The sequence below is a fragment of the Mustela lutreola genome, chromosome 7 (genome assembly GCF_030435805.1).
Source record: "Mustela lutreola isolate mMusLut2 chromosome 7, mMusLut2.pri, whole genome shotgun sequence".
Classification (NCBI taxonomy): domain Eukaryota; kingdom Metazoa; phylum Chordata; class Mammalia; order Carnivora; family Mustelidae; genus Mustela; species Mustela lutreola.
The window spans coordinates 47,649,068-48,802,500 of NC_081296.1; the positions used below are offsets into that span (position 1 = coordinate 47,649,068).

At 41.4% G+C, this 1,153,433-nt stretch overlaps 3 protein-coding genes, 3 long non-coding RNA genes, 1 other non-coding gene and 1 pseudogene across 14 annotated transcripts; 3 read left to right on the plus strand and 5 right to left on the minus strand.

Moving 5' to 3' along the window:
• Positions 1-63,729: 63,729 nt before the first annotated feature.
• LOC131835878 (histone H2B type 2-K1-like) lies at positions 63,730-67,536 on the minus strand (annotated as a pseudogene).
• A 22,956-nt stretch (positions 67,537-90,492) lies between these two features.
• Positions 90,493-135,152, minus strand: ANXA2 (annexin A2). Of its 3 annotated transcripts, XM_059180670.1 has the most exons (12): positions 123,097-123,155; positions 119,816-119,915; positions 106,242-106,336; positions 102,747-102,860; positions 99,639-99,729; positions 98,627-98,706; positions 97,200-97,259; positions 95,096-95,189; positions 94,427-94,522; positions 93,887-93,945; positions 92,209-92,331; positions 90,493-90,849 (listed from the first exon to the last, which is right to left on the minus strand). In XM_059180670.1, exons 1-12 carry the CDS (start codon positions 123,142-123,144, stop codon positions 90,790-90,792), a joined length of 1,020 nt encoding a protein of 339 aa, XP_059036653.1. In that variant the 5' UTR covers positions 123,145-123,155; the 3' UTR covers positions 90,493-90,789. The 3 variants fall into 3 exon arrangements, with proteins under 3 accessions (XP_059036653.1, XP_059036651.1, XP_059036652.1); XM_059180668.1 differs by lacking the exons at positions 90,493-90,849; positions 92,209-92,331 and adding an exon at positions 135,033-135,152 and having other exon boundaries at positions 92,710-93,945; XM_059180669.1 differs by lacking the exons at positions 90,493-90,849; positions 92,209-92,331 and adding an exon at positions 134,823-134,970 and having other exon boundaries at positions 92,710-93,945.
• A 19,534-nt stretch (positions 135,153-154,686) lies between these two features.
• ICE2 (interactor of little elongation complex ELL subunit 2) lies at positions 154,687-217,902 on the minus strand. Of its 5 annotated transcripts, XM_059180671.1 has the most exons (17): positions 217,782-217,879; positions 216,937-217,076; positions 216,715-216,849; positions 214,437-214,541; positions 207,807-208,068; positions 206,624-206,743; positions 195,524-195,661; positions 194,819-194,935; positions 194,301-194,460; positions 193,297-193,478; positions 184,726-185,719; positions 183,840-184,015; positions 179,463-179,592; positions 165,728-165,812; positions 164,355-164,405; positions 161,054-161,312; positions 154,687-157,088 (listed from the first exon to the last, which is right to left on the minus strand). In XM_059180671.1, exons 3-17 carry the CDS (start codon positions 216,753-216,755, stop codon positions 156,966-156,968), a joined length of 2,943 nt encoding a protein of 980 aa, XP_059036654.1. In that variant the 5' UTR covers positions 216,756-216,849; positions 216,937-217,076; positions 217,782-217,879; the 3' UTR covers positions 154,687-156,965. The 5 variants fall into 5 exon arrangements, with proteins under 5 accessions (XP_059036654.1, XP_059036655.1, XP_059036656.1 ...); XM_059180672.1 differs by lacking the exon at positions 216,937-217,076 and having other exon boundaries at positions 217,782-217,902; XM_059180673.1 differs by lacking the exons at positions 216,937-217,076; positions 217,782-217,879 and having other exon boundaries at positions 207,807-207,908; positions 216,715-216,749.
• A 2,766-nt stretch (positions 217,903-220,668) lies between these two features.
• On the plus strand, positions 220,669-225,108 carry LOC131835884 (uncharacterized). The gene is made up of 2 exons (XR_009355407.1): positions 220,669-222,700; positions 223,105-225,108. It is a non-coding gene; the product is annotated as an uncharacterized LOC131835884 (long non-coding RNA).
• A 3,359-nt stretch (positions 225,109-228,467) lies between these two features.
• LOC131835885 (uncharacterized) lies at positions 228,468-260,100 on the plus strand. Its single transcript, XR_009355408.1, has 3 exons — positions 228,468-228,650; positions 257,637-257,705; positions 259,564-260,100. It is a non-coding gene; the product is annotated as an uncharacterized LOC131835885 (long non-coding RNA).
• Positions 228,652-937,067, minus strand: RORA (RAR related orphan receptor A). Of its 2 annotated transcripts, XM_059180676.1 has the most exons (11): positions 936,839-937,067; positions 410,762-410,791; positions 268,737-268,822; positions 250,885-251,026; positions 247,266-247,661; positions 241,448-241,569; positions 239,834-239,966; positions 238,663-238,770; positions 236,818-236,928; positions 235,544-235,656; positions 228,652-233,925 (listed from the first exon to the last, which is right to left on the minus strand). In XM_059180676.1, the coding sequence occupies exons 1-11, from the start codon at positions 937,002-937,004 to the stop codon at positions 233,761-233,763; spliced, it is 1,572 nt and encodes a 523-aa protein (XP_059036659.1). In that variant the 5' UTR covers positions 937,005-937,067; the 3' UTR covers positions 228,652-233,760. The 2 variants fall into 2 exon arrangements, with proteins under 2 accessions (XP_059036659.1, XP_059036660.1); XM_059180677.1 differs by lacking the exons at positions 410,762-410,791; positions 936,839-937,067 and adding an exon at positions 327,826-328,038.
• LOC131837382 (U6 spliceosomal RNA) lies at positions 756,231-756,337 on the minus strand. The gene has a single exon (XR_009355995.1). It is a non-coding gene; the product is annotated as a U6 spliceosomal RNA (small nuclear RNA).
• On the plus strand, positions 936,268-943,589 carry LOC131835883 (uncharacterized). The gene is made up of 3 exons (XR_009355406.1): positions 936,268-936,399; positions 937,022-937,084; positions 937,419-943,589. It is a non-coding gene; the product is annotated as an uncharacterized LOC131835883 (long non-coding RNA).
• The last annotated feature ends 209,844 nt before the right edge of the window (positions 943,590-1,153,433 follow it).

The window sequence follows — 1,153,433 nt, forward strand, 5'->3', positions numbered from 1 at the left end:
TTAAGAACAGAACTACCCTATAGTCCAGTAATTGCACTATTGGGTATTACCCCCAAAATACAAAAACACTAATTTAAAGGGATACATGCACTCCTGTATTTATGGAAACATTAATTACAATAGCCAAGATACGTAAGCAACATAACTGTCCATTCATAGAGAATGGATAAAGATGTGCTATATATATGCAATGTAATATTATTCAGTCAGAAGAAAAAGAATGAAATCTTGCCATTTGCAATGACATTGATGGAGCTAGAGAGTATGATAAAAATAAGTCAGAGAAAGAGAAGTACTGTATGATTTCATTCCTATGTGGAATTTAAGAAACAAAACAAACAAGCAAAGGAAAAAAACAGAAGAGCAAACCAAGAAAACACACTCTTCAGTTATGGAGAACAAACTGATGGGTACCAGAGGGAGGTGGGTTGGGGGCTGGGTGAAATAGGTGATGGGAATTAAATAGTACACTTATTCACAATAAGCACTGAATCATATACAGAATTGTTGAATCACTATACTGTACACCTGAAACTAATATAAAAGTGTACATTAACTGGAATTAAAATTTAAAAACTCAATTAAAAAAAGGAATGTTGTCCCCTATCCAAAAAAGTACAGATACTTTGAGATCTTTTTCTAAACCTTCTATTCTATTTCATTGTTCTGAGCACATGCACTAATAACACACCAATTTAACAATTAATTCTTTACAACATACATTACTATGTGGAACATCCAATCCCCCTAATTTTTGCTCTTTTCAAAATTTTCCTAGCTCTTGTTAGAAAAAAAATTCCCATCTGTAGCAATAATTTTGGTTCTGAAGAAAAATATCTCTGGTATTTTTGAGGTACTATGTTAAATTTTATAAAGTAACTTAGAGAGGACTGACAACTTTTTGATACTGAAACTTCCTAATCTAGAATAGGATGCTTTTTCCTACTTTTCTCAACTATTTTAGTCTTTCAGGAATATTTTAAAGTTTTCTTCATACACAACTTTTCCATTTATTACTAAATTTATTCTTAAATTTTTTTTTTGGATGGGATTGCAAGAATTTTTTCCTTCATTGTATCTTCTCTGATTGTTCTCTGTGTGAATGAAAACTATCAATTTCTGTTTATTAATTTTTCACCCTATTTTACTAAATTCTCTACTCACTTTCTGATTTTTCCCCAAACATGTATTTTAAGTATACAAAAATACCATCTGCCAGTAATGTTTGCTCCTTTGTCATTTTTATTTATTTCTCCTATTTAAAGATGTTCAGGAGTAAATCTAGCCTCCAGCACAATATTAAATACTCCCCATCTTTGCCTTAATCCTGACTTTAATGGGAGTAAGTTTAGAATTTCTCATTAGAAATAATGTTTATTTTGGATCTCAGATAAATATAGTTTAAGTTTAAGAAATATTCTATTCTGTTAAGTGTTTTCTGTAAAGGATACTGTTGATTTCTTTCAAAAGCCTTTTCAGCATTTGTGGATATAATATGATCTCTTAAATTTAACAGTATTATGAATTATGGTAATATTTTTCTAACATTCTAACATTCAAATGTATGTTTTCCAAATAAAACCCCACATGATGTGTTAACATGTTTCCAATTATGTTTATAGATATTTTACTTAGCATTTTTACTTCCATATTCCTAAGTGAGGGTAGTCTGTAATTTTCTTTTTTGTGTGTAATTCCTATTACGTTTTGATATCAGTTTAACATTGGCTTTTAAAAAAATTTATTTAAATTCAATTTAGTTAACATATAGTATATTATTACCTTCAGGGGTAGAATTTCGTGATTCATCAGTTGCATGTAACACCTAGTGCTCATTACATCGAGTGCCCTCCTTAATGTTCATCACCCAATTACCTCATCTGCCTACCCACCTCCCCCTCCAGTAACCCTCAGTTTGTTTCTTATAGTTCAGTCCATTATGGTTTGCCTCCCTCTCTGTTTTTATCTTAGTTTTTTCCCTTCTATGTTCATTTTTTTACTAAATTCCACATATGAGTAAAATCATCTTTTCTTTGACTGGTTTTGCTTAGCATAATACACTCTATCTCCACCCACTTCATTGCAAATGGCAGTATTTCATTCTTTTTGACTGCTGAGTAGTATCCCATTGTATACACATACCATCTCTTATTTACCCATTCAGCAGTTGAATGGGTAAATTTCCCATTCCCATTGGACTATTTCCATAATTTGGCCATTACTGATAATGCTGTTATAAACACTGAGGTGCTTGTGTCCCTTCGAATCTGTATTTTTTTATCCTTTGGGTAAATACCTAGTACTACAGTTGCTGGGTTGTACGGTAGCTCTATTTTGAACTTTTTGAGGAGCCTCCATACTGTTTTCCAGAGTGGCTGCACCACTTTGTATTCCCACCAACAGTGTAAGAGGGGTTCCCTTTCTATGCATCCTTGTGAACATCTGTTGTTCCCTGTGTTGCTAATTTTAGCCATTCTGACAGATGTGAAGTGATATCTTACTGTAGTTTTGATTTGTATTTCCCTGATGATGACTAATGGTGACAGTCTTTTCATGTGTGTTAGCCATCTGAATGTCCCCTTTGGAAAAATGTCTATTCATGTCTTCTACCCATTTTTTAACTGGATTATTTGGTTTGGGGTGTTGGATTTGATAAGTTCTCTATAGATTTTGTATACTAATCCCTCATCAGATATGTCATTTGCAAATATCTTCTCCCATGTCATAGGCTGCCTTCTAGTTTTGTTGAACGTTTCCTTCACTCTGCAGAAGCTTTTTATCTTGAAGTTCCAAGAGTTCATTTTTGCTTCTGTTTCCCTTGCCTCTGGACACATGTCTAGTAAGAAGTTGCTATTGCCCAAGTCAAAGAGGTTGCTTTCTGTGTTCTCCTCTAGGATTCTGACATATTCCAATCTCACATTTAGGTCTTTCATTCATTCTGAATTTATTTTTATGTACGGTGTAGGAAAGTGGTCCAGTTTCATTTTTCAGCATGTGGCTGTCCAATTTTTCCCAACACCATTTGTTGAAAAGACTGCCTTTTTTCCATTGGATATTCTTTCCTGGTTTCCTGCTTTGTCAAAATTAGTTGACCATAGATCCGAGGGTCCATTTCTGGGTTCTCTATTCTGTTCCACTGATCTATGTGTCTGTTTTTGAGTCAGCACCATACTTCTTAAAGAGAATTTGAAGATGGTTTCCTTTATCAATATTCTAGACAAATGAAGTAGCATTAAAATGAACTGTTCTTTAATGGTACTGTAGAATTTCTCTGTGGTAACATCTAGCCTTAACACTTTCGGAGGCTTGGTTCTTTGACAACTTCCTCTATTTCTATGATATATTGTTTAGATTTCCCCTACCTTTTAAATATTTTGATAAACTACTAATTTGCATTAAATTGAACGGATCGTTATCATTTTAGTTTTCTTTTTGATAATTCTCCTTTTTTATCCTATCTTTTGTATTTGCACTTCCTCCTTTTACTGAATACATAAGCAGCAGCTCATTTTTCCAAAGCTTTAGGATTAGTTTTATTAATCTCATTATTTTGTTTATATTCTTTCCTTCTGTATTTTGTTTTTCATTTTCTAACTTTTAAGTAGGATTCTTATAACATGTATTTCTACTTTTACCATGTATGTGTATACATACCTACATACATATAAATTTTTTTCTGAGAATTGCTTTAATTATATCCCATAGTTTCTGATATGTAGTATTTATATTATTATTTTCTTTTTTAAATTGTTTTTAAAGATTTTGCTTGTTTACTTGAGAGAAAGAGAGAGAGAGAGAGAGCACACAAGCAGGGGGAACCGAAAAAGCAGGCTCCAGGCTGAACAGGGAGGCTGACATGGGGCTCAATCCCAGGACTCTCTGAGATCATGACCTGAGCCAAAGACAGATGCTTAATCCACTGAGACACCCGAGCAGCCCTATATTTTTATTTCCTAGCTATCCCAAACATTTGATTTTACATGTCCTCTTTGATTCAATTGTTGCTTTTTTAAAAAATATTTTATTTATTTATTTGAGAAAGAGAGAGAGGATGAAAGAGAGAGAGCATGAAAGAATAGAGGTCAGTGGGAGAAGCAGACTCCCTGCCAAGCAGGAAGCTGATCCCGGGACTCCAGGATCATGACCTGAGCCAGTCAGTCGCCCAACCAACTGAGCCACCCAGGCGCCCCTCAATTATTGCTTAATAGGGAATATATTCAATTATTGAAAATCATATAATATTTTTTATATTTTTCTGTTATTCTGTTATAATCTGTATTTGTTATAATCTCCACATTTGTCTTATTTAGTCTTAATTATTCTGTTAAATATATTCAATGCTTACCTTGAATTCTTTTACTAATAACCTAGCCATATTGTGGTTAACTAACTAACATTTGTCTTCTGGTAGTTTCTACAGGAAGGGCTCATGACAATGCTATGCCAAGCCATATTGGAGCCTGAGGCAAAAGAAAAAGATCAGTAATAATGATCCTGTCTTTAAAATTTGGTTTTATCATGGTTGTTTTCCATTGATTTTTATTTTAATATTACACTAAATAATATTCTTGATTACAGAACTTTTTGGCATCCTCTTAAATTTCATGTCCAAGGCACCTAATTTCCTTGGGTTCCTGCAGCCTTTTATATTTGAAGAACAGTTTGGCTGGCTCACTCTTGAGAAACTTTAAGGTAGTGCTCTATAACCTGCTGTTATTAAAAGATAATGTTATTAAAAGATGATGTGGAAAAGTCTTATACCAGCTGATTTTTTTTTTTTTCATTTAAATGAAATCCCCATCCTTCTACTCCTACCCCTGGTCTTCCCAACAGTTCTTTATCTTTAAAATCCTTTAACTTTTCTAGGATCTGTCCTGATGTTGATACTTCTGGGTCAATTTTCCCCAGCACACTATACTATTTTTGCAGATTCAAGTCTTTCTCTTTCTTGAATTGTTATTTTAAAGTACCTGTCTGCACCATTTTTTGATTTTCATCTTTGGGTATTCTATATACTTGTTGGATCTCCCACACATATGTTCTATGTTTATTATTTCTTTCTTAAACTCTTATTTCCATTTCACTGTGTTTACTTTTACCTTTATCTTTTGTCCTTATCAGTATTTTCCATTGTTACTTTCGATTTTGTCTTGATTTTTATCTTTATTTTTTTCCCTCTACCTCTTTCCTTTTTTTAAATTATGTTCAGTTAGCCATCATTAGTTTTGATGTAGTGTTCAATGATTTACTGGTTGTGTATCACAACCAGTGTTCTTTCTTAAGTCCTACTAGTTGATATTTCTTTCCTGCCTACTGTTTCACTATCTTTTCTTTCAAATATTGCATTTCTACCTGGTGGTACTTATTAATAGAAATGACTGAATTACTGAAGTTTGGGTTTTTTAAAGATTTATATCAAAATATTCACTCACTGTTTTCCTCTACTTTATTACAACATCTTTTTGGTGAGAGCTGATCATCTGCTAATATACTTTGCTGTACCTTTTCCTTTTTTTTTTTTCTTATAGTTTCTCTTCACAGCCATTGTAATAAGAAGCATAAAGTTTCTTACAGTGGAGCCAGGATAGTATTTCAGACTAGTTGTTTTTCACTATTCAAAGGATCTCTTCTCAGCCGTTCTTTTCTCTCTTTTTTTTTTTTTTTTTAAGATTTTATTTTTTGAGAGAGAGAGACAAAGAGTGAACAAGCAAGCAAAGGTGTTAGAAGGGAAGGGAGAGGGATAAAGAATATGACACCGACTCCTTACTGAGCATGGAGCCCAACTCGGGGCTTGATCCAATGACTGTGAGATCATGATCTGAGCTGAAAACAGGAGTCAGATGCTTAACTGACTAATAACCCGGTGCCCCTTTTCTCAGCTGCTCCTAGTTTTTCTGCATGATGCTTTATATAGCCCCATATCCCATGTCTGTGATCTGTACTCTATCCCAAGAACCTTTTGTCAACATCCACCTACCCCTGTGTCTCCACCACTGCTGTTCCAGGCAAAGGATACAAATTCTGATCTAGGGAGTATCTCGCTTTCAGAAATCACAGCAATTTCAAAAGGCTCGTTCAGTGGAAACATGTGGAGGTAGGAACACAGCAGGGAATTAAATAAGGAATATTTGTTTGAAGACGATTTAAGAAATAATTCAACTCCCATACCCAGCCCATGGAATAAGCCATGAATGATAAAGCAGAGGGTATTTAAACTAAAAACTACCAGGTACAGCTGATGGTGGATATACCATTCACAAAATGGTATAACACATAAAAGGGAAAACACATAAAACTGAGATCCTCCCCCAGCCTTGTCTTACTTACATTAGAGGATCCTAGCAACCAGGCAGTCAGTCACCCCGAGGCAGAGCCTGCAAAATTCTATAAGGTCTTGCCAACCCAAGAGCAAAGACTTTAATACATATTATGTCAAGGTTTCCTCACTGAAGGCTGTCTAATCATTCTAAAACAAAACTCATGGTCAACAAGTTCACTTATATATTCCAATGTTCCAATCAGACTTTTAGTCTCTTAGTCTACTCATGCTGCCATAATAAACTGCCTTTAAAAACACTTGTGTAAAACCATTTTCTCACTCTTCTGGAGGACAGAATTCCATGATCAAGATGCCAAACAATTCAGTTTCTGGTAAAGGCACTTTTCCTTGCTTTTAGACACCACCACTTCACTGTGTGGCCGCATGGCCTTTCCATGCACGCATACAGGAGAGTGAGTGAGTTGTCATGTCTCTTCTACTAAGGACACTAATCCTATTGGGCCAGAGCCCCAATCTATAACCTCATTTAGCCTCACTTTTTTTTTTAAGATATAATAGGCTTTATTAAGCAATTCATGCAATGAGCATCATCCCATGTGACAAGTAGAGAGCCATCCCCCTTAATTATCTTCTTATAGGCCCCATCTCCAAATACTGTTAAATAGAGGATTAAGGCTTTAACAGATGAAATGGGATTCCACACAGTCCACAACAGTCCCCCAAACACTGTCAAACCAAAAAACACTATATCTATGGGATTTTAATATATATCAGTATATGCATAGTGATTCCCTATAATTTCTTTCCTTATTTAAATGTTTCACCTTTGGGTATGTTCAGTGACTTTCCATACTAGAATGTGGCAAAGTGGGAAAACACTCCCTGTTGTAGAAGTAAGACATTTAGATCCACTGGGTGAATAGTAGACAGGATGTGTTGTTGCCTTCTGCAGACAGTATGACACCTTCTTTCTGAGTTTTAAATCTGTTGATGCCTATAGAACTGGTACAGATGGAGAACAGGAATACTGATTAACTCCTTTTCATTGAATATAAATGTGCTCAAGTGTAAGTTATTGTTCAAAAGTACCTACTGATTAGCATATGGAAATATGCATCTATCCACACCCTATAAAAACTATATCAATTTGCTGATATACACTTTTCACCTCCTAGTATTCCTTACACACAGGAGGATCCCCATTACCAGCAGAGGCTACTGATGATTTTATATTGGCATGGGTAACACCGCAAAACCACCAAGGGTGAGGCATCCATATGCCACTCCATCAACCAAGTCATCTCTTCAAGGAACACTCACCTCTACTTATATGGGTTCTCTGCCTTCCTCCCATCTGTCTGTCTGTAGGGCCCAGAAGTAAACTCTAATCCTTTAGCAAATTCAGCTCTGAATAGTGAGTTTATGTGAGATATGTTGTCCCTTTGTCTGTTGCTGACAAGCGTAAAGAACCACTTTCACTGCTGGTAATAATGGTTAATTTATCACATCCAGTGGAGGCTGACCTCTGGGTGTCCCAGCCCCTCCATCACCTTCACACCTGCTCAAGCTAATTGTTAGAGCCAAGTGTAAATGAAAATCAACTGGGCTAATAATGAATGGAGCCCATTACTCGCAACAGCACATTGCTTTAGGAAGGTTTATCAAGAAACATTATAACCAGTCCTCAGTCACAGTCCCCTGTTTCATAGATGAGAAAAAGCAAGCAAACAAGGGGGATCCATGTATGAAAACAAGCACAGTGACGGGAAACACAACATTTGGCTTTAGCTTCCAGAGCTCTGGAATAGCTATTCTTATACTTTACCAAAATTCAATAAAATACACCCCCCAAAAAGATTTTTCTTCTAATGTTGCTGTCATCTGTTTCTATAAGCAAATGAGATCATTACTGGATATGAAGACCTTAATTAATATGCTAATCTCATTCCTCTATCAAACGATTTTTTAAAGAGGTTATCCCCATGGTTCCTCCAGTCACTGCCACCCAACTGCCTTAGATTGGGCCTTGCTATTCCCATCCGAAAGCACAGACCCAGTTCCCAAATTCTTAAAATAACCAGAAATGACATTAAAGGAAAATGTCAAAAGAAAGTTCAGAGAACTTTATCTGATATGAATTTTTTACTGAGAATCAAACTGTTCAGGAATAGAGACTGAAAGCAAAAGGTGGTTAAGAAGTTCACTCTCAGTAGTTACAATCAGTTTATAAAGTGGGAATAAGTAAGTACATAGTTTTCTATTGTGATTTGCTTTAGAAACTTACATTATTTTCCATGTATAAGCTGACTTGTTTATTACTTCTCATAAACTTATTTGTAGCCGATTAGCTAGGAAGCTACAATGTCCCACAGACATAAAGAAAGCTTAAGTTTTGTTGAAGGCCAGAGTCAGCATTTTGGGAAAATTGGGGCAGTTTTATGTTTTGGTTATGTGACTGAGTATTCAGTCTAAGGATATATTCAAACGGTGTCCTCCACTTTAATCTCTTTAATATCTGAGTATCTTCAAGAGGCAGATATGAGATTATCAGGAATTAAATGCAGTCTGAAGATACAGTCCTAAGGGAGTACAAAAAGTCATTTCTCATTGCCAAATTGGGGTTTTAATGTATTCAGGGAATGTTTTCAAAGTGTTTTCATGTTGAAATATATTTATTCATTTTCAATGCATTTATAAGCAGTTGAGATCCCCCATGTTAAGCCATAAATCAGAAGGATCACTCATCTACCCCCTGCTCCTGGCCCCCTCGGAAAATTTAGTAATAGCAGTAAATGCTGGTAACCCCATGGTTACCATGAGCACATACTTCAAGCAGACTTCTACCAAGTGATCACTTAGACTTACATGTCAGACTTCCAAATCAGCAATTTCAGACCAATTTGGGCCAAACATGGAATCATTCCATATTATATTTGAACCAATAATTCAGAAGATGCAAATAAACCCATTAAAACTTGAACAAGTGGCACTGAAGTCCCCAAAGTCCCCTTTTAAACTTAAATAAAGATCCAGGATTATGCAATAACAAAACACTATCATCAGCCTTAATCTGGGCATCTTCCTTCATCAGGTTTTGTTATCTCATGTAAAGATATACTAATCAGTTATCTCTGTGGTATCTGCATAATAACCTTGAGTTTTGAGGGCACCATTCCCCATTTATCATGCATACCACCTGCTTGCAACATGACAAGGCCAGATAGGTGAGCACATGTTACCAGGAATAGAAGTATTCACTGGTTCTAGAGAACAAGGCATGGATTGTTCTGGGGGGTGAGAAGGGTTCCACGGCCAAATAAGATTGGAAATACTGGGTTAAATATTTAGTAGGAGCCCTTTCTTCAATGCACAATTTCTTAGAGCTAATAAACATTATCAGTCTTCTTTTAACTTCTATGAATATAGAATCTTTGACAGAACACCAGTAGTTATATAAAACAACAATAGTATTCAATAGGACAGGAGATGGAACAACAATTAACAACTTTACTCATACTTCTCTGGTAAGGTATAAAAACAGTGCTAGCTTAATTTAGAATCTAATATGTATAAGCTTTTGGATTTCCGATTCTTCACCAATTGTTGCAGTAAGCCTCTACAGCAAACAATTCCCAAATCTTGGACACTTCTAACAACTAATATTTACTTCTCACTGATAGGTCTCTGAACTGGCTAGGACAGTTTGGTTTCAAGCAGGTCAAATGCAGATGTATTCCAGGTGTTTCTCATTCAGGAATCAGGCTAAAAAACAGTGGCTACTTCAAGTATGCTTTTCTCAAGAAGCCAAAATTGCTGGCAGACATTCACCACGCCTTTTAAGCCTCAGTTCAGCACTGGTAAGCTATTGCTTTTACTATGTTCCACTGGTCAAAGCGATTTATTTGGGTTTGTTTTTTTTTTTTAAGATTTATTTCTTTATTTGGAGGGGGAGGGGCAAAGGGAGAAGGAGAGACAATCTCAAGCATACTCCCTGCTGATTTTTGCTTCTACAAAGCTACCAGAGATAGAAAGACCCTAGAGCAATTCTGCTAGCAAGTCTGCTGCCAAGACAGAGCCTTACATAACGTAATGTCATCACAGAGGTGATATCCCTTCACCTTTGCCATATTCTATTGCTTAGAAATATGTCACAAATCCTGCCCACACACAAGAGGGGATTATATAAAGACATAAATGCCAGAGGGAGAGACCATGGGGACCACCTTAAAGTCAGTCCCCTACCACTAGAAACCTAAGAAGTACATTATTTGTGTCCTACTTTATTCCAACTTTGCTCAGCTTCTCTTAGTGGAGCCACTCTCCACCATGTCCTAGAATTGCACTTATATGAATCCCATTCACTGGACAATTCTATTTTACACTGGATTTTATGATCTTCTCTGAGTAGGAAACTGATCTAGTCAGCAGGTCAGTGTTAATTATTGAGTATTCAGTGTCATCAATATCAGAATGGCCAAAAAAATCATTCCAACCAGAAAAGGCCCAAGTACCAATTATTGAATTTTCATAATTTATATCTGTGCCTGATGTGACTAACATAAGTCAACTGGTTATGTGTGGAAATGCAACCACTGACTGACAAGAACTGCAGCATATGACTCATGCTGTGACTACCCTGCGCCAAAGCAGTCAGTCATTCTAAAGGTATAAGCATTAATCAAATAAATGATTTGGCAGCCTAAATATTTAACAACTAGATGATGGCTGAAATTTACACTTTTCAATCAGTCAAAGTCTCAGTAAAAGAAATAACTGAAATTTAGTGTAGATTTCCTTTTCCTAAATGTCATTCATCCCCAAACATTTGCTGAATGCCTGCTCTGCTCTAGATACTCTGGTAGGAATACAGAAATGAGACTGAAATAAATGAGAATTATTCTTCAAATTCTTTCTCTTATAATATTACACTGTCTAACCTGCTAAGCAATTTTCTCAGTGGTCATCAGCCATCAGCACTTTACCTTTGACCCTTTTTCAAAAAAAAAATTTTAGGTAAGAAAAACTGAGTATTTAACCAAAATGTGGTTTGGTAGGGCAATACCTCATTACCTATACATCCCATTGAGTTAGAGTAATTGCAATGAGACTGCTGTTTCCTACTAAATAGAAAAAATGCATAAGACAAAAATTTACTACTATGATGTCCATTATAATATCTGAATTTAAGAATACTTTGTGTTTTACAAGCACTGAAAGCCAAAGCTAACTTAAAATAATGACAACAGGTTCAATACAACTGCTCCACATTACATTAAAAAGAAATGCCACACTGAGAATGACAACCTCAGACAACTTGGCCTTTTCTTTCTCTATACTCTTTCTGGAAGCAAATATGTACAGTCCCATGACATTTATATTCTAAATCCATAGACAGCAAATAGATGACTATCTTACTTTAATAATCATTTACCATAAACTTGGAATCGGGGAGAAAATAAACTCTTGACAAATTCCAAGGACACCTCTATCCTTAAGTTCTCTTTATTCTCAAGGACTCCTTTATTCTAATGCAATGGCTCCTGAAAAACTTCCCTTTTCAAGGATAATTTTTTCAAACACAATCAATAATCTACAATCAACACTTAAATGTCTTTAGAAGCCAGGACATTTTCAACTTTTGAGTTTTGAAGAGGAAGTACATGGTTAGGCTCCTACAAGTCAACGATTTTAAAGTTTCGATTTATGGGTTGTTAATGAAATTATTAATACCTGTCTACCTAATAAGAAATCAATAATTTACAATTTTTCTGTAGTCTTGGAATTTCAGAGTTGAAATGAGTTTTGAAGCATATGTGGTCCAGAACCTAAGTGTCTTCAGCAACATCCACAACAAATGGTTGCCCAGCCCTTACTCCAACAGTCCCAGCAATGGGGATGCTGCTACCTAACAAGGGACATCATTTCACTTTATCACATCACCTTAGAAATGCTTCCCTTATTTGGAGTCAGGGTTTCTTTGTTTTGTAGTTTAAATTCATGATGCTAATTATACCCATAGGAACAAATCTAATTCCTCCAAATATTTGAAATTCCCTACCTTGTCCTGAACACTCTCTTCTAAAGATGCTGGTTCCCTGAATCATTCCTCATAGAACATGATTTTGCTTCCATCACCACCCTGGGTTCTGTTCTCTAAATCAGTAGATTTCAAACATCATTTTGGAATACCATCATACTTGTGATTAGTAAGAAAAGAAAAGGTAAAATACTATAGCAACTGCACCCAGAATTAAGAATAACTTACCTTCATTTTGTGCCACAGACTGGGAAGAAACTAAAAATACCCAAGTGAATATTTTGCACCTGTGAATATGATCAACCATGTGATCCATGGTAGATTAAAGGTTGAGAACCACAGCCTTAAATATACCCTAGTTTGTCTACATACTTTGAAAAGTACAGTAGCCAGAATTGAATATGATAACCAAGAGGTGGATTAGCCAGGACAATGCAGACTTGTTCATCAAAATTTTGTCCTTTCCCTATCCCTACCTTCTCTTTAGAACTCAGCTGAAATCTTGCCTTCTATATGAAATGCTTCAATTAGAGGACATAAATTTTGTATTCCCCACATGCTTCCTTTGGAAGCAAGACTAAGTTGGACTCTAAGATTCTCCACTTCCGACCATGTGTTCTTGGGCATTCCTGGCCCCTCCTAAACTCAGTTTCATAAGGTATAAAATAGGAGTTTTTCTCCTCACTAAGTAGGGCAGAACTTGACAAGATTAATTCATTGTCTTTCTTTTACTCTGCTCTAATCTGTGCTCTGTATATTGAACTGTTAAGCTTCAAATACAGGGTATACCAGAATTATGAGAACAGGAAAAGTTTATATTGCTATAAGAAACTCAAATTAGTAAAAATCAACATGGGACACCTGGATGGCTCAGTTAGTTAAGCATTGCCTTTGGGCTCAGGTCATGATCTTGGGATCCTAGGATGGATCCCTGAGTTGGGCTCCTTGCTCAGCAAGGAGTCTGTTTCTCCCAGTCCTTCTGCCATTCCCCCTGTTTGCGTGTTCCATCTTTGTCAAATAAAAAAAAATTTTAAATAAAACAAATAAATGTCAACATGAATATTGTGCACTGAACATTGATATGTCATCCTATGTTACCCATAGCCAGAGATGACCTGTAATATAAAACTAAAGCATACCCCAAGATGTTTTCTGCAAGCATCAATCCAAAAACTATTCAGATGATCTACAAACTACAACATATGATCTAAGAGAGTAGATCTTAAAAGCTCTCATCACAAGAAAAACAAAATTTGTAATGATGTGTAATGATAACTAGGCATATTGTGATCTTTTTGCAATATATACAAATACTGAATCATTATGTTGTACACCTAAACTAATACAAATTTAAATCAACTATATCGCAATGAAAAGAAGAAATAAAATAATAAAAGCTTCTAGTTTACATAAAATTGCTGTCCACAAGACTGTCCTCTAAGTCTAGATACCCAATATTGACTCCTATGACAGACATATCCTTAGACTGGAAAAGAACAATTCATCAAGTTATTATGCAAGAACATTCAGTTCTTCTACTCAAAGTTGGGACTCATCTAGCAACTTTCTAACCTGTAATATAATCTCCTGAGTGTACAAACATAATGAAGAGTGTGTCTGGTGTGGAGAGCTGATGCCAGTCACACTCTCCCACTCTCAATACATCCTGTGGGATTTGTGCATGTGAACTAATTTCTCAGTCTCATCCTCTCTGGGAAAATGAATTGAGTTATTCCTGAAAAGCTGAGCAACACCATCTACACTACAAAGAACTCACACTCGTGCTAACTCTAACATATCCTTCGATCCTATAATGACAACACACATATTGGTGCCTCCTCAAACCTATCAGAGACGGGGACTCTGCAGCCCCTTTTCCCCACCAGACCCTCCTCTGCCCAACTTACCAGCACTGATCCCTTTAAGAGAGGAGGAGCTGCTGCTCTGGTTAGATTCAGAGACATTTATCAGACCCATAAGTAGACCCATAGTAGGCATGATTATCCTTAGTATCCCAGCTGATGCTCTCTTTACACTTTTCCCCCATTGCCTGAGTCCCAGCTATCACCTTCTTCTTTTTATCTCCTCTGAGATAAGAATATAGCTGGGACTTAAACCCAATCACCTTCCACTCTAGTCTCACATGCTCAACTGAAATATTGGTATCAATATTCAATTTGGTGATATAGTAGCCTTTTTTTTTTTTAATTTGTTAGAGAGACAGAGAGAGATACAGAGCGCAAGCACAGGCAGACAGAGTGGCAGGCTAGAGGCAGAGGGAGAAGCAGGCTCCCTGCCGAGCAAGGAGCCTGATGTGGGACTCGATCCCACTGGGATCATGTCCTGAGCCGAAGGCAGCCGCTTAACCAACTGAGCCACCCAGGCGTCCCGATATAGTAGCTTTTGAATGGAATAGGATGTATCGTTTGTCCTCAAGAAAGACTAAGCCACTTTTTTTTCTTTCTAGAGAAATTCTTTAAATTCTTTCATTAAATTCTTTCTTTTTAAAATCTCTGCCGTGATCCATCGGGTAAGATATCTTTCTTCTTGCCCTACCTCCCTAAAATAATTTTGTTCATTTTTGTTTCCTGTGTACTGCAACACTGGGTATGGTCATGGGAAAGGTATGTGTTCACTCAGGCACACTTAACAGGAAAGCATGTGACTATTTTTTTCTTTCACAACAGCTAGAGTTTTAATGGATATTTAGTAAATACTTCTCAGTGGAAGGCAATTTTCTATCTTTTTCCAAGGGGTTCAAGCCCCAATGGATAATGAGGGGCAAGGAAGAACAAGGTAAGGTATGGCTGTAGTGTCTTGACTCTCCAGCTCTCCAATATGGGCAAGGAGTGAGAACACTGGTGTGTGGCCATAATCGGCCATTCGTGCTGAAGCAGGGCTAATAGTGCTAAGACAGGCTCTTAGGCAGAATATTTTTTTTCTTTTTTTCTTCATATTTTTGCATTTTTACCTTACTTACTTTAGCCCTAAAAATATATAAAATTGTTTCACTTATGATAATCTAATTTTCTCAAATAGAGTGTAATCTTCCTGAAGGCATGACTGATATTCTAGATTCTTCCTGTATCTGTTTTCTCCAAAGCATTAAGTACGAAATATTTGCTAAGTGAGGACATTTGCCTTTCACCTGGTATGGATATACTATTTACATCTTAACCTTCTGATCTTTTCTCATGAGCCCAAATCAATCAACACATTTTGATTCTTGGTGCCAACACAAATATAAATCCAAATGCAATATGGATTCTGAAGTTGTGGGACAAGAGCTAATTACAAAATGATCATCTAGTGACTCAAAGTATAGTTATTTTAATATTCCCTAAGATTGTCTTAAAAACAAAAAATGTAAATTCCTACAGAAAAATCATAGAGCCCCTAAAATTTTTATGAAAAATTTATATGAAAAATCTAGTGTGAAAAACACTGACTACTACACAAAATCACTCAGAAATGATGAATATAGATAGCAGATGAAGAGGGGTCAAATATTCACACCTTCAAAATATAGACATATTTGACCTCCAAGAACCATAGTGAATTTTCATGGAATAGAAAGATATAGCCAGCTTGGGGAGGGATAAATGAGGGCAACAAAGGAAACTCAAGTCAGACCTACTGACACTATTTCCTGAAGCCTGCTTTTTTTTTTTTTTTTTTTTTTTTTTTGCTTCCTAATTCTTGCCTGAGTCACTAGCCCTGCCTCCCTCATATAGCAGAACATGTCGGCAGGAAGCAGGCTCTGGAGCTAGACTGTCTGTAAATCCCAACTGTATATACCAACTGTGGCTTTGGGATACCAACTGGACTTCTTTGAGCCTCCTTTTCCCCACTTATAGAATGGAAATTATAACAGTTCCTTATGTATGTGAATAGCACAGTGCTGTCACATGGTTAGCACTCAGAAAATTACCCTGGGGTCTTGATTCCTACTATCCACCCTAGTCTTGAGCCATTTTTCAGTCCTCCCTGTGAAAAGGGAAGAGGATTCCTTCTCTTTCTTAGACTAATCCGTCTCTGCCCTAGACTCCACCACCCTTCCCCAACCTTGGAGACTTGCTCAACTAGTTGCCTCCACCAAATCAGCATCCTAATGCCTTCTTCCACCTTAAAGTCTCCTACCTCAACACTGTATCCCTCTCCAGCTACTCTCCTACATCTCTCCTCTATCTTTGGAGAAGTAAAAAAAAAAAAAAAAAAAGTGCTCTACTGGGGTGCCTGGGTGTCTCAGTTGGTTAAACGTCTGCCTTCAGCTTAGGTCATGATCCCAGGGTCTTGGGATCCAGCCCTGCATCAAGACCCCACCGAACAGGGAGCCTGCTTCTCCCTCTGCCTGCTGCTCTGCCTACTTGTGCTCTCTATCTCTCTCAAATAAATAAATAAAATCCTTAAAGAAAAAAAAAAAAGTACTCTACCATTGTTCAAAGGCCAACTCACAGAAGATGATCTCCAATCCTATCCTTCCATTCATTCCTCCGCTTCTACAGTTGAGAGTCTGAACTACACACACACACACACACACACACACACACACACACACACCACTGAAATTGCTCTCAGAAAGGCTAACTAGAGGACAGGCCCAAGAAGGTTTTGGGCCTCTTGGTGGTGAAGTGTGGCTTGCACTGGTGATATAAGACCTGGTGGGGCTATGGGAGCCTGATCCTGGAATCATCAAATAGTTCAACTGCCAGTCAACAGCACTGGCTGGCTCAAAGTGCCCTCAACGTTTCCTATTTCAACCACTACACTGTTAAATATCTCAGTAATTTAGTATCCCTTACTACCAGCTAACTAAGCTTTCTCCCTCACCAGTATTTGAGCCCCTAAGGAGTAAGGAGTAAGTAAGATAGGAGTAAGCTCCTATCTTAGTAGTCTCCAGTGCCCGACATAAACAAATGTTCAATAATGTTGGCAGAATGAACGAATGGCAAATATTACTAATAAACATGAAGATGGCAGAAGAGTACAGAGTTTGAAGTAAAAGTCCTGTACTTTATCTCTGCTGCTAACCATGCTTGATCATGTAACTCTGAGCAAGTCCCATCACTCCCTAAGGCAAGGTGTCTGAATCTTTCAAGGAAATCAGAACAACAATATCACCTTCTTCACAAGGCTACTGAGACATAAACAGAAGTCCATATAATTTCTTAGTATGTAATAAGTTCTATAAACACTCTTTGGTGAATCTGTTGGAGGTGGATAGAAGGTGATGGAGCTGGGGAGGAGATTTACAAAGTTTTACTGGTGTGATATAAATTCACATCTCCAGGGACGCCTGGGTGGCTCAGTTGGTTAAGCAGCTGCCTTTGGCTCAGGTCATGATCCCAGCGTCCTGGGATCAAGTCCCACATCAGGCTCCTTGCTCGGCAGGGAGCCTGCTTCTCCCTCTGCCTCTGCCTGCCATTCTGTCTGCCTGTGCTCGCTCTCTCTCCCTCTCTCTGACAAATAAAAAAAAAAAAAAAACTTTAAATTCACATCTCCATTTTGAAAGTACATGAATAAGACAACATGAATAATCTAAAACATGGTTGGCTAATTTTTATGTATGTACACATATATATTACTAATATATACATATAATAACTAGGGATTAGTGGAGCACCATTGGGAGAGGGCACCTTAGTAGAGATATGGATTGAATATTTGTGTCTTTTCAGACATTGTGGAACCTAAGCTTTCTAGGGAGAAGGTCAAAGACCTTCGGTACTATAATTTGTTTTCCTCCTGAAAAAGATCGTGATGCTATAATAATACAAATGGAACTAAAATTGCTAAAGTCACAAAGCAGCTCAGCAGTCATTAGGGATTCAGGCTAAGGCAATGAACCAGCACTAATATTAACTATGGTCCCTAGCCTTTGGAGTTGGTGAGAAGAACCCAGCCAGCTTCCTGAAGACCAAACACTTATGCTAATTGAAGAGAAACTTTCTGGGGGGGAAAAAAAGACAGCCAAATGTAAGAGACCTGTCAACTCCAGGGTCATCAGTGAAGTGATAACCAGAAAAGAGCTGAAATCAAAGGCTGTCTCTGCTTCTCCCTGCACACTCTGTTCAGTAGGAGCCCATGGTGGTCACAGCTACTTTAACAATATTTATAATGAAGGAACAACGTTGGAGATGTCAACCTTGATTATTCATAAAGCTTCCTCCTGCTCAGATCCACCCTGAGGCTAACAGTAAAAATACCTGATTCCCAATTCTCAAACACAAAAGCATACAGAGCTTGAAAGAGGAGCTGACTAATAAAGTTTGCATATCCCTAAGAAAAAGAGCATACAAGGAAGAAGAAAAGGAATGGCAAGATTAAACAAAAACAGTAAGCTTGGATGGGAAATGATAAAAATTTTAAAAGGCAAGAACTTAAATCTATTTTCTTTCTCTTTTCTTTTTCCTTTATTTTTTTTTTTTTTTAACGTCCTTGTTCATTTACATTTCAGTATAAGCCATTTGGAGAGAACAGCTGTTTCATCTCTGGACTAGAAAGCTGAGATGCTTTGAATGCTTACTGTGGGAGCATAATGTTGCTAAACTCTGCTCTGGAGAGTAGTCTAGTGGCTTTAAACTGAGCGGAAAGGCAGAGGAAGACCTTCACTGCTGGTACTATTACACAGGGAGGTGACCAAAGGAGAGGATTTGAGGACTCACTCAGGCAGACTATGTAGGGGAAGGAGACTGAGACAGATCTAGAGCTTACAACCAGGCTCTCCAGCCCCTTAGCTCTATGACCTAGTTATTCATTTGAGCACTCTTTCTCATTTTATTTAGCAGTTTCCTCATTTGCAGAGTGGGAAGAATACTACTAACCTTCCTTCTAGGGTTGCTGAGAACATTTAATTAAATAGGGAGAACAAAGCCCAGAGTTGGGATTATAGCTGGTATTTAATAACAGCAAATAAGAGACATTTATTATCAATCATGACAAGATATGTCAAATATAAATTAAACTGTTTGCTTTTGGATTTCATGGTTTTAATAGAGAGATGGTTTGAGCTTACAGTAACAATTAATGTTGATTACCAAGCATCCTCTCTTCTCCTAAGCACATGCTAGACTAGAATTATACTTTGGACCCTTTCTGGCATAGTGAGGTCATGTGACTAGGTCTTGCCAATAGTTCTGAGAGGAAGCACTATGTATTACTTTTAAGGCAGAGCACTCAACTTTAGAAAGTTTCCAGAGCTCTTGCCCCGTGACCATGATACTAAAAATGTCCCAAATGATGACTACTTAATCTTTCTGGGCTCCGAGGTCCATAAACCTCTTGATTTTTAGCTGATTTAAAAATCTTTTCTCAGTTGTGGAAATCATAGATTAGTAACTTTTCAAATATTAAGTTTTGTCCCATTAGCTCTCTTGCATATAACCACAAAAGACCTGTATAAGGGCATTCTTTTTTTTTTTATATAAACATATATTTTTATCCCCAGGGGTACAGGTCTGTGAATCACCAGGTTTACACACTTCACAGCACTCACCAAAGCACATACCCTCCCCAATGTCCATAATCCCACCCCCTTCTCCCAAACCCCCTCCCCCCAGCAACCCTCAGTTTGTTTTGTGAGATTAAGAGTCACTTATGGTTTGTCTCCCTCCCAATCCCATCTTGTTTCATTTATTCTTCTCCTACCCACTTAAGCCCCCATGTTGCATCAACACTTCCTCATATCAGGGAGATCATATGATAGTTGTCTTTCTCTGCTTGACTTATTTCGCTAAGCATGATATGCTCTAGTTCCATCCATGTTGTCGCAAATGGCAAGATTTCAGGGCACGTGCACCCGAATGTTTATAGCAGCAATGTCCACAATAGCCAAACTATGGAAAGAACCTAGATGTCCATCAACAGATGAATGGATCAAGAAGATGTGGTATATATACACAATGGAATACTATGCAGCCATCAAAAGATATAAGGGCATTCTTGAAGCAACTGTCAATTATGGTTAAAAATCAGAAACAACCTCAAGATTCATCAATAAGAGTATCATTAAACTGAATTATATTCATTCAGTGAAATACTACATAGTAGTTAAAATACAAAATATTGCATAGTAGTTAAAATATTGAACTAATCATATATAAATCAATGTATACAAGCCACAAAACCTAATATTGATTTGGAAAATAGTATACATTTTTGTAAATGCTTTCATGTAAATGTATATAAAAATGCTACAAATATTTAGAGGCACATAAACATGTAGTTAAAAGTATAAAAATATGCAGAAGATTGGTAAATATAAAACCAAAACAGAGATTTCTTCTAAGGGAAAGAGAGGAACTGGGCCCAGTAAAGAGTATTAACTCTAGATACAACATCATATTACTTTTTTTTAAATGCCAAAATATATAGCACTTATCATAAAAAGATTGTATTGTGTATGTTTAAAATTTTTCATAATTTTTTAACAAATGTGATATAATGAGCATATAAAGGTAGATGACAAGGCATGTTTCTGCTGAATAACAAAGTTCATGAATACAACTTCTTTAAAAAGATGCTATTTAGAAAAAAAAAAAAAAAGATACGATTTAGGTCCAGTCTCTACAGATAGATAGATAGGTAGACAAGACAGAAGTTTCTTTTTCCATCACAAATGGATCCTCTAACCCCTCCATCAAATCTATGGAATGGCCAATTGGAGAGCAAGAAAATGTCAAGGAGAGTGTGTTTCATTCTTTTAATGGCACAAAATGAAACCCCAAAAGGAAAAAGGGTAATATTAGACTTGTTAGAAAGATGACTCTGAAACCAGTGTGGCAGTTGGAGGAGGACTGGGAGAAAACTATTGATAGATAGTAAAGGCAGAGGAGATAGTTCTAGGGATAGGAAAGGAAGAGTCTAAGTTATCTGAAGTCCCTATAAGACACCTAATAAAAATGGCTAGTAAATATAGTACTGAACACACTGGAAACTCAGCAAAGAAGTTCTGGTTTCCATGACGTGCCACCCCTTTAGTCCTCAGTTTCTGGAATGGATAAAACACTTTTAAGCCCCAATAGTCATTCTGCTCCTCATTTCTTGGTGGCTGGTCTACCACTCCTTGATAGTTAAGACTCCTATTATCTTCAAACTGTGCTCCCCCTCACCCTAGTTAACTGGTCCTTACATGATGGCACAATGCTGGGAATTCAAATCTAGTTTAATACCTTACTAATGGAGCAATGTCAGCCTGAAAAGAGACCTATGGGGCGTGCACTCATCTCTCCATTTTGTCTTGTCATGTTTAGCAGTTTTACCAGACCAAATGAAGGCACGCAAGACACCTTTAACCAATTTCCAGATGATCTTAAGATAGCAGAGGTAAGTCTGTGGATGTCTGGATGAGAATTCAGAGAGAACTAAATATACTAAAATCAACAAAATAAAATATAATGGGGACACATGGAAAAGGCTGTGAAATAAAGTTGTTCAAATAAATAAATTACAAAAGTAAACTCATGGGGAAATCCTGACGAAGGGATCTGCTACCCAGAATACTTATTTCTCATAAAACACCCTGGAAAACTTTATTCAAAACACAAAAACTGGGAGGGGAGATAAAAGATGTCAGAGAAACAGGGGACCCTATTTCAACTGGTCCCCTGAATTGAATTGGATATCTACCATCTCAGCCTGAGATGTAAGAAGATATATCTGGATCTCTATAAACAGAGTATCTCCACTATTGGTCTCCAGATATGAAGCGGGGATCCATGAGTCTGCAGGCAGATATCAGAAGATAAACAAAAGGTGTAGGGAGCCTCCTGGATCCTGCTCTGTTGGAACGCAGAAGCCTCCTGTGCTGGGGACCAGGCACAGATTCGCAGACCAGGAGGGGCAGGGAAAGGACTTAGGGCAGCCTCCCAGACTGAAACCTTGAGCTGCAGGGCTGCGCTTACCAACTGGGGGTGGCCTGTGGTTTTAGAAGCACAAAGGACAGAGACGTCCTTGGACCTGGAAGTGAGGAGCTGGTAGTGCTGCTGTGGGGTGCACAACCCAGGACACTGTGATTTTTAGCAGCACAAATAGAAACAGCGATAGTGTGACATGGAAAGCTCAGTGGAAATGAAGACTGCAATCTCTCTGTTCTGAGACAGACGTTTGGATACAATTACTTCTGCTCTGACTCTTGGAAGAGATATGGAAACCCACCAGGGAAAGTCTCCAGAGAACAAAAACCCCAAACTGGTTTTCACTGAGCCTGTCCCCACGCCTCACAGGGGGCAGGGCAACTCGGCCCAAAAAGGGTTGCCTAAGTAACAGCACGGCAGCCCACCCCCACACCAGAAGACAGGCTTGAAGAACAAGAGACGGACAACCCTAAGAGAACAGGTGCATCCTGTTTGGGTTGTCATCAATAATTTAGACTCTAAACATTCCCTCAACCACCCCTCAACAGAATGACTAAGAGGAAGAACACCCAACACAGGAAAGATTCAGAGACTGTGACCTCTGCCACAGAACTAATGAATATGGATATAAGCAAGATGTAGGAAACAGACTTCAGAGTAACAGTTATGAAGACAATAACTAGGATGGAGAAAACCATTAATGGCATCATAGAATCTTTAAAGGCAGAAATGAGAACTAATCTGACACAATTTAAAAATGCTATCAATGATATCTAATCTACTCTAGATACTCTACCAGCTAGGGTAAATGAGGCAGAAGAACAAACTAGTGCTCTAGAGCACAAACTAATAGAAAAGAAGGAATATGAGGAAGCCTGGAACATACAGCTTAAAATCCATGAAAACAGAGAAACAAATGACACCATGAAACATTCCAATGTTTATTGGGAACCCTGATGGATTGGAGAGCAAGAGAGGACTAGAAGATATATTTGAGTAAATTGTAGCTGATAACTTCCCAAATCTGGGGAATTAAACAAGCATTCATGTCCTAGAGGCAGAGAGAACCCCTCCCAAGATCAAGGAGAACAGATCAAAGCCTCAGCATGTAATCATAAAACTTGCAAATCTTAGAACCAAAGAAACTACCTTAAGGGCAGTTAGATGAAAGAGATTCCTTATATACAGAAGGAGGAACATCAGAATAACGTCAGACCAGTCCACATAGACCTGGCAAGCCAGAAAGGCCTGGCAAGACATATTCAGGATACTAAATGAGAAGAACACGTAGCCAAGAATACTTCATCCAACAAGGCTGTCATTCAGCATGGACGGAGAGATAAAGAGCTTCCAGGACTGGCAGAAACTGAAAGAATATGTGACCACTAAGTCATCCCTGCAAGAAATATTAAGGAGGGTTCTATAAGAGGAGAAGACCCCAAGAGTTATATACAATAGAAATTTACAATCTATAGAAACAAGGACTTCACAGACAACATGATGAAAATAAAATCATATCTTTCAATAATCTCAACGTGAATGGCCTAAATGCTTCCATAAAATGACACAGGGTTGCAGATTGGATAAAAAGTCAGGACCTATCCAATATGCTGTCTACAAGAGACTCATTCTGAACCTAAAGATACATCGAGACTGAAAGGGAAGGAATGGAGAACTATCTTTCATGAGAATGGACCTCAATAGAAAGCTGGGGCAGCAATTCTCATACCAAATTAGATTTTAAGCTAAGGACTACAGTTAGAGATACAGAAGGACACTATATCATTCTTAAAGCATCTATCCAGCAAGATCTAACAACTGTAAATATCTATGCCCCCAAAATGGGAGCAGCCAACTTCATAAACCAACTGTTAACCAAAATAGACATATTGATAACAATACATTAATAGTAGGAGACCTCAACACTCCACTCTCAGCAATAGACAGATCATCTAAGCAGAAAATCAATGAAGAAACAAGAGTTTTCAATGACAAAGTGGACCAGATGGACCTCATAGATAGATATAGAACATTCCACCCTAAAATAATATTAAAATTATAAGAATATTCATTCTTCTCAAGCGCACATAGAACTTTGTCCAGAGTAGACCACATACTGGGTCACAAATTAGATCTTACCCAATACCAAAAGACTGAGATTATTCCCTGCATATTCTCAGACCACAATGCTTTGAAACTGGAACTCAATCACAAGACAAAGTTTGGAAGAAATTCAAACAACCTGCTCAAGAATGTTTGGGTCAACCAAGAAATAAAAAAAGAACTTAAACAATTCATGGAAACCAATGAGAATGAAAGCAAATCAGTCCAAAACCTATGGGATATGGCAAAGTCGGTCCTAAGGGGGATATAGATAGCCATTCATGCCTCACTCAAAAAAAACAGAAAAATCCTGAATATACAAACTACCTTTACACCTTGAAAAACTGGAGAATGAACAAATTAAGCTTAACCCATGCACAAGAAGGGAAATAATTAAGATTAGAGCAGAAATCAATGAATTAAAAACCAGAAATACAGTAGAACACATCAATAAAACTAGAAGCTGGTTCTTTGAAAGAATTAATAAAATCAATAAACCACAGGCCAAATTATGCAAAAGAAAAAAGAGAAAGGACCCAAATTAATTATGAATGAAAGGGGAGAGATCACGACTAACACCAAGGAAATATAAATAATTATCAGAAATTATTATCAACAAATATATGCCACTAAATTAAGCAACCTGGAAGAAACTGATGCATTTTGGAAACCTACCAACTACCAAGACTGAAAAGGAAGAAACTGACGACTTGAATAGACCAATAACTAGTAATGAGATTGAAGCAGTGATCAAAAACCTCCCAAAAAATCAGGACCTGATGGATTCTCTGGGGAATTCTACCAAAGATTCAAAGAAGAAATAGTACCTATTTTCCTGAAGCTGTTTCAAAAAAACAGAAACAGAAGAAAAACTTACAGACTCATTCTATGAGGCCAACATTACCTTGATCCCAAAACCAAGCAAAGACCCCATCAAAAAGGAGAATTTCAGACCAATATCCCTGATGAATATGGATGCCAAAATTCTCAACAAGATCTTAGCTAAGAGCATCTAGCAGTACATTAAAAGGATTACCCATCATGACCAAATGACATTTATCCCTGGGATGCAAGGATGGTTCAACATTCACAAATCAACCAATGAGATACAACACATTAATAAGAGGAGAGAGAAGAACCATTTGATCCTCTCAATTATTGGAGAAAAACATTTGACAAATACACCATTCTTTTCTGATTAAAACTCTTCTGAGTACAAGGATAGAGGGAACATTCCTCAATTTCATAAAATGCATCTATGAAAAACTATAAAGAACTTCTCAAACTCAACACTCAAAAAACAAACCACCCAGTCAAAAAAATGGGCAGAAGACATGAACAGAAACTTCTCCAAAGAAGACTACAAATGGCTAACAGACACATGAAAAAATGTTCATCATCATTAGCCATCAGGGAAATTCACATCAAAACCACACTGAGATACCAGTCAGGATGGCAAAAATTGACAAGACAAGAAACAACAAATGTTGGAGAGGCTGTGAAGAAAGGGTAACCCTCATACACTGTTGGTGGGAATGCAAACTGGTACAGTTACTTTAGGAAACAATATGGCAGTTCCTCGAAAAGTTAAAAATAGAGCTACTTATGACCCAGCAATTGCCTTACTAGGTATTCACCCCAAAGATACAGATGTAGTGAAAAGAAGGGCCATATGCACCCCAATGTTCATAGTAGCAGTGTCCACAATAGCCAAACTGTGGAAAGAGCCAAGATACCTTTTAACAGACAAATAGATAAAGAAGATGTGGTCCATATACACAATGGAATATTTCAGCCATCAGAAAGGATGAATACTCAACTTTTGCATCAACATGGATGGGACTGGTAGAGATTATGCAAATGAAATAAGACAAGTAGAGAAAGTCAATTATCATATGGTTTCACTTATTTGTGGAACATAAGGAATAGCATGTAGGACATTAGAAGAAGGAAGGGAAAAATGAAAGAGGAAGGGGGACCGGAGGGGGAGACAAACCATGACAGACTAGGGACTCCAGGAAACAAACTGAGGATATTAGAGGGGAAGGGAGGGATGGGTGAGTCCAGGGATGTATATTAAGAAGGGCATATATTGCAAGGAGCACTGGGTGTTATACACAAACAATGAATCATGGAACACTACAACAAAAACTAATGATGTACCATATGGTGACTAACATAACATAATAAAAAAAGAAAAACAAAATAAAACAAAACACAAAGACCACCATTTCCTAGTGCTCAATCAGCAAAACAAATGTGAATCCCCTTTCCACAGAGATGGCTACACTTTTTTTTTTTTTAAGATTTTTATTTATTTATTTGACAGATAGAGATCACAAGTAAGCAGAGAGGCAGGCAGAGAGAGATGGGGAAGCAGGCTCAATTCTAGAATCCTGGGCTCAATCTCAGGACCCTGGGATCATGACCCAAGCTGAAGACCGAGGCTTTAATCCACTGAGACACTCAGGCGCCCCATACACTTTAAATAAAATGGATGGTCTATAACCTTCTTAGTTATTATTCTATTCCACAGGGACTTCCACATTCATTTACCCTTTATTCGAAGGACACATAGCTACATTCCACTACAAATGTCTTTCTAGTAGTGCTATTTCATTATACCTGTTAATCTATGTACTTTAAAAAAAAAAAAGATTTTATTTATTTATTTGACAGACAGAGATCACATAGTAGGCAGAGAAGCAGGCAGAGAGAGAGAGAGAGATGAGAAGCAGGCTCCCAGCTGAGCAGAGAGCCTGATGCGGGGCTCGATCCCAGGACGCCGAGATCATGCCCTGAGTTGAATGCAGAGGCTTAACCCACTGAACAAGACTAAATGCAGTTTCTAGAATATAACCTTTTTCTTAAAGGATTTTATTTATTTGAGAGAGAGAGAGTGTGTGAGCAAGCATGAGCAGGGGCAGGGGCAAAAGGAGAGGGAGAAGCAGGCTCTCCATGAAGCAGGGAGCCTAACACCAAGCTCCATCCCAAGACCCTGGGATCATGACCTGAGCCACAGGCAGATGCTTAACTGACTAAGCTACCGTGGTGCTCTTCTAGATGATAATCTGATCATCCTTATCTATAGCAGATTCACACAGCACATTCTCCCTCAAAATTTCATCACCACTATTAACTCATTATTAAAGTAATTTTCAATATCTATAAGCTCCATGTCTGACTGATTCATTACTCTCTCTCCAGTGCCACATACAGAGCTGGCCCTTAGTAGAGGCAAAATAAATATTGACAGAGTGAATAAAGGAATGAAAAAATAAATGATAAACACCCAGCTAGAATGCTTATGTGTTTTAGTTAACAAGATAACATCAAAGATCTTTGTTATTTAACTTTTTCATGGTGGGAAAATGAATTCTTTTGGTTACTAATTGTCATAATCATTTGAGTCCATATTACCAGCTGTTTCTAGTCAGATAACCTATATACCTCTAGTCACCCGCAGCAAATGACTTGCCTGTCAGAGAAAAGAAGCAAAAAATACGTAATATGGTCATATTCCCTCCTACTCTGTAAATTCTTCTTGTATAAACCAGATATTCCAGGGGAGAAAAAGCATTTAGTTCCTGATTTCTTTCTCCTTTTCTCATATCTACATTCTTTTTTTTTTTTTTTTTTTGAGCTGGAAAAAAAATACTGTTAAAATTCCAAGCAAAAGTCCTTATACATAAAGGCATGAATAAATGACTATTTGTTATACAAGAGCTGTGAACAGGAGAAAGGTGAAGAGAGAGAGGGTCAGGAGGTAATTCAGAGAATGCCAACAGAATATAGGTGAAGCTAATCACATCAATTCTCTTTGAAGCAGCTCCTACCTGTTTTATTACAGATTCCACAGGCAGCTGGTGATTTGGCTCTGCTGTTACACTCAACTACAGCAATAAAAAATTCTCTCTGCTGAACTTTCATTGAGAATCCCACATAGTGTAAGTGTGGGCAATTTTATTTCACAGTGGTCTAATTAATGTGTTTCCTTTCACATTTGTTCTGTAAACTGTACCATAAAAAGCTACCATTTGAAAAATTTTGCAATCAATTCTACTGCCCTAATAGGAGCAAAATGTCATTTTGAAATTACTGTCATGTAGGAGTAATGAATGAATTGTCAGAAACCTATTTCAAAATTCATTTTATAGAAAACAATATGAGTGCTTGCCCACCTGGATATTAAAAAGAGAATTTCTCCACCAATTAGCTAAATATCATAATTTTTAAAAGGCCAGAATTTTAGCTCTCCCCCACCCCTATTCAACAGATAAACAAATGGTTTCAGAAGATAACCAGTTCTTCCCTTACCAACTAACATAGGCAGTAAGAGAAGAACTGTTCTACCCTCAGGAGATTAACCCATTAATTGAGCATCCAAAGCTTCCTGTAACATCCAACCTCAAGCCAGTATCCCAGCTATTGCCCCTCCTGGCAACATACAGGGAGGGCTATTTTACTTCTACTATACAATTAGTTTGGCATATCCATCATGTTTTGTTCTGTTACACATCTGGAAGTTAGGATCATCCTGTAGCCTGGTTTTTATTTTTTTTTAATCCATTTCATATTTGGGTTATTCTAATTCTTAGTTTGTGGGAGAACAAAATTTTCAATAGAGTTGCAATAAAGAACTGATTTTTGGTTTCAAAATCTCTCCCTCTCTTTCCTCTTTTTTTTTCTTTCAAAACATCTTCTTCCAAAAATGTTTTTTTCAAAACTTGTCTTATGTTATCCAGTAGAAACCATATTCTCTATGCAGATAGACATCAAGTAAAGTACGTAAATCTTCCTCCATTACATGAGTGCTGTAGAGCAGAGTTGTCAACTGCTTCATTGTTGGGGCAGGTTTGACTATGCACACCTGCTTGAAAAGGGATTTGAGTCTGATTTGTCTGTAAGAATATGTCAGAGAGTAATCCAAGATTAGGAAACTGTATGAAGTTTTCAGTGACCACTCAGAAACAAAGTACCACCCACAACCTGAAATAGTAGGGTTTTTTTTTTTCTTAAAGAAACACATTATGTGAACATTTTGAATATCCTGACAAGTACTCCAGGTGGGCTCACCAGAATTCTGACCTGTTCATTAAAAGGTATGCACAGTCATATATAAGTTTCATGGCCATTCTGTAGAAAGAGTGGAAGACCAAAAAAAAAAAAAAAAAAAAAAAAAAAAGAAAGAAAGAAAGAAAAAGAGGGAAACACTGACCAAATTATTTGGTTTCCAGCTTTAAAACTTGGTTTTTCCTTCTTGTGAAAGGCATACATACATTTAAGGGACTCTCTCTTATGTCCCTACCTCTTTCCACTACCTCAAAAGAAACAACCAAGGAAATAAAATATCTAAGGCACACATATGAAAATCCTCAAAATTTCTTCTTCAAGTATTTATTGTTCATATACTATTCACCACTATTAAAGTTTTAACATACTTCATAACTATGGTTTCCAATTTATAACTGTATCTAAATTAAAGATAAGGTGGGGCACTGATTTGGCTCAGTTGGGAAAACATACAACTCTTGATCGCAGGGCCCATGTTGGGCATAGAGCTTACTTAAATATAAATAAATAAACAAACAAATAAAATGAAGATAAGTTATACTGGGTTGGAAGAGGAAAGTAAGAATATAGATTCCTTTTTATATCCATGATGACCAAGACATCTGAAGGATGTCCTTTGATATTTTTAATCCCAGTTCCCTAGAAGAAAAATGTGAGTATTCATAGCAGAAAACAAAGAAAGGGAATAAAAACAATAATTTCATCCCACAACTATTATCATAAGCCATAAAATGGCTAGTCAGGAGGCAACCCACACTTTAAGCAGTTTTGGAAACAGATGGTTCTAAATGTGACTAATTTTCCTCAACATTTAACAGCAACATCAGAAATTAAACATGTTACAGAAACCATTAGGTTCAGTCCCACCCCTGTTACTATCAGTGTTGTCTATTAGGGAAATCATATCCCATTAACATATTTACACTAATTGAAGGAGGAAGCTTGAAGGGAAAAAAAAGAATTAGCTATCACTAAATATTCTAAACCAAAGGTTAGGCTCTTCCTTTCTCAATTCAAACCAAACACCTTCTTGCTGACCACACTTCCTTTCTGACCAAGAAAGTTGGTGAATCAAGTTGAGGTTTTAAAATAAGTTTTCTTAGCTAGAATCCTGACCCATCCCCAAAGGCTATACTTCCACTTCAGATGAATAAGATATCCTACTTATAAATTTCTTGGTCTATTGAATAATATGAAAGCTTGAAGCAGAGTTCCATCTCCAATTTGTCTGAACCTAGAGCAATCAGTTGAGGAAGAATACAGATTTACACACGCAAAGAACTCCTCCTAGTGGCTTATTCAGCCACATTTCAATGTAAAGGCTAGACAAGTACTGACTTTGTCCACCCTTCTCAACTAGACAACCTGGGTTAAAATCATTTCCCCAAAGTCCTTCGTTCTGATGTAGGACTTTGGATGTGACAATAACATGAAGCATTTGTAAAAGCTTTTTCTGAAAATCTTTTTGCCAAAGGTATGATGACCATTAATACCTCCTGCCCTTCCTTCCTGAGACAGGCATAAAAATGCTTTATGAATAAGGAAAGATATGAATGTCTTGTTAAAACTTCAGTCTGATGGTGGGTATTATGGAGGGCATGTATTGCATGGAGCACTGAGTGTGGTGCATAAACAATGAATTCTGGTACACTGAAAAGAAATTTTTAAAATAATTTTTTAAAAAGCCCCACAACTTCAATCTCAAAATGAGCAGAGGAACTATGGTATCACTAACCAATCCCAACAAGAATTCCTTCACAAAAGGCAGGGAGTTCAGACTTATCAAGAAAAAGAAGAGAAAGGACTCAAATAAAATCACAAATGAAAGGATAAATAACAACCAATATCACAGAAAAACAATCATAAGAGAATATTATGAAAAAACTATATGCAAACAAATTGGACAACCTAGAAGAAATGGATAAGCTCCAAGAAACATATAAAGTACCAAAAAGAATCAGGAAGAAAGAGAAAATTTGAAGAGACTGATAGTTAGCAAAGAAGTTGAATCAGTATTCAAGAAACTCCCAATAAAAAAAGTCCAGGACCAAATGGCTTTACAGGCAAATTCTACCAGACATTTAAAGAACAGTTAATACCTATTTTCCTTTAAACTATATTCCAGAAAATAGAAAAGGAAGGGAAATAAGGTCAGCATTACCCTGAAACCAAAACCAGATAAAGACACCACTAAAAAAGAGAACTACAGACCAATAACTCTGATGAAAATAGATGCAGAATTTAACAAAACACTAGCAAACGGAATCCAACAATACATTAAGAAAAATCATTCACTACAATCAAATGGCATTTATTCCCAGAATGCAAGGGTGGTTCAATATTTATGAAATCAATGTGATACACCACATCAATAAGCAAAAGGATAAAGATCATATGGCCATGTCAATAGACACCAAAAAAGCATGGAACAAAGTATAACATTCATTCATAATAAAAACCCTCAACAAAGTAGGTTTAGAGGGAATATATTTCAACATAATAAAGGTCATATATGAAAAACCCACAGCAAATATCACCCTTAATGAGGAAAAACTGAGAGCCCTTCTCCTAAGGCCAGGAACAAGAAAAGGATGACCACTCTCACCACTTTTATGTAACACAGTACTGAAAAGGCCAAGCCACAGCAACCAGACAATGAAAAGAAATAAAAGGTGTCCAAATTGGTAAAGAAGAAGTAAAACTGTCACTATTTGTAGATGACATGATACTCTATATGGAAAACCCAAAAGAATTCACAAAAAAAACTGAGAGAACTGATCAACAAATTCAGCAAAGTTGCAGAATTCAAAATTAATGTACAGAGATCTGCTGCATTTCTATATACCAATAATGAAGCAGCAGAAAGAGAAATTAATTCTGCTTACAATTGTGCCCCAAATAATAAGATACCTAGGAATAAACTTAAGAGCTGAAAGACTTGTACTCTCAAAACTATAAAACACTGATGAATAAAAGAGAAGACAATACAAAGAAATGGAGAGACACTCAATGCTCACAGGTTAGAACAAATATTGTTAAAATGTCTATACAATACAAGGCAATCTACACATTTAGTGCAATCCCTATCAAAATACCAATAGCATTTTTCACAGCAATAGAACAAACAATCCTAAAATTTGTATGGAGCCACAAAAGACCCTGAATAGCCAAAGCAATCTTGAAAAAGAAAAGAAAAGCTGGAGGTATCACAATTTTGGACTTCAAGTTATACTACAAAGCTGTAGCAATCAAAACAGTATGATACTGGGCCAAAACCAGACACACAGATCACTGAAACACAACAGAAAATCCAGAAATCAATCCATAATTATATGATTTAATCTTTGAAAAGCAGGAAAGAATATCTAGTGAGAAAAAGTCTCTTCTACAAAGGGTGTTGATAAAACTCAACAGCAACATAAAAAAAAAAAAAAAGAAAGAAAGAAAAAAGAAATGACCACACAAAGAATAAATTCAAAATGGATTAAAAATCTACATGTGAGACCTGAAACCATAAAAATCCTAAAAAGAGAACATGGGCAGGAACTTCCTTGACATCAGCCATAGAAACATCTTTCTAGATATGTCTTCTGAGGCAAGATCTTTCCCTAACAAAAGCAAAAATAAACTATTAACACTACCTCAAAACCCTCTTCACAACAAAGGAAACAATCAACAAGACTAAAAGACAACCTTCAGGATAGGAGAAGATATTTGCAAATGACATACCTAATAAAGGATTAGTATCCAAAATATATAAAGAATTTATAAAACTCAACACCCCCAAAAAACTAATAATCCAATTAGAAAATGGGCAGAAGACATGAATAGACATTTCTCTAAAGACAACATTCAAACAGCCAACAGACACATGAAAAGATGCTCGACATCACTCATCATCAGTGATGTTGAAGTGCAATCAAAATTACAATGAGCTATCACCTCACACGTGTTAGAATGGTTAAAATAAAAAACACAAGAAATAACAGGTGTTGGCAAGGAGATGGAGAAAAAGGCACAGTTGTACACTTTGGGCAGGAATGCAAATTGGTACAGCCACTATGGAAGAAAGTATGGAGGTTCCTTAAAAAGTTACAAATAGAACAACTTATGATCCATCAATCACACTACTGGGTATTTACCCAAAGACAAGAACACTAATTCAAAGAGATACATGCATCATTGTTTACAGCAGCATTATTTACATTAAGATATGGAAGAAATCCAAGTGTCCATCAAATGATGAATGAATAAAGAAGTAGTGTTTTGTGTGTGTTCATGTGTGTGTGTGTGTATGTGTGCGTACACACTACTCAGCCAGAAAAAAGAATGAAATCTTGCCATTTGCAATGACATGGATGGAACCAGAGAGTATAATGCTATGAGAAATATGTCAGTGAGAGAAAGAGAAATGCCATCACTCCTAGGTAGAACATAAGAAGCAAACAAACAAGCAAAGGGGAAAAAATAAGAGAGAGAGGAGAGAGACAGGCAAACTAAGGTTGAGAACAAATATAGAGAATATAGAACAAATATAGAGAACAAATGGAGGGTTACCAGAGGGGAGATAGGTAGGGGGACAGGTTAAATATGTGATGAGGATTAAGGGGGGCACTTGTCATGATGAGCACCAGGTCATGTACAGAAGTGTTGAATCACTGCATCATATACCTGAAACTAATATAACACTGTACATCAGCTACCTAGAATTAAAAACATACATACATATGTACATACATACCTACAAACATGTGAGGCAGAGAGCTAGAGACAGTCCTGAGAAAGGAGTCTGGGGTGTGGGCAAGGACAGGGAGTCTGGTGAACTAAAGATCTTGAGAACTGTAGTCTGAGAAGATGGAAAATTAAGGGGGGAATGACCAAACACTTTAAAGTCATAAAGAACAGAGGTAGCATAAACATGAGCTTGTTCACAAAACACCAGGATAGAACTGGTGAAGGTGTGAAAGAGGGGCAATTTTAACATTGCAAACTTATACACTTAGGATAAATCATTGCTTTCCATAGTAAACTGGTAAAATTAATTTGCTCAAACCCCACCCCTTTTTGTAACGATTAAATGGACTAATACCTGTGAAGTTCTAATGGTATAGTAAGTGATCGGTAAGTACTTACTGTCATCATCCTCAATTCCTTCTAACAAATTATAAGATCTTTAAGGACTGGGATGTCACCTCACTCACATTTTAAATCCCCTACAGTGCTTAGCCCAATACCCTGCACAAAGGATGTGGGTGTGCTGGAAAACATATAACAGCCAGATCTCCAGGGATGGGGAAAACTCTGATTCATAGTGATTGCCAGTTTCCATAGTGTAAATACTTCCACTGTGGCAAATTTCAAGCAATTGAGATGATGTCACTGAAAGCAGTGTTGGAAAGAGATGTATACAGCCAGTTCTTGGAAGTTGTAAAAGCCACTCCAGCCCATCACTGGTTGCACTCAGTAAATAATTATGGAATTGAAAATCGAGCCAAACCTTAAGTGATCTTATACCACCGTCAGCAAAAAAGACATCACCTACAAAACCATCACCTACACTACCAATAAAATAATCAGGTTTTTCTCCCAACTAAGAGTTTTACCACACTGCCTCTCAGAGTTCACTATTACCGAGCAATTCTAAGGAAGTACAACTTTAGCAGAAAACCTTTTCACTACAGGATAAATGTAAACCAATAAAAAAATATAAGAGTCACAGTATTTACTGTTGCCAATAAAATGTAAACATATCTTGAGTGAATAAACCAATAACACTAAGTATTAAATAATATGAATCACACAAATCATTAGAATACTTGTTGAATTCTCAATTAATGTAATCCATTATCTTGAATATGTCTTTTTTTAAAGATTTTATTTATTTGACAGAGAGAGAAAGCACAAGTAGGCTGAGCGGCAGGCAGAGGGAGAGAGAGAAGCAAGCTACCCACTGAGCAGAGAGACCGATGAGGGGTTTAATCACAGGACCCTAGGTTCATGACCTAAGCTGAAAGCAGCCCTTTAACGAACTGTGTAAAAGAAAGAACTTATTTCTTTTACAGTCTCATGGCCTGGTCAGCCTTGGCAAGTCTAGCATCAATAACCTCCCCCAACCCTTCCTCCGCAACACACATACTCTTAGTCAAGTCCTGTTTTAGGCCCTTCCCAGGGCAAGCTGCCTAAGACACTTGAGCCTCCTGCGGAAGGTCACCCACTGGTGGTTCTGTTCCCTGACCGTCTTTCATTGAGCTCTTCCTATCCTTTTCTGATGGCAATAAGAAGCAGAACTACTCCTCTAACTGCATTTTCAGCTTACCAAAATTAGTCTCTGAACCAAGTGAAATCTGTTTTATTTTCCTTTTCTTTCAAAATCAGTCTCAGCTTTTGTAGCTTTCATCTGAAACAAAGCACTCTTTTTTTCTCCCCATCTCCATTTCAAACTGCTCAGTCTTTCAGGGTATCTCTCTCTCAGACTCCACCCACTTAACCTCCCTCAATCTGTGAATGAGTGTGCGTGTGTGTATGTCCTTAATTGGAATGCCTCCTTTGGCATAAGCCGTACTTTCAGTAAAAAGCTTCTCTCAATTAATGTCTCATTAACTGAACTCTTTCCTCCAAGAAAAGTCCACATACTTTGGGAAGAAACAGTCCATGTTCTGCTTGAATACTATGTCTTTCCTACTTTTACCCACAACTTCTGGATAACTGTCAGAACATTTTTCCCCTTCATCCCAGTTAGAATGGCCCACATCTCTCTTACCTTAAGGATGACACATAGCTTTCTAGATCCAACAGAAAGACAACAATGACTGCAAAAAAAAATAAACTCACCAACTTAAGCATATACAATAAAATGTTCATGAACCGAAGTTCCAATCAGAGGCATTCAAAAAGGACTTATTTTGGATTTACTGTTCTAAAACAGAGTGATATCCATCAGCAGATCAGTCTACAAATCAGTAAATCTCACCATGAAAGCTTCTACACCCTTGCATTCCTTAGTAGAAATAAATCCATTGTTTAGTATATGTGAGACAAGTTAATTCTTCTCCCTCTCAATAAGTCCTACCTGAGAGAGCTCTACCATAACACATATCATGCAAATGCTTTAAAAAATCGTGTCTTGTTTCTAGTCATTAAAAGCATTTTTTAATTAATGAATTCTGGAGTCTGCACCCAAGCAGAAAGAATAATGGACCAAACTTATGAAGAAGGCCTGACAAGGGAGAATCCAGGCCTTATGGAATCACGAAATTTGAGAGGCTCTCAAAACGTTACTACAAAGCTGTGATCACCAAGACAGCATGGCACTGGCATAAAAACAGACACATAGACCAGTGAAACAGAGTAGAAAACGTAACAATAGTAAACACAAAATTAGGTACAAAATAAAATGTTTATTTAAAAAGTGTGTGTGCAAGTGAGGAGTCCTGACATTTAAGTTCCATAAGCTTCACAGCAATCCACTTCCCAACTAGGTTTTCCTAAAAGGGAGACCCAACAAGTGCTTAAAGCATGTTAACCCATTACATAGGGAAGCCCACTTAATCACCATACCAACATTCTGAGAAAGGTACTATATTACAGATTCTTTGTATAATTGAGAGGACTGAGGCTGAAAAGTGTTAAACTACTTGACCAAGGCCATTCTGACATGGAGGACAGAGTCAGGACCCAGCTCAGCACCCTACAGTTGGCCAATATACAATGTGACCTCCTAAGACCAAATAATACTTAACAAGTCTACTTCCACCATTTTTCTACATTAGTTTACTTTTATTTCAACCTAAATTTCCTGAGAACAAGAGGCACAAGAGTGTTTATTTTAAAGTGAACACAAATTTGGACCTTGAAGTTATATAGCACATACTCCATCATTAGGTTTTATGTTTTTATCCCCAATTGCTCTAATTCAATCCTCCCAAACAGAATAAGCTCCTTTATCAGTCATGGCCAAATGGGTTTTGAGTGGATGAAAGTTATAGTTGCTGGTTGTGGTTCATGATTCTCCAAATCATGAAGTTCAGATCATTTCAAATATCAAACTGGCACTTAACAGGCAACAGCTGAGAATCTGACTTGATTTTATTTTGGAGTAAAATCCTCTCCAAGCTAAGGTATTATTCTATAATTCCTCACATTACCTAGAAGTGTCATCAAATAGAAAATAAAGATATTTTTCACATCCTTAAGTAATTCAGAAACATTGGGGATGATCCTTCTAATATGGAAAGCTCACGAATAAAGTTGCTCGCTTTCAATGGGGGCATTAACTTCTTTAGGACACAATGGCCTTCATGTGTAGTAAAACAGGTAATTTAACAAATGGATACTAAGAGGCAGAAAGAGTCAATGTACTTAAGGTATCTGCCACCAAATGTCATTTAAAACTGAAATTGAAGCCACAAAGAATTGTGCAAGCATCAATTAAGCTAATCAAGAATGTTTACCAAATATACTACAATTCACATACCACACACACACACACACACACACACACACAACTTGACTACTGCAGTAGTATTATTGTATTCCAACAAAAAAGACCTCAAAACTGGTTTGTCAAAGACAACCCTCTTTCAAAGCAATTTAAAAATGGCTTAATTTTTTTAACAGTTAAAATCTACTTATTAAAAGCCAGTAATGGGGGGGATAAAAGAAACTGAAGGATAAAAGCGTAGTCTTCCTAACTTCTGGATAATAGAAAAATTTTCCAGAAGAACTAAAAGCCCTACTACCTCAGCTTTCCCTTTTCTGTAACACTCTTTGACAGCTTTGGTCTAGAGATATGCTCTGTGAACAGTGTGGGCCATCAAGAAGTCTGAAGGAACTAATGAGGAAAGAACCCAGTTGGGCTCATGAAAGCCTCTTTGAACTGAATAGGCCCCAAATGCAATAGAATCTCAAGAGTCATATCCCTCTTGCAGGAGCTAAATTTGGTATGGATGTGAATTTTGAGCCTCATAAAAAGGTATTACTTTTTCAAGAATCCAAAAGACCTTCTTAAAGGTCGATTAAGTTCTGAGCATGACTTATTCTTTTCTTTCACATATTTATTAAAAACTCCCATGTCCCAGATATTGTGGTAGGAGTTCTATGCAGACTATGTCTAATCTATAACTCTCTTATTTATCCTTCTTACACCAGAACCTAGTATAGTACCTGAAACACAGTAAGTGGTTCAAAAATGGAACTTTTTTGGGGCGCCTGGGTGGTTCAGTGTTTAAAGCCTCTGCCTTCGGCTCGGGTCATGATCCCAGGGTCCTGGGATCGAGCCCCATATCGGGCTCTCTGCTCAGCGGGGAGCCTGCTTTCCTCCTCTCTCTCTGCCTGCCTCTCTGCCTACTTGTGATCTCTGTCTGTCAAATAAATAAATAAAATCTTAAAAAAAAAAATGGAACTTTTTTTCAAACTGACACTTAACAGGCAACAGCTGAGAATCTGACTTGATTTTATTTTGGAGTAAAATCCTCTCCAGGATCACAGGATCAAGCCCTATACCATCATCACTCCTGTTAATGGTAGAAAGAGTCACAGGTAACATAAAGTTCAACATGTTTTAGAGGTATGCTCCTGTAGAACTCATGGAATCTGTAAGTCCTGCCACCAGCTGTCAACTTCCAGAGTAATGGTTTCATGGTTTAGAGAGTAGGACAGAGTGAATGACTTCCCCAGGGCTTCTTCCCTCACAATTTTTCACACAAGCGACAAAAGCATGTTACCATGAGGCTAAACTGAGTCAACCTATTAATAGAAAAATTATTCTATGCTCAGTGGAAATCTACAGTGTGAGTTTAAGGGAAGCTCATGTATTTCATACTAATTGCTTCTAAGTCATATTTTACAAGGAAATTAAGAACATGATGGTTTTAACCCTAACATCTGAGTGACTACTGCATGCCTCATTCTGCATTAGGCAATCTGTATTCATCAATTCACTCAGATATTATCACCTCTTCCTGTGATATTATTTGCATCATTTCCCACTGTACAGATGGGAAGTCTCAGATTACCAGGAAGCCAGGGAAGATGCACAGGTGGACTAGAGAAACATCTGCCAAACCCAACAAAAAGTCCATCTTCAAGTAAGGCAGAGAGCTAGGTTAAGTCCTGGAGGGGGCGCTGGAGTGAGGAACAGGATGGGATATTTAGTGGACTAAAAATTGGAGGGTCAACATGGAAAGATAGAAAAGGAAAGGCAGAATTATCAAAGGCTATAACATAAAGAAGAGTAAGGAGAGCACAAACATAGGTTTGTTCACAAAATGACAGACTAGAAATGGGGGTAGTGAGTGAGAAAGAAAAGGGAAAAAAAAACCCAACAGACTAGAGACAGAAAATGTGAGGAGTAAAAAGACCTAATGGGTTGGATGAAATCATCTAAGAGAAAATTATCAAAGAGAAAAAGAGAAACCGAAGTCAAGATACAGAAGTACCCAAGGAGGACACATGTACACTAGACATTTTCATGGATTCCCTACTAAGCTTCTAGCTTTATGCTAAGCCTTTTCCATATGGCCCCTATTTGATTCCAATATCAACCCTTTGAGGGAGAATGATGAGTTTTTTTCATAACTGCTAGATGGCTACTTAAACTCCATGCTTTTGCGGCACCCGGGTGGCTCAGTCAGTTAAGTACCCAACTTGATTCCAGTTCAGGTCATGATACCAGGGTCACAGGATTAAGCCCTGTACTGGCCTCTGCACCTAGCGGGGAGTCTACTTAGGCTTCTCTCTCTCCTTCTGCCCCTCCTCATTCCCCACCTCACCCTCCACACACATGTGCTTGTGAACACATGCTCTCAAATATATACATACATACACACACACATATACCACACTTATGACTGCATTCCATAAGAGTACCTAGGTTATTTTCAAATTTTCATGATGTCTCCAAATTCTTGCTCATGGTCACTGAGTCTGTTGTGTTTACCTAATGCTCTGTTCCCATTTCACTCTAATTGAATTCGGAATATAATACTGCCACTATGAACAACACTGTTCACTTGGGCTTTTTTTTTTTAAACAGAAGGAATGGGGAGGGGCAGAGGGAAAGGGATAGAGAAAATCTTAAGCAGGTTCCATGCCCAGTGCAGAGCCCAATATGAGGCTCTAGCTCATAAACCTGGGATCACAACCTGAGCAGAAAACCAAGAGTTAGACACTTAACCAACTGAACCACCCAGGCACCATCCTCACCCAGACTCTTCCCTCTCCTTTTTAGTAAATGCTCTGTCTCCTCATCTTTTGTGAACTGAATGTCTGTCTTTCCCAAAATTCATATGTTAAAACCCTATCCTCCCATGTGATGGTATTAGGGTATTAGGATGTGGGGCCTTTGATAAGTAACTAGGATTAGATGAGGTTAGGAGAGTAAAACCTTTATGAATGGCATTAGTGCCCTTGTAAGTCATAAGAGGGCTTGCTTCCCCCTCTGCTCTTCATCATGAGAGAACAGAATGACAAGTCAGCAATCTGCAACCAGAAGACAGCTTCACCAAACCTATCCATGCTGGCACCTAGATCTTGGGACTTCCAGCCTCGAGAACTGTGAGAAATAAATTTCTATTATTTATAAGCCACCTAGTCTAAGGTATTTTTGTTATAGCAGCCCAAGTTAAGACATCATCTTGCAGAAATCCAGGAATTCCCCAAATAAACTCAAACCATAAGCAAAGAAAGCTATTTCTGCGGATCCAATAACAAAGTGCAACGTGGATGAAGCCAAACAAAACCTTTGAGAGCTAGAAAAAGGAGTTGGAGGTATTTAATAAGATGATACTTAGCTATGATAAACAGAAAGGTCTTTACTTCTAGTTGAAAAAAAATTGCGGATGTAAAAAGTAATTGTAAATATATAGGTTTATCCTGTCAAAAAAGAAAAACTTAAGAGATGAGGTTAACAATAAAATCAATTGTCCACTTAATATAACTGCCAGAAAAGATAATATGACTCAGGGCTCATTTACAGCTATTATACTCTGCAGAACCCATCGCACAAACACCCCTTACATGAATATTGCTTTCACTTCTAGAGCTACACCTAGAACAAGAAGCTATAACTTGCTCAAGGCAGTGGCAAGAAACTCAGGACTAGCCATATGAGGAATGATTCAATTTAATGGGAATATTTAGCTTAAATATGGGAAAGGGAGCTAGGGGTCAAGAAGTGACAATAGTTGTTTTCAATTATGCAAAGGGATTCCATGTGGAAGGACTGGTTTGTGTTATAAAATTCAAGGAACAGACAAAAAACCAATAGGAGCAAAAATAAAATCTTTTATCGTGTTCTTTCTCTGTGCAGGTGCTAGCTAATTACATTACATTCATTACTTCATTTATTTGTCACAACATTCCTGATATTAATGGATTGTAGTCACCAAGAAATTATTTAAAGCTAACACTACAAAGAGTATTTTAAAAATCAGAATAATCTAGGGACGCCTTGGTGGCTCAGTTGGTTAAACCGCTGCCTTCGGCTCGGGTGGTGATCCCAGGGTCCTGGGATCAAATCCTGTATCGGGCTCCTTGCTCAGCAAGGAGGCTGCTTCTCTCTCTGCCTCTGCCTTTCACTCTGCCTACTTGTGCACGTGCTCACTCACTCTCTCTCTCTCTGACAAAAAATAAATAAATAAAATCTTTAAAAAATTAGAGGGGCGCCTGGGTGGCTCAGTGGGTTAAAGTCTCTGCCTTCGGCTCAAGTCATGATCCCAGGGTCCTGGGATCAAGCCCATCATTGGGCTCTCTGCTCAGCAGGGAGCCTGCTTCTCTGCCTACTTGTGATCTCCATCTGTCAAATAAATAAATAAAATCTTTTTAAAAAATTAGAATAATCTAGAGGTTAAATATGCTGGATTGGAAGAATTCAAGTGTCCTACCATTGGATATGACCAATCATATGCTAGAAAATCCTAGATGAGAGGATGTTGTTTAGAGAATTCAGGTATAAGATGGTTAACTTAGTTAGATTCTACTTCAAGTCCGTTCTAGGACTTGCTGGAATAAAAAAGAAGATACAAACAAGAAAGTCTAACAGGTGCTCTTGAATGACTGGAAGAGAGGAACATGAACAAACTAGGAGGAAAAAATCTAAATTATTTTAGGGAAAATGAGATACTATTAATAGAAATCAAGACATATTTAATAACAAACTCTCATCTCGATGGAGTGACTTCTTTCTGGTCCCTTATAATGGCAAAGGTTACAGGGCAAATGAGCCCCTGGGGAATGTGCATTCACCAGGTTCTGTGGAAAAATTCCAAAAGAGGTGCTGCCTTCTCTGGATATCCTCAGGACTTCACAAGTCCCAGATTCTAGAATCCAGCAGAAGGGAAACCTCCAAAGTCCCAGGGTTTCTAATCACTTCGACTTGATATTCCTCTCACTGTTGTAATGACTAAAAATGTGTGCATGTCAAAATGGCCTCAGTTAATCTACTAGGAAAGAGCTGTGTGTACTCTGAATATACTTGGGACAGTCCAAAAATCTACCCACAGCAAAGAAAACTTTTGGAAAATGAATAAGTCAGAGCTCAAAAATAGTAGTGGCAGTACCTTGTAATATTTAGGACCAAACCTATGATGTCATGAAATTTTAGAAAACCATTTCCAATGCCCACCTTTGCACTTCTTTCTGGGTTTTTTTTTGTTTTGTTTTTTGTTTTTTTGTGTGCTCTTTGCAACAACTGGATCTATTCCTTAAGATGTGTTTCCTATAAAAAAGGGAGAAAAAAGGGAAGGAAGGGAACATGGGAAAGTGGAGTCGACTATGGAGGGAAAGGAGGAAGAGAGAGAGAAGAGGAAAGAACAAAATATTCACAGACAGATGCAAAGGGAGTGGGGTTGCATCCCCTTAAAGATAAGGAGGGGCTAATGGAATGATTATATCTGAACAATAGGAATATGAGAGCCAGATGCGCATCAGGTGCCTCAAAAGCAAGTGGAAGACACATATGTCAAGCACCATCAAACACTGCTTCCTGATTCTAATCTCAGAAACAACAGAAGGAGGGAGTTAACATCAAAAGTTAACTACGAGAACACTCTGAGACCAAATTTCTTCCCAACTACTACTTCAGCACAGCAGTCACCACCTCTTCACCAGGAAATGCACTCTCCTAGACTCTAGTCTATCCTAGCAGGGCAGAACTCCTATTTGCTAGCAGCAATAAGAGGAGTATGGAAATTCAACATAATCAAGAATCCTCTCAAAGCAGTTTTTCTGAATTCCCTTGCATAAAGCAGGTTTTCCCCTCCACTTAAACAACAACAATTTGTTTTACTTTCATAGGTCTTCCTAAATAATGGTTTCATCATTAAACATCTGGCTTCTTCCTAGCAGATTAGGCCTCCAATGAGGAAAGTGTGTTTATAATTCTAATTTGAAACACAGCACATTAATATGCTGATTCTCATAATGTTTGCCTTAACCTGTTTGGAGAAATTATGACTACAAATATCTTGTACACAACACCTCTAACTACCAGCTTGTACAAACAACATAAGAGCTGGAGTGCCTCATCCAGACGATTGGAACCACTTCAGAGGCGATCATGATTAGTGCTTTGGCTGGAAGCCATATTTTACACATAAACTCAGCATCTGTCTCAGAGATGCTGTCCCAGGCTAATAGACCCACCTCCACTGTTACTAATAAGCACATTCAAGAGAGCCAGATGGTCTGACAGGCAGAGCTCTGCCTTTTCCTGAGCTAGGCACACTGGAGGGAGGGAGCCCAAGCAAGCTCCAAGTCATATCTCCTCAGGCTCCAGGTTCCTACAAGGCTGTGTGCAAACAGGCAGCACTAAAAAAGAATGTAAATGAGGGTGCTATTCATTATTTACAGCTGGCACCTTGCCATTCCCTCCTCCTCTGGGTGATCAATGCCTGCCTATAGGAACAGGGGAAGCATCTGATGAGAACAGGGCAACCCTGGAGGCATGGAGCCATTGCGAAGCAGTTTCTTTCCTTCTCCTAAGGAACCTGCCGGCTCAGCATTTCTGGCCAGAACAGCTGAGCTTTACACTTCCTTCCTAACAAAGCAAAGGAGTTCTTCGGCTTCCATGTTTATACTGAGGGGGTTTGTTTACAATCTAACCTATAAAGGCAGAATTGCTGCTCTATTCTCATTCATAGCCAGCATCCTTTGCCCCATGCCTGGGTTCAAGGAAAGAGGGGAAAAGATGACCAATCTATATAATGGAGAGATTTACAAGCAAGTTCTAGACTAAACCGGCTAGAAGATGCATCAAGAGAATGGCTCCTTTCTTTTGGGTGAGCACCTACAATTCTTATGAAGTAATACTGAAATACTTCACAAATCTACATCATCTTTCACTGATTTGAAGCAAGAGACAACTGAAGATCTCAGACCAGGGAAGCTCAGGTATAGTCTAGAGGTCTGGAAGTTAACCAGTTCAACTATCCACTCCTGTGCGGGTAAAGGACCCCTTTCTTCTGCTTTCTCACTCCATCCCCCAAAGTCTGTTCACAATGTGTGGTGCAATGGGCAACAACAGCTTATGCAAAGCAAATATGCACACGTTCTACTCAACTGGGACTCTTTCCTGATGCCAGCTGACCCTCAGCTACGTTATTTCTTTTGGCTCCTTTCTCTTTTCCTTTGTTCCCATGGATCTAGCCACCTCCTTGATCTATAGGCAAACATGTTCCTAGGCTTTTGAGTGGAACCCAGTATGTCAGCTAAATATGCCTTCTTACTCCTATGAATCTGTGAAAGACCACAAACTTCTCTTCAAGCAATGATGGTTGTACCTTTCTTTTTCATTCTGTTTTCCCCTATTTATATTGATAATTTCTTCTTACAATGGGCACAGCATTAGGCTGAACTTCAAAACCAAACAGTGTGCAGGATATGTGGAATTCTGCCTGTATCCAGCATATCTGGTCTGCCTTGATGGGTCTCCCCATTCCAGGGCACAGACTGGAATTCCTTATATGTCTAATATAAATTTGATCTATGACCCAAATAGTGCTATATTTTGTGATAGGTCTATAAAAATGAAATGTTACTCTCTGGCCAAAGGTCAATACCACCTGGAATCTCCCAGGCCAGAATCAGACTACTTCATACTCTCAAACCAGTAAGGTTCTGACTGAATTCACTCACCCACAAATAAATGGGAACCAGAAGATAACTAAGTTATAAAACCCAACTTCTCAGTATACACCAGATAGAATATATCAAATCTGGGATGAATATTTATGGCTTATCCCTACAATCAGACAGTTAAGTCAAAAGGCAATTCTATGCTGGGAACAAAGAAACCATATTTAGAAAACATGGGCAAATAGCATATAGCAGTTAGGATGGCTACCTTGAGAAAAATGTTCACAAATCATTCTTCAGGTCACTGATTGGTTTGCTACTGGCGGGACAAGGAGGCTCAGAATTAGATGGCTGGCTCCTAAAGTGACCCGACAGTTAGGTGGGACCATGGCTATATGGCCATGGCTTCCCCCAGGATGAATAGGCCACTGTACTCTGCGTTTTGTCTGGATGCATCAACACATTATTAAAATCATTACCAACCCAGCCAACCTTCCAAATTTAAAACAAAAGTGGACACGATCCACATAGCATCCATCTTGATTCCCTCTTTAGAACTGGAAGATGTCGCTTGGCATGTGAAAGCTCTTGATAAGTACACAAAGCCCTAAATGACACTCAAAATAGAATTTCCCTATTAAACACAAATGTAACACAAACGTGTAAATCAGTGTTGCAAAACAGAATGAAATTAGATATTTTAACTGCTCTAGAAGATAGAATATGTGCTATCATGAAAACAGAATGCCGGGTATAAATTCCAGATTACCACAAAAATATTTCTGGGTTTCTAACTGACATGAACACTCAAGCTCATGCTCTGAAAGACCACTCCTCCCTTTCTTTCACTGACTGGTTAAACTCCTGGGCAAAAGGAGGATTTGTCAACTATCAAAGGACTCTTTGTGGCCTTCATTTTCTTCTTGTTATTCTAAACATATTTTGCTCTTTTCTCCTATGCTTCTGTCTGGAGTAGAGGCTCCTTCACTGCCGTAATTTCAAGCCAACAGAGGATCCTCTCTGCTCAAGAAGACTCCCATGTGTTATCAACTCTAGACACAGATGCCTCTGTTCTCCATAACTCCTACTAAATTCCCAAGTGACCAATGTTGATCCATAGGTAGGGACATCTTCATACCCCTCATTTAGCATGAGGCAGTTAGAGAGGGTAAGACCTTCCACCACCAGCAACCTTAAAGATTTTTTTAAAAATTGCTCAAGGGGCAAAGCAGAGGCCACTTTTAGGCAACCCCTCACTTGAACAATAGAAACCTGAGTAAGGTAGAAGGGCCCACAGTGACCCTTAACCCCCTGGCTGAATACAAACATGCCCATTAGGAGACCCACCTCAAAAATATCCAGAAGCCCTAGCTGACCAATGGGTTACTTACACCCGGATACAGGTACCAAAAAAGGAAAATTCCAGGTTCCCAGACCTCCTCATCTTTCCGCCTTTAACTACAGCCCCGCAATCACTGCCTTGTGGCAGATATTCTCTTCTTTGCGGTCTCGCCCACTGCTCCCTTGTGATATATTCAATAAACTCTGTCTCCTTTAAAAAAAAAAAAAAAATCTTAAGCAGGGGCACCTGGATGGCTCAGTTGTTAAGCGTCTGCCTTCAGTTCAGGTCATGGTCCCAGGACCCTGGGATCGAACCCTGGATTGGGCTCACTGTTCAGCGGGAAGCTAGCTTCTCCCTCTCCTGCTCCCACTGTTTGTGTTCCCTCTCTTGCTCTCACTGTCAAATAAATTTTAAAAATCTTTCAAGGGGCGCCTGGGTGGCTCAGTGGTTAAGCCGCTGCCTTCGGCTCAGGTCATGATCTCAGGGTCCTGGGATCGAGTCCCGCATCGGGCTCTCTGCTCAGCAGGGAACCTGCTTCCTCCTCTCTCTCTCTCTGCCTGCCTCTCTGCCTACTTGTGATTTCTCTCTGTCAAATAAATAAATTAAATCTTTTAAAAAAATAAATAAATAAATAAATAAAAATCTTTCAAAAAATTTAAATTTTAATTTTAAAAAAATCTGAAGCAAATATCAGAAAATCCAAAAAGATATTCAGACTAGACTCTAAAGAAGAAAAAATACTGAGACAGCATTAACAGTAATCACATTTAATAAAGTCAGCATGTAGTTTAGGAAAATAATCAATTTTTTATGGTTTTCTTACATCACATACATTTATTTATTTATTTATTTATTTATTTTAAAAGATGGGGTAGAGGGAGAGAAAGGAGGGGCAGAGAAAGAATCCTAAGCAGGGTTCTTGCCCAGAGGCTCCATCCCATGACCCAGAGAAAAACCTTTTTTTTTTAAATTTTAAGATTTTATTTATATATTTGATAGAAAAAGACACAGTGAGAAAGGGAACAGAAGCAGGGAGAGTGGGAGAGGGAGAAGTAGGCTTCGCACTGAGCAGGGAGCCTGATGCCAGGCTCCAGACCAGGACCCTGGGATCATGACCTGAGCCAAAGGCAGATGCTTAATGACTGAGCCACGCAGGTGGCCCATAATACACATTTATTGTAGAGCATTTAAAGCAGTAGTTCTTTAAAAAAAAAAGGGGGGGGGGTTGCCTGGGTGGCTCAGTGGGTTAAAGCCTCTGCCTTCAGCTCAGGTCATGATCCCAGGGTCCTGGAATCGAGACCCACATCGGGCTCTCTGCTCAGCAGGGAGCCCGCTTCCCTTCCTCTCTCTCTCTGCCTGCCTCCCGGCCTACTTGTGATCTCTGTCTATCAAATAAAAAATAAAATCTTAAAAAAAAAAGACTTATTTGATAATCAGAGGAACTTCACAGCTAGAGGGACCCCATCCATGAGGGTCTATAGTAAACATTGGTCATTCATTTTGGCTGTAAGTATCTTAGTCTTTTTACTATGATTGGGAAACTCCATACCAAGTGAGTCAGAGCATATCCACCACTGGAGATGGTCACCTTTCCAGATTTCTTGGCAGCTCTGGTACAGAAATAGGTCAAACTTTGCTAATAAGATACATCTGACCTAGACCCAGAATTGGAAGCTTAGTAACCCAAAGAACTAGGGATGGCCCAGGATCCATACAGTCAGAGTATCAGCAGCAGTGCTCTCATTGATCAGCTCTGCAGCCTTACTAGAGGTACAGTTTCTGGCTGCACAGCCAGCTCCCAACCTCTTCTTAGTCCTTATCCAATATTCTTTTAATAGATTCCTTTCTGGCTCAAAAGAAGCAGAATTAGTTTCTGAAGCTAGCAAATAAGAACCCAAACTGAAAGAATTAAGACACCCTATGCTAGAAACCTCTGGCTTAGACGCAAAATATATAACCCCAATTTTTTTAAGTAATTTTCTATGGCTTTCCAGGAGAATTCTACCAAACATTTAAAGAAGAAATAATACCTAAATACCTATTCTACTGAAGCTGTTCCAAAAACTAGAAACAGAAGGAAAACTTCCAAATTCCTTCTATGAAGCCAGCATTACCCTGATCCCAACACCAGAGACCCCATTGAAAAAGAGAATTACAGACCAATATCCCTGAGAAGCATGGATGCCAAAACACTCAACAAGATCCTAGATAATAGGATCCAACAGTACATTAAGAGGATTATTAACCATGATCAAGTGGGTTTTATGCCTGGGATGCAAGGGTGGCTCAACATTCACAAATCACTCAATGTGATAGAACACATCAATAAAAGAAGAGACAAGAAACATATCATCTTCTCAACTGGTGCAGAAAAAATGGCCTCATTTGACATAATACAATATCCGTTCCTGATTAAAACTCTTCAGAGTATAGGAATAGAGGGAACATTCCTCAGTACCATAAAAACCAACTATAAAAAGCTCATAGTGAATATCATTATCAATGGGGAAATGCTGAGAGAGATTCTCTTGAGGTCAGGAACATGATAGGGATGCCCACTCTCACCACTATTGTTCAACATAGTGTCAGAAGTCCTAGCCTCAGCAATCGGACAAAAAAAGAAATAAAAGGCATCCAAATTGGCAAAGAAGAAGTCAAACTCTCCTTCTCGGCAGACAACATGATACTTCATGTGGAAAACCCAAAAGATTCCACCCCCAAATTATGAGACCTAATATAGCAATTCAGTAATGTGGCAGGATTCAAAAATCAATGCACAGAAATCAGCTTCTTTTTTTTTTTAAGATTTTATTTATTTATTTGACAGAGATCACAAGCAGGCGAGAGACAGGTGGAAGGGGGGGAAGCAGGCTCCATGTTGAGCAGAGAGCCCGATATGGGGCTCGATCCCAGGACCCTAGGATCATGACCTGAGCTGAAGGCAGAGGCTTTAACCCACTGAGCCACCCAAGCGCCCCTCACTGATTTCTTATACACTAACAATGTAAATGTAGAAAGAGAAATTAAGGAATCAATTCTAATCATAATAGCAACAAAAACTATAAGATACCTAGAAACAAACCTAACCAAAGAGATAAAGGATCTATACTCTAGAAACTACAGAATATTATGAAAGAAATTTAGGAAGACACAAAAAGATGGAAAAACATTCCATGTTCATGGACTGGAAGAATAAACATTGTTAAAATATCTATCCTGTCCAGAGCAATTTACACTTCTAATGCTATCCCTATTAAAATACCACTGGCATTTTTCAAAAAGTTGAAACAAACAATCAAAATTTATATGGAACCAGAAAAGACCCCCAAATTGCCAAAGGAATGACAAAAAAGAAAAACAAAGCTGGGGATATCATCTAGCCTAACTTCAAGCTATATTACAAAGCTGTGATTGCCAAGAGAGCATGGTATTGGCACAAAACCAGACACGTAGACCAATGGAACAGAAGAGAGAGTCCAGAAATGGACCTTCAACTCTATGGTCAACTAATCTTTGACAAATCAGGAAAAAATAGCCAATGGAAAAAAGTCTTCTCAATAAGTGTTACTGGGAAAACCGGACAGCTACATATAGAAGAATGAAACTGGACCACTCCCTTACACCATACACAAAGATAAACTCAAAATGAATGAAAGACCCCAGTGTGAGACGGGAATCCATCAGAATTCTAGAGGAGAACATAGGCAGTAACCTCTTTGACATCGGCCACAGTAACTTCCTTCAAGGTAAGTGAAACAAAAGAAAAATGAACTTTTGGAAGTTCATCAAGATAAAAAGCTTCTGCATAGCAAAGGAAATTGTCAACAAAATGAAGAGGTAGCCCTCAGAATGGGAGAAGATATTTGCAAATGACATTATAGATAAAGGGCTGGTATTCAAGATCTATAAAGAACATCTCAAACTCAACCATCAAAAACAAATAACGTGGTCAAAAAATGGGCAGGAGATATGAACAGACATTCTTCCAAAAAAGACATAGAAATGGCTAACAGACACATGAAAAAATTCTCAACATCCCTGGTCATCAGGGAATTACAAATCAAAACCACAATGAGATAAGACCTTACACCATTAGAATGGCAAAAATTAACAAAACAGGAAACAGCAAATGTTGGTGAGCATATGGAGAAAGGAGAGCCCTCTTAAACTGTTGGTGGGAATGCAAGCTGGTATAGCCACTCTGGAAAACAGTACAGACATTCCTTAAGAGGTTAAAAATAGAGCTATCCTATGACCCAGAATTGCACTACTAGGTATTTACCCCAAAGATACAGATGTAGTGAAAAGAAGGAGTACATGCACCCCAATGTTCATAACAGCAATGTCCACAATAGCCAGACTATGAAAGCAGCCAAGATGCCCTTCAACAGATGAATGGATAAAGAAGACGTGGTACATACATACAATGGAATATTATTCAGTCATCAGAAAGGATGAATCTCACCATTTGTATCAACATGGACAGAACTAGAGGGGATTATGCTAAGTGAAGTAAGTCAAGCAGAGAAAGACAATTATCATATGGTTTCACTCATATGTAGAACATAAGCAATAACACAGGGACCATGGGGAAGGGAGGGAAATCTAAAGTGCGAGAAATCAGAGGGATACAAGCCATGAGGGACTGTGGATCCCAGGAAACAAACTGAAGGTTTCAGAGGAGAGAGGATTAGGGGAAGAGGGTAACAGGATGATGGGTATTAAGGATGGCACATGTTATGAGCACTGGATGTTATACATAACTAACAAATCACTGAATGCTACACTGAAAACTAATGATGTACTACTATACAGTGTGTAACTGAACATAATTTTTATAAAAATAATTTTCTGAAATTCACTGAATGATTTTCTAGAAAACTTAGGCAAAAGTTTAAGAGATTATTTTAGTAGAACTTTTCCTTGGCATTAAAATGAAGAATTTAAAAATAAATAAATAAATAAATAAATAAAATTAAGAGTTTGTCTAGACTCACAAGCTAATAATATGAAGTTTCCTTCTGTGCCAGGAAACCTTTGGGAAAGTTGTAATTGTATATTGGGGGTATTCTTGGTCATTTTCTTCTCTTAGAAAAAACAGAGGCATGATTAATTGTCACTGGGGTTCCTAAGACCTGCAGAATCTTATCTGAAATGATAACAGACAAATACAGGAAAATGAAATGTTTACTTCTTTCTCGGTCTAAAGAAATTATGCATGCTTGCTACTTAATATTTCTATTTTATAAAAAAAAAATACTAAAAAAAAAAAAAGTCCAACTCTCTGTATCTCAAAACAAAGTTGGAAATAGATGTCATCAATACTAATTAAATAAGAGGAGGTATAATTGTCTAGAAGTAATCCACAGAATCCAGATATAAAGGAGTCTTTTGTTTGGTTCATTCCTTCTATGACAGATTTCAACTGCTCAACTTTTAAGCCAAGAAAAATCTTTTCAGCACAAGCTTGAAAAAATGGGAGTTAGTTGGTTATTACCTATTGAGCAAAAAAAGGTGGGGGGACTTTTGGGGTGACTGGGTGGTTCAGTCAGGTAAACATCCAACTCTTGATATCAGCTCAGGTCATGATCTCAGATTCTTGGGCTCAGGCTCCATGCTCAGGGAATCTGATTAAGATTCTCTCTCCCTCTCTCTGCCCTTTTCCTCACCCATCGCCTGCTCACACACACTCTTTTTCTCTCTCAAAAAAAAAAAAAAACAAGGGACGTTTTATTGTCAAAATTTTCTTTTGATTGATTTCTGTTCTTAAGGTTTTGGATGGTATATTTTCTGCCTTAGATATATGAACCAATTTGGAGAAAAGGGATATTTGCATAACCTCAAAGTATCCTCCAAAATATTTATTAATCATTGTGGTGGTGTTAATATATACCCACAAATTCTTTACTCTTCATTCCAGGAAGTAGAGGTTTTGGGGGGGGGTCTTTTTAAGATTTTATTTATTTGATAGAGAGAGAGAGCACAAGCAGGGTGAGGGGCAGAAGAAGAGGAAGAAGCATGCTACCTGCTGGGCTACCTCAGGGCTCCATCCCAGGACCCTGAGATAATGACCTGAGCTAAAGGCAGATGCTTAACTGACTGGGCCACCCAGGTGCCCCAGGAAGTAGATTTTAATTCTCCCCTCGTTGAGTGTGGGCTGGACTTAGTGACTTTCATCAACTGATCAGAATATGGAAAGGGAAAGTTGTAATTTTACAGGGGAGAAACCTGGCAGACAACACCTTAAATAAATGATCAAGGTAGCATCACTAATGGTAAGTCATACTAATAGTATCTACCTCTCACTTGGTGTGATAAGGATACCTTCACTTCTATCTTCTTCCCCAAATCCATAATCCAGTCTAATCATGAGAAAATATCAGACAAACCCAAACTGAGGAACATTCTATTAAAAAACTTAAGTGATACTTTTCAAATGGGCCAACATCATGAAAAAAAAAGAAATACTGAGAAACTGTCACAGACTGAAACTGACAGGACAACTACATACAAATGGTATCCTAGACTGTGTGCTGGATAGGAAAAGAACATTAGTGGAAAAATCAGTAATATGAGAATAAAGTCTATAATTTAGTTACTAGTATTGCATCAATGTTAATTTTTTTAGTTTTGATAAGTGTACCATGGTTATATAAGATGTTGTTAATATCAACAGAAGCTGAGTGAAGTGTATTCAGGAACTCCCTATTTTTGCAACTCTTTTTTAAACCCAAAATTATTTTTAAATAACAAGATTTTTTTTTCAGAAGAACTGATTTTTTTTCAAAAAAAAAAATTTTTTTTAAGAGAAGGTTGGGGGGCACCTGGATGGTTCATTTGGTTGGGTGAAGCCTCTGCCTTCAGCTCAGGTCATGATCCCAGGGTCCTGAAATCAGGCTCCTCGCTCAGCAGGGAGTCTGCTTCTTCCTCTCCCTCTTCCCCTCTCCCTGCTCTCTCTCTCTCTCTCTCTCTCTCAAAAATAAATAAAATCTTTAAAAAGAAGAAGAGGAAGAGGAGAAAAGGGAGACAGAGAATTATTTTTTTTAGATTTTATTTATTTATTTGACAGAGAGAGATCACAAGTAGGCAGAGAGAGACGGAGAAGCAGGCTCCCTGCAGAACAGAGAGCCCGATGCAGAGCTTGATCCTAGAACCCTGAGATCATGACCTGAGCTGAAGGCAGAGGCTTAACCCACTGAGCCACCCAGGTGCCCCAGAGAAAGAGAATCTTAAGCAGGCTCCACACCCAGTGTGGAACTGGACACATGACTCAATCTCACAACCCCGAGGTTATGACCTGAGCTGAAATCAAGAGTCAGAGCCTTAACCAACTAAGCCAACCAGGTGCCTCATAAAGAACCAATTTATTAAATAAGGTTTGGATAAGGGGCGCCTGGGTGGCTCAGTGGTTTAAAGCCTCTGCCTTTGGCTCAGGGCATGATCCCAGGGTCCTGGGATCGAGCCCCACATCGGGCTTTCTGCTCAGCGGGGAGCCTGCTTCCCCTTCTCTCTCTACCTGCCTCTCTGCCTACTTGTGACCTCTATCTGTCAAATAAATAAATAAAATCTTTAAAAAAAAAATAAGGTTTGGATAAGAGAAGGGATCCCTAATATATTGTTTATGGAAAGGTATTTCAAGGAACACAATTAAACTCATGGTTTATGCCAATTTATGACCTGCGTGTTAATTGCTTAGCAGTGCTTGGCTACACATAAGTCCATCTGTGTCTTTCCCTGTGTAGCATTATAAATATGTAGTCTCTACACTCATTCTAGAGGCACTGATTTTCTCTGTCAAAGATCTATATACTACTCCAAGTTCCAGAAGATGCACTGGAGAAAGACCCACATTCCAAGACAAGTTAATTTCCAAGATCCAGCTCCTTAGTAATTTGGGAAAAGATTATTAACTGTAGTTGGGACCCAACTACAGTTTAACACAGGTAGTTCCTGCCTGCTACAGTCATAATTTCACCTGCATCTTCTTTTTTTTTTTTTAAGATTTTATTTATTTATTTGACAGAGAGAGATCGCAGTAGACAGAGAGGCAGGCAGAGAGAGAGAGAGGGAAGCAGGCTCCCTGCTGAGCACAGAGCCCGATGCGGGACTCGATCCCAGGACCCTGAGATCATGACCCGAGCCGAAGACAGCGGCCCAACCCACTGAGCCACCCAGGCGCCCTTACCTGCATCTTCTAAGAATCCTCTTAAATCAAAAACTAATGATGTACTATGCAGTGGCTAACTGAACATAATTTAAAAAAAAAGAAGAAGAAGAAGAAAAAGATGAAGGGAAGTAAAAAAAAAAATTTTAAGTGGTATGAGATCTTACAATTATATCACTCCTATCTATATATCATTATTAAAAGATATCATTCTATACAATACTAACAGGCCTACTCTATCAGGTAGGTGCTTTTCTATCAGGAAAAGGTGCTCTGTCTTTATTTCCTAGAGCTATTCATACATAAGGGCTATGACATAACACCTACTTTGTCATTCTGTTTTCACTTAGTGAGTATATATTGAATGTTTGGTGATTCACTGTCCTAGGTACTAGAGAAAACAAAATAAAAGACAGTACTTGATACAAGTACTTCGGCAAATGTTTGGAAATAGCTGGTAAAGGTGAATCTGCATATATATTCTACCCAGATGTCCTGCTTCCAGTCACATACACACAGACACACACACACACAGACATATATCTCCTCATGTCAGTCTTACATCTGTGCCAAAAACCATGTGCAAAAATCTTCAGAGGAAGCTTGTTCATAATTGCAAAACCTACAAACAAGTCATCAACAATAGAGTCAGTAAATAAAATAGGATGTATTTGTAAAATGGAGTTTATATAACCATGAAAAAATGAATCATGACAACACATAATTGAATAAATCTCATAAACACAATAATGAAAAAAGCAAGTCATAAATGGTTACAATATAACAATTCCATTTATATAAAGTTCACAAACAGACCCAATTAAATAATATGTCACCCAGGAATAGATATAAACACACACACACACACACATACACACACACACAAAACCTCTCTTAGGTGGTATCTTTTTTAAAACTACAAAGAAAAATAAGTTAACGATTAACAAGAAATTCAGAATAATCATCCTATAGGGAATGGAAGAAGCAGATGAGACCAGAGAGGGAAACAAAGAGGATTTCTGGGGGTTGTCAAAGTCCTATATCCAAGGCCTGGGTGAGTGATATGTAAGTATTTAATTTTGTAGTGGTTATTCTTTAAAGTACACGTATATATTTAACACATTCTTGTATGTATGCTACAGTTCATAAAAATATGTTTAAAAGGTATTCTGTTAAAACCTATGTTCAATATAGTATTACCAATGCTTTAACATTTTCACACAAAGTAGGAAGGACAAAAAAGTCAACTCTGCCTGAGCAGTCAGTTAAGTCTTGAAGAAGAAACTGACCTTTGAGCTGAGAACAGTTATTAAGACAGAGCTTGCGGAAAGAATTCACAAAATAGGGGCTCCTGGGTGGCTCTGTTGGTTAGGTCTCTGCTTTTGGCTCAGGTCCTGGTCTCGGGGTCCTGGGATCAAGCCCCACATCAAGCTGTCTGCTCAGTGGGGAGCATGCTTCCCCCCGCCCCGGCCTGCCCCTCTGCCTATTTATGATCTCTGTCTGTCAAATAAATAAATAAAATCTTTTTAAAAAAATAAAATTTAATTTAAAAAGTTTACAAAAAAGGCCCATGAAGGGAATATGCCCCATTTGGGAAAATAAAGTAGCATTCTAGCTGCTTTTGAGAGACCAACGCATGTAGCTATAGCAGCAGGCAAAGGAGGATCAATAAAAATACTTTATTCCTTGTTAGAGGAGTTTGGACTCAATTCTGAGAAGTGATGAAGTTTATGCATAGCACTGCTCTGCTTATTCTAGGTGTTTAGGACAGGACTGATAGTCCCAAGTGAGACTAGAGAAGGACAGCAGACAGGAGACTCCATAAAGGTAAGGAAGGTGGAAACAAGGGAGAGAGGGAGTCTGGAGAGAGTTGAGGTACAACCAATGATATTTAGCGAATTGTTAGATGTTGAGGTGAGGAAGAGGAAGGGGATCTAAGAATCTGTCTTAGAATCTGGTTTAGAATCTGGTTTAGATCTGGAATTAAGAGGGAAGGAATTCACAAGGAAGAGCAGGGGTACTGGTGGGGAAGGCTTAGAGAGAAGGAAAATTCATGAAGAAAACACTGGCTGATCTGTTTCTTTATGTACAGTGAGGAAGAGACAGAATTTCATACCATTATGGAGTTCTTAGATTATCTCTGGTTTTAGGTGTCTATGTCATTTTTGTTTACCTGGGTCAACCACAGAGTAGGGTAGCAAATCATAAAGGGATAGCATACATCTCATCAACACCAAAAGAGAAGTGGGTCTCCCACTGGGTACTAACAATGTGGTTTTCTTTTTCCATAAAGTTGTAAAATTATATGGACCAAATTATGGTCCTGATTTCATGTGCACTTAATAAATGCAAAAATGTAAATAATTCTCTAGGCCTTGGAATAAGTAAATCCTTCAGTTAAGCTTTGATGGGCAATATCAACTTACTGTTTGCAATGAAACTGTTATCCGTTCACTCAACTCCATCCTCCAAAAAACTACTCTGTGAAAACTCAAAGCATCTCATCCCTATTGCAAGGACTCTGAATGGCAGCCCAAACCCCTGGGTTCTTTTTTTGTGGAAGAATGGATGGAAAAAAAGAATGGCTATACCACTAGCTGCTGCATAGGTACAGAAAGGTCAAAAGGAACGAAGCAAGCAGGTGATGAAATGGTACATAAGGCTCAAAGATATAGAGCCTCCATTCCCCCGACTGTCATCAGGACAACACAACTGGAATTAGACCTATCTTCATTTCATTCCTTGATATTTACTTTAACATTTTAGCTATATAAATAGTTTTGGGTGTAGAAAACATATCAAGATTTTGGTAAACATTTGCATACATTCTAAACACTGGCAACTGATAAACAGAACCATGAGAATGAGCAGCTATAGTGAGTGCTCTGAAGTAAAATTATTTTCCCTGAGCGCCATAGGTTTCAATTTATCCAAAATGCATTCCCGAAGTGGAGTGCAGGAAGACTGAGGATCCTGGAGGGAGGAAGGGAAATTCTTTTTTTCTTAAGATTTTATTTATTTGACAGACAGATCACAAGTAGGCAGAGAGGCAGGCAGGGTGGGGGACGGGGGAAGCAGGCTCCCTGCAGAGCAGAGAGCCCAATGTGGGGCTCGATTAGAGGACCCTGGGATCATGACCTGAGCTGAAGGCAGAGGCTTTTACCCACTGAGCCATCACCCAGGTGTTCCAGGAAAGGAAATTCTAATAATGAAGTTCTTGAGTGCTTTAAAAACTTTTTTACACATACTTGTACACATAATCATTTCCTCACACTGTTGGAATATGAGGGCACCTACAAGGTGTAATTATTTTTAACATGGCATTCCCCACACATACACCCCCAGTAGTCTACTTCAAAACATTTACTGCTTTGCAAATTGTAACAGCACTATGCCCTCCATTGTTTTCATCAGTTGGCTTGGTTTTGGTTTGAAATCTTCAGTGCTCTACAGTACAGACGTACCAAGAAGCAACATTCCAACAGTCTCCTTCTAGGAGGTAGGGAAAGTGTGAAACAAGCAACAGAGAATACATCTGATCCACTGCCTAGGTATATATTGGGGGGGGGGGGGTTATCCCTCAACACAGTACTGCTCTTACAAAAGCATTAATTTATGCCTTTTAATCATCACATCAAACCTCTGTTATTGTATCATTCCTGTTTTACAGATCAAGAACTAAGCTCAAAGGTGGTTAAGTCAAAAACATGGCCAACATCACAGAGCAAGTAAGAAGGATGACTCAAACTCAGATAGTCCATGGGCATGGCAGCCATAACTACCAGGCTTCACACCCTAGGAGATGGAGTTTCACACCCATGGAGAACAGGGAAAAGTGCAGAGAAGTAAATCAGGACAGTGGGGGCAGAAGAGAATTACAGTGTACAAGGAAATCTTTTTATTTAATCTAAACAATGGGTAGCAATGCAGAAGAACACTGGGAGTTGGAGGATTAATTCAGATTAAGTCTTCCAAGCCAGCAGTAGCAACTTAAAGGGCCAGACTCTCCTGTTAATAGGGCATCCAAGGAGCCCCTTGTTCACAGAACTAAATAGCACATGGGGACAGACCAGAGACAACTAGCTTCTTGATTCAAAACTCAAGCTTCAGAGCTCAAATATATCAATAAACAGAATCAATAAACTTTCCAAAACTTGCTTTCTTCGGGATAAGTAGTAGAATGCTCAATCAGGATTTTGAAGATTGGGTTCAAATTCCTGTTCAAGTGTCACTGACTGTGTGTTTTCAAGCCAAATAGCTAAATGTCTCTGAGACGCAAAATGTGGCAAAAGAAAAAAAAAATTTTAAAGCATCAGACTTCAGAAAATGGTCCACATCACTCAGTCACAGCTGAGCCTTTTTAATGGATCATAACGCCTACCTCACGGAGCTGCTAGCAATGGTGTAACAGGTGCAAAGGCAGGGAATAACTACAAAGGCTACATAAAATGATAGCACATGCCTCCACCAGAAAAGCAGGGGAGGGGAGGAGTCCTTCAAAATCCCTTCTTGGTCACTCTAGTTGAGACCCTTTGGTGAGGATCCTCTGATTGTTCCCATGGAGTATCTACTAGGTGACAACCCAGGACCAGCTTCATGGGTGTTCAATGTGTGCAGCCACACAGGGCCCTGCACTGAAAAGGGGTTAATGGGATTCAAAAATAAAGAGAGTTGGGATTAACATCCTGCTATCCCTGTCTTCAAATTCTTAGCTTTTGAACAAAGAGCCCTACATTTTCATTCTGCATTGAATCCTATAAATTATATCGCAGTTCTGGTGCATAGCACTGTGCCTGACATTCAGGACACAGCAGTAAAACAGATTGGCACCCTGAAGAAGCTCCTAGCAAGCATATTACTTTAGAAGCAAATCCTCCAAAACAAAACAAAAAACACTTAGGATATTAACTTGCATATTTTATTCCTCACCCCAACCTTAGATTGATTAATTAGCTAATTAACTAGTCTAAAAGTATAGCAGTTATTTATCCTCAGGACAGGCCCTGTCTTGCCTGCAGATGAAACACACACCTACCCCCATAGACTCACCTGGCCACCCTCTTCTGAAGTGAGAAAATATCTTCCTTGGGTTCTTACAGTTTCTTGAAGCACATCTACCCAGCTAAGCCATGGATAACTGAGTGCCTCAATCAGTGGTTCTTAAAGTATGTCCCTAGCGTAGCAGTATCAGCATCACCTGGGAGCTTGTTAGAGATGCAAATTCTCAAGCCCCACTCCAGATCTCAAGTGAATCAGAAACTCAGGGTGGCACCCAAAAATCGGGTTTTAACAAGTTCTTCAGGTGATTCTGATGTATGGGCTAAAGTTTGGGAATGACTGGCTTAGATAATCAAATAGAATCACTTTGAAATTTGTTTGATATCTTTTGTTTTGTTATTTTATTTTGGCAAGGGAAAGTCTGTTAGGAAATTGAAGGGGTTGGGCTCTCCCAGCATCCACTTCTCTACCACAATCAACAGCAATTCCCAAAGATCTGTATCACTTTGTATGTTTCCTGCAAAATTCAATTTAATTCACACACTTTGTTTTTGCCTGTTCATTCAAGACACAATGCAACCTAGAGTCCCTTGTGAACAAACATTCCATTTGCACATGTCAAGTATCTGATTCATTTAGACTTACCCCAATTGCTTAATGTCTACAACAGAAGCCTCCATGATATTCTTCACCTAAACAGCTGAGTTAATGCCCTTAGACAAAGGGGGGCCTGGTGTTTGGGTGAGCTCCCAAGAGCCTGACAGCCACAGAGAGAAGCTTGTTGAATGCATACATAAAAAGAGAAGAGATAGGAGGCAGAGACTCTGATCTTTATGACCTTCTGATTATTCTATCAGTTAGTTAAAGCATAAATCCATCCACCAACCTAACAAAATACTATTTTACTTCCTTTTACTCCATATTTTATCTTTTATGGACAATAAAACATAAAAACCTTACAAAGGTTATGTTCTCATCAATTTTTTGCAGTAAATGACAATAAATTAAGTGGAGGTTACTGCAGGAGCAACATAGGTGTCAGCTTGAAACTTTCTGGAAAAACAATCCTCCCCTCCCACCACTGGCATTCACAGCTGCTAGTCAAAGACGTCATTAAAATTAAAGCCCAGGGGCGCCTGGGTGGCTCAGTGGGTTAAGCTGCTGCCTTCGGCTCAGGTTATGATCTCAGGGTCCTGGGATCGAGTCCCACATCGGGCTCTCTGCTCAGCAGGGGGCTTGCTTCCCTTCCCCTCTCTCTGTGATCTCTTCCCTTCCTCTCTCCTACTGTGATCTCTCTCCTCTGTCAAATAAATAAATAAAATCTTTAAAAAAATAAAATTAAATTAAATTAAAGCCCAATTTTAATGGTACTGCCATTCTATTTCTCTAAATAGTCTGCATCTAGCCTTTTCTCTTGTTTCTTGAAAATATGCTATGGGGATAGCAAAACAGCAGATAAAAAGGAATGTAAAAACATGAAAACTTAAATATTTGTCAGGTATGAGATAGAAGAGCTACATTCTGCTGAATCACATTGAGTCCAATGTCTTGTAGTTCTCACTGTGATAGTTTCCCAAACCTCCATAACACTAAATAAAGTTCCCAGATATATAAATCAAATTTCTTTTTTATTTACATAAAAGTCATTCAAGCAATATTTGCCAAAAGTTCCATTACATGAGTTAGTATTAAGCACTTACAACATCACCTGAACCACAGTAAGGGCTCAACAAGTATTCACTATTATTCTTGTTCATTTATATGCCATAACATGGTACTATAGACTAGGCACATACAATGACAAGCAAAACAGATGTGGCTCCCCTGCTCCCATGAAGCTCAGGCTAGTGGCAGAGACAAATCAATCAGATAGTCACACAAATAAATATGTTACAAACTGTTATAATTAAGATATACTCTATTTGGGGTGGGGTACTAAGAAAAGCCCAGGGTACTTTTATATCATTATATGATTTTGAAACCTCTTGGATATATAATTTGGATCAAATCATGACCCTTTCCCAGATGTTTTTCAAGATCCTTCTATATTACTATGCAAATTCCAAATGTAAAGCAGCCAAAAAGATTTCCAAACAAATATTTGTATTTCATTACTGTACTACTCAATTCCAGAAATGTTTCTCCAATTTTACAGATAAGAACCTATTTTTTTATACTGTTATAACATTTCCAAATACAGAAACTGGAATATCTCAAGAAACAAGCCACATACATTCAACAAATGTATGAATTTTCTCAGAACTTCATGAATTAAAATTAATTCATAATTAAATTATAAGCCAATTTAAAGCTAGGTTTACCTTTAAGTATGCAAACTACCTTCTTGAACTTTTTGAATTCAACTAACATGAATTACTTTATTAAAAATAGTTTTTATTCTCCTTTTAAGCTATAAAATAGGCTTTCTGGTGACTTCACTGAGAACCAAGAGCAAGAAAGAAAATACATAACTATAGAATGTGGAAACCCATTCTCAAATAGAATCTGTTTATGGAGAGAACTGGGGAAATTCAAAAAGTCCCACAGACATCTCCACAGGCAGGGTCACAATGAAGTGTGTTAGATCAGGAGAAAATCCCTTTCCTCCAGCTTCTTTAAAACACAGAAGGAAGTGGGCTCTGGGTTCAGGGTCCCATGTGTGTATTCCAGCTCTAACTCTCTGTGTCTGAACTTGGGGCAAGTTGCTCAACCTTTTTAAGTTTCAGTCTCTTTTCTGTGAAAAGAGTACCTCCCTCATAAGGAAGCATAGGATTAGATCAAAGAATGTTTGCAAATGTTTCTTAGCATAATGCTGAAACAAAGTGAGCACTAGTTAGCAATAGTTCAAACCTCTCAAAATTCTGCTGCCTAATGAGATAAGACCTAGAATTCTAACTAGTATAATGAAACAAACTAGGACCTGGAAACCCAGTTTCCACTACCTGTGAACTCCATTTGAGCACAACACACCACCTCCTAGGATTCCTCACTGGAGCAGAGGGTAGTTACTCCTGGACATTTCCTCTGAGCCTATAGGGGCGTCTACAGCCAGACCACCTCACATGTTCAGCCCTAGCCCATGCCACACGGAACAATTTATTACCAGAGTAGAAACTGCAGGGGCACCTGAGTGGCTCAATGGGTCAAGCCTCTGCCTTTGGCTCAGGTTGTGATCTCAGGGTCCTAGGATGGAGCCCCACATCAGGCTCTCTGCTCAACAGGGAGCCTGCTTCCCCTTCTCTCTCTGCCTGCCTCTCTGCCTACTTGTGATCACTCTCTCTGTCAAAACAAACAGACAAAACAAAACAAACAAAAAAAACAGAGTAGAAACTGCGGCTAAACCAACAGATCGGGCGGAACTTTGCCCTCCTTAGCTATCTCAACAGGCACAATATCTATATGCAATAGCAATCAATTCCAGTGTGCTAAGAACTTTAAGCCACTCGTGGGGAAAAAAAAAATCTCTAGACAGTTACCCATTCATTCATCCATTTAAAACACTTGTTAACTGCATGCTGAGTGCCAAGTTCCATGCTATGATGCCAGAGACTCAATCTCTATCATCAAGGTGTTCACAGTCTTGGAGGAGAAAGATGCTTAATAGAAATTTTCAATATAATGTAGTCAGTATAGTGAAAAGGCTGCACACAAGATCTTAAAATGTTTTTCCTTTCAGGGTATATCTTGGAAAGTGAAATATCCAACTTTTATTTATTTATTTATTTATTTATTTATTTAAATTATATTTTATTATTTTATTTTCTTATTTTTTATTATTTTATTTTATGTATTTATTTGACAGACAAAAATCACAAGTAGACAGAGAGGCAGGCAGAGAGAGAGGAGGAAGCAGGCTCCCCGCTGAGAAGAGAGCCTGACTCAGGGCTCAATCCCAGGACGCTGAGATCATAACCTGAGCCGAAGGCAGAGGCTTTAACCCACTGAGACACCCAGTCGCCCCTATCCACGTTTTTTAAAGAGATTTTATTTATTTGACAGAGAGAGAGAACACATGCGAGACTGGGGAGAGAGACAGAAGGAGAGGGAAAGAATCTCCAACCGACTCTGTACTGAATAGAGTCTAATGTTGGGCTCAATCTCACAACCCAAGATCATGAACGAAGCTGAAACCAAGAGTCAGATGCCTGACTGAGCCACCCAGGGACCCCAAAATATTCAACATTTATTTTATTTTACTTTGTTTAATATTCAACATTTAAAGAAAAAAACACCCTTCCAAAATAACTACTATATTATCACCTTTGATTAGCTAATAAATTATTTGTAAAACAAACAAACAAAACATAAAATGAAGAAAAACGAAACATATTACCTATAAAAATACTATCTGAAGTAACTACTGTTAACATTTAAGCTTCATGGTCTCCTGGATTTTTTTTTTTTTTTTTCCACGGGAGCAGTTCACTCTTTATTAAACGCTCGGCCCCGGGTCACTTGGAGCTGGTGTACTTGGTGACGGCCTTGGTGCCCTCAGACACAGCGTGCTTGGCCAGCTCCCCGGGCAGCAGCAGGCGCACGGCCGTCTGGACTTCCCGGGAGGTCAGTGTGGTTCGGCCCGAGTACTGGGCCAGCCGGGCAGCCTCACCAGCCAGACATTCAAACACATCATTCACAAACGAGTTCATTATGCTCATGGCCTTGGAAGAGATGCCAATGTCTGGGTGCACCTGCTTCAGCACCTTGTAGATATGCACTGAGTAGGTTTCCTTGCGCCGGCCTCGCCTTCTGGACTTCTTATCACCACGGCCCCTTCGGCCCCTCCGGCTGCGGCTGCTGGCCATGCTCCGAGCTCATCGTGCAGCTTCTCCTGGATTTTAAATTAATATATCTGTTTCTAAACAAGATATGAGATCATTTTATTTTAGGTTTTTTAAAATTTATTTATTTGACAGAGAGAGAAAGATCATAAGTAGGCAGAGAGGCAGGCAGAGGGGGAAAGGGAAGCAGGCTCCCAGCCGAGCTGAGAGCCCAATGCGGGGCTAGATCCCAGGATCCTGAAACCATGACCTGAGCTGAAGGCAGAGGCCTAACCCACTGAGCCATTTTATACAGAGTATGAAAACCTGAGTTTTTTAAAACTTAGCAACAAATATATATATAAACATATTTCTGGAGTATTAAATGCAACTCTAATTTATTAAGTGATTATACAGTATTTTTAAAAGATTTTATATATTTATTTGAGAGAGAGAGAGAGAGCATGATGGGGGTAGGGGCAGAGGGAGAAGCAGATTCGCTACCGAGCAGAAAGCTCAATGTGGGACTCTATCCTGGGACTCCAGGATCATGACCTGAGTGAAGGCAGTCGCTTAACCAACCAAGACACCCAGGCGCCCAACTGTATAGTACTTCACTATAGGTTTCAAATTTTCCTTAATTATTCTCTACCATTAGATATTAGACTGCTTACAATTTTTTTGAGTTATCATAAACATTATGACATTCTTATTCACACTTCTCTTTAAATTAGTCCAATTATTTCTCCAGAATAATTTCCTAGAAAGTGAAATTGTTGTATCAGATGGTATGCACATTTTTTAAAGACTTATTTATTTGAGAGAGGAGCATGTGAACAGTGGGGAAGGCAGAGGGAAAGGAAGAGAAATCCTCAAGCAGACTCTTGGCTGAGTGCAGAGCGTGACAAGGGGCTCAACTCCATGACCCTGAGATCATGACCTGAGTCTAAATCAAGAGTTGGACACTCAACTGACTGAGCCACCCAGGTATGCACATCTTTTTAAAAAGATTTTATTTATTTGAGAGAGAGACAATGAGAGAGAGCAGGAGAGGGGAGAAGGTCAGAGGGAGAATCCGACTCTGTGGAGCTGGCAGCCTGATGAGGGACTTGATCCCAAGACTCCAGCATCATGACCTGAGCCGAAGGCAATTGCTTAAAGAACTGAGCCACCCAGGAGCCCTAGGTATGCACATTTTTAAAAGACTCTGGTACCTATAACCAACTGCCCACCAGAAGAAAGTTGTACTATTTAACACAACCATTTCCCCCAATCTTCACCTTCACTGTACAGCGTCACTTTTTTAATCTTTCCATTTTTAATGTACTCACCTCAGCTAAAAATGCTACAGTATCTTTTAGAAGTCATTATGACACTTGCTGAAATTAGGCTGCTTTGAGCTGCGCTATCATTTTAGTTGGTGTTTGGGGCATCTGTGCTCTCAAACTCTACCATGCAAAGAAATTACCTGCAGATCTTGTTGAAATGCAGATTCAATTCCGCAGATCTAAAAGAGACTGAGATACTCATTTCTAACAAGCACCAGGTGATGCCAATGCTGCTGGTCTGTTAACTATACTTTGAGGAACAAGGAACATAATTCTCTTACTTCGAGGACCCTCCCAGTCCCAGAAAAATAGCTGTTTCTCCAGAAGCTTCCTCCTCAAAAATACCCTGCAAGAGTGAAATTATTCTACCACTAACTACTTACATTGTCTTGAACAATTCGCTGAGCTTCAAAGGGCCTCAGATTACCCATCTGAGAAACGAAAAGCCTGGAGTAGTTGGCCTTTAAGTTCCCTCCCATCTTCAATATCAAAGGAAGTTCTCCTCTGCCACATATAACTAGGTGCATCCTATATTCCTTCTCACTAGGATAATTTTGAATATCTTCTCCCTTTCATGCCAAAGGACTGTACTTAAAAGTGAGGACAAGCAGGAGGTGATCTTCAAGCATCTGGTGACATTCACTGCTGTACCCCAAGGGAAAAAAGGATCCCCCAAAAGAGGACACTCTTCCTAACTGACCTTTCTCCTGGTAGTACCTGGTCATAACCACATACAAGTCTTCTCTTCCCAAAAAGAAGAGATTTAACAAGAACCTAAGGCTAATTTGCCCATTAAAGGAAGAAAGGATGGAATCAGGAAGGAGATCGACAGAAATACTGCATCTGTAAAGACCTTGCCAAAGAGCCTCTAGAAGTCAGCTCTTCAGGAGTGCCACTGTCCTGGATAATATTTTCCTTCTAATGGCTACTCCCTTCTGTTGTGTTTTTTTCCCTCTTGCTTTTCTGCAACCCTGAAAGGTGGGCAGAAGCAGAACATGATCCTTGATGCCTGGGATGACTGAAGTGGTTATCTAATATAGGGTAAAATCTATAGACATAGTTTCTTCTTTGCCAATAATATGAAAATGCTGTGCTTCTAGTCCTATAGGAATATCAACTATGCATTATCTACCCTAACAGGAGACAGATTTTAATGCCCTCTAGTACAATTAAGCTACTGAATAAGACCACAAAAATGGGAGCTTAACTCAATTCTCTATTTCTGAAGGACTGGACCAAAATGACTTATTTTTAGTAACTTTTTATTTTTAACTTATTTTTAACTTTTTATTTTAACTTATTTTTAGTCCTCCCCCACCCCAGACAACTTTTTCTCCTGTTTCTTTCCATTTGGTGGCAAGGAGTTTAATGCGTTCACTAATTTTTTTTCTCACTTTAATTTCCTTTAGCTTCCTTTAAATAACTCCATAGTTTTGTTTTTGTGTCTTTATGACTCCTAAGTGAACTTTAAAAAAAAAGATACCAAACTCTTCGCTTTTCTCTTACATAAATTGTATCCTGTCCTGCTTCCCAGTGTCTCCCACAAAGTCGGGAGGTTTCTGTTTCTTTTTTTTTTTTTTTTTTTTTTTTTAAAGATTTTATTTATTTATTTGACAGAGATCACAAGTAGGCAGAGAGACAGGCAGAGAGAGAGAGGAGGAAGCAGGCTCCCCGCCGAGCAGAGAGCCCGACGCGGGGCTCGATCCCAGGACCCTAGGATCACGACCCGAGCCGAAGGCAGAGGCCTTAACCCACCGAGCCACCCAGGCGCCCCAGGTTTCTGTTTCTTAAATTAGGCCTGAATTAGGCATGTTGGTCAACTCTAATCAAGGACATCAGCCAACTTCCCAGAACCTAAAATACAATAAACAAAAATAAATCAGCTAGCATCTTCCACTTTTAATATTTATGCTGCTGGACATTCCCCTGGACCCACTTCCATTTTGCAAGACCTGAACTCCTTTTTTTGAGCTGTTTTAAGTCTATTGCTCTCCTATTTCAAGATGGAGCCCTGGCAAGAACACATTTCTCTGAAGAGCTGCCGTCCTAATACCTCCCCATCACTTTGCAGCTTGTCAGCAGGACCCAAGCAACAAAAAGATCAATAAGAAAACAAATCCCACCTTATTAGGTCCTGTTTGATCTTAAACCCACACCATTTAAGATTTCAGCTACTTAATGCTGGCTCCAGACAAGAAGAGCAGAGTTTTCTTATGAAAATAAATTAAACAAGCACACAGAAGAAAGAGAAAATGGATGTGCAACTACTAATATGTATCAGAGCCTTCAACGTGGTCACCAAGCTAAGCAAAGGGCAATGGTTTCTTTTCCTTTCCTCTTTCATCTTCTGTTCTCTACTTTCCGTGCTCCCTGCAACAAGACAAGTGCCTTTCTTTTAAGAAGTATGTTTAAGGTACTACTTTTCAATTAGGGATGGCTTTATTTCTTTTGCATGCTGGGGTTTTTTCACAATTAATTGTGAAATTATAATGTATACTAAAGATGCCAAATGCCAAACACGAGTCCTAGGAGTCGCCTTGCTACAATTCATCAGCCACAATAATAGCAAGATGAATAAATTGTCAGGAACCTGTATGCAGCATTTCATTGATCCCACCCCTTCCCTAAAAGAGATACCATAAGGGATTATATTATTCTTCAAGCTTCCTTCACTCACTCCAAATGCAGATTGCAACTACAATTGAAAGGGAAACTTACAAAAAGTAATAGGAAATAGACCTTCTACAGAACTTAAAAAAAATAAATAAATAACCTATTCAGACTTTTTTTTTTTTAAAGATTTTATTTATTTATTTGACAGAGAGAAATCACAAGTAGATGGAGAGGCAGGCAGAGAGAGAGAGAGAGGGAAGCAGGCTCCCCGCTGAGCAGGGAGCCCGATGTGGGACTCAATCTCAGGACTCTGAGATCATGACCTGAGCCGAAGGCAGCGGCTTAACCCACTGAGCCACCCAGGCACCCACCTATTCAGACTTTAATTCCATCCTATATACTCATAAATAGACCAGGAATATTTCAGGAAATAAAGACTAATCCTATAGTAAGATCATTAATAATGCTTTAAAAATCATGAGAAATCTCTTGGACTTCTTAAGCTTTGTAATGCATTTCCATACACCAATTCAAGAAACCTCATTAATTTAGGTGGCCTTTTTGCAGTACATCTGAGGCACACAAATATTTGGATTTTTTACCTTGGGTCAGAGTTTAAGAAAAAATTAACTTATTTTCAGAAAGGATTTATGAATGTGGAAAGCTCATTTGACTGTAGCATGGTTTAGTTCTCTAATTTGCAAATAAAATCGGGTACACAGAATATAAAAAGTAAAAATTCAAAGAAAAATAGAGAAAGACTTTATATAAGTGGTGAGGGATTTTTTAAAGAAAAGAATCTTATTATATCCTTAACATCTATTCCTATAACCCAGTTTCAATATTCCAATCGAATGTAAGATGGAACAGCTTTGATTTGGGAGGGAAAAAAATCCTTTGAACATTGATTGACATGCGATTTGTGCAATTATTTTACCTAGACTGCACTCCCTATGCTCTACTGTCCAATCACTGGATTGACTGAGATGCTGTTTCCATTGAGCTGGGTTTACAATTATCCTTAAACAAGTGGAACTTCAAAGGCTGCTCAATAGGTATTTTCTGTTCTTCATTAGAACTCATAAATGTATAACCTGAACATAAACAAGTCACTCTACCTAATTAAATGGAATCTCTTCATCTCTATTAAAAATTTAGAAGTGCTGCTTAAGTATAAACATGTCATCTAAAAAGGGGGGGGGGGAGGGAGAATCTCATAATATCCATGAATAACCATCTGAATCTCTCCTGTAGGCAAAGCCATGTTAATAATAGCACACATGCCCATAAATTTTTCTAATTATTTTATTATCATTAAAGATTGCTTAAATGTAAAGGATATTCATTGTAGGCAATAATGCCCTCAAGTATTATGTATCCACTAGGGAAATGCAGTTCAGGTACTTTAATTTACTTCAAAGACTATCACATAGCCTTTCCCCTACTTTCTTCCTCTACTGTATGTATTCTGGGAGAGGTAACACAGCACTCTCTCCGATAGTTCCATCTAGATTGGAAAATGGATTTGTTTGGTTGTTGGTATTTTTTTAATCAAAAATCTAGACTCCAAATTCTTTTTTTTTTTTTAAGATTTTATTCATTTATTTGACAGACAGAGATCACAAGTAGGCAAAGAGGCAGGCAGAGAGAGGAAGGGAAGCAGGCTCCCCCGCTGAGCAGAGAGCCCAATGATTCCAGGACCCTGGGATCATGACCTGAGCCGCAGGTAGAGGCTTTAACCCACTGAGCCACCCAGGCACCCTAGACTCCAAATTCTAAGAAGATAATCCATTAAAGATGTAGTTTGGAAATGGAAATGTTCCTAAAGTGTTTTTGAATTTGTGTTGTTTGGTCTATTGTTAAAGATAGTAAAGGTTTTTAAACTCTTTTGCCCCCTTCCTCGGAATTGAAGAAATTTTAAAGCCTCTCCAGCTAAGCAAGTAGTTAACTTATACTCATGTAAATGTTTGAGGAGGACCAGGTAGAGCTTTTGAGCTGTGAGGTGTTTTGTTAGAGCGCTCTCTTGTGGTAAAATGCCGTCACTGTGATTTGTTCCACATTTTTTTAAGGGCACTAAATTTAGCAATCCACAGCAGCATAATTTTGATGAAGATAAAATGCAATGTAGGTTAACTTTTAGTATCTTGTTGGATTTTGGACTCTCCTCTTCCCCCAGTAAACTTTAAAGTGCATTCACTTAAGCAAACAGGAATGTATGAGAGTTCTCAAATTATGAGAACTCTTATAATATATACACATAGTTAAACACAAATGCAAAGCAATGGTCCTTAGCAACTGGTGAACAAAGTCTTCATGAAATGACACCCTTCCCAAATGTCCTTCAGCTGGCCATGGAAGGGATGGTTTCTTTCCCTAGAATCAACTCCACTGTCTCGATACTGACAGCATGAGGTTGATATAATAGCTGCAGGCTAGGTAGATAATGTCACCATCACTGTCTGAGATGTCTTAAGATGCTGTGACGTCAAGTGTATGCATCTACAAGGAGAATATATCTCCAATGCAGCAAGAGCCCAGCGGCCTTAGTTCTTGACGTGAGTGAGGCTTTGCGGTGATATCTCATCATATAAGGGCTACAGAAATTCAAAGTGAAGAGAACAATAATGAAGGAGTAATTATATTCAAGTATTTATGTAATTTGTTACTATGTAAAATATAAACTACTTCCATGGTTTCAGAATATCTCCATAGAAGCTTCACTAAAAATAAGTATCTTTGTGATAAATCCCATCATTAATCAGGAAACCTGGGTTTGAATGAGATGAGACCTCTCTTTGATACATCAAATTTCAGGCCTTGAAGAGATCCTGGGGAATATACATTTCAAAGTTGTCCATTTCACAGATTAAAAAAAAAAAATCCTAGTAAGGTGTAGGGATTTTCCCAAGGTCTCATGGTAAAAAACAGTAAACCTGGAATTAGAAGGGGATCCCTCAGCAATAAGTAGCATGATCTGTCCTCCTTGGCTCCATCTTGCCAAAGAGCTTCTCAGCATCCAATTCCCTAGCTTGGCTTGGAGTCCACCATCTGACCCAGTGGTTCCTGAATTACTACTAAAACTTCTGTCCTATTACTGAGTGGTCTGTCCTGGTTCTTTTCTCATACCGATAAATAAATAACAACTATATTCTTTAAGACAAGACTAGCACCAATTGAAAATCACAACCAAATTCATAGAAATTTCTGAAATTCCCATTCCATGTGGGTTCATGTACTGGGAGTCTTTTCAGTCAAACTACTTATACAAAATGTAATTAGGGTATGTAAATGAACTGATAATATGCCATTTTTTATTATAAGCACCAATGTTAGTACCCCTCCATGGGGTTATTAGGAAGGTTATCAGGAAGTACCTTTTAGTCATTTATGAAAATAAAGGTCCACAGAATGATTTAACAGAGGTAAAAGAACTAAGAGAGGTCTTTAATCAGTTGCCCTCAGCTAATACATTACATACAGATGGTTTCTATACAGACTGGTTCTCTAGAGTTGATGAACTTCCAAGCTCTGATGTAATTGTGGTAGGAACAGATATGCCCACAAGATGGCACTCTTCTTCATTTTTAATTCATCACAAGCAAAATAATAATTGTATGTCTAATTTTCACACAATCTCTAAATAAATGGTGTTGTGAAATATGTAGCTAATTTCATATGCTATCATATTTAATGCTGTAACATACATCACAGTTATGAAAATCTGCTCCCCACTTCCCTGAGGATGAGGCATGTGATGATGGAGAGCCTCTGTCTGGCTCTCCCCACGACCTGGACAAAGGGTCTTGATGGTGCTCTTAAAGAATGCCAAGCTTTGGAAGAAAGGCTGTGTGTGCACATATGTGTGTGCACTCAACACACATGCAAGTGTACATAGGTACTGCATAATTCTATATTTTTCCCAAGAGATGCTTGTCTCAAATGTATATTAATTAAATCCTAACCATCTTAAGAGTTTCCTATCTTCAAGGACAAAATAGTGGCTCTCCAACCACTACCTCTTCCTTTACAAGTCCCAAAGGGACTTTACTGTCTCTGATACACACAGACAGCAATTCTTCTCTTGTGCACTGAAATAACAAGTCTTTGTAGCTATCTTCAGTGAGTAGCAGACAGCATCTGATTTGACAGGAAGATGGGTGAAAAGAAAACACCATATGGAGGTTACAAGAAGACTTCAGTGACTGGGCCAGAGTTTTCAAAGCCTGCTTCCACAGCACTCTAATTCCCCAAACTGGACAGAAATATTTTTCCTTTTTTTTAAAGATTTTATTTATTTATTTAACAGAGATCACAAGTAGGCAGAGAGAAGGAGGCAAGCAGAGAGAAGGAAGCAGGCTCCCTGCCGAGCAGAGAGCCCAAGGCGGGGCTCGATCCCAGGACCCCAGGATCATGACCCAAGCTGAAGACAGAGGTCTTAACCCACTGAGCCACCCATCCACCCCCAGAAATATTTTTCTTTTTTTCTTTTTCTTTTTTTTTTTTTTTTAAGATTTTATTTATTTATTTGACAGAGAGAGATCACAAGCAGGCAGAGAGGCAGGCAGAGAGAGAGGAGGAAGCAGGCTCCCTGCTGAGCAGAGAGCCCGATGCGGGGCTCGATCCCAGGACCCTGAGATCATGACCTGAGCCGAAGGCAGCGGCTTAACCCACTGAGCCACCCAGGCGCCCACATATTTTTTTTTATTAGAAAAATATTTCTGGGGGGCGCCTGGGTGGCTCAGTGGGTTAAGCCGCTGCCTTCGGCTCAGGTCATGATCTCAGGGTCCTGGGATCGAGTCCCGCATCGGGCTCTCTGCTCGGCGGGGAGCCTGCTTCCCTCCCTCTCTCTCTCTGCCTGCCTCTCCATCTACTTGTGATTTCTCTCTGTCAAATAAATAAATAAAATCTTAAAAAAAAAAATATGTTGGCTTTCCAACAAATGATGCTAGAACTGAATGTCCATATTTTTTAAAAAAGATGACCTTGGAACAGACATTACACCCTGCACAAAAATTAACTTAGAATGGATCATGGGCCTAAATGTGAAATGGAAAAAATATAAAAACTTCTTGAAGAAAACATAAAAGAAAATCTACATGACCTTGGGTCTGGTAATGAGTTTGTATATACAACATCAATAGCACAGTCTATGAAAGAAAAAATTGGTAAGTTGGACTATACGAAAATTAACACTTCTGCTCTGTGAAACTTCTTTATTAAAATTAAGTAATTTATTGATTTTCAAATAGATTTAATTTTATTTATGTAAATTTTTAAAATAAATTTATTTAAATAAATTTTATTTATTTAATAATTATTAAAATTAAAACTTCTCTATTAAGAAAATGAAAAGATAAGCCAAGAAGAATGGAAAGAAAATGAGAAGACAGACTGAAAGAAAATATTTGCAGCATATCCAAATATTAGAATATTTCCAAAATATGAAAGAACCCTAAAAGCCAACAACTAAAAAAAAAAAAAAAAAAAAAAAAAAAAGGCAGATTAAAAAGCAGGCAAAGGGGGCGCCTGGGTGGCTCAGTGGTTTAAAGCCTCTGCCTTCGGCTCAGGTCATGATCTCAGGGTCCTGGGATCGAGCCCCACATTGGGCTCTCTGCTCGGCAGTGAGCCTGCTGCCTCCTCTCTCTGCCTGCCTGTCTACCTACTTGTGATCTCTGTCAAATAAATAAATAAAACCTTTAAAAAAAAAAAAAAAAGCAGGCAAAGATCTGAACAGACACCTCACCAAAGAAAATATACAGATGGCAAACAAGCATAGAAAATGTGCTCAACATCTTTGTCATTAAGGAACCACAAGTAAAAACAAGAAACTACTACACAACTATTACAATGACTATATCTAAAAAAACTGACAGTATCAAATCCTGGCAAAGATACAGAGCAAAAGAAACACTCATTGCTGATGGAAATACAAAATGGTGCAGCCATTCTGAAAGGCAGTTTGGCTGTTTCCTACAAAATTAAACACAGTCTCACCATATGACTCAGCAACTGTATTCCTAAGTATTTATCCACATGAGCTACAACTTACATCCCCACAAAAGTCTGCACAGATTGGAAGCAACAAATATGTCCTTTTTAACAGGTAAATGGATCAACAAACTGTGGTTCATCCAGACAATGGAATATTACCCAGTGGTAAAAAGAAACAGCTATCAAGACATGAAAATACATGGGTAATTCTTAAATGCATATTGCTAAATAAAAGAAGTCAGCCTGAAAAAGTTACCTACTGTATGATTCCAATTATATAACATTCTGGAAAGGCAAAACTATAAAGCTACTAAACAGATCAGTGGTTGCCAGGAGTTAGGAAAGTGAAGTTGAGTAGATGAAGTGCAGTGAATTCTGGGGGTGTTGAAATTATTCTCTGAGTTACTGTAAACAAAATGAAAATTAGCAAAAAAAATTACTTAGAGGAGGACAGAGGATCCTAGAATGGAGTACAAAATGTGACAAACCACCCAACTATATTACAAATCCGTGAACCTCACCGAAGGAGGTGGAGGTAAATGGTACTGACTCAAGCAACTTTGGAAAGAACACCAAAGTAAAACAAACTTCACATAGCAATGTACTCCAGTTGATAATGCCGTTTTCCTTGGAGATTTGGATTAAAAATTCTGATATTGCTATACCTATTGTAGAACTGGACAATTAAGTAAATGGTAAAAGGCAGGTACCAGATTTCTCACTGTTGGGAGTGAGAATTTATAGGTAAACAAGGGGAGGAAGTTAGAATGGTCCATGTAGCAATAAATTAGAGTTGGAGATACTAAGATGAACTCATGTTTAGTTTAATATAGATACAGATGGTAACACATAGAAAAATGTATAGATGTGTATATACACAAGTTAGTATTTCCTTGGTCTTTCACCTGAGAGAACCTAGAAGCAATGACATCCCAACAGCAATGAACACACTTAATGCCCTTGTCTCAGTTTCTAATACTAATTCTCCAGTGAAGGAAACCAGGACTGCTTGGAGAAATGGGTGATTCAAGGACTGGACCAGGAAATATACGAGATGATCCTGAAGCATCCTGTAGTGCCAGAGAGTAAGAAAGTGCTCCAAAAAATTCTAACTTAATGTATCACAGGGACACAACACAGGAGTCAAATGAAAGACCTCCCAGTAGCCAAAGCTAAAACAATTTGAGCAATAAAATAAAGCCGTATTGGATTATAGCCCAAAGTATGAAATAAATATCCATGAGTCCATACTGACATAAATTAATGACTATATTAATAAGAATAAATAAATAAGGAAAAGAGAAAAATCCACTGTGAAAAATTCCAAATTACTTGTGTAGATAGATACTCTATTCTCAGTGAGGTGGTTCATAACTCCCAACTCTTTAGGAAAACACCATGGTAACAGGAGAAAAAGAGTAAGTTTACAGGGAAGAAACTGACAAACACTACCTTAAGTAGATGATCTACATTAACATCAACAGCGATAAGTCATGTTGAAAGGATGAATCTTGATAAAAGATGACAAAAATAACATTTTACCTCTGCATTCTTCCTCCAAAAATATACTACCCCAACCTAATCATGAGAAAAACATCAGACAAGTTCCGACTGTGAGACATTCTACAAAAATTCTGACAAGTAATCCTCAAAACTTCAAAGTAACCAAAACCAAAAAGTCTGAGAAACTGCCACAGGACTACTAAATGTAGTCTGATATTCTAGATGGGAACCTGGGACAGAAAAAGGACATAAGGGGGAAATGGAGAAAATCTGAATAAACTATGGACTTTAGTTAATAATAATATATAATATATATATATATATATATATATATATATATATATATAATAAAGGTATTAGAATAAGATATTTGGGCTCTGCCTCCCACTAGATGCACAACTTTGAGAAAGTTGTTTAACCTCTCTGAACTTCAGCTCTCTCAGTCAAATAAACTCATGATAACCTACTTCTTAGGCATGCCATAAAAATTAAACGTTATAAGCCATATCAAACACTTAACACAGTGGCACAGAATAACTTCAAGAAAATAATGCTCTTACTAGCTAGCTACTGTGGATTGATTGACAAAATAAGGGTCATGGTAGCAAACAGATTTATGTAAAAAAAAACACCTCAGAATGTACAAAATATCTACCTCAAGTCCTTTATTGTGAATCAAAGAATAAATTCTTAATCTTAACCTATCAAACACCAATATCAATTACAGAAAAAAATATTCAAACAGCTATTTACTCCATGTTTAAGCAATATATTCTAACTAACAGAAAGGCTTTCTGATTAAAGATTTCAGGGTTTCTTCTCTAATTTCCTCAGGATGACTCATGGGCTCATACAGATGGGTTTTTAATCCCCAGCTCTGTGTAGACACCCTGAAAAAAGGTGCCCTCTCTCTCTTCTCTTTACCTTGCACTTTTGCCTTCTTTTGCTCTGCCTTTTCTTCTACTCCTTCACTCCCTTCTCTCTCCCCAAAACTTTGATATACATGGAGCAAGTATCCTCTGCTCAATGTGCAAGTCCAGAGAATGGAGAAAATGGAGAGGACTAAGAGGCAATCAAACCCTATTTTCGGAAAAGGTTAACTCCCACTAGCGAATCTTCTTACGTGTTACTGGGCTAACAGGCAAGTCCTCCACAGGCTGCCTTCTACAACCTATCCTCAGTAAGAGCCAGCTCCAGGAAAGGACGTGAGGACAGGGACAAGAAGGACCATCACTGTAGATGTCATTTCCTAGAAATAATTTATGCATACATTTTTGAGGCATGGAACCTGTACACATATGATTATAGAATTCTCTATCAAGAAAACTGCTCCTGGATTATATAACACATGTAAGATGGATCATCATTCTGTGATATCCTCAGAAGTGACTCATAGGAACTTAGCCACAAGGACAAGCCTGAGAGGTACCTCCTAAAATTAAGACTCACCATGCTTGTTTAAGATGTCCATGCAGAATAGAAAACATGTTCTGGGGGCGCCTGGGTGGCTCAGTGGTTTGGGCTGCTGCCTTCGGCTCGGGTCATGATCTCAGGGTCCTGGGATCGAGCCCCGCATCGGGCTCTCTGCTCCGCAGGGAGCGTGCTTCCCTCTCTCTCTCTCTCTCTCTCTCTCTCTCTGCCTGCCTCTCTGCCTACTTGTGATCTCTGTCAAATAAATAAATAAAATCTTTAAAAAAAAAAAAAAAGAAAAAGAAAACATGTTCTGATGGCTTCCTGGCCTTTTCCATGTTTTCTGGTCTTGTGGAACCAAAACTCCCCAGAAATCTAGGCAACCTGATATTTTCTACAGCTTTTACTACCACTATTTAATTGCAGTCATTGTCACATGGTTCCAGAAAATAAACCCTTAACTCCAATCCCCAAAGGAACTGGGTCTAATCTTTGACAAAAAGAGGCAAGAATATGTAATGGGAAAAAAGACAGTCTCTTCAACAAATGGTGTTGGGAAAACTGGATGGCAACATGCAAAAGAACGAAACTGGATCACTTTCTTTCACCATACACAAAAATAAACGTAAAATGGATTAAAGACCTAAATGTGAGACCTGAAACCATAAAAATCCTAGGAAAGAGCACAGGCAGTACTTTCTCTGATAACAACCTTAGCAACATTTTTCTAGATGCCATCTGAGAAAAGGGAAACAAAAGCAAAAATACACTACTGGGACTACATCAAAATTAAAAGCTCTGCACAGCAAAATAAATAAAAATTTTAAAAATCAATAAAACTAAAGACTACTAAGTGAGAGAAGGTATTTGCAAATGATATATCCAATAAAGGGTTTGTATCCAAAATATATAAAGAACTGCTACACACATACATACACATGCACACAATCCAATCAAACATGGAGAGAAGACATGAACAGACATTTTTCAAAAGACATACAGATGGCCAACAGACACATGAAAAGATGCCCAACATCACTCATCATCAGGGAAATAAAAATTCAACCAAAATGAGATATCACCTCACACCTGTCAGAATGACTAAAATGAAAAACACAAGAAACAAGCGTTGGCAAGGATGTGCAGAAAGAGGAACCAAATTGCACTGCTGATGGGAATGCAATTTGGTACAGGTACTGTGGAAGGCAGCATGGAGGTTCCTCAAAAAATTTAAAATAGCACTACCATATGATTCAGTAGTAATTCCACTACTGGGTATTTACCCAAAGAACACAAAACACTAATTCAAAAAGATAAATGAACCCCTATTTTTCTTTATTTCCAATTAAGTTTTTTTTCCATTGGAATACTGACATGTTCATTTAAGAAAACTCAGAAATTTTTTTTTTTAAAGTAGGAAGGAGAAAAACATTACCTATATAGCAATTTCTTTATTTTTTAATTTTTTATTTTTTATAAACATATATTTTTATATCCCCAGGGGAAATGTACTCCTATTTTTACTGCAGTATTATTTATAATAGCCAAGATATAGAAGCAACCTAACTGTCCCTCCAAAGATGAATAGATAAAGAAAATGGTGTGTGTGTGTGTACACATATACACATACTCAGCCATAAAAATAAATGCAATCTTGCCATTTGGAACAACATAGACAGATCCAGAGGGTATAATGATATGTGAAATAAGTTAGAGCAACTATTATTTCACTCATATTTTACTCAATTTAAGAAACAAAAGTGGACAAAGAAAAAAGAGACAAACCAAAAAACAGACTCTTAACTCTCGAGAACAAACTGGTGGTTACCAGAGGGGAGGTGAATGTGAAATGGGTAACACAGGTAAAGGGAATTAAGAGTATGCTTATCTTGATGAGCAATGAATAGTGTATAGGATTGCTGAATCACTAATATTGTCCACCTGATACTAACATAATACTGTATGCTAACTATACTGGAATTAAAATTTTAAAAAAAGAAAGAAAAAACAATCTGTGTTAGGTCATCAAGTTCAGTGATTTTCACAAACAGAAGAGACTGACCATCACAAAACATAATTTCCTACTCATCATCAGTTTACATATATTCATCAACTTGATATGGTTCAAAGTTGATGGAAATGTGAAGGGAAAAAAAAAAAAGTGCGGGAGGGATCCTGTCTCACTGCCAAGAATACGAATGATGCTATCTATAAAATAAATTCAAGGACATCCATACTGAGACCCAAACACTTTGCATTTTCCAGATAGGCTTGTATTGTCAGTCAGGTCTTGGGATGTGTTTACAGACAGGAAGAAATGAAGTAGGAAGCACATCCCAAGCCAATTATATGACAAGAGAGAAAGCCAAGGGAACCATGGAGGCTAAATTCCCAAATGGAAACAGGCCACAGAAGCGGTACAAGCCACATGGGACCCCGAAACCATAGTCCACTGCCCTGTGCAAATGCCATACAGTGGAAAATCTCTCCTGCGTCTCTGAAGGACAGATCTAATAATACTGTATGGCATTATTTACTTATATATCGTCTACCTGATTATATATGAAACTGACTTATTTGATTAAATACTTCCACTATACCAAGGACTATGCTAGGGACATTAACCTGAACTATCTCATTTAATCATCACAACCTTTTAGGTAAATAGTATTATTCCCGGGGGAGGGGGGGCGGGGGGGGGGCCCGACCTATTAGGCACAGTGGGGAGACTCCAGGAAAGAATTCAGCTTCTGTGAACTCCCAGGCTCACAATGGGGTTCAAGGGAAAACAGACCCATGCTGGGGATGAGCCAATCATCCTAACTGCCCCATGGGCGCCTCACCAGGGACTTGCTGCCTCCAGGTACTGCGCAACCCTGGGCACCCTCACACCTGGATTCTTCACGGGTGAGAGGGGGTGATGTACTTAACTCACCTCTGAGGAGGAGTCCTCAAAACCTGTGATATCTAAGCCGGTGTTCCGTTATAAAACACACCAGAAGTATATTGATGATGCATCTTAACTGGCCCTGCCAGTTAATGTCTTACCTCGATTTAGTTTGCGGTGATGCTGCACGTTTTGTCACGCTCGTATCATTCAGACTCCCGGCCTGGCTTCCAGAGCGGCGACAGGCGGCGACGCACGGGCCAGGAAAGACCCAGTGGGCGGCTGCGGCCCCTCAGTTCCCCCTCCTGGGCCTCGCGGCCAGCACCCCAGCCGTGGGCACCTGCGTGCCTCGTGACTCTCGAGGGCTGCCCAGCCAACCTCAGCTGTCCGGAACGTGTATCTCACAACCCCGCCATCCTCCCATTGGCATAATGGCCGCCCCCGGCTTAGAGTCTGCGCACTACGTGCTGCCCAACGGGGTGTCAAGAGGACGGCGCCTGCGCCGGGGCTCGACGCTGCGCAAGGACAGCTGCGCTTGCAGCCTGCTCAGCTACCCATTTGCTGCTGGCTCACGGGCGTACTTTCTCAAAGAGGTGTGTGACACTTCCAACTCAGATTGTCCTGAGTGTTGCGTAGCCCCCAAAATCCATTTTACCAGAGAACGCTCAGTAGCCAGTGTGTAATACAGGGGCTGGGCATCAGCTGTGGACGGCTGATAACCAGCGCAGCCAGATGAAAATCTTACTGTTCTTTACCTTGGAAGTGTCCACGGTGTATCCAAGCTACACCTGCTTGCCCACCGCCCTGCTGAATGTCTTACGGTGAACATCCAAGGCCTGCATGACCCACCTGCACAATAAATGGATCCCCGTAGAAGACAGCCATGTAGATGACATTAGCTCCCACGTTTGGGAAGCACTGGACTTCAGACTCTGTTGGTGAAACAGGAGGCAGGATCCTGTCCCCTGTGAGATTGTGATCTCCTGTTCAATTACCATCTGTGTGACTTACCTTGTGAAGACCTAGACCAACTTTGGCTTCATGGGCCAGCAGCTCCTGCAGTATGGATCTGAGATCCTGCCCTCCATGCCTCTCTCCAAAGGCTCCCTCCAGTCATGAGGAGGCATCCAGCTCTTCATTTACAGCCCACTGGCAGACGCTGACCCTGAGCCCTAATGTTCAGGTTTCCTACTGCACTTTCCCTACTTAAGTGCTAGTGACAGGGCCCACCAGCTAGATGGTCTCAGAGCTTCTCAGAGCCTCATGGGCACAGCCACATCCTGCTAAAACTGGGATGGAGGAAAGAGCCCAACACAACTGTTATTTTGTTTTTTAAATTCATGGACATTTCATATCTGTATAGTACTGAAGAGCTCACTCTCTCACAGTGCTCCAGTGGGGTAATGAATGGTCACCAGGCTTGCAAAGGACTTCAGACTGAGCTCAGGGATAGGTTCTTGGGGTACAAGGAAAGCCAAGCCATTATGAGGGCACACAGCTGTGCTGACTACTGTACTTCCAGACTCCCTGTCCTCTCAGGACTGCCCAATCCTCCCGCCTCAAGGTTCGAGTTTTCATTTCAAGGGTAAGGCAATAAAACCTGCAGCAATGTGGGAGAAAGGGCTTGCCAGACCAGGAGAAAAGGCAGTTTCAAAGCCAACTCATTTCTAAGGAAACACAATTTCCTCTTCTTTTTTTTTTTAAACTTTGGCAGTCTGGGTACCTGTCTCTGTTGCTTTAGGATATAAACTGATCACCATCAAGTCAGCAAAGTAACCCTCTAGGGTTTGTATATGCTGATTTGAACTCTTAGATGTTTTTCAGACTCCCTCTTGGGTCCAAAGGAAGCAGTTGGTTCAAGTAGCAAAATGCTGACATTTCTGGGTTTCCCTTTCAATGCGTGTTCTTCCCTGAGTTTGGATTTTGATTATTATTCATACTTTCTCATTGCACCTCTCCTCAAAGCATGTCAGCTGAGAAAAGTTCTTCCAAGCATAGACCAAAAATGACCCCTTTAAGGTGGTGACAGAGGGTGCCAGGAGAAAAAGTGTACCTATTGTCTGGGTGAGTGGCTTGAAACAGTCGCTCTCCTAGCTCACTTTCCCAATATATACTTGTCTCATCTCTCATGACGCTTATTTTCTTTCCTGCCCCTGGGGATTGTCTTCATGCTCTTGACTTCTGGGATTTACAGATTTTACAATGTGGTACTACTTATTTTTTGTCTATAGGTTAGTTCTCCAGGGGAAAAAGCAATGATTTCCTAAAATCCATACTAATGTGAAGAAAAGCAGTATATTACTGGTTGTCATTGTCTATAGTGCAAAATAAAAAAAGTAAAAGAAAAAAAAAACCCTCACATCCCACATCCCCATTCTTTAAGAGCCACATTCTCTTTCAAAGAAATGATAAATGGCTCTAAAGTATGTTAAGAGATTAATTAGAACCACCCAATTAATATGCTTGCATGGAGACAATGTCTTAATGCAAAGGCTACTGTTAAGGAAGGAGTTTCTGGCAGAGCAGTGGGTGGGGGATGGGAGAAGGGAGGGAAAAGTAATTATCTGATCTCTGAACTTGTGTAGCATGTTTTTTTTGTGTGTGCCAAACAAACAAATTGCGTTACCATCTCTGAATTTATCATTGCTTGGCTGGTTATTCATAGTAAGGCAAAGCAAGCAAGGGACCATGGAATATGTTTTAAGTAGAGGCAAATAGTTAACTGTGATGGTGGAAACAGACAGTAGTGTTCTGATAAAGGGAATTTTCCAATTGCTGGGCAGAGCTTATCCTTCAAGGATGGCTGCCCCTGTTATGTGGACATTCATCAAGGAACTGAGCAAAGTAGGACTGGGATTGGAAGGAATGGTTCCAGGATATAGCAAGAAGGATGGAATAAACCCAGGATTTAGGGTAGCTGGGAGATGAAGTCAGTTAACCAGGGCAGAAGACAAACTATAACAATCTCATCTTTTACTGGACCAAGGTTTTCAGAGCTGGTCCCAGTGCTGGGGACAGAGCATGGGCCCCAGGAATAGATTACTCCTTCCCAGGACAATACAGAGGCCCCCAGATTCCCAGAAGCAGCAGGAAACACAACTGGTTAAATATTCTATGCTCAGGCTAGCATAAATCTGACACTAGGGATTAGCCAGGCCTGAATTTCCATGTGGTATTTGGAGGCTGGGAACCAGACTGACATACCTTATCAGTCTCTGTATTTGATAATATTAGAGGCCAGATAGTAACTACATGGAAACTTCATATTAAAAGAACTGGCAGGGGCACCTGGGTGGCACAGTGGGTTAAAACCTCTGCCTTCGGCTCAGGTCATGATCCCAGGATCCTGGGATCAAGCCCCGAATCAGGCTCTCTACTCAGCAGGAAGCCTGCTTCCTCCTCTCTCTCTGCCTGCTTCTCTGCCTACTTGTGATCTCTGTCTTTCAAATAAATAAATAAAATCTTAAAAAAAAAGAAGAAGAAGAAGAACTGGTAGTTACCCCACTGATAAGCTGAAAAGGTTTGATTCTACATCTTACTTTTTTTAAATCTATGCTCTGAAATCACTTTCTGTTGTTTGTTTTTCTAGAAACCTGGAATATGATATCCAGAGCACATCCTTCATTTTTCTTCTCTTGTTTTATAACTCTAATAGGATCCTGTTTTCCTTACTGATTTACAAAATTTAGCTAACTTAAGCTATTCAAAGCACAAAGTTAGATCTAAAATTATACAGCTCTGAGGTGCTAGGAATACTTACTATGATTTATCTGAGATACATTTTGTAGATCATAAAATCCCAGAAAGGGAGTGCCTCGGTGGCTCAGAGGGGTAAGCCTCTGCCTTCAGTTCAGGTCATGGTCTCAGGATCCTGGGATCGAGCCCCCATGGGGCTCTCTGCTTAGTGGGGAGCCTGCTTCCCTCTTTCTCTGCCCGCCTCTCTGCCTACTTGTGCTCTCTCTCTCTCTCTGTCAAATAAATAAATAAAATCTTAAAAAAAAAAAAAATCCCAGGAAGGAAAGAAGGAAGGTAGGGAGGAAGAAAGGGAGAAAGAGAGAGAAGTCAGAAATTAAACATAAAAGAGATTCCCTTCCAGCAATTCACCAGGGGACCTGAGCTGTTCTGGTAATTGAGGAAAGAGGGGGATAAAATCAGGTCAAGATCGGAAGTAAGATTTTAACATTGGGCAGGGCCTCATTCCCTATTCACACGCACAGTTATCAAGACATTTCCAGAGATAACCAACATTGTTGTGGGCAGCTTTTGATCCCCCATCAGAGCTTTGGACACTTTCATGCACTGTGTGGGGGCCAGAAACCATCCCTATCACCTGAACATTGTCCCGCTCAGTCTCTAGAGAGCCAGCGAGCCCAGTATAGGATACTTACTTCTTCCTCCCACCCAGAATCATCACCCAGAACAATCTAGGCCTACATCCTCTTGAACTAGACTTTGAAAAATCAAAAGCCACTCCACTCTTTCAGCAAAGAAAGCCTGACTTTCACTGCTTAAAGCCCAGCCCTTCCTCTTATGAACGAGGAAAAATTGCCTCTTTCTCTCCTGATGTGCTTATAGCCAAGGAAAGAAGAGCTAATTCTCAAACAGGTTATCCTGCCAAAATGTTAACAATGACTGGTTGTGGTTGAAGTTGATTTTCTTCTTTATGCTTTTCTTTACTTTCCAACTTTGTAGACAATTATAGATGATTACTGTATACTCCTTTTGCACATCAAAAAACAAAAACAAAGGGGCTTCTGGGGAGCTCAGTGGGTTAAAGGCCTCTGTCTTCGGCTCAGGTCATGATCTCAGGGTCCTGGGATTGAGCCCCACATTAGGCTCTCAGCTCAGCAGGGAGCCTGCTTCCCCCTCTCTCTCTCTGCCTACTTGTGATCTCTCTCTCTGTGTCAAATAAATAAATAAAATCTTAAAAAACAACAACAAAAACCCTACCACCACCACCATCCCACATATAAATCCTTATTTGAGGATTGCCTCTCCTAGAAATCTCCCAGATGTTTCATCCTGGGGCATCAGCTATTATGGACCCCCCAAGCACATTGCCTTGCCTTCCTCAGTCTCAGCCCTTTCATTCTACATGGTCATTTTTGCCTTGTTCTTTAAATCTCCAGTATTTCACTCAGTCACCAGCACATGGTAGGTGTATCTGTTAACTAACTAGTAAGTCAACGAATGAGTCAGTGACTGAAGTCCCATATTACCTGCTCAACTCTAGACTAAAAATCGTTCTAGTCATAGAGTGCCTAGGTAGCTACTTGTGATTTTCTCCCTCTGCCCACTTGCACATTCTCTCTCTAAAAGAAAAATAAATCTTTTTAAAAATTTTTCTAGTCATATATGAGTTCAGATCTACTAGAACCAAGGTGATCAGAGTTCCTGGGTAGCTCAGTCAGTTAAGTGTCTGCCTTCAGCTCAGGTCATGATCCCAAAGTCCTGGAATTGAGCCTTGCATTGGGCTCTCTATTCAGTGGTGAGCCTGCTTCTCCCTCTGCTGCTCCTCCTGCTTGAGCTCTCTCTCTCTGTCAAATAAATAAATAAAACCTTAAAAGAAAAAAAAAAAAGAACCAAGGTGATCCATAAAGAACAAGTTGGTTCTCTCAAACTCTAGAATCCACGGTAAAATTTGAAATCTGGCAAACTGACATAAAAACATAAAACTTGTTAAAAACATTTCTTAATTCCTGATCCAAACTTCTTCCTAATTCTTTTTTCAAAATCCTTCCTAATTCTTAATTAATACTTAGAAATGTGCTTTCAAGTTATAATAGCCTTAGGCTGTAACGGATTAGAGCTAGGAAAGTTCCAGTTTGTCATCACCTGTTGTTTAAAAATAACAGCCACCCCCACAGTCAGGTTCCATTGACATACTACAGATTTTCTGGTTTATTTCATCTTCTTTTTGTTAAATACTTATTTATTTGTGAGGGAGAGTGAGTGAGAGAGAAGCATGAGCCAGGAGGCAGGAGGCAGAGGCAGAGGGAGAGGGAGAAGCAGGCTCCCCGCTGAGCAGGGAGCTTGACATGGGGCTGGATCCCAGGACCCCGAGATCAAGACCTGAGCTGAAGTCAGATGCTTTACCAACGGAGCCAGCGAGGCACCTCTGGTTTATTTCTTCTTAAAAGAAAACAGATTGTTCAAGTACAGATCAGCAAGGAGAAGGAGGGGGGCTGGTAATCATTCTAAATACTTGGCTCATTTCTTCACTGTGATTTTAGGAGTCCAAGAAAGCCCTCTTGTACTCAACTGCCTCTCACTCCTGTAATAGGCAAACAAAACCTTCACTCCAAGATAAGGCTGACCCTATAAACTCATGTCCAGGAAAGGGACATGGGTTAACAGTCATACCAAAGTTTAAACAGTATCCCAGAGACCATAAAGGAGGGAGAGACCCTGCAGAAACCAGGAAGGGAAGTTTGGAGAACTTAAGTCCATCTTGACCAGTCCCATTTCTGCCCAGAGTTTGCCAAGCTCTTAGACTGGGCACAGGCTATTTTAGGGTGGAATTGTTGGATTTGAATTTCACCTAAATAAAGTGGCTTCTGGCTTACTCTCCCTTTGTGCTCTACTGTGGAGAGCAAGACTGAGCAGCCTGATTAGGGACATATAGCTGGGAACAGCACAAATGCAAAAGAAGACTTGCAAAGGGGGTAAGTGTGCTTTTCTGTTTTAGGAAACCTGCTGACGTAGGGAATGCTTCTGTTTTTCTGCAGAAATGCTGCCTTTAGTGGACAAAATTCAGCCACAATCAAGCTAATTGAATGCACAAATGTAATATTTTTCCAGGGCACCTCCAATTTAATGCTTGATGAAATCGTGTCTTTCGCATATATTTACAAAAGCTTTTCTTCATCCAGAAATGTCTGTTAAAATTGCTTATAGATGCTGAGATAGCAAATCACTCTTCTAATGTAATGAGATAAGTCATCTCTATAAACTTTGCTTGCTCAAATGTACTCGCATAAAAGAAATCAGGCTACAGGCTTTTTTCAATAAATAGAATGAACAACTAGAACTTGATGGCTATAGTATGTTCTGCCTCATTGCTAAGGGATGTTTAAAATTGCTCCCTCTCTCTCCCGAAGCAGAGTTTTCATTTTGGTAGTTGATGGAAAAAGGAGGTCAAATAAACTGATGTGGATAAGAAGCCAAAGCCATTTGTCAAAACATAGGGAGAGGCCGGAGATTGGAGTCATTTAAAGACTAAAAATTGATTTAAAAGAGTTCTGTCCTCAAATCATTTTTCTTGCTAAATGTAGCCACTTTGTGAGCCAGGTTTCCCTGCTTTAGCTATCTTTACTAATAATTTACACTAGAGGAACTTCACATGCTGGGAAGATTCATACGCACAGCCGTTCGTGTATAGCCAAGTAAAACATATCCAAAGATCAAGAGTCTATGGAAAAATCGAGGCCTTCAGAGGTTTAGCCAACTGTTTCTAAGTAAAATGTGTCTTTAATCTGGAAGCCAACTCTGTGACAAAAGACCTAATAGGCCATCTCACACACGCCTGGGGTCACCATATAGGGCTATCATACGTATCTGGCCACTCAGGTTGTACACTGCACAATTGAAAAGAAGATACCATTCACAAAAGCTACAATGTGAAGGGTGCCATCTAGAGTTGTACAGTATGTCAGTCCCACCAGACAGGTCAGGGGGAAAAAAATACATCCTCTTGTTCAGTTACAATCAATAAGTTTCCATGGCTACACTACATGCATTGCCTTTAATTCTTCAAAGAAGAAAATCAAAGTTCTTATTATCAGCTGACAAAATGTTAAAGCCTGCCTGGTGCCCTTTTTCCTTCTCTTTACAAAGTAAAATTGTTTAGGAGTCTATTCAAATCTCCAGATGGTTATTTATTTCAAGAAATGGTTTGGACGGCTTCACTGAGGACAGACTGGAATCCAGAAAAACAGGAGACCAAAGTCTAAGTGTCCTTTCGGTCAGTTTTGGGTAACATGAGATAATCACAGCTCCAAACAGAGGAGAGACAGCGGGAAGCATTTGGAACAGTTCTCCCAGAGCCTCTCTGGTGCCAGTCTGCCTTTTGGATTTTCCGTCATGCCTGCTGGAGGGTCCAACCATCCAGACCAGTGGCCAGGGTGCCCTAGGCATGGTGGGAGCAGAAGCCTCCCCACATTCTGGCTGTACACCCTTGCCTTCTCCTACCACCTTCCCTTTGCAGCCTGAAACACACTTTAAGATGGGAAGAAACAAAGCCCAAATACTTCTTGATGTGAAACATTACTGCAGACAAGCCTCTACTCAGCCCTATCAATTTTGAGTTCAATATCACCATTTAGGGTTAAACATAAATATCCTGATTCCTATGCATTTCCTTGAACTCTGTCCCAAGGACACAGAAAAGGTTATTTTGGGATTTGAGCATCAGTTCGAATATGCATGGAAGGATACATTTGAGAAAACACTACTTTTGCCTAAGATACTTTTTAAACAATAGCTTAGTGGACTTCTAGGCACATCATGAGCCAATCAAGAGCCATGCTCTCTGTGAGTTTCTACCCAAAGTTTGCCAAAGTGAAAACAGCATATCATTCAGCCCACAGATATACTTGGTTTGGTCAACATAGCGTCATTCTAGCTGAATTTGCATGTTTAAGTAGGGCAGGGGGTCTTTATTTCTCTAGCCGCATACCCTGGACCCCCGTTCTGTCCAACTAGCCATTTTACACATTTATTTCCATTACCTTCTTACTCCCTGTCGACTACTGAGTGTGCCCTATGTCAGCCAGGTTCAGGAATGAGCAGTTGCCACAGCATCCTCTGACCAGGAGGAAATACAGTAGAAGGGTTTGGAGAGAGTCATCAACTCCCTCCCTATATCCTGCTTAGGAGAAGAACATGTGTAAGCGGGCAAGTCCACAGTGTCCTGGGCTAGCAGCCTATGGACAGCATCTTTTTTATTATGAACAATGATACAGTGTTATACATCATGTCTATTGCAGTCTATCCATGAAAGAATGAGTAGAAATCAATCAGTCCTAGGAACAGCCCCTGGCTGGCTGAGAGGCGTAGGAGACATAATTCTTTCTGTAAATAGTCTTGGTGCCTATAGCATGAATCACCTGTTCCATTATCAGAACCATAAGAATCTGGTGCAGAGCTTCGTACCTGCTTTAAAAACTTCACCCAAGATTTTTGGACACAATAAAAATGCTTCCTTCTCCTCTGGGCCATCTTTCTCAATCCTCCCAAAAGCAATCACTTTCTTCTCTGTGCCCCAATCCACTTTTGTTACACCTCCTTACAAGAATACTGTAGTCTGACTCACCGGCAGGTGTGTCCTTGAAGTTGGGCCGGAACGTTATTTGTTTCTCTAAGGCTAATGGCTTACAGATATATCTGCAATATTTGCTAGAGCCCACCATGCCACCCCACTCCTCTTCCCAGTTTGAGGCCACCACTGATGCTGGTTTTCACCAAATTTACCTGTAGAAAGATGAGTAGATGTGAGTTTCCCCCCATGCGTACTATCATCCCCTGGGCACAAAGAGCTGTGCAAGAGAACTTTCTGGTATAATGGAAATGTTCTGTGCCTGTGCTGTCCAATACACTGGCTGCTAACCACATGTGGATATCAAGCATTTGAAATGTGGAGTGTGACTGAGGAACTGAATTTTTAATTTTATTTCATTTACATTAATTTAAATGTAAACAGCCACATCTGGATAGAGGCTACCATATCAGACAGCTGAGTTCTAGAGCTTTATTCCTCCAGGGGACAGCTTTACACCAGCTGAACAATATAGCCCTTACACATGTTTGATTTCTACTTTTTATTTTATTTATTTATTTTTTGAATTTCATTTATTTTATTTTTTATCTTTTTTTTTTTTTACTTTTAATTTTTTATTTTTTTATAAATATATATTTTTATCCCCAGGGGTACAGGTCTGTGAATCACCAGGTTTACATACTTCACAGCACTCACCAAAGCACATACCCTCCCCAATGTCCATAAGGGGGTGGGATTATTTTATTTTTTAAGCTTGTTTGATTTTAACAATTAAGTTGAAAGCAAGGTCAACAAAGTACTTGTTTATAAAGTAAAAATTCAGTTTATTCATCTGTTTATGACACAGTACACAAGAGGCAAAGTGTTTCACATCATAGATTTCACTTCCAACTCCTTGGAATGTTCATTTCTTTGGCTAAAAGGAGAGACTAGACATGAGAGGCAGGCAATGCTTAGGCAACTGCAATAAGGATGGGGAGCGGGTGATACGCCATCCCTGCAGGGACGGGCGCAAGGGGACTATTAGTCATAAGCTACTTTCTAGAATTGTTAGCTGGAAACAAAGGAGCACCACTCCTGGATGCTTAACCGTCGTGGGCCTCAGTCATCCCCACCACACAGGTACAGCAGCGCTTTCTGGTAGTCGCCCTTCGTGTCTTGCTACAAATGGCCAAGGAGAAAAAAGAAAATCAGTAATCAAAGCAAGGACCCCCACTCTGCGACTAGCATAGAACAGGCTTGATGCACATAGAGCCTTCCCTAGGAATAGCAAGAGAATGCTCGGCGGGACCTGCCTAGCCACAAGACCTCAGCCATCAACAGCAGGCCCTCGGAGAGTCTGGCCCGGGGAGACCTTCTAGTGCCATGACCATAAGAGAGAAGGTGAGGTACTAGGGATTCACGCGGCAAGGAATCAGGCCCACACAAGCCGGCCTGCCCTTCCTGCAGTAAGGTCCTGCAAGCACCACCATTTTTCTCACCTCCCCTAACACTTTCAGAGAAAACAAGGGCCTCTCCCACCTCACGATGCTGTTTCTGGGATTCTTAAGGTCATGCGGGAATAAGCTAGTGAAGTGAAGAAATGTGTGCCCTAAAAAACCTGGGTATACCAAACCCACCTCAAAATTCATCCCTGGTAACCACTGACATGCCTTTGAAATTTTCAGGGTCTTTTGGAAAAGAGGGGCTGCAATGTCTGTCTGAAATACCCAGCTGGGGGGCCACTGTGAGCAGCCCCTCCTTGCATTCAAAGGCTTCGTCTCTCCAAACAGAGACTAAATTGATGAAAGAGATGGAAGTTCTGAGTAACTAAACATTGCCAGGCTTGTCACAGAGGACTTTGAAAAAATGGAAATAGTCGACTGTTTAACAATGGAAGGCTGAGGGGTGCCAACCCATGTCTCTGTTCCATCCTGACAAAAATCCACATAAAATTTCTGACACCCCAAAAACTTCACTACTAATAAGCGTTAACCAGAAGCTTTACCAATAACATAAACAGTTGATTACCACATATTTTGTCTGTTATATGTATTATATACTATATTCTTATGATAGAGTACGGAGGATAAAAGGAAATATTATTAAGATCAGAAGGGAAATACATTTATAGTACTACACTGTATTTATCAAAAGAAAATCGTTAAGTCAATCAGTGAAGTTCAAACCTGTGTTGAGCGAGGGTGAACTGCATAATAAAAATGTAAAATTTAATTGATCTCAGGCTCTTCAGAATGTCTAGCTCTTCAGCAAGTCTTACATGATTATTGCCATGAACACCAATTATCGCTATAGAATAGTAGATGTGGGAAGTATAAGATCTTTGATTGTCTCTGGAAGATTCTAGGACAAGTCACAAATGGCACTTTCAAAATAAACCCTTGGTATCTGATGACCAGCATCTCTTGCCAATGAATGAGAAAACCACCACCCTTGTCATCATTCTGACAGGCCCCCGGCCCACGGAGCCAGGGCCTTCTGGATGGCCTGGCAGGGCCAACGCATCACCGTAGGGCTTACCTGGATGTAGTAATACAGGGACTTGCCATACTTTCTCTTGAATTCAGACCTAATTTTCAACATGTCCACTTCACTGCGAGAGACCATGATTCTTATCAGAACTTTATCACGAGTCCCCTTGCCCTGAAAGTCAAGTTGATGTTCCAAGTTACAATTCACTGACAATGTTAATCCAATAAGTTTTCTTATATATGGAACTCATCTGAGTTCTTAATGCTGCCCTCTAAGAAGCTGCAAAGGTAATGATGAAACTATTTCTTTAAGAAAAATGATATTTGGGGGGCGCCTGGGTGGCTCAGTGGGTTGGGCCGCTGCCTTCGGCTCAGGTCATGATCTCAGGGTCCTGGGATCGAGTCCTGCATCGGGCTCTCTGCTCAGCAGGGAGCCTGCTTCCTTCTTTCTCTCTCTGCCTGCCTCTCAGTGTACTTGTAATTTCTCTCTGTCAAATAAATAAATAAAATCTTAAAAAAAAAAAAAAAAAAAAAAAAAAAAAAAAAAAAAAAGAAAAATGATATTTGGGATGCCTGAGTGGCTATGTTGGTTGAGCATCTGACTCTTGATTTCAGCTGACCTCAAGATCGCAGGGGTCATAAAACTGAACCCTGAGTTGGGCTCCACACTGGGCATGGAGCATGCTCGAGATTCTCTGTCTCCCTCTGCCCCTCCCTCACTCCCTCTCTAAAAAAATAAAAAATGAAAGAAAGAAAGAAAGGGAGAAAGGGAGGGAGGGAGAAAGGAAGATGAGCATCTTGGAATTCCAAACACACTAGGATGAAATCAGCATAAAGCCCTACTATGTTCACCCAATAAACTTGTAGGAGCCCTAACTATAGCACGGCTCAGTTTAAGAAGTGTGCGGGTTTCCATATGTAACAAACAGTCCCTGGCTCACAGGGCTTAAAAAAAAAAAAAATACCGCTTTGTGCCATTTTGAACGGTATAAACAGTAAAGACAACTGAGTTTACTCTCAAGAGTCTCAGACCAGAGGCACCAAGGAACAGGTGCTAGCTGACAGAGAATCTGAGGGAGATGGGAGAAGGAGATGGGAGTGGACAAGGGGTGGTCCAGGAAGAAGGGCCAGGAAACCAGAAATCACAAGGGACATTTGAGGCATAGAATATGGGCCGGGATTGTGGGAAGATACAGTCCATTCAAGAGATAGCGGTAGGGCTGCCTTCAGAGTCAGACAGACCCAAGTTCCAATGTGGCTATGTAACATCAAGCTAGTTGAAGCTTTCTGAGCTCCAGTCTCCTGATCTATAAAGAAAATAACACAAGCCACAAGGGCTTTTTGGTAATGATTTCAGATGAAATAAGTAGCACAATGTCTAGGGCAGGTGACTGCTTGGTAATCCCTCCTTTCCTTGCCTGTCTTTACTCTGGGGTAATGGAAGGCAATCCCTGAGAAATTTAAGCAGGAATCAGACATGATTACCATCTGGTATTTTATTTTCTACCTGCACACAAACACATATTCAAGTAGTCGAGAGACAGAGAGAGAGAAGACGGACTTGTAGTCTTCTCACCCGTCAGACACAATCATGGCTGACCAGTACATTCCTACACCTGGACAGTGGGGACCCTCCACTATCCACTAGTCAAGAAGACTTAGTTTGGGGGCACAAGAGAAGAAAAGCCTAGCGTGTAAACATGGACCTCTCAGCTAACTCCCCTTACCTTCATAGAGTCGTACAGCCGGTCAGCAAAATACAGGGGCTTATTCTGAATGCACTGGACTGTGGAAAGAAGAAAAGGGGTCAGCTGCTCCTTTCTTCACCAGTGAGGGCGGAGGCCCAGACGTTGGGGTGCAAACAAGATGATCTAACATAACAGGAATGGGCTGCAAAAGGGGAAAAACTAAGGGAAAACTGGGGTCCTCTGAAAGTCAGCTCCACCGCCATTTTAAACGTGGGGACCCTGAGGGCTGCAAAAACCAATGTGGAAATGTGAGTATCCCTGACAGAGCCCTTTTTCTTGTCATCTTTTTCTTCCTGGGCAATTCCTCACTCTACCAGCTTCAAGCCCTCCTTAGTTTTGTATCTTACATTTATACAGTGAAGATTATACAACAACCCAAATCAGGTAAAGCAACCACCTGTCCCAAAAGCACTTGAATGAACAGGATGGCCACTGGTCACTTCCACTGTGGCACAATTTCCTGAAAGCTCATGTCCACTAGCAATGGGCCGGGGTGGCAGGGGAGGCACACTTGCTTACCCAGGTTTAGGAAAGCATTTTCCAGGTCTCCTTTGACCTCCTTCTTGATGCTCTCCAACATGTCATAAGGGCTGTAGCTCTTGTACCTATCAAATACTGAGAAAAAGCAAAAAGTAATTATAATAAGAGCCACTAATCAAAGCTGTCAGTGATCACTCACATGCTTATGCACCATGGTAAAAATAAATAAGCAAATGAGGATGATCACAGCATCTTAGAGTGTTAGAGGTTGTCATGGTGGACCAGAGCTGACACGGCACTGGCTGGCTTGGGACAGCTGTACTGCATCGGTCCTGAATGGCACTGCCTGGGCCACATATTTTGACCATCTTTAACTCTGAGTGGAAACTATTCTGTTTGGAAGCAGTGAGAAACAGTACACAGAGCCCAGGAAAGTCCATTACTTCAACAAATATGGCAAGATAAAATGATCCTGGACAAGAAGGAGCAGCTAAAGCATCAAATATGGAAAATATTTAGGAGAAAGTAGGATCCAAAATGGAAGAGAAGGGAAAATGGATCTGGTGATGGAAAAATGGATAAGATTATGAGGCACAAAGTAGAGAGTGAACTTTGTTCTGGCAGACCCATGCCCCAACACAGATAACCAGCAAGCTGGGCTGAGGGGACCATCCATAGGCTTGAAGACTTCTTCAGTACAGAACCCACCTTTCTGGAGATGACACACACTCCGCTCAGTCATGATGCTGATCCACTTAGGTACATCAGTACCTTTCCTCTTCACTCCGGCATCGTAGAGATCCTACAAGCACAACCAACCAAGAAAGCTGACTACACATCCAGGGTAAGGTCGTAAAAAATATCATGCAAAGAAACTCAAAAACTCAATGCCAAATGAGAAGGATGACTGTGCTGAAGACATAGGCAAATATGTTGTATTTAAGTCAAAAGTCTTAATTAAGAGCAGTCTTCCTTAGAAGCAAACACAGCATGAGACTAGATTGTTTGTGAGGTGTATGCTGTACACATCTACTTCCTTGATTGACAAAGGAAGAACCAAGCACTTCTATTCCTATGCAGAAGAACAAGCACATCCAGCCCTCCTTCCTTTGGTACTTTTGATAGCAAATAAGCTAATGGTTGTCTGTCGAAGACAGCTACAGATCAGGTATCCACACCCACATTTCTTAGAGACTCAGGAAGTCTAATTTTTAGTTTCTGGAAAATTTAGGAGCTACAAGTGCTAAGAATGCTACGAATGGCAAGGAGGGAAGGAGAAAGACTTACACGAGGATAAGATATTCGTTCAGTGAACACCCATTATCTAGAAGTTGTGAAACCTAACTAATATTACTTTATTTAAAACATTTCTCTACCTCCTGTTAAAGGTGCTGTGAAACATAATGAATTTCATTTCAGTTTTTAAATATTTTATTTATTTATTGAGGGAGAGTGGGAAAGAGAGGAGCAGAAGGGAGGGAGAGAGAGAATGTCAAGCAGACTCTGTGCCAAGCATGGAGCTCAAATTGTGGCTCGATCCCATGACCTGAGACCATGACCTTAGCTGAAACCAAGAGTTGAACACTTAACCCACTGAGCCATCCAGGTACCTCAGAACATACTGAATTTTAAAACCAAAATAAATTTAAATTAATTTTGTTCTGAAACTCTTATAAAATGCCTTGAGATAGTTGACAACTGTTTGGGAAAGGTATATAGTTCATAGTGATCTGAATTAGCTTAACAAACAGTTCTTAGTGATTATGGCACTATAACCAGCAGAAGTGCTATTCAACCAGAAAAGTAGGATCTCCCTTACTCTTCCCCTTTTCCCTCACCACAAAGGGCATATCGTGTCTTCTTCCACTCTGCCATGTTGTTTATTGGTGTTTATTTGTAGCAAATGCACAAGAGTGCACACAGTCTTATCACACCCTGCAGAATCTGGTACTTCCATACAAGTAAAGCCTAAATAAGCACATGAGTCAGGTATTGGTCCCGTAATTAACAACAGCATCAAGAGGGATTATCTTAAAATAACTACTATTCCCAGAAAGTGAAAATGAAGCCCACGAGTTCTTTGACATTTCTCCCTTCCAAAAATGGCACCTGCTTCCTTTTGAACTGACTATAGGCTACACCATAGTGACTCACTTCTAAGAGTATGACAGAAGTGACACTGTGAGGGACAACTGGGTGGCTCAGTCATTAAGGGTCTGCCTTTGACTAAGGTCATAACCCCAGGGTTCTGGGATTGAGTCCCACATCAGGCTCCCCGCTTAGCAGTGAGCCTGCTTCTCCCTCTCCCTCTGCCTGCTGCTCCCCCTCTTGCACGCTCTCTCTCTGTCAAATAAATAAATAAAATCTTAAAAAAAAAAAAAAGGTGACACTGTGATTCCTGAAATTAGATGATAACAAGCATTTGGCTTCCTCCTTGCTTTCTCTCTTGGCTCACTCACTTGGGAAAGCCAGCTGCCATGTTACAAGGACGCTCAAGCAAGCCCTTAGAAAAGCACAGGCAGAGAAATACAAGGCCTCCTTCCAACATTCACATGGCTGGGTGATCCTCTTGAAGCTGTCAGGCTCTCAGAACATGCAGCTCTGGTCAATATTTTGACCCTAGCCTCATAAGAAGTCCTGAGGTAGAACCACCCAGGTAAGCCACACCCCACAGAAACTGAGAGATGTATGTGTTTTTGTTTTAAGCCACTCAGTTTGGAGGTAAATTGTTACAGAGGATCGATAACTACTGTATAGACTATCTAGAGACCTGCTAGAAAACAGAAACTCAAACAAGAACCTTGACACTTACCCGGGCATCTTGGTCAATCAGTTCATAATCAATGACAGAGCCATCCTCTGCTCTTCTACCCTACAGAAGAAAACAAAAGAACATCAAATAGGTTTCTTTGTGTATTTTAATGTTGAAAATTTCATTCTTCTCTCCAACTCATGAAAACCATTATTTAACTTATGGTACACACACACACATTTAAAATTTTTCTTCACTTTCAAGTCTAGATAAGACCAAAGATTAGTAAATAACTGAGGTAGTGAAGTGGGGGTAGGGGGACACCCTCCTGGGACAAGCACTTTCTAGAATTCCCTCTACCTTCAAAAAAAGCACTAATGATGTTTAATTCCTTCCCTCAGAGAGCTTACCATCCAGATGGAAAAATAAGCATGAACAAAAGGTAAAAAACACAGTGATCCATGGCTTATGCAGACATAAAATGCAGAAGAAGGGAGAGATCTGTCATTACTGTCAGCAAAGTCTGTGGACAACGGTGTAGGGTTGAGGTGCACACTGAGGCCTGAGTCAATGAGGCTGGTAAAGGGGAGGAGGAGGAAGCCATTCCCCACAGCGGGAACAGTACAGAGAGAGGCTGAGCACGCCACAGGGCAGATAGAGCAGAAGGTAATAAGCAGGAAGGAATCCTTGAGGGAAGATGAAGTGAGGAAGGGACAAGGTCTAGGGAAGTTCTCAAGGCAGTAAAAGTTCTGATTTGGTGGCAGAAACGGGCTTTGATCAAGGGAGTGAATTACTGAAAGTGGACTCCAGGAAGATGGGTGGTTGGTGGGATGCAGGGTGAGGAACTGGCGGGGAAGGCTGTACGGAGTTGCTACAGTAACAGGTATGTGAGCAGGCAGGAGACAGCATTACCAATCAATCATTTGTCACTGAGGTTCTTGAAGAAAATATTTTTCTCTTCCTTCCTCTAGCACAGAGGTCTTGAACTGCACACTGGTCAGGACTCAGGACTCAGAAGGGAAATGCCTTTCATTCGGGTTTCTGTGTTAGCATTAGCAAACAAAGATCCCCTCTCCAGGCAAAGGACTACCTAGGCAAACCCTCTCAGAAGAAGTGAGAGCAGAGAGAATGAAAGAAAAACAAGAGGATCCCTTCCCACTGGGTCCTATGTGGCCACTGACAGAGGCAAAGTGACCTTCCCCAAGTCATGCGGTAAGGGTTGGCACATAATCCAGGCCAGGACTTCAGAGCTGCCTATTCCTCCTCTGGCCCTGAAGTCCACTTGACCGTGCGGTTTCCCAGGATAAGAAATCCTATTATACAAAAATGACAACTCTGCAGTGACAGTGCAAACCCCCTGTCAGAAATGCAGCTGGAGATTCTGATGCAGGCACAGAGGATTGAGCTAATTCGATGCCAGGTATAAAATGAGGTACAGGACCTTAATTGGGAGGAAACAAGGACAAAGGAATAAACCGGAAACAAACCTTTGCAAGGGCAACCATCAGCTTGCGGAAGTCACCAGATGTGTCAGAAACGATGTCCTTCTCCAGATCAGTCTTGTACACTTGGAAAACAACACATCTGGCTTTATGCTTCCTGCCTATGCAGCCAGCCACCACCCCCCCAACCACCCCTGCTGCACTACGCCTCTGAGAAGCAGAAACAGCTGTGGCAGCATGGACATATCCACCCAAATGAGGGCAGATGGTCCATGATTTATTTTATGATTTTTAGCCTCATAAAATCAGAGCCAAATGTTATTATCAGTGACAGGAGATAGAGCTAGATCAAATCAGGCATCCTCAAGCTCACCTTTGATCAGTGACCTCTTTCATAGCTAGAATACTGTTTCCCAAACTTAACTGTGAAAACTCACTTTCAAAATGAAAAAATTTGGAAGGCTACACATACACAGACACACACACACCCCAACTGTGCTTTGTTATCCACTGAACGAGAAAATGCACAATGGCAAAATTAGTAAGAACTAGAGAGTACTTTTGAATGAATCTGTATTTTATTATTCAAAATAGCTTCTACATTGAAACCTAGTAACAGCTACACATGTAAGCTGCATCATTGATTCTACCCATAGCCTCCTCTAGTGCTTGGTGCACATACAGCCACATGCCTCTTGCAATAATTATCCACAATCCAGAGCAGGGAACCTCTTAAGCAGAGAGTGGGAAGCACCCAGTACATTAAATCCAAGTACATGCTTTCTATGCCTCCCATCAGACCCTTTACAAAAAAATTCTTTTTGATTCTCTCTTTCCCCTCCTGCCTATCCTTTTATAGACGGTCTAGTGGAATGTAATTACCAACACAGGCCCCAAGAAGGTGGAGGGACTTGGACCATGGCAAACCCCTGGATGGTCCAGACAGCACTTCTGCATAGGTAATCCAGGCATCCTGCCCCCAACACTATCCAGGGAGCCATGATGAGGTTACAGACATTGGGCTGAGAAGCTGCATCAAAGAACTAGGGCTACTCACTTTCCTTGTAGACTCTGTTAATTTCCTGAAGCTCTTGGTTGGTCCTTGAGCAGATGATCTCAATGAGGGAGTCCTCATCAGTCCCCAGTCCCTGTGAACCAGGCAAAAGACATCAGCAGGGAAAATCCTCTTAGCCATTAGTGTACTTCTCTGATCTCAATCAGGAAACTGCAAACTTGGATTGGGTCAGTTAGCAAGCTCCTTTCCATATTCTTAGTGGGAGGATCTGTCCTGTATTCCACAGCACAATGTAATGTTATTTTCTATTTCTTAAAAAAAGGCTTCACAAGAATAAAAGATGATATAAGTGATACATCTGAGCTCAACTATGTCAATACAGTTGCCTTTTGGTAATGGGTTTACAGAATGAGTAACTTTTTCTTCCTCCTATTTTTTCTCTATTTTTCAAATTATTTTAATAGATGGGAAAATTTTCTTTACTAAACAATTCTGCTCAGTGATATAAAGTAAGGGAATATAGAGAGTTTGTTGTCATTTGCAGTCAGCATCACTGGAATGGAATAAGTCTTTTACCAGGGAAATGTACAGATAAGATAAAATTTTTAGCTTTACCTCTTTGAAATGTAAAATTGGGTTAATGTTAAAAATTTTATCCTTGTACTTCCATTTTTGCTTGATTACTATGCACTCTTCAGGCATTTTAGGGAAGCAAAAGGAAATAATGAACTGCCAAATAAACCTAGACACCAACACTTTATTAAGGAAGAAGAATTCGATGGGTGATGTATTCAAATTTAATATATACACTTTTGAACGTGCCAGAAAGCTTGAAAGGCCTCAATGAAACATGTATTTCAAAGCTGGCTTCATGATCAAAGTCAAGATTTAATAATCAGGCTTCTCTAATACTTGTCTTTCCGAATATGGAAATATTACTTTGAACTAAGTAGAATTACAACTGTTTAAAATGTAAATCAATTATAAGGTGTTAATACAATAAGAAACTTATCCACATGAAAAGTGTGTCAGCTATTAATTAAACTTATTAGAGTTTATACACCCCTGAAAAGCGGTTTGTATAATATAAGCTAAACCTCAGGTTAATGGTTAATTTTGAATTTTATTCTTAATCTAATCTATGAGCCAATGCCTCTTCTTTCAGAATTTTAAATCATGATATGTAGAGGTTCTGGCACAGCCATACTTTCTTCCTACCTGAGCAAAAGGCCTACACAACATTCTATACACATGTTACAGAGCGACTAAGTGCCTTCAAATATGTTAGGGGCAGGTTTTCAATCTTAAGATGATAGAAATATAGTCTAAAAATGATACTGCATTGGAAGAAATGCTATATCCTGACACTGTTGAAATGTAAAACACGTGTGGCGATATAAGATGTTTTCTTTCACTGCTGATATACCAGTGCTGATATACCACTGTTGGGATTCTAACAGTATTTTTATCTCTGTATTCAGAGGTGACCTTGGCAATTTCCAAAACTTGGCCTGTGCTTCCCACAGATTGTCCTATCACAAGGGCAACTTATACCATAACATATGGCCAGTAGTGCCACTGGTATTGCCAGAAGTCAAAACAGATTTTTTTTTTTTTTTTGAAAAGCGTAGTTCAGTTAACGTCACTTCGAGCTTTATGGATTTCAGAAGGGTACTCAACTGTGACAGCTAATGGAAGAGCTGGCACAAGGTCAAAGATTCAGTAGTCAAAGCACCTTTCATTGGGCCCAGTTACAGAGATTACAGTGGTGAATGACAGCTCCAGCAGGTCCATTTCAAGTCACTAACACCGAGTAAAAGATACTAGTAAAATTGCACACATCACAACTAAATAGATTTTTGACGAAAGTAAGATAAACTGATCTGAAGTGATGATGGTCAGAAGAAACCTAGGAGAGGCTAACTCATCCATGGCTCCAGAAAACCCAAGATTTGGTTTTCAGGACTGTCCTTTTTATCAAGCAGGATCATTAAATGTTGGTGACATTTCATCATTCATCATCTACCTTCACTGCAATATAACCTACTTGGGAAACTCAGAGCCAATCTGCTCAAATAAACTGAGCAGAGCTTGGGTTAGGCTGAAAAACTGAAGGAAGAAAGAGATTCCCCAACAAATCTTGCAGCAGCCCTAAGCTATCAAGTCCTGGGCGATGGAAATGCCTGGTATGCGAAGCTGCCTCACTCTCGAGGTGCTCTCTGGGGAAAAAGATGACATGAACTGTGACATCAGCTCTGATGACAGGCTTATAGCTTGGTCTCTTCATAATTCAGAAACAGGAGCATCACAGAAAATGCAACTGGACTCCGAATAAAAAATGAAAACTGCGGCTTTTCCCCCTACTCGGGACTTTACCAAGTTTTATCAGCAGAGGGCAGTATCAGATTACTCAAAGTGTTGCAGGCACATACTATAGAAAGGGTTATGTTTTCCTGTAAAATGTATTTATGCTTATGCCTCTATCACATTTATATAATACTTGATGTTTTAGGTACACACAGAATTCAGGGATTTTCTAACCTGGAATTTCTACTGCCTAATGTAACCTAAAATTCCAAATAACTTTACAAAAACAAAAAATAAACAAAAGAGATAATCTGTGCTATAATACTTTGAACAAAACACAGGTACTAATTACAACCTGAAACCACCCTTTATATGTACTGTAATGTCCTGATTTGCCCAAATTTGAATTAAACAATGGGAATGACAGAAGAAGGTCAGAAGAAGAAATATCCAAGAGAACATGGGCAGAATTTGCAAGTTTCACTTGACAAAAGCTATGAGTTTTACTTTTGCCTTAATATCACAACAAATCTTTTTTTAAGGAGGAAGTGTAATCAAGGAAGTAGTTTTTCCAAATGGTATTCCAATTGCCCAGGTGCCAAGCAGTAGCAGCTGGATAACTGACTTCCCAGCATCATGAAATTTCTTTACAGTCTTAAAAAGAGTAATTGAAATATTTTTGGTACAAATCCTGAGACTTATAGCTTCAGTTCATTAGAAAAAAAAAAATGGTACCAAATGAGAATTCAACAAAACTGAAAATCACCTAATTATACCCAGAGAGCTGTAATTCACAAATATTAATGGCGGATTTGACAGAGATTGCATCTCACACATGTTTACCTTCATGGAGGCTTTCAGCTCAGAAGCGTCATACTGAGCAGGTGTTTTTAATAGGCCCAAAATCACTGTCTCCAGGTGGCCGGACAAGGCTGATTTCAGCGCTGATGCAAGTTCCTTCAGAAAAATAGGCAAGAACATGGAAAATGTGATTGGTAACCAATATTCCCTTTAAAACTGGTGAATAAAACAAAAGCAGGATGTGTTTGTAAAATGGATTATGATTCCTTGTCCACTCTGGGATCACAGACCCAACTGTCTCAAACGCATTCCCTTCCACAGACTCCAATGTCAAAAGCCACAAGATCGGCCTTTGCTCTGACAAAAATCCCTTAGCATCCAAGCTGACTGAGCCATCTTCTCCCAGTCAATACAAAGAAACCAGGGCAGTATGCAATTCCTCAGAAAGCTAGGAGTGTGAGGGTGCTTCATAGCACACTTGCAAGTGATAAGCACTCATGGAAGATAAGGCACTTTCCAAGGTCAAGGCCTCTACTAAGAAGGTGGTTAGAGTAAAAGATGTTGGTGCAACTGCACCTCCTAAAAGTCTCTGGAGGAACCAGAAGCCCCACCATGGGTGGAAGTTGGATCATGAAGCTTTCGTAAGCAAAATGCTTCATTCCAGACTGCGAGAACATCTCTCCGTCCACATCAAACATGTCTCCGTCCAGAGACAATGGGAGACTGAAGTCCCGCATTCACCTCCTTGGTTTCCCTGCTCTGTACTGTTTTTTAAGGTTTCCACTGTCTCAACATAGACTGTTATGTCAGAGGTCTGAGTTCAACCCCCATGTATGGAGACAAATACCCCAATGCAATGGGTCATTTTACAGCCACTTAAACTGGTGCTTAAACTTCCTACACATCATGAGCACTGAGTGATGCCTGAATTCTCCTATTGCAATTATTTTCCTTTCTTTTCACATTTTCCTTCCTATTCTCTCCCCTTCTTTTTCTCCTGCTTGCCTGCAGCACTCCAGGGCGTCTATAACGGTTAGCTCCTAAAAGTATCTGCAGGTGCCAGGAGGTGTTGTGCAGTCTGGGATAATCTTCTCAGATCATTCCTAGGCAGTGAGAACTAAGATGAACCTTGGAAATCACCTGGCCCATGTCTACCACCACCTACTCTCTTCTGATTCCTGGTGTCCTACTAACACACAGCACTTAGAAAGGGGCTTGAAAAGCAACACCTTCCAATTATAGCACCAATTTTCCAATTTGGAAATTTGAGGTTAGGTCATTCTAAACTTAGCCTACCCTTGACACCCCTCTACTCATTCATTCTCTGCTCAAACTTAAAATAGCATTTGGGTGCCTACTGATGTCTTCCACTTCTATTATAAACTCCTATTGGCATTGAACTTCCTGTCTCTTATGATGTCTAGGACCGGGCTTTGCATATAACAGAAATCCCAGAAATGTTTGATAAATAAAACATTATTTATTCCTTATCTGGAAAATTTGGCATCTGATAGAATGTGGAAAAAAACACAAGACCAGGGGTGCCTGGGTGGCTCAGTGGGTTAAAGCTTTGTCTTCGGCTCGGATCATGATCTCAGGGTCCTGGGATCGAGCCCCGCATTGGGCTCTCTGCTCAGCGGGGAGCCTGCTTCCCCCACCCCCCACTTGTCTCTCTGCCTACTTGTGATCTCTGTCTGTCAGGTAAATAAATAAAACCTTAAAAAAAAAAAAGCAAAAACATAAGACCAATCCTCTTCCTCCGTTCCTCTCCACCTGTTAGCTTTGCCTATGCTGTTCAAGGTTCACGACAGAGGCAGCCACAGTCCATACCCCAATGTACTCTCTACACAGAGCTTTCTCCTTGATTATGCAAACAACTCATTCAAAACACTAATGTTCTGCTTCCAAAATCTCCTTCAGAAATGATCTCAAGTAATTTATGTATCTTTCTATACATGATGACAATATTCCTTAGCCTAAGACTGAGAGACATCAAGAATCAGTAGGACAGGGGTGCCTGGGTGGCTCAGTTGATTAAGCCTCGGATTTTTGACTTTGCCTCAGGTCATGATCTCAGGGTCTTGAGATTGTGTCCTGCATCAGGCTCTGTGCTAGGTGTGGAACATGCTTATGAGTCTCTCCTTCCCTCTCCTTCTGCCCCTCCTCTCCACTCTCTCCCTTTCTTTAAGAAGAAGAAGAAGAAAAAGAAAAATCAGTAGGACAGTAAGCAGTCCCCAACACAAACAAAGCCTGTGTGGTCAACGAACACTATCATGATTCTGGTAATATCTTCCATCCAACAGAGTATGTAAGAGCTTCGTTCTCCATCTAATTTGAAATTGAGATCCAGGCTTTTGTGTTTCTGTGTACACATGTGTGTACACACCTAAGTGTGTTCGAATACCCCACTCTGTAAGTGACAAATGAAGGAGCAACTATAAGCACACTATCCAAAGAAGTGAGCCTTTTGCTCCAACTGGAACTCAGCCCTACCAGGTCCCAGATCCTTTTAGAAACTGGAGAAATAAAACACTCCCCTCTATGCCTCACTACAAAAGATTATATAAGTCTAGTTGGAAAAAGAATTTTAATGCACGTAAGATGATAGAAGCTGGATTCTTCCCTATTTATGTCCTTTCCAACTGTTTGAGTAGGTAGGGGTGGGAGCCATAGCAGGGCTTGACCTGCAACTCTCAGAACCCTGGTGGTCATGTCAACCCCAAGAAAAGAAATGTCTTTTCCAGAATCTTTCCAGCTCACCTCCACTGTGGCTACGAGTGAAAGCTATTAAGTCAAACAGAAGCTGCAGGAAGCCACGCTTACTGCACTGTCCAAGAATAAATCAAAAGCTTTTAATAGCAAGAAGTTAAAAATAAAGCATCCCATCCTTTAAAAATAAAATTTCCTAACACTGCAACAAAATAAAGGACGAACAAATGCTGGGTTGTTCCTTAACCACTAGTGCACAAGCAAGGGAAAAAGCACACAAAGACTCTTTAAATAGTGGGAGCATGGCATGTTGAAGATAGCCTAGTAGACCAAATGAACTACTAACTAAGTCCATTTGCAGCAAACCTCTTAAGAATTCAAGTATTTTTTTTTAAGAGTCAGGAGAGCCTATCAGGATCAATGCTAACTAAAGGCCAGGGTCCTAAGATTAAATTAGAAACATCTTATCAAGAGCTAGCAGAAGTCATAAAGATGAAGTGAGTTGCTACATGTCAGAACTACATGCCTGGCACAGAGTAAGCATTCTAGAAACGATACCTGCTATTGTTGATGTTCCCAGTCCCTTCTAACTTTATGTTCCCAGCAGAGCTCCCTCCACACCCTCTGGCTGGAGGAGGGTATGGTCTTTATGGATGAGCTCCAAGCACTCCAGGGATCATGAGTATGAGTGATGACTCTTACAAGGATGTAAGAGGAAAACCTTGGATACCCAAGAGTTCTAGAATGCTCTTGCCGGGACAAGCCAGAATACATAAAAAGAAAATGCAATGCCTAAGGAAATGAAATTCTATAAGGAATTGCTTATACCTTTTTGGTCCTTCTCTGGTAGGCGAAGGCAATATCCTGTCTCTGTTCATTGCTGCGGTTGGTCAAAATGTTGACAATGGTGACCTCATCCACACCTATGGAAACACAAGTTGAGAACCGTTATCAGCCATGTGCTCTAGTCCTTTGGGCTTACATTGAGGGTTTTAAGCAGTTTATCAAATTGAAATTTATGTACTGTTTTTCAAACCAAAACATCAGGACATCAAGTGTTGTCCTCCACGTCAGTACCGTCCACCAAATGTGTTTACCCAATTTTTATCCTAACAGCTGTAAACCTCAAATCTAAATGGACCTTTTGAATATCTGCATTTAAAAAAACTATTTATTCATAAACTGGTTTCTGGAATCAACCGTAGGAGGTGTGTTTGTGGGGCTTTGGCAGCCAGACGGAACAACAAAGATTTAGGAGGATTTTAAATGAAGGTTCCCAAATTGCCATTTAACCGGGGATTTAATAGACAGTAACTGCGAACTGAATTAATAGAGACAATTATTTATATTTATTGCAGGATTATAGCTATATAAGCAGCTAGGTATAATTTCTATAATTATAGAAACTGTCATGACAAATGAATCAGATTTAATATGGCAGTTGTATTTTAATAGCATAATTGATTAATACAATCATACTTATTGAAGACTAAATTGTTTTTTAAGGAAAATAAATGTTCCACTGCTTTTAATCTTCAATAGGCAACTTTAATAATCAATTTTATAACTTTATTAAAAAGAGTAAGTGTTTTAATCTAAATTAAATCTAAATTGGGAGTTTTGAAGTGCCACCAAAATATTTTAGTACCTATTTTAATTGGAACATGTGTATTTACAAAGATAAGCAATGCCTTCTGGTATCTGAAAGTTTCCAATTTTATATCAGAAATACTCCTAAAATGCCATTTAACTGAAGAAAGCCTGATTTTAAGAATTCAGAGAATGAAAGGTCTCCCTCATGTCCGATTATATACCTTTTTTAATAAAAGGAAGAGTCTTTGCCATAACTGGATAGGTAATTCTTGGGCAAGGGAGAGAGGAGCTAAATCCACAAGGTTACATGTGAATGGCAAACAGCCTGACCTAAAGGAAATCAGGAGTCCCCAAGCAACAGAAATATCAGAACTGTAATGCTTTGAGGCAGAGGCAATGAACAAACTGACAGAGAAGGTACCCTCAACCCTCAAACGTGTTAGATCAAAATGCGCCAAGTTAGATTTTCTGGGTATAAAAATAGGTAACATTTATTTTTGTATTTATATACTCATTTCAGAGTGAGTTCATACCAGTACATTAATCACTTAAGTGCAGCATCTATATAACTTTACCTCCAATTTTTAGAGAACCAATGTCAACAGAGAATTACAATTGCTATATATGAGATTCAGTTGCAAAGATGCTTATTTCAGCATTATATATAGTATCAAAAAATAGAGGGAAAACGCTCCCTAAGTCCAATAAGAGTCTGGTTAAATAAATGTTCTTCTGTCCCAATAATAGGATATTACAGTCATTCAGAATGATGGCATAAAATATTAACTGACATGGGAAAATGTTCATGATATGCTGTTAAGTAAAACAAAACAAGTGGCAAAGCAATATATACAGTTTAACTCAAGTTTTGTAAAATACATGTGCATGAACAAGAAAATAGAGGCCTTTATAACAAAATTTTAATAGTGATCATGTGAGTGGTAGAATTATGGACTTATGGACACTGTAAAGTTTTCTTTCTTTTGATTATATATACTTTCAAAGTTCACCATAATGCCATAAAAAAGGTTCTTTACATACACTGTGAATGACATGTAGTCATTGATTAGAATCAACTAGTGACTTTTCCTTGAGAGAATCCCAGCATGGTTCTACATACTTCAATTAGAATAAAACACATTATGCATAATAATTGCAACATCTATATAATTCTCTTTGGTTTCTGCAATATCCTAACACAGATTGCTTTATTATTCTTTACAGCTACCCAGTAAGGATAGGCCTTCTTCCTAGTTTATAGATGGAGAAGCTGATGCTCAAGAAACTGAAACTATTACGTGTGTAAACATCTGGCATGTTTGGATCTCAGTTTCTACATCTGCACAAGTAAGGCACTTGAACAATGACCTCCAGTTCAGCTTCCATGAAACACTAACAGATACAATCCTGCAGGCCTACCCCTACATGTGTTCTCTCTCACTCTCTCTTAAATATTCTATGGCTCTAATTTCATGTTAGGAAAACCATAAACGTGTTTTTGCTTCCTACTTAACTTTCTTCCTCAAGAGGCACCTGGGTGGCTCACTCAGTTAAGCCTCTGCCCTCAACTCAGGTCATGATCTCAGGGTCCTGGGATGGAGCGCCACATCTGGTTCCTGCCAAGCCGGGAAACTGCTTCTCCCTCTCCCTCTGTCCCTTCCCCTTGCTCATATTCTCTCTCCCTCCCTTGAATAAATAAATAAAATCTTTAAAAAAAAAAAAAAAACCAACCTTCTTCCTCAAATCTGAAAATGCCAGAGAACAACAAAATCAATCATATCTTCCAACCTCAAATCTAGTATTTTCTGAAAGCAATTTTGGAACTGCTGACCTGAACACACACCAACACTGACCCACAAAAATAATTCTCCCTTGGAAACAAATGCAAAATTTATGTTTGTGTCAAAATGTGGTCAGACGCCCACCTGAATTAGAATCCCATGAGGCAGTTACTAACACACAGTCTCTTGGGCCACACCTAAGATCTACTGATTAAAGCCTCCTTAGAACTATGGACCAAGCAAACAGCATTTCAACCAGCTCTCTGGTCACTTTTTATTTGAGAATCACCAACAGAGACAGATAAACATGAGGAATGCAAAGATCTTTAGAAATCTGCTTACATAGAGATTTAAGTCACTTCTACCAACTGCTTCTGTGAGGGACAGGGTCACCTAAAATTTCAGGGCCAGAAAAGCTTACCTTTGTCCAAGTAAACCAGGTAAGAAAAAAACACCTGGCGAGTTCACTACACTGACTGCAGTGTAGTCCCACACTCTTAGAGTCAGTGAGACAGCTTTTTGCCTTTCTGTTCACAGCAGCTAAGCATCTAGCCAACAGAGTCAGAATTCAATCTAATTATTGGAAATCCCTGTAAAGAGCCCGAGTGGTTAACCTGGATCTCACTGTAGGTGGCAGCAACTATGATAGTCTGAGGGAATCTAAACGTATTTTACTTAAATTATTTACCAAGCGAATAGCCTGCTGAGATGCAACATCCAACATGCTGGGACCCCTTCACATGAACAATCGGATCCATTACACAAATGCTAATACCAGCAACTACAAAGACACGGGAGCTATTTCTGCCAGTGGACACCCCCTCCGCCTTCTAAGAACCTTACCTACATAAGCTATTTCTCTCATACCACTGTCTGCAAGTTTCAAATGGAACTGGGGGGGGGGATCATGGACCCCTGGATCAACTGCCTAGTCAAACCACTTAAGGCATGTCCTGTGTCGGACCACCAGAATATACATTTCTGCCAGTGGGATTTAACCATCTTATCTTCAGAACACTGCTGCTTCCTCTCAACCTGCTATCATAATTGGTGAGGCAGTTTATTCCTGTGGAAAATAGCTCAGTGCAGGTTGAAGCCACAAGGGTCATCCGGTGTCTCACCACTTCTGCCCAGGATGGGGCCAGAAGGATGATTACTGAGCACTCAGCCACCTATGTCAGCACAGTCGTCGTCAACAAGGCATAGCAAGAGCCAGGACACCGGGAAAGCTTTATATTTAATGACTTTAACATAGGTACAGATGCCCAGAAGATGAGGCTCTGGATTCCCATGTTCAGATCTCATTCAGTGCATAAGGAAGCAGCTGCTGGGCAGAAGGGGCCCAGGGCCTAAAAGAAACTGGGCGGTCAGGGCAAGAGCATAAAGGAAAAAACCTGAATAATGTTCCTTTTCCCATCCCACTCCTCTTGTATTTCATGTGGAAAGTCAAAGTAACCTAAGCAAAGGCTCACAATGGGAAACAGTGATGCAGATAGGGGTCCCTACAAAACGTGGGTGAAAGAAAACACAGTAAGTTCTGTGTTTCAGGTGGATTTTTTTTTAATATCTTCTCAAAACGACAGAAGTTAAAATTTTTAAGATTGGTAAGGAACGAAGGCACAAATTTGGCTCCTGAAGGGAAACAACACAGTAAATTTCATCAGTATTCGTTCCTTTCATGAAAATGAAAGGAAGTGTATCACCTAACTACAAAAATGTTTCCAACAACACTCTTTAGCTGGGGCCTCTGGAAGGTCAGTCACTGCTCTGAATGCCAGTCAACACGAGGCAGTCAGCACGCTGCTTAGATAGAAGACTTTTAAGTCACTTCTACCAATTGCTCCTGTGAGGTGCTGAGTCGATTACAATTTCAGGGAAAGTAATGCTTCCCTTTGTCCAAATAACCCAGGTAAGAAAAAACACCTGCAAGCTCACTGAACACTGACACCTCTGCCAAGTGATACCACAGGGAGGCGCTGCTGACAGCAGAGCTCAGCAGGAAACTCTGGAGTCTCGGGTCCCTTAAACCGTCCACTGTATTTCTCAAACGAAAAGAACATTTGCAGTCTAACATAATGCTAACTCCAAAATCACAAAATCAGCCTCCTGGAGTTTCCTCCCCTTCTCTACGGATGGAAACCCCAAGTCAGCTCCACATCTGGCATTCCAGGGAAAATGTGTCTTTATTGTCCATGGCAAGGAACCAAGAGGCCATTCTGAACAGGATGCTGACTCACATTTGCCAAGACACACTGACTGCACAAAGAAAATGGATTTCATTTTGTTTCATGAAGGCTCAGGAGGCCCTCAGGGAGTGGCTGACTGGTCAAAAAAAAAAAAATTCCTTATCTAGATGATGGGAAAAAACATGCCTCAGCTTAGATTATTGGGAATATGGGTATCAAACCTCAGAAGAAATCATCTCTGCAACACGAAGGTCAGTGGCAGGCCACAGAGAGGAGATCCACGGGTGTGGATTTTGCTTATTATAATAGCATCAGTCACTCACTGAACACCTACTATGTGCCAGGAATTTACTAAGTGCTTTTACACAATTCTACCATGTAATTTTTACCACATCCATAAGAGACAGGAGTTACTGTCATCCTCATTTTTACCCACGAGGAAATAAATGCTCATAGAAGGCCCAAGGTCACACAAGCAAGTCACCTGCAGAGCTGGGACTCAAACCAGGATTCAAGACCAGGGCTCCCTGCATTGGGCTATCCTGTCTCCTATTATAAAAAAGTACCCCAAATTTAAAAATAAGGCAAGAGGAAGACAGAGTAGCTATAAAGGGGCCTCCCAGCGTGGCTAACAGGGCAATCCAAGACTGTGTCTCTAGGGTATGCTCTCACTCAACTTACTACTGTGGGCCACAAGCTCTGCAGGGTTACAAGTTAACTTGGAGATTATGGTCTCAAGGTTATAACTTCAGTGCCCTGCAGGATACCAATGGTCTCACCAGCAATCTTAACTCAACACTCTTCCCTCAGTGCCTATTAACAACCAGGCTTTCAAATGTCCCTCGAACCAGTCTTATCTCCTTTGAGTTAAATAAATGTTTGATGTGTTCATCCCATATCTCTATGAGTCATGCTAGTACCTTTCCGAAATTATACTTTCATACTTCTTCATACCACACTCTTCCAAATAGTTCCCAAACAGGATCTGGGACAGTAACATGTCCATATGTTTATAGAACTGGACTTACTATTTAGTATATCTAAACATACACATATTTAATCATCTGTAGATAAGGATTTGTTACCCACTAATAGTGCATGGCCACTGAAGAGATAGCCCAACTGAGGTTTTTCTCAATAGAAAGAGCTAGAAACGCTCTTCCACGGATAGCCATTAACAACATGGTGAGAAAGGGCAGCTCCTCCCAACAAAATTAATATGCCAACAAGCCATCTGTCTATTGGAAGTGACCTCAGGGACAGAGAGGTACACACACAGTTGCCCAAAATATCCTTCCCACCATCAGTCACAGTGCTGCCTGGCCTGGAATTCCTGCTCTCGAAGTCACTCCTGGGGATCACTCAGCAGCCGTGAGTTCTCTGTATCCAGAGGGTCCCACCAGAAGCTGGACATTCACATGGGGGACAGGTGAAAAGGGGAGGCATCTAGATCAGCGGCTTCAGAAAGGCTTCGGAAATGATGTGGGGCTCAGAACTATACTATCTGGGCACATTAGTTACCTCCCTGTGCCTTGGTTTCTCACTCTGTAAAAGAGATTATGAGAACATTTAGGCAAATGCAGAAAGGATGGACCCAGTTAAGGACTCAGACCATGTCTACTACCTTCTCCACAGTCAGCTCCTCTGTTGCAGGCCTGCCTCTTGGTTGTATTCTGTTCGGGGTCAATGAAAGTGGAGGGCAACGGGGGCTTGGGGAACACTTCTGCCATTAGCACACATTAGATTACCAGCCTGGTTTCAAGGCTGTGGCAGCTGCCTGAGAGATGAGTGAGAAAACAAGGGCTACATGGGGTAGGAGGGGGCTGGGGAGACCAGCACCTCTCCCAGGACTGGCACAGTGTAGCTGTGGTCCTGACTCTTGCCAAGTGTGGTTTAGCTAAGTGCCTGAGAAGAACATTTGGTCCCCAAATCAAATTTCTTCTCTTTCCATTCTGCTCTGATCTCACCTCTGCTGAGACCCTTAGGAAGGATTTCAGTGCCCTCTATTTGGCCACCTGACTGTATGCTTCAATAATCTAGAACCCTGTCTGCCTTCCATGCATAATTATAGTTCTGAAATATTCCACAGGACCAGCAGGAAAACACAAAGTAGGCCAGCATCCAAAATTCAAACCAAATCAAATTGTAAATGAAGGCTGATATGCAAAATGCAAGCACCATTTTGTGCCTGGCTACTCTGTTAGCCTCATGAGACAGAAAATTTTAAAATCTGAACAGATGCAAGAGAAACCAGTATCCCCACCCTTAACTCAATTGATAGTGAAGAAGTTAATATTTACTGCCTTAGCACTGCAGACACCAGAAAAGAATCTGGTTACTATACCCAGTGTCCTTGGGTGGCAGCAACTGTCCAATTTCCTCAGGGGAAAGAGGTACCAGTTTTTACAAAAAAATAAAAAATAAAAAAGGAGCCGAGAGGCAGGCAATAAAAGCCAATGCCTACCATTAGAAAGGCACCAGGGACTCCTTCACCCACGTTTTATGGACTTTTTGGCTCAGGTTTGGCATCTATACACCAGTGCAGACAAAGATTGTTTTGAGGAAAATCTGAAAATCTCTGCTCAGAGCAAAGGTGGCCGTGACTCAGCACTGGTCCTTCTTTGTTCCCAGCACTGCTGTAAGACGAGAACTCAGTCCAAAGTAAACTTAATCACAAAGGGAAAGGCCTCGGTGAAGAGAAGGTTCCCTTCCTCCTTTCCAGTACAGGAGAATGGGAAGGCCTGGGCTGTGTGAGCCACAGGGACCTTTCTCACAAGAACACTGTCCCTCAGACTTAAGGGTTCTGTAGGCTTTCCCCCCTACCCCCTTAGGAGCGAAGCCACCTTTCTGAGCCAATCTGCCTCCTGGCATCTTCAAGAGACTCTATTCCTAATTGCTGTCTCAGCTGAACGAATATTCCTCCAGGTGTGCAGGTGAAACCAAAAATACACATCCTGGCCTGCTTTCCACTGGCATGGGATGTTCGTATTTTTGGCCATGCTAGAAAACATGGTTCCATTTTAAAAGTGTAAGAAAAAAATAAGTGCAAAAACTTGCTGCAGTTATGCTTCTCTCTTGTGCTTGCTTGCAAGGGGGTAAAAAAAAAACCACTCGCTTTTGCATCCCTTCCGGAGAACACAAATACTGCTAAAATCAAAACTGGCAATAATAATAGGGCAACTCATTTCCCACCCCTTTAGAGAGAAAGAGAGAGAGACCAAAGCTGTACCAGTCTATTGGCACTTACACTAACTCTGGGGTTGTGCTGCTTCTAATTACAATCTATTTTATGTAGTCTGGATTCATCCTTTTCTAATTTAGCTGACTTTCCTTTCTAGTTATTTGGACCCATATGGTAAACCATTCACAGCTGTGTTGTACACTCCACAGTATATATTTAACCCAAGGCCAATCTAGACCAAGAGACTCCTACAGATTTTAGTCTCAGAAACCTCTTGTTAATTAAGCAATATTACTACTTTTGCATGGCTTTATTCAGTTTAAAACTAGACATAAATTAAGGTAAATAATTGCATAGTCTACCTCGAGCCAGAGTATACACAAAACAGCCATGCATTCGATTTAGGTAACATACTCAAGAAATTCAGAGATCCCTTCAAACTAAAAACAAAGCAGACTTATGAGCATAAGCTAAATTCATTTTGTGAAAACAGATCAAAGCCCACTAGGGGACTGTTACCCTTTCTGGCTACTGTCCAGATTCTGGAATGTCCTCTGCGGCCTCATCTCACCAGCCACGTGTCCCCCTTCTCTGCACTCACCGTGTGTGGTATGGGATCTGTGTACATTTGACTACTATTTAAATATAGCTTAAATACTTACTTTTTCACACAGTCTCTGGGGCTGTGTAAATAAGATTAAGTAAGTTTAATGAAATAAAATCCTTGCCTTCAAGGAACTCACATTCTGGTGGGAGAAACAATTCCATACATAAGTAACAACACAATATGACAAGAGCTGTAAATTCCTCACATGAAGTATCTGAGACACAGACCAAGGAATAATTGATTCTGCCTCTTCCTCAGAGAAAGCATGGAGAAGAGGCTAAGTATGGGCCCACTCCAAGAGGTCAGAGGGAAGCACCTGGGTGTGAGAAGTGGGCTAACACTACCACGAGATGGGGGCTGCACACTCCTGTTAGAGTAAAGTTTCCAAATAGCCTGGAGATGAAGCTAGAGAAAGACTCTGCAGTGGATGAAGCAAGGAGACCCTCGATGAGGACAGAAGCCATGCAGCCCAGGTGAGAGAGTATAAGGCTGACAGGAAGGAGTAATAGTAACTGCTTCCCATCCTTATTACCAGTCCAGATCTCACTCAGCTTGGCCCCTCTTTCTAATCCCCCCACACCAGGCCTGTTCCAGTTTATCATCCTTTGTTTCATAGTAAGGGAAGGACCCTCCAGACTTGCTCTCAGCTCTCCTTCCTGAGAGCACTCAGACCAAAGGGAAGTCCATGGTCGGTCAGATAGAGCAGATAATGCCCAGAGAACTCTGTACTTGGCACATGCTTGCACGTGTACTGGGCTACTCTACCTAGGAGATGGAGGCCCAGAGAGTCATCATTTCATGGACTTTGGCCTTTGTTTGTAGGTATTCGAGGTTTACCCTTTGTTTTCTTTGATGTCAAGGAAACAGCAATTACGAAGCATTGTGTTCTTCCTGTAAAGGGCTTGAGGCGGGTGTGGGGTGAAAGTGTGGCACAAGCCTCTTAATTACACTGAAGGTAGAAGGCATTTTAAACGGGAGGGTAAAATATTAATTAGCTCATTTTTAAAAGTGGAATGAGCTATCTACAAATATCAAGAGGAAGAGGAAAGGGACAAAGGAATGTTAACTTTCCCAATGAATGACTTTATTTCTATTTGTAATTAAATTTATTGCCTTCCATTTGTGAAGTTGATACATGTCCTCAAAGAAAATTTGGAAAACAGAATATACTGAAAGCACAAGAAAGGAAAAGAATCAGCTCTACAACTAACAACTTTAAGGTGAATGCATGATAAAACAAGCATTCCTAAACTGTGACGGTTGCATAACTCGGTAAACACACTAAAAAATTGAATTGTGCATTTTACCTAGGCAAATTGTATGTATGTGAACTATATTTCAGTAAAAATTGTTCATAACTTTGTTTTTCACATTTCACAGTCTACAGATACTCTGTATAATACAGAGGGAGTTACCAGAACCTATTAAGTCTTTCCCCAACTAGCCTGGTTTTTTGTTACCATAACCAATGCAGATATTAACATCTTTGGTACACTGAGCTCTCTATGAATGTAATTTTCTTTCTCCTCAATAATTTCCTAGAAGGATATAAGGTTCCCAGACACACTGACAATCCAAAGATTATTTAATTAGTAAGACTAACAGAATTAATTCAAGAAAACTCAGTTACTTTCTACAATTACTAGGCACCAAAAATAAGTAAGTGGTCCTCAGTGGAAGTCACTAGGCATTAAGTATGAAGAGAAGACAGGGGGCCTATGGGGCACCTGGGTGGCTCAGTGGGTTAAAGCCTCTGCCTTCGGCTCAGGTCATGATCTCAGGGTCCTGGGATTGAGCCCTGCATCGGGCTTTCTGCGCAGCAGGGAGCCTGCTTCCTCCTCTCTGCCTGCCTGTCTGCCTACTTGTGATCTCTATCTGTCAAATAAATAAATAAAAATTTAAAAAAAAAAAAAAAGAAGAAGAAGACAGGGGGCCTAAAGTTGGGCCACAAATACGTCATGTATCTGAGATCAACAGAATCACAACTGCAAAATGTTTTTCATGTCTGAAAATAACTTACAGCAAAGGGAGAAAGTCCGGTCTTCAGGTGGGTGGCACAACATGTAGGTATTTAAGAAACAGGCCTAGGGATGGACAGAGTTGACCAAACCCCAATTTAAACCAAGGCCAACAGACCTAAACTCTGTCACCCATAAACTGTGCAGAGGATATAACACTACATCAGGATGAATTTGAAGTTCACCTAAGAAGAGCATTCCTAAAGTGCCTGGCGCAATGCTTTGCTATAATAAGCACTCAATCAATAGTGGCAATCAGGATCATGGTGATGTCAGCTGCTTTTGACCACACTGGAATGCAGGAATCCAAATCTCACCCCCCCAGACATCTCTGTTTAGAAACTACAGTATTTTCTAACCAACTCAGAAAGAGCCTGAAGGCATTTTTATTACCCTGGGAGTTTCAGCTATGACCAGAGCTCACTTGCGCAATCTTTACATTCCAGGTTGCTTAAAAGCTTTCTCATGCGAGGACAAAAGCAGTCTTTGTCTCAAGCGTGTACAAGGCACCATCTCTATCAGATGAGTTAACTGTGAGGGGAGTTAAGTGTGTTTCTGCAGGGGCTCTTGGGAAACCCCAGGAATGTAGGCACACCCAGATAGTGAGACAGGGTGAGTTTTCGGCAAGTGGATCATGGCATGTGCACGCAGGCGCCTGTGTGTGTACACGCATGTGTGTGTGAGTGTGTGTGTGTTGAGATAACACATTTCGAGCACTGTCTAATGGCAGGCACCACTTCATACCACCCAACTGTGTGAGGTGGAACTCTGATGAGCCCCAATTTGTATGTGGAAACTGAAGCTTAAGGAAGTTAAGTGTTTTTCCAGAGTCAGATAGTTAGTAAATGAGTGGCAGAGCCAAGATGTGAAGAACCATGACTGCACAATCTCTCACCCACTACACCCCAGCTCTGCCAAAGAGAATGGTGAGATGAGCCTGTACCTTTCAGTCTCATTTTCTGATTACTGACTTGCTGACTTCCCAACCTGGCCTTTGACAAGTATGGTCATTTGAAAGCATCAAAAAGAGAAGACTTATGAAAGGTTTAATTTGGATGCTTCCTTATTCTCCCTCCAGTTGTCCAGGGAGTCATTCTGGGAGATACGCCATGTCCCCAGGGATCTAACTGTAAGGCTGCTTTAGGATAATGTAAATCCTTGTGTCCAGTCAGAGCCACAGGACATAAACGATTTTTCTCCTTTCTGTCCTGCCTCTGGAAACAAAGTCACCAGTTTCTCCAAGGCTTTTAAAGAATTTTTTTTTTTTTTTTTTTTTTGACAGCAGAGATCACAAGTAGGCAGAGAGGAAGGCAGAGAGAGGAAGAAGCAGACTTCCTGTCAAGCAAGGAGCCTGATATGGGACTCAATCCCAGGACCCTGGGATCATGACCTGAGCTGAAGGCAGAGGCTTAACCCACTGAGTCACCCAGGCGCCCCTCTCCAAGGGTTTTAGAAAGACAAAACAATTCTGAGAGTGAAAAGGGGCACAATCAGTAAATAATGCAGATGTAAATAAGCCAGGACATGTGATCACTCTCGTTTTTTGGGTTCCTAGGTCATCCTGGTTGAGGTTCCCAGTCTGTCGGTCACCCATATGTGAATTGTCCAAGTGTCAGTAAGTTAAAACACCGGACTTCCCAGACCAAACCGCCCATGGCTCTTTAGCAGAGGTATGAATCAGCAGATGCTCTGCCTGCTAGGTCATGTACACATCTTAACTAGCCTCACAGTGAAAAGAAGTGTTTTGCCTAAAAGGGGAAAGAGTGCAGTGAATCACAAGCATCACCACAGTAATCGGAATGCCCAGGGATTTGGGGGATGGGGCCATCCTAGAGAGACACGCTTCATTAACATAAGCCAGAGAGTCTGAACACTGACTTTTCTTTCTTTTTTTTTTTTAAAGATTTTATTTATTTATTTGACAGAGAGAGATCACAAGCAGGCAGAGAGGCAGGCAGAGAGAGAGGAGGAAGCAGGCTCCCCGCTGAGCAGAGAGCCCGATGCGGGCCTCGATCCCAGGACCCTGAGATCATGACCTGAGCCGAAGGCAGAGACTTTAACCCACTGAGCCACCCAGGCGCCCTGAACACTGACTTTTATAGACACAAAAAAACAGCACAATGATGACCTGAGCAAGTTCTTACTCAGCCCCACCCAATCAAATGCTTTATCTGCTTTATTTCGAAGGGAAGCTCTTACACCTTCTGGCCCTCTCTTACTCATCCTGGAACTCCAGGAAATACACTCATTCTGACGGCTCTTCTAATTCAAGCTCCAGGTCTAAGGAATGATATAATCAGTAGGGTTAAAAAAAACCCGAGTTTTTTCTTCAATAGATCTAAAAGCAAAGCAGTATAATTTTCCCCAGTATTTTTCCAACAAATGTACTGAAAAATCAGGGGAATTCAGGGGAAAAAGGCCAGTTAGGGATCACCATGACCAAACTCTTCCTTATTGGAAGAGGCACTGAGGCCTCAAAGTAAAGACCTGAGGCCAAAACACACACCCAGGGAATCAGACCTCCAGCTCTCAGCTGAGGCCTGTTTCCCTGTCACTAGGCTCCTTGGTTAAAATACTTTCTCATGAGGGCACCTGCGTGGTTCAGTCATTAAGTGTCTGCCTTCAGCTCAGGTCATGATCCCAGGGTCCTGCGATCAAGCCCTGCATCCGGCTCCCTGCTCCATGAGAAGGCTGCTTCTCCCTCTCCCACTCCCCCTGCTTGTGTTCCCTCTCTGGCTGTGTCTCTATCAAATAAATAAATAAAATCTTAAAAAAAAAAAAAAAAAAAAAAACTTTCTCATGTTTTAAGTCTTCTCTCCAAAGAGAGGAAGGAAGAGGAAGGGAAAAAGGAAAGGATGAAGGAAAGGAGGGAAGGAGGGGTGGGGTAAGATGGGAAAGATTTAGATCCACTCCATGAAAGCTTGAGGACAATTTCAAATGACCAGTAAACAGAGATTTGAGGGAAAATGAAGAGGCAACTAAAAATGCCTCAGTCGTTGTTGTCAGCCTGACAAGAGAAGGACAAATGTCACCTACCTTTGGTCTTGATGGCCGTTTCAATGTTCAGAGCATCACGCTCAGCATCAAAATTGGTGTATGCTTTGACCGACCCATATGCACTTGGGGGCGTGGAGTGCTGAGGTTAAAAGACAAACATACTCAAATCAGACACATTTAAAATCCTCCTGCTGAAGTATCCCTGAAATAGATTTCTTCTATCGTTTCTTTAAACAATTCAAATCATTTGTAGACTATGTAACTAGGGAAGTATTAATGTGCCTTCACAACAGAGAATAAGAAACTTCATTGTTTCTAATAAGATTTCATCTTCAAAAGCTCAGCTCGTTTAGAAAATGCATCTGTATTTCACTTCTCTTACTTCTAGTCCAAGTTCAAAAGCAGACAACCCAAAGCTGGGCACTGGAAACCACCACTTATCTGGGAAGACTTTGAAAAGCATTAAACTGGGCCAGCAACGATTTGAAACAAGCTGAAAATGTGGAAAGGCCTGAATGACAAGTGTGTTTAGCCAAGTTTTTGCTACAGGCATCTGAATTTCCACTGGGCCTATATCGCTGAGCTCACAGTTCCTCAAAATGCAAATGTAAAATGCTGGCTTGCTTGTTTCAGACTATCAGACAAGTGAGGGAAGTCGGGGCACCAAGGTGGTCAGGCCTCCTGGCCCACATCCTCTTTGTGTTCCCTAAGTTCCTGCTCCCCGCTCTCTCCTCTGTTCCCTCTCCTCTGCTGTCTTTAATACTACGCTTTTAACCCTATTCCTATCACCCTATTTTTTTCTTTAATTTTTTTTTTTTGTTATGGCCTTTTAAACCATACTCTCCTCCTTTTCCAATGCTTTTCAAAGCCCATTACCCTGCCTGATCTGATGGATCCACTTCTATCCCAGACTGAAGCAAGGACAGTAGTATGCGTCTACATCAGTCCTTCTATCCGAAGGGTTAACTTCTCTCTTTCCTTGAGAGCTCTTACAGCTTCCCTCCACCCTGTTACCCAATCCCAAAGCAAAGAGAATGCAGAAGATGGACAGCGTGGTTTTGATTGTCAGTAGAACCATCAACTTGTAGAACCTTCAACTTCAAGACTCATCCATCCCCACGACCTCCCCCAAGTACATAATGCCCATCGTAATGTGATGACCTTGCCTTAGTTCAGTTTCTGAGAAGAGTCAGAGCCTGAGGTGTCCTGACTTACCTTTCCACCCACAGGCAAACATAAAGAAGCATTCCAGCACTCATTCATTTGGTTTTATTAGGAGTACAGTTATATACAGGTAAGTAACTAAGATGACATCCTCTCAAATGTTTCCCAGGACAAGCCAGAAATCTAAGTGGAGGACTGAACAGAGTATTTCAAAATGTACTTGTGACCATCTTGGCCAAATAGTGAATCCAGTTAACACGTATACATCTGAAACACAATGGATCATTAAAGTATTTTCCGTCTAATTTTACTAAACTTTCCAATAAGATTAAATCAATGAAGATGAAACATACATTCAGAAAAAAGTAAGGACCAAGGGCTATTCTGAAATACTCTATTTGTTATGGTGGCTACAAAATGTGGATGGAAATCTAAGAAAAACATTTCCCTATTTATTAACAGTGCCGTCAATTATTTACAAAGGCAGACAGTCTGCTCATTGAGCCATATCACATATGGCTTCATTTCCTAGGTGCTATGTCAACTTACTCCAAAAACAACAAGAAGTAGGAAAATTTTGCATATCTTTAATAAAACTTCTAAAAACAAAACTAAATGGATAACTGAACCTATTACCCATAGAACTGTCTCAAAAATCAAATTATTGAGGAAAAATGATTTTTCTTCTTCCTCCAAAATATGGGGGGGGGGGGAATATGACATTTTCTAATGCAGTCCCATCTCTCAGAGAGATGCATTATACTAAAGTAACTTCAAAGGCCACACAAAAAGCCTTTTCTGAAATTTGATACTAAAAACTATCTAATGATTAGATCCGTTAAGAAAAAAAATTGTTCAGCTCTTGGACTTGTCTGGACCTCAACATGCAGCTTGTAAGTGTTGCCAACAACAGTGTGCACAAGTTCCACGAGGGAAGATTAAAAATAGATGGGCTCTATACTCCATACAACCCGTGTCTGCATAGATGTCATCTATCTGAACATTTGATGGCTGGTACCAGACAGAATACAGCAGTACCACCTAATCCAAACTGCTGTCAAGTGCTTTGATGTATTTCAGTTTCAGTGAGAGTGCATTTTGAAGTACCTGTAAGATATGCCTACAAACGAGGGTTACTGCTGAGTTTTTGTAAGAGCCATTTCTGCCAGGATGACCAGAAAGATGTATGGAATTATTAAATATTTTTACATATTCATAATTTATATTCTACTTGATTCTAAAAGTATTTGCAATGACCTGTAATTTCACATATAGTTTAAGAAAATTTTGACTATAGGGACGCCTGGGTGGCTCAGTTGGTTAAGCAGCTGCCTTCGGCTCAGGACATGATCCCAGTGTCCTGGGATAGAGTCCCACATCGGGCTCCTTGCTCCGCAGGGAGCCTGCTTCTCCCTCTGACTCTGCCTTCCACTCTGTCTGCCTGTGCTCGATCTCGCTCGCTTTCTCTCTGACAAATAAATAAATAAAATCTTAAAAAAAAAAAAAAATTTTTGACTATAAAACAAAGCATCAGAATTTCCTGGTTCACATATTTCCTGTGAAAGACAGTAAGATATAATTTTGAGCTCCCTGATAGCCAAAGCAAAAAAGCAAACATGATGAATTAGAATATGTATTTAGCTAAAAAACAAAACAAAAAACACACACACAACTATCCTAGTTTTTATAGATTAAAGATTTCCCGGGTGTTAAATTAAAACAACAACAAACATGTAAGTCCTTGTCTAGAATAATTTCACAGACACTGTAATAAGTCCAAAACACAAGGATCATTTTTGATATGGCTATAGCTTATGCCAATCATTAATAAAATGCCAGGGTATGACATTAAAACTCCAGGATCAACATAGCAATTACCACCACTGACACACTAAGTATACAGCAGGATAGAACTCCAGCCACCCCAGCCTGTCCAATTTTAAGGTGATGCCAAAAAAGTTTCTAGTGCCATAACATTTCTATCAAATTGAACTACTGGAAACAGTAAAAGTAATGGTGAAGAAAAGGGGAATGAAGAGAGGGAAATAACTGTGTATATTTGTTCTCATTGTCCTTAGATGTACAAGGAAAGAGAGTAGCATAGTTATCCAGAGAGACGTCTAATTTGCAAAAATTACACAAAATGATATACTTACATCACCCTCCAAGCTGAGCTTGCAGAGAATTTCGTGAACAGTAGACATTTTGAAGGAAGCTGGAGGAAAAAAGTACAACAAAAGTATTTACAAAGAGGCTTTCTTTTCCCCTGAAGCGCAGTGATTCATTATACTAATCTCTATTTCTTGGACCATTTCATCTGAGGATATTAGAACAATTTTTGCAAATGGATGCAATTCCTATCTTATGACTGGGCAAATTAAGCTGAGAGATGGTTTGCCTTAGGTTTTGGATGGACTACAGAAGTAGTCCGTCTGGGCACCTGGGTGGCTCAGTAGGTTAAGGGTCTGCCTATCAGCTCAGGTCATTATCTCTTGGTCCTGGGATCGAGTTCTGCATTGGGTTCCCTGCTCAGCAGGAGTCTGCTCCTGCCTCTTTCTCTGCCTCCCTCACTCAAGATCTCTCTTTTATTCTTTCTCTCAAATAAATAAATGAAATCTTAAGTTTAAAAAAAAAAAAAAAAAAAGAAGAAGAAGTAGAAGAAGTAGCCAGTCTTTCTCGTGCTCTGTGTAAACAGAACTGGGATAGATGTGATTTGTAAATACAAAAACAAAATGCTCCCCAAGGCTCATGCAACTTGTTCAAACAGGATAAAACTGAGTCTTTCACTTCTTATAAGAAGTGATAAGCTTGGGGCACCTGGTTGGCTCAACTGTTAAGCATCAGTCCTCGGCTCAGGTCATGATTCCAGGGTTTTGGGATGGATCCCCCCATATGGTTGTTGGATCCCTGCTCAGCGGGAAACCTGCTTCTCCTTCTCCTTCTCACCCTCCCCTGCTTGTGTTCCCTCTCTGACTCTCTCTAAAGAAATAAATAAAATCTTAAAAAGAAAAAAAAAAAAAAGGGGACAAGCTTGTCCAACCAGCCACTGCTTCTGTGTTTCTCACCAGTAATGTTCTCTATTGAAAAGGACCTGAAATCAACAATATTTGCACGCTGGCCCATTCCTAAATAGAACCTTTATTATTATCCATTATTTTCTTAGCTCAGCAATGTCTAGAAGATATGCAGCTATTTATGAAAAAGACCATGGACAGATGTTCTGACATTAACTCATCCCAAGAAAGACCGATCCCTTGTATTTAAGATTCAAAAGGGCTGAAATGAAGTCATCTTCCAGTTAATACACTTAATCAGGCAGCAACACTATAGCCTGATGAATTGGCTTTCCAGCTTTGCAATCACACGGTTCTCGGAATTGATACACCAACGTCTGCCAATGAAGAGTGCCCAAGCAGCAGGAAATTTATCTCAACTGAGACAAGATAGGTCATTCAGCATCATCACCCCCAAAGAAGGAAAACATAGCAGAGCTGTAACCTGAAACAGTGGATTCGACATCTGAATTGTAATAACTCCTGCTTCAGACTCTTTGCTTAATATTCTTGGATCAAAGAAATTGTGTCCATGCAAATCCAGTTTTCCATTCTCCCAACAGTTTGCATGATCTAAATATTTTTGTAAAACTGGCTTGGAGGGAGTATTTGACATAGACATTTGCTAACTTATCAGAACACTGTGGACTGAGCAGATTCCAGTCTGTGTTGGGTGGAGGTGGACGGATGTAAGAAGATTCGCCCTTATTTGTGCTTATGGACATATCTCTGCAAGATTTTCATCCTGAGCTCCTTCTCCTAGACCACCCCCCCCCCTTCTTAATAATCACAGAATAGTTGTTTCTTTGTTTGTTTTTTTAAGATTTTATGTATTTATTTGACAAAGAGACAGCAAGAGAGGGAATACAAGCACAGGGAGTGGGAGAAGGAGAAGCAGGCTCCCTCAGCAAGGAGCCTGATACGGGATTCAATCCCAGGACCCCAGGATCACGACCTGAACCAAAAGCAGACGCTTAACGACTGAACCAACTAGGCGCCCCCACTGAATAGTTTTAAGCAAAGCAAAAAGAAAATTAAGGCTATTCCAATTACCCCTATACCCATAGCTCTCAGACACGCCTACCCCCAAATATGTTCCACTGCTGGGATATAATCCTGATTATAAAAGGTCTTTCTTGCTCTATAAATAAACCATGGTACATCCAGACAACAGAACATTATTCAGAACTGAAAAGAAATGAACTATCAAGCCATGAACAGGCATGGAAGAATCTTAAATGCATATTACCAGTCAAAGACGCCAGTCTGAAGGGCTACATACTACATACATAGTATGATTCCAACGATATAATATTCTGGTTAAGACAATACCATGGAGACAATAAAAAAGATCAGTGGTTGCCAGGAATTAGAGGGAAAGGAGGAAGGGATGAAGAGGTGGAGCACAGCAGATTTTTAGGGCCATGAAACTTCTCTGTAAGATACTATAATGCCATTATACAGTTGTCAAAACCCACAAAGTGTACAGCACTAAAAGTGAACCCTAATGTGAACTATGAGTTTGAATGACAGTGAGGTGTCCATATAGGTTCATTGGTTATAGCAAACATACCACTCTGGTATGGGAGGCCATGCACCTCTGTAACTGGACTGCCCAATACAGCAGCTACCAGCCACACGGGGCTATCAAGCATTTGGAAGGTGTCCTGTCCAAACTGGGAAGTGCAGTAAGTGTAAACTACACACTGGATTCTGAAGACTTAGAGTGAGAAAAAGGACATAAAATCTCTCTGTTTTGATTTTATTGATTATATATTGTACTTCCAATATGCTGGCTTTATTGGGTTAAACAAAATACATTATTTAAATTTAATTTCACCTGTTTTTCCTTTTTCTCCTAGGCCTGCTAGGAAATTCACAGTGGCAAATGCAGCTCACATTCTATTTCTGTTGGACAGCACTGGTCTAGAGGATCCCCTAGTGCCATGGTCCAATCCTCGTCCAAAAACGTTTGCAGTAGCCTGATCATGGCAAAATTCAGTTTGAGATTTCTTGTCAGGACAGACAAATTTGAGTCTGCCTTGACAGAAAAAGCAAGAAATCTCCTACTTCTAGTTGAGCCAAAAAATATTCCACAAGGTCTCGTCATATCCATCAGCCTGAGAATCACCAAAGTGGAGATGAATTCCCTAAGATACTAACCACCCAATCCTGACCTTGACCATCACCCCTGAGCCTCGTCAGAACTGCAGTAGGTCTGCAGTGAGGGGTAAACTGTTGTCATCTGCCTAACAGAATTCTAGTCCCCACCATAAACAGCTAAGAAATAAAAATGCCAAAACAAAAGGAAAACCCCAAAGAGAGGATCAGTAAGTCAGACTTGCAAACAGAATTGTTTCTGCTCACAAAGAAATGTGGATTAAAAGTCCACTTCGTTCTTAAATTAGGTGCCTCACGCGGGTTCTGCTGTTTAGGGAATCTCGACCACAGAGGCACAGTAAGTTTTTATTGTAGAGTCTCTTTCAAGCTGCCTTTCCAGCCCTGAGCACTGGCTTTACAGACAGCTGCCTAAGCTTGTCTCACATGAGACCCTCGTTACTGAATAAGCCAAAGACAATCTGATACACACTCTCCATTCCTGTTAATTCTCCTCCCACAGCCACAACACACTGAGGAGAGACAGGAAATAGGGGTCTCTAAAGGCCCCACAAATCTTTCTGTTTTATCGTCCACAGTTGTCCTGTTATTTCATCACAACAATCCCACATGCTACTATCAATTAAATCCCTACATAGCATCTCATCCAATGGTTCAAAACCCATCCTTCAATAGCCTTCTCTTATTCCAGCTCAGGCCAGCCCTCCAAGACTGGCACAGAAACCCAGTATCAGTGTCTTCTATCCAACCCCCCCCCCCCCCAGCAAAAGTGGCCTGACCCCCACAGTCCCTTGCTTCTCTCCAAAAGCTGTATTCCTTTCATCCACAGTGCCCTGATCGCTGCTTCCTCCCCCATCTCCTTAACTTCACCTCTCCTCTTGGTTAGGAGACTGTACCCATTCCTGGAGTCACCACTACTCTGGCCTCTGCTCATGGGGTGGTTGTAGCTGCCATCCCACATGCTCTTGCCCACCTTCCAAAAGTGCCAAAAGAAAGTGCCAAAAGCACTTTCTGGTGCCACCAGACTTCTTTGAGGAGCACACTGTACTGAGTTCCCACATGTACCAAGAATTCAAATGGCAAATGTCTAAGTACAATTCAAAGCAGCAGGAGTATATTTTACCTCACCTCCTTCATAGCATCCTGGTTCCCCACAAACTTAAGAGAGCCTTTGCACACTCCAGGTGCCAAGTAAACTTTTAGAAACAAGTCAGTATTTGGCAGAGTAAACATTTATATTTGAATTATTTATAACCATTCTACAGGAAAAGCAAAAATGTCATAATAACCATAAAAGAATCTCCATGAAGCTTGCTATATAGCTCTGTGAAAGTTCTCTGGTATCCAAGAAATATTTCCTATTTCATGCAAGCATAATGGCAAACACATTTTCACCTTACAAATAGAATTCGGCCCTTGTTTCTTCATTACATCCAATCCTTTGGCAATGCAGTCATTTTGTGGAGGACTGGGTAGTCTCTAGAAGAAAGTCGGCTTTGCCACTCAGAACTTTTATTAAAACATTAACATAATATATTTGATTAATGAGAACACGTCAGTGCAATGTTACCCTTGAAAGCAGTAAAAGAAAGTCTTGGTAGGGCTACTGTAGGTTACAAACACTAGTAACCTTCAAATAATCAAACAACAAACCCCTGACAAGCATACACTCTTGGCCTGCAGACACACACAAAATGGTGAAATGCAGACTACGCCCCATAGCACTTTCCAGCTCTCTTCTCATCTTGTTGCAGTGAGAGACACCCGAGGCATTAGCCCAGATTACTCAATTAATGAGAACCGAGGCAGGGCTAGAATCTGGGTCGTCTGACTCTCGGGTCTTCACCTTGGCAACTTGACCACAATCGTTCTCCCTTCCAAAGAAGACTCAGACAGAGAGAAAGATAAAAGTAATGTGAGTGAGATCAGCTGAGAGATCAACGGTGAGGTACTGACAGGTTTGAGAAGGGCAATTACCCTGGAAGGTTCCAGCCAGATAAACATGGGGGAAGGACTGGGGAGAAAGAATGGAGAAGAATGTCTGTCCCTGGGTGGTGGGAGAACCAAGAGGACAAGTTTAAAACAAGCTGTGTCTACTGTAGTGCCCCGTGGGGGGTCTAAAATATTGGCTTCTGAATGGTGCCAATTTAAGCATGGCTATGGAAATACGGGAGAGCCAGAAAGCCAAAGTTCCCCAATACTCATCTAATCTGTTTATCACATTTGCTCTGGAGGCTGAATTTTCTTACTATAAGCAGGAGCATTGCCTTAGTTTACCTAGTGCTTTGAGAATAAAATGAAGTCTATGAGCCCTGTGAAAATTCCACTCCCACTGACTCCTCATCACAGTGTAAAATTCTTAAAGTGTGTTAAAAGCAGAACCACTACTCCTTTCCTGGCAGAGTTCTCAAAGCACATGAAAACGGCAGTCTGCATCATTCTTTCCAGCACTTCGACCTCACCCAGATCTCCAACTGGTTTCAACTTGTAAAAAAGAAGGGGGAAAAGCCAGCAAATTCAATCTGTTGATGAGTAGTATCTGCACACACCAGCACCTCCCATTCCCAGAGAAGCGCTGGCTGACTAGACAAGATTATTAAAACAGCTCTTTATTGGGTAGTTCTGTTTTGTTTTTGTTTTTGTTTTTCTTTTAAGAAAATAATTAGAAGGGCACCTGGGTGCCTCAGTCAGTTAAGCAGCTGCCTTCCACTCAGGTCATGGTCCTGGGGTCTTGGGATCAAGCCCCACATCTAGCTTGTAGCTCAGCAGGGAGATTGCTTCCCCACGCCCCTCAAAAAATAAGTAAATCTAAAAAAGAAAAAAAGAAGGAAGGAAGGAAGGAAGGAAGGAAGGAAGGAAGGAAGGAAGGAAAGAGAGAGAGAGAGAGAGAGACAAAGAAAGAAAGAGGAAAGAACTAGAGAGGGATAGAGAAACTTAGTGAAAGAGCCACACCCACTTCAAACTGACTTGAAATAAGTCACCACAGGAGTGAGAATGCACTCACTCATTCCTGGCAGCCACCAACCACTCCCCCATCTCGGTGCTGTGAAGGAACAGTTTTCTCCTCTGGCCTTGAAAATATTAATGAATGAAGACTGTTAGCCGCCTGACTGGAAAAGCCCTTGGAGTGCAAAACTAGACATTAACAAAATCTGTGCAGCTGTTGAAAAACAATCATTTACATTTAACATAAGGACTGTCTTAAAGATACTTAAAGGATTACTTTTTTTAAACCCTACCTACTTTTTTTTTGTATTTTATTGTTTCACATCAAACACGTGGTAGTAGAAACAGTACAAGGGAAACAGATTAAACTTCTCCCCAAAAATGGAAAGTAAAACAAAATTTGCAAAGAAGAGTTGAGACAACTCTTTGTTTTGTTGACCCAAAAGTCAACATTTTGTAAACAGCAAAAACAAGTTCTACTGTAATGAATTAAGAATGAGCTCCAGAAAACCCAAGCATTAATTCACACAAACATACAAAAACATGTTGCAATGGGCTGGTCTACATAGGCAAATCTGAAATCTGAGCACAATCTAGCAGTTTCGTTGACACACCCACTTTACAGTTTAAACGTGGTGTTGATGTGTTACCACAAAACACAGCCCTAGCAACCATGATGAATCAATCAGGAACTGGATGATACAAACGAGGATTTTTTAAAGTGAAAATGTGTGTGGGTGGCAGCATGGAGGGTTGGGTTTCCCCACCAAAACCTTCCCTGTGCAGCATTCCTGGTCTATAGGACCAGACTGGAATTTTAAACCAAAAGGGGAGGAAAAAAATTGCATAAGTGGGGTTGGGAGTGGAATTCATATTGTACTGTGTCTATTCCTCACCCCCCACCCCAAGCACTTTTTATTCAACAGAACATTCCTGAAAACACAACTTGTTCTCCTGGGATTTATGGTCTTGATCAATGCCTGAGTCACCGGGCCAAGTCATCCTGCAAAAAGCCTGGAATTGTGCCCAGTGGCCTTGATCAAACTGAGCAGGATGGACACAACAGCACTTGATCTGGCTTGTCCCTTTCGCTACCTGATCTGAATCAGTATGTGTATGTTTGCTCCTGACAGACCTACGTGGCAACCTCGTGTTCTCAGAGGTTCTCCGTCAGTCCCTGGTCATGGGTTTGGAGTGGGTGGAAAGAGACTGTCAGGAAGAATGAAGTCAGTTGGCATGGGACAGTTTCAGGGTTAGGAAATCAAGGCCTTCGAGCTACAGCACAATGTCAATGTTTTATGGCCCACTTACTGTGTTTCTAATGGAGACCTGGTGTCTACAGAAAAAGCCTAAACGGGGCGCCCGGGTGGCTGAGTCAGTTAAGCAACGCCTTTGGCTCAGGTCATGATTCCAGGGTCCTGGGATAGAGCCCTGCGTCCAGCTTACTGCTCAGTGGAAAGCCTGCTTCTCCCTCTTCTCCCTCCTCGCATTCTCTCTCTCTTTCTCAAATAAATAAATAATTTAAAAAGAAGAAGAAGAAGAAGAGGAGGAGGAGGATGAAGAGGAGGAGGAGGGGGAAGAAGAAAAGAAAAGCCTAACCTCAGCCTTCAAGATCTCACACACTTTGGGAGTGCCTGGGTGACTCAGTCGATTAAGTGTCTGCCTTAGACTCCGCTCATGATCCCAGGGTCTTGGGACCAAGTCCTGCAACTGAGTCCCTGCTCCTCCCTCTCCCTCTGCCTGCCGCTCTGTCTGCCTGTTTTCTATTTGTCAAATAAATAAATAAAACCTTCAAAAAAAAAGATCTCCCACACTCTGGACTTCACCAACATTTCCATAAATATCTTCTACACAGCCCCGCCCCCCCCCCAACGAGTGCACACCTGTACACACACTGCAGTGACACTGGGGTGGTAATTCCTCTGAATATACGCAGCACAGTTCTACCACCTCAAGACCCAGGTTCTCTGGGAACACGAAATCTTGAGCATCTGACACCCTCATGAGACTTCAAGCTACAAAAATACTATACTTTTTCTCCTGCACCTCTCCCTGCTCCGTGCTATCTCAGTGTGTCTGTTAAATAATCAAAAATGAGTATATAAAGATGGTCTTCCATTTTATCTGCCCGCAGGGTTTCTGTCACATCCACTTGCTTCCTTATAGGTCAGCGCACCGTGCCTACCAAATGGTAGGTGCTCAGTGGCATTTATGGATGGTTTACACACATGAGGTCTTTCCATATCATTATGGCTTCCTTTTTCAATGCACTCTTGCTCCATTTTCTTTCTCTTGCTCAGAATGAACATCCTAAATGCAGTTCCAGTTCCAAAGGATGCTTAAGCTGCCAATCTTTGCAAATCTTCCAAAGCCTGGCAGGTCACTTCACAGGCAGCCTCTTCCTCATCATGAAAGACAGCCCACTCCCACCCCAGCACTCCACCTCTGTACTTCCAGGCCACCCGGGTCCTAGCTCTGTCCCCTGGACAACATGCAAATGTAACCTATATCTCCTAGGGCACTTGGAATACAAGAAAGGAGGAGAAAGGAGGAAGAACTTGCAAGTGGCCTTGGGACTCCCATTTCCTCTGAGCTATGAGGGTGTACACTGGGTGTGGCAGAGAGGCAAAGAGCAAGGACTCCAGGTCATAGCCATTCCCCTGATTCAGAACTTTCTACACCAAACCTGGGATTAGAACTCGGACTACTTGGATGTACTGACTTCTCTCTGACAAGACTGAGCAGAGGTCTTCAAGCTTCAGGGTTTACCCCAGAAGAGAGATTCACAGCTAATCTCAGTTTGGAACCACCCAAAACAAGCCTGGGCGTCTCCTGACCCCTACTGCTGACCTGCTTCCCAACTAAGTAGATGGAGACTGCTTTTGGTAACAGAAGGAAAAGCATGCCAGTGAAGGGGTGGAAAGAATTTTTTAAAAGAACTGGAATTTCCTGATGTAGCCTCTAACTAGAATGGGGTGTGGCACCAGGGAAAATGAGGGAGGTGGATTCACATGCGCAAAAAAAAAAAAAAAAAAAAAAAGGAGCATTCCATTTCTGTTTAACTCTCACAGTCAAATCTGGAAGGCAGGTTAAGTCACAATAACTTTAAAAATCACTACCACAAGGCAGGCTAAATATGACACTCAGTTTTGTGGAACATCTAGATTAAAGGGGGAAATGAGCCCCTGCCAACTTTGGAAACTAAAATATTAATTTGGGAAAAATGTAAAGTTCAAAACCTAATTACTGTCTATATATATAATTCACTTACTTGGTCTTTTTTTTTTTTTCCTCTCCCCAACAGACTTCAAGTCTACAAAGCAGAGCAGGTTTTTGGTTCAGTTTTGGCTTTTTTCAGTCTGTTTTGTTCACTCTTGCATACCCAGTACCTCTATCTGCAAGTAGAACCTGATAGATGCTCAATAAATACTGTGGAATGAATAGATGTTCAAAGCAAACCACTAGAGACTGCGACTCCTCCTTTTGACAGGGCCACTCTCCATTAACAAAAAATGCCTCAGCAGGCCCACAGCCCTGACCGAGGCTCATGAGTGTGTCAGTCAGTACAAAATTCTAGGCCCAATGGTGCAGGAAGAGGCTACAGCCTCCAAAATCAATAGCAATTACAGAAGGATACCTACCTTGCCAGGAAAACTACTTAAATCAGAAATTTGTCAGGAAACTAATGGCCACAACAGCCAGCCTAATGTCAGTCAATACAGTACTTTAATAGCTCAAAGACACAAGATGTTAAATACTGAGGTGCAATCCAAGAACAAGCACCTAATCAAAGCCAGTGAATAAGCAGTATTTCCTGGGCATTTGCCACAGGCAGTCCATTTGGCACTGTGGGAAATTACAAAATCTAGGTCTCCAAATCATAAATCCTTAACTAAAGAAATGCACATTGATGGGCACACCCTTGCACTACAGATGTGATAGATACTTTCGGAGAAACCCTTAAGTTTTTAGATAATCGATAGACTTGGAAGAAGGGGAATGTCTTAACACCACTGGCCAGCGGACTCCTCTCTGGAGTTTGTCTCTCTGAACCTGGCCTCATCTGAAATCTTCCTTCATTCACAAGACCTCAAATTTGTAATTATGTGGCTCCTTAACTCCATGGCCTCTAATTTCACAGAACACAGGTCTGTTTAGGTTGCTGAGGATTTCAGGACCACCAAACATTCCTAACTTATTGAATATTGATTCAAATTGCTAGCCTCCAGCTGGGTGTAAGTACACTGAAATGGGAAGAAGGGGCAGCAGCAGAAATGATGACAGTAATGGCTTTTATGATATGTCAGAGAAGAGGGATGCTAAGGGCAAAGGAGGAAGCTGGAAAAAACAAAGGTGGCGGGGGCAAAGATATAATTTTCCAAATAATGAGGGCCAATCTCAAAACCAAGGAAAGTTCCAGAATATTTCATAAATTTGTTTTTCCTACCCACATATCCTCATCCCTTATCCTCCCACCTTTCCCCCCACCACCAAATTAAGCATGTACTATCAATATAGTACTTAGATACCGTGCACCTCAAGTAGAATTTCTGCACTAACCTGGGAACCTAAAAACCTTTAAATACTGTTTCAGTGAGAAGGTACATTCTGCATTCCAAACCACCAAGTTCCAGACCAGCACAGTACCACATATTTCTGGACAGGATCCATTCGGTCAGTCTGAGCCGAATGCCCAGACCCCAGGCTCTAGGATCTTGAGGCTTTAGATAAAGACCCAGTGTGCACGTATGAAGCCACTGCTCTTCCACAGATTCAGAATACTCACAGCTTAAGAGCAACTCAACATAAAAGCGACCATTTGCAGTGGCATGGCACCTAATGATTTCAGTGTGCTTTACATATTTATTTATTTATTTTTACATATTTATTTTTGAAAGAACGTGCTTTTCGAAGTTTACCACAGTAATTGTGCAAGTGGAGGTAAGAATGGGCATCCTTAGGCCACTTTCCCAGGTAAGGAAATTGGTGTTCTCCTCCTACCTTCTCAACACCCAGTCGATGGAATCCAACCCTCCACACCAAGGGCCGAGACCCGCCTCAGAGCTCTAGGAGCAGTCTCCGGGCGACGCCCTTTTCTACACCCTCGTTCCTGACTCACTACTGCATCCTGTGGAGTAACAGTCAGTGACCATCCTCTTCCTCCCCTCCCCCCAACCTTGGGGGATACTTCCTGACGCAAAAATGGTCAACCAAGTGGGAAACTCTCCAGATAACGCTGAAATCAGAGGTTGTTCTCCTAAAAGATAATCTAGACAAAAGAGAATGCGCTGAGGTGTTTTTTTTTTTTTCCTTTTGTTTTGTTTTACTGGGGAGAAAGGTAGCAACCCCCTACAAACTCCCACCTCTCATTCCCCCCACCCCCCGCTTCCCTCCAGATGGTCCTACAAGTTCCACAAATGCGGGTTTGGTTGTGGGGTTTTTTTTGTTTTGTTTTGTTTTCAAACAAAGTAAAACTGAGGGAGGTTACTTTCTAGAAGGCCGTTAAGCTTTTGTTCAACGTGGAGGGAACTGCCCCCAAGCCTGTTCAGCCTGGGACCCAAGGCAACCCGAGCAGCCACACCCTGTCTACCCTGGCGCCCGGCGCGTCAGGAATGTGGGGCCTTCCTCTGTTCCCCTCCTCGGCGACCCTCTCTCAGCTCTCTGGGAACACTTCGGGGGGGATGCCCCACCCCCCTCCCTCTGCCTTGCAAGCCCAACGCCAGAGCACAACCAGTCCCCCTCACTCTTACCCAGGCCACTCTTACCCAGGCCACCAGCGCTCTAGCGCTATAGCGCTGTTCTCCGCAGAACCCCAGTATGGGCTGTCCCTCCAGCCCCCTTCCCTGGACGGCCTCCCGGGTTCCTGTGGCCCAAGGCTCTTTGTAAGGCAGTCTTCCTCTCTTCCCGCTGCTCCCCGCCCCGCTAGCGCGGCGGCCCCGGGGCCATAGCGGGAGGGCCGGGCGCATCCCGCTTACCTGGGCCGGGCGCCGAGAGCAGTGAGCGTCCTCAGTTGTAGAGCAGAGCTGGCTGCCCTGGGTGGGGCTTTTATAGCCGCCACATCCTCGCTGTGAAGGGAGGCCCGCCCCGCCCCGCCTCCCCCTGCCCGCTCCCACCCGGAGGGTGAGTCACCCTCCCTGGCCCGCCCGCCTACTGGGGCGGCCTTGCTCTGGAACGTTCTGAGTCTCGACCTGCGGGAGCAGCCCCCGCGCCCTCAGCCCAACCCTCCATTAAAGCACTGCGGAGGCTTCCTAGAGGCCCATCAGCGGCCTCGCGTCTTCCACCCTTCCCTTTTTTTACTTTTTTAGCGCCACGTCGAGTTCTCAGACCCTGATTTAGGCTAATAAATTAGCAAAGTAAGCTTGGTTAAGTCATTTTTTTTTTTTTTTAAGCGTCGATGTAATGGGAGAAAGAATTGTTCCAGGAAACATAAATCGAGATTCCCCTGAGGAGGGGCTGTTGGCATCCAGTTCCAGCTCCCAGTTACCGTCTGCAAACACATTAGCTTAACCTCTGACCAGCAAGCAGTTCCCGGGAGGAGAGTGGGGCGGGCGATCTGCTGGGTCCGGTCCTGTGAAGACTGGCTCGCCCGGGCCTTACAGCACGCAGCCAGGCCCGGAGCCAGGGTTGGGATGAGAGAAACGGGTGGGAGGCCAAAGCCAGGCTCCAAGATCCCACCCCCTCAGGCTCCGAGAGGAGCCCGTTTTTCCGGAGCGCCGTCCTCTCAGCTTCTCTCCACGCCTCCCGCACCCGCGCTCTGCACCCCGCGCCCTGGCAGTGCTGCGCGTCCTCATGGCAGGCAGTCAGGGCTGGGTGGGGGCGGCGACTTTGAGCCTCAAGTTTCAACAAAGAAGTTGCCTGCCTTCCTTCTTTCATAACTCGTTCTTTCGCAGCCTCTTTGCCAGCTCCTTCCGCTCAGTTTTGCTTCGTTTCTCGCTTTTCTTCCCTTCTCTATTTCCACGAACCACACCGGCAACATGTAAGCAAACAAGTTTTAGTGTGTGACTGCTCAAAACTGTACGCAGAATTCAAACTAGCAGGAGTGTTTGGCTAAGAATCCTGAAGACCTCTCCCTGCAACCTTTGAATTCCTTCCTTCCACACATTTAAGGGAGCAAGCTCCTCTTCTAATCCTGATGCTTATGTGTTTTAACCTTCCTCCTATCTTGAGGCCTATTTTTACTTTCTAGTTGGGCATCATTTCACTTCAGAGAACCATAAAATTAAAGGAAAGCCAAAAGACATTGTTAGCCACGCTCACGGTCACCTAGCCAACTCGCCACAAGGCAGGGGGGGGGGGGGCGCTTGTCTCTGGATGTTCAGCCCTGAGCTCACCGTTACCCATTCACTTATAATGATACATAATGGGCCCTATCAGAACACACAGAAAATAACCAACTCTTTTTTTTTTTTTAAAGATTTTATTTATTTATTTGACAGAGGGAGATCACAAGTAGGCAGAGAGGCAGGCAGAGAGAAAGAGAGGGAAGCAGGCTCCCCGCCGAGCAGAGAGCCCGATGCGGGACTCGATCCCAGGACCCTGGGATCATGACCTGAGCCGAAGGCAGCGGCTTAACCCACTGAGCCACCCAGGCGCCCAACCAACTCTTTTAATACAATTTCTGATTTGCATTTTTAAGAAAGATTGATTTGCATTTTTAAGAAAGATTTTAAGTAATGTCTATACATATGGGCTCAAACTCACAACCCTATTGAGATCAAGGGGGGCTGGCTCCACTGATGAGCTACCTAGGAGCCCCGGGGTTTATGTTTATAGCTCAATTTGGTCTGAGGGGCTCCTGGGTGGCTCAGTGGGTTAAAGCCTCTATCTTCAGCTCAAGTCATGACCCCAGGATCATCCTGGGATGGAGCCCCCCCCCCCAACCCAGCCTGCCTCTCTGCCTACTTGTGATCTCTGTCTGTCAAGTAAATAAATAAAATCCTTTTTTAAAAAATGTAGGCTGGAAGACTTACAGACAGAAATCATGTTTATCTGCCCACTTGTCTGAACATTTTGGAACAGAAGGGGAACACAGGCTGCCTATAATGGTGAACAGGCTTCTGCCTCCCTTCTATTCTTTTCAGGGGAGGGTGCACAGCCTCTTACTCCTACTTGTGTGTGGTGGGCCTTTCACAGAAGGTAAGATTCAATTCAAATTATATGCATTACATAAAATTCACCAGGTCTCCAAAAGAACGTTGTTGTTGTTTTATCTTGGGACTCTAGCAAATTCAGACATACACATCTGTGAAATAGCCAGTTTACTTCAAGCTCCAGAACTTTACACTGATGTTATAAAAATGAAGCTATTAGAAGTCATGGTTTGCTATCTGAGGAATGTGGGGCCAATTCTGCCAGTATAAAAGAGCTTTTTAATCTCTTTGTGCAAAGATTCTCTTTTTCTTTTCTTTTTCCCCCATAGCTGGGGAGAATGTTTACTACTACAATGGATCACAGATTATGTCTACTCTTCTGCATGCTGTCCTCTAAAGCCTGTATTTTATTCACACTTCGTCTACCATATCTGAACACTGCTAATAGTAACTAGCTAGCAATAATAGGCACTCACAAAAATTATGGAATAATAGAATAATTCAGAGTAATAGAATGTTAGATCAGAGAGAAGTTTTCAGATTAATTTGTCTAATCCTTGGTTTTTATACATGGAGAAGCTGGAACCCAACTAAAGTCTTCTGCCCAATCCAGAGATTAAATAATGCACTCAAATTACTTGTTGCAATGTATCAAGTTACTATCAAAACTTAGTGGTTGAAACATACATAACCGTTTATTTGCTCTGCTCATGATTTTGCAATCTGGACAGGATTCAGTGCGGATAGCCTGTGTTCCACATGATGTTGGGTGGGGCAGCTCATATGGGGTTGGAGGATCAAAAGGGGTTTAACCATTGTGAATCAGCTGCTAGAATGTCTGAGAGCAAGCTAGGCCTTCCTGTCTTTAGTCTCTCATCCTTAAGATGAGAGGAATAGTCTTGATCTCTACACCAGAGCAGTAATGGTGTGGCTCTTTAAGAAAAGCTGAAGCTACCAGGACACTTAGCTTATAGGTTATACAAAAACAGTGACAGGCTGGATTGGCATTATGGGTTGTAGTCTGCGGATCCCTGCTTCAAGTCTGATCAGTTTTGGGCTTTGCCCTCTGGCCTCTTCACTACTGTCTGAAATATCTCCTTTTCCTTAAGAATGACCCATATTTGTAGCTGAGTAGTTCTCGCAATCTGCTTCATGCCAGTAGAAACACAAAGATCCAGAAACTTTTCATTTTGTCCTGTTTCTGTGTCCAACAAAACTGTCAATTCTTTCATTAACAAGATTATTTAAAAAAAAAAAACACACAATTATCTTTAAAACTATGTGGATTTTCTATAAATCTTACTGAGGTTCATTCTATGCTCCAAAAATTTATAACCAATACAATTTTCTCAAAAACATTATGGATTTTCTGTAAATCTTAATGAGGTTTAACTCCATGCTCCAAAATTCCCATGTATTATTCCTTCTAAAAACAGACTTCTCTACTTTGTGCACATAAGATTCCTAGAAGACCTGAGATGGTCTTCAAAGTATCACATTAAATCTCTCTTTTTTTTTTTTTTAAAGATTAATTCATTGATTTTTTGGAGAGAGACAGAGCGAGCGAGTGCTCAGAAGTTGTGGGGAAAGGAGCAGAGGGAGAGGGAAAGAGAGCATCTCTAGTAGACTCCCCTGAACCCAGAGACCAACAATGGTGCACTGGATCTCATGACCCATAAGAACCCTACTCCAGCTGAAATCAAGAGTTGGACTCCTAACTGTCCAGGCCATCTTGGCGCCCTTATGAGGAATTTTAAAAATTTAAAAAAAAAAAAAAAAAAAAAAAAAGGTTTTGTAGCCACACACAATTTGATCTTTATTCTGAGGCCATTTCTCACTTTGTAATCTTTCACTAGCTAGCAATTTCTGCTTGAAAGCCAAACATCTTTCTTTAGTGTACTTTTCAGGATTCTGCCTAGAAATCTCGTTGGCTAGATTCAGAGTGCACGGGGCATATTTTCTATCATTCATGTTATCCCAGGCAATGGTAATGTTAAACATTCTGCCAAAGCATAAGCTAGGCTGCCATTCCTCCAACCTCCTACTGCAATTTCCTCACCACCCTTTCAACCTCCACTAACCATCTACTCTCTATTACTGCCTGGCAATAAGGTTAATGTCTTCTATTTTTAGGTATTTGTTACAGCAATACTCCACATCCAGGTAATAATTTGTTTCAGTTACTATTGTTAGGAAATAAACTACTTCCAAATCTCAGAGGCATAAAACAACAACAACAACAACCCTATGTTCATGATTCTGCAAAGGGCAGAGTTCACTGGGTCAGCTCATCTCTGGTCTATTTTGGATTGGCTAGGGAGACTCAAATAGAGTCTGGAAGATCCAAAAGATCCTCTCCACAGCAAGGTGGTTGATAGCTTTCAGGAATGAAAGTGGAAGCTGCCAGGCCCACAAAACTTCCTGACCAGTATTCTACTGGTCAAAACAAGTCATTTAACCTAGATTTGAGAGAAGGGAAAAACGATTCCACCTCTTCATAAAGGAAGCGACATGTATTGACATGGGTGGATGGAATTGCTGGCAACCACTTGTACAGACAAATCTACCATAACCCTTAGACCAGTAAACGGCAGACCTGAGGCTAGAGGTTTTGAGCCTGCCTTTCACTGCTTCTTCCACCACACCATATTTTTCACATACCATCTCTTCTTCGGTAAGACACAGCCTGGCCCCAAGTCCTCTACATTATATGGTTTAGACTCTCTCTAGCCGTATAGCTGCTATATCTTTGAGCCTTGTTATATATAACCAGTATATAACAATGTCAGGTATTTAAAAACTTGACCAGAAAAGGAAAAAGAACTATTTGTAAAATCCAACATTCACATAATAGGAGTTCTAGAAAGAAAAAAACAGGCAAAACTATAGGGAGAAAATCATCAAGAAATAACTGAAGACAATTTTCTAGAACCAATGGCCACAAGTTTTTAGACTGAAAGACACAATAAACAGAATCAACCAACCAATCAAACAAACAAACCTGAGGCCCATCACCATGAAATTTCAGAACACCTGATACAAATAGGGAGCAATTCCTAAAAGATCTGAGAGATTTTGAAAGGTCATACATGACGGGTAAGAAATAAGAATGGCATTATATTCAACACTCAGATCTTAGTTTCTAAATACCATTCTTCAGTAAATGAAACAGTTCTCAGAGGAGAAAGAGCTGGTTCCAGAAATGGGGCAGAGAAAATACATGGTGATCTTTGTGTTAAACAACTTATTGAAAAGACACAAAGCCAATCAGAAGGAGCCTCTCCCAGTTAAAATTTGGGATAATCTGAGCATCACAGTGAATAATGATAGAAATTTTTTGCATTACTTTGAATTGTCTAAATGGGTAGTTTAAGAAAACAGACAAAAGATGGGATAAGCGGATGCTTGGGTGGCTCAGTCAGTTAAGCATCTACCTTTGGCTCAGGTCATGATCCCAGGGTCCTGGGATCAAGTACTGCATGGGGATCCTTGCTCATCAGGAAGTCCGCTTTCCCTCAGCGTGCTGCTCTCCCTGCTTATGCATGCATGCTCTATGACCAAAAAAAAAAATAAATAAATAAAAGTGGGATAAGGAAAATTCTTATTTACAGAGGAATGCCAACTTACAAATGTATCAGGAAATAAATATGAAGTCACTATTTTGCAACTAGAATTCCATATCCATCCAAACTATAAATCAAGGATAAATACATAATAAACATTTTTCAAATATGCTATATATGCTCATGTACCCTGTGTTAGTTTCCTAAGGCTGCCATAACAAATTACCACAATCCTCATGACTTAAAACAACAGAAATGTATTCTCTTACAATTCTAGAGGCAAAAAGTATGAAAGCAATGTATCAGCAAGGCCGTACTCCCTCTGGATGCTCTAAGAAAAAACCCTTCCTTGCCCCTTCCTGGTTCTGGTGGCTGTCAATATTCCTTGTTGCAGCATCACTCCAATCTTTCCCCATCTTCACGTGGCCTTCTTCTCTGTTTTTGGACCTTCTCCTCCACTGTCTCTTATAAGAACACTTGTCATTGACCTCAGCCATAGCAACTTCTTATTAGACATGGCGGTGGAGGCAAGGGAAACAAAAGCAAAAATGAACCACTGAGACTTCATCTAGATAAATAGCTCTGCACAGCAAAAGAAACCATCAACAAAACTAAAGGGCAACATATGGGACAGGAGAAGATATTTGCAAATGACATATCTGAAAAAGAATTAGTATCCAAAATCTATAGAGAACTAATCAAACTCAACACCCAAAAAACAAATAATCCCATTAAGAAATGGGAGAAGACAGGAACAGACACGACATCCAGATGTCTAACAGACACAGGAAAAGATGCTCAGCATCACTCATCATCAGGGAAATACAAATAAAAACCATCATAAGATACCATCACACCTGTCAGAATGGCTAAAATTAACAACACAAGAAAAAACAGGTGTTGGCAAGGATGTGGAGAAAGGAGAACCTATTACATTGTTGGTGGGAATGCAGACTGGTGCAGCTGCTCCGGAAAACAGTATGGAGGCTCCTCAAAAAGTTCAAAATAGAGCTACCCTATAACCCAGCAATTTCACTACTATGTATTTACCCAAAGGATTAAAAAAATACAAACTTGAAGGGTTACATGCACCCCAATATTTATGGCAGCAATGTCCGCAATAGCCAAAACTATGGAGCGAGCCCAAATGTCCACTGAATGATGAACTGACAAAGAAAATGTGGTATGGGGCACCTGGATGCTCAGTGGGTTAAAATTTCTGCCTTTGGCTCGGGTCATGGTCACGGCGTCCTGGGGTCAAGCCCCGCATTGGGCTCCCTGCTCAGCGGGGAACCTGCTTCCCCTTCTCTCTCTCTGTCTGCCTCTCTGCCTACTTGTAATCTCTGTCAAATAAATAAATAAAATCTTTTAAAAATGTGGTGTATATATATATATATTATGGAATATAATTTAGTCATCAAAAAGAATGAAATCTTGCCATTTGCAACATCATGGATGGAGCTAGAGTATAGTATGCTAAGTGAAATAAGTCAGTCAGAGAAAGACAAGTATCATATAATCTTATTCTTACAAGGAATTTAAGAGAGAAAACATATGAACATACGGGAAAAGGGAAAAGGAAAAAACGGAGGGAGGAGAAACAAGTCATAAGGGATTTATTTATTTATTTATTTATTTATTAATTATTTGACAGACAGAGATCATAAGTAGGCAGAGAAGCAGGCAGAGAAAGAAGAGGAAGCAGGCTCCCTGCTGCGCAGAGAGCCTGATGCTGGGCTCAATCCCAGAATCCTGGGATCATGACCTGAGCCAAAGGCAGAGGCTTTAACCCACTGAGCCACCCAGGCACCCTGCCATAAGGGACTCTTAATGACAGAGAACAAACTCAGGGTTGATGGAAGGTGGTGGGTGGGGAAGGGGCTAGATAGATGATGTGGGTTAAAGAGGACACTTCTTGAGGAGACCACTAGGTGTTGTATGTTAAGTAATGGATCACTGAATTCTACTCCAGGAACCAATACCGCACTGTATGTTAACTAACAAAATCTAAATAAAAATAAATAAATAAAATGGAAAAAATAAGGTAAATAAATCTGTGTAGAATATTACCAAAATAAAAACTTATAGGAAAACAGTTGAATATTTCTAATGCTGCAGAGGAGTTTAGATTTTGAATACTGTGAACCTGTGATATACTCAGGTAACTAGATAAGGAAATTTACACTGGGGACACATGTATGCAAATGCTGCCACTATTGATAGGGTACAAATATTCCTCCCCACTCTGTAAGAGGACTTTAGCAAATAGCAAGCAGTATGGAGCCAGTTTTGTAACCCAAGAGACCAGCGGTATGTCAGGATGCTATGGGAAGACATTAAGAAGCTGGGAGAGAGCTAAGCAAGGTTCCAAGGGAGGGCAAAGGACACCAGGACTGGTTAAAAAGTCCAAAGTACAAAAGCAGACTCTGGATGGGAGAGGTTTGGCAGCTGAAACAGCACAGAAGCTAGCAGAAGGGAAGCCAGGAGTGTGGTAGACCAGCTGCTGGTGGAGCTGAGATGGCATCTGCTTCCCTCTGTGGCCCAATGACATGTGATACTTGAGGGTCAGGCTTCCTTGACATGAAGAGCAGCTACCGACGGTAAATCATCTGTGCCACTTCTTCAAACACCAACCCAGAAGAGTAGGAAGAGGAGGAGAGAAAGACGACAGAGGAGAGCACTATGAGGGAGGACACTGGGCGACTGTGATACAGACAGAAATGGATTGAGAGGCCTATCGTCTTTTTTTTTTTTTTTTTTTTAAAGATTTTTATTCATTTATTTGACAGAGAGAAATCACAAGTACACTGAGAGGCAGGCAGAGAGAGAAGGAAGCAGGCTCCCCGCCGAGCAGAGAGCCCGATGCGGGACTCGATCCCAGGACCCTGAGATCATGACCCGAGCCGAAGGCAGTGGCCCAACCCACTGAGCCACCCAGGCGCCCCGAGAGGCCTATCGTCTTGACCCGGGCTTATCTGTAATATCCTACCATCTCCATCCTAGTTTCTGCATCTGGGAACTACACATGTTAGCCCAGATCATCTGCAAGTTCTTTGCTAGCTCTTACATTTGTAAGGTCTTGCTAAAACAGAGTTTTAAATTCTTTAAGACTCTGTTAAAACAATCTTCGGAAGATTCATAATCCAACTTTATTACTCAGGTAATTTTAGTTCAACTCCTTAACACTTTGACATCTGGTGCTTCTAGGGCTCTGGAAAAGCATTCCTGATTGTGTTCTAATAGGGTAGAGCTCAGGGTACTGTTAAGCAAAAGGCAAGGGGTGCCTGGGTGCCTTAGTGGGTTAAGCCTCTGACTTCAGTTCAGGTCATGGTCTCAGGGTCCTGGGATTGAGCCCCGCATCGGGCTCTCTGCTCAGTGGGGAGCCTGCTTCCCCCTCTCTCTGCCTGCTCTCTCTCTCTGCCTGCCTCTCTTGTGATGTCTCTCTGTCAAATAAATAAATAAAACCTTAAAAAACAAAACCAAAAACCAAAAGGTGAACAGATGGGTGAGCTGCTCTAAGCAGCACTAGTTGCAGTTTTTTCTTTTCTCTTTTTAAATGAGAGGTTAGTCTTTCCCAAATCCCAAGACTCCACTCCCTAATTTGGAGGTGAACCAGATGACTTCACTGGTCTTTCCCTTCTCTGGTTTCTATGATTCATCAGCTGTAGCAACTAGGGTGGGGTAAAGAAAACAACTCTAATATCCAGGTTATGTTTTAGCTCAAAAGGAAGGAATCTAAGAAAAACTACTAAGAGTGTAAGAGAATGAAAAAAATATATAGCTCACAATACTCCTAACTCAGAAATTGTTCCCAGGAGGTGTCATTACATCCAGTGCCTCGATCTCTCTTTAAATTCACTTACATGAACATTTTTGTTCATCAAACACATCTTTATCTATGAAATTCGTAAAATGCTTACTATAGTACAGATAAATGCCAAATTGTTTTGATCACCCATGTCTCTGAAAAAGCTGCTAGTACCTAACTATAAAAATCAAGACAAATGCACTCAATTTAACAAACACTGTATTCACCTAATGGGCAAAAACGTGGTAACTCTGACCGCAAGGTCTAGTAGAGGTAAATAAGTAATTGTAATTCAATAAATGTATCAGAAATAAAATCAAAGTGCAGGGGAACCCAATAAGAGAATGACATTTTTTCAAGGGCAGTGAACCATTAGAGAAAGGAAGCAAGATATTCTGTCTTGGCCAATGCATTGTTACTCATAGCTATCTGAAGTCATTGTGAAACCATTCAAGAGGAAATGTAACATACACCAATGTATTCTATATCCATGGACAGTGTCAGTGTAGAGGTGTGACTGTTTTTTTTTTTGTTTTGTTTTAAACAAGCCACTCCAGTATAAAAAGAGGTAAATAGGAATAGTTACTGGAGAAGATATATTATTTGATTAATGCTACTCATGTGAAAACTTGAGAATATTTTTGGAACTCCTCTACTTATTTCCCTCAGAGCCTAAGGCAAATCTTGGTTAAACGAGAGGAGTTCTAAGCAACTGCTAAAGGTCATTCTGAGCCAAGGCTCGTGACTAAGTGGGCAGAGGATAGTAGGAGTTTCAACAGGGGTTAAAAATACATGAAGCGGGGCACCCAGGTGGCTCAGTTGGTTAAGCGGCTGTCTTCGGTTCAGGTCATGATCTCAGGGTCCTGGGATCGAGCCCCACATCGGGCTTCCTGCTCAGCAGAGAGCCTGCTTCTCTCTCTCCCCCTCTCCCTGCCGCTCTGCTTACTTGTGCTCTCTCTCTAGCTCTCTGTCAAATAAACAAATAAAATATTAAAAAAAATACATGAAGCCATGAATAGGGCCTCATTTGATTATACTGTTTGATGGAATCAACAGTATTGATTTTCTGGTTTTAGGGAAGTTTGATCATTTTGATATGATATCTGATGTAAATATCAGTCCAACCAAGTTCTTTAAATATTCAAAATCATGTAATACAATTTAAAGGGTTTTTTTTTGTTGTTGTTGTTGTTGTTTTTTTTTGGTGAAAATATCCAAAAGTAGAATGAACTGAAATGGAATTTTCAATAATGACATACCTACAGATGAGGTACTTACACATCAAAAAGAGTTTCAAAAACCTATACTCTATGGCCAAGGAAATAGCCAACCAAGTTGGTTATAGTTTCCCATGAATGGCATCAGCATCATGTAGGTCTCTATCAAAATGGATTAACACCTCAGTCCCTTTTCAGACCCAGTGGTATTGCTGAGTATTCTGGATAAGTGGAGCAAACTTAGACATGAACCCACACAGCTGAAGAGGAAAAGGAAAGGCCACAGAGTTAGCAGATGTAGAGTGTGTTTAGAGACCCTTGCCAGCCACTCCTCACAAAGGCTGACCACTCTCCTGGAGTGGGAATTACTCTTCCTTCATAAACAGAAATCCTTTCTCAGAGTCATTAACACTGCTTCTGTTAGGTCTTCACAAACTAGTCTGCTAGTAAGTTATGTACATAATAAAACTACCTGCTCTGTACTAGGAGGAAAAAAATGCAGGAAGCCTTTATACCCTTTTCAGATATCAAACTGAAAAGGAATGAGGGGCAGGAGACAGGCCCTGAGACCCACATGGGCTGGCAATGCTGGTCTACACATTTCGTCTTAACTGGGTAAGCCAGTTTTCTCATTCAAAGCTATAGTATTCATTTCAAACTTCTAAACATAATTAACACAAACATTAAAATATTCTGGCGAGGAGCTCATGGCATGACTTACTCTGACCCTCAAATCTCTGAAGGGAGGCAAATTAGGTTTCAGTTTGGGCTTCTGGGCTCAGCTACTTGGCTCATTTTATTTTTCCTTCTTATACCCCAGAGCCCAAGTTTTAAAAGGTTAGGAAAGAGAACAACTAGGTAAAAGTGACATTTAAAGAGTTAACTATCCTTTTTTAAGTGACTTACTTGGGAGGATACCAACCTTTTTTCCAGATTTAGAGTGTGCTTCCAAATGATAATTTAATCATAGTTTAATTCCCCAAAGAACAATTTTTGCAAAGGAACCCTTACTCCATTTAACTTTGGGCTATGGAGGGAGGAAAGGCACTTGACCCAGCTTACATGAGGGTCTGCAGTATTTATCATTCCATTTCTGACTTGTCCAACTCTAGAAGATTAACAATGGGCACCTTCTATCTCACAGGCTTGACCACATTCTCACATATGTGGCAGGCATTATTTGGTACTGAAGAACAGAAGTGACGGATGGCCAAGTAAGATGGATCACTAGAAGCTTTGGTTTAGATTGAAAAATAGACTAACCTGATCTCCCTGCTTTCAGACTTTCCTAGTTTCCATTCTGCCCCCCAATCCAGCCTACATATTTTACATTGCCATGGTTTCCATTATGTTAGTTTAACCATGTTGTCCATATCTTATTATTACCCCCCATCAACAAGCTTCTCCTCACTCCCCACCTCAAGACAATGCTACAGTCTCTAAGTCAGTCACAGCTTTTTAGTGACAAGTTCTCCCCAGCACTGTGCCCAGAGGCACACTGGTTATGTCTTAGCTGCACCGATGATCTGCCCTTCCAATATTCTATGCATGTTTGCACCTCTGAACATTGACTGACTAGGTTTTGTCCCTGAGCTTGTAATTTCCCTTCCAATCTGGCAAACTCCTTTCAAGTTTTAGCTCAGATGACATTACTCGTTGATTTGATCTGAAAATACCTCACATTTACACAAGGACTCGCAGTTTATTTATTTATTTCTTTATTTGGTTTATTTATTTGACAGACAGAGCTCACATGCAGGCAGAGAGAGAAAGGGGGAAGTAGGCTCCCTGCTGAGCAGAGAGCCTGAGGTGGTGCTCGATCCCAGGACCCCAAGATCACGACTTGAGCCAAAAGCAAAGGCCCAACCCACTGGGCCACCCAGGTGCCCCCAAGGACTTGCAGTTTAAAAAGAACTTTTATATCCATTATTTACTGGAAAGTCAATAGAGCCTATAGAGTATGCTAGCAAGGTATACGTATCTGCATTTTACAGATGAAAAGACCAAAAAGCAAAGAAGGGAGAGATATGGTCTTAGCAAATGGAGGAGTTGAAACCCCATACTCCCTACTTCCCACCCTCTACCCAACCTCATGCCTCTTCCATTAAACTCCAAATCTGGGCTGCCTACTTCTGAGACTCAACCTCTCATAATTCTCTCCAAGTTATAGCAGACAGTCTTAACATTCTAAAGACTTCCCCAACTGCTGGATGTGAATTAACTCTAGCACAGGCTCATAGGAGACAGAAGACTTGGCTGACAGCTAACTCAGCTCTCCCTTATATGCAAAATGACATTTTGGCCTTAGGCACTTAGTAAGTTACACAGTCCTTTCTCCTTAAAAGTTTTCAGGCACTAGAGTGTAGCATTAAAAAAAAGCCAAACTGAATTAGGGACTGACCCACCACTTTATCAGTCTCCCAACATGCACACATGTACAGAAACATTCAAGCCTCACGCACTGTGATTTCAGTCTCCCTCACTCTCCTCCTGAACTCAGAAGAACTCATTTTGCAATTCTACAAGATTGCATTTTGGAATTGGACAGAGACCACTTCCAGCTGCCCTTTGGGGACTTGGGAAACTATAATCTGCATCACTTTTCATGAGACAGAGGGCAGACATTATACTTGTAAATTGTATTCCATTATTTCTTTTTCACATTAGTAAAACTGCTGTTTGCATATTGTTAGGACCCATGACTAAATAGTTAAATATAAAACACATTCTATGTCTTAGTTGTCTAGAAATGTTAACTCTAAACAGACTGCAATCACTTGATCATTTATCCTGGACTCATTTCTCACTTTGGGTTGAAAATTTCAGGAGCAAATTTAAATATCTCATGGAGAAAAATGCAGTCAGTAAGACTGTCTCTGGATGCAACATCCTCTTTACTTATTTGGAGTCTATCTAACAGGTTAAACAAAAAACCCCTACAGTTTATTTCCAGAGCCTAAGTTGGGCAGTGGTTGAAAGACCAACTTGAAAAACTGGATGACTTACATTTACTTGGCATTGGAGAACATTACCTGTAGATGATGAGACCTCAAAAGTTGTTTGAAAGAAAAGGCTTTTTTTTTTTTTTGGCCATACCAGAAAGAGTAACAGGTTTGTCCAGACAAGTTTTGGCTGCCATGTAGAATGTTTTCAAGAGGTTTTGAAATATGGTATCTTTCAGATTGTTTAATCTGAATTTGTACATCCTTTGTTGTTCTGAAATAGAGTAACAATGGGTGAGCCAGACAGTAATATACCACCTAAGTGCTTTTCTTGGTGCATTGAAGGAAACACACATTGTTCATTTGTCTTATTACTGGTGATACTAGTTTTAATCATTTAGTTAAGGTAGTTTCTGCCAGATTTCTTCTGGATTAAGTATACAAAAAAGTATATTATACCTAATAACTATCTCCTAGGGAGATTCTTTAATAAGACTATGTGAATATTACAGAGTGCCTGGGTGGCTTAGTCAATTAAGCGTCTGCCTTTAGCTCAGGTCATGATGCCACGACCCTGGGATGGAGTCCTTTACCAGGCTCCCTGCTCAGTGGGGAATCTTCTCCCTCTACCTCTCACCCCTGCTTGTGCTCTCTCTCAAATAAATTTTTAAAATCTTAAAAAAAAAAAAAAAAGGCTATGTGAATATTCCTATTTGCCATCAAATTTTCACCTACCATATTTAGCATCCTTTGAGGATTCTCAGCTAAGTAATTCTCTCTATAATGACTGCAAGTTGATTTTTCAAATTCCATCACTCCTTCTGGAGTTATTGGTTGACAATCTACTGTAGAACAAAATATTTCCATCTTCCTCATTTATTCATTTATGCCAGCATGAGCTTGTAGATTACTATTTTACTTAAAGCATTATAATGTTCCTTTCACTCTTTTATGCTCAAATTCTCCCAGACCTAAGAACTCTTTTTTTTTTTTTTTTTTTTAATTTATTTGACAGAGAGAAATCACAAGTACACTGAGAGGCAGGCAGAGAGAGAGAGAGGGAAGCAGGCTCCCTGCTGAGCAGAGAGCCCGACGTGGGACTCGATCCCAGGACCCTGAGATCATGACCTGAGCCGAAGGCAGCGGCCCAACCCACTGAGCCACCCAGGCGCCCCCTAAGAACTCTTTTAAGCTAGTCTTTATGTTCTTTTAACATGCATCCATCACTCTTTGAGCACTTTCTTACTTTTTGGTGTAAGACAATGTTCCAGGTTCATCTTATATTTTCCTTGCCCCAAGGAACACTATATATATCCAAGGAACTAATATATCCAAGGAACACTAATTTCTTTTAGTGAAGAATGGAATTTGGAAACCAAGAAACCAATTTAGAAACCTGAGTGCTAGGTTTGTGCATTGCTATGTGAGGGTTACTGCTTCTATGCTCTAGAGGCAGAACTGGGAAATACGTATACACATGTACACATACACACAGCTCTATATGTTTCTCCATCTCTCTCCATATATATTAAGTATAACAAATTCACTCTGATACTTCTAATTTCAATCTAATACCATGGGGTTTATTCTTGCCTTCCTCTTTCCCATTATTCTCAGTGTATTTGCTCAGTTAATCTGGTATGTAACCAAACTCCCTGTCCACTGGCCCCAGTACAGAGGAAGTAGAGGAAAGAAAAGGCCAGTGTGGTCCCAGACATGCCTGGCCCAATATTCTGGTTTATCAACCCAAAGGTGGGGCCCAACCTTCCTATTTCTCTCCTCTAAATTATAGACCCACATTTTCAGTGTACAGATTCCATAGGACATTATCATCTTAACTGTAACTGCTGACATCTGGTTGAACACAAGGAGTAGTCTTTTTAGGCCATCTATATTCTTCTTCTAATATTTTCATTTAAGTCAGTGGCAGCACTCAGGCTAAAAATTTCAGTTGTCTCTGAAACCTCTACTTCATAATTCCACACGCACAAGATACGTCATGTCCCATGAGCTTTAGTTCTTCTTTGTATTCTCAACACCTGGTGTCTATAACCTACCTGCAACTCTGTTACATGAGGCAAACATTCATTGGGAGATAGGATCAAATCTCATAGCTGCTAACTAAATAGTATTCCAATCTATACCTTTTCTATCCACTTTCTATTTGTAGAGTTATCACCTCCTTGCCATGTCTTTCTTCTCTCTAAATAATTCTTTATAAGTTTCCTAAAATTGATGTCATTTTGCTTGAAAAGCCTTCAATGTCTCCTCACTGCTTTTAGAATCAAATCAAACTATTTGGGAATAATCATCAATACCTTCCACTATCAAGCTCTAACTTATCTCTTCATCACCCATTTATCTTCTTTTATCCCCATGCTTGTTATAAGAGCATATTTGCTCTTTTTGAAAATCAGCACTTTTCACAGGATTTTCCCTCATGCTGTATGTTCCTCCTGCTTATTGTCCCTATTAATATTTTACTTGTCTTTCAGAACAAGCTTAAAGGTCACTTTTACCATGAGTTTCTCTTATTTCCACGCACCCCCTTTTCTTATTCCTGTGCACTACTGTGCCACTTAAACTCTGCTCTGTATTACGGCTAATTGCACATATCCATCTCTCCAACTAGATTAGAGAATACCCTTAAGACAGAAAACAATCTTATTTATTTTTACATCCCAAGAAACTGGCATAATGTACTATACCCAGACATGCTCAAAAAAGCATTATCAATTCATTTCCAAGTTTTGCAGATCAAGTGGCAATGAAGAATTCCATTGTTTCCACCTCTCCTTCTCCTTAGTCCTGTTTATAAATCTGATTTTCATACTAATCACTAGAAACTTCTACAGGTGATAATAAATTCATGCATATAATAATAGTAATAATAATCCAAGATATAGCTTTAATAATAATAATAATCCAAGATGTAGCTTTATGAGCAAAACCATGCAGGTAGGGTCTAGAATGGCTAATCTCTGTATTGGTAAAACCTGTCTGGAGTGGATGTTGCATTAATGCAGTGCTTGGAAGAGAGGTGAAACCCACGGAATCAGCGTGGCATTGCCTTGCTGCACTGCGACTCTTAAGATTAATATGCACTTACCCTCTGGTGCTGTACATTTTTGAGCAAGCCAAACCTAGGATAGGGAGTATAGAAAAGATTTCCTCCTTTTCCCCTCCAAGAAATGCATATTCTCAAGAAAAGGGAAGGAGGAATTCAACCCACTATTGACAGCCTCTTTAGGTTTCTTCACTTTCAAAACCGCAATTAATTCATTCTGTGGCTTTTCCTCCCATTCCTTGGAGAATTAATAAGAATATACCATGCATGTTTAGCAATAAAAGACAATCCTTTTGTAGCTCCTCGCTTGATCACTTTCCAGCAGTTCATATATTGAAAGAAAACATTTATGCCAAGGCAATAGTACATTACTATTGCTGTTTGAATCTTTCTTTTTGAGGAGGCATCTCAAAGTCCCATCCTAGAAATAGACAGCTGGGCCTCAACTCCTTCAGTAAGATTAACCTGGAAGATCAGATTCAATTCCCAGATAGATGCTTTTTTTGTCTGCCCCTACATACCTTGGTAAGTCTAGACATTACCCAAAGGGAACATGGCAAGAGTGGAAGGATCAATGAAATACATCTTTATTCCTACATCTCAATGAGGAACTTAATAAATCTTGATATCAAATACTCTTAGTTTGATTAAAAGGTACCACATACTTTTAACACATAACATTTTTTTTTTAAATTTTTTTTTTCTAAGATTTTATTTATTTATTTGAGAGAGAGACAGTGAGAGAGAACATGAGCAAGGAGAAGGTCAGAGAGAGAAGCAGACTCCCCGTGGAGCTGGGAGCCCGATGCAGGACTCGATCCCAGGACTCCGGGATCATGACCTGAGCCGAAGGCAGTCGTCCAACCAACTGAGCCACCCAGGCGTCCCCATAACAAACATCTTAATATGTGTATCAGTCAGAAACTCCAGATTTAGTATGCTCATAATATAACATTAAAGTGTTTTCTCCCCACTCTACCCTAAATCCATGCTTCCTTGTAATATATCAAAAATGTTTATAGTGTCCAAAACTAAGAATCCAAGTAGAAATGGAAAGGAACGGGTTAACTTCCTTTGCAGTTGCAAAAGAAGATCTAAATAGTGAAACTATTTCCAAGTTTTGTTGATCAATTAGCAATGAAAAATGTCATTGTTTCCACCTCATCTTCTACTCATTCCTTAATGTTTATAAACATGACTTCCATACTGGCCACTTACATGAAACTTCTTTGAGTGAAGTCATATGATTTTCTCTGGGGTTCCATTCATGATCCTTCTCTCATTCTAATTTCTGCTAGGTTACCCTTTCCATTTCTCTCAATTACCACAGACATACCAACAATTCCCAAATCTGTAGTGCTGAAATCAGGCTTCTGAATTCAAAACTCAAATTATCAACCACCTCTAGATTCAGCATACTGGTAATAAGACATTAAACAGTGTCCTTTCTTTTCTACCCTAAACCTAATTCTTCTTCTATATCCTTAAAATGTTCATGGCATTTGTGGTAGTTAAAAAATGTTCACAAATTCTTTATTCCTCCTTTCAAGAGGTGGGGCTTGGGTATGCACTTACTAACATATTTAATGAGGAAAATACAGCAGAAGGGACAGTATTTGACCTTCAAGACAAAAAGACATTGTGGTTTTCTCTGGTTCTTCCTCTTCAATAGCTCACTTTGGGATAAGCCAGCTGCCATGTCTTGAGGATGCTCAAGCAGACTCATGAAGAAGTACATGCAGCGAGGATAAGTCTTCCAGCCAACAATCAGTGAAAGAATTGCTCCACCCTTTAGAAAGTATTTGCTCCAGCAGGTTAAACCTTGAGATGAATGCAGCCCCAGACAACAGGTTGACTGTAACTTTGTGAAAGACCCTGAACCAGAATCCCAGCTAAGCTGCATCTTCTGACCTAGAGAAACTCTCAGATAATAAATGTTTGTTTTTTTAACTAAATTTGGGGGTAATTTATTATACAGCAATATATAACTAATATTGCATCCAAACCTAGAATCTAAGGAACAAATATGGTGAAAGGAAATGAAAATTTTTTATTTTTTTATTTTTAAAAAATTTTACTTATTTAAGAGAGAGAACAAGACAGAGGTGGGGTAAGGGCAGAGGAAGAAGGTGAAGCAGACTCCCTGCTGAGCCAGGAGCCTGATGCAGGGCTAGATACCAGGATCCTTGGATTGTGACCTGAGCCAGAGGCAGACCCTTAACAACTGGGCCTTCCAGCCACCTAGGAAATGAACACTTTCACTTAACCCTTTCCACCCTACCCATACTCATCCTCCTACTTTCTCAATGAGTAACACCATTATTTACCCAGTATCTGAAATGAAGAATTGGGATTTCTCTGGAAGCCTTATTTAACACTTCCTACCAACCATTTCACTAAGTCACTATTTTTTCCTCCTGATACTTGAGCCCATCTCTCTTATTGCTTTAATTCCAGGCCTTTACTTTTCAATTATTATAACACAGCTTTCCAACTTTTCTCCTTCCCTACAGTCTTTCCCAGTTCTATTTCATTCTCTAGATTAATGCTAACAAGAACTTCTTCAAAAGCCCGATTGTGTTATTTTTTTTAATTTAAATTCACTACTTCTTCCCACATTGCACAGGAAAACATTCAAATGTCATAGCATGGCATATCTGCCCCTGTCCTAGAGCGTTTTCTCTCAAATCTAAGTCAGAGCCTACAATGTCTCCATCTTCAATTTTGCATATGCTTCTTTCTTTCCATATAGATCTTTCATTCTTTCCTTAGAACTCTTACACACTTTAAAAAGACTCCCCTCATGCTTCATCTCAACTCTCCTTAATTATCAGGCTCAGGTTATATGGCTTTCTTATATTACTTTATCAGAGCACTTACCCATCGATCGGTATTCTCTCCTCCATTAGAATGTGAGCTCCTGGAAAAAATAAAATCTATCCTTGATATCTAGACATTCATTTATTCATCCAACTTAAATTTACTATGCAACTATAAGATAGTAAACCAGGTTAGGTGTTTGTTACATAACTGTGAACAAAACAATTATGTTCCTGCCTTTGCATAGTTTATAATATAGTCAAGAAGAAAGGCAAATAAGCAAATACTGTGATATGTTAAAAAAGATTATGAGAGTAAAATGGGGACCTTCTTTAGGATGTACGTCAAACAAATGCAAACATTTATTGAACTAAATGTTTTCTAAGAGGTATGTATAAATTATAACTTCACCATAGGTATAAGTGGACCAGGTTCATCACATCCTTGCCAACATTGACTCTGCTTAACACAGGGTTGTCACAAACCTTCAATTTGTAAAAAATGTAGTATCTGCAAAGTACAACAAAGTAAAGTGCAGTAAAATGAGGTATGCTTGTACTAAAAATCAAGGAAAAAAACCACATGCATGATCAAATACATCTTATAAAAGAGGTCTGATTAAGCACAAGTAAAATACTAAGACTAGATTTATATATATATATAATCAGGGTTACTGAAATGCATGGCTAAGATAATTTCAAAATAATTACTTGCAACACTATACATTTTACTAAATAAAAAGTAGTATTAAAAAATCAAAAGCCAAGTCTTTCTGGGATTCAGAAGTCTGAAGAAATCACTGTCTAGCTTTTTTAAAAGAGCAAATTCCAAAGGAAACCCTGCCTCTCCCTTGGTTCACTGCCAAATGATTCACAACTAAAATATTTCTGGGATATGGGAATATGGGACAAAGTTAAAAAAAAAATCATGTCCATTAAAAAAAAAAAAGTTCAATGTTTAAAAGAGGACTGGCATGAGGAAGAAATCATATATTAAAATATATAAAATAGTTTTAATAATTATTAATTAATTTAAAAATATTTTATAATGGACTAAAATAATTAAAAACAAAACTTGGTAGTTGAAGATAAAAATATTCAACTGTTAGTGGTAATAGTTGAGAAGATTTCTTGGACTAGTTTCTTCTATTAATATAAAACACATTAAAAAATTCCAAAAACATGGGGTGCTTAGATGGCTGTCATTTAAGCGGCAGCCTTCAGCTCAGGTCATGATCCCAGGGTCCTGGGATTGTGTCCCACATCGGGCTCTCTGCTCATTGGGGAGCCTGCTTCTCCCTCTCCCTCTGCCTGCTGCTCTGCCTACTTGTGTTCTCTGTCAAATAAATAAATAAAATCTTAAAAAAAAAATTCCAAAAACAAAGAAGTTACTACTTTGGATAACAAAATTTATATTTTACAAATGATGCACATATTTCTGAAACTTTTAACCCACATTAAAGGACGAAGAGACACAAATTAAATAAGTCCATTTCTTCTTAAGTCCAAATTGGCTACAGCAACATCAGGTGATAACTTTTCCAAATTGATCTATGTGGTCCTCGGAAATTTAATCAGTATAGATGAGAAAAAATAATTTATGTTTTATCACACATTAACCTTTTCAGTTGAAATAATGAGATTTTTCTGGAAAACACTCTCATCTCTGCTTTGAGTAGCATATTTCAACACTCAGTTGAAATTTGTGCCAAGAGATAGGGGATCTATCCCCAAACCTATAACACCACAGAAGGTTTGTCTTTTTAAAAACAAATTGATGGTTGACCAACAAGGAACTGTTAACTGGTAACTTTTCAGAAGCATGTATTTTTTATTTTTAATCTTAATTTTTGGCTTTTGCAATGGAATTTCATCGTTTTTAAAGATAACTTTATTAACTTGCAACAATCATTTAAAAATAGTATATAAAAACTGTCACAATGGGTCAGAAGCAAGGTTTACATTGGCTCTAAATTAACCCTGACAGTGGCAAGATTCAACTTTTTGAGCCAATCTCAACAGACTGGTGATATAGTTCAAATTATTAACATAACACGCAATGATACATATTGCTCTTGAAAAAAGCAAATTATTTTCCTATTTACAGTTTTTGGAAAAGGTCTACTATAAAAATATTTCTCTTCTCTGTTTCCCTGCCATGATAATGTTAAAACATATCCAGATTCTCCTCAAACATCAACCATTAAAAGTATAACATTCCATTTTAGCTGAAACATTCCTTCACGTGGCCAATATATTTTTTCAAGGCACTCTAAGAACTCTCAAAGACACTAAAATAAAAATGTTCATCTTGTCCACTGATCTAGGCATATTTCCCCTCAAACTTTTCTAATTTGAACATTGTTAGAACTAGTTTTTCTTCATTTTCCATGGTAGAGTCCTTAAGTTATTTTTCTTTTATTTGGAGCTTCTCCTTCATTTTCAACTTGCTGAATAGGCAGACTTTTGGTTTCCATGGAAACTGGATTCCTGCGGCTGCGTGTAGGCATTCTTGTTCCACCAACCTAAGAGATGAAGCAAAGAATGGTTTAACATGTTTACAAAATATTTATATACAGTTAACTCTGCTCTGTATTATTTATATATGTACTAATTACCTTGCAACTCATCCTTTATATGGTTTTAATCTCCAGCTATCTGGCTGCTTCTAAACAAGCTTTAATCTGACACAGTTTAAGGTACTAAACTTTCAAACAGCAATCAGGGAAGGAAGAGGTAAGGGTAGATAGAGAGAAGCAGGGGAAAACCACTCTTTGTGTTAATTCTGGAAGAGGCTGAAATGTTAAATTAGAAAATGATGGAAGGACAGTACTATTGAGCAATGTGTTTGCAATAATGACACTGAAGGACAGGAGAAAGCAAGAAATGAAAAATACGGAGAGAGAGAAAGGAAATAAAAGAAACAGGTCAGAGGTGGTCAAGAGGGAGAAAAATATTACAGAATTGGAGAAAGGGACAAAGAATAAGACAGATGAGTCTATAGGAAAAAGGGGGGGGGGAATAAATGTGAAAAACAGGAAAGCAAAAGAGAAAATAACTCAAGTAAAAAGGAAAAGTTGAGGGACTAAAAGATAAGATTCTTGCAAGAAAGAAAGAGAAAGGGGGAGAAAAAACTGGAAGGAGGCTACAGAGGAAAAAAGGAAGAGAAGTGGGAGGAAGAAAGTTTGTTAGGGTGCTGGTTCTATCTTAATATCGACTCCTCCTCAGGACAACTAGCTGCCTACCCTCACTGACTACAGAAATGGGAAGGCATATTCTTAGGATACAAGCCCTTGCTAACTGTAGTCCTACTGAAGATGAGAGCTGGAAATTCTGTCATCTCTTTGGCCAGTGAGAACAGATAGTTTTTAAAAGGGGTAATGGATAAAGTCAGCCTTTGGAGAGAAGGGCCAAAGCTGTACAGCCTAAAGCCATTTGCCCAGAACCTATCCATTTCTGCCTCTATTTTCCCTGGCCACCTTGCATCCTTTGTTTCTTTACATCCTATCTACTGAATTACAGACCTGATGGTGATGGGTGATATTGCTACTCCAAACACATTCATTTTTCCTAATAGACATATTATTAGCATTGCTCCACCGGGCTACTGGCTCACTAAGAATGAATCAGACTCCAGCTTCCCTAACCTAATAAGTTATCTCTTCAGAGGCATTTTTTGGTTTACAATCAGGTGACCATAAAGGAAAAAGTCCAGCTGGGATTTGAGTATGCCAGTGTGTTTGTCTGAATCTGATGAACTTTTCTAACACAGTAATTAGAAAAAAGCTGTGATTTTTAGATTATCTATACTACTGCCCACTCAGCTGGTATCTACCATAAGATTACACTGACCACCCTGACTGTATCTATTTTATCGCTGTGGAAAGCATTTTGAAGCTTCCATTGTAAGATTTTTTTGGTGTGTGTAAAATGAATGTTTATTATAGAAGTTGTAGAAGGAGAGAAGGGACTGGCACAGAGACTTTGCAAAAGGACTGGAAGAGGAAGAAGTCAAAAGTAGCATAGGAAACAAATGAGATTCTCCTATTAATCTCTTCTCCCTGCAGCAGGAGGCAGACACGGACTCTATTAGGGTGTCTCTCAGGGTTAGTACCTAAGGCACTACACAAAGATGAGAAATGAGTTCAAGTGGACAGGAACTAAAGGACTGTATCAGAGGCAGATACATTTGTTTTATGAGTTGTTTTTTTAAAAGATTTTGTTTAGAGACAGAGAGAGACAGCTAGAGAGGGAACACAAGCAGAGGGAGTGGGAGAGGGAGAACCAGGCTTCGTGCTGAGTAGGGAATCTGATGTGGGGCTTGATCCCAGGACCCTGTGATCATGACTTGAGCCAAAGGCAGACAGGTGCTTAACGACTGAGCCACCCAGGTGCCCCTGTTATATGAGTTTTGACACCACGAAATATGTGGATGATTTTTGCTTCATATAGGGTACTACTTCCTCAGGTTTCCTGAAACTTCAGTATTTTCCTGCTGCTGCTAAGGCTAGAAACCCTATCTGTGCTTAACTTGACTAGACTAGAAAGTCCCATTGCCATGGCCTAGCTAGGAGGAACTAAGGGAGGAAGGTTGGGTAATTCTCACCAAACATAGGGCTAGATTGTAGGGAGGTATGTAAGACATCACAAAAAACTTTCAAGGGCTTAAAAACATACCAAACCAAACAATAATTTATCTACCCATTTACTCTACCTAACAGCTGTCTTAGATAATTTCACGAAGGATCTGTTTCTGTCACTGAAAGTGTGAAGTGTCTTAAAAAATACAAATCAGCAACTGCTCAGTGGCGTACATATAATTGAATTGTTTGATTTCATATTTATGTGGCCAAACCCTGAACATTGTATCAAAGTATTAAACCAAAAAGGAGTAAGTTATCCTCATACAGAATTATATGTCACAGGAAATAGACCATAACCAGAATTTCTTTTTAAAAAAATTTTTTTTAAAGATTTTTATTTATTTAAGAGAGAGAGAGTGAAAGAGAGTACAAGCAGGGGGAGCAGCTGGTAGAGGGAGAAGCAGGCTCCGCAGGACTCGATCCCAGGACCCTGTGATCATGACCTGAGCCAAACGCAGACACTTAACCAACTGAGCCACCCAGGTGCCCTGCAGAATTTCTAAGTAAAAGAGAAATCATTATCCTAGAAAGAACATAAATCTTTTAAAAGTAGTTTTCAATTATTATATTTAAGTTAGTGACAATTATTATATTTAAGTTAGTTAAGTTATAACTAATTAAGTTGCCTTAATTAGTTATAATAATTACTACTCAAATGAAATTTAAACTGGAAATAACCAACCAGAATAGTAGATAAGATGGTCTAAAATATTAACTTCATCCACTCTTTCATTTGTAGCAACTAGTTAACCATATATATTCTAATGGCCAAAGTTAGCTAAGAATGTGCAAGGAGTTCTCATTTCTAAAAAGAGCCTCCCAAACAGTAACATTAGGGTAAACTACTGAAAAACGTAAACAACTTCATTCAAGGTAAATTATTTAAAAAGTCCTCAATATTTGCATTCCAGCTATTTCTAAAAGGACTTGAAAACATTTATGGATTAATATAACACAGAAAGAAAAAAAAGAACAAAAGATATCCACAGGATACACGACTGACAGATGTTCTGGGACACACATATTGAGAAGATTATGGAAGTCAGAATAATTTTGACTCCAAGATTTCTCGCAGCCCAGAAGGAAAATACACTTAGCTTTTATTTCCTGAATACTTAGATTCATTTGTATAGAACAAAACTTTTCCTACAGCTAAACCTCAAATGGAGTTATCTTACAAGATATAAAGAATGAGTGACGTAGTGAAGAGTATCTCTAGCCATGGCTTTACAAAAGTTTCAGACAGGGAAAAACCATTCAACTGGTATTTCTGGGAAGGATTCAATAAAGAGAGTAATGTTAATTATAACTCAATAAATACGGAGTTATACAATACTTAGCAAGCAATTTAGTCCTTAACAGTTTATTGTACATTTAATAAGGTACTGTATTCACTAATTACTAACACTTACTTTTTAATTTTTCTATATCCTACTTATCAATTTTTAATTGTATCATCATAATTTTATGGTAAGTATTCTTCTGCAAATTGCCTCAAATATTTAATGAAATGAAACAGTACACACAAATAAGAATCACAAAAAAAATATTACTTTGCTCTTCACAAGAACACAGGGATTCAACTCTGTGGATGTATTACTCATGCTCCCACTGGGGAAGCTAATAGAATTTCCTTCAGTTGACTTATAAACATAACAAAAACAGAAACTTCCACCGACGATGACCGGATCTAGTAAAGCATACAACTTTATCTACCCTTCTTATGGATACAGTTTTTAGGTGATGATGTGATTAATGTGGATATGAAGTTGAAATATTATATTGTCAATGACACAGATGAATAATTAACAACCTAATGGAACATTTAACTGCAAAAAAGATCTTACCTTTTGTTGTGGTGTAGGACCTAGTGATTTAGGCGGAAAAGTACAAGGTATTCTTCCATGATGGATATGATATGGTAATAACAAACTGGGATCTAAAGGGACCCAGGGAACTGAGAGACTGGAAGGCACACCAGGAAGGCTGCAATGTGTTTTATGCAAATTGTAGGCTGTCCTAGTAACTTTTCCATCAGAGGTCTTGTAGATCAGGAGTGAAGAATCTTCTGCTGCATGAGACAACAAGTAGGAACCCTCCTGCAAGCTAAATCATATAAGGAAATTTCAACTCACGAGCTCATGGTGTCAATTTCAACAGTATTTTCTTATCATGATCTATAAGCAAAATCAAAAACAATTATGGGAATGGAATACCACCTCTAAAAATACGTTATGAGCAAACAAGATTTAAGAAGTCTTATTTTTAATAATTTTCATGATTTTTAGGCAACTGATTTTAATTTAAAAGTTCAGGATACATAATTACTTTCTTTTTGTTGTTACCTCAGTCAATTTCTAAGTAGTCAGTAATTTATGGGAAACAAATAGTCTGTTAATTCTCGGATCCACACACAACATATACAACATATATCCATTCAAAAAACATAGCTCGTGCTTTGTATCCAGTAACACAGAGATTAAGAGATATAAAAGGAAATGTGGCACATTCACTCACTTAGCTTAAAATAAAGTGGAAGAAAAAAATGGATCACAATACAAAGTCCTATGAGAATAATAATAATAGCAGCTGATAGGTACTGAATGCTTACCATGACCTTACTGTCATACTGCTTATATCCATTTTATTATTAAATCCTCCACAACAAATCTTCAAGGCATAATATTAATAATTTACCCCATATTACAGGTAAATAGAAATTAGAGATACTAAACAATTTGCCCAAAGTTCTGAGTGTAGGGCTTAGGTATAAACTCAGGTAGTTCAATTTACAGGCCATACCCTTAATCATGATCCTCTACTGTTATAATAATCACTTCTGTCAAACATCATATCTACCTTTTTCTTTTCTCCTTACAAGGGTTTAAGGAATTCAGTGTTTAAGGAATTCAGTGTATCAACATAAATAGCTAAAAGGACAGGATTAATATTTTGTGCTTTCACAAGATTTTACATTCCTCTAGCTCAAAGGTGCCAAGAAAAACCTCAGTTCTTTCCCTTATCATTTAAAATAAGGATTAATCGCACTTCACTTATACCCATCTGCCTACAAGCCTGGTAAGTGATATTTCCATTAATTTTTTTTTTAAGCAGAAAAGTAATAGGTGTTGACAAAGGAAGTTCAGAATTACTATTACATTCTGGAGAACTTTCTTTTTGGAAAAACCACTTTCATATTTTCATATAAGGGAATGAGTAATAATGAATTTGGTAGTAGGAATAAATAACATTTCAAAGACTGAGCTTTTATTGATGAAAATCATACTTTAACTACCTTTACTAAAAATGAAGAAAGCTCTGGTTTACAGAGAACTCATGGAGAAGGAGAAGCTTCAAGGAAGAGTATTTTAGAAGTGCCATTATAGTGCAAAGTACATGGATGGATACTAACTATGGTGGGCAGAATAACGACCTTCCAAAGATGCCTGGATACTAAACCCTAGAGCCTGTAAATATGTTACATTATATGGCAAAGGGGTTAAGATGTAATTCCCAACCTGCTGGTTTTAAAAGGGTAAGATTTTCCTGGATTATCTCAGTTGGAGGATGTTAAATAAAATAATCATAAGAGTCCCTCAATGTAGAAGAGGGAAGCAGAGGGGAGAAATAACTATAAAAGGAGTTAGAACAATGTGAGGGATGTGAGGATTCAACATGCTTCTGAAACCTTGAAAAAGAGTGCCACAAGCCCAGGAATGCAGATAGCCTATAAACTTTACAGAAGTCAAGAAAAGAGACCATACCCAGAGCCTACAGGAAAAAAAAAAAAAAAAAAAAATTCAGTCCCACTGACACACTGCTTTCAACCCAGAAGACCTATTACACTTACAGAATTGAAAGATAATAAATTTGGGTTGTTTTAAAACACCAATTTTATAGTAATTTGCTATAGTTGCAGTAGAAAATGAACACACAGACTAAGATATTGATAATAAGATCTCAAAAAGCATTAAACAAATCTCAAGTATAAGTACTGTCCTCCACCTGAAGAACATGATATACAAAATAGAATTTCTGCCACAGACACTGAACTGAAAAGTACCTAGGGAATCAATGAACTCAACACCATCATTTTATAAAGAAGGAAACAAACATCTAGTTGCATCACAGGTAGGAGAGTTAGAACTTTGAGATTTTTCACATTGATTTCAGACTCTTGAATTGTTTTTTAGTTTTTCTTTTGGTAAGGGTATAACAGAAGGAGTATAAAAGTTCACATATTAAAACAGTCTGAGAGGGGCACCTGGGTGGCTCAGTGGGTTAAAGCCTCTGCCTTCAGCTTGGGTCATGATCTCATGAGATCCAGCCTTGCATCCAGGTCAGTGGGGAGCCTGCTTCCCCCTCCTCCTCTGCCTGCCTTTCTGCCTACTTGTGATCTCTCTGTCAAATAAATAAATAAAATCTTTAAAATAAAATAAAACAGTCTGATAAATCACCAGATGGAGAATCCATATTCTAAGATTTCTCATGGACTTAATGATTTTGAACACTAGCTCTATGTTGCTTTCCTATCCTGAAAATGTAAACAATATATCTATGCTAGGCTCCATAATGGCCCCCATGATATCCACATCCTAATCTCCAGAACTTTTGAATGTTTAATGGCTTTCCAAATGTGATTAAGGTACAATGTGATAAAGGAAGCAGAAATTTGAGTAATATGCTTTGAAGATGGAGAGAGGCCACAAGTCAAGAGATACAGGTTAGCCACTAAAAGGTGAAAATCAGGACAAGGAAAGGACTGCTCCCTTAGAGTCTCCAAAAATAATCAGCCCTGCTAACACAAATTTAGTTTAGTGAAAATGATTTCAGATTTCTGATCTCCAAACCTGAAAGAGAGTAAGTTTGTGTTTTTTGGGCCCGTAAGTTTGTGGTAATTTGTTACAATGCCAATTGGAAACCAATACAATAGAGGCTTACAGAAAAAAATGTTTAATTGCAAGCAAGACAGATACTACCTTATTATTTTCTTATTTATATCTTCACAATTTCAACCTTGACAAAAGAGAATAAATCTTGCATTTCTGGGTTACATTCTATGACCCCTAGTAACATATATTCAAATTTTCTGTGAATTTTCACCCAAGAAATCACATAGATCAATGCCGAAGGTCCAAAAAAACTTACCTACTCAATTTCTTCAGAATGTGTTGGAGGATGTTAAATAAACTTGAAATCCTATTAAACAGAAGAAATTCTTGTAAGATTAAATAACAAAAAAAAGTTATTCTTAACAATTACAGCTCCTCAGGAAAAGAAATACCCTAACAAAAAAAAATATGAAATAGAAAACAGAATACCAAAATCATTTGATTAAATTATTGTTTACTTAATTTTTGCCACTTGCCGATTTCTCTTCAAAATCATAAAGTACTTGGTCTGTGTAAATCAGGGCAGTTGTAAAGAGATCACTATTTTATATTCAAATTATAAACTTTTTTAAACATTCAAAAAGTCTTTAGCAGAACTAATCTGTGGAAGTTTGCCTTTTAGGGATGGTGGTGAATTAGCTTCCAAAGAAACTGAGAGGTATTTTAAATGTGTGATACCAGAGAAGCCACTGACTGGTGGCAGGATAGTTAAAGGGAAATGAAATATATTTCTTTAGTATCTATTCTACCCGAAATTCATTTCCCCTACAATTTATTTAAAAATGGGTTTCACTAAGAAAGGTGGGACAGGCAGTGAGCAATGCACAGAAAAGCTTTTTTAATTCATGTAAAGAAAAACTTACTCTTCAAAGGAGGCAGTCCTTATAATAGAAGTGGATATTTTTTAAGAACAAGCAGAGAATTCAAGCTTGAACCTGAGACCCTTCAAAAATTGCACCAAGCCCCAAAGCTGGAACTATGCAAGCAGTCTAAGGATAACTGCTCGTTCTAATCATGAATCAAACTTACTACCAGCCACTTTAGCTCAGCTGTGTGCTCTGGAGCAAGTCACTTTAAGTTCCAGTTTTCCCCACACATAAAATAGGGATAATACTTCCACCAGTATTTTCACAGAAAGCTATCAGATATAAATTAGATAATGTTTGTATGTTATTTTCCTTTGCATTTAGGTATTTGGAAACCTGAGCCCAAGAAACTCATTTCAGTATGATGTATAGTAACATGTGGCACAGGGGAAAATTTTAGAAGTGAGGATGTCTAAATGACTGTATACAATCCTTAGAGCTAAGAGTCTATATCACTGTCCTACTCTTTCCCATCCCTGCAAAGGAGTGCTCCCATGCACCTCCCAGATGGTGGGCTACTACTCTTGCTCTAGCCTCCTTTCCCTGAAGTAGAAAGACTGGTATCACTGGAATTTGATTTAATTTGAAAAGGGACATGATTAATATAGATGGATCACAAACTGGGCTAGAGGAAACCTCAGTGTATAAAAGGATTAAAAGTCTTGAGAAGATAAATGATTTAAACAAATATTTAGAAATAAACAAAAATTAGTGATTACATCAGCAAATTTTAAAAATCCCACCACAAAGTAAACTTTCTTACTTGAGTGCTGAAAGTTTTTCTTTTAATTCTTCTGAGGTAATTTCTTCTAACAGAAAAAGTTTTGAAGTAAATGCATCAATATGCCCTAAAATAAAGTATCAAACTTAAAAAGAGCAATTGCAGTATCTGGGGGGAAGAAAAGGTTATACAGTCTTCTTAAAGATGCTTTTACAAAATTGTAACAACCTCAAAGGAACTTTACATTCTAAAAAGAGCAAAATTATACATTTTATTAAGTTTATTAAGTGAAGTTGTATTTTACTTATTTTCCTAATAGATTTTATTTATTTATTTGAGAGAGAGAGTAAGTGGGGGTGGGGGAAGGGGAAAAGGAGAAAGAGAATTTCAAGCAGACTTTGTGCTGAGCACAGACCCTGAGACAGGGCTCAATCTCACAACCCTGAGATCATGACCTAGGTGATACCAACAGTCAGATGCTCAACCGACTGAGCCACCCAGCTGCCCCAAAACTGTATTTTAAAATGACACAAAAGTATTAGTTCCAAAATATTTGCTGAATATGGAAAAGTTTACACATGTGCACACCAAAAAATAATCTCTAAGAGCCGAATTAAAGAACAACTGTCAAAATATTGGTGTATCTGTTTCCTATTAGTTTAAGTTGCATTTTCATAGAGATGACATTTATTATCGACACAAATGGACAGTCCAATTTATAGTATGGGTATGCTCTACACATACCTAAGACACACTTGGTTCTTCTTTTTTTAAGATTCATTTATTTATTTTAGAGAGAGAGAGAGAGAGGGAGAGGGGGAGGGAGAGCACTCGCGCATGAGCAGGGGGAGGGAAAGAAACCTGAAGCAGACTCCCTGCTGAGAGAGGAGCCTGACACAGGCCTCAATCCGAAGACCCCAAGATCATGACTTGAGCTTAATCAAGAGTCAGCTGCTTAGCCAACTGAGCTACCCAGGCATTCCCACACCTGGTTAAGATAAAAATTAGATTATAAAAATCAAGCTTAATTATTTACAATAACCAAGATATGGAAACAACCTAAGTGTCTAACAACAGAGGAATGGATAAAGAAGATGTGGTGTATATATACAATAGAATATTACTCAGCCAAAAGAAAGAAGGAAATTCTGCTTTTTATAACAAGAAAGACTTAAGGGCATTATGCTAAATGAAATAAGAGAAAAAAAATACTACATGGTATCACTGACATGTGGAATCTAAAAATAAAAGTCAAACTCATAGAAATAGAGTAGAAAAGTGGTTCCCAAAGGCTAGGGGAGGAAGGAATAGAGAGAGGTGGTAAAAGGGTACAAGCTTTCAGCCATATAAGAGTCTGAGATTCTAATGTATAATATGGTGACTACAGAAGATAACACTATATTGTATGACTGAAATTTGCCAAGAGAGAATGTAAATGTTCTCATTAAAAAAAAAGGAAAAACATAAATGTGTGGCGATGAGGTATTAATTACCTGGATGGGAGGAATCATTTTGCAATATATGTCTATCAAATCCTCAAGATGTACACTTTAAATATCTTACAATTTGATCTGTTAATTATACCACAATAAAGCTCAAAAAGAAAGTCCAGCTTTTAATTAAAGCACACAAGATTCCACATGGTTTAAAAAAAAAAGTGCTTGGGGCACCTGGGTGGCTCAGTGGGTTAAAGCCTATATCTTCAGCTCAGGTCATGATCCCAGGGTTCTGGGATCGAGCCCCACATCTGGCTCTCTGCTCAGCAGTGAGTCTGCTTCCCTTCCTCTCTCTGCCTGCCTCTCTGCCTACTTGTGATCTCTGTCAAATAAATAAATAAAATCTTTTTTTTAAAAAGTGCTTAAAGTCATACTTCCTTACAAATATGACATAATTCTAGAATTCCAAGAAACAAAGTGGCAAAGGTAGACACATCCATTTTAAAAACTAATGTGTATATACTACAACACAGGTTAAGACAGGACTCTTAGGCCTTGAAATATACTGAGAAAGAATTATATGAAAGACAGCCCTACATTAAATGTTATATAATCAAGTTAATACAAAAACCATACTTAAAAATAACAATTAGTATGACAAGAGTATAACACTTACTAACGCTGAGATAATACCATTTTTTGTTTTTATTTTTGAACTTGCAATATTTAGTTATCAAAACACATTACCTGTGAAGCTGATGCTAATCACTGGGACAACAAAAAATGCATATAATATCTCATTTTCATATGAAGCCCCCTTTTATTGGCTTTTATCCCATAAAAAGAATTAGAAACATTTTTACAAGATGCTTTTCTTTAAAACAACAAATCTATTTTTCCTATGCCTACTTGTTATTTCCTATGCCAAGTTTTAATTTCACCTCTACAATTCTAACACTCATTATACAGTGACATTTCTAATAACAAAGACATATTTTAATGCTTTAATAACTGTAGAAAGGGAATATTAAATACAATAAAACATATTTAGACATTTACTAAATATGCCTTTGAGGAGATTAACAAGTCTTAGCTTTTTAAAGAAATCTCAATAAAAAAATATGTATTATGGTATATGTCAAATATGGTCAGCCAAAAATAACTACATAGAGAGTGCCATGCTAAGTTCTATGAGGCCTACTTCCTCAAGAAGTAAACAATTCTCTCAATATTGGAGCATTTTCACCTGGAGGCCTTAGATGACTCATATGTGTGTTGAGATATTTATCTCCCCAGCCCTCGGGCAGCTGAGAAAGGCTTGGGATGGAAAGTTTCCCAGCCACTGCCCTTCAGCCGTGAGCAATCTCTTTTGTATATCAGTGTGCTATCCAAGTATTTTTTGTGTGTCAGGTTGAAAAACTGCTTTACAGAGTACAAATAAGGTCTTTATATAATACAATTAAAGGCTTTATATACATGTATCCAATCATAATACATACATATATACATATAAACAGGTAGTTCTTGCTTTGCATGCAGTATGGGATGATAAAAATAATCATACAAGCTGAAACCATGCAAGTGATTTTAATGATCAATGTGAAAAATTACAATTGTTCCATAACCTTTAAAATTTTTTGTCAAGGGACACCTGGGTGGCTCAGTGAGTTAAGTGTCTGACTCTTGATTTCAGCTCAGGTCATGAGATCAAGTCCCACATCAGGCTATGCACTCTGTGGGGAGTCTCATTGAGATTCTCTCTCTCCCTTTCCCTCTGCTACTCCTCTGACTTGTGCACATGCGTGCATACTTTCTCTCTCAAATAAATAAATAAATAAATAAGTCTTAAAAACATTTTTTTGGTTGGGGCAGCTGAAAGGTGCAATTAGTTAAGCCTCCAACTATTGGTTTCGGCTTAGGTCCTGATCTCAATCTCGGGATTGTGAGATAGAGTCCCTGTTGGCCTCTGCACTCAGGAGTCTGCTTAAGACTCTCTCTCCTCTGCCACCCTGCACACCCCATGCTCTTTCTCTAAAATAAATAAATAAATAAATAAATCTGAAAAAATTTTTTTGTCAAGGAGTGCCTGGGTGGCTCAGTTGTTAAGCGTCTGCCTTCAGTTCAGGTCATTATCTCAGTGTCCTGGGATGGAGCCCTACATCAGGCTCCCTGCTCGGTGGGAAGCCTGCCTCTCTCTACCTCTTTCTTTCTCTCTAGCCCCCTGCTTAGGGCTTGTGTTCCCTCTCTCAGTCTCTCTATCAAATAAATAAATAAAATCTTAAAAAAATTTTTTTTGGTCAAAACATTATGAATTCTCCAACAACTGTAAATGTACAGGGAAGTGAAAAAAAGCAAAACTAATATTTATTTAATATACTATAAAAAACTAAAAACACTGAAAATTAAAGTACTATATTTCTTTATAAAAAAACTTATCAAGAGCAGTTTGAACATGGGTTGTCACCTTCTGGAACAACTTATGATAGGAAGCCATGGGCTGTCAAACTCCTTTCTAAGTTGGGATCAGCTTCCAACATTGTATCCTTTGTGTTTTATTATTATTTTTTAAAAATTTTATTTATTTATTTATTTATTTGACACAGAGAGAGAAGAGAGCACGCGCGAACGAGCGCGCGCACGCACAGGCAGGGGGAGCAGCAGAGAGAGTGGGAGGAGCTCAGCTCAGATGCAGGGCTGGATCCTAGGACCCCGAGATCATGACCTGAACCAAAGGCAGATGTTTAACCGACTGAGCCACCCAGGAGCACCTCCTTTGGGCTTTAAATGTTAGGAAATATCTCTAAGAGTTCTTTTCATGCAAAATCTTATGCAGGTATCACTTTTTCATCCTTTACATAACAACCACTTTCCTCATTTATGTCCCTAAGTTTGCCTTCACTAAATTCCTGTGGCAGCATATCTAGAGTCTCTTGAACATGAACAGTGTCAATGTTTCTACTGTCAGCTGTTTTTCCTATAACTTCATTTATGTTCAATTTGAATTTTACTTCCTGCAATATCACTTTTTCTTTGCTGTGCTTTAATCATTGTGTGCCAACTCTTTGATTATCCACTTTTACAAAATTACACGAGTTTATCAGTGGGAGATAGAAATGGAACACAAATATACACTTTGTTTTTTGTTTATGAACTCATTAGCAGGTAACCACTGACAGAGTTTGGAAAATGGGACATGACTGGTCATGATGTCCATCTGTTATTTATGTAGTGATATGTGGACTGAAGAGTCAGCTGTGAAGTCTGTACTTTATGAAATTAGTCATAGTACTCTGTAGTAACTAAAACTCAGAACTGTGCAAAAGCAAGGCTGGTCTTATGTCAACTATATAGAACTGATATATATTAAAGGATTAGAAGGCAGATAAAGAAGTCGCGATAAGATTCCTTTGGGAATTTTCTTTTCTTTCTTTCTTTTTTATTTTTAAAGACTTTATTTATTTGACAGAGAGAGAGAACGTACAAGCACACAAGTAGGGGAAGCAACAGGCAGAGGCAGCGGGAGAAGCAGGCTTCCCACTGAGCAGGGAGCCTGATGCAGGGCTCAATCCCAGAACCCTAGGATCAAGACCTGAGCTGAAGGCAGCAGCTTAACAGTTGAGCCACCCAAGGTGCTCCACTTTGGGAATTTTCTTTAGGAGTATTTCTTAATGTTTTTATGGGACCTGAGGATAAAAAAAGAGTACTACAATTGAGGGGAAGAGAACATGTTCATAGTAAAGTGAAACAGACAAACATTAACAACAATATAAGTACATTTATTCTACCTGAAAAACAGACTATGAACTACAAAAGTGGTTCTCAAGATGCAATCCCTAGACTGCAGCATCAGCAGCACCTGAAAACATGCCAGAAATGTTAAATCTTGGGTCCTGATCTAGACCTACTGAATCAGACACTGTAGGGTCAGGGCCAGCACTCTCTACTCTAACAAGCCCTGTAAGTGATTCTGATGAACTACAATGTTTGAGAATTACTGAACTTATGTCCTGCAAACCAATGGGCTCCTCAGTTAAAGAAACCAACTGAGATCTATCACTATTTTCTACGACATGTTTTATCTGAATTGCTCAATCATGCAGATAAACTATCCTCACTGTTTAAAGGATCTAACATATTGACCCCCAAATTTGATTTTTGAGGAAAAATTATTTTAAATTTCCTTTAAATCTTGGGATCATAGTCTGGCAATAATGACAACAAAATGCTTAAGTTAAATACAAGAGTGCCTAGCACTGGTTGAGAGGAAAACAGGCCACAGTTGAGGAGAGACTATGGTACATGAGTGCATGGGAAAGAGAACATACCACTTGGAATGTTTCTGGTCAAGACTCTGATTTCTAAACAGTAAAATCATTTGTTTTAATTTACAATGATTACTACTGTCACACAAAATGCTTCCCTTTTGTTACATCTGACACCTCCCTCAATTCTTCTCTAGCCCTTTTTAGTTTTATGGCAAAGTTACTGACACTTAAAAACTGTGACTCAATTCTGGTCCTGCCAACTGATAAACTCTGTATCTATGAATAAGTTACTTACTTATTATGAACTTTACTTTCCTCTATTGCTTATAGCAGCAGTCTACACACATTAAAAACTGTTCATTAATAGCACTTAACACAGACCACATTTTTTTGAAAAATGAAAAAATATACAATGTATGGTTAACTACGCTTTTTGTTTTGAGAAATCTTAGTTTAAAACTGTGTGATACAACTCTTTGAAGGATGGATTCAAAGTTTAATTCATTTTGCAACACATTTTAGTGGCTGCTATAGCTAAAAAAGATACAATGATACAAAGATCCACATGCAATAAATGCCTCATTGCTGGGCATACTAGAGTGACAGGATTGCTTCTGGTATCAAATACCAATAACACAAAGGTTTTTCTCTAAATTCTACTAGTAGAAGGCCATCTTCCCTGATGCTAACCAGTTTTTCTGGTTAAAGCCCCTTAAGACAGGGGCTACACTCTTTTTTTTTTTTAATAATCTTTTTTTAAAAGATTTTATTTATTTATTTATTTGACACAGAGAGAGAGATCACAAGTAGAGAGGCAGGCAGAGAGAGAGAGAAGAAAGCAGGCTCCCTGCTGAGCAGAGAGCCCGATTGGGACTCGATCCCAGGACCCCGAGATCATGACCTGAGCCGAAGGCAGCGGCTTAACCCACTGAGCCACCCATGTGCCCCAGGGGCTACACTCTTATCTCTGAGGCTCTCTGGAAGATTTTTTTTTTTAAGGTTTTATTTATTTATATGGAGAGAGACAGGCAGATAGGGAACACAAGCAGGGAGAGTGAGAGAGGGAGAAGCAGGCTTCCTCCTGAGCAGGGAGTCTGAGGCAGGGCTCAATTCCAGGACCCCAGGATCATGACTGGAGTGGAAGGCAGAAGGTTAACGACTGAGCCACCCAGGTGCCCCTCTCTGGAAGATTTTTAAAAGGATTTTTTTTCTCCTAAACTGATACCAAGTTTGTAAAATACATAGATGTACAAGATTTTGGTTTGTTTGTTTGTTTAAAATAGTGGCATCTTTCATTTTTGGCAACAAAATCATACTTAACAGACCTAAGGATGATGTATAGCATGACTCTTTGGGGGGAGCATTCATATGGAATGAATGAATGAAACTCATTTCAGGATCTATCAACAAACTGAACACCTAAGGGACCTTGTGGAACAAGGGGTTCCCTGGGTTTTGTGATTCTCTAAAAGAGTTCAAGGATTCAGCATACAGGTGTACTCATGGCTAAAACTTACTACAGCAAAAGTATGCAAAGCAAAAAAATAAAAATAAAGAGTAAAAGGAAAAGATGTATGGAGCAAAGTCCAAAGGAAACCAGATGAAAACTCTGAGTCTTTCCTGAGTTTCTATCTGGGATGATGAAAAGGTTCTGGAAGTAGATAGTGGTGATGGCTGCACAACTCTGTGAATCTACTTAGTATCATTGAATTGTACTAAAAATGCACACTGAATTGTACACCAAAATGGTTAAAATGCTAAATTCTATGTTATTCTAAAATACGTATATTTTACCACAATTTAAAAAAAAAGGTCCTTCCTACTGAAGTCACATAAGATGCACTTAATTCTTCTAGCAACAGTTTTTTTTGTATATTGGAAAAGTTTCTTAGAAACTCAGCACTCAAGTTGTTTACTGGAGGCTCATTACATAGGTGCCTTCCGCCTAGCACATACCAAAGACTCTCAAAAAGAAAGCAGATGTTTAGAATAAGCCACATTGTTTGTACAATGTAGGTACTAGGAGCCATCCTTATCAGCTAAAGAAAGTTTTACATCAGTACAGGGAACAGATTACGAGTCAAGTTCCCAGATACGCGTTAAGGGCCAGCTTTGCAAATAGGTCTTTTCAATGATTGGCAGTGTCAGTCCGGCTACATCAACTCTTACCTGCACAGACCCTGAATAGCAACACACTAGCATTCAGTGGGAAACAGACTGGTCTTTCTAGGGTCCAAAGTCAAGCTTCAAATGATCTAAATCCCTGTAATGGAATTAAGGTTAGTCAATAGTACTCTTGTCTAGTGGAAGATAATATTTTAACTTTCTCATTATCTCCATAATTTTTCATATACAGTAGCTGGCCCTTATTAAAGAACATCCTGGCATACAATGAAATAACATGTTAAAAAAAAAGAAAGAAACATGTTATGAGATGAATTTTGTTGCCCTAAAAAAGATATGCTGAAGCCTTAACCCATAGTACCTCAGAACATGACCTTCCTTGGAAATAGGATCATAGCAAACATACTTAAAGATTAAGATGAGGTCATACTGGAGCAGGGTAGGCCCTTAATCCAATATGACTGGTGTCCTTCTAAGAGGAGAGACACACAGGAAGAAGATGCCATATGATGAGAGAAAAGGAGACGATAGTGATGCATCTACAAGTCAAAAGATGCCAAAAATTACTGGCAGATACCAGAAGATAGAAAAGGCAATGAAGGATCCTCTCCTCTGGGCTTCAGAGGGAACATGGCCTGGTGACACCTCGATTTTGTATTTCTAGCTCTAGAACAGTGAAACAAGAAATTTCTGTTGTTTTAAGCCACTTAGTTTGTGGTACTTTGTTACAGCAGCCCTAAGAAATGAATACACAAAAGATAATAGAAAAGACATACTGGAAATTTAGATAACAAAGGTACTGGACACAGACTTTAAAAGAGTTTTGCCTAATATTCTAAAGGAATGATTGAGAATTTGTCAGAAACTCTAATCTATAAAAAAGAACCAAATGGAAAAATCTAGAACTGAAGAATACAATAATTGAAATTAGGAACAAAAGTCATGGTTTAAATAGTTTATTAGAGGGGCGCCAGGGTGGCTCAGTGAGTTAAAGCCTCTGCCTTCAGCTCGGGTCATGATCCCAGGGTCTTGGGATCGAGCCCGGCATCGGGCTATCTGCTGGGCAGGGAGTCTGCTTTCTCCTCTCTCTCTGCCTACCTCTCTGCCTACTTGTGATCTCTGTCTGTCAAATAAATAAATTAAAAAAAAATCTTTAAATAGTTTATTAGAGACAGGTGAAGAATTAGGAATTAATGAGCTAGAAAAAAAGTATCAAAAATAATACATGAAGAGTCAAAGGAAAGATAAAGAATGTACAGGACATTAGGGTTACAGTAAGATATAACCTAATGCAATGAAAATCCCAGAGGAGAAAGAGAATGAGGAAGAAGTGATATTTAGTGACATAATCACTGAGAATTCTCCAAAATTGTTAGAAGTCACATATTCAAGGAGCAATATAAACCCCAAAAGAAGTACTTACAAAGAAAGCCTAATGTAAGTAAATTGAAGAAAATTTCTGAAAAGCAGAGAGAAAGATAAAATTTTAAATCTGCAGAGAAGAGAGAGGTATTACTGTTAAAAGAGGGAAAAAAAAAAGATGGACACCTGACTTTTCAACAGAAACAAAAGAAGCCAGAAGACACTGAAATATCTATCCTTCAAGAATAAAAGCATAGGAACGCCTGGGTTGCTCAGTTGGTTAAGCGGCTGCCTTTGGCTCAGGTCATGATCCCAGCGTCCTGGGATTGAGTCCCACATCGGGCTCCTTGCTCGACAGGAAGCCTGCTTCTCCCTCTGCCTCTGCCTGCCACTCTGTCTGCCTGTGCTCACTCTCTCTGACATAAATAAATAATTAAATAAATAAAAGCATAATAATAATAATAATAATAATAATAATAAACCTTTTAGATGAATAAAAACTGAGAGTCTTTGTCACTAAGATATCTGTAATAATGATAATATTAAATACTAAAGGCAGAGGAAAATGATATTAGTTAGAATCTTAGAGATATAGAAGAAAAGCATTAAAAAGGGTAAATAAATGAATAAATATAAATGAATATCAAATGTATACACTAATAATAATATAAAGAAAAAGTAAAATACTGTTTAATAGGGATGAGTCAGTTATAATTATTAGAGCACCACTGTCCAATTGAAATTTTTGTGAAGCTGGAAATCGCTGTCCTGTTGAACATGGTAACCAGATGCAGCTTTCAAGCACTTGAAATATGGCCAATATGACTGAGAAACTGAACTTTAAGTTTTGCTTAATTTTAATAAATTTAAAATAGTCACCTGTGGTTAGGAGCTACTATATTGGACACCTCTGGAATAACCCTTTAAAGAGTAGTAGAAGAGTATACAATTATTTTAATATAGAACTATCCTGTTAAGGGGAAAAATGGAATAAAAAAACTCAGTTCATAAGAAGGCACTAAGACCAAAAAATAGGTTCTTAAAACAATGAGTCAAATAGAAAATATATATTAAAATGTTAGATATAACCCCAAACTATTAGGGATGTATAGTAATTACTATAGATACTATAGACATTAAAAGATCATAAGAGGACATTATACCTTTATGCCAATAATTCTGAAAAGCTGAACAAATTTCTTAAAAACATACACACACATACATTTACAAAGCTGGTGTAAGAAATCAAATATCTGAATGGCTCTAAAATGAATTAAAAACAGAACTGATAATTAGGAGCTTCTCAAAAGAGAAAACTTAGGTCCACATGCTTCCTAGGTAATTTTTACCAAACATCTGTAGAAGAAATAACACTAGTTTTTTTTGAAGAGTGGCGTTTTATTTATTTATTTTTTTTAAAGATTTTATTTATTTACTTGACAGACAGAGACCACAAGTAAGCAGAGAGGCAGGCAGAGAGAGAGGAGGAAGCAGGCTCCCTGCTGAGCAGAGAACCCGATGTGGGGCTCGATCCCAGGATGCTGGGATCATGACCCAAGCCGAAGGCAGAGGCTTTAACCCACTGAGCCACCCAGGCGCCCCGAAATAACACTAGTTTTACAGAAATTCTACCAGATAAGAGTAGAAAGAATACATCCCAACTCATTTTATGGTATAAATATAACCTTAACACCAATACATAAGCAAGGTATTATAGGCCAATCTCACTCATAAACACAGATGGCAAAATTACTATTAACAAAATTAATATTAATATTAAACTAAATCTACCAATATAGAAAAAGTAACATATTATGATCAAGCTGGGTTTATTGCAGGAACACAAGGTTCGATTAACATTTTAGGATTAACATCCTGACTCAACAGGAGTCATCACATTAGTAGAATAAAACTCATACAATCACATCAGTAAAAGTAAAGAAAATATTTGATAAGGGTTTTTTTTTTTGCCCATCCTGCTTAAAATTCTTAAATTAGGCATAAAAAGGATTCTTTATTCTAATTAAAGGTATCTACAAAAACCTACACAAAATACCAAACACAATGGCGAATTATTTAAAACATTCCCTTTTAAGATTAGAACTAAGACATAAAGGAGCATTATTCAACTTGTATTCAAGTGATAGGCAATGAAGGCAAGGAAAAAAAGGTATATAGATTGGAAGGAAGAAATAAACTGGCCATTATTTGCAGAAGACATGCTTGGTTACTTAAAAAACAATTATTAGAATGAATAAGTGACTTTAGTGGAGTTGCTAGATAGATCACTATATGAAATCAGTATGTAAATAAATTTTATATTTTAGAAACAAACCTTAAGAAAATAAAATGTCACAAAAAAAAAAGAAAAGAAAATGTCACAAATATCATTTGTAATATCAAATACCACAAAATACACCTAACAAAAAATGTACAAGATCTCTACATAAAAAATCATAAAATACTAAGAGAAATTAAAGATATTAATAAAGGAATATATAAAATTCACAAATTAGAAGATGTTATTGTGAAGCTATCAATTTGCTCCACAATGAGTCACTGCACTTGCTAACAAAAATCCTAATCTTCTTGTTGTTGTTGATCGAAACTGACAAGCTGATTCCAAAATCTGTAAACACAAAGGGCCAAGAACAGCCAAGAAACTCCTGAAGAAAAATAAGTTGACAAGATTCACGTTACGAAACAGCAGAATATCTTATATAGTTAGAGTAATTTACAATGTTAATTGTCTAGCTAAGAGTACCTAGAAAAACTAAGTAATTACTCCAGCTAGAATAAATAAAACAGGTACTGCCTCAAGGATAAATTAGAGTCACATACATGATTGATAGAACAAGTAGCATTGAAAAGCAGCAGAGAAAGGGTGGTCTTTTCAATAAACAGTACCCACAACTGGAAACAAAATCCTCTGACCATGTAAAATTAAATACCACACAAACTGTGTACCTAAAAATAAGGACTAGGAAAAAAAAATTCTAGAAGATAATATAGGAGAGTATCTTTATGATCTTGCTGGGAGGGGGGAGTTTTTAAAATAGGACAAAAAAATCATGTATCAGAAAGGAAATGACTAATAAACTGGTAAATTCAAAAGATACCATTAAGAGACTGAAAAGGTAAATTACAGAATGGGAGAGAAACATTAATAAAATTTAAAACCAACAAAGACCAAACAAACAAAAATCTGACAATAAGGGGGACCTGCATGGCTCAGTTAGATAAGCGACCTACCCTTGATCTTAGCTCAGGTCTTGATCTCAGGGATTTGAGTTCAAGTTCCATTTTGGCTCCAGGCCAGGTATGGAACCTACTTAATAAACAACAACAACAACAAAACACACAAAACTCCCTGACAGAAGATAAATGAGCAAGAGGTTTAAATAGGCAATTCACAATATTGAGTATCCAAATGACTAATCACATGAAAGAGTGCCCAATTTCATAAACCACTAGAGACAGGTACAGTAAAACAATAATGAAATATTAATAATACCTACCCACCAGCATGGGTAAAATTAAGTAAACTGGTAAGGCCAAGTGTGGGTAAGGATGTGAAGAAACTGAAATCATCACATATTGCTTTTATAAATGTAAGTTGGTTCAATCACTTTGGAAAACTTTCTGAAATTATTTACTAAATTGAGTGTATACCTAAAATATGACCCAATAATTCCACTCCTCAGTATATGCCCTAACAGCAATATGTGTGCAGTATACTAACAGGTATTTACAAGAATTTTCAGTTGCATTAAAATGGAAACAATCTAAACAGATTCCTAAAGTTAAATGGAGAGGGGGCGCCTGGGTGGTTCAGCTGGTTAAGTGTCTGCCTGTAGATGAGGTCATGATCTTGGTTGGGATCCTGGGACAGAGCCCTGAGTGGGAAATCCCTGCCCAGCAGGGAGTCTGCTTCTCCCTCTCCTTCTGCTCCTGCTACCCATCTTCTTTAACTCTTGACTATCTGTAGACTGGTACTCTTTCTAAAACCAAAAACATTAAGTCTACATTATGTTAGGTATAAGGGCAGCTTGAGATAGTGGGGATGGACTGAGACATATGGGATGAATTAAAGTATGGGATGAGGCATTCCATTGGGAGGGAGCAGTACCAGTAACAACAGGAAAGTAATCCTTCATATGAAATATGTTAACTGTATGTGAACCCAGATAAGAGAAATCAAATCCCTAACCACCTCCTCCAAAAGACAGCAAAACAGAAACAAAGAAAAATTGCAAAATTTTAAATTTCATTGTGGTTTTAAGAAAATTTCAAAATATGTTCACACCACTAATTTAAAAGAAACTTGTCAGAAAACACTTCTATAGTTTTAGCTTAGTACCCTGTAAAATAAGTATTTAAAAAATAAAACAATGATGTTGACATCAAGCACAACTAAACAAGATGAATAAGAGGGAAATGAAAATATCTGATCTCACTAGTCTCACTTCACCATCTAAATGCAGTAAGAATGGTGCTTTAATAGAAAGAAATGGAGGTATTTATAATTGATCAAAAGCATGTATTTATAATGACATTAAAAGGGAGATCAAGTCCTCTTGCATAACTCACCAACATAAAATGAGCAGTTGGAATGCAATAAACTCTCAGTCCATAAGCGACAAAGTTCACTTTCAGTCAGAGCTTCAACTCCGTAACAAGCTTGATATTCCACTTTTGGTAGTACATAAACTGGAAATTGCTGAAATGAAGAGATCCTTTTTCAAAGCTCCATTAATTTACTCTTAACAGCAAATACATTTACCTATATAGTTTTGCCCCTTCAAAATGCTTTCAGGTAGTCTTATCCTTTCAAATACAGTAGAATTCAGACAGAAAGATGGAAAGAACCCTTCTTAGATGTGGGCAAGAGGTGAATAAGGATCCTGAACCAATAGCTCTCCCTCACATCCACTTAAAATTCACACACCTCCCTACACATGTACACATTTTATCAGGGAATGTAACCGACAGCAGCATCCTTGGAACAGGGCTTATGATATGTAATTTGCCCAAAGGTTTAAAGCTGGATGCTGGGAAGCAAAGACTGTTATACTAGTAATTCTTAGAGGACTAAAAAAAAGGTAAGAATTTTTTTACCCCTTTAAAGCATGAGACACATGGTCTCAGGCTCAAATTATCGGAGCAGCTTGTTTTCATTCTAAGAATTAACGTATAAGCATTAATACCTACATTAACACCTGTAAGTGTCTTTATATTGATTAATACAAAGGCTTTGTTCCAAACACTAAGTACCTGGTAAAGTAGCCAATCAGAGCTTACTGGTCAGGACACTAAACAGATTAAGTAAAGTAACTGTGGCCATTACTAGTGTAAAGGAGGATATGCAAGGAAATTCATGCTTATGAAATAATGTGAGTCATGTTCACTGTGCTCATGTTTTCTCATTTCTGTCAAAGAATATTCTACTCTTAATAGTAGTCTCTTCATTTCCAGCTGCAGAAGGAGAAATACGTGATTTAAGAAATTTATTCAAAGTGATATAGCTAGTTCATACTTCTGAAATTATACTAAGTTGCCACTATTCATGTACTTGAAAATATTTCATAAATGTTTCAGAATTCCTGATTTTCACAAAGTGGCAAATTTAGTGGGCTTGAAACAATGATGGTGGTAAGAACAATTCAAATTCAGTAAAATGTCTGTCAACAGTAAACTCGATTCATACACCATTTACCTCTGAATGGTGTAAAAGTCTTTTAAAGCAGTATTTCTTCAATTTCAATGTGTGTATGAATAACCTGGTAATAACTTTGTTAAAATGCAGAATCTGAGGTGAAGAACAAGGATTTGCTCTTTTTAAAACTGAAGTACAATTAACATACAGTTTTATATTAGTTTCAAGAGTACAATACAATAATTCAGTAATTCTATACAGTAGGTTTTGCATATTTGATAAGCTGTTGTTCCAGGGGCCAAACCTTGAGTACAAGGCCTCTATGGTATCTTCTCAATTTAAAAAACTAAACTGAGATTAAGATAATTTTACTGATAAAAGCTTCTTATTATATAATAATTCTTAAGCAACTGGCACTCTGCATTTAACAACTGTAAGCTAGAGATAAAGAAATGGAGGTCAAGAGGGTTAAGAAATTTGCTCAGGGACAGAGCCAGTTTACAGCAGAGTTGAGTAATTGATAAAGAAGATACCCTTTTTGGATCAAGAGTAGATTTTCCTTGATAATACTGAGTTGTATCTATGAAACTAAATCCTGAATCTGGTTTTAATTTCTGTATGTATTCTGCTGCCACCTCCAGGAAGCCAAGGGAAAGAAAAAAGTCAATATTTCATGGTAATATTCTAAAATTAAAATGAAACTTTGAATTCAATCAAAGTTTCAAACTATAAAAATTAAATTTACTCTTCCTTTCTCCCTTGAATGGTTAACTCCTAATCTCCCCAACTAAAAACATTTTTTGTTTCTGCCTTCCAATATTTCACATAAACCTTTCAAACTTTTCCATACATCCCTAAGTATGGTATTTCATAGCTAGTATCAGAGGTTGAAGAGACTTCTAAATATTTAAGATTTTATTTATTTATTTATTTGACAGATGGAGATCACAAGTAGGCAGAGAAGCAGGCAGAGAGAGAGGAGGAAGTAGGCTCCCCGTTGAGCAGACAGCCCTATGCGGGGCTCCATCCCAGGACCCTGGGATCATGACCCGAGCTGAAGGCAGAGGCTTTAACCCACTGAGCCACCCAGGTGCCCCAAGACTTCTAAGTATTTTAAAGTTTATCTAAACAAGTTGGTTTTAAAGTAGTAAATATTAAGGGAATGCTTTCTTATGCAGAATTTAAATAGTGCTACTTTAAAATTTCTCAAACTAGTGCTTACATTATCTTAAAGTTCCCTTCCTTAGTAATTCCCTCTTCTCTCTTCACTTACTCAGCTCTTTCATTTACTTAATACCTGTTTATTTTGTTTCTAGGATATAAAACATTTGGGAGAAACAGATAAATAGGGCATGATTCCAAGGGAAATGCATTCTACTAAGGAATTTAAACCATGTGTACTAAACTATTACATATAATAAAAGGTACAATATGATAACCACTCACTGGAAATTTTATCACTTTACTCTGGGTTTGACATAATAAAAAACACAAGACTCCTATTTAGATATTCTCTGGGGTTTGACTGTTTTGATAGATTTTGATGAAAAGCAAATTATCTCCAATAAGGGTTTATCTCAACACTTACAAATTGCACTTCAGTGAACTGAATGACAATGTCTTTAACAGGCTGTTTCAAGAATTAATTCAGTATCCAATATTTCCCTAAGCTATTCTTTCTCAAGAGACACTGGCCATCAATAGTTTCTAACTGCTGTGAACTGGCAGATCAATATGAAGTGGTATGGGTTCTAAGAGTAGAAAGTCAAAGAAATGAGGTTAGCCCCCAAATAAATGAGAGAGATAGTAAGTAAAAATTAAAGAAATAAAACACTGAAAAGACAATACATAGCACTGACACTATATATACTTAAAATGTTCATGCAATAAGCCATCAAATTGATCATAATTAAATACAAATGAGATGGGAAAAATTAGCAAATAAAGTAAAATCTTTTAATTCAGAGACTATTAGCACTTATTTAGGAGCAGAGTAATACAAAACCTTTGGTATTTTGCTATTCCTTGACTTTCTCTTACAGAAAACACTACCCCACACATTATAATTCAAAAACATTTGGTTTCTAAAATTTAAAGCCAGAACCACTGATAAAACCCAAATTATGAGAATTAAGAATTTAAAATTGTATTCACAATCTTCCTTCTATTTAACAAAGGATAACAGCATCATCAAGCAAAATATCCTCCAGGTCCACTGGATTCTGGTGGACAAAGATCCTACATCTTTATGGGCTGGCTTTAGAGTTTTTTCATGATAGACCCCCTACTGGCAGCTAAGGGAGGTTGGACCGCCAGCCCGCCCTGCCTTTTTTCCTTCCTTCCTTTCTTTTCCAAGTTATTCCTTAACATGACAAAGCAGCAATCAGCACTGATCCACAAGGTCAATGCTAGAACATCACTATTTTTGATCATCTAATTCCTAGCCCCAAACATACTAACATTTTAAAGTAGTCACTGAGGATTCTTATCAGGTTATAGGTTAGGAAGCAAGAGATAGAGACACCAAAATTAAAAAAATAATAATAATAATATTAAAATATAAATAAACATACACACAATGACAAATGTACACAACAGAAAAAATTCTCTTAAGTAAAAATGAAAGGAAAGACATCACTATAATCAGTTATTACAGAGAGCCTCCTCCGAATTCAGTGGTCACACACACAAAAAGCAAACTAATCTGAATGAGAACTTTAAACATCAAGTATGGAAAACTGTTTAAAGAACCAATTACTCTAACTGGAGCAAGAACTTTTTAACTGAAAAACTTTTTTTATATCAATCCCCTCCGCAAAACAACAGGGGGAAAAGGAAAGGAAAACATTTAGTCTTTAACAATTCTGGGAATACTTCAAATGCATGTGAAAGCCCACCGTTGAAAACTTGAGACCTCTAAAACTAGTTAAGAAGATTCTTAAAGTAAGAGAAAAAGGGGCTAATATATCACACACTGGAATTCCAAATTTATAGAAAGCAGGTCCAGGTCAAATCTATGATGGTGCCATCTTTCATTACGTTTATAACTTCCATGTAAGAATGTTACCACCATTCAAGAACTTTATATTTAACACTTTCCACTTCCCCTTATTAAAAGTGTTTTCAGTATTTTACAAAACAAAACAAAAAACCCCACAAAAAAACAAACAAAAAGCTCCAACTCAACCTGAAAAATTCTGATAGTGATCAAGAGTTTAAAATTAAACTTCATAATAATGGCATGTTAAATATCTGTGATTATCTACTTATACTACCACATCCACATCCTAAATTCCCAATTAACAACTTACTCTTCTGATTTTCTTCCGTTTTTTTGAACGTGGTCTGGTCTCTATCCTCTGGACACTGCATCGCACAAGTAACAACAGGTCTTGCAGACTAAATAACTTGTAAACAAAATTTCCTTCCTGGGGAGCTACATATTCTGATGTATCTTCAACATAGTCCTGTAGTTCATATGGCAATCCTTTAAAAATAATTATATTTCTCATTTTTATTTTAAAATCCATTAGCTCTTTATCCATCATAATTCAAGATAAAACACTTCAATTATTTATTTTTACATTTCTATCAACTTTAACTTTCTATTTTCTCTGAGTTGAACATTTATACTATTACCATTTCTGTCTACTTTTACTGGAACTGCAGCCAAGTGCTGAGGTCAAAGCTTTAAATACCACCTTCCATAACTCTAGACAAAGTTTAAATTCATGAGACAACAAATGAAGAAGAAAAAGTTTTAAAAAAAAGTGATGTTTTTTCTAATCTAGGTAGAGCTGGGCTAAACTTTATATTTCTTTCAGAAAGTGAAAAAGCGTACAACTACAGTCCCACACCATGAATTAGTAAATTTTGGACTCATAAATGTTTATGATTATTTTTGATCACTTCCCCTTCATCGTTCAGTGAGCCATATTATCTGTAGTTACAGTAGCCACTGTACATGTTGGATAAACATAGGTTACAAAAATCCATGTAACTTCGTGTACATATTTAAAGAGAAGATTTTGGAAGCTGATACACTGATCAGTACCTTGAAAAATAAAATATCAATGACCATGTAAATATTATAAGACAGGTCATAGCAAAAAGAAAGAAAGGGAATAAAGGAGAAAAACCTAAGGAAAAGGAAGAGGTAGAACAGCTAATATAAGGTCTTTGTAAATATTTACTTACGTCCTTTTGGCTTCTGAAACGCAGAAGGCCATACAGATTTTGGCCAACTAGAGGCATCTGAAGGAGCAGAGGATTGCTCAGAAGCAGGAGATTGTTTCGAATTTTCCAAATTCATTAAGGGCAATTCAGGTATTTTTCTGGAAATTGGCTTTAGGAGTTCATCTTGCATTTTTAAAATTTCTCCAACTGGATCAAATTTTTTATATACTCGTTTGATAGGTTTTTTTAAAACACATGACTCTTCAGGACTACAAGTAGGATTAGTCTGGTTTCCAACAGAAGCCTGTGCTGAAGACGAATAGGGGCTAGCTGGTTTAGAACTTAAATTAGAATTCCTATCAGTTGTCTTTCCATTACTATTATTTTGACACTCTGTATCAATGATTAAACAGTCTTCATCTGTATCACTATTGCAAAGAATTACATCTTCACTTCTTACTGCTTCTGAGGTAACAAGCTTTTCCTTTGAACTGTCTGAGTTCTCCAGAACATTTAATTTTTCAGGGCTATATACTGTATCAGTAGCCAAATCATTTTTATGAGAGATTTCAATTTCTGTAGAACCTTCTAACTGCAAGGAATCAGATATTTTCAAGTCATTATCCTGCACCAAAAGCTTGTCAGTATTTGATGCCTTTTCACCACATGGTACAAATCCCTGATCATCTTTATTTTTGCATTCCTCAGGGCCACCATCCATACCAGTCACCAGCTGTTTCTCCTTTTGCAGCTGTTCCATCAGAATCTGAGATAAACTTCTAGAATGAGCAGAAATGTCTGGTGTGGTTGGTACCACAGATGCTGTTGCTGTGCTGGGAACTGTGAGAGTATCTGTTGTATTGGGTACTGTGGAAGTGCTTGCTGGACTTGGTGACTTTGATGGTTTGGTGGTGTTTACTCCAAAAGTTTCAAGTTCTGTGACATCACCATCAAAATCCAGGTCCAAATTTTCAAGGGTCTCAATTTTTCGGCATTCATTAACTTCATAAGACATCTTAAGAAAATATATTGGTAAACTCTCAGCAGGTATTCCAGAACGCCCCTCACCTATCACCTAATGCCCCTACCCTCATAAAGACAGTTCATACTATTTAAAAGCAGAAAGAAATGTCTAATGGCTTTGAAAGGTTTTTGCTTAAGATAATGATAAACTACTAGAAACTAATTTATTCAATCTTACCTTCCCATTGAATTTTTTTTTTTTAGAATTCAAGAGTTTAATGAATCACTATTTTTTTCTTGTTTTCAAATTATTTTTTAAAATTTAAATTCAATTAGCATACAGTATATTTTTAGTTTCAAGGCAGAGTTCAGTGATTCATCAGTTGTATATAACACACAGCACTCATTACATCACGTGCCCTCCTTACTGCTTGTCACCCAGTTACACCATCCCCCCACCCTTCCCACTGAAATGCTGATGAAACACAAGACAAATATGCCAAGTTGTAACAGCATAGGAAATAGGGAATACTTGTGAACCTGCATTTCCCAAAAGGAATTTCCACTCATCAGAAAATAGAACCACAAAGAACAAGTGTGGGGTCAAATAGGAAGGCAGTAGATTTTCAATGATAACCACTCCATTACACTCTTGCAGAGACACCTGTACTTAGCTGACCAGGAAGAAAGCCTCTTTGCCATTGTGAGGAAGCTGCTTTTTAATGCAGCTCAGGAAGGGTCACCAGCCTCTGATGTATTCCTAACATCATCAGTGATTTTCTACACCTACTCAAAAAAATAACTCCTAGTAATATGTTTTTTTTAAGATTTTATTTATTTATTTGACAGAGAGAGATCACAAGTAGGCAGAGAGGCAGGCAGAGAGAGAGGAAGGGAAGCAGGCTCCCTGCTTAGCAGAGAGCCCGATGCGGGACTCAATCCCAGGATCCTGAGATCATGACCCGAGCCGAAGGCAGCGGCTCAACCCACTGAGCCACCCAGGCACCCCACTCCTAGTAATATGGACAGGAAATGATTTTATTATGTTCTGGGACATGAAGCCATTGAGGCTGTAGTTTTTCATGTACTGTTTTGGTAAAGGAAGAACTACAGACAGCTGCTCCCCAAGCAGCAATAGATCTCTCCTCAATCTAGCAAAGGACTTTAGATAAATACTATAAAAATCTGGTTACAAGCTATGCACACCCACTAGTCATACAGTTGAGGATCTGAGGGAGGAAATGTCTAACAGCAATCATATAGTAAGTAAGAAAGAAAAACCTATTAAATTATTCAACCTCTCTGAACTTCAATTTCTTCATTTCTAAATAGTGATGATAGGGTCATCTTCTTGGATTTGTTCTAAGGATTAAATGAGAACTTGTATATAGGAAGTTTCTTGGCATAGTCCCTGGCACAAAGAAAAAACTTCTCAGTAAATGTAACTCTTATAAAATAGACCACAAAATTTAGTTTAAAAAATAAAAAAAAATAAAAAGGAAAGAAAAGAAAACCATATGCTGTTTACATGAGGCATTCTTACACAGGTTAAAAACAAAACAATGGGACATAATGTTAAGAAATGGAAGTAAAAGAGAGCAATATAAAGTGTTAGACAAAGCAGAATTCAATGCAAAAGCATCAAAGAAATCCTGCATTGAAGAAAGATGAAATCCATGAATAGTGAATTGTGACATGCCAAATAACTTCAAAACAGGTAGTCAAAATTGAAGAATAAAGGGAAAATTTGACAGAAACACAACTGCACTTAGTCAACAGTACACTGTCTCTGAGTAAAATAGGGATATAGGAAGTACATATACTATTAAATGAAACCAATATATATGAATGACTGAAAACACATATATAGACTGCAAAGATATACCTTTTCCCTCCCAAGAATCCAAGGGGCATTTCCAAAGATGGACTATAAATTAACATATAAAGAAAACATCAATATAGCACAAAGCAGAATCTGCTAAGATCTTACTCTCTGTTTAGAAGAAAATAAAATTAGAGATCATTAAGAATAAATACAAACAAACAATAAAGCCAAGCACCTGGACCCTAAAACACTCTCCAAATTGTTGGATAAAAGAAGAAAATACAAATAACTGCAGAATAGTTAAAGAGCAACAGAAAATAGAACACTGAAGATCAGAAATATCATTCACAGTCTTTTCAATAAATAAGAAAATAACACTAATATAATTATATAATAAAATGAATAATTTAATAATTACAAAACCAAAAATTAATGACTTGAAAACAATGGTCTCATCTCTAACAGAACTTAAATAAAACTTTAAATCATTTATCTGTAAATACTTCAGTATACAGTTGTAAAAGGATTCTTCTCTAAAACATATCATTAGTTGTATCAATAAAAATAATTTCTTAATGTCATAAAATACCTAATCAGTGTTAAAATTTCCAAGTCTGATATATATATTTTTTACAATTGTTTACTGGAACCAGGATCTAATCAAGATCCCCACACTGTATTTGGTTGACAAAGCTCTCAATTTTCTTTAATTTGTCAAATGCCTCTTCCCCATATTCTGCCAACTCCCATATTACCAGATATTTATAGGAAAAAATAAGTTAGTTATCCTGCAAAAATGTCCAATTCTGGATTTTAGCTTCTGTAACCCTCTGTCATTTAACATATTCTTCTATTCCCTAAATTTCCTATTAAAACAATCTAGTAGCTTTATTAGATTCAGGTACAGTTTTTTTGTTGTTGTTTTTTATCCTGAATATAGTGGTACTATGTACTTCCTTCTTCAACCAGGAGGCTGATGATGTCTGGTTGTCTTTCTTCTTGTGATATTACAATTGATTTGTTGGTTCATCAAATGTCCACAACTTAATCTGTCCATTATGAAAATCCTCACTGATGATTTTAAATAGCCACCACTGATGATTATTGCTCAGATTCACTATTTCATTAGGAGCTGCAAAATGGTGACAGTCATATTCTAACATTACCCTAAAATACAGTTTGTACTAGAAAGGCGAGACAAATATCTGGTATCTTTTCTTTTTATAAACAGTTTTTAGAATGACTATATGCACTAGCACCCTCCAAAGGTGACTAGTAATTTTTTTAAAGTATCTTTATGAGTTCAGGGGTTTTAACGTATTTCACATGTTTTAATTCACCGCAGTCATTCCATGTCATGTCAAGCTGCCACATCTCTGGTCAATAGGAAACCCTCCAGCTGGCTCTGGCATCTTTTTGAGACTATTCCATTATTATGATAAGGCTTTTACTCAACTTCTTCGAAATTTTTATTTATTTATCTAACAGAGAGAGAGAAAGCACGAGCAAGGGGGGAGGGGCAGAGGAAGAAGAAGCAGACTTCTGCTGAGCAGGGAGCCCCGTCTGGGACTCAATCCCAGAACAGGCAGGAGAAGCTGGCTCCCTGCTGAGCAAGGAGCCTCACTCCAGACTCAATCTCAGGACTCTGGGGTCACACAACCTGAGCTGAAGACAATTAACTGACTTAGCCACTTAGGCATCATGGTAAGATTTTAAGTAACTTCTACACTTAAAGCAGGGTTTTCACCTACAACCCAAAGATCAAGAGTCATGTTCTACCATTAAAGCCAGCAAGGCAGCCCTCCCTAGCATACTTCTGAGCTACATTTCTAGAATTGAGATTTCTACGGCAAAGGATGAACTCATTTCATGTTTTGTTGGTACATCTTTCTTCACTTGACTATGGAAATGTTATAGCAGTTATCTTTTTTTCTCTAGTACTTTTATAAGGGTTTCCACCAATAGTCCTCTTCTGTTTATTATTATTTTTTAAAATATTTTACTTATTTGACACAGAGAGAGAAAGAAAGATCACAAGTAGGCAGAGAGGTGGGTAGACAGAAAGGGGGAAGCAGGCTGCCTGCTGAGCAGAGAGCCTGATACAGGGCTTGATCCCAGGACCCTGGGATCCTGACCTGAGCTAAAGGCAGAGGCTTAACCCATTGAGCCACCCAGGCACCCTTCCTCTTCTGTTTCTTGACTTGAAATTTGATGGGTTCTCCTGCTCCTATGGGAGGACATCCCTGTTTAAGGGCATGCCAAGATAGCTTTCTGAACTTCATGGCTCTAAGCTCATGCTCCAAGTTACCACAAGGTATGTATTTTTGTATGTATGTATGTATTTTTGTAGGTATGTATGCATGCATATAAATTTGTGTGTGTGTATGTGTATAGAATCTTAAGTACATTCTGAAATCTGCTTTCTCTAGTCCCCTCTCCCTCAGTTATATGAAAACTTCTCTTTTCCTTTCTTTCCTTTAATGTCCTTGTTTTGCTCAATATGAACTCAGTCTGAGTGAAGGCTTTTGTTTTGGAAGGCACTTTGGTTGGTTAGTTTCTAGGGGTTTATGGTTCAAGTCATCTCAGAACTCTCTTAATTTCCTGAGGGTCCCTGGACTCATATACAAATTACAGCCTACCCATATTATTTTCACTTGTTTTTCTTTATTCCTCCTTGCATCTGTACCATTCTCCTCCTGTCTGGGATTATTTTCCTTGTGCCTGAAGAACATCCCTGCATTGGGCTCTGTGCTCAGCTTGGAGTCAGCCTGAGACTCTCTCCCCCCCAACCCCTTCTGCTTCTCCCTGCCTCTTTCTCTCTCTAATATAAATGAATAAGTAAATCTTTTAAAAAAAAAAAAAAAAAAAGAAGCCACCAGAAAAACAAAAGGCACATTACCATTATAAGTCTTCTGGTAGCAAACCCAGTTTTTATCTGAAAATATCTTTAATTTTTTATTTAAGGATATTTCCCCTGATTAAGAATTTTAGTGTATGGGTCATTTTGGCACAATATATTGTACCAGGGTCTTCTGGCTTCCATTGTTGTTATTGACAAATTACCTGCTAGTCTCTTAGTCTTATAATGGTAATGTGCCATTTGTTTTTCTGGTGGTTTTTTTTTTTTTTTTTTTTAAAGATTTACTTATTCATTTATATTAGAGAGAGAAAGAGGCAGGGAGAAGCAGAAGGGGTTGGGGGGGAGAGAGTCTCAGGCTGACTCCAAGCTGAGCACAGAGCCCAATGCAGGGCTCAATCTCATAACCCTAAGATCACTACCTGAGCTGAAATCAAGAGTTGGACACTTAACTAACTGTGCCACCCAGGTACCTGGTTTCTGGTGGCTTTTAAGAGTTTCTTCTTTGGGGCGCCTGGGTGGCTCAGTGGATTAAGCCTCTGCCTTCAGCTCAGGTCATGATCTCAGGGTCTTGGGATCAAGCCCTGAGTCTAGGCTCTCTGCTCAGCAGGGAGCCTACTTCCTCCTCTCTCTCTGCCTGCCTCTCTGCCTAATTGTGATCTCTCTCCTTCTCTGTCAAATAAAATAAAATCTTAAAAAAAAAAAAAAGGGTTTCTTCTTTGTTTCCAACTATTGCTTTGGTCTGATTATCTCTTTTATACTATTCTTCTAGGTAAAACTACACATATGTTAGATGTTCACTATATGCTCTATATATCTTGCCCTATTCTCCCTATTTTCTATATTTTTGTCTGTGTTTCATTATGGATAGTCTTTTCAGACCCATCTTCCAGTTTATCAATTCTCTTTTCAGCTTTATTTAAGGCGTGAATAACCCCATTTACAAAATTCTTAAGTTGCTATATTTTTCAGTTGATAATTTTTTCTTTAGTTCTTTTTCAAATCTATGATCTCTTTTAAATTTTCTGGTTCCTCATTGAAATTTTTGGGCATGGCTTTAATTTCCTTGAACACTGTATAATTAAACAGAGCTGGCTAACAGTTTGTGACTGATAATTGCAGTATGTTTCCATGAGTCAATTTCTTTGGTCATTGTTTCTGATGGTTCTTACTCACAATATCCAGTTCAGTTATCCTTATGCTTTCTGGATATTTTATTTAAAGAGTTAACTGTAGAAATAATTTATGGCTCAAAATGACATTATGTTCCTCTAAGAATCATTTTCATTTTTTCTTATTAGATGTCTAGAGACACTAGCAATCCAAAAGCATCTCAATCTAAGTTCAAGACCTGAAAACATTTACAATCTCTGAGAAAGTGGATTTATTTCTAGTTCACCCTTACTCCCAGGGTGCAGCTCTGTAGGGTTCAAGCCCTTGGTAGAAAATCAAACTTTGACTTTTGGCCCCCTAGTCTTGTGATGTTGTCAAAAGCATAGTTCATTTTTTGCTGCCCTTTCAGAAATGGCAAATCCATTCAGGACAAAAATGACTCTAAGACTAACTCTCTGGATTCTGATCTTCTCTAGTATCTCAGCCCTGTAATTCCTCACTATCTTGTTAGCTCTTCAATGATTCTAAGAAAGAAATTTTAAATTTTGTCCAGCTTTTTAAGTTGTAATTAGTAATGGTCAAGGTCCAAATTACTCGGTTTACCATTACAGAAAGAAGTTACTCTGTCACTTTTATCCCTTTTAACCTACTTCATGTTTCTTCATAGTGCTTGCTACTTCTTGACATTCACCTCACACCAAGTATTTAAAAATGTAAAAAAAGAAAACTCAAACTTTGGAAGTGCTTTATGATATTACATCATAAATAAATTAATGGCTAACAGCAGAGAAAAACAAATATGGAACACAAAAGGCCAATATTCTTAAAATAGTATTAGCTCCTAGGTATAAATAAAATAAACTAAAAAGTTTTTCCATTTTATTTTCTGATTTTGTTTGCTCTTTCACTTTACTCAAGTCTTTGTTCAAATTTTCTCTCCTTGGAAAAACCTTCTTGGTCATCAATTTAAAATAGTCTCATTCCCATCTCTTTACCCTTAGCCTACTCTATATTCCCGAATAGCATTTATCACTAACTGCTTATTCCCTGAAATTTTATTATCTGCATTCTCTATCACTAATGTAAACTGTGAGAGAAAAAGAGACTTTATTCACTACTGTATCCTCAGTGCATAGGTCAGTATCTGCTCAATAAGTATTTTTAAATTAGTAAAATGAATAAATGAAGTTTTGTCTAAACATGAAATAATAAAAATAGTATTTATGGAGTGCCAGGCATTGTCCTAAATGCTTTACTTGTATTAACTCATTTAATCCCAAATAATCCTGAGTTAGGTACTGTCATGAAACCCATTTTACAGATGAGCAAACCAGAGACAGGGAAATTATGAAGCTTGCCTAAGGTCACGCAGCAACTGAGTATATGGAAAAAGATTAACAGTCTGGCCAAATACTTTTCTGCACCAATCAAACTCATCTATTCCTTTTCATACTTAAAAACTCTTGAATATGAATGAGGCCAGTTAAATAAAACCACTATCATGATTACCACCACCACTAAGTTTTTACATATATACTAAAGACTGTACTCAGCATTTTACATATAATAACAAGCTTAATCCTTACAACAGTCTTTTGAAGTACATATCATCATCTTTCTTTTACAAAAGGAGATAACTGAGGTTGAGGGAAGTTAAATTAGTTGCTTAAAGTCTAGCTTGACCTGGGGTTCAATTTTAAGTATCAATCTAAAGCCTTTATTTTTAACTACTAGATTTAAAGACTTGTAATAAAACTTTATGCTTCAAAAAGATAAAGAACATTCCCTTAAAAAAAAAAAAAAGAAAAGAAAAGAAAAAGCAAGCATTACATACTTCCATTTCAGACATATAATCTTCTGGTTTGTCCATAAATACTGCAGAGACTGGAACAGATGTGTTTTTGGACATCATGAATTTTAATGGAACTTCATGGAAGATTTGATTTCTCTCTCTCATTGTCATTTTCTTTTGGGGAAGTGGTGAATTAATATAAATTACTTTAACTGGTTTTGAACCTTAAAACAAAAACAGAAGAAAGAGGCTAGTTTCTAGAAGTTCTATTTCAAAACAAACCGGATGCAGGACAGAAAGATCACCAAATAAAGAAATAGAGCATAAGAAAGTGTAGCATATCTCATGTATATTCCACCCTTGAACTTGTGATCTTTAATGTCCCCTACAGTTATAAGGGTGAGAAAATTTGACCGGGAAGAAAAAATGTTCTCTAGTAAATTTTTTAAAAGATTTTCTGCTTTTCATTTCCCATACTTTTACCTGTCATTACTCAGTTCTTACAGGACTATGTTTTCAAAAAGTGATGAAATTCAACCACAGAGAATATATTACATTAAACTCTAATCTGTAATTTCATTTTATTAGATATAGTTCTATTCTAACTATAATTGTTACATATAATAATAGGAATTCTAGAAGATATTAACTTTACTGGCCAAGGAAAAACAATCCTATACTTACAAGGATAGACCTGTTGTAATTCTGAATTCCAATACCAGACAAGTAAATAAGTCTTGGAAACTCACCATTTGAGGTTGTCTAATAAAGTATTGCATTCTTTTCATTTCAATGAAAGACAGAGCTTCATTATTTCATGTATTTTGGGGTACCCTAAACCTTAACTATTTCTCTCTTACCTCCCCCAATATGAATACAAGTTTTATATATCTCATTACTTATATATGAGGATGAACCCTATAGTAGTATTACATATTTAAAGTTCTACTAAATGTAAATGTATGACCACCTATATTTAGACAGCTGAAATACAACTGTTCCAACTCCTCTTTTGAGATTATTACTTGATATGGTAAATCACAAACCTGCAACGGGTATTACTTGAATACACACAGGAATTTCCCACTGTTCCTTGTAGTTTGGTCCATGATTATTTAATAATGTAAATAATGATTGACTGGTTAGAGCTATCTGAGGGTGATATCTTGAAACAAGCTTCTCTGCATTTGGATCTTTACTAATATCCTGAAAAACAACACATAACTTGTTACTTCATTATATTTATTGAAAATTTCTTTGATGATGTACTGAAAAGAAGGAAGACATTTAAGAAGGTGACTTTTTTTTTTTTAAAGATTTTATTTATTTGAAAGAGAGAGAGAACAAGAAAGCATGAGCTGGGGGAGTAGGGAGGTGGAATAGGGAGCACGACATGGGGCTCGATCCCAGGACCCTGAGATCAAGACCCCAGCTAAAAGCAGATGCTTAACTGGCAGAGCCACCCAGACACCCCAAGAAGGGGACTTTAGAACAGTAAGATCATATGTACTTTATGAGGTACAGAAGATTACTCGGGAAAATCCAAAAGTACTTTCCTACTTACATAATGCATAGCTGCAGCTGTTTTTTCTGGTGTCTCAGTGGTAGATATGTTATCTTTTGAGAGCTGCAACTTCACAGGCATTGAGGGAAATACAGTTTTCACATATTTTACACTGCCCTAAGAAAAAAGGGAATCTCTTATTGCAAATATCACATGTATTTTTTTCCCTAAGAAAAGTATCTTTTCATCATATGAAACTCTTAAAATTCTCCACTCTAAAAACTTCTTAAAAGCCATGACTTCAATGATTTTGCTTGATAGCCTACATGTGTTTTTGGTTTTTGTTTTTTAAAAGGTTCAAGACAAGGATGCCATGCCATTTTCCTTACCACTTTACATTCTAACCTTTCATTTTATAAGGTACAAATATAACAGAAACTCTAAAATATCCTCTCTATACAAACTTACTTCCAGTGATTTTGAGTAAAATAATTTGAAAGAAAAAAGGTTCCCTGCTGTACTTTGGAACATGAAGAAACATAAGAAATGAAGAAAAGAAAACCAAGAAATAAAGTTGGTAGTGACATTTAAAAAATATATATATATCAAGTACTAATATCTATAAAATAAAAAAAACACATTTGCATTGCATTTTTAGAAGTTACAGCTCATTACTGTTCAAAACCTAAACATATATCTTGTCCACCTGAAATATAGGTGATGTTTCAGACAAAATAAGTTTATACCTTCACTGGTAAACCTTACCAATGCGAGAAGAGTTTTTTCTAACTTTAATCCCATTTCTATTCTGAATGGGAAGAATCCCATTAAGCTTGTGACTTCATGAAGAGTATAGAACTCTGGATACTTTTTCACTTGTTCAATACAAGCTCTTAAAATTTGCTAGGAAATAAAAATGAAGAGAAATTCATTTGAACCATATTTTCCTAATAATACAACAAAAGTAACTTAGTTACATGTGACTATATAATTATTCATTATGAATATTAGTCTCATTTCATTAATCAAACTTCTAATAATCCAAGCATAATGTATATTCCTTACTTGAGTTACTCTTTTATTTTCATAATAATTCTTTTTAACCTAATTTCTTAAATGATTGGTATTTAATAATACTAAAATTAGCAATAGTATTAAAATTTAAAATTAAATAGAAAAGATGCATCATATTTTCTGTGCTATTTAAGAAACTGTCAAGGAAATAAAGCCACATGAAAATTTTAACACATTATCTTGCAATAAAAGCAGATATATGACTAATTAGAAATAAATAAGTTTAATACACTAAAAATATTCCCAAGCACAAAGAATTAACCAAGTAGTTATCCAAGAAATCACCCTAATCTACAATCTAAAAAAATAAATAACAATGTCAAAACTAATTAAATGATGGAGTATTTAGTATTTTCATCTCTCCAAACTTTTAAAATACTAATAACTTACCAGGAGGTAAGGAAATAAAATTCACAGCTTTACTCAAGCAGAATACATGATATTGTGATAATATGTAAATAACTCAAAGATGCAGAGTGATTTTGGGTAGGAGTGGGGTTATAATTAAAAACATATGTATATCATCTTCTAAGAAACGTATTTTTTCTTGTCAATGAATTTTTCCTGTCAATGAATCTAATCTGAAGCTTTTAGAATTTACTTTATATCACAAAATTAAATTAGCAATAAGCATATCTTTGTAATCTTTATATCCTCTTTCCTTTCAGACATTTATAAAATTTATTAAGTTACAAATTATTAACTTTACTCCAGTGTCTTTTCATCTAATCTCACATCCTCTTCTCCCCTTCCTTAATCCTCATTCCCTGTTGTCTTTCACATTTTCCCCCTCTATCCATTCTTTTCAATGCTGACTTTGGTATTTTATTTGGGATATTATTTGCAACTAAGGCAAATGTGGGTTAACATGAAAAAGTTGTTTGTTTTAAAAAATCTCAACTGCAGTCAGATCTACATAGTATCTTTGCTCATTTATATTAGTTAACTTCCTCCCCTCACATTGCCATCTTATAGCAGCCATTAAAAGAACAACAACTTGAACCTACACATGCAAAAGAAAGCAATATATAAGAACTAGATGACACAGAAACTATTCTAGTTAGATATGTGCCCACACATCTCTCTTAGTAAAACTGTGTTGGATGTTAGTGCTTCTAACTTAGTAATTACTTAATTCAGTAATTAGGGAAAGAGAAAGTCACAGGAAAATCTAACAGTTTTACTCTTATATTCAGATATATTACTGTATTAGAGGTATTTCATAACTGGCAGGTATCAAGCAACTAAAGGATCATTTTTTAACTAATAATTTATTTGTCTTTGAAAAACAGCTATGAAGGCTAAGAGATTCTGGCTGTTTCCCATCAAATAAACCCATAAATAAAACCCATAAAATAAAATAAATAACCACCAAGCATTATTTAATATTCAAAATATCTTGAAAACTAAATACACCAAAAGCACATGCAAGTACATACTACAGATCTATCATTACAAAGAAAGGTGAAAATGACTCTGCTAGATTTTATTTTGGGTCAAAAAGGAAAAATATGGTATTATACATGTTTGAAATGTAAAAACATAATGGACACTACTTCTGGCAGTATGATAGAGTAGGCATACTTTAGAGAGAGAGCACTTCTATTCAAATCCCACTAGATACTGGATAAATTACAACTAACAACTTTCATGCATTACTTGGCTTAGTAAAAAGCAAAAAGAATCTCAAGGACTGTAAGTAAATAAATAAACTCAACACACCTAGAGTGAGAAGAAATAGGGGCTGTGTGCAGAAAACGCATAAAAGAAGAGGTATCTTGAGGTCAAATACCTCCTCCAGTTGGAAGATCAGATAAGGAGCTGAACATGAGACTCTTATATTTAAGGCTCACAAAACGGAGATCTGAACTGTATTTGCACACCCATGTTCAAAGCAGGGTTATTCACAACTGCCAAAAAATGGAAGGAACCAGAGTAACCATCAATGGATGAACGGATAAGCAAAATGTCCAAATACATACAATGGAATATGTATTCAGCCTTAAAAAGGAAGGGAATTTAGAAAAATGCTAGAACATGGGTGAATCTTAAAGACATTACATTAAGTAAAATATATCATAAATAATAAGTTTAAAAAAGAGACAAATACCATAAATTTCAATTATATGGGGTTACCTAGAGAAGATCAAAATTCACAGAAAGTAGAATTATTTTTAAGTAAAATATATCATAAATAATAGGTTTAAAAAAAGAGACAAATACCATAAATTTCAATTATATGGGGTTACCTAGAGAAGATCAAAATTCACAGAAAGTAGAATAGTAGTTGCTACAAACTGGGAGTGGTGGGAATTGAGAGTTATTTTTTAATGGATGCGATAAAATAAAAAATACATATTTGGTCTTTGTCCTTGGTTCCTAACACAGGGCACTAAAACCCTAGAAATTTCTGGAGTGACAAGAATGAATATCTTTTGTTTGCTAATGAGATGACTCATGGCTTCTATATAACTTCAGAGTGGGGGGCAGATGCCAGAAAGTCCAGGGTATGATTACAGGGCTGGAGATTGACTTAATCACCAACAGCCAATAATTTAATCAATCATGCCTAGGAAACAAAGACTCCTAAAAAATCCCTAAACTTACAGGGTTCAGAGAGCTCCAAGGTTAGTGAACACATGGGTACTGGGAGGGTGATATGCCTGGAGAAGGCATAGAAGCTCTGTGCCCCTTCCCCCATTTCTTGCCCTATGCATCTCTCTCTTCTTCCATTGGCTGTTCCTGAGTTGTATCCTTTATAATAAACTAGAAATAGTAAGTAAAGTATCTTCCTGAGTTCTGTAGCAAATTACTAAACCAGAGGAAGAGGTCATGGGAACCCTAAGCCTACTATTAAAGAGTTGGAGAACTTGTATTGGTGGATAATGGTGAGAATAGCTGCCTTCCAGAGAGTTGGGAGAACTGGTTGGAGTTGGGGGTGGCGGTGGGGAACAAAACAAGTATTTGGTATCAAAAGTGTTGTTAGCAGAAACTGTTCAGAATTGGGTAAAGAGTCTTAGTTTTGCAAGTTGCAAAGATTCTGGAGATGGGCTATAAAACAATATGAATGTACTTAATATTACTGAACTGCACACTTAAAGATAATTGAAGGTAGCGAATTTTAAGTTATGTGTATTTCACCACAATTAAAAATAAATTCTAAAGAAGGGAAGGAAATACACATACTACAACATGGTTGAAACATGAAGAATATACTACGCTAAGTAATATAATAAATAAATATAAACAAATAAATAATAAAATAAATATATAAATATAAAATAAATAAAAATCACAAAAGGAGAAATACTCTACTTATGTGAGGTACCTAAAAAAGTCAAATTCATAGAGCTAGAAAGTAGAATGGTGGTTTCCAGGGACTGGGGATAAAAGGGAATGATGAGTTATTATTTAATGAGTACAGAGTTTCAGCTTGGGAAGATGAGAAAGTTCTAAAGGTGGATGGTAGAATTTTATTTATGACAGTATAAAAAGTATTTTATGCTATTCAACTGTCCTTAAAAATGGTTACAATTTTATCTTACTTATATACCACAGTTAAAAGAGGGAGAGAGGTAGATGGGGCGGAGGACAGAATGGAAGACAGACTGCGGTCTAACCAAGGGAATATGGGAATCCCAGAAAGACAGAGTTGAGAAAATGAAGGAGAAGCAATAACAGAAAATGGCTGAGAATTTTCCAGAACTGATAAAGGATAGGAATATACAGATACAAGAAACATAATGAACCAACATTGTAGTGAAACTATTAAATGCCAAAAATAAAGAGCAGTCAGAGAGAAAAGACAGATTCCCTAAAAGAAAGGATAAACAGATGATGCACTTTTCAAAAACAGAAGCCAGGAAAAGCAGAATTAAATCTTCAGATTGAGAAACAAAACTCAGTCAACTTAGAATTATGTATGGAGCAAAACTATCGTATAAGAAAGAGAGCAAAATAAAAGTGTTTTCAGATAAACCTAAAGATTGTTCATCACCAAGAGACAGTCATCAAAGCAACATCTAGGACACAAAGCATTTCAGGAACAGTAAGGATGATCTCAGAATATATATTTGAGAAGAAGAAATGGGTAGCTAAAAATTGTCAGAATTTGTAGATAAAACACTGTTCATATAAAATAATAACAGGTTTACATAATCAGTCAGAAGGGATGGATGAAAGTCAAAATGCTCTACAGTCTCTGTAGATACCTAGACTAATAGAAACAGAATCGAACCAGGAAACTGCCCCATATACCAACGACAGGCAATTCAATTGGGGGGGGGGGGGTCACTGTAAAAATTCAAGGGTAACCATTAGGAGAAGAGAAAAACAAAGAATAAATTCCAACTCAATAAGGAGAAGAAAAGAAGAAGGATTCAATCATCTCAAAAGAAGTAAAATTAGAATTTTAGAAAAAGACAAATGAAATCACAAGTCCATGCATGTTAATTATCATAAGGAATGTAAATAACTAATCTTTCTAGTTAAAAGACAAGAGATGTCAGATTTTATTTAAAAAGAAAGGGAAGAAAGGCAATAAAGCTAATAAGCACTATTTTAAAAGATACTTGTAAAATACAAACTCTACAGGATGGGAAGAAATCCTATTGAAATCCCAACTAACTCTCCTGTAGAAATTAACAAGTGGATTCCAAATGGAAATGCAAAGGCCTAAAAGAATCAAAACAATTTTTAAAAAGAACAAAGTTGCAGGACTTTCCTCACATGGTTTCAAATCTTACAAGCCTAGGTGGTAGTGGCATGAAGACAGATTTATAGATTAATGAAATAAAACAGAGTCAGGAAATCGACCCACACACATATCATTGGTGACAAGGCAATTCAATGAGGGAAAAAATAGCTTTTTCAACCAACAGTGCTAGGCAGAGTTTCTCAATATTGGTACTTTCCACATTTTGGACCAGATGATGCTGTGATGGGGGGCTGTCCCAAACACTGAAGGATATTTAGCAACATTCTCGGCTCTACCCACCAGATGCTGGAAGTACTCCTTCCTCAGTTTTGACAACCAAAAATGTCTCCAGACATTATCAAATGTCCTCTGAGAGGCAAAAATCACTCTCAGGTGAGAATTACTAGGCTCGAACTAGATATCCATATGAAAGAAGAATGAACTTTGATCCAAACCTCACATCTTGTAATATAAAAACTTGAAATGAAGTTCCATAGTAAAGTTAAAACTACAAAACCTCTAGATCAGGGTTTCTCAACACAAGCATTACCGACACTTTGGGCTGGATAATTCTTTGTTGTGGGAGATGTCATGTGCATTGCTGATGCTTAGTACATCCCTGGCCTCTAGCCCATAAATACCAGCAGCATTTGGGCACTTGTGACAACAAAAAATGTCTCCAGACATTGCTAAAATCCATGGGGCAGGGGTAAAAGTAAAAGTGATCCCAGATGGGAACCACCTGGGGTCAGCAAAGATTTCTATACTAAAACACATAAAAGCACCAACCATAAAACATTTTGAAAAATGAGACTTCATTAAAATTAAAATTTTGTTGAAACTCTTAAAAACATTAAAAAACACATCACAAACTGGAGAAAACTACATATATAATAGACTTGTATTCAGAATATATAAAGATTTCAAGACTCAATAAAAATATAAACCAATAGGGGAACCTGGGTGGTTCAGTGGGTTAAGCCTCTGCCTTTGGCTCAGGTCATGATCTGAGTACTGGGATCGAACCCTGCATCAGGCGCTCTGCTCAGTGGGGAGCCTGCTTCCCCCTCCCCCTCTGCCCGCCCCTCTGTCTACTTGTGATCTCTTTCTCTCTGTCAAATAAATAAATAAAATCTTTAAAAAATATATTTAAAAAAAAAACCAATAAAATCAGCCAAAGATTTTAAAACATCATCACTCATTAGGGAAATGCAAACTAGAGCCATAATGCGACACCACTACACACCTACGAGGTTGTTAAAAATATAAAAGATTACTAGTATTTGGGAATGCAAACTGGTGCAGCCACCCTGGAAGACAGTATGGAGGTTCACCAAAAAGTTAAAAATAGAACTATCCTAGGATCCAGTAATTATAAACTAGGTATTTACCAAAAGGATACAAAAATACATATTTGAAGGGGTATATGTGCCCTGACGTTTACAGCAGCATTATCAACAACAGCCAAACTATGGAAAGAACACAAGTATCCATCGACTCATGAATGGATAAAGAAAATGTGGTGTGTGTGTGTATATATAAAGATACACAGACACACACACGTATATATGTATATATACACACATATATACTATACACACATAAAGGAATACTTCTTGGTCATCAAAAAGAATGAAATCTTGTCATTTGCAACAATGCAGATGGAGATAAAGTATATTATGCTATGTGAAATAAATCAGAAAAAGACAATACCATATGACTTCATTTATATGTAGAATTTAAGAAACAAAACAGGTAAACATATGGGGAAAAGGAAAGAGAAAGGGAAACAAACCATGAGAAATTCAATGATAGAAAACAAACAGAGCTGATGGAGGGAGATGGTGGGAGATGCGCTAAATGGGTGATGGACATTGAGGAGGGAACTTGTAATGATGAGCACTGGGTGTTATATGTAAGTGACAGATGACTAAATCCTACTCCTGAAACCAATGCTTACTCTATGTTAACTAACAAGAATTTAAATAAAAATATGAAAAATGAAAAACTGCATGGGTGTGACTACGGTCATCAACAGGAAGAAAGATGAAACCTGAGGTCAAAACTTTACTTTTCTTTAAAAAAAAAAAAGCAAAGTATGTAAACCTGGCGATTCACAGACCTGTACCCCTGGGGACAAAAATATATGTTTATAAAAAATAAAAAATTATTAAAAAAAAATTAGGGGAGAATAGGGAGAACATATAAAAAAAACTTTTCCAAACTATTTTCAGTATCCTATTGCTTGACAGTACTAGAAATATTATTCTAAGATTGTTATGAGTATAATGTGGTATAAATAAATGAGATACATGTAGTATTTTTTCTTTAAATAAGTATTTTCTAGCTCCATTGACTAAAATATTCTCAAAAACAATGATCAATCCAGGAGCAATGAGCATCCCCAGTTACCCAGACTGAAGTCTTGAAATACCACTTGCCAATGAAAGAAACAAAAGGCTCTGGAGAATTGGTGATACCAGAGCTGAGAAAGGAAATGTACATAACAAGCCCTAAAGACTACCACAGTGATTCAAAAAGACTCAAAATCTGTATGAAGAGTAGTCACTGGCTAAAGCTGGCATTATTTGAGCTTCAAAAAGAGTAATTACAGTGGACTCAAACCCATATTTTTAAAAAAGAAAACACTGATCAACATTGTAGAAGAAGGAATCAATTTTTTCAAAACTGACATATAAAGGCAAAGAATCTAGCATTTTTTTCTGCTACATGGATGGGAAACCACACAGATGAGGGAAAACATATCTTAATAAAATTATTTCAACCAATAAATATAATAAATTATGCAATTAGAATCCTACGATTTTTATATACCCCAGTGAATGAATAGATCTAGGCATCGGTCATGAACAACTGCAACCACAAAAAAGAAACAACCAGATATACGTGCCACCTGATTAAAGAACATAATATCTATGTGTTGAACCCATTTAGCAAAGACTAATTCTGATCAAGCTTCCAGATCCCAACAACAATTTGTAAGAAATACAGAGAAAAGAGGAACATGTTGAATGTCACTGTGAATAAGCAATCATCAAAATCTAGACCATGGGAAATGTTACAGGTCAAATGACTGAAGTTCTTAGAAAGACGAAGTTTGTTTGTTTTTTTTTTAAGATTTTATTTATTTATTTGACAGATCACAAGTAGGCAGAGAGACAGGCAGAGAGAAGAGGAAGCAGGCTCCCCGCTGAACAGAGAGCCCAACATGGGGCCTGATCCCAGGACCCCAAGATCATGATCTGAGCCGAAGGCAGAGGATCAACCCACTGAGCCACCGGGGTGCCCCTACAAAGATGAAGTTTAAGGAAAAGAAAGGAATGGAGGGGGAACTTGTAGATTAAAAGAGACCATTTTATCAAATAAAAGAAAAAGTTTCCAACATACATAACCCATAAAATTTGAAAGAACTCCCACATATCAACAACAAAAAGAAAATCCAGTAGAATATAGGGCAAAATTTGAACTGATCCATAAGAAATAATCAATTAGCATATGAAAAGATGCAAAGTCTTATTACATATATAATACCATATCCTCTAGATTGCCTAAAACTGAAATGACCACTACGTAAGTTTTAACTTCCTCAAGTTAATATCCTCATAAGGACCAACAAAACTCTCACAGGCAGACTGCAAAATGGTGCAACCCTTTGGAAAATAGCTGGACATTTACTAACGTTGAAGATATGCATATACTCTAGGACTCAACAATTCACAGGAGCACTGCTTAGAAAAGCTCCAAAAAGGAAACAACTCAAACTTTGATCAACAAAATAAACTGCAGTTTATTCTGTGCAGTAATACTGCACAGAAATGAAAATGAATGAACTATAACTACAAACTTATATGCAGTTAAATCTCACAAACATAATGAGTGAAGGAAGAATTCTGTTCACATAAAACTCAAAGGCAGGCAAAAGTGAGCTCAAAGAACTACCAAAAAAGTGCATGGACATTATCAACACCACACTTGTGACAGTGATTACTTCTTCACAAAGGGACAATGTTATTATTAGGAGGGACAGAGGGAGCTTCTGGGTTACTGGGAATGTTTTATTTCTTGACTTGGAAGAGAGCTACATAGGTGTTCACTATATAATTATGTGTTAAGCTGTATATATTCATTCTTTATACTTTTCTAAAATATACAGCATTTCATAATATAAAATTAAAAATTTAAAACACTAAAAAAATCAGAAAAATATCAGTGAACCTTTAGGGTGGAGATGTAAATTGGACAAAATATACTGCCAAGTCAATGTGACTAAAAAATAAGACAATGCTGATTGTTAGCTATCAAATAATGTACTTTGTTAGTGAACACTTTCATATTTGCTAAATAATTACAATGAGCACTTGAGAATGTATTGTGTGTCAGGCATATTTAGTCATTAGGAACACAGCAGTGCACTGAAAAGCACTTATATATAGGTGTTATGGAGAAAGACAATAAAAAAGAATAAAGCATGGTAAAGGGAACCTTGAAAGTGATGCTATTTGTTACAAGGTAATTAGGGATATCCTAATTGATAGTTGGCATCTGAACAGAGAGACTTAAATCAAGGAACTAATCCATGGACTTATCTGGGGAAAAGCTTGCCAGAAAGATGGGAAGAGCCTATAAAGGCCTTAAAGCAGGACCATGCTTGGAATATTCAAGTAACACAAAGAGGTCAGGAGGCTGGAGCAAACAGAGAGGGAGGTATGTAGAAGATGATGCAAGCTGGGCTGGGGTCACGGGATTGAGGGAGTGTGATCATATAGGGCATTGCACAACTTTATAAAGACCCTTTCTTTCTTTCTTCCCTTTTTTTTTTTTTTTTAAGATTTTATTTATTTGACAGAGAGGTCACAAGTAGGCAGAGTGGCAGGTAGAGAGAAAGGGGTAAACGGGCTCCCCACTGAGCAGAGAGCCTGATGCGGGGCTCGATCCCAGGACCCTGACATCATGACCTGAGCTGAATGCAGAGGCTTAACCCACTGAGCCACTCAGGCGTCCCAAGACCCTCTCTTTCTGGGTGAACTGAGAAAACATTTTAAACCAGTGACATGAGGGGATGTGCCTTAGTTTTAAAATCAGCATTCTCATCCCTTCAAAGGCACTATTAAAATAGGAACAGCTACAATTCCTTTTCCATACAGAAAAATATGACACTTGGTTTGAGTGTATCATGTGCAGGTTCAGAGAAAATAAAAATGCAATTCCTTTTATTTAGAAGAATCATTCTTCTGGTTCATATTAACAGCAAAATTTCACCTTAAAATATATATAAAAAACGGTAAAACTAATATCCTCTGCTGCCCCTAAATTATAGGTAACAGTTGTTTTGTTTTGAATTGTGGTATAATACACATGAAACTTACCATCTTAACCATTTTTACATTCAGAGTTCAATACTGTTGAGTGGATCACACTCTGATCACTATATAATATATATGATAGGACTAGTTTTCAAGACTTCAAAAAAATTCATACTGGTTTTGGCAGAAAAATTCTAATACAATAATACGTATTAATAGTTACCATTTAAGTAGTGCATTCTGAATTTCTTCTAAACCCACTGAATGATGGTAGGGTACAAAGTATAACGATGTACATGCTTTGCTAATACACTTGCATGAATAATCTAAGTATCAAAAAATGAACTCACAGTTGAAATCCTTCCATTTGGTAGCTGGTTACCGTGAAGATAAAGAATACAAATTTATGTGACTAAGTACTAAATGACCATTCAGATTTTTAAGGACCAAGGTCACGCCTTAAACACTCACTCTCTCACAAGGGAAAGCAGTGCATCAGATCAAACCATCCATGTGAATAAAATATAATTCAATTTTAGTAGTTCAATCAGTAAAAGGAAAAAAATGGATATACTACTAGTGTATATGATTTTGAGGTTCTAATATTTTTATTAAAATATATGCTGAATAAAAGACTGACACACAATTTGATCTCTCAATTGATAATACTGGTATCTTTATATGATTGTGGCAGAAGCATCACCCATTTTAAAATGCTGTTATTGCTTATTCCTTGCCAGTTTAAATAAATGTTTTTGTTTTTTTTTTTACCTCTGTGAAAAGACGAGCATCCTCAGAAAGCATGTTATAATCCTGTGCACATTTCTTTGCAGAATTCTGCAAAAACTTTAGGAATTCAGTAACTTCTTCATTCACATGTTTTTTCATATCCTGATTTTTAAAAAAGTAGACATATCTTGGAATAAGAAGCTTGATTAAAAACAACCACTTCTTAAATAATTTGGACATAAAGACTAATAAAAGTATCTTATCCAAAACAGAAATCAGAGAAGGAGTAAACACTACTATATAATAATGACAAACTTATTATTAAAAACTTCACAATGTATACAAATTTTGAATCACTATGCTGAACACAGTGAACTATAGGAACATTTGAAACTAAGAGATATTGTCTATCAGCAATGCTTCAATTTAAAAAAAAACCTAATGCCACAAAAAATAGAAGAGCAAATTACTAATATTACATTACTTATTGAGGAATTAAGCTTTTGCACAGAATGCTCTTAATTAACATAAAAAAGACAAACATCCAAATGAAAAAAATGTGCAAAAAACATGAATAGGCAAGATATGAAAGAAACAAAAATGGCTTATAAACATAAGGAAAGACTTATTTTCATTAGTAAGCACTGTAAATTAATATAAAACAAAGCATCACCATTTTTTCCATACCAAATTAGAGGCAAAAAGGTAATATCCAGGGTTAGTGAAGATTTTTCTTTTTTAAAGAAAACTTTCATGCAATAGTGGCATAAACAAATTGGCTTAAACTTTTTGCATAACAATTTACCCATGCATATCTAAGCCTTGAAAAATATGTATAGATTTGATCTGGCAATTTAAAGAAATTATCTTAAGGAAACAATTATAGATATGAACAAAGAGTCTGCAACCAAGATGTTCAACACAGCATCATTTATGTAATTGAGAACTTGAAACCACCACTTAACGTAATCAAACAAAAAATTAAAATTGGTTCAACAAGCAATGTAAAATTGTTCTGCTAGTACTTAAGATGAACTGGAATGAAATATGCTCAGAACCAGAGCAAAATGCCTGAACTATAAAAGAACCAGCAAAAGAATGAAAGCGCCAATGCTCTGTCAATTAAACTCCTTAAATTTTTCATTTTTGTGACTACAACTACACCTAAAAACATGAAAGCAAAGTTAAAATATTGTTCACTGACGCTGAAGAATAGAATACATACCAAGTACTGCAAGTAGTCATTTTTATTTATTCCAACAGCTTTGGAATTTGCAGGAATTTTTGCGTATTTAACCAACAAGTCCACATAACTCCTCTGCTCTCTCTGTGAGAAACGAGAGAAACGAGGATAAGGAACTCTTGGTTTTGGAAGAAGAACCATTCCAACTGTGGTTTTAACTTTTTCCTTTGCTTGAGTTGCTGAACTAACTGCCGGCTCATTTTCTACAGAACTTGCTGATGCATTCAAATTTTCTCCTATACGTCTGGAAAAAAAAATACAATTTACAAATATGTGCTTTTCACATGAAGATTACTATCATGGAACTTCATGATTCTCAATCACCAGGGAGAATATAGCGTGATTAACATAGTAAATTCTGGATTATTATCCTACTCTGCCACCTGCATTTTGATGTTCAGCCATTTGGTGTAAATTAAGTGTTCTGCAGGATAGGATCACACTACAAGTTTACCTTCAATTATCTGACAGAGAGGAAGAGGCAAAATCCTTAGACGAGTTATTCAATTTGAACTTTTTCTCCTTTATTCAACAGACGAAAACTGCTCTTGCCAATTATAATTGCAGATATTTCATGTTCACCTTTATTACAATGCAAGTTGTTTTCAAAAGTTTAAATTCTTCAGTAAGCTGTATTGGTTAATATGGTGAACAAAAGCCACTAGAAGTAGAATACGCTTAGGTTACAGGTTCACAAACTCACTGAGATTCTAAATTTTCTAGTTTCCTTAATTACTTTAAGATTTAAAATGAAAATTCCAACACTGTATCCCGTATTTTATGGAAGCAATAGTGGTTTTAGAAAAGTTGAACAATCCTCATCACCCATACAAGACTGAGTCCACGGAAGTGTCCTTATGGTTTGAATGAACCTAAAAAGTCTGGCTTATCCAAAAAGAAATGCACTAGAGGAGATTTTAGAAACTAGAGAACCTGTTACCATATTTATGAAATGATACCCCAATTTCTAAAAAAAAAAACCCCAAAAAACAAAGAAAACCCAAAACACCTTTCTACAATAGTAAGATACATGAACACAAAGTTCTTATCTTGTTCATAATTTGTCGCTATTCCTAGTTTCAACTGTAGTGATCTACATTTTTAATGATAAAGTTTTAAAATACACAAATACATATACACATAAAACAAAACTTCTTTGGTCTCCATAATTCCAATTTCCACCAGAGTAACTGTTCGCTATGATTTAGTTCCAAAGTAAGCAACACAAGAGGAAGGGAAACTAATGAGAAAGATGGAGCTCTGCTGGTTCATTCTTCATTCCCTGTTCATCAATACTTAATGAGTGACTGACTACCGTGTGTCAGCTCATGCTGGATATGGGAACACTACAGTCTGTACTCTCTGAAACTTTACAATCAAATGAGATCAGACAAACGAATAGGGAAGAAAGATAAGTAAATATGTGTATCAATAGAGTCTAACTATGGAGATCTCAGGTTTCCAAACTCAATTTACTGAATAGGTAACCAAGAATCCTAGGATAACATGATCGGGGACTAAGAGGGAGAAGGGAAAAGCAGTGAATTGGGGGGAAGGGTGCCCTGGGTAGCTCAGTCAAGCGTCTGCCTTCTGCTCGGGTCATGATCTCAGGATCCTGAGGTGGAGCTCCACATCAGGCTCTTTGCTCAGCTCAGCAGAGAACCTGCTTCTCCCTCTTCCTCTGCCTGCTGTTCCCCACCCCGCTTGTGCTCTCTATCAAATAAATAAAATCTTAAAAAAAAAAAAAAAAAAAAAGGAGGGATAACGGGGAGGGGCAAGAAATACTTAGAGCTATGGTTCTGAAATACGACAGTATAAATTTCTTTAGGGAATTTCAGAAGACGGTGGTTGTATCTTGGTTGTTACAAAAGAAGGGAGAATTAAAGGCATGTAGATAGAGGTGAGGAATATTATCTGCCAGTAATATAATGCATCAGAGTATACTACACAACTTTCAAAGCTTCCTTTAGACTTTCTCTCTCTTTTTTTTTTAAGATTTTATTTATTTATTTATTTGACAGAGATCACAAATAGGCAGAGAGGCGGGGGGGGGGGGGAGCACGCTCCCTGCTGAGCTGAGAGCCTCATGTGGGGCTCCATCCCAGGACCGAGATCAGGACCTGAGCTGATGGCAGAGGCTTAACCCACTGAGCCACCCAGGCACCCCTAGGCTTTCTTTTAATCATACACAAACAAATCTGGTCTGTTATTACTTATCCTAACAATACATTTTATTCTCTTTTATTTTTATTATTCTTCTATGGCATCGTTTATATTAACCTTTCTTAAATCCAACCTTGTTGGGGTGCTTGGTGGCTGAGCTGATTAACCGTTTGCCTTCAGCTCAGGTCATGTTCCCAGAGTCCCATGATCAAGCCCTGCATCGGGCTCCCTGCTCAGTTCTGAGTCTGCTTCTCCCTTTCCCTCTGCCACTGCCCCTGCCTATGCTCTCTCTCTCTTGCTCTCACTCACTCTCAAATAAATAAAATCTTAAAAAAAAATCCAACCTTGTTCATTTTAGCTGGTGCATCTGCCTACTTCATTATACCTTCTAGTGCAATAGTATCTATGCATATACATATTAAAATATATAAATTATTTCCTTTGATTTCACATTTATATATCTAAGATATTATTTTAAATAATGTCTGTGGCTATTATTACCTATGAATTTTAATTCAGGCTAGCAAAGGAGGTATCTTATTTCTCATAAATATTTGTTACGAAAAGTGGGAGGGTGTTGATCTGATAAGGCTGAGAATTATTAATCTAGATCTATGTCTGGACAAAGGGTGAGCCCAATCCAAAACCACTAATAATTTGTTTCAAATCAGCTTTATAATACTAGAATAATTATGGTAAAAGTGCCAAGATTCTTAGAAAAATAAAACTTAAGGCCCTAAAATAAAGCAAAATATCCAACCCCACCCTATAAGAGCTAAACTAAAGATGGAAAACTAATCAAGAGAGCTGGTTAGTGACTGGGTAAAGAATTTTGGAAATTAAAGTAAGGAAGCTTAGATTGGCTCTGAAAATAATACAGGTAAAAGAAGACATACTTAGCTACTAAAGTTTCTCAATAACTGTATAAAAATAAGCATATTTTAGGTTAACAAAATGAATATTAACTGCTGATCTTGGGAGAAATGTATTACAGCAAATTGATTTCTCACTAGAAAATGTCTTGAGAGCTACTCAAACCTAACAGTATTGTGTCCGCAACTCTTAACAATACTGCTTCACAGCTGTCTCTCTGAATATGAGAACATGTCTGTCCTTGTGGCACAAACTGGCAAATTTAATTAAGCTGCTGCAGCAACAAGATGCTGACTCAGATATGCCAGAGTAGGAATGTCAAGAAATTCTAGCAGTTTAAATTGGCTACATTCAGCAAAGAATGAAATGGCAGCACATCAAGATCATTTCGAGTGCAGTGCTGTCAAAATCTTCATCAGGGTGCAAGCCAAAAGCATCTGACAGGGTTTCTCTATCCACATTTACAGCATTATATTTTATTTTAGTTGATGGTTTGAAGTTTTCCCCCCTCATTTTGTCAACCACCTATTCTCTTTTTTTGCTTAAAGTTTCTTTAAAAAAAAAAAAAAAAAAAGGCAGAATTCAAACTTTTAGTCTCCTATGCTTCAAGTCTACTGATTTGGGTTGCTTCTTTAAGTAGCATTTGGAAATGGTACTTCTAGCCCACATCTAAAGTCTACCTATACCTCCTGAATTTGATTTACACTTTTTTATATTAAACATGTTAAAATTTCATAAATTTTTATTTGAAGCCACTTTCCCCATTGTTGGCTCAAAATTCAGTTATAAGTGTCTACATCGAAACTTTAATTTAAAAAAAGGTAAATGTTTACCTTCCAGTAGAGGGAGAAGGGTTGAATAAAAACCTCCTACTGTAGAAAGCAGAGTAATTAGAAGTATTTTCCCAAATATGTTAGAGAACACAAAAAAACACAAAATTAGGACTAATAAAAATTTTACATTTTTCCTAATTTTTCCAAGTTAAAATTAAATGTCTGTAATTTAATAATCTGAAAATCCACTCCTTACTGTAACAAGACTTAATAAAATTCAATGTGAGCAAAAAAGATTAGAAACATATGAAATCAGTGCCTTTGGTCTTTATTTTTTCTATGCTAAAAGGTAAATTATACTAATTATTTTGTGCTATACAGAAATATAAAGAAAAACAAAGCATATTCTAAGAAGAAAATATTTTAGAAGCTGTATGCAATTGCCAGCAAGATGTCATCTCCCTTATATAATTCAGACTATAACCCATACTTATGACATGCTGACTAGAGCTAAATTTAAGAACTGAAATAATTAAGAAGCAGTACAGGATGAAGATTAATATTAAAAATATTTAGTCTGAAAAGATGAAGGCTGAGATAAAAGAACAGAGTGGTGACAAGTTTTTGTTTTCTGTTTTTAAAGATACATGTTCATTTTACTTTCAAAAAAAGGTGAAGACATGCATTTTTACCCTCATCTTCCAGGATACTATAATTGGTAATACTCTTTGATTCAAATAAACAAAGGCAATTTTCTGTTAATAAGTTTTAAGAAATTAAGTTATCCTCAAGAAATGGTACAAGTTGAATAACAAATATATTTTTAAAAATCCTTGGATGCATTTATGTGGGATCTACTCAACCTTTTATAAGTGATATTAGCAAAGACAATATAATTATGCACTTAGGCAAGAATGTTGCTTTTAAAATCGCCTCTTTTTACAACAACTACTTGCCTTTATGTGAACTTACTTATTCATCTGATGAATCAAAATAGCCCTTTTTAAAAAATGTTTTCAATGGCATTCTGGTAGCATCTATCAAAATAAAAAATATATACTTATTTTCTCTTATAGGAATTTATCCTACTTAATACCAGCATATATATAAAAAGGATGCTCAGTGTTTTAATAAGAAATGAATGGAAACAACCTATAAATGAGTATCAGTGGGGTCTATTAATTGATTCCACAGACATCCTTAAAGGTTCAGATGCAAAAGTATGGGTTGAAAGTATAAAATCAGTATTTCTTTTTTTTCTCTTTTTTATTTATTAAAAACAATTTTTTTTAATGTTGTTAGTCACCATATAGTACATCATTAGTTTTTGTACAAACATCATTATAGTTTTAGTACATCATTTAGCTTTCCATTCTTGCCATGGTTGTTTGCATGTAACACCCAGTGCTCCATGCCAGATCAGTATTTCTTAAAAGCTCCGGAGTATAATGAGCCAATATGGCAAAGGAGACTGAGAAATACCACCATCACCATAAAACTAGGAGAGTGAGATATCTTCATAGTCGAGAGGCCACCAATGATCTTGAGAGGGGAAGTTTTAGTAGACTAATGAGGGTGGAGGCCAGATTAGAGGAGGGTGTTCAGTGAAAGCAAATGTAGTGAGATGTGCAACCAAATGATTTATTAATCCATTCTCCCAATCTGTCTTTTGACTGGAGAGTTTAATTCATTTAAAGTAATTATTGACAGGGAGGGACTTACTATTATTGCCATTTTGTTAAACATTTTTTGCATGTCATAGTTTTTTGCCCTCATTTCCTCCCGGCAAACACATACAAGTTTTTCAAGAAATCTAAGTACAAATAACAGAAGAGGTAAGAAAGTAACACGGAGTCCAGGGATTGAGACAGGAAAAATCTGTGCACCTTTAAACACTGATCGAGAAAAAATGAAAATAGAGCAGTAGGAAGGGATGCTAATTGACAGAAAGGGTACTGAGAAGGCAGGAACAGATGGGGACCCATTCCACACAGAGGCTAGAAATACGCTTCGTCAATTGCAAAATGAATGGAGAAAGATGAAAGTAAATGTTGAGCTCCTCTAGAGAAGCTTTCCATTCCTCACTTGGCATATTTACAGTCCATTCTAATAAACCCAATTGGTTTCAAACCTCATCCACAACAGAATAGAAATAGCCAATCACAAAGGAAAGAGATGTTACAGGCAAGCAAGCAGTAAGAAGGGAAAATTATCATTCAATAGGCATGCTCATACCAGAGAGGAAAAAAATCCATGGAAATTGAGCAGTATCTATTAAAATATAAAATGCTTATGCCATCTGATTGAACTCAATTTCTATGAAATTATCTTATAAAAATTATTACAAAATTTCAATGCATTATTATAATTACAAAAAAGAGGAACACATTTTGCAATATCAGACTAGCTAAGTAAGTTAAAAATATATCTATATAATAAAGTATTACGAACAATTAAGATTAAGCTATATATAGAGGCATGGAAAGATACATGAAATATTATTTTAAATGAAAAAAGCAAACTGCAAAACAGTTTTATAGTATTTTACATTATTTATAGTATGATCTCATTTTTGTTTTTATATCTGTGTGGATAAAGGTCTAAAAAGATTTAATATATATCTATATATATAAATACACATATACCAAAGACCAGTCATCCTTGGGTACTGGATTCTTCCATTTTTAAATTTTTACATTTTTAGAATTTGAATGTTTAATAGTGGATACAAATATGAAACTTCAATTATCAGAAAAATAACGTCAAATATGAAAATAAACAATAAAATAAATGAATATATTACCTGTTAGATAAAACACATAGTTCTTTTAAACTTGGAGCCATGGAATGGTCTTTATAATTTTCTCGAGAAAAGAATGTCTTAAGGCCATTTTTGGGGGAAACATCCCTGTGAAACAAAGTAATTTACTTATATTTGAAAATTCAAAATCTCATGCCAGACTAAGCAGCATAATGGTACAATTGTAGTTTACAACTACATGCCCCCTACAGCCCCTTTCCTAGATAATCACCTCTTAATAATTTTAATTTCATGTATCAGATGTTTGAGTTTAGATGTTTTACTTGGATAGCTTTTAGCCTAGGCTCAATCTGAAACTCTCCTGTTCAAATAATCAGCCTTGCTTTTAACATTAATGCCCAATTAAAGGGGCACCTGGGTGACTCAGTGGGTTAAGCCTCTGCCTTCAGCTCAGGTCATGATCTCAGGGTCCTGGGATTGAGCCCACATCAGTCTCTTTGCTCATCAGGGAGCCTGCTTCCCCCTCTCTCTCTGCCTGCATCTCTGCCTACTTGTGATCTCTGTCAAATAAATAAATAAAATCTTAAAAAAAACAATTAAACATCAGAGATACTTAAGAGTTAAAGACAGAACAGACTGAGGTAGAGTAATAGTCTGTCAGGGGCAGGGCTCACCTCAGGTTCTGTGGCATAACATTGAAGATGTTTGGCTGCTGAAAGAAAATACTTCTCAACTTAATTTTGTTTCATGCATTATTGTGCCAGGTCACAAGACAGCAGCTACAAAGACTAACTACCCTACCTATTCTCATTAACTTGGCAAATGTGATAAATGGTGTGACTCAGCTAAAACCACTTCTAAAGTCTTATATGATTTCCTATAACATCATAATTAGATATAACATATTACATATAGTAAAGAACCAATAAATGCTGGTTGAAGGAATTAAAAACATTGAGAACCGTAACCTAGAAAGGACAAAGATTATTAAGATTCTGTGGAAAAACGTAGTTCCAAGGGCTACAATACTGTGCAAAGGCTGTAAACTATATTTGGTTTCATAATGTCAATGGCATTTAAGAGCATCTGTGCAGCATCTGAACACATTCATTATGATAAGGAGCTTAAATGTATACAACTCCTCTAAAATTTAAAACAGAACAATATATTAAATGGTAACTTCTGGCTGGCCCATTCCCACACAGGAAATTTTAGCATTATTTACCCCACACTGATTGTTTTTAAAGGTGTTTATCAAAAAACAAACAAACAAAAACCCCACAACTATGGTTAAAGTATAAATGATAAAAATTAGAATGTCTTGCTTGCTATGCAAGCAAGTGATTTCTTATTAAGTGTTATGGTACTGTTTCTGTGAAAGCTCATTAAGTTATAAGGTTTTGTTTTTTTTTAAAGATTTTATTTATTTATTTGACAGAGATCATAAGTAGGCAGAGAGGCAGGCAGAGAGGTAGACAGGAGGAAGCAGGCTCCCTGCTGAGTAGAGAGCCTGATGCGGGGCTGGATCCCAGGACCCTGGCATCATGACCCAGAGCCAAAGGCAGAGGCTTTAACCCACTGAGCCACCCAGGCACCCCAGTTAAAAGGTTTTTGCATATCATACAAAAACAAACTCATGGGCTCAAGGACAGCGAGCTCCTTGGGGGGAAAGGAGCACTTTGCAATAAACAAACAAAAAACTTATTGAGCTCATACTGATTGAATCAGGTACTATATAAGTCATCTTTGTCATCTCTTGTAAATTCAGTATTTCTCTTTGGCTAGCGAACAGTGGATGCTCAGTAAATCTGTGTTAAATTGATTTAGAACAGCACATGTATTAGAGTCCTACAGAACTACACTTACCAAGTCGTCTATTTGTGAAGTTCTCATACACTTCTAAAACACAGTCTATGCATTTATATTATCACTTGGGGATAGGTTCTCATATAATAAAATGAAGCTTGTCTCTTCTTAAAGAGGGTCTTTCTATTAGTTGTACAGAAATGGGCAAGGTTCTTGGAACGCAAGAGAGTCCTAGCCTCAGTCCTTCACTAAGAGACGAACGAAAAATAATAACATGATGGAGTTATATCTAGTAGCAATTTGAGTGATGAGCTTTTATCATTTTAGGAGGGAAGTGCAATCAGCTATGGCTCAAAAGTACTCAGTACGTGCAAGTAAGACCAGGGTACAGTCTGAGCCACTAGTATTTTCTTTTTGTTTCCTCCAAATCTCTCCAGACCAGAAACCCTCCTTTCCTAATCCAGCCACCAGTCCCACTTCACTCCTCTTTAGATTTCAAACAGATTTAACTCACCAGTTCAGCCTTGGTTCACCCATGGCCATCATGGAGCTCATATTCCTAGGTTTCTGCTTCACTCTATCTCACAATTTTGCTGCCTGGCAGTGGAGACTCCAGCGGAGGCAGAATTTCTCCAGAATCTACACTCAACTGAGGAAAAACAAAAGGTCAAGATCAAAAGCAAGTGACTGGCTGGGGCAGGGGCTGTTAAGTGTGTTAAGAACCTGTAACACCTACCCTCAACTGACAGGGACACCTAAAACAGAATACAGCACACTGATGAATACTCCCCAGTTTCTTTGCAGCAGAACAGGAAGCTGATGTCGGAGCCCTTTTCCATTTAACTTACTCCAGTAACTTAACTTTCAGAAAATCCACTGTGGAAATGAAGAGTCAAAACTGAATGGTGTTCTCATTGTTTATATACTAGATTACTTAAGGGCATGGGGCTTAAGTCTTAACTCAGCTCCCCTCTATTCCCTTACTGCCCAAATAAATCTTGCTTCCGTTTTCCCAATCATACACAGTTGTGGGACAAGATTCTGGCAAGCAATGCTGGACAAAATCTCCCTGGAAATCAAGAATCTTTCAAAAAGAACCTCACTTTTGAGGAGAAAGAGGTCCAGGTGACTTAAATGACATTTCACAGAATCATACAAAGGAATCACCTGGATGGCAAATCTGACTTGACCACTCTACGTTCTGTGCTTCTCCTGTTACCCTCAAACGTACCGATAAAGGAGTGTGAGAACCTAGCAGTCAAATTTAGGAGTCGGTCTCTCCTGAGGGGCCTGACCTGCCCCCAAATAATCCACCTCTCAGGGGTTGGGGAGGGGGAGCTAAGGAAGACAAAAGGAATGGCTGAGGGAGAGGGGACGGAAGGAGAAACAAGGTTCCAGTAAGACAAGTAAAGGGGCGAGCAAAGCCGGGGGGGTGGGGGCCGCGCCAAAACCTGGAGCGGAGGGTCCTGGCCTGGCCGAGGGGGCCGCCATGTTCCCTCCTCCCGCCCTCACGAGCGTGCCTGCCTGCAAGGCAGCGCCCTCCCTTCCGCGTCTCCGCTGCAAGGCATCCTTTCCGCCCACCTCGTGGTCCGCGGCGGCTCTGGCCCGGGCCGCGACCCCCACTCCACACGCTCCACCCCACTCCTCTCACTGTCGCGCGCGCCCTCGGAAGGCCTTATTTAAAGGACGTGGCCGCGCCGCCTCGTTCTTGCGTAATGACGTCACCAGCGATGCGGCGGGCGGGGTCCGTGTTCTCTTCACTGCCGTACTCCGGGTACTTCGGCTGGAAACTGTGAGGCTGGGTTTGCTGGGGCTATGCCCGCGGAAGGGGCTAGGGGCTATGCGTTGTCCTACAAAAGTCCTTGACTTTCAGGGGATGATAAGTTAGAAGAGGGACAAGTACAGTACTGGGAAGACCTAAACACAGTTGGTTGTGACCTTAGGCAAATGTATTAGTTTCCCTATCCCTGTTTCCTCATCTGTAAAAAGGAGCCATCAGCACCTCGTTAGGGGTTTGGAAAGGATTAAGTGAAATAATGGATGAAGCTGTGCTCTGCATGGTACTTGGCATATAATAGCACCTCCACTCCATCCCCACTCTATTTCCAGATGTCAGTTTCTACCAGCAGCCACTCTGGTGTCTCCCCACTAATTTTATTTTCATTCACTAAGGAAATATCTATTGAGCACTTTAAAATTTGTGTTTGGTGCTGGGTACACGTAGGACTAAGGCCCAATACCCGTGTTTCCAAGAGCTTTTGATCATTGGGTTTCTTTCACATTAAAAAATATAAAGCAACATAGAAAGTAGTAAGCTCCTTAAGAGAGATTGTATGAGTTCAGAGAGGGAGAGAAATTATTACTAAGGAGAGGGACAGAAAGCAGCTTTGGATAGCTGAAGATAACATAATGAATACTTACATGTTACTTACAGTTACCACATTGGGAACTTGATATGGCAGCTCATTTGAAGAATTTGAAATATGTAGATCATGGGAAAGGGCGTTTTTTAGAAAGAGACCAGCACAAGAAACAGCGTAAACCTATTGCATGAACAAGTCCAGTTTGTATGCTAGCAGGAAAGCATGTTTTAAATTTTACAATGATTTATGATACTGTTTAAATAATGTTTACACAGAAATTATACTTCTATTAAAAATCTGCCTTGAATACAGTGACCCTTAGGTAATTTATTTTGCCAGGAATGCAAGGACTATAAAGAGTAGTAGAGGAAAAGGGTTTGAAAAATAGATTGGGATTAAGCCACAGAAGAGCATATAAACCAGACTCAGGATTCTGACTTTATTGTACAAGAAATAAAATGCTGGACTGTGGAGTGGAGGTTGCTTATCAGCAAAGGAATGACACAGTGGGAGTTTCTATATTTCAGGAAAGTTTATCTGGCAATGTATTGAGTGGGTTGTAGGGAAGAGGCATGTTAGGAGGCAATGCTTGTGAATACTTGCAAATCAGCTGGAACAATGGCTGGCACTGACCTGGTAGCCTGTATCAGGTGAGTGTCCTAGCCTGTGCTAGGACAGAGATGGACATCAAGGCAGTGTAGAATTCCACGTGTTGGGTAGTATCTCATGAAGCATGCAGTCAGAGAGAATTGAGAGTCCTGTCCTACTCTTTAACAGCTGCTCAAGAAACAGCTCAAGAATTGTCCAAGCACTTACGCTGCTGGTATCAGCCCATAGTAGTGTGTTATGGTAACATCACCAGACATGAGCTGTGTTGAGATTACAGATTATCATCAAAGAGCATGCTCTGATTTGGTGTATTTGATTTCTGGTGGTTGCAAGATAGCACACAGAATCAGAATTTTTAGAACCAGAGGGAACTTTGGAGATTACCTAGTCCCACTTATTTTCCTGATAAAGAAACTGAGGTCCAGGTTGTCAAATGACGTTTCCAATATTAAATGGTCAGTGATAGAATGGATGCTAAAAATCAGGTCTTATAACTCTTGCCATTACAATACATTAGATACATGTATCCTTTCTTCTTTATGCTTTACTTGTGAGCCAGAAGCAGTTTAGTGAAAACAACATAGATTTTTAGAGTCCAGCTGATACCAGTTTTATCTCAGTTTTCCTGGTCACTGCCAGTGTGATCCTACACATGTGTCTCCTCTTTGAGCCTTCGTTTCCTAATTGGGTAAAGGAGACAGTAATATCTCACCTACAGAGTTGTTGTGACTATTAGAAGTAACATGTAAAAAGTACATTGCAAAGAGTAGATGTTCAACGTAAAATAGTCAGCATATAGTTTTTTTTCTGCCTTCCAAAAATACAAAAACCCACAGTGGAGGTGGCATTGTAAATAGATGATTACAATACAAATAAGAAATGGCACACATACACACACGCACACAACACGTGCACACATACACACATATAAATATATCGATTCTCTGGGAACACAACGAGAAAGGAACTTATTCTGATGAGACAGCTTAGGTGCCAGTTCAGAGAAGTTTAATTTACATTGCGTCTTGAAAGGTGAGTTGGAGTTCTCTGTGTAGAGAAGGGGTTGTGGGTTTTCAGTAGGGAAAAAGTGCAGAAATGTAAAACAGCACTGCATGTTTTGGGGAAGGGGGAAAGCTACTGCACTGTTGTGTGTGTGTGGGAAATGAAAGCCATTGGACTGGAAAGGGAGAAGGGGATAGAGACTTCATGCCATATTAGAGAATTTGGACGTCGAACTTTACTCTGGGTGATAGAGAAACGAGTGTGTATGTGTGTGTGTCTATGAGTGCATACTTTTTTTTTTTTTAAGATTTTATTTATTTATTTGACGGAGACACAGCGAGAGAGGGAACACAAGCAGGGGGAGTGGGAGAGGAAGAAGCAGGCTTCCCGCTGAACAAGGAGCCCAATGCAGGGCTCAATCACAGGACGCTGGGATCTTGACCTGAGCCAAAGGCAGACACCCAATGTCTGAGCCACCCAGGTGCCTTGTGAGTACATACTTTTAGAACAGATTTATTGAGGTGTAATCTATGTATCATAAAATTCACCCATTTTATTTGTATCATTCATTAATTTTTAGTAAATATGTGGAGTTTTGCAACCATCAGTCAACGCTGCCAAGTTTTAAAACATTCCATTACCCTGGAAAGGCCTTTGTGTCTTTTGCAGTTAATCTCAATTCCTACCTTCCAGCCCCAGGCCAACACAAATCTGTTTTCCATCTCTATATATTTGCCTTTTCTGGAAATTTCATATAGGTAAAATTATGCAATATGGATTCTTTCTCTTGGCAGAATATTTTTTAAGATCATCCGTATTGCAATAGGTGTTAGTAGTTTTGTTGCTGAATTATAGTGCATTTATGGATATGCCTCATTTTGTTTATCCATGCAATGGTTGACAGACATTAGATGGTTTCCACTTTTTGGCTGTTACGAATAATGTTGTTATGAGCATTTGTTTACCAGTCTCTGTGTGGACTTTGTATTTTCATTTCTCTTGGGCAGACACCAAGGAGTGGAATTGTTGGACTGTATGTTAATTTATGTTTAACTCCTTAAGACCCTACCAAAATATTTTCCAAAGTGATCATATTTTATTCTGTGGATTTTTAGGCAGAAGAAAGAGTTGGTTTTCTGTTCTTCCTAAACTGAAAAACAAATACAGAAGTTAAGTGAGAAATCAATCTCATTTTAAAAGAATTTATAACAGTAGGTACTTGAGTTTATAAAATGGTTCATTGAAACAAATTTCAAAAAAGAACTTTTAAAATGGCAACCACCTAGCTAACTGAAGTTATTACAGTTGCTTCCAGTTGTATTTGTTCTTGTGGACCAAGTCAAGACAGAGAAATATGCATGATCACCTATTTTTTATTAGCACCAAATCATTTTCCTACTGTTTACCTAGTGAACTCCCTCTGCTTGATTTGCGATGAAGTAAGTCTTAGAGAGTTGATTGTGTGGCAACTACCTCACTCAGAGAATTGCTTCATGAACTTAAAATCATCCATAAGTTCCTCTCAGAATGAGAATTCAGAAATAGTTCTCTAGGCAAGAGGTTTTGATCTAGGAATCGATTGAGAGCTATTGGGGGAAATACTGTTTCCAACAGTAATTTGTTCAAACCTGGATTTTCAGCAACAAATGTATTTCAAGTGGGAAGGGAATTATCATTATTCCTGAAAACCAACACAGTGCTCTGGCCCAGGCTATCCGGTTTCAGAGGAGAATGGCTAACATGTTCAAAATTTTCTACTCTGAAGATGATATTTTGTGAAGTGTATTTCATAGTGTACTGTATCACATAGTCCCTGTACTAAAAACAAACAACCCAGAACTGTTCATCTGAACGCTGATCTTTTATAGGGGACCTCTAATCCTCCCACAGAGAGAGGCTGATGACCAAAGAGATCATTTCAAGTAAGATAAGCAAGCCATTATTTAGCTTTATCTTTAGAATACAGTGTGTATTTTATTGGAGGGATAAAGACAGAATGGTAGAAAAGGTAGATGTGAGATTTGTTAGGTTACCACCATAATTTTGGGTGAGGATCTTCTTAAAATTAGTTTTTGTTCTTTAAGCACAGAACAATGAATGGTTGAAGCAACTGCTCCCCCACAAAGAGGAAATCATCCTGGAATTAATAATGTTGTTTGAGGAGCCCATTGAGTGCATAAACAACAAGTGGATGGCTAAGACATGACTATATTGTATTGGAGATAACAGTCCCCTTCCTAAGGAGTAAAAAAAATCCAGAGGCAAAGTCTAAATATAGTAAGACTCTTTTATCTCTTTCCAACATCAGAGATAAATGACATTAGAAATTTAAAAAAGGATTTTTTTCCAGCTCACAACTAGTGAAATTAGAGTGCATGTTAATTTAGCAGAGGACCCCGCCAATATTGAGAGTCTAGGCTTGCCTTCAGAAAAGCTGAGGATCCATCAGTGTGATTCTTCTGGAATCCAGGAGTGTTCTCTTGACAAAAATTTCCTGCTTCCTCCCATGTTCCTGAAATCCCTTAGGTAAGAAAGTTTTTTTCTTCTCGTCTCTGGGAACTTATATTAACAGTTTCTTTTAGACCATGGCTTTGAACAGTGCTGGGCCGCATCTCCACTTTCTTGTTCAAAAGGGGAAGTGAACGTGCCCAGCTGCATCTCAGCACATCAGCAGTTACCTTCCACAGCATATTGTCTTTTCAGAGACCTGTCATGAGAAGCCAAGTCCAGCTCTGCACTGGTCCATTTGACCCAGGGGCATATTAAAAGTGGAAGTCTAATTTGGGGGGGCTAGACTGATCTTGCCTCTTGAGACAAAGCTTAGTAGTAACAGTGCCAAACCAAGACACACTGTGGTCAGGTCTTACTACGATTATTGCTTTTGCTTTTCCCCAAGAGGTTATTGACCTGACATTTGTTTTCCTTTCCAGTTTGCCCATGAGACCGTTAGGTACAGAATGGTAAGAAATCCCTCTTCTGCTCCGGTTACAGTATCCCTCTTGAAGCTGGGCAAGTTAATCCATGATGGAGAGATGAGTATAAACCATTGTTTTTATCAGAAGGAGCTTAGGCCTGGGTTTGGCCAAAGGCCAGGAGGTGACAGATTTCATAACTCGACCTCCATTATTTCCATTAATTCCCAATTTCCTGGGATACTAGAAGGTGGTGAACATTTACAATTATATAGAACTTGACAGTCTACAAATATTTCACATGCATAATCTCATTCTTCCTCTTCTCTGAGGCAGTTGGAAATAAAAGCAGGAGTAGGGACTGTCACATGAAGCAACTTTGGGAATCAGGTCAAATATTTATTTTCTTGAGTGCAAGAGACACTTAGGTATTGTAGTATGCCTGTGGAGGAAAATGCCAACTCAGTTGCTTTTATTCTGACTTCAGGATATTTTACAATTTGGATGTCCTGACATTACTTTCAAAATAATTTATGATGAGGTGTTTTGCATCATTAAAATAGTGTGATACTTAGCTGATTTTAAATTTATTAGTTTACTCCTATATAATCTACTCAAGAGGTGGTTGGGCTGGGGTAGGGCAAAGACAGCTCAGGTTAAGTCAGATTTTTAAAGTCTTTGGTATCATTTCTGACATTCCATTTTAATAATTTCCAAAGCAAACATGACAAAGTATGGTGTGCATTCAGGATATCTCCCCTCCTATACATCACGGCAGACACCACTAACCAGTCATGGCATCCTTCTTTGAGACAGCCTGAGAATCCTCACTTCTGCATTTCTGGCAGCTACAACCAATCAATAGATATTATCTCACAAGTTCAAACTTCTTTCATTGACTTCTCTGATCCAAAGGGTAGCATGATCCTTCTATACATTTTTCCTTCAGCAAATGGAAATGAATTATTTTTATTTTATTTCTTTTTGAAGATTTTATTTATTTGACAGAGGAGAGAGTGAGAGAGGGAACGCAAGCAAGGGGAGTGGGAGAGAGAGAAGCAGGCTTCCCACTGAGCAGGGAGCCTTACTCAAGGCTTGATCCCAGGACTCTGGGATCATGACCTGAGCAGAAGACAGTCACTTAAAAACTGAGCCACCCGGGTGCCCCAAAATGAATTATTTTTTTTTTTAAAGTACTGTACTACACACCAGTACTTCTCAAACTTTAGTATGCAAACCAATCACTTGGGGATCTTGTAAAAATGCAGATTCTGATTTAGTAGGTCTGGGAAGGTGCCCAGAATTTTGCGTTTCTAATAAGGTGAAGGTCGTATGTGATGTCAGTGCTACTGATCTGTGGACCACACTTTGAGTAGCAAGGTTCTACTAGCCCATTTTCTGGAGACAAAATGTGAACTAGAAAACTATGTACAAGGCAACTCAATAACCAATAAAAAAGAATAAAAACAAGGCAAGTGTTCCATTAGAAGCTGAAGTTTTATTATAGGATAACAGTACATAAAGCACATCTAAAATTGATGTGTTCAATGCACTTTTAATAAAGGTAATGTAATATTAAAGGTACAGTTTCTAAGTACAATATAACAACATTCATATTAGAATGAAAATCGGAGTATTTAAAAGACAACATTAAATCTCTTTTTTTTACAGCTTGTATTTACAAAATGAATCAAAATATTTTTTTAAATTGAGGACTCAATAAAATAACAAACAGCTGGAAAGAAGCAGACTACTGTAAGAGTGAATTGAAAAGAAAACCCAATGTAAGTGAAACGTTGGATGATCCTCCAATAAAGATCATTAGCAAAGTTTTAGTACAATACTATTTTTAGGATTCCCATAAATGGCTTGCATTTTTAGTGTGGCAGAAAAGGAGTTTTTACATACTGTACACAAAACAGACAGCATATATTTATAGGTACAGTATTACTGTTTCCAAACTTGCATGTATATTTACAGAAGGCTGAGTTTGTTACTCACAGAGTTTTGTGAAATTTGTGTGCTTAATCTTCAAGACCTACACACAATTAGAATCAGCATTTCATGTGGTCTTTTTAAACGTAGCTTTAATACTTGGTTGTAGAAGAAAGTGTTAACCATAAGGCTTGACATACTTTATAAATTCACCAAAAAAAAAAAAAATCCCAGGAAAAAATTTTAATTTGGGCACAGTTGTCATTTAACAATTATCAAATGCTGACATGTGCTGGCCATTGTGTAGACACAAAGAGATACAATCTCTACTCTCAGGAAGTTTAGGATACTAAATGGTGCTTAAAAAACAAGCAGAAAAACAGGTTTCAATCTCTAAGTGAAGCAATAAGGAATGATGTGATTTGTAGCAAAAGAGATTTCTCCCTAAACTGTAGCCAATTCACTTTAAAAGGTTAACTATTAGCATTCACTCTCATTAACCACATGATTGCATTTATAATTAAGGTAACAGCAACTCTTCCATAAAAATGGAAAATGTCTAGAATTGTGGGTAAATATGCAGTGCACGGAAGCCAATAACCATGGCTTGAGAATTTATCACCTTCAATTACAAAAAGTGCAGTAAACAGAAACATTTGCTCTATATTTATAAATTGCTCAAAAATCTTTGCTAAAGATCTTACAAATTCAGTAATATTACAGAACAATTCTAATCAATATTTAATAAGGATAACTATATCCTTAGTTAGATATTTGATATACTTTGATTTTTAACAATGCCAATAGGTCTTGGGAGAACAGGTGAAAGAGTTTAACTAAGCTCATTATTAAATGACTTTTAAAATGAAGGTCTTTTGCTCAGTTCATGGAACTGGTTGAGGTCATATTGAAACAGAATGTCCCTTGTCAAATTTGCTTTATGGCCCATGTTCTGCCATGATAGCGGGTGTCTCCATGGTTCTCATGGCTCAGGTAGGAGGGGAAAGGTTTATTCTGCCATCCAGCCACCAAGGATATTTTATATAAATGCCTATTATCTATAATAGGAAATAAGTACACAACTCTGTCAGGTGCCAATAATATAATTCCTTAGTAAGCAAAAAAATATTACTCCATTAAACTAGAGTGTTTCTTTAGGATCTTGAAGGCCTGGCAAATTAGTTTTCATCTCAGAAGATATGGTATAAACCCAAGTAGCAAACATAAAGTAAATGCTAAGAAGTTTTCATATATCCATATTTAAAAGCAAATTCACCCTATAGATGTCAAATATCCATACTAAGGAAGTAATTTTATCCTAATTAAATACACTCTAGAATAATTTATATAATGATATTATGTATTTAAAGAGAAAAGCATGTCCCAAATCCAGCACTCTGATACAGCTGCCAGTTGGGAACAGGTAGATATATATATATATATGTATATATATACAAATATATAGTTATACTCAGTGAAATTAACAAGACCCAAAGGTGGTATTGTCTAGGAATAAAAGGGATTTTTTTTGTTCACAAAAGTAACTTATCTAGCACCACACATCAGAAAAACACAAAAATAGCACACTCTAGTTCTAAACAGCTATGTCTAAAATAGATTATATAGTAAAACCAGTATTATACAGCATATTGTGGATTTGATAAACAGATAAATATTTGCACTGAGTAGGCTGTTTATAATATAACATTTTCTTATCTATACAGAATGAAAGCCAAAAAGTTAACTGTATAGAGATGTGCAGAACAACATTAAATATTATGACTTAAAAGCAGGGACAAAGGTAAATTTGAAAGAAGAGTAAGAGAGAAAATGTTTACAGGCCATTACAAGTTCTTAAGTTAATAGTAAATAAGGAATCAATTGCTCAAGTTGAAGAAAGCAGTAAACAAGAGATTGCATTTACATGCAGATGTCTAAAATTTGTATTTTTTTAAGTCTATGCACAAAAGTCATTTGTTTTATTGCTTGACATTCAGTTATGGCTAGATTATTTAACCTATTTTTTTTTTTTGTACTTTGGAAACAAGAATATTGTTAAAGGTGCCATAAAAATGGACAACATTGAAAACGGTTTGCAAATAAACCACCTAACACTGCAGTTCTTTATACATATTAAAAGCCTTGTCTGGGGTTTGTCATATGTTAAATATATTTAAACTGGGAAAATATGTTGTAGCTTGAAGCCTCCCATTGGCCCAAACATCCAATACAAAAACACATCTCCACAAAAGGAGCAGGCAGACAATACAGGTACATTTAAAGAAGCAGCCAGCTAATGTCCTAATGTTTAAAAATTTACCACTGTTTTATCTGAGATTTTAAACCACTGTGGATAAGAGAATTTTGGATTCAGGAAGATGTGTACAGTACATACAGATTTTTTTTGTGTGTGAAATCATATTCACTATATTGCTCAAGAATTATCTGCATTTACATATGCAATCTGTTCAATAATAACCAAGTTCCCAGAAATAGTTTTCATCCATATTAAAGTAATAATGAGTAAGAAAGGAAACACACAGAACACTGGAGAGAATTTAGTTGCTCTTAGAGAACAACATAATGGTATGTGCAGTGTGTCAAAGCTAATAGCAAGCTGTCTTTCTTCAGTTCTTAGAAGGAAAAAAAGCAAAAGAAAATGTGGCAGACACACTAAATGTAAACAGCAAACACGGATTCTATAGGCATCTGTTTAAAATAGTCATATGCATTTTCTTAACGCAAGACCCCATGTTATATTGCAGTGTTGAAAAAACATTGTGTTTATTTGGATGGAATATTCTGTCATTCATTTATAAATAAGTAAATGACTGAATGAATGTATTTATTGCTCTAAGATCTGAGGGTCTGGTTAAACATGGAGATCCGTCTATGATATTTCCTTGATATATAAGCCAGGCTTTTGGATTACTTTAAAAAAATTATTCTGAGAGCCTGACAAAGCTGATCTTACTTACAACAAATAAGCAACTGACCCAGAAGTGAAACCATTTGCTTTGTAAAGACATTGTTATCAGCCTTCTCACATCTTAAGAATAAATAGGAGGAAGGCCTCTTTAATCAAATCTGGTGGAACCTCTTTAGTAATACTAGTATTTAGGGGTAGAATGAAGATTTGCATCATAGATTATTAGCAATAGACCAAGATTTTTCTGTTGCAATTGTATTTCTGTTAGTAGGGTTCTGTTGTAGCCATCTTTATAAGTAAGACATGGCAATCACATGTTACAATATGTGAAAATGTCAATAACCTGTGTGTGTATGTATATATATGCATATATATGTATATATATGTATACATGTATAGAAGTGGAGAGAGAAAGAGAAATTTCTGCCATTTTCCATAGTCTTTATTATAAAAAACAAGGTCAAAGTTTCTTTTTCATTTAAATGACATGGAAAGTTTCCTCAAATTATATTCTGCTATGGTACTAAGAAAATAGTAAAAGCTTCTTCTCAATGTGTATTCCAGGTATGGAAGAATCAAAGCCAACAATTATACTGAGGTTCACTGACCTCATGAAAATACATGGAAACATGAGAACGAAGCTATATTGCAAAAATGTCCAAAGTAACCCTAAGAGTTGGCTCATGGCACTGTTACATGGGTGGTTTTTTTTTTGTCTTTAAACGTTAGCTCTTGTATTGATTCAAGAGATGAAAACTCGAAGTGAAGAAGTAAAAGAACTATGTTACATAAAGGGATGTTTTGGTTTACTTCTAGAGGAGAGTGCAATGAAAATAAGTTATTTGCTGGCATTTGAAAAAAATGTGTTCAAAGTTTTATCTCTTTCACTGCACTGATAGGCAGGTCTCTCATAACTGGCTTAAACAATTTTTTGCATACATGTAGAATTGGGAAGTTTCTAATATGTAATGCTATGAATTTTGAGGAAGGTAAATGGAGTATGTAGGACTGCACTTGAAGTGATGTTCTCTATTGGTATACTGCCTATTAATTTATCTTGTGAACATACTAGCATAACTTTATACTGCTTTGGAAGTTATTCAACGTTTTAAACCACACAAGACTGAAGAACACATACGTTTTGAACTCAACAAAATGAGACGAGAGTGAAGAGTTTACATACACACACACACGCAGTTCTACACAGTTCACTTGTGCCTTGAGGGATAGTATTATTATCACTATTATTAATAATAAAAAACACAATTTGTCCCAGTAGTACTGGCCACCCTGTTTGAAGAGTTTTAGAAGATCCCTGAGCACATCGTTTCTGACTCTTAACCCCAACTCCAAAGTGATAGGGCTTCTATTGTTGATATCAAGATGGATTGTCATTCACAGTAAGTCAATCATAAGGTGCTTATTTACCCTTTTTTTTTCACCAATCAGCACAAAGAACTGTCAGAAAATAACTTTTTATTATTATTATCTTAAAATAATAGCACTGGAAGGACACATGATTTAAACAATAAATGTTTGAAAACAGTGGCTTTAGGATTATTATCTGGCTGCCCCTCAACAATAACAAGTGATTCAATCGACATTCCTTAGCCAAAAACAAAAGGCCAAAAAAAAAAAAAAAAAAAAAAAAAAAAAAAGAAAGAAACCAAAAAAACCAAAAACAAAAACCAAAAAACCAAAACTGTACAAATATGTATTTTTTCCCTGAGGGATCAAGGTACACCCGCAAGTGCTCTATGTACATATTGCACTAGAGAGGAATGAAGAACATGTGCAAAAAAGCAACAATGAGAGAAGCTTACATCCTACTTAAACCTTTTCAATAAAGATTCTACTAGGTTGTTTTGCATTTTGGAATGTCGGAACACAAACAGCTATTCCTTAGTCTAAAACTAAAAACACATATTTCTACTATGGCACATTCAATGAAATAAAAAGTTTCCCAAAGACAGACAAATTCCATCAAGAAAATAATACAAAGTTTGTTTGTTTGTATTTTTTTTTTTAGAAAATTACATTACTTTCTTTCTTTGTTTCACATTACAAAATCTTTTTTTTTTCTTTACACAAATCACATTTTATTGCAGGAATATTTCAAGTGCCATCAAATATTTATATAAGGGTTAAAAAAATAGAAGTCTCTCTAAAGTGGTCCAGACAAGGCTTTGTATAGAATAAATCTTTTTTTTCCCCATCTTCTAGTTTTGATTTAAGTATTTTGAATACATTTTCTTTTCCATTGACACTTAGTAGCCTAGAAGCGGTCCGACACACACACATCATACACACGAAAACCACACACACACACACACTCTCTCTCTCTCTCTCTCTCTCTCTCTCTCCCTTCTCACCTGGCCCTCAGCCCACACCCCTACACAGAGATCTGGGTATCCACACTATAAAGAACAACCAAACTTAGAAGCAGTGTCTTAAGTTATATTTTCCTTAAGTTAGGAAGGGTGAATTAGGATGCTGAAGACTTTTTAAAAAATCCATAGCTTTAACGCAAATTAGGATGCTGAACACTTAAAAAAAAAATCCATAGCTTTAACACAATTTGCAAACTGTCCAAAAAAGCACTTTCATCTGCACTTTTGTTTTCATTGTGACCAAGGCCAGGTTCTTCAGAATATAATGCAACCGTCTGACACCATTGTAACCAAAGGTATTCAGGCTTTGTACAAAAAGCCTTATGTACCCTCTATGGAAAAACTGTATTAAAGGCATCATAGGAGCTGGGATAACAATGATGTGATTCCAATCTTTAAAAGACTACTGGATATTTAAGTTTAGGAAACTTTAATTATAAGAACTCTTAACAATCACTGTTCTGTATCAACAAGTAGTTTGTGTCCTCACACAGGTGTTTCTGTAAGAAGAAAATAAAAATGCAGAGTTTTTCACATCCTTTTCTATACTTCCATTTTTTAAAAACTGAATTTATTGTTTAACTTCAGATCCCAACTTTGATCCAAATCATAGTTGTTCCCTCTGTTCACTGAGCATGCCTCTCCTGCTCTGTCCCTACGCTGCCAATGTATTTTGCTCTTCCTCACCTTGCTTTTCTTTCAGAAAGACCTGGTAGCAGCATCACGTCAATGTACGTTGGTTTATTCTAAAAGCAATGTCACCATGGTGTGACTGAGATTAAGCCTCTTTTTTTTTTTTGCATTTGGTACATGCAAAGTCCTTTCTGGGAAAAGGAATTTCTTTTAAGCTCAACATTATGCTCTCTCTCACCCTTAGAGAAGTTCAGTTAGCTCTTATCACTTCACAAATGGACACTGGAATTAGGTTTAGTTGCTCTTTAATGCGCTAGCACCTGAGGCTGGTCATATTCAGAAAGCTTTGGTTAAAAAGAAGTTAATACACTTTAATAAAACCATCCCCAAATTTAGTGACTCAGAATGACAAAAAACAAAAAACACCCCCTCTCCAAAAAAGACCCAACACATTATCCGCCCCCCCACAGGAGAAACAACAGGAAAAATAAATGGACAAATAAATAACTGAACTAAGCTTGGTACTCTTTTCAGAGTATAAATACTATTGATCTTTAAAGGAACTATGCTTATTTAAATTAAAATTTTGATTTCACCCTTCTTGCCCAAATATAAATACTATATGTTTAGTTTACCTCTCTATATAAACACTCACATAAAGTTTAATATACTTGTAAGAAATTTAAGTAGATATTACTCTCGTCTTCTACTTATGGTTAAACCCTTACTATATTTTTGAAAAAAAAATTAAGATGTTATTTAGGCTTCATACACACTTCTCTGTGAATAATTCCTTCCTCTTTTCCAAATCCCTCAAGAAACAAGTCAGAAAATCAGTTGGGGTTAAACCCAGAGTAAATGGCTCTGGGATGCCCCTGCTGTGCTCCACCTGACATTAGGAGCCACAGTTCCTAGGGAAGATTCAAGAAGAGCCTGGGGGTAGAGACATTTTTTCGGCTATAAAGGGCTGCCTGGAAACTCCCACCATTATGCTATGGGATATTCCCTTTTCCATATAACCATGGTCCTTCGTGTCAGACCAGAAGTTTGAATCCCACCCGACTGACTAAAATCATCTTCTAAATGCTGACATTTCCAAAGGGCACTTATTTTTAAAATATGCACACTTGCACTGTTCATTTTCCCTTCCCCCACTGGGAGTTATTAAAATAAAAAAAATGAAATTAAACAAAAACATTCAATATTTCTCACCTGAACACAAAAGCCAAACATTCTTCTAAATATTTAATAAAATAAATTACAGTCCACAGTTTTCTATTGAAGATAAATACAAGAGTAAATGTTTGCAGCTAGCATCAACTTCACTTTGAATGCTTAAAATATTTAATATTTAAATAAGAGAAACCAGTTCAGTGTTGCATAACCCCCTCGCCCTTCTGTCCATTGTCTGTGAAATATGGAGAACTATATTCTAGAATTATAGCGTCTAGAGGCAGCTAGTCTAGAGCTAGGTCACTCTGAGATACACTCTTAGGGTTCCTAGTTTAGACCAAGAACACAGGCATTCACAAAGTAAATGTTTCATGTCCTCACATGGGGAGTGTGTGTTTGCTCCAGATATAATCTTTGGGTCCTTCTTATAATAAAAGCTGAATTCCAATAAATATTTGGGTTACTGATTTATCCTCAAAGCATAAGAATTCCAAGTTGAGACTGAGTCCATATATCTACTGAATTGTATGAAATGAGCCTCCCCTCCCTCCCCTACCCCCATGAGGTGGCACTTAAAAAAGCTTTTTAAAAATAACGTGCATGATGGTATAAGTCCATAGCACCAATAGACCATTCAACTTTGTATGAAGCATAAACACATCTATCCTTGAGCTTACCCAAAAGCAAAGTATAATTTAGGGAGAATTCTGTTTCTAATACCAAATGAAGTGTAAAAAAAACAAAACAAAACAAAACAAAAACAAACCAATAATCCACATCATGATTTCTAGATATGACCAGCCAGTCTTTTCAAAGTAATTTGTAAACAGCAGCATAAATACCTCCTGACGTACCTTCCAAGCCTTCTCAGTTAAACTTGTGTTTCTGGTGCACATGCGACACGACAGTGAACACGCTAGCATTTCATTTAAAGAAAAAGGTGCAAAATGAAAGTGCCTTATCAATTCAACAGGAAAAGCTACACCAGTAACTACATTTTATATTAATTAAAACAATATATAAACAATATCTCTTTTAGCTATATATAGTCTTCATGCCCATTTACCCTGTAATATATTATAATGCTATTGTTGCTAGTGCTATGGACCCTTTTCATGCCATCCTGCTGACTGGCAATAATCGGTGAAAAAAATAAAAACTTCCTTCATGAAACAAAGAGCAGGTTGTGCAAAGTCATGCCGCCACCTCCGCTATGCACACCGGGCACCGATTATTGCCGGACTCTCTGTTGTTACCGACAGATTGGTGACTCTGCAGAAAGTCTGTGGGCAGTGAGCTACAAGAAAAGGAAATCCTCCGACTTTAGTACCCTCCTTCAGTTGTAAACAGAGGTCAATGATCAAGAAGTTGAGACAGAAAAAGGGTCCATATCTGTAGGCATAATGGAAATCATATGCATGAGAAAAACAAGTTCAACTTTTATTTGTTTTCATTGTTTCCCCTCCTTTGCCTGACCCCGATCACCAAAAGATGTGCAGTGTGTTGGCGCTCCAGGTCTGTGCAGGGCCATATAAAGTGTCTTGGTTAATTTTTTTTGTTGTTGTTTTTCATGGTCTATACTTCAGACATTCTAGAAGTGCTTAGGTGATACATTTACCCATCAATTTGCATTGCTGGCTCAAATTCTGAAGTGAACAACTCCTTGTATAATGGAGGAAAATGAAGTCGTACAATGTCTGGGTATATTGCTTTAAATGCCATTAGCTTTTCTGTATGTCGTCCACATAAGGCTCTTAATGTAGACACCTTGCATATTAACTGTAAGTGGAAGAAAGGACACGTTGTGAGGAAAGAACAGACATGAGCATCAAAAATCGGGGAATCTGGATGATCTTTACAATGCTGTTTACAAAGGTGAAACACACTCGAAGCGGCTTCTATGATCTTCCAAGAAGGAAGATTGGTAAAGACAAATTTTAGGCATGTCATAGAATACCAGGTATACATTAAATACAATTTTGAAGACAAATAATACAATAACCTGAAAAGATGTTTATAAGCAAAAGTGGCAGAGTTGAGATAAGAACCCAAGCCTCTCACCTCCTTCTCCTACTCCAAACATACTTTCTGCTCTCCCATCCCCAACCCTGTCCTCCACCGCTGTGGACAAAGAAGATGTCTGGTGACAGAGAAGAGAACAAGGAGGCAATCATGGGCAGATGAGGTCACTGCAAATGGAGATGATGGCGTCCCCTACATATTTTATGCAGAACCTGTACTAGCCAACTCCAATGACGACAAGTTTCTTTCTGGAAAGACCTTTGCTTAGACAAACCAATTCTGGGTCTGAGTAAAAGGCTCAGAAGAAAGAATAGTCAGAAGGCCTGGAGGGAAGTCTCAGCATCAACCGTTTAGCAGTTGAAGACAATAAAACTTGAAACAATGCTTTTTAAAGTCCAAAACACTGTACAAACGATGTATTATTTCAACCAGAATAATCCTAAGAAACATATGTGACAGATCTTGTCCATGTGTTAGGTGCTTTCTATAATGAAAGAACTTAATTGTATCCTTGCACTGGGGCAAGATGGAGAAGAAGGTAAGGGTCTGGAGGGTTCTTCTATTTTCCATTCCTGCCTCCATCTCTCATTGAACGGGTGCAAAATAAAAACAAAATAGCAACTAACCCTCAACTTCCTCTCTCTGACCTAACTTAGCTATCAGAAGAAAAGAAAAAGCAGGAGAAGAAACCCAAACCCTTCAAATCAATCTTCTTGAACAACTAAAATAGTTTTAGAAAAAATACGGCTGATTTTCGAAGACCGAATACATACTACTAGCGCAAGCACTGAAGAATATTAGCATATTTTAAATTGACATCCTAATTATATTTTTATTGCAAAAAGTAATAATTAGCAAAAATGAAGCCTTATGCTTTGAATACAGGGTAGTAATGGGAAACAGACGAAGAAAATACAAAAGTCACTTTCTGTTGATTACTAATGAATGGAATGGAAATAGAACTAATATTAGAATATGTGATTATCCTGCTTGTTTTAGTCCTTTATAACTTCCTCCTTCTAAATTCAAAGATTCTTTCTCTAATTTATATCAATGTAGAACATTAACTCAGCTTTATGCACAACTTAGATGGAATAGGAGGATTTCCAGAATGTATTAATGCTTAAAAAAACTTTTTCTACCATTGCCCTATTATTGCAGGACACTTCACAACCAATGATTGTAAGTAGAACTTAAGCTGAATTTTGACCCGACCAAGTTTCTTGAAATGGAGATATCTCTTTCTTTTCAGTAGCCTCTTGCTTATGGGTACTTCTGGGGGCTGGTAAGATGACTTGTAAGGGAGGCTGGCAGCAGGACCTGTGGCAAGGGATATACTTCAGGCTATGCCAACCGCATTACCTTTCCCTCTTACCTTTGTTAGTATTCCATCTTCTCGGTGATTCTTCTGCAGGACGTGTTGAAGAGCTAGCTGAATTTTCTGTTGCAGTTTTTCAATTTTTACCTTTTCCTGCAGCCACGAGCGATCTAAACATGAAAAATGATACTTCTTAGTGTTTCTCTTATGTGGTATTGGGACACCCCAATTCCTCTGGACTCTTAGACACAGGTTATTATGCCACAGTGGAGAATTAGAGAACAATAGCCCAGTTTTACTCCATGTTCAAAATTTGCTCCTAAAGCAGTGGAGAACTGATCTATAATAGAGTGGTAAATCTTTCCATTTTTACTGACACTTTAAGGAGGGGAAAGTCCTCTCCTTCCAAAAGGATAGATATTTAAATCTACGGCCATACGTAAGGGCAAATGAAACTACCACGGGTGCTTAAATCTTTCTAATAATTACATTTCTGGATGAAATACTCATAGCAATCCTGCCAGCCCTTCTGGCAAATATGAAAATTGCCTTAGAATCCAAGGCAACTAAGATGGTCAAGAGCACTCCAAACGATTTAACGGTTGTTAATTCAGCCTTTATGTGTAAGAATTCCAAATAGATGACAGTAAATTGGCAAAACAGAATATACCCAGGAGGCAGTACTGGTTGAAAACATAAATTACATTTGGATAAACTTGTGGATGACATCCAGATAAATCTTAAAAAAAAGTAGGATGTCTTAAAAACCCTGTTGTCTTGGAGATACGTGTTAAGAAGGGCAACCCTACTCTACCAGAGCATTTCTCGTGATCTCAGGAGGTTAACTGTGGACTGGGTTTTACTCATTTCTCATTTCTTAAGATTTTGTCAGAATGGCATGAGGTCTTAAACAGGTAATGTGTGTGTGTGGAGGGAGGGGCGTTTTGCTGTTTGATAAAACTTAAAATTAGATTTAATAAGGGTGGCAACCTCTCTTGGTAGGCACCTAAATGTTCTAGAGCCATTACAACTTATGTTTTTTTGTTTTTTTTTTTTTCAAGATTTTATTTATTTATCGGGGCGGGGGGGGGGGGAGAGCGAGCACAGGCAGACAGAATGGCAGGCAGAGGCAGAGGGAGAAGCAGGCTCCCCGCTGAGCTAGGAGCCCGATGTGGGACTCGATCCCAGGACACCGGGATCATGACCTGAGCCGAAGGCAGCTGCCTAACCAACTGAGCCACCCAGGCGTCCCTTTTTTTTTTTTTTTTTTTTCTAAGAAATCTTTACCTGAACACTTTTTAAAGCATTGCATTGTTCTTTGGTTATCTTACCTGCTGACATTAGTACAAATGCAGAAAATAACGCAATTTCATCTTCAGTCAGGTGCATAGAACATAAACTCTTTCCAAATTCAAATACAAAGCTAATAAAGTCTTCACAACCTGCCAAGGTCAAAGACAGTTTAAGATTTTGGTTACTATTTTGGAGAAAAACATGGAATAAGGTGAAAAGGGATCTAGTAGTTGAAGATCCAAGAAGATAGTAATAACATTTCTACAGTTCAACAGTTTAAAATCTTAAAAGAAAAATCTGTTTAGCTATCATCACTATCACCACTGTCCTCACCATTCAAAATATTGAGAATGAACTTTTGTTGCAAGGTTAGCATGTTATTAGGTACCACTCTAAGAAGTTCCTTTGGGAACCATATTGCTCACAACAACTCTGGGAGAGAGGTATTATTATTATTATTATTATCCCATTTTAGAGGTGAGTAAACAGACCTGGAGAGAAAAATGACTTAAGTTTATACAGGTAGGAAGAAACAGCCTGATATTCAAAACCAGGCTGCCTGAGTTTAGGACCCGCAATCTTTGTTTTTTTTTAAGATTTTATTTATTTATTTGACAGACAGAGATCACAAGTAGGCAGAGAGGCAGGCAGAGAGAGAGGAGGAAGCAGGCTCCCTGCTGAGCAGAGAGCCCGATGTGGGGCTCCATCCCAGGACGCTGAGATCATGACCTGAGCCAAAAGCAGAGGCTTTAACCCACTGAGCCACCCAGGAGCCCCTTTAAGGACCCGCAATCTTAAAAACAGAGTCCAGCAGCTACAATCCAACTGAAACATGACATTCACTGATTTTTTGCTTTTACTCTATTTGATCTAAGCCACCCTTAAAAATTAGAACAAATGACACAGTATGGTCATAAAATCATTACAGCTATTATAGAAGTAAAAATGTAGAATGTGAAAGTCTTATTAATAATCCATTCTCAAAAGATTGGTTAAGCTTGGGGCCGCCTGGGTGGCTCAGTTGGTTAAGTGTCTTGCTTCCAGCTCAGGTCATAACATCAGGGTGTGGGACTGACCCAAAAGCTGGGCTCCCTGCTCATCAGGGAATCTTTTTCTCCCTCTCCTGCTGCTCCTGCCCCCTGCTCATACACACTTTCTCTCTCTCCCTCTCTCAAATAAGTAAATAAAATATTAAAAAAAAAAAAAAGGATTGGTTAAGTTTGGTATCTACTCTTTTAGATTTGCATATTATATATACCCATTTAAATGGTAATGAGCTTTCCTAAAGTATACAGACCTTCTGTCATTTCATTGTTTTTATTTATTTATTTTTCTTTTTTTTTTAATTTCATTGTTTTTAAAATCACTTAACAACTTTATCTTGGATACTGTTTCATTCTTCTTCGTGATTATATCCCACTTTATTTAAATTATAGAAATCTAAAATAATTTTTATAGTCTATGTCAGTTTCACTTAGCTATACTTTATTTCTTTGATATCTACATTTCATTCTTATTAATGGGTGTTATTTGAGAAGTACTCTTTGCTTGATTTTATGCATCAGATTACATCCTCTAGTTTCTCTGAATAATTCATCCAATGAAAATCTTAAAATCTGCAAGGGAACTGGAAAGTTAGACAATATAAATTTCTTCGATTACAGACTAGATAAAACAAAACGCTAAACTTTCTAATGTACTATAGACAAAAATTGTTTGAGCTGTGTGACTTTTCTGCAGTGACTATAAAGTAACATAAGCATAAAATCCTTTAATTTTTGTTTCCAAATAACAGTTTCCGTTCTGTTCAGTAAGCTCTTTGGCAGGGCTCCCACACTTTCCTATGGCCCTGATTTAAAGACAGAGCACCCAGATTTCCTTACCCAAGGATTTGAAGACATCGGGGCTAGCATATTTCCCATCAAAGTACACGGTGTTGTTCTGAGAGTCGAAGGCACGGCACATTCTGATAAACACCACCTCTAGAGAACCTAAGTGAAGACAGAAATTATGTGGATTATCTTATCGTGGTAAATATTTCTCTACTGTGAAAGCCCTAATGTAGAGACCCCTTTCTGATTCAGTGCAGCCACAGGGCCAGTGGCTCTCAGTCACATCAGCTATTTATTATTATTTTTTAAAGATTTTATTTATTCAATTGAGAGAGAAAGAGAGTGAGACAGAGAACACGAGTAGGGTGAGGAGCTGAGGGAGAAGAGGGCTCCCCGCTGAGCAGGGAGCCCAATACAGGGCTCGATCCTAGGACTCCAGGATCATGACCTGAGCCGAAGGCAGATGCCAACTGAATGAGCCACCCAGGTGCCCCTAAGCTCTCTATTTAAAGGGGCACAGTTTACCAGCATAATTAAAGATTTATGCTGAAGCTAACTATGGCCAAGCTAACTATGCCCTATATTCCTGAAGAGAGGCGGGGTTTCAAATTACTCCTCTGGCATTCTTCTGTCTTGCAGTAGAGTCTCAGAGTTGCCAGGAAAACGTATTGATTCATATTTATTAAAACAAACCAGAGGGACAAACCATAAGAGACTCTTAATCTCAGGAAACAAACTGAGGGTTGCTGGAGGGGAGGGAGGTGGGAGGGATGGGGTGGCTGGGGGATGGACTGGGGAGGGTAAATGCTATGGTGAGTGCTGTGAATTGTGTAAGACTGGTGACTCACAGACCTGTACCCCTGAAACAAATAATAGATTAGAGGTTAATAAACATACAAACAATAACATAAACAAACAAACCAAGAAACCAGGGGTGTCCCTTTGAGTTCCACAGAGAACATTCCTAACAACTTACTGTTACCTCCCAAGGGTCTGGAGTGGGTATCCTTCAAATTAATTGTTTCACTCAGAGGAGAAACAAAATGTTTTCCACAGATAGCTCAAAAACCATTAAAAAGGACTCAGTTGCTGCTAGAAGGAACCTGAGCTATTATTATTGGGGAAAAACTGTTCCCGACACCTTCCTTACCCAGCATTTCTTAAATAGGCGGGTGAAAGCAGGTTAGGAAGAGATCTCAAAATTCACTTGCAAAGCACATACCTGCTTTGAGAAGCACAATTTGATCATTTTGACACAGTTCCATAAATCCGTCAATGCGTTTGGCAAACTCCACCACATACTGTATAGCTTCTGTGATTTTGATGGCACACAACTGCCACATCACCTCTCGCTGCTGCAGAGGAGCAAAGCACAGCAACACACATGGTCACCCGTATCCCGGACACAGGGGTTTTTAACTGCCCCTATTTTGTCAAAGCCTTCTTTGGAAATGGATTAAAAAAAAGCTAGAGGATTAAAAATCAACATTTGGGTTATAATGATTGCTTCTGAGTCCCTTCTCGTCTCCTCTGATTCCTCTGTTACCATTTTGGCGGTAAAGGGACGGGGGAAGATGTTATAAGCAGGTGCAACTGTGAGTCTGAAAAGCAGCAGATGCCACTGCTTTACCCTTGGGCCTCGGAGAGTAGCACAGTAGGATCTTCTTGTGAGCAATTATCTTACCTTGGGGAATAGAACACCATTTTACTGGGGGCAAGGTAGAGAAGGGGAGTCAATTACATTTATCGTGCACCTGCTTTGAGCTAGATGCTGTATGACATCCTTGTCTTATTTCATTTTCCCATTTTCCATAAGTGGTCATAAATTCTTAGAGGTTTCACAGCTAGAAGGTGTTGGAGCCGGGATTCAAATCCTAGCATCTCTGACTCGGAATCCCATTTCACATGCCCTGTTTCTTACTGCTTTCTCGCTTCCCTTTCTAACAATACTGGCTGACTGCTGGTGTTACCTGCTATTTCAAAGGCAAAATGATTCCTATCCTGTTTAATTGCTTTTGTATACCCACTTCCATTTAGTTACAAGGGGATGTGGATCTTAATACTATTTCCAACAATATGATGGGGTGAAGGAAACACTGAATTAGGAGCTAGGAATCATGATCTAGTCCTGGTATTTTCACTCTCCTGCCATACGCCAAGGGATGCTAATATCCTCATATGTTAAATGAAGGGGAGGATTAGCCTGAAGAAACCCTGTTGCCCCTCCTAGGCCTACATCTCTGTAATTCTTGGGGAAAACCACAGCATCTCCCTTTACCAAGGCAGAATGGGTAACTGAAACTTCCCCTTCTCCAGCCCCGCCCTCCCATTCTGGTGGCTTGTGGAACAGTGTGTAAAGAAAATGGCAAGGAGCAGCACCGTTTGTCGGTTGCACATTGCTAGGTTCAGACTGGAGTTATGAGAATAGCTTCCAAACCTTTTGCACACATCCTCTAAACCTCTGAGGCTGAGATTATTTTACGACAACTTCCAGACCTTGAAATCTTCCACCGTGGTATCAGGACAACTCTCAATTAATTTGGGCTTTTGGACACTGCTTTCTCTACCCCCCATTGCCAAATGATAGGAGATACATGTATATAGCCATCGGCCTGAGAAAATTTGTTTGTTATTGCTGGAATTTCACACACTTGCACCTCAGAAAGACGACAAAGTCCCAAGTATATGATCATCTCTAAAAGAAAGGTTTTAAACAGAAATCTGATATCTGATGAAAGACAGTCACTCTCTAATCTGTATTCTTCAACAGATGTCCTGCATAAACACCCTTCCCACTCTTGTCTCAATCCTGGGTAAAAATCTTCAGAGTATATACCTTGTTTTGGTAGCTCTCGATCTCCTCCTGCAGAAAGGTCTGCCACGTTATCTGCTGGAGCTCTTCTCTCAAGTATTGGCAAGTTTCCAGATGTGATTTAGATATATTCTGTGCAAGGTGTTCTAAGGAGAAAACAGGAGATCATAAACATGAGAAGCCAAGCTCTTCTCCGGATAATCAGGGTTTTCCCTGCTTAACATTTGGTTTAAAAAGTAACAAGTAAGAAAATAAAGGTAAATAAAAAGTAACAAGTACAAAGCAACATGCTGAACCAGTTTCAATTATCTTTATATTTTTAAATAAGCAATTTGAAACTATTCTATATTTTGGAACGTGAAGATGAAGGACAGGCAACGCCAATACCTAGCAATAAGTCTCGGTGACTTCAAAGACCCTCCTGACCTTGACCTTCTTCTGTGGCTTTACACCAATGTCTGGGAATGAACAATTATTAGCCCAGATAGGTGTGGGAAATGACCAACACAGCCTATTCTTGGCATTTTTATGAAGAGACATTGACCTGGGGAGGATTACTCTTGAAAAATTAGGAAATAGTATGCTTTTGTGAAAACAACTGTTATTTCTTTTATTTTGCCAGCAAACAGTACAACAAGCATTACTGAGGGCCCATTATGTCACTATATGTAGGGGGGTGGTTAAGAGATGGACTCTGGCATCAGACAGCCAGTGTATGAAACTCAGCTCTTGTACCTACCAGCTGTATGATCTTGGGTATGTTACTCAGCCTCTCTGTGCTTTGGTTTCCTCACTTGCAAAATGAGGGAAACAGTACCTACTTCATAGGCCTTGTGAGAATTAAATGAGTTGAGCGCTTAGAACAGTGAGGGTTACCTAGTACACACTACGTAAACATTTGTTCTAATTATACTGGAACGTAGGTAGTTTGAGGATATTAAAACAACTAGATGCCTAAAAAGTTTCTCTAGGAACTTATAATCTGATGAACATGTATGGGAATACTGAAAGGACAATTCAAGACATTAGACAATAAAGCATCAACTTGAATTACATCAGAAGATAAAATAGAGAACAGGTTCTGTCATGGAAGGGAAAGATGAAGAGAATTAGAGGATGCTTCTTGGCAGGAGAGAAACATCTGAAGTGGATCCTGAAGGAAAGGGAGGATTTGGCAGGCAGTGGACAGCGGTGTGAAGAGGCGAGCTGGTTCCACATTCTAGGGATGATAGATGAAGGAGCAAATAATGGCATTCATAGGGGACAGGCAGATGTGTGATAAAGTGATAGCACCCAGGGGTGCCTGGGTGGCTCGGTGGGCTAAAGCCTCTGCCTTCGGCTCAGGTCATGGTCTCAGGGTCCTGGGATCGAGCTCCGAATCGGGCTCTCTGCTCAGCAGGGAGCCTGCTTCCCTTCCTTTCTCTGCCTGCCTCTCTGCCTACTTGTGATCTCTGTCTGTCAAATAAATAAATAAAATCTTAAAAAAAAAAAAAAAGTGATAGCACCCAAACAGAAGCATGAGTAGGTAAGGGTCCACATTCTGGAGAATCTCAAATATTAGGATTAAGGTTTGGACCTGCTTAAGGAGTCAGTGGAATTATCTAGGGGCAGCTGGCACACAGAAGGCTGTATGTGGGGCAACAGAACAAGCAGTTTTGTGACTGGTGGACTCCAGCAGAGGCTGGAGCTGGGAGTACCAGCGAAAGACTGCTGCAACCCGTGTGGGCAGGACTAAGCGCTTTAGGTAGGTCAGTAATAAACATTATGGAAGGGAAGGACAATGCAAGTATTTTAAGGGGAACTGACAAGATTCCATGAATATGAAACCATATCCCAAAGGGATCTTCTTCTAGGGTCCTGATTACATAACAGGAAAAGCCATTTAAAAGAATGGTGCTGAGTGAAAACTTGGCAACACTAGTAAGAGGGTCTGTTTGGAAATTTGTCACTGCTTTCGGCAAACAGATTCAGACTTGTTTGTGTGAAAACAGAGTGGGTTCACCTAAATGAATCTTGAAACTAGAGTCTCCTTAGAAACACTGAAACACAATAAATCTTAACAGCCCTATTTGGCAGCACACAGACATGAACACAATATAAATAAATACCAGGAAAATAAAACATAAACAGAAGAAAAAAATTAAAAGAAAGAAACAGAAAGACAGTGACCAAAAGAGGGAGAAGCCAGCAATTTATGTGTCTTAGAATCAGTGATGCTTGTGGAGAGAAGGGGGCAGTAAAGACGAAAACAATGAGTCAGAATCAGGAAAACAAATGTGTATATAGTAAACCAATTTTTGCAGATACTAAATAAAATGAAAATGAAGTGTTTGCAGGGAAGCTGGGGGATCCTATAAGGTGACGAATGGTAAGAAGCACATAGTATTCCCTTCCAGATCATGCTTCTTTTCCAGTTAATATGGTCAGCATCTTACTTCATCTTAAAAATTGTTCCCATTCACCCCTACCTATTTGAGCCCACCTTTGGGAAGACAGACAAGGAATAGCATAATGTACATGTCATACCAGTAGAGGGCAGTGGCTGCATTCTCACCAACTGCCTTTGATTACAATTCACAGTTGATTTGGCAAGTGTAAGATTTCAGACACTTTACTATTTTTAAATCTCCATTTCAGCAAAGGACAATATGGTCAGACTGAACAAAAGTTAAGTTAGTGTGGTCTCTTAGAGAAACACTCTGGAATAGTGAAATACCATGGAACTAGGCGTTAGGAGACCTGGTTTCTGGTCTGTGCTCAGCCAGATAAACTCACTTTGTGATGGACAAATCAATTCATCTTCCCAACCATGATTGTTTTTTCAACACAGCTAAGGTCTAGGTACTTCAGATGGAATTTCCTGACTTCTGAGTTAGTCACAGATTTTCACAGTGGAAAGGAACTTTAGATAGTCCAGCCTCTCCTCAGTTTATAGATAGTAACACCATTAATAATGTTTAATAGTAGTTACTACGTGGTAGCCCCATATAACTTATATATATGTATATATACATATATATCTATATACATATATTCTGAATATGTATATTTTCTTCATCTTCATAACAATTCTGGGAGGAAAGTGCTGGTATTATCTCCCTTTTACAGATGATGAAACCAAGTGAGGTTAAGTGACTTTTTCAAGGTATAATAGTGGGCAACTGGCAAGTGATTGAAACATACATAATTTGGGGCCAGTCTGTTCTTCATCATTATATTCTATAAGTAGGGAAACTGCAGCTTGTAGAGGTACATGACTTATAGTGGGTTACACAACCTATAGCAAACCTAGGACCACAAAACATATAAGCTGACTTCTTGACCAGTGCTTTGTCCAATAATCACTTGACCCTTCTACAAAAGGCTTTAGTTATCAATTATAGTGACATGTGCAGTTAGCTTTTTTTTTTTTTAAGCGAACCAAGATTATTTATCTGGAATGTATATTTCTGGTACTAATTGTACCTTAAGGGCAAAATTTCCTAGCCAGGAATGCAGATGTATTGCCACTAAAAGTAATGGATTGTAGACACTATTATTGAAAGAGAGAATTGTGGTTAAGATATGTCAATTTACAATTTATTTTCCAACTGTATAATTGGTTTCATTCGTTTAAAATCTGATGACAAAATTTTGCCTAAAATGAAGTTAACATCATTAAAAAGACAGTAAGACTGGAATCACTATATTGTTCACCTGAAACTAATAAAACTCTGTATGTTAACTGTACTGGAATTGGGGGGAAAAATAGCAGGATTTGAGGCCCCAAAGGAAATACTAGGGAACCCCAGATAGCTTTGAAGAAGGACCAGCAACATCTTTGGCCACCTCTATGTTGCTCAATTCCTCCAAATATTTTGTACAGGTAAATGGGAAAGAAAATTAGAATCCAATTATATTCTTTTTAGACAAATTCTTATTTAGTTTTGGGTTTGGGACTAATCCCAGTGATGAATTAATTTTACTGATCCAGAAAAATGCCAAAAGACACGTAAAAAGCTCCCAATTTAGGAGAGCATGGAGAACATTTGAGGGCACAGGGCTCCCAGACTGCAGTGGGAGATGTAGAAGAGACACTGACCAGACGGCCCAAGGGGCATTGGCTTTTCCATTTCTGGACCCACTCAAGTATTAGTGCACGCTTAGCCATAGGGCCACATTTAAGGGCAATGCTTTGGCTAAGCCCTATGGATTTATTTTGGGGTTGAACGTTTGACAAGCAAACAGGACAGATTTGCTAGTATTTATGATAAGGTGGAAGCAAACTGAAAGTGAGCCAGGTCATTTTTCATGATATCATGTCAGCTTTCAATCAAATCCTTACTCATTTCTGAAAATTTTACTTTCATTACAGTTCTGCTTAAGTCGCAGCCAACCAAGATTTCACGACAAAAACGGAAGGTTTTTGTTCTAGTTCAAGAAAAAAATATCAAACCTACCTCTGCTCAGCTTGGCTTCTAGTTCAGAGGTTCCTCTGTTAATCAAAAGAGCTGAAATCCACCTTTAATGCTGTTCAGTGGTTAAAGACCAAGCTTAAAATGTCCCTGCTCTTGAGGATTTAAATTTAGACCCATAAAGAGGTACTTGTGTAAAAACCATCAAGAACATTCAACTTGTTCTATTTGGAGAAAGATTTTACTGGAAATATAAATTTCACTTAAAAAATGTTTTATGGAGTACAGAGGTGGAGAAACCATCTAAAGAACACAACTGTTATTTCTGTGAACTAAGGGTGTCTGTGCTCAAGTCAGAACCTGCTGGTTCTTTTCCATCTAAAGTCTTCATTCTCTCCTCGTGTTAAGTTAGTCACCTCCACAGCAACTAATTGAAATATCCCAAAGGACTATAACCTTGTGTGAGGAGTCACGGGGAGGAGCACGTCAAATTCTACACTGCAAAGTTTCTTATCCAAGTTTCTCTAATAATAGTGTTGGACCTAAAAATCGATCAAATGTTGTAACAGGGGTTACTAACACAACTTCCTGGAAATGGCAAGTCTTCCAGTGTCTGTGTTCTACCAACATTTCTAGGTCACATCTCCCAAAAAGCAACAATGTCACACAGGATTAAGGAGATGTCAGATTTGTTTGTTTTTGCCTGGTGAATTTTCTATGAACTCTATCAGTTTTGTTACCAATATCCATCACCAAACAATTTTGGAAAATAAAGAAGCCAATTTCCCTTTAACATTTGTAGAATACATCAGGGTTGGAAAAACCTAGATGTCTACAGGAGCTGGGCAGCGATATAAAATGGGAAGACATGTCAAGGTGTTAGGGCTTTACTAGTACCAACTGGTTGTTGCCATTCACCAGTGCTGGTCCAGTATAACTAGGTCATTTTTCCCTTCTCACAAGAAGCTGAAAATCTGAACTTTGAGGCAGGACTGTCTAGGTTTAAAACTTTAGCAACCAGTTCAAAAATATTTAAAACTCTGCATGGGTTCAAAACTGTATATGGCCCAGGCCCAGTGGGTGGGCTGCCATTTCTATGATTTCAGGTGTAAAGCAACACCTGGACAATAACTAAAGGAAATAATGAACAAAGTTAATGGGGCCATTCCCTGAGTTTACAGTTTCTGTGGCATTTAAAGACTGCTTCAAGTTCACGCTGCCCCATCTCTGATACGGACAGGTCAATGTGTTTCCTGGTATGCGACAGGAAACAGGACAATCGAAAGCGAGGGGGCACGGTGGAACTTTGAAGGGGTCCAAATAGTAGAGGTGAACTGCTCTTCTAGTATCATTCTAATAATGTAACTCATTAGAGGAAAGTCAAACACATCCCATTTACTTGAAAGGGCAGAAGAGACACGTCCCAAAGGACACGTGGAGGCCATTACCTAATTCTGCCATGGACACAGTTGGGGACGTCTCTCCATTGGTGAAAGAACAGTAGGGAAAGAAGCCTGATGCTGGTGTGTAGTCACATATTGGTTCTGGTTTGATTCCATTGATATCAAGACCTGACTGGTCTGGGGAAGGCTGTATGTCCAGGTAGAAGCTGCTGACAGCAGAGTCTGCCTTGCTTCCCTCCGGGGTGTGCCCGTCGATGTAGTTGCTGAGGTCCTCATGAAGCTCGGTGAGCCCGTTGGCCGAGATGTTGTAGGTGGGAGTCAGCGGCTCGGCCTCTCCAGGCTGCTGTTGGTGGTCTCGCTGCTGCTGCTGCATCCGGTGTTTTTGTACTTCTGCGTACAAGCTGTCTCTTTGCTTTTTTGACATCCGGCCAAATTTTACAGCTGGAAGAGAAAAGCCAGACCACACCATATACAATATGCTTTTCTTTATTATTCTCTCCAGCATGCGTTGGGGGTTCCTTTTAAGTCTCAGACAATCTCAATCAAAAACCACATCGCCACAAAAATAAGGACATGATCCAGAGGTGAAAACGGTCCCACCCCACACAGGCTTGCTCCACATCCCAGAGGAGCTATGTTTCAGAACCAGACCCAGGACTGGTGCAAGGGCAATGACCACGTATATCCTCCTGCTGGCACATAACCCGACGCTCAGCGGGAACCACTGATGTGTGACTTGATGGGCTTGTGTGTTCTCCGCCCATGCCGCTTACCTTGACCACCTCTTTCTCTTCCCAGGGTTTCAGACTGATGTGCAGGGATGCAGAGTCATGGGGGTACACTGAGGCACAAGCAGCTGAACCTCAACTTCCATTCATTTCATTCATTCATTTTTTCCTCCTAATCAAACAGCCAAATCTGGGGCTTTGCTGTAAGACCGCAGCAATGAAGGCCTTTGCAATTCCCTGATTTTTATCTCTGAGTCTACATGACATAAGAATCCCTCACTTTCCTCCTCCTGGGTCACGGTGAACCCTGTGGAACCCTCAGGCCCACCTTTAAGTGACTTTTTCTCTTCTTATTTACCCTCAAGTAAACAGAGTATCAGAATCTGGGGAAGAGCAAACACTGTGTAAATTTCCCTATTGGGCAAATTTGTGTTCTCAGTGTTTCTCCTTGTGATGTGTCCCCATATTTAAAGTGGAACAATGACTGTAGTACCTTTCCTGTTCATTCAGAATCCCAAATGCTCTCTCCTAAAACGTGAGATAATTGATCAAAGAACCTTATGATTTCCTGGTCTGAACTCTCCCACTAACCCACGGTCTCTCAGCCCAATTCTCTGTATGCAGAGAAAGCCTCAGCTGGAAGGACAAAGACCCCGTAGTTGATTATGGTCACATTTATACCTGACTGGATGGATGAACTCATCTATTTGACCATCATTATAATTCTACGAGTCTAGGGGCAGGAGGCCAAGAGAGATGGAAGTTGGGAACCAGAGACAACCACCTGGGAGATTTGTGTCCTGCCAAGGAGAACGTGCTGTCCCTTTACACACAGGAAATATATGAGTGGGATCCTGATCAATTTCCAGAGTCCACAGCTCGGGTAACAAAGTTGGGGCTGGTTAGGCAGCAATCAGGCCACTCTAAGCTCGGATTTCAGGCCTGTCATTGTACACGCCCCAACATTCACATCAAGCCCATAACATGCCTTGCTACCTCTGTGCAAAATCTCCAAGAGGCATACTGAAGGTGCCCCCCCCCTTTTTTTTAAAAGACTACTCCAGAACTCCCAGAGGGATTGACAACCATAGGTGAAACTCATTCTGCTAATACTTTGAATTGTGTTTTAACTTTTGCCTTAATATCAACAAGAGTAATTATACTATACTGTAAATGAAATGAGAAGATCAGTTCTTGAGAAAACACACACACAACTAAAAACACACACACAACCAAAAACGCACACACAACCAAAAACACACACACAACTAAAAACACACACACAACTTGTGACCTTAGCATATAAGTTCATATATAAGAGATATGCCTGACTTTGTTGGTTTAGTGCCTCTGAAAGATGAAATCCGCAGAACTGCCTATCACAGGCATTTCTGAGTATGTAAGTTCTGTGACTTGCATCTTCCAATGCCCCAAACTTAATTTTTGTTCCTACATATTCTTAGTGGCCATCCCGTGCACCACTACTGACGTGTATCACAGCTCGTGCCTGGGCTGGTCTACAGGCCTCAAGAACATCTGATCATGGGGAAGGCAGGCTTTCAGAACGCCTGCCCAGCATTCTGAAATATTTTCCACAGGCTGAGATTCCACTGGAAGAGATGTTTCCTTCAAGGGGATCTCTTAAGAGAGCCAGCATGTATGTTCGTAAAAGTCCTAAAATGTACCCACTATACTTTCTGCCCAGTTTCCTTGTATAAGAGTAACTGTCTTGAAATCTGGTGTTGATTATTCCACACACTTAAGATAGTTTTCCAGGAAGATCTTGAAATGTTTGGCAATTGCACGATAGATGGCCTCTATTTCTTTAAATAGCTTCTTTTAAGGAAAAGAACATTTGTCTTTGAGCCATGATTTGCACTGTTTTCACACATTCTGTATGTACAAGTATGGGACTTTCTCTTTTGTTTTGAGACATATTTTGATTTGCCATTTGATTTCTTGTCTGGTCCACTGCTTGTACAGTACTGTTGTTGTATAGTTTTTACATATTAATTATTTAATGTATACATTGTGGATTTCCCAGCTTTGTTTTATTGTTGATCTTTAGTTTTTACCATTATAGTTGGAAAATATGCTTAGTGTGATTTCAATTTGTGATATTCGTTATGTCTCCTTTTATATGACTTAACCAGGGGATTTGTCTGCGTGTACTTGAGGAAAATGTATATTCTATTTTTCTCAGATGGAATGTCTTACATATATCCTATAGAACTGTGTATTCCGAAGTTTGCCCTAAGTAAACAATATTCTTGTCGGAGAAGGAAATAATAACATTAATTGAGGGTACCCTTTTAAAATAAAGCATATCAGAGAGGAGGAGGGCTGGGAGATGGCTGAAATAGTCAGTGGGCTTTAAGGAGTGTATGGAAATGTCACCACACTGTATTGTATACCTGAAATTAATATAACACTGTATGTTAACTACACTGGAATTAAAATTGAATAACGTAATAAAAAATTTAAAGAAACCCCCTAAATACGTGATTTTGATTTGTGATTCAAACTATCCAGTTAACATAAAAACTAATTCATTCCAACTGCCAATAAGCTTTACTAGTTAGTGTAAAGCACTAATAATTAGCCTTAACAGTTAGCTCTGGCTTGTGTTTCTTACTGGGGACAATGTCTGTAAGAGGTATATTTATTAAGGCCATCAGATGACATGTCCCTTCAATCAATTCATCAACCTGTAACATCTTAAACGTCTAAAATAGGAAGGTGTTCTGACCACACAGGTGCTTCTCTGCCATGCCACCCCCAACCCCAGCGGGCTCCAGTGCAGGAAGTAACTGTTATGGGTTCCACAAGGCCTCCAGAGGTGAGGTGGAGTGGGGGAGGGGCAGATCTGGGTCCAGGGCTCAGAAGGCACTTTCACAAGCCCATGCTACTGTACAACTCAAACTACGAGTGCTCACCATCTCGAGACATCCCTACGGCAAGGCATTTCTGTAATCGACAGTGTTGGCAGCGGTTTCTACTGGTTCGATCAATCAAACAGTTCTTCTGACGAGGACAGGAGTAGGTGGCATTGCTCTGCTGACTTCTCCTGAAAAAGCCCTGTGATTCAGTTATAAAATATAAAACAGGTTAGTGTCAGTGTGAGCTGTATGATACTAAAGGCAGTACACTAAGCACTGAACGGCATTAATGTTTAATGGAGAATTAAAAAGTTATGGCAGATCATCCAGGAGGCCACTAATGACATTAAAGCCACTTATTTTTCTTGGGCAAAACTGATCTCTAGAGCCTAATCTTCTATCCCTTACACATGTGAAACTTTCTTTAAATCCAACAGATGGCTGCCTGTGTGATTAGGCCCTGTTCTTGACTTCTGCTAAGCAAACCATGTGCTTGATAGATTGGTACAAAGGCACTTATCTTTAATCTTTATCTCCAAAATATTTTTAGTGAAATAAACAAAACATTTCTCTGGAATGTCCAGAGGTATGGAAAATCCTGCCTCAGTATAACTCATGATGGCTGCAATCCTGATATCCTGGGTTATCTCTCCTAGCCCACTGAACTCTGTCTACCACACTCCACACATCTTGCATTCCCTGAGACAGACTCTCCTGCCCCAAGAACTTAAATGACACTTGGATGGATTATCTTGGCAGATAAATCAGAATGGGAATACTCGTCAACCCTTGAGTTCAGAGTCATAGTCTTTAACAAATATAATCCCATGTTCCTCGAGTTCCATTTCCTTGCCTTTTTGTTTGTTTAAGTTAAGATTTCTTGGGGCACCTGGGTGGCTCAGTTGTTAAGCGTCTGCCTTTGGCTCAGGTCATTATCCCAGGGTCCTGGGATCCAGCCCCATGTTGGGCTTCCTGCTTGGCAGGAAGTCTGCTTTTCCTCTCCTACCCCTCTGCTTGTGTTCCCTCTCTTGCTGTCTCTCTCTCTTTGTCAAATAAATAAATAAATAAATAAAATAAAGATTTATTTATTTATTTATTTGAGAGAGAGACTGAGTGAGCATGAGTCAATGGGCGAGGGGGAGAAGGAAGGGGAAGAGAATCTCAAGCAGGCTCCCTGCTGAGCATGGAGTCCAACTCTGGGCTTGATCCCAGGACCCATGAGATTGTGACCTGAGCTGAAATCAAGAGTCTGACACTTAACTAAGTCACCCAGGTGTACCCTCCACTTACTTGGTAAGCGTTGTTTTGGAAATGAGAGGGCATGCAAAGATGCCTGAGGAGCTACTGACCTCAAGGATTTCATGTATTCATTCACGTTTTCATTCATTCACTCTTGCTAACTTCTTGAGCTGGATCCTTTCTACATCATTAATGTTCCATGTTCATCCTTTCCCTAAAGCTGCACATTTTCCTTTCGGTCATCTTTTAGAGTAAGTTTTGCTATACAGTATTTGCATTACCAGTCATTTGAAAACACACTCTAATTTTCAAAAGATTTCTTCTTTATACATTATTTAGAAGCACATTTCTTAATTTCTAAATATATGGAGGGGGTTGTTGTTGTTGGTGGTTTTTTTTTCTTTTTGACTTATCTCTTAGTGGTTTTGCAAGCTAGGAAGGTACTGAAGAAAAGGAAGGTAACCAGAGTCCTTTCCATGACCCAGAGCCATGAGGGGTACAAAAGACCACTATATATAGATATAGATATAGATATAGATATAGATATAGATATAGATATACCATTAAGGATTTGAAGATATATAGATATAGATATATCTATATAGATAAATCTATATATCTATATCTGCTTTTTCCTCTCCTACCCCTCTGCTTATGTTCCCTCTCTTGCTGTCTCTCTCTGTCAAATAAATAAATAAATAAAATAAAGATTTATTTATTTATTTGAGGGAGAGACTGAGTGAGCATGAGTCAATGGGCGAGGGGGAGAAGGAAGGGGAAGAGAATCTCAAGCAGGCTCCCTGCTGAGCATGGAGTCCAACTCTGGGCTAGATCCTAGATATATCTATATCTATATATCTTCAAATCCTTAATGGTCAAGACACATGACCCCAATAAAGGCAACACCAGTGGAGAGGGGAGAAGTAAAATCCTAAAGAACTGACAGAGTAGCAGGCATACTGACAAAGGTACTTTTTCACCGAAAGATTTTTCTGGAGGTCAACTTGGCCGTTGTATCAAAATCCTTAGAAATATGTCTATTTATTGAATCAATAATTATCCTTTAGGGAATATATTTTAAAGGAATATTAAGAATGGTATAAAAGCTTATCTACAAGGATGTTCATCATAAGTACAGTCTGAAATATAAGAAATTTAGAAAGATGCTAAATGTCCTACATTAGTGAGTTGCAAGAGTTATAGTGGATATCCATATACTCAGAAACCAGTAAAAATGGTATTTCAGAAATACAATTATTGATATTAAAAGGTGATAAAATAAGGGATCTGTTTATCTGTGCTTTCTGATTTTTCTATAGTATATACGTTGAAAGGTACGTGAACTACACGGGAAAAGCAATCTACTAGATCTGCTTTCTTTTGTGAAGAGTTGGTGACTGTGGGCTAAGTCAATGGCTAAGATGGATAGGATATCAGTTCCTACCTCTTTGTTTTGGAAGCCAGACTAGAATGGGAGGGGGCAGGGCACTGACCTATCACCCACTCTTGGCTATCTGCCAAACTACTCACTAACCTAAACATGGACAGGGCTGGGGGTCCAGGGTCTCAGACTGTCTGATGTGCTTTGAATCTCCCTTGTATTAAGTCTGGCCTCTTCTGTGAAGCAATCTTACTTTTCTCAAAATATCTAACACTGTGGGCTTTCTTGTTTGTTTGGTATGTTTTTTTTTCTCCTCTACAAAAAGGAAGTGAGAAGAAGTAAAGCTTTCTTTGGAGCTTAATGAAGAGAATTCAAGAAAATAAAAATGGTAACAGAGGCAGATAATCCTTAGAAAGAGATACAAGAGGTCAAGGGTCTAGGTTTGTCTGAGATACATAATCTCTGTCAAAGGTGAAAGGTGTCTATTCCTTGAGACTCTACCTTTCTTCAGACCCTCCATGTTTGCTGTCACTACAGGTGCCTAGGATCAGGAATTACTTGCTTTTCCTTTAGCTGAGGCTGTGCTTGCTTCACAATGAACCTGCTGCATTTTGTTCTATGATCATCAAATATGGAGAATGTCTGAGTGATCTCTTCTTATCTGAAGGGAAGCACTCACGGACTGGCACGCTATCTCCTGATCCCTCACCTATAGATCAAATCACAGCATCTGTCACCTTTCCACCTTGGTTCTTCCCCCCATTAAGAATTTCTTCTCAGAATCCTCTCTGGTTTCTCCACTTCCTTCAAAAATATGAAATCCGGAACTAGCTACAGCTCTTAAATAATGGTTGGGCCATTAACAAAAAAGATGCTACTTTTTAGTTTCTACTTATCAAACTCCAATTAACATCAACCATTACTAATGAGTTCCAGAACAATGGCGCAGAAGCCATATAAAACCATCACTTTGCTCTATTACCAGGGAATGCTGAGAAGGCATGATGATGACGATGATAGAGAAATTTTATTTTTTTTTTAAGATTTTATTTATTTGACAGAGAGAGAGAGTAGGCAGAGAGGCAGGCAGAGAGGCAGGCAGAGAGAGAGGAGGAAGCAAGCTCCCTGCTGAGCAGAGAGCCCGATGTGGGGCTTGATCCCAGGACCCTGGGATCATGACCCGAGCCGAAGGCAGTGGCTTTAACTCACTGAGCCACCCAGGCGCCCTCATAGAGAAATTTTAATTAGTGCTTGTGCTAATCATATATTTTTATTCCATATTTTTGATGCTTTGACATCTTGGGGCCATAAGACCCAAAAGAGATTACATTTCCCAGGACTAGCTAATTCCTAGAGATCACAAGCAACTTGTCTGGAAGCACACTTTTCATAGACAAACCAACCAATCCAGAGCCCCTATACCCAACCACCTCCTCGATGAAGTTCTCAAACTCTGGGCCACTACTGCCCCACCCATTTTATTCCAGGACCAGATACCAGACAGCCAGGGCGGCCCCTAGAGACCAGAGCTGTCTACATCTAGCCAATCTTAAACCTGCTTACCCTTCCTTGCCCATTCCTTCCTATGGGAAGTCACAACGAAGTCTCCATGCATTCTCCCTTCTACCTCCTGACTGAGCCTGCTACTTTCCACTGTGGCCCCTCCTGTTTCTAGGGACCTGTGAGTATGAAGCCTTCTTCCTTCGTGATATTTGTGTGTCTGTGTGTCCTACCTACCCGATTCAAACAAATCTTAAGTATCGTTAAAACAGTGCTTATTATGTGCCAGGCACCCTGTGCTTTATGTGGATGACATTCCATAATTCTGACGAGGGCAGTGTGAGGAAGGCACTACCATCTCCTTGGTTTTCGGTACAGCGACTTTCGCAGAGCCCCACCTCTAGCAGAGAGTAAAGGCAGGATATGAATTCATGTGGTTTAATTCTAGAACACACACTTTTATCCTTTTTATTTTGCCCTTGCATGTCAAAAGGATTCCCACTTGGTTATTCTCAGAGAGGGCAACCGTTAAATTAGGCAGAGACAGGTATGAATAAAGTAGCAGAACTGATCTACTCTGAAAGTGCTGTTTTCCTTCAGGTTAGCCCTGTTGGCAGGACTAACAACCCCTGCCCAGGCATTTTCCAGATTATTCCTTCTATGGCCTGATGTCGGTTGGAGTCCCCGGAAAAAAAGTCTCACGAACTCATCATTTTCCCTCATTTCTGACCATAGCATTAGGTCTCCTTTTATTCACCTTATTTATTTCTAAATTATTTGGAGTCATTTGGAAAACAAATAAAATACCAGTACCACCACCACCAACAACAACAAACTTAGGTCAAGGACACTACATCACTAAAGACCTCTATCATGAGAGGTGTCTGAGTAATTATGCCATTATGCAATTATGCCATTGCAAGACAAATCCACGAAACATTCCACATGGGCTTTGAGCACTGAGGCTGAAATTAAGTCTTCAAGCTATCAGCTCGGAAGAGAACTATACTTCTTTAGATGGTTCAGCTCTGAAGCATTTGGGAAAAGTAGGAGAGCAAACAGACACACCTTGCTCTTCACAACACCATTTATTCTATCCTGAGTCAGCAGAGCAAGTGGCTGCTGAAAGTTCTGGGAGTGGCCAAGAGCCAGAGAAGGGATCCTGCTTTTGGACTGAGGCAACAGAGTCATGCCCAGGAGGAGAGCTATCACATACCATGTGGGATGGGTCAAGTAGGGTTATAAAGTAAGAGCTATGAAGGAGAGAGAGGTTAAGCCTGCATGACTCAGATAAACTCTGAACCTTACATTTCAGACAGACTGAGGGCTTGGTCTTCCTTCTCTTTCTCTCTCTCTCTTTCTCTTTTGTTCTTTCTCTTCATTTCAGCATTCCTGGCGATTTCTCAGGGGCTTAAGGATTTGGGAAGTTAACTAAAATATTTAAAGCTAAAGAACACATAAGAGGGAGGAGGATTAGGAGAGCAAGAAGGAAGAGTAAGAAAGGTAGAAAATATGGTCAGTATCTTCCCACCTAAAGGTAGAAATATATACATGAATGTAGAAGCGGGATCTCTACTGATAAGGAGCAATCCTGGAAAGGGTCCCAGTGAGAAATGCGTGAGCTGAGACAGAAGTTCTAGGGCTTGGGGAGTATGACGCCACATAGAGGGCAGGGACAGCACAAACCAGTGCACTGGAGTTTGGGGTAGAGCTGAAGAGGTATGTATAAAGAGAGAAACTAATGAAGCTATAAGTTAGCTAGAAAAAATATTAAGTTCACAGTTTTGGGGTTTTACTGCCAAAAGATGAGCTAATGAATTACTTCTTTGGCTTTCTTAAAAGTTCACTTTCTATGGATGTCAAAATACATGGAGATGGGCCCTTGTGAACATGGTGGGCTTGAGCAGAAAGCCACCATGATGAATTTCAGGGTAGTAGAACCTGGTGGGACAGTGGCACACTACCACCACCTAGTGGTGCTATACCAACATGCAGTTACTGCAAATGGTTCATTAGAATAATACCAGCAGCCTTTAGAACTGGAAGGAGTTGACAGATTATCAGGTTCAAAGGTTCTCAAACAGATGGTGCATCAGAATCATCCAGGAAGCTTTAAAAAAATATACCTGAAATAGACTGATCCAGAACCTCTGGGGAATATAGTCCTGAACATACATACAGTTTGAACAATACGAAGGCGCCATTTTTGCAAGCCGAAAAAAAAAAAAAAAAGCATATCAATTTGTATGATAAATATTAACAAAGCTTCCTGAAGACTGCCCTGCCCTCCCCATGTTAAGAAGCACAGATCGACTCTAGTATTCTTAATTTGTAGATAACAAAAATGAAGCTCAGAACGGTTAGTGACTTAAAGCCCATGCCTGGTTAAGTATAAGTGCTGACACTCAAAGTCCAGTGTCCTCGTTTTAAGTACAGTCCCCTCTCACTTAAGTATCTCTTCTGAAGTGTTGGGCCAAGAGAAGTGACATCACACAATCCTGACTTCCTCATACATACCATCTATATCGATTTCCACAGACTGCAAGAGAACTCTCCAATGTTTCCTCCCTTAGTCTTTCACCAAAGTGCCTTTCATTGACTTTTATTTCTAATTCCTGACTTCGTCCTCTGGAAACTTCTAATGCCTAACTTTTGATTTTACTCTATGATTGTTCCTCACTCTTACTAGTTTGGAGTTCTCCAGGACTGGGACTGAGGCCATGGCTTACGGGAAAATGCTCATTCCAGATTGCAAGAGGTGAGTATTAAAATTTCAGGAGTTTTGGGGCGCCTGGGTGGCCCAGTGCGTTAAAGCCTCTGCCTTCAACTCAGGCCATGGTCCCAGGATCCTGGAATCGAACCCTGCATCAGGCTCTCTGCTCAGCAGGGAGCCTGCTTCCCTTCCTTTCTCTCTGCCTGCCTCTCTGCCTACTTGTCAACTCTGTCAAGTAAATAAATAAAATCTTAAAAAAAATTTTTTTCAGGAGTTTCATGAACCAATTGTTAAACATAACTATTATTAAAAATTAACTTATTATTATTTTATTATTTGGTCTTATCCATGTTCCTGAGGATATTTACATCAGTTACATCTGGACAGTGGGAATTCTACACAATGGTGCGCTATGTCTTCCCTACTCTGCATTTAGTGAGGGGTCATGTTGGGAGGCCTGAAATTGACCATGTGCTGGAAGTATCTGTACCATAGAAACTGCCAAAAGCTACAAACTGGGTGTTGATTTATTATGCCACTTATGGTCTAGATTTAAAAAATGATAAGGAAAACAATAATGTGGGTTAAAGGTAGAAGTATATAATATCTGTAGCCATCCTGCTTTGTGAACAGCACAACAAATGTGAGGAAATATTCTAGTATTTAGAAACTATTATCTGATTTAGCAAAGAGGTTGTTCATGTCATCACTGGTGAATGAGTGAAGTTCTGAAACACATCTTCCTTATTTCACTTTCCTCTTACTCATTAACGTAAATGAAAATATCAACATTCATGGTGGCACCACAGTCTTTCATCAAATGCAACCACAGGTACAGATGTAGGAGTTCAGCAGAAATTACTGAGAGCACTTAGTGAGAATCACTTGTCTATATGATGTTTATAGGTTCGGATATTGCAGATTTTACTATTTGTAAATTGTGTGACATTACATCAGTGACATATACATTGAAGTTATGTACATACTGATAGACACTGTTTTCCAAACTCAGTTGTTGAAAACTGACCAGCACGTGACTGGACTGAGCACAGCCTTCCCCGGGTACCCATCAAGCTGTCTGAATGAATCCTCCCCACTTCGGATGGGTCTCTACCCAAAGTGGTGGTTTGACTTTCTATAGTCCTGTCACCAACACCCCCACTGCGCAGCACACACAGACACACACATTCTCCAGTTTTATCTTCATTCCAAAACAGAACATATCCCAGCCTACTGCCCACTTCCTGGCCTCGTCTCCTCTGGTGTTTGCTTGCTCAGTCAAAAGACTGACTTCATCCTAATTATTCAAGGCAGAACGATAGGCTTCACTTCATCCCTTCCGCCTCCCCTCGTGCACCCGTGCAGTCACCATATTAGGCTGTTTCTTGCCATCTTCCCTAGTTCTCAAATCCTACAGCTCTTCTCCATCTTTATTGCAAGTTCATATGCCTACCATCTCCCAAGTTGGTTACTATACAGTCCCCCAACTGGTCTCCCTGCTTCCATTCACATCCCCTCCAATCCATTTTCACGAATTTACTGGAGACCTTTTCTCAAACATCAACCTGATCGGGTCACTTTCTTGCTTCTTAGCCCTCAGCGGCTCCCTACTGATGACCAGGCTACAACCACCTGTCCAGGCAACTCTCTCCTACATTTAGTCCTCTACTCAAAGACACACTCTGGCCATGCCTGAACTGCTGTGTTCACGGTTCCTCCAAGGGCAACCCCTCAACTCTCCCACTCTACCCCCACTTCCAGAAGCTCTCCCTTCTTTTCAGGATTCACAGAGATAATCACTTTCTCTGACTTTGCCCCTCCCGAGGCTGGTTGGGGGGCCCATCCTATGTGCACCCGTATGGCCAGGTCTCCCTTACTGATTGCTTTGTTTCTTTGTTTCCAGGAGCTAATCCAATACTTACAGAAATCAACAAATGCTTGCTGAATGAATGACCAGAGGGAAAAATGACAGTACTAATTAAAAACTGTGGTGACAATCATATGCTGAATACCTATTCAATACCAGGCACCATGTAGGACACTTGCCAAATATTACTGATCTGCAGTTCACACAAACCTTGCAAAGCAAGTATTTCTCTGTTTTATAAGAGAAATTTCAAGTACAGAGAGGTTAAGCCATGTTTCCAAAGTCACACAGCACATAAGGGGAGGAGGCAGGATTTGAATCACTGAACCCTAGATGCACCTTATTCCAAATGCCACAGACTTCTTAATATAGGCCCCCAAAAGCATCAAGACAAACACATAGGGCAGACTGAACAGAACAAGATAAACAACAAAACCAAACAAGCCCCGAAGTCCCATTTTTCAGCTCTGTAGTCAAAGTTCCATATAATGGTTTAGACATAGGAGAAGGAGGTGGCACTTCATAGAGTATCAAATACCACGTTTATATACGGGTAGGAAAATATTTTCATTTGCTGGATCTACTTAATAAAAAAGCTTTGAAATATACATGGCATTTCCTATTGGTGTTATTAGTAGTTTTGCCCAGAAATGTGGGTTGGCTGGACAGAGAACTATGGGTGTGGTTGGAAAGGTGCTCAGAGGGTCTTCTCTCTGGCGGGGGGCTCCCCTCCTGTTTGGGGCTCCTTCTCAGTAAGGCAGAGGCTGAAATGCTGATCTGATGTTTGGTCTTTTGACAATTTTCACTTAATGAATTGATTCCTACAGTTCATTAACATACCCACTTCCACTTCTGTATACACATATGTCTTAATTAGCTGTTCATTGGCTGTTTAATTACAAGAAAACAGCTGACAGCTGCCTTGCTGAATTCTAATGGCAGACGCTTTGGAACGGCTACACATTTGCTTTTGACAACCAAGATTTATTCATAACTCTATGATTTATTATGAATGTTCCTATGCCTGCCTGAATTATTGTATTTTCCAATACAACTAAAAAACTGGTATTTGGGGAGACTGTTGTGGGTGTACGTCTCCCTCTCACAGCAGAGAATCCCTTCTGTAAACGACGAACTGTTACAAATTTATTTCTCTGGGGAACTTTCTGTTGAGAATATTCAGAAACATGGGGTGGGGGGGGAGGAAGAAGAAATATCTTTGGATATTTAAGTATTTAAAGTTAAGTAAGAAAATAACTGTCAATTTAATTTTACTGAGGGATAAGGAGAGGGCATGAATAGATTAAAATCAAGAGACAGGAAGAAGCAGAGGAAATGATAGAATTAAAAAGGGGTGGGGAGCAGCAATCATAGTCCTCAAGGAAGTAAATGAAGAACGGGATTTGTTCTTTCAGAAAGAAGAGGCAAGCTCATTCGCAAAAGTTTAGCTGGTACGGCTCTACATTCGTACAGCTGGCAGCAATAAATCATGGAATCATAGATCTCCTGAACTACTCTCCCCTTCAATAATGACTGGCCTCCCTGTAGAATTGTATGTACAAATGATCTCTGATTAAAGCTGACCTGGTGTGTCATATTTGGTAAGTGTAGATGTCTGCTTTGCCGTCCTGTGATCTGCCACACTCAGACTCAATCCAAATGAACACATTCCACAGCAGTGATCCCCAGGCAAATATGAGGAGCCCTGCCCCGAGCCAGATACTATATTAGAGCCCTACTGACAACAAGGCCATAAGCCCAGCATTGTCTATGAGCTGAGGAAGGACAGCAGTTACTGGGACATGGTTATGACCAAAACAAAGCAAGAGAAAATACAGGAAAAAAAAAAATCCAAATCATCTTGATGTACGTTGGGGTTTCGTACATTCTACTACTTGTGCATCTCATCACAGAATTGGAAGAGGGAATGAAACGAAGTATTTTTCTCATCACCTGGTATATAATGGCACTGAAACTCTGATGTCACAGGATGCAGTAACAGCCACATCTAATTTTCGTATTGAATGGCTAGCTCTAATATTGGGGCCAGGGGTTATAAAACATTAAAATAAAGATGTTGGACATGAATATATCAATGTGAAATGCAGATAAAATGGGTCCAAAGCTAGTGACATTTCCCAACTGAAATAAAAATATTAGAATCCTCTAAAAACCAATTTGAACCTAAATGGAATATTTATGGGCATTTCTTTTTGGCCTAATACATACAGACTCCAGAAACTGCCTTAACTCTTTCAGGAAAAAAAGAGGGGGGGGGGTAAAAGTACCAATTTTGCATTCTGGATATCTTTGAAAAGGCTTTTTATTGTTCTTGTTTTTAAAATGTATTTGACAGAGACACAGCAAGAGAGGGAACACAAGCAGGGGGGAGTGGGAGAGGGAGAAGCGGGCTCCCCACTGAGCAGGCAGCATGATGCAGGGCTCGATCCCAGAATCTTGGGATCAGGACCTGAGCTGAAGGCAGAGGCTTAAAACTGAGCCACCCAGGAGCCCCAAGGCTTTTCATGGTTAATCTCAGACAGCATATTCCCCTCTACTTTTTGTTTTTATTTAAATTCAATTTAGTTAACATATAGTGTATCATTAGTTTCAGGGGCAGAATTTACGATTCATCAGTGATTCAGTCAGTTGCGTATAACACCCACTACCTCAAGTGCCCTCCTTAATGCCTGTCACCCAGTTAGCCCATCCCCCCACCCACCTCCCCTCTAGCAACCCCGTCTGCTCTCTATACTTAAGAGGCTCGTGTATAGTTAATATACAATATACAATATATAGCAAAAGAAACTACTCCAAATTCTCCCTTCATTGGGTGGAAAAGGAAACTTTGCCTAAGACATCGCCTTAAGTGTATTAACTGATGAGTAAGTATTTGACAACGAATGCTACTCTGTTCTTACCCTATCAGGAGCAAAAGGGTTTTTTTTTTTTTTTTTTAAAGATTTTATTTGTTTATTAGACAGAGATCACAAGTAGGCAGACAGGCAGGCAGAGAGAGAATGGAGGAAGCAGGCTTCCCACTGAGCAGAGAGCCCGATGTGGGGCTCGATCCCAGGACCCTGAGATCACGACCTGAGCTGAAGGCAGAGGCTTCAACCCAATGAGCCACCCAGGCACCCCAAGAGCAAAAGTTCTTAAATGTATCAGAAATCAATCCTATCAACCCTAATACTAGATTGTATATTATATTTTAAAAATTATGATTGAGGGGTACCTGGGTGGCTCAGTGGGTTAAGCCTCTGCCTTCGGCTCAGGTCATGATCTCAGGGTCCTGGGATGGAGCCCCACGTCAGGGTCTCTGCATAGCGGGAAGTCTGCTTTTCCCTCTCTCTGCCTGCCTCTCTGCCTACCTGTGGTCTCTGTCTGTTGAATAAATAAATAATCTTTGAAAAAAAATTAAAATTGAAATTATAGATCTAAAACATCTAAAGGATATACATAAAAAAAACTGTTTCTATTGTGAGATAAATTTTTCATCATCATCATGAGCAGTCATTGTATTTAATGATGAAGCCAGGAATGGAAGTGAAAATGAGAAACAGGACCATTTCTCAAAGGAAACCTCAACTGGTGTCATTTTTCTATAAACTCTTCAGCATTTTTATCTGCTTTGAAGACTGAAGCTCAACCCTAACATCTACAGCCTCTTGTTTTATTTCTGGCCTATTCCTCTTTCTGCCCATTCCTTGGCCTGGCCCCTCCTCCCCGGCAGGCCTGCTCAGCTTACCCCACCCCCTCTCCTACTGCTCACCCAGGGCTGGGACTAAATTCTGTTCTAAGAGCTCAGAAACAACTTTAGTGACCGACCTAAGCTCCTGCAGGCCTGGATTTTAGGTTTTTCTGAAATGCAATATTCAAGGGATGACTAAAGCTGGTACACTGTTCCCTCATTATTTCAAAAGAACAAGTAGGGGCTCCTGGATGACTCAGTTGGTTAAGCTTCTGACTCTTGGCCCAGGTTACAAACTCAAGCTTGTGGGATCAAGCCCCAGGAGGACTCTACCCAGAATGAAGTCTGCTTAAGACTTTCTCTGCCCCTACCTACTTCCCTCGTGCTCGCATGCAAATTTTTTCCTCTCTCTCTCTCAAATAAATAATCTTAAAAAAAAAAAGAAGAAGAAAAGAACAAGTAAAGTACCTTTCTAACAAAAACCTTGGTATAATAGAGCCTTTAAAAAATTGGCAATGGCATACCCTTCCTTATTTCCCACAATCCACAGAAAGTGACCCCTTGTTCCAGTCAACCAGGGTTATATGTTGTCCCTAAAAGACAACCAAGACTTCCTCACCTCCAGGTTCTTGCTGCTTCATGGGTATGTGCTCTTTGTGCCACACCATAGACTGTAGCTTTAGTTCAGGGTTTAGTTCTTTATATATATATATGTTTTAAATACACTTCATTGAGGCATAAATTAAATACAAAAATGCACCATTGTGACGAGTTCACCTTGATGAATTTTGACAATATGTACACCTGTGGAACTACCACCATGATCAAGGTGGAACATTGCCACACGCCACAAAAAGTGTCTTTCTCTTAGCAATCATTCCTTACCTCGGTTCCAGGTTACCACATCTGCTGTCTGCCATTACAGATTTAAAATTTAAAATTTTTGCTTCTTCTAGAATGACACAGAAATGCAATCATACAGTAACTATTCTTTTGTTTCTGGCTTCTTTCATTCACGGTAATGTTGTTCTGTGCATGTACCATACCTCTTCTCTTACTGCTAAGCGCCACTCCTTTCTGTGGCTCTTGCTCTTTTACCCATTTATCGGCTGATGGGCATTTGGATTGTTTCCAGTTTATGGCCATTATGAATATTCATCTGAAAGTCTTTCTACGACAGGTGCTTTTGTTTCTTTTGGGGAAATGCCTAGGATGGGTTGTTAGGTCATATGTTAGGTTGATAGCTGACCATAGTTCCATCTTTTTTCAAAGGGGCTGTGTACCATGTCACAGACCCTCAAGTCATGTAGGAGACTGCAAGATTTGCCAGTCTCTCCGCATCATCATGATGTTTGTTCTAGGCAGTGGTTTTGCTCTTCTTCTTGTTTTGTTCTATTTTAATTTTAGCTTTTCAAATGAACAGGTCATGGAATTTAAAAGCAGGTTAATGCATTTTATGCCTTAAATGCATGATATTTAAACTGCAGTTTTATTTACATTTCCCTAATGACTAAAGATGTTGAGAATATAGCCACGTGTTCACACGTTCCTTGTCCAGCTTCTGTGAAGAGATTGTTCAAGTTACTGTATCTTTTTACTATTTTTGTCCGTTTATTTTTAAATTTCTTGGTTTTTTCTTTTATTTCTTTCAGTTTATGGCTTGCCTTTTCATTTTCCTGATGATATCTTTTGAAAGGTACAAGTTTTTAATTTCTATTAACCCCAATTTGTTCTTTTTAAAAATAAGGTAAGGACTTCAGTGTGTGATTTGAGCAATATTTGTACGTCTACTGTTACAAAAATATATGATTTCCTGTAGAAATATTATAGAGTCATGTTTTATGCTTAGGACATTCTTTAAGTTAATATTTGCCTTCAGTGAGAGGTATAAATGTGAAGTTAATTTTTTTTCATATGACTGTCCAATTGTTCCAGAAATATTATTTGAAATGACCCATCTTTTCTTCATTGAATTCAACTGGCATCTTCGTCAAAATTTAATTGACCTTAAATGCATGGATCTCTTTCTGAACCATCCCCTCCCTTTAAAAAAATTTCTTCTGGTTTATTAAACCTAGGATTTAGTTCTTGCATTGCCCCTGTGCAGACCTCATCTCTACAACTACACCATAAACTGCTTGACATGGTCAGGTCTTCTGGATATAAGCACTTACAGTGCTTATATAGTGCCTGGCCCCAAGGGGGTGCTCATATTTTTGTTTTTAATAGCAGAGTCTACATAACAAATAGCAAATGGTCACACAAAAAAATCAAGACTGGACCCATACATGTTCTGGAAATGATATCTGACTAGCACAGCATGACTCAAGTGTACGGAATTTGGCTAGCAATGATTCTAACAGCAGCCAACAGTTACTGAATGACTGCTGTATGCCTGGCACTTTTCTCCATGCGTTACCTAACTGGGAAGTAACTAAGTGTCTATCCTCATTTTACAGACGAGGAAAACAGAGGCACAGAGAGGTTGGGTAGATGCTCATGGTGGTAAACCAGAACTGGGCTTCAAACCTAAGCAGTCTGGTTCCAAATTCAGAGAGTAAGCATGCCACAATATTGTCTCTCTACAGGGAAGCAAAGGGGACTTGGAGAGGGTAGGCTGGGAACACCCAGGAACCAGAGAAAAGAGCTACCAAACTTGCATCATTCTTGAGGCTTATGTGCAATGCTTACCTGAGCAAATATGTGGTAAAATAAATAATCATTTCAGCAACCAAATAGGTTCTTTGGTTTCTTAGGATTTCAGGTGGTTGACTTTAAAATGCAATTTAAAATACATTCACAAAATGATGAACTCGGAAATGACTGAGTGACTTTCTCTTCTTTTCATTAGGTATGTATTTATACACATAATTAGAAATTTTCCGTATGTCTACTGATCCTATCACAGAGATAAATTATTTATAATTTATGATGCCATAACCACCCTCACCTGGTTAGAGCATGATAAATCATTAACATCACCAGCAAAAGCAGAAGTCTCTTGACTTCACCACAGCCAGAAGTAAAAATATTAATTACAGCAGAGGGAAACTATAATTGTACAGCAAATACTATATGCATCAAATATAAACACATACCACTGTACAGGTCCCAGACTGGGCCTAGGCCTAGTCTGTTAATAATATTAAGTTTTAATTGTTTGTTTTGGTGATTTCTGCTGTACAAAGTCAATAGGACAGAAGAACAGAACCACAGATAACCATAATACACTTCAGCATTGGGACTGTACAAGATCAGGGGAAGGAATCTAGAAAAATGACAATGATAAAATGCCACCTCCCCTTTGTTTTCTTATGGCTTTAATTTTCATCATAAACAAGTATTGGGGAAAAAAGAAAACATGCATTGTTCCTGCCTATGTAAGCCCAGTGGTTCTCAGACGGTCCCATTTTGACTGAACAGCATGTTGTTCATGAATCTTCTGCACTGTTGCGTTATTTCACACAAAGCAGCCCTCACCCCCACCCTGGCCCTTCCTCAGATGCCGACCTGAGGTGCTCACTTTAGTGGGTACCTAAAATCACACGTGGCATTCCTAAAAGCTTCAGAGAGAGTGGCCAGTTTCTTGCGGCAGAATGAAAGGTCACCTGATTAATGCCCAGAACCCGGTCCGCGGAAGAGCTTAACTAGATGAGATACAACGCACAGAGTCAAGTTTGCTCAGAACTTCCAAGTTGCTAGGGGGCCCTGGTGTCTGTACCTGCTTCACCAGGACAGGCTGTGCCATCCTGCCCTGGACAAGGAGGTCTGGGTGAGGGTGAGGGGGGAGAGGTGCCCAGCCACATCAACAGAAGTAACTCTGAAAGTCAACGGGATGACAGTTTGTCCCCAGATGGGATAAGCCAGGCAGCTGATTTCATTTTTTTTTTTTACTATTATTTACTTAATTGATTAATTTTGAGGGAGGGTAAGCTGAGAAGTAAAAGTACATCATTTTGTTTTTCTCTTGGTAATCTAGAACCTGAGGCCCTGAGGGTTGCTATAAAGAGGAACAATTCAAAATCCCCTTTCAGAGATGCCTGGGTGGCTCAGTAGGTTAAGAAACTGCTTTCAGCTCAGGTCATGTTCCCAAGGGTCCAGGGATCAAGCCCCACATCTGCTCCTTGCTCTGCAAGGAGCCTGCTTCTCCCTCTGCCTGTCACTCCCCCTGCTTTGTGCTCTATCTCTCTGACAAATAAATAAATAAAATCTTTAAAAAAATCCCCTTTCAGTAGCAAGTCCCCTATTTCTAAAAGGCAGGTGATGAAAAAAAAAGTATGTTTAGAGGTATGTAGAAAACCCAAGTGTCCCCAAGATGGGATCAGTATGAAACATCTGTTTGTGTACAAAGCAGCACATGTGATGCTGAGTTAACAGTAAAACAAAGACTTAAGGAAATTACGAGGCAAACTTCCCTGAAGTCTCGCAGTAGTTATTTGGGTCTGAGGGTGATTTTGTATTTTGTGACGTGACATTTTCTAATTTCACTGAAGGAAAGCTAACCAAATGCATGGATTTTATTTATTTTTATTTTTATTTCTTTTGCCGCAGCCTCAAAATGCCTTAGGGCTAATTCAAGCCTAGTTCAGTGGCAATCAGTTGTCTCAGAGGCCGCCTGCATGTTTAAATAGCTTCTCGCCTATTTATTTTGCACTGTTTTATCCTGTAAGCTGTCTCAAGGCCCTTCCAATATAAGCAGGAGGATTTAAATCTTAATAAATTGAGATTTGAATAACAGAGGCAATCTGGGTTTGGAGGTCTTGAATGATTAGGATAAACATCTCTATTCCGATTCTCAAATTATGCATGTGCTATAACACATTGCCCTCGATCGGCATCAGTAATAATTAAAACAGTAACAACAGCAATAAGAAAGAAAATATTTAGGTTGAAACAGCACTTTTCAGTTTGTAAGGAACTTTCATTCACAGTTTTTCATTCCATCCTTGGAATAGTTCTAAGAGGTAGGAAGAACATGTGTTATGCCCACATTATAGATGAAGAAACTGAGTCACTAAAACATTAAGACAAGCTCACAACAAGAGGGGTACGGGATGGCACTAAGACCAGAACCCAGTTCTTTCCAATGGCTTTGCCATAATTTGGCCAGATGTATCAACATATGTGGGCCAATAATAAGACTTTCAATCACATTCCGATTAAACCACTGGAAATGCCTTCCTATAAAGCTTTTAACAGGGACACTACAGAAATCCAGAGTCATTTCTTTTTTAAAAAGATAACCAAAGGGATGGTTTATCAGTTCTATCAATTGTAGGTTTGGAAATGACAAGCAATGCTCAAATACTTTTCTCTAGCCTCCTGTTATTTTGACGGAAGACATAAAAATATATATGACTTGCTTAATTGTAATTTAACACCAAAATATTTATTCTGTCCTGTCATCTCTCATCACTCAAAATGCCGAGGAGTTGAATTTTCAGACACAGGAGAAGTCACATCACAAAGACACATTCTAACATTAATAGAAACAACAACAACAATTAAAAAGGCTTACCTTGCAGCCTTCACATGTAATGACACCATAATGGATTCCTGATGATTTGTCTCCACAGATCTTGCAAGGAATAATTTCAATTTGAGCTGCAACAGAAGCACGCAACCAGTTAATTACATTTTCTTTTAAACACCTTATAAAAGCGTTCCCTGATCAGCATTTGTATAGTGAAAACTAATAACCTGCTAAACATTATACTGCATTAACTATTCATTGCTGAACTGTGAGGGTCCCCCTAGAGTCCTGGACTAAATTATGGCTGCTCGTTATATAATAGCTTTCGGGTTATTAAAATGGGTCATTTGAGAAGGTGTTTAAGAACCCACAAGAAGACTGGAATCAGCATTTCAAAGCCTTCAAGAACTGGAGAGCTCGCAGTTTAGGCCTCAGAGCAAAGCAGATACTAAAATGTTTCCTCCGATCTCATTTTCCATCATTATTTTTAAAAGGTCATAAATCTGTCTTGGCTGCGCATTATAGCTCCACCGGTAGGGAAAAAAATATACACTCCAGAAAGTCAAGACTACTTAGGAAAATGATTCAATTCAAAATATTAATAAGTTACATATGCCGGCAAGTTAAGGATGCCTTAATCATCTTTTTTAATTAATGTAGTTGGCATGTGTTAAAAATCAGTCCATTTGTGGACGATCAAAACCTTTCAACCATAAAGTTAATATCCTATCTGAATTTAATAATGGTGAATCCTAACGAATAGTAAATGTAGTTTCTCAGTTCTTTATGTTGGAGACTGATTGCCCGGTACAGTGTGCATATGTTTCTAACCAACGGATCACTTGAAGATGCCTCATGTTGGAAGACCACCCAATGTCTAATAGCTATCACTCCGAAGTTCTCAAATATGACAAAGCACATTTCTAAGCAAACACAATATACCTTGAGCACAGCTGGTTGGAAAGGACATAAGTAAGGATTAAAAAAAATAACCTCAGCAATAATTAGACAAAATGAAGTTCTTGGCCCACTTATTAAATACGACTTATATGTGAAATAAAGAAGACCAATCTTGAGCTGTATACGGAGGGTCTAATACTCTGGTTTCTCTTCAGATCGCATAAATCTTTCGCGTTTTGTATACGGAGGGTGGCAATGTTCACCAGTGTACCCAGAATATCCCATTACACTAAGTTTTATTTTCCACAGTTTTCACTATGGCTATCATGTCAGATTACTATATCACACACACAAACACAATTTTAAGAGCGTTAAGTGTACTTCATTTTCATACAGCTCCTACCTAGCCCCATGCCTTACACAATGCAATGATGTATCCAAGGAATATGTTGCATCTTGTGAGTAATACACACATGCATACAGCCCGCTCTTCCTTCCAGTATAATCCCATATCCTGGAATAATCTCCACAACCCCTTACTCTGGATTTGATGTGACGTTTCCATTCAATACTCAGAAACGGTATACATTAAATTACTGGATTTAGCCTCATTATAAACTATGTGTACCTGCTGACTTCCTTTCCAGGGGACTAGTACAAGTACTGTGATGACTTTTTAGGGAGTACAAGCTATTCCAGATGGAGAGTCCCTTTTCATGTCTATCATTTTTTTAAAGATTTATTTATTTATTATAGAGAGTTAGGGGAGAAAGAGAGAGTGAGCGGGTTTGGAGGCGGGGGGTAGGGGCAGAGAGAGGGAGAAGGGAGAGAGGATCTTAAACAGACTCTACATTGAGCGCGAAGCCTGACAGGGGGCTACATCTTATGAACCTGAGCTGAAACCAAGAGTCAGAAGCTTAACCGACTGTGCCACCCAGGAGCCCCTCACATCAGTCACTTTTTGTGTTGACATAGTGAGCTTCAATGTCCAGTTAGAGACTGCTTAAAATTTCACATCCAATATATTTTCTATAATGGGTAAGCCTTCTAATACATCAATAATGGTGTCTTTGTATAATGTCTATTCTGAGCTCCACAGCCCAACGTGTGGTAAGGTCGCATTAAACAAAAATGATAATTTCTAAGTCCGCCTCATCTTAGTGTCTTGTTTGATTGCTTCAAGGAAATTCTTTATGAAATCTGAACTCTAATGATGCTTCACACTGATAGCCCCCTTCTGATACTTTTAATGGAGTCAAGGCTAAGTTTTGTGTCACATATTGTCTGTAGCTTTAGACAGAGTTACGTCCAACATTTTTGAGACACAAAAGCCACGCGGTGGTATAGACATTCTGAAAGGTGCTATCAGCTGAGAGTGATGGCCTGGATTTTCCCACAGGAATTAACTAGTCTGTAATGAGAACCAGCCTCTCCCACCCCCAGCCCTAAGGAATAGAATAATTAGGCAACATAAAGTACTTGGACCACTTATTAAACAAAATTTATATGTGAAATAAAAAGACCAACACTGAGCTGCTTCTGCTTATGTCTTACCTCAAGCCGTAATCACAGAAATCAGACACAAACAAACTAGGCTAAACCCTGTAGTTTAAGCAGGCATCAAAACGATGTGAGGCAATTAAAGCAGCCTCAGTGCTGAACTCCAGACCTCTCAAGAGTTACCTTCCTTCCAGCTTAACAACGGAGAGATCAAGCACATCTATTTATTTAGCTCTTTATAAGTTATGAAGGCCCTGGACAGACCATATTGGGAACACTGAGTAAAACTATCTGGATTGAATAGAGAATAATGTATTGCTGTTCATTCTGCCTGGGCTCCTAGTGGATTATGCATGAGAAATGAAATGGTAATGTTTAAGGCAGGACCAAAATGCCTGCCAATGACTGCTGTGATCCTACAAGTGATATGGAGATCTGGCATGGAGGGGTCTGTTCATGATGGCGGTGGCCCTGGGATCATAGCCTGGCACTTCTGCCCTTGGAATGACTCATGGCCTGGCTGCGAGGGCGGGAGGTGGTAATGGAAGGGAAGGCAGGAGGGTAATGATAGCACAGACCCAGAGTTTGGTGTCAACTGCTGCATTGATAGGGCTGCTGGCCTGAGTCAGGCTCCTAAACTTCACCTTCCTTCAGTTCCCAGGGTCCTAGCATCTGGAGGGCACTCAAGCTGAGACTTATTTCCCAAGATTTATGGCGGGTAAGATGCTTAATATGAATGGATTCACTGTAGATTGATCTGTATTTTCAAGCAGGGGCCATGAGCCTCGACCTTTGACCCCCACCGTGTTTGTGTTTCATTCCGGTGGACAACGTTGGCCAAAGAATGGGAATTAGAAAAGCTTCACTAGGAATCTCATGGTAAGGTGATGGGGGGATCTCCACAGCAAAGTTCAAGTATTCTGAATGGTCAGATTAAACTAGACTAGCTTACCCTCTGGGTTGGCTCTCTTATCTCAGAAGACAATCTGAGTTGCAAGGGCTCTTTAGGAAATGATTAAAATCCACCTGCTCCAAAAAGCAAACTCTCTGAATGTGATCTGATCACATGTGTTGATATTTCCAGAAAGCAAACATTTGCAGATTGGACCCGGGCACTTAACTCAACCTTCCATTTAATCCAACAATGTATAAAAGCCACTTCCCTCCACCTTTTCGTCAATGTACAGAATTCAAATAGATCAAGGAGAACAACAACCACAAAATGCCCATCAGTATTTTTTTCCAAAAGAAAGCAGTTTAGTTCCTTAAATTTGAGTTTTTCGACCAATAAGAGGGAAAAGGACAAAAATCCCTTTGCTCTTTGCTTCCTATCCCTCCGGCTTTTTCATTTTCTAACAGGCAGTGTTGTTTCTTTTCAAAATACTCGTCTTTTAACACAAATTATGAGTCTTGGCCCATATATATACTGCACACATTAACTCAGCCAGAATTTCAAAGGATGAGTTCTGTCAGACACCACTACTGTCACAAGTATATTGATTAAATTAGTCCACATACATATTCATCGCAGCAAAGAGGTTTATTGTGTAGCAGAATATCTGAAGCAAGACACACACATATAATCATGAATTGGCTTAACAATGCACAATCTTGCTATGAAAAATTCTAATTTGCCCACATTTTCAGCTCTATTGCCTAAATAATTTGCTCTCTCATGCACCCTCAGTGATTCAAGCACGCTCTCCACACCTGCAGAGGCAAATCTCTGCAGTTTCAAGGAGCTGACAACAAGTGGCAGCGGGGAGTCAGGAAATCCTGGAATGCAAGTGTGCTAATTAGCCAAAGTGGTCCTTGGGCTGGGCTGTCATTTAGCACTGTACTTCTGCAGAAGGTTGGATTTTTTATATAAAAAGGACGAGAACATGGACAATGGCATTCTGGATACCTCATATGCTCCTCAGAACCTTTTTTTGGGAGATAATCTTGGTCCAGAGAAAAATACCCATTTCCCACAGAATTAAAAAGTATGATTGTCCGAGAGTTGTACCCATTCTACGGGTGAAAGGTGATGGCATGGTAATCTAATGGATTTATGATAACCAATAATATGCAACATGTATTGGGGCTTATAATGTGCAAGGCATTAATTATATCCATTCCTCCAGTATCCTACGAGGGGGGAGTTACCATAATCATCATTACCTGCATTTTTCAGAAGAGAAAATGGAAACTCAGAGAGGCTGAACAACTTGCCCGATGGCAGAGAGCTAGGAAGAGGTAAGACTGGGATTTGGAGACATTTTGTCTGTTTGTTTAACTCCACAGTTTTTCCCCCTTTCCCACCATAATTCACAGCCAAGCTAAATTGCTCCAATAACTGTATCAGGAACAGACTGCTATTAGTATACGACCAACAACTGAGGATGCAAATGACACAGCACAAATAATTCGGTTAAACTTACATAACTACTCAGAACTGATGTCAAGATATCCTTCTGGGAGTTACATTACTTACTAGTACTTTATAACTGTAAGTAATCATCAACCTTCTAGACCGTTCTTCTCCATTTTATAAGATTCCAAGTAGAGTTTTTGACCGTAAGACAACTGACGCCAAGGTTTAACAATGATTATTTAAACAAGGTTTAAATTAAACAAGGTTTAAAATGATTATTTTATATATGTATTCTCTCGCTATCTATATATGCACATCACACAGTTGTTAGAAATATTTGGCACTCAATAAATAGTAGTTATTATTATTGTTATTGTTGATAAGAAGTCCTGCCGTATAGCGAAATGAAATTCTCTTCTCCGGACTTTAAGCCCTTTCCAAAGTGGGGATAGAGAAAAGCTGCTTATCCTCTGAATAATATGATGGGCAGTTCATACCAGCTACCGTAGCAATCCTTTACGACATTGGCCCTTAACTGCCACAGCCCAGCAGTACACTGCAATCAGTTGTGTTATGTGTCCCAAGGAATGTTACTAACAATAGTAAAAAAAAAATTAAAATTTTTATTGGCTCATATAAAAAATAAACTAATAGGGACCTATGGTTACCCCAATAATATCTTTCACTTTAGCTCACTTGCATAACCATACACTTTCTTGAATTGGACTGAATAGGGCGGGGTTACATTTGCTGGCTTGCCAGGAAATGGCCAAACCTTGGGTACACCCATGGGAGTATGTGACACAGATGAATGTTACACAATTTTGTGTGTCTTGCAAAAACAGTCGAGAACTACTGCTAAAAAAACCAAAAACCAAAAAACAAACAAAAAAAGAAAAAAAAAAAAAACCAGAACACAAAACCCAAAACCCAAAACCAACTATCTTTTATACCAATCTGTTGACAGTCTCTCTTCTGGAGGCTGAAACTATGGAAGGCTTTTCATTTGCTATGTTACATATTCCTCCAATGTTTGAATTTTTTTTTTTTTTACAACCAGCATGTATTACTTTTGTAAGCAGAAAAACCAATAAAGATTAAAAAGAAAAACCCCAAGGCATTTGATTTTATTTTCAGTAAAATGGCTTGAGTCCTTTATGGATTAGTCACTTTATTTTATCCCCAGTTTAAAACTGCTGGGGTATTAAAGGCTTCTGCAGCTGCCTGAATGGCGGCCGGGCCTGCATGTCAAGGCCGGCTGGGGGAGAGTGGCAGAGGCTTCACCTGCTTACCTGGAGTGGCTTTCAAAGCTCCCAGCTTCTAGAATTTTCTGGCCGCTCTGGGTCTGGCCACCTCCTGGTTCTAAGGACGCTCTGCCCTGCCCAACGGGGCCCCGCTAAGTGGACAAAAGTAGGGGCTGAAATTCACCTGGCTGTTGGTCCTGCTGCAGAGTGGCTGGAAGAGCCTGGAGTAAGGGAGCCTCATTCTAATTCGTGTGTCCAGATAAGCACCTCATTTTCAAACCATCCTTGCCAGGGCGGTGCCTTCTTTATACTGTGCGAAGGTGCTATGCATACTAGTGGTGAACAACTCAGGGAGCAAAATGCTTTCCCCTCCACTCTCTCAGGGCTGCTGCTGGAGGCGACGGGGCCACCAGTGGATTTGCGGACACCTCTCCGTACATCTCAGTGGTGGGAGGGGAATAGGCTGTGGGCTTTGACCAGTTTGGCAACTTCAGTTGTCCTGGATGAACGGCTCGGGGTACAGCATGGCTATATTCCACACAGGCATGACCAATGAACCTTGAGGGTGGGGAGGGCCGAGTTCCAGCTGCAAACTATCCAAACCAACCATCAACTTGTTCTGCCACTGTGCCTACTAAATATAGACTAATTATAATACTAGTATGTTTCCTTGATACAGTCTTTCCATCTACTGATTTTGGATTCTTCCATAGCAGTACCTAGTCCTCACTGAACAGCACCAAAGCAATTAGCCACCTAATTAGAAACGCCCTATCTACCCTTCGCTAGAGCAGCCTTGTGGTCATTTCTGGCAACGGTAATAATGTCTGATATTTGCAGGTTCTGTAACAGACTTTAAAGTGTTTGTTCTCATCAGTGTGCTCTGATTTTGGTGCTCCCAGCAGCTGTGAAGTAGGACCCTGGGTATTACCATCCCCATTCTACAGATGCAGACAGTGAACCTCAGGAGGGTGAAACGGCTTCTCTCTGTCTGGATTTCCCAGAGTTTCAGCGGTGGAGGCAGCCACAAATAAAACAGACTTGGTGTCTCTTCCCTATTCTAGATTATCTGATGCCTTTAGATTTATGCTAGCATTGATCTGAGGCTCCCAAAGGGAAATGACACGAGAGAGATAGAGCTGCGGCTGATTTAGCTAGAAGTAGAGTCGGCAATCTTTCCAAGTCTCTCTCTGACCCTCAACTTGCTGGGTGGCCTCAAGCAAGTCACTTACACCTCCACTTCCTCCGTCTATAAAATGGGAATAATTCTTACCTCCCAGGCAGGTGGTGGTAAATGAATGCTCACAAAGCTCTTTGAAGATGAAAAGACTTATATAAATGGGAAGCTTTAGGAAGCTTGGCATATCATTCTTGGCAAGGACTAGGACGCTGTGCCCTCACTACCCACAACAGGCTCCTCCACAAAGAGAATAAAGAAAAATACACAGAACTGTAATTTTCATCTGCTACCTAGACATACTTTTTTTTTTTAAATTGTTGGTTCCCCATATGCCTTCCTGAGGGACTAAGAGGTCCAGATGCTATGATCTTAGTCTCAAAAAAAGAAGAACACATAGATGGAGAAGTCACCTCTCCAGAGCCGCTGTCACAAGCAGTCACCAAAACGAAACTTCCACCAGGGCATGTGCGGTCCTGCGGAGGCATCGTGAAAATGGAAGGATTCCTACATGTTAAACCATAAACATACATGTCACACTGTGACATTTTGAGTCTTGGTATTAAGCTGATGTCTGATTCAAAGGGGCTTGTCAAAGTAGAGCCAGTTTAAAAAAAAAAGTCTCAGCCCCCCCTTTGACAAAGCTCCTATATCTTACCTACTAATTAAAGCCACTTCTTTAAATTGATTGTTTTGCTTGTACGTGCCAAAATACATACACATAAACACACCTCAGTCAAGAGAACAAGTATTTGTAAACTAAATCTAAAGTACGTCAAAAGTGGAATTTTGGAGCTTCGGCTATTTCCCTCAGACATTATACATGTATGACATCAGTTTGGAGGAGTTAAAACACTGGGCCAGAATCCCCACTATGAATTCAGAAAGAGCTTAGCTGGGTATGCAGGAAATCCCTGCAGAATATGGAAGACAGGCATATCTTCTCGTGTGGCTCTCTGTGAATGTGCAGGTAGTTCTGACAATGAGAACTGAGTATTAATCCTTTGTAATGTGTTTCTATCCTTACTAGATTAAGCTTTCCAGAGAAACTGACTCACATTCCCCGATGCACACATATCTTTGTTAAAAGCCCAATCCAAATGAACACTTCTGTCCCTAGACAGGGAAATTCCATCCAATCAGAGAGGAAACAGGTTTTTCCTACAGAGGAATAGTGGATGGCTTTGATTTTTAGAGCCAGTTCTACCTAGAACCCTCCTACTAGACAGTAATGTACAAAACACCGAAATTTAAGGTAATTGACTTTTTACCTCTTTTGGTAACTACCTGATAATTAACTCAACCTTGCATAAAATACTTGAACGGCAGGGAAAGCAGCTTCTCTTTACTCATCAAGTGGGCAAACACTGAATAAATGCTCACTCAATAAAAGATGATGCCATAGTATCAGCATTACAAATACGTCTCTCTGTTTTGTCTTCCTTAATCTAACCTGTCTCTTGCCATCATAAATAGTGAGACATACCTGTTGTCGAGAATGTGCGGGGTTATATGCAATCAGGGACCAGGACAAATGTAACTGGTCCAATGGCCAGTTATTCTCAGTTGGGATAAGGTTCCTCTAAGATGCTAGAATTAACTACATTTTCTTTTCTTCAATATTTAAATCCTGAAGATTTTCTAGGACCTTCAGATCAGAAATACCTAATACAATTTTTTCTCTTGCACTCTCAGTGTGGGTTGACTGTCATTTCCTCTCAGCAGGAGAAAGAACCCGTTTTATTTTACCAAGTGATTAGATTGTGATCAAGGTAAACCCCTAATAACTTCTTTTCCGACAATAGATGTGTGTCCTTTACGTTCTTCTGGATCATACTAGGCCAAAAAAAAAGTCATCTGACTCACAGAACTGTATCTAATCTTTACTCGTGATCAACCTCACTCTAGATACCAATTCCTTTTTTGCCCTAAACAAGAACAACTACGCCCCATTTAGGTTAAATCTTCCTCTGTCTGCAGTTGAGAGCAATGGGGTCAACTCTTTGCTTTCATCATTTGAAGTCTGTTTTCCACAACAACAGAAAAAAAAAAATTATTTAAAACCAAACCAAATCTGGAGATCTTATCTAGTGTCTGCTTCAACCAAAACATCAGAATTACTGCATTTTATGAAATAATCTAACTTTACACAATTGCCCCCAAATTCTCACACCCAACACTCCATTTGGCAGCTCTCTTAACCTCATGCCTGCTCATGCATACCTCAGGCTGGCCTCGTTGTACAATCTTGGTATTTTAATGTAGAAACTTTTAATTTTTTTTAATAGGTACATATAATGTTACAAAAATAAACAAGCCTGTCGATTTAATTGATCTAATCACCAGTCCACGGACGGAAAACATATTGACAAAGAAATGGATCTCACAACAAACAGGACATCTGTTTATTCTGTGGCTTCCTATGAGCCTCATACACTGTATCCTTAGAATATGGCATCGGAGTTTACTGAATAAAACCAATCAAAACATTGTTTGCCTCAAAACACTCCTTAGAGAGCTAAAATCTCCTGCCTAAAAAGTCAGTCATTGATTGCTAATTTTGATAGTGTAATTTCTATGACCCCCTCCCCACCCTAATAGTGCTACCACAAAAATCCGCTGTACAAAGGCATGCAGAAGTGGGTCAAAATAACAAGAATCCAGATTACATCATCAAAGTTAACCAGGCCAAGGAATCCACCGCTTTTTCCCATTAGCCTGGATTGTTTTTTTGATCCATTACTATTCATTGAATAGTAGATTATGTCATTTAAGAAATATTCTCTAACCAAATCAAGTCTGGATTCATGGCAAAATTTTGAAAATAACTCATAACTTTAAGCATTGGAAATACATTTACAACCCTCCATAGTAAGCCAGAGAGGACTAAAATGACAATACATCCATAGCCACAGAAACACAGGTTGGTAATATGAAAACTTTCTCAGTCCAAGGTCCTGGGGTGAGGATGGTAAGAAGGATTATCCCACAGTCCAGATTCCCCCTCTACTGCTGAGCTATTTCCCCACTTTACAAAATATGCCTAGAATTAATAAGGGAAATGGAGCTTTGGTCAACAAGCCAAGGAAAGGTCTGGTTTTTATTAAAAATCATAAGCAAATTATTCAGACTTGCCAGAAGCAGAAGTGTAGATGTTGTCATATTAATCATATTTAGATTGTAAGATCTTGAAGGATTAGTGACCAACTCCTGGAAGAAAAATTCTGCTGAGTTCTCCACCTCTAATTTCTAGGACATAGCCAATGACATCTAAACAACCAATATGTCAAGTTCTAAGCCTTCAAATACATCACAGATGTATTTCTGGATTACAGTTCAATAGGTTTTTTTTGTTTGTTTGTTTTAAACAATTATCTTTTAGGATGCTTTTCTTAGACAGCCAGTTCAGCCAGGCTTAGGAACGACCAGACAAATGACCTGGAGATTTTTTCTGACTCTCTAACTGCAGGCTCTCTAAACTTGCTTTTTAAAGAAGGATTTCCACTCTTAATTATGTAAGATCAACCAGAGAATGGCTAACGATGTCAGCTGATAGCTGAAGCACAGTTGTTTTCCAAGTCTATTCCCATGGGGAGAAAGCAGGAGCTGGCAGCTATTTCTTGGTAGGAAAGAGAAATGCAGTAAAAGGCAGAAGAGCCTTGGGGATACTAAGTAGTTGTGAGGCAGGAGGGAAAGGAATGTTCCGACCAAGCTCAGAGATTGTCAGATTTATTTTAAGAAGTTCTGCACATCAGACTCAGCATCATTTCACAGACTATAATACCTAATAAACGTCATTTTTTCCTAACAAAAGGAAAGGTGTACCATGGGTGCTTTTCTTGAAGCCACCTATTCTTATGTGAGTCATGTACCAGAGATGGGTTAAGAATGTCACAGCCAGGTGGCGATAGCACAGGAAGGGGCAAGGCAATGGCCTTATTCGACTTCCGGTTTCTGCTCCTACCAGCCAAGGAGCTGCTTTTGCCTGCAGACAGACATTTTGGAGGAGGTTCTGTGACCATCCTGGACAGACTCCTATCTGCTGCTCAGCCTCTGGCCATGTGTGCTTTTGTCACTTCAGATAGCTTGGGTGAGGGGGTGTGACATTATCCTCAGAATAAGTGAATTCTTCTCATTTGCAGTAAAAGTGCACCATTCACACACTCTGGTACTCCAGTACGGCAGGGTTTGAAAGCCACTTCACAAGAGACGGCAGCACATTTCACATCAGATGGAAACACACTCTGATTGCTAACAGCTGCTCTAGGCACATCTTACTGTCACCGCCTTAGCTCAGAATAGCAGGTCCTTTTTAATGCCCATGACTGCCACCATCTTAAATCATTTCTCTCTCTCTCTCTCTCTCTCATGCACACACACACACACACACCCCATATGCCACATGCCGCATGCTCACACACAGGTCCATCCAGCCGCAAGGCCTACCACTACTAGCTGGCAACCTGCACGGTCAGACACCAGGAGCGCAAAGAGGATATGCAGAACCCACTAGCACACTTCATCTTGTTACATTAGCTTCACTGTATACAGATCAAGACACAAAGTGAAAACTGTTTTAAAAGGAGAAGAAAGGAAAGAGTTTAGTATAACCTTGAAGGTCAAGTGCAGAGGTTAACTGTGCAAGTTCTAGGGCCGCGGGGTGAAATCCTGTCCTGTCACTCACTAACCATCTGAACGTGGGCAGCTTTCTGACTCTCTCTCTGTGCCTTATTTTCCTCCTCTCCTTTAAAATGATTCCTACCTCATTATAAAAGGGCACCCAGGTCGAGTGCCGGTAGAGCCAGTGCCTTGCATATAGTAAGTGCTTAATATATGTTAGTATGTATCTTCTTCCTCCACCTCATGCATTTTTTAAGGACAGTAGTATCAGGCAAGGGCTGCAACCGAGTTGAGGGAACTAGTAGAAGAATGAAGGACAGGTCATTATACTCCTTAAAATAAAAACATGGTAAAGTTTAGCAGCTTTTTGTTTTGTTTTAAAGATTTATTTATTTTGAGCAGGGTCAGAGGGAGATGGACAGAAAGAGAGAGAAAATCTTGAGCAGACTCTCTGCCAACAGGGGGCTCCACATCACGCCCCTGAGATCACAACCCAAGCAGATACCAAGAGTAGGATGCTTAACTGACAGAGCCACCCAGGCACCGCTAGCAGCTTTATTTCTAATGCGGAGGCCTAAGATGAGAAGTAACACTAAGCAGATCTAAAGCAGAACTCAAAGAGACCAGTGTATATGATGTCAGCGACCCACTTTCTAGGTAAAGCCCATGGCAAGGAGGGCATCTTGGAGAGGTGGTAAGCAGAGAAGAAGTAAGCCTCCTTAGAGGGGCTTCTAAGAGCCGTGTGGTGAGATAGCAAAAAGCCTGAGCGACCTAAAACTACCTGTCAATGAGTGTAATTTACCAAACCCTCCCCCCACCCTCAGAATCTCTGCCAGCATCTTTCTCCTGGGCTCCCCTCCCCTCTTCTGTTCTTAGATACACTGTTGCACGGGATAGTCTTCCCCATCCAGTCCTGCTATACTATGCTGTGATTTGACGATTATCGGTGAGTTGACCCGTCATTTCTCCAACAGTAGGGACATCTTTTTCATGGCAAGACCCCACAGGTGTCATCTAGTTAGGGAAAACACAGTAATCCAAAGGGGAAGAGAAGCCCACCTGGTAATCAAGTTGTCTATTTCATCTCATTTTTGGCTTAGGAAAGAGAACATAATGAAATGTTCTCCTAGAGGTCCAGAGGAAAAGTCCTGCCAGAGCTCTTGCCAGAGCTAGAACACTTTGTTTCTACACACAAGCCATTTCTTTTCTGCCTTATTTTAAAACAAATGTTTACTACTACCTATCAAAAAGCATTCCTTTCAATACCACGCCATCACAGAAGACAAGGCAACACAATGCTAACGTAGTGTTGATGGAAAATAAAGTACTGTTTTCCCTTCAAGGTAAACAATTTCAATAGAATGTGCTAGAACAGAGTTATGTTGTTTATACCTCCCTCCCCAACCCCAGTAGTTGTGTGTTTTTGCTTTAAATCCATAGCAGCAAAGCCCAAGGCAAGGAGCATCAGTCATACAAATCTATTTCCCATTTATTTTTCAAAACAAAACCTCTCAACGGCCAAGCATTTTAGGACCTCATGCTACCTCATTCTCACCTACAAAGGTCTAAGGCATTCATAATCAGGGGCCAAGTCCAAGGTCATGTCAAAGACCATTAAGAAATAAAAGAAGTGACTTCTGAGGCAGATTCTAGTGGCAGTACAAAAGTGTATTTATCAGGCTAGAGCCTTCCCCATAACATGTAACATGTTGGGGAACTGATTTCCAGAGGGGTGGCTGAAGACACCCCAGTGCTCCAGGAAAATCAACCTAACTACTCACCCCGACCTGCCTTTATTCTAATTTCACTGTTATTCAAAGAAACCCAGTGCAATCACTGAAAGCAATTCTAAAAAATGGAGCTCAAAAAAGAATTAAGACTTAGAAAAAAAAAATCATTCAGATATGAGTGTAGGCTTCCAGACTGAAAATTCTGAATGGGAAAAGATTTTTTTCAGGTGCATCACCTTGGAATGTTGTTTAAAAAACCAGTCACACCTCAAACACAGCTGCCAATAATCAGAAAGACAGCCAACACCTCTGAGGAATTATTGTGCATTTAAAACATCCTTTAAAATATATCACAAGAATAAGTCTGACCAGTCCTTACCCATCCCCACCCTCTAAAATCAACAAGTAATATTTCCACTGAAGCCAGTTTCCTGTTCTTGGAATCAGCTTTTTGAATTGTCAGCCAACATAAACTGATAAACCATAAAATTTATCATTGCCACTAGCAAGGCAGGTAACTCTACTGGACAAGTATCAATCCACTTCAGAAATTTTCCTGAGCATTAATTACTCCCATGTACAACAGAGCAATGTTTTCCCCTTTTCTGGTCTATTGAGGTAAATGGTGTTCAAGAGCGACATTTCATTGCTCAGTTAGATGGTATAGTTCATTTTAGAGTGAATCTATTATCTTTCTTTCTCGACTTAGACATTACTAGTTAATTTCAAAGAATGTTTTCTTTGGGCATAATTTTACAAATATTCTTTGAGACCTTAGTTCACGGCACTTTGTAAAGCATAATGTCCTCAATACGGCGGAAGGTTCTCAGGAACAGTGAGGGTAATGATTTTAAAAATCTCTGATTTTTACATGTGTTATTCCAGGAGCTTTCCTTAATGGCTTTGCTTTGTTTTAGTATTTAGATTTATTTATCGATTTATTTGAGAGGAGAGAGAGAACACACACAGGGAGGAGGGGCGGAGGGGAAGGGAGAAGCAGACTCCTCACTGAGCAGAGAGCTGGATGTGGGGCCTAGTCCCACAAGACCTGAGCCGAAGGCAGACACTTAACTAACTGAGCCACCTACGCGCCCCATCCTTAATGGGGTTTTGAGGAAGAGATTAAGAGAAAGAAAAAAGCCAAACTTGAAAGTGGCAATCAGGCTACCTTCAGTCTAGCCACTGTCAGGGAGTTAGGAGGCTGGGAAGGCCTCAGTCTCACAGGATACCAGTAGTTCACTCTTCTCCTAACCTGACAAATAGCCGTGTGACATCTCTACCCATGCTGACTTTGCCAAGGATCCACATTTTATTCAACTACAACTGAAAAATGGAGAGCAAGAAAGGAGAAAACGGAAAGCCCCAAGGGCCAACAAATAAATTTCCTAAACCAACTGCATTTTAACATTCTAGGAATGCAAATTCATATCAACTGGTTTTTAAAAATTCTTTTTGTTGTTGTTTTTGTTTGGAAGATTTTATTTATTTATTTGAGGGAGAGAGAGAGAGATCCAGATCATGAGCAGGGGGGAGGGCCAGAGGGAAAAGCAGACTCCCTGCTAAGCAGGGAGCCCGGTGTGGGACTCAATCCCAAGACCCTGGTATCCTGACCTGAGCTGAAGGCAGACGCTTAACCTTCTGAGCCACCCAGGTGCCCCATATTAACTGTTATTTGAATTTATGTTCAGTCTTTCTAGGGAGACAGCAATTGCTGAAACTGGAGGAAACTGGTCACAAAGACATCAGCAATGGGCATAAACAGCGAGTGAGCCGAGGGGTCTGAGGTCACCAGTGGCAGACCTAAGAAGGGTTCCCAAGGATTGCTGCCACTCACTTCACTCCAGGGAGGCTATTTCCCCTCCAACTGCAGCAAGGCAAAACCATTCCTAGAAGAAAGGCCTGGGAACAAGAAAATAGGTCGCAGTTCTATACATTCTTCAGCAGCATCTCATAAATCTTAAAAAGTAAAACTTAGGGAAAACCCATTTTTATAGCCCCTAAAGACAAGAAACCGCAAAATGAGATCAAACACGGGTAGTTCCGAAGGACACCTCTCCCGGGGAAAGCTTCAGTCCCACCACCACCACCATCACTCGCATCAGATTCCCCAGCGAGCCCTGATCTTGAACCCTTACAACTGAGTCAGTGAGGTCTGCCCAGCTCAGAAACAGGGAGCTCTGGGCCGAGTGCGGAAACAGCACTGAGCAGCCCCACAGCCAAATGGGGTGGCATCTTAGTGATTTCTGAACCGGTGGCTGAAGTCAGAATTCTCCGGTGATGACTATCAGGTTATGACAACGAGAGGCACCATCCGGTGATGACTATCAGGTTATGATAACGAGAGGCACCATCCTAGGAGTTTCTCTTCTTTCTCCCTCCCTTCCGCTTCCCACACGCACTGCTCGCAGGGCAGTTCTGTCAGTCAGGGAGTAGTAATTCTGACACAGCTGTAACCGTGCACCCTCAGGAGGCGGGGGAGATCTGGCTAAGGGACATGCGCTGTGTGTGCGGACGCGTCTCTGTGCTGAGGCAGAGACAGCCTTGGAATGTCCTTTGTTTTCCTTGTGGCTGCCGTCCACCATGTTAATTTCCTGGAAGAAGAGAATTAGCGGCCGGTATTTTCTTCCAGCAAAATTAGTGGCACCAGCCTCTCACCCCAAATGACTGGTCTTCAAAACAGCGATGCTGTCATTGTCACTAACTTCTTTGAACCGCTTCCGCTGGCAGCTGCTCGCAGGGCCAGTGTGCCCGTAAAGACCAGTTTGTCACTTCGTAGTCACTTTTGTTGTTGTTGTTGTCGTTGTTCTTAAAGAAAAACAGCCTGGCCTGGTTTCTTCTGTTAGCTCACTCACCATATTAACCATTGGTTATTTTCAAAAATGAAAGTCACTTTTACAGAAGAACAATGGCCACGATGGAGGCTATTGCTATGGGAGTGGAAAGCCATTCCAAAAGAGAGATGACATATTAGTTTTTGGAAGTGATAGCATTTTTGGCACAGATGTTCAGCCTCCCTGGTGGACTGGCTGCGAAGGGGTGTCACCCACGTGGAAACAGCCTTTCTAGTACATTTGTTAAAATAAAGTCAGCCGCATTACCTAATAATGTAAATGACTTTGGGAGGAAAACTCTGAGTCTCCTATTTTCTCTCTTCTTACAATACTGTTCAATTAGAGTTGACTTTGTGGAAATTCTGATTTCATTACCACCGCTGCATTAAAATATGCTTTCTGATGTCATGCTCTGGAATAAACTAAGTTGTTTGCTACAACTACCTACACACAAATTAGAAAATTATATGACAAGGAGTTTAATACAGCCTGTAGCTGGTAACAGGTTATTACTGAAAGTCGTTGTTCGCATGGTTTCTGGTTTCACAGTAAATGAAGACGACTTGAAAGGACTCCGTGGTTTTGATGCTCTTCTGAAATGAAAACATTTAGTGAGTGTGTAGCATCGGGTTGTCATTAATGTCAGCCATGCGGAAACACTGTCTCCAGGAACACTCCAGTCATTCCCCGTCAAGACCAGGACTTTCCACCGTCTGGCATTTCGGGCATTGTGCCGGTACTCTTTCAAAAGAGAATCTTTGGGGAAGCCATTCTAGGTAATCAAACACACGTAACATTCTTAATAGGGTAGTCTCAATTTGCTAAAGGTGGTCAAGAATGGCCATGGGAGAATGTGTTCTTTTCTGAGAAAGGCAAAGCTAATGATGACAGTTAATGATGAGATCCTGGAACTTCGGAAAGCGAGGAGTATGAGCAGAATGTTTAAAGGTGTAGAGTGTTGGTTCAAAATAATGTGGTGGATAAAAATATAAAAATAACAGATTAGCTTTACATCGCGGCTACTGAACTTCTTGATATTTACACTTTAACAAAGTCTTATCGATGAAAGCAGAACAATCTGAAACATATTCTTGATGTGTTTGATGGTAACTAGTACCTTTTATGTACCGTGTCTGCTGACTGACTATATTGTAAATGAGCAACAAAACACTATAGTTATTCCCAAAGTTAAAGAATGAGGAATTAAACATGTTGTGTTGAGTTAAATGAATAGCACAACATTAAAAAAGACTTGCTAGGCACTTTCTTGCTCCACGCAATCAAGTTTGGCACAAGAGAGAAGAGAAGGAAGTAAAGCTATTTTCTTAGGTGGGGAGTAAGCATTAGAAGTGGTATTCTCTATCATGTGGCCGGGGTATTTTGTGGTTGCTCTTATTTTCCTCTCCCCATTCATTGCCTATGAATTAAGAAATAAGCAAGGCATAAGGGAATAGGCTAAATATATAACAGTATTTGCTATATTCTTTAGTTGCAAACACTCTAAGAGACAGGGACCAAACATGGGATAAGAAAATATTTTGCAGTTTCTCAGGATATCACATATTTGTTGTGTTTGCTATGGGGGTTACATAGCATTTTTCATAGCACTTTTTTTTTTTTTTTTTTTGGAATTGTGATGGTTTTTAAACACCCAAGGTGAATTCTCACAAAGAGATTGCCTGGGTGTTTGGGGGCTGGGGTGGGCATCTGGTGATACTCTCATGGTAATAATCTCTTTATTTCACTCATTTTCTGTGCTTTCTACTTATAAATTCAAACTGTAATGTCTTTCTCCTTCCTCTTGTACCTCCTTTTCAATCTACAAAACAACAACAAAAAAGTATTCTTAACTTGTATTGTGAAATAGCTACAAATAGGACTCCAGGGGTTCGTAAATCCTACTGTATATAAAGTGTCTGATTTTCTTCCAGCCGTCAATTAAATCACAAGGACAATGCAGCTCATTTTATAAAATAAAATATAAGTGATATTTGACAACAAAATGGCCAAAGATAAGAACTGTTTATATTTGGGCTGCTTTTGACCTAGTAAAATGTATAGGAGAGGAACATCTAAGACTTAAAACCTGCATGAAAGTTTTAATATTTTAAACTGCTCATGTCGAACCCCAATCACATTCATTTAAATAATGTTAAAAGCCAAAGAATTTATGGTCTATGTATCTATGGTTTCCCCTGTTAGTGTTCACTAGAAAGACATTAAAGTTTTGTGGGTTTTTTTGCTACAGAATCATATCTGGAAAATATCAATAGAAGTGTTATCAGTTATCAATCCCCCTCATTTAGATGTTAAAGGGATTAAAGTTACTGTCAGCACAAAATAAGCATTTGCTGGAAAATAATTAATCCTTTTTGATGAGGTCTGTTTTCCTCAAGAACAGTCGGAAAAAAGATGTAAAGGGACATCCAGATTATCATGTAAATGTTGAATCTCAAAGGAGATGATGAAGGAATCTAAATAAGGCTACCTTAATTCTGAAAGAATAAAAGTTCAAACAATGAATGGCTGAATTCACACCTCAAAATTACACCCAATACCAGCTTACAAAAATAAGTTTTCAATTGTGTGGAATCATTACCACACTGACAGAAAACAAAAGAAGCATTTTGCAGAACCGTGCTGGTTTTGCTGCTCTTTCTGCTAATTTAGTTTGTGCAGAAGATTCACTGTGTGGACCACTTGTTCCTCATCACACTAAACAAATGCCTTTAGAAGAAGACAAGCTGGGGCCGCCTGGGCGGCTCTGCCAGTTAAGCAGCTGCCTTTGGTCCAGGTCGTGATCTCAGGGTCCTGGGATCAAGACCCCGGGCACTGGCTCCCTGCTCACTGGGGAGTCTGCTTCTCCCTCTGCCCCTCCCTGCTGCTTCTTTTCTCCCTCTCTCTAATAAGTAAATAAAGTCTTCTAAAAAAAAAAAAAAAAGGACAAGCTAGTCATGAACTTGGTAGTATCTCTTCCTCTTTCAGATTTCTGCAAGGCGATTTCACAGGATTCCATAAGTGAAATCAATTAAGTAAAGTCTATAGCTAGACAGGAAATATCCAACACAATGCACCCATGTAGAATATATCATGCACATTTATTTTTCATCATTTAGAAATGACTGGTGAGAGTGATTCACCATGCCCTTGCCAGTTGTCTTCTTGATAATCTACTGTGAATGTATACTGCATAATAGCCTTACCACTCTGACCTCAACACGGAGTAAAATGACAGATAACAAGGAAGTAGAAGCTAGTCACTTACACAAATAGGTGATTTTGATGCTTTGGCCCATTCTGGCCCCTGCTCAGTTCCCACACCTCGTTCAGGAGATGTGGCTTTCGTTAAAACCCGCTATTTCTATGGTTTAAGATATTAAACATTGTTTGGATGTACAAACAGTCATCTTTGTTCTCTTTTCATTAATAATCGCAGTAAGAGTCCATTCCCCACATGAACTGTCCTCAGGAAGGGAAGTTAAAAGGCCTCGAATAATTTCTCCTACTGCCCTACAGTGAGACCTTACTGGCCTCCTTCGTTGTCTGAAGACCCTTCCCTGGGTCAGACAAAGTAGAGCTGCTCCCGCTCATGAAAACAGAAACTAGTTTCCGTTTTGTTTAGCCGGCTCTAAGGAGCTCAACCAAACCAAATGACAGAATTCCAGACCTGTAAAGACTTAGGAGATGATCCAATCAAACGCATTACTTTTCAGCCAAGGCCACCAAGGCTCGGAGTGGCACACTGTCCCAACATTACCAAGCTGGGGTGAGATCCAGGGAAACCACCACCCACCACCCACATCTGCTCATTCTCCTCCCAACTTTCAACTAGGTCTATCCCAAACTCGTCATTTCGCAGATGGAAAAAAACAAAACAAAAAACAAAAAACAAAACCAAAAACCAGAATCAGGGTTAACAGAAATCACTCACGCGGGAGGAGTGAACAGAGGTTAGTTTATCAGGGCGGCTAGTTGAGGCCTGGGCAGCCACAGGCAACTTGACCTTGAGGACATGAAACAGAGGACCATTCATGGGTCACGCTGGGGGTAGTGTTAGGGAGAGGCAGCAAGCTTGGGCACCAAAGGCAGAATGCTGGGCACCTGGAGATGGAGAGAGTTATCAGGAGAGAAAACCCCAACAGACTGGGAAAACGGCAGGGGTGTGAAAGAGGAAGACTGCATTGGAATAAAGTTGTGTCCACCTAACATTTTCCTCCAGCCTCAGTCCTAGCCACAAGTGGGCTATAATATATCTAGAAACACAGAAGCTAAACTGTCCTTTTATTTATTTATCTTTAAAGATTTTATTTATTTATTTGAGAGAGAAAGAAGAAGCACAACCAGGGTTAGGGGCAAATGGAAAGGGAGAAGCAGACTCCCTACTGAGCAGCGAGCCCAACACAGGGCTCGATCCCAGGACCCCGAGATCATGACCTGAGGTGAAGGCAGGCACTTAACTGACTGATCCAGGCCTTTCTAAACTTGCCTTTTAAAGTCCCCCTTAATACCTGTCCTAGCGACCATAGGAAATAAAGAACCAGAGGCATTCCTACCCTCTCCCCCCAATGCATCTCCTACTGTAATACCTGGATTCATTCTCCATAGCATTTATCATTCCCCAGAATACCTCATATTTATTAGCTGTCTCCACACACTTAGAATGAGTGGTAGAAGGAGCAGGAATCGGTCTTTTTTCCTCATCCTGTATTCCAAGTGTCTAGCTCAGTCCCTGACACACGGCAGGTGCCCCAAAGCAATGATTAAATTAGGGAACCCTTTCTCCTGCTTCTAGCATGTAATCTCTGTTACTCTAGAGAAGAACAAGAAGGTTGCTGAAGATATCCTAGGCAGCCCTAGACATTTCCTTCTAGCATGGAAACTCTACGGCAAGAACCAAAATTAGTTAAAGGGTATCTAATTTATCAAAAAACGAAACCAAAAACATCAACTGGGCAAGCATCCTCTTCTGAACTGCATTTACTAGAACCTGTAAATCAAAGATGCCAAAGGAGTTCACAGGATTAAAAACAAAAGAAGGTCAGGGGCTGGAGGTAACAGGGGAGGGTCAGTGTCATGGAGAAGAAAGGTAATAACTGGTCTTCTGACATCAAGGGCTGGCCCACAGGTCAGCACCGGACAGTCCATGTGAACTGTTAGGTGTCAAGGAGTGGCTTTAGAGATAAATTCGAGCCCAAATGCTAAGTCAGCCGCTTACTAGCTCAGTGATCAGGGGCAAGTCATTTCACCTTTCCAATCCTCAGTTTTCTTGTCTGTACCAGTGTTAGCAGTAACTACTTCACAGAGTTGTTATGTGGCTCCAATACAAGAATTCATCTATACAATTAGCTCAGTGCCTGGCCCACAATGGTAGCCACTATTACTATTATTATATGAGCTATCGGTATTTTTATCTAATCGCAGATAATACTCAATAATCAAAGTTAATCTCCATCTGCTTTTCTGAACCAAGAATTACTGCTTTATCCTGGGATTACTATAAGGTCACTGTGGCAAGTGGGTTTCAGCTCATTTCCTAAGTCAGATGGATTTCTCATGAACGCTTTGAATGCTGGCTGAGGTGCACTGTGCTGTGATTGATTGTGACGTCTGCCCAGGGTGTGGGGCCAGGCTCGCTGGTTCTAATATTAGAATTGGTAAGCCTCTTCCAGTGTTAGGGAGACTAACAGCTATGTTAATATTATGTAACGAAGCACAAAGACCTGGGAAGAACGGGCTAAGAGTCAGGTGCTCTGGGTTCTAATTCTGAGCTTTGCAACTAACTGGCTAAGTGATTCCCATGCAGTCACTTCTTCATAAAGTCACTTCCTATTCAAATCCTGTGACTTGCCAGTATTGAGTTTTCAAATGTAAATAAGAAAGAGGGCACGGCCTGGCCCACAGGAAATCCTTGATGGTTATTTGTAGAGATCATTTGAAAGAAAAATAGAAGGCTATCCAAGGCTATCATACAGAAATGTAACAGTTAAATATTTTCTGTCCTCATTCAAAAACTTTGACTCTTCCTACCCGTGAAGAATGTATTTGAAAGGAGAAAAAAAATTACAATATTTTTGGCACCAAAAAAAAAAAAAAAAAATCAGCTAATGCTTAGGGATGCTCCAAGAAAGACAAGGCTGTTGAGAATATGGCAGCTCTTTAAAAACCAAGGCACCATTTAAAAATAGCTGGAATTAATTACAGAGCTAATGACCCATTGAAAGGCTTATTTAAATACCAAAGCCAGTACTGAACAATCATGGAAAATATGGCTTAAAAGGGTTTTAGAGAACAGAAACCAGGAACAGCAGTTGAAACAAAAACCACATTATCCTAGAACACTAACTACTTTGGTGAGAAACATTCAGGATGTGAAAATCTCAGGGGAGTTCTCACACTGGGTAAGAGAAGCCACTAGGATCAACAGAAAGACAAGAAGATGACCCATTGGTTCACCTGCTTAGGAAAGAAGGGCCCCTATTCAGCATTCACTCCTCCAGGAGAGCCCTTCACCAACAGCCACCGAGCCCCCAGGCCTTCCTCCCCCTTCCAACCGTTTGCTCTTCAGACGCACCGACCCATTTTTAATGTGCCATAGGATAAAATGAAAACTTCCTGAGAGAGGAAATATATATATTTTAATAAGTCTCTGTGGCTATTTTAGAGTGGCATTATCTCCAGGAGTTTCCTGTGTCTTGGTCCTCTGTGCCTCCCATCCACACCATCATAAGCCAAAGAGGAGGTGATAATGTTCTTCGGCGTGCCCTACTTGCCAAGCAAAAGTGATACCACTGCAGTTCTTAGTTTCTCTCGGTACCAAAATGGCCTTTCTGCACGTCAGTATCCTGGGAGCACGCCGGGTGGCCAGAGCTGGAATAGTTTCATGACTTCATTCATGCCCATTTATTAAATGCATTACTCTTACTCTTATTTACTAGCGCCTGGATGTGCCTTGTAGTTGCCTTGCTAAGTTAAACATGTAATGGAATCAAAAGGTTCCAAAGCCCTTGAGATCTCAGTGTGGGGATATGGGGGTGTAAGTGAGGCACTCTTGACGTATATTGGTTTCAAGGAGCAAATATAAATTTTAGTATAAATTGCTGCTCACAATAACGCTTTTAAACCAGCAATTATTTATACTGTACTACTCGAGGAACCCTGTAATTATTTTGAAAGCGCTTGCCAACGTCTACCCTGTTTCATAATTGCCAACACGGCCTTGTTCAAAAGAATTAGTGGCTATGTTAAAAATTCTGTTTGGTACTAGGTTACCGTCTGAAAGAAGTGATTGCACGACGTCGCAATATTTAAGCAGAATGGGGCCAGGGAAAGGAAACTGTCTGGATTCACAGGTGGGAAGAGATAGAAGGCAGCGGTTAGGAGGACACTCATACTGTTTGAAGTTCTTTTTTTTTTTCTTTTTGTCTTAACTTCTTTTCTAAGAAAAACTGTCATTTGTTGATCAAAAGGACTTTAAGGAAACTTTTTAAAAAAGTTTAATGTGGTAGTTTTTGAAAGAAGAATGATAACCCACTTCTCCCTCTTCTTCACTCCCACCTGCCCAGAAAATATTTTTTCCACTTCCGGCCTTTACACCCAATATTCGTAAGTGAATCTGGGTAGTGATTGTGGAACCGCAGTTTACACATCTCGAAACACCCATCTGTGTAGGTCACTTGACTTTGTTGGCCTATTTTATGCCTTTCCTTCTGTCACACAAATTTCCCCCTCTTGAAAGAGTGGTGCCTCTACTTTCCAATGAAGCACAGACAGCAGAGAGAATTCAAGGTACCTGATATGGAAAGCTTTTGGAGTAACTGACATTTCAGCTGAGTTTTATGAAAAGAAAAAAAAAGTGGGATCCATCCTGAGTGTCCCTCTCATTTTTATCTCACTCTCTCTCTCCTTCTAGACCTACTCAATTGCAGACCAGGAGCTTCATGTTCTCTATCTATCCCCAAACAAAATCTACCCTCTAAAGCTGAAGGTGCTATGGATTGTTTCATAAATAGGAACAGGGAGGAGGAAAATCTGGCCACAGCAATAACTTTTTTTTAAAAGATTTTATTTATTTACTTATTTATCTGAGAGAGAGTGTGAGCCCACCCACACAAGAGTGGGGGAAGGGGCAGAGGGCAAGAGAATCTTAAGCAGACTCCATGCTGAGTGTGGAACCTGACTGAGATCGTGACCTGAGCTGAGACCAAGAGTCAGACACTCAACCAACTGAGTCATCCAGGTGCCCCCTAACTTCTGAATTTAAACAATTTATTTCCCTTCTTCCAATGCCCCTTCTCTTTTGTGAACCCATCACATAAAAGTAAAGACCTAAAACAGTTACCTGAAAATAAGTTTTGTATTACCTATCTAAATATTTTAGGGAAATGAGTTTCCTGTTCTGAGCGTCTAGGTTATCTTCTTAGTTCTATTTACGTTGCAGGTAAAGATGTTGCCACTAATGGCTCCCTGCAGTTCTGAGAGGTGCTTTGGGCGAATGTGCCTAGCGGCATAAGCCGAAGTCAGCATCCCCAGCCCACTGGCCACACCTGAAGTCCTCTGTGCCTGGAAGTTCCTGGCTTCCCCTCTCTCTCTCCATTATTTCAAGTTCCACTGGAGGCCTCATTTTGGTTCAAACCTCACTTCCTCCTTAAAGCCTTCTAAGATGAAGAAAACTTACACATTAAAATAGTTGTTTATTTTTACCATTCATGTGTCCAATTTGAACTTCCTTATCTTCTTTTTGTGAATATGTTGCCTTGCCCTTATCCCTCCAGGAACAATGGTTTGTCCACCCCAACTCAAAGATAAACGACCAGGAACAGATTTACTGGAGTATATTTCACTGCATTGTCCTCAAATGTTGAAACACCCCCAAATGTTTGGACAGCAATAAATACCCAATACATTTTTTTTTTTTTTTTTTTTTTGACCGACAGAGATCACAAGTAGGCAGAGAAGCAGGCAGAGAGAGAGGAGGAAGCAGGCTCCCTGCTGAGCAGAGAGCCTAATGCGGGGCTCGATCCCAGGATCCTGAGATCATGACCTGAGCCGAAGACAGCAGCTTAACCCACTGAGCCACCCAGGCGCCCCCTTTTTTTTTTTTTTTTTTAAATGCTCTTTAAATAGCCAACCCTGACTGGTTTAATGCCACTGTCACTGAATATGCCTTTTTATTCCTTTTGTTCTAAAGCAATTTCTCCTCCTCCTACTTGCCGGCAGGAAGAATTTTCTGCTACCTGCATTTTCTTTCTGCCTAGCACTCTGATTTTGTGACGGTTCAGCTTCAAGTTACCATGGAAGAATCTGTATTAGCCTCTATAGTCATACCTAAAATTAGCCCACTTTTTCAAGATCTAAAATGTACACAGTTGTTACAGTTACCTGGGAACTAGAAAGTGGGGCTTTCTGGCCCTAGAAGACGATGTGCAAGATGACACAGGGTTTAGCCTTCCTTTGGAAGGAGAAAAAAATCGCAGCGGTTGTGGTTACATGACAGGAAGGGCCAGCATAGAACAGCCTGTTTTGGCTAAGTTACTTTGTACTATTATGTAATGAGATACAAGCTCAGCCTTGCTGGAGTTTAAATAACCAGAGTCAACTGTTACAAACTCTGGGATGGGAAGATAAACACAGGAAATTCTGTCCTTGGTCCTCCCGTTAGTCAGGCCCACCATTCATCAAGAACACATTCCCTTGGGCTCCAAGAGAAACATCTTACATTCTGGAAACAAATAGAAGTCATTTTCTAGATGGTTCTCTCAAAGAATTCAATGAAGCAAATTCTCCTCAGACAACTTTGCGAATATTATGGATTTTAAAGCATCACCAGGGTGAACAGCAGTGAATCCTAGATGATGACAGCCCTAAAAAGGAGTCTGGGAGAGCTGACTTTTCAAAGAGCTGGAATTTTATCCAAGAAAGTACATCATAACAAAGAGGGTAGTTACCCTAAACATTTTCTAAAGATTTTATTTATTTATTTGAGAGAGAGAGAGAGAATATAAGTGAGGGGAGGAGCAAAAAGAGATGAGAAGCAGACTCCTTAATGAGCAGAGAGCCCGATGTGGGGCTCCATCCCAGGACCCTAAGATCATGACCTAAGCTGAAGCCAGATGCCCAACCGACTGAGCCACCCAGGTGCCCCTGTCCTAAACATTTTTAATAGAGTATTTCTAAAAGCATGACATATTTTTCTTCCTCTTAGGGTATTTTGAACATAACTGGCTGTTTCTTGATGAAGTATCATTATAAAGCTTGTTTTAAAACGTATTAGTGGGGCGCCTGGGTGGCTCAGTGGGTTAAGCCGCTGCCTTCGGCTCAGGTCATGATCTCAGGGTCCTGGGATCGAGTCCCATATCGGGCTCTCTGCTCAGCAGAGGGCCTGCTTCCCTTCCTCTCTCTGTGATCTCTTCCCTTCCTCTCTCCTACTGTGATCTCTCTCTGTCAAATAAATAAATAAATAATCTTAAAAAAAAAAAAATAAAACGTATTAGTAACTTACCAGAAAAGTACAAAATTATTCCATATGCTGCAATGACCTTAAGACCTTCTAAGATTTATAGGACATTTTATCCCAAAACTAAATGCCCCATTGTCCTTTTTTTTTTTAATTAAAGATTTTATTTATTTATTTGACAGAGAGAAATTACAAGTACACTGAGAGGCAGGCAGAGAGAGAGAGAGAAGGAAGCAGGCTCCCCGCTGAGCAGAGAGCCCGACGCGGGACTCGATCCCAGGACCCTGAGATCATGACCTGAGCCGAAGGCAGCGGCTTAACCCACTGAGCCACCCAGGCGCCCCCCATTGTCCTTCTTATAGTTATTTTCCCCCTTATCATTTGCTGTCTTTCCATCTGTAGTCATATGCTAGATCTTATAAGGCCCTCCTTCTAGTTGTAATTAATATTTCAGCTTGGAATTAGTTATGTTCTTGGAACATAACCAGAGAGCCAAACTTGTCAGAGGACCTGTGTAAAAACCAATTATACATAGGATGTATTGGGTCCAAAGGGATTTCCTCTGAGTCTAGTGCATGAGCCGTAGTGCTTGAACTTTGGGACTCTGTTTTGGCAGCCCACAGGCCTATTTGCTTACTTCCTAAATTCTCACATGGTTCCTGATAGAGGAGGTTGCAAGAGGACAGATCCATCATAAGTGAAATACTGCTGTAACAGGAAGGCAAAAAAAAAAAGGTAACCGAAAGAGGACGTTCTTTCACATATCCAGACCAACTGTGGTACACAGTCTAGCAATCACCTCTATGTTATTTCCATCACAGCTTGATAATTACTGAAAGCACATTCAGTTTGAGAAAGTTTCTTGATCTTGTCCCCATGACTCCAAGTATATATGTTTTAAGAAATGGCAAATCAGGGCGCCTGGGTGGCTCAGTGGGTTAAGCCGCTGCCTTCGGCTCAGGTCATGATCTCAGGGTCCTGGGATCGAGTCCTGCATCGGGCTCTCTGCTCAGCAGGGAGCCTGCTTCCTCATCTCTCTCTCTCTCTGCCTACTTGTGATCTCTCTCTCTGTCAAATAAATAAATAAAATCTTAAAAAAAAAAAAAAAAAAAGAAATGGCAAATCATGGAGCACCTGGGTGGCTCAGTGGGTTAAAGCCTCTGCCTTCGGCTTAGAGTCCTGGGATCGAGTCCTGTATCGGGCTCTCTACTGAGCAGTGATCCTGCTTCCTCGTCTCTCTCTACCTGCCTCTCTGCCTACTTGTGATCTCTGTCTGTCAAATAAATATATAAATAAATCTTAAAAAAAAAAAACGAAAGAAATGGCAAATCAACTTAGTATTACTCAATCAGACAAATTTTAAGCTCCAAAAATTATTCTGATCTAAACAGCTATATTTTATAAATTTCAATCTGTTTTTTTTTCCTTTTATTATAGATAGTCAAAAGTTACTATGGTTGTTTTTCCTTCAGGAAGCAATTTAAGTTATAATAAGAAGTCTGTGAATGATTTGAATTTGAGGTTTTAATTCATTTTTGGACTACGTCAACCAATCATGTGTAATCCATATCTGGCAAAGCAAAAATTTATCAGAGTGACTCTTGCTTGTGTTCCCTAAGAGACTGTATTAAATTTAGATCTCTCTAGAGATTCTGACTGACTTCTTAAGGAGACTCAGATTGAAAATGATCACACTGCCACAAAATGCAGTCTGGCTATATATTAAAATGTATGTCACTTCAGAAACACTGAGTGCCAAAACTGCTCCTGTAAATTTTTTTTTTCTTTTCTTTTGGTTTTGTTTATTTTTGTTTTCAAGAGTGTTTTCCGAAACACTCAATTTCATGTGACATAATCAGGGTCAGCTTGCCCCAGTCACGCCCTTAATACTTCATTAACACAGGAACTGAACTGCCATTCCATTTTTGTTATGTTTATGCTTAATATGTGTGTTCAAGTGCTTACCCTCCCTCTAATGTGGCTGCTGGGGCAATCTGTCCATCTGCCCTTAGCAGCAGCTGCTAATATTTAACTATAATTTGGGGCTGCTTTTTTTTTTTTTTTTCCTATTTAAAAGTTACACAGGCTTATTGAACAAAATTTAGAAAATACAGAAAAGTATAAAGAAAACATGCATTCATGGACTTCATTCCTAAAGACAGGCAAAGCTTTAAAAACGTACCCACTTGGGGGCTCCTGGGTGGCTAAGTGGGTTAAGCCTCTGCCTTCAGCTCAGGTCATGATCTCAGGGTCCTGGGATCAAGCCCTGCATTGGGCTCTTTGCTCGGCGAGGAGCCTGCTTTCCCCTGTCTCTCTGCCTACTCATGATCTCTCTCTCTCTCTTTCTGTAAAATAAATTTAAAAATTTTAAAAAATAAAATGTACCCACTTATAATATACACATCTTTACACCCATGAGCACACACACATACATGTGTGCGTGCACACACACACACACACACACACATTGGTAGTGATGTTTTATTTTATTTTATTTATTTATTTTTTTTAAAGATTTTATTTATTTATTCGACAGAAAGAGATCACAAGTAGGCAGAGAGGCAGGCAGAGAGAGAGAGAGAGAGAGAGGAGGAAGCAGGCTCCCTGCTGAGCAGGTAGCCCGATGCGGGACTCGATCCCAGGACCCTGAGATCATGACCCGAGCCGAAGGCAGCGGCTTAACCCACTGAGCCACCCAGGCGTCCCTGGTAGTGATGTTTTATAATGTGTTTCTATACCTGGGAAGTTTTAATTTGTATTTTGAAAATACAGAAAAATGCATATTAATTATAAATAATTGAAACCTAATGATAATTGTGATGAGAAGGAAGTAAGGAAGACAATTTTAAATTCTTAACTTTGAAATGAATACAAGAATTTCACCCACTGTTGCAGATTCAGGAAAACTCGAGAAAGATGCTTTAACCACAAGATGGCTCCCAAGGGTTTGGACCCTGTTCCATGATATCACAGATTCTCAATTGTAAAATACCAGTGCATTTAAAAAAGGGTCAAGGAAAACAGAAGAAAGGTAAATGCTAACCCCAAACTATATCCGTATACATTAAAATTCTCCCAAAGTGAACAGAGTCAGCCTACCAAAGCAAAACCAAAAGGAGGTGAATGGCCAAATATGCAGACAAAAATCCATGACTGAAACAAACCACAAATATCTGCTTAGCACCTACTGCGTGCAAGATTCTGACCATGTGAACACCAGTGGCGCCAAACAACCACTCTGCCTTTTTTGTTTCTTTGCCTAACTAGATACTATCTGCAGCTTTCTGCATGGGACTCCGCTTCTCATAGATTGGCTTGGGGGATGAGGAGTCTCAGTAAATGTACACCCCAAAGAGTCTATTAGGAAACTGGCTTCCCAGAGGCCCAATCATGGCTTTTCCCCATTTGGTCACATCGCAGACATTGTTTATCTGGGGACACAGGTCTAGTTCACTGTGGTTCATCCTTAGCAGTCCTTGGGAAATTTACTACAATATGCAAAGTACACACACAGGTAACAATGGCCTATGTAACTATTGGCCAGCAAACACGGCACTCTGGATGGGACAGAACACTCCTGGTCTTCCCCGGGCATGGATCTAGCTCTCACTCTGTCCCTCACAGGCAGCCTCCCGCACACCTCCTAAACTTGCGCATGCTTGTCACCACACACTTCTTTCCTTCAGCCTGTGAATTCTGTGTCCGGGCAATGAATCCACCATCTGAGAAATACACGTGCTCACGCATGCATGCTTTCAGCATGGCTGTGGACACAGGGCTGAAGGCTCGGTGGGTAGTCTCCTCGCTTCAAATCTCGGTTCCTATCACGTGTGATCTTGTACTAGCCACTTGAAACTCTGACCTGATCCCTGGCTCCCTCACCTAAAAAAGGGGCACAGTAACAGTTCCTACTTAGAGAGTTGTTGAAAGGTAAACATGATCATGCATGCCAACTGCTTAGCCCAGCGCCTGACATACAGAAAAGATTCAATAAATGTCGGGCGGGTGCTGTTACTATTGCTGACTTTCTCCTCATCTGGTGCTCTTCGCGTCTGGTTCACCAGTGAAGACCCTCTCTTGGAGCTGTTCTTTTTGGTTTTTTGTTTTTCTTGTACTGATGGTAATTTGTGAAGAACCAACCACACTCCCACATCCAGTCCCTCTTACCTTCACTTCTGAGAGAGCTGGCCAGGATCAGGGACTGCAGAATACTGCTTTCCTGTGTTCAAAGCCTCCTGGGCTATAACCAAACTGACCCTTTGGTCTCTTTGTGACAATCCTCGAACCAAAACTGATGGGGCCAGTGAAAGCAAATCGTATTTGACTTGTTGAACTTCTAACAAGTTCATTGTTCAAACATATCTGGGGGATGGGGAATCAGAGAGCATTCTAATTGAAATTATTTTCTCAATATAAAGTAATGATTAGTTCTGAGAAAATCATAGGAGAGCAAAAAACATAGATATTTATGATGCCCGAATACCCGCGTTAAAACCCTGTGACCAATGCAATAATAGTATCATTATACTCCCCCCCTTCACTCCCCCCACTCTTTGGGGTTTTAAATTCAACGCCACAACCAACAGCTTACAAACTCCTATGGGCAAGCAGTGACCCCCCCTGTGAGTTCGGTGAATATTATCTATTGTGTTCTATCAGTATCTCAGCAAAAAGACAGTGTTCCTGAAACCTCAGTCTCTGTATTCGTCCATCAGAGCTCTGAGGAAGAACACTGCCTTCTTTTCATGTGGGCCAATATCAAGGGACAATAGAGGATTAACAGAAGACAACACAAGCAGATTAAGATAAAATTGGTGCATTCCTAAGAATTCTTTCATAAAGGTGAATGGTAAATTCTACAGATATGACACTGACTTTTCTCGCTTTTTTATCTTTTTTTTTTAGTCTAAATTTTAAAGAAGCTGTTTCTTATAACCAGAGGCTTAAGTACTGTTGCTGTTTAAACAGGATTGGTTTCAGGCATAGTAGAAGTTGCAAAAATAATTCTGCAAAGGCAAGTCATAGTGTGTGTATGCTATATGTCATCTATTTTTATGTTTTCATTAGCAGATGCATTTGGAATACCTCACTGCTGAATAATGAGATAAATTGCATTTGTCCAATATATTCCCATTATATCACATTTATATTCGCCCTTGAGCCTAAACCTATGCTATTCAACAACCTATTCTATCTCATTCGTAATGGATTTTTCCTTAAATGGATCTGTTTCATGTTAAAATTAGTGATAAAGGTAGTTCTTTAATGGGATAGGCAGCAGGCCATTGCAACTTCTGAAAGCACAAGCTAATGGGGATAACTTAATTATTAGCTATATCACCGACATAGAACCAGGTTTATAATAAAACTAAATTTGGCTCAAACATATACATGCATATATACACACACACACATATATATAATTTTATACATATATATGTATATATATATAAAATTAGCTAATTATGATGTGACCTGAATTGAGAAAGTCAACATATCCCCTCCCTTGAACAACCACTCAAACCCTTAAGGAAAATGAATTGTCCTTGAACTCAAGCCAGGTATTTGATGGATTAATAACTATCACTTGCCTCCTGGCTTGAAAACTGAAGTTAATTCTGATACAAGTTTCTTGCCCACCTACCCCTTGATGTTGGTAAATTGTTAAGTAAGCATTTGGATAATAGGATGCAAAGTTAATAACAGAGGTCTATAATTAACACACTCATATGTGTACTCTAAAAATAGGGTACCAAGGAAAGTCGTCTTATTAGGCAATGTGATCAAGAATTAATTGGCTGGGGCGCCTGGGTGGCTCAGTGGGTTAAAGCCTCTGCTTTCGGCTCAGGTCATGATCCCAGGGTCCTGGGATCGAGCCCCGCATCGGGCTCTCTGCTCAGCAGGGAGCCTGCTTCCTCCTCTCTCTCTGTCTGCCTCTCTGCCTACTTGTGATCTCTGTCTGTCAAATAAATAAATAAATCTTTAAAAAAAAAAAAAAAAAAAAAAAAAAAAAAGAATTAATTGGTTAATGTCTATATAGTCCAACTACACATAAATAAAATGTATGATTATTATAATTATGGAGAGCACAGTTCAAAATCCACTTCAAGTTCAAAGAAATACTGACTTATACATCTAAGTATAGACGCAAATATTTAACTGTTTAAAGATACTTATTTTAAATACTTAATAAGTATTACTCATCTCTCAAATTTTACTTTTTCCCTCTTAATAAAGGGGGTGAGAGGATACGAAAAAACACATAATTCCATTCCTGCCATTAATAACATTATTTTATGTTATTTTAATTTGGGGGAACAATTTGGTCATAGGAAGGGAAGAGAGAAAATTCGGGGAGAGAGACTGTCCTGTTAACAACAGCACACACTGGTGGACGATTAAGGAGAAGGTGATTTAAATTTACTAAAAGCTCTGTTTACATGGAGGAAAGAACAATAAATAAAGTTGGGTTCCCAGTTTCCAGATCTTACACATTACCTGAGGTGGGCAGGTGATTAGATGAATGTGTGGTAAGTTGTAAAAAGCATACTTACATAATATAGCAAGTCAGACTTCCTGAGAGAATTCAGAAAGATCATTGGTTATCTGATCTGGGCCATGACGAATGACTGTCACATGTCAACAGGCAGCAGAAAGGAAGGGGGGACGGGAAGGCGAGAGAGCCAAGCAGAGGTTCTGATATGAGCATGCGCGGTTTATTCAAAGAGAGGCACACTGTGTCTCAAGAGAAGGGTGGACAGGAACCAATGGATGGAAAGTGGATGGCTAGGCCGGTGAGTCCCCATCTTAAAGGGTCTTGAATACTCGGCCAAGGAGTTTAGACTTATTTTCCCGGTCCCTTAAAAGTTTCTGGAACAGGGGAACCTATTCAGACCCATGTAGGTAATTAGACCAGAGATTTTGGTCTCATCTGCCTACTATTCAACCACACAAAGCTTACGAGTTTTAAAATTTGTTTCTAACAATTGATAACCAGGAACTTTCACAATAAAGTTCAGGCTTCCAGAGTCTCTTGAAAATCAAAAGAGCTGGCAATGGCAGACCAATTATTCTAGATGGTGACAGCTGGTAGAAGCCAAGGGAGGTTACTCATTCCACATGGCACATGGGCTGTCCAGGTGCCTCTTCTATCCGCCACACTCCTATCACCTGCCTAGCAACACTAGGCATTTAGGATGGTGCCTTCTCTTTTAAAGAGACGTCTTCTTTCACCAGAGAGTCTTTCTACCATTGCAAGCAGCACAAATTAACTTAAATGAGTTCATTTATATTGATTCCCTCTGCCTTTTTTTTTTTTTTTTTTTTGGGCTAATGCATCATTCCCTCACTTTTACTTGTCTCTCATGTGAATGAGGTTTCCCACTTATTCCTTCATTTGAAAGTGAAAGTAAGTACTTTCAAATACAATGTCTTTAGGTTGAAATGTAGGCGGTGTGTGTGAGGGGTCCGTGACGAACATGAGAGAAACAACATATTCTCTTGCAGGATTCCTCAGCCTCAGCCCTACTGACATTTGGGGCTGGAGAACTCTTTATTTTGGGCGGCTGTCCCAGGCACTATGCAGAATGTTTAGCAGTATCCCTTGCCTCTACTCTCCAGATAGTAGTAGCACTCGTCGGTTGTGATAATTGAAAATGTCTCCAAATAGTGACAAATGTCCCCTGGGAGTCAAAACTGTCCTCAGTGAAGAACCATTGCTCTACAGGGAAGAGGGTGTCAGGAAAATAAGCTCTGGGTAGCAGAGCAGTGTTCTACTGGAAAATGGACAGGATGGTGCTTTCGGTTTCCTGCTGTTACTTCTACCCTGTGCACCTTTCTATCATGCAAGACAAAGACTGTCCCAACCAAGGGGAGATGGAACAGCTGGGCAGCCTCAGTTCGTGATGCCAAATAGTCCCCCAAGGGCATTCCTATCTGTGAGAACCTTCAAACATGCCAACGAGGCAGCACAGCGGCAAAGGCTCCTTGATCTCATGCTCGCTCTTACTGACGTATGTACAGAAGATGGAAACTTGGAAGGTTTACTCCCAAGACCCAAACTTCCCCATCTGTACACCTTAGCCAAGTGTGGTGTCAGAATGCCTCTCAAGACAGAAGAAGCCATTTCTCCTCAACCAGGCAGCGGTGAGGTCTGGTCAGGGCAAGGGCGGGGTGGTGGTCACTGGGAGAGCAGGACTTGCTGCTACTAACACCTGCTGGTTGGAGGCCGGCCAGGCCCAGATCTCAGAATCCCTCAGACCAAATTCCTGGGCTTCCCCGTCTACCAGCAACACAGTCCCTGAGCTCACACATCTGAGAGTTTCTTTCATGTTTCCTGTAATGAAATTTATCTTGAATCTAAGCATTATTATTGTTAGGTTAGCAAACCATCAGTATGATTTTGTATGTTTCCTAGTATAACTGGCGTGGGGTGGGGGGTGGCGGAACAAGTGGGCAGTTGCTGAATGACAAAGCCAAGAAGTAGGTAAAAGTTGACTGGAGAGTTTTGCTATTTTTCATATGGATTTCAGGTTGGATTGGTTTTGAGCTAAGAAAAAATATATAAAGACTGTGGCATTTCCTGGAGTGTAAAATAGATAGACTGATGATACGACTTACAAAATCATATTTTTGTGGTTAGTGCCTTTTCACACTTCTTTTTTCTGGCACATAGTATCTAATCATTTCTCTGCGGTGAGAGGATTGTATATAGAAAATTGGTTGAATTAAAATAATCAACGAAATTGCCGTGTTCATTTTCCATCCCTTCTCAAAAGAAGCCCAAGGCTCCATCTTTACAAAATTCAAGTTTTCTGAATGCTGCTTAGCAAATCTGTAGTAGCTGCTCGATGTGGTTTAGCTAATGACAACAGTGATTTCAACCATGTCCATAATTTGGGGGAGGGGTGGTGGTTAAAAGTGAAAACAGAACAACAGCAAAGAGAACCTGACCGGTCACCTCGTTCACTAAATAATGAGTAAATGAAATAGCAGTGATCCTCCCCCCCCCCCCGCCCCCCGCCCCCCGCAACACAGAGACTGTGTTTATAGTAAGGGTAGCTCAAAAGGATGAGTTGGCTGGAACAGGGGAGCATGAACAAAGCAGGGGTAAAAGGGGGACAGGGACAAGGAGGGTTTGAGTAAGTCAAACCTACTGGTGACAAAGAAGGGGCAAAGAGCAAGGCTGGGCAGCTGAAGCATCCTTTTATTCACAATCAATGGAAGCTATTCAAGCCAGTATGGTTTGATTTAGCAGATATTAAGCGCAACTACAGAGATGCAAATACGTCAGCGAAAGGAGAGCAAGACAAACAGGAGAAACCCACACGGGCTAAAAAAGGAGACGAGAACAGAGACTGACATTTAAAGACCAGATGGGAAGGATAGGGACAGCTAGAGAAAAGTAAGAGGATGTGCGCATGACATCCTCAGACTGAGGGGTGAAGGGGGCAGATCCAGTGATCCCTCTGCTTATTATTAGCCTCCGAGAAAAGAGAGGAGAATTGATCATGGACTGCAGATCACGTAAATACAAGCATAGGCGTTTAGCAAATATTTGTTGGATAACTAAATACACATGAAAAATTCCTTCCTTTCTAGGGCTGGCAATAACTTAAGATTTTTACATGACACCGTATTAAGTTTTTGCACTTTGGAGATCCTAAAAATCACGAACAGCTTTAATGATGATTTTAAAACAGCTATCCATTTAGAGAAACTTCTGTGAGCCTCATCTCGTACCCCTGATGCTGGTCGTGTCATAGATTTAATTAGGGGTCATACTATCACAGCGAGAGCACTGGACTGAGAGTCAAGAGACCAGGGTCCTGAAATTGGCTTTCTGTAAAGTGTGGGATGCGAGGCCAGCCAGCCACTTAACCTTTCTGAGTTTCTCTTTCCTCTGGAGTAACAGGAGTAGCCTGGATGAGATAATTCTCAGGACCCTCTCACTATCCGGGGCAGGCAATGAAGAACATTATCATGTTAATCACGGATTTTGCTCTGTGTCTCTATCCTGCCTTGTATGCCCAGAGTTGAATGGCAGATAAAAGTTCTTTTTTTTCCTCCCCTCTCTCCTCATTTTGCCTGCTAGTGGCTTGTCAACAGTACTTTATATAATCAATTCTGGAAATGTTTACCCATCTGTATTATCTGAGGGTTGTTATTTACTGTTCCTGCTATTTTTTTTTCTTGGGGTGGGCGGAAATTTCAATGTGTCTCTCACAGGGAGACCACAGCAAACAACAAGGATAGATTTTCACAATACTCAGCATGAAGGGACACCGTTCTGCTGGCTTTTCTGACACAGTTTGAATTCCTTGTGATGGTATATTTGAAGTGGTTTCCTGTGTTTTTCTGTGCTTCTAAAGCCGACGTTAAAGCTTGGGTGCATAAGGTCCTTTGTGCGGCCACTCTTGGCTGGAATTAATTTTTTTCCCTTTTCTATGAAAATACAAATAATGATGCAGTTGAACCTTTGGATAAAAATGTATGGCCTTGTTCCTAAAGAGTGAAACAGGCCTCATGCATCACTTACAGCCCTTTTGGATAGAATGGTATCATTCTATCATTTTGGATAGAATGATGCATGAGCAGTGAAACAACCGTGGAGACTTCTATTCTAGCTCATAACCTGCTGCCAGTTGATCCCAGGCATGGCATTTCATCTACCCACTGCCTAATCTGTGAAGGAAACATTCTGGATGAGCTGGCCTCTGGAGTTGATTAGAGGTCTACCATTCCACAGAATGTCCACCAGCCAAGGGACTGTTTTTTTTTGTTTTTGTTTTTGTTTTTTTTTTTTAAGATTATTTATTTATTTATTTGACAGACAGAGATCACAAGTAGGCAGCAAGGTAGGCTATGCGGGGCTCCATCCCAGGACCCTGGGATCATGACCTGAGCCCAAGGCAGAGGCTTTAACCGACTGAGCCAACCCAAGTGCTCCCTGGGACTGGTGTTTTTGGCTACATCACCTTCCAAGATCAAAATATTGCTCTCTGCTGCGGAGTTATCAAAATTCACTCATCAGAACATTGTGCCTAGACATAAATTGACCTCACCACTGTTCTGTTACCTCATTAAAGAGTAATCATCCATGCAGAAGTGTGGGCTGGAAGGGTGATTTAGATAAACAAAACAATATCCTGACTTAAACATACTAGAACATTCTGCAGAGATCATAAATCCCAGCACTCTGAGATGAGGAGGGAGGCCTGATGTCTAAGTTCCATGCAGGAGACTCCACAGGTCTGCAGAAAAGAAAACAGGTAGGGGCGCCTGGGAGGTGCAGTCAGTTAAGTGCCCCACTCTTGATTTCGGCTCAGTTCATGATCTCGGGGTGGGGAGATGGAGCCCCGTGCCCAGCTCCACCCTGGGTGTGGAGCCCGCTTAAGATTATCCTTCTTCCTCTGCTCCTCCCCGCTGCCATTAAAAAAAAAAAAAGAAGAAGAAAAAGAAAAAGACTCTGGGTATACTCCCCCTTAATACCCACGATTTGAATTTTGAGGCCTTAAAACAACACAGCAAAGCCGAGTAGCTTGAAATGTAGAAAACCGCTCAATAAATGGGTATAAAGTGGCTTCCTTCGTTGGAAGTGATGTCCCGCATTCCACATGGCCAAACAGGGTAAGACGGGAGGATGACTCAGAAATCTGTATGTCAAGGGAAAGAACCCCACAAGAATTCAATCACAAAGTGAGCACGATGCCTCACCTTTGCAAAGTCTTGCACAACTTTCCCAAACACTCCAACAATCTGGGCATATCCTAAACCACACAGGGAGTACGACTTTAGGGCTACCGAGCCTACTATCACAGTTGGTTGGACTGTCCTACTTTTATCATTGGTAGCCAGGCAAAAAGAGCAGCACCAAAGTCCTACCCCAGCCCACTGCTTAAAAAAAAATAAAAATAAAAATAAAAATAAAAATAAAAATCAGTGGGGCGCCTGGGGGGCTCAGTGGGTTAAGCCTCTGCCTTTGGCTCAGGTCATGATCTCAGGGTCCTGGGATTGAGCCCGCATCGGGCTCTGTGCTCAGCAGGGAACCTGCTACCCACCCCCCCCTCTCTGCCTGCCTCTCTGCCTACTTGTGATCTCTCTGTCAAATAAATAAATAAGATCTTTTAAAAAAAAATCAGGAATACTACCAATAATAAAATGACATTATGAAACACTGGTGGGCTAGACACCTTAAATGTATTATCTCATTTAATCCTCAGAACCAACCACTGAGGGCGATGCCATCATTATCCTCATTGCCAGAGGAGAGGTGAGTCAGGTGAGCAACCAGGCCGTCGCAGGGAAGGGAAATCCCCTCCCCCTGGAGCAATCTGCCAAGGACCAGTGTTTACCTTGAGTACATGAAGGAGAATAACCCGGAGAGGCAGCTGGCAATGATATTTACTTCTTCACGGCTTGGGCATAAGTCCTGACTAATGTATTAAATTACCGAGCATATCTTTAAATAAACGGGTGCTACAGCAACTCAAATGCAAACAACAATCTTCAATGTAATAATTACACTAGCTGTGACACGAGTCTCGCCGAGAGTGTATTTTTATTTTAACAAGCTTGAGTAAGTGCACGAGTGTGGGCTGAGCTTTTTGCTCGACAGTCAACACTTGAAAGCTGGCTCCAACCTTTAATTTAAGCATTCGCTTGTAGCCCCAACAGGGCGACGGGGTTTCTAGTATCAAAGACACACTCCTCCATGCTTTCATGGCCCTACTTCTGTAAGCAGCATGATTGAACCGCAGCACCACAGAAACTTGTTTTCCCTCCTCCTGATAGCGCGAGCCAAAACACCACTGCCCCATTCATCTTGGCGACATCATAATGAAGTCCCTGAATCAATTTATAACAAGCAAAGTGCACAAATCCATTGACAGAGTCTTGGGGAGGAGCCTTTCACAGAGCTCTTGAGAGCACCCAAGAGGTGAAGTGGCTGCACAGAAACCCAGATCAGACTGTGGGAGGGTCTTTGGCTATATCCAAAAAGCTTCTCCCCCCTCCCCCCCAGCCCCTGCCCCCAAAATGAGTAAGGGGGAAAAGAAGATAGTGAGAACATGCGATTGCTCCGCATGATTCCCAGTGCCTTAAAAAAGTTTGGCAACTGCCTTCAGTGACTTCCCACCACTTCTGTATGAAGAACAACCCCCTTGGGATGACAGCCGGGGCCTTCGTGGCCTCCTCCAGCTGCCGGGACTCCCGCAGTCCCTACAGGCCAGACTCAACTTCCAGCCATCCCCACACTCACCAAACTCCCTGTCCAGTCTTTGCGAGTTTTTGCTCTACACAAAGAACTCTACTCTTGGTTGGCAAGACCTTCCTTCTCTTCAAAGCTCAGTCAGGCCTTTGCCTCCTCCTCCTCCTGCCTCAGATCTGAGGAGAGCTCCTTCATGTTTTCCCACTGCATCTCCACCTGCTCGAATCTGGCATGGTCACCGTGCTGTGATTTTACGCGCCCCTCATGTCCTCAAAGGCCTGTGAGCTCCTTGCAGGCAAGGAATACCATCTCTCTGCTTCCAGCACTTGGTACTGTGCCCAGCACACAGCAGAAGTTCAATAACATAGGTTTCTCTATTGCCTACCCTCACTCCACCACAGTGTTCTGGAAAGAGCCCCAACCCCAATTTGTATGAGGACCCCCAATCTCAGAGTATGGAACAATGTATTTCTGTGAGAGTCCTCTGGTGCTGTGATCTTGGGTCAGGAGAGCAAGGAGGTTAAAAACACAGCCTTGAGAGCCAGACAGGCTTGGCCTCCCTACGTGCTTCTAGCTCTGTGATCCTGGGTAGGTGTTCGGTCTCCCTTGACTCTCAGCTCTGTAAAAAGGGGGATGAAAGGTTTACATGAGTATTCAGTGTGGTAATAAGGCATTTCACAGTGTCTGACACAGACGAAGTACTTTAAACATGTACTTAGGACATACGTATCACTGTTTACAGTGGCAAGGCTCGGATAATGCAGAATTGGAAGCCTCCCACATTATATGATGAGAAATATCATCCTAGTGCCCCTTCCACCAACCCCCATCTGATCAGATCACAAAACTCCTATCTTTGGGTACCAGCGAAGGCCCTTATTAAAATGCCAGTGTGCGGCAGTTGAGAGAAGATTGGGTGACATCATTCCCCTACTGCAAACTCATGTACATGAAGTGGACCATTCCTCGGAGGAACATAATGATATTCATTTCTACTGTGTGCTAAGTACCTGTTACAGGTGAGACATTGTATAAGCACCTTCACCTTCTATGCGTTACTTCCTACTTTCTAAAATCCCTATGAGGTCAATCTGATTGTTGTTTTACAATCGACACTGACGTTTAGAGAGATATGTGACTTGCCAAAGATCCTTCTGCTAGTATGCAGCATTTCTGGGACTTTAACCTTATATTTGGAAAAATTTCCAAATCTATACACGTTCTTCCACATATGCCAAGTGTCCCAGATTCCTTCCTATTCATTTCTGTGATGTCACCTGGAAGAGCCAGAAGAGAAGGGGACAGAAGACCAACACACCGAGTTAGGAGAGAGGGAAGAGGAGGCAGTCGTGGAGAGGTGCACTACTTGATCTTGATGTAGAAGGAAGGTGACTACTCTGCCCATGGCTGCTAGGTCAGGAAAGCAAAGAAAAGGGAGAGGACTATGAAAACACAGCCTGTTTGCCTAAGGCCAACCTTACGGAGGGCCAGAACTTTTCGCAAAGAGCTAAAAAATACACAGAAGCTTTAAGTCTTAAAAGAACTTCATATTCCTTTAACAATATCACCATGTCTTCTTCTTCTTTTTTTATCCTAAAGATTTTATTTATTCGACAGAGAGAGAGATCACAAGCAGGCAGAGAGGCCGGCAGAGAGAGAGGGGGTAGCAGTCTCTCTGCCGAGCAGAGAGCCCGACATGGGGTTCGAGTCCAGGACCCTGAGATCTTGACCCAAGCCAAAGGCAGAGACTCAACCCACTGAGCCACCCAGGTGCCCCTCACCATGTCTTCCGATTCAATGTCTCCTCCTACCTTCCTCACAAGTCTTCCAAGAGCCTATCAAGGAGGGGAGGGAGGCAGGGATGGAGGGAGGGAGGCAGAGAAGGGAAGGGGAGGGGAGGGGAGGGAGGGAAAGTAGAAAAGGCGGGAAAGAGGAAGAAAGGGGGGGAGAAGGAAGAATGGGAGGGAGGGAATGAAAGGAAAACACAAAGGCTGCTGTCAGGCCTTTGTGATACAGAGTTATGACACACCTGACATCTATAAATGCTGTTGGTTTCCCGCCTATAAAGTCACAGATTCAATTTTATGTTTGTGAAGTGGTGGTACAAAGGAATTGAGAATAAACAAAATGTGTGTTCAACGACAGTGAAAAATTCCAAAACCTTGAGTCTAGAGAATATTTTCAGTACTGTGAGTGTATTATTTATATTACAAATGTACCAGAATGCCCTAGCCTTTTAGTAAGCTTTTTATTTAAGTGCAACATACCTCCAGAAACACGCATCACAAATGGGAGCCTGATGAATTCTCGGAGAGTGAGTCCTCTCCGACCCAGAAAAAAAAAAGACTTTTGTTTTTTAAATCGTTTCCTATGCCTGGGTCAAAACCACTGGATAATGCCAAACTTAATGTGTAGAGTTTATTATTTTAAGTTTGGGTAGCAGGAAAATCCTCGAAATCTAACAAAATGTACTGCCTCCAAAGAGCCATTTCACTTCAAAGAGGATAATTATCTTGGGCATTGGGAGGAAGTTTTGTTTTCTTTTTCACCACGAGTGGGCATGTGGCTCTTTCTCTCACCCGTTTTGCAAAGGTTAGAGCTTCACCTTCTCAGCAGCGCAAGGAGAGAGGACGCTGTCTCCATTTCCTTCCTCTCCACTCCCGTCCTTCCCCCACAGTATCATCATGAGCTGTTCTGAAACTAGGCCATCTCACTCCCCTTAGTCCTCCTCATCGTGGGCAGATCCAAGAGGAAGTGAGGGGCTTTTCTCGTGGCCAGGGCAGCTGTGGGCCACTAGACAACCGTCGCTGACACAGTGTGTTTCAGCTTCTACCTTTAATTGGCTACTAAAACCATGCCAGAAGCGAGGTGGCCCCATACTCTGACATTCATCAGGCTCTAGGGGCACCCAGTCCTCTCTGGGTTAGAGGAGTCAGGAGCAAGACCCTGGAAAAGCAGAATGTGCCAGAATGTATTTGCTCACATTCAACTGACAGCCTGTTGATAGGAAACCAAATGGAACCAAGACCTAGTGCCCCCTGTTTGGTAATCATAACAAAGAGGCCGATGGCCCAGCTCCATAGGACAATGTAAAGGCCTGTATGTTAGATGCCAACGAAGTGATTATAAAATTAACAAGTATTTGAGCATGGCTTTCTAGCTGCACATTATCCTTCGCAAGAAACTTCAGGGAAGGCTGGCCTTTCATACATTTAATTAGTCTAATGGAACAGATTCTGCCAAGCACATCGAAAGTTAGCCGAGGGCTCGGCCTTCTGGCTATGTCCTCAGTGCCGACAGAACTTGGGCAGAACTCTTCCCTCCTATAGAAGGTCTGAGGGAGCACACATGTGGACAGCAGGTGACCATATCCTTCACTCGTGTGGTGGTGGGACATGGAAGGGTTTTCTTCCACCACTACAAGCGGTAATGAAATTCCCCAAAGGGTCCACATTTGTGGGAAAGTCTTACATCTACCAGGATTTGGAATAGCTCTGGAAGTTGCATTAATCGTACAAAATATTTTTTCCTAGGTATGAGGCCAAACCGAAAAGACAAATAGCAGTAATTTATTGCAGTTTTTGCTAATGTAGTTTGCAGATGATTAAAGGTAAATTGTAAAACCTCTGTAAACCACAATTTTTGCCAAATCTCTGTTGTATTAAAAAAAGAAAACAACAAAAACGCTGAACATGTAACATTAGCAATGATTCTAGTCCTCTACGGCCATTAAAGGGAAAGACATTATAACGAAAATAGAGATTAGAAAATATGTTTTTGAATGCATGTTTGAAAGTGCTTTAATTTAATTCATGGCTTACCTGTTGAATTTGTCTAAATTTAAAGCGCTTTCATTGTTACTGTGTGCTTTGTCACAAAATCTTCCATCTCCTAGGATAAACTGTACAGCAGAGACTCTTAAACTTTTTTCTTTAAGAGAGAGTGTGCATGCGTGAAAGCAGAGGCAGAGGGAGAGAGGGATCTTAAGCAGGCTCCACAAACAGCACAGAGCCCCATACAAGGCTCTATCTCTCGACCCTGAAATCATGACCTGAACCAAAATGAAGAGTTGGACACTTAACCAACTGAGCCACCCAGGCAACCCTCCTTTTTTCCTTTTTTTTTTTTTTTAGTTCTCCAACTTTTTGATGTCTGGCATCTAGATCCCTTTATGTATTTAAAAATCCCAAAGACCTTTTGGGAATGTGGGTTATACATCAGTAATGACTGTATAAGAAATTAAAACTGAGAAAATGTAAAAATATTTACTTATAATTAATTTCAAAATAATAGTAAAAAACTCATTACCAAGCAACACAAAGTATTTTTATGAAAAATACATTTTCCCCAAAATAGTTAATCAGAAGAATATTTTTTTTTATTTTTACATTTTTGCACATCTCTTTAATCTCTAGCTTAATGAAAGATAGGAGACTCTCATATCTGCTTCTGCATTCTGTCTGTTGTGCTCTTTTGGTTGGAAGTACGTGAAGAAAATCAGGCCTCACACACAGATACATCGCTGGAAAAGGGAGGGGCATTTTTTAGCCTTTTCAGATAATTTTAGATAACCTTCTCTGATACTACACCAAAACTCCCCAAGTGGTGGTTTCTTAAAGGTTGGATGGAATATGAAACCTGAAACCCTCTCATAATTTTTTGTACTCTGTTAAATTCAAATAGATTGGTATATCTTGTACTTTGAATCATCTACCCATGCATTGGTCACTTGGAAACTATTAGTTCACAGAGTTATGTAGTTCTTCCAGATGTTGCCACATTTCCTTACATACAAATAAGATCATATCAAGCAATCACATATTAATATCACCATCTACCTCATTTATTAATATCACCATCAGAAGTCTTTAAATATGGGGAAGCAGCCACATGCCTGGTGTTGGAAATAAATATTCCAAAATTGTATTTGCCTAAAAGCTTGAATTTATTGGCAATAAATACTGCCAACTATTTTTCTTGAAACGACGGGCTCACTTCGCTTATTTTTGAAAAAATATATGACCTATAACTAAATCTGAATAGCTAGAGTCAGTCAGTCTAGTAAGTAACATAGCATTCCATTCAAAAAGCAGTTACGTGGGCTGCTAACTCTTAACAATGGCACAGTGCCCCCCGCAACCCATGCCCCGGCCCCGCCCCCAGACAAACATCCTCATTCGGTATGTAGCAGAAGCGCTTTATATGTACTTCCCATTTTGTCATAAAGAATATTAAAAAGACTTGTACTCAAGGGTCAAAATTTAATACACTTAATAATCTCTACTGCTTCACCAAGGACATTCTCGAACCCGGCAATGTGTTGTTAAAGCAAGCCCACGGTAATAACAAATACGATGATGACTTGTAAAAGGTGTCCCCACCGTGATTCCTGCAAAGATGCCAGTTTTACCTCCCAAAGTTTTGGCACTTTTCATGCCAAATGGTCAGTACAGTGAAAAGGGGCAAATAATATCTCAGTGTTATTATACAGATTGTTTTTATCTCTTGGAACCCCTGAAAGGGCTTCGGGGCTCCCAGGGGTGCCTGGATCCCACGCTGAGGACCCCTGCCACAGAGGATACTGACAGTATAAATCCACTCTCTAATCTGCTCAGTGCTTATGTCCTTGTGGGCTTCACATAAAGAAGATTTAAAAGGTTTATTTCTGTCTCCACCCTCCTGCCCTCCCTGCTTAAAAAAAAAAAAAAAAAAAAATTCCATCGTGGCAATTCAACATAAATTGTGTGTATAGAACAAAGAAATTGCAGTACTCTTGATTTCATCAGCATTTTCCTCCCTAACAAAGAAAGCTGCTCCAACGAGCTATTGGGGAAACTATCATGAGTACAGGAAATATGACCCGCTGAGTCCCCCCTCTATGCCAAGGAACACCCGACCCTCCCAAACCTTTCACTTCAGGGGTATTTCGGATGAGCTCTTAGCAGTGTCCTCAGAAATAATTGGGTGTCCTAATTCAGCCACATGCAAATTAATGCTCCCCTAAAGAGGCCTTATTATAATTTCCAACCCTTGATGTCTACATAATCCCCTATAGTTCTTTAACTTTTTGCTTTCTAACTTCTGTTTACTGATGCACTACTTTTGTCAGCTCAGTATAGCATCAATTAGTAACACAGTTGTGTTTATTAGGTCTCCCCAGAGCCTTGAGAGAGCTGCTTTGTATTTATTAATGACTACACAGAGCACTACTATTTTTCAATAGCATTTAAAAATGAGTAAATTACTGAAGATGAACTATAAAAGAACTTCAAATTTCAAAGGCAAGCAAAAAAAGGCATATTATTTCAAATCACCCATAATACTTGCATGCTTAATTTTATTTTCAATTTAATATTAAGGGGGGGCTGTTATATCTAGACTCTTCCTCCTGTTCCACTTTTGGCATTTTTCATTTCGGAGTAGAAGCCATTTGATTTATAGAACTGAGGTACAGATCTGGTGATTAATTAAGAGCCGGTTTAACAGGTCCAGATTTCATTATCACACACACCTGTTAAGTAATACACACCTGATTCAGCAGAAATCCACCCACAAGGTTAATTTTAAAAAATTAAAAAGCAAATAAGAGCGAGGAAGACATAACTCCACAAACTTAGGTCCAGTTTAATATTTTCAAGCATAATTCAAAACAACCGGCTTGAAATGTATCCGATTTGTACTCTCTTACTCCGTGAATAATTGCCTGTATTCTACTAGGTGAAGTCGGAGCTGCCCACGCTGCTACAGAATTCGTTACTTAGGGAAATCAGAGAGACCCATCTCCTGTTCGATGAATCGTTCCTACCAAAACTTAAAGTGATGGGAAGCAGTGATGACATTCGTTTGCCCTGCTTTTTTTGTATATTCCCGGTCATTTACGAAATGAAGACGCTGATCTGCAAAAATCACTTCGCATTCATGAAAGGAGCTATGGGAGCTCCCCTGAGCATTGGGCTATGAGGCAGAAACATACCTCAGTGCACTTCCTTTGTCTTGCACTCCGTCTTTGATGTGCAAGTCACTGGTGGAGTAAGCTGTGATGGCTTTGATGTTGAACTTCTAGACTTTATTGTTACTAGCATGCCTACAAGGAGAGCTGTCAGTCATTTCTTACATCTGAACAACCATGTTTCTTTACGGCGCCCCTTTTACAAGCATCAATCCTTAAATACATGTTTTCACATTCCTGCTGATTACCACACTATCTTTGTTGGGGGAGGGCTGTGCTCAAATATAACTACGGCACCCACATTTTCTGTAAACACCCTGAGGCATCATCAGATGGCTGGTAACCAACCTTCTTCAACAAGAGAAGCCTCAGCACAAAACATATTTCTAGCAAATGAAAACATTCTGAAAACGCTCAAGCCATCTTAACAAGTCAGAATGAGTAGTTTAGCCAATATTTCCCCTAAGCAGCCATTAAATTACAGAGAAACTTCCAAGCCACGTTAAAAGGGATTCTGAATGCAACAGCAGCAGGAGGCTCAGAAAGTCGCCAAAACTTGGAGACATCTTAACTCATCTTAAACAACTTTGTTTTTCTGCAATGGTGGAAACAAAACACTTCTGTTCTACACGATTTTGCCTGTGACAGAAATTCTGCTTTTGAAATAAACTTCTGACAAACTAATTATTTTATTAAAACAATTTTCAGAGGCTGCTTGCTGTTATGGATGCAGTGTAAGTTAGAAGATGACTTTTCATAATTTAATGTCTGAGGCAAGCATATGGCTTTGTATACAACGTGTGTACTGTTTCTTAAATATATACACACAAAATAGGCAATATGCTCATCTTTAAAATTCTCTGTTGAAAAAGACATTGCTCTAATTTCATTTACCAGCTCCCATCAGATTTACTTTTCAAGCTCCTTTATCACTTCTGGAGCTGCTGAATATTCTCAACCCTCACTGGGTCATTTCACACAAAAAGGAAATAAAATTAAGGTGCTTACATCACACCAGCCTGGTGTATAACGAACTGCTACCTTTCTGAATAAATGCTTCAATGAAATCTAAGTTCTTAGAGATACTGGATCTCTAATGAGGAAGTACAATGGGTTTATTTTTCAGGACAGAGCTCAGTTGTTATTTTTCTTTTGTAAGCTAGCATCATAGGAGATACACTGTTTCTGCTTGCTAATAAACTGCAAACAATATATTAGAAGAGACTCAATTTTGTTGGGTTTCTGGCCTGGAATACTTGGTAAGGAATATGATTACTGTGGTATGCAATGGTTAGATGACTCCAGGGTTTCCATTTTTATGCAACCTCCTTCCCCCTAACCTCCTTGGTTTTAACTCAACCATCAAAAATGGAAAAGGCTTTGGGATAGAATTTGATAAATAAGGTATTTTTGTAATTTACCAGAACTAAGTCTGGGCACAGTTATTATTACTATTAATGAAAGCATGCTTGTTCTTAAATTTGTTTAAATCATTGGCTAAAAGGAGTCACCCTTTTCTACCTTAAATTTTCACATCTGAAATGAACGCATTAGCTGATTGAGGCACCTACAGCAATTAAGGGTTGAGACAGGGAACAAGGAAACTAGAAGGCATTCATCTGTTTCCTCTGAGTCTTGAACAAGAAATCAGATCATCTCTCTGTTTGCATAGAAACATTTCATCAAATGGGAGATATGGAAAAGACCTTGATGCCTATCAAGTCTCTCAAACTTAACAAACGGGGGAAGCGAGCAACCAAGGTAACCTGACAATTATTTGAGTAGCAGATCTGGGAGGAGAACCCACATCATCCCCCCACCCAGCGTGAAGGGGGGTGGTTTCACCATCCAAAGCTGTTTCTGTGCACTGGGGACCAGTGACTCACGTGTAAAGTCAGGGTGTTGAACTTCAGGGGTTTCTCAATCAGAACCACATGGGCGGCTTAAAATCTTAACAATACTTGAGCCCCACCTCAAACCAATAAAATCAGAGCTTCTAGGAGTGCAGGCTGGGCTTGATTATCTTTAAAAAGCTCTCTAGGGGCACCTGGGTGGCTCAGATGGTTAAGAGTCTGCCTTCGGCTCAGACCAAGATCTCGGGTTGCTGGGATCTAGCCAGCATGGGCTACTGGCTCAGGAGGGAGTATCTTTCTCCCTCCCTCTCTACTGCTCCCCCTGCTTGTGCTCTAGTTCTCCATCAAAGAAATAAAATTAAATAAATAAATATATAAAACGTTCTCTAGATGGCCCAATGTGCAGACAAGGTTGAGAACCTCCGAGACCCCTCCTGAGCCTATTGCCAAACACTCACCATCAGTTGGAAAAAGTTCTTGGACTGTGCTCCCTGACATTCATCCATGAAGCCATACAAGTTTCTAAGCCATCACTCAGTCTGCCTGTGAGCCTAGCTGTTGATACTACCTGTTTCGCTGTTTACTTAGGGATTACCTACCTCTTCCTGACAGGATGTGTACTCCCAGAGGCCAGAGACAAAGCCCACTGTGTTCCCCATGGCTCCTACAATCCACAGTATCATACCTGCTGCAATGATGGGATAGTGCATAACCATTTTCCAAAGAGAGAGGGACGGGCCTGGAGTTGTCGTGTGGAAGGGGATGGGCTGCTCTCTCCCTTAACCAGAGCAGTTCTGCTTTTCTCTGTTTCACTGGACTAGAATCGGAGCTGCGTGAAGGCAGGGTTGTATTGGCCTCATTCATACTCAGCTACCTCCATTGCCTGGAAGTGGGCAGACAGGAAATGTGCACAGGGCCTGAGAAATACTTGTAAATAGGAAGCACTGATGAGACTGCTGGTGCTTCTAGCAACATAGAAAAGACATCACTGTTTCCACTGGAGTTGGCCTTGACCCCTGTGGCACAATCCCTTACCCCACCGACTGGTCAAAATGGTGGCAAGAGCCAGCCCCTGGGGCTCACTAAATGCTGGCCAGAGCTCCCCAGGAAGATTCACGCAGAAAAGTACTGGAAAGTATTGTTGGCACTTCCCACACCCATGTCTCAGGATGTTCTGGCTGTTTGGGCCACTTGGAGTAACAGATTTGGAGTATGCCCACTTCCTCCCACACGCTGTTATAGAAAAGCCAAAATAATCAGAAGATTATGTTAAGGGCGTTAATGACATCCAAATAATGGCAGAAATTGCTCATGTTGGGCATCTCTTCCACCCGGAAAGGATGGTCTGCAGGAAAGCTCATGCTGATTTTAATCTATTTACCTTTCTGAGCTCCACTCTCCACACCACAGACCAAAGCAATGCTTCCCAAACTCACCAGATGAAGAGCTCTGACAAATTCAGATTCCTTGGTCTCACCCCATTACTGTCGGAAGCAGGATCCACGAAGGTGGTGATGGAGAATGGGAGTTTATTTTTAAATTGCTTTCCAGCTGACTGTGGAGATCAATGGTATTTGGGAACTGCTGAAGGTCTAGAGGACCCCGTGCCCCCGCCAGCTCTGGAAGGTGAGGACGGGAGCAGGTTTCACAAAGCGAGAGGACCCCCTGACTTGAAAACACCTGAGACACTTTTAAAACGATGCCTTCCCAGGCCAGGAGGACCAAACAGACAGAATCAGGCTCTCTACAGCTGCGACCCAGGAATTTCTCTCTCTCAATCTCTCTCTCTCTCTTTTTTTTTTTTTTTTAAAGATTTTATTTATTTATTTGACACAGAGAGAACACAAGTAGGCAGATCAGCAGACGGAGAAGCAGGCTCTCCGCTGAGCAGGGAGCCCAATGCGGGGCTCGATCCCAGGACCCTGAGATCATGACCTGAGCTGAAGGCAGCCACTTAACAGCACCCCAGACACCCCAGGAATCTCCCTTTTGAAAAGACTCTCTGGGTTATGAGTTGTACTCTCAAGGTTCAGAACCCCTACTTGTGGCAGGATTTTAGAACTAACCTGTGGCTTGTTTGTAAGGAAATCCTGTTCACACGTGATGATTGGCTTTATCTAATTACAGTACCATATCATTCTGTGTGTCGCAAATTCTCCTTTACTTTAAATGGCATATTGCTCACAAAAGCTGCAGACCTCTAAGAGCAACGGTCTTAAAGCAGCCGTCTCTGGCTAAGCGTGGTTGCCAATCTCCCAGTACATTTTTTAGGTGCTGATTCATGGCTTACAAGACACAACTGGGAGGAAGGCGGGGGGGGGGGGGGTCTCAGCTCTATAAAAGCACACAGGTGGGCCCTGTAGAACCCAGCACGCAGGAGGCACTTTACAAATTTATTTAATTTTAATTTAATTAAATTTACAAATTTATGTATTTATTTATGCCCTGTGTTCTGCACAAGATTTGACGTGAAATAAACAAATAAGAGAAAGGGGGGGCCCCAGCAACTGAAAAATGAAAATAACATTCTATGAAAAAGAGATTATTTGTCATGTGGTGAAAGAATCACACTCCTAGGCGGCATAGTTTAAAAAACGGTTTGCTTCAATAACTGATCTGAAACTTAACCACAAGTCTTCACTTCTGAACCACTATCTTATTTCTATAATGGAAAAGTTTAAACAGCAGGTTCTCCTTGCTTTTTCCTCCCCTCCATGTTTTTCACGTAAAGGTGCAATTTCACCTTTCCAGTAGGAATAAGGAAGCACTGTCACCCTTTAAAATCTCAGTGATTACCCATCATTATTACTATCCTGGTAAGTCCAACTCAGCTCCGAAGCCTTGAGTTCTTGAGCAATGCAAAATTCATGTAAACCTGTATTCTCATCCTTCTGCAAGGCATCATTTCCTTAAATGATATTAAAGGATCAATACTTATTTGTCTGATTCCAACCCAGAATCAGATTGTTTTATGATTGTTTCACACTTGATGTCACCGAAATCTGAGTCTGCATGCAATTCACTCGTATTATCTATTTATCCTGAAAATTACAGAAGTGTTTTCTTATTTCTATTTTGTGCAGTGTTTTAAAGCATAAACTCTATACGATGTTCTAAAAACCTATGTAACACAGAACCTATATTTGCGGCAAATTGCTTACACTTAAATGAACCAAAAGACCACAAGTCTTCATAAATCAAGTGGTTAATAGTTTTGCACCCATGTTTAAAACCATTTTATTGCTGAAAAAAGCTACAATTGTTTACTTCTTTCTAAATGTTTGCTTTTTTTGGGAAAAAAATGGCTCTGGATTTCAAAAGGGAAGATGCAAATCAAAATGACAATCTCTTTTTAAAATTTATTTGAGGTTTGGGGAACATAATCAAGGTTGAAACTTAAAAAAAAAATTACAAGATTACCGTAAAGGTCATAATAATTGTTTACTCACAAACCAAATCTTATTTACATCTTAAAATTTAACATGGAGCGAAAAAGAATTTTATAATTCAGCTTTAAAACTTCCCTTACTTTCTTCCATGGAAACTTTGCAAATTCATTATCTCCACTACAGTTCCATTTCTAATAACCGTTTAAAACAATGCATTACTCTTTGGAATCTGATGAAGAATGCCCCACAGCAAGTGAGAAAATAATTTCAACCTTTGACCCCCTCCACTAGCCTGATGGGAAATTCACTGGCACCATTACGGCTTTCCGCGAATAAGTAACCACTAGAGGGCAGCCTTATCTCAGATCAGACACTTCTTTGGAGGAAAACACCTTATAAACGCTTCTCATGTTCCATTAATTGCTTTTAGAATATCTTTGATTTTCCTAGATATTTAATAGCCAACTTCAGTTCACCTAAAAGCATTTATAAATAGGTCAAAAGTCCACTTTCACAAATTACAATGATATTACACAGACCGCTCATGCGATGTCCTAGCCTATGCAGCCTATGCAGCTTTAAAAACTTAACACAAAATTCAAAAATCTTTACTCCTTACTACGTGGCAGGTTAAGTGCTAAATCAATCATACCACAACTAGTGCGCGGGTTCCACTTTTGGCAACAAAATTTCCAGAGGTTCTAGAGAAACTTAAGTATGCCCGAGGAAGAAAGAAACAGACCAAGATTGCGGGAAGACAGAAGGAGCGCAGTGGACAGGGACAGCAAATAGTAAGGTCAGAGTTGTGTCGTTTCATACTATGAGGCTTCAAATAGCTGGCAATCTTTACTTGAAAGATGGATTAAATATGTTCTACACAGCCCCAAAAGAAAGGATCAGAATCGAGGGATTTAAAATACAAAGAGATTTGTGCTTGATGTAATAAGCAGAATTTTCTAATTCGAGATGGAATAAGCTATCTTGAACAATAGTGAGTTTCCCGTCATAAAAGGTGTTCAAGTAGAACCAGACAACCATTTGGCAGGAATGCAGTGGAGAACGAAATGCCAACAGGACACGTGTCTGAGTGACAGTTTCTTTTCTCCCCAAGACTCTATGAAATAATGTAGATTTGCTTTCACACTCATCTCAATCCAGTCAGCAGAAAAGTAAACACCCATCAAGAAATGAGCTTTTGCAGATCTATCTACTTGGAAACTTTTACTCTTGTGTGCTTTTCTAAAAGACAACAGATTTCTCAAGAGTACATCCACAATCATGTCCCTTAGCTGTCATGGAAAAACCAGAACAGCACTCACAAGCCCAAGGCTTCATCAGCTTTCTACATAAAGGCATATTAAAATTAGAAGATACATTTATGAACGCACCCTTTGCCTAAAGATTAGTGGAACACATACAGATAAATCTCTAGCTCAATTCTATCATAATGGAGGTAGGTTATACAAGTTAGCTGTACCTCATAGTATTCTGTATTCTTTAGGAAGGTAAGGCTTACATTTCACCCAGATCCTCTTATAACAAGCAGACTTAATGAAAATCATGGATGAAGAGAGCTAATGATGAGCAAATAAGAATAACCCCATTTGTACCAAATTGATTTTATTAAATAGTAATTTAAAGATATTAGGCTCAGCAAAGCATTACATAATTGAATCTATTTTTTTCTCTTATAAATGCCAGAGTTATAATTTTCACTAACTAGAGATAAAGTTATATCCAGGGCATTTTCACAGCTTCCTCCAGGGGAGGCAGCATGAAAATAGTAGAAATTAGGGCTCTAGTCCTTGCTTCACCATTTATCAGCTGGAAGAGCTTGGCTAGAGCAACATAACCTCTATGGGCTTCACTTTTTTCCAACCAAAAACCATGAGAGTAATAGTGGCTTTCCACGGAGGATTAAATGAGACAAGAATGTTTGTAAAACATAAAGCACAAAACAAATATAGATTAACTCATCCAACTATGTATTTACGAAATGTCTAGTAAACTTCAGAGACAACACAATAAAAATCAAAGAATGAAATCACTAGCAAACCTAGGGAATAGGTTGGACATGGTTTTTTATACTCACAGGAACAAAGATTTTAAAATTATCACATTACCTCCTTATAATATGATGAGGGCTACCAAATGTCACTTTATTTTATTTTTTTTTAAAGATTTTATTTATTTATTTGACAGAGAACACAAGTAGGCAAAGAGGCAGGCAGAGAGAGAGGAGGAAGCAGGCTCCCCGCTGAGCAGAGAGCCCGATTCGGGACTCGATCCCAGGACCCTGAGATCATGACCTGAGCCGAAGGCAGCAGCTTAACCCACTGAGCCACCCAGGCGCCCCCAAATGTCAGTTTAAAAAGAATATCCAAAAATAAGAGTTTTCAACTGTTTTCTCGCATATTGCACAAGGGCTAATAAATGCTATTATCAGTCTATTTAGACCTCTTTTCTCTGGATATAATGCTCTGACAATTTACAGAAAAAGCATGCATAGTAACAAATACAAAAGGCTCTGACTATGAATCTGTAAGTCCATGACTCAAAGTCTGGGCTGGAAGGGAGGTATCCTCAGCGGAGGATCTAGAAGGGGGGAGGGGGGAAATTTGTCAGTCTTTCCTCAGAGGGTCAATATGTGGTCTTTGAGATTATATCAAATGTCAATTCATACCTGTTGTCACTGGTGGATCTTTCCAAATTACCTTTTTTTTTTCAAAGCAGAGAAGCATACACATGGTGTAGCTGCTGATTCTGAGAGTCTAATTACTGTTTTAATACTTAATAGACATGAAATATATAGATTAAAGCCTTGATTTCTTACTAATAAGCACTATGAGTATTTAGAATGCATCAGAAAATATTTCTATGACGAGGTACTTAGATTTACTCCATGCAATGGGTTTTACGGATGACTAAAATAATTTAAGAGAATTATAAGAAAACTGAACTCTAACGCTACCTCTGCAGATCGATCTATCCATCTATCCAGTAACTTTTTCTCTCAATAAATGGTCATTTGTAAATATTATTTTCTTAGACACCCCTGAGCAAATTACAAAGTGGCTGGGTGTTACTGCAGGTCCTTTGCAATTATCTACTTGCTGATCTCATCCATTTCACCGTGGTTCACTTGGCTGGAAGGGAAAGGTGAGAGAAAACGGAGTGCAGTAAGAACTATTAATATATATTTACTAATTTATCCACTAGTTATAAAATAAACCCGAAGATATAAATCATATTCATTCTATCTATCTATCCATCTATCCATCCCTCCATCTATCGGAGCACTTCCATTTACAAATTGTATTATTTTATAACTGGGCAGCATCAAGAAATTACATGGTTTAATTCAAATTGAGGGCAAAGTGGTTTACTCGAGTATGATGTTGCTTTGTATTTCAAGTGATGTGATTCAAATATACAAAATCAAGAGGTTGCTCAAGAAAAGGGTGCTTTAAAAATATTGTCTATTTCCTAAAGGGTCTGAGCTCCCCCCTCCTCCCATGGACAGATGGATTCAGAGATCCTCTTTGTCTTTAAAAGAACTGACCCCTCCTTGCCCGATGAACTCTGCCCGGTGGCACAGCCCTTTGCATTTTCTTCTTTCAAGACCCAGCCATCACCCTTCTCCCAATCCTACTCATCAAAGGTCACAAAAATGGGACAAAAATCCCTGCTTAAGGGATACCACTGACAGGGTGCGTGAAAGCAGACCAGGGATAAAATTCACATTTCATTGGGTAAAAAGAAAGCCCAAGTTCTTCAAAACTACAAAATCAAATTTATGCGAGTTGGAACTACTACTAATCACCAACACACAAAATATTTTCAAAGCAAGAAGGTGAAGTTCTGCATTTGAATTACACATGAATTGTGCTGGGGGAAGAATCTATTATGGGACAGAAATTCCCTGTAAGCCTTTCTCCACTCTAACTCCATTTACATGAGCATTGGCTGAGCACTCATGAAGCAAAGGAGTATATAATCTACGGAAACTGATGAAGCCCTTGCATTTCCTTTCAGCACTTGGCTGCTGCCTGACATTTGACCAATGCACTTTTATGATGAGCAGAACAAGTGCTCCCCTGATTCTAAATGTTATCGCTGGCTCTCTCTGTTTGCCCAAGAAGCAATCCAAATGGTATTGGAATTTTGTTGTTAATTAAACAAAAACAAAACTGAAGGATGAGACTAGAGTTGCTTAAATGAAGATTTATTACTTCTAAGCATAAAACCACTTTAAGCCTAAACTTATTTGACAACTAACGCAGAGGAAGGATTTTCTTCTTTGGTGAGTTCAAAAGGCCTGATTTAATGATGTTTAAAAAACCTAAGTAATCAGCCAACAAAGAGAATGTTTCTCTTTTATGGTCGCTTGTTCTCTCCTCCCCCATCCACATGCATACATGTACCAAAAAGCTATATTATAGTTTTTCTGTTTTGCATGAAAAATCTAATTATACAAACTCTCTTACATATGGAACCAATTTAACTATTAAAAATAAGAGGCAGTAGGGAAGTATTTAATATGATTCTGGGCCAGTTTTTTTCCCCTTAAATCTGATATGGAAACATTTACAGCATTCCTCATTTTCCCACAAACTATTTTTCTTCAGTTTAAATTTGCGCCACAGTGAGATAATCCCATTAAAACACAGGATGTGAAGATATTGGAAATGAAATATTCTAATTGTCCAGATGCATTCTATTTCTTTCTCTCTCACGCTTATAGAAAAAACTGCATTGCCAGTACTTCTGAGCTACTTTTCTCAAAGCACATTACTATGAATCTATTATCTAATGGCAGCCAGAGGTCACTCCAAGACAAATGTGTGGGCTAGAGCTTTTGGGGGATGTTGGTGGTTGTGTGATTCTCATGCTTATATTAGTAAGGGATAGTACCGAACTTTGTACTAGAGCTACAAAAGCAAAATCCTCTGTACTGGGAAGCATCAACATTAGATTAAATATTAAAACATACTTTCCTTATTGTTTGGTGGTTACTCTTCATGAGGGGAAATAGTCTTGGGTTTTCACCCTTCCCCCAATCAACACAAATTATACAACATAAAATGGATAAAGACTGGCATTGACATCTTCCAAAGAGCAAAATCCACTTTGCAACTTAAAGGGGAGGGGAAAAAAACGCACACAAGAAAATGTCTTGACTACGAAGGCTATTTGAGTCGTTTTACTCTTACAGGATTAATAAAACGCAGGAAATAGCATAAAAGTTTTTCTGAGGGGGAGAGGAGGAGCATAGCTTTCTTTTACCAAAAAAAAGTCGGTAAGACAAACATTTTTTTTTTCTTTACAAAATGATTTTAAGTGCTTAAGAACGTGTATCACATGGGAGGTTTTCCCTCCTTTATCAGTTGCTTTTTCTAAAAACGCTTAAATCCTGTTTTCTGAAAGCCACGAGGGAAAGATAGAAAATTTGCCGTGGGTACGTCGTATAGAGAAATTTCATCTTAAGCAGCTCATCTTAGTGTCCAGCACATTTCGGCCTGTTAATAATTAATAAAAGAGATGCCACCCAATCTCTAGTGAAGAAAGGCAAAGCTAGATGATCCGAAAGTAAACGCAGCTCGGATACCGAACTAGTGTCCTTCATCCCGGACTGCAACAAAACCTCAACCCACCAAACGTTCACGGCGCTCCCGGCGCCCGCACGGATGGGCAGTGCCCGCAGGACGATCTGGATCTGCAAAAATGCTGCGCACTGGGTGCGCCGCAAACAGATGGGCTTCCAAATCCCCGCGGCCAGCGGCCGGGTCCGCGAGGCCCCTCGGGCAGATTATCTCCCCGGAGGAACCTGCGGGCGCACAGGCGGGCAACGTGCTGCCGGCTGAGCTTCTCCACGGCTGTTTGCAAGAGTCCTAAGAGCGCGACTTGGCTTCTCCGGGCCGCACGGGCGACTTCCTGCACACCTCCAAACTTTGGCTCTCCCAGGAGAAACTTCCCTGACTTGGCTCGTTTCTTTGCCCCTCACCTGGGAAGCCCTCCAGTCGACCCTGTCTTCCACTAGTTCCCCCTGCCATAGCCACCAGCCTACTCAGAAATCCTGACCAAGGCGGAAGGCCGGGCGGGGAGACTCGACCGCGACCAACCCGCGCGGGTCGGCCCTCACCGCCGTCTAACTTGCACGGCCGCCCGCGACTCCTGTGGGCAAGGTTGCCTCCCCACGTCCATCCACAACCCAAAGTATCAAAGCGGAGGTGCGCTGAGGCTGCGGCGGCAGCCCGGAGAGTCTTGGCACGTTCGAGAAGCCCGTCTCGCTCGGGCCCGGGCGCTTTCGGAAGTAGCCGCGTCGGGACGCAGGGCGAAACGGCCGCACTTTCCCCGCCCGCGGCCGCTCGGGCGCTCCGGGCCTCCGGGCCGCCACGGGGCGGGGGGAGGGCGGGAGGGCGCGAGGCCCGGGGCGCTGACCAGTCCCGAGAGATGACATCGCGTCCGCGCGCACGCACGGCCCGGCCCGGCCGCAGCGCCTTCACTACGTAGGCCGGAGCTGTCCGGGGTGCGGGCCCTGGGGACCGACCGCGGGCGTCCCCGGCTTCCTCCGAGCTCTTCAGATCCTCCCCTCCCTTCCAGAAGCGCCGCGACTCCCAGCAAACTTTCTTCCGAGAGCCCCGCCGGGTTCCAGGCGGACCCGGGCTGCTGACAGGAGTCAGAGGGGGAGGAAGAGGGGGCTCCAGCCCGTGCGCCTTTGCCCCCTACAGGAGGCAGGCTGATCCCTCGGCCGGGCTCAGGTGGCGCCGCCGCTGTGGCCCAGAAGGCCCTGGCGGGGCTCGGGCGCCCAGCCCGGGGCAGTACGTGCGCTCGGGCAGGCGCGCCCACCCCTCCCCCTGCGCGCCCTCCTCCCCGCCCCCCGGAGCAGCCAGCCCACCCGGCCCCGGCGGGGCTCCCGGCTCACCTTTCATCGCTGCGATCACAAAATACATCATTTAAGCCGCGGTGCGGAGAGCGCAGGGAGAGCCGATGGTCCGACCCCGGAGCCCCCTCTGCCGCCGCCGCGCCGCCGCCGCCCGAGCCACAGCAGCAGCTGCCGCAGCTGCCCGCCCGCCGAGAGCCATCCCGAGCCATAAGAGGCTCCATGTGACCGGCTGACATCACGGCCGCCGCTCTGTTTACACCGCGCCCCTCCGCTTCCTCCCCGGGCGGGAGGCGGGAGGCAGGCGCGCCCCAGCGCCGCGCCCCGCCCCGCCCCCGCGGGCAGGTGAGCGGCAGCGGCTCGGCGGGCGCACCCCAGCCCGGCGCTGCCCTGCCGCGCCCCCGGCCCGCGCCCAGGCCCCCGGCCTTCTCTTCGCCTCCCAGAGCACCTGTGGTCGCCAGGGTGCTCTCTCGACGCAGCGCCCCTCTGGACGCAGCGCCCCGCGGAACGCGCGCGCCTGGCCACTTTGTGCCCCCACCTGGTGGGGCAAGGGGCACGCAACCCCCCGCCGCTCTCCTGCTGCTTTTCCCGAGCCCCCCGGGACGTTAAATACTCCGGTTCGTCGGCGGAAAAGAGGGATATGGCCTGTGGGGTCATAGACACCCTCATTTCCCAGAGCGCCCCAGCTCTGTTCGGAAAGGGGGGCCCATATGGGTCCGTGCAGCGCGTGTCACCCGGGACCTTGCGGGCGAGTGGAGTGAGTGCCTTCTAAGTCTTCCATGGGAGACTTGGCCTGGGCAGGGGGACCGCCGCCCACTCAAATGTTGGTAATCTCCAGCACACCAACTTCACCAAAGGTGTCTGTTTACACCTCTCTCTTCCCCCAGGAACACTGTTACCTGGAAGGAGAGCTGAAAACTATGTGAATATCCTAAATGATAATCGCCAGCCAACTTGAGCCACTAAATTCCCAGACTCTTCCATATCCATCATTCTCTCCAGGGAACCCATCTACAGGTGGGAAAGATTCTACTTTTTACACCCTAAAGATGAGATATTGTGCCACTTTGGGGAGGAAAACAAAAATACCTATATAAAGGTAAACTTTGTGAATTCTCACTTAAAATTAAAACTTAATTCCCTCTGAACTTTGAAGCTTAATTCTTTTTACTGGCCTATGGAAACTTAAATCTTGACAGTATTACTAGATGAATCTCTTGAGGATGAATTTCAGATGCTTCATACCCAGAGCCTGCATTATTTAAAACTGCTGAATGCTCATAACATTGACCACAACAGGAAAAAAAAAATCTCAAAAGCCCAGTTTACATACCTGCTACTGTTACTTCACATCACTTCAATTTTCCTTTCTTTTCTAATGGTCTGTATTTCCATTTACAACTCAAAATATTATATAGTTATTAACTGATGACTTCATGCTGATTATATTACGAGAGTCCTAGCATTTTTTCCCCCATAAAACAGTTGTCCTTGTCCTGAGTTGTGCTATGATTTAAAACACAGTGAGACAATCAGCTCTGTAGAAAACTAGGATTCATATACTCCCCACAATCCCCAGCCTCCCTTTCAAGGCAAAATTTACACAGTCCTGATTTAGAAGGTCAGAAATCAAGATATAGCTTTATAAAAGTTTGGTTTCAGCTAAAACCATCCTAAAGTTTTTCCTTTAGGTTTTTTCTTTGTTTAATTTCAATTAAATTAGCCAATTTATAGTACATTAGTTTCAGATGGCGTGTTCAATAACTTACCAGTTGCATATAACACCTAGGACTCATCACATCACATGCCCTCCTTAATGCCATCACCCAATTGCCCCATCCCCCTACTTTACATTTTTTTCAAATAAAACCACAAAAATAAGAAATTATGAAAGTGGGAAGCCAAGACCTACCCATGTTAATTCAGCTGTCCAGCCATAGCAAAGTGGACAAGAGTTTCAAATGAACCAACCATACCCACTGATGTTTACAATTATGAAATTAAATCACACCACCTTCCCATGATGCAACTGTATCTCCCAATGAGGCAACACCCCTCAGTTACATTGACACCATCCTTCATATTTGGTTCTTGATTTCCCCTAGTCCTAAGGACTTTATAACAAGGAAAAGTAAAGCCAAGCTATCCAGTAGGTAGGTCCCAGGTACAATTTTCTTTCCGTTGTACCGCTGAAGGATGGAAAGACATCAGTGATTGCATGCTTCTAGGTATGCTCTTCATATTCCCTGCAAATGAATCCAGATACACAACTCTGAAAATTCACAGTGTTACTTTAAAACAGTATCCTGTTTTAGAAAACAATGCTTTGAAAATGAGCAAATCCATTAGCTCTAGCCTGCCTGTCAGACATCTGACTCCAAGGTAAATAGTCTTACATTACTAGTAATCGGTATTTATTTCCAGACCATTTCAAATGAAATCGGTAATCGGGAATGACATGTAACGTGACATGTGTGCTCCTGCAATTACAAGTAGTAGAATCAGTCATCCTATAGATATGTCCCCAATAGAAATATAATCTCATAATACTTATTTGAGATATTTACACATTTATTCAACAAAGACATTTCCAGGATAATGTAATACTGACCTTAGCCTTTAGAAATGTGTTTCATTCTGGTCCTATAAATAATGAGCAACAGAATTTCAGATATTAAGTCTTAACCTTCCTGTGTGGCTAGATGCTATTTGTAATACATGCCTCTATTAAATGTCTTCAGCTTTTAACCCAGGGTACAATATTGTTCTTTATATTAACATAAAGCTCTCATGAAACTTTGAAAGTAAAAATGAGAGCTGTTTAAAACAAAACAACCTTGAAATACAAACTTTCTATGAAATTATAAGTCTTCCACCAAATAAATCAGTCAGGAATGAAAGGATCCATAACCCCTCTGATACCACCAAATTTGAACCCTAAACGATGCACATTTCTGTGCAAACTTTTACCAACTATATATTAACATGTAGGAATAATTATTTGGAGTCTAATAAAAAAGATTTTCAGAGTACCTACTATGGGGGAGAAACAGTATTAAGTAATATATTCTTTCCACTTAAAATTTTTTTTACCAAGTGTTCTGAAAAGAAAATAGAAAAAGAGTATTGCTTACATGAAGGTAATTACACAGGATGGGAATTCTTTACCATGAATAGAGTTACGTTACACATTACGTTTTTATTCAAATGTTTCTATTGGCTAATCTCAGAAAAGGAAGGTACACTGCATACTTATAAACACATGTAATTCATTTCAGAGTCCTCCAGACCTGTAACAGCCCCACATGGAGTCCCTATATACTGGATTTCACATTTGATCTGTCACTTAGCAAGAAAGTGGAGAGACACTTCTGGTGCCAGGTTGTTCCCAAATGCCTATGTGAGGAAAGCCTGCTATATTTCTACAGGATATCTGGACTGGAATGTAATCAGTAAATTGGTGCCAATCTTCCCACTTTCAGAGATTAAATAAAGAAATGATACTTTATGAGGGTATATTTGATTTTCCACCAAATGAGGTTTGGCATACCGCACTGAATCACACTAGAATGCTGCTGTTAGGGAGAATGGCAAACCAATGGACCAAGACATTTTTCTTGAGTGGGCAAGGACCTCCTAACATAAGATGATTTCAATGTTTGCGGCTGCACGTGAGAGAGGATTTTGGCTCTGTATCTCACCCAGGCCCTGCTTCTCCCTCTCTCGTGTGTGGCAGCCTGCTAATTCAATTAATTTCTTTCTAGCAGAACAAGAAAGGGATCAGTGAAAGGTTAATGTGGTCCTAGGCAGCTTGATTCAACCGAATTCTTAACCACCACTGCACTGTGATCTGTAGGACTTGGGCCATTCTGACCGACACAGAGCCAGAGGAGCAGGTCTCCTGTGGACCGGACAGGGTCAGGCCCAGAGAGTTCTAAATAAGACTACTTGGAAAGCTACAGAGAAGGCACAGACTTGCTTAATTTTTCTGGAAGGAGCCAGTGTCTCATAAAGGAACATTTTTTTTTTAATGGCATAATATTGGTGAGATCTGGAAACCAGGGGTGACAGAGAGGCCCCCTTATTAATGAGTGGAAGGGTCAGAAGATGAACAGATGAATATAGCTCGCTTGCCACTCGTGATTTTAAAACAAATGTAGATGTCGGTGTAGATGTACATGTGTGTATGCTTACACATAGTCCATGAAATACGGTAAAATACACTGTACTTTGGTGGCAAGAAATAGCTTCAATTATACACATTCAGACACATAGGCACACACATTTCACATTATCAAGCACATTCACTGAATGTGTGTAATGTGCCTGCTATTGTGCTGGAGAATCAAACAAGAACAAGCTCAATAATCAGTTGACCTTGGCTCTGGATACTGTAGAGAAGTCAGCTCCCTGAGTCATCTGAGCAACCCTAAAGGAAGGCAGTGTCTGGTTGCCCACTGAAAAGATGTTTGCACAGCACTTTGCCCCTCACAGTGGACAGACGGCTCCAAATCATTAGTGTGATTATTAGTGTAATGAGATGTTAGAGGTGAAAGATTTGGCTGGATTGAGACAATGGTGAAGGGATTCTGAGATTTCTGGAACCACATATCTCATACATCTATTGGGAAATTCAGGAACTGGCAGATGTTTTGTAACTGACACAATGAGGGGAAGGGTGAAGTTCACAGGCATACAGATGTGAGCAACCTCCATGAAATAGGTAGGTAGCAGGTGTCTTACTACAGACACACACACACACACACACACACACACACACACACACCTGCCAAGGCAGCAAGGAAGGAGATGCACATCAGAGGCCTAAAGGACCTCTGTGACTTGTGTTCCCATGGGGTGTTCTCACCCCACTCCTGCAGAGGGCAGGGGAACAGGCTATTCAGGAAATCATTTTTTTAGTTAAAGGAATATGACAACTAGAAATAAACTCAAAACCTGGAACCTGGGTTCAAGTTTCACACTTAACTAGCTGTCTACGGCTCCCTGGACTAGTTATTTCACTTCTCCGGCCCCTTCCCTGTAAAATGAAGGAATGGGAACAGACATTGAAGTGCTCCCGCAACTCAAACATCCCACAACTACATTCACGATCACATCCTACCACTTCTTAGGAACTTCTGCTGCACCACATCAACTTACCTCTGCAAGGAGGCTTCTTTGTGTCACTGAACTCTGCCGTATGGTCAAACGAGCTCTCACATTAGACAAAGCTGGGCCCCAAACCAAACTTTATCCCACTCATTAGCTGAGTGATTTGAATAAATCTTTGTTTCCTCATATGTGAAATAAGTCTGGTGGAGTCTTGATAGGCCATTGCGAGGATTAAACAACTTAAAGAAAGGATAGAGTGATTACCTCTTAGTAGGGCTTATGAGTGGAAATACCATCACTACCCCCACTAGCTCCTACATTGTTGTACACATAGAGCCTGTGCTTGGCATAAATTACTGATCTTAATAAAGTTTGTGTTGGAATGACTATTAGAAAGCACATTTGCTAAGTTTTTTACAATTTTGAAACTGTGTGTATGTGTGCGTATGTGTATTAAACAAGCATTTATTAAGTACCTGCTAAGTATTGGGAATATGAAGATGAGTACAAATTAAATGATCCCTTGTTCTAACGGGTCTTGGTCTCACTTTCTTAGGTCTTATTTCCTGTAAGAGCGGGAGCTCCCATCCAATACAGAATGTAAACATCTGTGTGTCATAATTTAAAGAATGTGCGCCAGGACATGAAGAGGGAAAGAAAAAGATTAAGACGTCAGACCTTCGCTCAAGGAGCTTACCATCTAGCAGGCACGTGAATGCCACACTTACAATGTAAGGCAGAAACAATGTTCCAGAAATAAGGTGCTATGTAAGCCAAGAGTAAGAGGAGGTACTTTGTGCAGGGTTAAACTTAAATTTTATGAGAAGAAGAACTTGATGGAAGAGGTACCACTTGAATTACACTTTGAAAGACAAATCTAGTGGCTAGAAAAAGGAATAAAGAACATCTTAACAGGCGGGCAGAATACAGATGAAGATACAGAGAAAGAAAATGCCTCTCTTAAGAAGCTAGTAGTGAAGGTTCACAGCAACATACAGCACATATAGACAAGGAATAGAGAAAGCTCACAATGTAGGTTGTTACTATCTCTTCTGCTTTTCCTCACAGTGCCTAGCACAGACCTTTGCAAACCATATACATTCAAAGAATAAGTTTTGAAAAAATAATCGAGGGCAGAACAAGAGAATTGCACTTTAGAAAATAAATCTCTTTGCTGCTCACCCATTTCATAGTCTTATTGTAAGGATTAATAGTCGGTTTGATAGTCATAAAGTTAAATTACACTTAATAAAACACACAGAGCAAAAGAGTTCCACATCACAGCACACAGAGGAAGAATAAAACTGGAAATGGGTGTTATTTCCACAGAGCGAAACGCTAAGCAGGACATTTTAGGATGAACAAGATAAATTGAATATTATTTGATTCTGTATCTCATCCTTTTAAGTTCTGAAAATTATCTGCGACAGTTCTATTAATATAGATGCTTTGTATATGGGCCATTTTTTATTTTTTAAGAAGTATCTTAAAAATATATTTTCAAATAATGGAGAAAAGATAAGCAGTTACAGATGGTTCTCTCTATTTTTGTCATGCATGACCAAGGGCTGCGGAGTACGTGGGCTTCATTGGGAAATCCGAGTCTCGCAGCGAGGAGCATTCCAGGAGCAAATGCTGGCATTATTTTGCTTTCGCGGAGAAAATATGTTTCTGTTCAGTCAGGCAGAGTAATCAATTATTCTGCATTATGAAATACTCATTTTATTACTATTGACATTTCAGACAGTGGTGCCACATGTCAATAGTCGTTCGGAGGCTCACATTTAAGCTCCAGCTTATAGGATGGGATTTGTTTGGCTGACAGCATTTGATCAGAAGTCTCTTCACTGCTCTCAGAAGTAACCTATTATTTATGTCCAGTCCTGCACTGGGGCAATATGCTCTGAGTACTGAAACAAGGATAGATTTGGGTATGCTCCTCTGTCGTATTAAGAAATGTTAAAATTCTTCTAAATATGTTCGGCTCACATTTAAAAAAAAAAAATCAGTGCTCCTCTCTTCCATTTTGTAAGACAGAGGTAGATTAAATGAAGCATTCAACTCCGAAGACTCCAAAATTCACATTCGATTTCGAGTATCCACTGAAGCCTTATGTCCCCAAAGATAACTTTCCAAAATCAAAGGGGCTTTTCGATAATTACACAACACTGTTGTTGCTTCTTTTACCTCTCCTATTGGCTAACAATACCTTGAGACTTACTCTGTGGTAGGCACTGATACTCTTTTTAACATTTACCCCGAACTCTCTTTTTAGAGATGAGAAAACTGGAGCACAGAGAAATTAAGAAACTTGCTGGGAACAGAAGGCTAAAAAATGGTAGAACCTTAAGAACAACCTTTGTAAGTGGGTTCTAGGGTATGCACTCTTAACCATTATGCTATGACTCTCAAAATTTTAAAAACATTTTCTCTGATTTGAGCATTCCTCAGTATTTTGAAAATGGCAAGCTGACTTCGTCAGGAATCAAAAATTACTACCCTAATAAATTTTAGGCATGTGTGCGAGAAATTCTTTTATCACTAGTTCCTATAATTGAGCAGGGTTAGCATGTGTCATTATGAATTATTGCACAATTTAGTAAATTATTTAATTACTTACTAATGAAGAAGCATACTGTACACAGTTGTAATTATCTTATTTGAAAACAATGTTGCCATTTGTATATTTAAGAAACACCTGCCACATATTAACTCTTAAGGGGAATTCTTTCTTTTTTTGGAATAATTAAACAACCCTAAATATTGGTAATGGAATGTCCAATAGGGCTTCAAGGAAACTAAAAACTACAAAAGCCAACACTGCACTTCTAAAAGACTTCAAAGAACACATCTGTTAAAAACATTAAAAATAGTAATTTTGTAGTTCACCCTCTTCTACTGAAAAACCATGAGATAGGGATATTCATTGGTTTAGCTTTTCCAAATCATATCACTGATGCTCTTTTCATAGTTTTTGCAACATATCATATAATACAGCATTTCCTTTACCTATTCAATCATCCATACCAAATGGATGGTATAATGGTATAATAATCTTAAGCACAGTCACTTAATTTTCAATGCAATTTGAATAAATTGTTGTCCACATGTGTTGATTATAGTCATGCATGGCCCTGTTATTTATACAAAGACATCGTATGTATATGCCTTTTAGATGTTTTGACAACAAATATTAAATACAGATTAAAGTAATTTTTAAAATGTCATAATACAAGTAAGAAAGAGTGACTTATTTAGGTAAGTGATGGTACACATTATTGAGAAACTACTGATAAATATTATTGAATTTGTTGTAAAGGCTTAAGTACACATAGTAATAGCCTCAGAAACCCCAACTTGCTCATTCTTCCAAAGGCAGGGTACATATTCTATGGTGAAGGGGACTTTTATAAGCTAGAATGTATACATCTTTGCTCCTTGAACTATAACAGAGGGAAAGTGACAAAGCCATTGTAAACAAGGAAGAATAAAAAAGAGAAATACCAGAACTGGAAGACACTCACAAAGGTCAGGTGGTAGGTCTTACTGCTTCCAAGGATGTGAGCAGTTCACCACCCATGTCTCAAAGTTGCCTACGTTACATAACCACATATAAGCAAGATAAGCAATAGTATATTTTTTCTAATGTCTTGTTTTCTTCTCTATTATCCTAAGGTCAAAATGCCATCGAACTGGGTAATTCAAATCAAACAGAAGTTTTGCCCTCCTATGAAATATGCATATATTAGAAGTATAGTATAGACTGCAGATGTCACCGCTTGTCAAACAATCAGTAAAGAATGGTTTCCTGCAACCAGTAAGAACCAGGTTAAATTTAAGCATTAAAAACAAGAGAAAAGGGGCGCCTGGGTGGCTCAGTGGGTTGAGGCCTCTGCCTTCGGCTCAGGTCATGATCCCAGGGTCCTGGGATTGAGCCCCGCATGGCATCGGGCTCTCTGCTCTGCAGGGAGCCTGCTTCCCCCTCTTTCCCTGCTTGCCCCTCTGCCTACTTGTGATCTCTGTCTGTCAAATAAATAAATAAAATCTTAAAAAAAAAAAACAACCCAAGAGAAAAGAAAAGGTGTTTTATATGTTCATAGCATCCACTGCTCAGTTCATAGTGTGACGAATTACACAGTGTTTATTTTATACTAACAGTGTGTTATCACATAGAACTATAGTAAAACACATGGAGTACCTTTGTTTTAATGGCATTTCTTCCTTCCTTCCTTTCTTTTTTTTTTTTTTTTTTTTTTTTTTTTGCTTTATGGAAACACAGCATCCAGTGCTATGTTAGTTTCAGGTGTACAACATAATGATCAGCAATTCTATACGTTACTCAGGGCTTACCATCATAAGTGTCATCACCAGATGTTTTTCCATCTTATTGTCTACATTCCCTATAATGTACAAGACAGTGTTTTCTGATGTTATTGGGGCAAAATAGAATAATTGTATTTTGATTCATCATTCAAATCTCAGTTTTTCACCTCTTCTTAAAGTATAATTTACATATATAGTAATACACACTCTTTTTAGTGTAAGTTCTTCGAGTTTGACAAAGGTATTAGTTGAATTAGCACCAATTCCATCAATATATGGAAAAGCTCCATCTCCTTTCCTCCCAGATTCCTCTCTGCTCGCCTGTAGCTAAATTTCTTCCCTTCCCTAAACCCAGGCAACCACATAACTGTTTTCTATCCCTATCGTTCTGCCTTTAAATAATATCACTTAAATGGAATAATATATTATGTAGTTTTTTGACTCTGGTTTCTTCTACTTGGCATGACACATTTCAGGTACATCCCATGTTGCTGAGCCTATCAATAATTTGTTACTTTCTATTGTTCAGTAATAGTCCATCCCACAGTTTATTCCTTGCCTAACTGATGGACACTTAGGCTGGTTCCATTATTTAACATTTACAAATAAAGTTGATAACATTCACGTACAGGCTTTGTGTGAATATATTTTTCTTTCACTTGGGTAAATGTCTAGGAATAGAACTGCTAGCATGTATGGGATATAGAAGTTCAATGATAATAAATGCCAAATGGTTTTTCAGAGAAGCTGTGCCATTTTGCATTCCTATTAGCAATGGTCTCAGAGTTCTAGTTGTCCTGAACTCGCACCAGCACTTGGTGGTGTCAGCTGTTTATCTCCCTAGTGTCTGTTCTTGTTATTTCACATCCTTAGGTTCTATAAAGTCACTAGGACCACTGAAGTGGCAAATATTGAATCACTGTCTCTAGAGGAAATAGAGGGTTAGGTTCCTGTGAGCCTGTGCTCATAAAATTTTTGTCAACTCATCAATAATAACCTTGTTTTCTGTGTATTTGTTTAAAGACACTTTATTTGATGGATATTATTGGGCCACTAGCATTGGACTCACAGCCAGCATTCTTGAATGAGACTTTTCTAACATTTATTTTCTTTGTAAAGCCCATCACAGCCTTCTTGTACTTGAAGACACCAGCGAGGACTTTAACTGTATGCTTGAGTGCCATTTTAAATAGTAAGATCACCAACAAAAAGCACAAAAATTATGAAAAAGCAGTACTACTTACAATGTGAAAAGGATACTTATTCACAGTATGAGAGCTGAGACAAGAAGCCAGAGCTCTGCCTCATCACACCTTAGGTGGGGACATGTATCATGATACTCCACCCTTGGGAACAAATCTGAAAATGGCAGTTAGCATTGATTTGGGGGTCATGAACCAATTTTAGTTAGTAGGCAAATTTACAAATACAGAATCTGCCAACAATGAGAATCAACTCTGTTTATCCATCTATGCATGTATGCTCATCTATCTACCTACCTATTTATCATTTTTGCCATCCTACAATCTCAGTCCAAATGTCACTGCCTTCAGGAGGTCTTGGACAAACTGCTAGCCTCCATCAGAGGAGCTTTCGGTTCCCACTGGCATCCTGATCTTCCCTTTCCATAAACCTGATTCTTCATGCCATTCCCCCCCCCGACCCCTGGTACTCATTTGTTCTCTTTTATGTCTTCTTTCATGGACTCTAGACTTAGAGGGAGGGAAGACATCTGTCTTACTCGGCTTTGTATCTCTGGTAACACTAAGACTTAGCACAGTGCCTGGCATATATTAGATGATGGATAAAGATTCGTTGAATAGATGAATCAGACGTGCTACCATTGCGCCATGAGGTCACATGATTTGTTGAATAGATGAATACTTCTTTTGAAAGCAGCATGTGTGGTGGACAGAGCACTGGAAAATTTGACTTCTTATCACAGTTCTAATACCTTGTGGCTATGTGATTGGCAATACATTATTTAGAGTCCTTAAGCCTCGGTTTCCTTGTCTATAAAATTGGAAAAATAGTACTTATCCGGGCAGCTGGGTGGCCCAGTCAGTTAAGCTCTTGACTTTAGCTCAGGACATGACCTCAGGGTCCTGGGATGGAGCCTGGTGTGGGGCTCCCTGCTCAGTGGGGTGTCTGCTTGTCCCTCTGTCTCTCCCCTTGCTTGTGCTTTCTCTCTTTCAAATAAATAAAATCTTAGAAAAAAAAAAGAAATATAATATCTATCTTTCAAGATTTTTAAAGACTATAAAGGTAAGACAGTAAACATTAGAACTGTTCATATCTGGCACAGGTGATAACCAGTAGTCATTGGAATAGAGTGGTTTATGAGACACAACCAGATGTTTAGAACTACATGAGCAACACAAACTATACTAATGAAAAATACGATGAGTGAGTTTATTTAGCCGCCTGGAGAGTACCAACTCTTCATACATTTAGTGGTATGTACTCAGGAAACTCAAATAGTTTGGAGAATTCTTCACTTTAGAAGTAGATGTTTTCTGATTCTGTCCATTAGCCCCGCTCCTCAGGATCAAGGTTATGTACATCATATACCCTATGAATATGTCTTCACAAGAGCTGATGATTTATCTGTTCCATTTCAAAAATATTTTTTTGAATATTTGAAAGTGATTCTTCAATAATACAACTAGAGTTTGTATTCTCTGAAAACAAGATTTTTTTTTCCTCTTTCAAACACTCCTGATAAAACAAAGAATGAAACACAGTTAATAAGTGTATTATGATTCTACCTGAAATATTTTCTTAAAAAGATCTATTATGTCCCTAAGGTTTTGAGGGAACAAAAATCAATAATTTCTTTTTTAAGATTTTATTTTTAAATAATCTTTATACCCAACGTGGGGCTCAAACTCGCAACACTGAGATCAAGAGTCGCATACTCCACTGGCTGAGCCAGCCAGGCACCTCCAATATCAATAATTTCTATAAAATCGTCTCAATCCCCCCATGTGCAACTAAGGGCAATAATATAATATAAATGGCAAAATGCGGTGGAAAAGAAGCTGTATAAATAAAGCCGTGGTTACATCACTGAAAATGTATACATATGATTGCCTTACAAAATTACGATGATCAGATATGATTAAGTGACACCGAATAAGATTATTGGTCTTCAGTACATGCAAAACATGATGATTCACTAACAAAGGAAGCTAATGGTAGGGAGGGAGAGGTGTTACGTGTGTGCATTTGATTACACAGCAGAACAGATAGGCAAAACCTCAGAATCAAGAATTATTATTTTAGGCGAAACCTGATTGTTTCCTAACTTACATTTATGTTAATTTTTCTTGAGACTACATTCTTTAAACACATGGGTTCTTATAGAGAACATAACAACAGATCTAAATTAAACCTAGGGTTTAAAACATCATTTGCCAACAGGCATCCTGCAAGTGTTTTCCACAAACTCATCACTTCCGATTATTTCCAGGCTATTTTAAATGATCTTGGACAGGGCTACTGATTGACTTGTCAGGGAGCAGGAAAACATTATGACACCACTTCTCCAGATTTCTTCCTCCAACATGAAATATTTGGGATCGTTCTAATAGAATTAAAGCTAGTTTAAGAACAAGTTAAGCTTCACTTTAAAGCTTTCAGTTTTAACTGGGGGAATGCTTCTAACATATGGCAGCTGGGCTCTGACTCACAGCAACCTTCAAATTCTGGCCAAAATGTCTGTTTCCTGAGATTGTGTCTGATAAAGCCTGTGCATTCCTGGTGGGGCTCAGCAGGCATTCAATAAATGCTATTGTTGGAATGAATGAATGAATTAAAGGGATTCTAATTATGAGTTACAAATTCCTCCATCAGCAAAATAATCCCATAGGAAAGCTGCGATGTACTTGGAATTCAGATCTAGGAAGAATTCACTTTTCGGTTCCTTTACAATTTTTTTTTTTTAATCATTTATGCTCAACTTGGTCTTTCTGATTTTTTTTTTAAACCGAAGTGTGAAAAGCACATAAGCATTTTCCAGAACATGAGAGACAAGTATAGTTCTTAGAAAGTTTCATTTGTATGTAGCTTGTGCATGATAATTATTTTTAAATCTCAGTTAATCATCAGATATTTTCTGGGAACAGACTGTGGGTGAGGCATCGTGCGAGAGATTGGAAAAAGGAAGTAAAAAAAGTCTTACCCTTGCTTACACACCAAAAATCATCATTAAGACTAGTAGAAGGGATGCAGCTTCCAGTTTATCCACAAAGCAAATGGTTATCTAAGTAATACTAAATCAGAACCATTAAAGAAGTATAAATATTTACTCCAATGCTTTTCATAATTAGAGGCCTTTGTCAGAAGTATTAGGACATGGAGCATGGAAGAAGACAAAACAGAAAGAAAGATCTGCAACGATACCGCTAACAATTTCAGGACTAAAGTTCATATCTGTTCTTAAAAAGTCTCTCGGGCATTCATTCAGAGGCTATTTACTCTTACATAAGACACAGTTCTGCAAACCTTGATACCTGATTTTCCTGTATATAAAACATATTAAAAAGCACAGCAGAAAGGAGTGCAGAGTCCTGCCCATAGGAGCAAGAAGAAACAATAAATACTGAAGGAAGAGATTAGAAAAAATGATAAAAAGTACGGCAGCACGAGACCATTTAGCAAAGGGGCAAACAACCTGCTACACCCATAGAGAGAGTCTGAGGACATCCTGTATTACAGCATACTGTACAAGCCACAATAATTAATGTTTATAATGATTTTGAAACATTAAGAATGGATTAACCCTGAACTAGGGAGACAGGGACTTACATAATATATTTTGAAAGGCCTTCCCTCCCTCACCCCCAAATACAGTGAGGTAGCTTAGACACTTACAGAAATATACTACAGAAAATTAATGTATACAGACCATTTTCTGATAACGTCTTTGAGTGCAGCATTACTACACACAATTCAAATAATACCTCTAATTACTTAAAACATTGCAATTAGGGCTTTAGTTATTCCAGTTTCAGGAAGCAAAACTTAGAGGACTTGTGGAAAAATAAAGAGGTTTTCGTAGTAGGAATAACTGTTTTATACACTGGAATTTCATTCAATTCTAATATTAGCCAAATATCAATAAAATAAAAACTGTTCAAATACCCTCTCTTTTTAAAGCTGCAATGTTTTTGTAAATGTTTACTTGCATTTTGAGTGTCCAGAGCTGGGCTTTAAATCTGTATCATTATATTAAGATACTTGCTATTTATACAGTAGCCACTGCTATTTATACAATAATGTTTAACCTGCCGGAATTCTGGAGAAGCAAAGGTTAGCAGTTAAAGTAAGTTCAATGTGGACAAAAAAGAAAGAAAAACATGAGCACAACTTGGTATTGTTTTCATTCTGTGCAGGTGAAGGGACAGGTTTTTAAAAGTGCGCTTTCTACGTGCACACACATGATACCAACACTTTCTTCATGGCTGCAACAATTCTTTTTCAAAACTGCTAGCCTGTTTCCAGGGCAGCCGCAAAACACCCGTGAACACTAGTTAATTTATCGGAGTCATGGAAACTGCTGCCTCTACACCTGCCAGGCTAGATCCACATTGTGCAGACTGTACAAAGCAGGAACTGAAGGTCCTGAGATGAATTCTCCCCGCTCCAGGCTAGACAGAGCAAGGAGAAGCCACCGCTGTCAGTGTTCTGGGCCATACTCATGGATGATTGTTGCTTTCACTCCACGTATTGTCTGAACTCCAGAATCACACTTTTGTCTTAAAATGACCATGATTTTGCTATTAAATTCATCATCAGCATTAGGAGCAGTAGGTTGTTGTTCATGAAAAGACAGCTTAAAGGATACCATTCGACTTAATAAACCTCCTGGAAGGAAAGCAAGCAGGCAGAGTTCATTGAGCCCACTGGCAGATGGGGTGAATAAAGCTTGGAGAGGTTTTTCAGTTTAGCCTGCCTGGGTCACGTTGCTAATGGTTAGAGCTGGGACTTCAACCAGGGTTCCTGACTCTCTAGTCTAGTGCTTGATAAATGTTGCCACATGCGCAATATTGAAAACCAATTTCCAGCTCCTTAAGAATTTATATTCTGAGGGATTCAGATTGGCAAGTTTAAGGAAAGTTTTCCAGAAGAGGATTTTTGAAAGTGAAACAGGAAGCTGTCTTAGACTTTTGCAGGAGATTTTTTGGTGACTAATTCTTGCTTTCAGTTCATACATTTGTGTATTACCTATTCATTCCTACCGCAAGAGATCGTTTACATAGTTCTTCAACACTATGACACCAATAAATCTCCTGTTAATTGTTAATGGATTAGACAGTCTATGGAAAATGAACTCTCACGATGCAGAACATATAAACCAAGCCTGCCTCATAATTTCTAGTCCTTTCTGTGTGAGAGGGATACACAGAGTGCTTGGGAGAGCCTGGTACCCATCATTACACTGGCTTCAGAAGCTAGGATTATTATTTTGAAGTGTTCTTTCTCTCTTTTATGGTTATCTTTTTCATTAATTTATGTAGACTTTCCTTGTACCTTCTAATACGTTAGCGATTCAAAGCGATGGGGGGGGGGGGGTAGTCCAGGCAGGCAGTATCACGTGAGTTCGCCAACAGCATAAGGGAGTGATTCCTATTATTAATCCTAACACTGACCATCTTCCACATTGAAGGGATGCTCACTTGGCATAGAACTTTGCTTCTACCGCCCTTTGCTTGGTAGGAAATACTGAACTAGCCTAAAAAGGAATCATAATCAGTTACATTACCCTTGAAAATTATTTTATTTGGTACCAGGGCTTTTGAAATGAAACATGAAATATTTAATTGGGCAAAATAGCATGCAATATTTATGGCAAGGAATTGAGATAGAACCAAAATATGGCAGCCGTGGGAGTAAACGACTTACATAAAGTCTCAGGGAGAGATCCTGAGAGATCCAGGATAAAGTCCTCAAGGTCTCATTTTTATTCAGTGTTCTGACCATTCGGTCACACTTCGAGGAAATGACAAGAAAGATCTATCTGTGGAAAGTTCCCGAGATGGAAATGAGGTGGCCTAACTTTCATTTGCAATGATCAGAAACGAAGCCATTTATAAAAATACCTGTGATCACAGAAGCCACTGCATCTCACCTAAAAACGGGAAGACACAGACGAGGTTGATAAAAATGAAATCGTGATACACTAATCCTTATCCTATCACCAAAGTGGTGGCCCAAAGAGGGGCCTCCACAGCTGCGGGATGAAAGACACAAATCATGGACTACCCACTGGGGCAGCCAGGCCAGAGAAGTGAGGGAACGGCCCTTTCTTCAGAGGGCTGAATGGCTGGACTCTCTCGAATGAATAGATAACACCATCGAAGAACAGACCGTGGAGATGAAAGTGGAAACCAGCGAAAACAGAAGAACGGAGGAAAACCATCAAAGGAGTGAAAAATAACAAAAGTCCAGGGACTGATTTGATCAGCACCCAAATGCTAACACTGCAGCACGGGAGAGCCGTTTGAAGCTGCTAAAGGGATTTAACACAATCTGGAATGAACAGAATTTGCCATCAAATAGAACAGAAGGGCCACCAAGAGACCTTAAGGAAGGACAACCTAATGGAATCTGAGCCCCGCAAAGAGCGCTCACTTGGCAATGTCCTTTTGAACATCTCAATCATTCTAAAGTGCTGTTTAAAACACACACACTCGTGCGTGGGCACACATGCACACATACACACACACACACAGTCCAGAGTCTGTGGGGAATTTTGATGGGAGCTGCTCATCAAAACTCTTAAATAATGCAAGGCAATGGCAATCCATCCGATCTTCCACTCTGAGGACCTGAAGCAAAGAACAGACACAGGTTTTTATCAAAGCAGCTTCTAATCTTTCCAGCACATCTGCAATGTCCATCTCACCAGGGGCGACCTTCCGAGTGAACTTTGGGAGAGATGTGCTCTTTGGTTTTGTCTGGGTTGCAGTTTAATTCAGCAGGAAGCGGGCTGTGGCTGGGAACCACAGCACAAAGAAAACCACGGTAAGGAGGTAAAAAATGCGGGACTGATCGACAATAAGTGAGATGAAATAAACGACTGGTAGTTTTTTTTTTATGAGACCAGCAGAATTAAAAAAAAAATATGACAGGTTATCACTTTTAAGGCTTATTTCCCATTGCTGCTACTAAGTAGGTAATGATAGAGACAGCACAATTGAGCAATAGCGCCCAGATCAGAGAGAAAGACGGAGTGAAAGAGAAAATTAAAGCATCTGAGAGACTCCTTAAGACTGTATCCTATCCAGGGCAATCACCTGGATAAAAACTTTCAATTTCACTCAAGTACAATGCCGGTAAATTGTATCATGGAGATAAAATATATAGACTCTTAGCAATTATTCTGTTTTCTTACAGATGATTGTCCAAAACACCTCCAGATTGAGAGTGTTTGGGTTCCTGGAAGGGGTAAAATCATCAGATGACCAAAAGTGACACATGTGTTTGTAGTAAAGCTAAGAAGTCATGTCATCTGAAGATTATGTGCCAGTGGTCTTTCCTGTGCTAACTTTCAACCTAATTTAGGACAAAAGGGAGGGAGGAAGGACGCCTTAGATCCTAGACAGCAAAGGGAGTTTGCCTCCGAAGGGAAATAAAATTGCTCTTTCCCCTTGATTACCTTTCCTCTGTTGGGCTGGACATTATTACATAGGCGGCGGGGAACAGAAAATTCTTCACTCTTGAATGGGTTCAATCTCTCAGATTTCAAAAGATCTCCAAGAGTCTCCAGAACAGCAGTGGCCAGAGCCTTGTTCTGATTTCTTCTGTCTCTCACCCGAGGCTGTCCATTCCATACCCCACCAGATGCCCAGCATTGGATCAGCGGGAGAACAGGACATAGATGGGGTGGGGGGAGGGATTCAATTCGTCATAGCTTTCACCCTTCTCAAAGACTTCAGGGTCCGTACATGACTGGATTCCTATCAATGTGAAAATAGGTGGGTTTGTCTCATTAGTCTACCCCACTTTTTACTTTCTTTGTTCTGGTAGAAAGCAAAATCACCATCTATCTCCGTCTCCAACAACCTTAAGTTTGGCAAAAATAAAGAAGGATGGAGTCTTCTTTGCATGAAGGGTCTGGAGGACTCTGAGCACCTAGTAGGTGCTCAATAAACACCAGCCAATAGGCAGGGCTCGTTTCCCCTGACAGCTGGCCAGAGGCGCAAACTGCTTTGGGAAGCCTGATGAAGAGACCCGCCTTTCTGGCAGAGCCATCTCACTCTTTCATCACTGCACTCAAAGATATTACTGATGTTGGTCCTCTGGTTTTGCTGCTTTTTTCCTCTGACTGGACTAACTGAGTCTACTCTGCTCACTAGCTGCCACTTCAGAATCCTGTCACGCAGCGGAAGGCCAAAGGACATTTTCCCCTAAGTCCTTTTAACTTCCTGGCATTCCGTTTTTCAACCCCACATTAAAGGTGCTAATGTTTCATCCTAGTCCTACCAGCCAATGGGTGGCCTCAAGTCAGACTAGGCAGGGCTTCTGTCGGCTCTTTCCCTGTTGGGCACAGGGAGAAGGAACCCAGAAAAATGTTTCCTCAAGCTCATTTTGTAATTTTCCTTTGGATGCTATCACTAAAGTTATGAGATCATTTATTAAGAAACAGATGCATTCTAAACTAACATACAACAGCTGTCAACCTAGGGCCACGGTTGGCCAGCAAGACCTATTTCTTGCGAGTTCTCGAAAATATTTTTTTTCTTTCTGCTTGCCTTTTTTTCCCCTCTGTTCTCGCCCAACGCCCAATCATCTTATAATCCATTAAAGCTGGTATACCGATTCTGTCTCTTTTCCAAGACAAGACCTGCCAACGTGAAAAACAAAAATGAACCTCCCCTAATTTTGGCATGTTTCTCCAAGCCTCAACTAACCCCGGGCAGACGCTGGTGGCTGTGCGCCCAGTGGAAGCCTGAGGTTAGAGCCATAATTTTTTACCTGCTTTAGCGAACAGTCTCCTGGTTTGCTCTTGAATTCTCATCCCTGATATTCTGCAGGCCCAGGCATTAGCAAACCCAGCAGACTGGTATTCTCTGCAGTTGGGGAGAGCAAGTCATCTGTCCTGAGATGCTGAGACGTGAGATGCTCCTGTTCCCAGAAGGATCCCTCTCTGTCTCTCTGATTTACCCTGTTCCCGGTGGTAAAGTATTTTCTGCAAACATGAAATTAGTTTATATTTTAAGGGCTTTGGAATGACTAATTTTGACTAAGTTAAACAGGGCAGAGTAGTGACTCCCAAGTGACTCGATCTGTGATTCTTGGGAAGAGTTTAATGGACATTTTATTTTCGTTCAGGGTGACCTCAGCAATCGTTGTGAAAAATGCCCTCTCTTTGTTGTTTTTTTCTTTTTTCCTTAAAACAAAATAACCACAGTTTTCTAGATATTTTCTAGGGAAGAAAACTCTTATTGCATTTTACTTATCTTTAAGGCCACCGTTCAAGAATTAAAAAAAAAAAAAAAAAAACCTCTACTTTAAAATTAAAAGTGTAGGTGAAGGTGATTATATCTTTCCAAAGTCAGTAAAACAAATGTGTTGCATAAGCCATTTCAATTCAATTAAGAGAAACAGGTCAGATGCTAAAATATTAGTAAAATCAATTATGAGTAATAGGTCTCCTGTTAATATGTATCACTGCAACCGTCTCTCTCATAATTTTTGAATAAATTTACATTTGTTTCATATTTTCTGTGTGCCTGTAATGTTTGTATGTGTCACTGACCATAGAACCTTCTCCGTTCCCTTTTCTTTGTTACATCCGCTTGGACTAACCTTAAATGAGAGGACGTTTCTACAAGAGGAGAGTCAGCTGGTGCGTTGGAAGGAGCTACAGAGCACGGCAGATCTAACTTTGAATGCTGTCCTGTCACGTGGCAGCTGGGAAAGGAGCTCAACCCTCTGAGCCTTGGTTTCCTCATCTGAACACGAGGGTCACAGTACTCCCCCACAGGGCTGTGTGTGATTTAATTACGATAACCCTCGCAGCCCTTCTACCCAACTGCCAGGCACGTGGGGCTCCATGTCGCCTCCTGATCTCCTTGGAAAGTCCTAAAAATTATTAATATCTAAAGGAGGATAATAATGGTAACATTTCAAATTTGATATCTTGGTTTTGTGTTAGGATTAGGGTTACCAAAGTCCCCTAAAAAAGGGGTGTCACACTTGATCCTTGCTGTTTATTAAAGGGGGACCCTCAGAATTTCAGGTATAAACTCATGGGAAGGCAGAAAGAACTACGGGACGATACATTTGCTGCCGTGCCCTCCGAAAGGCTGTTCTTCAGACCAGACAGGTAACATCTGATGTGGGGAAATTCCGTGGGAGAGAAAAAAGAATACAACATTGAATCTGTACTATAATTACAAAACCATAGAGGTGACATATATATGATAAAAGAAAAGAAAGGAAAACTGAAATATCTTTTTTGGTGGATTAGTGAGAAAAACGGGCATATCGTTCTCCTCTTCTGTAAAAGTCTTTCTTGTTCTTAGAATGAGGTTAGACATTTAGATGTCTAACATTAGAGAATTTTATGGGGATTCATCCATTTAGGTTGACAGGCTATCTAGTCAAGAGGTCAATGTCTAAGGAATGGAATACTCGTCTTCCAACAACACAGAGGGAACACAAACGTTGACCGAGTTGAGGAAGAGGAGGGAAAGACAATTTTGGAGGATGGCCAGCAGCTAAGGGGAGCGGATTTGGAGAGCGTGGGCTCTACACAGGAGCTTGAGGACATGGAGACAGCAGAATAAATAGAAATGAGAAAGTTGCAGAGGCAAGGCAAGTAATACAGGGAGGAGCATTAAGGGGTCGGTCTTTTTGCGGGGTGTGTGTGTGTGTGTGTGTGTTGCTGTGTGTTTATGTTTGAAGAAAAGAGGCATCCATTTGGCACACTAGTGAGCTCAAAATCTCTTAAGAAAGTCCCAAGAATGGGGTACCTGGGTGGCTCAGTGGGTTAAAGCCTCTGCCTTTGGCTCAGGTCATGATTCCAGGGTTCTGGGATTGAGCCCCACATGGGGCTCTCTGCTCAGCAGGGAGCCTGCTTCCCCCTCTCTCTCTGCCTGCCTCTCTGCCTATTTGTGATCTCTCTCTCTCTCTGTCAAATAAATAAATAAATAATCTAAAAAAAAAAAAAAAAAAAAGGAAAGAAAGTCCCAAGAAAAGTATTCAAGAGTTTAGAAGTTAGCTCACTGACACTGACTTATAAAGACATCACCTCTACCTTTGGATGTAAGAGCCTTGAGGGGAGGGGGACAGCAGGGCACAGTAGGAAAGACAAGGACACTGGGGTGTGACAGACTGAGGTTCAAGCCCACCTCTGCGGCTCACTAGCTATGTGGGTTGAACAAGTTGCTTAACATCTAAAACTTGGTTTCCTCAGTTAACACTCACCGTTATACTTCATAGTCATGTTATCGTGAGGTTTAAATGAGATTATACACACATAGACACATAACTACATACATATAAAGTCTGGAACATAGTAAGCTCTCACATAATATACCTGTTCTTGCAACCAGGAGCAGAAGAGATAAGAGCTCCCATCTTAACATAATAAGGAAGTTAATAAAGTTCAGGCTGTGGCTCCATCTGGGTTTCTAAGCACAAGGAGGGACCAGAACAGCCTTGTCAGGGAGCCATGGGTTTAAGGGCTGCCGGTGAAAACAGACAGCACTACCCCACAGGCCCCCACTTAGCTTCCTAGGATGTGGTGCTGGATTAGCTGCCATTCCCCACAGTTGAAAAATCCTAAGGCTCTCTCATGTTCCATCATCTCAGGGCTGGAGAATTTGGCAGAACTGCTGACTCTGATACCTGGATTCTGAATCCTGTAATACCCCACACTTGGGGTCAGGAGATACAGATAGAGGGACAGAGAGCAGCTTCTGCTCTCTACTGAGGCCCTGGAGAGACCGTTTCTAAGTCCGGAACGTTGTGCCTATCTCATCTGGGAAGCTGATAACAGAAAAGATTAACACCCCAGCCAGTATTTCTAACCTGCACCATGTATAACAGGAGAGAGGGAGGGAAGAGTCTCCCCGAAGTCTCATGAGATGGGGCTCCAAGCACTTCTCAGGATAGGCAGGTAGCTGTTCCTGAGGCTCCACTGGCAGCCGGGGAGGAGAAGGCTAATCATGGGACTGGAGTTTACCCAGCCAACCCCACCATGGACAATACCTGGGAGGCCGAAGAAGAATGTGAGCGCCCTGCCATGAGGCAGGGTCTGAGGAGGCTGCTCCCCCCTAGTCCAGCTAGCTCATAAGGAAACTGTTTATGTTTTCTGTTTGCCAAAAAGAAAAAACAAAAAACCAAAACCAAAACCAAACCAAAACAAAACAAAACAAAAAACCTTTGCACATTGCTGGAACCTGTTTGTCCTGAACTCCTAACAATAACCACATGGCAACCAGTTCTCCAGATGACAGGTTCTTCTGCTAATGAGCAAGGAATGACTGAGGAGGCCCGGCTGGTGTGAAAACATTTAGCTGCCTGGAGTCTTGCGGACCAAGGTTGAGGGGCTGCTGTGGAAAAGGGTCGCGTTTGCTTACTTCATCCTGCTGCTTCACTCCCGAGGCAACCCAGGAGCGTTATCATGGGTATATCTCATATGGGCGAGCCGCATTCCTCTCATCCGAAAAGGGCCTCTACTCTGGAGGGGAAAGCAAACCCATCTTGGTAAGACTCATAAAACTCAACATAAAGAGTATTAAGAAACATACAGTTCGTGGGGCGCCTAGGGTGGCTCAGTGAATTAAGCCTCTGCCTTCAGCTCAGGTCATGATCCCAGGATCCTGGGATGGAGCCCCACATCGGGCTCTCTGCTCAGCAGGGAGCCTGCTTCTACCTCTTTCTCTGCCTGCCTCTCTGCCTACGTGTGATCTCTGTCTGTCAAATAAATAAATAAATAAATAAATAAATAAATAAAATCTTTAAAAAAAAAAAAAAAGGAAACATACAGTTCGGTAAGTACGTATCCACTCACATACACAAAAACACTTTACATCCTGTTGAATGTAAGTGCACATACAGACACCCGTACATATTTGTGGTTTGGGTATCCACAAGAGCAAGCTAAGTCTGAGAACATGTGAATCGACAGTGTGGCTCAAACTCCATTAGGGCCCGCGGTCCTCCAGGCTGGTGTGATGACGTGACTTTGGTGTGGAAACGACGAGTGCCACACTCTTGGTGTGATGACGTGTCCTTGGTGTGGAGACGACTCGTGCTGGCGCATGCACCACGTTCTCCCCTCACCCCCCTGTTGCTTCAGATCTGTCTCCCACATTTGCCAGGCACTCTCCCCGTTGCATGGGGATTGTCACTGGCTGGCAAGGATTGGGAAATTTCGACTTCTGTTTGTTGTTTTCCTGGTATCTGTTGTTAGCCCCAAGTTAGAAAATATCCCCTGTCGTCCTTAGAGATGTTCAGAAAGAAATCAGGAGTCTGGAAGAGCCCCAAAGGCATGTTTAGGGGAAGTCTCAAGGAATTCCAGTGGTCAGGAGTTGAAGAGATTCTAATCTTGGAACCAAACCAGACCCCAAATATGTCAGAACCTTGTTCCAGGAAAAGAGCTTGGAAAAGGAAGCTTGTCAGGTAAAAATAAACTGATTTTCCCTGAATAATCTTGCACTTTGCACAAATAAGAATGACCACACCTCCATTCTATGGCTGGGGCAAATCCAGATTCAGCCCAACTAGCTCAAAGGTTTGCTGAGTCAGTGGCAAGGCCGTAGGAAACCCCCTTGTTCTGAGCCCAGGGTCACACACGACTCTGGAATAGTTCTCCAAGAAAAAATACTTGGAAGAAGATTGGGTGGAAAGGCTCTCTCCATGATATATAGGCTTTAAATAAAAAGACACTGCATTTCAGGGATGACTTCCATAGTATAAAAATGTCTCAGAACAAAACCAAAAACAAACCCACCAGTGGCCCCCTGATTTTTCCTTTCTATCTTAGTGTAAGTTATCAAAGGCAAGGTTTATATATATTCTCCGCAGGCAAGCCCACTGGGACAGGGACTGTCACTGTCGGGCGCAGTGTTACAGTCTCAGAGCCCAGCACAGTGCTGGGCACATGACAGTTGCCCTTTTTATGGTTCATATTTGTTGAATAAATAGGTAAGTCCATCAGGTTGGGGCACCCAGGTGGTCCTCTGCAAGCGCTTGTTCACTGATTGAAACACAAAGATTATATCCAGTACCAGTGAAATTTGAGGCCCGTATTCTTAACTCAAAAATATAGGAGCAAAAGGTGAACTCTGTGAAGGGCAGCAAGATTTGAGGTAACAACCAGCAAGAGGCAGAAAAGTGAGTGAGAATCGCGCTCAGGGGACACCCTGTCCACAGGCTCCCTCAGAGAGATTATAGATAGAGCTGTCATGGGCCAATTTCAATGCTTGTTACAGTTTCATAAGACAGTAGATGACTAGCTGTATTAATAAGGAAGAAAGAATAAAGCAAAAAAAAAACCCCCAAAACAATAATACATGTACTCAGAAGAACCTTTAACAGTGAGCTTCATTAAGTCCAGTCTTTACTAAGTTAGCAAAACTGTGATGGGGTGGATTCACCCCCACAGAGCGCAGAAAGCCTGGCCTCCTCTGGTCCTTGACAACAGGGACTAAGCCCAAGCTGGAGCAGGGCTGTTTCAGGGCTAGAGTCCCACTGTGGTAGGGACCGGGAAGCCCTGTGTCATGGGGGAGACAGGGAGGCAACTGAGACCGAGAGCTGCTCAAAAAGGGTGTTATGCTCTTGAGAGTGAAAATGGGAAGTCAAACTCTGGGCTCCGGTTCTCAAAACTATGAAGTAACAGAGAAGTAACTCGAGCTTATAGTCAAGGGCAATTTTAAATGATTATATAGGGACAGGACCATTACAGGCCACGGATAAGCTGTTCAACACTCTCCTGTTACCATGTATTTTTTTCTTTTCTTAGCTATTAACACTTGGCTTGGTTGGGTTTCCCCTCTTTTCTTTTCTTTCTTTCTTTCTTTTTTTTTTTTTGAAAGAGTATTTATTTATTTATGACAGAGAAAGGCACAGCGAGAAAGGGAAAACAAGCAGGGGGAGTGAGAGAGGGAGAAGCAGGCTCCCCGTTGAGCAGGGAGCGCGATGTAGGGCTCGATCCCAGGACCCTGGGATCATGACCTGAACTGAAGGCAGATGGTTAACAACTGAGCCACCCAGGCACCCCTGGTCTTCCCCTCTTGTATTCTGGAGGTGCTGGGAGAGGTAACTAGGGACTCCAAGAATCAGGTGGCAACACTGTGCTTAGAAACAGCAATGGAACAATACTTGGGGAGCAGGACTCAAGCTCTGCTCTCTCAGCTTTGACCAAGGCTAGGAGATTACCACCTCTGCTACATTCCTTCCCTTGCCACCCCCACCAACCTACCCAGTCCCTCACAAACACATGGAGCACACACAGACACAGAGCCCTTACACACGCACACACACACACACACACACACAGCCCTTATACATGCATCTTGTAACCTGTCCTTTCATGTGCATTCCAGGTACCTGACATACAGCAGTGCCCAATGAATCTGTCAAATGTTGAATGACTGGATTAAAATATTAGGAAGTAGGGGATCTACTCCATGCTGTATTTGTTCCTACCAAGCCTCAACTCACCATAAAATATGTGGACACAACTTTTTTCCCACTTTTGATTCTCCATAAAGGCATTCCGTGAGAGTCAGGATGCAGAGATAGTACGTTCTTTACACTTTGGTGATGAAGGTAAAAATAATTTACTTTCTCATTTTAAGATAGCAGATAATCATCTTTCCTGATTTTTGTTTTGTTTTGTTTTTAAGTAAACTCCATGCCCAGCATGGAGGTCTAACTCACGACCCCAAGGTCAGGAGTCACATGCTCTACCAACCTAGTCAGCTAGGTACCTGTCCTTTTAAAGATATTCCCTTCCTCAATCCCCATAATTACTCTTCAAATGTTGCTTCCCCAAACAGATGATTTCTTTGAAACTTTTTTTTTTTTTTTGGTCTTGCCATTTCCCCAAATCTTGCTAATCTGCTGGATTTGAAGCTCGTTCAATTTTTTTTTTTAAATATATATCTGTCCCAACACCTCCTGCTGACACACGCCCAAAGGTGCGCAGCTTAAAAAGGGAGTGGTCTTCAAAAACATAAAATAGGTGTTCCCTGTTCAAATGAAAACTTGACAGGTATTCTCATAGGGAATACTGGAACCTTTCCCTCAGCAGCTGTACAAAGGTTAAAACTTGTTCTTGGCAAACGAGTTTACACTGATGTATCCTACATGGATTGTCCCTTCTTGTGGTTCACTAAACTCTAATTGCAATCATGTTGGACATAAGCTGCTTACCGTAATGTTTCATAATGAAAAGTGCACTCTCCAGAAGTCAATACCCAGTAATGGCTTCTTTGATTTAGAGCATGATTATGGTAATAAAACCACGACACAAATGGACACATCTTCTTCAGTAGCTCATCTTTTTTTGGAGACAAAGGCAAGTTTTTATTCCTCTGACTGTTGAGGATCAAATTTAGTTTCAGACACGGTCAGCAGCCTTTCCCACTTCCTTTGATCCACTGTGGTATAAAATATCTTGGGGCTACAAAAATGGCCACCCATCTTCCACACTGATGCTGTGTCATGATGATTCCTTTTGGGTACATTCATTATCGGTGGGGTTGAGGGGTATTTGGTTTTGCTTTGTTTGCTAAAAAATTTCATTTTATTGCAGAACTATATCATAACCTATATGGAAATTGAGAAACTCACTCAGAACCCTTGAACCTTAAACACACTGTTTATCTTCTTCCTTGCTCTCATAGTCTTGACATCTGTTGATATGCAAGTTGTCTCGCTCCCATGCTTCTCCGTATCATTACTTCATCATAATGAATCATGATGGATTGGAACACAAGGATCAGCCCTTCTGACCCCTTCGCTGTGGCTCAGGAGGAGCTGGCAGGACAACCCAACCGCCCAAGATTTCAGGGCTCTTTGATTTTTTTTTTTTTTTTTTTTTTTTTTTTTTTGATTTTTAAGGTATAGAACCACAGACATTGCTTGAGGCACTTTCTGAAGAATATGCATAGCTTTTCCTGTGTTTTCGGGCCTCTAGGCACAGGAAGTCATTGCCTACACGAGGCTGATCCCAATCCTCTCTGTTTCATTTATCCAAAGTGGCTTCTATTCCAGAGCGTTCCATCCACCTTCTTGGAGGCCTTCCCCAAACATTCCTGCCCAGAGGACTCTCCTCTGCTTCCCTTTCAACTCCAGGAGGTCCCATGATCCGCATCTCTCGGGGTCTCCCCTTGTTGCAAGACTGTCCATGCTTCACCCCCCTGACCGCACTCCTCTGTTCCTGGAGGCAGGATTCCCCCTGAGCCTTCCCTGGAGTCCCCAGGGTATCTGATACACAGGAAGGATGAAGGCACATTTCTACAATGATCCAAACCATACTGTTGATCAATACAAGTGTCCACTGGAAAATTAAGTAAGTGAAAGTAATGTAGAAAATGTGAAAGAGAAAAAGACATGACGGCATTAATTCAAACGAGGGCAGGGACCCAGTCTCACCCGCATACGTTACTTAACCTCTTGTTGTGTCCGTTTCTTCAGCCAAAAATTCAAAATAACAAGAGTACCTGCTTCACAGGGCTGTCAGGAGGATTTAACGAGCTCATATTTGTGAAGCGCTTAGAACAGTGCCGGGCGCGCAGCAAAATGCCACAGAGGCATTTGTTAAATGAAAATAAAAGTGAAATGACATCACTGGGCCCAAATCTACCAGAGCCCCTGCCACAGGGTAGCTGCTCAGTCAAGACGGACGGAACTCAACCACGCTCTTTTGTTTCATGCCGCTTGGACCAGCCGGGCCTGGGAGGGAGCGGCTGCCGGGATGGATGGGCTGCTTGGTGACAGCGCTTTCCAGGAGAGGAAGCCCTGGGGAACACAGCAGGCTCGGCGCTCTAGTTCAAGGGCCTTGGAAGGTACCAGGTTCTGCCACCAACTCGGTTCAGCTGGCGCACTCCTAGGGCAGGAACGTGTGGCTTTTCGGGTTAGCTGGAGGAGGAGCAGTTGCCGGGCACCCTGGCGCCCACAGGCGGTGGCTGCTGCGGCGGGCGAGGGGACAGCCCGGAGCTCCGCCCCCCGCCTCGCCGCCCCGGAGTCGGCACGGAAAGTTACTGCGTGCTAACGTGGCAGGAACGATGGAAAGCCCAGGGCTGCCAAGTGCTGAAATCCTGGGCTGTGTTTCTTACGCTCACAGGCACGGCTCTTCTGAGAATCCAGTCTCTACACGTCCCCTGCACATAACTGTATTCTTTCAGCAGTTACTATATTTTGGGACAGAGGGAGGAGAGGGAGGAGAAGAAAGTTGGAGGGAGTGGCAGGAAGGCATGAGCCAAGATCCCACGTATGATTTTTTTTTTTTTTTTTGCCTGCCCTAAGATGCATGTCTATTCTCACCCACTGTACTGTGTATCGCCGAACTTTCATCTGACAGATTAAAACAAAAAACAAAAAATAAACAACAACAACAACAAAAACAATACCAACAACCGAACTCCTCATCAAGTTCAATTCACCAGAGGCTTCCTTTTGTCTATTTAATCATTCGTTTTTAGCAAACATTTCCTAAGCCCCAATTATCTGTCAGTTACCCAAGTGAGTCCTAGGAACCCCGAAGTCCAGGATGGAGACAGTCACTACCACATGAAGGGTTTATTGGCGTGGAGGGGCTGCCAGCAGAGAACTGATTTCTGCCAGCGGGGGAGAGCCGCTGCACAGGCTTGCCGGGGAGTCTTGTTAGCCCAGAGCTTTGAAGAACGACTCGGGCGAGGAGGTCACCAGGTGAACGAGTGGCCTGATTAGGCTGTGATGGACATTTATCATCTTTGTCCCACACCTGCTTTTTCAAGTGATGCTTTAAAAATACAGAACCAGATAGTGGGTTGGGAAATCGTGTTGTATCAACAATACATTCCCTGATTATGATCCCTGTACTGGGATCATGGCGGAGAAATACCACATTCGCGGGAAATCCAACCTGAAAAGAGGTAAAGAGACACGTTTTCTTTACCTCTCACCCATACACACAAACACACACACAAGTATGTTTCTCTCTATATATGTGTGTACACATATGAGAATGATAAAGGACATTTGGGAGTTCCTTGGGCAATGCTTGCAAATGTCTGTAAGTTTGAAATTACACCAACATACATTAACACAAAGTTTTAAAGTATTTATAAAAAAAAAAGTATTTGAAAATCCTTTAAAGTATTTAAAAAATTTTAAAGTATTTAAATAATACTAAAAAAATAATAAAGTATTTTAAAAATAATATTTAAAATAGTTTTAAATTTACCAAAATGACAATGCTTCTTCTTGCCATTATTCTGAAGAGGATCAGCGATAATCAGAACATACTTCGGTCGGGTGGATACAGCTACAAGGCCCTGGGAACTCTAAAAAGTAAGATGTCCTCTACGGTTCTCATTTCTGCACTTTCTTCCCTGAAGCCTTGAAATTTGAGGAATAACAGGGTCAGGACGGTGGGGAAGCCCACAACAGGTGCAGTCTGTACAGGCCCTAGGAGGGGAGGGGCTAATGGATGCTTGGCTCTCTGCAGGAAGGACTCTCCCCCACCTTGTCAAGAACCTAGAAGAAGTGGTGCACCAGGAGTGGGAAGTCTGCTTAGGAAGTATATGGGAACTATCAGACAATTCTGCTGTATTTGCTTAAGATGCATTTTCAAAGGCAGAAAGCAAAATTTAATAATAATATTAGCAGCAGCTCAGATAGATCAGGTAGGTACTATATTCTTTGCTAACTACGTGACACGGGTATCTCACTGGTTCCTCATCACATTTCTGTGAGGTGCAAAATATCTATATTCTCATTTTATAGATGGAATAACTAAGGCCCAGCTAGTCAATGGTGGAATTGGATAGAAGTGTGGGTTGCCTAGTCCCTGTACCTGGGCTCTTGCTCACAATATTACACTTCTATAGGCTCTGGTTACTGCAGAGGGCCTATGAACTTCAAAGGACAGGGAACAGGGAGGTAGCAGGGTGTTTAGTTGGGGTGGTGAGACTGCAGTGACTTTTTTTTTAAAAAAGACTTTATTTATTCAAGAGAGAGTGAGAGAGAGCACGAGAGGGGAGAAGATCAGAGGTAGACTCCCCTCAGAGCTGGGAGCCCGATGCGGGACTTGATCCTGGGACCCCGGGATCATGACCTGAGCTGAAGGCAGTGGCTTAACGAACTGAGCCACCCAGGTGCCCAGTGATGTTTATTTTTATTTTGGTCTTCTGTGTTATTTGTGTAATTAATAATTTTTTAAAAATTAAAAAAAAATTCACCCTATTGATTGATAATTCCTGACCCAGCTGATGAAGGTTTTGATACGTATACCTAAGACAGAATCTTTACCACTAAATAAGTTAGTTTCTCTGTCCCTTGGTTTTTGTATCTGAAATAGGAGATAATGTTTGCTAACATTTCCCTGCTAAATAACCTGCTCTCTGGTTGATATTCTGTGTATGGTGTGTGGAGGATATGGGGGCTGTGGAGACTAGGGAGTGGGAAAGGGTGGGGAGAAGTAGGATGGGTGACAGTTAAAAAGCTCTTTATAAAAAGGGCAGTTACTCACTGGTGGAATCAGGCACTATGCATGAGGCTGGGCTTTCTGCTCACAGGGTACTGTCCAACATTGGAAGGAAACATCACTCCCTCCCCTTATCTTCCTGCTTTTTTTCCTTCTCCTTCTCTGCTGCCTTCTTTTCCTGGCCCAGAGGAAGTGGTGTTTTGTCATATTTATACATTTTCTGGGATCGAGAAGACCGGGAGTCAGACCAGAGAGCATGTGAGTAGCCTAAAGGCCTGAATATACCTTTTTGCGTCCAGGGACTCAACCCCTGACATCGTTGAACGTTTTTGCCACATTTCTATTTGCTGCTTATACACAGATGATTTACTATTCACTGGAAATGCATCCACAAAAGGTTAAAAAAAAAAAATCTGAAGTAACCAAAGGGACATGCTACTCTGGCTAGAAACGATGTTGGTTGGTTTGTATTCTCTCCCCAGTCACCTTTCAGACAATCTGGATAGAAAGCAGACATTTCATTTCTGTGCATCACCCCTCTGGTTCAAAGATGCTTTTGAGAGAGCCGAGGGAATGATGATTTAATGCTGTCAAGTGCTTTGAGATCTCAGACAAAGAAGCTCTGTAAATACCGAGAATTACTGGGCATTATCGGCCCCAGTATCAGTCCCCTCAGTATTATAAGGGCTTTGGAAAAATTAATGAAGAAATAGGTCCTGGCATACTGGCAGCAGCAATTGCTTCTGGAAAGATTAAGAGACCCTCTAGATTGGGGAATGTAAGACTTAGTGGAAAACTTTCTTTCTTCTTCTTCTTCTTCTTCTTCTTCTTTTTTTTGCAAATGAAAATCACCAAAGATGAAAACCCACTGCAATATGAAAAAAGAAAGAATTAAAGCCTTAAAAAAAAACCCATCTCCAATGGGGAGAGGGCAAGCCATTGTGTGTGTGCACATACCTGCACGGGAGATGGCGAGAGAGACATTCAGAGAGACAGACGGGACTTCAGAAAAAAACCTATGCAAAGGGCTTTTCTCATATGTTTATATTTGCTACAAAAATAAATCCATTTTTAAAATTAAAAAATAAAAAACCCTATGCATTCTGTGTTGGTGAGGGTGTAATCACATACATTCCTGTTGGACACGTAAACTGGTAAATTGTCTCTGGAGGCCCACTTTGTAATATCCAGGGACACGACAAATACACTTTCCCATTGTTCTAATAATTCCACATCTAGAAGTTAATCCTGCACATCGATCTGCATATGTGCAAACTGGTATATTCTGGACGATATTCACTGTAGCACTGTTTGTATTAATGAAGCTTGAAAACAACTCAGAACTGATTAGGAGGGGATGAAATAACTCTGGTATACCCATAAAATGGAGCATCACGCTGTTGCTAAAAAGACTAAGGCAGCTTCCATGCCCTCATGGAATTAGTTCTACGGAGGTAGTAGGAATCAAAAAAAAAAAAGGCCATGCGCAGAACAGCGTGTGTATGTCTACATGTATGTGCGTGTAGATGCCACTGTGTATCTTTGGATTCATGGTGCTCCTATATCCACAGAACAGATTATTTCTGGAAGACAGCATTAGAAAGTGGTCACTGGCTAAAGGATAGGGCTTACCTCTATGTTATATCCTTTTTAAAAAAAGATTGATTGATTGATTTGAGAGAGAGAGCATGTGCGTGCAAGCGGACAGAGGGGCAGAGGCAGAGGGAGAGAGAACCCCAAGCCCACTCCCCACTGAGCGCAGAGCCCTATGAAGGGCTCGATCCCACAGTCCTGAGATCATGAGCTGAGCCCAAATCAAGAGTCACTCAACCGACTAAGCTACCCGGGCACTTTTATATCTTTCCGAATACTGTATCATGTACCCATGTGACCTATTCAAAAATAAATAAACTAGTGTGTGTGAAGCCACTGATGTAGTGACAAAGTACACCTATGAACTTTGTACCATCTTCTGGGGGTGGAACTGGATGAGGCGTGTCTTCAGAGCTCTCCTACATTCCTCTCAACACCAGGTTTTCCACCCTCCAACTTCTCCAGTCGCCTACAGCTCAATTCAGGGTGAGTCAGCTTGGTGCCTGGGGCCTACCTCTCCCCACACCAGGAAATCCCTGATCTGTAGCAGATCTCTCAGACATAGATCAGGGTGAGCAAGAACCTTCCCTGTAGGACTGACACAGGAAATGATCCCTAAAAATTATGGGTCTGCCACACATATTTGCTGCAATTCTGACCAGTGATAATTTTGGGACTGTCTTGCGTATGTGCGCGTTTGTTGGTGGTGGTGGTGGTTGCAAGGAAAAAAACCTCACTAAGTGAGGGGATGTTTATTGTAAGGATACTTGTGGAGTAGTAAGAACAGCACAGTTCTCATGGGAATCCAATAAGAAGAACGAAACAACAACTTCAGAAGAACAATGATGGGGCACTCTGGGGCCAGCACTGTGCTAAGTGCTTTGTGGCAGTAAGGGACCTCTCTCTCTCTCTCAGAGACGCTGCTTGTCTCTGTGTGCTTGCTTCTCTGTTCTGACAGCAGCTGGCATATTCACCACCTGTTGGACTCCCTCACTGACTGCTCCCTTACTACACCAGCTTCCACAGGGTCCTCCCAGGCATTCTACTCAAGGTTCCCTCTGCTTCTCATTTGCCTTCTAACTGCTTCTTCCTCTTCAGACATCCTGTTAGAATTCCAATTAAAAAGGACTTGAGGGTCCTCCTTCCCCTGGAGGACAGCCACTTCCTGACCCGTGGGTTGCCTCTCCCAGATCAGGTCCCCAGGTGTTTTCATTCATCTGTGGTGAGGGCCACCAGGCCTCTTGGGGTTAGTCTTGCTCAGCACTCATCAATTTCCTTTTCGAAGAACTGACCTCAAGCCAACTAGTGGGATACTGGGGATCCAGCACCAACAGTGCCAAGCCTTTGCTCTCAGTGGAGTTGCCTTCTACCTCCTTTACCTGCCATGATGGGTGTGGCAGACTTTCTGGCCTGTCTGGTTTGGAGACAATGGACCATTACTGACCACTCAGCTCTTGCCTCAGTTCCCTAATCACCGCCTCTTATTCTCTGCATTCATGTCCTTTCCTAGCTATCCATCTACCCCCGGAAACTGGGGGCGTGCCTTGCCCCAGTGTACTAGGGAGTCCGTGGTGACCACACAGATGGCCTCCACAGCTGGGTGGAGAGTGATGGGAGGGAGATCTGGTGGGCACTACTCAGAGGCCCTGTGGGTCAGCTGCCTTGGGCCGTCAAGTTCCAGCCACAAACAATAAGCTTGCTAACTATGGTGCCGTAATTTGTCAGTGAATACCCAAGCTTTTATCCCCTTTTCATTCTTTCTCCCTTTTGTCAAAAAGGTAAACTGCTTGAAAGGTTTGCAGGCCTTGTCAAAGGTGTCAAGGGCCTGAACCAATCTTTTCTAGGCTTGTCTTCTACATTCTTCCAAGTCCTAGCGATCCTTCAAAACCTAGCTCCAGGCGCTTCTCTCCTTGGTGAATTCTTCCCTAAATTCTCAGATGTGTCCTCATTTGGGCTACTTTTGTACCTGATATGCAATTTTGTTGTTGCCCTTATCATGCTGTACTGCAAATATTTATTTAGACGTATGTTTTCTTTACTGGGGTATGAACTCATGAAGGGCAGGGACCATGTCTTGATAATTTATTCATTTACTTTTAATTAAAAAAAAAGATTTATCTATTTATTTTGAGAGAGAGCGCGTAGGAGCAGGAGAGGCGAGGGGAGAGGGAGAGAAAGAATCTCAAGCAGAATCTGTGATGAGTGCAGAGCCCGACTCAGGGGTCGATCTCACAGCCCTGAGATCATGACCTGAGCTGAGACCAAGAGCCAGACGCTTAACCGACTATGCCACTCAGGCACCCCTCATTTGTTTTTAATTCAAACAAATGATTTTAGAATAATTTCTGATTTGTAAAAAAGTTGCAAAAAAGGGGAATTCTCACAGTTCCCCCTACTGTTAACATCCTGCCTCACTATAGTGTGTTTGTTAGAACTAACATGTTCACTCTTAACTAAACGAACTAAAGTTAATTCAGACTTCACTCGTTTTTCCTTAATGTCTTCCTTCCTGTCCCCAGAATGCCCTTCAGGGACCACATTACAGTTAGTGGGCATGTCTCCTTAGCCTCCTCCTGTCTGTGACAGTTTCTTGAGCTTTCTGTGTTTTTGATGACTTTGACAGTTTTGAGGCATACTGATCAGGTATATGGTAGACTATTGGGTTTATCTGATGTTTTTTTCCTCATGGCTAGACAGGGAATTGTTTATTTTTAAACACCAGCCCTGAGCTGACTACCTAGCATGCACCACATAGTGTAGACCAGGTTATTGAACTGAATTGAGTTCAAGTATTTCTTTGGCACCTCCTATATAAATAGAACCCTGACTGATGCTTTAGGAGAGATGAAGTGTGGAACTCAAGTCCTATAAAGATCTTCCAATAGCTGAATAATAAAAGACAGCATGCGACCAAGTGTTAAGTAAGGGGAACAGAGAGGAATGACCTAAGGGAGCTCAGGAGATGGACTAGTGAATGTGAGTGGGTGTAGTCAGCAAGATCGATGTGAAAGAAGGGACTGGAAAGGTAGGGAGGACTTAGAGAGGCTTTTTTCAGTTCTCAAGTCCACCATGCTCCTTCCTGCCTTAGGGTCTGCTCACATGCTGAGCCCAAAGACTGGGAGACACACCCCACCCTTCTTCCCTCCATGGCTGGCAACTTCTCATCGTTTGGGCGTAGGGCTGAATTTGTACTTCATGGAGGACATTATCCAAAATAGGTTCCACTTGCCACTCTCTCCAGAGACCTTGTCTGTTTTCTTTACATCCTTTCTCAATGTTTGTAATGATTGATTATTTCTATATTGTCGGTCTCCCTCCGTGGAGTCAAAGCATCTTGAGGAAAAGTATTGAATTTTCATTAACTCTGGCAGAACACATTACCCGGCGTCACCAAGTAATACTCAAATCATCTTGTTGAATGAATAAAAGGGTTGGTGTAGGATGAGCCCAACAAGGCATGGGACAAGAAGACATGTGACAGGCACTGGAATGGAGCAAGAGTGAACTGGGTAGGCACATGGGATGCTGCCAGGTCATTCATAAGACTGATCACAATGGTGTCAGGTGATCCCAAATGGGGTGGCATCATTTGGGCAAAGGCCAGCAATGTTCTAGGTGTGGGCTGCACAGAGGTAGAGGCTGTCCAGTAGTTTTCCACCTCAGGAAGGGCAACAAGGGTTCACAGGATAAAGAATGGGGGATAAGGAATGACTAGGGCCAGGGGAAGGGCGGGGGCTGGAGGAATGTCTGCATAAATTGAGAACGTCTCCCATGAATGATAACAACACAGGCGTTCTTGAGAGGCTGGGAGGTACCCCATTTAACCTCTCTGGTGTTGGCACAAACCTGAGGAGAATAAAAAGAGCACTATGGATAAAATGGAAGATGGAGACTCGTGATTCTGCGATAGGGTTTCATACTAGGAAAGGACAGCCATCTTCGGACGTGTGAGGAAATCTGAAACAAGGCAACAGTGAGCTTCTGGGCTCAGAATGGAGAGGACCCCACAGAAATCTTTATTTTCCACCATCTTTCCCACATGGTCACAAAGAACAGAATCAATGCATATACTGCCTACCTTGAAAAGTTTGTATTTTCATTCGTATTTAACATTCAATGTTTCATTCAATTTGTATTTAACATTCAATGTTAAAATACCGACCAAAAGGGACAGCGTTTCATAAGATTCTGACTGGAACAACCCTAGTGAGAAAAGGCCTGGAAAACATGCGGGAGAGAAACTGAGAGTTGAGAGTGTGATTTAAAAACTGAAAACATGGGACGTGTTGTCTTTGTGTACCCATATTAATAATTATGATGGTTGAACGCTGCTTATTTTTCATCCAACCTAAGTAACAGCTTTGAAAAAGAAAGATAACCATGACTGTGTACATGGGAGTCCGGAGGGATGGTCTGTGACAAGAACTCCCTAGGTGTTCCGGAGGACAAACAACATAGTCCAGCTGACCTTCCTCTGATGAGGCCAGGGTGGGCAGAGGAAGGCATAAAGAATGATTGCTCTTCTATGTTGGAAGGTCAGGACATGAGATCAGGTCACAAGAACAGGAGCAGGTCTGTTAATTCAAAAACATAGCCTTGGAACTCCCAGAAGGTAAGTGGATGAGTTCTGTTCACTAACTTAGAACTCCAAAATTCCTTCTCTCCTCTGGACTTTCTTAGATCAGAACTATAAAGGACCATATTGGCCTATGTAATCCCTTCATTTGAGAAGGAAGGAACCTGACGTCTAGACGACATCATAACTTGCCCAGAGTCACCTTGGTAGACAGCGCCTGAGCCAGGATGAGACCTTCTAACCCAGCTTCCCTTCGCAGCCCTAAGCAGCCTGTCTGAGGACTGACGACAAAATTGGCTCCAATTGCACATTTTGATCTTCACTTTCCATTTATTTGAACATATGAACACTATTCACCATATCCCCCTCCCCCCCCCCCCCCGACATATTACTTTTGCAACAACCATGAGGTGGCCGGCAGGGGGTGGGGGAAGACCACACGCATTCCCACTCATTGTAATGAAATGCACACTAGGTATCTGACCTAGACTCCTACTTCCCTGACAATCTCCAGCTCATATAAATTCATTTCCCTAACAGAAAATAGGCGTCCACGTTGCAGATGGAAAGTAATTTCCCTGCAAATATTACCAGAGAGGTTATTAGTGCTACTTGACAGTTTTATCATTACTTTTGTTTCAAGCTAAGGTGAGGAAATCTACATTTGCCAAGTAGTGTGGTGAAAAAAAAAATGGAGACTTTTGAACTTTGTGTTAGTTTTAGCATCCGAGGGAAAAGGAAGAAACAAAGAACGAATGTGTTGGCTGCAGGCTGAGTACGTAGGTCTTAGCATTTCAACGAATCCTGGCTTTCCTCCTTCCTTCCCACCCACAATTTTCTGGTCCTGAAACATCAGAGTGGGTTGGAGGAAACTACTCTGCCTGAGCAGCCAGCTCAGAGGGGGGCACCCGAGTGACTCTGCAGGACCAGCTGGTAAACACCGCTTATCAGGTAAGCCAACTGCGAGCAAGGTAACTTGTTTTACTCTTCTCTGGATTTAATTGAAGGTTGTTATGCTTTTATAAGAACCCTATCATCTAAACATTTCACATTTAGATAAGGAAACTACACAACAAAAAGACAACCAAAAGAGTATTTCAATAATAGCCACTTACGTGTATTTCATTAATAGCTGTTTATACGATAGGGGCTACTTTAATTCACGTTTTATTGGCTACATATTTTCTAAAGGGTCAGATAATCTTGGGTATAGGATTACCAGAAAAAATACAGAATATCTGGTTAAATTTAAATGAAAAATAAATAACTCTTAAATGTAAGTGTGCTCTAGACATCGCATGGGACCCCTTTTATTCTTGTCAGTCACACGGGGTCTGTTAACCAGCCAGTTTATTTATTATCCAGATTGCCTGCCCTGTTCTTTTTTGACCTTTCAGTGGCTTGATTTTAGGACCCCCTAATAGAGGGTGGACAGAGAAATATAATTCGACCACATTGGGTGTCCTACTTACCATCAACTGGGACACATGTTTGAGTAGGGGAGGAATTTAATATACTGGGTTGAAGATAGTGATTAAGTGCATTTTCCCTATTACCATATACAGAACTAGCCACAGACTGATGTTTTTGAGTTCAGATCTTATAGATCTGTTGCCAAGTTTAAATCTGATCAAATAAAAATGTTAAAAATACCACCACTGCCATTTTCGATGATCATCAATTCATTAAGGAGAGTGACATTTGAATACCCCTAAAGCAGGAAGGACACTCTCTTGGAATAAAGAGCAATGTTTCTTAAATAAAATTGGTGGCCTTCCAATGTATAGTCCTGGGTTTTGTGAAAACTACGCCATGTCAGCCTGAACACCCAGTCCAGGTTAGGCTATAGCAACCCCTATGAAAGGACAGTACCAATATCGCCCGCCCTCCAGGCTTGTGCTGCTAGGAGTGAACCACAGAGCACTTTCTTTCTTCTTCTTCTTCTTCTTTTTTTTTTTAAGATTTTATTTATTTATTTGACAGAGAGAGACACAGTGAGAAAGGGAACACAAGCAGAGAGAGAGAGGGAGAAGCAGGCTTCCCGCGGAGCAGAGAGCCTGATGCAGGTCTCAATCCCATGACCCTGGGATCATGACCAGAGCAGAAGGCAGAAACTTAAGGACTGAGCCACCCAGGCACCCCACAGAGCACTCTCAAGGAAAGCAAAAGGAAGGTGAGCACAGCCAGCTCAAACTGCAACGACTTGAAGTTACTCTGTCATTTAAGTATTTTATTTCTGAGAAGCATATTATTTGTGTGGAAGTATGACACAACTTTTCTCAGACCATGAAGCATTTCCTCCACTTACACTACATAGAAAACCTTTCCCTAAGCTTTTCTAAACTTCCTAGGGCTCACAGCCTGAGCTCTCTACTCTTCTTCCTCTCTCTCTCTCTGTGAAATGAATGCTTCAGGAATTGAATAATATGACATCGAACTGAAGAAGCCCCTTCGTCAGAATCTAGAGGTCTTTGAAAACATAGGTAATTAAGCCTCCTGGCTCTGGTGAACTGGTAGAATGTGTGACCCCCGGCCAAGATGAGTTGGATATTTGCCAAAAAGCAGGTGCAGTGCTGGGAGACCAAGTTCCCCAGCTCAGACTTTCTCTCATCCTCCCCATTATACACAAGGGAAAACGCTGGTGTGAAAGCAGAGAATTGCCCGAAATTAACAGAGTCACTAACAGAAATTAAAATCAACTGTCCAACCCAAGCCTTGTACCTAGTTTCTTCTCTCCTTCTCTTGCCCAAGAAACACATATAAAGACTTTTTACCAAGAGAGCATTAAATAGGCTGAAATCTTTCATATGCCAAAGAGAGATTCAAAACATTATTTACCAGTGATCTTAAGTATCCTTGTCCTTCACCCCAAGGCCATGTGAGGTGGGAAATTCAGTATCCTTTTCTTTGAAAATGGGCTCTTTGAAGCAAAGAATTAGTCATTAAACACACACACACAATCCCACTCACATACACAAATACTTTAAAATATATGTTAGAATGTGCTTAAAGAAATATGAAGACTACCCTAACTTTTAAAATATTTCGATATAATTTTACGTGTCTTTTCCAGTCATAGGGTTATTTGGTGTCTTTTGATTCTGTTATATACCCAGTTTTTTTTTCACTTTTTAAATGTAATATTATTATATACATATCTCTCATATTGTTATAACTATCCATAACTTTATTTTAAAGGACATATCATATGAATCATATGAAAATAAATTTTTACCCCCCAATTTTTAACAAGTGATGATCTCTACATTAGGGCAATGGCAGACAGTTCTTTTTTACAATCTATTTTTCTGTAATGATGATGTTTTTAAATGTAATTATTTATTACTTTTATAATAAGCAAAACAAAACAACAACAAAGATAGGAAACACCTACACTCCCACTAAAAATCACTTCATCCTGAATTTTTAGGAGGCCACTTAATATCATCTTCCAATTGTACCTTCTCATAGTTCTATCCCAGACCTACCTGCCTGAGAGATTCCCCAGGACCACTTGGGGATCCCAAATATTTGCATTTCTGAGAGAAGCAGTTCTACGACTTTTTTTTTCCCCTTAACTTCCTAAATCCCACCTTTTCTGTAATTACTGAAGCTCAGGTATTTTCTCCTCAGTCCTATTTAATGCGGGCTTGTTTTCAGTTCTCTCCCTGTCTTGTTTGCCTTACTAATTCTGATGTGATTATTTTCTCAGGCGCCACTGAAGAGAAGAGAGCGATTTTGGCTTTGATTCCAGGGTGATGTTTCACAGAGCGTCAACTCTTGTTCCAGGTACTAGATAAATATCTCACTCACTAATTTCTCACTGTCTCTAAGCCATGAACATTTTGGTTAGAAGTCTGGAGCCCTTCAGACACAGTTTGCTCCTACACAACATGTAAGCTAATGAAACTCATGAAGTGAGGCCGGGCCCTCTGCCTCGCTTTAATGGCTTCTGTCACCTGAGGGCCAAGCTGCCACCACCATGACTCTGCATTTTGAGGAGCTGCCTCAGGGCAACAGCAAGAATGTAAATGACCAGGAACCTCAAATTGCAATTTAAAGATAACTGTTAGGTTATACTCTTCCCGCAGGCTTCTCTTCCTCACCAAAAAGTTTGAGAATAATGTGCTATTTTTACTTATTTTCAGTGGAAAGAATATTAAACATTAGGGTGATGGTGGATTATTGCTGAATTATGTGTTTTAGTCCGACTAGAATAAATTATAGATTTTTATTGGAGGGAAAAAAAGGGAGCTCCAATTCTGGCCCCCCCCCCCCCGACCAAAGAGTCAAAAAAGTTAGATTTTCCTAGTTCCTGGGTTCTAGGTATAAATAAAAAGATAGCCACAATTAATAGCATGATAATTAAACTGTAGGAAGTTGTAATCCTTAAAAAGATGTTTCCGGATAGATTTCAAATACATTTGCCTCTACTGACTGAAATATGTTTTCTGCAATTAGAATGCAACTCTGACACTTAAAGGGGAAAGAACACTTTGAAGGGCTTTCCAAAGGACATGCAAAGGAGCGCGATACTTTCATCCAAGGATGCTGTGTGGCATCACGGAAATGGATCAGAGACTCAGCCCTCCATTTCCTCTGGAACAGAAACATACTGAAGATTGTTTGGGTACAAGAGTTAAGCAAAGTACACTCTGCATGTTGCTTTTAATTTCAACAGAACAAAGCAAGACCTTGGACTTGGCTGGAGATGGATCCTGAGCCTTTTCATCTTCCATCCTCTGGAAGTCAACACCAGGCAAGAGTGATGGCCCTTTAGTTCCTCTCCTTTCAGATCTGGTTCACTCGGTTGTGATGGTGGTGGCAATAGTAGTGATGGGGTTTGCTGCTCTAGAAGTTACCATTTTAAAACACCAAAATATGTTGTTTAGATTAAACATTCCCTCTATTTCTCAAATGAACTCCTTGGGGAAGTGTGTTCTTTTCATGTCCAGGTGTGGTCTATAAGAAGAGGGCTGGAGAAGCTGACCCAGGTCCTTCCAGGGACTATTCCTTCTCTTCATATAGGAAACCCATGCTCTTGTCCTTTTCAGGTCTATCTTCTCAGGCTTGCAAGAAGAGGTGAAAGCAACCCTATCTCACCACCTCCAGAATGGTGTTGAGGAAGGGTGTTCATACTCCCTGGTTTTACTTGGATCAAGTGTGGGAGAAAGGAAAAAAGAGAAAGGGAAACTAAACCTGGAGAAAGAACAAGACAGGAAAATAGCTATCCACCCCGGCCCCCAGAACACCCACATAATTTTTCAACATAGGATGCTACTCATTTGTTAATAATTTTCTTGATAATGGACATTTAGGGTACACTTTAATGTTTTCTGTGTATGCATAAATCTTAGCAAATCATTTCTTTAGGATAGTCTAACAGAAGGAGAAATACCGGGTCAAACAGTATAATCATTTTTCAGGTCTTTAATACATAGTACCAGGAAGGTTGTACTAATTTATATTAATACAGTATATCAGTGTCTTCTTGAAGCTCTCACTGCATTGATTAATGGTATTTTAAAAATCTTCGCTATTTTGTTAGTTCCCTATTATTTCACTTCGTATTTAGTGGTGAGGCTGAAAATTGTTTACTGTATAATTAGTTATTTGTATTTTCTCATCTATGAATTACCAGTTCATGACCTTTGTCTCTTGCTCATTGATTTATAGTAACACTTAATAAATAAAGGTTATTTACTTTCTTTGTGTCTCAATTTTGGGAAAAAATACGTTTTCTAACTAATTTGCCTTTTGTCCTCTAATTTTGCTATGATTATTTTTGACATACAGGCATTTTATATTTCTCTATATTTCAGCTTTACTGACCCTTTACTCAGCGATTTCTTCCACTGTTTTAAAGTATTGAAAATCTTCACCCACCTAGATCAGATAAATATGCAGAAATATATTCCTTTAGTTATTGAATTAACTTTTCAAAAATAACATTTCTTTAATCTATCTAGAACTTGTTACGTGGTATGAGAAAAAAATAATTCTTTTCCTGATAAGCTAGCAATTACCATGGTACCACTTGCTGACTACTCTTCCCCACTGTTTTTATATGTATTCCATATATACATATTTCAGGCTATTCTTACATATGCAAGATTGTATTTGTGGGTTTTCTACTGATTTCTTTTTTTTTTTTTTTTAAGATTTTATTTATTTATTTGACAGAGACACAGTGAAAGAGGGAACACAAGCGGGGGGGCAGTTAGTGAAAGAGGAAGAAGCAGGTTTCCTGCTGAGCAGGGAGCCCCATGCAGGACTCGATCTCAGGACCCCAGGATCATGACTTGAGCTGAAGACAGATGCTTTATGACTGAACCACCCAGGTGCCCGTCTTTGCCAATTCTTTCACCAGTAGTTTCATCACCCCTATTTTTTTAATAAGTTCTTTTAGTTCTTTTTTTTTTTTTTAAGATTATTTATTTATTTACTTGACAGAGAGAGAGAGATCACAAGTAGGCAGAGAGGCAGGTAGAGAGAGGGGGAAGCAGGCTCCCTGCCAAGCAGAAAGCCCGATGCAGGACTCGATCCCAGGACCCTGAGATCATGACCTAAGCCGAGGGCAGAGGCTTAACCCACTGAGCCACCGAGGCACCCCTAGAAGTTCTTTTAGTTCTTATACTGAATTCCTTCAACTTAAAATGTGGCCAAGATGATGTAAAAGAAACCTGTTTAAAGAGAATGTCTGCCTTCAAAGTTTCAGGTCTTAGGTGAAAAAGAGTGTGTTAGTTCTTCCTGTGTCTCTGAAGGATGAGGCATATGCTATGACACAGAAAATCAGAAAGGATCTTCTTGTTTTCTTGATAGTCATGGGAACAGTAAAAAAAAAAAAAAAGAATTATATATCTTTTTGTTCATCTCAAGCAAAGAAAACTTCCAGTGAGGAGATTAAGACATTTCATGCTAGAAGATCATCTCTGCTTGGGCTTCTGGGGCACCGGTAAAGATTTCAACCATAGATCTGAGGAATATTCCCAGAAACAGTCATAAAATGATAAACGAGGGAAAACCTGAATTACATTGGTCCTACTAGGGTTCAACAAGGGATGTGCCGAATAATTTTGTTTTGTTTTGAAGGCTTGTTAACAGTGAAATTTTAGGGTGTTGGGGTTTTAGGTGACCTTTTCCTTTCTTTTTAAAAAAATTTAATTGTGTTTCCACCCTACCCCCAGCCCCTGACACACTGCATAGGTTTTTTCCCTCCTTAATAATGGTCTGTTAATTAACTTCTGGAACACAGTATTGGGAGCTTTAGTTCCAAGAAGTGCAATGGTACAAAAAGTGGATTTTCTATTTCTTCCTCTCTTTTCCTTAATAGACACAGCAACACTAAAATTCATCTCATTAGAAGAGATTTTATGAAAATGAGATAGGACATTTCTAAACCAAGTGCTTTTCTCTGTATAAGATTTAACCCAAAATGAAGTTGGGGACTGGAAGGAGGTATGAAAAAATGACTTTTTAAAATTTCTATTTCTAAAGCTAATAAAAATTCTTTTATGGTAGGTCTTTCTTTCTTTCTTTCTTTCTTTCTTTCTTTCTTTCTTTCTTTCTTTTTTCACTTGACAACCAGAGATTGATGCATCTTGTATGTTAGAAAGTAGAGAATTATAATTAAGTGCTCACTGGAGAGAATTTTTTCCTCTGTAAATTCCCTTTTTGTGATATACTTGGTGTTATTTTACTGTCTTGAAAATTCCCATTTTTCTTTAACAGTCTCTACTCTCCTGTTTTCTTAGCTCTTCTTAATTGTTCTGCTTTTCAGTAGTAGATAATTCTCTCCGGCTGACCAGAAGTGAGGAAGGTCAGAGTCATGGACAATATACTGTATCTGGTTTAGTCTGGCTCCAGAAAAGCTAAACTGTGCCTCATCCTCAAATTAGTTACTTTAAGTATAAGTGATAATCAGCCTCCGTGGCAATGGTTTCATCCTACTAAGCGCCTGAGAACACCTGCTGTAGTTTTTTCCCCTCCCCACCCAAGCAAGTTTATCTTTGCTCTCAAACCATCAGCGGCTTTGTATTTCTTTTCCATGCCACATTGAAAAGAAATAAAAATCAAGTGCTGTACATATCACTTAAACGCATAAACAATTATGTCATAGCCCATTTCCCTCTTAAAGCTTTCATGCTTGTTTTCCTGTCCTAGAATAACAGTTAAAAGTCATCAAAGTGCCTACAGTACCAGCAGCCCTTTGTGTTGGGGGTAGGGGGTAGGGGGAGACCTGCGGACGTCACCATCTTTGTTCTACGATGGATGTCCATGTAATTTCTTGGAACAAGGCTTCCAGTGGATAACCCGGTGAGATGGAGGAAGCTTCCTTCCACTCAGATACTGTCAGGGCCAATGTGCCTTTCAGGATATTGTCTGTGAGATTCTGAACATTGAGACTGTAAAAAAAATTGAGCTGGACAGATCCTTGCCTCCACTTTTTCTGCTAAATATAGACAGGTTGTCATCAGCTTGCTCAAGCAATTTCCAGCAGCAGCCCCTCAGGAAGGGAGGCAGGCACAGGGGCTCATGTCTCGGGCAACTGAACTGCATACAGAGGAGTGGACCTTGACTCAGAGATGGTGAGGCGCAAAGGAAGGGGGCAGAAAGGAAACAGGAGGAAGGCATCTTAGCTTTGGTTAGATATTATGGCACACTGGGGGATCTGTAGCAGATGATGGCATTGGCTCTCACGGAGCATCCATGAATCTAAAGAAAAGGTATGGAGAAGGAGCCTACCCCAGAGTCTGTACCCAGTGTTCCCCTCCACCACCACTTTGGGAAAGAGTATGGTACAGTGGCAAGAGTCTATGAGATACACATTCCAAAAGTCCTGAGTTTGGATCCCGTGCCACCTTAACCTAATCCTGTATTTGATTTGGAGTTACTTAAATTCTCTGAGCCTCAGGGTGTTTATACATAAAAGGTAGGTAAAATAATATCTCTCTCACAGTATTATTAGGCTGACTATTAGGATTGAAGTACCTGGCACTACTAAGTACTCAATCTTTTCTTGGTGTCTTTCTCCTTTTCTCCTCCCCCTTTTAAAAAAGATATTATTTATTTATTCGAGAGAGAAAGATAGTGAAAGAGAGCATGAGCATGGGATGGGGGAGGGGCATAGGGAGAGGGAAAAGCAGAGAAGCTGTCTCCCTGCTGAGCAGGGATCCCAATGCCAGGTTCCATCCCAGGACCCCAGGATCACACCCTGAGCTGAAGGCAGATGCTCAACCGACTGAGCCACCCAGGTGCCCTTACTTATCCCCTTTTACGCAAATCATTTAAGCTTCCCTGGAGTCCAGTTGTTTCTCTCTTAGCAAGTCCTATTGGTTGTACCTCTAAGAAATAACCAGAATTCACCCACTTCTATTTCCACTTCTACCAGACCAGTACAAGCCACTATCATCTCTTGACAGGCCATTGCAATATCTTCCTGACTAGTTTCTCTCCCTCTTTTTTTTTTTTTTTTTTTTTTTTAAACTTAAAGACATTTATTTATTTGTTTATTTATTTATTTATGAGAGAGCGAGAGAGCAAGCTGGCCGGGGGAGGGAGAGAGGGAGAGAGAGGATCTCAAGCCCTCTCCACACTGATCGCAGCCAGGAGTCCGGAGGCAGGGCTTGATCTCTTGACCCTGAGATCTGGACCCAAGGTGAAATCAAGAGTCGGCTGGATAACCCGCTGCATCACCCCCCATGCGCCATCTCCCTCTGTTTTTAAACCGTGTATAATCCGTCTGGATAGCAGGTAGAGATCACTTAAAAAAGAAAAAGTAAGTTAAATCACGCTACTCCCCTATCTAAAACCCTCCAAGTGGCTTCTTACTACACTGAGAATAAAATCCAAGCTTTCACCACAGGCTTTGATGCTTCATGCGATCTAGGCCCTGCTTATCTTTTTCTTCTTTGACTCCATCTGCTATCACTTTCTTCTTCTATTAATATTTTCCAACCGTACTGGCCTAATTTCACTTTCCAGATCACATCAAGTTTATTTCTACCTTGGGGACCTTCCTTTTGCTGTTTCCATAGCTTGGACAAAGTTTCTTCCAGATTCTGCTTGGTTGAAACCTTTCCAACAGTTCGCCCAAATGGACCCTCCTAAAACTTGTCTCCCCTGACCTAGTGTCTCTATCTTAGCCTACTTTATTTTCTTCATAGCACTTGTCACTACCTATAATTATTTCAAATTTTGCTAGTCTGTTTTCCCCATGGGAATGTAAATTCCATTAAAGTAGGGGACTATATTTATTACCCTGGAATAAGCTTAGAACACTGTAGGTTCTCAGAAATCACTTGGTGAATGAATTCTGAATGATAGGTAAAATTAGTTTGAGACTGAATTCGAAAATCTTCCCATGTCCTTTCCATTTCTAAAGGTTCTATGATTGCTTGTACAGAAAGTCTGAATCCCAGAATAATTTCATAGAAATGCAGTTAGAAAATGTTCAAATATTCAACATAGAAAAATTTGTATTAGGTATACCAGATAGAGGCACCCTGGGTATCTGTTTTAATGAAGAAAAAATAAGAAGGACCTATAATTCGCATGTGAAGTATTTGTATATAAAGGAATCCTTTTAAACTATTTAAAAGTTGGGTTCCTTTAAGCAGCATTTAGATTTTCTGAGCATTTCTGTCTACAGTTGGCTTAGCGCAACCTTTCTTCACAGATCTTGAAAGGGAATATGGTTCCATAGTACAGCACATCTGCTAAAAGAAATGGCTCAGGTAAGCTCAGGCTGTGTGACTTGGCTGTTCATCAGCTCAGGGCAGTGCTCACCCCACTGTGCTCTGTACAGGTTGGCCCACTTTCGGGGCTGTGCTGTAAGGGGGACACTGTGCAAACCGGCTCGCATCCTAGGGAAGGAACTGGAATGGGAAGTGTTCGGGGAAGAACATGGGCAGACCTAACTGAAAGGAGTGGGGACTGGGGGAGCAGGGATTGCAAAGGCTGATAGTTGTCAAATATTCGAAGGTTTCTCATAAAAAGGCAGATTCTGTGCTGCACGTGCCACAGGACAAATCTAGAACCAATGAATAGGAGCTACCAGGAAGCAGATTTTGCCTCAATAAATAGAGAAGATGTCTAACAGTCTGGCCTCATACAGAATCAAATGCCTACTTGGAGATATAATGAGCAGGTACGATCACTGGATGTTTAAATTTGGGGCAGGTGGAGGAGCAAGGGCCTCACTGGACGTGGGCAACCTGTGCACTTCTCCAAGCTCTCACAGAAATCTTTTTTTTTTTTTTTAAGATTTTATTTATTTATTCAACAGACAGAGATCACAAGTAGGCAGAGAGGCAGGCAGAGAGAGGAAGGGAAGCAGGCTCCCTGCTGAGCAGAGAGCCCAATGCGGGGGTTCAATCCCAGGACCCCTGACGATGACCCGAGCTGAAGGCAGAGGCCTCAACCTGCTGAGCAACCCAGGGGCCCCCAGAATTCTTTTCACACATTCTAGCCTGGCTTGTGGGAACTAATACTATGTGATTTGCATCTCATAACGTTCTTTCTAATAAATAACATATGGGATATGATGAGTGCTGGTGAAGTAACAGCTCAGGCCCAGAAAACTTGCACTTTCGGAAATCAACTTAGAATCTCATAGATCCACGATTTTATATTCTGACCTGGAAGCAAGTTACTGGCTATTTCCTGCCCAGGAGACTTCTTATCGGCAAGGCTGAAAGCAGGCTACTACTCTTCTACTCTTCTTGGTGAACGGCAGGTTGTATTCCAAAAATAACCCTGGGTTTAGGGATAGATGATAAGGCTGGAGAGTTTGGGGTTGAATTAGATCCCTTTTAATTTGTAGCCTAAGAACTATCTGTTATTTTTACCTCTCCCTCTGGCAGGGGTGGCTGGTAACTCGAGGCAGAGGCTGACCCTTCTCAGCAACACCAACAGTCTGACCTCTCTTTTTTCCCTTCTTTCCTTCCTTTGCCTTTCTTTAGAATCCCTATGAGCCTTTGCATGCTTAGCATGAAAATGAGCCCATTTTATTTTTGGAACCCACAGAGGCAGCCCTGAGGGGAGTTATTGTGTTGCTTTTAGCAGCTAAACAAAAAGGTGTGAAATCATTTGCTGGCTGTTCTAGAATGGGAACAAATAAATAAACTGAGAAGGAAGGTTCAGGACAGTGTGGCAACTTGGACAGAACCTCATGATGGGCTTCTCTGAGACTTATTAGTAACCAGACTGGCTGCAGGGATGTCTGTGCATTTCTCTTACCTTCCCAGAAAATTACTAGAATAGCAGGGAAGCCACTGGGGTTTGTTGTTGTTGTTGGTATATTTTGAAATACTAGTTCCATGCTGCTTTGAAAAGGACATAAGGATGGGACTCGTTTGAGAAAATTCTTTAACGCCCTTTGTAACATTCCCTGTGCCGGAAGAGTGAGGGAAGAAGAGGGGACAATTCGCCAGGTTTTTCTAAGAACTGGGGACACCCACTGAACGCTTCTGTGGACACGAATTCAAGTCATTACAGGCCTTTCATGATTTAATCACATAACAGTGGTAAGAGATTAAGGCCTCAAGTAACAAAGACTTCTTGTGAATCTTGAGGTTTTTGGTCTCATGTTGATAAAAGTGGTTGGGAGCTACCTCCTGTCTAGGGCGCTGAGGGCCCCGGGTACTTCTCTTCTTGGAAGAGCATATTTCGAACTATTTCTTCATTAGAAAGTGCAATTTCATTTTCAATGGGCATCTTTGATATGGGAGTCTCTTTTTCTTTATTTGTTTGTTTATTTGTTTGATTTGGCAATCTTTCTTTAACCCACAAAATACTTAAAGGATATAAAAATGCAGAGACTTGGTAAATGCACAATCCCATTTCCAAGATTTTATAATCTCTATTTGGGCTCTTTTTTCAAAGAAACTAAATGTTATGGTTGTGCCTGTTCCCAGGCTTCTTTCTTCCTGTTTCCCGACAGGCAAACTCTACTCTGTGGCTTATGTGTATCCTTCTGTCCTTGGCTTTTATGCAGGCCTGCCCATGTAGCAGCTCGGCTTAACAAATGCGGCCTTTGGAGTCTTTAGGCTTTAGGGACTGGTGGGCATCACCACACAGTGGGGAGTCCCTGAGCCTGTCTTAGTAAGGTGGCTAAGCCTCTTTATATCTACCATTCAGGGCAGAATTACAGTATCGTTAAACACCAAGTCAAGGCAGATCTTTTTAAAGCGCTCCTTAATTGACTAATTCATAGAACGGAGAGTATCGATTGCCCACTTATTCCCAGGGACTAGGCCATGAGCGGGGATATACCAAACAAACGGAAATTAAAACCACCTAATATCAAAATTTCTCTTCGGAAGGGAACGGTCTCCATTTAGGACAATTCTGTGATAAGCTGTGGCCTTGAAGATGTGGACAATAAGAGCCAAAAGACAACTGAACTGAGCTGAGCAGGAGTGTCGGGGGAGGAAGGAGAGGGCGAGGGGGAGAGGAGTAACAAGGAATCTTGCGGGAGACAGAAGAGAGATGGGAGAGAGAGAAAAGAGACGGTAAGAGAGAAGAGAGAAGGGAGTGGAGAACAGGGCAAGGGCAGGAGACTAAAGGACATGTGACAGCGCGGCTAAAGTGACAATAGTCCATGGTGGTTATCTGCGGTGTCTGGAAGGCTCTAACAACAAGGTCTCTTATAAAGAGATCCACAGATGGGGCACCTGGATGGCTCCATTGGTCGAATGTCCTACTCTGGATTTCAGCTCAGGTCATGATTTCAGATCCTGGGATGGAGCCCTGAGTCAGGGTCCATACTCAGGAGGGAGTCTGCTTGAGGATTCTCTCTCTCCCTCTCCCCCTGCCCCTCCCCCGACCCCCCCCCCCCCCACCGAAATAAATAACCCTTAAAGAGAGAGAGAGAGAAGGAAATATCAATAGATCCATGGATCTCCAAGGATCCATGTAAAGTCTGCATTTCTGTGAGAGAAACCCACTGTTTGCTACCCACCTCTACCCCCCGCTGCAGTAAAGTGCTCGTGAAACAGATATTTTTTTAAATCAAGAGACGCATTTCATATTGATGTGTATATGCGCATATGTATGACACACGTATATACACGTGCATCTATGCATATATGAGTATACATACTTAGAGACATGTCCCTACTGTATATAAGAGATAACAAATGAACTGAAATGAATCAGGGGCATGCAGAAATTCAGAGCCAGGGGTGACTGGAACCACAGGGCGGTGCCTTCCCCTTACACTGTCAAACCTTGGAGCTCTCCGAAATCCAGGCAAGGTCCTGGCTTTCCATATGACATGGGGAAAGTGCATTGAAAGACATCTCGGAGGACAGAGAGCTAATCTGACATCAGAGTTGAGAGCTGAGCCTATGCGTTTCAGTTTTACGCTACAGGTTATACAGAACATGACTTGAATACAGGGAATCTGAAGCCGGAGTCTATCACACTCCCCAACCCCCCACCATAGATGCCCGGATGTTTTTTTTTTCCCCTCGTTTCCAACGAGCAAACTCCTGCTCCTTTCTTTAAGATTCTAGTTCAATGTTACTTTATCTGTGGAGCCTTCTCTGACCACCAGGGAGGGTAAAGTTCTTCTTCTGGAATTCCACCTCTCTCCATAAATAGCTGCATTACAGCACATACCACATGGTATTACATGGCCTTGAGCCTGACTACAGCGAAGTAGACCTCATGGTATCGCTTTTGAATCCCCACTGGCCGGCAAGATGTATGGCCCCTTTGCTGAATAAATCCTGGGTATGTGAGTAATAAAGGGAAACTTAGCAGTGGACACATAGCTTCAGAAAGAGCAGAACTCCAAGCCCCCAAAGGGTGGCACCACTCTCCCCCAACAGCTTTGCTACTGGATACCATTTGTTTGGCCCCTTGTGCCTATTTTGAATAAGAACCCATTGCTCCCCAGAAGTAAAAGCAGTGTCATAGTCGTTTGTTTGTTTATTTCTCCCCCACGCCAAGACACAGGGTGACTAGGCTGGATTGCACATGGGGCGTGGGCATCAGAAACTGGGAGTCTCACCCTGCCCAGCCTGTCTGGCTCGTAGGCTTGGGCAAGTCACATAACTCCTGCGGGACTCCGTTTCCTCACCCAGTGGTAATCACCGGCTTCACAGGGTGGCTGCAAAACTTAATTAAGGATCGAGAAGGAGGGAGAAAATACAAAGTGCTTCATACACGCAAAGAATTTTCTTCCCGCATTTATTTTTGGGCCCGGTAACCTGTGGTAGGAAGTGTTTAAGACTTAGAAGAAGAGCCCAGTAAAAAAAATGTAAGCACTGTTCTCGTTCTAAAATGGTTCCCTTGGTACTGACAGGGAAATGGACCTCACACTTCTTTCTTTTATTCTAGAACATTCTGTGGTCCTTGCTGCCTCCTTTAGGTGTATAGCTTGCTGCCTATAGGCCTCAGCTTCCCTGACTCTAAGGACTTTCTCCCTGATTCCTTTATGCTCAGATGTGGTGTGATGCCTTCAGTTTTTATCCCAGGCTCTGTACTCTCAAACCTGTAAAACGAGGTTCGCAGATGGGTCACAAAAGTTTGTGAGCAAACCCACAGTGGTTGGTTTTCTGGATGTGGGAAGCCCTGTAAAAGCGATACCCCAACTTGACCTGACTCCATGATGCCCACCTCTCCCCTCAGCACCTGGAGACCTGGGAAGGTCCAGGGTTTCCACTGATGCCAGGGCCCCGGCTTGTTTTTCCCTGTTGACTAAACAATTGAGCAAAAGGACAATTGATCCTTGAGGCAAGAGTGAGAGGGTAAGAGAAGACAGAAAAGCAAACCTAACAAGTGGGTTCTTACTGCCTTGAAAAGCCTTATTATTACTGTTCCTTTTTTGTTATTTATTTATTTATTTTAATTTTTTATTTGGGAGAGAGAGAGCATGAGCTGGGGGGTGTTGGAAGAGAGGAAGAAGCAGGGTCCCCACTGAGCAGGCAGCTGGATGTGGGGCTAGACCCCAGGACCATGGGATCATGACCTGAGCTGAAGGCAGCCGCTTAACCAGCTGAGCCACCTGACCTTTTTTGTTTTTACATGACAGAGGTTGTCCCTGTACTAGGGATGGTCCAAGACCAGAATGGTTTAGAAAGAGAAAACAAAGGAACGGGCTGTGTTTGTTGCCAAGAGAGAGGAATAATGGTCACAAGGTGACCATTATTTACACACCGCCTCCTCTATACCCTCATCCTGCCCCAGCTGTCTTCAGAATCCCTGGCATCACACCCCAGAGGCAGCCACAGGATCAGGTGAGGAGGAGGAAGTGTGAGGCAGCTACCGCAGGTCGCCCGACCAGGTGTGGCGGTGGCTGTGGAAAGGTCTGGGGCCACTAAGGCTTATATAAGGACGAGGGAGAACACAGGTCAAAGGGGAAGATGTAATGTTGACTTTGATTGGCTAACTTTACATGAGGCTGACTGAGGGAAGCCGCGGGAGGGAGGAAAGAATTTTGAAAGCATGACAGTGTCTCATTCGTCTGTAGTATGAAGGTGTCTTCCACATAGAACACTGAAGAAGGTGGGGGTAAAGGGGATATTTGATAGGCAGTAAAACCACATGCTAATTTACACAAATTTAAACATATGCAAACATTAAAGAAGGTTGCGATTAGTAGATATGTTATCTATCCTAATCGCATCAAAATTAGATGTGCTGTTAAAACTATTACTTGACTTCATATAAAAAATCACTTGAAAAAGCCACAAAATTAATTTTTGGAACTTCAACCGTAGGTGCCCCAGATCATTTTCTCAGAAAAATGTGGCTGTTGGAAACGTTGGACATATTTTTTTTTTTTTAAATCAAAGTGTTATAACCGGTCTCCTACTTGCCTAGAGTAAAATTTTCTATAGAAGCACTATTAGAGAAGAATGTCACATGCTAGGGATTAAACAAAGAAGCCAGCTAATCACAACACATGAAAGCAAATGTAGCGTGTTCTGAGGGGTACAAATATGTTGGAACCTATCACAAAACATTGCTTAACAATCCTCTGAAAAAAAGCCCTTTTGCAAAGAGAACATATTATTACTAACCTCACAGAGGGTTCTCAGTTTCAAATGGGGTACATTTTATACATATTGATGATGGAAACAAAAGACAATCTGGAAACATCCTTCTAATTCTAAGCACCCTTTTTTGGGGGGGGTCAGGGGAGCTGTCAGTGATTCCATATGTATTTTACATTTAATCTGTGGGAGATGAAAAGCAACGCCGCTAATTCTAACACTTAAACTGCTACTCAACCATCCAGCTGTTAAAGGAATTCAAACAAATTGTTAGCTACAAAAGAAAGGTTTCTCAATCTATATCCCACTCGGAGGTCAACACGCGTCCTTGTAATGTCAGAAGCAGACACGGCTGCCGAGTTCAAGTTGCCATGACTCTGAACATAGTATAACATTCCGCTCCAAGCCAGAGCCCATAACTCCGGCGGCTGTTCTGATGAGGGCCCTTCTTGGTACCACTCTGGCTCACACCCACTGGCTACAGTGATGCAGCAGGTGAAGGACTTAAGTGTCTCTAACTTGGTTTCCAGTTGCTTCCAGGAAAAAAAAAAAAAAATCCATGGCATATACGATTCTTGCATCTGACACCTGGCAAATTACCCCTGTGTTCAGAGGCCACAGGGACAGGATCTGACCATAGCTGTCACGGCCTTATGGGCTGTCTCCCACATTCTGAGGGCCCCGAGACACAGAACCTGGGGGACGTTAGCATTTTAGAGACAAGGTATAACGAAACATTGTACGTGTACCTGAAAACGCTGCCAAGCGCCTCAGCCCTGACATGCCATTTCTTAGCTCTTCCAGCTTCAGAACATTCTGTCTTAGTAACTGTCAGTCAGCTCGACATCATACACTGGTTTTATGGTGTTGATACATATCTACCAGAAAGGAGGCCAAAAGGAAGGACTCACCACTATTGCTATCTCCTGCAAATGACCCCCCTGTTTTGCCTCTCAGCATTTTCTCTGTGTGTTGTTCTTGGGCTCTGTGATTTGGCCTCAGCGTCCATGGAGCTGAAGCTCCAAGAATATTCAAATAATAAACAACAGTGCTAGTAACCAACAGGCTCCTCAAAAAAGCAACAGAAGAACAAATGCAGCAGAGCCTCTGTTTTTCTGGCGATCGAAGGGTCAGAATGCTACTGTCCTTTTTTGTATAGTCATCTGTGTCAACCTTTTCCCTGGGTGGGGTCAAATCTTCCCTGTGAAAATCCATCTAGAAACTTTCGGTCACATACTTTTTGGTCCTGTCTTCCAAATGACACACTTTGGGAGGTAAGCACAAGTCATGGTAACTGGCCACATCCTTTATCTGGGGAGTCCTAAGAATTAGCAGGACTTTATCTTTATGGTGAAATGGCCTTTAGAAGTGGGTATTACCGAGTTCAGAACGCGAGCATCATTACTGAGAACAAGCACTTTCCTTTTCAACAGAGAAACCAACAGCCACGCTCTACAAGGCTTGAAAAAAAAAAAAAAAAAAAAAAAGTGGAGCTACCGCAAAACAAACAAATATTCAGCTCAGTTTCAGGAAGTTTCCAGAGGATCAAACAAGCCTCTCTCTATTGAAGTTGTTGGGGGAACATTTATGCTTACTTCAGCCTTAGTTCCTATTTATGCTGCTGGCTTTTATACATCCACCTCAGGAGGGCATTCCAACTTCAGGTTATTCACAAAGTATCTTCAGAAAAGGAAGCCTAGAAATCCCACCCCCAGCGTGGGGGAGGGGAAGCACTCAAATTTGAATTTGCTTCCAAATCACCAACTCTGTCCTCCAGGCGAGGATATCTCAAAAACCGGAGAGAGGAATTCCGCAGAGAGAGGGTGAGAAAGATTCTCATGGTGCGAACATGCCTGTGAGGAGAATGCCTTTTCTTGTGTGTGAAACCAGGAGACAGGGTCTATTTCTGGAGCCCACGTGAAGGTTTCCACGCAAAAGGAGCCTGGCTGTTTTCTACTGGTCCCTGGGGAGGAGGCTTTGGTACACAGTCGAATGCTCAAGCAAGCCGTTTTCCAGAATAAAGGAGGCACCACGCCAACCCTTTGCAAACAATATTCTTGTTTTATAAACCTATTTCTTTTCAGTTCATAGCGTCATTTGCTCACAACAATGTTTTGGTTGGTGTTTTTATCCCCATTTGATGGACTGGAAAATTGAGACTCAGAAATGAAGTCCCAAGGGATATAAGAAATACAGTACATAGAATAGCAGAGATTTCAAACCTAGGTCTTTGAAGCCTCTGATGCCTGAGTTCTTTCCAACACACCACGTCGGCGCCTAACCTCATCCTTCCTAATAATCCATATTATTGGTGTGAAGAAGAGAGAAATTTTTGGATGCGAATACTAAAGAATTTTGATTAGGGAGTGCTCATGCGTTAGAGGGAAATGTCATCACTTCGGTTGTTGTTACTATGTCCCCATCTTTCACGAGCATATACAGAGGTTTCCTCTTAAAATCTGCATGTTGGAACTTGCTGGTAAAATTTAAGTCACATCCTGCCTATGGCGCAAGCTCACATCAGAGAAAAGACAAGGAAGCTGCAGGCTCGAGGAGCGTCGAGGCTGAAAGATGCACACACCTGAACACAGAAATACCACACGATGCCTGCACCCAGACGGAGTCTCAGGAAGGTCACCCCCACTTCGTACGTGCATCCTCCCCACCTTGCCCGCCTTCACCCATGACTTCGATACCCTCAGGGTTCCGCTCCAGGAGGCTCCTGGGAGCAGCAGCTCTCTGTATACTCCTCCCTCCCTGATCTTTTTTAAAGTTGGTACAACAGGTCCATAAAGTGGGACTATCCCTTCCAGAGTTTGAACAGCCATTTTAGTCACCTAAATCTGAGAGAGATAAATTTACAATCCACTTTCGGTTTATGTGGGGAACCGTAAATATCAGGCTTGAGCCCTGAGGGCTAGAATTTCATGGGCCATTAAGCATGTCACCAGGTGGAAAGCTGTAAATAGCGGGATGTCAGTTATACTCAGATAACCGCAGTCGGCCCCGGCTTGGGAAAGTGTAACCCCGATCAGAGAGGGGTGTTTGTCCGCCCGCCTCCATCTCTCCGACGTTTCCCTCCCTCCTCTGCCCTCAGTTCTTGTTAGGTCTTTACACTTGTCCCCCGCGGGAGAAAGCAGCCTGCCCTTCTCTCATCTAGATGGAGAGGCGAGGTGACATATAGGAAGAATAGGAGATATGCAGGGAGGCAGACCTGGATTTAAATCCCTGTTCTGCCATTCATACCTATGAAACGAGGCACAAGTTACTTCACCCACGGAACTCCAGTTTTTCCAATCAGGCTATTATGAAAGATAGTTAATAGCATAAGAAAGGTATCAGTAGGGCCAAGGGGCAGAGATTATAGGGAGAAAGATTTCCTGCTTAGTAGACAGAAGAACTTGCTAAAAATCAGTTTGGCTCAGAAGTAGAATGGGCTGCACTGAAAAAAAATGAAGAAGCTATACCTTTGCTTGGTTTTGTGCCGAAGCTGGACCTGGGCGGAGGGTCCTGGTGGGAGTTTAGCCTGGATCCTTCGAATTTCCCTGCTAATATTGAAATTCGATGATCCTATGACTTACAACTGTGTCCTTCCGGAAGAGCCAAGATAAATCCTCTCAAAATGCCCAACAGAGAATAAAAGTAAAGTGACATTACTTTTTCTCAAATTTATTTTCCTTCTAGAAAACCAATCCCTCCCATGTTTTTTCCCCTCCATTCAAGTAGTCGGTAGAGAATCCCATTTCCACTGAGTGCACAGAACACATTTAACTGTTGTAAAACACTTAACATTTAACACAAACCACATGGCCCTAAGTTTTCATTACTTCCCACTACACAAATAGTTCCATTTTTAGAAAAATCAAACTTCTCTCTGCTGCCTCTTGCTCTCCTTCTCTCCATTGTTTCTGTCTGACCAGCTCGGCAGTCCTCTCCCACCCTGCCCTCTTGCTGTCTGAGCCCGTGGCACCTGCCAATAAAAGCGATAACAGACTTTAATGTTCACGCAGGTTTCCAACAACAGAGTTCACTTCATAATCACCAGAGTTCAGCTGGTAAGCCTGATCTGAGTGACATTGGATTTTTTACCTGAGATGTTACACTGTGGGCTTTCATTTCTACAGGTTATGAACCACTTTGAAAGTGAATTTTTTAGCTTGCTAGGGGCAATGACCTATGAGCCTGCAGACAAATCCCAACTGATTGGGCAAAGCCCAAACCCTTGTTAGAGTGCTTGAGTTTGCTTGGAAAATTGGCTGCCACGTATGAGTCATAGACACAGGGTCGACCTCTGGGAGACTCTGTGTGTGTGTGTGTGTGTGTGTGTGAACATGCCTGGGACATGAAGGAAATCATAAGTGTACCTTGCAAATGGTAACTTCTGTTTGGCCAAAGTGAACATCAAGGGCAGCCTTACATGGGGGGAGGGCCGCAGAAGATGAAGGCGTCACGCATATGGCAGGACGGGAGTGCCAAGGTCAGGACTGTCATCCTCACCCTGCTTCCAAATGACTGTCCTTGCTGATGGCCCATTGATCAGCCAGATTCTGGGAAAGCCTGGGCTTGCACCCACAGATCTTATTTATTCAACTGCGTACTACTGTATCCCCATTTTACAGGTGAATCTCAGGAAGGTTACACAGCCTGCTCATAGCCACGTGACTCCCATGTGGTGGTAGAGGTGAAATGTGACCCCCATGGTAATGCCTTTGCGGCCTCTGGACTTTTCGTTACACTGTATTCTTTTGGTGGCTGTTGGTGGCTTCTGGTCCAGAATCTGACTCTGTCTAGCAGGCCATGTTTTAGCCACCTGGCCTCATTTTTTTTTTGGTCTCTGATATTTTATTTCTTGCTTTGTAGCCAGATCCTCCCCCTCCAGGTTGGTTCTCTTTTTTGCCTAATGTTAAAATTTATGTTTCAGATACCCTAGGGCAATATTTTTCATGTTCAAATTTTCAAAACTACAAAGAACTTGAGGGACAATTAAAGTCTCGATGAGAGCATGAATTCTACCAGGAGAACCCTGACCTTTTGCAGCCAGCACTTAACGATGAAGAAGTGGCGTCTCTTCTTCTCCCATGGAAGCTACTTCTTTGGATCGCTGGGATTTGGAATGCCTACCATTTTAATCAGAGTAGCTACTGAAGAAAGACTTGTTGACTAAAGTTTCTCACAGGCTAAGGAGAGAGGAGTCTTACTTCTTCCCTTTGCAAATAAAGATTCCAATCATTTCCTGCTGAAATTTGGATAATGCAACAGTTTAGATTTATGTGTTGGATGGTACAGTTAATGTTCTGTTTTGAAGGTAGCATTTTATAAGAGGAAGATTTATTTTTAACCCTGACACACTTTGAATGTAACAGACATATATTCTCCATATTTATTTCCACTGAAACTTTATGGCTAGAATAAAGCATCAAAAACAAACAAGCAGGCAAGCAAGCAAGCAAACAAAAAACCCACCCCAGTTTTTCCTTGCCCAGGCGACTAGAACCCTATGCTCTCTGAGGTGACAAAGGCTGTGTGCTTTGTTGCAGTGGGCTGAAAAATGGCCCCTCTTCCCCCTAAAATGGCCACCTCCTAATCCCTGGAAATTGTCATCATGTTATTTTAGATGCAGAAGGGACTCTGCCGCTGTGATTAAGTTAAGGACCTTGAGATGGGGAGATTATTCCGGATTATCCTGGCGGGTCCAATGTAATCACAAGGGTCCTTAAAAGAGGGAGGCAGGAGGATCAGAGACACACGGAAGGGGAGGGACAGAGAGAGGCTGGAAGATGCTACACTGCAGGCTTCAGAGAAGGACAGAGGCACCATGAGGAAAGAAATACAGGTGATCTGAAGCTGAGAAAGTCAGGTAGCCCTAATAGAGTCTCTCGAAGGAACTAGCCCTGCCAAAACCCTGATTCTAGGTCAATCAAACCACTTTTGGACTTTTGATCTCCAGAACATTAAGAGAATAAATTTGTGTTGTTGTAAGCCTCATGCTTGTGATAATGTATTATGGAGGCATTAGGAAACTAATGAACTTGCTTCCTAATTATCCCATCTCTCATGACCAGCATGGTGCTTGGCATATAATATGGACTCACAAACTGATATTTACTGAATGGATTGAAAAATGTGAAGGAAGGAAATCATGAAAATAAAATGTACCCAATTCATGGTAACATCTGTGGGTTTAAAAAACTCCTGATTTCTGAGGACAAGAAAAACTTTTTTTTTTTTTTTTTTAAAGTCTCAGCTCGGTGTACGATTGCCTGCTTATCCATGACCTGGCCCCAGAATTTAGGCAGCTTTGTATTAGCTCTTCAGGGCTAGCAAGCTCTTTCCTGGGAGCAGGTGGAAGAGACCAGGGAGCATGATAAAAAGCATTTAGAGGCCAATTCCTTTACAAATATCTATTTAGTGCTTCCAGGGACTCAAAGAAGCGGGGAGGCAGGGAGGAAGAAGAGGCAGCATCCACATTGCGCAATACTCACAAATACCAGCATTTTGAAAAATGTCTGGTATATAGTAGGCACTCAACAAGTAAATGGTAGGATGAATGACATTCAGAGCCAGTGTACAAATCTGACCAGCCCCCTCATCGCTTCCCGAAGCCTTCTACAGTAGAAGTTAGTCTCCCACCACCTCTGCTTTCTTTGCCTCCCTGGATGTTAATTTCAATCAGATTTCACCCATTGAAATGAAACAAGAGCAAAGGAGAAAACACTCCAACCTCAGCCACAGATGTATACAATACACATATTTTGGCCACAGAGACTGCAGACCACAGCAATATACCTCACCTTTCCTGGGACTCTCTCACTTGTTCGGTTCTTGCAAGCCTTTTAATTTAAAGAAAAATAAATTAAGCTATTCTGGCTGATTGAAGAACAGTTTCCCCGAGGAACTTATTAACACTTAATGGTGATATTAGTGATTTAGAGTAACTTCTCATTCAGGATTCTTTTCGATTTATCATAGAGGTAAAATCAATACCTTCTACCAAAGTGGAGAAATTTAGGTAATCCATTTTTGAGATACAGGAACAAAGAAAAATTAATGATAAAGCCTGAGAATAGCTCTAGCTCTCCCAAATCAAGATCTAATTGACTCTCTGAATTATAAGTTAGGAAGGCAGAGACCTTGGGGGATCATCTTGTCCTGTTTCCTTACTTTGTGGATGAGGGAAAGTGAGGCCTGTTTGAAGTTTGCCAGGTCAGGCTGGCTGGCAGACCCCAGACCCAGGTTCTGAGTCCCGGATCCAATGTGCACCCTCATCTTATATGATGGTGTAAGGAGTTTGAGGTACACAAAAATAGACACCGATCTTGCCTTCAAGATGTTTACAGTCTAGGGGAGATAATCCATAAGAAATTATGACACAATGTCAACAGAGATAAGCTCAACGTAAGAGTTATAGATTCAAAAGGAAACTTTAAGTCACTGACCATTGAGATTCTTTTTAAAATTTTTGTATGATATTAATCAAACTTATTAAGTAGTGAAATTTTTCCTTTTTTTCAACATTCCTTGAAACCAAGTATTTGGACTATAATTTAGTTAAAGGATTTCACAACACACCGTATTTGAATATCTGATTTGAAAAAAATAAACAACCAAGCCGGACCACACAATGCATGTTGTATGAGATCTTCTGAGCAGGTATCTCACCGTCTGCCCAGGCAAGCCAAACCAAATGAGGCACTGGGTCGAAAAGGAAGGAAGAGTAAAAGATAAATCCATTGACCACCACCCCAGGAGGCCAAGAGACTCTTCCCCCCCCCTTCCATTAGTCGTGACTGGCTCTAAAATAAAAATAACATACTCAAGCTGTGATAGAGGAAAGGTCTTGGTTTGGAACCCAACTACAAAGTATTAGCAAAGGGAGATTATTACCCACTAGAGACTGTCTTTTTGGTATAATTAGAAGAACAGAAAGACCACTGAATAGTGGGATTTGTGAGAAATATGGGTCATGTGTCGGCAGCGCTACTTGCTTGCAAAATTGGCTATGTGGGTTGGCACATAGCACCGTGAATATTAGAAACCACAAATCTCCAGGGTTTCCTGAATAAAATAAAAGGCCTTGTCTCCAGAAGACAGTTTGGAGGTCAGCTCATGTAAGAAGTCTCTGGGTGAGCTCCAAAGCTACCTATGCATTTTCTACTTTTCTTTCTTTTCCTCCTCCTCCCCCACCCCCCCTATTACCTCCCCATTTTCCCCTTCTTCTCCTCTTATTTTGGACATGGACATCTCACTGTGTCTAACTGTGGCTTGTGATGCTTCTGACCACCTGCCAGAGAAAACCAGCCATCTCCAGGTCAATGACCAACGAGGAATCCACGAGCAGCTCTGAACAATGGGACAAAGCATATTTCCATGAACAAAACCAAGGGAAGAGATTCTTTTGCCTCTGGAAAATGAGAGGAGTTAGTTCCTGTTAGATCATACTGCAGTTGAAGGTCCAGAAAAGGAACAGACCTCCCTGTACTGACGACAAAGCCCATTCTTGAGAAGCTATGCCGGAGTGGGGACCTCTTCAAAACTTCCCCTTGGGGGACGCCTGGGTGGCTCAGTTGGTTAAGCAGCTGCCTTCGGCTCAGGTCATGATCCCAGCATCCTGGGATGGAGTCCCATATTGGGCTCCTTGCTCGGTGGGGAGCCTGCTTCTCCCTCTGCCTCTGCCTGCCACTCTGCCTATGCTCACTCTCTCTTGACAAATAAATAAATAAAATATTAAAAAAAAAAGATTTAAAATAAAAAAACAAAAACAAAACAAAACAAAACAAAAAACTTCCCCTTGGGAGCCTGAAATGGAAATCAAGTACTGCCCTGTTTTTATCTGGCTAATTGTAAACTCCTCTATAGGATTTTTATCTTGAGTTCTAGGTAAGTTAAGTAAATGTCTTCTAGGAGGTATAATTTGCACAAAAAAAAAAAAAAAAAAGTGAAAGATGAAATGAGCTTTCAAATCCTGAGGATTAAATATACCTTGGACACAGACAAATAGCCAGGTACTCACACCATACTTCCATTTACCTCTGCCTGGAATGCTCTCTCAGCGATTCCCCCACCTTCCTTCATGCTCTGAAATACCACTTGGCTAGATCTTCATCCAACATGATTTTCAGGAGGCCCCTGTCAGGAGGCAGATGTTATACCATCTCTTTCCTTAGCACTTGTGTGTGAGAGAGAGACTACGCATGCATGTGTGGGGGTAGAGGGGGTGGAGAGAGAGAATCTTGAGTAGGCTCCATGCCCAGTGTGGAGCCCGACATGGGGGTCAATCTCAGGGCCCTGAGATCATGACCTGAGCCAAAACCAAGAGTCAGACACTTAACTGACTGAGCCACCCAGGTGCCCCAATATTTTCTTTCTATATCCCTAGCGCCTTCTACCTATTAGGAGTTCGGTAAGTCAGGATGATTCCTGAATGAACACATGAAATCTGTATTTCTTGGGCATCCAACAGATAAGAGAATCCAGAGTTCTGAGTAATGGATAGGAGAAAGAGAGCACCAACCCCCTGTGGCTGGTCTCCTCAGAGACCATACCAATGGGACAAAATTCTTCTGTCTCTATTTTTATTTCCCCACCTATTTGTATTATCATACAAATAATTTCAACAACCAGAGGGTTGCTCTTTGTAAAACTCTTGAAAGGACTGGGTAACAATTATTTCATAAATGCTAATCGGATCGTCTACTTTATCCCAACGAGCTATTATGAAGTACAATGCAAAGGAGACAAAATTTAGCAGGGAAGTCTGAGCTTAAAGGATTTGGCCACAAATACAAAACAGAATTCTTTTTTCCATTTGAAGAAAAACGTCCCTGTTTCAATGGTGATGTTTGGAATTTCAGCTTCAATTATGAAAGGCCTTTGGAAAGGCATTACCGAAGTGGCTGCTGGTCCTCGTGGAATCACTTTGGCCAGGTGCATCCTCCTGTCAGCCTAGACCGTCACCTGAATCAACTGACCACCGCTGACAGAAAGTCTAGAAAGCTTGAGGAGGAAGAATACACTGTAAACTTGCTGCAGAGCATTAACAAGAACAGAATTTAAAACCTCCACTTCTGGGACTTATCATACAACTTGGAAATCATTCCGGTAGTGTGGCCCCAAATTATCTTTTTCCTTTATTGAACATCTCACATGCAGTCCCTGGTCTGGATTTAGAAAACTGCTTTGATCCCCAGAGGATGGCTTGTTAATGAGTATTTTAAAGGACGGGACTGAGGTGGTATGACAGAGTTGAAGGGCTCCAGTCTTGCTTCTACTTCTGTAAAAGCAAGTGCAACTGCTTCTGAACAAGACACGTTCTACCTCCCTGAGAAAACGTCTCCAGCTCGCATAAGGGCGGTGCAGACCGCCTGATTCTCTCTCCGATCCACTCTCAAATCTGGGTCTTCATGACCAGAACAATGGAGAAACTTAAAAACAAGAGCAGCTAACACGCATATTCTTTTCCAACCTGAAGCAAAGGTGAAGGAACTTTATTATAAAAGACAACTTTTATTAGCGTGTCTGCTAACAACTAATGCATAATTTTTCTAGAGATGCAGGTATTTATGCAGTTTAAGAGAACACTGTCAATTTTCCAAACCTGATATGCTCATTGGTGTCACCTTTTTCTCATCAAATACTAATGACCCAAGGTGGTCAACCTTCCTTTGTAAATCTAATCACCTCAGAAATCACAGACAAGAAGGTGAAAAAAAGTTCATCTATTAAAAAATTTTCACATTCACACAAAACTTGAATACAGCTCTATGGACTCACCCTCTCCCTCCTGGTAAAATAAATGTTTTCCTACTCTTGTTTCACCTATTCCCAGCCCCATCTCAATATATTTATTTTTATTATTTTTTTAAATTTTTATTGTTTTGGAGCATTTTAAGTAAATCTCAAGATATGCTGTTGCTTCACCTCTAACTACTTCAGTCTTCATCTCTGATAGAAATCATGTCATTACTACACTTGGCAATATTAAGGAAATATTCTTTAATAGCTTCTAAAATACCAGTCCATATCCAAATTCCATCCATCTTCTAAAAAAAAAAATCTTTTTTCAATTTTTGGCTTGACTCTGCATCTAAATAAGGGCAGAGGTAAACTGATTTCACTCAAATCAAAATTGTCTTTCATATGTTTATTTTAGATCCCACCATTACTTAGACACAATACATCTGGAACACAGATAATGTGATGCTGAGCTTCAAAGCTAGCCAGTATTTCGTTATTTGAAGTGTCTGATTCTATGAATCAGATTCAAATGTAGTTAAAGCCTCAGAACTGGAAACATCAACTAATTCTCATAATTTTCTCAAATGCATGAACGATTTAGGCCACTTTACCTGCTTGCCTTAAGGATGTTCTGTTAAACTTTGTAAGAGTCCCAGGAAGAATACATGTGAGAAAGCCTGGCAGTCCTCATTTTGCCCATACAGAAGCTGAATTTCCTGGACCACAGAGCATCCCCAAAGCAGATGTGGCATTTTCAGCTGTAGTTTTACCCAAAGTTAAAAAAAAAAAAAAAAAAAGGCATCTGACTGAATATAGAGACAAGGAGGCCCATTTTGTAAATAGGGCTAAGAGCCCTAAGCTGTCACAGGCTGGCTTTGGGAAGGAGGAAAGCAACCGTTTCTACATTCAGCCTCACGCAGCCTCTGGTAACACACAGGCACTGCTGTGACTCATAACTAGAAATACTGTTTTATAACACCAATCTGTGTTTTGTAACACACACGGAAACAAACAACAAAAAAAGACCATTTAGAAACCAAAACCAAGCCCTGCATCTGGGCATTGGTATCAGGATCTCAAGATGTCAGACTGCCTATTTAATCCAGATAAAGGAAGGCAAGGCCTTATCCCTTTGTTTGGCAAGAAAGCGGAGGCTTCCTGCCTGCTGCACATGCCCATAGGAGGAGCAACGATGAATTTAATTTTCTTAAAACAGAAGCATTTTCAGACTTGTGTTTTCCTGGACAGCTGCCTGCTGGATGTAATACATAACAAGGGTGTGTAATCGACAGTAATGTGAATCACTCACTGAAATTCTGGCAAAAAAAAAAAAAAAAAAAAAAAAAAGCAAAGCCACACACACACACACATACACATACACACAGTCATATACATATATATGGAGTTATTATTTTTCCCAGGAAAAAACTGAGCATGTTCACACTGTCCATTGAAAATAGCAACTACATTTCAGCTCATTAGCTACCTTTATATTAAAAAAATCACTGTAATTTACACTAACTATCAGTTTGTCTTATAAAGAAGTGGAGTAGTTACACAACACATGTAATTGGATGGGTTGGGTCAGACATCTGTGAAATGGCAAATTTAGTTGGGTTACTTGGTAGAGCATACAGGGGGTTCCTCTCCCAAGGGTGTTTCAGGAGATGGTCCTCCCAGTAATTTTGCCACTTGAAAATCTGCTGTCAGGGGGCACCTGGGTAGCTCAGTGGGTTAAGCCTCTGCCTTTTGGCTCAGGTCACGATCTCAGGGTCCTGGGATCGAGCCCCGCATCGGGCTCTCTGCTCAGCAGGGAGCCTGCTCCCCCCTCTCTGTGCCTGCCTCTCTGCCTACCTGTGATCTCTCTCTGCCAAATAAATCTTAAAAAAAAGAAAGAAAGAAAGAAAGAAAGAAAGAAAGAAAGAAAAGAAAATCTGCTGTCAGGACCCTGTAATTATTATGGCAATACCCAGGCCAGACTGATCAGGCTGCCATGGACATCCATGGGCACCATCAGAATCCCTTTCACAGGGTTCAGACACAGGGATCTCCAGAAGAATGGCTGGGGATGTCCCCAGTTAGGAGCGGCTGGAACCATGGAAGCTTTCACACCAGGGAAAGAGTTTCTACAGTCTATTGATTCTCTTTGAGGAAGGGAAAGAATAATCTGAATTAACTTCACTATCAACCTGAAAGGGCCCCTCTTTTCCCAGGCATAGGCACAGAAACTAAACCTAGGAAAGCAAGACAGATTGAATTCCACTTAGATAAATCCTGACTCCATCTGAACTCTACAGGTTCAGATATACGTCTGAACCTTCAGGATCTCTGAAACCGGAAAGCCTTGTTCAGATCTGCAAGGTGTCTCAAGCTTCTGATTCTGGAAGGAATAGGGGTATTCTGAACTATGACAATTACATGAAGGAACACTTGGGGCTTTAGAATTTTGGATGTTGGTGGTGGGAGATGTATTTTGAACAACCGAGGAAAGAGTGGAAACTGTTTTTTCTCTCCTGATATAATACTCTATGAACACAGTTTGGATCGATTTTCTCCTGTTGGGAACTCTCATTCTTAGAAGTCAAATTTCATTAAATCAGAGTTTAAGTCAAAATTTTGAGGAAGGAAACTAAAATTCATCGTGTACCTTATCACTAATTACTCCTGAGAAGCTTTTTCTTGTAAGACAACAGTTGGGGGATGGGATTATTGGCTCCCGAGGGTTCTCGTCTTTGACAGCCACCCCTAATCTCCAGCTTAATCCTGAGTTCATCTGCAAGGAGTTGCTAACAGACAGAATGAGCGTGGAGCTCCATAAACCACTAGAAAGAGAGACATTATAAACACAAAAAGGACCTGCAAAATATTTCAGATAATATATCTCAAATATAAGACAGAAGTGACTGTCAAAATCTGAAAAGTAACGTGTATTATGTATAACTAGTTCTTTGCAGGCATTCTCTTTGTTACTGTGTGAATACGTTCCACATGAGGTGAAAGAGTTGGAAATGCGTTATGTTTATAATTGAGAAAAATGTGTTAACTCTCTGGAATGTCCATGTGTGGAAAAATAAAACATTACATGGAATTGCACAAGCATATGATTTATAATGCACACATCCAGGACCAGAAATTCTAACGAAGAACCTCACTGAACAGGAAAAAACAAAAACAAACAAACAAACAAAAACAAAACCAAAAAACCACATTTTTTTTCTTTAGCATTTGCTCTTCTGGTATACTATATGCTTGAGGCCAAGCATATATTTTATTAGTTTACATCCTAGCTAAGCAATAAAATGTGTGTCATTTTAAATACAGCAAACATGTTTTTCACCAAAGTCAAATTTAATGAATTTAATGTCTATTTTGGCCCCCCTTGAGTGATACTGTGGGGGCGCCACCCAGATCCCTCCCTCCTCCCAGAATCGAGGGCCTTATTCTCCTTGGGGCCTGGAGTGTTGACTGCCAATGTTTCGCACCCGAGACTTGCCTTCAGCTAAGCGGAGCTTGCCTTCCCCAATGTTACACCCCTCCCTGTGGCAAGCTGGCATTCTGGGGCTAGTTGATGCAGAGTAGAATATCCAATCCCCTTGCCTCAACTTAGGACATATCTCAAGGGTTATCCCCATTTCTCCTCTCCCTGCAGCATCTGCGGAACTTGGGCTGCAAGTGCATGTCAGGTCAGTTTCTCCTCCCAATCCAGCTTCCTTCACCCTTTCCAGGTGTTGTTCCTAACAGCACTTCCCAATCAACTTCCTGTAGGCACAGGTCGGAGTCTATTCTCTGGGGAACCCAATCTGAGCTACCCATTTATTTAAAGGTAGGGGTGACAAGTTAGGAATCATGGTGAATTTTAGATGAGAATATGGTAGAACTTCACTTTATTTGGTGTGAGGTAGACCCAGCCTGGCCTTTATGCCGAGAAGGTTGGTTCCAGAAGTTGTTTAAGTTTGGCATGACAAGGTGAGTTCACTTCATGGTGATCCTACAATGCAAGGAACTCTGTGATGAGGTTTTACTACTGTATTAATATAGACGAACCATGGACAGCGTGTAGATCCTTTAACCACGTGCAGAATGTTAGAAGTTGGCTCTTCTGTGTTTCAGGGGCATATTAACTCAACTCAACTCTGGAATTTTTCCTTATAAGTAAAAGTCTGGCATGAATGAAGAAGAACTCACTGACCATTAAGGAGTACCTTGAGCCCTGGGAGAATCTCTGAGAATGGGACCCACATCGGTCATTTTGTTCATTAGAAATTTAACTTAAGTGAAACATACCAGTAGTATCTCAGGTAAAGCAATTTAGGGCAATAAACGCATATTCTTCTCAATGATACTGTCCCCCAGTGATTCCCATAATGAAAATGAGAACATTTTCCCATCTCTCAAATCACCCCAATTATAGGCAGGATTAGGTAACTTCCACAAATCAGGCCACGGAAAATTCTTTGATTTAGAGATAGCGGTCAGAACTCTTTTGTGTGAGTATGTGTGGCAGGGGATGGGACGCGCGTGCGGGGGGTATGGGTCTATGTGTGATGGTGTAGCCGTTTTTCCCTTGTCCCACCTGGAAAACCACAGGTTGAGTGCCTTCTAGGACAGTTTCCACTTTGATTGCACTTGGCTGTGCAAAACTGCAGCCCAAGATGAAGACCGCTCCTCTCACTGTGTTATTAAAGACTCCCATCTGAGAAAGGGGAGGGATGAAAGGGGCCACAAGAGACAGTGTCTCCACCAGAAATCAAAGATCTTCTTCCTTCCTCCTGTTCTCCTTTAGCTTGCTGATAAAAGCCTCACGACAGAATGAGTGTGAAGCTGAGAAAGCCAGACTTTACATTTCCTATGAAGAGATGGGCTTTCCATTCAAGGCAAGAAAACATTTACTCTCCTCTTATAATAATTCCAAAGTGCTTTTTGACCTTGGAAGGGAAAAAAAAAATCAGTGTTAAGATAGAATTGGTTAGGTCATCGCCTAAGGAGGCATAAAGGGCCACCAGGAAATAAATTAAAATTAAAATAAAAATAGATTCTTTTATTGGGTCACATCTCATCCTCTCATTTATAAGCAAGGTTTCCACTCAAGGAATTGATACTGCAGGGGATAATTTGGCTCCTTTTGTTTTGACTGGGGTGGGGGGCGGTTACAAACAAAAGAAGGGAGGAAACTGTTCCTAAAGTTTAAAAGGCAGAGAATTCCAAGGAAAGGGAGACAAACCATGGTTGTGAGCAGCTACTTCTCAAGTGGGCCAGAGTTTTGAAATCACTGGTCCCTGCTAAGTTAAGGAAACACACTTACATTCCAGACCAAACACAGCAATGTCATGTGCTCCGGCTTTGAACAAATAAATGTCACTTGTTTCCAGAATTTACCTTCAGACTCAGTAAGTAATCTAGGATTATCGAAGCATCTACTTCTCAAATTGTTTAACATATCAGGATCACTTCTCCCTCTACACACCAGACAAATACAGGATATTTTCCTTGACAGGATATACTTCCCATTCGTGGAGAGATTGGCTGATTCTTTTCTCTAGCAGGTTGTTTTCTCCTTTGCTTTTATTTTTTAAAAAATATGTATTTATTTAATTTAGAGAGGGAGAAAGAGAGTGTGAGTGTATGGGGGAAGGGGCAGAGGGAGAAGGAGAATCTCAAGCGGACATCTGCTGAGCTCAGAGCCTGAGGTAGGGCTGGATCCGAGGACCCATGAGATCATGACCTGAGCCCAAATCAGGTGTTGGATGCTTAATTGACTGAGACACCCAGTTGCCCCCTCCTTTGCCTTTGAGTAGATGACAATGGCAACTGAAAATGTCTCTTTCTTTTTCACTCTGTAAATCTGAGTATGTAGCTTATAAAATTTTGTATTGATAATGCAGACAAACGTTGTTTAAGAGGTCAATCAGAAAAATAACACGTTCTTCATTTTAGAATTAAAAGTAAGTACTCTTAAGCCTTCTGGATGAGATTTGGTCTTAAATCTGCAAAAAGAAACTTTAAAGCAATCAGTCCTAAAATTGAGACTCCAGATACATAGGGTAAGTTGCCAGACATCAAGGAGCCTTTTGAGTTGTAGTATTGGTTTCCAAAATAATACAGAACAAATCTCACAAGATAATTTCAAATATTAAATATCTGTTCTTCCTTTTTGCTGTTAACAATGAAAAGATTAATTATTTTTCCCGAGATTCAAATTTGCAAAAAGAACGTGAGGTCATAAAATTGTGCATGTACAACACACACACACACATGCACAGACATTCTTATTTAAAATCTACAGATATTAATTGAACACATAGTAGATACCAATCATTCTGCTAAGCCTAAGGGATATAAAGATAATTAAAGCATATCTAGGACAAAGCTACATAAACAACAACTATTTTACAATAGACTTTTTGTACTGTCACCTTAACCATGTACTGTGGGGGCAGAGAAGCTGCAGTAACAAAGTTTACTTTGCAATTTAACAAAGGGGGGAGGGTTGGTGGTTGGAGAAGGCTTTCATGGCAGATGCTATTTGTGTTGGCCTTTGGTGGAGCAGTAAGAATTCTACAGGTCCCTTGGGGCGCCTGGGTGGCTCAGTGGGTTGAAACCTCTGCCTTCGGCTCAGGTCATGATCCCAGGGTCCTGGGATTGAGCCCTGCATCGGGCTCTTTGCTCAGCAGGGAGCCTGCTTCCTCCTCTCTCTCTGTCTGCTTCTCTGTGATCTCTGTCTGTCAAATAAATAAATAAAATCTTAAAAAAAAAAAAAAAATTCTACAGGTCCCGAAGTTGGTGAAGGGCATTCCAGGACAAACAAGATACAATAGAAGCAAAGGCACTGAGGTATGCCCATGTACAACCTTGCAAAAACTGGTCACTGAGGATGGCAGAAACTACCAGCATAGAAGTCAAGGAATGAGCAGTAGAAAGATTAAGACCAGATTGCAAAGGCCCTTGAACACCATACTAAGAAGTGTAGACTCCTGAGGTACTGCAAAGCACTAGAAGGTTATTAAGGTGGGGGAATAAGAAGATCCTGCTGGCAGTGGGATTCCAGAGCAGGTCATATAGTCTTTCTTTTCTTTTTATTTGAGAAAGGAAGCAACAGGAATTGTTGTACATAAAGGGAGTGTTTTCGACTATACCTGGTCCTAGAGAACAGCGTTTAGCCAAGGCATGTTCTTGGTACAACTTAGCACACTATAATTCTTAGCACATCCAGACCACACTGATCTCCCCACTAAAAGGTTCACAGTGGTCCCCTTTACTATTGGTGTATTATATTCACACTGCAAAGCAAAAGGAGTGCCAAGCTGCATCTGGGATACTCTGCTCTGTGGATTTATGGTCTGACAAGATTTAAAGTTAGAAAAATACTTCAAACTGAACCTGTCACTAACAACTTTATGCTGTGGCTCTTTCCTGAGTCACCTGGCCACTGGGATACCAAGTCTGAAGTAGATGTTTCCAATGGTAAGCCCTATTGACATCTGCTTTATCATTCTTTATCAGCATAGGGGCACCTGGGTGGCTCATGATCTGCCTTTGGCTCAGATCATGATCCTGGGGTCCTATGATCGAGCCCAGCATCGGGCTCCCTGCTCAGAGGGAGTCTGCTTCTCCCTTTCTCCACCCACTGCTCGTTCTCTCTCTTGCTACTCTCTCTCCAATAAATAAATAAAATCTTTAAAAATCAATAAGGACACCAGCATATTGAAGCCTCTTCATTACCCAAAGGCAAGCTGATGATGTGGACAACAACAACCAAAAAGGGATTTTTCTCTTACTTGTCCACATCTGTTAGAAGTCTGAATCTATACAGCGCCTGGATAGCAAGGAATGCAATACTAATTATTTTTTATTGTTTGATTCTTCTTCATGACGGTCCCCCATGGCAGGAAATTGGTTAGTTTGCAGATCGGAGAAATCCAGGACCAAAGAGAGAAAATAATTGGAAATCCCTGTTTGGATGGAGTTGGGGGCAGAGTTAGCAATGGCATTCCCCAGCCGCCGCTCTCCTGGGGAAGCCCGACAGCCTCGTTCCCACCGCAGACTCAAATGTCCTCCATCCATGCAGATCAATTCGATTCCTAAGCCCGAATGACAAACTTAACTACCAATAATGCCTTGCACCGGGTTTTAAGCGACATAATCAACCGGAGAGGGACTTGTGTCAGTTAGACTTTGTTTCCTTAAAAAAAATCAAGAGTAACAGTGGTAAGAGAAGTTTTTAACAAGGAGGAAAACCCTAGACAGTTGTCTCTAAGATTCTTCACCACAGCTTCAAGGACAACCAGGAAAAGAGCTGCTATTTGAGGCAACTTCATTATAAAACCATTTTTAATAAGCAATCTTAACAAAGAGAGGGAATACTCTTGTGGAGAAACCCTCCAGGGACCCAGAGGCTGCCCAGTTAAGTTATTAGGAAGTTTCACACAAGGGACCAAACAGCTATTTCATTGGCCTCGGGGGACAGAGTTTAGTTTTCACCCGTTCTCCAGAGGCACTGGTGTTATCTTGTCTACTAACAGCAGAGACTGGTAACAATCAATTATCCCGACGCCCCGACTTGGTGAGGGAAAGTGAATTTTCAGTTTTGTCGACACAAAAAGACACCATGTAAGAGAGACAGATAAGTTGGCGCGATAGAGTTCATTATATACCAAAGACTTTCGTGAACGTGCAGCCAATGACAAGACCTCATCTGGATCTTTGCGTTCTTTAGGTGAAACGATAGGGACTCATTCTTGGAAAATGAAGAAATACCAACAAAGAGAAAAGAAAGTATGATTATCCCCTTACTGTACTGTCCAGCTATGTGAGGGAAATGATTCTTCGTGCTGATGAACAAAGTCATAGTCAACACAGCTGCCTACCTAAGGGGTGAACAGGATTTAGAATTCGGGGTTCCAATTTTTACACAGCTACATGCGGCCGAGTTAAAAAGGGTTGGAGAGACGTCGGCTCCTGGTGTATTAGAGTAGTTTCCGGCCAATTCGCAGCAGGAATAAAAGAAAGCAAGGAGAACCGCTAGCCACGCAATTCAAAGTGCATATGTATTTTTCAAGCTCATTTCTTTCTTCTGATTTCGACAGCACGGCAAGAACTGGTCTTACAATTAGACCTTAAACCTGGGAAGATGGAGAAAAAGTAAAACGCGCTTTCTCTTTAATAATCAGAACAGCCTTCCCTTTTTAGACTAGATCTTTCCTGCCCCATAAGCACTTTTGCTTCATAGTTGATCAGAGGAAAGGCCAGAGAAGAACCTCTATCTAAGGATAAGAATTCCGTCTGATTTTGGAAAAGGGACTGAAGTATGGAACATCTGCTTTATGTAACACTCACTAAATGACCGTGGCAATAAAAGCATTATTTAAAGGTCAGTGTATTTTTCACACACATTCTGTGGCTCCCCACTGGTTCTGAGATAAAGCTGAAACCTTATCGCTGCTCTTCTTGTCCTTCCTTATCCTTGTTAATACTCTATTCTAGTTAGACAGGTCTACACAGTCATCCCCAAACACCCCTTGATCCACCTGATTACACCTAATCCTTGCTACTCTTCTCAACTGAGCTCAGCTCACCACCAGCATTCCCAACTCATACAGGTAATCCAACTTGTGTCATAACCCTGCATTTTCTTGCAATTCCATCATTAACCAAAGTTTCCTCAAGAGGGTCTGTCCTTAGTCCTCAGATGCAGACTGATCTACTGGACAGTGAGTGTTAGGAGTTAAGCTTTCTATACCACTCTGTGCCTAATGCAATGCTGGGCACAGAGTAGGGGTTAGAAATACCAAGCGAAGAAGATCGGACTCCCAGCCTCATGGTCCTCCTCCAGGGAGTGGCTCTGTTCTGCTTTCCAGCTTTCCTTTCTCAGATCTCCAATTCCGGGGACCAGGGTTAGCTACCATACAAGCCCTTCCTTCTCTCCTACAAACATAACATCTAAAATGAAAGACTTACAGAGTAAGTCTCTTTCACTGAATCTGCAGCTTAATCCTGCATATTCTAGCATTTTCTGTTCTTCAACTACTTAAGACATTAGGAGCTACAGTAAATGCCCAGGAGATGAACAAGTAATACAAGGGAAAAGGCTATCAGTCTCTCAGAGGAAAAATGTTTACTCAGAGGGGGAGGTGAAGTGAGTGGAGAACATTCCACCGTGGGGAATCCAGGGAAAAGGGTCATCAAATAGCTTGGAAATAAAAACCTCAGGTACCATAACATGCAGATATGGACATCAATTATAATCAAAGGGGATCGTGTGACTACAAGTATACCAACTTCCTGGCAGCATAGCTGACAGAGTTACTATTAAAAAATTTGTGTAATTTGTAAAGAAAGTTAATGCAGAACAGTAAGTTTCTTCATATTTCAAACAAATTAGCATCTCTGTTTTTCCTACGTTTTTATGCCTTTGGACAACAGATCCCAATAAAGAGAGAAGCAGATATAACTGTAAATCTAAGGTTAAGTTCAGGTATGCATAAACATACTCAAAACCTAGATGTTTAATTCTCTTATGTATGCTTTTGGTATGCATTTCAATTCCCTAGGCATTCTTTTTACTTTCATGGTTTTGTTTGTTTTTGGTTAGGGTTCAGAGAAACCACAGTATCCTGAATCATACTACCCCTTAGTGGCAATGAAAGTTACACACGAATACCAAGACGGTTTGACCAAAGAATAATGCACAAATTTATTACAAATGTTACTGAGGTCCATTAAAGACTTCGTGGCAGTGAAAAACAGATTTGTGCTCTAAGAAATACATATCACTACTAGTGTGGAGGACAGAACTTCCTTTGGAAGCAAAAGGAACCATTTGAACTATTTTATTATGGAATCAGTTGAGTTGTATGAACAATGCTATCAAGTGGATGCCAGTTCTTTGATAAGTGAGGTTAGATTGTTAAAAAGAGAAGTGAAGATCATTTTGAAGTAAAAAGACAGCATGGTTTTATGTAGACCACTTAGTTTAAATGAATTTTTTTTCATATAGAAGGAATAACATCCCTCTATTTTATAATCGGTTGGTTCACCAAGCTTAGAAGCCTTTACAGGTAACATAGTCCTAGGTTTCAAGAACCCGAATCAGTTGTAGGAATGACAATTACACTGGACTTTCTTCCTACGGTTTAGAGTGGAAAGACCACTCTGAGGACTGACATTGTTACTGTAGCAGCATCGAGACTCTGTGGAGTGGCTTTCAATCTTGGCTGTATCCCGTCCTAGCTTGCTGTAGACTCCTGGGCCTCAGTTTTCACCTGCAGAGTGTGGAGAGTAGCGAGACCTACCTGACAAGATTGTGGTGAAGATGAAATAAATGAACATTTACGAAGTGCTAAGAAAAGCACCTAGTGCTTTGTAAGTGCACCACAGACACTGCCTCACATTGAGATCAGAGATAATGGCGTGGTGCTTCTTTGCGTGGAAGGCGTCAGTCTACGCTGAGACCTGACTCTGCCCATCACCAGATGGATGAGTTTGTCAGCGTTTTCACTTCTTGAAGTTGCTGATCTCTAGGATAATTTTGCTCATCCAAAATGGGGACCTAGGTAGAGCAAGGCTCATGAGCTGATGAGAAGATTGCATGAGATCATGCATGTAAAGCATGAAACAGAGCACCTGAACTATTAGAATTAACCACTCAGGGCTAGCTGTTCCTATCTCCTGGTATTTCTCCTCCTACCCCAGATTCCTGCCTTCGCTGAATCAATAGTAATGTGAAACTCTGCAACAGACACCCAGCCTTCTTCTTCTTTCTTTTTTTTTTTTTTTTTTAAAGATTTTATTTATTTATTTGACAGAGACAGAGATCAGAAGTAGGCAGAGTGGGGCGCCTGGGTGGCTCAGTGGGTTAAGCCGCTGCCTTCGGCTCAGGTCATGATCTCAGGGTCCTGGGATCGAGTCCCGCATCGGGCTCTCTGCTCAGCGGGGAGCCTGCTTCCTCCTCTCTCTCTCTGCCTGCCTCTCTGCCTACTTGTGATCTCCCTCTGTCAAATAAATAAATAAAATCTTTAAAAAAAAAAAAAAAAAAAAAAAAAAAAAAAAAAAAAAAGAAGTAGGCAGAGAAACAGGCAGAGAGAGAGAAGGGGAAAGCAGGCTCTTCGCTAAGCAGAGAGCCCGATGCGGGCCTCGATCCCAGGACCCCGAGATCATGACCTGAGCTGAAGGCAGAGGCTTTAACCCACTGAGCCACCCAGGTGGCCCTGACACCCAGCATTCTTTAAAGAGTGAGACAACCACATGTAAGAGTTTTACTAAATAGATAATCTCTAGTACATGCCAGCACCCGATAGGCCAGGCACTTGTGTGGATCATGGACTTTTTAAGGAGCTCCTCGCCATCTCAATCTACCCTTTTGAACCTGTGTTATGAAATGGGAACTCAAATACTTCTCCAAATTCAGTTCATGGATCTGATGTCCTACTAACAGAACAAACTTGAATCAACTAGAGGCTCTGATGGAAACACTTAACTACATATTCTGGGCTTTTTTTTTTTTTTTTTTAATGGAATAAACTGTGGTTTTTCAGGCTATGCAAATCTTCTACCTTGGAAGAACTGAGTGGCAGGGCCAAGTGCAGTCCATTTATATCTCAATATGATGAGCCAGAAATCCTGTTAAGCTGAGGCAGGGTTGGCTGTAGTCACACAGGCTGAGTCTAAACAAGGCAAACATTTTTGGGCAGTATTAGGGATTTTTTACTTCCCTGGGCTGGCTGATCTTGAAGGGACTAAATAGGTGTGACTCTGGGTGAGAATGGGAGATGTGCAGCAGGGAGAGCTTTTAGCACCCAGGGTTAAATCTTTCCCTTTCCTTTCACCCTGCTGTATGCCCTGGATCATGGTCCAAAATCCTGGATTATCTAATTTTTTTCCTCCTCTCCCGCACTTGCAGCTAAGTATGCTTTCCAGTTGTGAGCCCAATCTTCTAGAAGTGGTACATGAGGCATTGGTGTTTTCAGTGACTGAATTACCCCCCGCTTACCCCATCCCCACCCCAGGCTCCACCTTCAACCTAGTCTGTATGGTCCTCGAGAGCAAAGAACCTGCCAGCACATAGTAGGCTCTCAGTAAATGGTTGTCCATTGGTTAGCCCTCTAAGATGGCAGCATCGCATCTATTTTTGGTCACATACCATCAGAGGCAAGCTTTATGTCTGGGATGGCCGGTAGCCTCAGGAAGCCTGGAGAAGAAATGAATCCTCTGGCTACTTTGTGAGCACTGGGTTATCCCCTTTTCTGTTTCTCAATGGGTAGGTGGAATCTGGATGAAAGCCTACTAAGAGAAGTTCAGTGTGGCTTCTTCTCAGGCCTGTCCTAATGATACACCCTGCCAGCAGCAATTGAAATTATACTTGCTGTGAGTCATGCCGTGAGTCACATGGGTTGTCACGGCAACCTATTAACTATATAACCAAAGCACCTTCCATTAGCTTTGCCAAGAATGGTTCCTGAGTTTTCCTGGACTGTGAAAATAGTGTGGGTGAGCCCTAAGTTTGGTGCTGTGTTAAGAGTCTACAATCAAAAGGAATGGCCTCAAGGACAAGAAAAGAAAACGAGAAAATAAGGTTATTTTAGTTCTTGGACCTCCTGAGTAAATGGCAACAATCGTGACAAATTGTTGGGTTGGTTTTGTGATATCAACAAATGCCTAAGGAGAGGAGGTTGAGGCCTCAAAACTAATTTTCTCTAAGTCAAATTCAAAACCAAGTCTCTAGGGGTGAAAAGTGAATACATTAACCTATTCCACTTTAAATGACTGCAATAAACATTTTTTCTTTTTACAGATACAAAGGATTATTTCTCAAGGAAATATTCTGATTTGTACTAAAATATTTTAAATATTGAGTACTAAACTCTTTTTTATAAATAATATAGTGCTTTAATTTTATATGTTTGGTATTAGCCTACCACAAACAAACATTTGAAAACACACTAAATTGACGTTAGTGGCTATTCATGTTAAAATTAAAATATTTCAGAAAACTCCAAAGCACATTTTACTTTGTTATTTACTGGGAAAAACTGACATTAAATCGTATTAAACTGATACATTTTTCTGGCTGCTTTACTGAGTCGCCTGCAATTTTCATATGTGTGTAAAGTAAGTGCCTGTTCCCGAGTGTAGAAGAAAACAAGCAGACCAGACTTACACAGGAAGAATAAAGAATAGAAACACGGATGAGAACAGGAGGAAGTGACAATGATCTGTTGCTTCTGGAAACTATCTAGCAGTCTACCTGGTACCCTTCGGGTCTACACTGCGGCCCTTGGCTGATATATACGTTAAGGTTATGACTTCATGATGCTAAACTTCCTTCTAGCTGGAAAGAGCTAAGAGGATCTGTTGCATTTGTTACTTTTTCACCTCTTAATCCATCATATTCTAACATTTTAGTGTATGCAGAACAATCCAAGTAGAACGAGATTAAAAAGTCAGGGGCAAGTGACGAGTTGTCCTTGGCAAATAATAAAAACCAAAACAGCCGTTGATGCCATGAAAGAGATACTTATCCGACATGATACCATTTCAGCAGGAAAGACACCAGAACAAACTTGTGAAACACCAAAGTCAAAGCAATCTTTAAAGTGTCCAACCAAATATAGGTGCTATATAATCACCACAAAGATTAAATTGAAATTCTACACCATAGTGTAAAATTTATCTCGTAGGTCCCTATCCCACAAGTAAAAACTTCCTTTTCTGCTCACATACCAAAAGCAACAGCAACATTTCCTATCACCAATTGAAGAATATCACAAATGAAAGCATTCTCTGACCAGGTTGGTCACGACGACTTTGTACTAGAAACCTCAAAGCTTTGCCTTCCCCCACTGGCCAAGTAAAGTTAATGACAAACACCACCAGTGCCCTTCTCAGGAACTCTGGAGAATCTGAGTTCTCCAAAGACCACACTTGTGAATTCCTCTGAAGCTACTAATCACATTTCCTTTCCTGGGAATTTCTGGCTCAGCTCACCCAAAGCATTTTTTATTTGTTTATTTATTTATTTTTTTAAAAGAAGCATATAATATCTATGCTTTCCAGATAACGAGGTGGCCTAAAATACTATCAGGTGTCACATCTCTTCAGGTTCATTTTGTGGTTCTTGCACCTCTGACTGGTGTACCTGTGAGCTGACACTCTGGTCTGATAATATATTCTACAACTGTACATGTTAATTTGTAAGTTGAACCATCTCTCTGTGAGGGCGGTTAGGAAACCTGGATTGAAATTGCTAATGCGGGGTGACTTCAGCTGTCGATGATTATGTAGTCAAGCCTTGACCAAGGTTTCCAGAACTCTGGCTAAAAATGGAAGTCTTGTGACAGTACAAAAATGGATTCACACACTTCACTGATAGTGAAACTTTTTGAAGAACAGATGTCAAGATGCTTTAAGAGGAGCTGGAATTTAACCTCTTAAGAAAACTTATGGGCAAGCTAGGACAGTTTGGTTTGCAAGAAAAATCCGACAGATGCTAAAGAAGAAGTCATTTGGGTGATTGTTATGGGAGAAAGAACTGATTGATTTTCTTCTTCCTCACAAGTGGTAGGCCCTGTAGAGATGCTAAGATCAGAAATATGAAGGGTTGTCTGCTGAGTTGGGTGACAAAAACAATCTCCACATTGAAGTGGCATTGAAGACCTGCACTAACACGCAACTTGGACAATTCAATTTCTTCTTGGCATGTGCAAAGTTTTGTGTCAAATCTCTGTTTCAGTTGCTGTTCTTCCCAACTTGTCATTGGTCTGCTTTATCATGGGCCCTCTCCCCTAAATCATGAAAGTAAATATCAACCAAAAAAACCTAGGTGATTTCTGATCTCTTTTTGTCAATTAAATATTTGAATTACATAAAATGAACTTTATTTTAAATCTGTCGACACTTATTTGATGCTTGATGTCTAAGAATTTTCCTGCTGATTTCCAGAGTTAGAAAGGCAATCAAAGTCCACCCACTCTGGCTCTATTTTTCAAGCAGGCATATCTGGTGGGGTTAGTTAAGCCTTGGCTGCAAGGCCAACCTGGCTATATTGCCTCTTCCTGGAACACCAGCTTTTACTTCACTAGCTACCACTCCCGTGCTGCCATCCAAATCCTTCCATGAATTTAAATCTGACCACAAGTTATTGTTTCTGTAATAGGCCAATGAAATTATTCTCAGGGATAATAATTCCTTGAATCTCCTCATGGATGGATGGTCTATATATTTTCTAACGTCTCTGGTCTCTGTCTTATTGGATGAGGGGCACTCTTTGTATCCAGTGGAGTTGAACTAGTGGTTTATCCACTTATCCAAGAGCCAAGTCATAATGCAAATAATCAGTGGCTTTCTGTGTATTGCCAGGTGGCCAGGAGTCCATACCCCAAACCACCATCAACAATAGGCACAATCATCCGCTCCTGTTCGGGAGAGGCCCAGGACTGAGCTAGCAGAAAGACTGAATTACTTACCACCTCTAGAGTGGGTCCCTCCAGGCCAGGGACGAGCTCATGGGCAAGGCTGTGCAAGGAAGCGCTCTGTACCATGCCTGCCCTGCGGATATACAGAGGACTTCAGTCTCCTGCACTGTCAATCTCTCAGTCATCATGAGCTCAATTATGCACCGACAACAGCAAGAACAACAACAACAACGACGACAAAACAACCCCCAAAAAGCTAAGGGCCACAGACTACCGTGATGGAGGGACAGCCAACGGGAACTGTGCATTCTGAGATGGAGGTGCTGTCCTGATCATGTGTCCGTTACGGGCCTGACCTTTACTAATTTCCTCAAACAAACATTCCATTGAAGCCCATGGGAGAGCCAGGTAGAGAGACTGCAGGACTGGGCACTAAAAGGCCACCATCGAATTTGGTGGGGTGTTCTTTTTTTTTTTAAATGGTTTTTTTTGTTTTTTTGTTTTTTTTGCTTTTTTGTTTGCTACAAATACAGATAGACAGACAGACAAGCCCAAGAGCAGATTTCAAGAATCAACTGAGGCACAAGATAAACTACTTTGATGTTACACAGATTTTTTTTTTTCCCCAAATGCTTCACATGAAACCAAAAGCTTTAAAAGCATAATTAGGAAAAATTTGGGGACTCATCTTTTTTTGGCCCTAAATTGTGCCATAAATATCTCCACTGCTTGCCTTAGAAAGATGCCCAAACACATCTCATGGATAGCACATATCTATGGTCTAAAACAGTTATCAAATTCTAATGACACTACTAATTCAAAGTCTAAATATGCTGGTCAAGTACAGTGAAAGTTGACTGCCTGCATCAATGACGGATTAGTCTCATCCTAAGGTTCAAAGCACAAACATTATTGCTCAGATTGCAAAATCACAACACTTTACATTGACGTGAGTTTGTAAACTTATGGTGTAGTTCGAATGAAGGCAACTGATGAAAGCAGTTGAACCTGAGAAGTGGGAATGAATACAGAGTGTCAATCCAGCGCACATTTCCACATCAAACTTCCGATGCCATTTACCAGGGCCCTCGTGGGCCACAGTCATGGTCGAGCAACAGCACCTAGATTCCCAGTCAGTATCTCTGCCCCACAGACACAAGTACAAAACGGCCTAGATCGTGAACTGGTGGTGAGGAAAAGGAGACCAAAGTTTAAAAGAAATCCAGGTGATGTTTCCTAGAAACATACCAGCTCTTCTAAGAAGGATCCAGAATAGGGGTGATCGGTAAGTAATTAATTGATCCTCCTGACTAGATTTGATGATTTTTCTAAAGACTAATGACTTGAATCACTAGAATTCAGCAGACTATGGCTAGACTCTCTTTAACACACACTCAGTACAAACAGGTGGAGATGCACCACTTCCGACCACTACAGGTAGAGAAGTATGACCTCTGTTGACCATGGATCACAGCTGAAACATTAGTTTATACTTGAAGGGTCACAGCAGCCAGACATATGCGAATTCCAACTCTTCAGAAAACTTTGGATTAAAAAAAAATGCATTACTTACATGTATGTGTCTTCTTCGTTACTGAGATACCTAGAAGAGAAGAAAGAATGACAAAGGTAAGAAAGTGTCCTGTGGGTGCTTTTTTGGAAAGCGTGTCATTCACAGTACTCAGGAGAGCATTTGCTTGGATGGCAACGCAGAGGCCAGGTTAGTCTCAGTCGTACCTGGTGGTGTCACCAGACCTACCCCAGAACAACAGAACCACGAGTGACAGGGATGGCAAACACCGGCTACTGGTTTAGAACATTCTGTGGTAAAAAGCAGCGTGGACAGTGATTAAACAAGGTGAGAGAAGACTCTCTGTTTTCATTTTAAATAGGGCGATGATCATATTTAGAGGCAGAGTGGGGAAGATTTAAGACACAAGAGAGAGATATCAACCTTCTCAGACAAGGGTGAGCTGAGCTGTGGCCATTGATTCGGGGTTTACTTTGTAATGAAAATGACTCTGCCTGCTCACAGGAGGCATAAATTTTTTTTGGTGAAAGGAAAAACATCCACAAAATGTACCTATCTGTCCGTACTCCTTAAAGTCAGAAGGGATATGGCCGCTACTTCTCTGTGAACGGTACTAAAACTTAACACAAACAGTATGAAAACACGAGGGATTCATGAGTCAGCAACCTTGCTGCGTCCAAGATGATTTATGGAGAGCAGGTGAATGCCGCTAAGCAAGACTCGGCACATAAGACCACAGAAAGCTAACACGAACGCACGCTCCAGTGCAAACTATGCTATCTCTGTTTTGGAAGGAGCCCATCTTGAACTCTCTGCTCTGTCCTTCTTGGGGGATATTCCTGAGACTAAATAGGTTCAAAGTAATACAACTCTTGAAAACATTTAGCCTGTGACTAAGCACTGTGGTAAACCTTGAAATTTTTTTCTTTTAAGTTATTAAGAGAACTATTTAACCCTCCTCTGGAAAGTAAAAGTTGTCGAAAAATTTGGCAGACCCATTACTTAGCTATGGAACAAATCGTACAGGGGAGAAATCTGAAAATCCACGGTAGACATTAAAAAAAAAAAAAAAAAGTTAGTTCCAAAGTTGTGCGCCAAGACCAAAATCACACGCTTGCTCCCCTCCACAACTTTCCAAAGGGCTTATTTAGGGAAGCTGAAATTACATAGCCCAACTCATATTCCCCACCCCCCTTTTTATTGAGGAAAACTAAACTATTGTTTTTCATCATGTTTGAGTTGGCTTCTCAAAGTGAAGTTAGAACCCTCAGCAAGAGCCTTGAAGGCTCTCTCACACAGGAACTATAGAAAACTTTCTAGATTTTTTTTGAAAGAAGCTTTATCATGGGAAGGGAGCTTCCCCCAGCAGCAAGTGTGAGTGAAGTTTAAAATCTGAATACAATTTGCAACTCCAGCTCACAACACCAGCACCAATAAATTGATACGTTAGTGCTCCTTCAGCATTATGAGGGCTATATGTGTACTTTCCTTAGGAAATAATGCTTTCTGTAAAATCACTTTGAAGAGAAAGTGCTTATGCTGTCACTCCTGATTATTCAGAACCTCCACACAATTGGATTTAACACAGCCCAAAACAGACCTATCTATATTCGCTGAGTGTGGAACTATTTTCTCCTGACATCCAAAGCCCTGACGAAAATACCACTGCTTTGACTTTTCTACTTAAATTTATTATACAGCGTGAGGCAGTGTTCTCATCAAATATTTTCATGATGATTACATTGATAATAGATTCTGAAAATCTTTTCAGGAAAGCTGCCTGATCTCAGAGAGCTAAAACCACTCCTATCTGTCCCCAGGAGCAAGCATGAGCCTGCATCAGAGCCAGCTCAGTCCCCTAGTTTAGGTGAGCAGCCACTTAGCGACTGATATGAAGAACTGGGGGATATGTCCACCTAAAAGTGGCTAGATTTAGCAGATAAAATGCAGGACTCCAGTTAAATGTGAAGTTCAGATACGACTCTGCTGTGTATCCAGAATTCAAATTTAACCGAGCATCCTGTATTTTATCTGGCAACCCTAATGCATACAAATAAAATGTAAACTCTATCTGTTCTATACAGTGAAGAATATAAAACAAATTAATAGCACACTTATACGGAGAAAGCCTTAAAAAACACACCCCTCCCCTGAAAGCGGTATTTTTTAATAAAAAGTGTATTGTTTTAACTATGGAGACAGGACTATGCATAATATTTAATTATTGCTTTTACTTCATAGCCATTAGGAAGACAAAATTCTATTACCCTCCAAAAGCAAACAAATGAAAATGATATGAACACACAAAAGACAAATTTAATGGAACGATCGGAAAGTTTATGTGGAATTGCCTTCTTCCTCCTCTCCTACAAAAATAACATTTTTGATCAAACTAAGGTCTTGAATTTTGTGTCACTCCTTTCTCTATAGAAGCTCTAGTACTTCACAGTAACTGATTCTATAGAAACGTTTAAAAAAAAAAAAGCAACCCCCCCCCCCCAAAAACAAAAAACAAAGCAACAACCAAAAAAAGGGCACCTGGGTGGCTGAGTCAGTTACATATCTGACTCGATTCATGATTTTGGCTCAGATCACGATCTCAAGGTGCTGAGATTGAACCTCATGGAGCCTGCTTAAGATTATCTCCTTCTCCCTCTGTTCCTTCCTACCCAGCCCCCTGGTCTGTCTCTCCACCCCCACTCCCCCCTCACCTCTCACCCCCACCGAGAAAAAGAAAGAAAGTAAGCAAAAACCATCCTCAGTTCACAGATGGGTCAGTTGAGGCTCAGGAAAGTTTAATTAGCACAATAAAAAGCTTTCTGTGGAAAGTTAATATCCTCTTGGAATCACATCCATGGCTCATGTTTAAAAACCCTGGTATAGACAGTGCCTCTGAAAGGAGTAAATACTCAAAAAAAGATTGATTCCCAGGACCATATCACTCAGCAGTCAGTAAATAATTTAAACCTATGGGACCCTGTCCGCAGTCTCATCCCAACCAGGGAGCCTCACCAGGGCTTGCGTGAATGAAGTCCTCCAAAAGAGAGGCCTGCGGTGCCCTTGTTTGTGAACAATAGCCATTTCTTCACCCTTCATTGGGGGTGGGGTGAGTCTCCCCCTTTAGTCTTTCTTCTCCTTCCCTCAGAGATTGTAAGCATCCTGTCTTTCTTGCCAGAAAGTGCCTCCTTCATGAGACCACAGCAGTCACACACTGCCCATTCTCGTCCTTAGCACATCCAAAGCTAATGTTAACAGCAGCGGTAGGAGAAGCAGCTCTGAATAATGAATTGTTGGAAAAACCGGTTTTCTAAAGATAAATTATCATGAGTATTTAGCAGGGGCAAATAGCTCTCATTCTACCCAGCAGAAAAGAATACGCTTTTTAAAGTTAGCTCAAGATCGCTGGGTCTGGGATCAGGCCTACTTGGGCTTGCATTCGTGGCCCGTACACTTTCCTGCCTCTTGGCTGACAGGCCTTGGGCAACTGACTTAACTTCTCTGGGCCTGGAGTTTGTATTTGTGTCTTGAGTTTATAATTGTGTATCATCACGATAATACTCAAAATTCTGCTATGAAAATTAAAATGAAGTTAAAGAGCTTTCCAAACTGGAAAGTGTGATAGAAACATTAAAAGGGTGGGCAACACGCTCGGTCTTATTGTAGCAAGGCTGAATTAGCATATTCTACTGAAAGTTATGTCATAGCTACTCCTGATGTCCCTGGGTTTCACTCTGACATAGGGCCTAAGGACTCTGGTTTTCCGACCAAGTGCTCTGACTTGAAAATTTCTAGTTGTTGGAGAGAGACAGAAACCAAGTTCCTAAAAGTAAGTGTGTGCTGTTCTAGACCCTGAACTCCACTGGAGTCTTTACTCTCTGAAATCCAAGGAAGACACTTGTTCATTGGCAAGTGTGCTAACTAGACTGCTGTTTAGCACAGGCAAGGGACTTTGATCACCACCACCAAAGGGTGTCAAACTGAGTCCAGCTGTTGTGAAGATTTTGATTCACTGCCAAGTGACTGGGAAGAACACCAAGATCCTTCCACTGAGATTTGCAAACAGGCTGCCGAGCAGAGTAATGCTCTCTGCAGAGCCTGTGGAGGCAGGGAGCTGTGGGAGAGCACTGGGGGTGGGGGTCAGGGTGGGCGGGCGGGGGTGGGGGGGTGCCGGGGCGCTCAGCAGCCTGAGCCAAGAGGGAACTCACTGGTTGGTTTGGGCAAATCACTGAACTTTTCTGGGCCTTAGTTTTCTCATCTGTAGAATGAGATGGCTGAACTGCATGATTTCTTAATTTTCCTTCTAGTCCATTGATCAAGGGCTCCTTGCCCTGCTTTCTAGCTATTAGACCAAACCTCCTCTTTTTAAGCAACAGGCTGCCAGATCTATTTCTCACTGTACAAAATCTAATGTAGCTCACAATCAAAGGTAACCCCCTGAAACTTTTTTCTTTTTGCCTTTAAAAACCAAAGAAGAAAGAAGGCAATACCCACAAAAGGTTATATAAGTAAAAGCTACACTTCTTTTGGGTGATATTTTAAAATTATCTGGGCTAGAGAAAAATGGTACCTTTTGATAAAGTTGCAAGACTCCTTATATTTCACCCAGATCATATAGAGAGAGAGAGAGAAAGAGAGAGGAGAAAAGAGAAGAGAAACATTTCCAAGTAATACTTTAATTTCTAATTTAATAACAGAACATCAGTTTTAAATTGTCAATTAACACCCTTGAAATTAAGAGGAAAAATCTCCACAAATACTGTACTCAAAGTAGAGCTTCTAATACAGCAAGACTGCCTGACTCTATTTAGCCGACCATGCTTCAAAGTAAAGCAAAGGAAATGTCATGAAAATACCACAAATTTATCACTGTCACGGTTATCAGTAGTTTGAGAGTTAGAGCTATCACAGAGCAGAGCACTTTAGGAATGTAATCTGATATTTCCAATCAGTGCCAAATCTGGGACCAATTAACTTCCTTGATGGACTTCTTATTGTCTCTTGGTTTCTAGGCAATTGTCTGGGTACCAAGTTTATTTTAAATTTTTTTGGTGGAGGGGTAAGAAATGGCATTTTTCCTCTTTCTCAGACATGCCAATTACTAAACTAGCATTTCCAGAGGCCCTGCATTCTCGACAAGACCCTAACTACAGAGATGTCCTTTGCCACTCTGCCATTATTCAGTCTGTGTGCCTTCTCTTATTCTCTTTCCTAATGAGATAACAGTTGTTGAGACCCAGATATTTTCCACATGGGTAAGCTCTGTGTTAGAATAAAAAACAAAAAGAAAAACAAACGCAACAAAGAATACTTAAAATGAGATGCAATGAAGTTTTCTTTTTTCTTCCTTTTGTTTTTTAAATATGTCAATGTTTCTTGGGGCACCTGGGTGGTTCAGTCAGTTAAGCACCTGCCTTCAGCTCAGGTCATGATCCTACGGTCGTGGGATCGAGCCCCAACATTGGGCTCCCTGCTCAGCAGGAAGTCTGCTTCTCCCTCTCCCCTCTCCCAGCTCATGCTCTCTCTCTCTCAAATAAATAATTAAATCTTAAAAGAAATAAACATGTCAATGTTTCCCTATTTCAAATGACTCTATGTGGCAGGGAGGAGGAGATGTGCTAAATGATAATTAACAAAATCTTTAATTGGCCAACTCATGAGTCTATACTAGATCCACACCTTAATGCTGAGTTTGATTTCTAGAAAAGGAGTCTCCTAATCTGAAGGCTTTCCCAGGATTTATTCTCCCTCTTCACAAGGTTAAGGAGTTAAATAAGACGCCCATTATTCAAGCTGTGAGGTCTTGGGTCAATCCCCTAACTTCTAAGTCTCCATTTTCCTACCCATGAGTTGGGGGCAAAATTTTCAATGCTGGGTTTATAATAAGGTTTCAGTAAGAGAATTCACCCGAGACATGTAGCAGAGTGTCTTGTTCCTACTCAAGACATTTCTATGCACAGACACTTCACACTGGACCAACAGAGAGCTATCCCCTGGGTGGACACAGGCATACCCAACAGGGCAGTGGGGTCATTAAGACATAGAATCTGGCAAATGAGTGTTTGAGAGCTCAGGCAGAAATTTCAAAATAAAATCTGGAATGTGTTAACCTCCTTCTTTCCATATTATCAGCGAGCATAGTGCAAAGTGTACAAAGCTGCTGCGTTGACTTGCTCTCTTCTATACTTCTCTTTGACTTCCTCCTTGTAAGGAGCTTGTAGGTAAAAGAGCAATTTATATGCAGTGAATGAACACGAGCTAAGAAACCAAGCCCAGAGTTTAGGGTTTTGTTTTTGAATCTGAAGGGCTAAAAACAGTTTAATAAAGACAAAAACTCTCACGTTGTGCTGGTCCTTTGCCTCCCTCCCCCAACCCAGAGCTGTCCTACGCACTTTCTCCATTCCATAGGCAGTCAAGGAGAGAACCCCTGCAGAAGGCAAGAGCGGGAACACAGCCCGAGCGCGGCCTCACCAAACAGAGGGACGTTACAAAACAATGTCCTTGTCTAGGACAAAAGAGCTATTAATGATAATCAGTACATATTACTGAAAGTGCTCCAAGTAATCTCTGGACTTTGTTTCAAAAATTCTTAATGGACACTAATGCTTAGAGTTCACTCAAAAGAGAAATAAATTATGTGCCAGGGTTGCAGGGACCAAGGACAACACTCGGAAGGCATCAAAGCATTAGCAATGTTACGACAATCAAACATTTTGTAATTGCATTAAAAAGCCTTTAAAAATCATTTAGAAATACTAATTATGAAGATAAATAATACTTTAATGTGAGCATTCCTTTGTGTTGATTTGAGCCTAGGTTGAGCTCCTTTGGTAATAATATTTCAGTTCTTTTACCAATCAAGGTGCTTTATGCAACATGAAAAGAATCTCCATTTTAGTGTGAAAAATAGAGTAGGCATTGATAAGAGGATTTTTTTCCCCTGTGTTTTGAACTAAAACAATTGTGTATGTGTGATTGCCTTCCATCTCTAGGTCATATTTCCTGACAGTTGTGCCCAGAAATATCTTTTAGTTTTAGGCAAGCAGGCAAGAGCTATACCCTCTCTCTAGCTCTCCCTTTATCTTTGACAAAACAGTTCCAAGAACAAAACCTCATTCCCAGTCCTGCAGCAAAAGCACCAGAAAGCCACCATCAGTCTATCCTAGAAAGAAATTTAGAGACGAAACTTATTCGGGAAACATCCATCTTGTCCCTTAGAGATTATTATCTAATGCATTATGAAAAGTCCACACCTAAGGAGGGTAATTTCTCCTCTTATGGCTTGTTGGTGCCAAATGCATGATTAGCACTAAAGGACAGTAAGAATAATAAGAATCCTGTTCTTTCAAATTGATTTCCTTTTATCGAGTCTCTATATTGAAAATGGAGCTATCCATTAAATATTACTCATTGACTTAACTTTGCTCTTGGAGCTCTGAGCAGAGATGTGAACTGACAACCATCAACACTTCCAGCTTAGCCTTCTGGAATTAAGTAGTGTCATAAGTGAATAATTCAATTCAGGTAAAAGTCACCAGGTCTTACCATGCTTTTCCAGGAAATGCTTTACTTTGTGTAGGTCTGAAATCTGTTGAAATTGTTTATCTTTGCCACTAATATGGGCAGGTACTGACTTGAACTGTTTGTAGGTGACTTGCCTGAATGCTGTCAAACACGTGCCTAGAGTTGCAATCCCCAAACTCGAAGCTACCAGAACTGGTTGGATGAGGATGACTGGAAGATTAGAGTTGTGGCCCCAAAGCAAGTAAGGCACTATAGATACTTTTCACATATTTTGGCCCTGTGTAGTCACCCTAAATCATACCTCATGGGGCATATCAGGTCAAGGCAAGTGATGACTAAAGAAATCTCATCTAGTCGGCAGCCACCCCAAGAGCAAAGTCTTGTCCCAATGGCATAAGCATGGATAGACCAAGGGTATACGAGTTATGGCAAAATAGGAGACAGTTCCATGGGTTCACTCATGTCTCAAATCACCTAGAAAGGAGAGGGAATCTGAAGTGGAAGCAATGGGAATTTGGTTCTAAATTTTGAGGATATGAGCTCTACTGTCAGAACCAGGATCAACACTAAAAGCCACAAGGGCCACCTGGGTGGCTCAGAACTGCCTTCAGCTCAGGTCATGATCCCAGGGTCCTGGGATTGAATTCTGTGCTTCTCCATCTCCCACTCCCCCTGCTTCTGTTCCCTCTCTCGCTGGGTCTGTCTCTGTCAATATGATCTTTTAAAGAAAAAAAAAAAAAAAAATATATATATATATATATATATATGTCACAAGATCCAGGTGCTGGTGTGCCTGCATGACTCAGCTGGTTAAGCATCTGACTCTTGGTTTTGGCTCAGGTCGTGATCCCAGGATCATGACATTGAGCCCCAAAGCCCCATGTTAGGCTCCCCACTCAACAGGAAGTCTGCTTCCCCTCTCCTACTGCCCCTCCCCCAGCACACTCTCCAAAATAAATAAATAAATCTTTTAAAAAAAGCCACAGGATCCAAAGGGATATAAAATAAATATTGATATTTATTTCTAGTGGAGAGGTGTCTTCAACTATTGCTGAACATAAAAGATACTATTTAAAGGTCTGTAAAGAACTTTTAAAAATGCCAACATTAATCATCTTGAAAGAAAAAAGATGAAAACTCCAATTAAATAAGTATTTTGTAGCCTCTCTTCTGATGACAGAATTTTAAGCAGTTTTCTCTGGATTGGCTGCTGCTGGGTGATAATTCAAGAAAAGAAACTAGTCACCAAGGTATTTCCTTTGCATTCACAGAATTTATCGAGTATGATAATTACTGGGTGAGATGAATAAACTATTTTCCCATATGAGTCTGGAAGCTTCAATTTCAGTCTTAGCTCAGTCACTTGCCAGCTGTGTGAATGTGGCCAAGATACTTAATGTCTCTGAATCTTAGTTTCCTCATCTCTTAAAGAAGGGAGAAAAAAATCTTTTCTTCTTCTGGTGGTCATCTGACCACCAGTAATATAGGCTTTCAGAAGTAATTATGGATGTACACAGGGTTTTCACGGTAGCATTGTTGCCAACAGCAAAAGGTTAGGGAGGAACAACCCAAATGCCAACAGGATGAGAAGATGAGATAAATAAACCATGGTCTATCTATGTAATGAAATACGCCGCCATCAGTAACTAATGAAAGGTTAATTGCAAAGAAAGACGTTCTAGCTGTCTTCAGAGAAACAACAACAACAAAAAGACTCTCAAACTCCCCAAGTACAGCATGACTCCATTTCTGTGAAAAGAAGAAAAAAAGAAGACAAACCATTTAGAAAAAAGAATAAAAAAACATGCACCAAATTAATGAGAGTGGAGGAATTATGGATACTTTTTCATTTATTTTCTTTGTCTCTACTTGGAAATTTTCTATAATAAATCTGTGTAAATAACATTTAAGACTAAGAAAGAAAAGCTAAAATATGCACCTCCCAGGGTTGCTGTGAGGATAAAATGAAATAATGAATGGAAATGTTGATTTCATTTTTTTTTCTTTATTATTCCAAACATCATCTCTCTGTGACCACTAGGAGACCTGGTTTCCTATGGCAACAACTAATTGCATTACACTTTCCAGGGAACTCTATCTGAGTCTGAAGAATGAGCATGATGACATGGCCAGAATCTTTAAGGAAGGCCCCATGGTGGTGGACAGTCTGATGGTACAGTTTGAAGTAGTAATCAAACCACTAATCCACGTGCTGAAAAAGGGTCTGAAAATAAGCTTTGCTTAGTTCAGTGTGTTCTCCATAATGTTCCAGAATGCAGTGAGAAACCTAGACTTTGATGCTGGGTGACTCTTGACTCCTAGGAAAACAACAATCCTTTAGCTACCAAATAGAAGTTCAGTTTATGCTGATGACTACAGGGTATCTGCTCTTGGGTTTGTGGAGAACTCCACAGAGCAGGTACTGCCTCAGAGGCTGATCACTAATCCCTCCAGGCAAGAGTGAGCCCTTTGTCATTGTCCCCTGAGAAGTCTCTGGGACGTACCTCCGTGAAATGTGAAGAGCAGGATTTTGGAGACAGGGAGACCCAGGCTGCATGCCTGACCTCATCAACCTTCACTAAGTGACCATCACTGGAATCATTTCTCTCTAGGCAAGCTACTTCACCTGAGTTGCAGTTTCAATTGCTGTAGGATAGAAGTAAGAATACTGTTGTCTCTATAAGAGAAAGGAGGAGACCGGGATACAGAGACAAAGAAGATACACAGAGAAGGTCATGTCAAGATGGAGGCAGAAATTGGAGTCATGAGGTGATATGCCAAGGAATGCCAAGGATGGCCAGAAACTACTGGAAGGTAGGAGAGAGGCTTCCAGAAATTCTTCTCTAGAGCCTTCAGAGGGAGCATGGCCCTGCTGACACCTTAGTTTTGGACTCTGAGCATCCAGAACTGTGAGAGAATGCATCTCTATTATTTCAAGCCACTCATTTGCAGCAATTTGTTACAGCAGCCCTAGGAAATTGATGACAAAAGTCCAGGAAATTTTATGAGTTTATGGTATCTGACAATACTCTGGGATCTTTCAGAAGTAATGGTGTGGCAGTTTTCTTGCTGCCCCTCCAAATTCATTCTCCCATTCTTCCACAGCAGGTACCTTTTTGGTGGGCACACAATAGCCCAGATAGGGACTACATTTCCCAGGGTCCCTTGGGGCTGGGTATAGCCATAAGACTAGGTTCTCACTAAGAAACGTGAGCAGATAGTGTGTGTGGAAGTTCCATGTCACTTAAGAGGAAATTGCTTGCCTGGGATATCCTGTGTCTTTCTTCTCATGGACTGGAACATGGATGAAGTCATGGCCCAGTACTGCCCCTTTGGAGACAGGACCCTAGAACTCGTAAGCCTGCCTGCTTCCCTGGCAGTTTCTGTGGGGTCAAACACCACAGGAAAAAGAAGCAAATTTCTACCTCATATGAACTGCTGTGTTCTTGGGTCTCTGTTATTACCCTAACAAATATATAAGGTTAAGAAACAACTCTAGATTATAGCTTAGAATTACCAAATATTAGATGTGGAAGAGATAAGAAATTGTATCACTCCCTGGAAAAGGACAGAAAACTGGTTCTGAGAGGGACTAAGTGACTGGTACCAAGTCAGCCAGACAATAAGAGAGAGCAGCACTCCACTCTGCTCTGTGGCCTGGTATGTTCAAGTACAAGACATCTCAGCTGGATCCAAGGAGGTTTCACCAGCATCACTGACAAGCATCCTCTGGGCCAGGCAAGTTTTTGAACTGTTAATCAGTTAGTGTCAATCTTGTGTTCAAGTTCCTTTCATGGCTCATGAGGTCCTCCAGAAGCCTCCCTGGTTCTCTACCTCATGTCCTCTTCTCCCTGCCTCATCTCTCTTGCTCTTCTACATGCACCTTCTTGAATTTTCTCTAAAGCTCTAAGCTTGCTTAGGCCTGGAGTCCTTTCTGCTTGGAATTCCCTCTACCTGGTTCAATTTTCCCTCTACATCTCCCCAGGCCTTCCTCACAGCCACTCAGAACTCAAAGGTGGAATGCTCTCCCCTGGCTTATCTAGACCTGTGTTCCTACTTTGCTTTACTCTTCATAAAAGTGTTTCTCTCCCTCTGACATTCTATTAAATAGCTGTTGTATGCCTTTCCAACAATGGCAACTCTTAAAGGCAGGGACTTCATGTTCCTGGATTATCACTGTATTTTTGAATGCTGACAGCAGTGCCTGGCACATAGTAGGAACTCGAGAAACTCTGTCAAATGAATGAATAAAGATGGCTCCCCAAAGCCACGTGTCTACTTTACCAATTGTGCCCTCAAAGCCTAGTCCTCTGAAAATGTATGGACAATACAGGAGAACAGAAACGGTGAGGCAGAGGCTAAATGAGATGGTCTGGGGGCACAGAAGGAAAGGTTTGCATGGGTGAAGAGAAACTGGAAAGCTACATACAAAGAGAGAGGCGGAGAGAACACATACCAACCCCAGGGCCCAGATGCTGAGGTCAGGCAATCAATAGAAAAGTTAAAATGGCGCTCTTAAACACTTCTGATAAAATCAATTTGGTCATTACCACAGCTGAACACAGGGCACGGAGGCCTCATCTGTTAGAAAGATCTTTATGATCTTGTTAACGGATCCCCGACACAGAAGCTGTAAAGGTTATAACCCAACTTGTAAAGCTAATCTCATATTGGCTCCGGGATAATAAAGAACCAACAGAAAAATTCCCACTTAAACATATGTTAGAGCAAAAAGAAGAGCTTGCGTGACTTCTCCTATGGCAATTCAGAATAGTTTAACTTTCCCATTTCTGAGACTGAGAAAGCAGTCCTGGAAATAACGATTTTGGTATTCGGGGTTCTTAGATATAACAGCTTAGAAGTTAACTTGGGGTTAGCAATCTCCCTTCTAGTCAAAGTGATTTAAAAATAAAAGTCAGCACTTTTATTTTTATTTTTTAAAAGACATATATATATATATATATATAGAGAGAGAGAGAGAGAGAGATAGTTATCTATATCTATATATATGAAATCCCTCGATGATGATGATTATTATTATTTAATACGTGAGTTTGGGTCACTCTTCTTCAACAGAGTAATGCTGCATTATTTCTCCATCATACTCCTCGGGACCACGTGGTCTATGTTAGTGCAGAAAGGAAAAACCAGTTTATGCTGCAAAGCAGGTCCAGAAGACAAAACAAAATAACCATCTCAAAACCTTTCTGGGCGGCCTTGAAAAGAACACAGGGCAGAATGTGAGTGTACCAGGCATTTAGCTACAGACTGACATCTGAAACATGCAGGGATGAAATGATACAATGTCTCTGATCTGCTTTAAAATGCTTCAGCAAAGCAGAAAGGGATAGATGAAGCCCAAGAGGACAAAATCTTGATAAGTGTGCGATCTGGGTGTTTGGCATACAAGAGCTCACTGCACTGTTGCCTCTCTTTGTGTGTATGTTTGAAATTTTCATAACAAAAGGCCCTTATTGGCTGGAAAACTTTAAAATGAGGCCCAGTCTCCCACACCTAAAGCGTGTGAGAGATTCTGCCTGAACTTGTGAATAGGCTGCAGTCACAGCTCCCCAAATGCCAAAGAAAGTGTTCCTCCCTGGAGCAGGTTTGAATGCTTTGGAGAGCAGATACCTTCAGAATATGTACTTACTTACTTAGCCATTGATTTTATTTATAAAAAGAAACATTCAATATCTTTTATCCCTCCTCCTTAAATTCTTGTTTTCAGTGGGCTCTTACTTTTGTCAATGGTGGTTTTGTCAACTACGATACATGTTAGGAACACAACCTCATCGGTTGATGAAAAAATACTGGAATTTGTTAAGGCCATGTGAAGGGAACCCGCGTAGAAAACCCACAGAAAATAAATCAGAAGACCTGACGTAGAAAATGCGTAGAAAATAAATCAGAAGACCTGAATTGGAATTCTACCTTCCCCTCCCCTGGCTCTCTGCCATGTTTTGATGATACTTCGATGAGTCTACCCTCTTGACAAGCTTGCGCTTGGTTCCCTTTGTTCTCAGAAGCCCATGTTTTGTGGGTCAGATGAAAGTCCCATCAGTGGCGTATAACACCAGCCCTCCTGAGAAGTGCGTCCCTTCGACTACATAGAAACCTAAATAAATTAGAAACTCCTTGGTTAATGATTTCAAACAAGAACCCGAGAAATGCTGGGTACTTTCTTCAGTGGTTACTTGAAGGTGGACGGTTGTTTGTAACTTAACAGTTCAGTCCCTTTGCTGGTACTTTCAATTCATCATTCAGACTAACAATCTGATGTTCATTCAAACAAGATGTAGCATTTCCCCATCAGGGTGGTGGTGGTGGTGTTATTGTCATTGTTTTTGAGTCTGACATCTTCAAACTCCCTTGAAAATTATCCAAGGTCAACTTGCAGTTTGCCATTCTAAGAACATATTCAATGTCATACAGTTGCATATTTTCAACCCATCTTTCTGATTTCCTCATCTCTCTCTGGGAGGTAAGTAGTGAAGATATTGCTGAGTCACTTCTCAGTGAGAATATGGAGTGTCAGAAGGGTGGAGGGGGCATGCTCAAGGTCAAGAGGCTCTTGTATGACAGAAATGGAAGCCAAAGCTCAGTCATGGGGCATTTTCAGTGGTCACTGTACTTATTTCTTTCTCTGGTCAAATCCTTTAAGTGCTCCTCCTTTGTCTGCACCAAGAGCCAAAGGTATCCAGCAAAAAGCAACAGAGACAAGCACGTGTATCTTGGGTCAAAGCATTCCCTGTAGTCTCCCCTCTTTTCCATGAGCAATAACTCCCCCCCCCCAACAGGCTCTTCTAGCTTTACATTCTGGTTGTCCTTTCTCATTTTGCACAGTCTGGCTTTGGTAAACCAGCATTTAGATGGTGTACAGCTGTACAAGTGTCCCTCAGGTCTACCTCCTGTATTTGTGAACAAGAGACTAGAGGAGCCTTGCCCAAGCCTCAAGGATGCTCCTAGCTGCCACAGCGAGAGACTAGCCTCCCTAGGATAGTATATTATCCAAACTCGGTCACACACAGCTATGTCTACCACCCTCTGGCTCGCACTCACATAACAGTAAAAACACTGTTTGCAATGCCTTTATGAATTTGGAAATCAACCCATATCCAGTTGAGGTAGCTTTAGTTACCTCTGATTTCAAAGCTGTCACTAATTTAGTCCCAGAGTCGAAGGACAGCTTGAAACTCTTTGAAAATCTCACTAATGAACAATGTATGAATAATCTAATTTTTCAGCTCAAAGTGGGATTTGTTCAAGTACAAAAACCCAGACTTGCCATCTATGCTGCCCCTGATTGGCTGTGTGATTGTACTCTCCTTACCTCACGTTGTCAAGCATTATGTTAGGTGATAGGAATGGCCAATGAGATAGCATTTGTCCTGTACTCACAGTGAATATTATCAGCCAAAGCCTAGCTGGGGACCCAAATTCCATCCGGCCATCCATTTGGCGTGAGCCCTATCCTTGTTCCTAGCAGTCATCTCTGCTCCCTCACAAAGCCCAAATACTGTTCATCACATCCATGAGCTTCAAGAGCAAGAAGTGATGTGGGAACACTGAAAAAAATGCAGGCTTATGTTCATTCAGCCCAACTCTGAGCACATTCTCTTTCCATCCTTGGTCTCTCGAAGCCCTGTTGACTTTGGGCTATGTCCATGAAGAAATGCATGTGACAAGGGCTTCTTCCTCTCTTCCTGCTTATATATTTTCCCCTATAGATGATAGATGTTTTTTTTTTTTTTTCTGCCTACGGATATCTTGAGATATATATATATATATATATATATATATATATATATATATATATTTGTTTTTAAATTATCCTTATAAATGATTTACATATTCCAGATAGTTCCTACAACTACTATATGATGAAGAGAACAGATTCTGTTACTCTGAAACCTGTGCCTCAGTTTCCAAGGTAATAGAACAAATAAAACAAGTTATCCCCCTGATGCCAATATGGGAAATGTTGGAGAGCTCTGGGCTCAGACATCAGGAACCTTTCAGCCAACTCAACATCCTCCTAATTTTTAACATTCTCCCCTCTCCCTCAGTAGTCATACTTGGTGTCACCTACTGAAGAGTGCTTTAAATATCCCTACAAAAAATACCCAGATAAAACAAGTAAACTTTCAGGATTCCAGTTTCAGCAAATGTAGGAAGAAGTGACTAATCCGAGTGAATGAGACTGCGTCAGGACCACCAACGCCAGAGCGAATTAGCCTCGGCTGGCAAGTCCGGCACCAAGTATGGCTCCCGTGACCACAATGCCTCAGATAAGCCCTCAAGCTGCAGAGAATTCTGACATCACTTCTAAGCTGACAGAAGTTTTATTATGATTATATATTATGCTGAAACTCGGAGCCTTACTGTAAGTCATCATTTTATCTACTTTTAACAATGACAGTAAAATACTGCCACAAGTGCTACTGTCAACTTTTCTATGAGGGCTCCCTTTTCCTCACGGTGACATTCAAAGTACAGAGTCTCCTTCATCTAAAGGAGCTGTCCTATCAGCCCGCTAATGGGAACAATTCATTTAACCTGCACTCGAAGTACAGCCAAGGAGTGGAGTAATGTGTACAAGATCCAGGGGGAATCAGTCCTCCCAGCTGGCCCCTCCCGCCATTTGATTCATTGACGAGAGTTCTACTTTCTTTCCACTCAGGCTGACTTACAGAAAAAAAAGAAGAAGAAGAAGAAGAAGAAGGAGAAGGAGAAGGAGGAGGAGGAGGAGGAGGAGGAGGAGGAGGAGGAGGAGGAGGAGGAGGAGGAGAAGGAGAAGGAGAAGGAGAAGGAGAAGGAGAAGGAGAAGGAGAAGGAGAAAAGAAGAAGAAGAAGAAGAAGAAGAAGAAGAAGAAGAAGAAGGACATTGCAGAGAAATTAAGTGAACTACTAGACAAATCCCCTCAAGCTGCTGGCATGGATTGCATAACAACTCTTTAACTCCAGAGGCCACGGAGCAGGAGCCCCGCAAGTCTCTGATTTCCTGTCTTTCTCATACCCTCTTATTCCCTGCTCCCCTTTGCCCAGGCCACCACCCACCACACGTGCCTTTCACAGTCTACGTCCCACATATTCCCCAACTATTTTATTATGTGGGGGTGCTTCTGCTTACACCGCAGTGTATCCTGGCTTCATAAAATCCTCACTTTACGCAACCCACGCCGGCTGCCTCTGACCCACTCACGGTATCGCATTTGCAGAGCTAAAATTCTAGGAACGGCACCTGCGATCATTAATGTATTAAACCGTTGTTCCAAAATGACTAAACGCATTATTTCTGCCGGGAAGAAAATGCTGAGGTGAAGCAAGAGCAAAGGTAAAAGACCTGGTTTTCCTAAAATGGATCTAGCCTTGGAGGCATTTAATAGTCTCCAAGGACACAGTCTCTGATTCTTCTGATCGTTTTTCAAATCAACTTAATGAGCACGAGATAGTCCTCTCATTAAATTGATATAATAGATAAATAGTACCTGCATTTAGGGTGGGCAATTCAAAGAGAGAACCCATTTCCTGAGATTTTAAAGGGTTTTTGAACCGGAGCAAGAATCAGCGCCTGACTTTTGAAGGAGGCGTTACTTCTTGCCATCACTCTTCACTATCTAGCACAATAAACGTGGAGAGATTTTTCAGCTCTCTTGAACTAAAAACAACTCCAATTGTATGGATGGTTTTTTGTAGGATTTTGAGTAATTTCCATATTACAAATTTTAGCTCTACTCATGACTTCCTTAAAAGATGACTAAATGCCAAGTTAGTGAGGACAATAAATATTTAAAGAGCTACATAAACCCCAATGTGCTGGTTTTTTCCCCCAAAACCACAAGCCCAAGTTAGATTCTATATGCCCCACACAGCTGTCTGAATGGGGCCTCCCCTCACCCCAATCTTCCAAGGACAGCCAAACCCCAAATCTTGTCTTTCTAAAAATCTTTTACAAAATGGAGGTTAAAAGCAAACAAAGCATCATCTAACCATTTGATTCACTGACGAGAGTTCAACCTACAGAGCTGTCCACCTTTGCTATTTCCTTCCAGAAAAGTGGGTTGACTTATGTCTACTTTCTGTCCCCAACACTGGAAACTTCAGAGCCCCGCACTGCAGTATTTCTGCCTGCTTGGGATAAAATAAGGCCTGCTCTTGTGTTAATGAAATCAGGCCTGTTACTAGAATCTGTGGTCTAGTGTGACCCTGAAGAGACATAAATTTCTCATTTTTAGACTTTCCTCAAATTTCCTAAGTTATTTTTTGTTATTGCAAAATCCCGTGCTTTATAATAAATTTATAGGGTGCCTAGGGGGATATCCATTCATATTATATGGTATCTCATTCACGGTTCCTCCGGGATAGGAACGCAGAGTTACGCGGCTCAGTCAGCCAGCGACTCTCACGTGTGAAGATCCTGTGTGAGAGGACAAACGAGGCTCCTGTGGGATTCCACACACGTGCAGAATATAAAAGCCTACAAAGTGAAAATGATGCCACTCCACTCCTGAAGTAGGATCACCTAGGTAAGCTGGAAAAACACTTCAGTGTTTGTAGTCGTGAAGTGATTACGTATTTTATTGTAGAAACTGGTGTAAGTACCAACTGCAAGCGATTTCTACATACTAAATGCGGAAGTTAAGGTGTCTCTCCTTCCTCTTTCTTTCCAGAAGCGTCAACAGCCACAGTCATGAGTCAAGAGAGGGAGAATGATGGGGGAGCAGTTGCCCAGTGTGCAGGCAATGATTTAAAAACAATGAAAAGCCTAATAAAAGCTAGTTTGCTTCTGATTATTACCATGGGCTGACAACCCTAAGCAATGTTTGTGATAAAATATTCCTTCCCCCAGGGCCAACCATTTCCATTGCCAGCTCCCTATTTGATAGGCCACTGTGAAAAACGTTCCAGTATCTTCCTCCTCCCTTCCTCTTTTCCTTCCTTCCTTCCTCTCCTTCTCTCCTCCCTCTCTCCCTTCCTTCCCACCTTTCTTCCTTCCTAAAGCAGGGAAGGGGCAGATGGAGAGGGATAAAGAGAATCTGAAGCAGGCTCTACATGCACTGCGGAGCTGACTGGGGGCTTGATCTCAGGATCCTGAGATCATGACTGGAGCTGAAATTGAGTCCAATGCCTAACTGACGGAGCCACACTGCCGCCCCCCACTCCCAACCTTTCTTAAGAAAGATACATCACCATTTAAAAAAAAATGAAACTAATACATCTTACTATAGAACATTGAGATGAGTTTTATGAGAGTTAATATTGCCATGAATTCTACCACATACTGATAATTATAGGCCTTTTAGCATTTCTTTACTTTTTTTAGTTATAAAAATAATTTGACCATAAATATCCTTGTTATATATGTCTTTATTGACAGTCTTAATTTTCTAAGTACATTCTTCAAAGTTTAACTTTTAAAAAGAATTTAATATGTATCATTAACAGGGACCTGTAGAGTTTATCAACTTATAATTCCTGTCATAGTGTATATCCTCAAGAACATTATCCTGAAAAATAAACTTTGATACTTAGTTGACTCAAAGGTATCTTCTTTTAATTTATGTGTCTTTGTTTATTTATGAGATTGTTTTATCTAAGTTTGCTAACTTTCATATTTCCTCTTCTGTTAATTGCCTGTTCATGTCTCTGCTCATTTTTGTATGTGGTGTTAGTCTTTCATTTACCAATTTCTAATAATTCTGTAAAGTTAATTATACGCTAATGTTTTCTTTCTAAATTTTGCATAGGTTTTATCCATATGTGGAAATTTAAAAAATGTTTTGTTTTATTTAAAGGGGTGGGATCTAACGTTTCATTTATGGTTTCTGTATGAATGATTTGCAATGGTCAAGATATGAACATAACCAGAGTCGTCCACAAATGGATGGCTAGATAAGGAGATAAGGTACACACACACACACATACACATACAGGAATATTATGCAGCCATAAAAGAGATGAGATCTTGCCATTTGCAACAATATGGATGGATGGAACAAGATGATATTATGTCAAGTGAAGTAAGTCTAAGACAAATGCTACAGGATTTCATTTATATGGGGAATCTAAAAAACAAAACAATTAAAAAGACGAAAAGAATCAGACCTATAATTTATAGAGTTGCTGAATCACTTTTATACACCTGAAACTAATGTAACATTGTGTGTCAACTATATACAAATAAAAAAATTGAAAAGTATTTTTATATTATTCTTCATATTTGATTTAAAAATTCAAATGAAATTATCTAGATATATTTCCTTTATCTCTCTTTAGCTTAGTTAATAGATAAATTATTCCAATTCCCCTTCTTGTGATTTGAGTCCAAACAATATACAAACTGTCTCGTGTCTTTGTTCTTTTTCCAAGTAAGGTATGCCCCTATGTCTGTCATGTAAGGAAAAAAAAATCAGGAATAACAAAAGGTTTGAGCCAAATTCTAGCCCCCAAATTTTATGAATAGAATTTGAATTGGCTTGCTCCTTCTTTAGAAAATGAGGGCAACATTAAGATTTGGCGGATCCATTTCTTAAATTTGTTTTTACTGAAACCTGGGCACGTTTCCTGATTTCTATATAAAATGAGGATTATGTAGTGAAGCATAATGCTTAATGCTTTCGATAAGAGATCACTGGCATCATTGAAAGTTTCACATTTTTATCTTTAGTATATTTAATATTGACTCACAATGAAAATTACTGCTGACATTTTAATGCTAACAATTAGTTTTCCAAATAAGGCTGTTTCTATAAATAAAGCTCTGTGTGCTATTTACCCAAGTGTGTTTAGATTAGAATTATATTCCAGAAGCTAAGAAGGCTCCATTCAGTGACTCCACACAAAGTACACACATAGGACATGATGTGATATTCCTGGTGCAATTCTGCTAGCTGATTTGCTTTTTGTCCAGGAGGAAAGCCAGGGAGGTCAAAGAGACAGGAAGGACCTTGCAGAGAGGCTGACCTGCCCAGATATGGGAATTGTGCTCATTAGGAGAAACAGGGGTTTGAGGTGGGAGGAGGTGGATGGGCAGGAGAAGCATGTATTTTACGGAAAACAAAAAACAAAAAACAAAAAAACTAGAGCATGGGAAGAATAACGTGCACACTGGCCATCATGTGGGATTTGAATAACAATTTACCACTCTATTCAAAAGCGTCTAAAATATAACAACCCTTCCTCATTACTCTGTTTTGCTAGGGCAACTGCCAGCAAAGATGTACTGCAGAACACGATTTTTACAGCAATGCATTCCTTAAGGGAAGGTAAAGCCCACTGTAAGAGAAGGAGAGAGGGGTGGTTGACCTTGGTCCTGTCTGACCGTAGCCCCAATCCCAGAGTTCTTTAGCTTCAGAGAAATTGGAAGAAGCAAAATCAATGTTGTGATGCTTAAGGGAAATCTTTCCTTCCATTCACAGAGAACAGGAATCCAAGGGATACTTTCAACTCACCCCTTAAAGATGTGGGAACTGAGTATATTCTAGTCATCTTCTAGTTAGTCTGGGGAAAAGAACAGCAGGAAAACAAGGCAAGGCAAAAAGTCAGGAATCTTCAATGTATTTCATTTGCTTTAAGTGTTTTTCCAATGCAGTGCTGTATTTGAGGCATCAAGGAAGTTCTTTAATGAAGAACGGCCCCTGGTTTCTCAGCCTTTACAGCTCCCCACATGCTCCATGTTCTCAAAGACCTCTGAGCTTTTTGGCTATGTTTTCTCTACCAGGAATGCTATCCCTTTTTGCTTTCCTGGACTAATTCCCATTAAATGTTCCAGATTCAGAGCCGTGGCCACTTCACCATCACACCCTGGCGATGTCTGCTGTCTCTCCCTAGCGTACCCTCAGTGCTGCCTGTGGTCTGTTGCTCAGTGTGGTCGCAGCTCAAGGCAAGTAGCAAAGGGATGGGTGGGGACGTATACTCACCACTTGCTGGGCCCAGGTGTGGTCTGCATTAACCTTCAGGGAGGAGCACCTTTTCTGAATTCTCCCCAGAGCTGCCTTCTGTTCTCTGCGCTTTCCATTTTCATAGCTATCGTGCTGTGTTATTTTTGTTGGCTCATCTGTCTATACCCCAGTCCCATGCACACTCTGTTGTCACTAACCTCCCTCCCACAGATAGAAAACATCCCTCTTTCCAATTAAGTACAGGGACAATAGCTTTTATTTCTGAATCCTAAGCTCCAGCCGTTACACCTAGCACATAGTAGCTCCTTAGAATATATCTTCTGAATACTTAAAGACTCAAAAGTGAATGCCTTCTGTCAATTACACCTCAAAAAACAAACAAACAACAACAACAACAACAAAAACAAAAGGAAAAAAATCAGTGAATGCCTTCAAGAAACATGCCGCTCAATGTAAGGGCCTTGTCTTCCCATAAGCCTCATATCACATAATATAAGGCTTCACACGTTACGTTTCAGAAGAGGGGCTGAGACAGGAGCCACCAAGGATCAGAGGGGTCTGAACAAGTTAGTGGAACTTCCACAGAGAAGGTGAGCAGATATTGACTCACAGGGTCTCGTACAGAAACTTCTAATCCGAGATTCAGTTTCTCTGCGTTTGGTAAAGTGGGCAAAATTTGTAGAACTCACCAATGTACTGCTTCTCCCCTGTCCTTACAAGTGTGAGAATTCCTTCATTCACTCACTCAACAATATTTTCTCTATTATTTACTACATGCAAAGCTCTGGCAGCGCCCAGACAGACCCTCCACTGTCCCACATGACCCTGACACGGGGGCTCTGAGTTTTCCTCATCTTGTCCTTACTTACCCACTTCCGTATGCCAGAAGGGTGGTGCCCTTGTCCATCTGTGACACTAACGTGCTCACCACTGACCTCCGAAACCCGATGAGTCGCCTGAAGGGCTGAGAGGTTAGCAGGGACCACTTCTTCAGTCTCGGACTGTTCACGGCCCCGGAATAATCATAACCTCTCGTCAAGTTCTCATTTGGGTCATTTCCTCTGAGTCCCTTCTCTACCAGCTGACATGCAGGACATTCCCTGAAAGCCTGTCTTCTCATGTCGGCGAAGGGTAAGGATGAGGGCTGTGTGAGGGAGGAAGTCTAGGATTATAGCTGAGAGCACAGTCAGATGATTGAGTCTGAGGCTGGGACCAGCACTTAGCAGTGGTAGAACCCCGGGCAAGCCACCTCCCCTTCTCAAAGCCTCAGTTTGCTCATCTGTAAAACGGTCATAATGGATTCAACGATCCCATGCTTGTAAACCAGTCAGCAGTGATTATGCAGGATGAATGTTAGGGAGTTAATTGTGTTACATTATTTGTGTCATCTTAAGAAATTACATCATTTATAAGACAGGATGAATATTACCTAGCTGGGAAGATTTTTATAAGGATTAACTCTAACAAGGCACGTACAAGTGGTTGCCATACAGTAGGTCATTAAAAAATGTTAGTTCGTGCAAACTACTGGAATGAGATTTTTCTATGGTGCTGTTTTGAAATTCTTAGCTCTGTTTGGGAGGAAGCCCTCACCTCCTGTGGCAACTTTGTTTGGAATGGGCCTTTTCTCTCTTGCCATTTTCATTCAAAATATCTGTGGCAGTGCTTTGGAATATTCCAATTCGTCCTCTTGACCTCTATCCATAAACAGCCTTTCTCACAATGAGATGTTCCGAGTTTAGGAGCCTTGCTATTTTCAACAAAGAATTAATTGCAAAGTAATTAAGTTTAGAGCAGGGGAATAGATGAACCCTGTCTATCATAAAGGAACAGTGTGGATAGTGACATAATGAAGCAAAGAGACGATACTTTAGATTAACACACACACACACACACACACACACAATCTCTTTTCTAAAGCACACAAAGAAACCTCCCATCACTTATATTGACAAGATAAATCTAAGCTGCTTAAAGAAGCACTTAATTTTGTTCTCATTAAGTCGCAGGGTTAAGGGCTTTACCCTCAATGTCCATGGAAGCAATGTTAGGTTTTCACCTTGGAAAGTTCTCTGAGGCCCTAAGTCCATTGACAAATATAGCACTAAGATGTGTTACAGAAACATGCATCTGAAAGCCAGTTGCATTGCTGGCCACATTCCCACTTGGCTCCATTTTCCTCAATGAACAGAGAATGCTAGAGAGGCCTAAGTGTTCACCTCTCTGTCTTGAAGCATGCAAATTTGCAATTAATCAACGATGGCTCTTTGGGGGGGGGGGCAAGATAAGGACAGTCACCAGCAGGTCTTACCATGAGAACTAGGAGGCTTAATCTGCTTAAGGGCAATTAGGTTGATGCCATCCTAACATTTTTTCCAGTTGCTTTAGGGATGGAGAGGATGCCAGCTCACATCACACATCCTCTCTGGCCAGTGTGAATGGAGGAGGTGCTGGAGGAGTTCTAAGGGGTCATTTAATTTCATCCTTACACAGCCCTGTGTTTTGATTAAAGCAGGATATTTCCAAATACCACATATGTGAGCCTGGAAACACGGCATTGGGGATGTAAGAAAAATTTGAGTAAAAGAAAGACGGGAAGGAAGGAAGGAAGGAAGGAAGGACAAGAGAAGAGATGAGAAAAGAAAAGAACAGGATGGAAGAAAGGAAAAAAGGAAGAAAGTCTACAAGGAAATATATCAAAATTTTAACTGTGATTGCATCTAGTATTTTCCTTCCTTTCTGCTTTGCATCTTTTCTGAAATTTTTATGACTGTTTTACTTTTTTAGAGGGAAGAGTACAATAGACTTGGTTTTGCTAGTTTATTAAAAGCTCTTAAGAAGGGGCACCTGGGTGGCTCAGTCATTAAGAGACTGCCTTCAGCTTGGGTCATGATCTCAGGGTCCTGGGATTGAGGCCAGGATCGGATCCAGCTCCCTGCTCAGTGGGAAGCCTGCTTCTCCCCCCTCTCCTACTTCCTCTGCTTGTGTTCTCTCTCTGGCTGTGTCTCTCTCTGTTAAATAAATAAATAAAGTCTTTTTTTTTTAAGGTCTTAAGAAAACACAGGTCAATTTCCATGAAATGAGAGGCCTCATTTCCCTCAAGGAATTTTTACCTCTAACTTTAGGCAACACAGCTGTGACAAAGATGTGGGACTCCAAACTTGATCCGACCAGATACAAAACTAAGTTGTTGTTGTTGTTGTTTTTAAAGTGCTTGCACGTTGGCTCCTTTCTGGAGCCTCTTCCTGGTTTCGGGCTGGAGATGCGTGGTGGGAGGGCCACTATCAGCGTGTGGTTACGAGGGAAGCAGGGTGTCACCACCATGCTTTCATCACGCCCATCCTAGAAGCAAACACAGCCCACAAACCCTGTTGTCATCCTGCCTGGGTGGCTCCCCAAAGTCGCTGCAGGCACACTCTCAGAGGGCGGGGTGGAGGAGCCCCAGATGCGGAGAATAAAAACAACCGGCAGGGCTCTCTCCAGCCAAGTGTCCCTGTCCCCTGTTATCTCCCTGCCCCCGCTGGCCCCCCGAAGTCGACAGGTTTTTGTCGCAGTCTCTCAGAGGAGCAGAACCCTTCTCACAACATGAAACAAAATGGCAAAGCTTGAAAAGGACGACCAAGAATGCAGAATGCAGGGGAGAGAACGGGGAGCTAGCACCCCAGCGGCGGGCCCCTCAAGTGCATTATCTAGGTCAGATGAGTGCCCTCACACAGAGGACTGCAGCAGCCACACTGACACGGGCCTCGTGGGCCATCGGTTTGGTTCCCACCACGGTGGCCTTCTGGTATTCTCCAACCGGGGCTTCCAGCCTTCCCCCTCCAACACCCCCCGACTCCTGTTTCTCGGGAGGGTGAATGAGGGAGCACCTGACACCGCCTCGCTCTCCCCTCTGACCCACATTGTATTTTCCTGTGAATGAGCTTTCTGGATGAAGATCGGATTCACGTGAGCTTCCGCACGTGACAGCTCGGGGCCGGCCACGCTCCCCGTGTGCCTGCACAGGCACGAGAGACATTAGCTCTGGGTTTTCTCCTCTAAAATCCACTCAAAACTCACGTCAGGGGCTCGAGGTTTTAATTTGTGCTTTGTGTTCTATTTGGCTTTCCCCCTAGCCAGAGGATCATACTCCACTTCTCCACATGCCATTTTTGTGCCAGCAAAAAAGAAAAAAAAAAAAAAAAAAGAAGAAGAAGAAAAAGAAAGAAAAGAAAAGAAAAGAAAAACAGAAAGTGAGACGTTCTCTACTGACACAGCGAGGCAACTGAGGCAGTGTGGGGTTCATTGTAGTGAACAATGTACCCAAAATGCAGGACAAGTGGAACTGGTTTCATCATAAGACTGGGCTTCTATTAAATGCCAAATGAGGAATTTTGACACAATCTGGAAAATGGGGTGAAAATAAGATAAATACTGGTTTGAATTTTCCCTGAAATATATGTGGACCAGAGTTTAGATTTAAAATTTTCCACTCATAACTTTCATTATCCATTCGTAAACTATTACAAGTGTGTGTGCCCTGACGACCCTGTGATCCCTGAACAGCTACTTAACTGTAATGCGATTTAATCAAAGGATTCAACAATCGGAGGCTCATAAGGCAATAAGATGAATGAACTTATAGATACAGAGTCATCATTTATTATATAATTGTTATAAAGCAGACAGGGCCATTTTATAAAATCAGAGGGAAGGCGATATGTACTGTCTACGTTCTTTGGTGACGAAGTCCTTAAAAACGATGTCTAGAGTTATGGTTAGAAATCTACCCCATTCTCTTTCACCAACCAACCTGCCCCACTCCCCCCTTTGCCCTTTTAGAGTGTGTATTCAGCTCTATAGACTGTAAGATGTAAGAATTAGGAAACTGAGAGATAATTTCTCTAAAGGGAAGCATAATCTATTTGCTTAATGATCCTACAAGGAGCTAATAACTATCATCCCTCTTAGAAATAATAATACTTTGCTTTTATGCAGAATCTTTCTCCAAGGAGTGCCAAGTATATTATAGATGCAATCTAATTAATCCTCCTAGGGTCCCCAGGTGGAAGGGAGGTGGCAGGTATTACGAAGGTTCATGGGCACCATCAACATGTCCCAGGTGAGGAAATATATAAAGAGTGGTAAAAAGGGTACACGCCTTGTAATTTAAGCCAGGTCTGCAGGACCTCAAAGCACCTAAGCAACTCATGGAACAGAAGAATCAGTCAAATTTGATACTGGTTGACAAAACACTAATAGGACAAGATGGTTTGCGTGCTTTGCCTGTGCCCCCCAGGTGTGTCCATGGGGCATGAACTTCATTGCAAGTGCCAATGACAGAACCTGTACTTCTTGACTTTTAGCCTGGTGGTCTCTTCAAGTTTGCCTTTCAGAAGGCAAACTTGGGGGATACTGATGGTGTGAACTACTTGAACTACTTGCACCCTGCCCTCAAGCAGCACCTCAGCCGAGTGGCTGTGCTTGTGTTTCTCATTCCACTGTCCTCTGCAAAGTGGGTGTGTAGATGGTATTTTGGAGGTTGTTGTTGGTGGTGTGGTCAGAGGGGGTCAGAGGACTTGAATGATCTTTTTGGGGGTCTCTGTGTACTCAGTGGGGGGGAGACACGCCACAAGTCTCCATCTCTCCTATTGAGAGAGTTGTGAGCCTGGGAGTCTGGAGAGAGGGAAGGGTTTGCCCTGCTGCATGTCATTTTGAAGCAGTCCGTAGGCAGACTTTAGCTTCCCACTCTTGCACACCCTCTCCAGAGACAGAAGCCTCTGTCACGGTCTTGATCAATAACTGATGAACTGGAGAGGGTGCTTCTGCGAAGAGTGAGGCAGCCTGAAAATAACAAACCAAGTAGCACTTCCGAAACTTCAATCTCTTTTAATGCCAGCCTCTTTGGGGAATTAGGCCTCAGCTCAAATCACTTCCCAAAAAGGAAAAAGCCCCAGGAGAAAATTCAGTCAAATTAATAAACTGATGTGCCTCTGATGTGAACTACATTTTTTTTTTTTTTTGACATGTTGTGATAATAAATGGTTTCTGATTCTTACCTAGCTCAGGAGAAGCTGTTCCTCGTTGTTGTTGTTTTTAGAGACACTAATAATGTCATTTTTTTTAGCAAACAGAGGTATATGGCGTGTTCTGAGGGAAGATACCACTTTGCTCAACCCCAAAAGTTGAGGTGTCAATCGAGTGGACTTCCTTTGGTCTCTAGAAGCCGTGAAAGGTGGACGTCAGCTGAAACTCCCCAGAATGGCAGGCGAGTGTGCTGTGGGCTATTGCCAAGGGAAGAGCTCTCCCCTGATCCCTGAATTAACTGACTCTAGGTGTTGCGCCTACAAGCAAGCATCGTGATTCTCTTGAAGCATCATGATCATGATCTTTCTTGAAGTCACTCAATTAGTCCCAAAGAGCCCCTCCTTTCCATGCCCCCACAGAAATTCTCCTTGAAGTTTCTCCTTGGGTCCTTCCCTGACCACCATTTTTCTCTCATTAAGTTTCCGCCCGGGGCCAGTTGTGAGCTGGTGTGCTGGAGTCCATGATACTACTCCATTGGCTCAAGGTGAGCCTTTCCCTTTGCGTTCGCTGGGAGCCCATACTACTCTCCCCCAGACGTGCTCCTCATCCCCATCACCTCCACAGCCCTGGAGGATTTACATAAAACCAGTTGCATCCCTATGTGATGTCATGTTTGTCACCCATTCACATACATTTTTTTTAACGGATGTTGGCTCAGTCTGCTCCTTCTGAACAAACTCTTGACTCCTTAGACTGAGGCTTAAACTTGAGGCTTCTTAAGGGTAGAGAGACTGTCCCTTGAACCTCCCTGACAGCATTCTGGCCACAGAAGATGCACGCGTATTATGTGTGTGTAGAGCCCAACCAAGACTTTCCTGGGTGCCTACCTTCTTTTCAGAACCAAAATGTCACTAACTTCTCATCCAAGCGGCATTCAACTGTGGCTTAGCATCAGAAGTCGAGCTTCTTTGTCATTTTATGCCTGTGTGTGTCCCAAGGTGGGTGGGAGAAATACTTAGAAATAGCTTCCATTATGTAAAGGGCCATGAAGGAATTTTCCATACTATTTGCACAGAAATTCTTTCATTTAACTCCCCGGACTCTCCATAGAAATTCTGGCATCCTCCCCGCCCTCTCAGGCCCTTTCAATTCTCCACACTTTCACCCTCCCTGTTCCCAGGGCATAGCAGCAATACTGCGGCTAAGTCTGTTTGGTATCAGAGTTAGAATTATTTATATCTTAGAGCTTAGGCTTGTTTATGCAGTAGAATTCTGAGAAGGAAGTGAATCAGGAGATCTATCCCCTAACAGGGGCATCCAGGGGTCAGGCTGAAAACAAGTACTGATGATAAGGTAAAACCCCGTGCTGTACGGTAGGCCTCAAGACAGACCTCAAACAGCACAGGGCATGCAAGAAAAGGCCTTGATGTAGCGCCAGGGCAGCCAGCAAAGGGTTTGTGAGCGGGGAGACATGATTAGCTCGGCGCCATTTCTGACAGCCCATGGGGATGGGAGAATCAGAGGCCTTCCAGAAACCACTGAGCTTCAGCCCCTCCCAAACTTACTTCTGGAAGATCAGTGGTGGGATTTTACGAGATAACATACCTTAATATTTCCTCCCCTAGCTTGATGAACTTCATGTAAACTACTCTTCAACTAATTATATGTAAGCTTCTTAAGTAGCGGTAATTAATAGCTACTACCGTTCACTGACTTTCTACTGCGTATGAAGTATTTTGCATACAGATCTCATTTAATTCTACAACACTGAGAAATGGTTACTATTACCCTTGTAACAGACTGGGGATTCAGATTCAGGCCCATTGGTTCCAAAACCCATCTGTATGCTGCAGATGAGGCCATGGCCTCTTCCAGGGGATAGGGTCTGAGGGTTCTGGTGTGGAGAGAAGTAACTTAGAGATCAAGTGTCTGTTTGATCAGACTTTTTACCTTGATTTTACTGTCTCAGGAATATTTGGCATTGGAAGCTGAGTAGTGTAGAGATGGGATTCAGACCCAGGCTCTGCCATTTTGGACAAAGCCCTATGTTGCCTTGCACTTGAACTTGGGGAGATGGATTCCTCCTGACCTTAAGAATTACCCATAGAAAGATATAACAGATAAGGCTTCCACTGGGAATGTTCAAGTAGATCATAGATAGAATCTATCTAGGATGTGTGTAGGTGGTATTTAGTAAAGGCAAGAACCATGAGATGAAGAGTTGGCTGTTAATGGCTGGTTGGCCTTCCCTTAGTGCCTCATGTTCTCATTGCTGAAGCCCAATTTTCCCCTGAGCAGTGGGAAGCCCTTCTGGATGACTCCATGGTGCCTCTGGAAAGCAGGGCTCTTCTCACTGCCCTGGTCCCAGGTCAGAGAAGAGGGAAGGCATGCTGTGCATGAAGTATCCCAGCAAACCCTTGACCCTCTATGCTCCAGAACACCTATACAGGTAAGACCTGTAGCCCTTTCAGCAGAAAGAGGCCTCCAGGATGATTCCCCCAACTCCATCACTTAACATGTAGGAGACCAAGGCAATGCAGAAGAAAGCTGAGCTGGTTACACTGCTAGAAAGTGGTATGCTGAGCCTAGGATTCCAGAGCTCTTTTTATCCTCCAGTGCCGGGCCTTCTCCAGCCTCATGCTTCCTCTGCACCCCTATTTACCCCAGAGGAGGTTTTGCCTCTATAAGATCAAATAAGGATGTGTCACTTCTGCCCTTCCCACATGCCGCCCAACAGCCTCTGGGCCTTCAAGGCCATGTTCTTCTCTTACTTTACTTGGAGTTAGTCATGAACATACATTTCTTACTCCTACTTCTAAACGCACACTTCTGTAGGCCTGGGACTACACATATTTCTTCACTGACAGCTTCTTTTTGCCCAGACAGTACCAGCATAGAGCAGGTAATCGATACATGTTTATTAAATAAATGAATGTATAATGAATAAATGTCAAAAGTTGCATACTATACTCAAGAAGATGGACAGCTTGAGGCCGTGGTTAATTTGAGGTCAAGGGCTTAAATAAGGGGTGACATGAGGTGACTCTCTTCCCCATTATTGTGCCCTGCCTTCCATGAACACACAATGCCATGAACCAGAAGGGTTTATTTTTAGGGAGCTATTCTGTGGTTGAAGAAAAAGCTAGACTAAAGGTTGCCTGTCGTGTGAGAAGCACCCCCATGATGGATTTCATCCTGCTCCCATTCATTGCTTGTTCTTTCCCACTGTTTTCAGGCCCCACTGTCTGTCTCCTCTGGTCCTTATATGCTCTAGCTCAAGGGCTGTGGGGAGAGGACACTTTAGGACAGATGGCTTAATCTCAGCTTGGTCTTCTAGGTTTTTTGAAAACTTCTAGCAACACACCTTTGTACACATGACTTACTAGAAAAATCCAAAATGTAAAACAACTTTATTGAAACAAATTATATGATAATAAAATGCCAAATTCCTTAGCCTTCCCACACTTAGTCTCAAGATGCTATAAATTATAATAGCAGTGGTTTCAAGTTTCTTTTTTCCTGCTACAGTACAATAAAACTATTTTGTGCTATGTAATCTAATAATACATAGAATTTTCCTTTAGAAATGAAATCAGAAATGTCAAAGACAGTGTATTTTTCTTCTATGAATATTAGAAGTGATGTTTCTTATCTTAGGAAGAATGGCTGATATTTTCAGATGGAACTAATACCTAAATACAACAGGTTCAAAATATCATTGTGTTGATTTAGAGATGAAGTCTTCTTCTAGAGGTGACATACCGGTGGTTCCCTACATGTTCTATCTGGATTACACATGGTTGTCTAGCACTTTAAAAAAATCTTGAATTATAGTCTAATATTTACATATCCAGATGTTCCCTTTAAGACATATACATATTTCTGTCTTTTCTTGAAAAGAGAAATGTGATGACACGAAAGCTTTTTTCTAGCATCAAACAGTTACACTGGATCTCAATGAGTGGCCGCCATCTTTGGCACAACTTCTCTAGTTGACACAATCCATACCATTTCATACTACTGGTGGAAGTGAGGTCATGGTCAGTTACCATTTATGGCCAGGTGTGCACCATGGTTTAGATTCATTTTGGTTTATCTTTTCAGTATGTACCCAGCTGGCCTAAGGTATCCTCCTAGCCTCGGTGCTCATTTCCATTTAGGATCCCAGTCTGTTGCAAGGCACTATGTGATAGATGGGGCCTAATTTAAGCTCTGGCTATTCCGGAGGCTCGAAGGCTAGCCTCAATTCCTAGTGCTTCTATGATGCCCATTGTGACTACTGGCACCCAGCTTCTTTTCCTGATTAGGGATATCCCACCACTAGAGTTTATAACCCCCCATCTAGGGTTAGAATTCTGTCTCCAGGTTGCTTCACTGAGGGCAGACTGCTCTCCTCTGAGGGAGAAAAATCTGATGATGGAAATCCTATCCTTCAGACTAGAAAGCCTGAAAAGTCTCTGCTCATGGCTACTGGACTTACACCCTCTTCAACAGTCAGAGTGGATACTTTGAACTTGGGTTAAGCCAAGAAAAACACATACACACACACACACACACACACACACACACACACACAGAGCTGTTTAGATTACATTCATCAGCAAAACAAATAGATTCTCATTTCTTCTACTTTTTTCACACTGTGGTCAGGGCTTCACTGGCAATAAAAGATTGCACTAAATTGTGCTAAATTATGTAGGAAGATTATAGTCATTAATACAATCATTTTCCATAAGAAAACAAATGTGCTAGTGCCAGAAATCCACACCAGAATTAACTAGCAACAGCACCTTTTTTTGGGGGTGGTGGTGTCCAGCCTCCCTGGGAGCATGTGAGTCATTACTCAGGCCACTGCAATGAGGCTGAAGAGGGAGTTCATCTGGTTCCAGGAAATGGCTCCTCGCTTCTTCCTAACTCCCTTCACCCACTAAGAAAATCAGTGGTGCCTTCTATCGGTTTGACAAGAAGACAAAAGGAATGCTTAATTCTGTCCTTAGAATCCTTGGTTTCTACTGTCAGCGTTCCTAGTTCTCAGACAACACAGCACGGATATTTGTAGGGTTTTGTGAAACTGAAACTGAGCAGCAGCAATGAGGAGAAGATCCCAAACCAAAAGAATGGTTTCAGATATACCCCCATGAACATTCCACCTTCTCCACTTTTCTCTTCTGCTCAACCAGGTCATATTCAGCCCTCAGCAATATTCCCACAGGAGGGGAGTGATGAATGTCCCCTCATGGTCTGTGTCCTACCTAGCCATGGGGCCTGAGGTAAGTAACTGAACATCTCTGATCTACAACTTCCACATCAGTAAAGTAAAGTAGATGTCAGTCCCTAGTTCCAGTATTTGTCACACAGAAAGGGCTCAATATATATATCAGCTACTATTATCAGTTTAATTTTCTATGGAAAGCACTCCAGTTTGAAGGCACACACCTTACAACAGGATTTGCAAGGCAGACTAACAGATGCTGGCTGACAAACCACTGACCCCAAGGATTTCATAGAGCAATGAAGTAAAACTCCACAACCACCTCAAATGGGCGAGATGCTTTCACTTGGCAAAACTGGGCCCTACAGAAACCCAAGAGCCACTTGTAAAACATTTAAAAAATCAGCACCTTTTTCATTCTCTTTCTTGTTGAAAGAAGGATTTTTTCTTCCCAGATAGGATATTTGTGTTTATGGGGATGTCAAAAAGGGCTTCTGCCGTCCCAGTGTGATGATGTGATGATGAGAACTGTGACCAGGGAGAAAAGGAGAACATCTCATGAGCCCAGCACTGCCCTCAAAATGTGGGCTCATTATATGGTAGACTGAATAATGGGATCCTTAATTCGAAAGCCAGAAGGGGCCACCTGTGACCCTCATCCTGTAGACATGCCATCCAACCCTCAAGAGTTGAGGAACTAAGACCAAACTTAACCAGTTAGCAGCAAGGGTGGGACTAGAACCCTTGTGACTTCCTGTCAGGCTGCCTCCGGTAACTGGGTGGCTAGTGCTATTGGAGAGTATGAGGCCTTGCAAGACTCTCCAGTTCTACCTCTTTCTGGTGAGAGAGGGTGAACTTTAACAACTATATAAAATACCCCATTCCTTCCCTAGCAGGCTCTGTGATGCAGGGTCTTAGCCCTGCCTCCCAGTAGATACAGCTCCTGAATTTCCAGAGGAAGACCTACAAGGAGCAGGAATCCAACAGACAAGGACACGGTGAAAAGGAAAGGAGCAAATAAGGGCAAGAAGCATGTCAGTGTGGTGGAAGTTTGAAATCACGGAGAACCTCCCGTCCTCAGAGTGATGCGGCAGTCAGTTCTGAAACACCTTCCTCTTTTGCTAACTTGCTTGTAAAGCTTCCTGGCAACAGGTAGGTGGTAAACTCTCACGTTGTTTTTCCAAAGACCTTCACATGGTGTCTGACGGCTGACTGCAAGAGCTTCCCTGGAGCTTGTCTGAGGAGACTAGAAGAAGCCTGGATGAACAAAGCTGTGAAAACCACAACTTTATTCATCCCTTAAGGTTTGCATTTCATACATTGGGTGAATTTTTCTGCATGTTGAAAAACAACCAAAACCAAAATAATATTTTTAGAAAGAGAATAAAATGAGTTTCCATTAAACTTCCACACGGTGCTCAACAATGGTTTCTAATAAATTCACGGGCTAGCTTTTTTTTCTAATTGTGTGTGTGTGTGCGCGCACACACACACACTCCCGGCTTACTACTCAAAAAAACAGTGTAAAATGTCAGAGGAGGGAAAGATCCATTTCCTGGTTGAAACCACCATCTTGAGATTCACAGTTGGAAGAAATTCTGTTATCTTTTTTTTTTAATAAAAAAAAAAAAAAAAAGATTCTTCCTCTCAGCCTAATGGTGGAGAATTGCCTATACCCAGAAATGATCTTGCACTACACTAGAACTACTCAGTCAGCATCTTTAATTATTTCCCACAAGCCTCTAGGCCAGTGCTTCTCAAAGTGTAATGTGCATATGAATTGCCTGGAGATCTTGTTAAAAATGCTGATTCTGATTCAGTAGGTCTTACCTGGGCCTGGAGAGTCTATAGTTCTTATAAGTTCCCAGGTGATACCAAAACTTCCAGCCCATGGACTAAACTCTGAGTAGCAAAATTCTAGACCAAGCCCTCTGTAAGCTGTTCTCTCCAGGTCGAGAAATGGGCTGCAGACAATGACAGTTTAAACAGGCTTCTCTGAGCTCCTACGTTGCTTGTGAATCTTCCCTCATTCAGATACCTCCCTCAGGCTCATCCTCCTTCCTTCTTTTCTGAATACACTCGCAGTTGCTCACCTATAGGAGGCAGTCTGTGGCACCAGCACAGAGAGAAGAGCATGCAATCTTGTGTTTCTGTTTCAGCAACAGCCCCTACTAGCCAAGCAACTCCCATCTCTGAGCCACATCTATAATATGAGGCTAAGTTACACACCCCCACCCCCGCCACATCTACCATGTGCTTGTGACTGTGGATAAACAAGAGAAGGAATATAGAACCCAGCACAGTGTCCTGCATGCAGGAAAAGTGCAGCAAGTATCAGGCATTTTTCTTCTTTTCTTTGAATGCCCGGAATCAGGGCATCATAGATGGCCTGATCAGCACAGACATAAGGGGCAGATGGGGTCTATAATACCTAAAGCATGTTAATAACGTCTGCCCATGATGTTGGAAGCTAGAAAGCAAGGTGGGTGGGAATATATTACTTTCACTCTTGGCAGTAACTTATGAAACCCTTGTCTGGCTTTGTTACCATCTATCAGCACTCTTAAATGGGCATCCTTGGGCCTCATCAATTACTCAGGTAACATACTTTTATGAGGCTGCCATTAAATGCCTGACACTGAATCATACCCAGATGAAGCCCCCCAATACAACCAACTTCCAGATTCGTTGCATTTTATGCAGAAAAACTCTGAGTAGTCAATCAGAATGCCACATTCCCCTTCCAGCATTTGGTGTTCTATAGATGAGGCCTTCATATCAATGAAGATGTGTCAACAAGGTCAGGTTGCCATAATGAAAATGGTTTGACATACATGCAAAAAGAAATGGTGATCAGAGTATCACTCGGCAGGGATTTATTCTTCCGTCCATCTGTCAGTCACTGAGGGGAGAACCTTTCTAGAATGCTCTAGTGTCTCACTTCATCTCTGATGCTACATTCAGATGAAGCCACTGTAACTGCCAGCTTCCTAAAGATTCTTCTCTTGTTGTGGAATTCAAGGTGAATGTGACAGCAGGCAAGTGAAGACATTCACCTCGATAAAGGTGATCCCACTTTCATAAACGAGTCCAATAAATGAAAAAAAAGCTAGATCTACAAACTGAATAGGAAAAACCACTTTAGAAGAAGGGTTTCTGGTTAGATATGAATGAAAGTCTTTGGTTTAATCACATTCAAATAAATACTCATTTGCTAAGTTTGACTTTCCCGTCAAAATTGTCCCCATGTCACAAATATGCTTTAACTAGGTAACTGGAGCCAGAGAGGAGTACTGAGAGCTTCATACACAAAGCTGGGGTAGCTGGACATTCGTTTAAACATCCACGTCTTGACCTCCTTCTCATCCAAAGTACAGAACTTGGCAGAAAGCAGGCGAGGAAGTCATTAATATGTGGAAAGGGGCTCTCTCAAAGGAACACCAACACCGAGTGCCTTTCACTGATGAAAATCAAGAGGAACTGTATAAATATTTACCCCAAGAAAATAGTATGTTCTGTCACAAAGCTGAGGTATTTCCACAATGGACACCAGGCACTCTATCATTACCAAGGCAAACTTTCTGATTAGGACAGCCTCCAGATCCATTCTGAGAGCAAAATGTAGAGATCAGAGTTCAAGGACTGACCTTCCTTAGGCTCAAAAAACCAAAAGACGAAAGTATAAAAACCCCCCAAAACAGCAGTGTGTGTGTGTATGTGTGGCATTAGTAGATAATGATGAACAACCCAGTGAAAGCTGCTAAAAGACCTTATGCAATCTCTTCTGTTACAATTTCATGCTTTTCTTTGTTTGGATCTTTATTTGATCAGATCAAGCATAAATTTGAAGATAAACTCAATAGTATATGACATTAAGGAATTATTAACTTTCTTTCGTTTTGATAATGGCATTATGGTTATGTAAAACTATTTCCAAAATGTGGACCTTGAAATATTTAGCGGTGAAATGACCTGATGTCTGAGGTCTTCGTTAAAATATTCCAGCAAAACTAAAAAGTGTGTGGGGGAGGGGGAGTAGGAAAAACAGTGATGGTAAGATGTTGATGGTTGTTGAAGCTGAATGATAGTTCCATCAAGGGTTGTGGATTTTGTTTTGTTTTTTTTTCCAAACTCGTGATTATGTTTGGAAACTTTACAGTAAAATGAAAAAAATGTCTAACCCCAGATAAAGTGGGTTACTTTAAAAAGCACTAAAAACGGTTTACACAACAATACTGACTTTTGTGGTGAAATTCAGGGATTATGGGTGCAAAAACCCAAGAGCGCTAATTAATGGCCAATCCTATGTGCATTCCATTAAGCCCAAGCAGCTGTCATAAACATCTTAATTTAAAGAGTTGGGGTTTGGGGAATCACGGCACTGCAAAAAGCGACATCCTGCTGCTGCTCCACAGAACTGGTACATATCAGACCCTTAAATTTTTAAACATGGCTTTCATGTGTTTGAGAGCTGAAAAACCTTTGAAAAGTCAGCTTGTTAGGAAATCCACCTTGCAGACTCTGGCTTCAAGGATTGGTGGAGGTGCTTGGTTGAGGCAGAATTGACTTGGGGGTTCGGGTGGGTGTTCACAGGTAAAATGATGTGTTGTATGTTTAAGAAGGAGTAGTGAGAAGGCTCAGAATGCACAGGCATGGCCACGCTACCAGCGCTACCTTCTAGTAACGCAAGAGAGAACACCTTGCAAGAGAGGCATTTAGAGTCTACAAAGCTTCCCCCTACCCTTTGTTGTTTCTCTTCCAGTTGGGAAAAAAAAAAAAAAAAGGAGAGAGCCAGCATTTTGAGGGTGGAGGGAATGCTAGTGCGGAAGCAGGAGCCTAGCCTTTAGTGTCCCTATTGCTGCATGCTAGCGCAAACCTCAGGGGATGACCCTGCCGTGGTGACTCTTATGGCACACTGGAACGACATGTCAACACACGAATGTCTCTTGGGTCTCTTCTGGCCCTAAGACATCTGAGTGCCTGGGCTGTGATTTGTAGGAGAGCTAATCTGACGCCCACCCCTACCCCAACCACCCCCCACCCCCCACCGCCTTAGGCCTCCCGTCAAGCTAGATGGCAAACAAGAGTCTTATTTGGGTTAGAACGTTTAACGTGAACAGAAAGGTACAGAAGATAACCAAAAAAATCTAAGTTAACAATTAAAAAATCCAGACTGTCCAGTTGAAAGTACTAAATGGACCCAATCACCTTTTATCAGTAGTAAATTTAACAATTCCCCCTCTGTGGTTGCCTCCATTCACCTCATGTTTACTTTCCTCCCCCTTCCCTCAAGAGCTTGGGATTCTATATATTAATGACTCCCCGTGAACTTAAAGACACCTGTGTACAGGCTGAACTTGACAAGAAACAAAGTTTGCTGGCTGGCAGCACCGAGCAAGGTGTCCTATTAATTTCTTGACTCGGTCTTGGCAATATTATTATCCGGTCCAGGAAAGAACACCTCTTTACTCATAGCATCAGATTTGAATTTTTTTTTTTAAACACTCTCTATTGCCCGTAAGAATGACTAATAACTGTCGGCTGTAATTTCCCAAAGTTTGCGGGTATGACTTCTACAGTGTTCCTTGCGTCTGAGTTTGCCATACGTTGTCGTCTGGGGGCTTGCGAGGTCTTTCAAACACAATTTAACCAAAACCCCCAGCCGGCTCTCGGTTTAGCCAGCAGACCTTTGTGGCACTCTTGAACTTACTCCCTCTGCCCCCGCACCTGAGAGTCTCCCTGAACGCTGCTTTCCCTGCATCACACATCATCAATCAAACAACGAGAGAAACACAGAAACCTCAGTTCTCAACTGCAATCAATACAACCACCTTTCCTGGGGTAGCGCTGTCTTCATTTTGAAGGTCACAGAATGAGTCAGGGGCAGAAGAGAGCAAAAGAGGCCACGGGTTCTCTGTCTTTGGGTCTCAGAGAGATCAGCTTCTACGGAAGGATCTCCTCATGAAGTTGGACTGACTGTCGGGGAGGGGATGGGCCAAATTAACAAAAACTTTGAATGATCCAAATACTGTTTTTGTATCAATGATACAATCATATCATTGTATATATATGGTCTCAAGAGCGACACAAGTAAACTGGCCTGCCGTAGGTTCTGATTCACAAACAGATAAGAGAAAATCGAAACCACAATAGCCAACTACCTCTCTGAGGAGAGCGAGGCTGTGCTTCCATTGCGAAAGTACTCTTATTTATGTATTCTTATGTACATTATTTAAATGTACATCAATTATTTATTATATAAATAAATATGTTTACTCATACAAGCCAGGTTTGTTGAGTACCACTCTGTGGAGCTCGTTGGAAGAAGGGCCATGGGGAAGGCAGATGTGGGCATTCTTGAAGAGCTTGGTAATAGCTGTTTCTTAAGTGATGACAAAACTGTTGCTCTTCTAGTAGGAAGAAACAATTGCTGGAAACCTTATTTACACCATCTATATATACCAGGGTATTTAAACAGACCAGATACATGAAACATGATGAGTCGGGAATCAGCCTTCTTTATTAAAACAAAAGGCAAAAAACCCTTTGCAGTTTGAGTGAAGATGTTTCTGCAAAGGGACATGTCTGTCAAGATGCACCTGATCCCTCAAAAGAGCCTCAGTCTTTGGGGACCATACAGGCTGGTGACTTATTTTCCTGAAGGATTCTTCACAGAAGGTGTAAAAACGGCTCTTCAGAAATGCACCGTTGTTTAAACAAAGATACCTCTATTTATTTGCTGAGCAAATCATTTCATTATGGATTTGTCCAGCAAGAGTCTGAACGATCACCGTGGGTGACATTATAGCAGCACCTTTTCTATAGAGACCCTATTAAAGATATAAAATTAGCTCATGTTATCACTATCTCTTCTTGACCTTTTTTGTTTGTTTGCTTGATGCCATTCTCTTCCCTCTCAGTTTTCCAAATACTATTTATTTTCTGAAGTTCTGAATTCATGTGTTGTCAACATAAAATATATCATTAAGGTAAGTGCAGGAAATTATCTACATATCGTTAAAGAACTAAGCTTCTGTTGCCGTTAGCAGACTGAAGAGGAAACAAAATCACAAAGATAACCTAGCAAACCAAACAGTTGGTCCCTCTCATCACAGTTGCTCCCTCTCATCACCCACCACCCACTAACCACACTATTTCTTACAGCTTTTATGTACGTATAAATAGAGTGTTTCTGCCCTGCCTTATTCACGTAGAGGGCTTACCTGCAGTTTTCTGGACTTCTTCTAGGTCTGATTAACCCCTAGGAGGCCTGGGTTCTCACAGGCAATAGGTTGATGACAGCAGCAGAAAGCAGCCTTTCTGAAGAATGAGAGTTCTTGGCTCACCCCTGCTACTCTTGTCACCTGTCTGACCTCCTGGACTCTAGGCCCTGCCTACCTAGGGCATCACCACCACTTGCCTCTTCCTGTTTCAGCTGACTTCCCTGGACTAATCTCCTTTTGGCTTGGACCTGTGCTATATGCCAGATCCCTACAAGAGGCTGGACTCTGGTCATTCCTGTGCAGCCCCGTCCCAGGGTCATGCAGGAAGAATGCAGGAAAGGAGGACCATCTTCTCGGTGGAAGCAGACCTTCTGGTTCTGATGAACATTTCCAACACCAGACACGAGGCACCTCCATGCCACTCCTCATCCCTCTCTGCCTCTGACAAGCAGTGAGAAGAACACTTCCAGGGAAGTGGTCTAGGCACCGTGAGATGAGTGCCACAGGAATTCTACCTGTAAACATGACACCCCCGACCACCGAGTTTAACATCTCACCAGATCTTTGCAAAGATGGAATAAGATTGGTATGCAAGAAGCCCTGAGTTCTCCAAATTATCTGTCCTTAGGTCACTGAGGTCTTTTGGGTGTAGAAATAATGGAATTTCACTTTTTTCTATAATCTCATTATGATAAAACATAGATATTTTCTTAGGATACAGAACTCCTTACTCAAGGAAGGACACCAAGGAAGGTATTGCCAAGACTAGATTTTATAAAAATCCTTGAACAGTCACGTATAGATCAATATGTGACATTTTACTTGAGTAATAACAGCTAACCTTGGTTTAGATGAACATGGAAGTTGAAAGGTTTGTTGAAAAGAGAGAAAAATAAAGACCATTGTTACCTCAAACCTGGTTGAATTTGACAAATGTGACCCTATCAAACTATTTATACCCATGCACGACTATTCTCTTTGAATATTTTTGGAAAGACACCCTCCTCAGGTCAGGAGAAGAAAAAAAAAAAGCAAAGGAGAAGAAGTAAGTTGGACTAGTTGAGCACTTTCTCAGGGAAATGATTTGAAAAATGATTTGAATAAAATAAATTAAATGACAGATTCTAAACACAGAATTTTTTTCTGGAGGTTTTCCCATCTAAAACAAATAGGATATGAACTTCTGAGAGGTTAGAAGGATCAGAGTTAAAACCATAGGCAGGATGATGTCTAACTCCATCCATTCAGCCCTGCACCCATGCATCCAAGCACCCATTCACCCAACAAATCAAGAAGTATTTATTAAGTGCTTATTATGTGAGAAGTTTGGTTCTTGGGGTTGGAGGCTACAGGAAAGGCCAAGACAAGTTCTCCATCCTCAAGGAGGGTGAGAGGAAGGCCACAGAGTCTGTGCACATGAGCAGGGCTCCCCTCAGCCACACCAGAGACCACCTAGGTCTATCCATGCAGTACAACTAACTCGGGGGCCTTAACTTTTTCTTAGAGAGAACATGCACTTAGGTAAGAGTGTTAATTCTCTCTTTTTAATATTTTTAAAAGAGGACAGTTGATAAAAAGCGTTAATTTTCTCTCTCTTTTTAGAGAGGAAGAGTGGGGTCAGGCAGAGGAAGTGGGAGAGAGAATCTTAAGCAGACTCCCTGCCCGGCGGAGAGTCTAACTCACACCCTGAGATCATGACCTGAGCCGAAATCAAGGGTCTGATGCTCAACCAACTGAGCCACCAGGTGCTCCCTGAGGTGTTAATTCTCTTAAGGCTTAGCAGATATACCAAATCTGACAACATGCAGCATGTATACTTACTTTACCCCTGGCTTCATTTAATTATCCCTAGCTGAGTCTTCTTTCCACTACAATTTAGTCCCTGAATTTTTACCTTGCATAGGCCACCTCAAATCCTCTTGGGAAATAAATACAATTACCCTACTACATCCCATAATAACAATAACAAAGATAGTCATTTTTGTTATTACAAGTGACTTTCACTGAGAACTCCTGTCGTGGTGTCAGGAACCATGGGCGCATTCCATGTGCACACCAAGCATGTGGTGTAAGGAACCATGCTAAGCACGTTACAACCATTTTCTCCACTTTGACAATAAACTTCTGTGGCTATTAATGATCCTATTTCATGGAAGAGGAAAGCAAGCTAGAGGGTCATGTAACTGCAATTAAGTAGTATACCTAGAACTTGAATCCATATACTCTGCTTGTAGAACTCCTGGTGGTTTGTCTACATATTGGAGCTCTCCAGGCCTCTTCATGGGACAGAAGCCCTTTTGCCTAACGGTCTGACTCACTAGGTTTCCCCCGCTGTTTGACTTTTGGACCTTATATTGTGCCCCACGTCATCTTGGGTGCCTTCTCGAATAAAAGCAAAGAAGATAAGAGGAAAGCGGGATGGGCCCATCTTCTCTGTGATGCCTCCCTGACCCATCATGGCTGGGTTAGTAGGAGCTCCCGCATCTGAGCACCTGTGTCTCTGGAGGATGAGCTTCTTCAGAACAGTGGCTAAAGCTCCCTCACGTTCAAGCTGTCAGTGCTGGTAGCTTATATGAGCCACAACAGATATTTACTAAAAGTTGATGTGGGTTGACTGAATGAATGAGGGCTCCACCACTTTCCCACAAACACTCTCCCAGAGAAGCATGCACAGACCTTGGTCCCTTCATGATGTCTCTGAATTATGGCTACAAGTGGCTCACCTATTTGTAACTGGAGAGTTCTATGTGGCTAGCAGATGCTTCTAAAATGAAACAACCATCAATCTGTGAGTTGTAAAACATATGCGTCAGGTTTAATCACACAGAGAGAACACATTTTGCAAGAAAAAAGGTCTTCTTGGTTAGTGATTATAAAATGGACTAGATTTCAATTTAAGTATATTCAAAAGTGCCATATTCAAAATTGGAATGGGCACTTTTAAATTATCTTATGAGTTTGGGCATTTCAGTGTTTTCTTTTTTCCCTAATTTGCCTTCGAGCAATGCCACCAGCACCAAAGCCTTCCCTCTCTTTCCTACTTTGATATGGTCTTTCCTCTTATCTTCTTTGCTTTTATTACCTGGGCTATTTACTTAATAGTCATGTTTTGCTTAGAGAGATGTATTATTATGTCCAATTATTATTTGACTCTTGCATTTTTTTTTTAAAAAAAGATTTTATTTATTTATTTTAGAGAGAGAGAGAGAATGCAAGTTGGGGGAGGATGGGAGGGAAAAGCAGACTCTACTGAATGCGGACCAATCCTATGACCTTGAGCCCATGACCTGAGCTGAAAACAAGAGCTGGTCATTCAACAGACTGAGCCACCCAGGTGCCCCGAAGCTTTGCATTATTAATTCAATGTCCCCATGTTCGAGAGACTTTTGTGACTTGTGCTTCTTGGAATCCTTCCTGGAATCTAGTGACTCAAGTTATCGGTTCCATGTGCTTCGGGAAAGGCCACGCAATATTATAAAATGTTATGTCCCTCAAATAAAGTGAATATAAATGTCCTCTGGTACTGGGCCAGTCAATGTAAAGTAAGGCAGGTTCTGGGGTGCCTGGGTGGCTCAGTGGGTTAAGCCTCTGTCTTTGGTTCAGGTCATGATCTCTAGGTGCTGGGATCCAGCCCCGCATCGGACTCTCTGCTCATCAGGGAGCCTGCTTCCCCCTCTCTCTGCCTGTCTCTCTGCCTACTTGTGATTTCTCTCTCTCTGTGTCAAATAAATAAATAAATAAAATCTTAAAGTGAGGCAGGTTTTATAGAGCAGTCTCCAGGCAGAACTACAGAAGTTCTGGTCAAATGCAAATGACAAGAAAGGTGGGTGGGGGTGGGGGTGGTAGTGGGTATGGGTAGATACTGGTAGGGGTTGAGGAGTACACAACATTTCCTGAACAGACCCATATGCTAGGTACTAGGTTAAATGTTTCACACACTTGAATTCATCTAATTATCACAACAAACCTTAGATGTTAATAGAATGCCCCCCTCCCCTTCTACCCATGATTAAAATGAAGCTCAGAGAATTTAAGTGACTCAGCCAAGGTCACACAGCTACTAGATGGTAGGGCTGGAGGAGGGCTCCAGGCTTATCTGACTCCAAAATTGTACTCTTTCCTTTATACTGCTTCCCAGAATCACCTTCACTCTTTAAATGCATACATTGACTAGAACCTACCTTTAGGCTCAGAATGGAGGAAATAAAGGTTAATAAGACGCCTCGTTGGCAAGCCTAACAAATGAATGGGTATAGGACTGGCAGGGAGGGGAAGCTGAAATGTTCGAGTTCTTGGTTATTACAGTCCAGTTGCAAAAGCAACGATGGCAAATGGTTCTAAGCAGGTCATTAATGGACAGTTTTGAGCACCTACTGTGTGAAAGATAATCCAGCCAGGGCACAGAGAGAAAAGAGTGGAAAAGAGTCAGGACGAGGTATTAGCATCTAGCCAGCGACTTACAGGAAAGCCAGCCCAGCCGCGAGGGCTCCTTTTGCCTTCCATTCCTGCTTGAAAGTCAGCATCCAATCATGTTTTCGATAACCCAGTAGTGGCATTCCCCAGCCCTGGCGCGGCCCGCATAGACGCTCCTCAGCCCGCGCCTCCCGCAGGGGTTGGGGCTGCAGACGCGCCTGGGCGACTGGGGGCAGCGGCTGCGCGGGGAGACGGAACCAGACTGCAGGCAAGCAGGGGGTTAATAGCTCATAAAATAAAACCCTCTAACACAAAAATGTTATTTTAATTGTATTACATTGAGGAGCCCTGAGGGTCGTGGGGTAGATAATCAAAAAGGACAAGGAGGAAATTAAAAAAGGGAAGAAGGCAATCAAAAAGGCCATTTAGGAGAGCCCCTTAATCCTCCATAGAAAGAACACTAATTATACTCCAGAATCTCCTTATAATTAACCCTGATATAAAGTGTTTTTTGAGCAGTAATAACTTTCACATTCACAATCGTTTTGATCGCAAACTCCGGTGAACGCCTCACAAACAGGAGCCCGCACCGGTTGGCGGGTTTTCTTCCCCAGCGAGCCCTGCGATTACACGGCCGGCCACAACGAAAAAAGACAAATATTTCTGCCTCCGCTCACTCCACGGCTCTGTTGAACTCAGCCGTTGCTTTTTTTAATTCTTTATTTTTTTTTTATTTTTTTATTTTTTGGCAGGAATAGGCTGAAATACAACCACACTTGTGCCTCCTTTCCCTTCTTTGTAATTGCTTCCCTATGTTTGCTGTTAGCCTTTAATATGCCTTAGACTCGCCCTGGGTTGCAAACCCACTAGATTCCCAGCATACCTTCCTTCACTCCCAGGCCCCTGTTCGGATTTACCTGCAGTCCTAGGCCACTGGGCACACATCGCTATTATCGTTCTCAATGTTTCCAGACAAAAGCAAGGATTCAGACTGCCCAAATCCCGTCCAAAACAAGAGCCTCACATTCCTCGCCCTGACAGCTGATCCCTTATGAACCAAAGCTTCTAATTGTCCACCAGAGAAGTTCAGGAGCAAAACAGAGCAGGAAAAGAATGCAGACACTTCAGGTGTCAGGCATTGCTGGGAAGAGAGATGCAAAGAAAAGGCACCTGGGACCAGCTCTGTGAAGGGAGAAGGGCCTGGAATAGATTTTTGTTGTTGTTGTTGTTGTTGTTTTAAGTGGCATTAGAATGAAAAGAATCTGTCCTTGTCCTGACATGAACTGGCCATTGCTCTCATCCCACCCAGTAAGAGAAGGAGCAGGATCTCAGATCCCATGAGATCCCTGGGGAGATAGTTTCAATGGAGCACCTGCCTGCCAAGTGAAACCTTAGAGAGGTTCACAGGGCTTCTGACATTCACATGCCTCAGGAAGGTATTCCTCCCTCTTTGAATGGACTCCTGGACCTGGCTTCATCTCCTCTCTACAAAGACCCAGCAAATGAATTTGAAAGGTTTGCCTGCTTACAACCAGAGCTGGGAGATGGGAGATGGGGAAACCAAGGTCTGTGAGACACTGAGCCCAGTGTTTTTCCTCTCTATCAAGAGAATGCATGCCAAAGGAATTTTTCCTTTTTTTTCTTGCACGCTACTGGAACTCAAACCTTCCTTCTACTTCCCATCTGGATGATTACTCGTTGGGTAGAATTTAACAAGATAAGAAAATGCTTCCTCTTTTGTTTTTTTTAAATCAGAATCCCACACTGTATGTTAACTATACTGGAATTAGAATAAAAAACTTAAAAAAAAAAAAAAACCAGAACCATAACTGAGAGAAAAATGTTCTTTTACCATTCAACACTATTGATTAACGATCTCCAATATTCTCACCCCCCTGGCCATAGGCAATATGCAATAGATTATATTGTCCCTACTTTTGTAGGGACTAGGTTGTACCTATTCAATTTTATATTTAGTTGAACAGCAAAATAGACTTCATTAACACAGACAAACCTAGGATGTTAGCACATTTGAACTTTAAAATATCAGTACTATCATTCTTTTCATCCAAAAACACATATAAAGACACACCATTCATTTATAAAATTGAAAGAGATTAAAAATGAAGAATAGACTATGAGTCTCCAACTTTTAAATTTTACAAGTATAATGCATTTATAAGTATAATACACTAAAGAGAATTAAAAAGATCTGTGCTAACATCCCTGATCCATGCATTAATGCAAGAACATGTTGAGTGCTATTCATTTCTCCACACCTAAAGATGAAGCAGATATAGATCCCACCCTCAAAAAGGTTAAAGTATAAAAAGTGCCATTAAGAGAGGTACAGATTCAAAAAAAACTTTAGAAAATGATAAAGTTTCACTGTATTAATGTTAAGATATTATTCATTTCATCTGGTAGGGGTCTCCCCTTAATTTAACCCATGTGAACACAAAGTGACATTTTAGTATTTTTATGGACAGATATTTATAACTTCCTTTGATGGGATATTTATTTTAGGTTTAATTAATATTAGTAGATAGGAACTAGAAGCCAATAAGAGGAGGTGAAGCTGATGCTAATCTTCATCTCCTATGTTTTGGTATCTCTGCTTTGGGATACAGGTCTCTACACTACGCTCTCACCCAGATCTCTTCACCCCACCCCATATTCTGGAAGCCTGCACCTCTATTCTGCTCTCTCAAAATGTCATTGCCAAAGAGCTCCCAGTGTTGTCACAGAAGAGGGCAACACATTAACTAGAAAGGTTCTCTTGGCTACTTTCCCCACTCCAAACTCCAACAATACATATTTTAACAAGGTCTTCTGGGGATGAGTCCTGAACCAAGAGAAATACCATATTAGCAGAGTTGAAGAGAAGAGAGTCAGGATTCTGGCATTCTAGTCCCAGATTAGTCACTCCCAGTTGTGACTTGGACAAACCCATTAACTTATTTGAGACACCACTTTCTTTATTGTTAAAATTCAATAATTACAGACACTCTCAAGGTTGTATATAGTATGGAATACAAAACTCCAGTGAATTATATAAACACATGTTAATATAATGGTGGATGGGAATTTTAGCCAGGTGCCGGGAATCTTTCTAACAAGAGCCTTGTCTGTAGTGACTTGGTTTGTCCTTCTGCCTCAACAAATGGCATAGAATTCATCTCAACTGGATTGTAATAGGTTAATGCATTCCCTTGTTCACTTGTTCCTCTGTATTAAATCTAAAATGTAAAGTCCAATCCAACTTGCACTTTATACAGTCAAGGGGTAGGACTGGTAATACAGCATTTTCTATCTAATATCTTTTTTCTTTTTTTAAGATTTATTTATTTGACAGACACAGATCACAAGTAGGCAGAGAGAGAGGAGGAAGCAGGCCTCCTGCTGAGCAGAGAGCCCGATGTGGGGCTCGATCCCAGAACCCTGGGATCATGACCTGAGCTGAAGGCAGAGGCTTTAACCCACTGAGCCACCCAGGCGTCCCTCTATCTTACCCATCTTACCTCTGCTTTGAGGCTAGTTCTTGACAGTAGATTTAGCTTCAACATTAAAAAAATTGCTAGATTCTCCCTTGTCCAGTTCTATCTCTATAAGTCGCAACACTAAGTAGCACTGAATTGAAGTCACCCTTGTTGTGATCTGTCACTCTACATTTTTCTCTTGTCATACTAACATTAACAAAGCCATAAACAAGAATAACCAGATAACATCTGGGAAGCAATTTTTAAAAAGTAGGCTTTGGGATCGCATTTAAATAGTCAACAGTTGCACCCGAGGCTCCCAGCAGCATATCTTCGTTTAGGTGACCACAGGAGAGGGCCTGAAGTGAAGATGCTGGAAGGCGTTCCTCACTAGAGGAGAAGATGGCTTTCCTTGCACATTTCATGTGTGCACAGGATGCTTGGAGATGATTGTTAGCAGCTGGAAACCCGGAGGTTATCAAGGACAGTAGGAAATGCCATTCTTCTCACTCTGAATAATTGTATTTGGTCCAGTGGCCTTAACCTTTTATGGCCTGATGGCTTTTGCTATTGTTTTCCAAATAAATTAAACTTTTCTCTCTTTAAATGATAGAAGTAATATATGCTGGCTATAAAGAGCTAAAAATTGCAGTTTAATGTGGAATAAAAGATCAAAAGACCCCATTCACTTCCCCCCCACTACTCCCACACTCCCTCATCCCTCGCCTTTCTTCTGAGGTAAAACTTTTTAATATAAACTTCTTCAAGGCTACTGTATATGCTTTAAATATAGGCTTAAAATATGTATATGTGTGTATATGTGTTCACTTATATTTTTCTTGGTATATTATTCTATGATTATTTTATTTTGCTTCATACACCATGAATTGGTTTCCAAGTCACCATATCTTTATTTGCAAACTTCGTTCTAACTGCTGGATAGTCTCATATGGAATAAATAAAAAGGTATATTATAGTCTGAATTTTTATGTCTCAAAAGTTAGCTACTTTTATGTGGAAAATGAATGCTTCTTTTGACAGAAAAAAACAGAGAAAGAAGAGTATTTATACTGCCTTTTTTCCCCCTCAGGGCTTGAACTCACAACCCTGGGATCAAGACCTGAGCCAAGATCAAGAGTCGGACAATCCACTGAACCACCCAGGTGCCCCTCCATTGCTTTTTTGATAATAATCTGGCATAAACTGAGGCTAACCCAGTAAACAGTGAAGCAGGCCCTCATTTTTACCTCAAGAGACTTGAGATCTCTGATGGGCCATATGTGGTGAACAACCATCAGCAGTGGTGAATATGGTCATTTAAGTAATGTCAAGAAAACAGCTCTGTCTCAAACCTCAATTAGTATACCTGAATTTCATTAGAAATTCATTCCTTTGGTCTAAACATGGCCAGCTCTAATCATTCCCTATAAACATACATATGTTCTAGGAATAAACAACAACTTAGTTTGTTGGGTACTTTCTTTCTCAGAAAGCATGATTCAGTCAGTAAATGTTCAGTGTTCCTGGTGGTCAATGATTCTAAAGCTGGGGAGGGGGAGACATAAGAAAGAGAGACAGGCTAGGAAAAGAAAACAGGGGGAAAAATAATTAAAAGCTTCAAAATTGCTGAAATATCAGTTACCTGTCTAGAGATGGTCTCAACTTGTAAGAGCAAAAGTTAACTTTATCGAGCAAATAAAAACAGGTTTTTATAAAGATGGCATCTTTCTTTTGTTAACCAGGAGAGAGGGGGCAAGTACAGCCAGCACACTAACAATGCCACTCCTGTTTCTGGCAGGCATCACTTATCTATTGTGGTACTCTTTCCTGCTGAACCAGGACTCTGCCTCAGATTTCTTCTGTACTTAGCACTCCAAGCAGCCACTACCAACTGACTATAGTTGGCACCTAAAATGAAACCACTATGGCAAACCATCATCTCCATTGTGACCAACCCCAGGTATTCATTTCACAAGCATGAACTGTATAAGCTTAAATTTGCTGGTGGAATTCTTCCTCAGCTAACTGTCTACAGAGGATGTATCTTAGTGAAAACAGAGGTCTCTCTTAACTAATAAATTAGGATCCTTCCATACCAGACTAGAAGTTCCACGTGGGCTAAGGCTTTGCTCCCCATTAAGCTCAAGAGAACGTCTGACTCAGAGCAAGCACCAAGCTGAATGACCATCTAAACCATCCAATGGAACAGAACGCATCCCTAGCAGACATTCAGTATACAGAGTTCTTGAGAATTCAAAACAAAACAAAAGTTTGTCTTAAAACGTCTTGTTTGGACAATGCAGCCTCTGCATAGGTACCCAAATTAGAGATCTTTAAAGAACTTATGTAAAAATATGAAATCTAGTAACCATCAAGGAAAACAGGAATGAATCCACCAGGCAGAGGATGTAATTGTCAATTTGTCAGGTTATATAAGACGGAAAGGTAGGTGACAGCGAGCCAAGCACCTTCCAGATTCCTGCAAGGCGGCAAAGGCAGGCTCCTTGCACTGAAGTCAGGCCAAAGATTTTTACCCTGCGGTGAACCTTCAGGAAGCAGACAGCTTCCTGCACCCAGGGCACACTGAAGAATCTAGCACCACATTTCAGGAAGCTTTCCTGGAGAAGCTGTCCCGGTCAGAAAAAAAATTAAGCAAATAATATAAGACTTTCCTTCATTTGGCCGCTTTGTTCAGCTGCAGTCAGAGAGAGGTCAAGCAAGCCCACCCAGCTTATCTGAGATGGGATAATCACTCACATTCTCACTCACCCACTCATTCACTCACACACACACACACCCACATACTGTCACACACACACAGGAAGATGTACACACACACTTATTCACTCACATAGACTCAAACACACACTCACATACACATATACTCGCACGTCCTCACCTCCAAAGACGCACATTAACAGATATCTGTTCACACTGTCCTGTTATCAATCCCCCCTCCCCTTCATACAATTTTCCTTCTAGACAAAAACAACTCTCTTTGGATAGAAATCTTCTCATAAAGGGACACTCTCATAAACACCAAGCCCCAGGGACTGGGCAGAATAGACACGCACACCTGCTCTGCTTCTGGCCCCTTTATTGCCGAGATGGTATTAGCTTGTTCCTCTGGAGGAATTCTGGCTCAGAACTTTTATAAGTAGGAGACTCAATTATGCTTCTTATGAGTTCCCTAAATTTGGAAAGGGAGCTAAATAAGGAAATACATTAGTCAATGTCCTTCTCAACCTCCTCCCCTATTCATTTCTTCAATCTTTTTTTTTTCCCTTCTGCCTTCTTGGGGTGATTTCTTTGAATTAGTAAAACTACCAACAGTAGCAACCACAAACAAGGTGCCACAAAGAGAAGAAAAGGACAAGGGAAGAAACAAATGCTCAACGTATATAGTATGAGTATGATCAGTACATGGCTGTGGGCTGGAGGGATCTGTGGGAAGTGGGGTCCTTGGGTGGGCCACATGGAGTCACTTGGGTGCTGAATTCTACTAAAGAGTGAAGCGTGTTAGAAACTGTGAGAAACTGTGAGAAAAGAACACATTTCACATAGAAGATCTTTATACTTTAACTAAAATGCAAATATTAATGGTGTCAATATTTGGGGATTACAGAGGTGACCCCCCAAGAATGAGTTTGAGGGAGGAAAAAAGACCATGGCCAGAAAGTTCAATTGTATGACCCCACAGAAAGGTCATGGGAGAGATACTGTGTATCTCTCATGGAGCTCTATGGAAGACAAATTTTGGAGCCTGTTTGAACTTACAAATATATCAAAAGAACGTATGATAATCAGGTCTGGCCAAGGAAGCAGGAAAAAAAGGAAGATCACGGTAATGCCCTGGGCATCCATTGTTCCCAGTGGTGGGAAAGTTGAGTTGCCTAATTGATGTGTATCCAGCTATCCACACACAGGTGAGGTGCTGGAGTAGGGAGCGGGAAAGGGAGAAGGGGAGGGAAGGCAGGAGGGAGAGGTAGAGAGAGAGAATTAAGAGGAGAATGAGGAGGAAAAAAGCAGGAAAGAAGATGGGGAAGAGGAAAGAGATGAATAAAGGAAATGTAATTCTGTACATCTTCCAGTCATCCCCAGTTCTTAAGCCTGTGAGCAACTCTGTGCTTGAGAGAACTTCTAGTTTTTAATTATAGCAATTTCTTCCCCATGACCAGTGTTTTCCAAGTGTGGTCCTTGGGCCAACAGCATCAGCATCACCTGGGAATCCCTTAGAAATGCAAACTTGGGTCCCACCCAAGTTGTAGGAAATCAGAAATTTTGGGGGTGGGACCAGGAATTCGTATTTTAAGAAGTTCTCTCAGTGATTCTGATGCATGAAAAAATTTGAGAACCACTGCCCTAAACACAAGCCTGTTTCTGGAGCTCCACTGAAGAAACAGCTGAAGAAATCTCTCATTTAAATAAACAAAGGAATATACTGGTTTTATAAAAAGTTGTGGGAGCTTGTCATCTTTGAATCTGTCCTCACATTTCTGAACATTACAAATACAAGCTTTTGAACCGGTGGGACTAAAAGTTGGTTTCTGAAAACAGGAGAGAATTGGAGGTAATAGCCCACTATCATGCTTCTTGGGACACCTGACCTTACTGTATTCTGGGTGGGTCCTTCTCCATTTTCAAACACTGACAGAAAAGTAGGTTTCTGTGATTGGAAAGAGACCCTCACCTTGGTACCACGCTTCAGAAAGGTCCCGTGCATTCTCTTCTAAAAGGCCATTCAGCTCTGTGTGACATGTCACGGTAACCACGTAGTCGCTCTGAGTTGATAGATGGGGCTAGAAATTTCTGTAATACTTTTGGCAATGGCTAACAAAACTGTTTTCCTGCACTCCAATACCTCAACCTGGTGTTTGTTTCTATACTGTTTTTATTGTTTCCTTTTCTCTGCTGTGTGCACTCAGACTTGACTTGTAGACAACTGTGGGCAGCACAGTTGGGTATAAAAGAGAGTTATTTAATGGTGTTATTTAAGATGTGCACCTTAGCCATGCAGTTTACAAAAGCAAATCCATGTGAGGGATAAAGCATCAGAGAGCAAAACAACAGTCGCTGCCATCTCTTTGGAGGAGAGAAAGAAGCTGAGTCACTGAGCCTGCAATTCAAGAGAAGGCAAATATATCACAGAACAAAGGATAAACCTCCACCCTGGGTCACAGGACATCTGCTTCAGAGATGTTCACCAACACAGAAAGATTTGTTGCTTATGATAAAAGACATCGGTGACAAGACATACTGAACAAAGCATCATCTGACCCCTAACTAAACATAGCTTGCTTTATAAAAGGTTGTTTTTTATATAATATTGCCAAACACTATTTCTGTAGCTCTTTTAAGAAGAGAGAGACCAGTTAGTGATATGGAATCTGTGGCAGACATCATTCTAATCTGTGTCTGGGAAATCATATCACACCTATACCTTACCTGCCTAATTTACTGTTTAGGGAGAGAAATGAATGCTATTTAATTAAACAAAACAAGAATGGTTATACGACTGAGGGCCTGCCATCTTTAGAACAATGCTAGGCATCCTAAGGAAAAGGAGAAAAAGAAAAAGACAGGTACAACTTTGGCCTCCGGAAGAGATAAGATAAACAGAAGTTCAGCACCGAAATGTTTGTGTTTAGAGAAGTCCATGTGAATTGGAACGTGGCAGGAGAAATGTCTGTAGACAAGATGAGCTTTGCTTAGTGGGTACAATTTCCCAAGGACATTTGGCAGGAAGTTTAGTAATGCAGAACAACAAAGTCAAGGCTCGGTGCTTTTAAGATAAAATGCAATTCCGCACTTCCATTTGGGATGAAATATCAGGGAAGCAGCAAAGTCACTAATGGGAAACAGTGATTCACCATCAGAGAAAGATGTATTGACCGGCCAGGCCAACCCCGCTTTAATCCCCCATTCCTAATTCCAAACACATAGTAGATTAGGTGTATCCATGCCCTTCACCACAGGGTATTATCTAGCACATTTCAGCTGTCACCTCTCCTAATTATCTTCCTTGCCAGTCACCTCTAAGAAGTCTTTGAGGGCTCCAGCAGATTCTATCTGAAGCAGAAGCCGAGTCTGGGGGAGGCCTTGTGCAGGTTGGGGTGGGCGTGGGTGAGCGTGAATAGGGATGTCAGCTTGCTGCTCGCTCCGTGTTGCCACATTCGATCTTCTGCTTTTCCCCTGGTCCCAAAGAATGCTGGAACGGTACTTTCCAGTTGGTGGCAATCTCAGCTGGTCCAGGTTCTTAGGGCAGAGGATAGGTAGCAGCATGGCAGGAGGTCAGAGTCATGACAGAAAACATCTCCAAAAACATCCCATTTTGTCTCCCTCTCTGAACAGCTCTGATAAGCAAGGACCTTTGGCATTTAAGGACTCCTGCACCCAGAGGAAGACCTTTGCACACGCTCACATTTGGTTTAAGACTTTGATGTCTCTGTCCATGAGCTCTGATTTGGTATCATCTGATTTGAACGCACTCTGATCTGATACTTTTTTTTGTCCCTCCTGAAAGGTAACTACATTTCAGGTATGATGATTGTTGGAGCATCTTGGGCCCTTGTGAGTTTGGTTTTGTGACATTGTCTCACCACGTATAATGATCTGTGCACTGGCCTCACTCTCTCTACTACACCATTAGCTCCCTCTGGGTGAATCCCCTTGGCACTCTTCACCAGTAAATACACCTTGACTGAAGGAACACAGCAGAGAGAAGTTGGGTTCTTCCCACCTTTCCACTTCTCGGAAGACTAAGGTCTTGCTAATAAGCTTTTACTAATGCTCCTTCCCCACTCTCTGCACCCTTGCTTGGACACCCCCTTGTGCAGCTTTTCCGAGATGCCTCGGCACCCAAGTGTACTTTTTCGTTGCTCTACCCCTGCCGTTGCTTTTTCCTGTTAGCACCATTGAATATCTATCTACACATCACGAGACGGGATGCCAGGACAGTCACTAGGGAGAGGAGCAAGTCACAGAGAACAGGAGCAGAATACAATCATGTTGATCATGTTATTCCGGTTGTATGGGTTTGTAGCCAAACAACACAAAACCCTTTCGGAAAGGGGTAGTGTCTACTCCTACCTATTTTCAGCAAAGACGATTCTATAACTTTAGGCAGCTTGTTCCTCTGTTAAAAATTCATTATGTCCCCTAGCAACTGCAGGATGGTGTCCTTTTCCACCCATTGGGGATAAAGACCCACTGAAGGTTAGTGTCTAGACTTGGGGTTCTCAAAGTGTGGCCCTGGACCATCAGGATTGGTATTACCTGGGAACATGTTCTTGGTAAAACGTGTTCTTAGGCTCAATACCAGAATCACTGAATCAGAAATTGTGGGGTTTGGGAGCCCAGCAGTGTGTACTCTTAACGAGACCTCCAGGTGACTCTGATGCTCACTACAGTTTGACAACCATGGGGCTGTCGATGGGGGGGATGGGAGGGTCAAGGGTACCTATCACTTGTCAACGTAGAATCACCTGCTTGTTTCACATACGTTTCCTCTGTTTATGGCTGCTTGTCAGGAAAAGATATTCCCTTTGATTCCACAGTCTGTGTGAACTGTCAACTGGAGAGGACGAGAAACAATCTTCACAGGCCACTGGGCTCCTGGAAACTCAGACGATTTGACTTCGAAGAACGACATACCAGATCCTAATTAATGAATTTGTCCAGAGCTGCTCCCCTTTGTGAGGATTTTAGCGGAGTCTTCGGTGACAGCCGTCCACTTTTATGGATTTTAACTGAGTAATTAATAGGATAACAGTTACAAGGCAAGTTAAGTGCATATTATTTCTACTGGATTGGGTCATAAATAAGTAATAGAGCTTTTGAAAGTGAATGGGAAGAGACGGTGGAAAAGAAAGACCTATTGGGAGCTGAAGGAGGGAGGCCAGACTTAATTTGAAGCGCTATCTTCTCATTTTAGTGAAGCAAGCCGTTCCACTGGGGACGCGCAGAGACGGTGGTGGATTCTGTTCCACTTTGTGCTTCAGAAAGAGCGGCCGGAAGATCACCTACCAAATGGAGACGTTCTGGACACTCTCCTCCCACAGAAATCAGATGTGAAAACAACTCAATCTGGCCGTGGTAAAGAGGCAGGTTGAGCAGCAAAGCTTGAAGGAATATTTTGTAACAGTTATACAAAGTATTGGGCGGTTTATTATTTTTTGTGGGGGGTGGGAGGGGGGGTACCGGGTTACCCAGTCACAAATTCCAGGATTCTCTAGCAACCTGCAGAGGCCTCTCACCTGTTTCAAATCAACTCCAGGCCTCAGGGCTGGAGCATTACCTTTGTGGGTCTTGGGCACTTTGGCCTTCACAGACCCCTTCCTTGATTAAAAAAAAATTTTTTAAATTTTATTTTATGACTGCATTGGTATAAAGATAAATATAGGGTAGGCTGGACTTGTTTATTATATAATTTATAACACATAATTTATATAATTTATAATTTATCATTATTTATCTTTAGCATTGTAGTAACTTTCCCCTCTGATTTTAAAAGTAATTAAAATGGAAACCTTTTGGTGGGCCCCTAAAGGTACCAGGCCTGTAGTAGCTTCCTAGGGCTGCTGAAATGAAGAACCCTAAACTGAATGGCTTAAAAGTAGAAATGTATTGTCTCAGATCTGGAGGCTGGAAGCCTGAGACCAAGGTGTTGGCAGGACCTGCTCTTTTTCCTTCAGCTGGTCTCTTCCCCCAGCTTTTGCTAGTTCTTTGGCTCATAGGGGCAGAACTCCAGTCCTCACTTGCTGTTGTCCCTGTGTGCATGTCTGTCTCCAGATTTCCTCTTTTTTATAAAGATACCAGTCCTGCGGCTTTAGGGGCCCACCCACTCTGGTATGACCTCATCTTAATGAATTACCCCGAATGACCCTATTTCCAAATAAGGTCACAGTCCAAGGTACTAGGGATTCAGAATTTCAGCATATGAATTTTGAGGGGACACAAATCAACCCACAATAGGAGCCTAGGCCCTGTGTCTAATGGAGAGATCCTCCCGGCAAAGCCTTCTCTGGGATTCTGAGAGTCAGCTGCAAGATTACAGCTCCAAAGTATCAGAAATGAGATAAGCACCCATGGCGGGGGTGGGGGGGGTGGGGGTGGGGGTTGGGGGGTTGGGGGTGGGGGTTGGGTGCTGGGCGGGAGAGGTAGGTCGGGGTGGGGGTAGTGGAGGACATGTTTTATGTTTTACTTGGTTTTTAAAGGAAATAACTTCAAGATTCAAAATGTCTTCAAGGACAAGTTTCTATGGATCTACTCCACGTGGGGGAAAGTTAACTTCTTTTAATGCCCCACTTCTAAGCACAGGGCTTAGAGCCCTCCCTCAGCTCCAGGAGTAAGCAGCCAGCCTCTGCAACAGGAGAAACCCTTCCCCCATCCAGGAGGTTTCAATCCTGTGTGTTTCCTGCTCCTCTCTTGGAGCTGAGCCCTCTGAGGAATTGGGGAAGGATACAATTTCATTTTTTTAAAAATCTGATTTTCACAGAGGCCATGTACTACTCTTGATCTCTTCCCCCATATTAGTCTTCTCTCTTTCCCTGCAAGAGACATTTGACTTGCCCCAGGTCTTTTTTTTTTTTTTTTTTTTTTCCATATTTTCTAATTTTTTTTTTTTTTTTGGTAAAGATTTTATTTATTTGAGAGAGAGATCACAAATAGGCAGAAAGGCAGGCAGAGAGAGAAAGGGGAAGCAGGCTCCCTGCTGAGCAGAGAGCCTGACGTGGGGCCCGATCCCAGGACGCTGAGACCATGACCTGAGCTGAATGCAGAGGCTCAACCCATTGAGCCACCCAGGCGCCCCGATATTTTCTAATTTTTTAAAAAAAGATTTTCTTTATTTATTTGAGAGAGTGCACACGGGAGAGAGCACGAGCTGGGTGGAGGAACAGAGGGAGAGGGAGAAGCAGACTCTCCGCTGAGCAGGGAGCCCGAGGTGGGGCTGGATGCCAGGATCATGACCCAAGCCCAAGACAGACACTTAACCAACTGAACCACCCAGACATCCCTAATTTGCTCCCTAGGTCTTTATTGATGACCTAGAACGGGGTGGAGGAAAGAGGGGCTTATTCTGAAGAGATTTTCCCATTGCCCCCAGACACCAACCTTTTCCCCTCTTCTCTACTGGAAAAGATAGATTAAGAGTGAGGGAGACTGGAAAGGATACCCGAGATGATCACTCCCTTGTTTTGCTTCAATTTTTGTGGCTCACTGCAACAAAGGGCTCCACATTCTTTCTCAGTGGTTCGATGGTTCAATTCCCAAAGGATTCTATAAACCCAAACAAAGTGTGGTACCCTCCTTGAGCCTCCTGCCCTGGCCCCTACTGCCCTGACACGCATTCAGAAGGAAAAGCACCTCACACAGAAACAGCCAAATAAAGCAGGACAGCCCAAAGGGGCCTATAAAGTAAGAACTGAAACAGTATGTGAACTTTGCCTGTCCCTTTAAATTACAAAATCTCCAGCTCATTCGCAGACACACAATTGGGTCTGGCAATACTGTTCACAGCCCTGGATGCAAACTGGAGCACCAGACATGGTTAAAGGCCCAAATGACATTGCCAGTTAGGCTGTGTTGAAAGCTGAACTGTCCCTGTGAGACAGTTCTCTTCCAGAGGGCTGAGGTAAGTAACAGTGATGGCTTGGAGGGTGTGTGTGCTGAAAAGGAAGTACTTGATGTTTATGTTGAAGACCAATGGAAAGCACCCCAAGAAGGGCTTTCTCTCTTGGCACACATTATGGTGAGATAAGGGCAGTGGTTACTCTGAACAGTATGTCTCTTAGATCCTCATTAACTTAAAAAAAAAAAAAAAAGAGTGATTTTGCTATGTACATATCCAAGACCAAATGACTTATGTGTGTTTGTGACCGATGACTAGCATCATTCTCCCTTCTCTTCAGAAGAAGATCTTGCAGTTGGCTCATCTACCAGATGCAGCCCAACGTTCGACCAAGCCCTGCTGGGTGAGAAAGAAACTGTAGTACTTTTTGAGGTCATACACTTAAAACATCTATATTTCCTGCATGGTGTTCAGCAGCTGCAAAACAGAAGCCCCAGGCATTCTGCTTGGGTAGAGGAACTGGTGTGCTAGAGAATGAATGGACATTCTAGGCTCTGGGTCTGTATATGATAAACCACTACACGTATCCCAGAGTCCTCTCCAAATGCGTCGGCTGACTAATCATATATAGCACTGACCATTAGCAAATCACACGGGATAGGAAGAGCAAGTCCAGTGAGCAAATGACTCAAATTCAATTTTCAGCCAGAAACTTCACGCAGCACAGAATGAACTTTGGAGGACAGTGTCCTGAGGAACAGTGGTTTCTCCTTAATACAACACTGACCTTTTCTTGACACTGACCTTTTCATGACCTTGGAGGAAGTGCATCCATTTCCATGCTTCTCCCTCCCTGAAAGGAATAAGATGGTTTACTCTCTGTACACATGACCTCTGATAATATGGCTTCCAACAGGCCACAGGCTTCAGGCATTCTCTCTGGAGGCTATAATAACCAGGAACAGAGCAGAGTGAGATGGGAAAATGCTCCTTGGGGCGAGAGCTCCCAGTAACAGGACTCTGAGGGTAGAGTCAGAGCAGCTGAGAAAATGCTCACTGACACTACTCAGAGGGCAGTGTTCCAGGGCCGAGACTGCTGCTGCTTCTTTCCTGTCTGGCCTTAGAAAAATGGAAATTTACACCTAGGGCATTGAGCAAATGCCCATCATTCACTATAGCAGGTGCTGGTACAGAGTACAGAGACGGGGGTGGGGGAGGGGCACAGCCTCCCTGATCTAGGACGCCAGGGACTTGGCTCTGGGGCTCTAGTCCTCTCCTTTGAATCTCATCTTTAGAGCCTCAGGGTACTTCTTGCTCTCTTCACCTCTTCCTTATTCACGTGGGAGGCCCCGTCAATCTCGCTTTCCTTGTTTTCTTTTCCCACTTCCTCCATGGCCACAGCTGACCCCCATCCCCCACATGCCTCAGACCAACTGCACAAATCTCCTTGGGAACCAGTATGCCACCTCTTGCCAAGCTTCCTCAGAATGCTGCCTTCCAGCTCCTTCCCTCCCAGTTAAACAAAAGTTTCTCTCACAGCATTTATGTAACTTCTGAAATCTGACCTCCTCCAGGAAGCCATTCTAGATTGATTAGAGAGAAATGGAAACAATTCTCATGGCCCCAACTGAATCTCTCTCTATAGATAAAGATCTAGATAGCTATCCATCTAGATGTATCTACTGTGAAGTAGAAGATGAGGAAGATGAAATTCAATCCTATTGTCACTTTGCCACAGACATCGATGACTCTAAGAAAGGTGGGAAACATGAATTTGAGGAGAAGAATGATTGCAGTTGACAAAAGAAGTGTAAACAAGGCATGGTTGGTGAGTTTGCCAATCTCACTGTCCACCATCAGAGAGCATGAATCTGATTCTAAGCCCACATTCACGGCGAGGCTCTGCTAATGACATCTTATGCACTGCCTGTCTTGGTTTGAAGGTTAGAGGCCACATTTGCGAGGTCACAGACATGTCACATACATGTATAACTGGAAAAACACCCACCCTCCGTAGAGAAGACAACCTCATTCCAGATTGATCCTGGGTCTTGTCATTCCAATAACAGGAATGGATTAAGGATGAAGGAGAAGAATAAACCAAGACTGGCTGGTTTCCATTGGAGAAACCAGACTCAAAGAAGAGGAAATAACAGATTTGGAAGGTAAGAGGTAGGGTGAAAAAGTAAGAATCAGAAGGCACTAGGTTTGAGGAAAAGTGTGAGAGAGCAAGGGAACTTTCTTTTTCTGGTGGGGGGAGGGGGAGTGATTAAGGCAGCTGTCATATTGTGATGGGTGGGGTTTTGGGGGAGATACATGGGTAAAGAGATATGTCAGGAAATCTGCTATATGTTATATATGGAAACCTTCCTGTAGCATTTTCTGAGAAAATGTAATGAAGACACAAATTGCTTTTAAATTCTTTTTAGAAGTCAATGTGTGTTTCTTTGGAAGTGACACTGGGCTGACACCGGGGACATGAGATGGTAGGGACCCATGGCCATGTAGCTGATTGGGGGAATCTCCCAGGGGGCATCTCATCATAATTTTAAAAGGTCTGAGTCTGAGTTCTGGTTCACCCTCTTATTAGCTGTGTGGCCCAGGACATATCACTTAACCTCTCTGAGCTCAGCGTCCTCACAAGAATGCGAGGAGCAGTGATGGTGGCATCCTGGGCTCCACACACCAGACAAGACCGGTGTATACGAGTGAGCTTTGTGAACCACGAAGAGCTACTCAAATCCTCGCTCAGTTTGGCCTCCCACGCAGCATGACGGTCGGCGACTTCACTGTGACTGATGATGACAACGGTGCTGCACAAGGCCCCAGAACGGATTCTGCCCCGGGGGGATCTGTGAGTCTCCTCTGCCCCTTCCTGGTATCTCCTCCATGTTGGGAGCCAGGGAGAAATAAACTCAGTCCTAGGAAACCTACTGGGAACCGCACGACTTCCCTACCTCATTTCACACGGGGCCTCCGCCACTGATTAAATGGAAATGCTGGAGGGTGTGATGGGCGCAGGCCAGAGTTCTGCTGAATCCAGCCTATGCCACCGCGCCCTGTGCTGGTGGTGACCTCACCGGCTGGCTCCCTTCTCAATGGATGGCTCTTTCTGAAAGGCCATTTTATGACTTGTCCTGGGACCACTTCATTCATACTGGCTAAAATTCTCTTCCCTTTTTGCTCAAGGTTAACCCTACTCAGCCCAAAGCATCCAAAAGAATCCGGATGAAACGGTGGCGAGCGAGGGCCTTGCACACTCTGAGTTTGTTTCCCGGGGAGTTTTCGCAGCTTTCCAGGGTTCTCACAGAATCCTGTCAAACGGCGGAGCCCACAGCTTGGCTGGAGCCAAGCGCTCGCCTTCCGCGGAGGTCTCTCCTGCTCTGTTCCGGTGCCTCTGAAGGTCTGCCCCTCCCCATGGAAAGGAAGCCAGACATGTGCCTACCTGCTGCCTCAGATTCAGATCCTGCCTTTTTGTTTTCAGTAGGTGAGCCCAAAAGGCCGGCCCATTTTCTCTTTGGTTGGAGGTGAAAGTCCCTGCAACTGACTTTCCTGAGCGGCAGCCCAGCGGCTAGTGCAACAAGGCCCTGACCTGCTTTCCTCGGCCTCCGCGGGCCGCTTCTGCCCTCGCCCTGAGCCAGGCCAGCAGAAGTCCAGACCCAAGGCAGCGAGAAGACCTTGAATTAAGACACAGGCAACTCATTCCACTTTCCTGGCCGCCTCGACGCATCTGTCTTGTCGGCCTATGTCTAAACCTCTTGAGCGATTCCAGCTGCTGTGTCGGGCCTGCGGACACCGTGACATTTGGTTTCTGTTAGAACACAACAGATCAGTGTGTTCACCTGCTTCATTTTTTCCCTCATGCACAAGGAGGGGGATGAAGGCGGCCAAGACCTGATGCTGCTGATCCGGAGATTTCCCGTTTTGTCGCAGTGACTTCATGCCTTGGCCTGGCCTCTGCTGGATCTTCCAAAACCACTTGATTTCCTGTGTATTTCCAGTGCTTGGCCAAAAAGAATGTACAGTATGAAAAAAATGTCTGCTACCCTCAATTGCAGAGACCCTCTGGAAAAAAATATCTGGAGGGCTTTTAAATAAAAGAAATAATTACAACCTGCTGAGTGCCTTACAGAATCTATGAAACTCGACCTTTTCCAAAATATCATAGTATTTCCTGTGGCTTCTGTAGGCTAAGCTTTCATGGATTTATAAATATGTGTCCAACACTGTCTCTAGGCTCCATTTTTTTTAATCCAAATGTCAGATTTGAAAAGCACAAATACATCCTCTTGGAAGACAACATCCCAAAAGGTGTTAAGCTAAAACCCAGCTGGAAAAATGTAGGCTGCCAGCTGTCAGGGGTGGTGGGCCATGTGCTTTTATTTTATTTTATTTTATTTTTAATGAATGGAGGTTTGATTTTTCCAGCTTGCTGCCGGGTTGTAGCTTTTCAGATGCTGAACATACCAGGTATGCCTTGCAGATGTGTGCGGCCAAAGCTTACGACTATATAGTGGGTGGAGAGTGGTTTATGAGCCTTGAGATTCATGAATTCTAGTCTTTAGAACTCTCTGTATAAACATGGTTAAAGCTTGGAAAGGGAGAGAGAGAAAACATTCTGACCTTAAACTACCTGTGATCAATGATCCAGACTCCCGCTAGCCTTTCCCAAGAGAAAACTGAAACCTTTTGAAAGCGAAACTCAAGAAACTCAAGGAGACAGAAGCCTCTACTGACTTTCTGGAAGAGGTAAAAGATTCCAGGCCTGGGTTCAACGTGTGGGGTTAGTTCTTGCTAAGCCTATGTGTGGACAGACGGGAGGAAGCGGAGGGCTATATAATTAACTGGACACTTAAATCTGCACCGACCATTTCAAAAGTGTGGCCATAGAAAATATTTTTCCCTTGATGGCTTGGAGAAAAATAATTCAGATTCTTATATTAACTTTACCATCTGGCAGGTGGCCCACTTCAGTCAAACCTGTGGAATTAGGGACTTGCTTCCCAGTAAGGAAGAGCTGAATTCTTCTTCTTCTTTTTTTTTTCAAAGATTTTATTTATTTATCAGAGAGAGAGAGGGAGAGAGAGCGAGCACAGGCAGACAGAATGGCAGGCAGAGGCAGAGGGAGAAGCAGGCTCCCTGCTGAGCACAGAGCCCGATGTGGGACTCGATCCCAGGACGCTGGGATCATGACCTGAGCCGAAGGCAGCTGCTTAACCAACTGAGCCACCCAGGCGTCCCAGGAAGAGCTGAATTCTATACCAAATAATGTTGAATAAAATAGTGAACACACACTCACTGATCGACTCTGGGTAGTGTCAGCCTCGGACTGAATTGTGAACTGGTGACCACTTGTTTTCACAGCCCATGGCCCTTCCTGCTTACACTCATTGCACCCCAATGGTAAGGACCTTTCATTAAAGGTGGGCAGCATCCCAGGCTGGGAATAGACCCTTGGTCAGACTAAAACCTATCCAGGAGTTCTTTTCGTCTCTAAGATACTAACCAAGAAATTTCTGTTGAGGTGAGAACAGCTGAGTATGGCTCCTAAGGCAGATTCCAAAGACAGTCAGAATCCTTGGAACCAAAGCAAGCTGGTGAGAGATATTTTTAATTGAGAGATGGCCATGTTCAGCCCTTCTCATCCATCAGCTTCAGGGGAGTAGTAGAACATTCCCCGAGAGACAGAAGCATAAGGTTGAACTTGCTTTTACTCTGTGGTTGGTATAAAGTTCTGGTGCCTGGAAGAAGAGGGAACGTAAAGGAACAGGCTTGAAATAATTGACATCTCTTTCTTTAATCCTGGCCTGTTAGAGAAATAGAGGAATATTTTATAGCAAGAGAAAAACGGTGGATATGCCCCCAGTCACCTTCCAGAGACACGGTAGAAGCATCCGAGAGCTCAGGCTTGCTTCCACCATGTCAGGACTCTAGAATCAGTGAGGCTTTGCCAAATGCACCATGACAATGTGCGCTGTGCGTGAGAAGAGGTGTTCTTCAGCACACAGCATATGATGGCTGCAGAACACAAGCAAGGCATGGAGTAGAAAGTCAACAACTCATGGGGAGCTCCTGGATGAGTTGTCCCAGGTAAGCTACAGATCAAGTATTGGTAAGTACCTAGAGTCTTTCTGGTTTCTATGGCTTTACTTTAGAGATCTCATTCTTAGCAAAGCAACTCAGGAAGAAAAACGGATACTTCTTTGTTTCTAGGACTTGGCTCTTTGTTTTATAATTAATATGGATTCCCACCCAATGCATAAATGTTTAAACCATCATTTATATTGCATCACCCACTTGTTAAAGTTTAAAATGCTGCAAATAGCCAAGAGTCTGTGCTTTAGTTACAAGCAACCTTGCTCACACCACGGTTTTAATCCGTGGCAAACAGTGGCATAAACTGACCTCTAGGTCAATTTTGTATTTGCTGCACATTCTTTACCATTATAAATTAAGATATAAAGATCTGGTTTTGTGTCAAAGCCTAGTTTAAAATATTCTAAATATATACATACACATGCTGGTTTAAGTGTGTGTGTGTGTGTGTGTGTGTGTGTGAGCACATGTGCACATCTATATGATACATTGTACACAGAAATGGTGGAAAAAATGGTCCTAACCCCATATTGGCACAATTAGTGAACAAACATCCAAAGCAATATAAACCAACCCCTTCAGACATAGGGATTATTTTATTAACAAGGGAAATGGTATAGTACTGAACAAGCCATCCACCTGTGGAAAGTCAAAATCAGAGTAAAGAGATTCTTCCTCCTATTGTTCTCAAATGTGTTAGGGTCATGTCACTTTGGCTTATGTGACAACTGAGGGGTGGCTTGTGCCTGCAGAGGCTCTAAATCAAGTGACTCTTTGCCAACCTGTCCTTAACTCTGTTCCTATAACTGAACTCCAGACCTGTCCCTTGCAACCAAGCCTCTCCTTGCTGGGTAACTGAATCCCTATCATGTTCGATCCTTGTTCTCTTTCCAGGCCTCCCAGAGTCCCAGTCTGGTTCCTTTCCTTTCCTGGTTCCTGGTTCCTCATAATCTTCTTGAATCCCAGTCTTACCATCAAAATTTTTAGGCTATAAGGTCTTTTGACTGTTAGAGGGTTATGATGTAGGCAGCTGCGCAGTGATCATGGGAAGCTGGAGGACATTTCAGTGACAGATCTCCATTATGGGGGAAGATCAGTCTGCACTAGTACAAGGGTTTGAATTCTGGAATATTTTAAAGAGAAGAGGCTCCGGTGTTTTCTGCTATATCGAGGAGCTCTGGACAATTGCTGAGGAGACTTTCCCGGGTTACTTCAATCAAGGCATATGTGATTGCATACACACACACACACACACACACACACACACACACAATTATATAATTTTGGCCAATAGTGTGTGTAATAGCTATTCTTAAACTTTAGTTAACACCTGAATCACAGAGGGAGCTTGCTAAAATACACATTCCTAGGCTCCACCCCCAAAGATCATGATTCAAAAGTTTTGGGGGTATAGTTTAGGAATATTAGACTCTCTCTCCCCATGATTCTCTCTGATGGAACTTTGAGAAATGTTGCTGCATGCATTCACTGAACAACACCCATTTATGAATTATAAGTTTTATTTTCATACAGAGCATTATTGTTTGAGAAATACTTGCTGCCTTAAAAAAAGTTTAGTATATCCCCTATTACCTCATTTACATCATTAATTCTTCTGGTAAATTATTTCTGTAAAACATAGATGTAAAAGTTAATGTAGCCTGATCCAGACTGAATTACTGCAAATTGCTCTAAGAATGGGTGAAATGCAAATTAATGGGATTTCTGTAAATGCTTGTTTTTTTTTCCCTAACTAATATCCTATGGTAGTCAGTTATGATATATAGTTAAGTATTTAACTGGTTTAGTTATTTTAGGATATTAATTGAAAGGCTAAGTAGCTAAGAGAGGGAGAATAGTTGATAATCACTTTAGTAACCCTTGCTTTAATGGGCCAAGTTTTGCAGGACAGAGAGGATATGAACCAGAACTGCCCAATGACTGCCCAGATGACTGTTTCAGGGTGCCTGTTAGCACGTCCAGACAGCACCTCTTTTCCCAGGAGCATGACAGAAACAACATCTGCTTTGTGACTTTAGGCATTCGAACATCCACATCATCTAAACAGCAACAATAATGCTAATAGCTAATACTCATCAAGGCCTTTCTAGGTGCCAAGTACTTTGCGTACCTTATTTCATACTGTCTTTACACTAATCCTATTGCTGGATACTGTATCAACCAGTTTACAGATAGAGAAATTGCGATTCAGAGAGGTTAAGTAACTTGCCCAAAGTCCCCCAGCTAGAAAGTGGTGCAGTTAGAGTGTGACTCTGAAGCCCACCAGACCACCGCTGTGTCTGTACCCAAGAAAGAATTCACTCCCCTCCTACTGGTCTCCTCCACCGGTTACCATTGCTAGAGGCACCAACTAGCTAGCTAAAACGTGTAGCTTGCCAAGTTCACAGAGAATGAAGTAGTGCGCAGAAAGTAACTGTCCAGATCATCTTCTCTAAGAAAGAAAAAACAAAATCCCTTTAAAGTTTTACTTTCAATATATTTTTGCAAACCTAGCTGGGCCTGGTTACCATAGAGCCCCACTTTCTCTGGAGCTGGTGACCGAAACTCAGTTAGCATTCCTTCCAGCTACGACAGCTGCTTTGGGGAACCTGCTCATTAGACTCTCCACAGAAAATCTTCAGCTGGGGAGGACACCAAACTGAGATTAGATTAGAGGAAAAAGAGTGAAAGATGGCTATGGCAAAGTGATCTATTCCCTTCTGTGATTGGGGTGTACAGAATAGTCTTAGGGATGAATTTTTATGTATTTAAAAAATACTTCCATTCAAGGAAAGTGAGGAACAGCGGTGCTCTGGTTCCTAGTACATGGTTCAGAAATGGGGGACTGGCTGGTACTCCAGCTGGCACGTATCATACCGTGCCGTCTGTGTCCATAGACAAAACCGGAAGACCCATGGACAAAAGTCTCCCAAGAGGTGAGGGGCAGGAAAGGAGTCAAGCCTCCTAATCCCCAGCCTGGGTACCCCTCCTTACACAAGGAAAAGGGATTAGTTCGTTCTGATGGGAGGACTTTGTTGGTGGAAGGCATTTCAAAGCCAGCGGTGATCGGAGCAGAGAAGAAAGGCAGGAGGAGACCAGATACGGAACATGGCAGAGGAATATGGAGACCAGGGGAGCAGGGGAGCAGGAAGAGGCCTCTGTCAGAGGCTCCAAGGAAAGAGTCTTCTAAGATCCTTCAGCAGAGTGTCCTTTCTCTCCCATGGCGGGCATCCCTCCTTACCCTGTCTGTCCATGTTTTAAATCATTCTGCCTCCTTCGATCCTATGTCATGTCCTGATTACTTATGGCCAATAACACCAGGGGCGATTAGCAGCTGTGTGGGGACAAGTGGTGGGAATAAGAGGTGGGGAGAGTTAGAAATGGATCATCATTATGATTATTATTTTTGTTTAATTAGATTTTGCTATTATGACAATAAATAATAACAATGAGAATGATAAAACGCAGGGAAGCTAACATTTAGCAAGCCAGGCACTATGCTAAACGTTTAAAATATGCAATCTTATCTCACTCTCTGCTCTTCTGATCAGTATCAGCATGATCCTGCTTCACAGAGGAGGACACTGGGGTATGAGGAGGTCAGCACCTCGAACAGCGTCACAGAGCAGGAGGTGTAAGTAGTCGTAGCACAGGGACCCAACCCCCAAAGTCTGGCTGCAGATCCCAACCCCAGAGCCCACATTCTTGCCCACCACACGCTGGGCTTTTCTAGGGGTTCCCACCTGAATCCTCACAGCAACAGGCTGAGCCAGGCCCCGCTGTCCCCTCTTACAGATGAGGGAAGTGATGCTCAGAAAATATAATCTGTCCAGGACAAGGAGGGGAGCTGAGCTTCCAAACCAGACTCTTAGCCACCCATCCACTGTCCCATGGAGCACTCAGTGCAGTCCATTTTCAGGTTGGGATAGGACTCTATTTCTCAAGTCTGGGACTCTCTGAGCAGGAAGGAAAGCACAAGATCTTGGGCAGAAGAAAGAACCAGATAGAATGTGGGAGAAGACGGGGCAACTGTAACCATTTCACATCTGTCCCATGACCCATCTGCTGGGGGAGGGGACAGCAACAAGAATTTGCCAAAGGCCACCTGAGTTCCTCCGAGGCTTCTCTGACTTGCTAGGAAAACAAAGGGAGGGAGAAGGCAATGGGGCAGGTTGGGGGAGAACAGGGAAGAGAGGGAGGCAGGCTAAGGAAAGAACATCAGGCAAAGAGAGGAGCCTCTTACACCAGCAGGAACATCACCAAAATGCCAGGCATCGACCAAAACCCACTGACGCTCATGGTCCTCTGACTCCCTGCTTTCCTTCCGGGATGGTGCCCCTGGAAGCTTTGAATCTGTATCTCCTTTTACTTCTGGATGATGCACACGGACAAATACAGTATGTAAAACGCAGGGACGTGTGAAAGGGGAGTGTGGCGGGGGCTGTTTTCCATATCCCAATAATAGCGTCTCAATTTGGTACCTAAATAAACAATCTATTTTAGTGGCTCCCCTTTGATACCGCGAATGTTCCCTTCTGTTATTTCTGGCAGTTCCCAATCCTGTGATGTGATTAGAGAGGATGATTACACTTACATAACAGCATCAAATTAATTTGCCACCGAGAACAACAGCGGCAGAAAAATCATTGGAGTCCTCACACCGCTCCCCTCCCCCACCCGCCTCGAGTTTATTTAAGTGACATCAAGGGATTAGAGCGAAGTCGGTCAGTAGAGCACTGCTGGAAAACAACCAAAACATCGACTCTGACCTTGTAAACCAAAGAGGGAACAGAGCAAATAATGAAAAGGGCTGGTCCCAGGCCTGGTGCAAGGGCCATGGGAGGAATCAGCCTCCTGAACACCCATTTTCGTCTGCAGGAGAAGGAAACAAACTGTACCGTTCAGTGAAGAGTATTTTCTTGAGTGAGACCAGCCAACGGAGGACTGTCAAAAGCCAAGACATTTGAGATTCTGCTTATGGGGTTTTTTTCCCCCTTTTCTTTTTCCCTTTGGCCCTTTTTCAAAAAAAAAAAAAAAAAACCAACAGTTTAGAAGTTGACTTGAGTTTTTTACTCTCTGAGCCCTGATCAAAAAAAAAAAAAAAAAAAAAGAAGAAAGAAAGAAAGAAAGAAAAGGAGGTGGGGAAGCAGAAGCAGAAGCAGAGGCAAATAGTAAAGATAGGACAATAACAGCTCAGAAAACTGGAGCCTGGGAGCTCGCTAAAGGCCAGAGATTTACAACAGAGAGCAGCACATGGATGCTTGGGGAAGAGGCTCATGACTGAATCCAGCCTGCTGTTTTCAGCTCTGACACTAAACCTTAGGCAGACATTTAATCTCTCTGAGCCTTGGTTTTCTTACCCAGGAAAGCAGATATTACCTTCTTTCATCTCTATGACAGAGCTGGTGTTCACCCATCCGGTCAACAAATATTTACTGAACACCAGCTCCGTCTCAGGAACTCTGCAGGCCATGGGAGTTCCCATCCTAACACAGTGTGAGACAGAAGCCAGCCACGGGGCACGAAGGGGCTGTGTGGACAGGCGCTAAGCTCCGTCCACTATTGTACTGAAGTCTCACAACCGGCCCCCCAGGGAGGGAGCCTACGCTCTCCCTATGTTACAAATGAGGAAATTGAGCCTACGTCCTTTAAAGATCTGGATGCCAAACCACATTAGCAAGTGACAAGATTGCAATTCAAACCCAGGTTTTTTTTTTTCCGGAGTTAAAGCCACACCAAGTCCCTTTATCTTTTTTTGGAACCCGATAAACTCTAAAACATTCTGCAAATACAAGGAATTATTTTAAGTGTGTTTGCACAAGCTGTTCATATACCAGACAGACATCAAAAATGCACAAATTTCTGTTGCCTCATTCCAGCAATTATAGCACTTGATTCTTTTTAAAGCAAATTCATTCCCATTATCTCATTCGGTCCTTGTGACAGTGTTGTGACGCACACGGAGAAGGGGTTATTATTATTCCCATTGCACAGATGCAGACACCGAGGTTAAGCAATCTGCTGGAGCTGGACCTGGAACACCAGCACCCCTGTGCCAGCTTCCTCTCCATGGGTCTGCACAAGAGCAGGCAGATGTTTCCAGTTTGGGCTTCAGCAGATTTCTGGGGGCTGCTTACCTCTGTCCATCTTTTGCCAGTGTCCATCTACCACTGGCAGCCTTTGTTAGGTAGCAATTCACATTAGAGATAGAGCATGGGCTATTTTTACACTTGTCCACTTTGAGAATCATTCGCTCCTATTCCACCTTATGAGAATTTGTAGCATTTTCCCATCACCTTTTATTACCATCATCATCATTCCCTAACATGCAGATTTCATCGTATATTCTCTCATTTAGCTGTCTTGTAAGATTGCTCTTAACATGGGTATATGGGGTTCCCAAAGCTGGTACTACTCCAGTTAGACTATTTTTAACCTTCCTTTTTTTTTTTTTTTTAAAAAAGAAGATTTTATTTATTTATTTACTTGAGAGAAGGAGAGCGTGGGGTTAGTGGTGGGGAGGAGCAGAGGGAGAGGGACAAGCAGACTCTCTGCTGAGTGTGGAGCCTGATGTAAGGCTCGATCTTACAATCAGATCATGACTTAGCCGAAATCAAGAGCTGGAAGCTTAACTGACTGAGCCACCCAGGTGCCCTTCATCCTCTCTGTCTTGTATGTAAGTGATAAAACATTCCATCAAAGAGAGTCATGCTAATTCCAATATGTTAGCATGCAATCCATCATATCACTCGACCTTGATTGTTCATACTTCTCTTCTCTTACTTATAAAATGGCCATCAAAAAAAAAAATTGTACAATTTTACCCTCATGACTCAGTTCATTGCTAGTCCCACCTGATATGCTCAGCCCCAACTTCGACAATCCTCCCCCATTCTCCAAGGCCAACTCGAGTTCCATGTCCTTGAGGATGCATTTCCACAAAACTGCTGCCAACACCAAATCCTGCTCTGAGTTTCCCAAGCCCATGGACGGTCAAAGTTTTACTGGGCAGACACCTTTGAGGAGATCCAGTCCTAATCTCTTTGAATATAGATAGGGGCACCAGAGTCCAGAAAGGTCAGATGCCTTTTTGGTTGATGGTGAAGCTGGAACAAGTACCCTACTCTCCTGATTCTTGAGGTCAACACTACTTCTTTGAGACCCCTCTGCTTCTTCCCTAAGGTCTGTGGACAGTAGAGTGTGTGCACGGTCTAGAATGGGTGTTTATCTCCTTACCCCCATAAACTTAGTGAGCTTCTCCCGAAGGCAAGGGTTGAGTCTTCTTTATCTCTGAATATTACAGTATCTTTCACAAGTCCAAACACATAGTAATTGTTTAAACAATAGTTTGGGCATTAAATGAAGGTCCTTTACGAATATCATGTCCTCTGTGGAACCTGGCCTTTCCACCTAATGGTGTTTGCTAACCCAGCCCCTGCAACTTCCCTCTTTTGATCCTTTCTTCTCCTCAATCCCTCCTCCAAAACATTCCACAGTCCACAGAAGACTTGGCCTTCTGCTTCAACATGCATTTGTTTATCTGCTTACTCACTTATTTAGCCAATACCTGTGTCAGGCACTGTGTTCGATCTGGAGATGTAGCAGTGAGCAAAATAAAGTCTCTGCCCTCCTATTGTTTACCATCCCTCAATGTCTCTCCTGAGTAATGCTTCCCAACTTGGAGGAAATCAGAGCGGCATATATCTCAATCTCTACTTAAATGACTGGATAAAGATAATGATTACTTAAATATGTTTTCCATTTAAGAGAGAAGAGCTTGGAACCAGGCACTGGTGTTCATCGCTGGGCCATTCTCCAGTACTGGGGGGTTGAGTTCACTATCACCAACTGCAGTGGCAACCTCACTGTCACACAATTTTAATGTTCATTTTTTGTTAGTGGCTTACTTGATTAAGCTGTCTAATTTTTGCACATAATGGGCCTTTGGGTAAAGGCAAGTAGCAGAATTCTGCAGTAAAATGTTGAAAAGTTTATGAAGACTGTACACATGATAGTAATTCTGCAAGTCACTCTTCACTAGGTTTCAGAATTCCATATAACCAATGGACCTCTCCTATAACCCACTGAGATCTCACCATCATTTCAAAAGCCAATGTTAATAACAGAAAAGTTGGTGTTGCCAATATCCAGTTTGGCTTTTAATTATCTGCATAGAAATATTTATAATTAGTGGACAGAAATGTACTTTAAAAATTTCACTGTTTAGAAATAAAAGAAACAAAGGATAAAAATAATTCCCATTTTTTTTTACACAAAATGTAAGGTTTCCTATCACTACTTATGAAAACAGATTTGGTTCTGTTTTTGTCCATATTTGATGCTGTGATACACAGTTAAATTTCAAGCCTCAGCTTAATAATGTTTATTTGGTTTCCAAACTAAGCACACTATTAGATGTCATTATAATGTATGTTTTATAAATTGCTGCTTCTTACATAATTAAAGTAAATTAAACCATGTGCATCACTTGTTAGATGGAACTCATTCAGAATTTATTATTATAATCCATGAATATTAGTAAATATTGTATTCAATTAATTTTGTAATAAAATCTTTAATATATACTGTTCTAAAATGATACATATATTTTAAAACATTAAATCACTTCATTTTGCTTTGCATGCAAGATGATCAGATGATTAAATTTTTTCCCAAATAATATACATTACTAAGAAATGAGTTAACAGGTTTAAAAATGGTTGGAAAGTGCTGTTCTAAACTGTTTATCTATCCCTGCTCTTATCATCTATGCTTTTTTCCCCAAGATGAATGTCCTTCTCAGCACCATCTGCCATCCTTTCTCTCTCCTCTAGTCTTTCTCCTTTTCCTCAGTGCGCAAACATCATTAAGTTTCTCCATTCTAAACAACCAGCCAACTGACTATAAGCATCAGGAAACCTCCTCAGCCCTGCCTTCTCCTTGCAATGCCATCTTACCCAGGTGAGCTTCAGGGAAGTATCCTTTTCTTCCATCTCCTCTGCCTCAGGGCCTTTGCACTAGCTATTTCTTTTGCCAGGAATGCTCTTCACCTAGTTTGTTTTGTTTTGTCTTGTTTGTTTGTTTTATTTTTTTATTTTTAAAGATTTTATTTATTCATTCGACAGAGAGAGATCACAGGTAGGTAGAGAGGCTGGCAGAGAGAGAGAGAGAGAGAGAGAGAAGCAGGCTCCCCGCTGAGCAGAGAGCCCGATGCGGGACTCGATCCCAGGACCCTGAGATCATGACCTGAGCCGAAGGCAGAGGCTTAACCCACTGAGCCACCCAGGCGCCCCTGTTTGTTTTATTTTTAATACCTTGTCGAGTCCTGCCAATTCAGGTCTCAGCTTCTACAAGAGCTGGCCAATCTTGCTCCAGTGCCCATCCAACCCCTGTCCACATATACCTTCTTCCGATTCTGAGCATTTATTACTATCTGATATTTTTGAAATAATTCCAAAAGCAGGAGCATTGCCTGCACCCTGGATATGACTCCAGTGTGTGAAATAGTGCCTGGTACCTAGAAAGTGCCCGATATTTATTTGTTGAACAAATGAATTGGTGAATAAATGATGATCAGTTTCGGCCTCCTTTGCTGGCCTCTTTTTCCTGTACACACTCCTTAAATGCTTGCTGTGTCTAGGAGACTGTCTTTCAGCCTCTCCCTTTCTCCCCTCTCACATTTTCCCTAGGTTATCACAGACCCCCTCAGAATCGGAATACCTATCTATATATGGAGACGGCAAACACAGAGCACTGTACTGCCCAGGGCAGACATTACCAGAGGAGTTCAGCTCTCTTCTCAAAACAGTTTAGTCTCAGTGGGCACAGTGCTCCAGAGGCAAGCTCTGCCAATCGAAAGACCTTTGCACTTCAGATGAAAGTTATTTCTCTGACCAACCTGCCAACATCTCCCCAAATAGGTATCTGGAGCACTGGAGTTCTCGGACCCCCTTTTCAAACTGCCCCCTAGATGCTTGCATTTGTTGACGTCTCCCACTTAGCCTCAGGCATGGCGAATGCACTCAGTAAATGCTTCGGTTGTTGATAAGCACGTATTCAGTGATACTATCCACTCAGCTAGTCTCTAACTAGCTTGCCAGGTACACAAGTGAGACTCACTGTTTGTCCTTCTCTTCTTTCAGTGTGGCCCTGGCAGTTTGCCACGTCTGGAGCACAGTACCCATTTGTAACGAGTTACACATTTTGGCCAACAGTTCCACAATTTTACCCTTGAGTTCCTTCAAAACTCTTGGGTGGATGCCATGAGTTCCAGTGATTTATTTACACCTAGAGTGTCATTCTAGGACATCCTGTCCATTCAACATACTTGTCCTGATGCTTTAGGCTTTCCTGTTTTCAAGTACAATTAAGGAGAGGGCATTTTCCTTCTGGTTTCTTTAGGAATAGCTAATGCAAAGAATTTGCCGTAACTCTCGCAACTTTAAAGTAGTGATGACCGAGTGGGTCCAAATGACTCAAAGGACTCCCTTGTTTTCTTACTCCCTTCCCAAGAGAGTGTTGTCTGAGTGGCACAGAAATCTCCAGCAAAGCCACGCTCAGGTTATCTCCCGCAGCACTATGCCAACTAACTCTTTCAAATTCAGGCTGATAATGCAAATGGAATAAGAGCTTTCACATCCACCAACTCATGTGCTCTTCATAAAACCCAGAAAAGATTGATAAGAGAGGCTAGACAGATTATCCTGTTATAGACGAAGAAACTGAGGTTCAGAGAAGTCAAGAGATTTGAATGTCACAAAGCAAGCTAGCAGCGCAGGGGAGGCCACCAACGTCCTTTGGATTTACAATCCAGGGCTTTTCCCCTCCCTCCTACACTTGGATTCACTTGAACCGCCTCAGCCTATCCTAATCCAATCAAATGTTCAATGAACGGTCATTAGACAACTGGAAAGAACCAAAACTGACGTCAAAATGGTTGATTCAGTGGCCACATGTAGCTATGACCTCACGTAACAAAAATGTGCTCTGCTAGGAGGTACTCCCCAGCGAGTGCCTGAGAGAATGTACTGAGAGTCCTGACCCGCAGAGGCCAGCTCAGACGCCGTGTGAGAGTGAATATCCCAGCACACATAAAGACAGCATTGTGCATTTCAGGGCTTCAAAGTCCTTGTTGCTGGATTTTACCTAGAGATGAACTGAATTCTCATTATAGGACCCTCGACCATAATCCAGGGGCCAGGGCCATCTCTAGCAATGCATACGTCACCCAGCAGAGGGGAGGCGGAATGGCTTTGAGTCAGTAGCAACCATTATTCCCACAAGGGAATAATGAGGAAGTTGAGTAGCTGGAAGGATTAAATGCTGGCATTTCGTTTTTGGATCACAGTTTGCGTGCAACCGCAGCTCCAGACCTGAAAGAGCGGCCGTCTCGGATTTGTCCATACACATAGAGTGATCCGCCTCTGATGTAACCTGACATCATCTCTACTCTCTGATTAACCACTTCGGGGTAGGCCTCAAAGAACTGAGTGCCAGACAGAGCCCTGCGGAGCCCGGGGGCTGCTGGTTTCATTCTTCCTTCTCCCTAGTTTTTCCCCCAAATATTACCTTGCTAGTTAAGCCAGTCTGGTTGGACAGAAAGGAGTATTTCGTATCTCTGGTACAAAAATTGGGGGAATACCTTATCCGCTTCAGCCTCCCCCTCTCCTACCCCTGCCCATTTGAGAAGATACCAAATAATTTGTTACTTTTTCTTTGATTTCTTTGGTACAAAGATCAGCCTGACTGTATTTTGGACTTGCTAGTCACTTAATAACTCAGCTTTAAAAAAAAAAAAATCTGTAATGTATAACCTAGGGCTGTTTAACAGCTTTACATTTGAGCACAAAAAAATTTGTGACTTTAAAAAAAATTGTTTCGATATGCTTCACTATAAGTTCTCCCTGAGCTTGCTTGCTGTCTCTCTCTTTCTCTCTTCCTTCTTCCCTTCCTTCCTTCCTTCCTCTTCCTCTCTCTCTCTCAAATTTTCCAGTGTTCCCAGCCTTCCTTTGGAAGAATAAAACACTCTTCTAACAAATGTCATTTGAATATTGGCGCTAGAATAAAATTTAAAATTTGTTGGCATAGGGGAATGGTGGAGAGGCTGAATGTGGGCTGCAGATTCTCTGGGCACCCAGTTGATTTGTCTCCTACATTAAGAGTACTCGCTAATGAAGAGAGCATTGGTATGGGACTGAAAAAGGATTCCCTAGGTCTGTTAATTTACTTGGAATAATTCATTAGCTGACACTTTCAGCTGTGAATTTAGCTGGTAAATCCCAGGTCACCCCAACATTATGTGTAAAGAGGGTAGAGCAGTTTTTGTGTGAGAACTCCAGGACGATGGATTAAAGCCCTCTCTCCCATAGTTACCCTTACTTGAGGGAGCTTGTTAATAAAGCGCTCTTTGGAGCCTTTCAGTAACAGGCACAATATGAATATTTATAGAATATTCCATCTGTAAACAGCATTAAAATATAAACAGAGCACACCAAGAAATAGGAAGGCCATTTTCACCTAATACATAGCAGTGTTGTGACACGCTGGGGTGCCATTCCTAGAATGGCTAAAGATCATCCCAGAAGGAACAATCATTTGCTTAACAAACAAGGGGGCAGCACATTGAGTGGTCGGAGGAGCTCTGGTGTTCTCGTTAACGGAGTCCTCTGAGTCATTCAATGATAGATGCCTATCTACACACATAGGCACACACACATGTACATGCATGTGTACACACACACACACACACACACACAGGCACCCGATACCTGTAATCATTGCAACTGGTCATATGAAATTGCCGCTTTTGTAGATACAAAGTGGTCAAATGAAAGAATTTTCATACAGGTCAACAGGTCAACCTAATTAATGCCACCCTGAGTTTCTGGCTCTTCTTTCTTTGGACACAGGGAAGGGGTGAGAATCTGGAATTCTGTTTACACATGGGTTCCAGCTAGCCAGCCGAGCAGGAAAGGAAGAGACAAGCTTCCGCAGATTCCCTGGGTGGCGTCTCCTGCCCAGTCTGAGGCAGGCGGACAGAGGCTGGGGAGGGGGCAACCAGCCTGTACACCAAAGAGACTTCCTGCTCACCGGCTGTGGCTATGTGCTCTTGACTGCAAGCCTCTGCTCCCTGTCCTAGGCATGTTACCAGTTTTCAAAGGGATTAGTATACAATAAAATACACTCAACAAGAAAACCACCCAGAACGCAATGAATCACTCTTTGATGATTCAAAACGCATTTTGGGATCCTGTAATGCCTTAGGGTCAGCAATACAAACATCAATTATTTTATGGTAAACGTGAGGAAGAGCCAGTTCTCTAGAAGTACCAGTTAAGAAAGTGCTGGGCAGCCCTCTCTTACAATATTTAAAAAAAAAAAAAAAATACTGTTCTATCTCAGGCCTTCTCTGCTTTCAAGCTCTTGCCCAGATATAGTTTCTATTCTCTGAAAAACAACAACAACAACAACAACAATAAAAATAAAGCTCATTTATCAGTCTGGAGAAATACCTATTCCATAGTGTGCCTGTGTAGGTAAAACTGAAAACCCCTTGTTTTCCTCTGAACCATTTTCTTAGGGAGAACTAACTTAAAGACTTATAGATGCTTCAAATTAAATTCAGATCACTATATAAGACATTGGCCTGAAAGAGTTGACAAAATTATTCTTATTTTTTTAAAAAAATCAGAGTCAGGTGGCACATTCATGCTTTGTTTAGTTTCAAATACTCCGAAAACCCGGGAGGATGTGACTCCATTGTACAGAAGCCAAACACAAGTGGAGTTTCTCCCTCCCTGCAAACCACAGTGGTTGGTAATGAAGAAAAAACATCTAGTCCTTGGAAACCAAGTTATTGGGCACCTTTGAAAACAAATTAATCCAAAACATCTGCAAGAATTTTATCTTTAAAAACTCAGGTGTCTAAAACCAAAGGGAAAAAATACAAAAAAAAAAAAAATGAGGATTTACCCAACAAGTTTTTGAAAAACAGTTTTCTAGCAGCAACACAACGCCAAAAATAAAATGCAACTGGCCTTATGAATCTTTGTGTTCCACGACGATTGCTCCCTTTGGCCTTCCACCCAAGAATGGAATTCCTAGGTGAGTCTCTTCAGATTTTCCAAAGGGCTCATGTAAAACGGAAAGATTCCAGGCCAAATAATGTCTCCTGGAGGTACTCTCTTCTGGATTTATTAAAAACAATTCTGGTTCTTCTTGATTTTAATGTGGATGTTGGTAACCCCAAAGTAGACAGGCATCGAGGTTATATTATCAGGCTTGAATAAATGAAAATATGTGTGTTGTCTTCCTATCAAATGAGAAGCTTTGGTCTTACCCAGTCTGTGGAGAAAGATCACCAAGAAGCAGAGAAAGGAGGCCATGATGCTGCACTGGTGGGTGACTATGGGTCTTGAAGGAAATATGTGAAACACACATGCACGTGCGCACACACACACAATGGAGAAGGATCTTCAGATCGCTTGCACACACATTTACTATAATTACTATGAATAGGGGAGCCTACACGTGATCTTCAGAAATATCATTTTGCTTGAAACAAGCATGGCTTTGCAGCTACAACATTTTGTAACATCTATAAGTTCAGTACCACATTCACTGCTACCCTAAAATTATGTCTCCAAGAGGGACACTATTGGTATTTTGTAAACTGCTGTGGCTTCTCCTCTTTCTCGGTTAGACATGGTCTAATAGGTTTGGAAAATGACATTCAAGATGCTGCTTTGCCAATTAGAACTTCCGCTACCTGATTCTTGAAGGACATAAGCATGCCTAATTGTGTTCTCAGACCTTTTATTAAGTTGTTTTGAGTGCTGAAAGTCTCTTAACCTTCACAGAGGCCCATATTCATAAAAAATAAATGTTTCAGGGAAAAAAACAACTGGAGAAAAAGGGCATTTAATTCCAAATGGAAGTTCTACTCATTTCCAAGATGCACAGAATTTTACCGACTTATAAAAGCAAAGGGAGGCTGCACATGTTGAAAACTGAGTTGGAACGCTTGGACGGCTATTTTCCCCAAACTTTCTTGATGCTGTGGTAAATGCTGTTCTGGGCAGCTCAGGGGGAAAGACAGCATCGTATTGCCAGGGGCAGGACTTTCAAACTGTTTTCCGTAGCGATTACCCACTAGATGTGACTTCGGTGCTTCCACTGTCCTCAATTAAATGGTCCTTGGGCAAATTTAAGTCCAGGGTCTCCGACCAGGGAAATGATTCCACTCCCTCAGTACCAAACTCCTTCTCCTTGACTTTCTTTTAGAAAGTTTCCTTTTCAAAGTTTAGAAGGTTACACAGTATGTTAAACTCCTGACAAGTTCTAAGGCAGACAGACAAGATACGTGGCTGCCAATCCTCCTAGAGGGCCCAACTCGTTAACCAGCCCCGACTGTCACCAAGCATATGGGTCCCCACGTGGGACACACTTAGCACGATCACAACCTTGCCTCAGGAAGCGTGTGAGGCGAAGTATGCCAGACGATAGAGCTCCCCAATCTCTCTCTCCGTTTTCAGAGATGCTTCCCATAAACCACACTGACGTGCCCATTCAGGACAACCATAAGCTCCCACCGGACCTGCCCCTCCAATTCTAGATCAGCCACGTGTGTTCCCCACCTCTGGAGGCTTTCTTTTCTGCTGTCTACCTTCTTGCTACAGTGCCAATCACTGCCGTCCCCCTGCCACCCCCCTCCCCAAAGGCTCTCTGAGGCTGTTCCCTTTGTGATTGGCATCTCATTAATGAGGAAGGGCTGGTGTCTCTCTCATTACAGTTACAGTGAGTGAGAGTACCTCAGAACTAATTTACTTGCTCTCACTAGGGAAGACACTTTCCTCCATCAAGAAGTTCACTTTCTTGCTGCCTGTGGCAATAAAAGAACCCATTTTGTTTTAACATTAATAAGGTGAGAGAATAGAGAATTTCCAAAAGAAATTAAGAAAGGCAAGAGGGTAGGTGTTGGCCCGTGGAAGTTTCCCCAAAGCAGGCCTGATCCTGGAGTTCAGTGAGGGATCCTTGATTCAGCAACATATGGACGACTCCAGAAAGCCTGGCAGGTAAATGAGAAGCCGGCCACACACGGAGTCCGGGGTGTGAAGCAGGAGACGTGGGTTCTAGTCCTGGGTCCTAAGTCCCTGAGTGACCTTGGGCCAGTCTTTGATTTTCTCTGGTCCTCAGTTTTATTATCAGGAGAATAAGGAGAATGAATAAAATGGTCTCTTAGGGTTCTCCAAGCTCTAAAATTTTAATATTCTATAAATGGGACTCTGGACTATTTAAAACTCCCCCCCCCACCCCCGCCCCGTTTGGAGTGAGTTTTTATCTCTGGCAACAAATTAGAAATTCCTCCAGAATTAAAGAGCATGGAATGGAAATCATTTGGCTTCTCCAGCTGAAAAGGTCAACTAGATTCAGAAATGTACTCCAAGCCTGCACCGTCTGCGTGGAAACCTAATTAGAGATCATACTTCATTGGCTAAAAGGGATCAAACTTATCCAAGCTTTCATCTGGATATGTATTTTTTAAAAATTACTCTGAGTTACTAATTCATTTATCTCTCTACTTACAGGAAATTCCACTCATTGATAAAGCTCTGCTTTGACACTCTTGCTCACATAAAATACTTTCCTTTCCATCCACACTACTTTGTGATCGTGCCCCTTTATCAGTTGTGCTTAAAATGACTTGTCATTTAAGGAACCATAAAAAGGCCCTCTTAAAAAATGTGTTCATTAGGTAGCTGGAGACGGTGTCTGCACCTGGAACCAGAAGCTTGCCCTCTCAGGGACCGGCCTCAAGAAGAGGAGGACAGCCAATAGGTTGTTACCACAAAAGCCAGTGTCCAGTTTTGCCCTGATCCTGTTTGAGTGGGAATGTTGGGGCCAGATTTCAAAAGAAGTGACCAAGCAGCAGGTATCAGATATGTCTACACGGGGGAGAAGAATGGCTTTATACTGGGAAGATCCTAGAATCCATAGCACATTTCTCTTGCCACTCCCTCTTGCTGACACAGGCTATTTGTGAAACGGGAGAACTCTGGCTCAGGTCAACAGTTTGGTTTCTTACCTTTCATGTCTACGGGCTGAGCTAGAACTCCTCACTCCCAAGACCTTCCCACCCTCCCACCACCAAAACAAAGGAAAGTAAGCTCAGTGTGTGCCCACCGATTTTGGCCTGGGAGTGCCTGAGCCAACCCAGAGTCACCGTCTTCCTTTCCTTTCCAGGACAATCCCACCACGTCAACCTGCTTCTCAGTATTGCCTTAGGTACTGACAACCTTTTCTCCTACTTAGAGCTTTTGGATGAAATTAAAACTAATCCTCTGTGGTTTGGTTAGCTCTTGTGTAAGACTCCCACACCCCACGATCAAGGCCTTGCAGTGTGGTGTCAGAAGAGATAGCCAAGCTACCACACCTCCGACACGATGCAGACGAGGATGATATTCTTTGCCTCCTATGTGGCAGCTTTGAAAACCTGAGTCACAGAACCTCCCTTATGCAAATCCATATGTTCTCCTTCTTTTAGCCAGGACACCGGAACCTCCTTTTAAAAATGGGGCGCCTGGGTGGCTCAGTTGGTTAAGCGTCTGCCTTCAGCTTGGGTCATGATCTTGGGGTCCTGGGATCAAGCCCTGTGTCGGGCTCTCTGTTCAGTGGGGAGTCTGCTTCTCCTCCTCCCTCTGTGCTTTCTCTCCCTCTCTGGCTCTCTGTCAAGTAAGTAAATAAGATCTTAGGGGAAAAAATGAGCAGAGAGATGGATGAGTAAGAATCTGTGTACCTGAGAATGAAATTTAAGATCTTCTGATTTTCACCCATAATTTCATCAGGCCAGAGCAGCTCAGTTTCCTTTCGACATGCACCACGGTCCTCTAGACCCTCTTAATGCTGGCGTTTTACTCACTTAGCTAGTAAGGAGGATAAGGAAAAAAGAATCAAAGGGAGGAAGGCTAGAGACAGGGGACCAATTTTCAGGTCATCCTTTCCTTCTTAAAAGAAGGAATTTGCCTGCAGTGTCTGTAATTTAGAAGGTTTTAATGAATGGCTTCTAAATTATTTATTACTCATAGAAAGCCATAAACATCCCTCCCTAAACCATTATGAAATTATCCGGGCAGGAGTCAAATGGTTCAAACATTTGGCACTTTTTACTAGACTGTTGTTGAAAATAGTTCTGATCTGTGAATAAAATTTCTTTCCTTCCTCATTACATGGGATTGTGTGTGGGCACGAGGAGTCTGTATCTGATTATTGACTCGAGGCCGTCAAAGGCATCTTCGCTTCGGAACCGGCTCTTTTGCACACTCCCGACTTCATCAACGATTCCAAAATTAGGGGGAAAAAACCCACATAAAATAAAACAGAAATTTTTAAAAAGGCATCAGCAGAATATACAAACTGGATATTCAAGCAAAAGTGTTTGAAATGCCTCAGCCTTATTTCAAAGAGCTTCCCGCTGTCAAGCCCAAACACCCAGACAGGTAGACCTGCTGGGAGGTATGTAGGCGATGCCTGCTGCCTGATTTTCAGATGGCGAGCAGACATTTGAAAGCATCAAAGTCCCCTGTATAGATGTGTGTACATGAATCCTAGCCTCTGTGATCTCTGCACTTGCCTATTGTAACTTGATGTTTAATAGACTGCCAAACTTTGCCCTTCACAGACTGCACATTTTTTTTTCCCCCCCAAGGATCTGCTCCTCCCCCAGGAGCTTCTTGCTGGGGCTGAGTTTTAAAAGTTTTCATTCCTGGGTTTGTGCTATGGTGCTGGGTCACTCTTTGAATTCTGCATTTTTGAACACCTCACTTGTTGGCTGGCTTTTCCTCACTCCTGGTGCTGATATCTCTATGTGGCTAAAGTCAGTGCCCTCCAACCACGCAGCATCCGCCATGAGCCAGCCCTGATATGAATCATTAGCAACCACAGCCCTTGCCCCGTAAGAGCCTGTAATGTGGTGGGAGAGAGAAGATAGAGATCAAAGGCCCTAAACTGGCAGCCCACAGGTGGTGTATGGCCCAGAGACATGTGCCATTTTGCCTGCACTGTGTTTTAAGTCTGGACTCGGAGCTAACACAGAAATGTTGGGCAATTTTGCTTAGACATCACTATTTCCAGCTTCTCCTAGAAAACTGGAAGATGTGACTGAGAAGGGGGCATTTCCTTCCTGGGTCTGTTACAGATGGGACATACGTTCTTTCTCAACAGTGGCTGAATGACAGACGCCGGTAAGCTCTTTAGACCTGGCTCCCTTGACATCTTTAAGCTACCTGCTGGGCCACTGGCCCTTTGGGTTTAAGAGCCATGATAAGGATACACACAAAGGCAGACAATAATAACTGGCATATTTTGGGTACACGGGCAGGTACTTGAGATATGTCATCTCATTTGATCATTTCTGTACATCGACAGGGATTCTGATACCCCTTTTACAGATGAAGAAATCGAGGCTCTCTGATTCGACATACCTGGTGCTAAGGGCTGGGTGTTGGAACTAGAGCTCCTGGTTTGGAAGCATCCCTCTTCCCAATTCCAACTACTGGAAGGGTGCAGTATGTGCTGCTGGGCCCCATACTCTTTTGCTCTCATTCAGCTCTGCTCTAGTCTTGTCACATCAGATAGTCTAGATCATTTTAGCACTTCTTGCCTTTGCATATTCTTTCCCCTCTACCTCGAATGCTCTTTTCTTCAGGACCACAACTTCTCTTCATCCTGCAAGACCCAGCCTGACTCCCAGCTCCTTCGCGAAGATTTTCATCAACACCTGAGTCAGTTATTCTGACCTCAGAGCTCCTGTCACCTTTGTTCTTACTAAAGTGTCCCTTGGCAGAAGGTCCACATACATGTCTCCCCTCGTGCGACTGTTGGTTCCTTAAGGTCACAGCCACATCTCCTTCATCACTGTATCTCCCAGGCCCAGTCTTCAGGTGCCTCAACGCAGTAAGAATGCAAAACAGGGTGGTCTGTGCCGTGGAGGAATCTGAACCGTGTTCCTTTCAAGGTGTCCTCGGGGAAGTGAAATTACATGAGAAGGGTCATCTCCATTTATCTTTTGGTTTGTTTCCTCATAAGCCATTACTGGACCCTCACATATCCTCCACACTCCTGACTTCATAAGGCTTGGCCACTCACTCCTCTGTTGCCAGAGGTTTGAACACACTCACTATTTTGAATACCCAGATACGCTCGTCAAGTGGATTCAAATTTGAAACACACCAGAAACTTGCTGGGCACTGCATGGGTGAGGAGGAACTGGCATGTGTGCACTGCAGAATTAAGACAAGACTGTAAAGCCAACCAGGAAATGACCAATGCCGGAGAGGGCCTGCGAAAAATACCTGCAAAGATGGTGGATCTGTCCAGGTGCTAGCTGAGGGCTGGCTGAATGTCTGTTTCTCACAGGGAGTATGGGAAACTATGGGAATATAATGGGAATATAAGACTGACTTCTCTCCAAATCATTGGCTGGGCCTCAAATGAACTTCCCTTTTTTCATTCTCTACTCCCATAGTATTTTTGAAAGTGTGAAATAATTGCCACTACAACTAACCACCAAAGGCCTCATTAAAATTAAAAAAAAAAAAATGAATATGGAACAGAGTACATGTGGAATAAACCAAACCAGAGGCCAAAGCTTAAACTTTATCCCACACCTGAATCATAAATAAGTGGTAAAATTAAGAGCAGGTGCACTGACAGGCTGGCTGGATAAAATGAATTTTTATTCTTTCTAATGAACTTGTCACATGTAGACAATGAGAAAGGGCTGACCAGGTGGGAGGGAGGAGTTGACTTTGGCAATGAATTACTAAAGGTGAGAAATGTGTCTTCTCACGAAATGATTATTTCAGGAGAGACTAACTAGGGAGGAGAGCTTGTAGTACATTTAGGGGAGTTTTAACTGGCATGTTTTTGTTTCTCATCCCAAACAAAACTTCACTGAATGTGTACTGCATGTGTGGTTATTTCCAAAATGGGAATAGTGAGCATAGCCTGGGAAACTTAGGGCAACCTCATAGTCAGGCAACTGGTACCCTATTCAAGATGGGGGGATGGTAGAGAGCCACACGTTTTGAATTATTTGTCCTGGGGTTACAGGGGAGAAAAGGAAGGCTGCCTCTTTCTATGTATAACAAGTTCTTAACTGTTAGCACCAGGAAGCCAAGTACAAAGGGAAATGAACTTCCATAATCAATATTCGTTAAGAAAATGAGTCTTGAGTTAGAATGGAAGCGAATGTGCAAACTGTAATCGCAGATAGCGGTCTTGATAAGGCTCTTGCAAGTACAATGTAAAACAGCAGACCTGTTAACTATTTTTGTCTCCATTCACCAGGGTCAGGTGCTTGGATGGGATGGGGTCGGGGGTGGGAGATCTGGACTAGTGATATCCTGAAAGAGTTGCAAAAAGAAAAGAAAAAAAAAATCCGTTTGGTTGAACATGGTAACCGGAGAGCTGAATCACTAAACCAAGATAATTACGGAGTGGCTCTGCAAATTTGGTTAGGGTTTAGGCGATAATCTCAGACTTAATAAAATAAACACCCCTTGAATATTCCAGTTGCCAGGTAAGAAAAGTGGATTCCTCCATTCTGCTCTTGTTGGGAGGACTTTTAGAATCACCTTGATAACCCAATATGAGCAGTTTATACAAAACTCGACCAGTTTGATCTCTATGCTCCTGGACCTTCTCTGACCAGGCTGGGTCTTTTTTCTCCTCAAATGATTAGCCACCCAATGTCCTCCTCAATTTCTTCCAACCCTGCTTCCTACACCTTGTGTTTTTCTTGCTTTTTTCATTTTTCCTGTGTATGCTGACTCCCTCGTTCCCCTTCTACTAAATTATGCTCTATTATTTCCACAGCCTGAAGAACTCACAGCTGAAGCATTATTTCTAACCTTATTTTGTATTCCTAGCATGTGCTATAACCTGTTTTGAGTTTTATTTGCAGCCAAGATGCTGACACAGCTCCAATTTTGTTTTCATATTTTGATTGGGTAGGAGTGTTCATTACTGTGGGTACCAGGGTAGGGAAGAAAAGTCATTTTAAAAGGCACAATTTACACCTTCGTTAAAAGGCTTTTGTTTCTGAATACTGCCCATTTAAATTATAAAAACTACAAATGTTCAAAAAATGCATTACTTATTTTCTTGGAGAAAAAAGATTTTAATGAAAATGGTAGTGGCCCAATATGATTTTCCTATTAACGCTTTTCATGTCATGCCTATTATGTTTGATCTCCCTTTGTGTTTCTTAGCTGTCCTGCACATACAGGCAGGTGTAGGAAGCCCAGGAGTCAGGGGTTTGTAATGATGTTTTCAAAGCCCAATTCAGCTGTACACTAATCAGCCTTTCCTAGGGACAACTGTTTCACTGGTGACATTGTTGAATTCACAGCTCCTGTTAAGCTCATGTCTTAAAACAGGGTAATTCATGCATTTCAGCTACAGGGAACCCCTTATGTGGGACATGAGATTTTCATCGAGCTTTCCCAAAAAGAAAAGCACGTGATGAGGAAAGTTTAACAGTTCTTAATATTCGATCCTCAGAATTCCTTTTGGAAGAGATTTATCTTCATGGGACTATTCTATTTCGAAACCTTCCCAAGTTCCATAGTTAGGGCTGCTGGATAAAATATAGGATTCCCAGGTACATTTGAATTTCAGATAAACAGTCAATACCTTTTGGGTATAAGTATGTCCCATGCAATATCGGGGACGTCTATCAAAAATGATTTTGCTTACTGAAATTCAAATCTAAACGGGTGTCCTTTTGTTGTTGTTGTTTGTTTTTCTGTGTATTTTCCCTAAATCTGGCAACCCTATCTGCACCATATAAACAGACAGTCCTTAACTCTCAAGCCCAGATTTCTGGGTTTCTCCATATACTGGCTCTGACCCTTTTCTTTCTGACACCTTTTCTAGGATATCTGACTTCCTCTTCTCCCCCACTCCAGTCCTGTGTGCCATTTACCAGCCTCTGAATTGGGCTTATTTTCCCATCTGAATGCCTCCTTTCCTTCTAGCTCCTTGGACTGTTCAAGCACGCCTCCTCAGGGGAGCCTTTCCCAAATGGCCAAAGTCATCTCTTTCCCCATTTAGATGAGAGAGCTCTTTCTGTCTGATGCCTCTCCTAGTGTCTCGCAGCTTTGGTTATCACTTCATCTGTATAGTGTATTTTTTCCCTTGTGTGGCCGTGACTTTGCCACACACCTCTTTGTGTGCTTCACAGAGCCCTGCGCTAGGCCCATCATGTAGCTAGTGCTCTAAGATATCCATGGATTTCAAAGACAACCATGGAAAGACACCGAGCTGCCCTCCTCTGCAACTTGGTCTTACTTCTCTCTCGCGTCAGGGGAAGGTTCAAACCCATGTGAGCCAGTGGGCATGTGGGGAAACTTACACACATGCACTCAATCTTATATAGGGTTAAAAGTTTCATGGCCAGATCCATTTCTCATGGACACATGAGTAAATGATGCAAAACCCTTGTCTTATCTGGGAGAAGGGCCTGGTACCCAGCTGCCTCCCAAGGTAACCAGGATCCATCTGAACTTGGGAAAAAAAGAAAAAAAGGAAGTAGCAGAGGGTCTGGCATGCATGTGGTGATGAGGATAAGAACACGGATTAAACTTCTCTACCGTACACCGTTGCACCTAGATGCTTGGGTTCCTCATGAGAGTTTCAGGGCAAATGCCAGCGTCGTCTTCAAATCACGGCTGGCAATGTGCGACTTCAGAAGGACACAACTGGAGACAAACCAGGTGGAGAGCATGTGCACGAGTCTCTGCCTAACCTAGGGTGCAAGGTCCGGTTCACGGGAATTCATACTTACAAACTGCATCCCGTGATTGTCAGGATTGAGAAATACAAGGAAAAAGGAAATCTAGGGAGAAGAGAATGCAGGAGTGATACTGGCTTCAACTTTCTTTGAAAATGTAATTTTTTTCCTTTTTATATTTTGGTTTTGCTTATATTTGTATTGGTTTGCACACCTTGCAGGAGTGTCTCTGATAATCTCATAAGCCAGGGTTTTTCACAACAGGCTGGTGTCAGGAAGTGTCCTGTACATCTTGTTTGGAAGTTGCTTTGCCTTTTTGCCTTTTTGCTCATTTACCTGTGAGCCTTAACAGCAGGACAAGCCATGCGTGGTATCCGTGCTAGCCAAGACTGCCCAGCACCCTTGCAAAGCCTCATTTAGCTGCTGGATGTGCGGGCCATCTGCACGCTGTTCCTCCTCCTCTTCACACCCACATTCCAGGGTCAATTAGTGGAATCCCAGTCTTATACCCACATGGCAGCAGCACATTAAAATGTCTCCGATTAAGTCCTGGATTAGCATGTGCCCTGACTTTATCTTAATTGCCGATTAAGATTAATCCCTCTAGGGAGTTCTCCAGGGCTGCTTTATTACCATGGGGTGAATCATTACATATTTTGGGTTGCAAGTTCCATTTAGCTTCCTTTGACTAAAATGGGAGGCCCAGGCTCTCCTGGCCTCTAAGGAAGAGGCTCTTGATTGCTCTCTGAAAACCTCTCTCTGACAGCTCATTTGCACCTGAAGGCTCCAGGGTGGGCGATGAAACCTTGATCCATCCTGACAAGTCTATGAAAGCTGGAGCACAGAGAGCCACCTGCTTTTGGGCTTTTGGGTGGATTCTTTGCTTTAAATATCTGTGGTGAACTCTGGCCTGAAGGGTGACGGTCTTGGTACACTCAGCGTTGGACTTAATGCTTCATAAATGATTGACGTCAAATTTTCTTTTCTTTCTCTCCCTCTTTGTATGTGAATATATGTACTTCGTTTTCTGCACTATTTGAGGATGAGGCATATACAGCGTGATCAGTAAGTCCTGGAGACTTCCATATGTGTTTCCTAAGAATAGGAATATTGTCTTACATAACCACGACTGAGTTACCAACTTCATCAATTTTCAGTGCTACCATAACCGTGTCTACTCTACCGATACCGATTTACTCTGAAATGCACTGCACTAAACAACACTTAAAGATCAGGTTACAAAAGAGGGGCGGGAATCAAGAGGAAGAATGAAGCTCTTCGGGAAAGAAAAAGAGACAGAAAAATAAGACCCAGAAAATAAAATGAACTATACATTAAAAACTGATGATGGAATGTATGGCGACTAACTAACATCATAAACAACAACAACAACAACAAAAGACTATACATTGGCAGCAATGTCGAGACAAACTCAAGAATTCAGGTAGCCAGCTTTTCCATTCTGCTAGGGGTTCTCAGTGTTCCCCAGAGCCCCAAGGTTACAGAGGCACCTCAGCAGTGGAAGGTGGAGGGTAGGGGTGGGCATGGCGGCTGCAGTCTTCTTCCACCCACTGCCTTTGTATTTTGAAGAAGAATATGCCATTGGCACCAGACATTTCAAAACAGGTCCTCAGGGACAAATATAGTTAAATAAAAGGCCAACAAAGCCAACTTCTGGTCACTGAATGGATAACCACACAAAAACTCAGGGAAGGCCCGGTCAGTCTTGACCCAAGCATTGAGAGTTACCTGCCCAACAAGACTCGACACTACTCTCACCCAGCTATGGAATCTTCCCCTAGATCTCTTCTTCTTCTTTTCCCCCACCACTCTCAAGGGCCATGTTCAGCATTTATGTAATGTGTAATAAAGACATGCAATAAAGAGTTATTCATCGAGATATGTCTTTTCTCCCAGATTTAAGATTCTAATTACTTACGAAATACGGGGTGGCTCTCTGAGCAGGCTTAAATCAGGATCCCTCAGCAGCAACATGAAGACCACTGAGACCTCACAGCCGAAAGGCCCTTTGATGACAGCATGTGCCCTGGGCCTGACTCAGACTGAAAGATCTGACCGGCACCCATAGCTATGGATTCTGGAGATTCTTAATAGGGCATTTCCCTGCTCTCTACCCCGGGAGCCTAATCCTGTTCATGCTCTGGAAGGATTAGATTTTATTGGAGCATCTGGGTCAGATAAGTCAGTGTAGTGTTTATCGATGTCAAGGCCGGACTTCCTGTTCTTCAAATGTGCTGCCTGGTCTCATGATGTCCTTCATTTGAGACTCTGCCCCAATCCAGGAACCATCACTGGAAACTGCTTCCTCCTGAGAGGCTATCAACAGAGTTCATGGAAGGCTCACAGAGGCCCAATCTCCTTGGATCCTTCACCAGATATGCCTTTCCGTAGGCCTTTCACATACACCAGTTGTTACTACTGCTTTTACTAAGAGAGTTTACTCCTAGAAAAGAGAAAAAGCACCTCTCTTGTCTCCTTACCCCACTAACTGCCTGGAGTAGCCACTGATCTTAGTAGCCATTGACAGACTCAATGGATGTACCCCCATTAAGGTCAAGCAAGGGCCTCAGTCTTTCTTTCCTCACACTGAGGTCCTGAGATACACCACATTTGTCACTAGTGTTTCTGAATGGGCAGAAGTCATCTGCAGTCTCTTTCTAAATGTTCTAGCCTGCCCCCTCCCACAGTCATTTTATTTTCCTGAAGCAAAGCAAAAGAATTGAGGATGAAAAGTTTCTCTTTGCTGAACCCACATTATTACCATGTTCCTCAGATTCTATTACCAAACAACCATTGGCTTTAACTGGAAACTTGAAAATTTAGGGTAATTGCAGTATCAATTCATGATTACTCAACACATTTCCTCAACTTCCTTTGTGACTGATATTTTGAGTCTATTACTGTAACATTGTCTAAATAAAGCATGTTGTCCTGAAACAAGCTATCAGTAAAGTCTCAGACACCCCCCACCTGTAGTGTTTTTCACCTGTGAATCATATGGCTGTCAGAATATCTTCACCCTCTTCTTTCTTTTTTCAACACTTCTCCCTTAAGCTCCCTACACTTGTACTGGACTTCCTGGATTTGCCTTCAGCATCACTAGTAACACAACTCTAAATGAATGGGATTTCCACATTATTCTGGTCCAAGCTACAAATGATTAGATTCCCTACTGAGCCCCGATGGCAGTATTACTAGGCTTTAACTTGATGGGACTGACTTCGTTAATAGAATTCTCTCTTCAGTCGTTTGACTATGTTAATGTTGCTAGAAGGAAAAAAAAAACCTGACTTTCCTATATGTAAGCTGTTTTCAAATTTGCGTGGGGGGTTCTCCTGAACAGATCTGCCATTTCCTTCCTATGGAGACACTACAATTACACGTTCAGTTTTCTCCTTATAAAAACTAATATCACACTAGGCACTCTGCCAGGAGTAGTTAGATTTGGTTCTGATAAAAACTCTTCTTGGATGTATCTGGTCTAAGCTCTAAGACCTTGTTTCCTTCTTTTCCACTTTGCTCTTTGTCCTTCCCTTATCATCTCTACTTAAGGTGCACAAGTGCACATGCACGTGTCTGTGCACACATGTGTACACACACACACACACACACACACACACATTTATACCTACCTTGGAACAGATCTGAGCCAATATGGTCCCTGGGGGGAAACAATGGTCTCTTTTCCTATTAATGAACAGTATGTTGTTGCAGATTCATAGAGGGCTTAATTTAATAAACATGGAAAGATGAATATGCTTATGGGACATCAAACCTCTTTAGGTTTAAAATTACTGACATAGAAGAATTATCTTGTGCAGCACCCCCTTGCTTTCATAGCTGGGTCATTACGGAATACAGTATGGCGGGGGAATGTCCCCTATGTGGGGCTTCGACTCTAACCCTCTAACCTTCCTCCCTGAGCACCCCCAGGGAAGTGTCAGATCTGCCAAGGTCAGCATGCCTGCATGTGAACAAGTTCCAACTCAAATTCTGTAGCTTAGGCCTTATCGGTAATTCTAAGGGAACGTGAAACTTTGTTGAAGGGGAAGGTGTTTTGCTAGTTCAGTTAAAATTGAGTTTAGACAGCACCCAGGATATTACGATCATCAACCGGTTTGAGGTGAAGGGACTTGTCGCTGGCTTGTAGGAGCGAGCCTCTCCCTTCCCTTTCATTTTCCGTGGATGGGCTTCAGAGCCCATCTTTATACTTCTCACCTTTGTGGGATAAAAGAAAAAAAAGACCATGGTAAGAAAAGAAGAAACGGAGTCTACTGGTAGATTGGCAGTTGACTTTACAGTAGGATCTAATAGGGACCAGCCCCCAAATATCTCTCTCACTGGCCATACCGCAGGCCTGACTCTCCACTACTTCTTCGGGTTACGACAAGGAAACTGTCCATTCTCCTGTCCTGAACCCATAGCCGACAGTGCTAATCGACCATGGAATTCTTTCCCATTAATACTAACCCCAATCCCAGGTCTTTTTCGTGATGGCATTTTAAGCAGTCACTACCAGTCAAGTGGAGCTGACATGAGAGCTGGATCCGATTTATATTCCAGGGTTAAGGCACTGAAGAAGCCTAGACTGCCAGGGTTTGCATCCCAGCCCCAGCACTTAAAAGCAGTATGACTCTGGGGAAGTTGCTCTTTGCCTCAGTTTCATTAGCAGTGAAATGAGGATAATTACGGTATCTTAAGGCTGTTGTATTAAATGAGTTAGTATTATCAAATGACAAGAACTGGTACCTGGCCTACATCAAAAGGCTATTGTTATTGTGTTTGTGTTATTTGTGTTTGCTATTGTTATTACAGATCCATCAACACCCAGGAGGTATGTATTCGTCTACCAGATGGCTACTTAATCTCCTAGCAAAGTTTTCAGGGGAAGGAAGTAGAATAGGGTAACTTTGTCTAGGTCTTTGGAGATACCAGAAGCTGTCTGGCAGGGAGTAAAGGGCTGGAGAGATTGGAGCTTGGAGCATCACCAAAGAGCTGAGTGCTGGGGGAAAAGAAAGAAGGGAGCCATCAAAGACTTCACAAGTGAACTCTACTGAAATACATGTGCCTTTTCTGCTGCTTTTAAAGTATGCAAATCGAACTGAGATGGCGGAGTGTAGCGCCCCAGCCCAAAGGGGTACAAATGAGTCATGGATGCAGAAGACAGAGATCAGGGATGGAGTCCCCAAAGTTTGGAGTGGAGTTCTGGTAAAGTGCCTGAATCTTTATCTGCACCTACCGGTGTCTAAGACACCTTATCAGTGACAGTGGAATTACTGTCTCTAGAGGCAGTCCTATCCCAACCACCCTATTAAAACCTGCAGCCTGCCTCCCCTACCTGTTCTACTTTTTCCTTTTTAGCACTTACCACTTTCTAACACACTATATAATATACTTATTTCTTATATTTATTGCTAATTGTCTGTCTTCTCCCTGCAGGAAAATAAACAACTCAAAGTCATGGGTATTTGTTTATGTCCGCTAGTATGCTCTTAGTACTCAGAACCATGCCTGGTTCCCAGCAGGTGCTGCTGAATAGATATTTACCAAATGAACGAATGAATGTTACTTCTTTTTTTTTTTTTTTTTTTTTTTTTTTTTTTTTAAAGATTTTATCTATTTATTTGACAGAGAGAAATCACAAGTAGTCGGAGAGGCAGGCAGAGAGAGAGAGACGGAAGCAGGCTCCCTGCTGAGCAGAGAGCCCGATGCGGGACTCGATCCCAGGACCCTGAGATCACGACCTGAGCCGAAGGCAGCGGCCCAACCCACTGAGCCACCCAGGCGCCCATGAATGTTACTTCTTAAAAGCAGTTCTTGGGGGGCGTGGGTGGCCCGGTTGGTTGAGCGTCTGACTCTTGGTTTCCTCTCAGGTTATGATCTCAGGGTAGTGAGATCGAGCCCTGTACTGGGCTCCATGCTCAGTGGGGAGTCTGCTTAAGATTCTCTCTCCCTCTCCCCTTCCGCGCTCTCTGTCTCTAAAATAAATAAATTATATTATATATATATATATATAATATAATTTATATATATATAGACAGTTATACTCTACAACACTGGGAACCCTTTAAGACTGTAGTTAAAATAACAAAAAAGGTATAAGCATCTACAGTTTAGTTCTCTCTAACAAAGTGTCCTCCAGTTCAGGTAGAGGTTAAGTGAATAGCTGAAAAACAAACAAAAAAAACCAGAGAAACCAACCTGGAACATTGGCTCAAAAGAAAACCCACGTCGGTTTCCCTCCTGAGCTAATAAATACTGATCCATCTCCTCTTCCTAAAGAGAAGCTTCATGGTATCATGGAAAAGTCACTGGCCTAGGTAAATATAAGAAGACCCTAGCTAAAGCCTCCGTTTTGCGCACTCAGTGGTGTGACTCTGGGCAGATCACCCTTTCTCTCTGGGCCTCATTTTCTCCACCCAAGTTAAGCTTGATTTGATTCAAATATTTAATGTGTGCACACTGCGTCACTTCGAGCCCTGAGATGGCATAACCCTACCTAGTCCCACTTGATATTAAGATGCTAAATTTGATCATTCATGGGAAAAAAATTGAAGTTGCATCCCCTCCCCTTGTTGCTGTGGGCTGCTGCTCCCAAGTGGATTACTCCTTCATTTAGACATCCTTACTCAGCAGAGCAGGCATTTGCTCTGAAAGGTGAGGTGCTGAGAGTCCCTGGGGCAGCAGAGTCCAGGCGCTCACCTCTTTGGAGAACCGAGAATCAAACAGCCATCTCACCAGCACAGCGAGTGAGTAAAATGCCGATAGTCAAGGTGCGCATTGAACTGCTGAACAAGGGGTGTGCAAATGCTATTTCAAATGGCTTAAAAAGCATCACAACAATGTGAGCAGGGTACAACGGCTGCACAAAAGCACATCTGGAGGATCTCTTTGCTCTCTTGCATCCTTGAATATTGAATCCCGAAAAATAAATTGACTTACTGTTTAATCCAATAGTCAATACCAGCTTCTGCTGGATAGCCTCAATTGACTTAAAACTCAAGCCACAGCCTCCGGCAAGAAAAATCTAATGCAACCACGCAGGCCTGGTATTGATACACATCACAGGTTGTTGTTTCTTCAGTGAGAAACAATTACCCAAACTCCATTCGGTGGGAATGGTCAGTGCTCAGAAATCAATGTGGCTAATAATTTTTGATCTGGCTTATTGGAGCCAGGCACAGGCTTGTTATCCTTACGGTTTACAAAGGTTCTGTAATGGGATTAGGTGATCACTATTTTGTTTTTCCTACACACGAGGACCCATATTTCTCTCCATATTCACACAGAAGGGTTAAAGACCCTGGATCCCAAGAGCCAGTGTTCATTAAAGCTCTCTCTGCCATGCGTTGCTTTGGCCCTGAACCTTGCCTCATCACACAGCCCAGTTACCTGGTTGCAGACAAGTGTCTTTACGTTGCGGTTTGCTGCTGAGTGACAACAGGATAAATTAAGATGACTATAAACTAAATTAGGTTGACTATCCTTTAATGCCTTAAGTGCAAACCCTTCTGCCCAGCAGACTATCTGGCTTCCTCAGGGACTTAACGAAGGTGGAGGGCCAAAAACTAATTTTTTTCTGAATACTGATGGCTCCCTTTACCAAAGAACAAAGTCCTCCCCACCTTACCCCTCTCGGTTCAAGGAACTACTTCCTGCGTCCTCGCTTAGAAGATGGCTACTCTTCTTTCCTTTCTGCTTCAGGATCCCTCTAGAGCACCACAGAGAACACACTGTGTACTGGTTAAAGGGTAGCCATTTCCAGGGAATTTGCATTAATCTTACTGCATTTTATGTCCCCTCTGTGGGGGTGCCACAAACTGTGAAGTTTCCTTTGAATTTCTGGTTTAGACACACCCCAGAACTCAAAGTAAAAATGATACAGGCTTAATAACAACTTCTAGGGAATTCTTTTCAAGTTCAAAGCAGATTGTAAATGTTAATTAATCAATTCCCCCTCCCGACACTGTGTGAGGTATGAACTAGCCCCATTTTATAGATGGGAACATTTAGGTGGGAGCATGAGTGACTAGTTTCAAACCGAGATGACCTTTAGCCAATGAAAGAGTGAACCATTTGGATTCCCATGTACAGGAAGGGCTCATGTGACTCTTTCCCTTCACAAAACCCGATGAAAACCCCATCCCTGGATCAAGGACCTGAGCTCAGCCTATACGTCTCTCTGCTTGGCACATCACCACCCCGCCCTCCCCTTTTCCACACTCCCGTTTTGGGATTTGCCTTCCTCCAACACAACTGAAAGGAGCTCAGATCAAAGGCTCACCTGCAGGTCATTTAAATGCCTGAGCCTGTCTAACACCTCCCTCTAATAAGACTCCCTAAACCACAGGCTGGAGTTTTACTAGGCTGGTTCTGCTGTGGAGGTTGTCTTCCATCTAGTCGGCTCACTGCTCCTTGCACCTGCAGCTGTGGGAGATGTAAGTGGCAGGACTGTGTAAGGAGAATGCTGCTTGGCACAAGTAGATAGATGAGAGAAAGAAAGATGAACAAACCAACACACCTTGTAACCTTTCACTATATAAACCCATTGGCTAATCTTTGACAAAGACCAAGCTGGTGGACACTTTGTAGGAAACTGTACAAGTTTTTTCCTCAAAACAGTTCTAGCAATGGCGTTTCTGACAATTGTGAAATGGCTCTTCATTTTCTCCACAACTTTGCCTTGAGTGGAAGAACACTGATATTCTTTCTATTGTTGCGGCATAGTCAAGTGAGACCCAGACCCCATGGGGGGAGTGGGGAGGGGGAGATAGTCTGGTTAAATGCACTAAGGTAGTTTGCCTCTAACGAGAGGATTCCCTTATCAAAAACATGTGGATACATATTTCCAAAGCACTTGGGGGTTTTCAGCAAAGTTTTAGACATCTAAGTGAAGTGCTTTTGGAAGCAACAGCAGTCATACATCACAGAACACACATTAAATGTGTCTGTTAGGTGAGGAGGCAGTAGGAGGAGGAGTTTCAGCTAAGCCATAATGTATATGGGAATTTCAAGAAAAATAGAGGGAGAGAAATTTCTTTACTACCATGCTGGGTGTGGAAAAGTTCAGCCTAGAGGATCTCAATCCTGGCTGCTAACCAGAACCATTTGGAGAACTTTTGAAAATTCTCATGTCTATTTCAGTCTTAAGATTACCTCCCCAGGAGAAATAAGACAGGGGTATTAAATGAAAAAAAGCTCCATTTGTGATTCTGTTGTGCAGACAGGTCTGGGAAACACTGGGCTGGTCTCAGGAGCACAGTCTAGACTGTGAACACCTATATGTGAGTTACATCACCTGTCATAGAACATATAAGAGAAATAAGTCTTTTCAAAAGAATAGGGCACATGCCCTCAGGTAATTGCTTCCAAACAGCATCCCTGTTCAGTTAGTAATTTAGTTTTACTTGATATTTTATGTAAGCAACTATTGTATTTTTAAGAGTTCTCTATGTCCACAACGTGGGGCTCGAACTCACGACCCCAAAGTAAAGAGTCACAGAGCAACAAATTCAAAACAAGAAATCCTTTATTCTTACTTTTATTTAAATGGACTCAAAAGAAACCATTTATTTGATGGATGCGCAGGACTAGGGATTAGAGCACTGACCCCAAAATAACGTAGAAGGAAAAAAAAATTAAAAAAAAAAAATCAAAAGGAAACCAGCCCCACCTGCTGAATCCACAATCCCAGAATCTAAGTTTCCTAAGACAGCTCGTATCCACACAAACATGCATGCACCAAACTTACTGAGGGTCCCCTATGTATCAGGAACTGTGCTTGATTTTATCAGTCCGGGATGAAGCAGATACAGTCCCTACATGCTAGGATCATCCAGTCTAGCAAGGGAGGGGTAAAGAATAAAAAAGTGCTATGATTAGAAGTGATTTTTCATTTGCCTCTTTCCAGAGGTCATACAATATTTCCAGAGCTTTCCATCCCAGACCTCATTTCATCCTTGCCACAGCCTCATCAGGTGGCTTGTGTATAAAATGATACCCATTTTACAGATGGGGAACCTGAGATTTAGATGGCTAACCAAACTTCTCAAAGGTCTCAAAACCTGTAAGAGCTGGGCCTTTCTGATTCAGCAAGCCAAATCCACACACCTGTCTTATTCTGTTTCTTAAGTGTACAGGAGGCCGTCTGTGGGGGCTTGGGCCTGGAGGGTGTTCTGTCTGTCTGGCTGTGCTGGGGTGGAGTGGAGAGGGCTGAGTGCAACCCTTCCTCTTGCTAGGTCAACACTGTACCGGGTAAGAGTAAACTCAGCATCCCAGCGGCTGTGGCTGCCTTGGATGCCCAAGCAGCCCAAAGGGTTAGGAGTGCCTCTGAGGCCACTCTCTTGAAGGGGAAAAAAATGAACCAGCCCAGATTCCTCCTGCTGGGGCTTAATTTGGTACCTGAGAGACATTTATTTCTGGTCCCCAGGGCGGGTCTCTGCTTGGGCAGCACGGAGTGGCCCAGCCAGCCCACGGAGTCAGGGGCAGCTGAGCTGTAACCTGAAGTCATCTATTTATCCTCTAACTGTACTCCTCCCTGGCCAGTGCAGGGAGGAGAACGTAAGGCTCGCCACAGTTCAGTGAACTGAGCTCCCGTACCTTGGCTGTGGCGTCAAGTCACAGTTATATAACCACTGGGCTGAGTGCCTCCCCAGAGGGGGCGATGGGGTTGGGGGGGGGGTGTGGTGAGCCAGGAAAGGCACTATTAGCGTAATGTGAAGAAAACAGACTTTGAAATCTTCCAGAGAATTGAGAGTTTGGCACCATTTGTTTCCCATTAAGTTCCCCAATCTTCAAATCCCACGCATCTGAGTCTGGTCAACTGTGGGCAGGGAGGCCCGCAGAGGGAACAGGGCTCAGATTCTTGAAGGCAACAAGATTATTTAGTCCTAAAACATGCCTGTTTGTACATATGCATGTACAATGGTTTTCAATCAACCCAGCTCGATGAGGAGGGTCACGTGAAGGGTCATGCCCCGTTCCGGCTAAGGAAGTGTACTTCATCTTGAGTTTTGCCACTATTTGTTTGCTTCTCGAATCTTAATGTGGACAACTGTAAAGACTGAAAGACGTGGAGGCTGATGGCCTTCCAGAAGCTCCTTGAGACCTTTCAATGAGGATAACATGGTAAATGAACGCGTGCCCACCGTTGGCTGTTTAGTTTATGGGGAGTCTGTTTCTTTTGCCCATAAGAGTTACAACCATCCGTTTTCTCAACTGTGAAAGTGGTCCTATGATACGCAGTTCCTTCATGTCACAGAAATCAACCTACGTTTTATTCACATGGACTCATCTACAGCTGTCATCGCCCCTCCAGGTATGACCCCATCCATACTCCCGACCCCAATGAATAGTAATAAGTAAGTAAACATGGGGGAAAACATTCATCCCTGCTAGTAATCAAAAATGCAAATTAGGTACCATTTTAATCTTACTGAACAATACCCTAAAGCTGGTTGGGCTATGGTAGGACTGATTGACTCCTGTGAGCCCTACATTAAATCAGAATAATTCCTCTTGAGAGAAATAAGGCAACGTGTAACAAGAATTGTAAAGACGTGCTTACTCTGACCCAGGAATTCTTTTCCTGGGAATTTGTATTAAAGAAACGATCTGACAGAAGCAAAAAGCTACACAAACTGCAGCACTTTCCCTAATGATCAAATTTAATCTCTCTCTCTCACACACACACACACACCACAAAATTTCAGAAGGAGACTAAGGTTTGGTAACTGGATATGGCTTAACAAATGAATGCATGTCGACAATGGAATACTACACTGCTATTAAACTCCAGAAGACATGAGGGGTAAATTTAAGAAGATGACTAGGATGATAGGATTTACTTTAATGTTTTTATTGATCTCTTCTAATATGTAAAAGAAATTAAGAGTATTCTAGAGAATGTTCCAGGAGGTCCATCAGACAGTTATTTTCCTGCCTAGACATCTGTGCAAAACCCGGAGGCTTTTATCAAGGATTTCCCAAACGAAAATAATGAAATACAGAGGGTCACCGAAATCATGCTGGGTGACTGGGGGGGGGGGCTTAAAACCTTGTATCCTGAGTGGGGTCTGAGGCAGGTCCTTGGACTTTCACTCTTACCTTTGAGAGAACCTCTTTCATTTTTCCAAATGGGATGTCTTGGAAAGGTGCTAAAATGGGGCTCTGCTCCCACCATAGCTCCGTAGTAGCTCACATCCATTCAGATGCTGGAAGCACCTCCAGAGAGAGCCACCGAGAAAACTTGGTGCCAGGGCTTCAGAACTCTCCAGATCAACAATCTCTCTCTCTCTTTTTAAATTTATTTATTTGTCACAGAGAGGGAGAGAGCAAGAGCGAAAGCACAGGCAGGCAGAGTGGCAAGCAGAGTGGCAGGCAGAGTGGCAGGCAGAGTGGCAGGCAGAGGGAGAAGCAGGCTCCCTGCCGAGCAAGGAGCCCAATGCGGGACTCGATCTCAGGATGATGGGATCATGACCTGAGCCGAAGGCAGAGGCTTAACGAACTAAGCCACCCTGGCGTCCCAACAATCTGTCTCTTTTTAAAAGGAAATGAAGGAAACTCGATTTCATGTGACTGATCATCCTGGAAAGACTAGCAAAGAAGTGAATCTCTACTCAGGATAATGAACCAGTCACATAACTGGTTTAACTCAATGATTTTGGGTCAAACCAAGGGTGGCCATTCTTTGCTACCCATCAGCCGCTTCTCCAAGCCTGTCAGCACACAGTGTGGGTAGGTCTGTGTTTTGGTTTCCACTGTGTTCAACTGGGGAGAGTAAGGATAATATAATGAGCTGTCATGAAGTTAAGTATTTTCACAGTAAAAAAACTATTCCTTACTCCAAGATAATGTCCTTTCTAGTTTTTTGATGTTAAAACCCCATCCTTTTGGGAAAAGATGGTGACAACAGATGGGGGTTGTATTTTGTTGCTTTTATTTCTTTGCAGTAGAATATAGGAACTGTACATTGGCCTCTAAAACGTTAGTGAAATTAAACTACTTTATTACATGCATTGCCCTTAAAGCCCCATTCAACAGAAAGATGGAGGTTCTGGACATTCTCAGTGGGCCACACCAAACAGTTTCACAGCAAGTTCTGGTCCCCTTGACTCTTCAAAATGTGCCGTGCGATTATTATAGAGCTTTCCTTCCATCACTGTATGTGTCTGTCTGCCCTACTGAGTTGTGAACGTCTTTGCTCAGAAACCACTGCCTTATTCGTCCTTGTGTTTTTGGTGACTAACACAGCATTGAGGATACTGTTGTTAAACTCTAGTCTCTAGTTGGACAAAGTGGAGTAAAATCTGAAGGACAGTTGTGGAACTGAGAAGAAAGCTCTCGATGTGGGTTCAGAAGACTGGATTAGAATCCCGGCTCTGCCACGTGAGAGCTGTGGGACCTGAGCAGTTCCTTGCCAGCTCCAGCGCTAACAATGTGGAAATCCGTCTCATCCCCTCCCCAGCCCCCTAGCTTGTGTCGCTGGGTATGGGTCACAGCAAAGTGCCTACATGTGTGTTAATTTCACTCTCGCCATCTAACTCCTGGACTGAGCGCTTCACCTAATTTACATGTCCCCCCCCCCAACCCGCCCCTTCAGCCCTGGCCAGAGGGGATCACAAAGCAAAAGACTGGGTCCTCCCACCCAGGGAGGTGGAGGGCCGGAGGCAGCTGTCAGCGTGCTTCAGTGGAAGGCAAAATCAAATACAAGCAGCATCCGTTTGCATTGACTCATGATTATTGTGTTTGACAAGATAACCTGTACCCGCTTGTACATTCATTATGGAGCTTCTGAAATGATTCTTCTTTGTCTGCTTGAGCACAGGAATTTTTAATGAACAGTTTCAATGTCTGGTTTCACGCGCTTGAAACGTAAACATCAGTGAGCATCTTCTAACAGGCTCAATCCAGACCCTCAAATGGTTTAGCAGACGCTCCAGCAGGGGGACGTGTGGGTCTGAAACCTGTGGGCTTTTCTTCTGTGGTCACTGATGCAAACAAAGACGGGGAACTTTCAGCCTCTCCTTTCCAGTGATAAATATTTTAAATAAATGAAGAGGTAAATGGAGAAGGAGCTTGAATTTTAACTGTTAGCAAGTGAGGCATGAAGGGAGAAAGAGAATTGTAACTGTCGGGATGATCCTGTGCATTCTTTTGAGCAAATTAATTTGCAAATTATGTCACATGTGGTACAAAGAAATGTCAGATGTTCTGCCTGTGATTGTGTAGAAAGCTTCCATAAGATTCCTCATCTGCCTTTCCAGCTGCATCTCATGCTGCTTTTCCTGTGTTTCTGGGCTCCATCTTTAGAGTCTTCACCTAGTTCCTCAAACACGTATTTTTCATCTCTCCACAGGACCTTTGCACATGACATTCCCTTTGCCTGGTTCTGTCCTATTCATGTTTCTGATCATTCCTTCCTCGGGGAAACCTTGCTGTCTTTCATGTGAGACAAATCTGCTACTATGTATTCTCAGAGGACAAATCCTTCAACACACTTGTCACTGTTGTTACTTTACATTTATTTGGTGACAATCTGATGAACCCCATCTCCCCCACAAGACTATTAGCTCCTCAGAACAGGCAATCTGTGTTTGCTTTCCATCCTATGCCCTTGCCTGGCAGGTGCTCAGTAACTATTTAAGCACTACATGAGTGGAGCGAATGAATCCTTGACAATTAACCTCACCAAAATCTCTTGTTAATGACATGCCTTTGCAAGGAAGGCGTCGTGTAGAACAAGGTAAAAGTCATGATTCCAGGCCTCTGAGGGTTTCATCAGCTGGAAATACCATTTTCACATGCAAAGGACATCGCCACAGTTGAGAACTGGGCTGTCCATGGCATCAGTGAATCCAAGTGACTTCCAGATGGCACATGGTTCCTTGGACAAATCACTAAACCTTTCTGTCCCTCCACTGCCCCATTTGTCAAATGGGAGAGCATCAGTGAACCTTTGCTAAATGGTCAGAAGATAAAACCAGACTACATAAAGGAAAATGCCCTAAAAAGGCAAATACTGGTATTACTTTTTCCTAAAACGAAACCACCTCCTCGGCCACCTCTAATAAAAGGTCTTGGGCCTTCCTAGAAAAACATGACAGAAGCCATCCTCTTGGGTGAGATGCCACTTGGCACTTATGCCACAGGAGTGGGTGGGGCCCATATGGGGGCACAGTCCAGTGCCACGCAGACAGACCGAGAAGGGTACTCTTCTGGGGGACAGGGGAAGACCACCCTCCTGTCCGCAGGGCCACCCAGAGGATGGCCACCCTGAAGCAGGAATATTGAGCAGCTTTGTGATGGCAGAGGACCAGGAGAAAGGGGGAAAGAGGCTGATTCATCTGCCCTGAGTTTGGGCCGGTTCATCTGCCCTGAGTTGGGCTGTTTCTCTAATGGTTCTGGGGCCCTGTCTCACCTGGGTTTGGCAAACAAACAGGAAGTCTCCTCCCTACCCGATGCTCACCTGCCTGGATCAGCCCTCACGCCAGGGCAGCTCCCTCCTGGGAGTCTCAGCGTGTGATAATTATTTAGCAACCTTATGAGCAGAGGTGTGGAGAGTCCTACATAATCACAGAACAAGAACCAAGGCTTTTCTCAGGATAGGGTGACTCGGGAACCACTGGGTGGGATGTGAGTGGGACCTCATCAATGTTTTCTCATAATACTCAGGCCTTCTAGTCTACCTCTCTCAAAACGCAATGTCCTCCCATTTTGCAAACGAGGAGCGGAAAGCAAGTCTGTACTAAGTCATGCAATGCTCTGAAGGTTAGGGTGCTCATCAAATGAGACCTATCAGGGTTACAGGGGAGAAGTGCTGGTAACCACATGGGGCTATCAAAACAGCAGGCCTTGCTGTTGCTCAAGCAGCTGCTACAAAGTTTGGGAGCTGAGAGACGGGCGGAGCAGACATGGGATTAAGCACTGCCTAAGTCCCTTCTTGCTGTCTGCAAAGGTTACACCTTCATCAAATGGTAAGAGGAACCATGAAGCATTCCCTAAACATGGCATTTCCTCACAGCCCTTCCCCGTCAGCAGTGTCAACACTGAAGAGGGATGGCTACATCCCTTCATCTTTTCTGGGTGTCCCTCTGCAAGGGGTGGAATGGGAGAGCCTAGGAAAGTGGCAAAGAATTTTTTCATTTAACTGAAATACTGTTTAGCCCAGGGATACCTACAATTGTTTGTTTGGTTTTACTAGTTGTGCATTCTCATACTGAGCCCTTACAAAAACCAGGCCCTGTGCTAAGTACTAAGGACGTAAAGCCGAATGAGACCCCACGACTGCTCTCAAGGAGCTATCCCCTAATAGGTTAGAATAGCATATAAACCAAGATTAGGGCCGCCCTTTGGCAAGCCCGTTGCTGGAATACACAGGGTGTTATGGGAACTCAGAGGAAGGAGAAACTCTGCCAGGGTGCCTACGAGACATTTCTGAAACAAGGTATGGATGAAAGAACAGGAATCCACTGGGCATCAGAAAGACCATTCATTCATTCATTCACACTCAGCTGTGCTGGGGATACTGTGGCAAAACAGCCCAGTCCCTACTCTCGAGGAGTTCACAGTCTAGTGACAGGGGTAGGCACACAAATAGTTCATCATAAATTCGGGGAGTGTGAAGGAGAGTCTGGGGGACTGATCTTGTCAGGGAGACAGGAGAAGTTCTGGTCAACATGTGACCTTTGAGCTGAGATAAAGAGATGCGCAGCAGTGTCTGAGGTCAAGGGCTAGAAGCGTGGGCAGGAAGAGATTTCAGGCAGAGGGGGCATCATGTGCATTCACTCATTCCACTGACATTTATGAAGCACCTGTGAGCTCAGCACTGCGGTCACCCTGAGGAACAAGACATCTGCGACCCCAAGAATTGTGCAAGGTGAGTGGGGGAGGCAGATCACAGCTGGGCAGAGGGAACGCTTTAAGCTCAAGACATCTTCCTCAGAGACTGGGCTTCCTAGCTGCCCTGGTGGACAGCTGTGTGCGGTGCTGCTTGGCCTGTCGTCTTGCTTTTCCTTGCTTAAGAGCGAAACCACTTTCTCTATCAATGGCAGTGATGTTGCACGGAGAAGCCGCCTCAGCAAATGCTGATGTGTGCAATTTGCAGTAAGCTGGAAGCGGCTGGCCTGGCTTGGCCTGTGTATCCCTCCCCTCCTCCTCGGGCTGGATCCACATAGTCATCAGCACCATGGGGCTGACCGCTTAAAGAGGGCCCTCTCCTCCCTGCCTCATTGCTCTGAGCCTGCCTCAGCCCAGGGCACCCCAGCCACACCCACGGCCCTTCTGAACCTTCTGTCTGAGGGTTGGGGGCCCCATTCTAAGAGAAAGCCCCCATCTTGCTTAATAACATTTTCCCTCTGCCTGTCTAATTAACTCCGTCACTGTATCTGCAGTCAGATAAAATGCTCATTTCACACCACATTAATTTTTATCAGCTGAACATTAAGCAACACAAAGCTATCTATGCTTGGTTTAATTTACATACTGACAGACCTACAAAGCATTACCCACAGTGGCTGCGAAGCAAATAAGCAGAACTGGCATCAAACAAGGCTCTTCAAAATGAAATATTGATTTGCGAGGCTGACAGTAAAGAAGGGTTGGAGGGACATGGGAGAAGGAGTGAAGAGTAAAAGGGTTATTTTTCCTTGAAGAACAATTACTGATGTAGTCAACTAATAGGTCTCCTAAAGGTCAAGTACAGGGGCTAGCTGGGCTCCAGGAGGCTGAGGATCAGGTGTGCTCTGGGAAACACAGCTTCACCGTCCATATAGTTTCCTGGAAATGGAATCTCTTCACCATCCTGCTATTGGAGTTTCCCCTTACCTAAAGGAAATGTCCTCAAATAACAAAGCATTTTAATCTCTCACCCCACCACCCAAATATATCTTACCTCTGTAACTCTGCTCATACTATTTCTTTGGAAGAGTCTTCCTTCCCCTACTTCATGGCCAACATCAGGCGTCACCTCCTCCAGGAAGTCTTCCCTGATCACCTCCCTTTTCACAAGTATGTTCCCAGAATACCCAGAAGAGGGTCCACATTGCACCACATTGTATTTTAATCATCCATGTGCATATCTCTTTCTCTCACTGCTTACTTATTAGCTCTTTACAGGAGCAAATATGCATTCAGGATGGTGGCTGACGCTTATCCAAGTTGGGGGACTTTAAGAAAAAGAACTTAAAACTGTGACTTTTACAAATATTAAAAAAACATACAACCATGAGAACACATTATGAGGATCCTTCCCAGGACCTTGGAAGAAACTCATTCAAGTGAGGAGTTCTGAAGTTTACGCTTTATTTGTACGTCTGCTTCTGGCCCATGGACATAGTTCCTTGCATGTAACAAGCATTTCATAAATGTGGGTAGCATGAACTGAGTAACTACAGGAAAGGACCTTCTTGTGAGTACACAATGTGACAGGCTCAGCCAAAGAAAGAGTAAGGGTAGACTCCTTGAACATCACAGCAGTCCAGATGATAAGATGATTAGGGCTGGAGACCAAACTGATTTTTTTTAGAAGATTTTATTTATTTATTTGAGAGAGAGAGTGAGAGAGAGAATGAGGGGGAGAGAGTCAGAGGGAGAAACAGACTCCCTGCTGAGCAGGGAGCCCCATGTGGGACTATGACCTGAGCTAAAGGCAGCAGCTTAACCAACTGAGCCACCCAGGCACCTGACAGAATTGATTTTTAAGAATCATGTTTTCCCATCTGAGAACCTGTGACAAAAAAGTAAAATAAATACATACAAAATAGAAAGGAAGAAAGAACACAAGAAAGAAAGAAACTAAGAAAGAAAAAACAGATTCCCCCAAGAGTGAAGACACATGGCTCATACAGTCAGTCTTTACACTTGAGATTGCTCTTAGCATTCCTCATTTCACGCAGATCAGCGGTTCTTTCATTTTCATGAGCACTGAAATCACCTGGATCCCTTGCTGTGTAGCAGATTCCCCAGCACAAACACTGGAGTGTTTAAAATTTTAATTTCTTATAACTGGAGTGGTTCCTGAGAATCTGCATTTTAAACATGTGTGCTCACCTGTGATCTTCCCCTCCAGCTTTATTTACTTTTTTTTTTTTTTTTTTTAAAGATTCACTTATTTTTTTGAGAGAGAGAGTGAATGAGCACAAGTGGGATGGTCAGAGGGAGAGTGAGAGAGCATCTCCAGCAGACTTGGCACTCAGCAGGGACCCCAGTGTGGGGTTCAATTTCAGGACTCTGAGATCACAACCTGAGCCGAAACCAAAAGTTGGAGCTTAACCAATTGCACTACCTTGGCACCCTTCCCTCCAGCTTTATTGAGTTGTAATCAATATACAACATTGTGGAAAATGTTTGATTTGCACACATATTCTAAAAGATATACCACAATAAGGTTAGTTAATACATCCTTCACCTCACATAATTGCCATTTTGTTGTTGCTATTGTTAGGGTAGAACTTTAAAGCTCTATTCTCATAGCAACATTCAAGTATACATCCAATGTTATTAATGACAGTCACCATAATTTGATAAAGCACTATAGTGTTTTGCCATTGATCTCCAAAACAACCTGTGACCTTGCCACAGGTTTTCTAAGAATACACTTTGAAAAGCTTTGGCTAAATACAAACGTTGAAGTGAAAGGGAGGAATTGGGTGGGAACTGGTTGGGAGGGCTGGTAGAGAATGACATTTCCCTTAAGAAGCTGGAAGATGACTAAAACTTGATGTAGCATCATGGCTTGAGGAAGATCCAGGATCAACAGAGGTACAGAAGTATCTGTTTAGAACCTGGAGAGTAGAGAAGGTAGTAAATGTATTTGAAAATATCTGTGCAGACCCCAGCTTGAGAACAATTCTTGTCTTCCTGTGAATGTCAACCTATAGACACTTTGCACTAAATTCCCTGGAGAGAGGGGAGAAAAACACCCTTCCCAACCACAAGGGCCAATGGAGGTTGAGTTTTTCAGTTCAGCTACACTAAAATTTTTAGTAGATAGTACTGGCTAGGTAACATAGAACATTCCTGTCATGGCTGTATATGGCTTCCCCAAAAAGAAACTTCTGGACTGGCTTCAGTTTCACAATCATGCATGCTGGGGCTTGCAGGTATCAGTTGGCTCTAGGATTGCTGTAGGTATTTTGCTTCCAACACCAGCTTGGTGCAGACTTCTTAGAGATCTCTATAATCTGTTGAAGCCCCAGATCCTTCTTGTGGACCAAAACGCTTCAAAAAGCCAACATGGTCCTGTTTGTTTGTTTAGTAGTGTTTAGCAGGAACAGAATGCAATAGAAGCTTTGGCACTGGAAAGTCTGATGTATATAACACCAACTGTGGAATTGAGCCCAGGGCCAAAGTGAAGGGTTCTGGGTTCCATGGCTTATTCAGCTAGCACAAAGCTGGGTGAACTTGGGCAAGTCATTTAACCCCCAATTCTATTTCCTTATCTGTAATACTAGTTTTGCCTCACTGAGCTGTGCTATGGAGTCAACATGTTTTAAAAAATTTAAATGTAAATATACAGAGTATTGGTTTCTAGCAATGGTTTACTAATCCTCCTGCAGATAACAATTAAAATGTCTACACAAAATAAGTCTTAAAAAATGATTTGAAGATAATGGAGTACAACCAAAATGGACAGAAAACTGGAATACAGTCTTCACCTTGAAAGACAGGGCCTCCACTTCGTGAAATTTGTGGATTTGTGAAATTTTGCTTGAAAGCACTCTCCGGTCAGTTTTTGGCTCTGGTTATCTTAAGTTTTCAGAGAATAAATTCAGGGTTGGAAGAAAGTTAGGGAAGAAAGTCTAGAAGGGTGGGAACTGCAGAGGGAACGTGTTACAAATCGGTATCTAAAATCTGCTGACTCTTTGGCTGACTGCTAAACCAAACATGTATAAAGGAGATCTCAAGGGTCCCAATACAAAGCAGCAGCTGAAAGATGAAACAACCAAAAAGAGACTGTAGTTGCTGCTGACCACCCCAAAGACAGAGTTAGAATTTGAGACCAGCTAAATTAACTGGCTGCTAAAATAATTAATCTTCAGAGGAATATAACAGAATCTAGAGTCACAGCAACAATTATTCGTATTATCTATTACCCAACTAAAAGTTACTAGAAACGTGAAGAATGAGTAAAATTTAACCCATACTCAGATAAAGAAAAGCAGTCAATAGAAACTCACCCCAATAATATTCAGATGATGCATTTAGCAGATAAGGACTTTAAAGAAGATACTATAAATATATTTGAGGAACTGAGAGAACTATATACATAATAAATGAACACATATGGAACCTCAGTGGAAAAGATAAACTATAAAAATGAACCAGATGGAAAGCCTAGAGTTGAAAAGAAAAAAAGACTACAATGAAAAAAAAATACTGTTTGAGCTTAACAGCAGTTTGGAAATGAGAGGAGAGAGTCTGTGGACTTGAAGATGGATCAGTATAAAGTATCCAATCTCAAAAACAAAGAGGAAAAACAAACGAAGAAATGTGAACAGAGCCTCTGAGATCTGAGCACTGTAGACCATCAAACAGTCTAACATAAATGAACATGAAATCTCAGAAGGATAAGGGAGAGAGGATGGGCATAAAATACATTTGAAGGAATGACTGAAAACTTCCTAAATGTGGTGAAAGACATTAACTTACAGATCCAAGAAGCTCAACATACCTAAGGCAGGATAAATACAAAGAAAATCATACCTAGGAACACCATAGTCAGTTCTCTAAAATCCAAAGATAGAAGAATCTTGAAAACAGCCAGAAAAAAACACACACTCCTTAGAGGAGAAGCAACTGTGTGAATGACAGCTAACTTCTTTCAAAAAGAAACAAAGGCCAGAAGATGAGGAAGTAATACTGTTAAAGTACAGCAAGAAAAACATTGTCAATCCAGAAGTCTACAGTTAGGGAAAAGTCAAAATAAAAGTCACTTTCAGATAGACTAAAACTGAGAGATTCATTACCTGAAGACCTACACTAAAAGAAATGATAAAAGAAGTTCCTCAGCTTGAAGGGAATTAACATCAATGATAAGTCATACCTATAGAACAGAATGAGGATAACCAAAGAAAATTTTTGAAGTAAGTAATTATTAATTTTTCTAGTGGGTAGCAAACTTATCCCACATAGATTAAGTGACACACGACCTCTAAATAGAACACATAAGTCCTATAAATTTTGCTTTTTTCTGGCTTTCTCCCTAAACCCCAAAGCAGCCCTCCAAATAAAAACAAAAACAAAAATTTGGTTTTCAGGGCGCCTGGGTGGCTCAGTGGTTAAGCCGCTGCCTTCGGCTCAGGTCATGATCTCAGGGTCCTGGGATCGAGTCCCGCATCGGGCTCTCTGCTCAGCAGGGAGCCTGCTTCCTCCTCTCTCTCTCTGCCTACCTCTCTGCCTACTTGTGATCTCTCTCTGTCAAAATAAATAGGTGAAATCTTTAAAAAAAAAAAATTTGGTTTTCATTATTTAGCTGTGTGATTGATCTTAGGCACAAAGTTAACTTATCTGTGCATTTGTTTCCTTATTTCTAAGGTGAAAAGATGGAATAAGTAATCTCAAAATTCCTTTTGCCCTGAAGATACTCTGGTTTATGACTAAATTAGATCTATATATTAGCAATATTCTCCATTTAATTTTTATCATTATTACTTATATTTTCATTAGTATGGTGAAGGTAACTGAGTCTTATTAATGACCAAACTCATAAAATTCAACCAAGACCTAATGTGCCTTAGAAGCTTCTCACACTTACCAAATCCTTTTGTGCCTCACAATTCAAAAAATAACCTAAAACATACACCCATTGCTAAAGTAATACCATGCAGTAAGTTATAGTGCATACGCTTTGTGGAGTGTAAAAGCCCTAAACAGGTAAAGGTAAAGTGGTTTTATTATCCCAACTGTCAGGTTTCCTTTCACACTGGCAATATGTTGATGCTGGATGCCTGTTTCTTAGTCATCTTGAACACCAAGGAACTACATTAAACCACATCAGAATGTGCTTAGCCAAGCGCGAAAGTTCAGTGCACAAGTCTTGCTTATGTGAGAAGTAGGGAGTAGGGGAGCCAGGAGGCTCCAAGGACTGGGAACAGTTAATCAAATATTCAGTGTGTCCATGTTTCACTGCAGGGGAGAATCTGTGGAAATTCAAAGATCTGGTGATTTGCTACTGAGATGTACTGAAGCCAGGCTAGACTCTAAGGTTCGGCCACCATGTTCCAGGAGGTGGCCTTTAGGGCGGCCTTCCTCAGTTATGATGCTCTGTGACATTTGAGCTGGGGAGCCTTTCCATCCTGTCTCAGTGCCTCTGAGACTCTGCTGGATGAAGCAAGGCCTGGGAGGTTCTTGACTGATTCAGTAGACTCCAGAACAGCTCCTTGAGGACCTAGACCCCTGAGGCCTCTCTGAGGTGGCAGTGGAAAGGTGGGATTAGTGGTCCCTTTGTTGGCAGGAGTTTTGTGATTCTGCTGAGTGCTCTGTGTTCCACTGTTTCTTTTCTCTCCAGAAAACAGCCACTGTGAATAACAGGCTGTTTGGAAACAGGTCTACTTAAAATGTCACGTTAATATAATTATTTACAAATACTGGCACACATGAAATAAAGGTATGACTGAAACAGAAAATTTCAAAGCCTAACACCATTACTTTAACGAACAGAGCAGAGAAATGCTGAATCATTTTCTGTTTATTTCACAGCATTCTTGATAAGCCTTTTTTCCCCCCTAGTCACATGACCCAGGTTAAATTTCTTTTTTTTAAAATTTGTTCCAACTTCCCAACTTGTAGCACATAGTATAGAATACACATCATTTGTGTTTTTGAATGGCTCTTAGATTTGAACTTTGTCACCTCAAGACCATTATACCTGCTTTTATGCTCCCCTTTGGGGAAAAACAATAACAGAGCCCCAGGGGGAAATTCTGGGTACATAATCAGTGAGCCAAAACCTGCTTTCTGATATCCAAAAAGCCACTGACATCAGAGGCAACTGAGTCACTGACATCCCTGTGAGCTGTCTGTGGGTATCTGACAGCAAAATCCAATAGATCTTTAGAATGACAACCAGAACCTTCTAAGCCATGGGCCACTGGATGTCGAGTAAAAGAACTTCTGACAGTGCAGAGTTGTCATTTAATTAGAGCCCAAGTCAAAAGTACTTGGTTTCCTTCCTTGCTTTCTGTCTAGATGGGTGCTTTGGCCCATCTGCCAATATCCTTGAGTTTATTGCTCAAGAGAAGCTTACATGTGTGGTCCTGTCTTTCCACCTCAAGTCCTTCAACCAAGCAAATGTGGGAAATGGGAGGTAAAAACGAAGGACTATTCTTAGAGGGGTTTGCCTAAAACCAAATCCCAGACCTTAGCTTCTAAACTGTGAGACCCCCTTCACTGCTTGCCAACCACATAAAAGCCTCAAGAAGACCCTACTGTAAGCATCAGACATTATAATCTACCACCATTTTGGCATACACATGCTGGGGGTTTTGGCAGGCATTGAAAATTCCCACCCACTAGATGTCTTCCAGCTTAGGAATCAGAGCAAGGAATCCTTACCTCTAAAGAGCCAACCTGGATTTTGTGGCTGGTAGTGGGGACAAGTACACAGAGAATTCAAAAGGCACCCCCAAACCAATGCTCAGTGTGGGCTATCCACCATCTGCAGGTTGGCAGCAACTTGTCACTTTATTCCTGTACTCACCACAAAACAACAGCAGCAGCAACAATAAAACCACAGCCCTTTGACAGGTTTTTTGAGACATAAAATTTGCTTCCACATTCTTCTTCTTATAACCTGTCCCAGAAAAGGCAGCCAAACCAAAGGGCAGTATTTTTTGAGTTAAAAATTTGACAGTTGTTTAGACTTGAAGCTCCCTGAGAAAAGGCTCTGTCTTTTGACCTCATTGCTGCGGGGCACAGTACGACATCAGTAGGACACAGTAGGTACATGGGCATCTACTCATATGGCACAACGATGATGGAATGTTCTGGAGCAGCCACTGAGCTGTTAAGATCACAGCTTCAAACAGTTTCCTCCAATCCTTCCCTCTACAGTGAGCCAGCAGAAACAGCTGGCTTAGTTGTCCTCCTCAGACTATCAGAAGAGACCTTCCTAATGACCCCCTCACCTGAATGCTAATTCCACTCACTCAGAACCCCCCATCCTTCCCTTTCTTTCAGCCCTACTTAATGGGAAGACACCTGGTAGACTGCATGACACTGTACCACCAGGGAACATTATTTAGAACAATATATTAGAGTGGAAAGAGCTCTGGGCAAATACCTAAATGGCACCATGCCTTGCTTTCTTCCACTATAACATGGGGGTAGTACTACCTGATATCTGGTCTATATTGCAGGACTATTGTGAGTATTAACATGCTTAAAGCTTATGTAAATATCATCATCATCATCATCACAATATTTTTTTAACATTTGCATCCTCAAAACAGGAAGTGTGAAATGAAGCTGTGGTTCATGACAGAGTGGAAAGAAGCCTGGAGCAGCGGTGAGCTGGGGGCTGGCAGTGGCTCTCCTACGCCTTCACACTGTATGCCGTGTCTATGACTCTATCTGGGAGAGGGTAGAAGGTTAGCTTTGTGGCACCCACAAACTACTTGCGCTAGAAGGGACTCTAAGAGATGGCACAAGCTCATGAAGTGAGGTGAGACTTGGATAGTTCTGATATGCACTGCAATCCTGGAGGTGACCCCTCTGATGTCCCTACATGCAGAAGCCTGCTTTGAAACCTAGAAGTGGGACAGGGGATGGGCTGAGCTGAGCTTTTGTGATGCTTTGGCCCATATGAGCTTTCTACCCCTGGAAATCCATAAATAGTTTTCAGAAACAAATCCCTCTAAAGAAAGCCAGACAGATACCATTTCATACCCATGAAGATGGCAATTAAACAGGAAAAAGGAAAACAACAAGTAGTTGGCCAAGACATGGAGAGATTGGAACTCTCATACATTGCTGGTGGGGACGTAAAACAGTGCAGCCGCTTTGGAAACATTTTGGTAGTTCCATAGCATATTAAACATAGAATCATCTTATCACCCAGCAATTCCACTCCTAGGGATTTGCCCCAAAGAACTGAAAATGGGTGTTCAAATAAAAACCTGTAGGTAAAACTACATAGCACCCCTTTGTCCAATCAGCAAAAGGTAGAAACAACCTTACCTGTCAACTATGAAGAGACACAAGCTGGTATCGCCACACAACAGAATATTATTCAGCCACAAAAAAGGAATGAAGGCCTGACATAGGCTACAAGGTAGATGAACCCTGAAAGCATTATGCTGAGTGAAAAGACCCAGAACCAAAAGGCCATCTAACAGATGACTCCATTGACGTGAATACCCACAGCAGGCAATCTACAGACACTAAAAGCACACTAGTGTTTGCTGGGGGCTGGGAATGGGGAATGCCTACTTCCTGGAAAGGAAGCTGCTAGATTCTATTAAATCATAAAGTTTCTAACAGCCAACATGGTGAATCTTGTATGTTTTATACTGCTCGCTCTCACTCGCTCTCTGTCTGTCTCTGTCTCTGTCTCTCTCTCTCTCTCTCTCTCTCTCTCTATATATATATATATATATATATATTTTTTTTTTTAAAGAGAAGAAAAAGAATGAAAGCCAGACCAAGGTGGGGACGATGTGGAAGGAAGGGAGCATTCTAGAGCTCCAGTAGAGGGAGGACCTTCCCAAGCGATCTCTGCTGTACTGTGTGAGCCCTTCCAAGGGCCTGCATTGTTGGCTTAATTGAGAAATTATTCCTAATAAGTCCCAAGGAGCTACAGGTCTTTTCCTTATAAACGGGAAACGATCATATCTCATGGCAGCTCATTACGCATTCTTTTGGTACCATGAGTTGTTTTAAAACCGTGAAATTAGTTCTGGCAGAGTTTACAGAAAAACACCCATGAGATGAGACTGAATGAGTTATGTAAGACTCCTCACACTCTGCATACAAGATGTTAACTCCTTACTAGCACTGCTAAGGATACCAGAGTCATTTATAAAGTAACAGCATGCTCTGGTTTTTTCCACCAAGACCAATATGTGGTTGATGGGAAGAAGTCATTCTCTGGACCTGTACCTAGGCAGGCCCATTGGTCGCCAGGTCCAGTCAGGTCCTCCCTCTTCACATGTGGTCTTGGAGGCCCCCAGACAGATGAAGGGTCTTGCCCAAACAAATCGGTTTGACTAAAATTTCCGGGAGCTGGGATGACACTTTGGCATGGTACAGTGAAGGCTTTAAAATCAGCCAGACAGGTAAGACATGACTATGACCATATTCATGCCCTGTAGCTATGCCACAGCACCAGCGGCAACCCAACAGGAGGAAGACCAGTTTGATCAACTGAGCTTGAATTTTGGCATTAAGGAGACACATCTTACAAAATTTTTCACCTGGCAATAGTTATTCAATTACATCTAGGGAGGGGGAAGAACCCCACCTTATTATTTAATGCATGAACTCGAACAAGTTGCTAAGTTTATGTCCTCTCTCTCTTCCTTCTCTTCTTCCCATAGGCACACACACACACACACACACACACACACAGAGAACTTCACTTGCAGTATAACTAACTAACTAAATAAATCTAATTATATATGGAATATTTTAACAATAAAATGTAATACTTCATAACTTCATTTATTTAGAAAATAGCAAAGAATTAATCAAGTCAGATGAAGCCCACTTGAGATATGCATCAAAGATCAAGCACACAAACTTAGAGAAGCTGTTAGGAATCCTTGGGCCCTTTTTCTACAAAGAAACAACAAGGTGAGTTATCTGGTTCCTAAACCGAAAACTGGCTCCCTAGAAGTGGGGAGAGGGAGCCCCCTGGGGCAAGGCACCCTGACTGCCACAATGTGTGATTACTGACCACCAAAGTAGGAAGATCCCACAAAACTAGAGCAAGTGGAAGTAATACAAAATTGAATAGCCTGAAGCCACGGGAAGTGTTAGCAAATCATACCCCACCCTAAGATGCAGCACAACAGCATGTGGGGAGCACGGGCTTAGGAGTCAGCTAGAACCCAGTCTGAAAGCCAGAATTTGCCACTTAATTGCTGTGCAATCTTGGGTAAGTTACTTCCCATCTCTGACCTTTAGTTTCCTTCTATAAAGGAATGATACATCCTCACTTTAGAGTGGAAACAAGCTTCTCGAATATACAGGGTTATTGTGAAAATGAGATAATTATGTAATGAGCTAACAGAGGCACCTAGTTATTGCTCAATAAAAAACTTTTTTTTTTTTTTTAAAGACCTGAGGACATCAGGGTGTCATGGTGTGGTCTGGTTACTCATGTTCATGGTGAGTCATCTGGAGAAGGTTAACATGTAGTCTGCATGTTCTCAGGGAAAAGGCAGGGACCTTCCCTCCAATAAGTTCTTCATCTGCCTTCCTCCCCTGGGATCCCTGAAACCTCAGGCCTCCACCCCTTTCTGCCCATCTCTGAGGCCCTGCTCAGATTCTCTCCTTCTCTCTGTAAGACCTACTTTTAGCTAACTATTCTTCTCTGATAAACTGCCTTATCTTAAGGTGTCAATGCTTGAAAATAGCAAAGCAAAGTTTTTGTGGGTATCAGTTAGCAAGAGGGACTGCCACCAATGAAAGGAATTCTTGAGGGTGGGTGGCTCAGTCGGTTAAGTGTCTGACTCTTGGTTTTGGCTCAGGTCTTGATCTCAGTCAGTATTGTGGGATCCGGCCCCATATCAACCCCCCCAAATAAAAAAATAAAAATCTTTAAAAAAAAATGAATACTTCTCTAATAGAGACATTTCGACAAAGGAGTGTCCTCTCAATCACACCTTATAAGCAGTTTCTCCTGAAACCATACCATCAGGAGCCTGGGGCATGAACAGGGCCCAAGGCTGGCTACAGAAGATAGATGGTGTTCCTTGTCAGAGTCAGAGGTTGACAGGTATCCATGCAAAGCCTCACAGCCTCCCCTTCTGAGTAATTCACAGTTATTTTTTTATATTCTGCACTGATCCAAAAATGCTGGGGAGGGGAGTGCTGAGTCACAAAGGAAAACAAGGTCTTAAGCCAACAAGATCCCCCCATCAAAACACTAAGTTAATCTTTATGCTTTTATGGGAAAACATACTGAGAAGTAGTCTTGTTTCTTTTTCCTTTTCTCATTTTCCTCTGCAATCTGATGTTCTTTTAAACACCTGTGGCTGGAGCCTGCCTTAGCAGAGAGGGAGATAAGGCGGGAGGGGCACAGGAAGAGACAGATGGTTGAAGCATTTTAGCTCTTATCAAGATGTGTGTATTGGAATGTCTCAGCCTTTTCTTGTTCTCTCTCTAGCTCTCTGTCTCTGTCTCTCAGTACCTGTATCTCTGGTTTTTTCATGAAAACAGTAACAGAAATAAAGCTGGGATTTCATCTGCCCCACAAAGGGGGTCCTGATTTGTAACAAAGGGCAGGCATAGCAAGGCAACTTCGGCACCCAGCCCAGTGTCTGTGCCAATTCTGTGTCTCTCCTCCACCTTGCCTGCAGAGACATTAGATGGGTTGCCTGAAACTGACTGTGACGGAAGCATTTACACCACAGAAATGGGCAAACACTACAAATCAGGGCTTTATTTTTTTTTCTAGAGAGCCAATTGTTCAACATTCAGCAATTCACTACTGACAATAGGCATTCCATAAATATTTGATATATAGACAAAGAATGCTGAGCTGTCCCATTCATTTGAGCCATTTCCAACACCTCCATGGCTCTATTCATAGCAAACCCTCTGTAAATTCTTCTCAACAAAAAGATGACAAGCCTTAGGATTTAGTTATGAAGCAGAGAAAGAAATGCCAGGAAGACTAATTTAAAACAAAATTTCTCTTTGGTAATAGCGCTTCTGACTCAGCTCTGGTGGAAAGTATCAACCTTATAAACCCACAAGGAAGAGGTGAAGATTTCACATCGCTTCTCATTTCTTTTGATCTTAAGAAGAGAACAGCACTAAATGCTTGGGACAGGGCTATGAGAGGGAGCCCGCCAGGCTCGGTGCAGCCGTCACGTATGGCAGCCTCCTCTCTGTGACCTCAAGGAGGGAGTGACTTTCTCTGAGCACAGGTTGCCTTGTTACTGACTAGTAAATAACATTTCCTCCGCCCGACCTACAGGATGACTGCCTACCTGCCCCCCTCATCCCCACCCCACAGCATCCCATGTTCTCCCCAAGCTGAGCTCCTAGTCATCCTCTGGAACCCACTTCCCATGCTTCTGTTCCCTCTGCTGCTCCAACAAAGCCACCCCTGCCCCCAGAAGAAGAAGGCCTGCTTGTTGGCATACAGGTCCCTCAGCCCATCTCTCCTGTCTCAATTCCAGTGTGTATCATGCTACATGTATATAGCTGCTTACAGATTGGGTGCCCCCAACCTCTGTCACTCTGTGACCTCCGCGAGTGCAGGGGCAGTGACTGGCACGTGCCCATTGATGATGGCACATTTAGTGAGTGAACCAGCGAAAACTAGAAGCGAAGGAGCTTTTCAACTGTGAACACGATACATAAAACGTGAAGAGGTATTATCGAGGGCCGACCACAAAAAAGGGTGCACCCTACTGCCAACTTTAGGAATAGCCCTGGCCTGCACAGTCCCTATAAAAGCATTTAATCACATAGCTGCTAGACAAAATTCGTGAACACCTGGAGGCCTTGGGTGGAAAGGAGCAGTTAGGAACTACAGAAAGCATTCTTCTAATTGTGGTCTCCCCTTCCTCCTCCACCCTTCTCTCGGTGTGTTCCAACCGCTTTATTCCAGGGTTCTGCACCCTCCCTGCCCACAGGGCTCAGAGGTAAGAATATTATGTAAGGGAGGAAGGCTGCCTTCATCTGTTTTAATAAAAGAAACAGCCCATTTAAAGGAACACCGACTTTAGTGGCTCAGATATTTCAGAATGTGAATATGACCCAGAGGCTCAGGAATACAGAACGGCTGTCTTGAGAATGACCGTTTTTTTCCTATTTAAAACATTCTGGAAAATTGCTCTGTGTCCCCGTGCCAAAATGAAAAAATGAAAAACATAAGGGCTATTTGGAATGTCTCTTCATTTTACAGATGACTTTAATGCATAATGTTATAAAGACATGAAGCTCTCTGGCCTCAAATGCCCCTGATGCTGCCGCCCAAAAGCCCGGGAGAGGCAGCTTGCCACAGTGTGGAATTTGTGAGCAGACCCTCGCAAAGAAAACTCATCATTTCAGATGACTCTCATAGTCGTTCGTGGGCTTTTTAGCGTTTCCTAATAAAACAGAAGCATGCGGGTGTTGGGGGGGGATAGAAGTGTCTTACAGGATAAGAAGATGAGGACAGAGGACGGTGGTGGCAGCGTATCTCCATGTAAAAAGCTGTTTTCCTCTGTATTTTCTCTCATTTTTATTTGATGCGACAACCACGCCAGCCAGGTAGGGGACAAACCACTGATGTTACAGGTGTGGAAAACGAAGGCAGGGAGAGGTACCACGGTGTAGCTGCTGGGGGATGGATAGTCTTGCAGTGAAACCCAGAGCTCTCTCAGGATGCCCGGCAGGACTGAGATGGGGTGGGCGTCCCAGAAGAAGGGGCACCACCACTAAGTCTGTAAGTAGAGACCACTTGGAAGAGGGTGCGAACTGCGGTCAAACAGACCTGACAGCACTCCCGGGGCTAAGTCCCTCCATCGTTTCTTAACTATGATCCCTCTGGCTACAGTTTCCTCATCTGAAAATGTGAGTAACAACTCCCAACTCAAAGACTGCTGTGAGGGTCACAGGGTGCTGCTGCTGCTGCTGGTGCTGGGGAGATGGGTATGCGGGAGGGATCAAATGGTAGCCTTAAGTAGCCATCATTATTGGTAGCTTTACAGAGGGCTCTTGGCCCCATGAAGGGGCTAATTTCATATCTTTGTGACTCTGCTGGGTGGGAATTCTAAATATTTCATGAGGTCCATCTCTTTTGTCCTCCTTTAGTGTTTTAGCAAGTGACAAACAGCTCAAGTACCTGGTTTCCATGTTCAGAAGGAAAAAGCCTTCCTGTAAAGGCAGTGTGTGTGTGTGTGTGTGTGTGTGTGTGTATGCTGATGAGCCTGGCTGACTTCTTCCACTCTGCTTTGGAAATGATATTTACCTGTTGTTGACAAACCATCCTTGTTTTTTTTTTTTTTCAAATATTTCTGTGTCTACAGAGATAAAAATCTTTGCCAAGATTCAATAAGGCAGGAAATCAATTAAAGTTTTCATTTTCTGCTTAGCCTCAAAAGACGAGAGGATGAGGGAAGGCCTACTTAACAACAATGTGTACAGATTCCTGCAGGTTTCATTTGGGGCAATGTGCTGGGGGGGGCGATAAAAACGAACAAAGAGCCTTACATGTCCTATTTGAAACAATTTTTCCTGTTTTTTTTAAAAAAAATTTTACGAAGCTATTTCACTCTATTTTGATTAATATGGACAGGTCTGACAGAGGAAAGACACCTCAATTTTTTAAAGACAGCCCTAAACCCAACAGCTTGGCTTTTAAATGGCTACATTTAAATATTCCTTTCTCTGTTCATTTCCAAACCTGGGCCATAAATCACCCTTATGAACACAATGGCCTGTGCCTATAGCAATTTATCATTTGGATAATGTCACCTGTTCAGGTGTGCATTAATTTATGCTTCAAATTAGAATTCCGGTTGGCTGAAATCTTCCCTCCCATCTGCATATCCCAAGTGGCAGCCCCTTAGGACTGCCGTGCACAGCCCAGGGCCAGGAGGAACTGAAGCAGTTCTTCATTCTCGGGCTGGAGGAAGAAGCCCACGGAAAGAAAGTTGAGGCCCCACAGAACTCTGTAGTTCACTTGCTCAGTCTCTTCATGTTCACCATCTACGGAAGGAGCCTGTTATGAAACGGTGGACAATTCCAGCCCCAAGTGGAGGAACAGGCATGCAACCTGTGTGGCAGTGTTTGCTGCACTTAGAGAAGACGAGAACATGAGAAGGAGTGGGAGAAAGGGATATGAAGCCCATAAAGGAGAATCTCAGAGTGGAAAGGATACCAGGCTGGCTGTTGGGAGTAGGGAGTCCTAGTTTCCCGGCCAACTGTGTGTCCCCTTGATCAAGTCATATCATCTTTCTCGGCCTCAGTTTCCTTAGCAGTAAACTAAAAGTTCTGAGAGATTGTCTTCCTTCTCTGACATTCCATGACTCTAATTCGAGAGGAGGTAGATAGTTGTCTGTTACTACCGACAACCCCCGTGATGTAACTACCTTTTCCAGCTATTCCAAAATAGATGGGAGTGGGGAGTGATGACCAGAAGTTTCTGAGCCATGATATGGAGAATTGGTCTTGATACATCTGGGTGGAGAAACCTGTATTTGGGTTTCTTTTTTGCTGTTTCTATTTTTTTTTTCTGTTCTCCTTCTCTTTCTGTTTCATCTTTTCCCTCCGTATATCTCAGAAATAGACAAAATTCTATCCAGTACTGGCATTCATATTAACAAATATTCAAGACGGGCTTTCTCTGTGTTAGGTATTATACTGTAACTTTTGAATAAAATGGTTTCACTTAATCCTCCAAATCACCTAGGGAAGGCCACATTAATCCTCCCTATTTGACAGATGAGAAAACTGAGGCACAGAAAGCTACTTTACATGAGATCACCACACAGGGAAGGGCAGAACCTGAACCCGAACCAAGTCATCTGACTCCCATATGAGTGCTATTTCCATAGGGCAGAAGTGAGCAAGTTCAGGAATCAGCGTTCTTTAAAATGTGATTTAGTAAGTCTGATTGCTTAAGTTCCACTGGTGATTAAGATCACCTGTAGCTAAGGGGGATTACAAATATTTTTGAATTTCCACAAATGAGAGAGGTGTGACTATGAAATTACATATGTATGAGATTAAACAACTGATTTCAGGAGCCACACAAAAACTAGTCTCCTTGCATTTTGGCCAGGGTTTAGATATTTGAATTGCAGATTCAAAGATCCTGGCTCCGTTTAGTCCTCTTTATAAGCCTGTGATCACAGCTCTTAAATTAAAACAGTCTCTCCCTTTCAACAGAAGAAACCTAAAATCCAAATTTGTTCATTGTTCTTTTTTAATGGCCTCTTTATACGCGCAGTTTCAAAAATGATTTCCTCATCACCCAAGTAAATCGAAGGAAAATGACTTCCCCGCCACAGTTTTTCAATGTGTCAAGTTTTGTCCGGGGTGTGAAAATTGTAAGAATCCCATGGATCCAGTCTTGAGCATATCCAGGGCGATGAATCACTGCTTCCACCAGTCACTTCCCCAGTATGCAGCCCAAGTTGTCCCAAGGTCCTCTCTGCTCCCCCCTCCCCCCATATGCAGCCGTCCCCTCTCACCGTGACCATGACGCCACTCTCCTCTGACAGGCACGGGAACACCTGCCAGGGGTGACTTCACCGTACCAATCACTCTGACAACAGCCCAAATAAAACGGTGTCATTTAAACCACAAACAACAATCCACGGAGGCTGGGGAGCTCAGACAGAGTCACAGAAAAGGGAAGGAGGGGGGAAGAAAGAGAGAGAGTGAGAATGCAAGGGAGTGCTGTTGCCACAAAAAATTAAAACACAGTCACCCCTGTTTCGACTTAACTTAGGAAATGCAGGGAGACAGTGCAACTAGAGGGAGGGGCTAGGAGTCTGAAAGAACTGGGTTTGAGCCCAGGACTTCCGCTTACTGGCATGCAACCTTGGAAAAGTTACTGACTCTCTCTTATTTGTAGGACGGAATAGTAGTAACAGGACCCAACTCATAGGTCTGTTGATGTAAGACTCTTAAGTATTTACGTAAAACACATAGTACATAACACTCAATTTGTGTTGGCCAATTTATATTATTGTATTATTAATACAGGATTATATAGTAGGTCTGCCTTCCCTGTACATTAGTGAATGTCCTAGCACCCACTGTGCCCCTCTCCCTCCCTAGCAAAAGGTTTGCTACACCATTAAGAAGGATGTGAGAGAAGCCTAGATTCTGGTCTTTGTTTTGCCCCTGACCAGATGACAGACTTGAGGCAAACACATAACTTGGTATAAGTTTCAAATTCTGCCAAATAAGAGTGCCACTGTCTCCAACATGGTATCATTTCTTCTACTCATTGTTCAACACCAAAATGTCAACACGCAAGGGGCAGAAGTTTATATTTTAGTTGTCCAGGAGTCCCATCCTTTGGACACAGAGTCCTCTTTTCTCCAAGGCTGCCCTTCCCCCAGGAATGTGGAGGGTGGACCAGGCAGGATTTGCTGCCTGGGAATTGTTTGTAAAGCCTCCTTTTGGAGTGTTCCAGCCAATTCCACAGCATCTCTAATAAGCACTTTAGGCAGTGACGTGCTGCTCTGAAATTTTTCCTTTCAGTAGGAAAGTCAGAACTGTCAGAAAGAGTCTAACTCTTCTGCTTTTGATTTCCTGGTACGAACCCAAGAGGGAAAAATTGCAAAGGGGTTAGAAAACAAAGTCGACAACTATGGGGACCGAAGACAGTCCAAAGTCTAGCAGATGGCTGATCTGTGTCCCTGACCAAAAAGCACCCAATTTGACTAGAAGCGAGCGTCTGTCTGAAGGAGTCTATAAACCCACCCATACATAGACAGCACTGGACAAATTCAGGGCCAGACCGCAAGAGAAGAGATCAACTATCCCTTGCCATGCCTTCTGAGATACCATTATCTTCACACTACCCAAGAACTCTCATCGGCATTACTAATGGGAACTTCTAGATGGTCTTTACTGCCGTCTTTCCCAGGCAGTTGCTGTACTAGTGAAAATAATAGCACCTCCTGATATCTGTAAAGGCTTTACAGTTTCAAAAAGTGGTTTCATCTCTATACTCTTCTTTGATCCCCATGACAATACTATTGCGTAGGCAACGTGGGCATTATTATGCTCATTTCACAGATGGAAAAACCAACCAACCTGCTTGGTGAGGTTAAGGAGCAGCATGCAGGTCAGGAGCAGAGCCAGGACTAGAGTCATGGCTGACTCCCTCTGCGACCACCACATGTCCCATGCACTATAAAAAGCACATTCTTACATGCGAAAAGGAGGAAAGCAGAGTCTTGAGGGTGTCCAGGAAAGACAATTGGACCAGGTGGGAGGGGCTCTGGTTTCTAGCTCTGATTCTGCTGTAACTGAGTTGAGGGCCTTGGGCCAGTCACTTGCCTTCTCTGTTGTTGTCTATAAAACAATGTAATTTCGCTCTAAATTCTGTAACTAATTCTATACCTCCTTGGAATGGCCAAGCTGACATCAGATTTGGATTGGTAAATTTGATGGTCATTGGCCATAGCAGCCTGAAACACAACAGTTGGTGGAAATGGGCACAGTTAATTCTAATTCTTTTTAAAAATTCATGTCTAAAAATTATACTTGTGTCTTAGTTAAAGAGAAAAGTAACTCTAGAAAGTTTTGTCGAAAAACCAACAGTCCCCTCCCTCTATTTCCCATGCCCTCAGAGCAACCACTTTCAACCCCTTTAGCTGATGCTTTCGATCTTTACTGCCATATCTCTAAATAACATGTTTATGTAACTACTTCTTGACTTTTCAGTTCTAGGCTTTATCTATTGACCTTCCACTACGGAAGATGAGGTTTCTGCTTTCTTTCAAGATCTCCCACCCCCACCACACATGCACATTTCCTGTCCCTCATCCTGCCAATGTACTTCTCTCACAATTTGGTTGGATCGATATTCTATTTTAATGACAACAAAAAAGCGATTCACTGCTAGGTCGTGTTGTAGCCAACCAGAATATTTCTTGTTTTGTACAATAGTGTGTTTCTCCGGGAGTTAATAACGAGCTGTTCTTGCTTGCTTAATTTTCTAGCTACTGATCACTTATTGAACCTCAAACTTTCTCCTTGTTGTGTAAGTTTCAATATATTGAAACACATCAGGTGTTCTGCCAATTTCACCTTCTTGAAGACAGTTCCTCAGAAGCCTTCTGACCAGCTCCAATATGGACGGGTGCAGAGCTGTTGTCTTGTGGTTTCTCTTTCTCATGATCCTGGAGATTCTCTTCACGGTCTATTTTGTTGGCCTACTTGTTCTTGGAGCTTGTATCTTTCTTGGTTTATGTTCCCATCTTGATGGAGCTTCCTTCAGTAGTCTCTTGAGAAAGGATGTGTGTGAGGTAATATTTTGGAGACCGCACATATTTGCAACTGTCTTTATTGTAAAGTCACATGTAATTGATGGTTTGGTTAGATACAGAATTCTACACGGGAAGTCATTTTCTCTTAGACTTATGAAAACCTTGCTCCATCACCTTTTAGTTTCTATTGTTGCTGTTCCGAAGCTTAATACCCACCCAATTCTTGGTCTTTACTATGAAACCTGTTGTTTCTCTTTGGACATCAAGGATCTTCTTGTCTTTGGTGTTCTGCAATTTCATAACCATCCTGCCTTAGTATGGATCTAATTTCATCCACTATACTGGACATTTGATAGATTCAATGGGAAACTTGTGTCTTTCACTTTCCAATTTTCTTGAGTCATCTCTTGAATTATTTTATCCTTTCCACTCTCCATAGTCTTCTTTCCCTTATTTTTCATTCTATGCTTTGATTTTTATTTGCTGTAGCTCATTCTTATTTTTTCATGTTCCTTTTTTTTTTTTTTTCTTTAAAGAACAGCTCATTCTTTCATGGAGGTCACATCTCCATTTGTATTTCTGTGTTTGTTAAAGACGGGTATTTCCCTCTCTGCCAATTTTTTTTTTCTCCCTTCGTAGTTTGTTTCCTCTAACTTGCTACTTAAAAACAACAACAACAGCAACAAAAACCTCTGTTTCTCATATTAGATACTTTCCTCAGATGCCTGATAATTCTTGGTTATCTGCTTATTTTTAAGAATGGGGTATGGAAAGGCTGAGTATGATTTTAGAGTGCATGAGAAGAGTTCATTCACTATTAGATTAACTGATTGGGCAACTTCCTTGGGGAACTCCAACATGAGTTTTTTAGTATTTTATTCCTCTTAGCCTGGTCAGATATTGCAGTGAAGATTCTGATTCCTGCTAAGAGGTATACATCTGGCTGCCATTGTGTTGGAGCCAAATTGGAGGAAGAAAGCAGGGAGTCTTCAATTAAATATATGAATGTATTCTTAACCCCACTGTTTGCACATGGTGTACCAAGCGGAGGGACCATCAGTTTACAGTATTCAAAGAATAATTCCAGTCAGGGAAGAGGTAGAACAGTTTCCCAGAGGGAACTTGGGAACAAACTGCTACTTAGACTTTTATTTGGTATTATTGTTAGCCCACCTTGTACTTCACTTTCAGAGGTAACTAGTACCATCAATTCTTTCATGGTAGGGACAGAGGAAGAGAGAATCTTAAGTAGGTTCCATGCTGAGCTCAGAGCCAGACATGGGGCTTGATCCCAGGACCCCAAAATCATGACCTGAGCCCAAACCAAGAGTCATTCACTTAGCTGACTATGCCACCTGGGTGCCCCATGGTGCCATCAATTCTTGATGGGTTCTGCGATGTTCTGGGTTTTCTTCACTACTGGCTTGGGATTCAGTTTTCTTAGCTGATAAGCCTGTCACTTCTATTCCACTGGCTTTCTAGTTTCTATATATTATTGCTGATGTAATATGTAGCCTCTGGGTTGTCTCTTAAAAACACTCTTTACTGTAGTGGATTTTGAAGGGAGAGCAACTAACTATGTGGGTTTAATCTGCTATCTCTAACCATTTTGTCTAAACACCTTCATTCCATCTCCAGCATAGTAAAATAGGCAAATATACTCTGGACTCTGTGGCTCAGTCGGTTAAACATCTGCCTTTGTCTCAGGTCATGATTCCAAGGTCCTGGAATTCCAAGGCCCATGTCGGAATCCCTGCTCGGTGGAGAGTCTGCTTCTCTCTCTCCCTCTGCCATTTTGTCTACTTGTGCTCTCTCTCTAGCTCTCTGTTAAATAAATAAATAAAATCTTAAAAAAAAAAAAAAAAAAAGAGCTCCACTCAATTGTATCCTTTGCCTCTCTTCCCATTAGTTCTGCCTTATGGGCAGAACTGAACTTAGAGATTCTAATTGGTGCCAGCTAAGGAGATAGAAAGAAAATACTTTACTCTAGAATATTATATTTTTTAAAAGATGTACTTATTTGTTTATTTAATATGTATATACATATGGAGAGAGAGCACAAGCAGGAGGGGCAGAGTGAGAGGGAGAGAGAATCTCATGTAGACTCCAAGCTGAGTGGGGACCCCAGCATGGGGCTTGATCCCATGACCCTGAGATCACAACCAGAGCCAAAACAAAGAGTTGGGCACTTAACTGACTATGCCATCCAGTTGCCTCTATTATATCTTTATTATAATTATTTATTAGATTAGACTTAACAATGATAATGTTTTCTATAACATATTGCAGTTGAAAAGTAGTCTTATCTCTATTGTTTTATTTTATCATTGAAATAATGTGTGAAGTAACAGTAATCATAATTTTATAAATGAGAAAATCAAGTCTTAGAGAATGGAAGTATCACATTTGAGGTCATTCTGAGCTGGTCCTTCCAGTGACCTTTCAGTCTGGGTCTTCCAAATTGTGTCTAAAATTGACTTTTCCTTTGTATGTCTTAGCCAGATGCTAGATACTCAGTACTGCTCAGTTTTGTGTAAGGGGGTAAAACAAGGTCCCTAAACTTAAGTGATTTATAATCTACCTGGATAAGGAGGCCTATTACATTTTATAAAACAATCTATAAAAATTAGGAGGGAATAGATAATTAGGGACCAATTTAGCTCTTTCAGTCCATGGGGAAAAGTTTACACAAGGAGGATGCATGCACGTTTTCAAATGGCCCCTAACCTTCGGACAGCATCATGTCTTCATGTCCTTGCCTGGGCTGTTCCTTTTGCATAGATGCCTTTCTCTTGGTTTTCAGCCCAATCATCTCTTCTTTCTATTGCTGGCTGCCATGCCACTCCTTCCCCCAAAGTCTTCTTCAAACTCCCCAGGGAGAATTAGTCAGTCTGCCTTCTCCAAGATATCCTGCAGGTCTTTTCCATCCGGGAGCACAGATCACATATCTGTGAAGTTTGCTGATTTTTTTAAGGGGAGGCTGTGTGTATGGCACCTTTTTCTACTCCAAATAAATCACTGATTTCCTGAGGGTAGGAATCAAACCCTTTTCTGCTTTCTATCTCCAGGGTCCCATGTGGTTCCTGGCATGAGTGAAAGGTCCATGGGGTGAAGATATAAATGATCTGGAAGAGAGGACATAGCTTGCTGAGATGCCCCATATGATCCCAAAGGTGTCTTTCCTAAACTCAGATCCTGGAGATTTGGAGGCAGGAGCCAGAGCTGAAGAAAGTGGGTGGGAAGAGAAAAAAGCAGCTGTACCAGCAGATGCTGAAGAATTTCTGGGGTTCGTACTCTTGCTGCCAGAACATGAAGCCCCCAACAACTAGGACCTCTGTTCCTCGCTCCTTCTTCCCATGCAATGTGGCTTTGTTTGCCACATGTGACCAGTGTTCTGATTTTCCTCCAAAGGGCTGCCTTCAGCACAGTGAATCAGCTTCCCTGGATGCATCCAGGCCCCGTGAGAATGTGGAGGCTCAGAGGGGCCCATTACCAGGACAGGAGCTTGGCGTTTCTCCTCCTCTCCTGTCCCCACCCTGGAGGTAAATTCTTTGCTTAGGCACTGGGAAAATCTGAATCTACGTTCACAAGCAGATGCATGAAGCAAAGGGGGCTGAGAAAACGTAAAAAATCCCCAGTTTCTCTTCCCACGGTTTGACCTTAAGGAAGTCAACTAACCCAACAGCATTTCAGTTTACTTCTCTATAAATGAGTCTAATGATACTTCGCCTAACTCAGGGAGGAGTGGCGAGGCTTAATTAACTAATGCTCATTTCTCTCAGCACTTTGGATGTCCTCCATGGGCACAAAATTATGTTATTACTTGGAATAATAATAATAGTTTCCCCTAATAATTCTGTGTTATTATTACATTTAAGGAACTGTATTAGAGGCCTTCTGGATCTAGTTTAATACCTATAAATGTCTCTCCCTGGCAAAACAAGGGAGCGTTGCCCGGTGATTATGGTTTGTCTTACATTTCAAAACCAGTCGGTTTAAATCCTCCGCAGAGTCCTTAAAACAGCGCCTGGCCAAGGGGGAGCTCTTTTGATCTCAGTTCACTGGACCACTGAAAGCACTTAGCTTCAGCAAGGCGGGCTGCTTGTTTTCAAAGCCGAGGACTTGGCAATTCTAAGGGTCCAAACTACCCCCGTGGAATGATAGGCACAGAGCCAAGATAAGGAGGCTCATCTCCCAGGGCTACTGCCAGAGCAAGGTGCCTCTATCACAAGCCTGATTGCTGTCATCCCCTGTTCTTTCCACTGGTTTCCTCTGGCACTTCGTGTCCGAACTCCTCCCCCAGGCACCGGACCACCCCTCTACTGCATCTTTACAAACGCTCCCTCGCACTCCCTGTTCCTCCCTCTTGATTTTTTTTTTCCCCCTCCCTCCTGATCTTTTATTTCTTCAAACGCACAAGGTTCTCTCTCATTCTCTCTCTCTCTCTTCCGGGCCTCTATGCATGCCGTTCATGGCCTTTGCATATGCTTTCCTCCTTGTCTTTGCCTTCAGCTCTCAGGGAGGTTCTCCCTCCTTCTGGAGCCCTCCTTTGTGCTTGGGTGAAAGCACCTGGCAGACAGCATCGTACTTGTCTCTTGCCTTTCCAGGTTTGCCCACAAAAGACCATGGGAGCATGAGGCATGCCAGTCCTGTGCACTGGGCCTGCATACAGCAGGTGCTTAACCAATATTTGTTGCATGCATGAAGAATACAGTTTCTCACCTTTCTTATATTCCATTCTCTTATATTCTATGCCCCACCCTAACATTAACCCTTTCCTATCCCTCCTTATACCAATCACAGGCAAGTAAAATAGATTAAGAAAGGAGAGAAGGAAAGAAAGGAATAGATACCCGAAAGGAGAGAAATAGTGCAGATGCGTTTAAATCTTCAGAAGAGTCCTTGAAATAGCACCTGGAACAAGGCAAAGTGAGAAGGAAGAGGAATATTTGGGAGCCTGAAGTAAAAGGAAGGAACAGGTGCAAGGACTCTAATATGTTAAGATTAGATTAAAATCACCCTTAAATTTTCTTTTCCAGGAACTTCCCACATGAGAGCAGTGGGGAGGGCAGGAGGAAATGTTGGGAATCTTTTTACACATTATCTCGCTTTCTGCTCATACTCACCCTATGGGATACAGGGAGGAAGGGAAGCTCAGAGAGGTAGAGTGTCTTCCTCAAGGTCACACAGCGAATAAACTGCCAAGTCCAACAAGCAACCCAAATACATCTGAATCCCACCTGGCCCATTTGGAAGAGCAGGACATGCACTCCACTGATGGGGTGTTCTTCCTTTGGGACTCTGGGGTCCTCAAAGGGCCCTTCTCCACAAGATGCAGAAGAGAAAGGGGGTAGCTAATAACTAAGAAGAAACTTAGCACCCAGTTGGGCATGTCAACTGCTGTATTCAGAAGAGTGGTTTCTTACTTTTGCAGGAAAACAACAAAGATTCCTATTTTCTTTCATCAGAAGGAAGATGAATTGATTTTTCCTTGGTGCTCGGTTTATCTTTCCTGGTATCACATACATGTCTCGAGGTCCTTCTGCCAGCAAGCTGTTGTTAATTTCTCGTCCCGGCAATATTTCCCCAGACAGTTTGGGCCTGGCAGGCAGAACCACACTTATGGACTTAATGCAAACCAGTACAATGAAGCCCAACAGCCACACGGAAGCAGCAGCTCTGCCCCATCGTGGGTCTCTCGCGAAGGCTCTGTAACAGCAATTAATAGATTCCGGCGGTCCAGATGCGTGCTGACATCTAAATAACTTGGTCTCACTCTCTGGTTTTCTACATCTAAATTCTCCCTCCCTTTGGGGAATGAGATTAAAAACAAGAGTCCTGTGCAGAGCAAGCAACTGGCTTGTCTTTGATTTATGCTATTACTGGAACTGCGGTCCTTGAAAGAAATTCCATCACTCCCATAATGAGGACGGAGATTCGGTTAACTAATAAATCCTTCAGGAGTGTGCTCTGATGCTGTTGAACTTTGCATTAAACAATGATGTACAAGAAGAGAAGAAAGATTTTTAAACAGCATGATACAGACACACATCCACTATGGAATTAGTCAAGGCCCAGAAATACCATAGGTAAGAGAACCTAGTTTATAAACAATAACAATGTATTGCTCCTGAAAATACTAGGTAACAGCCTTACTTCATTCCTGGGCCTTTCTTTATAGAGGGAAGGGAAAGAACCAAAACCTATCTGTGATTCAATCAGAAAATGCAAATGAGGTCAAGTTTCTTACAGGCTTGTGAGATTTCCCTAGAGAAATTTCCTCAGGGACTAGGCTGCTGCCACCGCCCTTCAGAGAGGGGCCCGTCTGTGGAGCTAAGGGCAGGCACTGCTGGCTCCCTCCTTCTTCCCTTGGACCTCTGGGTGGCTGGACACTGGAATTCCCATAAGCAACTTCCCAGAACTCTGGGCATGGCATTCTGGGGCTGAGGTCACACCCAGACACACATGAGAAGGTTGCCTTCTTGTGGGTGGAGCTCATGGCCTATCTCAGAGTGAGGATCCGGCAACCCAAATGAGGCAGCCAGGAAGCTCCAAGGAGGAGGGACTCGAGAGGGACCAAGTCTACTACTGGGACCAGTGACGCCACCCCTGTGAATGCCTCAGGGCAACCTGAAAGGAAGTCTGTCACAAAGCCTCTCCTCCCTGACAACATGAACTAAAATTGTGTGTGTGTGTGTGTGTGTGTGTGTTTGTGCGTGCACGCATGTGTATATGCATTTCACACAGCCAGGTCCTCCCCTAGATCACACTAGTCTGAAGCCAGCCTGCTACCTTGCGACTGGGAAACCAGTAGTTTGGGACAAGCTGGCAAGTGATGCCGGCAGGAGAAGACGCTCCTCACCACCTCCCAGCAACCTGAGGGTGGCTCAGGGAATTTATAGGGCTTCTCCTTGCTTAGCACAGGTCCTAGCATGTGTTTTGAAAGTAGGCTTTTTTTTTCTTCTTCCCAGAGATGGGTAAACATTGCTGATCAAAGCTCTATGGCAGTTCCCTCAAGTTTTAAAAGAATAGACAATATCGGGAACGTGCTTTCAAGGGGCGAGAAAAGGAGGGAAGACACAGAGGCCTGGCTCTCGGCGTGCTGGAGGTCTTGCAGAAAGCGAACCCTTGATCAAACATTTCACACATGGCGAAGGGCCAGTGAGATCCTGGCCTGCGCTGCGTCAGGGGGCTTTAAAATTTGAGGTCAAAAAGGTGCATCTCTTTTCCGTAAAACTTCTAAAAATTGTTTGTAAGCTCAGTGTTATCCTTTTGGCCTGTAGCTTTCACACTGAGAATGAAGACAGAGTGGGGTGGCAGGGGGCAGGTGCCTGGTTCTTACAGGAAATGTGGAGGAAAACAACGCAGGTTTCCCCTAAGTTGTGAAAACTGCAAACCGAGAGGTCCCAACATATGTGTCGGTCGGCCTGGCCTGCCTCCCCTCTACCATGTGTGTCTCAAGGCATAGTCAGTCCCAGACCACAGAGGCAAGAACTACCAGGGAAGCGTGTTAAAATGCAGATTACCACGTTGTGCCCTGGAAGGGGCTGGATACGGTAGGCAATCCCTACACTCACCCCAGCCCATCCTTTCTCGGCTACTCTATGATCCCAGACTCTCGGAAGGGAGCCTCCCCAGGAACTGCAGCTACCCCACTGCCAGAGTCCACCTCATCTCTGCCAGGTAATTACTGAGCCCCCCTGCTGAGCCAAGGGCCTTGGCCAAGACTGGCTCTTCACACCAGCCCTAAAGAAGCAGGGCCAGTTGGCTGTGGAAGGGATTTATCTTCCACAGAAGACGCCTTGAATGCTTTCGGGCTCTCTGATCACTGCTGGTGGTGTGTGCTCCACTTCCAGCCAGCTCCCCCCTGCCTGGCCCCTTTCCCTTGCCCTGCTCCATGCTGCCTGCCTGTCCCTTTCCGGTTGACTCTTGCTTTGCTCCTCTGCTCAGCATGGTGCTCTCCGCCTCCTTAGGTGTTTGGATCAGAGGCTCCTGGCCTCTGTGTTCCATGCTGGGCTCACGCCATGAGCTGCCCATGTCTTAGCGCTTGTGGTTCTCGAAGCCTTCAGGCCTCTAGAAAACAGGGCTCATGTTAAAAGAGCCCCCGTCTTCCTGAAATAATCACTCCGCCTTTGCATTCCCCAAAGGTTTGGGACACACTTCTCAGGTTCACGTCCTATTCTAAGTATTTCTAGCCACCTTGCTGCCCTGCCGAGGCTGTAGGCTCTACGAGGCCAAGGACTATGTCTCACTGATCCTTTCGCCTCTAGCAACTAGTGTGGGGCCTCACAATACCGTTAACAAAGCCCTGACTGAGTGCTTACTGTTTGCCAGGCACTTGGCGAGGTGTTTTCAGGCAATGTGCCACTTAACCCCGCAACATCCCTACACAATCGACCCAGTTACTGATCTTGTGCAAATAAATGGGATTTGTGAGGCTGGAGTGTGTCGGTAATTGGACACATGTCATACAGCTAATACCCCATCAGTTTAGGATCGGAATCTGAACCCATCTGACTCCTGAGCCCCCAGTTAAGAGCTCATTCAAAGTTTGCTGAATAAATAAAGGCAACATGAACAAATGAAGAATTGGAAATATCCACAGAAGCACTGCATTTGGGAGTTGAAAGGGACCTAGAGACAAGTTTAGTCCAAACCCTAATTTAATTACTGGAGAAACTAGGGGTTAGAGCAGTGAAACAAAGCGTCTGAGGTAAAACAGTGTGTGTGCTTGGAGGAGATGGCTGGGTCACAATACGGATGTGTCACCCACTATCTCTGTGGGTCGGGGCTAGCCACTCAGCCCCTTTGTTCCTCAGTTTCTTAATCTATAAAGTAGGAATGATAATAGAATTTACCTCGTTTTTTAAATAAGGATGCAAGAAGATAATACACGTTTATCAGGCATGTAAATACACACACACACACACACACACACACACGTTGAATGTTAGCTGTTGTCATTTTTGGTAGAATCATAGCACCTGGGGATGACAAAGTCTTAGAAGTCACGAGTCCAACTCTTATTTTACAAAGGAGGAAACTATTCAGTTTCACATTTATTTCCACAACTAGAATTGGATCATTTTAAAGAAGCATGGTGACCTCTTAGTTCAATGCCCTGATTTTGTAAATGACAGAGCTGTAGCGCAATGATTCAGAGTCCTTGCCAAAATCTCTACCTCATGACAGCCCAGTTGGGAGTAAACCTGGGTCCCCTGATTCCAGCTACACTACTATGGGCCCGCTAGCCAGCCCCTTCCCCACCACCCTCCTGCCCCAGGCTTCCCAGCTGAGGAACAGAGTCCAACTGGCTATCGCTTGGGTTTATTAGAAACACTCCATGTTGGAGATCAAATTCACGGCGAGCAAGCCCATCAAGATCCAGTTCTTTCATATGACAGGTGGGTAGAATTACAGCATCACGTTGCAACTGGGGATTTGTGAGATCAGCACTGGAAGAAAGTAGAATTCCTCACCACTAGGCTGACTGGTAGGTGAGTGAATCAGCATTTGTGTTGCAAACCACCCTGGAATATATGCACTAGCCAGTGCTCAGCCAACAAGAGCCCCCCCACGCCGGGCCCGAGCCTCAGTGTTCTTTATCCCCCATTTTTGCATTAGGTACCCCTGAAAATGCTGATGTCCAGGCACCAGCCCAGACCAACTATGAAAGACTCTCCTGGGCATTCAGTACTTTTTAAAGCCTCCAGGTGATTCAAAGGTATGCTGAGCTGACCCATAAGGCAAGCAAAATATCCTCCACCCATAATAACCTAGAGCAGTTGTTCTCAGAGTGTGTTCCCCAAACCAGCAGCATCACCTGGGAACTTGTTATCCAAATTCTACATCAGGTACCCTCTATCTTTTTTTTCTCATAGCACTCTATTGGTACTTCTCTTAACACTCAGCAAGATTGAAATTATGCATTTATTCATATAGTGTCCTTTGCCTACCCTAATCTCCAACTAGGGTAGGCTTCATGAATAGAACTGCTAACCAGGTCTGTTGTGTTATTCAGAGCACCTGTCACATGTGGTAGACTCAATAAATATAGATCAAATGAAGGAATGAATGATGGTTAGGTATGTATTGCATTTCCCATTTTTTAAAATTCACTGCTAGAACCTTAGAGAGACAGAACTTAAATGTACGTAATACACACTTTACCTCCCCTAGAAATAAGAGAGTTTAACTCAATGTAACAGGTAAGCAGGAATTTTTAGACAATTACCAGGTAAAGGAAAAGACAACAAAAAACAAACAGTTACTGACAAGAAAAAAAAATCCATGTAATAGCTTTGGCTAAAACCCTAGCTTTGCCTAAAATACTGCTGCTTCTTTAGGTCAGATCTCTGAATATTTATTAAATGTAGCTAGGGGTGTCTCGTATATTAATAAACACTTTGTGAGAAATAACGAATTTGAAGACATGGTTCATGGCCTTAAGTTGTGAAGACAGAGCTTACTGATGTGGCATAATGAGAAGGATGAGAGAAGCCAGTAAGTAGTGAAGAGTTATTTCCAACATGGAGGTCTGTTGAATGTGTGCAGATATGTGTGCTGGTCAGACCAGTTGTCCTAATTTAGGTTCAGGGGAGATCCAAGGAAAAGATCCAGAGAGAGAACACATGATATGTTGGCATAATCAGTAGAGCCTTTGTGGAAGAGGAAAAGGTCTGGGACTGAGAAATGTTCTTGACTCAACCAGGCTTTCGGAAGTTAATAGAGTCAACATTTCTTCCTAGATTTCTGTGGGGAACAGGCCTAATCTGTGAAGTCAAGACAAACTCTGTCCTTGGATGTGATTTGGGAGTTCACATGAAGAGAAGCAACGTGAGCTTTAAATATAGTTTTGCTGACAGGCCCACTAGCTCTTTTCATAGATATCTTCCCTTGTAAACAGAATCCTAAAGTGCTAGAAATGGGTGTTAACATTTAATAGTAAAATCCATGTCCCAAAGCTTAGTGTGCTAGTGACCAGAAATCGTAGTGATTAAGCCAGACTGGCTGGATTCAAATCTCAGCTTCTTCCACTGAAGAGTTGTATGACCTTGGACAAATTAAATAGCCTCCCCTTGCTTCAGTTTTTCCATCTGTAAAATGGGGCTAAATAATAAATCTTTGCTAGTATGATTGTTTTCATGAAGATAAAGGTAATTCACATAAAGTTTCAGAACAGTGCCCGACACATAAGAAATGTTACAAAAGAGTGCACAATCATTATTTAGAAACCAAACCCAATCTCAGAACTATGTAATCCATTGTTAAGATCTATTTGTTTATCCAAAAGTCCACCCAAAACGAACCGTGACTCTGCTAAGGAACAGGACAGCAGATGGCAAAGGAAAGAATAATCCAATTCTTATGAAAAAGATAACCAGGGTGACTTCAGTGGTGGACTATAAAACATCATAAATAAAGAAAGTACAAGCAGATGAAAGCAGGACTGTGTAGCCTGGAATTTCTAGAGTTGTTTAGTGCTGATACTTCAGTGATTAGAGCATTGTTATAAGGAAGAAGGGGTTACAGAGTTAATCCTAATTGGAATCAGTCGCCTTCCCTCCTGTGCTGTGGTAACAGGGATATTTGGCAGACTTCCAAATTTCTGCGCACTGTTAACAAGTAGAACAGGAAGAAAGCATAGTGGGGTACTTGCCACAATCCCTCGGTGCTCCTAGCAAATGGTTAGGTGCTTCTGTATCGTCACCATACATACACATAGACAGCATTCATGCAATTATTGTATTGAAAAGTCAGGTTTGATGCAGCGGTAAAATGTAGCTGTTCCGTAGAAGTCACTGTGACATTAATAACTATGTTCACTATTCATTAGAGACCCGAATTTGAACTATGGCAAAGCTATCTCAGAGTCTCATTCAGGAGGTTTGTTTGAATCACTGAAGTTCCACAGGGGGTTTGATTCAAGGTGGCCTCATTTATACGTCTCAAGGCTAAGTACTGGGGGCATTACGGCGAAATCCTAGCATAATACACAGTCAGCTCTGAGTAGGCCCATTTCCCCATCTTACATCTCCATTCCTGAAGTGGCGTGCTGCTGCTCTCCCTCTGGGACAAAGCGTGGTGGGGACAAAGAGCAGCCCACTGCACGCAGGAGCTTGACTTTCCCAGAATTTCCTCTTCTATAAAAATATGGGAATTGGATCAGCTAATTTCCTAAAAGCTTTTCACCCATAAAATTTGAATCTAAGATGACCTTTGATATACATAATTTAGATATAACTTACATGATTCTTGAGCAGAACAAATAGCTGCCACATAGGATAACATGAGGAGCCTCCTGCCAAAAAATATTTTCCCTTCCCCCTATCACAGTTCCTGACATTTGACCATTATAAATAGATTCTTTTGGACTTCAAAAGCTTTGAAATTCTTAAGAGTCTTTTATTAAAAGGCAGGTAACCCTAAAAGCAATATGAACCTTTACTGGTTCTCACTTTACAGGGTGAGTTGGTCAGACTGCTTTCCAAACATGACGAAGAGAAAGGTCCTGGGAAAAGGGAACATTGGACGGGATGGGGCAAATCCCACTCTACCCAAGCGTGGGCATTATGTCTCATTCACAGATTTAGGGCTGTGTGTTTCTATATAGATATTGGCACATGCTTGGAAGCTTTCAAATGTTTTGTTTTGTTTTTTAATTTTTTGAAATTTCGTCTTTAAAAAACGATTTATTTATTTATTTTAGAGAGAGTGTGTGTGTAAGAGAGAGCACAGGAGGGAGGAGCAGAGGAAGAAGGAGAGAGTGAATCTCAAGCAGACTCCCTGCTGAGCGCAGAGCCCCATGCAGGGCTCCATCTCATGACCCTGAGACCAGGACCTGATCCGAAATCAAGAGGCAGACACTTAACCTACTGAGCCATCCAGCTGCCCGCACCTGTTTTTGCTTTTTTGGAAGGAAGGAAGGAACCAAAAAACGAACGAATGAATGACAGACCTATGAATGCCCAAACACAAAAATACTCCTGAGAGTACCTCCTGCATCCGACCTGGTCAATATGTACACAGGGACATCTTTTCAACGTGGGTCTCAGGTGCTAAATGCAGCCCCCGCTCTTTAGGGGCAATTTCCAGCCTCACTGCTGACTTCCCTCAGCTCTGAGAGGGCGCTGGTCTGTCACTGAGGACTATTCAGGGACTCAGGCAGACCAGCTGCTGCTATGCTGAGCCCTGCACCAGTTCTAGGCGCTACACTTTTTTTAAGCACTTGATTTAAATGAAGAAAGAAATTGGCTTATATTTTTAGCAGCTCCTGCTACTAAAACTCATTTGACAAAAGTGCCAAAGGGACAGTTAAGTCTGAGTATGATTTTTTTTTTTTTTTCCCATGGAGGAGGAGGAGGGTATAATTTATCTGAAAATGACTGGTACTTTCCTGGCCTGGGGACATTATTCTACCTGCTCTCTTTTTTTTAAAGATATACACTTTTTTTCTTCCCATCAGATTTCAAACTTAAGATATTTATTATCTTTCGCTTTAGTTCCCAAGTCCTCACGCTATTACAGAAAGGAAAAGGTGTGCATTCTCAGTTCAGAAACTCCCCAACCTTCAATTACATTTCAGAATTAGAGGCATCTAATTGGGTAGACCAACAGCCCCCACCCTTCCCCTGCCTGTGATACAGATAACATGTCAAACACCTTGGAGGAGTATAACATTAAGCCTAATTGGAAAACAATACTAATGCCATGTTTACCCAAATTGGGTACGAGACTCAGAGTATAAGATTTTAGATGCCCCAAATCCCCTCTTCACAAATGTTTCTACTACTGACTTGCCTTAATATCTATGTGAGATCCCCTCTACTAGAGCTATGGAGAGAAATACTGGAATGAAAAAAAAAATTTTTTTTTTCTTTTCTGAGAGTTAAGGCACAGGTCTATCAGAATCCTCTGCTCAAATACATATTACTTAAGAAAGTAACACCTTGACATGACTGACTTCAAAAGATGAGTGAGCTTGTAGATATGGAGCCTTGAGAGAATGGCAGATTCGAGGGATTGAGGGCTGGGGAGAAAATGTCTGGTGGATATAAAATCCGAAAAGAACTCATTTGTTCATTTGCTATTTGGAAGCTTTTCCCCAGAAATGCAAATTATAAAGGGTGGTTATGTTCCCAGAGGACGGTCTAAAAAAGTATGCTTTAACCATAATGTACTTGAAGTGTAATCCTTAGGATATCCCCAAACCACCCTTCGCAGTAAGCTTTCCACAGGAACGCGTGTTCAGGAACCAGCTTGGGGGCCAGTATCCTTCTTCCCGCTGCAGTGCTATGGGGATGTGGATCTGCCTCCGGGGAAAGATGGGGGTCTTTAAAGGAATGGGGTGTGGGAAGGAGCTGCCTGTGCTGGTCCCTGAGAAGGGGCCCGTTGCATCTGCGGTGTCTGCACTCCAAGACCCGGGGGGCTCCTGTCTGGTCCTTATTCTCTGTGCTTCCAGGAAGGATTCAGGACCATTATAAAAGCGTATTCTAGCTATGGTTTTACAAGCAGCCAGAGAGAGCTTGTTCTTGTTCATGTCCTAAATCTCTGCTCTAGCAGATGTATGTATTAGGTACTCAGTGAGAACTGGATGAAGTAAGGAAGGTTCGTGTACACTTCAGAGACAATCCAGTAAGAACTATGAGGCATTTCATGGTGGAGGATCACGAGGATGGGCCATTCGGAGAGTGTCAGGGAAAGGGTGGGGGAGGCTGAAGAAGCTTCCCGAAGAAGGTCTGAAGGAGAAGGGAGTGGAGTTGAAGAAGCAGTGGCAAGGGTCAGGAGCAGGGAGCTCTGCTCCCAAGAGATTCACCTCCCCCACCCTCTCAGACTTGTCTTGGACCTGAGCCTGGAGCAGGAAGGGCAGGAGGGGCGGGCAGGTGAGGAAGGTGGTCTTGCCAACCCCACCATCAGTTCCCGGTAAAGGAAGGCTTGGGACGGGGCCCAGAGGGCATCGAGAGGTCCCCGGAAGGAAAGAGGGTGTGAGAGGAGGACAAAGGAAGGGAAGACAGAGGAGATACTCTTTCATGACTGTCAAGTCTGGACTCAGTCACTGCAGTGGTCTACTCAATTCTGGGCACCTCCAGGCAGCTACTGACTGAGGCACACTGAATGCAGGGTGGTCACAGCCTCTGCAGGCCCTGTGTGGGGGCCCCTTCAACCCTGGCCCAGATCCACGGGGATGTAGGACCCTCGAAGAGAAAGCTCCAGGGAGGCACTGGGGAGAAACGACCCAGGGTATTTCTTAGAAAGAAAGTAATAAAAGCCAGGTCCTGGCTAATGGCTTCTCCAAGGACTACCACTTTGCATTTTCCTTCCCTCTCTTCTTCCAGATTCCCATTGATTTTGAGTCTCTCTCATGTTCAGACAACGTCTCGCCACCAGTAGTTCTGCTAGTCTCTCTCAAACCTGCATAAAGGTGCAGAATTCATTTGCATTCATTATGGTCTCAGGGCAGCTCATTTACTTTCATCTTGCAATATCCAAAGAGTTACTCATTTACTTAGATCACTTAAGGATTTCCAGGAGTCCTGCAAAAAAGACATTAGGAGTCCTCCTCCCCACAGACTTAAGCCCCAGTAGGGGGTGGTGGTGTGTCCCAGAGAGTGAGGGAGACTGTCAGAGCATTTAGTAAGACTCTTGAAGAGAAGAGATATGTTTTCTCAGGCCCAGTTTGGTTTGGATCTCCCCTCTGCTTACCTGGATTATTGCCAATCTGGACACAGGCTACGCCTCGGGGAGTTTTCCGGCAGGAAGTGTTAGTCTCCTTTGGCATTTCTTTATACCTTAGGGCAACTGGAATTCAGGCAGTTCTGCGGCATGGACCTGTTAAACTCTCTCACTAAAGTGGAAGACCTCTGTCCTCAGTTACTGCATCAGTGATGTGGGTGTTGGTGAACAGAGGACCTTTTCTATCTCCCGCAGGGTACAATTTGGCCCCCAAATTGTGGTCTGTTCATGCCTCTAGCTTGGGTTCTTGTCCCATAGGAACACTGCATTAACTAGGGAGAAATTCTGCACACCTGGAGGCCTCCAACTCTGACTCTTACCATTGTCATCCATTCCCAAATCAGTACAACACATGGAAAGAGCTTGTCAGTTCTTCCATTTGCCTTTGTCATTTTATGAAGCAATCAACCCAAAGGGTAGGGCCCAGACACTTGATATTCCCATAAGGAAATGAGAGAAATCTCCCAGTGCGCCAGAAACCCCCGAAGGAAAGGTCAGCACTGGTGACCAACTCTTGCTTCTGTTCATCCACCGACAGATCCATGTATTAATTCCTTCAGTAAACACATATGCTATTCACAACTTTGTAAGACAATTAACATATTGCCTTACTAAGGTATCTTGACGGTACTACAGACTTCTTAAGGTGGGGACTTCTAAACTTTAGCCAATTTAGCACTGTGCCTGGAACAAATGTATCAACAATGAACAAACACAAAAATGTGAAGCCATCCCCCTGAGCACCATTTTCATCTATGTTCTTTTAACGATAAATAACTTTCTATAATTATAAATGTATGAGGTATTTGCATTAAAATAGAGGGAAGAGGTGTTTTTTTTTTTTTTTTTTTAAACAAACAATTCTTCCCTCTATTTTAATAGTGGAAAAGTTACATGATTTTAAAGATAATACCAATTTCCATAATCTCACCAACACTGTGAGCATTCTGGAGAATTTCCTTCTAGTCTTTTTTCTATATATTCAAATTTACGAAGTTGGAAGCATGCCATGTACGTAGTATGAGATCTTGATTCTTCCCCATTAACATACTATCATGAGTGCTTTACCATGCCATTAAACATTCTTTGAAAATGTTATACTTAATGGCTGCATAATATTACATTATAGCTCTTCAATTCTTAACTAATGCAGATTTATTGTCCTTAATAACTCCCTGAATCACTGCACGATCAAAACTGTTCTCAGGCTTCTGTAACCATCACAGTGGCTGAGGCTGACTGCAAACCTTTACAAAATGACAAATAAATACTTCCAGGCAAGTAAAGCTGTTGCAAGTATGGCTGGATCTCGTTTCAGCTTTTCCCTCCTCAGAGTTACTAATTCATACAAGCATGCTAATGCCTTTGGAATGTTTATTCTCTTCAAGTTGGAAGCTCCAGGGTACACAAGAAAACAGGCATTCGAGTGTGATGAGAACCACATGGTAGAAGTCTAGTTGATTCACGAAACCCTGGAGATTTACTTGGGCATGAGGGACCACGCCTCAATTTAGGAAGAGAGATCTATTAATTCCCTACAGTAAAGTGATTTAACAACAACAACAACAAAAAAAGGTGAACTTAGGCTATCAAGAAGAGAAAAAATAATTCAAAGTTGACACATGGTCACATGCCTGTATCATCAGTGTGGAGATTGGGAATATCCATGAAGCTCCGATGACAGAGGAGGTGATGAAGGGTCTTTACCAGACTGGGAAATGTTCAATAAGTGGTGTCCTGGGCTCTCTTCTATCGAACAACTGGTTTCCAAACATTGCCATATCCTCTCTCCCTCCTTGGGTTCCTTCCTACTGCAATCCAGTCTTCTTTTCCTTGAATGAAGCTGGAGCGTTTGATAAGGTGAATGTGAAACTCTAATTAGGAGGGTTTTGTATGGAAAACTCAGTCCAGCACAGCCAGAACAAGGCTGGATAGCACAGGTATCAGGGCAGAACTGACTACCCTCACCACCCAGTGGCTACACCTGTGTACACCAGCTCCCCACCTACCCCCCGCCATGACACATCAGCTTGATGGTTGATATTATCTCCTAACAGTGTGACTCATACAGCAGATCTTTTTTCCAAAAGCCAGTCTGGGGTGCTAACTAGCAACTCAAATGGTTAGTCTTCCCCAGAAGACTGGGTTGAGGCAAGTTCTTAATTTCCTACAATTGAGTCTAGAAGCCCACAGTTACAGCCACCCAGAATAAAGATTAATTTTTTTCCTAGCCTCACTTGCAGCCAGGTACAATCATGTGACTAAGTTCTAGCAAATGGGATGCAACTACAAGTGAAGCATACGACTTTCAGGTGGGGTCCTAGAACTAGCGTGACTACCACCCCCACCCCTTGTTTGTCAGGGACTTTCCTGATCTGAGCATTGAAAGTCTCATGCCCTGGAAAATCCCCTACTTCGGGGCAAAAGTGGGATGTTGGGTGACTGTCTCTCTCCCACCCCTCTCTTCAGCGTATTTCCTGGAATATGGACACATTGGTGAGCCATCTTGGGCATGCAGGTGAAGGGAAAGCCCGGGAATGGCAGAGGAAGCCTAGGTCCCCCAGCTTCCCACAGCACAAGCTGCCGCATCTACTCAGACTTTTACGTGAAAGATAAATCAGCTTCTGTCCTGTCAAAGGTCTCTTCTTTCTCTCCAGCAAACCTAATGCATCGGGCCCTATCTCTTTTATTACCATGACTTTTTTGGCTACTGTGATTTTGTCCATTTCTGGAATCCGGCAGCATTTATCTTGACCATGCATTTAATATTTAATCACAGACTCTTTACACAGTCATTTAACTTATCACATGTTTAAGTCTCATCCCTGGGAAGAGTCTAAGATCTGGGGAGGCTGTGCGGTTGATGGAATGTGGCTCAGGGTTTAGCAGGTTTGGGGTTGAGTCTGAATTTCAGCATTTGCTGCTCTCCTGGTCTTGAGTGACAGTTCCATCACTCATAAGGTGGCAGTGATTATAATCCCTCCTCAGCCTCCTGCCCTGTGCTGTTGTGAGATTACATATTATGGGGCTACCTCATCAGCCATTGAGTGCCGTAACCATGTTAACAGTTCTTGAGAACTGGTCCTCTCTCTGATGTTCACCTGCTATCTTTAGCAGGCTTACTACCGTACCAGGGATGCAGTGAATGACAGGTCCGTGAATCTTTGTAGAATAAATAAAGGAGAGAAAGAATAAGCATTTTGAAATCGTCAAGAAGAAGGCTCTGCCTGGACATCTACTCCTTCAGATATGAGAAAGGTACAAATGAGTTCATTGTAAGTGATAACAAATGAGGTCTCAGACCCAGGTTTTCATTCATGAGTGACTTTTCAGAGCCACATTACCAGTTAATTTGTGGCAATAAAATCTAAGTCAACAATGCTGGAGACACAAAGTAGTTTCTACGAACAGTGGCATCGCCCTTCTCAGCCTCAACACTGTGTGTTCTGTGCCTCAACACAAACACGAGGAAAAATTTTAAAAAGGCTCCAGATACATCTTATGTCAGGAAAGAAATGGCTTCTACGCAGCTAGTTGCTAAGAGAGTTGCTGTTTTCAGGTGTTCTATAGCTTAGCAGATTACCAAGGTGATGACATTACTTTTAAGACTACCCGTTAATGGAAGGATAAATATGAGTAATTCAAGGAGGCCACTTAAGCAAACACCAACTGAAGGATAAAAATCGCCATGAAGCCCATGGGGGAAGAACAGAGATGTGGCTTTACCCTACAGCTCCAACAATGCGCCTGATCTGATCACACATGTTGTGAGAGCTACTGTGCCTTTGCTGAGAGCAAGCCATTTTGTTCCCACCAAAGAGTAGCAGAACGTCTGCTCAACAAGGCTAGGAGCTACCCCATGCAGCAAGGTCCCCTTCTTGTTCCCCCTTTCCCCTTGCACCTCACCATGGTGTGTTTTTCCTCAGGACCCTTATCTTTGCAGGATAGTTTCCCTCCCTCCAAAGAGCTATCCTCATATTCAGGATAGGAGCCACCAAACTCAGTACCACTGAGCTACAAAGGACTGAATAGTTATTTTTCATAGAGAGACACAGAATTTCAAAGGGGTGGCAGGCCTTAAACTGAGGAAGCAGACTTGTCATTGTAGACCTCAAGTGTGTCTACGTGGCCAGGGTTGTAAGGCAAGGTAGTTTGTGAGGGAGAGGGGGACCCCACTATCTTCAGAAGAACATTATTTGGCTGCTGTCTTGTTGCCTTTCCACAAAGTGGGACCAGAACACTGCACACAAATTGCTCTGATCAAATCAAGGGGCCCTAAAGGAGATCAAGCTTGGCTTAAAAGCTCTTGGGCTATGAGTTAATAAGAATTTTAATAAAAATGGAAAGTATAGCCCTGGGCCATGGTACAATATCTCGCTGGGTTGCTGGTGTTCTATCAGTCAATCATATAATCTTTCTGATATTCGTAAAATGGAAAGGGTAAGCAAAAACTGTGCGGGCCAAAGAAGGTTTCAAAAACGTAACCTACAGAAAGACCATCAGCTCTCTGAATGACCCTCCAGGCACCCGAGACATACCAGAACATGAAGTCTTTCCCACGAGATAAGACACCAATAAAAACAAACTATGCCCGACACGCTTCACATAACAAAACAATTTCCATACCCAATTGTTATGCCAACCTGTAGAAGACTATCTGTGATTACCATCCCCCAACCCTGACAGATAAAGAGCCTGAGGGTCAGAGAGGTGGTGATGGGGGCACTTAATCCCATGTATTCTCTTACCTCCTTCCACAAATTTCTCAGTAGCTTCCTTACACTTTAAACTCAAACTATCTGTTTAATCACCATAACACTCTGGCTCAGTTTACTATCCTCAGATACAACCTAGAAGATGGCTAGTCTGCGTCATTTGACTGACCTCCAAAGGTAAGAAAAAAATCATTGATCCTTTTTCACCTCCAAAAATTGGCACTGAAATAAAAACTTGCTCTCAGTTTAAAAGTAAACACCTTCCCTGCTGCTTATCTTTTTTTGTTTAAAGGTCTGTGAAGTTCTGTGGTATTCAAGGCACAGGTCAATACCTAGGGTGTTGCTCAATCACTTATGTACTCCACTACACCGACCACTTTCAATATGTTCACTTAGTATTTCTCATGGTTGAATGCTGGTCGTAACAATGAGTAGGTAAGATTGGTTTAAAATGTTTTTAAAAAAATAAATGGCAGTCGGTTAAAGATACAGTTGAGATGATATGATGCTTATTTAAGCCAGAACTTGTTGGTATGAATGCCAACCTATGTGAAAGGCACATTCCTGTAGAGAACTACCAGGTGGCTTGAAACGCCACTTAAAAGTTTGTGCTGGCCCATTTTGCTTTATGTGCTGACCAAGAGGAGAGACAAAACAGAGAAACTTCATTCTTGCTCTTGGTTTTTCACACACTGATAATGACATGATGAGGAGACTTGAAGGTTACACTGGCTGGCCTTGAACCTCCCTGACCATTCTTTCGTCATCTTTGTTGCAGGTCCCCTAGGCCTGCTTGCCCCTGATGACAGTCCCACAGGTTTCTTTCACCAGCAGGCTGGTAGGCCTGAGCTCCATGGGCAATCAGGAACCCCTAGTGTCATTCTCCCCTCCCAGTTTTAGGCTCACTCTTCTTTGGCTCCCTGAACATTTCCACCCCCATGTCCAGTGGGGACTCCAGATGTAGCATATTCAGAATCAAATTCAAGGCCTTCTTGCCTTATGTACTGCCTCCTGGGTTCTCCATTTAGTGGAAACACCCTGTCCAAACCCACCATGAGGCTATCCTAGCTCATGTTCATCAGTCACTGAGTCCTCAAGGCTTTATCTCCTAAATACTCTCCAGTGACTCCCTCCTCTGCCCTTCCAGCCCCATTGTCCTAGGCCATGGCCTCCATGTCATTCACCTGGTCTACACCTCAAAACCTGGCATGCACTGCAGCCAGTGATGCTTCTAAAAGGTAAATCCCACCAGGACCTTCCCTATTGAAGAAATCCTTCAATGGCTCCCTGTGCTCATGATCAAGTACAAAATCCTTACCTTGACTTTTTCAGGCCCTATATAAGCTTTTCTTTGCTCCTTACCCAGGCTCTCCGAATGGGCAATTAATGGCCAAAATATGGCAGATCTGAGGCAGATCCTGGGCCAGAGTCCAGCAATCTTACCTTTCCAGCTTGAATTAGTGTCAGAAAAACCTTATCTTTCTTGTTCTTTTTCTATCCTATATCTCCTATATGTTGGTCAATGGATGGAAATAGGAAAATAAGTGACTAGGGAAAAAAAAATGAAGCCTGTCAGGTTGCGGTGATTCCAGATGTGGGATGAAGCTTGGCTAACACAAGCTCCTCTCCAGGTGGGGCTCCATTAATTACACGATGGTGGGGACGCACGTATATCAATCAATGGGCACTGTACCCTGCCAATCCCATCCCTTCTTGCACATGTCAACACAGGCTTGGTAGCAGGTACTACAAGTTTAACATGTGGAAAACAAAACAAGAAGATGGTGACCTCATTCCCTGCCTTCCATGGGGAGACTGGAGTATAGAGGTGTACCCACTCCTAAGTCCTACCTCATGCTGGCCTGTAACCTTGCCCTTGGCTTCTGTGTTGACCACAGAGTTATGAACTTCTCTCAAGAGCTAACCGAGGGTACAGCCTTCATTGTATCTATGAGCTTTGAAATCACAGAGGGTCCTACCAAACAAGGTAGCATCTGATGGTTTCCTCTCATGGTGCCAAAAACTGGGATATCTGGAAACCTTTGGAAGTGACTAGCTGTTCACTTTGTACGAAGGCATTTGGCATTGTGAGGGTACATCCCAAAGGACAGGGATGTCTCCTTCATCTTTGTGTTCTTGTTCCCTAGCATAGGGGTTGGCAGAGGAAATGTCTATGAATATTCCAGAAGGGACCTTATGAACCAAAAAACCCTAGGCCATACAACTTGAGGTGGAACATAGCCGACTCTCCAAATTTTTCAAGATTTGGCTTCCCAGCTCTTCTCTAAATAGAGATTCTGTTCTTACTGCTATGTTGATCTTTGAGATCCACTCGAGCCTTCACAGATTGTGGGATGACCTGGGTTTGCTACCCTGCTGCCTCTGCGGCCGGTACACTTTCCTCTGGAACCAGAGCCGCTGTTTGAGTAATCTACCGACAACCCTAGAACACAGGCGCAATTTTCATTCCCCATCAGCTCAGGCCAGATCCCTACCTGTTGTTGTAAGCCTGCCCTGGCCTATAGGGTCCTAGACCTTTACCCTGCCTTTAACACTGAACACAGGCTGACCAAGACTGGGTCTGGGTGGGGGACTTCACCCTGGCTAGAACTGTAAAGCACCAAGCATCTGCACTATCATGAAAAAAAGCACAGCTATCAGCTGTTTCTAAACATCTAGAGGTCTGGTATAGGGAAGAGGGAACATCCTGGCAACTGCCCCACCAAGGAGAGTGGCTATCCCAGCAGAAAGGCAGCAGGTCCCAGGGCCTGGCTCACTAGTGCCCCATGTTGGCTGTGGAAACAGAGCCTCATGGTGGATGAAATCTGGCCTAAAGACTGTAGATCTAAAGCCCATCCTTCTGGAGCTTTCTTTTAAAAGAGAAGCATGGGTGAAGGGAGGCGGGAACAGCAGTCTGTTCATAAATAACCCCACCCACACCAGATACAACAGCCTCCTACTTGGAGGTGTCAAAAGTGTGGCCAGGTCAAGATTTCCCTCTTAGCTTTCAGTTCCCAGAGAACGCGATTTAACCAAAACCACATTAAAAAACTCAGTGTCTTCTGGTTCTAATTCAGTTTCCCCACACAGTTTTCTTCTTTTTCTTGCAAGAGAGCACTTGGATCCCCACCTGATCATTCCTGAAAACATTCATTCAGCACATATCTATTAAGTGCTTATCCTGTCGGGCATTGTTGGCAGAGTTCACCTACCTTGAACAAACATAATGACGACAAGAGTGAGAAATCATTACATTAATGATAATAATTATTGTTAATATAGATCGACCCTTTCGGTGCCTCACTGAAAAATCTATTTGTATTTTTAATTTATCAAACCACCTTAGCAACTCTCTTGGGTGTTCAGAGAGATTAATTGACACAGAGCCACGCAGTTGATAGTAAAGCCCAAATTTGAATCTGGTCTGCCTGACTTGGGAGATGGCACATTTACCCAGCGTACGGTTCTTCAAACACCTGCAAAGTACACGTGGCAGAGGGGACCCTGGGTCTGTACAGCGCCTTCAGAGTTCCAGGGAGTACCAAGCACGGTATTCCCTGAGATTAGCACCTGTGGGAGCATAGCTCCATAGCATATGAGGAAAAGGCTGGCCCCCTCGTGCTGTAGAAAAAGCAACCCTGTCTTCTTAGAAGTTACTGGAATTACAAGAGGAAAAAAATCCCAGACAGGGATGGCCACATACATCTCTGTATCACTGGCAGTGGTTTATATGGGCATCCAGGAGGTGCACTGACATTTTTGCCACTTGCCTGATTAAGTGAGAACATCTTATAAGGTAAATAAAGAAGTATGATTCCGGGACTGGAAGAAGATGAACTCAGAGTCTGTCGTGGTTAGCAGGCTGGGGTGGGGGCAGGCAAGAGAGTCCTTGCTGCAGGGGGGACATCCAGGGGATGTGAGCAATGACAATGGGAAGGGAGTGGCACGTGGGCAGAGCTGGCCCTGAGATGGCTCCCAGTAGGAGGAGGATAGCCTGAGTCTGCAGCAGCAATGAGAACTGCTTCCAGGGTAAACCCTGCTCGCTGGGGAAGGATGTTACCAATTGCTTCCATGATAAAGGGGTTGGGTTTCTTTTGGCAGCCCTACCGGGGGGCAGTCCCTTTGACCCTAAGAGAGTCTGCTTACTGGGGGAAGGACCAGATGCCTGTCTCTACGGCTTGTCGGCTCTGAGTGCCTTGTCCTCTCATCTAGAAGTCCTCAGCATCTGTCCTAGAGACCTCTGCAACATTCCCGGGGTGGGGGTGCTGGGTGGAGAGGGCTCGGGGGGGCCTGGCTTGGGGCTGGGTAAAGACAAACTCTCCTAGGTCCTTAGGCTGGATGTTTTCCAGGGCCATCTGGCTGCAAAGCCAGGCTCTTTTGCACTTAACCAAGAAGTCTCTGAACACTGAATTCAGAGCCATGCCATCTCAAATCCTGTCGTACCTCTAAGCAGCAGTACGGGTTGACCTTGGGAAAGTTAGTGCAACCTCACGGTTCCCATTAGGAAGAAGATCATGACAGCTATATGTTTGCTAAGCTCTTTTCTTCTCCCTAAAGGGACCCTGCATGTGTCCGGTCATTGCCAGACTGGCAGAAGAGATAAGGGAAGGAGGCCTGCATTAATCAGCACACCTCTTACCTGGCCCCTCTTACTCCACATCCCAGGCACAGGTGGGTCTAGGCTCCAGTCTGTGACAAAGAGGGGATGCGTTCACTATCTCCCAAAGCCTGTGTCTGTGGCTTGCAGCCTGCCTGACAAAGCATCCTGCCTTTTTGCTCTGTGGTAACAGCCCTTGAAGCCTGACCGGCCGGAGCACAGTCGATGGTTTTTTGAAAGCTGTTACCCCAAAAAAAGCAGCATTGACTTAGGTGTAGAGATAACAATCTCTGTGCCTTCACAGCACACGGTGGGGGGTGGGGGTGGGGTGGCAATCATACCACCTTCTTCCTCGATAACAATACCTTACGGAAGCCAGAGAAAGTTGGCCATTGAGAATAAAAACATTCACTGCACTTACCAAGTGTTGAGTGACTCTCCGTTAGCATTTTCAAGCAGAGACCTGAAGGAAACAACTTTTTCTTGCTTCCTCCCGGTGCCACCCAGCACCTGACCCTCTATGCGGACAGAACCCGGCCCAGAGACACCAAATATCCGGTTGTGAGAGCGGCAGTTGTGAACGCTCTCGGGGCCTCAGGCCTGGCGAGATGTCCTCACAGACCTCTTGGGTTCTGAAACCCTGAGGAATCTAGGGCTGAGTGATTCTGTGCTACTAGAGAGAGAGAAAGAGGAAGCAAAGCCACAAGCGGGATGGTGCTGTGGCAGCCGCTGCCACTGCCATCCACCGGCGGGTCACCTGGCAGTGCCTAGTGGTGACGGGTTCTCCCTCTCCCTTCCCGCTGCTCTTTCTCGCTATCCCTCTCTCTCTCCCTCCCTCTCATCCTTTCCTGGGACTGGAGAAGGAGGCACTGGCCCTGGCTTCTTCCATGACAAAGAAAAGCAAGATTAAAAATGCCATTGCTTAATACCCCACTGTTATTCTGGAAGTTAGAATAGAGGTCAAAGAACCTGGTTTTTCTTTCCCTTTGGGAGGGGTTTTTCCCTCAGAAAGGGGGTAGGCAGTAATTGACAGAATCTGAATTCCAAGGCCGAGAGTTGGGGGACTAACACCCCCTCCCCCCACCCCGTTTGGTCAGTCATCCCGTCTCCACTCTCCGACACTCTGCTACTCTATTTTCTATCCCTTCTCTCCTTTGGTCACTGTTTCAGTTCATTTTTCCTTATGAAGAAAGTAGAAGCCACACACTCTGTCAGGTATAACATCTTGAATCCCCTGTGGACAAAGCAGGATACAAGCATACGGACCAACCACTGTGCCAAAAAAACACAGTTTTGGGGCCTGGGTCAACTGTTGCCACCCAGCCCCGCAGACAGAGAACAGTTTACATTTTGGTGTGGGTCGATGCCATTTTGGGGACATCGTCTTTCATTCTCCTCTACTGCCTCCCTGCCCAGTGCCCACCCCATCCTCCTCGGCCACCTTCCTTTTCAAAGTTCTTGATTCTGCTTTTCCATTCCATTCCCTCCACTACCTCTCTGGGCCCTCCTCCACTTGGCGTGGACACCAGCGAAGCCTGCTTACCAACATTCATTCTTTCGTCCGATGCACCCCCCAAATGGAGGACAGGTGGAGACTTCCCCCCCACACCAACTTCTTTAATGCCATTCCCTGCTGGGGCACCATCAGTGGCTGCCCACGGGCTGCAGGACAAAGTCCAAGTTCCCAGCCTTGGCAGACAGGAGTCTCTACATTCTGGCCCTAACTTACTTTTCTAGACATTAACAATACAATTTTTTTTTTTTTTAAGGTGCCATCTATGGGGCACTTACTACATATCAGGCAGAGTGCTGACCACTTTATCTGAGTTTTTTCTTCTAAGAGTCAGACCAATTTTTATTACTTGCCCTTCTCAGATGACGCAACGATGCCCAAGGCCTGCAGAGACAAAGTAGCGTGAGAAGCTGCTCAGTGAGGCAGGGGACCCAGCACTTGAATCCAGGTCCTTATGACCTCAAAACCGGTGCTCATGACCCCCTCTCTCTGCTGCCTGAATGGGCACCCTGTGCTGCAGCCCAGGACTGATTGCGTCCTGGGCCTCCACCTTCTGCCTCAGCCACAGGTTGCCGTGGGTCACCCCCTCTAAGCACCTGGTACAGAGGGGCCCCTCCATGAGCCCTCAGTGCAGATGAGCTGAACATTCTCAGGCTTCAGAGCAGGAAACGGTGAGACTGACGTGATGTGCGGCCTAGGAGGCTCTGAGCGGCCAGGCTGTGGGAAAAGGCCACTGCCCCTGCTGGGTGAGGGCGGCGGTGGCCGAGTTTGAGCCAGTTGGAGTCATCCGAGCTGTAACTCCTCTAATTGCCTATGCCACAGCCACCTCCCTGTCACTCCACTCCTGGAGCCCCATTCCCAGGGTGCCTACTCTAAACCTCCACACCCAAGGACTACTCGGGCAGGACATTGGGTTCAGACTCCCTCCGTCTCTGGCTGTTCTGCTGCTAGGAAACAGAGAAAAGGGCATCCTCACTGGGTCTCTGGGTGATTCCCCCCCCCCCTTATCTGAGGCCCCCAACTCCCAGAGCCCCCTAATTTATTAAGATAAAACACTTCCTGGTCAGACTCTTCCATCATAGAACACTTCTGAGTTCCCAAGAGGTAAGGCAGAATCAGAGGAGGAAGCCATGGAGGCCAGCCCCTCATTCTACAAAAGTATCTGCCAGAGCCTGGACAGAAAGTACTTGTCCAGTTCATGCGGCCTGAGCATGACAGAGCCCACGGAAGACCACATGTTCCAAGTGTCCCAGGCAGAGCTCCTTCCCTCCTCTGGCAGCACGGTATCACTGCTACCCTAACCAACAACTGTCCCTCCTACCCCGACGAGGGTCATGGGTAAGTGTCCACTGGGTTGCCAAGAGCCACATGAGATATAAAATTAATTCTTCCCATGTGCCTTTCAAGGTGTCAGCAGGAGTCAAGGACACTTGGAAGGTTCACACTCTGACCATAGCAAATCAGGTACCAGGAGGGTTAAATCACTTGTGAAAGGAAAGCCACAGGCTGAGTCAGAACCAGGGAGACTTGCAGGCACGGTCCTGTCTGGCTGGGGAAGGCCAAGGTCCTCGTTTTGGCAAGGTTCTAGAAAGTCTCCTGATTTTCCTGGGGTCTCTGGTGCACTCCTCAGGTTTAAATCTTAAGGCGAAAGATCTCAGGACACTAAGTGCTGAAAAGTGCTTAAAGCTAAAGATCCTAGGACGCTCTCCCAAGTGCTAAACATCCAGGACAACACTCAAAGTCCTGCTCTGGCTGGGTCAGCCCACTGTTCTATAGCTTCCCCCTTGGGTGACTGCTCTACTCAAGCTGCACTAAACAGAGAGCCCCTTATCTATACCTTTGTCATTTCTTCTGCTATTCCCTCTGCTGACAACATGTTTTCCCTCTTTAACTGGAAAACTTGTACTTAACTTTAAATATGGATTTTAAATGCCTGCTCCTTTTCACGACCTCCCTTGGCCCCTCCCCTCCAAGTCCCCCTCATCTGTCTTCCCTCTGAACTGCACCGCTGGGCCCTTCCTGGGTCAAACCCTAGCTATTTATTAACACGTTTTCTCTCTGTGGCTCCACTGAACATCTCTCAAGGACAGTGGCTCAGTCATAGTCACCTTTGTACCCTAAGTAGCTAGCCCAGGTCCTGGCCCAGAAAGGGAAAAACAGAAGTACCAGCTTAAATCAAACAGAAACAGGTCCGCTGAAGGAAAACTTTATACCAAATTCCCAAGTGAAAGGCCAATAAAGGTTTTCTTTTCTAAGCATATAGCCAAGGCCTCATTCTAATGGCCTCGGCTATAGAATGGCAAAGTGTCATTTTACAAGCTGCTGCCATGAGCGAGCCTCCACGCATGCCTGAGTGCACACGTGTGTGCACACACACACACACAAGCTGGAGGGAGCTGGATGCTCTCTGTCAAGGAGCAGCAAGGAAGATAAGATCACCCTGCTGCAGAAGAAGGTAAGCCACGTGACCATGTGGGTAACCCCAGGCAAGCATGATACCCTCGGCAAGGTCTAGCTTAAATCTAACCACAGTATCTTTTCATGAAGCAGACATGAAAAGGGACGACTGAAACAATTACAAGAAGGGTGGTTTAATGCCTTCTTGCCTCGATGGTATCAAAGCGACGGACTCTGGGGCTACCTGGGGAGACCATTCTCAGAGATAAGGAGATGAACTATCTGCTCACGAGAATGAGCAGGAAGCCAGAGGAACTGGGCAACACATAACGAAACAGTTTGTGGCTAATGAGCCATCTAAGCCAAAGTGTCCCTGTGCGGCATTGGTTGTGTAAGCGAAGAAAACCGAACCCACCCTCATCTCAAAGTGAAGACTTTGTGGGTGCCAATCTGTTTGTGTGTATGTGTGCGTGTGTGTGCCCTAGCTACAAGTTATGGCTAAAGCGAAATTCACAGCTCCTCCACCTGTGGCTGAGCATGTATAAAATGAAAAGGTTGAAAAGGTGACACTTGTTTTCACGCAGCAGTCTTGAGGTCCCTTTCTGGTAACTACACCTGCTGTGTGACTGTCTTGCTCCAGGACCAGTGGTGCATCAAGGCAAAAGTAGACACCGGCATTGACTGACCAGTATATCCCAGGGAAGGATGCAGAATTCCGGCATTCTGGTGTTCTGGGCCAGCTGCGTCTGAATTCTCTGAGCCACAGACGATGGGGAGCTGTCTTCCTCTGAAGTTCTGTTTAGACCTGGGCCATGTTTTACCACAACATGGTCTCTTCCATCAGTTTTCGCCCTTGTAAGTCCCCCAAGACATTTTCCCACGATTCCTTCAGGTCCCAGGACTAGAGACTGTGGCAGCTGTGATGGGCTGCGGAGCATTCAGATTCCAAAATTTGCAGGCTCGATGGCTTGCTACTGAATTTCAGTTCTGTGTTAGTCAGTGCTCTTTGGCTTGGAGTAAGTTACTTAACCTAAATCTTGGCTTTCTCATCCATAAATTGGGAAAACCAGAACCCCTCTTCTCGTGATTTATGTAAAGTACAAAGCACACTCATGAGCACCACTGTGTGGACCTATTACTATTATTGCCACCATCCTAATCCAGTCAAACCCTCTTCATTTCCAGAAGAAGATCCCGAGGTCCAGAGAGGTCCCAAGGACATGGGTTTTAGGTGATCTAGCAGATATTGTCCCTGCAAGGTGATGACTGGTTTGAAAGTGGCTGAGTTAATGGCACAGCTCAGACCTACTGATCCTCGGGCCAGAACCTGACCCCGGAGACCACAGTAGTGCCATGGACTGTTATTAATTATTGCACAGTTACTTCTCCCACTAGGTCTCAAGCCCCTGCAAAGTAGGGATCTGGTGCTGCTGAAATCCCTCCAGGTTATAGCACTTCACAGGTATTACATAAATATTTTTTAATCAGCTGATTGTGAAGATCGCTGCTGATTAACAAGGCAACAGGTTTCTGTCCTAGCTCCTTTCTCCCACGCCATCATGTCCTTATGATTTTGGAAAACTCATCCAAGATGGGCTTGTGCTACTCTGTTTTCACAGGGAAACATTCCACCCCTTTTTGGAATGCAGATATAGGTTGCTCCAGATTATAAGCACATTAATTAGAGCCACTGGTAATTTGACCGCTGCTCTACAGGCCTGAAGTACTTGCCGAAGGCACCTCTGTCCTTGCTCATGAGAGCTTTCGTCCCTATGTATCCAAAATGGCCAAACCGTCTTTTAATGGTGCTGCTGGTGCCTAGAGCCCGGATGTCAGGGTCGAGGTGCCTGCCCACCGAATCCATCATCAGAGGGGAACTCAGTGCCATCCCTTTTCCTAAAAGCAGTGTTGCACAGATCACTGGCTCTAAATAGGATATTCTAATAAATGTTGCTGTTATTTTTACTGTCTTGTGCTGTGTTGAATAAGCTGCTCATAAGCTGGCCTTTATGTAACCACCATGACCTACATTTTTAATTCAGATCTTTATTTTCTGTTTCATAAACCCTTTTAATTTAATATCACTATAAAAAATCTAAATGGATATACATGGTGTTCTTTCTATACTAAGCATTTTGGGCTAGACTTTTGTGGTTAATATCAGGGACAGGGTCACTGTGAGAGCACAACAGGGCATGGGTATAGCTTGAGAGTGCCTGGGATACAGCTCTTGCCCTAGCAACTGATACGCTCTCATTGCCTCATTGAATTTTTCCCGTTCTTGACCTCTGCCCTTGTTTTCAGTAATATTGGTATAATGAGTTGAATTAAATGGCCCTGTCTATAAAGAAATGGGAAAAGTCTGGTTTTGGCTAGAACATCCTCAGAGGATTAAAGGTATGAGGGGTAGACAAAGAGGTGAACTTAAAGACCAATCAAATGGAGAGAGATCTGTGTTCCTTGGAGGTTCCAGCCAGGCAAGAGTCCACTCAGAGTGGACCTAACCCCATCCGCCCCACCAGGGGACACAATCCTTTCTAGAATCTATTCTATTCTTCGCTTCCTATGGCCTACTCAGAGCCTCTGAAGTTGGGAATGGCTCATGGCAGTGACATGTGCCCCACATTCTCTGTGACACCCCACTGTTCATTGCTTTTTCAAACACTCCCTGAGGAGACCTTGCCTGGGACTCTGAGGACAGTGTCCGGAAGTGCCCTGTCCAAAATGTTTGCCACAGACCGCAGGCGGCTGGCTCTCAAGCTCCTGAAATACGGCTGGTCAAACCTGATGTGTCCTTTAGGTATAAAATACACATCAGATGATGAAGACATGATACGGAAAACAAAAGAAGGTGAAATATCTCATTATTATGTGTTTTATCTTGATTACATGTTGAAATGATGACATTTTGGATATACGGGATTAATTAAATGTCTCCTTAAGATTAATTTTCCCTGTTAGTTTTCACTTTTTAAAATGTGGCTAGCAGAACACTTCAAGGGACGAATGTGGACTGCATTCTGTCTCTACTGGCCAGCATTGCTTTAGACAATTGCCAGAGAAGTTGTTTCCATTGAAATATAGATCAACCCAGTGAACAATAAAACTCTTGAGTCCTTTGCCAGCTCTATCACACTCAGAATGAAATCCATGCCCCACTCTGGCCCCCAGGATGCTGAGGCACCTGGGGGCTGTCTACATCTCTGGCCTCCCTCTGCTTGCTCACTCCAGTGAGCTGGAACCTTCCTCAGAGACTCTAGGCTCAGGCCAGGCTCAGGATCTCTGCAGGCTGTTGTTCTCTCTATCTGGAATATTTTCCCCTCATAGGCTTTTGTTAATTGAGTGTCATCTCAAATGTTACCTTCCCTTGGCAGGCACAATAATGTCCCCTACCAATGTTGACATTCTCTCCCTGGAATCTGTGATTATCTACCTTATGTAGCAAAGGGAATTTCCCAGATATGATCAAGTTAAGGATTTTAAGATGAGAGATTACCCTGGATTATCCAGGCAGGTGAGGGCCTTTATAATGAAAAGGAGGCAAGGGAGTGAGAGTTGGAGGAGATGTGATAACACAAGCGAAAGTCAGAGAAACACAGGGCCAGCAACTGAGTATAGCAAGTACACTCCAGGAGCTGCAACACGCAAGAAATGGATTCTTCCCTAGATCCTCCAGAAGGAACGCAGGCTTGCCAACCTATTTTAGACTTCTGACCTCCAAAACTGTAAGATAATAAACTTGTATTGTTTTAAGCAAAAAAACCCTTGTGATAATTTGTTATAGCAGCGTTAGGAAACTAATACACATCCCAGTCTGAGACTCTGTATCACCCAATTCCCAATTCCCCTATCCATCTTTCTAGTTTATTCTTTTTTTCTTTTTTTAAAAAATATTTATTTAATTATTTATTTGGGGGAGTAGTGGGAGAAGGAGAGAGAGAATCTCAAGTAGACTCCCCACTGAGCATAGAGCCCGACAGAGGCCTCCACCCCATGACTGAAATCATGACCTGAACCAAAATGAAGACTTGGATGCTTAATCAACTGAGCCCCCAGGTGCCCCTAGAGTACTTTTCTATTACTATCAGACAGCATCAAATTTATTAATTTATTTGTTTATTTTCAGTCTCTCCTCACTAGAATGTGAGTTCCCTGTGGGCAAAGACCTCCTGTTGCATTTACTACTAAGGATCTGGCCTTCTGAACTAGAGTCTGGAGCACAGTAAATCCTCTTTGGTATGAATAAATCATTTATAAATGAATTAACAAGTGGCAATTGGTTACATAAAAGATTTATATTCAACCAACTGGATAGAAAAAAGTATACCCAAGGGGATGAAATGAACCACACTGAGAGATACTAGAGAGTGCCTCTTACTTATAAGAGACCATGATGGTGCTGCACAGATAGAAAGAAGCCGATGACTCTACAGTCTCTGTATAGAGGCATGCATGGGCACATGATAAAAAATAAAAGGCCTGTGGGGTATTAAGTGACTGGGGTCAAATGTGTGGCAGAGCATTGGTCATGAGCAGTGATGTGCTGGTAAACTAGCTCTCAAACCAGCAACAAAGATGGCCTGAATTGTAGTACTTGCCAAGTCTGTGTACGCACTCCTACGGTGACCACCTTCAAGCTACCAATGCAATGTCTTTAAGTGTGGTGCGCAGAAGGATCATGTGGGATCTTGTTGAGGAGGTAAGATTTCAACTGGACCTCAAAAAGTTGGGTGGGATGGGGACAGAAGGCATGGAGCACACAAAGGCAATAATCTCTTTAGGGCTGGTGAAGTGGGGGGTATCTATGGCCCTTGTGGTTCCAGTGGGTTTTCTGTCATTGAGACAAACAAAAATAAGAGACTAACTTGAAGTCACCACGAAGAGGACTGCCTAGAGAGATGTGGGAACAGAAAATCTTATTGTTGGGAGCACTTTGATGATTCTTCCGGCCCCCCACTGATTTTAATGAGTGTGGGGTAGAGCTAAGCACTCAGGGTAGCAAGGCCAGAAGGAAACAGTGCACAGTCTGTGTCTCCTGAGCTGGTCTAGAGGATTCTTTGCCCTGAGCCCAGGCTGATGTTCTGACTCATTCTGTCCCGCAGACATTTGACTGATCGATATAACATGCAGGTACCCTACAGTTCCATCATAAAGATGAGCTGCCAAATGAACTTGGGACTACCCACTTAAGGTTCTCAAAGTAACCCTCCTTGAAAATCCCATCTTCGTGCTAGTGTCATCTCCTCTAATTGATAAGCCTGGCTGGTTTGATTCTGAGACTCCTAGGGTGGGACTTAAGAAGTTGATGTGTGGGGTCAGATGGTATCTAGATTTGAACCCTGACTCTACCACTTCCCAGGTGAATGACTCTGGGGAGGAGACTTGATTTCTCTAGACTCGAGGTTCTTCATCTCTAAAATGGGGGAGAATAATGTCTTCCTTGAGCCTGTTTGTGAGGATTACATAATACCTAAGGGATACACCGTGCCACACATGGAACCTAGTAAGTACCTGACAGGTGTGCACAATGCCATGGCTAACAGTGAAAATCACGTTTTCCCCTTCTCAAGATTATGTCAGGCAGAACCTAATTTCCAAAGCTCATCTCCCAACATCAACGTCAACATCACCTGTCCATTGCCTTTGCTCCCGGCAGGAAGACCCCTTCTCACGTACCCTCCCAATCCCTAGTCCAACAGCCCTCCTTGACCCAAGCCTTCCATGCGATCGCTTTAAGAGCACACATCTGTTTGTGTGCGGGGTGAGATGTTTTCCTTGCTTTGAGCGTGTTTCAATGAAGGACAAGGATAAGGCCATTATGTGAACATCCGGACAACAATGAGGACAAGACTGCTCTCTGAAAAGCACTAAAAAGCTTTATTTTGCCTGAATGGCCATTATTTTCATTCTTTTTCCCCCACACAAAGCACTGGAGCCCATTTCATTCAGTCTGTTGCTGAGTGAGTGGGTGTGAAGACGCAGTACAAACAAAAGAGGTAACATATTGCTGTTGTCTGGTCTCTTGTTAAGTTCTCTGTGAGGTGGACCGAGCTTCCCCGCTAGCCCACTGCTGGACTCATCAGGAACAACAATGCCCACATATATATAAACACAAAAACCCTACCAAATCCTTGACATGGTTACACAACGATTTACAAGCAGGAGCTGGATTTCAAAATACGGCAGAACATAAAAAAATGTTCTTCTAAGACGCTGGCAACCTGTCACCCCCTTCGACAGTTTAAGGTGCCAATCCTGCCACCATGGAAATGTCGCTCCCCACCTGCCCTGTTCCCCAGGAAGAAGGCATGACTGCTCTGTTCCTAACAGTGCCCCTGCCTGGGTGTGTGTGGGAAAGGCCTCAGTGGGGTGAGCTTGGAGCAGCCATGTGCCTGGACAGTGGGGAAAGTTTGAGGTCCCAAGATGTCCAAAGCACACAGCTCAAAGTTAGAGAAAACCGCTGTCTCCTACTCTGAATTTTCTGAACATAAAAAGCAATTTCAAATGGGGGGGGGAATAAATCTTGGCATTCTATAAGTTTTCCTTTATTAAAGTCATTCAGTGGCTTTGGTTTATGGCTGTGTGTGTGTGTGTGTGCACATGTTATGTATTGTGTATTATCCCCCTCACAACCATTTGTGAAACTCCCCTTTTTCCTTTTTGATCAAAATGCCATTGTGCCAACCAGATCTAAGCTCTGAGAACTCCTATGCTGGATCACTGAATGGTTCTGAAGGAAGCGGAATCATTTCTTGATACTGTCTCAACTCCCGAGAGCCAAGACTTGGCCACATTTCCCACAGGCTCTTCCCCGTGCCCTGCATGTGCCTACACTGTAGGTCCTGAGTGACCCGATGAAGGAACAACATTGTGACATGTTTTCCCATTTTACAGTCCCAGTCAGGCATTGTCCGAGGGACCCTTGCCTGGGCTCTCCACCAGAGCTTAAACCTCAGTTGGGGCTACAGGTGGGGACTGTCCCTTTGTAACTCAGCAGAAGAGTATCATGTTTAAGAATACCATCCACGTGCCTGGCCCTGTGGAGAGCATGCTACGTGGGTACTGTGATCTGCATTTGGGGGTATCCTCTCCCCACCCACCTCCCATCGGTGTCGGCGGCTGGGATCCTGCCTTGGCCCATGGGAGCTTAATAGCAACATGTCTCCCATACTTACCAGCCCTGTGTGACCCTCAGCAAGCCTATAATGTGCATGGTGTGTATCCAGTGTCTCAGGGGTAAAACAGGAAAGCAGCTCCTAATTCCCAGGGGTGCTGTGAGGATTAAATGAAACTACGTGAGAAGCACCTCGGGGCCCAACACAGAGGGGGTACTTAGGAAATTCTGTTGGCCAGCTTCTGTTTGATAAGTAGGAAACAAAAATCTGAGAGAATGAGATGAACATGTGGGAAGTAATCTGGGAACATTACAGAGTTATCCAAAGATAAGGAACTAAATAGAACAAATAACAAGATGGTTGGTGTGGGCTAGAGCTGCAAAAGGGGACTGAAGGTGCCAGGTACGTCTGTAGCAAATGGTTTAATGGAAGAAGGCCTGAAGAAATGGCTTAAGTGGCTGTGGTTCCCCTTGAGGAGTATGAGTTCTGCATACAAAAAATAAAATAAAATAAAATAAAATAATTTTTTTTAAAAAAGTCTTTTGAAAAAAAAATATCCAAGTGCCAGATTCATCTCATGAGATCATGGAGGTAAAACGAGTATGAGAAAGAGCATGGGCTGGGCCAGGTGGTACAAAGGTCCTGCTCTGCTAACAGCATCTTCCCCTGAAAGGTCACCCATAATATCCTTTGTGTCTATAACTGTGGCAATTAGTAATGGCCCCCAGCTTAGCAGTGAGAGCACTCCTTGATGATAAGAGCCAGCCAGACACAATCTTTCTACTCAGAGTTCAGGGTGTACGTATGGGGGAACCAGGCAGATTCACACGGTACATGCTTCCAATTAAAAAATACAGACAGGGAAAAGCAAAACGAATGTCACAGAAAAGAAAGTGCTGCCACCCACTCTTGGCCTAAAGGTCACTGTGCCTCAGCCTTGGCCATTATCTCCAGTCTCAAAGGTCAGGGGGGGCCGTCTGCATTTCTGGGGAGTATGTAGGCTTTCATGAAGCCTCAAAGTGACTATTGCTCTGACACCAAAATTAGTGATAAGCTCTCAGGAGAAGACGCTAATAGAGAAATGGAGTGACTGTAACCTTTTCCGCCATCTCTCTTGTCGGTTCCGTGAAGCAGAGTCACAAGACATAAAACGAGAAGTTTCCACATTCTACAAAAGACTACAAGACTGCTGACTTAATTGGGTGCGTAACAAATGGCTGTACCATTGCCAACAAGAAGTCATCAAAGAAGAAGAAAGTAGCGATTAAAACATCTCATGACATCAGCTTGGTGTGGAAGCGGTCTCACGGTATATGTGGCCAGGTCTTAATATGACAGTAAGGGGTGTTAGTCACACGGTTCTACAAATAGTCCAATCACTGTGGCTTACTATGAGCAACAATACACTGTTTTATTTGCAGAAGTTCAGGAAATTTAAACATAGAATGAACTGGACTTGGAGTCAGACAGACCTGCATTCAAATCTCAATAACTGTCCACATTTTTTTTTAAGTAGCTCTGCGGCCAGCATGGAGCCCAACATAGGGCTTGAACTCATGACCCTGAAATCAAGACCAAAGCTGAAACCAAGAGCCGGACATTTAAATGACGGAGCCACCCAGGTGGCCCAGTGTTTGTCCCTATTTGGTGGACAATTTATATAATCTTTTATCATTGCTGTATTGTGATTCCATAGTTTTGGCATCTGGAAAGTTAGAATGATTTGAATATCTACAGCTTATGATAGAAGCTTAAATTAACTGAAGATGAAATGTGAGCAAAGATAGAAGAATACTTTATAAATGACTAGGTACAATATAAAAACAAACAATAATAATGATTATTATTATCAGTTAGTGATAACATCCGTACATACTCTGAGGCAATGTTCCTTTTCTACATTAGACCCTCCCAGGAGAGAAGATTTTCTATGTTAATGATTAAATGGAATTTGAGACATGCTATACACACAACTACTTCGGTGGGGTGATTCAGAAAACACAACAAGAAGAGTAAACCCAGGCACATAGCACATGTTTGAGCATATGGCTGACCGTGGCCTTTCATGGGTGGCTATCAGAAACAAAATTAGCAATTTGTAGTACTTCAGCAAAGCTTCCTAGCAACAGAGATACATAAATGACAACACTTATGATGATTATCCTAAAACCACCCTACCATTAGAACATGATATTGCTCCTTCCAAGTGTGGCCTAGCTAAAGGTATCTGACATTTTTCAATTCATCAGTAATAATAGTAATAGAGAATCTGGTGTTTAAACCTCCCAAATACAGAGGATGAACAGGAATGAGTTTATGTAGTTCAAAATATTTGTCTCATTTCTCACCAGAAGGACACTGGTTTTGGTATCAGCAATACTCGACAACAGAGAGAATCACCCAAATTTGCAATAAGGATTTTCTTTCTAAAGTTCAGTACCTGACCTGGAGAAAAGGTCTGGAAAAGATGCTGATAGTAGTTTTGAGTATAGTTCGGTGCTCCAGAAGTAGCTGACTCAGGCTCGGGGCCGGCCTAGAACTTAAGATCACATTGCTCTGTGCGGCTGACCACACTGACGATGCTCTTGGCACTGTCTGCTTTATTGGCCTGCATATACCTCACTGGGAGACACAAGCTATTTGGTAAGATGTGGGAGAATTCTGCTCTTTAAAGTCTCCTGGAGCACTGGGTATCAAAGGCATGAAGTGCCTCTTGGCTTTTCATGTTGCAAACAAGAGAGAAAAACAGCCTAGCAGGGCAGCTAAAACTTAGGACCAACTTTTACGATGATACAGAGCCCTAGACTCCTTCCCCAGGTGCTTCTGCTCTCTATAGCTACAAGGAGCCATAGGAAGGAGATAAGCAATTCTTGACATGGGTGAGATGTTTCACTTGAGATGGATGGATGGCTTCTCTCCCCAGGGAGCCCACGCACAGGCATAAGATCATTGTGCTTTCACCAGATTTTCCAAAGGGTGTTGGTCACTCTTTCCCAAACTTCCCCTGCGAACTTCCCCTTAAAAGTGAAGAGCCAGCACAGTAGAATTCCATGTGATGGAAGGGGTCAGATTTAGAGACAGGATTATGAAGGAGGACAAGGGCCGAAACAGAAGCACACCTATGTTTGAGTGTACTCTGCTGGGCTTCTCCCATTGGGCAGGTAAAATCTGACTCTGGTCTTGGAGAGCACATGTGTATTGTAAACAAAATAGCAATTTCTGGACTTACTCTGTATATAGTGAATCAGGAATCCTGATGAAGAGCCTGCGAATCCAAACTTTTCCCAGTATCAAGTGGTCCTCATATCCACTGAAATTACAGATGGCTGCGCTGATCCTTCCCTACCAACCATGGCACTTAACAGGTTGGAAAATGCTCACCACCAACCCAGGAAACCCATCAAGGGAAGAAGGAAATAGGCGGCACAATGAGAAAAGCTTGGGTGAAAACTCCCTTCCTTCCCTTCTTGGCATAGAGGAGGGCACTATTGATGGCATGATAGGTTCTGTCTCTCAAGGAGGAAGCCCTCTAAATGCTTCCCACCACTCCAAGTTTTATCTCCCTTCCAATTCTCTCCCCAGCAGAAACACCCACCAGTATACACCTTGGCCAGGTGGCCCTGGGGACAACAAGTCACCTGTTAAGATTGAAGCTCCGATAGAAGATCTCCTACACGGAATCTTTTGGGGGTGGGATCCATCCATGATTTATACAATTACTGACTTTTAAATTTGTTTTAGAACCAGAAGGGTCCTTTGATAGTGTCAAAATACTCGCTGCACAAGTGAGATTTTAGAAGTCATTGATGCAAATGAATTGATTCTTTTACAACTTAAAAAACAAAACAAAACAAAACAAACTAAACTACACACACACACACACACAATATTACATTACGTATGATCCAGGGGAAAGACTACTTCTGGCTACTTCCAGAAACTGCATGTTTATTTCTAGTAGGGCAGTAGAGAAAGTGCTGGCCAGAGAACACTGGAGAATGAGGAGAGGTTTAGGTGTCCTTTCAGAGATGGAGGGCAGAGAAGCTAGCCCATCAGGGAGTATATGAGAAGAAAGGGAGGAAGAAGGGATGCTGTTCTGGATAAAGATGAGCTTGGGAGAAGGCTCAGAGGACAAGTAGGGCAAATGGATAAACTTTGAGCAAATCTGTCAGAAGAGGAAGGAGGCCTAATGGCAGAAAATCAGAAAGACAAGGGAAACTCTTGCTCTTAATCAGTATGTAGAACACTGCAAGGGTGAACACATAGAAAGCCATTATGGCTTCATTCATTCGTCCATTCTTCATTCAATAAACATTTAGTGGGAGAGCATCCAGGGATGAATGACATATGGCTGGTGCCCTCAGCCAGGAAAATAATGAGAGACATATTCATTATGGCGGGGCAAGGGCTATGATGGATGGAAGTTCAGGGACACGCGGGCAAAGCTGGAGTGCCGACAAAACATGTCAGGGAAAGCATTCTAGAGAACATGGTGCCTCATGAGGCTTGAAGGGAAAGAGTGAGCAGAGATTTCAATCACAGCAGCAGAGGCCCAGGAGGTGGAGGAGTCACAGAGAAGCGGGAGACTGAAATCCACTTTGCTCATGCACACAACCTGGGAATAAATGTGTCACGTGTGAGTCTTTGCTCTCTTCACCTCGAATACCCCATCAACACAACACACCGGGCTTTGGAACACAACCAGCAGTTTACCTTCAGCCAAAGGTTCCTGATGTTGCTTTCCGGGTATTTGCAGCTAAAGCTATGCCTGCTTCTCTCCAGTGTAAACAGAGGAGTTAGAGCTGGCACGGAGACCGCCCATGGCAGCCTGCGGCCAAGTGGAAGGCCTGCCGGGCTGCTGAAGGGCTCTGCAAAATGGCACACAGGTGCTCTCATCTAGCAATCCACCTTAGCCGCAAAACCAACTGAAGTGTGTTGACAGCTGCAGTAAACACACTCAGAGCTAAACGTAACGGAGCAAGATGATTAGCACCGAGTAGAAGCTGCAGCGAAGAACTCTGGTCCCAGAGTCAAGCTGCAGCGAAGAACTCTGGTCCCAGAGTCCAAACAGCACGATCGTGGCACAGAGATCTCGCCGGCCACAAAGTCTCTATTTCATGGATGAGAAAATAAGGCCCAGAGAGGTGAGTGAAGGCAGGATGTACTGTGCAACGATCGAAGAAGCTACTGGCATCAGGGGAAGAGTAAGGACTGAGATCACGCAGACGGGGAGTCTGCATCCCAAGGCTGGAACTCACCGACCTCAGGAAAGTTCTTTAGCCTCCCTTGGCCTCAGTTTCCTCTTTGAAATGCGGACTACTGTCAGAACTGACTGCACGGTCTGTTCGTGGGGAGCCCAACCCGCTCCTGCCTAGACTCAGAACACTAGATTTGCATCCTTGGTCCACCACGTCTGAGCTGTGGCTCCCTTGGCCTCAGTTTTTGCACCTGTTAAATGGGAATAAGAACGCTAGTATCTGCCTAATGACTTGTCAGGATAGATGGAAGTCTTAAAAATGAGAGCTGTGTAAGTTTCTAAGCAAGCAGTTGCTATTGTTTTACTATTATGGCAAGACACATTCTGGGCCTCCCCATCAGTGAGCAGCTGGGGCCATAGTGAATGTACACAATGAAAGAGAAAGACCATCTGAGGTTTTCTTGTTTTGTTTTGTTTTCCCCCTGGGCCACTGTTGGATTGCACTGCTTGGACTCTGACAGCTGGGATCAGAAAGTTTGATGGGCCAGCTTGGAGCTCGAGTGAGAACAGGTCTGTAGCAAGGGCAGTGCGAACCAGTCTCATTTCTGGGTGGAATCCCAAGGGACAGTGGGGACACAGCAAAGCAAGGTGGCAGCAGGAAGGAGAGGAAAAAGCCCAGGGAAATGTAATAGCCTGAGTTTCACTGAGTTTTCAGATTCATTAAAAAGAAAGAAAGAAAAAAAAAAGGCACAAAAAAAAAAAAAAAAAAGAAAGAAAGAAAGAAAGAAAAAAGAAAAAAAGAAAGAAAGAAAAGAAAAGAAAAAAGCAAACCCCAGTTTGGTCAGTCCCCAAGAAATAACAGCAAGACTGCTGATAGTGCTGAGAATGGGAACGCCTGACTTTCTCGCAGCTTCGGCTGGCTCACAATTCCCTCAGCTTGGTGCTTCTCCCGATCCCACATCTCCAACGCTCTAATTACATTGTGCAGCAGGAAGAAGGCCTGGTGCCCTTGGATGTGAGCAATGGCTTACTTGCCACAGGAATGTTCTGTGCTTTCATATGCTTCTCCCCACCCCCCCACCCCGTTCCCCGCCCACCCCCAGGGCTTGAGAATGAGCTGGGCAATATTTTAGGTGTCTTCTATGCAGAAAGATGACAAGCTTATATGTGGTCTCCTTTCTAACCCAGACCCTTGCTTCTGCCTAAAATGTTCTTTTCTGGTTTCCCTGCCTGCTCACCTCCTGCTTGCCTTCAAAGCCCAGGCAGGGCTCCCACAGGGCTCTCTTCACCTCAGTCTCTGCCCTGAGCACTTGTGGAGTGCTTACTGTTTACTTGTTTGTCTCCCCACCAGGGCAACGGCCTAGTCTTCCTCATCGATTCACCTCTGTGTTACTTTGGTCCAATGCTTTGTACATGGGCCACTGCTCAGAACACAGTGGTTTTAGGGACCTGTAGTACGAGCGCCACTTGGAGCCTGTGAGAAGCGCAGAGTTTCAGACTTCATCCAGCCCTCTTGAATCTTAATCTTCAATTTAATAAGATGCTCAGGTAATCTGAGGCCATATTCAAGTTTAAAACACTAGACCAGGTGGGATGAGAAACACTGAATCAGAGTTGTGAAGAATCCAATTGTTCCTGCTACAGTTCTCTGTCCTCCAGGAGGACACACTGTGAAGGGAAAGCTAACTCTTCAACCCTCTCTCCTCAGCTCTGCAGTAGATCCTGGACGTGAACTCTGCAGAGCTTGGGGGCCTGTTTCCATGTTCCTACCACCTACACCTACTACTTTCAAAGAAACCACAACCTGGACTTGGAACAGAACCGGACGTGCCAAAATGCCTGAGGACATTTCACCGAAACGCGGTTGGCCTGATGGGAAGCTGGCATGACGAGAAATATCAGGAGTCTTCCTATTTGAGGTTTCGAGCTTTGTGTTGCAAATTCAATGGTCCAGATTGAGATCGGATGAGTCAAGTTCAGATAACCATCCAAACCTTTTAGATGGGGACTGAAACCAAATCTGTGTTCTCAAACCATTCTAAATGTGTTGATTGCTGGTTCTGGTTTGTCGTACAACCCAATCCAAGAGCATACACTCATTTCTCCAATAGTAGATGCATAATTTGCTCAGCAGTGGAAAATCTAAGTGTAGCATCAAAGGTCAAAAGTTGCGAGAAACTTGACACCTTCGAGACTGTGCCAAACCTCAAGCTTCCAATAACAAAGGCTCTCAGTCAAACCTTCAGAGGAAAATAGAGGCCATCTAACCCGAAGTCCAGCAAAACAGGTATGAACTATGCTGTCCCTTAAAAATGACTTAACTCTTTGCAAGAGCGTTAAGGACAACCACCACCTAAGTAGCTCATTCTGCCCCCAGAAGACTAAAGCCCACACGTGGTTCATGAAATAGCAACCCACAGTCCTAGCCTGTGAGGTATGGAGATATTACTGAAATTCAGGATCCAGAAAATGAAACCAAAGTTCTCATCCTTATCTCCTAAACTCCCTAAATTGTGACATGCTAAATAAGTAATTATTATTATCTGAGTACAAAATTTAAACTGTTGGTTGCACATCAGAGCTATTAACTCAATGTACATTTATTGGGTATTTACTGTGTGCTAGGGGATGTGTTGGTATTTATAATTCAATGTGGAACTCCCCCCTTTCTCCTCCCACTGCCTTTCTCTTTTCAAATATTTAGTGGCCATCCACCAGGTGCTAAAAACTATGTTGGGGCCTGGAGTAGGAGATTTTCTGTCCTGGAGTCCCTGATGTCCCAGCTGGGAGTGACAGATGCACCCAGCAATTACATGGTGGGAAAAGTTTTTATAATAGTCCAAAGGGATATCCTTAACAATCATGCTCTAGCTTGATTTTCTAGCAGGAAAGACTTTTGGGCTCTTCCTGAGGATGTCAACAATAAAACTAGATCCCAAAGACACCATGGACAATGCTTATCTTTTTTGGAATTGAAAATGCATGAGGGAATCACATGCATAACCCAGTTGATAAAGAGGTCAACCATCCATAGCAGAGGTAGCTTAATGTCAATCACATGTCTCAGAAAAATGTGCTTACCTCTTAATTTTTGAAAATCAACTCCCACTAGAGGACCTGGATCTGTCTGTAGATTCAAGCGTTTACATTGGTGAGGCCACATTTCTGTTTAAAAGCACCTTCATAAATGTTTGCTCATTGGGCTCTCAGAGTCACTGCCCCCGGGGTCGTTGGTGGCTTGTCACAGTGTGACATGGCTAGTATGTGTGGCACTGAGACGAGGATTCTCTTTACACTGTACTCATGGTCAAGCAAAGGCAGCTACTTTTTACTGTTAAGCGTGAAAAATATTTTTTTTTAAATTCCAAGGAATGAAGGGTCTCCCTAAACCGCCTTTCTCTTTATGTAACTTGACACTAAGTATCCTGGTGTGTTAGACTCCCCTCTATTTCAGTGGCCCTGCAGAAGACCACACCACTCAGATAGCAGGAGACAAAAGGATCTAAAGGAATTCTAGGTCACTGGGCTCTCCTCAGTAGGTATACTAAGCTGCCCTGGAAATAGGTCCTTAGTTTTAGGACAGAAAGAAATCAATTCACGGAGGTGGTCAACCTCAAGCTCAAATTATTTTCACTCTAGATTTTATCATAGCTCTGCTTGACAAATATGCCAACCTCCATTAACGTGGAATGCAATCAGATCAGAGGGGACAGAAACTGGGCACTTCAGGAATGTTTTCTATACACAGATCTTTAACTTCCTTTAGAATTTTTCTTTTTTTTTTCTTCCTTTAGAATTTTTCTAAGCCTGTGGACTCTTCATTATTCAAAGACAGACCTTGATTTTTACCCCTCCTCCCAAGGTTACCGCCTGTGGGTCTTGGCATCCCTCTTCTCTGCGAAGGTCAGGACAAGAAGGAGGAGGGAAAAGTACAGAGAAACTCGAAACTGTCTATCTGTTAAAATTCTTAGCTGGGATGTATATATGAGCAAAAAAAAAAAAAAAAGTGGCAAGAGAAAGTAAAACTAATTCATGCACAAGGGCAAGAAAGCCTTTTATCTAATAGGGAGAGAGCCTTGCTTGAGAGTACCAGGCAGGACTCAGACCCACAGTCCTATAGATCAAGACACCGATGGAGGGCCCTGCAGAAAAATGTGGACAATTATAGGACAGACACCACTGGAGTTGGCAAACTGCATCCTCTCCCACCAAAGAACACATTCCCCGTGGTGAATGGGAAGAAACGGGGAGTGGGAGAGGTGATTTGGGCTAAGGAAAGAAACAAAAAAGAGGCACTTGTATGAGTTTTACCCAGAACAGCTATTTAAAGGGGAGGGGGGAAGGGAGCAGGAACTGTACAAGCTTCTACTAGATTCTGAGGTCGGAGCCTTAATTAGAGTCACGATTGTATTGTACGTCTATTTGTGTAACTGTTCAATTAGGAGTGTAATAGCTGGGACAGAGATCTTAATGAGCTTTTAGTGTCGTGATGCTTTAAGACTGCCTTTTTTTGGGTTATTGTTATTATTAAGCTTTCATATGGGCTTTTTCCTCTCTGAAGTCCAATTATATAGCTCTCCCTTCAGACAGGTTGAGATGCAAGGCTAAGTTTTTGTATGTTGAGTGCTAGGCATTAAAGATGCCCTGTTTCTCCCTCATCCTCTTCATGGTTAGTATGTAAACAGTTGCTTCGATCTGGTCAATACAACCTCCGGGAATACTGACACTGGAGGGCAAATTTTTCACATGGGGGTGGTGGGGAAGCTGAGATTCGGAAAGATGTAACCTACCAAAATGGCACAAATGTTGAGTGACAGAACAGGGGTCTGGCACCCAGGTGTCCTGATGCTCCAGGAAGAAAACAATCAGGACACCTGTACACGTCAGAGTTGGACGAACATTATGACATCAGCAAGCCACCCAACTGGATCATTCATTACAAAAAGGAAATGCATTCCCAAAGACTTTGCTCTATTGGTCTTCACTCTATAAGTACTTTGCTCCATCTTTCTCTGCCCTTCGCTGCTTTAACTTGGTGCCATTAAAGAGGATACTACATGTTCTGTTATATAAAAGGGATGACAGTCCAATGCACCCTGATTTTAGCACACCTGGTCTGTGAAACCTGTATTCACGAAGCCTCCTCAGTGGAAAATGGTGTTCCTTTCTGTCTTGTTGCTTTAGAAAAAGATTCTCTGCCTCTGTTTCCTCATATGTAAAATGGGCATAATAATGGCAGCTACTTTTCAGGATTATTGGGGAGACTCGATAAAATACTACAGTTAAGCTCTTTAGCAGACTATTTAGAAGACAGTCAGTCTCAGTCTGAGCTAGCTGCTTTTGCTCCCATTCTCACTCATTGTCACAAAAGGATGGCCAGAAGATTCTCTAGCCAAGCAGTCAGAATCACTTCCGTATAAATGGAGAAGACTGGGTGGCAGGCTGGGGTGGTGTATGCGCTTATATTTTGAGATGATTAAAAAGAAAGAGAAAATTAATGCCAGAGCTTGTGAAAATGGCTGTTGCGACAAAACAATTATTCTATTATAAATTAATAATGCGATTCATTTATGATGTGTTATTGAGTGCTTGAAAAATGAACTGCCCTCAAATATTCTCTTCAAAATCCATTTACTGCCCAAGATAAATTTAAGGGTAGTGTCACATTTTGAAAAATGTTATTTTATTGGCCATAATTTTTCATGATTCCGATGGGGACCCAGTGACAGCCCAACACAGCAAACGTCCTTCATGTTGCCATCCTTTCTTTTTCTTTAAAGCTGAATTGTCCTGGGACCACTTGCAATGTGATTTATTTGTCCCTGGGCCAGCAGAAGGTAAAAATGGATGTTTGGCTAGTTGAAGAGAAATGGAAATGAGACCCCGCAGGCTGACTTATTCAGTGGAAAGAGGTAAGTAACTTAGCACATGATATCACTCCACATTCTGACTAGTGGAGTTCTCGATGATTCACCTCCCTTAGAGGCACACATGGACTTACATCTGGTCTACCAGGAAGGAAGAAGGCAAGAGCACAATCAAGAGAATGAGCATGTTTGAGCATCTCAGTGCTAGGCCTTGTGCCATATGATTTATATGCCCTGACTCATATCATAATGACAACAGTCCAGTGAAGCTTAGGTTCCATGAGATAAGAAAGTATGTTCAAAGTCACAGAGCACCAAGTACCACCTGCTAGCACCAGGTCTGTGCTGAGTTGGGGCTAAACCGAAGGGACCACGGTGTTGCAGAGACTTTGTTTTATCTTATCTCCTCTTCTGGGGAATAGTGTCGGGCATCCATGTTTACAGGAAGTTGATGTGGTGATGAGAAAGTAAGAGTCCAGAGAAACTCCAGATAAAAATGAATGAAGATATGTTGAAGTCCTGGTTCTCCTGGTGTGTGGTCCAAGGTTCTTTCTAGCACACTCCCGTTCTCAGGGATGAGGTAGGAGGATGCCAGACAACTCTGACAGACTATGCCTTGGGCTGGCTGTTGGAGAGACTCTCTGCAACCTGGCCCTTCACTTCTTCCCACCTCCACTTCCTCATCTATCAAATGAGGAAGTTGGACTACAAGTTCTCCGAGGTCCATTTCAGCTTGAACATTCCATTATTCTATTATCTTTGTGCTTTGATAAGTAGATGCGTGTAGCCCTGGGCTTATTAATATTAACTGGGACAAACAAGTGAAATTACTTTATGAAAATCGAGCTGTGGTTGCTGCTTGGAGCCAAATCTGCCTTATGAGACTCACTCGAAGCACTGGTAATGGGATTGCTGATGGCTCCTTGGCCAGAGCCCATGAACGTCCTGCAGTTTCACTTTCCAGTTGGTGCCAAGGGTGAGTGTCCTCCACAGACACATGAAATTGAGGCACAACACAGTTTAAGTGAAAGGAATAAATCAAATCAGTCACGTTTAGCCTGACTCATCTTTCCTCCATCTCCCTCCCATGCTTGTTCAGTGCCACTCAGCTCAAAGGTCATTCTTTCCTAGAATTGGCCCCTCAAGGGCTCAGCCCACAGTGATGGGTTAGTTCTCTGAAAACTCGGAAGAGTTCCTGCTCTCTGCGTTCTGATCACTCATAGTCTTGGGCTCAGGCATGTCTCTATGTTTCAGTATCTGAGATCTGTAATGAAGATCCTCTGTGCCAGGAGCAATGTTTTATGCTTTCGGGAGGATAAAGGATGGAAGGGCACAGGCTACCTACTTGACTTATAGTGCCCTATTATATGTCAAGTTAATTTAATGCTCTCCTTCAAGAACAACTACACTTAAGTATTTTAATGCATATCCTGGAGGAATTTTGCTAAGGCTACAGCGAAGTTGATCTCCCAATGCTCCCAATACGTCGTCTTCTGAGAGAGATTTCTTTTCACCATTTAATTGCAGGAAAAAAAGCTACCCTGTTTTGGCCATCATTTTGTTTTTAAGTCTTGTGATTTAACAGGGTCTCCCTTTTGTTCTGGTTTTGGGGATGCCCCGGTCAAATATAAACAAATTGACACAATGTTTCTTATTCCATTTGGTTTGTGTAGTATATTTTTCATTTGGTCAAGGTAGCTTTCACTTTTATTTATGCTTCCTCTGATCCTGGCTCTCTAGTCCTATTTATATCCTGCCATTGTATACCAGAAGTTTCCTTTTAATTTGCCCCCAATATTTCTTAAAATGAGGTAAAAATATGAGTATGGGCATAAATCAAACCCATTATTTCTTTGAATCTGAAATGCCTAGCATCATGCCTGAAGTTCCGCGGCTCCTCAATAAATGCGTACTGCTTGCTTTAGAGGGAAACACGTTTTACCTTAAAAAGAAGCCGTTTCTGAGAGTCAGAGTTGCTTCAAGACCAGCTGTGTGGTTCCTGTCACTAGGGGTTCTGTGAATAAACTGAATAAGCACTTTGGCCAACTCAACCTCAGTTTCTTTAACTATAAAATAAGAATAATAATACCTCCCTTTGAGGTGGTTGTGAATAGTATATGAGCGGGTGCAGGGCAAGCGGGGGAGCTCTCAGTGCACTCAGCCAGCAGTTGGAAAAAAAAAAAAAAAGTAGCCATTCTTATTGAAGAGGATTTATGCATTGAAAGCTATCTTGTTAGTTTAAGATTAACTTCCAAACCTGACTGTCCTGTCGGGTGAGTGAGCTCTAAGTCATCAGAGGAATCAGAGACCCAGGAGCCAACCACCCATCCTGCTTGTGTGGCTATTGTGAGGGCGAATTGTGAGGGCGACTTACATGGCTGGTGCGGGCTGGATGAGGTCACTGTTCGCCTTCTTTTCAACCCCACGGTGGGTGATACTTAGGTGTCAAATCCATTTAGTCTGAGGTAGCATAAGGGTGTTGGGGGGAGAGGAAGATTGGAATGTCCTTTTATTAGAAGTTCTCTGTTCTTTCATGTATACATTTCATTTGGGACCTTACCAGTTGGCTATTATAGCATTTCCCAGGGGAAAACACCCTGGGAGGGGAGACTTGAGAAAATGTCAGAAAGTGCTTCATGCCTTGCTATCTATCTGTAAGTAAAGAGCTGCTTCTGCTATGGCTTGCCAAAAACAGGTTGGCAACCTGATTATTTCCACCAAGGCACAGACAGCACACTTCAAACAACGAAGCTGTCTAGAACGCATGCCAAATGTGATGGACATTCGAGTTTCATTACTGTCAACCTCACACGGAGTCGCTCCATTATGCACCCGCATTATTTTACAGTCCTTTGATGGTGGTGTCCTTCAGAAAATGTGCCACATCGAGGAAAAAACAACCACATCAGCTCTCTACATTTTGGGTGGAATGACCCTAAAATTGCAGGTCCCCAATGCAACCATGGTAACCGTCTTCCACTGACCTTTTTCTAATGAATTGACAGGCACCTGAATGGGACAGAATTAAGAGGTGGGAAATTCTCCAGAGATACAGATTTTATGATTTTAAAGATGGAGTTTTCTTTTTCATGAAAATCCCAGAAGGGGCCTTTTATAATAGAGATTGGGGCAGTACGTGTCTCCCCAGATGGTCCACAACGTAGGTGGTCCAGGTGCCCCTGCATCTACGTGGAGACGAAATGGCAGCCTCTGTAATTAAGGACAGGTTTCCATACTCCTGGGTCAGTCAGTACTTTGGTTGGACACAAGACTGGCAATCTCTTGTTGGTAGAGCTTCTTGAACTGTGAGTGGGCAGGGCTGGTGGCAAGCAGTGGCCAGTCACATAATAAGTGCTAAAAATATTTCAGCTTCAAGCTGCCTCAGCTGGTCCCAGGTTAGGGAATTCCCAAAGCTCTTATGTGGGAGATGCTCCAGGCTTTTGTGGGGCAGGGGGAGACACATTAGAAGGCAAGCAGGCAACTATAGTTCTCTCTCTCCTCCCTGGAACACCGTAAAATGGGCAACAATTGAATAAGTACTGCTGGTCCCAAGGAGAATGCTGGTCCCAACCCCCATGTTATCCTCCTCTGGTCCCTCTGGCTTTTTGTGGACTGCCTTTCCTCCTCCCTCCACACTCCCCACGCTTCATCCCAGAGAGAGGAGGCAACTCAGCGAGGATACGGTGTACAACTCTGAATCTACAGCAGTGTCAAGAAAAAGGGACTTGTGTCATCTAGTTTCTGCTGGTACCTGTGTAAAGGAGTCTGATTTTAACCCATGGTGGGTCTGGAGAGACAGTGAGGAACTGTGAGAAAGGAAATTTCTTTTTTCCTTGTGGGGTTTGTTTCTTGTGGGGTTGTCTATCTTCTTCAGTTGTCTGCTTGTCTTCCCTCATTTGGGGCAAAAAGCTCATCATGGTCGATTAGGCCAAAGAAAAGATTTCCTGAAGTGGTCTTTGCAACAGTGTCATTGGAATTCAATTGGACATCTGGCCAGGACTCCTTATTACTCATAATTTCACTGGCGAGGTGATGAGCTAGGCTGGGGGCACGGTCATCAGCAGCATAACCAGGTGCTACTTATTGAGATATTTATTGCATTACTGTTGTGTGCCAAGCAGCATGCTAAGCACTCTGAGGATATATAAAGGTGAATTAAATGTAAATCCTGTGCTCCAATTAATTATCCTAAATGAGAAGAGATTAGATACTTATCTAGATAACGAGAGGGTGAGAAGTGCATCCCAGAGCCAGAGGCAGAGATTTGGGGGGGATTTTAGGAGGGGTGCAGATGTCTTTTTCATATGGGTAGCTCCCAGAATGCACAAAAGAGGCCACTTCTATGCTGCTCCTCGGCGGATAAAAAGAACCTGGACCTGAGGAAGTGATGGTACTGGGACAAGTGGCAGCAATAATGGGGCAGAGAGGTGGTTAGCCGGCAAATGTCTGTGTTGCTGACTCAGCTAGAGACACCTTGCTTTTGTATGGTGCATCTAGCTTATGACCATGTGTGTGCGATGCTCACTTTTGCACAGAAACCTGCTTGATGTCAGAAAAGCCCAAGACCTCCCCAGTGAGCATTCTGGTTCACGTTGGTTACAGATTCCGTAGGCTAGCTGAATCCTTACCATCACTAGTCACAGATCAGTCACTTGTAGAGTTGATTAACCATCGGATGACATTGGAATATGCCTGCCTCTGGTCCTAGTGGGAGACAAGTCCTAATCATACTGTTCTTCTCCAAAAAAATCAATGCTACCTTCTGCAGGGAACTTTTTAAACCATGTTTTATTTCTTTTGTCTACTCTACCAGTCCTATCATGAAGACACACCAGAGCTGACTGGTTTGCCAGATTTAAGCTGGGAAGTTTCGGATGGATTCTCTTTCCTCCAAAGTGAAAACTTCTGGAAACAGCACATCAGAACAAGCATGGGGAATGGTGATAATAATGGACTTCCAGGCACGACAGCTCAGGTCTAGGAAAAGAGATGGGCTAGAGATCTAGGCAACAGAAGTTTTGTACATTTTCCCAAATTACACTCCTGCTGCAGATCAAAGTTTTGTTTTTTTTCCTCCCCAAAACCACACCAAAGCACACATTTGGAGGCCAAACTCTTTAAGGGCACTTAAGAAGTATTTGGTAACTTTTTTGTTAAATTTAGAGTTCAGCTTACAAGCCCAAGGTGTACTAAATAATGACCATTATTGAACCACTGCCCTAGCAAACAAAGCATTGCTTATGGGGCAGAGGACTATAGCTACATAAGGTTTGAAGTATTTTATGGGCACCATTTATTTCAAGAGGTCATGGCCAGCCATATTACCTAAAATGCCACTCATCAAATAAGTATCACCCAGATTTTGACTCATCCAATTCTTTTCTACCTTGTTAAAACCATTCAGCCTAGGAGAGTTGATGAAGGGAATGTTATGCCTACATCCTACAGCTGGCTGGCTTTTCCACAAAAAAAGGAATGCTTTCCCCTTTCACACAAGGGGAAAGCTCTCTCTTTTCCAGTCTCACCAGGTTCAAAGTCTCTTATGTAGTCAGTTTCTATAAACCACAAGCATATGTAATTAAAAACTTTAAGGATGCAATGCAGAAAAATGGGCATGTAAATGCAATGTGGTATCCTGGGTTGGATCCTGAAATGGAAAAGGGACATTAATGTAAAAAACTGATGAAATCCAAGTCAAGTCTGAACTTCACTTACTAGTAATGTGCCAATGTTAATTTCTGAATTTTGGCAAATGAATCATAGTTATATAAGAGATTAACATTAGGGGAAAACAGGTGAAGTACATCTGGGAAATCTGTATCATCTTTGCAACTTTTTGTAAATGCAAAATTCTTCCAAAGTAAACACTTTATTAAAAAACTTTATGGAGGAACTTCTGTTTTGGCAGTGCTCTAAGGAAATCTTCCCATTAAGAGTGTGACATAGTAGAGAGAACCCTAGTCTAGGAGGAGCTCGATGTCCGAGGCCCAGAGTAGAATCACCCCAATATCTAGTGATTGAAGATTTGTGGTTCATTCACAGGCAGAGGGACTCTTGCTGCCCCAAATGCTAGCATTACCGCTTGTTGGACTGTCATTCCAGTCAGTTAGTTTTCTCCTACTGCATTATTCTATGGCTCCCCCACACCTAGACCATCAAATTCAACTCCTTAGCACGGCACACAGGTCTTTAACCTTAACCTCCAACACTCTCTCCTATTTGCTCTTTCACAAGCACACATACTGTTTAATGTTATATGCCTTTCACCTGCTCTTGTCCTCTCTGAATACCTTTTTATATCTTTCTCACCAGGGTAATCCCTACTCATCTTTTCTTTGTTTTCTATTTTTCCCAATCCTTTATTTATGGCCTTACATCTTTCTCCACTTTTCCTTCTTCTCAGTTTTCAGGTTTCACTTGTCAAGTTCTTAAAGATTCTTCCCTGACCTTTCCCTTCTCTCAACCTCAGTTGGTTCCTCTCCCCAGTCCATGATCAAATTGTTCATCCCATATTCTGTCTCCCTAACATCCTCTGCACCAGACAGTGGTCTTTTATAGGTAAAGGGTGTGTGTGTGTGTATTTTCCAATATATTAATCATTTAACCAAGTATTCAGCACAAAGTAGGTTATAGGAATAAGTGAATCAATGAATAAAATGGCCAGCCACTTAGATCTATTCCAGAAGTATGCATGTATTTCTAAGGCCAGGAGAATTTGGTATTGAACATAAATGTTATTTCTACCAGAGTAATTTCCAAATACACTGATATGACTAGCAGTGAGCTCACACATTTCAGGAGTACTAACAATATGTACAGAGCATTTTGTAGAATGACATAATGAGAATGACAACATTTTATGACTAAGTACCAGATAATGAAAGAAAATTAATTAATGCACTGCTAAGATAAATGACTGTAAGAACCTGGGGGGAAAAACAAACCCACCATAGCTATTATGTTTCCAAGTTGGTTCTGGAATATAAAGTAGCTTCTACTAAGCAACTCTCACATCCAAATAGCTGTATTAGCTCTATTAAATTGGGATACAACTAGAGATACCCAGCTGCTATTTTAAACAACCCCCAAATAATACATTCTGGAGCAGAAAGCAAATTTTGTAGATAACTGCCAGGTGTAAAATACTAGGGAATTGATCTTTGCATAATAATTAATGAAAGAAGGGGCAAAGATAGAATGCAAAGCAGTCTGTCTCTCCTTCTACGCATATTTGTCTACTAGCTTTATGGGGACTCCACCTAAAACAAATAAACTAGTTTTCAATGTCAATATTAATTTTACCAAGCCAAGACATCAGGTCCTGAAGTAGTAGGGGAACGGGGGAGGAGGGTAGAAAAACCTAAACCAACTACCCTACCTTTAGTAAATGCTCAAGAAAATTGGTAAAAATCTCATTTTATGAGTTCACATCTCATAAAAATTATGTATTTGAACATTATAGTTTATGGGTTTTGTGTGTGGGGGGGGTGGATAGCTTATTCTAAAATTCTACTTATTTGAGGACAGAAGCTTTATCTACCAGGGCATAGTTGATGAAATTACAAACTTTTTATCTCATTCATTGTTCTTTCAAAACTATATATTAAGCACCTACTATGTACTAAACATCATTCTGATGCTGAAAATACTGTAGTGAACAGAATAAACTTCCCAGCACTACAGCCTTCCATTTTAGTTTAGGCATCAGCAAGCTGCTTTCACAAAGGGTTAGGAAAGTAAATATTTTTTACTTTACACCCAGACTGTCTTCAGCAGTACTCAACCTTGCCATTGTAGCAAAAATGCAGCCATAGACAATATGTAAAGAAATGAATGTGGCTCTATTCCAATAAAACTATTGATCTAAACAGGCAGGGGGACTGATTGGGCCTTGTAGGCCATAGTTTGCCAACTTCTGTTCCAGTCCATGAAATTTCTTATAAATCACTGGCATGAAACAGTAATGGTACAGAATTTATGGAGTGACTTACAGAAGTATAGATACTTAGTGTTGAAAAGGATAGTCACTTAATCTTAACCTCACTTTCCCCTCATGTGGAAGTGTCAAGATTGAGAATGTGGCCTTTAGGGTCAGCCTTCCAGGGTTCAAATCTTTGCCTTTTCCACTTATCAAAGGTGATTTGGGGCAAGCTACTTAATCTCTCTCCACTTCATTTTTGTCATTGATAAAAGGAAAATAATGATATCTACACCTTAGGTGGCTCTTAAGATAACCCAGATAAATATGTATTCATGGCATGTGAATCACAGGAAACCCACAACAAATTCTAGTTTTCATGACAACAATGACAATAATAACAGTAACAACAAAAACAGAAGTCTCAGAGAGGGGGCATGACTGGCATGTGAGTACCAGAGTCCTCATGGGAACCAGGTACTGTGCCTCCCAAGTCAAAGTCCTGTCTAAACTGCAGGATCCATGAGTAATAAAGACTAGACAACTGAGCAAGACTTTGCTCAATTCTCCAAGAAACCTTAGGGCTGCCCTCTGATACATGGAGAGGGATTTGGGGAAAACAGAACGACTCCCAACCTTTGGATAGAACGGTATGTACTGTTGTCCCATCTAATGTTCAATAGTGAGGCTATCAGTGGACAGTACCCTTAAGAAGAATATGGTCATCAAGAGAATGAATTCTGCAGTAGAGACTGCCTAAGGTGGATGAAAGAATCCAATTCTTCCATGCACAAATGAAGCCAGGCCTTTAGTATATTCACTATAAACTAAAGTGCCTGGATGAGGTTAAACGCTTTGGCTTCTTCTACCTGGTGGTGTGCTCCAGGAGACCACCCAGTGAGCCTTTTGAAATATTATTTTTCATGGTAATTATTTTCAACCTTTTGCTTGTTTCACTTAAGGATCAAGTTCTCCAAAAACTCTTTTGAAGACCACAGTTGTTCGGTGTATTTAATGAAAGTTATCCTCAGGGAAAGAGAAAAGCCAGAGCTGTGAGAGCCAAGAGTTTTAGATCTTCATATGCCACACCCTTCTGAAGGCCCACATATTTCTACTATTTCAAGCAAATCAATCCACAGCAGCATAAAGGTTCTCTCAGGGAACTTTAAACTAATTAATTGTGAGTGTGACAGCTAGAATACAGAAAATTAGTTTCCTGAGGTTGGTCCTCCCCACAAAAGTGCTTTTTTTCTGAGGTTAGGTGTTTTCTGGGATCTGCCATTTGTGGGTTGTGACAGGAAGTGGGAGGGCTAAAAGACCACCACACGGTTAGAGTCAGTAGAACTATCCTTCTGACAAATGGTTTAGCTACTAGAGACATCTGGGTCACACTGGCCTTGAATTCAATTTTGAGGTCTTTCTTCCCAAGCCAAAGACAACGGTCTCTTTGGAAGTCATATACATCACTGCAATGGTGCCCACACACACCATACCCACACCTACTTTTAAAACATTTGTTATCAGATCAAGGCAATGTGAGAGGGTCACATGACTCAGTCAACCTGTAACACAATGTCTTACATTTGTTGAGATGTTTGTTGAGTTCTTTTCTGAAATGAATTGGAAGAGAGCAACTCCATCTAGTACTTTTTAAAAAAAAATTTTTTTTAAAAAGATTTTATTTCTTTGACAGAGAGAGACATAGCGAGAGAGGGGAACACAAGCAGGGGGAGTGAGAGAGGGAGAAGCAAGCTTCCCGCCAAGCAGAGAGCCCGATTCGGGGCTTGATCCCAGGACCATGGGATCATGACCTGAGCTGATGGCAGACACTTAACAACTGAGCCACCCAGACACCCCTCCATCTAGTACTCTTGATTCCAATATTAATTTGTTTAATATACAAATGGGGCATCATCTATATCTAGGAATTAGCAGGTATATGATGCCATGAAAACACGGTTATTTCGTCAAGTATGAGTGCAAGAGACAGATATCTAGTTACAATTCAACATGCTAAGAACTATTACAGAGGTATATATATCTTAGGATTATGTCAAAGACCTTTTAGAAGATATGCCATCAGAATCCAGGGGTGAGAAGTGGTTCATCAAGACAACTAGATGGAGAAGAATGAGCATGTACAAACACAAATAGAAATAGAAATAAAACTCCTTGGGACCCACTATAGTCTTAATAAAACTGAAAGCTATGTTTCCTTCACCTGCTTCAGTGTGTCCTCTCTTATCCTTATAGATCCCAGTCTTCCCAGGGCCTACCATAGGGCCAGATATTTTGTAAGAATACTATAATAATGTTGAATGAATGAATGAATGAGTATTCTTCCACCTGTTTTTGCCAAGGATTTCTCCCTAGGAGATATCAAGTTCTCTGGGAATAGGAACGGAGACTATTTTATGTGATTCCAGGATATCCTAGGATCTAGTTGATTTAGTTGGTGATTTAAAAAACAATCAAGGTTTAGACCAAGATTACAAGCCAATTCAATCAACAAAGAAGAGTTTTTTGAGCAAGTGGTTCTGTGACAACTGCGAGTCTTCATGCAAAAGAATTAAGCTGGATCTTCGCTTTGCGGTGCATACAAAAATTAACCCAAAATGAATCACAGACCTAATTGTAAAAGATAAAACTTTAAAACCTTTAGAAGAAAACATAAGAATAAATCTTTGTGACTTTGGATAAGGGATTGGTTTCTTAGATTTGACCCCAAAAGCATAAGTGACAAAGAACATAGATAAAGTGAATTTCTACAAAATTAAAAATATTTGTGTTTTCAGGGACATAATCAAGAAAGTGAAAAGACAACCCACAGAAATGGGAGAAATTCTGACAAGTCATAGATCAGATAAGGGATTTGTAACCAGCATACATAAAGAACTCTTACAACTCTACCCAACTAAAAAATGGGTAAAAGATTGAAACAGACATTTCTCCAATGAAGATATACAAAAGGCTAATAAACACATAAAGATACTCAACATCATTAGTGATTATTTAAATCAAAACCACAATAAGTTACCATCTCACATCCACTAGGATTGACTAAAATCAAAATCACAGTTAATAAGAAGTGCCAGAGGAGATTTAAAGAATTTGAAACCCTTATACACTGGTGGCAATACTGTAATGTGGTATGGCCATTTCAGAAAATAATCTGGCAGTTCCTGAAAATGTTAGACTTATAGTTACCATATAAACCAGCAATTCCACTTCTAGGTATATACCCAGAGAACTGAAAAAAAAAAAAAGGTGTCCATACAAAAACTTGTATGTGGACATTATTTATAGTAGTAACATTATTTATAATAGTAAAAGACTGAAACCACCTAAATGCCCATCAACAGATGATTGGCTAAACAAAAGGTGGCATACCCATACAACGGAATATTATAGGGCAATTAAAAGTACTCACTCGTGTAACAGCATGAATGGACCTCAAAAACAAGATAAGTGAAATAATTGAGTTACAAAAGAGCATGTTTTATATGATTCCATTTATATGAAACATCTAGAAGAGGCAAATCCATAGAGACAGAAAGTAGATTAGTAGTTACTAGGAGCTTGAGGGTGGGGAGTGAGGGGAGTGACTGCTACTGGATATGGGGTTTCTTTTTGGAAAGATGGAAATAATCTGAAATTAGATGGTGATGATAACTGCACACCCTGGGTATATACCATTTAATTGTAAATTTTAAAAGGGTGATTTTTAGGGGTGCCTGGGTGGCTTAGTCAGTTAAACGTCTGCCTCTGGCTCAGGTTATGATCTCAGGGTCCTGGGATCAAGCCCCACATTGGGCTCTCTGTTCAGCAGGGAGCCTGCTTTCCCCTTCTCTCTCTACCTGCCTTGCTGCCTACCTGTGATCTCTCTCTCTCTCTCTCCCTGTCAAATACATAAAATCTTTAAAAAAAAAGGGGAGATGTATCTTATGGTCTATGAATTATATCTCAATAGAGCCACTATTTTAAAAACATCATGCTAGATATTGTCCCCTCATTATTACTATCTTTGTTACCATCACAGTGGCAAATGCTACAAAGTGGTTGCTTCATGCCAGCTGAAAACTTTACAAAATAACTGCTGATTGGATTTCTCTTTTGAAACTTTAGCCTATGGGGGGCTTTGTTTTAGAGCAGCCTCTGTCTTCTATCTCTTTGACCTTGGCCCAGGATAGAATTCAGTAAACACTTTTTGACTACTAGCAAAACGCTGCTGTCTTTTCTTGATTCATGAAATAACTAAGTATTTTTAGCGAAAACACCAAAGTGCACCCTAAAAATCATGAATCCATTCCAAGGTCTAAAAATTTCATGACCACCTCCAGATCACACTCACTTGTGCTCATTCCTTGAGGCGCAGCTACACTAAACAATTAAACAACAAAAACCCAGCAGTCAAACCAGTTAACAGGGAGAGCTCACTCTGATGCTACGGAATTACATCTGAATGTACCCATGATTTCTTCTCTTTGCAGATAATGGTAAAATTGCCTAAATCACACACCAGCAGAGCTCTAATGAGACCTGATTTGGGTTCATTTCTATTCAAGGCAAACTATACGTGTAAAATGCCCTACTTCTAACAGCTCACTGTAGTACACAGACCTTAATAATGGATTCCACTGAAGTAAGTTTGGGCTGCTGAGGAATCAAGTGTGGAGGCTAAATTAAGTTAATACTATTTTCTGATGTTGGGGCGCCTGGGTGGCTCAGTGGGTTAAGCATCTGCCTTCGGCTCAGGTCATGATCTCAGAGTCCTGGGATCGAGCCTCGCATCAGGTTCTCTGCTCAGCAGGGAGCCTGCTTCCCCCTCTCTCTCTGCCTGCCTCTCTGCCTACTTGTGATCTCTCTCTCTATCAAATTAAAAAAAAATAATCTAAAAAAAAGTTTAAAAATAAAAAAAATACTATTTTCCTATGTTAAGGAGGACGGAGTGACTTTCTCCTCACCAGCCCTCAGTCTCTCGGGACGCAACCAGAGCTGCGTGTTTGGCATTGCTTTGTTGGTGGCTGGTATATCTCACAAGGGAGGAAGAAAACTGGAGCCCAGAAACTAAAGATGTATTGAGATAGCCTTGCTCCTTTGTGGGTCCACCTGCTTGTCCCACAGGGACCAAGTCTGGGTCATTTTCAGAGGCCAGTCCTGGGCCCTGAAAGGCTCTGCTTAGAAGAAAGCTCTCTTCTACAAGTACTCTGTTGAGCCACATGGCTAAATCCCAACTTCCTGTCAGTGCTCAGACCTCTGTCTGAAAACCCAGGCCCCACAGAAGCAGCAGCCATCAGAAGCAACATTACTATGGTGACCTACTGGGCTTCTTTTTCCAGATGAAGTAGCTTGTGCCCAGAGGTAAGCAAAGTCCCAAGTAACTATAGCAGATTGGTCAAAAGAATTTTCATTACGCAGCCCTCCCTCTAATTATCCAGATCTGGTGCCTTGTCTTATCGTCTTTAGTCTTTGTTTTCTTCATCTGAGCTCCTTAGATTCCAGAACTTTGTTGCGTATCTATCTATCTGCTCTTTCAGTCCCAACCCAACCACCCCCCTGTCAGCCTGAGCAGGTTTCAGAACAGGACTCACAGATCTCCTCTGACCCTCTAGTTCCAGGTGTCATGCTTTTTGAGAACCAGCTGCCGCTGGTCCTCTTGGCTATCCAGTCCCTCTACTGCCCATGTTCCTGTGTGACAAGGCCAGGCTGTTTCCATGTGTTAGAAGCACAGGCTTCCTCTCCCCTGAGCAGCTGCCAAGAACAGTCACCTGGGCTTTGCAGTATACTGATCAATAACAAGGGTCGCGGGGCCCATAGGCTGAATCCTGAGTTGGCTGGATGTCAGCCAGGTAGTCTCAGGGAAGTTATTTGTTTTTGTTTTTTTAAGCTTTTCAGAGCCTTGATTTGTTTATTGGTAACATAAAAAGAATTAAAGGACTTAACTTACGGGACCACCGGGTGAGGGTATGTGAGATGATGTATATAAAAAGCCCTTAGAATGGAGCCTGGTGCACAGAGAATGCTCAGGAATATTAGCCATTGGTGTTATTTGGAAAAGCAAAAGCAAACAACTCTCGAAAGTCAATAACACACCAAAGACCTAATTAGATGCAACCTGATCATCTTATAAAACGCACTATTTATATAATTTGAAGCTTTTTCCCAAGAAGGGCATTCAGAGTGTCTGATCAATTATTTAGAGTACAGAAACAAATGGCGAGGACCCACTTTAAGACAACACGAAGTCACATCAGTGGACAGCAGACATAAGAAGAGATCAGTAAAATCTATCTCTGACAGGCTGATAGAATTGGGGTTTAAGGTCAGGCTCTGGAAATTCCTCCTAGACTAAGAGGAAATGCTTTGAGATGTTATTTGGCAGAAACAAATAATTTCCTTTTTCAACGCTTGTAAAATAAGACACAAACATAAACCTTCCACCTCTCTGTGTCATTTTAGAATACTATTTCCTTTAAAAACAAATATACACCAGCGTGATTGTGGTATTATCATGTGGGCTGCTATAAGAAGGTGATTTATGAAATCTGTGACTGCATTTCCTCTTAGTGTGCTTGAAGAAAGAATCTGCACCATCACCCATGGGTCCCCTAAGAGGGCCTGCACACGCAATTTCTTTTCGATAAAAGTGGAAGAAGCAGATTTGCCTCTCTGTGAGATCAAAATGCTTTCTTTTGACCAATAACATCTTATTTTACTCTTTGGTTTCCAGGAATATTTAAGGCTTGAAAGACCCCTCCCCGGGAAGATAGATAAGATAACTAACCGCTTGTTTGCTTTTCTGTGAACCGCTGGCTTTTAGGCGTAAATTAGGTTATTAATTGCTTATTAATTGCTCTTTTGCCCTTCTGTAACTGCTTGGCTTATAGAAATAATAGAAGACGCCATGATGGCATTCCTACCTTCCCCCTTCTTGTTCCCCCTCCCTGCCTCTCTCCTCCCGCGCGCGGGCCCTCAGAACCAATCAGCTTGTTCTCCCTTCCCGCGCCTCTCTCTTCGCGCGCGGGTCCCCAAAGCCAATCAGCAAACTCCACGTATGCCTTTTTCAAAAGTTCTAACTGTCAACCAATCAGTTGCGCCCCACCCAAAACTTGTTTGTACCTGTCTATAAAAACCCGGCACCACCCCAGCCGGGTGTGCTCAGCTAGCAGGAGCTGCTGACCACCCGCAGGCGCCTGTGTAACAATAAAGAACCTCTTGCTGATTGCATCCAGTTGCAGTGTTGGATTCTTGGGTAAGGGGATCCGCGTGTCTTTCAGGCTCAATTAGGAGCAACCCTGCAGGTCCATTGGCCTGTGTATTTCTATTCTCTTGCCCCACCCTTTCCCTGGAACTGGTTTGACATTCTTCCCTTCATTCTAACTTTTCCTTGGTCCTAATCCAAACAACAATCTCTCTGAAGCTAGAGATGTTTCCATTTTTGTAGGTTAAAACCCAAATTTCAACAGCTTCATTTGATTCAACCTATTTTTACCTATTTTTTAGTTTGTGGATATGTTGTAGGCCAGCTCAAAGCCTCTGTAAAAGGTATAAATTAAAATCGATTAAAATAAAATAATAATGGTCTAATTTCTTCAGACATTAAAATGATGAAACGAAGATTAAATTTCTTATATTTCTGCTTTGAGTAAATACAAAAACTCTTGAGAACTGTTTGAATAACTTGAGAGTGACTTGAGAAATACAAAAATCTCTGCCAATGGTGTTATCTCCCCACCCCCCTCTTAATTACAGGATTTCTTTCCTTTAATGAAACCAAGGCAGTTAAAAATAAACAAATTTTGCCCTTCACTTGTTCATTCAACACCTCAGCCACCATCTTCCACCTCCAATTTAACCCCGAGGCCTTTGCCTTGGCCGCCCTAAGGGCTCCTCAAAGCACCTTTTAAAAAGCACTGATCTAAAGGAACAAACATTAATGAAGAGAAAGGTGGGGACAATGGCCAGCACTCTCCTTTCCAGCAATGAGTTTTACTGATGCTTAATTTCATCACGACCTCAGGACCCTTGATCTATCTTTATTACTGTCTGCCAGGCCTCTATTTTTATGGCCCCACTTGCTTGACTTCCCCCTGAGACCTCGAGCTCCGTGGCCTCCTCCACTGTACCCTTTCTGGGCACAGCCACCAGGGTTGCCACTACTGGAGAGAGGTCTCACCAGGAGAAGGGCCTAGGCGGACACATGTTAGGGAGCCCCATTCCTGGCTAGTAATCGTTCCAGACAGGTGCTCTCAGCATATCCCACTTTCCTGAAGTCCCCTAGCCCACCCACTGGGTGAAACAACCATGTTAACATTCAGTGGAATTCAACACCTTTGCTAAAAAACTGGGACTCCGCTTGAACAATAGCCTGGCTGTTTGAGCTGAGGCTCAAAGCACACTGCAAAATGCAAAATGGCCACTTTGCCACCTCATCCCAATTTTTAATAAACACCTAGGCTTCCTTTCACCACTAAAATAAAAAAAATTGGGGGGGGGGTGGCAAGTGAAAGAGAAAATGTTAGAAAACAGGGTGACTCTGAGGCTGAATAATGATGGCACGAAAAAGTGTCCTTGAGGCATAGAGACCACTCAAGAAGGAAATAACCCCTCCAACCAGGGGGCCATTCACCACAGGGAGGTAACATTTGAAGCTCTTTGCAAAATGCTTCCCTGCTTCTGCCTTCCCTTGTTCACCACAGAATTGATGAAAAGGAAAGATGATAAATATGTTTATAAAAAAAGAACCAATTCAATAATTCATCACCTTGCTGGCGTACAATATAACTACTACAAAAGAAATTTGTTTTCCTACCCACTGACCATGAATGGGCACCGGAGACGTAAATACAGCTCAGAGCATTGTCCTCGTGGGCACGTGGTCCAGAACTGTCCCCAGCACGCTATCCAGGCCAGTACCCAGGTGGCGCTTCCTCTTCAATTAGCCCTGCTGTTCCTGTATCTACCACCTTTTCTGCCTCCCCATACAAAGCACGCTGGCGATCACCCAAAGTTTTGCTTTGCAGCAACCATGAAAACTCACTAAGCATGGAATTATGGTATTTCTTGGCTCAAAATGGTGCTTTTCAACTGGGGGAGCAATTATGCACCAAGGGTACATCTGGCAATGTCAGGTGACATTTTTGATTGATTGACACATCTGGGGGTGCTAGTGGCTACTGGCATCCAGTAAGTGAGGTCCAGGAGTGCTGCTGAATTCTACGATGCCTACGATAACCCTCGCAACAAAGAATCGTCCTGCGCAAGAGGTCAATAGCACTGAAGTTGAGAAGCCTGGCCTAAAAGGAACATGGTAATGAAAATCTGTTAGGCCAACCTCTCCTTTCGCAAAGATATTGAAGTCTAGTGGGAGGGAAAGTTAGAATAGGAGAATTCAGTCAGTAGGAGCAGAGGCTGTGCATGGTGTCCAGGTTAGCTGGTTCTATACCTCTTCCCTGTGGCATGTTTATTCTAGAAGGAATTGCTCAAAAAATGGCACTTACCTTTAGAAAAAAAGGATACACACCTAAATGGAATCTGTGATCATCTCTGATTGCGCTGATTTTTCTCTTTTGTTCTGGTATGCCCAGGCTGGATTTATGTGGTTTGTTAGTTTTGTTTTGCTTTCATGATAAACATTTACCGATTTTATAAGCAGAAAACAGTGTATCGTCTTCACTTCTAAAGACTATATGAAATACAGTGAAATTCAGCTTGACTGGTTAATATTCATTGCTAGCAAGAGCACGGCAAGATCAGCTTTATGAGGTGGTAGGGCAGGAATGGGTAAGTGGTACAAATGGGGATGCTTCTGGAAAACAAACTGATAACATAAATTCAGAGTCTTAAAGACGTTCACTCAGAATTTCAAAGATTTGCACACCAGAATGTGAAGTGAAGCTTTATATATAATAACAAAACCTTGAAAATAATCTAAACATCTAATAGTTATTAGGGTAATAAATTCTAACTTGGCTTAATAAATTATATAAAAAGGTATTAATTGAACCTCATATATATTCAAATGATGGAATGCTATGCAGCTGCTAAAAGTCATGTTTTTTTTTATTATTTTAGGGTTAGTGTTCCCATTAAATTAAAGTCTACGAGTTCAAGGATCTTGCCTTTTTGATTCCTTCTGCATTTCTGTGTTTCTGGGTCGTATACAGGAATTACTGGTGAGTGGATGAAATGAATGAATGAACATGGTTACCGATGACTGACATTTTCATGATCAGTATCTTTTTATTTTTCCTCTATTTTTCGAAGATTCTCCAATGAATCTGTGTTGCTTTTATAGACAGAAAAGTACACGTAGATTATTTTGCTATTGCAAAATATAAAAGAGCACCTTAGAACCCACATAAAGAAGGGTTTGAAATATGCAGAAGGCAAGGGCATACAAAAGGGCATTCAGTGCCTGGGAAGCCCATTCCATGACGCAACTGAGGGACACAATGATACAGCTACCATGGATTCAAAATACGGGAATTATAATAACCCACTGGCCCGGCCGCAGTGCTTTGTTATAACTGGTTTACTCTTTCAGCATTCTTCCCTCCCTTGAGCTTTTCTCCCACTGGTAACACCAAGAGCTGAAACAACAGAGCAGCCACAAATCAACAGACTCATGTGGTCAGAGGCTCCAGTGGCCACAAGATCAGAGGCATTGTGGCAGTGGAGGCTGGGGGCGCTTTTCAACTGGATGTGCGTCTGCAGCTGACAAATGGAATAAAAGAACTATGCTGTGGTGCTCAAAATAGAACAGAAAAATGTATCCCAAAGAGAAAGAGAGAGAAAGAGAGAGGGAGAGAGAGAGAGGGAGAGAGAGAAGAAGAAGAAAATGACACAGACATGAGAGGCTGGCTTCTGGAGCAACCTAAAAAGACCAGTGTTAACCCAGACCCATGAATATAATTCTCACAGCCTTTGTAAAACTTTATTTTTTTCCCCCTTTTCACAAATGCCTCTTTGGGACTGCAACCCTGAAAAATGTCATTTGCCCTTTTCCTGGAATGGTTAGATCCTTATGTCACCTAGGAAGGGAAAAAAAAAAGTGTGATGATTTTATATATTTGACTACTTGTGGTCATCCTGGTACAGTAACCCAAGAAAATAAACAAATCTAAATATAAATTCACCTGTGTGTATGGAGAGAGAGTTGAAGGGTCACAGAAGAAAAGGAAAGAGGACTACAGAAAGAGAGGCAGGGAGTGTGTGCACAGCTGATGGGAAGGAGTGGACCTATCGCTGTCTTGGGCAGAATGAACAATTGCTGGAATAGTCTGTACTTTAAGGACTCTGACGAGGACTACTTGCCCAGACCCATTCTCTCTTCCCTTCTTTATCTCCCTGAACTTTGAGAAGCAGCATATTCCTTTGACAAGAGAAAAATCCTTTCATTCTCTAATGAGAAATACAGCTCACAATGAAAATGGCCCCCCAAAGGGCATGTGAGTCATAGCTCTCTCATCTTCCTTGAGCATGGGTTTTAGGGACATAGGAGAAGGGTAAAACAAAGTCAATGAAGGATAATAGGCCATCAAAATGAATGTGGCTCTCTTACAGCCTGGTCCTAAAAAGCAGTCTTTTCCTTTGATTCCATGCGAAGAGCACATGTGATTGTGGTAGAAGAAAGATGGTGGTAAGTTCTTTGGCACTCTCTCCAGTCAGAAGTGGGGTTGAAATCTTCTCTCCTGGAATCTAGGCCAACCTAGATAGGTTTTTACCAACAGAGTAGAGCAGAAATGAAGCTATACCTGTTTGGAGTTCATCCTTTGAGAAGACTGGTAGCTTCCACCACCTTTTCTGGAGCCCTGAACTGACTCTAACTACTGTGTGGTAGGGCCAGGTAGAGATGACTTAAGAACGCAGGAGGGGAGGGGGTGTAGCTGAGCTCCAGAGGTCCAGCTGTCCCTGCCAAGCTACTGAACACGCAAGTAAAGGCATTTAAGACCCTTGAGACTAGCCTGGCTACTGCTGAATACTAATAAGTGACTTCAACTGATGTCATGTGGAAAAGCAGAATAGCGCAGCCTAGATTTGCCTGGATTCTTCATCCATTAAAAAATGTGAGATAGAATAAAATGACTTTATTTTTAAGCCCCCAAGTTTTGGGGTAGCATGTTATACAGTAATAGATAGTCTGGCCTAGACAAGAGGTTTATAATGACTGTCCATTTTCAATATTAGCTTTGCCTCAGAAATTTTCCTGTCTATCTATCTCCTATCTAACTATCGGTTGAGTGATCTGAAAAAAGATAAAATATATTCTGTGCTCTTAAGGGAATGGAATGCAATGCAATTGGTAACTATCCTGGCTCAAATTTCAGCATTGCCCCTTGGCTAGTAGATGACTCAGGCAATTACTGTGTTCTTTGAACCTCAACTTCCTCATCTGTAAAAGGGGGACGACACCACCTATTTGATGGGGTTGTTGTGACTGTCACATGAGAAAGCAGATGCAAAGCACAGAGCACAGGGCCTAGCTCACCAGCAGGGGCTTCCATGGTCCTTGATTCCCCACACCATCTAACTCAGCCTCGCCTCCTGTTTCCAAATCTCAGCTAGTTACTCTGCCACCTCATTTCCTGGACACTCTTGATTTTTCCAGGCAAATGACTGCCTCACGATTTATCTTGTTTAGATCTCAACCCTACTCACTGTTAGAACTTCACCAAATAGAGGGCATCTTTAGAAGAATCCCACCTGGTATGCAGAAGGTCCTTAAAGGGAAAAGCAGACAAGACCTTGTTACATCTGGAGACAGCATTTCCCCAACTAAATCAGACAGCATGAGTTGACAGAAGGCAGAGCATCAAAACACTCATAACATAGACATTAGACAAAAAACAAAAAAACATATGGAGGGGCCCTGAGGATGGAGATTAAAAACAAAAAAACAAAAACAAACTAGAAGGTTCTAATGGAATCTAGTTACATGACCAGACAAAGGTGAACAAGGCTGGGACCCCTCAGCATCAATTACAGCTCATGGGGACTGAGGGATAAGTAGGCCTCAAACGCTTTATACTGCAACGTTTTTGCCTCCAACCAAGTGCAGGAGTATCCCACATGAAAGGCCCAAATTCCATGCCTGGGTGGTTCCTGTGGAACCTTTCCTTACACTTGCTTATGTTAAACTCCTTATAGAGTTGGCCTGCCAAGGGCCACCCAGTTATAACCATGGATGTCAATCCCTCCTGCAAAATATTTCAACCCATTTGCTTAGTCAATATAGACAGCTTTGATCTCCACCTGAGGTGGGTCTCCAGTAATGAAAATAGCAAATTTTCTTGCATAAACAATCGTAAGGATGGTGAAAGGCTTAAAACTCTTCAAGAACAACTTAAGCCATTACTAAAATTAGTACACCATCATCTAGGTTTTGCAATGAATATATTTTACGACTATAACTTCTTCCTAGACAACTGGGTCTCTTCTGGGATGGTCTGGCATACTTGCTAAGTGTTTGTGGCACAGACTTGGAAGACAACTACAAACTCTAAAATCCCTACCATTTACAAAAACCAGATGAGACTTGTGGTCACCACATTTAAACCTAGCAGCCTCCTAGAACAACATCGTCTGTGACTATCTCTCTCTTCTGCTCCTGGACCATAAGATTGCCTTCCTCAATAGTTTTTATTGCTTCTGGAAGTGATCTGCTCTTTGTCAGGTTGTTGCAAACAAAAACCAAGACAGGTCAGAAGAAAGCTGCCTTCACTGTCGGCCAGACATTTTCCTGTACCAGAGCTGAGAGGGAAAAAAATGAGAGAACGAGGGAGCACGAGAGCGAGACTGAGCTGGAATTAGGAAAAAGGTTTCAAGTGCCTCTATGATCTTTTAACAGAGATGTTAAGCATATCAGATTTGCAACCCTTCGTGGCCTGAAGGGATCTAGTTATGTGGTCAGTTGTGAAGACATTCTCTTGTTCCTACTCTGACTATCATGCTGTCACTAGGGTGCATGGCTGGTTCATGATAAAAGGCAGCCAAAGTGGGGTTTTATAGGAATTTCAGAAGTCTCAGCATTATTGAAGACCCTTGCCAGGATTAAACCCCAGTTCGGCAAACCAAAGTGTTCTACATATTATAGACAAGAGCAGAGGAGCAGAAAGAGAAGGAAAAGGCAAAGAAGCAGGAGTATCAAATAGGTAGAAAAAAAGCATCTTTACAGACATGTTTGATGTGACTTCGGGGCCATCTGTTTCTTTCTTTGGGGTTGCACGCTCGTGCTTGTTTGGCATCTGGATGGGCAGAGGATAGGGAAGGAGCTTTTAAAAATAGCCCACTCTCTCTGGAGCAAGACAGTGCTAGCTTGAAAGGTTGGTCGTTCGGAAGTACTAAGGCAGTCTTGGGGCCGGCCCCGTGCACCTGCTGCCCCACGGCCTCGCCCGCGCCTGGCTGTGGTGAGAAGGAGGAGGCGAAGTGCAGGCTTCAGCAATGACATTCTGTTTCACCTCCAAACAGACAGACTCCTTAGACCTTCCTTCCCAGAGTCTAATACTTCATGGAGTCTAATCATGAGCTTCTAAAAAGAAGGCTAGTGAGAACTCGAAATGAAGAGATCCTAAAAATTAGCCCTAGTCAGCCAAGAAAGGGTATCCCTAGACGGGGTCCAAAACAGGCTCTCTCCATCCCCATCTTGCTCTGTGAACCTCACCTCACTAACCAGGCTCCTGCCCAGGAGCTCCTCTCAATCTCAATCTCTCTCTCTCTTCCCCTCTCTCTTTCCTGCCCTCATACACAACCAGCCACACATTGGTTTCACTGGCTCAATTCTCAACACTTCCTCTGAGCAAGTGTTCTCTGGTTTTGGTGTTGTTTTACCTGTCCTCTTGTGCTCTAACTTCTCTAACTCCAAGTGCTTTTATGGCTCACCTCAAGATTTTCTTTTCCTTTAAGACATCAGCTGGGTGTTTGTGGATTCAAGAGAGGAGCAGAGATCAAAGCTGTCCCTGTCCTGGGTGACTGGAGCCTGCCACTTTGCAAGTCCTTCCTGCGATGGCAATAAGCCTCTTACCCCGAGGGCCCAGGGCAGATAGACCAGAGTGGACCCTCATATTCCTCCCGCTCAGAAAAAAGGCAGGGTGGTAGCAGAGGGCAAACCTTCATCACAGAAAGACTGTTGTGCTGCCAGTGAACAGATAGTCATTGGAACCCAGGAGATGAACACACAGAAGAGGTGCTTAGGAATAAGAGGGCTACCTCTGAGGCTCCTTTCCTGACCCTTCCTTGTCATGTCCTTAGTCCTGTACCTGGAGTTTAATCTGCCTCCCACAGTCCCAAGAGCATCCAGTGTTTTTCCTACTATCACCCTGGCAGGAGCTGGCTCCTTCCCACCTCACTACGAACCCCTTGACAGTGGGAACTTAGGAGCTCTAATGCTGTGTGTCCAATGCACCCTGCCCAGTCCCAGGTGGAGAGAGATGTCCCTAAATGTTTGCTGAATTACTGATCATTTAGACCAGCCTCCTTTGGCAGAGGGGGAAATGGGTGCTGAGAGAGAAAGCAAGGGAGGGAGAGAAAGAAATCAACCTTTCTGCAATACCCACAGACCAGCAGGCATCTTAGCATTTGACATTTATCCCTTCTCTTTCCTCCCAGCACCCCAGGGAATAGGCTTCCCTACCCCACAGACTTGTTAGTGAGTGCTGGGACACATGTATATTTGGGATAGAACAAAATGCACGGTTCTCCACAGTCAAAGGAGAGTGATCATGGCACAGATGAATGTCTGAAGACTCATGCTGACCCGGAATGGCAGCAGCGCTGTGCAGGGAGGACGCTTGGGAGGCACCAAGTCCTGCTGAAGTTTAGATCTGGCCTCCCTTACAGGCCAAGATACAGTATTCCCAAAGCTAAAACGCGAAAGGGCAGGAAACCGAAGTTGGGAAAACACAATTGTGCCTTACCCCCTTCGCCTTGGCGGCCCACGGGCAGACTTAAATTTATGTCACGTGGAACTCAGATGCAGAAATAGACACGGCCGCAGGAGATGCGAATCGTAATGGACGACAAGGGATGTAAAAATACCTTAAAAGTATGAGATTACTTCTGAAACCCGGGGACGATTTATAAAGGGTAAGAGATTATAAAACAGCATCAAGTAATTTCCCAATTTTGAAAATAGAGGAAAATGTATTACACATACATAAATCCGCTCTGGAAGGTTCTATTCATAACAGGGATTAGGATTCTCATCTTTCTGCAATACCCAATATCCAATATCCAATATTCCGCTCCATCTTCCCACAATAAGTAACCCAGATGTCACCGTCTTCTTTTCCAATGGTCTGTGCCATGCACATAAGCATCCCTGAGTTATGTCGGGACTTGTTTAGAGTCATCCAATGTTAGGACCGAAGGCATTTTCATGATCACTGACACTAACCCCCTTACTTTACATTTGTGCAAATTGAGAGCTCAATGAATTTTCTCCGAGTTAACTGTGGAGATGGGCCTAGAATACTGCATAGTTTCTAAAATGTCTCACAAATGCCATTTTTTAACTATTGACCATCCCAACTCCTCTCCGAAGAATGCAGGGTACAAATGTTAGGAAACGAGATGCTTGCTATAAAGAAGTACGCTGCCTGTCCACACCTGAGGCCCCAGCAGCAGAATCGTGAGCATGTGAGCTGAGGTGGGTGATGCTTTGGAGACCCCGCGTTCCTGTGACCAGGGCATCAGCTCTGGGGCCCCTTCTCAGGGACTGCGGAGAGCAGCTGAGATAAGGTGTGGCCAAGGGCTGTTCTCTTTGTGCCATTTTAGTGCAGCTGGGATGTTATGCAAGGAAATCTTTGGTATTGCAATAATCCTGGATTATAAATAATTTAGCATATTTCTTTGTAAACTGCAGTCCAGAATCCTTGCAAATAAGAAAAGGATTAACTTTTTCAGAAGTACTTGCTCTTGAGACTTTAAGTTCAAGGCAGAACAATGCTTGCCGTGGTAATTCCATCTATTTTAAGATCACAAAACCACACCAAGTTGAAACCAGAGCAGAAGATATTAATGCAGTGCTCTCTCTGAAGGGCCCAATAGTGGGACGAGAAAGCTTTCAAAGGGAATTAAGTAGACAGAGAAAGCTCCCTGTTCATGTCCAAATCACAAGGAGGCGGCTGAATAGGATTCACAGTTCTCCATGGGAAGGACCCACACCACAGCTAATGTTCAAAACAGGGGGGAGATGTCTTGGGAAGATCAAGGACCGAGAATTCTGCTGTCAGAATCAGCTGCCTGCCCATTAGAGCCTCAAAAGACCCCCTTCCATGTGCGAGCTGATATGATCCTGCAAATGAGCCCATTTTTCTTTTTCTAACTGGCCCAAACTCTATCTGAAGGAATGTGTCATTATGTAATATTTCGCAAGTGCCCTTGATGTAAGCTTCAGATCTGGGGTGTGTGTGCGTGTGTATGCATGCGTGTGTGCTGTGGGTGAGGGTAAGGGGTCAGCGAAGAACAAGATATACACAGAAAGTAAAGAAATTGGATGGTGAGCTGCTCAGAATGTGGAAGAACAGACAAGCATCCAGGGTGGGCATCTGGTCAAGGGGTCGGCACTTGGTCAGGTCCCATGGTCAGAGGTCATAAGAGGAACAATGCTAGCTGCAGAGAAAGCCAGAGCCAGGGAAAACTCAAGGGTCAAATGGGCAACAAAAGACAGAAGCAGAGATGTATAGACTCAGAAATCACCAGCCAGCAAGAAAGGGGCAAGGCAGGGGCAAGAAAGGACAAGAGACAGGTCAGCAAAACCACACCTCCAAAGCCTAGTCTCCAAGACCCTCCTTGATCTGGTCTCTGCCGGTCTTTCTAGCCTTATCTCCTGCTGTCCCACATTTGACACCTTACATGCCATCAAAACAAAAATGCAGCAGACTCTGTTGTTCTCCATTCTTGCCTTCATTCCTTCGGTTCTCTGTACCCAGACAACCCTTTCTTCCACCCCTGATATCCCGTTTTCCAAGATGTAGCTTTGGAGTCACCTCCTCCTGGAAGCCTTCCTTGCTCTCCAAACCTTGGGGCTAGGTTAAGTACCACTCCTACAGGCTCTGATGACATTGTGTCAGTTTCCAAGCTTCCATCTAAGAAAGACGGCAGGGAGTTTTCATGCAAAGGGTCAACTCTGAACTCTGAAAAGGTCATGGCTGCTTGGAGGCACTTTGTTAAGAAGGATTCTGAGGTCTCATCTGGAATCACTAGGAAAGAATGTAGCAGTTAAGCGCCCTCTTCAGTGCACGGGCCACACTTCTGCTGTCGACCAACATCCTCATGAGCCAGATGAGGAATTTGAGGCTGAAAGACAGGAAATGTCTGCCCAGCATCACAAGGCTAGCTGACAGCAAAATCAGAATAGGAAACCAGGCCTTGTCATTCTTAACCAAGTGTTCCTTGGATTCACAAAGATTCCAGATCTGGAACATTGAAACTCTTAACAGATTCTCAGATCTCTTCAGAGGAGGAGAGTAGTTATTTAGAGATGGAGCCATTGAAGGGAAACAGGCATTCACGATTTTGCTTGGACACTGCCTGCCCGAACCTTTGTGCCATATAAGGTTTCTTCCTTCCTAATTCTCCACAAGTCTCTGCCTTTCTGCTCTTCTTTAGTTGGTGCTGTTGGCACTGCTGGTGCCTGTGAGCCAAGATAAAATGAAGACTTCTGAGCTGACTCTCCCGATATCACAACTACACTCCTTCCTGTCAGTGAAGAAGCCAAAACGAAGTAGAAGCTACGTTTCCCGACTTGGTGTTTCACTCCTCATCTGGGCATCAGAAACTTTCCCGAGAAGGAAATATACTTAGAATGGTTTCATGAGATGGACTCTTTCCTTGTCACAGGGTAAAGGGAATTTTCCAGTGGGTTCCAGTTTCAGGAGGTTACAAGGTATAAAGAGAAGGAAGGCTGGCACACTCCCCATCTGACAAGAAGTTGTCACGTTACCACTGTATTTAAACTTAGCTGCAACACCCTAAAGGATTCTAAACTGTGCTTTCCTGAGACCTCAGTGGTGACACGAGACACGTGCTTGCCGACCCCCTCTCCCATCGTCCTGTGCTTCTGTCAGAGTTTGGGAGGTGAGATAAATTCTCCCAGCATGGCCTGAGCTTGGAAAGGGTCGTCTAACCCTTAAACCTGAAGAGAATCACCTGGATGTCCGCCTTTATGTGCTTCAACAGCAAATGACCTGGTTGGCCAGGTTACCCAAGGACACAGTTCTAACCAAAGATGGGAGAATTCCCAGAACTGGAGGCAAACGTGAGATGATGATAGGACATTCCCTAAACCCCCGATCCCAGAATGCTCGACAGCAATTAGCAACCATGTCCTTTGTCTCACCTCTGCTGTGTTTTTAGCAGCTTGGTTTCTTCCGAGGACAGGGCAAGTGGGAATGGGATTAGGCTGGGAGTCCTGATTTTCTGAGGGAAGAGAGTGTTATTACATGTTTTCATTTCAAGTCTCACTGAAGGATTTCTGGGTAACGAATCCCCTACCCTGCCTGATGAGACTCTGTCATCTTTGGGCACCCACCTCACCGCTCCATGAGAAAGTAAAGAAGCCACTCTGGAGGTGAATTCTAAGCAGCTGAAGAGAGAAGAGTGCACTGTATGTGTTTTTGTTTTTTTCAAGTCCTATAAGGACGAGGCTCTTAAGGGACGAGGGAGCATGGAGGAAGGAGAAGTGGGTGACAGAGCCTCTGAGGGATCAATAAATTCGACTGTTTCTTTACACAAGAGGAAGGATGGTGCAGGGAGGCAGATGGGAGAAAGAATCCCAGCATCATAAATTTTAAAGCTGAAAGGACCCTTAGAGGTCACCTAGTATAACCTCCTCTGTCTTATAAATGAAGAAACCAAAAGTCAGAAACGTGAATGCCCAAGGTCAGGCTACTTGTGAAGAGCCAGGACATGAATTGTGCTCTCCTGAGTCCCCAGTCCAGGACCTCTCCCCCAGTCCACAGAGACTGGGCTGATGCCACCCCATCAAGCAGCCACGTGAACACTTACGTGCCTACAGGGTGACCCCATGCCCACTCCCGAGGGACCTCCCATAATGTTCCTCTCCTCAAAACCAATGTCATGGCTTCTCACTTTCTCTGAAAACTATCTTCATTGGCCACATGGGCACAGAGACAGTTCTCCCAGTGAAGAGCTCTCACGGCTGTCTCTGTGAAGCCAGCAAAGCTGCTTCGGTGATCATTTTTTACCTCAGCAGCTCCCTGACAAGAGGATTAAGGCAGGCGGCTTTCAAAAAAGTCTCAGGAATAATTTAAAACTCACTATGCTAATGCTCGCCTAGAGTTTTGTACACTTTCGTGAAAACTCATAAATCTCTCCTGCCACACCCTAGCAGCAATCCTGTCACTGGCATGGCTTAATGAAATTAAGAAAGAAATAGAGTGAACCCGGTCATAAATTAGGACCAGAAACCTCACTGTGCAGACAAAGCTTTCAAAGTCACAAACCAAAATCGAGCGTGGAGTCATGAGTCTGGGGATTGTTGAGGCAGTAGGCGGTAGTTCTCTTGGAGGGGGGCTTCCTCTGCAGTCCTTTCCACAAACAAGATAGGCCAGGGACTAGAACACAGTGCTTCTTAAATGTTAGCTTGCATCAGAATCGCCATAAGACTGTGCCACAACCCAGTTTGCTGGGCCCTGCTCCTTGATTTTCTGACGGGGCAGGTCCGGGGCGGGGCCTGAGAATCTGAATTTCTAACGAGGTCTCAGGAGCCGTTGGTGCCGCTGGTCTGGTTGGGGAACCGCACTCTGAGAACCTGTGGGTTGGAAAGACCCACGGAGGCCTCTGCTGGGGTGGGATTTAATGACAATGTGGGGAGATGGGAGGTGAGGTGGAATTTAAAAATCCCTTCACAGCCACAGCAGGTAGGGTAGGAAATCGAAACGCACAGACGTGAGGGCCCCGTTGTCATAGCACCAGCATCAAGCGGTCCCTTGAACAGGGAGGTGAGCAGTGTGCGCCAGCTCCTTTAGTCACCTCTAAAAGATAACGCCTATCTGAGCAAAAGCAAACACCGGGAAGCTTAAAAACCTGGGGTCCCCGCGCTTGTTCCTCAAGCAGGAGAAAATGTCTTTATGTAGAGAAAGTGCAGTGTAAATAGAAAGTAGGGCTCGATTTCCTCAAGCTGGAGTCAAAGAATCTGCTGAGAAGGCCACATGACACACGAAATGAAATCCAGGTCCTTGATACCCGGAGGCAAGAAAGAGAACGGAGGATCCAAGAAAATCCAAACGTTCCTGACTTTCTCCAGTAATCAGTTCTGATCAGATTCGCTGTCTATTTTGGAATATACATGAGGTTCATTAATTGGCATACATTAAACAGGAAAAAATAAAAAAAAATAGAAAAAAAGGTGCTGGAGGACAAATCAGTAATTGCTCCTTTAGAGCAAACCAAAGTTACTGAGAAAATCTCCTATAAAGGCTCTGTCAAAACAAGTCACTTAAGGATTAGTGAGAGCTAAATCCTCCGTCAGAGAGATTTTCCTCAACAGTCGTAAATGGGTTTTAGTATCAGAAAATCTTAGGAAATATTCTTTCCCTGCCCCCATCCTCCACCCGGAACGGTTCTTTCAATAGCTTGGCATCTTGGAGAAGCACAGTGTTTCCTTAGACTGAGGCTTCTTCTTTAAAAAAAAAAAAAAGAAAGAAAGAAAGAAAGAAAGAAAGAAAGAAAATAAGTAAACTGAACTAAACTCTGTCGTTTACAGCAAAGTCAGTGGCTGGAAATAAATCATGACAAGACCCTGTGCATATTTCAGAGGCTTGCCCATACGACACACACATTCGGGCACTCTCCTCCCTCAGCAGTCTCCCTGAGAACAATGAATATATGGCTATTCTAAGCTGGTGCTCTTTCCTCAGCTTTCCACCTCTTTCTACTTGGTCTCTTTCCTTGAGATTCAATTGCTCAATGTACTCATGTGGTAAGGACAGGAACTTAAACTTTTTCCTTAAACACGTGTAGGTGATTACTTTTTTTTTAATTAGAAAAAGGTAAACATTGATCGTATCGAACTTTCTTCCTGGCAGCCTTCTAAGACTACACATTGTAATTCTGTCAGCAAAGGATCATCTTTTCTCTCTCTTAAAACCATCAATCAGGACTCACATTACAGTTCTGAGCAGTCTCTGGAGTTCCCCTCACTGGATTAGGGAGGTCTGTCTCTGTTACTAAGCTGGTGTATGGAAAAGACCAACTCACACCGTAAGCACTAAGAGACACGCCGGCATTTATCCCCACGAGAGGGTGACCTGGCCAGGCCATTTTCATATCTGCCTCCCAGAGGGTTACACTCCATTTTTTCTGCCTAGATATTTGTTCTCCTATCAGATCTCAAAGCTAACACACCCTGGGCATCACCAGTGCCAATCAATGGAAAGCTAGCATACTTGCAAAATGTTCCATGTGCGAATAAGGATTGATTTTACCCTGGTGATACACAAGCAACTCTAAATTTCCCATTTCCACCACTAGATGTTCAAGAAAAATCCATTGCCAGACAAAAATATTTCTCCTGATATGCATACAAGCGTCTTAGTTACCGACCTGGTTTTAGGCTGTTTCCTTCTTACAGAGCGACCCCAAATTCCAATCCCCAAATATTTCCCTTCCCAATCTACTCTATAGCTAAAATTTCACCACTAAAAAAATCCTCATGCTATTTTAAGTCTAGGAATACCCTTTTCACATTAAATTATTGCAAGAAGCAACCCACTAAATCTACTTAATCAGCAACACTCCTGAGACTTTATCAAGTCTTACTTTGGTTGCTTCGCCAAGACAATTTAGCCTTGGGGTTATACAGACCTGAGTTGGAACCTAAGAGCTGTCCTTTCCTAGTGCTGTGAATTTGGGCAAGTCACGTCTCCTCTAAGAGCTCTGGCTGTGTCATTTACAAAAGGGGAGTCAGGGTACAAACCTGCGAGGAGTGAATAAAGAAACAGGAAGAGCACACTGTGTGGGGTTTGCCATCTGGACAGTGCTCAGTAATGTGAATTCCCCTTCTCGAAGGCCGGCTGGTCAGGGAGAGCGATCCGGATAGATAATCCTCCCCAGGTTGAGAAGCGATAAAGAAACAGGGCACATGGTGGGAAGGGCAGCTCTAGGAGGGGGTCGTGGCCCGTGTGCATGTGTGTTGTTCTTAAAGGCAGCAGTGGGAACAAGGAGAACACCAGTCACTCAGGAGAGAGGACTGAAGAGCTGAATTAACGGTCGAAAAAAAAAGGAGAGAAAGGGCCAGCCATTGGCCTCTCCTTTCATCGGCGGACAGGGCAGCTCTACCCGTGTCTTACAAGTCCCTCACCAGTTCTGCCCTAACTTATTACATATCAGGGCCTTGCACTCATTATCTCCACAATGACATCTCAAGATCTCTGCTTGTGGGATTAATGAGTAATCATGGTGTACACATAATCTCCTCTTCGGTAGAGATCACATTAAACAGTTGCCTTAAATCTTGTTCTTGTAGTGGAGGGGGATATGAATGCTAGATGAAGAGGCAAAGAAACTAATGAACTAATGATTTTGGTGATGCGTCCAGGAACCACAAATGCCTACTTTTGGGGGTAAGAATAAGCCTCCCTTAGTCTGATTAACCACTGCTCAGGCAAAAACCCGTGTTTTTGTGTTCCACGTCCACTGGAGAGATCTGCCGTGCCTGAAGATGTATTTTTGAGACCCAAATTGAGCCCCCTGTTTCCCAAGTGAGCTGTGAATTTTATTTCTGTGGAAGCCCGTATGAACTTGTACTTTCACTGAAAAAAAGCAGCTTAAATAAAAGAGACGAACCTGGTAATTTTTACGATGTCTGTCGCTAGGTCCGATAACACTTACGCACATAATGCTCCCTCAATCCCATAAAAGTTGACAAGTGTAGCCCCACATCTTAATAAATTTACTTCAGTCTTCTTATGCTTTCTCTCCAACACAGAGTCATCTAACTGGGGAAGCAAAACTGTGCCCACAATAAAGGAAGGAAGACCTTGGAAAAAGAATAGGCAGGGCTGTACTGAGTTAGAGAAAAGGTAGCACGTTTACCTAACACACCTGCCTCCTTCTATCCTTGTCCTGGAGGAGCCAATGCTGGGGACGGGTCCTAAGTAGAAGTCGAAAAACTCTAAGTTTAGCAAAGGAAGCTATAATTCTTGAGTATCTACTATGCAATGACTCATCTGACATCACACGTAACAGCCCAATGAAGCAGAATTATTTTCTCTATAGACCAAAGAAGCAGAAGCTCAGGCTGTCCAAGCTGCAGATGAGTAAGTGACAGAATCAACCTGCAAACTGGGTTCTGGTGACTCCAAAGCATGGACGGGGTAGAGCCAGGATGATCTTCAGGCTTGGGAGGCCTTCCGTTTATGGGCAGGATGGGTTTTATTCTAGGCTCAAGGAAGAGAAGGAATCAGAACTGATAAATCTCTGTAAAGCTCAGGTCCTCTAGGCAGGAGGGGAGGCAGGGCAGAACCTTTCCAAAAATTAGGCAATGCTTTCTGGGAAACATCACATAGGATTGGATGGTGAAGTGCACCAAAAGCAGCTGTTCAAAACTACCATAAAGTTCTGTGTAGTATACAGTTGTCAGGGATCCAATCTGAGGGCATGAGGGGGGTGGGAGGGTAAGGTGGGGGACAAGCCATGATCTCAGGCTTACTGATGGATGAGACCATGGTAGATATTCCCTGGCAATCGCCAAAAACATCTAGCAAGGAGTCCCATGGATAGTAACTGACCTTCAGGCCATCTGTAAGCCTGCACTGGGGTCAGTGGTGATCCACATCCTATTAAGGGGAACATGGAGCAGTGTTTCATCTCCACACCACCAGGGGTTGTCAACAATGCTACAGAAACCACGGTTTGGCCTTGGGCAGCCTAAATGCAAACATGTCTTACATATGCCATTTTCCAACCTCGTCTTCTTCTATCCTGAGTTAGGATCTCCTAGGCAAGAACTTAGAGAAGTAAATATGAATATGTCATTTTCAAAAGTCTCAACATGGAGAGCACCGACCACCTGAGCAGGTCAAAAGCAGATTAGCACGCAGTATGCTAAAGTTTATGTCCCAATATGGACATGGCACCTTCACAGCTCTTATCTGATTGAGTGCACAAATATGGGCTGGAAATGAAATGATTACTAATTTTCTGAGGGGAAAAGGGGAAATCCAGTATAATGACTGGGTAAAATGTTAGTAATGAAAGGTAAGTAACCCAGACAGGGAGTTTCCTGAGCAAGCAGAAGCCAGCAGTTTTCAGCCACACTTCTTTCATGGTGTTCTCTTAAGGTTAGGTTGATAGATATCTGACATGCTTGACCATCTACTGAAACCACCTCTTGCCATTTCACCAGGTAGGGATGTCAGCAAAAAGCCTTTTCAGCGTAAGTAGCAGCCCACTATCCAAAACAACTCCCCACCCTTTAAATAAATGACTTAGTAAACCCAGATTAAATACAGCTTTATCAGGATGGAGTTTGAGTAATCTCTGAATCAACAAAATCTGGGGAATGTGTGTACAGAATATCCATTATACAAATGTCAGACCACAAAGTCAAACTCTTTCTTGAGATGCTGTTGAGGACTTTTTAACCCAGCCAATACAGGACAGTGAGGGAAGCCCGGAGTCCTGCTGGCTTCCACCGGACAGCCTGCTTTTCCTGATGCAAAGATCAGGAAAGCAGATTTTCCACAGAATTATTCTAGTTGTTTCCGGGAGAGAGCAAGATAGCCTTTTCCCCTTTGTCTAAGTGGAAAATTCCTTCTCTGAGCTGCTTTAATTGCTATGGGGTAAGCTTGCACATCACACAACGTGACAATCACAATACAACTGGCACCATTTGGTGCTTTTTAACTTTTGTTGGGTACAAGATACAAAGACCAAGATTAAAAGGGTCATGTATTGTCTGCCAAATGGAATGCTTCAAAGTGAAATGGTTCAGCCACATAATTAGGGGGAGAAAAGAATTAAAATACTCCCTCACATACAAAATTAAGTATGCTCACAAACTGATCAACACAGGAAAATAGAAACATAGTAGCCCGAGAGCCCACAGCTACTTGGGATTGTAAGGGGCATTTTAAAACAGCATCTTCCTGATGGATACTGAAAAGCATGGGCTGTTGTTTCAATATTGCTGTTACAACAGTCCAGGATACTGATAGAGCACAAGGTGAGTATGCTTCAGAATCAAATAGAGCTGGGTCAAATACTAGCCTGTTCACTCACTACAGACATGTGGTTTGGGGCAAGTGTCTTATTTTCTGAAACTGCCTTATATTCTATAAAACGAATCATAGTGCCCTTCCTCATATATTTTTTACACAGATATAATAGGATTATATGTAAAGTATGGGACCTCTGCACATACCACATCCTTCATATTATTACTATCCTCCCCCAACTTGGAGGGCAGAAACCTCACATGTATGTCTCTGTAGTTTTTTTGAAATTATGCCTATATATGAAAAGCACACAGTAAGTACTTCTTGGCATTTATTCAATAGCAAACAATGATTATTTATCTTTTGTACCATATAACCCAGAAGTCCCCAAACATTCTTGTTTCATGATTAATGTATCAGTCATTTTTTTCTTTTATAGCACTCCTGGGCTAAAAGAAATGATCTAACAGTACTGTTTATTAATTAATTAGGCCCAGATAATAAGTGTGTCCTGCCAATTTAGTAGTTTTTTGAAACTATCAGGCACATAAAGAAAAATAAAAATAGGATTTTCATCGTTAAGTAATCACAAGTACTTACTTCACAACTTCTGAACCCTTGGCATTTGATGGGAAAGCCCCGCCCTCATTTCCTGCTCCACACTGTACCACGTGGCTCTGACTTATATTTTACCAAATGTCAAAAACCTAGCTTCGCAAAGGTGTGACATCACTGAAAATATTGTTGTGCATTCCAGTAGTGAAACTGTGAACTGACTTGAGCTGGTAGTTCACACGATGTCTGACAGATGTCAAGAATTGATACACTTTCCTCAACTATTTAAACTACTTCCTGGCACTCTTTTGAGTTTGCTATAATGCCCAGTGTGCCTTGGCTCACTGTCTGGGAACCAAAAGGCTAATCTACCATATCAAATCAGATTGTTCTCCTATGCGACTGTGTCATGGAAATACGGATGGAACAATGTTATAGGTCCATCTGAGGAATGACAAGACTTGTTATGACAGTGGCCTGGCTGTATTTCTATTTTGCTTGTTAGCCTTCAGTCTTTCACTTAGTTAAAAGCTGTCCTCGTAATGTCATATGGTCACCAGATAGATTCTGCAGTGGCACTTCTAGGAATGGAAACGGATAAACATCTATTTATCTCAGTATCAAATGTTAACTTACTTCAAAAACCATAGGGTAGTGCAAAGTTTTTCATTTTTTCATTTTCTCATTCATAGGAATTCATAGGAATTTGTGAGCTGCGGCTCAGCTTCCTATGGGTTTATGTGAGATGAAGGAAGGGCCTCTCTCCTCTAACATGTGAGAGGGGCTCGTCACTTCAGAGCTCTGCTTGCATATATGCAAGCACCGGCATCTGGAACCGAACCCAGGTCTGGGGAAGCAACAGGGCTTGCCACTGCTCCTGGTTAGAATGTGTTCTGTCTTGCTTTATAGGCACGTGCACAGAGCTGAAAGATGATTTAAACCCTGTTCAGGACAGTGGTAAGGAGAGGCAGGGCGGGGCAGATGGTATATGGGGCGCATACTTAACAACGGCTCACTGAGAGGGAAAACCCTGCTTCTCAGCGCTGCCTAGTTTCTAGGTTACAAAACCCCCACCACACAGGAGTAAGGTCACCGAGTTCAGAGTCAGGATGAGAAGCACACCACCAGCTCTGGGTTTCTGCTCTTCTAGAGCTGCCTGGAGAATGCTCCTTTAGCTAAAGGGGAGATATGCAAATGTTCAAGTTTATGTTTTCCTAATTGAGGATTTCTCTCAGACGTAATAAATGAAGTTGAAAGGAAAAAAAAATAGAAGAGTGCTTTGGAGAGAAAATAGGCTAATGTGAAGCATTTTACGCAGGGGATGAATTCTGTGACCCCCCTCTGGGTGTGGGGAGATTACCCTGACCTCTGACCTTGCCGGCTGAGCTGTCTGGCTCAGGGAAATCAAGTCAACAGTATTCATCAGGCGCCCAATACTTGTATGAGTAGTTTTGGAGGGTGCCAGGAGAAGACTGTGGAGACTGTCTACTGGGGTGACAACGTCACGGGGGAGAGGAGGCTCTGACCTCTACTCACAGCAACCTTAGAGGAGGTCGGGTAACGCTGTCTTCCCCAGGGTACACGCTTGGCAGAGACAAGCAGGAACCACTGTTTCCACCACTGGACACATTTATGGGCCCTATTGCCCTATTTGGCAAGAAGCTTTGTATAAATGTCTTCTGGAATCCTTCTATGGGGGTGGGGTTGGGGGTGGCGGGCAGTGTGGTAGTCACTTTCTATCAGGCCTCCACACTCGCTGAAGGCTCCTGCCACATGATGCAAAGCTGGGCTTCATTTTGAAGTTTAATTGGCAGAACTATTCTACTCCACCAACTCTTCCCCGCCAAACGCTGTGCAATTCGAGGTGGCCTTTTCAGAGACTCACCATCGAGAAGGTACAAGCTCTCCCGATGTATGTTCACAGTTGAGTGTACACAGAAATAAATGCATAGAAACACAATGGTTATTACAGGGGTGACTGCCTCCCCAGGGACCCTGAATTTAGAATTATGCAAAACAGAAGGCCAGTCTAAGACTTCACTTAACAGTGATTTAAGTGAGGCAGCAATGAGTAGAGTATCTTCTAACACATTAAAATTTCCATGGCAAACCCATTATAAAATGCCTTGCTGTCCCATTGATTTGATAAGCCCCCAGGGGTACCTTTTGCATTCATATACAGTGATATATAAAGTATCTGGTTTGCTTTGAAAAATGGAAGGTTGGTACTAACAATCCTTGGGCTGCTATGATTTCCCTCTTATTTATAATAAGTGCCTGCTAATTGTGGACCTTCTGCTCAGTGCTGGTAACAGCATTTGTTTTGCACTGGAAGGGTCTGCAACACTTAGTTACAAGGTATCCCTGTTCTTCGTAACATTTCAAATACCAAGTAACTGTAGAAGTAGAGTTGAAACAAGCGAATCACTGTGCCATTTGCACATTCATCCCCCCCCAAGATTTATGCTGGTGTCATTAAAGGCCTCCTCTCTAACTAGGTTCACGTTTAGGATTTTGGAGGTCCTTACTGGGGCAGAGTGGAGCTTTAGATGCATGGTTTGTGGAGTAAGAGGGGTCTATTCCCTAAATATTTATTTGCACGGGGGCTGAGAAGCAGCCTTGGGCTGAAAAACAAGGATCACCACGGGATCACCAGCAGTGCCAGTGAGACTCAGCCACAGGTCTGAGAGTGTGATGGGAAGATTTTCGGATGGGTTGGATGTTCTCTTTCACTATGCTGGCTATAGTTTGAACCCATCCGGCCCTAAGGGCTTATATATACCTTGGGGAGAAGGGGTTGTACACATCAGCTAAAAGAAGTTTAGCATCAAGTTCTAGAACACTTTTGGGTTCAAACTACTTAACTAAGATGAAACATTCCTAAATGAGCCCAGAGACAGAAAACATCTTTCCTCACTTCAACATAGGCTCCTATTCTGTCCTGGTAATGAAAGATTTGAGAGGGTTGGTGGCTAGAGCCAGCAATCAACCATGTGAAGAGGAGGAAGTACATAAGAAATGGTCAAAAAAAAAAAAAAAAGTCCTAAGGGTGGTGTGGTTTGGGGCCGATACTGATGGCATCAGGGGAACTCAGGGCTAGCAGAATCTAGCGTTGAGTAAAAGTCCAGACTAATTCCTAAACACACAGAAAACACCATGCTGGGAGCTCAAAGGGACATTGAGTTTTGGAATGAGCTTTGTAAGGGGCTGTACTGCCTGCATTAACAGGTGAGGGCTAGAAGCTCTGGTCTTAGCATTAATGGGACTCATTCATACCCATGGGCTGGAAAGGCTTAGGGACATTTTGGTCACCTAAGTTTATATTAGCCCCTCCTCTTCTTCCATATAAGCTTATATTAGCCCCTCTTCTTCTTCTTCTTCTTCTTCCTAGTCTTAGTTGTGTTATAATCCCTGATCTTGGACCACTTCTCTGAGCCACAGTGCAACCAGGTTCTCTGAAAGGTGTCAAGTATTCGCGGGTTTCTTCCAGATTGACCTGAGATTCCCTCCTTTGCATTGCTATGTGAGTGCAAAGCATGATGATAAAAAATATCATTCTTCAGACACATCAAAGACAGCTCATTAAATCAACTTTTTCCCCCTGTGTATCTGTTGTGTGTATGTGGTTTTTGTTTTTTTTTTTTTAAACAGGGACCACTGTGCTTTCTTTCAAGTGACAAGAGTTATGACAGCTGCTCTATAAGGTATTCAATGGTTAATTAAGACACCAGTGTCATTGCTGAGCTCTTTTGTGTTTTATAGAAAGCAGTTGCTAAACAGATGAAAGTAGGTCTGAGGCGAGGGGTAGCATAACTATTATTTCAATTAATAAATAGCTCTAAAAGTGAAGGAAGTGATAAAGGCCTTAGGAGCGTCCCTATCTGCCCTGGTTCTGTCAGGAAAATTCAACAGAGCACTTGTGATTGCCATTGCTTCTGTTTAAGGGATCCAAGTAAGCGGGGTCACCTGTGCTGAGCAGGTTAGCGTCTGCCTGGTTCTTGGGGCACCCCCTAGTGACTCATGTGTACCCTGGCACATCCACTTCCCGGCAGCAGAAGGAAACTGTGCCCGACTCACCTCTTTCTCTCCCACCTGCATCCTCTCCTCCCTGCTCCTCCTCCCCCTGCCCCCCCTCCCCCTGCATTCCACCAAAGAAGCCCTAAAATGTATTTTCAGACAAATATCAGGGAAGCATTTATAAATATTTCAGAGGTGTTTCATAAATAAATAAGCAAATCTACAAAAAGACTTCCCTCTTTTAATGAGATCTTGGCTGTGGTATATGCCTTTTACTGGAGCATCATTAAAACCAGTTGGGGAGATTTTTATACTGGACTCTCTTTTGGGGGGTTTCAGCACATATGAAGAAGCCTGCTATGCATCTCCGAAACGTGCAGGCTCGTCCCTGACAGATTAGGCAGCTCTGGCACGAGGGAATAGCTTTTACTCTTTTTAAAGTAAATACTAATCAATAGCAACTGTACCGACAAAAACCTTCTTGCCGCTTAATTGCACCACAGCTACTCATAGACCCCAACAGAATTTTCCCCTAGATGTAATAAAATTAACTACCAGGGGCTGAGCTAGTAAGTTATCACCATCTCTCTATTCAAATGTAATTAACACAACCCCCCAACTGCCACTCGTACCATTAAAGCACCACGTGTATGTATAATTTCCAAACAGGGTCTGAAGGTCATGCCCACATTAATCTTTGCAACACACGCATTCGCCCAGGAAATCAAACTGGCATGGAGGTGGTCCCAGCAATTACTGGAAATCTCTTCGTCTCTGAAATTTTGTTTGTTGTTCCCCTTCTGCAGCTTAGTGCGCTCTGTGGTCTCTCTGGCCATGTCAGAAAGAGCCACACTGTGTCAGAGGCGAACAAGTGATTTAAGCTGATTTAGCAAGCAAATCTAGTACCCTGCTCTGGGCTGATCCCACTGCTAGAAATGTAGGAGTTTTAACAACAGCTTGGGATGGATACTAATGGCCCCTTCTGTTAATAACTGCTAATATTTTTATCACACATTAGGATTTTTTTTTAAGGACTTTTACTTACATTTTTCTAACTCATTATTATTGTTGGCAATTACAGTAAGAGCAGCGGCCATTTATTGAACACTTGGACTAAGCACTTTACATATCTAGTTTATCATTTAATCCTTAGAAAAATGTTATGAGTGAGGAATTATTACACCTCGTTTAAAATTAAGGAAACTGAGGCTGAGAGAGAGTAAGTAAGCCATGTGCTCCAAGCACTAAATCAAGGAGCATGAGGATTTGAACCCAAGTGTCTGACTCTAAAGCTCATGCTGGAGCACGTAATTGCTTTGGGAGGGGGGCTGTCATCATCATCACCACCACCATCAGCATCATCTGCATTTTACACATGTGATAAACAAGGCACAGAGAGGGAAAGCAACTTGCTCAGGGCTGCCCAGCTTGGAAGGGTTGGGAAGAAGAGCTAAGGGGCAGCCACGGGGAGTGGTTAGTGGCATCTCTGATTCCCTAAATGCCCATCATGTCATAGCAGCCATTCTGCCTTTTTCAAGGATCACTGGAAAGAGCAATAGAAGAGACCCGAGACATTGTCCATGAACCTATACAAGACATTGCTTGGTGACATTCAGCCAGAGACATGCCCTCTCTGGGCTCAGGGACCTCAACTACATAACAACGAGTTAGAGAAAACACCTCTTAAGTCTCTTCCAGATCTAACACTTTCAGCTAATTGTGAATTCTTTGAGCTAGGAGAGACCATCCATGGAAATCTAACATAGCATTATTTTCTCAAAACTTGACTTGTAATGCCCCCGTTAGAACCCAGATAACCAGGTCACAAAGCCACAACTTTACAAAAGCAGTGACGGGCTGAAGATGCCTCCACGTCCAGCTTTCTTTTAGGACTAATCCAGGAGCTGCTCCAGGAGCCCACAGGTAAAGATAGCATGAGCTACCCTCTATCTAGTTCCCACGTGTAATCTGGCAACGTGGCCCCAGTTGTGAAGAGGTCTGCGCAAAGTCAGTGAGTCTGAAACTCCACTCACAACTCAAGTACTGTCATTCTTCAGCAGTGGACTCTGCTGTCAGAGATCTGCTCCTAGATGCACAATTAAAGGACCAAGGGTCCTTCTATGATGCCACATTCTGGCTTCTGAGACTGTACATGGGGTCTGACTGCTCAGAATTCCCCACCTCCACCCAGAAACACACAAGCCACATGCTCACGGGGTTTCTTTCCCGCCCATAGCTCATCCTGGGCAGGAGGCTTGCGGAGTCAAGTTTAGAGTTGATCCATCTTGGTGAGGCCCCTGGGTCAGGCCCTTCATTAGCCCTGAGGCTAATGAAGCTCTGAGGGGACACTGGCGCCTAAGCTAACCATGTTGTGTTTGTGTGTCAGAGACTGGGGGACCTTTAGTGTCCAGAGATCCGTGGCATCAATCTATTTCCATTTAAGTATGTTTTCCCTTGATTCAGAATGAACCAGGAGAAGCAAAAATACTAATCAAATCGGAATGCAAATATCCAAGGCTCCTTTCTCTCAGAAATGTCCTATTTTCCCCCCTCCGTGGTACTAATGTTTTAGAAATAGAAGGCACCTCTGGAGGGACAGGATAATACAAAAATTTAAAATCTGTAGAAAATGAGTACAGGGGTAGGCGGCACTATTAGTGCTACTAAAAATAAGCTTTGGGAAGCTACAATAAATGGAAAAACCAGAAGAGCCATTCCTTTTTTAAACTGTATTGAAAATCCTGTATGTCCGGGAGCCATTTTCTCCAGAGATTCTAACAATAATACTTTGGATTCAATATTCATTTCTATAGCAGTCTCTCTCCCATTTTGTCTTCCCACCCGACCCTCTCCTCACCAGGGTCCCAGTAATGCAGGCTGAATACTGAGCTTGTTACATACCCAAGACAGTGTGGTTTTGCCAACCGAATATTGTGTAGATGCCCCAGCACTGGGGGGTATTATGCCCTTCTTGCCACTTGGTATCCTGAACACACAAATTCTTTCCCTTTATTTTTATTTTATTTTTTTTACCGAGAGTTCTCAGTCTACCGGAGACACACCACCCAGTACTGGAGAGAGGGGATGTCCCCTCAGACTCAGGGATACTATCATCCACAGAGCCCAGCATGCTGCCCCGTCTGTTTGGCCCCTCAGTGGATGAACTTCTCTGATGTTGTTACTTCAGGACGGCAGGGGAGGTGGACAGCTCTGCTCATACCACTCATCCCAGGGCAAGTTAACACGTGTCTGGGGACTCCACGTGAACCATCGACAGCTCTACTGGCTTGGAAAAATGGCTACAAATTTTCAGACCATAAGGATACGGGCTCCCAATATGTTACCTGCTTTGGGTTCTCTTCCAGATGCTGGACACATCTGCCAGCCTCAGGCACAGACGCCCAGGGGAGCTACTCTGAGTCATCAGGGAATTTCTGTGATTCAAACAGAAAAACAGAAAGAGCATCTTGCTAAGGCTCAGGTGTGGATGCCTCAGAGACTGGCCCCTCAGCACTTAGGTGGGCCACCAGGAAAAGTCAAGGTTGGCAGCAAACCCAGCATCAAAGTTGTCTCCTGCCTTTCCATCTCTCAGGTGGAGCCTTCCTGAAATATTTAATCTCCACACTCGCACTCCCATAAATGGAAAGAGATGTCCTGTGAGGAAAGCTGTAGAAACAGAGTCACAGAATATCCATAAAGGGGGGGCACTTAAAAAGCAGCCAGACTACTTCCTTCATTCTATACATGAAGACACCGAGGAACAGGGGCTCAACAGGGCCCCGACTCAGCACGTGTCAGAGTTGGGGACAGAACCCCAGCCTGGGCATTCGCCTTCTAATTCCAGTTTCTTACCACCACCCAGGGCCCCTTATTTTGTTTCTTGTTGGATTCATGGAGTCTCTGGGAAGAGAGCGGCCTCCGGTGGGACAGGAGTGAAAGGCCAAGATTCACAACACCTCCCTCGTCTTTTACAAGCCCATCTGGAATGTATTATGGTTCCTTGCCCCCTTCCCCGCCCTCCCCCCCCCCCCCTTTTTTTTCTTTTCCCCCTCAGTCTGGGCATTTCTGCCTCTTAAAAGCACCTAACCCTTCACCGTGGAGGTGATGCAGAAATCTGCCAATAAAGTAAGCCTGAAAGCCCTTTGCTTCCTGCAGAAAAATCTATATGTGCCCTTCAGCCTTATAATTGAGTTGCAAAGGGGAAAAATAAAATTGTTTCCTAGCTGTGTGGAGCCATTCCACCCAACATGCCAATAAAAAGCAAGTGGTGTTTTTGTCCATGGGATGTCTGGGTTCAGAGTCAGATCTATGTAGCTAAACAAGGGCTAGGTTATTACCAACAAACGATTACACTCTGGGTTGTATCGAACAGAGAGATATTTGAACTCTTGAAACTAATTGGAAGAGTTCCGAAATGTCAGTGTCAACGTTCCCTGTCTAGATTCCATGAACCGCAGTGGAAACTAACCCTGAAATTGAAAACGTTGCCTTCCACAAAGCTCCATGTTTCTATCAGAAGATGCAAATACTAATCCTGGGTAGGCAAGTCACTTAGCTCCCAGTGCCTTTTGATGCCGTCAGGCAGACAGAGAATAACCATCTGCATTATCTTTCTGCTGAAATTTGTTGGGAAGTTTGAGGGAATTATAATACTCTAATCTTAGAGCACTTTAGCTTGTAAAAACCCCTTCCTTTAGTCAGCCTGAATTACTCCCTGCAAGATCTCTAATCAGGTGACTATCACCTACCTCCAAACAACCCTGTGCAGTTGGGAGTAATGGCCCCGTTTTAGAGATGAGAGGACAGAGGCTCAGAGGGCTGGTTAGGTGGCTCACCTAAATTCACACAGCTCGACAGCCACAGAGAAGGGACAAGCCTAGACCGGCTCGTTCCACAACCACTTCTCTCTCCACAGAATCACAAGGCTTTCCTCTTGGTGTATGCAAGATTTTTCCAAGGTTGAAAAGAGTGACCCTATAATAACTAACTAAATTTATCCCACCCTCCCAGTCACATCAATATCAGGAGTCCACGCTCTTTTCCACAGACATAAATCATCTCTGTAAGTCTCCGGGTGTCTTTATGACCACAGTGGGTTCTGGGAGCACCTGCCTATGCCTGATTCACTGATGCATAGGTGGAATGGCCGGGCCAGACTCGCAGCATACCCTCTGCTCCCAAGGCCATTTACATGGCCAGGATCTGGATTGGATTAACTCGATCTTTCATCATACGTGGTTGATTTTATCTATAGACAAAACAGATGGCTGCCTTTCTGCGGTGATTTCCAGGTTCTTAGGGGAAAGCATTTCTTCCTTCAATTCTCTTCTATCCCTTCCTCTAAGGTTTTAAATCCCCTGAGTGGGGATTTAAAAGTAATCATTTTACAATGAGAGACAAGTTGAAAGTGCAAATATATTAAAGAATCAATTCAGGGCAATGGATTCATTCATTAGTGAATAAATAAAATACTAATCAGTTCTTCCGGGGAGCAAGAGGGGCTGAGAGGGAAGAGGAGGGTATCAGGGCAGTGTTGTTGGGAAGGTCACAGAGGTGGGAAAGGGGCAGAACAAGCACACTAGGATCCCTGAAGACAGTCCCCTGGCTGTACTGTTTTGCTTAAGGCAATGCCTGTTAAATGTTCTAGGCTCTAAAGAAACGCTTTGAGGATCCTTTAATGGGTTGGATTAAAAAATTTTTTAAAGCAGCTTTATTAAGATTTACATATCCTAAAATCCACACATATTAAGTATACAATTTAATGATTTTTAATAAATTCCTAGCCTAGTATAGCCATCGTCACAATGTAGTTTTAGAAGTTACATTTGAAGAAATAATACTTGGAAATGGAAATACTGTTTGCCCATCACAGTACACGATAGGATTTCTTCTTATCAACATCTGCCTCATTTAGGCTCACTACCAGAAGGCATAAGGGCAACCCTGCTTTGGAAGGTCTGCTTCCTTTTCTTGGTTTCTATTTCATTGCATGTTGGGATGTGGGGGTAAGCTAAGAGCCCAGCCACCCAGTACTCGGACTGAAGGCGGGGCCCCTGGGGATGATGGGAAGGTCCACTGTAGATGGGAGGTCTACGGCCTCCATGACCACTACTTGGAAAGTTACAGAGAACTCCTGGGCACACCTCCGGTTTCCAGAACCAGGAGAACAAGAGTGTAATCTGCCCTTCCACCCCAGCCTCCTACACCCACCTCTCCTCGGACAGCGTGAAGGAAACTGGCTCACAAGTCGGCATTCCATTTGGCAGGCCATGCCCCTCTCACCCCCACTGACGGCCATGTGACAGGCTCCTCTGTCCTTTATCTCTGGGCACCAAACAGACTTACCTCATTCTAGGTCTTTCCGTTTCACTGTGAGTCAAGTGGAAGACAGAAAGGCAGCCTTATTTTAAAGTAAACGCTAGAACAAAGACTCTGTTGTGCTTTGGTGGCATTTCTTAGTAGCAGACATGGGTAAAGAATGGGCATGAGCAAATATTTGGTTGAGTCTAGAATCCACTTAAACACTTTGGATTTACTATTAAGGGTCAAAATAACAATTGTGGAGTTAGAGTCTATTAACAGAGTCTGAACAAATGAGGTATATGCCCTTATACACGCTGTTCTCTCTTTTGAGAATCCCCTCTCCTCCTTTTGCCTGTCCTTCCAGGTGAGAGTTCTCCAAACCAAACAACGGACCACTCCTTTCCCCGTGCCACTCCTTCCTATGGAACTTAGTCTGCTGGACCAGGCCTTTCTGTTCTGTCTCTGTCCCCCTTCCACACTCTAAGTCCTGTAGAAAGGGGACCATGTCATATCCTTCCGTGTAACCCTGATGTCTAAGGGTACCCCTGGCAGAGTGAGGATGCCCACGAGATGACCTGTACTCGATTGATGAGGGAAGGACAGTGAAAACAGAGAGGGGCGCACGTGCAGAACCAGTGCCTCCTTCCGCAGGCAGCTGGGCTAATTTGCCAAACTTCCCGTGGCCAGGGAGTGATTTGTGATAATTTGTTGAATTAAGAAATTGTTTTGGACTCAAGAAGCAATAAACGTTAACGGCAACGCTGGATTGCTGAAGTAAGGGCTGGAGGCTTTGGGGGGGGGGAGCTTTCCCTAATATCTGCCCGCTGAGAAGGCTGGCAGAATGCAGCTCCCAGCGAAAAGAGAGGAAATCTGTGTCTCCACAGCCATGGTCTGTGAGGATAAGCAACCACTCCTCCTTACAAACGTCTACCGTCAGAGCGGGACCCACAGCAAGAAAGGCAAATAAATGCGTGCTTTCAACTTGTGGTTTATGGAAATGCCTTCACCACGTTCATGTTGCCTGTCTTGCCCACCGCTGCTGCATCCCCAGGGCGTACCACAGGCCTCAGAACACAGTCAGCACTTAGTAAATACTTGTGACGTGAATGAATATTTCAGAGTCTGGCTGGCTTCTTTCTCCAGAAAATATGTATTGTTGCCCCCTGTGCTCTGTGCTCTAAAAACACAAATTCCCTGAACTGGATTTTCCATTGAACATCTCAGCTTGTCCAGGAAGTGATCCGTGAATGTGATTAACAAATGGAAAATAAGGAAGGTAAGCCCATGGGTCCCAGGCCTGGGAATACCACCTCTTGGAAAATAAACGCAGTGAAGACTCAATCTCTGAGATGTCTGTCCTCAAGTGATCATCCAACTTCTGAGTGGCCCCAGGAATGTTCAAGGACTCCGGGGGAGGAGGAGCACGGGGCAGAGGAGGAGGACATCTGGGAAGATGCAAGAAGGACCAGAGGGAAATGAACTAAGGTTTCTTTGGAACCTGCTCTGGGCCAGGCACCAGGTGAAGTACTCCCACCTCCCCTATCCGTTCTGACCAGGGAACCTACTAGAAGGCTATGGCAATCAGAACTTTACCACTGAGGAGGGGAGGGTCAGAGAGACTGCATGTCATACCCAAGGTTGTCCAGCTAGAAAGTGACCCTACCAGAACCTGAACACAGATCTAACTCTGTGGACAGAGATCTCGCCAGTCCAACACATATCTGGCCCCTTAGAATTGCTCTGGATTTGGAATCCATTTGGAATCCCATGGGCAGAGATAAACAAGTCTTCTTCAATTTCTGTAGCCTCTCTCCTTAGTGCAGTCCAGAGGAAGGATCAACAACTCTTTTCTAAGCTGTATTCATACTTGTTTACCAATAAGTAGTAATGACCACAGGACAGACACCTCCTGAGGGAGGGCACACACCTACAGACTGTGGGCCCCAGAGGACGTGCCCACTGATTTCGTGGTGGAGCCTGGGCTTCTCTGCAGACCCTTGCAACTCAACCATAGCAGCATCAATCCGGGGGGCTTAGAGAGGGCCTCCAGGCTCTTTCAATAGCAGCATTTATAGTCTCCTTCCTGAGGCTACCTTAGCTGCCCAGCCCAGGTGATACACGGCCTCCCAGGTTTGTGCATGAGTCTGCCCTTGTTCAACATTCAAGAATGGTTTTGAGTGGCAGGTATGCGCTTGTGTAAAGGCTGCAAGAGGTCAGCATCAGGAAGCTCAGGTTCCAGCCCCAGCTTTACCACTGGGTGGGAGGCAATATAGCAGGAGAGGGCTGGTTCTTCAGCAAATCACCCTTCTTCCCTGACCCTTAGTTCCTCATCTGTAAACTGAAAAGACTTGACAGATTATTTCTTAGCACCTCAGATCTTTGTATGATAATGCAAGTACTCTGTTTTCTGCACTGCCCAATACAGTAGTGACTAGCCAAATCTACCCACGAAGTACTTGAACAGTGGTTAGTGTGAATGAGAAACTGGATTTTTAATTGTAAGATTTTAGTTAATTGAGATTTAAATGTAAACAGCCACATGTGTCTAGTGGCTCCTGTATTAGACAGTGAAGGTAGGAAGCTTCATCCCTGAGAGGCTGAGAAGGAAGCGGTATAAGGTAGGATTAAGGGTTCCAGTTCTCATGGACGTGGGTTCAAATCTCATCCTGCCACTCACTAGCGATGAGGCCAAACCCAAGGCATTTACCCTCCTCAAACCTGTTTCCTCGTCTATCAAAATGAAAATGACTTCCACACAAACGTGCTGTGATCAGTGAAGGAGATCGAGCTCTTAGTGTATTGTCTGTTACATCATGAGGACTCCCTACATGAAGGAGTGGGAGAGGGTGTTGTTTTTGTTTTTGTTTTGTTTTGTTTTTGATTTATCCATTACCTCCTTTACAGACACTTCACATGCAAAATTGAGCAAAAGGAGAGTAAGGTTTAAAATCCACTGGGCTGGGCTCTGGGAAGTCAGTGGGGTGGGGGACAGGGGAGGGAGGAGTGAGGGAAGGAAAGGCAGTTTTGCCTACTTTACATTTTTCCCAGGGCTGTCCCTGCGTGTGTCTCTGATTGGGTCAAATTACACAAGATCTAGCTAGATATTCAGATTCCCTTCGATGTGTCTGTATGGTGCAATCCTCCCAGCCTTGTAAGCAAACAGATCTGACTGGCCAGACATTTGTGAGCGGGCATTACCACCGAGATTTACAGGTCAAGAGACTGAGGGAAGGGAAAGGTCCTTGACATTCTAAGCAAACATGAGGGATAGCCTGCGACATCATGAGGGCACTTGCTCTGCTGGTCAGCTGGCCATTTTCTGGTTAAAATTCTTAAACAGAGAACCACCCACTGGAGTAAAAGAGAAAGCAACTGATGAGAAAGTCAGTTTGCAGCTCTTTTGCCCCCAAAGGTATCACCTCTGAATAACTCACCTCCACTCCATTTTAAGAAATGGCTTCTGACCCACCCGATCCCCAGAAAACATACTTCAAATCACCTGGAGGATTAAAAAAACAAAACAAAACAAAATTCCAATGCCCAGCCCGGATCACATACAATTAAATAAAAAATGGTGAGGGTGGCGCCCTACGATGTGTCTGTACTTTTTAAAGCCTCCTGGATGATCCGAAGGTACGTGTATGTTTGAGAACCGAGTGTCAAGAAGGAACGACCCAGGGAGCCGCTCAGGGGTTAACCGCACCGGAGTTTTCATCTGTACCGCACACACCCCAGGCCTCATCAGACCACGGGGGTTCACATTTCCCTTAGACACACACTGCTTGTCGCCACTAGAAAATTTCTCAACCAGCATCCTCTTGAATAAAGTCTAATTGGGGCCATTTCCACATTGTTAGTGTTGACAGGGAAATTCCCCTCTGCATTGGTGATGGGCAGGGGAGGGGTGCTGTAAAACCAAGCCTAAAGTGAATCTTAAGCCGGCTTCCGGAGCCCAGAGCCACGGGCCGGCCGGGAGACTCTTCAACCACTTCTGCATACTGCCACCTGGTGGGAGCTGCTCCCAACTTTGTTTCCGCTCCTCGGTCGGGCTGCGGCCCCCGCCCCCAAATAGGTGTAATTTAGGAAAATGCCACGCATTTTCAATCCAATTTACTGGTACCTGCCACACTGATCAGACTTCCTTCTCCTTCTTCCTCCCATCTGGTTAATATAATTATTGCTTTCACATGGGTGAAGCCATTTTATGTAATAGCTTTGTTTGTTACTATGGTTACAAGTTTAGCAGTACTTTGGAAGATAAATCCATCATCCCCAAGAGTAGCTTTCTATTTGTCAAGGTGCAGCCTGGATGTGCCTCAGAAAGCAAGCTGAAGAGTGACATTAGTTTTCTGTCCTAAGGAAAGTGGCTTTTCCTGGTCTCATTGTATTTGGAAGTCCTGGACGCGCCTTGGAACCGCTGGGCGCTGTCCCCCTCTCTCCCTCCTGGTGTTTCCCTGCCTGAGTGCGGCACCCATAAGGAGAGCTAACTGGGGGAAAGTCAGAAAAGTTGGCTGTGGAGCAGTCCCAGTGGCCAGCCAGGTCAGGGCCCTCCTGTTGCCCAACTAGAGCTGTTACTAGACTGTTTACTCTTGGCTGATTATTTCCCAGCTACAGGCAAGGGCTGAGAACATAATCTCTCAGGAGTTAAATTTCTTTGGGCGTAATCCTTTCCTCTCACGCATCTGTAGCATCACCCCTTCTTTCCTGATGGAAATGGAGTTATAATCTCCCTTCAGAAAACAGCAGAGGCTCAGAGCTGAGTTCATTCTGCCACCCTCAACTGACAAAGCGTGACAGTGTCTCTGCCCCGACAGCGTTTCACAACGGCCAGAAGCAGACGCAGCCCTCAGAGTGCAGAAGGTGAACGAATGGCCTGTGAAGCTGGGCTTTCCTCTAGTCCTTGGTCAATGATAACAGCTCACCCCGCGGAGGGCTGGGAGTTTTCCACCCCCTCCCTGGGCATAAACCCATGTCATCCTCCTGACAACCCCAGGGAGGAGGGACTCATCGTCGACCTCGCTGGCATCACTCTCATCTCACAGAGGAAATTGAGACTCAGGGGGATTCAGCCTGGTTTCCCGGTCACATGACTAGCCAACGGCTAAGCTGGGAATCATCATCTTTGGTCTCCAAGTTGTGCTTTCATTCTAGGGAGTCCTCCCTTACTTTCCAGATTCCAACAGCAGGGACCAGGAGAAAAGAAAAAAACAGGCACTACCAGTTCCTTCGCTACGGCTTTGACAAAACCGAGCTGAATAAACCCCAACCATCTGCTTCCCTCTTTCGGTGAAAGTTACTGGTTTGGTAACCCATTGGTAAATTTCCAGTGGCTACTAATTAACTAACCGTGTCATCTCACATTTATTATCACAGAGCAGGAACGTACTTATTTACACCACTCGCATGGCAGGGTAATTTGCAGTTATATAATTTCATGGTAATTACGATCGGAATTGCCAGGTAGAAACTAGGCACTGTGGAGGTGCATGTTTACCAACAGCTGGCTACCTTGGAATTACCCATTAATGACATGATTAGCTGTGGCTGTGTGCGAAAGGTTATTACGTAAGGGACTGCATCTTTTCATTCCCAATTAGCAGAAAAACCAGGAACCTGGGTGACACCAGGAGCTTTTTTCTTTTTTTAATTTCTTCTTCTGGCAGAACAAGATGCAGTTTTGCAGGTCTGTCCTGTTTCTGGGCATGTCTGGGGTGCTCCGGCGACAGGGAGGAGGCAGAAAGATTTGGCAAAGTGTGCAGGCACTGAGTTCTAGGAGGCTAGATTCCAGAGCTGTAGGAATTACCAACTTGTTGAGTATCGGGGAGGACTCTCAGAGAACCTACGCTTTCGGGCTAAGGGGCACAGAAGTCGGGAGGCTGAGTGATTGGTGATGGACAGTGTGGGGACCAGGAGACTAGGAGTTGCAGAAAGGAGGCCCAAAGGAGAGAGGATGGTGGCTTCCACACACCAGGAACAGGGGTGCTGGGAAAAGGTGCGCGGCTGTAGTAACACACGCAGGTTGTGAAGGCCCCGCCCCACTAAAAATGAATCTGGTGTCCAGGCTGATTTTCTGGGCCACAGTGTCCTCCTAGTCCCTTTTTCCACATCCCTTCAAGCTGACTGTCCCTGTGGTTGCTCTTGCCAGTTATTTTCACTGGATACCAGCAGACATGGGGAGAAGAACATGATATGATGGGTTCTCAACCCTCCTGGAGCTCCATGGTTGGCAAGCATAGAATAAGAGCATCACTGGCTCTTAGAACTGCAAGGGGCTCCTCATTTAACAGAGGAGCAGCCCAGGGGCCAGAAAGGTGAACATGTGGTCCAAAGTCAAACAGCGACGCATGTCAGAGGCAGGCCACAAATGCCTATCCTTCGTGAGGGAGAGGTTGCCCAGGCTCTCAAATGGAAAGGCGGATATAAACACAGCCACAGGCCGAGTGTCTCTTCATCCACCAGGAAAGCCACTCTGGGATGATTTTTTTTCTTGGCCTTTTTAAATAATCTTATATATAAAACTCCTTCTTGCAACAAATTCCTTCCAGTGGTCAAGAGAATGCAGGCATTTGGTGGCTCTGACCTGAACGGCTTCCTAACTCTAAGACAAGGAGACCTCCACCTTCTACAGTGATTCCTCTTTTCTTCCCCAGCTGTTAGGAGACAGGGAGCCGCATCTTGTGCTGCTTTCCTCAGAAGGGCGTTTTCACTATAGTTTTCTTTCCCTCTCGTTTGCTCAAGACCTGCTTTGCCATTAGGGAAACTGTTTTGATCTTTCTGTACCTGTGTTTTTACTAGAAAATCTCTGGATGGAGGTGGGATTACCAACAAATCAATAAACGAAAACCAAATCAATAATAATCTTAAGCCTTAGGGTTCAAACATGCATGAAGTAAAATTTTATAGAATCTACCAACAAATTGGGAAGGATACCAGAGCCTCCTGTCCACATACATACTGCACGGGGAGGAGGCTCAAGTTTTTGTGAAAAAGGAGAGCAGACAGAAGAGGCCAGTTCCTTTACTGGCCCCTCTCCAGCCTGAGTATCACCATCTTGCCCCACCAACCACTACAACCAGAAGAGCTGGAGGCAGAATAAAAAGGGTTTCTGAAGCCTGGGGGGCTCGGTTGGTTAAGCATCTGACTCTTGATTTTATCTGAGGTCAGGATCTCAGGGTCGTGCGATTGAGCCTTGGCTCTGCACTTAGTGGGGAGTCAGCATGAGATTCTCTTCTCTCCCTCTCCTCCCCACCCCACAAATTCTAAAATAGATAAATATTTCGTTTTAAAAAAGCTTCTGGTGACCTTGGAGTGGTGCAATCCGGGGAAAGAACTATCATAACCTGGAACATTTCCTGGAGGGGCTCAGTGCGTCTAGTGCTGTGTGTGTTATCTCTGTCTCTTTCATTTTATCATCCACCTCCATCACTTTTCTAGGTAACCTTTTTCTAGCTTTTCTCTAAAATTGATTTCATCATCCTTATGCTTATGGATAAGGAAGCAGAGGTTCAAAATTAAGTCCTATCTTCAAGGTCAAATAATAAGTAGCCATGGAATTTGAACCCACTCCCATTTGTATCTGAAGCCCACACTTTTTTCTACTACATCACCTGCATTGTTGAACATTCACTGTCACCTGAAACTGTCGTGAGTAGGCCACCCATTTTAGGTCTCTCTTAGGCCCAAGGCCATCAGGCTTCACGCAGGAAGAAGAATTTGGCGGCTGTAGGTATGAGGCATGAGGATGACCCACGTAACCAACGGTTAAGAAGCCCATTTCCTTGGGTTCACAGTTAATCACAGGCTACTCCAATAGCTACATCTCATCCTTCAAAATGAGATTGTAATGACACCACTTCTGTAATACTGACAAACCTTCAAGTATGCCAAATGTCAAGGTAGACTTTATTAAAATTTGTATTTTATGAAATGTTTTCTTTTATTGATGTTCTATGATTTGTGGTGTCCCGGTATTGTGTTCAATTTCAGATGCAGGACAGTTCTGAGCAGTGTTCTCCTTGTGTTAAACTTATTTCAGGAAAGATACATGAAGCACTGAAGGCCTGGGTTAGGACTTGGGATACATCAACACTGAACCAGAATATTTCAGGCTCAAACCTCAATCTTGGTTTTATCTCACAACCTTCCAGGAGCCTCTGTTATTTCCTAGTCTGCTAGAACTAAGGTAGTTGATTTCTTGATTAGAGAAAAATGAGTGACAGAACAGAAAAAAAAAACAAAAAACTGGAGCTCCTGGTAGGTAGGTAGGTAGGTAGGTAGATATGTATGTATGTATGTATGTATATATCATTTTGTGTTTGTAAGAGACAAATTTTGAAGCCATAATCATGATACCATTATCATTAAATACTACTGCTATTAATCGAGTTTCCCTGATTACCCCAAAAATGTCTTCTTATAACTAGTTTGCTCAAATCAAGATCCAGACAAGGTATATGGATGGGTATGTTTTCATTCTTAATTTTCTTCAGTCTCTTAATAAAACACAAGGGTAATGGTCAGAGAGTCTACTGTGACATTTGCTACGTCTCAGAATCCTTTGTGGAGAAGGGAAAGGATTCTGTAAGGAAGTCTCCTGGAAACACACAGAGTTTCTGTTTCTAGCACTGTTCTGAGTTCTTTAGAACCAAGCGGCTGTTGTCATGGTCAAAACTGGATTTAACACAATAAAGAACAAAGGGAAGACCCTTCAACACAGACTATGGACACAGGTGCGAGAACAGCTAGGGTGGTCACACAACAGACAAAGGAAACCCTGTGGTGAGCATTTCCTGGGAGACAAAAATGTGTGGTATCTAGCTCAACTGTTGGAATCAAACAAGAGTTTTGAGCTCCTCAAAAGAACACACTGCTAAGATTATGGGGGAAACTGTCCTTCATATCTTTCCTCTGTGCTATTTTGTCTTCATCCACGTAAACTTCACTCATCATCTCGGAGCCTGGGTGCCTTCCTCTGGGGTCTGAGTCAAGGCAGTGTCACACCCCCAAGCAGGGTCGTCCCTTGTGCTGATTCCCTAAAAACAGATGGTCTCCCAGACTGCATGCATCTCACGGTCCTTCCTTTCAGGAAGGCACCTTACTGCATTTTATTTATTTATTTATTTATTTAAGTTTATTTGTTTGAGAGAGCGAGCGAGCTGGCGGGGAGGGGCAAATGGAGAGGGAGAGAGAAACCCAAGCAGACTCCACGCTGAGTGCAGTGTCCAATGTGGGGCTCCATCTCTCAACCCTGAGATCGTGACCTGGGCTGAAATCAAGAGTCAGATTCTTAACCGACTGCAGCACCTAGGTGCACCTACTGCATCTTATTAAAGAACCAGTGAATGTGTTCTTCCCAACCAGATTTTGAGCACCAAAAGGAAAGGGCCCTCATTCTATTTATCTGGGGATCCTCATTCCTGGCTCAGCACCTAGTATACAGTAGGCCCTGAAGTAAATGTGTGTGGGATATATTAGTGAATGAGGGTGAACAGAGCTTGTGGGAAAAGCCCTGGACTACGGGCTAGACTACGGTCTTCTCTGTGTCTCTGACCCTTGGGGTGACCTGAGGCAAGCCACTAACTTCCATGGGCTTCCAGCAATTTCTAGGATTTCTCACAACTCTTTTAAGAGTCCCCAGTTCTAGAAAATATTTACTCCACTTACCAAGCTACTGTGTTGATACATCTCTTAATTTACATCTAAACACTAAGTGTTGACAAAGCACTGGTACCTTCTCAGAACACTCCACAGTGACAAGACTTTGTTCACCATGTTGCTCTATACCTTCTGCGCCTACTGTGTTCCCACCACAAATCACAGTAGTAACACCACACCCAGAGTGGCCAGAAGGAACCCTCCCATCTAACTCACCCAACAGCATGTCATGTGCTAGACGCGGTTCAACTGAGCTGCCTGAAAGCTGGAGTGAGCAGGGACTAATGAGAAGACTTGTCTTACCCCTTAGCCCATGTCTGATTCTGCTCTGAACAGAGTGGATGATTGGCCATTATTCTGTATGGGCATAGGGCAATGCATTTCAGGAGGTGAGCATAGGGAGAGGTGAAGGCTGGCCGAGTCAGCCCACTGGGTGACACTCAGCTTGTACTTATTCTCTCCTCTCATGCTATCTATCCCATACCTGCTGCACCATCCCCTTCCAGAAAAAAATTCTGGCTTTTGGCTTGTTGACAACTCTTTTTTTTTTTTTTTTAACTTTTTGGGTTTTTGTTTGTTTGTTTGTTTTTTGTTTACTCATTGAAAGAGAGAGAGAGTGCATGAGTAGGGGGAAGGGCAGAGAGAGGATCTCAAGACTCCACGCTGAACACAGAGCCCAATGCTAGTCTCAATCTCATGACCCCGACATCATGACCTGAACTAAAGCAAGAGTCAGCCACTTAACCCACAGAGCCACCCAGGTGTCTCCAAGTGTTAAGATGATTTCTCTGCAGTTTAATGTGTGATGAATACGGTGCCAGGAGAATGGAATAGAGGCATAACATTGTATTTATTTCATCCTTTTTCACTCATTGAAGATGAAGCACACAACTGGAATGAGTAGTCTGTTAACTTTTTAAAAACTAGCTCATCGTGCCACTACTGCTAATACACGTTCATGGCATAAAAATGTAACAATATACAGTGGAATAAAGAAAACAACTAAAGTCACCACACACCACGGCCCTTTTAAGTTGTAGAGACTCCAGATTTTTTTTTCACACATTTATAAGTAAGTGTATTTCTTATGTGTCCATAATCATACTTCTGCCCATGAATTCTATTTTATTTCTGAAGCAACATAAATTCTATTCCATGTCCTTCCATTCCATTGCGAATGGAACAGAATAGCTGTAGTACTACATGGGTGCATCTTTCATTTAATGAAAGCTTTTAAAATACCAAGGAATGAATGTTTTATGGTAAGGACAAATGGTTAAGGCAAACGTTTTTTCCTAGCCCCCATTCAAATATCCAGGCAGAGGGACCTCTTTCCTAGCTGACCTGCTCTGCAGGCCATTCTTGTCAAGGACAGCTCAGTGTACAGACCCAGAGCCAGCAAAGGCAGGTCCGGAAAAAGGCTGGAACCGGAAGCAAGAAAACCTGGTCACGAGCCCAACACTGTCTCTTGCTAGCTCTTGGACAGGTCACTCAATCTTTCTGTTTTCGGATTCCTTGCTGATGAGGAGGGCACAGATATACTAAAATTAATTAGGGAAGCATTCGTACACAGGCGGTGTAGGGATGGGACTGGCTAATGTGGTGAAAATACTCTGTAAGCTCTAGTGACCTGAGAGATCGGAGGACTGGTAATTGATAAGATGTGTTACCTATCTTGAGGGTCCGATGGCCATCTCACCATTGAGAGCTCCTGCCTGTCACATCTGGGCAGCCAGACTGATGACCAGGGACAAAACATTCACTTCTGTGGACCTCAGTTTCCTCCACAGGAATCCGAGGGGGTTGAACCTGAGGAGTGCCAGGATTCTTTCTTTCTCAAATGCCATGAACCTCTAAGTTCTTACTCATTTTGGGGTTCTACCCAGTACCCAGCACACTGCCTGTAATAACACAAGTTTTTAGTAATAAGGGATGGAAACTCTGCACTTGTCATGAATGGAGACAAAATGATTGGGGAATTCTACTCAAATTCATCACACGGTGCCAGGTGATGACCAAAAATTTGGAAGCCATATCTGGCCCACATGGTCTGACATGCATGGAAGGAAGCAGCCCTGAGGAGAGGATGGAGTATAATGACCTTGAACTGCTCTTGAACATCTAGGACAGAGGGCTGCCATCTTAGAGACCAGAAAACACCACACTGAAGAAGGTTGTATATCACAAAGGTACACACCTATTTTTTTTCTTTAAGATTTTATTTATTTATTTGACAGATAGCTCACAAGCAGGCAGAGAGGCAGGCAGAGAGAGAGAGGAGGAAGCAGGCTCCCCACTGAGCAGAGAGCCCGATGCGGGGCTCGATCCCAGGACCCTGGGATCATGACCTGAGCCGAAGGCAGAGACTTTAACCCACTGAGCCACCCAGGTGCCCCAGTACACACCTATTTTCATGAACTGCATTTCATATAGCTTATCCGTGTAGTGACACACTGCTCTTCAGAAGCTAAATGTCCTAAAATCTAGGGTCAGCCATCTTGGAGGAGATTCTGGAATGCACCCTGGCATCAGCAGGCACGCTGACTCTACCACTTTCCATGAGCCCTTGGCAAAGTCTCTCACACCTTCACTGGACCTATGGACTCCGGAGTGCTTGGTGAAGAGAGTCACAGGGAAGACCATGGAGCTTCCCAAGCCTCAATCCTGCCCCAGCTCCAACCCCTGGGAAGGAGTGAAGGAGTGCCAGGATTCTTGCTCTCCAGTGAAGGAAAACATTAAATTACATTTTAGGTATGATGGTAATCTTCCAAGAGACCATATTGGGTAAATATGTAGGAAAACTTGAAAATGTACATAAACTCTGTCCTTACAGCTTCCTCTGTAGGAAATAAATAATTCTACAAATGCACAAATGTATATGTAAAAAGGTCTTCTTCATCTTATTTATAAAAGAAAAATTGGAAGCAACCTACATGTCCATTAATACCAATTTATCAGTTGAATACATTATGATTTATCGATGAATAAAGTGCTGTGTCATAAAAATGGTGATGCATAAATACATCACAAAAGATAGCCATAAGATATTACTGCCTGAATAGAACAGATTATATGACATAGCCCATTCATGTCAATATATCCAGATTATTGCACACACAGAAGACGGCTAGAAGGATCCTTACAGACATATTAACTTATTACCTGGATCTTGAGATATTAGGTAAATTTTATTCTGTAATTTTTTAAAAAAAATTTTTGTTTATTCATTTAAGAGAGAGACTGAGAGAGAATGAATAGGGCATAGGGAGAGGGACAAGCAGACTCCTGATTGAGCAGGAAGCCTGACAGGACTCCATTCCAGGACCCCGGGATCATGACCTGAGCTGAAGGCAGACACATAACTGAAGGAGCCACCCAGGCTCCCCTATTCTGTAATTTAAAAAAAAAAAAAAAAAAAAAAAAAGACTTTGAACTCTTCACATGAGCCTGTCCTTTTTTAATATCAGAAAAATAATTATTTTCATTTGGGGGCAAAAAAAAAAAAAAAAAAAAAGAATTTCACAGGCAACCCTGGAGGGGAAAAGAAAGAGCAGAGATCTCTCCAAATGGGTGAAATGAGTTTCTGAGGATATAAGCGTAAGTCACGCTCATCTTTCTCACCTGACTGACAAGGTAGAAAGTATTTAGCCTGAGTGGACCAGTTCTCCCAACTGCTTTCCCTTCTAGCTGCCAGGCAATGGATTCCTAAAGCAGAATGTAAGTTATACTAATCCCATGTTTTTGATGGGTCCTAAGGAAGCCCTCTCTGTGGGTTTTGGTAAGGAGGCAAAGAACTTGCCCTACCACCAGCTGAATCATTCCCTACCATCTCCCATCCATATCCTTAGCTGGGTGCAGCTGATGAACATGCCAATCCTCATTATTAAAGAAAACTTCTCTCAATTTTAAATACTGACCCCGTACCTTCCTCTCTCTCCCCACTTCTAACTACAGATAGGAAACCCAATCCTTACAGAATGTCAGAGTCAGAGTAGAGAACATCTAGTCACATGTCCCGGAGAAAACAAATAATTCACGTGGATATTGACAGAGCCTGGATTAGAATCAAGGGCTTCTAGCTGCCAGTCCTGTGTTCTCTCCACCTTCCTCACTGCCATGCCCTTGCTTTGGGCCCATTTATTTTCTCCTGCTTGGACTACTGCAATAGTCATCCAGCAGGTTTTTCCTCCCCCAATCTCCTAGACAAGAAAGCTCACTCCACCCTGGCACCAGAGGATCTCCCTAAAATATTGACTTTACCTTTCTTCTAAGTAAGTCTCTTCAAATCTTTCTCATGGCCTTCAGGACAGAGCTCAGGCTCCTCCACATCTCACAGGAGCCTCTTCAAGATCTGGCCTTACTCCAGCCCCATCTTCCGCATTTTGCCTTCCATCTCCTAAATTCATACTCAACCCCAATCAGAATAAACTACTTGTAATTTGTGAAACAGCTGATGTACATACTTGTGCTGTTTACACACATTCTTTTGTTCTATGTGGAAAAATCCTCTACAACTTGTTTGCCCAGAAAATAGCTAGCCTTCCTTCAAACCCCAACTTAAGTATTCTGGAAGCCTTCCCTAAGCCCCCAGCACCATTATGCTTTCCCCCATATGCTCCCATAGATGCCAAGAGAATGACTCTGTAATAGTAATCAATGATTATGGACTGCATTTGCTTTCCACCAGAGGGTAATTTCCTTGAATTCTTGAATTTTGTCTCTGACTCACCTTGTGAACACAGATCTTGACACAAAGATGAAGAGTACGCACTCGATAAAATTTGGTGGAATAGAAGAACGACGAAATGGATGGATGGATAGATAAACGACCAAAACCATGCCAGTATTCCTTTCATTCAGCTTTTTCCACCGGATGGAACCTTCTGCAAGGCAACAGCAACAGTGAAAACACCTGGCACTTTATATGAGAGCCTTTTCAACTTAGTCATGGATCACAGAGGCACCCTGGAGAAACCACTTTCCACACATGATAGCTGGAAATACTGCATGTTATTATCAAATAAAGGAGAGTTTATGATAAGAGGCTATCCCAGAAGTATGTAATTTAAAGATTCAATTCCTCCCTAAGAGCTGGCCAGCTCTTGAAAACACAAACAGAATTCTAGACAGAATGCTCATGGAAGCTGACAAGACCATACATACCCAGTAAGGCTATGTCTCCCCTCTGGGAACCTGATACATGACAGGATCCCTGTAAATACTGTTTGCCAAATGAATCAACTAATCATTAATAACCAGAAACAGAGGTGTTAAATCAATACAATGGGCTGTGAGGAGCAACGTGTTTTTTGTTTTCTCAGACCGTTTAGAATTAATAAAGACTCTGAGATCATCCAGTCTGATACCCACACTTCACAAGGGAAGAATTCAAAGCTCAAAGAGATTGAGTGCCAACCACCCCCCACCCCCGCCAATGCCCCACAGCAAATGTACGAATGACCTAGCATTATGTCTGGGTCCTCTGATGGTCTTCGTTGTGCCGTGCTGACCTTCAGGGCAAGTCTAAAGCTTCAGTGGTGATCACGTGCAGAGCTCGAGGTGCAGGAGTCTCTAGAAGATACCAGATACCAGCAGAGGCTGGCTGGGAGGTGCACAGCTCATCATCCCTAGAGACGCTCACCTGTACTTCCCAAGGTTTTTTCTTCCTTCCTTTCTTTTTTTAAACACATCTTGAAATCTTTGGTGAAGAGTGTCTCCAGCCAAGAAGCAGACACATTTGTGTGCCCCCCTCCCCCTCTGCCCTCCTTTGTTCTTCTCTTTGAGCTGGGTCCACTGGAGGAGCATTGTAAGGTGCCCCTGCTGGGTCTACAAGGCCCCTTTTCGGTTCAATTAATGAGCCATAAATAACCCAATGAAGGTGTCAACACAGAGGGTAATTTATCATACCTTGTCAGGAGGGCGAGCCTTGTGAGGCAAACGCTCATTCACCGTCTGGTGCAACATGTTAAGATTTATTCCCAGCCAGGTCCCTCCTCCTCCAAGTCCCCCTCCCCCAAACCAAAATTTATCTTCCACAGGAATCCTCACAGGTGTACTGCCTTGACAAATAAGCTATGAAGTCTGGTATTCATCACTGGCTGGTCTTTGTTGGATGAAGGCAGCAGGAAATAAATTTATTTTAGAGGAAGGTACTTGTGATTCAAACATGCTCAAGGGGAGCAGCGAGGTTATTTCCATCCTCCTGGTCTGCAAGAGGAGAAAGGGAGATAATGCTAGGACAGCCTCTTTCTTCATTATTTACTGCTTGGTAGAAGCACAGCCAAGACTTTCCTGAGATGGTGCCCTCAGCTGCAATCTGGGAGCTCCAGTCACACACTCTTGGAAATGTTGGGCTGGGAAATCTCACACTGGAGTGGAAAGTGCTATTAGACATCTGATGCTCAGAATCGCTGTACCAGGAGGTTTTCCAGCTTTGATATTCAACTTCTGGCTTCCCTTAGATTGCTGATCCTGAAATGTGAGTTTTCCTAATAGCCATCTGGGGGTACTTGTGAAAAGATTCCCAGTTTTCCCAACCCCTTCCCTCCCAGAGATTCTGATTCAGGAGATCTAGGGAAGAACTTGGGAATGTGTATTTCCATAAGCTCTTGCTGTCAAGTAATTCAGCTCGACACAATTCATGGCACACACTTTGGATCAAGACACGCTGCTTGGGAGAAATGTCGTACCCCCAGTGCTGTCCATGTGAACGTTCGATGAAGACGCAAATACTCCGCACTGACAAATACTATATCTAATAATTGCTTGTGGCTACTGAGCACTCAGAATGTGGCTGATGTGAGAGAGGAACTGAATTTCTTCATTTTCTTTAACTGAAATGTAAGTCATCACATGCAGCCAGCAGTTGCCATATTGGACAGCACAGCTCCAGCAAATCAGTGAACATTTGAATTCTGGAAAGCAGGTACAGGCTGAAAAACTCAATAGGCACATGAAACCTGACATACCAGTCTCCTTCCACTCCCCCATTTTTTGGCCACAAATGAATATGGTAAGCCCCTGGGAAGTGTGCCCTATTTCTTCAGGTTGGAATAGGAGGCCAGAGAAACATATTCTCCCACCTCCATTCCCAAGGTCTACACAAGTAGAGAAACAGAGAGATTCAATTCCTTAAGCTTCTACGTGGATATGTGTGTGTGTCGGTAGGGGGGTGGTCTCTGAGAATAAGATACAGCCCTGGTCCTTCAGGATGAGGTCCCTTCCTTCCCAATACAGGGTGAGAAGATAAACACACAAGTGACCCAATGCCAGATGGCACAGTGTGATAAATGCTTTAAGAAAGCCCTGGGGTTGGGGTGCCTGGATGGCTCAGTGGGTTAAAGCCTCTGCCTTTGGCTCAGGTCATGATCCCAGGATCCTGGGATCGAGTCCCGCATCGGGCTCTCTGCTCAGCAGGGAGCCTGCTTCCTCCTCTCTCTCTGCCTGCCTCTCTGTCTACTTGTGATCTCTGTCTGTCAAATAAATAAATAAATAAAAATCTTTAAAAAAGAAAGAAAGAAAGAAAGAAAGCCCTGGGGCTGTAGCAGAAAACACCTAAAGAAGCAAGGAGCCAGAAGTCTGTTCTCCCCTAGCTAATGCTCTGAACACTTCCAGACATGAGATTTTCCTTTCCTACTTTGGAATTACTGAGACGGGTTTGTCATTAATCATCTCCAATTCACTGAGAGAACACAGAATTCTAAATTCCTTTCTTAAGTGCCCAAGGTAGATGTCTAACTATCTCTGCTTTGTGGAGGTGGAACCCCCCACACCCCCGCTTTGAGGTCACCTTAGCGTGTGTGACTCTCATTCCCTGTTCCCCTGCTATCTTATAGAGACTGAGATCCATGAGGGATCAGAATTCACTCATCTTTGAGCCCCAGGGCTTAGCCCAGTGGCAGACACTGGTAGGGCACAACAGTATGAACTGAAATCAAATGGCCTCATATTTGCCTAGGTGAGGCCCTTTACGTTTTCCTTAAGGCTGCAAGTCAGATGGGTAGGTGGGCCCTGAGAAGTAGAAAGTATTCTGTTCTTTGATGATAAAGGGCCATTGGTGTTCTCGCTTTACAGTGTTTTGAGACAGGATCCCCCCCCCCCCCAATATATTGTAAAGGGTGGGGGAGAAAGCCATATGGAAGGGTGATTGGTCAAGTTCTGCTGTGGAACTCCCCATCTGTGAGAAAATTCTGCTTGGGAATGTGAAGGGTGTGTCTGATTGCCGCAGCAAACGTTCACATGGGCCAGAGAGGCCCAGGAGGGGAGTGGTGGTGTGAGGCCTTGGGAGACCGTTGCCCCTGACCCAATGCACAGAGACCCCACTCCAGAAGTGAAGGAGCAGCCCACCAGCCTTCACTGGACTCCCCCTGCTCAATTAGACATTTAGTCTCTACCCAATCTCTTTTTCGAACTCATTTTTCTGGCTCCCCAAGGAAGCAGAACCCCAGCTCAGAGCTGCAGGAGGTCCAGCTGAAGAGAGGAGATGCATAGTTTCAGCTTACAGATGGCTAGCTCTGCCAATCCCAGACTCCTGGACCTTTATAAGTCTCTGACATTCAACTCCCCTTTCTTTTCAAGTGGCATTATTTTGCCTCCAGAAAACAGGCACTGGTAATCAGAAGTTGTGTGGCTGATGCCAAGATTTAATGTTCCTGGTATCTTGCACAGGGCCAAAGCTGCCTCTCTCTGCACACACATACAAGCACACATGTATATACACACAGAGGGAGGGAGGGAGGGAGGAAGGGAGAGAGAGAGAGAGAGAGGGAGAGAGAGAGAGCGCTCTACAGAGAACTCCTTATAGGTAACACGGCACTGTGAGTTCCTCATAATCCAGCGTAAGGACAGGAAAAAAAGACAAAAATCGCAACCTTCTTTCCAAGAAGAAAGAAAGAAACCTTCTTTCCAAGCTTTTCTGCCTTATAATGATAACAGCTTAGACCCCAAACCGTGGGCTGAGATCTCTGGCTAAATATTCATTAGGTCAACATAAGCTCATTGTTAGGCAGCCACATTAACCTCTGTATTAGCAAGGAACTCCAGCGTCATACGTGTTAGAAATTCATTCTTATATGCTGGAAGTTAGGGACTGAACTCTACCAATAGGACCTGTTCTGGGTTCTGTTCTGATCCTGAGTTCTAAAAGCAATCTCTAGAAGAATACTGAATCCAGAGATATCTTCATTAAAACAAAGACCCAATGGTGGGGGTAGAGTGGCAACTTCTATTTGGAAGAATATAGCAGTACCAATATATTTGAATTCACTCTCTAAAACAAACTATGGTAATCTCTGAGTGGAAAGATTTCACGGTACTTGAAATTTCTAAGACTACTAACTGTGGAGAAATCTAAAAGATCTGAGAAAACAGAGCTGCTTGAGTGGCAGTAAATAAAAGCATACGCAGACATGGACCAAATTCCATTTCCACCAGAACGCTCAGTCAACTAGTATGCCAAATTCTTGCAAAATATGGAACATTTTGGACCTTCCTAAGGAGAAGTCATTAGGAACCAACACTTCTCTCAGGAACCACAACTGTTCCTAAGTAGTTTTTCACTCATTGTTGGGGAAACTGAGACTCCTTAAGATCAAATAACTAACAGGGAGTAAAAAGATGTTTCATCTGTTTATCTGTTACCACCAAGTGCCAAGTTTCTCTATGCAGAGCAAGGAAATAATTTCCATGCAACAGTTGGAGATGTGCAACTTGCGTTTGCCTGAAGCCATGGCGCAGAGAATGTGCGGCTCCCTTCAGATCTTGCATGCTACCAGCCACTCGGCAGGGCGGGTAACTGGTTGGGAAGCCTCCCAGGAAACCACAGCTCCTGCAAATGACTCAGTAGGTGGTTCCAACTCCTCTGAGTCAGAACCAAGCCTGTGACTCAGCCCCTAGCCAAGACTCCGTGGCATTGTTGAGATGCTCTGGGCTTGGCTAGCATGGGCTATCGAGGACCTCTGGTGTTCATCTATAAAGGGAGGAATGTTTTCTCGGACAGATGACCAAGAAGAATCGACCAGAAAAGTAGCTGACATCCCACAGTGGCTCTCTTCCTCCCAATCCGTGGAGAGTTGTGATGGCTTCCTACATGGGAATCCTTTAATCTAAAAGCTCCCTCCTCCTTCTTACCAGGAATATCCAGGTGGCCTCCCACGGCCATGAACTTGTGAACACAGAATACTTAGTTCCAACCTAGAGTCTTCTGCTTTTTATGGCTAGACCCCTGAGCAACTCACCTCAAATCCTTCCCATCCCAATTTCATTCTCAGCCCAATTGCCTTCTTAGAGCCATGATGCTCACACCAACCTCCTAACAAAAACTCTCCACCAGCTCCCTCACCTAGGCAATCAGGTCCACATCCTGGCCTGGAATTTGGTATTCAAAGCCCCATCTATCTTTCAAGCCTCATCTTTCTCTAGGACACTACTTGCAGCATGTGTCCTGGGCAAATTGGACCCCTTGCTCTTCCCTTGAGCATGTGTGCTTCTCACCCCCTCCCCCCATCATGCTCTTTCAGTTCCCTTTACTTGAGATCCCTTCTCTCTATCTCTTGAAATTCCACCCAGATCAAATGCTATCTCCTCTGCTAAGCAGCTTCTCCAGATCACGCTAAGGAAGACCCTCTGATTTCTCATCCCATGCACCGTTTGTACCTTCCTGTTGACATAGCACATTATTCTGAACTGCTGGCACCTGTGTGGGTAACTTCTATCTCCTCCTGGATGGCATACTCCCCAAGACAGTGTGGGGGTGAGGAGGGTGGATGTCCTATTCTTGGTTTATTTCCCATCATGCCAGAGTATGTGAATTTGTATTAATGAAAAAAATGAATAAATTTAGAAGATAGAGGTGGCTGTTCTAGAATTATCTATAGAGGTGGTATTTCATCCCAGAGGTAGCTACATGTCAGTAATAAAAACAAGCCCAGCCACAAGGTTTTCATACGGGAAAGGGCAGAAGCATTCTATGCGCTCCTTTCTGTGGGCCATCCAACATCTTCAGGTATGTGCATGTAGACTCCCAGGACCCAGATGCAGCATGTGCTTCAGGAGAGCCCAGAGTCCCTGGGCTCCTTCATTACTCAATGTGATGGGAGGCACACTGGAGCCTTGCAGCCAACAGTCTTTCTGGTAACAAAAACACCTACTTAGCATAACGCCACTTTGGCTCTACACCATATGTATCGACAGGGGTGGGTCACAGTGCTTTCTTGGCAGTGAGCCAGGCAGAGATTTGAGGTTTGGTTTTTGCTGTGCTCAACAGGTGGCCTTGATCTGTGTTAACAAGGCTCCTGCTTCTGTGTGACCAGCTAACAAGGAGACCGCCACCTGGCATGCCTTGTGCACGGAGACCCTCCTCAAAGCTTGTGCACCTGCCCCATGTTGACTCAGTGATGTCTTCATTTGTGGGAGTAGGTGGGTGTTGGGGGGAAAGAGTTTCTAAATAAAGCTCTCCTTTCCACTCTTCCTCCAAAGACTCGATCAATGTTCGCAAACTTCAGCAAGGACGGAATTACCTGGGGGACCTTGTTAAAGCAACAGATTGCTGGACCAAAATTCTAGAGTCTGATTCAGTCTCTCTGGGACACAGCCCAAGAATCTGCATTTCTAATAAGATTCTCGGTGATGTTACTGGTTCCGGGATCACACTTGAGAAGCACTAGTCTAGGTAATCTCAAGAAAGGTAAATGAAAGTGGTAAGAGATTGGACAAGAGATGATATGTAGCTCTCTCCCTGCCTGCGGGCTCTGCCCCATTAAGATCTGCCCTCTCTTCTGCCACCGAAACCACCTTCTGGAAGGACACATCTGCCTATAAGGACACATCTGCCTATACCATTGGTTTCACTGCCTCTTCCTTGCCTATAGAATAAAACTCCAACTCCACAGCCAAGCTCATATGAACTAATCCTTAACTGTGTGCCAGGTACTGTTTTAAGTCCTTTACACATATTAACTCATTTAATCCACATAATTCTATGCAGTAGGTACTATTATTATCCCCATTTCAAAATAATGAATCCCACAGTGAGCCCTCAGGAAATATTTTCTGAATGAATGGCTAAAGGGACGCTCATAAGCATTTACACCATGTACTACAGAAGGCTGTTTCCATGCCAAGGGAGGCCATCAGAAAGTGAAGAATTGGCTGGCCAACCAGTTATTTGTTCCTGTACTATACCAAATAACCCGTTTGCCTGCAATTGGCTGGATATTCTGGCTTTGTGTAGACATCTCCTCACTGGGAGGAAAGCCAGAGTTAATCCTTCACAAAGGGTTGTTTAATAATAACCAGAAACTGGAGAAGAGCAGAAAGGAACACTATGATCCCACACAACCCGAGGAAAATGGACTGCTCAGGCTCATGGTTTCACGCTGCCAACAAGGGCCCCTGGTGCAGCCTGAGGTTTCTTAATTTTTATTATAAAAATAGAACATGAATATGTCTCTCCTGATTATCACCACCAATGCACCAGCAAAAACATCTCGAATGCATATTACTCTAATGCAACACTAATGCTTACATTGGAACAGAAAACCAGGTCATCTTTGAAAGTCTATAAATGGACAGCCCTGTCTGTCTATTACTTATTTATGTTTCCTGCCTTTTGCTTAACCAGCCTTGAGGCCCAAACAGAGAAAACACACCACACATAAAACTACCAGTCCAGATAAATAAAACATCAGACTCAAACTGGTAGCTTCATCCTTCACTGCTCTGGAGACAGTGGACTTCACAAGCTAGATTTTGCACCAATGATCAGCAAAATGCGACCCTTTGAGACTGGGGGCAGGCAGTGTGGTCTTCCCAGAAGACGCTCAGCTGTTCCCCTTTTGAAAATACTCTTGTTTGCCATGAATGAAAGACAATGATAACAAAGGGAGTTTGAACTCAAATCTTTTGGAATTGGGTAAACCAATATGGATGAATTCATCACCAGCTCAAGTTTCTGTGTCACCTCCAAGGGCTTCCCCACATGGATTGCCCTGCAGTCCCCCAGTCTCGGGTTCACCATGGTGATACTAGCCACGCGGAAGTCTGCACCTGAGCAAGTCATCGTCAGAGCATCCATGCAGAGTTCCAGCAGAATGAGAGCTATGCCAGATTCAAGCCCAACGGATGTCCCCCACGGTATCTACGGCCCTTCAGGAAGCCATTCTGGGGGAAAGGACAGGTCCATCTCTGGAAGCAACATCACTCGCCTGGCTCCTCACAGTTTTCCTTCCGGCAGCTCACAACAGCTCTCTCTTAGCTGGAACACATGAGGTTACTCTCATCCAGTTCTCGCCTTAGCCTGGTGCTAGGCAACCTGTGGAGTGGCTCTGTTGGAGGGATCTGGTGTTATTAGCAGCACAGGGGTATGTTTCCAGAAACAGCCTGGATGGAGAAGCAGACGGCATTCCTCATGCACCTGTCAGCCCTTCAGCCTCTGTAGCTATAGAAGTGAGAACGTCTGCCTTAACATTCTCTCATCACCATCACTACCTCGAATGCAGATCACGGTGGATCTGCCACCCCTGAGAGCAACCATGTGGAGTGACCGATAAGGATGGCCCTTCCTTAGCAATAGGCACTGCCCTTGACCATGCAGTGGCCAAAAAACAAGCCCTTGTTCTCAACATCCCCTTTTTCTTTTTTCATGTGCAGAGAATTGAATATCTCTTAGCTAATTAAAAAATGAGCAGTTGATGTTGATGAAATGTACAAGACAGGTGCCTCGATGGGGCAGGGGATGATGGTAGGAATCTCCAGATGCCAAGGACTCTGTTTACGCAACCATTCATGTAAAACCACTTCAATAAAGATTAAATGCTGTGTCGAGGTGGGTATAATGATTAGTTAGGAGCAGTATTAGATCTTACACTTTGTGATAAGAGGGGTGTATGTCTTAAGTTTTTCATCTAATAATAACAATTGTAAATATTTACTTATCATGGGCCAGACAGTGTAGGGAGTGTTTTCATGTTGGATTGCAGATAAGGAAACGAAGCACCACAGCTGTCAAATGGCAAAGCTTCAGTTAACACCCTTGAACTGCCCCTTCTGCTGCATAGCCTTGCAATGAGCTCAGAGGAACACCAGGCCCAGCAAGGGCACTCTCCAATGCTTCCAGATAGTCAGCAGTGAGCCTGAACATGGTAGTCGTTCAAGACTACTTCCTCTCTGAGTGATTATTATTGTTCATTTCATAAGGGCTTTATCTTGGTGAGAACGGACTCACCCTCATCCAGCTTGAAAGCCAAGTTCTCCCAAGCTTGGGGGAAATTCTGCTTCATTAAACCCATGAGTTACCAGGCAACACAGGAAAAGCTTATCACAGATTTCCTGAAACTGGGTGTGACCATTTGGTTCAAAGCCTTGATAATTCTCTCTCTACACACTGGGGGCAGAAAATGTATGACTGGTCCTTAGAGCCTATTTTCATGGGTGATTTCTTCAATTCCTCACATTCCAACTTGGGTCTTGACAACACAGTAAAACCTAGCGCCACCACAGGCAGCAAGGTGGAGCCAACAGAGCTTCAAAGGAGAGAGTTCTGAACTACAACTTGAATCTGAGTTCAAGTCTTAGCTTTGACAAATTTACTATTTGCATGACCTCGAGCAAATCACCAAACCACTATGACCATCTGTGATCTTATCAGTAAAGGGGGGAATAATATCTGTAATAGGGTGACATCAGTTCTGATACCTCAGAAGTTCACAATTAGACCAATCAAGATACTCTATGCGAAAACATATATGAGTATAAATAACAGTAACAGTGATGATAACGAACATCTCTTAATTGCCTCTTAGGTGCCCCAGAATCCTATTAAGTGGATATTAATTATCTTTATTGCTGGTGAGGAAGAAGGCGAGGCTCAGAGAATTGGCAGAAAAAGAGTTGACCCCATGTTTTTCTAACTTATGCATTTTCTGGAGAGTTAATATCACTCCCACAGGGGTGAAAACTGGTTCTTGCCAAAAATCTTACTCTTTTTATGTACATAGCGCAGGTGTAGACACAACACATAAATACATGATGTAGCTATGATATGAAAATTTCATGGGGAGGACAATCAGGAAAAATAAATTATCCTTAGAACGCAACAGTGATGAAAAATTTGAGAAATACTGGTCTAACTTCACTATATCATTCCATTTCACACAATTAGATTATTATTCATACCATGCCATTAGGATCCTACAAGGAAAGGCTGCATGCCATGTTCAAACACGGTCCCAGGGAACGTGGTGGCCACTTTAGTTGCCATTGTGGATGGTCTAGCTTAGGAGTCATGTGCAAAGAATTAGAACACCTTCACATTTAAATTCCATGGAGTAAATCTTCTACCAACCAAAATAGAAAGATAATGCACCACTAATGCTACCCACCCCTCTACCCTTGATGATACGTATTTAGATCAACTTGTACAAACTAGATCAGAGAAAAACTCATTTAAACATTTTTAAATAAAATCTTGGAAAAAAATAAAAATAACAATTGAGTATATTTAGAACATTATCATAACTCTGCCTAAACCTTCCAATGGGGACAGGGATTGCTCCCTCTCCTTTGGCTACTGGAAAAACTAGAGATTTATGTATTAATTCCAGTCAATATCTATAGATAAAGAGAAAAGGAAGTGGCCCATCCTGTACTTCCTAAATGAAGAACATGCTTTCAGAAACATGTACAAGTCTAGTCACAGGTAACGTCTTGACCAATGTTATTGGCTCAGGCCATTGCCCGTTGGTCCATTTCAACTTGCCAGGTCTGGTTTCCCTCCTTGCCTTCCGTCAGACCTCCCAGCGGGGCATTCCAGCTCCCCATAAACACTCTGACCTCCCCACCGTCACCTCCCACTTTGCCCTCAGCACAATCTCAGAGCTGGCTGGGCCTTCCACTCAGGGATCCACTCCGTTCATGCATGTGACCGTATTCAACAAACAGTTGCCCTACTGTCACAAGGAGCCAGGCATTGTCTTAATAGGGTGGCCCTACCTCTCTAGTTGGAGAGGCCCGATGGTCCATGGCCAGCCTTGCCCAGACTCCCCAGCGGCTGGGGGAGCTGGAGAAGAGGGACCTGGCGTACTCAGAGATTCCTGTTTCTACAAATTGCCTTGGAGGCGTTCTTCTGACTGAGGCAGGGCAGGGGCGCATGTGCTCACTTGTAATACGGGGCCAGGCTGGTCGTGAGGTAGCTGTGATAATCAATCCAGTTGCCATAGCGGCCGTAAGTGTTCATTTACCACTACGCGACCTGGAGCAGTAATAGATTATGCTTTTCGCCGGCGGGAGCTGTGCCAGCTGCAACACGGGGCGGCCGTGTCGGCCATCAGTCACTACTCTCCTTCACAACCTTTTGTTCCCCACTCATTATGGTGAATTATAACAGGGGACAGCCCATTTTTCAGGAGACTCTCTGCTGTTGGGTCTAAGTGCTAACTCAGCCCAGGTTGTTCCGAGGCAGCCGCACGGGTGTGGGACAGTTTCGTCCACGGGTCCTCCCTCTGCTCCCTCCCTGAGCACTTAGAATGGGTGGAAAACAGAGTGGGTGCACTTTTCCACAAGGCAGGATAAAAAGCCACTCAACTCTATTTACTATAAATATTGGATACTGCATTTTGGTGCACTCTGCTGTGTCCCTGAAGGCCTGTCATGATGGTAAATTACATTATAGCACACTAAAGAGGCCATCATGTCAGCTTCGGGCCCCAGATTGCTACTCTGAGAAGAGTAGATCGCTTCTGAAGTCACAGATGGGAGGATGAGGAGCAACACCTCCACCCCATCAGCATTTTGTGAAAGTGTTTCATATACTGGGGATGAAAAACAATTGAAGACCATAAAAATTAGAGACTGGGTCAAGATATTAAGTCACTAGGAGAAATCAAGGATAAAACGATCAGCCAAGATGACTCCCAATAGCCCCCAACTGGAAGCAAGCCAACGGCCATCCGTTGGTGAATGGATAAATGGACTGTGTGTCCTATATCCTATATACCATGGAATATGGCTCCCTATGACTCACAATCCAAAGAAATATTAATAGATGCCACAACATGGATGAGTCTCAAAAACATGATGCTAAGAGAAGAAAAGCTGAACACAAAAGCTCATGTACTTCATGGTCTCATTTATATGAAATTCTAGAAAAAGAGCAAAACTGTAGTGACAGAAAGCAGATCTGTGGTCACCCGAGGCCAGTGTTGGGGGAAGGAGTGGGGAGCAAATGGGCCTGAGGGAGCTTTTTAGGATGAGCAAAGTGTTCTATATATTGATCAGTGGTGGTTATAGGATTGTACACAATTTCCAAAATTCATCCGACTGTATACTTAAAGCTGTTGAATTTTATTGTACATAAACACTCTCTTAATAAATGATTTTAAAACACACAAAGAAACAAAAAACAGAAGAGCACAGGATGTTGACTAAGGGGAATTGCCCTGACTTTTCTTCCTGTGACAGCCCTACAAGACAGAAGTGATAGTCTATAGGAAAACGAGTTATACTCACTACGTAAAAAGGAATGAGCCTCCCTTGTGAACCTGACCTTGCAGAGCCCAAACGCTGTTGTACTCCGAGCAGTATGGTGATCAACTACACGTACCGCCCCTGCGGCAGCAGAGACCTGCCAGGTTCAGCTCAACTTCTGGTTAATTTCAGTTAGGTCTAAAAGGCCCCAAAATGTTGGAGTACAGAATTCACCAGAGGTGTGATCTCAGGCAAGGGGTTTCACCTCCCTGGTCTTCAAGATTATTGTCTTTAAAAGTGATTTGGACGAAACGGCTGCTATAGCTTTTAAATGGTATAATCGGGCCATACGTTGATCTCTGCAAATTCTTTAATGGATTGGCAACTTATGATTCCATTTAGCTCTTGGAACCCCCCACTCTACCTTCAAGCTGAACCTAGCTGGTCTGAATACCAACATCATGGAAAATGGGGTGAAGGGCTATGAGGCATTTAGAGTGAAGATGATCAGTGCCAGAGTCAACAGTGGACCTTAATGCTGGCACTGCCCAGGCTGATGGTCCTACCTGGACACAGTAGCCAATTTCTATTACGTTCTCATTCGGAGGTGCTCTTGGAAGATCCCCAGTGACTTCTCTGCCTTATTTTTAGTTCCTTGGTACTTACTTCGGAGCCCAAGAAAATGTTCAGATTGTAAGAAGAGGATTATTTATCTCACTTTTTCTATGCAATTATGAGTCATTCAGCACATTCACATCTGTAACCTCAAGATTCCCCACCCCCAACCTCATCACTGATTTATCTTTTTCTCTTCAAAGATCCTGGAAGTAAGGAAGGGTTTTAAATGCTTGCCCTTGGAAAAAAAGAAAAAGATGAGACACCCTGATACTGGTGATAAGTGGCATTGCAGTTATTAGGAAGCAGTTTTTACAAAGTTAATCATCGATTTTTGCATCATTCACCAGTTTAGTGAGCAGACATAGCTCTTATGCATAAAACCTGCTAAGTCTACAAGTAAACCCTCCTTCCTAAATGGCTGAATGAAAACCTAATCTGTAATATCTTGGGAAGATCCCTCTTAATTTTCCAGAAGCACTGATTTTTTTTTTTTTTTAACATGATGGATCTGGCTGAAATCTAAAATACTGGCAAAAGCCATAGCTAATGGTAAAAATAACTATTTACGGAGCCCCCAGTAATGGCCAGGTACTCAGCACATGGTAGATTTTTTCAAAACTTAAAACGGAATGTGGAAATGGCGTTGTACTGAGCTCATGTCACAAACCCAAGGCCACCCAGCATGTAAGCAGCAGAGCTAGAATATACACCCATGTCAGATGAAATCCAAAATCAATGCTCTTTCTTCTACTGCTAATTTTCAAATGTGAGAATCAGGCTTCTGTTTACATTTCTATTCACAAGGCTCATTATATGTATGTTAAGCAAGATCTTCTGCAATTATTTGCCCACAAATAAAAAGGTATGTGTTTAGGTTTCTCACATCTTGTACTTTGCTTCACATTAGCGACGTAGCCTCAGGCATACATTCATGTGAGCAGTGACCTGTAATCAGTTCATAAGATTATCTGTTAAAAGAATTTTCCTGTTACCTATGATGCTCAGTGCTGAGCTGTTAGAACACCGTGTGTACCTTATGTGCACATATATACACACACACACGTTTTCTCTGTAGCCTGGGTCTCCCTATCCTCCTTCAAAACAAACACTTTATCTTTAGATTTATGTGCAAAAGTGATAACAGAGACATACACCGAGGAGTGGGGGGTGGACAAAGGAAGCTGAGCATAACGAGAGAAATAGACACCAAAACTCACAACTGCAAGACTGGCCCCCACGGTCCTTACACAGAATGAAATAAACAAGGCTAATGATATTATCAAGCCTACAAAGTTCTTTTAGAGTTTAAGTAGCAACTCCTTGAAGGTCAAATTTATTAGATTTTCTTGTAGGATAGCCGAAGAACAATTTTCTGTTCTTAGCATACACTTGAGACGGTTCCACCCAAATCGAAAAAACTAGAGGCAGGGTACATGTATCCATCCCTTCACTGGCCTCATGACCAAATCCAAATCCACAGAGCTAGGCCCAGAAGCACATTCTGATTTTAAGACTCGCTAGGGTTAAGAAGTAAGGTGACTTTGCTACAGATGGTTAGGTTCTGCAGGACACTTTCAAAGTGGACTGATTGCCAGGCTTAGAATTTGATTTTTCATATTTCTTATGTTTTCCACATTTTAAATTAGCTTAAGAGTGTCATTTCTGATCTATTCCATCTCGTTCTGGCTCCTGTAGCCACTTTTTTTCCCGAGGAGTTCTTGTTCTTTGCTGTAATCAAGGTCATACTTAAAAGGGAATGTTATTTCTTGATCAGGGTTCTGACGTGATTTTGTTTTCAGTATGAGGGTTCAGCCAATGTTTTAGAGGATAGAGATAACGAGGGGAAGGCTGAAGAGGTTCTCAATCTGGTGAGAGCCAGCACTGGTCTCTATTCTCCGTATATGACATATTTAACGACAGTCGCTATCTCGGGGACCTAGCAAGTGTGTCTATAACATGAGGATAAATATATCATTGCTGCTTGCCAAATAAACCATAAAACAGAGGCCTCTGCCATGGTCGGTTGGCTGACCATCACGGTGAAAGGAAAACCACACACACGCATGCTCACACTCACACAAGGTCATCTAGCTGTCAGGGAAATCCTATAAACTGAAGAACTGCAACATAGGCTGAACATGAGAAGCACCTGGGGAGCTTTAAAAATTCCTGAAGCCCGGCCCACCCCACTCCCGTTCCCCGGGAGTCTGATTTAACTGGTCTGAAATGGGGCTTGGGCATCAGTATTACTTAAAAGCCCCCAGGAGATTCTCCCCGTGCAACTAGAAGGAGGCTGCCCGCTCTAGACCCAGCCAGCCTCAGTGAATGCCCCACAAGGGGCTCGGAACCAACTGCTTCACTGGACACAGCTATAGGTGGGAAAACTCCAAAAACTGTGCAAGATTTCTTGAAGCCCGCATTTCCAGAGGGTAGGAAACCCTTTCCAATGGGTGTCCCTGCAGGAGGCTAGAAATACGTTGGCCACAGAACACACTGAAAACCGCACACCAGGCCCCAGGGCTGAGGGTGCTCCATGCCTATGTGGGCTAGACCCCCACTGACAGTGACCTGGGTTTAGCAAAAGACACCCACGTCAGAGTTTCCGCAGGGTTCGCAGCTCAGAGATGGGACAGATGCTCGAATGAGCACAATGTGTAGGATGGAACACCAATGGAAAGCAAACAGCCTGCTCCGGTTTTGGAATGAAAAAGACCAAGGACTGGTCAGCTTTCAGGCAGAGGGGAGAGAGGTTCCCACGGAATATATGTAGCAGATCCAGCAACGTGGGGGCGGGGTGGAGGGACAACCTATAAAACGGCATTTCCCTCCCCACACTCTGAAAATCTAAGCTCATCATCCTATAAAACGATATGTCACGGGGGGGCGCAGAATAGGAATTCTCCTCTCTCTCTTTTGGAAGGGAAATAAGTATGCCAAGGTTCCTGTTGGAGGGAGCCGGCATCACAGGACTGACATCTCTGGGGATGGAGAAGAACGCTGGCTTCCTGAACACAGGTGGGTGGTGCCAACTGGCCAGCACACGGGGCTGGCTTGCCTCCAGGCGACAGTGGCTCGCCCAAGCTCCTGTCAGGGGGGAAACACTGTTCTATCGTGGCTGCTGCAGATGCGAAGGTGAGGGAAAGAATGAGGCTCTCCAGGCAACAACTGCCAAGAACAGAGCTACTTAGAAGAAATAAGGCTCCTCACTGTTCAGGGAGAAAAGGGGCTCTTTCTTCAAATCCCTTCCGTTTAATCCATACCCCTTCCCCGCTCCCTGGTCACAGGCACAAAAAGACATTCCATCAATAAGTGTTCATAGAGACGTTCCATCAATAAGTGTTCATAGGTATAAAGGGATACACGCAAAACTGTATTTGGGAGAAAGAAAACCAGGGGTGGTTCAGGCCAGGGGCAGACGAAAATGATTCACACTGGTCCGTGCACTCTGTCTGTGACAGTGCATGTGGCGAGCCCTGAACACGTGAGGTCCCCTCTGTTTGTGGGGAAGCCAGGGGCACCAAAGTCACCTCACTGGCCAAAAAGAGCCAGAGGCAAACCTGGTCATCAACCCAGCTTCCAATCCACGAGATGAACTGGGTCTGCTTCCTGCCCCCTTTCCACCCAGGGAATGGTGGTCAGGAGTTCTCCCACCAGGCAGACGCTTTGACGAGTCAGGGGTGTAGCAGGGTCCCCGCTCTGAGTTCAAGTAGGGCCCACTCAAGGATTCAGGCAGGCCTGGAGGAGAGGGGACACTTGCTCTGGGTTATATGCAGGAGTCAAGGAGGCTCCAGGAAGGAGATGTATTTTCCAAAGAAAGAATGACTCAAAATGCACCTTTTGCGAACGGGCCAGGATCAGAAGGAGGGATGATTCTGAGTGGAGCAGTGCATTCTTTGTTCCAGTTATCCTGTGCCTCATGGGAGAATAGCCACAATTGCATGGTTAAGTAATAATGGAATAAAAAAAGACCAATCTCCCCAAAACCATGAATGGCCCCTAGCGAAACCCAGGATATGGTGTCTGCTTTGCTGCCAGCAGCCTCTGTAGTGGGAGCTGGTACCTAAGCAAGGGCACTGGCAGATACTGCAAAGGCCGAGGCCCTCTGAAGGCCAGGCAGTCTCAGAGCCTTGGGGGCAGCCACCTGTGGGCATCACTAGTCAATAGGCATCAGCAATGCCACCCCCCAGGCCCCCAAGGGCATCTCTGGTGGTGGATATTAGGTCCACGCTGCTGTTTTCAGCATCAGTAGCTTCAGAACCTAACATGACTGAGAGCCACAGGGAATGTGAAAGGCAGCCAAAATGACCAGCTCACCTGAAATAAACCCAGATTTTTTTAAAAAAAGATTTTATGTATTATTTGACAGAGAGAGACACAGCGAGAGAGGGAGCACAAGCAGGGGGAGAGGGTGAGGGGGAAGCAGGCTTCCTGCGAAGCAGAGAGCCTGATGCGGGGCTTGATTCCAGGACTCTGGGTTCATGACCTGAGCCAAAGGCATATGCCCAAAGACTGAGCCACTCAGGCACCCCATGCCCCGATGTTTAAAAGATAGTGGGGAAGGTGGGGGATTCAAGTTCTTTCCAAAACAAAACTATTTGGAGACCCTATTTTTTATTCCCAGGCAAACATGACCCAAGAAATACAAGTGACCGGTGTTAAAGAAGAAAAATAAAACTGAATGAAAACATTTCTCTCCGTTTGCTTGTGATACAAATGCAATGCAGCATTCATTTAAAAGAAACAAAATCCATTTTTTTCTTTCCATTCCAAAATGCCAACATTTACAAATGAGTTATAGGAGTCACTTATGGAAGGCAAAATACTCTCCATGGTTCATTTCCTCAGTCACTAAACTAATAGTAACTAAAAATAGATGAAGTTCCCAGCTAGTGCTAGCCTCTGTCAGGGATAAGTAACAACAACACTTAATTTATGCCAGACATTTTAACATAAGCAACCTCATTTAATTCTTTTGACCTTACTGTGACAAGCACTATTTATTCCTACTTTAAAGATGGGAAAATCGAGGCTTTGAGAAGTTAAGTGGCTTGGCCAAGATCATCCAAATATTAAGGGACAGAACCAGGTCACACACTTGGATCCAATTCTAGCTCCAGATTCTTTTCATCCCCTACAACTATTCCCCCATGTGGGGTATAAAAACATGGCCCTACTTACTCCCTGCTTTCAAGAAACCTTGCTATTAACCCCTTACTGGATATGTCATTTGCAAATAACTTCTCTCACTCAGTGGGGTTGCCTTTTTATTTTGTTGATGGTTTCTGTTGCTGTGGAAAAGCTTTTTAGTTTGATGCAGTCCCAATAGTTTGTTTTTGCTTTTGTTTCCCTAGCCTGAGGGGACAGATTCAGAAAAATATTGTTAAGGCTGATGTCCAAGACATTACTTCCCAGATTTTTTGTTTTCTTTTGTTTTTAGAGAGTTTATGGTCTCAGGTCTTACATTTAGGTCTTTAATTCATTTTGAGTGTGTTTTTGTGTATGCTGTGAGGAAGTGGCTCAGTTTCATTCTTTTGCACATAGCTGTCCAGTTTTCCCAAGGCCATTTATTGAAAAGACTGTCTTTTCCCCATTGTATATTCTGCCTTCTTTGTTGTAGATTAATTGACCACACAAGAGTGGGTTTATTTCTGGACTCTCTACCCTGTTCCTTTGATCTATGTGTCTATTTTTGTGCTAGTACCACACCATATTGGAGTTAATATCCGAAATATATAAAGAACTCATGTAACTCCACACCAAAAGAACAAATAATCCAATTAAAAGTGGACAGAGAACCTAAATAGACAGTTTCCCAAGGAAGACATACAGATGGCTAAGAAACACAGGCAAAGATGCTCAACATCATTAAGCATCAGGGAAGTGCAAATTAAAACCACAATGAGATAACACCTCATATCAGTCAGAATGGCTAGTATCAAAAATAAAATAAAAAACAAGTGTTAGCGAAGATGTGAGAAAAAGGAACCCCTGTGCCAAAACGGTATAGCCACTATGGAAAATAGCATGGAGGTTCCCCCCGCCCAATTAAAAATAGAATTACCATAGGATTCAGTAATTCCACTGCTGGGTATTTATCTGAAGAAAACAAGAACACTTATTTGAAAAGATGTATGGCCTCCTATGCTTATTGAGGCATTATTTGCAATAGCCAAGTTACGGCAGCAAGCCAAGTGTCCAGTGGCAGATGAAAGGATAAAGAAAACTTTCAGTGCACACACAAACCCACACACACAGGAATATTACTTAGCCACAAAAAGGAATGATACTTTCCTATTCGGGATGACATAGCTGGACCTAGAGGTTATTATGCTAAGTGAAGTAAGTAAGACTGAGAAAGATAAATATCATAAGATTTCACCTAGCTATGGAATCTAAAAATGTAACAAATGAGCAAACGGACAAAACCAGGAAGAGATTCAAACACAGAGAACAAACTGCTGGTGGCAAGGAGAGAGGTAGGTGGGGGATAGGTGAAGGGGATTAAGAGGTACAAACTTCCAATAATAAAATAAAAAAGTCATCGGGATGTAAAACATAGCATGGGGAATATAATCAGTAATTTGTAACAACTCTGTGGAGTGACAGATACTAACTATACTTATTATAGTGACATTTCACAATGTATGTAACTGTCAAATCACAATGTTATAAACCTGAAACTAATGTAATATTGTTCAATTATACTTCAATTAAAAAAGAAGTCATGAGACTCAAACTCATATAAACAATCAGAAACTAGAACTTGGTGGGGTACCTGCATGCCTCAGTAAGTTAAGCGTCTGCCTTTGGCTCACGTCATGATCCCAGAGTCCTGGGATCAAGCCCCTCATGGGGCTCCCTGCTCAGCTGGGATCCTGCTTCTCCCTCTACCTCTATCCCTCTCATCTGCTTGTGTGCTCTCTCTCTCTCTCTCTCAAATAAATAAAATCGTAAACAAAAAAAAAAAAAAAGAAAGAAAGAAAGAAACAAACAAACAAACTAGAACGTGGTTATTTTTCCCCCTAGTTCCAAAAGAGGGATACTGAAGGGAATGATACCATAATTCAGGCAGGAAGAGATCTATAAAGGTTGGATTTGTCCAAGAGTTGTTCCAGAGAAGGAGGATTTTAATAGGCAAGCAGAGAAGAGGCAGGGCTGAGTTGAAGTGTGTTCTGAGCCGTGAACAAGCAGCCTTTCTAAGCGGAAGCAGCATGATGAAATATAGGATAATGGCGCTGTCCAGTCATTCATTCTCTTGCAAACGTCCCTGAAGCACGGGGTGTGTGCCACGTATTTTGCTACACCGTGGAGTACGGGTACCTGTCATGGTCTCTCTCTTGTGATGCTCCTGGCCTCCTCTGGTGAGGCAGCTGAACCCCACGTGATCGTCTCGTACCATCCACAATGTAAATGCTGCAAGTTGCCAGTTCCAATCCTGCTTGGCTTCTCCAGTTAGACTATTTATCAGGACTGCCTCAGAGATAAAACCTCTCAATATACAGCTAAAGGGGAAAAAACTCAGCATGTAAAAATAAACTGCCCAAATAGTGTTCCCTCACCACTCCATTTGGCACCCAGTGTTACTACACACAAGAGAAAGCCACGCCGCTCTGGACTGGATCGCAGAGCAGCTGTGAAGTGTGGGCACACAAAGCACCAACACAGAGACCCCTCCACTTCTGTTCTAATTGCTGCAGCCTCATCTGAACCCTGTGCTGGACATGCCACTGCAGGATATAAGGAGCAGGTCGGGGAGGGGGTGTGTGTGCTTTATTTTTTATTTTTTTAAAGACTTGTTTATTTGAAAGAGAGAGAGAGAGAGAAAGCATGCAAGAACACACAAGCAGGAGGGGCCGAGGGAGAGAGAATCACAGGCAGACTCCATGCTGGCACAGAGCCCAATGGAGGGCTCTATCTCACCAGCCTGAGATCATGACCTGAGGTGAAAGTAAGAGTCCAACACTCAACAGATTGTGCCACCCAGGTGCCCAGAGAGGGTGCTTTTAACCTACTCCTGGTCACCTGGCGCCATGTTGCCGTTACCGCAGACCCTGTGGTGGGATGTAAGAAATGGTACTGACACACTCCTGCAAATCTCCAGCATTAAATTTCCTACCCGGACGCTTCTTATAGCTCTATCCGACCTTGCTTAATAAGTGAAATCAACAGATAAAGCTTCTACTTCATACCATCTATTGCGTGCCACAAACACAGGTTTTGCAAAAAGGATGAGAAGCCTCTCTGGAGACTGTGGGAACTTTCAGGATAGTTTCAAGCCCTGCAGGTCAGAAGATACATATCTGGACATACTCAAAGGGGAAACTTTCTATTTACACCTACGGGTAGGACTCCAATCCTCCTCATTCATGGATGATGCAAGCTTTGACTCTGTGGAGGTAGGTCTTGTGAGAAAGGTCCTGATTTGGTCCCCACTGGATCTGCTCTCCATATTTACTGACCTATGCGGGGTGTCTACTAGATTTAACTAGTAGTTAAACTAGTGAACAAGCAGCCCACTGCCAACAAATTCAAGGGGAGATCCTAGTCAACCTCCAAGTTTCAGGAGAAACGTCACCTCTTCTGGAATTTTTAGGACTCCCCAGGCAGAACGAATTATTTTCTCTTGGGACCCTCAAGTACTTTATGAGTCTTATTCAGTTCTTATATTCTGAGTGGAATGGTGAGTTCCTTGACAGCAGAGACCAGTTTTGCTTCTCTTTGCAACCATTTAGTGACTGGCAAATTGTAGTTCAACTGGTAATGACTGAAATAAATAAATAAATAAATAAAACTGGAAATTTTTCTCCAGTTATTTCTTGCCTTGACTTGCCACATTTATGTGGGTTTTATATTTTTTAAAGGTAATCTCTATTTATGTATATATATTTTTAAGATTTTATTTATTTATTTGACAGAGATCACAAGTAGGCAGAGAGGCAGGTGGTGGGGGCGGGGGAGAAGCAGGCTCCCTGCTGAGCAGAGAGCCCCATGCTTTGCAGGCTCCATCACAGGACCCTGGGATCATGACCTGAGGGGAATACAGAGGCTTTAACCCAATGAGCAACCCAGGCGCCCCATTTATAGGTATTTTTTCAGATTACTGGGATTTCAGATTTAGAACTGTGAACATTACTGAGTACGCCTAAAGCATATGTTAGTTATACAGTAGATGCTCGGTACATGTTAGCTGTCAAACTGGGATCATAGAGATGTTTAACTGGACACTGGCTTTATGCCTTTAAAATTCCTAGTCCTAACTATCATGCAGATATTTTTAAAAAGATGCTAAATATTCTCCTGAACTCAACATAAAACAAGAACTTGCATTTTAGAGTGAGAAAGATTTCATAAACTATTTTTATAAAGTTTCAATTGCTGCATTTTGCTGGGAAAGCAATGGAGGCTCAGTCAGTGTACATGTCTCACTCAAGACCATGAAGGCAGGATGGGTCAGAAGGAGGAATCACACCCAACCAAGAAGGCTGATTCCCAATCCTGACAGTCTCAATGCCTCTCTAGTTCTTCCTTGTGGCACTGTTTTCAATTTATCCGTTTTGTTTATTCCACTGAGAACAGAACAGTTTACATACATGTATTCTCCGAAGGGGCCAGATGATGTTTGAAATTACAATAACAGTAGGCAAGATTTTAAGTAGGGCGGTGCATTATTGAAAGCAGAAAATCATAAAACACACTGTAATCACCGGCACAATTTTAAACAAGATTGCTTTACCTGGTTTTGTTTTCTTTCCTGTTAGGTATTTTCACCAGCATGTTTCTAACAAAAAGAAGCAGGGAAAGTAGATTCTCTAGCTGGAAATTTGATAGCATTATGTTCGGCGATGAATAGAAGTATTTCTCTTATTTTGATCACACGTTGCCCACATGAACTCGATAAACACTTGTTCAATCGAATTATTATTACAATAGCTTGTTGCTTTTTTTCCACACTAAGCAATAACAACTTTCATTTGTATAATGCTTTCCAGCTTACAAAGCACATTCTTCATGTATTACCATTTTATTCTCACAGCAGTTCCAAAAGGTAGATATTAATTTCTTCATTTTACAAATCAGGTATTAGAGGCCCAGGTAAGTTGGATAATTTTTCCAAGGTCAAAATTACTGCAAGGTGTTGGCCTGTTAGGAACACAATGACAGTTCAGAAGAAAACGGAGGTCTTTCAGGGGAAGAAGTATGGCAGAGTGGTTAAGCGGGGGCTCTGAATTCAAACTGTGTGGCTTCCAATCTTGCCTCTACTATGAACCAGCTCTGGAACCATGCACAGGGTACATAAGCATTCTGTATTCCAGTCTCCTCCTGTGGGAAACAAAAGTCACACCAGTAGCTACCTTGGAGTGTGTTAGTGAGGACGACTTGTGTCAAGTGCTTGACATTTACTGAGTACCCATCTTAAGAACTCAGTAAATAGTAACCACTCTTATTATGACTATTCCTTCTGTCGCAGGCAAAGTATCTTAGCAGGTCCCACCATCTCTTCACCCAACACATACCTGGTCTATTAGAAATTGTAGAGGAAGCTCTGTGTTAGGGGCATGAGTCTATGCTTCAAGCACTCGAAGTGCTGGGCATAAGTCCTGGTTCTGTCCTTTATCAGATATGAGGTCATGAGCAAGTTATTGAATCTTTCTGATGGCCAATTTCTGCATCTATGAAATGGGACACTAACCCTAGACATATGAGCCTTACAGTGTTGCTGTACAGATTAAATCAAGTGAGATCTGAAGGGAAAGTACAAGGAAGTCTACAAGGTATGATACAAATGACTTCATTTATTTACCATTCGTTCGCTCATTCATGCATAGACTGTTAGCATCCTTGCCAATGCGAGGCACTGTACAGAACATCAGTGACTCAAAAATGAGTTGGGAGAGCAGGGGAGACAGACACGTAAGATGGTACATGACTGACTACACTATGATGTGAATTCAAGTGAGGTATTATTACAATGTGCCTATTACTGAAATAGATAGCGTGGGGGCTACAAGAGCACTTACAAAATGTGAACACAGCCTACAATCCTGTTGGAGAGAAGACTAACATCCTCTCAACACCCACATTTAGGAACTTTGCCAGGGAAGGCAGGTGAGGACTCCATTGTGCCTGTCATCTTTCCTCCAGCACAGAAGAACACAAATCCAGAAGCCTTTTAGCTACAGTTCCATCAGTTCCATGACACCATTGAACTCCTTGGCTCTGATTCCCAGCAATGCAATGGTGAAGCCCACTGTCTAGGATTTGTTGTAGTCCCTTTATATTTTTTGAAAGTCTTCTGTTTTTTTAAGATTTATTTATTTGAGGGCAAGTATGCACATACACATGTATACCAGAGAGCAGGGGAGAGGCAGAGGGAGAAAGGAAGCAACCCTTCACTGAGCAGCGAACCCAATGAGGGGCTCCATTTCAAGACCCTCAGATCATGACTTGAGTCGAAATCAAGAGTCGGATGCTTAACGGATAGAGTCACCCAAGCACCCTTGTAGTTCCTTTAAATAGACACTCGCTAAAGACCTACTTTGTGCCAGTAATTTTGGTAAACAAATATAGAAAGGACATTTTGCTTAGGACCTGCGTGGCACAGTGGTTCAGTGGAGCAAACAGATTCACATACTAATTATTTCAGAATAATGTGCTCATCATGGTTGAGATATAGGTAGGCAAAGGGTTCAACATTAAAATGGAGAAAGGGAGGCTGGGGAAGGCTTCTGGGAGGAGATGACACTTTATCTTAGTCTTAAATAGTTAAGAGTTAACTAGATGGGGAAAAGGAGGAGGTTGACAAAAAGTGAAGAAGCACCAACGAGAGGTAGAGACTACTCTGAAAGAGTTAAGTGTTTATGCCAGTAAACCAATATACTTTCTTCTCAAATATAAACACTTGGTTTCCAAATATAATCACATTATGTCACCTACCTTTCATGGTTTGTCTTAAAAGGAGTTTTTTAAACATAACTACTATTCAAAATTATCTGTGCGGTATGTTTGATTTCAGAGTCTTCTTTTATTTTCTTCAACCAGAATACTTTGAGAAGGGAATAATTAGTGATCCACTTTGATTCACTGTCTCCTTTAAAATAGTGCATCTACTTTACTTCTCCAATTGGATAAATAAAACATTTAGAAACCTGACTATGGGAGCATGCAAATCTAAAATCTGAGCTAGATTTCTGGTGGTCAAAGGGTCATATCTCATTACAGAAGATGTTTGATATAAATATTAACTTTCTTAAAGTGCTGATGGCATTTATTTCATCCAAAGGATGTTCACCCTGGATTAAACATCACACTCAAATTACCCGAGCCTCTGCATGTATGCAGAATCAAATTCTATTTCATCCTAATAAGAAGAGTCACTAATGTGCTCCACAGCCTCTTTACCAAAACCTAGGATTATTTAAAATATTACTATGGCCTAATTGTCTTAGCTAGAGGTATAAAGAGAGGAAAGTGGATTTTATAACATCTTATACAATATAGATTTTGCCCCAATAAATGACTACTTATTAAGTGCCTAGTATATGCAAACATGAAACAGATGCTCATTTAATCATACCTCATTGTACTCAATCTTCCCAACCCCCTCTGAGGAAACCAAAGAACAAAGAGATTAAATTGTCTTATTCAAGGTCAGGTAACTAGGACTTAGCAATGGTTGTCACGAGAAAAAAATGAGATAAAACATATGTTAAATGTCCGGCATGGTAACTCACAGCTAAGCAAAACTGGCGGCCATTGTTGTCATTAAGAAAACCGAACTCGGCTCATGTGCACCAAATGGATCACTTGAAAAATGTACTGTGTATGAATGTGCTCTTGACTATTGGTCCCAATATGACACCATTCTTGCTGTCTGCTTAGCAGGGTTGCACAGAAACTTGGCTCAGGCACCTTGTTGAGTGGCTGGTAACACAGGAAAAAGAAGTAAAGACCCTTACCATTCTGAGCCACATGTGCCCGATTCTCTCCCAACAAATAAGAACATCAAAACCCTTCTGATACTGCTGAAGTCTGCAGATGGGCACACTCATTAAAATTGTACCTGCTAATAGACTGGTATGGACACAACCCCAGGTTAATTATATGAAGGATTTTGGAAACTACAAAAACCAGGGTGACCAGCCTCTATAGCAGAGTCCTATTGGACTCCTGTGTGAAAAAGGAATAGAAACTAAGTATTCCTTTTCTTTCTATGACTGTTGGACAGAGGATGTATTAGATATTCTGTGATTACCCACCTCCGTATGACAGAGTGATAAACAGAAATACACATCCAAAGAAACCAAGATAACTATTTTTTAAAAACCACTGTTTTCCTGAAACATTTGGATAACTGCAGGTAAAATGGGCAGCTTGGTCTGCCTACTTGGAGTTCTGAAGCTCTGGAAGAGGGGCTCAGGTGGCCCGGGATCACGTCTGACTTCAACCATGAACTTGATAGTGACTTTGTTCCAAAAACCTCATCTGTAAACTTAGGTATTAGACAAAGTCAAAATGTCCTGACGCTCCACAGACCACAAATGCTGAGCAATACCGCCATGAGTCTTAACCTAAAAAGGTCCTTCACAAAAATAAAAAAACAACACAACGGCCAAAATAAATTAAATTAAATTAATTGGGCTCACACTTACATCCCTTTCTTGGAAAGCCACAATGATAATAGTAGCATACTAAAGATTCTGAAATTCCTTCAGGCAACAGACCTATTATTGTCGCTCAAATGATCATTTCCAAATTTAGTGGACTGTGACATGTAACACCATTAAACATCTTGAAAAACTAGTAGAATGGAATTTTAGAAATATTAAATGATCCTGAAGCTTCCCTCTGCTGCTGGACTCTACAATCCTCCAGAGAAGGGTTTCATTTTGCCATATACGTTTATGGCAGAGACACACGTGTGAACAACTTTCTCAGTTCCTCTCCCATCCAACACTTAAGGCCTCATCATCACCCACTGCTGAGTTTGGAAATGGGGGTTGTGGGGCTTGCCATATGACAGGCTGCCCTTTCTTCTTTCCTGCAACCAGTGAGGACTGTAAAAATTTTCCTTATAAGCCCCCAAAATAAATGGAAATAATACCTTCTGTGGAAAGAGGAAGAAATTTTATGAAACTAGGATCTGAGATCTGGATAATTCTTCCCAGTTTACAGAGCTACCTTCCTCCATTATTTCTCTTACTGCTACAAAGACTAGATTAGTTTGGAGACCCCTTCCCGCTCCAAAATTCCATGACTCCATAGAGATAAGTTAAAGTTTTTTTGTTTGTTTGTTTTTGACTTTATCATAAAATCATCAGCTATGCATACTACATTTAACAAACATGTTGCTCTTATGTAATCCCTCTGACCAAGATAGCTACCAGAGCAAATGCACCAGTTGTTTCCCCTGCCTCCCTAAAGCCAGCCACACTGTTGGCTGAACTGCTTAGGAAGTTGGTGCTGGAGAGGCCTTTGCATTTCTTGCAGGAATTTAGGCCACACAATTTGTCTATCTGATTAAAAATTACTTAAAAAAAAAAAAAACCCACTCCTATAGTTGTCCGGTTGATGCCTTGGCCCGCTGGGACGGTGGATGAGATGCCTGCCCATCTGATCTAATAAGTGGAGGCAGAGATTACAGATGACCAGGATTACAGATACAACAAATGACTGGGAAAGATGACCCACTGACACACCAGCTTCCCCTCAAAGTCATGTTCCCCATGTTCCAGGGCTCCTCTCATTCGGCCAGTTCTGTTCTTGGCTTGCGCATGAGCCCTGCATCACCTCCACCATCACCACGTTTTAGCTATATGCTCTCTAGGTCTATTTCAAGGAATCCTCAGGGCACCCCTATGAGACAGACACTATTATTATCCTTTTATAAGTAGGAAAACTGAGGAACAAAGAGATTAAGGAACTTGCCCAAGATCACACAGTTGGGGAGAAGCTGAGCTGGGATTTAAGACCAAGCCATCTCTCTTCAGTCTTCATCTTAACTATCAGGTTACAGAGGCTTCATTCACCTTGTCATCAAGGTCAAGTGCAAATGTCACCTCCTTCAGAAAGCACTTTCTCAGTGTTCTCAGCACCCCCCATCCCTCCTTTCCCCTCTTTGCTAGCCTCTCTTGTTCACCTTCTCTGCCTTAGGCTGTGTCATGCTGATTTTGGTGTGTCTGGGTTTGTTTGTTTGTTTGTTTGTTTTCCTACGTTTTCATTTTAGTTCCCATTTGCGTATGGCTTCTAATCTGACTGTGGGCCTCCTGAGGCCAGGGAACAAATACTCCTTCTACCTCTCCTACAAGGCCCGGTATAGGATTGGGTGCATGGCTCAGTCTGCTCCATAGGAACCTGCTCACAGGTGAGTTCACAGATGGCCTTACGAAGGCACTGGACCATTCTCAACCTTCCCATCCCTACCATATATGCACACCTGGTCCCAGGAGCCAAGATCCACAAGGAAAGAATATAAGTGACCAAGAAGAGCATGTTTATTGCCCAACAATACACAAGACAGAGACTTTCAAGTACTGGCTGGTTGAAGCAACTGCGTTGGTGCTGACATGGTGTCTAGGCCTAGAATACACGTGGGCAGAAGCTTCTTCCTTTGGAGGGATGTCTCTAGCTACGAATGGGTCCAAGAAAGGAGTAAGGAGGAAGGGGAAGAAGCCATGATGGCTTTAATGATTTAATCCACGGATATACATTGTCAGCCTGGCCTGTCTCCAGGAGCAGTGGGAACTGCCAGCTCCAGCCAACCCGGTAACAAGGCCCAGATTGTGTAACTAAAGGTTAAGTGCAAAGCCCTCATCAACTCTGTGTTCCCTGGGGTCCCAGCCTAAACACGGTAACTCATACGGGTACCACGTGGATGGATTTGCACATACAAACATGGAAGGCCTGCACATAAATTGGTAGAAAGGTGCTGGGGTTTGGATTTGGCTTGGCACAGAGCACCGGCTGCAGATGGCTGAATTCTTTTAGGACATGGAAGGAGACCTGATCCTGACCAACCTCTATTTTCTTTCTCATGTGGCCGCAAGGCTGCAGGGGTGAGAGTGGCCTGCTTGGAATTCTGAGTGCCATTGCTTTTCTGGAAGTTTTTCAGTTGGGCTTTCTTCTTTAATGCCTTCAATTATCACAGTTCGAATGATTATATTCCCAGCACCTCCACCCCATAGCCACAGAAGTTTGGCATTTTCTGTACCGACGAGAAAATGACCTGGCAGCAGACTGAGCATAAGCCTGGCTCTTTAACTGTGGTTTTTTTTTTTTTCCCCCCCTGATGCAGCCTTTATTTTTTTCACCCTCTCTTTCTAACTGCTAGGGAAACAAGAGATTAGTGCAGATGGATGGAAATATTTTTTTCTGTCTCAGCATTTGCTGTCAGACCCAAATACTAGGAAGGTTCTCATATGTTTCCAGCAGCATGGAAATTCCCAAACCCATCTTAAGCTATAATCACCTGGCCCCAGAGGGAAGGTACAGATCAAAGCTGGCCTTTTCTGAGTTTAGCCCCTGGACATGGCTCGGAGAGTTCTATTTGAGGTTATACGGTTTCTCCCTCTTCTACTTCATCTCAGCCATCTCTGAGCTGTCCTCAACACGCTAGGACACTGTCTTGGATACCATGACACGAACGCTTGGCAACCTTAATACGTTCACCTGCCCAAACACGGGTGTTGACATTCACTGATATTCACAGCTCCCAGGAGCTATTACTGAAACACTTACTAGAAAGGATGATTTGGGTCTGAAAGGGCCTACAGTCACTCTGGGGAAACATAAGACTTGCTCAGAATTGGCAACAAGGCCAAGGAATGGCAGAATGTAGGGGAGACAGGCATTCAAAGGGAATTAGGTGGTTGCAGATGACAGCGAAGACAATATGGAGATGATGCCATTTGTAAGCATGAAGAATAGATATGGTTTTAAAAGGTGGGGAGAGTATTCCTGGTATGACTAAATGCATCTCACACCCGCCATGCCTCCCACTGCCAGGACACCTATAAATAGCGACCATACTACGCATCAGATGATGAGATGCCTATACGTACCATCTCATTTAATTCTTATATTTCTGAAGAAGACAAAATGAGCTCTATTTACACTTAGAAGCCATGGAAGCTCCGGGGGTAAACGAGTGGCCCCCAAGTTGAACAGCTAATAGAGGAGAGCAGCTCTCATTCTAAAGTCTGTGCTTTTGTATCCTATGGCATTAGAACTAGAGTCTGCTTGTCTCCTGCAGGTGGTGATGGTGCAGGAAGGCCCCTATTCATCAGAATGCAGGCAAGGGACACGGCTCACAAGGCACACACTGTCCATGATCTCACGCAGGAATAGCAGTGATGCAGAACAGAGGAAGTGGGCAGTGGGAGCAAAGGGTTGAAAACTGCCAAGCTTGGAAGAGACCTGAAGAGGTTGATATTCATTTCCCTTAGACTTAAAGCAATGAACCACTTCTGGGTGGTGCCGGAAAGGAAGTTGGCATCCTCTGGTTTGTGGTCTCCTGGCAAAGAGGTTGTACTTATTTGTGAGGTTTCCCTTCCATTCCTCTGCTCCCTGCTCAGCTCACTTTGCCTGTGGTACCTCCCTCAGCTTCATCTGAAGCCCTTTCTGAGCATCTTAATGAAAGAGCTCTACCGAATGCTACAGAACTCAGCAGGGATGGCCCAGTTAGCTCTGCGAGTACATCCTGGGAGGCCTGGTGGGCAGGTGTGGATTTCAGCCCTGGTTAGTATGAAGCAGCTCAGATACTTATGCATTCCAACTGCAGGGACAGGGATCCCTTGATGGGGCTCTCCTGCTAGGATATTCAAGGGGAGGTTCACCAGTGGGTGGTTTCAAGTCAGAGATTTGTATCGAGTTATTCCTTACTCTCAACTTAAGGGAAGAGGAAGACAAGAAAAGCAAGGTAGGTTTAGTGCCTACTATTTGCCAGCAATGCCCTTCCCTCATTTCATATTTCCACTCCTGTAAACCAGTTAGAGTCTCTCGAAATAGGAATTATCCCATTTAACGGACCCATGGAGTCTTAGTAACTGGTCCACAGTCACACAGCTAGTAAGTAAGTGGTACAGTCTGGTTTGAAATAGAAGTCCATCTGACTCCCGCCCCTGCAGGGCTTTCATGCTCTGCTCAAGCCTTTCTGGAGCTACAAGGACAATTTTTGGTAATGGAAACATTAATATGCCTATCTGGATAAGATGTGGTGTGGCCTCTCACCAAGGAGGATAGCTTTGGGCTAGCTGGCAGAGAAAGCCCACCTGGAACTCACCCTGGGATTCAGGTTTTGCAGATGGAGGGTGGGGTGAGGAGGCTTTCTGGTTGCTGGAGGTTCTGCAGAGCTTTCTGGGAAAGCCCCCAACCCAAGGGAATGAGCCTCAATGGCCAAAGTGTTAAGGACCAGGGTCAGGGTCAGAGGGGAGAGTCATCCTGCCCTTTTATTTAGTCCCATACCCTGTGCCCTCATACCTCTGTTCCAAAGGTAGAATCAAAGAGCTATTAAAAACTCCCGGGACCTGGGGAGTGGAAGGAAGGCAGTGCTGCCTGGTGGCAAGGGGAGGGAGCTGCAGTCAGCAGGAGTTAGGGTGCAGTATCCCACTGGTAAATAGAGTGGCCTAAGTAGTTTGCCCAAAGGACTGGGGCAAACTAGGGGAGAAGGATGGTCTCAATCTCTAGGTACTGCAGCCCGAGCAGCAAAGGTGTCTCCAGATGATGGTGGCCTACAAGTGCAGCTGGGAGGGCTGGTTGCAGAAGCACATGGAGTCACCTTCTGCGTGAAGCAGATACAAGGGGGTGGTAGGTAAAGGAGAGGTCCTGTTTGAGATTCCTGGGATCCACATATGACATAAATTACATTGAATTATGCCACATTATGCCACAAAGAGGTACTTCCCAGACCCAAAAGAAAGCTCCTTCTCTTCCCTTTCTCCCTGTAGCCAGTAGTCACTGAGTGCCAGCTATAAACTAAGCATCGACTAGGTTCTGAGGATGCTGAGAGAACTAAAGGATGGTCCCTGGCAGGGAGTGTTTTCTACGTGGGGAGAAGACAGAGAAGTGATGAGAAAGTATGAGAGGAGAGGAAGTGGTGAGAAGTCCCTTTGCTCCAACCACATGCCTCCCTCTTGGAGGCTGAACCAGCCCTCCTACCTTCCGGCAGGTCCTTCTGGTGACCAGTGGCATGGAGGCTCAAGACACCAAAGGAATAGGAACTATGGCATAATGTGTTGAGGGACAATGGACTTCTAACTGCTGCTAAAGGCCATCAGCCCCTTTCACAACATTCTAGAGACCTCCAGGAAGAGCCGGCCTGGAGGCCGTGATCTCACCTACCAAGGCAATTCTGAGCACCAGCAAGGCACTGCATCAACACAAGTGTTTGTCATATTTGACTTCCCATCTTTGAGCTCATTCTCCAATCTTCCTTCCCAGCATAACTGTCAACCCACTATCACTGAGCCTACCAGTAAGAGGACAACACTGCAAAGCATCACCCTCTGCTCACTTCATTGCTTCGCTCACCATCTAGGACTGTCCTCACGTCCCCAGGGCCACTGGGGGTTGGGGCACAATCAAAATGCAGAATTAGGGATGGTTTCTGTCCTGCGGGCTGCAGCCTGACCTGAAGCCATTTTGCTTCCTTGAAAAAACAAAACAATTCAATAAACAGGACATTGGGGGGGGGGAGAGGCGAGGGGGGGGGGGATGTGTTCTCTGGAGAATGCAGAAGCCTCCTTCACTGGGATGAAGCTATTCGGATGCAAAGAGACTTGCATTTTGAGTTCTCTGTTTGCAGCAACTCCCTCCCTTGCTCCCTTTATATCTTCCCCCTTCCCTCCTGGTCCCCCCCTCCCTTTCTTTTTCTCTCTTTTCCCCCTTCTGCAACACTAAGCCACCCTCCTCCCTACTCAGCCTGACCAACAGTTCAACTTCTCTAACCCTGTGTCCCTGCTCAATCGAGCCAGTCTCTTCCCTGTCCACCCTTTAGCATTTAATATATTCGTATTAGTTTGTTAGGGCTGATGTGACAAGGTACTCAGATGGGGTGGCTTAACCCCCTGAAGCATACCGTCTCACAGTTCTGGAGGCTTAAGTCTGAGATCAAGGGGTTAGCAAGGTTGAAGGTTGTGAAGTAAGGGTCTGTTACAGTTCTCTCTCCTTGGCTTAAAGATGGTTATCTGTGTATTCAGTTTATCTTCCCTCTATATGTTGTTCTCTGAATCCAATTTTTTTCTTCTTATACAGACACTAGTCAGGTTGGATAAGGGCCTATTCATTTTAACTTAATTATCTCTTTAAAGAGCCTATCTCCATATAAGGTCTCACTCGTAGGTACTGGGGATGATGGATTTTGGGGGGGTACCCAATTCAGCCCATAATAATACTCTAAGGAGATGGCTTTCTGGAAGATGAGTCTTATCTCCCAGGAAGTCTGCAAGTTCTACCTACACCATTCATTTCTATTTTCACCAAACTTAATGGCTAGTTAACACAAATCATAAGTTCCATGAAAGAAGAGACTGTGTCTGTCTTATTAACCACTGTTTCCTCCTAGAATAATATTTGGCACATGGTAGGAATATCTTAAATACTAGATGAATAAATGAGCAGAAAGTTACACACTGGGATTATATCTATTTGACCTTCCAGAGACCTGCCGTGCCTTTAGAGAACAATCTGATCTTGGCTTTTACTCTAAGAGGGAATGCTTCCATATTTTCAGTAAATCTGATATGTTCTAAATATGTTGCGCCAGCCATGGAAGTAAACACCCACTAGTAATCCATCAGGCAGTCAAAAATACTCTTTGCGTGTGATCAAACAATTCTGATTATGCCGTTCAGCTAAGGAAGTCAGTCCAGACCTGCACCAATTTTCACAGGTCAAAGCCAGTGTGGAGCACTTGGGACTGAGATGTGCCCTCTCTCTAGTGCAGTGATGTTTCTGCAGGACCATCGATCTGGTGGCATATCTTTCGAATATTCTACTCACTCTTCTATCATCTCAGCACAATTGTCTTAGAAACCTCCTCAAGCAATGCAGATCACAGAATAATTTTCCTTGCATCCAGTCTGGGCCACCTCCATATCTACTATAGGGCACGGATATGGATTCCAGTCAGTAGCAGGACCTGAAGTAAAAAATCTCTCAACCCCATGGTTGCTTAAGATCCTTGCTGCCTGAATAACTATCTGGTGTGGGTTTTTTCCAAGAAAGTGGCACACAGTTATTGATACACACAGGCATATGTATTTATGCATGGGCAGATGAACCTATATTTGCATGTGTTTATAAATGTATGTTTTAATGGAGTGTGTTCTTTTCACCATCTACTTCATCAACCCTAGCCCCAAATATTACCAGCTGGGACCACCAAGTGAATGGAAAGTCAGTATCCACAACAGTGACGCCACCCAGCGGAGCTAGGAGAGGCAGAGACCGCTGCAGCGAAGACGTGCCCAAGTCCCGGGTTGTGTCCATCGCTGTGATGTGCTGCTCCCTCTGTCCAAAGTGACTGATGGGCCTATAATTTGTTGTTGCTGTTGTGTTGGCATACATTTGCAGACACAGACCCGTTCACGGCTCCCCTGCTGAAAGCTCTACCATCCTAGTGCCACAGGAAACAGACTTTGGCATTTTAGCTGCTCACAGACTGGGTCATCTATAAAAGTTTAATTTTCTAAAAATATTCAGCGAGGTGCTTTTCCTGAATGAGATGGTTTCTGGCTCATCAACGTATTTATGTGAGTAAATAGAAGGAGGATCGGTAAGTCAGGAATCTAATCAGCTATCATCCAGTCCATCTGGTTTAATTAGGGAGCCCAGCAGTTCGCAGGCACCTTTTAGTAAAAGGCTTCAGAACCAACTCCCCTAAGAGTGGGGCTGCTTCTTAATGTGGTTTCAAATACTCGTCATCTATCTTCCCTGCCTTCACAGAGCCCCTTACCCCATTCCCGTCACAGCACTTGAGAAGCATCACTGCGGGCCTCTAAAGGGCAGGCAAACGGAAGTCGGTGTAGCACAGAGAACACCACCAAACGTCCCTCCATTCATCTGATAAATGTCAATTAAAAAGGCATGCAGTGGTGCCCACTCTCTGCCGGGGACTGGGGGAACAACAGTTGAACCAGGTCTGTCGGGGGTGACCAGTGTGTGGACAGATGGTTTCTAAACCCTGAGGCTACCCTAAGAGAGTGAGGTAGCCCCAGAGAAGGTATGTGAAGAGGATCTGAGCTGACTCTGGAAGGATACTTAGGAGCAAATATGGGCAGAATAATGAGCAAAGTTCTGGATGAATGGTTCTGAAGCATGAACCAAAACCTCCAAGCCAGTTGGAAGGTTTGTTAAAATACAAATTGCTGGGGCCCTCCCCTTGGATTTTCTGACTCAAGAGGTCTGCAAGAGGGCTGGAGAATCTCTGCTTCTAACAAGCGTCCCACTGATTCCTTTTTTTTTTTTTTTTTTTTTTTTAAGATTTTATTTATTTGACAGACAGATCACAAATAGGCAGAGAGGCAGGCAGAGAGAGAAGAGGAAGCAGGCTCCTTGCCAAGCAGAGAGCCCGATGCAGGACTCGATCCCAGGACCCTGAGATCATGACCCGAGCCGAAGGCAGAGGCTTAACCTATTGAGCCACCCAGGTGCCCCCGTCCCACTGATTCTATCTCCACTGGTTCGGGGACCATATTTTGAGAATCTCAACCCAGGCTCACACTGGAATCACCTGGGAATTTCCACAGCTTATGGAACCCTGGGTCGCCTCCCTGGAGATTCTTTTTTAATTGGTTTGGTGCACAAGCTGGACATCAGGGATTTCGTGTGTTTGTATTTTGAGAATTTCAAGCTTACAGAAAAGTTACAGCATAAATAACTTTTTTTTAAAATTTTTTTTTAACTGAACCATTTGGAAGTAATTCGACTTGGCGTCCCATCTCTCCCTTTACAGTGGGGATTTTCTTCCTAACAAGAACCTTCTGTAACATAACTACCACGTAACCATTAAAATCAGGAAATCCATATTGATATATTATGATCATTCAAGCTTTGCCGAACCTTAGAACTTTTTTTTTTTTTTTTAATAGTAAAAGGCTCTAATTTAAAATTACAAGTCACTTTTAGTTGTTACGTGCATTTAGCTGCCTTGATTCTGGAAAGCTTCCTTATTCTGTCCTTAGCTCTCCTGACTTTGACAATGTTGAAGATTACAAGCCAGCAGCTCAGTGGAAATGTTGCTCAGTTTAGTCTGATGTTTCCCCACGGTGAGATTCGGGTTCTGTATCTTGGATAGGCTGACACAGCAGCACTTGGTGCCTTCTCATTGTCACCTGTGAAATGGCACATGGTTTCTTCTATTTGTCCCAATACTGATGATGTTCGCTTTGGTCACTTGATTGAGGCGGTGACTGTCCGGCTTCTCCACTATAAATTCCTTCATTTTCCTTTTGCATTTTATCAGTCCTGTTTGGAGAGGTGCTTGAAATTACATAAATATCCTATTTATCTCGGACTTTTGACCAGTTTGTTAGGTTACTTGTATCAGTATGAAGTCATGCTGTTTTATTTTGCTCGGATTATAACCTGTCACTACCATGATTTGTGTGAGGCTCGTGGGAGCCTTTCAGTCCGGCTTGGACTCCTGGTTTTTTCACAGTCTACCAGGTGGTTCTAGTATGCAGCTGAGGCTGAGAACCCCTTCTGTAAGACAGAGCAAAGCATCATATTCAGCAAGTCAATGAGCAGAAGGCTCAAGGAACTACAAGGTTTTCTATATGGGTCATAGGTAGGATGTAGATGGGGGGTGTCAACAGATTCCATTTTTAGGGTTCCTCTGAGTCTAGACTACATCCTCCTTATCCTCTCCAACAACACAGTCCCTTCCCTCCCTGTATGCTAGGTTGTGACTCCACACATCACGGAACAGATGCCTCACAATGGAAAGCAGAAATTTCAGGGTAAGGCGGTCTGAGTTCCTGTTTGGACATTCCCTAGTTGTGTCAACTTGAGCTGTGACTTGTTATGGACTGCGTGTTTGTACCCCCGCCCACAAAATTTGTATACTGAAGCCCTAACTGCCAGCATGGCTGTTTATACAGGAAGCTTCTAGAGAAGTAAAATTAAATCCTAGACAATGGCGTCCTATCTCTACCTCCTCCAGGAGCAGCCGCAAAAAAGAAGTCATGGGCACACAAAGCAAGATGGTCACCATCTACAAGCTAAAAGAAGAGACCTCAGAATAAAACCTAGCCTGCTTGCACCTTGATCTTTCAGAATTCCCAGCCTCCAGAACTGTGAGAAATAAATTTGTGTTATCAGTCTGTGGTGCCTTTTAGGGTGGTCCTCACAAGTGAACACAGTGCTGATCTGATCTGTTTCCCACCTGTGAAATGGATACTACTAGTCCTACCTACAGAGGTCTGTGGAAGGTCAAGGAGAAGAAAACATCAAGTACTTAGCATGGTACTGGGTTTCAGTAAATGCTTTCCAAGTGTTGGCTATTTCTCTGGCCTATAAACACACCTTGCACATTCCCGTTTCCCTGCCTTTGTCCTAACCAGTTCAGTTCCACAAGTATGATTTGAGCAAGTCCCTACTATGTGCCAACCAGGTCCTAGACTCTGGGACTAGAGAGCGTGCAACACAGCATTGCTTCATGTCCAAAGCCAAGGGTGATGGTACTGCCCACTGCCGGCCTAGGTTAGAAGTTGTTCTAAATTCCACTTGGAAAGGCACTGGCTCACAAAAGATATGGGTAAAATGAGTTAAGTCACAGGATTAGATACAACAGGCCTCTGCACTCCCCCTTGGTTTTATTATATCTGTGTGGTAACAAAGTCTTCTCCCAGATCACTAGTAATTGGCCAGGGTCCTCCACACACAAATCGAGGTGTTTTTTTTTTTTTCCTTTTTTTTCCCCTCCTTGATGGTCAAGAGATTTTTTTTTTTTTTTTTTTTTTGCCTTCCATGTTGGTGTGAGGTATGAGCTGATGCTTTTAAGTCAAAGCAACTTGAAAGCAATTAAGTGAAAATGGAAAGGCCTTGCTATGCTCCACTGAAATTCGGACAGGAGGACAGAAGAATTATTGGGCCACATGCAATCACCACTTAAAGCAAGGGTCCAACTGTCTCATGCTGGAAGAAACATAGTTATGACTTTACACCTCCTCTGGGGAGAGAAACAAAGAAGTAATTTTTTTTTTTTTTTTTGAGAAGAATGAAGTTAGGATGAAGGAGTCAAAATAAGTTTGATAAGATATAATTGGAAGAGCCTAAGTTTTACCCAAAGTTCCCACTTCAGGATTGAAAGGATGGTCAAGCTCTGGCTTGGGTGTTTTCACAGAAGAACCCCTCCTCTGATCTCCTCTAACTGTCCATTTTTATCTCCCTTACTCCTTTGCCACATTTCCTTTTGGATTTAGAGTTTCTGAGTAAGTCCCCTACTAGACAGGGAGCTCGTTAAGAGAGGGATCCTTGCTGGTAGCCCCAGGACCAGGTAAGGAACGGGTATCCCTCCCAGCTCTTCATGACCCTAACGGCAGTGGGAGGCTGGACACAGCAGACGTTCAACATTCAGCCTGGGATTCAGACACATTGTGCTTTTCGCTTTCTGCTGGAAATCCCCAGTTTGCACGCTTTTTCTTAATGTCTTTGTGATTCTTTTCCTCGTTCCATTGCAACCCTTACATTTTTTCTCTCCTCTTTTATCATTCTTGACCTTAGAACTAGCCTTTCTATTTATAGCCACCAAGCTCCCTCTTCTTCCTTCCTTAAAGCATTTCTGCAAACCTCTTAAAGCTCTTCTACAAATATGAATGGTGGATTAAAGACCCGGAGGAGGCGTTCACCCAGGAGTCATGTTCGCCTTCCTTGCAGCCAGTGAGAACTTTAAGGAGATACAGATATGCTCCTTGAGTTCAAAGACAGGACTTGCTCAGCCTGGACCAGCAAGAGGGTAAGGGGCTCCTGACTCTGCCCCCACCCCCACCCCAACACTGGGAAGCCTGGGGGGGAGGAGTGGTTTTCAAACTGGGTCCCCTGGGACTTGAAGCCTTCCTAGTGGTCAAGGAGCAGAACAAGAAGAGCAGGAGAGAAGAGTGAAAGGGGGTCATGTCTCAATTTATGCTTCAAACACAGAAGCTCTATTCATTTATCTGCCTCACAAACTGGGGCTTCTCTAAAAGATTCCCCCAGAAAGAAAAGGGTTCCATGGACGTTTGGGGCTCATGAAGGAGAAATCGGGAGCCCCAATCTTGTGTGTATTACATTGCTGGAACAAGCACGTAAATTGACTTTATAAGGAGATGGCGTTCGTGTCTGGAACTCATTCATTCTCCTCCTAATTGTTGCCATTGTGATTTTGCCATTATCCTCTGACCTGAGGACTCCCCAACACAGCTGACCGGCATGCACTCCATTACCCCCATCTCTCTTCAGATAATACACAAGGACCTGCTTTAATTGACTTAAAGAAGCATCAAAAGCAGGTGGCTTTGCAAAATCATCCCATGACTCACGGGAAATCTGGGATTAGAATGAAAAGGGAGGTACTTTGGGCGGCTGGGCAAGAGAGGACACAAATTAAAGCCCTCTGTGTCTCAGTGGGTGGGGTCACCAAAAAAGAGGTCGGGAGGGTCATGCCAAGGAATGTGGAAGATGCTCAACTATGAGAAAATTCTGGAATCATAGGTTCACTGAATGTCAGAACAAAAGTAGGAGAACCCTGGTCCACACACGGTGCAAACCTGAGTGGGTTATGTTACTTGCCTCAAATGACCCAGCTCGTTGGTCAAAGAGCAGGATTAAAGCTTCCATCTCCTGTTTCAGAATCCACTGACTTTCCCCTGCCACCTGTCCAATTTTACTTAGAGTGGGCTCTGTCTGAACCTACGGGGCCCATGAGTGACGAGCAGGGTGGTTGGGCAGCCTTAGTCCACTGCTCGGAAAATGCTCTGATTTTTCCAGTCTGCAGCCTCAAAGTGTAGCCTGCAGTCCTCCTGTCTCACCTTCTACTAAAAATGTTCACTCTGAAACTTGTAACAGCAGTGACCTCTGACAGACTGGCACGTCCCAGCTGTTAACATTATTCTGCTTACAACAGAAGTTGCCCTCAAGACCCTTGTAGCCAGGCCCAGGGAGGAGGTGACACCACCAGGGCTGGGCCTCAAGAAGAACAAAGAGAGAAGTCACCTTGGCTCCGAGGGTCCGGGAGCCGCCAGACCCTCTGAGTTCCATCTGAACAGTTCAATCCGGCTTCCTGCCATCTCTGCCTTCTAGAACTCTGTGTTGGGGATGGGAGGCCCTTCTGCAAACCATCCCTCTCAGCAATTAGCCGATAGATGCCGGCTTACCTGGGGACCTATTTTTAGCATTCCACAGCTGTTTTGCAGGACATGGCATTTCAAACTTCTTTTAATTGATTTCATTGGGTAACACGCTGCTCCTTGAGTCCTGGAGGAAAGTCGCCCGGATGAAGACCCTTTTGGACAAAGTCCTCAGGACATGGGAGGACCGACACCCCAGCCTCCACCCTGACCCCCACGAAGCCAGCTGTGTAAGTAAGCAGGAATTCGCCCTCAGCCACCTCGGAATCCTATAATGAGCTTGGGTCACTTCACATCCTTCCAGGCTGCTATTAAGGGAGGTGTGGTAGGAAGCACAGAGACTATCCCGTACCTGAAGCCCAAAGCAACTCTCTCAGCCAGCTCTTTTCAATCAGCTTCACCTCTCAAGTTCCTGCTCTATAAATTGGGGACACTCTCTGCCTCATCCCCTTCTTCCCTTTATAGTCACCAGGTGATTCTGGCCCAGAGCTCTGGGCTTCACTAAGGAAAATGTGTCACCCCCTGGGGTAGCAAGGACATTATTCACTCGGTGCTTTACTTTTGTGGCTCCTGAGTTATCAGCACCCTTTAGAGTCAAAACTCTATGAGAAATAGGCTCTGGGACTTCAGCTCTCTAACAGGCCTCATTCGTTCACCCGCACTGAGTCTCTTCGCTGTCCCAGGCTCTCTGTACGGTGATGGGTAGGAGAAGCCGCAAACAAGGCCCCCAGGGAGCCTAGAGATCTGTGGCAGCACTGTGTGGCTGAAATGCCAGGATAAGCTCTCATCACAGGACAGCCTCTGCTCCGAGCCGGGGGGTGAACGAACGGTTCAAGGCATCAGACAGTTTCCTGAAGCAGGGGAAACTCGATGCTCATGTGAGATCTGATAGGACTCAGCCAGTGAAAGTGGGTGGCTGTCCGAGGCATGAAGAAAAGAATGGGAAAGACTGCTGAACAAGAATGAGCCTGGAGACAGCAGGCCAGAAAGGGGGGGCCAGAGCCAGACTGCAGAGAGCCTGAGGGGGAATGAGGGCCGGTGGGAGGACACTGGGATTCAGTCAAAAGAAGGGCCTGAGGAGACCACTCTTTGGGGAAAGTGGAGGGAGGAATAGCACGGGGCCCGTGAGGGCAGATGCCCCGTGGATGCCCCTTGGAAGCTGCTGCCATGGTCTGAGCCGAGAGGAATGACGTCTAAGCAAATTCCAATCTATCGCACCACAGAGTGCAAAGACAGGCAGCGTGCACAAGTGAGGTCCGAACAGAGGAAGTGGGCAAAGCAAGCACTGAATTCCTGTTCCTAAGTCACCCCAGCTTGCCAAGTCCCTTCCCAGGCTTTGTATGTCCTGCCACGGGCAGGACATCTTCCTGGATTTTTGTTAAGCAGGTTCTTACAGACCTGGAAGGAGTCCATTTCCAGTTTGGCAAACTCAAAAGACAATCAGAAAATCCAACCCCCAGCGCTCCTTTTGAAAAGCACTGAAATACACATGGGGGATCATATCCTGGGCATGTTTGCTTTGAGTGTGTGCAATCCAGGCTGCCTTTGATGAAACCCCCTCCCCATGCAGGCTCTGCTGGATTCTGGGAGCTCGCTCACTCTCTCCCAGGACGTAGAGATAACAACGCACATGCGTGAGGACTCAGAGGATTAGCAGAGTGAATGGGTGTAAAACAACTAATTCAGTGCCAAACAAGGCACAAAGAATGTTGACACCTCTGGCGGGGCTTCCTGATTCTTCTGTGCCTGGAACGTGTCCCTCCATTCCTTTACTGCAGCCACCACCACTGATCAACACACAGTCGCGTCCCCATCTCGGCTTCAACTTCAGTTAAGAGGATGGGCAGTCTGTGAGGTTTTCTGGGGCAGGGGCTCCTTGGGTCCCACAGAAACCTCCTACCTCTTCTCCTCAGCTTCAAGCAGGGCTCAGTCCTGAGAGATGACATCAGCTTGGAAGGGCCCAGGTGACCGCTCCTTCTTTAAGGTACTTTTTGAACACTGAGCAATTAATCCACAGCCCAGCCCAGGGAGGCAGACAGTGGCTTACCACTGCACTAATGAGATTGCTCTATACATTTATCTGCCTTACAGGGCAGGGCTGGGGCTGGTGAGGGTGGGGTGGGGGGACGGAAACCTCAGCCTTGGACCCTTTAGATTCTTTTTTTTTTTTAAGATTTTATTTATTTATTTGACAGAGAGATCACAAGCAGGCAGAGAGGCAGGCAGAGAGAGAGAGGAGGAAGTAGGCTCCCTGCTGAGCAGAGAGCCTGATGTGGGGCTCCATCCCAGGACCCCGAGATCATGACCTGAGCCGAAGGCAGTGGCTTAACCACTGAGCCACCCAGGCGCCCCGGACCCTTCAGATTCTTACCCCAGTCTTCCACAAACCTCTTTCCTTTAGAGTCTCACCTCCCCTCTTCTCACCCCTCCAAATGCCCACCCCCAGGAAAATAGAAGCTGAATAGATAGGGAACAATTCCTACTCCAGGAGAGGCGCTGTTCAATAGAGAAATATGAACCATTTCTGAGTCTCTGCTTTCTCATTTGAAACAATGAAGAATCCAATTAAATATCACCAAGTGTCTTCAGGCAAATGCAGATCAGAACAGAGCTGACACTGAAGATCGATTCTTTGATACCCGCCCATTCTGCTTGAGTCTGAACGGCTCAGAACTGCCAACATCGGCAGCCAAGGTTCGAACTTGCCATTTGACCTGCCCGGGTGGATGTCCTCTCTCACATACACCAGCCGATGATGCTGGCACAGCAGCCCGGGCCCATCCCAAAGTCCTAACTTAGATGCACAACAAGAAAGGAGGTAATGTTCTTAGGAGGAGACCCCAGACAGGCATCTAGAAGACAGACCCCCCACCCCCCACCTTTCTCCACCTCCTCTGGAATCCCAGTCCCAGATAGCTGGGGTGACAGCGGCCTCCCCCGGGGCCAGTCATTCCCACTGAGGAGGGAGGACACCTCCCCGCTCACCACCACCACCTGTAGCACGGTTTTCACTTCGGAAGCAATCCTTGCACCTTGCCCAGTGTTTTTGGTTGGGTATCCAGCTCCGAATCTGTGCTTGGAATTTAATGTCCCCTCTGCTCAGGTGGCCATATGTCCTGGGTTGCCCAGAGCAGTCTCGTTTCTGCTGGTTGTGCCAGCATCCCATATGGCTAGTGCCTACCTTCCTGCTCAAAAGTGTCCTATTTGGACAAAATGATATGGTTACCGAGGCTCTACCCAGTTATTTTCAAAATCTGTGAGAGGGAAGGAAAAAAAACCCTGCAAACCCATTAATAATTAAACTGTAAAATTACTTTCCCAATTTCATGAGGACTGAATTTTTTTTGCCTGGAGTCATGATTATATGTTTAGCTGGAGGCACAGGTTGAGAGGGGACAGTAAATATAACTTGCCATTGTAAGATGACAAGCCAAAACAGTATTCCGTAGCCTTTCTTTATAAAACAGATGTCAGTTATCAGCTTAACGAAATGGTTTAACAAGAAAATTTTGTGGTAATGTTCATTTGTGCTCATTTTAAAGTAGTTTTCCATGAAGTTTTCTTTATTGAGGGGAAAAAAATTCACACAAAGTAAAATTCATATGAAAAAACGCATGATTCAGCAGTTTTGTACAACCATCAAGACTAATTCCAAAACATTTCCATGACCCCAACAAGAAGCCCCATAGCTGTGAGCAGACAGTCTCAATTCCTGGCAACCACTTACTTTCCGGACATTTCATATAAACAGAATCCTACATTATGTGACATCTCATGGATGGTTTTGTTCTGTGAATATCATGTTTTGAAGGCTGATCCATGCTGGTGCATGTAAAAGTACATCATTCCTTTTCCTAGCTGAGTACTCTTTCCATGTATAGATATCCTATCTTTTGCTTATCCATCATTATTCAATGGACAATGGGTTTGTTTCTTCTTCTTTGCTATTATGAATAATACTGCTATGATTGTTCATATACAAGTTTCTGTGTGAACACATTGTTCTAAAATTTAATTTAAATGCAACTGGCCAACATATAGTATATAATTAATTTCAGATGTAGTTGAAGACATGTGTTGAATTCTCTTATGTATATACCTAGGAGTGGAAATATTGGGTCAAATGGCAGCTCTGTGTTTAACTTTTGGGGTATGACCAAATTTTTCCACAGAGGTTAAACCGTTTTCCATTCACCCCAGTGAAGTGGGAGGGTTCCAATCACCCCATGTCTTCTTTAATATTGTAACTTTCCATCTGTTGCTAGCAGCAGCAGCAGCAGCAGCAACAACGTAGTAGGATGTGAAGTGGTATTTTCCTAACAAATGATGCTGAAGATCTTCTCACTTTGTAGATCTTCTTTGGAGGAATGTCTGTTTGTCTCCTTTACCCATTGTATTTGATTTGGTTGTCTTTTATTGCTGAGTAGTAGGAGTTCTTATATATTTGGGATAGCAGGTGCTTAGGAAATAAATGATTTGCAAATAATTTCTCCTATACTTTGGGTTGCTCTTTACTTTCTTAATATTGTCCTTTTCAGCACATAATTTTAATCTGATCAAGTCTCATCAATTTTTTCTTCTGTTGCCTGTGCTTTCGGTGTTATATTTAAGAAACCATTGCCTGGTCCTAAGTCATAAGATTTATACCTATCCTCCTTTCGAAGAGTTTTATAGTTTTGTCTTTTACATGTAAGTCTTTGACCCATTGTGAACTAATTTTTTGTATGTAGTGTAACATAAAGGTCCAACTCCATTCCCTTGTATGCAGCTATCCAGTTATACCAGAAGCACTCGTTCAGCCCATTGTCTCTTCACTAAATTCTCTCGGCACTGAATTCTCATCGCCAAATTCTCTTGGAAAACTAGTTGACCATACGTGTAAAATTTATTTCTGGATCCTCAATTCTATTTCACTAGTTTATATGCCTGTCCTTATGCCAGGATCATCCTGTTTTGATTACTGCAGACGTGTAACAGGTTTGTTTTTAAAAGATTTTATTTATTTTACTTTAGAGAGAGAAAGGGACAGAGATAGAGAACATATACAAATGAGGGGAGGGGCAAAGAGAGAGGGAGAGAAAATCTCAAGCAGGCTCCCCACCAAGTGCAGAGCCTTATGTGGGGATCAATCTCACAACCCTGAAATCATGACCTCAGCTAAAACGAAGAGTCAGACGCTTAACCTACTGAGCCAGCCACGGGTCCTTGTAACAAGTTTTAAAATTGGGAAATAGGAGTCCTCCAACTTTGTTCTTTTTCAAGAATGTTCTGGCTATGTCCCTTGCCATTCCATGTGAATTTTAGGATCAGTGTATCCATTGATGTGGGGGAAAAACAAAAAACAACAGTTGGAATTTGATAGGGATTGCACTGAATCTGTAAATTAATTTGGGGAGTATTACTATCTTAACAATATTCTATCTTCAGACCCAGGAACACAGGACATCTTTATTTCAAAACTTATTTTTTTAATAATTCCCAGTATGCAGGACAAACATTACCTTGTTTAAATGTATTCTAAGTATTACATTTAATGCTATTTTAAGTGTAATTGTTTCATATTTCTGTATTTCATATGTCCAAGCAACACTTGAAAAACAATGAGGCACTGCACACAGTACTGAGTGCCTATCCAAGCACAGTCCACAGGCTAGTACACTGTTCTGCAAACTTGTTACTGGTTTGAGACAAGTGCAGAACTGGAGAGAGTGTTTAGAAACTTACAGCACTTTGAAAATGGAAGTTTCGCCTGTAAAATATCAAAATGAATGTGGTTTTGTATTTTGTAATGTCTTTTCGTAGTATTTCATTATTTTCTGGTAACTCATTTTTGTGTTCTTTTTAAAAGAAAAACACCAGTCTACAAAAAACTAGAAAGAGGGGGGAGAAACTAGCCCTTCAGAACAGATCCCTTGAGAAGTGTTAGTTTAGACTATATATGCTACTTGGTTTGGGAAATGACAGGTCCTGGGGACATCTATATACATTCAGATTTGGAGGAGCAGAGAGATCACGATGGACTCCAGTGGTTTGAGCAGGATTTATGGAATAGTAGTTACAGTGTTACAGATTATAGGTGAAAAATTGGGAGAAAACCGCCAGAATCAAGTTTCCTAAGGTTTGGAAATAAAATGTGTGTAAATTTTTCTATGTTTTTTTTTTTTAATCTCTCTTGTCTAATATAGGCATCTCTTTCTTTTATGATGGGTAAAAATCAGAAAATGAATTAAAATCTTTTAATTTCCTCTTTGACTCTGAAGTTCCTTAAAGAAAGGATTTAGAATTTCAATAGCATGATTGGTAGAATCTTCCAGTGAAGGAGAAAACGTAAATTAAGTGTCTTCTCATTTTCAAAATTAGAAAAGCTTGCCTAAGAGAAAGAAGAACTAAATTAAAATGTTTTTTTGGCATTGAAAGAAATCAGAATATTTGATCAAATTGAGAAAAACTAAATCCTTCTTGAACTGTAGCACCTGTGTTTTCAAAAGCCATCCTTCTGTTTGGAAATGGGTAAAGATAATATTTTTCTTATATATGAAAAATTAATCTTATGCTGAGGCTAGGTAAGGAGTACCTTAATATGCTTTACTCAAATCAAGGGGTCCTTCAAAATCAAGAATTTACTTAAAGATTTAAATGAAACCATGGGCTCACTAGGTCTTTAAGACACAGGCTTGCTAGTGGTGATTCACGGCTCTTAGGGGCCTTGTGAAGACTTCCCGCAAGCTCACTTTGCCCAGTGACACAAGGACTTGGAGTCTTTGAAAGGTTCTGAAAGTGCTTGGATTGTTAAGAAGATCGTAAGCCATGGCTGTCATTACTGACAAATTCCATGGAAAGATTGTAATCACATGAAAAGGGACAGGATGATGCTAGCCACATGCTGTGGGCAGGTGGGGAAAATGATGCTCAGAAGAGACTCTCAAGACTGAAGACTTGGGATGTTGGGATGTGAGGTCTCATTATTTCTTCCCACTCCACTCGACTGTGTTTCCCTATTGTTGGGCAATGTCACTCTCCTCTCCTATGCCTTTGTCCTAGCTGTTCCTCCTTGCCTGGAGGATGGTCTACCCAATTATGGTTACCCATGACAGAATCAAGGACTATCCAAGTCTGCTCACTCCTCAAGGTCCAACTCAAATTCTCCCTCTTTTACAAAGGCTGCCTTCCCAAACAGCACTTGAGTGGTAAGAAAACCATGGGCTTTGAGGTTAACCAGAGCTGAGGAGGGCAGGTAATTACTTACCCTGAGTCACAAGATTCTTCACTGTAAAAATCCTGGGTCATAGTAAGGATTGAGGATACAAAAATGAGTGAGTATTAAAACTTCTGTTACTGCAACCATCTGTTTGGTTGGGGCCCTTCTCTCATGACAATCAAAAACATAAGAATCAGACCTACTTCCTTTAGCACTTGTATGATTTGTGCAATAATTCAGGACTTCTGACCTTATCGCCCTGAGAGTCCCTGAGGGCCGTGAAGGCATCCCCCATTTTGGAAGCAGAGATTCCCCACTCCCAGGGGAATTAATTAACTAACACTCAGCAGAGTGTTCCATAAGTGGCAGAGCGTCCACTTATGGAACACTTGCTTTCTGAGAGGTAGTAGGCTGTTTACATTTAATTCTCAAAATGTTCCTGAGAAGAGATTTTTACCTCCTGCTTACAGATGAGTAAACCGAGGCCCAGAGTCAATTGTTACTTCCGGAGGCCACACAGTTAGTGACTAGCATGTCTGGCCTTGAATTCAAGTCCTCTTTGGGCACACCAAGCTCTCTCCACACAATACACATAGTAGGTCCTCAAGGGCAAATGCGGACTGACAGACCAGCTGGATTGAGCTCGTCAGATCGCAGCCTTCTCTCCCTGGCATTTTCACTTGACCTGCCATCCTCCTTGCTGTGGAGGTATGCCCACCCACTCTGGCCCTGCTTTCCCACTTGCCATGACACTGAGCTCCAGCACAATGCTGTAGAGGACCCATGCAGTCAGCAGACCATCCTTCAGGGGGCAACTAAGTGTTAAGAGTGAGAAAAAGGTGGCAGGCAGAACTCTCAAACATGTTTGGAGAGGCTGAAAGGGGGCCTTGGAGAGAGGAGATACTGGGGGCAAATGATAGATTACCCATTCCTAGAACCAAGTAGAAAGATTAATTCCCCTGGGAGTGGGAAAATCAGGAGCAAATACACTGGCTATCAGTCACAGCATGCTAATATCAGGGGAGTCACATTTGATGCTTCTGGAAATGAACTGATAACCTTATAGGTCAGAAGGCAATTACTTTCATTCAGCTCAGGCAACGCCTATTTTTCAACCAGTGAATGTACTGTTTGGGGACTTTTGTTGTTCTGCCTCTGTTGGAAAGAATATATAAAAGTCATAGCCAAAGGCAGAACACTTGCCTCACTGACAAACAGCCTATCGACCTCGGCAAATCCTCTGTTGCTAAACTATTAGAATTATGACTCGCTGCTTGCTTGGCAAATGCCTGCCTTCTAGATGAAGCGCTCCAGATACTGCAGCTGTCTTGGTCCCCTCCCGCCCCTCAAGGATGGTTAAGGCCACCCGAAACACTCGAAGCAAGGTACACAATGTGGTTTAATAGACACTACTACCTTAAGGAGTGCCCAGAAATCCGGATCCATACCCCTCCCTCAACACTTCAACTCACTTCTCTATAAAATGCTCTTCTCTCATTCTTTCAACACACAAGAGGTAAAGGAATCATCCAGAAAGAGAGGAGTAGCAAGGGTAGAAGAAATAAAAGCATATTGTTTAAGTGCCTACTGTGTGCACGTCACCCAAATTTAATCCTAATAACTTTCAGGCTGAGGTCTTCTCATGGTACTATTTCTTACTGAGTGCAATCCACAGACAATTCAGCATTTTAAAGTGTACAAACCAGGGACACCTGGGTGGCTCAGTTGGTCAAGTGTCTGCCTTTGACTCAGGTCATGATCCCAGGGCCCTGGGACTGAGTTCCACATTGGGCTCCCTGCTCGGTGGGGAGCCTGCTTCTCCCTCTCCCTGTTCCCATCCCCTCTCAAGCTCTCTCTCTCTCACACATACATAAAATCTTTTTAAAAAAAATACAAAAATAAAAATAAATTAAGTGTATAATTCAGTGGCATTTAGCAGATTCACAATGTTGGGCAACCAAGCTCTGTAGTTTCAAAACATCTTCATCACCCCAGAAAAATACCCCAACTCTATTAAGAAATCATGCCCATTCTCCTACCTCCTCATCACTGATCTGCTTTCTGTGTCCGTGGATTGCCCTGTTCTGGATATTCAAATGAAAGGAATCACGTAATATGCGAACTTCCGTATATGGCTTCTTCCTTCATTTGGCATAATGTTTCAAGTTTCATCCAAGCGGTAGCAACCATTCTTTCATGTTTGAATAATACTCCGTTGTATATACATGTCACACTTTGTTTATCCATTTGTCAGTTGATGGAGTGACATCTGGCCATTATGAATGATGCTGCTACAAACATTCATGCATAAGTTTTTGTGTAGAAATGTGTTTTTGTTTCTCTTAGGTATATACATAGGCATGGAATTGCTGCTTTAAGCCTACTATAAAATGGGGAAATTGAAGCTAAGAGAGAAGGCACCCTGCCGGGGTCATCCAGCTTATTAGTGGTGGAGCCAGGATTGGGATCCAGGTCTATCTGGTTCTAGTCCAGCCACTAAACCTAGAGCTTCTTGGGCTAAAATTCACTGAATAATTATTTGTTAAAGTATTACTACTTTTAACCTTAACTCAAACACCCTGAGGTCATATGATTAATAACACTAATTTGAACTCATGGAACCAAAAGTTTCATTTGGCTCATGCTGAGATCTGAGGTTTTGTTTCCCAGGCAAATCAATAAGCAACGGACTTTATCTTGTTGGATCAAATATAACTTTTATTTTAAAAAGCTCCAATTAAGCCCTAATGCAGAGTTGATGCACTCAGAGGGCTTAATGAAATAATAAGTGAAATTTTATTTTGACAATTAATAGTATAAAAGTGTTAGAATACTTTGGAATTAGTAAGGCTTGTGTGCGATTTTCTTTTTTTATCAGCCATTGTTTAAGATATACTTGTTTTACTCTAGGTTTGGGCAGTAATTCAGTTATTAAAAGATAGTAAGTGAGTGAATTTCTACTCCTGTGCTTTTTGCAGTAAATTGTGAAAATAAAAAGGAAAATATAACGGTGAGTCCTACACACTGTTAAGAAGTGGTTCAAATCCCTTCAAAGCTCATTATTCCTGGATAAGAAATGGCTGATTAAACAGCCAACACATTTGTCCTAAACATTCATCAGGAATGTAAACTGGCAAGACAGTGACTTCTGGAAGAATTTGGGTTCTCTGAATGAGGTAACAAATACTTTTAAGTGTGTATACAAAGTTGTTTCCTCACAAATCTGTATGTGAACATCCACCCACCCACACCTTGAATACTTACCAACAACATGGGCAAGTTTCTTAGGCTCCCCAAAAGCAGAAACACACAGACCATTATTTTAATATGCATTTACTCAATACCTGAAGGTAGCAAACACTGAACATTTTAAAGGAGTTAAAACAAATGTAATCTCAAAATATGATGCAGGTAGAAATCAAATTATAAACCTTAGATCTACTTAGCTAGAGTGAGTTATAGATGACTATGTATAATCACTTTGCGTCACCAAATCTTAGGTGATACTTGTCTATGTTATGCCTGTTAATTAAGTAAACCTTTCTGAATCAGTGAAAAACAACCTTACTTGTTTTCACTGATTCAGTGACTACTGGATATTGACTGTAAAAATAGAAATTTTGTAAATGAATGGAAAGTAGTACTTGTTAAGAAGACATCAGCTAAACCCAGGAGATAATAACCTGGGTTTATTCTTCCCAGAAGCAAGTAAGAAGAGAGCAGAACTTCAAGTTGACTTCTAGTCAAAGACTAAAGAACAAAACTAGTAACACCAATAAATTTAGCAAGTAGAAACTGTTGGGTGGATGGGTGGATGGATGGATGGATGGACAAAAGAAAGACCACAGAGAGAATAAAAAAGAAGGTAGAATTTATTTTGAAACTACTGAGTGGGTGAGGGGTGTTTCAATGTGGGTTTTCCGGAAGATTGTAGGCATGGGTTGGAGACAATAGGAAAGAGTATTTCTGGTCATTTTAGACATGTAAAAATTAAACTGACAAGAAATGCATATCAAAAGTCCTAAAAGTTGGGGTGCCTGGGTGGCTCAGGGGGTTAAGGCCTCTGCCTTCGGCTTAGGTCATGATCCTGGGGTCCTGGGATGGAGCTCTGCATCGGGCTCTCTGCTCAGCAGGGAGCTGCTTCCCTTTCTCGCTCTCTGTCTGCCTCTCTGCCTACTTGTGATCTCTATCAAATAAATAAATAAAATCTTAAAAAAAAAAGTCCTAAAAGTTTTAAGAGTTTTTAGATCCCAGTAATACTATAACTCAGTTTTTCCTAATAAAAATGACTCCAAAGATGAAGAAAGTTAAAAGTAGTGAAGTTTTAAAAATATAAATCCCACTGTCATTGAAAACAGTAAAACACTAACTATAATGACATAAAGAACCTAACAACAAAAAATAACTGAGATGGGGTGCCTGGGTGGCTCAGTGGTTTAAAGCCTCTGCCTTCAGCTCAGGTCATGATCTCAGGGTCCTCGGATCGAGCCCCACATCGGGCTCTCTGCTCGGCAGGGAGCCTGCTTCCCTTCCTCTCTCTGCCTGCCTTTCTGCCTACTTGTGATCTCTGTCAAATAAATAAAATCTTTTAAAAAAAGAAACTGAGATAAATTATTATTCAATATTAAACCTTTGATAGTAACACATATTAATAAATTATAACAAATAATTTAAAAATTGGAAGAAAATCATGGTAAGTAAATAAAATAAAGTCTTTGGACTCAAGGAGAAGCAGCTATGAGACAGTGCTCAGGGAAAGAGATGAATGTAAAAAATCTGTAAGTACTAGACTGTATGCTTTTAAATATTATGTTCTTAAACACAAGAGTTTCAAATCAGGAAGAAAAATGGATTCCTGCTGGGAGAAATGGCGCCCAGAAGGCCCACCGAATGACAGGAAGGAGAGAGAAGACAAAGAAACTTGACTGAGACAGAGAGCTCCTTCCAGCCGGGATTTAGCTACATTCATTCCTGGTTAAGGGCTGAGCTGGGCTGAAGTGAACCGACTAAGCCTCCACAGGGAAGCTAACTGCAATCCTCAGACCTTTTGCTGTGGGAAGGGCTCTTAGACCTCGGCAAGAAGCCACCACAGTCCCTAAGGTTTGGGGACTTAACAATTTAAGAGGCATCCCCATCTAGGGAAATAGGGAAGATACAGTAGGGGGTGGGCAGGGTGGGGCTGGGAATAAACTAAAGTCACAGTCTGATTCTAAATGCCCTACTAAAAGTTTTTATCTGAAACCACTAATTCCAGAACAAATTGGTCCACCATCTGTAAACTGGTGCTGTGGAAAAATCTTTTTGGCTGAGAAGCCGCCATTGGATCCCTAAGCTCATGGGTTCACACAGACCAAACCTTGCAGATAAAACTAAAAACGAGGGAACGACAACAGAATCCTCCCGAAGCGATGAAGCCATTCTGATTAGGATGCTTGTGTGTAAGCTCCTCTTACACAACCACCCCACTGCTGACCTCTCTTGCTTCTTAAAAATCTGTCTCAATCAGCTCTGGGGTGAATAAGCCATAACAGTAAATGAGGATTCCCATGCCTCTCCAGGCACAACCCATTATATGCTCATGGAAAAGACTATTTGTCCCTGGCAGATTTAAACCCACTGCAACACTTCTGGCCCCTATCATGTCGGAAGAACTATGCCCCGTGTGTTCATCATTCATCCCCATGACCTCACACACTTCAGCAATTAAGTAAAATCTCTCTTTGTTCCTGAAAGGAAACAAAGGAGGGTGGTACTCACAAAGCTGCTAAGGTATACCCGGCCCGATTTTTTGAAAACTTGCATTTTATAGCAGTTTTAGTCTTACAGAAGAACTGCAAAGAGAGTAGAGAGTTCCCATAGACACTTCATCCAGCTTCACCTGTTATTAATATCACATATCACCACAGTAGTTATAGAAACTAAGAAATTAATGTTAGTAAGTTACTCCTATTAACTAAACTTCAGACTTTATCCTGATTTTGCCAGTTTTTCCACAAATGTCTCTTTTTCTTTCCAGGATCCCATCGAGAATCCCACATTGCCTTCGGTTATTCATATCTCCTAATTTTCTTTCTGTCTCTCTCTCTCTCTCTTTTTCTTTTTTCCCCCATCAGTGACAGTTTCTCAGTCTCTCGTGGTTTTACATGACCTTGACATTTGAACAGTCTCTCAGACACTTGTCTGATGCTCCCTAATGATGAGACTGAGGTTATGGATTTGGGGGAAGAAAAAGAAAAAGCTCAGAGATAAAGAACCCTTCTTAGCACATCTTCTCATAGCTACTCACTGGTGGTGTTAACCTTGATCACTTGTCTCAGGTGGTATCTGCCAAGTTTCTACACAACCTGACTTCACTGTCACAGAGTTGCCAGATTCAGCACACAGAAACACAGGACATCAAATGAGACATACCAATACTAAAGAATTTTGTTTTTATTTAAAATTCAGATTTAATGGGGGCTCTGTGTTTTATCAGGCAGCTCTACTTTCAGAAGTAAATCCCCCCAAAAAGAAAGTCATTATTGTTTATTGAGCCCCTACCTTGTCCATGGGACTCTCCTCACCCCATTTTCCACAGGCATCCCTTACCCAAAGGTTGGCAGTGTAGACAGGAATCCTATTTAATGCTTAAACCAATAATCCTCAAACTCTGAAAGTATCCACTAGGATCCGTTGGAGGCCTGGGCTCTACTACCAGAGTTTCTGACACACGAAAAAGAGCTCTATAACCTTGGCATCACAAATCTGCCATTCCAACTCAGGTGAGGTGGGTGTTGATGGACACAACACACTTTCAATATATGTATGACTCTTATATATGAATGAGAACGAGACCCTTCTGCCCCCTGCAAGTAGAACCGCTCTCTTCCTTAGGGAGAGTGGAAGACCAGACCTTAATCTAGAGGGGGAGCTACAGTAGAACAGTTTCACTCCCCTCATTGTTGCCACAGGTGTTGAGAAGGTGCAAGCTTATCTCACCAGCACCTTCCCACCCGCTGACATAGCTTGTCCCACAATTAGAGTCCCTGATACCATGGAATTGGCCAGACAGCTACCCACACTGTTGTGGAGATGCAGAGGGATGATATATGTCTGGAAATCAGAAGGCAGTGTTTCACAGAAAAAAATATGGTAGGGACTAAGGAAATCAAAACTCTGTGCTGCCAGAAAAGTCCACTTTGGGCTGGTTTGGGTACCTAATATTTATTTATTTATTTATTTAGAGAGAGGGAAAGAGAAAGTGAGCAAGCACAAAGGGGCAGAGGAAGAGGGAGAGCAGCAGACTCCTTGCTGCGTGTGGAGCCTCACGTGAGCCGATCTCCCAACCCTGAGATCATGACCTGAGCAGAAATCAAGAGTAAGACACTGAAGCGACTGAGCCACCCAGGGACCCCTGAGTACCTAAGTAACACTTAAACACTGCCCCACTGTCTGGACAAGAAAAGGCTTTCTTGGAAACCAAAACCAAAACTCTTTCAAGGGTTTTAGCAGAAACTGGTCTGTACATTAGAGGCATCCCACTCACCTATCCCCTCTAGTTACTCAACTAGTATAAAATGGAAGGCATGAGATTCTGGTCAAGCTCTTCTGCAACGTTTACCTATCCTTGGGATATGATGAAGTATTCGGTTACCTACAATACTCTCACTACATTAAGCCCAGCTCTTGGATAGTGATAACTTTTCTAAGTTGAAAAATCACACTGCAGGTCTTTGAAAATGGCTGGTCTATGCATACTTCTACCATATGCCAAGCATCATATCAGGTGCTCCAAACCCAGGATATCATTAATCTACACATTACTGTGAGGAAGGTATTAAGGATCCCCTTTCATAGACTATCTAAGTAACTTCTAAAACAAGTTACAAACCTGAAATCTAGCTTTAGTGTTTTAAATATGCCTTTAAATCAATAACCCATTTCATTCTCATTTGACCTGGTTCAAGTGCTTCCAAAGGACCTAACTTCAGTCTCTTAAACCACCAGGAAGAGCATTTGGTATTCTTAACTAAGCCACAACAAAGAACGCTACTAATAGGCTGGTTAGAATGACCACTTGGAGGTTGGATCTTTGTATAACAATAACAGCAAAAATGATAAAACATTTTTCTCTATAATACTCCTCTTTTTTTTTTTTAATTTTTTAAAGATTTATTTATTTATTTATTTGAGAGAGAGACAGTGAGAGAGCATGAGCGAGGAGAAGGTCAGAGAGAGAAGCAGACTCCCCGTGGAGCTGGGAGCCCGATGTGGGACTCGATCCCAGGACTCCAGGATCGTGACCTGAGCCGAAGGCAGTCATCCAACCAACTGAGCCACCCAGGCGTCCCTATAATACTCCTCTTGACATAAAATTTTCAAAAGGAAGTATCTAAATATCCTAAAACCCATAAAGGGGGGAAAAAAACCTTAGTGTTACCCTCATCTTGTTTAAGCCTACCAGAAGCACTTGGTAACACTTTGGGTTAACAAAGTAATCGATCTGACGAGGCGGGGGTTAGAAATCTAACATTTTGGGCAAGTCTGGACTGTCCCAATAGCTTTATTTCTAAAAGCCACGTTGGAGAAAGAGAAGCCACTAAGAGTGGTTATCTAGCTTGCTTGGCACTGTTTGTTTTTGAGCTGCAAATCAGAACAAAGGGAACAGAATGGAACATCACCAATTGTGATAGGGAAGGACTAAGTTCTCTCATAATTTCTTCTTTACATCCTAAAGATTTCAATGACCGCAAGACTTCTAGTCTTTCAGTGTGAGGGCGTCTTAACCTCCTATCCCTATTCTTGGCCCACTTCATGTCAGGATCATGGTTTCTACACTCCATCATTCCTGGGCTATAATCATACCAGTTTCCAGGCAGAAGGATGGGACTCCATACTGTTAAACACTCCTGAAAAGACAGAAAGAAAAAATCCCCCAAATGCAGGGAAGAGACCGAGGTACCCACAAGAGAAGCGGATATACTGAGAACCCATTCTCCCAGGGCTCATGAAATGGTGCTCAGAGAAAGCTCAGCAGGTGAGATTGTGATTAGAATGAAGACATCTCAACACACGTCTTATTTTGGGTCCATCCATGCCCTGGTCCATTGTAACCACAGGCCTGAATGAACTCACAGGCCTCCTTGAGGAAGCCAACTTGATCACCCTTTTGAAGACCCTTCGTTTTAACAAGTGTGGGCATCGGGCACCCCATCGGGCACTGGGGTGTCAGGGGCCAGAAGCTTTAAAAAGGGAAAGAAAGGGAAGAAAATCAGGAAGTGGTGTAACAAAGGCCTAATTATAAGGGAGGAGTATCTCTCTATAGACAGGTCACTGGAAGGATGCCAAGGGCTCTTGCCACATAAAGGAAAAGATGGTTATAAAAAGATTTTTTAAAAAAAGAAAGAAGAAGAAGAAAGAGGCATGGCAGTGGAGACTGTGAGGGGGAGGGGCAGAGAATAGGGAAATGAATAAGAATAATGACTTAAAAGCTTTTTTTTTTTCTGGTTCTCTGCTTCCCTTTCTGCAGATGCTCAGCTGAGCCAGTGCAGCTGGCTCCCTGACAAATGTGGAAAAATCAGCCAATTTGAGCTGGTTGTTAGCAGTCCCGGCACAGAGGCTCAAATAAATGAAGGGCTGCCTCAGGTGTGGTGGCATATCTTCCCGCGCCCTTCCTGAGTCTCCCCAGGGCCGGCCTTCTGGCCCCAGGAGCTCACCGGCGCCACCTTCTACCTCCTGGCTCTGTGTTCCCAGAAAGGTGACCTTGAAAGAGGTCTTTCCTCTATCTGTTCCTCCTCTGCTCCCCAACATCCTCCCAACTGACCATCTCTCCTTCCTTCAAAGTGGTGGGGCTTCCTCCTGCCCGCTCACTGAACAGCCTGTAGCAGAAGCCTCTTGTCCCCAAGTGTCTGGGCACACACCTGATGGCCCAGTTCAACCCCTGGAAAATGCGTGTATTCCTTTTCAGATCCCTCAGCTGAACCGGAGTCTGTGGATGCCCTGGCAGAATCCCCTGGTGTCTCCTCTGGGAAGGCAGTGAAGTCTCCTCTATGAATGTTCACTAACACCAACTACTATGCCACACAAGTTTATTTACTCATTGCTGTGTTTACACACAGAGGAGGAACTCAGACGGAAGAGCTCACACCTGGCTACTCAGTGCAAGAAAAGTAATCCTTTGAATCAAGGTCAGGGGGAACACAAGTTCCCTTTCCATGAACTTGTCCACTTTTTCTCTGATTTTCATTCACACACTGTTTGATAATTACGTAAAAAGGACAAAAATAAGAAACTCAGCTGCTAAAATAAGTGCTTAAAGGAGGTTTCTAGAGAGATGGAAGTGTTCTGTATGTTGTTTTAAGTGCTGGTTACATAAGTGTATACAGCTGTCAAAACTCATTGAGCTGAATGCCTAAGATCTGGGGATTCTGTGTTGTATGCAAATTATATCTGAATAAAAGCTTAAAGTTTAAGGTCTTATGTTCCAGTAACACTCATAGTAACTATACACAGCATCTATACCAGCTGACTACTGTAAAAACACACATTGTGACACTTCAACAGTTAGTTATCTGGTATATATGGAATAATTTTTAAAAGATCCCAAAGTAATCCCTATATGACCCTTAATTAAATTTTAGGAGCCTATCATAATCTAGAGCAGCTCAGAAAGGTTTTTCTGAAGGGAAGGATGATAATGTTATAGGTTACCTATGAGTTGACAGGTAAATGTGCAAGTAAAATATGTTAGGGGCTTGAATCAGTTGGTCTCAAATACCTTGATATGGGGAGTCCTGGCTGGGGACTTGGAAGGGAGGGCAACAAAATTGGTTTGTTTGAATGATACGGATTTGCAGATGAACTGAGAACATTTGTTCAATTCAGGAAGAGAGTGACAGAACTTCAGAGGTTTAAAAGGCAGTGGATCATATGATCTAAACCCCTCACTAAACCAATATAAAAATTGAGGCTCAGAGAAGAAAAGCAAATTTCTCAAGAACACACAGCCATCTCCCGCCAAACACAAGTCTGGCTCTCAGGTCTGTTTCTCCTTCCAGTTTCCTGTATTCTCATACTAAATGCCATCCCCTACTAGTATTTTTTTAAAGCAAATATGGTATTAATATCTATCATCAACTTTCGATGAAGTAATACTGTTACTAAATAATATTGTAAAGCATCTTCAGAAGAACATCCGCCCCCCTCCCACGGAGAATGGGTCCTCCTCAAAGCACTTAGAAAAATTATACCCCATAACTCATGCTTAACTTCTTACAAAGTACTTGTGTATATCTTCCCTATGTTAGTTATGGCTTTTAAAAACTCTTGCTCATGTTTGCTGGTATCCCATCCTTAAAACAAAAGATTCTCAAAGGCATCTTATCACTGTAAACTCACATTTTCTCCTGCATGGACCTTAATGTTTCTTTCAAGTTTGCTCCAGTGATTGGGTAAGTCATCTTTCTCTCTGGAGCCATAAGAATTGGCGGTGATAAGGTAAAAGAGCCATAATCCCATGGAAACCAATAAGTTCAATAGAAAAAAAAAACGAAATACTCTTGTTCATGTCCTCAACATACTGTTCGTGGAGAGAGCAAGCCAGTAGCCAGCAAGAAGAAGTAACTGAGAGAAGAAACCGGGGTGGCCATGGCGTGGCTTCAGAGATTTAGTGGCAGGTTTGCTTTGCTCTATCAATTCCTTTTTGCCAAGGCTAACTTCACCATGGGTATCGCATGGGTATCGGTTTTTGAAGGCTGATGACCGTGATGCTCTTGACAGATCCTGAACATCTCTCGGAGGCTTGGCCAGGGCTCCCCCAATCATGGTGGAGCTATCACCCATCGGTCAATGGAGAGGTAGTGAACCTCTTGAAAAAGTTGAGGTCCATTAATCCAGGGTGATGATTTTGGCGGCTTTTGGGACCCAGAACCTGATGACCAACCATCCTGGATTTTGCTATGGCCACAGCACCCCAGAGCTAGAAGGGAGCTGAAAGGTCATCAGCTGTGGTGGTTTTCAAGCAATTTCTTTTTTTTTTTTTTTAAGGTAGAGTTCCTTTTGAAATTAAATTGACATGGACCCTTCACCTAAAAAACAATGGAAATGGAGGACTAGGTTGCTGGAGAGTTAAAATTCCTTATTCTTTGATGGAAAGGTTCAGCTCATTGTTTACATGGTTCCCAAACACTGCTGTGGGCGGATTCCCAGAGCACATGTGAACAGGGAGGTCCTCAAAAGAATAATGACAGGGATATTCCTACCATTGAGGCTATTCCACCACAGGGAGCTCAGACCCTCAGAGGATTTCTCCTTTGCATAGAGTTGAAGTCTGTGTCCTTGTAGCTCATATTCATGGGTGTTAATTTCCCTTTGAAGCCAAATAAAATAATGTATCCGCATTTAGCATGGAGAACTTCTCACATACCCAAGAAAGCAGGTAGTTGTATTTTTGACATGCTCTTCATTATATGGTATGCTGTGTACACATTCCCTCCCTGTCGCCCAGGTGTTCAAGCTGAAGCCATCTCTGCTCCCCACTACTAGTCCTACCAAGGCTTTCCGTACATGTGGATGCTAGGGGCTTAGCCCCCAAAAGGCACCCAGGGTGTCTCTGACTCTGTGTGTGCACAAGAAGGGAAGGAAGGAATTTTGCCACTGAGTTCTTACTTTTCTACTGGCTTTAACCCTTTCTGAATAGAGGGCCATACAAATCAGCTTGTGGCATCAGATTCTGGGGGAAAATTCTAAACAGACTTTATATGTTAAAAGAAAAATGAAAATAGCTGAAATGCAGACAAAAATTAATCTGCTCCTCCTTCCCAGTTCAAAGGCATCTGAACAGAGCGACTTGGAGCCTGTAAGGAAGACTTCCTGTACAGTAATGCTCAGTGTTCAGAACAGATCAACAGCTGGAAAGGCAAACTGTTTTTCAGTGTGAATGTTTCACAGTTCAAATCACTTAACAGATGTAAAATTATAGGATATACTTAGCATTTAGGGTTTTTTTTATTATTAGCTAAAGAAGATCTTTTTGGAAAAAACATTTGATGTTTAGTACTTCTTGATGATGTTGGCAAGAATTTTTTAAATGTTCGTTATACTAAATCTTACTTTCATCAGTGTAACATGAATCTTAGATTCACCTAAGATTAACTGGATATTCTGGGATGCTAAAAGCAGACATTTTGAGGTTGGGGAACAGACTGCTCTACTGGGCAGCCAACCAATGTAAAAGATGGCAGGCATCAGGACAGAAATGATATCAGAGGCAAAGTGACCATTTCATAACTGAGAATAATAATTATGCTGGTCAGAGAACTCTGAAGTCAAGGGCTGCACATGGTCCTAGGCTCAGAGGTGAGGAGGACCCCGTCCAGGGAGAATGCTCAGGAGTGTTGGGAGAGGAGATGGCTGGCCACTGCCGTCTGAGGAGGGGCGGAAAGGGGTAAGGAAGCTGCTAGGTAGGTGGGAAACACACCTAGTGAGGCAAGATCAGTGCTATCAGTGGACTTCAGAAGAAAAGAGCAACTTAGTAAATACCATCAAGTACATGATTGGCTTTTGAGAAGAGGATTTAGGGAAATGAGGGGACAGTGAAATTCTGGTGGGCATTGTGGGAGGGAGGCCAGGCCAGAGGGAAGGGGTTAGCTAGGGAATTAGGACTGGGTGGACCCACTTGTTGCTAACAAATGAGAAGGCCCTGGACAAGTACTTGAACTGCTACAGGCCTCAGTTTCCACATCTGTAACCTAAGGATGCAGCCCATGGTTTCTAAGATTCCTGCCAGCCCAAGAGGATCTTACAATGAAAACTAAACTTAAAAAAAAAAAAAAAAAAAAAATCCCCAAACTCTCTCTCTCTCAAATGAGAAGGTTGATAAATTATCAAGGAGATTGCTGAGGACACTCTATTTTAAATTTCCTTAATAAAAGACAAACATCTGACCAAACAGTTTCTGGAAGGTCCTCCCAGCATTCTGGTTCAAGCCTGCTTTTTCACGGAGCTGCTCGTTCCTCACTACATCTGTCAGGTTTGGGACACTGATGATACTTAGAGATCCATGGTGTTTTGGAGGAAATGATGCTTTTGACAAATGAATTACAAATCTTCGTGGGATAGGAAGAGTGAGTTTTAGAAAAGTCATTAATAACTCAACGTAGAGCTCAGCTTCCCATGTGGGAACACCAACCATGTAACAGTTGCTTGCTGGCTGGTTACGGTATGTGCCCCAGGAAGCAGGGAGAAAGCATCTGAAGCTGGTGTTTCAGAGCCCAAAGAAGGAAACCAGCACGTGTCATTGTTCTGGGCTAGTTTTCTTGGAATGGATTTACTGCTCATGTGCCACGGGGAGATGGGCATTTATTATCTCTACATTGTAAGTTCAGAAAGGTCAAGAAGCCTGCTCTATGTCACATGGGCACACTGAGGAGTCACCCTTCCAGCCAATATCTACTGGATGCCTGCTCTATTCTAGACATGGTAGGGACACAGTGGGAGGAGCCCATGTGGCATCTGCCTTGACAGAGTTTACTTTCTATCAGAGGGAGACACGAACAGCTGTCAACACATAAGCTAACAGTGAGGAAATAAATGGCGATGTAAAATGTGACAAAAGTAAAACCAGGCAATATGACGGAGAGTGACTGGAGAGCTACTTCTATGTGGTGAAGGAGAAAAGAGCTCTCTGAGGGGACATTTGAACCAGGAACGGAATGACAAAAGGGACCCAGCCATAAGGAGATGTGGGCAAGAGTCAGTTTGAGGGGGCAAGAGGAAAGGGTGCTGGTTATGCCGTGGACAGAAGTAGCCAGAAGAGGCAAGCGATGGGCAGAAGGGGCAGCTGGGAAGGTGGCCGTTTCCTAATAAGCTCCTCTCTCCTGGCTGTTGAGGTGGGTTGCCTGGTCTCATCCCTGTCTTTTCACAGAAACAACGGGAGGGAATGGAAGCCATGTCCACGTTAGACCAGCACCTGTATCTATGAAGAAGGGGCTGCTATAGGAATGCTGGGCATCGACCCTTACCCCACAAATGCTGAAGTTCACTTTATGCTTGAGGCTTAACCTCCCAGCTCCCAGGTCCCAGGGCAAGTTGAGCGAGTATGCTGGAGTTGTAGCATCCAAGCCAAGGAGCCACCTCTCAGAGGCACAGAAGCAAGGTAGAAAGGGAAAAAACATCCCACTGCGATCTCAGCCGTATTTCTTCCACATGGCAAGTTTCATTTTGTTTAATTTAACAATAAACTCATTATATTAACTCAATTCAATAGAAGCAGCAGGGGGATTTCTCCTAATTTAATCTTGGGCTTTGAGGAGCCGTGCTCAGTGCTAAAACAATGCCATGCAGAGAGATTAAAGGGCTTGTATCATATTGAAAAAATGCCTTAGTGTTTCTGAACGCAGCCTACCTGTAATTTAGGGGCTAGTCAGCCCGCTTCTTACTTTATCCAAAGCATCATCTAGTCAGGGAGCTAACCTCTGCAAGCAAATCATTCTCATGAATGATGCCGCTTTAGGGTTTAAACTCCGAGAAGTGATCCTTTCATCCTTGGAGCTGATGCTCCAATTTGAAAAGGAGTTATTGGGTGCACCCAGCCAGAGAATATAAATACCTTGCACTTACCAATGTCACAAAACTGGTTTCCTAGAAATCACTTGAAAAACACAAGGACATACTATCTAACATCTATTACACTCTATGTATCCATTCTGATAAGCTACATACTATGGTAGCCTAAAAAAAGGTGGGGGGGGGTTGTTTCTGATTATGTGACATTATAAGGAAGAATGTCTAGGTTTTTAAAAAATCTTGAGGGATGGAAGAGACGATCTAATCTGCTGACCTAGTGATTTGAAATCTGGAGATTCCAAATTCACACACACACACAATGGCTGGAGACTGGAACAATGGTCTTTGTCCCCAGCTGGCAAGAAGAATTAACAAACTCATTAATTAGGATCGCGTTTATGCTTGTATTGAATATATATGAATGCAGCCCACTCGAGGGTTCCAGCTGGGAGATGCAAACTTCCGAAATTCAAAGACAAAACTAGACTGCATCTTTGGTGCCATCCCCTGCTTAGCGTGGTCATAGTGACCGTGTGGGCTTGGAGGAGGGTGTGGGAATCCAGGAGGCCTATGAGTGTTTATTTCATCGAGCAAGTTTTAAAGTTTATTTCCCATGCTTTGGACAAAATGCCAAACAAGGTCAGGCCTGGGAGGGGAGAGAGAACAGAGCAAGCTTTTAGGAAGAAAGGATGCCTATCTCACACCGCCTTTGGAAGAAGAAACGGCTGAAGCGGGAGGAAAGTTATGGCTGAGTCCCCAGGGACTCCAGCAGAGGCTGACAGGGCCTAGCTACTCCCCCCACCCCCCACCCTCCCACACCCCCTGGCTGGGAGGAAATCAAACACGGAACTGGAAGGGGATGGCACAGGCCTGGCCTTTCGGGCGGCTGCTGCTTTGCCAACTGTCTGTCTGTCTCTCTCACACACAGACTCTCCTGCAGTCTCACTCTTCTGATGAGAAATCTTTTCTCATGGTCAAGAAAAAAATTTTTTTGAGGTGGGGGAAAAAGCCCCATCCCAAACGCCAGAGGATCAAAAGCAGCAGGGAGATCAGTCACAGGTTTCAGATCCCAGAGTGAAGGGAATGCAGACAAGATGAGGTTTCAAGTCTTTGCCGAATGAGAAACATCCTTCTCACTCTGTCAATTTGCAAACAAGATTTTCTAGGTTTAGGACATTTTCTTCTATTATTTAAATTCCTTGTTATACATTTGCTTTCTTTATTGACAGTAACTCTTGTCATAGAAAAGTATAATTTGCCAGAGAGAGGTAGGGAGAGAGGGAGTGAAAGAAAGAGAGAGAGAGAGAGAAGCGCAAATACTAGAATACAAATAACATAGCAAGAGGGCACATCCTATCACAGGATTCTTTATGCTTAAAATGTAGTCTCATTTTTCCCAACTAAAAATAAGCCTTTGACCTTTTGCATTCTCCAGACCATATGTATTTCTGTAATGTCCTGAGTCCCAAGACACGCTGGGTGGAGTAAGAGCTGAGGGCTGTCTGGTCGGGTCCCCGGAGCTAAGAAATACACCTGTCAGAGAAGCAGCAGCCAGACTGAAAGAGAAAGAATCCACAGAGACCTGGGAGGGCACTGTGAACCCCCACTTCTTCTGTCAGTTATTGATTAAACCTCTTATGCATACACACATGCCCCAGGAAAGTTGAACTTTAATTTCATGCCTCCTACAGAACAGAGATGGATACAGACTGGGAGTAAATAACACTAAGCATCCTAAGAAGAACAAACATGCGCACACACCTCATTGTTAGATTGTTTTTCTCCGCCCCTGCCCAATAACAGAGAATGTCAAACCTCACTTATAATCAAAGAAATGCAAACTAAAACATGCACACTTTTTAAAACTTATCCAATTAGCAAAGATGAAAAAGGAAGATAATACCTGTGTTGGTGAGGGTTTATGCAAACAAGCACTCTCACATCTGTGTAGAGTTGGAATATAAATGAGTAGGGTTTTCTGAACTTAAATTAGGCAACGCACTGGAAACGTCTTAAATGTGCGTATTCCAGCGCTGCAATCACACTTGGAGCCGTTGACTGCATCAGTCCTCAGCAGCAGGACGTTAGATGCAACACTGTTTAGAACAGCAATTTGCTGGGAACAATGTGGGTGCCCAACAATAAGACAATTAGTTAAGTCAACTGTGTTATAGTCACACAATGGGTGTGATGAAAAGTCATGCTTACAGCAATACATAACTAATGAGATGGATAAATGTTCAGGAAATGCTGTTAACCAAAAAAAAATTTTTTTTAAAGTCTAGGGTCTATCATCCATCTATACCCCCATCCATCCGGCTTACTGTGTGCGAAGCATTTAGCGAAGCATACTTCCATGAACTCCTGTAACACTCACAATGACAACTCCATGAAGTATGTACTATTATTGCCTCTCCACAGATAAAGAGCCTAGTGATCGCCCACTTGTAAATGTAAACCTGGGTGGAAGTGTTTGTCTAAACCACACAAACTTTTGGTCCCTGCTGTGAGAATGTGTGCTTGTGTATGTGTGTCCTTCCTCACAAATATATACACTCTAAAAAGTTCAGAATTATCTGAGTGGTAGACTTAGACACAAATTTTATTTACCGCTTTGTGCTTTTCTGTTTTTCGTGATTTCTACAATGAACATGTGTCTCTTCTGCAACTAAGGAAAAGATAAAATTAGCTCTTCTTCTGAGATGGTACTCTGTGACCATCCGACTCCTTGATACTCAGGTAGATTCAAGCAGCAGCAGAAAGGAGCTAACAAACTCTTTTTCCCAGATGGACTCTGGAGCCAGGCATGACCACCTCCTGACCACATGCCCTGGGAAAGGTCATTTAACCTCTCCAATGCAGAGTGAGAAATAAACATCTTAAGGTATTCAACCTTCACCTCCAACAATATCTGTTCAATAAATGTGGTTTCCCCCTTGCTCTTGCCAGTTTTCTGGAACACACCGATTCCTGGAGTGGCTTTTCTCCAATTTCTGCCTAATACATGGTTTTCAAGGTCTTAGGGAAGACCACAGATTCACATCAAAGGGAAATATACTCGGCCTCAAGAATGCCTTCTTCCTGCCCTTTACCTGTGTGTCCTATCCCTCCCTTCCCAAATTATAACCCTTTCTGAACTAAAGTTCTTGTATTGTTTTCCAAGGTTATGTCCTTCTCTATTACAGTGGTCTTCAAACTAGGGAGCATGTACATCTCAAGAGTCCCAAAAATCCTTCCAAGGAATACACAGACATAGGCAGTTTTAAGGAAATAAACTTCCAGAATCTCTATTTCCCTAAGATTTCCTGAGCTTGTCTGAGAATGCATCTGTGCTCAAGGGTGCCTTCTGCTGTATTCACCCGCCTCCTACGATCACGCTTCTCCTACTTCCCAGAAGAAAAACCTGACTCTCACCCTCACAGATCCACTGTGCCCCATTGCTTGGAGCTATGAAGAGCACTGGAGTGGCCCAGAAAGGACCAACTTGGCATACAGGTGAAAAGTAAGCCTCCTAGAATCAAGGTGAGTGATAAATCCAAGGTGGGTAAGTCTTTGGGTCTTTAGTGAAGAGTCAGAAGTAGTGTATTTTGACCTCTTTTTGAGAGTCAGATAGGAGGACTGGGGTGGGGAGAAGGACAATACTTACGGTTTCACCACGTCTCCTCTACCCCTTGATTATTATTAGAGACCCCAGTGGAATAGAGTCAGTAAGAACTGGTGAAAGTTGTGCAGCCTTCCCACACCCAGGCTACCAGCTTATGACCTCCACAGCTCCAGTCCTCAATTTTCTTCCCTCTTTCCCTCCTCACCCTCCCCCACAGACATTTATTGAGCAATTAACGCCCAAATATATATTTTTTAAAACCCTGTCCTTATAGAGCTATGTTTTAGTCAAAATTCTATATTAAAATCCAAATGCAGAAGTGATATCATTGTCACAGGGATGCATCTTAACACTGAAAATATATCCATTGGAAAATGAAGTCAGAATTTTTTCTGACACAAAATAAATTTGACTTGGCTGGTTGATTAAACAATGAGCACAATTAGGGTATATTATCTATGCATTGAACAAACTAAATCTGCAGATCCAAGGTTTGATGAATATGCATTTCAAGGTGTGATAAAAGCATGTTTACCGTAATCACATAAAAAATATGGTTTGGAAGGCAAAGGTGTATTGAAATTTCCAATATTCCTAATCATGAACACTTTCTAAGTAGATCAGGTTAAGCAGCACATCACTAAGTGAAAGAATACATATAATTTTTAGCAATTTGGTATCTTGATAAAGCAAATGTGACATACTGTTTAGCATACACTGAGAAAGCAGATGACTTTAATGAATGGTTACAAACACTTCTGGAAGCCAGGTGCCCACTATTGTTTGCTTTTCACAAAATCAAAGGAAGATCTAATAAATTTACCAAGAGATCACTAAATATTGCTGAGGGTGGTTGTTTGTTATGGCTTATAATTCAGAAATTTAAAGACAGAAATGGTACTGCTCTAACAGGACTCCATCTGTTCCCATCATATAATATGTAGAGAATTTATATCTATATATATCATATTCACCATCTATATAATAGAAACTAAAACTAGAAATGGAACTGATGTTGAGCCCTTAGCAATAAATAATATTCATCCATGGGTTGAACTAACTGGAAATAAATCTCCATCCATCTCATTAGGAAATGTATTTCCAATAAATTTTTGCTTCTTACATTTAATAATTATTAATCAAAATGTTTCAATTATGTTGTTTTGATAAACTATAGTAAAAAAAATCATTGTAGTGATAAATCAATCTAAAAGACTTTTTATGAATTAGAGTTTTATGATCATTGGATTTAAAATTTAAATTTATTTTTACACATATTTTTATTGCAAAGGGCTATGACAGCAAAATCAATAAAAGACTTTTAAGCATTAAAATATATAACATTAGTATAAAATTCCACAGGGGAAATATAATAGAAAGATAGTTCAAAGAAAAAAGACAATTTTTGAGTGTTAAAGAACAGCTTGTTCATGTATTTAAAAAAAAAGAATGATGGTGGATATTCACTCAAAATAGCATTCAGATTTCACTGCATGCATTTTCAAAAGTGATCAAACAGTTTTATTTTAAAATGTCAATATAATTTGCCAGGAATTTATATCTTTTGCAACTATTTAAACTTACGATGAAAAACTCTAAATGTCAAATTTTAGGAAAGCATGTGCAAGGGGGTACAAAAAAATTTCAAAATTCTTTTTTTTTTTTTGAGGGGGTGGTAAATGACCAAAACTTAAAATTCACTGTCTATCACATTTCAAGGCGACACTTCTTTAATTTATGAGATCCAAGAAGATGACATTTGTATTATTGGGTTTAAGGGGATAAAGAAAACATTTGATTTAGTCCTCTCAAGAGATCTGGCCACATTCCACCTGCCTCCACAGGCCACGTGTTGGTGGGTTCTCTCACGGAGCAGGTGCTCAGAACACATCAACAGGAAAGAGCATGTAGCAGCTCTGAGCACAAGGGTGATGAGTGACACTGGCAGGTTCCTGGACGGCTGGAATACATGTGACTCCCAGAAAGCAAAGGAAAACTAAATCTCCCGTTGTGACTTACAGCTATAATCAAGTTCTTTATATTATCATTTGCAAGAATGGAAGAAATCCTACGAAGAATTTGGCACGTGGATGGAATTCTCTTTTGTCCTTATCTATGGACCACCTTTGAATGCTTTGTCCTTGATTGCATTAGGCAAAAATCTCACAACTGTGTACACTCTGTTATTTAGAAAGTTGCACGTGTATATCCACTCCCAAACAATGAAAAAGGCTTGAAATTGATGACACCAAAGAATTGCTGGGGGCACACATACTAGCTTTCCTCCTCTCTGCTAACTCTGACTAGAGACAACTTCAGGCATAGGAAGTTACCCATGCAGCACAGTAAGACAAGGGTGCAGAAAGAACCAGGTCCGGTGACTCCCCATCTCAAACGACTTTTTTTTCCCCCCTTGGTTTCCTTCTCTTTAAAGTGGAGTTCAGGGGCGCCTGGGTGGCTCAGTGGGTTAAGCCGCTGCCTTCGGCTCAGGTCATGATCTCAGGGTCCTCGGATCCAGTCCCGCATCGGGCTCTCTGCTCTGCAGGGAGCCTGCTTCCCTCTCTCTCTCTTTCTCTGGCTGCCTCTCTGTCTACTTACGATTTCTCTCTGTCAAATTAATAAATAAAATCTTAAAAAAAAAAAAAAGTGGAGTTCAAAACAGACACCTGCCTACTACTTCGCAAGACTGCTCTCAGTAGCAATCAGACTGTGAATCCCAAAGTTCCTTGTATACCATTACTGCTTCATCACTTTCAGTCTGAAAAGCTTTTCTATGCCAACACTTTTGGTAGAAGAACCTTGACTTGGTATTCTCCACTCTAGTATCTGTCCTGATGTCACTTCTCTTTTCCTATATAGCAGCCCATTTAGGTAGGAGGATGGATATAGAGGATCACTGAGGTCATACATGTAGAGCAAAAATTTATTACAGTGAGAATCTGTCTTCCTAGAAGTCATGGCTCACAGCCCTGGTTTCACTATAATAAAAGAAACAACCAGGACTCTGGTCACAGTTCTATCCTTGAACAGCCACATTTTGGTAGGGCAGTTATTCCAAGATACAAGGTGCCTCTACCTGGATTCATCCTTGTGACACAGTAAAGAAAGACTGCCAAGTTCACCTATAAGGTCAAGACTCATCTCTGATTTTAAGTCAGATAGACTGTCTTGATAAAGCTGCTGATGACGAGAAAAGGAACCATCTGATCTGTCCTGTCTCTGGTTGGATCTCACAAACCTTGAACAGCAATCCAGGAAGCCAAGATCACTTAACACTCCCTTGCGCTGATTTCTATACGTAATGCCAAAGCTCTCTCTTGTGGTAAAACATTACAAGCCCTGAAATTACTAACCTGGACAAGTGACACATAAAAGAGTCCCTAATTCATTATTTTGGTAATTGATGTTCATTGCTTTGGACACGGACTTCAACACTGTCTGGTGTTTATCTGTAGGAAATAAAGACCAAAATAGAGTACATAACTGGTTGTGCAGATCTGGCTACAGCTTGGGGGGAAAAAAATCAGGTTTTAAAATTCTCCGAACATGAAAATGAAAAACACAACTAATAAACAGTTGTGTCGCCTTTTAGTCTTTGCCCCCAACTGTACTGCTTCATTTGTAACATATGTTTAACTGTTATTTATTTTTTTTTTATTAAACTCATATTTAGGGAGAGAGGAACAAACTTACCACATATGCTTTGGGTTATATACTAACTATTCCCTGTCAGATGGTGAGTTAAAAAGAAAAGACACTGGGAGAGAAGAATTAAATTTAAATCTAGCTTATGAAAATCCCTGGCTTTGGGGGGAAAACAACCTATGCTTGAGAAAATTGGGGATACTTTTCCTCTGTAGAATTGCTCAAGGCCCACTGGGACCTGAATCTAACATTGTCACAGAGAGCTTCTGCTTCAAGTAGAGTCCCCTTGAGCACCCCCCGTCCAAGGTCCCTGAAATACCAATATCACCCTGCTTAAGTGTCCACCTATTAGACGGTGCACATTCTAGATCCTTTTCCTGCCTTTGCCCTGTAAGGTTTTGGTCAAAATTCGTGACCTGGTGATATCAGGATTTTGTTGCAAGGGGGTGTAATGCAGAGTAGACAGTTAAGAACGTTCCATGACTTCCCAGAACTTGGAAATAAAGATTGTTGGTTAGGAACACCCAAATGAATTTACTTCCCAAGCTGCTTCTTTCCCATTCATCTTACCATCATGAGCTTGGTCCCTTGCTTCTGTTTTGCTGTAATCCTAAGACACACGGATCCCATACACCTCTCTTAAACCAATGGACTTCGTCCACATCACATCATTTAAACACCCTTTAGAGCTTCCATGATTATTCCCACAGGATATAAAACATGAAGGTGATGAAGGCCAAGTGACAAATCAAAGGTTATGCAGGCAAGGGGCAGAGCTGGGAACTGAACTCAAATCTTCTGATTTCATGATCCCAAATTCAGCGTTTCTTCCTGCTTCTTCATTCCATTGAACACACATCTGGCTTCTTACCTTTCCTTCCCACTTCCACTTTGTGATTCTTTCCTTCCCTTCCTGCAAGCTGTAACTCTCACATTCTCTTCCTCTGTTTCTTTCCTTATAAGCACCCATGATCTCATTACCCAATCTGTTTCTCTACTGTACCGGTAATGAAAGCTCCTGAAACCTAAGAGTAGAAATTTTGGAAATTCTAAAAATAGGATCTTAAAAAGAATGATGTCAAGACTAATAAAATGATAAGGCTTTGCATTGTTTATTTTTAAATGCATAAATCTCATCTACTTTAAGTATGTCAGAAGAATGGTTTGAAATAAAATTTTAATCTAAAGAGGAAATAGACGTGGCATTACCTTCTGCTTTCTCAACGAGATAAATCGGAAAAAAACTCTTACTGAAAGTATATCTGCAAAAGCTCCCCCCCCCCCCACACACACACAAATAAAAAAAAGAAGAAGCAGTATTAGGCTAGTTGACACTTAACAAAGCAGACTGAATTACTCCATCCATTGCTGGGTACTGGCATTTACTAGGGTCACTTGAGCTATTCTGATTTATGAGGGTTTAACCCTGAGCAGGATAGGTTTAACCAAGCTTGTTACAAGTGCCCACTTAAGGCCTCTTTCAGCAAACAAGAGGAAACATTCTTCAGCCATAGTTCATGCCATCCGGCCTGGCCGGTAATGGTGCATTAACTTTCCTGTGTTTTCTCCACAGCTCACCACAGTTTACATCTCTATCAGACAAATAGAACTGGAGGATTACCTGGCCCAGCCAACTGCAGCAAGAGTGTGCATATGCAGTCTGAGCATCTCTGGGGTGGAGGGCTTCCTTCCCCAAGCCCACCAAGAAGGACAGGCCGGGGAGCTTCGCTAACAGATTATATGTAACATGACTCTGATGTGCCACCTCCACCTACTTATTGTGACTTTGTGCCTCAGGTTCCCTACCTATAAAATAGAAAGAAGAGCACCTGTCTTCCAGGATTGTTTGGAGAATTGAGGCAAGCACAGCTCTTAGAACATGTGCCCCACAATGGGTTAAGTACCTCACACATCCAGCAGATAATATTAATGCTGTCCCCACTTGCTCATATAAAACACCCATAACTGGTACAGTAACCTTTGCTTACAATCTCACTGCCTACCCCAAACCCCATAAATGCTAACTTGTTCTGATGCCATATACCTTCTCAATCCCACTTTTTACTAGCGAAAAATCAGTACAAATGTATTTTCTAATGTATTTTCTCTCCCAGGTACAGAAATGCTGTAATCCACTGGAAATTCACACATCTCAGGAAGTTCCTTAAGTAATTGCTTTTATAGGGGTGCCTGGGTGGCTCAGTGGATTAGAGCCTCTGCCTTCAGCCCAGGTCATGATCCCAGGGTCCTGGGATCGAGCCCAGCAGTGGGCTCTCTGCTCAGTGGGGAGCCTGCTTCCTCCTCTTTCTCTCTGCCTGCCTCTCTGCCTGTGATCTCTGTCTGTCAAATAAATAGAAAATAATAATTTTTAAAAAAAGTAATTGATTTTATAATGGAAATTTTAGGCATGATGGAAAATGTTTTTTGACAAGATACCCCTTCTTAAGTGCTCGCCAAGTAACATTCCATTACACCAGGTAGGCACCTAACTTCTGGATGAGTCTGCTCCAAATTTCAGTCACCATCACTGGCAAATGGTACCTGGGGATGACGACCTTCCCTGCAATCTTTCCAGGGACACAGTTTCTGTTGAGTGCATGGAGCACCAAACTATGAACCAGGAAGTCTGGACTCTAACTCCAGAGCTACTGTTCATTCACTGAATCGCATCGGACAAGTCCCTTTACTTTTCCGAGCCTCAATTTCCTTGACTTGTACCCTAGGAGCAATAATGTGCAGTCAATTACTCTAGCTCAAGAGCCAAATCCGGCCTGCCACTTCTTGTGGTAAATAAAGTTTCATCGGCTCACAGTCACGCCCACTTGTGTAGGAAGTGTCCAGGCCGCTTTCCTGTGCAGTGACACAAGGGCTGAGAAGCTGTGACAGAGATCGCACAGTCCGCTAAGCCAAACATATTTAGCCCTCTGACCCTTTACAGAGGAAGTTTGCCAACTCCTGCTCACGAAGAGAGAGGTTGTGGGGGACCCATAAAACGACGGGATCTGGAAGTGCCTTGTAAACTGCAATATTTATGTAAAATGCAAATAAATCTTTATTACTGCCTTTTCGATGTTTATAGGCAATTAGCATGCCACTTACCCCACAGCTGCATTCCTCCCAGCTAAGCAATCCCTAACACCTTGAGTCTTTTCCTATAAGGCCAGTTTCAAAATTTCTTTCCCTGCCTTTGTTGCTGGGTGGGGTATTTTGGGACGTGCTCCAGTTTCTCCTGTTCCTTTTTCTTTTAAATTTTAAGTAATGTATAGTATACTGGAAAGGTTATTATCTGGTTCTATAGTGAAATCCAAGTTCATACAGCCAAGAATTGGGTTGGCTTTTTAAGTAACAGCTCAGTAATGAAGTGCTCTTGGTCACGTAGAAAAAGCATGGTCCAAAACCAGGCAGTTGGTTTATTAACTGTAAATACTTGGGCAAATTATTTAACCTCTCTCAACCCCAGCTTCCACATCTATAAAATGAGAGAACAAATTATGTATAGCTGAGAGTGTTAGTGTAGGGAAATTGCAACAGTGTATTTGAACAAGTTGACTTCTGCAGAACGGCTAGCCCATAGTAGGTCCTAGGATAAGGCTACGAGAGTACTCCTCACATCACCAAGACATTGGTGACACCAAATGTCACCAAGACATTTCTCTGCCATGATAGGGCTCAGACAATTTTAAATTTGTGAGTCCATTTACTGGACACAAGTATCCTACCTTACATTTGTCCCTATTGAACTTCAACTTGCTTTTGATTTATTGAGGTCACTTTGACTTCTATTCCTGTCTTCTGAGGAGTTGGAATTTATGCCTTTCTGCATTTGTATTCTGTGAACCTCATTTCCAAAGGATGAAAGAACAAGAGAAAACACAGGTTAACTAGGGTTATAAGGCTAGCTGTCTATGGCAATATTAAGTGTGGATTTGGAGCAATTATTCAAAACACAATACAACAAAATGTTTTGGATGCAACTATCTAAGCCTTAAGAAGCAAACTATGTTTTCCTCTCAATTTTTCACTGCATGCTGCTAACACAGTCCAGACCAAACGGCTAGAAAGACAAATGTGTGGTCAAAATTAACAGCCTCACTGGAGAAAAACGAATGGCAAACATATGACTTTTCCCCCCAGAAGGCTTTCACTGATTCCTAAATGCTGCTGCCTTACCAAGGTTTGTTTTGAGATCGTTTTAATCTGAGACATTTTATCTACTAAAGGCTTAATTTTTCTGCTCCATTTTCTGCATTTTCCTCCAGCATCTTTGATTCGTAGCATTTATAGCAAGCACCAGATCTCCCTGCTAGCCCGCAGCTCATTAAACTACCACAAAATAAGATATAAGCACTTCATTAATTACCATCGTCAAGAGAATTAGTGTGCCTATTGATAAATATTAAAGTTGCAAATTCTACCTTTAACAGATGTACTTGCTTTACACAGGTACTGGTTGCCTTCTTGCCTCAGACAGATCTCAATCACAGGAGACAAGGAAAGCCCTGGCGGCAGATTCTATTCTAATCCAAGGATGTGGGGATGTGGGGAGGGGACTTGCCTGCCAACTAAGGATTAGGGTGGTCCCCCCCCCTTAGAGTCTTACAACTTTGAAAACCAGCTAAAAATGCATATAAAAATGTGAAATGCCTAAATCAGCATTGTGGGAATTGTTTCAAATGTACTAACAAAGCTGCTCTTACAAATAGAGATATTAATTCGAAATTTTTAAAGGAAAGAAAATTTAATTACATTAAAATATACCAAAAAACTGGGGGAGGAGGTTTTTGCTCAATAAAATTTCTTAATTTTCTAATAACTACCACAACAATCGTACTTGTTAATACTTATTGAATGGTGGGGCGGCTGGTTAACCGGCTGCCTTTGGCTCAGGTCATGATCCCAGGGTCCTGGGATCGAGCCCCACATCACACTCCCTGCCCTTTGGGGAGCCTGTTTCTCCTTCCTCCTCTGCCTGCTATTCCCCTGGCTTGTGCTCTCTCAAGCGCATTCTCTGTCTCTTTCAAATAAATAAATAAAATCTTAAAAAAAAATACTTACTGAATAGTTACTACATATAAGACACTGTACTGAGGACTGCACCTGTTCATCTGTTGCCCCCGCAGGTCTAGGAGGTCTGGACCATTATTATTTCCATTTTACTCACCAGAAAACTGAAGCCTTTCGAAAGAGGGCGACAACTTGCCTTAGATCACAAATCTTCAGTTGTTAAAAATCAGTGGCATACACGGGAAAAGAGATTGAACAATTCTGGGAACACGCTCCAAAAGATACAAAAGAATTATATACGAGTAAAAGAGCCACTGAAGTCTTAGGCTGCATTACTTGAAATCCAGGGTCCAAGACAAGGGAGCTGATGGCTCTGCCTGACTCCTTGGACCTCATCCTCCATCTGGGGCTCTGTGTTTAATAGAGCACAGTTGATATGGGATATGGATAAACCAGGGGCAAAGTGGCTGCCATAGTGAAGGACCTGAGTCAGGACATGTGAGGAATGATTACAGAGACAGGCAATGGTGGCCTGGAAAAGAAGAGTACCTTCTTCTTTTGCTGTGCACAGAAGGCAGAGCGAACAGGAGCACAGCCCTGGGTTAGAGTCTCGCCCTTTTCTCTTAGCGGCACAATGTGGAGTAAGTTGTTTAGCTTCCCTAGGTCTCAGTCTTCTCATCTCTCAGACAGCACTAATATGGCACTTTAACCTTCTAGGGTTCTTGAGGGAATCAGCTGAGATAATGTAAGTATGGTACTCACCCTAGTACAAGGCACTCGAGAAGCTCTTAGCAAATGCTAGCAACTACTATTATTATTGCTATCCTTGTTGTCCTTATAATAGAACAGTGACTTCCAAAATCTCTGTGCATAACTTGTCTCCCAGAGTAAATATGTGGCATGCCAACAAAGGTTTCCATGGTCCCAAAAGTTTGGGAAATTGCAACTTAGAGAAAATTAAGCAAGATTTTTACTTTAGACATCGTGGTCCTCCAAGAAGAGATAGAAGTATGCAACAATTCCCAGATGGGTTTGGTTAGTACCATTTTTCATGAATATTCCCTGGAAAGTGCATGTTTTTCGGAGCAAGCTTCAGATCTCATGACTGTAGAAGATCCCACACATCACAAGCTAGGCCTACCATCCTCTGACGGCCATAAACCACACCCCAGAGAGGCAGCCCAGATTTCCCCCTTAAGGGGGAAAGAATAGCCAAGTGTGACAAACTTGGGAGGTGAATGGCTGAGCAGGTTAGAACACAGGGAATGTGCCCAGAGGAATCAGAACTTAAGGTAAGCAACATTCCTCATTCTGAGGCAACTGGGGGAGCAGTCCCCTGGCAAAAATTTCACTTTTAAAGTAAATTGGCCCAGATAAACCTGAGATTCATTAAATGAGACCTGGAAATAAGGTTGCCCCATATAGACTCATCCGAATACACATGAATGAATAAAGAAATGAATGAATACTTTTATTTCAAGGTTATCCCATCTTTTAAAATGTATCACAAAAAGCACACCATTATTACCACCGACAGCCGTTGTTAATAAAATCATAAAGGCGTCAGAAAGAGTCTCAACTGAACCTTTCTTTCCTGACATGAGTCTATCACATACGTCAGACCCTTGTTGATTCCTCCGTCCTTATTTGCTGGCTAAACCTCCAGGGCCCGACTAGAACGTGTTACACACAAACAAGTTCCAAATGAGAGAGATGTGACAGAATCCAGGACAGGCTTTGTGTAACCATGGATTTTCACATGCTTATTCAAAATATTTGCTGTCAACGGTACTTGGTTAAAGTGATTGTTACATACAGCATGGCTAACTTTTTTATGTAAATGAAATGCAAATGTATGCAACGTTATCTTTAATGCAGATGTAGCAGAAAGTATTAAGATATGCTGAGAGCCTAATTAGGTCCTACATCAAAAACTATATATAAACTTGACTCCAATGTCTCAAGAACACAAATTGAGTCTAGAAATCCCAGTTTGCAAGCTTAAAAAAAAGATGTACATATATATTTTAAATCACAGTTCTTTTTCTTCTCTCGTCTCTAAGACTGTGCACTTAAAAGGCTGATCTTGGACAGATATTTTAGCTTGGGAGAGTGGGTGTGGAGTGGGTGGGAAATAAACAAGTTTCTTTCTAGCAAAAACCAGGAAGCAAGAAAAGAAAATCAACCACAACCCTCGAAAAAAGGCAAAACAAAGCTGTCTTGTGCTTTCCGTCTTCGTATTAAAAATGATGACTTGCCAGAAAAGCATATTTTTGCATTTATTTCCATTCCTAACCTTCCCAGAAACAAGCACACGTGCATTCCTTCCTAATTACTGTTACAGTCAAACCTTCTGGGTTCCAGTTTCACTAATTCTCCATGTTGATCACTTCCACAGGGGTAGGGAAGAAGCCGACTTTGATCGGAAGGGTGAAAGGGTTGGCAAAGCAAATGAATATCATGACAAGTACTGAAGCACGCATACTCAGCCTCAATAATGGAGGAGCCTCTTCCCAAGCACTTAGAAGCATTGTTTATATAGAAAACTGGTCAAGCTATTCAACTGCCTTTTCTATTTATTACAATGGATTCCCCTGTAGAACTCTCCTGTGGAAGACTTTATTGGTCCGTTTCATTCTATTTCACTATGCCTGGTATAGAAGTTATAAAACTGAATGTCTTTGTGCATGTCTACAGTCCAGTCTCTTCACTAACTGAGCGGGGCCTCACCTTCTGAGTCGTCGGCAAAGTGCCGTGGGCTTAAAAGTCACAAGTTCCTGGGGCCTCTTCTGTCTGGCGCTAGTTCCAACTTGCTCCTGTCCTCGACCAGCTCAGAAGCCAGGGGTTTCAGTGGATTTATTTCCTCTTTCTCGCCCCATTAAAATTCCAGAACGGCGTTAGCAAATCAAAAGAGGGAGAAAAGGATGCCAAAACAATCTGGCAAAGGATCTACAGTCCTTTTTTTAAGTGCAAGGCGTCACAGGTCCCCTAATGGTGAGAGGCTATGTGGAAGGTGGCGTAAAGGAGTAGTCCACAGTACCTGTATACACACGTACGTATTTGTGTTCATTATTATAAATGTAACATATGTTTCTGCATGCATATGTATACTGGTGCAGACCACACATATGTATAGGGACCCAGGGATAAGTACAGATGTATATATGAATACAGTGGCCCCAAAGAGCCACTTAGAACACATCCAAGCATGGATGTATATGACGTACTCATAGATATGTACTCATCATACAAGCTCATGAGTATACCCATAGACATTTATGTCTACGGGCGCATATACACACTAAACATGCATGTATCCAAGCCACTTAAGCTGTGCCCTTTGCAACGGAGGCTACCCGAAATGACCCAGGACTAAATCCAGACCTATGCGTCCAGCTGAAGAGCTTAAAGCAAGCAGAGCCGATCCAGCTCTGTTCCCCCCTGAGTTTTCTTCCATCTTATCTAATACACCCTCTGAAAGGAAAGATCTTTTTTAGTTCTGCTAAGATCCCCAAATGCTCTTAACATCTCCAAAGCTCTCTAATACAAAAGGACCCAGTTGCTGCAAGGCACGAGAACTGCACTGTCTTCACAGCTCCATAGAACATGCCCAGCGGAATACATTACACACCCCTCCTCACAGCTCTTCTGAAATTGATATTGCCGGCGTCACTCGCCCCAAATTTCTAACATTGTCTTGATAACCCCATTTGTTCTCAGGCTGTGCTTTCCCATGTTTTAAAGTAACAAGAATTTTCCATGTCTGTCCTTCATCGTGCCCTTTCCTTAAAGAGAGAAAACGTTGTCCCCCGGGCTCCCCCTCCATTTTGTGCGGTAATTCCCTGTGCTGTTTGCCAATCAGGTATCAAATAGATAGTAAACACTACTGTCCACTAACCATCTGTGAGATTCTAAGAGGTAAGACTTACACTCCAGATGATCAGAAGCCAATGGACGTCTTAGCGATCAGTTGTATGGTTCGGAGAATAGCCACTGCCCATGCTCAGAAAACACAGTGGTTCTTTGGAGCAGGAGTGCTTGGGGAAGAGGTGGAAACTGAGCACTCTGCCCCTCCCTCTCCCCATTTTGAGTGCTGCTCTCCTAAAAGTAAATCATTCTGCAGCTTCAAGTCCCCCAGCATATCCCCCTTAACTTCCTACACTTTACTTCACTTCTTCTCCACTCCACTCATGTCAACTAACCCTCCTGATGAGGTTCCTGTTCATGTCCTCACTATCCTCTCGAATGGTCTGTCCATCACCTTGAGCCTTCCGCCCACCTTTCACCTCCACAGGAAAGCACGTTCCTGGTTCCTTTGCCCCTTCTCAAGCATCCCCTTCTGGTTCCTGCTCTGGCTCTAGGGGTACCCCGTGGGAGGGCCTCTGGCCCGCTCTCTTCTCCCTGCATCCCTCATTACCCACCCTGCTCCCTCATCACCAAGGAATTTGCCACCTTCTCTCGGGAGAACCAGATTCACACCCCCAGGTGTCTGCTGGACATCACCTAGATGTGTTCCCTTGTAACATGTCAGGAAACCAACTCTGCAGGCCACAACTTCCTTCCAAATCTACCATCAGGGGCTACTGCTGTCAGAGTTCTGCAAGCGTGAAATGCCTTCTGTCCTTTCTGTTTCCCCCACTCTTGGCTCCCACATTAAGACAGCTTCCAAGTATCACCTCCACACAGCTCCTCACATCTGTTACTTATATGCCACCCTCTCTGCCACTGTTCACCCTCAGACCTTCCCACGTAGAGCCCAGAATAAGAGAGCCTTTTGTTTCAGAAACAGGCATCCAACAAAGGAGAGCACACACTGCACAGAGACAGGACTCTTTAATTCACAACTGCTGCCTCTTTGCAGATTAACTTTGGACACGGACCTGTTCCCTTTTAGGCTCAACCTTCCCACCTCTCCAGTATGAATGTGGCTCCTTTCCTCTGGCTCACTGAAAACAAGAACGCCTAGCTGTTGTTATAACCACCTATCTCCCTCCCCGACTGCAGATGTGCCCTACACCTTCACCCCCATAGATTCTGATTCACAATATTGACAAGAGGCCCCTCAAATCTGTATTTTGAAAAGCTTCTCGGGGGATCTTGTGGACAATTAGATTTTGGAGACTCTGTTCTAATCCATCATAGACCTTGAAGGCAGAATTATCTTCCCACAGCATAACTCAAGTCATATTATTCCCAAGCTAAGAAACCTTCAAGGGCTTGCTACCATTTTCTGAGGACACCCCCGTCCCCCACCCCCCGGCCCGCTATCCCCACCTAGCTTCTGTACTTCCCAAATGGCAACTGATCCTAGTGCCAAATTAGGTTCTCATTCCCTATCAGTTATGATGAATTTAGTTCTAAGTACCAGAAACCCAGTTGACAGTGGCCTAAACGAATAAGCATTTATCTTTCTTCATATAACACAAAGTCTGGAAGCAGCTGACTTTGTACTGTGTGTTAGAGGTCCTACAAGGTCAGGACTCCAGGCCAATGCTGGGAATTCTCTTAGTCTTCCCCTTAAGAGGAGATGACAGGGGCACCTTCAAGTATCAAGTCCACACCAATACTCTGACGCATGAAGTGGGAGGGGGCCTGCACACAGAATTCTCTGCAAGGACACCTTTCTTTTGCCTCATTGGCAGGAACTGGGTGACTGCAAAGGAGGCTGGGAAAGTGATTTTTATTGTTTGGTCCCCACAGTGGGAGACTGGAGAGGCAGATGGCAGCTTTGTGAATGGCTCGGAGAGTTCCCTAAACACACTCTAGATGTCACTGCCTAAACTTAGAACATCCTTCTGTCTACCTAAGTAATGCTAGAGTGCATTTCACAAGCCCTTGCTCTTGGCCAGCCAGTACTTGGGTTGCTTAATGGGTATGAGCTTTCATTCTTCATGATAACCATGAGGGAAGAGCATAGTTCTACCCATCTCCCAGGTGAGGATACGGAAGTCCAATGGGATTTCAGAAAGGCAGCCTGACTCCAGTTCTATTCTCCTAGCCACAACACAACCCTGCCTTGCCAAGAACAGCTTTAGTACAACCTTCTCCAAGAGCTCTTTTGCAAGAGCATCTTGCATGTGATCCCCTGGTCAGCTACGTCCTTTTTCTCCCCTAAGCCCTCGAATGTAATTCTGTGGCCACGGCAATGATACCATCCAAAGTAGGTCACATCTGAGAACAAATGGAAGCATTTTAATAATTACACTAGAAAGGCCTATTGTCCCCAGCAAAGCAGCAAGTGTCAATATCCTCCCAGTGGATGTTTAACTTCCAGTGAGTGGTCATATGCATGCTACATCCCAACACGTCCAGGCTGCTGGGTGGGCAGGTACTAGCGGTGAATGGTGTGTATATATCTGCTTGCATGCTTCATGTGGTGCCCTGCTCAGAGTAAGTGTTCTTGGTCAATTAATTATGTACTGACTTGAGGGAGCCTTAGAAGGAGAGCAGTATTTGCTTAGGCAAACAAAGCATCTTGGGGTGGCAGTTCTGAGGAGTGTGTGAGGTCCAGGCTCTGCGGTCTGACTGTGTGTATTCAAATACCAGCTCAGCCACTTGTGAGATCTATGATTTGTGATAACCTAGTTCACTAGTTTGCTGCCTCAGTCTCCCTATCTATAAAATCATGATAGCCAAAGCTCTTACCCTCTGGGGTGGTTAGAACCACTGTATGAGCCAGCACCTGTAAAATGTCTGACACGGAAGCTCTTACTGTTTTGGCAGCCACTTATTAATATACTTAATGTGTGTGAAAAAATGGGTGTGAGTAGGAATGTGCATGGTGACTGTGCCACATGCTGAGATGTTGCGGGAAGATAAGTTTGGTTCAGATGTGTGGTCACTGGGCTTGGCCTGAAGGGCAACAGCTTCTTCCCTATACTCTTAAGAATAGAGATCAAATTCAGAGTGCCATCTTTGTTTTCATGCCAGTATCGTCAATGGTGCCCACACAGACACACTGTGTTAATGTGACATCTGCTACAGACTCAGCAAGGCATAAACACAATACACTTAATGCATTCCATTTCAAGAGGCCTTAAAAATGAACTGAACAAAAGCAATGATAAAACTGATAGGGATCAGCACTAAGAACAGGGTGAGGGGTCACAATCAGAATCCTCCCTTATTAAGGAAGATACCTTTCTGTAGTTTTGTGTTTTCTTACTTTAAAGTTGGGTAAAACTACAATCCTTAAGACCCATCACAACAAGATCCATTCAGATTTCAGGGACATGGTTAACTGAGGATTTACTGGCTAATTCCATTCTAAACCTTGTTTGTGGTTTGGCTGTCTAGATAAGAGTAGGGGAAAATGGTCTCTTAAACAATGCAAGACTGAGTTTGCCATTTGCCTTTGGCTCCTCAGGGGAAGAGATGCAGGAAGGCAGCATTACTCCTGGTGGTGACCAAAGTTTATAAATGACAAAACTAGGTGCTTCACTTTTGGAGGGCTACGAAGAGCCAGGACCATCTCAGGATCAGCTACGAACTTTTAAGATGGCAGACCGGTTACTGGTATCCCCATGCTGTTCCAGTGAAGAGATCTGGCAATTTTTGTCCATGCAAATTCCCCTGGGGTGGAAAAGGTCTATATAAGATGCAACGTTACTGGTCATAAACACAAACCTGACTCCTTCCCATTCATGATTTCTACCTGGGATGACAAAGCTCATCCCACATATTGTCTTCAATGGTAGTTAAATCCCCATGGCTCAAGAAAAAAGACGAAAGTACCCAATGTGTATACACTGATATATAGAACCATGGTACTCTCCTACCTATCTGGATCAAACCCAGTTCAGAAGGCCCAATTACCTTGCACCAGAGGACCTTTAAACTCGTCCCTAAGAGTCTGGGGTGGAGGGAAGGATGAGAAATGGGGAAAAAATAAATAAATAAATAAATAAAAGTAACCTACACTGAGAGTTGATTACATGTTTGGCACTGTACAAGGTCCATGACATACTTCTGTGTGTTTAATGTGCATAACCCCCAGGGGCACCTAGGTGGCTCAGTGGGTTAAGTGTCTGACTCTTGATTCTGGCTCAGGTCATGATCACAGGGTCATAAGATTGAGCCCTGCATCGAGTTCCATGCTAGGTGTGGAGCCTCTTTCAGATTCTCTCTTCCTTTCCCTCTGCTCCTCCCGTACTCCACCTCAGCTCACATTTGTGCTCTTTAAAAAAGAAAAGAAAAGAAAAGAAAAGAAAAGAAAAGAAATAGCATAACTCCCAGAAAGGGGGGTGGTGATCCATGCATTGGGTTTCTACACAAAACCCAGGCTGAGAATACCAGCATAGCAAGAGCAAATTTGGGGGGTAATGTGAAAGTTAAAAAAAAAAAAAAAAAAAAAAATATATATATATATATATATATATATATATATATATATATATATATATATATATATATTGCATTTACCTGGGGGGAGAAAGTAGCAATGTATTAGAACTCCTCATACTCACTTTCTGGTTTAACTTTTGGTATTATTTTTTGAATGACATGGTTGCATTTCATGTTTTCGCATCACAATTTTTTTGCTGTTGAAGATGTCCAAAGCTTCAGTCCAGGCTCAGATCACATGTGTAATGAGTTCAGTGGTCAGGACTCAGACCTAAGTCTGTGCCACTCTGAAGCCCCACAATGTATACAGAAGTCCCTGTCAGCATCCTGGGATGCTCTAGCATGATCTGACCATTCTCTCAGCAGAGCACTACCCACTGGGACAAGACTTAATTTCTCCTCAGACTTCTCAAATCATAAAACGCGTGTCTCTGTCCATATGTAAGACTGAGTTTCACAGAGCCCTATGAAAATGCCTCTCCTGAGAGAACTTACAGCTCCCAGAGAGCCACTCATCCCCTTGAAAGGCTTCTGGGCCAAATTCCCAGGCCCCCGCTCTTCTTCCATGACACAACGACAGGATTCAGAAACATCTTCTCTGAGATGGTGGGACAAATCTCACTCTTTTCTGAGAGCTGTGATCCTTGAGTTATACACTTAGGGCTCTTCCCCAGCTGCTGGGGAGGAAAAATGCAGCTCAGACCATCTTTGTGACCAAGGATGGGAGAGACTATAAGGGAGGCCCCAGGACACCTTGGAGGAAATTTATCAAAGGTCCCTAGGCTTAACATTTTAATTCAGAAGAGCCACCAGAGATGGTTTCTGAGTTGAAAAGCAAAGAAATATGATTCAGTATAATTCAAGCTGATTAAGATAAGGAATTAGTTCAGAAATATTAAGTGAATAGATGAAAAAGTTTGGGAAAAAAAATTCTCCCTGCATCCTTTCACCAAATGAGCACGGGCAACATTGGATGGGGCTGCCTTTGTGCACGTAATTTGCCATGCCCACATTCTTTCAGACCCCACCGTAATGTTCCTAGCTGTGTATTTGAATTAGCCAGACCCAGAGGATAAAACTTTCAAATTAAACACATTCCTAAAGGATTTCAGGCTCATTGTGTATGCACCAAGGAAACATAACATCCTAAAAATAATACATACACAGAGAGAAGCACATTTTCCACGAACATTAAAGTGGAATATGAATTATGACCCAGCTCATGGGAATAGACATCTGATTACATGCAAAATGGAGCTTTTGTAAATAACATCAGTCTTTGTGAGCTACCACAATTATTATCAACCATTTAATTTTACTCCCTAGCAACTCATCCATCATTGTTAAAACTGTCCACTTTTGTTTTTCCCCTTCTGATTCAAGAGGTTCCAAATTTTATAAAGTTCACCATTAAAGCTATGTAGATGACTAACCCAGGCGCGAAGGAGTTCATGAGATTATTAGATTTACCAAAGTGTATGCTGCATTGTATATCTGCTATTTCAGGACGTATTCTGCTGGCGAATTGCTAGAAGCAGCAGAATTACAACAGTAGCCATTCTGCTTGCTTTTTATTCAAAGGAATCACGAAAATGTGTTTCAATATCTGGTATTTGGGTATTTAAGAACAAAGTGACTCCCAAAGAAATCAAGTGTACGTCATCTCCAGGTCTGCCCTGCTCCCCAATATTTAACACTATTGCGTGAAATACCATCCACAGTATGGTATGACAGGGTTACCTGTCATACTTAATATGCTTGCCTCATAAAGAGCGAAATAAACCACTAGCTGGCCGGCCTGGCAAGTTCTATTTCACAACAAAGTAATTAGAAACATGTATATAGAATTAAACTTTTCAAATAGGCCTCCAAATTCATCCTCAGTCCATTCCTGTTTTAAAATTTTAAAAACCAGACACAGGAAGTCCCTATGGCTGATGAACTTTTGCTTCTGCAGGACTTGTTAGGTGGGATATGTGAACAATATTGTCCTTTAGCACATAATGGGAGACTCAGCCTCATTAAACACGCTGCACTTCCTCTCCCTGTTAATCACAGTGCAGTAAGGGGGGAGGATTTTCACTGGCTCCCAGAGGCCATGGAGTCTTAACCGCACCAGAAGCAAGTTAGAAAGCCTTCTGGCCCGCAAAAAATGTCGTCACATTTCCCCATGCTGCTTCAAAGGCATCTGTCATAGTAGTAAGTGAGCTGTATTTGGTTGAATTGTAAAAGCCTGTTTGTTTGTGTCTCTTCTATTGGATCTTGAGCCCAATATGGGCAAAGGACCATTAGTATCATATTCACTTCTGTGCTTGAATAGTACTAATTGAATGGATAGTCACTCAACGATAGATAACTATTTCAGGTGAGAAGGGAAGTTTCTTCTTCCAACAATCATTTTCACAGTTTAGTACCTAATTTCTTTCTAATCTTGGCCTAAAAAAAGTGCTAGCTGGGTGAGCTAGCTCAAACTTTCTACAGAAGCCATTCATTTGCATATTACTATAGAAGAAGAGGGAAAAAAATGGAGAAGTCACCTTTTTTTAAAGTCACATATTTTGGGGATGCCTGGGTGGCTCAGATAGTTAAGCATCTGCCTTCAGCTCAGGTCCTGATCCCAGGGTTCTGAGATCGAGTCCCACATAGGGGTGGCTGCTCAGCAGAGAGCCTGCTTCTCCCTCTGTCTGCTGCTCTTTATTTATACTCTCTCTCTCTCTCTCCCCTGTGATCTCTGGCAAATAAATAAAATCTTAAAAAATAAAAAAGAATATATTTTGTGTCAAGCACTGGCTTGGAGATTTGTTCTTCTTGTTTCATTTAACCCCTCACTAACCACTGAGATTGATATAATTATTCCCACTTATAAAATTAAAAAACTGGGGTTCAGGGACAGTAAGTAATGCCCTCAACTAGTAACGATAGAGGTAGGTATGGACTCCAGCTCCATCCAGCTCCAGAACCTAAGTGATCTCCTCTGCTCTACCAGAGTTGTTCATTCTTTCTTTCTTTTCTTTCCTTTCTTTCTTTCTTTTTTAATTCCAGGCAGAATCATCAATAGCTTGTGATTTTCTAGTTTAATTCTCTATTTTAAACCTTCCAGTTAAAAAGAGACCCTACACCTGCCAAAATGAACAGTTAATATCTAAAACTGCAGGAGTTAATGTAAGATTTAGAATTAGAAAAACTACGGGACAAAGGCCAAGTGACTTTTCTTTCTCAAATCCTCAGTTTACTCATCTGTAAAATGGTAACAGTAATGCCTAGCTCACAAGGTGGCTGGCAGGATTAAAGGAAACTCCACACCTAAAGCTCATAGCACCATGCTTAACCCTCAGTAAGGGAGTCAGGAAGAGAACCAAGTCATTCTAGCCGACCACTCGTTCAAGCAAAAAATGTTTCGCATGAACTACTTCCTGCACTTTAAGTACAAACAGGAAACTCATCAAAAAAAGTTTCTCCCCAGATGTTTACAGAAGCATGCCCCTGAATCCCATTGCCCTTCTCAGCTGACAGTCACCCAGACCTTTCCAGCTCTGCTATGGGCTCGCCATGCATTCACTTCCCCATGCTCCTCTGCTTTGGCCTCTCACAGTCACTTCTATGTTTTTTCAACTTAATTCAAATAAATATATACAATAAATGTTGAATTCTATTAAGAAATACAATTGAGTAAAGGCGGGCTAGAAGCAAGAGGAAGAAATGAACGGTTTATGGAGGGCCCTTGCAATCTAAGGCATAATAGAGGTCATGCCAAGAAAATTCATACAAATGGTTCAAATATCTAGACTGCCAGAAACAATCTTGTTTCAATGAACAGTATTACGATTCATTCATTTAACAAATATTTAATCAGTTCCTACTGTGTGCATGCCCCTGTGTTAGCTGTTGGCACACCATGTAAGTCAAAACAGATATGGTCCCTGCCTTCTCTGTTTTACAAGTGACGTTGGGAAAGACCAGCATTTATTTAGGCCAAGAAATAAGCAGACAAAACCACAGCTCTGAGAAATGCTATCACTAGGGGGCTACCCGGCGGCCCCGTCGGGCCGTGCATGTGCGTGTGCCCCGCGTCCCTTGGTGTGTGTGTGGGGGCAGGTGGGAACCCCCTGGGCGCCTGTGGGGTTGTGAAAAAGGAGAAACAAATTAAAAAAAAAAAAAAGAAAAGAAAGAAAGAAATGCTATCACTAGTGAGAGAGCGATAGAGAGACAGAGATACTGTACAACAAAACCCCATTTAGCAGGATCTATGCTTGCTATGCTTTAAGGGAAATTCTCTGAGGACAGGATACTTGATTCAAGACTTTAAAGTTGACCCAAATGTACATCAACTCATGACTGAATAAATAAAATATGATATATTCACCGAGTGAAATATTATTTGGCCATAAGAAGGAATGAAGTACTGATTCATGCTATAGCATGTACGAACTCTGGAAACGTAACACTGAGTGAAAAGAAGCCAGTCAAAAAAACTACATATTGTGTATTTCACTTATATAAAATGTCTAGAACAGGAAAATCTATAGAGACTGGAAGTAGATTGTGGGTGCTTAGGGCTGACCGGCTAGGGGTGGGTGGGATGAAAAGTAACTGCTAACAGGTATGAATGAGGAGTGGTGGCTAATGAGTAGGGAATTTCTTTTTGCAATTATGAAATTCTTCTGAAATTAGATAGTGGTGATGGTTGCAGAACTCTGAATATAATAAAAATACAGAAATGTACACTTTAAGTGGTATGTGAATCATTATCTCAGTATTTAAAAATACTAGAAGGCTGGGAAGATGATGAGCTGATGATGTGTTTGATGGGTTCTGTGTTTGGAGGAAACACGGTACACACAACTAGAAAGACAGAAAGGTCAGTATGGCCAGAATAGGGAGGGTCAGACATGAGATCAATATGAAGAGGGAGTAAGTGGTCCACACAGGACCCCACTGGTCACGTTAACATTTTGTCTGTCCAAAGCACACAGGGGATATCACTGGAGGGTCTTAAGTAGCAAGGGGGAAATGACAACCAATTTTCCATTTTGAAAAGATCATGTGGCTGAAATAAGGAAAATACGTTGGAGAAAACCAAACAGTATATGTACAGACCAGGCTGTGAGAGTCCAAGGCAAGGGTTGAGGTAGCACTGATGGACCAAGGCAGACAGATTAGGATGTTTGAGTTTTCAAATCAATAGTAAAAGGTGACTGATTGGTATTTAGTATCCAAGAAGAGAAACAGGGAGACTGTTGGTTCCATGAGTCTAGAGCTTCCTGGAGAGGCCTGAACTTGAGATGTGAATCTGTGAACCAGCTAAAGGGAGATAAATGGAACCCTGGGCGTGTGTGAGCTTGGCTCAGCAAGAAGGGAAGAAAAAGTCAACTGGACTGTGAGGAATTCTAATATTGAGTAGCCTGATGCTGCATAAATGGAATCTAATCCTAAGACAAACCCAAAAAGAGAGTCATTCTATGAAATAACTGGCCTGTACTCTTCAACTGTGTCAAGGGAAGACAGAAATTACACTACATAAAAGAAAGAAAACCAAAGATACATATCAACTAAATGTAATATGTTATCCAAAACTGGAACATTTGGCTCTAGAAGGACAAGACATATGTATATTTATATTTGCAATTGTATTTATATACATATAAGGATCAGGCAACTGGTAAAATTTGAACAGGGTCAACAGATTCACAGGTTGTCATGTATCAGTGCTTTTCCGTCCTGATTTTTGATGGTTAGATCATGCATATGTAAGGAGAGTATCTTTGTATACAGGGATTATAAACTAAGTATTCTAGGATGATAGGGCAAGAGGTTGGCAACTTGCTCTCAAATGGTTCAGAAGAAAATAAAGTTCTTCGTATTAGTCTTGCTACTTTTTCAGAAGTCAGTGGGCATGACCCATTTGAGAGAAGAGAATATAAAATAGGAGGTCATCAATGATGCAGTGGCAGGGAGAGAGTTTGAGAAAGGATGAAATAGCTGTTGTGTTATATGGGACAATGAGTTGATCAGAGAGGTAGAAAAGACTGTCAGGAAAGTTTAGAGCTCACATCAAGATAGTGAATATGCAAAAACAAAGCCATCCATGCCTTTGCATCCCATCAAGGACTTAAAAACTGTAGCATTTAAAAATGATTCCTTGGGGGAACCTGGGTGGCTCTTCTGGTAAACCATCTGCCTTCAGCTCAGGCCAGGTCATGATCTCAAGGTCCTGGGGCCAAGACCCGTATCATGCTCCCTGCTCAGCCAGGAGTCTGCTTCTTCCTCTCTCTCTGCCCCTCGCCACCTCTTGTGCTCTGTCTCCCTCTCAAATAAATAAATACAATCTTTAAAAAGAATGATCCCTTAACTGATATGTATATGCAACTTAGTAAACACATGTATGTCTGGTAATATACCTTATTTTAGGTTATCTCTTCTTCAATTTCATTTGAGAATAACTCTAACAGTTTTAAAAGATATTAGAAAAATAAAGTTTAAAACTCACAAAACAGTTATATTTAGTATGTGTGTGTATATGTATGCATACATACAAGTCACATTTCATTTTAATAAAATAATAGCACAGGTTGTTTAAGATACCATCTTAACACTTACTTCCAGACCAACACAATTAGTTTGTGTTAGTAACTGTTTACTACAGAGTTTCTGGATAGAACTGGATTTATTTATAAATTATTAGCCTCCTGACAATATCTAGGCAAAGAATGGGTAAAAACCACAGCTGGACAAAAATATTAAATCCAAAGTTGTTACTGGCCAGCTGAAACTTAACTATAATATAAGTAAAAATTTGGGGCGCCTGGGTGGCTCAGTGGATTAAGCCGCTGCCTTCAGCTCAGGTCATGATCTCACAGTCCTGGGATCGAGCCCCGCATCGGGCTCTCTGCTCAGCAGGGAGTCTGCTCCTCTCTCTCTCTCTCCGCCTGGCTCTCTGTCTACTTGTGATCTCTCTCTGTCAAATAAATAAATAAAATCTTAAAAAAAAAATGGAAAAAAAATATAAGCAAAAATTTTCTCTGAATGTCAAATTCAGTGAAATGAGATATTTACAAAACTGTCATTTATATACTTTTCCAGACCTTGCTAGTCTCCAGGTGAAGAGTACCTTTATATGATACATATTCATCTAGGGTCTATATTTCTCATAAGATATAATGATGCCAGGTTATTTTAATAATTTCTTTTCTGGTCTACACCAAATGGAAATACTCTTTTGATTTGGTTTAGCTCAGATGCATTCTGAACTGACACATAGCTTAGCAAGCAACCAACTTCTGAGACTACTGTCAGTAAGGATTTGGAATATAATGTGGTTGTGTGTGTGTTCTAAGTTTGCATGTAGGAGGCAGTTAAAGATCTCTTTGGTAATTTAGAGGGGGAAGGGTAGTGTGTCAGAACTCTACTGAGTTTTAGGGATGTGTACATGATGCACTGTGTAATGTAAAACAATGTAGAGTATGCCTCTATTTCCATACGAAAAAACCTCCATAGAGATTACCCCCCCCTCCCGCCTAGCTATGGTCCCGTGCATATACACACCTCTGTATCAGTGAGGAGAAAAGGTGTGAAAGGCGAACAATGTGTTATTGCTTATTCCATCATGATGTGGGAGCAAGAGCCAAAGGGCAGAACCACAAATATGGCTAGAGAAATATTTTATGCAAAATATTAAACACAGATGTTTCTGTATAACAGATAAAGATGATCATTATTTTGTTCTCAGTATTGACTCTCCTTCTGAAGAACTGGAGGATATTTGTCCCTCTGATGGGTCCTGCCAAGAATGGTCACTTTACCCCTGACCTCCTGAAAAGGTCTGTCTTTGGAAAAGTGTCTTTTTGTGTTCTGGGAGAAGTACTGTGAGAGAGACACATTTTACACAATCCACCTACGTCAAATTCAGTGCATGCTCTCAAAGAACTCTTCAGTTTATTGGCTGGTTAGCAAGATGACACCCAGAGTACTTGAAACTATGCAGAATTACAAAGGAAACCCTTCCAAGTGGCTCACATCACATTCAACCAATTATGATTAGCACTTTTAGGGATCATAAAATAAGCTTTAAAATGTGGCCCAAACATAATCTAAAGCAAAGAGTTTCAAACAAAAGAGCAAAGATCCTGGCCACCCTCTTCCCCACAAACGAAAGAGAATCCTGCGAATAGTGCCTTTCTGGCCTTAAGAAAGAGTTAGTGTATGATTCTGCTCAACTCGTACCCTTGAAAGTTAACGAGAGAACATAAGTAACAAAAAGGTGGTTTCCAAGAAAACAACAAGCCCCTCAAATGTAAAAAGCAAGAATTTTATCAGTATTTGGTCAACAGAGTAGACCAATGCACGTTCCCACATTTTCAGATGACAACCATAACAAGTTTCCTCACATGGTCACATACCCAGGCTGGGCCAAGTATGGATATTAGAAACATTTCACATTTACAGTATAAGTCATTCTGAAAAAAAAAAAAAAAAAAAAAAAAACACAAGAGGCAGGAGCTTAGTTTGACAAATACTTGGGAGTTTTTTAACAGCCTAGACATCCAGAGTTCCTACCCCAGCTTAACCAAAAATTATTTTCATGGAGATCATAAACTACAGAACATTGTTTTCAGTGATGGACCCTAGAGCAATACAAAAAGTTCCTTTTGCAAAGGACCATGACAGCAGCTTAAGACAGTAATTAAATATGTTGGCATTATTATTTATGTGTATACTTATATAATGTTTACATTATGATGATACCCATCTTTTATTGACTGCCTACTATGTGTCAGGCACTCTGCCAAGTGCTTTATACACTTCATGGTATTTACTTCTCAAACAACTCTGTAAGGTAGGCATTATCTTTCCTGGTTTACTGCTAGAAACAGATTCAGATCGGTAATTTGCTTCAAGTCACTGAGCTGTTCAAACTGAGGGCTATCAGATTTGAAAAGTCAACTCTCTCTAGGTACACCTCAAGGAATCTCTGTGTGTTTATCACTGAGCTGGGAATGGATTCAGGCTCCAGTCTGTGGGTACAAAAGAACACAGCATAGACTATGTGAGTGAGTCTTCGGGGCAATAGCAGCTGCCTCAGGCAAGCAGGACAGAGGAATGCTGAGTTTTCCTTCAAACCAATGTTCCTTCTGCTCTGAAATTGTTCAGAGAGAATGAATTCTTCCCCTCGATCCTTCTAGTGAGGCCCTAGCTGGCTCATAACAGAACATCAAGCCCAACAAGACAGCTCTCACACAAGCTCCACATTTGTAGTTTTCTACTCAAAAATCAAGTCATTTTGTATCAATCACACACTTCAACTTTCTGAAACCTCCTACCATTTCCTTTCTCCAAATCCATCGCCACCCAAGCGAGAAGCAAAGGGATTCTGCCTTCATCTCCAAACTGACCTAGATAAGTAGCTCCATGTGAACAAGACACTCAAGCCCCCAGATTTGGTTAATGTCACGTGGGGTCCTCTCCAAGTGTTATTTAAAGCTCTGCTGTCCAGTTTGGTCGCTGCTGGCCCATGTGGCTACTGAGTGGGTAAAACGTGGCTAGTCCAAGTACAGGTGTGCTGCAAATCTAAAATACACACCAGACTTTGAAGACTTAGTATGAAAAAAGAATGTGAACTATATGATTAGCAATTACTTATTGGTAAAATGCTAAAATTAATGTATTTTTAACCTAAAATACCCAAAATCTTTAGTCAAAATTCATCAGTTTCATCAGTTCATACAGCTACTAGAGAAGATAGCCAAGGAGTAGGAGTCCTAAATATTCTCAGGTCTCAGAAGTTCAGCTAGGCAGGTATCAAACCATTTTGAACAGCTAAAAACTCAATAGGAGATTGAAGAGAAGAAGAACAGCAATTCTGGGAACAGAAAATTGACCACTTTCTGGAAGGTAGGACATGAGGAGAACTGAATCACAGGTAATATATGGGAAGAGAGACTGAAGGGGGAGGGGCTGGCTCCCAGCAAGCAGTAGATCAGTGGAGCACAAAATCGCAACTTTTAGAAGTCTGCTCCACTGACGGATGTCACTGCAGAGGCTAGACATGGGGGTGGAGACCACGTGGAGACAGTGTGGTTTCAGGACCCACAGGGTCATAAAAGACCGGGGGTGCCTGAGTGTGGCAGACCTCTCAGGTATCGAGTGGGTTAGCTGGTTACAGAGATGGAGCTGAGGAGTGGCTCTCAGCTCAGGGTTACCTTAGACTGTGATCTGAGGCTGAGCTGGGCCACTGCTCTTCAAGCAGGGATGTCACTAGTGGCAGATCTGGGGAGACTCATCTGCCTCTACTGGGGGGAATGGTGCAGGAGTGTGCTGCAGGAATCGCCTGGGTTTGGAGACTCCAAATGGGGCTATGCGCCAGAGACAGAAATGCTCCGACACAGAATGGATGAGCTGGGCGTGCAGCCAGAGAACAGGGAGATAGGAGTAACTGACTGCTTTTCTCTGAGGGCACACTGAGGAGTGGGGCGCTGAGCTCTCAGTTGCTACAAGGCCAGAGACAGGGAGGCTGCCATTTTCATTCCCAGCATCCAAAGCCATATGGAAAGTGTTCAGGGAAGAGAAGCTACTGAGAAAGAACCCAAGCAGATTACTTAGCCTGGCCCCTGGCAAGGGCTGTGCAATTCTGCCTTGGGCAAAGATATTTAAGAATGGCAGCAACAGGCCCCTCCCCGAGAAGATCAGCAAGAACATCCAGCCAAGATCAAGTTCACCAATCAATGGGAACTGTGGAACTCCAGAGTGAGGGGAAAAGCAACATATAGAATTCATGGCTTTTCCCCTGTGATTCTTTAGTCTTTCAAAGTTCAATTTTTTAAATTTTATTTTCTTCTTACTCTATTTTTTAAAAAATTTTCCTCTTTATTTTAACTTTTTAAACTATTTTATCTTAACAATACCTTTTAAAAATCTTGCTAAATATTCATTGTTATAGTCATATTCTATCCCTTCATTGTATTTAACCTTATTTTTTGTACACATGTAGGTTTTTCTTTCTTTAAAACTTTGGTATACAATTTTGTCTAATAGATAAAAATATACCTTAAATCTAGCACATGGCTTTGTTCTAGTCTCCAGACTGATCACATTCTTTCCTCCTTTTTTTCTTCTTTTCTTTCTTCAACCGGCTTCTTATCCTATCAATTCCATTTTTTTAGAATCTTTTAAAATTTTCATCTTTACAATCATATCCCATCCCTTCATCATGTTCACCCTTATTTTTGTGTCTGTGTGTGTGTGTACATACACACACACACACACACACAAACAGGTAGTTTCTTTTAACAGACCAAAATACACCCAAAAGCAAGTGTGTGGCTCTGTTCTATTCACTGGTCTATATATTACTATGTTTTTCGTTTTTCTTTTTTTCCTCCTTTCTTCACCTCTGGTTTTGGATCTCTTCTGATTTGGTTAGTGTATATCTTTCTGGGTCATTTATATACTCTTAGTATTTTGTTCTCTCATTCATCTATTCTTACTTGGATAAAATGACAATGCACAAAAACTCACCACAAAAATAAAATAAAATAAAATAAAAAGGAAGAAGAGGCAGTACCGATGGCTAGGTTCCTACTCAATACGGACATTAGTAAGATGTCAGAACTTGGGTTCAGAATGACTATTATCAAGATGCTAGCTAGCTGGGCTCAAAAAAAGCATGGAAGAGGGGCGCCTGGGTGGCTCAGTGGGTTAAAGCCTCTGCCTTCGGCTCGGGTCATGTTCCCAGTGTCCTGGGATCGAGCCCCACATCGGGCTGTCTGCTCCGCGGAGAGCCTGCTTCCTCCTCTCTCTCTCTCTCTCCCGGCCTCTCTGACTACTTGTGATCTCTGTCTGTCAAATAAATAAATAAAATAAACAAAATCTTAAAAAAAAAAAAAAAAAAAAAAAAAAGCATGGAAGATACCAGAGAATCCCTTTCTGGAGAAACAAATGCCCTTTCTGGAGAAATGAAAGAAGTAAAATCTAACCAAGTTGAAATTTTAAAAAAGCTATTAATGAGGTATAATAAAAAATGGAGGCTCTTATTCCTAGAATAAATGAAGCATAAGAGAGAATTAGTGATACAGAAGACCAAATGATGGAGAATAAAGAAGCTGAGAAAAAGAGAGATAAACAACTACTGGACCACAAGGGGAGAATTTGAGAGATAAGTGATACCATAAGATGAAACAATATTAGAATGATTGGGATCCAAGAAGAAGAAGAAAGAGAGAGGGGGGCAGAAGGGTATATTGGAGCAAATTATAACAGATAATTTCCCTAATTTGGCAATGGCAACAGCATCAAAATCCAAAAGGCACAGAGAATCCACCTCAAAATCAATAAAAATAGGTCCACAACCCATCATCTAATAGTAAAACTTACAAGTCTCAGTGACAAAGAAAACATCCTGAAAGCAGTTCGGGACAAGAGGTCTGTAAACATACAATGGTAGAAATCTTAGACTGGCAGTAAACCTATGCACAGAGACCTAGCAGGCCAGAAATGATATATTCAAGCACTAAACAAGAAAAATATGCAGCCAAGAATACTATATCCAGCTAGGCTGTCACTGAAAATAGAAGGGGTGATCAAAAGCTTCCAGGACAAACAAAAACTAAAAGAATTTGCAAACAGCAAAACAACACTACAGGAAATATTGAAAGGATCCTCTAAGCAAAGAGAATGCCTAAAAGTAACAGACCAGAAAGGAACAGAGATAATACACAGTAACAGTCACCTTATAGGCAATACAGTGGCAATAAGTTCATATCTTTCAATGGTTACCCTGAATGTAAATGGGCTAAATGCCCCCAATCAAAAGACACAGTGTTATCAGAATGGATAAAAAAAAAAATAAGACCCATAGATATGCTGTCTGCAAGAAACTCATTTTAGACCCAAAGACACCTCCAGATTGAAAGTTAGGGGTGGAAAACAATTTACCGTGCTAATGGACATCAAAAGAAAGCTGGAGTGGCAGTCATTATTATTAGACTAATTAGATTTTAAGACAAAGACTATAGCAAGAGATGAGGAAGGACACTGTATCATAATTAGAGGATCTGTCCAACAAGAAGATCTAACAATTATAAATAACTATACCCCTCACATGGGAGCAGCCAATTATATAAACCAATTAATAACAAAATCAAAGAAACATATCAACAATAATATAATAATAGTAGGGGACTTTAACACCTACCTCACTGAAATGGACAGATCATCTAAGCAAAATATCCACAAGGAAATAAAGGCTTTAAATGACACACTGAGCCAGATGGACATTACAGATTTATTTAGAACATTCCATCCAAAAGCAACAGAATACACACTCTTCTCGAGAGCACATGGAACATTCTCCAGAACAGATCACAACCTGGGTCATAAATCAGGCCTCAACCAGTGCCAAAAGACTGGGATTATTCCTTGCATATTTTCAGACCACAATGCTTTGAATCTAGAGCTCAGCCACAAGAGAAAAGTTGGAAATAACTCAAATACATGGAGGCTAAAGAGCATCCTACTGAACAATGAATGGGTCAACCAGGAAATTAAAGAAGAATTTTAAAAATTCATGGAAACAAATGAAAATGAAATCACAACTCTTCAAAATCTTTGGGACACAGCAAAGGTGGTCCTGAGAGGAAAGTATATAGCAATACAAGCCTTTCTCAAGAAATAAGAAAGGTTTCAAGTATACAAGCTTACCCTACACCTAAGGAACTGGAGAAAAAACAGCCTAAACCCAGTAGGAGAAGAGAAATAATAAAAATCAGAGCAGAAATCAATGAAATAAAAACCGAAAGAACAGTAGAACAGATCAACAAAACTAGGATGTGGTTCTTTGAAAGAATTAATAAGATTGATAAGCCCCTGGCCAGGTTTATCAAAAAGAAAAGAGAAAGGACCCAAATTAATAAAACCAAGAATGAAAGAGGAGAGATCACAACTAACACCAAAGAAATACAATTATAAGAACATATTATGAGCAACTATATGCCAGCAAATTTGACAATCTGGAAGAAATGGATGCATTCCTAGAGACATATAAAGTTCCAAAAGTGAACCAGAAGGGAAAATAAAAACAAAAACAAAAAACCTGAACAGACCCATAACCAGTAAGGAGATTGAGGCAGTCATCAAAAATCTCCCAACAAACAAGAGCCCAGGTCCAGATGGCTTCCCAGGGCATTCTACTAAACATTTAAAGAAGAGCTAATACCTATTCTCCTGAAACTGTTCCAAAAAATAGAAATGGAAGGAAAACTTCCCAAACTCATTTTACCTTGATCCCAAAACCAGAGAAAGACCCCATCAAAAAGGAGAATTTCAGACCAATATCCTTGATGAACACGGATGCAAAACTTCTCACCAAAATACTAGCCAATAGGATCCAACAGTACATTAAAAGGATTATTCACCCTGACCAAGTGGGATTTATTCATGGGCTGCAAGGTTGGTTCAACATCTGCAAATCAGTCAATGTGATAAAATACAAAAATAAAAGAAAGAACAAGAACCATTTGATACTCTCAATAGATGCATTTGACAAAGTACAGCATATTTTCTTGATAAAAACTTGAAAGTGTAGGGATAAAGGGAACATACCTCAATATCATCAAAGCCATCCATAGAAAACCCACAGCAAACATCATTCTCAATGGGGAAAAACTGAGAGCTTTTCCCCTAAGGTCAGGAACATGGCAGGGATGTCCACTATCACCATCGCTATTCAACACAGTATAGGAAGTCTTAGCCTCAGCAGACAACAAAAAGAAATAAAAGGCATCCGAATAGGCAAAGAAGAAGTCAAACTCTCACTCTTTGCAGATGATATGATATTTTACATGGAAAACCCAAAAGACTCCACTCCAAAAGCGCTAGAAGTCATAGAGGAATTCAGTAAAGTATCAGGATATAAAAATCAATGCTCAGAAATCAGTTGCATTTCTATACACCAAAAGCAAGAACGAAAAAAGAGAAATTAAAGAGTCGATCCCATTTACAATTGCACCCAAAACCATAAGATACCTAGGAATAAACCTAACCACAGAGGCAAGGAATCTGTACTCAGAAAACTATAAAGTACTCATGAAAGAAATTGAGGAAGATACAAAGAAAGGGAAAAGTGTTCCATGCTAATGGATTAGAACAAATAATGTGAAAATGTTTACACTACCTAAAGCAATCTACACATTTAATGTAATCTCTATCAAAATACCATCAACTTTTTTCAAAGTAATGGAACAAATAATCCTAAAATTTATACGGAACCAGAAACGACCCCAAATAGCCAGAGGAATACTGAAAAAGAAAACCAAAGTTGGTAGTATCACCATTCTAGACTTCAAGCTCTATTACAAAGCTGTAATCATCAAGACAGTATGGTACTGGCACAAAGACACATAGATCAATGGAAAAGAATAGACAGCCCAGAAATGGACCCTCAACTCTATGGTCAACTAATCTTTGACAAAGCAAGAAAGAATGTCCTGTGGAAAAAAGAGTCTCAACAACAAATGGTGTTGGGAAAATTGGACAGCCACATGCAGAAAAATGAAACTGGACCATTTCCTTACACCACACACAAAAATAGACTCCAAATGGATGAAAGACCTCAATGTGAGACAGGAATCCATCAAAATCCTAGAGAAAACACAGGCAGCAACCTCTTCAACCTCAGCCACAGGAACTTCTTCCTAGAAACATCACCAAAGGTAAGGGAAGCAAGGGAAAAAATGAACTATTGGGACTTCATCAAGATCTAAAGCACAAGGATAGACCAGCAAAGGAAATAGTCAACAAAACCAATAGACAACTGACAGAATGGGAGAATATTTTCACAAATGACATATCAGATAGAGGTCTTGTTTCCAAAATCTATAAAGAACTTATCAAACTTAACACCCAAAGAACAAGTAATCCAATCAAGAAATGGGCAGGAGATATTAACGGACATTTCTGCAAAGAAGACATCCAAATGGCCTTGAGACACATGAAAAAGTGCTCAACATCACTTGGCATGAGGAAAATATAAATCAAGACCACAGTGAGATACCACCTTACACCAGTCAGAACAGCTAAAACGAACAAGTCAGGAATGACAGATATTGGCGAGGATGTGGAGAAAGGGGAACCCTCCTACACTGCTGGTAGGAATGAGTGCAAGCTAGTATAGTCACTCTGGAAGACAGTATGGAGGTTTCACAAAAAGTTGAAAATAGAGCTACCCTATGACCCAACATTCGCACTACTGGGTATTTATCCCAAAAATACAAATGTAGTGATCCAAAGGGGCATGTACACCTGAGTGTTTATAGCAGCAATGTCCACAATAGGCAAACTATGGGAAGAACCTAGATGCCCATCAACAGATGAATGGATAAAGAAGATGGTATATGTATGTATGTATATACATACATACATATATGTGTGTATATACATGTATGTATATATACATATATAAAACATATATAATGGAATACTATGCAGCCATCAAAAAACCCAAATCTAGCCATTTGCAATGAAATGGATAGAACTAGAGGGTATTATGGTAAGCAAAATAATTTAATCAGATAAAGACAATTATCATATTATCACATGATCTTTGTGATACAAGGAATTTGAGAGGCAGGGGGGCGTTGTGGGGGATTTGGGAGGAGTAAAAAATGAAACAAGATGGGTTCAGGAGGGAGACAAACCATGAGACTCTTAATCTCAGGAAACTGAGGGTTGCTGTTGGGTGGAGGAGAGGGACAGGGTGGCTGGGTTATGGACATTGAAGAGGGTATGTGCTATAGAGAGGACTATAAATTGTGTAAGACTAATGATTCACAGACTTGCACCCCTGAAGCAAATAATACATTATATGTTAATTTTAAAAAATAAAAGAAAAAAAATACAGCTACTAGAAAACTTAACTTTTTGTATGCTACTTGCATTACAACTCTATTGAACAGGACTGGTCTGGAATAAAGTCTCACCAATGCTGTTTCAAGACTGAAGTTCTGACTCCTATACAAGTTCTTTTTTAGTTTAATCCCAGTAGGAAGAACTGCCATAAAGTTGCAGCCGTATTAAATCTATGGTAGGTGGAGACTAAGGGAAAACATAGACAGCAGGTAGGTTTGAACAAAGGAATGAAAGAAAGAGAAAGAAGTCCAAGGAGAACTTTGTACTTTCTTTTAAAAATGAAATTGCTGATCTGGGTAGTGGCATGAAGTCATTTTCAAAAGAAGGTCAACAGCAATTTAGAATTAGGTCTCTTCCTAATTCACAAAGTTAAGTCAAATACAGTATAGGCCGAGGCTATTCTTGGACCTTGGTGGAAAGATACTGCCTTTCCACTTGTTTAGCTAATGACTTTCGAATGATAATTATAGCTCATTGTTGTTCCCACTTAAAAACCATTGACATCCATCCAAAAAATTATAGCTTACAGTGAGGGAATATTTATGTGATATTTATAGCCTGTGATGAAAACCCTGGGGGAACTGCCAGGAGGGAGGATTATTTATCAATTTCTCTTTCTTCAAGTTTGAATTTTCTTGAGATTCCTATCCAAAAGACATTTGGTAATCCTACATAACACTAATGTGTGAAGATATTTTGCCATATTGGTCAAATTCAAAGAAAAATCCTTTTTTCTTTAAAGAATGGTGGGGGGAAAATCTGGTTGATCCCACTGAAAAACATAGTAGACCGAAAAAGTCCACTCAAGGAAGTAGAATTGCATACTTGAAATATTTTTTTGAAATGCGCCAAGAAAAATAAAGTAAAATCAAGGAGGAAAAGCTGGAGTTTCAATTTCTGGAGATTGTACTTCCTGGTGATATAAAAACAAAAGTTAAATTCAGAGAGACTTGACTCTGAAGTTAGCATTGCATAAAAAACAATAGAAAATATTTAACTATGTGCATATGTTTGTACACAAACAGAAATAGATATAAACAGACCTTAATTAGCGTCGTAGACTTTAATTATCTTTGTACAGTAATTGGGAATGTTTTGTTCTGATTTATTCCATAACGCTTACTGTGTTCTGTTAACAACTAATTTTTTTCCCCTTACAGCCCGTAATAGAAGGCTTTTACCGCGGACTTTGTTACATCTGCTTCTCATTTAATGACCATTGTTCCGGGCTGTCAGAGCAAGCAGCTACACAACTTCCCGATTCTGGAAGATTAAGCAAATATTTTGACAATGCCTGGATTTTTTTTTCTTCCTTTTTTATTTTTTTTTCCCCAAAGAATAAAAATAAAAAGAATCTTTTACTTACCCACACAATGTTAGTAGAGTTCTTAATCGAAAGAGTATAAAGAACCAAGCGGCGGTTAAAGGTACTTCATGTGGCAAAATACATCAAGCAATTTTCTGTTCCATTTCACGTCAGAGCCCTAAGAATCCTGCCTGAACTACACAGCTGGGGTCACAGGAACCGTTCTGGGACTGCAGGGAGGGCACGGGACCCCCGGGGCAGAGCCACCTGGAGGCTTTTCAACTATCACTGGCTTCCAGAACAAAACAGAGGGCTCCTGCTCACCTTGAAGGCCACAATAGGTAAAATGAATGATAGGTGTCTGAATCACTAATAAATACCGTGTAAGAAAAGCTGTTTTTTATATAACAAACACTTTTTTACGCTACATAACAAACTGTAATACCACCGACAGTGTGAAGACGGGGATCATGGCTCTTCCTACAGACAGTGGCTACAAACAAGAACAGAAGTACTTCGAAGAGATGGGGGAGGGATGGGGGAGGGAGAGGCAAAGTTGGGGGAAGGGGATATGGAGAAAATCATTAACTCCCATGAGCATTCATCAGTTCCATAAAGACTCTGAAGGCAGAAAACAAACCAACAAAAAACATGAAAAATAAATAAATGCTCTAACTTTGTGTGGTGACAGATGTCAACTAAACTTAGGAATCATGTGGGAATCATTTTGGAATGTCTGCCTTATCAAATCATTCAGCTTCTACAATGCTATATGTCAATTAGAGCTTGATAAACCCAAAGTAGGGGGAAGGCGAAAGAAATTCTAACAGGTCATGGCAGCCCTGGTATTTGGAGCTGCTGTGGTTGTCACTGGAGTAAGGAAGAGGCCTAAGAACAGAAGACCTTAACTAGTCTCTGCCCCTCCCAGCAGTTCACCAAAGAAGTCCCAGAAAGATAAGTAGGAAAAGTAAACAAGGTAAGACCGAGGAGAGAATTAACCCCAGAGGAATAAGCCTCTTCAAACTTTCAGGTGGGGAGCCTCTCTTTGGGGGCTGCGCCTGGCAGAGAAAATTCCTGCAAGAAAGAGCTGGGATCCAAAGAGGCAGATTCTGTGAGGAAGACATGACACAGATGGGCCATCAGAGAGCACCAGCAAAGACAAAGCAAGAAGAAACAGCCCTCTGGAGGAGGCAGAGATTTCCCTTGCTGCCCTGAGATAGCTTCAGATCTCCACTGGTTTGCATTTACTCTAGAGAGGAAAACACAAAGCAGGGTGTGTACTTCAGGAAGCACAACGCTGAGGCCATCAAGTTCATGGATAAGCCACTGGCACACGGCCTGTTGTCATGTGTCCTGTGGAGGGTACCCCTGGAACAATCTCTTCACGGCTGACACCACTGGCTGGGCCCTTATTTGCAGCAAGTCTGTACTTTGCAATGAACATGTGAGAGGACTTCTCTGGACAGTTTCAAAAAATACCCATTCTCTTTAAAGATAAAGGCCCCATAATTTCCCTTAAATATGTTTTCATGTTCCCATGGCCAGTTATTGCTAAAGGCAATACAAAGAAACAAAAGCCCAAAAGCCTTGACTTCCGTTTAGAAGTCTCAAGGAATATGTCTGCCTTAGAGCAGAGATTCACAAAGCTGTGGTATTGAAATCGCTTACCCTTCTTACAAAACTCAATCAAAAGAATCTGAATTGGTAGGTATGGGGATACCATATTTTTAACCAATACTCTGAGTGATTTTGATTGTGATTTCTTTTCTTTCTTTTTTTTTTAATTGTGATTTCTTACAGAATTACTCTACGTGATTCCACATGCTCTCATGCAGGTGGTTAAGGAACTCAAGTTTTACACACACAGGTCAGTGCTGCTCTAGAAGCTGTACAGACTGCCACTGTGATACCAGCCTCCTGAAACACAATAGTCCCTAACAGCCCTCGAGGGCACACACACAGCCACAGGGCCAGAAACAGGGACTACACCACTGAGGCACCTGGTGGGAATGTGCCTCACTCTGTGGGAAGCCCATTAAACACCAGGCTGGGAAGAGAGGATCTTGCAATGCAGCCCCAGTTAATTCAATCAACAGGCATGTACTGAACCTCTGTGATGTCTCCAAATTCCACTAGATGCTGAGGATGATATGAAGACAAAAGAAAATGACCCTGTCCTCAAGGAGGTCATCAGCAAGAGGGAAAGAGAGATGTAAGCCTTTGAAGGCAAAATGGCTTGAGATGAATGTCCTAACAGAAGACAGAACCGGAGATGGAAGAATGCCCTGGTACAGTGAGGAAGGAGTCATTAACTCTGATGGGGGCAGTCAGGAAAGGCTTCCCTGAAGAGCAGACATAGCATGTCATTGAAAGAGATCAATAAGCAAGCCCACGAAATTGTTTAATGACTTCTTCATTCATGGAAACAACCCAGAAAAAGCCTGAGGGACCATCCCTGTCCCACATTAACGTGTGTGTGTTTAAGAGTTGATTAAATGTTTGTTGTTACTGTAATCTATCACATTTTTAAAAACAAGTATGAACATTTATATACTGTTCTGATCTTCAAAGTGGGGAAAGGAAAAATCCTACAATACTTGTCTTTTATAAATGCAAATCCTCCAATTTTACAATAAAATAAGAATGGCAAATTAGTGAATGTATGATGGACTAGTCAGCCAAAGCAGAAGCTTGAGAAGGCCCGTTTTTTCGTTGCAGTGAGACTGAACATGAGTTCCTCCCCCCCACTTTATATATGGCTGTCTCTTTCCACTATAATCACAAATAATTTCTTCAGACCCACACAGGAAACAGGTATTGATCACAATAAGCCACTGCATCCACAAACACCTGCTTCAGTGGGTTATGGTCTCCATGGAAACTCTCCAATAGAACCAATCTGAATTCAATTTCAGAAGTAATGAGAGCAGATAATTTTACACTCAATCAATCACTGTCAGCCGCCGTTATCAGCCAATCAGTCATTATGCCAGTCAGTCACACTTTCGACAAACTTCTTCTGTGGCATGGTCAGACAAGAATGTTTTGACATCCAGAAGCAACAGAATCAAATTGGCTCCTCTTTCCTGGCAAGAAGCCAGAGACATAGCAATGCATTGTGTTTGCAAAGGCAATAAACAGATAAGCCAACCAAAATACACTACAGTTGTAGAAGAATCTAGGGAGCAATTTCAGTAATTGTTATGATACTTGAGACAGAGAAGTACTTTAGACCCAAATGTCACATACAGATCTTCCTTGTCTTATGATGGTGCTCTCTCTCAATAAACATATCATCAGTTGACAAAATCCGAAGTCAAAAATATATATAATACATCTAATCTACTGAACATCAGAGCTTTTAGGCTAGCCTGCCTGAAACAGGCTCAGAACTCTCCCATTAGACCATAGTTGGGCAAAATTGTCTAACACAAAGCCAATTTCATTAGACAGTGCTGAATATCTCAATGGTGTACTGAAAGTGAAAAACAGAATGGTTATAGGGGTACAGTTAGTTTTAAGTGTATCACTTGTTTACTCTCGTGATCACATGGCTCACTGGAAGCTGAGGCTCCCTTGCTACAGTCCAGCATCAAAAGAGAACATTCTACAGCATATTGTTGGCCCAGGAAAAGATCAAAATTCAAAATTTCAAGTATGGTTTCTACTCAAAGTGCATTGCTTTTGCACCATCCTAAAGTTGAAAAATTATAAATTCAACCATCCTAAGTCAGGGACCGTCTGTAATTTAATCCTCCCATTTAAATGTGAACAAAAGAGAGAAGCAGAGATGTTGTAGAGTATCTGACCCAAGCCACACAGCAAACTGGTGGAAAGCCCAAGACTAAAGCATGAGTTTCTCTGAGCCCCCTGATCTTCCAGAATGTCATGTTACCATTATTAAATGCCTTCTTTTTTGAAGCAAGAGAGCTTTTTGAAGGTTAGGTTCTATCTAAGCAGAGTGCCCAGAGTCTGTGGGAGACTCACAGGATACTTGTGGGGCTTGTGTTCTGGAGCCAACTCAAACTTCTGTCTGTTTGAGGTTAGTCTGTCTTTGGCCAAATGCAGCTTCCGGTTTCTGAAGGGGAACAAAAGACTCTAAAATACTACAGGGCTACCAAATTATTGTTACAAAAATGACATTTTGATAAATTTAGGGCAAGACTACCAAGAACACATGGATTAAATTTCCCTAAAAATGCATGGGAGGGGGAGGTTAAATCTGAGGGGGAAAATCTGCTTCTGGCAAATATATTTCGGCTCTGGTCAACCTCAAACATTAGAAAAATCATCTTGGACTTCTAAAGAAACTGTAAGGTACTTTGTAAATATAGGTTCACTCCTGGAAATCTCAAATATTCCAAGATTCCTCTATATTTCCTCTAACGATGCCTTATTAGTTTTTTTTTTTTTTTTCCTTTTATACTGCTTTATTGCTTTGCCCATTTCTCAGAGAGACAGTTTTCTGAGGTTGACACTTACATTCACTCTTGGTAAAATGGATTAACTTGTTGGGTCTCAAAGTTCAACGTGTATGAAAACCCACCCAAAGCTGTTAAAAAAAAATGCAGATCTCCACACCCTCCTCTAAGAATCTCCATTGACCAGGTGCCTCCTTAGCAAGGTGCCCAGGTAATTCTGACGTACTTTCTCTGCCAACAACCTTGGAAAATACTGGTGACTAATAGTGTTTGGTAAAGGATCTGCATCATTTTTCAATCATGATTTTTCAGTCACATTTTTTCCCCAGACACTTTCAACCTCATGACTTGTATCACCTATATCACAAGAAGATGGTTTTAATGGCCATGGTTGTAAGCTTTCATACATATATACATAACCATTTCCTATTAGCTGGAAGTAGGCTTTACCTGAAAGAGGTAGATGGTGTGTGGGGCACCCTAATGCACCCATCTACATTTGTCTAGGGCACGGGAGATGGAAAAGCAAAGAGGATATAGTCTCAGGCCTGAGATGGGACCAGTAATTGCAGCAAGAACTGTCTGAAAGCTTTAACATGAAATGTTTGCTTCACTTCTTTGGTCTAGTCAGCTCACATGAACCTCAGCTCAAGCTATCCACTTTATCCTCCTGCAAAACACTGATGAAAGGCTTTTGCTTATTTATTCCCAGATTAGTAATACTGATGCTTTCCCTGCATTTCATTCTTAGCTCAATTTGTATCTTTTACTTATGTGTTTTAGGACATTTGATGGCCTTTGGAATATGCTTGAATGATGACAAGCATATTGTGTAAACACTATGCAGATCTTAAGTCTGAGGACAGGTTTTTTTTGTTTGTCTTTTTCCACTGCTGTATCCCCTGAACATGACATATTGCTTGGCACATAGTAAGTACTCAATAAATACTTACTGAAAATATAAATGTAAGGATGGCTGATTGATAGACAAGAAAAAAACTCACCGATCTGAATAATGTCTGAGTAAATCAAGTTGGTTTGAAAGATACATAGCTTATAGCATTAACCAGTGACTACTCATTTTTTCAAAGGTTGCTCTTACTGATAAAACTCTTGATTAGGTGCTGTTTACCCCACAGAAACAAGAGCAAATACAGTATTTTAAACACACCCTCCTCTGTAATACCAGCTCCCATACCGATTTTTCTTTGCAGTCTTCAGCTCATCTCAACTTGTTATCACTTAAACAGAAAAGTCATTGGAATTCAAAATAACTAACCCATAGACATTGGAGGAGTGAAAGGGGAGGGAATATTAAAAGAAAAACAAACCACACCTCACCAGGGTATGTAGCGATGGGTGTTCTAGAAGCTTATAAAAATGCAGCCGTCTTTTAACCACTGTCTTTGCTATTTTCACCACAGTCGTCCCAAGCTCACCACCGCCATGTATCACTCAGATGACACAGGCAACTCTTGGGAAGTTTACTTACCTCTCTGGTGGGCTTCACAGCCTCATGACACAGACATCATAGAAAACAACTTCAAGTTTCCCATGCAACAAACAAGAGGAGAGATGAGCTCCATGAGCTATCAGAGACCCATCTTATCAAGGCAAAGTCGAAAGGGAGGAAAAGTGAACATTTGGTGACAATCCTTTACAACCTGGTGCTGCACTAAGCTCTGCATGTACATGACCCCATTAGAGGTTTCCTACATTTCCAGAAGGTATGAAATAGTCTGTTCAGTTTACAGGGAATCGGGGCTCAGAGAACTCCAACCCCCATGGTCAAGCAGCCAAGGAACAGTAAAGCTAGGACTAAAGTAAGAACAAATATTTACCGAGGGCTTAATCAATGTCAGTCATTGTTTCATGTGTGTTAACTATTAACACACTTAAAACTCATTTCAACCTATACAGCAGGTACTTCTGTGTCCTTCTTAGAGGTTATAGAACAAACACAGAGAAGTTAAGAAACTTGTCCAAGAAGTCATAGCTGGTAAGTGGCAGAGCTAGAGATGGAACCCAGATGGTCACTCTGGACTTTACTCTCTTGATGATCACATCCAACCTTTCTCTATAACAGGGTCTATGTTGGCCTTTTTCCAAAGGGCAAGTTCTTTCCAGGATACAACTTCAATTTATATTTCTAGAGAAAACAACCAAAAAAAGGCACAACTCAACAACAGCCTGTTACACTCTTCCAGCACTATAAATTATGTGTTTTTGTTAAACATACAAACATGCTAGGTAGTTACAATTAAGTTAACTGTACACTTTACTGTACAAACCAAGACTCATCCAAGAGTGAAAGGGGATGCTCTTAGTAACTACTCAAGCGATGCCTGGCTAGCTCAGTCAGTTAAGTGTCGGACAATTGATTTTGGTGCGTGGTCTCAGGGTTGTGAGACTGAGCCCCTCAGCATGGAGCCCACTTAAGATTCTCTCTTTCCTTTTCCCTCTGCCTCTTCCCTTCTTCCCTTCTAGAAGAAAAAGAAAGAAAAGAGAAAAAAACAATATTCCTCAAGGACAACAGCTGTAAACTGGAACTGACCCAGGTGAACAGGGTGCCTGGCTGCCCTGGTCAGGAATATGTGTCCATACACACACGATTAGATATAGTCACTTTCCGACACCATCTGATAAGATTAGCTGGACTGCAGCTGGAAATTAAATGCCTTCTGATTGTGCACGCCTATCCCTCCACTCCCTGTAAGAGCCGCTATTCCTTTCTTTACCTAACGCATTTCTTTTAACTTGTTTTCTCACAAAAGACTGTGCGTAATTGGTCAGCCACGAGAGATCAATTTGTACTTAGCTGGCTGAGCAGACACGGTGATATCTCCACAGCGGATGGTGCCAGTGCGGGGACCAGCAGCTTCTCCGTGTAAGTCTTCTTACCTGTACTTCACTCCAGCCCTCCCAAGCCTGCTTCTTTGGGACCTGCTGGCCAAGCCCTTCATTTACCTCATTTTGCCTACCTAGAGGAATTGACTTGGAGTTTCAAATTCCCTCGTGAACCATTTTCTTTTCTTTTGGAAATAGAAATATTAGCAAAGACACACAGACTCTCCCCTCTGGAGCAATGCAGGGAAGATTCAGGGAGGGTACTGGCTAGCAAGGTGGCACAGGAGTGAGCAAGAACTAGATCCTTCTCTTTGTTCCAGTGTAGTCAGACGTGGAGACTAGGTCTCCCAGTGGTGACAGGGACAATCAAGACTTTACACAGTTCAAGAACTTACACGGTATTTTACATAGATTATCTCACCTAATGCTATGTGGAAGGTGCAATTATCATTCCCATTTTAGAGACGGAGAAACTGGGGCTTAGGTTAAAAATTCTGCGCAACATCCAATCTGGGCAACTTGACCTCATAGCCAACACTCTCACCCAGAGCACCTGACCATTCAAATGCACAAACCAACCCCAGATGACAGAATAGCAGAGTCAAATGGGGCCAGAGAGATTCACACCTCCCACCTTCTCACCTAACAGATGAGGACCACAGCTCTGCCCCTTCTCTCTTCCAGACAATATTTTGTAAAAATGAATAAATTTAAAAAAATTAATAAATGTAAAAAATACTTTATAAAAATGAAATGTGAGATGGTCAGAAAGCTACATCAACTAAGAAGTGCTAGCTAAATGTTAACCAGTTTTACTACTGCAGCTCTTAAACCCAACTTCAGTTTATTCTTCTCTAATAGAGCCGTTTAATACTTGGACATCAGGCACAGGGCCTGGGTGAACTCCAAGCCCCATACAAGTGCACAGCGTCCTGGGCAAAGCCTGTCACGCATTATCCCCAGGGCAGCCACATCTGCCACGTCCCAATTTGCCAGAGGATAAAGTACTTTGAAACACTATGAAGATCCCGAGCACGGGTCATGAGGAATACAGAAGAGGGCAGGTGTCAAGAAAGCCAAAGGAGTTTATTTTTTTTGACGTCTCCAAGCCCTCCAACCTGGCCCCTTTCCTCCGGTCAGCTGGTAGGACAGGTGGAGGCAGTGACTCACGAGCACCCGGCACCCCACTCTCAGCTCCCCATTTGGAGCACAGGCTGGAGTGACAAGAGAATCTGCAGGAACGCAAAGTCAGAACTCGGTTCCCGGAGCAAAGCCACACTCAGGGGCTTTGACGTCAAAAACAAACCTGGTAAGAGCCGCAGAAGCGAAGCCAGCTCCTCCCTCCCCCCGGCCCCCAACTCAGGAGTAAAGATGAAGGAGATTCCATTTCAGTGAAGCAGGAGGAGCACTTTTAGGATGGAAAGGCAATCTGACCCAACCCAAAGCAGTGAGCTTTGGTAGAAAGAAACCACTTGCATGGAGAGATTTCGATTTTATTTATTTCCTAAGGGGGTGGGGGAAGGGAGCTGGTCCAGGTTTCATGTCATTGACGCTTTTCTTCCCAAGAGCTCTGCAAGCCCCAAGCCCCATGGTGGCACCTTCTGCTCTCCTCAGGGTCACTTTGCCCAACCACCCAGAGATGAGAGCATCACGTGGACCCGCACCGTCTTGAACAGTAGCCATTAGCCACATGTGGCTATTGAGCACTTGGAATGTGGCTAGTCCAAACTGAAATGTACTCTAACTGGAAAACACACTCTTGGTATTGGCAGCTATGTGGAGACCTCCAGCATTTTTACATTGAGTACGTGTTCAAGTAACACTGCGCACATACTGGGTTAAATAATATTTCTTCAAAATTAATTTCACCTGTCTCTTTTTACTTTTTTAAAATGGCCATGAGAAAATTTAAAGTTGTATAGAAGGTTAGCCTATCTGGCTCCTGCCTTATATCCACAGCTCCAGGCTAGACTCTTTCCCTCTATGAGGTCTCCAGGGACCCGCAGCATTGGTATCCACTGGGAGCTTGTTAGAAAGGCAGACTCTCAAGTCCTACCCCTGACCTACTGAATCAGAATCTGCATTTTAACAAGATCCCCAGGTAATCTGCATGCACATTACAGTTTGAGAGGCACTGCCCTTGGGCTTAGAACATTACGTGGCCCTCCGCAGGGGCTTGAGAAATGGGGATAGAATGGATAAATGAGTTATCTCCAGGAAGCTGCTGCCCACAGGACACTTGGGGAAAGGGGAAGGCCCTTCCCTGGTTTTTCTTCAGTTCATTAATACTGATGTGCTCATCAGATTAATCATCTTTCACTTTAGCATGACCATTGAATCAGGACAAATGTGGTCCTTGAGAAAGCGTGGTCCATAAATCCTAGAATCTGGTCAGAAATGTAGAATACTGGATCCTTTCTAGACCCCAGATTTGGAGTCTGGATTATAAGTAGACCCCAAAGTGAATCATAAGCGTGTTCATGAGTGAAAGGTTAGGGCAGAAGGAACAGGGGCTCTAGAGAAGTGAAGACCAGCGCTGTGGGGAGACTGGGCAAGTGAGGACTTGGAGGAGCCCAAGCTGGCAAGAATTTTTTCTGCTGGGCTCTCAAGGTACTCAGACCATCCAGCAATGGACTCAGGGGAGAAGGCAGCCCTAGGGCTGAGGGAAAAGACAATGGGGCATGGTGGACCCCACAGCATGCTGTTCAGCAAAAATCAGACAAAGGACTGGTGTGAATCTCAACTCTTCATTTTGTTCCTTTCTAGACCTAAAATCCTTGACATGTTAGCCATAAAACAAACTCATAAAGCTGATTCCCCCCCCCCCCCTTTTAATCGGAAGCAAATGCTCAGGGAAAAGGCCGTCATGGCAGACAGAGAACAATAGGCACCACCACTGTCTCGGTCTCCTGGCACTCTCTCCCAGACATGCACAAGCCCCACCCAGCCAACCTCAGACCCCATATACAGAATGTTAGAGGGTCCATGGCAGCGGTAGGTAGAGAGAAGAGGTAGCAGAGACTGGGGAAATTCAGGGAACAGGGAGGAGGAGGAAGAAGAATTGAGGAGAACAAGTCAGGCCCTGGAAATTCCATCAGAAGCTGTGTGTGCGGGAGGGAAGAACAGATGGAGGGAGGAGAATGTGAAGGTGTGTCTTAAACAAATCTCCCTTTTAAGGAGCATGAGGAAGAAGAGGTGTCTACGTGTGGCCAGAGGGCTGTACAAAATAGCAATGACCCTTATGCAAGCTCATAGTTCCTCCGTCCCATTTTGGCAAAACATGACCAGTTCTTTCTGAGCTCTGAGAGCTGCCCTAGGGGACACAATCCCTCAGAAGAGGCCATGGGATACAGCCAGTAGGTTTCAGTAAGCGATAAGCCTCTTGCAAAAGGGAAGATGGACTTAGGCACACAGAACGTGTGTCACAGCCACCCCACCTGCCCCCAGAAGAGTATCAGTTTGAAGTTTCACCAGAGTAAGCCAGAGGTAAGCCAGAGAAGTCACCACAGAGGTATTCCTGTCGAGTAGAGGGTTCTCCCCAGACCCTCACACCAAGCTGCAGGGCTCCTTTGCCAGCAGTTGCTCAATATTTTAAGAAAATCAACAAACTCCAGCTGGACTGGGTGGGGTGTTATATAGTAGGACCAGAACGGGAGAAATGGAGCTGGAATGGCTCTCGGCATCAACTCCAAAAGGTCTTCCACAGAAAGAAAAGGAACAGCCTCATTTGGTATGAGCTCTTCCAAATTCTTCTGACTTTGACACTGATCTTATTTAAAACAAAACAAAACCCAAAAAACAAAACCACCACCATAAAACAAACAAACAAAAAGCCAACAACAGTAACAAAAAACCCAAGGACCCTCTTGGGTACCCAGAGCCAGCCTCCTGCCACAGGGCATATCTTGTCAAGGTGGAGTGTGTTTTCAAGCTCAAGGCCCTTCTTTGAGAGCATCTTTTGCTCACAATGGGGGTCTCAGTTAGATGGAGTCTGCTGGGGCAGTGTGACACGCTCATTTTAGACCACTCTGCCCAGAATGCACACAGTCTTTAATTAACTTCTTACTTTGAATGGGGCAGCTAGCCATACTGTAGCCAACTGTGGTGTGAACCTACAACGATGTTCTCTTCTTATTCTAGAAGGGGTAGAGGTTCTTTTATTTTTTTAATTAATTTATTTATTTTCAGCATAACAGTATTCATTAAAAATATGGAACGCTTCACGAATTTGCGTGTCATCCTTGCGCAGGGGCCATGCTAATCTTCTCTGTATCATTCCAATTTTAGTATATGTGCTGCCGAAGCGAGCATGGGGTAGAGGTTCTTTAGCCTGCAGAGAAGTGGCACCAGGTGACCTTGCCTGGGTAGCACAGAGGGTCTTTGATGTCATGAGTAAGTGCATTCTATCTGTCCTCATGCCCAGGATCTGAATCATCTCTCTTCCCATCAGCTGGCATATGACCAGGGGCCCCCCACAGCATCCTCCTCTGTGCAGGACTAGGAAATAAGGGAGGTTTCTCGGGGGACCAACCTGTGTCCCCTGGCTTTTGAAAGACGGCAGACCGAAGATCACTTTCTGCATTCCATACCCACATTTTTCCTAAAGAGGAAAACAACAGGCTTTGGGTTTTCACAAGTAGGAAGGAATAAAATGCATTAAGACCCTAGAAGTGCCTCTAGAGGGCCTGGTAATAGCAACCTCCAACGCATCTCTGCCTTCTCAAAAGGGCAATTTGAACTTCTGCTCGGAGTGTCTCTCGCCTTGTTCTTGAGAAATAAATCAGAATGAGGGTGTTGAGAGTGGTCAAGAAAATATTCAATGAGAAATCAGAGGCATCTTTTTTTTTTTTTTGCTGCATTTTTCCTTGCAAAAAATCAAAATAAAAATTGCCGGTTTTACATTTTTCCCTTTTTGTGTGCCTGATAGACAAAACACCCCACTCCTTTGTTGCCCCGTAATGGTTCATATCCCAAATCGACTTGAAAAGAAAAGCAGAGGAAGCATGGGTCTCTAGTCAGTACTTTTTTGCCTCGGTTTCCCCAGTTACAGAAAGAGGACAGTCATGGACTCAGCAAGCATTTCTTGCAGACCTATTTTTCAGGAGAGACCAACCAACCCAAGATACTTGCTCCCACAGTGATAAAATGAGTAACTTTAAAACTCCCCAGAAGGCAGACGTGATTCATGTGTTTATGTAACCAGGGCTTTAGATAGGGCTCTGGAAAAGAGCACAGGCCTACAAGGGACTACTGGCATCTTTTTTTTTTTTTTTTTTTTTTTTTTTTTTTTATTTATTTATTTGACAGAGAAATCACAAGTAGATGGAGAGGCAGACAGAGAGAGAGAGAGAGGGAAGCAGGCTCCCTGCTGAGCAGAGAGCCCGATGCGGGACTCGATCCCAGGACTCTGAGATCATGACCCGAGCCGAAGGCAGCGGCTCAACCCACTGAGCCACCCAGGCGCCCCGGGACTACTGGCATCTTAATGAAGGGTGTGACCTGTGGGCTCTAAACTGCACAGAGATTCATCTGACAGACATGCACTTGAAATCAGCATCGTTCCCAGCTTCTTCTCTTTATACGAAAGCTAAATGACATATGCCAGCATCCCCGGTTAAATTATATACAGGTCTATTCTGCAGGTTTTCATAATCCTTTGAGAATTTGCTCCTTGGTCATCCACTTGCACTCATCTGAATGCTCCCTTTTCCCTGGGAAATGACCACTGAACCCTGCATTCTGCTTTCCTCTCTCCCACTAGCCTCCAGAGAGGACAGCAGCTCAGAGAGACCAGGAAGTGAAAAAGCCACAGACATCTCCTGATACAGGGTCTATGCTCTCTGTAAAAAAACACACACAAGACCCTTTCTCTGGGAGAACTGTTTGCCTTGCTTCATGCCCCAAATGGTGGTGGTGGTGGTGGGCCTCACCCACAGAGCCCGGCGAGCATCATGGCCCAGCAACCAGCCTGGTTTTGATTATTCTGCCTGATGGAGAGGAATCTTCTGGCATGTGCAGTTGCAGACATTTCTGAAGCTCAGGACACAAGGAGACTTTGACGTCAATCCCAGAAAGGGCCGTAGAGTCCCTTCAAACAACTCTCATGTGTGTGGGAAGCCTAAGGGGAGGTTTGGAACAGGGGCTGGTGGTGGAGGGAGGGGGGTTTGGGCTTTCTGCTTATAGTCTTTCTGCTTCAGACTTGGCTCCTCAAGCACACACCATATCCTGGAACTGAATGGGAGGCAAGACCCACGTCTGCACAACACACAGTCACCCCAACTTCCCCTCACGCCTTGGTTTGGTGGGGGAAACTCCATCCACAAATCCTTACTCTGAAGAAAACGCCCATGGAGCCAGCTGCTGCAGGTCCTTTCCCTGCTGGATGCCCCTTTCTGTCTGCAAACCCTCTCTCTTGTTCCAGCCCCAAGTCTGCTTAACTTGACCGGGCCTGAAGCACAGGCAGCTCAGTGTTTTCGGAAACTGTAGAGAGTCCTCTCGCCATAATTCTCTTGTTGTCGTCAAAAGCAATTACATGTTTCAGATGATGAAAAGCACTGTCATGAAAAGCTGGCACAGCCGCCAAGGAGACAGATGTATTAAGCCACACGGCTTCTAAGAACTCCCACTTATGCTGGAGCTCAACACAGAGATGAGCACGGCGACACACCCGTCTCCAACACCCTCCCGTGGGGACTCGGTGCGCACGGCTCCGTTCAGCTGGGGCATTCAGCTTCTTCTGTGGACATGCACTGAACTGCACAAGAATGGGTCAGCATCCAAGTCTGCATCCTCAAACAAAAGTAACGATTTCATAAATGCCAACAGTCTACCATCAAAAAAAAAAAAAAAAAATAAAAGAAAAGAAAAGAAAAGAAAATACAGGTTTGACAGTAGTGAGTGGAAATGTAAAACTCCAGCATTTCTAACCAGTAATGTGAGGAATACTGATCTATAAATGATCACTGATACACTATGAAAAGCACATCCCATACTGCCAGAAGGAGGAAAACCGTAGGTTAAATAATGTAAAAACTGTTTAGCTGCAGGATGGCTCAGAGCTTTTAATATGGCAATGAACACTGTCAAGTTAAAAGGCTCAAATTATATACATATCTGTGTATTTTTCTCCACAAACCTTCCCGGTTCCTTCAAGGTCAAGGATGTGACACTCTTAACATTTTCTATCTACCCTGAAGGCTGTGCTCCTCCTTCCTTCTCTCCTCTGTCGATAGCCAGCTCAGAGGGGCAGGCTTCTGTGTGACCCGTCCAACCCAGGGTAACCTCCTCCCCATCTGAGGATCTTGCTGCTCCCTGTGTGGTCACTCCATCAGTGAGCTCAGTGTCAGAGCTTCGAGAACATTACACTCTGCACTGCACCCAGGAGCAGGGTGTGCTGTGACATCCTGCCACCTGTGGGGGAAATCCAGAGGTTACGTGATATCTCCAAGAAGGAGTCCTTACAATGTGGTGGTTACCTGTCATACACACCTGTTTTGCTTCCTGCTTCCCACTTCCTAAGTGGGTGCTTTGTTTTGGTAAGTAGTTAACCTGAGACTTCCCTTCCTCCCCCAGTGAATTGGGATAATAATAATAACTACCTCAACATGACTAGAAGAAATTTTTCATGTAAAGCAGTCGGGATGGGGTCTGGTGAGTAAGTGCTCAGTAAAAGGTTTTGCTATCCTCACAGAAGACAATGTCACTACCCAGACTAAAACCCTAACTCTCTGGCTCTCAATTTCACGTTTCCCCCTCCCACACTCCTGTGTTCTCTCTACTCCGTGGTGTCTTGTGTGCTCTTTTACACAAACAGACCTTCTACACTAACTCGTGAACTTCCTGAATACAGACACCATATACAACGGCATAGTACCTACCTGCCTAGGTCATTGCCAAAATGCTTTATGGTCAACAAGAAATGTATTTACTATCATTATTACAGAAATTCTATTATCCATGGGAAGTGTCTCAGTATTGACTTAAGAAATTTGTTAGAAATATCGATGCTAGGAATAAAGGTTCCCCAAACTATATTCTGGAGGGCCGGAGTTGGCAAGTTTTTCCTGTAAAGGGCCAGAGAGTAAGTATTTTAGGCTTTATGAGCCGTGTAGTATCTGTCTCATTACTCAGCTCTGTGGCTGTGTGAAAGTAGCCATTGACAATGAACGAAGAAACAGACAAGGGCTGGCTCTGTTCCAGGGAGACTTAACAGGCAAGTGATCAGCTAGAGAGATGACAAAAAGTGCAGTTCAGGGAAACAAGGTGTCAGCCCAGTCAAGTGGGTTTGTCATAGTTCTGATTTGAGTCTATCAGTGTTACAGTAGTCACTATCAAATGTATACACACATAGAGATATTTATGTATTCCTTTTTCTCGAAACTTTCCTGATTCCTCCTAAGTTGAGGATGGGTAAGGCGTGTGTGTGTGTGTGTGTGTGTGTGTGTGTGTATGGGGGTAGGGGCTGGCAGGGGTGGGGCATACTGAATCATGAACTTGAACGCCTGAGCTCCACTCAGCAGCTCTGTCTCAGCCACAGCCTGGGCAAGGTGAACTACACCGTGCAGATGTTTGTGGTGACAGACCCTAAGGCATGCCTTCTTTTTCTCCTGGAGTCCATCTAGTGATCTGCTGCTAATGGAATCTTCCACTTGATCTGAATAAATTGTGTCAGTGGGCCTGGATATGAATCCTATCAGGTAGATCATCAAAGCATCCCACAGCAGTTACAAGCTTGGCTCCAGGAGAATAATACACCAAGGCAGCTATGCCACCTAGTGATGTTTGCATGTACTGTTCTCAGCCTGAAGAGAGCAGGAGAGGCTTCGAGGAGGCCTGGCATTTGCTATTCCTGGCCACCACTTCCACATTCGGGGAGAGTCTGAAGTCTCTGTCTTGGCTTCGAAACAGTCCATGTGCCTGCATTAGCCTGTCCCCAAGAGGCGCAGAGGATCTGAGTGACGTCGTGCTTAAAGGGAGCAGCCCAAACCTGCAGCACTAATTACGCAAGAATGTACAGCAGACACCCACTCACCCATCCCACCTTTCAGCAGTGATGGAAGAAACGTCTTTTCCCACATCCGTGTGTGGCTGCAATAACCTGTTTCCTTTACGGTACATCCTGGAAGTCTTAGGCATATGCAGCATCTGCTGCTTTCTCAACTAAACAGAAATGCTATCATCTGCAGTCAGAAACAGAAAAGACACAAGACGGGTGGTGAGGATCTGTTTCTCAGCCCACAGCGGCAAGAGTTAGAGGTGCCAAACATTAGCGCCATGTGGGTGTAGTTTATACACACAGAAACCATCCGTGTTTTCACTAAATGGGACCATTCCTCCACCAAGCACAGTGGTGGAGGGGAGGGTCTTTTAAGCCTCATCAAGCCTATGGACAAACTCTGGGGTCAAATGACACTATTTTTTTTTCCTTCTTCTTTCAGATTCCTTGCAAGAGGCCTGCTGAATAGCTAGGATTCTACAAGTCTCGGTGGCAAAGCCTCATGCATAATGCTTTTCATCCTTCAAAATACAGCTAACTTCAGGGCTTTCAAGAAGTGGTTCTAGTATCATACAAGGCTATTATAATAAACTATGGTTGTGTGTTTTCTGTAAGGAAGGAAAACATCAGTCCAGGAGAGAAATGGAGGGTAAGTGACATTTATCAGATTGTAGTTTCTGAAAATGGATTTGCTTCACTAGATCAAAGACCGCACATTTCTACACATCATCGCCAATTCTGTAGGAACCATTCCAGATATCTTGAATGTATGTTTTGAGACTGGGTTGGTTCCCTCACGGATTGTTTCTCTTCTAGGTCACAGTACATTTCCATGCACTCTTGCCTTTATACAGTTCATAATAAGACAAAAGCACAGAAGGTATACAAAAAGCCCACAGAGAAAACAGGGGCTAGGATGAAACTTCAGGCAGCATGCCATGTACAGTTGCTTAAGTTGTGTCCTACACAAGTGCCCAGTCTGCATCCTACTTACCTAGCTGTGTACCTGTTATAGGATTACAAAAGGGACATTTTTTCTAACTCACTAAATGTGTGTTTTGGGGATAAATGGTAGTATATCATAAATAAAGTGTCCTAAAGAAAAATAAACCTCAAATTGTTGCCCATCACTTTCCATGATTAAGGATTTAACCAACTACATTGCTTCTGCTTTTGTCCCCGTAATGACCAACGCCTGTGTATTAGGAAAGGGAGCGATGTGATCAGACAAACTCAACCATTTGGTCCTATATCACTTGGTTTTCACCCAAAGCCAATAATCTTGACTGTTCATATTTTAAAATGCTCATCGCGATGTACTATTACTGTTTGCATACAGCTGTCAGCTGTGAAAACATTTTTTTTTTTTTAAACAAAAATCTGGCTTTTGCCCCTCTTCCCCTGAGACTCAATGGTGGTCTACTGACTCACACTGACAGAAAGAACAAAAGGCCCCCTTGGCTCCCTCCCTGTCCAGATGTAAACAGGTGACCCCTCAGCAGTGGAGAAAGCTCACAGACAGCGTTCACTGCTAAGGACACAACTCCACAGCGGCCACCATGCAAGCTCTGGGCAGTTACAGACGACAGCCGCCAGGGTGACCCTTATGCCCCTGTCACTTTGGCCCTGAAGCTGGGGTCCAGGGAAGCACTGAAGGGGAAGACAGAACTTCAGTAACGAAGCCAGGGCAGCAGAATCTTGGAGAACGCCTCTCAAAAACAAAATTCTTGCTTCTCCCTTTTTGAGGGGTTCCAGGGAGACAACACAGCTGATGGTTATTTTTGTAGCCAGAAAACAAGTATGTATGAGTTGGGCGTGTGTGTATTCAGACAAATGCTTCTCCTGGAAGGCACTTCCCGGAATCCACACAATAGCGAAGCATGCTCTGAACTTCATTTGTGCCTTGAACAGCTCCCCAGGTGTAATGTACCTACTGCATCCTTGGGGGAAGGTTTCCTTCAGAAAATGCAACACCTAAGGAAAAGGGGCAGTGGGGGATAGCTGACTTGTATTGCCTTGGTTTCCTGCCGGGCTATTTCTTTAACAGAAACACTTGCAAAGTAAAATGAACCTTATTCCATTTTTATCCCAAAACTGTTGGATGGTAGATGGGACTTGGAAATCTGTATTCTGTTTTAAGCAAACCCGTGTGAGTTGAGCGTGAAGTGGGGGGGGGGGGGGTGAAAGGAATGGTGATGGGCAGATGGAAAGGTTTAGGGATGGACTCAGCAAGCGTCATCCCACTTAGCTGTGGCTTTTTCCATGTATGCGGTTTCTCCTGAAGCCAAGAAGACAGGCATTGTCAGAGGAAGGAGTAAGGCAGGAAGCAAAAATAACCATTGGCTGTGGTGTCTCCCCGTGGCTGCTCACAGCACTTGGAAGTGTTCTCCTGTACAACCAGAAGAGTTCCTCGTCATCTCTTGCCACAGCCATTCCATATTTCTGAACCATTCCATCGAGATCTGGTGTCTCCCCTTAGAGACGGAAATCCAGGTAATGGAGACAATGAGGTGGGGGTGGGGAGCAGGGCACAACATCAGACTCCAGCTGTATTTCTTCTCATCCCACCAAAGCACCAGAAATGCTAGGCCTTCTGATTTTGGCTCCAAGCAAGACTCAGTGTCCCAACAAAGTCCCTTCAGTGAGTATCTGTGTATTTCCTGTTACTAACTGTATTATTTTAATACTCTGTTTTTGAGGCATACAAACACAATGGGTAAGTGACACCATCAGACAACACATGGTTTATGGACAAGGCCAAACTTGCCGAGCTGTGCTAATAAAGTTAGTTAGGGCTGGCTCTCCCTCTACCTCTGTCACATACCAAATCCTTATTGGAGCTCTCGCATACAACATTGACAAACATTGTCCCCCTGCCCATGCCAGGCCTCCTCTTCTCTTTCCTGGTTTCTCTTGTTTGCAGTCTGAATTCATTCTCTCCATCATGGAGTTTAATACTGTAGACTTTAGTATGTTTTATGGGTTGGATTTGCCTTCAGATGTTTCCTCACCCTTTATCACAGCTGTTCCTAAAGTAAGCAGGGCTTACGGAGTGACCGGGGCCACCGTGAGGATTCATATTTGTTTTGTGGCTAATGTTTACACAGTACCTGAAGCTGTCAGCAGAAAATCACTTTACTTCCCAAAGAAAGCACCTGTGCTGCCCGTGCAGGCGTTCTGCTCGTTCCAGTCATCTGCTGGGCCATTCTTAGGTTTACCGTGCAGAGTAACTTTAGAGAGAAGAAGGTTGCTTCAAGTGAATATTCCAGCTGGAGCTTCAAAGCAATACTGAACAAAACTACACAGGCAGAGAAGGGTGATCAACCTGAACTTTTATCACAGATCAAAATTTCCTTTCTATATTTTTAGAACCATCTCAAGGAAAGTATACAACAGCATTGGTAATGTTTATGGGCAACAAGCAGAATCACGAGGGTCTGAGAGATGTTTACAGATAAAGGAGCTTAAATAATTAACATCGTGGTACTCTCCTCCCTTCTTCATCCAGGAGAGTGAATATCTCTTGACAGGTCATACTCCTTTATGTGAGGCCATAACTCCAGATTACTCCAAATAACTGTATTGTTATTGAAAAGCCCATTCTAATTAAATACTTGTCTTAGAAACCCATGCCATTTACAAGTAACAACTCCTCAATATTCAATTTTCAGATATCCACTCAAATGCATAAGAAGATCCATATACTTCTTCTGTTATTTTTTAAAGCAAGGAATAATAGTGAGGGAAAACAAAAAACTAAGAAAATAAAAAACAACAGTATCGATGGTAGACACCAGTTTGGGGCCGTGTGCTATGAATTTGCTGGCTCTCACATGGGTTTGCCGAGTTAGCCCTCCCCTAAATCCTAGGGTAGGTATTAACGTCCTTACATCAAATGAAGAAACTGGGGGGGGGGGTGTCATAGAGATTGAGTATCGTCCCCAAGGGCAAACGCTCTAAAGTGGAAAACCTGGAATTTGTCTCTGGGTCTCTCTCAATCCCAGATTCCTTCTACACTTCATGAGGTTTCTCAAATCAAAGAAAGGAAAAAGGGGATAAACTGGAAATTAAAGCCTGAAGTGTCCAAGGCGACAAAATCCAGGATTCTTGAGAGACATCACATTAACCATATTTTGAGTAAATATGTGTTTTCCTGCCATTGGATCAACTATGATGTGATTCAAACTGGCTTTTATGAAAGCCAAAGATACCAGATGGACTGTCTTTCAATCTGGTGTTTTTGTCATCTAAACATGGTCCTAGAAATCAAAACAAATAGAAACATAAAAACCACTTTTTTAAAATATGGGCCATCTCTGCTCTAGAATAAAGGCAAAGAACAAAAAAGCACCAACCAAAGTCAGTCCTAGAGGAGACTGGGCCTATTTTACCAGTAGAAAGGCAGACACCCATCCAGTTTCCTTCTGCAAAAAGTCACCAATCGCTGCTTCTGCCGAGTAGAGATAAAAATACCCTGATGTGATTGTCCAAAGGGCTTGTGACAGTATCCCGCTTGTTCAACCTTTCTATCTGCCTTCCTTCATGCCCCCTGACTTTTTTTTTTCTCTTGTGCCATGAAAATGTGAGGCCTTTAATGATCTACACTTGAAAAGACTTGAAATTAACCTTTTAGTGAATAATTCACATTCAATGTGAAACAACAGAAGCAGTGTGATGTGACATTTTTGGTAGGTGAGCACATCAAAGGTGTCTGCCTCCACCGATCTCCCCGAGCACCCAAGGGGATCGCAGGCTGCCAGGTCTCCTTAGACTCGACAGCTAGAGGAAGACAGAGGAAGGAAGCACTGGTGAGATCCTCTAAACTGGATACTCTCTGTAAAATGAAGGCATTTTAACCCACTTCTAGTTCAGCCTTATGCACTTCATTATACCTGGCTTTCTAATATTCAAGCATAAAAGAGAAACCTGAGAATATTATTTCTGACTGTAAGCCCCCAAAAGCAGAAATTCATGAGCATGGGACTTCTAACCCCTCCACACTCAATCTTGATCTTTCCACCAGCATTTCTCAGAATGATCACATTTAGTATTTTCTGCCAGGAGGGCAACTGTCTTCAGCAGTTCTTTAGATGACATGAGCATTTGTAAATGGTAAGCACATAAAATTTGGAGTCCGCTCACAACACTGTTGTATACTAATACAAGTAACAACAATTATGCTCATCTCTAAGGCACCTACCTTCTCGTGCCCCCTACTGTGTACAATGGCCACCTTGGAGGCATAGACATCTATAGAAACCTCTAGTTTCTTTGCCATTCCTACTTTTATTAAAACAGGGAGCTCAGGGGATAAAAAAACCACTCAAAAGAACATTTGTCTTTGTACAAGGCCACCTTTGCAACCCATCACTAAATCTTTTGAGTCACCCAAATTTACTGAAGAATCACTGTTCTAATAGGTAACTTGGAACTCCAGTGTCCCCCAAATTTCTCTCTTTATTCAGTGATCCACGCTTCAGGAAAAACACTGGTTGAAACACCCCACTATGAATATGAAAGCTCCAACAATGGGCAGTTAGTTCTAAACAAAGTTTAAGAAGAGATTCATTAACAGACTGAGTGGGACTAGGGATCCTATGGGGATCCTTGCAGGAGTATGGCTTGCGACTAACTGGATAGGGGATTTTCTGTCCTTTTTTTTTTTTTTTTTTTTAAAGATTTATTTACTTACTTATTTGGCAGAGAGAGTGAGCACAGGCAGACAGAGTGGCAGGCAGAGGCAGAGGGAGAAGCAGGCTCCCCGCTGAGCAAGGAGCCCAATGTGGGACTTGATCCCAGGACGCTGGGATCATGACCTGAGCCGAAGACAGCTGCTTAACCAACTGAGCCACCCAGGCGTCCCGGTTTTCTGTCCTTTTAAGGCTAGAGGAGTCAGGGAGGCCTCAAGGAAGATGATGGATTTCACTTAGACCTTGATGGGGCACCTGGATGGCCTGAAAGGGAGTGGAACAAGAGCAATGTATGGGACGGAGCATATAAGGCATGGCATGAGGCAGTGGGCAAAGAGCCAGATGGAAGGTCCTGCTTCCAGAAAGGGGAAGTCAGAAAGGAAGAGTGTAGCTGGACTGGAGGTGAGGCTGAGGTTCAGAGTTCATCCTCAAAGCCATGGGGAGCATCTAGTGATTGTAAGCACCCCTTCCCCATTTGCTGAGTGAGTGACTGTACATGAGATACTAGCTGGGAAGGAAGGAAATTTTCTAAGAAACACTAACCTTGCTTCAGGGGTTCAGGATGGACTGGAAGGAGTTGGTTCGAGGGCAAAGAAATCAGCTTAGGAAGGAAGAAAGGCAATATACAGGGAGAAAGTAGGAAAGCCCTGGGTTCAGAAAGTAGCAGAAGAAAGCGAGGGAATAACGTGAGGAACATCAGGAAGTTTTCAGACTCACCGAACAGCATGGGGTGAGCTGGGGGACAGAAGACAAAAATTACCAAGAAACCAGGTTTTACACTGGGGCAACCAGCAGAATGTTTGGTGTGTACCTCACCTTGATGTTTACTCACCAGTAATTCATGATATTTAATTGTCATGGTGAAGGATAGTTCATTTTATGTTCCCTGCCTACCAAAAAATTATCACAATGCACCTATTTATTCCAATACCATTGTATGAGCAATTACTCTCGCTTCTGGAAGAACAGAGGTTTGTAGAAATCTTCCTTACTCCTTTGGAAGTCTGTTTTGAGATACGTTACTGTATTTTACCTCAGTAGGATCTTTCCTCCCATAGGGAAATTAGAGTCCAGAATTTCCTGCTATTTATGGGCTGTAATAAAAGACCCTTCTCAATTTTCTTTACCGATCCTGTCCCAAAGTGGAATTATGCTAAAAGCTGGGACAGGCCCAATGGTATCAAGGAGAAAAAGCAAAGTAGATTCAAAGATCCAGTTTTGGCAGCCAACAGGTCTAATCGCGAGAAAAGGGATTTGTTTACTTTCAATAATGATGTAATTCATAAACTACGATGGAGTCAAAACACCACAGTTCTGTATTTGAAAAACACAATCTACGTCTTTCTAGTAAGTGCCACCTGACTTTAGATGGAGGCAGAGGTGTCCCTATGATCTGACTAATCCTCATCTCCTAGTGCAGGATGTGGTTCCAGAGAGGAACCCAGTACATGCTTGTTAAGTGAATAGATTGTAAGCTAACTTCATGCAGTTTTCACACTTTTTAGGCTCCCCCCACCAACATCTGGCATCCCATGAAGCAAAAGTGAGCACCTGATAATCATGTCCCCTGGTCCTCTAGCATCCAGACTCCCACTTCACATATCCTCTTGGCTCACCTTCCCTTTCTCATTCTGTTCACTGTAGGAGCCCGCTTCTCCCTGGCCTGGTCCCAGTGGTTGCCATGACAACACACCCTAAGAGCAGGCACTTGACAGGGGCCTTCCCCGGACATGCCAGGGCAGGAGGGAGTGTGGCAGACCCCATGGCCCATAGCAGGGAATGAAAGGATGAGATTCCAACCAGAGTTGACAACCCCTTTCTTGGCCATAGATCACCACTGGCTGCGCAAACAGGGGGCTCCATCACTAGAATTTTTGGCTTTCTCGTCCAGAGTACACGTGACAAATGTAGCTTGGGAGAGGTCAGTGGTTACATCACCTAGCACTTTTTTTAAAACTATTTTATTTTACTTATTTATTTAATATTTTTATTTATTCATTTAAGAGACAGAGAGAGACAGAGACAGAGTGTGTGTACCCAAGCTGGGGGAGGAGTAGAGGGAGAGAGAGAATCTGAAGCAGACTCCCTACTGAGTGTGGAGCCCGACCCCGGACTCTGGGTTTGATCCCATGACCCTGAGACCACAATGACCTGAACAGAAACCAAGAGTCGGCTGCCCAACCAACTGAGCTACGCAGGTGCTCCTCTAGCTCTTTTTATTAAAACAAGGGAAAGGTTAGAATCCAACATCAAAGACTATTTAAAATATCCAGACCGAATCTAAAAGCAGACATGTCCCAAGTCCTTAAGGGGGAGGAGCTATCTTTCTTCCCCCTGGAGTTTGGCCTTAGATGACAGGGTAGGCAATGCTATTGGGGTGATGCGGGTATAGCAGGCAGGCTGATGTCGGGGCAGGGATGGTATTGGGAGGGTGCTGCTGGCACAGGGCAGACAAGCTTCTGGCCTCATCCCTCATTCTACAGTATAATATCCTGATTTTAAGTTTTCTTATGCACCAGCCCCAAAGCCCTTTGTGATTTATTTATTCATCCCTAGGTAAAGTGAAAATAATCACAGTTTACACAGCCTTTCTCTAATTACAAGAATTAAAAGGAAATTTTAGTCCATGCTTTAGCTGCTGGGCAGAGGAGGCCTGCAAATAGATAGGTTCTTATTAACTACTATATCAGCTCATACAGTATGGTGCATACAGTAAGTGCTCAACAAATGTTGATGAGCTGAAGATAAAGGCCAGAGGGGACACTGCCACCTCTTTACTAGGTCTTCCCTGCTTGGAACACCTAACCATGCACAAGGCCAATGGCACATCTTCAATAGGAACAAAGGCTTGTGCCCACACTCAGGGCTTTTACTGTTGGGTTTGGCTAAACTGGGCTATACTTCCTACTCCTTGTTTCTTTCTTAGACTGGTCCTTAAGATCCAGCTCGAGGTTCTTCTCGGGGCCCCTCTACTCTCCGCTATCTTCCCCTCCTCTGCAATGCTATATACTGCTTACTGATTCACATTTCATTTGGAACTTCCCAGGCAGAGGAAGCGAGCAGCCCCTTTTGCCCCACTTACAGGCTCCCCCTTACTTAGGTGATAAACCCCTCACTTAGGTGATAAACTCCAAGAGTGCCACAGGGTGGCTCCAGGCCAGTCACACAGATGATCCCAGTCCCCACACCCCAAACAAGTGACCCAGATGCTGATGAAAGGAAGTCATGTATTTACCTCTGCTCCCTTGGCCGTAAGGGGGGATTCCTCTGGATCAGTGTTTCCCTGCAGAGGCCTCTAGGAGCCCTGAAAACCAAGTCTGTCCCAATAGATAAAAAATTATAACCAAGCCTAGTGTGGGAGCTGCCTGAGGTCAGCAGAGCACTGTTGGGGGCGGGGACCCCAGTCTGGAAGGAATCAGGGGAGACGTCTCAGAGGAGGGAGCTTGAGTGGAGCATTGAAAACCAGGAGCAATGGCCCAGCAGAGCAGAGCTGGGAGGGTGTTTTGGGCAGAGGGAACAGCTTGGATAAAGGTTCCGCACGTTTATAACTACTGCTTCTCAGATGATCAGCCTCAAGGAGTCCCTGGGAAGGATTTGCATTTCCTGGGTATGATAATTTATGCATTCAGTGTCCACATGGCATTCCTATCTGGAGTGAGGACAATGATTATACTCTCTCCTTTCCCAAATGCATGGGGACAGACAGAAGCTCATGTCCTCAGGGAAATGTGGTCTCCATCTCCATGAGGTATTTAGAGGTATTTACATGCTCGCTATCAAGGTTTAGGGAGTGCTGCTCACAAAAACTGGGGAGTAAGACATCCCACTTCAGGTGAGCGCTTTCTCCATACTTAATTTTTCTAACTTATTACCATGATCTGAAAAGGACAGAATTTCCACAGCTCCAGTAAATTACCCAAGCCCGAGACCCAGAGCACAAGAGGACAGTTGTGTCAGGTGTGAAGAGTGAGCATTCTAATCAGGTGTGCTGATTGGTGTGCTTGCTGACCTGCAGGACACACCAGCTGGCCTCGAGAAGCCTATAAATCAAGACACACCATGCAACGGCCCCTACCACCAACACAGCTTCTCCTTAGAGACTAAATAATATTCAGTGTCTTCACTTTGTGGAGCTGCTGCTGTTCTAACTGAAAACTCAGGTTCCACAGAAAATACATATTCTCATCATTTTTGGATATGTTACCAGGAACAAGATTATGAAAAACATGGCGGCAGTGAGGGGGAAGGGGCACTACTGCCCAGGGAGAACACCCTAGAATAGCTATACTCTATGCATTTAACTAAAGTAAAAAGTAAAAAGTTACTTAATCTAGAACCCAGTGTTCAGTGAACGTTTAACACACTTTATCTTTTGTCATCTAAAGTAAAGTGTAATTCAGATAAGGTGACCTGAACTGTATCTGTACAAAAGGAATTTTTGTGGTTTCTCAACATGATCAATAGTCTAATAAGTTATAAAATAATATCCTGGAATCAGACTGGCCTGCTTGAAATCTTCGGTCTTCTATCTGCCAGTTGAATCTCCTAGGAAAGGTTCTTAAAAGTTTCTCAAGCCTGAGCCTCCTCATCTTTAAAATATGGACAGTTACTTGCACAGGTCAGCCAAGAGGATCAGATGGCTAATGTATACACAGTGTTTAATGCACACTGCCTGGCTCCTGGTATGTGCTCAGTAAACACTAACTACTGTGGTTCTAAAATAATAAGAAGACTAATGGGTGGCTTTTCACCTTAAAAATCCCAGCCCATTTCAAATCAGGTTTTCCAGTGAAAAGAGTGAAAAATGAACCAGCATTACAAAATAAATTAAAAGCACATTTGGCCTAGCTCTTGAAAATGCAGAAACAGGGCCCAGTTCTGGTCCTGGACCTGAAGTACATTTTGGTGATGCCTTCGGCACATCACCTCACCTTGCTGTGCCTCCCCTGGGCTTCCATAAAAAATGTTTGTAGATGTAGCTGGTGCTGGTGATATCACCAGTCCCTTTGAGCCATAACATCCTGGAGTTAACCTCTAGAGTAGCTGTGATGGCAAAGGTCAACACAGCACATTTTATGAGCTTTAATCAGAGAACAGAGTGATGGGGCCCACTGGCCACATTGCGTCATTAGACACCACCACCCCCATCTGCAGGGAGGAACCATCTGGGTATGGTTACGCAATCGCATTCTGAAGGGACAGGCCCCGATGCACGTCACATGCTTGAGACCAACTTTGATTCCCGTGAGCCACTACTTCCACCTAAGAAAACTGTCTAGGTAATTTTAGTCTGTACTTTCTCAGCACCATCTATGCAAACAGCCTTTTATTTTTGCAATACAAAGGGCACGTCTGCATGGCCCATTCTTGTGGGCTATATATATCAATTACTGAGCTATACTCTATCCTACTTAGGCCATAATCCAGTCCTCACACACAGCCTAAATTCCTAGTGCAAATTTTAGGGTTCACAAACTTAAGACTGTTTGAGAGCATGCATAGGAAGCTTTTTGAAAATGCGGACCCTCCCCCCTTCATACTAATTCTGTAAATCTATGGTGGTTCCCACGGCTGTGCTGCTTTAACGTCAAATTCCTCTGACGTCAGTGGTGCACAGTGTAAATAATATTTTTCAGGATTCATCATGGATAGTTTTGGAGAGCCCATGCAGACGGCTGAGAAAGTACCATTACCTGAACTAAGGCTTCCCCCTAGTCTTCAGGCAGCAAAAAAAAAAAAAAAAAAAAAAAAAAAAAAAAAAGCTATTACACAATCTGCTCATCTTCTTTCTGGCACAGAAGTAAAACTCTAGTATTTATGATGCAATCTGACCAATCTGACTTGGGAGCAATTAGCACTCCTCAAGTTCCCCACCTCACCCTGTGTCCCCTCATACTTAAGCTGCTTCATTGCTTGCCCTGGGCTAGTTACTGACTCTTCTCTATCTGCCCCCATAGAGTCTAAAAAAAGAATCTCAGTGTTCGGAATACATCAAGCTTGGAGAATCAGAGTCCAAAGAAATTTTGTAAAGGATGTATTTACGTCTCCAGGAGTTTTCACAAACTATCAGTAGTGTTATCATCCAAAGCTCCTTTCAAAAGTCCCCTTCTTCCAGGAAGCTATCCTTGAAGAGAACCCCTCCCCCATATTGTTTTCCATTGCCCTTTAAGGGCTAACAAACTATCCCTAGGAAAACCTGAAACACAGGTAGCAGGTATCCTCATGCACCGTAACTGCTCAAGACTGTGAGCTCCGTGGGGCGCCTGGGTGGCTCAGTGGGTTAAGCCACTGCCTTCGGCTCAGGTCATGATCTCAGGGTCCTGGGATCGAGTCCCACATCGGGCTCTCTGCTTGGCGGGGAGCCTGCTTCCCTCTGTCTCTCTGCCTGCCTCTTCGACTACTTGTGGTTTCTGTCAAATAAATAAATAAAATCTTTAAAAAAAAAAAAGACTGTGAGCTCCTTGCCAGTAGGCACCACATTAACTTTACATCTTCAGCTCCCCCCTGCCTAGCCAGGGTCATTTTTAATGATCTGGGTTCAACTGCCCTTTCTCCAAGAGACCCTGCTCTGACTCAAGTCGACACTCCTTACTATAGCTCATGGCACCATCCCCCTCTCTTTGCAACACTTAATGTAGCTGCCATATCCCAGCATTTTAGTGACTGGATGATCAATGTCTCTCTCGGTCCTCTACTAGTTCCATGAGGACAACAAAGGAGACTGACATAAAGTACTCAAAAACCAACTCCTGAATCAATGAAAGGACTAAGAGGTCAATGATGTTGTCCTTGCAGAGGCTGGTAAGAGCGGTACCTGGACAGTTCCACCTTGGATAAGCTGTTGGATCTTAGGTGCTTTCTGCTCTTACGTTCAAGGAATCTAGCATAAACCTCATGCTGGTACAAATTTGACTGCAAAACTGGGGGACAAAAGGTCTCTCAGAGCCCAAGAATGGTATGCCAAGATCTCGTTTTCATCGCATAATCCATTCCTTTTATGTAAGACTCTGGTTTGAGTTTAGTCTGACTATATTTCATATTCTCCAATGACTTCTCTGTTCTACCCAAAAAGCAGAGGACTTTTCTACCATGGCTGGTGTTCCCTTCAAGATTGGTTGCAGTTTGGTTGAAGTATCCTAGCAGAAAGCTGATGACTGAATAAAAGCCCCTCTTTCTGGAGTAGGATTTTGGTCATTCTCTTGTGCTTACTTGTCTGAGAAATGTACTAAGTCTAGTATTTTTTGTTGTTGTTGTAAGCACTTCTTTTGCAGGAGTTTACTGGCTCTCATCTACATTCCAAGCTATCTATCAGCTTTTAAAAGAGGTTAGTGATTCCAAAATTGGTAGACAGGTACTATGGAAACAGACGGAGATAGCAGTTATTAGCCCTAACAACATCAGGACAAAAACTTGAGAATATTAAGTATTTACTACAAAATTAGGGCTTCACCAGAAGAAACTGGTTGTTCAGGTTTTTGTTTTGGAGCAAATGATAAAGATCTAGGGAGCCTAGGGCCTATACAATAGTGAGAAATGGTGGCATATTCCTCAAAATATAGAGCATCCTTTCAAGAGGTTCAGGTTTTTGGTTGGTGTTGTTTTGTGTTACACCCAAGTAGTTAAAAGTATAGTTTCTCAAGTCCAGAGGTCCAAACCTTCCTTCTTCTAGATTCACATGCCCTGAAAGAAAAGGGTTAGTAAGATCAGAAAAAACAATGATGGGAGATAGGATGGACCTTACTGCACTGAGGCACTGAGGCATTTCTGGAAGTCACATTAAGGTACAATTAAGGGAGGGAATCAGTTCACACTTCATTTTAATATCAAGAGGCCCAAGATCTAGCCAACATACTTCCAGTTCTCCCAGTTAACCATGTATACGTCAATCTAAACTTGTAAACTTTAATTTTTAACCCGTACTTCTATCAGATTTTGTAAAAAAATAAAATATCAATGATGTGGTTGGTGACAATGAATGTGATGGTAGTCATCTGTTAAATATTTGACTAAGTTTCGAATTACAGCAAACGTTCCACATATATATCTCATTTAATAATTGTAAAACTCTTTTAAAATTGTGATTTCCTCCTTTTTCAGTAAGAAAATCAGGAATCAGAATGATTACGAATGACTATGGTCAGGTAATTAAACGGTAAAACAAGGATTTGAACACTGATGTTCTTATCTAATATACTTCTACCCTCAAAGTATGTCCTGCCACCATGTTTAGTGAATAAGTCTAGGTTCACACTCTTCTACCTACTATGATCACAGAGGTCTCCTTCCCATTTATTCTTTACTTCCTAAATAAAGTATATTTATTTGCCTCAAGTGGTATACCTAGAATCCCTTAGTTACTTCAATTATCCCTCTCAGAGATTTCCTTTGTTTGGTAAGAGTGTTCTTAAGGCACACTGGTCCGGCTATAAATTACATCACCTATGGCCACAGACACACTTTTGATTCTGATTCTAGTGCCTCCATAATTACATCCAGTACTTGTTCTGTCTTTTTGGCCATAACCAACTTCTGGTCAGTCTTCTGAGATTTGTCTGCAATGATTTAAAGCCCATTTACTGGGTTAGCACCTAGAATTCTGGCTGCTCATCTCCAAGTGCAATTTGTCTTTTTTTTTTTTTTTTTTTTTCATATGCTTTGTTGATACAGATGCTTTTCTGCCTCTTTCCAGCACACCTGGCCCATGATAGTTTAGCATTTTGCTGCTACAAAGATCCAGAAGTTTCACTACACATACAATTAGGTAAGAGTTAAACTGGATCATCCCTCACCAATGCCTAAGTGTTTGTACTGTTTATTGCTCTCCATTCAGAGAAAGGACATGGTATATCTACCCATTGTTTCCTGGCTGCAGGATTCTCTCCACCCCTGAGAATGTTTCTTCTGATACCATGATCATTAACAACTGTAGTGGGAGGAAACATCTGACTGAAAAAATTCACTATGTCAATTGCTTTCATTTGCCAAATTCTCATGCTAATTGCTCAATTGTTCCACATTCTTTGACATCTCAGGCGTGCCTCTGACTTCAGAATCTATCATTGTGCTAGGCATCTGAATCCACAAGCAAGCCAGAGCAGGTGGCTGCCTAACTGTCCTGTAAGTCTGACCCCAATATTTAGTCAATGCAGACCATTCTGGGCACAAGGGGATTACTTTTCTTACATCAAGAGTCTCGGCTAGTGGGAATGATCACATTCACCCATGCATCTATTTGGGCGTCCTATTCTTTAGCTTTACCTCATTTAGCTCTAGCTCTGCAACCCATCCCCCAATTAAAGAGCAAAATATTTTACTGGGCACAGAAGCAGTTAAAGCCATTCCTTCACAGTGTAAGACATAGAAACAAGTAATCTTGAAAAAACAAAGAGAAATTAGCCTGATAATGAAAAACCACCAAAAGCAATTTACAAACTATTCCCCTGACAGTATATAAACTCAATATACAGTACATAACTCACGGTTGTTTTTCTTTTTTTTTTTAATTCTTCCCTTCTAATCATATGTCTTTCTAGCTGCAATACTGACACCTGAATCTCTTTTTCACTGTTTCAGAAGGATATACAGTAGCAAACCCCACTATGCACTGAATGAAGTTAATGACTTGTATTATTTATTCAATGGACTGCCTCTGGTAATTAAAAAAATAAAAAGGTCAATCAAGCAGTTGTGAAACCAAATATTCAGGGAATCCAAGCACTTGTGTAAAAGCTAAATTTGTTGATGTGTGCCCTTTAATAAACGGCTTTGGTGATCACCACATTAAAAAAGGGAACTTAATGGTAAAACTATTATTTCCTTAAGAACTATGCAAGCCAAGAAAAAACTTTTCCAAAATCAAATTGGGTGGAGAATACAATAAACGGGGAGCCATGATATCCCGAAGGAGAGAAAATCAAGAAGAAATTTTAGAAAGGATAACAAATGAGTTTAGCGAAGTCACAATAAGAGAGGGCAGACAAAATAAAGGCAGAGGATGTAGTGTCCAGGGAAAGAGGAAGGGGCGAGTGGAAACAGCTGGAATTGTTCAGCTGTGTCAACATTCGGCTGTTTCACAGATTGACTAGCAAAGTGTCATCTGAAACCAATTACATTCCCAAAACCCCACGGACTCAGTTCATAACATTGATTAATCCACATTGTGAAAAAGTCCCCAAGCAAAACTAGAACAGCTGTCAGCCCTTGGAGCTCAAAATACAACAAATGCTTAAGAAAAAAAAAAAATAATAATATAAATAAATAAATAAATAAAGATAATGAAGGAAAATAAAAGTTCCTCTTGAAATTTTAAGGTTTTCTTTTTTTTTTTTTTTCCAGAAAGTGTGCCCACTGAAACAGAAGATAAATTCACAATTGCTCTTACCTGTCTGAGGACCGATTGTAATTAGAAAAGGAGGGGTCACATTAAAATAAACCCGAAGTCCATTCCCCAAATCAGGTATGACTGCCTCCAAGTCTGTAATACCCTGAGTCTTTCTGCTCCCTTCTGGGAATAACATTATGCATTTCAATTTTTTTATGTTTATTTTTTTCCCCTTCTCATTATTTTAAATGTATTCACCTACCTCCTTTGGGCCAATCAAAATAAAGTTAATATATTTTCTAATAAAGAAATCTTTTGTATGCCCTTTATTACATTTCACAGAGGTAAAGGCATGCACAAAGTTCTTTATTTGCTAACATCTAACTTGAGTGAGAGTCAAACATACAAATGGCCAGCACACCCCTTTGACGTGCCTGTTAGCTGCACAGGGCCTGAGAAGGTGTTGGTGAAGCCTTGGCCTCGTGACTGAAACTCCTACAGCCCCACATCGAGCCACCAGGTGCTTCAGAGAAAACCCCCATATCATATAAATGGTCATGAAAGGCTCCTTGAGGAGTCTTCATTTCTGTCGATCTTGGCCTGAAATCTCCACCTTGAGGCAGCAGAAATTGTGCAAGCCTCTCATCCTTTGTATGGACTTTTCCCACAGAAATAAAATATGTGCTTATTCCTTTGTTCACTCAGTCAGCAAACATCCATTGAACATCTACTCTAGATCAAACACTGGGTCTCAGCATGTGAATTCTATGAATAAACCAAACCACTGAAAGCTTTAGTGACCTGCCTAGGGCCAAACAACTAGAAGTGCTACAGTTTTGGGACTCAAACCCAGGGCCATACGATATCTAATTCTCTGCTCTTTCCAAAAAACCACATTACTACATTGTGCTCAACAAAGATTTTCATAAGCTAGTCGGGGAGCCCAAAAGCATGCAAAATATAGATCCTACAGGGAAATACATCCTGAGTTAGAAAAAAAAAAAAAAACCTGGGTACAAATTGGACTTTAAGAACATAAGTGGTTTATATATTCAGATTACACTCTACTTTTGCTCCTTCCTCTCTAAATACCCCATTAGTAATCTAATGGTCTCCTCTGCTGAAATGCCACTCTGCAAGTGTTATGAAACTGGAGAATGTCTTTGATACATGGATCCTTTTCCTCTGAATACTTCATGTTTGGGTCTTCTACTCATTATTATCACTAAGATCAGGTATTTCTCTCTACTTCAAACCATTCAGAGAAATACAAACTTTGATTCCATTGGTGTATCCTTGGACTTGGTGGGGGAGATGAGATAAAAGCCCACAATCCACAATTCACGGTATAAGGCAAAGGAATCCAAGCTTACTCTTTAGATTTCAGAACTGGGGATCAAGGTTAATAGCAACAAGCTATTTTCGATGTCAAGAAATACTGTTACTAAATACTGTTCTTGAAACAGTAACATTTTCAGAGATTTGTGGTAGGCAATATCTACAGTGAGTTTTGAAAAATCTGGAGGTGTCTCAACTCACCGAGATGAGGGTGGGGGCAGGACATACAGAGACAAATTCTTACTGAATTAGTCTCTAGACAGATCCTCCAATTCTTTCTACTATATATATATATATATATATTTTTTTTTTTTACCTTAGAGGATATTTATAATTATAGTTTTTTAAATGCTCATGATGTCACAGAGCAAGAACACCAATTGCTCCCAACAGAACTCTAACTACAGTACATGTTTGTAAGAGCAAATTACTGTTTATAAATGGACATGATTATAAATGAGGGGAAGAAGTTACAAATGATATGTTACTGAAAGAAAGCCAAAACACTTTCATTTCGTTCTTTCATGAAAAGATGGTATCACCTACATGCTATCCCCCTTCTCTCAGGACACCCTGCCCTGTGGACATGGGCACTGATAAGCCTATAAGAAATACAGCAGTTTCTATTTTTATGTCATGATCAAATAATGCCGAGTGAAAAAAGCAAAATCACTCACATTTCCACATTTCAAGCTACTCTAAGAATCATTAGAGTAGAAATATTGTAACTTTAAATGCTGAATGGAGAGATTATCTGTCTAAAGAACTACATACATCTATGACTTTCAAATAAGTCTATCCTAAAAGGTCTACCTACCATTTAACAAAAAATTGCACCTTAAAAGAACACAAATGGCATTTTATGTAAAGTGGGGTCTTTAGTCTGCACAATTTGATTGTTTTAAAAAGTCACTATGGGCCCCAGAGTGGCTCAGTCAGTTGAGCGTCACATGCTCAACTGACTGAAATCTCACTCGTGATTTCACTTTAGGTCATGATCTCAGGGTTAAGAGATTAAGACCAACGTCAGGCTCCATGCTCAGCGCAGAGTCTGATTGTCCCTCTCCCTCTGCTCCTACACCCTCCTTGCTAAAATAAATAAAATCTTCACAAGGAAAGTCACTGTGAGCTATATATGTTATTTTTTTTAATCCTAGGTGGGATATCTGCAAATAGGTATGAAGGGTTTCTTGGCCAGCAATTTCTACCTTATAAAGCCTAGCCAGCACCCCTGCCCTGGAAACAGCACTTTTCTGAACTAATGGAGATCTCAGGCTACCATATGACCCTAATAAGGACTGAGGGATCATAATGACAGTACCTTTCTTGGTTCTAAAACTGTTTTTGAAGATTAAGTGAGTTAATACATGGAAAGCACTCAGAGCAGGGCACAGGCTGTAGGAAAACTGTTGGGATATGGTAAGTGTTCCAAGTCAGTGTTTCCATTTCAGAGTCCCAGGAAAATTGAGGTCCAGGCATTTAGGTGCAGACAGACCCAAGGTTGTTTGTAGCAAATGAAGAAAAGACTATAAAGGTATGGTTTCCTATCCACTCCTTACCATCATCATATGCACCTTTTCTTCACTCCCTGTAGAAAAGGGACCTAAAGCAGACGGTCCATGAATGCTCTGAACTACAACTGGTAAAGGCCTGGAAATGCTCTCTTCTCTCTTGCCTCTATGCTATAAATGGCTCCTCTGAGCAGTGTGGTGAGGTTTGTATGCTAAGGGGCTTCTGTTTGGTTGTGAGGCAAGGGAGAGGGCAGCGAGCAGGTGTACTATTCGTCACAACAAGCTGACTTACTGCTCCTGTTTTATTTAAAACCAAGACACTCAACGACCCTGTGGGATTATTAACAGCTCCCATCTCAAAAGCATGGACTCTCTCAGGGTTGGCATGGTTATTAAAGGTTGTCTGGGCCGGCTTCCTTGCAGCGCTATCACTCACTGCACAGTGGTTCCAATTTCTCAGATGGCATGAACTGCCTAAACATCACCACTGCTTATATTGCAGGGCTGTGACTTGCCACAACCCAAGGGATTTTTGATGATGTTGGCCTAGGGGATAAAGAGAAATGGGCTTGGGGAGAGTGGTGGGAAAATAAAGAAACAAAAAAATTCCCAGAGCTGAAGTTCTCATCTCAATTTGTCAGGTACTGACTTAAAGTAAATATTAAACAGAAACTGGGTGGTGACAGCTTCTCGAGTTGTCTCCTATATCAGTATCATTATGCTTCACCCGTTCTTTAGACTGGGCATAGGCAGTCCCTGTAAAAGAAATGGGGTTTTCTGGAGTTCCTCAATTTCTCCACTGTGTTTTCCTGCCACAAATTCCAACCATTGCCAAGTTCATTGCTAAATTTCAACAGTTTATGACTCACTCTTTTTCCAGAATATCAGGCAGTCCATCTCAATGAACAGAAGATACTGTTTCTTGCTACCAGAACTTTGCGTTTCTGCTCATAACTGAACTCTAAAATGTAGGATGGCTTTAAGGGTCCAAAGGCTTTCTACTCTAGAACAAGGGCACCTGAAGAATGAAGCCTGGGTACATTTTATGAATGGTGTGCTTGCTATTTATCATAAGGAGCACCAGGACCTCCACGGCCATGCCAGTGTTCTTTGACATCACCACTCTTTGGGAACAGTTGAAAGGATAAGCCCATGCCTTTAAAGGCAGCCTTAGCTGCAATGCTTGATGTATTTGTGCTACCTTTTGTTGGCAACCCTAAAAAAACAAGCCCAAAGAATGACAGCAGTGATGGTCATGAGGGAAACCACTTGAAGAATAAAAATATCTATAAGCTATCCATAAAGGAGTTATATAACTCAAAGCCACAAATTAAAAACCTAGTCTATACTAGACCCTGCCCTAAAGTCACCAAAGGTCCAATGAATGATACAGAGTCAGAAACAGAATTGGGATATGGGCAATGATCCTGTTGCTCCAAAAAGAAAATATTGCTTCTAAACTGAACTCTAGGTGGGATACCTGCAAAAAGATATGAAGGAATTCTTGGCCAGAAATGCTGTGCTTCTGGTCTGAAATTTACCCTGAAATTGAAATGCTGCTAAGGAAACAGACAATTTCTACCAGCTCCTTACAATTTATCAAAATGATCTTCTTTCCCCCAAATTGTCTTCCTTCCCAAAGGACTGTGTAAAAATTTTCATTATTCTGCTGGACTATTCCAGGGGAAAGTATGACAATGGCAGACTTCTGGGAAACTCAACAGTTTAAGCTCCACCCTGTTTGTGTCAGGTGTGGTTAGGGTCATGGTTCCCAAACAGTGTGCTGCAGCAACCTCTTAGGAAAGCCACAAATATTTTCAAATTTCCAGGGTCACACAGTGATCTTTGTGAGGGAGCAAAGACTACAAATATTGAGTTTTTGAAACTATTAATAAACGTTAGGTATTTCTCTTGGTCTGGGGGTGAAAACTTTAGTGGCACACAAAGACACCATGAGCTGAGCAAGTTTGGGAACCTTAGAAATTTGGGTGGGGGTTGGGGAAGCTTTCTCTGTCAGACCTAATGTCTTTAGGTAGCAGGCCTAAGTGTATCTACTTCTCAAGGTCACCTTTCTTGGTCTACTTAATAGATTTCATCTTTGTGTAACATGTCACTTTGGATTTAGTAAGAAACAATGGTCCTGCCAGACTGCAGTTAGAGAAAGTCTTGGGATGTCCTTCAACCGTGTTATGTGCCTGGCACATAGTAGGTGCTCAGTAAGTGTTAGTAGTGAGAATTGGGCTGGGGGAGTGATGGTTGTCATGTTTAACTCCACCCAAACTTAGCTGTTGACTTAAAAAACCACACACTATATCTGAACTCCTTCTTTTCTCATTTTCACCCCAAGAACCAAGGGTTGCAACGATCTGTGGAGCTGAGTAAAACTGAGTTTGTCAGTCTAAGTTATAATATGCAAAGAAGTAGGACAAAATCACATCCTATCCAAGGAACACAAGGGCTGTGAGGTGTGCTCACACATTACACACATAGGCCACCATGTAGAAAGCACCCTCTCCAGTTGTCTAAACACAACCTGCACTACTTTATGCAGTGGCCCTGTTCAAAATACCTACAGTTGTCTGATAAATGGGACAGAAGGAGGAGCGTCCGCAGTCAATGGTCATGTCTATCACTAGATAAGTGTTAGCACTATAGAAATGGTTAAATGGGATGTGCGATGAGAGGCCCAGGCAGAGTTAACCACCAGGGGAAAGGCTCTCATTTTCTGGTATGCTGGGGTGAAGGAAGGGCTCCAGCCCTAAGAGATGGCAGGACACCACAATCTAAGCAGAATGGCGGTTGTGGGGACCAGGCACATACATAGGCCTCGGTGGCTACAGTTTGTAGGCTGAGAAGAAGGAGGAGGGGTGGGGTAGCATCAAGGCACAATCAGGTCCCATGTAATAGTGGTGGGATTAGGCTTTCTGATGTATTGCCATGTTGGGCCAAAATGTATTCTATCCCCAGCATTTCTGGCCTACTGAATCCACCCATTCAACAGGCCTAAGGCCATCACATAGGTCACACATAGCAGCCACTGTCTGAAGCATTCATTTATAAGCCCCCTCCCATCTTGTTTTGATGAGTGCTTTCTCCTATCTGATGACTTAAATTTCCTCTTGACCTTCACCTTTCATTCTATTTTCCTTTCTGCCCACTCCCTTGGAATTGTCTCAGCACCATGAGTCTAACTAAGCTGAGCTAGTTTGCTACCTACTCTGACCACCAAGCCCCATCCCTACCCACGAGGCAGATAAGAGCCAAACTCACCAATGAGGGGGTGCTCAGGGCCCACTGTTAGCCATGGCACTAGGGAATTGGGGAGAAGAAATACTAAACGCAATAACTCACACATATACATTGTTAACATTTTCAGAGTGCTTGCTTTTTAGCTAATGAGGAAGAAGAGAACTTCTATTTTCTCCTAGTGCTAGCCCCTTCCATGGGAGGGGGCACACTCAACCCATGAAAGCCTGTTTGTCTCTGGATCATGATCACAACTGACAGAACTGACAGAACTGCTACCCTCCCATGCAGCCTTCTAGACTCCCTACCCAATCTTATTCTGACAGTTGTAGTGGGCAAGCTCTATTCAGTTTCCTGCCTTTGTGTGGTCACCACACCCTGACCTTGGTCATGCTTGGGATTCCAGTTGCTCATGCCTGGGCTGGTGAGGTAACTGGACATAGAGTCTGACCACAAGGTGGAGATGGAAGGCCTCATTTAGGTTGACACAACTCAGCCTTCCGTTTTATTATCCTTTACCAGAGAAGCAATATTTGTGTATATGTGTGTGTGTGTGTGCATGCATGTGCACTTGTACACATACAAATATAAATGCATACGATTAAAACATAACAATACTTTGTCCCTATTGAGCTATCCTTGGTAGGGCAACTTCATCCAGAAGTCTGAGAAGAAAAGTGAGTTTGGGCAAAATCCCATCCTGACCCCCATCTCCACTGAGCAGAACGTCCTACGATAGGGCAGATATAATTAACTCTGCTTTTGAGATGGGGAAACTCAGGTCCATCTAAGTTTAGTGAGGTTAATGGATTTTCCCAGAGTCCCAAAGCTACTGCAACAGACTTGTGCCTTGATCCAAGTCTTCCACATCCAAACTTCTCACACTATAGCTTCTTACATTTTGATCAAGAATCGGTGCCCTTCTGTGCCTCAACATGCATACTTAGTGGAGAAGCAAGAAGATATCTTCTTCAAGGCAAGAATGCCTCAATATCCCATCATGAGGTAGTGTGGAACTCCTTGGCTCCTTAAAGGCAGAAATTTGCTATGTTGTTACCCTATGGAGTCAGGTGGGAGGCTGCAGGAAAGCTTGCCCTCACCTCAAAGCTCAGTCCCCACTTCTCTAGTCTTGCTAGGACCAAAGGTTTCCTCTTCACAGAACAAAGTCTGTAGAGGTGCCAGAGGGCAAGGAAGAGTTTATTAGACCAGTGTTTCTCAAACATGAGCACATGTCAGAATGTGCTGGAAGGCTTATGCAAGCACCAATTGCTGGGTCTGACCTCAGAGTTTCTGAGAGCAGGGCCAAGGAACACTCATTTCTCACGCATTCCCAAGAGACGCTAATGCTGCTGGTGGAGGGAGGCCTGCTCTTCAAGAACCGCTGACACGTAATGACTCGTCTCTTCCCAGGACCTCATTTACCCCTCCATACATAGCACACATTTGTTAAGAGACATCAAGGAGGGGATACACTGATCACTTCACCAAAAACATTTAAGCAGCTTCTGTCTTTAGTTCTGTTTTAGGCCCAATATGTAGAAGATGGGTCAAAGTCTCCTCCCTCTACAAACATACACACTAAAGACAGACACAATTCACATAGACAAGCACAGATAAATAAGACTATTGTATTCTGATTATAACACACCTCCTAGGATATAACAAAAGGCTCACAATGGAGATGGCAAGGTTACTTGGGAGGTCTCCCAAGCTTGCACTTTTTACATTTCCAATGACACCATCATCCTGCTGCGGGTTACTGTGCAGCTGGTACAATCATATTTAATCAGAATCCTAAGTCAGGTGCAGGACTGCTCCAATCTTATGACATGTGAGTCCTTGACCCCCCCTCAAGTCTGTCCAACAGCAAGAGAGCCTGCAGAAGGCAGTTACAGAGAAGGGTTTCAATGTGGGGGACTTGTGCTATCAAAGATCTGTGAACTGTTCAGTAACGCAGAGGACTCATCAGAGTAATGATCATTTTTCACTCTACCCCCTCCCTTGCCTGTTCGGAGAAAAGAGCCCTTAATTGCTTCTTGAACTACACACAAGTGGGCCATTGACTGTGACTGGAATTCAGCATGGAGAAGCAAGGAAAACTCTAAAACAGATTTTGTTGAGGCAATGTCTTCAGTGGAGAAAACACTGTGGTGGGATCAGCAGGCACAGGGCACTGCTAAGTAGAATGAGATAGTCTTAAAGAATAGCTTGGGGCATTGTCAGCAGTTGAAGTAATCTTTAATTGTAGATGATACAGGTGTGATCCAGGGGGAATCTATTTTTTTAAGTGGGGGAGGGAGTGAGAGGAAAACACAGAGGGAGAGTGAGGAAGGATACATCTCAAAAGGATAGCCTTCGGGGGCTGATCCAGCAGATTCAGATTCCTAATGAAGATGATCGTGTTTCAAGAAAAAGAGCATTTTACATTGGGTCAGCTGCTGCTTGCCATCTTTCTACATCCATGTCCCAGGGAAATGGCTGTGAATCTAAATTATTTCCTTCAGTCTAGACTGTACCTAGCAAGGGTTACAGACTCGGGGAGGCAGAAACTGTCTGCCCATATTGCCCGATCCCCCAGCCACTGGGTGCTGAGCCACAGCCACCTCTACCGTGGGCAGCCCTGGCATTGGAAAAGGGACGTCTGCCCTGGGAAGTGCACTGCCAACTACGTGCCTTCTGTCAACACTTCTCTCTGTGTTTATCGAACAAAGATACAGGTCTTCCCAAGAAACCTCCTTTTCGAAAACGTACTTTCTTACTTCTCTGTGCTGTTAGGTCCCTTAAAAAAAATAAATGCCCAGCGTTTTTCTGAAGCCTCCAATCCCTCTCCACACGGAAGAATCTCTTCTTTCCTTAACCCCCTTTTGTGGTGCCCTACGTGGGTCCTTCTTCCATTTCTGTATCCTCCCATGCAGATCCGGCCTCTGACTGGAATGCCCTACAGCCTCTGAACTGGGGGAGAGTACGGCAAGGGCACCTGCTTCTGTCCCAAACCCCCAGAGTAGCTTTCACAGCCTCTGTAATACTGAACTGCGACCTTATTTGTAGAGCCTCAGTGAAGACAGCAAGCCCTCTCATCCTAGGGGGAGCCTGATACCCACTTCCCAGTAAAGCAACGCTAGATAATAGGTAGCTGATGATAATTAGTGTCTGTTGAGTATTTATTATACACCAAGTCCATATTAAGGGCTTTCAGCAGCTCTTCTCATTCAGTCCCAACAATAACCCTACTAGGTAGATACAATCACATTCCCCATTTCACAGAGGAAAAAGATGATGCACAGAGAAAAAGTAAGTTGCAGAAGTCAAAGTGATAGTGTTAAAGCCATAATTTGAATCCACATCTTTCTGAGTTCGGTGTCCAAGTTCTTATGTTCTATTTATGACCAGAAACCATGCCATAGCCAGGGCACAGCCTACACAGGGGTAAGTAGAAGGCAAGCACGGGTTTTCACCTACCTCATAGAATAGGGGCTTAAATGTCTACCACCAGTTAAGCAATGAACTGACTGTTCCTTGCGTACTATTTCTAAACCTTACAACAATTCTAAAAGGCAAGCTGTTTTATCTTCATGTAACAAGCAAGAAAACCCAGAGTTCATGAGACTAACTCACTTCCACTTCTGAACATGGTAGGGAGAGGAGATCGAATTAGAAAGCCCATGTGCTTCCCACTCTGCCTTATGGGCACCACTTGTCCAAGATTCCCTTATTAACAGATTTTTATTATCCTCCTCCTGACCACTGGAAAAAAAATACTAACTTTAATCCATACTATTCTAAAACCATACCCTTGAGATTTTATATAGTCTGAGCATCAGAAATGATGCCACCAATTCATTGAGACGTTGTCTTCAAATCATTTAAAAAGTACTCCCTTTAAAAAAGCAGTAAGATTGAAAGATGCTAACGTATCACTTAAAGAGATATAAATGACTGATTTCAATAGAAGATCTTTGATGCAGTTCTACACTGTTCAGCTAGTTTATAAAACTCTCCACGACATAAGCCTGACTTTGTTTCTCTGGTGGCAGGATAGGCTCTCTCTCTCTTGAGCAGTAACAATCCCGCTTGCATAATCAAGGAGCATAGGAGGATTTCAAAGATTCCTTAAGAGTAGCTAAATCTCTCCTCCATCCACCAGTTAAATCTTCTACTAAGTCACCTACTGAGTTTCAGGAGAATTATGTAAAAAGTACATAAGTCCAAACGTCATTGGGCACTGAATTCCATCTCAACTCTTATCACGAGGATGGAAAAGGGAATATATGGTCAAGAGATGTTTTGTTACCAAGTGTTTATTGTGAGGATACAATGTGCCTACTCTGTTCCAGGTACCCAGTGGCACCTGAACGACCCAGCTCCTCATCCTGAGAGAGCTGCAGGATGCTACGGCAGGGAGACACATGAACAAGACAGATCTGGTTACCAGATTCCATAAGCTGCATGGTTTCTGGCCTGGACACTCCCGGATGGCAGTGCTGAGGTGTTCATGTTTTCTATTAGACCTGGTTTGAAACCTGGCTTGATTGTGTTATGAACTATGCAACTGTGAGCACCTTATTTAACCTCCTGAGGACTTGGGTTTTCTATGTTTAAATGGAGACAATAATACTTCAAATAGGGGAGAAGGAGTCAACAAATCACGTATATAAAGAGGCCAGCACATGACCAGCATCGGTTAAGGATAAATGAAGTCATGGCTAGCATGCAGTGGAGAAGGAGGGGCGGGTTCATTCTACCACACCACAGGCAGCTCAGGAAGCCACCAGCTATCAGAAACCTCCCTCTCTTTTAGCTCCCCAGGTCTTTGCACTCCTTCACTTGGTTGCAATTTCCATTTCCCTCCCTCTGGACTCCTTGCAAACTTCACCTGGTTAATTTCTATGCACCTTCAGCTTAACCTAAACCTCCATTCCCATTTCTTCCTGATACTCTCCATACCCAGCATGACTGAGCGCTCATTCCTCATGCTCTCAAACACCTAAGCTTGCAGCACCTGCCACTGACCTTTGAACATCCCTGTGTTCTTACCTACTCTCCCCACCCGAGTGCAGGGGAGTGGAAGGCAGAACCCCAGGCCAGTGCTCTCTCTGGAGTTTCCAGTACAATAACGGGTAGTAGCAGTGTTCAGTTATCATTTGTTTAGAAGAGGAATGAATGAACATAAACAGACACCCTGTCTAAACCTTCACAAATCTAGCCCCTAATAAAAAGTACATAGCTCAAATACGGTATCAAATTCTGCTGTCCCATATTGCGCCCACTGCCATTAAATCTCTGGATAAGGAGTAGAGATGTTTGTGGTGTTACTTGGAGGCCTTTCCACAATGGTATCGATCGCTTGTCCTGCACGTGGTGGGTATTTTGCGAGGCTCGGCTGACTCTCTCTTAATAAGAACACCATTGCTAGATATGGATGCTCATGTAGATGTGGTTCAGATGTTTATTCCAATGACTAGCATAAACAAATGTGGAAAGAATTCAGGTCAGTCCAACCATTAGTAACAATATCTTCTTGCTCTCCTGGGAGCTGTTTCAGATTTTGGCTTCATCCCACCCCTACATAAAAAGAGTGAGATGGGACTGCAGCTTCTAGAATTACAACCATTTTGTCAACTTGTCATTTGACTCACTGTCTGGCTGGTGCCTCTCCCTCTGGGTCTGGAGACATTTTGCACAGGAAGAAAGAAATAAAGTGAACAGTCACAGGGCCGACAAATTCTCCAATCTTCAAAGTACCTTGTTCTGTCCCACAGTACATACATATTTCTGGTAAGCACCATGGAGAGCCTCACATCTGTTACCTCCTGCACTGCTGGGAATCAAAGCATTTACCCCCATGAGACATTTTCTAAAGGCCCAAGGGCACTGGGCCATCTTACCCTCACTCCCTTGGCGAGCTTTCCTGACTACATGAAAATACCTGAAAAGGCTAACTTTGTCTGTTCCTTATTGCCTTGAAAAGAAGAGTACTCTTAACCTTTAGGGGTTTATATTTGGACGAGGGATATGAACTAGATACAGCTTACAAAAAGGCAAGAGAGTGACTCATTTATAAGATTATTTACAAGTTCAGGACCAAAAAATACATATATTTGCAGATGCTGAATATAAACTGGTATTATTAATCATTTCTTGCCATATATATCTTTCCCTGCTTATATTTTACTTTCCAAAGAAAACTGAGCAGAGAGTGGAATGGGGCAGAAAGAGGATGTCCATAGCAAGGGCTAAAAACTTACTCCATTAGTAGAGTAACCAGGATTTATAATCAGTAATTTGTTAGAATTAGCACTGGGAATAGTAACTAGAATTCTGGAAAATTGGGAGACAGAAGAACAATATTTAGCTTCACCACTTACTAATCACATCTCCAAAACATGGGGATAACACACAGCCACTTCACAGGTTGGCTGTAAGGATCACATGTAAAAGAATGCTGTAAAGTGCAGTACTGCTTAATAGTAATTGAGAACTTTCAAGCTCCTCATCAAGATTGAAGGGCAAATGCCAACGTGGTTGCTCTTGTAGGGCAAGAATTACAAGATTTCTGTCTAATCCTAAAAATCACATTTATAAGTAAATCTCTGGCAATTATTTCTTTAAGTTTCTTGTGGCTAGGACACTCTAGAATCCTAAGAGAAGGTGGAATATGTATACTATTCTCGATCAATTTAATATGGAGTTAAAGAATTAGAAAGTATTACGCCTCCATCAGAAAGGATGAATACCCAACTTTTGCATTAACACGGCCGGGACTGGAAGAGATGATGTTGAGTGAAATAAGTCAAGCACAGAGTCAATTATCATATGGTTTCACTTACTTGTGGAGTATAAGGAATAACACGGAGGACACAGGGAGATGGAGAGGAGAAGTGAGTTGAGGGAAATCAGAGGGGGGAGACAAACCATGAGAGACTGTGGACTCTGCGAAATAAACTGAGGATTTTGGCAGGGGTGGGAGCGTGGGGTGAGCCTGCTGGTGGGTATTATGGAGGGCATGTATTGCATGGAGCACTGGGTATGGTGCATAAACAATGAATTTTGGAACACTGAAATAAAATAAAGTAAAATTTAAAAAAAAAAAAGAGTGTTGTCATTAACAGATGCTTAGGAAGCATTTCATTCTAATCCAACCTCACTGATGGGGAAAGGGAGGTAGAGAAAGGCTGAATGAATTCTTTAAGATAACACTGAGACTCCCAGAACCAGGTTTCAATGTAAGGGCTCCTGAATCTTTTGGTGCTCCAAATCTTCAGTGCTCCACAGGCAACAAAACACTTCCTTTTCAGCTTTCCACATGAAGCCAGCATCTGAGACCACAAAGGCATTCTCTCAGAACAATGTGGAATTGCTGTGAAAGTGGCATTTGGCAGTTGAGGGTGGTGTTCTTCACTGCAGGGTTCTGTCCCTGTACCCCCACAAGAAGACAGAATAGGTGTCCCTTCCCCAAGGCACAACATGGCTTCCCTCTCCAACTCTGAGAACATCTGAATGGATCACATTAGCCTTCACTGATAGTGACCATGCTATTAAGATTCCAGGCAGGGGCGCCTGGGTGGCTCGGTGGGTTAAAGCCTCTGCCTTCAGCTCAGGTCATGATCCCAGGGTCCTGGGATCCAGCCCCGCATCTGGCTTTCTGCTCAGCAGGGAGCCTGCCTTCTTCTCTCTTTCTCTCTCTGTCTGCTTGTGATCTCTGTCAAATAAATAAATAAAATCTTAAAAAAAAAAAAATTCCAGGCAGAATCTAGAGAGGGAATATCAAGATTACACAATGTTCAGTTCCAGTAGGTATCAGAGAAAAGAGGAGATGTGTTCCTTTAGCTTATTTGGGCTTGAAGCAGTAATTCTCCAAGATAAAGCCATGCACAGTCATGGACATTCTGGAATGGAGTAGTTAGTTAATCTCTTGGCCCCTGCATGTCTGAAGCTAAAAAATCTCTCCTTGTCCCAAACCACGATGTATTTCCATAAAATCTTTTGGTGTAGGGAAAGCTCAATTTAAACAAACCCAAATAATCCCAGAACACATGTCTGTGGACACATCTGTTGCAGCGTTTGTTCACCTGGAAAACGACTGTGTAGTGCTCTAAGGCTAATGGGGAGAATCTGGAAAGGGAGAGAAAGCCCATACCTCTCTCCACCTTCTCCCTTATGGAGATTGCTCCTCCCCAGGAAATAAAATACAGCCTCATTATGTACAACAAATGGATGATGGGAATACCTAGACCTCTGTCAATTACCAAGTTAGAAAGCATGAGGAAGAATGGATAAAGAATAAAAAAATGAGGAATAACTTAAGAGTCACTTCTGTTTCGTTCAAAGTGGTTTTAAGGGCACCCACACATGGAAAACTTAGGGTGGGACTGTTTCCTTCCTGGTTTAACCCATGTTTAAGGCCCACCACTTGGCTGGACAGAAGTGGTAAGAGCCTCTATCATAGAGATAATTGATTACCTTACAGCCAACCTGAAGTGAGAGACACACAAAAGGGTTGAAGGGAGCTCTCACCTTACATTGGCCCCATGAAGTCTAGGCTGTGCCTCTCAATTGAATGGTGTGCCAAGCCTCTCACTGAGGGTGAACAAATTATTTTCTCTTGCTACTTTGGGTTGCTCTGGTCTATTTGGCTCTTTCAAGGTTGACTGGAAAAGCACAGCATTCTTCTGGACTCCATTAACTATGCTTGGGCAAATCCCATTGGACTGGACAGTTGCCTCACAGGGTAAGAAAAGATGTTCTAGGTACCAACCTTGAAGACCCAGTCAAAAAGTGTCAACAAATCCCACACCCTGTCCGGGAAAAGCAAAACCCTAACTGGCTGAGGTCTCCTCATCAGGCCCAAGGATAATCACAATAGACAGAAGATATATGTGACCTTCTTCAGAGGCACCTGAATATTGGAACACAGGGGATACTCTCCTTTGGGCCTTGCTGTATCTTTTCAGGAGTGTGTGTGCGCACATGCATGTCTGTGTCTCGTTTTCCACATTTCAAGTATTCTCTCGCCAGTTTGAGTTCTCTTGGCAGAACCTTCAAGTGTTCTCAGGAACAGATGCCTGGAGGAGAGGGATGCTAGTTCTGAAACAGAGCAATGCACAGAGTTGGGGAAGCAGCTGCTCTGTTCTAGTCACTGTGTATACAACTTCACCAAAAGTGTTTAGGAAACAGATCATTCTGGAGCCTATACCACCTATTCAAAATTCAGGCCCTTTCAGTTCTGCCCATACTTGTTTTCCTATGCTGTTTGTTTGGTGCCATGAATTTTAGCAATATGTTTACGGTGTGTGTGTGTGTGTGTGTGTGTGTATCTATTTCCCTCTCCAGCCTGGCTGAATTATCCCCAAGTGACTCTTAATCCTCAACCGTAATTCCCAGTGATTGCACTGACATGATGATAACGGGGGAGCCTGTTCTCCCCCCGCCCCTCTCTCTCCCTCCTCCCCTGTTGCTAAGCTCAGCCAAAGATGCTCTAGGGAGCTGTTTATTTAGAAGAGGAAGTTCAACAGCGGGGTCACCAGGCTTTTCAATGGAGACAGGCTGCCCAGGGGAGGAGGAGAGCTGGCAGTCCTGATCCCTTCCATCTCTCCTCAGACCAGGCCTCTCCCCCACAGCACAAATGGCAGGGAGCACAGACACTGGTCCCAAGTCACCACTCTGTCCAAGGCCCTTGACCTCCTCGCAGTCCTCCTAAACTGGCACTGCCCCCGCCCTGGAGGCTGGACTGGGAATCAGACCAGCAGGTCCCTCCCCCCAAGAGGCTGTTTGATGTTGGACGAGTCACTGGCCCTCCATCCCTCCATTTCCACAACCACAAAAAGGTACTAGACAGAGCTTACCCGCTGGTAAACCAAGCAGGGCTTCTGAAACTTTACTAAGTAGGAGGGTCCGCGAGAGGCCTGGTTCCAACAGATTCCTGGGCCCACAAGCAAAGACTGATTTAGTAGGATGGCCATGGGGGTCTGAGAATTTGCATCTCTCAAAAGCTGCTGATACTGCCTAGGTGGGGACCACCCTGGGAGAACCATCTTCCACTACCCACGCTGGTCACACGACAAGTCACAACGGCCTGGCCCTGACCGTCTGAAGAATTCCACACAGGGCTACACAAGTCACAGGCCTCTGCCCCAGTCACACAGGGTTTCTCTTGCCCCCAACTTCTGCTCACTTATTTGCAAAGACAAGCAGTGAAGATTCCAGTGGGGAGGGCTAATGGCTTAACTCTCAGGGGTCAGCAGCTGCTACACCTGTGAGGATTCCTTGAAAATCATTCCAGACTACAAGGTGGAAATGCTACTCTGAAGTAACCAATAAGGAGTAAGAATAATTTACTTGAGCTCCACTACTCCAGGGCTGTGATCCTGGGTCACAGGGTTGCCAATTGCCTAAGTTGCCTGGAACAGCACCGTGCAAATTTGACGGTCTCAGTCACTGTTTGGAGAGGCATAAAAAAAAAAAAAAACAAAACAAAAAAAAAAAAAACCTCAAACCAAGAGAAAAATAAGTATTACAAGATACACTCTCAGATATTTCCCTTGCTTCTACCTCGGTAATCCTTTTCAAACTGTGAAACCGGAAACCTTTCTGCCATTCAGAAATCTGACCATCACCCAGGCAATGCTTGCAAGTTCCCGCATAGGTCTGTTTCCATAGAGCTCCACAGCCCGGTGTGAACGAAGAAAGCACTTGGTCAGTGATGCTGGGATTAAGTCTCAGAAGGAATTCTGAGTCTAAGCTCTTGCTTTCTGACACCTAAATATTTCTGCCCATCTGAAGTTCTACTCATCTGAATGCAAAGGTTTATGCTAAGACAGTTTTAAAACAGACTTTAAAGAACTCAGAGCAATGTCACCAAACCAGTGTCTCTCAATCCCTCTCCTTGGGAGACATTTGCTGTAGTAAGTCATTATTACTGGAAATGCATTATATGCATTAGATGAACTAAAATCAAATAAGTATTAAGAATCACTGTGCTAGCATAAAGGACAAATTTTTTGTCAAGTTTTATATTTTAACTTAAAATCTAATTTGGCCACGTTAGACATTGCCAAATGGAATGGGAGCCAGATAAAAGTTCCATTTGCAAAAAGTCTACAATTTTTCCCCCTAAATCTCCCAAAAGCTTCTCTTAGAAAAAATATTATTTGGATCAGAGGTTAGACTGTAGCCCATTACCTATTTTTGTCAGTAAATGTTGCTAGACCACAGGGTACACTCATTTATTTATGCATTATCCTCACCTTACGATGGCAGAGATCAGTAGTTATTACAGAGAACACTGGACCCACAAACCCTAAAATACTTACTATCTAGCTCTCAACAGAAAAATTCTGCCAAACCTGGCCTTAAAGAATCAAGAATAAATAATGACAGCAATTGAAACCTTAAGATGTGTTGTGTAATATATACCCTCCAACCAATGACCTTATAAAATTAATTACAAACCTGTTGTATAAAAAACCCTATCAGCCAATATTAGCATCTATCCCTTTTTCCTGGCTCAGTAGGTTTCTTCAAATGTAAGGCAAAAAATGCTTTAAAATTTACTTAGCTGTTTAACAAACTTTTGAGGGCCTCTCCTATTCAAGATGCTAAAAATCAACTTAAGTGCAGGAAATTTGTACCCTCCCCATATTCACCAGATAATAAAAGCAGGAAGAGTCACACTAATCACAAATTTCTGCATGGGATTCAAGTCATATAAAAACAACAAATGAGCAAGAAGGCAAATTGGGTTTCTAGAAGCCATAAGTCTGCAGTTGGCAGATAAAACGCCATCTCAGATAATCACATCTGATTGTCACTAATGTTAATATATGTTGATAACAGTCGAGTACTGCACACCAGAGGTTAGCTTTACTGCTCATATGCAGATGTTTGCAATACTGAATCTTTGCCATAACCCTGTGGGAATGGTGTTTTTTATGTGCTCTTCAGTGAATTTATGGCCAGGGAGCCGTAAATGTTATCGTTCTTCAAACCTTTTGCTGGTGGAGTTTTTCACAGTGCTTGGAAAGTAGAAAGACAACAGATGTCTTCCATCGAGAGGCCATTTCTAGACCTGCTTAAGTATACAGGCTAGGCCACCTCCTGAAGCTCAGGTCATCCGTATTATCAATGCCACACAGGTTTGAAATCTCCTACTATGGATTTGGTTCAGTTCAGATCTGCACAGAGTTAGCAAGGCCCACATGTACCAAGTTCTGGGCTAGGCCCCAAGACATGGCCCTTGACCTTCAGGCACCCACATGGTGACAAAATGACATGCCCTACACACAGTAGGACATGAAAGGTGCTGGGATAGAGCTATGCAGAGTGCCACAGCAGCACAGTAGGGGTAAAGAGGAGTGCTCATAGAAGCTTGCTGGCTCACAGAAGCCAAGAATGGAAAGATCAGTAGGAAGAACATAAGCAGAGCAAAGCAAGCAAGCTCTCTTTGTATGTGTGTGTGTGTGCACGTGCCTCTGTGGGTTGTTCATACCAGAAAACCATGAACAAAGCCGCAGTTACAAGACCAGGACAATTTGTTCTGGAATGTCCATATACCTTACCACAGGTCAAGCCTCACATGGCAGGGGACATTAGAGTGTAGAAAAAGTAAGGGCTTGGGAAGGGGCTAGAGTTTGGTTCAAATTCTAATGTACCCCTGGCTAGCAGTGTGACCTTGGACAACTTCCAGAATCTCCCCTTCTTGGTACTTGTTAGTAATACATCCCTCAAAGGGTGGTACAGGGATCAAGGGAGGTAACGGCTGCGTGCCGAGAGCGGTGGGCCAGCAAACTAAACGACAAAAAAACCACACGGGAAGAATCATACCCGGGCTCAACAGCAAGAGAATTCTTTCCTCCCTCCCTTCCTTCTTCCTTCCTTCCTTCCTTTCCTCCCCCTTTCTTTCTTTTTTAAAGGATTCTATCAGTGGGCTCTTCCCTCAGCACTGAATAATGATGGAAGGAGTCATTCAGGAGAGGCCCTCAAAGACACAGCAACACTGCTCACATCTTCCGTTTTTCTGTGTCACTGTCGTGCAGGTGAAAGAAATGCTGTCAGGGAGACAATGACTCACAAATACAACTGATGCTGTTCAAAATGGCAGCCCCGTGAGCATCCTCCCAACGTCAACTCAACACAAACTCTTCTCGTGTCATGTCTCCCCAGGACCATGGGGTGGGAGGGTGTTAAACAGACTTCCCCTTGAAGTGACACGAAATCTGCTTCTGACTCGCCAGGAGCTACATGACAGATGCAAAGGTTCTTTCAAGAGAAATGAATCAGCACCTCAAGCATAACAAAAAGAATTAATTTAGAATATTCATGGGCTTTTTTGGTTCCTGCTTGGGAGGATAAAAAGCCCCTGATGAGGAGGAGGAAATGCCTGTGCTCTGGGAAGAAGTCCTATATTAGGGGCAACTCTTTCCTTGGGCCTTCCTTAATTTTGTGTGAGAGGGAATTCTACAGAAAAATACAGGCCTTGCTAACTTAGGAAATCACCCCGTTTCATGCAGCTATGGCTTTGTTCATGCTTTTTCTTGCATGAACAATATACACACAAAGGGACGGAAAAAGGAATCACCACATAGGCAGACTGGAGACCCGTCTCTCTTATAACCATGATACATGGTGGAAGGGATACAGGCCGTCCTTGGAAAGTTCTTGTAAATAGTCTTCGAGCAGAAGTCCCTGGGCCCCAGGAAGGAGATCCCAGGGCTACGACCAAGGGGTAAGATGGTCTAATCAAGAAATTCTCCTGAAAAATTGCAGAGCTACCTTGTTTTGGTGGCAGAAAGCAGACCCATCCAGCAGCAGCAAAACCATCACTGTAGACTCTGGGGCCCTAACCCTGGGGTTGGTTTGCTGGGTTCCTCTGCAGCCTGCCAGCAGTGACAAGCAGTGTTTCCACTATGCCACAGAGGGAGCAACAGCCTTGTCACACTGCTGGTTAAAACAGCTTTCCAAAATTTAACAGTTTAAAAAAAAAAAAATCATCCCAATATCTGTGCCTGTGACCATTCTGAGGGTGGATACAAATAAACCAAGAAGCCTAGGCAAGGCAGTCCCAACTCTATGGTCTGGGGGCTGGAATTCACTTCAGCTCTAGCTGTACTTATAGCTTTCAAAGCATCAAGGAGGGCAAGCCCAGGGTCTTCTCCCAAAGGACTTTTCTACCCTCTCCCCATGCTTGACCTTGAGTACCTAAGAGAAGGATGAAGGAGTTTTGTTCTAGAATGGGGCACAGTGGAACAAGCTCCAGACAGGAGCCTGGGTTCTGGGAACCAGCCCCTTTCACCAACTGTTGGATGATACTAGTGGAAACACGTTTAGGGAGTCCCCACTTTTTTTCCAGTCTGATCACTGAGGGGTTTGGGGCAACTAGACGATCGATCCTAAAGCTTTCTTTCAGCTAAAGTCTGTTCTATGATACTAAGTGAACATAACCCGTATCAAGTTGTCCCTGTGTAGAAGCGAATGAAGCAGCTGCCAACGGTAGATCACTTGAAGGCTCTGAAAAAATACCCAAGCCTCCGTTGGAGATCCCTGGAAATCCTGCCAACTAGTGACTCTGGGATGAGGGATTGGAAGCTGCTGAAGCACATTCATTGTGTAATCTTGGAATGTTTGACTATTAACTCATTAGCAGCCATTTCATCATGTACATAAATCAAGCTACCAGTAAGTCAGCCAAAGGTTTGGTAATTTTTGTTGGGGGCAGAGCAGATCTTAAATCTCTGACCAAAGAAGATGAAAACAAAAATGATCCATACACACTGAAAGGACCATGGAGCCCTGGACTAGATGGAACAGGAGTTAAGCGGTTCAAGGAGAATCCCAAATCTCTCCCTAAGGCAGGAATCACTCCCGCTCATTGTCATCGGCTATTGCAATTCATCTTGGTCTGACATCTTTTGTCACCCCCACTCTACCCCGCGCCCCCCACCCCAATTCACGGTCTCAAACACAGTCATTTGCGAATTTCAGAAGAGCCACACACACGGTATCTGAAAACGTCGCCCGCAGTACCCTTCAGCCCCTCCTATTACCTAAAACGGTCCACTGCTCCATTTCCACAGGCTTTTCTTCGGCGAATTTACAAGGTAACAAACATCTGCTTCGGAAACAGATGTTTATGCCAGAATTCTCTTCTGCTCATTAATGCTTTTCCGGTTAACATCTAACTATCTCACTCATTAGTTCTTAATAATACTTTCTGTATCCCAGCCATGCCAAATACGCGCTCTTTAGAGCTTCTGGATTATTGTTGCTTCTGTTGCTGTTGAATTACGCTGCTGAATAAAGGAAAAGTAAAAATAAGCCTCTCTAAGAAGGCTGCTGTGTGTCAGAGCTCTATCTTTGTGAACTGAACAAGCTGAAATCAATTAAAAGTGTGTGTTCAGAGAATGCATCTCAGCTGTCTAATTGCACCACCTCTGCTTTAGGGCCAAAGTTTGACTCCCTGCCAAATTGCCATCAAAAGGGGCGTCCGTTAGCACCACAACTGCGGCTGCCAGAGCCCGATTCAAGGGCTTGGAGAACGAAGGAGGCCCAGGGCCCTCTGGGCTTAGGGACAAAGACTTCCTCTGCCCAGGGGCAGGCCTCCATGTGGTGCCTCAACAAAGGACACCACAAAGTTCTCTAGGAGTGTCTCAGGAATAAGAAGTGTACCCCCAGCCAGCTTCTTCAGTCTGATAGCCTCAAAACTATCACAAGCATTCTCATGATGTTCTCTACTGACCCACCAGCAACTTTGCATGAGGAAACCAACATCGGGAAAAACAGAGTCACCCTAGCTGAGTGTCTAGCAGTACCCTGGACTGCTGAGGGTCACCCTACCCGTCTGTCATTAGAAATACGTGCACTTTTTCTATGGATCCATATTTGGTAGGAAAAAAAAAAGACTCAAGTTTTTCTTGATTTGCAATATAATGGCACATATTAAAATTGTCTTTGAAACTCATTTTAAAAAAGACTTCTAAACACTTACTCATGATCCCAAGGCTGGCTTCTGAGTTTCAAGAAGCCAACATCATCATCATCATCAAACAACAGAACAGACTAAGATAGGAATAAGGCTAAATTTGGTCTATATAATAAGGGAAAAGTTAACCCTCCAGGGAACTTGGGCCAACATAATGTAATGTTTAGGATCAGGAGACAGAATGCTTAATATCAACAACAGTTTCCATGGTACTGTAGACAGTCACCTATACTGTTGAGCTTGGTGAGACCAGTCCTACGGGGAAGAAGTGGGCCAATGTCTTGGTGATGAGCAAACATGAAACTTACTTAAAACTTAAAGGCTGACAGACTATCCCAAAAAGAAAGTGAAATAAAATTGAAACTTAAATCAAAAGAAGCAAACTTTTTGTCTCTAGGCCCCTGGTAGCCGACATCTCTTGGTCCCAGTGAACTCCCGTGCAGCTACATAATATACTCTGTTCTTTTTATAGGAGGCGCTTCCCTTTCTGCCGAAGTGGCTGCTTTTCAGCAAAATTACTTGGCAAACACTGCTTTATCAAGTATAAATCAGATATGCTACTCTGGAGTCTAAACCCACAGAGAATATGCCCCATAACGCTACATAATAATGAAACAGAAATACCGCATTATTGCTGCCAAAAGAAATGAAAAAATATGAATGAAAATGATCGCTGGGTGTGTCTTCCAGGAGATTCCACTTAAATAACTCTCCGCATTTCCTTAAATCTCTACCATCAGAGGAGTTTACATATTGCAACAGGAAATAAAAGCGCATTTTAGGTGAAAGTTAAAATGCCACGCACCGTCCTGGGTGGCGCTGGCACCGAGCATTATGGGTACTAACCACAGTCAAAACCTCCTTCCCCTCCAGTCAACAGATACCAGCTAAGGTTTGCAATCAATGCACTGAGGGAATTCAAAAGACAGATTTGGGGGCTTCTCCACAGCTCTTCTCTCCAGGTAGACTCCAGAGGAAGCTAAGTGACCATGTATGTGAAAGCAGTAGGTACTGATCTACTGGGACACTGACCCCCAGCTCCCTTGCTGTTTAAGCACTCCCCACCTTCAGATCCACCCCTCTGCCTCCTCCTTCACTTGCTGGGAACACTGCTGCCTTATTCCCTCAGGCCCCTTTCTGAAGACTTACTACTCTTAATTTCTTGGACTCTCTGGTTAGACTGATGGCTGATCTCTCTCTCGTGTGACTAAGGTCACAGTATTTATTCCACTGTCTCATCAAGGGATAAGTGAACATGAAGAGGCAATATCCTGGGGTGACTGGGTGACTCAGTCAGTTAAGTGTCTGTCTTTGGCTCAGGTCATAATCCCGGTGTCCTGGGATTGAACCCCATGTCTGGCTCCCTGTTCAGGGGGGAGGCCGCTTCTCCCTCTCCCCCTGCCCTTCCCCAACCCTCCCCCCAAGACTTGTCCTCCCTCCATCTCTCTCTCACTCTTGTGTACTCTCGCTAATAAGTAAAATCTTTAAAAAAGAAAAAGAAAAGGCAATATGATTCCAGCTGTAATAGTTTCCTTAAATCCCAACTAGATAGAAGAGTTTCCTCTCCCATGATTGGATTCCTTTCAGTAGGAATACATCAGGCACCAGTGGACACTAACCTGGAGTGCAAGCTTCCTGAAACACAGCTTAAGGTACTGTACTAGGTGTCCATCACATATGGGTCTGCCAAGGGCATTAGTCAAACAAATGATGTAGGCACAAAGCCACATGGCAGATTATGTGGACATTATCCCCTAAGCCTGGAGATGCAGGCAAACAATACAATTCTCTCTCTACCACCAATGGCCAAGCTGCTGATTTATTTTATCCTTATGCTCAGAGGTTACCTTGGATGGTGGGGATACAGAAAACCATTTGGGAGTGTGATCCACACATAATAAACTCCACGATATGGTGGTGATGGTGGGTCAACAATAAGGCAGAGTGCTCATCTGGACCTGGGGCTTTTCTGGAGAAAAGCACATTTCACATCAACCTCCAGGAGGCTGTGGCTATAGCAAGGCAGTTTTCATCATGACCAATAACTTGACAGCCATCTCTGAAGCTAACAAACTCAGAAGGCAAAGAAGGAGCAAAGTGTTATCCTTCCCTTGTGCCATGAGGTCTGCAAGTACTCTATGCACTGTTATCCTTCACTCACGGTCAACCGAGGCAGAGCTCCACAAAATGGAGTTTGAGCACAGAGGCACTGAATGAAAGTGAAACCATGTCTATCATACTCATGGGCTGACAGGACAGAGACTGTTTCAGGAGAAGAACAACACACTTCTCTGGTTCTCCAGCTGAGCTGTGTGATGCACACAGTGACACGAGATCCTTTCCTCCACCATGGCCCAGGACTGTGCCACTCACCTGTGGGACATGGGCACAGTGGCAAGCCTCACACTGAAGAACCTGGCAGGGCATTCTGTGATACTCATTCCAAAGACCAAGCCTTTCCTCTTAGGTTAAAGAATTGAGGGACATTCATTCCTAGGGTGACTACTGTTTTAGGTGAATGAACAAAAATACAGAGATCTCTACAGATTCCTCAAAGATCTCAGAATACTGAGAATTCTTGCCCCCAGAAAGACCTAGAGATGGACAAGACAGAGATTCACCCTCCAGTTACAGGAAGATCTAGACCATTGAGTTGACCTCAGAGTGGTATTTTCCTTCGACCCACTCTAATCAAATATGCCTACAAAATGTAAATAAGCAGACACCACAGAGCAGATATTTCAGCTGTCAGTATCTGGTCTATTTTACGAGTTCCCAGGAAAGGGTCCAGGCTTTTCTCTACTCCAGCCCCAGAAGATGTCTAGCCACTGGAGGTAGGACAAGCCAGGAATGCAGCTCACATTCTCAGAAAAGGAGCACCCCCCGCCCCGGCAGTCACACCACCTCTATGAAACATGATATGCCCAGGCCCATAACACACATTGAGCACAGTGTATGCTTATAGGTCTCTGAGGAAGATCCATAAGGTGAAGCAGACAAGGGGCCAGCCTCTGGGAACTCAGACTCCAGTGGGGAAGAAGAGACTGCTAGACAAACAAGTATTTTAAAGGTGGAAAGAGGGGTGCCTAGGTGGCTCAGTGGGTTAAAGCCCCTGCCTTTAGCTCAGGTCATGATCCCAGGGTCCTGGGATCGAGCCCCACATCGGGCTCTCTGCTCGGGAGGGAGCCTGCTTCTCCTCTCTCTCTGTCTGCTTCTCTGTGATCTCCGTCTGTCAAATAAAAATAAATAAATAAAAAAAATAAAGGTGGAAAGAAAGAAATGTCATAAAGAGAAGGGATAAGTCATTTCTGGCCCAAATAGAAAAGATCAGGGTGGGGGGCAGTATATTCTTTGAACAGCTAGCAGGTATCTGGAGCTGGACCAGATGCTAAGGATACAGTAACCAATATGACCCAGCCGATGCCCTGCAGAGACAGAGTCCCCCAGTAGACAACTAGTTACCATAATCCTGATGTAGAAGAAGGGATAGATGTGCAAAAAGCCTGCAAAACAAGAAGGTGCCCCTTTGCCTAACTGAAGAATTCACAAAGGGTGCTATTTGAGCTGGTTACTAAGTGAGGAGAGCCTACTTCTCCAGAGAAGAGGATTCCAGGCAGAAGGCACCCGTGCCCTTTGGGGCTCTTATTGTTTTTTTGATTCCTCAGGGCTCAGCACAATGCCTGAATGCTATAGGCACTGCATACAGGTTACTCCAGGAAGCAGGGAATTGAGGGCATGGATGGACAGACCACCCTTTCAGCGTAAAGCTATGACCAGGAGAGTCAATGGTCAGATCCACGTTGCCAAAAGACCTTTTCCAGTGCTCTGGAGAGGGGGACTGAACTGGCTTGTCCAGGGATCCATTAGAATTCCAGGGGGGGGTGGGATCTGTAGGTTTTTGAAGGGCAGGATAAGACCAGGCTACGCAGAGAATATCGTAAGAGGAAGTTTCTAAGCAATGTTGATTACTAGACATTTATAATAGGAATTTGTTTACCACAAAAACACTTTTTATAAATACTTATTTTTTTAAAAAGAGAACATCTTTTGAAAGCTTATTTTCTGAAAAGAGCATTTAAGGACATGAACTAATGCTTTTATAGGAAGCCATATACAAACCCACTAATAAAAAGACTTTGCATACCACTAAACAAGGTCAATGGCCACCCATCTGAGGAATCCTGGCAAATCTATAAATATCAACTCAGTCTGAGGGCTGGGCCTCCAGTGACAAATGCATTTTCCAATTTCATGAAGAATGAGATAAGACCGTACCAAGGCTGTGCAAGGATATGAAATCCCAAAGTGCACAGACTAGAGGTTTCAAACACTTTTTTTTTTCTTAAGCAGCAGAACACTTTTCTTAAATCTTACGCAAAATCCTGCAGGCAAATCAGATAACAAATAAGGATGCCTGTTTGAATGGAGTGTTAGGGGCTTTGGGACCAAAGGTCCATTATTTTCTGTCCCCTCCTTAGCCCTGAACACCCAGCAGGCCCCTGGGACACAAAGTATTACCAGAGAGTCAGGGCAACCTCCATCTTTCACACCAAAGACCTGATCCTCAGAATGAGGAGATATATCCCAAAGGCATCCGAATTGCTCCTGTTCCTTATTTTATAATAACCAGAAGGTTTGGAATTATGAATCAATCTGCAAAGAAAAACTCCAGAAATTCAACGCCGAGTTAGAGACATTAAAGTAGCAAAAGATTGGCTCTTCTTGACAAGTCCCAGAGCTGAGATTTTGCAAATGAGAGAGACCAGAGGGCAGCCCTTGCCCAGGCCCACACCCAAGTCATGGGGTGGGGGAGTGGGGTGCTGGTAGGGGGTAGCTGGGACAGGGGAGATCTGTAGCAGCAGAGTCAGGTCTGAGGCTCCCCAAGCTTCTACATGGCTTTGGCAAGTGGCTGCGTACACCAGTGTCCCTAATGGATATGCAGCCTTTTGGGGGGAAAATCTGATTCGGGCACATCTCCTATTTAGCACTCCGGTGGAAGTGCACAAAGCGATGCAGTGTGGGGTAAATCCAAGGACATTTTGTTCTTTAGCAGAGACTGACAAGCTCATTTAGTAGCAACAATTCACAGTCCACAAGAAAATGCTGAATCTCACTTACAGGCACAGAGAAATTCAGGCAAAGACAGCCAAATAGCACCAGAAGCTATTTTAGACATGCATATTTTAAAACCATAAATCTTTATTTTCCTTAACAAAATTATCTGTTGCAGCAAAGGTTATAATCCCCATTTCAGAGATGGGGAAACTGACATGCGCAAGCTGACAGAGACATAGGGAGAGAGCAGAATCCTTCTCACAAACGGCAGCCTGGGCGCTCACACAAAGAGCTTCCGCCGTCAGCAAAACGCAGCCTCCAGTGCCTGGGGAAGGCAGTTCAGAGTCATTAAAAATCAGTCCAGTCCCATCCCAAAAGGACATCTGGATAAATATGCACTGGGGAGACATGACTAGCAGGCTTACCTGAGGAATTTAATCCAAGGTTGCTTTAAATTCACAGTACTTATGCCCTGGTCTGTGCTTTCCTTGCTGATGGAGTAGCAATTCTCTAAGCACTTCACAGGAGAATTTACCTTACATGTCTTTCTCTTAAAACCTTTCCAGGAAATAAAAATTAAACCCACTAACTGTATAAACCACCCCATCTAAACAGTCTTCTCCCATTCTTACTGATTTTCTTTTCCTGATCCCTTTTTAAATGAATTTCACACTCTAAAGGTTGCCAAGCTGACATCCTTGGGGACCAATCCTATCCATTTATGTGCAGAATCCACAAAAGATTCTCGGCCCTTCTGCACAGTCTCCACACAGAGGTAGAAGAGGGCGGGAGTGGGAAGAGAGCAAGAAAGATGCTCGCCCAGCTGCAAGGTCACCAGAACCCAGGGGCTGTCCTGCTGGAAAGTAGTGTACTGTAAGAGCAACTCTACTCTCAAACTGGCTTATTAGCAAGGCTTCTTTGAAATAGCAGGGAACTGTTTTCCAAAACAGCTCCTTATGCCATGGATGTGAATATGCAGCATCTCTTGCATATTTGCATTAAATGCAGCCAAGTGAGAAAGCTCTCAGGAAAAACTCCCAGCTCCTTCCTACTCTGAGATTGCTTTGTGGTTCCTACATAGAGCACCAGACCCTTGGCAATTTGGTCCTGGCCTACCTCTACAGTTCCAGCTTTTCCTCTTTCCCCTCTCCTGACATCTTGCCTACTGGCTGGTGCTTTTCTCTGTCCCAGAAGGCCTTTCTCCACACCAGTGCTCTGCCTTCAGGCCCAGGTCCTCTTTGACAAAAAGCCTTTTCTGTTCCCACCAGCCCCATCTCATGATTCTCACTTGGGAAGCACCTCTCACACACCTCTAGAGCCTAGATTCCGTTCCTGTGGACAGTTAGTCACGTAGAACCCATGGTCCCCACCAGACTCGGAGCTCCTTGACAGCACAGACGATACCTAATTTATATCTGTGTCGTCTGGAAAACAATGGAAATGAAGCGCCAAACAGTGGGTAGTCAAAAATGTTAAAAATAGAGAAGGCGCTCGTATTTTGACTAGGTTAACCATGCCATTTGGGTGGCGTAATGATGTGCATAGAGTTTGCTGTACTAGCAAGAAACTGGAAGCAAACTCAACACATCTCAATAGGGGAATGTAAAATAACATACCACACTGGGGAAGGCTACGCAGTCATTAATAAAAAGTAGCAGGTCCATGTCCAAGATGGACAAAGGGAAATGGATCAGGTGAGAAATTCTGGAAGAATCAACAAAGAATAATTAGCAATAATTATCTCTGAGGGAGAGTGGTACTGGGGATATGAGAGGCTGATTTTAATTTTTTTACCTTAATGTATTTTCTTAATTGTTTGAATTTCTGTAACTATGCATTACGTAGAATTGTATACAATTTTAAGAATAAATAAAATGTCCTCCTTTAAAGTGGAATTTAATTATGAAAGTTTACAGGTTGAAAATCCTCTCGATCCGATCCATCTAGCAAATGAAACCATCTATAGTGGACCCATTAAGTTTCTTGGGATGTAAAAGCAAAAGAATGGAAACTATTTTGTGGGTGCTTAGGATACATTTCCCATTATGCTCTCAGATACGCTTTTCTCCCACACAATGCTTTGGAAAACTATTCCCTGGTAGTCTCATATCCGAATTTGAGTTACTGCAACTCAATAAATATTTATGGGGCATCTCCCAAGTAGAGGGCACCTGTGCACGGAGACAAAAGCAAACGTGAGTACCATAAGGCCCTGGCATCTTAAGGCTCCCACTCTACTGGGGGACCAACGCCAAGAATTTAAAGCAAGGCAGAATGTGAGAAGCACCATAAAAGGCAAAGGCAAACAGGAGGGAGAAGGTTACAAAGGGAAGACTGGAGGATCCTCTGGTGAAGTGAGGCAAGGGCAGGGTCCGGAAAGATGGGCAAAACTGCTCAGTGGGGACAGACAGGGATCTGATGAAAGAGGCTCTTGCCCTGCGCTCTACCGTTTTCGGACACACTGGAGTGGCAGCTCAGTATCTGAACTCTGAAGGACTTTCTGCATGCAAAGCAAATAAAAGGAACTGCCACAGACTGGGAATAAAATCCCAGTCCTTGAGGCACTTGGGTGACTTAGTCGCTTCAGTTTCTGACTCTTGGTTCTGGCTGCAGTCACGATCTCAGGATCATGAGTCTGAACCCCAGCATTGAGCTCCACACTGAGCATGGAGCCTGCCTATCTCCCTCTGCTCCTCCCCCTGCTCATTCTCACTCTTTCTCTCTCTCTCTCTCAGTCTCTCCCATAAACAAAACCTTTTTAAAAAATCCAAACCCTTTCCACTAGATCATAAGGCCCACGCGTCCCAGCTTTCTTGGACCTCACTGCCAACCACCTGCTTCCCTCCCCTCACTATGGCCACCCAGCCCTCCCAGCTTCTCCGAGATTTCCTACCCACTTACTTTCCCTCGGACCTGACAGTAAACTCCTTAGCAGGGCCTCTGTCTCCTCCTTTACATTTTATCCTCAGTGCCTAGCACACAAGCAGTCAATAAATAAAGAGTTCCATAAATATCTCTGGAATAAATAAAGTTCTACAGTAGAAAAGAGCCAACAAAAGTAGAAGCTCTCCTTGTATAACCGAATTGGCTTTTTTTTTCTTTTTTTAATTTTAAATAAATCTACCTGGGCTATTGATTACTTTACCTGCCCTAAACCACAAGGGCCATAACAAGTATTAAGTGTGATACACTATTACCTTTCATTTGCCTGGTACTGTTATGGCCCTGGAGTAAGGGATCCCCTCAGTACATAGAAAAAGCCTCCCCATTATCTTTAAAGATTTTATTTATTTATTTATTTATTTGAGAGAAAGAGAGAGAACAAGCAGGTTTTGGGGCAGAGGGCGAGGAAGAGGGAGAAGCAGACTCCCCGCTGAGTGAAGAGTTCAACGTGGGGCTCGATCCCAGGACCCTGAGATCATGACCTAGGATGAAGGCAGACAGTTAGCCAACTGAGCCACCCAGGCTCCCCAAAGCCTCCGTATTGTAGTTCTTACTTCAGAGTTGAGAAAGTTGGTACCTAAAATAAACAACCTTCTAGGCAGTTACAAAGCCAGTAAAGGTAAAAACTAAGACTTGAACCCAAGTCCTTTGCTGGGTCTAAATCCTATTTGCTTTCAGTAAAGCTCCTTGGACATGCTGGACTTGGAAGAGAATTGGTGCTTCTAAGCTTGACACCAAGCTGCTAAGGGCTTCTAGTCTCCAGCTATCTAAAAAAGACTGTCAGTGAAATGTATCAACAAGGGAATATGGTGTGATTTCAGGAAAACTTCCCCCTACAAATAGGAAATACTAAGCAAGTTTTCACAATTTCTCCTCATTTGCTTTGCTTTTAAGTGAACATAACTCCTCTTGATTACTGTTATTGGAATGTCTAAACTTTTTAAAATAATCAGTACCACGTAGGAGCAATTGTTATTTTAACTGTGAATTAAGAACATAAGTCTTTTGTTTAAAATGTAATCGTGTGTTCTACCGAACACTTCCAAAGGTGCAGGGCTATAATTCCCTTGCAGGCAACCTATACCTCAGTGAAATTTTTCATTTGCAAATTAGGTTAGTTTATGGCAGAAAATGAAAAGTCATCATCAGACAGACCAAGAAATGGGGCCATTCTTTAACTAGAAGGAACAATTAGCTGAAACATCTGTGGGGAAAATTTATCTCTCATATATTGTCGATTTTAAAAAGTGTGAAAGAATCACTCCCTAAATCTCAAGAACACTCCTAATTATGATTTACCCCACTGATTGTTCATGTCTGCCTGTTTACTCAAATGGAAATGGGAGCTGTAGACATTGCTTGAATGAGACCACACCTCACAACTGGGAATTCTATGTCAGGGTTCCAGTTCATCAACTGCCAGCACTGAGTCTGGGCAAATTCATCTTCCATATATCTATCCATACAGATCCCCCTCAACTTGTGATGGTTACATCCCCATAAACTCACCGTAAGCTGAAAATATCAAAAGTTAAAAATGCACTGAATGCACACAGCCTATCAATAAGGTAGCTCAGCCTCGCCTGGCCTAAAGGTGCTCAGTATACTTAATTAGCCTACAACTGCATAAAATTACGTAACACAAAGCCCGTTTTACAACAAACTGTTGAATAGCTCATGTAATTTATTAAACAGTGTACTGAAAGTGAAGAACGGAACTCAAAATTCGAAGCAGAGTTTCTACTGAATGTGTTTCGTTTTCACACCACAGTAGTCAAAAATGCTAAGTTGAACCATCCCAAGTTGGGGACTGCTGGGACACAGGTCCCTCTAAGTGTGGGTTATAATTCTCTCCAGAAAGATGGTCTATCACATCCTCCACTAAATCTCCAGCAGGGAGGGGACGGCTTTCTTGGAACATTACCTCACTAGTTTGATTTTCTAGATAAATTAGAAAAGAGAAGGAGAGGCAGGCTCTTACTTAACAGGATTTCTTAATAGTTATTGGACATTGGGCTGTTAATCAGACACACATTGCTTGTTATTTATATAATGTTATTATTGAAAACTAACACACACTCCTACAAAAAAAAATTTTTTTTTAATCAAGATTATGTGCCATGTTCAGCTCTATTTTTGTTTCCAGCAAGTTGGATTCATTCCCTTTTTAGTGGCAACTCCTTTAGGAAATACTCTTTTAAAACCTGTGTTTTGAGAAATGAAGTTAATGGGCCAGAACTGGTTTATCATGAAATACTCATCAAGTTAGGAAATAAAGTTCAAAGCCTTCTACCCTTAGGTGAAGGGGACCTGTTTGGAAGACACTCTCAGATAATTATCTCAAGGTCATTTTTCTAGAGTTAGTGAAGATAATTCTAGAAATAGTAAACTTGGTCAGTACTGTGATCTCTTTTCAGACATGATCTAAAAAGGAAAGATTGTGTTTCACCCACTAACTCCAAAAAACTTGTCAATCATGTTAAATTATAGGCAGAATTCAAAAGAGCCAGAAGTTACCCTCTTTCTTCCCCCCATCACACATTAAGAGTGGTCAATTCTTCAATGTCTCCCAACTGGTAACAATATTTGGAAAAGCTACAAGGACGGGGGTTTTATGGAAAGGGAGCAGATTGGCTTGCCCTTCTCCATTCCAGGGGTACATGTATCTGGATAATAGTGAAGTACCATTCATTTGAAGGAAGAGTCTGCCCCAGAGGGTGAGGGGTCAAGGACACATTCCTGTTCTCCCAAGCTCTGGTTTCAATATTCCTATGAGCCCCCACGTGATCTGTCACCAGCATGTGCCCTCATGTGACAATTAACTAGATCACAGCTTATCTTACACTCCATACAGTTTAGACTAATGCCTTTTGGATGAGATGTGGCAGTGGTTGATCATTTTCCCAGTACATGGACTTGTACCAACTCTAATTTCAGAAAATTATACTTAATAACCCACCTGGAATACCAGGACAGAGACTGTGCACCCAGGCCTTGTCCCTAAATCTATTAGCATCCCCATAAGTCTTCTACAGTGTGGGATTATAGCTTATTCTAAGACTCTTGCTTCCACCAGTCCCCTTAAAGACAGGAAATATGCCTTATTCTGGGCTTGCACTTATTAAATGTTAGCAGTACGAAAAAATTAGGTAGATAGTAAATAAAAGTTTAAATTCATTTACCCGGAAGCACAAATAGGAACACAGTAACAGGCTGTAATGTATCCCTTTAATTGTTTGTTTTATTCAATCAATATTTAAAGTGCACTAGATACACAGAGATTAGTTAAAACAGGTAGGGCCCTGCTCTTAGGATGTTTCTGGTTAATGGAAAAGACAGACACTGAATAACCACACAAATGAACAGCCAATTGCAAATGGCAACAAAGTGAATGGAAGGGTGAGTAAGGGTCATAGAAACCATGAGACACTGAGGGAAAGGATTCTAGTTACTTTGAGACTAGAGGGATGAGCAGAAATGAGCCAGGGGGGAGAAAGGAGGGAGAAAGGAGAACTAATGAGAAGACCATTTTCTCTGCAGTGGGAACAACATATGCAAAGGCCCTGAGGTGGGAAAGAGCTTGATGCATTCAAGACATGGATAGATCAGTGTGGCTAAAATTTAGCAAGAGGAAAGGTGAAGCAGGAGTAGCTGTGGAAATCTCTCTTCCTTTTCCTCAGTGTCCATATGTATTCATTCTTCCTTTAAAATAACAAAATAAAAGTCTGCAAGGCTTTTGTGGACCTGTCCAAGCTAACGTTTTAAATTTTATCTTCAGGTTAAAAGAAAGCCTTCCAAGAAGGACAGTGACAGAACCATATCTGCATTTCAAAAAGAACACTCCCTGCTGTACCTCTGGGGAAGAAAAGGTGGGGAGTGGGAACAGCAGCAGGAGGCCAGCTAGGGGGTCACTGGTGTTTGGGGGTCTTGGCCACACTGGGGATGGTGGACAGGTTTACTAGGAATATTGAAGGGGACCTTCAAGGTTTTGGGTGTTGGATTCGAAATGGCAGTGAGCCAGAAGGACCCTGTGCTCCTGTGGGCTTATACATGCTCAAAGGTAACCTAGCCCACCAGGTTAAGTGGTAGTAGGCCCAATGCTCAAACTATCTCCCAGGCACACACAGGGATGGGAGCTGAAGTCAAGAATGCTCCATAACAAGCCCCAGATTGTCTCCTTGGATCCTAGTCCTGTCACCAGCTGCCTGGACATTTCTCCCAGGCCTCATCGCAAGGTCCTACACCCTGGTCCGTCCTGATCTCAATGAAGAAAGTGGGTGCTTGAGAGAACCACTCATCCTTGTCAACAGTTGGGAAGCTGTGTACAGGACTCCATGCCAGGGGTCTCCAGAGGGGAAGCCCCCTCCTCAACCAGACCAACTTGACATGCTTAGTGTTGTCAATGACGAACTATGAAATGTCACACAGATGGTGAAATCTAATCTCTCCTTTCTTTGAGCAGCCTGTAAACATCTTTCCTTTAAAATAACTAAATAAAAGCTCTGCTTCCCACTGTGTGTTCTGGCCTTGGCCGCCCCAACCATCAGGGCCACAGCTGAGGACCTCTGGCCTCCCAAGCTTTTCGTTTCTGCTCTGTATTCCCTCTGCTCCATTCCCCTGACAACCAAAGCGCTTCTTAAAACAACCTTTGATATCCGATTTCCCTTTTATGAGGCCCCTACTGTCAAAAGCCCAGTTTTGTTTCCTTGCTAGGGGACAGATCCAAATTCTTTGACGGTGCACCCACCACTTCCTCGTTCTGCTCCTACATCCTTGCATCCCCACACCCAAGTGCTTGACCCTGACAGTCCTCCCAATTGCTCTTCTCCGGTCTACCTCCTACTCTGACAGATGTACCCGCTTTCCCCTCTGTTAACAGGAAATAGTCCTCTCTACTTCTTCTTGCTCGACCACTCTCTCCTCCATGGCAGAGTTCTCCACAAAATGAACCGGTTAACAATGGGATGCTTTCCTCGGAGGGACCCCCAGACACAGACACTTTCCAGAGCTCCAGGGTAAGACTCCATCCCTCTCTTTCAGATTCAGTCCTTCCCCTGATCTGAGCTGGGAAACTGGGGACAGCAGGCTCTGGAGCAGGAGAAGGCAGGGCGCTGGCTCACCACAGGAGGCACAGTGAGCGGCCCTCCCTTCAGGGGCAGGGCTGGGGGATCTGGCAGTACTTGGTTGGCACTTAGCATCACAGGAGAGGGACTGAACCCTGACTGCATGGGTCATCAAACACCTGCTATTTCAGAGGTAACTGGATGCAAACTTGGGGTTCTCCAGACCCTCTTTTGTACCCCACCCCCTGATCCTTATGCACTGACGGACGAGCTAGCAAGGATTTCCACTTGTAGGACTCAAACCATGGGTTGAGGGCTTTGTCTGAGTCCTTGTAGGGAGGGTGGTACACTCAGAAGCAGAGTCTTCCCCATTACCAGCTGAACACCACAACACAGCACACACACCAGGACTACAAGGACTGCCGAGGCAGCTGTCAGCACTCACACCTTCCTCGGGTCTGGCTCTGTCCACCCTAGGAGATGGCCTGCCATTGTGCAGAGATCTCAAGGACCCAAAGGCAGTGGGTGCAGACAGCTCAGGGATGCATTCTAATTCCCGTGGCATTCACACTGTCCTGGCAACTTGTCCCCCCAGAACAGAAGCCAGAGCCAGCAAAAAAACTCCACAAAGACAACACCAAGATCATTTGCATGCAGGGGAGAGACTACTTCCCACCACGTCCATTTACACAGGCAGGATGTGCCCTGGTACTTGAACCTAAAAGCCTCTGCAAGCCTCACAAGTTTTCTGGAACCCCAGGGGAACATCCACAAACTCAGTCAATCAGAGCAAGGAGGGGCTTCTTCCCCTCCTTGGAGGCTCACACTGTGCCAGTAACCAAATAACTTTCCAGGCTGTTTCATTTCCTTGGAACTCTGAACACCCCAAGTTCATAAAAATTAATTCCGTGCTAGAAGAAAGATGAATGTTAGATAAACAAAGTTGCATTTGGGAAGGTGGGAAAAGCCACACCTGTTCTGATCTCCCCCTTCCACACAACTCACCTGTCATCATCCTGCACCTCCTTGTTGCAAAACCAGCATTCCTCTCACGGTTGGCTATGCACAAAATAGCCTTCTGTTCTCCCAGTCACATCAAAGCACCTTCACGCTATGCAGACAGGTCATCGAGGGAATGAAGAAAATTAACAAACCCACCTAGATTATTTCTATTAAAATTAGCCCCTCAGCCTGTAGGCTCTGTCAGTTTCCATAGAACACAAACCCTGACAAGTCTGTGGAAAACTCCCCACCTTTCCAGGTTGTGTCAACAGCCTGCAAACACAACAGGAGGATGGCGCCTCTGAGATCTACCTGTTCTTTTGAAAGAGAGGAAGTATCAGCATTCAGTCCCTAGCAGCTTTCACATTTATTTTTATCTCCCTATCACCCACTGCCAATTAAGGAACATGCAGCCACCTTACTGGATCAAGACTGGCATCTTTCAATCGTCTATGAGGTCCTGAACACATTTAGCCCTTTTCTACCTCTTCATCCATATCCTCCCCCCACTCTCTCCCTCAATCTACTCAGCCCCACCAAAGGCTGTCTCCTCAATTCTTCTAAGTCCCCTCTGCCACAGGGCCTTTGCATATACGGTTCCTCTGCATGGAGCCCTCTTCTCACTTGGTTAACCCTTGGGTCTCAACTCAAAAGTCACTTCTTCAGACTAGGGAAGGCCTCACATTTACACTCTTAGAGCTCTTATATATTTTCAGGTATGTTCCACAGTTGGTAATTATACATAGTATTTTAAGATTATTTAAGGTCTCTCTTCTCTCAGAGTAAAAGTTTCATGAGAGCAGAAAAAATGTATAATTTGCCTCAACAGAGAATATGGCATGTAATCTGTGCTCAAAACATCAAAAGATGTTTAATTATTTTATTGTGCCATTCCTCTAGTAAAAAAAATTTCGAGTGGCTCCCAAGACATTTTATGAAGCCTTAAGTTTTTCAGAATCCTCTGTCACCCTGCCAAATCTGAAGAATTCAAGATTATTTATTATTAACCACTCCTCCCCGCTCCCCTGCCCCACCCAAGTATTCTTCTCTCCCGCCAGTCACTGCCTCAGATCACCACACCTCATCTGAAATGGTCTCTTCCCTCCTCTCCACTTATTCACACCTGATCGCCCACCAACATGTAGTTACACAGGAAGCAGCATAACCCAGTGGGAAGAGTGTAACTCTGTGCTGGTGTCCTAGGTTCAAATCCAACCTGCACTGCTTACTGTACCTGCAACCATGCCCAAGCCATGTCATGGCTCTGAGCTTCTCCTACAAAATGGGAAAAGCACTATCTCCAAGGCCACTGTGAAAGTTAAATAAAGTACTATCTTTAAGCACTGAACTTACCTCCTGGCACATAGTAGATACTAGGTAACAATTAGCTCTCTTATACAATGAGAAGAAAACACTTTCCTTCTTTAAGTCAGACCATCATAAATCAAAGTCCGCATGCCTAAAAGTTGACATAATGTAGAAACAGCAGAGGTCAAGTTCAAACACAGACTTAGTTGCCAGGAAACTCAAGGGTTATTTCCACTAAGTGGCATGGAGACCCTAAAAACAAATACACGGGTTCATTCCCACTAGGACCAAGCAGATCCTGTGAGGGGCGGAGCGGGGGGGGGGGGGTGTCTCTGTGCTAGCAAAGCAATTCTCGTTACAATGATTTCTTTCTTAAAGCGCCCAAGGTAATACTAGCTTCTACTAAGGCTTAGCATCCTGTGTTTTCGTTATCCTCTTCAAAGAGGAGGTATGTTTAGGCAGCATCTTTTCTGTGCTCAACATTCCAGTTAGTACTGTAGAAGATGCAGAAATATTAATCGTGGGCCTTTCCCATAGGGTGCTAACAGGGCAGCCAGAAGAAGCATTGCCTTGATAATGTGAGACAATACAGAATAGAGTGTTAAACTGGGTGGTACGGGCTAAGTTCAGAGGAATCCTCTGTTCACTTAAGAATCATTCATTCATTCAATAAGCATCTGTAAGTAGCTTCAAACACTAGCAATGACTTAAAAAACAGATCCCCACCGGCATTTCAGGAGTTCATAGCTCTCACCACATGTGATCCCCCTCACCCCATGCCCCACCATCCGCCTCACCCATCAAGGCCTTGGTCAAATCACGCCTCCCCCATGAAACCTTCCTTAACCATTCGGGACTAGTACCACTTTCTTCTAACCATCCCTTTAAAAGAATGTTCTCTTCCGGATCCAATTTTACCACTCACCTAATATTGGCAGGGCCTGTGCTGTCCTGCTCCCCCGACCTCCCTGCATCATCCCCATGGTCTTTTACAACATGGCTCTCGTTCCACTGGTGCTCAATGTCTCTTTCCTCCATCTGCTTTTGAACTCGGGGAGGCCATGGCCCTTGCATCTTCTGTAGATTTACAACAAATATATTTTTATTTGAATTACAGTATGCCCTCCTAAAAGCAACTGAAAGCGGAAAGAGGGACTGAGAATGTCAATCAACCTTTCCAGAAAATAAGCTCTCCACCAGGTCCTTTCTTCAGACTCATTTAAGTCTTAATCATCATAGGAGAGGGTACAGAGTCTTCCTGGAACCCTTCCTTCCCTCGTACAGGCATCTTCCTGAGCATGGTCACTGAGCAGCCAGCCCCTGCCCACCTTGGCCCCGGCAACATTCATTTCTCAGGTGGGCGTGTAGTTAATGGCTTCCAAAATCACAGAAGTAATTATTTGCTGTATCCAATGGGCTGGAATCACCTCTGCTCTGCTTGTTCCTAATACACCCATCAACCAAATCTAAATACTGCAGACACCACTGATAGAGAACACAGCTGTTTTTGCATGACTGCCTATGTGAACAAATTCACAGAGGCCTGGAAATGCAAGATCATCTAAAAATGCAGAAGTTTAAAAATGAGTGGCAGTTTGTGAGTATGGACTAAACTACAGTATTTTTTTTTTTTTTTTTTTTTTTTTGTAAGGGAAGTCCACTCTTCACCATTTCCTCCAAAGTTCTTTGTTCTTTTGCTCCAACAAAGTAAATTATTTCTCACCTTGGCAAGCTGATAGGAACGTGAGAAAATTATATTAAATCAGACATCCTTGAGATTAAATCAATTGGAACAGGGGTTCTCTTTGTTTAAAATAATTCTTCAAAGAGAAAGCAAAAGAGCTTAAGGGAAGAAAAAGTTGTCAAACACCCTCAAGCACTTTGGAAGCACCTAAGATCTACAAACTATTGATATGTTAATTAGCTTTACTTTTAACTGGGCTAGGTGTTCTGGAGTCAGGGTCCCATTACTTGGAGACATTTTTGGCCTCTTAAATTTCATTCTTGAAAGACATTAGAAATGCTTTTCTCCATTTCAGAGTGGCTTCTTCTCCCTTACTGTAATTTACTGAGACTTCATTCTAGTTGGCTAATATGGTAAAGCTGATCACCCAATCCCAGGGAGAGCATAAAATCCATTAAATTCATCCACCATCAGCCTTCTGTCTAGAGCAGGAACTAGGCACCTCACACAAGAGAAGGAGAAGGTCGGATTTTTATTCAGTGAGTGATTAGCCAGGAGAGTGGGTCCTATGTAGAATATAAAATGCCTAGAGAAGGAAGATGCTTTTCAGCAATAACATTTCTCAGTAATCTACTTCAATACTGCTAAGCTCTCCTGACTGAAAATTCTGTCTTGCACCCAACATCAGTCCTCTGGGACAGTTTCACTCTGATTCTATTCCAGGAAAGATGCCCTTTCCAAGTTCTTGCAACTTCTCTGCACTGGTCTTGGTCTTGAACCCATCAGGAAAGGTCATACAAAATTGGAAATTTAAACCATCAAGAAGAGTCCGATGCAAACTTAAAAGTGCCTAAGGAGTGTATTTTAGGTTTAAAGTGAGTCAGTGTCATTTTGCTGTTCACGTTTTCTTTTCTCTTAAAAAGCTAGTGCTGTGTGCTAGGGTGCGGCTCACAGAATTTTTACTGTCTTCTGGACCAGAGGTGGGCCAACTATGACCTATGGGCTGAATGCTTGCTTTTATAAATAAAGTGGCACTGGAACACAGCTAGGCCTGCTCCTTGACGTATTGTCAATGGCTGCTTTCCTGCTGCAGGGGCAGCAGAGTTGAGTCGTTCTAACAAAGATCACATCGCCCACAAATCCTAAAATGTTCACTATCTGGCCCTTTACAGATCCTCTTCTTTGTTACCACCAAAACATTATTGCTACAATGCACATTATCAAAAACACTAGTGTAATGCCCCAAAAGAATACTTTGTTTATCCCCAAAACTGAGGCTAACAACTGTATGATTAATTCAACAGTGGTCATTAGAAGACCTCCACAGTCACCCTGTCCTATGATCCAATTTGCCATCAGCATCTACAAATCTTGTTCTATCATCTCATCTGACATGCCTCCTCAGATTAGGAATGTGCCAATATCGCCTGTTAAGAGCACTAAACAGCGGCACCATATAATAGAATTAACCGATGACACAGCCCTGCACTAAGCATGTAACACACAACATCCTGTAACCAGGGAGTAAGAACTGCAAGGACAGGGCTTTGTCTGTTCTGACTGCTGAATCCTCTACGCTCAGAACAGTGAGGAGCATTTCCCAGTTACTCGATAAGAATTTGAGTAATGAATGAAAGTCTGACCTCCCCACAATGCCACAGGGTTTGTCCCAGTATTGGGCAAAGAAGCAAAGGAGAGATTTGAAATCAGGCGGCCTCAATCTCTTAATACCTCACCACCCCCGTTAATACGTGGTTCTATCAGCAAGCCCTCCTTCAGCCCCTCTTGTTTTCAATTAAATCAAAGACCCTCTGGCAAAGGGGTAACTAAATCTAACCTGATTAAATGGTGAGCATTTATTGGGGCATGCTTTATTTAGGTAGCACTGTATTAGAAACTGCAAACCTCAAAAAAGAAAAAGACGCTTTTTGCCTGTAGCGCAAGCAAAATGGTATAGCTGTTAAAAGCACGAACTCTAGTGTTTGTGTTTCACATCTTGACTGCATCACTTATTGGCTACTTGACCTTAGGTAAGTTATTTAACCTCCTAGTGCCTCAGTTTCTCTCATCTGTAAATGGGAATGACCACAGCATCTAACTGAGAGGGTTGCTTCAGTTACAGAGCTTGTCCTGTGGTAATTTTTACACATATACCATGTATACACACACACACGTACATATCAGTGACTTATATTTAATTCTAGGATTGGAAAAATAAGAAACGGTCTTATTAGTGAGAAACATAGTTTTGTATTTTATAATCCGGTGCATTTACCAGGGCTGATGGTTAGAGAAGAGAATCCTCTAAGTCCCAGAATACTCTTCCCCAATACTTTTCTTGGTTAATTTCTCCCCATCTTTCATGTCTGAGCTTAAATGCCACTTCCCTGACCAACCCATTCTCCCAATGGGTCAGGATCCACTGTACAATCCCCATATATACCACACTCTGCCCTTCTTCTCTACAGATAACATCACTCCTGCAATCACTTGTGCAACAGAATGTCAACTACATGTATGTAGTTGTTTGCTTCTGTGTCTTGTCTGCTTCTGTCCCCCTGCCTTACTCACAGGAGACCTCCATAAATGTTTGCGGACTGAATGATCACATGGTGTGGACCCTGAATGCAGGAGAAATGACTATGGCCTTGAAAAGTCAGAGTCTGAGACCAGAGGTAGCAAGGGAATAAAATGAAAAAAGCTGAATGGTGTGCGGGTCTTAATATTTTTTTTTTTAAGGTAAGAAACAGTGAGATGTTATTTCTAGAGAAGAATGTATACAGCTTATCCTCAAATCTCAAAGCCTCCTTTAAGTGGTTAGAGAGGAGGTCAAGCTGGGTTTGCCTCTGTTCAGACAGAAGCAGAGATTACTGGAAAGCATCCTGCTAGCTGGTTCACTGGGGTTCCTTTTAATGTCTCTGAGAACTACCAGAGTGCATTCCTCAAGGAGGAAGAAAACCTTGGTAGGGAGATTTGCTTTTCATCTTTTCAACATTGATTTGGTGATTGAAGGAAGTACTACAAAGTAAACTTTACCTCTGTTTATTCAAATACGGCTCTTGAGTAAATTTTCTTGTCAAGTTCACATACACAGAAGTATATACTCTCTTCCTTCTGCTCTCTAATCAGCAATTATTAAATACAGAAATTCTTATTCTCACTAAAGCATAACATATGCATTCTTTCTTAAGATTCTCATCTGTCTTACTTCTCATATTATCAAGGATGCCCATATTCTGCAGAAAGCATAAAACCTATCTTGATTTAGTTACCAGAGATGGAAAATTTTAAAAAACTAAAGGAAAAGAAAGAGTCTTAATATGCAATGCAAATGAGTAAATTTTATAAAAGGCAAAGATAAAAAATTATAATCCTTTTGGCGTGCTGTTCATTAAGAAAATTCTTCCTGGGGATTATGAGTTTTAAATATGCTCTGCACATCCAATCATGTATTCATTCATTCAATTCAACTAATATTTGTTGTGCATCCATTTATTCATTCATTCAGTTCAACTAAATTATCAAGAACCCTCTATGTGTAAGGTTCCTGCCAGGTGTAGGAGACTAAGGTCACTGGCATCAGCATGGACCTGAGTAACTGTGTCTATCAAGACAACGTAACCCTGTGCTTTTCAGAGCACACTTTGTGGACCAAGATAGTCCTCAGCCTGGTCGTTGCTGGTCTGGAGCAAGAGATGTTCAGAAGCTGAGAGTAAGCCTTTAAAACCTTTCGTGTAAATGTGACATTTTTTTTGTCTGGTAACTTCAGTTTAAAAAGTGGGGGTTGTATTTTTAAACTGCTTTTTCTTTTTCATTGTATCTTATAAAGTATTCACCCACACTGGACTGAACATAGAGGAAGTCCACAGAGGAGCCTTGCTGAGGAAAGGATAAGTAGCAGAGAGCCCAGAGAACAGGAGAGGGAGAACAAGGGGGTAAGTATATCTCAAGCAAGGAAAGGAAGCAGGGAGCAGTCCAAAAAGGCTTCCTGGAGGGAGTAGCATTTGCACAAAACCTGACAGGACATCAGAATCTGGAGGCAAAGACAGGGAAAAGGAGGTTTTGAGGGAACGTGAAATAAGGAGGCCAGGAAGTAAAGGGTCTGGCACGTGTTTAAGTCTCCATAAAGCAAAGGGCAGGTGAATAACCATCGAGACTAACATTTATAGAATACTCACTGCAAGCCCAGCTCTGGGAATAATCTTATTTGTTCCTTCCAACCGCCTGCAGGAACACTGATTTGTGAACACAGTTCCCAGACAGATGTGGCTCCCCGTTAGGAGGTCAGGGCGCACCTAGGGAAGGCAGGGGACGGGTACCATTCACAGACATTCACATCCTCCTGGATGAGTGCATGGGACTAAGTTGGGTTTGTAATAAATTATGTAAATTAAAGACATAGACTTGTCCTGGAGGTTTAGAGTGGTGATGTGAGCCCAAGGAGGAATAAGCAGGTGAGCAACAAAAGCATGGGCTTCTTAGGTCCCATAAGACCCCATTTGCTGCAAATCCCTCCTTCACAACCTGGGTGAAGGTCCCCTGAGCTGGGTGCCTCTGGTTCCTGCTAAGAGCATCTGCCTGGCATTGGTAAGATTTTGTGCCTCTAGCTAATTAAATATAGACACTAATCTAATCTTAGGAGACGTGTGTTCTGCTCCTACCAGTGAGTACAGAAATCCTGCATTTGCTCTTAAGTAAGTGTGATGTGATTTGCACAGATGATTCAAACTTGGGCATGGCTGCCTTTGGAGAGGCAGTAAGTAAGGCTGGCATGGTGGGTGGAGGCCAGGAAACACCTGAGGCCCAGCTCTGGGCTTAGGATATGGGCTCGGAGCCCAGAGGCATAGGGGGCTAAAGCAAATGGATGGGAGCATAAAAATTGTATGGGAACCTTTTTACCTCCACAGAGAATATTCTTTGGCTTCACAGCAAGATACTACGGCAAATGACAAAGTTCTCATGTGGCCCTAGGTCACTGGTCCTCTCAAGGGAATAAAAAAAGCCGGGGTGGGGGGTGCTGCTGCTGAATTAACCAAGACAGCTCTTCTCAAACCAGGCCCTTACAGTGTCTATAGTCATTCCCAAGTCCACATGATACAGACAGGGTCTTCAAATGACTAGCTGAGAAGCTCCTGAACCTGCTTTTAAAAATTTTTATTATGTATTTTATAATATATAAATGCAAGCAGTAATATTAAAAACAGACACACATGTGCATGCACACACACACACAACTCCTCCTTGAGGTGCAGAGACTGCACACGAGGAGGCACACGTGGTCTTGTCGTCTTGTCCACCTACCAGTTTGGGATGCACCTCAGCAACTTTGAAGATGTCAAGTGCCATAAAATCAAAGTGCCTGTTATCCTGGCGAATCGGCTATTGTCGCCAAAGCCAAACTAGAGACAGTGAACCATGGCAGCCACCCATAGCTGTTCTTTGAGGGCCAAAAATCATGATTTGCAATGTTTTTCCATCCAAAATAGGGGAACATTACTCACTAGGGCCTGAAACTGTTTTCTGTCCCACGAAGCTGAATTCCTACGCCAACAATATGGTCTCGACAGAAGTCCTTACAACAAAAATCTCACTCCAAAAAGTCCTTAATTCAGCCAACACAGCTCTGGGTTTAAACTTCACTGTGAAACTAAAACTTTGGCTCACCACGGACATGACTGGAGAGACTTAAAAACAACACAAAACAAAACAAACAAACAAAAAAAACAACCAGCAACCCTGGAGACTGATGTCCCTGCTCCATCTCCTCCGTGTCACTACTGCCCTCTCCCCCAAGCCCAAGGGAACTCTGGAGAGAGTGACAAAGGGCTGAAATATCAGCTTTCGCCACACAGGTGGCACATGCTTCAAAGCATTTAATCCTCAGGTGAGTTTCAGCTTTAAAAAACTTTGTCAAGATGAAGACTAGACCATTTATTCCCTCAGCTTCCATTCCATGAAAGGGAGGGAATTATATTAATAGGATTTTCAGCAGGAAAAATTCATTGCTGTTCGGCCTCGTTCACAAATTTCTTTACTGTACTATTTAGCAAAGTGTCTGTTGGGCGGTGTGACTAAATGACACTGGGCATTAACATTTACCTCTGTTGCCTGAAAGAACTTACCCAAATTTCCACAAGCAAAAATCCTACAGATGCTACACCTACAAAATGATTTCACAAGCTTCGGGTCTGTAACCCCCTCAAAAGGAAGCTGGTTACATAACTGGCTTTCCAGTGAGGACAGCTATCCCTGCACCTTGCCCTTGTTATGGAAATCCGCCAAAGCAGCCTTACCCCTTCTGACAGAGAGTTCTGGCCAATATTTGTCCACACGCACAGCCACAGACAAGCCCCAGCATCTCAGTACACTGGCTCTCTGCCTGGAGGGTGCGAGAACTCCTTTGTAACATCAAAATATCGTGTCAATTCCCATGTGACTCCACTTATAATTTTAGTCCATTAATAAGAAATTATTTAGCAGTGCTTTAAAACAAACACTTGTTTATGAATCCCAAACCCATCTAAATGTGCTTGCAAAAGAGTAGTACAGAAGACGTTGTGTGTGTACTGGCTAGGCGCTGTTTGCCGGTGGGAGGTATGTGGATTCCCACACCCCTAGAGAAGGCTTAGAGGTCTGTGGGGATCCAGCACCCACAGGTTTGGAATCTTGGGTCGGGCCCAATGAAGACACTGCTTTCTTTCACATCTCCAGAACACGCGAAGGAGCTGGCTTTTGATTTTGTTCTTTTTACTGGGAGGTGCTCCACTATGAGGGCTTTGTAACGGAAATTCGGAGAAATGCAAATAGGAGCCACATTCAAGGGCACCATTTAAAATGAAAACCCACATAAGATCTCTCAGCAAACCACCGGTTTTCAAGTTTTAAAGGGAGCCTGGTGGACTTGAAAGACAGGACACTTGATCCTGGACATGCTGCTCCACATGGCCCCCCACCACAGTCCTGCTGGTGCTGACCGTGGAATTTCCAAAACAGACTCCCGCCAACAAAGCCAAGAGCACATTTTTGTGGCTTCAGAGTGAAGGAGGTTTCTCTTAGATGGCACTGCTAAACAGACTCCCTTTTCCCGTGTATGACACCAGTCTCAGGAAGTCAGCCTCTCCAGAGAAGTGCCTCAGGAAGGGAAACACCTTTGTTGAGCTGCCACATGGTTCGGGACACTTAAGTTGGCCCCCAGCGAGACTTGGAAAAGAAGAAGCAATTTCAGGACCACATTTCTGAATTTCAGGACCAAGTTCTGAAGCCAGGAGGACCTGAACAATTTGAGCACAAAACTGTACAATCTAGTCATTGTTCTACAAGGAGCACCCAAGGGCCAGAAATCTGGGAGGTAGTCAGTGAGGGGGCAGATTTCCTTGATGGGAGGCATCATGAGCTCAGTTCTAAGGGAAGCTGAGGAAGTTCTCAGTAGCAGAGGGAAGCTACTTGGGTAGGGTGAGAAACAGTGAGCCACATGTAGGGGATAAAAAGTACCTTGGTGGGGAGGTTCAGTATCAAAGGAAGACCCACCACTAGAAAAACAGCCTTTGTAGTCCAGGCAATTTAGACCCACTGTGGGTCCTTTAACACTTTCTCAAAATGCAGTCTTGATAGAGGACAAGCCATTTTAGCAATGATAGGCAAGAGGAACTGAGAAGGCAATACACCTAACTATGAGCTGGTAGAAATCATTCAGGTAAGGGGCACCTGGATGGCTTTAAAGGGTTAAAGCTTCTGCCTTTGGCTCAGGTCATGATTCCAGGGTCCTGGGATTGAGCCCCACATTGGGCTCTCTGCTCAGTGGGGAGTCTGCTTCCCCCTCTCTCTCTGCCTGCCTCTATGACTACTTGTGATCTCTCTCTGTCAAATAAATAAATAAAATCTCAAAAAAAAAAAAATCGTTCAGGTGAGATGCAGATGGCATTAGAATGGAAATGTTGGGGGGTGCAGAAATGTAAAGTAATGAGCACCACTGAGAGATGGTGTCCTCCTAAGCAAATCATAAGACTTAGTGGCCAACTGGGGGGTCCATTTTGGAATTTTTGGTATGGACCACACAGGACATGGGTTGAACATGTGCACCCCTGGCTTGAAGTGGGACTTACTGGAACCCTAAAATCTGAGTAAAGGGGCTGGTGGAGGACCCCTACTTTCCTTCTTCTCCTAACGACCTTGCAGCCCAGTCACCTATTCCTGGATGCCTCCTACATCCCATACCAAGAAGTCATTCCTTGGAGGTGAATGGATATGATGATGTAGTAAAGCAGAGAAATGACCCAGATGATAACAACTATCAGTGAAACGTGAGATTTTCAGGTTGGAGAGGATGTAAAGCTCAAACAACGGGCCGCTCACTTTCCAGAGGTGGCAGCAGAAGCCGAGCACATGGCTGTGGTGGCCCCAGGCCCTGAGAGCTGGACCCAGTGGTGCTCCATGAGCTCTGTTCCTGGCTTTTCCACTGACACACTGGATAAAGCGAAGAGAATTTTTTTTTTTTTTTTCCTGAGCCTCCAATTCTGCATGGTAAATAGAAAAGATAGAACTAAATGGCTTCTAGGTCCCCGCTAGCACTAGCTTCTAGTGTGATCAATGCTTCTAAAATTGCGATGTGTCCAGGTGGGGAAGTTCATTTACCCCCTATCTGGTTTACGCTCACTTAAGGGAGTGATTTCTTTCCTCTGAGGCTCTCATCTTGCCCATTATTCAGAGTGAGCTGCCTCCTGGTGTGCTGTCAAAATACATCAGCTTCAAAGACAAACACACACCTTTCAATCCAAGGCCAAGATAGTTTACTGTATAATTTATGATAATGTTAAGTCTGTTTCTCATAAATGTTAATGGTGCCACTTTTTTTCATAGATGGGTAATTCTCAGAAAAGCAGCTGGATGTTAAAAGTTGCATTTTCTTTTTAACAACATAACTGCCTTGCCAACAAATCCGATTAAAACAAAATAAAACTCCACTGGGTTGCAGGCACAAAGATTCTGTTAATGGCAGTAAGTAAATCCAAAAATAAAACCATTCAAAGATTCTGTTCTCATAACTGTTTATCTACAATGATTTAGTTAAATTCACATTCACAGACTTTCCTCCACTTTAATGTGTAGGTATTAAAAGAATCTTTTTTTTTTTTTGCCTCAATTCACATTCTTTCTTTTCTCGTAAGTTGCTGAATTTGTTGTACATGAATATTAGTATCATATGCCTAACAACCATCCAAAGTAAATTCTTTCCTGTTAAAAAGGCTTTGCTACCAGTGATTCAACTTTTCTCATTTATAGAATTAACAAAACTTAATCTAAAATAGAAATGCCATCAGTTCATCTTTTATAACCCTATAGAACTGTTTTGACTGTGAAATGTGTTTGAAATATTTTGCCTCAGATATCAGGAACCTGGGTTTTGAAATTGCCTGAATCTTTCCAAATCATTCCCTGACAAAAGAAATGGAGTCAGTAATGTCAGTTCAGCTATTGTCCTGGGGGCTCCCAAAATTCTGTATTTTTCTATTTTGAAGCATCACACAACTCACCAAAATAAGAATATAAGTATTCTTCATTATTGATATTACAAAATACAGTAACAGAGATTAACCTAAAAAAAGTAAGATTTCCAGAGTGTACAATGAAACAGTCAGAAGATCATAAAAGAATGAGGTTCAAGGTTATCAAATTGAGTGGCCTGAAGACACCATCATTCTAGTCCCTTTTCCACTTGATTCCCTAGCAACCTTACTGATTCTTTCACTCTACTGATTCTTTCTTTCACTCTTTAATTCAACAAAGACATAGTGAATTTGACAGTAAGGTACTGTGCTGAGCACTGGTTATAGATAAGGGGTAGAGGACAGGCTCTGCTCTTACAGAACCCACAGTTTGGGGGAGAACGGGCCACACTGGCAGATAACCCTACAACGCATGTGTGCTGACAAAGACACAGAGAGCATTAGGAAGAGAAACGGGTGGAGGTGATGGGGTTAAGATCAGGGTTTCAGGGTTTCTTAAAGAAGGTGATACCTCTCCAGAGGCCTGAGACTTGCTCTGCCTTGGCTTCACAGGCCAGTCATCGGGCTTTCATAAGGGCGAGACTGGAAAAGGACCTTGCGAACAAAAGCACAGGGCTGGGCTGGAGTGGCCCCCCCCCCCACCATTAGAAAGGAGGCTGCAGAATAAAGGCAGTTCCCCTGTGTCTCTGGTTATTGAGGAAAAGATCCAAACATGATTTGGAGAGGGGTTTTTAAAAACCCAGTTTCAGCTGATTTTCTCAAGCTTATTTGTATTTACAGAGGACTTAAAATGAAAGGAGTGTATATCTCCATTTCACAGATGAGGAAGTTTAGGCACAGGGCCCAGAGAGAGAAGATTCTGCTGTGGGGGAGGGAAAGCCTCAGCGAACGGTCCAAGAGAAGCTCACCAGCATCATGATGGTGGAAAAGGGCGTTTTCTTTCCATTACATTCCCCTCCTGCCAAAAACAGAAGCAGTGATTTTTCTTTTGGTGATTTTTTTTTTTCCTTCATAAAAAGAAGTCAGTAAGGAAACAAAATTGACATTTAAAACTTCCAAAAATATTTTCAAAACATTTTTTTCTCCACTTCTTTCCAATGCAGATAGAGCAGGTTTTAAGGCTCAATTAATCTCTCACGTGAACCGAAGGTGGTACTGACAAGCCTGTCGTGAGGGACTAGGAGGACTTTCAGGGCAAGAGAAGATAAAAAGGAAAAAGGGAATGCCATGGGGGTTGGCATCCTTGGAAGACACTGGTAGGAAGGAATGGCAGCACAAACTGGGTGTTGAGGTCTGGGAAGGTCCAGCCCACAGACAGGGAAGGACAGCCACTGTGAAGAATGGAGGAGGAGGGCAGGTGCAGGGACAGTCACCAGGCCTGCCTGGAAGAGGACAACTTCCAAGAGACATCCTCAAAGATAATGTACTGTCAGAGCTCACCCTGCCACTGCTCCCCAGGCTGGCCACAAGGGCCACAATCAAAAGTCAGACCTAATGTACCTATTTCCTGTATCCTTCCCATCATAATTAATTCTTATGAGTGAGGCAAATGGCAGTGGATAGTCAAGGTTCTCTCGAGTTGACCCATTTATTCTTGCATGCTCAGTGTGCTCGCCCTGGGGATATGAAGAGCCAGAGAAATCTGGGTTTTGTACTGGAGAAGTTTCTGGTACCAAGACAGACACCTCCCTCCTCACCCTGCAGTATGAAGTGCCAAGGCAACAAGAGGCAGGCTGATGGGCAGGGATAAAAGGTTTCTGAAACAGAGCTGATGGTAGGGGAGAGCATGGGCACAGGACGATGCAAACACACTGGGCATTTGGGGTAAGGAGGAAAAGCCAATGTCAGATCCAGTGTGGGCGGCCACCTGCTAGGGCTGTGGTTTGCAGTCCCAGCTACCCATATGAGATACCTGGAGAAAACACACACACACATACACACACACACACACACACCAAATATCCTATAAGTTGACAGGGCTGATGGTTCCAGGATTTGTTCCTATGGAAAAATTCATCAAACCATTTTAGATACATGTACTTTACAGTCTTAAATCACACCTCAAAAAAGTTAAAATATAAATCCCCAGGCCCCCACTCCAGACCAATTAAGTCAATCTAATATATATATATATATATATATATATATATATATATATATATATATATATATATATAGAGGGCTGACGACCACAGTCCTATGCAGAGAATTTAAAAAAAAAAAAAAAAAAGATCGTCCATTTAAAAGCCACGTAAAAGTCCTGTTAAAAGTCTTTTTAACAGGACTCAAACACCTTATATTCCATTATCTGCCAAGAAAATTATTCAAAACAAACTTATTGGGGGTCCTGTTAGTACCCTTTGTTGAAACAAGCATTATCTCCAATACTTTAGCACCACCTTGTAAAATAAACTGGGTTCTAAGAGGCCCATTTTACAGACAAGGAAACAGAGATAAGAGGTTATTCTCTTGCCCATGGGCACACAGCTAGTAAGAAGCAGAACTGGAGGGCTGTGTGCAGTGTGCAGGGATGTGGTTTCTCCTGAGGAGCCCATGCATCCTTTCTGAAGGGAACTACTAAATACCATCAGATGACTCTGAGAGCCCACTACCTCTCTTGCTCGAGTGCTAACAATTTCTCAGAGTAGGAGCTTTCTGTGACAGGAATGATTTCTGCAAACCAGCAAGCCTGAAGTCAGCCATGATTACATTACCCCTTAAAGCCCTTAGCCACTCGTGTGTCTCTTTGTCTTTGTGGGTCTCATCGTAAGCAATTCATTTCAGCATCAGTCTGTACTCAGAATCTCAGATCTGTTATGCCAAGGGCAAAAAGAAATGCCCTCCTAATAAGACTCTGGGCATCACTAGGGCTGCCCGCAATCCCAGCTTCCTAAGAGCCATATTCTTCATGAGCAGATAACGAAGCTCATAGGAACGGGAGAAACTGCACAAAAGCAAAAAATGACAATTCAGAACACACACCCATCGAGTGACGGCATTAAGGAAATCCTCAAAGCCCTTAGCAATGTAGCTGCCAAAAGAAAAAGATGACTTCTTATAAAAAAAAAAAAAAAAAAGGCCCAAGCAGAAGTTATAATAAGGTTCCGTATACATACTGCATGTTATGAAAATTACTGCAGCATTAAAAGTGGTAATAGCATAATGTCATCTAGTGCGTATGAAATCCTGGACAATATAAGATGGGTTGCTTAAGCATAAAGGCTAATACTGCCTTGAAACACCAGGGAAATAAGAACTGCACGTAAGAAGAAAAATATTCACTTGGTGTTTCTTGATCACCTTTCCCGGGGCTTACAAGGGATTGCACAGTGTTTCTGGATGGCCCCTCAGCACTTCTCGGCACTCACATGACTTTCTTTCTTAAGCCAGGCTCTGCTGTCTGAGCTGAGACATTCTGCTGGTCTTTGTTTCCAGTTATCCCTTCGCTCCCTATTCTAAGATCTCACAATGGATAATGGAGAATGGGGAAGAGGGGCTGGGAATGAAGAGATGCACTTGAGAAAAGGGCGTTTTTGGTAAACTGAATCCTATGGAAAGGAGGTGGTGTGTGCCGACTGGAGGGTGACAGGGCTGGAATCTATGTCAAGGGTCCCCCCAAACTGATTTTGAAAGGAGGAAACCAGGCTTAGAGCACCAAAGGGATTTGCCCGAGGTTACAAAGCTGGCTTCCTGGCAGAACTGGGTCTAATAAAGTCCTAGCTCACATTTAATATACAGCTCCCAGATGCCTCAAGCCCTTTCCCAGATAGGATGTCATAAACATCCCTTTTTTCCAGTGGAAAAACTGAGGCTAAGGAAATCTGATTTTCATCTACACGTATCCACCAGTAAGGGCTGTTCTTCCAGGCAGGCGTGTGGCCCCATTCTCGGACACCCAGAGGACTGCCTGTGTGAGGGGGCCATGCCAGGCTTCATGAGTCCTGATTCACCCCAAATGGAGCTGAGCTGTCATCGTGCCCACACCCCGGTTAAGGGAGACTGCGTGATTAGGTAAAATATATTTGGGTAGCTGCAGACACGTGCTGTACTGAGAAAATTGAGACAAAGGCTCCGGGTGTTTGGGCGCAGGCAATAAGCTGTATTACAAAGGTAACATCACTTTCATATTCATTTGCACATTTTTCCTCATAAGAAAATTAGGCTTTAATGTAACCTCAATTTCAACCTTGTTGCTTTATCGCCTAAAGCCCATTAGAGAGCTATTTCCCAGGGCCGAGAACTTATGATTGGAGGTCAGGAGGCTGGGGTTTTAATCGACTCATGATGAGGCTTCTTTCCTGGGGCTCCACTCCTCTGTCTCAGCTCTGCCCTGTTCTCAGGGGAATGGTGCTCCTTACACGGGTAGAGATGATTTTTCTTAATACACCAGAGGCTGACTTCACTGCTAGTGTGTGTATACACACATGCGTACACACACACACACACGCACAGACCTTGGGGTGAGGGCAAACCTGTCACTGATTCACAGCCCAGTGTATGTCAAAACAAAGCAGCTAATGCATCATCCCAAATAATACAAGAGCAGGTGTCATAGTGCCTGTCCTTTCCTCTTCCTCCCCCTGGACTACATCAGGGTGTCTAATCCACTATGGGGGGCATACGCACAGTCTCTAAGGAGTTACCTGTGGACAAAGGCAAGGAATCTCCCTAGAACTCCTCAGAACTATTTATAGACTGGGAATATTCTATTCCCCAACCCTTAAACTTAGATCCATACTGAAAGCACCCTGATACTTGAGCTCCCCCAGTCCTAAGTCTAATGGGATTTAACTGGGGTGCAGTTTAGGCATTGGGATTTTTTTTGTTGTTGCTGTTAAGATTTATTTATTAGAGAGAGAGAGAGAGAGCAAGCACAGGCAGGGTAGGAGGGAGAGAAGCTCAAGCAGACTCCCCACCTAGCGCAGAGCCTGATGTGGTGCTCGATCTCACGACCCAGAGATCATGACCCAAATCAAGAGTGTTGGACACTTAACTGACTGAGCCCCCCGGCACCTCTGGCATTGGGCGATCTTCCCCTCCTCCATCCTGGGGGTTGTACTATGCAGGCAATTTGAGAAGCACAGCTCTAGCCTGGGCCTAAGGGAGATTTCCTGGCTTGCTGAAGACCTCAAATGTCTTCCCACCCTCCACATCCACTGCTACCACAGAAGAGGGAAGGTTGTCCTCTTCCTCCATCCTGGAGGTCAGCCTTTCCAGGCACTGGACATCTCCAGGTAGGATGCTGGGGAGAAAACAGGAACCATTTACTTATGACTGCTTCAGAGTCCTCAAAGCCTCTCATTGTACAAAATAAAATGCTTATCAGGCCTCAGACTTCCCTAAGTACAGGCAAACAACCATAGGAGGCCTTGCCAGGTTCCTTCCCTCTAGGAGCCCAGCACCATGCAGGCTCTGCCTACTCCCTTCAAAGCACAACTCCCTCCCTGCTCCCCAAGGCCAGTCTCCCGCCTTCTGGCCCATTATGCAGCCTGCCACGCTGCCTCCCTCCCCAACACCATTAAGGTATTGGCTCCTTTTCCTTTAAGCCTTTCTCTTATCAGGGCTCAGAGATAATGCAATCACTAAGAAAATGCTGTTTTGATATTCTAGTGGGTACAGCTTATAATAATTCATGCTGGTAGGTTTTGTTTCCCATGTATTTGGGTCCTGACTGTAGTCTACCTCCAGGCAGAACAAAATCGATGTGGGCTGGAGGCCTGGAGAGCCTCCTACCTGTGCTGGATGCCGATTCAGCACCCTCTCTGTCGGATTATGTAAGAGGAGAGTGTGGACCCGCCTCACAGGTCTGGCTTCTCACAAAGCAGCTCAGAAAGACCAAGAGCAGAAGGCCGAACTTGAACATGGCTTTCTAGCCAATCTCAGAAGAATAATCCTTTAGCTTCTGTCACAGGTAACTGAAAGCAATGCTTTGTCTGAACTGGATCGGTTTTTAACCTTGTGTTTGTTCTCAGCATCATTTTCCCTTCAATCTCCTACTTTTCAAATCCAGCCTGACCCTAAGAAAACCTCTATCTTAACCCAGGACCTGCTGCTAATGAGCCTCGTAATGGAGTTACCCTGAACTCCTCTCTGGGCCTCAGTTTTCCCATCTAGTAAGGAGACCACACTTCATTAGATGACTGCTAATCTTCATGCTGACCTCATGTGACTCTCCAACTGCAATACCTTTTTAGTCCATTCTAATCTTTAGGTCATTCTAGCATCTAATCCACAGTGGGCATCAGCATTGTTATCTTTCCATCCCTGTCCACCCCCTGGAAAAAAAAAAAGTATGTGTTCCTGTTGGTGCGAAAGGACTGAAATAATTCCATTTTAAAAAAATCATGATCAACGCTTCCTATGATTGAACATTGGTGGCACGAAAATAAATTACGTATAAAACTGCCTTTTTCCACACTAAATGTCTTCTTTTACATCCATTAACATTAGTATTCATATCAAAAACCAATTACCATATTATTGCAAAAAGCACAACTTTTGAGGACAAGAAGGGATGAGAATACTATAAAACATGACATTCAATACTCTATGTATATTTATGTAAACTAATGGGATTTGGAAACGTTCTTGATCTTGCAGGTAGAGGGGCTTGATCAAATTACACAATAGGGGACGACTGCTACTGTTTACCTGCAGGGCTGTTTCTTTATTGGTACTATCAGATCACAGAATATGGACACTCAACTATTCTGGATGGTGTTCAAACAAGACAGCACAAAGGTCTACTAGTGTTGTTTGAATTCATGCTTGTTTCAATTATACAGCAAATTATTCTGTTGGTTAGGATATCAGAAATGTGAAATGGTATTATCTGATCTCAAATATTCTTTTTTAATTTTATTTTTTCAGGGATTTAAGATTCATTGTTAATGCCCCGCACCCAGTGCTCCATGTAATACGTGCCCTCCTTATTACCCACCACCAGTCTCTCCCAACCCCTCACCCCCCTTTGATCCCAAATACTGTAAAACTTAGGTTAGAACAACTTTTTTTTTTTAAGATTTTATTTATTCACTTGACAGACAGAGATTACAAGTAGGCAGAGAGGCAGGCAGAGAGAGAGAGGAAGGGAAGTAGGCTCCCTGCTGAGCTGAGAGCCTGTTGGGGCGCCATCCCAGGACCCTGAGATCATGACCTGAGCCGAAGGCAGAGGCTTTAACCCACTGAGCCACCCAGGCGCCCTGAGAACAACGTATTTTTATTATACTATTTCAGTGAGCTTTCTGTTAACGCATTTCTTTTTTAATTGACAAAGCTTCTAATTCCTTTGTTTGGCAAATACTGTTAGAATTTTGCTTGTTTTCGATCTTTCCCCTTTTCTCTTCCCAGCTGAACCGAAAATGCCAACAAGAATGAACCTAAAAATTTCTATTCTCCACCAAAACCCTGTTACCAAATGCTCTTGACTTGAAAAAAACAGTGCCATTAGTACATTTTTAAAAATCAACTAGCTAGAAGGTAGTGAAACGTCACATTTACCGTGAGCAGTATTACAGCCAAAGGAACTGCAGCACGGGATCCAGAAAAGCTAAATTTCATGTTGAGAAGCCAAACTATAATATCAGTTGATCCAAGTATTAATATTGTGATCTTTTTTGAAGTCTCCTATTACCTTCAATTATAGTTTTGCAGCCGAATAATGAGAGCTGGGAAGATTTCTGGTCACTTTTCTTTAGAGAGATTCTCTTCCAAGGCTCTAAGGAATTACCCTTGGCTATCATTAACCACTCCTCTAGTCAACAATCAGACCTCGATTCTCCATATCCACTGAATCAACAAAGGCTCTCAAAGAACTTTTATGATTAACACATGGGGATTATGAAGAATATTAAATGATAAATTATCCAGAGTTGTAATTAACAAGTTACTACTTGTTAAGAAAAGTCATCTTCTTTTCTAGATGCCAGATACTCTTCATGCCCTATCTGATTTTACTCACCTTAACACTCCCCTGGCCAACACATACACCTGGTAAAGATTGTATTCCCATAGTACAGATGAGAAAACGGAAACCTTAAGAGGCCAAGTGACACGTGTGCCGACTCAAGACAAGGAAAGGGCAGAGTCACTAGCGGAACCCCAGAGTCTGTAAACCCATACGTGCTTCCACCAACCTTGCTACTCTGCTGGGCAGAACCACAAAGCAAGACAAAATGCCCAAGAAGAAAGGCACTTAGGTTGTGAAGTCAATAAACTAAGGCAAACAACACTGCCGTGCATTTTCTCCTTCCGATATATTTTTGGCAGAGAATAAACTGCCCTGGGAGAGGTACTGTGCAATTTCATTCAGAGCACTGTCCTTTTGTAGCAGCAAACTGAAACACACACACTAAAATCAGATTGCAATTAAAATCCAATTATAAATATATTACGATATTAGACACCTACCCAGGAAAGATCCAGCAGGGGACCTCCTCTGAAAGGCAGTGTGTCAGAATCTTCAAACTGCTGCCATGTGTACTTTTGACTGTGCCCTCTGACCTTGAGCGTGTGGTGAACAATGCCTAGCAGCCTTTCTCAAAGAAGAAAAGGACTTGGTTTATTTCTCATGACGGAGTAATTTTAATAACAACATTATTACCAATTTATTTTGGAGGACGACATGTGAGGAATATTAAGTCTTCCCAATGCACATTATTAAAGAAATTAAACACAGCACTTAAACTGGTGGGACTCAAGAGGTGGAATTTGTGTGAGGTCAGGGAACGGGGTCACCACAAATGGTCCATGTGTGTAACCTTCACACCCTTTAAGCCCTTTGTTTAAATAACTTGCTCTTTCACGCACTTGAAATGTTTAGCAAATATTTATCCAAAGGAATGGGTAGTCCATTCCCCAGTACCCAAGATTTTCTTTTCTTATCTCATGATTCGCAAACCTAATTAATGGCAATGTCAGATATGCAGAATATCTAATGATCCAGGAATTTGTTCCTAGTTGCCTTCTATGAGATGCGCACTGCTGGCATGTGAGCTGATAATTTGACAGAACATTTCAGCTACAGAACACAGGCTTCCAGTATTTTTCAACAGTTGGCTTTAAGTTCATTTGTCATCGTTAACATGGGCCATGTAGACAGGTCACCTAGCACAACTCCGCTCACCCCTCTGGCTCTCCACAAGGAGAGAAGACTAGGGCTGGTTTTCAGTATTTTTCCTTTATGAAAATGTTTAAGGGCTAGACATCGGACCCCCCTGGTTTCTTTTAAGTAGTCTGGCATAGACTACATGTCCACGCTGTATGCACCAACTTCTTACAGCTATAGGACAGGTGCTAATTAATCTACCTAATTATGCAATCAGTGGAAGAGGCTTACCCATAGGATTCAAAATCTGGAGGAAAAAAAGATGGGAAGGGGAATGGAGGGGAAAATGCTTTTGGTTTCTCACTGAAACATAATTTCAGGAGTCAGATTACTTGTTATTTCTGCTTAAGTTGGATTGATTCCTCTATTTCCCCTATATCCCAATTGCTATGGGTTGTTTTTTCCCCCCCTCCAAGAGTACACTTTAAAAGCACTAAGAAGAAAATGATAAACTGACCTGAGAATAATTGGCTTACCTTCATCATTTTCTCAACTGCAAATAGAGCAAGAAAAATAAACCCAAAAACTAAAAAAACATAAGATTAGTCACACAAAATGTGCAAGACCCCAAGTGATGTTGTAATTCCAGCAAGCTCCTGTTTGCAGTTAAACACTCACAGGGCTCATCCCTGGAATTCCCTGGGCACCCGTACAAATGAATATAATTACAGATACTATAAGCACAGACCTAGGAGGCTGTTGATTATGTTAGATAATGCAGGGATACAGAGAGAGAGAAATCCTGGGGTGTGCAATCGATTTTGTCACATATACTCCCTTGGCCTTTCCAGTTTTACAGAAGGGTTGAAATGTTCTTTCTCTCGTTCTCAACTGCCAAGAACACATATGAATGTTGTGATATCTGTCAGAGAAGGAGAGAGGAAAACTACTTCTGAATTTCCTCCAAGGTCATAAAAGTGGATCACAAGGGATCTATTCTCTCAGGGCACTATCCAACATTGGCAATGCATCTGGAGAGAAAGGAAATCAAGTGATAAGGGAAGTCCAATTGGTCTGAGAACACCATGGCCCCGGGAATGAGAACAACCCATGTAGTCCTACACGTCAGCTCACACTGCCACCCAGGAACAAATACTGGCCACCACCGTGCCTCTGCCCAAGTCCCATTTCCTCCTTTCCACACTCCTGACCCTTTTGAATCTAATAATTTAGTATCACAAATTAAAATAGCTGAAAATATTTTTTTAATGAATAATTTAAGAATTCACATGTCTCGTTAACAGTAAATGACTTTCCAGCTGGGCAGAAAATCAAAATCTGCATTTGGCAGTTTTACAAGTCATTATGGAAATATGTCTACTCTTTATTTGATCTCGTTTCCAGATAATCTTCTTCACTTCTAGAGATTTTCCTTCACTGTATGATACTGAAGATGTTTGAAGAGGCCAAGAGAAATCAGGTACCACTTGTGATTTGAAGGCAAAAAAATAAATAAACAAAACACCAAATGATTCAAAAGGCCAATGTTTTCTTGAAAGGATAGGTTAAGGGGGGAAAAGCCAGATACAAAAGTCCACATGCTGTATAATTCTGTGTATGTAAAATATCCAGAACAAATACATAGACGGAAAGTAGACTGGTGGCTGCCAGGGGCTGGGGAGGGGGCTTCTGGAGAGTGACAGTCATTGGGCACAAGGTTTCTGTTTGGATAGGTGAAGAAGTTCAGCAACTAGATTATAGTGATGGTTGCCTGACCATACCCACCAAATTCTATCTATTTAAAATTTTATGGTACAGGTATTTTACCACAATAAAAACAGTGATGTTTTAAATGGTAGAATTTGAAATTCAGGTTTAAGGAAATTCAAATGGATCAAAGGATCAGAAACTCTGGGCATTATTCTCCCCTGCCAGGACTTCAGAGGTAAAAGTCTCTATCTACCTACTTTTCCCACGCGAACCTTCTAATCCTGAGGTCTGTCTGTATTTGAAAGAGAAGCATGACTGAGAGTAATGAGGAGGCACACGATTGTTTCCCTCCCATCTTGGACAAAAGGTCCTCCACGTCCAACTAAGCAGATGATCGACCCATAGTGAGCTAACGTTTCACATGTATTCTATTTCTTAAGAGTATCTGCAAATAACAGGAAATTGAAGATGACTGCTTATAAACTCCAAATACTCTGGACAATTTTACATTCTGATCATCTCTCCCTTATCAAGAAGGAAGGAGAAAACAGGAAGGGAATAAAAGAAGCAGAGAGACAATGGAGATGAGAAGAGAGGACATTATTTGAAGAAACCTTCTCTTGAACCCTGAGTGACTAATAGTTTTTCATTGCTCTGAAAGGCGTAACAATATTGGTTATAACAACACTGGCATAATCATGTACTGGTTTTTCCGTTCATAAAAGAGAACTCGGATTTGTTTTGGAAGGAATGATGTATGTATATGTCTGATTACTGGTAATGGTAGTTGAACATCGTACATGATCTTGGGGCTGGAAGAGGGCTTGGAACCTTCTACAACCCTGTCATCTCACAGGTGGAAAAAGGTCCAAGGAGATAAAGTAAGGGTCCTGAAGATCTGAAAAGACAGTGACTTACTGTGGCCGTGGAAGATTCTGTTCTACAACAATGGCAGAGTCAAGAGAAAGCTTTCTCATTAGCAGTGTCAGAGGTTTTAGAGGCAGCGTGCTGCCTAGACACTTAGAATTTGTAGCTACCAGACTTGGGTTCAAACTGCGTTTGCCTCTTAACAGGTGAAGGCACTAGGAGTAATAATTTCTTCTCTTGTGGCCTTGATTTCCTCATCTATAAAATGGAGATAAGTCTATCTACCAGTCCTATCATGAAGAGGGTTAAATGAAGATTCTACAGATGAAAGGTTTAGCATAGAACTAGGACCATAAGTATGTGATAGGTGTTGAGGCATTAGAACTACTGAAATCCAATCTAGGATGGGTTTTCTCTATCAATCTCTTTCAGCTACTCTGTGTGTTTCAAGTTTCAACTCGTTCATAATGAAATTATTAGGAAATGCATTAAAAAGAAAAAAAAAAACAGCCTGAGTCAGGGCTTCAAGAAGAAACAGAGCAGAGAAAGCTGGCATCCATCTTCACAATGTAATTATGGCATCACTGAGGCCCAGGTCATCAGTAGTAGCTGAAACCCACATCTCCTGACCTCAAATAGACACGTTCCCCTAATACTCCATACCAATCCATAACTTGAGCACATGTAGTTAGTTTCTAGGATGTGCCCATCATTCAAACCTGTAATATCCAGTAAGGCAAAGAGAAAAATCACCAAAGAGCTACCTCACTAATGTGTTTTGTGGGAGGGATTAATGGGCTATGCTTGGTCAGCAAGGTCATACCATTTTTGAACATCCAGTGTTAATATGACAATCATAAACATTCCTGTCTTTGCTTTCACCAGAGCCTATTTCAATAACTCTCCCAATGAGCCAATCTTGCTCATGTCTCAGCAAAATATTTCTGCTATTTGCATATTTACCCATTAAAAATAAATAGATGTCTTGAAAGTCTTTGATTCATCCGTGGAAAAATGTCTTTGTCTTTGTCCAAGAGACTTGTACAGACTTAAGCAGCACTCTGTAGACAACAGAGGGACAGTCTCTTTGGAAGCTGTGAATGTGTTGGGCGCTGTGGGTTTACGGAGCAAGGATGGAGGGAGTTTAGGGCACTGTGGCCATTCACTGAAAAGGTGGAGAAACTAAGATCAAATTACTTCAACTAAAATAATAATATTACTAATAGCAAATGTGTTCTATGGTTTAGTGTGAGATAGTATCCAAAGCACTTTTCATGTGATAACTCATTAAATATGAAAGTCAATATTCTAAAATCTGAACACTGATTTGGAACAGTGAAAAGACATACTGAGCAGAGGTTCCAACTCTGGCAAGGGCGTCAAAGAGAAGGAATAAGTACAGGAGACCTGACTCCTCAACTCTGCCACCAAAAGGTTTCAGGCCAGTCGCTTTTCTTTTGTAAAGTTTCAGCAGCAGCAAACTGAGAAAATGCCATTAGGGAAACAGCACTAAACTAGCACTGGGTTTGGATGCTGAGACTCAGATTCCTAGGGGACCTGGAACATACGTAATCTCCATGTCCCTCTGGGCATTCCTCATCACCACCCTTCTTTCTCCTTCCTGCCCTCTCTCTTTTTTTTTTTCTTAAAGATTTTATTTATTTATTTGACAGAGACAGATCACAAGTAGGCAGAGAGGCAGGCAGAGAGAGAAGAAGGGAAGCAGGCCCCCTGCTGAGCAGAGAGCCCGATGTGGGACTCGATCCCAGGACCCTGAGATCATGACCTGAGCCGAAGGCAGCGGCTTAACCCACTGAGCCACCCAGGTGCCCCCTCTCTCCTCTTTTGAAGAGAGAAATCAGATTTGCATTCAGGTCCTTAAAAAAGAAGCAATTTGCCACTAATCTAACTATTCTCAGTACAAAATGGAAGTCGAAATACATTGAAAAGCATAATTCAGACTGGTTTACAGAAACCATGCCATTCTGGAAAAATAAATTCAATTCGTCTTAATTTCCCCCAAGTATAACCAAATTAAGTGCTAGCATATATGTCAAAAGGAAAATTATTAATTTTTTTATATGTTAATGGATGTTTGAATGATCAATAAACCATGACCTCCATCATGGCAAACAAAGACGATTCAGCCAAATATCTCATATTAGATTGTTATTGCTGTTTAAAATGTTTTTCCGCCACAATAATGTATAATCATTCTCGTTCCTATTTTTACAGGGGTCGGATATCCCAGGTTCAGACCTTTTCCCTTCTTCCCAATATTATCCTTAATAATCTCGTGAGACTGCAATAAATAATGTCAAAGGATGATTAATGAAAATGTAGATTTCAATGTGCTGTAATTACAATTCTAAAAAAATGAAGTGCAATAATTAAGGGCTTGTTCTTTAGCGATTATAAACATAAATAGAATCTCCTTTGGCTTTTGGGTACATTCTGTTGTAACAGTACCGCTGTCAGAAATGCAAGCAGCTGAAAGGACAAACACTGACTTTACCTACTGTTCTAGAAATAAGGTCAAACTGTACCGGTAGCAGGGGAGACACAGCCCAGGAGTCTGGTACCACCATTGGTTTGGTACATTTATACAACTGACCTGTATAAACGTGTGCTGTTTTCACTGTTGACACTTTTATAAATATAAAGAACTTGCTGAATAAATCCTGCTATATATCTCTTTGTATCAAAATGGAACACTCCACTGTTGTGAAATCTGGCAGTTAATAAAAATAGCCTGCTTTTTATTAGATTCTTCCAACTAGGAAAACACAACAGTTTAATAGTAACTAAGCATGCTTCCAAAGGTAAACTCTTTACAAGTACGACAGTAAATACTAGAAAATGCATAAAAGAAATCCCTAAACAAAAGTTACCTTTATAAAGGAAGTACTTTCTGAATGATGAGCAGATCTAGATCATAAGGTCAACCAAGTAACATGTAAGGTTCTGCAACGAAACTATTGAATTCTCTGAGAGTGTAAAGAGAAGGAAGTTTGAACATCATCCTGAATCTTTTCACTATGGAATAGCCCAAAATTTGTATTGCAAAATTCTCACGAAACTTCAGGTAATCATTGTATCAGAGTAAGTTAAGTTAAATTTACCCTTTCGGCGGCTTTATAGAACATCTTAGTGTGAAAAACCAACTCAAACAGAAATGACAAAACAAAAACCACCTGAGAAACATCTATGAAGATCAAGAAACCTAGAAAGCTGAAGGCAGCTGACTGACCAGAGGTAGGAGATGGCCAGCGGCTGGTGATGTAATTAACGCAAGCCAGGGAAGGGGCGGAGTCAGGTATCACAACGGCAAAGGAGAGCCCCAACACACAAAGGGTTCCTAGGCTGTGATTTCCTCTACAGCCACATTCGCTCTATAAACTGACAGTCTCTGCTCTTCTCCCACCTGAAATAAACCATTTTGTGGAAATGGACTGCCTGCTCTGCCATCATATTAAAGATTCCTTTTCGGTTCCAGGAAGCTGGGAGCACTTGTCTGGATGCCACCCCCCTCCATCTTTTCTCCACCCACCCTTCTCCCTACTGCATCATTCCACTCCATGAAAATAAATCTCAGACTCGAGCAAAATATGCTTCTGTTCCCTCACAAAAAGGCAGAGTCTCCAAAACACCTTACCAAAATGCAACTGGAAGGAGAAGCTTAGCTGGTTTCGTGAACCCATCGTCTGGTTTCTTTTGCAAAAGGCCTAGTTCTTGCATACTCAGGCAAGTCAGTCATGGCTTTCCGGGACCACCGGTGGCTAAGCAGGCAGCACTGGGGTTCTTTCCTTCAGCAGCAGACCTCTTATTTAACACCCATATTTAACTGATTTAACCATCTACACCTCATTGAAAGCTTGTATCCTTCCCTCAAAAACCTTCCCAAGCTTGAGAATGGGCTTGACCAAGTCAGTCTGAAAATGCAGAGTGGACTGCTGGACTGGGAGTGTGTTGAACAACTACTAATCATCAGTACACCCTGTGTACAGTTTCTTGATCAGCTGGTCTTTAAAAAAGATTCCCTTTGCCACAAAAGAACACCGAGTCTCCTGTTAGGAAAAAGCATGGACTTGGCAGCCTGCTGCCAGGTTTCACTGCCAGCATCCTGTGCACATAACTTTCTCGGCCTCAGTTTCTCCTCTAAGGCCAGAGGATAATAGTTGTACTTCATACACTCTGTAAGGCAGGACCAAAAGAATACATGTAAAGCACTTACATGTACCCCCAGATCAGTAAATACTGGTCTTTCCAATTAACCAAGAAAGAATTGAACAAAACTGCCTATCTTTAACCACTTGGGTAGGAATAATACACAACTATAGAATAGCCCAAATTGGATTTATAAAAATGTAACTGTGCATCTCATTTTAGATTACCAAACACACAGTTTTCAAACCTAATTCAGACCTGTTCTGGATGTCCTTAGCCTAACAAACAAAACTAAGAAAGTGTCTGACAGGTGTGGTCACACCTTGAGACTTTTCAGAGTTTTATGGGCCTTCTGGAAAGCAGGCATTTTCCTTCCTCTGTACCTTACTCCCCCAACTCCTCATTCTTCCATGTTTTTTTTTTTTTTTTCATTCTTCACTGATTATTGCCTCCAGAAATATTGTCCCTGCCAACATAGCACTGTCCTGCAAGATTTCATGAGAGCTCACCACTTAAGGTTATTTTCCTCCAAGGTGATAAACTTGAAAATTTAAACAATTATTTGGTCTATTAGAAAAAGCACATAAAAAGAATTCTTCTTTTGGTCTTAACTGTCCGGTTTTATCAAAGGGAATGTGTTTTTATTCTTAGGTATCTGTAAAATCATTTCGTTCCCTCCTTGGCTTTGGAGGGTACACATGAAAGTCAATGGTCAGTCAACAACTGGCTTCCTTGTAAAGATGGGAACCCTTCATATGAACAGATATCAAACCAAAGGACACCCATTTGTGAAATAAGCCAAAAGCCATTTCTTCAAATAATACCTAACATTTAAAAAATAATTAAAACAAAATAGTATCTTCAATCCTTTTCAATCTGGAATGAACTTTATCAAGAGCACCTTGATCTAAGTCACCAGTTCCTCATCTCAGTCAGAATGTACTATAGGTCCTCCCGTTACTTCAGCATAAGAATAACACAGTTTAGCTATTAATTTCTTAGGATAGGGCCGTTCTTGCAGATGAAATCAAGAATTCTTACAAATCACAAAAAGTACTCACTCTCCCTCCCAAACCCACCCCAGACTAACAAGTTCACTTCCTTCTTTGTAATGTTTTGTTTCTGGCAGATGTAACAGTTAACTGTTTGCTTTAGCCAAACTTTTGTGTTATCTGTTTATATCATAACTTTGGAGGGATAATATATATTCCATTTACAGCAAGTGCAGACACAACCTACCAATAAAGCCTATTTTGTTCTCCAGAGTGTGAGAATAATATCTAAGTGTGAGAGCTATTCTCACACTTTGATGTTATTCTCACATTTGTAACGTCAATGTATTTCCACATTTCAAAAAATAAAATAAAACCTACCACCAAATCCTAAAACCATTTAGCTACAAAATACCAGTACATCCCTAGGCCCAACTGCTTTGCCAGGCACTGGGAAACAGAGAAGGACAATTACAACAACGGGTGGTAAACTAAGAGGCAGCTGAAAGTGATAAACTGGTCCCCTGGAAAATCTAGTGGATGCCAAGACATTGGGAACCAGACCAAATATATCATCTCAGATTAAACAAGTGAGACAAGCAAATAAGTAACAGCATAATCTTGACCCAACTGGCCACCTCTCTGTCACCTCTGAAACATCAGTGAAACCATCCCATGGTTCTGTCCACAGGTTGAGTGGAGAAGTGACCCACCCGAGAGCTGAGAGCTGGAGCAGGGAAGAAGGGAGGAGCTTCTAGGTCCTCACGAGTTCAAGGAAAAGGGCCACTAAAAGGTCTGAGTAGTATTTGTTTTGACTGACAGTCAGTTAGGGACTGACTGACTTAAAATTTAGTGTGCCACTTACAGAATTTATTCTCTACCATTTTTTTTTAAAACTCTCCACTATTCTTGAAAGGGTATTGTCTATTTCCTAGCCAAACAAGCTCAGAGTATGTGGCTCTCATTATCGTTCCCCTTCCCCCCAAATCTTATCCCTTCAGAAAGATTTGCCCATGAAAACATTCTAAAAAAATTCTACATTCTGGGGTGCCTGGGTGGCTCAGTGGGTTAAGCCTCTGCCTTTGGCTCAGGTCATGATCTCAGGGTCCTGAGACGGAGCCCCGCATCAGGCTCTCTGCTCAGCAGGGAGCCTGCTCCCCCCACCACTCTCTCTGCCTGCCTCTCTGTCTGCTTATGATCTCTGTCAAATAAATAAATAAAATCTTAAAAAAAATTTCTACATTCCCTGTTAAACTCCAGTATACCCTTCCCACCCCCCTCCACTTTCTTAGGTGGTTATGTGATGTTGATAAGCACTGCTAACCAGCTCTAACACTTGACACTAGAGATGGTACATTTTAGTAATGGTAAAGCTCATAGTTCAGTAAATTTGCAGCCAGAATCTAATGCTTGAGGTTCAGACACAGTTATCAACAATCTAAGCAAAAAGTATTTAAGTACTTTCTTTTCTTAAGTGTGGTTACTAGTTTAAGGGGGAAAGAGGCATGCAGTAGACTGCAAGGAGACAAAACAGAATGAGCCCCTTGTCACCACAATGCAGAATTGGGGATGAAAAAAGTTTCTTTCTTATAAACAATAAATGAACACACAGTAAAAGAGCAATTCTCCTAACAAATTATCTGAATAAGGAATAAAACATTCTCATTTGTAACAGCATCAAACAAACAACAACAACCAACCCACTTAGGAATAAATTTAACCAAGAAGGTAAAAGATCTCAACACTGAAAGCTATGAGACACAGATGAAAGAAATCAAAGGCAACACAAATGAATGTATCCCATGTATATGGACTAGGAAAGTATTGTTATACTACTCAAAGCTATCAATAGATTCAATGCAATCCTTATCAGGAGTCCAAGGGCATTTTTCACAGAAATATAAAACAATCCTAAAATTTATATGGAACCACAAAAGACGCTAAAAATCCAAAGCAATACTGAAAAAGAAGAACAAAGCAAGAGGCATCACATTTCCTATTCTCAACTTATATTATAAAGTTATATAATCGAAACAGTATGGTACTGGCATACAGACAGACACACAGATCAATGGAAAAGAATTGAGCACCCAGAAATAAACCAATACACATATGGTCAACTAATATTTGACAAGGAAACCAAGAATATTCAATGGAGAAAAGACAATCCCTTCAATAAATGGTGCCAGGAAAACTGGATATTTATGTAAAAGAATGAAACTAGCCCATTTTATACCACTTACAAAAATCAACTTGAAATGCATTAAGTATTTAAATGTAAGACAAAAAAAACATAAAACTCCCAGAAGAATACATAGGAAAAAACACTCCTTGACATGGGTCTTGGCAAGGACTCTTTTTTTTTTTTTTTTTTTTTTTTTAAGTTAGGACACCCAAAGCATAAGCAACCAAAGAGGGGTTAAAAAGTGGGACAACATCAACTAAAAAGTTTCTGGAAAGTAAAGCATCAACAAAATGAAAGACAACTTACTGAATAGGAGGAAATATGTGGAAACCATATATCTGATAAGGGGTGAACATCCAAACTATATCCAGAATTCATGCAAGTCAACAGCAAAACAAAAACAAAACATTAAAAATGAACACAGGATCTGAATAGACATTTTTCCTGAAAAATTATATACTGATGGTAAACGGGTACATGAAAACATGCTCATCATCATTAATCATCAGGGAAAAGCAAATCAAAACCACCATGAGTTATCGTATCATACCTGTTAGAATGGCTATTCTCAAAAAGAGAAGAGCTAATACACCAGCAAGAATGTTGAGAAAAGAGAACACTTGCACACCATTGAGGGGAAGGTAAACCATGAAGCCACTGTGGAGAACCGCATGGAGATTTCTCAAAAAAATTAAAAAGAGAACTAGCATTTGATCCAGCAATTCTACTTCTGGCAATATATCAGAAAGAAACAAAAACACTGTGTTGAAGAGGTATCTGTACTTCCACTTTCATAGTAGCATTATTTACAATAAATGAAAACAACCTAAGTGTACATTGATGGATGACTGGATAAAGAGGTATGTGTACACACATACACAATGATTATACATATAACCATTAAAAAAAGGAAATCCTACAATTTATGACAACATGGATGGACCTTGAAGGCATTATGCTAAGTGAAATAAAGACAAATACTATGTAATCTCACTTTATGTGGAATATAAAAATAAATAAGCTTATAAAAAAAAAAGAGTCTATATATGTGCTTACCAGAGGCAGAAGAAAGAGAGAGGGAAACAGGAGGTTGGTCAGAAGGTACAAACTCCCAGTTATCAGAGAAGTAGGTACTAGAGATGTAATGTCCAACACAGTGACTATAGTTAACATTGCTGTGTGGCATATTTGAATGTTGCTGAGTAAATTAATCCAGAGCATTCTCATCACAAGGAAAACAAATTTTTACTTTTTTGTATGTACAGGAGATGATGGATCTTAACTAACCTTACTGTGTAAGTTCTTTCACAATATATGTGAATCATTACATTGTATGCCTTAAACTTAGACAATGCTATATGTTAATTATAGTTCAATAAAACTGCCCTGTTCTGTGCCAGTAAAACATGGCACAGAACAGGGCAGTTCTCCAGATTAAAGAATTTCAATTAACACAGTTCAGAGACACTAGGAATGACCAACCAGGCCAACACGCACACTGGAATGGTGATCACAATCATGGCAATTATAACCCAATGCCCCTAGAAAGCACTTGCAACTTTGTTCACAGTGCTTTTGCATTCAGGACATCGACTCATCTTCAAGTTTATACTCTTAAAATAAAATGTGGTATTTATCAACCTTACATCAAGATGGTCTCAGCTGTGCATAGGATATTAATTAGGATTTGCCATGTACAATCCAACATCCAATGACTGGAGACCAATGCTATCAGAGTCAATGAAGGAGAAGTTACTTCTCTAGATCCAAATAAACATGGCCAACATTCCCCAACATAAATGAGAAGTAAGATTCCAGCACAATCTAGATCTACTCTAAAACTTCTGAATCCTATGGACTCCTGACTCGTTTTATTTCCCTGCTGGCTCTTCATCATTCACTTAGTGTGCAGCACATACAACACAAAATAATGACTATAGCAGTTACTGGTCTAACTTCTAAAGATGTTTTCTCTCAAGAGTGAAAGGCAGCCTGTACTTGGAGGTTTGAGGTTCAAGTGTCTTTTGGGTTTTTGAATGTTAAACTTCCTTAACTAGACCTTAAGCTCTTTTCTGACAAATTCACTCATCACACACACTTGTCCTCATTTGTAATGCGTCTCCTTTCTAGGCACTGTGTGCCCAAAACTTGATTGAGCTCACAGTTAAAGAGGCATTGGCATGTAGCTGTGAATCACAGTGCTTCTGTTGGTGGGCGGGGTCTTCCCAAATCAGACATTCTCCCAAACCACAAAACGCACCCACCTCTTCTCTCAGCACTCAGAACAGCGCTCAACTACATTTAGCATTATACCATATAAAACATGTGCACAGAGGAGTGCCACTCTTGCTGATCAATTTGCATTATGTTAAATTAACACAGTAATGGACAGCTATAAAACTACACATTTTGTGCATTAAATTTAATGATGAAATAATAGGTAATAACAGATTACAATTCTGACATAAATATCACGCAATCAGTAAACTGACTCCACAATAATGAATAACTTTAACATTCCATTTCCCGGGCAACAATCTTGAAAGAGGAGCATATAAATTATAAAGTTATTGTCCATCCAGACAACATAATTATCCTGGAAAGAGAAATACAAGGGGCTGTTAACCTGAAGCATATGGTTTTAACAGACTTTTACATGCTTTATTTATAATGAGTCATTTGAGAAAATTTAATAAAGTATTGCCTCTATTTTGACATGCTGTTTTCCTATCATTCATTTTCATGGTAAAAAAAAAAAAAAAAAAAAAAATGCTAACTCCCAAGCTTGGAATAAGACCAGAACAAAGGTGGTAATTCTTGGTAATCCAAGAAAGTGAGAAACATATGTATTCGGTTCTTAAGCTCCATTTGAGTTTTTAAAATTAAACAACATGATTTATTTTTACTCGTTTTTTTTCTCTCTCTAATTATCTATGTGCATGAGACACTTTTTAAAAAAGAAGTACTTAAAAAAAGTGACTCACGTCGACGTGGGATGGAGCTAGATGGTTCTGTGTATGCTGAATGATGTATGAATAAAAATATTCAGAAAGCAGACTTTACACAATATGAAAACTTACTGCTTCAGGTTGGCTGTCATTACTCCCCTGGGGCAAAGACCACTCTGAAAATGCTCAAATTGCAACAGTTGCCTGTTTTAAGCACAGATCTTTGGAATTCTTTGCAAATATGTGAGTTTTTCTATCTCAAGAAATCCAAGTCCCTTCATGACTCAAGATCAAACTACTATCATCAGCAAAAACTGTGTGAGCCACAGAAAGAGAAACTCCTGCAAGATGCGGGGGAGGGTCTGGTTCTGCACCGTCTAGACTGTTCTGTGGAATACCCGTGTCCCTTGGATGTTAAGAGATACTTCAGGGAGTGGGATGGATTCTAAGCAGAAAAAGTTCTGGCACACAAGTTAAAATTTGGTTCTAACTACAAACTTCTCGGCCTTTAATACACTAATGTTCACTGGAAAGCAACCAAGAGCAGATAAAGCAGGTAGTGTTTTGCCAAACTAAATTGACCAGGGCAATATTTTCCACAGAAGAACTACAAGAGCCTCACCAATCACCAGTGTTCCACAGAGCTCAGTTTGGAAATACTTGTCTAACGGAATAGATAAGAATTAGATTAGAAGAACATTTTGCCTGCAAAGACCCACGGTCTGGTTTGCTTTCTTCAACAAAAACATACCAACAAATGAACACTCTGTTCAACACAAGTCAGACTGAGACAAAAGGAAGAGAAGGATCTTAACATGTTGACTTGTGGATAAATTAATAGAAAGCTTTTTGATGTTCAGGATGTTCAGGTGAGAAAATGTCATCATGTCAATCAAGAAGCCACCTAAGCTTCCATCTGGACGGTAACCCTGTGGCTTTCAGGCTTTCTTGTTGGGGGAAGCTGAGCACTTCAGAAAATAAGACTAAGTCTGCAGTTTAAATAAATTGGACCAAATGGAATTGTTACCTGATAGAAGTTTCTCTCTCACACCAGGAAAGTTCTTCTAGATGCTGGAGGACACCATTTGGCACTTCCCAGATTTCATTTGCACATTTTCAGTTGTATTGCTATAAATGAAACCACCGGTATGCATATACATTCACAGTACACTGAATGTACAATGTTGAACTTATTTTTTGAGAGAGAAAATTTCTCCTTGACGTGTCAATGGTCTCAATTTGCCCATGTCTGCTCATTTCCCAAAAATGCAGAGAGAGAGGAAACAAAGTCAATTCTGACTTCCCTTGCTTTAGGTTTAAGCAAAAGGCCAAACACAGTGCCTACACTTTTCAGCAATACCATGATTCCTTTAAGGCCTCTGGGTATAGGTGATTTTCAAATAAATTAAGAATTGTGTTGCCTGGTAGGTAACTTAACTTACCAGCACAAGAAGGTGTGTCTGCCTCATAACCTTCTGTCAAAAAGATCCTGTTTAAGTGTCATCTCTGACACAGATTCTAAGATATTCTACCTGGATGTGACCTCCCCTTCACTCTCTAGTGGTTCTGTTAGAACTCCCAGGCAATGCCTTGAAAATGTTAAGCTCAATAAACAAAGAGGCCATTACACTGACATTGCTTTAATGCAGTAGTGAGTCTATTAAACCAAAATCTAGGTCTGTAAATGCCTCAAGGTTAAGAAACCAAAATGCTAGAGGTACCTGGGTGGCTCAGTTGGTTAAGTGTCCAACTCTTCATTTCAGCTCAGTTCATGGTCTCAGGGTCAAGAGATGGAGCCCCACATGGGGTGAGGGGGGGCATCTACACTCAACGGGGTGTTTGCTTGAGATTCTGTCTCTTTCTGCCCCTCCCCCAGCTTCTGCACTGTCTCAAATAAATAAGAAATCTTTTTTTTTAAAAAGCCATCGGACCAGTAAGGACAACCAATTACCAAAGCCCATTAAAGCTTTAAGTGACAGCCAACTGGAATGTTCTTTCTCCACTTCCACACATTCTCTGTATGTCTTTCCCCTGGTTCCCATCAACCAAGAGCACCTAACCACTTCCAGTTTAGCACTGCCAGATGCAAAACAACTTTTGCCCAAATTCTTGACACTACAAAACAATGGAACCAGGAAAGAGAGGTTCCAGTGGTGGACAGTAGAGATAAGAGAATGCTGGGAAGGAGTCAGGGAGGCAGGGCATCCCAAGGGAAATCTGAAATCTACAAGGAATCCCCAGCGTGGTGGGAAGCACAGGGGTTCAGTTAATCTCAGGGCAGTTTTCCCAGGGGTCAGCCCGTCTGTCTGGATCGTAGTGCTAGTACTCTGGGGGGAGGGAGAAAGGAAGAAGAAGAAACTACTGTATATTCATATTTGGAGAATATTTTTAGTCTTGTGTTTTTGACATGTGAGCTGCCAGCACAAAATACACCAAACACCTTCCTAACTCCCTCAAACCAAATAAATAAATGAGAAGAGAGGCTGCTGAAAACCTTGACAAGCAGCTTGTCAAGAAAAGCTGTTTTTCACACAAGAAACCTCCTTTCAGAACCCTAAATCCTACTGACTTCATTCTATTTGCAGTACTCTTATCTGTTAGTATCACAACGGCAAAGTGTAAATTGGACCCAAAAAACCCTCTTTATTTTTAAAGCCAAAAACTGATCAAGGACTTCTGTCCACATTTCAAAAGGCTATATTCATATTTCAGAGACTTATATATATTTTAGAAAGGGGTGCATATTGACTTCCAGGGTGGAAGCAATGTTCACAGATTTGTCTTAGGCACCATGTTCTTCAGCCTAGGTCATGAGAAGTAAATTTTTAAGATCAACTAATTTTGGAATTTGGAATGTAGAATGTAGAATTTAGAATTAATTTATCACAACAATTTGTGACTGGGACAGTTTTAAGGCAATGCACATGTTACTACATAATCTTCTACCCTGTTAAAAAGTCTAACACAATTGCTCAGGACTAGCAAAGACCCAGAGAGGGAAGAACACAAAAAGTAAAAAAAAAAAAAAAAAAAAAAAAAAAAAAGGCAGCAAAATGATTCAATTTAATCACACTGTCCCATTGTCCAGGTTGAGAAAGAGGAAAAGAGAAACCAAAAACAAAACAAAAAATCCTTTTCAAATTTTAGGAGTCTACTGGAGGTGAGACGCCTGGGTGGCTCAGGTGGTTAAGCATCCAACTCTTAGGTTCAGCTCAGGTCATGATCTCAGGGAAGTGGGATCCCACCCCACATCAGGCTCCACACTCAGTGCAGAGTCTGCTTGAGATTCTCTGCCTCTCCCCTCTGCCCACTCGTGCGTGCACGCGCGCTCTCTCTCTCTCTCTCCAAAACACATAAATAAATCTGAAGAAGGAGGAGGATGAGGAGAAGGAAAAAGGAGGGGGGAGAGAGAGAGGAGGAGGAAGGGGAGGAGGGGGAGAGGGAAAGAAGGGGAGGAAGAGGAGGGAGAGAGGAAGAAGAAATCTACTACAAGAGATACTTGAAAAAGACTTTACAAAAGGAGGTAACACCTTTAAAGATTAGGACTGCTAAAGCTGAATCAGATAGTATCATGACTTGATTTATTTAGTATAACATCAACCCTGCTTGTAACAGCAAAAGCTAGAAGTGTGGCTCCATCAGACACACACAAAGGCTGTGCAAGCTTACTGAGGAGGTCACCACCCATTCCTTTGGTTTAAGTATTGTCAGGTTACCCTGAAAAATACAAACAGGTCACCTTCTGGAGGCAGAGAAACAAACCATCATCACCAATTTCCACTTGAGCTTGGACTGGCCTAACAGTTTCTTAGCAAGTTGCTGCCACACCAAGGGTTTTGTGGGAAGGAGAAATGACAGAGTCCTGGTGTGCAGACAGTTGAGTGCCAACAGGTGGATCTTGGGCTCTGTGGGGAAGGCGGAGGCACGGGAAGCTAAGACATAAGAAACACTTCCAGATAAGATTCAAAGAGAAAAGCAAAAGGAACTGTGACAGCATTTACCCTTCTTATGTTGTGTTATAGGATAACTGTGTGAATACATCAAGATTCATCACCTCAGACTACATACAATATAGAACAATTTATTAAAGGTTTTTTGTTGTTGTTTTTACCCTAAGTATCTCCAAGATTTTTTCTATAGATTCCCAGTGTTCCAGCTCCCCACCTTCTCATAGTACCTGCAGACACAACTCTCCGTTCCTCAGCAATATATCTGTTAGCCTCTCCATTTTCCTTTTTCAGCTCCAAGAGGACAGGCCCAAGCCTGACAATTATTGTAATCTATCAACTATTTTCCTCCAAAAACATGTTTAGGGAAACACTGAGAAAGACACTGACAATGAGCCATTTCATACTGATTCACACTGAAATACCTAAATATGTATTCAGGAAATAAAACTTCCAAGTTATTTTTTTTGGAACAGCTTTAGCACTGCTTTCAAACCTGACAAAAATAACCCAAGAAAGAAAATTCAGATCTATCTAACTTATAAACAATGATGTAAAATTATTAACTCCATCATTAGCAAACAATCCACCAGCACAATAAAAGCATAACATACAACAAACAAACAGAACAAATTTCAGGGATACCACAATCATTTGTGAACAGAAATTCTACTTCTGTGATTCATAGTATTAAGAAGCTAAATAAGAAAGACCTTGTGATCATTTTTTTTTAAGATTTTATTTATTTATTTGACAGAGAGACAGATCACAAGTAGGCAGAGAGGCAGGCAGAGAGAGAGAGGGAGGCAGGCTCCCTGCTGAGCAGAGAGCCAAATGTGGGACTTGATCCCAGGACTTTGGGATCATGACCTGAGCCAAAGGCAGAGGTTTTAACCCACTGAGCTACCCAGGCACCCGACCTTATGATCACCTTAACAGAAAAAGCAAACTGATAAAATCAGTTGCTGATTAAAAAAAGCAACTGATAAAATCAAAGTCTATTATGATTTAATGTGTTAAAATAGGAGCCCATGAATACTTCCAACTATGGCAAAAATATTGATATAAATGTATCTTAGCTCAAAAGCCAGAATCAGGCTTAAGAGTACCACATAAGCAACGTTGTCAACTGGACAAAAATGGTCACTGCTATAATTTCACACTTTTTACACTTTCACATTTTCCAATTAGCACCAGCCAATGCAATTAGGAGAAAGTTACTGTTATGGACCTAATGTTTGTGCCCTGCCACCCCCCATATTCCTATGTTGAAGCCCTAACCCTTCCAGCTTGGCTCCATTTGAAGGAAGTAATTACAGTTAAAAGAGGTCATAAGGGTGAGGCCCTGCCCTTACAGGATTAGTCCTTAGCAGAAGGGATTTCGCAGAGTTCATACTTTCGCTTGCCTCCCCCACCTCACCATGGACTTCCAGCCTCCAAAACTGTGAGAAATAAATTTCTGTTACTTAGCACCCCTCTCCCCAGTCTGGCAGCCCAACCAGAGTCCTACAGTCATGAATAAAAAAATTAAAAAGAGGCAAAATTATTATTGCTGCAGAGGATACCCGTATCAACCTAAGAAACCAAAAATAATCAACTGTAAATTAATGAAAACACTGAGAAAAGTAGAGGATTACAAAACTACTGAACAGCAATCACTTCTCTTACACGAACCAAAGCCATTAAATATAGAGAAGATACAATTTGCAAGAGCAAAAGGACATTCGTTTTCAAGAAAAAATTTAAAGCATTTAGAATTGAGGAAAAACCTTAAGGTCTCACAGTGAGACATAAAAAGTGGGAAATTAATGGAAAGACACACTTTGTTCATAGATGAAACTACTTGTAAATATGGTATCCCCACCCATTCCTTACTCTGTTAATGTGATCCCAGTAAAAATGCCAACAAGGGTATTTTTTTTTTAAAGATTTTATTTATTTGACAGACAGAGATCACAGCAGGCAGCGAGACAGGCAGAGAGAGAGAGGGGGAAGCAGGCTCCCTGCCAAGCAGAGAGCCCCGATACTGATGCTGGGCTCAATCCCAGGACCCTGAGCCACTCAGGCACCCCCCAACAAGAGTATTTTTGAAAGTGGGAAAGTTAATTCTCAAGTGTGCATAGAAAAAAATAAACAAAATGTGCATGGAAAATTAACCTGTGGGAATGGTCAGGAAATATGGGGTTATTAGCCCTACTGGATATTAAAATATACTATAAAGCTAAGGTAATTAAAACAGTTTGTTACTAGCAAAAGAATTGTGAGAAAAATGGGCAAATTTATTTCAGAAATAGACATTATACACATAGAAATTTATTATATAATGAAGTTGGCACTTCAGATGTGTGAGAATAATGGATTATCCTATAAACATGTTGGTACAATTGGCCAGTTACAAGGAGGGGAAATAATGCTGGTTCTCTTCTCATGTCCTACATCAAAATAAATCCCAGATGGCTCAAAAATTTGAATGTAAAAAATAAAGTTGTTAGAACAAAAAAAAAAAAGGGAACGTTAAAAAAAAAAAAAATCTTCCCATAAGGAAGGCCCTGCTAGGCAAGGGACAAAAACCAAATGCCATAAATTAAAATATAAAATAAAAGCAAGGAGAACTGATACATTTGCTTGAGCATTTGAAACATCTGAAAGACAAGGAAAACCAACATCAAAGTGAAAAACAAATGACAAGGAGGCAAAGTATTTGCAGCTCCTAAATGAGACAAAAGGTGCATTTCTCCCAAAGGAATGCCTTCCAATCAATTAGAAAAGGACCAAGAATGCTGTGTCAAAATGGGTACTGGCTTTCCAGAAAGCAGAGTTAGAGATGCAGAAGAGGGGGCAGGAGCACTGGGGGGATCAAGCCTCACTGGGGAGAGAGCCAGGACTGCACAAAGGAAGGTAGACACAGCAATGAAATCGCAGCAGAGAGTTCAGGACTGGGGGCTGGGATAGGGACTGACACAATGGTAGCAAGAGGCTGAGGCCTTAGACTCCCATATGGTCTAAGAGCAGACAAGGATATTCCCTGGAAGGGAGCAAGACCTGAGGCCAGCCGGCTCAAGATCTCCAAAGGGTGGCTGGCCATGGAGCTCCTTCCACTGCAGCCCATGCAGCAGAGGAGGGAATGGGAGCTTCTTGAAGGGTAATCTGGGTAGCATAGCTCAGTACCCATGGCAGTTAGTAAGACCAGGTTCATAGAAGGAGAAAAGCAAATGGGTAATGAACACACAAAAAAGATGTTCAACTTCATTCACAATTAACAACATCCAAATTAAAAACAACAGTAGGTACCATTTGTCCTGTTAGAGAAAAATGATTGCCAATGCAGAGTTGTTAATATTGATACGCTTACACTGATACTCTTACATTATTCCAATCCTTAAGGCCTCTTTGGAAGACAATTTGGCTTCTATTTCTATACTGAAAGTGCATACACCCTTTGATCCCACATCCTTACATTCTGAATCTATAGGAATAATTCCTATGTATATCCAAAATAAACACAAAGCCTATTAACACTGGTTATTTCTTTGGAGTCAGTCTGGAGGTGAAAGGATAGGTCACATGTTCCCACTGCATATTCTTTTAAACTGCATTTTTTTTTTAACCCTGTATATTTTTTTTCATGATATTTGTCCAAAAGAAAATCTGAACATGAAATCAAAATATCTATCTATAAAGTTATGTTTATGGCTTATACATTAAGATGTTTTCTGTATCTAGAAGAACTTTGTTTGCTTCCTACTATAGCTAGACCATCTCCTGGATTCTCTTATAGTATCATAAACATACTCCTACATGCAAGCAATCTGTATCAAGTCTCTAGATGTATTTGTCTTCTGCACAGGAAACTGCAACTACACCAATTTAACTCAAATCTTAGCAGTTATTAACACTTTTGGAAAGGAAACTGAGCTCCTGAAATGCTGTTCTAAGAATTATAATGGGTGCTCATATGTACGCTAATAAAGATTCCAATTTCATCCCAACAACCCTAGGAGTCCTGTCTTATCATTCCCAGGACTGCCAATATGCAAACAGAGCTCACAGAGGTTAAATGAACAGTTCGATGTAATTCCACTAAAAGTAGCCATGTCCAGTCCGTTCTCTAGATGTTTACCTCTTTCTACAAATCCTTCTGCCTCCTATCCTATTTTTCTTTTGGCTTCCAAAATATTCTGTCAATAAAGACTGGCAACCTAAGTGGTTGATATGATTAAGTACTATTAAGATTTTATTTTTAAAGAATCTCTACACCCAACATGGGGCTCAAATTCACATCCCCAAGATGGAGAGCCATGCTCTAAGGAACTGAGCCAGCCAGGAGCCCTGATGTCCATTTTAAAGACAACAGAGTAATAATAACAGGCAACTGTCTCTCCCTGGCTCAGAAAGCTAAAAATTTCACATACTAGAACTCTAGCCTTCCTCTACCTACTATTTTCTTTTGAGCAGGCTTCAGTCTGAGCTTAAACCTTTACCAAAGAATTCAAAGCAGGTGGGATCTCGTCTCCAGTCTTCCTTTTTGGATGGCCATCAGGAGGATTAGAGGAAATTTGTTCAGCCAAGAGCAGAGGCAGGAGTTCAGTACTATTGTTTTAGTCATTAAACGCAAGGCCAAAAAATGGAAACCGATGTATGTTTGGGTCAACTGTTTGACCCCATGAAGAGAAAGACCCACAAAATTTTGAGACCAGAAAAAAAAAAGAAAGGAATGAAGCAAAAAAGAAAAAAGTAAGGAAGGAAGAAAGAAAGAAAGAAAGAAAAGGAAAACCACCACACAATAAAAGAATAAAGGGTGATAATTTTAAATGCTGACATAATTTATTTGGTACTTTGAGCTGAGTGTATTTCTGATTATCTGGGGCAACTGCTTCCCAAATGAAAAACACCAATGCTACCAAACATTTGACTCGAGTCAAGGGCAAAAAATTTTTAAAGATTTTATTTCTAAGCTATCAGAAAGAACAATGCTTTGGCTTAAAAAAAAAAAAAAAATATCGAAAATGCTGAACCTAGATAGTTTTGTTGTTATCCAGAGGAGAGACGCTATTGCTTCTGCTTCACTAACACTGTTTTTATCATTTCGCCCAGACCCTTCGATGGAGACTGCTCTGTTTCTCACTGCCGACCATCTGTTGTCATCTACACCAAGGATCTACATAAATCCCTACTAGTTGTTATACCTCAGAAATGCCCCCTCTTGGAAAAAACATAAAACAAAACAAAACAAAGACAAACAAAAAAAAACAACTGTTGCTGCTTTAAAACTCGGAGAAAGGGGAATGCATCTAAATCTCTCTCCCTACCCCCTACCAGTGGGGGCATACGCACATAGTAACTTTCATCCATAATTTAGAAAACGGATGCAGTTCAGCAACAGTTAAAGACTAATTTCTTATGCTTTTTGTGCATTTACATAATTGATTCGCTAGATAATGCACTCTGCTTCCTTATTTAATAAACATGTTAATGATTTCAGACAATTACTCAAAACTGCCTACAAGTGTCTGCCTAAGAAAAGCAACAAAAAATAATTAAAATGAAAATACACACCAAAAGGCACATCCTTCATATCACATTACACAAGATATTAAGTCAATATGTCACCCTGTCACCAGTCACTTGCTACCTGCTGTTATACATTTATTCAAATTCTAATGTATTAGCTGAGGCTGATACATTGCTTAGACACCCAGGCGGGCCAACACACAGAGCGAGAATAAACCTGGTGCTTTGTCAGGGTAGAGGCAGGAAAATAGCAGCAGCAGAAGAGGGGGGACACAATAAAACAAGGGCTCGAAACAGAAGGTTGAAGCAGACATTTTCACAAGAAAACCCTCTTCAGGCTATTCATGGCAGGGGGCAGTCACGGGGGAACTAAATGGATTCCATTTCCTCTGCCCCCCACCCCGAGCACCGAGAGCCTCAACCAGGCCAACCATCACAATAGGTACAATTTTGGCAGACGCCTCCTGCATTCTGGCCATTTTCAGGCTGTCTTATTTTATTTCCCAGAACTTTCACAGGAGTCAACCACAAAGCCAGCACCTGCACCACAGACATCTTCACCACCTGAGGGAAACTGAGGGGGTGTGGGGCACTGAAGGAGCCCACAAGTTGGGCAGCTGGGACACTGGCCCTTATGGGGTTTGGCTCTTCCAGCTCCTTGTGGACACCACGTCACTCAGGTACAGCAAGTCACAGTCACCCTCCCCTGCCTTCCAGGAAGAAAGAGAAAGGTCACATCTGACAAGTGCAAAAAGACACTAGAGACAGAGCATGGAATTTTCTATCCCTTGCTAGATGCTAGCTGATTCTGGCTCAGGAAATTCTGGCTCCAGCCCTCCTAGAAGACAGAATAGGTTGGAGACCAAAGGAAAAAAGATTAAATTATTTGGAAAAAAATGGGTCTTCCTGGTCTGTTCGGTAGGTAATAAGAGTAAGTAAACAGGGAGGCTTTCTCTACCAGGTGACCTTCCTTTCCTATTTCTAAGCCCAAGTGAGGGAGGCACCTATGATCTTAGTTCTCAAATAGGAATTACCAGTCTGTAACAAGTGTGTGTGTGTGTGTGTGTGTGTGTGTGTCCAATCTTCAGGTTTATTACCTGCCTGCTTCATTTTGGTTCATCCTGCTTACAGCCTGGGGATCATGTGGAGGACCTGGTGAGAAACAGGACAGGGCAGAAACAAGGGCAGTTCATTCAAAATCACCTCAACAAATATGCACTTTTCCAGGAAGGTTAAGGAAAGCCACCAAGGGATTTCAAACAAAGCGACAGGGTGTGATCTGCTTCCTGGAGCCAACACTACTCTGGCAACACGGGGATGTGCAAGGAACAGAAAGAGGAGCAAGGAGGTCACATCAATAGATGTGGGCCAAGGATATGGCAGTAGGGCCAAAGCAAAGTGACCTAAGAGAGAGGGGAGGTTGGAGGTTTGGAGTAATCAGGCCAGGAGAGCCAGGGAGAAGAGGACCCTGGTCTCTAAGGGTTGGAGGTAAACAGAAGAACTGAGAGTGTAGGGGGAGGAGGAAGCCTGGGGTGGAGGAGTGGGGGAGATGGTCACAAGCTCTTCTCTGCCTATGTTGGGTTTCAGGTGCCTCAGGTACATCCAAACACAGGTGTTCGGAAACCAGTGATAGGCTCTTGCCTCCTAGCTTCACTTTCCCAGATACTACACAGTCTGTTCAACGTTACTAAGGTAAACAAGGGTGTTCTGTTACCTAGTCACCAAACCACCCTGCTCTCTATCAGAGAGCCTGTCCTTAGCCTCTGTAAACATGCGCAAGGCATGAAATATAGTGGATCCTCTCCTATGAAGTATTCTTAAAAGACCTAAGAAATTAATTCAAACCACCTCTTCTCTCCTAAAAATGAGTGGAGAACAACAGAAACAGGGTTGGGAGGCACGGCCTAAAGATCTTTACAGTCTTCTTGCAATTTCATGGCCAATTCATTCAGGTCAGTAAGTGCAATAGACAATGTCCAGAACTTAGTGTTCAGTATCATTAAAAGTTCCTTATAAATCTACTCAGAAGTTAACTTAAAATCGGATTATATTGGTATCACATAGTCTGCTAAGTCCAAGAGGGAAGGAGGCCTGGATAATCTTTTGTAAGGGCAAAAGTCTACCCAAGTGACCCTTTTTGAAAGCTGATTAAACCAAGAAAACTCACAAGAACACCTGGGTGTCTCAGTCAATTGAGCGTCTGACTCTTGGTTTCTGCTCAGGTCAGGATCTTGGGGTCATGGGATGGAGCCCCAGGTGAGGCTTCCCATTCAGTGGGGAATCTGCTCTGGGTTCTCTCCTATTGCCCCTCCCCCACAATTGCACCCACTCTTTTTCTCTCAAATGAATAAATCTTTAAGACGAAGCGTGCTTATAAACACTGTTTACAAGCCTTGTGATGTGGAGTGGGGCTTTGGCTCAGTCTGTGGCTACACCCTTTGCAGATTCCTATCCGCTTAGCTTGTTAGATGGACACTCCCTTGCTTGCTCTGTTGGGGCATCACATTAGGCAACTTGCTCTGTTCCCCTTGATGATGCTTCCAACAAATGAACAGAAGCTCCATCTGGAGTTTCCAAATGCTGAGGTATGGTTTGCTAAGCAAATGTAACTCCGGTGTGAGGGACTTCACCTCGTCAGCTAACTCTGTTCATGTGCCATCACCTACAGAGAAGACAGCCCCACCACCAGCTTCCATAAGAAATTCAACCAGTTCCATCCTGTCTCAATCATTCATGTTATGGGGGATCTGTGGGACCAGAGGGAAGGGTCCCCATTAGACCACCTCCTCCCACATCTGTGCTCAGCTTAATTATCTATGGTCCTTCTTGTCCCACTTCACCTAAACATAGGTATTATCTTTGGTTTTAACCCTGAGGTGTCCAAAGGTCTCCTCTCGTCTAGTGAGCTCCTCAGACAAAAGTTCATCAAAATAATTTTACCATCACTACTGAAGAAGTTATTCCAGCTGCTAGGAAGATATCATTCTCTCTAAAATAATACTTTTTTGTTTCTTAATTTCTTCTCCTACTTCTCTCCAGAGAGGATTTGAAGAAGCTTACAGCAAAACTGTGGAGACTCAACACGAACCTTAGCCAGGAGCTTCCAGGTAGCCACAACAAAAGGAAAAGCATGAGGAGGAGAAAACTATCTTTTCCTTGGGGTCAAAAGTGATGCAACATACCAACATCCCAGAGAAGAAAACTTCACAGCAGCTTTAAAAAAGCATTGGTGTGGAAAGCCAAATCACTATTTAGGAACTCCCATTTTTTCTGTGAAATCCATGTGACTTCACCCTGTTTTATACTGTATTTTCTTAATTATTCAAAGAAAGAACAGGCATTTGACTAGGAGTCAAGTGTTCCTGATGGGATATCTAGCTCTGCCATAACTAGCCAGGGATTCGTAGACAAAATAGGCCTCACACTTCCAATAAAACAAGAGGCAAAAATCAGGGGCACCTGGTGGCTCAGTGGGTTAAAGCCTCTGCCTTCGGCTCAGGTTGTGATCCCAGGGTCCTGGGATCGAGCCCCACATCGGGCTCTCTGCTCCACGGGGAGCCTGCTTCCAATCTCTCTCTCTCTCTGCCTGCCTCTCTGCCTACTTGTGATTTCTCTCTCTCTGTCAAATAAATAAAATCTTAAAAAAAATAAATAAATAAGATCTTAAAAAAAAAAAAAAAGAGGTAAAAACCACATAGAACCTTTGCAATTCCAAGTGTACATGGTTTTGGTTAGTCTTTAAAGAGTTTAGGAATATCACACATGGTTAAAACCCTTCGCATGTGGAGAAACAGGACTGAATCCTCCTTCTCAATTAACTCTTAGGCTTTTATGGTTTTACGGGTATCATAGGCCTTAAGAGTGTACTTTGAGGTCGCAAAAAGCACACGTGACAAGGGGCATTCTATCATATTTATTAGAAGTAAAACACTTTAGAAAGTCACTTGTGAAGCACTTCCTGGCCTCATTTAGTTGATCCCGAATAGGCTTCTAACGCTCTGTATCAATTGCCATCTTTAAAATGCAAGGCACGATTTAAAAATAATTATTTTTGAGCCATCATTTGATTGTATATGTGCATACAAACAGATCATCTCATAAATTTGGTCCATATTTAACGACCTTTTCCAGCCCTCCCTAGGCTAACTCCATTATGTATAACAACCTTAATTTAAACCCACAGTCAAAAGAAAACATCCCTAATGAAACACAATTTCAAATTAGAGTTAAATCTGTCTCCTAGACCAAAATATACAAAAAGGCTCTTGCTTATATTTTTAAACTTCATGTGACTTATTTAAAGATTCAAGGTTTTCACTGAAATGAGGCATAGATGACTAAACTTTCATTTAGGCTAAATAGTAACTCACGAAGAATTCTACTGGTGCATTGGGATCAGTTTCAGTACTCTTCATCAAAATACATGGAAATAAGATTGACTAGGAGAACTATACCTTTGTTTTGTTCTGTTTAAGACCAGTGACCTAGGAGGAAAGAGGTGCTTGCAGAAAAACTGCCATTTCTCCACTTACAAGGGCAATCTGAAATCATTACTTCAATTGCCATTCAGTGATTTTTTTTTTTAAGATTTTACTTATTTATTTGACAGACAGAGATCACAAGTAGGCAGAGAGGCAGGCAGAGAGAGAGGAGGAAGCAGGCTCCCCACGGAGCAGAGAGCCCGACGTGGGGCTCGATCCCAGGACCCTGGGATCATGACCTGAGCCGAAGGCAGAGGCTTTAACCCACTGAGCCACCCAGGCGCCCCACCATTCAGTGATTTTTAAATTAAATGAAACAGAACTATACCCATCCGCGGAAGTTTTAAGTTCTTAGAAGGCAAAGACTTAACCTTAGGAAGCAATAGTATACTGGCAGTGCAACTTCCCAGATCATCTGGCCCAGAATAGCAATTAAGTTGCACACATACTGTAACCTTCAACCCACTGTCCATAACAGACATCAGAAGCCAATCACAGATAGCATCCATCTACTCTATGCCCAGTGTGGCTTCATTTCTTCTCAACATAGCACTTTAGGCAGTTAATATCAATAGGCAGCACATGAGGTGAACGCTTTCTGCATTCTATGATGTTGTTCAAGTCTGACACTGATATGAAGATACCAAACTCCAAGTTGGTTACGACGGATAGCAGTTAAGCAATGAGCCAGGCTTACACCCTGAACTCTGTACTTCTTTACAGAGTCCTTTCCCACTAGACTCCAAGTACAGTGTTGTACACTTCATATGCAATCATGAAGCGGAACAAGTAAGTAAATGAACATGTCTCTTGTGTTCTTTAGTGCCTTCCCCTTTCTTTCCGGAAGACCTGTATGGGCAATGCTCCCAATCATTAGCAAGTCATTATATCTGGGTACCAAGTGAGGCTCAGGAGAAAAATGATAAGCACTGAAACCTACTCCTGGATTCACAAATACTGAAATATCTCACTTTAACACATCTCAAGAGGACCAATCCAAATATCCGAGAAGTTAAACCCTACGAGACAAATACTACACATGGGTCCTGATACCACTACTAGGCCTGTGACCCCTGAGGCTGAGTATTCCCTTCCCCAGGCACCATCATTTTCAGTGTTAAATGCAGAGGTTCAGAGATCTGACTCCCATCACCTTTTTTGATGACACGACTCATCCAACATTTTCTTTAAATGCACCACCTAGCATTAAATAGACTACTATAAGCAGGGTGCTGATAGGTATAAGGCAAAAATCAATAAATAAAACAAGGATACTGCCCTCCATTTCTGTGTCCACTGTTAGCACAAGGTTTGTCTTTCCACTTGCCATATTCATCGTAAACAAGGCCCAGTCTGCTTTGGAATTGGCAAAAAGAACTGTTCATTTTTCTCCATCAAGCTGTCAGTCAGAGTAGCTTGGGAAAAATCCCAGTACTATTTCAAACACTCTCTGCAACTCAATAGTTTCTCTCCTCTATGTGCAATCTAAAAACAAACAACTGCACCTCCTTGCTCCCTGCCAAAATTTCCTGGTAGAGAATAATAAACCAGGAAAGGCAACAATAGAAAAGTAAATGCTAGCAATACATTTTTTTTAGGTTTTTTTCTTTTTTTAAAGATTCGTTTATTTTGGGGGGGGGTGCGGAGAACACAAGCAGGGGGAGCGGCAGGCAGACAGAGAAGCAGACTCCCCGCTGAGCAGAGAGCCTGATGTGGGGCTCAATCCCAGGACACTGAGATCACGACCTGAGCTAAGGGCAGATGCTTAACCAACTGAGCCACCCAGGCACCCCTATAAACACATTTTAATTGGACATTTTTCTTATTTGCTTAAAAGTTCCCTAATTCCTGAACTGGAGAAACAGCTGAGCTGCCAACTCTCACTGATGAGAAGTGACCAGAAGGAAATGGCAAGAGGCAAGTTCTGAAGAAGACAACCATGCCAACCTTCTATGAGGTAAAGTATCATTATGGGTCTAAAAGGACACTTGCTTCTCAATCAATTGTATTTGTGAATGAAAGTCCAGTATCTTCATAAGTTAAAACCTTTAAAAACTTGTGTTTCATTCAAGAATTTATTGAAATCCATTATGTGTTAAGTACTAATCAGGGTGCTGGGGCATTCAGCAGTGAACAAAACAGACTAACATCTCTGCCCTTAAAGAGTTTACATTTATACAGAAGATCAGGAGAGCAGCTTTTTGAGACATCTGCCTATGCATCTGTCCATCCATATAATCAAAGGTATTTATTAGCGAATGACTTCATACCAGGCTCTGGAAGGAAAAATACAAAAAATACAAAAAACAAAACTAAACAAAAAAACAAGACCATAACACGCAAGCTCTTGCAGATAAATAAGCACTTCACTACAGAACAGGCTGCTTTAACAGAGTTACGGACAAAGGACTGATCAATGTTCTTTACATTTTATAAAACAAGTCCCAGCTGAACTGGCTTTTGAAGGATAATTATGAGTGTACTAAGTAGACTCTGGAGGAAAGCCTTCCTGATAGAGAACCACATCAGATAAGGAGGTACCTGAGTGCAGAGGATTGAAGACCAACTGCAGCATGGGTGGAAATTGGGAGAAAAGGAATCTGGAGGGCAGGCTGACGTCCTAAGGGGGTTGAAGGGGGCAGGGTCTCAATGCCATGTCCGCGTTTGCTCCTTAATCTGGGAGAATGACATGATGAACCCAGCTCTGGTTAGTATCAATGTTAAAATAAGTTTGCCCTATTACTCCTTAAATGGGATGGTGTGATTTGTCCCTCAATATTTTGATCCTCCTTCAATCCCCAGATGAATGAGAGAAATTTTACTAGCTTTTACCAGGAAAGGAAATCTGGGCGTGACTGGCCCTGGTTGGATGGGGCCCAACAGATAGTATTTTCTTCCTTCTAACCACTTCACCCAGTGAGCAGCTGCTAACCTGCTATCTGTGCCAGAGACTCCATGGATCTCACGGCTGTTAATAGGCTTTATTACCTTGTTGAGTACCTCAAACTCCAGTTACTAATTACAGGGCACCGATGTGAATGTTTGGCTATATAATTTTTGTTAATTGATTTTCATGAGGGGATTTGGGCATGTCATACTCTAAATTTTCTTCTGGCTCTAAACTCCATGAGTCTGTTCTATGGCTACACACGTCAGTAATGACCTTGTGTATTCTGGATTGCAGGTTTCTTCATGCATGGCCTCCCTCTTCAATTGCTCAGAACCCTCGGGAGCAAAGTGTTACACAAGGACATACAATGACATGGAGGCCCAGGCTGGAGTGGAACTCAGCCAGTATCACTCAGGTTGGCTAGCATTTATTGGTCTCCTAACAGTGAGCAGACTTTGTAGGACCAAGCTGCTTCCAACCACTTGGAAGTCTTGCCCGCAGTGGGCTCACATAGCTAATTGGCATGAAACAGGTTGGTTCTGCTTGACTGGCAGATTTCAAATGCTTACATCCTACAATTGCTAACAAGACTCTCCATTTCTCCTTCTTTCCCAGCACAGGCCTTTAGCCTATGCCCTCTCTCACCCAGTTTACCCTTCTACCTCCCCAAAGTCCACAACTAATTTTGAAGACCTTACTCTCTGCAAACATTTGGCTTTATTCTTTGGGGTCTGTGAATGACACTCTTTCTCTTAACATATCCTGTTTATAGAATGGAAAGAGGTACTAAAGGAAAAGGCAACATAGGAACGATCCACAGATAAGCCATTTCAATAGGTATATACCAGACATTCCTGAGAAGGCTGCTCTGTCAGACTCATAAGCTTTCTCACGCCCTGGGGTTTGTGAGGTGAAAAAAATACTAAGAAACTGTAAACCACAGTACTCCGTTACTAACCAAACCTCTGGGCAAGGGGTCCATAGACAGTACCTGGACCAGAAAGAAGTGGTTCTCTGTGACTGTAGATGACAGGTCATTCCAGGCATGTCATGAGTCATTTGTGGCTAGGAATAGTATGCCTTCTAAAGTTTTCAAATAATTAAGGCTTCCAATATAAAGTAGAGGGATTGAAGGTCATTATATAATAAAGGTCTTCTCCAAGTCCTACATTCTGTTAGATTTCCTCAAACGTGAAACAAAATGGTGGTATTCGAGCTAAGACACCCACTGTATCTATGCCCCTATGTGCAGGTGTGTGCAGTGTGGAAAGGTCATTGATTATGTTATTGTGTCTGCCATGTATTACAGCACACAATACATGTTGAGACTTTTGGCTGGCTCAGAAGTAGAGAGCAATCTGAGAAATGTGAAAAATGATGGTTCTGCTTTAGGCATTACGAAGTGGGCACCCACCTGGGCAAGGAGATCTTTGGGCAAATCAATAATGCAGATACTATCACTTCTCCCGTTCAAAATATTGGAAGAAATATTTCTTTGGGCATGCATATGAACCTCAAACACAGCCAAATTCAACTATAGAGAAGGCATCAAGTGTTTCCATGTTGAGAGGCAATTAAAAAAAAAAAAAGAAGAAAGAAAGAAAGAGAGAGAGATGTTAAAGAGCAAAGCCACATTAGTCCCTTGGTTTAGCTTCTTTAAATGGATGCTAACAATTTAGGGTGTTGTAGCCTCAGGCCTGGGGAGGTCTTTGGAGGTAGTCCTTGGGCTACAAGACAACTGAGATCATTCCAATGGGAAAGATTAAGCAAAATACATTTGTTTATGATGCCTGACAAATTCTGTCTCATCTTCAGCTGTGGAGGGAAAGAATTCCTAGTTTCCTCCAATAACATTAATTAGCCAACCACAGCAGAAACTTGACAAAGGCTGATGATGTGTTTAGATACAGCTAATGTAGTGAATCACTGGGCCACAGCTTCAAGGATTCCAACACCTCAAAAAGTGGCTGTTTATTCCTCTCATACTCAAGGTGAAGAGAGACCCTAGCATTTCCACCAAGCCAAGGTACAAATGGGCAAATATGACTTCTGGGCTTTGTTTTCTGGAAACTGGGATCAATTATACGGAGAAAGAGGCTACTGATGCCCAGAACCCAAAAGACGGTGTTAATCCAGTTGCAACTATTCACCCTCCTCACCCATGACTCTTCTGGAACAAATTCCCTTAAACATTTGATTAAAACAAAAACAAAAAAAAAAAAAAACTCACAAGCTACTCAAAAGTCAAAGGGCTGTTCCTACTCTTCACTGGGTGAGAAGCCAGTTTCCTGTCACTTTTTTTTTTTTTTTTAAAGTAGCAACCAAAGGGAAAGAGGATAAAACAATGTGTGTGTGTAGGGGGGGGTCAGAAGAGAGTTATTAGCATATTTAAATATCTGTTCCTGTTACCATTTTTAGGATAATTCTAGAGTTTTGTTTTTTAATTCTTGCCAATGATCCAATACTGTGTGGGGGAAGAAGAGTCTGCTTGAGATAGTAGGTTCCTTGAGTGTTTCTTTAAAGCAAAAGAAATGAAGGGGAAGTGTCCCTTCTCCCCCCTACAGGCCAGCACCCCCTACAGTACATGAGTCATAAAATAGCTCCTGGAAGAGGCAGCTCCATGAAGTCCTCTCAGCTCTTCTCTATTATCTTCCCCAGAGACAGGGAGAGATGGCGCCAGAGACAGCCCAGCAGGAATCTGTGGGCGTGAAAAGCAAACAGGAAGCCTGAGCCCCCAGGAGGTGGAGGCGTTTGGGGAAGCAGGAAAATCTGGGTAATGATGGCATTCTGAGAGGCCATCATTTAGAGTAGGGCCATGAAATACAGCCAGTGCTTCAAAGTGTAAAGACCCTGAGGAATCAACTTCTCCTCTAGACCCCTCCACTTTACATATGATGTTAAAAAGATGAAAAGATGTTAATAAGCTTGTTCAAGATCACCGTTCTGGGACATCGCACTGGCCCCTACCAAGGCTTTCCTTTTTAAAAGATTTTCCAGAATGTAAAACACAGCCAGTGCATATTGAGCCCAGCACCACCTAGCTTTTGTAATGAATATTAAGGACATTCATACCAAGGAACCTGGGGACTGTTGGGGCCTCAAGTCCCCTCAAAGTCACCCAGCCAATAGTATGGTCAATACATTTTCAAGGCAGAATTGATCCTTTTTTCAAGCTTCAGGGAAAAAAAAAAAAAGATACACCTAGTAAATCTTAAACAGAATACTTAGGTTAATACCTGATACATGGTAGGTGCTCATTATGTTTGTGTGATAAAGAAATGACCAAAACCAAGTACTTGAGTCAGATGGGAACACATTATGTCATCTGAAACATTAGGTTTTCATCACCTCTCAGTGGGTAGCGTTGGGGGAGAGCCCTTTTGGCATCAGATAGGATACAGGCAATGCCACAAAGATAAAAAGGGACTTGAATTCAGAGAAGTTCCTTGATGGACAGTTAATGACCAATTGTGTGATGTTGGGGAATTAAGTTAACTGCTCTGTTTGACCTATCAAAAAGAAAAGCATCCTTTAAAGTTATCTGAGGAAACTAAGGGATTTGTGATTATGAAACCAAATTGTAAAAGTTAATCCTAGACAATACCGTTTATTTGGTTCTCCTAGCACCCTGCATCCAGCTTCATTTTAATACTTACCCCATCCTTCTCCAAAAGCCAAGAGGTAAGGGTGCTCTTACCCTAGTGCTAGGCACTATGAAGGGCACTGGGCATATACAGATGAACAACAAAGTCCCTGTGACTGATTTAACGTAGCTCTCTGCCCCTGGTGCATACAGTGACTAGCCTAGCCTAGTGACCACCACATGGTATGCCATTCTTAAATGGCTGCTGAGTAAGCGGACATAGTCAGACATGCATGGAAGAATAGATGAAAATGAAAGCAGCACCGGGCCAGTCACCCCATGCCTCACCCACATCAGTAAAATTCCATGATCCGTGGAGCTGCAGAGAACAACAATGTCAGGCCTCAGAGGCATGTGTATGTTCCTTGCCTAGAGCCAAATCCCAACCCCTGGAGAGCAGGAGAGCCACAGTTCAATTCATGAGCGGCTGTGCCAAAGCCCTAACCCAGCTGCACATTGCCTCGTAGGAAAACTCACCCAGTCCCCTTCCAAAAAAGAGTTTGCCATGACTACTCTCCCTTATGGGGTGTTGATCACATGTCAGGCTTTCATGCCAAGCCGTTGTCCACAGAGTGTGGGATGAGCCATCCCATCCTGACAGATGTGATCTCCAGAGTGCTTCCAGTGACAGCGTGGAGTTTTCCACTCCTCCAGACAGCAGGGAAATACGTGCTGAGCTGACTTGGCTTAAAGGAAGGGCTGACAGTCTCCTCCCCGGCAGGGTCATCTTTACTGGAGATCAGCCAGGCCATTTTTGCCAGTCCTGGGTTCCCAACGTCCTAGAAGTGGTGGGGATGGACAAGGTGCAGAATGGGACATCAACCTTCCATTCCTTTTCGAGGGTAGCAGATACTGCTCCCAGGCACATTTTTCTGAGCTACTTGATGTCAACAGGGCTAGGTGCTTTACTGATATCCACTTATTTATTCCTCAGCCAATCCTTTAAGGCAGGTACTACAGCTTTGCCCAGTGTACAGATGTGGTAACTGAGGCCCAAAGAGGCTAAGAAACGGCTCATGAACTGGATGGCTGTGGGAGCTGTTGTGTCAGCTGAAACAATATTTGATTCAAGACTGGAGAATAAAATAGCTCCATTCCTGTTGAGGGGTGAGTCATTCTGAAACCATCTATGGCATCTAAAGGATGGTGGTGGGGCTGGAGGGCAGCGGGGGTGGGGGGAGCACCACAGGCAAGAAAGCACACTGTTAATATTGCATTCACATTTTTATTGACATCTTTAGCCAAGGACAGAGAATACAAAGGGAAGCACAGGACCCAAATGTAGTAGGGGTTCTTGTCCAATTCAGCGTTAAGTCCTTTTAGAAGTAGACCTTGGTACACTGCAAGCATAGTGGAAGAGATAAATATATAGATGGGCAGAGAGGTATATAGATAGAAATAGATAGAAATAGATCAAACAGGGCCTCTGTGTAAATATATTAAGAACCTCCTACCCTTTGTTAATTGGAAAATAACCAGCTCTTACAGGTCCTCCTACACAGAATGAGAGGGGGTAACATGGCTCACACTGAGAGCTCCAGCTATCAGCCTTTTCGAAGGAAAGGCCCCACCTCTTGAGACACATCTCTGCCAAGAGGTGGCTTTGCCTTTTTCTGTGTATCCAGCCACTCTCACTGAACATTAAACCACTAAGCCATCATCTAACCGAGGTGATCAAATTTAACCCTGAAAATCTACTTGCTACTTCCTTATCCCTTTATCACCTACAGCCATCCCTTTCTTCCATCAGAAGCCCTTGTCAAAAACTGATAGCTATTGCATGCTAATTTCACCACAAATACCTGATCTGAATTCTAAGTAATTAGCAAATCGGGGAACCTGCGAGATGCTGATCTTTTTTTATAACCACAAAAAAAGCTTTTCACGGAGGATATTTTAGTTCAAGAACATTTCCAATCAGGAAACCTAACGTCGTGTTCCAAAATACCACGCTGTATTGCATTCATGCATTTGGGCAACATATTGACTGAGGATAGCAGCGTACTTTCACATCAGTCACACTGCATTCTGAACGGGCAGTGACAACAAGGTGTACATTATGGATGTTGTTCCTGTTTGGGCAGCTGTCCATAAGCAGGGGCCGGCTATTACCAAATTCATTTTGTGAGGCTGTTTTCTACTGTCCATGAAAAGCAGGAATATGTACAATGTTCACGAAGAATTTTTCATTTTTTTGAGGATCTGAAGATGGGTACATCCAAATGATAAAAGACACAATTCCTACATGATTCTGGAGGGTGGGGGATGGGTTGGGGGAAATCTAACGATCCTGTAGTGGACTTTGAGAAAATTAGTTGTTCTAAGCCTTCTCTATCACCAGCTGGCAGACCCTCAGCTTAATTATGAAACAAGAACACTAATATGCAACTACATCAGAAGGCTGTTGGGAAGAATCTTATTTAAAAAGGGGGAAAGACTGGGACGCCTGGGTGACTCAGTTGGTTAAGCAGCTGCCTTCGGCTCAGGTCATGATCCCAGTGTCCTGGGATCAAGTCCCACATCGGGCTCCTAGCTTGGCAGGAAGCCTGCTTCTCCCTCTGCCTCTGCCTGCCACTCTGTCTGCCTGTGCTCGCTCACGCTGTTTCTCTCTCTCTCTCTCTCTCTGACAAGTAAATAAATAAAATCCTTAAAAAAATAAAAAATAAAAAATAAAAAAGGGGGAAAGTGCTATATAAACTTAAACCATAGGATCTACGGTTATTGACAGGGATCACTAATCCAAAAAGAAATAAGACCTAGTTTAAACACACAAAAAATAACGGCAAACTAAGAACCCTGCCTCCAATTACCATGCAAGGAGAAGTTGTTCTCTGTTTATAGACATTAGCTTGTTAGGTCTTTAGCCTAAGGTAACTATGTAAAGTAACTATGAGGTGAGAAAGATAACTTTTTTCTAATTTACAAGTTCATGTTACATTACATATTTTATTCACAGCATTGTTGTTTTAATACTGAACCACATTTCACACTATAGTATCTTCTTGAGTTTAATAGTCAGTAAATAAGCTTGTTTTTTGTATTTCAAATAAATGTAAAAAATAGAGAGAGAGAGAGAGAGAAATCCCTGCAAAACAAAAAACAAACAAACAAACAAAACACAAAAAACTAAGAGAAAACCCCCCGGCATTCTACAAATGCTGGGGAAGGCACACTGGAGAGGATGCAGGGAGGCCTCGTGCTTGGTCTAGTGCTGGCGCTCAGTGATGGCTTGATGAATAAATGGACGAGTGCATGTACTGTAGAGATGGTAAGAAACACAGTGGCAAGTGGAGAATCTCAGCACCGCATGCTATTTCAGAACTATTTTAATTGATCATAGCAAAGACAATTCTGAGTCAGAAGTCTTAGGGGGTTAGGAAGAGAACGGTCTTCATAAATGAAGACATAAAAGTCAGTTAGTACAAAGAAAATTATTTTTTCATTGAGGCTCAACCAATGCAATGATTTGTTCAATGAATGAATATTTCCACTGGAAATCTGGGAAGGATGCTTCTGGGAGATATACCAGGCTAACAAGCCACTTGGTACTGGGGGAAGCACAGATCGGCTCTGAACCAAGTTCCTGCAAAAAGCCAATGCTTTCCAATGAAACACCAAGGTATAAATTTTGCTACACTGGGGGTGGGGGGGAAGGCCTGCAAAGTGGGGGGTCAACTTGCTACTCAGAAATCCAATCTGTAAAACTGGGAAAAGAGGAGTTACTCTGGCTCAAGCAGGAGAGCAGAGGTTAGGAACTGAGGGACCGTGGATCGCCTATGAACCAGCCCCGAACCCCAGGCCCTGAGTGGTTCTCAGAAACAGGCAATCCCCAAGAGCAATGGTTATCGTTCTGAATTTCTCTTACTTACTGAGGGATATGGGACAGAGAGCCAGGCAGTTACTATCTGAAGCCAGAATTTAATTGTACTTAGGCAGTGTGGTATAACAGAGAAACAAACTGGATTTTTGAATTTGACAGACCTGGATTCAAAAGCTGGGCCTGCCAATTGCCAGGGAGAGTTACCTGGGCAAGTACAAAAACCCTCTCTGAGCCCAACTGGTCTTCCGTGATCTAAGAAGTACTATTTATCTCGCAGGTTGGTTTTAAGACCTTAATGAGCTAATGTGTGTCCATATAGCACGTGCTCCATAAATATCAATTTTCATCCAGTCCTGTCTTCTCTTCAGGTTTCATTGTTTTGACTGTTTTTGTCTCTACTATTGGGTTTGGTCACATGTAGGCACAAAAATAGAATCGCCAAAAGAAGTCCTTATGTATTATCTCAATCCTTTTCAGATTAAGCATCTTAGATTACGGCTAGAATAGAAAAAATGAATACACAAATTCGATGTGATTTCTTCTCACAACCCATATGAACTTCAAATCTGTTGGTCCAAAGACACACTTGGCTCTCCAACCTACTAAGGCCACTTCAAAACAGGAGACGAGTCCTGAGGTCTCAATAACACCGCAGAAATGGACTGTGGCAACAGTGAGAGTGTAGTTTCACCAGCATGGACTGTCTTTGAAGCCAGTGAAAAAACTCTTTTCAACTATTTTTAATCACATGGGAAACACTTAAACTATAATGTGTGATGCAAAGGGCAGAATACAAATACACCAATACAGAAAAATATACATATACAAATATTAGAAGTGCTCACTGCTGGAGTATTTTGTTACATTCCAAATTGAGAATATGATTTGTCTATAATCAGCAAGAAGTTACAAAGGGCTTTTTTTTTTTTTTTTAAAAGGATTTTATTCATTTTTCGAGATGGAGAGAGCTATCATGAGCAGGGGAGGGGTAGGGGAGAGGGAGAGAGAGAATCTCAAGCAGGTTCCACTATGATCACAGAGCCCAACCTGAGATTTCACGGGGCTCAATCTCACATCCCTGAGATCATGATCTGAGCTGAAGGCAAGTCAGACACTTAACCCACTGAGCCACCCCGGCACCCCAGTGATGGCTTTAATAAATATTTCACAGTATAGTATATATAGTCTCTCAAACGTATAGTATAGCTTTCCCCTATCATATGTACACATTTATAGGTGTCCTGGGTCATCAATAGCTCTACAGCAATAGGTGTTTAGAAATCACCTGGTCAAGTCCTCAGTTCTGGGTCATTAGAGTGGTGATGGCTTCTAACAGCTAATTTTGCCCTTTATTTAGCATTAACCGAAAATTTTTAAAAAGCTAAAAAAGAAACCTTGGTAACTATGTATTTTTATAGAAACCAATCTTGGCAAAAATCCTGTCAGGCCCCACACAGTAGACTAGCCACAGAGATTGGAATGTTCATGAAGGAGACTGCCAGTGGGGGCATTGTGCTCCAGGTCCTCAGGATGCTTCCACACTAGGATTCTGTGAAATAGTCTTGAGGAGGGAAGCTCTCAGTAACAAGAGAGGGCAAGAGAAAAAGCAAGTCATGGCTCTTTTTTATCCCTGACATTTCAAAATATTTTATTTTTAAAGATTTGAGAGAAAGAAGGGGAGCACACATGAGTGGGGGGAGGGACAGAGGAAGAGACTCTTCAAGCAGACTCCCTGCTGAGCACAGGCATCCCCATCCCCACACTATGCAGGACTCAACCTCACCACCAATGAGATCATGGCCTGAGCAGAAATCAAGAGTTGTACACTTAACCGACTGAGTCACCATCCCTCGAAATTTTTTAAATTAACAGAATTCAAGAGTTGGCTCACCTAGGCCAGGTACCTTTTTTTACGGGTTAAGAAACAGAGGCCCAAGATGAATGTGAAGTGTTTTATCTATGGTCCCACCATTAATGAGTGAGCAGAGAGCATAAAGAAGGTCTCCAGACACATAATTCAGTCCTTCTTCAGTTTCATACACACTACTTTGGCCAGCTCCATAGCTGGGCTTTCTGTTACTAGTTTCCAACTGTTGAAATCCACATTCCAATTCTCCAGCCTAATGCCAGAAACAAGGCCACTATTATTGAGGAATATGAGAGGGTACAGAATGGTCTTATGCTTCATTTAATAGGGTCAGAACAGGCCATCCAATCTATGTGTCACTCAATGCATCCAGGGGAATAGCTCCTAAGGTGCACAGACCCACTAAATGTTGGATGGTCAGTCAGTGAATGAATGAATCCATGCCAATGGCAAGTAGCTCAAGAAACACAATCAACATAGTTCCACATCATGATTTCTTTCCATCTAGTTCACTGGTTTTCTCAAAATTCTACTTACTGTTTTCTAATGATCTGTTTCTCCATTTCTTTGTGTGTATGTTTGCATATATCCATTGCTTCACTATCAGTAATACCAAAGCATGCGAGGCTACGTAGAAATTCAGTCCTGGGTCCTCAAGGAGAAACCATGGGGATTAGAGTCCCAGTACACACCAGTTGGTCAGGCTAAGTCAGAGACTGGAGAACAGTGCCACAGCAGGATACCTATGACTCCATTCAGAGGCAAGGCAGCATTCCCAAAGCCAGAAAGAGCATAGACGGGGGTCTAAGCTTGAAGTGAAAGCAACCCATGCTTTGTACTTCCTACTGGAGGAGAACAGATGCTAAGGGAAGAGAAAGGAGGCAATGGAGACCAGATGTATGGAGAGCAGGGTTCACGAGTGAGACATTAAAGCAACAGTAGCTGGGGAGGAAGTACAGCAATCAAAGCAACTCATCTGATCTGGAGCAAAGATGATGTCTACAGAGTTTCTCGCAGGAAACCAGCTGTCCTCATCTCATCTCAAAACTGGACACGACTAGCCTACAACCATACCTAACATTCATGGAGAGTTTGATATGCAAAGGACTGCACTGAGCTCCTTACAGATGGGTTCTTTCCAAAAAAGAGGCTGCTATCCCCAGGATTCATTCACATGGAGAAATTTAAGGCCTGGCTGAGAGAAAATGACTTGCCCAAGGTGACTCAGACTAGCTTGATCCAATTTAGCAGATTAGAGGCTGGGCTTTATCAACTGCTAGATAATCTAATTATAGAGGTACTAAAACCAACCAAAAAATGCTCTTACATTGGGAGATCTCATCTTCCAAAGGAGTGCAGATATCTCTATCGCTGGAATAACCAATATGCTGGCCAGATAGCTCAGTGACTTTTTCAGATCAAAACCATGTGGAGAGTATATTCTCAATTATAATTAATGTAGGAACATGCTTTTTTTCTGACTGAGTATAAGTTTTCCTGAGTATCTTAAAGATACCCCCATGTTTGTTGTCTTCCTGTAGTCCCCAAACCCAAAAACTGCCAGAGTTGCTGGCAGGCCGCTAATTTTCATCTGTGGGAAAGCCTCTCTACTCTAGACTAATTAGGGAGTAAGGGGCGGAGGATCAGCAGATTACAAGAAAAAAGTTTGCTTTTTCCTGAACCATCAGGTGTCACTCTTCTTATCAAGAACACCACAAACCTAGATAACACAACCTTGCCTTGCAGAAGTCCTGCTTTAATGAAAAGGCAAGAAGGGTCTGTAATTAGCACATCACTTTGCATGCTCTTAAATACCTGCTAATCCTTGGATCCCATGAACCTGCTTTGAAGAGGGCCCTCTCTTCTTGGGCAGAGCTAGTGACATTGGCTCTACCTCTCACACAGTTATCACCAATTCTGCATCAGTAAAGTCTCAATGCACACGTTTTTTCCCCTGTACCCGATCTGCAGATTATGTAGAGGTTTCATGTTAAGGGCTAAAAAAGATCTGGAAGCTCTCATTTCTGCAAAATGACAGAGGTATGAAAGTGTAACAGATAAATACTATTGCTGCAAGTAACTATGGAGCACCACAGACTTTCCAAAGAAGTGCCACAGAATCCCAACAATATTAAGACTACTGTACTACTTACTGTACAACAGAGAAGCTTTTCCAAGACAGACTCGGAGCCCTGCCCCACATCACCCTTCACTCTGTACTACCTCCCCCTCCCACAGCCCCTTCACACACACTCCCACCAGCACCCACAGAGAAGCAGGCTTCCTGTTTCTCTTCCCAGGCCCTCATCACAAACCCCAAAGAATAATCATATGTAATTGTGAACACGGCATGTGTGTGTTGTAGAAGCACAGTTTTCTTTTCACCTTCCTGTTGCTTCTGCCTTGGCGCGGGGTGGGGGGGCAGGGCGTGGTAAGAGGATCCCCATATCAACCCCACACCAGGCATCCAGGGACAGTGGTCAGTGTTCCACCAGCTTCTGGAGAGGAAAATGCCTTCAATTGCAAATTGATTGTGCATGTAACTCCAGTGGTCATCCTTTAGGGTTATTTCACACTGGAATTACAGTCCCATCTTCTCAACAGTTCAAAACAAGCTGTGTGCATCTAGGTCTACTCTTATCCTCAGAGCACTTCTGTGATTTTATAGTGGCTACTGCTCAGAGTCTAGACTTCCGTCTCATTCATTCCTTTGATCTGCTCTTTTTGTCCTAAACTAAGGCCAAAGGCTGGTGTTTTCAATTTTTTTTTTTTAATCTAAAGAATCGTGACCCCCAGGAAATCCCATTCACAGTTCCAATATGCAAAATAGACCAAAGGCAGGCTGCCTGATGAGAGCAGAACTGGGGTGGGGGTCCCACCACCAACCCGACCACAGAGAACCCTAAGGTTCCATGGATCACTAAGCTGGGTATTATAGATTCCTGAGAGTGCAAACACGTGATTAAGAATTGCTGAAGGGGAAGGGCATGAAATTGAAAAAGAGGAAATCAACATCCCACCTTGAAATATGGAAGCTGAATATCAACCAGTTCTTAATTGTACATGACATGCAGAAATGTTCAGCTCCTAGGCCTGCCCTTACAAAAACTAAGACCATCTACTGCTTAACCCAGACACTTTTAGATAGCTCTTTTAATCCCTACAACTGCTCTCTAGTTTACAGATGAAGAATGTAAAGCCCAGGAAGGTTAAGTAATTTGCTGAAAGTCAAACAGACTTAAGTGGCAGAACCTTGACTCAAGCCCAGGGTTGGACTCGGGAACATTTACTCTTCACACACACTGGGCAACCACCAGTTGCAAGATTTCAAATGATCCACTGTATAAAGATCATTAAAGAGTGGACCCATCAGTCCAATGAGAAGAGATCCCAGCAAGTAGAAGAGAACACAGCAAGCCTAAAGACTGAAGACTTTTTTTTTTTTTTTTTTTAAGACAAACATTTTAACAACAGTTTCCTGAAGAGGTTCTTGAGGACCTTGATCAAATAGACCTTGGTCACCCTTGATCAAGGGTGATATTGATAGTTTTGAGTACATGTGAAGTTGCCCAGTTTCTACTGGGTGTCTACCAGACGCCCAAGCACTGGAGAGATGACAAATGAAGACCACCTAGAGTGACAGAATAATTTTCCTGTCCAGTCCTCAGTCTAACTAGAGGGACAGGGACAGAGACAGGAGTAGAAACAGACACAGAATGGAAGCAGGAACAGGAGAAGTAGAGAAGGAAGAGGAGGAGAATAGGGAAGAGAATAAGTAGTAAACCTTACATAGCATTTGAGGTTTTCAAAGAAATTGTACATCCACTGGTAACTATTATACCATCTTGTATTTACTCAGTGCTGTTTGATTGAACCTCACTACACTACTCTGGTACAGGAGGGGCTTACATAAAACCAAGTTTCATGGCTGATGGACATGTAGCCACAGAGAAGACATCTTACCCAAAGTCAAAGAGCTAGTTACGGGTAGAGCCAGCACTAGCATCCAGACCTCAGGACTCCTAGCACAATGCTTACATCACCCACATAGAGGTCTCTGTGTGAGGCAGAGAAATCCTGTGTGTTATCCACAGCTACTATTTGCCAAAAGCTAACACAGTAATAAAAATGTTTTCTCTCTCACAATATAACTCCATAATCAGATTTATTCCGCCCAGCCTCCTTACCAACAGTCATTCGAGCCCAGGTATGTTCACCTCTTCTAAGCCCACCTTAGAATTACAGAGCATGAGAAAGTCTTATTTGCCAGAAGATGTCTTGAATTGGATGCAGGGACCACCTTCCCCAACCACTCCCTCAACACACACAAACACACACACACACACACACACACACACATAATCGGCTACATCCTCAACTCTTCTTAAATTCAAAATCCAGTCTTTTTTATGATGACATCTAATCAGACTGTAAAATAAGCTAAAATGTAGGCTTCTGGAAAAAAAAAAAAAAACACTACTAATTTGGCACACAGCAGTTAAGTCTCTTAAATACCAACCTGGTAGGAATTAAGAAAGTTTTCTTCTTCATTACAAGTCTCAGAGATACTGAGCGCTCTCAATCTCCAGTTGAACCCAGGTATTTGTGTATTGCAGAGGCTATAAATGTTCTTTCTCTGCTGGATTTTCACAATTTTGAGTTACCGAAGAAGCAGTGTCCACGTAATTTGAGATGTCTAGTTTAACACTAAGATATTCACTTCCTTTTCCAGTTATTTTAAAACTTTTAGACGTCTTTGAAAGGCAAAGATAACTCAACTATCATTTCTGGCTTTGAAAGAGAAGTTGCTCTACAACCAAGACTCTTAAATCAACTAGCCCTACAATTTGGCTGTGCGAACACTAGGTGGCGATAGTGTGCCACAACCCAGAACCTGCGGGGCTGAGATCAGTGGATGTTCCAAGAGGCTTCCTGTAACCATACAAAACCCACCTCTTAAAGCATGCACATAATCCGCTGCCTCATTTCAGGATAGCGTTTCAAAAATCCACCTCTGCATTAGATTCCTCTATCTGTAGAACCCAGCACCAAGTCATAAGTCTGGCACTCTGGATATTCCAAAGTGACACCATCCACACTCAGCCCCCAGGGCTTTCCCGCAGAGTCCCCCCACCACAGCCATGCCTCATTCTGTGCATATGCACAGACTCAAGAACGGTCCCAACATTCCACGCTTCTATACATTTGCCCTTGATATCCTCCAAAGGGGCTGTAAAGCCCAGCATTCTATTAGTATCTGTGAATACATGAAGTTTCATTCTCTGTAGAAAATTTGTCAACTCTAGGTTAGCCAAAAGAATTTTAACAAAATATCCCCAACTTCAAGGCTCAAAAGTGGCCACTTGATAGTGTTGGGGCGTATTATCTATTTATCCTGATACTTCAAGGTAAGTGTGTGTGTTAATAAGAACTGGGTCACACAACCTGCTTTATCCATTTAGCAGTATCTCTTGAACATCTTTCCATGTCATTAAAAAACACATGAGGCATGTTAGGATTCCTTCTTCCCCAGGAGGCAATGCACTGTGGCGTAAAGTACGCTGGGCTTGAAACCAAAACACAGAGTTTCAGTGCTGGTTTTGACATGTACTTGCTGTGTTTGGGCAAGTTATTTAACCTCTCTGAGCCTCATTCTACATGACGACACAATGTTTACCTCAGAGTCTCTGGCTGCCTAAAGGAAAGAATTTATGTGAATATGTCTAGCATGGAACCTGCCTCAGAGTGACCCGCAATAATTATTAATTTCTTTCCTTTCCAACTTACTTAGTCAGTTTGATTTCTTTATGCCTCCAAGCTCTAGTATTCTTTATGCCTCCCTGGGACTTGATCTTCCCAGTTCTTAACTGAGAAGAATTCTGAAAATGCTGCGTTCTTCCTACTAGAGGATAAGACAACCCACGGCTTCTGTAGTCCCATGCACAATGCTGGTCCCCTGTAGGTGTTCCCTGCACTGGATCTTCTTCTGCCTTAAACACTGCCATTCTAGGCCCTTCCATCTTGCATTTCTGTGCATACCTTCCAAAATAGTCTGGGCTTCTTTGGAGCCTTGCCCTGACTTTGATATTAAGACATTCAGTCTGGAGCTTGGCCCTTTGGGGTCCTGACAATGCCTCTGTGCTTGGCATCCCCTCCGGACCCCCAACAACCCTCCCCCACCCAGCAGCTTTACTCCTGACAGCCAGATCTGCAGCCTCTTCTCCAAACTCCTGGTCTGATCCCAGAGGACAGACTTGTTGAGTGCGAGGAAGAGCAGCATCTCCTCTCCGCCCCTCTATCCCACCAAAAACAGAACAACACACTCCAGCAGGGAGCTAACCCACTCTGACGCTTCCTTCAGCCTTACTGGCCTTTCTTGGCCTCAGTGTTTCCTAGCTGTTGTTCCCCCCCACACCCCATTTTCATGAAAAAGCACTTTCTTCTTGGCTCTTTTTCAATCAGCTGATGGAGCTGTATTGGATATTAAAACCAACTCCTGTTTTCCCAACATCACCCCCCAAAACTGCCTTCCTTACACATCGCCTCTGAAAAGAGTCAACCGCGGGGCACTTGGGTGGCTCCGTTGGTTAAGCGTCTGACTCCAGATTTCGCTCAGGTTGTGATCTCAGGGTCGGAAGATCTAGCCTTGCGTTGGGTTCCATGCTGGGGGGATGGCCTCCTTAAGATTCTCTCTCTCTCTCTCTCCCACCCTATCGTCCCCTTCTCCCTCTCTTAAAACAACAAAACCAAACAAACAGTAAATGGCTCACATTAAGGGTACACTAAGAAAAATTCACCTGATTTCATTACAAAGTTCAGTCTGATGTGAACCTTTCTGCCCACTCTGCCAGGCCAGTGGAATAGAAAAGAAAGTCCAGAAGGCAGTGTACAAAGCAAGACACCTATCCCTGGCAAAGTGCTGAGTCTCATGAGAATTCCACGTCTGGGCTCAGGAGCCGGACTTGGGCACAATCCCCTGGGGTACCGCTTCCTACTGAAGTGACCTCGGGGGAGTTGCCCCTGGCTTTCCGAATACCAGTTCCCCGACCTATGAAACGGCGACAGAGACCTCATATGGCTTTCCGATGGCCCTGAAACAAACCCCCACAAATTTAGTGGCTTCAGTCAACGCAAATGTATTACTTACAGTTCTGGAGGGCCGAAGCTCTCACATCAAGGCGCTGGCAGGCCGTGTTCCTTCCAGAAGCTCTGGAGAAAATTCATCTTCTTCTCTTTTCCGGCTCTGCGAGGCCACCGGCCATCTGTGGCTCATGGTTTTTCCTTCCATCCCCAAAGCCAGTGGAGTAGCACCTTCAAATTTCCTCCTCAGCCCCCCCCGCCCCCCCCATTCCCTCTGCGTCCACCATGGTGTCTCTCGGCTACCTCTGCCAGGCCTCCTTCCAAGGCCCTTGCTACCCTGGCCCCACCCAGTTCATCGGAGGCTCTCCCTGCCCCACCTTAATTTAACACACCTGGACGTAACATTCACAGGTTCCAGGGATTAAGGTGTGGACATTGTGAGAGGGGATTTTGTCCCCCCTTCTCTCACAGGACTGTTACAAAAACATCAGAAGAGCACGTGTATAGTCCTCAGAACACTGCCTGGCACACTGAACGGGCTCAAAATACGTCAGCCATGATGAGAGCAGTATACCAACACTGGCATCAGTGAGGGGAGCAGATGCTAATGCTTACTGAGGTAAAGTGAGGTCGTGTGATTCTAAATTTAATGGGAGCACAAGAAAGTATTATCGGGGCTAAATAATACCCAGAGGCATCCTTCATAGTTTTATTTTAAAAACAAAAGCTAGTGGTACCACTAGGTACCACTACTTTTCACTCCTCATAGTAAGGAACTTACTGTCCTTACTTCTGTGTGACTCAAGAGCCTGTCCTCCTTCCAGGGACCAGGCCATGGCAACATACTGGCTCCTATGCACCCTGGCGGTCAGAACTGTACCAGGCCTGCCCCACCGTCAGCCAGCACACCCTCTCGGGGCAGAAAGCAGGGCTGTGCTTCTCTTTGTCTGTCACAGCCCTACACCCATCAGTGTGTACACGGGAGGTAGGCCGTGACGCCCTTGTTATTTTTCGAGGAACCAAAAAGCCCAGTGAGATTAGTAAGTGCCTCTCCACCCTGAGCAAACATCAAAATCATCTGCAGGGCCAGAGAACTCAGATCCTAGGCCCCACCTCCAGATTTCAGGAGGTCTGAATTCGCTTTTCAAGGAAGCACACAGGTGTTCTTACTGCTGATACTCCCGGGCCTACACTTTGAAAACCATTGTTCTAGAGGGATCTGGAGGCAAATTCATTAGAACACAATACATGCATGATCTCAGTGCTCACTGGCCCCCACCCACTCTTCCCACTTTCTGATTTCCATATTGTTGCCAGGGTCATTTGAGTAATATTACCCAGTAGAGGGGAGAGTGGAGGGGACTTCACAGAAGCTACAACCCCACTGCTCCTCCTGGTGGCCTCTGACAGTGTCCTTGGCTTTATCATGTCTTCAGAAGAGAGGCTGGGTCACCAGTCCTCCCAGTCTCTGCAGCTGGGTCAAAGAATGAGAAACAACAGGAAGACACCAAACTTCACCTTTGGAAATGTCAGGGGGGTGGGGGGGGGGTACGGGGCGGGGTGCAGAGCCTAAAAGGAGCAATTCCTTAAAAGGGCAAAGGTTCTTCGGGCTGCCAGTCCTCAGGACCTCACCCACCACTCAAAGTCATGAACTTGACCAAGGTTCAAGGAATTCGGGAGCCAAGTGCACAACTGTGCTCCAGTGGTATTCTTTAGATATGACCCCAGAGGCTGAAGGGCATGCATATTAGCATAGTTTGGAACAGCTGTTGATGAAGATTTTTAAGTTTTGCTCAGGGGACTAGTTGTAATGAGGAGCATTTTATGAGAACAATACATATTGTAGACATCTGAATATATTTCCATGAGAAAATTAGGATGAAGGAAACAAAAAGATAGTATAGTGTTCTTACACAGCAGATGAATATTTAATATGCTAGGGTTTATCTTTAAGAGAAAAAAATACCCTTTGGAATTTTACATGCTTCCTACAATTGCAATCCATACACAAAATGACAAACACTACAGCCACCAGTATAAATACCATGTTTTTCATTATTCCCTTATTACAGCACCACAAAGACCAGCTGCCACGTGAAGTATCATGAAAACATAAATTACCGGTTATAAATAGTGTATTTAAAGCATGAGGCCATCCCAAACCGGTCGGTTTAACACAGGCTGCCTAGCACAAGCCTGAGGAATTGATGGGCCCGACAGGGGAAGCTGGGCAGGACAGGCGGATCGCAGGAGAGCAGCCAACAGAAGCCGCATGCACGAGGGGCTCTGGAACAGTTAAAGGGGGATAAAGTGGAGTTCTCAGGGGCCCGGAGGAACAATTCTACTTTCAGTTGACCCTTGCCATCCCAAGAGGGACCGATTCACAGATTGCTTATCACCACTATTTTTAACTTCCTGGCACTCTAACACAGCTCAATGGGAAAATCGCCCAAAGTAAATACACATTCTCATTTGAGTCTTCTCATGGCAAGTAATTTTCTATTATTTTCCATTAGAACCATTTCCAGGATAAATCACACTCCAGAGGCACAGCTGAAGTGTGAGGGTCCTCCGAGGAGCATCTATTCTAGACTAGGGGAGTGAAGAAAAAGGGATGTCTGCTCTCCGCTCGAGATGTGTGTCCAAAAGAAGCCCTTTGAGAAGCTTTCCAAGATTTCAGTTGCAAGTCTCCTTTATTGTGATTATTATTCCTCTGAGTCTTGTTCCCAAACAAAATTACACATAGTGATGTATAATTATTTTTCCATGAAGCAGCTTAATAAGAAGGACTTGTTGGGAGCACTTTCTTCATGTCAGGCGCCGTACATGGGTCCCCTCCCAGAATCCTCCCCACAACCCTGTGAAGTGGGCACTAGTATTATCCCCATTTTATTTATTTATTATTTATTTTTAAGATTTTATTTATTTATTTGACAGAGAGAGAACACAAGCAGAGGGAACATCAGGTAAAGGAAGAAGCAGGCTCTCTGCTCAGCAGGGGGCCTCACATAGGACTGGATCCCAGGACCCTGCAATCATAAGCAGACGCTTAACGGACTGAGCCACCCACTCGTCCCTCATCTCCATTTTACATACGGGGAAACAGGATCACACAGGTGAAGTAACTTGAGACCTTAAACTGAAAAGGTAAGAAATAAGTCTAAAAACTCAGATCTGCTTCCAAAATCCATGCATTTAACCAGCACACTGTTCTGCCTTACTTATCCACAGTACCACACTATGTTATTACAGTTCCATACCAAAAAAAGGGGCTAGTTAAACCATTTACAAACTTAGGAAGGATAGATAAATGCACAACTTGCATGGAATTTTTAGAAACACCTAAAATAGCATGCAGAGACCCATTAAAGTCTTCATGGACCCCAAGTCATCCCAGCCCTCACATTAGGAACCACTGACCTAGAACCACCAGGATAGCATTTGCAATGTGAATCTTCTAGTTCTGCACAAAAATAGCTAGTTAAAAATATTGTCGGATGCTATGGGATACAAAGTCCAATACAGTCAAAACTCTGAATGACATTCGAGGCTCTTCTTAAACTGGCCTTCCCAATCTTTTCAAATTCATCCTCCAGAACCACATTATTCACACTGAATCTGAGTCAATAGGTGGGAGATCTTCGTTGGCAGGTAAGACTGAGAAATATTGCCATCCTAACCATGACTATTCACAAACGTCGTAACTCTAATCTAGGGCAACTCACCGTTTACTAGGCACATGACCTACTCTCTCAGCCTTGTGCTATTTGCTCATGTTTATTCCCCAGCCCACAATGCATATCTCACCCTTTCCCTCAGGCCCAGCTCAAAGGCCTCCTCCGGGAAGCCTTACCTGCTGTATCCTGTTACAATGTGTCATGTCCCAGCTGCCCCCACTGCACCCTGCTTATGTTCTGCCTTATCTTGGGGTTAGCTGTCCCCTTGGCCCCTCATCTGACCCAGTAGACAATAAGCTCTTTAAAGAACACGACTGGTTCATACTAACCTTCTTCGCTCTCCATGCTCTTAACACACGCACTGGCCATAGAAGGTTCTTAATAAGGATTAGCAGGTCTAATTTTCCACAGGAGACCAGGAGTATCTACTGTACTAGAAAAAGGCTTTTCCCCTCACTGGCTGGAAGGAGGAGAGGGGAGGGAAAGAAAGGAGGGGCTCATACAAGAATGAAATAAAGAGAAACAAATGATGGTTCATTTTCCTCTTCAACGATCCAGAATTAATAATGCACAAATGATTCTTAGGAACTGGTATTTTACTGGTGATCAAAACTTTCTGTAATAAGTTCTGACATAAAGTTTTAATACTTGCACCTGTCAGCCTTATCAACGAACTTCAATCACAGCAGAAATGGAGCAACTGTCTCCTGCCTCCAGCTGCACCTTCCCAGACCCAGGTAAGCCTCAACCAGCCAACTCCACATTTTCAATTTGCATCTATTCCTGGGGGGAATAGAATTCTACTAAAGAATAACTAATGTTTATTGAGCACCTACTTTGTTCCAGGCACCGACACCTCTATTGATATGTATAAGATCTAATTCTCCCAGTAGCACCCTCCAGCCGAGGTAGGATTATCACGATTTCGTAGATGAGAAAACTGAGCCCAGAGAGGTTAAATAACCACGACACAGTTAGCAATGCTGGAATTTGAACTCAAATGGGCCTGACTGCAAAGCCCATGATCTTTTTTTTTTCTTTTTTTTTTTTAAGCCCATGTTCTTAACTACTTTGCTAACTTTTTAATAAGAAGATCCATACGATTTTGCAGGATATAAGCAATGGCATCAACATATGAGTGGAAGAGGGAAAGGTCTGGGTCTACTGCTATGGCTAGGAAGCACTCTGTTAGAGGACAGAGCTTCATTCTGTGAGCGCACACTGCCAACAGCCCAGAGCTCACCACGCAGAAGTTGGAGCCTGCTGTGAGAGAGTTTCTGACTGGAGGCACCACCTGGACTGTGCCCTCAGTCCTGAGAACGCTGGGCTCATGGCAACCTAGCGTGCAGGCCTTAGTCATTCCAGGCCCCCAGCTGCCTCACTACAACGTTTTACAGAGTTTCACAAAACAGAAGGGCCAGAGAGACTTGGACATCCTTGATCTCATTCGTCATTTTGAAGATGGGGAAACCGAAGCCCATGGAGGTTTTGTGCTCCCCCAGGTCCAACAGCCCATGAGCCATGACATGGAAACTCAAACCCAAGTTACTTGCTCGGAATCAGGCTTGTCTTTTCTCCTGAACTTGTTTTTTCATCACAAGAGAAAAGAGGACTGCTGTAGCAGTAAAACAAGGGCTTACATACAGAAAAAAAACTATCCTCTAGTCTCACTCACTCTGACCCCAGTCTTCTGCCTTCCAGAGATCACCAAGGTCAACGGCTCAGTTTGTGCAAGTCATACGTCATCATGCTGCTTCCTCATCTCACACACACACATTCTTTTTTAACAAAAATGGAATAAACACACACACTTCTTCAATTCTGAAACTTTTAGCACCTAACATGCTGAATATGTTCTGAGGTCCGTGAGGCCCAACACCACATGGTCCAGAGCTTGACTGTGGGACTTACCTTCTGCTCACCCCCTATTCCCATTTAAGTAATGACCTTTAAGTAATGACCTTTAAGTAATATTAGGGTGGCAGGAGGAGCTCTAACTCATTTAGTGTCACTTGGATCAAAATGAAAACCCAGTCCAAATGGAGGGATTAGGGGGAATATCTGGATTTCAGAGAGTTGGTTCCATTCCCTGGCACATTAGAAGGTCAGCCCTTTGAGTAAGCAAAGTCTATTGAAAATATCTTTATCTGCTAACTAAGTGCCATGAACTTGGGCAAGCTGATATTTCTTCATCTGTACAATGGGAAAATAACAGTGCTCACCTTATAGACTTGTGCAATTCATAATTAAATGAGATAATACATATACAGTGGCTAACATGATGTCTGGCACACAACCACGATCAATAACAATGGCTAATATGATTATTACTGTTACTGAAATTATGTCTGTTACTGAAATTATGTCCACACAGGGTCAAAAGAGGTGCAGAGGTTTTGATATGATTGCTCATGCCTTATAGGTCTTGACTTCTTGTTGTTAGCATGTTACCAGCCTCTGGAATATTCATCACCCTCTATCTATGGAATGCCTGTTCCCCCAGGTGAGGGGGTTGGAGGTTGGTGGGTCTTCGATGGCTCTTGGTGGTTGAAGATTTAAAAGACACTTCAGAGATAATCCCCACATGGCCATTCAGTGTTTCTAACCCACCTTCTGTGAAACAACAGAAGGAGCTCTGATGTTTACATCTAGAACATTTCAATACCCACCAATAACGCTCCTTCCAGCAGAGAAGGAGGATTTGCTGCTGCAAGTGAGCACAAAGGGGCTTTGAGAAAAAAGCACTTGAAAAAACAGGTAAATGGAGACTGGAGTTTCCAGAAATCTGTCTTTCAAAATGCTGATAGGCTTGGGTTTTCCACCCTACATCTTTGAAAATGTTTGTCATTTTTGTGGTCTGCACACTTCAGACTTTGTTTTGAAAGGGGAACTTTATAAATCACTGTATCATTACTACAGATAGCTGAACCAAAGACTAATTTGTGGCTGCACACATGTTCACAACTACATGAAAAATACTGCTGTCAGCACCAGGGCCCACTTTCCATCACATCCTTGTTTTTACATCTTAATGGGCTTTTGGTTATTGCAAATCTGAGAGGGAAAGTATGAAGAAATTAAAAAGAAAAAAAAAGGAAGAAAGAAGAAAGAGAGAGAAAGAAGGAAGGTGGGAAGAGAAAAAGGGAGGGAAAAAAAATCTTCCTCCCATTTTCCTATTTGTAGCCCTAAGAAGGACTTCCAAGAACTCCACTGGAAAGTGTGTTTAAAATACTCGAATTCTCTGCTAATGGTATTAAAAAAAGAAAGAAGGAAAAGAAAAGAAGAGCAACAGACCTAATGTGTGTTTTTCAAAACCCTTTGATTCTAAATCCATTCAACTATAAATCTGGGTTATTACTTCAAAAGCTAGATACATCCTGACTTTCCTAAAGTGACGTAAAATATTCAATCCCAGGCCAAGAAAAACCCCAAACCAACCAACAGAAGTCAAGGAAAATTGAATACAGAGGATTTTGACTTGAATTATTCAAGTCCAAGGAAATTAAGTCTTTCATCTTTTCTCCCTGGTTAACTTTTAAAACATTTTAAATACCTTGCCCTAAATATTTCAAAATAGAATCCAAGAGTGATCAAATTCCCTTTTATGAGCTAAAGAGTACAGATAAATATATCAGTTTTATCTAGACTACTCATACCCATTTCTCTCAAGGATATGGGGAAATACTGATAGTACTGTGTCTACTGAAATGCTTGTAAAGTATCACTGGAAAAAGTTTTTTGATATTTTGATTAATTTAACTCTAAAATAAACCATTACCCCAAAATACTTCTTCAAGATAACAGGTACTCTCTATGAAGAAACTACAAATAATGACAACACTTTACACACATACACACACACACACACACACACGCAGAGTGAAACAGGAAAAAACAGTTTATAAGTTAGTAAAAATATAAAACAAGACTTCATATAACTGACAAAAGAACTACCAAGAGATATGTTAAACAGAAATGTCACACTAACGATAACAGTCCTTGAATGGCTAACTGTACAGAATACACACAACTTCTGAAATATCTTTGGATGGAGCAAAGACATTTTGGTATATCCCATCATTCAGTGCTTTTCCATAACCCTCTCTCCTCCACATACTTTTTCCTTTGGCAGAAGAAAACCTAAACACCAGCAGTTTCTCTTCTTATGTGGATTCAAACTTAAAGAAACACAGCCACGTGAAACATCTGTGGACTGATCTTTTGGAGTGCAATGTCGACGGGTCATCAGTCTGCAGTGCTGCATCCTTGGGCTCCTTTCAAGCCATCCCTGGGGTTTCAGCATCTCCACTCCACGGTGGTGGGGGGAGGAGAAGGCACAGCAGTGTGGTCCCTAGAACCCTGGGTGCCCCCAAGACTCCTACAAGGATATCCATGAGGTCAAAACTGTTTTCGTAATATTACTTATCACAAAAAGCAGAGTTTTCCAGAGGCTTCATGAAGTGCAGTGTGGCAACACACTGGATTTAGCAGCAGAGTTAAGAATCCAGCTGTCTTCTATTAAGCCAAACATAAAAGAGATTATGTGCAAAAAGAAAAGAATGCTACTTTTTTGTTTTCATCTTGGAAAATAGTTATTGTTTTCATTACAATATGTTATTTGTCTTAGAATGCGATGGATTTATTATTATTTTAAAGTCAGTATACTTTAAACTCTTTTGTCCATTTTTAGTTCTTATATGGGAAATATCAAAAAAAATATAATTTATATAAACAAAAGCTCTTAAAGGACTCAAAAAATTTTAAGAAGTGAGTTGCACAATGCCTGATATACAGTAAATGCTAAATATGTGTGTGGCAAACTGACTCATTAAAGGGATTTAATGATGACTCTTAAATATGCAAGAGATGTCAGAGTTCAAGAAATGGACACAGCCATTGGATAACCATCTTCAGGTCCTCTCTTTTCACTTACAGCATGATTCAAAAAAAAAAAAAAAAAAAGATGGTAAGAACACAAAAGTGTAGAACCACAATTATTACAGTAAAGATGCTAGGTAAGTATGCCTTAAAAACAGGTAAAGGCAGGCACCTGTGTGGCTCAGTGGGTTAAAGCCTCTGCCTTTGGCTCAGGTCATGATCCCAGGGTCCTGGGATGGAGCCCCGAATCTGGCTCTCTGCTCAGAGGGGAGCCTGCTTCCCTTCCTCTCTCTCTGCCTGCCTCTCTGTCTACTTGTGATCTCTGTCTGTTAATTAAATAAATAAAATCTTAAAAAAAAAAAAAAACAAAACAGGTAAATGCATGGAGAGAGTTGCCAGGTAGCAAATGAGTTTGGATTATCACTTGACTTCCTTTATCTATCCTGTCACTGTTTATTTCTTACTTTCAGAGAAACAGTATCTTCAATGACAGTGAGATTGTTTTCTAAAAAGGGGTATATAAGGATTTTATGCATAGGCTAATTAAACTATGTAACATCCTGCATAGTTCAAGGGCCTAGAACCCCACAATGTCATGGGGACATCTGTATGCTGGGTTCCACATTCATGGTATTCACATGTTCCTCCCGGCTGTCTTTATCACGCAAAATCCAACCTTGGGCCATATCTCCTCCAAAAAGCTTTGTTTGGATTCTTCTTTCCCAGAGAATGTTAAAAACTTTTTCTACTGTCTTACTTCTGTATTTTGTGCATACAGCTATGGTAGCATGACGTCCATGGCCATTGAAATCCTTTATTTGTACTGTTTTCCTTAGTAGAACATGAGCTCCTTGAAGGTGGAGGGCCCATGCATTGTCTACCTTTCTGCTCCACTACCTGTTGCAGTGGCAAAACATGGTACACACTTTAAAAACCCATTTGCTCTCTAGTCAGCCATCTAACACACTACCTAGGAGACATACCAGAATTAAGCAGAATGCAAAAGAATAATAAGGAAGTGGTGAAATTTGTTTTCAGCCTAGCTAGAAACCCAACACCTGTATCTTAGTGATGGGAATTAGTCTTGCCCTGTGTGAGAATGAAGAGCAGCCCATTTAAAGAGAGCCTTCTCCTAAAAACACATCTCCTGGAAGAACATTTAGCTCTTTTCATCTTTCTGAAAGGATACAAATTGCAAATGATACAGGCAAGTACTTCAAGTGATAAATTAAACCAAGGTAAAAACTCACATGGCCAAAAGCAGTACTAATGTGAAAAGCAGTCAACTAGCAGAAAAGGACTGGAGAAAGGGAATGCTACCAATCCCAAATACTTACACAACATCAAAGAAGGTTGGAAAGTTATGCTCTAAAATCAATCAGACTTTGTTACCATCTTTAACTGACATGCCTATCAGCAAAGAACACACATTTTCATTAGCAGAACAAAGAAAGGATTTGTATGCCTTGAGTTAGCTTTGGCAAAAAAATAGGTAAAGTAGGTCATTTCCATATTGAGCTTTAAGAATATGGCCATATGATGGGGATGAAGATGTCACCAAGAATCTACTATGGAAGCAGTACCTACACACCTCCAAAGGAAGAGGGCATTACAAATAGTTCTGGGGCAAAAATTTGAAATTGGGTAGCTACAAGCAATCTAACCTTCTGAAAACCTACAGAAAGTAAAGGTCTTCAAGCATAGAGAGCTTGTCTCTCCTTACAACCATCCCATATAATTGGATGTGTATCCTTTTGTTCGACTTTGAAAATAGCTATTTATTTTTCATCCATTAGTCTGATTTCAAACCACCCTTATCAGATGTCTCAACTATCAGAGACTCCAAGGTCATATGACACCCAGATGCTCTCCATATCTGTTTTCTTGATTCCATTATAATTCAGTTTTCCTCATTAGAGGTAGAATCTTAGCCCAGGGGGGAATTCCACTATGGGACCAAAGAATGTTAGAGCTGAAAGTCACCCCAGGAATTGTCTAATATAACGCACTTGCCTTTAGGAAAATCAAGGCCCAGAGAACTCAAGTTCCTTGCCTGGGGTCACATAGCCAAGGGTTGTCAGAAGCAGATAGGGCCTCAGTCTCCTTTCCTCCATCCAATTCAGTGTTATTTCCATGATACCAAAGCAAAGAAATATAGATGCATAGATGCTCATTTGGGAAAGTGCATTTGGACAAATTGCTAGCCCTGAGCACCATTTCCTCCCTACATAAATAAAGCAGTGCTTTCCACCTGCCACAGTCACCCCGGGAACATCAGTGGTGTGCATGTTTACTCCCTCCAGCTGTCTGTGCAAAGATGAAAGACAGAGCATCACCATGACACAGCAGAGCTGACTCTGGAAGGAGAGGAGGTTAGAGGGAACCAAGGCACAGACTTGAAAGTGGCCCGTGCCGAAGTCTAAGGAGAGAGAGGATCTTCCCCTCATCTCAAAGTGTCTCTTCTAAGTATTTGTTGATTACAAAGGGAAGGAATAGTGACTTTATAGTGGAAAAGCCTGGCAGACAATACTTTACCTCGGGGATCAAGGCTCACATTCCCAGAAATGGGACACATTGATGTCCTGTCCCCCTGACATAATGTGTTACAAAGGGTACTTCACCTCTGCGGTCTTCCCCCAAACCCTGGCCTCCATTTAGCCATGAGAAAGCACCAGATAAACTAAGCTAAGGGACAGTCTAAGAAGCACCTGACTAGTACTCTTCACAAGGTCAAGATCATGAGAAACAAGGAAAAACCAAGGAACTATCACAGGTTGGAAGAGACCAGGAGACAAGACCACCAAATGTAATGTAGGATCCCAGACTGGATTTTGGAACAGAGAAAAGACACTGGTGGAAAGACAATGGAAATTTGAATGAGGTCTGTAGTTTAAGTGGCAGCATTACGCCATTGTTAACTTCTTGGTTTTGAGAACTTTGCCATGGGTGTACCGTGTGGGAGGTTAACTCTGGGTAAACTGGTTGAAAAGTAGGCAAGAACTCTTTGTGCTATCCTTGCCACACAGTTCTCCAAGTCTAAGGTTATTTTAAAATTTAAAAAAAAAATTAAGATTTGTGGTTATTGGGCAGGGGGTGGTTGAAGGAAGATGAACATTAGGTACAAATTTCCAGTTCTAAGATAACCAAGTACTAAGGATGTAATGTAACACCACCGTTTGGTCTATTTGAAAGTTGTTAAGAGACTAAATCCTGAGAATTCTCATTACAAGGAAATAAAACTTTTACTTCTTTTTTTTTCCATCTATATGAGATGATGGATGTTAACTAAACTTATGTTAATCATTTCACAATAAATCTAAGTCAATCATTGTGCTGTACACTTTACATTTACACAGTGCCCTAAGTCAGTTACATCTCAGTTAAACTGGGGGCGGGGGGAGTCAGCTACATGAATAAGGGATATTCAGTAACCCCATGCTGCTCTTTTCATACCTCTCCTTGCATGCATGTCAGACACATGTCTTGTCTAAACCTGTCCATCCTTGGAATTCACTGTGAAGTGAAGGGTCCCAGTGCTCCCATACCCCTTGGCCCTGACACAATTACTCCCTTCCTCTGGGGCAGAACAGACCCAGAGCATCTCCTGCTAAAGCCCCACCCCCACCCCCACAGAACTCACAAACACACCTCTGAACAGGTGATGTTAGAATGCACCTGCTTCCCATGGATGATTATATGTATTCTCTTGCACTTCATGATTTTGCCCCAAATTGCCCATTTCGTAAGTGAAAACATACCAGCTGTGTTCTCAGCCACATTTCTGTCTCTTCACAGCGTATAACACAGCACGCTGCCCTCACCCGCTGAACGCTTAAGAAGCAAGTGCTGTTCAATATTCCCTGTGCTCTCTGCCTAGACTAGAAAAGCATTCAGTCATCCTCCTTCATGAATTACATCACCTCCTCCAGGAAGCCTCCCCTGGACACCCCTCAGCCTCTTCCTTCGACAAGCCTCCTCCTCAGGCTTAATCATTTCCTGCCCTATGGTACCTATGTGCCTAGTACATAATTCTGCCTTAGTGCTTGTAAGCACTATTTTATTATCTATTTACAAATCCATCTCCCCAAGCAGTAATTTTATTTATCATATATCCTTAGCCCCAGGACAGTAGTTGGCATGTTGTCAGTGATACAAGGAATGTTTGGTGAGTCAAAAAAGGACTGCTCGGGGCGCCTGGGTGGCTCAGTGGTTGGGCCGCTGCCTTCGGCCCAGGTCATGATCTCAGGGACCTGGGATCGAGCCCCACATCAGGCTCTCTGCTCAGCAGGGAGCCTGCTTCCTCCTCTCTCTCTGCCTGCCTCTCTGCCTGCTTGTGATCTCTCTCTGTCAAATAAATAAATAAAATCTTAAAAAAAAAAAAAAAAAAAAAAAAAAAGGACTGCTCATCCCACTCTGGCTCCTACTGCTCAGGAACTTCCATGCTGGCATTACCCGCAACAAGCAAACATGCTGCAAGGACATTCCACACATCTCTGGTCCCTGCAGTGAGTTCGAGGGCTCTCAGGAGCCACAGACTCATCATCACAGCTGACACTCTGGCTTCACAGACGCTCCGCAGCAAACGAAATGGTAGTGAGCCTCCCGACCTGTTGATCTGATCCTTATTTCCCCGCGAGCATGAATGCTTCATAGGACAGGAGCTGGGGTAAGCAGACCAGAAGGGTCTCCCAAGACACCAGGGCTGCTGTGGTATAAAGACGTGAAATCTGCCCCAGAGGTTCTCATCAGAAACTCCGTATCAGCCAAGTCTGCGCTCAGAGTGGTTCTCCTCTTTTTCCCCTGTTGGCACACGTTATGATAGCTCCTACATTTTGGCTGCTGCGCTGCCATCTCTCTGGTCCCCAAACTAGAAACCTTAGTTGTCCTCGCTTCTCCCTCTCAGCCCACACAACCAAGGGAAAGCTTCATGCTACTGATTACCAACTGCAATAACCTAATGTTTCCATCCACATCGCAGCAGGACGCAAACCCCACCCGTTGCCATCTCCAGTCAGAGCTGTGACAAAGGCCTCCATGGCTTCCCTCACTCCGAGCTATCCTAATCTGCAACTCAGACACAACAAAATCTCAGCTCCTCACTGCAGGCCCCACCTTTGGCCCCACCAAAGAGGTGGTCTGCAGTCACTCTCTCCCTCTGATCTCTTACCACACAAGCACCTGGATGTGCCCACTCTCCTACTCTACCCAGTAACCTCCTACACATCCTTCACCACCCAGCTTTAAAGAGCATGGGTTAACCCTCCCCAGGGAAAACACAAACACACTCCACTGCTTAGGAGTCATTAAAGTTCTCCCTAGGGCTGGTGCCTATTAGAAGGGGGAGAACTGCCCGTGCGTGAACTGTCTCTGCAGAGCACAATTTGTTTTGGGGGCTCTTATCATCTAAGTTTTCATGTGCATTTGTGTTGTGTCTTTGACGAGACTGCAAGCAGCTCCCGCCCTCCTCCCTCCTAGCACAGTACCCTGCCTACTTGGGTCATTTAAAAAGATGTCTTGGTGAATGGCTGAAGAGAAAAACCACCCTGTTCCAGAAGATGAAAGCACCCAGACTCTACCTGCAGTCCTTAGCCCCTGGTGTGCATCAGAATCCACCCAGAAGCTTGTTAAAAATGCATATGCCCTACCACTGCCCCTGCTGATTCTGACTAAGAGGACAGGGGAGAGTTCTAGAAATCTGTATTTTCCAACTAAGTTTCCCCACTCCTGTCAATTCACTGTACTGCTCCCATGCATGAGAACTGTTCCTACACACTTGAGGGTCTGACGAACTCTGGTCCTGGGCGTGCCCCTTCAGTTCTCTCCCCCTGGGGTCAGAGGTCAGAGGCAAATTCAGAAGGGATCACTGAAGAAGAGCATGGAAGCAGGCTTCCCTCAGGAACGGACTCCCCATGTCGGAGGCAGCTGAGAGGTGACTGTATCTAGAGAGCACACAACCTATACTTATCTGCTCTCTCTGAAATGCCACGGAGTTTGAAAGGCACTTTGTCCAATTAGAAGTGTGGAGAAATATTCATCCTGTCCATGACAGAGATGAAGTGCTTCTTTCAAAAGCAGCAGTGGCAGCCTGCCAGGTTTAAGAAGTCCAACTATTCCACACCGAGCCAGCAGTTATTAATTAGTTTTATTAGTGGCAGGTCTTTAATGCAAAATGACAGAGGGAGAGAGCGAATATCCCCGTCACTACTAAAATACAAATTGTCCGGATTTAGGTTGTGTTGTTCCCCAACATGAACAGGCGGCCCGCCAGGCCCAAGTGGGGAATGGAGAACGCAGCCAAATGCCTTTCTGCAGAGTTCCGGACTATTAATGGCATGACAAAGAGACTCGGATTCTTACCTCAGGTAGCTCTCTAGGGGAAAATTCACCAATTTTAATTATCAAGGAGGGGAGGCTGGGGAGAGCTGAGGGGAGAACCAAGAGCAGGAGGGGAAGAGACAGTAGGGACGGGAAGGGGGCCTGCATCACCCACACTGTTCAACAGGCCTCTACGAGGAATGGATACTTTCAGAGAACAGCACAGGGCTACTTTGCTGAAAATTAGTCTTACACTGTCAACCTGTTTTTTATGACCATTAATCACATTTGTATTTATAAGCGCTAAGACAGGATAATCAAATCTCATGCTTCAAAGCATATGTTTGTCACCACAGGCATAAAAAGGAAGGGAAAAAAGTTTACAAGCCTGCACTGTTGGCAAGAGCCGCTGTTTATCTGGTTACTTCCCCAGAAGCACCCTGGGGGGCTCTGGAGAACATTCTGTGAGGAAGACAGAACTGCCCAATGTCTCACTTTGTCAATGTTTCTACTTCTTTCTGCACTGGTCCTAAGGAAAGAATTCAGAAGAAGTTCCCCAACGTCCTCTCTCACAACGTTCAACTTACATGGCCCTGAACTGCTTGCCTCAAGGCCTAACAGATGGTCCTCCTTTGCCCCTCATGAGGGAAGATCCTGACGGGCTATGGGCTCACACCTTTCCTTAGAGCAGCTTTCAGGACATTCCCTGTGGTGCCCCCCAACTACCTATTACCCAGCCCCAAGCTGTCCTGCTTTGAAGAGGGTTTTCCATGCCATCCGCCTTAGCGGCATTCCTCTAGACCAGACTAGAGAAGAAGGAATGCTTTCTGCCAAAGGCCAGAGAATAAATATTTAAGGCTTTGTAGACCCTACAGTTTCTGTGGCAACTATTCAACTCTGCCCTTGTAGTTTGAAAGCAGCCAGTGGACAGTATGTAAGCAAATGTGTGTGCCTGTGTTCTAATCAAACTTTGACCCCTGGGTTGTAGTTTGCTGACTCTTACTCTAGGGCAGCTGTGCCCAATCCAGGATCCCAGGTACAAATGAGTTCTGTAAAACTGCATGAAATATTTCAAAACTTCTGACAGAAAAAGTGCATTTGCTTTTACCACACTAGCACAGGCTAACCCGAATCTCTAGGCAGGAACAGTATCAGCTACTTGTTTTAACAGGAACTACCTCATATTGTCTGAGAAAAACAAAACAAACTGGGAAATAATCATTAGAGCTGGATGATCAAAATCTTTGAAAAACATGAGGTCTGGGATGCCCGGGTGGCTCAGTCAGTTGAGTGTCTGCCTTCAGCTCAGGTCATGATCCCAAAGTTCTGGGATCAAGTCACACAACGGCTCCTTGCTCAGCAGAGAGCCTGCTTCTCCCTCTCCCTGCTGCTCCCCCTGCTTGTGTGCTCTTGCTCTCTCTCTCTCTGATGAATAAATAAATAAAATCTTTAAAACAAACAAACAAAAACATGAGGCCCACGATAGGGAGAAGGCAAGTAATAAAAATGGCCCTACTGTTTATAAGCAAACAAGGCATTTCAACAGCATCCTGTGTTTCTCTTAAGATACTCCCTCGTTTCATTTATTCTTCTATAAAAAATAAAAAATTAAAAAAAAAAAAAAAAAAGATACTCCCTCGTAGCTCAAAATACTTTTAATGAAGTAGGACATCATCTCCCAACACATGAGTAACACAAGTCTGTGTGAAAAAAACTGTACCACCATTATCAGTATGAAGGACTAATATTTGGAGTACTCGCTGGGAAGGGAAATATTTTACAAGCTCCTCAGAACTGGAGGCACTATGAACCCAGTCCCAGATGTTCCAGAACAAGTTTGTTGTTGTTGTTGTTTTGTTTTGTTTTTGTTTTTAAATGTACAGCACTGGTCAATGAAAACAAGAGCAAGGGCACCTTGGTTCTCTTGGTAACTTGCTGGGTGAGAGGTAGCAACCCACAGAGTCTAAAACCCTTATCTTCTTCAGCTTTCTTTACAGTGTTAACTCAGTACTTAAATGTTTCTTGAATGAAGGAATTTTTACATTCATGCTTGATGTTATAAAAGATTAAAAATGAATATGAGATGATCTTTGCTTTCCAGGGGTTAATGGTCTAATAATGGGGACCATAAAAGGACAAAGACATATAATACACAGCAATTATATGCAGCCACTATACTTTCAGGCGCCTACTCAGTATCCATAGACCCTCGTCTTGAAAGGATCCTTGCCAGACTGCTTATCTAGTGTCCCAGCTCCTAGCAGATCTGCAGTAGACGATTATAAAGATTGATGAAGGGACACCTGGGTGGCTCAGGTAAGCATTTGCCTTCAGCTCAGTTCATGATCTCAGGGTCCTGGGATGGAGCCCTACATTAGGCCTGTTTCTCCCTCTCCTTCTGTTCCTCCCCCAACACTCATGCTCTCTCTCTCTCTAGCTTGGTCGCTCAAATAAATAAAATCTTTAAAAAAAAAAAAAATCAAAAGAAAGGCTGGTGGAAGATAGGGGCACATGGGTGGCTCAGTCAGTTAAGCACCTGCCTCTTGGTTTCAGCTCAGGTCATGATCTCAATGGGTCATGGGATCAGGCCCCACCAGCTCTCCACTCAGCAGGGAGTCTGCTCGAGATTCCCTCCCTCTGCCCCTACCCGCAGTTGAGCTTATGCTTCCTCTCTCTCTTTATTCTCTCAAATAAATAAAGAAATCTTTAGGGAAAAAAAAGTCTAGAAAAAAAGGCTGGTGGAAGTGAGAGCCATATGGGAACAGCACAATGTCAATGACCCAGCAAGAAGGAGAGCTACTGCCTAAAAGGGGCCCCTGACACTAAAGATAGAATTGATATCTATAATTATTCCAGTATTATTCACACTGTAAACCATGTATATATTCATCAATAGGATGAATAAATTAATGTGTCTATACCATGGGAAATTTTGCAATTCTTATAAAAGGAATAAATTAGATTTCTATCTATTGACTTGAAGTCTAGGATACATTTTTTTAAAAGATTTTATTCATTTATTTGAGCGAGAGAGTGTGTATGATGAGTGTGGGGTGGGGGGTTGGTAGAGGCAGAGAGAGTGGGAGAAACAGACTCCCGTTAAGCAGAGAGCCTGATTCAGGGCTTGACCCCAGCCAGGACTCTGGGATCACGATCTGAGCTGAAGGCAGGCACTTCACAGACTAACCCACCAAGGTGTCCCCAATGATACATTTAAAAGTTTATCTGTTCCTCACCCCAAAAGCCTGTTGAGGCAAATTCTCACACATCAATAAAAATTATTTTCTGCATCAATTAGTACTTGGTCCAAAAAATTAAAAAGTCAGTGTGTCCTGCTATAAGAACCTTTTACTCAGACCTAAAATTAGGAGGCACGGACCAAAAATAAGCTGTACCTCCGCACTTTACAACGAGTCAAGTGCTTTCCCAGCCACAGAAGGAACACCAATGGGTTCCTGTAAATTCAGTGTTTCAGAGGGGACAAGGAAAGCATGATACCTCATGGAAACTAGACTGACACAGACCTCACAGAGACAGTGTCTGCACTCAGTGGTGAGGTTCCCCTTTAAATATCAGGAGATGCTTTCACTACAAAATAAAGCCATGAAAGACAGGTTCCATAAACAATTCAAGGAAGAGCCTATACATCGCCCAATGGGTATACTGCAGAATGCTTGTGTATATGTGTGTGTGTCTATAATTTTATAAATAGTTTATATAAAGTAGAGACACTTTGATTTGTACATAGAATATTTTTTTCCTCGCTGGCTCCCTTAAAAAAAGAAAAGAAAACAACACCTGATACCTTATCACAGTGCAGTTCTGAGCTTCTTAGCCTCTCAGCTGATAAATTAATGGTCTATAAACAAAGACTAAATGCATCAGGGAGATATTCTGTATGCCTGGGTTTTCATTCGGGAAGCAGTGTTGCACAGTAGAAAGAACATAATCTTTAGAGTTGCAGAGACCTTTGTGGAAATGCCGGCTCCATGCTCTGGCTTTGGGCAAAGCTCTGAACCTCTGTTTCTTTATCTAAAAATAAGCACAGCGGCACTCGCCTTGCACAATCACCAGGCAGGACACAAACCTGTACGGGAAGCCTCTGGCCCAATCCTCAGCACAGAGCTTGTGCACAGTAATTGTCCCCGACATCATGATGTCGCAGAGTGACACCTTTCTAAGGAAAGCACATCTGTGTTGCCATCTTTCCCACCGTGGCAAAAACACGGAAGTCACTTCTGATTGAGGGTATGCCTAATGGTCGCAAGTGAAAAGTGAATGGGGGATGATGATGCCACCATGTGGCCCCGTTCTCCCGCATTCAGATGTGTCCCGGGAGGACTAAAAGGTGGGCTATGGTATTTCTTAAGATGTCCAAACCATTTTAGTCAAAACCTGCTCCTTGCAAATGAACACACTGTCAACCTTTAAAATATTCATCTTCCCATTCCATCCTTCCTTCCATGGGTACTGATGCTGATGGGGTGACTGCTTCTCTGATCTCTCTCTCTAAACAATGCAAACAATAGAGTGGCCCTCAAGCAGATATTACACACCCAGTAACCCAAGTTCAAACCTTGGTAACTAAGTACAACTGGGTCCATCAAGGCAGTTTGGCAAGACCCAAAGTGCCCATGGGAGAAGGGGGTGGTCCATGCAATCTGCTTCCCTACATTTTGCAGTCCTACGTCTGTTCTAAAAACCTGGTGGCAAGAGGAATACTTAAAATATCAGGTCTGCACCACGCTATAAGGTCTGAATGCCAAATATTATTGCCATTCAAGCTTCGCTTCTCTCAGCAAAGGCTGCCTAGAATGAAGATTTCAGGCGAGGCCCAGGCCCAATCTAAACCTTGTTTAATGGTGCACAAGGTACTGTGGTTGATGGCCAAGGGATACGCGCGGCTCTTGAGGGGTTCGCTCTCCACAGAGCGTGTTGTGTGCAAACAGAGGTCATGTCAGCACACGGCGTCCTTAACCAACACATTGCTATTTAAGTAAGTGCTAACCTGCAGTTTTAGCGATTGTGATTTATTGAGGAGGGTGGTGTGAATAATGCAGAGGACTTGACCATTGGCCTTTAATTCCTCTCATTTAGACAGGCTGCTCTTCACCATAAAACAGTCATTCTCTAAATTAATGTGTTTTATTTTAAAAGTGACATGTTGTACTGGCTTGTGCTTAAAGGCAAATTACTCTGGATGGCCGGCTTCCCAACCAGTTACGAGGGATCCAGTGCAATCCACCCAGTGTAAAGGAGAAAATCTAAATGGGCAGCACAAAATGAGAAAAATCTACCATCCCTAACTGAGGACAACAGGTATCCCATTTGCCACCAAAGGCATAGCTGCTACGAGGTATGGGGAAATGTGCCCCGTACCTGGTGCCTCGTCTGCAGCTCAACAGTGGGCCCAGTCTCATCCTCACTGACCTCAAAGCACCCCCAAATACAGGTTATGCTATGATGCAAAGTGATCTTCACATGCCTGAGGCCCAAAGCCAGTCAGACAAGCAGAATCTATCACTTTTCCTAGGTTATCTCTAATCAGTGATTCAGGGAATGAATCAATGACGGATGAATGTGACTTCCAGTTCACACCCAAACCCACCATGTTACCACCCAGAGTATGTGTGATCTGTTGAGCAGAGACCAGTCCACCTCTCCGCTCTGTGCAGGGAGCTCCAGCAGACCCCTTAAAACCAGAGAGTGCATATTTTCTAATCTGTAAAAGAGAGCTAAAGACCTGCCTCTCAGGGCTGCTGTGAGAGCAAGCAGACAAAGTATCTGTGGCAGTGACTGGCAAATGCAACAGTGTTCCTGAACATCAGTTATTGCTAGTATCATCATCCTCTAACCTCTCAGCACTGAAACCTTCAATAACCTTCTATTGCTGAGAGAAGAACGACCAGACTCGGGCCCTGCTATCAGAACCCACCCCAGCCCACATCCCCTCTCCTAACTTAACATCTTCCTGCCACCCAGGATGAACCGTCTATTCCAATCATACACTTTTTTACTCACCCTTGAACACACTAGGCCAATTCCCATCCCTTAAACTTTCATTTATATCATTCTGAAATACTCCTGTCTTCATCTCAGTTTGGCCTATCTAAATTTTATTCATTCAAAAACCAATATTACATTTTTAGACTCTACTATGTGCTCTGCAAGGACTGGCACAAGCCCCAGGCCAGCCACTGGGTGTCCTAGACCCCCTCCTTCACACAGTTAATGTTGCAGGGTGGTGTGGGGGTCACATGATCCAGCCTGAGCCAATGGGCACATTTTTAAGGATTCATCTAGGGCCCAGAGGAGGGAAAGTCGAACTTTCTCCCTTGATCTCTTGCCGGGAAGGAACTACCTGGGAAGAGATAAAGGCCAACTCAGAAATTCTTTTACTCTCTTGATCTTCCCTTGAAACTTTCTAGTTATGTAAGCCCCTTAATTCCCACTTTTTACTAGGTTGAGTTTGCTTTTTCTCATTTGAAACCAAATAGTTATGCCCAATACCAATATTAATGGCAATTCCATTTGAGTATGAAGAAACATTATGTTAACTGCTTTATTTATAATATCTCCCAATTCCTCACTTTTATGATTATAAGCCTATTGAGACCCAGAGAGTTCAAGAATTTTCCCAGGGTCACACAAGTAGTGACTATGTCAAATGTTAAGATCCCCAGCTTAATGCTCCATTTCCACTATAAGCCACCCAGAGACACTAACCTTGGTGGATGGCTTTGGGGGCCACGTAGGAAGATGTGCCCCATTTCAAGAATGGATGTAGCACTTTCCTATAGCCCTGAAAAGTACATTTTTATGAAACGTATCTCTCGCTGCCCTTCACTCACTCTTGCAGCAAAGACCAAGACTCATAATGAGTGGCCAGTGGGAAGTGTGCTAAAGTCCAATGTGAATCAATGAGAGCACTAATGAAATTGCTTCAAGTTCTAGAGCAGAAGGTAAACCGAATGCCTTTCAGACATGTGTGACTCTCTGCCCTTCCAAGTACCCAGAGAATAGAGAAAATGCACAGGGTGGGGCAGAGCAGTGATGGGGAGGTTAGGAGCAAACCAACACATATTCCTTATTTTGACTTAAAAGGTGCAATAATTTCTCACTTCCAACCATATTGTTGGAGAAGGTAATATTCCACATAAGTGATTTCATAGATAATAAGAACTCCCTGTTTATTTTTTGGCTGTAAGTATTTTGAATGAAACAGTGGACATTTCAGTGTGTTGTCAAAAGGGTTTCCCGAACATCAGCTTATTATAACCCAAGGCAAGAAGGTTATTAGGGAATATGGAGTGTTTTTTAAAGGGCAGAGCCACATTGCCTAGATTTGTATCCCAGCCATATGATTTCCCAACGGCTGTGACCTTGGGCAAGTGAATTAACCTAAGCTACATTTTCTACATCTGTGTACAGGGAAAACTTAGCAAGACCATTCTCATGAAGTACTGTGAGAATTAAATAAAATAATGCAATAAAATTCTCAGCACTGTGCCGGTTAAAACATACTAGCCTTTATTTTGTTGTTATACATAATAATATTGTTACTGTTGTTATTTGCAGGTCATCGGTTATTGTTTTGTACGACAGTGACTTCTTCAGGATCTATGGTGGTATAAAGAGGTTTACTCTACCCCTAAATGGCCCCAGTCTGTTTCATAATTTTTTCCTCTTTCTGTAGCTCTTTTGATTCTGTAAGATTTCAGGCTGTGAGCCATTACTGCTGTCCGCCTGGATGTTATTTACATTCTGCTTCCAATTTATAATATAGCCAAGCTCCTAAGAATTATGCAATAAACAAGATTCATACCTTGGGGCTCTGCAGTAACTCTCTCGGCCACCAGAGGTCTACTGCTCATTCATGGGTTCACTGTGGTGTGGGGGCTTCCCAGAAGCCTGCTGGTCTATCCAGAGCTCCATATTTTAATAAACCAAACCACAGGACAGAATGCAATGATTTTCTTAACCTAGCACTCCGAGTTTCTACGGTGTGGTTCAGATCTATATTTCCAACCTCGTATTCCACCATTCACCATGTACAAACCGTCAGCCTCAAACAAACACGTATTCTCATTGTCTCCTAAATGGGCTTTTGGCCTCTTCATCTCTGTACCTTTGAGTGATTTGCCCCCACTGATAAGCAACTGACACCCCACTATGCATGCGCATGCACTCATACCTGCAGGTACGCGCGCGCGCACGCACACACACACACACACACACACACTGTTCAGTGGCCTTTCTATCTACCTAAATTCCTTCCATCTTCAAAGAGTGGCCAAAGTCTGAGTTTCTCTGAAGCACTGTCTGCATTTCAGCTTACTAGTGATCTAGCTCCTCTTCGGAACTCACTGAATTTTAGGTCTGTACCAATAACTAGCCAATGAGCTCCCGACTGTTTGTGACATATCTCACATGATCACTTTGTACCTTTCTTTAACGCAGCACATACTGATGCCTTGCCTCTCCACCTACACAGGGGTCTCCTAAAGCCCTTTCCATCCTTCTGTCCCACATGATTATTCCAGACCAATAAAAGGGAGGCCTGACCACTCACTTAGCATCTGTTGGGTGTCAAGCACATTGCTGGTCACTGCATAATCTTCACCAATAGGCCTAGGAGTTGGTTATTCCTCTTCCCTTTGGAGAAAGTGAGCCTTAAGGACATAAAATTACTAAGCCAAGGCCTCACTGCAGATAAACCAAAAGCCAGAATTTAAAACCAAATGGGCTGCAACGGCCATGCATTTTTGCCCCGTGAAATCGCAGCTACTTCCCATCACACGCGCTACCTCTCTGATAGGTACTGAGCAGTTGTTTGAATAGATAAGGGGCAGCCTGGCCTGAACATCTCTGCAGTATTAGACTGTCAACCAACCAGCGGCATGAGTTACCGGTCCTCGGACCCCCTGAGTCTCTGTGTGACAACTCAGGCAGCTCACAGCCCACCCAACAAGGAAGGGTTGCTTGAAGACAGAAAAACCTTTCTCCAGCTGAGGCAAGCTCTGAATAAGCTAGGCCTGGCCCGTCAGCCCACTGCAGTTTGCAAGGATCTAAAGAGCTTCTCAGATGAATGCTGGGGAGGCGACAATCACAGAAGTTACACAGGCTGCACTCAGGACGACAATCAGAGAGAACGTGGAGGCGCACACGCACATTTTCCCTGCTAGCGGCTTCACAATTCCAGTAGCGCTACAATTCAGCTAGCCATAATATTATGAAATACATTGAAAACAACTGGATTTCATTTCAAACAGCATAAATTAACAAATTGCACATGTGCGCGCAGCATCTGCTCACCCAATAATTAAGATATTAAAAAAAGTCACCTAATGGCACCAAAGTCAGGATAATGGGATAATTGTTACAGTGTTAAAAAAGAAAAAAATTTAAAGACACATAATCCAGTCACCCATGTAGCACCCCAAACGGAAGACTGCTTTTCCATGGTTTCTTTGAACACAGTGTTTGGGTTAGCACAAAGTGGAAAGCAGCAACTGCTGTTATGTAACTCAACCCTGCATATACAGTTGTCAGTCTGGGTAAATTTAACTCTGCAGGTTTAAGGCAGAGCGTGCTTGCCAAAGCAGAACTTAGGAAACAACGAAAATTTAAAGACACATCATCCCACGGCCCACAGGAACAAAGTGGTCAGGTTGCTGTTCAGACAGAGAGGTGGAGAAGGCTGCCTTGGCTCTCTTGCAAGCGCACCTGGGCATCAGCCCCCTCTAACAGCTGGTTTGAAAACAATGGGTACTGACAAGAGCATGGTTGTTCAATTACAAAGCCGTCTGCATCCTCCCTCTCCCTACATGGCAATAAAGGCACTTAGGGGCCTAACGTGGTTCTGAAGGGAAGGCACTGAAACCTAGAATCAGAGGGAGACTTTAGTAATAGGCTGTTTTATGGTGAGAACAGAGTGGATCCCGGAGTTCTCACGGTGAGGGTTCCACTGTTCCCTGGCATGGTGACACCGACTGAGAGCCAGAGCGTGTCCCAGGTTCTAGGCCAGCCTCTGCACACAGACCCTGGGGCTCAGGAGGAGCCCCACCATCTCCCTGTGCCTCAGGTCTGCCTATCACAAAAGAAGGGACAAGGGTTAACTCTCCAGGAAGCCCTTCCAAATCCATCATTTCTCCTTCTAGATTTATCAGCAGATCTTTATTCATTACAAGCAAGGAATGACTCTGCAGGGAACCTCTCATTCTAAACTGGGCTATATCAGGTGAGCCTAAGAGAAGGACATTCACTGGGACCTGTCAAGATGTCAAAAAACATAAATCCGCTGGACCATGTTTCCAATCCTCTTCACTCCCCAGCAGAACTCATTATGAAGCAGGTTTGTCCTGGACCCCGTCCAATAAAACTTGGTGAAGTCAGTCTCGGCCAGGAGGTTCCCATTCATAAGATGTGCTCACCACACACAGCTCAAAACCCTCTGGTGAGGGGTACATCCAGGGAAGAGCCCACCACCCCACGTACAGGCAAGACACCCTCAGTGAGCTCAAGGGAAACCTGAGAGTTGTGATGGTTTGTTTGCTGTTTGTTTCGTGTGGTGTGAGGGACGTATTTTAAAAGGATCTGAATCCATAGGAAAGAGGCTAAAAAACCCCACAGCACTGAGAAGATTTACCTCCTCTGTTTTGTGAACTCAACAGGACCAGACAATGCAAGGCAAATAAGGCACTTGGCTTAGGCACAAAATTTAAAGGTGCCCCAAAATTCAGTAATCAAGATGAATAATATTTTAATGCAATATTTTAAAAGTTAATACCCAAAAAATCACAAGTAAAATATCAAAATTTTAAAGAGAAAGAGTGGCAGTTTAGGAATGACTAGACAGCCTAGGGCTTTTAAAAGCACAGGTCTGTTTTGTGTGGGGAAAAAAAAATAATAATAATATCTTCTGATCCCACTTTAAATTTAGATCTAGGAAAATAACCAGGATAAATTCATGTGGAAGACTTATCCAAGTTTGCGTCCTTGTCACATTCGCATCTGCGTTTTCTAAACATTTCTTTGGTGAACATTCAGGAATGAGTGCTATGGCTGTGAAATTACATAGTGTGACAGGCCAGTGGGAGCCCAGCTGCAGAATTACAAGGTGGGACACGCCAATGGGAGCCTAACTGTGGAATCACATGGTGTGACAGGCCATTGGGAGCCCAGATGTGAAATCACATGGTAGAACAGGCCCGTGGGAGCCTAGCTGCCTTCCATCTTCAAAGCACAGACCGGGTAGAAATTTTCAGGGATACCTTCAGAAAAGTTTGTGACCTAGAAGGAAATATTGTCCCCAAATTTTTAAATTCTAGAATGACAATTCTTTAAGATTATTATAATATGGGTGGTCCTAAAGTCTTGGCCTGCATGTTTTCCTCTAAAAAGATGATTCTACATACTGCTGTATGTTTATTTTCTGGAGAGGTCATTCTGACAATACCACCCCTTGCTCAAAAACCTTATATGGGGGGTGCCTGGTTGGCTCAGTCAGATCATGATGTCTGCCTTCAACTCACGTCATGATCTCACGGTCCTGGGATCAAACACCGCATCAGGCTCCCTGCTCAACGGGAAGCCTGTTTCTCCCTCTCCCGTTCCCTCCCCCGCGTGTGCTCCCTCTCTCACTGTCTCGCCTGTCGAACAAATAAATGTAATCTTTAAAACAAAAAAACAAAAACAAAAAAGAGCTTACATGGCTCCTGACTGCCTACAGACTTGAATTCAAACTCCAAAACCCAGCAATGAGGAGCCTCGCTCTCTGCGCTAATTGAGATGATTCTGCTTTATTCCCTTTTTCCTCCACCCACATGCCAGCAGGCCTCTCTCTCTTCCCCAGCGGGCTTTCCAGCCCTCCTGCCTCTACTGAGGCTGTTCCCTGCTAGGAGCAGGAACGCCCTTCTCCCACCTGCCCCAACCCATCTCCCCTCTTCCAAATCTTACTCATGCTCCCCGTCTCCATTCTAAAATTGTCTTCTCTGCAAAGCCTCAGAGCTCTGCTGGCTACTAAATAACAGGACAAATTAATGTAAGATATAGCTCCAAGAAGCTTTGGCATTTCAACTTAACCCAAAATTAACCAGAACACTGAATTTACCAAAAACACCTCACTGTCAAAGCATACTGATTATTCCTTCTCTGTCCTCAGGAGCAGCGCCATTGCAGCGAGGGGAAAAAAAGGAAAAATGGAAACAATTAAAACTCCTTTTCCTCACAGAGTCTTCCTGGAACAAAGTGGGCATTCCATAAAAGAATAAACAAACACATCTAACTTCCAATATAGACAAAGTATGGAAAGGAGGTCCATCCAAGAGCCCCAGATACAGATTTAAGATGCCTATTCTCTGGATCCTGAAGAACACACACACACATACAGAAACACAACACTTTTGGCCCGTGCAGGGGAGGAAAGAAAAATTCCATTTCTACTCTAGAAGCTTAGCTGGAGCCCCCAGCTCTCCCAGGCCTGTGCCGCCTGCCCCGGGTGATTTGCTCCCACCGCTAAGGGCCTGGTGCTCAAAGCCTGATTTTCCCCAAGCAGAGCAATTCAAAACCATCTTAGTCACACAGATAGAAGGTGAAAGTATATTCCAAGCAAACTACTGGACTGAGGTCGAGTTTATCAAACCAATTACACTGAGATGTTATGGGAAGGGGGGGGAATGTAATCACATATGACAGGGATTATCAAAACTGCTTACACAGTAAATCAGGAAACTGATAACAGGCTGACAACGGCATATACCTGACTGAGAAATTTCAGGCTCAGATTCCCCAGGCTTTTAAAACAGAAATAACAACCCAGAACAAGCCGTGCAGCAGCACCAGGCACCGGGGTGCCTCTGGGGCGAGGGACGGAGGGTGGAGAAAGGCTGGTACAGGGGAGCGAAGGAGCCTCTCTGAAAGGCTTGCCTCACAGACCTTGTTTTGCAGGAAGCCAATGCTCATTATACAGTTCAAAAACATCTTAATGGGTCCTGACCTTGGACACCACAGAAATACAGCACTAAGGCAGGAGAATCCTCAGAGAGCAGAAAGAGACAGACAGGAGTCAAAGTTGCACATTGCGGTGAAGACTGGAGAAGATCAGAGCTCTACCCCAGCGGAGGAGTCTGGGAAAGTTGCTCTGCAGAAGTTTTGGGTGGAAATGGGACTTTTCTGACGAGTGGCCTAGAAAGCTATGTAGGGCTTCCTGACGTATGGAAGCGCCACCCACACAGGGAAGGTGTCTCTCCTTTTCGGCTCCTGCCTCTCAGGTGTTTTGATGGCCATCCCTAGGTATGCAGGGCATGCAGAGTGGGCTCATCCTGCATCCCAAATAAAATAGTAAGAAGTTAACTTTTTGGAATGTCGAGTCACCGCGGGATCCGTGGGGCCCAGGGCAGAAGCCAACTGCTAGAGATACCTCATGAATCACTGACAGACAGGACACCAAAATAGAGGCCCTAAATAAAGCTACTGACCTGGAAAAGGAAATAAATACGTGCATTTTCAAGGCGGGGCCTCGTATTCCTCTGCGCATCACTGTGTTTTTTTCTCCCTTCATAGTGTGGTGCCTTGAAACACCCTCACAAGTTCTGGGCTGACTCGGGGGCCAAGGCTTAAACTTTATCAATGCTGGCGACAGTAATGATTTGCATCAAGTACAATGCTGTCCTTTTGGCAGTTGTTGCACTTAATTGAGTGAAAAAAGCTGTCAGTCTAAAGCCCCGATCCCAGGGTAAATTCATTCTGAACTAACCATCTGCCAGGGCTTCTCCCGGGGTAGTCAACACTTATCATCCAGAGGACTGGATTCACTTCCTCATAATTAGATCATTCCTGAATTAAATTGATGGTCCCAGGGGAAAAAAAAAAAAAGAAGCAAAGTGTGTTTTCAGCCCAGAAAGCAGAAGCCAACTTGTTTTCCACAAATGCAAGAGAGACTACATACATTTGCACAGCGATAGAGTGGCACAGTAAATGATTTTTTTTCCTAAAAATCTTAGGGTTTGTAATTATTATCTTCCACACCACCCTCCCAATTTACATTGGGGTTTTTGTTTTGAAAGTTGAGGCATCTCAGAGAAGCACCTCACACAAACCGAGAGGATTGGTAGCTACTGTTTTTAGATCGGTGTGCCCAAGGAAAGTCAGATGGGGTTGACCAAGCTTACTAAATTGTGGTGAATGTCAAAGTCCCTGTGAATTTGTCGGTGTATCCATGAACCTGCTGCTTAATCAAAATAAAGGGAAAGAACCACAGGCAGTTTCTTGTATTCTGCAGTAGCCATGGAGGTTAGAAAGCCTGGGGGCACCGGGATAGGTAAAACAATCTACTGAGAGAGAGAAATCTGGAACCAGGCCCCAAAAACAACGCAGTCGTGCTGCAAGCATAAAGAAATGAAGAAATGAAACAGGGGCGGGTAGGATTCTGAAGGTTTTTCTATAAACATGGTTTCATTCCCTGCCAGTAATTGGGTGATTTGCCTCTAGTCAGATTCAGTCCCGTGGGTACCTAACTGCACAAGGTTTTTCAAACACTGCACATTAACTCGAAAATTTCCAAGAAATATTTCTGAATTAACCAAAGTGCTCGGTAATTCTTTCTATTGTTCTTCAGGAATTTGCACACCGCTTGGTTATCACTGGATTTCTGACGACACAGAGACAGAAAGTAGTGAGCCACTGTCTCAGAGGGCCTCCTCCAGCCAAGGCCAGGAAAGATTAATGTAACTCAGAATAGAATGAGACCAACTCATTTTTGCCTGAATGGCCAGATTAGACATCTCAATGCCCACTTTTGTAGGGATGTGATGTGAGAGGTAGGGATAAAGGAAGAAAGAAATGGAGAAAGAACCACTAGGTCCTCCTAACGTCACAGCCGAAATTGAACCTCAGAGGTTTACCATATGTGATATTTCTCAAAGTCCCCTCACTTTCATAGCCACCTGGTGCATTTTGTGAAAACCATGGGGTTTTAGGTTCTTCTGGCAGAGTCTTAAATTTAGTAGGTCTAGGCGGTGTCTCAGTAATCTATTCTTTTGCACAAACTCACAGAAGCCAAAACTGAAGATAAAACAGAGGCCAGATGCAAAGCAAAAACATTAGAGCCAGAAGTGATGGCCTTATGATGCAAAGATGGCCTATGGGCAGAGGGGAACACATCCCTAACAATATATACCCTGGAAGCGGGGGGGAGTGGAAGGGCTGGGGTGCCAATACCTTTGCAGGGAACAGGGATGTGAGATGCATCTTTGCTAGCCCAGAAACTAGAATCGAGACTGCTACTGAAATACAGATCCATCAAAAGTGCCCCCTTCATGAAAGCAACACTGAAAAAACTCTACCCAGGGAAACAACAACAACAAAGAAAAAGAAAAGAAAGATAAGAGATTGAGAGAGAGAGAAAAGAAAGAGAAAAACAAAACAAAACAAAACTTGTCATCTACCTAGAATTCCAGTGAGGAGAAAAGAAAAAAGTCTCCTCCAGGAGGTTGAAATCCTGAACCTATGCAATGTGCAAATGTATCAGGTTCTGAATTTATGCTGCAGGACAGGGACACCTCCAAACTCCAGATATACAGGTTTCCCTGGGGAAAAATGATCCTGAGGAAGACAAATTTGCAATAAAAAATTAGGGTCACATAAGGAAAAGATCCAATATAATAGAGTACAAATAACAAAAAATTAGCACCCTAAGAACTTGACATAATAGAATATTATCAAAGTTTCTATAAAATAAGGAACTCTAAAATTATTAAAGAGATTAAAATAAAGAAGAAATAAGGATAAATAATGAAATACCAGAACATTATGGCAAAAATAGACAAATTTGGAAAAAAATTCTATAAAAGAGAAATAGAATCATTTAAAATTAAGGATGTTACACAAAAGAATATATTTAGTAAGTTTCTATTCATATGAAATTCGTAAGAGGGAAGACTAGTCCATGATGATGAGAGCCAGAAGAGGCTTTAGCTCTGGGAGAGCACCGCCTGGGAAGGACTGTTCAGGGAACAGGCGGTATCCTTTATTTGATCCGGTGATGGTTTCACAGGTGTGTTCACATGGAAAGCATCATTACCGCATTGCACGTATATTAAATCAGTATTTTAAAAAATTCAATGGGCAATTTATATAGCAAATTAGATGGAGAAGACTAGTGAGTGAACTTGAAGAAAAAAACAAGGAGATCGTCTAGAATGCTGAACACAGAGAAAAAGAACAGCTATAATGGAGAAGAGAAATAGAAAATAAAACGAGACGGTCACTCATATATCCAACAGGAGTTTCAGAAAGAAAAATTAAAAGACAACATCAGAGAATTTTCCAGAATGAAAGGAAAGCATGAGTTATCAGAATGAATAAGCACACAAGATTCTGAGCAGAATGAATACATAAATCCACACCTAAACGTATCATAGTGACCCTGCACAACACCAGAAAAACAGAAAATCTTAAAAGCAACCAGGAAGACAAATTACCTATAAGGAAGCAACGACGTGACTGACAGCAAACTTATCATCTGCACACTCAGTGCCTCCTATTGGTCAAAGGCCACTGCAAAGCTGTTGAAGATGTGGAGAATGGGTTTTGTTTGAAATGATTGCATATAGAATGTACTTTTTTTTTTCACTAAGGCCTTCCGTATCAAATGCACCGTCCTTTGATGTTCAACAGGTCTTTACCGAGCACCCACTACGAGCCAGGCTGGCCAAGGAATATTCTTGCTCTTTAAAAGTCCCAAAGGCTGAATCCCACTAAGTTGTAAGTGCTGTGACAATGCAAATGTGGAAGCTCCAGAAGGCAAAGGAAAGGTGTCTACCCCAGAAAAGCGAGGTCAGGGAAATCTTCCAGGAAGAAGAAAATCCAAGCTGAGATCGGTCAGATGAACAGGATTAACAAGTAAGACTGTAAACTCACTGGGACAACAGGGAGTGGACAACTGTATCCCTAGGATTCAGAATAGTAGCTGACATCCAAGAGGTGCTCCATCAAAAATGAATGAATGAATGAATGAATGAATGAATGAGGTGGCTAAAACACAGGTGTAAGGGAAAGCACGTGGAAGTGCAGAGGAAGCACAGCATGTTTGAGCAGCACAGTTCAGTACAGCTAGAGGACAGAGGATGCACGTAACCACCGGGAGGACAGGTAAAAGATAAGGCTGGAAAGCTATAGTGTGGGCCAATTTAGGCCACGTTAAAGGGGTTGGTTTTGTTCCAAGAGTGATAAGAATTCAATGAAGGGTTTAAGCAAGGAAGAGACATATTAGATTTGCATTTGCAAAAATCACTTGGGTCCTAGTGTCAATGTCAGAGAAGTTGGCACTGTTCTATAAAGAGAAAGAATACTTCCTCACCAGTAATATGATGAGCAGCTTTCAGATTTCCACCCAAAAGAGCTGGAGAGAGAGGAAAGGAGAGAGGGAGGCAGGGGGAGAGAGAGGGAGAGGAGGAGGAATGGAGAGAGGGAAGGAGAGAGACCGTGCGTGAGCAGGTCTAAGAAATAAACATGAAATCCTGGCGATCCAAATCCTGCAGTGGGTGTGTTTTCCAATCAGCCCCAAGGCTTATGGCAGAGATAAAATAGGAAAGGAATATGTCCCCAGCTCCAGCTGAACATTCTGTTCAGGCTTTTCAACCTAAAAACTTCAGTGTGCTGGTCAGCACTGTGGCTGTTCTCATGTTGTTTGCCGTACACTGGGCCAAACCCTGCCCCAAAATATCAACCTGTCACATGTGGGCCCAGGCAAGGCTTACTAACTTTTATAACATTTGAGTTACCCCACTTCTTGCAAAAAGGAAGGAACCAGACGTGGGTCCGTGGCAACCATTATGACTCTCCCTGTGGGGACAGTCTCCTGAAAGGGACAGCAGGCCCACAAGAGTCTGGCTGAATAAAGCCATGCCCCAGCCAACACCAAGTTCAGCAACTTCTCTGCTGGCAGCTCCTGTTAGGGCTACAAAGCACTGGAAGAGCTGGGGAGACTCTGAGAATGTGCCGACCTTGCGTTCACAGGCTCTGCCGTGTGGTCAAATCCACATCTTTAATACTCATCATCCACAGCACACACATCTGCCAAGCTGCAAGCACAGGTTGCTTTCAACAATCGGTTCAAGTTACTTGTCAGAATTGCATGCAGGAGTTCCTCCAGCCAGATCGGAGTTTCACTTTGTCTTGTTGGCCAGAAGTCAGCTAAGCCGGTAAGAAAGACCATTCAATCTCAAGAAGTTCTCTGGCATGACCATCTCAGGCCTAGGAAGGGCGACAGGATACCTAAGGAGTGAAAGGAAAACCTGCAACCGGAAGAATAAAGAAGCTGCCACAGGAGCAGCGAGAAGGCAAGAGAAAGTTTAAAAAAAAAAAAAAAAAATAGGCACTCTCCAGGGGCAGCTGTGGTCAGCTGACTTGGCTGAACACTGCACAGCTCCCAGGAGCTGCCTCTGCCTAGTACAGCCTCCCGCCTCCGCAGACGGAGAGGAGCACAAACAGAGATGGGAAGGAACCCCAGGGTACGGGGGCTGTTGGGTAGACACATTTATCTCGGTTTGGAGAGGAGGGGGACTGTGGTGGTTGGTGGTTGGTGTGGTGTGACGTTCTGGACCCTAACTGACTCTTCTAGGCCTCAGTCTTCTCATCTGCAACATGGGGTCATAACTCTTACCTCCTAGGGCAACAAGAGAATTTTAAAAATGAGCTCAGTATGCCTAGTGCCTGGAACAGAGTAAGTACTCAATAAGCAGAAGCTTCTAACTATTGTGAACTTCTATCAAATTGTATCTCACAGTCCAGGATAACTGTTCTTGCAAACTCATCAAAGATACACACTCTTTTATTATTTCATTAACCTCAGCCCCTAGCACACTGCCTGACAAGCATGGGACCAGAATACATAGTTGTGCAAGAAAGGAAGGGGGCACTAAGGGAGGTAGAGAGGGAAAGAGCCAGGGACTCTGTCTTTTATTTCTCTCTTTGGCACCCAGCAACATTGCTAGGCACTACTGTGAATACTAACCGAATCACAGATCCTGTTTGCTACAGAAAGGATTTATTCGTCATTTACTCATTCACAAAACTATGCTCGAGTACTTGTTGTCTGCAACCCACTGTGCTGAGTTTCCCATAAAACACAAAATTTACTCCACTGCATCGCATCCTCAAGGATCTCACAAGTTAGAGACTAATATGTAAATAATCCTGCAAATGATCAACATGATGATACCGTAACACAGTTCCAAGTAAGGAAGGCTGGCCTTCCCACACCCGCCAAAAAAGAGACAGGACAATTTTTTCCAAACTGGTTTTTTCCTGACTGAAAGAAGGAAAATGTTCCCTCGTTAAAGTGACAGGAGAGAAGGATAAGAATGCGGTCATGTCTGGATGCTGTTTGCTCATTCTCTGGAAGGCCAGGACGCACAGAGCCCTTGGCAGCCCTCTCAGCTCCCATATCTGAGGCTCTGTATAAGGGAGCATCTGGGGTTTACTACAAAATGTCCTAGTTTATCTTTCTATACAATAACCTACCATATGAATTCAACCCCAACCCCAAAGGCAGACCTTTCCCAGGACCCAAGAGGCCGGGCATGACACTCTAAACATCACTTTCATCGCTGGGAGTAGGAATCAGTTTAACATCTAAATCCCAGAAGATATTACTGAAGCTGCTTATAATTTGCATGCTAAATAAAACTGAGTCAAGTTGCTGGCTTTCCCAGGTCCAGCCCTATGGTGCAACTGGAACAATATATGTGTGTGGATGAATATACGTTGGAAGAGTATATGTATATGTGTATGTACAGACATATAAGTACACACACACGCACACACACACACACACAATTTCCTGTGATTCCAACCTTTTCAGAAATGTAGAACAGAGCGTATTTACAAAATACGTTAACCACATGGAGACGAGGAAGGCAAATGGAGTAGCCTTTCCTCCTTCATTTTACAGAACACACTAGCCAAGGACAGATTCCAGGTAACTGAATGGACCCCGGAGCACGTGAAGATGGAAACATATTGCAGGTTAACCACATTTCCAGAGTAAAGTCTAAACTGGAGAGCCATCTGAGAAGCATCGAGAATACTAAGCTGCTACCCTCCATTAGCTAGGAATTTACCCAGTGGAAATGCACATTCCCTCTTCACTCACAACACAAAAAGAACAGCAAATATCGAAATTACTAGAGGTGTCTAGCCTATGGCATCTCTTTTAAGAAGTCAACAGCCTGAACCCTTAAATGAGTCCTCTCTTCTTTCCACCTACCTTTTCTTTGCAATTACATTTAGTAGTTTTTTGATTCAGGGCTGAAAAGCAAAGCACAAGTTTCTCTGCAAGTATTTCCCTCTCTGGATTTGCTGTTGTTCAGAATGGTTCTGAAGACTTCCAGAGGAAAATGCTGGAAGTCAAGGTAACAGATAGAGTCCTCAACTCTTGTTTCCAAGTATTTCGTCACCAGATGAGTAAAACAAATGTAAAACTACAAGCAGGCCATCACTGGAAAAGTTCCTGAGTCAAGTTCCCTCCCAGGGAAACCTCACGTTTATAGTTCTGTATCACGGAACAGGATGTGTAATGAGTGCTTTCACTTTTACTGATAGTTACTACACACTACCTAATCACATGTTCACTGACCCAGAAGCTCAGTCCACTGACTTAGGAGGTTCCAAATGGCTTCAAACATAAGACTCCAGCCTGTTCTACAAAGGAAGGCATGGGATAGAGAATTAGCATTTCTCTAAAAGAGACCTATACTTTCTCCATATGGAGTAGGCTACTGTGAGAAGTGTCCCACAGGGAAAAACTAAAAGAGAGAAAACACTTACTCTATTTCATCACCTGATTACTGGATAAACAAAATGAAGTATATCCGTACAATGGAATAGTACTGAGCTATAAAAAAGGACCAAGGTATCAATATCTGCTACAACATCAATGAACCTCAAAAACATGATGCTAAGTGAAAGACAGACACAAAAGACCACATATTATATGATTTATTAAATAAATGTTCAGAAAAGGCAAATCTGCAGAGACTGAAAGTAGATTAATGGTGGTCTTAGACTGGGAGTAGGAAGGGGCAGTAATAGCAAGTGGGCATGAGGGCTCTTTCTGGGGTAACAGAAACAATTTACAACTAGACTGGGATGGTGGTTGTACAACTCTGTAAGTTTACCAAAAAAATCATTGAATTGTCCAGTTAAGAAGGGTGAATTTTATGAGATGTCAACTTTAAAAAATGGTAGAAATAGTAAGGAAAGTGTATTCTTTCCTTGATCCTTAAAGAAGTTGGGTCTCTGTCTCGAGGTCACAGAATGACAAGATGGCAGGACCTTATAGCTCAGTGTGTTCCTGGGAGACACCTGGAGTTTACCTGAAAAAGGTGAGGCAGGGGGCAGGGGTTGGGGGATAGTCAGTTTCTCAAAGCCACTTACAGAATTAATGTTCTGGGATCAGAACCTAGGTGTCTTAATTACGTGTCCAGGGTACTCTCTGGTTTGAGATCTTCCTTACTGTGTTCCATGCAAACTCCCTGGGCATTAATCACACAGATAATAAAATGAATTCACAAACAGATGTGCTTGAGTCAAAGATCAATATGTTTTTGGAGAATATACCATACTGGATCATCCATGATTTAGTTATTCTTTACTTGCCTTTAATGCTTATATATTTCATTTTCTTGCTGTTTCTGTGTTTGTCTTTTACATAGCTAGGTACACCTTTAAATCAAAGACTCTTTCCTCACCCAAAAGATTCATAGATGAGTTTTTTAGAAGCTGAATCAACTCTGAAAGTCTCACTGCTTTCAGTACAACAACAGCAAACATTCTAATTCAGACCTAGCCACAGGGGCTTGTCTTTCTAATAGAAATGTAAAATAGATCTTTATTTGCCACAAAATTAAAATGTGATCCAATTATGCAGAATATGAAGGAACTTGTTGAATTACAAAAAAAAAAAAAAATCACACACACTAAATTAAAACAATGATACCATAGCCTTAATTACCTTCGGTTTTACTACTGTAGCTTTCAGACAGTACCGGAATAGGATGAGACACAGTCATGCCTAAGATAAAACATACATATAAAAATAGGACTCTGTTTAAACAAACAAATGAACAAGTTAAATTTAAACGACTTTTTAGAGCTACATCAACCATCCTGAAAGTCAACCAGTGTTACGGACCACACAGATGTGTTCCCCGCAAATTCACATATTGAAGCCCTTAGCCAGAAGGTGATGCTCTTGTGAAGATGATCAGATTTAAATGAGGTCAGGCAGTTGGGGTCCCAGCAATGGGATTAGTGCCCTCCGAAGAAGAGGAAGAGACACCAAAACCTCCTCTCTCCACCATGAGAGGACATAAGACGAAGTCTGCTTCAGCAAGCCAGGAAGAGGGCCCTCACCAAGAATCAAATCTGCCAGCACGTGGGTCTAGAACTTCCCCATTTCCAGAACCAGGAGAGAATAAAGTTCCGTGGCTTAATCTACCCAGTCTCTGCTATTTTGTTATTGTAGCTGGAGCGAAGACAATCAAATACTTACGTTACAGTTACGCAGACTTCTGTACTATTCATTACAGCCATCAAGGTTAAGTGGTTATACAACATCCCTTTCTCAGGAACTGGATCAGGGGTTAGTTATTCGTGTGCATTAAAGTATGTGAGAAAATATTTAGCCTTCCTAAATCTGCATTTTGCAAGGGCTATTCTTGCAGTGACTTACTTATACATTTATAGCCTATCTCCCAATGCTTTTGCCTTGGCATAAAGTGAAAATTAAAATAGAACTGCATATTTAGCTCAACTTCCCTGTCACAGAACCAGCCCTCAACTTTCTAAAATGTATGACTTTAGCCTTAAAATGATGCCTCCAAACCGCTTCACTTTTTAGTTGTCTGTGTACACGGGGCCAGGCGCATGGATGCTCCCAGGAGGCTGGGGGTTCCCCAGGAGGCAGATGTCTCCTCCTCTGGAAACACCGAGGGGGAAATGTGCAGTTAATGAGGAAGGGCAGTGCTTTACTGACCAGTCTGTGTGGAAGCTCAGATTTTAAATAAACCGATGACCTCACACTCAAGAGGCTCCAAATCACCCCTAGCGATCAAACTTGTCCAGCCAGTCTTTCTTTCTCTAACAAAGACCAATACTCTTCCCCAGTCCACCTGAATGACCCGAGTGATATCTAAAATGGGCAGAAAAATTCCACAACAGAAGGCAATACGTGTGCAATGAGGCCTGTCTGAGCCCTCAAGCCAAGGATCTTTGGTTTGGTTAAGGAATAAAGATTCTTTTTCAAACCACAGGGGCTAAGCCCATATGTATTCAAACAGAAGAAAATAAAATCATTTCATATGCACAACCTTTAAATGATCAATTCCTATACACGCCCCAATTTTCTCAAGTGACTCAGTTTACCTAATTTGTAGAAGAAAAACGCAGAACTGGTGATCCAGAACTATCTGACCTAGGCTAAAGCTATAGATACTATTTCCCTTGGAGAAAGAAAGAAAATACATTCATTGAATAAAAATTAATCCTCAATGTTTGGCAAGCTGACATAGGACCCCCAAAACATAACGTAACCTATGCGTCTTCATCAAGAGCCATAACTCTCTTCCTGCATCGCTGGCCAGACTGGCCATGACCTTAGGCTTTCACTCTCAGGACGGCGGCCAGAGCAAGAGAAGTCAAGCTGGAGAACTCTCCACGGTGGTTCTCGGGTAACCAGCTGGTTAGATTTCATCTTGTAGGTTAGCTTTGCCTTGCTAGCAAAGGAGGCGCTTGGCCTGGGCTTCGAACGATTTCTGTTTAGGTTTCCTCAGGGCTCAATTCTAAACAGCCCAAATAAAGGCTCTGCTGTCCTGAAGGGCACCTTTCAAGAGAAACAAAAATAGGACGCTCGCTTAACAAAAGGGGACTGTTTGGCCACCAACGTCCTGAACGGGGTCTGACCGTAGAACTGGAAGGGCTTTCTGCAAAGTTAAAAAGAAGAAGAAAAACAGCAGCAAGAAAAGAATCATCACAAAATCACCCACTCCAAACCCTCCTTCCCCCTCAGAAGTGCCAACGGATAAAATATAAACCTCTTTGAAGGAAACTCCAGCCAGAGCTCAGCTTTCAGATTTTAGAAGACACTGGCATCCCAAGGCCTCCCCACTGTCAGATCAAACACACACAAAATGGTTCCCTGATATTTGCCTGGTTTCCCCCATACCATAAAAAACAGGCTTTCATTTTAATCTACTTACCACACTGTGGGTGAAGGCCTCTAATTTCACAGCATAGAGATAACACAAATAATTCATATGACATATTAGTCGAATATCTACAGGGGAAGAATTTAGTCAGAGCTCACTGAAAACAATGGGGAGCTTGGCTACCGCCTCAGAAGGCAAAGGAATGGCTCTTCCCACAGGCAGAGCCCCTCCTGTCACACTCACTGGAGTCAAAGATAAGTTCAGCCTCTTAGTATCCGAGTTGTTTTAAGTCAACAGGTCTCCCCAATAATGTAACACTTCTCTAGTCCCTCCATGCGAGGTGACATTATCCCCTCCTTTCCAGGACCTCCAGAGGCTATTCCACGTCAGCAAGCCCCTTGAAAACACTAAGTGCCAGAAACACACAACGGCAATCCCACTATAACCATCATCCACCACCACCGACTGCCCCGCCAAAAAACACTTGTGCCTTTCTGTGTCTCTCCCAACTACAAAGAAAACAAAATCTCCCATTTAATTTCCCATGGCCAGACCCATCCTTTGAAGATCTCATACCCTTTCTCGAGACCCTCTTTCAACTTTCTCTCTCCCACGAAGCCTTTCTCCCAGGATAATGTGGAGACCTCTCCACAACTACTATTCATTCCATTTCTCCCAACCTTGAGGTTCTGCCAAGTGTGAGGCAGATTCCCTGTAGAGACAGGATAAATCAATGCTGAGTTGTGTAGAAAGTTTTTTTTGAAACTTTCTACACAACTCAGGGGAGTTTAAAAGGGGAGGTGGGGGAACGGGGCAACAACTCTACAATCATCAGTCAGACACAATGGGAAGGAGACCACCAACAAAGCAGATTAAATTCAAATGCAGCCTATAGCTGCTAAGTGTATTAAAACCTCACTCTAACTTTAGATACATTCTTGGTGGGGTGATTTTTTTGTTTTTGTTTCTTTTTTCCCTCTACAGTCCTCCGCTCTACCAACTGAGCTACCGAAGGGCGCTGTTTTTGTTTCTTTTTTAATGCCTTTAGTAAACGTGAGATTTCTGAGTCTAAAGCCAGTTTTTGGAGATACTTCCCTCTGTCAAGGCATCTATCCATCTCTTTCATGTTCTCAACCACACCCACTTGGACCTTCGGCTTATCTTCTCTTGATATAAACATGTACACATGTCCTGGCAGAAAAATTTCACCTTCCAATACCCTGTTAAAAACACTGCTCCATCACGCCTCCAGCCCAGCTGTCCCTCCTGAGTTCCAGGCCCTTGTTAAAATACTGTTTTTCCTGATTCCCTGGTTAACACGCTCCCTGCCAGCCCCAGATTTCCAGCTGCCCGTGAGACACTTCCCCAGAACCTCCAACTAAGCCCTGGGGACCCGTTCACATCCCACCCCAAACTGTCCCAGCCAACGGTTCCACCGAACTCACGTACTGACTCCTGCCGTCACCTCCTTTCTGAGCCTAGGATTTTACCTCCCAGGAAATGCTGCCTCGGAGCCCACCCTTCCCCCCATCCAGGTCCTGGCCTGCACTATCTCTCTTCAGAATTGTCACAGAGATCTCCTAACTCCTAAAATTTACACCGTAAATTTTCCACCCCAACTTCAAACACACTTATGCTTAAGGACCTTAACAACAAGAAATCTGATTATTTTTCACTTGCACAGAATTTTGCATAGGAAAATGTTCAAGATGCTTACCTGGTCCCTTCCTAGTTTGTCCAGCTTCATCTCCTGGTCCTCGCCACCATACCTCATGCCCCGGCCAAGCTACACCTCATTCACCCTACCCGAATGTGCCATGAACTTCCATCTCTTGTATCCTGGCCCAGAACGCTCTCTCACTTTTTGTCTTCTAGGTAAATCTCTCCCCGTCTTCCCCCAAACTAGGCAAAGCTACCTTCCTCAGTGAACTCTCCCTGACCCCTCATGAGGGGTATTCTCCCTCTTTTGTGTGCTGCACATTTGGTAAGTATTTCTGGTTATAGCACTCTCCACTCTTTTTTAAACTACTGTGCCTTTCCTGCCCATCAACTACCTTAACTTGTACCTCCACTGACTGGCACGTGACCTGACACACAGCAAGTGCTCAATAAATACTTGATGAATGAAGAGATGGAGGCTACACATGGCCTCACCTTTAAACATCTGAAGCTTCCGAAGAACACTGGATTTTCTTGCCTGTCGTCCCACCGCTGGCTCACCTTGAACATACCGATCTAAATTGCACAGTCACCAGCATCCTGAGGGCATTCACTGAATGCCCAAGTGATAGAGAAATGGGGACGGAAGATTCAAGACAATCTATAGTGCTGCCCTCCAGGAACTGAGACCAGTGAGAAGATCAACACAGCGAGGCAGCAAAACAGGAATTCAGTAAGGACTCTAACTAATGAGTGACAAAACCAGAGTGTGTTTGCTCCTAAGAAATAATAATGGAAAAGACTAATTAATAAAGGGATGTCATCAAACACCATGGTCATTTTCATTATAACATTTTACTGGGCGCGATATTGATTTTTTTTCATTGAGGTTTATAATAAAATTTCTCCACTCGATGTATTCTTAATCCACATGCCAGGCATTGATGCTGCGTGCTGTCTCCTGAAAGGTTCACAGAGTTTAAAGTCAACGTTGTTGATCTGTGATACAGTAAGGGCACAGTTGTTTATGAAGCAACTCTGCTTTTAACATTTTGGTCATCAGAGCAAACATGATATATATTAAAGTTAAATATATTCTAAACTACACAAAATCTCACCTCTTTGGTTGAGGTCCTTCTGAGGTTCCAGATTACCACGTGGTGGTACTGACAATGGTGCAAAAGCAAAACTCTGAAACATGGGGAGGGGAGAGATGGAGATGACAATAAAATCCCTTCTAGAAGGCCACTGCAGGAAAATCCCCTCCAGATGGCCACTGCACAAAAACATGGGAACAGAGGCTTGGACGCAGTAGTCCATTCCCAGAGATGCCAGGTAAGTCTTCAGAAGCTCCCCGGAAATACCCCCCTAAGAGGTAGAAACTCACACACAGTGTCAAACGACCCCACCCACGCCAGTGCTCTCAGGAGAAAGAGATAAAGTCACAGGGCACCTGGGTGGCTCAGTGGGTTAAAGCCTCTGCCTTTGGCTCAGGTCATGATCCCAGGGTCCTGGGATCAAGCCCCACATCAGGCTCTCTGCTCAGCAGGGAGCCTGCTTCCCTTCCTCTCTCTCTGCCTACTTGTGATCTCTGTCTGTCAAATAAATAAATAAAAACTCTTAAAAAAAAAAAAAAGGAGATAAAGTCACTAGAACCATGGCAAAGCCTAACAGAGTCACGGACTTCCTAATTCACATGTCCCACAGAGTGGAACCACACTGGATGCTGCTTCTGAGAACCCGTTTCTGCTCCAGGCTTAGCTAATGACTTCAGGCTTAAAAATATGTCTCTATCTCTGTGCTGGGGAAGAAGTCCTTTGGCCAGTGTCCTTCCTTGGGAGACAACCGACAAAATAAAATAAACCTCATTCCTGGGCCTTCATGCTTCTTTCCCACCCTGAGACATATCAATGAAGAGAGGTTCTCAGAAATGGTAATGAGGACCAAGGGGTTGAAACAAATACACAAGGCCTTGCTCTCAACCCCTGTCCTTGATACCATATTGACCTGGTCTGAAAAACTGACATCTCTCCCCATCAGGCTAGCCAGCTTGCCACAGTCATCACCGATTTTCTTGATCTGCCTGATGGGCATGATATACGTGTATGCCTGTGTATATATGTGTATGGACATGTGTGTCTGCGTGTGTGTATATATATCCATCTACATTTACATTTAAATATATAAAGATTAACTTTTTCACTAAACAATGGCTTATTTTCACTAACTCTTCAATATTAAGGATTGGGGCTTCTCAGCCAGAGTCTGTTTCTTAAAAAACCAGCTACTCTATGCCTGTATGTGTGTGTATTACCCACACTATCACAATACAAATTAGACAAAATAGATGTGTAATTAATGGTGTCATTCAGTTTACAATGGCACTATTACAATGCCATTACTCTATTTTCATGGCTACTGCATAGTAGAACTGGCTTCCAACGTCGTTGAGTAAAGAAATAAAACAACCTCATCAGAGTGTCAATTAATTCTGTATAAGTCACGTAGAATCTCGAAACGAAAACATTTTCACAGTGTCCAAGAAATACCGGTTTCCACTATTGGTTCACTTTCCTCTTCCTTTGCTAATGCTTCTACCTACTTTGACCTATCCTAGTCCAATTATAAGCCAAAATCAATACAGGACCCTCAGCAAGTTTAATTGCTTCTCTAAGAAAGGATATTATAATCCATCAGCACACCCTCCCCTTATGCTAGCGTTACTTCCCCAACACCATGGTGGTACCCTAAACTACTCTTTCTCACACTGGTCTCTCTCATCAGCTCAACTACTGGAACAGCAGAGCAATTTCGAGCAGGTTGCGAGTCTCTGAGAGTATTGCTTGCAAAGTGCATGTAAATTATTAGATTACGTTACAAGTGAAAGACTCAGCAGTGGGTCACCGTAGTGGGGCATTAATGCAGAACAAGTTGAATGGAACCCTCACAGACAAGCTTCTGCAACGTGATTTTTTGGCAGGGAGGAGAAAGTGAGTAAAGGGGAAGGGAGGGCAGGGAATGATGACGGGTTGCTGAGAAATGAGGCGTGAGAGAGCTCTGGAGTACAGTGGGGAGGAGGGCGCTGCCACAGCCTCGATGGCTGAAGGGGGCAGCTGGAAGGGTGGAAGGAACAGCAAGGGTGGGAGGAGGGAACGGGCAGGCAGGGGCCCTCCTCTGGTTCAGTGAAGGGTGTGGGGTATCAGCTCAGGAAGCCCAAGTGGCTGACAGGGTTGAGCTTCAGTGATTTGTCCTCACAAGGATCCAGCCCCTGATGGTTGAGCAGAGTGACTAGGGCAGAGCCAGTGAGGAAAGGGAACTAGCAGTAAGAGATAGGTTTTCCGATGCCTTCGGATACTCTTGTTTATTTCACTGAGCAACCCATTTCACTGAGCAACCCATCGGAACCACAGAGTGATGATCGGAGGAAAGGGAGTCGGAGACCTGAGGAAGAGAAGGTGAGAGGTGGCCAGAGGACCCGTTTCTCTATGTGCTCCATCAACACTACTACAACACTACTGGGGCCGCACTCCACGTGCCCCGAGCATCCTGCAAGGTGTCGTGCATGGACAATCACACGTGGTCCTCAACCATCTTGGGAAGGCTGCATCAGAAACATCTCCAGTTTTCAGGTGATGAAAGAAACACACTGAGCGGTGAAGGCACTTACCTAAGTTCACACAGTTAGCATCGGGCACACCTGGGCCTCTGGCCCATGTCTGCCTCACTCCGAGCAGGCTTGCAACAAGCATGCATGAGGGTTCCCAACATGTCTGGCCCTCATCTGAGTCGTTCAGGACTGGAGCAGGCCTGAACCTGCCACTGAGGCTGAGTGGTTCCAAGAGAGGCAGAAATGGGACAAACAAGGGCACCTGGGTCCAAACTCAAGGCTCAGCTAGAAGTTGAAGCAAGTAGAAGAGGCGCTTGCAGAGTCGGAAGGACAGAGCTGAATCTACTGAGCAAGTGGCCAGCTGGGCGGAGCCCTCTGACGGGGACACTCTCTGCAGTTGATGAGCACTTACTTTTTGCAAAGCACTGTGGAGGAGTGAAAGAATAAACCACGGTGCTGGTCTTCTTGGGGAGAATAGTCACCTCTCTGGGAAGTAACACCATAAGACAACAGAAAGGAACCTGGCAAAGAAAGAGGTTGCATGCTTACTGCATGAGCGAGGCCCACATGATTGACAACTGTGGAAGACCAGGGTCATGAGAACAGCAGGAGGGAGAGGGTGAGTTTTGTCTCCCAGCTTTATGGAAAACGACTGCAGGCTTACAAGCAGCAAAGAGAGATAGGGGCAGAAGGTGGGAGATGGGGTTGGGAAGAAGAGGGGAAGGGTGAACACATATATGAGGAACAGGACTAAAGAAAGCCAAAGCCAAGACACAGGTAGAAGAGAATTATCAGAAGTGACCCAGACCGTGGGCTTCACTGAGAGATGCCACCCCTAAAATGCAAGATCCAGGAAGGCAGGGATCAGCCCCCTCTCATGTGCTGCTTTCACACGCAAGGTGCTCAGCAAAACTTTGTGAAATGAAAGAATGCCACCCTCGGGCTTTTTGACAGTGACATCAAATCCAAGCAAAGGGGATTCCAAAATCTCCATTCTAAGCCAGCCTTGGCAGATGCATGTCTAAATGAAACAGGATATTAATGAGCATGTGCTAAAAGTGGCATAAAGATACCACATGACATATAATAAGTATTTACATTATTTTTCCCTCCCCCCCTCCTCCCTGAAATCATGAGTAACACCTGAAGTCCAACATCAGTTACTGTGGAAACACTCCATCTCTCCTGCCTTCCCTCCAACTGCCGGGCCATGGCTCACAAAAAGGCTGCTTCTACCTCATGCCCAGGACAGGGTTTTTAAAACTGTGAGAGGCAGCCCATAAATAGATCATGAAACCAATCTGGTGGCTCATGATTTGGATCTTGTCTTAAAATACCAGAGCAAAAATAACAGCGCATCCCAGGTAAAGGATAAATATTTTACATGAAAAGTTTATTGCATGCGCATGGCAGGGTATGTGTGTGTGTGTGTGTGTGTGTACGTGTACTGACTCACAAGGTAGTATGTTTCTCTCATTGTAGGTCACAGTATAAACACTTAGAAGATATTGCTCTGGAGGGACAGGAAATTCCACTACTGGACATTTTTTTTTTCATATTTAAGCTGAATGACCCTTGTTTTCCTGACAACCCTGGCTGAATGTGGCTGTCAGAGGTATAGCTCTTTGGGCCAGTAAATGTGGCCCATCCTGTAACATCAAGAAATTCTGTGCAACATACTAAGTTCAGAATTAGTTCATTCCAAGTACACCCAGTTTCACAACATACAAACAATCTTTTTGGAGAAAAAAAAAATAAGATTTATTTTTTTTCTAGTTACAAAAGTAATACATGTGCAATGCAGGAGAGTCGAAAATACAGAAGAGCACAAAGAATAAAAACCTCACACCGGAGATAACCTTTTATCATTTCATTATTAAGGTGTACATGGGTCTGTATTAATACACACACACACGTACACTCACACACACACACACACACACACACGAACACTCAGACTATCATTTTTTACAAAAAAATCATTCTATGCACATTCTATGCACACTGCTATGAAGGTCATTACTTTTCACTAATAGATGACATTTTCCCAAGAGATATTTGGGAATTCAACATGATTTTTACCAGCTACATAGTATTCCACAGATGGATTTGCTGGTGAGAGTCTCTATAAAAGGCACTGCCTTAAATCCTTTGCCTTGAGGAAAGCAGGCAGCCGCCAAGAGCCAGCCTCCCCCACTCCACCCTCTGGCTGCATCCAGCTCCGGTGAGCACCCCCCCCCCAACTGCCCCCAGGCCGGGACCAACAACAAGATGCTCCCCTCCAGAGCCTCTATTCTACATTCTGCCAGATCAGCAATGCTGAGACACGGGCACTATTTTCACTATGCTTTAGGATGGCTTTACTGACACCACCACCAGTTCACTGGCTAATTTTGCTACAATAATAAAAATACCCAGTGGGATCTGAAAACATAAGCGTTATTGATAATGTTCCATTATTGATGCATGGCCAACATAACATGCGCTGACCTTCAAACACGTCAACTACCTCATGCTGGATGAACTTGTGTACACATTGTGATAATCTCAGGCGGCTCTCCTGGTGGGGGAGGACTTTGAATCAGTACCTTAGTGGAATTTCTGAGCATCTCAGCACAGCGCACAAGGGCCAGGGACCCCGGAACCTTTCCACAGAAGTAGAAGACCCGTACTCTTGTCACAGTCTTGCTACTCAGTAGGAATGGGACCTCGGATGCATTATTAGACTTCTGTGAGCATCAGCTGGAAGGAGGAGGCCAGGCTAGATGATTTGTGAGGCCCCTTCTGCCTCTAACAGGCTCCGGGCTAATAAAGCAGGACCACTGCCTACATCGTGAGCGAGAACCACACACCTAGCACACACCCTCAAGCTCAAGATTAGGAAACAAGCTCGAGGAACTTGCTACAGCCTCTCAGTGTCACAGCAGTTCCACAGCAGTTTCTCTAGGGCCTCAAGAAATTTGGGAGCCTCACTAATCTTCAACCTTCCTTTTCCATGCTGTGAAATGTTCCGCCTTCGGGGTTAACAGACTGCTCTATGGAAATTATCCAGGTTCCCGCTTTCTGAAGACATGTGCTCATCAGAAGTGGGCCACGAGGGCCGGAAAAGGTAAAATGCAACTTGCAACTTCACGCTTGTCCTCACTGGTCAACTATTATGACCAGTAAAAGAAGAATCATTTTTGATTATCAAAGCGTTTCATTTGCCTTTGCTTTCCAATGCTTCATTACCTGGACAATTGCGAGTTATGGGCAGCTCATCTTCCCCAATGCCCTGTCCTTTCAGATATAACATCCCCATCACACAAACGTTCCTGGGAGTACAAGCTGTATCCTTACCACGGCCTTCTTTCCATCCACTGGCTTCATGACTGTACAGTGAAAATGAAAGCAATGCAGTTTATCGAAGAGTTTTTAGACTTGCTAAATATACCCTTGTTTCTTCTGTGATTTGTATGTTGAAAATCCATTAACTTCTATACAGACAGTCTTCCCCAGGACTGGCATCGATCGTATGGGATGAGAGAAGCTTCTCTGCTTCTGGAAGGCAGAATCGTTGTCTTTTCTCCGTCTTTGTCCATTTCTTCAGGTTTCTTTAAAACTAACTGGAAGAGTCAATAAACATGCCCACCAATTCCCTTAACACACTAGGAGGCAGATTACCATGCCCTGCAGACCTGTTCTTGTTCTGTGTTTCCAAGTATTCCCTTACCTGCCTTTGTCAATTGGCATTCTCGACAAGTTCGTCATAACTTCTCAAAGTGTCAACTTTTCCTCTTTTCATTGCCCTTGTTAAAGATAATTTAAAATTAGAAAATCACATTCCCCGCCATTTCAGAGTCAATGCTAATTTCATTTTCCTTTGCACAGAAGTCTCCTTCCCCCTAGAGATTCCCTTCCTCATTCACAGCCCCCACTCCCCAAGCCCCAAACAGGCATTCTTCATCCCTGTATGCACTTTCATTCCCCTACTGTACCCTTCTTATCTCTCCCCGAAAATACTTCACCCAGTAAAACACACTTTAGCTTGTGGTTCTCCTTCCTTCACTCCACTTCTGAGAGAAATGTCTGTGTCTGGAGATTGTAAAGTCACCTTCAGGAAAGAGGCATACAGTTGGCTGTCAATTAATCAGGATAAGACAGAAAAAAATTACATCGTGCGCAGCTTTGCTTCTCAGTACATGCGTTTATGCTTTGGGGATCAAGAGGATTTCTCCCACACAACCTAAAATTCATATTTATGCCTTTTGTTTGGCTATAACTAATTCTCTACCTAGCAGCACAGTAGTTAATAGTCTGGATTATTTAAAACAGTGATTACCATAGCTCATTATAGATTCAAGTGTAGGTCCCTCATTTTCCCCGTTCTGTTTCACCTCTATCCTTTGCATTCTGCCTATTTATCCTTGCTAGCACTCTTTGCTCATAAGTCCAGTAATTTTATATTCTGTAATTTTTAGCCACACATCTAGCTTGACATACAGATTTTAAGCCAGTTTATTTTCCCCCATTAAGCACAGACCCAAACGTCACCATTCCTGTCACGTATACAATTCCATCAAGTTTCAGAGTGTCACTTATACACAATTTTATTTCTTCTTACTTCTTTCACACACGCCTACCACTTACGTACAGCAACTTCACTACATTCATATTTCATAAACTTCATCAGTATTCAGCCAAATCCTCCCCCGAAGTAAGCTAGGTATTTTTAACAGTGCGCTGCCTCTTTCACAGGCTTGAGGATCCTGTACTAAGTGGCACCCTTCCTTGCACCCCAAAGGAGTTTCATCCATTATGGTCTGATCGTGGATGGAGGAACTTCCTGATTATTTCAAAAAACTTTCAGCTAGTTCACAATCAAAACTCAAACACCCAGTTACATTGCTAGAGATATTTGAGGCTGGCAGATTATAAATCCTCTATGCCCCAAGCGTTCCTACTCAGTTCCAGCCTCTGAGTGAGCTTCGGGGAAGAATAGCACCGGTGCAGAGACACCCTGGCCTGGCCTGCAGTCCTCCGGCACCTTCAAGGGTGTGGGAGACCTGTACTCTCAACTGGTGGTGGACACTGGAGAGGGCTCTGTAGCCGGCCACCAGGGCCTCAGTTCTGTGGATGAGACAATCACCAGAAAAACACAGGACCACACCACTGTCAACATGTCAGAGCACGCAATGCAATATGACAGAGCATAATAATGACATGTCCACGGAGGCCATCCACATCTGGTAGGGGAAAAAAGAAAACAAACAAACAAACAAACAAACATAAAAGAACCATTCTTCCACCAACACAAGGGAATTGTTACCTGTAATTCCTTTCACATTGGCATGGAAAAACGGGAGCAAAAAGCAAGCCACAAGACATGGCACATTTATTCCTCATCACCCCCCATTCAACTTCCTTGATGCCTTTACTCCGAAAACAAAATAATAATAATAATAATGATGATGATGATGATAATAGTAGTAGTAGTAGTAATTGGACTGTCACAAAAGAACACCCTAGCCCCTCAGATGAATTTGCAAAGCTGTGGCATCAAAGGATACCAGAAGATAAACAAAGACTCTCACGAAATCACGTGGGACGGCCCTGAGAAAGTCAGCCTCTGATGGTGCCGTCCCATACTGGTCCAGTGAACAAAGGCCCAAACTTCAAAGGAGAATTTCCTTTGGGGGAATTTAAATGCTCTTTATTGATATTCTTGAAAGTCTTCCCACCAACCCTAGAATTTCCTAGTTTCTAGGATTTATGAGATACCCTCTCAACGTATCTAAGGAAGAGGCAAAATTACCCATCATTTTCTAGCTACCAGAAGTTACATAATGCTATGGAAATATATTACATAACTTATTTGTAAATACAACAGTCTTCCTAAACATCTGGGAATGATTTCACATCCTCTGTTAACTGTAGGGGAAGAATAAAGGCTCTAGATTCAGGTTGAAATTTTCCTAGAAAGTAAAAACCTCAATTAACCAGAATCAACAAATTAAAGTGAATTTCCGTTTTGCTCCTTGCGAGCTAGAGACCAAGAAAGGCAAATAACAAAACATACTGATATTGAGGATTTAACAGAAAAAGAAAACAATTTCCAAGCTGGGATCAGGGCAGATTTAGTCCAATCTCTGGCACTGTCTCCATTCACAGTTCTATAATGCACAATCAGAATTCATCCTCAGAATAGTGACCCTGTGCCACTGTAAGATCCTCAAACCTCAAAGAAAGATTCGATTACATTCCCAATGTTCTTTCTAGGGTAGGAAAGGGGACCAGCACATTTAAAAGAAACATATTCAAAAAGAAAAAGACAGAAAAGATTCAGTTAATCTACTGTTAGCCAGAAAAACTAATTCATTAGTAATGCCTTGGTACCCTTATAGAAAAATCATGATCTACAGTATATTAATCAACACTTGAACACTGATTATCTGGAGAATTTTTTTAAAGCATTATTCAAAATGATTCACTTTTATTTCTCTTAACATACGTTTTAGTAAGGTGGGTGAAAAATTTAACAGCTCGTTTCCAAACCAACACTTCTCATTATGAATCACACAAACAGACACATACACACATACAGGCACGCACACAATACTCCCCCCAATAACAACAACAAAAATACCCACATTTTTTTAAATGATAGAAGAGAGAACAGTACAGAGAAAAAGAGACAGAGACACTGTTGCTAAATTTTCAACAAGGATGATAGTCTTCATATTCAGAAAGATACTCCACATTCTAGGTCAGGTTTACTCTGGTACCTTAAGGCCTTTCAAAGCGGACTCTCGTTGCTCCCGAAGAATCTATCACTAATCTAGGATGATTGGTCAGGAATCTCCCTGAGGGAGTGGACGGTGTCTACCTCCAAGTACCTGAACAATGGCTCAAGGAAGACAAAGAGGGTAAGCAGCAGGTTATGTCAAAAGAAGCGAGCTGGGTTTTCTATAAAATTTTAGTCTTTGGCACACAGGGCAGTCATATTATAATTTTTCCCCAGACACCTGAAGTGTCATTATGTATTTTGCTTCTACGAATACGTAAGTACAGAAGCACGATTCATTAAGTAGATGGACGATGAGGGCGGAGAGGAGGAGCACTCTCAGAAAAAGTGGCCTGCACTGTAAGAAACCATACCACACAAACAGAATTTTCAGTGACATCCAACTCAAGTCTGCCCTTCCAGAAACACACCACAACTTTCTGGAAGCAAAAATGGGAAAATGTGCATCTTCTTGTCAGAAGTGACAGGAGTGTGGCCCAAGGAGAAGCAGCCATGGGCTTGTCTCATGTGCATTCCAAAGGTTAGCTCTGGACAGGGGTCGGTTTGCTTCCAAAAGCAATTCAGCTGTCACGCAAAATCCTCAGAATGTTTCCCCTGGAGGCACAATTACAGCAATGAACATTCTCGAACATCCCTACATCCTGCCTCGGAGCCTGGTGTGGAACTAGCAGTGTGTGCTGCACCCCCGACCGCCAAGACCTCTGCTGTCTTGAAAACACTAGCTGAAGGGTCTCAGTGGAGGCGGATTCCACACAGACTCCGTATTTTAGTTTCGGAAATGGAGGCATTTTATAGAAAAAGCCAAGGCTCTTCGTGATGCTAGTAGGTTCTGGAAAATTCCAGCAAGTGACTAACATAAAAAGAGTCTGCTATAAATGTTTTAGCCACTCAGGATTTGACTTCTGGATTAATAATTCAATTCATTTTAAGAAAGAAGGGGTAAGAAACAGAAAAGTTATCATACCTATCACCAAATGCATTTTCTAAAATTATTCCATTTTTTCAGGGTTTAATTATAAAGGTTTTTATGAGCAATTTACCAGAAAATTAAAAGTCCCTAAGTTTAAAAAACAATCATTCCATCCCTCTGGCAAAGGATTTTATCCCAGCCAGTAGCTCTTTCAAACTATGGGGCATCACTTGTTCACTGTGGAGAACCTGAGTTAGAAAAGTAGATCTAGAAAAGGCTATAAACTGCCAGGCAAGAAGGGTACCTACCAGAAAGTGAATCAGCCAAGACAAAGTGCCTGGAGGCCAGGCACTTTGGTTATGTGGTTCTAGAAGTCCTTCTGGCTACAAATAAACTACAGGCCTTGTTAACTGATTTTCAGTCAATCTAAACTGAGCCTCCAGGGGGTTCAATCTCAACCCAACTGAGCTTTTCAATGTTAATCCCATCTTTTGGTTTCGATTTTTCCCTTAGGTCGGCAGGCCCTAAAAGCCTTCAACTTACACATGGGTGTTCCAAATCAACTGCGTGCCACGCAGCCCTGTAACGATAACTTTAGGAAAGTAAAATATGTAAGCTTCTGGCATGCATAGAATAACGAGATTCTGGAAAAGGGGTTTTAATAACAGTTATGTCACAATGCTTACAGCTCCCTGAAGTCCCTGAAAGCCTTGTTAAATTAAAGATTCGCTGTGGTTTTTTTCCGTTTCATTCTTACTTCCCATGTTGCCTCTTGCCTTTCTTTTTTGCCTTCCATTGTGTTGCAGAGATGGTACTGAACAACACCAGCCATCGTTAATACCACCCAGAAAACAGGACAGTTTCATTACAACTTCTAATGTTCCCTGCTAGTTTTAAGGACAGGGGAGGTCTGTCTTTCCGATTACAAAGTCACACATCTGATTCTGGTAGCGCAGGCACTAAGGGGACACAGCCCATTCACAAGGGGACTCCCAGGAGTTTGGCATTCAACAACAGCTTCAAGTCTACCTAGGTAATGTCTCATGAGGTCACCTCAATGTCATGAGAATCCAGACCACAGTTTCTGGGGACTGCAAACACTGGTTGGCTGGAAGCAAACCCTGCTACCTCTCTGGAAAGCATCTCCCAAATCCAAAAGCTTCCCATTTCACCCAATGCCAAGAACTCCATTCAATCCTCCTTGAGGTTGAAAATGCTAATTATAAGGTGATGATGTTTGCTTTTCCCTTTGAGTTGTGTGCCTTTCTGTTTTAAGTATTAAAAAGGCGTAATCACCTAGTGTGTAGGTTAATTTCTTTCCGATATTGTAATTTATGCAACATTAATACTGGATGCCAGCTCCAATTTTCTTGCTGCTTACACTCTGGGAGCCGACTTGCATATTCTGCCAACTCCATTACATCATCTGAAAACCCAAACATTTCCCATTTTCAAATCACTCTCATCTACCAGGCATACCTACACTTTCTCTCTTTTTCTCCCTAGGTCACACACACAAAGATTGGTATCCCTAAGGAGCAGACACTACATCTGAGGTTAAAGTCTGCAAATGCACATAATTTCTGGAAGCTATTACTACTGCTGTGTTAGCTAAAGGATGCCTCCATCTCTGACCTTCCTTTTTCCATTCAGACTGTTATATAACCTAGTGCCTGCGTGCAGGATGTGAGTTGAGTGTTTGGGCCTTACCTCTTCTCCCTCCCCTTAGTAAATCTCCTGGAGAGATGGATAAGGGGTTGGTTCAAAGGAGAGTGAGCTGAGGAGGATGACCCTCTAGGGGACAAGGGGACAAAGGTCAACAGGTCAGTTGTATAGGGTGCATCCCACCCCTACTTTGTCCCTCTCCCCTTTTTGCTAAGCCTAGGGGGCCAGTGGTACTGAATGCCTCAACGTTATATAATTTGCAAGAACAGCAAGTTACGGATTTGTTAGTTGGTTCTGCAGCCTGCCACCCTGATCTCTTGCAAGAACACCTTCTGGCAAGAATGACACCTGAAGATGCTAATAACAAAGGGGAGGGGTAGGTTACGAGAGAGGGTGGTGACAGCACAAACCACAAATTAGTGTGGCTTCTTATATTCTATTCCCCCCCCTTAAAAAAAAAAAAAAACTCAGAAACACATGAAGGGGATTTTCTCCAGTGTTTCTGATTAACCCTGTTACATAACCCGCTCGCATTCCAAATCCACCGTCTCAGGGTCTAAATATACTCTTTGCAGCCAAAAGCTCTCCACACACAAACTCACGGAGCTGGCGGCAGGACCCGGCCCCTGGCCCTGATCCCCCTCCCTTCCTAGCCCTTGCTGCACCCCCCTCCCGCTGAAACCGCGGTTCCGCGTGTTCACTCCTCGGAAATCGCCTTTAATTAAATGTTTTTCGTGTGTGTCATCCTGATGGCTTTTACTGTACTCGAATTCCGTGAATGGGAAAGCGCCCGGACAGGGGGTGTGGCTAAGGGGGGGGGTGAATACTGTAAAACAGCCAGCACATGATCAGCCATATTCCTACCTCCAACTATAACATCGAGAGGAAGGGAGCGGCTCCCGGGCCCCCACTCGCCTCTCTCCAGCCCTCCCCAATCGCCGCCAGAAGCCCAGTGTCAAGAGGAGGGGGCGCGCTGGGCCGGTGCCCAAGCCCGGGCTGGAGATCCTCCTGATCCCCAGCCCTGGGCTGCTCGCGCGAGCCCGCTTCCTCCGGAGTGACAGGCGTGATTTATACATTATTTACAACAGTAATTAAAGCCGTAGCTTCCTCCTGTTCTTTGCAAACTCCAGGCGCAATCAAATAAATAATCCCCCACCTCCAAGAAAAGCCCCCACATCAGGTTCTGACACCTTTCTTAAAAGAGAGAGTGAGCCTTCCTCAACACTCGACTTTAGGAAAATGCAAGGAGGGGGCAATGGAGTCTCCTGCCCACCCCCCCCCCTCCCCGCACAAACGCTCCAAAATGAAGTGTAAAAATCGCTCGGGGGATTGGGGGGGGGGGCATCTCTCGCACTATCCAACCAGCATCCAACTCTCGCTGACCATTCCCAGGTTCTTGCAGAAACGCTTGAACCTCAGAGAGGGAAGGATTCCCAGGGCAGAAATAAGTTTGGGTGCATTTCGAGCTTTCTGTTTCTGCTTGTTTGCTTTTGCAGGCGCTCACTCCGAATGCGCGTGGAGCGCCCCACAGCACCACCGCCCTCCGCGCGCTGGCGCGCACACGCCCCCCGCCAGGCTGGGCGCCCGGCTGCGAACCCCGGGTCTGCAAACTTGAGGATCTCCCCTCGTCGCGCCCGCCAGACAACTTAGCGAGCACCTCACGCGCCCGTACCCCCCTTCCTCCAGCCCTTCCTCCAAATCCCAAGCCCACCGTCGCGTTCCAGAGAAGGTGCCCACGTCGCCCCGAGATCCAGGAGCGCCCCCTCTCCACCCCCGGGGCTTCCCAGGTCGCTCACTCCTCCCGCACCCCCTCAGCTCTGCGGGATACCGAAAACACACCACGTCTGGGGCAACCAGGGCGGAAACTGTCAAGAGGAGAAAAGGTAAAGCGGGAGGAGGGTGGCCATAAACGGATTTTTTTTTTTCTTCTTAAAAGGACACTGCCGCTTTAAAAGTTTCTTTCCCGGGCCCCCACTCTCCGGTTCTCCGTATTTTGGGGGAGCGTATTTAATTTGGACTACGCTGCTTTCCTCCTCTCTTCGCAGAAAAATCAAAGCCAGGGGGTGAGCCCGCCGGCTGTCAACCCTCCTGCCGCCTCCCCCGCCCCCCTCTCCTCCCGCAACCCGAGAACGGGCTGCAAAAGTTTGCAACATTTCTGGGGGGCGGAGGGGGGAGGGGAAGGGGGCTCTCCGGGCTCGGGGCGCTGCTGCAGGCTCGCGCGCGGCCCCGGACCCCGCGCTCCGGGCGCCCGCTCCCGGCCGGCCCCCGCTCCGCTCCCGGGCTCCCGCCGCCCCCTCCTCAGCCCCTCTCGCAGCCTCCTACCTCTGCTGGTGCTGGAATAGCTCTGTCTGCGCACCGGGGCGGGCGGCTCGCTCTTGCGGGCGGATTCCTGGTTCAGCGGGGTCTCCCTGGCGCCGGCGGCCGCGTCCGCGCCGCTGCTGCCCGGCTCGCTGGCGGCGGGGTCGGGGGCTGCCGGAGCTGACTCCATGTTTTTTCCCAATGTAGAGATCGCTGGAGATGGCGAGCTCCGAGACTCCCTCTATCTTCTGTTTTCAGAGCAACTCTATGGTACCAAAAAAAAAAAAAAAAAAAGTGGGGGGGGGGGAGAGAAAGAGACCGGGGAGAGCTGGAGGGAGAGAGCAGGCGGCGGCGGCGGGCGAGCGAGAGCGCGAGGGAGCGCGCGGAGTGTGTCTGGGTGGACGTAAGTGTGCGCCCGAGAGGGGTTGGGAGGCGGGTCTGGCCACCGGCAGCGCTAGCGAGAGCTTCTCCAGCCGGCCCCCACACCCACATTCCCCACCCTCCAGACCCCAGACCGAGAGCCACCGCCTGGCTGCCAATTTTGGGGCGGGGTGGGGGGTTGGAGGGGAGAGGCTCTCTTGCCCCGATCCTCCCCTTTGCCCAGCCCAGAGACTGAAACGAAGATCAGCGAGATGATCCTGTGCCTACTTCTGAGAATCTCTCGGGAACAGCACTCGTCTCCATCTGCAGCCAGACTGAGAAGAGACAAATGCGATTATCCACGTTGGGGAATCGCAGGTAGCTCCCTGCCAGCCCACCCCAGAACTGAGGAGAAACTAAAAAGGAATTCGACCTGGCCCAACACCCCAAGGAAGGAGGAGGATGGGGGGACGTGGCACTTTTTACTTCGGGATGGGACGCCCAGTGGGTTTCCAGATTGGTTTGATACATCTGTGTCTAAAACAGGTTTTAGGTCTTGAACCGCCAGGGACAGCCAATTTCTGGTGTGGCTGAAAGAGGTGGCTTTCAGCCCCTTCCCTGCTTTCTCTGAGAAGGATCCAGAAACCACTTGGCAGGGCAGTTTCTACTGAAGAAAACTTTGGCCTGTTTGGTTGATGACTATCTAAGCTGGTTGTAATATGGCGTACTGCATCTAGTTCTGTGTGGCTGCTAATTGTCAATTCCCACTGGTAATCTTACTATTAAACCTGCAGTCTCATCCATAAAAGATATACTGGAGAGGCATTAATAATGTCTCGGTGATAAAGTTCAGATAATTAACAGCTCTTAATAATTCACATCATTGTAAACATCATTCTGCACCTCCCTTCCATTGAAACACACCCATCACATAGTAGGTGTTTAATAATATCAAAGGAAAGTAGAGAATTGTATCAATATTACCTTGACCCCAAACTCCAATATGAAGGGACAATACAAACTGAATGAGTAGAAAACATTCAGGTGGTATTAGCCTGACTTCTCTGTCTCAGTGCTCAATTGACCAATTCTTTCTGACTGCCCAAATACTGATGAAATCAGTACATTTTTAACATACACCCCCACCTTTCTTTCAGAAAGCTCACAAAGTTTGACAATAAAAAATATTATTATATACCAGAAGGTGGCATAAATATGTGTATTTAGGGGGTTGGGATGGGAGAAAGAAGTAGGGAATATTTTCCTTTTTCTACCTTCCTAGTTTGGAAAAAGGCTTTTTAAAAATGGGGGGGGGGGCTTGTTAGATAATTCCTTAAGATGAACCTCTATGTGCCAAACTTCACACATGATTTGTGTTACTGTTACTGATATTGGTGTGATTTCAAATACACAACGCTCTTTGCCATGGTCTGTGTGTTAAATCAGCAAAACCTGTGGTCCACTCTTCCGAGTGATGTAAATGAGATGTGAACGGTTCTGATACCTTAATCCAGTCTGCAAGGTTCCCTGGCTTTAGCCTGTCTGTTGGCGCCTACAAACAATGCCCCGATTGTCTCCTCCATCCCAAATCAGATGTGTGGGTTGCCCCATACATCAAAGCACAAGATTTCCAGAACAGCCTTCACACCATTTACAATTGGTTAGCCTGTTAATAATGTTCTTGATGTAATTGACCTAGCTTGTCACTCTTGACTTTTCTAAGTAAACAAATATATCAAAGTGCACAGTTTCATAAATAAGCGAGGGCCTCTGGAGAAGTGAGTATCTTAAAATATATCCACTGCTCCATATTTATTTTAAAATATTTTAAACAATTTTTCATATTAAATTTCACCAATAATTCTATTTGGGATACAAGTGGCTCAAAACATATCCCTGGCTCCTTTTTAGGTACCAGTAGCAACTCATTAACATTTTTCTGGTTAAGTCTATTCCCCTGAGCCTTCAACTGGTTCCTTTCCTATTCTCCTTTGACTAAGCTAGTATTGGTTCACCCTGGAAAGACCTTCCTGAAAATGGCCCTAGTGACCTTAGTCAATTAAGACAGAATCCATATTCCCTTCAGCGGCAAATTCCAGCTCCAAAAAGCCATTCCTCCTAACTCTCTAAAACAATTACTGCTTCTGCAATTTAAAAAAATTGGGACCGAAAGTGCTTTCCCCAAGGGAAAAATAAAAGTGAGTTAGATACATTCCTTGACTGTCAATCATTGTTACTAAAGTATAAATTACCGGGATTGGGGAAGCATTTGAAACCTGGAAAGCACAGTGATTAGGTTTATATATTTTCCTTCCCTCCTGCCCCTTGTCTGCTTACTAATTAAGGCTTTCCAACTTTTCAAATATTTGGAAAGATGGAAGCCTTCCTTAGTCTCCGCTCGTTGACAAAGGGCAATAATGTTTGCTTAAAAATGGTTATTTTACTTTGAACTACTGAGTTCTCTCACAGGTGATGGCTTAGAAAATCTATACTTTGTAGAAGAGATAAGCCTAAAGCCATTTTTTGCAGACTGTTCTCTCCCTTCCCAAATTCTCCAGGACTCTCCCTACCTCTTTATCAATCCCAGGCTTCCCTCTTGATAACACTAGTTTGTTTTCTCTTATTCCGACCTAATTCCTGGGAACCTCCAAGTGAGCTTTGACTCCTCTCTCTCACCACTGGCCCTAGCTCTCTACATCTTCACATACTTGCCAAGTGCTTTAAATTCTACCTCTGTGACCTGTGCCCTTCCTTTCCATAGCCACCACTCCAGTTCCAGACATTGTTCACCTACACCATTACAGTAACCTTCCAAATAACTGGCCTTTAGTCTTATAACCATGCTAATCCATCCCAAATAACACTGCCAAGTTAATTACCCTGAACTACAGTTCTCATTTCCCACCATGTCACTCCCCTGCTTACAAGACTTTAATGGCTCCCCATTGCCTATCCAATTAACTACTAACTAGTCAACACGGTATTCAAGGCTCTACTTCGCTTATCTCTGCACTCTTGCACCAGGGATGGCAAATCGATCTCCTCTCATGAAGGAACTCCAGAGGTTGGTTGGAAAGGTGTGGGCTGTGATTAATTAATGCCATCTCCCATGGGTGGAGGATTGGGACTGTGACATTCATGCAGAGTTTGCCAAACTGCCTTACATCCTTACATAATCCCTGCAATCCCTGTGTAATCCTCAGACCAAGCCACGTGCTGCTTCCTACGCTTCCTCCTGCTTGTAGTGCGGGAGACGGGGACAGGTGCCTCTTTTCCCCAAATGCTCTTCTTGCCTCCTCTGTCTGCTTAAACCCTACCTATCAAGGTCCATTCTGAAAGGCAACTCTTCTGTGGAACCTTCTCTGATTTACCCCAAACCAAATATTTGAGCTTCATACTGTTGACCCTTGAACAACACAAGGGTTAGGGGCACTGACCCACCGCAGTCAAAAATCCACGTATAACTTTTGACTCCCCCAAAACATCACTAAGAGCCTACTGTTCACTGGAAGCCTTACTGATGACATAAAAGGTCAATTCACATTTAATTTGTCTATGTTTCATATGTGGTGTTCTTGGGAGTAAAGTATGCTAGAGAAAAGAAAATGTTATTAAAAAAAATCATGAGGAAGAGAAAATACATTTAGAGTACTGTACTATATTTATTAAAAGAAAAAAAGAAAGAAAGAAAATCCACAGATAAGTGGCCCTGTGCTGTTGAAATCTGTGTTGGGCAAGGGTCAACTGTACTTTGCACCCCTCCTCTTAAGGCACTTAGCACACTTTATCTACTTTGTGCTGTTCTTGGTTGAACATTTGCCTTACTCTTCCTGGTAAAAGATATGTTCCCTGAAAATAGGGACTCTGCCCTTGCACATAGTAGGCATTCATTAGAATTAGTGGATTTGGGGATTGATAAACTAATCATAATGTAGCATGTCCACACAGTGCTCCATTACACAACAAGAATGAAAACCTAAGCATTTCAACTTTCAATCACTTGAAATAAGCATTTCCTTCCTGGATAAAAGATTAGTTGACATGTATGGGCTGTTAAAATTTATATATGCAAAAAACTTGACAGTTATTTTCTTTGCATTTCATGGAGAGGGAGAGCAGGAAAATTATGGAAATATGTAGTAGAATATCCTTGGGAGAGGGGAGCTTTCTACAACATGCCTAAGAACAAAGAAGATAGAAAATTAAAACCGAGTCCCAGACAACAAGTTTCTTTTCTTTCAAAAAAGCATCAAGAAGCTGAAGCTGAACTCTTCGGGAAATAGACAAAACTCAAATGAAAAAGCAGCACTGCTTTTGGTATGGGAGGGGCTCTGTCCTGCTGCAAGGTTTGGAGGTTCAGAGGCTGGCCAGCCTACTGTTCAAATAACAGAAGGAAGCCTGTAAACCTGAGGTCCTCACAGGTGGGAACAGGAGAGCCAGGCTCGCCAGATGCTAGGAAATAATTAAGAAGATTCACTGTGGCTAATCCCCTGCAACTCTCTTCCCATTCTGTGAAAGAGAGAACTCAGATGCAGAGGACTACCTTGCTCCAGACCACCCAGTTAATCAGTGGCCTGACCTGGTAGCCTCAAAGCGGGAATTCCAGACCCAGCCCTGCCACTGAGGAGCGGTGGGTGGACAGTAAGTCATAATCCTTTCTAGGTCCATTTCCTCATCTCCAGATGAGGGTTGTTGGGAAGATAGATGAGATGGTCCTTCCAGAATGTTTGCCACTCAAATTTTTGCTATTATTCTTAGTCATCTTATAGGATTTAATGAAATACTATATAAAACTGCCCTGTCCATTATGGTAACCACTAGCTATGGGTGGCTGTTGAGTACTTGAAATGTGGCTAATCCAAGTTGAAATATATGATATATATTAAAACCCATATAGATTTCAGAGACAGTATACAAAAATGTAGTGTCTCATTAGTAATTTTATATTGATTGCATGTTGAAATGACAGTAGTTTGCATCTATCAGGTTAAATAAAATATTCTGTTCAAATTAATTTCATCTCAATTTAACTTAAAAAACAATCTGGCTCCTGGGGACACCTTGGTCATTCAGTCAATAACGTCTGCCTTTGGCTCAGGTCATGGTCCCAGGATCTTGAGATCGAGCCCCGCATCGGGCTCCTTTTTCAGTGGAGAGCCTACTTCTCCTTCTGCCAGCTGCTCCCTCTGCTTGCTCTCTCTCTCTGACAAATAAAAAAATTTTTTAAAGATTTTATTTGTTTATTTGACAGACAGAGATCACAAGTAGTCAGAGAGGCAGACAGAGAGAGAGGAAGGGAAGCAGGCTCCTCGCTGAGCAGAAAGCCCCATGCGGGACTTGATCCCAGGACCCCAAGATCATGACCTGAGCTGAAGGCAGAGGTTTTAACCCACTGAGCCACCCAGGTACCCCACAAATAAATTTTTTTTAAAAATCTGACTACTGAAAATATAAAATTCATATGTGCTTTATACATCTATCAGATAGTGCTAATAAGGAACATATATTACACATAGAAGGTATATGATTATTTAATTAGAGTAATTATAGTGTTCAACTGGGGTACCACTGGGTCAAGAGTTACATTACGTCTATCTTGGCATTTTACAAAATCTTCATTGAGCTCCTATTACTCTATAGGGAAAACAGAGACAGATTATGTCTTACAGAGAAGGTAAGAAGTACACGCCAAAACTAAGTGGCATTCAATGATGAGGCTACAACAGCCCTAGAGACGAGCATCTAAGTTGCTAAAAGTCTTGCTCAGGGAATGGAACACAAGGGACCCTGCCCTGGGCATCTACCATTCCCTTTGTTAGCTTCTGAGCTAACAAACTGGGTGTGGAGACTTCAATAAGAGGAAAGCATGTGACAACATGAAAATGCCAAGGAACCTACAGGGGTTTCCTGCAGCCTAGTGTTTGCAACCGGAAACACGTAAGCTTCACCTGGGTGAAGTGGAGGTGATGTGCTGGGTTCGTTGTCCTTGGTAGAACCATCATAATCATACTGATTCTGAGCTCTCCAATATTTTTGGCTGGTTTTGAAAAACATAAGGGTAAAGAAGGCTAGATTGTAAGCTCCTTGAAGGCAGGGACCTTGTCTCACTTGTTCACCCGGGCAAGCCCTGTGTCCAACACATGATGAATGTGATTTTTGACAACTGAGTGAATGGATAAGGTATGGTTTAAAAAAAAAAAAAAAAAGAAACTGAATACATCAACAAATAAAGGAATATAATTTATTGAGTACCTGTGGATTCTAGATACTTTCTCTCCTCTCATAATTATTTTATAGATTAGATTCTTCCACATTGCCATGAAACAACTTATTTCTTTAAAGTTCCATCTTCCCATCTCTAGAATGGACATGATAGCCTTTGTATTTTTTTTTAATTATTTATTTGACAGAGAGACATCACAAGTAGGCAGAGAAGCAGGCAGAGAGAGAGAGGAGGAAGCAGGCTCCCTGCTGAGCAGAGCCCAATGTGGGACTCGAACCCAGGACCCTGAGATCATGACCCGAGCCGAAGGCAGCGACTTAACCCACTGAGCCACCCAGGCGCCCTAGCCTTTGTATTTTTAACTACTTATCTCGTAGGAGAATTGATGAAGGTCAGATAACATAGACAAAAGTGATTTGGAAATTCTTAGAGGAGTCTTCCTGATAGAATCATATTTGTGTTGTCCAATATGATTGCCACTAGCCACATACGGCTATAAACACTTGATACACAGCTAATGTGATTTTAAAAACTGGATTTCTTCACTTTAATGTAGACTTGATCTTTCCGGAGCAGTTTTAGGTTCAGCAAAATTGAAGAGGAAGTACAGAGATTTCCCATATACTTCCTGCCCCTATACATTCACTGTCCCCCTCCATAGTGGTACATTTTTTACAACTCAAGAACTTATATTGACACACCCAAAGTCCATAGTTTACATTAAGCTTCACTCTTGGTGTTGTACATCCTTTGAGAAATGTATGATGATTTATACCTGCCATTATAGTAGTAAACAGAGGAGTTTCACTGCCCTGAAAATACTGTGTTCCTCTTTTTCATCCCTCTCTCTCCCTGACCCCTAGCAACCACTGATTTTTTTTTCCTTAAAGATTTTATTTATTTATTTATTTGAGAGAGAGAGAGAGAACACGAGGGTCAGGCAGAGGGAGAGGGACACAGGGCTCAGTCCTGGGACTCCAGGATCATGACCTGAGCCAAAGGCAGACATTTAACTGATTGAGCCACCCAGGCACCCTGTAACCATGGTTCTGTCTCCATAGTTCATTAAACTGTCTCCATAGTTCAGCTTTTTCCAGAACATCACACAGAATATGGTCTTTTCAGGTGGCCTTCTTTCACTTAGTATTTAATATGCATGTAAATTTCTTCCTAGTCATTTCATAACTTAATAGCTGATTACTTTTTAGCACAAAATAATATTCCATTGTCTGGATATACCACAGTTTATCTATTTACCAACTGAAGGGCATCTTGGTTGTTTTCAGGTTTCAGCAATTTGAATAAAGCTGCTATAAAAACACCCATGTGCAGGTTTTTATGTGGACACAAGCTTCCAACTCCTTTGGGTAAATACCAAGGAGCCTGATTGTTAGATTATAAAGTGAGAGTAGGTTGAATTCCTTTAAGAGATTAACAAATGCCCTCCCAAAGAGGCTGCACCATTTTGCATTCCCACCAGCAGTGAATGAGGGTTCTCATTGCTCCACATCCTCACCAGCATTTGGTAATGGTGTTTTGAATTTCGGCCATTCCAACAGGCATATAGTAGTAATCATTGTTGTTTTAACATGCATTTTCCTAATGACATATGATATGGAGCACTTTTACATATGCTTATTTTCCATCTGTATATCTTCTTTGGTGAGTTGTCTGTTCAGGTCTTTTGCCCGCTTTTGCCCATTTTTAAATTGGGTTTTTTTATTTTCTGATTGTGGAATTTGAAGTGTTATTTTTATATTTTGGAAAACAGTTCTTTATCACATATGTCTTTTGTCAATATTTTCTTCCATTCTGTGGCTTGTCTTCTCATTTTCTTGATACTGTCTTTGTTGAGCAGAAATGTTTCATTTTAATCATGTCCAGATTATCAGCTATTTATTTCATGGTTCATGCCTGTGATGTATCTAAAAAGTCATCGCCATGTTGAAAGCCATCTAGATTTCTCTTGTTGTCTTTTAGGAGTTTGATAGTTTTGTGTTATACACTTAAGCATATGATCCATTTTGAGTTAATTTTTGTGAAAGGTTGTATGGTCTATGTCTAGGTTCATTTTTTTTCCATGTAAATGTCCAGTTGTTCCAGCACCATTTATTGAAAAGACTATCTTCTCCCTATTGTATTGCCTTTGCTCCTTTGTTAACAATCAGTTGACTATATTTATGTGGGTTTATTTCTGGGCTCTCTATTTTGTTCCATTGATCTATTTGTCTACTCCTTTGCCAATACCATCCTTTCCTGATTACTATAGTTTGGAACTGGATTTTTAATTTTACTTAAGATCAATTAACTTAAATAGCCACATGTAGCTAACAGTTATCATATTGATGGTATCAGCTTTTCATTTCGAGTTTTAATCTTTTGAACTTCCAAGACACCCTCATATGAATATTCACTCATAGATTGGATTTGATTTTATAAAAATTTATTTTGCACCTGCTAGGAAAATGCTGTAAGAGATTCTAAGATGAATCAGATGAATTGTACATCCTCTATGAGGAGCTAAGACAAGTCCATCAGTATCTATACTTTAGATATTAAGTGTTGAATGCCTTAGGACACATTAAGATAAAGTCCTAGAACTTCAGAAGAAAGAAGCAGTATTGGAGAAATCAAGGAAAGCTTTTTGAAAAGAAGGTATTTCATGGGTTGTTTCAGGACTAAAGATACACATTTGGGAAATGGTTATGGGTTATGGTTATGGTTAAGATGTGATTCTTGTGATTCTTGTGAATCCTTGTGATTCTGATGCACCCTCAATTTGAGGACCACTGTCCTAAATTCAAGCCCACCTGAATTATAAATGCACAGAGATAAACAAGTATAAATCCTAAAGGAGGGCTCTTATGAGAGAAGAGACCCATGCCCCTGTGTGCCTAACTTGGCCTATAACTAAAGCACAACGACAAGTTTCCCAGCCCCAAGTAAGGAAACTTACCACAACTAAGCTATGCCTGTCTCAATATTTGGGTGGTAGTTACATAGAGACTGTTTTTCTGTTCTTTCCCCAAAAAATTGGATAAAGCTAAAATTTAAAAATTAAAAATAAGAAAAAAGAAAAAGTAAAATTAAAAAAAAAATGCTGTTGAACTAGCATGGGGCACTGATGATTCAGAATGCCTGTTTCTGCCCTGGTGAAGATAGATATTTAGATGGAAGGCCTGTGTGAAACTGAGTAAGAAGTCAGCAGGAAATATTTTCTGCTTAACAGATCAGAGGGGTGACAAAGACAGTAGCACTGTTCCAAAAAGCTACATCATAGTAGATATTATGGGTCAAACTTTCCTTTAGAAATAGTTCTGAATTGTCCCTCTCTCTCATGCCAGAATAAAAGTAGTTGGCCCCAAAATGTAGTTGGACTTCTCACTAAATAATTTTTTTTTCTATTTTAGGTATCTTAGTTACCTATTATACAAAACTGCTGCATAACAAACCATCCCAAAATTCAGTGGTGTACAGCAACAAACATTTGTTTCCAATTTTTATGTCTGTAAGCAAACTAGGGTTCAGCTGGCCTTGGCTCCAGGTAGCTGACTGGATTTGGGTCATAGTTGACAGAGGCCTGCTCTGTTCATGGCCAAAGGCAGGTAGGTACACAAGAGAGCAAGCTCCTGAACCAAGTACATTTCAAGCCTTTGTGCATACCACATGTGCTAACATCCCATTGGCCAAAACAAGTCACGTGACCACATCCAAAGTCAAGGCATGGGGAAGTACCCTTGCCCCTGGAGAGAATAGCTCAAGGATGTGAATGTGTAGCACTAATAAAGCAGAGTGAGTAATTGAGGCCAATAATACAGTAATCAGGGATGGCTTATCATAGATCAGAGGTTCTCAAGCTTGGCTGCACATTGTAATCACACCGTACAGATGCCTGAGTCCCACCCCTAGAGATTCTGGTTTAATTGGTTTGGGGTAGAGCCCAGGCTGGGAATAGAAAAGACTCTCCAGGTGATTATAATGAGCCTCCAAGTCTGAGAACTACTGGTGTTAAACCAAATGCTATTGATTAAATTAAAAAAATTGACCACTTCTTAGGGGAAGTCCTTTTCCTATTCATTTTGGGAACTCCCTATCTTTTAAGACCTTTTAGAGTTAAAGCACATTACTGTGTCAGATGCAATTTCTGTTCCCTCCAGTGAGCAGCCTCAGGTCAAATTCATAAAAAGGTATCATCATAGATTTTTGTAGTGTTGAAAACTAATGAATTGCTGGCAATTCTGTTTGTTACTTATCTATCATTAAAGTGAAAACACTGGTGTATGTGCTAATTGCAAAATGTCTACATTTCTGGAGAACCTGTGTATAGCGGTATAGAATTCTGCTGTGTATTAGAAATTAGGATCTACTGTCTCAGCAACACCTAAGACACTTGCAAAGGTAATGCAAACATTTATTTTGCTTTTCATTTATTTTCATATTTTCCATATGTATGTACATTGAGAGAGAGTTCCTATTTTTGTATGTGTGCCTTCTGGCACTCGAAGTTCTGTAAATACATAGCAGTTATAAAGGACCTTATAAAGGTCCTTGTAAAGATGTGTTCTAGGGGATTTGTTTTCTGTCATACATTCTAGAAAAAGGATATCTGAGGCTAATTAAAGTCAGCAGACCTCGTCTTTTGTACACTATGTTTCTTCCCAGCATAGTGTCTTCCACTTAAGGGTCACAGATTTTTTAAAATATTTATTTATTTATTTGAGAGAGCGTGCATGCACACCTGAGGGGTGCGGGGGACAGAAGGTGAGGCAGTGAGAATCTTTAGCAGACTCCCCTCTGGGCGCAGAGCCTAAAGCAGGGCTTGATCTCACTGCTCTGAGCCCTGAGATCACAAGCTGAGCCGAAATCAAGAGTAGGTTGCTCAACCGACTGCACCACCCTGGCACCCCCACCTTAACATATTTTTAATTTTAAAACTCTCATTTCATTTATTGCATCGCTAATTTTATTTCACAGTATTCAGTATGGGATCTTTCTGAATCTCTTTATGACATTGTGAAAACAAAACTATTGCATTACAAACCCCTTTCTGATTTTTTTTTCCTTATAAGGAGAATACTATTTTAAGGACCAAACTATGTTTTAGAAAAACCCTTCATTTCTTTTAGGGATCTTCCAGATATAGTGATTAAGTAAAACATCCTCTCATAATTTTTTCTATAAGTTGTCTGGCTCAGAGAGAGCTCACTTGTTGGAAGAAAAACAAAGATAAATCTTCAGTTTGCATATTATATCCTCCCCCCTTGCTTGCTGGCTGTCAGGATGCTTGAGATTTTGAATAATCAATCAAATTATTAATTTGGGGGTGAAGTTCGATAATACTATAAATGCAGATTTTAGGGGCAACACTGTGTAGAAGGACAAAAATGTCAGTGTGGGAAAAAGAAAAAAAGATACATTCCCCCTGCAGATGAGTCACTGGGAACATATTGGATACATTTATCAGAGTAGGAAGCACCATTGAGTCAATAACATTTCAGTTTGACACTTACTTCACATCCAAAAGTTAGATCTACAAATATTTTCTTCCCAGGGACATGTTGTCATAATAAAGAAAATAAAGCCTTGGGTCTACACAGCTGTTACTCTTAACATTTATTCCATGATGATATGACGAAAAAGGAAGCATCATCGTGCAGGAACCACTGTCTCATTGCAAGGGTGGAAGGCGGACGTCAGAACAGCTGCCAAAAAGCTGTGTGACTTTGTAGAGGTTGCTTATCCTCTCTGGGTTTCAGTTTTCTCGTCTGATAACTATATCACTTCCAAGGTTCCTCTGCAATTCCATTAAAGTGCCTAAAGGATACTTGGCACAATGGGGCAACTGGGTGGCTCAGTTGGCGGAACGTTTGACTCTTGATCTTGGCTCACTTTTTGATCTCAGGATTGTGGGTTTGAGTCCCGCATTGGGTGCCATGCTGGGCATGGAGACTACTTTAAAAACTACTTTGTAGTTGGTACTACAAAGGACATGGTGTTGTAGGGAACTATGTTATATGACATGGATAAAAAGCAGATGTCCAATAGGGAAGATGTATGGTGGCATGTTCTGTTGCTGAAGAAGTTCACTAAGCAGCGGAATAACACTGTGGAAAACAAGAAGGGCCTTAACGGTCGTGAGGAAACTAGAGAGGTCAGTGAAGACTTGGCCAGAGTCACTCGGAGAGTTGGCAGTGGAATGAAAGAAGGACCCGGGACTCCCAGCTCCCCATTTAGTGCCCTTCCTCTGCCCCAGGCTGCTTCATTGGACCAAGTTTAGCAGCCTGGAACTTTACTGGCAGCTCTCCTCATTTGGCTGACAGAAAGTTCACTTTAAAGTGCTATTTGTTTTAGTGTAAGCAAAAGGATCTTTGGGGACAAATCTAGCCTTTAGATTGGGGGACAACATGATCCCAATGAATGTGGCCTCGAGTGTGGTCAAATTTTTACATTTTTTGTCAGCCATGCCTTAACCACATGATTCTGCAAGGTCAGCAATCAGCCTCAGTCTTAACTGAATGATCAGGCTGGATTTAACTGAATTTGGACTTGGCGCATTAAGGTAAATAGTGCCACAATTCAATTTTGGGAGTGTCCTGGAGGAGATACAGTTAAGATTTCGAAACTTTGCATGCTACTGGTCTATGGCTTTTGGGAAAAAATCAACACGTCTTGAACTATGTAAGGAGTGTTACTTTGTCACAGGACTAGGAACTGGATAATGGAGTCTCTGCTTTCCAAAGAAGCACAGCCCAGGTTAGTAAGGGGTTTGACCAAAGCTCCATAGTTAACCTTCAGCAAATATAAGCTCTCAACCTCAGTCTAATTCCAGTGCCCATGTTCTCTCTATGACTTTCTTTCTATTCACTTTCTACTGCAAACAATAATAAAATAGAAAACAAAAATGAAACTTAAATGTCAGGCTAGGGAAATGAGAAAGAAAAGAGGGGGAAAGGGATGGGTTAGTAGAAATAAACAAGAACTGAGAAATTTGGATTCATATCCCAGGTCTTTCTTTTAGGTCATCATCCCATTCTCCTCATCAGCACATATTAGATATTATTATACGACTAACAGCTACCGACCATGTGCTCTTCAAATGCTTTAAACATACTTCCTGCACCATACACTATTTCCTACAACAATGCAATGAGCAGCTACAACCCATGTTCTGGTTAAGGAAACTGACGCACGGAGAGAGGATGAGTAACATGGCCAAGATCGTGCAACCTATGATGATGGCAGAGCTGATACGGGCACAACCCTTCCCCACCCGCCCACCCCAGTTTCTGACTGACACCAAATCTACCCTTCACTGCCCAGCTCACCTGCTAGAACTGTTCAAAGTCCTTGAACACTTTCCCTTCTTTGGACATCAGCTTCTGCATCAGTCCAACAAGGAGGGTAGACCAGATGACTCACAGGGTCCTTTCCAAATCTAATATTTGCTGATCCTATTTAAGAAAGGAAGACTGAAGAAAATGCATACTTAGAAAGAAGCTAGAATAAGAAGGGAGAGGAGAGGAAGAGGAGTTCTTCAGTTTCATTATTTCTGAAATAATAGTCTCAGTAACCACAAAGTCCCTTTCTATCCTTGTAGGCGGTGATTCTACGGAAAGTTTAAGCCTCTCTCCTCTCCAGCATATCTTCCCCTGAACTCTAACATTTTACAGTCTGATTTAAGGCATGTAAGACTAACATGAAACTGACTTTTATAGACGGGAGTATATTGAATGTATACATGCCATCAACCCCTCAGTAGGCGGTCATTCATTTCTTCACACAATTAGGAGACCATTCCCTCTACCAATAAAAATTGTGTGTGTGTGTGTGTGTGTGTGTGTATAAAATAAAAAGCAAAAGTAATATTCATTACCACTTACTGTGGGCCAAGCATGTTGCTAGGTACTAGGGATAAAGATGTGATAGCCTAGAGTTTCAGTTCAAAAAAAGAGCAGAAGGAGTAGGTGGTGGAAAGGGTGTGGGGTGAAATGAGATATGCATTGTATTAGTTTGTCCCATCCATCAGAAGCATCATCTGTCAACAAGTCAAATTATGAAAAGAATGGGAGTTAAAAAGCTCAGATCATGAGTTCAGATAGCTCTGTTATCTGTTGCCAATCTTTCTCCATGGACTTATCAAGTTATGTTTCATTTCAAGGAACAGAAAACTGAACTCAAAATGGCTTAAACAAAAAGAAGAATTTGTTATAATACAGGAGGTCCTATGATAGGATGGTATTGCCTGATCCCACCCCTCAATGATATCAACAAGGGCCTTTTCATCTTCCTACTCTACATTCTCTGAATGTCAGCCTGAGCCTTGTGCTTCCTTCCTCATGGTGATAAGATGGCTGCTGCTGCCCTTGGTATCACATCCAGCAGGAGAAGGCCATCTCGTCTGTGTGCTGTTTTGTTTTGTTGTGTTTTTAAGAGAGAAAATCCCTAGAAATTCTTCAACAGAGTTTCTTCATCTCTGTTGGTCAGACTGGGTCACAAATCCACTCCTAAACCAACCACTTAAAAAGGGATTGGGATTATCAGAATTGGTTTAGGCTCAATGAAATTTAGTCTAAATTGTTGGATGGTCACCTTCCCTGAGGGGATAAATACACAAGCACAAATGCAGTTTGGTTAGTGAACGAGCAAACTATGCTATAGTATCTTCCATTCCTTGGTTGAAAGTGGGGAAATAACCATTCCTCCTTTGTAGGACTGCTGTAAGAATTAAAAAACATACAGCAACATTTTGTACACTTTAAGCCCCTGCTGCCAATATAAGATACAAGTATTCCTCTACTATAAAGCAGAGGCTCTCAAACTGAGTGAGGGTCAGAATCCCCAGGAGGGCTTATTAAAACAGATTGCTGGGCTCCAGAGTTTCTGATTCAGGAAGTCAGGATGGAGTGTGAGAATTCGTCTAACAAATTCCCATCTGCTGCTGGTAATCAGGAACCACATTTTGAGGATCACCGCTCTAGACTGTGAATGTCTTGAGGATAAGAACCAGGCCTTACTTACATTTGTATCTCTAGCTCCTCAGTGCCTGGCATATACAGTAGAAGGTAAAGAAGAATAGAAGTTAATATTTATTCTGTGCTCAGCAATTTATTAAACCTTTTACATATATTGTTTCATTTAATTCTTACTATAACACTATGAGGGAGGTACTTTTACTACATCTATTATACAGGTGGATAAAGTGAGGCATCGAAGCAGAAGGCCAATAAATAGTGGAGCCAAGATTTAAGACAGATCCATCTAAACCAAGTACTGGTGTGATTCACTAAAATTTGATCCTGAATACAGTAAGTGGTTGCTAATTGTTTGTTGAATGAATGAATACATTTAATACCCCAAAAGAAGGAAAAATAAGTTGGGTGTCGATGAGGCGAGAGAGATGAGGCAGGACAAAGGCATGGGGATGTGGTCCAGGAAAAGCCCTTGACAGTGAACATCCTGGGCAACACAGCAAGCCCCTGGGAGAGGGACCATCCCCAAGGGAGCTGGTTCTGACCAAGGGGAAATGGCCTATGCTCAGGAGCTGGGCTCCCCTCCCTCCCTAATTTACCGTGGCTTATCTTCCACTGACACAGCAGCCCACCTGACAGCATGATGGGAACAGAGGGGCAAACAGGGGGTCTCACTCTCTCCATTTCCACCCTTGGCTGTCCATGCATCACAGGGAGAATCCTGAGAGAGCATCCCTGGTTGAGAAGGAAGTCCTTTTGCAGATGTGCACTCACTCCCTAAGTCACCAGGGTACCATTTGGTAAATTGCTGCTGCAAAGCACTGAATGGTACCCTGGTGGCCTCCCAGACTGATTGTATCCCTAAAAGTGTTTAATTTATCTCTGGGGGGAATTTACACCCTGGGAAAATCTGGTTAAGTGTATAAATGAATCTTCTAACCAGCCAAGATTGAAGATATAAAATCATAAAGCCAGAAGGCACTCCCTGAAAGCAACAGGTTCACCCCCCACCCTCCTGGCACACTCTCACTATACAGTCTCGGGCAAGTGTGACAGCTCTGATGATTTCAAGAGAGCACCAGGTAGGAGATTCCTACCCTTTGACCTTCGGAATATTTTTGCTCATCTAATTAACTCCCTCTGATGTTCCTTTGGGCTCATTTCCACCTTCTCTGCCCCCCAGTGGGGAAGGAGGACAATCAGTAGCATTGTCCCAATCAGAACTTTCTTAAGTGTGGTGATAGCTATTAAGCTTCTAGTGGGACTAACACTTTTGAGATTAAGCCCTAGTGTAATGACTCTCCTTATTCCTCAAGATAAAAAGAAAAAAAAAGGGGGGGTGGAGGATCATGAACCTGTCAAGAGTGTCTCAAGCAAGACAGACTCTTACACTGTAGTAATAATCAACCGCCCTATCTTGGTAGCTTAGAATAACTAAGCTTTGTGCCCTAATTACCCTACTATTCATTGTAGGTCAGAGGTCAGGGTTCTGCTCTTCAAAGTCATATGTATATTACAAACCCTGCTTGTCCCTGGACCAGTAGGAAATCAGGCATGGGCCCTTAGGCCTCTAGGCTTCTACCTAGAGATACACTTGTCACTCTGCCCACACTTCATGGGCCAAAGCAAGCCACACAGTCTTACCGACTCAAGGGGGCAGAGAAGGGAAATCCCAACATGTTCCCAGAAGGGAGCATGGTAAATTCTCGGTAAATCAGCACTAAGGATGACCAGACCATAAAGAATATTCCTGGGTGGGAAATTCTTTGAAAGATATTTTTCATTACACATTTGGAACTATCTGAAAAAAAAAGTTCAGCCAGGTTGTTGATGTGTGTATGCAACAGATGAATCTACAGTTCTCAATTTGATAGTATGTGTGTTTTGTTGGAACTATGTCATCCCAGAAATGAATATCCCCATCTCATGTAGTGGTAACACATTTAAGGGCCAACAAAGGGGGCAGGAGATTAAAATCAGATGAGCCACTGCTTGTCATCCTGTGTTACCTGCTGAAAGTATAAAAAGGGTAAGAAACTCTCTGGTATTGGAGAATTGAGAGTCCCAGAAGGACAATGTCAAACTAAAAAATAAAGGTATTGTAATGCATTATATGATTAAGCATTAGGGCCTTGGCACCAAAAAAACCTAGATTTGCACCCCTGGCTCTATTTACTCAAGATTTCTCTTTGCAGACTGCCCCTAATTATAGTGGCCTCCCTGGGAAGGCTTGTGGGCATTGAGGTAGGCGATCCTTGTAAAACTTTTATGACACATAGCAAATGCAATGCTCACAATCAACATTTTATTGGAATAAAAATGTAGGAGGTTGCAGGAACATGGAGGGGACCTCAGTCCAGGGCAATAGAGATCATTTCCTGAAAAAGTGGCACCTGCACTACACTTGAAAGATGAACAGTAGTTCATTAAGGAAACAAGAAGGTTAAAGACCTTCCACAGTCTGGGGCCTAAATCATAGCCAGGGCAGAGCTGGGTCCTAACCTCTGCTTTGCCATGTGTTTGCTGTGTGGCCTTGGTGGAGTAGCTTCACCTCTCTGGGCCCTGGTTTCCTAACACCTTCCTGACTGGGCTGTTCCCGGTATTACATTCCAAGTCAGGATACAATAAGTTGTAGATGAAATAAAGGAAAGGCTTAGAGTAGGTGCAAGGAATGGGGGTGTGAGAGGCCAGGGTTTTTGTCTTTCCTCCATTTTTACTGATGCCTCAGTTTTACAATAGAAAGCACGAGATGTTTGCTGCCATTACTCCATGAACAGCAGGTGGAAGAGAAAAGTGCTGGCCAAGGTTGGGGACAAGGGCAAGAACAGAGCTGTGTGTTTTTTAGTGATACATGGTAAGCTGTCTGGTAGCAAAGGAAGGTACTGGACATATAGTTCCCACTAACTTAAGAGGTACCAGTTTGTGCCAGACAAAAATTAAATAATTAGCAAGGAATGTTCCGTTCCAACATTCTCAGCCAACTGCCTATTTCTCCATAAAGATGGGCCCCCAGGGAATGGAGAAGGAGGTAACTGCAATTAAATAGGAGCATAAACCTCACAGAGAGCTGTCACCTTGGGGCCAGAGTGTGGCTGGGATCTCTTCTAGAAAACTTACCAACTCCCGTTCACGGTGTGCTCTGGGGGAGCGTGCATCAAAATGGTAGCTAGCACTTCCAGATTTGCATATTCTTTACAAAGTTAAGTCAGGTAAAAGAGTTCCATTGAAAGGGTTGTCTATGAAAGATGATTGCTATGTAAAACATACTTGAGAGGAGATGATGTTTTCTTTAAGGTTTTGAAGTCACAGGCCCAAATACAAAGGACGAGATGTGGAATGAATCAGCCTACCTGAAATTCTCAGAATCACTACTGTCTTGCCTATAAATGGAAAGATATGCCTCCTACAAACATTTATTGAACATGTACCACATTCTTGGTCCAGTGTCAAGTCCTGTGAATGTAATGTTGAATAAAACATAAGCCCTCCCTGTGTTTCTGTAGCATTCAAATTCAGCTACATTTAAGTCCACAACTGAAATGCCAGCTCCACAGAATCAGGGACCCTGGCGACGTCTGTCTCACTGCGCTGGCCTCTGTAACATAATGCCTTATGGTCCACTAGGGCTGCTTTAGCTCTGGCCTCCATGTCCACAGCTGATAAAGATGTAAGGGCAAGATAGACCACGCCTCCTATCTTTGAGGATATTTCACAAAACCCAGACACGTCCCAGTTTCAAGGAAGCTTGTAATTATTCTTTATTCTGGTTGATCTTGTACCCAGCTAAGTGAGGGTTCCGTTACTAAGGAGGAAGGCAAAAATTGATATTGAGGGACAATTAACAGCTTTTGCCACAGGATTAAGTAGCTTGCTTGCTTGCTTTTCTCCATTGCCTTATTTATAACCAAATCATTAAAGTAGCACCATTCTCTTCCAAGAGGAAGGAAATGCCCTGGGCACAAGTGTGTGATAGGAAAAGTTGTCTTGATTTTCTTCCTATCTTTCAGATTACCAACAGCTGAAACTCTTGTATGAAAACCAGAATGGGAAAACATAAACATATCAGAGAACTTTTAAGGATGTCCCTCCAGGAGATCATTGTTCAAGCTCTTGAGGAAAAATAAACTCAGAGGCTGACTTCAATGCTGTCTATAAAAAGGAATTCCATGAAGATTAAAAATTCAAACATAAGACCAGAAAGTATCCTATAATTAATTTAAGATGTTACATACTTAATTCAGTGAGTAGGGTCATAAACAGAACACACACACACACACACACACACACACACCATAATGGCACATAGATGGCATATTAGGAAACATATTTTTTAAATAAGTGTAATAAAAAGGTAATCATACACTTAATGTTAAAAAAAGAAAAGATGAACACTCCAAATTGAAAGTGACAAAGGCAATTCACAAAGCCATTGTATTTAACGTAAATGAATTCAAACATAATTCAGACAAAAATAAATAAACAGATATAAAGGGAATGAAAAAACACAATGAAAACTGTTGGGGTCATTTTGTCCACTATCCCACTCAGTGAGCCTGAACCTGAGACTGCACTTACTGCACACAGACCTATCTTTCTGCATTTCGTGGACAATGTAAGGGATCTGCCAGAGTCATTTGGACTCTGATTTTTTCCTCTAAGTGCTATCTTTAGAATCTAAACATCATATGCAATGCAACTTCTCTTTACCCAGAGCTGATGAGGAGTTGGGGAGACAGACTTTCTCCCACACAACTGGTGGGAAATAGAAGTTGATAAGAGCTTTCTTGATGGTAATTTGGCAACGCACAAGACTCGACAGCCCAGGAGGTGTTGGAGAACTGTAGCTTGTTCAACAAGCAAGGGGACAGACTGTTGGCAAAGTTGGGTAACAAATTAGTGAAGCATTTCAAGAAGATGGGTTTGCTAGTTGGCCATATTTAAACATCCTGGTTATGTGTCTCAACAGAGATAGAGGATTATAAACCAGTTTCCCTAGTTGGTCTCGGGCATATTGGTAGTCTCTGGTAATCTATCAAATGTTCTCTTGTCTTTTCATGGTTTAAGAGGAGAACATTGAAAAACAATCCTGTTTCATAAGTTTGAAATTAAGCTTAATTAAAATTTTCTAGAAATCCAGTTATAGTCTTAATAATCTTTATATTCTTAAATGCTGGTTGTGCACTACTAGAATTGTATTAGTTATTCCGTCTTGGCTAATTTCAGATAACCAGGGTAGTTAATGTCGATAAAACATTTTTTTTATGTCTCTTGTATGTTATTTTTGTTTGAGAAATCTGCATTTGTTGTTGTGACTCTATTGTTGGATGATATTCTCAATAAACCAAAAGGGTCACTAAATCAGAGGCCACTGACTGAAGTATACAGGTGGCAATAAAATAACCTAATTCAAAATAATGTCTAAAAGATGTAGAGTGAGCAGGCCCAATGCAAACACAACCCGTGAGTGTCTGTGCACTGGGACACATGTAGGTACAAGTGTGATGACTTTTCACGGTCAAAAAGAAAAAAGGTAACAGTAGGAATTATCATAAATCTGAAAATTAAATTTTGTTGAGCCAGCCAGTCATTTACTTTCCATTCTAAGTGTTTGTCTGATAAGAAACTGTCAATTAGCAATATGAAACCACCACATTAAGAAAAAAAAAAAAACAACTTTCTAAATACAGTGACTTCTCTAGTCAATACATTTAGATTCTCCGTAATAAACACAAAATAATGCTTTCTGGCACAAAATTGATAACATTGTTGCCAAAGGCAAAGAAGAGACCCAAACTATAGAAACACCCTTCAAGTCACATTCCTTACAGCACAAAAAAATATGTGTTACTCCTGGAAAGCTTATAAATGATCCCTAGTACAAAAAATACTACACTTAGAAGGAAGAACAGCTATTGGAAGAATTCCTTTATCAAATGATACAGATGGACATAGTGTAACAACCGTAGTATATACAATGTGAAAGAGCAATCACTCCCACATTCAGGTTCGCAATTGGAAAAAACTGGTGATATGCAGTGCACAAATCAGGGCTTGCCAAGATGATGGTATATGTAGGAGGGACAAGTACTTGATAAGCTTTTGTTTTTTGATCACTATAAAATGCACATACAGGAAATTAGATCATGGCATTTTGAACTATGATAAAAATGGAAAAGGAGCATTATGATAAATATGGTGGAGGACCAGACATGGATGCAACCAAAAAAGGCACTACTACCTACACACAAAGAATGTTTCATCTGAACACCCACCCAGAGACTAATTTATTTAAAAAAGGCAATTAGGAGCAAACATTCTTCCTTCTGACCTTGATTCCTTCCTGAAGAAAATACTGACTTCTGTGACTACAAGCAAATCAGAGCCACCAATGTCTACTCTGCTACTCCAGTCTTCCAATCTGTTACACGAAGAAACGAGCAGCAGGTAAAAGAATGTTCTATGCTGACATATGTTTGATGTGAAAGGAAAAGGTATGAACCCAAGTTTTTAAGGAAAGGGGTATAGCTTACACTTACCCAAAGCACTCTTGAAAAAGAAGAGTAAAGTCAGAAGGCTTACTGTGACTTCAAAGCTTACAATAAAGTTCCAATAATCAAGACAGCCTGGTGCTGGTAAAAAAACATGTAGATCAGTGGGGTAGACGAGAAAGCCCAGAAATAGACTCACACTTATGCCATCAACTGATGTTTTAAAAAACATTTTTACGTTGCAATAAAATTCACATACCATAAAATTCATTATTTTAAAGTGTATAGTTTTAACACATATGATTTTTTTCAGTATATTTGCAATGTTGTGCAACTATCCCCATTCCCTAATTCTGGAAGGTTTTTATCATTCCAAAACAAAATCTATACCTACTTGTTCCCTTCTCTTTTACCCCCTAGTAACCACTAATCTAGTCTCTGTCTCCAAGGATTTGACTACCCTGTACATTTCATATAAATGGAATCCTATAATACGTAGACTTTAGTGTCTGGCTTCTTTCAATTAGTGTAATATCCTCCAAGTTCATTCATGTTTTAGCATGTATTAGTGCTTATGCATTCCTTTTTTATGGTTGATAATATTCCACTACATGGACATACCACATTTGTTAATCTGGTCATCTGGTGATAGATATATGAGTTTTTCCACTGTTTGGCTATTATCAATAATGGTGCTATGAACATTTGTTTTTATATGAACATATGTTTTCAATTTCTTGGGTATATACCTAAGGAGAGAAATTCATGGATCATATGGGAACTCTAAGTTTAACTTTCTGAGGAACTGCCAAACTGTTTTCCATTTTACATTTCCAACTATACCATTTTACATTTCCAGCAGCAATGTATGAAAGCTCCAATTTCTCCAAATCCATGCTAATACTTCTTATTTTCCATTAAAAAATTATTATGATTACAGCCACCCTAGTGGGCATAAAATGGTATGTCATTATAGTTTTGATATTCATTTTCCTAATGGCTAATGACATTGAGCATATTTTCATGTGACTGTTGGCTATTTGTATATCTCCCGTGAAGAAATGTCTATTCAAATTCTTTGATCATTTTTAATAGGGTTATTTGTCTTTTTATGGTTGGTTATTAGGACTCTTTAAATATTATGGGTATTAGACCCTTATCAGACATACAATTTACAAATACTTCGGTTTTGTAGGTATCTTTTCATTTTGGGGATAGTGTCCTTTGATGCACAAAAGTTTTAAATTTTGATTAAGTCTAATTTCTATTTTTTTCTTTGGTTGCCTACTGTTAGTATCATACCTAAGAAACTATTACTTGATCTGAGGTCACAAAGACTTTCATCTATATTTCCTTTTAAGAGTTGTATTGCTTTTAGCTCTTTAAGTCTTTGATTTTTTTGAATTAATTTTCACATATGGTGGGCGGTTGAGATCCAAAGTCATCCATTGCATGTGGATGTCCAATAGTCTGGACACCATTTGTTTAAAAGACTGAATGATCTTGGCACCCTTGTCAAATATCAACGGGCCATAGATATCTGAGTTTATTTTTTGACTCTCACTTCTACTCCATCAATCTCTTTATCTATCCTTCTGCCCGTAATGTCCTGTCTTTCTAGTAAATTTTGAAATCAGAAAATGTGAGTCCTCCAATGAGTCTTCCAATCTTTTTCAAGATTTTGGTCATTTGGTGTTCCTTGCATTTCTCCATGTATTTTAAAATCAGCTTGTCCATTTGTGTAAAAAATGCAGTTGGAATTTTGATAGGGATTGCATTGAATTTGCAGATCAAGTTGGGGAGTATTGCCATGTTAACAATATTAAGTCTTCCAATTCATTAATATAGGATATAATTCCATTCTTGTACTTCTTTCAGCAGTGTTTTGTAGTTTTCAGTGTACTTACTTGGTTAGACATGTAGTTCCTTGGTTAAACTTATCTTAAGTATTTTATTCTTTTTGATGGCATCATAAATTGAATTGTTTTTGTGACTTCATTTTTTTAATAGTTTACTCCAAGTATATTGAAGAACAACTGATATTTTATATGGATCTTGTAGCCTGCAACTTTGCTGAATTTATTCATTCATGTCAATATATTTTTTTATGGATTCTTTAGAGTTGTCTATATATAAGATCTTGCCATCTGCAAGTAAAGATCATTTTACTTCTTCCTTTCTTTCCTTTTTTTTTTTAAAGATTTTATTTATTTATTTGAGAGAGAGAGAGGATGAGAGGGGAGAGGGTCAGAGGGAGAAGCAGACTTCCCGCGGAGCTGGAGCCCGATGTGGGACTCGATCCTGGACCTCCAGGAACATGACCCGAGCAGAAGGCAGTGGCCTAACCCACCGAGCCACCCAGGAGCTCCTACTTCTTCCTTTCTTAATAAAATGCCTTTTATTTCTTTTTCTTGACTAATTGCTTTGGCTTGAACTTCCAGTATAATTTCAGATATAAGTGTCAAGAGCTGACATCCTTTCATTATTTATATTAGGAGCAAAGTGTTAAGCTTTTCAACATTAAGTATGATGTTAGCTGTTGGTTTTTCACAGATAGCTTTTGTTGGGTTGAGGAAGTTCCTTTCTATTACCAATTGTTCAGTGTTTTTGTCATGAAAGGGCATTGGATTTTCTCAAGTGCTTTTTCCTGCATCTATTGAGATGATCATTCTTTTTTCTTTTTTCTATTTATATGATGAGTTACACTGATTTTTGTATATTGAATCAACTTTGCATTCTTGGGATAAATCCCACATGGTCATGTATATAATCCTTTTAATATGCTGCTGGATTCAGTTTCCTAGTATTTTTATTGAATATTTTCACATTTATGTTCACAAAGTTCTTTACTTTTCTTCTAAAACGATGTGTTTGTTTGGTGTTAGGATGGTATTGGCCTCACAGAATGTTAGGAAGTATTCTTTCCTCTTCTATTTTTTAGAATAGCTTGAGAAGAATTGGTATTAGTTCCTCTTTAGATATTTGGTTGAATTTAAATTCACCAGTGAAATCATTTGGTCAAAGGCTTTTCTTTGTTGGAATTTTTTTTTTTTTTTATTACTAAGCTAATCTCTGTACTTGTTATTGGTCTGATCAAGTTTTCTTTTCTTCTCTTTCTTTTTTTTTTTTTTTTTTTTGAGTTAGCTTTGGTAGTTTGTATGCTTCTAGGAACTTGTCCATTTCATCTAGGCTATCTAATGTGTTGGTAAACATATAGTTTTTATAATAATTTTAAAATTCCTTTATTTCTGTAAATTCAGTTTTGAGATCCCTCTTTTGGTCTTGATTTTAGTAATTTCTTTCTGTCTTGTGAAGTCTAGCTAAGGATTTCCCAATTTTGTTGATATTTTCAAAGGGCCCACTTTTGGCTTTGTTAATTTTCTGAACATGTTTTCTATTTTCAGTTTTGTTTATCTCTAATCTTCCTTTTAAATTTTATTTTATTTTTTTCAGTGCTCCTAAATTCATTGTTTATGCACCATACCCAGTGCTCCAAGCAATATGTGCCCTCCATAATACCCACCACCAGGCTCACTATTCATTTCTTTTTCTTGCTCAAGGTTTAGAATGGAAAGTCAAAATATGGATTTGAGATCTTACTTTAATAGGGCTTTAAATCTATAAATTTCCTTCTGAGTACTGTTTTTACTATATCACATAAGTTTTCGTATGCTGTGTTTTTGTTTTACCTTATATCAAAGTGTTTTCTAGTACTTTTCCCCTGTAATCCATTGGTTATTTAGAACTATCTTGTTTGATTTCTTCATATTTGTGAATTTGTCAAATTTCCTTTTTAAAGTGATTTATGATTGAATTCCACTTTGATTAGAGAATTTGCTCTATATGATTTTAACATTTTCACATTTACTGAGACTAGTTGTATGGTTTAATATATGGTCTACTCTGAAAAATGTTCCCTGTGCAGCACAGAAAAATGTATATACTGCTATTGTTGGATGGAGGACTCTATAGAGGTTAAAATGATTTTTTACAAAGGTACCAAAGCAACTCACTAAATAAAGCAAAGTCTTTTCAACAAATGGTGATGGAAAAACTAGATATCCATATAGAAAAAAAAATGAACCCCCCTTACACAACACACAAAAATTAATTTGAGATAGATCATAAGCTTCATGTGAATTAAAACCTTAAAATTTATAGTAGAAAATATAAGACAATATTTTTGTGACTTGGGGGTTGAAAAATTCTCTTAGGTAAGTCACAGAATATAATAATAATAAAAGAAAATAAAGATATGTTATATTTGATTGCAAAAAAAAATTCTGTTCCACAATAGATGCTGTAAAGAAAATGAATAGATGACATAAACTAGGATAAAATATTCACAAATATATATCTGTCTGAAAATTGGTATTCAATGGACAGAATTTCTACAACCCAATAAAAACGGACATTGGTGGTGGGTATTAAGAAGGGATGTGTTGCATGAAGCACTGGGTGTGGTGCATTAACAAAGAATCTTGGAACACTGAAGAAATAAAATAAAAAGTATATCATGTAAATTAAAAAAATAAAATTAAATTTAAAAAAGGACAATTCACTCAGTATAAATTGAGTAAAATATTTGAACAAATATTCTACAAAGGAACATACACAAATGGCTAATAAGCAAATGAAAATGTGCTCCCAATCGTCAGGTAAATGCAAATTAAAGTCATAATGAGATACCACTACACACCACTAACATGGCTACAACTAAAAGGACTAACAATACCAAATATTGTCAAGGTTGTAAAGCAACAGAAACTCTCATGCACTGCTGATGGACTGTAAAGCGCTTTTATCATTTGGGAAAATAGTCTGGCAGTTTCTTATAAAAGTAAATATACACTGACATCATGTCCCAGAAACTCCATTCCTGGGTATTTACCCAAGGAAAACAAAACACATATCCACAAAAAGACTTATACCAAGAACACTGATAGCAGCTTTGTTCGTAACAGTTCCAAACTGGAAACTGTTGGGTGTTCATCAATGGAAGAATGGCTAATTAAACTGTGGTATACTTGTATAACATAATAGAGCACAGCAATAGAAAAGAATGGACTACTGATATACCCAATGGCTTGGATGAATATTTAAAACATTATGTTGAGTGAAAAAGTTCTTACAAAAAATAGTCCATTGTGTATTCTCTAGGATTCCACTTATATAAAGCTCTAGAACAGGTAAAATTAATATTTAGTGGAAAAAAATCAGAATGTGATTGTCTCTGAAGGATAGGGATGGAATTGTCAGAAAGAGACATGAGGGAGCTTTTTGGGATGATGGTTCTTTTCTACATATCAATAGGAGTTTGAGTAACATAAATGTTTAAAGTTGTCAAAATTAATAGGATAGTATACTTAATATTTGTACATATAATATAATGCATTTTATTTTTATAAGGAACTGTCAAATATTTTGAACTCTAGTTAATGATAAGCATATTGCAATTTACTTTGAAATAATAGAAAATGAGATGAATTAGTGGATGGGTGGAAGTATGAATAGATGGAAAGATATATGAAAAGGGGATATATATAGTACATCTAATTGAACATAATAATAACAATAATAAAAATAAAGACCAAACCTGGCTCAGTTTTACCAAAAAAAAAAAAAAAGAAAAGAAAGAAAAGGAAGTACAATAAAATGTTAACTCTTGAATCCAGATAATATATGAGTGTTCACAGTACAATCTCTGCAGCTTCTGTATGTTTGAAAATTTTCATGGTAGAATATTAAAAATATCGATTAAAAATAAATAAAATAATTGTTTTCATAATCCTCATAAAGACCATTTCTGGAGCACGTGGGTAGCTCAATCGGTTAAGTGTATGATTCGATTTCAGCTCAGATGATGATCTTAGGGTCCTGAGGTGCAGCCCCACAACAGGCTCTGTGCTTAGCATGGAGTCTTCTGGACATTCTCTCTTTCCCTCTCCCTTTGTCCTTCCTCCCCCATGCTCACTCTCATTCTCTCTCTTTCTAAATTAAATAAATCTTTTTTTTTTTTTTTTAAAGACCATTTCTATGATTTCAGGTATTTAGTAATGTGGTTTTCTTAGCAATAATTTACATTTTTTGAATAAGAGAAACCTATCACTTCAGGGGTTTTTTAAAATGTTTTTTAATGTCAAGGATAAAAGTTAAGACATGTTACAAAGACCAGGTGGTAGAAATAACAGAATCACCAAGAATTTGGCATTTCCCATCACTTGATTTTCTACACTCATCAGAGAATGAGAACCATAAGGATACGCAGAAACATTCTCCAAAATCAAATGCAGTAAGAGCAAAATTGGGACTCCAGTTGCTGCTATGTCTCAAGTTGAAATATTCAACCTTCTGGGTTTTGAATATGATATGTTCATTGATTTAGCATCTGACTGAATGATAAAAGTAGTCTTCAGTGGGAAATCTCTTTATAATTTCTATGTCCATATTCAATCCAGAACCATTTGTCAGAGCCACCAAAAACTTGCTGCCATTCCTGACAACCTGTGACTGTAGATTTGGATTTTCTAATATAGTGAACAGAAAGAGCAAAGAGAGAAATTGACTGGTTACAGAACATGGCCTATGGCTCAAGTTATCTGTCAGCTATTAATTAATAGTCTTAGCCCAGGTTCCCTAGAAAACAGAGCCTAAGGCAAAAGATTATGTGCTAACATTTCATTGGGAAGTACAATTCCAAGGAATTAACAACGAGGGAAAAGGGAATTAAGAGAAGGAGAGAGATTAAATAAAGGAATACATAACTAAGATGGCCAAATTCCATAACATAGCTCAGTTGTTCATTCTTAGGTATCGTCAAGGCCATGTGCAACTTTGTTTGGTGTTTCAGAACAATCCTAGGTGGGGGGAGGTCAAGAGAGATGGCACAAGGAGAATGGTTGACAAAATTAGCTTCTGGTTCCCTTTGCCTCCCCTCTTCTAGGGTCTGAAATCCACCTGAAATATGGCAACTTTCCTTTAGTCAAAGTCTCCATGGGTCCACGCAAGCCAGTGCGCAGATATGGAGTCCTCTCCTTGTCAGCTGGTACCATAAACAGGGACTCCTTAACTGTGGACTCGGTGGCAGCAGCTAGGCTTTAGAATCTTAGGAGTGGAGTATGGTGTGGATAGAGCAGCTCTGACCAGGAGGCAAGGCAAGAGGCTACTGTATGTAGGAATGGATACACACAGGAAAGTTTGTAGTGAGCCTGGTACAGATAAGTTGGTAACAGACAGACTATAAATACACACTTGACATAAAGCGGACTGACATAAAAATGTCATTACTGCTTTCATTTTAAAATGTTAATATTTTATTATAAAATTTATGGTAAAGCTTTTAAAAATTAACCAAACATTGGTTGGGTTTTTATAAAAGTTTTTATTTAAATTTCAGTTAGTTAACACATAGTGTAATAGTAGTGGCAGGTATAAAATGTGGTGATGCAACACTTCCATATATCACCTAGTGCTCATCCCCACTTTGGTTGTTTTTATGTATGAAGAATAGCCTTTGAGTGATACTCAGTGGCCAAAAACTGGAGAAATTGAGCTCTATACTGAAGTCCTTAATGTCTCATATGGAAAAATTCCTATGTCATAGAGTTCAATGTATTGGAAGAATCACAAAGCATTTTCCCCCATTATTTTCCCCCATTATTTAGCCATATATATTTCAAAATTGTTTCAAGAGAAACAAAGATAATCATAGTAACCAAAGTGTTAAAGCATGCAAGTCTGTTGTAACAGAAATACTCCACAATAAAAGCTTCCTTTTCTGTTATCTGTGACTCCTAAGTTTTCATTTGTACACTTTTCTTTTCTTTATCTTTCCACTCTGCAATCTGGACAAATTCCTCAGTATTCTCTTTCTAGTTGCTAATTCTTTTTTCAGTTAGTGTGGTGTCTATTCTACTTCATGTGTTCTTCCTTTTCATGGCTGTATTTTTCATTTCCAGGATTTCTAGTTGGGTCCTTTTAGTCCTCTGTAAGTTCTTTACTGCATTTATGATTGCTGTGTCTCCTTAATCTTTTCATAGGTCTTACATATATTTGTTTGGAAACTGCTTTCAGAATCCTTTATAATATCCACCTCCTTGAAGTGAGATCATTCTGATTGATGAGGTGTCCTTCATACCTCAGCTTTCCACATTAGATTTGACATTTTGCAAGCAAGTTCATTTTGTGTGCCAGTTTTGTTACCTTTTTCTCTTTGCACTCAACCTTCTCTACTGGAGTCTTTTTGGTTGCCTTCGTAGAGGCCCCCAACTTAGAGTCCCTAGTTCAGAAACAGGACTCATAGCTGGGACCCCCTTAACTCCATGGGACTATATCATTAATTACCTAGCCATTTAACAGACCCAGATAGAAGTTTAAACCCTTTTCAGTCTCAGTTCACCCTGAGAGCCTCACCCTGGAACTTTTTCACAAAGCAAGTCTAAATAAGATCTATCACTATGAATGGGTGTAATTTGATTCCTTTCTCCTGGAGCAAGTCCTGGGTTGCCTTTGTCTGCTTCTATTCTGGAAGTCTAGTAGGACCAAGGTTTCAGCTCCCATTTTCTTCTGGACATTTGTGATCTACAGAAATGCTGGTCTAATTTTTCAGTGATAGGTCTTTTTAAATTATTTCAATGGAACTATATTTTTAACCACTGTTATGCATTTGGAATAAGAGTGTGCACGTATAGGGCACCTGGGTGGTTCAGTGGGTTAAAGCCTCTGCCTTCCGCTCAGGTCATGGTCCCAGGGTCTTGGGATTGAGACCCACATTGGGCTCTCTGCTCAGCAGGGAGTCTGCTTCCCTTCCTCTCTCTACCTGCCTCTCTGGCTACTTGTGATCTCTGTCAAATAAATAAATAAAATCTTTTTTTTTTTTTAAAGAATGTGCACATATAGATAGATTTCTGTGATAACACACCTGAGTATATTGAGTGAAGTTCAAAACTATGATATAAATTGCCATCACTGTAATCTGGAACATGTTAGATTATTAGAAATACAATTTTAGTATTAAATATTAAGTATTTTAAATGCAATACTTTTCGAATAAGAAATAAACTTTTAGGATGAAATCTAAGGGAGATAATTAAGAGAGTGCAAAACTTGTGTCTCCTATGATATTAATTACAGAATTATTTTTAAAAAATAAATAAAAAAGAAACAACCTGAATGATCAACAATGGAAGTCTGTAGGACTAATACATACACATGCAATTGTTACATAGTTATCACAGCAGTTTACCAACTGTTCACTTCTATGGTCCCATGTGTGTATTTGTGTATTTACTGAAAGGAGAGATAGCAAAATATTGACAATAAGACTACGGGATGATAGAAATATGAAATATGAATTTTAAAATTTTCCTTTTTAAACATGCCTTTGTGTTGTTTTGTTGTGTTTTCAACTCTGAAGTTTCTCAAGTTGGATGCTTTATTATCTGAGTTTCCATTGTCTTATCTGTAAAATGGGAATAATAATGGTAAATTTTTCATAGTATTATTATGAGGGCTAAATGAGGTCATTTTTTTTTTTTTAAAGATTTTATTTATTTATTTGACAGAGAGAAATTACAAGTAAGCAGAGAGGCAGGCAGAGAGAGGAGGAAGCAGGCTCCCTGCTGAGCAGAGAGCCCGATACGGGACTCGATCCCAGGACCCTGAGATCATGACCTGAGCCGAAGGCAGCGGCTTAACCCACTGAGCCACCCAGGCGCCCGAGGTCATTTTTTTTAAGAGAGCAAGCACATGCATGCGAGTTGCAGGCAGCGGGTCAGAGGGAGAGGGAGAGAGAGAATCCCAAGCAAGCTGCACACCCAGGATAGAGCTCAACACAGGGCTAAATCTCAATACCCTGAAATCATGACCCAGAGCCAAAATCAAGAGTCAGCCACTTAACTGACTGAGCCACCTAGGGGCCCCTAAATGAGATAATTTATAACCTTTAATTCTTTCGTGTCTTTGAGAAGTGATTTTGTTTCTTTAATGTTTTGTTTCCTTATGTGTAAAATAGGAATAATGATACTAATTACCTCATAGTAATGTCAAAAGGATGGAATTCCAAAGAGTGATTAGTATAGCTTTTGCCACTGGTAGGTATTAGGTAGGCATTGGGTAGGTATTAGGTAATGCATGTTAGCCAACACTATTGCTGTTGTTACTGCTATTTGCTGTTGTTTTGATATTGTTTTTAATCCTTTCAATGTTTTCCTTTTAACAAAACAGACTTACTAATCCTGAGCCTCATTTTCTTGGGGCTTTGTTTGGGGGTTGAACTGTTTATTGATATTAACTTAATGTGCTTCTTTCCCTTACAATATATTTGTAACAGAAGTATTTAATATCATTAATATGAAAAATTAAGAATGTTAACCATTAATAACACTAATTCTTAATGAAGGTCAGAGAGAAATTTGCAGCCCATAAGAACAGAAGCTTCTCCATCAGATTGGTTGCTCTTCCTCTGAATTGCTAGACTAACACTGAGATTTTGTGACTTGCACAAATGTATTGAAGTACAAAAACCTGACAAGTCCTTACAGAGCTAGTAAATTAGAAATAAGTATATTGTAACTGAGTAACAAAGCCAAACAATAACAATAGGATATGATACCTCATTGTATTATAAACAAATTCATGTTAAATCATGCCAGGAATTTTTATCTAAAGGAAGTCAGGTTTGGCTAGTAGGTGTTTCATATCATTGGGAATGAATATTTAAGACAATATCTGTGAGGTAACTATGAACCCAGGAGACATGGAATTATATCTTTAAGAATCTCTCAGCTTTTGGTGCACCTGGGTGGCTCAGTGGGTTAAGCCTCTGCCTTTGGCACAGGTCATGGTCTTGGGGTCCTGGGATCTGGGATCAAGCCCTGCATCAGGCTTTCTGCTCAGTGGGGAGCCTGCTTCTCCCTCTCTCTCTGCCTTTCTCTCTGCCTACTTGTGATCTCTCTCTCTCTTTCTCTGTTAAATAAATAAATAAAATATTTAAAAAAAGAATCTCTCAGCCTTCATTGTTGGGTCAATAAAAAATGTGTTATACTGTCAAAAGTGTCATAATGAATAGGCGGGACTTCCAGGTTTGTCCAGAACAATGGTAAACACCTGATTACAAATTTTCTTTTCCTTCTTAAGCCCTAAACAGAAAATCAACAAAGAAAAGTAACAAAAATATGCAAAAACACATCTGCATTACTAGGAAAAAGAGAACTCTACAAACTTCAAATGAATTGTGATTAGAAAAACAAAGAAATTTCAACTTGCTGCCTATCTATTGCCTCTAGTCTGTAGATGCACAGAGCAGGTGAGGAGAGATTTAAAAGACATGGTGATAAAAGGAGAGGGTGATAAAAAACAAAACAAAACAAAACACATGGGAAGCTCTGACAGAATCACCTGCAGAAAGAGGAAGGATAACACTATGAACATGGATCGAGTTTTGGTTGTTCACAGATTTGTCTACAAGGAAGGGGCTGAAGAAAGTGCAAGACCAGAAGTGTCAGCCTTGGAGAAATGGTGCTTTGGGGAGGGGGGGAATTGGATAAACATAGAAAAGACAATATCCCTTGAGGGTGGTGTAGTGAAGAGGAAGAAGGAAAGAATAGGAAAATTAAGGATTCTGATAAATAAAAGAAAAACAAAACACACAACTCTTGCCCCTCCACTGTCCAGCAACAAAAATCATCATTAAATTAACCTACTCCAAAAAAGACAAAACTGACAGAAAGAGTGGTTTTCAAACTAGAAACTGTCAGTACAATGAATATGACCAAAAAATGCATACCACATCTACACAAAGTTACTGCAGAAAGTCAGATATGTGAATAAAACTCTGCTGCTGATGAAAATTCTCCCCCTCAATGAGCCATGAAGGTGAAGAAAACATTAACATGTCATTCTAAATGAGATTTAATATCATCACACAATATTCAGGGATATGAAAAACAAAAAAATACAGCCCACCTCAAATCCAAAATATAAAAACTAGGAACACAAATGGACAGAAAAAGGAAGAATGAAACATAAATTACTGGAACTCAGGAAAGAAATAGAATAAAAAAGTAAAAGCTAATCAGAAATAAAAACTTAATAAAGAGCAATGAAGCAAAGCAGGTAAACAACCATGAGAATGAAAATCAGATTAAGAAAGAAGTGAAATAGTTCAGAGAGGAAGTGATTGAAAGAGAAGGCAGGCAAAGGAGAATGACTGTAACCATAACTAGTGTCCCTAAAGAAGAAACCTGAAACAATAGATCAGTGTAATATTTAATACTAAACCCAAGAAAACTTCCATAAGTAAAAAAAAACAGAATCAGGGTTCACTGAGTACTGTGGAGAATGATTTAGACATCTGAGAAAGACCCTAGTGAAACTATTAGACTTTAAATATAAAGACACTCTTTAAAGGTCTTCAGACAAAAAGATAAAATAAATTACAAAGGCAAGAGGAACAGGATGCTCTCACGTTTCACAAAACTCCACACAAGGCAAGGCAAGGGTAAACCAGTTTCTTCAGTAAGCTTGGAAGAAAGTTCAAACCAAGGCTATCATATCCAGCTACAGTGTCCTTCCAATATCAAGGCCATATGACAAAAGTTTTCAATGTGCCAGAGCTCAGAATACTGGACAAATTGCATTCCTGTGAATTCAGAACAGAGGTCAAACTATAGCCTACAGGCCAAATTCAGCCTGCCACCCATTTTTAAAAATAGAGTTGTATTGGGGCATGGCCATACCTGGCTAAATAGCACCATTTCAACTGAGGTGTAAGTAAGGACAGTAGAAAAAGTATTAATACAAACATAACCTTTAGAATAATAATATCGTCTTTCTGGGGTGCCTGAGTGGCTCAGTCAGTTAAGTGCCTGACTCTGGATTTTGGCTCAGATCATGATCTCAGGGTCCTGGAACCAAGCCCTTTGTGGGGATCCATGCTCAGCAGGGAATCTGCTTGAGATTCTCTCTCTCCCTCTCCTTCTTCCTCGGCCCCTCCCACCGCTCACACCTGCTCTCTCTCTCTCTCTCTCTAAAATAAAGAAATAAATCTTAAAAAATTATATTCTCCTTCTGACATATTAGAATAAAATTTTTGAGAAAACAAAGAGGATATCTAAAATAGAGAAACTTAGTAAATACAACATAATACACTCAATAATTACAAATAAGATGATGCGACAGCACCAAGACCAAAGGTTACATTTATATAAATAAATATAAACAGATTATTCTTGCTTATTAAAAGATTTTCAAATTTTCATGTAAAGTAAAATCCAAATCTATAATGTTTTAAAAGAGCTTTGCATAGCCTGGTTCTTAATATCAAATCCTAAATTCATGGTAGCTAGTGTTGACTGTAGTTACTCTCTGTCTCCAATCTCTTATTTCAATTCCAAATCTGAAAAGCGCTGAAAAGTTTTTCTTTAACTCATCAGGCAGCAATCACTGGCCTGATCTGAACTCATTTGATAGCAAAACCTGACTTAAACTGATTGATTATGGAGTGTTGTGTTCAGACACTGAGACATGATCTATGGCATACTCACCATACAACCTTTCTAAAATCTAAATGATTCTGAATATAAAACGTAATTGCCCCAAAGGTTCTCAGTAATGGATTGTGGAATATTTCTTCTACTACTACTTTACTACTCTTTTTACAAAGTAATCCCCAAAACAGGGGGAGTCAGGGAAAGGGAGAATAATATATTGTAAAATTTTTAATTACAAAGATTAGGAAACAACTAAAACTTGCAGTGGGAAAATGATTAAATAAAACAGAATTTACCAACTGATAAAACTTTTATAATCACTTGTGATGATTCTGTAACAACATGGGAAAATTACTTATACCATAATAGTAAGCAAGGAAAAAACAGAATATAAAAATTCTAACAAGGTGAGAATTTAAAATGTACTATTATTTTCAGTAATGCAAATGATATGGACTAAGGTGGCATAGTAAAAAATAAAAATAAGTGACTTGTGAAAATGGTAAGATTTTAGTAATTATTTTCCTGATTCAAACAGAAAAATCTGCATGTTATAAAACTGTCTGGGAATTACCCAGGATGATAGCAAACTCAAGGCTGCCTCAAAGTCAAAAAGAGCAATGTAGCACTTAAGAATTTAGCTGAGAACCGTGTATTTTTTACTGAGATTTACAATCAAGAATAGAAGGGCCAATTCTCTGTAAAAATCATAAAAGCAGCAACTGATCTCTCAGAACTTCTCAGCCTTCCTTGTCAGTCCAACCCTTGCCCCATCAGACCCCACAACTTACATATCACAGTTGCCCCTGTGAGGCCCGCCCTTAACATTTGCTGAGACCAGGACAAGAATATAATTGGAGGCCGCATACAACAAGTCCAAGTACAGATATTCCTTAACTTATGATGGGGTTACTTCCTGATAAACCCATTGTAAGTAGAAATTTTTTTAAGTCAAAAACGCATTTAGTACACCTAACTCAGCAATCACCACAGTTTAGCCTCGCCTGCCTGAAACAGAACACTGAGCTTTGCCTACAGTTGGGCAAAATCCTCTAACACAAGCCTATCTGATAAGAAAGGGTTGAATGTCTCCTGTCATTTACTGAATACTGGACTGAAAGTGAAAAGCAGAGTGGTTGTCTGGAGACAGAATGGTTGTGAGTGTTATCAGTTGTTTCCCCTTGTGACGGGGTGGCTGCCTGGGAGTGTGGGCTCCTTCACCCTGTGTCACCAAGAGAATCCTACACATCCCACCAGCCCAGGAAAAGATCCAAATTCAAAATCAGAAGTATGGTTTCTACTGAATATGTATCACTTTGGCACCATAGTAAAGTCGAAAAATTTTAAGTCAATCCATCGTTATATTGGGGACTATTCTGTATTTAAAGGGATCAGTGGTTTAACAAACAGTTAAATCAAGTATATTATGACACATAATGACAGAATTTAAAAATATATGAAAATGTGTGGCTTCATATGCCTAAAAATAAGAAATTATTGAAGACAACTAATTTAATCATTGTACATGTCTGGGTGATCTGTGGATGGGCTTTCTGTGCTAGGAAGAGCAATAAAATATTGACACACACGTTTCATAAATTATTAGGCCTCAATTTCATAAAATTTATTTTTCTGGCCTTTACACAGAATCATTTAATTATGTGTTACCATCAAGACTCTGATTTAAATTGTGTCCTCTGACAGTAATGATTACAAAAATAAAATGAAATTATAGTCAAGCCTACAAAATGAAAATCTGTAAAAACTGGCAAAGCTGGCATCCAAAAAAATTCTTCCCTAAAGTGGAGCTCTAGAGTGACACAGCCTCTGGACTGGGAATGTTGTGATACGCACAGACCATATAATGTGAGGATGGCTTTGTCTCCCAGGCCTGCTGAGGCTCTCCAGAGCCCAGTGCTGGGGGCTATAGACTTCCCTACTTAGTTTACATCAGCTGTCTCTGAAAGTGTTTCTCACCAGCCCAAGAAAAGCAGGAAATCAGTTTAGCAGAGGGAAATAAACAGATGGACAGAGTCATTTATTTTGAGGGGAACTCTGTGCTATTTGAATTAAAGTAATGAGCACTTTAAGATGCAGTGAAGCTGTTTTTACATTTCATTTGAGTAATTCAAGATGTAAACAGAGCCCCATGGCAGATGAGCAGCACCAAACTTCTTCAGCGTCTGAATATTCTAATAAAGAAGTACGAAAGGGAATATCCTCTGTCTTACAGAAATTAAGAGTAATAGTAATAATGACACGGACGCTAGCAACAACAGCATCTTCTTTTTGAGCAGTATTATGGTCAGGTCCCATGGAAGACGACTCTTGTGTCAAATTCTCACCTTCACTTTGCAAGTCCCTATGTACAGATGATGAAACTGAATCCCAGAAGTCAAGAAATTTATTATAGTAACAGAGCTTGTAAGTGGTGCCACTGAACCCACTTCCCTGTGATTCGAAAACTCCTACTCTAGGGTGCCTGGGTGGCTCACTCAGTTAAGTGTCTGACTCTTGATTTGATCTCAGGGTCCTGGGATTGAGCCCCCATTGGGCTCCCTGCTCAGTGGGGAGTCTGCTTCAGATTCTCTCACTCTGTCCCTGCCCCTCCTCCTACTCAGGTACTTTCTCTAAGTAAGTAAGTAAGCAAATAAATAAATAAATAAATAAAATCTTTAAAAAAAAAAAAAAAGAAACTCTCACTTTCTGTCACACACAGGACTGAGGAAGTTCTGCTATCACTCATGTTTGCTCTGCTTTTATTTGAATTTAACTGCTTTCTTACCAATGCTCTTGTAGCTAAAATAGCAAACAAAGCCTGTATTCTGTCTGGCTCAGGCTCCAACACTACTAGTTTGGTTTATCATCAGGTCACCTTATGTTTCTGGACTGCACTTCCCCGTATTTAAAAGGGGCCAATGCTATCCTGCCCAACTAGGGTAGTGAATAGAAAAGCATTCTTGGTTTTTTTGTAGACTTGCTGCTAGGGCAAAAGTATACCAATTATGTGACAAAATATTTACTTGGTACCAATTATATCATAGCATAGTAAAGTATAGAATAGACTACTATAGTTTAGCTCTGAATAGACTAGCCTAGACTAGTAGAGTATAATATTATATATAGTATTTATATACATATTTATATATAGTATAGTATTTCCTTCATTATATGAAGGAAACTCTGCAGTGTTCTTTGCTTGCTAACATTTAACTGCTGGGGAGGAAGTTATTTTAAAATTCACATTTAAAAAGCAGATTGCAGACTGATATATCAGATAATAGTAATTGGCATTTAATCAATCTACAACATTTACTGCATACTTATTATACATTGGACTCTATAGTAAAAAGGGATCATAAGAGGAGGATAAGTGTGAAGAAGTCTTCTGATTTCTGCAAACCAATTCTAGAGTCTCTGGGCCTTTGATAACTGTGTCCTCAGGCTGCTGTCACAGCATCTTAGGTGGCCAGCTACTGTCCCTGCTCCATAGGCCTATGAGTTCAGCCCTTGGAACCTTGACTGGTGCCAGGAAGCAAGCCGAAGTATTGTGTAGGATGTGACTTCGTGAGGGCTGGGATGCTGACTGCCTTACTCACCTGTGTGTCCCTAGTACCTGGCATAGTACTTGGGGCAAAGTAGGCACCCAGTAAATGATTACTACATGAATTAAATTAATAATAATAATAATAAAATGTTCTATATCCATCAAAATAGGTTATAGAAGTGCATTTATTGACATGGGGATAAAGTTGCTATTATTAATTGAAAAGTGATTAAACAATAAATGAAACACTATCTTGGAATTTTATTACTAATATAGGAGAAATATATTTGAGTACAGAGAAGCATATACACACATATATCCAAAGAAAAATACTTAGGAAGATAGACAAAATATTGACAGTACTGGTCTGTGAGTGGTAAGATTTTAGATGTCTTTAAATTTTATTTTATTATCCCTACCTTCTTAATTTAGATAATAACTATGTGTGGCTTCTAATAAAGGCTTATGCCAGTAGATGAAAATCAAAACAAAACAAATAAAACCCTTCTTTTCCCTGTCAATGTCACATGTGTCAACAGCCCCATGTGCCTGGCAACGGGGGAGTGTCCATCTTTATCAACTGGTGGAGCACTGTTGCTAATGTTCCTAATGCTCAGTAACGAGGTAAGAGAGGGAGACTTTGTTTAACAGGGATTAGAGCATACTCGAGCTTCAGTACTTGAGCTTGGAGCCTGCTGGTTGGATTTTCACATCTGTATGGGATTAAGTGCAGAACATTCTTAGTTTCAGGTTCCTCCTCAGGGTAGGATTCTAATAAATAATAACTGGGTTTTGAGATTCAAAATAGTTTGGTTCTCCACTTACTGTTGGCTCCATGAGAGAAGTAGGTAGCATACTGGTGGGGCACAGGACAGACTGGTAGTGTGGACTTGGGTACGCTTTTCACATCTCTGAGCCTGAGTTTTCACTGGGGATCAGAGCATGGGATCACTGAGTTTTTTCTTGGAGTAAATGTTTTTGGGATTCTCTTTCATCCCTTAGGGATCTGACTTCTTAAAACCAAACAAAACCAGAACTGATTGTTTTAGAAGATGACTGTTTTCACCCAAAGTCACTGCCTCTTGGATCAGAAAGCATTCCTGCCTTGGGGCCAGGCACCCTGGGCTCGGCCAGGGTCTGGAGTTCTCACATGAACAATCTTGACTTGAAAGATGCTCAACATAAATTGTTATGAGGAAAAAATAAGATACAAAACAAATGGTAATAGAGATTCACTTTGGGAGATGGGCTGATAGAGACGTCCAAGCAAGGGGATGTGGGAAGTTCATTTCTTGGGACTGGAAGCCCTTGGCTCTGTAATAGTAAGTAGCTTTGCGCTGCCTGCTAGCATAGATGTCAGGGGTGATGAGGTAGAAAGGGTATGGCACAACTTCCCAGAAGACTTTGTGTGAGTTGTGCTGAAGTGAACATATATAAACAACGATGCACAGGGGCTAATAACCAGGGGGTACCCTTGGTGGTTATGACCGTAGTCACTTGTAAATGTGATCTACACTCTTCTCTTTTCCATCTTACCACAACGAACATTTCATTCCTGCCTCCTGGGCAGCTGCTCAGACTTCCAACCTTCCCCTTGTCATTTTCCTACATCTAATGCCTTTCTCTTCTATATGCAGGGATGACATCACACTTGGAGCCGTGGGATCCAAATGGTTAACGCAGAGCAGAAAGTATATAGTGTCAATATTTAGAGTGGCACTATTTGACCGGTGGTGGTTTTTCCCTCCTCAGAGTAATTACTTTGTGTTTGGATTCCCGGTTTTCATAAAAGAAACTTGGCTTGCTAGCTATTATATATACCAAATGAACCTAAGCTTGTGTAAATGTTGAATAATGAATTAAAATGAAATTGCTGCTTGTGACAGGCTTTCCATGGCTTCGTGTGGTTTTGGAGGCATGGTCCACGATGCCCGCTTCCATGAAGGAGAAGGTCAGAATAGGCACACAGCATGACCTCGTCACAGCCCCATTTGCCTGGAGGATAGCGACGATCCCAGAGATCAGCAGAGACCGTTCCTTTCTGAGCTCTCCCTTCCTGCAGACGTGGGCTGTCCAAATCGTGGCGCTTGCATAGCAGAAGCTCCTGAGGACAGGGTCCTTGGAGGTGCTTTCAGATCTGGGAGGCCTACCTGCTGAATGCTGACTGCACAGACTGGAAATGGTTACCTCTCTCAGGACACACTCAAGGGTTTTTAGTATTTAGCAAAGAGGCTTTCAGAAAGAGTCGTGGAACAGGGACTGGTAAAGCCACTTTAGCCAATATCAATCAGAAGACGCTTAAAGTTCCTGTATCCTTCAGTTTGGTTCCATTCAATGAGGCCGGGCCAATCTCCACAGCAGATCAAGAAAGGGGCAAAAAATAAGTGTCGTGCAATCATTATCCAAAGGAGGGTGATCTGAGTCCGCTGCCCAGTAAAGAGGGAGGTAGGAGATGATGAGCAGAGGGGCCTTCAGGAGAAATGTGAAGTGGAGAGGTGGGGATGATTAATTTTGTTGTGGTACAGTGTGGACTTAGTTTAGTTGGAATTAAGAGAGAGCTTGCTTCTAATATTGTAGACAGACATTCCTTGATTGGATTAATTAAGTTTTTTTTTTTTTTTTTTTGGAACAGAGATCTTTGTTAAAAGAGGATTGCTGTGTTTCTCTTTGAACCACAACCTTGCCCCGACTCTAAAACCTTAGAGCCCTCTAACCTCTGCCAAAGCCATTTTCTACTATCAACCAAAGCAGCTCAATCAGGAACACAGTTCATTCTGCTCACTTAAATTTGGCAAATATTTACCGTGTATCTTTCATTCTGCCAGAAACTGGCAAGACACAGGTGAAGAACTATTTATGCTTCCTGAGCTCACAGGAAAACAAATGCATAATGAACACCAAGCTTATCTTTGTCCACTAAGTGAAAAATTAGAAGTCCCCCCAAGTTAACACAGTGGCATGGACAAACAGTGCCTGCTCTGGGATTTCTGTCTGAAAGAGGTTGAGGAGTATCAACCTAACTGTAGGTGCTGGGGTGAGGTGGGAGGGGTAGTGGTAGGTTGGGTTGCAGATTTACCAGACAAAAGTAAAGGATACCAAGGTCAATTTGAATTCCAGATAAACAACAAATATTCTTTTAGCCTAAATATGTTCCATGCAGTATACTAAAAAAATATTGGCTATTCATCTGGAATTCAAAAGTATCTGGGAATCTTAGATTTGATCTGTTAATCCTAGTGGTAGTGGACTTGTCTTGAAGATTTAATGGTTTAGCGTTTTACCCAAAATTGAGACGATGTCAAGTTAGAAAGCCCTCTTAAAAGGAGGTCTGAAAATGAGTACCTAGATCCTAGTGATTCAAAGTGGGATCTATAGACCAGGAACATGGCATCATGTGGGAGCTGGGTGGAAATTCAGAATGTAGAGCACTATCCCGACTCACAGAACCAGAATCTGCATTTTAACAAGATTCCCAGTGATTCCTATGCACATGGAGAAGCCCTGGTCTAGGTGGAAAAGGGCAGAAAGCAAATAAAAGAAAGTGGCATGCGCCAATGCAGTTACCCAAAATAGCATGGCAGACTCCTTATGAAAAATCAATCACTTGTCCGATCCTCAATTACACCTAGCATTAACACTACCTTGCACCTTATTTTTTTGCATATATTTCTCTTTTCCTCCCCTGACAGGAAGCATGAGTGCTCACATCCCTCTTATTCAGCAGGAATTATATACTGGGGAATGGTTAAAAGTTTATAGACATAGAAGTTACAACATACTAACTTATTTTCACTGTTCAAAAAGCACACGAAAAGCTAGGATTTGGAGTGTGTTGTGCTACATCCTTTATGTGCATAATTATAGCACCCATTAGGGAATATTCCTGTATTGCATTTTGCAAATGTGGAAACTAGTGTCTTAAGAGGTTGAGTGACTTGTAAGTTTCAAAGGCAGGAATTCAATCCAGGAATGTCTGACTCTCCAAATCTACCCTTTTGCCTGCTGTCTTCAACTACCAAGTGAATGTTAACAATGTGAAAAAAAATTGTAATTTTTAAAAAACTTTTGGAAAATTCACATCAAGCACACTTGGCCTTGAATATCTAGGTATTCCACGTGGTAGGTATTTTTGTTTGGTTTGGTGTGGTATTTTGGGAGGGGGAAGGATTAACTTGCTAATTGCAATTCCATGCCCTTGTCCTTGTGTGTATATATAATGATGGGACTGTATTTATTGTTATTATATTTATTGTTACTTATTGTTTTATATATAGAGATGTTATTTGCCTGATATCTATCTCACTGATCTTCATTTGTCTGAATATCACCCCTCTTTCTAGGCCTGCCTAAAACCCTTTCTCCTTGTTCCCCCTCAAAGGTTTTCCTACACAACCAAAGCTCACAGAGAATGTCCCAGCCCCAAGCCCCTTCCCCCAATTTATTGTTCCTATTGATTTACTGATTCTGTCTGTAGGTCTCAACTTTTCCCCAAGAAGTGAACTCTAAAAAAAAAAAAAGGAAAAAAAAAAAGAAATATTATGCATAAGTCCAATTTGAAAAAGCAAATAGAACCCTAGGACCCCACACTCAGCAGTCCTCTCATCTCCCAAAGATCCTTTAGGACACACAAGGCACAGAGTTTAGAAGGGAACTGGTCTGCGACGCTTATATCATCATATCAATTTGTTGTTCTTTCCACCTGTGTCTATCTTCCCAAGTAAATGAAAGGCCTTTGAAGGTGGAGAATATTATTTATTACGGGTACCACATCATTCAAACCTCAAAATGGGGCTTGGGTACTTCTGGGTACAAGAGGGCAGAACATTTGAAGGTCACTCTGAGAAACCTAAATTAGATCATTTTCTATTTTTCTGTATCTTCCCTTGATTTATAGCATAGTCTTTTCCACGTAAAATATGTTTGATCAATTCCATACGTGCTGATTAACTAATCCACTGGTCTATGGACTTAAGAGGATCATTTTAATCTTGTTGGCTGAAATATATTGTTTTAAATTGAATGAATTGACCGTACTTTTTATAATAGCATGCTGTCACTGAGTGACATTTTTAAAATTTAGAAATAGCAGGAATACGAATAACTTACATGCACACAGCAAAATAGCTGCCATCCAATTTACAGGTTGTGGTGCTTCTACAGAAATAAATATGTAGCTAGAGATAATGAACTATACACATTTATGTTCTGGGGTAAGTTTTCCTTTGAATATTTTCTTTCCTTAAGCATTTAAAGGTTTCTTCCAATACCTTGATGATACATAATTAAGTCCAGTAAGATGGGTAAGCCTTGTAATGAAAACATTGCTGTAAATTCTGATGGACCTAGGAATTGGTGTCTTGTTTCAAATGGAAGGTTCTGTCACACAGAAAATTGTGGCTTCTCTAAAGTCAGGTAGGACAACTAGAATTCTGATTCAGCCACTCATCTATTCATTTATTCACCAAATATTTACTGATCAACTTACGAATGCCAGGTATGTTGCCAAACAGATGGTTATGCCATAGTACGATATATGTATTCTTAAAAACCCTTACATTCTTTAAACTCATACACTGGAAAGATAGCTGGACTTGGAGGTAAAATAAGGCTGGATCAGAGCACTCAAAATGTAGGCAGTTTTGGAACCAGAGCATTTGCAAGATAGCATGAAGAAAGAGTGAGGTGTATTCACTTACCTTTCTTGAAAAACAGACCCTAAGATCAGGATTTTGGTGCAAGTAGTTTGTAGGGAGGTGATCCCAGGAAGTGTAGTGAGGGAGGAGAATAGTGAGACAAGGGAGGGAGGAAAGTCACTTCATCTTACTAAGTGGCATCAATGAGCAGAACCAACCTGGGTAACTGGGACTTAACCTCAAGTGGGACTCTATCAGGTTGCAGATCACTCCTGGGCCACTAATTCTGGTACTTCTTACCATATATGCAAACCAAGCAATCTTTCTTGGAAGCCAGAGAAGACCCTCAATCAGAGAGAGGCAGAAAGTGACTGACAGGTCCTGGAATCTTCTGCAAGTGACCCCAGTAGAAGGAGGTGGGCTGAAATGATCGAGGCAGGAAGGCTGAAGGTCTGTGAGTGGGTACACGGGGGTACTGGGCCCTGGGCTCAGTACTATCCTCCTTCGTGGCTCGCTCGAGTTGGCATGTTAGTCTGCATCAGCTGCTTTTTGGTGAAACAAAAGAGTAAAGTGTGAGAGCAAACTGTCTGCAAACCAGTGAGACTTCCAGATTATGCAGATATCCTATCCCTACCCTGGACTTTTGTACAAGTCATTTTGCATCACAGAAGCCATGTGTTATAGAAGACAGACAGTACTGGGGATACCACCTTTGAATAAAATACAAAACAGTCCCTGACTATAAAAAAACCTTCCAGTCTCAGAGGGGACAAAGAGCTCATAGTTCAGTGATGTGAGTGTTATGGCAGAAGAGGCACCCCCCGCCCCCAAAGTAGTGCCCTTTCCACTCTTGGGGGATCAGGGAAGAGACATTCAAGCCATGTCCTGAAGGATGAGCAACAGAAAGATGGGAAGGAGAGAGGAAAGGAAGCCTAGGGAAATTAACACGTGAGGATACAGGGTGAATCCAATGTCTGTGAAGCCATTGCCCCGCTCTCCGATGCACATCACTGAAGACCCCTGAACTTCAAGGGTTAGGCTTAAGAAAATGGGGAACGTTAGGACTCCAGAAATCTAGGTTCCCAGAGAAAAAAATTAAGCCCTAAGGTAGGTGCTCAGACTGATCTTCAAATTGTGCAGAGCCTGCCTGGCTGCTAGTGTTGGATAAATAATAAATACCAGTCCTTCTGTTCCTGGGATCAGCGTCCTGCCTTGACCTTGCTTATCAGATCAGGTAGGAAACCCAGGTCCTTCTTACCACATGTGGTCATTACATTTCCCATGGCATTTTCACAAGAGGCCCGGGCTGCTTCCCTGGCTGCTGTCCAGGTAGGTAATTATCTTGCCTCCTGTTCTAACTCCCTTGTGGTTTCAGTTGTAGGAGACAGCCTCCTTCACTCCCACATGATTGGCTGCTGGTGCTGAAAGGTTTCATTCTGGAAATCTGTTACCTTCTGCCCTGGAGCTTGGCTAGCATTCAGGGCCGGGAGAGGATGTTTGAGGACAACTTGGCCAGGTCTATACTTACTAAGAGAAATGGAGAATTGGGACTCATTTCCCGATAAAATGAGCACCAAACGTAATTTTTTACCAGATGACTCCATGGTTTAAAAATATTGGGTTAGAAAATTACCTTGTTCAGGGAAAAGAAAAAGTCCCCTGTTCAAAATTACTTGACATAAAGTCCGTACTCTTTCGCCTTACCCCAAGAACATGCTGTTCCGGCATATCAGGCAACAGTGACAATGATCAGATCTTTAGAAGATGACACACCTGTGAACAGGATGTACTAGAAAAATCTACGCTGTATCATCTATCACCTAGCATCACTGCATCCATAGCCTGTTACCCACTTCTCTGTGCTTCATTACCACAGAGCCATTGGCAGGCAAACCCTGGCACGGTGTTCCTGGTAGTTCAACCAATCGGTGAGTGGTTTCTGAGTACCCACAGTTGCATGGTCATGTGATTTGGGAAATAGGAAGATCTATAATGATAATTCCTTCCCATGGCCTTCTGCACATTTCTGAGCTATAGTACAGCATAATACGACTAGCTGTGCAAACAGCTAGACCTGGGTTTAAATTCTGGCACTGCTACCTTTGTGACACTAAGTTACTTAATCTTTGAATCCAGTTTCTTCATCTATAAAATGGGAATAATTATATTGGAACCTAATTTACAGGTGTAGTAGATTATATGAAATATTGCAATTAAAGTGCTTGGCACAGCAGTGCATAATAGGCTCTGTAAATGTTTGCAATCATTACTATAATACAATCCAGTAGACATCTATATGAAACCGGGACTGAACTGCTTGGTCCTGCCCTCCTGTCTTCCCTCCAATGGCTTCTAAGAAGAGCTTGTACTCTGTAGCAATGAGATACTGATTAGGAACACTGACTTTGTGCTCAGACAAACCTGAGTTAGAATCCCAGCTTTGTTATTTGGGACCTCTGTGACCTCAGAGAAGTTAAACAACTTCTTAGAGCCTTCGTTTCCTCATGGGAAAATAGGAGAGCTGTAGGATATCAATCAATAACTAGTCATAGTTGCATAGAAGCTGCTGCATAGAAAGCACCAAATACACGGCAGTCATTACTATTAGAGATAAATAATACAAAGCTTTTGATGATTTGACCATAGGAGTCACTCAAAATAGAGCTATTTTTTAAAAATTATAAAATGAGAGTAGGGTCTAACTCTAACAGTGATAATAATAAAACATTGTGAACACCTTTCATGTGCCGGACATCATGCAGAGGTCTTTATATGGATATTTAACTTAATTCTCATACTTGTCCTATAGTTAAATACTTTCCAGATATAATCAACCTCATAATAACTTTACAATGCAGCTACCAATCTATTTTACAGATGAGGAAACTGAGGCTCAGAGACGTTCTCTGCCTATGGTTACACCACTAAGAAGTGACAGATTGGCTAAAGCCAGAAGAATTCGCACTATGGCACTCAGAATCACATTCATGTTTTTGCTGCTGATTAATTTCAGCAAAATGACATCATCTGTCAAAATTAATTTCAGCAAAAGGAATTGTCTGTGACATGCTGTGAACTTGATTTTGGTTATAAAGTTTGGTTTTATTTAATTTATAACTTCTTATAAGATACAAAATTGTAAAGGATTTGTGCCTTATTTTATGATTGGATATTTTAAATAGCATCATAAAAATAATTTAAGTTAACATTAGGGATATGAAAAGATTTTTTTTCCACCTGAGGGGTTGATATGGTTTTCAGGTTTGGAAAATACTGATATAGGCAAGTTTTTATCTTTTATGTGTTTTATCTTAAATCTACAAGATTTATAACCACTGAAAGGAAAAAGAGATCCCATTAAGATGGGCTGGGAAAGGCACAATTTGGACTAGGTTTGAAAAAGATGTAGAATTCAGAATGTGGGTGACATCTGGCTACAACACCCCCCAACCAGGTGATTGTAGATTGATTTGGCTCACCTGGATGGCTAAAGGGTGTCCTTCGTCTCACATTGTTCCAAGTAGAGCCCTTCAAAAGCTGAGAATTTGATCAAAAAGAGGAAGCCTTCCAAATAGAGGAGCACCTGTCTCTAGTCAGAAAATAGGATTCGGATAAGTGGAGGTGAGAGAGAAACCTCTTTTGCTAGAGGAATCCCGGGCACACAGAAGGAATGAGTAGAGCATACTGAACCCCACCCCCCCTGCCCCCGTAAATACGAGGCTGTCAGAGCAACTGTCTGCAGGGGGAGATAATTAGAGAGATGAACCAGAATCAGAACCAAAACCAGAACCAGAAGCACACAGTGGATGGCTCTGAATGCAGAAAAGGGAAGCTCAGAGGCTCAACAAGGAGGAGGCAATGCATATACTTGAGTAGGAGATTCGTACAAAAAGATAGTGTTCTAACAGCAAGCAGAGGATAACTGGCAACATTTGCTGGACTGAAAAGAGCACTGATTGGCTTCTCCAGAGTGGAGATTTGAACAAATGGAGTGAGGCAAGAGGTGAGTAATAACACCCCTTCACTCCCCAGACAATGGGGACTCTGCTATCCCCATCTAGAAGTAACTCATAGGCACTGGTGAACTCTGACTAGCTATGGCTAGAGACTCAACTACCCTGATGGTTTCCCACCTTTTGGTCAGATCTACAAATATAATGGAGAGTTGTTAACATTGTCCTCCTGAACTGCTGGCAAAGCTTGTGCCTACGATATCCCACTGCGACCTAAACCACATTGAGATTGACAAGGACGTTTCTTGTCAATGGTGGGCAATAGCTTGTTCAGAAAGACTCTGCCCAGGGTGGCTACTGCAATCAACTTTCTCACGTTGGGTTTCCATTGTAAAGGACTTGTCTGAAGGGCTCATGCAGAGAATTCAATTTATATCATCCAGATAGGTGAAACATGAAGTGTACCTAACGAACTCCTGTGAGGGGGTAGCAGTCACCATGTTTGCCTTCACCTTTTTTCTGGTTTCTGGGAGAAAATGAATTAAAATTCATATGTTACAATTAAAAACCATTAACATCAAACATCAGAGAGAACAAGCAATTAGTTAATGTATTATTTAAGTCTTTACTACACTTCAGCTATCAAGGGCAATCATTCTTTCTGAGTAAAATGTTTTCTTTTCTTTTTTTTTTTTCCTTGCCCATTATTAAAAGCTTAAGTGTTTACCAATAACTGCAAGTAAGTTTGGATTCGCTTCAATTCTACTCTAGGGAGCAATACTCTGACAGTATTTCCTGACCTAATACCTCAAATTATGGCATAGGGTTTAAAGCTAAATGTATTAACTTTGAAACACAAATAAAAGAATGATTCTATAAATTTCACTGTGGATTCTCTGCTGGACATTGATCCACCCATGATTCCTAAGCCCTGTTCTGTTCAGGGCACTATGCTCAAAGCTCAAAAGCTACTATATAGTATAGCTATATACTTTGCTATAGAAATATAGTTTCTACCCTCCAGGAGTTTAAACTCTTTTCTCCTTTATGGTATGTAACTAGTCATTCATAATGACAATAATAGTAATAACTACCTGTCTATAGATATTTCTAAAACAAATTAAGGACTTACATTTATATAATATAATCTTTTATTATTCCACTTAATATTTGGGGGAATTCTTTGAAGTAGGAGGTAGATGGAAGCATTATCAGTCAGATTATATGAAGGCAAATAGTTTACCAGAGACATATTCAAGAACTTAAAGACACAAAATTAGATATGGAACGAAAACTAAGACATGAACTTCCAGACACATAATGAAGTAGTCTGTTTACTTACTAACTGAATTTCTAATGATGTTACACTGCCACCTCCCCATTATAGTAGTAGAAATGTCCTGTAATGGAAGGGGATTTAGATCTTAGGATCTTTCAAACTAGAATAGAAAACTTTCTAGATTTTACAAGTCTTCTAGATTTATAGAGCAAATTGAACTGGGTATAATGAGCTAAACTTGGACGCCACCATTCTACTCCAAACATAATAAATTATACATAGAATATTTAAAAATTAAAAAATGCAGCTAAGTAGGAAGGGAAGAAATGAAAATGTCAAGATGGCATAAATAAGAAGGACACTTAACTAAAGCCATGAGAATTTGATGATAGAGAGGCCATGGAACTAACAGGAACTGCTAGGTGCCTAGGGACAGGGAATTAAATGCCTGACTTAGGATAGAGTCTGGGATTCAGGCAGCTGGTACTGGGCAACTGGCTGCTGTCCTGAAAAACTCTGATCAGTAGCTTGAGAAGTGCCATAGTAGCATGCAACTCATGCTGGGCTGTAAATGACTGATTCCCTAAGAAAGAAACTGGAATCCCATGTAACATGCTATGTGCTAAATTCTCATGGGGTAGGCGGGGGGGGGGGCGGCAAATTCATATTATTCAAGAGGCACAGGGACAACCTTTTAAAGCATTTGAGGGTATAGGGGCACCTGGGTGGCTCAGTGGGTTAAAGCCTCTGCCTTTGGCTCGGGTCATGATCCCGGGGTCCTGGGATTGAGCCCTACATCAGGCTCTCAGCTCAGCAGGGAGCCTGCTTCCCTCTCTCTCTCTGACTGCCTCTCTGCCTACTTGTGATCTCTGTCTGTCAAATAAATAAATAAATAAATAAATAAATAAAAATCTTAAAAAAAAAAAATGAATTATTTGAGGGTATCTCTTCTGAGAAACCAAAATTAAAATGCCCCATTGCCAAAATAAAGGAATTGCTAAAAGAATACAGAATATATAATTTTCCAAACAGAAGAATGAAAAGTGGGGCAGGAAAAAACCCCCTACAAAACCATGACCAGTTAAAACATTAACAGGAAAGAGACAAAAAGAAAAAAAGGTAAATAAAAAGATGTAATAACTTCAAAGAAATATGTCTAAATATATGTTATAACTATAAATGGTCTAAATCCAGTAGTTAAACATAGAGATTGTCAGATTAGTTAAGAAAATAAAAACTGAATACATCGAAAATCTGAAAGTACTAAAAAGTTGAAAATCAAAGAAAATAATAAATAAAAAATACAATGCATAAATACATGTTAATATAAATAAATATATTTCATATATACTTCATATCATTTAATATGATATGATATATGCTATATAATGTAATAATATAATAATTATATAAAATATAATGCACATAATAAAAATTTATCTAGACAATAAATATTAACCTAACAAAACCTCAATAAAAGTTTATTAAAAACAGGAAGAAGGTATGTTAAGACCAAAAGCATTATCAGAGATAAAGATGCTGTCTACATAATAACAAAAATGTATTTCACCAGAAAGCTATAGTAATTCTAAATCTGAATACCCAAAAATATAGAAAAGCAAAAACTAACAGAATTACATAGAAAAACTGAATTATTCATAATCTTTGCTGGAGGTTTTAATATACAACTCACTATAATAACTCTAGAAATTAGAAATTAGTGAGAATAGCAAATATCTGAATAACACAATCAACACGATGGACACAACAAATGGAAATATAATCTTATGTCCAACTAATGGAGAACACAAATTCTTCTCAGGCATTTGTAGACCTTCAGTTGACCACGAAGCATGCTTTGTAAAGCAAGGCCATAAAGCAAGTCCCAGTATATTCCAAAGAAATAATAGAGAAGCTCACATATCTGAACAAAGTATAAATAACTTAGGAATCAATAAGCAAAAGAAAATCAAATAGTCTCAAATATTTGAGAAATTGAAACCCCATTTGTAAATAACTCATAGTTCAACAATAAATTATAGTCGATAATTAAAAATATTCAGAACCAAATACTAAAGGAACCATGATGTATACAAACTTGTTGGGTGTGGCTAAAATGGTGTATAAAGAACATGCCTTAAATGTCTCTATCAAAAAAAATTGAGAATCAAAGAGCCAAGGATCCACTCAAAATCTGGAAAATAGAATAAACTAAAATTATGTATAAAGTGACTTCTATTCTTGTCTATGATGAAAAAGATTACATAACACTAACCACACAACCAAGAATAACTATACAAACTGGGTGAAGTTTTAAAAAGAACTGTTTGAAGGCATCAGAGATCAACCCACGTAAAGAGGACTTAAGAGTTCAAGATCTTAGAGAGTAGGTAAAGCCCACTGAGGGCAACATCCCATCTGCCTCCATTTGTTTCCCTGAGGGGTTCTGCCGATTTGTGGAACAAGGAAGAGAAGCAGAAAGAAGCAGCTTGAGGTCTGCAATAGTCTCACTGAACTGGAGAGATAGCAGTTAGAGTTCAAGTGGTCAAGATGGCAGGACCTAAGAAGCCCAAGCCTCAGAGAAATGGGAGCTGCCAAAATGTGAAATTTGATGTGTACTTTTCCTTAGAGCTGTTTTTCATCCCCTAAGTTGCATACCCACGGGGCAAGGTGCCAACAATCTAAGTGAAAAGCAGCTTCTGTGAAGCCGAAAAACTTGATTGGAGGCTTTGGTTGGAGACAAAGAGGTTGGAGCTGGGACTTACAAAAGTGGAGAAACCTTGGTTAACATCCCATGTTTTCAGATAAGATATCTGAAGCATATGCTCTAGGCATGAATGCTGTGCCCTGGAGCAAAGGCAAACTGAAAATAGAGACCTCTGTCCCCTCCAAAGCCTGAAACCAGCTTCAGCTGCATCCATGTGATCTGTCTGTACTCTGTGCACATGCCAGAAAAAACTGACATCCTCTCTGTAGAAAGGTAACATCTTCCAAAGCCTTGACAATTTCCTACTGTTAGACACGATGTCCAACATTCAGTAAAAATTATCATAGATATCCAGGAAGAGAGCCAAATGACCAAAGTTAGAAATAAAAGACAATAGAGTCTTATAGGTGATCATAATATGATCATATGTTCAAGAACACAGAGGGAAAGATGGAGTGTTTCCTCAGAGGGTGCATCAGAGATTCTAAAACAGTAATTACATAGAAACTTTAGACATAAAAGTATAATAAATATTAAGAATTTAATTGATTAATAGTGGATTCAACACAGTAGGGGAAAGGATTAGTAAATTGTAAGATGTTAATAGAAAACTCATGTAAGTTCAATATACAAACACAAACTACATTTCTATACATCTGTAATACCTATATAATATAAAGTATGGTTAAAAACAGAATATCTAGCAATAAATGTAACAAAAGAAGTACAAGACTTTTATAAATTTATAAAGATTTAAATAATGGTAGATGGCTTCTGTGTTTAAGGATTCCACCAGGGCATCCCAACTTTAATGTGAATATGATGCCTCTGGGATCTTACTCACATGCAGATTCTGATTCAGTAGGCCTGGGGTAAGGTTCTAGATTCTGCATTTCTATTTATTACTTTTTTTTAAGTTAAAAAAAATTTATTTAAGTAATCTCTATACCCAAATGGGGTTCAAGCTCATGACCCCAAGATCAAGTATTCTTTGGACTGAGTCAGCCAGGTGTTCCTTAGATTGTGTTTTTCTTATAACCTCTCACATGATGCTGGTCTACAAACCATACTTCGAGTATCATAAATGTAGAAGACTCAATATTATAACACATTAATTTACATGATTACATAATGTAACTATATAAAATGCATACTTTACACTGATATTTCAATACAATGCCAGTTAAAACAGACACTTCTTTGATATGACTTGACAAACCGGTCCTAAATTTTTTATAGAAAAGCAATGTGCCACAAATAGCTAGGGCAACTCTGAAGAAGAATAAGTCTGAAAGGGATTTACCCTACTGAATGTTAAATCTTTTTATAAAACTATAATAATCAAAATGGTGTGGACTTAGCACAGAGTGTATAGATAAAGTAATGGAACAGAATAAAGGCAAGAAGCAGACCTACACATGAATGCAAAACTGATATAGGATAGAGGTGAAATTGTGGAGCAATTATAAAAAGAAAACTTAATAAAAGTTGTAGGTATAATTAATTTCATGTACAAAAATAAAATTTAATCCTATCTTACAGCATACTCAAAATAAAGTCCAGGTGGGTTTAAGTGCTAAATTTAGATAGCAAAACTTAAAAATTAAAAAAAAAAAAAGTAGGAAAATATTTTAAGACTCAAAGTGTGAAAGGATTTATTTATTTATTTATTATTTTTTGTAATAATGGAAAGATTTTTTTTTTAACAAAGCAAATAAGCACAAATATTAAAGTAATAGGTTGAGAGCTTTGACTATATTACAAAGAAAACTTCTGTAAACCAAGAGTCACCATTAAAAAAAGTGAAGATAGGGGCACCTAGATGGCTCAATCGGTTAGACAGCTGCCTTTTAGCTCAGGTCATGGTCTCGAGGTTCTGGGATTAAGCCCCACATCGGGCTCTCCACTCAGCAGGGAGTGTGCTTCTCCCTCTCCCTCTGCCCCACTCTCCCCTCCTCCCCATTTGTGCTTTCTGTTCTGTCTCAAATAAGTAAATAAAATCTTTATTTAAAAAAGTGAAAGAGAAGTCAGACTGTGAGAAGACATTTCCAATGCATACTCCTGGGAATTAGCATTCTGCTAACTTTAAAGCACCCCGCAATTCAAGAAAGAAATGAATTTGAAAAAGAACAGGGATAAAAGGGAGAAACTCAAATGGCAAAGGGTAAAAGCATGAAAAAATGCTTCATCTTACTGGGGACCAAGGAAATAAAATACAAATGAAAATCACAAGGAGATATGATACCGAATCCATTAGAATGACAACTATCAAAATGTGGATAATTCTAGGAACTGATGAAGATGCATGTGAAATGACTTTTATACCTTGTGGGAGATAAATGATTTGGAGAGCAGTTTGACAAAACCTATTAATTTGGCAATACAGATTCCCTATTATCCAACAATTCCTTCCCTAGGAATTTTCTCTGGAAAAATTCTTGCACATTCACACAAGTTGGCAAGTACAAGAAAATTGTCAGCAGCGTTTTTTGGTAGTTGCAAATACTAGGAAAAACTAAATATGTATAAACAGCAGAATAAATAATGAAAACGTATATTCGCACCTCTGAATATAATACCAAATTGAAAACAGAGATTTATATATTAACATGACTAAACAGAAATTTTAATTGAAAAGGAAAGTAGCAAAAGGATGCAAAACCCACCAAACTGAGCAGAGTGTTTATCTCTGGAGGTGGGAGGTGAGAAGAAATTGCAAAGGAAAGAAGATACAGGGAGGTCTCAAAAGTATTTGTAACATTTTATTTCTTAAACTGCCTAATGGTTACAGAGAGATCCAATATACTATTCTTTACACCTTTTTGTATTTCTGAAATATTTTAATATAAAGCAATTTGGAAGGGGTCCAGAATTGGCAAATGTGGAGGGCACTGTTAGAAGCAAATGCTAACCCACTGGAAGAGATCACCTCCACAATCCAGGACACTGCTGAGAAACTACCGTGGAAGACCACTGTTGAAAGTAAGCTGACAGTAAAGAGATATGAAGCACATCAGGAAATCCATTCCCATAAGAGAGAGTCAGCAGACACAACAAATGAGAGAATTTCCAGTTGAGAAACTAAAGAAAATAGAGCAGTTTCCAAAGAGCTTCAAAATAAGTGGTTTCAAAAACGTTCAAAGACATAAAGGAATCAACTGAACTCATGTCAGAAGGAGACATTGTAAAAACAGTAAGCAGACTTGAAAACATATATTCTAGAAATGAAAAATACTGCTCTCATAATTGTGAAATTCAACATAAAAGGTCAAAGGAAGCCAAAGCAAGAATTAATAAACTGAAAGGTGAATTTAAGGATACAACTTGAGACCTCAAAAGATGTATGATAAGAAAGAGGCAATGAGAGATGTAAAGAATAGAATTAAAAACTCCAACGTGTCTAAAACAGTTACAGAAGGGGAAAGAAAAAATGTGGGAGTAGTAACATGCAACTATGTTGATGGAGAATCTCATTTATTTATTTATTCATGAATGAAAGAACGTGAGCATAGCGCAGGGAAGAGGGGCAGAGGCAGAGAATCTCAAGCCGACTCCCTGCAGAGCGTGAAGCCTGACCTGGGACTCCATTTCACGACTCTTGAGATCATGAACCAAGGTGAAACCAAGAGTTGGATGCTTAACCGACTAAGCCACCCAGGCTCCCTGATGGAAAATCTTCTAGAAAGACATGGAATTCTCAGATTGAAAAGTTACATACCAAATCCTAAACTGAAGAAAACACAGAGAGAGAGACAGAGACAGAGAGCAAGAGACTATAGTCTATCAGATATAACAAAAAAATTTTAAAAACTACCGGAAGTGATAAAACAGACAATCTGTGAATAAAAACAATCAGATTGACAACTAACTTCTCATCAATAAGGAAGTAATGTGAAAGAAAATGTAATAATGCCCTCAAAATCTGAGGAGAAAAATTTAACAGTCAATCTAGAATCCTACAGTTAACTAAATTATTAACTCAGTGGGTTAAAGCCTTTGCCTTCAATTCAGGTCATGGTCCCAGGGTCCTGGGATCGAGCCCGCATCGGGCTCTCTGCTCAGCAGGGAGCCTTCCTCCCCATCTCTGCCTGCCTCTGCCTACTTGTGATCTCTCTCTCTCTGTCAAATAAATAAATAAATAAATAAATAAATAAATAATCTAAAAGGAATGAGGGTTAAGTTGGGGCACCTGGGTGGCTCAGTTGGTTGAGTGTCTGTCTCTATCTCAGCTCAGATCTTGATCTCAGGGTTGTGGGCTCAAGCCCCATGCTGGGCTCCACACCCAGCATCAAGCCTACTTAAAAAAAATGAGTATTTTAAGACATACAAAGAGAGTTTATTATTCATTGAAAGAACTTTCTGATGAGGGAAAGAGACTCTAGAAGGAACAGAAGCCAAGTGGCAGTGATGAGGAAAACATCAGTAAGCATGTTCCTACATAAAAACAAGAGTTGATAGTGAAAAAATAATAAATAATGTAAGAGTTAAAATATACAAAATGAATTATTTTATTAGTGGGGAGTAGTTCAAACAGGATTAGAAAATTCTATTTTCCTTGTGTTGTTTGGGGAAGCAAAGATGATTAACTTTAGAATTTGCTGGAAAAATACGGACTTAAAAAATGTAAGGGTAATCGCATAAAAAATAAAAAGGGAAACTCATAAGATGCAAATGAGAAAATCACTAAAAGTAACTGAGAAACTCGCAGTTCAAGAGAAGGCAGGAAGAGGGAAAGAAGCAGGGGAGAAGGAAAGGAGGAGATACAGCAGCAGCAACCACAAAACAGAGAAAAGAGAAAATCTAGGTAAGTTGGTAGGAGTTAATCCAAATATGTTAATGATAACAATATACAATTTGTGATAGTTTTATTTATCAAATTGACTCGGTTAGGGTCCCCAGTTACTCAAATACGAATGGAGATGTTGCTAGAAAGTATTTGGTAGGTGTGATTAAAGCCCATCATCAGTTGACTGTAAGTAACAGAGATGATCCTCAAAAAGCCTGTGAGGGTCTGAGTCAATCAGTGAAAGGTCTTAAAAGCAGAGCTGAGTCTTCCCTGAAGAGAAGGAAATGAGGTTGTGGACAGTAGCTTCAGCCCATGCCTGAGAGTTCCAGCCTGCCCTTCCTGAGGGACCACCCTATAGTTTCCAACTGCCTAGCCAGCGCTGGTAAGTGTGATCCAATTCCTTGCATTAAATCTCTATCTCCTACTGGTTTTGTTTCTCCAGTGGAATGCTGACTGATAGGTACATGGCATAAATGGCTTCAGCTCACATCTTCACAAGCATAAATCCCCAAGTTACATTAAGATTAAATCAAACTGCTCTTGATAAGAAATAAACCTGAAACATCAAGAAGGCTGAAAATTAAGGGATGAAGAGAATGCATAGAGCAGGCAAGTGTGTGCCAGAAGGAAGCAGTGACAGGGATAAAGAGGAGTATTGCATGATGACAAGAGCACCTCCGATGAGCAGGGACATCAGGACCCATAAGAGGAGTCTACCGTGAAGTTGCCTATGCTTCTGAGCAAGTCCCAGCCCTTATGAATTTCTGGTAAACTTGGTGATTCTTTTTCATTTCTCAGAAGATCTCAGGTCATTTTCTAAGGGAGAGATATAAAGTTTCTACCGTTTTGGTTTTTCCTTTTTTTTTTTTTTTTTAAAGACTTTTATTTATTTGAGAGTAAGAAAGAGCACAAACGGGGAAGGGTAGCAGGAGAAGGACACACAGACATCCAGTGAGATTGCCCAGAGCCTGACGTGGGATGTGGGCCTTAGTCCCAGGACCCTGAGTTCATGATCTGAGCCGAAGACAGGCACTTAACTGACTGAGCTACCCAGATGCCCCAAGTTTTCACCTCTCGATCGTGAAATAATAACAGATTCACAACAAGTTACAAACACTGTCTAGAGAGGTACAGGGTACCTGTCACCCAGTTCCCCCCAGTGCTCACGCTTTTATGTAACTATAGCACAACAGTGAAATCCGGAAACTGGTGAGGCCACAGTGTGCATGTGTGTAGTTCTGTCATTTTAGCAATGTGTAGGTTCCTGTACTTGCCCCCACCAGTCAGATACAGAACTATCTATCACCACAGAGATCTCCCTGGTGCTCCCCTTCATAGAGTCCCACACGCCCCTTCCCTCACAATCCCTAGCCCCTGATGACCACTGATTAACTGTTAGATAAATGTAATCATACAGAATGTTGGCTTTTCTGATCTGGCTCTTTCACTTAGGGTAATGGTGCTGAGATTCATCCCAGGTGTCACATGTATCATTCGTTCATTCCTTTTTCTAGCTGAGTACTATTCCATAAACTGGCACGTGTTTTTAAGTTTGAAGAAAAACTAGGAATTTTGTGAAATAAAAACATTAACTTTTTTTTTTTTTTTAATGTAGTCTCCATCCCCAGCAGAGAGCCCAATGTGGGGCCTAAACTTATGACTGTGGGATACAAAGACCTGAGCTGAGATCAAGAGCCAGCTGCTTAACCAACTTAACCAACTTACCTGAGCTACCCAAGCACCCCTAAAAATATTAACGTTTTAAAGATTATAGGATTTTTAAGTTTTGTCTTAGAATAGTCTGAGGTTGCTAATTTCACCATTTGGGGCCTTAAACACTCTCCCAATTTTGGGGAAAAGAGATGATTTATGTTCTTGCCAAATCATAACTGGGATGGACATAATAATCCATTTATTTTGACAGAAATGTTTGTTAAGTGCCAACTTAACATGTCTCTCTATGCTGAATGCTGGCAAGCAAAGAAAGAGGGAAAAGAAGCTGCTTATGCTCAGCACAGTGCCTGGCACATGGCAGGCTCTTGAATGCTAATCATTGAATGAATAAAATCCTGCTAAAAAAGGAATTTATAATGTGGTAACAGAGACAATATGTAGATACAAATAACTGTGTTAGAAATGGTATACATCATAAAGAAGGTAGATAGCTCATGGGGGAAAAACTGTCCTTTGAGTTGAGAGGGCAAGAGAAGACTTCAAACAATTGGTGACATCTGTGTTTGGCCTTGAAAAATGACAAGAATTTGGATAAAAATAAATCAGAGAGAAAAAACTGCCTTCTGGGCACAATAATCACAATACTTGATGATGATTTCTATCTCCCCATGTGCTCATTTTGCTAAGAACTTTACGTACTTAAATCATGTCATCCTCACAGTGCCTGTGTTAATATCCCTGCGATGACCAAGAGGCACAGAGAAGTAATGCGCCTTGCCCAGTGCAACAGCTGTAATGGGCTGAGTGGGGAAAACCAGGTAGGGAAGCCCCAGAACTCTCCCTCTAATAAAGGAAGCAGGGAGTAGAGAACAGTGAACTCTAACTGGAATCTAGACTCTGTAACTGGCATTGGGAAGAGAAGCCTAGAAAGATCAGTAGGAACCAGGTCCTAGAAGGCTTCCAGTCCCATTCTAAGTCAGGTGGACATATTTTGGAAAGCCTTTGAAGGTTTTGAGCACAGGAGTGACTTGGTTAGAGCTTTGTTGTTGTTGTTGTTTAGTTCTTGGCTTTGTTGAAGGTCCAGCAGTGAGAAGGACTCCACTGATGTTAGCTGTGGGAGAACGAGTGAGCCCCGTCCAGAGAGGGGCTCAGGGGGCATCCGTGAGAAGGAAGATGGTGAAACAGCTGAGATCTGCTGTGAAGATGGACAACTAGGACCTGGGAATAGGCTGGAGGAATGGGGTGCATGGGGAACAGGGACAGGAGCACCTCCCGTGTCTTTGTGCTTTCTGGCCTGTATACTGGGGCGGATCATGGCCCCCTCACCAGGAAATGGAGGAGGAGGAATGTTTCAAGAAGAAAAGAGACTTGAGCCTCAAATATTTTGAAGGAGGGATTCCAGGGGCACTTCCAGGGCTCAGCGGACAATGTGGACATACTGAAGCCCTGGCCAGACTCTGGGGGTGGGGGGCTGCACATTAGTAGTGAGAACAGATGGGCTTACCTTGGATAGGATTTGTTTTAATAGCCAGTTTTTAAAGAATTTCTAATCAGTGAAGACATCTCATGCTTGGATGAACCAAGCACTATATGAAGCTCCAACAGCACTGAACTAAGATTTGGGGATATACATAAAAAACGGTACAGAAAAGAGACTCAAGGATATTGAAGGAGTTGCTGTGGGAATTTACACTGCATTGCAGAAAAAACCCACAACTGTAGTTCTTTCCAAATTTGTCATGATTGCCGTTTACACACAGGAGACTGAACTATTTTGTTAGTACTTGCTAACCTTTTGAACCACCTGTTGATGCTTTCCTGAGCAGAGTTCTGAAAATTTCAGCGTCTCACATTTAGCTTCCCTACCTAATATTACTTTGGTAAAATCTTAGATCTGAAGAGAAAAATGACTAGAACTGCAGAAATGGTAAGAATAATTTAAAAAAACAAGAGTAACAAGAGAAGTAATTAATAAAGGTAATAATAAATTTGTGGGCTGCCCTGAAGCTTTTTCAAAGCTTCTTGTATCTCTAAGGTTTTGGCAGTTCTTGGAATAGGTGCTGGGACTGAGCAGGTGCTTGGTCTACTTTATTTTCCTGTTTTCAAACACAGGTTCTTTGGCAACTTATGAGTTAGTTGAGGTATTATATGCAAAACAAAAACAAAAATGAAATGATGTGTCAGTTATCCCCTAAATAGTTACGTTTCATCCCTTTGCCTTGAACATGCTTCTTTTTTTAAAAAAGAAGTATTTTATATTTTTGTTTAAAGAGATAGAGAGCATGCATGCGGGAGGCAGTGGGGGACAGAAGGAGTGGGACAAGCAGACTCCTCATTCCTCACCAAGCACAGAGCCCCCTTAGGGGGCTTTATGTGGGGCTAATCCCAGACCTTGAGGTCATGACCTGAGATCAAATCAAGAGTCAGTCAGGGGGCGTCTGGCTGGCTCAGTGGGTTAAGCCTCTACCTTCGGCTCAGGTCATGATCTCAGGGTCCTGGGATTGAGTCCCACATCGGGCTCTCTGCTCAGCGGGGAGTTTGCTTCCCCTTCTCTCTCTGCCTGCCTCTCTGCCTACTTGTGATCTCTGTCGAATAAATAAATAAAATCTTAAAAAAAAAAAAAGTCAGTCAGTTAACCTAATGAGCCACCTAGGTACCCCTAGAACATGCTTCTTAGTATACCCTAGAAGAGGGACTCAATTCCAGATCTGCAAATTGGCTTTAAGCAAGCCCTTCAACTTGTGTACACAAATCGTGAGGAAGTGCACGCATTTTCCTGGAAACTGATTTTACTGAGCTTTCATCACCATCTCCAAGCAGTTTTCCCAAGACTCAAGAAGTTACCATCTGTCTCCTGGATCCTCTTTGGTTCAGGGACTGTGGCAGCAAGGCACACTTATGTGTGCCTGATCCCTGCAGCATGGTGTGCTATGTTGGAAAAAGTGTTGGGCTAGGATTTAGGAGACATTCCTTCTAGTTCTGGCTGCACTCTGAACTTCCGTGAACAAGTCACTTACTCTTTGTAGGCCTCAGTTTGTTCATCACTCCAATGGAACAGAGTATCTATCCTACTGGGAGACTCAACCAGCTATCGTGTAAACAAAATAAGGTAGTAAATGTGTTCTGAATAACGCAAAACATCATAAGGAAGCCAGCTATTACTTGGTGCCTTAGTCTCTACTGCTGGTTGTTTTGATCTCTGTTTCTTTCCTTTCTGAGAGGCCTCTGGTTCCCTCAATTCTGCAATCTCTGCTCTTTGCTCTGTGTTTTTTAGATGCTGTTTCCTACAATAGGTACAGAGAAAAGGATGCTGAATAGGCAAGGGGCTCCTTAAGGAACTTGCTTCAAAGAGGGAAATACTAACACTTTGTTTTTGTAGACTGCTTTATAGTTTTTCCAAGATATTTTATATTAACTGCTGTATTTTCACACAACTGTTTTATTTTTTTTCTGGAAACTGAGGTATACAGTTTGAGGTGAGGAGCCCAGGTCACTCCATGTGTCTAGGGTGGTACAAGGGCTGGAACCTGGGTCTTCTAACCCTGGGTTTCGTCACAGTTCTCCTGGGTCTCATCTTAGGTGGGAGATACAGAATCAATCATGACAGTATTATCTGGTCACACAGTGAGAAGGTATTCATCAACAAAGGAACAAAACATCCCTTTTTCTTATACGATGATCAAAGAAAATCTTTCTGTCTTCTGTCATGCCTATTTTCAGATAGGGTTTGACCTTGTAGCTAAGTCTTTCTCTCACTGCTGACTCTGCTCACTCTCCTTCAGCTTGATTCATTTGGGCCCCAGTGGGCCCTGCTTGGGGAAAGGCCCATCTGGGAGTGTTCAATACATTCCCTTGTCAAGCAGAGGAAAAGAGCTGCACTTGCAGAATAAGGAAACTTCCAAGAGGGCTCTGGCCAGAAGTCAATTTGCAGTTTTGAGAGCGGCACTTGATCTAGACACTGACATAACATGCCTGTTGCATGTTAATTCACAAATGCTGCTACATATTTTTTTACTCTTGTCTGTAGCCATGAGTCCTCCAAATCGGTGTATTGTTCAAATTTTCAGCCAATCATTCAACATGCAGACAACTCACATACATTTGTTGAGCACCTAGCGTGTGCCAACTGCTCTGGGAAATAAAACAAATGGGAGATAACAGGGCTTGCTTTAAGCCTCCCAGGCTGTAGGAGATCACAGTGACTTAGTGACATGCAGGTGCTTCTGGAGAGGGCTGTGCTCTGGGGTTGGGGGTGCAGAGAGGAGAGACTAAGATGCCCAGCTTAAAATATTTAGATGCCCTGAGAATATGTCCAGCTCATACCTCATTAGGGGAATGCAAATTAAAACAACAGTGAATTGGGGTGGCTCAGTGGGTTAAGCATCTGCCTTTGGCTCAGGTCATGATCCCAGGGTTCTGGGACTGAACCCCACATCGGGCTCCCTGTTTAGCGGGGAGTCTGATTTCCCTCTTCCTCTGCCCTTCACCCCACTCATGCTCTCTCTCGCTCTCAGATAAATAAATAAAATCTTTAAAAACAACAAAAACAATAGTAAAATACTACCACACACTAACACTGACAGCACCAAATTCTGGAAAGGATGTAGAACAAAAGGAATTCTCTCTCACTCATTATTGGTGGGAATGCAAACTGGTATAGCCACTTGGGGAGACAGTCCAGCAGATTCTTACAAAACTAAACATATTCTTACCATACATTCTAGCAATTGTGGTCCTTGGTATTCATCCAAAGGAGGTGAAAATTTGTGTTCACATGAAAACCTGCACATGGGTGGACATTTATATAGCAGCTTTATTTATAAAACTTGGAAGCAACCAAGATGTCCTTCAGTGAGTGAAGAGATAAACTGTTGGTACATCCAGACAATGGAATATTATTCAGTGCTAAAAAGAAATGAGCTATTGAGCCACAAAAAGACATGAAGGAACCTTAAATGCATATTACGATGTGAAAGAAGCCCATCTGAAAAGGCTACATTCTGTGCGATTCCAACAATATGACACTCTGGAAAAGGCAAAACTGTGCAGAGACTAAAAAGATCAGTGGTTACCAAGGGTTAGTGGGGAGGGAGGCATACATGGTAGAACGCAGAGGATTTTTTGGGCAGTGAAAAATACTAGTATGTGACCATAATGGATACAATCAATAGAATGTGTAACACCAAGAGTGAACCTTAATGTAAGCTATGGACTTGAGGTGATAAGGAACATCCATTCAGGTTCATCAGCTGCAACAAATTCAGTTCCAGTGCGGGATGCTGAAAGTGGGAAGGCTATGTCTGTGAGGGGCGGGGGATACATAGGATATCTTGGTTAACTGTCCTCTCAATTTTTCTGTGAACCTAAGGTGGCTGTAAAAATAAAGTCTATTTTCTTAAAGATTTTATTTATTTATTAACATAGAAAGAGAGGGACAAGCCGACTCCACGCTAAGTGTAGAGCTGGACACGGGGCTCTAGACTACAATCCTGAGAGCATGACCTGAGCCAAAACTGAGTCAGACACTTAATCAACTGAGCCACCCAGGTGCCCCCCAAAATAAAGTCTATTAAAAAAATTTAGCTTCATGAGAGTAGGGGTCTGTTCCACTTTGTTCACTGCTGAATTCTTAGCTCTTGGCCTAGTGTGATGTTCAGTAATTATTGATTGAAATGACTGAAGGACCTCTGCCTGAATTAAGGAGAAGGTTTGCCAGAGAAAGTGAGAATTGAGACAGCTTGACGGTGAGTAAGTGGTTCCATTGACAGGGAAGTGTGGGCCCAGTGTGAATACTGGAGGCAAAAAGAATAATTCAATAAAAGCACAGGAGCCTGAAAACAATGAACCATGTGGGAAACTTCGAATGGGCCACAGTGGCTGGAGCATAGGCTTTTCAGGAGAAAAGCAGGACAAAAACATGGGCTGGTGTCAGCTGTGAAGTTATTATTGTGACTCCATTTTACAGAGGAGGCTCATTTTCTGAGGCTCAGAGAAGTTAGGTGATTCATCAAAGGTTACACATTTATATATAATATCTATGCTCCTTCTGTGTGTGGGTGTTGTACCAAGTAGTTTCTGGGCATTATCTCTTTTAGTCCATAAAGCAAGTTTATGAGTTAGCTAGTATTGTTTTTCTAATTGTATAGATAAAAATAACAAATCTTTGAGAAGTTAAATAATTTGGCTGCAGCTTCCTGTTCAAGGTGGTGGTAGATTGGTCACATCTTATGGCTTGCCCCTCCTGACCTAAACCCCTAGAAATGAAAGAAAATATTTTAAAAAAGGAAAAGAGAGAGAGAGAAATCAAACATTTTCAAACTAATCCCGGACTAGAAGAAATGATGAGAAACATTGGAAAGAAAGCAGAATCGGGACTGAAAAGTAATGATCTTCTAGGGCTCTCTGATGAAAGTTTGGAATGAATGCCCAGTAGACCACCCCTGGGCATGGTGGTGCCCTAGCAGGGGCCCAGGGATGCTGGCAGGCTGGTTAGTGGGAACAGGCAGGCTGCTGACTTCCTATATGCCCCCTCCTCTCTCTTGGCAGGCAGCAGTGGCTGAGGGTGGGGAGCGGGGTTGCCTCTGGTCCGGAGCAGGGCTGGTGGGGAACTGGATCCGAGACACATGACAGGGCACCCCATGGCAGGCAGAGAATGTCATTCCCTGACTAGCTTCAGAGGTTCCATGCCCTGTGCTGCACTCCCCCCTCCACTGAAAACAACCTCAAGGTAAGCCTCAGCAGCACGGCTAACCCTCCCTTTGCTCACACAGTCTGTACACGTGGATGGAGCCAGGGGTCTAACTGGGGCTCTGAGAACAAAGATGGCCTCCAATAAAGAACTGTCAATTTGTGGAGGAAGTCACTTGCCTTCCGTCACCTCTAATTTGTTTAAAATACCTATTAAGCAGCAAAGGCTTTCGGTTTTCACCTTAGGTCTCCAAGGTGACTTCTCTTCCCACTGCCAAAGCACCTTCTAGACCAAACTTGTGTGGACCACAAGCTTGGATCTGCTGTGCAGTGCTGGAGCCAGCTCCCCTAGGAAAAGCCACACAACTTCTTGTTGGGCTCTTGACCCTCCAGGCATACAACATACCTTCAGCACAAATTTCGTGAGTGTCTCCTGTATGTGCAGGGCTTTTCAGGGTGGGGGGGAGCTGGGGGTGTCTTGAGGAAAGGCAAAAACATGGAATTTGGAGAGGGCTCAAAGGTGATAGCAGACCCATATAACTGATCTGAACAATTAATGGAGAAGCAGAAGGACACCCTAAAATAATTCGCTTGAGCCTGATGAGGGCTGGAGCCTTGAGTGAGGTCTTGAAGGAACCAGGCTTGGTGGTGGGCCTGGGGAAAGGGCAATTCCAAGGGTGCGAGCCAGAGCCTAAATGCGGGAATGAGCATGGTGGACGGGTGGACAGAGAAGGCACTTGTATGACTTGGACAGTGTCTTCATGAGGGGCAGTATCAAGACAGAGAGCTTGTTCTTCCTGGCTATGAAACTGGATTGGGTGATATGTTAGTTTCTTGGGGTTGCAGTTACAGATTACCATAAACTGGGGGCTTTCTTCCTCGCCACTCCCTAGCTTCCAGTGACTCCCAGTGATCCTTGGTGTTTCTTGGTTTGTAGCTACATCAGTCTGATCTCTGTCCCCGTCATCCCATGGCCTTCCCTGTGTGTCTTCACTTGGCTCTCTTCCTATAAGGACACCACTCGCCGGATTTAGGACATACACTAATCTAGTATGACCTCATCTTAACTGATTACATCTGCAAAGACTCTATTTCCAAATAAGGTCACATTCTGAGGTTCCAGGTGGACATGAATTTTTAGGGGACGTTATTTAACTTAGTGCCTCCTCTCTATAGATGTACAATTTACAAAGTGCCTTCAGGACCCAGGGACAGGTTCTCCTCACAGAAAGACAGCTGGCCCCTCAAGAGGGTGGAAAGGGCTATGACCACCAAAACTCTCCTAAATAATGTCTAACCAACATTATTCCTCTGAGATCACTCTGAGATGCCCAGCAGGGGATCTTTTCCCTCCCCTTCTAATTTGTTCATATTATGGGCAATGGGAATGTTGCTAGCCTCCCTCAAATAGTTTGCTTCTGCAGACAATGCACCGCTTGCCCGTTTCTATTTTAAAGCTGCGCACGCATCTGTAAGAAGATGGGAGTGTTATGTAATACCTACCATTTTTGTCAAAACCTCATCTCACCCCATTGCCTGATACAGGAGGAAGTTACTGGTGTGAAATTTGCTGTTTTTCTTTTTGTTTTTTTTTTAAGGTGAAGAGTATATTCAGATGGATTTCATACCTCACATTCATAAGCAAGTCCATTTTTAAAAGACTATAGGTACTGTGCTAATAAAAGATGAAATTCACATCTGTCTCCCATATAGCATGCCAGCAATGATTGGCCAAATATAGCTGAATACTCTGCCTTTGCCTTTATAGGTATTTTAAAGAGGTACCCTAGAGGGAAGCATGCAGGTTGATCAACAGAAAACATCTTAAAGAGAGGAAGACGACCAAGAATATTTCCCCTTGTAACAGTTTATGATGCTAAAATGTTAGTACATTTGGAGCTTGTCATCTGGACCATTTCAGTTTACAAACGAGAGCTGCAACAGTCACGGGGGATTTCAGGAAGGGAAAAATTACTTCAAGGAAAAGACCTTTCTTTGTTAGAATCAGGTCTTTGTGAGGGGTAAGATGGGCCAGCCCGGGATGCCAGGACAGGGATTCCATCATAGTTGTGGGCCTAGGCAAGGCCGAGTGTTTGGAGTGTGGGAGCCAGAGCAGGGCCTTGGGAACACATACATGGAGATAGGAGTCTGTGGTTGCTCTGAAGATGGGAGCCAATCTGTGAGGGGAAAAGCAGAAGGATGCATAGTGCCATTAGACAAAAGCCCAGAGTGAGGCTCTCCTGGTTCCGAGTATCACCCAAACAAAAGGAAAGGGTTGGAAATTGACTGGGGTCTCACAAAGGAGAGGCTGACAACAAGGAAGTCTGGAACTAGTTACTGAGATCCCAGTCATGGGAAAACTGGAGGTTCAAGAGAAATATATCCAGTCTAAGTTCTGCAGACATTCCAACTTTAGGCTTGGGAAGAAGGTAAATATAGGTCTTGGTTAAATGTTTTGTAAACTGTACCATCTATAGAAAAGATTGAGAGATTCTTCTTCCACTGGGTTAAATGGTGTCCCCCCCCATTTTAAGTCTACTGGAACATCACAATGTAACCTTATTTGGAAATCAGGTCTTCGCTGACATAATTAGCTAGAGTGAGGTCATACTGGATTAGGGTTGGATCTAAATCAAATTATTGGTGTCCTTATAAAAAGAAGGTCACGTGAAGACACAGAGAAGAAGACCATGTGATGATGGAGGCAGAGACTGCAGGGATGCATCCACAAACCAAGGATTCTTGGAGTCCCCAAGAACAAGGAGAAGGCCTTCAGAGGGAACAGTGCTGCACCGAATTCCTGAGCACTCTATGCAGCACCATTTGCAGCCATGCCCTGTGAGTTCTGGGTCTGTGGGTCCCACGCCTGTTTGGTCTGAATCTCTTGAGCGTGAAACCCAGAGGGGCTTGTTATCTTTCACTACTGAGCTTTGGCATATTGGAAAGAGAACTGGACTTAGATTTAAGAGTCCTGCACTGTTTTATTACTTATTCAAGTGTACATTCATCACCTCAGCAAAGGTTTACCCAGTACCTACTGTGGACCAGGCCCTCAGGTAGGCTCCAGGGAGACAAAGATAGTAATGGAGTCTCTGATGGGAAGGAACCATTGACCAGTCGGTCATGTTTTCATGAGATGATATATCAAGGGCAATAATGGAGGACAAGGAAAGCTCTGGAGAGGCCCTGCAAGGCCAGGCCAGGCGAGACGCAAGTGGGGAGAAAAAGGTCCTTGGAATTGATACCCAGAGGCTTGAAGGTAAGGAGGAGTGAGCCAGGTGAAGAGGGAGGAAGGCATTTTAGAGAGAAGAGAAAAGAGAGCATGAGTGAACTAGTGGAGGTGCCATATGTAGCATTTGCAGAGGTCTACAGTCACACCGTGTGACTGGGATTAAAACATGCAAAGCAGGGAGGACTGAAAATAAGGGTAGAGACATATATGGAGAGCAGGTGGCACAGAGTTTGGACTATACCCACTGGTAATGAGAAGCCCCTGATGGTTTTGAGCAGAGGGTGGTAAGGTCAGATTTGTGATGTATGGACAGATGGACAGGAACAAGGCTAGAAGCAGAGACAAGGAAGAGGGGGTAGCTCGGTGGTTGGGCGAGCGATGGTGTTATGCTGAACTGAGCTGTGGGAGGAGAAGAGGGGAAATTGTGGGCTTTAAGAAAAATACAGGAGGCCAGCCCAGAATTCCAGCTTTGCCATGCATCATTAACCTTGTCAGCTTGTATAAATTGGTTCATTTTCACAGTCTTACCTTCCTCATCCATAGAATGGGGATTAGGATATTCCCGGCCACAGGTTGTCAAGGGTTGAAATTCTGTTACCAGCGTATAAACACTCTACAACTTATCTAATAGCTTCCAGGGTTTTGCCATTAGTAGGGTTCTCATAATATTTGTAGAATGCCTTACCTTGTATCTTAAAATAACCTACCCAAAGAAATCAGTAAACACCAAATTGTTTTGTATACTGGTTTAGAAATTCAAAAAGTGTTTTTTTTATAGCCCAGGTTTATAAGTATTTCTATGCTCTTTCTAAAATATATAATTATGTTCACTGCTCACATAATTTTATCCATTAAAAAAACTCAACATATCACTGTCACTTTCATTGTAGGATCCTGGCAGAACTTGCTTTACCTAGCAGATGTGTTCCTGAAAATTTTACTTGTAAATTGATTTTCAAGCGAGTCAAATCATACTTTACTCACACTAGGGAAACGAGCCATTTTAAAGAACACTCTGGTTGTGACTTCTTTGGTAAAAATGAATAATTACTCTTAATTTCTTTGGAGGAGTTAAATATGAACTTCCATAGACCTAAATTGGGTGGCAGTGGTCTACCCACATGGTTATTTATACCTATTATCACACACAGAAAATGCAGAATGTTATCTGTTCAACTAGGCCAGGCAGTCTCCCTCTCAGTCTGTTACTGTGTGGTTGTACTTTTTAACACCCATCCACTGCAATTTAAGACATTCCCCCACCAAACATGTCAAGTCAGCATCTACATTAATCTTCTTCATGCTTGACACAGATCTAGTCTCAACCCTTCTGTTACTGACATGAGATCAATTCACTTTCACAATGTAATCTTCTATGAGACAATACATTATAAAATTTCTATTTAGCATCCAGTCGGCATCTAATTGCATTTTGATTTGTTTCTTGATGTGCGGGTGGAGTGCTGAGAATTGGACATGGAAAGCTGGATGAGTCATATTTGCCTAATTATAACTTGTAATTGTAAAACAGAACAGCATTAATACAATAAGTGATGCAAATCGATACTGAAAATGTTCAAGCAGAAAAGATTTATGGCAACATGGATTTATAATAATAATCACCATTTAGGAAGTACCTATTATGTTCCAGGAACTGTACTTGTTTATATGTATGTGTATTATATAAATACATAATAGATAAAATTTTTATCTCTCTGCTGACTCTGGTAGGTATTATTATTTTTCATTTTTCAGATGTCATAATGGAGGCCTGGCTTTAAGTCAACCAGCTAGGACTTGGGAGAGCTGAAATATGAACCCTGAGTGAGTACTGTACCTCAGATCCTCCTAGTTAGGAGACCTGGTGTCCAGCCCTGCACGAGTCAGTAACTCACCTTTGTACCCGGGTCCCTCATCTGTCCCAAGGAGGGTTGTACTTTTTACCTCGGAGACCAATTCTATTTCCTGATGTTTTCAATGAAGTTTCAAGAAGGCCTTGGGCTACTTTTAAACAGCCTGGCATTCCACCTCACCTCCCCATAGTCAATGAAATCCAACTTGAAATCCAAGAATAGCTAAACCTCTACTTCAGTCCCAAGAGCCATTTCATTTACTGAAATACTTACCACACTACCATCCAATTACTATGTAAAACACCTTGGGATACCATTAATACAAAAGGTTATATATTCTAAAATCCAAATGTCATTTTGTATTAGACATTTTCTTAAGGGCTACTTATCTCAGGATGAATTCCAAGAATGAGTGCTTAATAATTATTTTGCATTTAAACAACCTACTTATGAATTCCAGGGATACACTGTGTCACAGTACGTCTTCTGCAGCAAACCGCAATTATTATAAATGCTGCGGGATTAACTGCTACAGTATTGCAGCCTGACAAAGTGACACATCTGTATTAGATCATTGGTAGGTCATCAGCCATAATCCGTCCTCCCCCTACACCCCAACTCTCACCCCAGAAAATAGGGCCGTGCGAAAAGTTTCTTAATCCAGTAAGAAATAATATAAAACCCACAAGAACCTATATATGTAGAATCCCAACTTTTGGTGCTGGTCACAGACACTGTATCATGGGGTGACCTTTTTTTTTCTTTTTCAAGATTTATTCATTTACTTGAGAGAAAGAGAGAGCAAGTGAGTGTATGCACATGCATGCATGCAAGTTGGGGGAGGGGCAAAAGCAGACTCCCCGCTGCATGCAGAGTCCAGTGCGGGGGCTCAATCTCAGGACCCATGAGATCATGACCTGAGCCGAAAACAGGAGTCAGTCGCTTGACTGACTAAGCATCCCAGGTGTCCCTCATGGGTTGACTTCTGACGCAAACACCTCCTTCTTCAAAGGTGCTGGGAAGAAGATATTTGGAAGTCAAGGTATCTTTACACAGACTTATGAATTCAACTTAAAAGCCAACTCAGCCACAGAAATTTGGAGTTTAGACCCATTTAGCTTTATGAAGTTTGTTTTTGAAAGAACAGGCCATAATTTGGGAGAAAAGAGAACTTAGATAAAAACATACAGATTTGTTTGTGTGTGTGCATGGGTGTGTGTGTGTGTGTGTGTGTGTGCGCGCACGCACAGGGCCAGAGTGGGAAGAAAAGTTCAGTTAACCTCCTTTGAACCCCAATAGCCAAGCTCCATGCAGCTTTAATAAGTAACCACTTAGTGATAAACATTTAACAGTCTCATTAAATCATAATTTAAAAGATTGCTTTTTTTGCCCCAAACAAATAAAACTCTGTTAAATTCTAATAAGGATCTTTGAAACAGCTGTTTTGTGCTACAGAATGTGTAATGACCTTATAATTGTATTAGATGTGGCATGGAAATGTTTATGTTTCTTTTCTAGTCTGAAATGTGCTAAATAACAGAAGCCAGAGAAAAGGGATTCATTATGAATTCCAAGGGCTCAAGGGCTCAGTTTCTGGAAATGGGGGTCCTTAGTCAAATTCTAATGTGGAGGCTGGGCTGGGCTGGACCAAATGGAGGAGGCAAAGACTCCATACAACTGGAGTCTCTTCTTTGTCTTCCACGATACCATGTCTTTCACCTCAAAGATCTAAACATCTGCCTGGACCCTTCAACAGCCTGTCCTGTTACCCTAGACTCCTAGTTGCAAGAGGCTCCAGACTCCCAGGGCCAGCCCTGTCTCCATTCTCATCACAGTGCTGGAATCTTCTCTAGCATGGGAGGGGCAGGACTGCTGCTTGCTCTCTGGGTCTGTCTCCAGCACCCATCTTCAGGCTCAGGAGACTGGCCTGTATAAATTCTAACCACTGGCTTCCTAGCCTTCTGGTTCTTATTGGGTTTGGCCAGTGGGAACCCTGCAGGAAGGAGAATGAAATTTGGTAAATATCTCTCCAGCTTCTTCCCTGTGGGGTTACTAGGGGTTATGCCAGTCTCTTCAGTGAAGATCCAGGTCCTGTCTGGAGGCCTTAACCATGCAGTTCTTTTCCTAGAGGTTCTGGTAACAGCTGCCTCCCCTCACTCCTCCAAGCTCTGTGAATAGCCCTGGGATGCTTCTTTCCAGTGATGAGCTGGTAAACTGGCTTTCAAGAAATGAAAACACAAAACATGTTAACAAAAACGAAAGCCTGGTTTGTCACGTTTGCTGATTTCCATTATGCAAATGCCCCACTGTGGCAAATTTTAAGCTCCCAACATGGTCACCCAAGGCAGATGGAGCTGGGAAGGGGCACACACAATTGGCTGTCAGGGGCCACTTGGAGCACACCACTGCTTTTCTGCAGCCTGCCCACACCTTTGTACATAGCTTCTATATTCAATTCTGCACTGATGATCCATTTTCACTGGGCCATCTGCTTCCTCTCAGAATTCTGGCTGATACGACCTTCCGAAATGCTGTGCCTTGTGGACTTAAACATGTGGAGTGACAGGGGACCATCTACACAGAAGCAGTTTCTCCTGGACCAACTCCAACCAAGGTTCTTCTACAAGTAGCAGGCATTCATTCCCCTGCCTGGGTCTCCCACTTGCACCCAGTTTGCTTCCAAAGTACAGATACCTGAACTCTTCCCTCTCTCATCAAGAGTCTCTCCTAAGTGACCTAGGGTGTTCTGAGGTGGAATCAGACTGTCCCCGAACCAATGGTGGGCAAATCACATAAAGAAGCACAGGGGCAGCTGCCCAGGGAGCCCTTCTCTATCTGGGTCTGAGATGGCTCCTTTCAGCCAGCCACTGGTCTGGAGCGCTCCCTCTCAGCCCCAGCACTTGCTGTCATGGTGGGGGCTCTGGTCTTTGGAGGTTTCCTACTCTGAGCTGTCCTTTTACTCCCTCCAAGACCAGCTCCCTCTCTTTTTTGTTCTTCCAAATTAAACGAGTGTTTTTAGCTTATCTTCTCCCACCAGAGAACCCAGTGGTTCATCAGGCAGAGCTTCAATGCTCTGGAATGGCTCAGACAACAGAGATTTTAAAAAAAACAAAACAAAAACGTGTCAGGACGCCTGGATGCCTCAATCCATTAAGCGTTCAACTCTTGATTTCAGCTCAGGTCATGATCTCCGGGTTGGGAGATGGAGCTCTGCATGGGACTCTGAGCTGGGCATAGAGCCTGCTTAAGATTCTCCCCCTTTCCTTCTGCTCTTCCCTCACCTCTCTCTCTCCCCCTCTCTCCCCTGCATTCTCCCACTTAAAACAAACAAACAAACAAACAAACAAACTTATCTACTTCTCTTGGGGCTTAAGAAGGTCTGGGCTAGACTACCTCTATTACCACCACCACTGCTGCTCAGAATAATCCCCAGCATTTACTGAGCACTTAATATGTGCCAGGTGCTAATAAGCACATAAACTTCCCTACAACCCTGCATCCTTCAGTGTCCCTGCCAAATAATGTCATATTCAAAGGGTATAATTGAAGAGAGTTTAGCAAAAGACCTATTTCCTCTTGTAAATGTATAGTTTGGATTGGGAGAACCAACTAGGGATGGTGCTGCACCCATAGGCTATCAACATTGGGAATCATTATTGCCCATCACAGCAATAAGAATGGGCTAGGAAAGGTAATATGGTGCTTAGAATTTAGAGCTGAGAGCTGTGGCCTCCCCACAGAAGCTGTGGCTGTAGAGGACTGCATCCTCTGCCCAAATTAAGATCTCAGTGAGCACAGGCTCTGTGGAGGGACTGGAAGGTAATAGGTACCCGGACCCTTCTCTTCATACCTTCTGTTGGGTAAAGCTTAATGGAAGTTAGAGGGCCTGGGAGCTAGGTCATACAGTCCATAAATTTCAACCTCTCAGGTGCTAATGAGAGCAGAGACAGTTGGATATGGATCTGACATGGTAGCTGAACAGCCAGAAGAGCTAAATATTGCCAACATCCTCAGTAAACAGCAGCAGCTAGATTTGAACCCAGGGAATTTAAGGGCAGAGCCTGTTCCTGCAACACTATGTTATGAGGCTTTCCAAAGGCATTTCACAATGAAGGTGGAAAGGGAAGAAAATACTCCATTCCCTCCAAGTTAGCTTCCTCTTTCCCATACCTCCAACTCCCAGAGGTGTCAAAACCATGAAAATTAACACAGGTGAACTGCTCAGAGGGAACACCTCAGAGTTCCATCTCAGGCGGGATAACTGCTACAATATGCTATGATAGATCAGTGGGTCTGTGGACAGTTTCCACTTACGCATCCACAGGGATGCAGAAATCACATCCATACCGTCTTCCACATGGCAGCTCTTTGGGCGCCCAAGAGGAGAAGTCCTTTTCTGTGTATGTGTTGGGAAGCAGCAGGAGGAATAAGAGAAATTTTGTGGACTCATATTCCCAATGGAAAAGTCTCTATATTTAAAATCCTTCCTTGCTGCTGAGAATACACAGAAACTCTTCATCAGGTAGATTCTATTTCTCGGTGAAGGAAGCCAAAAGCTACGCATGCATTGACTGTGTTGTCTTAACTCAATGAAACACCTTCCTAGAATGACAGGTATGTCCTCAGTTTTTATAAGGAAGTCACTCACTTATGGTGATTTTTTTTTTAAACATTACCATAAGCAACCTCTATTCTGTTCTCTAACATTTTTTATGGAATAATAAAAGAATGAATTATCCTATGAATGCTGGGCAAGGAGTCTTTACTGATAACATGGCATTCCTCCCTTGCTAAAAGCTGGTGAGAACTAGGAAAAGTGTCTTTTCCTTCCTCCCTCCTTCTATCTTCCTTCCTTCCTCCCTCTCTTCCTTCCTTCTTTCCCTTTCCTTTCTTTCCTTCCTTCCTTCCTTCTGCCTTGACTTATAGGAAGCTCCAAGCTAATGCGTTCATGGCTCAGTTGCAGTAACTCATGTTAACCTAGCCTCCTAGAACTGCTCTTGTTCCTTTATTCCCGTTTTAATTGCCCTACAATAAATATGTCCTTCGTTCTTTTTGTAAGTAAGCTAGCAATAATAGTAATTAGTGTTGTGTGTGGTCAGTTAAAGTGTTTTTTTCTTTTTTTGGTCCTTGTAATAACTCTGTGAGGCTTGCTGGATCATTATTTGAATGTTTTCAGATGACATTCAGAGAGGTGAGTAATCTGGCCGGGCCCAAGTCACCCAGTTTGTAAGGAATGGTCCTTGCGGACAGCACAGCAGACTGAGCAAAATGGTTTCAAGCTCTGGAGTTTGAATGCCTGGATCATATCAAGTACATCTGACCTTGGGCAAATCACCTAACTAAGCTTCAGTGTTCTCACCTTTAAAATGAGGATGATATTCCACTGGATTCTTTGAAGAATAAACTGAGATAATCCATACAAAGCATACTAGCATAATACACGCTACTTGGTATGAACCCAGTAAATGTCAATTATTCGTAGTAGTTTTGTCATTACTATTATTGTTATGAAACATATTTAAATTCATGCTGTCTTCATTTTTCTCAGGCCAGCACTCTTTCTACCACCAGCCTGCCTTTCAGAAATTATAAATATATTCTAACCACACTGCATTCAAATATTTCTTTTTTTTTCTGAATATATATTTTCCACCCCAGCCCCTATATTGATTTGCAATCCAACATACTCTTTGGCAATCCAGTTGTAATTGGAAAAGCTCTGGCCAGGAGCAGGTTTTAGTCACATACAAAGGGCACAGAAGAATGGGCTTCCTCAGCACCCAGGGGAGGGGCCCCAGGGCAGGTACTCTCACCTCCAAAAGGCACATTCCCCACCTCTATGGCTCAGACCAGGGTTCAGTTTTCCTGAGCCATATATATGTTTTATGGAAAAAACCCGACAGACCCATTTCCTCCATTTTCCAAGACAGTATATAGACATGACAAAACAAAAACTAGACAATCATGCCCAAAGACAGATCCTGCAGAGGTGGCCTGAAGGCAGGATGATGTTGGAGCAAGCTGTTTACATTTCTTTTTAACACTGTTGCCTTGAATCTCAAACTGGCTATAATTACATCAGTGCAATCCCCACTCATGGGATCCCCTCAGTTCCTCCGAGATTTCAGGCTGTATCTCATTTTATAGCCAGGTGCCTGAATTTTGTGTCTCTGCAGGCTTTGCTCATTCAGGTATCTCAAACTGTCAAGTGGGATGTCATCTCAGTGAGTCAAAGACTCATCAGACATGAAGTGCCGTGCAGGATTTCTGAGAGACAGTGTAGTGTAGATCAATGGTCCTCAAACTTTGGCATGCATTGGAATCATCTGGAGGGTCTATTGGACGACTGCTTTCGGCTCGGGTCATGATCCCGGAGTCCCGGGTTTGAGTCCCGCATTGGGCGCCCAGCTTCATGGGGAGTCTGCTTTTCCCTCTGACTTTCTCTTCACTCGTGCTCTTTCTTGCTGTCTCTCTCTCAAATAAATAAATTAAAAAAAAAAAAAAAAGATTTAAAAAAAGAGTAGAGGCTGGTGTCTCCCTAGACCCTGCCCCCTCCCCAGAGTTTCTGGTTCAGGAGATCTAGGGGTGGGGCCTGAGACTGCATTGCTAACAAGTTCCAAGGTGATGCTAATAATGCTGCTGGCCCAGAAAACCACACCCGGAGAGCCATCCATACAGAAATGAGGAAAGTGAGTTTTAGCATCACCAACATTTTGGTGCAACTTTGACTCAGCTTCTTGGCAAATTACTAGACTTCTGGGAGGTTCAGCTTCCTTACTTTCAAATGGTGATAATATCTATTTCACAGAGTTGCTGAAAATGTTAAATGAGACAACCATGTATGGCCTAGAGGGCTGTTTCCCTAATCATCAAGCTCCTGTGTTCCCACAAATGGCAGAACTAGCTCATTTTCTAGATGACCTTGACCCCCAGTAATAATTCACTTGTGGAAAAGCATCAATAAGCAACTACAGTCCAACAAAGATTTTGTACAGGACACAGAAGAGGAGGATTATATCATCCTATGACCAAAACTGTGAAATCCCTCCTTCAACATTGCTGTTCCCCCAAAACCCCTCTGGCCTCTTGACCACATCCTTTTATCCCCAACCCAGATGTTAATGGATGTGTCACTGGATTCTTCTGTGAACTCCCCCTGCAGGCCTGTGCCCAAACCTGCTGTGATACGTGTAAACCAAGGGCTTCTAGGTAGGAGCACACTTGTCTCTCAAGCTTGCTTTTGGCCTCTTAGCCTTCATCATCAGCAGCTTATTAGAGCACCTTTCCGGCATCCTCCTCTCAAGGTAAAGAATAAAAGGTCTTTCCTATTCCATACAAGCTATTCTCTGACTATTCTCTCAAGGCAGTGATGGTTCAGGAAAGAGGCAAAATAAGCAGTAACCACTAGTGGCACCCAGGTCTCCTCAGACTCAAGCACAGCCTCCCCCACATTCTCCTAATTGGTCTGAAACCATCTGCTTCTGATACTTCTTTTGAGACATTTCTCCCTGGTTCTGACTGCTCATGGGTGAAGAGTGGTCTTCACCCTCCTCACTGAGACCTCCAGCCCCATCAAACATTTAGAGGTCAGCAGGAGCTCTGAGAGTTAGCCAAACTGACCAGCATTAGGGGCTTTTGGTACTATTGCCACTGCCATTAGGTACTGCCACTGCCTCCTGAAGAATGAACCCACAGCCTGAGGTCTCCCCTACATTCCCTCTCCCACAGAGCCTGGGCCCACCCCTGGGTCTCTAACCCCCTGAGCCAAGATAATGCCTATGTCTCTCTCCTGCCTACCAAGACACTTCTTCCTCAACCCCCTCTTACAATAGCTTGATTTTTCATCCTTTCCCTTATATCGCTTATATCTCATAGGGAACTTTGGTTCTAATACACTTGATCTTATCCTCTGAGGGCTGTTGTTACCACTTCCCTTCTCCTCTCTAAAGTTAGCTCTGCTAAAAGCAAGACCTTGGGAGTTCCTGACCCCCACCCCACTGGGAAGCGACGTAAGACCCTCTCCTTCAAGTTTGTCATAAACAGCTCTCCTTTTAACTTATTCCACCAAACCTCACTGTTCAAACCACATTTAAAGTGTCCATGTCTCTTAGTTGTTGCCACTGTCTGTTCCATCTCAGAATGAAGGTAAAGGTCTTTTTGCCTCTGAGGGTACATTAACAGCCAAGGTCTGGAGGGTCTCCACATTCTTGAGTACCCGTATGAGCATGCAGCCATAGCAACTAAGGCAGTGGTGTGGACTCTGGGGCCCGGTAATGCCTACGGTTGGATCTACCAAGCTTTTCATGAATCTCTTTTGATTATACATCCTTGCAAACCTTTGCCTCACTTGCAGCCCCAGTTAACTATCTTACTCTTCTTGTGGTTGGAAGAGCTTAGAATCTAGGTTCAGAAAACCCTTGAGTTCAAATCTGAATGATGCTACTTGGTTTGGAAGGACTGTTTTACCATTCCGCATTGGAGTCCTTGTCAAAAGGGAATAAAGCAGGGCTCATGCTAACATCTGCTTCATAAAGAATTGAATGAATTAGCGGACATGTGAGATCTTTTGCAAATATTTGGTACTTTCAAACATGCTTCTCTTATTTTACGTGCACCCACCTACTCCTTTCCTTCCAGGCTTCCCCTCCAGGTGAGACTCAGGAGTTTGGGCGTAACGGACAGAGTAGGATACTCTCTTGCCAATTTTACTGTGACTAGGCTGCCCTTATTTCCATGGAAGGAATCGCATCCAAGCTGTTGTCACGTTAATCACAGGCCCACTGGGAGTAGGCTATTTACACTTGTGTCACTTCCTCCAAGATTCGATTACTGTAATTGCCTATCGACTGTGTGTTCTGCCGGCTTCCACACCAGTTCCAGCTATCGGGATAGGAAGTGGTGGTGGGCAGCTTGAGTCACGGTGAGAGGGGAAGCTTCCAACATACACAGAGAACAATCTTCTGAGCCTCTCTGTCCATCATCCCCGCATCCTTGTTTGGGGTGCTGATCCTCAAACTGCTCCTTTAACTTTTTCTTTGGTCTATTGTAATGTGTCCCTCCCTGGCCAAGGATAACCCTCTGGATTTTGACCATGGATTCTGTGGGCAGATCCTGCTCTATACAATTACCAAAATTATTCCAAATCTTGTTTAGAGATATTTATTTTCATTTGGAATTGCCTGATGTCCTAACTGCATTTTTAAAAATTTAAGCTTTCTGCTTATCTCATGCTGCTTAAAATTGATTTTTATGAATCATTTGGCTTCTCTACCGATTTTTCCATTTTCTTTCATTAGTATTTCTTGGGGAGGGTGATAGTTGTGGTTGATTGTTTGCTTTTTCAGTCAGCCAAGCCATGGGCTATCTGCCTTCACTTACAGATCAGAGGCCAGGTGCAAACTTCCATTTTATTCAATATATAAATTGGTTTGAAAGAGGATCCATGAGTGACTTTAATTCCTGCTATTTCAGGTTTGAGTGCTCTGTTAGACATTCCTGCTGATACCTCAGCCTAAACTTTACACAAGTTGTCCCATAGCTCAGCTGTCTTCCAGAACTGAATTTAGCTTAAATCACTGCCATCTACTGCGATTGCCCCAGACAAATCTTTTCAGCCATCTAGCTCTCAAATGAAAAGTGCTTCCTCACTGCTCATTTGATGGAGGGTAATGAGGTGCTGTTTCTACAAGATTACTTACCTGATGAGACAGGAGGACTCGATTGAAAAGACCTAGGCAGGACCCCAGATGGCTCTGGCTGAGCACTTCTGGAGGATTGAGCTAGCATATTTGTGGAGAGAAGTCAATGCTTTCATTTTCCCTTCTAGCCCCAGTAAATGAATGTGCTTCTTTGTCCCCATAAAATGACCCTTCAACTTTTTCTTTCTCCCTATGTTTGGAGCAGTGGTCCTCTTAACTTTACCATCCATCACAGTGGATGGTCTTGTTAAAACACAGATTCCTGGGTCCTATCCCCAGGGTTCTTGATTTAATAGGACTGGGTTAGGACTTAATGATTTGTATCTAACAATTACCCAAGGAATGATGTTGCTGCTGGTCCAGATACACACTTTGAGAACCACTGTGCTGGAGGATATAAAGCTAGCAAGCCATGGTGGTATAGAATCCCCCCCCCCCTTTTTTTGTAAGATGGGGAGGGGTAGAGGGGGAGAGAGAGAGAGAGAGAATCTCAGGCAGTCTCCACGTCTAGCACAGGGCCTGATGTGGGGTTGCATCTCACAACCCTGATCTTGACCTAAGTCAAAGTTAAGAGTCAGACACTTAGCCCACTGAGCCATTGGAGGTGCCTCTGGAATGCCCTTAACCATTTGGCCTCTTCCTCCTGTTCCATCCTTTTATCCATTGCTATCATATACTGACATTCACTCAGTGTTTCATTCAGTCACTCAATTAGCCAGTATGAACCTGACACTAAATCCATTATAGTTTTTTTTTTTAAGATTTTTATTTATTTATTTGACAGAGAGAGAGATCACAAGTAGGCAGAGAGGCAGGCAGAGAGAGAGGGGAAGCAGGCTCCCCATGGAGCAGAGAGTATGATGCGGGGCTCGATCCCAGGACCCCAGGACCACGACCCGAGCCTAAGGCAGAGGCCCAACCGACCAAGTCACCCAGGCGCCCCCATTATAGTTCTTGAAAGCAACAAAGCACTATTGCCTTTGTTTACTATTGTTGTTTTTTCTGAAATAATGTCCTCCATCCCCACCTTTCTCATCTGGTACACTTCCAATTCATCCCAGTTCAGTGTCAAGCACCAACTTTCTAAGTTCTTCCCTCTAGTAGAATGACTTCCTGAAAGCATACATTGTACTGCATTTTTCTAACTCCAGAACCTCATACAATATCTGGCCCGTGTTTGCTGATCAGTGTATGTTTGTGAGCTTGATTATTTCATGACAGGGACATTCACTTGACTTAATTAACAAGGAGCTTGAATTTAAACATGATTTCCCTTCAAAAGATAAAATTAATGTTCATTTGGTTGCTTGGAGTTCAGTGGGCATGAAAATGATGGAAAGGTGTTTAGTCCCACATAGGTCTGGTGGCCTCACTTTATACCAGGATACCGATATATGAGTATAATCATCACAGAAGAACTGCACCACAAAGTAGAGAAACTTTGCATGGTTGTAGATTCAAATAGTATTCTTCTGTGTTAAAACATCTTCACATCCTTTATCTTAGTAAATCCTTAAAAATAATACAGTGACATACTAAGGTCACTAAGGTGTTGCAATATATAGAACTCATTATTTCACTAGGAAGAATGATTGAATGCAGAGAGCCTACCGCACATGACCAGGATGTGAAATGCAGTCCAGGACTGGGATGGAGAGCATGGAGGGGGTTGGGCACAACCATGGGTAAAGAAAGAGCCCAGCAGTGAACTTAGGAGGCATGGATAGGTTCTTTGGCCATGATCCCACCATGTCTGACCACACAACAGTTAGCCTCAAGTTTTTACATCTATCATATGAACTAAATGACCCCTCAGGTCTCTTCCAGCCTTACCATTCTATGATAAGACCTTTCTGTGAAAATAACAGAGTCGGGGACACCTGGGTGGCTCAGTGGGTTAAAGCCTCTGTCTTCAGCTCAGGTCATAATTCCAGGGTTCTGGGATCGAGCCCCACATCTGGCTCTTTGCTCGGCAGGGAGCCTGCATCCTCCTTTCTCTCTGCCTGCTTCTCTGACTACTTGTGATCTCTGTCTGTCAAATAAATAAATAAAATCTTAAAAACAAAAAAGAAAATAACAGTCACCAGCAATTCCCCAATTAACACCTTTAAGGCAGAGTTGCTCTTAAAGGATTCAAGGATTTGAGAACCATCACAGCTTATTCTCCAGTGGGCATCAGGCCCCTGCATGCCTTCCAGATACCCTTCTGAGGAAGAGGCTACTAGACTAGAGCTTAGTACCTAGGCACAGTACTCACTGGGAGTGTTTTTATAAACAGACATTGGTACGTAAGTCAGAACCAGCCAGGACCTTGCCATGTCCACTGCTGGAAATGGATTTGGTTTTCCTAAGGTTAAGACCTTTAAAGTGGTGTCCTCTTTGGGGACTCCCTCAGATGGTCACATAGCCCAGTTTCTCTCTGGAAGTTTCTCCTCTAATTCATGGTTTCTGTGCTTAATTACAGCCAAAAGGAGATCTCTAACCCTGACCCTTTCTGCTAGCTGCTCAGCATTCAGACGGCATTCTTCTCCTGTAACTGCAAAGGCAACATCTCCAACTTGACTCCCTGCCCATATACATTCTTCTTTTTGGGGTTCCCCAACTCTTTTCACAGAATCACGTTACCTAGGCTTGAAATTATAGACTCTTGTTTGACTCCTATTTTTTCCTCCCTTTACATTCTCAAGGTCTTATCTGTTTGTTTTTGGAATATTCCTTCTCTTCCTTCCCTGCCTTTGTCACATCACTGCTGTCCTGGCATTGGGCTCTGTGCTTTCTTGCCTAGCGTTCTATAGTAGCTTCCTAACCAGTCACAGCTCAGCATTCTTCTCAGTACAACATGTTTGTCAGAAGCAGACCCCGAGATGAGGATTCATGAGCAACTACTGTGTTCCAGAAGTGCTTCTGAATAAAATTGGTAGGAGTCCAGAAAGCAAGATAGGGAAGGAGGTTAAAATAAGATGAGCTTTCTCACAGAGTTCCAGCTGTGGCCTGATCCTGCAAGAAACTCAGAAGTATAAATTACGTCTCTGAGTTGGTGCAACTGGAGGCAAGTCAGCTGGGCTTTCATATCTCCACACTGTCAATCATTGGCTAAGGGGTCCCCAAGGGATGTCAATTCCCCCAGCATTTTCAGCACTCTGCTTGTTTTGTCAAAGTGCTTCCTGTTGCCCAAAGGCAGGTAGGCGGCTGAATGAAGTCACAGATGGGAGCTGTTAGAAGCATTCAGAGGCTGGGAGGAGGGGCACAGAGAAATAATAAAAGGGATCTGAGGGGATATAGGCACCCGTCAGAGTATCGACAGTGTCTACTCCACCAACTTCCCTTACACTGCCAGCTAAATGCCACCATATTACTGCTCAACCATCACTTTTTATTTAGCAACCATGAACGACTTCCTAAAGTCTCTCCGCTCTTTACATCGAAGTCTCAATGAGTTAGCACCCACCACTTATGCATGCTTGCCTTCTTCACAAGTCTTATATTTCTGGCAGACTGAATCAGTAGTTTACATACATAAATATGTACCTACATACCTATCTTCCAGCTTCCATGCTCCATCCACTTGGTTCCCTCTGCCTAGCATGATCTTTTTTTTTTTTTTAAGATTTTATTTATTTATTTGAGAGAGAGAGACAGTGAGAGAGAGCATGAGCGAGGAGAAGGTCAGAGAGAGAAGCAGACTCCCCGTGGAGCTGGGAGCCCGATGCGGGACTCGATCCCGGGACTCCGGGATCATGACCTGAGCCGAAGGCAGTCGTCCAACCAACTGAGCCACCCAGGCGTCCCCTAGCATGATCTTTTAACCACATCTGCAAATCCTGCTCCTTCCAAGAGCAGAAAGACTTTTCTGATTACCTCTCAAGAGATGAGCTCTTTCCTTCTCTGGAGCTTTCCCAGCGCTTCATCTGTGTCTCCATTCATGTGCTACACAGGGAAGCGGCTGTCTCATGTCTCCTCTGGACTGGTATTCAGCATTTTTCTGCATCCTTCCAGCACCGACCACAGTGCCCCATGCTTGGAACATAAATGATACTATCAATGCCTGTTGAATGAGTGGTTGAAATTCCTCCACCTGCCAAAGTCAAAGAAAAGAGGGTGAATTGGAAAGTGACCCTCCCTCAACTAAGATCTTGAAGTTCCAGTTCTTTAGATGAAGGGGTAACTTTCAGAAGCAGTGAATCCCCTGTGCTCCTTTGTCATGTCCTTTCCAATCACGCTCTGCTGCTGAGGAGATGGAGGTGCAATGGTGAAGCTGGGGTGAAGGGAGAGCTCGACTCACTGTGTCCTTAAACGATCCTTCCTTTCAAGGAAGTTCTAGAAATAGCTTGAGAAACCACTTAATATGTGTAGCATATCTAACACTCAAGAGTATTCTGATGAACATAAATGTGAAGTGTTTCTCTATCAGGAATAGCACTGAAATGGCACTTAAAGACCTGGGCCCTAGTACCGGCCCTGCCATTTTGTGGTGTGAGATGCTGAGCCAGTCAGTTAGCCTTTGGGGGCTTGTTTTCCTCACCATTTAGTGGTGTGATTGGATGAAGGCCTCAAGAGCTCTAGTATTCTGGGATATCACTAGACCTTGTAATGTGCCAGCTGCTGTACTGAGTACTGGCTGTTTGAAGACAAATGTTGTAAGTTCCCTTGGCCGCAAGAACCCTTGAGAAACTGGCTATGTAAGACCCCCTAGAAGTCATTAAGCTGCCCTGGAAGGAAATTTATTCTAGTGCTGAAATTTCCTCCCTGTGTCTTTGCCCCTTGGTCCTAATTGGCCCATTTATTAGATTTGATGTCTCCTCCTTCTTCCTATGATGAGTCTTTAATCCTAAGAGACCCTTGGGGGACTCTGAAACTTTAAATTTGCCCATACAATTTCTCCCAGAAAACACATACATAGATGCAAAAGAGAACAAAAATCTGTTTCAAGTGTAGACTCCAACAGTCTGCTAGGCTCACTCAAGAGCCATCTGATGGGATCACACACATTAACCCACCAGCACGTGCAATACAAATTAGTGCCAGAGTAAAATGAAAATTCCCTACACCGTGGACCACTGATCTCTCTCCTGCATAGATGAAACTGACCTGTTAAATCATGAATGCTGCAGGTCTTCTCCCCTACGGACTAGACAAACATAATCATAACCCCATTAACCTACCTGATTCCCCAATCTCTCACTCTTCTGATTGATTCTGTTGAGACGCTTTGAGTCATTAATGTGTAGGTTTTGTTCACTTACTAAATACTTACCTATGCCATCACTGCACAAATCCTAGCAGGCAGTAAGACACTGATGAAAGGTCAGTGGCCTGGTGGAGATTCCACCCAGTACTTCTGAGGTGTTCTGACCAGTTCAGAGTTATTGACCTGCATATTTAGCTTAAAGCCATGTTTGTGGTTTGTTTCACCCAATCTATCAAGTTCTTTGACTATGTTATACGTGGAAAGGAAAAATGTCTTCCCTTTTATCGCTGCCTTGACTGTGTTTCTTTTCTGGGTCAGTCACCAGTGCATTGTACGTCAGTGGCTTCCCAAGGAGTAAACCAGCAACTGCCATACATTTGTACAGAATTATTTTGCTCTGATTCAAAGGCCTCTTCCCAGATGTTGGCATTTTAGAGGAAGAAGGAGCATTGTTTAAGAGATTCCCTTGTCAAGGGTTAAGAAAAGCTTGGGCTTTGGATGGGAAATCTCCTCTACCAGAGTTTTCTCTCCCCAGCACCCCTGCCTATAAAGCACAGTCCTGGAGCCCAGAAGCTGTGGACCAGTCTGGAAGGAACAGGCTCCAGGATGAACAAGCTCTGGGAATGCAGTCCACCTCACTCAGCTGCAGACCAAGTGCAATAGGCCTATTATGTGGTGGCCTTACTGCTGGCCGGCTCAAGATTTGTGATTCTACCAGAAATCACTAAGAAGGGATGTGAGGCAGGTGTTGAAAAGCCCCACTTAGTGATGAAGAATCACTCTTGGGCTTACCAAGAAGCACACAGCCAGCTTGTTTCTTAAGGCACCAGCAAGGGGAGTCTTTTGCTCCTTTGTTGTACTATTTCCTCCCCTTGCATGCATCTACCTTGTTTTTGTTTTCACTCAAGAAGCACAATGAACATGAAGTTTCCAATTAAAGGAGAAAGGTGTGTGTGTTGTGGGGGGAGTGTAAAGGAAGCTTAGGTTAGTTTTATTCAGATAATTTATTTCTGGGGGAAAAGTATTCCCCTAGATATTTTCTTTACTTTTATCTGGAGATTTGGTGAGGAGATTACAAAAAAAAAAAAATCCATTAAAAATTATTCTGTAAGAGACTGTAATAATGATTCTAAGCAATAACTTGGCTGTATCTCCAGCTAAAAGAAAGGTGACAAAGATTTCTAGATAGGTTTCACATTAAAAAAATGCATTCACAACGCACTGGCAATGAATATCACTGATTAGTGGGTCTATTTCCTGTATATTCATTTGGCTCAAAATCGCACAAGAACACTATCCTGGGGAATGGATACAAGGGCCCATGTTAAGGTGGGAGACACGGTCATAAAAATGTCCCAGGGCTGTTCAGCTGAGGGAAGATTCCAACTGTAGTCATGAGAGGAAGTGTCTGGACTGCTGGGAAAAGGAAAAGAGCTAAAGGGGAAAGCATAACATGGACAGCAACTAGGGCATCTGGTTGGAGAAGCAATGAATGAAGTCATTGCAGGTGTGCAGTTCAGAACCGGTGCTACAGAGAGCTAAGAGGTGCCCAAAACCCGTTTCTCAGGTTGACTTACTATTTCCTTACATGCCACATTTACACCACCTGTCTGTCCTCTCACGTGGGTCTTACTTCTAAAATGGCCATCTAACTATCTCTATTTCGCTGGTCCCTCAAGGCCCAGGTCAAGTTCTCCCTTCTCTGTGAGGCTCTCTTCACAGTTCCCTTGCCCTCAGATCCAGATCCCCTGTTCCTCTTTCGGAACCATGTGGCTGACCGGGCAGAACAGATGCCCTCTGATTACCGGATAGTCTGCCTCTCTGTGTGTAGGAATTTACCTCAGCATATGCTGCTGACAAAGAAAATGTTTGGGGTGCTAATTATCTCATATGAATAGTACTTGTCTCTTTCAATTAAATACCTTTGAGGGAAGTTCTGTATAATTTCTTTTATCCCCAAATGTGTAGCAGAGTGGTAGGTTTTCATGGTAGCCCACATTTATTGAACATTTGTCACATACTTGGCACTATTCCAAGCTCTTCGTGTGTATTAACCCATCTACTCCTCACAACTACCCCCTGAGATAGCTGTTAATGTTATCCTCAGTTTACAGATGAGCATCGCAAGGCCTAGGGAGATGCAGTAAATTGTTCAAGACCACACAGCTCGGAGGGATGAGCGGCAGGGTTCAAAGGCAGGTTGTCCACACCCTTGACTGCTTACAGTAAACGGTCGGTGCTAGGTAATCTATAACTGTTTTAACACTTGTTCATGGGTCGATTGACTTTGTCTTACACAGAAAAAAAATGCCTCTAAAATAAAGAATGCTTTGTACAAGGAATAGGGAATATTCCGAATTTCCCGTTACTTGGATTAGATCTGAAAATTGCAAAGTTTCACCCTTCTCAAGCTGTCTTTGGGCTTTCACAAAAACTGCAGGGAGCACAGAGTCTGATCAGGGCTTTCAACTGGGTTCTTCCTCATCTGAAGGTGAAGTGGAAACTGGGAAATTATCCAAACGCTTTACCAAACCAGCTAATGCTACTGGCAGCTCCCTAGAAACCATTTAGGGGCTCACAAAGCCCACAGTACACAGGAAAACCTGGACTGCTCATTAAAAGAGGAAACAGGAAACAAGCATCAAAGAACAAGCGTTCTGGACGATGTGTTCACGTTACATATATGAATCATCTCTGAATAGGAGGCACAAAGACTGTGCTTTTCTTCCAGGCTTGTTATGTTCATGCTGCATCCAAAGTAGTAATGTGGTGTTTGTTAAGACTGCCCTTTGAGAAGCTCTCCAGGTCTCCCCAGAAATGCAAGCCAGCAGCAGAGCTGAAGAGGAGTATAACGAGCAGTCCCTTGTGGAGCACAAAGATGATTTTCCCCCATCATCTATTTGTATGTTTATAAATGAGTAATGAGGTCAATTTGGGACAGGCAGGTTTTGTGCCACAATTTGGACAGATGTTCAGAGCCTCTGGAAATCACAGCTGCCCAGTCCAAGTGGTGGCTTTTGCCAAAAGTACTAAGTGTTCAAAGGAGAATGTGTCACTAGGGACCACTCAGAGGAGCCCACTAATCATCAGGGAATTGGCTTCTATCGATTGTTTCCAACCACATTTACATTGTACAACCTGTAGCTCTAAAAGCAAATGCACCAAATTAAAAGGCATTTTTACAATGGACAAATAAATATTTGATTAGCATCGTCGTCAATCCTTGCTGGTTCATATCCAAAAATATTACATTCATATTCTCTAAAATTGGAAAAAGTGAACTTTGAACTAGTCACTATTGAGGCATCTGGTCTCTGTTCTAAGTGATGATACACAACTTTGTCCTTTTGCTCACAGGCACACAACAGTGACACGGAGTGGGAAGGGTTTCTGGTTGGTTGGCTGGTTGGTTGGTTTTTAGGATATGTTAACTTACATGATACTAGATCTGAAATGGCTGACCATGAAACTTCTGAGCTGCTACATTGGTGTGATATTTAAGACAGCTATCTGGAATACGTCATGGTGTTCATATTTCTGTCCGAAAGGTAATAATGGGCCTTTGTTAGCTAAGATCATATTTCAGGTTTTTTTTTTTCAATTATGAACTATGCTACAATGTACATTTTTCTGTATGGCTCTTTGTGTACATTTGTTGGTTGTTTCGCTAGGGTTCATACTAAAAATGGAAGAGCTGAATTGAAAGGCACATACATTTTCAACTTTTCGAGATATTTTCATATTGCCCTCTACAGAGGCAGTATTGATTTACACCATTGCCAACAGTTCTCGAGAGCCCCACTTCCCCACATTTTTGCAAACATTTGATGTTGTCAGGTCCTTTAATGTTTGCCAATCTGGTTGGTGTGAAGTGGTCTCTAACTGTCCTGTTTTGCATTTCTCTGATTATTGGTAGGGCTAAACATTATTAGATTTGTTTATTTTTCATGAGGTTCCTCTTTTCTGAATTGTTACTCACCATTTTTCACCTTGGATTTGTTTCATATTATTTCCAGAGTTCTTTATAGGCTCTGGATATCAATCCTTTGTGAGCGCAGGCACTGTGAGTACCATCTCTCAGACTAGGATTTGTTTTCTTCATTTTTCTTATTGTGTCTATTACTGAACAGAATATTATAATTTTATATTATAATTTTACCTAGTCACATTTGTGACTTGTTCATATAATCCTTCCCTACCCTAAGTCATAAATGATATTCTTCTATATTTTCTTATAGAAGACTTAAAGTTTTTCACCCATACCCAAGTATTTTAAAATTTTTTAAAATTTATTTATTTAAAAGATTTTTTTTTTAAATTTACTTATTTGATAGACAGAAATCACAAGCAGGCAGACAGGCAGGCAGAGAGAGAGGAAGAAGCAGGCTCCTTGCTGAGTAGAGAGCCTGACATGGGGCTTGATCCCAGGACCCCCCCGGGATCATGACCCAAGCCGAAGGCAGAGGCTTTAACCCACTGAGCCACCCAGGCGCCCCTAAGTCTTTTTTTAGAAAAAAAATATTTTATTTTATTTTTTTATTTTATTTTTTTTTTTAAATTTATTTATTTGTCAGAGAGAGAGCAAGAGCAAGCACACGCAGACAAAGTGGCAGGCAGAGACAGAGAGCGAAGCAGGCTCCCTACTGAGCAAGGAGCCCGATGTGGGACTTGATCCCAGGATGCTGGGATCATGACCTGAGCCGAAGACAGCCGCTTAACCAACTGAGCCACCCAGGCGTCCCTAGAAAAAAAATATTTTATTTATTTATTTGAGAGAGAGTGTGTTTTTAGAAAAAATATTTTATTTATTTATTTGAGAGAGAGAAAGTGTGTGTGTGTGAATTGGGAGAGGGAGCAGAGGGAAAGGGAGAGGGTGAAGCAGCCTCCCTGCTGAGCAGGGAACCCCATGTGGGGCTCAAGCCCAGGACCCAGGGATCACAACCTGAGCCAAAGGCAAATGCTTAACTGACTGAGCCACCCAGGTGCCCTGACCTCATATTTAAGTCTTTAGTCCACTTGAAACTTATTCACCTATGGTGTGAGATAGGGATCTAATTTTATCTTTTTTCATATAGATAACCAATCCTCTCTATATCTTATGTTTTAATAGTCCATTTGCTCTCCCCTGATTAATAAGGCCATCTCTGTTATATACCAATTTTGCATTTTTGATGGCTGTTTCTGTTTGTTTCTTTGGCCTATTTTGTCTTTCTGCCTGATATGCATGGTTTTAATTAGTATACCTTTATAAAGCGTCTTCATATCTGATAGGGCAAGCACCACTGACTACCCCAACTTTGTTCTTTTTTCCAAAACTGTATTAGCCACGTTGGGCTCTTTTCTCTTACACATGAACTTTAGGGTCAGTTTGTCAAGTTCTAAGAACTTCCCTGTGATTTTGATTAACACTCTTTGCATTTATAACTTGTATTTATAGATTATTGTGAAGAGCACTGACATATACATGATATTGAGTTTCCTATTTGATGAATACAGTATATCTTTCTACTAATTCAATTTTTATGTTATTCAATAAGGCTTTGAAATATTTTCCAGAGTAATATACATATTTATAGAAATTGTACTAATTACCTCAGACATTTATAGTTTTTATGAATAAAAGTTTTATTTCCATTTCATTCTGAAATAGTTTATTGGTAGGTATAAAATATATTTTTAATACTGATTTTTAATAGTAAGATAATATCCAGCTCTCATGCTGAACTCTTATTAATTACAAAAGTTTTTGATAAGTTTTGGTGTGCTTTCTATAAAAACTATCACTATAAAAGGACATTTCTCTTTCCTGTATAATGCTTATAATTATTTTTCTTAAAGCAGTGGTTGGACTCTAAAGTGGTGTTATGTTTCTTTTTTTTATGTTTCTTAATTTAGAGGAATTACATCTAAAGTTTCTTATTAGATATAAAGTATGACATAGATTTTTAATAGCTACCTTATCATCAAATGAAGGAAGTTGTCTCCAAAATTTAGCTAAGAATCCATTTCCTGAATAGATACTGAATTTTATCAAATTATTTTCCTAATCTATTTAAATACTGATGTTTTCCGTTTTCATTAGTTAGTTCAGTGTGTTAAATTGATTGATTTTTAATGACTGTTTGATCTTTGACTTATGGGACTAAATACATTTGGTTTTGGCATATCACTTTTTAGATGCTGCTGAATTAGATGTGTTAATATTTTATACAAGATCTCTACATCTCTGTTTGTAATTGAGATTGGTCTATAAATTCATTTTCATTATCAAGGTTATAATAAGCTTATACAATGAGTTGTAAAAATCTTCCATTTTTTCTTTTGTAGTTTACTTTCAGATTTGTTTTGTTTTAAATCAAAATTATAAATGCACACCTTAAAAAGTTTCCCTACAGTTTGCTACAGAAAAACGTAACAAAAACCCCACAAAACCCCCAAAAGACTTCCCTCACTCCTAACATGTATCCCGTCATTTCTCTCTCCTTAGGGGCAAAAACTTTAAGCTGACTATTTTGATATTTATATCAAGATTTCTGCAAAATATGTTTACATTGTTACCTCTTGATTCTCTAGTTTTAGGAATAAGTATTGATTTCCCACTCTGAAGGATGAAGATTTATCTTTCTTTACTTCCTCTGCTTCTACAGGCACATAGGCTCCTCCCACCCATCCACTTTCCAATGGAGTGATGTTGTGATATTGGTTAGAAGTGACTTCATCAGTGCTTTATTAGACGGACTGTGGAAATGCTATTCAAAACAGAGACAGTTTTCCCTTTCCTGCATCATGTTTGTTTTGCCTAAATTAAATGATTGTGTCCTTATTTGTTTTGTTTCTTTGCTTGGTTTCTATGTTTTATTACTAATTCAGTCCCAAATGAAACCCCTTATTCATTGCCTAAATCTCCTTTCAGGACATTCAGATGCAATAAGAATAGGTGGAATGCCTATTTCACCAATTTTATCTTCTTAAGTAGTTTCCTGATAGACTTCTGCCCCACTCCACAGTGGACTGGCTGCTCTCCATACCTGTAGACAGCTATCATACTGGGGATTCCCTTTGCTCCTTTGTTCTGTTGGATCTACCATTTCCTGTATCCCATGTTTTCTATTTTCTTGGGAATAGCAAATGTTCGAGATATTACATCTCATGTCAGTTATACCCTCCCATGAATGGTAATTTGGCTTATTAGAGAATTCTAGACTTGAAACATTTCTTTAGAATTTTTGCTCAATTACTTAATATTTTCCAATATTAATTCTGAAAAGTCTGAAGCTGTTCTGATTCCTAACCTTTCCTATGGGACTCGGTTTTTCCATCCTTGAAGTATGCTTGCTTTTCTCTTCAAGGTGAAGTGTTCTGGCATGTCAGTATATTGTTCTTTATATGGGCCTATTTACATCCACTTGTCTGGGCACTTTTTTGAATAGAAAACTCAGGTTCTTCATCTCCAGGAAATCTTCTTGAAATATACTTTTGATTGTCTCTTTCTATGCATTTTTATTATTCCACCCTTCTAAAATTTGTACCTCTTAAGCTGGCTATCTGATTTTCTTATTTTTATCTCTTCTTTGTTCTTGCCTATCTTTCTAGGAATTTTCTTGCACTTATCTTTGAAAATTCCTCTCAGTTTTTTTTTTTCCTCCTATAGAATGTGAAGTTCCAAGAATTTGTAGTGGTGGTGGTTGTTCTCTGAATGATCCTTATTATAATAGTACACTGTTTTTGTTTTATGGCTGAAGGATCTTCTAAAATCTCACATAGGACAGAAATGATAAAATTCAGGAAGTTCCTTCTTCCTACTTAGTCTCTCTTTCCTTCAAGTTGCTTATTTCTGTTTATCTGGGTCTTCATCTTTCATTTTAGAAGCTTTCCCTAAACGTCTTTTATCTTTGTTGTCATCTTACTTGTATGTTTATACATTTCCTCATGGGTTCAGATCCTTGAGAACTGACCTTTCTAATCTCTGTCTAGATTTTACCTGCCTGGCTGCCCTGCACTGTTTTGGAAAAAGACTGGGGTATAGGTAGGAGAATCAGAGTTTTTGGCATTTAATATCCCTGTTTTCTTTTTAAAAGATTTATTTATTTATTTTAGGTGGGGAGGGGCAGAGAAGAGCTCAATGTAGAGCCTGATGCTGGGCTCAACCTCACAACTCCGATATCAGGACCTGAGGCAAAACCAAGAGTTGGATACTTAACTTACTGTACTACACAGACGCCCCTATGTCTGTTTCCCAAATTGCCCATTTCAGTTCACTATTTCTATCCTCAACTGTGCTGACCTCCTCCAAACCAGAGAATGTTTCACCCTTTTATGCCTTTTACTAGGGGTGAGGGAAGGGCAGTTAGTAGGCTGTCATGAGTAAGGAAGGAGATCTAGAGATCTAAGAGTTTCTTAGACTTCAAACCCAAAGTCCTTAATTTTTACCTTTCTATTCTCACTTCCTGAAATTACTGATGGGATTAGTTCCTGAGTCTTTTTGAAATTCTGTGAAATCAGAAGGGTTCTTGGTCATTTCCTTTGCAATTTTAGAATAGTTTTCTTGGGTCTGCTGTTTTTTATGCCTTGCCCAAGAACTTTTCAGCTACCAGAATTCTATTGCTCTCTGATTATTCACCCCTGTATTTGTCTCCAGGTTACTTCTGATATCAATTCCACTTTACTCTGACCATTATTTTCTTAGATAGCTCCATAGACTTTATTTCACTATTTTTCAGGTATTAATAGGTTTCTTCAAAGTTACTTTCAAATTGTTTTATATGTAGTATGATAGTTTTTCTTCCAACTTGATTATAAGACTGTTAAAGTCTCCTCTTTTTTGCTTTGATCATTTTCACAGAGTATCTAATACACTTCACATATCTAGAACTTGATGCCTGCAGGTAACTATTAAGTTATTTCTAAGTGACACAATGAATGTATCACTATAAGCCAATCTCAGTATACAAACACAGTATTTGTACAGCACTGCATTAGCTTTTTTCCTGATCATTAATGTGTTACAACCTGAAGCTAAATGGAGATTTATTAAATGATAATAACCATGATGATGATGATGATGAGAGAGAGAGAGAAAACATTACAGATGTCTTGATTTTCTAAAGGGTATCTCCCTAAATGTGCTCCATGTAACTCCAATGGCATGCATACACACACACACACACACACACACACACACACACACTCATAAACAAAGGGTTCTTGGTCTAATTAACTTGACAAATATTTGGGTTAGGCAAACTTAAATAAGTTTCTCTAACATAGGACTTCTCAGAGCCTTTAATATGCTTTCATAAACTTACTGTCCATAAAATTATTTTGTTTATAAGGCACCTTTTCATGACTCTCAGGGCTCACTTTATATGTAATGAACTCTGGAACAGAGTATTCTCAGGTTTATTCAGGACTTTTTTGTTTATTTGTACATTTTTGGTTGTTTCTGTCATCTTTATTTTTAAAATATACTCAGTCCCTAATTTAGGATAACCATATGAAATATTAAATATTTCTTAATCAGAAAGAGAGGAAGAAGCAAAGCCCAGCCCCTATTTTATACCAACATGCTTTCTGGTTAAGTGCAGGGTTCAGAATAAAATCACAGAGCACCAAGAAATGACTGTATAGTTCTCACTGTTGAGGGAAGTAAGATGCAGTGAAAATGTTTCCAGGGAGGGTACAGTGGCCCAGTCTGATTTAAGAGCATCTAGAAGAATGTCAAGTCCAAGAGGAGAGTGTGTGGAAAGGTACAGATTGGAGTCATAGGCTTCTTCCCCAGAAAGCTCATCTCACCACTGCTAAGACACCTCGGCTAAGAGGTCCTGAGCTGTGAGCAACTAAGCAAGGTTGGATAAAATGAAACAGTTCAGGATGACTGCATTACCTAAGGGACTCAGGGTCTTATTATTGTTGGGTTCTGCCTGGGAAACCTGGAAGAGTTTGGCTGGTTTAGAGTAATAGGACTGAATCAGGTAATAATTAACACAACTTAAAACAAATTTGAAATAGCTCTATTCCCATATGAATAGAAGAGGAACTCAGATCCTGGTAGACTGAATGACTTACCAAAGGTACAAAAGTGAGCTGTGGAGCTGCCAAGAGAGTACAGTTCCTGCACATTTAGTTCAACACTCTTGCTAGTCTACCACTGTACTTTTCATCCATGCTTCTTTAGCATCTCTGGAGCAATGGAACTCACTTAGATTCACTAAGTGAATCTGAGAGCCACTGTATGTCACCTATCATGCTGCCAATGCAAAGGGATATACCCAAAGTCTAGAGCCTTCCACCTGAAATCCAAGGTAATACAGACATGCTCCCTGGGATTCTGACACATGACCATCACCAACAGTAGGGCTGCCTATTTGGAAGCCTGATGTCACATATATATGAGAGAGACCAGTTTAGTCTCTCAACACAAAACTAAACAGTCTTCCTGTATTAACTGCTATTCAGTGCAGTGTAGCGAGACCACCAGAAGCCATAGCACCCTGATGGAAAGCTGATGTGCAGAGAAGCTGATGTAATGAGGCCTGAGGCCATCATCCCTGGTACCACACACAGATGGGTAATTCTGCTTTAATAACTCTGATAGCTACACAGACATAAGCTTGAGAAGATTGACTTCCCTGCCCTAAGTGTCCCCCATCACTTAGTCACCTGGGCCTTGGAATCCTGGGTGACATGCAGGCCTCTGTGATGTGGATCCCTTACACTAATGAAAATCGACTGAGACCTTCTGATTTTCTCTGGGTGTCTCAGTAACCTCCGAACACATCACCCTGGTATGCCATTCTGCTTCATTCTTTGGTGATTCTTGCCCAGAATGCTTCTGTTCTTCAAACTCCATCGCCTCCCATTCTGCCTCCATGCTTGTGGTCAGCAGTCTCCATTCTTCAGATCAGCCCAACAAGGCAGATTTGAAAGAAAAATTATTGATCACTTTTGGCAAAGCACTTAAAAATGTTTCTACCATTTTCAAGGGAGAAAGGGAGCAGCAGGGCCTCTCTGCATGCCCAGTTGTGCCTGGATAATTAGAATGAACCTCCTTCTTCTGATGCCTCGTTCCTTATGTTCATACCACTCTCAGTACCCTCACCCTTCTTTTTTTTTTTTTTAATAAACATATATTTTTATCCCCAGGGGTACAGGTCTGTGAATCATCAGGTTTACACATTTCACAGCACTCACCAAAGCACATACCCTCCCCAATGTCCATAATCCCACCCCCTTCTCCCAAGCCCCCTCCCCCCAGCAACCCTCAGTTTGTTTTGTGAGATTAAGAGTCACTTATGGTTTGTCTCCCTCCCAATTCCATCTTGTTTCATTGATTCTTCTTCTACCCACTTAAGCCCCCACGTTGCATCACCACTTCCTCATATCAGGGAGATCATATGATAGTTGTCTTTCTCTGCTTGACTTATTTCACTAAGCATGATATGCTCTAGTTCCATCCATGTTGTCGCAAATGGCAAGATTTCATTTCTTTTGATGGCTGCATAGTATTCCATTGTGTATATAGACCACATCTTCTTGATCCATTCATCTGTTTATGGACATCTAGGTTCTTTCCATAGTTTGGCTATTGTGGACATTGCTGCTATAAACATTCGGGTGCACGTGCCCCTTTGGATCACTATGTTTGTATCTTTAGGGTAAATACCCAATAGTGCAATTGCTGGGTCATAGGGCAGTTCTATTTTCAACATTTTGAGGAACCTCCATGCTGTTTTCCAGAGTGGCTGCACTAGCTTGCATTCCCACCAACAGTGTAGGAGGGCTCCCCTTTCTCCGCATCCTCGCCAGCATCTGTCATTTCCTGACTTGTTGATTTTAGCCATTCTGACTGGTGTGAGGTGGTATCTCATTGTGGTTTTGATTTGTATTTCCCTGATGCCGAGTGATATGGAGCACTTTTTCATGTGTCTGTTGGCCATCTGGATGTCTTCTTTGCAGAAATGTGTGTTCATGTCCTCTGCCCATTTCTTGATTGGATTATTTGTTCTTTGGGTGTTGAGTTTGCTAAGTTCTTTATAGATTTTGGACACTAGATCAAAAGCTTTTGCACAGCAAAGGAAACAGTTAACAAAATCAAAAGACAACTGACAGAATGGGAGAAGATATTTGCAAACGACATATCAGATAAAGGACTAGTGACCCTCACCTTTCTTAAATGAAATGTAAAACTAAATGTACAAACAACATAGCAACCAAAACTCTAAATCATTTTTAGGAAAAGTACAAAGTGAACACCCGAGGTTTTTCTTTTTAAAAAATTTCCCTCTCTTTATCTGTATATCTCATATTTTATATAAGAATACCCATAGTGTAAGAATAATTTCACACTATTTTTATTTAGTATTCTATTTTTGAATCTTTCTTCATACATAATTTTTCTCAGTGTTGATGGCTACTGGATATTCCACAAAGTTGATGGCCCAATCACATTGTTTCTAGAGGAGAAAGTCACCTTATTATATGCATGCCATTCCACTATCTATCCTTATGCTAGATGTCCATAATGGAGGGAGACATTTTAGCACCTTGTCCTTATGTTGGATTTTCAAAATGAGGAAATGAAAAGAAAAACAAATTAGGTAAGAGGGTAAACATCAGAGGTCAGCAGTTGCAGATCAAAACCCAGGCACCAAGAATTCTGGTCCTGATCTTACAGAGTCAGAGTTTAGGGTTAACTAGAGCAGGGAAAGCCTGAGAGTCAGGAAGTCAGGAATATGCAAGACCCAAAGGGTCAAAATGGAGGCCTGGAATGCCCTAGTGATTCAGTCAAGGCAATAACTTACATGGTCAGACATCCTTCTGTAGAGGGTTTTTGTTATTTTTCTCTCACTCAGTCTTCTTGCTATGTTTGGGTGCTCCTAAAGTTGCAGGGGTAGGGGTTGGTTAACTGGTGGTACTTGTGGCTAGGGTAAATTTATGCCTATTTGCTGTGTCCTGCCTAAAGCATGGGTCAGAGAATGGGAATTATTAGGATGTACCATGGTACAAATTCACACCTTGCCCATGATGCCTCCCAGAGGAGACACTCATGGTCCTTCCTGAAAGAAGGATACAGTCTACAGCCATACCACCCTGAATGCGCCCGATCTCATCTGAAAGGAGACAGGGAGCCATAATCAGAATGGATGAACGGTGGGCCCTTCACCTAAAACCCATGTAAGAAATTACCTGTAAAAACAAACTGGGCCAATCAGAGTTATCCTTCAGGATTTTTACCATTTGGAGACTGTGAGGCTGTTAATGAGGCCTGTGTATAAAAGACTGTCCACAGCATAGATGGACCTGGCAGCCTTGATGTAGCATGTGGGATGAAGTTATAAAGAAATCCTAACTGAACGTGATGGAAATAAAAACAGAGCAGGCATCCTCATGAAAGAGTAGTGAGTGGAGAAGAAAAGCTGTTCCCCAAAGATAGCACAATTTGTGACTTGGTTATTGCCCACTTCTCCAACTTTTCCTGGATTCGCACACAGCTCTATCTTTTCATTTAATCTTTTCTTTTTTTCCTCCCAGGGGAACCTGAACAAATCTCTGTTCCTTCCAACAAAAGGATTACTGTATCAAACATCCTAACACTAAAGTCTCAATAAAGAAATTCCTCAGAGATCCCATATGAGGTTTCCTTTAAGTCACATCTCCAATGCGTAAAAAATTTGGCAAGAAAAACCAAAATGGCTCGCTGCCTACCTTTACAGGCAGACAATTAAACCAATTAAAGAGTGAGGGACGGTATGCCTTTTGCCTTCAAGGTCAGGCCTTGACTCACTAGAACCTTGGCAAAGTCTTGCAGTCTGGAGGGAGTAAGAAATCATCCCTGTGGATGACAGACTTCTAAGCAGATGGCTAGTAAATCAAGGTCCTGATGTGAAATGTTGACGCTTTCTAGCCGAGGAAGATTTGGGTGAATACTACCAAGTTAATCACATGGAGTGAGCCACTGGTCACTGTCCTTAAGGAAAAAGATCATTCAGTGTGAGATGAGCTCCTAATTGCAAGGAGCAGGATCATAAAACCAATTTAGAGCCCAAGGCCAGGGGGATAGAAGGGAGCTATAATTAAGGAGACACAGTTTTTATTTACAAAAGAGCTTAACGAGAAACTCCTTATCTAGGTGAATGGACCATATGTCCTAGATATGCATTAAAGAGGAGGGTACCTCACCCCAGGATTGATATTATTAGATTTATATCCTTAAATTCTTAATTCCAATGACAGGTATCTTAATGTATCCTATAATCATCATATAGTTTAAAAAAAAAAGTGCATACTTGAAAGAGCTGTGTCCAAATACCAAGTCTGTGAATGTCTGCTGTGGGCGGTGAGTCAATCAATTCCCCTTTCTTTGTTTAACAAATGGGACTCATAATTTATACTCTTCAGGGTGGGCTACCGTCTACCTGTTGGTTTCGCCCTGAGATGGAATCAAGCAAGTAAGTTCTGGCTCGTTTTTGCTTGGAGAGAAGCTTCAGTGGCAGATGCCCACATTCTAGAGAGCCATGAACCCTTAGAGGCAGCGCCTGTGGTGACTCTGGCATCTGGTCCATAGATATCTACTCTCCAGGCCCTGTGATCTAAAGATGTCCATGACAAACCAGTGTCCTTCAGGCAACAACCACAGCCAGTTGTCTAAGTCATTGTTTAGAAACTGCCAGACATTTTCATCTCTTTGTGGGTTACTTTATCACACATCATGTCATTCCATCCTCCCAGTGACATTTGGAGGGGTGCAGGATTACTTACCAAATGAAGAAATCAGAGTTGGGAAGGGTGAGGCCAACTATCCAAGGTCACACGACACACAAGTTGTGGAGCTGGGATCTGAACCACTCATCAGATTACAGCGTGCACACTCTTCCCATAATCCCATAGAAATCCTGCCAAGAGAGCTGGCAGTGTGGCACTTCTCCCTCAGCTACTGCAGGCTGCTGTCCTCACAGTTTGTCCCAGTTCAGTGCCTCTCAAACATCAAAGTGCATACAAATCACCTGGGGCTACTGTTCAGCTGCAGAGGCTTGCTCCAGAGGTCTGCAGTGGGGCCTGAGATACAAGCGCTCAGGCGGTGCCAATGCTGCCAGGCTGCCGACCACGCTCAGAGGAGCAAAATCCTAGCTAACACCAGGCCCTTCCAAATTACTCACTGGATTAGAAATACGACCTCTTTTCAAAGCTCTGTACCTTCCCTTCTCTAAGTAGTTAGTGGCCAGATCTGCAAGGCAGTCCCAAGTAGTTCTTAATGAAATTAAAACCAGACTGACATCTCTAATACTCTCCAGCTGTTAGCCAGTATGTGCCATTAGGGTAATGGTGTGGGAGAGCTGAGAGTTGAAGCAAAAACAATCATCTAACCAGGGTCTATTTAAAGCTACAGACAACGCTTGACTAGTAGGGTAAAGAAATTAAGGGTGCCATCATGGGGTGCAGGCACTAGCAGCTGCAGAAGTAGAATCAATCATTGAGTACTGTGTATATTTTAAGTTCTGTATACATTTTATAGGGAGTTCTTACAGCAGTTCAGTAAGAAAGGGATTATAAATACTTGGTTACCTTCATTCTACTTCCCAATAAAATAATCTGAAGCAATGCCCAAGAATATCTAACACAGACACAAGAGCACGAGTTTAAATGTAGGTACAAGAAGAAAAGTCTGGGTGCAAATAAAGTCGAGCCAGGAATGTGGCTCTCAGTGAGCACCCAAGGATTGCATGCCTACAAGGGTAAGCCATACTTAGTTCTCAATTTTCCAGAAGCCAACAAAAAAAGGGGAATCTGGTCAGGTGAACAATTAACAGTGATGATGTTATTATAAAACCAAGTGATTTTCAAACCTCTCTTAACACCCAGATCATGTGAAGACAACTCCTGTGGCCTTTTCTACAGAAGAAATGGTGCGCTGTGATAACCAATGACTTTCTCAACAGTGACTAACAACGGACATGATGGTGGCTTCTACAGGGTTATGTTTACAATGACCCTCAGAGGAGGCTGATGCGTCAAAACCAAGCATAATCCAGAAATATAGTCTTTCTGGGTCACATGTGACATGGTCTAGTTAGTACCTAGCGCTTGGCTGCTGTGGTTTGGTTCAGGACTATAGCTTGGACAACTTGGAGAAATGTAAATGTTGTATACTTCAAGAAATCCCTCTTCCGTATTGTCAAGGAGCTTTGGAAGATGCTAAGGAACAATAAGTTAGAGTAAACAGGGAACTGTGGTTGAGTGTAGACCCAAATAAGTTAAGTGAAAACTGGGTGCAGTAGCTTAACAAGGACACAACTTGAATAAAATCCTTCCCAGCCCCACTCTGAGATGAGTAAGCTTCAGGGGATATTCTAAGCAGGAATAGGACTCTTCTCCAAAAATGCTTCTCTGAGTCCAGATAGTTGAATGATTGAGGCCTTAAGTTACACTTCACATAGCAAGGAAACAGCCTAAGTGTCTATGGATAGATGAGTGGATAAAGAAGATGTGGTACACACACACACACACACACATTTATATATATATATATATATATATATATATATATATATATATATATGTTTATATATATGTGTGCATGTATATATGTTTATATATATGTGTGTGTGCATGTATATATGTGTATAAATATTCATGTATACATACATATACACACATATATATACACTTAAACAGAATATTATTCAGCCATAAAAGAGGACAAAATAGTTTTACTTGGAAAAATATTAAGGCCATTGTAACTGATCTTTACTTGGTTAAAAGAAAATCTCAGTAAGATACCTATAGAATATTTACACTTAGACAGTCATTTCTTCTAAGAAATATGCCATTCCTCCATCCATCCATTCATTTATTGAACTGATACATACCTGAGTATACCTGCCATGTACTGGGCATGTTTTTGAGAGCAAAACAGTCACTGTCCAAATGGAGGTGGAAGACCGGTGTGGGAGACCCAATAACCACATAACCACCTAATCCCATAAAAAGTCTTCATGCCCAAGATATTAATATTCTCCATTTTTTAGAGGGGAGAGGGGTAGAGGAAGAGGAAGATAGAGAATCTGAAGAAGGGTCCCCACCCAGCACAGAGAAGAATGTGGGGTTCAGTCTCACAACCTTGAGAACATGACCTGAGATTAAATAAAGACTTGGATGATTAATCTACTGAGACACCCAGGCAACCCTCTCCAGTTGTTTCAACCATTCAGTATAAATTTGATGGGTTCCATCATGGGTACCATGATTCTGCATGACACACAAGTAAATATATAGTTATAAAAGGTCCTAAATGCCAAGAGAAAAATAACAGAGTTTGTCTATGAGAGAGAATAAGGATGGGGATGGTACACAAAGTCAGGGAAGGTGTCTCCATAAAGGTGGTGCTCACATGAGATCTATAGGATGAGAAGATATAAATAAGGGTGGATCAGGGGAAGAACATTCTGAATGTAAAATTCCTGAAGCTAGTTAGGGGAATAGGCAATATGAAACTAAATGGTCACATCTTAAGGGATTGGTATTTACCCTGCAGTTATGACTGAAGTATCAACACAAATAATTTCAGAGTAATTGATCCATAGCTCTTCCTCTTTGCAGTAATTATTCAGCAAGACCAGGTGGTCACTCCTCGTTTGACATAATAAAACCCTATCGCTTATGTGTAAGATGATGCATGACTTTATCTTCTCTATAGCAGGACATGTGCATTCTGCTTATTCAAAATGGATATCAGATCTCTAAGAAACATGTTAAAAACAATGGATGTTCTGGCCAATTATGTGGCTTCTCTGAAGCCTCACAGCCTTTGAAGTGAAAGACACAGGATTTGAAACACCAGTTTTTCCATAGTCTAGACCTTTGCTGTTACAGCACATGGAGTATTAGACCTGAAAGAGACCTGGGGCGGGGGGCATCAAATTTAGACCAACTCTTATTTAAATGAACCATTTCCCTTGGGGTTCTGAAGAAAGATGGCAGCAACTCAGATGGTGGCACTTTTAGCTTTGCCCTGGAACATCAGCCTTAAGGAAAGCACCATAGGTCCTCAACACAAACACGCAACCCTATCCTACTAATTCTCACCCCAGAAAAAATAATTACATTGTGCAAATGCCTACTTTCCCTCAAGACCACAATACTCTGCATAGGATTTTCCTGCATAGGATCCATGCCCACCCCCCCAACCCCATATTTTCTCATTGGGTCAGCTCTTGCCCTTTGGCCATCAGTCTAGCTTCTAGCATTCCCTCACTCTTCCTTTTCTTTTGTAAAAATTTCCGCTTTTCACTCCTTCCATCTTATTCATCAGACAAGACCCCAGCTCCTGGTGAGCTCTACCTTCTCCTTCCCTTAACTTGTACCAGGGCTGCTGAATGTGGATAGAAAAATGCAATGGAGCTAGAAGATTCACTTTAAATTCATGATCTCCAGCTTCAAATGGGCACTCAAAACTGCCCAGCAGGCCTTTTATTTTTCTCTTGTTGGCTTACTTACCTATTCCCTGAGAGGGCTATTTTATACCTTCTTTTCTCTCCCAAAGCCTCCAACATTCCTTCCTCTCTACTCTCAGATGATGACTTCTCATTTCATGGATAAAATTGAAAAATCATCTTCCTTTCACCAAACCTGCAATCTTCATTGGGGCCCATTTTCTCTTTGCTACTCTGGTTAAAATGGGAAAAAATGCTCTTCAACCTCTCAAAGTCCAGTCCCTCTCCATGCAGCCTGGATTTCAGCCCCTCAAACACTGTCCTTTGGTTGTTCCCTCTTTGCACATTATCAGTCTTTGTCTGTCTGACTGGATCAGCCTACCAATAAACAAACATGTTCTCCCACCTCTTGTATTTATTATGAAAGGCAAAACAAACAAACAAGTCTCTGCTGTACTATAGTGCTTTCCATGAACCACCCTATTTCTTGAATTCATAGCCAGAGGCTTTGTAAGTACAGTCATCCACACTTTGGCCTCATGCTAACTTTTCCCACTTGAGTCTGGCTTTTGCCCCCTTCCCCTCACCAATGATTTCCACTGGTATCGTCCATGCCAAGTTTCCAAAGACCCGCAGGATGCCAAATTGAATGGACAACTTTCAACTCTCATCTTGTTCAGTTTCTCTGGTAGCAGCACCCCTTCCTATGCTCTCTGACTCATGTGATTGCCCATTCTTCCCTTTCTCTGACCTCTAGCTTACAGTGCTCTCAGGATTCAGTCTTAGCTGCTTTTCTCTTGTCCTGAACAATCTCACCTAGTCCAGTAGCCTGTGGTTTTTAAATTTTTCATTTTTGTCAAAGAAGCCTGTGCACAGAATTTCAAAGCCAAAGAATACTGGTAAATGTCTACTGGTATCATTCTCCCCAAATCAAACACATCAGACAATCTGAAAATTCCATATCTTTTCCTGGAGTCTTTACCTCCTTAATGTCTGCCCTCCTGCATCAACCCAACTTGGCTCTCTAGCACAGCTGACATCTCATGGCTCTTCTTCACCACTCTCCTGCACTAGGTAAAATCTTTCCTGGCTGGATCCCTTCTTTTCTCCTTTTTGGTTTACAAGTGTGCTTTGCTGAAGAAAATTCTTCAGTAGCTTTTTTTTTTTTCTTTAACTGAAGTATAGTTGACAACATTCAATACCTTTTTAAGAAAGAATACAGTCATCTGAATCCTTGTAGTTAAGAAAATATATTTACTATATCTTCATTCTAGTGGTCCACAGTTTACCTAGAATATAATTGTATGTTAAAAACCATGTCCAATCAGAATTTTGAAGTGCTCTGTTTTCTTACCATTTTCAGAGTTGCTGTTGAAAGTCCAATGTCATCTTGATTATTTTTACTTTGTAGGTCATTATTTTCTTTCTGTCTAAACACTCTTAGGCTCTTCTTTCTGTCTTTGGGTTCTACATTTCACCACAGAAAATACCAGGTCTTCTTCCATTCATTATGCTAAGCACTTGATGGTCCCTTTTAAAATGAAGAGATGGCGCTAGGGTGGCTCAGTGGGTTAAGCCTCTGCCTTCGGCTCAGGTCATGATCTCAGGGTCCTGGGATCGAGCCCCCAATCAGACTCTCTGCTTGGCAGGGAGCCTGCTTCTCCCTCTCTCTCTCTGACTGTCTCTATGCCTAGTTGTGATCTTTCTCTCTCTCTCTGTCAAATAAATAAATAAAATCTTAAAAAAAATAAGAAATAAAAATAAATGAAGAAATGCGTCTTTTAATTTGGTGACTTTTTATTGAAACAAAGTAGTTGGATGGTAGTTTCTTATATTAATCTACAGATTATTTTCTCTTTTCTTGCTTATTATCTATCCTTAGTATTGTTTTTATATCATCTATGATACTGCCTCTAATTCATTTTCCAACTGTCCTATTGTTTTTAAAATTTTGATTGCCAAACTATAATCTTCAGAAATTCTTACCTATTTCCTGTTCTTTTTTCATAGCATCTGGTCCTTGTTTTATGGATATCATATCACTTCTTACCTTTCTAAGGATATTAATTATCATTTGATTTTGAGGGTATCTTTCCCTACCTTCTCCTTTTCTTTTTGGATTACTTTGTTCTTTTCTTTCATTTTGGAGATGTTCCCAAGATGTCTGCTCTTTTTATTTATATCCAAAAGATAGCTAATAAAAGCTACTTGTAAGCTCTGTGAGCTTGGTAGGGGTTAACAGTTGGTGTATTTTATAGCAAATTGCAACAGCCAGCCTGGTGTTCTTCCATTCTTTATATCTTGATATCAGGATCTTTTCCATCTCTGAGGCTTTGGACATCAGGACCTATCTAGAATACACACACACACACACACACACACACACACTTGTCCAAAGCCTTCTTATCTTTTAGATCTTGGCTTATATATCACTTCTTCATAGAGGCTTTCTCTGACCATCTTATCAAATAAAACAGCTTTCCATTATTCTTACCCTGTTTCCTTCCTCTATAATATTCACCACAATTTAATTTATACAGTCAGTGGACTTAGGTATTATATAATTTAGTACTTTCCTGTCTGTTTCCCATTGTCTGACATTTAGCTCTGTGTGGGCAAGGACTGTTCTATTTTGGTCAATTCTCTCATGTCAGGGCTTGATACTGAAATACAGCATGCTCAATAAATATTTATTCAATTAATTAATAAATGGATGGATGGATTAATGAACAGATATTCTATGTTTTGGGTCAATCTCTGTCATAAGTAGTTCTATAACCTTAGGCAAGTCAGTTAACCTTCCTAGGCTTTGTTTTATTTCACTTCATACTTAGAATAAAAGTGGTTATTCTAAGTATGAGATGAATAGTCATAAAAATGACTATTCATCTCATACTAGAGATGAATTTATGATAAAGTTACATCAATGAAATAGTTGATTTAAAAGTGCTTAGTAAAAAAGCTTATATAAATATAAGAGATTAAAAAACTGAATGTGGCTTACTCTCTCTCTCTTCTTATTTTTTTCTTTTTTTTCATATTGAAACCTCAATTTAACACTTCAGGGATCATACCTTGATAGCACCTTCTAAGTGGTGTTGTTTTTAAGAGTTCTTTTTAGAGCCAAATTAACTAAACTCTTAGGTGTAATTCAAATCAGACATGGTTTATTCAGACTTCTGAGCAAATAATATCATTAGAAGGTTCCAGTCTCTAGTTCCATGAAGGGAATGAACAATATCAACTCATGTTCTACTTTCAAGTACAAGAAAGAAAGAGATAACAGAAATTTCTGTTCAGGCATGAGGATTAAATCACCCCTGTATTTGTACTATAACTGTCTTAAAATATTTGCCAAACTAACAAAAAATAATGACACCCTATTTGAGTAACAGTGTGGGCAAACTAGAAGGCTTTTTCATTGCTTGTAGAAACTTAAATTGATATAATCCTTCTAGAAAGTAATTTAGAAATACATATAGCATACCTTGAAGGTATTTCTATTTTTTGGTATCATAATTGTTCTTCTGAGAAATTATCCTAAGAGAAAAGCCCAAAACTTAGGAAAAGCTATATATTCAATAATTATTTCAAGTATTAAATGTATAAGATATTAGAGACATCATATGTTTCTAATATATCAAAGGTTAAGTAAATATATGGTGTTCATTTGGTAGAACATTATGCAGCCATAAAAATGACTATTATAAAATCTAAAGAGTAACATGGAGAAACACTTATGATATAGATTATTATACCAAATTGCATATATTCCTTGTTACTGATTTTGAAATGCTTACATTAAAAGAAAGTTTAACTAAACATGACAAAATCCATTCTATTTAAATGGTAAAATAATGGAGGAATTGTTTTCTCATGAGTACCCGGGGATTGGCCATTTGGTCAAATTGCTTGGTATGCCTGAACTTCAGAAAAAGGATCTATAGAAAATCCATAAAGGGAAAGAGAAAGTCCTTCAACCAGATGTTAAACTTCCTAAAACAGACATTGCTCTGACTTTTCATACACTTCTAACAGAACCTAGCTTGGACTGGGCACACAGTAAACACAGTGATGATTTTCAAAATGCATACTCTATTCATCACCTTCAGCTCTGGTTCTACTTCTGAGACTTTCTAATTCTTGCATGTTGTAGGACTGAACATTAATGAGGAAGCAAACAAGACTCTTTCTTTCTTTTCTTTTTTTTTAAGATTTTTATTTATTGGGGTGCCTGGGTGGCTCAGTGTTAAGCCTCTGCCTTTGGCTCAGGTCACGGTCTCAGGGTCCTGGAATCGAGCCCCGAATCGGGTTCTCTGCTCAGCAGGGAGCCTGCTTCCCCCCCTCTCTCTGCCTGCCTCTCTGCCTACTTGTGATCTCTGTCTGTCAAATGAATAAAGAAAATCCTAAAAAAAAAAAAGATTTTTATTTATTTATTTGACAGACAGAGATCACAATAGGCAGAGAAGCAGGCAGAGAGAGAGGAGGAAGCAGGCTCTCTGCTCAGCAGAGAGCTCCATGTGGGATAGCAGGATCCCAGGATCCTGGGATCATGACCTGAGCCGAAGGCAGAGGCTTAAACCCACTGAGCCACTCAAGCGTCCCACAAGCCTCTTTCTTTTAAGAGTATCTGATGATACAAGGGAGTGAAGCATATGTCTCTAGCTCAGGGGTCAATAAACTTTTTCTACAACAGGCCCAAGAGCAGACCATGAGATCTCTGTTCCCAGTAAACTTTTTACACAGAACAAATGAATGGGCATGTGTTCCAAAAAAATTATATTTACAAAAACAGGTGACAGGTTATAGTTTGCTAATTCCAGCTACTATATTTTCTTTCCCATGTGCTTTTAATGCCTCCGTTTGTCATTACTGTTCAGTTAGTTCCAGGTGTTCCTCACTTTTTTAAACACCTCCAGCCCACTTAACATTAAGCCAATTTAGTGTCATCTCCTGAATACATCCTCTGGAGCCCTGCTTTTCAAAGACTGATCAACTGACCTGCAATACTGGCATCAGTGGAATATGGATAAAAATGAGAATCTAGGGCCCTGCCCCAGATGCAATGAGTCAGAATCTGTATTTTAACAAGCACCCGAGGCAGTTTATATGCATATTACAGTCTGAGAAGCTCTGTTTTAGAGGATAAACCAGTTGCCTGTGTGGAGTTCTCTATAATAGCAATGATGCTCTACGGTTCTTTGAAGAAGTTAGAGGCAAGTCAGGGTGTCGTCTCCCTCATGGATGACCTCCTCAACTTCATTTGGCACCAAGACTGGCAGAAGTCTACTGGTAAATGACAATGCCAGAGACTCTCCTTTTCTTTCCAAATACAGGGCCCATCATTCCATTCTGTCAAAGGCTGAACTCAACTGTCTAACAATACTTCCACATTCTCTTCATGTGGCTCACCACCAAGGTATTCAGTCCCTGAAATAAAGAGGGGGCTGGGATTTTTCTGTCTCTGTCCTATGTGGCTTCTGGAATGGCTCTCTGCCACATGCTTCTCTCCTAGATTCTCTCTCCCTTGGAACTTTCTCTTGGCTTCTCATCCATGGGAGTTCTACAAATTGGTGCCATTTTCTTGGACAGCCCTTGCCACCCTGTACCTATAGAAATTTCTGATCACAGGCAGCCTACAGAATGGCAGAAGATATTTCCAAATGACAAAGGCGATAAAGGGGTCAGTGTCCAAAATCCACAAAGAAATTACCAAACTCAACACCCCCCAAAACAAATAACCCTTAAAAAATGGGCAAAAGACAAGAATAGACACTTCTAAAAAAGACATCCAGATAGCTAACAGACACCTGAAAAGATGCTCAATTTCACTTATCATCAGGGAAATATAAATCCTAAAAGCATAATCATTACTATCTCCCACCTGTCAGGATGACTAAAATTAACAACACAAGAAGCAACAGGTGTTGGCAAAGATGTAGAGAAAGGGGAACACTCTTATACTCTTGGTGGGAATGCAAACTGGTGCAGCCACTCTGGAGAACAGTATGGAGTTTCCTCAAAATTTTAAAAATAGAACTAAGCTACAATCCAGCAATTGCACTACAACGTATTTACCCAAAGGATAAAAAATACAGATTCAGAGAGATACGTGAATCCTGATATTTAGAGCAGCATTATCAATAGCCAAGCTATGAACAGAGACCAAATGTCCATCAATGGATAATATATATAATGGAATATTACTCAACCATCAAAAAGAATAAAATCTTGCCATTTACAGTGACATGGATGGTATTACGCTAAATAAAATATGTCAGTCAAAGAAAGACAAATACCAATTACTCAAGAGCATAAAAAGAATCTTAAGTTACAGATGCAAAGAGTATCTGTTTAGAAAGAGTTATTGGTGTTCTATGAGGCCGATACCTCTCCTCCTCTGTTTTAAGCCTAGGAAAGAGATTTTAAGGAGACAACTTAAAGAACTTAATTTATGTTCTCTGGAATGTGTCTGAGTCATGCCTGAGAATTCTAAAAAGAAAAACGTTGGAGTAAGTAAGTAGCTGGCAGAAGAGAACTAGAAGTTGCAGGTTAGGGAGTAACTTCACTCCTTCCACAAAAAAGATTTGTATCTGGTGGGTCAAATTTGAGGGCCACATGACAGGGAGATCTGGTGAGCAGTTGCCTCAGATCCTGTCTACACATGGGAACTTCAGCAAAGCAAGCTGGATATGTCCTGTAAGATTTCAGAGGCTTAGAAATGTATCTTATGTGAATAGCCAAAAGAATGCATCCACTTGTATCAAGGGAATTATAAGTGAGATATTCCCAACAACAGGGGTGGGATGGGCATCTCCAAAGAACCCACAGAAATGCTCTATGCATAAAAGAATGAGCTTAAATACTTGCCAGGACCAGACAGAGTTGAAGACAACTCATCAGTATCAGTCAAGGAAGAATTCTCCTGTGTCCCCTTGTCCTTCTCACTCCTCACACTCCAGCTTTATATGATCAGAAACCAAGTGGTCACGTCAGAGGAGAATTAGAAGTGCTAAAAGAGGAAAGAAGAAAAGGCCCCTAACCACTGCAGGCAGCAGACCAGCATGCGGCAAACTGAAAGGCAAGGAATCTGGGGAAGGGACTTTGCCTTTAAATGAAGATTGAAGTTCATATTATTACTCTGGGATGGACATTAACTACTGACCCAAACTGCTTTGTGACCAATAGTAACTAAAGGACTTCTCTTTATCTGAAATGACCTGGTTTTCATCTGAGGGGAGAATGAGTGCACTATAATGTGCACGGTGAGACTGCACACTGTGACTTTAATGCAGTAATTTCAATCATACATGAAAACGTTTGTGAAAAGATAATGAGAGCTTGCTAACAAGGAGATTCTTTGGAGGGTGAGATTGTGGCCAAATGAGTTTCCTTTGTATGTTTGTGTGTGTGTATGTGTCTATGTCTTTCATAGTTTCCCCACAGGGCACACTGCATTTACTATACAATCAGGATATGCAATACAGTAAACTGGACATAATCGTGAAATGCTATAAATTGTACCTATCAGTAAGATATTTTGCTACCTTCTCTTTTCCAAGAGGACTATTTCTTGGATACCTCACCTCAAATCTGTTGAATGTAAAAGACATTGTTATTTGATTTATGAACATTAAATTCATTTTAATGGCCATATTGGTATTTATATCTTAAAATGTCATTTTATATGAATTGAGTGGTCATTTCACATTGTCCATCTCATCTACTTTTTTGTTCTCCAAACATGTTTCTGTAATTTCTGTATTTCCTCCTTTTCTGAGTCCTTCTTAAAGTTCTGTATCTTAGAAAAGGAAATATTTGCATCCATCTCAAACCCTATATCCCTCATGATTTCCATCTTACCTATGTAAATCTCTTTCCCTTCCTGATTCCCATAGTAAGTGCATCTGGACCATATAACTAAGGAACTAACTATACTTTTTGACTCTTTCCTGGATGTTGGTCTTATTCTTTTCACAAGATGGCAATTTTCTTGAAGCTAAAGAATACTTGTAGTCCTCCAAATGGCGTAAGCCCCTAACAACCTATTCCTAGGCACACATTAGACAGAGACAAATTTTTGCATTACACAGATTTAGATAAAGAAAAAGTTTTTCTTCATTCCAGTTTCTCCTGTGCGATAACAAGAGCCACTCAAAGTTTTTCCTAGCCATAATTAGAAGACTTCTGTTGTTTCTCTGATTTGTACTCTCTTGTCTTCTGGTTTCTCTCCTGTCAACTACATTACAAGAAGGCCTGCATTTGGATAGGTTTACTGATCCATATGCCAAGTGAAGCTTAGAATAAGAAATGAATAAGAATGAATAAGAATGAAAATAAATATCTGTATATACTTCAAACCACATATACCTGTTGTTTGTTGTTTGATCTGGTTGGGGGTTTGAGAATGATCAGCAGACTATTTGCTTGTGCTTACTCTATCCCCCAAATTACAAAGTTTTTGAGACATTATCTACAACAACTACTACTACTACTACTATCCTTAGCTATGTTTAATGGATAGACTTCCCTTTGTATTTTACTAGTCACTTTAAAAACATTATCTCAACAAATTCTCACAACATTGATAAAATATACAATTACTTTCTCCCATTTGCAGATGAGGAAACAGAGGGGTTAAATTATTTATCCACGGTCACTCAGCTGCTAAATACCAGGGACACGATGTCAGTTCAGGATTACTGGCTTCTTCTCTCTTTTAAAAAAAAAAAAATTATTTATTTACTTGACAGAGAGAGAGCACAAGCAGTGGGGAGTGGCAGGCAGAGGGAGAGGGAAAAGCAGACTCCCTGCTGAGTAAGGAATCGGACATGGGGCTCCAAGCCAGGACCCTGAGATTATGACCTGAGACAAAGGCAGATGCTTATGAGCCACCCAGGCATCCCTCGATTACTGGTTTCTAGTGACTACTTTTTCCACTATTCAACTATGTTTCTTAAAAAGCAGTTTCTTTTCTTTTTTAAAAAAGATTTTATTTGTTTGTTTATTTATTTAAGAGCGAGAGAAAGAGAGAGCATGAGTGGGATGGGGCAGAGGGAGAGAGAGAAGCAGGATCCCCATTGAGCAGGGAGCCCAACAAGGAGCTCAATCCCAGGACCCTGGGATCACAACCCAAGCCAAAGGCAGATGCTCAACCAACTGAGACATGTAGGCACCCCCAAAAGCAGCTTTTAAAAATGTCTCTTAAGAAATTTACAAATTGCAGTTAAATGTGCACTCATTCTATGATCACCAATTCCACTCCTATCTACCCAAGAGAAAGTACATGTCAACATAAAGACTTACAAATATTAACAGCAAATATTAACAGCAGCTTATTAGACCTAGCCAACATGTGGAAATATTTCAAATGTCAGTCATTAGATGGAAAGATAAATAAAATGTAGTGTTCATGTAATAGAATACTTCTGAGCAGTAAAAAGGTAGACACTATTAATACACACAAAAACATGGATGAACCTCAAAAACATGCTGACTAAAAGAAGTCAGATATAAAAGACTATGTATTTTATGACTGCACTGATAGGAAATTTAAAGAAAAGGCAAAACTGTAGAAATAAAAACCTGACCAGTAATACATAAGGGCTGGGTATATAAATGGGGAAGAACTTCAAAAAGAAAAGGGTCTTCTTTTACAGCAATGGAATTCTTCTAAAGTTGTATTGTGATGATGGTTGCACTACAGTTCACTTTACTAAAAATTATCAAACTGTAAATTTACAAAGGGAGAACTATATGACATTTCTACTTCAGTGAAGCAGTTGAAAATGAATATAACCACTTTAAGTGTATAGATGAAAAACGCATCACTCTAATCTTGATGTTGACACTTTCCTCACTCCTGAAAGTTCTGTTGTTTTCCTTCCTAGTCAATCTCTTTTCGTCCCCTAGTTCAGGCAAACATGATTGATTAGTTTTGCCTATTCTAAAGTTCATATAAGTGAAATCATACAGTATTTTCTCTTTTGTTTTGAATTTATCACTCAGCATAATGTTTTTGGGATTTATCTATATTATTGCATGTATCAGTAGCTCATTCCATATTTCATTGTATAACACAATTTGCTGATGAAAATTGACATTGTTTACAATTTTTGGCTATTATGAATAAAAATACTATGAACACTCATTTATCAAGTCTAAGTTTTTAACTTTGTTGATTTTCTCTAGTATTTGATTTATATGTCATTTATTTCTGGGAATTTTTAGTTTCTCCTACTTATTTTGGTTTAATTTGCCTTTTCTTTATTCAGTTCCTAAGGAGGAAACTTAGGTTGTTGATTTTATACCTTTATTTGCTTCTAATATATCCACTTAAATCCATAATTTTCCTTTGAGCACTATTTAAGCAGTATGCCATGAATTTTGATATATTTTCATTATATTTCATTTTGCAATCCTAATTTCTTTTACATTATTTTCTTTAACCCTTAGGGCATTTAAAAGTGTTGTTCTATTTGCAAATCTACCAAATTTTATATATCTTGTTATTGCTGACTTTTAATATTCCAATGTTCAGAAAACATAGTATGATTTATAACCTTTGAAATATATTGAAACTTATTTTATAGACCAACCTTTGAAAAGAATATGTACTACACAGTTGTTGTATATGTTATTCTATATTGTCAACTAGGTCAGTTGGATGTTTTATATTATCAAATCTTCTATGGACTTACTTATTTGGGTACTTATTTTATTAATTACTGATAAAGTCCTATTAAAATTTCCAACTGTAAAAGAGAATTGATTTCTCTGTTTAGTAGTAAAATTTTTGCTTCATGTATTTTGAAACACAGTTATTAGGGATCAACACATGAAAGATTATTACATCTTCTTGATGAATTTATCCTTTTATGATTATGTCTCTCTTTAACTATAATAATACATTTTATTTGCCTTATATTAATGTAACTGCTAAAGCTTTTTGATGCTTAGTACTTACCCAAGTTATTTTTGATAATTTTATTTTTATTTTTCTTTTGTTTGATTTTAAGATATGTTTCTTTTGAGGACATATATTTGGTTCTCGTGTTTTAATTTAGTACGACAGTCTCTACCTTTTAATGGAAGTGTTTAGTATTTTTATATTTCATGTAATTGCTGATAGGGTAAGTAAGCCTGTCATCTTAGAATGTGTTTTCTGGGGATGCCTGGGTGGCTCAGTTGACTGGACGACTGCCTTCGGCTCAGGTCATGGTCCCGGAGTTCTGGGATGGAGTCCCACATCGGGCTCCCAGCTCCATGGGGAGTCTGCTTCTCTGTCTGACCTTCTCGCTCATACTCTCTCTCACTGTCTCTCTCAAATAAATAAAATTTAGAATGTGTTTTCTGTTTGTCTCTTCTGTTCCTTTTTCACTCTGTTGTATCTTTCTTGCCTACTTTGGGTAAATGGAATAATTCTAAGTATTCCATTTTATCTACTTTATTCATTTTTTAGATTTATCTCTTTGTGGTTTTTTTTTTTTTTAGTTGCTTCTCTAGAGATTCAACATGCATCTTTTTTTTGCATCTTTAATTCATAACAGTGTACCTTTAAATATTACACTTCTTTCCAAACAATGTAAGACTGTTAATATAGTATAATTCATGTTACAGTCTCACTATCCTTTACTTCTCATCATATATTTTACTTTCTTCATATGCTATGAATGTCACAAGGCACTGCTGTCATTTTTGCTTAAATGTCAATAGCCTTTTAAAGATATGAAAATACACATATGAATATAAATAATATAAATAAAAGTTTTATATTTACTCCCTATGATGTTTTTCATTCCTTCCTATAGATCTGAAATTCTATATGGCATAATTTCCCATTTAGCTTGATGAACTTATTTTAGTACTTCTTGTAATGTAGGTATGTGGTAGTTAATTCTCTCATCTTTTGTATATTTAAAAATCTTTATTTTGTCTTTGGTTTTAAAGGATGTATTATTCACAGAATAGGAGATTCTAGTCTGACAGATTTTGTCCCCTTTTAGCACTTTCAAAGATGTTTTTCCATTGTTTTCTGTCCTCTGTCAGTCATAATTTTTATCATTGCTCTTGGGATATAATGTGTTGTGTGTGTCTGTGTGTGTTTCCAATTAAAGATTCTCTTTTTAATGTTAGCACATATCAGTTTGAGTATGATATGTTTAGGTTTGGTGTAATTGTCTCTCTCTTGCATGTGGTTTATAAAGCATTGGTATTTTCCATCAGTTTGGGACAATTTAGCCCTTCAGCCATTGTCCCTTTAAATAGTTTTCTATCTTCTTCCTCTATCTCATTTACTTCTAGAATCTCAGATACAAATGTATAGATCATTTGATATTGTTTCTTAGTTCTCATTGCTTTATTTCTTTTTCTTTCATTCTTTTTTTTTCTTTACATTTCAGTTTGGTTAATTTCTCCTGACTCCTCTTCAAGTTTACTAATTACTACTTCTGATTTTCCAGTGGTTATAAACACTTTTGAATAAAGTCTTCTTTTCTTGTATCATGGTTTTTTTTTGTTTGTTTGTTTTACCCTTTCCCTGTTGTTTCTTTTGGTTTTCATGTTTCTGCAAAGACTTCTCAACTGTTAATATATATTGTCCTCCTTTTCCACTAGATCCTTTAACATATTTATTGTAGTTATTTTATTGCCCTTGCTGAGAATTCCAACATTTTGACCACCTCTAGCAATGCTCTTATTGACCATTTCCTTTTTTCATCCTACCTCACACTTTGTTGCTTCTTTGCCAGCATCTTTATTATTATTATCATATGCCAGATATTGTATATTAAAAAATCCAGTAGAGACTTAATTAAACAATATTTACTCTCAGAAAAGAGCACGTCTCCCTTCCTGTGAGACCACTAGTTGAGGGATCTTATTTAATCTCTTATGTAGTTTATATGGGTCTATAATTTGATGCAACATTAGTAAGAGTCAGTTTACCACCAGCTTTAAATATTTTAAGAGCAAAACCAGGAATTTCCTTTCAGTAAGGCCTAGAATTCCTGGTGAGATCTTTATGCTTTATATCCCAAGCTTTCTGGTGAACTCTTTATGCTTTACATCCAACATTCTAGCTCTCTGAATACTTGCAAAGAAGGTTTTTTGTATGTTTATTTGTTTTTTGTTGTTGTTTCTTATTTATTCATTTTTTACGTAGCAGCCCAGATCTTTGTACACACCTTTTTAGGTTCCTAGAAAATTCTTTTTGTCCTTCAGTTCTACTGGGGCCATGAATAGACTGAGTTAAGCAAGGTATCTAGATGTAAATCCTGAGTTGTAAAGGTGCAGAGTTGGGGTGGTTGTGAATGGCTTGAACAATATGCTTCGTTGGTTAAATGGATGTGAAGGTAGCCAATGCTAAATGAAGTTGGAATGCCAGAACTTCCTTAGTATGTTGTAGAGGAAAGTATCTGAAGTTTTAGAGAGACTAGAATGCCAGAGTGGGTTTATCATGTAAGGTAAGACCTGCTCACCCACTCCCTCATCATATCCACAGCAGAATTATAAATACACTCTATTTATTAAAGCTGTGAAAAATATATTTGCAAGGTTAGGTGGTTTCAGCCTACTGTAAGAGATTTGTAGTGTCTGTTCTCTAAAGGCCATTAATGAGAGTGAGAACTGCTGTCACTAAACTAGGGCTAGAATGCATAATCAGAATAGAATACTAAGAAACTGGGAGAAATTCCATGTTGGCTCATTGACCCATTAAGTGAGAGATATGGTAGTAATGGCCAAATAGAAGCTATCTGAAACTGCCTCTATCTACCAAAATAGTGACTCAAGAACAGCCACATTTCTAAATGCATTATGGAGATCAGTGACACCATCAAAGGCTTAAAAGATAGAGGTATGGTGATTCCTACCACATTTCCATTCAACAAGGCAGAAGATATATACATCTTAAAATAACTCCGGATCATCATAAACTTAATCAGGTGGATAAGGCGAAGTGTCCTGTGGACATCAGGGCATCACTTTCCTCAGCCATCTCCATCCTTGCCCAATGGACTTACAAAGTAGCCATGGTGACAAAGACAGAGGTTAAGCATGGGCTCAGTCACACAGAGCTCTATTCATGAAGTCCAAACTGGCTCCTACCCCTACAGAATGCTTAATCTGCCAACAACCTGCTGAGCCCCTGATATGGCATCATTCCCGAGGGGTATCGTCCAGCTACCTGGTGGCAGGTTGTTTTCACTGGAACCCTTCCACCATGGAAGGAGCAGAGCTTTATTCTCACTGGAATAGACACTTAACTCTGAATACAGATTTGCTTCCCATACCTGCAATATTTCTGGCAAATCCATCATCCATTGACTGGTGAATTCTCTACTCACTATCATAGTAGCCTAGCTTCTGACCAAGGAGCACATTCTGGAGCAAATGCAGTGTTTCAGTGGGCCCATGTTTGTGGTATCACTATGTTCCCCAACTGCCCCTAAAATGGCTGGCCTGATAGAATGGTGGCCTGGTTTTTCCGGCTCACAGACATTGGTAGACATGCATTATGGAGGTTAACAAGACCTTGTCGGTTTGGGACACTGTCTTCCAGTATCTTCCAGGAGGCAGTATGTGCTCTAAATCAGCAACTGATATGTGGTGCTGTTTTTTCCATAGATGGGTTTCATGGCACTGTGATCAGAAATGAAAATGCAGAGACTCCTCTCACTAGTGACCTGCTAGAAATATTTTTTCATCAATCCCCACAAATGTCGGATATGCTCTGCTAGAGGTCACACTTTCCAAAGGAGGAATGCTTCCACCATGGGACACAGCAATAGTCCTCTGAAAATGGAAGCTGAAGCTGTTACCTAGCTATTTTGGGAACCTCAAGCCACTGAATGAACAGGCAAAAAAGAGGTTTTGGGTTTTTTTCGTACTAACTGGGGCGACTGATCCTGATTTCTGGGGGTGAGAGATACTGGTTTGCTACTGCCTGAGGTAAAGGAGGAATAAGTTTGGAATGCAAGAAATTTTCCGGAGCCTCTTAATACTTCCCAGTCCTATGATCAAACTGCAAGAACCCAGTATAGAGAGGACTGCTTATGGTCAACACCCCTCAGGTACAAAGGTTTGGGTCACTCCACCAGGCAAGGAACCACACCAGCCAACACATTTGCTGAATGCAATACACAATGATTAGTGGAAGAAAATAGTTATGCAGCAGCCACAACCACTTGACTATGTGAGGACTATAGTAGTTTCGAGTATTGCTTCCTTATTTTTAAATGAAACTATTTGTGTATATAAAAGGCTAAAAATAGAGGCTCTGGCTATCTAGATTTTGAGTCCCATTCCTGCCACTTACTGGTTCTGTGAACTAACTTTTCGAAAGAAAAAAAATTCTCTACATTTGTCTCTGCAAAATGAGAATAATTATGCTATATTCCTCAAAGGAGTTCTATAGCTTTAAATGGGTTAATGCCTTTTGAGCACTCAGAATAGTGCCTGGCCCAGAGGAAGGATTCAGTGATAGCTGTCATTATCAGGAGAGGCTGTGGGCACCGCACACGGCAGACTCTTACAGATCTGGTTGACTCTCCTTCAGTAGAAATCTTCCCCAAGATTATCCCTAGTCCCAAAAGCCTGCGTGGAAAGGGACAAACTTCCAAGCTTAAATTTCTTTCTGCTCCTTTGTCTCTTTCTCTCTTTCTTCTTTTTTTTGAAGGACCCCTCCTCAGCAAATGCCAACAAGCCCTGTCTCTGTACTCTAGCATCCTCTAGCATTTTCATGAGGTCACTCAGAATAGCTTATGTTTGAGAAAGGGACTTAGGGAAAGGATAAAAATACTAAAATTTGACCAAGTCTCCAAATGAAAAATACAGCTTTAGGGGAAACCAGAGACATCTCCTTCTTTTTCTTTCACTCTCAAAATGCATTATGATGAATAATGCCCCAGGGCTGGTGTATGCAAACCTCTACTGTGCTTATGGAGAAAGATTATAATTGAATCCTCTATAATGATGAGCAAAAAAAAAGACCCAGACAGACCAAGCTCAGAGGCTGCAGATCAGCCCAGTTTGGCTTCTAGCTCACAGCACCTACAATTAATCTGCAGTGATTTTTATTTATCTATTTAGTGCTCCCACTAGGCAAGGAAAGAGAAAGAGAGAGCAAGTGAGCGAGAAAGAGGGAGAATCTAGTCATAATTCAGCCTTCATGGTTAGGCAGCAAGCTCAAAATTGAAAAGGTTATTCAAATGGATAATGAAATGGGGCTGAGTTTCTAATGTCCTTTTCTATGGGAAAAATGGCTTAAAATGTGGGACTTTGCAAATGGCTTACACATTGTTTATGATGAGATTATTTAAGAGTCATCTCAGTAATGCTATATAACAGCATTATCATAGGGTGAGTTGTAGACCTCTGCACTTGCATCATAAAGCAGAATGGAATCTCTGCACTTGGTCTTAAAAAGTGTTAATGACAGGGACGCCTGGGTGGCTCAGTTGGTTAAGCAGCTGCCTTCAGCTCAGGTCATGATCCCAGGGTCCTGGGATCAAGTCCCACATCGGGCTCCTTGCTTGGCAGGGAGCCTGCTTCTCCCTCTGCCTCTGCCTGCCTCTTTGTCTGCCTGTGCTCGCTTGCTCTCTCTCCCTCTGTCTCTGGCAAATAAATAAATAAAATCTTTAAAAAAAAAAAAAAAAAAGGTTAATGACAGCCACGAAGTGGAACCAGGGTCCCCTTGTGTTACTCAGATCCTCACTGGTGAAACAGTGGGTAGGAATTGTCCTTAACGGCTGTGACCCTGGACAAAATGTGTCAAACACAGCCAATCAATCAGTGTATGTTCCTGGGTGCCCTGGGGCTGTGAGGAGAGTTTGATATACCTGTCAAAAACAGCATGTGACCAATCCTAAGGGCTGGTGGAGTTGTGGTCACCATGTTTTTCTTCCTACCTATTGTGAAGGTCAGCCCTAAAATACTTTCCATTTTGACAATTGCCAATAAACACTTGGTGATCACTAGCATTCCCAACCTGCAATCCCCAACAAAACTCAGTGTTACTTTTTTCAGTTACAAAGCACTTTCACATACAATAGCTCAGGGAAGTAAGTGATACATTTTATTACCATTTTATAGATCTGGAATAACTGAATTTCAAGGAAGTAAACTAATTTGCCCAGGGTCATGTGGTTAGTTAAGTGGTAGACAAGAGGTATGAACCTGAGAGTCAATCAATCACAATATTTAAGCTCATATCCATTCCATAATTGGAATATTGATACTCAGCTTTTAAAATTTGACTTTATAACCCAAAGCAGTACTGTATAATAGAACTCTCTGTGATGACAATGATATTTTATAAACTGTACTATCCAATATGGTGGTCCATAGCCACATGTGGCTACTGAGCATTTATAAATTGGCTAACATGACTGAAGAACTGGATTTTATTTTATTTTATTTATTTTTTTTACTTTTTTAGAGAGAGTGGGAGAAAGGCAGAGGATGGGGGTGGAGAGAGAATCTCAAGCAGGCTCCATGCCCAGGCAGAACCAAACACAGGGCTCCAACTTACAACCCTGAGATCATGACCTGAGCTGAAATCAAGAGTCAGATACTTAACTGACTGAACCACCCAGGTGCTACTGAAGAACTGAATTTTAAATTACATTTAGTCGTAGTGAATTTAAATTTAAAAATCACACATGGCTAGTAGCAACCACATTAGGCAAGAGAAATGTACTCATCTAGTCAATAGTCAGGAAACCTAGTCTTGCTCTAAGCAAATATAGTGGTTTAGAGCAGGCACATCAGGATCAGATAGATTATTTCACACAATATCCAGATGAATGAGGTATTGATAAGAAAGGAGTGGGAGTTTTGAAGAAATTCAACAAAATGGAGAAATTCAACAGCTTAGAAACCTGAGAAAATCGAAGTCTAGGTGTTTCATATATCTCAATATTATTATATTAATATATAATTGGAAAAAGAAACCTAATAAAATGGGTTTAAATAATAGGTTTAAAATAAAATAATCATTTATTAAATTTTTCCCTGGGAGTGTCCATCTCAGGCAGAACTTCTCCAATGAAGACATACAAATGGCTATCAGACACATGAAAAAATGTTCATCATCACTAGCCATCAGGGAGATTCAAATTAAAACCACATTGAGATATCACCTTACACCAGTTAGAATGACCAAAATTAGCAAGACAGGAAACAACATGTGTTGGAGGGGATGTGGAGAAAGGGGAACCCTCTTACACTGTTGGTGGGAATGCAAGTTGGTGCAGCCTCTTTGGAGAACAATGTGAAGATTCCTCAAGAAATTAAAAATAGAGCTTCCCTATGACCTTGCAATTGCACTACTGGGTATTTACCCAAAAGATGCAGATGTAGTGAAAAGAAGGGCCATCTGTACCCCAATGTTTATAGCAGCAATGCACGGTCGCCAAACTGTGGAAAGAAACAAGAGGCCCTTCAACGGACGAATGGATAAGGAAGATGTGGTCCATATACACTATGTAGTATTATGCCTCCATCAGAAAGGATGAATACCCAACTTTTGTAGCAACATGGATGGGACTGGAAGAGATAATGCTGAGTGAAATAAGTCAAGCAGAGAGAGTCAATTATCATATGGTTTCACTTATTTGTAGAGCATAACAAACAGCATGGAGGACATGGGGAGTTGGAGAGGAGAAGGGAGTTGGGGAAATTGGAAGGGGAGGTGAACCATGAGAGACTATGGACTCTGAAATACAATCTGAGGGGTTTGAAGCGATGGGGGGTGGGAGGTTGGGGGAACCAGGTGGTAGGTATTATAGAGGGCACAGATTGCATGGAGCACTAGGTGTGGTGCAAAAATAATGAATACTGTTATGCTGAAAATTAAAAAAATAAATAAATAAATAAAAAGAAATTGTAAAACATGGCATTTCGAGGCTTTGTCCTGCTTTCAGAGAAAGGAAGTGTAGCAGGCACGGAATCCTCACCAGGAAAGTAACAGAAGCAGCTGTGAAGGAAACCATGGGACAGAAAGTTCATGCCAGTGGCAGGTCTGAGACAAACATATGGTAGGGACCCAGCCTGAGGATTCAGATTCCAAGTGGAATAGTTGAGAGGAAGCAGCCAAAGATTTACCTCTTTGAAGCTATTAAAAAGAATATAGGATAAAAATTCAGGAACTTAATATCTAAGAGTTAGAAAAGTTCCAGATTATACAAAGTACTTATAAAACTCAACACCCGAAAAACAAATAATCCAATTTAAAAATGGGCAGAAGACATGAACAGACATTTCTCCAAAGAAGACATACAGATGGCCAATAGACATTGTGAAAAGGTGCTCATCATCACTTATCATCAGGAAAGAGCAAATCAAAACTACAATAAGATATCATCTCATACCTATATCAATGGCTAAAATTAAAACACACACACACACACACAAACACAGGTATTGGTGAGGATGTGCAAAAAAGTTATCTTCATGCACTATTGGTGGCAAATTGGTGCAGCCACTGTGGAAATCAGTGTGGAAGTTCCTCAAAAAGTTAAAAATAGAACTATCCTACAATCCAGCAATCACACTACTGGGGATTTACTCAAAGAATATGAAAACACTAATTTAAAGGGATACATGCCCTCCTATGTTTATAGCAGTATTTTTTTTTAAAGATTTTATTTATTTATTTGACAGAGAGAGATCACAAGTAGATGGAGAGACAGGCAGAGAGAGAGAGAGAGAGAGAGAGGAGGAAGCAGGCTCCCTGCTGAGCAGAGAGCCCGATGTGGGACCATGACCTGAGCCGAAGGCAGCGGCGTTAACCCACTGAGCCACCCAGGCACCCTATAGCAGTATTTTTAACAATAGTCAAAATATGGACACAGCCCGAGTATCCATCAATTGATGAACAAATAAAGAAGTGGCTATGTACACAATGGAGTATTACTCAGCCATAAAAAGAACAATATCTCGCCATTTGCAGTGATGTGGATGGTGCTAGAAAGTATAATGGTAAATGAAATAAGTTAGTCAGAGAAAGGCAGTATCATATAATTTTACTTATATGTGGAATTTAAGAAACAAAACAAATGAGCAAAGAGGAAAACAAGAGAGAGAGAGAGAAGCCACAAAACAGACTCTTGAATCCAGAGAACAAACTGATGGTTATCAGAGAAAGGGGGAGTCGGGGAAATGTGCAAAATAGGCGAAGGTAATTAAGGACTGCACTTGTCATGATGCACGCACCAGGTGATTAAAGTAAAATTCTAACAAAGAAAAGAAGAGAAAAAGGTCCCAGATTATGCTAGATGTTTTACAGTCAAGATAGAGGGGAAGAAGAACAGGGACCCATGGATGGCCACTGTTGCAAAGGAGAATTCTGGGGACAAAGAAGCAGCTGTTCAAGTATAAGGCAAGGGGCTGGAAGCAGTAAAATCAAATATGGCACACTGATCATGATGCTCTTGATTGTGAGCAGAAGAATCCCCAGGTAATGTGCTCTAAACAGTAATGACATAATTATTTCACGTGATGAGAAGTCCAGAGGTATGGTGGGTTCAAGGTTGATTACTTTTACTGCATGTAATTCTCCAAGACAATTTCATGAGGGAAGTCCAGTGCATATCTTTGAAAAACGTAAGGTTTTGGGGGGTGTTAAATTATTTGTCACACAAGCTGGTAAGTAGCAGAGCCACGGTCAAACCTGTAAAGCCTTGGATACAGAAAGAAACTAAATACTGCAATCTGGTGAGATTTCACTTATGTAAAGGATTTCAGCATTTTATGACAGCCTTAGAACAATGTTATTTGATGTAATTTCCATTTTATGAAGTTCTATATATTGGAAATGAACGCTATAATAGCTCGAAACACAGACCTTCCTATCAGAGCTACCAGGCATTTCATGGGTTTCCACTCCAGACAAAAGAAAAACAAACAAACAAACAAAATCAAACAGTGCATCCAATGGTGCCTGCCTTGTCTCCCTGCAGCTCTGGGCCCACCTGGTGCCCAGTGGCTGTGTTCTCTGATGCCAGTCTCATTGCTTTGCCCACACATTCCCAAAGGCTGCTGGTTCTGTGACAATGAAAAGATAGGGAGGGGCATGCCACAAATAGAATGCAAAGTTGGGAGGAAGAGCATCTGCAGCTAACGCGGGGTGACCACCACAGGAGAAACTGACTTTCAGTTCCTTCAAGCACAAAAGAGAATCCTAGCCAAATGTGAGGAGGTGGAGTCTCAAATGTTGATCCACCTGACCTTCCCACTCTATTTAAAGTCTTAGACTGGGTTTTGCATCAAAAAGTAGCCCATAAACCAGCAAAAAACGAACCTCTAAGCCTGCATGAAAAAGACTTCAAAACGTATGCAGCCTGTATGTATCCTGGTGAAAAGATATTATTTTGGTTGTAGAGAATCTCCACAACTGGAAGTTTGAAAACATATTCAGTGGATAGATCTAAGCTTAGCTTAGCCTATGTGAAGAGCTAACATATTTTTCAGAAGATAATTATCCATTTATTATCTTATCTGTTGCCAATGTCACATGACACTGAGAAATTGATCAGCATACAGCCTAAAATGTCTAAGACTTTGGAATGAAAATAACTGCCAAATATGGATTAAATTGATAAAAATAATTCCAAACATGATTAGACTCCCTCTGTTGTATATCCCGCACAGCAGGTGGGAAATCCTTGAGAAGAATTAGGGAAAGGTTTAGGGAAAGCAGATTAATGGAGAAAAGATTAAATGTGTTTCAAAAGCAGTACAAACCATATTTTAAATGACAGTCCTTCCATGGGCAATGTTAAAAGGTACTTGGGCCCATGCAAAATTCAAGCACTTGGTTTCAGTGTAGATCATGAGGTAATGAATGGAAATGTGTCCTTGTGACACACATTGTACACATGGAAGACACTTGGAAGTGATATATATTAAGTGATGATTAAGTGTTTTTTGTCTTTACATTTAATTGCTTAAGTGACACAGAAAAGCATTCTCCTCATAAAAGATTGAAACAGTACCAAAGTATAAAAAATGAAATGTAAAGATCGCTCTGGATACCATACCATGCATATATACTTGGCTAACATAGTATCTCATATGTTAACATATGGTTAACAGAGCATCTTGTAGTGTGGATATTCCATAACTTGTTTAGCTAGTATCTTCTTGATATGTGATGCATCTGCAATGCATTATCATAGCAAAAATTCTAAAGAAGGCTTTTCTGCCGATTTTCCAAGAAGTATCAGTGAAGGCATCATTTCAAGTAGACTCACTTAAAACTTACTCAGTACTATTATAGATTAAAAAGTAGTCTATAAAGAACCAATCCAGATGCCAATTTTGCCTTTATTGACTGAGGCCAGGCAGCCCCTGCCATGACCACCCTTCTTTGCTTACTGGCATTTTAATTGGTAGGACTCAAGAAGCGGGCCTGCCATATCTCTGCACCTCACTGAATGTAAAGTCAAGCTTATTCAACATCTCAATCTCTCAGTTTCCTTTTGCGAAGATGAAGGTGATAATCCAGTCCTATAAAGTTTACGTGAAAATCAACTATAATGTGACAGAATAGCCAAGACCTGGGATTGAATGGCAATTGTGCACCATTTACCAATTGAGTGGCCCTGAAAAATTTTTTTAACCTCTCCAAAGCTCAATTCCTCATATATCTAGTAAAGATAAAACATTATAATGTAATTGTGAAGACTAAACAAGATACTGTGTGTTAGCATTCACCTGGCATGTGGGAAATACCTCCTAATTCTCTTACTCCCAAATGTTAGTTTCCTTCCTGTTTTCCTTTCCTTCTTGTTGATTGCAAAGCTTCAAATGAAGCACATAGGGTTACTTCACTTAGGAAAGGGAGTGGCATGGTTACTAGTGCTTCTTTCTTTGTAGTTCTGCACTCAGTTTAGCCTACACTGTATTGTTTGATCCTCATAGAAAACCTCAGAATAGCCATAAAATCTCTAGGTTCTTTTCCAGGGTTTACCACTGTAGGAAGATAATTCCCTCTGGGTCTCTTGTGTTTTTGCACATCTTGTGAGCAGGGTCACTTACAGTCTTTTTTTTTTTTGTGGACTGTCTTATTAAAGATATTTCTTTAGTAAGTGCCAACCTCTGGAACAAAGAGCAGTTTTGCTTGTTGTCCAGTAAAATAAAGATAATGTCTCTTCCTAGGGCAAAGGGTAGATTTGTGTCAACCTATTAAAAAGGATTTGCATTTCCTAAGCTTGGAGGTCCTCAGCTGTGACATGAACCAATGTGTTCTCATCACCCACCTGGGGCATTCCATACACCTCCATGGGATTTAGAGGCAAGGTCAACTGGTGCAAACATGAAACTGTCTACGCCATGAGAAGAAAGTCCTTTTTCTCTGACTCAGGAGTCTCATGTCTCCTGTCAGCATCCATAAAATTGTAGTAGATTAATTTGTTAGTTTCCAGTAGGGTAAATTCTTAGACCCTTTAAGAAGGGTTTAGGTTTTTGACAGTCACATAGTATATGGCTACCATTCATCCTCTAGGAAGCAAGGAGGCCATTATCAGTTGATTTCCTCCAACTTTCTATATAATCCATTACCAAATTTTATCAATATGCCACATAAATAAAGAACCTTTTAAAATGTTGTTACATTTTTCTAGGACAATTTTTTTCTTCTTTTTCTCTAGTTTACTCACACTAGTTCTTCAAGCCCTAACTCAAGCTTCACTTCTTCAGGGAGTCAATATTCCCTGATCCCACAATTATGAAAAATCCTTCTGTTATATGCCCAACATCTTTTCCTCATACCACCTGCCACAGTTGATATTTTACCTTTATTTAAATGTCATTTAGTATTTTATATTTATTTACATTATTTGACCGTCTGAAATTGTTTCCTCCTACCTTAGACTATATGCTCTGTGGAGAGAAAGACCATTCCTATTTTTCATTCACTACAGTGTACTTATTACCTGGCATATTGTTCAATATATGTGGGTCAAATACTAAATAAATAGAAAGGGTAAGAAATGTTTTAGAAATAAGAAAATTGAGGCTCAGAGATGATAAATAAGTTTTTCACAGCCACACAGTGACCAAGAGCAGCATCAGGTCTGACATTCAGGTTTAGTAAAAGTATGAATTTCTTTCATAGGCTCTGCCTATGAACCAGGATAGACTAGGGAGCTCTATATAAAGGGAACGGTATATAGGAGGAAAGTCTGGAGGGTGGTTTATTCTAGAAAGGAAGTTAGTTTCATGTAAACACTGAACAAGAAAGTAAAAGGAGTATAGGTAAGAAGGAAGGACCAAGAAACCAGATGGTACATCCAAATAGAAAAAAAGGGCTTACATGGGAGATGGGCAGCAGACATGGTAGTAGGAGGATTGTGTAGAATAAGGATTGAAGAGTGGGAGTGGATGAGGTTAAGAGGTTAAGAGATCAGGACTGGGTATCCTGGCACCTCCCTGGCATCTCCTTAGGGAAATGAAACTTACAATAGCAATAATAACAGTTGTCACTTATTGGATACATGGTGAGTGTCAAGCATTATGAAAGACGTTTTACATACATTATTTTGGTTCGTCCTCCAGACAGTCCTCTGAGGAAGATGCTAACATTAGAACACTGGCATGTCCTTTCTCCTATTTGTTCCCAACCTTCTAATTATTAAGTGTGTGAAGTCTTTCTCACTTCTTGTGTTTCTTCCCATTTTTCTATTCTCTTTGTCTCCTATTCCTACCCTACCATCACTTTCACAGCCAGGTGCCCAGAGCCTTACAATATCCACTATGGAATTCCAACAGGTCTGCCTGCCTATCCCCAACCTCCTTTTATTAAGCTAATTGCCACTAGGGTTCTAATGACTAGTGAATTCTTACTTTTCCCAAGGACCACTATATTATAATAGAGTACTCTGGGAGAAATATTTAAGGTATCCTTTTAACCCAGAAAATTAATCTCTAATGACACAGTTTCAGGCAGAGATATTTTTGAAGGGCAATAGGAGTTACTAGACATTTGAAGTTACATTCATACTTAGGTCTCCACTAATTCAAGCTATTGAAAGATTGATCCCTTCTTGGTCATATAGCTCCCCCCCTCCACTTTTTTGTTAAAATTCTATAACAACACATGGCCTGTGGGCAAATATGAATGATTTCCTTCATATACAGTTCTCCCCTTTGTCAATTACACCTCTCTGCACCCATGGGATCCCTGGAAAATAAGGAAGTTGAGCTGGCCCCAGGTGTGGTGAGTGAGGGCAGTTGTTTTGTTCCCTTTCTTCTTATGGAATTGAGAGCAATTGGAAGAAAGATGGTTGGATGAGACTCACTTTTTGAATGTATTTTATACACAGTCCAAGAATCACTGGATGTCTTCTGACAGTAATGATTAGTCAATTTATCGTTCATTGAGGGTGCTGTTGGAGTTGGTAGGTGACACAGAGAGCTTTATCTCCTGTCACAGCTGACCTCCCAGGAACTCTATGAACAATTTAGGGATGTTCTCCAGGACTCTTTTCCTTCTCCAGTGGAAATCATTTCACTTGAACATGGACTAGGATTCCTGGTTTCTAACCTGTTTCTTTACTTCTGGACTAGGCCTCTTTGCATGAGTCCTTTGTACTGGCACTTTGGTTGAACTGTCTACATGGCTTTCAATGTTGGTTTCATGTGTGGGTGTTGTCTCTTGGACTTCCATTATTTCTATTCTCTATTGCCCAAATATTGGTCCCCCAATACCTTCTGCCCAGAGCAGGCTTCTAGGATTCCAGTGTTCTGGACTCCCACTTGTCTGAGAGGAGAATCTGGACAAAACTCAGCTAAATGCCTTGTTTTGCTCTCACACTACAATAAGAATTGTTTAGCCAAGTGAATTCAAAAAAAGTTATAATGAGAGTGTTTCTTAAGCCATTATCATACTGGGTAATTCTTGTTTAGTCTTTTCTCTTAGAATAAAGGAAAGTCAGAACTCATCTCTCATGGAGATGTGGTGGGACAGGTGCTTTGAGCTGCTGTCATAAAGCTGAATATCATATGACAGCATGTCCAGCTACAGTCAAAATAAAAAGTCAAGTTGTTGGGATGACCACAATGAAAGTCTGCATAGCTGGGCCAAGAACAAGAATCTGGGCACTAAATAATGGAATCTGAGGATACCTACCAGAGAAAGAGAGCACTGGGGATCAACTCTGAGCTGCTAGAGGGACACTCCAGGCACTTTTTAAAGGGTGGCTATAGTCTTAGTCACAGATGTACAAATACCTGTATTAAGAAACCAAACTGGTTATCAACCAGGTATGTGGTTGAAAGATTCATGTGTTATGGTTTTTCAACTCTGGGTCTTATTAGAAAAGATCTTATTAGGTACCTGTATTGAATGTATCAGTTAGTAACTGCCGTGTAATAAACCACCTCAATAGTCAGTACTTATATCAATTTATTGTATATACTTATAAATAACACATTATGATAGCTTATGTTTCTAGGGGTTGGGTAATGTAGGCTGGTTTGTCTGAGTGTCTGTTCATCCTGGGTGAACTTACTCATATGTCGAGGGGCTCACTGAGGCAGGGGAATGGTGAGGGCTCTGCTCTAGGCTGAGAAGCTTAATGAGGGCATTTTCACCCTACAGGTGTCTTTTCTTCTTCCTGAGAATAGCAACCTAGCCCCAGCACGTCCTCATGATGATGGTGGAGAAGCAGGAGAAGAGAAGAAACACTTTAAGTTCTCTTGAGGCCTTGACTAGGAATTAGCACACCTGCCTCATTTTATTGTCAAAGTATGCTGCATATCCACACCCAAGTGAAGAGGCAAGGAGTACAGCCTGCTCACGGTAGGAGAGCACTGTAAAGACAGACACATAGCGAAGAGTATGGACATGGGAAAGGTTGAAGAATTGGAGGCAATAATATAATATATAAAATGTGCTTTATGGTTAAGGGGTAGGCATTATCTAAGAGCTTTATGGTTAATGGGTAGACATTATTATCCTGATTCTATAAACAGCTCAATATGTTTACATCTCTCATTAAGGGTCTGTGTAGTTTCAAATCTGACATCAATCCTTCATGAGACCAGAATTCACCAAACTATCCTCCTGTAATCTTTATACAGAGCATACATGCAAACATATCTTATATTTGACAAACACTTTAATAATTGAATAAAGTTAAAATTGAAAATAAAAACAATCCTAATTTCATTGTATGATCACTGCGTGTTACTATTTGCTAATAATCTCCACAGATTTCTCCAATAGTTTCTATCATTTATTCCTTGCCCTAATAATATTCTAGAAGGTTAATAATAACTTTTACAATGACAATTTTTCTTGTCATTTTATATATATACATCTAGAGTTGGTATTTAATATGTTTTAACATGGAGCTCATTAGTAAGGCAATTCTTTCACTGCACAGAAAACATTCCATTACTTAAAACAAAATTTTCCAACACCCTAGCATTAAGTACAGCAATTAGCTATCAAGATATCCCTTTAAAACATTTCAGAAGGTTCACTTAAAGTCTTCCTGCCACACCAGGCCTGTGGAATCTGTAATGGCTAGAGTGAATTTAGAGAAATGATGGCCTGAATCATTATGCTCAAAGGGATTATTCCTGTAGACAAATGAGCTTTCTCTTCTGCAAAGTCAAGCAAAGTAGGTTCTCATCATTTTGCCCCACTACCACTCTTGTAAAGGGGTTTTACTAGTTCTCAGTTACTTGGACATCTTCTGAGAAGTAATGAGATGATAAATTTCAAAAGACATTATCTGACCAAGTCAAGAAACCACCAAGAGTCTCTGCTGACCAGGTCCCTGGCCATCTGTGAATTCTTCTGAAGGTGGGTCTCAGTACCACTATCAGGTACAGCAAGTCCCATTTCTATTCTCCCTACTAACCTTGTTAAAGCCTGAGACCCTGATAAATCCATTCTCACTTCTGAACATGGGAGAATTATTTATCCAAAGACAGTCTATGGGTGAACTGTGAAAAAGGCAATAATGGTAGGTGATGGTGAACTGAAGAAACCTGTGTTTTGCTTACCACTTTGTGATAGCAGTGAAACCTTGACCTTATTACTTCTTAAAATAAAACCTTAGTTTTATCATCTATTGAGTAGAGAATAAAAAGGTAATACTTTAGAACTAGACAGCCCAGAGTTCTAGTTCCGTATCGACATAAAGAGCTGGGAGTTCTTGTTCATATTACTTAATCTTCCTATGCTTGTGTTTACTCATATTTTTAATTGAGAGCTAATAATCCCCACCTTTCCTTCTCCAGAGGGCCAAGTAGGTGCTCAGTACCTGTTAATTTGCAACTCTGTTTTGATTGTTTTGTATCTAGAGTATCCCATAATTTCAAAAACTAGACTACTGGATGATATGAATAATCCTTTAGCTGTATAAGACATTTCCTCCTAATAAGTGACATGCAATAATATATTACTGTACAACTTGTTTTAAAAATTTCCCCCTTATACTCCAGTCTTTCAAATTGACCAAAGACTTATATCCTTTTTGAAGACATTTCCAGGAAATAGTCTCAAACCAATGGGAATATATAACCTTGGAAATTTTTTTATTCTTTTGATCCCTCTACAGGTTATTCATATGCTTACCTCTCATAAAATTGTACAAGATCACAGTAGGCTTCAAAGAGTTATATTAAAAGCCACACTGAGCAGCCATGCTTTGGTCAGTTGTATCTACTGGTCTCATTTCAATGAAACAAACAGGAAAGGTCACATTGTGGGGGGGAGGGGGAAGAAGCCTAATCTTTATTTTTCCCTTAGTTACTACATTTATTGAAAGTTTTAGGGGAAAGGAATATTCTTTGAGACCAATATTTATTTTGGGAAACTAAAATACATTTGGATGTAGAAAGGATTTGGTTTGCCTGACTTTTGTCACTTCCGTCATTTGGATCCCAGTGGTTTGGGGAGCTACTGCAGAAAGGCACAAAAGCAACAGAGAATACACCTGTCTGACTGGCAGGTGCACTAAGCAGTCACCTTTCAAATTGTGCAGCTTCCTTTGGATTAACCAGTTCAAAGGAAGGTATTGATCAGTGGTCTGCAAGACATAGTACACTGTAGATAGCATATACTTAGAGATTTTACATAAGTTGTTTCACTTGATCCTTACATCTTATAGAATAGTGATAGCGAGAGAGGAAATAAACATATATTTGATTTTTATAACTTAATTGTTATCATATTACATATATGATAATACCACTAACAATTAATAATGATAATACTAACATTTATTGAGACAGTTATTGCATGCAAGTTACCATGCTAAGACCTTTACTTTCATTAGTCCTCCTAAGAATTACGTAATCATTCCCAGTTAGAGATGAGGGCCACCTAGCTAACAAATTTCCCCAAGACCACCTAGCTAACAAATTTCTAAGACCAGTGCTGTCTAATATCAAAGATAAAGGATTTTTATTAAAGAAAACACTGAGATTCAGGGAATTCCACTATTACACAGAGAATAAATACTGGAGGTAAGAATTGGGCCTTTTACTGTTAACACCATTGCTCATTTCAATACATCAAAGCCTGGCTTACTTTACTCTAGCAAGGCTGGGAAATAACCTAGCTGGGAAAAGGAGCAATTACTGTGGGGGTAAGGATGTGGGCAGGTCTTATTCAGTCAAAAATACTCAGGTCGATTTCTCAGCATGATCTTATGCTTTCGTGTGGAGCATCACTTAAAAGTAAATACACCATGATTTCTCTCATTCCATGAAAAGAATTCTTTAAAGTGATATGGAAAAAGAAGCTTATACAACCTTGAATGATATGAAATTGTCAATTTCCAATCAATTTTTAGTCTATAAAAATGACAACTTTATGTAGTTCAAATCTAAAAAGACCAGATAAATACCTACAGTAACTCTACTCACTCCAAAAATCCCAGTGAAACAAGGCAAATAGATTGTTATAAAATATATAAACCTATAAGGAAAGGAAAACAGGAGAGACAACAATAATTACAAACATTGGAAGCTGAAAAGCAGGCAGATGAGTCATAACAAATCTAGCAGGTGGGATAAAACTGTAAGATAAAGTGAAGAAATCTGAGGACCAACCAAAGTTGCACTGTGCAATCTTCAAAAGGTTCAGGAACTGTCAGCAAAAGAAACTATGGAACTGGGTATGAACAGGTAGAAAAGTAAAAAATTGAAAGGACTGGAAAAAGCACTTCTTTGAAGGAGTTCTCTTTTGCCATTTTTCATCCCTGGGTGACTGTTCCTTCCCCATCTCATGAAAAGTTTGGAGATTGATACCTAGGCGAGGATAAATAAGGGGTTTTGGACAGGGAGTAGATGGGTATAATTGATGGCACTGAATGGTTAATCACATACCCCATGCTGAGAACTTCCAACCCACTTTAGTGGCTCAGCTTCCTAACACTGGCAGCCAGATTTCTGCTCTCCAAGGTGGGTATTAGAAGAGTACTTCCTGGAGTACATGACAAGCCCATGGAAAGAGGCATAAAAATAATCACATAAGAGGTCAAACAGCTCAACCAGAAAATAGTATAATGGGTCTCAATTTTAATCAACTACCCCATTCTCTCTAATCATGAAGAAATAAAAATTGCCTGACATCTGAGGGCAGCTCTACCACTGAAGATAGAGGCCAAAACAAAGATACAGAGCATGCAAATAAGAGGTGACAGAGATACTAAGGGAAAATGGAAAAACAAACATATAATCAACCATCATCATGCTCAGAAACAAGAGACAATACTATATCCATGAAACTAGAGCAGAATGTAGTGAAAAAGGAAGAGTTAGAATACACACACACACACACACACATACCCAATACTTAAGGAAATTAAAAACATGATAGCAGAAATAAAAAATCTCAATAAAAGTATCTTTAAAAAGATTTCAGATCAGAGAATAAAATAGCTTGCTTCAACATCCAAAAAATAGTAGTTCTAGAGAGAACAGAAAAAATGTAGGAGAGGAAATAATCAATAAAATGATTCAGTCATCTTTCCTGCAATTGAAGGATATGAGTTTCCATACTGAAAGGATCCACTGAGGGTGCAGTGGGAGAAAATAGGCCATTATCAATATTATGAAATATCAGAGTATTTGGCTGAGAGAAAAAATCCTATCAGCTGACAATAAGAGTGAACAGGTGCACAAAAAGAAGCATAATGAGTTCATATTTCTAAACAACTTCACAAAAAACCAGAGGATGGAAATCCAACCTAGGAGAAAATCAATGGAAATTTCCAGCATGGCACTGTTCCACTGGTTTAGACAGCATCCAGCTGAAACAGAAGAAGAATGGAGGTATTCCATATGGATATATCAAAGCAAAAGAAATGGGAAAAGATAAACTTCTTGATGTGGTTGACTTGTAGAGTATTATACCGGAAAGCTTTTGAAAATTGTGGAGGTAAAGAAAAAAAAAAACTGTGGGGTAAATTAGCAGTATATAAAAAGATGACTAATAATATGAACACACACACACAAAGATGACTAATAATATGAACACACACAAACAAACACACACAGACACACAGACACACACACCAATCCACATCAGAAAAGACAAAAGTCAAGGAAGAAAGCAAACAGTACTCCACAGAGCAAAGCTGGAAATACTTGCATAGAAATACTATAGTAATGACTGACTATTGATTTAAATGAATATGATGGGGAGGGAAAGCAGGAAGAAGGAGATAAGACCTCATCTCTGATAATAGAAAATCAGATGATAATGCTTGAAACCCATTAATTCAAAGAGAGCAGTATATGCACATTATTTAGAAATGCTTAATGCTTACGCTTCAATGCCAGAAATGAAACTAAAAGAAACAAAATATTTGCCTCTGAAGAGGCGACTAGAATGACTGTGGAGTGATGGGACTGGGAATTATTTAGAAATTGTTTAAGACTTTTAGAACTAGTTGACTTTTGAACTATGTGCATGCATTATTTTGATACAATAAATATTAATTATAAAAATCCAAGTTCAGTGAGCAAGATAATACAACCCCTTTGAAAACAACTTTTCCCAGCTTTGACATAGGCCATTTTATTATTACTAACACTTATAAAATGTACAAAATTTGCAGAGCTGTGTATTAAGTACTGTTTCTAGAGTCAGAAGAATGCATCATTTTAAATAAATTCATCTTATGAAGTTCAAAGCTTTGACCTTATAAGATTAGTTGAAAAGGAAGAGTCAACACTTCATTGTGTGTTAACCAGAGCTGTAAACTCAAGAAGCACTGAGGCTAGAGAACATCACTCATGAGACAGCAAATTTTGGTAAAATGAATATTAATTGCTAGTAGATAACTTTAAGGGGAAAAAAAATTACACACTGCTGAGCTTTAAATCATCATTACCCCCTGAAGTGATCTTTGTGTCTGTGGGACTTTGTTAACAAATCATTTCACGTCCTGTGGGTGGGTCTTGGAACATTCTCTTTGTGCTTACAAGGAGAACAATAATCTTGGCAAGAAGCTGTGTGTGTACTAGTGTGATTTTTCATAGTTCTGGGTGGATGTCCCTCCAAGGGCCCTCGCTCTGGGCCAAATGTGGATGGGTGAAGTGTGACATAATTCTTGTTTTTGCACCTGATTACTTAATAGAGCTTGTCTTTGTCCTTCAGTTTCAATTCTGAGAGGTCACTTTCTGAGGATCTATCTTTAAGGATCACTGTTGAGAGATACTTTTTTTAGCATAAACACCAGACATTTTGCTTTAATTCACCCCCAGACCCTGGCTTTGACATTCTTCATCATGGGCCCTTTTGGTATTGGTGTTTTGTTTTGTCTTATTTTGTTTTGTTTTTTAATCCATTTGCTATAACTCTCCTCAATCTTCTGCCCAGGTCCCTTGTTTGCCTACATTGTATCAAATGGCTGCACATTGTGTGGATTTTGGTTGGGTATGCATAAGGCTCTATAGCCAATACTTGATCCTGATAAAAAGGTCTCCATAGATGCCTTTGCTTCTGTTCCCATGTTTACAAGTTCAGCGCTGTCTTTGGCTATTCCTGCAAGCTTCCATTTGCATTTACCATTTGCATTTATTCTTTTTCCTATTCTCTATCAAAGGGGCTATTATCAGATGATTGTTGCTGCCTTTAGGGAGATTCAGCCACCCCTGGTGTCTTCTCTGTGTTCCTGTTGGCTTTCTATTCCTCTCTGGAGTTGTAATATGAGTTTGTTTCATCAAAGACTGCTTCCTACTTTCCTCAAATTTACACATTGGTTTTGGGGCTTAGATTCTGCATTCTGTTGAGTGCATTTTCTTCATCTCATGTGTCTTCATTTGGGTAGTTCATGATGTATTTATTCTCTAAGACTCTGCTCAAGTCAGTAATCAGGAAAGAAGAACTAAAAACAATGGAGTTTTAGACTCAAGAGATGCTATGAGAGAGAAGAAATATGCAAAGACCTGGGGTACTCAGGGTGACGTGGGAAAGCTTGGAGAATGGAGGGGGAATGGAAACCAAGTGCTTCCTACCCAGATTCAGACTCCCAGGAGTCACAATGATGGGGCTCATCCCCATACTTTCCCTGGCAAAGGTCTCCAAGTTAGTGTCCTTGAAGAACCTTCCTTTCTTGAAAATTTTCAGTTAGGAAAAACTAAAATAAATGAGAAAAGCATATCTGATTCTCGGAAATTCTGGTTTCAGTCATTGTGACTAGAATACATGCATTTAATAAAGTAAGGCCAAGTCTTTTTTTCTCAAACAGTTTATATATTCAAAAGAAGATTTACATATGTTGCTGATGGCATTTGTTCTTGTATTCATTAAACATTTATTAAGTACCTACTGAGATCTGGGTACTATATATTTGCCTATCCTTTTGGATTATAATTCAGCAGTACATCTTTAGAGTCATTACTATTTTTACATATTTTGTACCAGTAATCTGACTCTTGTAAGTTCGTCCTAAGTTAACGACTCAGATGAAAAAAAAAAAAAGTGGTATGTAAAATATATTTATAGCAGCATTATTTGTAATGGTTAAAAAACCCTAAATGTCCAATGATGGGGAACTAAGATAACTGTGGCATATTCATCCCAAGAACACTAGATACATACTGGAAATGGTAAAGACTAAGTACATTATAGATGTTAGTTAACTGGACAGAATGTGGGGAACATACATTTTGTAATATATACAAACATCGAATCTTTACCTTGCACATGTGAAACTAATATAATGTCAACTATATCTCAATAGAGAAAAGACTAAGTATAGAAAATGAAAAAGAACATATGAAATGTTAGGGACAAAACTGAGGCAAGAACTATTTAAAAGTATAACTGGAACTATGTAAACACACACAAATGTTTGAAAAGCTATAGAGATCAATGAAAAATGTGAATAGTTAATGTGACAGGTGGTCAGATTATACCCTTATCTTTTCTTCTTGAAATATTGTAAAGTTGTCTTCACAGTAAGTAAAAATAACTAACAACACAGCCTTAAAATTTTTTTAAAAATCTACCTTTTTTTTTTAGCTCATGGTAATGTGCACTGAATGTGGAACTCTTAGGATCCTTAACAGTAATAGTTTGGTCACATATGGAAACATTTTGAGCTAAGAGGTCAACAGAAAAGATATTTTCAAAAGCTAGTAGTGATAACCAATATCATTCAATACTGGGAGCCATGGAGTTCTGGAGTCTGAGCTAGTTCCTTTCTGAACCCAAACTTTACTGGTTTCTATAGTTTTTCACTCCCTCAAGGCTTTTCTCCTCCTCTGGTTCTTTCAGAACCCTGAACTCCTTGGGGAGTACCCATTTTGGGTAATGAAGAATTCAGACCAAACTGAGTTAAAACTTATTTCACGGCTGAATTTCTGCATGATACTGAGTGAATCACTTGACCATTTCTAAGTCTCAGAGTCCTCATCTGTAGAATGGGAACAACAGCCCCTCTCCCTTATGGCTATAATGAGCTGTAATGACATAGTATGTGAAATTTCCAATACTATGCCTGCTCCTTTTCAGGGAGACCCAATGCCTTTGAGTTTCCTGTCTCAAGGCTGAAAGGCAAGGAGGGTTCCATGAATTTTCAGCGTGAGGGGGTTGGTATGAAGTTTTGTTAACAGCTGCCTCTCACTCAGCTGGCACCAAGCACTGCCCATTATAGAGTGTGACTTCAAGATGCAGAATGGCTATGCCTTGACAGCAAGTGTCTGGCAAGACCATTTTACTGCTTATTTTATCATTATAAAGGCAGTATGTGCTTACTAAATAAAACCTGGAAAGGAGTAAAAAATGGAAAACAATCCTCCAGTCTCCCTACTACAAGAAAATGGCTGTTAACATTTTGGCATATTTCCTTCTAGGCTTTCCCTATGCATAGATTTTGGCTCGTTTTTAAACAAAATTGTAATCATGCTGTACATACAATTTTGCATCCTGAATTTTTCATTTAAATATAATGGATAAGCTGTTTTCATGCCATTTCATAGTTTCCAAAACCATCATTTTTAATAGCTGTATAACAGTCCAGTTTGGAAAACTTAAAACCAGCACATGTGCTCTCCATTCTTGTGCCAAGAAGCCTCTTGTACAGCCTTTTCATTTCCAGGAAGACTTCTGATTTTTCCAGGTGGCCCCAGATCACATAGCCAAAGGCATCTGGGAGTAGAATAAGCTTCTTGGAAAGGGTGGAGAAAGCAGAAGTGGAAAGAGGAATAAATGATGAAAGAGAAAGATTAAAAGAAGAGGGAAAGAGAGAGGCAGGAAAAAGAGGAAGAAGGGAGAAAAGATGATAAAGGGAAAGAAAAGGAAAGAGAAAGTAGAGAGAACAGAAAAGGGAGGAGGGAAAGGAAGTTGAGAGGAGGAGGAGGAGGCAAACATCTGGTGTTTTCAGATCAAACGTGTACTCTAGATTTTTACATGATAGATGCTTTCTAAGGAAGATACAAATTTGCCTGGATTCTGGTCCCACTGGAGGCTCCCAACACATCACCACTCTCTGACATTTTTGTTCTCAATCATTCATATTTAATGTTACGGCCACTGGACCTTTTGGCATTTATTAATTCTTAAACCTGAGTCAGAAACACATTAATCTGGCATCCTTCTTTCTAAAGACTCATCATTACTCCACTAAGCTCATGATGGTCTTTGGTGATTGATTTCCTGGGTTTCAAAGGGCTTGGGTCCTATATGAGGTACCCTTGAGTTCTTCCTAAGGGGATTTCATTTTGTTCCTCTTTGATTCAGTGTCTTTGGCTGGAATCAAATTTCTCCTCCCAATATTTTTCTCCTGTCACCATAATTGAATTTTAAGATTTGTGGTCTATTTGCCATGTGCTGGTATTTTTACAGTCCTTGATGGGGTTTTGGGTCTTTGTGCTTCCTCCTGTTTGGGGGAAACTATGGTTTCTGGAAGACCTTAAAAGCCCCTATCCTTCTACCTGCTGATCAGTGCTGCTGGATGAGGGCCCCAAGCCTGGCTCCCCTAACCCCCATCCCCCTGCCCAATTCCCCAACAGCCTGCTCTGGGGATTTTTTGCATACTGTGAATCTGGGACCTGCCATCATCCACAGGATGATTGTGAAGGTCGAAGGCACTGGCCAGATCTCCAGTAAATGCTGGAGCCGTATGTGAACAGCTTGTCTGCAAACTCACACATTCCATCATCCCAGGAAGTCAAGTGCTATTTCATGGGACCTTAGAGGGTTTACAAGGCCCTCTGTTAATACAGTAGCTCAGGCTCAGCAAGCAGGCAGGACCGCACCACACAGCTCATAGCAGGAAAGAGTGGGGACATGAGTGTTTCTCCTCCAGGCAGGAGGCATGGTCAGAGAACCTGAGCTTGAAAACTAACTCTCCCATTTAGGTGCTAGATGGTTTAAGCCATCTTAGCCATCTTTCTTGACTCAGCATACTCATCTGTAAAGTGGGGATAAGAATCTACTTCACAGAGTTGTTCTCAGAATCATAAAGGAGACTGGAGGTTAAAGTACATGATAAATAAAATGGTCCTTCACCAGTCACAGAAGACACAGAGAATGCTATAGTGCTAGGATGAATATTCCTTTGCAACCAGAACTCTTGGTTCTAATAACACCTGTGCTACTGATGTATAACTTGCCTTTGCTCAGTTCCCTCATTCTCTAAGTATGTTAACAATGTTTCACCCTTCCTCACAGACTGCTTATGAAGATCAATGGAGACAATGGAAGTAAAACTGGGACATGCTTGAAGTTAGACATTATTAATATTCTTAATTGCCCTATTGCTGTACAGGCACTATTATCAGAAGCAATGCTAATCCTTGGTGTCATGGACTGAATGTTTGGGTCCCCCTAAATTTGATATTGAACCTAGCACCCAATGGGATGGCATTTGGAGAAGGGGCCTTTGGGAGATAATGAGGGTTAGATAAGGTCAGGAGGCTGACCCCCTGATAGGATAAGTGGCCTTATAAGAAGAAACAACAGAAAGTTTGTTCTTTCTCTGTGTCTACCATGTGAGGACACAGGGGAAAGCAAGCTGTCTGCAAGCCAGGAAAACAGTCCTCACCTACAACCTCACCATGTCAGTACCCTGTTTTCAGACTTCCAGCCTCCAAAACTGTAAGGTTCTGTTGTTGGAAGCTTTTCAGCTTGTGATATTTCATTAAGGCAGCTGCAGCAGACTAAGACACTTAGTGTGGAGCAGGCAAGATCCCTTTTCCTGCCCTAGAGTGTGGACTTGCTCATATATTTCCCATAGCTGGCAGTCACAAGGGGGACGAGTGTGAGAAATTTAAGGTGGTAACAAAAATTCAGTCAAGATAAATATTATAATGCAATATTAAAAAAAATATTAAACTTCATCCAAAAGAAAAAAAAAATCCCAGATGGACAAAATACCAAAATTTTCAGCATAGACAAGATCAGTAGCAGTACTGTGCTGAGCCACATTGGAGCCTGAGGCAAAAGGAAAAATTGGTATACTGATCGTATTTTTACTGAACAATTTCGGTATTTTGTTCATCATGGATTTTTTTAATAAATTGCAATTTTTTAAATTTTTGCACTAAAACATGATTTAACTTGATCACCGAGTTTTCTAAGCCCTCTGAAACTCTATAACCAAGGCCAGTGCCTCAGCCCATCCCTGTCCTTGCCATCACCAGGCCTTCTAACATTTCACAAGGCATTTCACTGGCACATGACCCAGTCTCTGTTTCCTCCTTGACAATTCCAATTTACTGTCTGCTGCCTTGTTTTCTAGGCCCTATTCAGTTAATCCATACTGAATGTTAATTGCTGACAAAGGATTTATTCTCCTCTTAGAATTTAGCAATTGAGCCAAAGTGTCCTTAAAATACAATGTCTGAAGCTGAAAGGATGACTTTCTCATTGTGGATTCTTAATCTTTTCTTCAACAAATACTTATTAAATGTCCAGTGGTTATATGTCTTGGGTTGGCACTGAGAATACATAGATGAAAAGACACTGCCCTGTTCTGAAGAGCTCCTGGCCTCATGAGGAAGCCAGATAATTACGATACAGCAAGAACAGTGTTCTAAGGGGGCCACGGGTGATGGGAGGACAGGAGAGGAGTTCATAGGGCTTGCCTTCAGAATCAGATGAAGAGATTCCTGAACTCTCAAAAAATGTTAAACATGCTATTCTGATTCTAAGTCATATATGCTCATTGTAGGAAAATTGGAAGAGAGGAAAATACAAAAAAAAAAAAAAGTTAAAATGTTTACTCTCAGAAAACATTATCTAGTGTTAATATTTAGATTAATTTATTTCCTTTCTTACCTTATCTATAGTTACATTTATATCTGTAATGGGTATAAAATCTATGCTCACAAATAAGATGTGCTCCTAATATAGAACATTCAAAACCTACTATAATTGTCTGTACCTTGCTCTAGAGCCTCAATTCCAAGTGATGGTGTTAAAAAGAAAAAGAGAAAAGAAAAGAAAAACAGCATCCCCCCTTAAGTTACTCTCTGACTTAAAATAGTTTCTCTTTTGAGAAGTGTTCAATCAATTTAAAGTTCAAACTCCCTATCTATACTTGTCCCTCCTTTCAAACAGACTGTCCCATCCCGTTCTTCGATGGCACCAGAGTGGGGGAGGTAGTGCACCTGTCTTCTAGGTTCACGCCGGTCCCCCATGGGAGGACATGTGACCTCGAATGCTGAGCCCTGGGATCCTTCTCTGGTGTCCACTGAGCTGCACCTGAATCTCTCTGATGTAGGTGTGCTGATGGCACCACTGCCCAGGATCAGGAACCTTGCCATGGCTCAGATGGTCCTGTCCCCATCCCTCATCCTGATCTCAAGCCTCTTCTGGCTCCCTGGTCCAATCAACACGGCTGTGTCTCCACAGCAGGCATGAAGCAACTTCTCTGACACCACCGCATTTTATGGCACAAGGCGGACATGGTCAGCTCTTACAGGGCCTTGCCTGGATGGGAAGGAATTTGGATTTTACTCTAAATGCAATGGGAAACCACAACAAGGTTTAAGCAGATGGCTGATGTGATGCAGTTCCCATTTTTTAAAAATTCAGTTCTCGTAATTAACAGGTCATGTTTATTGGCTTTGTGAGAATGGACTGGGACAGGAGTGGAGGCAGGGTTAGTTGCAGGAAGCTAGAGCACAGTTGAGGCCAGAGACAATGGTGAACCCGAACTCAGGTGGTGGCTGTAGAGAGAAGGCATAAATGTTGGAGTGTGAACATCGGCGAGCTGATAGACTGGATGTGGAGGGCATGAAAGGTGATGTCTAGAACAAAAGGCAGGTGATGCCTCTGCTGGAGACGTGGAGGAAGGTGGGATCAGGCTGGGGTCAGGAGCTCTGTTTCGGACATACTAGGTTCCAGGTGTTCTTGAGGTCTCCAAGGAGAGAGGCTAAGTGGGTGGCTGGATGTGCGAATTCACAAAAGAGGTGTGGGCACCACTGGCACAGGCACACAGTGGGCATGAACCCCCACAGGAAGGAATGCCAAACCTGGCAGAAAGAGGGAAGAGGATCCCGCAGAGGGCCCTGAGGAGCCTCACCAGCTAGAGCTTGAGTAGAGAAGGAAGAGCCTGCAAAGAAGACTGGTGAGGAAGGAGCTGTGAGAGAGGGGAGAGCGGGGAGGAAGGATTCAAGGAGTAGATGGACTGGGTGCTGACGAAAGGCTCAGCCAGGTGAGGGAGGCCCGAGGATGCACTCACTCTGCCTCCTTGTCTGGCAGGTTCTCTCCTCTGCCCCGCCCCCAAGCTTGAGCCTCTCTCTACACGGAAGGCACTGAATGACAGTTTTTGTTAACATACCTGCCTCCCTCTCTAGTCTGACCGTGACCTGGAACACCCCTACACGTTTCCGGAGGTAACTCAGTGTCCGGCTCAGGGTAAGTCCCCAGGAAATGTTAAGAAAGTTAAGATTAATCACAGCGTGAGTGAGGAGACTGTATGTAGCGTTTGAACAAATACTTAGACTGTGATGGGGCTATGGCTTGTATTGGCAAGAAACCAGGAGGCGGCCACCATTGTAGTAGAAACGTGAACACTACTGGTGAGTACAGCTGCTGGGCTGGCCCCTCTGGACTCCTTGGTGGGGTGTTGTAAAATTCTATTTATTTATTTATTTGAGAAGAGAGAGAGCAGGAGGGAGAGGAAGAGAGAAACTGAAGCAAACTCCATGCTCTCTCTCTTTCCTCCCTCCCTCCTTTCTGCCTTGCTTTGCCTTGCCTTGGCCTTCCTTTCTTCTCCTCTCTCCCTTTCCTTTCCTTTTTCTTCTTTCCCTTTCCCTTCTATCTTCCTTCCTTCCTTCCTCCTATTACTTTCGGATAACCATCAGTAGGTTCTCTCTATTAAGAATGTTTTTGATGGCTGCTCAATCTCCTTGCTGGGGGGACGGGGGTCGGGAGAAGGGGGTGGGGTTATGGACATTGGGGAGGGTATGTGTTTTGGTGAGTGCTGTGAGGTGTGTGAACCTGGCGATTCACAGACCTGTACCCCTGGGGATAATAATATATGTTTATAAAAAATTTAAAAATTATAAAAAAAAAAGAATGTTTTTGTTTCATGCTTCTCTTTTCTCTTTTCTTTCCTTCCTTCTTTCTTCTTCTTCTTGGTTTTGTCTTTTTTCCTTTTTTGTTTTGCTTCTTAAATTCCACATATGAGTGAAATCATATGGTATTTGTCTTTTTCTGACTTATTTCACTTTGCACTATACTCTCTAGATCTATCCATGTTGTTGCAAATGGCAAGATTTATTCTTTTTTATGGTTAAGTCATATTCCATTGTATACATATGCCTCTTCTTCTTTATCTATTCATTTACTGATGGACACTTGGGCTGCTTCCATAATTTGGCTATTGTAAATAATACTGCAATAAACACAGAGGTGCATACATTTTATTGAATTAGTGTTTTTATATTCTTTGAGTAAATACCTAGCAGTGGAATTACCAGATCATATGGTAATTCTTCTTTTTCTTCCTGAAAAATATTTATTTTGCAAAATGTTTGATATAGAAATCTTGAGGAATATTAAGATGCACATAAATATTTTATATTAAAAGACAATGCTGCTTTTATTTTTGGATGTATTCTTCTTTTTTAAATTTTTTAAAATTATATTTTTTAAAGATTTTATTTATTTGACAGAGAGAGAGCACAAGTAGGCAGAGAGGCAGGCAGTGAGAGAGAGAGACAGAGAGAGAGAGAGAGGAAGCAGGCTTCCCGCTGAGCAGAGAGCCCGATGCAGGGCACAATACCAGGACCCTGAGATCATGACTTGAGCTGAAGGCAAAGGCTTAACCCGCTGAGCCACCCAGGTGCCCCCAATTTTTTAAAAGTATTACAAGTCAGGAAATGACAGATGCTGGCGAGGATGCGGAGAAAGGGGAACCCTCCTACACTGTTGGTGGGAATGCAAGCTGGTGCAGCCACTCTGGAAAACAGCATGGAGGTTCCTCAAAATGTTGAAAATAGAACTGCCCTATGACTCAGCAATTGCACTATTGGGTATTTACCCTAAAGATACAAACGTAGTGATCCAAAGGGGCACGTGCACCTGAATGTTTATAGCAGCAATGTCCACAATAGCCAAACTATGGAAAGAACATAGATGTCCATCAACAGATGAATGGATCAAGAAGATGTGGTATATATACACAATGGAATACTATGCAGCCATCAAAAGAAATGAAATCTTGCCATTTGCGACAACATGGATGGAACTAGAGTGTATCATGCTTAGCGAAATAAGTCAAGCAGAGAAAGACAACTATCATATGATCTCCCTGATATGAGGAAGTGGTGATGCAACGTGGGGGCTTAAGTGGGTAGGAGAAGAATAAATGAAACAAGATGGAATTGGGAGGGAGACAAACCATAAGTGACTCTTAATCTCACAAAACAAACTGAGGGTTGCTGGGGGAGGGGGCTTGGGAGAAGGGGGTGGGATTATGGACATTGGGGAGGGTATGTGCTTTGGTGAGTGCTGTGAAGTGTGTAAACCTGGTGATTCACAGACCTGTACCCCTGGGGATAAAAATATATGTTTATAAAAAATAAAAAATTAATAATAAAAAAAATTTTTAGAGAAAAAAAAAAGTATTTTTAATATGTTATGTTGTCACCATATACGGTGACTAACATATGGTAACTCTATTTTAATTATTTCGAGAAATCTCCATACTGTTTTCCACAGTGGCTGCACCAACTTGAATTCTCACCAATAATGCATAGCAGTTCCTTTTTCTCCATAACCTTCCCAACACCTGCTGTTTCTTGTGTTTTTTATTTTTGCTATTCTGACAGGTATGAGGTGATACCTCATTGTAGTTTTGATTTGAATTTCCTCACTGATGAGTGATGATGAGCATATTTTCATATGTCTGTTGGCCACCTCTATGTCTTCTTTGGAGAACTGTCTATGCATGTTTTCTGCCCATTTTTAATTGGATTATTTGGTGTGTGTGTGTGTGTGTGTGTTGAGCTGTATAAGTTCTTTTTTTTTTTTTAAGATTTTATTTATTTATTTGACAGAGATCACAAGTAGGCAGAGGCAGGCAGGGTTGGGGGAAGCAGACTCCTTGCCGAGCAGAAAGCCTGATGCAGGGCTCGATCCCAGGACCCTGAGATCATGACCTGAGTAGAAGGCAGAGGCTCAACCCACTGAGCCACCCAGGTGCCCCTAAGTTCTTTATATATTTTGGATACCAGCCCTTTTTCAGATACATCATTTGTAAATATCTTCTCCCATTCAGTTTTTCTCTATTTTTTTAATTGAATTTATTTATTTATTTAAATAAACATATAATGTATTTTTATCCCCAGGGATACAGGTCTGTGAATCGCCCGGTTTATGCATTTCACAGCACTCATCATAGCACATACCCCCCCCGCCAATGTCCATATCCCCACCACCCTCTCCCATCCCCCCTCCTCCCAGCAACCCTCAGTCTGTTTTTTGAGATTGAGTCTTTTATGGTTTGTCTCCCTCCCAATCCCATCTTCTTTCATTTTTTCTTTTCCTAACCCCAAATCCCCACATTGCATCTCCACTTCTTCATATCAGGGAGATCATATGATGATTGTCTTTCTCTGATTGACTTATTTCGCTAAGCATAATACCCTCTAATTCCATCCATGTCATCGCAAATGGCAAGATTTCATTTTTTTGATGGCTGCATAGTATTCCATTGTGTATATATACCACATCTTTCCTCTAGTTTTGATTGTTTCCTTCACTCTGCAGAAGCTTTTTGTTTTGATACAGTCCCCACAGTGTATTTTTGTTTTTGTTTCCCTTGCCTCAGGGAGACATATCTAGAAAAGTGTCACTATGGCCAATGTCAGAGAAATTATTGCCTACGCTCTCTTCTCTTTTTAAAAAAAAATCATTTCAAGTCTCACATTTAGGTCCTTAATCCATCTTGAGTTTATTTTTGTGTATGGTGCAAGGAAAGGGTCCAGTTTCATTCCTTTGCATTGTAGCAGGCCAGTTTGCCCAACACCGTCCTGGCTGGATTTTTACATCCATCTCTCAAAGGAGGGAATGGAGGCTCAGAGAATTATGTATGTTGCCCGGCATCACACCCTGTCTTGGGGTAGGAACTGGGAATTAGTTACAGAATTAGACATCCAGACCTCTTAACCTTTGCCTGCTTGGTCAGTTCCACTGCAGCATGTCTCTGACCTTACTCATATCGGATAAGGTTGAATGGCCCATAGTACCCATTCCTACTTTCTTCTCATGTACCCTTTTGCACTGCAGAGGCTGGAAATTGTAATTAAAATTTTCAGGGGGCACCTGGGTGGCTTAGTGGGTTAAAGCCTCTGTCTTTGACTCAGTTCATAGTCCCAGGTCCTGGGATCGAGCCCTGAGTCGGACTCTCTGCTTGGCGGGAAGCCTGCTTCCCCCTCTCTCTCTGCCTGCCTCTCTGCCTACTTGTGATCTCTGCCTGTCAAATAAATAAATAAAATCTTAAAAAAAAGTTAAAAAAATTTTTTTCAGATCCTTTGCCACTAGAGTTTTGCCTGGGACTTAGTTCAATCAATTGTTCAACATTTGTAAAAGATTTGGAAGGAGGAAGTGGGGCAGTTTGGCTGCTTTCTACTAATAAAGGTAAAGCTTATGCAGTCCATCCAAGAGTATTGGGGGGCTTCAAATTGCAGGGGTGGTGGCAGTGGATTTCTACTGCTGGATCTCAGGGACCTTGGAGTGGTCCAAGCCTCCTACTTGGAGCAGAGAAGGTGGCACCTCTGGTGGGTCAGTTATGCCATGCTCTGAGAGTCACCGCCAAGGAGGGGTCAGCCTAGAGTCTACTCCTCCCACCCTCTCAATGATCTGGTAAGTCAATTCCCTCTACTAAATGTTGTTCTGTTTGAAATAGGCAATTTTAAAAAAAGATTTTGTTTATTTATTTGAGAGACAGAGCATGAGATGGGGGAAGGAGGCAGAGGGAGAGGGAGAAGCAGGCTCAATGCTAAGCAGGATGTGGGAGTCTATCCCAGGACCTGGGATCATGATCAGAGCTGAAAGCAGACGCTTAACGAGACACCGAGGCTCCCTGCATAGGGAATTTCTGCTTGCTCTTCTCATCCCTGACTAACAGCTCTACTCCCTATCTGGCCTCCCAACTTACAGCGATTGAGGGGAAAGGAAATAAGCAATTACTATTGAGGCAATTCCCTCTTCCTCTATCTGCCCACCCAACTCCTTTCAGGCACATGACCCAGGAAGGGCTTTATTCACAGTCAGTTCCTCAAATGGAAAACCTTGAAGGGTATGGAACTTGGTAATATATGCTAATGTAAGGGTCAAACAGGAACTCAGAGATGAAGGTGAAAAAGACAGCAAGCAATTCTGTGTGAGACATTCTGTTCAGGCCTTCAAATTAAATGAAACAGTAAGGATTAATGAAAGGTTCAGAGCAGAAATTGTGAAATGGCTCCTGGCAGCAGCCTCAAGATACTCTGCTCTCTGTCATGATGCCATTGTCTGGGATTTATGAATTTTGCTTGTACTAGGTTTATTTATTTCTTTTTTAAGCTACAGAACTCCAAAAGACAAGACAAACCAGGGTTCAAGGTTCTTTGTACAGGCAGCAGCAGCCAGAAAGGGAAAGATTTGTAATGGCACACCGTAGGTGCTAAGACTTACGTAATGAACAGGAATGAGTACTAAAGAACTTCGTGTGATCTGGCTGTGAGCTTCCATCCTCATCTTCTCTTCTGCTCTTGCCCTCTGGAAACCTTCCCTGCCACTGAGACCATCTCCTTGCTGTCTAACCGCTAACATGGGTTCACCCTCCCTTCCCTGTCCTTTCCCACCTGGAATATCTTCCTCGCTGCTTTCTCCCAACCCACATCGTCCTTGCCTGGCAAAGGAGCCTGGCAAAGCCCGGTTCAAAGCCAGCTGTCCCCTTTACGCTGCTGGCCTTCTCAGGTTCTACCTGACAGCAGCCCCACCCTCTCTGAACTGGTAACCTCCTGGCTTTGTACATCCTTTAAATAGTGTCATCCTGCTGAGTCATGAAATCTAGGCTGAGTAACGTTTATCTTGCTGCTAAAACACCTGGAAGGGAAGCCAGCTCACCTGGGACACATTTTACCTACTCATAGCTTTACAGGTCTTCACACTTCTACACATCCTATCAACCCTATGAAGGACCCAACAACTCCTGGAACAAAAGTAACTTTTCCAAGAGCTCCTGGCTTATAATTGGTCAAGCTCAGAAGATGACTTGGCTTGGACCCAGGTTTTCACAGCTTGGTGTTCCTACTATTTATACCGCCTTCCCTGACATCAGGATGCTTCTGTGGTCAGGAATCAGGTCTTTTCATACTGGTGTGCCACCTCTGCTTAGAAGTGTCCTGCACATAATAGTTGCTCAGTAAATATTATTTGGCTAATTGGGATTATAAACTAATTACCTTAGAGTTACAAATTATGTTAACCTCTTTAAAGTATGTTTATACTTGCTAATTCATTTCCTGTGACAGGGATGCTGATTAAAAACTCCCATTTCACAATTAAAAAACAAAAACAAAAACAAAAACAAACCCACACACCCCAGAAACAGCATTGAGGACAAACAAATTGCCCAAGATCAAATAATAAGAAATCTTAGCCTCTGACACCTAATTTAGTTCTATTGCTCAAGTAGTAGGTATAGCCCTGTAAAGAGATACTTCTGAGACTACTGAGGAAATTAAAGTATTCATTATATATCAGATGGTAGTAAGGAATTACATTAGCTTCCTATTTCTGCTCTAATCTAACAAATTACCACAAATTTAGTGTCTTAAAACAACACAGATTTATTATCTTAAGTTTCTAGAACTCGGAAGTCTGAAATGGACTGCACTTGGCTAAAATAAAAATGTCAGCAGGACTTTGTTCTGTCTCCTTGATTATTCCATGTCTAGAGGCCACCTGCATTCCTTAGTTCATGATTCCCTCCCCAGTCTTCATAACTCACTTGGCTCTCCTCATCACACCTCCTACTCTGACCCCCTATGTACATCTTTCAAGTACTCCTCTACTAGATAATGCAGGATAATCTCCCCGTCTCAAGATCCTTAGCTTAATTACACCTATAAAGCTCCTTTTTCCATGTAAGGTAACACATTCACAGGCTCAGGATTTGGACATGGACATCTTCGGGGGCCATTATTGAGCTTACCACACAAGGTATTGATAATTGTGGTAAATATGATGATAGCACATTGATTATGTTTTTTAAATATCTTCATTTGTTACAGAGGTTTGCTGAAATATTTATGGGTGAAATAGTATGATGTCTGATATTTGCTTTAAAAACTCCAGAAAAACAAGTGAATGTGTGTGGAAGGAAAACAGATGGTATATGATTGGCAAAGTGTTTGCTAATTATTTGTGAATTATGAAGCTGGGTATTCGGTATGGGGGGGTACACTTTACAGGTTTTTTTCTACTTTTGTGTATGTTTGAGATTTTCTAAAACATCTTTTTAAACTGTAGATATCATTGACATTTCCAATGTAACTTTCTCTAATGCAATCTTCCTCTCTTCCTCCCCAGAATGGTAGCTGCCATTCTGAATTTGGTGTTCTCTTCTCTCTTCCAAAATTTTATAGTTTTAGTACACATACATGTCCAAAACAATATATAGAATTGGTTTCCACATTTTTTCCAAATTTATATAAATAGTATCATAATGCATATTTCAACAGAATTTTTGAGATTTATTCATGTTGATACATGGATACTGTAGTTCATTCTTTTTAAGGTAATATAAAGTATTCAACAGTATAGCTCTATCTAAATTTATCTCTTATGTTGATGTATATTAAAGTTGTTTTCAATTTTTAGTTACCATGAATAGTGCTACAATAGACCTTACAAATATCTCCTTACAAATATGCTCACAGATGAAATTCCCTATAGGATACTAACTAGTGGAATTGGTAGTTTGTTGGCTATATGCATTTTTATCTTCACTAGATCTTGCTAAATATTTAATAACAGGGTGGTACCAATCTATACTCTTTGGCAATATATGAGATTTCCTTTTTATAGTCATACCTTCATCCACACTTAGTATTTTAAGGCTTCAAAATTTCTGCCAACCAAATGGATGTGAAATAGTAGCCCCCTGTTTTATAACTACTGAAGTTGAGCATCTTTTATCTTAGGGCCCTTTTGTTATTCTCTTTTGTTAATTCTTCCTTAAACCATTCAATCTAGAATTTACCCCACCTATTGAGTTTTTAATTTTCATGCTCTTTTTACTTACAAAATTATATTTTCTTTCTTAATTTCTGCTTTGTCTTTGGGCATTCTGAACATTCTTTTTTAAAAGTCTTGGCAGATTACATGATTAATTTCACCCAGAGTGAAGTCATATTTTGATGACTACTGATCTTGTTGTCTCTTAAGATTTCTTTGTTGGTTTTTGAACTTAAGTGGGTAGGCTCTAGTTTGAATGGGGGAATTTCCAATTCAGATATTTTTTTCTTCCTCTTCCTTCCCTGTGCACATCCTTCTCTGTCCAATCGCTCCTTTTTAGAACTGTAGGTCCTCAATTTAGACCCAGGTCTTTCGACATTTTTAGGGCTCCTTTCCCAAGGTGTTATTCAGGTCACTGCAGATCCAGTGATGGACAGACAGAGGTCAGATCCTGTTTGTGAACAATCTCCATACCATCCTGCCTTCAGAAATTTGCAGTTTGTTAAAGGCAAGAAAAACTCCAGCAGGTGGTCAATAGCAACTTTTCAGGCTTCTCATGAGTCAGGCAGCCCTATACCTGCTCCAGGCTTCAAGAAGAGAGCTTGGCTTTGGTTGCCTTGACATGGAGCAATTTAGTCTCAGCCTTGCTCTCTGATCATCACTTTGAATTTCCCTTTTTTTCTAGTTCATAGAAATGCTTAACTAATTCTCTAATCCAGCTCTGACTTTTTAATTTCTTGATTTTCAACTATATGTGTTATAGGTATGTATCTGGAGCAGAAAGTATGCCTCAGGTGTGATTTTCCATTGTCACTGTGATTAGAGACACAGATTACTTTGATTAGGGAGTTACCTTTTTATGTTCAGTTTTAACTCAGGGGTGTGGTAAGGGTCAGATGAGACTAAATGCTGCTGATAAATCTGATGTTAATCTGATATTGCTTTTTTGGTATGTAAACAACACAAATACACAGACATATTCCTGGCTGTATTCATATTTCCATTTGAAAGTACTTAGGATCTTATATCTAGATTCCTATCTATCTATTCATCCATCTATCCACCTACCTACCTACCCATCTACCTATCACCTGTATGTATTATATGTTTATATTTTACTTGAAAGTCTTTACCCTTTTTATTGTTATTGTTGGATTTGCTTTTTATTCTTAATGTTCCAAAACTGTGCAAGGATGAATCTAGGTAGGGGAGTTCTTTATTCTTTCTGACTGATACCCAGTGATGTCTTTCATTCTGAAGATTTGAATTTTTTTAGTACGGGGAAGATTTTACTATTATTCTTTTATTTTTCCTCTTTCATTTCTCTGTTCTTTGATGGATGTTGGCCCCTCTTTGTTTTTTTTTAAAGATTTTATTTATTTATTTGACAGACAGAGATCACATGCAGGCAGAGAGGCAGGCAGAAAGAGAGAGAGGAGGAAGCAGGCTTCCCACTGAGCAGAGAGCCCAATGCGGGGCTTGATCCCAGGACCCTGAGATCATGACCTGAGCCGAGGGCAGAGGCTTTAACCCACTGAGCTACCCAGGCGCCCTCAATAAGAAGTTTTAAAACACCTCCCTTCTCTTCCTTGGATTCTCTCTGTACCTCCTGGGTAATTTGCTGTAAATGTTCACCTTCTTGCTGTTGAACGGATGCAGCTGTCTAGTGGCCCTGGTTCGTCCTTCCATATCTACAAATGAAGGATCACACTGAGCATCTGACCTGTGAGAGCACTAAACACAGACTTGTTAGGGCCAGTGTCCTCTCTAGTCATCTGTCCTCAGTAAGAATTCTGGCCTGCTGCCTCCTATCTCAGAGCCACTTTGGGCTCTACACACAAAGAGCATCCCTGCCTTCCCTGTAGCTTTTCTGACTCAGGTCACTCTTCTCACTGGTTTATCAGTTAACACAATTCCATCCCCCTTACAGTCCTCTAGAAGTTGATAAAATCTCTGCTCTGGATATACCGCCCCTACTTCCCAATCTCAACACTTGAAAAAAATGTGCTTCATTCTGTATTTCCTAAACGCAGTGGATTTAGAAACTAAGGTGGTGACAGGTAGTTTAAGAGATACACTCCATCCAGCATCTTGAAGCAGAACATCAGTTGAACATCAATTGATATTTTAGGCAAATCACTGGCTACTTTGTGGAGAGGAGTTTGGAAGGGGGCAGAAGTTGGAGCTAAAAGTCCATTTAGGTCTACCTGTTTCAAATGCGAGATGATGGAGCGAGGTCCTGAGGGAGTAAAAAGAAGAGAGAGGGCAAAATAGAAGAATGGGGGATGTATTTTAGAGGTACGTCTAATAGAGGACTCCTTTCATTTCTTCTGAATGTTTCTGGACTTTTGGGCGACATCCTAGGATAAGAGGATCTTCAGTGATGAATCTAGGGAAGTGGCATGGCTTGGTGAATTGGCTTGGGACAAAGGCAGGCCTGAATTTGAATATGAATTTTTATAGACTACCTCATAGCCTCAGCATCCTCATCTATAAATGGGCAAACTAATACCCACTTTTGCTAGTAAGGCAACAGAATTCTCTTGGACCACCTTAAGAAAAAAAGGAATTATTGCAAAAATACAAGCAGATTAGCTTGAAAGTAGGAAGCTGTTCAGACTGAAGCCTATAGATCTCTGTACTCCTCTCTATGGTCCAAATGATTTCTCTTGCATAACATTCCCACTGCTGTGTGTCCACTGCAGTTCTATTTTATCAATGCCAGTTTGAGGAAGGAGACAGTCTAGTTGGATTATCTCATTATTATCAGCCCATTTGGAGAAAGCCTTTCCTACCAGGTCACTGGTTGCTGACCACTAACAGAGGCCTTTCTCTAGTCAAGTGATTACGTTGCCTCAGTCAGGGGCCACTTCTGTGCAAAGAGCAGCACAACCCTGTTTTCCTGACCAGATAGGGCTCTGTGTGTTAAGACAAAAAGGGACACAGGGAAGAAAAGACCAACACGCCAATACTTTATCTGTCAGGGTTGATCTTATGAAAATATGATATATTTTCAGGACCATGACTGTTCAATATCTATTTCTAAATTTGTTTGGTTAAAAATGCATATGAAAACAGAACTTGTAATACTGTCATTTAATTAATAAAGGCGGGATTTTCAGTTTTCCACCATATGCATTCTTTTGTTCAGCTGCAACATAGGTGCTATTTTCTGTGCTCCTTTTTAACTTTTAATAAGCTTCCTTTCTGTAGAGTGTGGGTAATGCTGTGAAAGAGCAGCTAAAACATATTTTCAAAAGAAAACAATCCTTAACTGAAAAATGATCCAAAGGAAGGGGGGAGGGAACAAAGAGAGCTTCCATGACACATTCACGTAAATGGAACAATCCTTATTTGACAGAAAGAGGGGGAAGAGACACAGGCCTCGCTTTTTCTGATTTCTCATTTTGTCCCTCAGTTCTTTCTACACTGCCTCATTAACATTTGTACTTCCATAAGAAATTAGAGGATTTAAGGAAAGAGAACACAAACTGGGGAATCTGATTCCCTGGACCTGAATCCCAGCACTGCTGTCACCTAGCTGGGGACACTTGGGTGGTACTTCTCCCTCATCCTTCAACTTATCATCTGAGGGATGAAGAGATGGTTTCATTCTCACCCGGCCCACGAGGCCTGGGTTTTCACCCTGGGCATTTTCACCTGGGCCATGAGGCCAGGGCTTTCCGATGAAGCAGACCTAACAGTGCTGATCTGGGATTTGGGGGTCATTTGATAACATTGAATTACATTGTAAAAATGTTAATCCTTTTGCAACTTTTTTTCACCATTTTTTTTTCTTTGTGGTGTATCATGAAGAGACCTCAGTTTGGTACTGATGTGTCTTTAATATCTCTCTGATTTTTTATGAATTTTCCCTTTTTTAACAGAATAAATCTCAGGTTCAGAGCCTTTGGCAGGCAGCAATATCTAGCTAGAATTTAAATTTCATACCCCCCCCCCCAGTCCTGCCAATGGTATTTGAATATGAGGTCACTTTCTAATGGTGGCAGGTATTCCTGCTATTTCAGTGATGTTAGTAATACATGCTTTCTTTGAAAATAAGAGGAATTATAAGTTTTAGAAGTACATCTAATGGAATACTATGCAGCCATCAAAAGAAATGAAATCTTGCCATTTGCGACGACGTGGATGGAACTAGAGCGTATCATGCTTAGCGAAATAATTCAATCGGAGAAAGACAACTATCACATGATCTCCGATATGAGAAAGTAGAGATGCAACATGGGGAGTTAAGAGGGTAAGAGAAGAATGAATGAAACAAGATGGGATTGGGAGGGGGGAAAATCATAAATGACTCTTAATCTCACAAAACAAACTGAGGGTTGCTGGGGGGAGGGGGTTTGGGAGAGAGGGGTGGGGTTATGGACATTGGGGAGGGTATGTGCTTTGGTGAGTGCTGTGAAGTGTGTAAACCTGGCAATTCACAGACCTGTACCCCTGGGGATAAAAATACATTATATGTTTATAAAAAATAAAATTAAAAAGTACATCTAGTAAGTACTATTATTTGTACCATAGCTGGAATGGTTAAGCGACATGACTGGAGGCAAGGAACAATGGTCTGGATGCTACCAAGATCCTCTGCCACACTCGAGCCTGGGCATGCTCACCCGGCCCACTGAAGGCTGTTTCCATGGATAATGCAAAGACATTTACAGAGAAGAACAAGACACCCCGCATCCATCCTCCTTATAGGACAATTCACCTGGCTCTACGGCTCCCAAAATCTTTAATAAACACAAGAACAATCTGTAGTTCATGACACTGGATTGTAAAGAAAAAGCGAGAAAATAGTTCTTGGAGTTTTAGGAAGGTTGTAGACTGCAGCTCAAACCTGACATCTGAACAAATTTATTTTGGCCCTCTCTCAAAACTCAGTTAAAAAGACAGTAAAGGAGTAAGACCATTTTAAGCCTACAAGGACAAGGAGAATGGGACAGGAGGCAACAATGGGCCAGAGATGCTAGAAAGTATTTCGGAAGGTGGAGAAGTTGTGGATGAGGGATAATTGGGAAACGAGTGTCTGCATATAGAGGTACTCGTGAGAAGCCAGCTGATGCATGCTTTTGTGCTTTGGGAAAGCTCAGGGATCAGAGAAGCCAGGTTCCTCTGGAGACAGCAGAAGGACTTGCAAACAGGATGACTGCTGAAAATTCTGTCCAAAGCAGAGTTTCTCAACCTTGTCCCTGCTGACATTTTGGGCGAGAGATATTTTATGTAGGGGGATGCTATCTGGCATTGTTGACTTAGCATCCCTGGCCTCTATGCACCCTTGTCAACAGTCCTCCCCTTTCCAGTTCTGACAACTAAAAATGTCTGAATGTCCCTTTAGGGGGCACTCTACTGTTTTCTACCCAAAAAGGAACTAGAGATTTATACTATGAATATGGTGGAGCAGAAAAGCCCCAGACCTGGGAACAGGAGGTGCAGAGAAGGGAGGGATGAGGCACTGGATTGAAAGTCAGGCGGTAGGGGAATTCTACAAACAGAGTCCCAGCTCCCTTTGTCTACTCAAGATGGTCAAAGTGCCCAGGGGGAGATGGGTGGGCAAACCACTAGCATCCAACAGGAAAAAAAGAAAAAGAAAAAGGGGGTATGGACCCTGTATATTTCTCAGATTTAATGATGGGTGAATATATAGAAAATAGAATATAAAGAAAAAGCATGATACATTTCCATGTGGAATGAAGAATAGGTAGAACATAGTGGCACACATTAACAAAATGAGGATGGATGGGAAAATCATGGACTGTATTTGTTTTTAATAAAGGAGGGAGGCAGAATGGACATTTGTCTACTTTCTGCTAAATGGCAAGCAGAACATTAGGGGTTTTATATACATTATTTTATTTAATTCTCATGACAATTCCAAGAGGTGTATGTTATTGGTCTCACTTTACAGATGAGAGAACTGAGAGGTATAACTGGGGATAGGGAGGCACCACGGTGCATGGGTGTGGACTGAGAGGTCAGTGTTCAGATCAGCCTTCTGACATGCATGAGCTGTCACAGCCTTGGGCACACACCTCATCTTCCTGTGTTTCTCTGTTCTCCTGTGTAACATGGGACTAGAGTTGAGACGGAAGTTTATTATTGCTTTATTATTTCATCTCATAGGAGCATTAGAGGGATTTATGGATGAATATGTGTGAGAGATTTATAAAAGTACCTAACATATCATAAAAGCTATTATTATAAAAGGTATTCAGTCAATCAAGATCAAATGAAATTCCTAGGGACATATTTTTCTAAAACTGAGTTTCCTCATCTAATTTGACGTCTCTGGGCATTTGAAACTACTGACCACTTGCCCAAGGTTACAAAACTGCTAATTTGTGAAGCTGCACTTTGAACTCAAGTCTGTCTGCCTTCACAGCCCAGGCTCCTTTTTCTATAATCCGTTGCCTCCCATTAGCTCATAGGGCAGGTGGTAGAAAGACTAGCCACATACGCAGAAAATATCAACACTAGAAAATGAGAAATAGGGAAATGAGAGTGTTGACAAGTGAAGGAGTTAAACAATATGATGTTGAGTCAAACAGAGAAGGAAGTGTGATCTATTAGGATAAAAATAAGATGGCAACACAGGTAGGAAAGTCTAGATGATTACGTTACTGAGACAAAGATAATACCCGAGTAAGCTCAGGTAAGTAGGACATTATGATTGGCAAAGATGAGTTTAAGTAGGGATGGTCTCAGGAGAAACACTTTAGTCAATCTATGACATAGCTTACTTTAACTCTTAGAATGCCAACAGAAAGATCCCAGCTGGATTTCCAGAGTTTTCCACCTCAGGAAGCATGCACTTTCCCTCTGCCTCATGCCTTCTACTCTGCTTTCCTACCATCCACAACTGTAGCTGATTTTCTGTTTTGGGAATATCTGTTTAATAAGAATCTCCTTAACTGTAGGACTGTAAGGTCTATGAAGGCAGGGATTATGTCTGTTTCATTCAATTGTACTTAACACAGTGTCTATTACAGACTGAAGGAAGGCAAGGAGAAAGGACATGTTTCCGTATGTAATAAATTATATCTTAATGCTGTCCTCATAGATCAAGAGGCTATGCTTGAAGTAATGGGGGAAAAAAAACTATTTGAAATAAATTAGCCAATATTTTCATATAGGTATCAGAAAGTACAAGCTGGGAGGACCTTAGAGATCACACAAAGAGGAGTAAGATACAACCCCTGCCCCAAAGGAACATGCTTCTGTTCTAAAGGGGAGACAGAGGAGACAGATCAGTGTGCAGGAGATGATGAGGGATACGGTGCCAGGGGAAAAGACAAAGAAAAATGGAAAGTGACAGTCCATTCTTGTGACTGTTTGTTAAACATTCTGTATTTGTTCACTTTGCTCCCAAGGAATAATAGCTCTGCAATGCACTCGGGAGTCTAGCCCATTATTCCTAATGAATGATGGCAAGGTGGAATCCCTGAAATCCTGCCTTCCAGTGGTCTTGGTGAGGGAGCAGGGGCTCAGCTATCAGCCATCACTGATGGCTTCATGTAGGCCCCCAAATCTTATCTAGTTCAGTTGTTTTCAAATTGGGTTCAAGAAGTACATGTGTGCAGCAAAGTACACAAAGAAGTACTTTACAAAGAAGTAAAGGCAGCTTTATTTCTGTCTGAAAATGGGCATAAAAACAACCCTTTCAAAGGAACACATGCACCCTGATGTTTATAGCAGCATTATTTACAACAGCCTAATTATGGACAGAGCCCAAATGTCCATTGATTGATGAATGGATAAAAAAGCTGTGATAGAGACACATGACGGACTATTACTCAGCTCTGAAAAAGAATTAATTTTGCCATTTCCAGTGATGTGAATGGAACTAGTGAGTATTATGCTAAGCAAAACAAGTTAGAGAAAGACAAATGCCATGATCTCACCTGTATGTGGAATTTAACAAACAAAACAAATGAACATAGGGGAAAAAGAAAAGAGGAAAATCAAGAAACAGACTCTTAACTGTTGAGAATACACTGATGGTTACTGGAGGGGAGGTGCGTGGGAGGATGGGCGAAACGCATGATGGGTATTAAGGAGTGCACTTGTGACGTATGTAAGTGATGAATCACTAAATTCTAAACCTGAATAATATTACACTATATGCTAACTAACTGGAATTTAAATAAAAACTTGGAAGAAAAAACAAGTAATCGCCAAAGAACCTAGTTACTTCCACCATCTTTTTGTGTGGGGTTGTTTGGAAATTTAAAAAGCAATAAAATTTTTAATATAAATGTAGAAAGTATTTTGGTAACTCAGTAGTCCTCTAAATGGAGTATCTTTTCTTTAGTGCACACAGAGGACACAGGGAGTTACAGAGCTGAAACAACCAGCTCAAGGCCACAGTAAGTCAGTGGCAGAGCTGGGTTTAGAAAATAGCAACTCCCCAACTAGTGTCCCACCTCCCACACAGCAGCATCTAAACCATGATAAGCAAAACTCAAACAAGCCTTTCAAGTTGAGGGTGTATCACATGGCAGCTGGTTTCTTGCTTTTGGATGGTACAGCCAGTCGGGACATAGGCAAAGAGATGAGGAAAAGCAAGTCTTCTCAAAGGGAAACTCTGCATAAATAAGTCAGCTGATGGAAAAAATGACTTCTGAGATAGGAGGAACATTGTCCACTGACAGTATTTACGTGTTCCCTTTGGCTGCTCTTTACTCTGAACACAAAAGAAGAGGCTCTTTTGAGATACTGGACAGAAAAAAAGTAGTCATAAAACGAATTAACCATCACAAGCCAAGTCCTTCATTCATCATCTTGCTCGTTTTCTCTGCATAACAGTTCTAGGAAGCTGAAGCAGCTGTCACTTCCATTTTAGAAAAGAGAAACCGTGGCACAGAGTTGTTAAAGAACTTGCCCCAAGTCACCAAGCTGGTCAGAGTAGAGCCAGACAGGATTTGAACTCAAGAAGTGTGACGGCTGGTCACCATCTTCTCTGTTACGTTCTAATGCACTATTATGTGGAGGATGGTTTCACATGCATTGCTGCCCAGAGACATGAATGATTTGTGTCAATCCAGAGAAGAATACAAGATCTCTCACCTAATGACAGGAACTACAATTTCTCTGAAGCACTGAATGGTTTACAGAGAATCTTCCACATGTGCTCTCTTATTTATTCTAACCTATCAAGGAAATGTAATTATTCCTGATAGGAGTTGAAGCTCAGAGAAGTCAAGTAAGGTGCTCAGGTCACCCAGCTATGACCCAGTTGAGCCAGGGTCCAAATTTCATGTGTCTGGTCACCCCCAGCCTGGAGCCCTTAGCACTGGCTATGCTTTCTTAGCTTTTTTGTCCCTCTGACTTCACAGGGATACTCTGGTGGGAGGGATATTGTCCAAATTGCACTAAAATTTTGCAGTTTGGTGAGAGTTTTGAAGTATATGACAAACTGAGCATACATAGTAAAAAGCAATTTATCTAGAAAAGCTCAGATAAATGACAATTTATTTCTTGTAATAATGTGTAATAATCGTAATAATCTGTCTTAGAAAAATGGTGGTTAATTTTAAAATCTGAGAATGTCAACAGAGAATAATTCCATTATGTTCAGGATTATTTAAGGTTATCCTCGAAATTAATAACATCTTGCTCAAATTTGTACAGTTCTTTGTAGTTTACGGAGCATTCCATGTTCGTTATCTCATATGTCTTTCCCCAGAAGATGGGCATGTTCAATTATTATTCTCCCCATTTAGCAGAAAAGGACATTAAAATTCAGAGAGGTTAAAGCTTACTCACAGTAGCTCACAAGAGATCCAACTGGAGCTGAATCCAAATCATCCGACTCCTAGGTTAAAGCTCTTTCTACCACCCCAGCAGCAGCGTCCCCACTGCATGCTCTTAAAATAAAAGTAAACTCTGAAAAAGATTCCAGGTGCAGTATATGTGTGGCCATTCTGGCACATCTCATTGCTTGACTCTTCTGGGAAGCCAAGTTTACGGAACCTCTGGCAAGCGTCCCTGGGGGTTAGATGGTGCCATCCAGGACAGCAATTTCTACCTTCACTAGGAATAAACAGCTGATATATTTGATGACAGACATGGGAGCCTAGGGCTTCTGGGGGAGGATCTTCTTGCTGCAAAAACAGCCATAGTGGAGAAGCATTTGAGAGGTGGGGAGGGGTTTGAAAATGACTGCAAAAGGTATGATGAATGTGAAACATATAGCTTAGTGAGTGACTCATATGCAGATATTAATCAAGAGAAACTTAACTCTTGAACGAAGAATAAAATCACCCAGAACTGCTACCAACTTGGTGAACATAACCAGACCTAACCCATATTTGGTACTCAAGACATCAAGTGTATTCCTTCTCAGAGCTCTAACTGGTCCTTGCCTCCTAGCCTACAAAATCCAGTGGGGCAGAAGTAAAATGACCACTTATTAGCCTGGGAACATATTACTACCTAGTCAATAAATTCTTTTATTCTGTGGTCTCTTCTCTGTTCTTCTTCATAAAGATATCCTGGCCCTTGTCACAAGAAGTAGACTTGTTTTCCTTTAGCTCCTGATGAATGTCACCGCCTTGGTCAGGCTTTCACAGACCTTTCCCCAAGGCAGATTTTAATCCCCCACCTTTGGGTTTTAATTCATCACACTGCATTCTAATATTTAGGTACCTCGATGTCACCACTGAAGCCGAAGTCCAACAAAGTACTTGGCTAAAACTAAGCGCCTGAGAGATTTCACCTGAATGTTCCGATGAAGTGAGTAGCATCGATAACCAGATTTAATTTGCAGTTAACTAGAACACTCAGTGAATGGAAAGTGGCATTTTCTATTTAAATGAAGCTTTCCAAAAAACTCAATATATTCTTATCTAGTAGTAAATAATCTTAATTTTACCTGCCCTTGCTCCTGCTTAACCAGAGGAAATCAGTGAATATCAGGCATTTGTCCTTGTTGTCTGCAAGCAGAGGGAAGAGTAATTGATTCGAATCAATTAGATTACACGGGGTTTCAAAACCTACATTTCCCCTCTTGCAGCACTGCTCTCACTGGGAATGACTTGTTCAATACCTGTCTCCTATATCAGCCTTTGTAAGTTGTACCCAGGGAAGGGGCAAGTCTGCATTACTGACTACCGTATTTCTTAGCTCTAGCGTAGAGTCTGGCATAGGACAGATTTCAGTAAACTTTTGTTGAATGAAGACATAAGCGAATTAATCAATTAAGGACTTCTCAGAAAAGATGGCACAGTTGAGTTTTCCATCATTAATGAATACCAACTGCAGAGCTACCGTTTAGAGTGTCTGTGTGGATCAGCCACTGTGCTAAACACCTTAAAATTTGTGTAGTGAAGATTAGTGCCTATGTTTTACAGATGAGGAAGTAGATTCAGAGAAGAAAGTAACTCATACTCATTGGCCGGACAGCCCATCATTGAAACCAAGTTCTGGCTGATTCCAAAGGCAGTTCATAGATGAAGGGAAAAGTCACTTTCTAGCTAAGGAAAGAGCATGGACAACATAAAGATGTGGACGTGCCCGGGCGGCAAAGGGAGTGAAGTGAGTGTTTAGAAATTGGCTGGAGCAGAGACTGCCCCGGGATGAAGGGGCTAAACGGAGGTTGGGTGGGTTTCACCTCAGAATCTGGGACTATAGACTATACTAGAGTTACACTAACCCCAGACTTTCCCTTGGAAATGAAATTTCTGGAAAAAATCCCATTTAACAGCTTATTTGCAAGGTTTTTTGCTAAAGCAGAAGTATAGAGAAAAATTTTCAGTGCTTTAAGGTTCCAGTTAGTTGAGTTGCAATTAATCAAATCCCACTGTGAAAGAAAATGTCCTAGCTGGATGCTTACTTACAATTAATTTTTTTTATTTTGAAATGAGTATATATATTTTCAGAGCATTAGCAAAAATAGTACAGGGAACTCCCATATACACTTCACCCAGTTTCAAAATGTTAACATCTTAAATAATTACTGTACAATGATTGAAACTAGGAAATTAACATTGGCACAGTACTTTTAACTAACTCCAGACTTCATTCAAATTTCACCAGTATTTCCTCTATTAACCTTCTTTTGTTTCAGAATCCAACCAAGAATCCCACTCTGCATAAAGCTGTCATGCCTTCTTAGCCTCCCTCAATTCTTGTGACAGTTCCTCTGACTTTCCTTTTCTTTCACAAACTTGACACTTTTAAAGGGTAGTGGTCAGCTAGTTTGTAGACTGTCTCTCAATTTGGGTTTGTTTGATGTTCTGTCATGAGGAGACTGAGGTCATACGTTTATGGCCAAATATGCTAAAACTTGCCATCTTGGCAAATGCATCACAGTGCATCATACCAGGGGTACGTGATGTCAACGTTAAACTTAATCACTTGGGTGAAGATGGTGCCCTGCAGGATTTCCAGTTATTATCTTTATTCTCTCTGTAATAAATAAAAATTCTGCTAGAGATACTTTGAGACTATGCAAGCATCTTATTTCTTCTTAAACTTTTGTCCATTAATTTTAGCATCCGGTGGTATATCTTGTCTGAAATAATTATTACTATGGCGTTCTAATGTTGGTTTTATACTTTGGATGTTTCATTTACAATGATTAATTGGAAGGCCTTTGTAAGTAGAAATCACCCCTTCTTTCCCATATATTTATTTACTCAATATTCATTTATATTAGTATAGACTCATGAATATTTATTTTACTTTAGGGGCTATCACCCAATACTATCATTATTTTTTATTGTTGTTCAAATTGTTCTGACTTTGACCATGGAGAGTTCCTTGAACTTTCAGCATGGCCCCATCCTGTTTTTGAGTACTTCTTAACTTGTTGCACCACAGATACTCCGGTCTCATATTATGTTTTCTCTGCTTCAGCCCTATAATCAACCACTATTCCAAGGAGTCCAAGTTCTTCTTTTTATTGGGGAATGGTATTTAGAAACCAAGATCTGGGCACTAGGTGTACTCATTACTGCTTGGGTGACATTTTTTCTAGGTCTTCTCACTGGACAGAGCCAGGAAATACATATATATTTTTTAATTCATACACATCTTTATTTCCATACCTATCATTTTGTGTGTATATATATATGTTATATATGAATATATATTATATATATGTATGTATGTATATATATGTATATACACATACATATATATTTGTGCATATATATATTTTTGTATATATATTATACATATATAATATATATTATATATATATTTTATATATATATATATATACACCATGAGTTCATACTGATACCTCTGATTGCAATCCAACACTACAGGATTCATGCTACTCTTTTCCATTTTCTAAATGGATGCTTTCTTTGGGGATAATTTTCTAAATCTCCCTGTATCTAAACACCACAGCACATGGTCAGAATTCAGAAATTCTGTTACTCTTACTGAGCTGAACAGAAATTTCTAGAACAGACAAGAGTGAAGGTATCTGTTTAAATTTTCATTGGCCAGTTTTATGTCACCATAACTAACACAGAGAGACACTAGTCATACCTGTGGCAACTTTAAAGGCATGCACAAATGAAATATTTAACAACCATTTGAAACCTGAAAGATCCCTTCCTCAGCTTTCTTATATATGAACTTCCTACAGCACCTTGGATTTGGGATCATGCTGATAAGGGGGGAGACTAGAAATCTCTATTTGTTTTTAGAGAAAGCCTCTTGCCTGAGGTCAGAAAACAAACAAACAAACAAACAAAAAAAAACAGGATCTTCGCAGACTCTCAGTTTAATGTGGCCTACCCTAGCCTCTCTGGATTGTAAATGGGCTTCCACAGAACTGAAGCACTTTTCCAAAAGCAGTTTTCAAAAGCTTCTTGAAGAAGCCAGTCTGTTTGAAAATCATAAGAGACCCAAAAGAGAAGGAATATGAAGGGAAACTAAAGTCTTACAGTATAATGTATTAAAGAAGATACTAACAGAGTAAGTGCCTCACTATGATGCAATTTCAGGAGGAACATGCATTAAAATAAGAACCTATTATATCTCAATATTACTGGGAATAGAGAAACAGAAAACTACTTTTTTTTAAAAGAAGATTTTATTTAGGGACGCCTGGGTGGCTCAGTTGGTTAAGCGGCTGCCTTCAGCTCAGGTCATGATCCCAGCGTCCTGGGATCGAGTCCCACATCGGGCTCCTTGCTTGGCAGGGAGCCTGCTTCTCCCTCTGCCTCTGCCTGCCACTCCGTCTGCCTGTGTTTGCTCTCGCTTCTCTATGACAAATAAATAAAATAAAATCTTTAAAAAAAAAAAAAGAAGAAGATTTTATTTATTTATTTGACAGAGAGAGATCACAAGCAGGCAGAGAGGCAGGCAGAGAGAGAGAGAGAGAGAGAGAGGACGAAGCAGGCTTCCCGCTGAGCAGAGAGCCCGATGCGGGGTTCAATCCCAGGACCCTGAGATCATGACCTGAGCCGAAGGTAGAGGCTTAACCCACTGAGCTACCCAGGCGCCCCCAGAAAGCTACTTTTATTACATAGTTGAATACATGAATTTCAGGGGTTGTTGCTTCTATATTTAAAATATCACCAAATGACAGACTGACTCACTGAAATCAATCTTCCCTGAATCCCTAATGTGTGTCACCCACCATGATGATGGCCAGCATGGAATGAGTTTATGATTAGAGGTCTTTTCCTGCTACAAACATCATGAAAGTAGTTCAACTAAGTTATCATGATTCATGGTTTAGCTCCAGGAGTTCCTGATTCTTATGACTCAGTGTGGTCCAGTGGAATAAGCAGGCACTTTAGGATGTAATCTCACCCCTGTTCATTGGCGCAGCTCAAGCAACCTTTGGGAATTTTATTTTGCATTGAACTTTGATGATTTTAAAAGAGAAACAAAAATGCCTATTCTAAAAATTTGTTAAGAGAATTATATGAGATGAAATAGATATACTTCTAGAAGAAAGGAGAAACCAGCAAGATGTGAAAAATATATTCCTGGTTCTCAAATTAGCTGTATCATTGTGGAGGAGACATGCAGACCGCCTGCATCACAGTTTAGCTGTCTGTAAAATAAGGAAACTCAAGTGTTTTCAAACTTTTCTTTAGTTGAAGAACTCTTTAAAACCCCAAATGATGTTTTATACAGCTTTCTCTAAGACAAAATGGATCAAAGGTTGGTGACTCTGCTTAAAGAGGGGAAGCTGGCTTTAAAGCCTTTCTGGGCTGACATCCCTTCTCACTGTGCTCATCCACATGGCACCTCTGAGCATAATTTAAGAAATCATGGAATAGATGGTGTCTAAGCTCCATATAGCTCCAAAGAATTCCAGTATTCCAAGTGTTCACCCCTGGTCTTTGCCCTTTGGGGGAGAGAGAATGAATGGTCACACCTGGTGCAGAGAGTGGTGGGTAGTACACAACTACGTGCAAATCTGCAGGTATCACGAGGGTTGGAGAAGGAAAACAATAAAAGCTGGATAGTTGTTCAATGAAAACAATGAAAGTTGGATAGCTGTCTAGAAGATTCCAAGAAAATGTGGGCTGTGCAGATTATTTCTCAGAATGGCAGGACTTCGAAGAGTAAACAGGGTGGATGCTTTCTGGGGGTGGGAAGAAACAAAATAAGCCGAGCCCTAGGAATGGAAATGAAAATGGAAGGTCTTGGACAAGGCAGAGTATGTAGTCCTACCCAGCGACTTTAGGCTCCTCTTGATCACAATTCCCTCCGACTGTTTTGCCTTAGGGGTCTTGTGTAAACCTCCCTCCCGGGTAGATCTGCTCCTCAGAACACAGTCACTTCTTCATTGTGATGCTATCTCTGGGTTTGTCTGTATTGCACAGCTGGAACACTGAGGCTACATACTGGAGGCTTGAGATTTAAAATTAGCTAGGTCATGTGAGCCACTGAGGGAAGATCTTAGAGGTTGAAAAGTACACCCCTGCAAAAAACAACAACAACAACAACAACAACAACAACAACAAAAAACCAAAAAACATATGTTGAAGTTCTAACTCCTGATACCTAAGAATAAGTCCTTATTTGGATATAGGGTCACTACAGATTTCATTAGTTAAGATGAGGTCCTGTAGGAGTAGGGTGAGCCCCTAATCCAATATAACTGGTATCCTTATAAGAAGATGGCCATGTGAAGACAGAGATATATAGGAAGAGTACCATGTGACAAAGAAGGCAGAGAACAGAATTATGTAGCTGCAAGCCAGGGGATGTCAAGGATTGATGGCATATCACCAAAAGCCAAGAATAGTCAAGGAAAGAGAGGAAATACGGCCCTACTGGCATCTTGAGTTTTGGACATGTAGCCTCCAGAACTGTGAGCCAAGACATTTCTGTTGTTTTCAACCACCCAGGTTGTGGTACTTTATGATGGCAGGTGTAGGAAAAGAATACAGAAGAGCCTGGGTTATAGGAATTCTGAATGGCACTGAGAAAACAGAGGGATAGCAGACATGCCTAGGAATGACATGGAGACAGCTAAGTTTCTGAAGTTCAGAGCTGAGAACATGTAAGATAGGAAGAGGCTAGAAGTAAGGACCTGGGAAAAAGTGCTGAGAGACCTGGTGCCCACGGAGGCAGCAGGAATGACGGGAAAGTGGAAAAGCAGAAAAACAGAGCACTCTAACAGACTGGGGAAGAATGGGGAAGAGGAGAACTAACTCAAAAAGACTCAGTTTCTTGCTTGAATAGTCTCCTAGCTGCGTGACCTTAAGTAAAGCATTCAGTCTCTCTGTTTCTCTGGACTTCATCCATCAGCCGGGCTCAAGATGATGAGTTTGGGTGACTAAGAAACTGCGAGTCCTGTCGATGTATGCTTGATCAAACATTCTGATCCAATTTTGACTTTATTCTCATTCCCCTGAAGTTTGGTTAGGTAATATATGATTTAATAGCAATACTAATAAAAGTTGAAAACCTAAAAGCTAAACCCATCATTTCAGGTTCTGTTTTGCTAACTTTTTTGTTTTCTGATTTGGTAGGATAATGCCTCCTTTTTATCTTCTGTTGAAAAATGGGCACATGCTACATTCTGTATTCTGCCCAAAGAGATATTCTTCCTTTTCCCCACTGTACCCCTCTGATAGTCTAATTTTGTGAAACTTTCTCTCAGTCCCTAGCACACTTCCTGCCGTGATCTCAATTACACACTCCTCACTCTGTCTACATTGCCGATGGGAATGCAAAATGGAGCCCTTTTCTGCATTAAACACCAAAAAAAACTGACCTAAAAATCCTTTTTTTAAAAAAAAATGTATTCAATATTTCCATGTCTTCAGAGCCTTGATAAGGTTTTATTTATTTATTTATTTATTTATTTATTTATTTTGGTAAGATATCAGTGGTGGAAAAGAAGAGGGGCTGGAAGAAGAGAATGAGCTCATGAAAATTCAGAATGCTGGTGTAAATTTCCTCATGTAAAAGCACCAACCTGACACCCTGGTCAGCCTGCTGTCAAACCAGACCCAAGATATCCAGCCATTTAGACATCTTTATATTTTTCAAACAAGCCCATATCCTTAAAAGTCCCACAATAGTAAAGACATTTATCAGTGACAGTGCTCTTTTTCAAGCACTTTTATGGGGCTTAAAAAAAAAGAAAGCAAACTTTAATATATGTATCAATGAAAACTGTTTACAAGGCAGAAGATTGCACCCGGCATGAGCTTTCTGACACATTTATCACTTCATTCCAAAGCTGGGTGGGAAGGGGCGACCTTCCCCTGACAGCTGATGCCTGGCAAAAAGGATGAAGAAAGTGTCAGAAATTTTATGAATCTTCTGCAGGCAGTTGTAATGGTGAAAATGATCATGATTCTTTTCTCCATCCCCATTCATAAATCTCCGTCAGCACTTGAAGATAACGCTGACAATCTATTGTAGTCTTTCAACATAAGGTACCATTGTGGCAGCTTAACTTGGAGCCCAGGAGTGGTACCTGAAATTGGAAGCCTTCCAGGTGCAGTGTGCACTGATAAGACACTAAAGAGAGAGAATAACGGGAAAGGAAGCAGGAAGGGAGTTGGGGAGGGGGGTGGGAGAGTGGGAGGCTGTAGCCTTCGCTGTGTGACAGGGAGCAAATCACTTACCGCTTCTGTGATCTACTTGTCTCTGTCAAGTAAAAATAATAATGTTTGCTTTTCCTAATGCACAGGAGAAATAGGAAGAGAAACACAAGATAATGGATGTAAAACCACTTTGAAAAGTTGAAAGCAGTATGCTAATACAAGGTATTACTATTCATATGATTATGCTTTTGTGGTGGGAAAATGTTCAAAAGAGAAGAATCCAACTAATTAGCAGGGAATGGGTAGCTCAGAAGACATATTATGTGGGTGACGTGAGGTTAGGAAGAGAAGCTCACACTTGGATTAGCAAAGTTGAACCTGGACATGAGTTCAGGATTCTACATTGCCAAGCTGATCGTATATGCTTAATAAATATTTATTGACTGAGTGATTACTTTTAACACATTGTATAATTACTTGTTTGTGTAAATGTGTCCTTCACTATGGAAGCTCCTTAAGACAAATAAAATTTACTTAATCTATTGTTGTTTCCCAGGACCAACCACAGTGTATGTCATAAGGCTGGTATTCAATAAACATGCATTGAATACACAAAAAAATGAATGAGTGAAACAACAGCAGATGTCTCTATAATTATGGTAAGTCAACTGGACTCCCAGTTTCTTAAAAAATGAATAATTAAAAGTATGTTAGAATGCAGCTGTAATCAAAATAATAGTGTAATGACAAATGGATAAGAAATAGAATAATGGGACAGAATATAGAGGACAGAAAAAAAAAAGCCCACACTTAGGCAGTCAAATAATGTTTGCTCTGGTCAAAGCAACTCAAGGGGGAAAGAAAGTACTTTGAAAAATGGTGCTACAACCACTGGGTATCCATCCATATGAAAAATGAATCTCAACTCCTCACTCATACCATCAACAAAAATTAATTTATGATGGATGATAGATGTAAACATGGGGCTAAAAATATAAAGCTTGAAGGAAACATTAGGAGAATATCATCATGACCTTAAGGGGTAGGCAGAGATTTCAGTGAGCACAGAAAGCACTGGCCAAAGAATAAAGAAAAGAAGAATTGAAATTCATCAAAAGTAAAAACTGCTTGGGGTGCCTGGGTGGCTCAGTTGGTTAAGTGTCTGCCTTTGGCTCAGGTCACAATCTGGCGGTCCTGGGATCAAGCCTTGTGTCTGGCTCCTTGCTTAGCAGGGAATCTGCTTGTCCCTCTCCCTCTGCCCTTTGTGATCACTCTTTCTGTCTCTCAAGTACATAAATAAAACCTGTAAAAAAATTTTAAAACTGCTGGTTTGGTAGCAAGAACACAGGAGTATTGGTGAAGAACTTTGTCCAATTGCTGGCTTTATCATTTACTAGCTATGTGATCCTTCGCAAATCTCTTAACCTTTTTAAAACTCAATTTTCTTAGTTGTAGGATGGAGATAATCTTAATAAATGCCTTCCTAATTTGAATACTAAGTGAGATAATGTAAGAGGGAATCTCATTATAAACCTTGAAGTGTTACAGAATGTAATAATTATTATTTATATCCGGCTCTAGAGAAATTTAAAGTCAGGAAGATAGGACATACCACAAAATGTAGAGAATTCTGGCCACTGGGTGAGGGATTCTGGAGGAGCTGAAGTGTACAAATGTCCTTTCTTAAATGGACTTTGCTCATCTGAGTAAAGGCACTCTGTTTTTTGTTTCTTGCTTTGTGTTTTTCTTTGGTCTGTCTCCTTTCCTTCTTTCCTGCCTCACTTTTATGTTTTTGCCTTTGCTCTTGCTGTCCTGCTGAGGAAACAAACAAATCTCCAAGCCAAGTGGCCATTCCACCCAATCCCACTTTTCCAACCTTTCCAATCACAAAGCTTTCTGGCTCTGACTTCTGAAATCAACCACTATAAGGTACTAGCTTGCCATTGTGGCCAGAAAAGAAAGAGTAGAGGCTTCACAACGGTAAAAGTTCTTATTACAGAAATCCAAGATTAAGTGTCTGTGCCCAGCATTTTACTCAACTATGTTTTCATCTGTCCAAACACACTTAGGAAAAGTGTGAACCAGAAACTCTCAGTGAATGAACAATCAGACAAGGCATGCTCAATTCAGCTGTCTTTGAATGAGACGGGGTTTGTGGATATAATAAATATAATTTTATAAAGACTAAAGTGCTTGATTAATGAAACAAGACTTCTTTCTTCTATATCCCATTTATAATCTAATTTACAATGTTCAGGTTTTTGCTTAATATTTTATTAAGAGATAATTTATTATAAGGGATTTAAAAAAAATTAACATGCACTTGTATTCAATTTTCTGCATTCTTTAAGGCAATTTTGCATCCTGGGGCCATACTGCTTTTCTCATAGGAACATAGCTCTGATATTCCAATGAAAGTAAATGTAGGATTTGGTTTATATAGAATGTTGCATGGGTGTGGCTATTTTTTTTATCTTATTTATTTTATTTAGGATTTTTTTTTTTTTTTTTTTTTTTAGAGAGGGAGAGAGTTGGAAAGCACAGAGGTAGAGGGAGAGAAAGAATCTTAAGCAGGCTCCATGCTAAGCACAGAGCCCAATGTGGGGTTCAATCTCACAACCCTGAGATCATGACCTAAGCCAAAATCAAGAGTTGGGCACTTAACCAACTCAGCCATCCAGGTGTCACAAGGGTATAGCTATTTCAGGAATCAAGGTTACCATGCATTTAAAGTCAAGAGAGCTATATAGATACATTAGCCTTAAGGTTATGTTTAAGCCTTATTTGTATTTACAGATAGGAAAACAAATGCCACACTAGCAGAGATACTATTCTGAATTTATTATCTTTCCTATTTTCATCTGTGGCCTACACCCAGTCTATGGGAGAAGTCCAACAGTGGCAAACTAAATGAAAATAGGATTTTTTTCTTTTGAAAATCAGGGTTTGGTCAAGATTGGACTTTCCCTCAAAGTGTGATCTGTGTAGTCCTACAGGTCCCAGTAGGTATCTTGCATGCTGTCATGAAGAATAAGGAAAACTCCAAACCAGCAGAGTTCTGGGCTTGCCCAGCTATAGCCAGAGAAATTCTGATTCCATTCTATGGTATTCTATGGTATTCTATGGTATTCTATTCTACTCTAGTCTATTCTTTATCTTAACATATTGAGGTTGTGGAAATCATTTGAAATAAAAGTTGCAATTTAAAAAAAAAAAAAACAATCCAGACCTAGGTTAATTAAACTTATGATCCATATCAGGGAATTTTAATTAATTATCTTGAAAAACCCTACCTGCTTCATAATCTCTGGGAAAACAAAATAAAAACAGAAGTTTTATAAAGACTTTTATAGGTTTGGCTAAGTTTATATCAAAGTAAGGGAAACCCTTTGGGGCCAAACACTCAGAGGGAACAGGAACCAAGAATGACTGAAGCTTAGCCTGCAATCAGAGCCTTTGCTGTTCCTTGTGACACAGTGGGGTTTAATGGCTGTATATGAGGACATGAGCTAAGTCTTGGTACTGCATGGTACAGAATTGAATTTAAGACTTCCATGAAAATCAAGAGCTTTAAAAGGAGTCTGATTTCAGTGAAAGATAGTAAACATTAGCCCACTGGCTAAGAGGAGAAACTTGTTAATCTGGGTGTAAGTTCTTGTGAGGAAAAAAATGTCTCTCTTGAGAATTTGTGAACACAGATCTGTGTTCACATGGGTTTCAGGTCTATTTCTATACCACTTAGGTGATCTAGGAAGCCTCAAGACAAAAATATTAATTTACAACGATCATGTAACAAGTTCTGGGAAAAAACCAAAGAAAATTCTTCCTGCAAAGCATCATTCTCAAAGTGGACTTTGCAGAATTCACACAGCTATAACTGAAATGGACAAGAGTTGAAAAACCATAAGTATAAAATTTTGAAAATCAAACCATAATGAAAGAACCACAAACAAAGTCACAAACAAAACCAAACTATTAACAAAAGATCTATGCTCCTATGGACTTTAGGGAACAATTGTCAGAAAAAATAATAAACAATCAATATGTTTAAATGTGTAAAGAAATAAAAGAAGAAATTAAAAATACGATCAAGGAATAAGTATTTTGAAAAAAACACCAGTAAATCTTGGAAAAAAACCCCAAATAGACATCTAGGAATAAGAAAGTTAAATAATTATTAAAATTACAAACTCAATGGATGGACCAAAGAGCAGAATAGACAGAGTTAAAGGAAGAATTAGTAAACTCGAAAATAGCACTAAAGAAATTGCTTACTGGGGCGCCTGGGTGGCTCTGCCTGCTTGTGATCACTGTCTGTCAAATAAATCAATAAAATCTTAAAAAAAAAAAAAAAAGAAATTGCTTACTATATATTGCTGCATACTGAAGCAATTACTGTTTACAGAAAAAGATGAAAAAATGATAAGGATAATTTAAAGAAACATGGAAGATTAAAAGAGAAAATCTAGGAGACAACTTTTTTTTTTTTTTTTTTTAAATTTTTTATTTTTTATAAACATATATTTTTTATAAACATATATTTTTATCCCCAGGTCTGTGAATCACCAGGTTTACACACTTCACAGCACTCACCAAATCACATACCCTCCCCAATGTCCATAATCCCACCCCCTTCTCCCCAACCCCCTCCCCCCGGCAACCCTCAGTTTGTTAGGAGACAACTTTTTAAAAAAGTTCCGGAAGACTAAAAAAAAATGGAAAAGGTAACATCTGAAAGATAATAAAAAACTTCCAGAATTAATGAAAGTTACATGGTCTCAGATTCAGGATCTAAGAAAACTGTGAAACATTAAAAAAAAAAATCCATATCTCTAAATAAAATCATAGGATAAGGAAGCAAAATAAGGACACCAGAAGTAGTATTTTTTTTTTTAAGATTACCTTCAAAGAAATAACAACTGGACTCACATCAGGTTCCTTATAGCAACATGTAAATTAAAATACATTAAAATAATATTTTCAAAATTCTGAGGAAATATAACTATACATTTATACACTGAAGAGAAATATCTTTTCAAAATGAAGAGGAAACAAAAACATTTTCAGACAAACAAACTTGGAGTTTCCTATCCTCAAGGAATATATAAAGTAAAAGAAATGTGATTCTAGACAGGATATATGTATCCAAAAGGAAATAATGAACAGACAAATTGTTTCCAGACCTGAAATGCTATACTTCTGTGAAATTTGTCTGTACTGAATCAAAAGAGACTATTTTGGGGTGAGAAAGAAGCAAGAAAGGGAAAATAAAATTTCTGCTCTCCTAGATTTAGCAGTAATATTTCACTATAGGAGTTTTGCCACAAATCTTCTTTAGAGAATCCAATCTACCAAAAATGAAGAGAAATGTGGATTCTCAGGTAACCCCCCTGCTCAGATGCAATCATTACATACCAGTAGATGCCCCTGTCTCATAGTGTTCATAAATATTAACTGCATACACCTCTTAATATTCCCTCATGCATTTCCTATTGTGTGTCCTCATCCTTTCAAATTAGGGTGCACACTAAGGAGCTGTCCTATCTCTGTACAGATTTTGCTTGGGGCGCTGCCCTCAGAATCAACAGGAACCATAAATTTGAAAGCAGCCCAAAGTAGTGCTCAAGGCTGTAAAGGAGTTGGAGAACCCTGAAAGAGCCCACTGTTTACACTTCTTCAATTGCTTTAACTGAACCAATAGTTAAAAACAAAACAAAACAAAACAAACAAACAAACAAACAAACAAAAGCCTTCTTTAAAAGATGGGAGGGTGAAAATGTTGTAAATATAAACTCATCATTACAGAAAGTATCAATCCCAGTTTGCACACTCTTCATTAACGTATGGTTAAGGGTAAAGTTTCTGTCAATTGTCAGAATGCCCAGTCGGCCCTGCCTATGATGAGTTGCTTCTTATCTGAGCAAATCCTAAAGATGAAAGACAGAATTTTTTGAAAGAAGCTCAGACCCACCAGCCTGTGGATTCTGGAAGTAGATTTATTACAGTTGGCTGATACCCATCTATGAAAGTGGATGTACCTACTTCTATTTTCTTGCCAGAGACCTGGTTCTACTGCCTGCATTCACCCCACTCTCACTTCCTACTACCCCTGGCTGAGTAGGGAAATGTGCTCCTAATATGATCGGGGAGCAGCCTGGAACATTTGCTGGGGCATTGCCACTCAGTGTTATGACCCCAGGCTCACTCCCCATTTTGCTGTCCTCTCTTCATTGCAGCTGGTGAATAAGTAGACCCAGGTTTTGCTCTTCTGTTCTCTCATTCCCCAATATGATGATCATTCCTTTAGTTTTAGTTGTTTTTTTTTTTTAAAGACTCTATTTATTTCTTTGACAGAGAGAGATCACAAGCAGGCAGAGAGAGAGAGGAAGCTGAACAGAGAGCCCAATGCGGAACTCAATCCCAGGACCCCAAGATTATGACCTGAGCTGAAGGCAGAGGCTCAACCCACTGAGCCACCCAGGTGCCCCTCTTTTAGTTTTTAATAATGAGCCAGGCTGGACACTGTTAAGACCCAAGATCTGGATTTAAGCTTTAGAGAATGGTGAAAATCCCTTGAATTCAAACCCAAGCCATTTGTTCTTTAGAGTTCTGCACTGGGCTTCTTAGGCACTCTTGAAAAACTAACAGCAAAGTGGTCCTTTGTTTCCCATTTGCTGACTGTTCCCCTGTATTTCTCTCTTGAGAGATAGTATTAATTGCTAACATTAAGAGAGTGCTTAATACTTCTAGGAACAGTTCTGAGTGCTTAATGTATATTAATGTTATTATTATAATAATATTCTCTTTTTTACAGATGAGGAAAATGAGGAATAGGTTATTACATCACCCATTCAAGGTCATGGATATAGTTAATAATAAAATGTGTATTTGAACTCAAGCAGTCTGTTCAGACAGATTACACCATACTCTTCTCTTGGGGTGAATGGAGTGAATGCCAGAACAGGATTCTGCAATTCTGGGGACCCTGATTCTAAGTCCAGTTAATAATGTCACTATTCCCTCCTAATACTCCAGGGAGAAAATCAGGCAACCTGCTTACTTACTGATATACTGCCTTCCCCAGATCCTCACTGCTTGCTCATTCTACATCATTGGCATCTGCCTTTGATCCCCCTTATCCCTTGATGTCCACCAACTCCTACATCTTTAAAACAGGCTGACCTACCCACATCTCACCTAGCAGTCCATTAATAAAATCAGGCTGGGTGAACTACAACCTCTTCTGGGAAAAAATCTTCAGAAGCATTCACTTTGTTCTCATCCCTTCCCATCCCTTCTCCTGTCTCATCCTCTGTCCCTTTGCTTCTTCAGCCTTGGACCACTTTGCCTGGTCTCTCATTTCCAGTTCTAGATTCTCCACAAGCCACTGGATATGAATATCAAGCTACAATTTCTGGCTTGTGCTTTGAGCCTTCCTATGAGTGTACCTAATACTTATCATCTGGTCTACCCTCTTCAGGCTGTTCTAGGTGAAGACTCAGAGCCCACTGTAAATTCTAAGCTCTGGGTTCTCACAATCACTTTGAGTAGTTGGCTGGTGTCTTGTCTACAAAAAGGCAAACCAGATCTCCAAAGAACTATAGCATATTAGGCTGGAACCCTGCTGAATTCTGGCCACTTGGAACTTGGCACCACCTCTCACACTTCCAGCCACTAGTGGACATGACCCCTCTCTCCCAAGGGTTAATTGCCTGGAACCACAATTCTCCTATCTCTTCTGACTCACAAATTCATCCACTATTTATGCTTCTGTCCCTTTGCCTCATTCCTGTACTGGATCTCCTTTGATTTTGAGACTGCCCCAAATCTAGCTCTTATATGGTCTCCTGAGGGCTTTCCTCACAGTCTTATTGTTACATAAAGTTCCCCTGAACTTGGTCTCATTAAAATACCTCCTTTGTCTCACTCATCTATGCTGCTAAGATCCCCATGAGCCATTGTGACTTTTACTAAAGCACAGTGAGGGGACTGTTAGGATCCCAACAGCTATTACTGCATATTTTCTATTTTTAACTCTCTGAGGACTAGGTTCATGGCAGTTTTCCCCTCTTTACAGTGCTTAGCACGCTGTCAAGAAACAATTGACAATAAATAAATAAATGAATAAATAAATAAATAAATGAGATTTTTGACGGGAGTGTTTGTTGGTCAGGACTCTCTTTGATGCAAGTAGCTAGAAACAACTCAAACAACTGCAAGGTCCAAGAAGAGGATTTAGTTATGGAGGCTACCAGGAACAGAGACACTGCTATCATCCTTCTTTTACTCTGTCTGTCTTATTTGGGTTTGGTTTTGTTTTTGTTCATAGGCTTTCTCCATTGGCAAGAGGAGGGAAGATCAAGTTTCTGCCATTCCAGCTTCGGAAGCTCAGAAGAAAGCAAAGGCTTATCTCACTTAGTCTCTATATGAAATCTGGAGAAAAATCCTGCCTATCTGAGCATGAGATCATTCCTTAGCCAATCACCATGGCCAAGGGTTCTGGGTATTAAGATCAGTCAGGCAAACATAATATGTCTTTTCCAATGACCAAAGGGGTAAATCATTTCATTAGCAGCCCCTTCAGAATCCAGTGGCCTGGGGAACCTAAGGTAACTGGACCTTTAGATTGTATCCACACTTTGACAGATGTGAGTGATGCTTAAATTGTCATATTTTCTTTTTTCTCTTCCAAACTCCAATTGCTTTCAACCAAAATTTCCAGACATAGCTCTCCCTCTTTTGTTGGTTTAGCTGCTTATTGTTGACTTTAGCTTTGTGGTTCTTCTACTAAGGAAGAACCTAGCCTTCTCTTTCTCTTACACAATTACCCTTTCAGCCTCAAATGTTAAGGAAATGATTTTTTTTTTCTTAAAAAATGCATCAGTTGCCAAACATAGCTGCTACTTCTGATGTTTTGTTTCTTCTTGACAGATACCTCTCTAATGTGACATCTTTCTTCTTTTCACTTCCTTTTTCTCCCACACAGACAAATTTCTTAGGAGTTCATGTGCACCTCTTACAAGGCTGTTGGTGAGAGTAAAGATAAAGAGAGAGAGGATACATGTGACCTGAGGCCCCAGTAAATTCTGGGGTTGAGAAAATCACTGTTTCCAGGGTGGGCTCATCTGGCAGGTGCCACCTTATCTATTTCAAAGCCCTGATTTGTCTTCATTGATGCAAATGGGCATTCCCGACAAAAGGACTTTAAGTATAATCATTGCATTGGCTTAGACTTAGCCTTGGCCCAACTAGGAAGCAAGCAAGTTTTTTCTTCAGCACCACAGAGGGTGTAGTGCTTAGGCTGTAGGGTCAGATTTGGTTTCACATCATGATCGTTCACACTAGAAAGGCATTTTGTGAAATGAATTCTGCAGTTAATGAGATGGGTAGATATCTCACCTGTGTTACTTACTTGCCATGAATTCAAACCTCAGTTTCCTTATCTGTAACAATATCAGTCATTAACTTATTCAACAAACTCTTACTGAGTACCTATTGTGTGCCAGACCCTGTTCTAAGTGCTGAATGAACCAAATGAACCAAAAATCTTTGCCCTCCAGAAGTTCACTTTCTAGCAAGGAGAGGGAAAATACATAAAATAATTAATTATATAGCATGATAAAAAGTGATAAGCACTGAAGCCAAAAAACAAAGATGGCTGATGAGCACAGATTGCATGAAGGATTACAATTTTAAATTATGGAGTTCAGTCTAGGCATCACTGAGAAGACATTTAAGAAAACACTTGAAGGATCAAAAGGGATAAGCCATGTGAGCATAGTCCAGGCATAAACCAAGATCTGGGCACTGGGTATTTTTATTCCTATGGGTGGGTCATTGCTTCTGAGCCCTCTCAGCAAGCAAATCTAGATAATATGAGTCACATTTCTATGACATAAATATACATAATGCTAATGTGTATATATACTATATACACATATATATAAGTTATATATGTCATATATAAAATCTCTCTCTTCCTTATTTTCATTTATCCATTTATCTATCTACCTACTTTAATATCCATGAGTTCATGCTGATATCTCCAATTCCAATCCAGAAGCAATGAGAACATTTTTGCCTTTCCTTCCCTCGAGTATAACTCTGTTCCCCAACAGTGAGACACCTTTCTTTATCCTTTACGTATTTGCTCATTTGTTGAAACCTGAAATACACAAAAGGTAGTGAAAAGGAAACCTACTAATTTGAGTTCAATTATTAGTTTACAGTTTTTTCTTCATCTAAAATTCACATACATTCAAATGCATAAATATAAACTCTACAATTTAATGAGATGTAACAAAAGAATACACCTGTTAAACCACATTCCTGTCAAGACATGAAACATTTCCATCACCCCAGAAAGTTCCCCTTGTCCCTTCTCAGTTACCAGAGGCAACCATTTCTCTGATTTTTTTTTTTTTTTCAGACTAGATTTATTTTGCCTGCATGAATGGAATCATTTGTGTCTCTCCTTTTTTGTCTGGCTTCTTTTGCTCAGCATGGTATCTGTGAGATTCATACAGTATGTACTCTTTTGTGCAAGGCTTCTTTCATTCAACATAATGCTTTTGAGAATTATCCATGCTGTTACATCAATCATTAATTTGTTCCATTTTATTGCTAAATAGTATTCCACGGTATGAATATACCACATTTTATTGCTCCGTAGTGCTTCACTGTATATATATATATATATATCACAGTTTGTATATCATTATTCTGTCTACAGAAAACTGGGCTGTTTCTAGTTTGGAGCTATTATAAATGAAGATGCTGTAAACATTCTTCTCCAAGTCTCTGTGAATTTATGCTTTCAGTTCTTAGGTAAGTTTTGGGAGTGGAATTACGGGGTCAAGGTCACATATGTTTACTTTTGTAAGAAATTATCAGACTGTTGTAAAAATGTGGTTATATCATTTTGTACTCCCAAAAACAAGAGTGACAGTCTTTTTAACCTTTAACCATGTTAATGCTCTGCAATGCATAGCTCTCACGTGGCTTTGGGTTTTCTTAACGACTAATTAGGTTAATCACTTTTTCATGTGCTTGACCATTCCTGTGTTTTCTTTAAGGTATTGTCTAATCAAGTCTTTTGCATATTTAAATTGGTTTATTTGCCTTTTGATTATAGAGTTTTGTCAGATATATTTTTATAAGTATTTTCTCAATCTCTTGCTTATTTACTAATTTCCTTAATATCACTTTATGATTATCAAATGCTTTAAGTTCTGATGCGGTCTAATTTATATTTGTCTGTTTTATGGTGACTTCCTTCTTTACCTTTTCTAGGAAATCTTTGACTAATCCTAAGTAACAAACACATTCTCCCATAATTTCTTCTAAGACTTCATATATTTTAGCTTTTTTGTTTTGGATCTTTCCCAAAGGGATCTTTGTGTTTGATATGAGGTAATGTTTAAGGTTTTTTCTTCTTTTTTTTCATATAGACCTATTTGCCTATCTACACCTAACATCACATTGTCTTGATTATTGTAGCTTTATAAAATGTCTTGAGGTTAGTTTTTTCTTTACTTTGGCTAATCTAGGTTCTTTGCATTGTCATATAAATTTTAAGGTTAGTTTCTTAATTTCTATAAGAAAGCCTGGTGGGATTATGACTGGGATTCTTACGTCTGTGTAGATCAATTTGTAGAGGGGACATGGGCATTTTTACAATATTGGGTCTTCTGATCCATAAACATGCTATATCTATCTCTCCACTAATTTGATCTTCAATAAATTCTTTCTGCCGTGTTCTGTAGTCTTTGGGATATCAGTCTTACATAAACAAAATTATTCCTAAATATGTTTTTTTAAGATATTCTAAACAAATAATATTAATTTGTTGCTAGTATGTAGAAACACAACTAACTTTAAAACTTTTCTCTGTTTATCAATTCATTAATCTCTGCTCTTCATCATTTCCTTCATTCTGCTATCCTGGGTTCAATTTGATTTTATTTTTCTAGCTTATTAAATTGTAAACTCAGATCACTGATTTTAAACACTTTAAAAATATATAAGCATTTAAAGTTATAGTTTGCCCTCTAATCATTGTTTTAATGGCATCTGACAAATTTTGCATATTGTAGTTTTATGATCATTTACTTCAAAATATTTTCAAGTTTTCATTTTTTATTTTCTTCTTTGACTCATGCAATATTTAAAACCATATTGTTTAATTTGCAAATTTTGGGGGCTTTTCTCAATATCTTGCTATTAATTTCTAATTTAATTCCCTGTGATCACATGACATGCTTTGTAAATCTTTTGAAATATTATTTACCTTAGCATATTGTCTATTTTGATGAATGTTGTGTGTACATTTGAAAAAATAATGTATTCTGAATGTAGTACAGAATGTTGAATGTAGTACTGCATAAATATCAGTGATGTCAAGGTGGTTAGTATTGTAAAGATCTTTAATATGCTGATATCGGGTTTCTTCCCTTCTCTCAGTTACTGAGAATTATTCAAAATCTCCAATTATGATTATGATTGTGCATTAATCTATTTCTCCCTTCACTTTTGTCATTTTTTGTTTCATATGTTTTGAAGTCCTGTCACTACAGTTTGCATTCATAATTGCTATGTCCTCTTAAGAAGTTAATTTCATTTTATTATTGCAAAATGTTCCTTTTTATCAGAGATAACTCTCTTAAACTTGAGGTCTGTTTTCGTGCATGGTATGTCTTTTTCCTTCTTTTCACTCAAATAATACATGTCTTTGTACTTAAAATGTGTCATTTGTAGACAGCATACAACTGGATACTGTGTTTTTAAAAAACAAAGTAACCAATATCTGCTTCTTAATTGTGGTGTTTTATTAATTTATAAGCAATATAATTATCAGTATGGTTGGATTGGGCCTACCATTTTGTCATGTATTTTCCATTTCTTCTATCTAATTTCCTTTGTTCTCCTTAACTATTTTTCAATTAATAGAATTATATTAATATTCCATTTTAATTCCTCTATTAAAATTTCAACTATGTCTTTTTGCTTTATTTTTAGTGGTTCCTTTAGGAAGCACAATATGTACCTTTAATTTAGTAAAGTTTTAGAGTTTATAATGTACTATCTCACATGAAATATAGAAATCTTGCAAAAGTTTAGTTTCATATATCCCCTGTCCTTTGTGTTATTGCTGTAATACATAAAACAACTATACTCATTGTAGCTTAAATAGCTTTTTCTTTTAAGTGGTCCCATATCTCCTAAAAATAAAAAATATATACATATATGAATGTAATTACTCCATATTTACATTTATATATTTACTGCCATATTTATCACTTGTGATGTTCTTCCTTTCTGTATATACATTTGCCTCTGTATTATTATTCTTGATTTTAAGACTTTTCTTTGGCTTTCAGCAGTTTTACTATAATGTGTTCGGGTGTAGTGTTTATCCTGAGGTTCACTAATCTTATTGGATCTGAAAATTCAGTATTTTTCACCAAATTTTGGAAATTTTCTGCCATTATTTCTTCAAAAAAAATTTTTTTTGCATCACTCTCTATCTCCTTTTGGGAACTCAGTTGTATGTGTATTGAACTGCTTAATATATTCACATAGGTTGATGAGCATAATGCTTAAATAATTTTTCTCTATTTTTAAAATTTCTTAATTTCTATTGATCCACCATCACGTTCACTGGCTCTTTTTCTGCCATCAGCAATACACTTCTAAACCTATCTTACAACATTTTTATTTCAAGTATTGTATTCTTTTTAATAGTTTTCATTACTCTGCCAGATTTTTCATGTTTATTCATTCCTTAGTTCCTTAATTCCTTAATTAAGAATTCCTTAATTCCTTAGCATGTATATGAAGCAGCTTTAAAGTTTTTATATGCTAATTCCAACATCTGAAAAACCTTTGGGTCATTTCTATTTTTTTTTTTTTCTTGAGTTATATCTCATTTCCTTTTCTTCATCTGTATAGTAATTGTTTATTAAATGCTAGACATCATAGAATATATGATAGAGACTCTGGATTCCATTATGTAACTATGAAGAGTATTGACTAAACCCAAAACTCTGTCTTTCTTGCAGTGGGAAGCAGCTGAGATTCCCTCTCAGTTCTCTGACTTTCTACATGCCATTTCTGGATGACCCCTGGAATATCTCCAGAACATGCACAATTCAATGATTGCTCAATAGTTTGAAGAGTTACATTCATAATTTTGGGGTCTGACTCCTCTGTAGCTCCCTCATCTCTGATATTTCTCTCCCTCTTTAATTTTCAAGTAACTCTGCCAGCCCAAGACTCTGCCTTCTGACACCTCAATTCTGTAAGTCTATGACTTTCTCTAGCTCTGCCTCATGTTGTCCAGTAAGTGCCTTCAGGCAAATGGCCATAAGAATGCACTATCTTTAAAGGCTACCCTCTCTACAGTTTCTTTCTACATTTGTTTTCAAATATATTTTTCTAGTTTTTTAAAATTGCCATTCATAGGAGAGATAGTACAGCCAAGTTGTTTTATTATTATTAGAACTTGTAATCCAAGAAATCAATTTTGAAATTGTTACACTTGGTATTTTTATTACATATCTATGTGAAAACATTGAGGAGGCAGTTAAATATACAAGTGTGGAGTTCGGGGTGGGGATATCTGGGCTATAGTTATGAATTTGGTAGTCATTAGCGTACAGATGCTATTTAAAGCCATAAGACTGGAAGAGATTACGAAAGAAGTGAGTATACATAAAGAAGAGAAGTAATGCAGGTACTGAGACTTAGAGTTCTCTCCAAAGTTTAGAAAACCTGAAGAGATGACAAAGGAGACTGAGATGGAGTAGATTGTGTGATTAAGGCATCTGGGAATTCAACTGGAAAAAATTGTACTAGAAGAAATGATCAGTTCTATTAAATTCTGCTGATAGGGCAAGTAAGTTGAAAACTGCAATGGATGAATGGATTTAGCAATATGTAGGTCATTGATAACCCTGAGAACAGTCTTAGTTGAGTGCTGAGGGTAAAGTCTGACTGGAATGAGTCATTAAAGCAACTGCCTACTTCACAGGATTACTGTCAGGATTTAAATGACAAATCATGAATTACATTAATACATAAAGAGCTCATAAAATTAGTAAGGAAATGGGGAGTTATTGTTTAGTGGGTACAGAGTTTTAGTTTAAGATGAGGACAGAGTTCTGGAGCTGGGTAGTAGTATTGGTTCCACAACAATGTGAAACTACAATTCCACTGAATTTACTCTCAAAAATAGTTAAAATGGTAAATATTATGTTATGTATATTTTCCACAATAGAAATAATAAAGAAATGTCAACTCACTATAAAATGAACAAAACAAGAACATGTAGAAAAGTGAATACAAATGGCTATTAAACATATGAAAGTTCCAATAATTAAATTATCTGACTAGAGAAATGCAAATTAAAATGAACAAGGGAATTTTTCATCTATCAGACTAACCATATTGAAAAAGTTTGATAATATATTGTGCTGGTAAGGACAGGGAGGAATAGTATTTTCATTCAGTATTGGTGGAATGTAAGGAGTACAATATTTTCAGAGAGTAGTCCAGTGATAGTATCAAAATTAGAAAGGCATATGCCATTTGATCTAGCAGTTCCTATGTTTAAGTACATATATTAATATATATGTATAATTTACATAAGATGATTCATATGTGTATTATGCAATGAAATATTTACACAGATATTTTTGTTGCATTCCTTTGAGTAGCCATAGACTGGCTAAATAAACTGTGGTATAACCATACGATAGAATCCATAATTTCTATGTATCCCTTGAAAAGAAAAAGAAAGATCAACATAATTAGTAAGATGTAGAACAGTATGCATAGTATACTAGTATAGTGATTATGCAATAAAGGAGGAAATATACATGAATATAGTATGTGTACATATGTATAGATATGAATATATATGTATATATATTTTTTATAAATACAAACACACACATACACATGAGTATAGAATCCTAAAATATCTCTGGAAGGTTTTAGAAGAAATTATTACAGCACTGCCTCTAGGTAGGAATCAGGAGATTTAGGAAGTGAGGTATGAAGGAAACCTACTATTTACTCTATGACTTCCTATACTTTCCAAAAAGCTTTTTTTTTAGCATGAACCCATAAAGTTTGGAAAACTTTTTATTGAAGTGTAATATAGACAAGAAAAGTATATATTTCACAAGTGTACAGCTTGCTGTATTTTCACACATTTATGTTGATGTAATCAACATAACATTACCAGTATCCCTGAAATCTTTCTTGTGGCCCTTCCAATTATTGCTGCCCAAGAGTTTATCCTTATGATTTTTTAAAAGACTTTATTTATTTAATTGACAGAGAGATAGCACGAGAGAGGGAATACAAGCAGTGGGAGTAGCAGAAGAAGGCTTCCTGCTGAGCAAGGAGCCAGACGCAGGGCTGGATCCCAGGACCCTGGGATCACAACCTGAGCCAAAAGCAGACACTTAACAGTTGAGCCACCCAGGTGCCCTTATCCTTACAAATTTTGAAGACATTTTATTTTAGAACAGTCAAAAGTTCATAGAAAACTTGAGGGGAAGATACAGAGATTTCCCATTTTTCTCCTGCCCCCCCTGCATGCATAGCCTCCCCCACTATCAATATCCCCCACTAGAGTGGGACATTTGTTATAACTGATGAACCTACATTAATACACCCTTACCACTCAAAGTCCACAGTTCACATGACAGTTTACACTTGGTGTTATACATTCTATGGGGTTGGATACACGTATAATGACATGTGTCCATCATTTTGATGTTATAAAGAGTATATTCACAGCACTAAAGATTCTCGGTGCTTCACCTATTCATCCCCCTCCCCTGTCCTTATATATATTCTTTAATAAATTTATTTATTTGTCAGAGAGAGAGAGCATAAACAGGGGGACCAGCAGGCAGAAGGAGAAGCAAGCTCCCTACTGAGCAAGGAGCTCAATGTGGAACTTGATTACAGGACCCTGGGGATCACGATCTGAGCTGAAGGCAGACGTTTAACCAACTGAGCCACCCAGGAGCCCCATCCTTATATTTTTAATGTAATTATTTAGACATATTTTTCTGTGACTGCTCAGAGTTAATTATTATCTACATTATTTTCCAAAACAGTGAACAAAAAGCTTAGGATGTGTTTAATTCCCTATCTCATCTCTCATAAGATACTATTCTGGAGTTAAATTCTAAATTGTTAGCATTTTTAAATTTTACCAAGTACAGCTTATTTAGACTTAACAAAGAGTTACGAATTTGGTCTCCTAACTCTCTCCTTCTTGTATCTCATATTTTTTTTTTCTTGGAGCCTGTAGCAATGTTTGCTATTCTTTTCAGCTGCCCAGCAGCCAATCTCTCATCTTCTATTTTAGAAATTTCCTACCTCACAATTTAGACCTTAATCTACCTACCACTGAAGAATTTGAAAGTAACCGGTATTTGCTATACCAAGTAGCCTTGGAAGTAGCAGCCACGTGTGTCAGTCAGACACCCTCACCCCAGGGACAGCAAACATCTGTGCTGACAATGGGCGGTAGCAGCAATGGCAGCCACATCTGGTCTTCAGAGTCAAGAGGAGTGGCTGTTCCTGTAGGAGTGTCCCCTCCATGTGTTTCTAAGATGTTGCCATGTTTATGTGTTCATAACTTGTGTCCACAGTCCATTGTACTGCTGTAGAGAATTTCCATTGTATGGCAATGGTAGTTTATTTTTCCAATTTGCTGCTTAAGGAACATTTAGGCTGTTTTCAGGTTTTTTTAAATTACAGAAAGAATGCCACTCTCAGTTTTTTTCCCCTTTTTTTTTTTTTTTTAAGATTTATTTTTTTGAGAGAGAGTGAGAGAGAGATCACAAGCAGAGGGGAGGGGTAGAGCAAGAACCAGACTACTCATTGAACAGGGAGTCAGATGCAGGGCTCAATCCTAGGACCCTGGGATCATGACCTGAGCTCAAGGCAGATGCTTAACCAACTGAGTCAGACAGGTGCCCCCAATAGTCTTGAAACACATTTCCCAGTTCACATGTCTTTGACACTAAATATCCATATTCTATCCCAGAAAGTTAAATCAGAATATTTAGAGATGGGGTTATAAAATTTTATGGAAATGAGATTATCCATATAAAATAGATATCCATATAAAATAGTATAATCTTTATTATTTGAATCCTAGGGTTAATCAACTGAAATCTACTACCAAAACCATTATTGCCTTTGCAGTAGGGAGGAAACATATATCTTTATATCCATTTTAGCAAAAGTACTATTCACTCCTCTTTGGGAAGATCTGAGGTCTTTTTTTTTTTTTTTTTTTAATTTTCCCTTTTCTTTTCCTCTTCCTTCTCCTTCTCCTCCCCCCCCCCCCCGATTTTTTCCTCATAAATAATGCCATCTATGCAGATGCCTCCTCCAGATCAGGCATGCTTTCCCTGAGAGCTTTCTGAAAAAACTGATGCTTTGGGCTCATTTGCATTTCTAATGGGAGAGGGGCAGGACGTTCCTTTAGCTGAATCCTAGTACAAGTTGGGCTTGGGAAAGTGCTTCAGGCAATAGTATTTTTTTCAATTCTGTAATGGGAAAAACCTAAAATGTACTTAACCAAACACTCTGAGCCCTGAGGCACTTGAAGCAAAATGTAATCCATATGTTTCTGATTCATTTCACTCACCTCAAAGGCTCTTCAGAGTGAGGTTTCATTGCTAAGAAGTGTTCAAACTGTTAAACTTTTCTTTCTCCACAATAAGGAGGACTTATCTACTGAACCCATTTCCCAAAAGACAGTAACATTCAGGCTCAGCACTCAGAACTCCAATTTCCAGAGTCTTGAATGCTGTTGAAAATATCCTTTATCTTAAAAATCTGTCCTTTTCTTTAAGAAGAAGCACCACTGCATCTTAATAAAATGTTGGCAAAAAGGAAGAATTATGTTAAGGAATGATTTTGTTTTAAAGACCAAGAGGTTCTTAGAGTTAGAAGGTAGTTGATTCCATACATTAATCTGGTTTAATTACCTACTTATTTTATGTTGACTCTACTTAATTTTTTTTTCTAGTATTCAATGAATTTTTCCTTCCTTCCTTCCATAGCCCCCCCTTTCCTCCCTTCTGCCTTCCCTCCTTCTTGCCTTTCTTCCTGTGACACATAATTTGGCAAGTACACGTCCCAGGCAGAAAATGCTTTGGTCCATTGTTAGAACACGTTACAGATGAACGCATCTCCTGCTTTTCCCCCATTAGAAAATGTAGTCTTTGTATGCATCAAGAGTAAAGTATAAAGGTGTGTAAAGAACAGAGCAGATCCTCAAAACATTTTGGCTGTCCAGAGAATGAACAGAAATATCACAGGGGAGAGTAAAGAAGGCCCAGGATGGGATGTGAGTTTAAGTAGGAATCTGGGAAATTATAGTAAGAGGAGCCAAACTCTGTGAGTGAGATTGCTCACTGCTGATCCCAGGGCAAAAACTGCTGGCTTTCTGGCCCATTTTACATAATCTCCTATTCATATTATATTTTGCCAAAACTCTTTACATTTGTCATTTTGTTGAATAAAGAATATCCAGGAGAGAGTGTTGAAATGTTCCCTTTTACACCTGCATGCACAACCAGTTAGAACATTTTGATTAAACTGACTAGTCATTTCACACTGCAAGTCAATTTAATCAAATAACTAGTTAATTCCAGCAACCAGCCTGAGTGTTTTTAAAAACCGAATTGAATGTCAATGGCATCAAAGCCTGTCAAGTTAACTGAACTAGTTATAGCCCAAGTAAAATAATTTATTCTCGTGAGTACCATCCTTGAGTTTTTTGAATTGACAAAATCTATATTATTGGTCTGGATCTTCCAGTAGCTCAGGTCTAACCGTTTTCCATTCTATCTAGAGCCATTATGACATACGGTAAATGAAATGCAATTTTCCCCGGTAGCTTATAAAAAAAAAAAAGGCTAAAAATAACTTTTATTTCACCTGCGAAACTTTGCTACCCACATTTTCCCTTATGAAGAAAAAACTAGTCAATAAAGAATCAGACAAAAAAGCTGTGGAAAGGAAAAGGTAGAAAAGAAAACCTGCAGATTGTCTTTTAAATCAGGCTCAAATCCTGTCCTGAAGTAATCGGCTTCTAGAGATGATTGTTTATGGAAAGAGCCTTGAAAATTTCCTCAGGTTTCATATTCTAACACGAAAGGGTGTGTGGCCCTTATATAATGTTTCCATGAAGTGGAACAAATATTGCCCAATATTCTCTTGTCTCTTATATTATATATAATATGCATACTTAGTTTGAAACTAGTTGACTATTCCAGATAGACAGGGATATATAAAATTCTTTTGCAATATTCTTGACAAATTACTACATTTACAAGAGTGTGTTTATAGGTTGCTAGATGTTAGTTTGACAGAATAGCACATATAGAGCCTGAATATCGGGTCTAAATTTAACATCACTTTCCTCTTAAATACCCAATGCCGTCCAGCCTACTCCCTTCCCAATATATTTAACTTACAGAAAAATGTTTAGATTCCTCATGGACAAATTCAAGCCAGCCTTTGGTATCCCTGTCTGGCCCTGGTTCCCACCATAAGGCCATAACCCAGAGGATATTCTTTTCTGGGTATAAACACGTTAGTCTTTGTGTTTCTCATCCCGACCCTTTGCTGTAGTTCATGCCCTCCATCTGGTCTTTCTCTGATCTCCCCTTTACTCATATGACTCCTAACCATCTTTATGACCTTGGTCATGCTCCCCTTCCCTAAGATGGAAGTCTTTTCTTATCTTTGGATAAGAAAAGTCTTATCCTTGAAAGTCTTTTCTATCCGTGGACTCTCCTTTTCCCAGAATATTTTAGCATTGGTGTTTGCACTCCTCATTTGGTGATGACACACTACCCATTATGGTTAGACATGATCTCACAAATTTTCATCTTTCTGCCTCCAATTAGACTGCAAGTTCATTGGGAGAAGTATCCATGTCATATGTTTTGGATAAATTCATGGTAACAAACTCCAGTATTTATTATCCTTATCATCTTTATTAAAAGTATTCTTTTAAAAAAATATTTTATTTACTTGTTTGACAGACAGAAAGAGAGAGAACACAAGCAGGCAGAGTGGCAGGCAGAGGGAGAGAGAGAAGCAGCTCCCCGCTGAGCAAGGAACTCGATCCCAAGATCCTGGGATCATGACCTGAGCCAAAGGCAGCAGCTTAACTGACTGAGCCACCCAGGCATCCCTATTAAAAGTATTCTTAATAATACCTTACATTTGGATAATGACATACTATTCATGATAGAATTATTTATAAAAGGAAATTCTACTCATTCTAACAATTGCTTTTTGAAAAAAGTTATGACAAAATAATCTCCATATCATGAAGAAGAAGTAAAAATTTGAAAATCTATCATTTACCCAACTTCATATTGGGTAAGAGCATGTGAGAGCCATGATTTAAAGTCTGACCTTTTTGGGGGGGCACTGGTAGGGCTTAACCTTAGAGAAATAAAAATTCATTATGCCACCAAAATAAGTTTGATAAAAAGAAAGTATTTAAAAATTACATACCTTGCTAATTGGAAACTACTGTTATTCACTAAGCATGTGTTCTCTATTTCCAAATGTTTACATGCGTAATACCATTTTATTTTCTCAAGTTCCTGAAGAATAAATATTATTATGCCCTTTTTATAAACGAGGTTCAGGATTTTAAGTAATTAATCTAAAGTCACAAAACAGAAAGTGGTAACACAGAGAAATTAACCTTAGATATCTAAATTACGAAGCACATGCTCTTTCTATTACATTATGCTGCTTCTCTAGAACGATGGTGCAAGAGGAAAAGGAGAAAAAGATATTAAATTGTGCATAAAATCTATTCACAGACACTATAGATACTCCTACAATGAAAAGTAGGTACATAATCTATATGATATTCATGACTATATTTTTAATTGCCATGTCTTACTCATAATTTTAGCTGACTTATACCACCTATGCTACAAAAGTGATGAGGTGTTTGCTTCCAGTTACCATGAAGAACAAATTAGATTGCTAAGTTAAAATGTTTATTGTAAGTCCTAGAGCAACCACTAAAATAAAAAACAGAAAAAATGCTATAGCCAATAGCCAATAGTGGAAACAAAACAGATTATTAAACAACTCAGTCCAAAGTAAGGCAGGAAAAGTAAAAAGGAACAAAGAACAGATAAGACATATAGAAAGGAAATAGCAGGATAATATATTTATACCTAAACATACTAGTAATTTTATTAAATGTAAATGCTCTATCCATTCCAAATGAAAGACAGAGATTGCTATACTGAATAAAAGAGCAATTATATGTGGTCTAATGAAATCCAATTTAAATATAAAGATGTGGTATAAAAATTTTTTTAAATGGAAAAAGATATGAGGTAACTCTTTATGTGTTTCTTATTTTTTTCTAGCTTTATTTCCCATTCTCTTGGCCTGCTGTGGTTTTTAATCATGCAGGTTCCCGGGGCAGTGCAAGGCTTAAAATATTATTCAGGCCGTCTGTCTAGTTATTAACCAACCTGCTATTCAACAAAATTAACAAAGACAAGACTTGCTAGCTTTCTAGTATTGAACCACATAAGCAGGTCATGACTTTTCTAGAGAAACAAGGAAAAAAATATTTATATAAAAGTGTTTTTATTTAATTTAAGTAAATTGTTTTGAATAAAAAAAATTGTACATACTCACTGTAGAAAAACTTGGATAGCTTCACAAATACAACAAAGAAATTTAAATCACCCAATATCATGCCATCCATAAAGAATCACTCCACATGTTTCAGATATTTTTCTATCACTAAAATTGAGCACATATATTTTATAAAAATAGAATAATTTTTTTTATTTTAAAATACATTATGAGTGGGGCGCCTGGGTGGCTCAGTGGATTAAGCCGCTGCCTTCGGCTCAGGTCATGATCTCAGTGTCCTGGGATCGAGCCCCGCATCGGGCTCTTTGCTCAGCGGGAGCCTGCTTCTCTCTCTCTCTCTGCCTGACTCTCCACCTACTTGTGATCTCTCTCTCTGTCAAATAAATAAATAAAATCTTTAAAAAAAATACATTATGAGTATCTTTTCATGTCAATATATCTTCCATAAAAATGTAAGAACCATTAGATCATATGGGATGCTGTAGTTTACTACCTTAATAATGATAGCCAATGTTGTCAAACACTTACTATGTACCAGGCACTGTGCTAAAAACTTTGCATTATTGATGAAGGTAGTTGGTCAGACCTCATCACTGTGTAACTACCCAAGTAACAATACCAGTTGCCATTACAGCATTCTTCTGTACTGCCAAGAGACCAAGTTTTCCTATCTTATAGAAAACACTAAGTCTTTCTTTGGCATCAGCGTGGCATGATGCTACTCCTCCTACATCTAAACTGTTGTACCTTTCTTTTCCTATTTCACGTGCTCACCCAAATGTCCATATATCTATGGCACTATGTCCTTCAATTGCAAAAGAGATATAACTTTACTTTATACATAGATCTAAATTTGACAACACTCAGATGAATGTTTGATGCATTTCCACATTGCACTGTATAGGGCTTCCTAATCCCATTCTTTGTATGACTAAATTGTGTCTAAGATTTTTGCTATTTTGAGTAATGCTGTAATAAATATCCTAGTGGGCATATAAGTAAATTGTCTCATGATCACTGGGTGACTTGACCAATGGCCAATGAGAGTGAGGGAGAACACTCACTCTCAAGAGACCCGAAGTATGCACCAAGATACTTACTTGGTGTTGAATATGAGAAAGAGTCTTACTTGGTGGTGGGCTAGAGCCAGCTAGGTCAACTTGGAAGAGTTGATTGTGTGCACATCTTTGCAACTCAGCATTCAGTTACAGCGCATTGAAATCAGCCATGGGGTTAGTATTCACACCACTGAAATCAGTAAACACTACCAGTTAGGCAGATTTCTTCTTTTGCAGGGCCTGTGATTCAACATTTACCAGAACAGCCCTGGCCTTATTGATGAGTTAATACAGGTATCTTATATGCAGCAACACACAGTGACTCAGTTGGCATAATTCCTAATCAATATAGTGTTGTCTACCAGCCAAGCAGTCTGCAACATAGCAATGCTGAATATATAGTGTGGCCCAAGGTGACACAGCCTGTAAGTGATAGAGTCAAGATTCTAGCCCCAGGAATACTCTATTCCCAAGGTCCATGTTCCTCTGCCCTATTTTGCTGCTTCTAAGGAGGGCAAGCTCAGGAGACACACTGCCTGACTCTATCACTTGATAAACTCCATGACTCTGGACAAGATAATTCTCTACTTCAAACCTTCTTCATCTGCTAAAAAGGAATAAGAGTAGTATCTATTTCATAGTAATTAGAGGATTAAATTAAGTGGTAAATACAAGGAACTCCACACACTGCTGGGGATATAATAAATGCTCAATAAACATTAATGACTACTAATATATTTTTTAAAAGCCCATAAACCAGTATCTTTTATCTTTTATTCCACAGTGTTCTTTTAAGGTCAAGAATGTTTAATAGTTTTGTTTTTTAAAAAAAAAAAACAAGTTTAACCGAGCACAGAAGTCTTACACTTTTTGTGTTTTAAGCTTTTTTTTGTTTTGTTTTATGTTTATTTGTTTAGTAGCTGCTACATATTTCAGTATATAGGTCATGGTTCCATTAAAGAAGAACCTTTTACACTTCATGTAGTTGATCAAGTCCCCTTAAAACCAAGAAATGAATTCACAGATGCCTCAGATATCTGGAGAAGCAATTTCCTTTGGAAAAATTACAGTATCATGACCTGAATACCTTAATTTTGATTAATCATTAGAAATCTGGTAGTTGCCACTTGGACCAACAGATTCTTAAAAAGTTTCTCTTTATGAGAGAACATGTGCTTTGGACATAGTCTTCTTGTTATGCCCGAGTTTTCGCGTCCGAGAGACCACCAAGGAGCCAAGCATTGATGCAATTACACGAGGGTTTATTTGACAAGCTTAAGCTTGGGCCCAAGTGTACCCCACACAGCAGAGTAGGGACTTGGACCCTGAACCAGATTACAGTCAGAGTTTTTAAAGGCAGAGTAGGGGTGGTCTGGGCGGTAGGTGAGGACAAAGGGGATTATGGATGATGTAAGTCTCTAAGGAATTTTAGAAGCAAGGTCTCCAGGACCTTGAGGGGCTAACTATTGTTGGGAGAAAGGTTATTTATTCCCAGTAATAAAAATCTTCTCCTGAGACCCTTTAGATGTATATCAGTGGACCATATGTTTGGGAATGATTCTCGACAATATCTTGGAGGTTTAGAGATAAAGTTTCCTAAAGGAATTGTTAAAGTAGACTTACAGGATCCTGGTTGGACCTGTTGGGGTGGGGGGTGGGGGCAGTCATGCTAGGATTGTCCTTAGCAAAACCTCAAGGTGAGAGCAGTTAAGTCTCCAGGGGAGAGCCACTCTGTCTCTTTCAAGGGCTTGTCAGTAGGTAAGGAATTTTAATGAGTTTCTTCTGCCTCTGTTTTCCACATCAGCTAAACTTGAGGTGGGATGGCCTTAATTTTCTCGGCCTCCACATTTCCCCCTGAACAATTTCGATCCTTAAATCTTTAAGGTTGTTGAAGGTGGAAGGTCTCATCTTCTGTAACTTCTTCCTGCTGAATAGGGACGTAGAGTTGTTCCTACCTACTTGGGTCGACACTGGTCAGTTGGGGAATGTGTAGGGGAGTTATGAAAGACAGAGGCAGCTGAGTCCAGGGGAGAATGCTCAGGTGATCTTCCCAAGTGGAAAGGATTATCTGTGGAAATTATGACAGCGAAAATAGCAAAACATGATTAGTGTAACAAAAAGAAAATGAAGCTCAAATAAGTTTTTTTGCTATTTGACAAAAAAACCTTTTTCCAGTCCAGGAGTTTAAATCAATCATTAAAGGAGAGAGGGACTTTAAAAATGCTAACTTGAGTAGGTCAGAACCCAAGAAATATTTTGTGATAATTTGGAACATCAAGATGTCTGCACTTATGTCAGGGCTAGACTTGAGGTGGGTACAGCCTTGTTTTTCTTGGCCTCCACACTTATCACTTGAAGGAACATATCTTGATAAATGGAAATATTAGCTTTCAGCAGAGACTTGACTTCTACCAAATTTGTTTAAAATGAGTTTAATATTCTCTCTCAATTTCTGTCAATTAATCATGTGGAAGAAATTTTAGGGTCACGATTATCTATAAAACAAAGTTAGCAACAAAATGAATAGAAGAGTGTCTGGCATATAGTAAGTCTTCAATACATATTTACTGAATAAATAATGCATTAATTTGAAGTGAAAATTGTGGTACAAACATATATACATAGGGATATAAAAACCAATAAAGACATATAAATCTAATGTAAAATAAAAGTTGCAATGTAGATCATCACTGCATTTCTTCTATTTCATGGGGAAAATGTTTTGACTGATGGAACTTTATAAACTGTCTAGTTCTGTTCTCATAGTTATTTGGCATCCTGGACACTGAGTTTAAGATGAAAGGGGTCCTGGCATGAGAGGCCTTTCATGAGACAACAGAATTACTTTACGGCCATCAATGGGACCCTTCTTTGCAATCAAACTTGATGGCAAAGAGCTAGTACTTCCAGCCATGAACATCTACTCAGCTGATACCCCAGACTATAAGAAGAAAGTCTGAAAAACAAATCCAACATGTGAAATTTCATTATTATTACTCCAGAATTAGGATTCCAATGGCATTTTCTCTGCTGTTTTGAGGAAACCTTAAGAGAGCCTCCAGTTTTCTGTGAAGTTTTGACAATGGAAGCCAATTTCTCCCATTATAAATGCAACCTGCCTTTCAGCTCTGTCCCAGGTTGAAAATGTCAGGGATCTGAAGGTCCTAGCCAGACAGCTAGAGGCCAGCACCTGACCAGAAAGAGACGTCCTCTCTCCCAAAGTGCCCTCTGAGACTTTTCACAGGCTAGCTTTCTACATGGATCAAACAATGACAAATGAACAGTATGAAGTCGTAAGCTAAAGTCCCATAGAGTCTAATAAGCTAAGAGTCTGACCTGGCCCAGCCTGCTCGAGACCTCTGAATACTCACAGACACTCAGGGCTGTCCTGCTTTTCTCACCATCATCCTGGACCAGATGAACTGGTCAAAAAGAGAAGCTGGAAGCTTTCTCCAGCTGGCTCAGTTAAGAAATAGGGAAATACGGAAGGAACCCAGATCCCCTATGTAAAGAAACATAGGTTCTCCCGTGACATCTGCATCACTGGTTAAGTGAAGTGGCTGCTTATTTCATCCATTTGGGCCTGGGTCTCCTCGGTTCTCCAAAAGGATAAGTGAACCACAACGGTTTCAAATGCTTTGCACACCTGATATTTTAATGCTAAAAAAAACAACTTATAGATTATGGGGCTTGCTGGGGATTGTGCTAATTTCTACATCTACATTTTTTCTTTTTATTTGCATAATAGCCCTTCCCACTGATAGCACCCCTGTTTCGTAGATGAGAAAGCTGAGGCTCCGAGAGGTTAAGGAACTTGCCAAGTTCAGGAATATATGGCAAAGTTAGCAGTCAACCCCAGGCCAGCCTATTCCAGACTGCACAGCCTTACCCTCTACTCTGTGCTGTCCCTGACACACCTTGATGATTCTATGGCCCTTGACAGTATCTCAAGATACATTCAGACCAATGTCCTGAGATTAGGAGATTCTCTGGACACTCCTTTAAGTGTCTCTTTTCCAATTTTCTGTCCTCTAATCCCACTGGCATTAAAAACCCAGTCGTATATCGTGTTTGATGGCAAATGTCCGTGCTACACAAAAAAGCCTTATCTGGTCATTTCATTTGTGCAAGCAAGGCCGTATGGAGTCCGGACGTCTGTGACTCATCTGTCAGCTTTGGAATCTCTTTCAAAATTTACTGATCTCCTGACAGGAATGGGCAATGGCTTCACAGGAAATGGAAAGCTCTGAACCTTTGCCAAAATCTCAAACCCAAACGAAACCCAAGTGCTTATGTTGAGTTCGGGTAATAACTTTGCTCTTCTGGCTCCTGCAAAGTCAAAGATGTCTCTCCTTCCATTCCTCCAGGCCTAACGAATGACAAATTAAAGTGAGCCAAACATGCACCTTGTAAGGAGGGGCTTCCAGAGACTGATTACTGATCTAATAGCCTTAGGATTTTCTCTGACATAGTTAAGCTTGAGACAGTCCATTTGGAGGAAAAGCAGTTAAAGGAAATTTGATAAAAATCTTCCATTACTGCTAAGGCAGAGGTTTTTCAAGAGGCCGAGTGGTGAAATTGGGAGAACGTGTGCTTTCTTTCTAGGGGATTCAAGCATGAATCTCAATTCTTCCACTTAGTGACTGTGTGACCTCAGTTGAGTTATCCAGCTTCTCTGGGCCCTAGTTTCTCTATTGATAAAGAAGGGATAATAATTATTTGCCACATAGGTTTGTTGTGAGTATTCAATTAATTAATCATGTACAAACTTAGTAACTCTGTCATCCGCAAACTCCATAGAATTATGGAATTTTAGAGTTAAGCTTATAATACGGAGTTCAGATATCTGATTTTACAGATTAGAAAGGTGAAGCCCAGGGAATTAAAATCTAAAATCATATAATAAGTTAGTGGCTTCTAGTGCATTCTATTTGCCACCACATTTACAATCCTGCCCATAAAGAAAGACTTATCTGTCAATCAACACAATTTATCTGGTAACATTTATGTGCGCAGTACTGTGTTAAGAATTGTAAAGGATTAAAATAAAAAGAGTCTTAGGCATTATTGAAAATAGGCATTAAGACTCTGCTGTGTGTAGTGTTTCTGTGCTTTCAGTTTTGGAGGTAATAAATTAAGTGTAAGACATGGTACATTCCATCAAGGAAGTTATCACTTAATTGGGAAAACATTAATTCACATGGAAGCAATAGAAAACCATGAAAGATGGCTCATGCAAATACAAATGGTATGGCTGAGATGTGAAAAAAGGAGAAAATACGTAAGTCCTGGGGGGAGTCAGAAGAGCCTCCCAGGAGTACTCAGCCTTGAAGGGTTCTCCTGCTGTAAGGAGACTGGCATGGGAGAGAAGTAGCTACAGGCCACTTTCCAGACAGGAGAGTCCCCCACCTGAAGCCTGGATTGTTTCCTCTGAAGGTGGGGATGAATTAGCTCATCCACTGCAAATCACGGTGAAGATTACACAAAATGATGCACTTAACTCAGTACCTGCCACACAGTGAGCACCTAACTAGATACTCACCCATTATGCTGATCTGCAGGCTCACAAAATGCTCTCAGGGAGGTACCATTGTTCTCCCCATTTCATCGGGAGGAACCTGAGTTAAGGGCAATAAGGTACGGGCACGTGGCTACATTCTGGCCATTTGTGTTTGAGCAAAAGTGATATGGGTAATTTCTGGAATAAAGTGGTAAGGAAATCACTGTATCTTCTCCCAAAGTCTCTTACCCCATTTGGTGGCTTAATGGAGAGTGGTCCAAAAACTAAAAGGAGCGTGGAGCCACAGAATGGAAGGAACCCAGATCCCTGAATAACTCCGCAGAAGGATGCCCCATCAGAAGCAGTCCCCACTGGACTGGAACTTGAGTATGAAATAAACTTTCATGGTGCAATCACCAAGATTCCAGGATATACTTGTTATAATGCCTAGCACTATATAACTACTATATTTCCTAAGGGCTTTTTAAAACTGTTGAATTAGAATACACTAGAACAATAGCATATAAGTTGGGGAGTGGGTAGGAATGAAGCTTAACTTTTCTAAGTTTCTTTTCTTGTCTTGGGGAAAGATACAGGTATTAATTTTAGCTTCCAAGAGATTACATAAATACACTTTAATATCCCAGGTGGCCATTAAAACAGATACATAGAATATAGATTCCAAAATAGTAGTAGAGAAAACTTGAATAAGATAACTAATGGAAGAGTCAAACAAAGTACAAAATATGAGGGTAAATATACCTATACATTGGCAACTGCAAGAAATACAAGTGGATAAATGTTCCAAATAAAAGACAAACATGTCTGAATGGGTTTTAAAAAGCTAACAACATATACATCCATCTATACCGCATAACTAATGAATGGTTAAAAGCAAAAGGATAGAAAATGATAGACTAAGCAAATTCTAACTGTAACACAGCTGCTCTGACTATATTAACATCTGACCAAATGAACCTAAAGTCAAAAGAAAAAACATGCTGAAGATAAAGAGGGAATTTTCATAATGATAAAAGATTCCATTGACCAGGAAGATAGAACAATGTGAAATTTGTATGTGCCTATGTAAGGCAAAAATTGACAAAACTACCAGGAGAAAGGGAAAAATTCACAATCCCTGTAAAAGTAACTGATGGTAAAAGCAAAAACAAAATTACTGGTAAAGATACAGGAGTTTCAAATGACATGATGGACAGACTTGACCTAATTGACAAATAGAGAAAACAACACCCAACTACTGCATAACCTGCATTCCTTAAAGATAGGTAGAATATTAAGAGCTTACTCTATTTTGAGCCACAAAACAATTCTCAGCTGATTTAAAAGTATTGAAATTATGAAGCTATAGTAGAAGGAGAGAAACAAGAAGATGAATAGAAATTAATAAAACTTAGAAAGAACAACGAGAATATCAACAAAGTCAAAAGTTAATTCTTTAAAAAGATGGTCATTTTAAAAACTTTAAAACTGGTGAGATTGATCAATATTTTGCTGAAAGAGAGAGAAGGCACAAATTACCATTATCTAGAATGAAACGGAGTACAAAATAATCACTGTAGACAGTAAATAATAGTAGATATTATTAATAATTTTCATAAAATAGGCCAATTCCCAGAAAAACATAATATTAACACTGATTTGAGAATAAGCATAAATCTGACTATTTCCAGAGCCACAAATAAAAGTAAACTAGTAGTAAAAAAATTTTCACAAAAAGAAAATCTTATGTCTAGTTTCTTCATTGGCAAGTTCTAAAAATATTCAAGAAAAAATAAGTATCAGTTTTACATGGTCTCTTCCAAAGAACAGAAAAAGAGGGAGTGATCCCCATTTTTCATTGTATAAGACTACAACAACCTTGCTACCCAGCTTGACAAGACAATTCAAAAAAAGAAAATGGCATGGAATCGCATTCAAAAAACATCGAGGCAAAAGTCCTAAACAAAATTAACCAACCAAATAAAGCAATCTATAAAAACAAGAATACATCATTGACCAAGCAGGATTTATTCTACAAAGGCAAGACTGACTTACATCAAGAAAACAAATTAGGGCACCTGTGTGGCTCAGTGGGTTAAGCCGCTGCCTTCGGCTCAGGTCATGATCTCAGAGTCCTGGGATAGAGTCCCACATTGGGCTCTCTGCTCAGCAGGGAGCCTGCTTCCCCCTCTCTCTGCCTGCCTCTCTGCCTACTTTTGCTCTCTCTCTCTCTGTCAAATAAACAAATAAAATCTAAAAAAAAAATTAAATTAATGTAATCATATTAACAGATTAAAGGAAGAAATGCTCATCTCAATAAAAGAGGTGACAACATTTGATATAATTTAAAATTCATTCATGATTAAGAAGGTTATTAGCAGATTAGATGCAAGGGTGAGCTAATGACACAGTAATGCAATGTAATACAATGCCAGGTCAGTTGCTGGTTGGCTGATCTACCCTGGATTTCTCTGGGCTTGGATTCAAATTTTAGGTTAGGTTCAAGTCTGTCCATATTTGGAGGTTAGTATGGGCTATCAGGGATGTATTTTTCTTGCAATCATAGCAGAAGCAACAAAAGTGTGAGTGGAAATATAGGATAGCACTTAAGGCTTAGGCATAGAACCAGCACAGTCATTTTAATCACCATTCTGTTGGTCATGCTCATTGCCAAGCCCACTTATCATTGGGGGTGGGAAAACAGATGCCATTTCAAGTGGAAGAACTGCAATGTCACATGACAAAAAGCATGGACACCGGGAAAGATGAAAAATTAAGAATATAATGTAGCTTATCACATCAGAAAAAGAAAGGAATTTCTTTTAACTGATAAAAAATGTGTACAAATTAAACAGAAATCTACAGTACAGGAGCACTTGCTGGCTCAGTCAGTAAAGCAACTGCCTTCAGCTCAGGTCATGATCTCAGGGTCCAGGGACTGAGCCTTGCTTTGGGCTCCCTGCTCAGTGAGGAGTCAGCTTCTTCCTCTGCCTGTGCCCTCCCCCAATTTGTGTGTGCACTCTCTCTCTCAAATAAATAAAATCTTAAAAAGAAATCTACAGAACATACCATATATAACACGTGAACATTTTCCCTTTAAGGTGTGGGGTAGGTATAAAGATGTCTGCATGACCTCTTTCATTTAACATTTTCATTGGACATCAGAGATCTTAGCTAACAGAATAAGAGAAGAAAAATAAGAGAAGAAATAACAGCACAGTTATTGGTGAAGAAGAAATAAAACTTTTTTGTTGTTGTTGCAGATTATGTGATTCTGCATTTGGAAAATCCAAAAAAATCCACAGATAATTTATCTGAATTCATAAGAGAGTATAGTAGGTTTGCCAGATTAAAAAAAATCAATATACCAAAATCATATACTAACAACAAATAAAATTTTAAAAGATACAATTAATGCCTCAACAACTTAAGGATGTACATCATGAAAAATATTCAAAATCATTCAGAAAAGATTATAAACTTTATTGAATAACACTGAAAAGTAAGTATCTAAATAAAGAAGCATATGGTTTTCATAGATTGGAACACTTAACACAGCAAATATATTAATTCTCTCCTATATTAATCTATATAGTCAATGCGTCCCAAATGAAATCCAGACAGGATTTGGGGTTGAACTTGAAAGGTGACACCATGATGTATATGGTTGGCAAATGTCTCTTCGGACTGTGCAGAGTGTGGGAACACTGGGAAGTCAGAGGGGTAGGTGATTTTCCTAACTATTGCTCAGACAGAAAATCAAGGTAAATGGTGCATTAGAATAGCACAATAAATCCATATGGTGAGAGGGCAGTAGTCTCTTTATGGCTGAGGTGAGAGAAAGAGGGCAGGAGGTTGAGAATAAATTCCCAGAAACTTTTGACAACAAACTGGCCTAAACATCATGAGTCATCTCAGCTGGAGTCTGAACCAACATTTAAGAAAGAGGCAATTTATTCAAGTCTCAGGTTATATTCGCAGCTAGGATTTATGCAAAAAAGGTTGAGGTATTTGACTTTTTAAAATGTTTTCTGTAAATGTACTTCAGTAAACAGTGAATAAGGAACAATGTTGTGGTAGCCCTCTATATTTTCTTATTTAAATTTGGCTATTTTAAATGCAAGTTGTAATTTTGTCAGAAAAAGACAGAGCTGCTTCTCCCTTTAAGTCATTGTTTCTCAACCTTGGCTCCATGAACTATGTACAGAGCTTTAGGAAGTCCTGATGCCCAGGCCATAAGAGCCCAATCAAATCAGAATCCCTGAGAGTCAAACCCTGACAATTAGTCCTTTTTAAAGTTTCCCAGGTGATGGTAACATAGAGTCAAAGCTGAAATCCTCTACTGGAAGTAAAATCAAGCCTCAGTATCAGTGGGTCACTGGAGATGTCAAGGTGTAGAGTCCTTTCTAGACCAATTAAACCAGAAACTCTGGGAATGAAGCCTAAACATTCCCCAGAAGATTCAAATGTGCTGATAGGGACAAGAACCACCGGTTTTAGGCCTTCTGTTGATATTCACCACCATACTCATCATTGCTAATACCTCCTGGAGATTTTCTATAATGGTTGGTTCAATTCTTAAGCATTTGAATAGCTGTCTGAGTTGTGAACTGGCTAAGTTCAACTAAGAAATAACTTACTCAACACGTATTGAATAGCTACTGAAGACAAAAGACACAGTACTCACCTTGAAGTGAGAAAATAAAATCCCAAACAAATACATATTCCAGTTTCTGGTGGTAAATTGCAGGTGGTCCCACTACCACCAAGTTCTGTATAAAGGATTCTGAGGGCATGAAGAGCAATTTATTGAGGTACAATGCATGTATATATCTTTTCTCCAAGCCTTCAAATACAGCCCAGTCATATGAACCATATAGCACCTCTCCCATTCTCACAGCTTGGAAAAAGAGGAGAGGATAAGGTGGTGATAATAGAAGGCAGCATCACACCAAATATTATAATAGTCCTGCCAGCCCTGTCGTACCTGAGAAGTGTAGTTCACACTCACAAGAGCAGTGTAGCAAGTTACGTTCCTCTGGCACCTCCCTGGCAGGCATGTAACTTCTAAATGACTTAGCAAAACCTGGAGCTTAGAAGCCAGGGCATTCACTTCCAGTTGAAAACACTGACAGGAATCATCTGAGGACCCTGCAGATATCACAGTTCTGGGGTCCCTCCTCATGTGCCCCTTCTCCACACGTCAGTTCACAGGGCAAGCCCAATCCTCAATGAACAATCTCTGTGTTCTAAAATGCCTCCTTGTGTTCTGGTTTATAAAATCCTTTTCCAGATCGTATCTCAGGCATGACAGATGGAGTCATTCTCTGTTTTGTTCTTTATGAGTTAAGATGCAGATATCCAGAAAGAAGAGGAAGTGACCCAGGGTCACATCACTGATAGGGGCAGAGCTGGGATTCAAATTTGAGTCGTCCCCACTATAGAATCCATGCTTTCCCCTCTACCGTAATCAGAGGACTTGACATCAGTATGGTAATCAATGTGCAAGGCCAATAATTCCCAATTATCTTTTTCCCCTTGAACGCCAAACATCCATTTTATTCATATATAGTTTACTGCACTCTTTCCTTCAAAGGATTTGAGTGGAACAAAACCTTGATTAAGCTCAGCGTCTAACAAAACCATTAGGACTGGCCATCACATTTGGTCCTGCAATACAATTTCTTTGAATAAAATGGCTTCAGTGTCAGAACATGGTATGGGGCAGCATATGACCTGGAACTTCATAGGCGAAGGGAAGAATGATAAATAACTGAATATATGGAGAAGGCTTGCAGTCTCTGTTCTGAAAGGGAAGTTGGAACCCTAAATCTCAGGTCTAGATCAAGTTTCCACAGTGGTCTTCATCCTTACTTGGATAAATATCTTTTTCAGAATCATTAAGAATTACAGTGAAGTTTTGCCCACTATGATGTGATTTTACTAGAGACCCAAGAACAATTATATCCTTTCCCAATAATCATTCTTCCCCACTCTCTCTCACCTCCTACCCTGAGAGTCTTATTCACGCAAGGTACAAGAACAGAATGGGAATGAAAGTGCCAAGGTACCAAGGTAGCCGTGCAAGCTCCCACAGCCAAATGAAAATGCTGATAAAACACCTGGATATAAGGGAAAGAACCTAACATTCAAGAACATCTATATCATCTAACCATACACACAAGGCACTGTGGTTCTTTTGCTTTGCTTTTGTTTTTCTGAGTTCCAAGCAGACTCACTTACTAATCCCTATTGTCACTGGTAATGTACTGGCTCTCAATGGCACTTTGTAAATTGTAGAAATCATTATTAAAATATTGGGGTTTAAGTTCAGGTAGTGGGCCTGGAAATCCAAACCTGCCTTGCCTAACCAAAAGACCCTGGCTTCATTCAGTGGACCAGGTTCTGTCTTCCTTTAAGCTGGAGCTATTGTTACCCAAGTTCCAATCGACATTGGCCACAAATGATGGAGGCACAGCCCCTGATGACACTGGGCTGGTAGTCAGCACCCTCAAAAGCCCTCAGCTGTACTGAAGAGTCTGTCCAGGCCCCCACCTCTCATTGCTCAGGATGTAAGCACTTAAATTCTTTATCTGGACCCCCTGGTATGACACCTTATACCCACCAACTGGCTTCCCATGGCCCTGCTGAGACCAGGGCCTGCCTGGGCATGATGGAGCTGCTTCCACTTCCCAATCCCTGGCCTTAGGGAGAGGACCCATTCCCTCTATACTCCTTTCCCACAGGCGTGGATGCTGGTCTCTCCCTAGCTCCCCACACACCAGAGACAAATAGTGGCTCAAGGGAAAATTGAACAAAAGATAAGGAAACTAGATATACTGAACACAGAGCAGTATCACAGCCATTGAGACTTCTCATGGGGTCTATTGCTTGTCTCCACAGGCCAGAGGAGAATCAGCCCCCCAGTGCAGACATGGCCTTAGGCCTAAGGGCGGAGCCAACCCCTGTGCTAGGCAAAGGGGACATTTGTGGTCTTCTTTTACTTCAGCCTAAGTCCTGTCTCTCAAGTTCTCATTTCCCACCCTGGCACTATCCTTTCAGGATGAGACATGGAGAAAAAGTTCATGCTTTCTAGAAAAAAAAACCCCACTTACTTCCCCACTCCCAGAGTTTGGCCTTTCTCTCACATGCTGACCACTCACTCAGTCTAAGTCTGACACCAGGGTGTTTCCCAAAGCCTGAATCTTATGTTAGCATGGACATCTTTTTATACAAGTGTCACCACATTAGCACCGAAAAGAAGCTGTATCTTAGTGGACAGTGGGCTTTGAGACTCCTCACTGAAGCTAAACTTCCAAACCATGTACTAAAGGTTAAAATAGTCCTTTACTAAATATCTGCTGTTCCAAGTTTGGGAGTAATAGGAAGATGATCTTTCAGAGGGAGGAAAAGAGGACCAGCAGAAGGTAGGAAAAAATGAAAGAAGGAAGGAAGGGAAAGAAGGATGGGAAGAAGAAAGGAAGGAGAAATGGAAGGAAATAACTGGTAAAAGGGATTAGCATTATAGATCAGAGTGTGGGACATGCCAACGGGCAAGGCTGATTGACAAGGTTTAGGTGAAGGAACTGGGTCTCTCTGTGTAAGCCAGTCAGATGGAGGACACAAGTGTGAGGTCCATAAGGACAGAGAATCCCCTACCCCACATTCCAGTGAGGCTTCCCATTCTTGCCTCTGCCTAAGACTGCCTAAGCTGTAGTCACCAGCCACGATCACCACCAGGGTGCCTGCCCCAAGGTCTCTCCATGGTCCACCCATGCATAACTCCAGGCAGGCTGAAGCAAAGTCATCCAGATTGACCCAATTCTCCATGTTCACTTATGGCCTGCCTCAAGAAATGGGGCAGATGTTAAAAAGTCAGGAAGAAAGGCAGAACAATATTGTGACAGACCACAGGGTCATGAGGATAGAAAGAAGACATTCATTAAAAAAGCATATTCTTCCAATAATGGAGGGATAGCTCCCCTTTGATGGCCAGGTATGTTTTAAGACTGGTCTTTTTTAGATAGCCTAATGCAAAGTGGTCAATTGCAACTAATTGCTTAAATATTTCTCCCTAAGCTTTTGTGTGTCACGTTTGCCTATTTGTCTCTTCTGCTCTATTTTCAGACAAAGGGGGCTTAAGCAAAAACCTTCTGAATATATTCATGAATATTTTAGCATGTACTCTGTGTACACATTTAATATTCTCTCCAGGGCACACAGAGCAAGGGAGTGATAAGAAGAAGCTAGACCACTGTTGGTGCCAGCTGCCCAACAGCTGACACTCTTAGGAGGAAGGGGCACGTTCCCTACCCTGACAGTCTGAACAGCTTTGGCAAAGCCAAAAGAGGACACACAGATATCCTGTTCAAAGGCAGTTGGTGGCAGGGTGTGCAAGGGTGTGGGGTGAGAAGGGAAGAAAGGAACAAGGAGGCATCTACTGTGTCTCTAAAGTGATCTAATGGTCTATTTGCATTCATTCACTCACTCATTCATTCCAAATAAATAGTGAGTAATTGCTATGACCCTGGGTTTGTGGTAGTTTTAAGAACACAAAGCTGATTAAAACATAGTCACTGCTTCAAGGAGCTCTGAGTCAAGAGGGAATCTAACACAGAAACTAGGACCCGGATACAGTATTGCAAATGCTCTAGGAGAAGCTGAGGCAGGAATAAGTCAGTGGATGTGATTTCCGTAGAGGTGTTCAGGAAAGACTCTGTGAGGGAGATGGAACTTGAGCTAAAGCTTTACTTTCAACAGAGGACCTCCTTCAGCATGAAGCTGCACGCACAGAGGATCGGGCACAAGAGTGGCTGAGGCAAAGTCCATGGCAGGTGTTGGTTCTGGATGGCTAGAGGGGAAGAGAAGGGACAACAAAGGTAGTTGAGAGTGGCTGCTATTCTGTTAAGGATTAAGAACCATTAAAGGATTTAGAAGCTCCTTGGCTTTGCTACTTGAAAAGATCACACTGATAAAGTTTCAGGGGATGATTAGAAGGGAGAGATGAGATTCTTGCAATGGTGCAGGAGAGCCTGGTGGGATAGAGGCAGATGAGAAGAGGACTAAAGAGATAGAGATGGAGGGACTGGACTGAGACATTTAGGGGTAAAAGAGATGTAGCAGGGACACCTGGGTGGCACAGTCAGTTGAATAAATGACTCCTGGCTTTGGCTCAGTCATGATCTCAGGGTTGTGGGATTAAGCCCTCAAATAAAAGAATAAATAAATAAATCTTTTTAAAAAAGATGTAGCATATGTGGGAGACTAGTCTTTTTCTCCCACAAGCACCTGTGGGTAAGGCAGCCTAGTGATTAAGAGCCAGATGATCCTGATTCAGAATCCTGCCTCTGCCACATATCAACTCTGTGACTTTGGACAAGTAATTTAACTGTTTGGTGTCTCCATTTCTGCTTCCATAAAGAAGAAAGGGGTAATGATAAGTTAATTTAATACTGGTATTAGTAAACACTTGGAAAACATTTAGAATATTACCTGCTATCGGATAGGTGCTATGTAAGTGTGTGTTCAGTAAAATAGAGCCTACTTAACTTCTGACCTAGAAGAAGGGAGCCAGTGGGGATGAGGTAGGGTTGGATTGGTTTCCTAGTTGGGGTGAAGGGTGGCCTGGACTGCAGTGCAACTCAGTTCAAGTGTGGCCCAAAGACTATTGTTGGTCTGCGAACTCTCTGTTAGAAGTTTGTGACAAGTGGAGGAACAAATTGAGAATGATCATTATTCACCTTTATACCAATTTGACTTTGCTGCTATATCCATATCTGGTAATGCTTTCTAATTTTACAACCAGATGGACTGGAAATTTACAAGCAAAATGATCATTTCCCAGAGACGGTTTGAGAAGACTTGGTTGAGAACAGTGGTCCTCAAAAACTGTTTCATGTTAAAATCACCTTGGGGAGCTTTTAGAAACCTCTAGGGCCAGGCTGACCCCCATACCAATTACATGAAGATCTCTGAGAAAGACACTTCGACCTTCAGCATTTTTAAAGTTCCCTAAGTGATTCTAATGTGCAACCACATTTGAGAACTAGCATCTAGACCAGGACTTTTCAAACTCTATTGTTTGAAAAATGAACCACTTGGGATCTTGTTAAAATACAGATTCTAAGTCATTTAGGTTGGGGGCGGGGCCCAAATGCCTACATTTCTCACAAGCACCCAGCTGATGCTGTTGGTTTGTGGACCACACCTTGAATAGGATCCGTGCGAAATCAGTGGTGCCTATCCAACCACACTGTGTCCACTCACATAACAGTGTAGAATTTGACGTGCAAAATAAACCTGAAAGGTAGACAGTACAGGGGAGGAAGTTAAAGCTTAGAGATAGCTGTAGGCCACTAAGTAGTCACACTCAGACCTGAATCCAGGCCTCCTAACACTCAAAACCAAAAAATTTGTGGACAAATTACTTGTCCACATCAGACTGTCTTTGTAAATGCTACTATTTCTGGTTTGGGCTTTGTGCTTCCATCTGCTGTTTCCTCCCTTACCCACCACTCCCTCTCCCATCCCAGTCACTGGATTCCTGATAAAGTAACTTTTAGAAAAATCATACAATTTTCTGGGCTACATTAAGGAGAAGAGGAAATTTGCCCAAGTGAAGGCCTAACCCTAAGGGAACCTCACATGTTGTCATTCTCTCCTAGGAGTAAAGGACAACCAGAGAGGAACAAAATAAGAAAAGTAGGCCCAATTAATTCAAAATGACAACATCTTCTAGGCTTGCTGTGCTCCCTCCTAAAGAAGTGTTGGCTTCCTCAATGATGTCAATTAAAAAAAAAAAAATCTCAAATGCTGAAATCTCAGATGTATGCCAGGACACACAGGGACATCTTCTGACAGCCTTTTTTTGACACCCCTGGTCATTTCACTGGATGTGTTTGTAAAACCTGAGACCTATACATGGAGCACAGCAGAAGGCTTGGGGTGGCCATCATGGAAACTTGGCTAAAACAAATCCTTTGTCATTGTCTGATTCTCTACGCCACTCCTACCTAGTGCAATAGTCAGTTCTTGGTTTCTTCTTCTGGAGCATTTTGTTCTTACATTGCATTAAAGTAAGATGTATGTGTGGGCCTACCCATCAGTCCACACATATCTTTCAGTGACAAGGGACACACCTTATTCGGCACTATGCTTTTAGTTGCTGGACACACAGCAAGTGCTCAATCACATATTGTGGAGCAACTGGACAAATCCCCCCCCACCCCATGTAACAGGAGTTAAAATGAGGATGACCCTAATAATTGGAGAATAAGGTGTGGCATAAAGTTAGGTGAGAGATGAAAGCCTCCAAGGGGGCATCAGGCTCTGGTGACATTATGGGTCAAAGCCGGAGAGTGGGGACTTGGGAGTAAGCTTTGAAGAAGGCAAATTGGCATAAGCAAGAGAAGATGATGGGACTCTGATGTTCCCAGCTGTTTGAAGTTATTCAGCATGTCACTACGGTGACCCCATGACCACAAAGGAGATTGGGAGTCCCAAAACACAGGTGGGAGAAGGGAGTGCAGCAGTGACTCTCACTTCTACCCCAAATGGGTACAACAGAAAATGTTGGTGGGGGAGCTTCAGAGGTGAAAGATCTGGAAGGGAAAGACGCCCTCAACTTCAACCACTGTGAGCAAGCTGAAGGACATACCTGTGTCTGGGAACTTGGCTGCATGGGGTTGGGGAATTGCCAGCTTCCCAATCTAGCTGTCTTAATGGTGTTATAGAGTGTTTTATGTTAATTAAACGTCTACTGTAGTTCTGTGCCAGGAGGCTTTGCAAAATCTGGTGCATGGGGAAAACAGGACAGACGTGCTTACTGCAGGGGCCATTCCCAAATGTCTACAGACCAAAGTGGGAGACTCATAAAAACCTTCACCGGGGCCTTGACAGAGAAGACCGGAAGCAAGGAGATCCTGCAGGATGGAAACAGTTGTTGCAGAGGATTAAGGAAGGTGCCTGGGCTTCCTGCTAAAAAGAGGTAGAAGTGAGATTGGCTTCCCCCTCTGCATGGAGCTCCCTTCTCGATACACTTCACCTCTCTATTCTCAGTAAACATGGATCTCATTGGTAAATTAAAAATATATAGTAGGAAAAGAGAAGGCTGGTGCTAAACAGCAGAAGGAAAAAAAAATGTCAAATGTGTTAACACTAAGACCACAGTTTGCGTTTATTTTTTTTTTTAAAGATTTTATTTATTTATTTGACAGAGAACACAAGTAGGCAGAGAGGCAGGCAGAGAGAGAGAGAGAAGCAGGCTCTGCACTGAGCAGAGAGCCCGATGTGGGGCTCGATCCCAGGACCCTGTGATCATGACCTGGGCCGAAGGCAGAGGCTTTAAACCACTGAGCCACCCAGGTGCCCCGCGTTTATTTTCTTTTAAGCCTTGGGGCACCCAAGGCAGAGACTACTTGCCAGGAGTATTTAGTGTGGACCATGCCCTATCCTGAAAACAATGCTCCACAAAACAATGCTTTGAGTTAGACTCAATTATTAAGCGGAAACTAGAATTAAAACATGTTGGGATAACCTCTGAAGGTTACGCATACAGTGAGCAGCAGAGCTGGAACCCAGGGCAGCTGTGCATGGGGACAGCCCTATGCACTTAACCACTACACTTTCTGTCTCCCCGCTTGTGGGCTCAGCTTGCCCCCAGGGCTTTCTGCAACATGGAGGTAGCCAGTGAGCGGAAGGGTTGCAGTCTCTCTCTCTTCTCATTCTCCTGGTCCTCCTGCTTCTCCTCCTCCTCCCCGCCTCCTATGCTTATAAGCTCAATGTCTGCTCAGGGCAAGAGGGAGGGATGTCATCAGAAGCTTCTTCAAGCATCTTTTCAGAGCTCTGCCTTAGCGACCCAAAGTTGTGGCCTTGTCCAAACTGTCAGAGCCATCTGCCTGCAGTCCATGTGGCAGAAAGACCATCTGTCAGCCTCTGACCCATGCCTTCCCTCTCACAGACCAATCGGGCCAGCTCCAGGCTTGCTGAGCGCCCCCTGAGGTCCCTGCCTCCACAGTCCCTCTCCCTAAAACTGACAACTCCCACGCAGTAAGAAGAGGGGGTGCAAAACTGAGAAACTATGTTCTCTCTGGGAACACACACAAACACACAGACACAGAGCAAACACTTTTTTCTCTTTTGGATCATTTTCTTCTAAGAAAGAAATTCTTTACTATAAGTTTTGATTTAACACAAATACCCACTAGATGCTGCAGGGAATATATGCTGAGAATGAATATCATCTTAATGACTCCTTATCAAGTTAAATCATATCAAGAAAAAAGAATTCAGTGTTATAGGATTATCCAAAATTATTGTTCATGGTTTCCTACCTTTACCCATGTATTCCAGTAGTTCTCAATATTAGCTGCACAATAGAATCATGTGGGGAGCTTTAAGATAATACCAGAGCTTGGGGCCCATCCCAGACCAATTAAATTTGAATCTATGGAATAAGGGCTGAATATTGTATTTTTAAGAAGTTTGCCAGGTGATTCACATATGCAGTCCGGAGCGGGAGCTGCTGAGTAACCAAGGTACAAAAGAAAAAGAGACTGCCTGGGAAGGGGGGAGGTGGGGGGCAGAGGATATGGCTATTTATTGTAGATGGTCAGGGAAGGTTTCATTGAATATGTGGCCTTTGAGCTGAGACACAGATAAAAAATAGCAGCAAAACATTCCATGCAAAGGACATAGCAAGCGTGAAGGGCCTAAGGTTAGACTAAGCAGTGTACTTCTGAAGCACACCAAGAACACAGTGTGGTCAAGTATGATGATGGAGCAGTTGAATGGCAGCAGATGGGGTGCAAGGGGGCAGTGGCGGGATCCCTAGAACCTTGCAGGCCAAGGGCAAAAGTTTGGAGTTTCCTCTAAATCACTGAGGAACATAGGAGTGTTTTAAGTAAGGGAAACAAATTACAATCTATTTTTATTTTCAAAAAGATCACCTTGGCCATTACATTGAAAATGGATTTGGGGGTAGTGGCAGAGTGGGACTAGAGAGATGGGCTAGAGATTATGGCAACATATCAGGAGGGAGCTGAGGGTGTTGAAACAACGATGTTGCCTTGTGACACCTGGTCTTTGGGGTGGCCATTTGTGAACATGGTTAAATATGAGGACAAAATTCTAATATGCTCTGGAAAGTGGAGGATGAAAAGCCTGGAATCCCAGTGGCAGAGCTGAGCAGCTGAACCAACAGCAACAGATGCCTACCCCTGGACTGCTTATCTGAGGAAAACAAACCCCTATTTGTGAAAGCAACTGCAGTCAGATTTTCTATTACTAGTAGCTAGCACATTGTCAAATAATGTAACCGCTCTTCTGTACTGGACACTGGTATTAGGAGAATCTAGAAATCCCTGCTTCGCTCCCAGTTTTGATGTGGTCTGTAGTTAAGAAATTTTCATTCAAAGTTGAACAAGACAAAAATATTTCAGTGCCTTGACTGAACTATGGACTAGCTGCTCTCATTTGGATAGATCCAAGAATCAAGGGCATCAGGAATTGGATGCAATCTGATTCTCACAAATCTGGCACTCAAGGGCTCACAAAAACAAGCTGGTAGAAGTGGACTCATGGGAAGAGAATTACGGTTCAAAGAGCTAGTATAGGCCCGGAAAGCATCTGATCCAAGTATAGTGCAGCAGTCTGTTCAAAGAGAAAGCTCTGGCTTCAGAGCAGGCATTGAAAACCAAGATTCGACAAAGGGCAAAGGAGCAGAGGAAAGATTCCAATCACGAGGCAATGTTGCCCTTCTCCTGGTCTTTACTACTATTTTCAGGCTAGTGCTTTCACATTAATTCATTTTATCGGCAATGTGCCCAACCTCCCAAGAAAACTGATCCTGTAACTGTTTTCAGCAGCCCCTCATTGGCAGCTTGAGGCTGAGGGGGGCAGGCAAAGGGGAGTCTCTGTCTCTTTATTGAATAGCAGGATGGGTGTCTGACATCCTAAGCTAGAACCCTAAGCATGACTTTTTTCAGGGGGGGGCTACATTATTTTATCAGTGATTAAGTGATATTATACTGTATTCCTAGTGATTTGATATTTTAATAAATCATTAGGAATGGGGGTAGCCTAGGATTTCATTCTTTTCCTTTAACACTATTTGAGGACCATTGTTCAAGTTCCAAAGTCTGGCATATAAAGGAACATTTATATAAGGTATCTTTTAGTGTGGGTTGAAGCTTATCTATAATAACTTGGAAATTACTATACATGACATATATATTCAAATATCCACATTTTAGGTCACGAGATGCTGGTGACATTTTGATGTATAATTCTTTTGACATTTCATTTTAACTCTTACATTGACAAAAATATTTTTCAAGTTGAAGGAAATGTTCTTTAAGGTTAAAAATTCCCATTTTGGGATAACAGTATCTTTCTCCCAGAAAAGAATAATCTTTTTAACATAGAAAATGGCCTTTGTTTAAAATAAACTTAAAAAGTTAAAGTACAGTGTGCATATAGGAAGAGCCAATTTAAAAAATCTTTTTCAGTTCCCTGCTTTTATGGAGTAAAGGAAATAAGGTTTACCAGAATTTTTCCAACTGATATAGTATGGAACACTGATGTGAATATTCCACGTTCTTTTCTGAAAAATATTAAGGCACCTTTTTCCTGAAATTTAAGTCTGACCCTTTGGAGTAGTATTTAATAGTGTCGGATGAGTAATATTCAACTGTAGTTTAACTTGTTTTTGTGTATGTTGCAAAAACAGTATTGTTTTTATTAAAGCAAATGGATTTTGATAGTTGCAACGTAATGACCATGATGTTAGGAAGGCAAATCTATGAGTTAATGGAAGTGTTCACAGGGTTTGAAGTTCCAAAGTTGTAACTAAGGAGACTCATACACCCCAGCCCAGGTCAAAGAGAGTAAAGTGATGAAAGAATCTACCATATCTGTAATACCACAAACAAATGGGACATTTACAAAAATTTCTATGTTTGTAAGCCATATGGAAAACCTCAACAAATTTCAGTGAATTAATATTACATAAGGAGTAGAAAGGATAATAAAGAGCAGGAATTAATGAATAGAAAACAAAGCAATGATAAAGACCAACACAATTAAGATCAATTTTGGCTCATTCATTCAACGAACATTTATTGACTGTTACAGGTACTAGGGATTCAGTGGAGATCTAAATGTGTGATAAAAATCTCTGCTCACATGAAAATTATATTCTACTTGGGAGACAGACAATAAACAAAGTGACCAAATAAATAAAACACATAGTGTGCTGGATGGTGATGTGTATTAAGGAGAAAAAGTGAAGAAAGGAAGCTGGATACAGTAATTGTACGGCAGGGGGTCTGAGTCTCTTAGTTGGCTGAGTGTCCAACTCTTGATTCTGGCTTGGCTCATGATCTCAGGGTCATGAGATCAAGCTCAGTGGGGCATCTGCTTGAGATTCTTGCTCTCCCTCTCCCTCCTCCTCTACTCCTCCCCCATGTGTGCTCTCTCTCTAAAATAAGTAAAATATTTAAAAACAAATTGCATGGGGACAGGGAGATAAAAATCTTAGAGGGGATGGCTCCAGAAGATCTCAAAGAAAATGACTTGTGTTCTTTTAAAAATGAATGCAACTAGATACCTCTAGAAAATGTGATAAAAAATTAATGAATGGAGAGCAACAGTGCACACTGAGATAGTTAGCACTTACGATAGACTACATAAGTGTTTATACAGTAATAGATTATGTATCTCTGAATATATACACATAGTAATAAGCATACAAAAAATATTAAGAAAGCACAGAAATTTTTCCTCTTATAATTCTAGAAGTTGGAAGTCTAACCAAGATGTCAGCAGGGCCATGCTCCTACCAGAGTCTCTAGGAAAGATTCTCATTTCTTCCAGCTTCTGGGACGTAAGTACATATATAACATATTGTATTAGAAAACCTTAAGAGAATTCAATGTAGAGCTTCATGCCAGTAAATCTGAAGAGAGTCAAAAGTGATATGTTTTTAGAAAAAAAAGCAAGTGCCAAAACAGACTCAAGAAGAA

Excerpts from the sequence above, each read along its gene's own strand:
- RORA (XM_059180676.1), bottom strand. The coding sequence starts at position 937,004 with ATGGAGTCAGCTCCGGCAGCCCCCGACCCCGCCGCCAGCGAGCCGGGC. Across the intron at positions 268,823-410,761 it reads AACGAAGAAGACACATACAT|CTCAAATTGAAATTATTCCT; the intron begins GTAAGTAATGCA and ends CTTCTGTTGCAG. Across the intron at positions 251,027-268,736 it reads TTACATGTGAAGGCTGCAAG|GGCTTTTTCAGGAGAAGTCA; the intron begins GTAAGCCTTTTT and ends ACTGAATCACAG.
- ICE2 (XM_059180672.1), bottom strand. The coding sequence starts at position 216,755 with ATGAGCTCCATGATGGCCATGGGTGAACCAAGGCTGAACTG. Across the intron at positions 208,069-214,436 it reads CTATGTGTTTTATCTAACAG|ACGTATAGGAGAAAATTTGA; the intron begins GTAATATATTCA and ends TTTTTTTTCCAG. Across the intron at positions 184,016-184,725 it reads GTTTCAGAAGCCAAAAGGAC|GATTGCCATATGAACTACAG; the intron begins GTAAGTAAATAT and ends TTATTTTTAAAG.
- ANXA2 (XM_059180670.1), bottom strand. The coding sequence starts at position 123,144 with ATGTCTACTGTTCACGAAATTCTCTGCAAGCTCAGCTTGGAGGGTGAT. Across the intron at positions 95,190-97,199 it reads TGATTGACCAAGATGCCCGG|GATCTCTACGATGCCGGAGT; the intron begins GTAAGTGTCAAG and ends TTGTGCTTGTAG. Across the intron at positions 90,850-92,208 it reads CCCTGTATTACTACATCCAG|CAAGACACGAAGGGCGACTA; the intron begins GTAAGCCCTACG and ends GGCCATTTGTAG.